We start from the raw sequence: 1,153,433 nt of genomic DNA, 5'->3' as shown, positions 1-1,153,433 counted from the left end.
TATACCTTAGAGAACTTGAAAACAAGATTGAAAACCTTTTTCTTACAGATAACCAATACCTCAATTTATTTCTTGCCGTTAGACCACAAACAGAACACTCAGAACAAACACGTACCTTGACCTGATGGTGTGTACAAACAATGTTGAAGGAGCATTCTAACATTACAAATACAAACATATATTTCTAAGATAATAGTATACTCATAGGTATTTAAATGTTCAGCCACCACCGTACAGAAAAAAGGTTTACCCTACCTTCTATATCATGGTGCGCCTGTCTCACCATGGCCACCACTCTGCCCCTGTTAGAGATCATCAGTGACAATGATGTCAGCCAATACAATGCTTTGGTTGGAAACTATGTATACATAGCAATCTTCTCACTGTAGCAATCAGCATATCCTTGAAGAGATGGATTAGCATCTTCATACATTGTGTAAACATGCCGAATCTTGGTCCTACATAGATTGCAGATATTTACCTTTTGTCTTCCCTCCACACATTATGCAAGATATTGCTGCATGGTCTGTCACTAGGAATCCAGGGCATGCAATAGCTCTATAGTCTCAATTCTAATACATGCACAACATCATTCTTCACTGCACAATTAGCCATTTGGAGAAGTGTTCCCAGACTTGGGATTTGGAGGTTACGCCAGAACATCAGGTCAGGTATGCAGAGAACACAAGCTTATGCATTTATTTATCTGATCCCTTCCAAGGTATGTGGTCGTTCATGACACTAAAACATTAATATTTTAGAAACATACACAAATTTTGAACCAATTATATGACACAGAAGGTAGTTCATGTGCATTGCAAACATGCTTAATAATGGCTGATGCTACCCACCTCTTAAATACGCTACAGTGCTTTCATGTGTTTTATAAAAGTACAGTGTGTTAAAAGTAAATCACAAGTCACAGAATGAGTTGGCTTACCAAAAATGTTGTTAAAGTATAAGTTTTTTTTCATAACATTATGTATATTAAAGCAGTGGACAGGATTTTCCATTTGCCAAGTTTTATGTGAATAACAATAAAATGCAGAACAAAAAATATGTTTTTGCAAAAAACAAAACAAAAAACAAACTGGCATTCAAGAATAAGTGCACATTCCATTATGAATTCCAGAGAAAGAAAGCAGGGTAGGGCTGTTGACATGTTGACATGCTATCCCTAGTTAATGCCATATCCTAAAAAGGCTTTCACCAACATGTGTTGAGTATATAACAAGTGGCAGGGTGTACAATGTTACTTTGGGGTTCTATTGCAACTAATTTCATTACTGTTAATTGTTAAAGTAGCTGAGTTGACAGAAATAATACTGTGAATGAAAAATATGTTTTGTTTATAACTGATAGTCAAAAGTCCGCACATGATTTTGAATGGTAAATGTTGAGATATGTTTTGTTCCGAACTGCAATTTGTTCGAATTTGGCTTGATTGGATAAGTTGATAAAGAGCAGAGTCACAAATGAAAGGAAACGTTCAGGGGTTGATCTTGTCAGAGGGTGATTCAGAATTTCCCTTGTGGCAACAAAAATTATGGGAAAAGTAACTACAGCTCATATTGGGGTTATAACATGGTCTGACCATGCCCCTATTACCATATCGATACGAGAAAAATTTTCCACTATGGGAAGGGGCACATGGCGTCTCAATGACACTTTATTAAAGGACCCTCTTATCATTGCCCAAGTTAAGGCAGATTTGGCTTCTTATTTTGAACTCAATACCATTCAAGACTCATCCATTGACACGATATGGCTGGCCCATAAAGCAGTGGTAAGGGGACTGTTCATTAAACATGCTAGCCGAGCCAAACGCATAAGAGAAGAAACGTATCGTAAACTCCTCGCAGACATAACGGCTCTTATGCACAACAATAAAAGGAGCCCAACACCAGCACAGTATAGTGAACTGAGGAAACTCCAAACTAAACTACAGGAAATTGAACTAGAGAAAACAAACTATATGTTACAAAGATGTAAATTTAAATTCTTTGCACATGGGAACAAATCGGGTTCAGTATTAGCGTCCAAACTGAAGGCACGAATGGCCAATTCACGGGTGGCTTGGCTCCTATCCTCTGACAATAGCAAAATCACAAACCCTCAGAAAATTGTAGATGAATTTGCGCAATATTATAAGAAACTGTATAACCTCCGAGAGGACACCAACACTCACACTCCATCGACAACCCAAATTCAGGAATTCTTAGATTCAGTTAACATTCCTACGCTACACCAATCAGAAATAGATCTCCTCACTTGTCCGATTACCGAATCAGAATTGTTACAGGTGATTAATGCCTTACCCGCACAAAAATCACCGGGACCGGATGGCCTCCCTAACATTTACTACCAGACGTTTTCTGGGTCACTCATTTCTCCTCTTACAATGCTCCTAAACCACTGCTTTCTCAACGGCACTATGCCGAAAGAGATGTTACAAGCCCACGTCTCCACTCTACCAAAACCTGGTAAATCAGCCACTCTGTGTCAAAATTTTAGGCCTATATCGTTGCTGAATTGTGATACAAAATTGTATGCTAAAGTTTTAGCTGAAAGAATGAAACACATAATGACACGGATAATTCACAATGACCAATCAGGCTTTGTTAAGCACAGGCAAGGTTCAGACAATACGAGAAAAATCTTGAATATACTATCCCATATGGAATCACGGAACATAGAAGGCCTTCTCTTAGCGCTGGACGCGGAGAAGGCCTTTGACAGGCTAAATTGGTGCTATATGGAGCAAGTCCTCAAAAAATTCGGGTTTCCTACAACATTTATTACAGCCGTCTTCACCTTATATTCCAATCCTACAGCTAAAGTTTCTAATGCTGGTTTTCTGTCGCAACCCTTCCCAATTACAAATGGCACCGGCCAAGGTTGCCCTTTATCTCCCTTATTGTTTGTGTTGTCCTTGGAGCCTTTAGCATATAAAATACGAGATTGTGAAGAAATTACAGGGATTCATGTATCTGCTAAAGAATATAAACTATCCATGTTTGCTGATGATGTTTTAATATCTCTGTCTACACCGACGCAAGCCTTACCCCACCTTATGCGAATTTTAGACGAATATAGCGCAATATCGTACTATAAGCTGAACAAGGCAAAAACTCAAGCCCTACCAGTAAGACTTCCATCTCCCGCAGTACAAACGCTGAAGAACACATTCTCTTTTGATTGGAGGCACACACATATTACCTATCTGGGTATTAAAATAACACCTACTCTTAGAGGCATCATCACACATAATTTGTCTCCCCTACCCTTAATGTGCACACGTCTACTTCATAAATGGAAAAATGTTAGGCTATCCTGGATGGGTAGGATCAACGCCATTAAAATGGTGATACTCCCGAAACTATTATATATCTTCCGAACGATAACAATTCCATTGTCACCCACGCTGAGCAAACATATACAACGCATAATTACTATGTACATATGGGAGAAGAAAAAAACAAGATTACCATTGTCCTTACTACAGTCCCCAACTAATAGGGGCGGACTTGGTGTCCCCAATATCTTAAATTATCAAAAGGCCGCTGTGTTGGAAACAGCAGTTAAGCTCCATGCCCCTAAAAATACAATACAGTGGGTGGACCTTGAAAATGAGTATGACCCGAGAGGTTCAATTCCAGAATATATGTGGACCCCCAAAAGTCTTAGGGACCCTGCCCACGCCTTACTACCTCTGTCGAGGTTCTCAATAAAAGTGTGGGATGGCATACACCGTAATCTCACTACTGATCATAGATTCTTGCCGTGGGCCCCACTAACTACTCTAAACACAATATCACCTTGGTTGTCTCTACATAAATGGAGAGATCTGGGAATCTCCCGCATTATTGATCTCTGCAGACATGGTGAAATCATACCATTTCCAGAATTGCAAATCACATATAACCTACCTCACTCATATATCTTCCCCTACTTACAGTTAAAGATTATAATGCGGAACAAAGTACTATCATCTATGGGAGAGATACAGGACAAGGTCAACGACCGAATCGCACTATATGACAGATGTCACAAAAATCCAATTAAAAACAAAACTTTATCTCTATGCTATTCAACATTACAAAACTTAATCCCTACCACAGATTTTAAGTTTAAAACCCAATGGGAAAGAGAGGCCCAATTGAATTTTACTAATGAGCAATGGCTCAACTCGATCCTAGCTTTGAAAGGGATGACTTCTTGCTACTCCCATATAGAGGCCCATAAGAAACTAATTTTCCGATGGTATCTAACACCCGACAGGCTGCATAAAATTTATCCGAGCTCTTCGGATAAATGTTGGAGATGTAATCGGGAGAAGGGAACCATGTCCCACATCTGGTGGGAATGTAACCTCATTGCCCCCCTATGGGAAGAAATTGCAAATTTATGGGCCAAGATTTATTCATGAACACTCAAACTAACACTATCAATAGGCATCTTTCTCAGGTTACCTGACGATTTATCTTTCCCTGACAAACAGCTGCTCACGATAATGATACTGGCGGTTCGCAATCTTATTACCACGCACTGGAAACAGACAGTCTGCCCACCTTTACCACTACTTTATCAAATAATACGAGCATATCTGAAATATGAGATGCTCTCTGCCCGTACTTCTAAACAACTAGTAACCTCACACTATAGCTGGAGACAATGGTCTACCTTAAACTTGGAGAACGTAGGGTGAAGTGGCGATTTTAGACATACGATGCAAAACTTCCCACAATACAAAAGCCCAACATCGTACACTAATGCACAATATGACTATATATGTCACATTTTCGCTCCTCCAAAGTGGTCTGGGTCTTATGAGAGTAATGAGGCACTGTATGTAAATGTAGGTTATGTTGCAAATTATGTACTTGGTTCGTATACGCAGTATGATGTGGAATTTGTCCTCTGTAATACTAACTTACCAATGTTGTATGGATTCGTGACCTTACCCCCTTCTGTGTGTTTTTTTTTTGTGTTGATAACTTAATTGTTGTCGTTACCCCTTTTTTTTTCTGTATCCCATACTTGTTGAAAACTCAATAAAAATGCAAATTTAAAAAAAAAAATTATGATTAATGCTAGGGACAACCATTAAATGTTTATTTTATTTACAGATCAAGTTACAAGTGACAATAAAGGGAAAAAATGGGAAGCAGTAAAAATTTTTTGATATATTATGTAATCAATAAATATATAAATATAGATTTTGACTCCTATTTTTACCTCTATTGGTTACATTTTCTAACTTGATCTGTGAAGCCAAGCGCCAGAAAATACTCCTATCAGTGTACAGTAAAATCTGTACGTAATATTTATATGTATATTTTTTACAGTACAATAAATTACCCATTTTTGATCTCTTTGGATTTGCCTGATATGTTTTCCAAATGATTTTTCATTAATTCAGATAAGCCGACACACCATATGGTCGAAATTCGGTCGTCCTGAAAATTATTGGACAAAATGATTGGCATAGATGACATATAGAAGACATAGTAAGTATAGCACCACATCTCTGTTGTTTCTCTATTTGTCTGTCTGTCAGTCAGTCTGTGTCTGCATGTCCTTTCTTACACCCAGTCTTATATAAATTGTTTGTCGATAAGTAGTTCTATCTAAGGAGCTACTCCAGGCTACTTTTAAACATTTTCTTATTTTGGGGGCTTCATTGCTTGAGACATCCATAAAGGTATATTTTTTAGAACAAACTTGCTCAATTCCTATTTCAAAGACATATGTTTTTAAATAGACTGTGCCAAAATGCATAAGGATTAAAGCCTTTTCCAGGATCAGAACACAGAAATAGTGCCAGTATACATAAAAGTAGATTATGAAGTCCATTAATTGCCCCCACTTTGCTTTGCATGGTGCAGCAGTGAGACACAAACATGTGTATAAAATGCCAGATTTCTTGAAAGCAGATGGTGTGGATATGTCTCAAGGAAAACGTAAAGACTGAATGAAATACCATATTGTGAGAAACTGAAAAATGTCTGTGTGGGAAAATTTTCAGGAAGGCTAGCATGTAGCCTCTGGCAGCGGTACATGCCAACAAAAAAATAAGAACCCAGGGTTCTACTATAAACTAGAGACTGAGTTATTTTAAAGGTTGCATAGGTGATAAGAGATGTCACGCTTTGAGTCCAAATAACAATTTGAGAAACTAGTGCTACGGGAATATTTGTTTATTGATAGAAAAAAGAAAATTAATTATATGAATTGTATTAAATGAGTTAATAATTTGTTAAAATGGGGTAAATATTTTTTATAATTTAAGTTAAAGATTATTAATCATAATATTCTATTTTGTAAAATATTTTCTTACTTGTTCAAACTTGAATGTGAGAATTTAAGTTTATTCTATATCCGTAGGCTATATTTCTATATTTTTTATTCACTAGTTGCCATAAAAACTATCATGGTGAGAAGATATGTGCACAGATTTCCATTTCATTTCGGTTCGCTCATTCATTTTCAGTTTTTGGTTCAACTGAAATTAGTTCAATCACTGATTTGGTTCAAACAGAAAATCTAATTTCTTTCTTTCATTTAACACATTTTTGTTAAAACTGTTAATCCCTATGTGGAATGTAACAACAATCCTCTGAAGATGGATATTTAAGTTGGAAAGTTAAAGGAACACTATAGCATTAGGAATACAAATGTGTATTTGTATCACTATAGTGTTTTAGCCACCGTTTAGGATTTAAAAGGTAGTTTCCATCCTTTTCTCCCATGTCACGCTGCTCTCTCTGCGACTGCACTGCAATTTTAAAAATAATCCTTTTAAAAGTTTATCTATTAATTGAGGCTGAAGTGTATATTTGAAATCGGAAACTGATTACTATATAATTACCCCATAATTAAAAAAAAAGAGATATACATACATATATATATATATATATATATATATATATATATATATACACACACATCTCATGTTGGACTTTAAATTGGTCCTTATTGGGCATAGAAACTTCAGAAACCATGTTTCCACAACTAAACTAGAGTGTCAAGGTTTATTGGATCTTACCTGGTTCCTCTGGCATCCTCCCAAATGCTGCATGCTCTCAAAGCTCTTGACGAAATTGCAGGACCAAATTGCCTGCTTGCTGATGACTTCATGCATCGTGCTGATACGATTTTGTACAACCCACGAGTCATCTGGAACTCTAATATGACGTTTCCCAACAGGAAACATGTACTACCTATTTGTAATCGCCTGTCCCACTCATTGTTGTCCGGTTGTGGTTCTAATTGGCCCAATAACACATTCTTGTATTATCAGCTTCTTTGGTATTTAAATCTTGGCTTGTTTATTGTTTATTCCAACCTCTGTCCTTGACTTGTGTCTGTTTATCCAGTTTTCTGTTAACCTTGATTTCAGCTAATACTCTGTTCTCCATTAACCTGGTCCTTCTAAGGATCAGTACATGGATAGTCTCTCCTTTGTTGTGTTCTGGGTCTATGTGACTTGGTTCCTATATCAATCTTAACAAAGAGTTCCAAGCTTAATATGCAAATAAGCACAGACAGGCATCATGTTTCAGACCCCATGCTGCTTTTCTGTAGATACCCATGGATCCTGTTCTTTAAAACCAAAACATGGGCTATGGTCCAAAAGATTAGAAACCACCCATGGACTGCTGTTTTTACCCAGAGGATCTCATCATCGTGGCACCAGTTCTGGTCTCCAAATAGAAGTCCTTCTGAGAGCTTATATCAAGGTACCAACGATATTGGGCGGGGAGGCATGGCTAGTGTATGGCTGCATTTTAGAGAAGCTCCTACACAAGGTAAGCTCTTGAACTTGAACTTGAAGTCTGCCCTCTCTTGCAAAATAGGCAAATAGAGAGACCTTGTGGTCTGTGGCACACCAAGGACCATGCTGGGACAGGAGAATTCTACACTAACTGAATATTTCCATGCCCAGAACTCGTGCAGTGATGCAGAACCCAACATGTCATCTGTGGCCTGCTGTAAGGCTATGTGCCCAATCTGTCCCATGTTCTCAGATTGCCAAACAATGAGGTCAGATGCAGATCTCAAGGATATCTTCAGACACCTACTGCCCAAGGATGATATGTCGACGATGCTGGACATGTTGGAAAGTTCTTTTCAGGCCAAGTTCTCCGAACTTGGTGCAGACCTCTGCCATCTTGTTTCCCAAGTGGAGGATTTGGAAGATGGCAAGGAGCCATCTCAACTATGCTCAACTAATAGCTCTCCAGCTGCAAGTAGAAAAACTAACTGATTAAGCACAAAAGCATCATTGCTACCTATATTATATTGATAATCTCAGCAGGCATAATAACCCGAGAATATGGGGGATCTCTGAAGTAGAATATCTCCCCTTTTTATATCCAACACCCTTCTTAAGAGACATCAAGACACCCTGACTTGCTTTGACAGAATACATAGAGCCCTCCGACCAAAAGGACCACCACAGGCACCCCCACACAACATCATCTGCTGTTTACACTATTATTATTATTATTATTATTATTGCCATTTATATAGTGCCAACAGATTCCGTAGCGCTTTACAATATTATGAGAGGGGGATTTAACTATATAACACTACTCCTCGAATAAGGAAGTTATTTTCCAGGCAGCCAGGTCAGCTGACATCCACAAGCTTACTAAAATTCAGGTTTACATTTATCAAGATCCCTCATGGCAAACTCTTCAAGCCACAAGAGCTCTTTAACTAATTACCAATGTTTTACGCTTTTGACATATCAGGTACCATTGGGGCCATCCATTCTCCTTGCCGGTCTCTCATGACTAATCGACTTATACCATCACCACTGATTCTGAAGTGTCAGCCTTCAACAACGACCTGAACTCACCTGAACATCCAGGACTGATATGATACTCCTTGTCTTTTAAACCACCACCACAACCTTGAAGAGTCAGATGGCAGTCAGCACCACAGTCAGCACAATCTCATACACAATCCACTCAGAGATCAATGCTGGGAAGCCCTTCAGGGACTTGCATATCATTATGCTCTCCCAGTATTATCTCTAATGCAAGAATTTACCAGCTGGTCGATTCAAAGAGGTTAGAAGCTGCAGAGAACAATATCCCTCAGAAATGCTCCCTAGCTAGATTTGATATTTATCCAGCAGACACACTTTATAGCGGGGAAGGCACAGACTCTCCAGAAATGGTACTTCCCAATGGAATATTTTAGTAATTACACCTAGAGCAAATCCTGAGGTGTGGTCATTTTGGTATCTGCCTCCCTACCTTTTACCTTTACCTTTTAAACTCATCCAATGCCATACTTTGAAATGCATATTGAAGGATTGGGAGGCCTTTGACGAGTAGGTGTTGGTGTTTAAAGGTTATTGTAACTTCTCTTATGACTCCCAGTTTAATTCACCCTTTCGCCCCCAGAGACAGGTAATATCAGTGCAAAGCAGAGCAAACAAACTGCACCATCAAGCACGGCTGGTTGACAGATGACAAATATTGCATTCAGAAGCCTAAGACTTCACCTTCTACTCTGTCCCTACTGGCACATATTCCAGAATTTTATATGCTATATCCCACTACTCCCTCACTTTTTTTTACAAAAGCAGATATACGGCCTAATTATTGGGTGGATCATGCCCCAATTAGCATATCCCTTGGGGTACCCTCTCTTTCTCCCCAGCTATGGCATTGGAAACAAAATAAATCCTTATTGCAAAAAGGGGATATTGTTACTTAGATACAGGAATACATTTCATCCTATTTTGACATTAATTCTACTACAGATGTCTCCTCATAACAAATTGGGAAGCACATTAAGCTGTTCTTAGAGGTCACCTTATTTAGATTGGGGCTTAGGTAAAAAGAACAACTGCAAAAGTGTATTGTCAGCCTCACTGACATAGAGCATACACATAAATGCTTGAACTTATTAGTTTGAAGCAGTGCTCAGAGCTAAGGGACTTGCTTACGGCTAAATCCAAAGTGGCAATTGAAAGAACATGCTATACTCATGGCAACAGAAGTGACATATTACTTTCCAATGTTCTTAAAGCAAGGTGCCAATCCACTTACACAGCAAGAAGCAAAGAAGAGGAGGGTACCACAAAACACCATAACACACAAGACACCAAATGTATATAATATTAGACCTCCCCTGGACACCAAAGAAGAGCCTAGCACATACTTAGATTGACATATGTATACTACTATTCCACTTAATGTATCATCCTCATTAGAGAACCCCATTACTTTAGCCGAATTTCAAGCTGCAGTGAAAGCTGCACCTGTAGTAAAAAACCCAGGACCTTCAGATACTACAAAGTGTTTGCCGAGGATTTGGCACCATATTTCTTACTTACTTTTAACTCTCTTATTGCAACGTCTAATATCTATTCCATCACTGTTCTATCTAAACCAGGAAAATACCCTATGTTATGTGGCAGCTTCCATTCTATTTCATTCATAAATGTTGATCTAAAAATATCTGCAAAGATCCTCTATGCTTGCAAAGCCTTCTATCAGGACTCGTCAACCCTGATGAATCAGGCTTTCTACCACAGAGAGAGGCAAAGGATAACACCTATAAAATAATGAATGTATTGTTTGCAGCTAAATCTTATACTGTAGCATATGTCTTCGTGGCAAAAAGAGCTTTTGACAGGGTGGACTGGTCCTTTCTTTTTGCTGTCTTTGAACTCTCCCAGCTTCTTTTTATTCTCATGATAGAGCCATTTCTTCAGGCGAAATACTTCACCCTCTGACCGATGGGATAGAGGTGCAGGGTTTGGAGAACAGAGTGTTTGTCTTTGCTGATGACCTGCTCTTCTCACTTCAAAAACGTTGATGCAGGAGTTGGAGTTGTTTATTTCCCTATGAGAATTTAAAGTGTACTATGAGAAGTGTTTGCTTTTTAATTTCACTGTCTCCTTTAGAATAAATTTCCACTCTTTTGGACATCAATTAAATACCTGGGGATTGTGGTGCCTTCTAATCTATCCCTCCTATACAAACTCAACTTCCTTCACTTCTTGCTGCACTGAATAAAGACTTAACAAAATTGCCACATTTGAATCTTTTGGGTAGGGTGCACATTCTTAAAATGAATGCCCTTCCAAGATTATTCTGCCTACTCGTATATAGATGTCATCTATTCAAGTTACACCTACCTACTTTGGCTTGGTGTGTGCTACATTTACAAAATTTATCTGGGCACATAAAAGGCTACGCATTAGGTACACAACCCTCAGTGGCTCAAGAACAAGAGGGAGTCTACCACTGATGTATACTACAATTATTTTGCAGTTATAACTTCACAAATCTATATGTGGACCATGTCAGACGTATCTAGAAAAGTTGATTGACCTTAAGCTTTTGTATCCTCTGGTATACCTACCGACAGTACCTTGGCAAACTGTACCCCTGGTGACTCTGTTTTCTGGTGCACCGATCCATTGCCCCAACTGTTACACACTATAAAAAAAATGGGTAGGGTCTGGTCTGCAGTTTCAACTTTGTGGGTCCATCAGTAATGGTTCTGTGTCTGGTCGGTCTCAGAGTCCAACTTGATAAATGCAGGTGGTGCATAAAAGTTGCTTTTTTTTGTATTTGCACTCTCTTCGATACCTTATATTAATTCTGGGCAAAAATAACATATGTCGGGAACATATGCTGGGAACTTTTATCTCCCCACCCTCCCTCACTCCTCATTGAAGCCCTCCACACATACTGATACCGTCTGTTATTTAAAAAAAAAAAAGTAAAACATTTTTTATTGTGAGTGTTAAATACAACACATATGTCAAGCATAGTCTCAGCTACAGGAAGTTTGTCATGGAAGAGATACAGAGTCAAGAGTAGTGATGTACCGAACGGTTCACTGGCAAATAGTTCCTGGCGAACATAGCGTGTTCACGTTCGCCACAGCAGGCGAACATATGCGAGGTTCGATCCACCCCCTATTCGTCATCATTGAGTAAACTTTGACCCTGTGCCTCACAGTCAGCAGACACATTCCAGCCAATCAGCAGCAGACCCTCCCTTCCAGACCCTCCCACCTCCTGTACAGCATCCATTTTAGATTCATTCTGAAGCTGCATTCTTAGTGAGAGGAGGGAAAGTGTAGCTGCTGCTGATTTGATAGGGAAATGGATAGCTAGGCTGGGGTATTCAGTGTCCACTACAGTCCTGAAGGACTCATCTGATCTCTGCTGTAAGGACAGCACCCCAAAAAGCCCTTTCTAGGGCTAGAACATCAGTCTGCTTTTTTTTCCTGTGTAAACTAATTGCAGTTGCCTGCCTGCCAGCTTCTGTGTCAGGCTCACAGTGGATACTGTGCCCACTTGCCCAGTGCCACCACTCATATCTGATAGCTTGCATTTAAAAACAAAAAAATGTTTTTCACTGTAATAGATTGAATAGCAGTTAGTTGTCTGCAAGCGTCTGTGTGTCAGGCCTACAGCGTGTACTCTGCCAACCTCTGCCAGTGCACAGTGCCACTCATATCTGGTGTCACAATAGCGTGCATTTAAAAACAAAAATTTTTTTTCACTGTTATAGATTTAATAGCAGTTAGTTGTCTTCAAGCGGGTGTGTCAGGCCTACAGCGTCTACTCTGCCAACCTCTGCCAGTGCACAGTGCCACTCATATCTGGTGTCACAATAGCGTGCATTTAAAAACAAAAACGTTTTTGACTGTAATCTAATCGCAGTCAGTGTACTTCAAGCGGGTGTCAGGCCTACAGCGTGTACTCTGCCAACCTCTACCAGTGCACAGTGCCACTCATATCTGGTGTCACAATAGCTTGCATTTAAAAACAAAAAAGGTTTTTGACTGTAATATAATAGCAGTCAGTGTCCTTCATAAGAGTGTGTCAGGCCTACAGCGTGTACTCTGCCAACCTCTGCCAGTGCACTGTGCCACTCATATCTGGTGTCACAATAGCGTGCATTTAAAAAAAAAACGTTTTGACTGTAATATAATAGCAGTCAGTGTCCTTCATAAGTGTGTGTCAGGCCTACAGCGTGTACTCTGCCAACCTCTGCCAGTGCACAGTGCCACTCATATCTAGTGTCACAATAGCTTGCATTTAAAAACAACAAATGTTTTTTCACTGTTATAGATTGAATAGCAGTTAGTTGTCTTCAAGCGTGTGTGTCAGGCCTACAGCGTCTACTCTGCCAACCTCTGCAAGTGCACAGTGCCACTCATATCTGGTGTCACAATAGTGTGCATTTAAAAACAATTTTTTTTTCACTGTAATAGATTGAATAGCAGTTAGTTGTCTGCAAGCGTCTGTGTGTCAGGCCAACAGCGTGTACTCTGCCAACCTCTGCCAGTGCACAGTGCCACTCATATCTGGTGTCACAATAGCGTGCATTTAAGAACAATTTTTTTCCCTGTTATAGATTGAATAGCAGTTAGTTGTCTTCAAGCGGGTGTGTCAGGCCTACAGCGTCTACTCTGCCAACCTCTGCCAGTGCACAGTGCCACTCATATCTGGTGTCACAATAGCGTGCATTTAAAAAAAAAAAGTTTTGACTGTAATCTAATAGCAGTCAGTGTCCTTCATAAGTGTGTGTCAGGCCTACAGCGTGTACTCTGCCGACCGTGGTCGTTTAAGGTGGAGTAAATGGTGGCCAGGGAAGAAAAAAAATAATAATAATAAGGAGAAGGATATTTCCATTGCTATTGAACAGTGAATTTAAAGTGCCAGACACTATGATTAGAAGGAGTACATTGGAAATATCATGACCAGGTATAGTGCCATCCAAAGGGTGAGTTACATTTCCTTGGGTTGGGAAATGGGTTGGGCATTTAGTATTGGGATGTGGTTCATAGACTTTGGACAGACCCAGCTTAGCTATATTACAAAATCAATGTAGGTTTAACCTGAAACTTTAAATAAAGCAAGAATTTTTATAACTTTATTTTCCAATTGATATTGGTGGTGGAGAGTCTAAAAAATATGATTTAAAAAAATAAAAGTTGGAGTAACCATTTAAGAGCGCTTATGTTGCACATGGTTAAAACAAGATGACATCAGCTGATCTATACTTTTTTTTTCTTTTATATCATTTCCAGTATACAATTCAAAGTAAAGCAAGCAGCGTGTTACAAAACAAATGTACAAAACTATTTTTGTTTTAGTTCAATTTCCTTTTAAATGCCCCAAACCAATATCATTGCAAAATATGCACATTAAATGAACACGCATTAGAGTACACCCGCAAGGCTATCGATGATTCTATCCAGACTTGTTTAACCAGACATTTTGGGGAAATGATTCATATAAGGCATTAAATAATAGAATTAAATATACTGGTGGCTATTTATAATGATCAAGGCTGGGTTTTCATGCACTCTGCCAAAACCCAATTTTTAAGATACTGACAAAAAACTAAGAATTATTTTGATCCTAATTTAAAAAACATTTTGTACTGAGCTGTGAAGATGGGTTACAACAATATTGTTCAATGATGAAGGCACAGTTATACATTCCTATGGTGAATTAGATGTCATTAAGTTAAAAGAAACAAAATGAAATAAGTCTTAAGGCTTAAATGGATGCTATTGTCATCAAAACAACTTTAGCTTAATGAAACAGTTTTGGTGTATAGATTATGCCCCTACTGTTCAATTCTCAGATATTTAGGAGTTAAATAATTTTGCTTATGCAACCCTCAATTTACAGAGCATGTTATAAAATCTTCTAAAGTAAGCTAACATCTGAATGAAAATAAAACCTTTTGTGTGTGAGTCACAGTCAGAGTCACAGCCAGGAGAGATGTGGCTTGGGCTGCATAAACAGAAACAAAAGTGATTTAAATCCTAAATGTCAGGGAATTGAGCCATGAGACTGCAGAGATATGTGAGAAGGAAAGGAACTGCTCATGATCCAAAGCATACCACCTCATCAGTGAAGCATGGTGGTGGTAGTGTCATGGCGTGGGCATGTATGGCTGCCAATGGAACTGGTTCTCTTGTATTTATTGATGATGTGACTGCTGACAAAAGCAGCAGGATGAATTCTGAAGTGTTTCGGGCAATATTATCAGCTCATATTCAGCCAAATGCTTCAGAACTCATTGGATGGCGCTTCACAGTGCAGATGGACAATGACCCGAAGCATACTGCAAAAGCAACCAAAGAGTTTTTTAAGGGAAAGAAGTGGAATGTTATGCAATGGCCAAGTCAATCACCTGACCTGAATCTGATTGAGCATGCATTTCACTTGATGAAGACAAAACTGAAGGGAAAATGCCTCAAGAACAAGCAGGAACTGAAGACAGTTGCTGTAGAGGCCTGGCAGAGCATCACCAGGGATGAAACCCAGCGTCTGGTGATGTCTATACCTTCCAGACTTCAGGCTGTAATTGAATACAAAGGATTTGAAACCATGTATTAAAAAGTGAAAGTTTGATTTATGACTGTTAATCTGTCCCATTACTTTTGGTCCCTTAAAAAGTGGGAGGCACATATACAAACTGTTGTAATTCCTACACCGTTCACCTGATTTGGATGTAAATACCCTCAAATTAAAGCAGTTAAAGCACATCTTGTTCATTTCATTTCAAATCCATTGTGGTGGCGTATAAAGCCAAAAGATTAGAATTGTGTTGATGTCCCAATATTTATGAACCTGACTGTAAATGTGAGGGGACTTTATTGTTATTTCCATTTCACTTCTCCTTTCTCTGCTTCCCTCCCCATCTTCTCTATCTCTCTCCCTATCTCCTCCTACTCATGAAAACCCTACCTTTAGCCACATTTTATTAAATTACTTTTAGGTACACAATACGTCTAGTTAATTGTCCTGCCTCTTACTCTCTGTAGTTTGCTGAAGTTAGAGTAATATTGGCTTTTAACTCTGCCTGGCATTGAACCTCCTCTGCATGACCAAGCTGCGGGGTGGTGGTAAGGATAAAATGCAGGAGGGGAAAAGGGATATGACTTGCGTCATCATCCCACCCCTCCACACAGTTGCTGCCATGCACAGCAGCAGAGGATTAAAACTGGGAGAGCATATTAATATCCATTAAAGCTCATAGTGTTCTTTTGGATTTTTAATTCATTGTATGCATTTTTAATTTGTGTACGTTTAGCATAAATATGTGTCAGCCTGGACTAGCATTCCTGTGCAAAACATTAAACGTACTGTTGAATTAATAACCAGATCCGACTGATGAACTAAAGGGAGTCAAATGACTACATGGAAGGCACTCCTATCCTTTTACACGTTCAGCTATCTTTCAGTCTGTCACAATTCATTTTGAAGCCTTCCTTTGCGTATCTCCGTACTGCTCATTGTGTTGCCGTACATCATTCTGGAGTTATGACAGACTTATGTTGCTCACCATAATGACAGAAGCCATGATGCATCATTACTACAACTATATATTTGTGCGTTCACAGGAATGGCATTTGCCAATCATAGGAATGGCATTGACCAATCACACATGGTTTATGCATTATTATATCTACTTTTCCATTTCCTCACTTTCTTGTTGAGGTTTCCGTTGTTATATCTGAGAGTACATACTTATTGTTTGACTTATTGGTATGTTGACCCTGCTTGTTCTTATTTTCACTGATTTCCATTCACCTTGACCATTGGCTAGTTTACCAGTTTTAAGTGCTTCTCTGTATCCCTGACTTTGACTTGCTTATGATTAAATTTTTCCTACTACTGGCCATTTGTACTCTTTGAAAAGCATTAAGAACCTTGATCATATTTTCCCAAACATCCATCTATCTGTCTGTCTGTCTGTCTGTCTGTCTGTCTGTCTGTCTGTCTGTCTGTCGGTCCGTCCGTCCGTCCGTCCGTCTGTCTGTCTGTCTATCTATCTATCTATCTATCTGTCTGTCTGTCTGTCTGTCTATCTATCTATCTATCCTTATCCTAACAATGATGTACACAATATTAAACAGTGGGAGTTGTTGGCTCACCAAGGTGGTTTGAAAATCTGTAGCTTATTTAAAAAGCCTCTGTCAGTGGTTCAATTTACTGCATAATTTATTCAATTTCTGTAGTATGAGCACTCTGTGTAAATCCACAAATTACAAATAGTTCTTTTGGAATGAATTAGTTCTACATTGGTTCCATTTTCATTTGTACAACTTTTCATTGGAAACAGAAGTGAATTTAGATTTCGCCCTAGGTGAAAAATAATTGGCAAATACATCGTGAGATTTCCTTTGAGAACAATAAGTGTTTACTCATAAAATACACGCATTATATGAACCTAAAATCTAAACAACAATACAAAAAAAAACTTCAAATAAGTGAGTTATTACTTCCCTAAAATCTTTTGGTTATTAGATACAGCCTTGTTTCTTGGAAAAAATACACTTTCTTGTAACAAATACATTTATCCAGTAAGTATATGTTGACATATTAGATACAATTCAGAGAAAATCCACATTAAAAAAGTACTGAGTAGTAAATATTAGTCTCAGAGACAGATCTACATACATTATATGTTCAAACGCTTGTGGACACCCTACTAATTATTGAGATCAGGTGTTTCAGCCTCACCCATTGCTAACAGGTGTATACAATCCAGCACATAGCAATTACATTTGTAAAGACACGAAGGCGGGGCCTGACCTTCATGGAGAGAAGTCGCATGTCGGCTGAGCTCCGAGCTGAAAGCGGCAATAACCTACCAAACATCTATAAAATAGACGGTGCATCGTCGAACACTAAGCATCCTCCTGCACAACACTATGGGGAAACAAACAAAAAAGCTGAAAGCCTCCTCGGATGACGGCACGCGTTGAATAGGAGACATATTCCTGGTGCGGCCTAAAACCAAAATGGTGGCAGCACCAGACTCCCCAGGACTATCCTCGGACGAAGACCCACTGGACTCCCCAGACACCATACCTGAGGCAGATGACCCTTTCTCCGCTGTGCAATTAGGGGACCTGGGGGCTCCCGCAACTAAGGGAGTCATCCTGGACCTTCTGAAACATCTGCGCACATGGTTCCGCACTGATATTGCGCTGCTCCGTGAGGAGGTAACAGCCGTGACGGAAAGGGTGAAGGCCACAGAGGAGGACATCACCTCCATGGCACAATGCCAGACAGACGCAACAGAGCGACTGCAACAACTCCAAGGCTCACACCAGGCCCTGCAGGCCAGAGTCGATGTGATGGAAGACTCCAGGAGACGAATCAACATAAAAGTAAGAGGCATCACGGAAACTGTCAACGACACGGAGCTACACCACTTTATTCGGCGCCTCCTGTCGGAGATCCTGCACCCCAAACAGGCAAAGAACCTGTAACTAGATGGAATACTCAGACTCCCCAAGTCACCAAGGGCTCCGGCGGACGCTCCCCGCGACGTCCTCCTGCGGTTCCAGTCCCTACACGACAAACAAGCAATGATGGATGCCATCAAAAACAAGAGCCCGCTCAAATTTGAGGGCTCCCAACTCACCTTTCTCCAGGATCTCTGCAGGACAACGTTGGAGTGGAGACGTTCTATCAGTCAGGTCACCAAGACCCTCCGAGAAGCAGGCGTCCAGTACAGATGGGGCCCTTCCCACACACTCGTGGCCACACAGGGCGAGACCACCCGCCGACTCACCTCAGCTGCCGACTCCGACCCATTCCTCCACAGCCTGGGGCTCAACCGGCACAAGCCTGACACCGCCAAACCTGGACATTCCTGGGACATATCCAATATAATCCCCTTTGTACCTCGCAACGAAGCCGACACAGGCTGAGAAGCCCCAAGTGGACTCGGGCCCAACAAACCCCTCAAGCAGAGGGACGTGGCGAAGGACTGGCAGGCGATCATAACTCTTAATGTTGGCATAGTCATAAAATTAAAATTTTATTTAGGCATGTTTAGCCAAAGCTATCCGGCCACCATAACTTACTGATGTCTCCACACCACTTCTTGCAAGACACACAACCCAACTACAACCTCCCTGCTACCCCCCTCCCACCAACTCAGGGGCCCTAGAGCACTTCCCTAGCTACTCTCCCCAAACGGGAACAATGAACCAGCCTCCAAATCCAAGCAGCACACCCCCCTCCACAGCGACACCGATAGTCACAGCATACGAACCAGCATGCAGCCTCACCACAGTATTCCCCCATATTCTCTGGCGCACCAGGCACCCAAGCACTCCAACAATTACCTCAATCTAGGCCCACCCCAGTATACAAAGGCTTTAGCCCATCACGACTGAGCCACAAAGTCAGATCGCCACTAAACCCAAACACCTATACCTATAACACAACGCTGCTATCACAGCACACAAAGAGGGCTACTCTCTAGGCGACACACCCAACTGCTGTGGCAACCTGCCGGCTGGAATACTGGCCCAGTAGAACCTAATGCCTGCAGTAGCCTGCACTCTGGGATAATTAACTGTCTAGCGAACCCCCTGCCCCCCGCCACACTAACCGGCCATATACTTATAAATTGTGCCTCAGTGGTATACCGAATCTGTATCCTTAACTCCACATGATAAGGCTAGGAACGCACTCCGAAACGCGCTGTGAACAAACCTAATCCAACCTATCTAAGAGACACGACTGTAGCCAGTTCACTTACACATTGGACCACCCACCTCAAAACCACGATACACTTATATTACAGTCAGTGTGGACTAACAACAGGGCATAGCTGAGCACCTTACAATTACACCACATATTCTAGCGACTGTAGGCCTAGACTGTTTTTTTCTTGTTCTGCAATGTAGTAATTTTAACAAAAATGTGCAGTAATGTCACTTGCCGTTCATCTGTATATTCATATCTTAAACTGTTTGCCCAAGCTGTTGTGGCACGGCGAGCCTGATTGTCATATTCATGCACAATTAAAATAAAGAATTTTAAAAAAATTAAAAAATTTGTAAAGACAAACATTGACAGTAAAATGGATCATATTGAAAAGCTTAGTGACTTTAACCGCTTCAGGATGAAGTCAATAGTACGCGTTCTGATCAAAACAAAATGTAAACAAAAACTGGAATTTGCGCTATAATGATATATAGCATAACATTATCACTAAGTTTCTCTTTTGTCCCCTTAAGTCTGATGTATATCGGCAGGGGACCTTGTTTACACTATCACCATGGTCACACGTATTCCTCACGCCAGGATGTACCGCTGCCGGCATGGTGGGCGGGGCACACAAGTGTGTGCGCACGCATACCCGGAAGCCACAATGGTCCCGATTGATGGCGGGTGAGAGACACCTGCGTGAGTTGTTTTACTAATTATATCACTATATAATGTTTGCCTGTATGCATAATGGATGTTGTCCTGTTATTTAAACCCTGAAGAAAGTCCCAAACTGGGTCTGAAACGTTGGTCGTTTTTTAACATTATTCAATAAAAATGTTTTTGTCTTTTAAGTCCGGTGAGCAGCCATTTCTTTCTGCTATTTGTGTCTACTGGAGCTCTGGCGTATGTACCCGGCATTGGAATCAAATAAGCGTGAGTGCAGGGGTTGTTTCATAAAATGTCATTCTAAGTGAATTTTGTTACCAATATATACTAATAACAAAATACAGTTAGAATGAAATTACATATGTATATATAATTAATTTACATTTTTTAAAAAAAAATATTGTATTTATTTTATTATTTTATTTATTTATTATTGTAATTTTACGTATATAAATATAAATATAAAATAAATATATATGCATTATATATATAATATATATCTTATATATATATATATATGTAACTTCATTCTAAGTGTATTTTAATATTAATATATGTCATTATATTAACATTAATATACACTACGTATGACGTTTTATATATATATATATATATATATATACACATTACATTTATTTTTAACATGTTTAATTTTTTTTTATATACTTCCCACCAGCAACGGGACTGTCTGACAGCCCAGACAGTCCTCCTGCAGGCAGATCCACAGCCAGCTATAGGGGGCCATGTGATCGCTCTTTGATTTTGTTGAAGGGGGTAGGGGTTTTGTGGAGGGGGCATGGGTTTTGCTGAAGGGTGAGCAGGGGGTTTGTATAAGGGGATCAGGGGTTTAGTATAAGGGGTGCAGGGGTTTTGTATAAGGGGGTCAGGGGTTTATGTAGAATGAGTGCAGGGCTTTTTTAAAGGCTGGCAATGGTTTTGGTGGAGGGGGAAGGTTTTTAATGTTTTTAGTGATTTTTAGCATGTGTTTTGTTAAAGGGGGAGAAGGAACTTTGTAGAAGGGGGCAGGGTTTTTGTTAAAGGGGGAGCAGGGGTTTTGTAGAAAGGGCAGTGGTTTTGTAAAAAGGGGGGCAGGGTTTTTGTAGAAAGGAGGGCAGGGATATTGTGGAAGGGTTTTGTAGTAGGCAGAACAGGGTTATTGTAGAAGGGGCAGGGGTTTTGCTGAAGGGGGGCGCCACGAGATGGGCTGGCACAGGGAGCCTGATCACCTAAGTCCGGCCCTGCTCCCCACTTTCCAATCTGGCTGTGGGTATCTATCTTAGAAGAGCATATCAGTCTAAAATCAGAAGGGTTATGTTATTTGTATTCCTACATTTATGTTAATCAACATAAACCTCTATTTCCTTAGCCACCGGTTAGGATTGATATAACACTCATATTACATTCAAATTCGAACACAAGGATTTTCATAGTTTAAAACAAAGCATGATATTTAATAACCCAATATTTATTGCCCTGTAACATTATTGCAAGTTTCTTCCTATTCTTTGATTAACCTCTTGATGAAGAATAACGGACCCGGTCCGTCATGCCGTAAAAGCACTTAATTAATTTGTGTGTGCATGTATGTCTGTTTGTGTGTATGTATGTGTATGTCTGTCTGTATGTCTGTCTGTATGTATGTGTGTGTATGTCTGTCTTTGTGTCTGTGTCTGTATGTATGTGTGTTTGTATGTTTGTCTGTGTGTATGTGTGTGTGTCTGTCCGTGTGTCTGTATGTATGTATGTGTGTGTGCGAATGTCTTTATGTACGTTTCTCTGTGTATGTATGTGTGTGTTTGTATGCATGTGTCTGTATGTATGTATATATGTGTCTGTATGTATGTAAGTGTGTCTGCGTGTGTCTATGTATATCTGTTTGCATGTGTGGGGGGAGGGGGGAACATATGGGAGGGGGACGGTAGATGTATGTGGGGAGGGTGGCAGGGGATAGACATACGGGAGGGGTGGCCTGGGCAATTTTTGCACCAGGGCCCAGTGGTTTCTAGTTACGCCTCTGTGTGTATGTATATATATATATATATATATATATATATATATATATATATATATACACTATATTTACACAAATATACTCAAATATATATATTTGCACACACACACACAGTGCATACACTACACACACTGCATTCACTACACATGCACTTACACACACCGTGTCAACTTTACACACACTGCAGCCAATACGCAAACACACACTGCATCCACAAACACACCTTGTATGCACTGTACAAACACTGCTTTCTTGTGGACAGAGTTGGAGGTGGGTCCTGTGGGTGGGATTTGGAGGCAGGCACTGAGGGTGGGCTTAGAGGAGAGCCCCTGGAGGGGGTCCAGACCTTGAGCTGTGTTAGGGGCCCCAGAATTTCTGATGGCAGCCCTGTTTGTTGTAGTTGTAGTTTATATTCCATTGTTTGCCCATTTTCTGAAACCATTCCCCCCTCTTCTTTTCTCTTCTCCCTTTTAACTCCCCATTTTATAGTGGGAGGTTGAAGTATGCACATAGTAAGAGAAAAAGAGAAGAAAAAAGAAAAAAAAAGTGAAAATTAGTGATGTAGCTTCTCGTCCTTTTATGTGATACTTGGAGAAACTTTTGGCTATATTGGTGTAACTTTAATTTAACGTTTCCATTTTCTTTATCCATGTATGCCAATCTTCTATCTGGGTGTACCGGTTACCTAAATTCACTAGAATACTGTAACGGAACGCCTGACACCACGACTGAGTACCTTCCGTTGACGGATGCTCCTAGTGCTTTCCGAGGGCTCCAAGCACTCCACTAGACACCATAACCACCGCAGACCCCACGAACCACCACAGTTTGGTTGGGGTCTCGCCGTCTACACCCACTCTGGACCCAATACCAGGGTCCAGCTTCCAGGAGGTCGACCTCTCTTAAACCCAGAGAGCAGGAACAGGAACAAGCAATAAGTGATTATACCCTGGGGAGTATAGTGATTATAGCAATCCCCAGAGTGTAGTTCTCCAATCCCCCATACATGAGCCAAAACTTCATGAAGGTACAAGATGATCTCTTTTATTGAGCACAAAGGCATTTCTTTTATACATATTTTCAGGCCAGAGGCACACCCCCTGGACCTGGGACAAAAGGGACACAAACCAATAGGAACAATAATTAGTGCAGCAACACTCACACATACAGTCAGCAATCCCTCCCCTCTGACTGTGATATAATTAAGCTAGCTAATGGAATAACCTAATTATGCACAGGCAGAAAATATCCACTCTTACCCAAAATACAGAAAACACCCCCAAAACACCACATATCCTACATCCCTGGATAGTAACAACATATCCAAAAATCAACCAGATCAGAGAGGGGGTTCAAAAGTTTTATGGAAGTCATTTGACTGACCGCAAGCATGGCTTTCATGTCCAAAATAGTTCCACAAATTTAGGCTTTGCGGCCTGTCTATCTTCTCCTCTATCCTGGAGATAATTGGCTTAAGTGACTGTGGTAACTTAATTATCTCCAGGTACAAGAAATATCTCTAAGTCAAAACTGTTACAAACACCACATAAAAATACATAACTCATATAATACAATGTTTAACCTATATGTCCAACATATCCCCAGATAGCTTGGTTCTGAGCGCTCAATATGTCCGAAAAGTGCTCAGATCTCACGAATACAGTTGGATTGCCATGGGGTTAAGCAATAGCAAGGGCTGATGGGAGATTGAGGAGGGACCAAGCTGCCAGTTTAAACTGGTCTGGCAGTGTCCCTGGGACAACGCCCTGCTGGAGAAACAATAGGACAGGAAAAATGGGGAGGGGAAGAGGCACATTTTTCCATGGAAGTCACTTTTTAGCCTGTCTTTTTGCAGGGCCCATAGTCGTGGGGTAGGAGGCTGGCAACCAAGCCCCTCCAAAAACTCGTGGCAAACTCACAGGAAAAGGGGAGTTTGTCACAAATACCCTTTTCTATATTTGCCAGCCATATTACTTGTAATATTACTTCTTGGCATCATGGAATGTCCAGTTTCGTTCTACAAGTAATTTAGCTGCTGTAAAAATATGTAGCGTTAACATTAATACTTTTTTTCTCATTTTTGGCCAATCCGTGTTTAGTAAAACCACTCCAGGCTCAAAATCTAATTTCATTTCCATTATTTGATATGTTAAATTAATTATATCTATCCAATATTTATTTATTTATAGGTACAAGCTGCCACCAAATGGGAATCAGACTGCCTCTGTTAACATTACATCTCAGCACCTATCTGATATCTCCGGGGATATTTTCTTTAGGCGTTTCAGTGTTAATACCCATCTATTTGAAAGTTTTAACTGAGTTTCTGTGAGGTTTATGCAATGTGTTTGCTTACCTAATTTGTTTAGAGAACTTATCAAATCCTCTTCTTCTATGTGTACTTGTAGCTCTTTTTCCTATGTATTAATAAATCCTGTAGTACATTTTGCCAACAAGTTTTTATAGTTTTTATAGTTCATTAATTTGAGGAGGTGAATAAGATTGCTTTTAAGAACTTATTTTGCCATAAATAACTAAACCTTTCTTTAGATGGAATAGTAAATTCCTCCATAATTTGTGCTTTACATTTACCTATCTCCCCGTTCTTCCAGGTATCTATCATTAGATTGTCTAACATATCTGAAATGGTAGAAAATGGAAGTACATTAATTATTCTATTTTTGTTGTAAATTTGTCCCACCAGCTCTTCTTTAAGTATATGTGATTTACCTCTTGCCTCTTTAATTATTTTTTTGTTCAGATCCAAGACCCAGAATAATTTCAGAATAAAGTTCCCTACCACAGTTTTATCTTTTTCCATTTTTAACCATTTTTTTGATTTATTACCTGGAGGTTGGGGTGAAAAAAAGGAGAGACGTTTTTCTGGTTTATTTTTGGACTTTTTTTCTTTTTTCAGATATTTGCCATTTTGAGTCTTAGTTCAATTAATCTCCTTTAAAAGGTTGTGGGTTTTTTTTGTTATGGTACCATCACAAGTGTTGTTCTTCTTCCTTCTCTTTGGGTTTTTCCTTTCTTTTCCTTCCCCCTTCCCTTTCCCTCTCCACTTTTAGTACACAAGTGTATTATGTCTCTCTCTTTTTTTTTTTTTTTGTTCTTCTCTACATCTGCTTATCCCAGAGTTAGTGGAGGAGTGAGAGAACAAATGAACAAAACAAAACACAGAAAACACTGACCCACCTCCCAGATCACTGGCAAGTATATCAAGCGACTGAACCACCCTTCAAAGTAGAGGAATTTTAGATCATATGTTGCTCAGTGCTCACCAATATTGTCTTATCTTTGCAGCCTTTCCTTTCTTTACAGTATACTGTGCACCTCTTGTTTATTTATTAAGGAGCCCTTTCTTGTTCAACCAGTTATATTATTTCTATTGCTAACTATACTTAGTAAATGCTTTATTATTTGGCACTTAGCTTATAGGGATATATGCTCCAGATATGCTCCACCTGCGTTGCTCTTCTGCAGTTTGCTGTATAAGTCTTCCTGGGGGTTCTCCCTCACTACCAGCTGGGGTGCTCTTTGCCTGCTCTCCCTCCACTGCTACTTGGATTCTGCTCCGCTGTGGTAAGTCTGACTGTGGGACATACTTTTGGCACATGATAGAGTGCTATGCTCTCCCTGCTTCTCGAACTGGCAGTGGTGTCTTCCATTTCCCCAACATCTGCAGAGCACACTTAAACTTAAGTGGCACTGATTCCTATAGTTACTCTACGCTGTGCCTACTGCTTTGTGAGTCTTTACAGTTTGATACCTAGTTACATATAGAATTTTGCATACTGCCATCATCCCTTTCCATGAGATACATGTTCTTTTTTGCCCTAGAATAGCATTAGTTGTACTTATAGTTACATTTTTAGCTTTTGGTTAATTTGTATATAACAACTTTAGTACCCCTTTGGTCCTCGGTAAGTTTCGTAGTTATGCCCCCCTTTTTCTTGCTTTTTTTTTTCTTTCATTTTTCCTGACTATATATTTGCCTTTTCTATGTACAGATTTCTATCCTTAGTGGGTCTCTAACCTATGATGGGACTTAACAATACTAATGGGTACATAATTTGTTTATTCATTTACATGTGTGTCTATATAATACGCAGTGCCCTAAGTTACATATTAATAATATGCTGTTATAGGATTGTCCCATATATCAATATGTTAACTACTTCTGTGCATATTTAGAATTGCACTTGTCCATTCAGCTTTAATTTGATGAAAATTTGGCTCCGTATTTTATTCTATTGATGTACATATTGTAAATTTGCCTTTTGAACAGTCGGTTAGAATTCCCTGAAATTTAGCATTTTATATTCGCTTTGCAGCAACCAAATGGCAAAGACGTCAGACACATCATATCATGTATCTCGTGACTGCATCGACCTTGTGGTGCACCTGGGAAATGGTGGTGGGGAACATTGATGTCGTCTGGCTACTTCTCTTCAATAGGGGTGGGCCTGGGTTGTTTTGTTGTGTTTCTGTATATGTATGTATACATATATATATATAAATATATATATATATATATATAAAGTATAGGTGAGATTTCTATGCATAAGGACATGTAGCACTCCCTGAGCAAATTTAGCATCTAGTTGCGCTCCATTGATTTCTTTACTTACATTTGACCCTGCTTTGAGCAACATTTTACAGGTTTAGCATCACAATAGTTTATTTAATTTACATTTTTGGGTACTGCAGTAACCCTTCCTCTGTCTCTATGTGGAAATGTTATGACATAAAAATTGCGGGAAAAAAACTGGTTAGAGTAAATACAAACTGTAACAAAACCCCTTCCCATTTGTTGTAAATCATTAAAAGATGAGGTAACCTTTCAGCCATCAACATATAATTCAAACTTTTGAAATTGAAACACATTTGAAACATACACTCAGTCTTTTTGCATGTGGTTCCAACCATCTGCGAGTGATTTAGATAAACAGATCGGAAATATTTTTACCCCCAAAAGTAAAACAATAAGAATTGCGTATGTTAGACCCCCTCAAATAATAGAAGTATAATATAAGTCCATCATGCAATATGCTTCGCCCAAGTCTGTTTTAATGTTACGCAGAAAACTTATGTTGTAATGGGGATATTCGACATAAAGGTTATCATGCAGATTTTAAAACCATACAAAGCCTACTTTTGTGAATTTATTGATAAAATTAACTTCAGTTATTAATTAGTTCCTCTTCAAATACTTTGTTAAACGGATATTAGGGTAAATATACTCTTTAATATAATATGATATAATTATATGATATAATGTAATTATATAATAATTAACTGGAGTAAACACAATGACTTTCACACTAGCAATATCTACTATTCCACAGATATCATCCATAGACATTTACAATGTATATTCTTTTGAACAGTGCACTAAAAAAGTAAGAACATTGTACAATTTACAAGTTCTGACAGTTTAGAATGCATTGTTTTAGCAATCACTGGAGAAAGAGAACTTGGATTTCTTGCTGACAATAGATATTTAAAATGTATTTCCTGTTGAGTGGGAATCTACAAAAGCAATACATCAGAAATACATCAGAAATTTGAATTTTGGTGGAATTTGTACTAGACAAAAAGTCAGTACTTATAAAGCATGAGTATTAGCATTACCTGTTTCCCAACCAAACCGGGTACACTTAAATGATGTCCATACATTTTCCATAAAACTCTAATTACATTGAGGAGAATGGACAATACTTTACTCAGTAGAGTCAATAGACCAATAATAATGTATACTGAAAATGTACTAAATTAATAATATATGCAAATAGAAACTACCGAAAATTTTCTGCCACTCAAAATAAGTATTTCTTAACAGTCTCCTGGATGCCTGTATCTAACAAGGTACAAAGTTATTTTCGATTTATTTTTTACATATGCAGATATGTTATTCATAAATATGTGGATACAGTGTGTTTTCCATGTGTATAAAGACTGGATCTATTTTTATGAGATAACATCTTACATCCAGCAAATCAAGAATTCTATGGAAACAACTGATAAGCTAAGATAAAAGCCAACTGATCAAAAGCTACTGAGTAATCGATTTAAAGTGAGGGTATGAATCATTCTGAAGTCAAGAAAAGCAGAAATGCTAACAAAAATCAGGTCAGGTAGAAATAGAAGTGCCGATGCTGCCAGTTTCTTTTGAGAATACTCAAGATCATCTCAACACGGGATAGGGATTCCAACGGATTTAAAGCTGCACTGTCATGCTGGATTTACCTGTCTCCTATTGTTTCCTTTTTCCTATTCTCTTCCTCTCTAAAATCATCTCTAAGTTCTTCTCTTCTTCATATATGATCTAGTTTTCTTTAAAACATAAGACAAAGTAGGCACTACTTTGTCTTATGCATTTTGCCTATGCTTGACTTTCTTTGACCAAAGGTGGAGCTTAAGTCATCTCCATTTCCGTGTCAAAGAAAGTTTTCCCACTATACTCACTTTTTCCCCCATGATCTCACCATGCTTCATTCGCTGTTCGAATATCCTTTCATATAGACTAGGGTGACAGCGATTGGACCGAATTTCATCCGAACCGAATGTGAAAAAGTTTGTTCATTTGTGTTCAGATGAAATTTGGTCATTATATTCAGTTCGGAAATTCATTAGCGGCAGGTAGGGGCCCTATTTGTGGCAGGTGGGAGCCCTAAGTGACAAAAGGTGGGGACCTATTGTCTCCCCTTCCCTTCTCCCTCCCATTTACAGCAGGTGGGGGCCACAAGTGACAAAATAAGGGGACCTATTGACCTATCCACCCCCGTGCCCGTGGACCGCACCCATTAGGTCTCCCACTTTTGTCACTTAGAACCTCCACCCGTCGCTAATGAGTGGGAACCAGAGGGGGACAATAGGTTCCCCCTATTGTCACTTAGTGCTTCCATTCGAGCTAATGAGTGGGGGCCATCACTAAGGGCCCCCACCCACCGCTAGTGAGTTGGAGATGGTGAGGGGCAATACATACCCCCCCCCCCCCTTTTGTCACTTAGGTCATTCACCCACTGCTCATGTGTGGAAGATAGGGGGGGGGGGGGATAGGGTAAGAATAAAATGTAGTGGAATCAGGAGGGGGTTAAAAAACAAACAAACAGATGCTGCCATGATAGTGCCACTTTAATATGCAAATACACGTGTTATAATGCATTGGAGTGTATTAATGCATTCCAAGGACCTATGCAATTGTCAAGTTCACATTTGCAACTACTGAAATATTCATTTAAGGTCAAGAGCCTCCAAAACTTTAACTTACAAAGAACAGAGCAGAAAACAACAAGGGGAAATATGGGATAGATACATAGTAAGGATCCTTAGAATGGTAAGGCTTAACATGAATACTCCATAGGAACAAAAAGCATAGAGCCAGATGCAATTGGAGCTATTCTAAGATATGTCAAAGTGAAGGAGTATAAAAATTATACAACTGGGTCAACTAAACCAAGTCTAATTAACTAGAGAACAGGAATCATGTAATAACTAGCCAAATCATAAATGGAGAATAAATCACATCACGGTATGCATTATCCGGCCAACAGAGACCACACCAGTACAATACTTAAATAGCATAGTCTAACAGTCTGACAGTAGAGAATAGTCTAGCGGTAGAGAATGAACAGCTACAGTTGATGACATCACTCAATCCCACCAATCACATCTCAGTTTAGGCTGCAAACACCCCAATATTCAATTCCTTTACTGCTCCCTCAAACAGATTATTGCTTTTACCAATTACATGAAAGTTTATTCTGTATTTCTATAATGTGAATATAATGTATGTGATTTAAGTATTATATATGTTAAACTGTTTTCTTCCAGTTATTTTTGTTTCTTCTTATGTTTTATACTAGTATTGCTTTTCACTTTTACCTCAGAGTTTGCTTCAGTATTTTTATGTTGCATATGTTTATGTTTTGACCATATTTAACTTTTTTGCTCTGGTTGTTTTGTGATTTCCTAGTCAAACAAATTAACAAATGTAGTTTATGAAAGAAAGCTTTGAATAAATAAAACCACTTGTCTCCAGTGTCCCCTGGACATTTACGATGGATAGTCTTGATCTTACCAGAGAGAAGAAAATCACATAAAAGAGCCCATCTCGTCAAACTGAACTGCAAGTAAGTGAAAAAGGGCAAAAGACCATTGTACAGAAAATTAAGGTCCCTACATTCTATAAAGATGAGGAAGAGGCAAAGACAGAATCTCATCATTATTCTTATATAGATTCTTATTATTCTGATAAGAATACAAAGGATGTTTTAGCAGGAAAACCTACCAATAAAACAGAAAAAAATTTATATTACTGACAATAAGGGAGAACCCCTGATTGATCTGCCACACACATGGTTGATGGAATTGTCTTCTCTGAATCATGTCTTAAAATACCTCAAGTGAGACAATCCTTAGATGAGGTAAACAGGAACAATATTTTTGGGTCAAATCTCCAAATCCATCAGTTCCTAATGAAGATTGTACAACACCCTAAGTGGATCTAAAAATATATTTCTTAACCGGTACAAACATGTCTGAAATGTTAATAACTGTTTAAAATGTGCCTTAACATAATCAGGACAAGATTTTAGACCTTATAGGTCCTCCAACAAAAAAATGCATGTATCAAGATAAGCCTGTAGATTACCCAGTTTCAGTGAGCTATTTGTATGCTTGCTTACTATAATATATCATTAGCAATTGAGTAACTCAAAGTCATATTGTTTAAAATTCAACTGAAGCTCATAACATGGCAATGAATGAACAAGGCAATGCAGTTAATGGTGTCTTATTCAGAGACAATTTCATCAAGTAGCTAAGCAAATTTGAGCCTTTTTATGCTCTTAGGTAAGGTTCAGTCATTGATGAAAAATATTCTCACTAAAATATTTATTTTGTTGCTTGCAAGAAGTAGAGGGAAGCATTGACCAGTTCATAGTTTTTCCAGAAAGAAGTGGGTGGCAGACTCATCCATTTTTCCCAGGTTTGGTAAAGATAAGTGCACATGCTTGGTACTCCAAACAATAAAAGGCTAACAAACAGAATTTGTTGAGTGTCAAATCCAAGGGAATTTTGCTTTGTCAAAATTTTCTTTTCTGAGCAGATGGGATTTTAATAAACCAAGAGATTGACGATTTGTAGAACAAACTGCAATAACATAAGTGCCTTGGAAAAATGTATGAGTTATTGGTTCCGAGTGGAAAAGAAAGGAGGGAGATGTGTCCAGATATTAATTTCAAAGAACTTAATTCTCATACTGTTTTTCAACATTTCAAGATGGAAGGCATTCATTGTCTGACCGATGATATTTTAAAATCTGCTTAGAATGCATAGATAGATCTTTGCAGATGCTTACCTGATTATTCTGATTGCAATTGAATTTCAACACCTTCTGCACTTAATTTGGAAAGAAACAAAATGGCAGTTCAGTTGCCTATGATTTCACCTTTCTTGGCTTAAATTTTGTGGCGTTTCACAAAATTGATTAAGTCAATGCTTTAATTTCCAGGAAGAAGGAGTACCCATATGTTTATCTTGACAATATTCATGTTATGTCACAGGAAGTTATGTCATTGATACAGCACACTTGTTTGACAGTCAATCTTTTAACAAACCTGTGATTCTTTATCAGTACCGTTGGAAGCTCACTGTTCAGATATTTCCACTAGCAGCAGATGGTCAGAGATGAAAAACAAATTGCATATCATTTGCCTGGGACACTTGGCAGGAACTTGGCACTCAAAAATGTTGTCAAAGACAAGACTGTTCATGACGTCAATAATTTATGAGGATCACATTTGAAGCCTTTATCAATTAAGCCAAGTGATATTGCCAGTTTTGTTTAGGATGTAATATATTTCATTTGGTAGGCTGGACATTTGCCAGGCTTCTCCATAACTATAGCAGATTTGACAGATCACAGGGACTGGCTAGATAGATATCTTTAATAAAAACCATGCATTTGTTGTATGTATTTCAATGGATCTATTTGCCATGGCGATTAATCCTTTCCAAAGATTACCAATAGCTTGACAAAGACAAAGGATGTTAGATTGCTGACACTTATTTATAGTCTCATAACATTAAAACCTCTGACAGGTGAATGTAATAACACTGAATATATAATAAGAATGGCACCTGTCAATGGGTGGGATAAATTGGGCAGCAAGTGAGCAGTCAGTTCTTGAATTTCTGGAAGCAGGAAAAATGGTTAAGCAAAAAGATCTGAATGACTTTGACAAGAGCCAAATAGTGATGGCTACACGACTGGGTCAGATCCAGTCTTGTAGGGGTGTTCCCAGTATGCAGTGGTTAGCGCCTACCAAAATTGGTGCAAGGAAGGACAACTGGTGAATTGGCTTAAGGGTCAAGGTGCCCATGGCTCATTGATGCATGTGGAGAATGAAGGCTAGCCTGTCTGGTCCGATCACACAGAAGGAATATGTTACAAGCCCCCAAACATTAATACTAATGGGAAAGAGTAAATGCTATCTCAAATTAATAATGCTGCACAACTGGGTAATTTGTTAATCGTGGGAGATTTTAAATATTCAGACATTGATTGAGCCAGAGGGACTAGTAGTACAGTTAAGGAAACTTGCTTTCGGACCTGATACATTGTAATTTCATGTCTCAAATAGTAAAAGCACCAACTATAATTAATGCTTGTCTGCATCTTGTCATAACTAATAATGTTGCCTTATATTCAAACATTGAGGCTAGGGAGCACTTGGGAAATAGTGACCATAATATTTTATAATTTGGAATTAGCTAAAAAAATAAAAAATATATGGGCTGTACAAAAACACTTAATTTTAAAAAGGCTTAAGGCGAGCTACAAAACTAGTAAGGGGGATGGAAAGCATTAGTTATGAGGAAAGGCTAGAAAAGTTGAATTTGTTTTCTTTAGAAAAAATGAACCTCAGAAGAGATATGATAGCACTATACAAATATAAACAGGGTCAATACAAACCGTTATGTGCTAACATGTTCATTAGCCCAGTGTTTCCCAACCCAGTCCTCAAGGCACACCTACCAGTCCATTTAAGGATTACCCAGTTTTGTCTAAGGTGTTTTTAGAAAAAAAAGAAAAAACACCTTAGACAAAACTGGGTAATCCTTAAATCCTGGACTGGTAGGTGTGTCTTGAGGACTGGGTTGGGAAACACTGCATTAGCCCACATATACAACAGACAAGGGTCTCCCATTGAGACGGCAAACAAGGCATTTTTGCTTACAGCAGAGGAAAGGGTTATTTACAGTAACAACAAGAAAATGTGGAATCCTCTGCCTAAAAAGGTTATCAGATTCTATAGATAATTTCAAAAAAGACTTGGATGCTATTTTGCATAAAAAAATATTCAAGGATATAATTGATATATATGCTAACCGTTTTTTGATCCAAGTATAAATCTTACTGCCTTTATGGAGTCGAGAATACTTTTTCCCCTTTTGTGGTATAACTGAAATGGCAACAATAGTTTTTTTTGCCTTCTTTTGGATAAAAAGCATAAAAGAATTGGCATCAGTGTTGAGAGTCTTTATTCAACCTGGACAACTATGCAACCAAATAAATCCTTAGGAATACAGGAACTAACCTTTTTTTTTATTTTAATGTGCTTAAGTTATAGTTAAATAACAGGAAAAAATATTGATGACAGTAGGTACACCTGGAGTCAACCTCTGTCACATCCTTTTGCCACCAGTCAGCACTAATAGAGCAATGCAGCCTACTGTAGTGTAAGTGACTACAGTATATGGTTGACTGGTTTCTGGTTGCTCAACCATCTGACTATTATGGACATCTTTGCAAGAGTTACAGAGGCTTTGCAAAGTGACAGTGACTGCAAGCAGCCACAATACTGCATTATTTAAGAAAATATATTGTTTGAGATCCTAGATTTTACTGCTAAACATCAGACTCCAAAGTCCCCTCTATCAGTGCCTCGAAAATAAACACAATTTGGTGATAACTTGCTTTGTTCTACTGGCAAAATTGGATGAAAAGTGCTCTTGACAGCATCCACAAAACTAATATTTGAACACTTTCTCTAATATATTACTAATTACCTACCTCTTATTTTAGAGTTGCTTAAAATAGTTTACAAATGCCCTTACAAAATATAAAAACACACTTCAACTGTCACTAAAAGCATTAACCATTAGTGAAGGATAAGTAACACAAGCACATATAAAAGCATGTTTTGGCCTTTTTATTCAACAGACAGGAAAAATGTTATCCTCGATCGTGATACTTCTTTAAGCTATCACTGACATATAATATGGTATCCAGAAGTAAGTAAATGGGGATCTTGTTAAATGAATTAATTTACCTGTCAGTTCCCTATTCTGTGAACACTGAAAATTGGCATTTTGCTTTTGTACCATCTATACTATAATTTCTATTTGTGCAGATGAACGAAAAATAATAACAGTGATTCTATGTGATGAAGGATACATATATATAGTATCCAATAGAGGAAGAAAAGGAGGAACAGTAAACAATTCTATATTTATATATAACATTACACATGGAGGGTCTTTTGTGGGATAAGACATACGGAGGGGCCGTGGGGTAATGAGGCACATGGAGGGGCTTGGGGGGAACAATGAGACATATGCAGGGGCTAGGGGGGAAATGAGACACATGGAGGGGTGGGGTGAGAGAGACACTTTGTGGCGCTGGGAGGGATTTAACACATGGAGCGTCTGGTGTGGTATAAGACACACGGAGGGGCTGTGGGAGGATGAGACACATGGAAGCTCTGGTGTGGGATGAGACACATGATGGGTTTGAGATAAGACATATGGAGGGGCTGAGGGATGAATGAGACACATGGTGGGACTGGGGGGATGAGACACATGGAGGAGCTGGTGAGGAAATTAGACATATAGAGAGGGTGGGGTGGGGTGGGGTGGGAGAGACACATGGAAGTACTGGGGGGAATGAGACACACGGAGGGGCTGGGGAGGAATGAGACACATGAAGGGACTGTGGGGGAATGACACATGCAAGGGCTTGGGGGGATTAGACACATAGAGGGGCTTGGGGGAATGAGACACATGGAGGGGCTAAGGGGGAAGAATGAGACATGTGGATGGGCTTCTTGGGGGACTGAGTCTAGTTACACCTCTGTACACATGTTCATGGTGAACATTTATTAATTTCATCATGTGGTTATCTTTGAATGCAAGATGTAAATATCTTTGTTTGACATTTTCACTAGGGATAAAAAAAGAATGTAATGTTATAATAGTGCCAGACAAATGCAGACATGTATGTAAAAGTCCGAGGGTGAATTCCACCTTTTATTGTCCAGTAGAAAACACATTACATTATAGTATTGCTTACTCTGTATGTGAAATATGTGTGGAATGTTTTCAAATGTTTATTTGTATCTTTGTATGTGTGTTTTCTATATCTCAATAAATAGAGGTTTGCAGATAATACAGCAAAAATACACAATCGTGCTATTACATAAAAAAAATGTGGTAATTTATTCCATATGGCTGATGTTTATGAGTAGATCTGAAACTCTTTTTTTTTTTAAATTATTAGTATATTACTATTGATATTCTATATCTTGCCAAGGGTTAATCAAACAATTGATCAAACAATTACTGCAATTAACAGGACACAACCATATGGTTAATATGAAAAATAAAAAGAGATTAAATGTTAGATGGATTAAAATCTGCTATTTGGTTTTTCTGCAATAAACTCCTACAGGAGGAAAAGAGTATTCTACTCCTGCCTATAGCCTAAACAACTATTAAATACAGCTAATATGACACCAAAATGAATCTACCTCAACTCAGTAATTATTATTATTATTTTATTTATATAGCGCCAGCAAATTCCATAGCGCTGTACAATGGGTGGACTAACAGACACGTAATTGTAACCAGACAAATGGACGCACAGGAACAGAGGGGTTGAGGGCCCTGCTCATTGAGCTTATATGCTAAAGGGAGTGGGGTATAGTGACACAAAAGGTATAGGTAGAGGTAATGAAATAGGTTGCTAGAAGAATATTCACTGAGAACTTATTTTTGACAGTTGCAGGAGAGGAGTCACAAGGATGGAATAAAAACAGGCTATCAATTTAAATTGAATCACGAAAAAATTGAATCACGAAATGTATCCCTACCCTTGTTGGTGGGTCCAACTAATGGAACTCCTCAACACTGGCAGAAATTCACCTAGATTGGACACTCCAGACGTGTCCTGGGGCTTAACCCCTAAATAGAAAATAGTGAAGGGATTTACTTAGACTATCTGGATACCAAGTCCAGAGGTCTATAGTAAGTGCTGGAGTAGGAAAGATGGGATTACCAAATTAATTAATGATATGAACGTAAAGAGTCACTTAGCAAATATAACAAAATAGGTGGTCAAATACCCGAATTGGGTAAAAAAATCTAGCCACAGTGGCTCACCTCAAAATATCTTTGTCAATGGGGTACTTTATAGATTAGTCTTAAGAAAGCTACAGATATTAGACTTTAATCATGGTAGGTCAATTCTGATAGCAACTTGGAGCTAAGCTTATCTACTGTCTGTAGCTAAGTAAAGTATTGACTAGAAACACTGGTCTATAAAGTGTATGTTCTTCATTTTTTTCATTATGTTTGTATTCTTTGCTGCTATTGGTGGACAGTAAAGAAAGGGTTATGCAATACTCGCCTCCGTGTCTTTAATAAAATCATGACTTTTCGTCATGTAATAGCAAAATCATGCATTTGTATCCTTGTAAAGAGTGTTTAATTTGTAGGAGGAGTAAGCAAGTGAATATACAGTAGTAAAATACGTGTGGTAGCCAAGAAATGGCTACAGACCACCAAGTGGGAACCCCTTATACCACTTATACAGAAAATATTAGAAATACATACAATTGGTGGAACACACGTCTGATGATTCTAGAAAATAAGACAGAATGGCATAGTATAATACTGTTTAGTATAGATATATATGGAAAAAATAAAGCAATATTACTCACAAGCCCAGAGCCAAATTAGCATATGGCTCTCATGGGAAGCGTGATGGGACCCTTAATAGGATGTCCCCATCCTTCTTCTTGTTGTTCCTTAAGTAGTAGTTGGTGAAGGATGCAATATTCAGATGTCTTTCAAATAGCAGATGTGTCTTTATTTGATGAATAAAAGTTGTACAAAGATAAAAGGTAAAAAAGTCCAATTGACAATTGAAAGGTGATATAAGTAAAAAGTCCTGTATATACAGTCTGATCCAATTCAATTTGGATCAGACTGTATATACAGGACTTTTTACTTATATCACCTTTCAATTGTCAATTGGACTTTTTTACCTTTTATCTTTGTACAACTTTTATTCATCAAATAAAGACACATCTGCTATTTGAAAGACATCTGAATATTGCATCCTTCACCAACTACTACTTAAGGAACAACAAGAAGAAGGATGGGGACATCCTATTAAGGGTCCCATCACGCTTCCCATGAGAGCCATATGCTAATTTGGCTCTGGGCTTGTGAGTAATATTGCTTTATTTTTTCCATATATATCTATACTAAACAGTATTATACTATGCCATTCTGTCTTATTTTCTAGAATCATCAGACGTGTGTTCCACCAATTGTATGTATTTCTAATAATTTGTAGGAGAGCTACTATTTTAGTAAAGTACCTCAAAGAGAATTTTAGCCTATTCTGCACAAAAACATACAAAATACAAAAAATGTTTACATGTCATTCTAAAAGTGTGATATATCTTCCCTGGTGTCCATGTGTTTTGCAAAATATTGTATTGAATACTGTTGGAAAAACTTTCCAAATTATTTATCTACAAACATTCCTATATAAGTTATTAGTAACTTCTGTAGATAAATCATTTGGAAAGCTTTCCTAACTGTAACTGAATCATTTGGAAACATATTAAATTGAGGTAAGTGTTTGTCTTTGAAGCATGAAGGGGATCCTTCTCATTTAGACTTGATGGCTACTTATAAAAAAGGGAAAACAATGGAGAGTGAATACCATTTTTTGTGAATTAAGTAAACTAGAAAACTAATGGATTTTTGAAATGGACACCTTGGTCCCCCTAAGGTTTAAATCTTGACAATAAAATAAATATATATACAGCGGTACCTCGGTTTATGAATTCAATGCATTTTCCAGGACGTTTCTTATTGCAAAAATTTGTAAACCAAAACGCGGTTTCCCATAGGAATGCTTCGAAAACCAATTAATCCATTCTGGAAGTCAGAAAAAAGTCAAAATGAGCTGGCATGGAAACCAACCCACAATGCAGAGCACACAGTAAAAGGCATGCAAACAACGAAGCTAAACTTTCCACCGCTTGAGAAATGCACCAAAAAAGTTCAAAAAAGTCCCCAAACCACTGCTAAAAATTTCCAGAATTGCTCCAAAACTCGATGCAAAAGCCGCTCCAACACCTCCACACTCGATGCCACATGCTACCCACAGACTCCAGCATGCACAGGGTCGGCGCTATAAACCTCCCAGGTGCAATGCATCCTGGGGAAACTTCCTTTGTATTGCAAAAAAAATTTGTAAACTGAGGTATTATTTTCAATGGATTTTCATTTGTAAACCGAAAATTATGTTAAGCAAGGCATTTGCAAACCGAGGTGCCACTGTAGATTTATGTTTACATTTTATTTTTTTTTAAAAACATTATGATATGCTGCACATCATATTTAAGTTAATATTCACATTTAAAGAGCCATGCCACTTATTATTTTATGATAATTTTTTTTTTTTTTTTACGTGGAGACTCATTGCATGTGCCTACCAAATTTTCAGGGCCCAACAGAGGTTGGTAAGTAGTTAACTGCTTTGTAGCGATGTTGTACTTGCATAATCAGAGTTTGTGTTCATTTACTCGTTTAATGGTTTGCAACTGCCTTTCTTTGATGTTGGGCTATCCAATCAGTTTTCATGTGGTAGTATTTACCATGCATTTGTGTACCAATAGGCTTTGGTATACTTCTTAAATTAAGAAGCTAAATTGCTCAGTAAAAGCAGAAAAATAATGACTAATAAGCCAGAAAAAACGCATCAGATTACCGTATATACTCGAGTATAAGCCGAGTTTTTTAGCACATTTTTTGTGCTAAAAAACCCCAACTCGGCTTATACTCGAGTCAATAGTCTGTATTATGGCAATTTGCATTGCCATAATACAGACTGGGGCTGTGGGGGCTGTAAGAGAGCTTACTTATCTCTCCTGCAGCTCCTGTCAGCTCTCTCCTCCTCCGCGCCGTCCGTTCAGCACCTCGGTCAGCTCCCAGTGTAAGTCTCGCGAGAGCCGCGGCTCTCGCGAGACTTACACTGGGAGCTGACAGAGGGAGCTGCACGGACGGCGCGGAGGAGGAGAGAGCTGACAGGCCCCACAGCCCCCCACTGAAGTAACTTCTGTAGATAAATCATTTGGAAAGCTTTCCTAACTGTAACTGAATCATTTGGAAACATATTAAATTGAGGCAAGTGTTTGTCTTTGAAGCATGAAGGGGATCCTTCTCATTTAGACTTGATGGCTACTTATAAAAAAGGGAAAACAATGGAGCGTGAATACTGAACTGCCAGTGCTGGACCACCAGGGAAGGAGAGCCCCCCTCCCTGCCATGTATCAAGCAGGGAGGGGGGACGAAAAAAAAATAATTAGTAGTAATAAAAAAAAGAAAAATTAAATAATAATACAAAAATAATAAAAAATTTAATTAAATAAATAAAAATAATAAATAATAATAAAAAAAATATTAAAATAATAATTTAAAAAAAAATTGCCCATCCCCCACCAAGGCTCTGCAACACACACTGCACTCATACACACACACTGCATTCATACACACACACTGCACTCATACGCTCACACACTGCATTCATACACTCACACTGCATTCATATACACACGCTGCACCCATACACACGCTGCACTCATACACACACGCTGCACTCATACACACACGCTGCACTCATACACACACGCTGCACTCATACACACACGCTGCACTCATACACTCACGCTGCATTCATACACACACGCTGCATTCATACACACACGCTGCACTCATACACACACGCTGCGCTTATACACACACGCTGCACTCATACACACACGCTGCACTCATACACTCACGCTGCATTCATACACACACGCTGCATTCATACACACACGCTGCACTCATACACACACGCTGCACTTATACACACACGCTGCACTCATACACACACGCTGCACTCATACACTCACGCTGCATTCATACACTCACACTGCATTCATACACACACACTGCATTCATTATACACACACTGTAAATAAATATTCAATTAAGATATTTTTTTTAGGATCTAATTTTATTTAGAAATTTACCAGTAGCTGCTGCATTTCTCACCCTAGTCTTATACTCGAGTCAATAAGTTTTCCCAGTTTTTTGGGGTAAAATTAGGGGCCTCGGCTTATATTCGGGTCGGCTTATACTCTAGTATATACGGTAAATGAAAAATAGTGAAATCCCCTGCTGATCCATATTCAATTACCTGTTTGTAGAATGTAAGATTTGTATCCACTATTTAGCAACTTTATCTAATAGTATATGTGACAGTAGTCACCAACACCTGGGGTTTCATATGGACATTTTATGTAGGACCCTGGACTGTTCCTATGTTTAAGTCACCCTGTGTCCATTGTGGGTGCAGGGTGTGTGTAATGTGTTTGTTTGGGGTTAATTGTTAGTGTGCTCTCCTCTCTTGTTAATGCTTGCAATTAACTAGGTCAGAGGTGGGCAATCTGCGGCCCTCCAGATGTTTAGGACTACATTTTCCTTGATGCTTGATGCCCACCCCTGAACTAGGTGGGTTTGGTTGTGGAGCGTGTACAGCGCCACCTGTTAGTTGCAAAGATCTAGCAACCGCTGTATGCACTACCTGAATAGCAAGGATTGCCAATTTGAATATTCAGGTAGATTTGCATATTGCTGTTTCTGCAGGCAGGAGAGATGTTTTGTGTTTAATATTGTTATCCTCATCCCTTTATAAATATGTTGTTTTGTTATTATAATTCCCTGTATGCTTTCTGACATGTTTTGGTTATTTGTATTTTATTAAGTGTGTCAAAGCAAGCTTAATGTAGCAAACGTATGGGCTAGTCCTAAGTAAAATAAAGTATTGGATGTTAGTTCCTTTTGGAACTTGTGTCCTGTGTGGAATTGTAGGGATCCCAGTGGCAGAGTCTTTGGACCTGTTTGCTGGCTGCAGGATCCCTTTTGCCCTGTGATAAATACAGAGAGGTAGGCATGAAAGCAGCAAGTGCCTTTGTAAAGGCAATATCAATCACTGGAAGGGAAGCTGCAGCGAAATAGACAGGGGGGATGATACCTGCCTGAAAGGAGAACGGCAGCTTGGTCAGGTGGAAGAGCTCCAGAAGGACCCCAATCAAGCTTCAGCGATTAAAGGCAGAAACGTTCCAGGGTCCCTGCAAGCGGCTAGGAAGCGGAATGGGCAGAGGCAAAATTAAATAGGAGATGGAACTAAAAGATACACTTATGTTTATATACGCTCCACCCTATTTTGTAGGTTTATTTGAGCTACAACTTTTTTGTGTTTTGTTGCATTGTGAGTTAAAGTAGATATGGTTGTTTAGAGCGTTTGCTTATTGCACTACACATACATACATACATACATACATACATATATATATATATATATATATATATATATATATATATATATATATATATATATATAAACACAGTGAGGGGGAAAAGTATTTGATCCCCTGCTGGTTTTGCACGTGTGTCCACTGACAAAGAAATGATCAGTCTATAATTTTAATGGTAGGTGTATTTTAACAGTGAGAGACAGAATAAAAAAAAATGTTTGATTTGCATGTCAATGAGTGAAATAAGTATTTGATCCACTGTCAGTCAGCAAGATTTCTGTCTCCCATGTGTCTTTTATACAGATAACAAGCTGAGATTAGGAGCATTCTCTTAAAGGGAAGAAACACAAAATAACTGTCAGTCTCCCTCAGTCGGGTGCTCCATGCAAAATCTCACTTTGTGGAGTTTCAATGATCATGAGAACGGTGAGGATCAGCCCAGAACTACATGGGAGGACCTTGTTAATGATCTCAAGGCAGCTGGGGCCATAGTCACTAAGAAAACAATTGGTAACACACTACGCTATGAAGGACTGAAATCCTGCAGCGCCCGTAAGGTCCCCCTGCTCAAGAAAGCATGTGTACAGGCCTGTCTGAAGTTTGCCAATGAACATCTGAATGATTCAGAAGAGAACTGGGTGAAAGTGTTGTGGTCAGATAAGACAAAATCAAGCTCTTTGGCCTCAAATCAACTCGCCGTGTTTGGAGGAGGAGGAATGCTGCCTATGGCCCCAAGAACACCATCCTCATTGGCAGACATGGAGGTGAAAACATTATGTTTTGGGGGTGTTTTTCTTCTAAGGGAACAGGACTACTGCACCGCATCAAAGGGACGATGGATGGAGCCATGTACAGTCAAATTTTGGGTGAGAACATCCTTCTCTCAGCCAGGGCATTGAAAATGGGTCATCGATGGGTATGCCAGCATGAAAATGACCCAAAACACACAGCCAAGGCAACAAAGGAGTGGCTCAAGAAAAAGCACATTAAGGTCCTGGGGTGGCCTAGCCAGTCTCCAGACCTTAATCCAATAGAAAATCTTGGGAGGGAGCTGACGGTTCAAGTTGCCAACCATTAACCTCGAACTCTTAATGACTTAATGAGGCTCTGCAAAGAAGAGTGGGACAAAATTCCTCCTGATCTCTGATTGCCAACAAGGGTTTTGCAAAAAGATACCTATTAATACCGCACGCAATAGCATATAATATGCATCAAAACAAATCAATATGTTGATATGCAAAAATTAATTTATTATACACTTAATGACACGAAATTGTAAAAAAGAAAAAAAGACCACTATTGCCAGATATACAGAATGATGAACACTCTGTTAATTCATCTACAATAGTTGTGACAAAATTCCATGATATATACATACAACGTATTTAAAAACTATACAGTCTGTGGATATTATATAGATAAAGCTGATAGTTCATATATAATGTGGTGGATCCACCACTAGTTATTGGTACTCTGATCAGACAGAAGGAAATACATGAAAAGAAGAAAAAAGGAAAAGAAAAAATGAAATAATGAAAAAAATGAAAAATAAATAAAAAAAAAAGTGAAAAATTTAAAAATACAAAAATAAACAGCTTATTGAAAAAAATTAGTTGGATCTCACCACAGATCTTTTGGAGCTGTAAATATGGGATGCAGAGTGAGGTCCAATCACTTGTGGATAGGTAACAATGGTTTTGACGGGGCGGAGCCTAGCTTCCAGGCTGAACAGACGTGCAGAAAACAAGCTCCTGACCAAAACTGCCATTTGGGCACAAAAAGAACCAAATCTCGAGCACGTCTTCGATCTGGAGGAAATCAAACATAGAGGGGACACCCGGGGGAACATTTTGAATCCCGAATCAAGTTTGTCACTAACCGGGAACCCTGAAATCCTGCCGAGGCCTACCTGGGACCGAAACGGGGAGAGGCGGCCGCTCTCCTCGCTAGAGAACAGGCCTACAAACTGCTCTCACCTCCCAACTCCTACCCCCCCCTGTGGACCGGTGGGGGTCATCCCGGTCCAAACAGGGCGACTGGACCACAAGCTACTAAACTAGAGCCAAGAGGCCAGACCGGGAAAACCTGGTGAGCCACGCGGCACCTCAAGATGGCCGCCGTGACACAATCCCAGTGCATCCCTGCAAGCCAGACAGACCAGAGCTGGAAGGAGGCCTTTGAGGCTCGCTTCAACGCTATTTGCCAAGCCTTCTGGGACCGCATTGCCCAGCATGAATCCCTGACTACACCGTCCGAGATGGAACCCACCTGCCAGGTAGCAGCGGACTCCTGTCCATTTTCTGGGCTGGGAGCCCAACTGGAGAAACCTTCAGGCCGCAGTCCAACCACCCGCAGGGCAGACCACGAGTCGGAAACCCCGGGGACCCACGATCCAACCTCACGTCGAAGGCGGATCCACGGACAGAGGGCGCTAGCTCCCATAACAGCCCATAGCCATAAGGACGGGGACCCGTTCCGCTACACACAGCATCTGTACTACGAGCAGGGCAACCCACACTCCCGCATACCGGAGAAAGGCATCGATATGGCCGACCGGGAACCAGATCCTCCACGGTGGCATGCACAGGGCATTGGCTGAGGACGGCTAATTATATACTTAATGGCCCATCTACTAAAGCCTAACACTGGTCTGGACTCTGACAAACCTAATGTGGACACTGTTAACCTATGTAAAGTATGGCTTACACACGCTCACCCACACCATAGGCGGCGACCTCCCACCATAGCTTTAGCTTTGTTATTATTACTGTTTAAGCTGACGCCCAAACCAGCTTGCTCTTAAAGCCTGAGAACACTACCTTACCTTACCTTACATGACACTAAGCTGCATACAACGTGAATAATCTTATACACATTTAAATGTAAAAATTCGTGCTAACCCCTCAAATGATGCAAAGTAATATCTTTTTTTTTTTTCAAATTTCACTACTACTCCACATGTATCATTAAATGTACTGCAACCCTCGCATTCGCTGTTGTGGCGATGCGAGATCCACTGTAACTTTATGCACGAGCAAAAATAAAGAATTAAAAAAAAATTAAAAAAATAATAATATATAAAAAAAAAAACAAACAATGGTTTTGCCACCAAATACTAAGTCAAAGGGGTCAAATACTTCTATCACTCATTGACATGCAAATCACTCACACACACACAGACACAAATATATGTACCTGCACACCTATACGTACATCCACACACAAGCACCAATACTTGTACCTACACCTGTATATCGGTCTATATATGTGTAGGCACATTTGTGCAGGTTGAAAAAAGGAGAGTAGGGTGTGAGTGCAACTAAATAAATAGAGGCAAAAAAATGAAAAAATTGGCAGCAATCGTCAGTAGGGGTACCTATAACCTACTAATAAAATTACCACTGATTTGTTTTATTCATTGAATACACAGTATTCATTTCAATAAATAGTTTATTTTAATGTTTAACTAGTCTGTTTATCCTGCATTATTTTTGCACTTTACCACTTCAGGGTTCCCCATCCTTACCCTTTATTTTCCTTTTTTTTTTGTCTGTGACTTCATACTCTGGCCTCATAATGTACTATTTAAAAAAAAATGATATTACATAGTGACAGCTATTGTTCTGTCAAATGGACACAACCTCAAAAAGTGGCTACTTATAAAAAAGAGTTAAATAACATCTGATATTTTTAGTCACTTTATTCTGGGCTGCCATTTACCATAATGCTTACCTCTGTTATCATACAAAAAGGTATAATAACAAAAATCCCACATGTCCCACATGCCCTAGGAATCTGATGTATGCACCCCAGACTTCTACGAATCTCTAGGTGGGATACGCATGATGAAAGGAGAAATTCAGTGTTGCCAACTGCTATCCCTGTCAATATTTCCCTAGGAACAGAATTGGCACTTGTGTAATCACACTTAACATCTGAGGAAAAAAAGAAAAATGAATACAACAGGGGAGGAAATTTACAAGTAGGACAAATGGCACATGTAGATGTTATATGATCTGTGAAGTATTAGATCAAGGCAGTGGGAACAAGAAAATAGTCATTAGTGCAGAGGTGTGAAAAGTCCATGTGTCTGGCAGTTGTAATTAAGTACAGTGTCACATACTTTATTGCCCTTTTTTTTTTTTTTGTAGAAACTTTGTTGCTGACCTTTCCATTTTACATGATCAATTTTAACACCTTAAGGATCTAGGGCTACGCAAATTCCTGTAATTGGTTATTAACAGATAAATATGTGCATTTTATAAAGTCTAAATTGTTTTTCCACTTATTGCCGTATAAAAGATGTGCATGTTCAGCTAAAAATAATCTATGAAATCTATTCTACAGATTGCAGACTTGCAGGCTACACTGTCTTCTACGAATGGATTACATTGGCTCAATCTGTCAAACAAAGTTCCTGATACCTTTAATGCAATGTATGGAACACTTTTTTGATCTACACTATCAGGGTGAGTAGTTTTATCTGTGAATTTATTTAAATTGTTGAGAATTTTAGACCAAAATAGCCAAAATAACAGAAACTTCGGTTTAAAAGTTGACATTCACTTTGAATTCCTGACAATTCACAGTTTAGTAAATAGCTCTGCATTTAAATACATGTTAAAGCAGTATTTACAATTAAGATTGACATTATAATAGCAGTAGCCTTGAAATAATTATAAATCAGAAAGCTACAAAAAGCAAATAACTGTTCTTTAAAAATAAATAAGACAAGAAATTAGTATTATTACTATAAAGAGCCAACATTTTTTTGAGTGCTGCACAATTTTAGGAGAAAATTAATGCACCCAAGAACTGAATATGATCAATTCAATTTCATAAACAAAAAAATTGGCTTTTAACAAAACAATACAATGTGTTATTGTGTCAATGGTAATATCAAAGATATTTTAATAAAGTTTGATTTGATACTATATTTTTTATTTTGTAATATATTACCTATGCATATGAATAATTACTAACATTTTACGACTAAAACCCCTTACTGAACACTTCAGTCAATGCTCAGAAGAATTAAATTCCCAACAAAGGGATAATTCTCTGAAATACATTTTCAAAAATGACAAAAGCTTCTCAAATCAGTTCTGCTTAATTCTATTATAAATGGGATTTCACAGAAGTCTGTTGACATTATTCATCAACTAACAGATGTTTTGGTTATGAGTACATATCCCAAAGGATACATTACTTATTGACATCTTTCAGTCAGGAGTCAGTAAGCTGTCATTCCCTTTCCTCTACACCAAGCAGGTGTCTGCTCCTTTATTTGACTATGAGTAAAACGTCCCTCGAGGGTTTACTCAGTGGCAGCCCCATGTTGCTACTTAGTGCTTCTGTTGACAGGTGTGTCAGCCATTTTACTCGACGACAGGTGTTTGTTTGTATGACATTACAAAGGGAGGAAAAATAAAAGGGAACTAAAAGGGAAATATAATTTCTAAGCATTATTATGTTTAAAGGGAACACTGCCAATAATAGATAAGCACATTTATAATCCTTCTTTGTATTCATAGTCTATTCTATTTGGGGAGAGACATAGACACCGATCTTACACGGGGCCAATCAGAGGTAAGAGAGCAAGATAAACAAAAAAGGACAGCTTGAGTATGGTCTTAAAGGTATACACGATTATGTAGAACAGGAGAGTGTAAAAGATAGATACCCAGATGTTTTAAAACTCCAACTCCCATAATTCATTGTCAGCCTTTAGAAGCTTGAAAACATTTTACCATCCCTGACACAGAATGTAAGGCCCTGGGGAGATAGCGCAGCTAAGCGGACAAGGGCACATGTAGGAGTGTGGGGATAGATGCATGGGAGGGTCTTTGGTAGTGGGTGTATGTGTGTGGGCGGGGTTTAGGGCTATGTGAGCTAGTAGGGGGGAGGTCTTACCTCAGTGCCACTTGGGATTCGGGCCAGTAAACAGCTTCCTGTCTCTTGCTCCTGTTTGCCTGGGCCTTTAGTCTCCACAGCTTAAAGGATGGATGTTGAGGCGATCCTGTTGTCCCTCAGGGCTGCTGCTGCGCTGGATGGTGGCCGGCAACTGAGGGAGCAATTTGCCAACATTACTGGAGGTATGGCTAGCGGTGTGGGCACCCCCCGTGGCCTACCCTCCCCTGGGGCACGCCCTGTGGTCTCCCCTGCTGCTCCTTCTGCGGTCCCTGCCCCTGGGGGCCGCACCAGCACTGGCAGGCGTTCCCGGCCGCCTGCCAGGCTCTCCCCTGATCCTACTCCTCGGGCCCGGTTGAGGACTGGGAGCCCGGGCCCGAGGCATCGCCGGAACCGCGTGTCTGGGGCTCCAGACACGCGGCCTACCGCAAGGAGGAGTGTTTTGCGGCCTTCTGCGGCCGCGCGCGTGGCACGGCCTTCGGACACTGGGCCTGCCACTGCCGCGCGGCCAGCTGCCTCCGCGGCCGCGCGGCCTACTACTACTAGGCCGGGGATGCGGCCTGCTTCCGCCGCGCGGCCGCCTGGTGCGGTTGCCGCGCGGCCTACGCGTGGATCCCCCTCTACACCGTCCGCCCCGGACGCCTGTGCTGGTTTGCGGTCCGGGGGCGGTGGGCGGCGGATTCTGCCATCTGGGCGGCAGGTGGCCGCCCGGCAACGGTCCAGGTCCCCCCGCGGCCGGCGGGGCGGTAGGGCGGTGAGTAGGCCCTCGCGGGCCGCGCGGGGTACCTCTGTACTGCCGTTGGGGGTCCGGGGGGTCTCCCTGCCCATCGGGAGCCTCCTCTGCCAGTGAGGAAGGCTCCCAGGGCGCTGTCTCCCCTCCTTCCCCTGCTCGTTCTGCTGTCTCTTCCAGGGGGCCCAGCTTACCCTTTCCTGGGCCCCCTGCTCCCCCTCCCTCCTGCCCGATTTCTGCCCCCCCTCTCTTCCTCTGGGGGGCCTCCTCCCCCTCTCCCTTCTTTTCTTACCCCTCCCCCCTCTTTTCTTACTCCTCCTGTCTTTTCTTCCCCTCCTTCTGGTCCCCACTCCTCCCTGTCTACCCCCCTTTCTTCTATCCTGCCTCCTCTTCCCTGCCTGGCCCCCCTTCCCCCCCTGCAAGTCACTTACCTCGGCCATCTCCGCTGGGGCATGGGCTCACGTCCTCTCTGCTGCTCTCTTCTCAGGATACTGCTGCACTTCATGGATCCGTCCAGCAGGTGGCGTCTGGATCCCAGCTGAAGTCTTCAGTGGATGCTGGAACTGCAGTTTCCTTGCCTCAGCCTTCTGTGAGCGCAGTGCTGGGCTTGGATCGCCAGTCTGCGACCGGTGAGTGCCTTATTCCTTCCGTTTCTGGCGCTGCGGGTCCCGGGTTGGGGGGGTTCCTCTTAGGTCTTAGTTTTTTTTTTTGATCAGTGGGAGAAGGGGGTGGCGGTTAGCGGTAATGCTATTGATGGTCACCTCTGGTCAGCGTGGTCCCCTGCCCTGCTCCTTCCTCAGGTTCAGTCTTCTCCTACTACTGGGTCCCTACTCGGGTCGGGTGGTGGTGCGGTGCCTCTGGGTTCCCCGGCGCCCACGGTGGCCAGTGTTGGTTCCGCCGCGGGCAATGCTTGTCTCGAGGTCGCGGATGTGGCGCGGGGTGCTGCTTACATGTGCTGGTCCGGCCCCTTGGGCTTGCACTTGAAGCAGGAGACTAAGGAAAAATTTTGGAAGGGGGAGTTTGTAGAAATATTTTCCCTTCTGCCACTGGAGGAGGCTCCTCCCGTGGCGGACAGGGACAGCAAGGAGTCGGAAAAGGATAGGGAGAAGTACCATTATCGCAAAATTCCCAAAAACTTTGGGAACTGGATTCGTGCTTTCTCTATTTTAGCCAGCGTGGTGGGAGAGAAGTCTCCCCAGAAGTGTCCCACTCTGTTCTGTTATCAGGACACGATTTGGAACGCTTGTCGCACCTATGGGGGACTAGGTTAGTGGAGGTACGACGAGCAGTTTCGACAGCGGCTGGCAGTGCGTCCCTCGCTGTCATGGGACCAGATGGATATCGGTCTATGACTTTCCATCATGACTCGTCCCACCCCTCAAGGGTGCGTTTTCATCTTTTTTCGGGGGGGCCGGTGGGGGCGCATCCTCCTCCTCATCGGACTCCAGTCCGAGGTCCGGCTGTTGTTGGAAATTTAACGACAGTCTCTGTAAGTGGGGGTCCTCGTGCCGGTTTAAGCACGAATGCTCCGGCTGTGGTGGGGTCCATCCTGCCTCCCGCTGTTTCAAGCGGGGCAAAACGGGGGAGAAAGAGGACATGGGGGCAAAGGGCAACGACATCGGTCCTCGTAAACGCGATGCGCCCGTGGCTCAACCTTTATGAGAATCGGGCTGCGGCGCGTATCCTAGTGGATGGGTTTGAGCAGGGGTTTTGGATCCTGCTCTCCGTCCGGAACCTCAAGTCCGTGCGGGCTTTTCCTCAGGTGGTGCGGGAAAAATTGGATAAAGAGGTCTCCTTGGGTCGGATGGCCGGCCCCTTCTCCACCCCGCCGATGGCGAATTTACGGGTTTTTCCCTTGGGTGTGGTGCCCAAGAAGGATCCCGGGAAATATCGTCTGATTCACCATTTGTCGTACCCTCGTGGTGGATCGGTGAATGATGACATTTCCACGGAACTTTGCAGGGTTTCCTACGCATCCTTTGATGCGGCGGTTCGCATGGTGAGAGCAGCGGGCCCGGGGGCGCTGCTGGCTAAGGCGGATGTGGAATCCGCTTTCCGGCTGCTCCCGGTGCATCCGGATTGCCATCATCTTTTGGGGTGTGCCTTTGAGGGCCAGTTTTTTGTGGACATGTGCCTCCCCATGGGTTGCTCGCTGTCCTGTTTTTATTTTGAGTGCTTTAGCACTTTTCTGGAATGGGTGGTGCGGAGGGAAGCGGGGGTCGCTTCCCTCCTGCACTACCTGGATGATTTCCTGTGTGTAGGCCCGGCGGAGTCGCACGTCTGTGCTCTCCTGCTGCGGGTTCTCGGGGAGGTGTTTCAGCGCTTCGGGGTCCCATGGCTCACGACAAGACGGTGGGTCCAGTCACGTGCTTGAGCTTTCTGGGCATCGAAATCGATTCGATGGCTGGGGAATGTCTGCTGCCGCGCGATAAGGTCTTGGACCTGCGCCTAGCGGTGTCCCGTGCCCTGGGGCGGCGTAAGATCCAGCTGCGCTGCCTGCAGTCTTTGCTGGGGAAGTTCAATTTTGCCTGTCGGATCTTGCCAATGGGGCGTATCTTAAATAGGCGCTTGGCGGCGGCGACGTCGGGGGTCGCTCATCCGCTACATTTTATCCGGCTTACCCGGCCCTTACGGGCCGATTTGGCTGCCTGGGACTCCTTTTTGGCCTCCTATAATGGCAGGTCTTACTGGCAGGCCCCGGAGGTCTCTAACGCAGACCTCCATTTGTTTACCGATGCGGCGGGTTCTGACGGCTTTGGAGCCATTCTAGGCGCCAAATGGTGTGCTGACTCGTGGCCGGAGACATGGTATGCGGCGGGGCTCACACGGAATCTGGCGTTTCTGGAGCTCTTCCCAATTTTGGTAGCATTGGAGGTATGGGGTACCCTGCTGGTGGATAGGCGGGTGGTCTTCCATTGTGACAACTTGGGTGTAGTCCAGGCTATTAACCAGCTGTCTGCATCTTCCCCCCCCGTGGTTTGCTTGCTCCGGCGCCTAGTGCTGCGCTGTCTGGAGCTGAATGTGTATTGTAGGGCTGTGCACATCCCGGGTGTGCGTAATGTGATGGCCGATGCTCTCTCTCGTTCACAGTGGGACGTTTTTCGGGCGGTGGCTCCACAGCCTGAACTGGAGGGTGTCCCGTGTCCGACAGAGATGTGGTCCTTGGGTCTGACAGACTGATGGAGTTGGTCCATGGGTCGGTCACTGCGGCCACATGGGACCGCTATAATAAGGTTTGGAGGGAATGGGAAGGGTGGGAGGGGGCCTGCGGGGGCTTCCGGGACTCATCCTCTCGTCTGCAGGGTTTGGTTCGGCTCTTAGGGGACTGGGAGGCCGCGGGATTGTCTCCCTCGGCCATTTCGGCACGCTTGTCAGGACTCAGCTTCCTGTTTAAGTTACGGGGTTGGGAGGACGCTACAAAGGCGTTCATTGTGCGTCAGGCACTGAAGGGCTTGAGGTGGGGGAGGGTGTCTGTGCCGGACTCAAGGCGTCCTGTCTCGGGCACGCTCCTAACTGCTTTGTGTGAGGCATTGCACGGGTTTGCCATTCGGATTTCGAGGTTCGGCTTTTTCGCCTTGCCTTTTCCCTGGCATTCTTCGGCGCCATGCGGATTGGGGAGCTAGTATGCCGGCGGCAGGTAGGGGGGGTGCTATTTGGTGACGTTTCGTGCGTCACTGATCAGATCTCGTTCCGGATTCGCCGCTCTAAAACGGATGTCTTGGGGAAGGGTAAGTGGGTCCGTTTGGGGGCTGTGCCGGGTTCCGGCATTTGTCCTGTGTGGTCCTTTGGGGAATATTGTGCTGTGTGCTCTTCTCCTGCGCTGCCTCTCCTGGTGCATGGGGATGGGAGTTTCCTTTCCCATTTCCAGTTTGTTAGAGTGTTTCGTTTGGGGCTGGAAGCAATGGGGTTGGATAGCAGGGAGTTCGGGGGCCATTCCTTCCGTATTGGGGCGGCGACCGAGGCCTCTCGGCTAGGCATGCCAGCGCAGGTGGTTCAGAGGATTGGTAGGTGGGACTCGAGGCGCTATGTTTCCTATGTTCGTCCGGCCGGTTTATTGACGTGATTTATTTCCACAGTTTCGGTTCCCCCCAGGATCTGGATCGTCGAACTCTCTTATGTTTACTGGGCTGGGCAGCGGGCGGCGGTTCGGCCTGGAGGTTCGAGGTTGGGTTTCACGCCTTCCGAAGCAGAAGTTCGATGGCTCGGGGCGTGGGGTATGAGGTGGTCACGGCTCCTCCCCGAGTTGGTGCGGCTGTCTATGCTCCTGGGTGCGCCGAGTGTCCTGGTGATCCACCTGGGGGGGAATGATCTGGGTTCGGTGCCCATCTGGGATTTGATCTCGGCAGTGAAGCGGGACTTGGCCCACATCTTGGTTTTGTTCCCGGGCGTGCGCTTAATCTGGTCTGAAGTTATTGCCCGCAACTATTGGCGTGGCGCCAGGAGTCAGAGTGCCATGGAGCGTTGAACAGGCGGGTTTCCCAGTTTGTTTTGGGGCTCAGGGACTCCCGGTCCGCCATAGGGGTTTTGAGCGGGAGGCGGCTCATTTTTTTTGTAGGGACGGTGTACATCTAACGGAGGTCGGGCTCAACCTTTTTAATCTCGCCCTGCAGGAGGCGGTGGAACAGGCCATGGGTGGTTTTGGTGGGGTTTCCCCGCTGATTTAGGGGTAAAACAGCGGGTCTGGTGGCGGGGGTGTGTCCTTGCCAATTAAGTTTGGTTATGTTAAGGATGGAATAAGTTCCTTATGTTTACAGGTCTCAGCCTCCCCTGCTTCAAAAGGTTTAACTTTAGGTTGCCTGAGGTCTCGTGCCCATCGAGCGTGGATAAGGTCGGCTGATGGCAAGCATTGGAATATGTTTTTTATGACGGGGGGGAGGTGAGAGGCAGTGGTGTTTAGGAGCCACTGTAGGTTTATTGGCAAGGATGGGGGGTTCTCTGTATAGCACTGTATGTTGAGTTGTATATGTATATATGTTATTTATGATTATTTGTTTCTAACAATTTCGTTACAGAAAGAAGAGTTTAATATATGGAGTTATGGGTGTGTTATACAGTAATTTATTTATGTTATAATAAATGCTGTGGCCTGTTCATCCATACCATGTTGTCTGTCGTTATTGGGGAGGTTGAATGGGGTTAGTTATGTTTATGCTTCATCGTAATTCCCCACTACGTACATACATGTAAAAAGGTAAACACAGTATTGAGGAATCATTAATGATACTTGATATGTTTAAAGCAAAGTCTAAAAATAATAATAAAAGAATAAGGAGTAGAAGCATATTATTAATATTAACATTGTTATTCATCTATGTTTGACAAAATCATACATTTATATAAAGAAGGTCAGACCACAAGGTCTGTGAGTCAGACATTTATTGACCATATACAGATCTTTTTTGTAAGCACCAGAAAGGGAATAGAAAACATTATGTATCATAAAATGAGGTTTTAAATTAAGGTGATCACTTGCACACAGTAGGCTTGAGGGAAGGAATTATATTAGAACAATAGACAAAAAGCAAAAACATTCATTGAAAAAATAAATCAGGCATTTTTGGGGTGAGAGGAACACCACAAGATTGGGGATTGTTACCTAGTTCTTGCTTGATATACAGAAAAGAAAATGCATCAGGTACAGTCCTATAGACTGTAAGCTCATTTGAGCAGGGTCCTCTTCAATCTATTGTTCCTGTAAGTTTTCTTGTAATTGTCCTATTTATAGTTAAATCCCCCCTCTTATAATATTGTAAAGTGCTACGGAATCTGTTGGCGCTATATAAACAACAATAATAATAATAATAATAATCTCCTATAGTCTGTAAGCTCGTTTGAGCAGGGTCCTCTTCAACCTATCGTTCCTGTAAGTTTTCTTTCAATTTTCCTATTTATACTTAAATCCCCCCTCTTATAATATTGTAAAGCGCTGCAGAATCTGTTGGCGCTATATAAATGGAAATAATAATAATCATAATAATCTATAATCTTTTTTGTATGAAAGGAACCAGTGTAATTTAAATACTTTGCCATTTATGTGGGCTCATTGTTGCACTGTCTGGTATGCAACTATCATCTCTGACATTGCTGCTAGTCTTATTACCACGTAGTTCAGTAAGCATGCACTGTTTTGCCATGTGACTCTATTACATGGTCAGACTTGTGACTTTAGAACATTCAGTTCAGTAACTGTCAGGGAAAATGGACATTACAAGGACCCAATCAAGAGTCTGTAGTAGAAACTCTGCCTCGACTGTTTTCTATTTAGGACAAGTACCATTCAAATTAATTTGCCTAGTTAGAGTTAGGTTTGGGAAAGTGTTAGAGGCTGTTTTGAGATAGGGCCTATTTAGAGGGAGTTACAGCTAATGGGGACTTCTATTTAGGAAGTACTTGCCTTTAAGTTACTGTAGACATTAAGCTCAAATAATTTAATTGAATCCACTGGTATAGATCTGTCTAAATGGCTTTGAAATATTCCTTTCCTGTGGCCAGCATGTTTAATTCATCTACAGGGTTTATTATAGATTGCTATGCTGCATCCTATATGGTATGTACACATCAACTAGCTAGTTCAAATCTAAGATAAAGACTTTAATTTTTATTTTTTTCTAATTGATCGCACTCATGCTCAACAATAAGATCTGCATTAGAGAAGCAAGTCTGTTCTCACTAATTCATTTCTAAAAGAGAATACATAGAAACATAGACACTGTCAGGCTTATCCTTACATACTTTTTAATAAGTCAGGCACAAGAAAAAAATTTTTGACTCCAAGAGTCCTGTCCTCATTCAATTGGAGGAGAACGTCTTGACATAATGCCACTGATCACAGTAGACATCAAAGAGCCAAATGGCAATAATTTTACACGTTTCATGAGTACAATTATGTGCAAGTTGTATTTTGTAAAGGGTTTCTATGAAAACAGTGTGCTTATGAATCATATGCATGTTTTGCATTTTTTGGGGGGTAGGAGGGGGATCTCAAACATTGCTAATTATGACGATTGATGGTTTTTATCCCATTAGCAAGAATGTATTTCTTCAGTTCTTCTATTTAAGTGAAGTTCACATGGTTTTAAAACATCTACATCATCATTTGTTTCCTTCTACTCTAGTGAAATGCCACCCAGAAATAACTTCTGATTCTTTCCAAAGCGATTTAATGAGTAAAGGAAGTTCATAAAGTGATTGTAAGTGCCTTTGTTTATACAGATACAGCCATGAGAACAGTGCCTCATAGTGATGATGTATTGTAGACATTAAGACAAATACAAAGAATACAGTCATGGGATCAAGGAATTGTGTTATAACACAGTATACAAAAAAAAGTACACCAGTCACGCAATGTATGGTAATTTTTTATGATTAAATCACATTATTATTTTATCATTTTTAACATGTACATACACTATATTTTGCCTATTGTACCAACTGGTCTTAGAAGCACCCTTGCATGCTTAGGTGGCTTCTTCTATTCAGTATACATCAATTATGTGTGTGTATATAGATATACGTATAATTCATAGGTTCTTGGACCTTGTAAGCAAAGAAGTCAAATGAAGGAATGGTCTGTTCTCAGTGGCACCGTATGGCCTATCAGGGTGTGGCGGAACCCACCCCGCCACTGGGCATTGGAGGGGCCTGGCTGCCTGCCTCTTACCTGCTGACTATGGCCCCTGGAAAACTGGTACATTAAAAGATTTATATTTGGGCTTGTTATACTGTATATTGCTGTTGCTGGCCCTTTTAAACTCATCTATGGACAGATTGGGACTTTTGGGACTACTGTCCCTTTAAGACTGTGAAGCATATTCAGTATATTGCCTTTCATATTATATATGTATTCATATATGTGTTAAGTTTAACCTGGGTGATTTGTATGCAGCATTCACCTGATTGTTCGGTAGAATCACTGCATTCAGTATATTGAGTGAAACTACTGAACAACCAGACCACCCAGGAATGAGTGTGCCTCCAATTACCGTTTGCAACAATGTTGCAAACGGGTAATTGGCAATCATGCAGTGTGGTCTGTGTCCTCTGGGTGGCCGCCATTCGGGAGCCAAACACGTGGCGGCGGCCATCTTAAACTACCGAACAGCAGTGTTTTGCGGTTGAGCGTCTGGAACTAAAATCGGACACTCGACTAGGCAAACACCGCTGAGACCTCCAGACTTCCAGGATTTCGTGGGGAAACTACCGAACGGCCCGCCGTTCGGTAGAAAGAAACTCACGAACTAGGGGATTCATGCGAATCCCCCTTAGTCTCTATAACACCAGTAATTCGTCTGTTTCATTCACTTGTTTGTGACCGACCGCAGGGCCAAAATGCATGGAACTGTTTTCGGATACTTTACCCATGCGGTCGGTCAAATCTTTGGAACCTCATATCTCCCGAACCATTCATCCGAATGACTTGAATTTTGGAAATGTTGTCCCCCTGAATAAGGGCTATTTAAAGGTGTACCCCCGGTTTTTGGGGTACATCCAGAACTTGGCTGGAAAAGTGTACCGGATAATTGGGTTTAATGTTATCTGAGGGGAGGGGATGTGTGGGCTGAACCATGTATGTGATTGGTTAATTTCATCCTCCCCCTGGGAGTGTCCTGTATGTATCTGTTTGTAATAAAAGCCAGGCTGGATGTGCCAGTCCAGAGTTCCTGTTTTACCCTCAAAGTGATGTGTCGTCTCATTATTGGGGGAAGGATTTATTGCATGCTGTTCCAGTTGACTGCTAGGAGTACAAGCCTATTCGTATGGTTCCTATTCAATGGTCTACAGCATTCATATGCTTGAGAAGGTTCATATGCTGCATCGGTTCGGTGATTGTGGTGTCTGCCAGAGTGCTTGGAGTCCTCAGGAAGCACTAGGAGCATCCATTAACGGAGGTACCAAGTCGGGGTGCCAGGTGATCCGTTACACAGGGTAAAACAGAAGAGAACTGATAATTTCAGGATCCTGGATGCTCTGAGCATCCTGAGTGTCATTGAGTACTTCCCTGCAGATACAACCCTGCCCTGATCAACAGTCTAGCTTAGGTAACACAACTTGCAAAGATGAAATACACCACAAGTTCAATATGAAGTTATTCTAGAAAGTTTTACAAAGTTAATTTGAAGTTGGTAATCGAATCCATATGCCAAATTAAGTTTCGTAAATAATAATTTATATATATATGTATATATATTTGTAGTCTGGGATAATAAGCCGAGTTATAGTAGTGGTATAAGTCGGTTGTGGTGTGCCGAAACCAACGTACGGGTAGGCCTGTAAAAGTGGGCCCACTAAGTAAATGCTTAATAAAGGGTGTGGTGGGTGGGCTGAATCAGGAAGTCTCAGCCCAGAAAAGGGAATGTCTGTGAATTTATAGAACTAATAAACCCCTCCCACAACTATAGGCTCCGCCTTTCCATTTATAGTCTGGGACAATAATCCGAGTTATAGTAGTGGTATAAGTCAGGTGTGGTGTGTCGAAACCGACGTTCGGGTAGGCCTGTAAAAGACGGCAAAAAGTTAACAGGTTAATCCTTAGTACGTGTTGACATTACATAACCAGTACTTTAAATGCCTGTCTCAGTTCCCTCTCCATTTGAGGGATATCTGGTGTATGCAGACGATTCCAATGTCCCAGCTTATGATGTTTACTAAAGGCTGCAGAAGCAGTGCTTATTGTAAAAGAATGACCTGAATATTCTTAAGGGTCGTATCAGAGCTTTATGAATTGTGTCCTGACGTACAGGATGAATATGTAGGGAGTGGTTACCGTGTAACCTTAAAAGAGAGTGTATGCCTGTATAGTCCTGTGAGTGTCAGACAATTGGTCTAGTATGTTGATCTGGCACCATTTATTGTTGGTAGTATGTAGGTATATGTCTGCAGGTGGGTATGAGATAAGTTTAAGTGTTTGTTAGCGAATTTAAGGTTGAGGTGGCAAAATTATGTGAATGTCACCATGGTATCGATGGAGTACAAATTGACGATTCACTATTCGGAAGTGAACTTTTTAAAATGGCCAGAGTTCTGGTATATAAGAGAGCCGCGTGTGCCAGCAATCTACCATGACCATGAGATGAGCTAGTCCAGAATGAGATCCTGGAATGTAGGAGTTTTAGCATGTGGTTAAGCAGCCATGGAATGTTTGGAGGAATACCTGAAATGGGATTGAGACAAGGCTTCAGCTGCTATGTTGTGGCAGGCTGGTATGTGTATGCAGACAAGGTAAAATTGCTGTGTTGCTGCCAGCCAAGTAACTTTACATACTGTTGTGTTTGAGTAGTAATTGACAGACTTCCTTCCCCACAGAGACCCCCAGGCTTGTGCAGTGACCACGATGGAGTATACTACAACAAGAGCTGAAACTTACTAAAAGAGTAGGCTTCATGTTTTCTGCAGGCCATGTGTCACAGTAGTCCTTGATAATGTCTGCAAACCCAGTATAAAATAACAGGGAAATCATTGGTCAGTGGGGGAATGAACCTTTGCCGATGAATGAGTCCGTCTTCCCTGATACGCTGGACACTGTCCGCGGGGGGCAGGGCTGTATTGACAATAAGTCAAGATGTATGCCTACTAATAATACAGATATAGGTCTATGGTATATCTTGGGTTAGCGGAATACCCAGGATGAAATGGGGCCATGGGCTTGTGAATGCTCTAGAGTATAGCAATAGATTCCTCAACAGTCAAAAATGTGTCATGATAATGTATCGTTGTATAGCAGTCACAGACAGTCAATAGGAGCCATGAGAGGGTTACCACAAATAGTTTAGGGCTGCTATAGATCCCAGATATGAGACGGGTGGAAAATAAAATGCCCCTACTATTTAATACCGTGCAAATGCCACAGAGACGTCCACTGTGGCATGTTGCAGGGAACTACTTTGGAATGAATTAGTAAAGTCAGGCAATCTACGAGGAGACCGAATTGATATGTTTGCCTACCAATATGTACTTCCTAATGACGGAAGAATTAAATGTTCCAGTGAAATAACGTGAGCAGAGGGAATGTGTGCTGGTCTGTAACTTGGGATGTTACCCATAGTGGATGAAAGTAAAGGGTACATAGTGGAGTACTCCGTGTGAGGGTTAGGAACTCCTGAGTTAGGAGACTCTAATTCTCCAGACTATCATATAACATAATTATGATGAAAGGATGGATGCCATCATAGCATGCATCGTTGCCATATTGTCTGTGATATTTGCAGGGGCCCAGATACCCAGCTGGGGAGCTCAGAGTTGACAATCATGAGTCTGTACAGCTGGGCTTCAGTACTGTTGCTGGGAACAGTAAGTCTTTATGCATGAGTTCAGCAGCAATTAGGAACTGTGTTAGTGGTATCCTGGTACTTGACCAGAGTACAATGGACAAGCTGGGGTGGAGGGTCTGGCGGGGTAGTTGGGAATGAAATAACCTCTTCTAGTTCCATGGTGAGATACATACTGTGATGAATAAACAATGAGTAAATGTAATGAGCATCTCGATGAAAGTGTAGCCCTGTATCAACTGGCAGTTAGCTAAGTGCCGGATGGCGAAGAAATTAGCTTTACAAGGGGAAATATCAAGTGGCTCAGAGAGGCTTTAGCTGTGATTTTGGCAGAGGGACTGAGGCAACCGAAAGAAGTGGTGCAAATGTTGGCCTCTCAGTGACAAGTAAGAGACTCAAGTGGCCGTGACAGGTGAGGTCCTATCAAATACCTGCAGAGGTTGGAGCGAGGCTCTAGCTATGAGTTGGGCCGATGGGTGAATACCTCCACATAAAGATGGGTGTTGGCCTCGTGGGCCTGAATTAGGAACATACTAGAAAATGGCTTGCACCAAACCCTTTGCAGCCATTTGATCTAGCCCTAAGGAATCTAGGGGGATAGAAATGTAATGGATTGTTAGAAAGTATGTTGGAACATATATACCTTGCCCAACTAGTAAGGTTGAGTTTAGGAAAGGAATATCATAGAAAGGAACCTAAAGACACAATGGGAATATGTCCAGGGTAATGCAAATTGAGATAACTTAACTGTGTTGTGGTTAATGATTAATACATCATCAACAGGTTGATAAGTAAGGATGATGGGAACCTAGAAAAATAAGGGAACTTATGTATAGGTACATACCTAGGCCAAACAAAATGAGTAAGGAAAAGAGATACCTGATTGAACTGAATCTAGTGAATTGAATATGAGTTCAGTGGGAATATGAGTTCCCACTGAACTTATATTCAGTTCCCACTGAACTCATATATGAGTTCCCACTGTGCGTCCTTCTACTAGAAGAACCTGAAGTATGTGTGAGAAGGAATAGCCTAAGTAATTAAACACCTAAACATCTCTAGCTTGCAATTGTGAAGCGAATTATGAGATCTAGTAAGCGCCTTAGTTGAAGGTGTGGGTTATACTAATTTAAGTAAAACAGACAGATCGAAGAGGTCTGAATACCTGTAATTGCATAATGAGGGGTTCTTGTGTGGGCCTAGCGAGGCAGTGTGGAATAGTAGAATGTGATATGAAAGGGTTGTAGTTTTCCCTCGTAAGCAGGAAAATGTTGTATGTAAATGCTCAAATGGGGGCAGAAATTGGATCGTACTTGTTTGCCCGAAGAGGGCCATATGTAACCGTATAGAGAGGTATTGTAGCAAAAGGCAGACAGTGCCCAATGTAAGTCCTGAGCTTCATGACGGAAAAACTAGGGCTGTATGAGGGGTACGGATGTATGGAACGAACAAATGTGGCATAAACAAATCAAGGTTTTAAGAGTTGTGTAGAAGCCAAGAATGATGCCTTTTTTATTTGAACCGGTCCATATGTAGTGGTAGGGAGAATTGTCATGAACACCAGGGTGGAAATGTTGTTCGTAATGGAGTGCCATCTGAGGCTGTGATCAAAGGATAATGATATAAATAACCAACATGATAGATTATTAAGTGTCTAGATGTAGGTGTCATATGTAACATTGTCAATACCGTGCTAGACCAAGGTGGCTTAATATGTGGAGTAAGGATAAAACGGATGAGGAGGGCCATATAGGTTGGGTTTGTGTCGGCCTAGCATATAATTGAACAAAGTAAGATAAGACATATATAACCCTTGTGAAGCAGGAAGGTATACTTATTTTAAGACCAAATTTGTATTGTATTGGGTTGCCCATAAAGGGCCTTGTGAAGCGAATTTAGTGAAGGTCAAGTAAGAACCGTGTTTAAAGGTATTCCATGAATCAAGACGACACTCAATCGTTTGCAACATGTAAGTATATTTAGGCTGTGTCCTATGTAGGTGATGATGATCCTGCCTAATAGATACTTCTGAACCAGAGTGTTTGACATGGGATAGGGACAATGTAGGTGATTAAGGATACAGTTTCCCCAGGAGGATGACCTAGTGAAAGGAATGATTCGTTTATTAATATTGTGTAGTGTGGTGGGGTAGTATGCAACCCCTGTAAGTGGATGTTATGCAAATGAAATCCCAATGAAGGGCTGAAATTGAAACATAGTGTGTTGCCCACTGAGGGTCACATGAAACGGACGTTGCAAAGTCCCATTGAGTCCCTTTTGCAAGGGCTATGTATATGAGGCCCAGACGGGGCCCAATGTAAGTCCTGAGGTGCAGGGTGGCTACGTGAGGCTGTGACAAAAGTAATGGGGGGGGGGGGGTCATTGGTATATCAGATATAGGTTGTAGAGAAAATACATGTTAAAAGTTATACAATACATACTTAACCGAATTTACAACAGGAATGAGGTGTAGACCACTAGAATGCAATAGTGCTGAATTGGTTTGAGGCTGTGATGGCCGTGTGCTAAACATAGGAGGAGACAGAATTTATACGACATACATTTATAAAATGTCTAGCTTGTGAAATGGCAAACAAAATATATTTTTTCTTTTTTTATTATTTTTTATATAGAATACATACGTTTATAAGACATACTTGTGGAATGCCTAGGAGAATGATTAAGACTTATGCATACATAATTGGTATGGAAGAATAGGGTTGAAAGCAACGACAAGGGCTAGAATAACCTAGAGTAACATGCATTAATGTGAGGCTAGAGATGGTCGAATCAAATGCCAGTACCATGTGTTGGAAGTTCTGTAGGGCTTGTTAAGACACACTTGTAAAAATAATCCCAAATTTTTTTATTTTTTTATTTGGGGTATATCTTCTAAGCAGTTGTGTTTTTAGGGGAAGTGGAGTGTCCCTCTAAGTATATTTTGACACCCAAGTGGCAGACCTGGTTCATGGCATATCTTGATTGAAGTGCAACTATAACATTTAGATGAGGGCCATGTATATGACCGTATAACCATAGAACAGACATAATTATGACCAACATAATTTTAAAGTACGATTAACTAAGTCTATGCTGCACCCAAAAAGGACTAAAACAATGTATTGACAGAAAGTAAAATAAGACAGATTATTAACAGGCTGTACCATAAATGCTGAACACATGTGTAAGTCCAAGTTTGGGCCTGACATACATTTAGACATCAACCTTGTAGTCTCTTTCTCATAATCCACAATATTCATTATGACTACCCCTCCCCCTTTGTCAGCAGATCTTATTATTATGTCAGGGTTATTCATAAGTACTTTTAAAACTTTTCTTTCTTTGATAGTTAAATTATCCTTATTCTTCCTTCCTTTATTCAGCGTTCTTAAATCTTTCTCAACTAGTCTTTCAAAGACTCTGATATTGTCACTTTTAACTTGTTTAGGATAAAAGATAGACTGTGGGTGAAGATCCGTATGTATGTATCCCTCCTCTTCGGTGTATTTAGTGAATTTATTTTCTAAAAAGTACTTTTTAACTGTAAGCTTCCTTATAAACTTGTGGAGATCACTGAAGGTGTTGAACTGTGAATTATTTTTATTTGGAGCAAATTTTAAGCCTTTTTTAAGTATGTTCATCTCGTCACTGTTCAAATTGTAACTTGATAGATTAAACACACTTTCTTTCTCATCCTTCTCTTCTAAGTTCACTATATCTAGTTTTGTTCTTCTCTGTATTCTTCTGTTCTTTGTCTTTTCCTTTGGATTGGGGATCGTGGTGGATCCCCCCTTTCTCTCCATGATTTATTTAGTGCCGTCCTTGTCTCTTCTCGCTTCTCTAAAAAATCCCCTAAAAAATCTCTCTTATAGGTTAGGATGGTTTGTGGTTCTATATGTTGTTTAATCCTGGGAGACTTAAATATATGTCTTTATATGACTTCTTCTCATTTAGTGGAGTTCTACTTCTCCGTCTTTCATTTCCTCTGTAGTTGGTCCCTAGGTATGTTCTAGATCTAATGTGAGATTGACAGTAGTTATGACTATGATTGTATCTCTCTAGTGTATATTTCGGAGATTTTGATCTCTTCCTCTCCATTATTCTCCCCTGATTTCTAGAATAATTTCTAGATCTGATGGTGGAATGATGGTGATAGTGGTTGTAATATGATCTTTCTGGTAAATTTCTTGGGGAGTTCAGTCTCTTTCTCTCCATCGTTCTCCCTTGGTCCCTCCATCTGTTTCTTGTCATGTTGGGGGTTCTAACATCTTCCTGTTGGTGATGTTCTGTCCATCCTGATTTTCTAATATTCTGTTTTCCCCAATTTCTCTGGATTCCTTTGTCATAATCTTCTTTGTCTCTAATGATTTTATTCCTTTTGCTTTCCCCTATTCTACTGTCAGAGTCTTTCACTTTTCTCTCTATCTTGTCAAGTAGCTCTGCATGCAATCCGTCCTGAGTTTCTGAAGATAATTCTGTTTTTAATTGTTGAATTTCAATTTCCAATTGCTCCAATTCCTTCTTTTTTCCCCAATTAGTAAAATGATTAAAAGTAGGGACCCCTTATCCAGTAGTTGGTCCCATTTTTTCCATTATATTCTCTTCCTTCTTTTTATAAGCTAGGGGTTTCTGTAGTCTTAACTCCCGAAGTACTATATTGTTGGAAACATGAAATTCAAAACTGGTAATATCCCACCAGATTTGAGTTTCTTTTTCCAATAAATCTCCCAATTTGTAGATTTTCAATTTAGTACAAGTTGGTTGGGGCGAGGGAGCATGATCTTTATCCCTCCTTGTCTCGTTTATTTCATTAGACATCATCTGATGGAATACATTTCTCCTGTTCTCCCTAATAAAATCTAAATTTCTATTTAAAGCCATCTCCTGTCTTGATAGGTGGTGAAGTAAATGGATATGTAACTATATGATGAATAGACTCCAAAAAGATGGTAGAATATCCTTCCAAAGTTAAATCTCGAGATAGGGTGTGACAACCATAACCACTGTATCACTAGTAAAGATAATAAACACCACCAAAGGTTAAAAATAGAAAACAAATGTAAGATGCTTATTGAAATAAAATAATAATGAATACAGGAAATGGAAAAGCAGATTGCAGATAAATAAATAAGAATATCCTTAGAATATCCAATAGAATATGTACTTAATTTGTTTTTAACAATCCAATATACTAGTTTTTAACGAAGTTATATTGGAATTGCCACTATGTTATGTTTCATTTTATTATAAGTATCTATTTCTATGTAACGTAGATGAACTCCAGTATGTCTACTTTGTTATGATTTTTAATTTGTATTCTCCGTCCTGAATAATCCACTGTTGCAAAGATTTTTATATTAACACTTGCAAAGAGGATGTTCAACAAGCAGTTTTATAGATAAAAAAAAATATTCTTGCTGTTTTTCTATTAGTATATATGTGGAAACCAAGTATGCTTATGAACTATGGATTCAATTTCATTTCATTTCATTTTATTTTTTTCATGTGATAAACAGTATATATTTTTTGCCCGTTGTGCTTGAGTAAAGTAAGGGTTAACTTGCAATTAACATGATTAGCCTAAGAGAGTATATAATAGACTGAAGATTTCTAGATGCCATCCTCTGATGATGATGAAGTGATCTGTGATCACGAAACACGTTAGGCGCCATCTTCACATCGGTACAGTTAGTTCCTGAGAGTGAGCGTTTGGAACGCATCCAGCAGCCGCAGTGTAACGCACGCGGCTAATACACAGTGTTATTCCAGCACGAGGAGATCCTCATTCACCACTGTCCGGCCGGCAAGAGAGTGTCACCAACATCTGTGGACTCCCAGTCTGCTTTACCTGGTATTGCCTCTCTCATTTGGGACTGTTTTTAATTATTAGTCTTTTATATTATTGTGTGTTTTGTAGACAGTTGATATGTACCAATACATTTTAACCAACAGTACTCTGTCCGCTGCACCATATATTAGAGTTATTTTTAATCCCTTGTGGGATTTATTTTCTTCTTCATTATATATCATTTTGCAGTATGGTGTATTTATTCTATAGATTATAGAATCTCTACTAGATTAACCCCTTAACAGCCAGTGGATTCCACCTACCTTATTCTATAGGAGGTTAATATCTGACTAGCTGACAAATTTAAAGAAAATTTAAGGATATTCTTATTTATTTATCTGCAATCTGGTTTTCCTTTTCCACTGAGTCATGTATTCATTATTGATTTATTTCAATAAGCATCTTACATTTGTAAATTTATAGGCCGGATAAACCCCTGCCACAACTACAGGCTCTGCCTTTCCATATATATATATATATATATATATATATATATATATATATATATACATATATATATATATATATATATATATATATATATATATATATATATACACATATTTCAGGATCAGTAGCCCATTAATGCAGAGAACAAGACAACAAGGACAGATCCTAAACAGAGGTGACCAAGCTTAATATAAAAACTGAATTGTAGCATGTAGTGCATAAATAGCGACAGGCTATGGTCAAGGAATACAAATAATGACAGAACGATAAAGTAAACCAAGGTCAAGGCATACAGAGAATCTGAGAATCATTTAAGTTTAATATAGTTCACAATTTTGTGAATATATCAAATGGTCTGTGAGGTATATTACATGCGTGCACTTCTATGGTATTCATTATTGGACTGACAGTTTAATTGGGGACTACATTCTATCTGCCAAAAAATACTCTTGGCAGAGTCCTCGTGACAAAAAGGCAGTTTATCTAACAGCTCAAATACAGCAGCTTTACCTAACTACAGACCCTGTGTCTACAGAGTTGAGCACACATAGAAAACAGCAGTGGCAGTATTTGAGTATTAATGAATGTACCAAATCTGACACACATAAATATAAAAATAACCTTTCATCATCAACAAGGAATGGGAAGCAACTCAGTATCTGCTAAAAGCAGTTGATGGTGCAGTTTGAGATGATGGGGGAGCTATATTTTACCCATGGGGTTCCATGGGGTTCAACTGTGCTCCTATCTCTAAAAAAAACATGAGGTCTCTGCCTCTTGTTTTGTTTGCTTAAAATGTATCCTCAAATGCCAGAGTGTCTACTAAAGATGCCTGCCTGATCTGGACATATTTAATCCAGGTCATCTGATCCTAGCAAGATCCTAACAAGCTCCTGAGGAAGTCGTTACCGACGAAACGCGTTGAGCACCGAGCACCTGCAAGAACCCCACTATTTTGGTATAGCAGTCTAGTTTTACATGCTTTTTTCTGTTAAAGTATTTGTGCATTCTTTTGCTTAAAGAAAATATCATTGACACTTTGTATGTCCTGCACTTTAGCATTTGGCACTTTACTCAAGCATTGTATAAGTATAGCTGCTACCTCTAGGGGCTCTTGATTCTTTTGTGCATGTTGCACTTTTAGATATTGTCCTAATAAATTGGATTTTACATTTTCACATATGGTATTTTTATGACATTATTCTGAATTATTCAGTATCATCTTTAATTAGATCACCACACATCTTAATGCTTGTGGCGCCCTGTAGTCTGTACTAGAGTCCAGACTTTGTGTTTATTTAGGCCTGTAGAAGATAGCAGCACCTTTTATATAGTATTATTGTATTACTGTATTTAAAAATTATAACATTCAGTGCTGTGTTTTTACTTTACGTCAGCAACTGTCTCCAAATATCACTGAGACTCTAAAAATGGAATTTAGTCAACCTTTTGTTTTGCCTCTTGCACATATCTGCATCACTAGCTAATCCTCAATAACTGTCCCACAGAGACCTACACATTCCAGGGGGCGTGTCCTGCTGTACTTAAAGATATCTCGACACCCCCCATTCCCCCAGAATAAATAAATAGAGTAGAATAACAACTATCAAAACTGTAGATAATAATTCAACATCCAACACAAATATACACAAAAAAACTGTAAACCATATACTTGAACTAGAACAGTGCATCTGCACAGGCAACGTTCACAAAACCTAGGGCACTGTTCATATTCAAATGGATATTTGTAGGGTGGACGTCAATGCCTAGATGCTTCTAGAGTAGTTAGTTGAGGAAAACTAGTCTCTAGAGCTCAACAGTGAAGTTATGTTGTTGAATGGGATCATTCCGAATTTTCTGCATCATCTTCTGAAACAGTATTTGCATCCTTATGACACTCAGGTAGACCATACCATATGTCAGATATACTCAGTTTCGGACCCTGAGAATGTATTTTAACTGGTGGAGATCTATGTCTCATCTGTTCTCCAAAATGACAAACTGTACCACCCACTTGTAGTTGCATTTTCAACATTCTCTTGCTAATATAAGAAAAAAAAATGGGGAAGGAACAGCGCTACAGTACTGATCACAAGGGGAGATAAAGCTGCACACCTGAAGAGAACCCTGAAGAGAACCCTTCAGACCTTTCAAAAAATGGAGAGAACAAAAGACAACAAATACAGGGTGCGCTAAGTGGAACAATGGGAGATAATCAAGATAGATAAAAAAAAAGTATCTTATAGATACAATGTAGACCTTGGGTGTATATTCTTTTGTTCTTGCTTTGAATTCTCAGTGGTCAAATATGAAATACAAAAGCAGAGAAGGGAGACCAATAGTGCAAAACCGTTATGAAGGATGGATCACGAACAACACAGAAGTGGAGAAGTGGCAACTTACAATATAAAGAGCTATGCACAATATATCCTATGTAGGACACCAAATTTATACATGTAATCTATGCTTTTTTTTTTACTACACTCTGAAGTGAACTGTGTAGTAATGTCACTGCTAATGTTTGCAACAAAGTAGGAAATATTTATTGTGAACAACAGAAAAGACAGCACAAGTCATGCACAGTTTTATTCCTTCTTGTAAAATATAGCTGATGGCCATGGCGAACTACTTTAGGACAGTCACATTGAACAAACAACTTAATCTCCTGTTACCTAGAATCAGAGAATGAATGAGTAGCAATTAGTTTGGAATTAAGATTCAATGGCTGAGGAGGAGTTTACATTATTTTAGAGTATGCTGCCATACGATATGTAACTTGCAATATTGAAAACATATCCTTATATACACTGCAGGCTGCCGACAGACGTAATGTGATTCTCCCTGCAGCCCTCCCACCTCCTTTTCCCCTCCATGTATTTGTTTTCTTATTCCCTCCCAACTCCCTCTTCCCTCCCTCTCTTCTCCGTGTTATGGAACAGAGCATGAGCATGTACTCTGAGTCGGCTAAATAGTCCAGTCAAATGTCTCTCTATGAGAAGCCTTTGATTGGACCACTCGTGGCTTCCAATGATGTCAGCTAAGAAATTTTATATAGGTATATAGGCAAGTTTCATAAAAAAAAAAAAAAAAACATTAACAGCGATAGGGATAGGGGCATCTATAAAATGCCCAAAACGGGATTATTCATTAATACAAAGAAAGGTGTAGCGCTACATACATATGCTAGGTTCTGCTGAGCCAGACCAGAGAATACTCGTCCCAATGACGATTTCAAAGTGAATATATTTTTTTCAGGAATACACCTATAAAATAAATTAAAACTTCCAATAGTGTGATACCGTATTATATTACATATTATTATATAAATATAAGACAATACACTCACATTCTCCTGAGCTTAACACCAAGCTCAGGGATAAGCGCTTGTAGGTCCGTAGAGGCGACCTTCCCCTTCTTCTGGTTGGGTGGTCTTGTACAGTATCCTCTAGGACTTAAATAAAACGAATATATGGTGCAGTATATTAGATCACCAATAATCCTATATAATCTAGTAAGCAATATACTCACAAGGATGGAGCCACTAATTTCGCCTCTGTCACAGCACGTTGTGTAGTAGAGGACTACACAGTAATGGTAATGAAAACTTTATTTTTCTTATAATTATAATGTTCAATTAGTTTAAAAACAATATCCCATATTGGGATGGTAATATCAATCAATAGAAATAAATATAGAATTTAAAATACTTAATAACATATATTGTGGGCATAAGGTTGTGACGAGGCCAATCTCGCCACTGAGCATTCGAGGAGCCTAGTTGCCTGCCTGCTGCCTTTTGACTATGGACCGGCATTTAAATACTTTATTTTCCTATGCAGAATGGTCTATTCATGTATTTCTGCTCTGGCGTTCGGTAGATTCTCGGATTTACTAAATGAACTCATTAAACCCAGATAGCTATGCCATGGAGCCTATTCGTGTAATAAGAGACTTTGGCTCCATGGCAATTGAACTGTATGTGTGTGGTCTGAGAGCCATTCAGTAATAATGTGCGCTCAGACCTAAGCTATCTGGGGATATGCTGCATGTCTGTATTTTATGTAATAAATGTAACCTTGTGTATTTTATTGTATTTTACTGTCTTTTTACTGCCATGTGCTTAATGGAGTTTTGCCCCTTACTTCCCAATTATCTCCAGGATAGAAGACTCTGTGGAACTGGTTTTGGGCAGAAAAGCCATGCTTCCTTTGGTCACTAAAGACTTCGATCTATATTTTGAACCAATGGACCAATGTGGATGATTTTGACATATGTTCGTATTTGGAGTATAATTCTGGAATGTAAGTTTTATGTGAATGTGATGCATACTTTTAAAGTTATGAATAATGTGGAAAAACTGTATTTCTCTGCCTGTTATAATTACATTACCCATTGTGTAAGGTAATTGTATTACAGGCAGAGGGGAGGATTTTGTGTGGGAGTGTCTGAGTGTATTGTACGTGTTTATTGGTTGTTTTCCAAAACCCTGTGGGTGGTACTAATGTGTATATAAGAACAATAAACCCACAGTTCTGTCTGTTCCTGCTTGACCCTCAAAATGGAGCCTTGTCTCGTTCTTTGGGGGGGATTTATTGTATGCTGTTCCAGTTTGACTGCTAGGAGTGTAAACCTATTCGTATGTTTTTTCCTATTCGGCTGTTTACAGCATTCATATGTTTGAGAGCATTCACATGCTTCTCCGGTTCGGTGGATTGATGTCTACAGTAGCTGTGCCTGTGTCTCTGAAAGGGGAAGATCTACTAAACGGCGGTTTAACCCTTTTATGCCTGGGGGTGCCGTTACAAAGGTAATCACTAAAAGGTTCCCAGAACGCGTTTCACCGTAATCCCGACGGCTTCCTCAGCTGGGTCCAATATGATCCTCCAACATCCTGGAGTCCTGCTTTTATATCCCTTCCTCGTGCTGTTTAATCAACTTGTTCTCGCGCCAATTCTCCGGTAATTTCAGCGGGACTCTAATTGTGTTCCAAGTATCTTTTTCATGCGCTTGTTACTTCCGCATGTGACGTCACTAAAGGGATTGTTCATTATTTTAAAAATATATTATTAAATAACTAATCCTATAAGGTCACGGTGGACAAGGAGCCCTGATCCCAAAATAAGTTGTTTGGGGTATTAAAATACCTTTGCACACAACTCAATCAAGGCCCACAGTTGTTTAATATTTAAAATATGGTATATTGGATATAATAGGTGAGCCAAATTCCATAAGAGGAATCTATGATAATAATGGAGCAAACCCAAATAAGAAAATAGATGATATACATTGGCAGGAGTGGTAGCATGAACTAGCGCTTTCACCTTTTCTTCAGTCATGCGGAGTCTTGTCCACTATATGCGCACAATACTCCAAACTTGGCACAATCTTGTCACTCACCCACCTCCTTTACAACGCTCAGCCCCTGTTTGTAATATAATATTAATGCACCATTCCCCTACCCCCCTCGGTTTCTGTGTGTCATAGCCTCAACCTACTGTTTGTAGATGTGGTTTGAGTTATCTGTGAATAAAATCAACATATAGTGACTATCATCAATCATCTTTATTTCCCATCAGTTATTCCTGTTTTTTGGTGCCATGAGCGAAATTCAAATTCACAAATCAAAACCTGCTTGGCCTTTGTGATCTTTAATGATTTTGCTACATTTAGGCTTTGAGTTCTGGGATAGTAACGATCAGCAGATTGACCCAAGTTCAGATGAATTGAAGTTCGGAACAAAACATATATCCAAGTCTAATTTCCTCTTCTGTGGGCAAAATCTCCTTCCTTCAAGTTTAAAAGGGTTACCTCTTGTCCTTTTGTATAATCCTATTTAGAATACATTGACAGACACAGCTGTTTGTACTGGCCATTTATATAATGTTATCATATAACTACTGGGCTGCCATAAACTTAAACAAGGTCAAGTTTTCTAGACTTTTTCAGCCTGTCTCTTCACTAGAGTTGTGCATTCAGGTTTCAAACAAATGGCAATTCTTATGAATTTTGCCCAATCAATGAATTCCGTAACTCTGAAGTGCCATACTGACCTATCATGAAAACACAACATAAATAATGGTCGAACAGGATAATTTGATTTGTGATTCAGTGTTACTTCCAAAGCGCAAAAAAAAAGAGAAGATTGATGGTTAGGGGACAACCTCTAAATCAAATAAAGAAATAAATGGAGCAAGAAACACATGAAAGAAAGAAAGAAAGAAAGGCCTGCCAGGGCACAGTGTCACACCAGTGCAACTCATATCTGGTGTAACAGTAGTGTACATTAAAACAAATATAGAAATTTGTCTGTGAAATAATGGCACTCAGTTTCCTTCACACATGTGCGTTTCAGGGCCTGCCAGGGCACAGTGTCACACCAGTGCAACTCATATCTGGTGTAACAGTAGTGTACATTTAAAAAAAAAAAAATAGAAATTTGACTGTGAAATAATAGCAGTCAGTTTCCTTTACACGTGTGCGTTTCAGGGCCTGCCAGGGCACAGTGTCACACCAGTGCAACTCATATCTGGTGTAACAGTAGTGTACATTAAACAAAAACTAGAAATTTGACTGTGAAATAATAGCAGTCAGTTTTCTTCACACGTGTGCGTTTCAGGGCCTACCAGGGCACAGTGTCACACCAGTGCAACTCATATCTTGTGTAACAGTAGTGTACATTTAAAAAATATATACAATTTTGACTGTAATAGATTGAATAGCAGTTGTCTGCAAGCGTGTGTGTCAGGCCTACTCTGCCAACTTCTGCCAGTGCACAGTGCCACTCATATCTGTTGTCACAGTAGCTTGCACGCATAGTACCACTAATCGAAAAAAAAATGACAGGCTGAGGCAGGCCACCCCGCAGGGCCCGTCGTGGTTGTGGTGCTGTGATTCCCTTTGGCCCTAGAATAATGCCCAGTGTTCAGAAGCCACGTACCCTGAACTTGAAAAGTTCTGAGGACATAGTTGACTGGCTAACATAGGACACCCAATCTTCTACAGCTTCCGCTCGGAACCTTGACGCACCATCATCCTCCAGCTTAGCTTCGGGCACCTCTCAAGTTACCATTCGCCCGACTGCCGCCACCACCAACACTAGCACCACAGCCGCTTCACTTGATCTGTCAGAGGAGTTATTTACACATAATTTGGAAGAAATGAGTGATGCGCAACCATTATTGCCAGAGGATGTAGATAACAGGGATATGTCTCAGTCAGGTAGCATTACACACATGGACATACGGTGTGATGATGATGATGTTGTACCCGCTGCTGCTTCCTTTGCTGAGTTGTCAGATACAAGTGAAGCGGTTGATGATGACGATGCGTCCGTGGATGTCACGTGGGTGCCCGCTAGAAGAGAAGAAGAACAGGGGGAAAGTTCAGATGGGGAGACAGAGAGGAGGAGGAGACAAGTTGGAAGCAGGGGGAGGTCGTCGCAAGGAGCTAGTGGCACAGTCAGACAGCATGCATCGGCACCCGGGGTCAGCCACACAGCACACCAATCAAAGCATGCTGTTGCCACCACCAGAATGCCGTCATTGCAGAGCTCAGCAGTGTGGCATTTGTATTGTGTGTCTGCCTCTGACAACAGCGATGCCATTTGCAACCTGTGCCAAAAGAAACTGAGTCGTGGGAAGTCCAACACCCACCTAGGTACAACTGCTTTGCGAAGGCACATGATCGCACATCACAAACGCCTATGGGATCAACACACGAGTACAAGCAGCACACAAACTCAAAGCCGCCATCCTTCTCCTGGTCAAGCATCTTCACCCACGTCAACCACTGCTGTCCTCCTTGCCCCATCTCAACCATCCGCCACTCCGTCTCTCGCCTTGAGCAGTTCCTGCTCATCTGCCCACAGTCAGGTGTCTGTCAAGGACATGTTTGAGCGTAAGAAGCCAATGTCACAAAGTCACCCCCTTGCCCGGCATCTGACAGCTGGCTTGTCTGAACTCTTAGCCCGCCAGCTTTTACCATACAAGCTGGTGGAATCTGAGGCTTTCCAAAAATTTGTAGGTATTGGGACACCGCAGTGGAAGGTACCCGGCCGAAATTTCTTTGCACAAAAGGCAATCCCCAACCTGTACTCAATTGTGCAAAAGGAAGTAATGGCATGTCTGGCACACAGTGTTGGGGCAAGGGTCCATCTGACCACTGATACCTGGTCTGCAAAGCATGGTCAGGGCAGGTATATCACCTACACTGCACATTGGGTAAACCTGCTGACGGCTGCCAAGCATGGAATGCGTGGCTCTGCAGAGGAGTTGGTGAAACCACCACGACTTGCAGGCAGGCCTGCTGCCACCTCCTCTACTCCTCCTACTCCATCCTCTTCCATAACCTGCTCGGCTGAGTCCTCTTCTGCTGCTGCGTCTTGCTCCACATCAACGGCACCCCCCCAGCTCCCCAGGTACTATTCCACATCCCGGATACGGCAGAACATGCTCGGAATCAAAAACGGGTACACACAATACTGAATGTTCTCTTGAAGTCTGAAAGAATCTTCACTTTAGCAGTCATAAAACAATATTAAGTATTAAGTATTAAGAAGTATAGTTTAGTAGAAACGCATATGGCACGCTGTCTTGGGGTTGACTTGCCTGAAAGCAGAGAGTCACACCGGACCAGCACTCCTGTCCGCCCTGAACGCACAGGTGGATCAGTGGCTGACTCCGCACCAACTGGAGATCGGCAAAGTGGTTTGTGACAACGGAAAAAATTTGTTGGCGGCATTGAATTTGAGCAAGTTGACACATGTGCCGTGCATGGCACATGTGTGTAATCTGATCGTACAACGCTTTGTGCATAAGTACCCAGGCTTACAGGACATCCTGAAGCAGGCCAGGAAGGTGTGTGGCCATGTCAGGCGTTCCTACACGGCCATGGCGCACTTTTCAGATATCCAGCGGCGAAACAACATGCCAGTGAGGCGCTTCATTTGCGACAGCCCGACACGTTGGAATTCAACACTCCTAATGTTCGACCGCCTGCTCCAACAAGAAAAAGCCGTTAACGACTATTTGTATGACCGGGGTGCTAGGACAGCCTCTGTGGATTTGGGAATTTTTTGGCCACGTTCATGGCTCATGCGCAATGCCTGTAGGCTCATGCGTCCTTTTGAGGAGGTGACAAACCTAGTCAGTCGCACCGAAGGCACCATCAGCGACATCATACCATTTGTTTTCTTCCTGGAGCGAGCCCTGCGAAGAGTGCTGGATCAGGCCGTAGATGAGCGTGAAGAGGAAGAGGAAGAGTTGTGGTCACCATCACCACCAGAAACAGCCTTATCAGCATTGCTTGCTGGTCCTGCGGCAACACAGGAAGAGGATTGTGAGGATGAGGAGTCAGAGGAGGAATGTGGCTTTGAGGAGGAGGAGGAAGACCAACCACAACAGGCATCCCAGGGTGCTTGTTGTCACCTATCTGGTACCCGTGGTGTTGTACGTGGCTGGGGGAAGAACATACCTTCAGTGAGATCACTGAGGACGAGGAACGGGACATGAGTAGCTAAAATCGATGCCATATACACGTCCCCTGATAGGGGACGTAACAGGGATTAAACTGATAAGAATAGTACTACACACCACTCCTATCTGGTGGCACATTAGATTACACGCGCAGTGCCCCAAATTTGAAGTAGGAGGACCGACCAAGCATCTTTTTCCATCTCCCGGTTCCTAAAATCGATGCCATATACACGTCCCCTGATAGGGGACGTAACAGGGATTAAACTGATAGGAATAGTTCTACTTAACACACCTTATAATAATGCAGAGAGAGGCAATGCAGAGAGAGGAGTCTGAAGAAAAGGAGTCAGAGGAGGAAGGTGGCTTTGAGGAGGTGGAAGACCAAACACAGCAGGCATCCCAGGGGGCTTGTTGTCACCTTTCGGGGACCCTTGGTGTTGTACGTGGCTGGGTGGAGGAAGAGACCTTCAATGACATCAGTGAGGACAAGGAACGGTACATGGCTAGCTTGGTATCCAACCTTGTGCAAATGGGGAGTTTGCGGTTGTGCAAATGGACTGTTTGCGGTTGTTTGCGGTGCGTTAAATGGGGAGTTTGGTCTGTCACTGTGAAGCGGGCGTAACCCTTACACTACCTGATCGATACAACATCATACCTGATGTTACCACGTTATTCCAAACAATTTAGGAATGTTCGGTGATTTATGCCCTTTATGGATTAAAACCAGACTCTGCATCAACTATGTAATTTTCCATGGGAGTTTTGCCATGGATCCCACTCCGGCATGCCACAGTCCAGGTGTTAGTCCCCTTGAAACAACTTTTCCATCTCTATTGTGGCCAGAAAGAGTCCCTGTGGGTTTTAAAATTAGTCTGCCTATTGAAGTCTATGGCGGTTCGCCCGGTTCGCCCATTCGCGAACATTTGCGGAAATTCGCGTTCGCCGTTCGCGAACGGAAAATTTTATGTTCGCGAAATCTCTACTTACTGGCATTAGCAACTGCTGCTAGACATTGCACATTGTTGATTAGTATATTGTTTATAACTATCATCAATCCTCAAACAAATGTTTTGTTTACCCTAAAACACTACCTGTATAGGCTACCTGTGCATTTTTCACTCCCAAATGTATAACTTAGCATTTATAAACATTAAATCCCACCTGCCTAGTTCCCTAATTTGTCCAAATACCTTTAGCAGTAGGGTGAATCTTGCTCCTACTGTATTGCAGTACCTAGTTTCACCTGAAAACACATGACTTTCAATCCCTGGTGCAAGATATTTAGTAAACAGGTTAAAAAGAAGTGGATCAGGAAGAGGACCTATTGTCCAACTTGACAATTTTCCATAAACAATTACTCTGCACTCTATCTTTAAGCCAATGTGCAATCAAAGAACAAGAATTGCAATTTAATCCGATTCCTTTATATTTTTACTGTAATATTTTGTGAGGCACCAGATCAAATGGGTGACCAAAATACAAATAGATCACATCTATTGTAACACTCTTCTACTGATTTCTTCATGCAATGCAATTTAGTTTGAAATGGTCTGTTTTTGTTTTGTTTAGTTGTTTTTTTGTTTGTTTTTCTTAAACTATGTTGATATCTACTAACAACATTGTTCATCCCTCAATAACAATTCAAATAATTTCATAATTTCGCTTAGAGCACAAGGTGTATAGAGATGTACTAAAAATAGAGATGGAGATAAAATCAAAATATAAAAGAAGAGGCTTTCTGAAACCGATTTCTGAAAATGTATATACTGGAATCTACACCAATAGTGCTACTTCTATGTTATCCTGCTGGTTCTTACTTGTACCTTTAAACTATGGAAAATGTGAAATACAGATTGTCAAAAAAGTATACTTTTTTGTTATTTTAGGATTATGTAAACTAGGCACAGTACAAAAGGTAAAGCTGTTAACAGGGGAGCTTCTTGTCAGCTAGATTTCAGATGGGAAGAACATAATGGAGATTAATCCATTGATGCTAGACATACATAACATAGGAAGTAAAGTTTTGCTATAGTGTAAGGTTTCCTTTCCGCTAGGTCCTTCTGTTTGCATCTTGACCAGTATGTTGCAGATGGTGTCTTATTCAGTTTTAGTTGACCTCAACAATTGGTTGGTGTCTTATTACATATGTATTTCCTGTTTTTTTGCACCTATTGATACTATCGCTGTGCCATAACAAAGCAAAGCTATATTCATCTCTATGCTTGGCTAAATAATAACAATATTGAGTCCTCTTGTGACACAAGGGAACTACCATATGGCAACACATATCTTATGTTTTTTCATGTATCCATTATGGCTGTGAGTGAAAACCCCCACTAGGCACATTAGAGGAATTGTCAATTAATTAAACGTGTGTATATTTAGATGACCTCTATGTAATTAAAAAAATTTATTAGCAGTGGCCTTAACAACATGTGATATTGCTTTTGCATCTCCAGTTTATTGCCAGAAATTGTCATAAACATCTAACTCAAATTTAAACAATTATGCATAATTCCATGTATTCGTGAAACTAGTCCTCAAAAATCAAACCTCTTATTGTAAGAAGGTTTGACAGATAATCTACTTTTCATGAGTCTTTCTACCATTGGGTGTGGAGACTGTAATGATGTGTTACAATTAGAGATGTCCCGAATAGTTCACTGGCGAATAGTTCCTGGCGAACATAGCTTGTTCGCGTTCGCCATGGCGGGCGAATATATGCAATGTTCGGTCCGCCCTCTATTCATCATCATTGAGTAAACTTTGACCCTGTACCTCACAGTCAGCAGACACATTCCAGCCAATCAGCAGCAGACCCTCCCTCCCAGACCCACCCACCTCCTGGACAGCATCCATTTTAGATTCATTCAGAAGCTGCATTCTTAGTGAGAGGAGGGACAGTGTGCTGCTGATGATTTAATAGGGAAATCGATAGCTAGGCTAGTGTATTCAGTGTCCACTACAGTCCTGAAGGACTCATCTGATCTCTGCTGTAAGGACAGCACCCCAAAAAGCCCTTTATAGGGCTAGAACATCAGTCTGCTTTTTTTTGTGTAATCTAATTGCAGTTGCCTCCCTGCCAGCGTGTGTGTCATGCTCACAGCGTATAATGTGCCCACTTGCCCAGTGCCACCACTCATATCTGGTGTCACAATAGCTTGCATTTAAAAAAATAAAAAAATGTTTTGACTGTAATATAATAGCAATCAGTTTCCTTCACACGTGTGCGTTTCAGGGCCTGCCAGGGCACAGTGTCACACCAGTGCAACTCATATCTGGTGTAACAGTAGTGTACATTTAAAAAAAACCTAGAAAATTGACTGTGAAATAATAGCAGTCAGTTTCCTTCACACGTGTGCATTTCAGGGCCTGCCAGGGCACAGTGTCACACCAGTTCAACTCATATTTGGTGTAACAGTAGTGTACATTTAAAAAAAAACAAAACACTTTTTTGACTGTGAAATAATAGCAGTCAGTTTCCTTCACACGTGTGCGTTTCAGGGCTTGCCAGGGCACAGTGTCACACCAGTGCAACTCATATCTGGTGTAACAGTAGTGTACATTTAAAATAAACAACACTTTTTTTTACTGTGAAATAATAGCAGTCAGTTTCCTTTACACGTGTGCGTTTCAGGGCCTGCCAGGGCACAGTGTCACACCAGTGCAAATCATATCTGGTGTAACAGTAGTGTACATTTAAAAAAAAACTAGAAATTTGACTGTGAAATCATAGCAGTCAGTTTCCTGCACACGTGTGCGTTTCAGGGCCTGCCAGGGCACAGTGTCACACCAGTGCAACTCATATCTGGTGTAACAGTAGTGTACATTAAAAAAAAACTAGAAATTAGACTTTGAAATAATAGCAGTCAGTTTCCTTCACGCGTGTGCGTTTCAGGGCCTGCCAGGCACAGTGTCACACCAGTGCAACTCATATCTGGTGTAACAGTAGTGTACATTTAAAAAAAAACTAGAAATTTGACTGTGAAATCATAGCAGTCAGTTTCCTGCACACGTGTGCGTTTCAGGGCCTGCCAGGGCACAGTGTCACACCAGTGCAACTCATATCTGGTGTAACAGTAGTGTGCATTAAAAAAAAAAACTAGAAATTTGACTGTGAAATAATAGCAGTCAGTTTCCTGCACACGTGTGCGTTTCAGGGCCTGCCAGGGCACAGTGTCACACCAGTGCAACTCATATCTTGTGTAACAGTAGTGTACATTAAAAAAAAAAAAACTAGAAATTTGACTGTGAAATAATAGCAGTCAGTTTCCTTCTCATGTGTGCGTTTCAGGGCCTGCCAGGGCACAGTGTCACACCAGTGCAACTCATATCTGGTGTAACAGTAGTGTACATTTAAAAAAAAAAACTAGAAAATTGACGGTGAAATAATAGCAGTCAGTTCCCTTCACACGTGTGCATTTCAGGGCCTGCCAGGGCCCAGTGTCACACCAGTTCAACTCATATTTGGTGTAACAGTAGTGTACATTAAAAAAAACAAAAACACTTTTTTGACTGTGAAATAATAGCAGTCAGTTTCCTTCACACGTGTGCATTTCAGGGCCTGCCAGGGCACAGTGTCACACCAGTGCAACTCCTATCTGGTGTAACAGTAGTGTACATTTAAAATAAACAACACTTTTTTTACTGTGAAATAATAGCAGTCAGTTTCCTTCACACGTGTGCGTTTCAGTGCCTGCCAGGGCACAGTGTCACACCAGTGCAACTCATATCTGGTGTAACAGTAGTGTACATTAAAAAAAAAAACTAGAAATTGGACTGTGAAATAATAGCAGTCAGTTTCCTTCACGCGTGTGCGTTTCAGGGCCTGCCAGGCACAGTGTCACACCAGTGCAACTCATATCTGGTGTAACAGTAGTGTACATTTAAAAAAAAACTAGAAATTTGACTGTGAAATAATAGCAGTCAGTTTCCTGCACATGTGTGCGTTTCAGTGCCTGCCAGGGCACAGTGTCACACCAGTGCAACTCATATCTGGTGTAACAGAAGTGTACATTTAAAAGAAACAACACTTTTTTGACTGTGAAATAATAGCAGTCAGTTTCCTTCACGCGTGTGGGTTTCAGGGCCTGCCAGGGCACAGTGTAACACCAGTGCAACTCATATCTGTTGTAACAGTAGTGTACATTTAAAAAAAAAAAACTAGAAATTTGACTGTGAAATAATAGCAGTCAGTTTCCTTCACGCGTGTGCGTTTCAGGGCCTGCTAGGGCACAGTGTCACACCAGTGCAACTCATATCTGGTGTAACAGTAGTGTACATTAAAAAAAAACTAGAAATTAGACTGTGAAATAATAGCAGCCAGTTTCCTTTACGCGTGTGCGTTTCAGGGCCTGCCAGGGCACAGTGTCACACCAGTGCAACTCATATCTGGTGTAACAGTAGTGTACATTTAAAAAAATTTTTTTGACTGTAATAGATTGAATAGCAGTTAGATGTCTGCAAGCGTGTGTGTCAGTCCTACAGCTTTTACTCTGCCAACTTCTGCCAGTGCACAGTGCCACTCATATCTGTTGTCACAGTAGCTTGCACGCATAGTACCACTAAAAAAAATGACAGGCAGAGGCAGGCCACCCCGCAGGGGCCATCGTGGTCGTGGTGCTGTGATTCCCTTTGGCCCTAGAATAATGCCCAGTGTTCAGAGGCCATGTACCCTGAACTCGAAAAGTTCTGAGGACATAGTTGACTGGCTAACACAGGACACCCAATCTTCTACAGCTTCCGCTCGGAACCTTGACGCACCATCCTCCTCCAGCTTAGCTTCGGGCACCTCTCAAGTTACCACTCACCCGCCTGCCGCCACCACCAACACTAGCACCACAGCCGCTTCACTTGATCTGTCAGAGGAGTTATTTACACATCATTTGGAAGAAATGAGTGATGCGCAACCATTATTGCCAGAGGATGTAGATAACAGGGATATGTCTCAGTCAGGCAGCATTACACACATGGACGTACGGTGTGATGATGATGATGTTGTACCCGCTGCTGCTTCCTTTGCTGAGTTGTCAGATACAAGTGAAGCGGTTGATGATGACGATGCGTCCGTGGATGTCACGTGGGTGCCCGCTAGAAGAGAAGAAGAACATGGGGAAAGTTCAGATGGGGAGACAGAGAGGAGGAGGAGACGAGTTGGAAGCAGGGGGAGGTCGTCGCAAGGAGCTAGTGGCACAGTCAGACAGCATGCATCGGCACCCGGGGTCAGCCAGATAGCACGCCATTTAACGCATGCTGTTGCCACCACCAGAATGCCGTCATTGCAGAGCTCAGCAGTGTGTCATTTTTTTTGTGTGTCTGCCTCTGACAACATCGATGCCATTTGCAACCTGTGTCAAAAGAAACTGAGTCGTGGGAAGTCCAACACCCAGCTAGGTACAACTGCTTTGCGAAGGCACATGATCGCACATCACAAACGCCTATGGGATCAACACATGAGTACAAGCAGCACACAAACTCAAAGCCGCCATCCTCCTCCTGGTCCAGCATCTTCAGCGACGTCAACCACTGCTGTCCTCCTTGCCTCCTCTCAACCATCCGCCACTCCGTCTCTCGTCTTGAGCAGTTCCTGCTCATCTGCCGACAGTCAGGTGTCTGTCAAGGACATGTTTGAGCGTAAGAAGCCAATGTCACAAAGTCACCCCCTTGCCCAGCATCTGACAGCTGGCTTGTCTGAACTCTTAGCCCACCAGCTTTTGTCTGAGTCTGAGGCGTTCTAAAAATGTGTAGCTATTGGGACACCGCAGTGTCTCTGCAGAGGAGTTGGTGACACTGCCACGACTTGCAGGCAGGCCTGCTGCCACCTCCTCTACTCCTCCAACTCCATGCTGGATCAGGCCGTAGATGAGCGTGAAGAGGAAGAGGAAGAGTTGTGGTCACCATCACCACCAGAAAGAGCCTTATCAGCATCGCTTGCTGGACCTGCGGCAACGCTGGAAGAGGATTGTTTGATTGATTGAGGTGTTGTACGTGGCTGGGGGGAAGAACATACCTTCAGGGAGATCACTGAGGACGAGGAACGGGACATGAGTAGCTCGGCATCCAACCTTGTGCAAATGGGGTCTTTCATGCTGTCGTGCCTGTTGAGGGACCCTTGTATAAAAAGGCTGAAGGAGAACGACCTGTACTGGGTGTCCACACTACTACTAGACCCCCGGTATAAGCAGAAAGTGCCTGAAATGTTACCGAATTACCGCAAGTCAGAAAGGATGCAGCAGTTCCAAAATAAATTGAAAAGTATGCTTTACACAGCGCATAAGGGTGATGTCACAGCACAACAGGAATCTAACAGGGGAAGAGGTGAAAGTAATCCTCCTCCTTCCACGACTACGCCAGCAAGGACAGGTCGCTTTACAGACTTGTTGTTGATGGAGGACATGCGGAGCTTTTTAAGTCCTACGCATCGCCACAGCCCTTCGGGGTCCACCCTCAGAGAACGACTCGACCGACAGGTAGCAAACTACCTCGCCTTAACTGCAGATATCGACACTCTGAGGAGCGATGAACCCTTTGACTACTGGGTGTGCAGGCTTGACCTGTGGCCTGTGCTATCCCAATTTGCAATAGAACTTCTGGCCTGCCCCGCTTCAAGTGTCCTGTCAGAAAGGACCTTCAGTGCAGCAGGAGGTATTGTCACTGAGAAGAGAAGCCGCCTAGGTCAAAAAAGTCTAGATTACCTCACCTTTATTAAGATGAATGAGGGATGGATCCCAAAGGGACTGACAGTAGGCGATACATTCGACTAAAAAAGGCCTGATGAGCGGGACTACTTAACACACCACTCCTATCTGGTGGCACATTAGATTGCACGTGCAGTGCCCCAAATTTGAAGTAGGAGGACCGACGAAGCATCTTTTTCCATCTCCCGGTTCCTAAAATCGATGCCATATACACGTCCCCTGATAGGGGACATAACAGGGATTAAATTGATAGGAATAGTACTACTTAACACACCTTATAATAACGCAGAGAGAGGCAACGCAGAGAGAGGAGTCTGAAGAAGAGGAGTCAGAGGAGGAAGGTGGCTTTGAGGAGGTGGAAGACCAAACACAGCAGGCGCCCCAGGGGGCTTGTTGTCACCTTTCGGGGACCCTTGGTGTTGTACGTGGCTGGGTGGAGGAAGAGACCTTCAATGACATCAGTGAGGACAAGGAACGGGACATGGCTACCATGGTATCCAACCTTGTGCAAATGGGGAGTTTGCGGTTGTGCAAATGGACTGTTTGTGGTTGTTTGCGGTGCGTTAAACGGGGAGTTTGGTCTGTCACTGTGAAGCGGGCGCAACCCTTACACTACCTGATCAATACAACATCATACCAGATGTTTTAAAGCACGTTATTCCAAACAATTTAGGAATGCTAGGTGATTTATGCCCTTTATGGATTAAAACCAGACTCTGCATCAACTATGTAATTTTCCATGGGAGTTTTGCCATGGATCCCCCTCCGTCATACCACAGTCCAGGTGTTAGTCCCCTTGAAACAACTTTTCCATCACTATTGTGGCCAGAAAGAGTCCCTGTGGGTTTTAAAATTCGCCTGCCTATTGAAGCCTATTGAAATTTGCAGAAATTTGCGTTCGCCGTTTGCGAACGGAAAATTTTATGTTCGCGACATCTCTAGTTACAATGTGTCACACCAACATATTTCCAAATGTATTTTTCTCAACAGTGAGGATTGCTTATCATTGTGTAGTGTAATATATGTTATCTATGCAAATGGACGTAATTTGGGAATATTTTTATTTGTATTCTGGTAGACTTTGAGGGATGTCCCTAGGTGAGAGTTACTCCCGTATCAAGTCTATGATGTAGTGAGGGTTTACATTGGATTTTGTATGAAATTATGTGTCAAGACTATCATTTTTTTTAATTTCCAATGAAAGATTCTTTCTAATCGTTACTGGCTGCATTAATGTCCAGTTGACAGTTGTTGACATAGTTAATAGCATTGTACTTTTCTTCAGTGTCTTCAATTTTTGCAATAACCACAAACTTTTTAAACAAAGTCAAAAGACGTTTTTAGGGCAAAACCATAAAAAACTCTGATCTTTTATCTGTACAGTGTAAATTTACTGTTGTAGTAGTGAAAAGCAAAGTTATGGTAGAAATGTGTAGGTAAAGAGATATTTTAAAGAGAAATTATACAGATTAGCTTATAGAGGTGGAAAATTGCAGTGGGTTTGGAGGAAGGTAGAGAGAGCAGATATCTGAAAATAGTATTTTGGGTAGTCTACGGAAAATTGAAAATAGAGAAGATGGAAAAGAAGTTCAGATGGAACAATGGTTAGTACTTGAAGCACTCTGAAGTACTCTGTCTTCGTCTCTTTCTCCACCTCTCACTAAAATTTTCAATCTCTCTCTCTCCTCTGGTATATTTCCATCGCCCTTCAAACATGCAACTGTAACCCCAATTCTAAAGAAGCCCAACCTTGACCCTGACTCCCCATGCAACTGCTTACTGCCTTTTGCATCCAAGATCCTTGAAAGAATTGTGTATGCAAGATTGACAGACTTCCTCGAGTTTAACTCTCTGCTAGACCCGCTTCAGTCTGGTTTCCGCCCTAAGCACTCTGTGGAAACGGTACTGACCAAAGTATCCAATGATCTACTCGCTGCAAAATCTTGTGGTCACTACTCTATCCTAATTCTCCTTGACCTGTCTGCGGCTTTTGACACTGTTGATCATCAACAGCTTCTTCTCATCCTTTGCAATATCGGTCTACAAGATATTGCTCTCTCCTGGTGCTCCTCCTACCTCTCCCAGTGCTCTTTTAGTGTTTCTTTCTCTGGCTCTGCTTCTTCTCCCCAACTCCTCTCTGTTGGTGTCCCCCAAGGTTCAGTCCTTGGTCCCCTACTATTCTCCATCTATACTGCCTCCTTTGGTAAACTCATTAGCTCCTTTGGCTTCCAATATCCTTTCTGTGCAGATGACACAAAAATCTACCTGTCCTCTTATGATCTCTCCCCGTCCCTCTTGACTAGTGTCTCTGATTGCCTCTCTGCTATTTCTAACTGAATGGCTGCCCACTTCCTTAAAGTAAACTTGATCAAAACTGAAATTCTGGTCTTTCCTACCTCAAATGTTGTTACTCCTGTTTCTGTCTGTCTTCAAGTCAACGATGCTACCATTAGCTCCACCACGCAGGCTCGCTGCCTAGGTGTTCTCTTTGACTCCGACCTCTCCTTAAAGCCTCATGTTCAGTCTATCGCCAAATCCTGTCGTTTCCATCTCAAAAACATTGCGCGCATCTGACCCTACTTAACGCCAGATGTGTCAGGATCGGGACAGGGATCCAACACGCAGAGTACAAAGAGTGGAAAGGTACGTATACCGGGCCTTAGAATGGCCGGACTAACGTACCGAGAGTAATAGAGAATAGTCAGAGACAAGCCGAGGTCGAGGGAACGGGAAGACAGATAAGCGAGAGACAAGCCGGGTCAAGGGAGAACAGAGAAGCAGGGAAGTACAACAAGCCGAGTCAAAACCAAATAGAGCAAACTAGAATACCAGAGCACTGAGTGACTAGACAAGCTAGAACCACGACAGGGCAATGAGCTGAAGAGAGAAGTAAGCTTAAATACCCTGGCTCCGGATGGTAAGCACGCCTCTGACAAGTGCCGATTGGATATCGGACACTTGAGTGACAGGTCGCTCGTGATAGCGTCATGACGTCACGTATTGAGCGTCCTGCTAGAAAAGGACGTGGATTCCTCGCGGCCGGTGTTTAAGTGGCTGGATGAACCGCGAGGAACGGAGGAAACAGCTCGCCTGGACGGATAAACCATCAAGTCTCTACCTCCCTTAGAGGTAGAGACCTCAGGTACCCTGACAGTACCCCCCCTCTCAGATACGCCCACCGGGCGGAAGGAACCGGGGCGAGATGGGAAGCGAAGGTGAAATGCTCTGCGAAGGCGAGAAGCATGAACGTCCTCCTGAGGTACCCAACTCCTCTCCTCAGGACCATATCCCCTCCAGTTGACCAGATATTGCAATTTTCCCCTTGAAATTCTGGAATCAACGATGGAGCTGACCTCGTACTCCTCCCGACCCTCCACCTGAACAGGACGAGGCGAGGAGACCTTAGAGGAGAATTTGTTGCAAATAAGAGGTTTCAACAAGGAGACATGAAAAGAGTTAGGAATGCGTAAGGCAGGTGGCAGGGCAAGGCGATACGCAACCGGATTGATACGAGCGAGAACCCTGTAAGGGCCTATGTAGCGAGGAGCAAATTTCATAGATGGAACTTTTAGTCGAATATTCTTAGTACTTAACCATACCCTATCCCCAGGAACAAAAACAGGAGCTGCTCTTCTATGCTTGTCAGCGTGTTTCTTGAACAACGAGGAACTATGTAACAGAATTTGCCGAGTCTGATCCCATAATTTCTTCAGGTTGGCGACATGATCATCAACCGACGGTATCCCCTGAGAAGAGGAAAACGAAGGAAAAATCGAAGGATGAAAGCCATAGTTCATGAAGAAAGGGCTAGAGCGAGTTGAATCGCAAACAAGGTTATTGTGTGCGAACTCCGCCCAAGGAATCAGACCGAACCAATCGTCCTGGTGTTCGGAAACAAAGCAACGCAGATACTGTTCGATCTTTTGATTGGTACGTTCAGCAGCTCCGTTAGACTGAGGGTGATAGGCCGAGGAGAAGTTCAATTTGATGCCCATTTGAGAACAAAAGGATCTCCAGAAACGTGAGACAAATTGAGAGCCTCTATCAGAAACAATCTCCGAAGGAATCCCATGTAGGCGAAAAACCTCTCTTGCAAAAATCTCCGCTAATTCAGGAGAAGTCGGAAGTTTAGGTAATGGCACGAAATGGGCCATCTTAGTAAATCTATCCACCACCGTGAGAATAACAGTCTGTCTCTTGGAAGCAGGCAAATCAACGATAAAGTCTATGGACAAACAGGACCAAGGTTTCTCAGGAATGTCCAAGGGGTGTAAGAGGCCACATGGAGATGCATGAGGTAGTTTAGTCTTGGCACAAGTTTCACAAGCTGCGACGAACTCCTCAATATCTTTTCGAAGTGAAGACCACCAGAAATCCTTGGATATCAAAGAGTATGTCTTGCGAATACCAGAATGACCAGCTATTTTACTTTCGTGAAAACATTGTAAGAGCTCTAGTTGAAGTTCAGGAGGAACAAAGTTTCTTCCCTCAGGAGTGTTTTCGGGAGCTAGATGTTGTGACTTCAAGATCTGGTCAAGTAGCGGAGAATGAATTTTGAGACTGGTATTAGCAATAATATTGCATTTGGGTACAATGGAGGATATAAGTGGTTCAACTGAAGCAGAGGGCTCATATTGGCGAGATAGCGCATCGGCTTTAGAATTCTTTGACCCAGGTCTGTAAGTCAGAACGTAATTGAAATGGGTAAGAAACAACGACCAACGAGCCTGCCTGGAGGACAACCGCTTAGCCTCTCCGATATAAGACAAATTTTTGTGGTCAGTTAGAATGGTAACAGGATGTAATGTACCTTCCAATAAATGTCTCCACTCTTTCAAAGCCTTGATAACCGCTAGTAATTCTCTGTCACCAATGTCATATCTGCTTTCAGTACCGGTCAATTTTTTAGAGAAAAATCCACATGGATGTAATGGTTTATCAACCCCCAACCTTTGAGATAGGACAGCACCTAAACCAGTCTCTGATGCGTCTACCTCAAGTAGAAAAGGCAGAGAAGTGTCGGGGTGAACTAAAATTGGAGCGGAAGCGAAAAGCTCCTTGAGAGTTTTGAACGCAAGGAGAGCTTCAGTAGTCCAATTCTTAGTATCAGCCCCCTGTCTGGTCATATTAGTGATAGGTGCGATAATGGAAGAATAGCCCTTGATAAAGCGCCTATAATAATTAGAAAAACCAATAAATCTCTGTACGGCTTTAAGACCTTTGGGTAAAGGCCACTCTAGAATGGAGTGGAGCTTATCCGGATCCATCTTAAATCCCTCCCCAGAGATCACATAGCCGAGAAAGGTTACCTGGGTTTGATCAAAGCTACATTTCTCCAACTTGCAGTACAAGCCATGCTGGAGAAGCTTGTGCAAAACCCTCCTGACTTGCTTGTGATGAGTCTCAATCTCACTAGAATGAATGAGTATATCATCTAGGTATACAATGACGCACTCTTGCTGAAATTCCCTAAGAACCTCATTTATCAGATCCTGGAATACAGCTGGCGCATTGCATAACCCAAAAGGCATAACAGTATATTCATAGTGACCATATCGAGTATTGAATGCCGTCATCCACTCATGTCCCTGCTGGATTCTCACCAAGTTATATGCCCCTCTGAGGTCTAACTTGGTGAAAATTGTAGAGCCCTTCAAACGATCGAAGAGTTCGGTGATCAAGGGAATCGGGTAGGCATTTTTAATGGTTATCTTATTCAAGCCTCGATAATCAATACAAGGTCTCAAAGAACCATCTTTCTTTTTAACAAAAAAAAATCCAGCCCCGGCAGGGGAGGAGGACCTCCTGATGAATCCCTTGTCTAAATTCTCGTGAATATACTCCTCTAGAACTGAGTTCTCTTTTGTAGATAATGGGTATACATGACCTCTGGGAGGCATGGTACCAGGGAGTAGGTTAATTTTGCAATCAAAGGACCTGTGAGGAGGTAAGGTATCGGCTTTCTTTTTGTCAAATACTGCCTTTAAATCTAGATACTGAGGCGGAATTTGTGTCTCTGTAGGATTGTCAGAGGTAGTCGATGTGTTAGTTAATCCGAGAGGTAAGACCTTCCGCAAGCATTTTTCTTGACAATTCTCTCCCCACGAAACTATCTCCCCTGACTCCCAATTAATAATAGGGTTGTGTCTCCTCAACCAGGAGTACCCCAGGACTATGGGAATAGACGGAGAAGAAATGAGCATTAAGGATATATCCTCTTTATGTAGGATGCCAACAGTTAAGTTAATCGGTATGGTCTCATGGAAAATAACAGGCTCAAGTAACGGTCTACCATCGATGGCCTCAACAGCCAGTGGTGTCTCTTTTAACTGGGATGGGATAGCATGCTTGGCAACAAAACCCTGATCTATAAAGCTCTCAGCAGCTCCAGAATCGATTAGTGCCATAGTCTTTACTACTCCCTTCTCCCACCTCAAAGAAACGGGTAACAGAAGCCTGAACTCTTTGTAGTTGTGAATAGAGGACAAAGTAGAAACACCCAAGGCCTGTCCTCTAGAGAAACTTAGGTGCGAGCGTTTCCCGAACGATTAGGACAATTTAGGCGTAAATGTCCTCTGACTCCACAATACATACATAAACCCTCCCTTCTTCTGTACTGTCTCTCTCTCTCTGTGAGATGAGTACTGCCTATCTGCATAGGTTCAGAAATACGTAAGTCCTCGAACTCAGAATTTTGAAAGGTAGGTGCTAGTTTAAAGGAGGGTCTGCGGGTCCTATCTCGAGTGTTCTGCCTCTCTCTTATGCGTTCATCAATACGAGATATAAAAGAAATTAAATCCTCCAAATTCTCAGGGAGTTCTCTAGTAGCGACCTCGTCAAGAATTACATCTGATAACCCATTCAGAAACACATCTATATAAGCCTGTTCGTTCCACTTAACTTCTGCCGCCAAGGACCTGAACTCTAGTGCATAGTCCACAAGTGTTCGATTGTCCTGTCTAAGGCGCAACAGTAATCTAGCTGCATTGACCTTTCTACCAGGAGGGTCAAAAGTTCTTCTAAACGCAGCTACAAAGGCATTATAATTATAGACTAGTGGATTATCATTCTCCCATAAAGGATTGGCCCATCTCAGAGCTTTCTCAATGAGTAAAGTAATAACAAATCCAACCTTCGCTCTATCTGTAGGATAAGATCGGGGTTGTAATTCGAAATGGATGCTAATCTGGTTCAGAAAACCACGGCACTTCTCCGGTGACCCGCCATAACGTACTGGTGGGGTAATACGGGAAGAAGCACCTACAGTGGCTACCTCTAGACCTGAGACTGCAGGAGAAATAGAAGGAGTACGTGTCTCCTCAGGTGGGTTACTAGCACGAGACAAAAGTGCCTGTAGTGCTAGAGCCATCTGATCCATCCTATGCTCCATGGCGTCAAACCTGGGATCAGAAGAACCAAGCTGACTGTTTGTACCTGCAGGATCCATTGGCCCTGTCGTAATGTCAGGATCGGGACAGGGATCCAACACGCAGAGTACAAAGAGTGGAAAGGTACGTATACCGGGCCTTAGAATGGCCGGACTAACGTACCGAGAGTAATAGAGAATAGTCCGAGACAAGCCGAGGTCGAGGGAACGGGAAGACAGATAAGCGAGAGACAAGCCGGGTCAAGGGAGAACAGAGAAGCAGGGAAGTACAACAAGCCGAGTCAAAACCAAATAGAGCAAACTAGAATACCAGAGCACTGAGTGACTAGACAAGCTAGAACCACGACAGGGCAATGAGCTGAAGAGAGAAGTAAGCTTAAATACCCTGGCTCCGGATGGTAAGCACGCCTCTGACAAGTGCCGATTGGATATCGGACACTTGAGTGACAGGTCGCTCGTGATAGCGTCATGACGTCACGTATTGAGCGTCCTGCTAGAAAAGGACGTGGATTCCTCGCGGCCGGTGTTTAAGTGGCTGGATGAACCGCGAGGAACGGAGGAAACAGCTCGCCTGGACGGATAAACCATCAAGTCTCTACCTCCCTTAGAGGTAGAGACCTCAGGTACCCTGACAAGATGCGACTAAGGTGCTGGTCTATTCCACTGTCCTTTCTCGCCTTGATTACTGTAATCCGCTTCTCAGTGGTCTTACGTGCTCCCAACTTGCGCCATTACAGTCCATAATGAATGCGGCGGCGAGGCTCATCTTCCTGTTCCCCTGCACCTCCCACGCCTCACCCTTCTGTCAGTCCTTACATTGGCTTCCTGTAAGATATAGGGCTCAATTTAAAATTCTGGTTCTTGCTTTCAAATCTCTACATAATGCTGCTCCCACCTATCTATCCTCCCTAATACACAAGTATGTCTCGTCTAGGCCCCTACGATCTGCTGAAGACTTACGTCTATCTTCTGTCCGTACTCCCACCTCTGATGCTCGCCTTCAAGACTTCTCGAGGGGTGCACCGTTCCTGTGTGAACTCGCTTGCCTCCTCCAGTAGATGCTCACCTAGTCGCCACTCCTTCAAAAAATCATTAAAAAAACAAAACACTTCTTCATAAAAACGTGTCAATTAAACTGTTAATAGCTCCCGACTGATTCCTCTTTCGCAACTGTCACTAGTCTAAAACTATACTTACCTTTTTGTGTCACTTTACCCCACTCCCTCGTGCATGTAAGCTCATTGAGCAGGGCCCTCAACCCCTCTGTTCCTGTGTGTCCAACTTGTCTGGTTACAACTACATGTCTGTTTGTTCACCCATTGTAAAGCACTGCGGAAGTTAATGGCACTATATAAATAATAACATAATAACATAATAATACAATTTAAATAATTTAACCCTCTAAGGACAAAGGCACATTTGAGATGCAACACGTTTGTGGACACATCTTTTTGGCACTTCTGGCATGCATTCCTTCTACCACAATTTCACCATTTCTGTTAAGGTGCACCGATACAAATTATATGTCATTTTTAAATGGAGAAATTGGCTTTGGTACCCTATATATAGAGATAACACAATATTAAATATGAATGAATAATATTTAAAAAATATATATTTTTATTTTATTTTACATTTCTACACAACAAATGCAACTAAAGAAAACTTGTTCAAAATCAGTTCTAATTGTTACAATTTCCAATATGTCTAAGATATAAATGAATGTTTAGAAGTTTTAAAGCATATATTGCAATTAGTGAATTATGAATATAAAGCTAAAACTTTGCAACATTTGGCATGCTTCATGGCACTTGGAATTGGATGGCATACAGACCTATGATATTTTAAGGTTTGGGCAGGGAGTCTTTCCTAGGTCCCCTCATATACCTTACCTTATCTTAGTTTCTTAAATGATGACCTACTATGTGATTTCATTACTGCTCCAGAGGTTATGTTCGACCCCTAGTCCATCCCCCAATTCAATCCTAATCCCAACCAATAACTCTAATCATAATCCAACCCATACCCCAATGTCTAATCCTACCAATAATCCTAGTTATATAATAAAACCAATAATCCTACCCCTAACCCCACTCATATTCTTACCAATAACCCAACTCCTTATTCCCTAATACAGCCCATAATCCCACCTAATCCCACCTCAGAAGGATTCCATCTGCTGACATGAGTACATTTTTCAAGACTGATTAAGAGCCTTCTGCACCCCAGGTGTTGTGAACTTCATCTCCCCTTAATGATTTGTCAGCATTAAGGCGAAAGAGAATTATGGGAGATGTAGTCCACAAAATCTGGAGTGCCACATGTTGCCTATTCCTGTGCTATAAAATGGTGGAACATCTGGAGTTCCAAAATCTAAATTCCATTGCTCTGTGAGAACCAATTTATACACTGGTGAATATAAACTAGTATTCACCGGAATGGCACATTATATGTCACTATATTTAATGTTGAAGAGATCTCAGTGGTATTAAAAGGCATTGTATAAGATACATGTATTGTATAAGATACCATCATGTTGCTTTAATAAGTAAGTAAATAAATATATATATTATATGTGTTTTGTTGCAAAATATACCAAATATAGTCTATGAAAGACTATTAATCTAGCTCAGAAATCTGAAAATATTACAATTACACAGACTGTATAACGTGATTTCAAAGGTCACTGTTTTGAATTTTAAAACAATACAACATTTACAGATGGTGGCAAGCACAAAATGTGAAAACAAAATTAACATGCAGAACAGATGGATATGCCGGAAGGGACATAAAATTTGCAGGATGTATACCCATTAAAATTCTGTGAAATATTTTATAAATAGTCGCGAATTCTTTGGACACCAAAAAACATACTTTGTTTGAGAATTTATATGTATCCACATAAGACGTGATTTGATGATGAGAGAAGTAAAATTAATATATAGATAAGTAAGTAAAGCCTTCCCTTTAACTCAAATGTAAGACTCTTCTTCAATCTATGACTTTTGAATATTACACTTTTACAAGTAAATGTAGTTCATCTACAAAGAGGATTTATATGTAACTTGTGCATTTGGTTTCAAACAAAGTGTGATTAGTCCAAATTTTGGCCAATCTGAATTTTGGTTGATAATTTTGATTTTATTCACAGATCAAGTGAGAAGTGACCAATAGAGGGGGGGGGGGGGGGGGAGGAACAAACAAACATATTTATATATTATATAATATTTGAATAATATTAACCACATAACGCCATTCCATGCCGTCCACATATTAATGGGCTTTAAAGTCGCTGCAGCGGCATGGAACAACGTAACTACTTTCAGCTCAGGCAGTCCGCTCCAGTAAATCGTGCCTCGTTGCAGGGGGACTGCCTGGGCTGTCAGGAAGCTATCCCGCTGCTGTAAAAAATAAATAAAAAAGCCACAACAAATATATATATATATCATTTTATACTAAACTTATTTTTATATTAATATGTATATATATATATATATATACATACATATATATAATACAAAAATAAACAAATAAATATAATAATAAAAAACAATTATATATATATATATAATTATATATATATATATATATATATATATGTGGTTTCATTCTACTTGTATCTTAATATTAATATATTTACACAAAAATTGCACTTTCATTGATTATATCATCGTCATGATATGTTTTAATATTTTAAAACACTCATACTTGTGTTCAGCGAAGCCTCTCAAGTTAAACAGTACCCTCAATGTACAGGTTTTATGATGTTTTAGAAAGTTACAGGGTTAAATATAGGACTTGCAAATAAACTGCTCTGGACGTTTTGCCTGGGTTGTCAGGCAGGTCCCTCAAATCGTAATTAATAACAATCACTTTTATTATGTCTAATAAGGGTGGGTACATACGAAAGAGGTACATTATGGTTGAAGAGACATATAGTGCAAATTCCAGGTTTTGTTTTGATTTTGTTGTCATCAAAACGTGTACAATTGGCTCCGTCCTTAAGGGGTTAATATTATTAAAAAGTTAATTGTGCAACCAGTTAACCAGCATACATACAAATAGTAACGTTTTGTAAATCGGCACAAGTGTTTATGATTATAACTTTCTTAATATATTAGTGTGCGCTGAATCTGAGAAAAGAAAGAAGTTTCATGAAAATATGATTATCATTTGCCTTACTTCAGAAGTTAATTAGTTTTTTACTCTACCATGATGACTATTAACGTCACTTGGCATATGAAATGGAGAGCAAGGCTAGAACTTAAGGTATGTCTTTATTACTATAAATTCTTATTTGAATACTACTTGATATATTTTGAAATTACATCTATATATTATATGCGCTTACCAGTGCCTATTCCTTTCAAATGTTTTTTTATTTTGAAAATTATTATGATAATTAATAAACGAAAATGGTAATGATCTACGTAAGATAATATAACAGGTAATGGTCACAATATACATAACTAGAATACAGTGGCTGAGATAATGAACTAGAAGTTAGTAGTGTTAAAAGTGTTAATGTCATAGTGACCAATAGAAAACTTAGAATACTGATAGAATAATAATAAACTCAGGGATAAAATATATTTTTTTTAAAGGGGGGGGGGGAGGGAGGAGAAAAAGGAGGGTAGAAGGGAACAATATTGCGTCCGCAATGCAACCATCAACAATAAAAAAGAAAACAAAAGGAAAAAAATAGATAAGTATAAACAAGAAAAAAAAAGGTTGTAATTTCTTCAATAATTCATACGAATAAAATTGAAATGAGAAAGAAATAAAAAGATAAAAGAAGGTGATAAATTTAAAAGATGAGATTCGACCAGATGGATAATCAAACCAATTTCAATTTTTCCTTTATTGCCTTTTCCCATTCAAACCAGTCGTGTCGTAAGAGGACACCACTGGCTGATGGTATGGGGAGAACAAGCGAGCATCTCTTACTTACAAATAGATGAATAAGAACATCGGTGATAGATGGAGTTGCAATCGTTTTCCAAAAGCTGCGAATCGCTGTGGTTGCTGAAATAAGGAGATGGTCCAGCATAACGCGTTTATGATATGCTAAATTATCTGGAAAACACTTAAGGAGACACAAACTAGGGGTCAAATCAATTGAGAATTCTGTAATGGAAATAATTAAATTTAATATGTCCTCCTTCTATCTTTACGAAGTCAAACTTAAATTTAATCCATCAATTGCTCTACAAAAATCAGCATTAAAAGGACATTCCACACACCTAACGCACTGACCTGTTACTTCCTGGTTGTTTAGCTGGGGTTTTTTTTACGAAATACGTAAGGAACGGAAGTCGAAAGTAAAGTATAATGGGTAAGAATAAGTCGAAAAGAGGCAGCCTTACAGTAGTCTTCAAGATGAGTGGTGAATACAACAAACGTACAAAGAACATTGCCAGAGTAGTAGTACCTTGATGAACTGTATTAATTGTATTAATAGGATTAAATGTAATAATAAATAAAATGTAATGATTAAAGCTTAGTACTGGGCTCACCAGCATCTAAAAGTGTATCTTCTCCTGCCTAGCATTAAATATATTATTTGATTTTTTTTTTTGATTTTTTTTTTTTTAAATATCCATTTAGATTTTATTACATGAGCAAAATGATTATGTACAATAGATTTGTCTTTATTGGTTAGCAATTTCAAGAATGCAAGTACATTTTCATTTACATGGCAGTTGTTGTTTTTTTTGGAAATAGGGGGAATTCTCAACTCTCAGGTTTCCTGATGTTAAATTCAGTGACATTTGCCATTAATCATTCATTGTGGTCCTTCACATGGCAAATCTGCACAGTTGAGGGGCTGCAGCTCATTCGTTCTGCACATTTAAACCTGAGATGAGCAGAGAGGAGACAAACCTCCATTGCTGTGTAAGGTTTCTGTGCTTATATAACATAACCTGCGGAAGAGAGGATATGAATGGAATGATTGATGACTTAGTTACAGCAAGTTGTAGACAGAGAGCCGTGAATCCATTTAAACAAATAGAAGAATAGAATTAGACTGGAATGGTTTTGGTGGGTTCAATTGTTCATTGTAAGAGCACTATTTTTCATCAGCAAGTTTAACATTTTTTTAAATCTTCTATGCAACTTAATAGTAAATCCTAACCCCTTCTCAACTCCTAACCTCTAACTATAGCAACTAACCTTGGACACATAACCATAACAATTAACCCTAAATCCTAACCCTTTATTGTATAACACCTCTTTACTGTACTTTATACCCCATACCCATAAGTCCTACCCTCTAAGTACTTCTTTATATTCACTGACCTTGACATCTAAATATTAATCCCTGACATTGTCTTTTAACCTCCAACTATTATCCCTTAAGTCTTAACCCTAAAAACTTAACCAATAACACCAAACCTAGTCCTCAATTTAATATTTTTGGCTAAGCGTTCCAAATGGTTTAATAATTTAGCATAAACCTTGTAATATTTTTTTCCAACATATTAAAATATCAAAACTATATAATATATAAACAAATGTAAAAAAAAAATAAAAAATATTAAAAATACCAAACTTATAATACTATTTATAATATTAAATCACTTTAAAAGTTTATCCAACAATGTTAAATCGAGAAAAAGTATCTAGATTCAAACTAACTTTAAAACTACCACCTAACTCTTAAAACTTCCAGCATCAATCTTGTCATCCCTACAATATAAGCAGCTCTGTTCAGATCATGGCTGATATATAATTAATATGTAATGAATGCTGTAATGCTGTAATGCAGCGTAGGCAACCTTCGGCACTCCAGATGTTGTGGACTACATCTCCCATAATGCTCTTACATTCATTATGCTGGCAAAGCATCAAGGGATATGTAGTCCACAACATATGGAGTTCCGAAGGTTGCCTACCCCTGCTGTAATGAAATGATGTAATGAAATAATGTCACACTGATGTAATGCATCTTTGTAAATTCACAATTTGCAATTTAGCCATTTTTATATGATTCCAGAAAGTACTCAGAATGAAAGTGCAGCCATTTCTGTAAAATGTGTGCTATTAGTAACTATCACTGCTCTTCACTTAAAATGGCTGCTCTTCTGTGGTTTTTTTATTTTATTTTAAACACAACATTTCCATGACTATCCTTTAAGACAACAATACGAGAATAATGTTCTCTATGGTATCCCAAACATGTAAATCATCTTCTCTTTACATCACTAAACAAGCAGAACTTTCAGTAAACAACAAAGTTAGTTGGTTAAATAATGTTTAATTATTCAATCAGCTTTGCGTCTTTCTCCTCAGCTGAAAACAAGTCTTGTCTCTTAACCTCAAATAAATGGATTTAGACGAAAGGAGACTCCAAAGAACATTCATCTTTTTAATCATTCTGCAGTGAACATCACTTTATGAAGCTTACAGTACTGTGAATTATCTTAAATATTTACTCAGTTAAGGTATTTGAAAAAAGACATAAGGTCAACTAGCTCACTATAGCTATATGTACACGTTTGTTTAATTTGGAAATAGGAAAATATGCTTCTTGATTGGAAGGCAAATACATCTGATGTAATTGCCACAATCTAGATGTGTCATTTTAGTCAAAATATATGTAATTAATTTCTATTACGTATTTATCTGCACTTTGTTTACTTCCGAATGAAACTCTGCTTTTTAACATATTCACATAAGCACAAAAAGAAAAAAGAGGATATTTGAAGGGTATGCCTGAATTGGATGCTATTGAATTTGTTTTTGTTTTTGAGGTAGTGTCAGCACATTGCAGTAAAAAAAAAATTCCAAATCATACTTATTACACTGTAAGTATCAGTTGGGTATCAACTAAAGTATATTGCATAATCTACTAGAAAAAATTCATAAGTCTTTAATTCACTTTGGCCTCAATTTAATATTGTTTCCAAGTGATTTAATAATTCTTGATACACTTTTAAAATGAGTTACTATTGTGAGAAATATTTTGTGATGACATTTTAATATGTTGAAAAATGATTTTAAAAGTTTATCCAAAAATCTTAAATCATCTGGAAAGTTTATCCAATAATATATATATGTTTTAAACCCAAACAATATGCGTATTTCAATTCTGGTACTTTATCCAACCCACACCTATTTTATTTCTTAGTCTGGTTTTCTCTGATGCTTTTAGACACTTGTTTTTCTCCATTTTGTGTACTTTGTGGTTGAGTTGCTTCTATATGCCATGGTTTTGATACTCAGTTGTTATATAAAATCAAATTTGATTGTTGCTACTATCTATTTGAACCATCAATAAAGAAACCCTAGCTTAAAAAAATAGATAAATATAGACATTATACAAAAAGATCAGTTTGTGCTTCAGATGCATATACTGTACTTTGTTGCAAATACCTTTGCTAAGTTATTGTAAGGATTTTAGAAACACAATTCTGAAATTTCAGAAACGCAGTTCAGAAATATCCTGCTGTGGAACATGCGCAATTCGTACAATGTTTATTTTCCTGATTATTTTCTGCAAGCCAATAGGTTGTTCTGTCTGCTGAATAAGAATGGAACCTGTATAGAGAATCTTCACTTTTGCCTGGGGATTTGTGTTTTGTTAAAATATAGTATGGTCAGTTGTATCAATGTTTAAGAAAATAGCTTGAGTATGCATAATGCGATGTGCTTGTCTGGACACCCTGCAGCTATTGCTTAAAGGACCACTATAGGCACCCAGACCACTTCAGCTCAATGAAGTGGTCTGGGTGCCAGGTCCATCTAAGGTTATCCCTGCCTGCTGTAAACATAGCAGTTCCAGAGAAACATTAGGGTTCATCCAGCCTCTAGTGGCTGTCTCATTGACAGGCACTTCCGCGCTTCCCACTGGGATTTTCACAGTGAGAAGATGCCAGCGTCTATAGGAAAGCATTGAGTAATGTTTTCCTATGGACTGACTGAATGCTCGCCCGGCTCTTGCCAAGCATGCGCATTCAGCATTCAGCAGATGACTTTGGAAGAGGGAGGAGAGTCCCCAGCACCGAGGGAGCCAGGCGCTGGAGAAAGGTAAGTGATTAACCCCTTCCTCCCCCTTCAGCCTGGCGGGAGGGGGAACCAGAGAATGGGGGGGGGGGGGGACCCAAAGACCCTATAGAGCTAGGAAAATTAGTTTGTTTTCATGGCACTATAGTGGTACTTTAATGCTCATTAGTCAAGTGGTCAGTTCACACTTTTAAAGATCAACTCTACTTCATGGCTTGGTACACTCTCCCTCCACACCCTCTACCCTCCCACCACCAAACAAAATGAAATAATTCTGCTTTATACATAGCTTTAATTAAAAGTTTTGGTGCCCCTTACAGGACCATTGCCCTGATACCCTAATAAGTCATTATCACCTTAAAAAAAAATAAAACAGGAAGGAAACATATATAGTGTAACTTTGTGGCATACAATATAATGTTGAAAACTCACAAGAGGAGAGCAATATAAATCTGCTCTAACTTTGATAGCTCAAGTCCTTAGGCAGCAACAAGGTGTGATTGGTCTAGGTGTGCCATATGTAATGATCCAAATTCAAAAGTAGGAATATTAAGATGATTTTTAAATTTCTGCCTTGATGCACATTAGATGCATAATTGTGTATATGTAAAACTGGGGTCTGTCCACTAAAGGAGAACAACATGAGTTGGCTCAGTGGAAATAGCTACATCAAAACAGCTATGCGCATAGAACTTGGTTTATCCTATTTATTTTTTTATCAAAGGGTTTCTCCAACCGTTTGCCACATTTATATTTTTTTAAGGTTAGGATGCCTTATTGGGCATTGTTAATAGGTCCACCACATTGCAAATAAAAAAACTAAAGTTAAAACTTATGTAATTCAGCTCTGTGCGAATCTCCTGGCATTGATCTCCCTCCTCTGTCTGATGTCAGCAGGGGGCCTCGAGCAGTTCAATCACAGGTTTCTCATAGAATTTACATTTTAAAAAAAGTTAAAATAGAAGCATTGATGTGAGGCAGGAAGGAGCACACAGTGAGAGGGAGAGGTAAGCAATCTTCCCCTTGCAGGCGCTCTGCCCTCTGCACACTGACGCAGACATAAATATGCATAGAATTGACATTAGGCAGCCTGGAACCCGGAGTTTTCTGTGCTTCCATACTCATGACAACTAACCCCAGGCACACATGTGCAAATATCACTGAATGTGCAGTCAGTGGTGTACCTACCATGGTCGCAGGGGTCGAAAGTTGCGACTGGGCCTGTCACTCCAGGGGGCCCAGCTGCAGCTGTGACCACTGCAACCGTGGGCCACCACAACTCAAAGCCGGCCTGGGCCCCACAGTCGCTGGGTGATTGGCAGCAGAGGAGCAATGTACTCTGATGCTCCCCTCCTGCAGGTCTCTCAGTGTGCAGCGTTGCCGAGCACTGCGGCCGATAGGAAGTGCTCACTAAGAGAGCACTTCCTGTCAGACTGGGTACCGCTCGACCACGCTTCCCAGTCATAAAGTACAAGAGAAGAGTAGGGAGAAAGAGAATGAGGGCTGGATGGGGGACCGAGAGAGGGATTGATGGCTGCATGGTGAGGGGGCTTAATGAGGACTGGATGGGGGGTTAATGAGGGCTGGATTGGTATGAGGGGGGGTTAATGAGGGATGGATGTAGGAAAAGGGGGTTAACAAAGGCTGGATGGGGGTGAGAAAAGGGAGTGAGGGCTAGATGGGGGTAAGGGGCTTAACGAGGGCTGGATGGGGTATGAAGGGGAGTTAATGAGGGCTCGATTGGGTGGTGATAGAGAGAGTGAGGGCAAGATGGTGGTGAGGAGAGATAATAGGGGTTGGATGGGGTTGAAGGAGGTTAAAGAGGGCTGCATGGGAGTAATGGGGTTTCATGATGGCTGGATGGGGGTTAGAGAGAGAGTGATGGCTGGGTGGAGGCTGGGGGGGTTAATGAGGGCTGGATGTGGGGTGAGAGGGAATGAAGCAAATGAGGGGGTGAATGAGGGGATGAGGCAATTGGAGGGGTGGGGGAATAAGACAAATGGAGGATGTGAGGGAGGAGTGGGGGAATGAGACACATGGGGAGAAATTGAGACTTGTGGAGGGGCTGGGCGGAGGGTGGGGGCACATGAAGGGGCTGAAGGGTAGTATGGAGACACCTGGGAGGGTGGGACACAGGAAAGGACTGGAGGGAAATGAGACACATGGAGGGGCTGGGGAGGGAAATGAGACACATGGAGAGGCTGGCGGGAAACACATGTGGGGGGCCCCGGGACAAATTTGCACCGGGGTCCGGTGGTTTCTAGCTATGCCTCTGTGTGCAGTGTTTCAAGCATAAGCACATATAGACTCCTACCATCATGACCACTTCAAATCACTGAAGTGGTCATGGTGGTTGGATTAACCCATTAAGTTTGCATTGGGACCTTAAGGTCAAAGGGACATTCCGGATCCTTAAAGTACTTTAGCATCTTATCTAGGATCTGCTGGCAGCTGCTCCTTGACTTATAGCTGCCCAATAGCTTCCCAGTCCTAATAAGGCCTCAAATTATTGAGGGTGGGGATTTGACACTGGTCCCCCTGTGCCCTCACATGTGTCCAGTGGATGGGGGCTATGAAGTAATAAATGGAGGTGGGGAGTAGGATGGGCTATTTATTAATCTGGGTGGGTGGGTGAATTCAATTATCCACCCCGACAAATGAGGGAGTTAGGCAATTATCGCAAAACTTGTCAGAGCAGGCTAATTGGTTGGAGTTTCAAGTTGGTAAGTCAATTGGACATTAAAAATCTGTGCCCCATTTTTAAGCATTTAGTTCTGCATTTAAGCCAACAAGCAGCTTTTGGTGTGGCTGAAATACAGGCAAAAGTATACCTCATACGGAGCCATAATTGTAAAATCCAGACAATTTCATCAGGGTTATTTACAGGTATTAGTTTTCTTGTCCCAGCCTTGCTATTATTATGGTTAGGCAGGGGTATTTATTTTTATTGGAGGGTAGCTGGTTGATTGGAGACCCCTAGCCACCCAGGGAAGAGGGGGTGAACAATCAACTATTTGGATGGGTGGACAATCACATGTCCACCCCACCATTACTTAATTAGTTAGCGCTTAAACCTGACACCCATGGGTGGAGGCTTGGAGAGGACACTAGATCCTCCCTCTGATAATGAGTGTAGTAGGACATTAGGTCCTGAGCTGATTATTATTATTAGGACCCTCACCTGCCACCAATACATTTTTTAATAGTTCCCATGAATGCATTCAGGGCAGGCATAAGGATTTCCCTACCTTTATTTTACAAAAAAAATTCCACTTTATGCCAATGTAAGACAGTAACCTCTCTCCCAATAACTAATTAAAAAGTCCCTTGCCCAATGCCTTTGGTTGGGATGGGACTTTTTCTAGAAACTGTTTTAGACAATTAGTAGACATGCTCCCACCTAGCACAGATGTTAAATTACCCTTTTTATTAATACAGTGGTCTTATTGGCATCCATAGGCTTTTTATTTATTTCGTTTCAGCATAGCTAATGCTGAGGGTTTTTAACTATTAGTCTGGTGGCTGCTAGCACATTTGCCGGAGTTTAATTGATTCAGTCCAGATTTCAGGCATCAGGCGGCGTAAATCTTATAAATAGTATCTGGATTATGCTGTCCAAATAGCGCCGTATTCAACCATTCGTCACAGAGCCATTCAGACATTAGTGTTAGCCAACATAGGTGTGCTATGGTGGAAGTGTATTTTATAGATTCTTAGATTTAAATTCACACATAGCCGATCCTGGGTGGGTACACGGTATGCACAGTGCCCAGGCGCTCTGTGAGTAGAGGTGCATTGCAGTGTTAGGCTCTGCCCCTCTCACAAAGCCACACCCTTTGTTTTAAGCCCCACCTCCTGTCTGAAGGCCCTCAGAGCTCCTGGAAGGCTGGCTGGGCTGGAAGGTGAACACACACAGAGGAGGGGAGGCTACATTAGGGCACACGAGGGGAAGGGGCTAAGAGGTCACAGGAAGGGGAGGGACTAAAAGAAGAGCACAGGAGGGTAGGTGGCTAAAGATGGCACAGAAGGGGAGAAAGGTTAAATAGGGCACCAGAGGAAAGCAGGACTACATAAGGGCACAGCAGGGGAGGTGGGCTAAAGAGTGCACAGAAGGAGAGATGGCTAAAGAGGGCACAGGATGGGAGAGAGGCTACAGATGGCACAGAAGGGGAGGGGACTAAAGGGGGCTACATAAGTGGACAGGAGTAGAGAGGGGCTAAAGAGGGCACACGAGGGGAGGGGGCTAAAGAGACACGCAGAGATGTTGGGGAGAAAGAAACACAAATGGGCTGAGATGGGACAAAGACACACAAAGAGGGCTGACGGGAGACATAGAGACACACAGAGAGGATGGGGGCACATGGACACACAGAACGGCTGGTGGAACAAAGAGGAACATAGAATCACTTGGGGGGCAAAGAGACACATAGGGGCTGGGGAAGGGAAAAAGAGACACACAAATAAGTTTGGGGTAAAACAAATGCGCAAATTGGAGAGAAAGAAACTCACAAAGGGGATGTGGGAGACAAAGAGGCACACAAAAGGGCTGTGGGGATGAACAGACACACTGAAGGGCTCAGGATAGAGACACACAAAAGGGAGTGGAAAAAAAGAGACACACAAAGGGGTTAGAAAAAGATGCCTGCTGGCAGAAGAAATAGGCCAGTCACAGTTGCCAGCGCCAGCCAGCCGGCTAGCCACAGCAGCCAGCCTGCATGCCAACCAGCCACAGCAGCCTGCCAGCCGGCCACAGCAGCCTGCCAGTCACAGCAGCCAGCCAGCAACAGTAATTAAGGTGAGAAGAGACGGCTTGAGCTGGGTATCACAGAGCTTTGTTATATCACTATATTGTGAATGGGGGCCAGCATTTTAGGGAAAACAATCTCCAGGCCCTTTAGACTCCATTGTAGTCTCCAATGGGGCCTTGAGGGGACTATTATTAACATACAGTTTACATATTTGTGGAATAAGAATTCTTGAAAACAGTATAAATAATGTAAAACACACTGCACCCTGTGCACACAGACACACCCTGCATTCACTGCACACACACAGAGACACACTGCATTCCCTGCACAAACTAGACACACACTGCATCCCCAGCACACTCTCAGACACACTATTCACTACACACACTGCATAGCATACTGGATGTGGTTGTGTTTTGGTGTGCATGCTTGTAGTGAGGAAGGGAGGGGGGGCATCATTTCATCATTTTTTTTTCATTTTTTTTTTTACGGTACAGCTGAGGTGGATTATTGGGCATGCTTAATGTCAACTATAGGAGGGGTTATCGGATGTATTTTTAGGATGAAGTCCCTAGTCCACATAGCAAGGCCCCTGGGGATAGGACACAGTGACATTTAGAAAAATAAACAAACATACTGCTGAAAACAACAATATACGCACACACTGTAACATCCAGTAAAGGATACTCATACATATAAACAAACACACACACACACACATACACAGGATCAGCCCTGGTTTCATATATCTAAGATTCTTTAACCCCTTAAGGACACGTGACATGTGTGACATGTCATGATTCCCTTTTATTCCAGAAGTATTGTCCTTAAGGGGTTAAGTGTGCAATTGACCCTTCCCTTCAGGTAATCAGAAAGTGGTAAATTTCCCTTATAATCAAGTGTTAAAATTGAAACTGTTAAAGACTCTATCTTGAACTAAAATGAATCACTTATTTTTTTATTTGGATAATTCAGACTTTAGTGGTATCATTTGCCTGTCATTTATTTGTATCACTCTACAATTATTTAAATCCCTGTCTGTTAAACCCACCACCTCTGTATTCTGTTCTACAGAACCACCCACCCTAGTGTTCAGAAAAGAATAGATTTATATGCATGTGAATAGTAAGGAGTTTAAAAATAAAATGGGAAAAAGAAAAACTAGTCAAAAATAGCTGAGATGGAAATATCCATCAATTCCAACATTTTTTCAATATTTTTTTCAAACTATCACAATTCACTAGTAAATAAACCCCTGAAAGACTATAATAAATTAATTTACATGTGGATTTGGAAAAACATAGTTATGCAATATTGTCTATCCAAATTTTGCTAGTTAATTTTCAAATTACAAAAATGCACTGCTTAGTAAATAAACCCCCTGTATAAATAATAAATGTACTTGGGTCTTGAATAAGAAACAGGGAAAGGGAGAGAGAGAGAGAGAGGGAGAGAGAGAGAGAGAGAGAGAGAGAGAGAGAGAGAGAGAGAGAGAGAGAGAGGGAGAGAGAGAGAGAGAGAGAGAGAGAGAGAGAGGGAGAGAGAGAGAGAGAGGGAGAGAGAGAGAGAGAGAGAGAGAGAGAGAGAGAGAGAGAGAGAGATCAGTGTCTTTAAGTCCATAAAGGCATGTCAGTTGTATATCTTCAGATTCTAAGTACTTTTTACATTGCATGTTTGTGTATACACTTGCTATGTATGTCGTGCACAGAGTGCTTTTAGCAGCAGTGAGCAGTCATGCCTCACAGTGCAACATGAATGACAAACACCTAATGAAGACAAGCAGCTCCTGGAGGTTAGTGATGATGGCAGCAGGGTAGAGCTGATTATAGAGCTGTATACCTATTCTTTGTTAGAGGATCTGATGGCAGCCAGGAGATACTGTGATTGGTCCTTTAGTGAATGCCCAGAAAACTCCTGTAACAGCTTGTCCCACTGATGGTTAGAGATAGATGACATAGCAATAGAGCTTAATGCACAGGCTCATACTGCTGTACTCTGCATGGACAGATCCATTACATCTGTGTCTGGCTGGGAACCCTCTCCATGGGATCTATGGAGTTTCCAAATCTGTCTCCCTTTATGTATGGCTGGATCTCCAAGGGGTGGCACTGTACCCATCACAGACCTCTCCATCCCTCCACTAAATAACCCAACTGGATTGAATCCTCCTCACTCCTGGGGAGATCTGCACCAGAGATCAGAGCAGCATCTTGGGAAGGAGGCTGACTGGGCAGGCTGCAGGCATCTGGCTGTGAGATCACAGGCGTTATAAATACATCAGGCAGTGCCAGGGCTCAGGTTGGGTCTATCTGTGCCTGGCAGCCACACACACACACACACATCTGACCAGAAGAAGCACATTACAACTAAGTCACTGACTGCTGCTGCTACAGCACGGGCTACCAGGGCAGCAAGATGCACTTGGGACATTGTGCATTGGAAGAATGAAATTGCATTTATTCTGTTTTTTCATACTTTACTTGGTCTCCACACTCAGCCTGATCACCACAGTGTCAGCAGCTAGCAAGGAAAAGAAAGCCAAAGGCAAGGGGGCAAAAGGAACCAGCAGCCTGAGTAAAAAGCACAGGGGCAAATCTTCAGCCTCAGTGTCTCCTTCCTCCCCTGGCACAGTTGGATCAGAGGGCATCAGTGGGTCTTTGTGGAGCACATCTGGCCGTAGGACTGGCAGCTTGTTCTGCAGGGTGGGCATTGGATTCCATCTCCAGATTCACCCGGATGGCAGAGTCAATGGATCTCATGAAGCCAATCATTTAAGTAAGTGAAAGGGCAAGGGATGGCAGTCCTGTACCCTGAGTCCCTGGCATGCATGTGTTAAACCATCTCAGGAAAGCAACATTGTATCATAAACACATAGGTAGAGAGGCACATCAATTCCCCCTGACTGCTGCAATTACTAGATCATCAATAATATATTATTGGCAAATATTAATGTCCACTAAATCATAATAAATACAACATAAAAAATATATAGTGAGTAACATGTATAGTCTCACTAACAGTTATCACATTCTTTCACTACTGAGTACTTTTATAGTATATATCTTAATAGTATATATCTTTATTTTTTTCATGTATATATATATATATATATATATATATATATATATATATATATAGATTTATTTTAAAAATACAATATATATATATATATATGTATGTATATATATATATTATATTATTATTATTATTATTATTATTATTAATATTATTTGTATTTACTAATTCTAAATATATGTTTGATAACACCACACCATCTATCTATGACATTACATTGTGATAGATCTACTAACATTATGTAACAGTAGAGAATAAGCACCAAAGATTTATTTATTGCTAAAAAAAAAAAGAAAAAAAAAAAGTTTTCTAAAGTTCTCTGGAGTACCTGTTAAATATTTAAATGCGGAAACCCGGATCCTTCCTATAGCAGTATGGATGGCGACTAGAATAATCAGAAATTCAATACATATATACAAAACCCAGCACGTCTGAGACACGGTGTAACATCCTCTACTTGGTGTGCGGTACGTTAGGCGTCACGTTTAAAAGCTTATTATGAATTATTAAAGCCAATTTCCTTAGCATTTTATCAAGCAGTGCAGACATTAAAGATTATATAGATGATTGCACATAGCTGCTCCACACCTTATTGTATTGAGCTAACAATACATAGGACAAAGTATGCTTCATTTATAGTCATCTGGGAGCAATAGGGTTTGGAATCGACTTTACAATTTAAAATAGATCTTTAGAATTATTGCTAATCTATAATATGTGTCACCTCAATTCTTCCACATACACATTCTGACTCTTATATCTGAATGATATACACAGGTTAAGGACTAAACTATGTATTTAGATCCAGTTTAAAAGACAATCTGTACCATGCTGTTTAATAAATGTGTTTCTGTGCTGGGGTTAAACTGTGAAATGTTGTGTTTTTTTAAAAAGATTAAATGCTTTTAAATCATATTTTTCACTCTTGAAAATAAATCACACCATAGTTTTTTTTGTACTTGTCTCAGCTGTGCAAATCTGAGCTACTTAACTCTGTATTGAGCTGTCTGTTTCTTACACAGGGTTTGAAGTATGTTAAAACTGATTAATTTTTTTAGAGCATTATTAAGAGCAGAAATGATCTTAAACTCAATACACTTTGTTTACTTTGATTCCTTACAATAAATAAGCATGTGTCCTACTAATCATGATTATTGGAAAAATATTGAGAATTTAAGATTTTGTTATACAATGTAAAAACAAAACAAAATTCTTAAATTCCATCCACTAGATTTTGTTACTCTGTCTATAACATTATACTACATTAAGAAAAACTTTCATTTAATTTTTTTTTTTTTTTTTTTAGTTTGTTAAATAAATGTAGCACTGTGTGATTGAGCTTGCTGTTAAAGTCATTCAGGTGTATTCTTTAGTAAGAATTGTCAGACATTCACAGTGTATTTCGATTTAAGACCAAAGTTGTCAAATCAGATGCATAGTTGACTTGAATGATTTTTCCAGCTCAGCTATTTTTGACTTAGATTAGATAGTCACTTTGAATTCACATTACATCTCCAACTTTTGTTTACTGTAGTGTGTAACCCTATATATATATATTTCATATTGAAATATTTTCTTTCAACTAGTTTGATACAATAATACCAAATAATACAAGTCCAAACACTGTTTATAACTTTGCATTTATTGTTAATATATTCACTAAAATGAGAATTCACAGGGATTTGCAAATGTAAGATAAAAATAGCCAAACTGGAAAAATTCTCTAAGTCAGCTGTGCTGTCAACGCAGCTACTCTAGCCTTAAATGTAGAATTCAGGTTGAATTCTTACTTAAGAAAAAAAAATAACCCAATAGAGTAGATTGAGAGAGATTAATATATTAACACAGGTTGAAACATTAAAGGGGAATGCCTCTCCCAAACCATGCCTTATTCAGCCTCTCTGTACAGACTCATTTAAAAATGGTTTCTTAGCATATACTTTAGATAATTCTGAGTATTACATATATACTTCATTAAAAAAAAAACTTGCCTATAAACATAAGACAATTACTTAATTCTGCATTGAACCCCTTTTATAATTTTCTTAGAAGTTAAAGAGAAGAAGTTAGGATAAATATGATTAAAACATGGTATTATGGGACAGCTGTTTGGAAAGATTAGTACGAGGACAAACTGGGTGAATAATAGCTATTATTATAGCTAATTGGTTGGGAATATTTTTATTCATATAGCTTAATTGAAAAATGCTAATAGCTACAATTGCATGGGGAATATTGAAAAATGCTGATTTAAAGGAAAATCTGGCTTTGATTACCCTTTAGTTACTGTAATTAATTATCTTGTAATTTTTACAACTTAAAATTTAAAAGGGGTTTGAATACATACTGTAATCAGTGGTTTCAGCTGATAGTAATATAATTAAACATGGATTGTGTACTAGGAGTAGTACAAGGTGAAATTATATCTCAGAATAAATATAAAATTATAATTGATCTTACTAGATGTTACTGCGGTGATAATGTTGTCATCACTAATTTGTGAACAGACAGAAATAAAAGTGAGAATTCTAAATAAATAAAACTAACTGCATATATAACTGAATTAACCATAATTCTGAGCTACACAATCAGCACTTTAGAGTATGAGATATTCACTAAACACCAAAGTTTGCAAATAAATCCAAATTACGTAATTGAGACTAAAATAGTTGATAGACAGCTTGCCTATTTTAGCTTCAGTTTAGCCATCTGGAATTAGTTTGCTAAAATTCAGTATTTAGCTAATAATCCTGGGTAGGTCAGAATCATTGGGAGGCAATAACCTTTATAGTTAATTTTGGGAGCTTATTCACTAAGCTGCGAATTATGCTGAATTAACTGTCATACGAAATGATGTCAAAACAGTTCGGTTAGGAACAAAGGCCTTGAGTTAATATTTTTGGATAAGCTTTTTACATTATTTGATATTTTTGTGTATTGTGTTTCACATTCACTGTATGCTATATTTTATTATTTTTGAAGTTATAAAATCCTCATAAAGTTAAAGTACAGGTTTGAGTATTATTATTCTTATTAGATGGTTTATTTGCATGTGTAAGTATTAATTTGTTAAAAAGTATAAATATGCCACTGCTCAATAACATGTGCAACATGTGCGGGCAATTTATATATATATATATATATAAAAAGGTAGAAATCAGGAGCACTCGCTTGGATTTTTCAAACGTGAATAAACTATTTAATCACAACTTCAACATCAACGTTTCGACCCTTCAGGGTCTTTATCAACATCTTGATAAAGACCCTGAAGGGTCGAAACGTTGATGTTGAAGTTGTGATTAAATAGTTTATTCACGTTTGAAAAATCCAAGCGAGTGCTCCTGATTTCTACCTTTTTATCTATTGGCCTGGAGGCACCCTGGTAATATACATTTGATATACTTTTTTTCGTTGAGGTTGAGTGCCAGAGTCTGGTCTGATATATATATATATATATATATATATACAAAATACCAAAGCCAGGCACTCCTCCGTGTTTGTAGTTTAGGTATTCTGAGCCTAGGTGCAATCCCGCGTAATATATATCCAAAAGTAGTAAAGGGAGCACACTAGGTCTTGAAAATTGTGCAAAAAAGTATTTATTGCATTCAAAAGGAATACAACGCTGTGGTACAGCAAATCAACGTTTCGACCCTGCTGGGTCTTTATCAAGATCACAGTGCAAAACATAAAATACTGACAATTTATACATAAACATATGTGGAGCTTACCAATTAGGATGATCGGACAGCCTGTAGACTGAAACCCGGAAGTGAGGAACCACCACGTGATAATGTGCGTCTGACGTGTTGCGTATTGCGTGAATAGCGTAGTTGCTAGGTACTTACGTCAAAAGAGTGAAAATTGTGTTACATGTTACGTAAATGGCGTGGTCACCGAGTAACTACGTCCAGAAGTTAAAAACAAATGCCTGAACAGGGCAAGTTGAAAATACAGAGGCTACATCAGCCTGCCAGCTTGTATACATAAAGCCCTTAAGCCCCTTTCATAAAAATCCCCTAATGTGCATCTATGTGTGTATTAAAGTAAAGTGCCGTGAATAAGTGAAGAAAATACATAGAAAAGCTTACAGTGCGTCAACCGTGTACATATACTCACACAAGAGGTTGGGAGCGGGGCTGGACCATATAACAAACAATACAGTAGAAGGTACTATTGTGTCATCTATCCCTATGAGGTATATGGGCTCTATACTAACTACCCCTGAGGGGGTATATGAATTAGTTTTAGTTGCTATACCAAACTGCAGGTACTGAGCTGGGGAAAAGATGGCTACCTAAATATTAGTCTTATCGTATGCATAAACGAATAAAGATATATCTACATAAAAAATTGATCAATAAAGAAATTGGTACATAAATTAATAAATTAATAAATCAATTTATATCTGATCCTCTCCCTAACTGTCTAAACTGGCCCTCTGCGTTAGGGGCTGTATTGCCAATATACATTAAACTCCATTTGTATATATATATAACTAATGAGAATCAAGTTCTACTAATTAAGGTGTTTATAGTAAGAAAAAAATTGGGTGGGATCTTTTCTTTGTAGACTAATAGGTAGTTCCATCCAATGGGGAGTGGGTAGTATCACCTGTTTATCAAGTGGGCACTGTACTATAAGGTTGCAGCGATAATTTTTGACGTGCTGAATATTGTAATGTGTAGACCTAATACAGATTATAGTAATAGAAGTTCTGTTTCAAAGAAACATGGACAATGCAAGGTGTTCATTCAATCCATTCGGAGTCACTGTGTTGAGATGATGAATCCAGTAGGCCTCGCGTTGTAGAAGTAGCTTGGATCTGTCACCTCCTCTCGGTTGTACCGGGACATGGTCAATGGCGATGAATCGTAGTAGGGGTAGATGATGGTTGTTAGCTAAGAAATGTTTTGCAACGGGTTTTTCGGTCCGTTTGTCTCTAAATGCCGTCATTATTCCTGACCGGTGTCCCCTGATCCGGTCCCTCAGAGTCATATCGGTTTTACCGACATACGAGAGTCCACAGGGGCATGTGATCATGTATATGACATGAGTGGTCATGCACGTGATGTAGTGTTTGATTGCCATTCTTTTGCCACTGTGGGGATGAGCGAATGTTGATCCCGTATACATATGGCTACAGGTAACACATCCGCTACATTTAAAGCAGCCTTTTTTGTGAATGAGAGGTGGTTTTGCATAGCAGTGCCGAGGGTCGTTTCGAACCAATAGGTCCCTTAGGTTTCGGCCCCGTCTGTAGCTGATCATAGGACTCTGTTTAAATTTTTTAGGAAGGTTTTGATCCGCGTGGAGTATGCTCCAGTTTTTAAATATAGATTTTTTAAGTGATGCAGTTGCGGTGTTGTAAGTTAGAGGAAGAAACAGTCTGTCCTTTGTGTTGGATTTAGTAGTTTTAACTTGTTTGGATTTGCTTCGAGCTTTCTCCAATGCAATATCCAATATCCTGGGATGGAATCCCCTTGCTAGGAAACGGTCACGGACTTCGTGCAATTGCTCTTCACATTTACTTAGGTCGCTATTAAATCGTAGCACTCTTAGAAACTGTGATATGGGTAAAGCGTCCTTGATGTGTTGAGGATGGAAACTGGTAGCCGACAGGAGAGTGTTACGGTCAGTCACCTTTCTGTATAGGGTGAACCCCAACTGACCCTTTTCCTTAAAGATCGAGACGTCTAAAAATTCAATATTGGTATTATGCCAACTAAGTGTCAGCGTTACTGGTATTGGTAGACTATTGATATTCTCTACCATTTCCTCAAGTGTAGTCGTAGTCCCTTTCCAGATCATGAAGATATCGTCAACATATCTTAGGTATTTAATTATCTGATGTTGGTATATAGGGAGGATGTATGTATTTTCAAACCAATACATGAATCCATTGGCGTATGCCGGTGCCATGGCCGCCCCCATGGCCGTACCGGAGGTCTGCAGATAGAAGTGCTCCTCGAATTTAAAGTAGTTGCAGGTAAGAGCAATATCGAGCCATTCCATTAAATATGGGATCGGAGGACCTTGGTATGCTTCATCTTGCTGTAAGATTTCATTGATGGCTTCCATACCTTCCTTCTTTGGTATTATCGTATAGAGGCTTTTAACGTCCATAGTGGCTAGAATGGTGTCTGTGTTGGTTAACTCTATGTTTTCTATCTGACTAATGAAATGCTGGGTGTCAAGTAAGCATGTCGGTAGCTTCCTTATGCTGCTGTTGATATGGAAGTCAATGAATTGAGCAATGGGCTCTATTAACCCTTCTTTTGCTGACACAATCGGTCTGCCCGGTGGACGATCAGCATCTTTGTGTATTTTTGGTAGGGTGTACATCACCGGATGTTTGGGATGTTTCACAAATAAAAATTCAGCAGTGCGTTCATCCAGGTAGCGGTGTGCCAATCCTTCCTCAATCACGGATGTGATCCTTTTCTGGAATTTTGAAACTGGATCAAACGTGAGTTTTAAATATGTTGATTCCTCCCGTAGTTGTTGTAAAATTTCGGTTCTATAATCATCATAGGCTTGGATTACCACAGCACAGTTGACGCACTGTAAGCTTTTCTATGTATTTTCTTCACTTATTCACGGCACTTTACTTTAATACACACATAGATGCACATTAGGGGATTTTTATGAAAGGGGCTTAAGGGCTTTATGTATACAAGCTGGCAGGCTGATGTAGCCTCTGTATTTTCAACTTGCCCTGTTCAGGCATTTGTTTTTAACTTCTGGACGTAGTTACTCGGTGACCACGCCATTTACGTAACATGTAACACAATTTTCACTCTTTTGACGTAAGTACCTAGCAACTACGCTATTCACGCAATACGCAACACGTCAGACGCACATTATCACGTGGTGGTTCCTCACTTCCGGGTTTCAGTCTACAGGCTGTCCGATCATCCTAATTGGTAAGCTCCACATATGTTTATGTATAAATTGTCAGTATTTTATGTTTTGCACTGTGATCTTGATAAAGACCCAGCAGGGTCGAAACGTTGATTTGCTGTACCACAGCGTTGTATTCCTTTTGAATGCAATAAATACTTTTTTGCACAATTTTCAAGACCTAGTGTGCTCCCTTTACTACTTTTGGATATATATATATATATATATATATATATATATATAAATTGGCCGCACATGTTATTGAGCAGTGGAGTGTTTTGTCAGAAAGGGAGTGGGAATAAAAGAAATGTCAACAAACTCCTACTCTCATTTACAAAATGTAATGTACAATGTGAGTCGGGCACTTTACTGTGAAACAGAAACTAAAATAAAATAAATCTTTGCCTGTGATGGGGTAATACAAGTGATGACAATACTATTAACGATATTGTGACAGTGTAACATAAAACTGAGTACTTTAAAATTCTGGTGTCTAAGCCATGGAAAGAAAGTTCAGAATCAAGGGTAGGTCATAAGCAGGAAAACATGTAAACACAAAATAAAGTGTATACATGAAAAGGAGAGATTATTTCGTTTTATTTTTCTAAGCATTCTTTTCTCTACTTCATGGCCTACATTGTTTCCCAGCCATTCTTTCAGTGGGTTTTAGTTTTGCAATGTTTTCTATGTATGGTCAGTGTTGTGGTGGTGTGCTGAAATGTAACATAACAGATAGATAGATAGATAGACAGACAGACAGACAGACAGACAGACAGATAGATAGATAGATAGATAGATAGATAGATAGATAGATAGATAGATAGATAGATAGATAGATGGATAGATATTTTTTCTTTAGAGTAAAACAAAAAAATATACTTGGTTCTTGTTTCATTACTAATTCTGTCCTATCGGTACAATGAGAATTTTGTGGGAAAAATTGAATATCAAACTTGTACAATATGAATAAATTTATCCTTCTAAACAGACAAACGTCTCCTTTAAAGGGCTGGGTGGTAAGTCTGGGCAGCAGAAAATGACTTACGTCCCGACAGCCGTCTGATAAACACAAGCTTATGCTAAAATTGAAAGAGAAATCCTGAGAATGTAAAATTTGTGTATAACAGGTGCATATGCACAACTTCTTTCAATGCTTGTATGTATGGCTGAGTATCGGGGTGAGAGACAGGTTCATTACAGGAATAGCTTCTGCAGCAAATTAGAACCAAGTGGGCAGTAACAACTAAACATTGCTCTATACCTAAAATCTCATACTTTCTATTTGTCTTTATATATATGTATATTCCACACCTTTTTGAACTCCATTGTTTCATTTCACGTTGCTGTTTTACTGAAACTTACTGTTTGGTTTATAATCACCTTTTTTACAGAATTGGACATTTTTCCATTTGCAAGTCCATTGTCAACTCACTGCAAATTGCTTTCTAGCAAATAAAACCCAAAGTCTTTTCTTCCTATGATTTGATACACATATCACAGATGGTGTCATTCTCTAAATTCCAACATGTAGCAAATCCAAATGACAAAACTCAGGATAGAATAGTCAAGCTGAGATTATAGCTGAGATAAAGAATTTTTCCAGATCGACTTTTTTTTGCCCTGATTTTGCCATTTGGATTTCAATTTCCTGGAATTTGGAGTTTAGTGAATAAGCCCCATGGTTTTGTAGTTTACTGCAGAATGTGAGTTAACACGCATAATTAACTTCAAGTTCGTATTTTTACCACGTGTGGATTCACTGTGTGTGGGATATTGTAGGACATTTGTGGACAGGTGGTTCTGCAGAATGTTTTTTATTGGTAATAACGGTGAGCTTTGCATTACATGCTACACAAATACCAACTTTCTTCTATGGTAGAAAATTGATGGGAGCGTGTGGTTATTAGAGAGAGAAAAAACTAGAATTAGATAAAAAAAATTAATTGTGTAAAGACAAAAGATGGGGAAACTATGTCAACTTGGCGCATGGATTCACTATATGGCCTCGATTTAATAAGTGCTTTGTAGATACAGCAATGCATTGCAGGGCCAAATACAGTTTTAGTGGCTGCCTTTCTGACAGAAACTGGAGGATACTTCCGCGACAACAACCAAGTTTAACTTTGTTATATGACATTCAACATCGACCATCATCAAATGCTGATATAAGGAAGCAGTGTATTGGACGAGAAGATAAAAATGAGACTGCCTCCAGAAAGATATCACCAGAGGTGGTAAGGGTAGCTGGATGGGTTTAGAAGGGCCCTCAATCGAAATTGAAAGTAGAGTAGAACACTAAAAAAACAATGGAACCAACATAACACTCCAGGGGTGTTTTAGGGCCCATCGCTAAGATAAACAAAAAATTGGAAAAAAGTCACTACCTCACCAAAAGTGAAGAAATGCCACCTGGATATAATAAATATCCTCTCTAAATCATACTGATTATAAATGTAAAACGCAAAGCTCCTAGCTGTGTAGGTGAAGAAAATAAGAAATCAAGAGTTGAAAAATTGGAAATCAAGCCCTGTTAGGTTAATTCCTATCCTCATTTCTCCGTCTCCAGGCTTCCCCAATCTCTGACCCTCCAAATGTTGTTGAACTACAACTCCCATGATTCTCAGAATATCTATTTCATTCATAGAATCATGGGAGTTGTTCAGCAACATCTGGAGGGCCCGAGTTTGGGGAAGCCTGGTCTAGACCATTAAAGGGACTAAAAGTAGAAGACTATACTGTTTGTATTTCTAATGCAGTAGGGATATGATTTTTTTCCTTTTAATAGAGCTACTAAATATATTTACAAATAATTTTCTATATATATATTTGTTCCAAACGATACTATTTTATATTTATTTATATATCATATTATATTATGCTTTGGTGTTTTGGTAGATTTTGGATAAAGTAACATTAAAATAGATGGAAACAAGCAAAGAAAATGTGATACCTATATTGGCTCACAAAGTAGATTAAGGGCTCTACTAGACATTTAACGGCCTATCTCTCTTACTTTAACTTTGCTTAGTTAGCCAATTAAGGCATCAGCTTTACACTAGTCGTCTATTCCTATTTCTATTGCTAAATACGTCATCCTTTTAGCCTTTTATTTGTACAAATAGTATGCCTGTTAACGTATCCTACAGCAGTACTTGGAGCAGTATAAAAGTATAGCTTGAAATGTATCCACACAGAGAGCGCTAGTTTGATCCACAGACATTTGACAGTTCTTCACTTTCAATTGGGAACTAATAAAAAGGTCAATGAAGTTACAGAGGTGTCTTGAAAGATAGATATCAACAGCCACTGTTATTCTTTTCCCTTCCTCTATATCCAGGCTCAGACATGTTGTTTTATTGTGAGATTTCTGTCATTCTAGGCATTTTGGAAATATTTGCTGTCTCTCAGGGGATTGTGGGAATAAGAGGAGTTTTCACCAACACATTTTTAGCCATGTCAAAAAAAGGAAAACTTCATGCAACTGTAAGTAATGTCTCTGTTTAATTACAACTTTCATTATGTTAAACGCTTGTCCTCTTAAATGTGTTTTAAATGCAATGTCTAAATGTTTAGAGCAGCTGTGGTCCTGCAAATGGCCAGGAAAGAAATTTAGCTATCAATATATACATGTGTTATACACATGGATAATTTTACGTATAGACAGGCAGACAGATAAACAAATATGAAGACAGATAAGCGGACAAGCAAACAAACATTTCACAGGTACGCTAAATAACTACATAAAAATTATTCAGTGCTAATTAATTTAAATAATCCATGATTGAAAAGTATAATGCAGGAGACTAAACAGTACATTGTATCAAACTTATGTCAGTCAAGCAATCTATTGGAAAACATAGCAAGCTCTTCCCATACATCACTTATTTGGTAATCACGATGAGGAGAACAGAACTGTGCCAAACACCACTAACTTATACCACTGTGTTCACGCATAATCTTTCTGACTAAAGTTTTGAGCTATGGGTCAATGAGGAAGAGCCGTATTATATGTATGAGTCCTCATATGTGTTCATGCTTCCTTGGTCACACCATGTGGTAGTGTTGATCTATCACTTCCTTTCCATTGCTGTGAACTAGGAAACACATGGACCATGCAAGTTAGCAGATCTATCCATCTGTGACTGTCGAAAATACACTTGTAAGGTGCTACCATTATCCTTAACTCCAAGGAATAACACCATCTTTGAGGCTATGCATAGAAGGTTGTAAATAAGTGGGGAGCCAGCTGAAAATATGAGGTTGTAGCTGTATTAATGATGAAAGGTTAGAAATATAAGGAGAAGTGATGAATTACATAGACAATCCTGAAGCCATGGGATAAGGAACTGGAAATATAGAAGACAAGGAAACCTGTAGGTGTCATTTTGTAATATTATAGTTGAAGAAATATTAGGTGGAGGCTATAAATATGCGCATAGAGAATAGAAACAAAGCAGACGAAAAAGACTGGAGCAATTGGGAAGGTGATGGAAATCTACTGCATAGATCTTTAATGATCTTCCACATTGCTATCATCTGTGGAAGCTGATTCAATTGGAGAACCATGGCAACACATTCTCCTTATGAAGATTGGCCATGGTTGGAAACAGATAAACAGCAAGAGAGTTGGTTAAATGGTGAAAATGCCATTTGGTTAAATAAGACATTTAGTTTTTTGGCAGATTAAGTAAATATATGACAGTTATAGTTCAGCATTGATAAATACAAGCATTTGCATTTGGGTATTTATAATATGCATGCTAATGATTTATAATATGCATGCATTTTTAATGATTGCCAAAGATTACGTAGCTTGGCGTGTAACTTCATTAGGAAACAATAGCAAAAAAATAACAAATCATGGAATTGCTTTGCCTGAAAAATTCCTTAAATTTGAACCAAGTTAGCAAGTGTCTCTCGGCTTGGCTCACTACCTGGCAAATGGGGTTTGTGAGTGACATTTGCAAAGTTTATACCTGCAAGATGTATTAATTAATGGAGCATTTAAAATTTATGTATGAATATTCTATTATATTTAAGAGAAAAATACTTAAGAAGTGAGCAGAGATTTCAAAAAGGGATGAGATATAAGTGCAACAGTCTGGAAGGATATGCAACTGACTGCTGGGTTCCACAAGCTCAGCAATCACATACTACAAACAACATTATCTTACTGACTTCTATGGACTCTTATTGGGCTGTTTTTTTATGTTTGACAACTGAAAAGTTGTTGAATTGTTCCAGTTATGCCTTAATACAATGGCGCAAATTTCTCATGAAGCCACTAAACTTCTAAACTTCGAAAATACCAGGCGGTGTGACCAGGTTAATTTATAAAAGTTCTATTTAATTCTGCACTTTTTGTAAAATGAAAAAAGAGGAAAAACCGTTAACACATAAAGCACGACTGCAAACAACAGTGGTTTAGGTATTTGGAGTATTCTTCTATATTTGTTTTTTTTTTAATGCATCCCTGAACATATAATATGATTTTTTTTGCTCAATTTTACCAGCCAGATTGTGAGCAGAACTATTAAAATGAGCGTAATTGCAGCTTTTTAATCAGTAAGTAATATCAGCTTGAGTATGTTTGAGTAAGCATGGGTAAAGTGATAGACATAGTCATGTTTACCATCCACCACTATGGGCATGCTGAAAACAAACTGAAAGAGAGCAGAGAGCATGCACCAAATAATAACTACACGCTTAGCCTGTGAACCAGACTGTGAGCCCCAATAAGTTCCCAGCTATGTTGAGTGACAATTCTGATTCTTACATGGCTTAGTTAGGCCAGTCCTGGTTCACCCACCTATATTATGAATTAATGTTTCTTATGAAATGCTTAAACTAAGAATGTAGATATATATATATATATATATATATATATATATATATATATATATATATATGTATATATATATATTACACATGTAAAAAAAATATCTTGAACAATTTGCATGTTTTTCTTTACCGGTACCAATTTTCCCTTGAAGTATATCATAATGACTGTCTGGAGTAGATGTTTAGCCTTGCAATTAAATCTGTTTTTCCCTTAATCATTACCCATCATAGTGACCCTTTGAGAGAAAAATATACTTTCTGGTTGTATAGTTAAAGTTAAATACTCTCATACATTGTCACTGTAATCAAAGAATAATTAGAGGCTCATATCACATATTTGGTTAAAGCATAAAACTGTTCTAATTTCGCATCCCAAGGAATCCCGTATTGCAGTTCTTCAGCGCAATGCTCTAATTGTATTACTCTCTGGGGTAGGATTAGTAGTGAACAGGTGGCAGCAAAATCCAAGAAAACTCGATGCATGACAGTTGCCTAAAACAACAAATATATGATTTATAATGATATGTAATGACATGGACCAGATTCACCAACAAATATAATATCGGAAAATACTTCAATGTTTATTCTAGGATTAAGTAGAAAACTGTGCAAATGCCTGTGGTCATGGTATAGATTCTTTTTGTATTATTGAATCTAATGTAATTCAATAACTAGCGATTTCCTGTAAAAAGATAAAATAAATAATGACTTGTTAAAAAAAAACAACACATTGTTATTTTTAATTTATTATTTTTACTGGTCCTTTTAGCAATTTACCATAAACAATTCAGATATTCAGACATGCTGGACTGCAAACACATAGGTAGAGACTTCTAGTAGAACTCTTTTGGAATCTCTTTTTTTTTTAATTTCTGCTTGTAAATACTTTGTTTACCTATAACAATACTCGTCGAGGATATGTTGGTGAATGAATAAGGGAAATATAAAATATTGCTAATAACATAAATACTAAATGATCGTTAGATTTACATCACGGCACACTCACAGCGATAGACAGATAAACAAAAAGGTACATATTGTGTTTACGTTACAATCATGCGTGGGTATAACTTGTATATTGCTTCGACATAACCTTCGGCACTCCAGTTGAGGACTACATCTCTCATAATGCTCTTTCAGCCAGAAAGCTGGCAAAGAATCAGGGGAGATGTAGTCCACAACATATGGAGTACCAAAATTTGTCTACCAGTGATATTAAATAAAACATGTAATTTTTATGTTTCCTACAGTGTCTTCATGTTATTCCCTAGTTTATTACCAAACAATTTAGGAATGATTGACAGGAACCTGGGCTCTTCCTTGTGCTTGGAGACTTTTTCCTGCTTAGTCACAGTGGTAATTCAGAATTAATTCTTGACATGAATCAATGCCAATATCATCCAACTTGTAAGGCAATGATTGGCCTAGAAGTTTTAGGCTAACTGAACCTCAGCAATTTCAGCCAATCAGTGTTATCCAGGTTGAATGAAATTTTCTTTGAAAATGAGGAAGTGTTAATCCTGCATTTGCAATGCAGCCGAGGAAAGATGGTGTGAGAAAACCAGCAGGGATTTCGAGGTTTTCAGTGGTCATTCGTCTATTCATCTATTTTAAGCCTTATTGGTTAGTTAGATTAAAACTACCGAACACCGACCACCCTCCTGGCTCATTAACTTCAAAAGGGAACCGTCAATTGAGCTCTCTCTCGTGGTGGCCGGCGTTCGTATATTCGAACACCACGCGGCCGAGAAAACGGCAGCAATATTGTTTGCACGAAAGGAGGCAGCGGACTTGGTCGTCGAGTGTCTGAAACTAAAATCGGACACTCGACTTCCCGAAAACCGCTGAAAGTATACGAACGCCTGCTTCCTTTTGTTGCCGAACAGCTAGGAGAGCGCCGTTCGGTAGTTCGGTTCCCACGAACCAGGGGAACAATCGCTCCTATGAGCCAGGAGGCTCAGTTCATGGATTATAGTTTTTATGCCATTTTTGAAATTGACCGACTGCACACACTGAATTCGTGTAACTATTTTGGGCAGGAGCCTTGTATGCGGTCGGTGAACTTCCACACTTTTTAAAAACCCTTGAACCGATCTGGGTGAAATTTGAATAGGTTGGTCTCCCAGATCGGGACTATCAGGGGATATGTCATTTTTGGGGATACCCCAGAGTTAAAGGGGTGTTCTGTGTTTTGGGAAAAATGTTTCCATTTGCCTGGAGATAATTGGGTTATCCCTTAGCTTACCTAATTATCTATTGTAAATGCACAATGTGATTGGTTATTATGTTTGTGTACTGTGGGAGCTCCTTTTGTAGGGGACCTCCATAAAAGCCAGTGTGGTCTCAATAAACACCATTCTTGTTACACCCTTCATCATGTTTTGGCTGGTGTTTGGGTACCTGATTGATACTTGGGAGAACTGCAACTAGAGGATTTCGTTTCTTTGGGATTTAACTGATGAATGAAGAATTAAACAGCTAGCTATAATCCCTCTGGCTCTCTGCCGTTCGGCTCAAACCATACGAACCACTAGCTACCACTCCAGGGTTCGTTACAGATGGTCTCTATGCTATTTTTCTACATGTTTTGGCATTAAACATAGGGATGGTGCCAGGGCACTCTAGGCAGCATAACCACAACGGCAAGCTGTAATGGTTATGTTGCTTAGTGTCCCTTTAACTACAGATCATTTACAATTTATAAAATAGACTATCCCACCAAAGAAACTTAAAACATTTGAGTGAGATCACGTATAAGAAATATAAACATACATTTATCATCAAAGTCTTTTTGTCAAGTTGTTGTAGATATCTCAAAGAGAAAAAAAAAAGAAAACAGTGAGAGTGCAATATGTTTATTTATTTGTTTAAATAACAATTTGTTGACAAAGGCACACACACTTTTAAGAGCTACTGAGAGCTTTGCTTTTATTAGCGTGGACAGTACAATCTCCGTCTCAGAATATATGTTCAACAGTGGTGATGGTACTTCTTCAATAAAATGCCATATGTGAAGACATAAATGGAAATATCTAATCATGTAGTATGTACAATAAAATTCAAAGTAAAATAAAGGTAGGTATTCTACTCACATGGAACAGAGCATGTACCTGCTCTAGTGTAGTGGAGCATTGGTGGTATAATCACCACCTGGGATATGTACAACCAAAGAGTTGAAGAAAACCAGGAAGCCAGAAGGTACAAAGTCAATTCCAAATAAATTCCAAATAAATTACGTTTACAAGGATAAACTTTATTACAATAACAAATTAGTAAACAAACAGAAAAAATAAAGTAGTATCTTAAAATCAAATAAAATTGGCTATAAAAACTGACTTTACGTGTTTCGCTGTGGGGTTTTGTCAGAAGTGTGATATCTATTTAAAAAGAGTCTGTTTATATAGGCGAAGTCTTTATGCACATAATGTTAAAGGGTGTTAAAAGAGGTTTCGCATTGGCTTCCTATGTTGTTTCCAGTTTTCGGACATAGACCGGAAGTAATATCATCATAATCAGAATCTGTGGTTGGTACATCTAGCAATCTTATGTAAATTTATTTTATTATATTTATATAATTAATATATTTCTTATTTGTGATCTCACTCAGAGGTTTTAAGTTTCTTAGGCGTGGATTATCTATTGTTTGTTTTATCTATCCTATGTTTTCACAAGGTTGGGGAATCCTTTTATGATAAACTGCAGCCTCTATTCTAGTGTATAGCGAGCACCTATATTCTCTATTTATTTATTTTTAATTTATTTACAATTTATGTAATAACAAGCTAAGTACTAAAAATGTATTATAATTCCGAATAACAAAACGGAGGCAAATATAAATGATCTATGACTAATTCTATCTTCTTTTTGTCATTCAGAATTAGTGAAAAACTAGTGAATAACTGTAAGATTTAACTCTCATAATCACCTTAGATAACTTACACGGAGCCAATGCAAGCATAAAAACTGCTATTTATATCAACTAAAACACACTAGTAAAAATGTGTGCCTTAGAACAGAAAAAAACGGTATAAACTGAATTTAGTCATTAAGTATTAAGAAATCATGCAGGAGGTTACATACTAGTTTCTGCTTCACGGAGCTTGCAATGTAACTCTTCAGACTAAGTTATGGCAAAATCATGGTGAAAAGACTTTTCAAAGCTCCTGTAGGTCTAGGCACAAACATCTGAATATGCAGGCTTCTAGAGAACATTGGAAAGGTCAATTGTTATACTGTACGATAATGCTTATATGTGTAGCTACCTGTTCTGCAAAATATGTCTTTATAGTGTGTATGTAGAAAAAAAAATACTAAAAATAAATAAATATTTGTACTGAGTACTGTATATCTATATGTATGATGCCTGTGTGTATATATATAACGCAGGCATCATACATTGGGAATTTAAAAAGTTCTGTGTACATCCTATATAATATCCAGTTCCCTGCCAAGCATGCCTATGTGTCAGTGAGGGTTCTGACTTAGAAACACTAATCCAGTGAGAGAATCAGATATGTGTAGTGAAGGACAAGATGTTTTACCAAGCATATATGGGTGTAAACTGTATACCCTATGCAGTATTAGATGCATGGATAGGAAGCGTCACTATAGGGCTTCGAGTACAGCAAACCATCAAAAACACATGTTGAGAGAAACAGCCAAAGAAATAACTCCACCAGTGAATATACCAGTAATTTATATTAACAGCACATATTATATGTTCAGGGAAGCATTTAAAAAAACTAATATAGAAGAATCCTCCAAATACCTAAACCACTTTTGTTTGCAGTCGTGCTTTATGTGTTAACAGTTTTTCCTCTTTTTTCATTTTACAAAAAGTGCAGATTTCAATAGAACGTTTAATGTGTGCCTATGATTGTGTGTAAGTGTGTCTGTGTATGCATGTTAGAGTTAAATTAAACTGGTCACACCCCCTGGGTTTAAAGCAGAGAGCGGTTCATGTTACTTACTGGTTTGGTTAGCTCAGTGGAGCTAAACTCAAGAGGCAGCAATTGCTCATAGCACCTGCCTTGCAGAGACTGCATTGGGAAATCTGTGATTGGACAGCCACAGAAAGTCTGGGCTGGGGAAAAGGGGAAGGCTGGCAAAGGCTGCAGACAGCAGATCTGCAGGAGTTTACAAATCACATGCATGTAGTTAACCACTCGCACATTGACACACTCTAACATGCATACACAGACACACACTTACACACAATCATAGGCACACATTAAAATGCAAACATACTAACATGTAAACACAGATACTAAAAATCAAACAGAAAGACACACTGACATTCATACGAACATGTAGACACAAACTAACTCCCATCCATAGACAGGTATTAACACAGATACACTTGCATTCATACTAATACACAATTCCATTGACATTTAAACACAAATATACTAATACTCTTGCAAACACATGTGAACTAAAACTCCTATTAACACACATGCACCAATACATGTACATTTTTAATATCCCTCTATCTTACTCTTGCCTGCTGCCTGAGGAGGCAAAGAAGAAGGAGAGAGTTCAGGAACTCAATCATGCCACCCTAGATGTTCAGTGTTGGGTTATCTTAAGAGATGTGCACTAACCAGCTCAGGTGGCAGGATAAGAGGTCAAATTCCAGCACCAGCTGCCACTGACATATCTGAGCTTTAAGGGCTACACCTGAGTGGCTCTCACACAGACATCCCAACATGTCTGTGTGAGAGCTAGATGATTGTACAACCACCCAAGGGACCACCCATAACACAAAGCCTCGGGCTGGATTCCTGCTCAGCCCAGCCAAATGGCAGCCTTGGGTGGATTCATATCCCATGATGCTCAGTCTTTAGTACTACACTTAGCCATCACCTACACTATTCATAATGGCGTAAGTAAATTAGCAATATAAAGTACATCCAACTAAAACTCTTTAACACAACAGTGCCTGTATTTTTTTCTTTTCAGCAATACAAGGAATCCATGTGCTATTTTACAAACGGATGCTTCCCTAGCTTGAGAATAACCTACAGCAAGTCCATTTTAAATCTTAATTATGCCTTTTGCAGAATGATTTATGTCAAGGGCACTAAGTGAAATTAGATTAAACCATCCACCTTCTGGTTAATTATGACGAGAAGCACAGCTCTGTAAGTGGATTCCAATTAGCCAGGTTACAATCCAAGGTTACAAAATGTGATTTCTCAGCTCAAAGGAAGCCACACAAATACATCTGTAAACTTGACCCAAATGTTTAATGATTGTTGGTCTAAACAAAAAGATAACGCTAAAATGACATCTGTTCTTTTTTTTTTTTTTTTGGTTTGGCAGCAAGTTATTTCATGGTCTAATTATTTCTAAACAGTGATTTTTTACAAAAGGGCTTTCAGAGCAGTGTTCGTGTTTGAACATTCGTAGCACTTACGATTTGGAGTCTAAGCACTGAACTGAGATCTGTGCAGAACTGAGAAGGTGAAATTAAATATCAAGATTGAAATAGAAAAAGTGGAAACATCCTGCAGAATTCATGATTTTATGAATGAAAATTCCTCTGAATGTAATTGAAAGAATTTTGTTAAACGCCACTATGCCGACATAGGGAAATGCACGTGTTATAGTGAAAACTAATTTATATACAGTTGAGCAGATGCCACAGAATAAAAGATATTTACTGCAGTTCTAATTTAACTTTTTATCAATTAATTATGATGCCATATCCTTAGCACTTACTGAATAATTTCTTCTAGTAGCAGTGATAGTAAATAACATCACAAACATGAAGAGTTTGTCTACTTTTTCATGTTCATTTAAATTTTCTGATTAGGGACATTTTTTATTTCCATTTGCCAAATGTTAGATTACTGAAATGTCAGACAGTTTATTCACTAAACTCCAATCAGCTTATGCTCTCAGACAATAAGCAATGCCTTGTCCTGCAGGACTTAACTTGGGAGAGCAAACGGAGGTTCCTGATTAGGAATTTCTAGCATCGCTCGGTGGTAGTGCTAATTTTGGCATCAAATTTCCATTTGCTTTTAGTCATAGTTTTTTGACTAAAAATCCATTTTAGTTTTAGTTGTAGTTTAGTCATCTGAATTGTTTTCATTTTTCGTGTAGTTTTAGTCAACTAAATCTAAAATATTTTTGTTGACTAAAATCTGATTAAAATTGTTAGTCGACAAAATGAACACTGTTTGGTGGTCCCTAGCAAAACTACTAGCAAAAGAGGAGATGGGCAGGGAATTCCTGGTACCATAACCACTAGAGCAAGCTGAGGTGGTTATGGGGCTTGTACTGTTTTTTTAAGGCAACTATTTCTACAATTCTCCAACTCATCAATAGTCACAGCATTTGGATTTTAATTAAGAGTTTAGTGAACAAACCCTTTGGTGTTACAAAAAAAGGGTAATTTGTTTCACAAATACCTAAAAAAGAAATAAGTAGAAGCCGCCGAGCTGGATGGCAGCGCAGAGACACAGCTCCTGCACACAAACTACGCTTAATGGGGTATATACCCTGCAAAAAGACCGGCATACCAGCAAGGCGGCAAGGGAGCAGACCGGGTTTCCAGGGGGCACAAGCAAATACCAGAATCAGGACGAACAATGCCCTGGAACCGGTGCGAACGGATGAGGCCTACCCACGGTTATTATTACTATTACTATTATTATTATTATTATTACTATGTAGAACTCGACTCACCACTTTCCACCTTTCTTCTTACCGGTGGCTGGAGATAAGTGCTACTACAGGATTTGTCACCTGTATATGTCACAAACTATAGCAGGGGTCAGCAACCTATGGCACGTGTGCCATGCACGGCACCTGAAATGCTTTTGCACAGCACTCAAGACTGCCAGAGCCGAACAGACATTGGCTTATTAATAGTCCCGGTACGATCTCTGGTATCTGTTGGTGCAAACCGAGCGTTGATCGCAGGTGGTGAGGGGCAATCTTCAATTTACGCATTGCAGCACTTAGAGGAGGTTATCTCAGAAAACTGTGGGAAACCACAGTGTAGTAGAGCAGCCCACAGCAGCTATCACATCGCCTGCCCAGTCCACACTGGACCCCAGAGAAGCAACCAACACTGAATAAGCCTTCCCCTCATACAAGTAATACAAACAGCCCACACAGGGTCCCCACAAGCACAAACATCACTGGCAATCCACACACATACACACAACCCCACAACCAGCCTCTCACTTGCAATAACACAAAAAGTCCCACACATACACATACCACCAAACACACAATGTGACATATGATCCATTCAATTCCGCAAGTAGCCCTTATACACAGCCCACATTCATAAGTATGATACACAATTCCACAAATTACTCATGATCCTATATAACATAACAGCCACATACACACAAATACAACGCTACAAAGCAACTGTAGCACCCATAAATAACACAATCAGTATGTGGCAACACACACCTCAATTTAAAAAAAATAAAAATAGACCGGAACGCCAAGGGACGTCAAGATCTTGTTTTGGCACAATATTAATGAAAGGTTGCCTACCCCTGAACTACAGAATTATCAAGAGGCACTTACTATCTGTTAATGCATTTGTATATTCTCATTAGTGAAGGGGTAGCAAATGTATAGATTGAGAGATCTAACACCCTTACATGCCTAACATGCCTGGGCACACCCTAATCCCGCGGCACGCCTATGTATATTGAGACCGGCAGGGGAGATCTCAGGATCCCCCCTGTCGGCTCATGCACAGCCGGCGCTATCCGAGCGCCGGCTCTGCTCTCAGCCTTCCTCCCCACTGACCCACATGCAGGGAGGGAGGCAGGAGAGGACCCGGCGGAGCTATTGCCGGCAGCTCCGCCGGGTTCCTCTCGCGAGATATGAGCGTTGCCGCGGCAACGCTCAAATCTCGCGAGAGTGAACTCTAGCCCCAGAGGGGCTAGAGTTCACTCTCCACTGGACCACCAGGGAAGGAATCAGCAGCAACAGGATCACCCCTCCCTACAAAAGGTAAGAAGGGAGGGGGGGATAGCAAGTAATGTACCCCCACCTTCACCCCCACAATCACCCACACACATACAGCACCCACACACATACAAGACCCACAGACATACACAGCACCCACACACATACAGCACCCACACACATACAGCACCCACACACATACAGCACCCACAGACATACACAGCACCCGCACACATACATCACCCACACACATACAGCACCCACAGACATACAGCACCCACACACATACAGCACCCACACACATACAGCACCCACACACATACACAGCACCTACACACATACAGCACCCACACACATACAGCACACACACACATACAGCACCCACACACATACAGCACCCACACACATACAGCACCCACAGACATACACAGCACCCACAGACATACAGCACACATACACATACAGCACCCACACACATACAGCACCCACAGACATACACAGCACCTACACACATACAGCACCCACACACATACAGCACCCACACATATACAGCACCCACACATACACAGCACCTACACACATACAGCACCCACACACATACAGCACACACACACATACAGCACCCACACACATACAGCACCCACACACATACAGCACCCACAGACATACAGCACCCACAGACATACAGCACACATACACATACAGCACCCACACACATACAGCACCCACAGACATACACAGCACCTACACACATACAGCACCCACACACATACAGCACCCACACATATACAGCACCCACACACATACAGCACCCACAGACATACACAGCACCCACAGACACACACAGCACTCACAGACACACACAGCACCCACAGACATACAGCACCCACACACATACACAGCACCCACACACATACACAGCACCCACAGATATACACAGCACCCACACACATACACAGCACCCACAGCACCCACACACATACAGCACCCACACACATACACAGAACCAACATACATACAGCACCCACAGACATACACAGCTGCAACACACATACAGCACCCTCACACACAGCACCCTCACACACAGCACACTAACAGCACCCTCACACACACACAGCACACTAACAGTACCCTCACAAACACAAACAGGACCCTAACAAACACACACACAGCACACTACCAGTACCCTCACACACAGTACATTAACAGCACCCTCACAAGCGCACACACACACACAAACAGCACCCTCACACACAGTACATTAACAGCACCCTCACAAGCGCGCACACACAAACACCCTCACCCACATAGCACACTACCAGCACGTCACACACACATCACACTAACAGCACCCTCACACAGCACACACACACAGCACAGCACAGTGTGTGTATCTGTGTGTGTGTATATATATACACATATACATACATATATATATATATATATGCAGCGTGTGCTTGTGCTTTAGGGTGCACACCCTAATGCAATAGGCTGCGCACGCCTATGATGCCTAACACCCTCAATAATATTATAACTAAGTTATAATGTCACTTGTTAAATAATAAAAATTGCAAAAAGACAGATAGGTCCTCAGTGAAGATGAGTTGGTGTCTGACCTTCTCCTGTGATCTCCTGTAATCCACAAGGTGGCACATCTAGTGCATTCTGTATCGGATTGTTTGTGTAGTGGCTCAGTAATGTCATTAATTCTGTTATTAAGCTAGTCACATTTTTCATTACGAATCTTTTTTTTTCTGGATAACTGTAATCCATGTATCCCATGTGGGAGAGAAACAGTTGGAACTGTCTTTCAGTCTGCCCTGTAGCAGCAAACTGACTAATTCATCTCAGCTTCTCACTATCCAAGTTCTGCACACATTCCTGAGTGATTATAACTGTTTTCTGTTTATGTGGACGTATTGAATCAAATGTATATATATATATATATATATATATATATATATATATATATATATATATATATATATATATTTTATGTGTATTCTTTTTCATGCTCTCTGTTTCAATATAATATTTAAAACTGTATTCCAAGACTGCAACATTTTTTTAAATCTATTATAATAAAAGCACTTTGACTGATATTGCATATGACATACAATTAAAAACAAAACTAACTCAAGTTATTCATTAAAGGATAGGTTCTTAGCTATTTCATCCAACTCTTACTGCCTAACTAGGATAGGCAGAGCTTCAAAGATCTAACATGCTATTTGACCTTGTCTTTTTGTATGTTACTGGTGGATATTTACTGGTATAGCACCAATACCATACATAAGAGTGACACTATACTCACCCAAACGACTACAGCTTATTGTATTTGTTCTGGTGAGTAGAATCATTCCCTATATGCTTTTTGTAGTAAACACTGTTTGTTAGAGAAAATGCAGTGTTTACATTACAGCCTAGGGATGCCTCTAGTGGCCACTCCTCAGAAGGGTACTAGAGGTGCTTCCTGTGGCAGTCAACTCTCATGCATTGATTTAATGCATCTCTGTGAGGAGATACAGATTGGCCAGGGCTGTGTTTGGCTTGCGCTGGCTCTGTCCATGATCTGCCTCCCTGACAAGCTCAGCCAATCCAACGTAAAAGCATTCTGATGATGCCAGCAGGCAGATCAGGGGCAGAGCCAACATCAGCAGACTGGAATCATTGTAACATTTTGTTATATTTAGTGGAGTAAGGGAGGGGGGGGGGGGGGGGCAGGGGAGCTAGATGGTGTTTTTAACACGATAGGGTCAGAAAGTACACGTTTGTGTTCCTGACCATAGAGTGTTCCTTTAAGAATAATATGTAAACTTAACAATTGGAAGAGCTGCAGTAACTGTATATATACAAAGAGTGAAGTATAGTTTTTTGTGTTTCCTATAATTCTACAACTGGCAGCTTCTCTTGCTCTTTTTAAACCAATACCTGCTGTAACCAATAACCTTCAGCAGCCTGAATTCATGTGAATCCTTTCAGCAAGTAAAATTAACATGAGATAGGCTATAAAAGCTGAAATATACATATACCCAAAACTAAAACTACACCGCACAAAATATATTATATAGATGTAAGCTACTTCAAACAGTTGGACACAAACAGTAGAAAAAGGGGAGCTGGTAAAATAAGACATTTGCTGTGTATTTGGTGAATATTGTAAATTATTGTCTGTAATTATTGTCTTAGTTCAAGGTAGCAAAACTTCTCTGGACTGTTAACTTGTAGTATGTACAATAAACAAAACGTACCTGATGATAACCTGGTAGAATGCAATACAAATCCAGAATATGAATGCAGAGGCGGCTCTCTAATTAGGCGGTTTAGGCGGCCGCCTAAGGCCTCGCGCTGGCTGGGGCCTCGCGGCCGCCTAAACCGCCTGTTGGCAGAGTGTGTCAGGTCCTCGGTCACTGACCGAGGACCTGACACCAGGAGGGGGCCCGGCGGCTTGCCCGGTATGCCGCCGGGTGCGAGGCCCCTCCTGGCTGCCAGGCCGGCCACCATCGCAGACACTGGTCTGCAGCTCCGCAGTGTGCAGAGCTGCAGACCATGTGACTCGCGAGATTTGGCCAATCAGAGCGTTGCCGCGGGTTACCACGGCAACGCTCTGAAATCTCGCGAGATTACATGGCCTGCAGCTATGCGGAGCTGCAGACCGGAAGCAGTGGCCACCGGACCACCAGGGAACCCACTGGACCACCAGGGAAAGGTAGGCTCTCCCTCCCCATCCCCACCACCCTCAGCCTCACCCCCACCACCCTCAGCCTCAACCCCCACCACCATCACCCCCCACTACCCTCAGCCTCACCCCCCACCACCATCACCCCTCCCCACCCTCACCATCACCCCCCACCACCATCACCACCCTCAGCCTCACCCCCACCACCCTCAGCCTCAACCCCCACCACCATCACCCCCCACCACCCTCAGCCTCACCCCCCACCCCTCCCCACCCTCACCATCACCCCCCACCACCCTCAGCCTCACCCCCCCACCATCACCCCTCCCCACCCTCACCATCACCCCCCACCACTCTCACCATCACCCCCCCACCACCCTCAGCCTCACCCCCACCACCATCACCCCTCCCCACCCTCACCATCACCCCCCACGACCCTCAGCCTCACCCCCCACCACCATCACCCCCCACCACCCTCAGCCTCACCCCCCCACCATCACCCCTCCCCACCCTCACCATCACCCCCACCACCATCACCCCCCACCACCCTCAGCTTCACCCCCCACCACCCTCAGCTTCACCCCCCACCACCCTCAGCCTCACCCCCACCACCCTCAGCTTCAGTTCCCACCACCCTCAGCTTCACCTCCCACCACCCTCAGACTCACCCCCACCACCATAACCCCCCACCACCCTCAGCCTCACCCCCTACCACCATCACCCCTCCCCAACCTCACCATCACCACCCCCACCATCACCCCCACCACCCTCAGCTTCACCCCCCACCACCCTCAGCTTCACCTCCCACCACCCTCAGCCTCACCCCCACCACCATAACCCCCCACCACCCTCAGCCTCACCCCCCCACCATCACCCCTCCCCACCCTCACCATCACCCCCACCACCCTCAGCCTCACCCCCCACCACCATCACCCCTCCCCACACTCACCATCACCCCCCACCACCCTCAGCCTCACCCCCACCACCATCACCCCTCCCCCTCCCCACCCTCACCATCACCCCCACCACCCTCACCCCCACCACCCTCAGCCTCACCGCCCACCACCCCTCCTCACCATCACCCCCCACCACTCTCACCATCACCCCCCACCACCCTCAGCCTCACCCCCCACCACCATCACCCCTCCCCACCCTCACCATCACCCCCACCACTCTCAGCCTCACCCCCCACCACCATCACCCCCCACCACCATCACCCCCCACCACCGTCAGCTTCACCCCCACCACCCTCAGCTTCACCCCCACCACCCTCAGCCTCACCCCCACCACCCTCAGCTTCACCCCCCACCACCCTCAGCCCCACCACCCTCATCATCACCACCACCCCCCACCACCCTCAGCATCACTACCACCCCCCACCACCCTCAGCATCACTCCCCCCCACCACCCTCACCATCACCCCCCGCTCCCTCTCACCTTCACCCCCCCCGCTCTCTCTCACCTTCACACCCCCCGCTCCCTCTCACCTTCACACCCCCCGCTCCCTCTCACCTTCACACCCCCCGCTCCCTCTCACCTTCACACCCCCCGCTCCCTCTCACCATCACCCCCCGCTCCCTGTCACCAGCACCCCCACTCCCTCTCACCATCACCCCCACACCATCACCCCCCTTTCACCATCACCCCCCTTTCACCATCACCCCCCTTTCACCATCACCCCCCTCTCACCATCACCCGCCTCTCACCATCACCCGCCTCTCACCATCACCCCCCCCATACACACAACACACTTCAAGCAGCTACCCCATACACATAGGGTCTCAGACAAAAACGCAAACATGCTCACAGAGACATACATTCGCACACACAAGGATACTCTCTGTCAGACACACTCTCAGGCACATACACAGGTAGACAGTGCATCAATGTGTATATGTGACACTTTTTTGTTAGTGGGGCCTCATGTTTGCATTTCGCCTAAGGCCTCATAAAGTCTAGAGCCGCCTCTGTATGAATGAACATGTAAAACTGTGGAAAAGCTATTGTGGAATATGTGAAGCACAATCAAATAGTATTATTGCAATACAGTTACCTGCATTCATATTGAACTATTGGAAATGTATAGAACCAACACCACAAAAGGGATAACAGAGAAAGCAACATTGATAGATTAGTTTCTAGGGCACGCAGGAAGTCTTTACATGGTTTACAAGGCTGCCTGCCTCAAATAGACCGGGGGAACTGAGCATCTCCCCCAGACCTGGCATGACACAGGTCTCAGTAGGTCTTCGTCAGATATCTGCTAGTGCCTGATTGCAACAGGCGGTGATGGTCAGCACTCAATTCCCATGTGACAGCACTGGAAGGAACTGACCTCAGAACACTGCAAAATAAGAGCAGCGCACCAAAGCACCTGCCATTTTCCTGTACCTGTACAGCCGCTCCCCACCGCTCCCCAGGGAAGCCACTATTGTGCTCCTAAATGGGAAAAAAATGAGGGTGGCTAAAAATAAACAAAAAAAGAATGATTGAGGGTTCACACAAGCAGACCCAAGATCATGGTATGGATATCTAAGTAAATGGTCTAAATAGAATAAAATAAAAGAACATACTTTATTAATTATAAATATACAAAATAAACAATAACTAATCACGCAAAAAAAAAAAAAAAATATATGTGAATCCTAGAGGGTAGCTATAGAAGCTCAAAAATTGTCAGAAAAGAATATGGAGCAGTCCAGCGTCAAAATACAAGAGGTAAAGTAAAAATAGTGCCGGTGGCTAATCCTATCTGAGGGATGGATACAATAACCACCTTAAAATAAGCAAATTCTATTATACCCCTACAAAATGTATCAAGCTGGCTGTGGCTACAGAGTAACTTCACAGTATCAAATAGTGGAGAGATGTCCCAATAGTAGAGCTTAAGTGTAATCCCGGCTAATATCCGACAGGGATAGCACTAGCATCAAATTTGCAAATAATTGAACGAGGGACACTAAAATGTGCACTTGACCAGGTGCTAGTCCACTTGAAGTGCAAGGCTACTCGAGGTATTGGCTTGTACTGAATAGAGTAAGGAGCACCTGAGGTAATCTTTCTCTCCATCATACAACAATGGTGAAAAAAACACACGCCGTCATTGAGTCGGACAATGTTGCAATATGACTTGAATTCTGATATAGCTACTTAGTCTAAAGACTCCCTCGTGGTAACAGTACAGGGCTACTCGAGGTATTGACTTGTACTGAATAGAGTGAGTAGCATCTGAGGTAATCTATCTCTCAATCATACAATCACTGTGAAAAAAACACACATGCCGTCATTGGGTCAGACACTGTTGCAATATAACTTAAATTCTGATACAACTATTTGGTCTAAATGCTCCCTAGTAGTTACATAGCTGCCAAAAACTCCTAATAAAGACTGACAAAAAAAAAACAAACAAAATAAATAAACTGTGCTAAACTAAACGTGCAGAGTAGTGATGTCCCGAACGGTTCGCTGGCGAATAGTTCCTGGCGAACATAGCATGTTCGCGTTCACCATGGATGGCGAACATATGCGATGTTCGGTCTGCCCCCTATTTGTCATCATTGTACCTCACAGTCAGCAGACACATTCCAGCCAATCAGCAGCAGACCCTCCCTCCCAGACCCTCCCACCTCCTAGACAGCATACAATTTAGATTAATTCTGAAGCTGCATTCATTTTTTTTTTTTTTTTTTTTTGGTGTTTATTATACATTATCCTCCATAGCCAGTAACCTGTGTTTATTATACATTATCCCCCATAGCCAGTAACCTGTGTTTATTATACATTATCCTCCCATAGCCAGTAACCTGTGTTTATTATACATTATCCCCCCGCATAGCCAGTAACCTAAAGATTGCTTAGTATTTGTAAATAATATGCCTCTACCCGCGAGTAGGGGCATGTCTAGTAAGCAGTGAGCAGCCTATTTTATTTTAAGATCGTCGGGTATGATGGCTTTTTATTTGGCCTTTTTTGGGGCTGAAAAATGAAGATTTTAGAAAAAAGAAGACGTCAAATGGTAAGTTTAATTTTTTTTTACAGGTTAGTTATTTTATTCCCCCCTCACTATTTTTAGGGTGAGGGGGGTAGGTAGTGGATAGTTTGATTTGGGTGGGGGGGTGACTAGGGGCTTGGGACCCCTAGTCACCTTGATTGGGGGGGATTTCAATTAGGGCCCCCACGCGCCGTACAGGGGTGGGGGCCGGGGGGGACAGTAGGTCCCCCTTATTGTTTTTTTAGGGCCCCCACCCACCGCTCAGGGGTGGGGGCCGGGGGGGAGGATGGTAGGTCCCCTCCCACCATTCTTATCTAGGGCCCCCACCCAATGCTCAGGGGATTATCTGAAAGTAGGTCCCCCCTCTCTTTATTTAGGGCTCCCACACACCGCTCAGGGGTGGGGGCCAGGGGGGAGGACAGTAGGTCCCCCCTTATTGTTTTTTAGGGCCCCCACCCACCGCTCAGGGGTGGGGGCCGGGGGGGAGGACGGTAGGTCCCCTCCCACCATTCTTATCTAGGGCCCCCACCCAATGCTCAGGGGAATATCTGACAGTAGGTCCCCCCCTCTCTTTATTTAGGGCCCCCACCCACCACTCAGGGGTGGGGGCCAGGGGGGGAGGACAGTAGGTCCCCCCCTCTTATTGTTTTTTTAGGGCCCCCACCCACCGCTCAGGGGTGGGGGCCAGGGGGGAGGATGGTAGGTCCCCCCCACCATTCTTATCTAGGGCCCCCACGCAATGCTCAGGGGTGGGGGCCGGGGGTAGGACAGTAGGTCCCCCCTCTCTTTATTTAGGGCCCCCACCCACCGCTCAGGGGTGGGGGCCAGGGGGAGGACAGTAGGTCCCACCCTTATTGTTTTTTTAGGGACCCCACCCCCCGCTCAGGGGTGGGGGCCGGGGGGGAGGACGGTAGGTCCCCCCACCATTCTTATCTAGGGCCCCCACCCACTGCTCAGGGGTGGGGGCCGGGGGGAGGATAGTAGGTCCCCCCCTCTCTTTATTTAGGGCCCCCACCCACCGCTCAGGGGTGGGGGTCAGGGGGGAGGACAGTAGGTCCCCCCCTCTTATTGTTTTTTTAGGGCCCCCACCCACCGCTCAGGGGTGGGGGACGGGGGGGAGAGTAGGTCCCCCCTTATAGTTTTTTTAGGGCCCCCACCCACTGCTCAGGGGTGGGGGCCGGGGGGAGGACAGTAGGTCCCCCCACTCTCTTTATTTAGGGCCCCCACCCACCGCTCAGGGGTGGTGGCCGGGGGGAGGACAGTAGGTCCCCCCCTTATTGGTTTTTTAGGGCCCCCACCCACCGCTCAGGGGTGGGGGCCGGGGGGGAGGACGGTAGGTCCCCCCCACCATTCTTATCTAGGGTCCCCACTCACTGCTCAGGGGTGGGGGCCAGAGGGGGAGGACAGTAGGTCCCCCCTTATTGTTTTTTTAGGCCCCCCACCCACCGCTCAGGGGTGGGGGCCGTGGTGGACAGTAGGTCCCCCCCTTATTGTTTTTTTAGGGCCCCCACCCACCACTAAGGGGTGGGGGCTGGGGGGGAGGACGGTAGGTCCCCCCCACCATTCTTATCTAGGGCCCCCACCCACTGCTCTGGGGTGGGGGCCGGGGGGAGGACAGTAGGTAAAGGTAAGTTCGGCATGATAGTGCTGCTTTAAAGCACATTATTCCAAACAATTTAGGAATGTTAGGTGATTTATGCCCTTTATGGATTAAAACCAGACTCTGCATCAACTATGTAATTTTCCATGGGAGTTTTGCCATGGATCCCCCTCCGGCATGCCACAGTCCAGGTGTTAATCCCCTTGAAACAACTTTTCCATCACTATTGTGGCCAGAAAGAGTCCCTGTGGGTTTTAAAATTCGCCTGCCTATTGAAGTCTATGGCGGTTCGCCCGGTTCGCTCGTTCGCGAACATTTGCGGGAGTTCGCGTTCGCCATTCGCGAACCGAAAATTTTATGTTCGCGACATCACTAGTGCAGAGTGAAAAAAATAATCTCGCCTAACGCGTTTCGGCGCTGCTAAAGCGCCTTTATCAAAGGCAAAGTGCTAATCTCTCCATCATACACCATTGTTGTATGATGGAGAGATAGATTACCTCAGGTGCTCCTCACTCTATTCAGTACAAGCCAATACCTCGAGTAGCCTTGCACTTCAAGTGGACTAGCACCTGGTCAAGTGCACATTTTAGCGTCCCTTGTTCAATTAGTTGGAAATTTGATGCTAGTGCTATCCATGTCAGATATTAGACGGGATTACACTTAAGCTCCACTATTGGGACATCTCCAGGGGCGGACTGACCGGTCGGGCACTTCGGACGTGGTCCGAGGGCCCGGCCGGGAGGGGGGCCCGCCGCAGCCGTGCACATAATGTGCACGGCTGCAAAGTTATTTCAGTGTGGAGATCGGGGAGATCGGGGCCCGGCGCTGTAATATCCACTTACTGCTGTATCAGGAGGAGGAGGAGGAGGAGGGGCCCGGTCCTGTGCGCGGAGGCGCGTCGACGTCACTACGTGACGCGATGACGTCGACGGGCGCCGCCTGCACGGGACCGGAATCCACATGGGTCGGCCATCTTCACATCCCAGGCCCAGCAACTAGCCAGGTAAGCCACAGACCCCCCGGCCAGCCACAGACCCCCCGGCCAGCCACAGACCCCCCGGCCAGCCACAGACCCACAGGGCCCCCGGCCAGCCACAGGGCCCCAGGGCCCCAGCCACAGGGCCCCAGGCCAGCCAGCCACAGGGCCCCAGCCACAGGCCCCAGGCCAGCCAGCAAGCCACAGGCCCCAGGCCAGCCAGCAAGCCACAGGCCCCAGCCAGCAAGCCCCAGGCCCCAGCCAGCAGACCCCAGGCCCCAGCCAGCAGGCCCCAGGCCCCAGCCAGCAGGCCCCAGCCAGCAGGCCCCAGGGCCCCAGGCCCCAGCCAGCAAGCCACAGGGCCCCAGGCCCCAGCCTGCAAGCCACAGGGCCCCAGCCAGCAAGCCCCAGGCCCCAGGCCCCAGCCAGCAAGCCCCAGGCCCCAGCCAGCAAGCCCCAGGCCCCAGCCAGCAAGCCACAGGCCCCAGGCCAGCCAGCAAGCCACAGGCCCCAGGCCAGCCAGCAGGCCCCAGGCCAGCCAGACGCCAGGCCAACTAGCCGGCCAGCCAGCCACAGGCCCCAGGCCAGCCAGCCACAGGCCCCAGGCCAACTAGCCAGCCAGCCACAGGCCCCAGGCCAACTACCCAGCCGCCGACAGGCCAGCAGCTGGCGACAGGTCGGCCACAGCAGCCAGCCACAACCCAGCAGCTGGCCATCACAGGCCACCAGCCGGCCACCACAGGCCACCAGCCGGCCACCACAAGCCAGCCGGCCACCACAAGCCAGCCGGCCCAAAGGCCAGCAGCCGGCCACAGGCCAGCAGCCGGCCACCACAGGCCAGCAGCCGGCCACCACAGGCCACCAGCCGGCCACCACAAGCCAGACGGCCACCACAAGCCAGCCGGCCACCACAGGCCAGCAGCCGGCCACTACAGGCTGCCAGCCAGCCTGCCTATAGCAAGCCCACAGCCTGCCAGCAAGCCACAGGCCTACAGCCAGCAACAACACAGCCTGCCAGCCAAAGCCAGTAGGCACACAGCCTGCCAGGTGCAGCCTGCCAGCCAGCAAGCCCACAGCCTGCCAGCCAGCAAGCCCACAGCCTGCCAGCCAGCAAGCCCACAGCCTGCCAGCCAGCAAGCCCACAGCCTGCCAGCCAGCAAGCCAACAGCCTGCCAGCCGCAGCCAGCAAGCCCTCAGCCTGCCGGCAGCAGCCAGGAAGCCCACAGCCTTCCAGCAAGCCCACAGACTGCCAGCCAGCAACAGTAATTAAGGTAAGAGGAGCCAACTTGGCCTAGGTATCAGCGAGCTATGTTGTGTTGCTATATTGTGAATAGGAACCAGAGTGTTGGAGAGACCCCCCTCCAGGCCCCATTGGACTCCATTGTAGTCTCTAATGGGACCTGGAGGAAATTCTTTCTAACACACTCTCTAAAGGACACTGAGATAGCCTCTGCTAGAAAGACCCCCTTCCAAGCCTATTAGACTCCATTGTAGTCTCTAATAGGGCCTGGAGGAGATTCTTTCTAACACACTCTCTAAAGGACACTGAGATAGCCTCTGCTAGAAAGACCCCCCTCCATGGCCCATTAGCCCTCAATTGTAGTCTCTACTGGGGCCTCGAAGGGATTATTGCACTTTTGTTCCTCGTGTCTAAAGATTGTGTAGGGTGTGGCTGGAGGCGGTGCATGGAGGCGGGACATGGGTGGCGCTTGCTGCGGAGTATGGGTGGGGCCTGTAAGGGGGCCCTTGATTTATTTTGCCCGGGGGCCCTGAGGGTTCTCAGTCCGCCCCTGGACATCTCTCCACTATTTGATACTGTGTAGTTACTCTGTAGCCACAGCCAGCTTGATACATTTTGTAGGGGTATAATAGAATGTGCTTATTTTAAGGTGGTTATTGTATCCATCCCTCAGATAGGATTAGCCACCGGCACTATTTTTACTTTACCTCTTGTATTTTGACGCTGGACTGCTCCATATGCTTTTCTGACAATTTTTGAGCTTCTATAGCTCCCCTCTAGGATTCACATATTTGTTTTTTTGAGTGATTAGTTATTTTTTATTTTGTATATTAATCATTAATAAAGTATGTTCTTTTATTTTATTCTATTTAGCCCATTTACTTAGATATCCATACCATGATCTTGGGTCTACTCAGGGCTGGTGCATGGATTTTTGGGTACATAGGCGAAGATGTATTTTTCCACCCCCTCCCCAAAATAACATCTTCACCTTTGTGCCTCTTAACCAGCCCCTCTCCCCATCCATTATTATCCCTTCTCTGTCCCTTAGTGTTCTTCTAACCGCTCCCCTCTTTTCCCTGTCCCTTGGTGTTTCTCTCCCCCTCCACTCCCTGTCCCTTGGTGCACCCCCCACCCCCTTGGCGGTCGCACTCCCCTTCCTGGTTTGCCTCCTACCTTTCTTGTAGCCTTGCCGAGTGGAGGATATCCCCTAAAGGAGCTTCAATTTTCTGTACCTGGCCGGACTGACAGGGAGTGCTCTCTCAGTGAGCACCTCTGGTCAGTCTGGCCGGGTACAGGAAACAGAAGCTCCTGTACTGCGCTCCGCCACGCTACACTCAGTGGTGTATACACACTGACAGTCACACACACACTCAATGACAAACACACAGTCTCACTGATCTGACACACACTCATTCATTGACACACACACACTGATTGACACTCATTGACAGACACACTGATAGTCACACACACAGAGTCAATGACAAAGATACTCTCACTGATTTGACAGACACTCACAAACACACGCTGACAGACACACACATACACTGACACACTCATACACTCACAGACACACACACACACTCATACAATCACTCACAGACACACACACTCACACACATACACTCACTCACACACACACTCACTCACGCACACACTCACAGACACACAGTCACTCACAGACACACATACAGTCACACACAGACACACATATTCTCTCTCTCTTTCCATATGTATTTTTCAATTAGGCTTCTAAAGGGAAATGAGTGTGGATACATTTGAATTTGTACATATATTTTGTGTTGTTGCAATGTATTAATGTTATCACTCAAACCTTGTATAGGCATATATATACCTGTTAATGACCATATACATATTGTTATTGCAAATGTGGGCTGCCCATTCCAAATGAAAGTAAAGCAAGCATTTTTTAGCTTGCCGGTCTGGAGGCTCTCTGGACGTCCCACATATGCAAATTGAGGAAGGTGGAACACACCAATGAGATGAAAGACTTTTCGCATAAAAACCCTGAGAGTGAGGAGGGACTTAGCAAATTACGTCCTGACGAAGCCGTCTGTGAACGGAGAAACGCGTAGACGAACACGGAAGTATTTTGAGAAGGGGCGGAGCCTATCAACTAACCGGGACTTTTGAAAGAAGCAGCAGCTGATCGCTCGCACATTACCCGGACCGCAGTGAAAGGAACTCCATTTATCCCCTAATCCAGGAGACATCTCCCAGTGCGGGAAAGCCTGTTTGTGAGTAACGGGAATATACATCGTTTTACTCACCACTTTATCTAGTAAGCAGCAAACCTGCCTTATGTCCTATTTGTCTAGCAGTAATCTGTTTTGTGCGTGTATAGAGCAACTACCTGCTTTAGGATTGTTAACTAAGCAGTGATATGCTATACACCTATGTTTTATATTTATTTTTAATTTTTGTATAATTGATACTGTTATATTGGTAATAAATCGTTTTACATATATCTAATTAAGCCACTATCTGTATTTTCAATATTACTTAAGAGGCTTCCAGTAAGCCATACAGATCTGTTCTATGATTTCTTTTGTTTTTTATATTTTTCTTACATGCCAAGCATGAACTGGAACACCATTCAGTGAATCATATAAGTACCTTTCTTTTCCTTTTGCAAACTTTGGTGCATGTGGGAGAAGGACCTATTGCAATCTTAAATCGCTCCACTTCTTAATATTTTATTTGTAATACAGACACACATACACTCACACACAGTCACTCACAGACACACAGTCACTCACAGACACACAGTCACTCACAGACACACAGACACACAGACACTCACACACAGACACACATACACACTCACTCACAGACACACATACACACTCACTCACAGACACACATACACACTCACTCAGACACACACTCACTCACTCAGACACACACTCACTCACTCAGACACACATACAGACACACAGACACTCACACACAGTCACTCACAGACACACAGTCACTCACAGACACACAGACACACAGACACTCACACACAGACACACATACACACTCACTCACAGACACACATACACACTCACTCACAGACACACATACACACTCACTCAGACACACACTCACTCACTCAGACACACATACAGACACACAGACACTCACACACATACTCACTCACTCACTCAGACACTCACTCACAGACACACATACACTCACTCACAGACACACATACACTCACTCACAGACACACATACAGTCACACACAGACACACATACAGACGCTCACACACAGACACTCACACACAGAAACACAGACACCCACACACAGACTCATCACATACACTCACTAATTATTTTAATAAATAAAAAATTTCCACCCAGCCTCCCTATCTGGAGAGCTGGTGTGGATGAGGACTTATTCCCTGGGGTCCAGTGGGGCTGCTGGGCGGCGTGTGGCAGTGCTGTGCTGTGATCAGACGCGGAGAGGGAGCTCTAATCTCACCGCTCTGCTCCCTCACGCGCTGTCTGCTGATACCGTGGGAGTCGGAATAAGACGTCATATTCTGACTCCCGCGGTATCAGCAGACAGCGCGCGAGTGCGCAGAGCGGTGAGATTAGAGCTCCCTCGCCGCGTCTGATCACAGCACAGCACTGCCGCGCCAGGGGTCGAGATGGTGGCCTGGCAGGAGGGAGAGCCCCCCTCCTGCCGGTCACTGAAATATTGCGCCCCCAGAGCCTGTGCACCCTAAGGCGGCCGCCTGTGCCGCCCTATGGACGCGCCGGCCCTGAGTCTACTTGTGTGAACCCTCGATCATTCTTTTTTTGTTTACTTACGTTCAACCAGGGTTATCCCCTACTTTGGATATCTGGTAGAAACAAACACATTCACCCAGATTGGGAGACTGTGTGCTTTTGATAGTTTTTCTGGCTAAAAATAACAACATTGTACGCAGGGCCGGATTAACATAGGGGCTGATGGAGCTGCAGCTCCAGGCCCAGGCCCAGGCCCATGGAATAGGCCCATTTAAAAAAATGAAAAAACAATTATAATTTTTTTTTTTTTACACACTACTCTTAGGTTTACCACCTGACTGGTATTTTACTGGCACAGCTGGTATTTGAGGCTGCCTGGCCGTGCCGGTATTGCAGTAATAAGTAATACCGGCAATACAAATGCAGGTATTTTTCTCAGAATAAATGACAAAATAAATAAATAGATTACGCTGCAATACCAGGGGGGGGATAGGAAGTTACAGCATAGCCCTGCCTCTCTCTACTACTCACTGATCCATGGGGGAGCAGCAACACAGCACAGTGTCCAGACAGCAGCTCTACAGCTCAAGTAAGTGAGGGATGGGGGGAAAGGCAGCAGGGACACTGAGACACTAGGGGACATATGGGGACACTGAGACACTAGGGGACACCGACACATGGGGACACATACACTGGGAGACCTGGGAACACTGAGACACTTGGGGACACTGGAAAACATGGGGACACTGAGACACTAGGGGACACAGACACTAGGGGACACATGGGGACACAGACACTGGGAGACCTGGGAACACTGAGACACTTGGGGACACTGAGACACTAAAGGACACTGAGACACTAGGGGACACTGAGACACTAAAGGACACAGACACTAGGGGACACTGAGACACTAGGGGACACAAACACTAGGGGACACATGGGGACACAGACACTAGGAGACCTGGGAACACTGAGACACTGGAAAACATGGGACACTGGAACACTAGGGGACACTGGGACACTAGGGGATGGTGGGACACAAGGGGATGCTGGGACACATGGGTATGCTGGGACACATGGGGATGCTGTGAGACATGGGGACATTGGGAGACACTGAGACATGACTGGGTCTCGTCATGTCTCCCAGAGTCCCCATGTCCCCCAGCCAGTGTCCCTAGTGTCTTTGTCCCCAAGTCTCCCAGTGTCTGTGTCCCATGTCTCTCAGTGTGCTTAGTGATCCCATGTGTCCCAGTGTCCCTATATGTCCCAGTGTCCACATGTCTATGTCCACAACTGTCCCCATGTCTCCCAGTGTCCCCAAGTGTCTGTCTCCCAGCCAGTGTCCCCTAGTCTCCCAGTGTTCCCATGTCTCTGTGTCCCTAGTGTCCCCAAATGTTTCAGTGTCCCCATGTCTCCCAGTGTCTGTGTCCCTAGTGTCTCAGTGTCCCCATTTCTCCCAGTTTCCCTAAATGTCCCAGTGTCCCCATGTCTCCAAGTGTCCCCGGGTCTCTCAGTGTCCCCAGTATCCTAGTGATGGGGACACACTGAGACATTGGGACACTGAGAGAAATGGGACACTGAGACACTGGGAGACTAGGAGACTGGGCGACATGGGGACACTGACACTGTGATACATAGGGACACTGAGACACTGGGTGACTTGTGAGACTGTGACACTGGGAGACAGGAAGACACAGGGAGCAATCCATCTATACAGCAGAATCAAACTGTGAGTAGTTTGTTGGTGATTTTACAGAATGTTCTCTGATGTCACTCCTTGTGATTTACATCATGTGATGTCATGCCTAACTAATTAATTATACAAATGATTAAGGCTGGTATTTTTTTTCCAAGAAAGGTGGCAACCTTAACTACTCTTCACATACTCTTGCTTAACGGAGCACTATAGGGTCAGGAAAACAATCATGTATTTCTGACCCTATTATGTTAAAACCACCACCCTGGCCCCTTCTTGCCTCCCTAAATATAGTAAAATATTACTTGTATTCAATTCTGCAGCTGCTGGCTCTGCCTCTCAACTGACTGTCTGCTGACCTCATCAGAAGTGGTGGTCTGAGCAAATTACAATACTTCCCCATAGGATTGGCTGAGACTGTCAACTAGGCAGATCAGGGGCAGAGCCAGCACAAGTCCAACATAGCCCTGGCCAATCAGCATCTCCTCATAAAGATAAATTGAATCAATGCATCTCTTTGAGGAAAGTTCAGTGTCTGCATCCAGAGGGTGGAGACACTGAATGGCAGTGCTGCACACTAGGCAGTACTGCCCCAGGAAGCACCTCTAGCAGCCATCTAAGGAGCGGTGAGTGGAGTTATTTTCTCTGAAAAGACAGTGTTTACTGCAAAAAGTCTGAATGGAATGATTTACCAGAACAAATACAATAAACTGTAGTTGTTCTGGTGACTATAGTGTCCCTTTAAGTTTGGAAGCTTAAGAGGGATGTATGGGAACAAAACTTGTGTGGATTGGCTGACAATAAAATTAGTTTAGGTAATGCAGACGTTGGTCTCTCTAACACTGTGGCATGTCCCCTTTCTTCTACACTCACTACATACACCTTTTCTCTATCTCAGACTATATACCAGGAACTTCTGCCTGCTAGTAAGAAGATAAGGAGACTAGTGGACCAGCGAGTGCTAGGGGACAGTCCTTAGAAAGCATGGTGTGAACGCATCATTAGACGCATTTATGTCAAGCTCAGGGTGCTGCCTACATAGGATGCCCTTAGTTGGACAGCCTGCAGGATTGGCAGGCAGCCTGACATGCATTCATGCCAGGCTGACCTTCCAATTCTTTGGACAAACATGCCCCCTTTTTGGGCATGTTCACCCCTTTTGGCAGGCCTGGTCACGTGATTCTCGCCCGTGGCACACCCTTTTACCGCGCCCATTGATTTCCTGCTTCACTGGACACTGCTGTTAGGGGTTATGGATTTACTTGAAAGATGAAAGCATAAATTAGAGAGAGATTAGCATAGAGTATGTGTTTTCTTATAGCTGCATCCTATGAGTTTCCTTCCAGCACCATCTCAATTGGATACATGATGCTTGGGGGGTCTGACTGTTTTCGTGTTTTTGGTCGATAAGATTCCGTAATTAGGCCCATCATAATTGTCAGCACCAGGCCCAGTGTGCTCTTAATCCGGCCCTGATTGTACGTGTATGAGTGCAGTAGTGTGTGTTACTATGTATGTGTGTGTCTTGCAGTTTGTTTGTGTCTAGCAGTGTGACTGTGTGTGTAGCATTGTGTGTGTTTAGCATTGTGTGTGAGACTGACAGTGAAACTGTGTCCCCAAGCAGTGTGTACTGGAGGTGTACCAGTAATACCACAACACTACAAACTGGTCACATACCTACACATTACAACAAAGCTCATATACACACAGATACAAACTTACAAAGCAGTTGCAGCACCCATACACAACACACACAATACAAATGTCATACAGCAACATGCACAAAAGTTCATTTAAAAAGAAAACTAGACTACAATGCCAAGGGAATTCAAAGTATTTTCTAGACACAGTGCTGCTAAAGTGATGCCTACCCTTGTACTAGAGGTTATGCATAGAAATTTGGACAAGATTATTATTATTTATAAAGAACCAACAAATTCCACAGTGCTGTACAATGGGAGGACTAGAAGACAGTATTTTTTAACAAAACAAGGTGGGTGCACAGGAATAGAGGGTGTAGAGGCCCTTGCTCAAATGAGCTTAAATTCTAGGAGACATGAGCTAAAGTGACACAAGAGGTAAGGATAGGATATATTTAATGTATGCAAAAAGTAGGTTTAGGTTGCTACAATGAAGTTTACAATGAAGGCTTAGTTTTTTAGATGACACAGTTGCAGGAAAGACGGTGGGTTTTAAAACATGCATTCCACTAGTAAAGTACACTTCTTTAATACCACTTCTTATTTTACTGATGCAGCAGGGAAATTGTAGCACTGTGCTAAAGTGACTGATATGCAACAGAATTGTTGATGCAGGACTTAAAAGGGACAATTCAAATTAAGTTACAAGTGCCATCATCCTTGAATTCAAAGTTAATTGGATATGTTTATGCTAACTGGTCTGGAGACACCACGGACCACAAGTCTACAAGTAGCTGTGTCTTTCAATAAAGAGAAGGGATCAGCAGATGGTCAAGTTAAAATCAAACAACTGTTGCACTTCCTTCATCTGAAACAGAGTACACAGCATCAACATGTCAGAAAGCAAATTGGATATGTCAGCTACGGGACATGGAACTGAACATGTTGAATCCCATTTTAATTCTTGTAGACAATCAAGGACATATAAGGTTTGCCCAGAAAAGGAGAAACAATCAAAGGACTTAACACATTCATCGCTAAAATTAGAAAATCTATAGCAGAGGAATTGTGATTTGGCCAAACTTGGGGCACTCGGCAATTCTGACAAAAAACTGAATTCCGAGTAGACACATGAGTTAATCCCAAAGCAACAAAAATACACAACGGCTGGTTGCTTTTGGATTAATGGCTAACTATTTGCCAACTGCAAAAAAACTGCTTGTGGAGTCACTATGATCTTTACATTAGTACAAGAGTGGTTTTATACCTCTCTCATGGCCCCACTCACCCCGCGATAAGTGAGTTCATAATCCTAAACTGCAAGCAGACAGTGTTGCTCTTTGTAGTACAAGACCAGTGACTGGGAAGCCATTGCTGCTCCGTTGCTAGTAGCATACTCTCCTGTGCCCCCAACCATGGACATCTGGGAGCAGCAATTTTAAAGAAAAGAGGTTTACCTCCTGTGCCCCCATAGTGGGATATCATTTATAAAATTAAAGTGGGGTGGGACCTCTATACCCTCACAATGGGGCACTAGTTAAATAATAATAATATGTAGAGAAATAGACCATGGGTAGTCAGTGATGGCTCTAATATTGATAAGGGGGGCCTAATGACTCCCCAGCCCCTATCAATGGATTATATTTTATGCGTCAGGATTTTATTTTGTATTACATATTTTTTTTTGTAAACTATTATATATTTTTTAATAGTCACCATGTATAATGGATTCTTATTTTTTTCCTTTTGTGTGGTTGAAAAAAGATTTAAAGAAACACTATAGGGGCAGGAAAACAAACATGTATTCCTGACCCTATAGTGTTAAAACCATCATAAAATCTTCTCGCAGTGATAAAACGTTTCTGATTGGGAAGACTGTGTACCCCCTGTCGCACTTATAGGTGGGGCTATAACTGAATGTACTAAAATATTTTGTTCTACACATGCTTATTCATTACCTACTCAGGCATCTGTGAGAGCTAGTGTTTCCAAAAAGACTTTCAGTTTTTATATTTTTAGTATTTTTCTTTCAGAGTTATAAAGAGAGACATTTGAAATTCACTTGACATTCCAAATAGTTAAGGCCAAAATAGTTCAATTGAGTAAAATTATGCAAGTCAGCTATATTTCAAGGTCAGCTTTTTTGGCCAATGTTTTTTTCCTAGCACTATAACCCCCTATAGGGTCCACTCCCTCACAACCACCCCCACAGCCCCCTCCCCCCGCCTTCCTTGGTGTTGAAGGTATTAAAAACTCCTTCATCACTTACCTGATTCCAGTACCGATAATCCTCTGTGGTTCAAGCTCCGCCTCCACTTCTACTCCACCTACGTCAGCAGCAAGTAGACCTAATGCACATGCGCGGCGAGTGCCACGCTTGCGTTAGGATTTCTCCCATTGGAACGCATTGTATAATGTATAACTACCAAGGGGAATGAAAAGCATTTCAACTGGTTGTTGATCCAAGGATAAATCGGATTATCATTATGAAGTTAAGAAAGATGTTCCTCCCTTTTTGTGGCATAATTGGAAATGGCTACAACTGGGGGGTGGAGGGGGGTGACTTATTTTGGATCGACAACATAAAAGAATGGGCTTCATGTTTGAACGTAATGGATTTAAGTCTTTTTCAACCAAGGCAACTATGTAACATTTTAATTTAGCAACATTTGCTTGCCAAATCACTTTTATCATGTTACATAATATATGTGCATTTTAATTGAGAACGTAGTGATTGCTATACCTTCAATTATAGAGTACGACAAGACAAAATATGTTTTGTCTTCATCATCATTTAGATGAGGTTGTTATGGTGCCTAGAGTTTAATCCCTGCTGTTGGTTTCCTTTTATCCCTGCTGCTAGTCTCATTTAATCCCTGCTGCTGGTTTCCCAATATACTAAAGACATAGAGGTAATTTTATAAATATAAAATAAAACAATTCTCAGCCCAGATGTTCCTTGTTACTACATCTGTAAATATACATTAGGGATTTGGATAAAATCTTTTCTCTGGGAAAAAAATAAAATAATAATTTTGGATAGTCTTTCATAGAAGGATAGGCTAAGTCATATATGGGATTCATTTAGCAATTTGTGTACTAAAACAAACTCTTAAAATATAAACCAGATATATCCTCCCATGGCTTCCAGGATGGCACTCTAATAAATAAAATAAAATGCACTATTAACCTATACCAATAGCAGTTATCCGAAAACACTAGAAATCAAAACACTTAAATGGGAAGGAGAAACCTCTCCAAGGAAAATCGACCCGATGTTTAAAGTTAGCACCAATGATGCATAAAATATTGTACAAATAACTTTAAATAACATTAATTCCCACATGCAGTTTGGTTAACAAGCTCCCTAAAGCTCTTGAAAACTAATGTTTGAAAACAAAAAAAAGTTATTCATTAAAGTGAGAATTTAAAGAGAATTTCAAATTTAAGGTCACAGTATGTCAGCATTACTGACTTGTAAAACATTTCCAAGTTTGCTACTTTGACTTAAAGCGGCACCGTCATGCCGAACTTACCTTTCCTCAATCTCTTCCTCTTCTCCCCCTCTCCCCTTCTCCCCCTCTCTTGGGATCTTCTTTTCTTCCTGTCTTCTTCAGTTTTCTTTAAAATCATAAGACAAAGTAGGGACTCTTTGCCTTATGGAGGTTTCCTCCGCTTGACCAGCAAAGTGTGCTTAATTTCCGCTGGTCAGACCAATTTTAACACAATTCTCACCTTTCCTCCCTGTTCCCACGATGCTTCCTGTCAGTATTGCCGAACGTCCTGTCACTTAGACAGAACGCCGGCATAACTGCCGAATTGCATCCTAACAGAATGAGAACAGTTTCTCCATTCGTGTTAGGATGCAATTCGGGACTTTGTTCGGATCACATTTTCTTTCGAATGAATGAAACTCCGATCCTATTCGTGCTGTGGCTGCATCTTGCAGCCGCTTAGTAGATAACCACTTAATTCCCACTGTATCAGGGAGTTATCTACTAAAAGGCTGAAAGACCTAAATTGGTCTTTCAGCCAACTTGACTAATACTAAGTAAAGATTACTTAGTATCAGTAAATTCAGCCCCTACTCACTATACCGCGAGTAGGGGCATGTCTATTAAACAGTGAGCAACCTACTAACCGCCCCCATCCATGGGCGACGGGTGGGGCCCTAAATGACAATGAGGGGGGCCTACTGTCCTCCCCTCCCCCGGCCCCCACCCCTGCGCCGTGGGTGGGGGCCATAAATCACAATGGGCGGGATGTAAGGTTCTTTGGAATTTTCACACGCTGTGTAAAATGACAAAGAGCACTCTGATTGGCTTAAACCAACCAATCAGAGTGTTCTTAGCCTAATTGCAGGGCGGGGCAAGGCTTTATAAGCCTTCCCCCGCCCTGCAGAGCTCAGTCTGCGCGGAGCCCTCCATGGGTTAAGATGGATTAATTTTTTTAGTGTCTGTTTTTTTTCTTTTTCGGCAGGATTTATTATTTGCCCTCGGGTTTTTTAATTTATTTTAAGTTCGACGGGTATGATGGCCTTTTATTTGGCCTTTTTGGGGGCTGAAAAATGAAGATTTTAGAAAAAAGAAGACGTCAAATGGTAAGTTTAATTTTTATTTACAGGTTAGTTATTTTATTCTCCCCTCACTTTTTTTAGGGTGATGGGGGTAGGTAGTGCTTAGTGTTTGATTGTTCGTCTGACATTTCTATTTATTCATTCGGCTTTCTGATGAATGAATAGATGACATTTCCATTTGCATGTGTTTCACAGGGCATGTGCGGGAATTACAGCGCTATCTAGTGTGGGCAGATGATGTGTCCCACAGGGACTTCATCTACCCACACACAGAAGGCGGCGCCCTGAATATAGATCGGGGCAGAAAATAAAGATTAAAAAATAGGTAATATGGGGGGCTTAGGGGCATTTGGGGGTTACTAAGGGGTCGGTTAGATGTAGTGGAGGCGGGAGGGGGGTTAAAAAAAAATGGGATTCGGCCATGACAGTGCCGCTTTAAAAGTTGAAATTCACCTTGAATTCTTACTTTATCGAATAACCTTGTATATGTTGCATTGTAAGCTCTGTGATAACACCTAAAGAGATGCTGGTAAATCTTTGAGAACAGTTTTTCCAAGCATATTTTGTCCATTGAATGCCATGTATCTTTTCATACAACATTTTTTTTACTTTAATTATTATTCACATAGCATCAGTACATTTTTAAGTTCTGTATCCCCCTGAATCTCTTGAGATGGTCTCCAAAGAATTGAGATGGTCTCCGAAGAATTTCTAGTGTCTTATGTCATTATGCTAATTAGCATCACTTGCATATGAAAAACGGACTCAAAAAATGTATTTTGATCCCTGTAACATAATTGTTTTCTTTTTAAAAGAACGTATCTTAAATGTGAAACAACTTTCCAAGTATTTATCCTATAGCTCCTTCTTTACATACATTAATAGATTCAAACAACAAACTCTGGAAACTTGAGATTCACTTGTAGAATTTAGGACAAAATACTTGAAAAAAAATATCAACCCATGAAGAATTTTTTTTTTTTTTTTTTTCCATCTCAGTTGATTTCGTTCAAGTCTCCGCAAGCTGCAAGCTGTAGCTAATAAACCCAATACTTTAATTTAATCAGTTGAATTTTTATTTATTTTTGTCAATAAGATTTGACTAGGTTTTGAAGTTTTAAACAAAGACACAAAAGACAGTGAGTTCATAAAAAGAATCAACATTGTACGATAAGTGTTCAGTGCACAAGTATGCAAGTAGCCAGGTTTTGCAGTTTTAAACAAAGATATTGATAAACCAGTAATATTAGCATACCAGTCATCATGGTCTTTGCAAAACCAACCCACATTTTTTTTTCACGTACAATAATTCTATAAAACAAAAAGTGTAGGTACACTGGAAACAGAGATGGGTCTGTTAGCTAATAAAGACCAGGAAAAGGTACACATTTTAAATAACAATTTTTCTTCAGTATATGTTAATGAGGATCCTATGACAAGAGATAAGCAAATGATTGCTGCAAAAACGTGCAGACAACTTGTGATTGGATGATTCGAGACAAGGTTATAGAAAATAATGTGAATAAAGCTCCGGGGCCTGACGGTATTCACCCACGAGTACTAAATGAGCGAAGTGTGAAATAAGTGAACCTCTTTATTTAATTTTTCAAGATTCTTTTGTTTCAGGTATTGTACCTGAGGATTGGAGGAAGGCAGATGTCGGTTCTATAATTAAAAATGGTTCAAAATCCTTTCCCGGAAATTATAGACATGTGAGCTTAACTTCTGTGACTGGGAAATATTTGAAGGGCTATTAAGGGATAATATTCAGGAATTCAAGGGGAAGAACTTTCTTAATAGCAATAATCATTATGGTTTTATGAAACATATGTCATGTCAAACTAACCGAATTGCATTCTACGAAGATGTAAGTAGAAGTATAGATCAGGGTATTGCAGAGGATGTGATCTACTTGGATTTTGCCAAGGCATTTGATATGGTTCCTCACAATAGGTTAGTCCTCAAACTAAAAGAAATTGGTCTAGATGAATATTCTTGTTTTTGGGTAGAACATTGGCTTATGGATAGAGTACAACGAGTTTTTGTGCTGGACAAAAGTGGTAAGTGGTGTCCCTCAGGGTTCTGTTTTCGGACCGCTTCTATTTAAAATATTTATAAATTATCTTGAAATAGGCATTGAAAGCCATGTTTCAGTGTTTGCAGATGACACAAAATTTGTAAAGTAATAAAATGTGAGCAGGATATTCCTTTGGATAGATTGGGGGACTGGGCACTAAAATGGCAGATTAACTTTAATGTAGAGAAATGCAAAGTTATGCACTTCGGGGTCAAGAATGCACAAGCAACTTAAACCCTAAATGGTAGTGAATTAGGGATAACCACAAATGAGAAGGATTTGGGAATTGTTATAGACAACAAATTAGGCAGCAATATGCAATGTCAATCTGCAGTTGCTAAGGCCAGTAAGGTTTTGTCATGTATAAATAGGGGCATAAATTCTCGGGATGAAACTATAATTTTGACTCTTTATAAATCACTGGTGAGACCACACCTTGAATATGCTGTGCAATTTTGGGCACCTGTTCTAAAGAAGGATATCAGAGACGAGCTACAAAATTGATAAAAGGAATATATATATATATATATATATATATATATATATATATATATATATATATATATATATATAAATGATTGGAAATGACCACACTCCAAGGACTTGATGATAGTAAAAATAAAATATATATAACTTTTATTCTATATCATTTAAAAATATTGATGTTTCAGCCCCAATACATGGGCTTTTATCAGGATGAAATATTGCCATCCTGATGAAAGCCCATGTATTGGGGCTGAAACGTCAATATTTTTAAATGATATAGAATAAAAGTTATATTTGTGCGGTCATTTCCAATCATTTTTTTTGAATCTTGTGCCTGACCAGCACCGGGCAATTACTCTCTAATCCAGCTAATAAACCCAATACTTTAATTTAATCAGTTGAATTTTTATTTATTTTTGTCAATAAGATTTGACTAGGTTTTGAAGTTTTAAACAAAGACACAAAAGACAGTGAGTTCATAAAAAGAATCAACATTGTACGATAAGTGTTCAGTGCACAAGTATGCAAGTAGCCAGGTTTTGCAGTTTTAAACAAAGATATTGATAAACCAGTAATATTAGCATACCAGTCATCATGGTCTTTGCAAAACCAACCCACATTTTTTTTTCACGTACAATAATTCTATAAAACAAAAAGTGTAGGTACACTGGAAACAGAGATGGGTCTGTTAGCTAATAAAGACCAGGAAAAGGTACACATTTTAAATAACAATTTTTCTTCAGTATATGTTAATGAGGATCCTATGACAAGAGATAAGCAAATGATTGCTGCAAAAACGTGCAGACAACTTGTGATTGGATGATTCGAGACAAGGTTATAGAAAATAATGTGAATAAAGCTCCGGGGCCTGACGGTATTCACCCACGAGTACTAAATGAGCGAAGTGTGAAATAAGTGAACCTCTTTATTTAATTTTTCAAGATTCTTTTGTTTCAGGTATTGTACCTGAGGATTGGAGGAAGGCAGATGTCGGTTCTATAATTAAAAATGGTTCAAAATCCTTTCCCGGAAATTATAGACATGTGAGCTTAACTTCTGTGACTGGGAAATATTTGAAGGGCTATTAAGGGATAATATTCAGGAATTCAAGGGGAAGAACTTTCTTAATAGCAATAATCATTATGGTTTTATGAAACATATGTCATGTCAAACTAACCGAATTGCATTCTACGAAGATGTAAGTAGAAGTATAGATCAGGGTATTGCAGAGGATGTGATCTACTTGGATTTTGCCAAGGCATTTGATATGGTTCCTCACAATAGGTTAGTCCTCAAACTAAAAGAAATTGGTCTAGATGAATATTCTTGTTTTTGGGTAGAACATTGGCTTATGGATAGAGTACAACGAGTTTTTGTGCTGGACAAAAGTGGTAAGTGGTGTCCCTCAGGGTTCTGTTTTCGGACCGCTTCTATTTAAAATATTTATAAATTATCTTGAAATAGGCATTGAAAGCCATGTTTCAGTGTTTGCAGATGACACAAAATTTGTAAAGTAATAAAATGTGAGCAGGATATTCCTTTGGATAGATTGGGGGACTGGGCACTAAAATGGCAGATTAACTTTAATGTAGAGAAATGCAAAGTTATGCACTTCGGGGTCAAGAATGCACAAGCAACTTAAACCCTAAATGGTAGTGAATTAGGGATAACCACAAATGAGAAGGATTTGGGAATTGTTATAGACAACAAATTAGGCAGCAATATGCAATGTCAATCTGCAGTTGCTAAGGCCAGTAAGGTTTTGTCATGTATAAATAGGGGCATAAATTCTCGGGATGAAACTATAATTTTGACTCTTTATAAATCACTGGTGAGACCACACCTTGAATATGCTGTGCAATTTTGGGCACCTGTTCTAAAGAAGGATATCAGAGACGAGCTACAAAATTGATAAAAGGAATATATATATATATATATATATATATATATATATATATATATATATATATATATATATATATATATAAATGATTGGAAATGACCACACTCCAAGGACTTGATGATAGTAAAAATAAAATATATATAACTTTTATTCTATATCATTTAAAAATATTGATGTTTCAGCCCCAATACATGGGCTTTTATCAGGATGAAATATTGCCATCCTGATGAAAGCCCATGTATTGGGGCTGAAACGTCAATATTTTTAAATGATATAGAATAAAAGTTATATTTGTGCGGTCATTTCCAATCATTTTTTTTGAATCTTGTGCCTGACCAGCACCGGGCAATTACTCTCTAATCCAGGAGAGCAAGCATCTTGGTTTTCTTATTTATATATATATATATATATATATATATATATATATATATAGTGGTGTTGTTTTTTTTTTAGCAACTCAGACCATATGAAAAATTGGCTAAATGTGTTTTAGACATCCATGCACTAGTCATGATAGTAAAAAAAAATAAAAATCAATATCATAAAAATATATATTTTTAGCTTTATAAAGCAGTTCATGTATGCAGTTATAATATTTTGAAAATATTAGGACTATTAAGCATATATAAGCACAGGGCCGGATTAAGAGCACAGTGGGCCTGGTGCTGACAATTATGATGGGCCTATTTACGGAATCTTACCGACCAAAAACACTAAAACAGTCATACCTCCCAAGCGTCATGTATCTGATGGAGATGGTGCTGGAGGGAAACTCATAGGATGCAGCTATAAGAAAAGACATACTCTATGCTAATCTCTCTCTAACGTATGCTTTCATCTTTCAAGTAAATCCATAACCCCTAACAGCAGTGTCCAGTGAAGCAGGAAGTCAATGGGTGGGGTAAAAGGGTGTGCCACTGGCGCGAATCACGTTACCAGACCCGCCAAAAGGGGGTGAACATGCCCAAAAAGGGGGCATGTTTGTCCAAAGAATTGGAAGGTCAGCCTGGCATGAATGCATGTCAGGCTGCCTGCAAATCCTGCAGGCTGTCCAAGTAAGGGCATACTATGCAGGCAGCACCCTGAGCTTGACATAAATGCGTCTAATGATGCACTCACTCCATGCTTTCTAAGGACTGTACCCTAGCACTTGCTGGTCCACTTGTCTCCTTACCTTCTTAATAGCAGGCAGACGTTCCTGGTATATTGTCTGAGACAGAGAAAAGGTGTATGTAGTGAGTATAGAAGAAAGGGGACATGCCACAGTGTTAGAGAGACCAACGTCTGCATTATCTAAACTAATTTTATTGTCAGCCAGTCCACACAAGTTTTGTTCCCATACATCCCTCTTAAGCTTCCAAACTTAAAGGGACACTATAGTCACCAGAACAACTACAGCTTATTGTATTTGTTCTGGTAAGTAGAATCATTCCATTCAGGCTTTTTGCAGTAAACACTGTCTCTTTTCAGAGAAAATAACTCCACTGGCCGCTCCTTAGATGGCTGCTAGAGGTGCTTCCTGGGGCAGTACTGCCTAGTGTGCAGCACTGCCATTCAGAGTCTCCACCCTCTGCATGCAGACACTGAACTTTCCTCATAGAGATGCATTGATTCAATGTATCTTTATGAGGAGATGTTGATTGGCCAGGGCTATGTTGGACTTGTGCTGGCTCTGCCCCTGATCTGCCTAGTTGACAGTCTCAGACAAACCTATGGGGAAGTATTGTAATTTGCTCAGACCACCACTTCTGATGATGTCAGCAGACAGTCAGTTCAGAGGCAGAGCCAGCAGCTGTAGACTTGAATACAAGTAATATTTTGCTATATTTAGGGAGGCAAGAAGGGGCCAGGGTGGCGGTTTTAACAAATTAGGGTCAGAAATACATGATTGTGTTCCTGACCCTATAGTGCTCCTTTAAGCAAGAGTATGTGAAGAGTAGTTAAGGTTGCCACCTTTCTTGGAAAAAAATACCAGCCTTAATCATTTGTATAATTAATTTGTATAATTAATTAGTTATGCGTGACATCACATGATGTAAATCACAAGGAGTGACATCAGAGAAAATTCTGTAAAATCACCAACAAACTACTCACAGTTTGATTCTGCTGTATAGATGGATTGCTCCCACTGTCTCCCTGTGTCTCAGTCTCGCAAGTCACCCAGTGTCTCAGTGTCCCTATGTATCACAGTGTAAGTGTCCCCATGTCGCCCAGTCCCCTAGTCTCCCAGTGTCTCAGTGTCCCCATTTCTCCCAGTGTCCTAATGTCTCAGTGTGCCCCCATGTCACTAGGATACTGGGAACACAGCGAGACATGGGGACACTGAGAAATTTAGGGAAACTGGGAGACATGGGGACACTGAAATATTTTAGGACACTAAGACACTAGGGACACAGAGACATGGGAACACAGACACTGGGAGACTAGGGGACACTGGGGACACTGGCTGGGAGACATACACTTGGGGACACTGGTAGACATGGGGACAGTTGTGGACATAGACATGGGGACACTGGGACATATAGGGACACTGGGAGACATGGGGACACTAGGCACACTGAGAGACATGCGACACAGGCACTGGGAGACTTGGGGACACTAGGGACACTGGCTGGGGGACATGGGGACACTGGGAGACATGAGGACATAGTGTCTCCGTGTCCCAATGTCTCAGTGTCTCCCAATGTCCCTATGTCTCACAGCATCCCCATGTGTCCCAGTGTCTCCATGTGTCTCAGTGTCCCCATGTTTTCCAGTGTCCCCAAGTGTCTCAGTGTTCCCAGGTCTCCCAGTGCCTGTGTCCCCATGTGTCCTAGTGTCTCAGTGTCCCCTAGTGTCTGTGTCCCCATGTGTCCTCTAGTGTCTCAGTGTCCCCATATGTCCCCTAGTGTCTCAGTGTCCCCTAGTGTCTCAGTGTCCCCATGTTTTCCAGTGTCCCCAAGTGTCTCAGCGTTCCCAGGTCTCCCAGTGTATGTGTCCCCATGTGTCCTAGTGTCTCAGTGTCCCCTAGTGTCTGTGTCCCCATGTGTCCCCTAGGGTCTGTGTCCCCTAGTGTCTCAGTGTCCCCATATGTCCGCTAGTGTCTCAATGTCCCCTAGTGTTTCAGTGTCCCCATGTGTCCCCTAGTGTCTCAGTGTCCCCATGTGTCCCTGCTGCCTTTCCCCCCTCTCTCACTTACCTGAGCTGTAGAGCTGCTGTCTGGACTCTGTGCTGTGTTGCCGCTCCCCCACGGATCAGTGAGTAGTAGAGAAAGGCAGGGATATGCTGTAACTTCCTATCCCTGCCTCTCTCCACACACAGTGACCCCTACTGGCTGGTGCTGGTATTGCAGAGTAATCTCCATTTATTCTGAGAAAAATACCTGCATTTGTATTGCCGTTATTACTGCAATACTGGCATGGCCAGGCAGCTTCAAATACCGGCTGTGCCAGTAAAATACTGGTCAGGTGGCAAACCTAAGAGTAGTGTGTAAAAAAAAAAAAAAAAAAAAATTTTTTTTTTTTTTTTAAATGGGCCTATTCCATGGGCCTGGGCCTGGAGCTGCAGCTCCATCAGCCCCTATGTTAATCCGGCCCTGTATAAGCATATTGAGAACATATAAGGGTAATTTACTAGAATTGTGTTAATGGGAATGAATATGTATGAGAATGAGAATGCTCTAATACTCTTTAATTAGTTACAGACATGACTATAGAGAATGTCTTGTTAATATTTTAGATAGTTCATTTTTTTATTTTACAAAATGTTGTTCCTTTTTTACATTCTCAATTAAGGTAATAAAATGCACACTTTTCGAGGTCTAAAAGCAATATATATATATAAATATATATATATATATATATATATATATTAGATTATTTCATTTATATATGTAGATTTTCAGGAAATATATATATATATATATATATATATATAGAGAGAGAGAGAGAGAGAGTGTGTTTCAGGAACTCTTTAATGATTACATTGTAAAGATAGCATATTACATTTATACCTCAAAAAGTGTGCATTTTACATATTCATTCCCTTTAACACAATCTTAGTAAATTATCCTCATACCTTCTCAAATATTTCTAACAACTGATTTGTGTTGACTCACTGGATGGGTGATTTGTCATGATAATCTGATGGTTTCACTAACATTATCAATGTTTGAAATTTGGAAGCCATTGTTTTTTTTGCCATGAGCCTCAGCATGTCCAGAGAGGAAATACGATATGGATTACACAGCAAGACATGTTTTATTTTCTTCTTTAATGATCTTAAATTAGTTAAAGTATCCTCTTACACTTCTTAGTACACATAATCCTCAGTATTCCCAATAAAAGCAGCTTAAACCCAGTGTGAAAGTCCTGGTAATTAGCACTGCTTAATCGCTGTTAGCAGAGCAAAAACGCCACATGCAACTTTGTTGCTGTTAGGTATAAAGAGTTATTATAGTCCTTTTTTGTGTTTCCACAAATGGCTTGTGTCATCAACTGCAATCACCATTCTGGCGCTATCACAGAAGGCCTATAGACTCTACTATTGAGAGACTGGGTGTTTTGTCTATTTATTTTCATGCCTACTTATTGTCTTACCAATAGACACACATAATGTTGTAAAACATATCACATAGTTTATGGGAAAGTTGCAGTCAAAGAACACTTAATAACATTGTCAACAGTTTTTACTTCTTCTAACGTCATTCCTAACACATGGTTAAGCTCCAACTTTTTAGGCAATGATAGGCTTTAATTTGTCCCTGAAGACATTTTAATTTGATGGACTCAACCTTAAAGAGAGAAAACGTCTTCAATCAACTAATGATCTATCAATCAGATATGAATTCTATCCCAGGCGTATTTATCTTTGTACTTCATTGTCTAGCCATAACTTAATTTATTAGTTTTTGTTTAGTCACAAAAGACTATTTCAGCTTACTCAAGTGTCAGGAGTGAGAAGCATGACTCATTCCATCTGCAGACACTCCTGGGTGCATAACACTATACTATAGATTCCATATGCTTACTCCACCTTCTCTTCCCATACTTCTCAAAACATCCCATGATGAATGGTCTGTTAACGCTTTTATAGTGAATGTCTAACTCAAGATGATATTAAATTTTTTTCAATGTAGTTTCAGGAACTCTTTAATTATTAAATTGTGAAGATAGGTAGATAGATAGAAATTCAGACAGAAAGATATGAGTTTTCAAAGGGATAATATAGTCACCCCAACCACTTCATCTCATTTTGAGAAACTGCAATACCTACATTGCAGGACTAAGACTGCCTCTAGTGTCTGTCAATCAATGCATGAGGACATCCAGATTCACTAATCCCATAGGAAAGCATTGAAGCAATGCTTTTCTATGGGGAGGGCCTAATGTGCTTGCAACACTCGCCGCTCATGCACATTACCAACCCCCGATGGAGGATGTCGGAAGAGGTGTACCTCCGACACAGCGACAAGAGACATTGGTGCTGGAATTAGGTAAGCGACTAAAATTTTTTTGTAACCCTTTAGCTGCCGGGGGGGGGAGGCACAAGGGAGTGTGGGAGCAGAGGGCTCCATAATGTTAGGAATACAGATTTATATTCCTAACACTATAGATTCCCTTAAGCATGCGTATGCACTAATATTACAACAATTTAGTGTTTATTTCAGGGGCTCAAATGTAATTTGACATACATACATTTTGAATACTTTCTTGAGAATCCTTTGCAGGCAATAACTGCTTGAAGTCTGGGACATATGGACATCACCAAACGCCGGGTTTCCTCCTTTGTGTTGCTTTGCAATGCCTTTACTGCAGCTGTCTTCAGGTGTTGTTTGTGGTTTCTGCTTTAAGTTTTGTCTTCACCAAGTAAAATGCATGTTTGCTCGGGTTGAGGTCAGATGATTGACTCAGACATGAAAGCAAAACCTCTGGGTTGTTTTCACAATATATTTTGGGTCATTGCCCGTCTGTAAAGTGAAGCGCCGTCCAATCAATCCTGAGCAGACAATATATTCTTATACACTTGAGAATTCATCTAGCTGTTTCTGTCTTCTGTCACATAATCAATAACCACTAGTGATCCAGTGCCAAAGAAGCCATACATGCCCATGCCATCATATTGTCTGCACTGTGTTTTACAGATGATGTGGTATGCTTTGGATCATGAGCCGTTCCAAGCCTCCTCCATACTTTTTTCTTCCCATCATTTGGTACAGATTGATCTTAACTTCATCTGTCCAAATGCTGTTCCAGAACTGGGCTGGCTTTTTCAGATGTTTTTGGCAAAGTCTAGAGGCTTATGAATAGTTTGCATATTCTGGGGAGCCCACTGTATTTCCTCTCATGAAGTCTTCTCGTTATGGTAGACTTGGATAATGATATGCCTATCTCGTATAGAGTGTTCTTCACTTGGCTGGATGTTGTGAAGGGCTTTTTCTTTACCATGGAAAGGATCATATGATCATCCACCACTATTATTTACGTGGATGTCTAGACCTTTTTTTGTTGCAGAGCTTACAAGTGCGTTTTTTCTCTCAAAATTTACCAAACTGTTGAGTGGGCCACTCGTAAAATTCCTGATTTCTCTCTGATTGGTTTTGTTTTTTGTTTCACTCCTTTGACTGCATATTGTTCACGGCAACAGCTTTCAAATGTGAATCAACTCCAGACCTCTTACCTGCTTAATTGATGAATAAATAATGAAGGAATAGCACACACCTGTCCTTGAAACAGCTTCTGAGTCAATAGTCGAATTACTTATGATCCCTTGGAAAAGAGGGAGCTACATATTAAAGAGCTGTAATTTATAAGCCCTTCCTCCAATTTGGATGTGAATACCCTCAAATTAAAGCCGAGAGACTGCACTTCAATCCCATTCATTATTTAACTGTAACTTGAATATTTTTGGAACTAACTGTATAAGACTTTAGACAGGTGAATCAATGCACCCATCGATGTATCAACAGAAGCCAACCCATGACAGGGGTCTTCACATTTTATTTTTTTATATTAGAAGGATTTTTAGATATTTGCTATATGGGGGACATGTTTTTTTTTTATGTGAGACTGACGATATTTGTGGATGCTACCTCTGCCATGTAAACATACCCCCTAGTGGTACTGCTACTGGATTCCCTATTAAGTAGAGCAGGTGCATTTCTGGCACTGCAGGTGCTTACTCAGCCCATTTAAATTACTAATAATAGAAAGTAGCATGAGCACTAAAAGGCAACTATATGTAGAATTGTAAGCAGGCAACAAACACTGGTAGTAAGGGATACCCTCAGCTCTTTAATGAATAATATAAAACAAGATAATACAAAATATATGTACAGGTTGCACCAAAATAAAATGTCCAACAGAATATAAGATGCTTGGAGTATTCTTTACTTGTAAACTGCCCAGACTTGTGATGGTGGCAGGTGTATGTAATAACACTTTATTACATATATCTGCCAAAATCAGTGCACATTGCGATCACAGCAGCTCACCACTGGCCACCGGGTGTGTGGATCTTCTCCAACTCTCCCAGGTAAAGGTAGGAAAAAGGAGGCTAAAAATAAAAAAAATCGTATCTGTTCATCTGTGTGAATGTGAAAGTGTGAGTACGTATGTATAAATGTGAGAAAATGTGTGTTTGTGTGTTTGTGTGTATGTGTGTATGTGTATATATATATATATATATATATATATATATGTATATACACACACAAATATATATATATATATATATATATATATACACTGAACAAAATTAAAAACACAACACTTTTGCTTTTGCACCCATTTTTCATGAGCTGAACTCTAAGACTTTTTCTATGTACGCAAAAGGCCTGTTTCTCACAAATATTGTTCACAAATCTGTCTTAATCTGGGTTAGTGAGCACTTCTCCTTTGCCGAGATAATCCATCCACCTCACAGGTGTGGTATATCAATATGCTGATTAGACAGCATGATTATTGCACAGGTGTGGCTTAGGCTGGCCACAATAAAAGGCCACTCTAAAATGTGCAGTTTTACTACATTGGGGGATTCTGGGGGGGGGTCCAAAAAACAGTCGGTATCTGGTGTGACCACCAGTTGCCTCACGCAGTGCAACACATCTCCTTCGCATAGAGTTGATCAGGTTGTTGATTGTGGCCTGTGGAATGTTGGTCAACTCCTCTTCAATGGCTGTGCGAAGTTGCTGGATATTGGCAGGACCTGGAACATGCTGTTGTGTACGCCGATCCAAAGCATCCCAAAAATGCTCAATGGGTGACATGTCCGGTGAGTATGCTGGCCATGCATGAAAAATTGGGGCAAAAACAAAAGTGTTGCGTTTATAATTTTGTTTACCACCACAATAACTTAAATGAGCTTACATTGCTATGGGCTGAGAGTGTTCTTTTAACCCCTTAACGACTTAACATGCTGAACCGTCACAACAGTATTATGTACTCACCCGATCACTGTCATTCACCCGGCGGCGATCAACGGTGCTCCCAGTGTGGGGAGATGGCCTGCAGCCCAAGCAGTCTCCCCATGGCGAATTAGGACCCCTGGGGCCATGTGATTGCTCAACAGAGCGGTCACATGGCCACAATAGGTGTCCTAGTGTCTGCCTGCAGGGGGACTGCCTGTGCTGACAGGCAGTCTCCCTGCAAGTGTAAAAAAAATAAAGGTTAATGTTAATAAAAAAAAGAATTATATATGTGTGTGTATATGTCTATATATCATATATATAATGTCATACTGAGTGTATTTTTATATTAATATATACATATATTAATATAAAAATGCACTTATAATTAAATTACACACATATATATATAATATATATATAATAACTATATATATTGTATATATATATTATTATCAAATACAAATAATAAGTAAATTAAATTAATTTTTTTTAAAATAATAATTAAAATGTTAAAAAAATTATATATCTATATGAAATTTTATTCTAACTGTATTTTGATATAAATATATATATATATATATATATATTTATATCAAAATACACTTAGAATAAAATTGTATATATATCTATATATAAATAAATACAAATAATACGAAATATACATGTCCATATACAAAATTACATAAATAATTATATAAATATACATGTAGACTTTAAATATATAAATATGCATATATATTTAAATTCTACGTGTGTATTTATGTAATATTTTTACATAATTAAGTAATTGTATTGATTGCAATTTGAGGGACTTGCCTTACAACCCAGGCAAAAAGTCCAGAGAATTTAATTTGCTAGCACTGTATTTTACCCTGTAACTTTCTATGACACCCTAAAACCTTTACATGGGGGGTACTGTTTTACTCGGGAGACTTCGCTGAACACAAATATTAGTGATTTAAAACAGTAAAACATATCACAGCAATGATATTGTCAGTGAAAGTGACTTTTTTTTTTGCATTTTTCACACACAAACAGCACTTTTATGATGATATAATTGTTGTGATATGTTTTACTGTTTTGAATCACTAATATTTGTGTTCAGCGTAGTCTCCCGAGCAAAACAGTACCCCCCATGTAAAGGTTTTAAGGTGTCATAGAAAGTTACAGGGTAAAATACAGTGATAATATTTGTGTTCAGCAAAGTCTCCCGACTATAACAGTACCCCCCATGTACAGGTTTTATAGCGTTTTTGAAAGTTACAGGGTCAAATATAACGGTCAAACATTTTTACATTGAAAATTGGCAGGTTGTTTACGTTGCATTTGAGAGCGAATGGTAGCCCAGGAATGAGAATTAACCCCATTATGGCATACCATTTGAAAAAGAAGACAACCCAAGGTATTGCAAATGGGGTATGTCCAGTCTTTTTTAGTAGCCACTTAGTCACAAACACTGGCCAAAATTTGCTTTCAATTTAGTTTTTTACTTTTTTCACACACAAACAAATATGAACGCTAACTTTGGCCAGTGTTTGTGACTAAGTGGCTACTAAAAAAGACTGAACATACCCCATATTGAATACCCTGGGTTGTCTACTTAAAAAAAAATATGTACATGTGCAGTGTGATTCAGAGATTTATGACAGATAATAGTGTTACAATGTCACTATTGATACATTTTAAAAAAAAATTTTGAAACATAATTTTTCTATTTGTACTTATAGCCCTATAGCTTACAAAAAAGAAGCAAAAAAGCATGTAAACACTGGGTGTTTTCAAACTCAGGACAAAATTTTGAATCTATTTAGCAGTTTTTTTCATTAGCTTTCGTAGGTAAGTAAAAGATTTTTCAAGCAAAAGTCAAAAAACAAGTTTTTTGTTTTCAATTTTTCACCATATTTTTTTTTTAAGTAAATTATATGACATGGCACAAATAATGGTATGTAAAGAAAGCCCTTTTTATATAATTTGTATGTGAACAGTACATGAGAGAGAGGAAAATTACAGCTAAACAAAAACACCACAAAAGTGTTAAAAGAGCCCTGGTCGTTAACGTACAGCATCACAAAAACAGGCCGGTCCTTAAAGGGTTAATGTGCAACCAATAAAAAATTAAACTAAATGCAGAATGAATATTATTGAGTTCAGAGTTTAAAAAAAAAAAACATATACCTATGCATTTTTATTTTCCTGGTAATATAATCTATTCCATTACAAATTATACCAACAATATGTCAAACAACTCAGATAATTAAAATAATTATATACCTGTCAACAGACATTCACTTTTTAGATATAAGCATGACTATATTGTTTTATGTTATCTTTTGCAGATAATTTTATCTTTTAAAAATAAATTTGACACTTTTCTTCTAATCAAAGTTTGTTTTAATAGGAATTGATTTACTTGTACTATAGAGGTAGTATAGAGGTCATCTTCGGCTAATCACTACATCTTCCAAGTGTTCTAGCTTTATCTACTGCATCTAAGGATATTTCTACACAGTCGTGAGGATATGTTTGACTTAGGCTTTATAGGATTAATTCTCTGTCTATCTCTAATCATTTTAGACAGTGTTGTCAAGCATACATTCACATTTGCTTTTTTGTGCTATTTCTAAAGTCGAAAAAGAGTGCATACTAAAATGACTTTTACCCAGTGCAGGTGCAGGTCTAAAAGGATATTGTGAACAAAGTTTTTGACACAGTGCATGTCAACGTTTATTACATGTTTGCAACTCTTCCGCACTTGCTTGAATCTAACGCACAATAGAACAACACAAAAGATGTAATTATGGAGAAATCATTATGATAAACCTATGTGATACAAAATATGTAGCAAACACTGCATTTAGAGATGTTCTAGAAAGTTTGTGAAGACATAGTAAACACCTAAGTTAATTCTTTATGTATCACACAGTAAAGCATTAGCACGGTTATTTGCTGGACTGTGCGGTTCGTAGTTCTCCACAATTCAAAATGTTATTAAGCTGCTGAGCAATCTGTTGTGGTGAGGTAAGCCACCAACAGTCATGAAAATGTCATGGATCTTCATTATAGTCTACTCAAGTGATACTATGTCAAAAATAAAAATATAATAAATTATTACCATGTTTAGTTTTGGAAATGTTTGTACATTTTTTTTCAATTTGCTGTGTCACATAAGAATGCCTTAATTAATTATTATTGTTTTGGTTTGGTATTTTTGTCTGTGTTACAGCCCAGATTTTCGGATGAGTGCAAATTCATGGAAAGGTATCAAGAAAACAGCTATAACACCTATGCTTCAGCTATTTACAGGACTGAAAAAACAGGACGGAGATGGTACGTGGCATTAAATAAGAGGGGAAAGGCAAAAAGAGGATGCAGTCCAAGGGTAAAGCCTCAACACATATCCACACACTTCCTTCCCAGGATAAAATACTCAGAGACTCCAGAAATCTCCTTCACTGTCAGATCTCCGGAAAAGAAGAAGGCAGCTTCACCCATTAATCCAAAGACTGTACCAAAGACTGTACCCACCCAATCGAAGAAAAACAGCAGTCCAGTTAGATACAGACTTAAGTTTCGCTTTGGATAAACTGGTGCTTTGCTCTTGATATCGGAGAATGGAGATATTTTGTTCTTGTGAGTAAGGAGGTTTAAAAGATCAATTTATATGAAAGCACTGATGGTATGTACGCAATTTCTTGTCACAAATAAGTCCAAACTCAGAAGCACACATACAGCATTTTTTTTACTTTAGGTTTCATTGTAATATGATTGCTAAAATACTTTATACACGACAAGGGCAATGTATTTGGGTTTAATAAGACTATTTTTCTAAGATACAAATTTATATTGTCGTTTCAGTAGAGATAAAAAAAAAAACCATGCATAATGCGTGTTGAAACTGCAGTAAAATGTTTGGCTCTAAGGCATACTATAACCTACCTAAACATTAAAATAAGCAGATGTGGCAATTACGTAGTTATTCAGTATTATGACTATCATTGCTTGGTAGACTTGTTTCATTCTGAGCTACTTACATTGTATATTTGAATATACTCAGCAAAAACACAGCATAACATATATTCATTAAACATTGTTACTTTTCGGCAGATACAAAAGGAAAGTTGCCAAGCATTGCAAGTATGCAATCAAGAATAGATGGTATGACCATGCATGACATTGGTCTCTATGCAAATGAGCACTTCTAAGCTCTTTATAACGTCCACTTAGTGTATATTGTAGGACTAATACATAGTGCTGCTGTAGATCATTTTTCACATTTATATATATCACATATACACTACATACGTGTGTGTCTATGAATATGCAGATTTCTGATACAAACAGATCATTAACTTGCCAATATGTAATATGATACTAAATCACAGCAATATATAGGCATCATCAAAGGGTTCCTCCAAGTATCGTAGGGGGCTGTAGAGGATATAGTGCAAGGAATACCATGGCTCCATTCCCTCCTAAGGAGGCAACATATTTACAACAGCTTATCTGGATATCGTCATGGGGACAAGCATCAACGAATGGCAGCTGAATGACATTGGGATTGTGCAGAGCTGTAAAAGCCTGATGCTGCTACTACCAGTCAATCATTGGCTGAGACCACCAGCTGTGGGCTCTTTGCCAGACGTGGAGTTACACCTCTAGCAACAGTATTAATATCTCTGTATGTGAAGCGTTTCTTACACCATGATCACTCCATATCAATGGACTGGTCACGGTACTAGTAATGCTTTAATGTTTACACGTGGCCTTTGTACATAATTGTTGCAAAATTGTTCATCTAACCTATTGTATCCTCCTTTGACCCAGCCCATTAACTTGTGCCCTCTCTACTGGTCATTTAGTTCACATGCATCTCCTTTTATTCTATTGAGCTACTCGATCAATCCTTAATGTATTGTAAAGAGGAAATCTTGTGCTTTCCAGTGACATGTCATGTGATAGGCTGCGATGCTGGGAACTTCCTTTTCATAAAAAATGGACGGCATATTGGAAGACAGTTTTTAACTTGGTTCCCAGGAGGTTATGGATTTGAATAGCTGGGCCTTAGTAGCCATCAATAATCCAAGTTTTCAGCCCCAAGTAATCATGAGTGTAGTTTTGAGAAGTAGAATGTTCAAGATTATATATTGGACATGTAAAACCCAAGTGTTCTACCATGAAGACTGCTTGTAAATGTTTTAAAATGTTACATTTAAAACCCATTGGAGGTATTGTATAAACCTGTAATCATAGGAAATTGATAAGGTTATTGCAATAACTAGAGTTAGAGAATTTACAAATTTTCCTTATCAATTGCCCACATTTCCCAACTTAGTCAATAAACCCACACACCGGTCACATTTTGCTGCCAAATTAGTTATTTTGTATACAAATAAATACTATGTTCTCTTGGGTGAGATATTGGTGCGGTGTAAGTGACAAGGACCTACACCTATAAGTGGAGCGCTCCACTTATAGGTGTAGGTCCTTGTCACTTACACCGCACCAATATCTACTAAATTTATTCAGTGGAATAGAGGATATTTCCACACCAGTGTATTGAGCTGCCTGTAAATCACTTTCTGACTTTTTTGAGCACTTTTGTTATACACACTCCTCTGTAAAAAAGAGGCAACCTTTGATTGGTATTCATAGGCTCTTGGGTGAGAGTCTATTAAACTGGGGTATGTGTATCTCAGTGAGATCAATCTGCGGTTTGGAAAGTTTTGTTCAGAAGTTTGTTCACTAAAATGTGAACTGCCAGAATTATTCGAAGAGAGGCCAAAAATTAGGCCAAAAATCCTTTTAAATTCACTTTGAATCCCTACACACAAAAATTTAATTAGAACTCCCACTACACTTAGGCGGCAGTATTCATCAGCTCAGATACATATAACAAAAAATAAAATAAAAACTGCTTCATTAAGCTAAAGTTGTTTTTGGTGACTATATTGTCCCTTTAAATGTCACAGGCACTCTGGAACTAGAATTATTAATTGAAGGGTTACTCCAGGCATCATAACCACCAAAGCCTGCTGTAGTGGCTATGATGCCCAAAGGAAACTCATGCTACTCCCTTGTTTGCAAAAGTTTGTCAAGTACCTGTGTTGTGCAGGTGGCAAAATTAACTATTGTGGTATTGCAGAATTCAGGGGCCTTGCACCATGACCACTTCAAAACACTGAAGTGGTAATGGAGCATAGAATAAGTCATTCATTAAATCGACAGATGATTTTTCACAGTTAATATTTTACATCACTTTTAGTTACTGTGATAAACACCGCACCTGGTACTAATTCTAAATATTCTCCATAATCCCCAGCAAAGATATAGAAATGGGAAAATGATTTGTCTTAAAGGCACATGTGCAAAAACTATGGCAAAATGAGAAATCATTATTTTAACCCCTTAAGGACCAAACTTTTGGAATAAAAGGGAATCATGACATGTCACACATGCCATGTGTCCTTAAGGGGTTAATGACCATTTCATGATCGGTATTGTATTTTGATTAGCAAGTATAACCACATCAACAAGCCTTAGTAAATGTCTTCAACATCAGGAGTGCCCAAAAGGTAGATCCTCCGATGTTTCATAACTACAGCTTGCATGATGTGTTGTCATACTGAAGGCATGCAAAGCATCATGGGAGTTGTAGTTCTAAACATCTGGGATTTACATTTTAGGCATACCTGCTCTACATGAACATTATTTGCTACTGGTATTGAAACACTGTTGTCTAACTTGCCAACCCAGATGTTTAAGAACTACAATTCCCATTGTGTTTCGGTGGCCAAATGGCTACCTGAGTTTCACAAGAAATGTAGTTTACAATAATTTAAAGTGCAAGTTTAACATTGCTACCATTGAAAATCTATTAGATCCTATCAATAAGTGCACTGCAAACCAATTCATCTTAAAGAAACTTAAAATGGTGTCACCTGATGTTCTAAAAATAGAAGTTGCTTTTATGTTCTCAATTAGTTTTTATTTAGTTTTGGTGTGAATATAAAATGTCTTAAGATTATACATTTTTATATTATTTTATAAATACCTAATTATTAAGCATATTTAACTGCTTTAAAATTTTAAACAGCTTTTAATGTTTGAACTTTTTATGATACAAATTGTAACAATTTTATTGCATTAAATAAAGTTTTTTTTTATCTTGCTTTTTGCTGGGAATGATTATTATTATTTCACAACAAGAAACAGTTTGTCCCTTAAACAGTGAATTGTGATCGTTTGGTAACTGGCCTTAATAGTATGTCAAGATATCTGAAAACATATTGGAATAAAAGTCAGATGTAGATAACCTAGATATAATATTTTTGAAACTCTGTTATGTTGGTATTACATGTACGGCTCATACACGTACCACTAAACACTGTTCAGAAAATAATCCCCTAATAATTGTAATGATTTCAAAGCAATTGTGGCACATCATAAGGCTTACCCAGAAAAAAGATTTAAGGCTTCCTTTTTCCCTATTGCGTTTATATAGAATTTGAATTATTAACCATACAAATTAGGAATTAAATTAAATGTGATTAGATTTTTTTTATAACAGCAGAGAGAGATACAGGATAGTAAAGAGATGCACAATGTGTGTAAGAAGGAATGCAAACTGTCTTGTAAATACAATATAGGGGCTCCAGGACTCCTAATAATTAGTAGTTAGTCTGACGAAGATCAAAGGATTTATCCCCCTCACCCAACAACCTCAGCCTAACCCCCCTCAGCTCAGGAGGAACCTTAACTCTATTGACCTCCAGCAGCTGTCGGCTGACATTGATTCACAACTGCTATCCATCCCTTCCCTCTCCTGTCCCTCACTGGCCATCTCCACATATAACACTACCCTCACATCTGCCTTGAACACTGCAGCCCCACTCCAAACATGCACCTCGAGGAGAACACGACCCCAACCTTGGCATAATAAATCAACACGCTATCTGCAGAGTTGCTCCCGCTGTGCTGAACGCTCCTGGAGGAAGTCCCACACCCAGGCAGACTATCTTCATTATAGATTCATGTTGCTTTCATACAGCGCAGCCCTTGCCCTCGCCAAACAGTCCTACTTTTCCTCTCTCATTAGTTCATGCTCCCGCAATCCCAGACGTCTCTTTGACACTTTTAATTCCCTTCTCCGCCCTGCTGTGGCCACCCCCAAAACTAACCTTACAGCTGATAGCTTTGCATATTACTTTACTGACAAGATTGAACAGCTAAGGAAACAATTCTCCCCTCCTTGCCGTTCTCTTTCTCAACCACACATAAATCATGCTTTCCCTACCCTTCAGACTTTCTCCCCAGCTACTGAACAAGAGGTGGCTGCACTTCTCCGTTCCTCTCGCCCCACCACTTGCCCACTTGATCCTGTCCCATCTCACCTTATCAGATCTCTCTCCCCTTGTCTTGTGCCTATCCTAACACACATCTTTAACTGCTCTCTCTCTTCTGGCACTGTTCCTGCTGACCTTAAACATGCCACTGTAATACCTATCCTGAAAAAAACATCTCTTGACCCGTCCTCCCCCTCTAACTATCGTCCCATATCCCTGCTCCCTTACTCATCAAAGCTTTTGGAAAGACTTGTCTTTACCCGTGTGTCTCACTTCCTTAATTCCAACTCTCTCCTTGACCCTCTTCAGTCTGGCTTCCGCCCTCTCCACTCTACTGAGACCGCTCTTATCAAAGTGACTAATGACCTAATCTCTGCTAAATCCAAAGGTCACTACTCCATATTAATTCTCCTTGACCTCTCTGCTGCCTTTGACACAGTTGATCATGCTCTCCTCCTTCAAACTCTTCAATCACTCGGTCTCTGTGACTCTGTCCTCTCTTGGTTTTCCTCCTATCTCTCCCAACGCTCATTTAGTGTCTCCTTTTCCAAGGAAACCTCCTCCCCTCGCCCTGTCTCGGTTGGAGTTCCCCAAGGCTCTGTCCTTGGTCCCCTTCTATTTTCTCTTTATACTGCCTCTCTTGGAAAACTTATTGCCTCTTTTGGATTCAACTACCACCTGTACGCTGATGACACTCAGATATACCTCTCCTCACCGGACCTCTCCCCGGCCGTCCTGCAACGTGTCACTGCTTGCCTCTCTTCCATCTCTGACTGGATGTCGTCACGCTTTCTCAAACTTAACCTCTCTAAAACTGAACTCCTTGTCTTTCCTCCTCCTAATACTGATCCTCCTCTCTCACTCTCCCTTCAAGTCAGTGATATCCACATAAGTCCATCCCTACAAGCGCGCTGTCTTGGCGTCATACTTGACTCTGGTCTCACCTTTGAGTCTCACATCCAGTTTGTTGCCAAGTCCTGTAGGTTCCAACTCAAAAACATAGCCCGCATCCGCCCCTTTCTTACGCAAGATGCTACCAAGGAGTTTGTCCATGCTCTAGTAATTTCCCGCATGGATTACTGTAACTCTCTCCTGATTGGTCTCCCCAAAAGCCGTACTGCCCCGCTACAGTCTGTAATGAATGCTGCAGCTAGACTGATTTTCCTATCCAGTCGGTCCTCTCACACCTCGCCCCTCTGCCAGTCCTTACATTGGCTCCCTGTATCCTATCGGAGTCAATTCAAAGTGCTAACCCATACATTTAAAGCACTGAACAATTCCAGCCCCTCTTATATCTCTTCACTGATCCAGAGGTATGCCCCTCCTCGTACCCTCCGCTCTGCCCGCGACCACCTCCTGACCGCTGCTCGCACCCGTACGGCCAACTCGCGCTTGCAGGACCTCTCACGGGCGGCTCCTCTCCTTTGGAATAACTTGCCTACTGCCATCAGACTCTCCCCTAGTCTTCAATCATTTAAGAAGGGCCTTAAAACCCATCTCTTCAGGAAAGCGTATGGCCTCCCAGAGTAATCTCTCCCTTACATACCTGTCTCTTGCTCTCTCCTATGGGATAGTGCTTTGCTCTCTTCTCCAGCTCTGCTTCACTCCTACCTGATATTTCCTATCCTAATGTTTCTAATACCCCACCTCCTATAGACTGTAAGCTCATTTGAGCAGGGTTCTCTTCAACCTATTGTTCCTGTAAGTTTTCTTGTAATTGTCTTATTTATTGTTACATCCCCCCTCTAAAAATATTGTAAAGCGCTACGGAATCTGTTGGCGCTATATAAATGGCAATAATAATAATAATAATAATAACCAATCAGTGATTCCAGCAAAATTCATCATTAAAGGGACACTGTAGGCATTGTAACTACTTGATCTCATTGAGGTGCTTATAGTGTCTGGAGTCCCCTGGCGCAGTCCTTCCATCTGTTTTTAACTATTTAATTTAAGAAAGGGTCCTCAGCAAATATAAATGCGATTAATTAATTTAGTGCCGCAGCGAGGAAGAAAGTGAGGATGCATTAGTCTGAGCAGCTAAGGTTGGCTGTGATTGGCTGAGAATGTCAGCTGACCTCTTTTAGCCTATGCTAGTGCTCATTGCTGGTATCAATTGGAATGTCTAGAAGAAGTGTGTAATCTCTGGCTTAGCCATAGCTTTTTTAGGGACCAAGCTGTTGGTGGCAATGGACCTTTATTTAGTGTTAAACTGCTTGCAAAGGTATTCCTAACGCTATTTTGTTCCTCTATCTATTGGTGGCCAAGCGCGCTGCTATGAGGATTTAAAAGGTACGTTTATTTACTTTACATCCTCTTGCATGCCAGTCTCTGTGCTGAAGCTTCGCCTCCTTGGCTGAGATCATCAGTCTTGATCATCTTAACCAATCCAATGCTTTCTGATTAATTGGTCTAGGTTCCTATGGTGTCCCTTTAATACTGAATGTAGGGATTGTTACCAGGGGAATCTAAGCACCATGACCATTTCCATTAGATTGTAATTTATTACATTTTATAGGAAAATTGTGACCAGACGAAATAGGTTTATCCACACTAATGCAGTTATCTTCAAAGAGAGTCCCAGTCGACTGTGGACTTCTTGAAACTGTACTTTGGGATGACATTTTGTACCAGTCTGACTGAGCATATACCTTGTATATAGTTATTTAAAGTGGGAAATATGGTCCTTCAGATGGTCAAATAAAGGGACAAAAGTGGACAAATCCCACAATTTGCACTTCCTACAATGGGAACACATGAGTCTTTCCAAACTTCACTAAACATCCTACCTTATCCCAAGTCCTACATCACGAAATATCCAACGTCACTCAACATCCTAATAATCTGCATTACTGAGAGACTGAATGCTCTGGAGGTCTCAACACTAAATTAGCAATAGTGTTAAGTTAAACAGGAACACTCTCATATGTCTGATTATTAGATTGAAAAGCATCATCTCAAATATTTCTAGCAAAGCATATGGCCATATTCTGTCAATTTTTATCCCATAGCCATCTGCAGGGTCTAGATAAACTAATTCAGAATTTACAGCATGCCTTTTTTTATATACAAAAACATATACACAGATTGACACACATACAGGTACAGACGCACAGATGCACAGACTGACACAGAAACACATATGTGACACACATACAGATATACAGACACACAGATACAAACACTGACACACATGCAGATACAGATACACACACTGACTACATACAGATACACATGTACACACACTGGCACACATGCAGATACAGGTACACACACTGACTACATACAGATACACACACTGACACAAACACACACAGATACACATACTGACAACATACAGACACACAGTTACACACTGACAATATGTAGATATACAGATACACACAATGACAACATTCAGATACACACACTAACACACATACATATACACAGACACATTTACTGACAGACATACTGACACACACAGACACACATAATGCACATAGACACACACACACTGACAGACATACTGACACACACAGACACACACACTGACAGACATACTGATACACTGACACACATACTAACAGATACACTGACACAAACACACATACTAACACACACAGCCACATACTGACGCACACACTGACACACAGATACACACTGAAAGACATACTGACACACAGACACACACATTGACACAGACACACAGACACACACATTGACACAGACACACAGACATACTTGCCCCCCCCCTCCCCCCCCCCCCCCCCCCCCTGTAGCTGGGCCCAGGGCAGCTGCCCCATTTATCCTGCGTTAAAGACAGCCCTACACCTATGATGTGATTCATATCACTGGTCCACCCCCTCTTACCCTGCCCACCTGCAAACCGCTTCATGGGATATTGAAGTTTCGGATTATGCTGTTGGAAATGTTTAACTCAGCAGTGTAAGCGTTAAATTAAAGATCGGACACTAGCTATTTAGCTCTTTGCAGAGATTAGAAATGTGACAGCTACTAGCCCACACACAGATAACTTGCACTTGTGTTTCACTCACTTATAAATCTATCAAGCTGTCAGACTGTCATCATTAAAGGGAGCGGCTGATTACCATATGTCAAAGCTTTTTTGTGCATAGTCTCAGTTCCACTCAGAGCAGGAGTTATTATCGGACTATATCATCAAACAATGTAGGTTAGGAGGGAAGAACTGAAAGCAGTGACATTTTATTTGTTTTGTAAAAACAGTACAAAATGTAATAGTTCTATTTTTAAAGGGTTCTAGGATCAGTTTTGAAATGTGAAAAAGAAAAATATGAATGTTCTAAGGGTGCTAATTAGAAAACCATTCTGTTAGGAATGTAGCTGATAGTTGAAGCAATACCTATGTTTTCTAATATTTTTTAACATCTCCAGATAATCTAAGCACTTACACAATGCAAAGAAAGTTACACCAGAGGAGATAAATTAAATGTTTTCAAATTTGTGAGATTACACAATCTAACTAATGGGGTGGTTTGTATATATTAAAAAAGATGTTCATATTTTATTTAAATGATTATCAAGTTTCATGTAAAGTTTGTAAGGTTTAGATAAAGTTCCTGGTGAACAAGGGAAATAGCCACTAAACAGTGAGATCTGAGTTGGTATACAATGTAAAAATCAAAGATAAAATGGCAACAACAGGGTTTAAGGTAGGTCAAAATAACTAAGTTGGGAAACAAAATCTCCTGTTCTGCTTAAAGGGACACTATAGTCACAAAAAACACTTTAGTTTAATGTTTACACTTCCTTTATTGCAAATTCCATTGAATTTAGAATTGCTTAAATCCTTCTCTGTTAATAGCTTGCTAGACCTTGTAGGAGTCTACTGTGTGTGATTAAAGGGCAATTTACAGAGCAGGAGATAAAAAAAAAAAACTTCTGAAGTTAGCCAACATCTGATTAACAGAGAAAGAAAGAGGGCGTATACCGTGCCTATTAGTTTATATATGCAAAAAATACATACATGTATCCTTGGATATTACAATTAATCATAACCTCAAAAAAAGAAATTAAGAAAAAAATAATAGTGCAATACAGTAAATTTTATCTTAAAAGTAGGTAGTTAATAACTATGTACAGTCCACTCACATGAAGATGAGCTATAACAGAGCTCTGCTGTGAAGCGCTTGGACGCTACAATCCCCGTCTTTGGATTTGCAGTAGTTGCCACAGATGTTCTCAGGGTGCAATGTGCGTAGTTGGTATAAAAGAAAGATAGCAGCAATATGGTGAAGTAAGTACCAATAATATCATAGATAATAAATAGTATTGTACTTACAATTTCCAGAGCATGTGACCTGCTCTAGTATAATCCCCACCAAGGATATATAGGATACCAGGAAATAAAAATAGTAGATATAAAAAGTAACTTTAAAAGTATACTTTAATATAAACAAACAAAATAATAGATGATAAAATATAAAATATAAAATATAGTCCCACTTAACGCGTTTCGCCTGATAGGCTTCTTCAGAAGTGTCACTCACAAGGTTGGGGAATCCTTGTTCTGTATACTGCTGCCTGATCACTATAGTGAGCGCCTATTAATTTTTCTCTTTCTAACATCTGATTAAAAATGAAATAATTGTTTAATGCCCGCTCTGTCAGTCACAGCCAGGGGAGGTGTGGCTAGGGCTGCATAAACAGAAACAAAAGCTATTTAATTCCTAAATGGCAAATAATTGAGCTGTGAGACTGCAGGGGCATGACCTACACACAAAGACTGCTTTATTATTATAATATCTATTATTAAACTAAAGTTGTTTTGGTGACTATGGTATCCCTTTAATTAATCTATTAATTTATTTATTTAGATATCTCGATTTATCTAGCTGATGTTTAGATCATATTTTTGTGAATAAGTTCCCTTATTTTTTATGCTTTGAGTAGGTTTTCATAGCTGCAGCTCTACATTAGTTTATTAAAATGAATTTAAAAAATATTTATTTTATATATATATATATATATATATATATATATATATCAAAATTCTTGCACTCATTATTTTTTTACATTTACAATATGTAGAAGTGTGTAAAACTGAATATAGTTTTACACAAAATAGTTAATGTTACTTTTTATCCAGAAATGTCTATGAGCTGTTATGAGCTATGTTTTCTGCTCTTGATGTTTAATCGTGATGAGTGGCAAAACCAATCAGCAAGCAAAGCTAGACTAACAATGTGATTCACTAAACTGCTAGGCGAGATAAGTGAGACTTGCCGGCCAGATAACTCTTTTCCCACATTGAAATCTCATTCTGCTGAGAACCCTTGAGGGACTAACCTGAATCTATTTTTGATGTGGAGGGTTTTTTTGTATGATTTTTTTTTTGAGAATCTGGTCTATTTTTATTTTAATAGTAACATCAGGATGTAATAGCTTTTTGGGGGGAGCTTTGAAGAAATTAAGACTTCAGAAGAAAGGAAAAATCTGATGGTAAGTAATTTTCTTTTTAGAGATAGGTAGGTTTCTAGTACTTGATATACAGTGTAGAAGGCAGCTTCAACAACCCAAACCAGAGTCTCTCTTATCTGGTCACAGATGTAAGGTATGGAAAACAGAAGGGAGCAGCTCCTTGGTGGGGTCCTCAAATCCAAGTTCATGTGCAACTAGAAAGAGATGACAACAGGGAAAGGAATATAGTGTAGTAGACTAATGATTTTGATGTGGGGAAAAAAAGAAAAATTGCACTTACAGTAAACTAGCTCCACAATCCCTGCCTAAGGATGTGGACTTGATGTCTTAATCCAAAAGGGTATAGTCCAGGTATATAGGGAAAGCAGAGCAATAACACTAATATCAGCATGTTTGTTGTCCAAAGTTGTAGATAAAAAGTATAAAAAGTGTGCACTCACATCTTATGGAACCTTCTGATAGCTCCTTATGTGGATCATTGAGTGGAATAATCCTGTAGCGGCACTTACCCTTTATAGGGGCCAGCCGGGGTCCTCTGTTTGAGCCGCGCGCGGTCCTGCTGCTGCACGAGCCGCGCGCGGCTCATCCGAAGGCAGGAACAGTAAGACGGACAGTGACCGCTAGAAGCAGTCACGTGTCCCGTCTGACTCTAAGAGCGCGCCGCGGGTCTCGAGTGTGCTCAAAAGGGACAGTGGGAGCCTAAATTGGAAAAGGCCTCCCATTGGTCCCTGTCATGCCACACTCCCCATACACTTACCTTTTGGGGGCGTGGAGATGACAGGGACCAATCAAAATACTTGTTTAGCTTTTTATACTCACCTTTTTCCCTTGGTTCCTTGCCCTATCGTGGTTTCTGTTTCAGTTCCCTTCGTACTTGACCGTGGCTTTGTTTTCTGACTACGTTATCTCTTTATCCTTATCTGTTCTGTTTGCCGGCTTGCTGTTTACTGTGTACCAGACCCCGGCTAGTCCTAGTTTACGCTGTCTCTTTGTGCCCTTGACCTCGGATCGCTCCTAACTCTGTACTTCTCCTATATACGTCGAGTCCGGCCACTCTAAGGTCCGGTAGACGTATCTCCCCTCTGTGTTGTCTTCTGTTTAGCTGAATCCTGCGTGTTGGGGTATATTTTCATTACATTACGATAGGGCCATGGACCCCGCAGATTTAGCTCAGCAGATGGCATCCCATGAGGCTAGATTTGTAGAGCAGGATCACCATATGGATCAGATAGCCCAGGCTCTCCAGACGCTCTTATCTAGAACTATTCCAGCAACCACACCTAACCCTACTACACCTCTTCTTCCTGAGGTATCTGCTTTGCCTAATACTTCGGCCCATTTAACAACTCCTCCAACTCCTCCTAGGTATGGAGGGGATTCTAAGACATGCAGAGGTTTCATTAATCAAATAGAATTCCACTTTGAGGTGTATCCACGTTCCTTTCCCACAGAAAGGTCTAAGGTGGGATTCCTTATGCACCAACTGACCGATAAAGCACTTGAGTGGGCAAATCCTATTTGGGAGGCTAATGGATCTATGGTGCATGATTTCAACAGTTTTCTTACAGCTTTTCGTAGAACTTTTGACACAACGAAAAGGTCAAAAAATGCCGCAAGAGCATTAATGAGAATTAAACAGGGTTCTAGGTCTGTGGCTGATTAGGCTATTCAGTTTCGTACCCTTGCTTCACAGGTAGATTGGACCAATAATGGGTTAACTACTGCGTTCATGGAATGTTTATCTGACACTATATTGGATGAGGTAGCAGCTGAGGAGCTTCCTATTGCATTAGAGGACCTTATTGACTACCTCATTGATATAGATAATAGGATTCGTGACAGGATCTATACTAAGAACAGGAATAGACGTTTTGTTACACCTATTAACCCCAGAGTTGATAAACCTGAGAGTGTTAAAGTATCTGAGGAGGAACCCTTGCAATTAGGGGTTGCCAAACTCTCTGATACTGAAAAGTTACATAGGAGAAGGGACGGACTCTGCCTATACTGTGGTAGGAGAGAACATATGGTAAAGGAGTGTCCTTTGCTTCAGGAAAACTCTCGCACCTAAGACCTTATAGGGGACTGGCCTTGGGTGTGATATCTAAGTCTCCTAAATTGCCTCCTCACCGTTTGCTTCTTCCTGTTTCTTTACATATGGGAGAGAGTTGTATAGCTGAGCACATATACGCTCTGGTTGACTCCGGGGCAGCTGAAAATTTCATAGACTCTGGTTTTGTTAAGAAAAACAACATTCCCATCAGAGAGAAGGAGATACCCTTGGCCGTTGAGGCCATACATGGTAGACCATTAAGTTCTCTAGTTGTTACTCATGAAACTGTACCGTTACACATGTATACAGGGGTTTTACACTTTGAAACCATTCGGTTCCAGGTCATCACCTCTCCTTCTTCACACCTAGTGTTAGGGTACCCATGGTTACGTGCTCACAATCCCATTTTCGACTGGGAGTCAGGGCAAATAAAATCACGGAGCGAAGCCTGCCATGAATCTTTTACTATTGAAGTAACCCCTTTGAACTCTATTAATGTTCCTACTACTCCTCCTTTGTCTATGGTTATACCCCCTCAGTACTTATTTCTCAAGACTGTCTTCGATAAAAGGGAGGCTGACAAATTACCGCCTCACAGACCCTACGATTGTGCTATCGATTTATTGCCTGGCACTCTACCTCCAAAGGGCAGGGTGTACCCTTCATCTGTTCAAGAAAACCGTGTCATGGAGGAGTATATTAAGGAATCACAAGAAAAAGGGTTTGTTAGGAGATCCTCTTCTCCGGCTGGAGCGGGGTTCTTTTTTGTATCAAAGAAAGAAGGTGATTTAAGACCGTGTATCGATTACAGAGGTCTAAATAAAATCACCACCAAAAATGCATACCCTATACCTTTAATCACGGAATTATTTGACAGGCTAAAACATGCTACTGTATTCACTAAATTGGATCTTAGAGGTGCATACAATTTAATACGTATTAAGAAAGACCACGAATGGAAGACGGCACTCAACCCTAGATCTGGCCATTATGAGTATACTGTTATGCCATTTGGTCTATGTAATGCTCCAGCAGTATTTCAAGAATTTATTAATGACGTCCTAAGAGACTTTATTCACACATTTGTAATTGTGTACTTGGACGACATATTAATATACTCTACAGATTTACACACTCATCACAGACATGTTACAACAGTTCTGAAGACCCTTCTTGCTAATGGTCTTTATTGTAAACTGGAAAAATGTCTATTCGACCAATCCGAAGTCCAGTTTTTGGGATATTTAATTTCCGCTAAAGGTTTTCGTATGGATCCCCAGAATCTTTCTGCTGTCATGGAATGGCCTCTACCACAAGGTTTGAAAGCCATTCAGAGTTTTCTTGGTTTCTCTAACTATTATAGACGCTTTATTAAAGGTTTTTCCTCTATTGTAGCGCCTATCACCCGTATGACAAAAAAGGATGGCAATACTTGTATCTGGTCTCCCGAGGCACTTCAGGCTTTTGAATTTCTTAAAACTACGTTCGCATCTGCACCTATTTTACAGCATCCTGTCCCCTCACTGAAGTGCCCCCTCTTGAAGTTGATGCTTCCGATATCGGGGTAGGTGCTGTCTTATCCCAAAGAGAGTCGCCTGAAAAACCATTAAATCCTTGTGACTTCTTTTCTAAATAAATGTCCAAAGCAGAAAAGAATTATGACTTGGGTAATCGCGAACTCCTTGCTATTAATTTAGCACTCAAAGAATGGAGACATTTGTTAGAAGGAACTAAGGATCCCATCCTTATATTTACGGATCACAAGAACTTATCCTACCTTAGTGAGGCTAAAAGATTGTCTTCTAGGCAGGCTAGGTGGTCACTGTTTTTGTCCCATTTCAATTATATTATCACCTATAGGCCAGGTGATCGCAACACTAAAGCAGACGCTCTGTCCAGACAGTTCGAAACTGCTGACAAAATGGAGATTGATGTTACTCCTGTCATTCCCCCAGACAGGATAATAGCTACTACTATTTTGTCCATTTCCTCGTCCCTCTTGCAGACCATACAAGCGAAACAAAGCATGGCACCTAGCGAGAGGCCTACAGATAAACTATGTGTTGATGTTCCCGAGAGACGGGATATTCTGTCGTTGTATCATGACACTAAGACTGCTGGACATCCTGGTATTTCCAAAACGGTGTCAGCTGTTTCTCGGTATTTTTGGTGGGATTCCTTGCGCAAGGATGTCACCGACTATATAGGTGCTTGTACTACTTGTGCCTGTATGAAATCTTCTCGTAGAGTTCCTTGTGGGCTGTTACATCCGTTACCCGTTCCCGAGAGACCTTGGTCTAACCTGTCCATGGATTTTATTGTTGAATTACCCCCTTCGAATGGTAACACTGTTATCCTAATGATAGTAGATCGGTTTTCCAAGATGGCCCATTTTGTGTCTCTTCGCAAGCTGCCCACGTCTAGGGAACTGGCACTTATATTTGCTAGAGAGGTGTTTAGGTTGCATGGCATTCCCGTATCTATTGTGTCCGATAGGGGTAGCCAATTTATTTCCAGGTTCTGGAAAGCCTTTTGTTCTGAAATGGGTATTACTCTCTCGTTTTCTTCCGCATACCACCCCCAGTCTAATGGAGCTGCTGAACGTGCCAATCAATCTCTGGAGCAGTACCTTCATTGTTTCGTATCCCACCATCAGAACAATTGGTCTGACCTTCTTCCTTGGGCTGAATTTGCTCAGAATAACGCTACTCATGATTCTTCCGGCAAAAGTCCTTTTTACGTTGTCTATGGCCAGCATCCCGTTGTTCTTCCGGCTGCTTTCTCCTCACAGGGCATGCCAGTTCTGGATGAACATTTGGCTGGTTTAAGTAATACTTGGGAGCAGGTTCAGCGTTCTTTGGTGGATTCCGCTGCTCGCCAGAAAGTGCAGGCTGACAAGCATCGCAGGGCGGCTCCTTCTTATGTCGTGGGGGACAGGGTTTTCCTTTCCACGCGGAATATTAGCCTCCGGGTGCCTTCTATGAAATTGGCTCCCCGCTTTATTGGTCCTTATCGTATTTTGCATAAGGTTAATCCTGTTTCGTATGCCTTAGGTCTTCCTAAGAATCTGCGCATTCCTAATGTCTTTCACACCTCGTTGTTGAAGCCTTACGTACGCAACCGCTATACCCGGCATACTCCTCCTCCCCCTCCTGTCTCTGTGGAGGGTCATGAGGAGTTTGAAGTTTCTGCTGTTCTTCGACCTCGTTTCCTTAGAGGTCGACTTCAGTACCTGGTGCATTGGAAGGGCTATGGGCCTGAGGAACACAGTTGGATTTCCGCTGATGCTGTTCACGCTCCTCGCCTTGTGCGTTCTTTCCATTCTCGTTTTCCTGCCAGGCCTGGCCCTCCCCGCTCAGAGGGCATGTCCTCAGGGGGGGTACTGTAGCGGCACTTACCCTTTCCAGGGGCCAGCCGGGGTCCTCTGTTCGAGCCACGCGGGGTCCTGCTGCTGCACGAGCCGCGCGCGGCTCATCCGAACGCAGGAACAGGAAGGCGGGCAGTGACCGCGAGAAGCGGTCACGTGTCCCGCCTGACTCTAAGAGCGCGCCGCGGGTCTCGGGCGCGTTCTTAAAGGGACAGTGGGAGCCTAAATTGGAAAAGACCTCCCATTGGTCCCTGTCATGCCACACTCCCCATACACTTACCTTTTGGGGGCGTGGAGATGACAGGGACCAATCAAAATAGTTGTTTAGCTATTTATACTCACCTTTTTCCCTTGGTTCCTTGCCCTATCGTGGTTTCTGTTTCAGTTCCCTTTAGCACTTGTTGTGTTCAGTTGTGTTCCTTCGTACTTGACCTTGGCTTTGTTTTCTGACTACGTTATCTCTTTATCCTTATCTGTTCTGTTTGCCGGCTTGCTGTTTACTGTGTACCAGACCCCGGCTAGTCCTAGTTTACGCTGTCTCTTTGTGCCCTTGACCGCGGATCGCTCCTAACTCTGTACTTCTCCTATATACGTCGAGTCCGGACACTCTAAGGTCCGGTAGACGTAGCTCCCCTCTGTGTTGTCTTCTGTTTAGCTGAATCCTGCGTGTTGGGGTATATTTTCGTTACAAATCCCCACTCTTGCATATATGTGCAATTCCCACTCTTGGATGTATTTAGATATAAATCATCAAAAATTAAAGATAATTAAAATTGAGGACTGTGGCACAATAAAAATATTGGGGATGCAAAGTAGAGGTGTACCAAAATGTCCGTGGCCAAACCAATCACGTGTTGAGGTTACTAAATCCCATATCATTGTTCTTTATTGTTAGTGGATTAACCCTACTTTCCGGTAATCCTAGGGAGGGGGGCTGCAAACTTGTTATTAATGAAGAATGCTATTATAGTCAATATTTATGCTGCTAAATGGATTTAATCATATAAATCTATAAAAAAAAAAAAAGAGGTAACTTTTTCCTTGCTTATCTTGCTGTTGCATAGGTCCATCAGCAAAAAAAAAAAAACATTTCAGGTTACAGCCCTTTATCAAGAGCATGTGTGCTCATTCACATGTGGACTCTAACACAATATTTGTATTATTTTTCAGCATTCAGCTCTGCAAACAGCAGTCTAGTTTAAGTAAATTTTACAGCCTACTGCCCTTCCATAGTGGAAATGAAATCTAGTAGTTATAGCAAATGTAGTTATCATGTATAAATCAACATGGAGCTTGGCACAATACAAACAGCAAATTAGATATTTTGACAGTCAATATCTGCCTCTAAATCTAGTTAATTTGGAATGGATCACATATAAATTGGGCAAAAAAAGTTTTTTTAAAAAATGCTTGTACAAAATGATTGTGAAACGATAATAAATCGTTTCTTATTTACTTTTATGTTTGACTTTTTAATATACAGACAATACAAAGGGAGCTTGCGTGTAAGACTAATATATGTTTGCATGTGTGTTTCTTGGTTTATGACTTAAGTTCTGCCACAAACATCTGGGATATATTTTTACCACACAGAAAGCATCCTTGACACATAAGAAAACGTATAATTTCAGTTCAGCGTGACAGGCCTAGAATATATGCATTCTTATAATCAGTTGTAAAAAAGTGTACATCTGGTCTGTTTTCCAATCACCATGAGCCTCTAAAAATTGAGAATTAATCCAAAAAAAGGTTTGTATTTGTTTAAAAAAAGAAGCATATTTTTCAGAAAACTGAAACATTATTTGATTATTTTTTTTTAATAAATAAACGAACCTTGTTTTTTTTGTTACAAGTCTATCAATATAAGAATTATATGTATAATGTATATAACAAACTACAGACTCGAGTGCGTCTGGAAAATGTTAACGTTTGATAGCCTTTTCAGAATTGCATTTCTCGAAGAAGAGATAAATCAGAGAAACACTCTCAGCCCTATAATCCCTCAATTGATTGACGTGGTTATGGTACCTTGAGCACTGCTAAATGGTTTACTCACTACTTAGCAGAGACTTGGTTCCCAGTAGAATACAGCCTGGCCTCCAAATGAGGATTTTGTGGAGGCAAAGTTATGTTTACGCCTCTCACCATAACAATATACACTATGGGGGCGTGGCCTGGACTCCAGCATGGATGGTCGCATGAACACCAAGCTCCATGTGTAACTGGATGTAAAAAGTGAAACCCGGCAACAAATAGAGACTATGGCATCTAAAAAACATTGCAAGGCAGCGAGGAACATCCCCGCAAACAATTCAGTGTCCTCCAAATCCTCCCTATGAAGGTTCTTCTCCAACCGCACAGAGCCAGAGCAGCACGTCAAAATGGCGCCTCACACGCAAACACGAGGCAGCCAACCAACAAGCCCTGTGTGCTCACAAGATGACACTGACATCATAGCCCAAATTACCCAGCTCCCGTCCAAAACGGACCTTGCAGATTTGTTCCAGAAGCTGGAGGAGAGCTTTGGCGAAAAGCTCAGTGCTGTCAGCTCCGAAGTACAGCACCTGAGAGATAGAGTACAGGCTCTGGAGGATGAGGGGGAGACCGCTGAGCAGCAATCATACACCTCCAAAGTTAGCTGAAGGACGTGGACAACAGGGGACGACGGAACAACTTGCGGTAGATGGGAGTACTGGAAAGCCCGGAAGGCATTTCATAAAGGTGCTGACCGGCGACCGCCCTCTTCAATCAAATTTTAACTCGACCTTTGGACACCGTAATCCAATTTGACAGGGCCCACAGAGCGGCACGGCCCAGGAACCTATCACAAGACAAGCAACACAACCGCATTTGCCGCATACACAACTTCCCACTGAAGGAAGAAATTCTCCGTAAAGCCCACCAAACCCGTGAGTTACAATTCGAGGGTCACCGAGTGGGCATTTACCAAGATCTGTCACCCACCACCTTGCTGACTAGGAGGGCGCTCCAGCCTATTACCCAGATCCTCCTGGACAAACCTTTGCACTTGTGGTGATGCATCAAGGCAAGAGTTACTCCATAAACACCCCAGCAGATGTCCCTGACTTTCTACAGGCCTTGGGCCTACCGCCCATAGAAGTTGAGGACTGGACTGGATTCTCCGGATACACTTTCAAGCAACCACCGCAGAGGCCCAGATAGCAGAGGACACCTAAGAAACGCAGGCAGCAGGTCCCTCCAGGAGCCGATAACCCCTCCATGCCTGGAAGCAAAGTCACCTGAGGACTCTCTAAAGGGTGAAACTCATATATCCTTTGTGCTAATAAGCCACACGACATCACACGTAAATGTGATCCTATAGTTAATTTCATGTTGCCATATGTTTCTTAATTAAGTTATGTTATATGTGTATGCCGGAATCTAGGGGCCCGAGACGAGGTTAGTGATAATATAGACTCCTGGATAATTAGGCCCACAGGGGACCAGCTCTGGGTAAAATCGAGGGGTACGTGCTGCGCACATGTCTTACATGTGCAAAGCTATCAGTGCCCTCTCAAATGTCTCTAACAACTTCATCCATTTCCCCCTACGGTACCTAGGCAACCTACCCCCCCGAGCGGTTCCCCAAGACCACCTGTGGACACGTAAACGTTTCCCACAGGGGTGACACCATTCTCATGGTTGGTCTGACTACCATCACTTATACATATGTATTTAGTTTGTGTTACCCCCCGTGCCTCCAATATTACCCCAAGTTATTTTATATCCACTATCTTCAATCACACTCAGCATGGTGCTCAGCATAGATCGCAAACTCAAAAGCTAAATATTTTTTGTCCCTTCTATGGCCCAGGTTAAACTTCTGTCCCTGAATGTAAAAGGGTCTCAATGCCCCAGAGAAGCACTGTATATTGGCACAGGAACTAGACAGGCAAAATGCAGACATAATGTTTATCCAAGAAACCCACTACAGGGGTGACTTCAAACCCAGACTCCGATCCCGATGTGTCCAACAGTCCTACTTTAGCAGTTATAGAAAAGGGAAGTCAAGGGGGGTGGCCATATTGCTGTCGTCCCAGATAACATTTGTGGAGACAGACAGGAAGACTGACCCAGGGGGAAGGTTCTTATTTATCGAAGGGAAATTGAACGGCCAGCTTATTACCTTAGCGAATGTGTATGCCTCGAACTTGGACCAGGTTTCTTTCATACACTCTTGTCTAAGGAAGTTGGAAAGCTTTGCAGAGGGGATGCTAGTGATGGGGAGAGACTGAGACATGGTCTTGGACCACGCCATAGACTTGATAAATTTGCATCCCTATCTAATTTTAAGATCAACACTGATAAGTGTAAAACATTAGGGTTATCAGTTCCTCCGAGATGGCAGACACACATACAAGACACACATAAATTCAATTGGAAGGCCACGGGCCTCACTAAGCTGGGGATCCGCTTGGGCACAAACCACACAGACTAATACGAACTGAATTACACCCCTCTCATAGAAGGCATGAAAAGGGACCTTAAAAATGTGACTTGCCCAATTTCTCGTTAATGGGACGGGTAATATACCAAAGGTGATGATCCTGCCCAGGTTGCTGAATTTGTTTCAGGCCCTCCCAATCCCTGTACCAGGATTATTCTTTCACACACCTTTCATGACCTTAATTTGGGAAAATAAGGTGCCACACCTAGCCTACGACACCCTGACTGCAACTATTAGTAAGGGGGGCCTACTGCATCATCAACTCTCCAACCTCACAGAAACCTCAACTCCCTCGATCTCCAGCACTTCTCCACCAAACTCCAAACACTCCTTTTACCCATCTCAAATCTCAACTGCCCTAACTCTGCAACCTCACTCTATAACTCCACTCTCTCCTCTCAACTTGACATCATGGCACCTCCTACAGTTAAACGCAGCAAGAGCCCCCAACTACAACCCTGGCACACCAAGCTGACCCGTTACCTCCAAAAATGTTCCAGAACTTCTGAACGCTGCTGGAGAAAGTCTCACTTTGCATCTGACTTTGTCCACTATAAATTTATGCTGCGCTCCTACAGCATGGCTCCTCTGCAAAAGTAAACTACTTCAACATCCTCATAAGCACACTGTCCCATCAACCCAAACACCTGTTTCACACTTTTGATGCTCTTCTTCGCCCTGTAAATCCCCCTCCTTCCACCACCTTGTCCGCCACAAACTTTGCATCTCATTTCACTGAGAAGATTTCTACAATCAGGAAAGAGATCTCTAATCTCTCTCCTACCCCTATAAATACATCACCCAACCCCACTCCCCCTGCCATCCTATGCTTATTTGCACCTGCTACAGCACAAGAGGTTTCTGCTCTGCTCCTGTCCTCCCGCCCCACCACCTGCTCCCTCGATCCTATTCCCTCGCATCTCATCCGCACTTTGTCTCCCTCTCTTGCTCTTCTTCTAGCTAACATTTTCAATCTCTCCCTTTCCTCTGGCACATTTCCCTCACCCTTCAAACATGCAACCGTAACCCCGATTCTGGAAAAGCCCAACCTTGATCCCAACTCCCCATCCAACTACCGCCCTATCTCGCTACTGCCATCTGCCTCCAAGATCCTCGAGAGAGTTGTGTACGCCAGATTGACGGACTTTCTCGAATCCACCTCTCTGCTTGACCCCCTTCAGTCTAGATTCCGCGCTGGTCACTCAGTCGAAACTGCTGTGACCAAAGTATCCAACAATTTAATTGCTGCTAAATCTCACGGCCAATACTCTATCCTAATCCTCCTTGATCTTTCTGCCACCTTTGACACTGTTGATCATCAACAGCTTCTTCACATTCTTCATAACTTTGGTCTACGGGATACTGCTCTCTCCTGGTGCTCCTCCTACCTCTCCCAGCGCTCTTTCAGTGTTTCTTTCTCTGGTTCTACCTCTTCTCCCCAACCCCTCTCTGTCGGCGTCCCCCAAGGCTCTGTCCTCAGCCCCCTACTGTTCTCTATCTATACTGCCTCGCTTGGTAAACTCATCAGCTCCTTTGGCTTCCAATATCATTTATATGCAGATGACACGCAAATCTACCTGTCCTCCCCATATCTCTCTCCGCCCACCTTGACTCGTGTTTCTGACTGCCTCTCTGCTATTTCCAACTGGATGGCTGCTCACTTCCTTAAACTCAACCTGTCCAAAACAGAACTTCTAGTTTTTCCTCCCTCAAGTGCTGCTACGCCTGTGTCTGTCTCCATCCAAGTCAACGGCGCTACTATCACCTCTACCTCGCAGGCTCGCTGCCCAGGGGTTCTTTTTGATTCTGACCTCTCTTTTACTCCCCATGTCCAATCGATAGTCAAATCCTGTTGCTTCCAACTCAAGAACATAGCGCGCATCCACCCATATCTAACGCCGGACGCGACTAAGATACTGGTTCATGCTGTTGTTCTCTCTCGCTTCGACTACTGCAATCCCCTTCTTACTGGTCTTATATGTTCCCAGCTTGCACTGCTGCAATCTATAATGAATGCGTCTGCGTGGCTTATTTTCCTGTCCGGTCGCACCTCCCACGCCTCCACGCTCTGTCAGTCCCTGCATTGGCTTCCAGTTAGATATAGGGCCCAATTCACAATTCTGGCGCTTGCTTACAAATCCCTACATAATGCTGCTCCAACATACCTATCCTCCCTCATACATAAGTATGTCCCATCGAGACCCCTGCGCTTAGCCCAAGACCTACGCCTATCCTCTGCCCGGATCCCCACCTCTGATGCTCGCCTTCAAGACTTCTCCAGGGCTGCACCTATTCTCTGGAACTCCCTTCCCTCCTCAATCAGACTTTCACTTCTTCATTAAAGCGTATCAATTAAACTGTCAGCAGGTTTCTCATCCCCCACCCCATGACTCCTTTCCTGCAACTGTCAAAAATGACCTACCAAGCACTCAATAAACCCTTCTCTAACAAACTATTTAATTCCCCTACTTTAACCCTTTGTGTCACTATACCCCACTCCCTCTAGCATGTAAGCTCATCGAGCAGGGCCCTCAACCCCCTCTGTTCCTGTACGTCCAGTGGTCTGATCTCAATTATGTGTCTGTTAGTCCACCCATTGTACTGCGCTACGGAATTTGTTGGTGCTATATAAATAATAAAAGAATAATAATAATAATAATACTGCACTTATATAGATACTATGTGGCAGTCTTGCTCACGAGAATAAAAGAATGGACAGCCATACACAAGAAAAAATCCTTGTACGGCTTATAACTGAATTACACCCCTCTCATAGAAGGCATGAAAAGGGACCTTAAAAATTTGACTTGGGGGGCGGAGCCGACCAGCAAACCAAGCAGACGTGCAGAGCTGAAGCTCCGTGCTACTAAGCCCAATAACCGCAGCGAACCGGGTGTTACACCACCGGTTTAACGACTATACACCCCCACAACACAATGGGGAAACGGGCCAAGAAGAACAAAACAGCCCTGGCTTCAGGTTCCCGTAATATCGGCGATTATCTGCAGGGAGGCCCCCAGTGCAAGGTGCCCAAGATGGCGGACCAGCAAACAGGGATCTTGTCGTCCGATGAGGAACCCTCTCTGGACACGCTAGATGAGATCACCCCAGCCGGGGGCCTACATAACGAATCCTCCGACGAGGAGAACAACATCCCAGCTATAACGGGTGACATAAAAACACTGCTCCGGGACATACGCAAAATATTCCAGGCAGATTTAGCGATCCTGCGAGAGGACATGCTCACGCTCACCGGGGGTATTAAAGCCACAGAGGAGACATCCACACACCTCCAGGCTGAGCAGGCCTCACTTACCGCAGAACAGAAAAAACAGACTCCCAGAAATAACATACAGAGCTATCTCTGTATGTTATGTTTACTTATTTACTGTATTTACCTTATTTACCTTACAACAAAAAGTGGACGGAATGTAAACTGTACCACGTACGCTATGAGCAAATCCACAAACAAAATAAAGAATATTAAAAAAAAAAATGTGACTTGCCCTATTTCTTGTTAATGGGACGGGTTAATATATCAAAGCTGATGATCCTGCCCAGATTGCTGTATTTGTTTCAGGCCCTCCCAATCCCTGTACCAGGATTATTCTTTCGCACACCTTTCATGACCTATATTTGGGAAAATAAGGTGCCACACCTAGCCTACGACACCCTGACTGCAACTATTAGTAAGGGGGGGCCTGCTGCACTTATATAGATACTATGTGGCAGTCTTGCTCACAAGAATAAAAGAATGGAGAGCCATAGACGCTCTGAAATACGCTCCAAATTTGGAGAAGACACAAAAACACATGGAAACTAGCCCCTGGGATATCTCTGTTCTTCCCTCTGGCAAGCAAACCTTACTTTCAGAATGGACAGGGCAGCACTATCCGGTCACGACTGACAGGGGACCCAGACCATAAAGTCATATACATAAAGTCTTGACAGGTAACGACCCCCCTAGAGTCAAGTAATTTCATAGACCAAACAGACGTATGACCTTACTAAACACTATGGGTATGGCACAATTAAGAAACTTCATACACGAATCGGTAATACCATTATGGCAACCTAGAGACAAAACTCCTTTTGAACTTCTATGTGGACCAGGGAGGGACCACAAACGCCCAATATCCAAAACATACTGAGTGCTTCAGGCTGGCTTAGACATACAGCATGAGGGTTAGGGGTAGGGTTAGGGTAGGATTAGGGTTTAGGGTTAGAGGTAAGATTAGGGGTTAGGGAATTGCCAAAGTCCCAAATTTTGGAAGTGCCGAACCTAAGTGCCGAATTGCCGAATAGCAGAAGCGCCAAATTTCAGAAGTGCCGAACCGAAGTGCCGAAGTCCCGAATTGCCGAAGTCCCAAATTTCGGAAGTGCCGAGCCAAAATTTTACCCATGCACATCCCTAAACATAACCAGCCTGCCTGTGTGTTTATAATGGTTTACACGATGGAGCTCCCACACCAGACCACCTGGGATCCAGATTATCCTCCACTGGACCAACAGGAAATATAAGTAGGAGAAGGGGCAAACATACACACAAAACAATTAGACTCCACTGCACACACACAATTCAGCCACCACACACAATAGTCAACCACACAGCTCTCACCTTCCTCCACACACACAATCGTCATCCACAAAACACACCAATGCACATTCTTACACACAACAATGTCAACACACATACCATTCACACTTCTGTTATGGTGCCCCAATTTGCCACCCTGCCTGTGGCTCTGGGCAACCTTAATCCGTCTTTGCAGGTCTCTCAACAGTTCTTATTTGGTTGGACAGTCCTGATTTGATGGTTCTATCCCTCTGTCTTGACACCAGGGAACTGAAAAAGTGTAATTAGAGGCGCTTGCTCTACACTCAGTGCAGAAGGACCTTGCATAGAGTTCAAAAAATGCATTGGTCCAGCTTACTGTTTCCTATTAGGAATCGTGGTTACAAAATTCTGCCGAGGCAAACCGACATATGGTCGATGTTCTATTTTCATAATTATTTATTATTTTTTTTGCCTGAGCCAAATTTTCGACACAAATCTAGTGTTTTTTCTAGTAGTGCTTGCAAACAAGGCAAGTATAATGAATCAAGAAGTTATCCTACTTAGATCTTTACAAAATGATGAGTATTAGGACTTACACCACTCCAGATTATGATTCATAGCACCTGGAGCTAATAGTATTGTGTGTGGCTGACCAGGCATTAAAAAAACAATTTTATGAAGATCTAACATATTGTATTGCTGATACTTAAACTGTGAGTTTGTGACTTTTCAGGGATTAATGAATTTGAGGTAGGCAATTTTTATATGATATGTATTACCTTCCTGTGCAGCATTCCATTTCATGACTAAAAGATTTCTACTTCGCAACAACATAATTTACTATTCACTGTGGCTTTTTAGGAGGACATACACTTGAAGAACTGAATTGTTCAAAAGGTTCTCCCTATGATGGTGCCACTTTGAAAGTATTGGAGTTAGGCCTAAAGGGGCCATTCTACTACGAGAGCTCGGCGTTAGTACCATTGGTATCATTGGCAAGTAATGGTTGCACAAGTAATAGCTGAACCCACCTATCAGAGATATGAAATATATGGCAACCATCCTCAAATCATTTTACTTACTCTAAAAAGAATGCAAATTGTTTTAAAATCCAATGACTGTATCCAACGTACAAAGTTTACTTTTATGTTATTTTTCCTTGGCGGGATTTACTAACAGTATGTTTTTATCATAAACTCGAAATTTGTTTTTTAAACACAACCAAAGGTACAATATTACAGAATCATTAGTACTAGCACATAGTAAGTAGCCGTCATATCCCCATACATATAAACAAAGGCTGTCTGCAACCTGCTTGTCAAATAAAAGGATTCATGTGGTAGCTGTTAATCACTGCAATGACAAGATGAGGTCAGTTCAAGCTGCTACTGATGGCGGATACAAGAAAAGCAACACAGTGGGAGGTCACCTTCCAACAACCTGAAATAACAGAGAGCAGAAGACATTATTTCCTTCCCGGGAAACAAATGATTTAAGACAGTAACAGATCCTAATGTATGCAAAGATTCTTTTTACATCACAGTTTAGTGTCCATGCCTCATACTTACATCACAACTAGATGTCTTCCATCAAGACACAGCACCCAGTTTTTGATCTCTGACCTAATATCCTCCTGGCGTACAATGATTTCTTCAAGTGCTAAAAGGCTAGGCTGCATCTCATACATCTACTCAATATTTCAAGGTGATAATGTTTATTTTGCTAAAGGAGATCATGTCAACTGTTCTGTGTATTATTCTCCAATTAATGTGTGGAGTACTCTACTACTGATTATTGTTAACCTATATATGGAATGTGATTACAAAGAAGAAAAATATGGCACCTCTTTTTTCATTTACCTTCCTAAATATGCTACAATATATAATTTGCTGCTCTAAATGTAGTTAAAATAAATTTGGTAATTCAGTTCCTTGAGTTCGCTATTAATTGTCATCAGCGTGTGAGGGCTGCAGCATTAGAAGGAGATCTCCCTCTCGTGTAGCAAACAATAAGCAGATGGTGCTCGCACAGACCATTCTCTACTGTTTTAGCTGAGAAATCCCTCTGCTGATGTAGCAGAGGAGCCCTTTGGTGGAGGGGTAGGGTTAGTATAGGGTTAGTGCTAGAGTTACATGAGGGCTAATGCTGGGTTACGGTTAATGCAGTTTTAAAGTTAGAGATGGAGTAGGATTAAGGTAAGGGTAAAAGTTCAGTTTGGTTACAGTAAGTGTAAGCATAGGGTTAGGGGTAGGGGGTGTACAGGATTAGCATTAACTACCAAAAATTGATGTAAGTCCTAGACATATGCAGCATTTAATAATCATGATTAATATGTGAATCTGTTTTGAATTATTTTTCTTTAGTTGTACTTGATGTATAAAAATGATTATAAGCAAAATTGTGAAAAATGGGGGGGGGGGGGGTTGTAACACATTTTTAACATTGTATTCATCTTTATAGGGACACAACACTACCCAAATACAAAAACATTAAAATCACTGTTTAGCACAGGGGTTCTAAACCCAGTTCTCAAGGACCCCTACCAGTCCAGGATTTAGGGATTACCTGGGTGTGTTTTTTCTTTTCAGAGTGTTTTTTTTTTCTTTTCTTTTTCTAAACAACTTAGACACACCCAGGTAATCCCTAAATCCTGGACTGGTAAGGGGTCCTTGAGAACTGGGTTGAGAACCCCTGTGCTAAACAGTGATTTAACTGGTTTAGCAGATATACCTCAAATAAAATTTTTGTTTTTCTAAAAATGGCTTGCAAAACCTGAGGGTCTCTTGCCTGCTGCTTTTGCAAGCCCTCTTACCCTCTTGCAAACCCAGTCCAGACTTTCTATAACATTCCAATGCAACCAAATTATTATTATTATTTATGAAGTGCCAACAAATTCTGCAGCGCCATACAATAGGTTTATGCACAAGACGAGTTGGACGATTTAGATTTACTTACCTGAACCTGTCCCTCGCAGACACCTCCATCTTCCCCGGTCTGCTTCTCTTCAGCTGCTGGAGCTTCAGAGCCGGCGTCACTGCTCTCATGTACAGCACTGAGGTTTATGGAGGATCCTGCGAGACCCTCCATAGAAAAAACCAATTCAATGCAGCTGTCACTGGTGAAAGTCAGGCGGAGGAAATTTATAGAGACAAAGTAGTCTCTTCTTTTTCTCTGTATATCTCTTGACTTGGTTGGAATTTCTTTGAAATGAGTCAAAATGTGATATCATATATTTTACAAAGATTCAATCTTTATTTATGAAATACTCTTTTAAGGTAGGGAGGTTGGTAGGGAGGGTGGAGGGGGTTACTCTCGCAATTTGTCTTATGTAAATACTGAGATCTTATGGACCCTAGATGTGTTTTCCACCCACCCCTCCCCCCTATATGCCTTTTGCTTAGTTACTCATGTTATAGACTCTGTTTGATCCATATTTTATTACCTTAACGGAAGCATAATTAAAGGAAATTAATAGAGCTGTACAAAATGTGTGCTCAACAATGTAAAGTTTTTACTTAAAACGTACATTTTTAAGTGGTTTGTATGTTCTGCGGTATATTGGTCTTTAGAATGTGTACTTGCTTGTTTTGTTCCTTTCTCTAATAAAATGTTATCTTCCTTCATCTGTAATATTCTTCCTAGAACACGAGAAGTTGAAAGAAAAAACAATTGACAGCACCGCTGAATAGATCGAAACATTCCAAACAAATAAAATCATTATTTTCATATAGAGACCTTATAAATGTATAAAACATTCCCTTTCATCCCATTATATTCAATATTTTCCAATCTTATCTTTGCTGTTTCTGCATTTTATTTATAATGTTTCCTGGTTAGTAAAACAGTGGTTTTAACAGACTGCTTGAGTTGTCATATGTTTGCAAAATGGCAATAAAGAATCTCACAGTTGGGTTGTCAGCAGATTGTTCACAGTTACGGTCACTAATGGGAGACCTAAGCTGGGAAGGTCAGAAGTGAAAGACTACAAATATTTCTGAGCAGGAACACACAGCAAGGCAGCAGACCTAGTGAGTTTGTTTTCAAATGAGATCATTTCAATGACAGGTGCTTTGGCTTGGAAAATAAATTAGTTCTTCCATACAGTATGCACATAATGGTTGTTTTATAAAAGATTGTTGTAGAATAGTGATAAGCTCTGACATAATGTTTTAGGGTTGTCAAAGACAGGGGTCTCTCTACTAAATTTTGAATTTCGAAACAATTTTGTTAACCCTTCTAAAGCTTAGTGGGTTACAGCCGAAAAAATAATAATAAATAAATAAGAATAAGGGTGCCAAAACTCCAAGGTTATCTAGAAAGCAGTTGCATGGCTCTTCAAAATCCATCAAATCATTAGGAAGCGCCTGGATTCTATGCTACTTATGATGGACCCCAAAAAGGTTCCCACTTTTTCAGAGCCTATGTAGATTTCTTAGTTCTCATAAGATTCTGTACAGATATTTATACAACATTCTGTACTAATTCTGGAAAAAAACATAACATTCAAGAATATACAATCTGTATTTTATAGTTAATATGTAGGCTAGAAGCTTGTTGATCCAAGGAGAAATTTGACTGCAGTGTTTGGCATAAAAAGTATATTTTCCAATTTTGTGTCAAAATTGGAAATTGCTTTAAAATATTTTTTTCACTTTTTTTTTGGTTAAACAGCAGACATCAGCAATATCTTTGTAAGGCTCAAAATTAAGTACATGAGTCTTTTTTTAATCTACATTAGTTTTCATGGACTCGTGGAATTTTTTGATTAATGGGACACTATAGTCATCAGAACAACTGCAGCTTATTGTTTTTGTTCTGGTGAGTAGAATCATTCCCTTCAGGCTTTTTGCAGTAAACACTGTCTCCACCCTCTGCATTAAGACACTGAACTTTCCTCTTAGAGATGCATGTAGCGGTTACCCCGTGTAGCAGAGGGGTTTCAACCGCTGGAGGGTGTCCTTTTCCCCGATCAGTGAGGAGGATTCTCAGCATCCAGTTGTGTTCCAAGTGAAGAAGCTCTTACAAGAGCTAGTGTGAATAGCTGTATAGCTTTAAATAATGTTGTGTTTTGATGGAAACACCTTATTGACAAACACATTGTTGTGCTTGGTTCCTTAACCCCTTAGTGACCAGAGCGTTTTTCAATTTTCTTACCGTAAAAGACCAAGGCTCTTTTTACATTTCTGCGATGTTTGTGTTTAGCTGTAATTTTCCTCTTACTCATGTACTGTACCCACACATATTATATACAGTTTTCCTGCCATTAAATGGTCTTTCTAAAGATACCATTATTTTCATCATATCATATAATTTACTACATCATTTTTTATAAAATGTGATGAATTTAAAAAAAACAAAACACTTTTTCTTACTTTGACCCCCAAAATATGTTACGCATCTACAACCGCCAAAAAACAGCTATGCTAAATAGATTCTAAATTTTGCCCTGAGTTTAGAAATGCCCAATGTTAACATGTTCTAAGCTCTTTTTGGAAAGTTATAGGGCTATAAGTACAAGTAGCACTTTGCTATTTCCAAACCATTTTTTATTTTCTGTCAGGAATCCCTGAATAACCCTTCCCATTTATATATTTTTTAAAGAAGACAACCTAAGGTATTAAACTTGGGGTATTTTGACTCTTTTCATGCAACCATTTACCACCAATCTATGCCAAATAAAAAAATAATATTAATTGGTGATTTTTTCGACACACATAGCAATTTAAGAATACATGTACGGAGAAAATTAAGGGTTACTGCCAAAGAACACCCCAATATGTGTTAAGAAACATCTCCTGAGTACAGTGATACCCCCATGTATAGGTGTATTGTGTTCTCTGAGGGCTAAAATACCTTATTTGGAGGGTGCGCATTCCAGTTTTCCAGCTTGGAGCTTTTTACAGCTGGTCATCCTGAACCTATTTGGGACATTTTTTAAGCCAGACATTGTAATTTACCCCCATTAAACCATATATTTTTGAAAAGTAGACACCCTAGGGTATTTCAAATGGTGGTATTTTAACACTTTTCATGAACTAATTCTACCACCAGTCTTTGTCAAACTTTTGGGTAGTCATTTCTTTGTGTTATTTTTCTCACAAAAACTGAACTTTTACTGGTGATTTCATCGTCGTGATAAGTTTTACTGTTTTAAACACTCATATTTGTGTTCAGTGAAGTCTCTCTCGATATAACAATACCCCCATCTACAGGTTTTATGATGTTTTGGAATGTTACAAGGTCAACATAGATGGGGATGAAAGGAGTAGCAGAAAAGGGAGAGAGCACAGTATAAATAAACAAAAGTATGCATACATACAAAATATGAGTAATATGAACATAATATAAGAAACATAATCGAAAACATCAAAGTGTAAATACAATTGCCATAGAGACATATCTAAAACACCAATTTGGATATAAAAATCATATAATTTGATAAACAATAGATATCAAAGTATTAGAGTAATATTTAAATATTTGAATATATACAATCCTAAATGATTATGGCAATAGTAGTAGTACCAACATAGGGACGACATAGCAGCAAATATACGATACAAATAAGTATAATATAGTAGGAGAGGGGGAGATATATTATACAAAGAGGGAAAGGCTTACCCATAAATATATATATAAAAATGCGGATGAGAAGATGGGTTAGGGCTAAAATAAAAAAGGGGGAATCTATGATACAAAATATATATAATAAAAAATTAATATGATAAAAAATTATTAAAAAGAAATTATAAAAAATTATTATATAAATCGAATTCAATATTTAGACCTTTGGGATGTAGGGTATCTAGGTAATATACCGATTTCATCTCAGTCTTTCCAATCTGTTTGATAATATCGCCACCTCTCCAGTGTTTATTAACAATTGCAATACCCGTGAACGTAAGTAATTTAGGATTATTCTCATGTGTGCAAAAGTGAGAAGAGACAGCGTGGTTGGCGAAGCCCTTTTCTATGTTTCTGCAATGCTCTGCTTTTCTAACTTTAAGAGGTCTAATAGTTCTGCCGATATATTATATCTAATAGGTAAATGACGTTTTTGTTGTTGCACGTAATAATATTTTTGATGTTACTTTGGGTGTTGGTTTAGTCTTCCTGCATGCTATACAGCAGTTGCATTTAAAGAAGCCTTTTTTTGTCGCCATGAAATTATCTGTTTTTTTTGTGTCAGTTTTTGTAAAATGTTTTGTAATATGCATCTTTAAATTGGGGGCACCTCTAAAGATTATCTTTGGTTTATCAGGTATAATCAGGTATAATTTTGCCTAATACCTCATCTTCTTTTAAAAGGTGCCAGTGCTTGTTTAAAATGTACCTGAGTTGTTTGTTTTTATCATTAAAATCCATTACAATAGGTAATATAAAATCTTGTTTTGCGTTTTTCTTCTTTTTATGCACCAATTCTTTCCTATTTAAAATTAAAGTCTCCTTAATCGTATCTTCTATTTTAATGTTGCTATACCCTTTTTGTATAAATCTTTTCTTTAGATCATATGCCTGTTTATTAAAAATTGTCTCAGCATTTGGCTGTCCAACCATACTTAATTATGGCAACTGTTGGTCTTTATATAATTATTGACATGTACATCTTTAAAGTGTGTCTTAGTGTGTATTTTGTTGTCTTTGATATATATGTCGAGATCAAGGTAGGTCACTGTTGTAGTACTAATGTTTGCTGTTAGAATGATGCCCTCATTATTGGTATTTAGGAAAGATATAAACTCCTGTGTGGAGGAGACAGGACCCCTCCATATAAAGAGGAGATCATCGATATATCTCACATAGGCTACCAGGCTGTCCACCCAGCTATGCCCACTCCAGACCATACGATTTTCCCAATCAATATAGAGGTTGGCAAAACTGGGTGCAAACTTGGTGCCCATGGCTGTACCAGTATTTTGTAGGTAAAACCTGTCCTTGAACCAAAAGAAATTGTTTTTCAAGATCAAGTCTATCCCTTCTATTACGAAATCTATCTGATCTTGGGGCATAGAATTATCCCTTTCCAATATTGTCCTCACTGCATTACATCCTTTGTCATGTTGAATGATGGTATATAGCGACTTGACGTCACAAGTCATTAGTGTAAAATCTTCTTGCCATGTTATCGCTTCTTAATTTTTTACGAAGGTCGATCGTGTCTTTCAAATAGGACTTGGTTTTGACAACATAAGGCTGTAGCATAATGTCAATATATTCAGACATATAATAATATTTAAATATTACTCTAATACTTTGATATCTATTGTTTATCAAATTATATGAGTTTTATATCCAAATTGGTGTTTTAGATATGTCTCTATGGCAATTGTATTTACACTTTGATGTTTTCGATTATGTTTCTTATATTATGTTCATATTACTCATATTTTGTATGTATGCATACTTTTGTTTATTTATACTGTGCTCTCTCCCTTTTCTGCTACTCCTTTCATCCCCATTTATGGTGTATATAGGTCATCTATGCTTGGAACGCAACGCACGCCATTTTTGATGATGCGTGCGTTCCAAGCAGAAGACACATGACCGCCGAGTTTCAGGCCGCGTCGCGTCACTTCCGGTTATGACGCGTGCGGTCCACGGTGGTACGCACATCGCGGCCGGAACTTGCCGACCGCCTCCCTTTTTGCCACATCACTTCCGGTATGCATTACGGAACCGGAAGAAGTATCCACCAGGTAGCGTTCTACAATCAACTCTCACATATTTATACAGGACATTGAGGAACCACCCCACACTTTTGATAAAGCCTCTGGAGAGGCGAAACGCGTTAAGTGGGACATTCTTTTTTGGACATTTGTACCTATACTTTTATATGCTATATTTATACAATAAATAGTCTATTTTATTCTACTTAGCCATTCTACTATTTTATTCTACTTAGCAGTACAAGGCTAAATAGGGCCCTGAGATGAGGCACCTGTGACAGGGAGGGGTGCAAAACCAAGGAGTTGGCTAGACTCCCAAATATATATATAGGATATATATATATAGGATACAGGATGGTAGAGATGGTATTGGTCCTCCAGATGCAAATGTAAATAAAAGAGAGAAGCACTCTGATAGTGTAGTAAGTACTATAAACCAGGGTAATAGAATAAAGTACTGTACTTACAATTTGTATATATATATATGCATTTTATGTCCTGTTGACTACCTGGTGCCACCATATCCTTAGGTGTGGATAGTACCACCCATGATGTGATTACTAGAGCAGGTCTTGCTCTACAAATTGTAAGTACAATACTTTATTCTATTACCCTGGTTTATAGTACTTACTACACTATCAGAGTGCTTCTCTCTTTTATTTACATTTGCATCTGGAGGACCAATACCATCTCTCTCTCTATATATATAACAAGGGGGTGTGGCTGCACTCACCTGAACCTTTATTATTTTACCTGCATTTTATGTCCTGTTGACTACCTGGTGCCACCATATCCTTAGGTGTGGATAGTACCACCCATGCTGTGATTACTAGAGCAGGTCTTGCTCTACAAATTGTAAGTACAATACTTTATTCTATTACCCTGGTTTATAGTACTTACTACACTATCAGAGTGCTTCTCTCTTTTATTTACATTTGCATCTGGAGGACCAATACCATCTCTACCATCCTGTATCCTTAGACGGGGATTATACCGTCCACGCTGAACAAAGCTACCCTATGTGAGTGGTTTTCCTACAGTTATCCAGCACAAATATTTGCACTTTAATATACTGTATTGCACTATTATTTTTTTCTCTGTTTTATTACTTCGAGGTACTTACCAACTCTCCCTCTCAGAGGTATGTACGTATTACCTTTGGGCGCAGTATACGCCATATTTTATATTCTCTGTTTCACTAACACACAAGGTTTGGGAATCCTTGTATTGTATACAGCAGCCCTCACTGATCTATCACGTTATAGCGAGCGCCTATATACCCTGTTTTTTCTTACACACACACATATATATATATATATATATATATATATATATATATATATATATATATATATATAAACAATCTTGGCTCCTGCACTCCAACCTTAAAACAATTAGAATACCCGGTGCTCTGGTGGCTGAGTAATATACAAGAAAAAAATACTGTCACTCCTGGGATTTTCAAATACAATCTTCTTTATTCAGAGAAACCACATCAACGTTTCAACGTTTCAGCTCCAGTTTCAGCTCCAGTCAGGAGCTTTCATCAGGAGTGTCCTGATGAAAGCTCCTGACTGGAGCTGAAACGTTGATGTGGTTTCTCTGAATAAAGAAGATTGTATTTGAAAATCCCAGGAGTGCCGGTATTTTTTTCTTGTGTATATATATATATATATATATATATATTACACAAGATCCAGCACACTCACCTATCCACTAAACAGCAACTTCAATGTTGAAAGATTTTTATTTTATTTATTTTTTTAAACACCCAATGTAGGCAAAAATAATGGGGGTTTAGTTACTTTATATGATCATACATTGCATAAGCCTGCCACAACGTCAATGTACCCCATCTTTGGCAGGTCCTACTCTAACAGCCTAATGTCTGCTCTTATGAGATTAACCCACTTACTTGGGGAAAATATTCCATCTGGGGCTCTCTGCAGTACAAGGCTAAATGGGGCCCTGGGATGAGGCACCTGTGACAGGGAGGGGTGCAAAACCAAGGAGTTGGCTAGACTCCCAAATATATATATATATATATATATATATATATAAAACAAGGGGTGTGGCTGCACTCACCTGAACATGCATAAATGGGGGTTCTGCTGGGGGCCAAATTATACAATACACAAGATCCAGCGCACTCACCTATCCACTAAACAGCAACTTCAATGTTGAAAGATTTTATTTGTTTTTGTTTTTTTTTAAAACACCTAATCTAGGCAAAAATAATGGGGGTTTAGTTACTTTATATGATCATACATTGCATAAGCCTGCCACAACGTCAATGTACCCCATCTTTGGCAGGTCCTACTCTAACAGCCTAATGTCTGCTCTTATGAGATTAACCCACTTACTTGGGGAAAGAATTCCATCTGGGGCTCTCTGCAGTACAAGGCTAAATAGGGCCCTCGCCATACACTGACCACCACATACCCTGACCACCACATACACTGCCTACCACACTAATGACCACTACAAACACTGCCCCCCCCACACTGATGACCCCCACATACACTGCCCCCCACACTGACCACCACACTGACAACCACATACCCTACACCCAACACTGACCACCGCATACACTGCCCCCACACTGACCACCACACTGACAACCACATACACTGCCCCCCACACTGACGACCACACTGACAACCACATACCCTGCCCCACACACTGTCAACCACATACACTGCCCCCACACTGACCACCACATACACTGCCCCCCACACTGACCACCACAGACACTGCCCCCCACACTGACCACCACAGAAACTCTCCCCCTCATTGACAACCATATTTAAAAAACAAGGTATTTAATTGTGTGGACACTGCGCTGTCCCCAACAATGCCTTCCCACCCCCACTGCCCCAACACTGCCCTCCCACCCCCCACTGCCCTGTCCCCAACACTGCCCTGTCCCCAACACTGCCCGGCCACCCACATACCCTGCCCCTACATACCCTACCACCAACACTGTCCTGCCCCCCACATACCCTGCATCCAACACTGCCCTGCCACCCACATACACTGCCATGCCAGTCATATACTCTGCCCCCCACACTGCCCTGCCCACCACATACACTGCACCCACATTGCCCTGCCACCCACATTGCCTGCCCCCACATACACTGCCCCCACACTGACCACCACATGCCCTGCCCCCCACATACACTGACCACCACATATGCTGACCACCACATACCCTGACCACCACATACCCTGACCACCACATACCCTGACCACCACATACACTGCCCCCCACACTAATAACCACTACATACACTGCCCCCACACTGATGACCCCCACATACACTGACCCCCACACTGACCACCACATACACTGCCCCCACACAGACCACCACACTGACAACCACATACCCTACACCCAACACTGACCACCGCATACACTGCCCCCACACTGACGACCACACTGACAACCACATACACTGCCCCCCACACTGACAACCACATACCCTGCCCCCACACTGACCACCACATACACTGCCCCCACACTGACCACCACATACACTGCCCCCCACACTGACCACCACAGAAACTGTCCCCCACATTGACCACCACATACCCTGACCCCCACAATGACCACCACATACCCAGACCCCCACACTGCACCCCACACATTCTGTCTCCTCCACTGACTCAATCACTCTCACACACACTGCCCCCACACTGACTCCCCCACACCCTGCACCCCACACTGTCATACACACTGCCTCCCATACACCCTGCCCCCCAATCTGACTCCCACACACTTTGTCCCAAACAATGCCCTCTACACTGTCTCTCACACACTCTGCCCCCACACAGTTTCTCACACAATATGCCCCCCACTGTCACACACACTGCCCCCTCCACTGTCACACACACTGCTCCCCACACTGTCACACACACTGCCCCCCCCCCACTGCCACACACCCTGCTCCCCCACACTGTCTTCCACACACTTTGCCACCCACACGGTCACACACCCTTCCACCCTACACTATCATACACACTGCCCACTCATGCTGTCGCACACCCTGCCCTCTCTACACTGTGTCCCACACACCTTGCCCTCCCACACTGTCACCATCCTCCACACTGCCACCCCACACTGTCATCTTCCTCCTCACTGTCACCCACTCACACCCTGCCCGTTAAACTGTCACATTCCTCCACACTGCTCCCTCAAAGCCCAAAGCTCGTCACTTTTTTGTTTTCACACTGTTTGCTCACTTAGGGACACTTTTTCACTATGGGTACTTAGACCCTTGTAGGTTCAATTTATTTATTTAATTTTTTCTCACTTTTACACAGTGCCGTTCTCATAGTTGATGTGATGGCACATTAGGCAGTTTATACTTTTTCCTTGTAGATGGAGTTATAGATTAGAACACCCTCGAAGGTGTTGGGAGATTAATAGGGACTAGCGCAGAGTTTTTTCCTCTTCTATATAGACATTAGAGGAGTTTCTTGCCAGCCCTCAAACGCATATCTCCCTTCTGTATATAACCCATACACAAGGGGCTACTTAAGGGGTACTTAAGGGGTTACTTGTATTTGCATTTTTACTGCAACTTTGTAGCTTTAACCCTCTCCCCCTATTTTATTCATACTGTCCTAATGTTTCTATGGGAATTTTTTCCGTTAACCCTTGATGGGTGACTTTTCAGTTGGTGATATCCTGCTAATTATAAAGGATCAAATAAAGACATTGTCAAGCGATCACTTTGCAGGAGCACCATCTAAGATATTAGGGAGTTGATTTCTCCCCCATACACTCCCATTAGATATACATCACGTCACTGTAGAGCTCTGCAGGTACAGACCTCCAAGTTGTCCGATATATATCCTTTTTTTGCCAGCAACAATTTTTTCTATTTACAATTGTTATATAAGGCTTGCGTTTCAGTTTTTCAGATTGAAATTCACCAGATTGGTTAAGTGGCCTTTGAGACCGTATGGTAGTCCAGGAATGAAAATTACCCCCATGATGGCATACCATTTGCAATAGTAGACAACCCAAGGTATTGCAAATGGGGTATGTCCAGTCTTTTTTAGTAGCCACTTGGTCACAAACGCAAACACTAACTATTAAAGGATTTTGCTCATAAGACCTGATGTCATTCCTGCAGAAATGCTTGCAGCCCCAAGATTGTTGCAGCAGGCCTCACAAGAGGATGGAAGCTTCAGTCGTCCTACATCGCCCGGTTCACTGTTCTTAAGGTTGCATGACCTGCTGTTCTCCATGGCAGTTCCTCCAATGACTTGGAGTAAAGAACCCGGAAAACTTTTTTGTTCCATAGTCTTGTATATAATGTATACTATTGTCTTGTATATTATGTTGTCCTAATCTCCCTAGAGCCTATACTTTTTACAACTGTTCATTCAACATATTGATGTCAGGGGCGTATTAGCCGCGAGGCAAACAAGGCATTTGCCTTGGGCGGCATTTTCCAGGGGGCGGCAAAAAAAGCCGCCCCCAAATGCCCAAGGCAAATGTCTTGTTAGCCTTGCGGCTAACAGACATGCCGGCGGGCTGCTGGGCGATCGGGCGGCACTGCCTGGCGGGCGGCCGGCTGGCCGGCGAGGGAGCACTTCCCCTGAGCTGTCTGCTCAGCTCCCTCGCCAGCCGCAGAGTGAGGCTGGGAGGCGGAGCCGGAATATGACGTCATATTCCGGCTCCCAGCCTCACTCTGAGGCTGGCGAGGAAGCTGAGCAGACAGCTCAGGGGAAGTGCTCCCTCGCCGGCCAGCCGGCCGCCCGCCAGGCAGTGCCGCCCGATCACCCAGCAGCCACTGGACCACCAGGGAGGAAGAGACACCCCCCCTCCCCAGCATTCCCAAAGGTAAGGAGGCTGGGGGGGGTGTTAAATTAAAAAAAAAATGTGTTAAAAATTAATTTTAAAAAAAAGTGTTAAAAATAAATGTAAAAAAAACGTGTTAAAAAAAAAATTGTTAAAAATAAATTAAAAAAAATGTGTTAAAAAAAATAGAAAATGTGTTAAAAAAAAGGGTTAATGTGGGTGGGTGAGTGTGTGTCTGTGTCTGTTAGTGTGTGTGTCTGTTAGTGTGTGTCTGTGTCTGTTAGTGTGTGTGTGTGTCAGTGTTTGTGTCTGTTAGTGTGTGTGTGTGTGTGTGTGTCTGTTAGTGTGTGTGTGTCAGTGTGTGTGTCTGTTAGTGTTTGTGTCTGTTAGTGTGTGTGTGTGTGTGTGTGTGTGTGTGTGTGTGTGTGTGTCTGTTAGTGTGTGTCTGTGTCTGTTAGTGTGTGTGTCTGTTAGTGTGTGTTTGCCTGTGAGTGTGTGTGTATGTTAGTTTGTGTCTGCTAGTGAGTGAGTGTGTTTGTCTGTTAGTGAGTGTGAGTGTGTCTGTTAGTGTGTGTGTGTTTCTGTTAGCGAGTGTGTGTGTGTGTGTGTATTTAGAATGCGGGGCGGGGGGAAAGGTTGGGTGGGGGTGGCGCGGGGGGAGGGGAGGCGCCTGAGTTTTGTCCTGCCTAGGGCAGCACAAAACCAGGATACACCACTGATTGATGTATATACCTCGTCTCCCCTACTGGTCAGGTGTATTGATTACAGCAGCACCCCCATCCGCCCTGCTAATAGCCAAGGCACACTCTAATGTGAGGTTATCTAATTCCCTATCTCATTGTTTCCCCTTTTACACTTTTGTGATATTGTTTTTCACACATAAAAAAAAGCAAGAAGGAAGAAGAAAAATAATAATAGGATCATACAATTACACTGATTAATATCTAGCATTTGATGAAGACAATGAAGGTATTTTACGTTGCCTTCATTCTCATTGATGTCTAAGATCTAAAGTTCAAAGACTATACTTGGTTTATGAAGCAGTATATAATTTATAGTGTAATGCTTTGATGTTTAAATCATATGCACTCATAAGATTTCTTGCTGGATTTTTCTGGATTAGAGGTATAATCTTTGGTGTAACATAGGGTTTATATACAAATTCCCTATCGTTAGGTTCACTTAGTATCATTTGTTTTAGCTGCAGGGGTGAAGGGAAGTCATTATAGTTTCTGATCAGATGGGAGTATAGACACATTGCACTTCAGTTTTATTATCTGCAGTCACGGTGTGGCTATATGTGGTGAAAGGGAAAGTTCCTTACATGTTAATGTTTGATTTCCTGGAATGGACAACAGGGCATTGTAGATCTAGTTGTCACAAGTTACAACATGGAATGTTTTTCTTTTATACTTTTATATGCTCTTAATGGGTAATATTATGTAACTATCTGATGGGCATTTTGTACTCAGGGTCTTCGGCGGGGCACTCAGCGGCTGGGTATCTTTCCTGCGAGAGGAAATTACTCTGTGAGGCGGTAGATCACCCCCGATCAATCTTGTATTGGATAAGACTGATCATTTTGTCTATTAATGTTTTTTGTTAGCAGTTTTGTGTCTTTCTTTTAATTTTTTTGTTTTCTCCTACCCCTATGTCACCTTTTCTTCTACCTCCTTCTCTCCTATATGGGTGTGAGTGATTTGGAGGCATATAGCAAAACATACCAGTGATAGAATAGATCATGGGCTTTGAATCTGAGCTTGTGAGATGCTAACTATAGTGCACATATACTTCAATAAATATTGCTACCAGTTCCACACCATGCTCCTAATCTAGCTAGTAAGATTATGACCTTAAAAATAACAGGTTGAGATAGTGTTACCTAAGAGACGAAGGGTAGATTATACATAGTACGATGTATCATCTGATTAACGTTTATGCCCCCAACACACCTGACAGAGTCTTCTGTTTTGCATTGGAGACCCTTGTCACTTCTGTACCCTGGGGAGTCATAGTTATTAGGGGGATTTTAACAAGGTGATGTGTCCAGCAGTCAATCATAGCAGTAGAAGGGGAGAACAATATAAGCTTTTTTATTATTATTATTCTTTTTTTTCACACATCAGGTATAGCAAATAAACAATAACATTTGGGCTTGTGCAAAAGTCAGCATGTACTTCACACTTGATAACAATATGCAATAGAAATCAAACTGTACAAGCCTATTCTTTGGCCCATTAAGACTTGCTACCCACCGAGGATTTTTATTTTTTGGATCAGGCGCTAAGCCGCACATGAAGCCCAAAATTCTCTTGAGACTGCCATTGCCCATGGGCTTCCATTTTCTCCATCAGCTTGATCATGCCTGATAATAGTTTGTCCCTTGAAGAGCAAGGGAAGGAAGAAAAAGACGAAAGGCAGAAAGATAGTGAAAGAGAAGAAGGGGTATAGAAGGAGAAAAAAGGTGAGAGGGGGGTAGGGAGCCCGGAACCAACTCCCCCTTCTCAAGCCACATCTGTATCCCGCGAGGGGCAAACATCCCTTAGCTGTCCACTCCCCTGTCAGGTCGCCCTCAGTCTCCTCCCAACCCCACTAAGCTATTGTCCCACGGTTCCCATAGTCTCTGGAATGCTGCCATCGTCCCCCTTACTATGGCTGTCAGGTCATCCATAAGTTTACTTTCTCTAATCCTAGATATCACCCCTGGGAACTCAAGTCCCTCCGGCGACAGCCACGCGGTTGCTATCGGTCTGTGTGCACTTAAAGTGATCTTATGTACTAGTTTCTGCTCCCTCCTAGTTCACCCATCCAGTGTTCTATTTAACAGATATACCCACGGGTCCCTATCCAAGGGACAATATAAGCTTTTACACAACTTCATACAAACTACAAGACTGTTAGAATCATGGAGGGCACAGCATCCAGGAGGTGTGTACTATACTTTTTATTTCGTCTCCCAATCATCCTACTCCCGAATCAACTTTTTTCTACCCAATCAACCTGGTATGCAGTGGATCATGACCACCAGGGTTAATGTGATCTCTTGGTTGGATCACACTGACATGGCTATTGCCTTGCTATTGCCAGGTCACCCCCTGTAGCTTTGGAGATCAACTGATAACTGAACAACACTGACAAGAAATACAAGACTACTTTCACACTAATTGAACACCTGACATATCACCAATTATAGCCTGGGCAGCACATACAATAGTTCTGAGCGGGGTTCTTATTAAAGTAGCACGTAAAGAAAAGTAAAGCTGCATGTCTATTTAACCTTCAAAAGTTCTCTGTAAAGTGGAGCAGAAATTAAATCCCACCTGTAACAGAACCTTACCTTTGCCTGGGAACATTTATTGCTAAACCGGCCCTTTAACCACTAACCAGGTACATGCACATTAACAGAGACTATAACCACAATGGAATGTGCTTACCTGGTTCATGTGGATTACTTTTAACACAGTTCGGGACATTTAATCACTTTCGTCTATTTTATGCAATCCGTACGGTAGGGATTCAGCATGTATAAGAATGAACACAAACTACCGAACACCGGACCACCCTGCTTTTTAATTATGTGGTATTTTACCTCCCAGGTCGGCTTTTACCATCCGTATGAAACGCACAAACTCTTTGTTCCAGTTACTAGGTGCCCGCCATTTCGGGACTTTTACACGTGTTTGTGGCCATCTTAGTTCACGAACAGCGGTGATTTGCCGTCGAGTGTCTGGAACCAAAATCAGACACTCGAGTAGGCGAACACCGCTGAGACCTCCAGAACACCGTAAATTCGTGCTGGAACTAGCGACCGTGCTGCCGTTCGGTAGAAAGACTATACCCCATACAGGTATTGTAGCGACCATCAGGAAACTCACAGATGGCAGGATTTTCATGCCTTTTCACTGCACGAATGAGGACCGACCGCAAGGCCAAAACTTATGGAACTATTTTCGGCTAGTGTGCCTGTGCCGTCGGTCAAAACCTTAAAGTCCCATAATTCCCGAACCCCTTAACCGAATGGGAGGATGTTTAAGTATGTTGTTCCCCCAGATTGGGGCTATCTGGGGATACTGGATTTATGAATGTACCCCAAGTATTTGGGGTACATCCAAAACTCGGGTAAAAATGTGTGTGTGATAATTATGTTAACTGTTTATCTGAGGGGAGGAAATGTGTGGGATGTAACATGTTTGTAATTGGTTACTGTCCTAATTATGTAGGTGTCTCCCTTTCATGGGCAGAATCGCATAAAAGGAGAATCCCTGTCATTAAAATGTAGTTCTTCTTGACCCTTCAAAACGTAGCCTCGTCTTGTTCTTGGAAGGGGATTTTTACTGCATTATTACTTTACTTTTTAACAGCTGAACCTGACTCTCCTCTTGGATCTTGTGGATGGGAATAACCAGCTTCATTACTATACAGCAACTTGCCGGGAAAAAGGACGTCTCCAACGGCTGATACCCTCTCACTACCTGGGTAGCCGTTACATTCCACCCTAGGGTAAATTGAAGGAATTTCAGGCATTAAGGCATTTAATAAGAGAAAATGCCCTAGATGAGGTAACCAGAGACAATATTAGATCCAAGAGATTTTTCTATTATACGTCCAATAAAGGCATCCAAAAGCATTTGGTCTACATGGGTTTGATGGGATTTATTATATGGTCTTCAGAGAGTAATTGCTTCCCCATCTAGAGACAGTATTTGCAGATTTTATGGAACGCAAAGAACATACAGTGGATATGCTTTTAGATAACATGGTCGTTATGCCAAAGATAGTATATAGATGCTAATTTTCTACCAATTTCTTTTATAAATTGATATGAAAACTTTCGGTAAGATACTTGCTACTAGGTTGACTCCACTTTTCACAGACTATCATACACCCTGATAAGGTGGTTTTTAGCTCCAATATGAGAACAGAAGAAGATGGTTGGACCTAATTTGGTGGTCGGTCTGATCGAGAACACCTTCTCTGGTTCTCTCTCTGAATGCAGCAGTACAGTAGCCCTTCTTGTTTCAATTATTGGAAGACATGATTTTCCTCTAGTTTTCTTAAGGCTGTAAGGGCCTTATAAACTGTGCCCAGAGCCTAAAATTTAGTTCCAGGTGCAAGACAGGAGCCACTTTAATTAAGAAACAGTTCTCTACACGGGTGCCCACTGCCACCTATTTTGTTCATCCTGGTCTTGGAGCCGATACTCCATTTGATTAGAAATAGCATGGATATACAGGGAATAGAGATAGCTAGTGAATACCGTATTTATCGGCGTATAACACGCACTTTTTCTCCCTGAAAATAGGGGGAAAATGATGGGTGCATGTTATACGCCGATATACCATATTTACTTACCTGTCTTGAAGCGTGGGCAGGTGTTCAGCGCGCACCGCGGTACTGGAACTTCAATTTCAGGTTCTGGTTTCCGGCGGGACTGAAAGTGTTCCTATGGAAAGGGGGGAACACTATGGGATGAGGGGGGGAACACTATGGGAGGGGGTGGAGAATACTATGGGGGGAGAATACTATGGAAAGGGGGGGGAACACTATGGGATGGGGGGGAACCCTATGGGAGGGGGTGGAGAATACTATGGGAGGGGGGGAGAATACTATGGAAAGGGGGGAACACTATGGGATGAGGGGGGGAATACTATGGGAGGGGGGGGAATTTCCTGGAATTTCCTTCTTAAAATGAGGTGCGTGTTATACGCCGGTGCATGTTATACGCCGATAAATACGGTAATTCAAAGTTTTTGCTTACGCAGACAGCATCCTACTCACTACTTACAAACCTTGTAGAATCAATTCACTGCTTATTGGAGATCCTCAACACTATAAGCTACATCTCTGGGTACAAGATCAGTTTAGATAAAGTGACAGCTATGCCCATTAATATGTCAACTGTGGACACTGCGCTTGTGGGTTCCACAGAGTTCTATAAACTATTTAGATATAATCCTGACAGCAGATCCTAAAGGACTAAACCAAGAAAATTACTCTCCCTTGATCAATACATTGATTAATGATTTGGATAAATGACTTGACAAGCTGATTATAATGGATAGGAAGGTTTCATGCTATAAAAATTAATGTTCTACCCAGAATTTGTTTTATTTTTCAAGCACTTCCTGTAATTGTGTTCAACTTTTCAGCCTTGCTATTCTAAATTCGAACAGATATGGGATTTAACAGCCACTAAGCACCCATTGATGACTGTTCCATGCCGGCTAACACCATACTTAAAGAACAAAGTGTAGCAGAATGGAGAACTCTAATATACTTTTATTCCCCTTTTTGTTCGGCTGTCCGTATGCCCCATTTGTTTAGCGAACCTCCTCGCTGTGTGGCCCCTTGTTTGCACCTTCATAATCACCGACCACCCCTGGCTGTTAACCACAAATTGGTTATTAGTTCAAGTGCTTTCTCTGTGTGGCAGCCATTCGTATAACCGAACACACGTGTTCAAACAATTAGAGGCCATTTTGTCTACCAAACGAGGGCAGTGGTACATGGTCATCGACGGCGTGGAACTCATTTCGGATATGCAACCCCACGAACGCCCGGGAAACTGGTACCGCTCCCCATGCAACTTCCCAAACAGTTAGGAGAACAGCGTTCGGAAGGCATAAGCTACCGAACAGGGGGAGCATTCGCATACTAACAGCCAGGGGATAAATTTATCGTGTGAAAACCCCCATGTCATTGCCTTGTTTTCTCTGGAATTGTTTTGGGGCATCAGCTCAAGGCTGACTGATCAAAACTTAATTCGAATTGCGTTCCTGAACCACCGAAGGGATCTGAGTGATACTTTGGGAAAGTGTGCGCTCAGATCCAAGCTATTCATTGATATTCGTGGGGTTCTGAAGTTATTAAAATGGATTTTTGGATGTTTTAAAATATTGTAGATTTTTCTGTACCTGAGAGATGATTGAGTTGTAGATTTTTCTCATGCAACTATATCTCAGGTACAGAGGATCTTGGGAAGAAAAGCCCTGTGAATGTGACTAAGAAACCCCATGCTAGGGGCAAAGTATAAAAGCCGTGTGTGGCAGGAATAAAACCAGTTGTACTCCCATAACTGTGTGTCGTCCAGTTGCTGAGGTGGAGGTGGAATATCTACTTGGTGTTTTCTTGTTCCTGATTTTACTCTTGGGTGATCCAGTGGAGAGAAAGTCCCTGCTAGGACTAGGGCTCCCATACACAAAGCCTTTGAACCAGGGACTTTCCAAGAATAGAAAACACGGGAATGCAAAAATACATGCATTTATATCAGGGCCAGATTAAGAGCCCAGTGGGCCTGGTGCTGACACTTATGATGGGGCCCAATTACAGAATCTTATCGACCAAAAACACTAAAACAATCATACCTCCCATGCATCATGTATTTGATAGAGATGGTGTTGGAGGGAAACTCAAAGGATGCAGCTATACGAAAACACATATTCTATGCTAATCTCTCTCTAATTTATGCTTTCATCTTTCAAGTAAATCCATATCCCCTAACAGCAGTGTCCAGTGAAGCAGGATGTCAATGTGTAGGGTAAAAGATTGTGCCACAGATTGTGCGCGAATCACGTGACCAGACCTGCCAAAAGGGGTGAACATGCTCAAAAAAGGGGCATGTCTGCAGTGGCGTCTCCAGGATTCAAACTTAGGGGGGGCACATAAGGGGCCAGGGACAAAGTAAGGGGGGCACATACATACACACACAGAGGGCTCGACAAATTCCAGTCGCCAGGTCACTATGACGACTAGACATTTCACCCTGGCACCTGGCATTTGTCAGCCCTTTGCTAAGCCGCGCAGGAAACATTAGAGCCGGCCGCCGCAGGGAGCATGGAGATGGTGCGTGAGGGAGCAGTAACCTTCCTGAAGTTCCTCTCTGCTCCCTTGTGCGCTGTTTAGTAACATGACGTCACTCCGTCCCCAGCATCACTTCAGAGAGCGCACAGAGGAGCAGAGAGAAACTGCAGGAAGACTGGGAGTAGACACACTGGATGCCAGGGAAAGATCCACTCAGCTCTCCCAAAGGCTGGGTGGATTTAAATTGAAACAAAAATATTAAATTGTGATTGTGTGAGAAAATGTGTGTGTGTGTGTGCTGGAAGGGCCTGTAAAGTGCATGTGCATTTAGGGGCTGCATTGTGAGTATATGTGTATTGGGGTTGCACTGTGTGCTTATTAAGGAGTTGTAGTTATATATATATATATATATATATATATATATATATATATATATATATATTTAAAGGACCACTATAGTGCCAGGAAAACAAACTTGTTTTCCTGGCACTATAGGGTCTTTAGGTCCCCCCCACCCTCAGGGCCCCACTCCCGTTGGGCTGAAGGGGTTAGAAACACTTACCTTTCTCCAGCGCCGGGCTCCCTCGGCGCTGGGAACTCTCCTCCTTCTGCCCATGTCAGCCTCAAATGCGCATGCGGGGCAAGGCCCGCGCGCACATTCAAACCACCCATAGGAAAGCATTTCTCACAGTGAGAAGCACGGAAGCGCCTCTAGCGACTGCCTGTAAGACAGCCACTAGAGGCTGGATTAACCCTAGTGTAAACATAGCAGTTTCTCTGAAACTGCTATGTTTACAGCTGCAGGGTTAACACTAGAGTGACCTGGCACCCAGACCACTTCATTGAGATATGGTGTGTAATGGGGTAAAGCATGTATGTATGTATGCATGTGTTTGTGGGGATAAAGGTATGTGGGTGAAGAGATGATGTGTGAGGTGTGCACTGTGTGTGTATGCAAAGGTGTACTCTGTGTTGGTGGGAGTGTACTGTATGTAGGGGGAGAGGGGGGATCACTGTCTGTGAGGGTGTACTGTGTTCAGGGGGTGTAGAGAGTGGGACAGTGAACAGCTTTACAATTTTTACTTTATTAATTGTTTACAAAAAAAAGAAGAAGAATACTGTATTCCCCTTTCCATCATCTTACCTTGCAGGGAGGGGGTGTCACAATTAGATCCATGGTGGTTGAGAAGGCTGCCTATCCATCAGGTACAGGGGGGGTCACGAGATGAGAGCTCTGTCTCTTGGAGCTCAAGCACTTACAGTGACTGACCCATACAAACCCACAGACTGACCCATACAAACCCACAGACTGACCCATACACATACACAGACGGCCCATACACAGACGGCCCATACACAGACGGCCCATAGACAGACGGCCCATAGACAGACGGCCCATACACAGACAGACCCATACACAGACAGACCCATACACAGACATACCCATACACAGATAGACCCATACACACACACTCTGCCCCCCACACACAGACTGCTCCCTTACACAGACTAACCCATACATACACAGACTGGCCCATACACAGACTAACCCATACATACACAGACTGGCCCATACACAGACTAACCCATACATACACAGACTGGCCCATACACAGACTAACCCATACATACACAGACTGGCCCATACACAGACTAACCCATACATACTCGACTGGCCCATACACAGACATACCCATACACAGATAGACCCATACACACACACTCTGCTCCCTTACACAGACTAACCCATACATACACAGACTGACGCCCCACACCCATACACAGACTGACCCATACACTCACAGACTGACCCATACATACACAGACTGACCCCCCCCCCCCCCCACACCCATACACTCACTGGCTGACCCATACACTCACTGGCTGACCCATACACTCACAGACTGCCCCCACACAGACTGACCCATACATACACAGACTGATCCATACATATACAGACTGCCCCCCTACACACAGACTGATCCATACACACACAGACTGATCCATACACACACAGACTGATCCATACACACACAGACTGATCCACAAACACACACACAGACTGATCCATACACACACAGACTGAGCCATACACACACACAGACTGATCCATACACACACACAGACTGATCCATACACACACACAGACTGATCCATACACACACACAGACTGATCCATACACACACACAGACTGACCCATATATACACAGACTGATCCATACACACACAGACTGATCCATACATATACAGACTGACCCCCCCCCCTACACACAGACTGATCCATACATACACAGACTGATCCATACACACACACAGACTGATCCATACACACACACAGACTGATCCATACACACACACAGACTGATCCATACATACACACAGACTGATCCACACATACACAGACTGATCCATACATATACAGACTGACCCCCCCCTCACACAGACTGATCCATACATACACAAACTGATCCATACACACACAGACTGATCCATACACACACACAGCCTGATCCATACATACACAGACTGATCCATACACACACACAGACTGATCCATACATACACAGACTGATCCATACATACACAGACTGAAACATACACACACAGACTGACCCATACATACAGACTGATCCATACATATACAGACTGCCCCCCCCCCCTCACACAGACGGATCCATACATACACAGACTGATCCATACACACAAAGACTGACCCATACATACAGACTGATCCATACACACTCACAGACTGACCCATACATACAGACTTATCCATACACACACACAGACTGATCCATACATACACAGACTGATCCATACACACACACAGACTGATCCATACATACACACAGACTGATCCATACACACACACAGACTGATCCATACACACACACAGACTGATCCATACATACACAGACTGATCCATACATACACAGACTGATCCATACACACACAGACTGACCCATACATACAGACTGATCCATACATATACAGACTGACCCCCCCACACACACACAGACGGATCCATACATACACAGACTGATCCATACACACACAGACTGACCCATACATACAGACTGATCCATACACACACACAGACTGACCCATACATACAGACTGATCCATACACACACACACAGACTGAGCCATACATACACAGACTGATCCATACACACACACAGACTGATCCATACACACACACAGACTGATCCATACACACACACAGACTGATCCATACACACACACACAGACTGATCCATACACAAACACAGACTGATCCATACATATACAGACTAAGCCCCCCTACACACAGACTGATCCATACATACACAGACTGATCCATACACACACAGACTGATCCATACACACACACAGACTGACCCATACATACAGACTGATCCATACACACACACAGACTGACCCATACATACACACAGACTGAGCCATACACACACACAGACTGATCCATACACACACACAGACTGATCCATACACACACACAGACTGATCCATACACACACACACAGACTGATCCATACACACACACACAGACTGATCCATACACACACAGACTGATCCATACACACAGACTGACCCATACATACAGACTGATCCATACACACACACAGACTGATCCATACACACACACAGACTGATCCATACACACACAGACTGATCCATACACACACAGACTGATCCATACACACACACAGACTGAGCCATACACACACACAGACTGAGCCATACACACACACAGACTGAGCCATACACACACACAGACTGAGCCATACACACACACAGACTGATCCATACACACACACAGACTGATCCATACATACACAGACTGACCCATATATACACAGACTGATCCATACGGACACACACAGACTGATCCATACATACACAGACTGATCCATACACACACACAGACTGATCCATACACACACACAGACTGATCCATACACACACACTGACCCATACATACAGACTGATCCATACATATACAGACTGACCCCCCCCCCCACACACACACAGACGGATCCATACATACACAGACTGATCCATACACACACAGACTGACCCATACATACAGACTGATCAATACACACACACAGACTGATCCATACATACACAGACTGATCCATACATACACAGACTGATCCATACATACACAGACTGATCCATACACACACACATACTGATCCATACACACACAGACTGATCCATACACACACAGACTGATCCATACATACACAGACTGATCCATACATACACAGACTGATCCATACATACACAGACTGATCCATACACACACACAGACTGATCCATACACACAGACTGACCCATACATACAGACTGATCCATACACACACACAGACTGATCCATACACACACACAGACTGATCCATACACACACAGACTGATCCATACACACACACAGACTGAGCCATACACACACACAGACTGAGCCATACACACACACAGACTGAGCCATACACACACACAGACTGAGCCATACACACACACAGACTGATCCATACACACACACAGACTGATCCATACATACACAGACTGACCCATATATACACAGACTGATCCATACACACACACACAGACTGATCCATACATACACAGACTGATCCATACACACACACAGACTGATCCATACACACACACAGACTGATCCATACACACACAGACTGACCCATACATACAGACTGATCCATACATATACAGACTGACCCCCCACACACACACACACAGACGGATCCATACATACACAGACTGATCCATACACACACAGACTGACCCATACATACAGACTGATCAATACACACACACAGACTGATCCATACATACACAGACTGATCCATACATACACAGACTGATCCATACACACACACATACTGATCCATACACACACACAGACTGATCCATACACACACAGACTGATCCATACATACACAGACTGATCCATACATACACAGACTGATCCATACATACACAGACTGATCCATACACACACACAGACTGATCCATACACACACACAGACTGATCCATACACACACACAGACTGATCCATACACACACAGACTGATCCATACACACACAGACTGATCCATACACACACAGACTGATCCATACACACACACAGACTGATCCATACACACACACAGACTGATCCATACACACACACAGACTGATCCATACACACACACAGACTGATCCATACACACACACAGACTGACCCCTCCCCCCCCCCCCCCCCTACACACAGACTGAATAACACTTACCAGCAGCTGTCTGGATGCCTCTGTGCAGAGCTGATCTTCCTCTCCCTGTCTCTCCCCTGCGCTGCTCTCTATGATCCTGGAGGAAGTCCTCCCAGCACACAGCGCCCTGGTTACTTCCTATCCCTGCCTGTCCCCACACACAGTGACCCCTACTGGCCGGTGCTGGTAATTTCCGTTTATACTGAGAAAAATACCTGCATTTGTATTGCCGGTATTACAGCAATACTGGCACTGGCCAGGAAGCCTCAAATACCAGCTGTGCCATTAAAATACCAGTTAAGTGGTATACTTAAGAGTAGTGTGTAAAAAAAAAAAAAAATATATATTATTTATTTTTTTTTTTTAAATGGGCCTATTCCATGGGCCTGGGCCTGGAGCTGCAGCTCCATCAGCCCCTATGTTAATCCGGCCCTGATTTATATGATGCCACTGTATTCAGATCATTTAATGATCTCAAACCCAATTAACCACTGGAGACTATTTTAAATGACTTTAACTTTTCCCAGAAGGATACTGTGCAACCGCCCCCCTTATCTTATTTGAAAATCTATGCGTAATCGAAACTCTACAAAGGGTTCTTATCACTATTATATTTGCCCCGGTATGTGTCTCTTGTGGAACAATGGGAGGCAGAAATGCAGCAGATAATGAAGGGTAGCAACCGGGGGTAATTTGAAGGTAGCTTTAAATTCCTCCATATGCGTGACTATCCAAGAGCACTCTTTTAAAACACTATTTAGGTAGTATACCACCCCTGTAAACTGTGTCACATGGGAAAGGACAAACTCAGAGCTCATGTTCATAACACAATGACAGTGTTTACCAAAGTGTGGCAACCTTGGGAGAAATTTGGGTGAAAAAATGATTGGGGTATGGTTGTAAGACTATTGAGGTTGCCAGTATTGTACCAACACCTATGGAGGGGAACTTACCCTACCCCTGTCCCTATACCCTTTCTTATTTTTACTTTTATTTTACCTTTATTTTTCCTTTATTATTGTTTTTTATCTGTGATAGGAATGGTTATGTTTACATTCAGAGGAAGTAAGATGAAGACACATTGAACATACACAGCAGATTTGTCGTTATTCTTAAGTCTTTTAATATATATTGTGCTGTTTTGCTTGAGACAATATGGAAACCTTGTCAGGATTAGATGCAAATGTTGGACATTCCGATTGCTGGCGTCCATGCTAGCGGAAATGTGGGAAGGAGTCTTTGGTGCTAAACTGAAGGGGTAGGAGAGTCCCCAGAAAGCCATGGACCCTGTCCGGGAGTGGCTGGTGAAGACTAGTGTGGGCCTATAGATAGGACAGTGGGTTAACAATATGACAGGGAAATAAAACAAAGTAGAACACAGGACCAGCCAATTAGCTGGTCCCAGTGATCACATAGAAATTAAAAAAATGGTAATAAGTGAAATATAGTATTACATGAATACAGTAGAATAAGTAGATACTATAATTACATATTTGGAATAAACTCACCTGGGAGGCTAGCACCAAGAAAAGAGAAGTTGGGATGAGTTTCACAGCATTAAAGCTAATCTGATGTGTATTTTGGAATTTTTGTATGTTTAACTATTTATTTGTCTTTTGTATGTTTAGCTCTTTATTTGCTGCTGGGAGGTTTCAGGAAATAAGGGTAAAGGAAATGTAAAGCATCCTGTCTTGCCATAAAATTCCTGGACAAATTTATAAAATTAAGCCACTAATACTGAAAAACAGAAATACTAATTCAATAGATAAGTATAGGTGGATGAACTCTGAGAATGCTCATTTTCTTCCAGTGGAAATTCTTTGAGAAAATGTACAAGGCTATTCACCAAAATACTAATGTCAGAAATGATCTGCACATTTAAAGTGGATTTCAAATTGTAGGCTAAATAACCAAATTGAAAAAAAAAAATGTTTTTAGCCTAAAATTTTAATTCAATTTTGAATTCCTGACAATTCAATCTTTAGTGCATAAAACTAAAAGAGATTGATCAGTCAAACTAAACAGCCAAACCAAATATGAACCTTCATGAATGGATCTCAAAATAATATTTTTATTGACGTCCAGTTTTCCAGTTTCATTTTGTTTTGTTTTCATTTTTTTATGATTTCTATGAAACTGAATGTTGTTTGGCTGCAGTTCTGCATTACCTATGAATGATGGTAAGCAGATGTACAGTATCATCTCCGAAAATACTCCCCCACTAAGGAACTCTTAATCCTGAAGAACTTTATTTAATACAACTGGGCAAACAACAAAACAATCAGATAATAAATACAGCTGGTATATACAGAGGAGTCTGATAGGGTTTGAATTTCATAAAAAGCAGTTAGTTCGCTGCTCGCATGATGCTTGACCTCAAAGATCAGGATGTGTATTCTCTGACTTATTCTTCTGTAGTAGAATGTTCTTAATTCCTACCTGCATAGAAATGTATTCCATCTGAAATTCTGTTGAAAGTTGGTAATAATAAACATATACTAAAATCTAAAACTATTTAAATAGTTTAACAACCATGAGTAACAATAATATACTGCTCCCTTGATAAAGGCGTACACGCCGAAACTTTGGGGGCTATTCTGTGACCTTTTCACCCTCCTCTCATTCATTCTGATAGGTTTAATTGTTTCTGGTATGTATTATTTGGTGGACATTTTTATACAGGTATCCATTCTCTTCTGTATCTGGATTGGTACTATTTAGTCTGCATATCCAGGATTGATTATGTTTATCTTCTGATTTGGATATAGTCCTCCTTTTGCTTGTATATGTATGGTCGTATCTATACTGAGATTTGCAGTTAGATATTTTGTGATACCTGTGATTTTTGTACCTGTATAATAAAGGGCATTTTATTTTAGTCGGTTGTGCTCCTCATTCATTATTATAGTATATTGTCTTATTAGCCTCTGGAAATAGGGCTTTAGAGTGAGCACCCATATTTTTGTATTCGTATTGACTGCATGAATTTATTGCCTATGGCTGGCAGTCGGGTGTGCCCACCATTTATTTGTTATAACAATATACTAATGCCTGTCTCATGTCATGACTGTCAAAGAGTTGTGGGAAAATGAACATTAAGGTCATATATGTCCCATTTTTCTAATGTCCTATATCTGTACACCAGAAAATATTATTGAAGTGATTTCAAGGAATACTCTAACCACCCAACCACTGCATCTCAAGACTCTGTTCCTGCAGGTTGACAAATGTAAACATAGCTGTTTGCGAATACCTATAGTGGCTGACAATCAGGCAATCAATCAGACAGCCACCATGCACTTCCTTGTGAAGACTTTCAATAATTGACATTTTTCATGTTCGGTGTGGCCAAAAACTGTGAATGCATTTAATTTAGTGCTTCTCTATGAAAAGCATCCTATTGGATGAGTGCATCCTTTGCCACTCTTGCCCACTTGGTCCCAAATGCTTCTCTATGAGATGCATTGGTATTGGCCCAAGATTGTCCATCAGGATGACCTGAGAAGAGGAGAAGCAGTTGCCTGAAGGAGACTGTCTGGCACTGGATAAAAAGGTGAGTAGAAACAACGTTTTTTTATTTGAAGGGGCAAACTCTAAGGTGAAGGAACACTCCAACGTTAATTTTTAAAAATGTATCTTAAATCCTAAAGTGTTCATAAAAAAACACTTGTTTTAAGTGTTCTATACCATACACAGGTAACACAGATAAAGCACTCATGCTTCAATGTCTGTGCATTACTGATTAAGGCCTTTATTTTATATTTTTGGATAAGCTTTTTAAATGATTTAATACTGTGTATAATAACAATATTGAAATAATTCGATTTTTTTATATACTAATTTTTTATATAATATGATATGTTTGATATTTTAATATTTTAAAAAAATAATAATAATCATCTGCCAAATACATATGTATATGTGCATGCAATTAACTTGTTTTTAACTCTAAAAATGTCATGTTGCCTTTAAAAAACACCCAATGTTGTGAGTTCCAGGATCCATGTGTGCATATATCTGGAAAGTTTTCTGTAGTGTGTTAACGGTTTGGCTTGGGAAAATGAAAGTCCTCTTGGGCTAGACTGTTTTTAGATTGAGTTACTTTTTACACAAAAGCACCAGCTTAACTGCTTGACATTGTCATCATTCGCAGAGACTCAGAGCCCCATTTTTCCGAGTGCTTTGAATACACAACAATCTTCACCTACAGCATTTCACTACATTACAATAATGTATCAGAGTATGCAATATAATATTAACATACCACTATCTAAAAGTACATTTTATGAAAAGAAAAAAACAAGATTTTTTTTCTGAAACAAGAGTTCACAAACTAGGGAGCAAAATGCCCAAGGATTTAGATTTGCAAAAAAGTCAAAACATATTATTAATTTCAGTGTAAACTATCCAGACACCTTGCCTGGTACATCCAGCTCATTTTACTTTCTCCAAGATCAGCTGCATTAACTACTGGAATAGAGTTATATTAATAGAAACCCTTACAATAAAAGCTAGAATTAGTGCTTAGATTTCAAAATGAACATTTTTTTTCTTTATGTTGTACATAGTGTAAAGCATGGCAAGCATATGGCTATCTTGCACAATAGTAACAACTTAATTAGCAAGAGCAAAGTTAAAAAGGATATCAACAAAAGGTATGTACGCCTGCCAAAGCTCATTAATTTTAGCTACATAAGCCAAAACTAAAATTTAGCAAAAATGTAAATCGCGCTTCTTATCTGGCATACCAGCCAGACACAATTATGATTAATTAATGTTCTCTGAAGCATAAGGTCACCTAACTAATTTAATAGAAAAATTCTAATAAAACTCAAGAAACAGAAATAAAAATCTGTATTGAAAACATCACAAAAGCAGTTTTTTAACATGATCTACCACCAGAGTCGGATTTACATCCCGAGACACAGAATTCTCAATAGCCCCCAAATCCTATTTTACCAAACAAATGAAAAAACACAAATGACCTTAAACTATGATGAAAGACAAAAACAGTGAGTATATGTATGTGTGTGTGTGTGTGTGTGGTGTGCGTATGTGTAGCAGTGTCTGTAAATATCTGAGTGCATTTACATGTGTATATGTATTTCTGTGTATGTATACCAGTGTGTGTTTGTGTAGAGTGTGTGTGCAGCAGTTTGTTTGTAACAGTGAGGGTAGTGGCAATATGTGTAGTAGTGTGTGTAGCGGTATGTGTGGGTATCAGTATGTGTTTAAATGAAGGATACAAATATGTCTCTGTGTGTTACTGTTGACCCAAAAAAAAACGTTATAATCATAGAATTATAGGAAATACACAGTTTATGATGGATGTAGCTAAGAATCTCAAATTGTCCAACAGAGATTTATTCCCTGTGTTTATTTTCTTTTCTTTTTTCTTTTTTTTAATGTTTCTTTTTTTTATGCCCCACTTGGGTCAATAATTATATTATTAATACTGTTTTAGGGTACTGGGATTTTTCACAATGCAATACTGTTTTTATATATGTATTTATGGGTGACGTAATCTTTTATTACCTTTTTAAAAATATTTGTATTGTTCTTTATGGGCATTAATATGCAATCTGATCCTTTCGTTGAATTTGATGAAATTGAAGTTTTCATCCTTTCGTATTCTCCTTTTCCCTTGTTATTTCCCTATAAAATATAAAACTGTTTGAAAATTATTGATGCATGCTTATGGGAGCATGTTGTGACTTGATGTGTGTGCAGTATTGTGTGTTTGTTACACTGAGGGTAGCAGCATATGTAGTAGTGTGTGTACAGTATTGTCAGGGCCGGCCTTAGGGGTGTGCGAGCTGTGCGGCCTCACAGGGCGCCATGGAGGGGGGCGCCATGGAGGGGGGGCGCCATGGAGTGGGGGCACCATGGAGGGGGGGCGCCCTGCGGCCGACACAGCTCACACATGGCCAGCCGGAATGTAAAAAAAAAATTGTGGCGGGGGCGGAGCTTAGCGTGCAGCGGGGGCGGAGCTTAACGTGATTTGGGGCGGGGCTTACCGTGCGGCAGGGGCGGAGCTACAAGCACCGGATAACTGCTGCAGAGGAAGCAGGAAGGAGTCCCTGCTTCCCCCAACAAACAGTCTCCAGGAGCTGCACTGCCTGTCTGCCTCCACAATGAACTCCACAGGTAACTGTGTGATTGTCAGTGTGAGTGTGACTGTGCCTGTGTATGTGTGTGTATGACTGCCTGTGTGTGTGTGTATGACTGCCTGTGTGTGTGTGACTGCCTGTGTGTGTATGACTGCCTGTGTGTGTGTGTGACTATGTGCGTGTGTGCGTGTGTATGACTGCCTGTGTGTGTGTGTGTGTGTGTGTGTGTGTGTGTGTGTGTGTGTGACTTCCTGTGTGTGTATGACTGCCTGTGTGTGTGTGTGTGACTGCCTGTGTGTGTGTGTGTGTGACTGCCTGTGTGTGTATGACTGCCTGTGTGTGTGTGACTATGTGCGTGCGTGTGTGTGTGTGTGTGTGTATGACTGCCTGTGTGTGTGTGTGTGTGACTGCCTGTGTGTGTGTGTGACTGCCTGTGTGTGTGTGTGTGACTGCCTGTGTGTGTATGACTGCCTGTGTGTGTGTGTGACTATGTGCGTGTGTGTGTGTGTGTATGACTGCCTGTGTGTGTGTGTGTGTGTGTGACTGCCTGTGTGTGTATGACTGCCTGTGTGTGTGTGTGACTGTGTGCATGTGTATGACTGCTTGTGTGTGTGTGTGTGACTGACTGCCTGTGTGTGTGTGTGTGTGACTGTCTGCCTGTGTGTGTGTGTGTGTGTGAGCCTGCCTGCCTCTGTGTGTGTGGATGTCTTCCTGTGTGTGTGTGTGTGTGTGTATCACATACAACCAATACACGCATATCACACACTGTTAATACACCCATTACAAATATCACACACAGCCAACACATAGCATACATATCACACACAGTCATCATACCTACTATCACATACACAGACAACACAAACATTACATCATACATGTATGATGGGGGGGTGGTGGGGGGCGCTGTGAAGATTTTTCGCACAGGGCGCCTAAAGGCCTAAGGCCGGCCCTGAGTGTTGTTATCAGTATATGTGTTTTGAAGCATAATACTGAGGCTTGTTGACTTTCACCACTCTTTAATGAACGCCTAGGAAAGTGACACTTTTTTTGGAAAGATAGACATTTCCTTCTTACCTTAGTTCTGATATAGCCCTGATATTGGGACTTGGACTTACCTACTTATTTGTGAACACACACTGATTGTCCTGACCTTTGGACCAGATTTAACCTCACTTTTCCTGACCCCTCTTCTACGGGCCCATGCGTATAACCTAGTTTATTTTATAAGTGGTGCAATTACAATGACATATATTTTTTAAATGTCATCAAACATTCAGAACCTCCTCAGATGTCAGTGTGCTGATCTCGGTGACTAGATTCTAGAACTTAATTGTGGGTCAAAAAATATTGTTCTGTCATTTGCAAAGTCCTTTATTTACATATTTTTATATATTTATTTCTATTTCTAGAAGAATTATTAATGTGTGTGACCTTTAAATGGCAAAATATGATGATAGCAATGGTATGACGTCTTCAGAATCCCTCTACACTATTATTTTGCCATAATACACAGTTCTACAAATTATCTACTATCTTTATTTCATTTAATCATTTTTTAATATGCATGTAAACATATTTATAGGTGAATTTCTACAGTGTTATATAATGCATGTCTTTAAGTGCTCTTAGAGTGCCACCTAGTGGTACAAATGTATAATACATTTCTTTAAATCATGTCTTTTTACAGATATATATTTAGCAATTCATAATATGCTACCATAAATATGCCTTTTCTATTTGACAATATGATATTGTCTGCTACATCCACAATAAAGTGTGTATTTCCCATAGGCTTTCAGCACCTAATTATGTGATTACGCCAAAACACAACACACAGGCACGTATTATTTGTGTTAAAAAAGGTGGACTGTTAAAATAAACTCTTATAGGATATTTTTTACTATATATTTTTTCCCCGTTATCATACGTCATAGTTTTTCCTAATGTTAAAAATAATAGATCTGTGATGACCTCACTCCTTTGATTAGATGCTCAGTGCACACATACACAACATTGTCAAACATATATTCATACAATTTGCAAAGCTATTTAAAGGGACACTATAGTCACCAGAACAACTACAGCTTATTGTATTTGTTCAAGTGAGTAGAATCATTCCCTTCAGAGAAAAGGCAGTTTTAAAATTACAGCCTAGGCATAACTCCACTGGCAACTCCTCTGATGGCTGCTAGATGTGCTTTCTGGGGCAGTGCTGCACAGTGTGCAGCAGTGCCATTCAGTGTCTCCTCCCTCTGCATGTAGATACTGAACTTTCCTCATAGAGATGCATTGATTCAATACATCTCTATGAGATAATGCTGATTGGCCAGGGCTGTTTTTGGCTTGTCCTTTAACATTCCCTGCCTCATGTTCAAACTGTATTGAGTTAGTCACGCCATATCACTACGTTGTGTTTAAGCCCACCGACATTTAAAAAGTTCCCCAATATTTGTGGTCCTAACCTACATTTGTATATTTTAACATGGGACAAATATCAACTACAAACTGATTGACTTACTTGCATTACTGGTTTCCTGTTCCGAGCACCTCACCTATAATTCAAGTACTTTTTAGAACACTTATTATGAAGCATGTGTGTGTGTGTGCAGGGTTGGAGAGCTTAACTAAAGCCTAGTCAGGGCTACTATATGAACAAGTACTACGAGGGATTTTAAATAACCTTTAAAGACTCTTTGAAAAATGGTTAAAAGTTACTTTCTCTGCTCTGAGCTATACTTTTATTGTAAATATAAACTTTTGTCATTCCAGGTTCCAGCACAATTACTATTAAAAAAAAATTCTAAGTGTGTCCCCAACCAGTGCCTTTTAATTTTAGTATAGTGGAGCAGGCATTTTTGGACCAATCATTGGAAAACTAGGAAATGTAAGATTTATATGTAAAATACAAAAAAAGTACATTTGTTTAGTTCTGTTGTAGCTGACAAACCTAATATATTCCTCACATCCCTGCCCCAGCCTACTTCCTACCCTCAAAACTTATACCAGCATTGTTTCTTCTCCCTAAATCAGATTAAATTCTCCTGAAAATCATACTCAAGCTCATCCCGTTAAACCCCTTATTCTCTCATCTACCTTACTTTTCCCCTACAGCCTCATTTTATCATATCTTCACCAACGTTCTCCAACTATCTTCATCTTCTCAGAACATCTGTATCCTCATTCCATCTCCCAACTCATGCTGTTTAGATATTCTCTCATCATGATATCTCCCCTCCCTTCCTTGTTACATCTGTCTGTCCTTCCTTATTCCATATGTCTTATCCAAATTCACCATATAGGCAGTGGCATTGGCTGTCTGTTGTATTTTATGGGGTTTATTCAGCCATCAAATAAGGTACGGGGAAAGTGTCAGCATGCAGGGTTATTCACTAAGTGAGAATTTCAATGTATTTCAAAGTGGATTTCAAATTCGAGGCCAAAGTAGCCAAACTGAAAGCATCTATGAAATTTTCCAGTTCAGTGATTTTGACACTAAAGCAACGTTTGCATAATGAAGTAGTTTTACTGTATAGATCATGCCCCTGCAGTCTTACTGCTCAATGCTCTGACATTTATTTGTTATATCACTTTGTTTATGCAGCCCTAGACATACCTCCCTGCATGTGACTTGCACTGCCTTTCTGAAAACTTCCTATAAAGAGAGATACACGGTTTGGACTTCCTTTATTGTGCAGAATGTTAGAACTTCTTATCTCCTGCTCTGTTAATAGCCTTCTAGCCCTATGCGGGAACCTCCTATGTGTGATTACATTTACAGAGAAGGAGATAGAAAACTTCTGAAACAAGTTAACATCTGGTTGAAAATTAACTATTGCAGACTGTGTGGGTCACATGCAGGGGAGGTGTGGCTAGGACTGCATGAACAGAAACAAAAGTGGCTAAACCACATTTAAATTGTACTGCTTTGTGCTGAGAATTACCATTTCTTGTGTAAGGTCTGACTTTTCTGGTAGGTCTGATCAGGTTAGATCAAAATATATATTTACACTAACTACGAACCACTCAGGACAGTTGTGGGGAATATATTTAACGAAGACATGCCAACATAGAAAATTCCATTGATGTTGACTAGTGTTGTCGCGAACCCGAAATTTTCGGTTTTTTGACCTTGGCGACTTCTCTTCTCAGTGACAATACCTCCTGCTGCACTGAAGGTCCTTTCTGACAGGACACTTGAAGCGGGGCAGGCCAGAAGTTCTATCGCAAATTGGGATAGCTCAGGCCACAGGTCAAGCCTGCACACCCAGTAGTCAAGGGGTTCATCGCTCCTCAGAGTGTCGATATCTGCAGTTAAGGCGAGGTAGTCTGCTACCTGTCGGTCGAGTCGCTCTCTGAGGGTGGATCCCGAAGGGCTGTGGCGATGCATAGGACTTAAAAAGGTCCGCATGTCCTCCATCAACAACACGTCTTTAAAGCGTCCTGTCCTTGCCGGCGTGGTCGTGGGAGGTCGTGGTCGTGACTTCCACCTCTCCCCCTGTTAGATTCCCGTTGTGCTGTGACATCACCCTTATACGCTGTGTAAAGCATACTTTTTAATTTATTTTGCAAATGCTGCATCCTTTCCGACTTGTTGTAATTGGGTAACATTTCCGCCACTTTCTGCTTATACCGGGGGTCTAGTAGCGTGGACACCCAGTACAGGTCGTTCTCCTTCAGCCTTTTTATACGAGGGTCCCTCAACAGGCAGTACAGCATGAAAGACCCCATTTGCACAAGGTTGGATGCCGAGCTACTCATTTCCCGTTCCTCCTCCTCACTGATGTCATTGAAGGTATGTTCTTCCCCCCAGCCACGTACAACACCACGGGTACCAGATAGGTGACAACGAGCACCCTGGGATGCCTGTTGTGTTTGGTCTTGCTCCTCCTCCTCAAAGCTACAATCCTCCTCTGACTCCTCTTCCTCACAATCCTCTTCCAGCGTTGCCGCAGGTCCAGCAAGCGATGCTGATAAGGCTGTTTCTGGTGGTGATGGTGACCACAACTCTTCCTCTTCCTCTTCACGCTCATCTACAGCCTGATCCAGCACTCTTCGCAGGGCACGCTCCATGAAGAAAACAAATGGTATGATGTCGCTGATGGTGCCTTCGGTGCAACTGACTAGGTTTGTCACCTCCTCAAAAGGACGCATGAGCCTACAGGCATTGCGCATGAGCGTCCAGTAACGTGGCAAAAAAATTCCCAGCTCCCCAGAGGCTGTCCTAGCACCCCGGTCATACAAATATTCATTAACAGCTTTTTCTTGTTGGAGCAGGCGGTCGAACATTAGGAGTGTTGAATTCAAACGTGTAGGGCTGTCGCAAATCAAGCGCCTCACTGGCATGTTGTTTCGCCGCTGGATATCGGCAAAGTGAGCCATGGCCGTGTAGGAACGCCTGAAATGGCCACACACCTTCCTGGCCTGCTTCAGGACGTCCTGTAAGCCTGTGTACTTATGCACAAAGCGTTGTACGATCAGATTACACACATGTGCCATGCACGGCACATGTGTCAACTTGCCCAACTTCAATGCCGCTATCAAATTTTTTCCGTTGTCACACACCACTTTGCCGATATCCAGTTGCTGCGGAGTCAGCCACTTTTCCACCTGTGCGTTCAGGGCGGACAGGAGTGCTTGTCCGGTGTGACTCTCTGCTTTCAAGCAAGTCAAACCCAAGACGGCGGGACACTGCCGTATCCGGGATGTGGAATAGTACCTGGGGAGCTGGGGGGGTGCCGTTGATGTGGAGCAAGAAGCAGCGGCACAAGAGGACTCAGCCGAGGAGGTTATGGAAGAGGATGGAGTAGGAGGAGTAGAGGAGGTGGCAGCAGGACTGCCTGCAATTCGTGGCGGTGTCACCAACTCCTCTGCAATGCCACGCATTCCTTGCTTGTCAGCCGTCAGCAGGTTTACCCAATGCGCAGTGTAGGTGATATACCTGCCCTGACCATGCTTTGCAGACCAGGTATCAGTGGTCAGATGGACCCTTGCCCCAACACTGTGTGCCAGACATGCCATGACTTCCTTTTGCACAATCGAGTACAAGTTGGGGATTGCCTTTTGTGAAAAGAAATTCCGGCCGGGTACCTTCCACTGCGGTGTCCCAATAGCTACAAATTTTTTGAACGCCTCAGACTCAACCAGATTGTATGGTAAAAGCTGGCGGGCTAATAGTTCGGACAAGCCAGCTGTCAGACGCTGGGCAAGGGGGTGACTTGGTGACATTGGCTTCTTACGCTCAAACATGTCCTTGACAGACACATGACTGTGGGCAGATGAGCGGGAACTGCTCAAGGCGGGAGACGGAGTGGCGGATGGTTGAGAGGGGGCAAGAAGGACAGCAGTGGTTGACGTGGCTGAAGATGCTGGACCAGGAGGAGGATGGCGGCTTAGAGTAGGCGTGCTGCTTGTACTCATGTGTTGATCCCATAGGCGTTTGTGATGTGAGATCATGTGCCTATGCAAAGCAGTTGTACCTAGGTGGGTGTTGGACCTCCCACGACTCAGTTTCCTTTGGCACAGGTTGCAAATGGCATCGCTGTTGTCAGAGGCAGACACACAAAAAAAATGCCACACTGCTGAGCTCTGCAATGACGGCATTCTGGTGGTGGACACAGCATGCGTTGATTGGCGTGCTGTCGGGCTGATGCATGCTGTCTGACTGTGCCACTAGCTCCTTGCGACGACCCCCCCCTGCTTCCAACTCGTCTCCTCCTCCTCCTCTCTGTCTCCCCATCTGAACTTTCGCCCTGTTCTTCTTCTCTTCTAGCGGGCACCCACGTGACATCCATGGACGCATCGTCATCATCAACCGCTTCGCTTGTATCTGACAACTCAGAAAAGGAAGCAGCAGCGGGTACAACATCATCATCATCACACCGTACCTCCATGTGTTTAATGCTGCCTGCCTGAGACATATCCCTGTTATCTACATCCTCTAGCAATAATGGTTGCGCATCACTCATTTCTTCAAACGGGTGTGTGAATAACTCCTCTGACATACCAAGTAAAGCGGCTGTGTTTTGGTGGTGGCGGCAGGCGGGTGAGTGCTATCTTGAGAGGTGCCTGAAGCTAAGCTGGAGGAGGATGGTGCGTCAAGGTTCCGAGCGGAGGCTGTACAAGATTGGGTGTCCTGTGTTAGCCAGTCAACTAAGTCCTCAGAACTTTTCAAGTTCAGGGTACGTGGCTTCTGAAAACTGGGCATTATTCTAGGGCAAAAGGGAATCACAGCACCACGACCACGACGGCCCCTGCGGGGTGGCCTGCCTCTGCCTGTCATTTTTTTGGGGATTAGTGGTACTATGCGTGCAAGCTACTGTGAGACCAGATATGATTGGCAATGTGCACTGGAACAGTTCTGCAGAGCACACACTGTAGGCCTGAGACACCCGCTTGAAGACAAGTAACTGCTATTCAATCTATAACAGTGAAAAACAAATTTTGATTTTAAAAGCACGCTATAGAGACACCAAATATGATTGGCAACTGTCAAAGCACGCTGGAACAGGTCTACAGAGCACACGCTGAAGTAGGCCTGACACCCAGACGCTTGCAGACAACTAACTGATCTTCTATTACAGTGAAAAAAAAATATTTATTTTAAATCTAAAGCTTAACCAATTGTTAAAACAGATATGAGTGGTGGCACTGGGCAAATAGGCACAGTATCCAATGTGAACCTCACACAGAAGCTGGCAGGCAGGCAACTGCTCTTCTATTACAGTGGAAACAAAATTTTGGTTGTAAAAGCACGCTATAGAGACACAAGATATGAGTGGCAACTGTCAAAGCACGCTGGCACAGGTCTGCAGAGCACACGCTGAAGTAGGCCTGAAACACAGACGCTTGCAGACAACTAACTGCTCTTCTATTACAGTGAAAAAAAAAAATATTTTAAATGTAAAGCTTAACCTATTGTTAAAACAGATATGAGTGGTGGCACTGGGCAAATAGGCACAGTATCCAATGTGAACCTCACACAGAAGCTGGCAGGCAGGCAACTGCTCTTCTATTACAGTGGAAACAAAATTTTGGTTGTAAAAGCACGCTATAGAGACACAAGATATGAGTGGCAACTGTCAAAGCACGCTGGCACAGGTCTGCAGAGCACACGCTGAAGTAGGCCTGAAACACAGACGCTTGCAGACAACTAACTGCTCTTCTATTACAGTGAAAAAAAAAATGATTTTAAATGTAAAGCTTAACCTATTGTTAAAACAGATATGAGTGGTGGCACTGGGCAAATAGGCACAGTATCCAATGTGAACCTCACACAGAAGCTGGCAGGCAGGCAGGCAACTGCTCTTCTATTACAGTGAAAAAAAATATTTATTTTAAATGTAAAGCTTAACCTATTGTTAAAACAGATATGAGTGGTGGCACTGGGCAAATAGGCACAGTATCCAATGTGAACCTCACACAGAAGCTGGCAGGCAGGCAACTGCTCTTCTATTACAGTGGAAACAAAATTTTGGTTGTAAAAGCACGCTATAGAGACACAAGATATGAGTGGCAACTGTCAAAGCACGCTGGCACAGGTCTGCAGAGCACACGCTGAAGTAGGCCTGAAACACAGACGCTTGCAGACAACTAACTGCTCTTCTATTACAGTGAAAAAAAAAATGATTTTAAATGTAAAGCTTAACCTATTGTTAAAACAGATATGAGTGGTGGCACTGGACAAATAGGCACAGTATCCAATGTGAACCTCACACAGAAGCTGGCAGGCAGGCAGGCAACTGCTCTTCTATTACAGTGAAAAAAAAATATTTATTTTAAATGTAAAGCTTAACCTATTGTTAAAACAGATATGAGTGGTGGCACTGGGCAAATAGGCACAGTATCCAATGTGAACCTCACACAGAAGCTGGCAGGCAGGCAACTGCTCTTCTATTACAGTGAAAAAAAAATATTTATTTTAAATGTAAAGCTTAACCTATTGTTAAAACAGATATGAGTGGTGGCACTGGGCAAATAGGCACAGTATCCAATGTGAACCTCACACAGAAGCTGGCAGGCAGGCAACTGCTCTTCTATTACAGTGAAAAAAAAATATTTATTTTAAATGTAAAGCTTAACCAATTGTTAAAACAGATATGAGTGGTGGCACTGGGCAAATAGGCACAGTATCCAATGTGAACCTCACACAGAAGCTGGCAGGCAGGCAACTGCTCTTCTATTACAGTGGAAACAAAATTTTGGTTGTAAAAGCACGCTATAGAGACACAAGATATGAGTGGCAACTGTCAAAGCACGCTGGCACAGGTCTGCAGAGCACACGCTGAAGTAGGCCTGAAACACAGACGCTTGCAGACAACTAACTGCTCTTCTATTACAGTGAAAAAAAAATTATTTTAAATGTAAAGCTTAACCTATTGTTAAAACAGATATGAGTGGTGGCACTGGGCAAATAGGCACAGTATCCAATGTGAACCTCACACAGAAGCTGGCAGGCAGGCAGGCAACTGCTCTTCTATTACAGTGAAAAAAAAATATTTATTTTAAATCTAAAGCTTAACCAATTGTTAAAACATATATGAGTGGTGGCACTGACTGTGCAAATGGGCAAGGCATCCAACCTCACACAGAAGCTGGCAGGCAGGCAACTGCTCTTCTATTACAGTGAAAAAAAAATATTTATTTTAAATGTAAAGCTTAACCAATTGTTAAAACAGATATGAGTGGTGGCACTGGGCAAATATGCACAGTATCCAATGTGAACCCCACACAGAAGCTGGCAGGCAGGCACCTGCAATTACATTACACAGGAAAAAAAAAAAAAAAGCAGCCTGATGTTATAGCCCTAAAAAGGGCTTTTTGGGGTGCTGTCCTTACAGCAGAGATCAGATGAGTCCTTCAGGATTGTAGTGGACACTGAATACCCTAGCCTAGCTATCAATTTCCCTATCTAATCAGCAGCAGCTAAACTTTCCCTCCTCTCACTAAGCATGCATCTTCCGAATGAATCGAAAATGGATGCTGGGAGGGAGGTTGGAGGGTGTGGAAGGGAGGGAGTGCTGCTGATTGGCTGGAATGTGTCTGCTGACCGAGAGGCACAGGGTCAAAGTTTGCCCAATGATGACGAATAGGGGGCGGATCGAACTGCGCATGTGTCCGCCCGCCGCGGCGAACGCGAACACGCTAATTTCGCCGGGAACTGTTCGCCGGCGGACAGTTTGGTACATCACTAATGTTGACTGTCCCTTGACAGCTTACTTGAAAAAGTATTACTTAATATCAGGGATTTCACTCTGTCAGCCTCACGTTAGCCAATTCAATTTAAGCTCTTAAAATAAATACTGTCATATTACCATTGATTGCTATCATTGACATCAACAGATATTCCAATCACCACAGCAAAAAAACTCACATTGATCAGTATATTATAGAGATCCACAGTTAAAATGGACTTCTAATGTTTAACTCGTTCCATTCCTTTCATTCTGGCCAACATATCAGTTTATATTTAAACTTTTATTACATTTATGCTTGAAAAGATATGCTCTCTAAAAATGTTGATGTCTTTCAAAACAGGTGTATTTATTTAAAGATTATGTAACACTGTAATTGCACTCAGGTAAACTGATTGTGTGATTTCTGAAAAACGTTGGTTGCGCCAGAGCTTATTTAGGGTTTTCATAGAAATGTCAACAAATATATTTTTTATTTTTATTTTTTACTAAATATTGCATTTCGATTTTTTTGTTATCAATCATATTTTTAATATGTAGATAGAGAGATTTGACGTACATAGGGGAGATCAAAGCATGCCAAAACTGCATTTTTTACATTATGCAACAAAACAGAAAAAAACTAAATTTTATTTCCACAGTGCTTGCTCTAGAATATTTTCTTATATAAATAATTATAGAAACACATTTTACACCTTTAATGTTTAAATTGAATGGGAATAATCCGAATAATATCCCATTGAAAACACTGTGATAATATGTAAATATCCAGATGGTGAAGACACTATATGTATACCATAATACAGTACAGAAAAAAACAGTTTTAACTTTTAACTAACTCACTAAATAAATGAAAATTGCAGTTATAAAGCCACATCACTTTAGTTTTAATTGCCAGTTAGCAGAAACATGTGAGTTTTCAAAGAAACATGAGGCAACTAGACTTGGAGACTTGTTTCAGTCCAAACTCCAATTTGTCTGTCCACATTTGGCCTGATCAGGTAAACATTTGAATTCCAGAGATGCGAGCTGAAATGCAACTGAACAAGCCACCTGAAACGAGCAATGGCAGGGTCATGTCCATTTCAGTTCATGATTCTGTGGAGATGTTCCGACCCAGTCGTCTAGCCATCACTATTTGGCCCTTGTGAAAGTCACTCATCTTTTTGCTTGCCCATTTTTCCTGCTTCCAACACATGAAATTCAAGTACCAGCTTTTAACTTGCTTCCTTGTATCTCCGAACCCCTAGACAGGTGACATTGTAGCGCTATAATCAATGTCATTCACTTCACCTGTCAGTGGTTTTAACGTTGGCTCTGGTCAGTGTATTACATTTACGATCGTAATTAGAGGGATTGATTACCACCTTAAATGCATGTTCAAGTTCATGGTCCTGCTTAAATAAGACTAACATATTCATTAGCATGATCAAAGGCTTGAACACGCTTTATTTCTTCAATAATAACTTTGTAGTGACAAATGTTACTGTGATAAAATGTCCAAGATTCTATGTTCTTTACTTAATATGCAATATAACAATGGGTTACTACAAATTATGACAATTTTTTTTTAATAATTTAGATTGTATGTGCTGTAAGTATGTTCTATTATGTCGTTGTTTACTAATTGCCTAAGGAACTGTGGTTGCATAAATTGTGCCTACATTTATTGTTCGATCTTTTCACACACAACAACAAAATAATGATTCCCAGCATGTTCAAAAACGTTATGTTTATTATAAACCATACAGTGACCAACAAACACGTGATATTTACAAAACAGTACAAAGGCCAGATGGATTGGCACCTTATGGGAAAATACTGGAGCATCACAATATCACCCAGAGGGTTAACTGCACCATGTAATCTTTTTCTTTAACATTGTATACTTAAATAATTCAAGATAACATCTGTTTACAAAAACAGGCTAATTAAAACGATGAAACATGTTCCCATAAAACAGTTTGAGAAACAGTTATGGCTGCTCATTTAGGGTTATTTTCAGCATCATTCTTCAGCCTTTTTAGGAAGTCCTGTTACACAAGTGCTAAATAACTAACAGACAAAACAGTTTTTGTTGTTGTTGTTGTTAAAGCATCATTCTACTAGATTTTATTATGGGAAAGGTTCATTTACAGCTCTACTTATCCTATCGAGGAGTTAAAGGATCACTATAGGGTCAGGAACATAAACATGTATTCCTGACCCTATAGTGCTAAACCCACCATTTAGGTGGATTTCCCCCTTTAGCCCCCCTATCAAAGTATAAAACTTATCTTATTTCCAGAGCCGCGCAGGTCCGCCGGCACTGGCTCTGCCCCCTTTGTGACATCATCAAAATGGCCGATTGTTTGCCAATCCAATACTTTCCCATAGGGAAAGCATTGGATTGGCTAAAATCGGCACGGGGCGGGGCCAAATGCCATCTTTGCCAATCAATACCAACTCATAGAGATGCTTTGGCCATCTGAGGAGTGGCCACTTGGAGGTGTCCCTAGGGGCAATGTAAACACTGCCTTTTCTCTGAAAAGTCAGTGATTACATGGAAATGCCTGAAGGGAGCTATTATACTCACCAGAACAACTACATTAAGCTGTAGTTGTTCTTGTGAGTATAGTGTCCCTTTAATCTACAGATTTTTAAACAGCCTGGCAGGAATAGTTTAAAAAATATAATTACTATTTCATAGTGAGTTATGTCCACTTAATTTTTAAGGGGCATAAAAGCAATTCAGCTAGTTATCTTCATCAACCTGGGATTTACCAGATATCCCAGCTAATCCTTGGTCTTATTTGGAAGATGGATTGTATATGATACAATGCTCCTTTAAATGGACAGTATAGTCACTAGAACAACTACAGCTTAATCTAGTTGTTCTGGTGTCTATAGTCAGTCCCTGAAGGCATTTTGCTGTAAACCCTAGGGACACCTCTAGTGTCCACTCCTCAGACGGCCACTAGAAGTGCTTCTTGGGGCAGTGCTGCATAGTGTGTTCAGAGACTGCACCCTCTGCATAGAGACGCTAAACTCTCCCCAAAGATATGCATTGATTCAATGCATTTCTACGAAGAGATGCTGATTGGCCAGACCAGCATTTTCCCCTCCCATCCTGCCTCCTTGACAATCTCAGACAATCCAATGCTTTTCCTACTGAAAAGCACTGGATTAGCTCAGGTCATGAATTCTGATGTCAGTCAGGGAGGCATATTGGGGTGGGGCCAGCGGATCCATCCGCCACTGGAAATAAGGTAAGTTTCGTTAACCTTTATAGGGGGGTAAGAGGAGGCAAGCAACCTAAATGGTGGTTTTAGCAATGTACACGTTTGTGTTCCTGACCTTATAGTGTTTCTTTAATTTTAATGAATGGGGACTGATTGATGCATGTAAAGTACAACACCCATTTTTTCTGTTTATTTGAATCACTTTCCTACCAACAACTTCTTTAATTGGACGTGGCTGCATTGCAATGCGAATTAAAGAGGATTTGTCACCTTCTGGTTGGTAAAAGTGCTATTTTCACTCACTCTAGTAAGTACTATTTATGAATTTAAAGGGACAAAGCGTGATCTTACTGCGGTATAATTTTTGGTTGATCTTTCCCTGGATGCAAGTATAAGTGTTTAAGCTTCTTCTTACCATAATGCATTCCGCACATGATGGTACACTGGGTATTTCACTCAATGTACCGTGCATGCAACACCTTGGTCCATATGGGATCATGAACAACCAGTGATTTGCATGTTATGCCTATAAGTGCTTCTATATCCTAGAATAGAAAAAAACGGATAATGGCTTACTTTGTGCAGAAATATTGCAGGTAATATGTAATTCTCCACTGAGGTTCTGATCAATCTTATGCCTAATTCAGAGGAACTTTAAGACAGAACTGTTGCTGTAAACTAAATGTGTGTTTTAGAGATGTCCCGAACAGTTCGCCGGGAACTGTTCGCCGGCGAACATAGCTTGTTCGCGGTCGCCGCAGCGGGCGAACATATGCGATGTTTGGTCCGCCCCCTATTCATCATGGAGGTGGGAGGGTCTGGGAGGGAGGGTCTGCTGCTGATTGGCTGTAATGTGTCTGCTGACTGTGAGGTACAGGGTCAAAGTTTACTCAATGATGACGAATAGGGGGCGGACCGAACATCGCATATGTTCGCCCACCGCGGCGACCGCGAACAAGCTATGTTCGCCAGCGAACAGTTCCCGGCGAACTGTTCGGGACATCTCTAGTGTGTTTTTTTGACAATCTTTATTTAAGCATGTTAACTAAAAGTTAACTCAGGATTGTATTATTAAAAAAAATATTAATAGTTTATTTAATTATTTTCCTTTATTTACAAGGCATGCCAGAAATTGAATGTAAACTACATTAAAGCCTGCAGTGTAACACAAGTGAGAGAAGTTGAATGGAGCACAGAAGTACTGCAAAGTTAAGTATGTATTGTACTTACCTCCGCAGCACTATTATCCCTGTTAAAAAACTTGAATCGAGAAGTGACAATTCTGCTTTAAATATTGGAGCCGTTGTAGCTCAATTAACAGTGAGCTACTTAAAAGGGACGAGTTAAAGGGTACTGAAGACACAGAAATGAGAATCAGGGGGCAAAGAAACCTAAGAAAAAGAAATAATACAGTCACAATATGGGATCTAATAGGTTTAAAAATGAAAATAAATAAATAAATACAACTTCCAAATTGCCAGTGGGATAGCTCAGGGGAGAAGTCTAAATATGTGGAATCGTAGGTTCTCAATCTTTCTCCTTTCTATGGTTAATAAAATGAGGGGGAAAAAACATACAACGGAGATTCACAGCAATGATACTGTGGGTCTTTCATCAGTGTAAAAAAAACCTTTCCTGGCTAATCTACGATAGGGTTAGCTCCGCCCACTTGGCTGTTTAGGACAGGAAATAAAAGGTATAAATACTCCTCCTACCAGACCGGATCTCCAGTCTTTTTTCCTGTCCTCTTGGCTGTGGACATGGTTTCAGGTAAGTTGCATTACCTTTTTTGGATTTGGATTTGGTTTTGGAACAAGCCAAGTATAAAGAGTATCCTGATATTTGCAATGCTTTGAACTTAGTGTCATAATAAGGTATGTCTCACGCAATTTCATTTAACTCAGTTCTTATTGAATTTTCTGTTCTCAGATGTCACTATATATAGTCTTCTACCTATTACGATACTACATTACTGAAATGTTCCTGTATTTCTGTTTTCCTATAGCATCCAGTCAGTGTCTCTCTCCTTGAGAGAATGTTCTATTTAATTTTTTTTAGGAGGTTGTTACAGTCTCTGATCTCTGAGAAACTGGAAGAATTAGCAGCTTCCTTGATGCTGTAGTTGTTCTCAGACTTGAAACTATTCCTGTTTAACCTTGCCTATTCCCTCACGCTTGGTTTCTGCCACAGTTCCTCTGCTATTTTATATCTAATACCTTTTCCTCCCATTTTGCAATTAACAGGATGCCAATGCTTGGTTGGGTTAGAGGTCTGATTCCCTGTTCCTCCTATCGAACACTAATTTGGGTACCTCTGCAGTTGTCTTTGACTGGGGGGAAGTGTGTTTTCTTACTGTACATGATAATCTAAGATTAATTCCGTAGCCTGGTTTATTTCTTCTGCTCATTTATTGGTATATCTTTCAGATCTTTATAATTTGATGCTGTTGTCCAGGAATGGACAGGTGTTAGATTCCTGGATATTGTAAGTTGCTGATTTCATTATGATTTGGCAATCTAGAAATGGGTGGTTATAGTCATGTGACATCTATGGTCACATGACTAGCCAGATGACTATAACAGTTTTTCTGTTCTCTATTCAGATTTCACAAATTGGATACTCCAAGAAAGTGGCCTTATTTGACATTTTGGGAAGTTTCCCAGAAACTCTGCAGTCCAGGGTTTGCTTGTTCTTAACTGATTTTACAAATATTGGTGGGTGCTTGTTTATTTCCCTCCCATCAGATGTTGAGCTTGGGTATTACCCTATCATAATGCTGCCATGGATTAGCCAGGAATAAAGAAAATGTCACCATACTTACCGTAATTTTCTTTTCCTGGATATATCCATGGCAGCATTGCATCCCTCCCTTCTGTATAAATTTCTTTTTTAGGAGCTTGCAACTAGACTGGAGATCTGGTCTGGTAGGAGGAGTATTTATACCTTTTATTTCCTGTCCTAAACAGCCAAGTGGGCGGAGCTAACCCTATCGTAATGCTGCCATGGATATATCCAGGAAAAGAAAATTACGGTAAGTATGGTGAAATTTTCTTTATTATTCTATAACCTGAGTGAAACCTTGGGGTTAATACCACTTTTCATGGTAGCACTTAGTAGGTAACTTAATCAGTACATATATTGGGTAATAAAAACATCTGCACCCCGAGGCATACTTGAAAACTAGCAAACATCTAAATGTACTTTTCCTGGTATTTAACCAGGTGACAGCTACAATTCCCAAGTGAAGCTCTGATCAATTCCTCTGCTACATTCCGAAAAACTTTAAATCAGAACCATCACTACTGAGATTTTTCCATAACTCAAGAGTTAACTAAAAGTTAGCTATGGGTTCATTTTTTATTTTACTAAAATTCCCAGTTGTTTTTTATTTGCATGCTACTATATACACACATCTTTTTCTGCTCGAGCATGTACTGCAGACGAGGTGTTATTTATCATATCATATTAACCTCTGTGGGAGACATTAAGTACAACAAGCACTGGCTAGTAGCTGTTAACTGTTGAATTTTGAAGCATGGAAACACCTACCTAACAATAGTTACATTCTTGCGACAACTTGCCACACAATGTTTGTGAAAAGCAAGGAAACATGTCCATTTACAATGTGTTGCATTTATAATACCATAAAGCTATTAGGTTACGAAGCCACATTACCCCTACATATCACATACCAGAAACCTGAAAACAAGTGTTCTTTGAAAAAAAAATATCTATATATATTTTATAATAAATAGTCATCAAAGTATGTTGAATCTTTCTTGAAACCTGCGTAATGGCGCATGTGAGTGCATTATAAAATAAGATTGATTATGGTGGTGCCAACACACAAAGAGGGGGCACCCGCAGCTCGAAGCAGACCTCTGAGATATAGATAAGCAGTTTTATATCACCATGAAATAGCCTCCATCTAAGACATAACCTCGAGGTCCAGACTGTAGGAGTCTGGATATTTTCTGGTAAAGTTTAAATCATAGATATTATTCGACATCGACAAGATATTCCAGATTACTCCTGTTGTCGCCTTGAGGTGATGGGTCCTAGACCCTATATTCTCCTGCTAAATCAACAAAAGCCAGAAGTATAGGTGTTCACCCAGAAATTGGATTCCCCATCTATAACTCAAGCCAAGAAGTATAATAGATGAGGTGGAGCTTGTTAGAAGCAAGACATTCCAATTACATAACTATAGTGCTTATTAAAGGGACACTGTACACTATGAACATTTCATCTCATTAAATTGGTTATATTGACTGGTATAAGGTAAGATACTACTAACTTTTTGTTAAATGAATGCTTTATTTTTACTATTAATTGTATCTTCCTTCTATTTATTTATGTCAGGAATGGAGAGTGAAAGTTATCTATCTCAGGAATGGAGAGTGGCAGTTATCTATCTCAGGAATGCAGAGTGGAAGTTATCTATCTCGGGAATGCAGAGTGGAAGTTATCTATCTCGGGAATGGAGAGTGGAAGTTATCTATCTCGGGAATGGAGAGTGGCAGTTATCTATCTCGGGAATGCAGAGTGGAAGTTATCTATCTCGGGAATGGAGAGTGGAAGTTATCTATCTCGGGAATGGAGAGTGGCAGTTATCTATCTCGGGAATGGAGAGTTGAAGTTAACTATCTCGGGAATGGAGAGTGGAAGTTATCTACAAGACTATTCAATGTCTGGATTTTATATAGCAGCAGTTGAATATTATGGACTTTCCACTGGATTTCAGCCTCTTTGGCAGTAGCAATCAGCTGAAATCTTTGGCTGAATGTGGAAAAAAAATCCACTAGTAGTGCTAGCAACCATTGAGCAAATAGTTAAGAAAAAACTCAGCATCACAAAAAGTGTGTGGCCATGTTCAGTTGCAATTTGGTGTCAATACGACCCCTGTTTAACTATTGGGTTGACTTATGGCCCTAACGGACATGTTTCAGATGGTGATATATCTATTAAATAGTGAGCAGCCACCAGCGTTGGGCAGTGGAATAGGGTATGAATATAGGGGGAACAAGATGGGACTCATCTCTGGCCTTCCTTATTATCCCCCATTGGCCAGCCATCTAATGTTTATAAGAACAACAACTGGGTAGCTGTGACTGCCTACTTGCTAAAAGTCCTATTAGTGGTGTGATTGGGCCTGTATACAACTTTTAGAGGAGAAGCCCTCCCCATACCCACCAGTGGCATCAAATGGATTCAAATAAAATAGTTCAAGTGGGACATGCCAGTTTTCCTACTCTTACTCTTACCCCCACCCATAGGCAGCAAGTGGGATCTAAATAGTTATATGGGGGTTAGACATACTATTATGCATTTACTGCCCCACCTATAAGAAGTGGATGGAGCTATTCCAATAATTCACAGATTTTACTATTACCATGACGTAAAGTCATGATTTTATTAATGACACAGAGGCGAGTATTATGCTGCACTCTTTCTTTATTTCCCTCAGCAGCAAATAAAACATTTGAAAACATAACCAGTACATAACATTAACAGTCTGAGAGCAGTGTCTCCTTAGCAATGGTAACAGCCAATCAGGTTCTTCTCTCCAGCATAATAGGTTCTGTCAACCAATCCTATTCCTCTTTCTTTGCTGCTCCCTCAGTTAAGTAACATCAGGTCCCCACGGTTCCTTAACTGTGGGGATCATATTTTGTATTATTATCAAATTTTGTATTATTATAATTCATTATTGTACCTTTAATACTTTACTGATTAATATTGTCTATGTACTAATGCCTGTGGGATTTATGTATCTCTTTAATTGATTTCCCTGTCATATACAGTTTTTCTCCTTATACTTTCATTTTTGTGTACATACTTGTTGTTACTTTCTAATACCCTCTCGATCCTAATTCCTACACTGCCAACCTGAGCCCAATCTTTATTGATCGGGCGCAGGGAAGTTGAGCGGAATTTTGGTGTCCTGTCAGCGTTTCTGCTCGCCATTCGTCCGTCATTCACTTTGTTTTAACCAAATAGCTTAGTATTATACAACGGCATTTGTGTATTTACTTACGCGTTTGGTAGTTTAACCGTTATATCTAGCTTCACCTTTCGCCTTTAGACATACTATTATGCATTTACTGCCCCACCTATAAGAAGTGGATGGAGCTATTCCAAAATCCATCCTCTTGTCTCCCAATAAATATTGCCTTTGGCATGGCTAAGAGTCCCAATCCCCTATCCACTATCCATAAATAGAGTTCAACCTACCTCCCCAACTAATAATAGTGAGAGGGGCCTTATACAACGAATTTAACATTGAATCAAAACAAACAATGTTAAAAAAGTCCATAATTAACCTCTGATGTCTTTTTTTTTCTTTGTTCTGTCTATGGCAGACTTTTTGGCAGCTCCATATGTCTGCCCTTATCACAACCATGAAACTTCACTACGGATACCCACCCTTTTACCTAATAATAATCAGTGCCAACATATTCTCCTGATACTAAGTACTTTAATTTTTTCTAACTTGCATATCTGATATGTTCACTAGACCAACAATGTACCTATATAATATATCTTTTTGCATCTAATTTACCTACACATGCAACACTTTTCCATCTCTGTCAATTAGAGACTTTATCTAATCTTTAAAATTACCTAATTATTTTTTAAAAAGAAGCTAAACCTTATCTTTGCTATATTTAATATTTAATTTACCTTTCTCTAAATAAAAGCATAACAAGATATCAACTCTAAAATGTAGCGCATTTCAACAGAAAAGTGTTACGGTACCTCCAGTAATAAATGCACAAACTGCCGTTTAGTGAATGCTCCCCGGTCGCAATAATGTGGTCTGGTAGCGTATACAGTATAACCATGCGAACCGCCAGCTAGGGAACACTCCAAACTCCCGAACGGTACCTGTACGGCTCTCTCCCTTCTTGAGCTCCAAACATACGAATCGCCACTTACAGCCGAACGGCAATAGGTTCCAAGCGGCACATACGGTAATCCCAATAAGCAGTCTCTAGTCGCCGGTAATAAAATCCCCCCAATAACGAGACCAAGCTCCGCTTTGAGGGTAAAACACGAACTGAGTTTACTGTGGGCTACCTGCCCGTATTTATGCAGGTCTCCCACTTGGTGGACACTTCCCTAGGGGACCAAATGGGAGACTGGAATAACAGAAGGACATGGGGAAATTTCAGGCTTACATCCCCACAATATTCCCTACATGCTTCACAGTTTCCTCCCCTCTGCTCGGGAGATAATTGGGAAGTAATTCAATTATCTCCCCGAGCAGAGGCACATCGCCATTTTAACTCAAAGTTATAAATCACATTAAAATCTATAACTTTATAACTGCCGAACATATTGCATTCGTATAACACATCCCCAGATAGCCTGGATCTGAGTGCATATTATTGGCGAATAGCGCTCAGATCCCATACGCATAGTTCAATCGCCATGGAGTCAAAGTCGGTTATAGCTCTTCGTTATGCGATCGACTCCATGGGACGGCTATCTGGGTTCAAGTCCATTCGTGCTGTTAAATCTCCCGAGCGGCCGGTATTCGTATACTTCTGTTGATTGAGAAGGGGAGGTCGATGGCTTCAGCGGTGTTCGGTTGAAAAAGGGTCCATTTTGAGTTCCATGAAATAATCCTCGAACACCGCTGGGCTTTCGCATAGTTAAAATGGCCGCCGCCTCGTGGTCGACATACGAACGACGACCACCCTGTCTTTGGTCTTAATTGAGAAGTGTCTGCGGTTAACCTCAACGTTCTAATTGGGATCAATAGGTTAACTAGCAGCACACTTCTCTCCTGGGTGGCCGTCCGTTCGGTAGTTCCGGTCGGCAAACAAATGCATTCCCTTAATCAAGGCATACGAATGGGGGAATTCATGCAAACGGCAAAACAGACTAACACAGTATTTTTAGTCCATACGGATAGGTCTGTCACAAAAAGATCTATTCAATATGAAAATGTACTGCAATGAATTGAAAATGACAAGTGTTACAAAGTGGTTACTGACACAGACTGTTACCAATATGATTACATCCCGTGCTATCATGTGAACAGTGTCGGAGACTGATTGCATAATACACTTATCTGCTTATTATACCTGCTTGATTTAGCCCTTTGAATCACTGCACTTGAATACTATACTGATAAAAAATTTACAAAGGTGTTACTTTCGGGTGGATTGGCTGTCTTTTTAGCAATGCCTATGAAAACAGATTAAAATGTAAATTACATTTGCGCAAGAGAGAAGTTCATCTTAGAGATTGAATTCATCTTTTAAAAATCCTTTATATTTTTTGCTTAGTTTTACTGTGCTGTAATAAATAATAACCAGCAAGCTGCTAACTATATTATTAGTAGTAGGAAGCCACTGTAAATGTTTTATGATCTGTGAATTATTTACATGGCATAGCTTTCACGGCGTAGACAGAGAGCTATTTATGGAAAGAAATTTAGCAGCAGACTGATGGCAGTACATGTAACAATATAATTACATTTAAATATCTTGCATGGATTTGTTTTTACCGTGATTGCCCTTATAGAGGCGTGGAAACATATGCTGTTTGGATACATTAGGTCTCCGCTGTTATATAAGTTCTGTTATACAATACCTATTTTTTTATTATTTTGGGTGGGAGGGAACTTATCAGAAGCAAAATCAGGAGAAGGTTTATGGAATATTCTAGAACATATTAAAACATGAATTAGCACTAGGGTTGTAAATTTTAATTATATTAGAGGAACACTCCAGGCACCATAGCAACTTCGGCTAAATTAAGTTGTTATGGTGCCAGGAGGTCTCTGGCGCTTCTCCCAGGTTCAACGTAATCTTTTTATATGCTCATCCAGGGCAGTAATTTCCCCTATTGGGAGCAAAGTTGAATGGAAACCATAGCTAATGTAAAAAAGAGCTGTGATCAATAGACTCATATATGAGTCCACTCATTGGAGCAAGCAAGTCCAGTTGTCTTGATGTTCAAACTGGAAACACCTGAAATATTGTTTTAGAACCTGATTAGTTCTCTCTGCTGATCCATTTGTCTGTGTATAACCATTTTATTACAGAATTATTTTCAAAATCGAGAAATGAATTGTGAGCCTCTGTCAAGGACTATTTTGTCAGGGATGCCATGAAGACAGAACACACATTTGGCAAATATGAACAAAAAAAGTGCTTCAGAATGTCTAGCTCTGATGCTCAAATGGGCTGGGTAGGTAATTAGGGCATAACCCAAACCAAATACGTCATGAAAACAAGTCAAGACAAACCCAAACTAGGGGGCCAGACTTCAAAAGATCACCACCAATATATTATCATTCTTGATGATAACAGATACAATTACTTAATTTGAGTCTTTATTAATGAATACAAAACACAAAAACAACATACAAATAAAGTAAATAAAAAAGTGATTACGTGTAATTAAAAATGGAAATCAATAGGCCAAGGGACAGGAGTATCGACATTAGTACTTATCTAAAGTGCAATGTTGAATAACTTTGTTGGTATAACAGCTAACAGTACTTCCTCCTTGTAATTATTCAACGATATAGTGCATATTTTGCTACAGTAGCTCAAAAAGGAGTTACATTCAATCTAAGTAATCCTTATTTAAATTGCTAGCAGGATCAGTGCTATAAGTACCAGACTAAAAAAGATCTAAATAGAAGTTGAACTTCTGTGTGCATAATCCTCTTGTGGGTAATGACCTCATCAGAGGTGTATTTCTAGTTATAGTATCAAATAATTGGATATTACTAGAGACCTTAGTTGGTCTCTTAAAAATGAAAAAAAAACTATATTTATTATATAGGCTTAAAAAGCTCAAGTACAATTAACAATTATATCTTCAAGGAACAGGAGCAGTCATTGTACTATAAATACCTTTAGAAGCAGGCTGTAGTGATTTCCATGTGAATGGGATCAGGGCCCACACATTGGGTCCTGTCAGTGGTGGAACTACCATTGGTGCAGCCAGGGCCGGCGCCACCTGTAAGGCGACCTAGGCAGCCGCCTAGGGCGCAACTTACTAGGGGGCGCCGGATCCCTGTCCCCGGTGCGCCTCCTCATGCTGCGCCGCCTGAGCGCTTTAGCAAGCCCCAGGCGGCGCAGCACTGCTGTGTGAGGGCGGCCGGGTTTGAGTGACCGGCAGGAGGGAAGCGCAGAGCGCTCCCTCCTGCCGTACTCCATGTAGCGTGGCCGGGCAGCGCGGAACGGGGACAGGAACCTTTGTTTCCTGTACCCGGCCGCCGGCGGAATGACAGGAAGTGCTCACTCAGTGAGCATTTCCTGTAATTCCGCCGGCGGCCGGGTACAGGAAACAATGGTTCCTGTCCCGCGTTCCGCGCTGCCCGGCCACGCTACATGGGCAGGAGGGGAGGGTAAGGACCACTAAGGGGGGGGGTTAAGGACTACTAAGGGGGGGGGGGGTGTTAAGGACCACTAAGGGAGGGGGGGGGAGGGTATAAGGACCACTAAGGGAGGGGGGAGGGTATAAGGAACACTAAGGGAGGGGAGGGGGTGTATAAGGACCACTAAGGGAGGGGGGGTATAAGGACCACTAAGGGAGGGGGGGGGTATAAGGACCACTAAGGGGGGGGGGAGGGTATAAGGACCACTAAGGGGGGGGGGTATAAGGACCACTAAGGGGGGGGGTATAAGGACCACTAAGGGAGGGGGGGTATAAGGACCACTAAGGGAGGGGGGGTATAAGGACCACTAAGGGAGGGGGGGTATAAGGACCACTAAGGGAGGGGGGGTATAAGGACCACTAAGGGAGGGGGGGGTATAAGGACCACTAAGGGAGGGGGGGTATAAGGACCACTAGGGGAGGGGGGTATAAGGACCACTAGGGGAGGGGGGTATAAGGACCACTGGGGGAGGGTATAAGGACCACTAAGGGAGGGAGGGGGTATAAGGACCACTAAGGGAGGGGGGGAGGGTATAAGGACCACTAGGGGGGGTATAAGGACCACTAGGGGAGGGATGGGGGGGTATAAGGACCACTAGGGGAGGGATGGTTGGGATAAGGACCACTATGGGAGGGGGGGGATAAGGAGCACTATGGGAGGAGGGGGATAAGGAGCACTATGGGAGGAGGGGGATAAGGAGCACTATGGGAGGAGGGGGATAAGGAGCACTATGGGAGGGGGGGGGATAAGGAGCACTATAGGAGGGAGGGTGGGATAAGGACCCTATCCTACCCCACAAACCCTCTCTTTTACACTACACACATACACAATGCATCCCCCCACACACACAGAAACAAACAATGCATTCCTACTCACACACAGACACACCCGAAACACACAATTCATCCCTTACGTTCTCTTACATAATTAATGCACCCCTTACAGACACACACTGCATTCAATTACATACACAGAAACAAACCTTGCACCCCTTACACACACACACACACACACACACACACACACACCCAGAAACATACAATGCATTCCTTACAAGCAAAAACACACTACATCCCCTATAAACACACTACATCCCTTACACAAATTGCACACATAAAACATCCCCAACTCACGGATGGGCCATGTAGGTGGATTTATGGGTGGGCATTGTAGGCGTATGCCCCCTGGGGGCCCAGACCTTGAGCTGTGTAAGGGGCCCTAAAAAATTGAGCTGCTTCCTGTTCGTTAATTGTTGTGAGCACTGTTAAAAACAGTCTCTAGAGAGCCTCTTCTACACCAGACCTGTGGAGCCAGACTGAGCCCATCATCAGCCTCTTGTCCTCATCTGGTGGTAAGTAGGCAATCCAATATATTATTAGTGGCACTAATCTCTAATTTACCTCACATTAAATGGATACTATAGTCACCAGAAGCACTACAGCATAATGTAGTGGTTCTGGTGTCTATAGCCTGTGCCTGTAGGCTTTCTAATGTAAACACACTGTCTTTTCAGATAAGACACTTTGTGAAGACTGGCGTTGGCCCATATGGCAGAGCATATGGGCGGGGCATTGTGATGTCACATGGTGGGCTGGACATATGGGGGGGCGGCAAATTTTTTTTGCCTAGGGCGGCAAAAATCCTTGCACCGGCCCTGGGTGCAGCTGCTTAAGGGGCCAAATGAGTGGCCCATGCACTTGGGGCCACCTGATGGGCATATGTCTTAAGGGGCCCCTGTCAGCGTTCTGGATTTCTAATAGTGTGACCGGGCCCCTTTAATGATCCTGGCAGTGCTGGGAGGAAGTGAGCTCCAGTCACTTCCTCCCAGCTTACACCCATGTGGGAAGGAGGAAGCACAGGGGAGAGGATGAGAGAGCCAGAACAACATAGAGCAGCCAGCAGAGTCCATTCTCCTGAAGCCAAAAGTTAACAGGAGGGTGGCAAAATTTAGTGTGTCAGTTTGTCTTTGTATGTATTTATATGTACCTGAGTGCATGTGCATCTGTGTGTGTGTCTGTATGTATCTGTGTGTCAGTGTGCAAGTGAGTGTATTTGTGGATTTGTCAGTGTGTGTTCTATCTGTATATGTGTATCAGTGTGCACCTGAGTGTATGTGTGTGTATATGTGTATGTGTTTGTGTATCTGTATGCATGTTTGTGTATCTGCGTATGTGTATCTTTCAGTGAATTCTCTTCAAAATGTGTGTGTAACTGTCAGTGTGTGTATCGTTGAGTGTAACTGTGTGTGTGTGTATCGGTGTGTCTGTATTTGCATGCATCGTAATGTAGCCTGCATATTACATCTCTGGGCACGTCAGCTGTGAAGTTTCTTGGCCTTAACGCTCTTTGTGCTCTTTCAAATATGATCGGTACTGTCGTGTCTCTTTGGAGTATGAGATTGAACATTTCTTGAAGAATGATTGCTAGGTCCTCTCCCTCCATTTCTGGGAGGCCCTTGATTCTCAGATTGTTTCTGCGCCCCCTATTATCTAAGTCATCTAGCGCGCTGTACATTGCCGCCATTTGTGAGTTATGGGCTGCTACTGTGCTTTGCAAATTTTGCAGCTGTGTGGCTGTGTAGTCTGATCATTTTCTAGGGAGTTAACCTGTTCACTGACCTGTTTGACTTCAGAGAAGATGTCATCCATTTTCTTTTGGAAGGTAGTGAGAGTAGATCCGCCTGGTCGTCCGGTGCCATATTGGGGCCTAGTGCTTCAGATTGTTGTTCGGCATGATCTTTAAAATACTTGGTTAAAACACCTGTTTTTTTCCTGGTTTGTTTGCTCGCTTGTTAGGAGGCATTAGAGGTTCATTTGGGGTGTCCCATGTTGCTTTAATTGCCTGATGGCAGTGGATTGCCCGTCTTCGCAATCGGAGCTCGCTAGCGTGCGTCCATTCGCGATCACGGCTAGCTCCGCCCCCAAGATCTCAATTTTTGTGCGCCGTCTTCTGGTTAAAGTATAGCTATCATTCTTCCTTCTTGGTTAACCAGCACTTTGGTAGGGAATCCCCAACGGTATCTCATGCCATTTGCTCGTAGGATCTCTACAATGGGTGCAAAATCTCTTCTTCTGCGGTGCGTCACTGCGGAGAGATCCGTGAAATTTTTAACAGTAGGATAGTCCTCTGGTGGTTTAGCTTTGTTCCTGCTGGATCTGAGGATATGTTCTTTAACATGATAATAATGTGCCCGGAGCAGTACATCTCTGGGTGTGGAGCCCGGTAGGTGTCTTGGGTGTGGGACTCGGTGCATGCCGTCCACAAGTAGCATGTCGGCGGGAATCTTTGGTGCGTAGGCGTGTCGAAGGCCTCTAACGTAGGCCTGTAACTCTGTCGGGGGAATAGTTTAAGGCACCCCTCTGAGGCGGAGGTTGTTGCGCCTCGCTCGGTCTTCCTGGTCTGCTAGTTTGGCTTCAGTGCGTTCCAGCTTGGCCTCTAATTCCTCCACATGGCTTGCCAAGACGTTGTGCGCTGAGGCAAATTCATCCATTTTGGATTTTGTGTGAGCAATGTGCCGGTTCAGTTCTTGCACATCCCTGTGCAGGGATTCCATTGAGGTCTGCCATGGGGAAATTAATTTGCGGGAGAGAGCATCTAGCGCCTTGGTAAGGCAACTGCTTCCCCGGTGGTTCAGATGTTTCCAGTTCGTGGTTTAGGGCATCTTTTTCCACTTTCCCGTCGCCATCTTTGTCTGAGGCCTACTGGCCGGTAGACTCTAGTTGCGGTTTGTGCACAAAAAAGTTTTGTTTTTCCGCCTTGGAGGCATTCTTTTTGCTCTTATGCATCTTGGCTGTGTTGCGGTTTTCAGATTTCTGTACACCGGGATGGTGATGGATTAAGAGCTCTGGTGCCGGAGCTGTGGATTATGCTTCCATCTTGCTCGGCAGCCAGCCATGCCTTCGTCCCACTACAATTTGATGAATATTTATTCTGATTTAAATAATTAAAAATGTAAAGGGATTGAAAAAAATATCCCTTATACAGAGGAATACAGTTCACCTTAGATAATGTTATCTGTTAGGCTCTAACTGTATTGTTCCAAAAGAAGAAGGAATTCGCACAAGTAATCCTACAAAACCAGACCTGAGTTTGGCAGCCCCCATATATAAGTAACAGTATGATCCAGGCACTCAAGGTACATACATAAAATAACACATTTATTGGAAAGTCAGAATATGAAAAGCTATGTTTCGACCTCAGTGAAGTCTTTACCACAGTGAATAAAATCCATATATAGAGGACACATAATTAACAATGATTGCAAGTGAAGTGACAATCATACACTTACTTCATTAACTGAAAAATATGCATCCAAATCTGATTGACAGCAAAAAAAATCAGAAAACAAAAAAAAAAATCAGTCACATTATGCGTCACCAGGAACCAAACATTAAATAATTAAAGGACCACTCTAGGCACCCAGACCACTTCAGCTTAATGAAGTGGTCTGGGTGCCAGGTCCTTCTAGGATTAACCCATTTTTTCATAAACATAGCAGTTTCAGAGAAACTGCTATGTTTGTGAATGGGTTAAGCCTTCCCCTATTTCCTTTAGTGGCTGTCTCATTGACAGCCGCTAGAGGCGCTTGCGTGATTCTCACTGTGATTTTCACAGTGAGAGCACGCAAGCGTCCATAGGAAAGCATTATGAATGCTTTCCTATGTGACCGGCTGACTGCGCGCGCAGCTCGTGCCGCGTGTGCGCATTCAGCCGACGGGGAGGAGAGGAGGAGGATCGGAGGAGAGCTCTCCGCTGGAAAAAGGTAAGTTTTAAACACTTTCCCCTTTCCAGAGCCCGGCGGGAGTGGGTCCCTGAGGGTGGGGGCACCCTCAGGGCACTCTAGTGCCAGGAAAACGAGTATGTTTTCCTGGCACTAGAGTGGTCCTTTAAAGGACCACTCTAGTGCCAGGAAAACAAACTCGTTTTACTGGCGCTTTATAGTCCTTAGGTCCCCCCGCCCTGAGGGCCCCCTTCAGCCACTTACCTTAATCCAGCGCTGCCTCCCTCGCGCTGGTGACCTCTCCTCCCCCTCCGACGTCAACTCCAGAGCCGGGCACGGATTCAAGCCGCTCATAGGACAGCATTACCCAATGCTTTCCTATGGACGTTCTGCGTGCTCAATGCAATTTTCGCATTGAGCGGTGCGGAAGCGCCTCTAGCGACTGTCAGAAGACAGCCACTAGAGGCTGGATTAACCTGCAATGTAAACATTGCAGTTTCTCTGAAACTGTTATGTTTACAGCTGCAGGTTAAAACCTGGGGGACCTGGCACCCAGACCACTTCAATGAGCTGAAGTGGTCTGGGTGACTATAGTGTCCCTTTAAATCAATAAAGGGAGTCCGAGGAAGCGACTGGAAACCTCCTTGAGCCATAAAAGGATTTATACATAAAAGCACCAAAGCTGCTGAGTAGCACAGACATGGTCAGAAGCCACCAGGAACCAAAATGAGCTAATACAACATTATTGCAGAAAGAAGCCTCCAGGGAATTAATACAAACTCAGTGCGTGGTTGGGGCGCGGTGTGTTGCATGAGTGTCATCATGTGAGTGCGTCAGGAAACCAAACTGACAAGAAATTTGTTGCCATTGAGATTGCTGTGGATCAGATGAAAAGCCGAAAGGCCCAAATATAAAATATACAAAGTGAAATGAATACACAATAAAAAGTGCAAGGATTAATTAATAAACTACACAATCATTTCTCTTTTATATCTCTAAATATGCAGATAGTTGGCATTTAATAGTATCAACTGTAACTGTGCATTTAATTGTATCAACTTCCAAGTTTCTCATGTATGCTACAGCCACTTGTACAAGAGTATAAACATGATAATCAAAATTATGCCCTGATAAAATTCCAAGAAATATCAGAGACATATCTGGATATATCACTTTGGCGTTAAATTTGACATCACTTTGAATTCTAAAAATCCTAATTTTTCGTAAAAACAATGCTGAGTTCTCGAAAGACTAGTGCATGTAATGTATTGCAGTTCATTGTCTTCTTGAGCCCTTCATGTCAGTCACACATTATACACACAAACAAATAGTTATTTTTTATTTCAATATTTTTTTATTTTCACAACGGTAATAACTAAATACCAAAAAATACCCAGGTAAAGGGGCACGAGCTCTATGTGTGACACACGCTCTCCACATCTGACAACCTCCCTTTCTGTCTCACCCTGACAGGGTCCCACACTACCCTCACAGCCTGTCATACACACACTGCGCTCACAGCCTGTCATACACACACTGCGCTCACTGCCTGTCATACATAGCATTCTGCGCTCACTCCTTGCGTCATACACAGACAGCGAGCAGGCGAGGTTCTCCCTCCAGTGGGAGGAGCTACCTGTAGCATACTTCCCATTGGCCGGTTGCGCACATTACACCGGGGATTGTTGTCGTTGGTTGGCCCCGCCCCGCCGTTGCTAGGGACGCGGAGGAAGTGAAGCTGAAGCTGAAGATGGAGGTAGACGAGAGCGGCGCCGGGATGGACGGAGCGGACACGGAGTATAATACATACGAAGACTTTTTGGACTCTCAGATCACCCCTCTCGACCTGTACTATCTGGAGGTAAACTGTAAGGATAGAGACAGTGTGTGTGACACTGACACGTATACAGTTATACTCCGACATTACAGTGCCATCACATTGACATCTATACCATCACTGTGCAATCACTGTGCCATGTGCAATCACTCACTGTGCCATGTGTAATCACTCACTGTGCCATGTGCAATCACTCACTGTGCCATGTGCAATCAATCACTGTGCCATGTGTAATCACTCACTGTGCCATGTGCAATCACTCACTGTGCCATGTGCAATCACTCACTGTGCCATGTGCAATCAATCACTGTGCCATGTGTAATCACTCACTGTGCCATGTGCAATCACTCACTGTGCCATGTGCAATCAATCACTGTGCCATGTGCAATCAATCACTGTGCCATGTGCAATCACTCACTGTGCCATGTGCAATCACTCACTGTGCCATGTGCAATCACTCACTGTGCCATGTGCAATCAATCACTGTGCCATGTGTAATCAATCACTGTGCCATGTGTAATCACTCACTGTGCCATGTGTAATCAATCACTGTGCCATGTGTAATCAATCACTGTGCCATGTGTAATCACTCACTGTGCCATGTGTAATCAATCACTGTGCCATGTGCAATCAATCACTGTGCCATGTGTAATCAATCACTGTGCCATGTGCAATCACTCACTGTGCCATGTTAATCACTCACTGTGCCATGTGCAATCACTCACTGTGCCATGTGCAATCACTCACTGTGCCATGTGCAATCACTCACTGTGCCATGTGCAATCACTCACTGTGCCATGTGCAATCACTCACTGTGTCATGTGCAATCACTCACTGTGCCATGTGTAATCAATCACTGTGCCATGTGTAATCAATCACTGTGCCATGTGCAATCAATCACTGTGCCATGTGTAATCAATCACTGTGCCATGTGCAATCACTCACTGTGCCATGTGCAATCACTCACTGTGCCATGTTAATCAATCACTGTGCCATGTGCAATCACTCACTGTGCCATGTGCAATCACTCACTGTGCCATGTGCAATCAATCACTGTGCCATGTGCAATCACTCACTGTGCCATGTGTAATCACTCACTGTGCCATGTGTAATCACTCACTGTGCCATGTGTAATCAATCACTGTGCCATGTGTAATCAATCACTGTGCCATGTGCAATCAATCACTGTGCCATGTGTAATCAATCACTGTGCCATGTGCAATCACTCACTGTGCCATGTTAATCAATCACTGTGCCATGTGCAATCACTCACTGTGCCATGTGTAATCACTCACTGTGCCATGTGTAATCAATCACTGTGCCATGTGTAATCAATCACTGTGCCATGTGCAATCAATCACTGTGCCATGTGTAATCAATCACTGTGCCATGTGCAATCACTCACTGTGCCATGTGTAATCAATCACTGTGCCATGTGCAATCACTCACTGTGCCATGTGTAATCAATCACTGTGCCATGTGTAATCACTCACTGTGCCATGTTAATCACTCACTGTGCCATGTGTAATCAATCACTGTGCCATGTGTAATCAATCACTGTGCCATGTGTAATCAATCACTGTGCCATGTGTAATCACTCACTGTGCCATGTTAATCACTCACTGTGCCATGTTAATCACTCACTGTGCCATGTTCATCAATCACTCACTGTGCCATGTGCAATCACTCACTGTGCCATGTGTAATCAATCACTGTGCCATGTGTAATCAATCACTGTGCCATGTGTAATCACTCACTGTGCCATGTGTAATCAATCACTGTGCCATGTGCAATCAATCACTGTGCCATGTGTAATCAATCACTGTGCCATGTGCAATCACTCACTGTGCCATGTGTAATCAATCACTGTGCCATGTGCAATCACTCACTGTGCCATGTGTAATCAATCACTGTGCCATGTGTAATCACTCACTGTGCCATGTTAATCACTCACTGTGCCATGTGTAATCAATCACTGTGCCATGTGTAATCAATCACTGTGCCATGTGTAATCACTCACTGTGCCATGTTCATCAATCACTCACTGTGCCATGTGCAATCACTCACTGTGCCATGTGTAATCAATCACTGTGCCATGTGCAATCACTCACTGTGCCATGTGTAATCAATCACTGTGCCATGTGTAATCAATCACTGTGCCATGTGTAATCACTCACTGTGCCATGTTAATCACTCACTGTGCCATGTTAATCAATCACTCACTGTGCCATGTGTAATCACTCACTGTGCCATGTGTAATCACTCACTGTGCCATGTGTAATCACTCACTGTGCCATGTGTAATCACTCACTGTGCCATGTGTAATCACTCACTGTGCCATGTGTAATCACTCACTGTGCCATGTGTAATCACTCACTGTGCCATGTAGCAATTGTGTTAAAAAATGATAAGCTTAGAGTCATGTCTACAAATGCTCGCAGTTTAGGGAATAAGATCCATGAACTTGTGGCAATAATGGCAACTGATAGTGTAGATTTAGTCGCTGTTACTGAGACATGGTATAATGAGAAACATGACTGGGACATAGCAATACCAAGGTACTCTTTATATAGAAAAGACAGGGAAGGCAAGAAAGGGGGAGGGGTGGCCCTGTATGTAAAGGATAGCATGAAATCTAGCCTAATAAAGGTTAGTGAGGCGAACATAGAGTCCGTTTGGGTTACGTTAGAATTTGGTAATCACACAGTAACTCGTGTAGGTGTGATTTATAGGCCCCCAGGACAAATTGAAGAGTTAGATAATCTACTAGTTGAAGAAATAGCTAAAATGACAATGAAGGGGGAAGTTATCATCATGTGTGACTTTAATCTTCCTGATGTGAATTGGAAAACAAAAATAGCTACTTGTGCCAGGAGCACACATATTCTAAACTCCCTACTGGGATTGTCTCTAAAACAAGTCGTTGAGGAGCCAACTCGTAAAGAGGCCATACTAGATTTAGTGTTAACAAATGGAGATTTGGTATCAGATATTACTGTAGGTGAAAGTTTAGGATCCAGTGATCATCAGTCAGTGTGGTTTAATATAAAAACAGTGACTGAGTCACACCACACAAAAACAAAAGTTTTAGACTTTAGAAAAACAGACTTTTCTAAAATTAGAATATGTGTAAAGGAGTCATTATCAGACTGGAGCAATTTAAATGGAGTCCAAAAGAAATGGGATTATTTAAAAGTTGCACTACTGAAGGCAACAGAAAATTGCATTAGGCTTGTCAGTAAAAGCAAAAAATTCAAGAAACCACTGTGGTACTCCGCAGATGTGGCCAAAATAGTAAAAAAACAAAAAGTTAGCATTTAGTAATTATAAAAAAAACCAGAGTGAGGAAGACAGAATGACCTATAAGATTAGGCAGAAAGAGGCTAAGCAAGTTATAAGAGCTTCCAAATCACACACAGAAGAGAAAACAGCACAGTCAGTAAAAAAGGAGACAAAACTTTTTTTAGATACATAAATGAGAAGGAAGGTATGTAGATGAGGATAAAGGTCTAGCTGACTGCCTCAATGAATATTTTTGTTCGGTATTTACAGATGAAAATGAAGGAAAGGGACCTCAGTTAAGAAAAAGGATAAATGAGTCATTTATTACACGTGAGTTTACAGAGGAAGAGGTTCTATTTCAACTGTCAAAAGTAAAGACAAATAAGTCAATGGGACCTGATGGAATACACCCAAAGCTATTAAAAGAGCTTAGTGGTGTACTAGCAAAGCCATTAACAGATTTATTTAACCAATCATTGATAACAGGAGTAGTCCCAGAAGATTGGAAGTTAGCGAATGTTGTGCCCATTCACAAGAAAGGTAATAGGGAGGAGTCGGGCAACTATAGGCCAGTAAGCCTTACTTCAGTAGTGGGGAAAGTGATGGAAACCATGTTAAAGGATAGGATTGTTGAACATCTAAAAACACATGGATTTCAAGATCAGAGACAACATGGGTTTACTTCAGGGAGATCATGCCAAACTAATCTTATTGATTTTTTTGATTGGGTAACTAAAATTATAGATCAGGGTGGTGCAGTAGACATTGCTTACCTAGATTTCAGTAAGGCTTTTGACACTGTTGCAAATAGAAGGCTTAGCAATAAACTACAATCTTTGAGTTTGGATTCCAATATTGTTGAATGGGTAAGGCAGTGGCTGAGTGACAGGCAACAGAGGGTTGTAGTCAATGGAGTATATTCGAAGCTTGGGCTTGTCACCAGTGGGGTACCTCAGGGATCTGTACTTGGACCCATTCTCTTTAATATTTTTATTAGTGATATTGCAGAAGGTCTTGATGGTAAGGTGTGTATTTTTGCGGATGATACTAAGATATGTAACAGGGTTGATGTTCCAGGAGGGATAAGCCAAATGGAAAATGATTTAGGTAAACTAGAAAAATGGTCAGAGTTGTGGCAACTGACATTTAATGTGGATAAGTGCAAGATAATGCATCTTGGACGTAAAAACCCAAGGGCAGAGTACAGAATATTTGATAGAGTCCTAACCTCAACATCTGAGGAAAGGGATTTAGGGGTGATTTATTTCTGATGACTTAAAGGTAGGCAGACAATGTAATAGAGCAGCAGGAAATGCTAGCAGAATGCTTGGTTGTATAGGGAGAGGTATTAGCAGTAGAAAGAGGGAAGTGCTCATGCCATTGTACAGAACACTGGTGAGACCTCACTTGGAGTACTGTACACAGTACTGGAGACCCTATCTTCAGAAGGATATTGATACCTTAGAGAAAGTTCAAAGAAGGGCTACTAAACTGGTTCATGGATTGCAGGATAAAACTTACCAGGAAAGGTTAAAGGATCTTAACATGTATAGCTTGGAGGAAAGACGAGACAGGGGGGATATGATAGAAACATTTAAATACATAAAGGGAATCAACACAGTAAAGGAGGAGACTATATTTAAACGAAGAAAAACTACCACAACAAGAGGACATAGTCTTAAATTAGAGGGACAAAGGTTTAAAAATAATATCAGGAAGTATTACTTTACTGAGAGGGTAGTGGATGCATGGAATAGCCTTCCAGCTGAAGTGGTAGAGGTTAACACAGTAAAGGAGTTTAAGCATGCGTGGGATAGGCATAAGGCTATCCTAACTATAAGATAATGCCAGGGACTAATGAAAGTATTTAGAAAACTGGGCAGACTAGATGGGTCGAATGGTTCTTATCTGCCGTCACATTCTATGTTTCTATGTTTCTATGTGTAATCACTCACTGTGCCATGTTAATCACTCACTGTGCCATGTGCAATCACTCACTGTGCCATGTGTAATCACTCACTGTGCCATGTGTAATCACTCACTGTGCCATGTGTAATCACTCACTGTGCCATGTGTAATCACTCACTGTGCCATGTGTAATCACTCACTGTGCCATGTGTAATCACTCACTGTGCCATGTGCAACCAATCACTTACTGTGTCATGTATAATCACTCACTGTGCCATGTTCATCAATCACTTACTGTGCCATGTGTAATCACTCACTGTGCCATGTTAATCACTCACTTTGCCATGTGTAATCACTCACTTTGCCATGTGTAATCAATCACTGTGCCATGTGTAATCAATCACTGTGCCATGTGTAATCAATCACTGTGCCATGTGTAATCACTCACTGTGCCATGTGCAATCACTCACTGTGCCATGTGTAATCACTCACTGTGCCATGTGCAATCACTGTGCCATGTTCAATCACTCACTGTGCCATGTTTAATCACTCACTGTGCCATGTTCAATCACTCACTGTGCCATGTGTAATCAATCACTGTGCCATGTGCAATCACTCACTGTGCCATGTGCAATCACTCACTGTGCCATGTGCAATCACTCACTGTGCCATGTTAATCACTCACTGTGCCATGTTAATCACTCACTGTGCCATGTGTAATCACTCACTGTGCCATGTGTAATCACTCACTGTGCCATGTTAATCACTCACTGTGCCATGTGTAATCACTCACTGTGCCATGTTACTCAATCACTGTGCCATGTTACTCAATCAATCACTGTGCCATGTGTAATCACTCACTGTGCCATGTGTAATCACTGTGCCATGTGTAATCACTCACTGTGCCATGTTACTCAATCACTGTGCCATGTTACTCAATCACTGTGCCAGGTGCAATCACTCACTGTGCCAGGTGCAATCACTCACTGTGCCATGTGTAATCAATCACTGTGCCATGTGTAATCAATCACTGTGCCATGTGTAATCAATCACTGTGCCATGTGCAATCACTCACTGTGCCATGTGCAATCACTCACTGTGCCATGTGCAATCACTCACTGTGCCATGTGTAATCACTGTGCCATGTGTAATCACTGTGCCATGTGTAATCACTGTGCCATGTGTAATCACTCACTGTGCCATGTGTAATCAATCACTGTGCCATGTGCAATCACTCACTGTGCCATGTTAATCACTCACTGTGCCATGTGCAATCACTCACTGTGCCATGTGCAATCACTCACTGTGCCATGTGTAATCATTCACTGTGCCATGTGCAATCACTCACTGTGCCATGTGCAATCACTCACTGTGCCATGTTACTCAATCACTGTGCCATGTTACTCAATCACTGTGCCATGTGTAATCAATCACTGTGCCATGTGTAATCACTCACTGTGCCATGTGTAATCACTGTGCCATGTGTAATCACTCACTGTGCCATGTTACTCAATCACTGTGCCATGTTACTCAATCACTGTGCCATGTGCAATCACTCACTGTGCCATGTTAATCACTCACTGTGCCATGTTAATCACTCACTGTGCCATGTGTAATCACTCACTGTGCCATGTGTAATCACTCACTGTGCCATGTGTAATCACTCACTGTGCCATGTTAATCACTCAGTGCCATGTGTAATCACTCACTGTGCCATGTGTAATCACTGTGCCATGTGCAATCACTCACTGTGCCATGTGCAATCACTCACTGTGCCATGTTACTCAATAACTGTGCCATGTTACTCAATAACTGTGCCATGTTACTTAATCACTGTGCCATGTGTAATCAATCACTGTGCCACGTTAATCACTCACTGTGCCATGTGTAATCACTGTGCCATGTGTAATCACTCACTGTGCCATGTGCAATCACTCACTGTGCCATGTGCAATCACTCACTGTGCCATGTGCAATCACTCACTGTGCCATGTGTAATCAATCACTGTGCCATGTGTAATCACTCACTGTGCCATGTGCAATCACTCACTGTGCCATGTTACTCAATCACTGTGCCATGTTACTCAATCACTGTGCCATGTTACTCAATCACTGTGCCATGTGTAATCAATCACTGTGCCATGTTAATCAATCACTGTGCCATGTTAATCAATCAGCCATGTGCAATCAATCACTGTGCCATGTGCAATCACTCACTGTGCCATGTGCAATCACTGTGCCATGTGTAATCACTGTGCCATGTGTAATCACTGTGCCATGTGTAATCAATCAGCCATGTGTAATCACTCACTGTGCCATGTGTAATCACTCACTGTGCCATGTGTAATCACTCACTGTGCCATGTGCAATCACTCACTGTGCCATGTTACTCAATAACTGTGACATGTTACTCAATAACTGTGACATGTTACTCAATAACTGTGACATGTTACTCAATCACTGTGCCATGTTAATCAATCACTGTGCCATGTTAATCAATCACTGTGCCATGTTAATCAGTCAGCCATGTGTAATCAATCACTGTGCCATGTGCAATCACTCACTGTGCCATGTGCAATCACTCACTGTGCCATGTTAGCCACTCACTGTGCCATGTGTAATCACTCACTGTGCCATGTTAATCAATCACTGTGCAGTGTGTAATCAATCACTGTGCCGTGTGTAATCAATCACTGTGCCATGTGTAATCAATCACTGTGCCATGTGTAATCAATCAGCCATGTGCAATCACTCACTGTGCCATGTTAATCACTGTGCCATGTGTAATCAATCAGCCATGTGTAATCAATCACTCACTGTGCCATGTGCAATCACTCACTGTGCCATGTTAATCACTCACTGTGCCATGTTATTCACTCACTGTGCCATGTGCAATCAATCACTGTGCCATGTGTAATCACTCACTGTGCCATGTGCAATCACTCACTGTGCCATGTGTAATCACTCAATGTGCCATGTGTAATCACTCAATGTGCCGTGTGTAATCACTCAATGTGCCGTGTGTAATCACTCACTGTGCCGTGTGTAATCACTCACTGTGCCGTGTGTAATCAATCACTGTGCCGTGTGTAATCAATCACTGTGCCATGTGTAATCAATCACTGTGCCATGTGTAATCAATCAGCCATGTGCAATCACTCACTGTGCCATGTTAATCACTGTGCCATGTGTAATCAATCAGCCATGTGTAATCAATCACTCACTGTGCCATGTGCAATCACTCACTGTGCCATGTTAATCACTCACTGTGCCATGTTAATCACTCACTGTGCCATGTTAATCACTCACTGTGCCATGTGCAATCAATCACTGTGCCATGTGTAATCACTCACTGTGCCATGTGTAATCACTCACTGTGCCATGTGTAATCACTCACTGTGCCATGTGCAATCAATCACTGTGCCATGTGTAATCACTCACTGTGCCATGTGCAATCACTCACTGTGCCATGTGTAATCACTCAATGTGCCATGTGTAATCACTCAATGTGCCATGTGTAATCACTCACTGTGCCGTGTGTAATCACTCACTGTGCCGTGTGTAATCAATCACTGTGCCATGTGTAATCAATCACTGTGCCATGTGTAATCAATCAGCCATGTGCAATCACTCACTGTGCCATGTTAATCACTGTGCCATGTGTAATCAATCAGCCATGTGTAATCAATCACTCACTGTGCCATGTTACTCAATAACTGTGACATGTTACTCAATAACTGTGACATGTTACTCAATCACTGTGCCATGTTAATCAATCACTGTGCCATGTTAATCAATCACTGTGCCATGTTAATCAGTCAGCCATGTGTAATCAATCACTGTGCCATGTGCAATCACTCACTGTGCCATGTTAGCCACTCACTGTGCCATGTGTAATCACTCACTGTGCCATGTTAATCAATCACTGTGCAGTGTGTAATCAATCACTGTGCCGTGTGTAATCAATCACTGTGCCATGTGTAATCAATCACTGTGCCATGTGTAATCAATCAGCCATGTGCAATCACTCACTGTGCCATGTTAATCACTGTGCCATGTGTAATCAATCAGCCATGTGTAATCAATCACTCACTGTGCCATGTGCAATCACTCACTGTGCCATGTTAATCACTCACTGTGCCATGTTATTCACTCACTGTGCCATGTGCAATCAATCACTGTGCCATGTGTAATCACTCACTGTGCCATGTGCAATCACTCACTGTGCCATGTGTAATCACTCAATGTGCCATGTGTAATCACTCAATGTGCCATGTGTAATCACTCACTGTGCCGTGTGTAATCACTCACTGTGCCGTGTGTAATCACTCACTGTGCCGTGTGTAATCAATCACTGTGCCATGTGTAATCAATCACTGTGCCATGTGTAATCAATCAGCCATGTGCAATCACTCACTGTGCCATGTTAATCACTGTGCCATGTGTAATCAATCAGCCATGTGTAATCAATCACTCACTGTGCCATGTGCAATCACTCACTGTGCCATGTTAATCACTCACTGTGCCATGTTAATCACTCACTGTGCCATGTTATTCACTCACTGTGCCATGTGCAATCAATCACTGTGCCATGTGTAATCACTCACTGTGCCATGTGCAATCACTCAATGTGCCATGTGTAATCACTCAATGTGCCATGTGTAATCACTCACTGTGCCATGTGCAATCACTCACTGTGCCATGTTAATCACTCACTGTGCCATGTTAATCACTCACTGTGCCATGTTAATCACTCACTGTGCCATGTGTAATCAATCACTGTGCCATGTGCAATCACTCACTGTGCCATGTGCAATCACTCACTGTGCCATGTGCAATCACTCACTGTGCCATGTTAATCAATCACTGTGCCATGTTAATCAATCACTGTGCCATGTTAATCAATCACTGTGCCATGTGTAATCACTCACTGTGCCATGTGTAATCAATCACTGTGCCATGTGCAATCACTCATTGTGCCATGTTAATCACTCACTGTGCCATGTGCAATCACTCACTGTGCCATGTTAATCACTCACTGTGCCATGTGTAATCACTCACTGTGCCATGTGTAATCACTCACTGTGCCATGTGCAATCACTCACTGTGCCATGTGCAATCACTCACTGTGCCATGTGCAATCACTCACTGTGCCATGTTACTCAATCACTGTGCCATGTTACTCAATCACTGTGCCATGTGTAATCACTGTGCCATGTGTAATCACTCACTGTGCCATGTTACTCAATCACTGTGCCATGTTACTCAATCACTGTGCCATGTGCAATCACTCACTGTGCCATGTGCAATCACTCACTGTGCCATGTTAATCACTCACTGTGCCATGTTAATCACTCACTGTGCCATGTTAATCACTCACTGTGCCATGTTCATCACTCACTGTGCCATGTGTAATCACTCACTGTGCCATGTGTAATCACTCACTGTGCCATGTGTAATCACTCACTGTGCCATGTTAATCACTCAGTGCCATGTGTAATCACTCACTGTGCCATGTGTAATCAATCACTGTGCCATGTGCAATCACTCACTGTGCCATGTTACTCAATAACTGTGCCATGTTACTCAATAACTGTGCCATGTTACTTAATCACTGTGCCATGTGTAATCAATCACTGTGCCACGTTAATCACTCACTGTGCCATGTGTAATCACTGTGCCATGTGTAATCACTCACTGTGCCATGTGCAATCAATCACTGTGCCATGTGCAATCACTCACTGTGCCATGTGCAATCACTCACTGTGCCATGTGTAATCAATCACTGTGCCATGTGTAATCAATCACTGTGCCATGTGCAATCACTCACTGTGCCATGTTACTCAATCACTGTGCCATGTTACTCAATCACTGTGCCATGTGTAATCAATCACTGTGCCATGTTAATCAATCACTGTGCCATGTTAATCAATCAGCCATGTGTAATCAATCACTGTGCCATGTGCAATCACTCACTGTGCCATGTGCAATCACTGTGCCATGTGCAATCACTGTGCCATGTGTAATCACTGTGCCATGTGTAATCAATCAGCCATGTGTAATCACTCACTGTGCCATGTGTAATCACTCACTGTGCCATGTGCAATCACTCACTGTGCCATGTTACTCAATAACTGTGACATGTTACTCAATCACTGTGCCATGTTAATCAATCACTGTGCCATGTTAATCAATCACTGTGCCATGTTAATCAATCAGCCATGTGTAATCAATCACTGTGCCATGTGCAATCACTCACTGTGCCATGTGCAATCACTCACTGTGCCATGTTAGCCACTCACTGTGCCATGTGTAATCACTCACTGTGCCATGTTAATCAATCACTGTGCAGTGTGTAATCACTCACTGTGCCGTGTGTAATCAATCACTGTGCCATGTGTAATCAATCACTGTGCCATGTGTAATCAATCAGCCATGTGCAATCACTCACTGTGCCATGTTAATCACTGTGCCATGTGTAATCAATCAGCCATGTGTAATCAATCACTCACTGTGCCATGTGCAATCACTCACTGTGCCATGTGCAATCACTCACTGTGCCATGTGCAATCACTCACTGTGCCATGTTAATCACTCACTGTGCCATGTTATTCACTCACTGTGCCATGTGCAATCAATCACTGTGCCATGTGTAATCACTCACTGTGCCATGTGTAATCACTCAATGTGCCATGTGTAATCACTCAATGTGCCATGTGTAATCACTCACTGTGCCATGTGCAATCACTCACTGTGCCATGTTAATCACTCACTGTGCCATGTTAATCACTCACTGTGCCATGTTAATCACTCACTGTGCCATGTGTAATCAATCACTGTGCCATGTGCAATCACTCACTGTGCCATGTGCAATCACTCACTGTGCCATGTGTAATCAATCACTGTGCCATGTTAATCAATCACTGTGCCATGTTAATCAATCACTGTGCCATGTGTAATCACTCACTGTGCCATGTTCATCAATCACTGTGCCATGTGTAATCAATCACTGTGCCATGTGCAATCACTCACTGTGCCATGTTCATCAATCACTGTGCCATGTGTAATCACTCACTGTGCCATGTGTAATCACTCACTGTGCCATGTGTAATCACTCGCTGTGCCATGTGTAATCACTCACTGTGCCATGTTACTCAATCACTGTGCCATGTGTAATCAATCACTGTGCCATGTGTAATCAATCACTGTGCCATGTGCAATCACTCACTGTGCCATGTGTAATCACTCACTGTGCCATGTGCAAACACTCACTGTGCCATGTGCAAACACTCACTGTGCCATGTGCAAACACTCACTGTGCCATGTGCAAACACTCACTGTGCCATGTGTAATCAATCACTGTGCCATGTGTAATCAATCACTGTGCCATGTTACTCAATCACTGTGCCATGTTACTCAATCACTGTGCCATGTTACTCAATCACTGTGCCATGTGTAATCACTCACTGTGCCATGTGTATTCACTCACTGTGCCATGTGTAATCAGCCATGTGTAATCAATCACTGTGCCATGTGCAAACACTCACTGTGCCATGTGTAATCACTCACTGTGCCATGTGTAATCAATCACTGTGCCATGTGTAATCAATCACTGTGCCATGTGTAATCACTCACTGTGCCATGTGTAATCAATCACTGTGCCATGTGTAATCACTCACTGTGCCATGTGTAATCAATCACTGTGCCATGTGTAATCAATCACTGTGCCATGTGCAATCACTCACTGTGCCATGTTATTCACTCACTGTGCCATGTTATTCACTCACGGTGCCATGTTATTTACTCACGGTGCCATGTTATTCACTCACGGTGCCATGTTATTCACTCACGGTGCCATGCGCAATCAATCACTGTGCCATGTGCAATCACTGTGCCATGCGCAATCACTGTGCCATGCGCAATCACTGTGCCATGCGCAATCACTGTGCCATGTGTAATCACTCACTGTGCCATGTGTAATCACTCACTGTGCCATGTGTAATCAGCCATGTGTAATCAATCACTGTGCCATGTGTAATCAATCACTGTGCCATGTGCAATCAATCACTGTGCCATGTGCAATCACTCACTGTGCCATGTGCAATCACTCACTGTGCCATGTTATTCACTCACTGTGCCATGCGCAATCAATCACGGTGCCATGCGCAATCAATCACTGTGCCATGCGCAATCACTGTGCCATGCGCAATCACTGTGCCATGCGCAATCACTGTGCCATGCGCAATCACTGTGCCATGCGCAATCACTGTGCCATGTGTAATCACTCACTGTGCCATGTGTAATCAGCCATGTGTAATCAATCACTGTGCCATGTGTAATCAATCACTGTGCATGTGCAATCACTCACTGTGCCATGTGTAATCACTCACTGTGCCATGTGTAATCACTCACTGTGCCATGTGTAATCAATCACTGTACCAGTGATTGATTACACATGGCACAGTGAGTGATTACACATGGCACAATGGCACATGGCACAATCACTGTGCCCCAGACGCGCGCACACAGCACCCCCAGACGCGCGCACACAGCACCCCCAGACGCGCGCACACAGCACCCCCAGACGCGCGCACACAGCACCCCCAGACGCGCGCACACAGCACCCCCAGACGCGCGCACACAGCACCCCCAGACGCGCGCACACAGCACCCCCAGACGCGCGCACTCAGCACCCCCAGACGCGCGCACTCAGCACCCCCAGACGCGCGCACTCAGCACCCTCAGACGCGCGCACTCAGCACCCTCAGACGCGCGCACTCAGCACCCTCAGACGCGCGCACTCAGCACCCTCAGACGCGCGCACTCAGCACCCTCAGACGCGCGCACTCAGCACCCTCAGACGCGCGCACTCAGCACCCTCAGACGCGCGCACTCAGCACCCTCAGACGCGCGCACTCAGCACCCTCAGACGCGCGCACTCAGCACCCTCAGACGCGCGCACTCAGCACCCTCAGACGCGCGCACTCAGCACCCTCAGACGCGCGCACTCAGCACCCTCAGACGCGCGCACTCAGCACCCTCAGACGCGCGCACAGAGCACCCTCAGACGAGCGCACTCAGCACCCTCAGACGAGCGCACTCAGCACCCTCAGACGCGCGCACTCAGCACCCTCAGACGCGCGCACTCAGCACCCTCAGACGCGCGCACTCAGCACCCTCAGACGCGCGCACTCAGACGCACTCAGACTCACTCAGCACCCTCAGACTCACTCAGCACCCTCAGACTCACTCAGCACCCTCAGACTCACTCAGCACCCTCAGACGCACTCAGCACCCTCAGACGCACTCAGCACCCTCAGACGCACTCAGCACCCTCAGACGCACTCAGCACCCTCAGACGCACTCAGCACCCTCAGACGCACTCAGCACCCTCAGACGCACTCAGCACCCTCAGACGCACTCAGCACCCTCAGACGCACTCAGCACCCTCAGACGCACTCAGCACCCTCAGACGCACTCAGCACCCTCAGACGCACTCAGCACCCTCAGACGCACTCAGCACCCTCAGACGCACTCAGCACCCTCAGACGCACTCAGCACCCTCAGACGCACTCAGCACCCTCAGACGCACTCAGCACCCTCAGACGCACTCAGCACCCTCAGACGCACTCAGCACCCTCAGACGCACTCAGCACCCTCAGACGCACTCAGCACCCTCAGACGCACTCAGCACCCTCAGACGCACTCAGCACCCTCAGACGCACTCAGCACCCTCAAACACAGCACCCTCAAACACAGCACCCTCAAACACAGCACCCTCAAACACAGCACCCTCAAACACAGCACCCTCAAACACAGCACCCTCAAACACAGCACCCTCAAACACAGCACCCTCAAACACAGCACCCTCAAACACAGCACCCTCACTCACACACACAGCACACTCCCACATATATATATATATATATATATATATATATATATATATATATATATATATATATATTAACCCTCAGTGAATTAAAGGGAAACTCCAGTGCCAGGAAAACAATCCGTTTTCCTGGCACTGGAGGGTCCCTCTCCCTCCCACCCACCAATCCCCGGTTACTGAAGGGGTGAAAACCCCTTCAGTCACTTACCTCAGGCAGCGACATGTCCCACGTCGCTGCCTGCTCCTCCCCCGCCGCTCCACCTTCTTCCTCCGTCGGCCGGTGGGCGAGACTGATCCCGCCCACCGGCCGAGGAGTCCCAATGCGCATGCGCGGCAATGCGCGAAAATGAATTTCAATGCTTCCCTATGGGGAATAGAGCGACTCTGGAGGTCCTCACACAGTGCTGTGCTATGATGCAGGCAGTGACCTCTAGTGGCTGTCTAGTAGACAGCCTCTAGGGGAGGACTTAACCCTGCAAGGTAATTATTGCAGTTTATAAAAAACTGCAATAATTACACTTGCAGGGTTAAGGGTAGTGGGAGTTGGCACCCAGACCACTCCAATGAGCAGAAGTGGTCTGGGTGCCTGGAGTGTCCCTTTAACAAAGAAAATTAGAAACCTAGAATGTGACGGCAGATAAAAACACCCTCACACACAGCACCCCTCTCACATACACACACACACTGCGCCCCTCACACATACAATACGTCCAAATATATATATATATATATATATATATATATATATATATATATACATACACACATACACTACAGCAACCCTCACACTGCACCACTACCCACATTACGCTCCAGATACACGCTAGATCCCTTACCCTATATGCACTCTTAATCCTCTATACACACACACACACAATCTCCTATACACACTCTGGGTCCTTTACACACTAGAACTCCTACACACACTGCATTACTTGTCAGCAAACACATACAACATTCTCTAAACACACCCTCTCTACAACCCCTACACACACTACGTCACCTATACACACACACACTACAGCCCGTAAACACACACTCGCTACATCACCTATAACACTATGCCCTCTATACACACACTCTCTACAGCCCCTAGCCACACATATTACACCACAAACATAAATTAAATTGACCTATTTACACAATACCACACTACACTGTACACACACGCAATCCCTCAAGCAGGCTCCAAACACATGCACCATACACTTTCCTGGCCCTTTTGTCCTCTGGTATCCCACTTGTGGAGACACCAGAGACAATTTAAAAGCAAACACAGCGCAAGCATGTTATTAAATTTGCTTGCGCTGCGCAGAACAAATTCAGGGCCTTTTTCTAATGCCAGAGCTCTTCAGCGCGGCTCTGCGCATTGAACCAACATGCTCACTTTGAGAGGGGGCGTGCTTGTAATTAGTGATGACAAAACACACCCTCTCTGGCCCCGCCCCCTTAGGGGGCTGTTCTGATTGAAAAATGACTGGGCCTAATTTTTTTCCCAGTCCGGCCCTGTCTGTATGCATGTACGTAACTGAATGTATGTATGTCTCTGTATGCATATATTTAATGCCTTTATGTCTCTGTATGTATGTTTCTGTGTGCCTGTATGACTGTATGTCTCTCTCTGTGTGCATGTCTCTGCCTGTAAATCTCTGTGTGACTGTCTGTATGTCTCTGCCTGTATGTTTCTGTGTCTGTGTGTCATTGTATGATTATGTCTCTGTTTGTATGACCGTGTACCTGTATGATTGTATATCTTCTATGACTGTGTGCCTAAAAATGATTCCTGTGTGCTTGTGGCTTGAAAGGAAAGACACACAAAGGGATCAGGAGGGGAGGGACACACAAAACGGACTGAGGTGAACAAGAGCCACACAGAGGGACTGTGGTGGAGAAGGGGCTGGGGTAAGAAGGAAACACAGAAAGGGGCTGGGGTAATAAAGAGACACATAAACGGGCTGGAGGGAAGAGGCACACTAAGGGGTTTGGAGGGGAAGTAAGATATTTACAAAGGGACTTGTAAGACAGACTAAAGGGGGAATAAAATATGCTAAATCACTTGGGTAAGAAATTCAAAGGGGGGGTTTACAACAAGACACACAGGTGAAGATGCATTTTTTTTCAAGGGGGGGTAGGGGGCGGCAAAATACATCTATGCTTGTGTAGCTAAAAATCCTTGCACTGGCTCTGTCAATGTGCCATGTCTAATCAATCAATGTGCCATGTCGAATCAGTGTGCCATGTCTAATCAATCAATGTGCCATATGTAATATTTGTGCCATGTTTAATCATTGTGCCTTGTCTAATCAATGTGCCATGTCTAATCAATCAATGTGCCAGTACTGTTCTCTGTATGGGTGGCAGTCAGTTGTTGCAGCGGTCATTGATCATTTAATGGGCACACTGGTAGCACACAGCTACTCATACCTGTGCAGCTGGTCAGCATACAAATTAATTAAACAGACTTCTTTTCAGACCGACAGCCAATAGCTTACCGATATTCTGTACATTTACCGTTTTGAAAAAAAGAATATTTCTATACAAATCTACTGTTAACTGAACATGATTATTTAATGTTTTTTATTGCAAATCTTTTTTTTATTAAGTGGTAAATGCACAAAATATACATGCCAGTCAGATTTGTTTTATGTTTTCAATAATTTTTTTGTGCTCCTCTGTGTGTAGTGGATGCAGTGAGTGTCACGGCAAGGGTACATAATTTATTAATGCACTATGGAATATGGCCATTTAATATAACTTGTGCAGTGCATCAATAATTGGACCCCTGGCTAGAGGACAAATGGCAGAGAGAAATTGCTCTTTTGATCAAAAGGGGCTTTTGGAAGGTATGAAACGGATTGCCCTTTTTAATCTATCAAAAGTCCTGCAAGGTGAGACATTTTACACTTAAGCCGCCTGTACAGTGGCGTACACACAACCCATGGGGCCCCGGTGCGAAAACTGATCCGGGGCCCCCCCCTCCCCCTGCGCAAGCGCTTACTCTGCGCAGGCTGGGGCCGCAACACATGGCGGCGGGCACCTGGTCGCAGGGCTGCGACCCGTGCGACCGCGGTATGTATGCCAGTGCATGCATAAACACATACACTTAAAGGACCACTACAGACACCCAGATCACATCAGCTCAATGAAGTGGTCTGGGTGCCAGGTCTCTCTAGTTTTAACCCTGCAGCTGAAAACATAGCAGCAAAACTGCTATGTTTCACTGAGGGTTAATCCAGCCTCTAGTGGCTGTCTCATTGACAGCCGCTAGAGGATTTTCTGCGATTCTCACTGTGAAAATCACAGTGAGAAGACGCTGAACGTCCATAGGAAAGCATTGAGTAATGCTTTCCTATGGGCGGTTTGAATGCGTGCGTGGCTCTTGCATTCGGTGAGCTGAGACTCACTAACACACACACTCACTAACACACACACTCACTAACACACACACTCACTAACACACACACTCACTAACACACACACTCACTAACACACACACTCACTAACACACACACTCACTAACACACACACTCACTAACACACACACTCACTAACACACACACTCACTAACACACACTCACTAACACACACTCACTAACACACACTCACTAACACTAACACACACTCACTAACACTAACACACACACTCACTAACACTAACACACACACTCACTAACACTAACACACACACTCACTAACACACTCACTAACACTAACACACTCACTAACACTAACACACTCAAACGTTTTTTGGTTTTTTTTTTTTTAATTTAATCCCCCCAGCCTCCTTACCTGTGGGAGAGCTGGGGGGATTCCCTGGGGTCCAGTGGTGTTGCTGGTCAGGCTGTCACCCGGCTGGCTGGCGGGCGCGCGAGGGAGCACTGTCCCCTGGGTGCTCCCTCTTCAGCTCCCTCGCGCGCCACGTACTGATGCCGGAGCCGGAAGATGACGTCATCTTCCGGCTCCGGTTTCAGTGCGGTGCGCGAGGGAGCTGAAGAGGGAGCACCCAGGGGACAGTGCTCCCTCGCGCGCCCGCCAGCCAGCCGGGTGACAGCAGGGCCAGCCTCGGGGGGGCCCGGAGGTGGCCGGCTCCTGGGCCCCCCAGCAGAAGAGGCTGGCCCTGTGGGTACATACCTGGGTCACAGGGCGGCCGTGCCCCCTGGTGGCCGGGCACGGTCGCAGCCGCGACCCCTGCGGCCCTGGTATGTACGCCACTGCGCCTGTATGTCTAGTTTCAATGTAAACTAACTGACTTTGACCATATGGCTGGAAACTATCAATAGATAGTTCAATCTTTTGATATGATAATGGTATTACTTTCATGAAGACCAGTATGTTTTAGTATCATATCCAAGAGAAACATTAATAATTACCCACAGATTAATAATTACGCCTCATTTTTATTATATTTAGAATGGGGCAAGCACAGCCTTTTAATCAAGTCTAAACACTTATACACCTTAAACCTGGTGGCAGGGGTTGTGAAGTCTTCTTTATTAGGGTGCATGTAAGTCATGTGATATACCCCTGAAATGGGAAAATGGTAACAAATTCATAGAGGCAATTATTATTTCTGTTGCAAGTACTGTAGAGGAGATAAAACCAAAAAGTTTATATTTGGCTTGTTGTTTTCTAGAATACAAGGAAGTGGCTACTTATTGTGTCTATAGGTACGCCTTATCTCCGCCTGTGGTAAGGCTTGGGACTTGAGAGGAATCTAAAGGGTATAAAACAAGTGATATTGAAAGGTCTTGGTGTACTTGCTTGGGGCCAAGAAGGGGCCATCTTGAGTGAGTCACCAGCATCCTTCCTTAGCAGAGACCCCCCTGGGCAGAAGTTGTAGGACTTCTGTATTTTATCCTTTTTGTTTTTATCTGTTGATGGTGTAAATAATTTGTTTATCATATATTTTTATATGCGCTGTGACTATTTTTGCTCATAATAAATACTCATTTAGTTCTGCCTTTTGTCTGGTTAAGAATCACATTACTTGAAGAGACTAACTAGTATTTTTGCAATTCCTTAAATATTGTGCTAAGTAATATTTGGTGGGTTTTATTATTGATTTACCTGGGGGACCAAGGCACCCCATTTATAAATTGTCTTGGTGGTAGCAGCGTTAAAATAGTAATTGTTGGGGCGGAGCCTGACCACTGAGCCATGCAGACGTGTCTGACATGAGCTCCCGCTGAGCGGGCATAAACAGCGGCAATATAGCACAAAGCCACTCGGGGGTGCGCCACCCACGCCGGGGGTGCCCTCCAGAACTCACCGATACTACCCCGGGGCCTGTCGAGGCCGGCAACTCAGAGATACAAATGCGGCCTACTGGGGCTGAAGCCGGGGAGAGGCGGCCGCTCTCCTCGGCGCGAGAGCCCTCAAGCGACTCAACTTCCCCCCTTTGGACCGGTGGGGGATATCCCGGTCCCCACTGGACACGACGACCAGGATTGCAAGCAGGCGATCCAGCCACAAGACACACTGGGGCTGCTGGCACACAGGGCATAACCGAGATGGCCGCTCAGCATAAACATAACAAGCACCCAAACCCAGCCACCCATGTTCCCCCTGGAGACATTTGATCGACTCTGCACAAGCCTTTTTCCTGGCACTGGAGGTACCCTCTCCCTCCCACCCCCCAATCCCCGGTTACTGAAGGGGTGAAAACCCCTTCAGTCATTTACCTGAGGCAGCGGCGATGTCTCTCGTCGCTGTCTCCTCCTCCGCGCCACTCCTCCTTCTGATTCCGTCGGGCGAGACTGATCCCGCCCATCGGCCGAGGAGACCTAATGCGCATGCGCTGCAATGCCGTGCATGCGCATTAGGTCTCCCCATAGGAAAGCATTTAAAACGAATTTCAATGCTTTCCTATGGGGAAATTAGCGACGCTGGAGGTCCTCACACAGCGTGAGGACGTCCAGCGACGCTCTAGCCAGGAAAATCCTTGCTAGAAATTAGGAAGTGACCTCTAGTGGCTGTCTAGCAGACAGCCACTAGAGGTGGAGTTAACCCAGCAATGTAATTATTGCAGTTTATAAAAAAACTGCAATAATTACAGTTGCAGGGTTAGGAGTAGTGGGAGTTGGCACCCAGACCACTCCAATGGGCAGAAGTGGTCTGGGTGCCTGGAGTGTCCCTTTAAAGACATTTTGCGTAGCAGAGGAGAAACCTATCGTCAAGCAGAGATAACGGTGATATCGTGGATACGGCCTGCTGCGCGACGCAGCTATTATAGGCAGATACCACGAACCTCCAAGATGGCAGTCCGGCAACACAGACATCTGCAGGCCCTAAGCAGAAAAACGGCGCCAAGTCTAACGGGCACATTCTCCTACCCGCAAAATAAAACACCTGGCAACACAAAACAACCGACGCAAGCAAGGAACTCACCCGATCAAAAGCTCGGCACCCAACGCAGCAGGTACAGACCTCACACGAAGAACGCTGCACCTCCAGCGACTGAGCAGCTGCTCGCGCTACAGAGCACCGCTGGAGCTGACCCACGAAGCAGAGAAAGAAAACCCAGAGTTAACGACGGAGAGATAAATAAGGAAAACACCCAGGGCTTACCAACGCTAGGCATCGACTGAAGCGACCGCTAGCTCGCCTTACACGAGCACTCTGAGCCTGGACTGTCCAGAATCCTCATAGCGGGCCACCCAGACACATATGCCTCATGCATATCCCACGCAGATTGTGCCCCATGCCAGCATTGCCCTGCGATGATAATGACATCTATGATGGAACTTGTTCCCAGTGGTATAATACCTAGCTATGATTTGCAGAACCATAAGTTCACTATGTTTAGAGAAAATAGCGATGTTACTTTACAATATAAACAGGTTTTAGCAATGTTATGCATTATAAAATGCCTCCTAGCCTACACACAGAGCATGATGCGTATATATACCATCTAGTACCCAGCTACTGCCACATTATGAAACGTGACATGTTATACTTACACTAGCACAACTTACCTAACAATGTTCAGCCTTTCTTATTCTTATTTTATTTCACTCAGTTTTAATCTGTTGAAACTACTGTATAGCTAAGCTTATAAAACATACAAAAATGGTGTGAATCTTTTTAGCAACGTAAGTCCATACTGTTTATAGCCCCCCCACAAAAAATGTGCTTGTTCTATCATGTACCTCTATGTTTAACTGTTTTAACGCGCTGGAGGATTGCCTTTGGGGTACCCCACATGCGTATGTTATAACCCTACTCACAACAAAAATAAAGAATAAAAAAAAATTGTAATTGTTATATTATTATGTTTAAGTGTGGGTGGTGTTAAAAGGGGTATTTTGTCATTATTTCCGGTCTTGTGCAGACAAATAGTGAACTTTAACCCTTTTACCACCACAACTACGTCATGCACACTCTTGGAGTACGGTGCATTCGTAACAGTGAGTATTTGATTAGTAAATGCAGTGTGTGTGTTTCTGTAGTGGCTGCAATGTGTGTGTGTTTCTGTAGTGGCTGCAATGTGCGTGTTTGTGTAGTGGATGCAATGTGGGTAGTGGATGCAGTGTGTGCGTGTTTGTGTGGTGGATGCAGTGTGTGTGTGTGGGTGTGTAAATATGTGCGGTAGGAACTCCCCCCCCCCCCCCCCCCCTTCACCTATATGTTCCTCTACCTTCTCTATTAGTGGTCCCCCATCTACCCCAGTGTTCCTTTTCCCTTCCCACCCCTGTACTTTAGTGCCCTCCCTTAATGTTCCTCTCTCTCCCTCATAGTGTTCTTCCGCCCATAGTTATTTCCTCCCCCCTCCAGTGTTCTTTCCTTCTCCCCCCTCCCATAGTGTTCTTTCCTTCATCCTCCCTCCCCAGTCCCATAGTGTCCCCCTCTTCCCTGTCCCATAGTGTTCTTTCCTTCTCCCCCCCCCTCTCCTGTCCCAAAGTGTTCCTCCCCCTGTCATGTCTCCCGCGGTACAGGAACTTATGTTGTACTTCCTTTCAGTCCGGCCAGGAAACATAATTTCCTGTACCGCGGTGCGCACTGCTCCGCTCGGCCATGCTACACAGAGTGCCTGGCAGGAGGAAGCGCTGTGCGCCCACCTCCTGCCAGTCACTCTAATCTAGTGCCTCCCAGGCCGGAGCACCTTAAGGCGGCCGCTTGTTTTTACATGAACAGGTACATTTTGAATAATGACAACATACATGTACTTGATCGGTATGGTTGTGGGTAGGAAAGATAGGTGTTATTAATTTGAAGGTGCCTTGGCCAATTAAGCATTTTTACAAGGTTGTTACAAGGTGTTGTATGATCCCGAAGATGACATAGTTCAGTGGTTACAAACTCAGCCTCCAACCCCCGATCTCCATGTGTCCCATGTCAACCAAGCATTCGATATTTAGTTTTGTGTGTGGGAAGAGATAGGGGAATTGACGCTCATATGAACCGTGTTTATCGAGTTCCTCGAAGTGGTTCTTAAGGGAGAGGGTTGTGTTGGACTTCCAGTCTCTGGCAGTGTTTTCTTGGGCTGTGAGTGTTATGTGCATAATTAGCTTGATTACGTGTTGTGGCAGGGAATGAGGTAACTCAAGGAGGAGATAGATCCTTGGTGAGAAGGTTATAGGGTGCTCTACATTTTTAGAGAGAAGGTGATCTCCTTCCAGAAGCTTGAGAGGCCAGTGCATGTCCACCAAATATGTAGATAGGAACCTTCTTCTACATTACAGCGTCAACAGATTCATCGCTAGAAGTGGCGTCTGCAGTGCTGATGGTGTCAGTTGGAGTGCTTGGAGTCTTCGGCAAGCACTAGGAGCATCGATTGGCGGAGGTACTCGGTCGAAGTGCCAGCGTTCCGTCACAGACGATATCGCATTCTCAATCAAAACCAGTGAAGCAATGGCACAAAGACCTACAACACCCACTTTCCCAGAAATAATGGGAACACGCTTTACATTAAACCACCAGCTGATAAAATCAGCTACCCTCAAAGAACAACATTATAAGACACTGTTCTGCTGGTATATGGTACCCAGTAGGCTACATAAGATGTTCCCCCAAACATTGTATCTTTGCGTCTGACACCAGGAGGTGAGTCTTGCAACCCTGTGTCACTGTTGGGGTACGTTTGGTTGTGCAGACAGGCAGCATAATTGGGCCATGATGTTTGCCTGCATTGTAGCCATGACTTGCCTGGATGCTTCGCATTTGGGATTCCGTCACAGGGCTGTCCTCTTGTGGTAGCTCAAGTGAGGCTGTCGGCAAAATGGAACCTTCCCACGAGCGGGTCAAGCCGCAATCTTGGATCACGCCTGGGCCTTCACGGCTTTTTGGTGTTGCGATTTTCGCCAAAAAGAAGGATGCTTTATCCGCTTTTGAGTGCTTTGTTTTTTGTTGCTAGGATATATCTGCACCTGGGGTTTAGGGTAGCGTTGTATATCTATTATTTTCGGCCCTTGCAGCCTGAACCTTGGGAGCTCTAAGGAGATGCATCCATGCGATTCAAGTGTCAGGCCACACCCCTTGCAGGGCTATTTTAAATGCTGCTCTAAACACCATGACCACTTAAGTGATTTAAGTCTTTATGTGCAGTGTTTCTAGATCTGAAAGAAGCGTTCCAGGCTACCTAATGGCAATTCTGTGCAACATTCATCGTACAGAATAACTTTCATTGGCTGAGAGCAGTCAGCTGATGCTCTCAACCAATTATTATTGAGCACCACAGCTTCTCGCTTCTTCACCTTTGCAGAAGCCAGAAGCGGATAACTGGTCTACTAGGATGCATTGAAGCCTGGAGCCAAGGTAAGGGGGCAGACCATAGGTAAATGGTTTGCCCCATTACAAGAGAACCAGGCCAGCGGGCTGTAGTGGTTATGATGCTTTGAGTAACCCTTTAACATAAGGACTACAGGAACAGCTGCTACAACCCCATACTGTTAAATAGGCCCAATCAACCAGGTGCTGCATATCACTAACCAACTCCGTCTCGGTTCACTGGAGCTACCCAATAGTCTACTCATTGCCCAAGTTGCTGACCTTATCAATGCAGTGGGTGGGGACATGACAGTGAGATGCTTGCAAGGTTCATTACCGACACCTGTGACCAGAAGTCAAGGGTTCAACCTCCGCCTCAAATGTGTTTGGCAGTTGTAGAGTTATTCCCCAGTTCCTGTGTATGCAGCAATTCCTGCCAGATATTTAGGTAGTTATTCTCCGGAATCCCTTGACTTGCTACCTTGGTTACTACTGGATGTTCCTCTTTCGCGTCTTTTATTGACGCATGGCTGGCATTTCTTTTGTTTATGTATCCTGATCTTGACCTGGCTTGGTCATTGACCTTCTGGTCTTATTTGCATGTGAAACAGGCAATTCTGGAATATTTTTGGAAACGTAATTTCTTAAATTTATGTGCCCGAGAAATCATGAGGTATGTAGGTGATGCGTAACAACAATTATTTTTCTGTTTGCACTTTTTTTCTGTTTTATCAGGTTTGGTCTCAGTACAGTTTTTATGTACCCAGCTATATGCCCTCAGAGAGACTTCATCTTCCAGAGAATAACTGGCACAATCAGGGGAGGCAGCCTTAGGCCTGGGGGGCAAAACCAGTCAAGTGGCCCATTGCAACACCAAATCAGTTCACCATCCTTGCCCATCTTTTCCTGGTTTTATAACGGATATTGATGTTATGCTAATACCCGCTCCTTCACGGCTCTGACTTTAAATGTTGTCAGAGCACAGGCTGAGAATCTCTGAGCCTGTGCTCTGACTCACTAACTGAGCGCTGGAACCACGAGGGAGAGGATATAATCTGACTGCACCTACTGCTGGTGCGCACCAGTGGACCACCAGCGAATCATTTAAAGTGAATATGCTGGTGTCCCCAACTTGTGAGCTGTGTTGGCCGCCTGGCGCCTCTGTTGTCATGGCACCCTGCGTGCCAGGTTCATATATGTGATGTGCAGTAGTAAGTAGCAAATACAAGGGAGAGAGTAAGAGGCTGGCAGCAATCAAGAATAATATACCAGAATAGGTAATGTGGCAACATCAAGATTCATTTATTAGGATCTTTAAAACTTTATATCTCAGTGGTATATGTCATATTTTAGCATGATTAGATTTTAATGGCAGAGAATTGAGCAGTAAGACTACAGGGGCATGATCTATCCACCAAAACAGCTTCTTAAGCTACAGTTGTTTTGGTGACTATAGTGTCCCTTTAAGATTGAAACATGTTGCAGTGCTACCTATTCTGCCATATTGATAAATTGGCTTTAGAGATAGCATAAAAAGCTTGGCAGAGTACCTGGTTTCAATAGGGTAGGTGACAAGGTCTCGACACTGATTAGATAACATAAATCCAACTAAAATATACACACATCTTACATCTCTACTAGCAAAATTCGATGACCTCTGTTACCTGAGGATGTGACTGATTCAATATTATATGCAAATATACCAATATATGCAAATATACAAATACAATATTACAATCACTTCCACTTCAATGTTTAGTTCATGCCATGTACCACATTTAAACATCCAGCTTCTATTTTCCAACTACCCTGACATCAAATGCTAACTGTTTAAATCTGCTTTTTCGACAAATATAATTTCCAATTTTTCTTCAATATGTAAGTAAAATATGACTAAATTACATTACTCCTTCGTATGATATTAATGCAATGTAGCATGTTATGTAGTTCTTTTGTCTAACACTAGATGTCAGGGCTTGTTCATTCTTTAATTGTGTGCTGGCTTCCTGAAGTAATTACAAATTATTTTATGCAGAGATGAAAAGCTATTCTTCATTTGTTAAAATATTTTTATTCAATCCATTGATTTACACCATGTGTATTAGAAACAGTGTTTACAGATGTTTTAAGGGACACTGCAGCAACCATAATCACGTAAACTCCTTGCATAGGTTAATATGGAAAGGAGCCTCTTGTCTCCAATTCCCTTCATGCTATCCTTTACAATTGCAGAAATAAGTAATAACTGCAGCAGCTATATACTTAACCCCATTGTGACATTAACGTTCTATGGTATGTCAACAACATACACGTTTTAAACAGGGCCATTGCTATGAGGGCCTGATCCAAACTTGAGTCCTGAGTTAATTCCTAAAAAAGCCCTAGTTCTGAATTTGGCATTCTATCATTGTTATCCATGGGTTTCCTGTATTGAGTGACAAAGGAGTGGAAATTTAAAACAAACAAAAAATATACTTGTCGAAAGGTCTAACTGGGTAGCACAATCTACTTGTCCAGACACAAAAAATAATTTCAGATTGGGGCCTAGAAACCTGGACCTTTAAAGGGTTGGGTCACTGAACTCTGAATTGTTGTGAGTGAAACCCGAATTGAAAAAGTAAGGCAAAAATTAGCTGATCTGGAAAAACTTTACAACTGTACTATAGTCACAACTTTTTCATTCTGTTATTTCAATTATATTAATTCAATTTCACATGTAATTAATATATTTTGAAATGTGTCTCATCCCTTGTGTGTGTGTGTTTGTAGTGGCTGTGTGTGCTGGCTCTGTGCAATATTTGTTGTATGTGGAGTGTAAAGGCTTTGTGGAATGCATGTGTGTGGATGTGGTGTATTCTGCACATGTGTAATGTGTATATTGTGTGTGGGTCTGCTGGCTGTCTGTAATGTGTGTGTTGGCTGTGTTTTTGATGTTGTGTGTGTGAATGTGTATATGTGCATTGTTTGGCCTGCTTAGCTTTTTGCAGGGAAGTGGGCTATAGTCACTGGTGGTCCATTGCGGGCTAAAGTCCCTGGTGGTCTAGTGTTGGATAATGTGGTCTGCCCCTCTGCCAGGTGCAGACCATAGGAATCAATCACTCTTCTCCTGACACTCAGTGAGTCAGAGCACAGCTGCCAAGATTTCCAAGCTGCCCTCTCACTCGTTGTTGAGTGCTGTACCATGAGGGAGTGATTACTATGGTCTGCACCTACCGGTAGCTGCAGACGCATGCTTCATAACCCTACCAAGTTCCCATGCATTGGCTAAGTTACTTGCCCATGGCAGGCTATTTGCCCCCCAAAAATCAGCCTGTCTGCCATCATGCACAGCATGATGATACCAAAAGGTACCCAGACCAGTACAGCTCATTGAACTGGTCTGAATGCAGCGTCTCCGGTTCCTTAACCCTGCAAAGGTAATTATTGCAGTTTTATTAAAAAAAATGTTTTTTGAAGGTTAACTCCACCTCTAGCGACTGTCTGCCAGAGAGCCATTAGAGGGTCTTCCAGACTGTTACCCGGTGTCACCCAAAACCCCATAGGAAAGTATTGTATAATACTTTCCTATGGTCAAATTGTAATGCCATCAGCGAGCTTGCACATTAGGCCTTCCCAGCCAGCTGACGTCAGCGTGGGAAGAGCGAAGGCAGAGCCAAGCCAGTGCCGAGGGACATTGTGGCTGGACCCAGGTAAGTGACACCATTGTGGGGGCTGCAAAGGAGGGGGAAGCTATAGTGCCAGGAAAACAAGCCACGTGGCTTGCTAGCCAGCTGCCTCATTACAAGGAAATATATACACACAAACACACACTCTGCCTGGCCAAAACAAAAGTCACCACCAAAAAGAAGTCACACACTCTATTTTGTTGCACCGCCTTTAGCTTTGATTACTGCACACGTTCACTGTGGCATTGTATCGATTGTTTCTGCAATGTTACAAGATTTATTTCCGTCCAGTGTTGCATTCATTTTTCACCAAGATCTTGTATTGATGATGGGAGAGTCGAACCTCTACGCAAAGCCTTCTCCAGCACATCCCAAGGATTTTCAATGGGACTAAGGTCTGGATTCTGTGGTGGCCAATCCATGTGTGAAAATAATGTCTCATGCTCCCTGAACCACTATTTCACAATTTGAGCCCGATGAATCCTGGCATTGTCATCTTGGAATATGCCCGTGCCATCAGGGAAGAAAAAAGCCATTGATGGAATAACCTGGTCATTCAGTATATTCAGGTAGTCAGCTGACCTCATTCTTTGGGCACATAATGTTGCTGAACCTAGACCTGACCAATTGCAGCAACCCCAGATCATAGCACTGCCCCCACAGGCGTGTACAGTAGGCACTAGGCATGATGGGTGCATCACTTCATCTGTCTCTCTTCTTACCCTGATGCTCCCATCACTCTGGAACAGGGTAAATCTGGACTCATGAGACCACATGACCTTCTTCCATTGCTCCAGAGTCCAATCGTTATGCTGCCTAGCAAATTGAAGCCCTTTTTTTCCCCCCAATTAGCATCACTGATTAGTGGTTTTCTTAAGGCTACACGGCTGTTCAGTCCCAATCTCTTGAGTTCCCTTCGCATTGTGCGTGTGGAAATGCGCTTACTTTTGCTATTAAACATAGCGCTGGGTTCTACTGTTGTTTTTCTATGATTTGATTTCACCAAACGTTTAGGTGATCACGATCAATCAGGATTTTTTTCCGACCACCTTTTTTCCTCGAAGACGATGGTTCCCGACTATCCTTCCAGTTTTTAATAATGCATTGGACAGTTCGTAACCCACTTCTAGTAGTTTCTGCAATATTCTTAGATATTTTCTCTGCTTGATGCATGCCAATGATTTGACCCTTCTCAAACAGACTAACATCTTTTCCACGACCACGGGATGTCTCTTTCAACATGGTTGTTTACTCATTGCATCAGTTGGGGTTAAATAACTTGTTGCCAACTGAAAGATAATTGCCCATGCAGTAACTATCCAATAGGAGGCTCCTACCTATTTGTTTAGTTAATTCCAGGTGGCAACTTTTTTTTTTTTTTTGGCTAGGCAGTGTGTGTGTGTAGAAAACCGCAACAACAACAATTCGGGATATGGCTGTATTAAACAAAACATAGTGTGATATTGTAAAAACATATCTATGCACAACAATATTTGCACTCACTAGATGTAGATAGATATAAGCACTCAATGGTGCCTCCCCCAATATAGTGGGGGGCTAACAGATCCTTCTGGTCCCCTCCGGGCCATTTTTCCACCAAAGGACTTTCACAGGTCAAGGTAAAAAATGTAGAAAATTTATTTTGATAAAAGAATAAGCAGTCACCAATCAGCATAGGATATGAGTAGCAAAACGGTAGTCCTACGCGTTTCGTTCAATATGAACTTCCTCAGGGACCGCAATAAAAACAATTACAATGTATCAATACATAATACAAAATGAACATATCCTAAAAAAAAACAACCTCCGTGTGTCCATAAATAGGGCTAATCCCTAATGTCCATTGGTGGATTCAGTGGGTGTGGATCCTCTTTTATTTTGATTGGAGGAAGAATCCTCCTTTCTCAGCTGTTTTTCATTTCCCCAATTAGTAGAAGTTGAAATTCGCGCCCTTATCGACAATCACCGGAAGTAGTCTTCATCGCCGGAACCGGAAGTAACGTCACGAGTACGTCCGCGTTCCAGTGGCCATATCTCCATAGCAACCGGATACAATCATCTTGGCTATAGTTCGTATGATTCAAAAGTGGATTGATGCAAACCACAAATTCTACTAGAGAAAAAAGTGTTAATCACATGTGATTTAGACACCCTCATTTGTTATATACATATACAGCTTTTGTAACTCATCGGATTATGAAATTTATATTAACTCTCAGTGAAAAACATCTAATTATATAACATTATTATTAATAAAAATAATTTTATGAAAGGGGCTACTATATAATAAGTGAATAAATGTGCAACATTTTGGAGTGAACAAGATTTTCTCTAAATATAACGACAGCTTCACCATTGAAAATAAACATACATGTTCATCCTTATTTAAAGGGATATATCATCCAAAATCCCAGATATGGGGTGTTCCCCAAATTAATAATTGGTCAATTAATTGTATTTCTCTAATCAGTGAATCTCCAGCGATCATTTAGTGCAATCTATATAAACCCTTAGAGCAACCTATAGTCAAAGTTGATCAATCATAAACAGTGAGAAATACAATAAAAATAACTACTTCTTTTGCAATATATATATTGAGAAAGACCCGAACGGGTCGAAACGTCGGCTATTTTTTAAATGCTATACCTATTGGAATAAACTACCCCTTTTTTCATTTACCAAGTCCTTGGAGTGCATCTCTTTATTTCTGTGTGTGTGTGTGTATATATATATATATATATATATATATATATATATATATATATATATATATATATATATATATATAGAAATCCCGTTTCTGAATGGGGATTAGATCCCAACTGTAGAGAAAAGCTCCACATTGGGAGTGAGCACACATACCTATACATTTTAAAGAAATATATATTAATTCTAGATCTTAATTGAAAAATGTTAATCCAAAAAACAAATTAAATCAATATCTATATTTAAACCCTTTGGCGTGAGGGTCTGGAGTCTGTGGATCCAGAAAGTTTCCCTCTGGGCTAATATCTGGACTCTATTGCCTCCACGCCAAAAAGAGGATACCTGTTCGATTCCCAGGCATCTAAAATCCCTAAATAAAAAAGAGGGATATGCTGTACAATGGGCAGAAACAGAGTGTGTCATTAATCTTTTTTTAATATTATTAAGATGTTCTAGTAGGCGTACCTTCAAATTTCTCTTGGTACGTCCCACATATTGCATGCCATACGGACATAGCAATAGATATACCACAAAGTCTGTGTGGCAATTGATGTCATCTTTCAGTTTAAAGGTTTCCCCCGTAACAAAACTAGAGAATGAGTGGGTCTTTTTAATGGACGCCGTTGCACAAGCTTTGCAAGAGCCACAGCCCCTAAAAGAGCCTGAACGAGTAGAGGTATGTAAAGATGGTTGTTTAATGGCACAACTAGGTGCCAACATATTTTTTAATTTTTTTTTTTTTTTTTTTTTTTTATAAATAACTGTAGGATTATCGGGTAAATGTACTCCTAAAATGGGATCTTGTAACAAACTTAGCCACGGACTTTGTAGACTTCTCTTAATCTTATTATGGTCAGTGTTAAAATGGGTAAAAAATGCTGATCGAAAACCATCCCTAGTATCTGGGGGACCTGATTTATTCTCCAAAAGTTTTCCTTTCTATTTCCCCAATTCTGCGGATCTCTCTCTCTAACATATTTTTATTATATCCTCTATCTATGAGTTTCTTTTTAACGTGTGATGATTGGGAATAAAAGTCCTGTGTATCTGAACAATTCCGTCTTAGACGGGTAAACTGGCTCCTGGCAATTCCCTTAAGCCAGGGCTGGTGGGGACCACTCTTACGATGAACAAACCCATTCCCATCCATGGGCTTAAAGAAACATTTACTTCTAACATGTCCCAAATCATGGGACAGAGTGAGATCAAGAAAATTAATCTCATCCCTGTTCCATATGGGAGTGAAAACTAAATGATACTCATTATTGTTCAACAAATTAACATAATCCTGAAACAAAACAGAAGACCCCTTCCAAATAATAACATCATCAATGTTACGTCGCCATAGGACCAAGTTCGTCCTCCAGTCATGCCCAGGCCACACAAATACCTCCTCCCATCTCCTCATGTAGATATTGGCATAACTGGGGGCAACTTGGTCCCTGTGATTTGTAAAAAGTAATTACCATTAAAGAAAAAAATAATTTAAAATAAATTGAACAGAAGAAAAAACAAAATATTTCATATCCGCTGATAATTCCAAATCTTGTTCTATAGTAATCGATCGCCTCCAGACCCAGTCTTTGGCTGATCACAGTGTACAGAGAGGTCACATCAAGTGTGGCCCAACTGTACTCCGGATTCCATTCAATGCTTTCCATTTCTTGGAGGAAAAAATTAGTGTCCTTCACGTATGATTGTGCCCCTTGGGCATATTTATGTAGTCGAGAATCTACATAAGATGACAGATTAGCGGTCAGAGAATTAATGCCGCTGATAATGGGTCGTCCAGGAGGGTTAGGAAGGCGTTTATGCGTCTTGGGGAGAAAATAGAATATTGAGATAATCAGATTTTTCTGAAACAAAAAAATCATAGTTTTTCTGTGAAATAGTGCCCTGCTCTTTGGCACCATCCAAAATAATTCGTTAATTCCATAAGTTCCATATTGAACTGACTAGTCGGATCATTTTGGAGTATCCTATATGTATCCCTATCTCCCAAAATATGGGATGCCTCTTGGAGATATGTAGTGGTCATTAGCACTATTCCTCCCCCTTTATCCGCCTCCCTAATTTTTTCAACCAAAAAGATGCATTAGTGGGCGGTAGTTAGAAAAAGGTTGACTACCACTGCTTTAGACTAAGGACAGCTCCTATTCCTAAAAGCCAGTTCTCTTACCCTAGCTGGGGCGTGAACATAAACGTACGTGCGTGAACAAACTGGATAGAAAAAGAGAGAGAAGGACTGTGAAAGGCACCTGATGAAACTGCAGATTGTGATGTGAACCATAAACTAGAAGGGAAATACAGTGACTAACAGAAGGGAAAAAATGTGCTCTTTATAAGTGGAACATGAATACATTTAAAGATATGTGTCGGTTTGATAAATACATTGTAATTGTTTACCTGATAGGCTTGGGATCGCAAATTGTCTGTATCCTAAGATACCGATAGATGTAAAAACTTCTAGACAGAAAAACAGATAGCATGACAGAAAGTCCATATCCCAATGGATATCTTGAAACGTAAAGTAGCATAGTAAAACGTATGTAATATTAATTTGAGTAACGTATGATTGAATGCCCATGGAGGACCTTGCGAGGGTCAGGCGTGCAGAGACAAGCCTCTAGTAAATGTTAAGGGTTTAAATTGTATTTGGTGGTCGTAATGAAGGCAGAGTGAGGCCTCGACATTTGATATGAAACAAGTGGGAAACTCTAGCTTACCATATATTTTAGTAGGCATGCTAACGGCTTTAAACCTGAATCACATTTGTATTGATTGACATGGATGTGTTTGATTGTTAGCCCATGTATTTGAAACGTACCTAATGTAAGTTTAACATCACATGACGTTTGAAACGTAGTATTACTGTAACAGGAGGATGAGCAGTACTGTAATCTGAATTGGTACTAAAATTAATGAAAGTGTACACATGGACGGATTATACCTGGAAGATACGATATTTAAGAGATGGTATTAAACACTGCATGGTATAATTAGAAACTGGGTGTACTATAATCCCACTAATGGGTTGCAAAGTAATGAATAGTAAACCCAATTAATAAAATACCAGTGGCCTAATGGAGTAATCGTAAAAGCTGGAAAGCAGTACTACAGAAGTCACTGTACAGTATGAATGTAAAGGTATTGAGGATCTAACGTTGGTCACATGCAATGCTTAAATAAGTACAACGTGTAAACGTAAAGGCAGAGTGAGGCCTTAATATACGTGTTTAACCAAAAATATAAACGTACGGAATAAAATACCTGAAACAAAATTGCTTAAGCAACAACACCGCTGTTCTTGGTTTCTGCAATAAGTTTGCTACTAAATTGATATGGGCACCTAGAGTACATGGTATAATGGGAGAACAAAGTGATGGGATGGGAAAATATCTATATATAGAAAAGACTTGTGCACTGAAGTAGTGTTTAACCTAGCGTTATTATAAACAGGCGTATGTGACCACCTAGTGCTATTAAATTGTGAACAGAAATCCCAGATGAACTGGACCACTTTTAGAATAGACAAATTATTAATATTATTATGATATTTATATAGCCTAGTGTGAATTTAAAATGTGCAGTATATTTAAGAACATTGGTAAAGTACTGAACTGTTAGCAACATTGAAACACACTGATGAAGGTAGTGAGCAAAAAAAAAAAAAAAAAGCTAAAAGCAAGTTTATTTAACCGAACCACATATTCATTAATAAGTGCAGGAAAAAATGAACAGAAAAGCCTGCACGAATGGAGTGAAATTCAGCTCCTGTTGAAACGAACAGTGAACCCTGTACCAAGCCTTATGGTTTACAAAGCTTAAGTGTCAGCATCTCTGTAGGTTGAGATTTAAACTAATGAACGCATGATTCAAACAATGTACGAATAGGACAAAGTAAACGAACGTACGGTTTGAACCAGACAAATGAATAGGATAAGTGAACGAACAGGCTGTATGAGAACAAGCGGAAACCCACGAACGTGAGTATTAAGCACAGGAATGTTTAAATGAAAGCAAATGAACCGTACACTTGTGTGCGAACGTAATAGGAGCCAATCCTTGCGTTTGGTAAGCCTGAACGTGGGAACACCGCGAACGGGTTCCTACGTGTACATACGTAAGCATGCTGGGTCTTGTGGCCGGAATCTGGCGTCTTGCAATACGGGAGCCGGGTCAGAGACACTGAAGGCTGCGTCCGTGGGCTGCTGGTCCGAGCAGTGAAAATTGGCGGGGAAGGACCGTAACGGAAGTGCTGGTTGTCGTGGCAACCTGGTCACTCGAACAGGAAATGGTATAGGTGGGGGGGGGGGATTGAGTTTATATATGGAAAACTCCTCCCACAAATATATTTTTTATATAATAAAGCCCTTTAGGGTTAAATATAACCCCATCAAACTAATAGGAGGTTTAATAGCTCCCTTAAGCCACCACCTGCCATGACATGGGTAGGGGTATATCTATTAAGCAGTGAGTAACCAGCATCTGCTCACTGTTATTAAAACTCGTGACTGGACAGCTATTGCGGCTGAATCGCTAACAAAGCTCAGTGCACTCGGTATGGGATCAGTACATTATCAGGGGGGGTGGACCTAAAGTGGAGGTTGAATCGTAATACTGGACGAAACACCCGGCAAGGTGTAACGAGTGAGCTTTATAAAAGTGATGATTTCTGTTGAAATAACACATTTTTATCAAATAAGCCTGCAGGTATAGGCATTATACCCTTAAAACCCCTTTCTGCATAGTTTATGACTTTTATCGATGTTGCAAGTTAGAACTCTACCAACATTCCATTTTGCAGTCTCTGGAGAAAGCAGTTTATTGAATATAAGAACATTAAATCAGTTTTCATAGTTCAAAATAACAATTTTGACTCCAACAAGACAACCATATTCCTTTTTATTAGTTTTTGAATTGTGTTTAATGCAATGTATGCCACCCAATGTGTCTTTTTCTAGAACAGCATCTAATACTGTTTGGACTTGCATTTAATTTGCTTTATCCATCTTGATAAGCTAGTCCTCAAAACTTTCTGCATTTTACAAATAAATTGGCCCAGAATTCTATCAATTTTCCAAGTCTTTCAATCCACTTTTGATTTGTTTTGCAGCTGTTAATTTATTTTTGGATAAAGCATCCACTACAATACATGCGGGTAACTCATGCATGAAATATTCAAAACAAATTCTCTTTGCCATGTTGAATTTATGAAAAATGCATAAAAGGAGAACTGGTAATAATAATAATATTGGTTCATATTTGGTCAAATTCATAAGTATGTGTCTTTGTGGAATATGCATGGATTGTAAAAGAGATTTATTGGAAAGAATGAAAGTTGCTGTGTGAAGAAGTGTTGATATATATTGGATATTATGAAGTCTGATTAATTCAGACCACCACTGTAGAAATATAGAAACATTATGTTAACGGCTGTCATACATGCAAAGGAACTGTTATTTTACATCTATTTATGCGTTATTTTGAAATTCCTCTACAATCGGTCACCTTCATGCTAGCAGCATATAATAAGAACCATATCAACATGAACCATTCATATTTGTGCCAAGAATGCCAAACTCAAAGTACCGGACGCAGTAATGTCCTTTCATTATGGCCTCCGTAGTAGAATTAAACTGTAGAACCTTTGTTGATAGAAATCCCTGAATCTTGATGGTTGGATGTATCAAATGCTGTTGAGTGATATTATAATATGATTATAGACAAGTTAACACAGTCCTAGCTGGGTCAGTATTATGCCAAATGTATCAGACATGCTAAATGAAAAGAAGGCCCTAACAACCTTAATTTCAGTAACAAAATTAATATGTGGTATAATGTATGCCCAGCTGTGTTTACAATAATGTTATCAAACAGAAACTGGGTTGCATAGCTAACATCCCTAAAATAAATATTACCTTTTTTTATTTTATTTATGTATTGTTGCTTGTTCAATAGTGTATGATATACATTTGTGGCACTACACAGAAGCTCTGTGATTACTTTTAACAGTCACTTAATACTAAATAAAGTGAGACTCCTAAACCTCGACTTAATATTGTTGGATAAACAGTTTAAATTATTTCAAATTAAGGATGAGGATATTTATATCGCCCAACACCTGGGACGTGGCTCTGGGGCGCCAGACAGGAAGTTTTATTATTATTTTAAAACAATATACAAATAATGGCATTCAGCTGATTCTAGGCGCTGGTATTGAGGTAATTATGAGCCAGGCTGTACCACATATTAGCCATTTTGAGCAGCTAGACTGGTACAAAAAATACTTCTAATCTTACTTTGATCTCCCTCCTCTGTCTGATGTCTGCAGGATGCCTGGCGCGATCCATTCACAGGCTTCTCATAGAGATTGGACCATTTCGTTGACTCAGAGTGCATGCATGCAATATGACCTGGCGAAGGGAGGGAGTAGAGGTGGACACGGAAGGGGGGGAAATGGCAAACTTAATGCATAGAGGCTGGAAGCGGGAAGGGTTAAATGCATTAAGAGAGGAAGGGTACATTTAGATCAAAGGTTCTTAGCATTGAGAATTAGTGACTCCAGGGCTTCTGAGAAAACCTTTCAATTATTAAAACATTTCATTAGGAAGAGGCTTTAGTGGCTGTTTAATTAGCATCCTTAGTGAAAAATGTTGTCAAGGTGTGGATTATGCAGAGATTTGTCATACATCAGTCTCAGCACCTTCGATGTTCCTGGTCCTGTGCTACTCTGATGTAAAGGGCCCTGTAGGTCAACGTCAGTTTATAATAAAAATTTTAAGGGTCATAACTGTGGGACACATCATCTACCCTTATCAAGTCACACCCCTTTATGTGAATTGATGCAGGATGATTATGTAATAGTATTGTGGTTGTCCCTATATATACTTCCCTCTTTCTTAGGATCATTGCCCTGTCCTGGTTTATTTTAGCCCAAGAGTACATACTGATTACTTGGTGTTTCTTGTTACTCACCAGGATTCGTATTGACCATTCTGTTATTCTGTGTCCTTGACCATGGGTTGTTTAATCTTGTTTTGTGCAACTTTGGAATCCTTGACTCTAGCTGATACTTGTATACAGACTTTGAATATTCGCCTATCTAGGGCACGTTAGGCCCGGCCACTCTAAGGCTAATGACATCCAGCTATCTCTCTCTTCCCCCGATCTCCTAGAACCCAAAACCCCTTGCCTATCTTCCATCTCTGATTGTATGTCCTCCCACTGTCTGAAAATCAATCTTTCTAAAACTGAGCTTTTTATTTGTTCTCCTCATAATACTAATCCTCCTCTTTCACTCTCCTTGCAAGTTGATGGTACCCACATCAGCCCATGCAAGCTTGCTGTCTTGGTGTTATCTTTGATTCTGGCACATTTTTACGCCTCGTGTCTATTTGTTTCCACATACTGCTGCTTCCACCTGCCGCTTCTGCCCCTTGCTTACGCAAGATGCTGCTAAGGTTATTCATGCTCTAGTAATTTCCTACATTGATTACTGTATTTCTCTCTTAATTGGTCTCCCAGAAACCGTGCTGCCTTGCTACAGTCTGTAATGAATGCCAGGCTTATTTTTCTCCTTTGTCGCTCCTCTCACGCCTCGCCCCTCTCAGTCCTTACATTGGCTTCCTGTACACTGTAGTAGTCAATTAAAAATACTAACCCTTGCCTATTAAGCTCTAATCAACTCCAGCGCCTGTTACATTTCTTCATTAATTCGTAGGTACGCCCTACTTGCTCTCTTTGAACTGCCAATGACCTTCTCCTGTCTGCTGCTCGCACCCATACTGCTAACTCTCGCTTGCAAGACTTTTTGCTGGCTGCTCCTTTCCTTTGGAACAGCCGGCCTCCCCTATCAAACTCCCCTCTAGTATTTAATAAATTAAAAAGTCCCTCAGATCCCATCTCTTCAGAAAAGCGTGTGGTTTTCTAGAATAACTTCTATTTCAATAACTTACCCAGTGGGGCCGTCACACGAACACCACCATGGCCTCCTCCAAAGCGTCTTGCAGCACTAGATTGAAAAGATCCAGCCCCACGTTCGTGAGGTGGACCCCATCACTGCAAAAATAGATGGCTACATTTTGTCCGAAAATATGGTGCCGAACCGTAAAACCCCCAATACCACGTACAAATTTGAAACCCTTTTATTGAGCTTTACACTATTGCACTCCATTGCTGGCCCCGCGCACACCTCCATTAGTTCCGTGAAACAACTTCCGACAATATCAGGCAGAGGTCTGGGAGAAAAATCATCAGTTGTGCCAAGTCCCTGCGCATCATAACCCCCAACCGGGACCGCTCCTGTCACGATTCGGGGAACCCAACACGCTAACACACACACACACACAGAAAATGTGCAATACCGGACCTTAAAGTGGCCGGGCTAAGCACACACAGAATAGTCAGGAGACAAGCCGAGTAAGGGGAACCAGAAGACAGAATAACGAGAAACAAGCCGAGGTCAAAGGGTAGGAGAAAGTCACAAAGTCAGTATAACAAGCCAGAGAGTACGTAACCAGAAACACAAGTTCAGAATCAATAGTAGTAAGCAAAGACCACAACAGGGCACTGAGAGACAGGAAAGGTAAGTATTTAAATCCTTGCCTTAATCCTGATTGGATAACTTCCAATCAGTATTAACAAACACACGTGGGGGATATCTATACCCCCCACTGTGATTGTTGCGCTGTAGCTTTAACGCCGGGTCACGTGAGTGACCCCGGCGTTCTGATATTAGTGCCGGCTCCCAGCGTGCAGCGTTAGACATGCTGCCGCTGGGAGGAGGACGCGAGCGGCGTGTCAAGGGGAGAGGACGCCGCTCGCTGACCGGTAAGGGGAGGGGGGACCGCGGGCGGCGACGGACCGAGGGTGAGTGCTGCGTCACGATGAACCAACAAGGGGCCTTCCGCAGGCGGACACTAGGTGCTGTACCGCAGGAAACAGGTCACCGGGCAAACCACCGAACCTGGTACCTCCTTCAGGGATACCCACACACCTCTTCCACCAGTGTCCGTCTTGGACCTTCGCAGCAGAAGTTGTATCACACCATTTTGGCACACGACGTCCCCCACGAGGATGCCCTTAAGGGATCCGTTTGCTGGGGCTGACCAGCTCCCCCTACCCTCAGTGCCTCAAAAAACGCAAATGCTAGTCTGACCTAGGCCGCCCCCTTAAATTCCGACGAAAACAATTGAGGTAAGACTTGAAAGATGCCCAAGAGACGGGCTTGCGAGAATCCGGGACCCTAAATAGACCCTAAATAGACATGCTGCCGCTGGGAGGAGGAGAGGAAGACGCGAGCGGCGTGTCAAGGGGAGAGGACGCTGCTCGCTGACCGGTAAGGGGAGAGGATTGCAGCCTCCCCTCACAGCCGCCCGCGGAGCCCTGACATAACACCCCCCTCGAGGACCGCCCGGAGGGCGGGAAGCCGAAGGCTTCAAAGGAAACCGCGCATGAAAGGTTCAAGTCAGAGACAGAAACCCACGACCGCTCCTCAGGGCCGTAACCCTTCCAATCAACTAGATACTGCAACCGACCTCGAGAGAAACGAGAATCAAGGAGAGCAGCCACCTCGTACAAGTCACTAGAGACCGCGCGGAGGGCATCGGAACGCCCGAGAGACCCAGAGAACAGATTACAGAGCAAGGGCTTCAAAAGGGAGGTGTGAAAGGTGTTAGGCATACGCATGGAAGGAGGCAAGGCCAGGGAGTAGGACACAGGATTCACCCGACGCAATACCTTATAGGGACCAAGGAACTTGGGCGCGAACTTCATCAAGGGAACCCTAAGGCGGAGGTTCCTAGAGGACAACCAAACCCTATCACCCAGAGCATAAGAAGGAGCCACACGCCTACGACGAAAAGCAAATCTCTTTTGAGCAGCAGCCGCACGACAAAGAGCAGCATGGACCCGACTCCACATCTTCCGTAAGGAGGCGAGGTGCTCGTCCACAGCAGGCATTCCCTTGTCGGAGAACACACCGGGAAGGACAGAGGGTTGGAACCCATAAGCCACCATAAAAGTACTTACGCCAGTAGAAGAATGAGACACAGTGTTCCTGGCAAATTCAGCCCAGGGAAGGAGATGGGACCAGTTGTCCTGGTGTGCATTCGTGAAACAGCGTAAATACAATTCCACAGACTGATTTGCCCATTCGGCAGCTCCATTAGATTGCGGATGATAGGAGGAAGTAAACGATAAGGAGACCCCCATCTCAGCACAAAAGCCCCTCCAAAACCGAGAGACAAACTGAGGGCCCTTGTCAGATACGATATCTTGTGGTATACCATGCAAGCGGAACACTTCTTTGGCAAACACCTGAGCCAACTGAACCGCAGAAGGCAGCTTCTTAAGCGGAATGAAGTGCGCCATTTTGGAGAACCTATCAGTTACAGTCAAAATTACTGTCTGTCCATCAGATGAAGGAAGATCCACAATAAAGTCCATGGATAAGTGTGTCCATGGTTTCTTGGGTACAGATAGGGGCATAAGGAGTCCCAGGGGTTTAACATTAGGGGACTTACACTGTGTGCAGACACGGCAAGCCTGCACACAATCTGCCACATCTTTTTTAAGTGAAGGCCATCAAAACTGTTGGAGGAGACCGTTGTAAGTCTTGGTAACCCCTGGATGACCAGCAGTCAAGAAAAATAGACAAAATAACCAAACGGGTAGTAGCTATTATATTAGTTGTAGGTACAATGGGCTCAGGAGTGGAGGCAATTGAATCTACAGGTTCGTACTGGCGGGAGATGGCTTTAGCCTTGACATTGCGATATCCAGGCCTGTATGTGATTATGTACTGAAAACGTGAGAGAAATAAAGACCATCTAGCTTGTCGAGAGGATAACCTTTTAGCGTCTGCGATATAGGATAGATTTTTATGATCGGTTATAACCAGAATTTTGTGTCTAGCTCCTTCTAACAAGTACCTCCATTCTTTAAAAGCCATCACTATAGCTAATAATTCCCTGTTCCCGATGTCGTAATTCTTTTCAGACTCAGACAAACGTTTAGAAAAGTAACCACAGGGAAGGAGGGGTTCGTCATACGATTGTCTTTGTGACAACACTGCTCCTATACCTGATTCAGAGGCGTCTACTTTCAGTACAAAGGGAGGGATCAGGATGGTGTAACACAGGGGCAGTGGCAAATGCCTTTTTAAGAGTCTCGAAGGCCACAATAGCTTTAGGAGTCCAAACCCTGGGGTGTAAACCTTTTTTAGTCAGTTTAGTGATAGGGGAAATGATGGATGAGAAATTTTTAACAAATTTCCTATAATAATTGGCAAACCCTATAAATCGCTGTATTGCCTTAAGTCCTTGGGGAAGGGGCCAGGACAGTATAGCTTCCAATTTTGAAGGATCCATGCTGAATCCTTGTTCAGAAATGACATACCCCAGGGACTGTACAGAAGTTTGGTCGAATAAGCATTTTTCTAATTTACAATAAAGACCGTTCTGCAACAACCTCTTAAGCACCATCCTAACATGAGTATGATGTGTCTTCAAATCCGGAGAATATACAAGTATGTCATCAAGGTAGACTACGGCACAGACATGCAGTAGATCTCTAAGGACATCGTTTATGAGATCCTGAAATACGGCAGGAGCATTACACAATCCAAAAGGCATGACTAGATACTCGTAATGCCCACTGCATGTATTGAACGCCGTTTTCCATTCATCGTTCTCTTTTATACGAACAAGGTTATAAGCCCCCCTGAGGTCTAATTTTGTAAAATATTTAGAACCTTTGACACGATCAAACAACTCGGTAATGAGAGGGATCGGATAGGCATTTTTAATCGTTATATTGTTTAGAGCCCTGTAGTCTATACACGGTCTCAAATCGCCCTCCTTTTTTGCCACAAAAAAGAAACCAGCACCAGCAAGAGAGGAGGACCTTCTAATAAAACCTTTACTTAAGGCTTCTCGTATGTACTCCTCCATGACCTGGTTTTAATTCTCAGAAAGAGGGTAGACCTTACCCCTAGGAGGCATAGTACCCGGTAATAGGTTTATGGCACAGTCATAGTCACGATGTGGAGGTAGCTTATCTGCCTCCCTTTTTTCGAAAACCAATGCAAGGTCTGCATACACAGAAGGGACAGAAACAGAAAGTGGTTTAGCCGTGGGCAAGTTGAGTGAACAAACAGGACGTACATGAGCCATACAGTCTCGTTGACAGGATTCCCCCCAGGAGAGTATATCTAAACAACCCCAATCAAGTACTGGGTTGTGTTTAACTAACCAGGGAAAACCCAGAACGATGGAAGCAGTAGGGGAGTCAATGATTTGGAAGGTTAACCTTTCCTTGTGTAAAGCACCCACGGACATAACTATTTCTTGGGTTTCATGGGTCACCAGAGGTTTCTCAAGTGGTCTACCATCTATGGCCTCAACGGCCTTTCGGATCAAAGTCAGGGCTGCGGTTTTGGCAAAGTTCTCATCCATAAGGTTGTCTGCCGCACCTGAATCGATCAAGGCTTTAGTTGTTATAGTGGTTGTGTTGACCAAAAGAGAAACCGTAATAAACGGTCTGGAGATGGACACATGAGGGGACAAAGTCATAACACCCGAGGCCGACCCCTCTCTAGGCCTTAGGTGCTGTAGTTTCCCTGTAATTTAGGGCAGGTATTACAGTGGTGCCCCCTCTTTCCACAATAAAGACATAACCCCTCCCTTCTACGATACGTTCTTTCAGCCTCAGTTAACCCCGTAGCACCCAATTGCATGGGTTCGGGGGATGGTTGCCTAGGAGCGGGTAATGCTAGTAATGCAGTACTGGGTAGAGCAGGTAACACCCGTGTATCCAGCCGTCTTTGACTACGCCTCTCTCTAATACGGTTAGCAATAAGGATTACATAGTCTATAACATCATCCAGAAGAACAGGCAGTTCCCTGGATGCTATTTCATCCAGTATGTAAGCGGCCAAACCCTCCTGAAAGGCTGTTACGAGGGCGTCGTTATTCCAAACCACTTCAGCTGCTAGAGTGCGGAATTCGATAGTATAATCCGCTACAGATCTGTTACCCTGTCGAACCCTAAGCAGAGCTTTGCCAGCAGAGGCAACCCTACCGGGTTGATCAAACGTGCGTTTGAATGCTGACAAAAAATCTGCAAACGACATAGGAGACATATTCTCCCACATGGGGTTTGCCCATGCTAAAGCTCTCCCGGACAGGTGGTTTATCAAAAAGGCAATTTTGGATCTGTCAGTGGGATAGGAACGTGGATTCATCACCAAATGGATGTCGATTTGGTTGAGGAAACCACGACACAATGCTGGGTCACCACTATAGCGCAGTGGCGGCGTCATATGAACTACATGAGCAGGAACGGATACTGGAGTGGGAATGGGTTCGGGCACAGCAGCAGCCGCCTCCTGAACGGCAGGCTGCAAGTGTGCAGTACGAGCCAGTATGGTTTGCAGAGCTTGAGCAAACTGATCCATACGGTGGTCCAAACCATCCATTCTAGCCTCCTGATTAACTAGGAGCTGAGGTATGTCAGCAGGTTCCATTATGGCACTGTTGTAATGTCACGATTCGGGAAACCCAACACGCTAACACACACACACACACACACAGAAAATGTGCAATACCGGTCCTTAGAGTGGCCGGGCTAAGCACACACAGAATAGTCAGGAGACAAGCCGAGTAAGGGGAACCAGAAGACAGAATAATGAGAAACAAGCCGAGGTCAAAGGGTAGGAGAAAGTCACAAAGTCAGATTAACAAGCCAAAGAGTACGTACGTAACCAGAAACACAAGTTCAGAATCAATAGTAGTAAGCAAAGACCACAACAGGGCACTGAGAGACAGGAAAGGTAAGTATTTAAATCCTTGCCTTAATCCTGATTGGATAACTTCCAATCAGTATTAACAAACACACGTGGGGGATATCTATACCCCCCCACTGTGATTGTTGCGCTGTAACTTTAACGCCGGGTCACGTGAGTGACCCCGGCGTTCTGATATTAGTGCCGGCTCCCAGCGTGCAGCGTTAGACATGCTGCCGCTGGGAGAAGGAGAGGAGGATGCGAGCGGCGTGTCAAGGGGAGAGGACGCCGCTCGCTGTCCGGTAAGGGGAGGGGGGACCGCGGGCGGCGATGGACCGAGGGTGAGTGCTGCGAGAGGATTGCAGCCTCCCCTCACAGCCGCCCGCGGAGCCCTGACAGCTCCCAAGTCATTGCCCCAGAGATGAATCACCAGGACACCCAGTAAACGGGCTAAACGAACCAGCTCTGGAAGCAGATGCACCCAGCGCATACCCCTGGACCCGAACCATCGAACATCTGCTACCATAGGAGAAGAAGCCCATGGGGATGAATACCGGCATGCTATCTGGCCCAGTACACATAAGAGTGCCCAATTAGCCCAACTGGACCAAAGGAGAAAACACAGCAGGGAAGAAAATCAGCCCCAAGGGGCGAATGTAGAACCAAAACCTCCCCGATTCCCACCTATCAATCCTCCAAATAGCCATTTCAGAGAATCCCAATTGGGGCGGCAACTGAGGGCTCCTAAATTCCCTGCTCGCAATGCCTAAAGCCCCCAGCGACTTGTGAAAGATCTGAATGAATTGAAAGTAGGACAGGCATCCCGCTGAACCAACAAGGGGCCTTCCGCAGGCGGACACTAGGTGCTGTACCGCAGGAAACAGGTCACCAGGCAAACCACCGAACCTGGTACCTCCTTCAGGGATACCCACACACCTCTTCCACCAGTGTCCCTCTTGGACCTTCGCAGCAGAAGTTGTATCACACCACTTTGGCACACGACGTCCCCCATGAGGATGCCCCTAAGGGATCCGTTTGCTGGGGCTGACCAGCTCCCCTACCCTCAGTGCCCCAAAAAATGCAAATGCTAGTCTGAACTAGGCCGCCCCCTTAAATTCCATCGAAAACACTTGAGGTAAGACTTGAAAGATGCCCAACAGCAAGGTCCCAGAGACTGGCTTGCGAGAATCCGGGACCCTAAATCCTTTGTAACGTCCGGGACCATAGCCAGCTTAAACCAGAAGTTAAGGCCCGAAAGCTTAGTTGAGACTGCCAAAATCAAGCCCCCCGACGCCTCCCAGAAGAGTAAGAACCACCGTGAACCTGTTCAAATGCCAACCATTCCTGCCATGCCTTGCCATACTGACCCCATGTGGCCTCCGACACCGACTCGCGGATCCACTCCATTACTCTGTCAGCCCAAGGGACCACAGCTCCACCGTGCCCTGGTGAGACGCCGGCCGGGTCATGATAGACAACCACAGCCCAATGTCCATCAAGTCCCAGCCTGTTGTCGGGCTTCCAGGCGCTGACAGAATTGCTCATCATAGCGCTAACAACTAAGACCCCCGTTCACGCATTCTATACTAAGTCCTGGTAACAGAAAAGGCCCGAACACTTCTCCGACACCTTTTCCCTGATCACGATAGTCAAGATATAGAAAGCCCGGATCCAATTCCCGAATGTTTTCGTGATTTTTGTGAAACGGAACTTCTCCCGGTCCTTTTCCGAGTCCTTACACTCTTTCTTGGGAAGAGTCAGATCTTCAAGCGGGAGCAGAGAGAAAATCTTCACAAACTCTCCTTTCCAGATTTTCTCATTAACTTCCTGTTTCAAATAAAGGCTCAACAGACATATAGGCTGCCCCATGAGCCGCCAGCATGACCCCCCTCCCCCCCGCATCAACTGCCGTAACCGCCGCTCCACCGTCCCCGAGACCGGGACGATTATCTCCCGGGGCCACCCCACCCAGGGCCCTCCATCCTCCCCTTGAACAGAACTCCCTAGGGGGAAGGGTCCTATCCGGCCCGCAACTGCGCATCAACAGATGTGGATTGCGCCAATAGTACCCCTGCGCTGCGCTCCCACTGCAACAAAAAACCCACACATGCCACTATCTAAACTATGCCACTCCCGCTGCCCGGCATAGCTACCGCCCCCCGACCCGGAAGAGTTGAGACACTCACTGGACGGCGCCTGCGCAGACTGGAGCAGCAGAGCCGAGCTGAGAGGAGCCCGCTGGACCGAAACTGCAGCATCCAGATTGCCGTTTCGAAGAGCAGGAGTTATGGACGCCTGGACTGAGGCCTGGTCCGGAGTGACCTGCAAATACTAGACCAAGTCCAGCATCCATAGGCCCACTCCAAAGGGGAAGAAGGGGGGGCGTGGCTTGACCGCCGAAAGTGATGGCCGCTTAGGCAGAGAGCTCTGCACCCCGACCGGTCCAAAAACCACGCCAGACGCGAAACACCCGCTCACCAACACCTGAAATTGACAGCAGAGCAACGAAGAAGGTTTAGGAGATGGCCCAATACAAAAAATCGGGAAACAAACGGAGAGACGGTACTCCATCTGTAGCCGACCTCCTCACAACGCCTAGGCCGCAAGCGCATAAAGATGGCGGCGGCCACGCGAGCGCGGACTCCCCAAGCTCACCGGGCACCAGGGACCTAAATGCCCCGACACAGCAGGCCACAATATCAGACATAATGCGGTCACTGGCAGAAGTGAAAAACTTTTTAGCCGGGGAGATTGAAAGATCGGCAAGAGAAGTAAAGGCCGAAATACAGACTGTAGGGCAACGTACTGAAGCCCTGGAATGGCGGATGGATCAGGTAATAACGGCCCATAACGAGACTACCACTACCACCAACGCCCTACTGTCCAGAGTAGCTGAATTGGAGGCAGAAGTTGAAGATGCTTCCAACAGATCGAGAAGGAACAACCTGAGGATAAAGGGCCTGTCTGAAAGTATTAAAGACACAGACATCCAGAAGGTACTCATCGACCTGTTTAAAACACAGCTGCCAGCTATCCCTGACCACATGTGGGTAATAGACAGGGCGCACCGGGCACTTAGGGCCAGAGGACCCCCCAATGGCCCACCCAGGGACGTGATTATGAGGTGGCACTTCTTTTCCACCAAAGAGGCCATCATCAAAAGCACCAGACGCCACACGTATACCCTAGACGGCACCACACTCCACTTATACCAAGATATAGCACCAGCAACGCTTGCCAGGCGCAGAGAGTGGAAACCTATAGCTGATCTAGTCAGAGCCAAGGGGCTGAATTTCGCCTGGGGACACCCCTTCAAAATGCTTGTGTTTAACGGGCCTCGCCCAACCGTGCTCCTGCCCTCGGCGGACCCCAGAGCCTTCCTGAGGGACCTAGGAATTGAGATCCCGGCAGACTTTCACCTCCCCCAGAGGGGTATCCAAGCGCTAGGACTGTTACCCAGGGAAGGGGAAGCACTAGACGGCATTGCACCTTAACGCATGCTAACGGACACTAACCGACCCCCTCCCACCACATCGCCTCCATTGTTTATTCAAACGACCGAAACCCCCCCATGTGGCTCCCCAATTCAGCATTACATACAAAGTTGTTTTATACGGGGTAAATAACCAGAGACTTCCTGAAGATCAACTGCTACCCAAGCTACCCCACCACGACCTACAAAGCAAATTTATCACACTGGCCGGAGCCGGATTTTAACATGCTCCACCATTGGGGTACGTATTGACTTTATTTATACAAGAATGGACATAAGAGCAGCAACAAAGATGCCCCCCACCGGTTTTTTTCTCCCTTCTTCTTATTTTTTGCTGTAAATATGTGTTTGGAAACCTTAAGAAACGACAACTCGGATGAAGAAAGTAGTGAGGGTACAAGGAAAGAAAAGGAAAGAGACAATTCCCTAAAAGCGCCTCTCCTCGGCACTCTCCGAACACCGCCCAAGAAAGAACCATCTAAGGACGAAGCTGACCGCCATGGGTCGATGACACAGGGCGCAAAGACTTTGCCTATGCCTACCACGAACTGAGGCGCTCAAAGGCGGTGTATTGAACGTAAAGAAACACGAGCCTATACCTGCAGTATCGACAGATGGACGGAGAGCACCACCTGACCATATACTCCCTGATGACTATGGCCCCTGCCGGAGTGTAATACGGACTATTATATCCACCTCACATCCAACTAGACACGCAAGTTTCATCCTGTGTTGTATATTTATGTGTATTTATGTCTACTTCCATATTAACGGGGGGAGAGGGAGCAGTTCAGGCGAGCGGTAGGGTCAGTGGGCCCAGGGAAAGGATCACCAGCCACACACCCCCTCACCCCCACCCCACCCACATCGGAAACAGTATACCATCAAGACCAAGTAGATAGGGCCACCCACCTTAAGGGGACATAAGAACCGGCAGTGCCGGATAGTAATCGACATAACACTGTGCGGAAGAATCATCCCCTCATTATTTCAGGTCACGCCAGTAAGCTTGGGTTGGAGGGTAGCTTGGGTAGTCACAAGCGGGAATCCCACATATATCATACCCCTATGTAAAACACTCAGTGGGGTCGAACAGGGACAGGAAGATTAGGCAGGCCAACAGGATGGGTAGGGGGCGGATGCACAAAATTTTGTATTTTTCTTATTTTTCTCACTCTCGTTCTAAGCCTGATTACGCCAAAACTTCTTGAGTTAATATTTGTTGCATATATTGTTGTTTATGCATGTTACACGTGACGGGACTCATAGACGAACTGACTTACGTACACAAGTATGACCAGGGAACGGGCGACGAATAACAGTACTACAAGGACCGACACCGGGGTGCTCGGCGATTGATTGCCCCCTCCGCGCTAACACTTGGTACCGCGGGGCGGGTAGTCACCCCCCGAAACACCCGGCACTAGTTGATAAGACCGGGGTTCTTTCCCGGACTTTTCTCCAACCCCCTCCCCCTCCCTCCTCAAGCTACCTTCCCCTACTCCCCCCCCCCCCCCCCCATCCTTCCACCTATCCACCCCCCATCCCTCCTTCCGGCCCGACCCCCGGGCTCGAGTCTGGTGGGCCCAACGGGTGATACCCGGGGAACAGCAGGGCTCGGGGGGGGGGCGCTCGGCGGCGGGGCATAGTCTTGCTGCACCAGCGACTCACGGTAACCTCAAAGGCTCCACAACATGACGACGCTAAAATTTACCTCCCTTAATGTAAACGGGTTAAACACACCGACCAAAAGACGCTTACTAATGAGGGAACTGAAACGACAAAAAACGGACATAGCTTTCGTGCAAGAATCCCACCTCCTGCGCTCAGCCCGGATCCAGTTGAAGGACCACATATACACTAGGGTGTATTCCTCTAGGGCCCTAGTAAAAAAGAATGGGGTAGAAATCCTCCTACACAAAAATTGCCCCTTTATAGTACAGTCGACAAAAGCGGACACGACGGGAAGATATATAATCGTCTCAGGGACGATCCATGCTACCACATACCACCTCATTAACATTTATGCACCCAATCAGCCGGACCCGGGTTTCTGGGACCAAATACAAGCTTTAATCCAGGCCCTGTCGCACGGCATCCTAATCCTGGGGGGCGACATGAACGCCACTCACTGCCCAACAGTGGACCGTAGCACCCCTACCGGGGGACAGAGGGCGCAAAGCACGAGGGGACAGGACAAACTCCTAACACAATTTATACAGCAGGCAACACTATTTGACCCCTGGAGGCTGCGGAACCCAGGAGTGAAAGATTACACGTTCTTCTCGGCCGCACACTCCACATACTCTCGCATTGACATGTTCCTGGTGAACCAAACCGGGATCCCGTGGGTGCAGACTACACATATTAACCTCATCACATGGTCGGATCATGCCGACATAGAACTCACCCTCAGGATCCCGGGACCTAAACCACCATGGAAATGGCGACTTAACAGCACACTCTTAAAAGACCCAGAGACAGAGACGCACCTTAGGGAGGAAATTTTGACATACTTTAGAGAGAACGACCACCCAGAGCTGACCCAATCCACGATATGGGCCGCACATAAGGCGGTACTGAGAGGTACCCTAATAAAAATAGCTACCCGCAGAAAGAAACAGAGAGCTGAAACCCTCTTCGGGCTCCAAAAGGCGCTGAGGGGGGCAGAGGCCAAACATAAACAAGACCCCACACCTCAGGGACTACACGACCTCAGGGAACTTCGACACAAAATCAGGTCAATAGCAGTAGAGGATCTGGGGAAAGACTTAGTTCGCAAAAAACGCTTCTACTACGAACGATCTAATAAGATGGACACCTTGCTAGCTAGGGCGCTGAACCCCAAGCCCACCTACCATACCATTTCGGCCATTAAAAATAAACAGGGTCAAATAACCCAACACCCAGCGGAGATTAATCAGATATTCACAGATTTCTTTGCAAACATTTACAACCATTCACCAACACTCAACAGCGACAACGCGGACCATATAAAAAAAGTAGCAGACTACGTAGCGAGGACTAACATGCCGAGACTGGCCCCGGAAGCTCTACACACCTTAGGGACCCCAATAGATGAGGAGGAAATCAGTAAGGCGATCACAGACCTTAAGGGCAACAAGGCCCCAGGACCAGACGGGTTTGACGGCGCATACTATAAGATCTTTAGGGACGCGTTGATGCCCAACCTAGTGAAAATGTACGCAGAATGGATGGAGGGTGGGTGCCCCAATACAGACATGCTCACGGCCGACATAGCGCTTATACCTAAACCAGGGAGAGACCCAACCGAACCCTCCAACTATAGGCCCATTTCCCTGATTAACTTTGACGTTAAGATCTTCGCGAAGATTTTGGCCACAAGACTTAACCAACTTCTGGGCATGCTAGTCCACCCGGACCAGGTCGGTTTTGTGCCAACAAGACAATTATATGAAAACACCAGGAGGGGGGCAGACATTATATGGTGGGCGGTGAGATCTCGAACGCCTTCTCTGATCCTTTCCCTGGACGCGGAGAAGGCGTTCGATAGAGTGCAATGGCACTACCTCTTTGCACTTCTCGAACAACTACGAATGCCAGAATCCTTCATAAAGGGCATTAAAGCCCTCTATGCCCAACCGAGGGCGCAAACCAAGGTGCCGGGAGCTACCCCGACCCCGTTCGCGACAACCAACGGCACGAGACAGGGCTGCCCCCTCTCCCCCCTACTCTTCGTCCTCTCGTTGGAGCCTCTCCTGCAGAGGATAAGAGAGGATGAGAACATCTCGGGTATACAGGTGGGAGGGGAGGAGTTCAAAGTCTCTGCATATGCGGACGACGTCCTGGTCACACTAACCAAACCTGCTCAATCCCTGCCTCGACTGGTGACAATACTGGAAGATTATGGAAGTGTCTCAGGCTACAAAATTAATCTAGATAAAACGGTAGCCATGCCTATAGAAATGGACAAGGCAGGGACGGACAACATAAAAAACACCTACCCCTTCAAACTCACACGATCAGACTTCAAATACCTTGGAGTAAAACTCACGGCAGACCCTGAGAAGCTGTACAGCGCCAATTACACGCCCACCATCCAGGCGCTCTGTAGGGACCTAGAAAAATGGCATGAGAGGCCCATATCGTGGATTGGTAGGATGCATGCAGTCAAAATGACGCTGCTCCCACGTATTTTGTTCCTATTTCAAGCCCTCCCAACTAAAGTCACCAAACAAAACCTACAAGTACTACAAACACACATAGACAACTTCATCTGGGCACAAAAAAGACACAGGATAGCTAGACAGACTCTATACCGACCTAAAGCGAGGGGTGGACTGGGACTCCCGAACCTCTATTATTACTACCTCGCAGCCCAACTGGCCCAGATAGTAGCATGGCATACACCAGAGGGCGCCCATAGATGGGTCGACCTCGAGACAAAACTAATGCACACTGACCTCCCTCAATTTTGGATATGGGTACCAAAACAGGACCGACCTTCACTGCAAACATCTTGTCCAGCGATCCTCAACTCCGTTAGGATCTGGGACTTAACAGCCACCAAATTCGCCCTGACACATACACCTTCACCGCTGACCCCGTACCTACGGAACAAAGCGTTTGGGCCCGGGCTGAGCGCACGAGACTTCAGGGGGCTGGAGAGCACAGGAATGCAAAGATATAAACATATGTACATAGGGGATTCCTTCAAATCCTTTGAAACCCTACAAACTACAGCACCCCTAACGACCAGGGACGTCTTCCGCCACATGCAGTTACGTGACTTTGCCAGACTCCCAAACATAAAGAAAGCAGCCCAGACCCCTATGACATTTTACGAACGACTATGCGATGCCGAAACAATCCAAAAAGGGATGATCACCACAATTTATGCTCAACTCAGTGCCCCAGACAGAGGAGCCGCAGACCCAAATTACATACACCAGTGGGAAACAGATTTAGGGGGAGCAATAGAAGGAGAGGACTGGGTTGACATATGGGAAGCAACAGCAAAGACGTCAATCTGTGTGTTACAGCAGGAGCAAGCATATAAGATGCTCATGAGGTGGTACACCACACCTGCTCAACTCTATAAAATGGGAAAAACAACGACAGACACATGTTGGAAGGGATGCGGTGGCAAAGGCACCTTTATCCACATGTGGTGGGAATGCCCAGAGGTGACTAAATTCTGGAAAAGTATCCAAACACTACTTCAAGAGGTCCTCGCACGACACATAGACCTAGATCCCTGGGCGATCCTACTATCCAGACCCTATGACTGCCTTTCTAAAAAAGAACAACAACTACTAAATAAACTTACGCTGGCGGCTAGAAGAGCACTGGCACAAAAATGGCTACAGCCCACGGTCCCCACTGACAACGACGTGATAGTCAAAATCAAAGACACTTATCTGATGGACAAACTGACTGCTCAGGTAAGACATACAGAAAAATCATTCCAAAAAATCTGGCAACCATGGGAGATTTATATCAATGAATAATCCCAAACTAACCGAGAGTCGCGGGCTGCGGCCCGGCGTGCTTCCGCCGGCCGGGCGCCCCAACAGGCACAATACCTCTACCTCCCACCACCTCCCCCCCCCCCCCCTCACCCGCAACTCCCAACCTACCCTATCCTACCCCCTTCCAGAACGACCGATCAGTACCTCAGAGGGCCTGACACACCAGACAAGTATGACTACCAAGACTGGGTAAAATAATGCACTAAGACGCAAAAGGCGAAAAGTAACTGTGTTAGTATACAGAGCACTACCTCGCAAACGCAGAAACTCCATGCCCACCAACAGATTGCCAGACCCAAATGAAGATAATTGGTAAACATGACATGAAATGTAGTACTGACCTTTAATAACCATGTTAATAGACACTTAGTTTTATTTTTTCTTTTATGGTATGTTTCATTTTTGATACTTGGGCTACCAACGCCCGGACTATAGAAAACCAGCGCCGAGCGGCATAACCCTTCATACTCATGTATAATGACACGATATACATCTTGCTAAACTACTGTATTACATGAACATGAAAGACCCCTGCGTGGGTCATCTACTGTATTTTTTTGATGCCGTTACGGATGCTGGAACAAAAATAAAGAATTTAAATAAAAAAACAAAGGGGAAGAAGGGGCCCACCATGAGGCCTGTGGCCTACTCACCATCCTAAAGGCCCAAACTACACTCCGTCCCCGTGACGAGCAGTACAAGGTGATGGACATCTGAGGGCGTGGCTCAAGCTCAAGCCGCGCGCATTCAGCCAGTTTTATAGGAAAGCATTCTCAATGCTTTCCTATGGAGGCTGGCATCTTCTCACTGTGAATATCACAGTGAGAAGTGCGGAAGCGCCTCTAGCGGCTGTCAATGAGACAGCCACTAGAGGCTGGATTAACCCACATGTAAACATAGCAGTTTCTCTGAAACTGCTATGTTTACAGCAGGCAGGGTTGATCCTAGATGGACCTGGCACCCAGGCCCCTTCATTGAGCTGAAGTGGTCTGGGTGCCTATAGTGGTCCTTTAACAACCGCTGACGTACCATGTACGTCCGCGGCCAATATGAGCGCTGGAAACAATCATGATCGCTTCCAGCTGCTCTAAGTGTACTGTAGCGATGCCTCAATGTCGAGGCATCTTGCAATACCTCACTGCCGGGCCACCCCAGAGCGATCACTTCCAGGTTGCCCCACGTCGTTCACGGCAGTGTAGTGCAGAGCATCAGAAGCCATCAGGCAGGCTTCCGATACTCTGCCTGTATACTGAGTGCCTTGAGGGCCCTCTCCTCAATATTAACCCCCTCCCATTCACTTACCCTATCGCCGCCGTTCCCCCACCGGCGATCGGTCTTCTCCATCTGAGGGGGACTGTCTGATAGACCAGACAGTCCCTCCTCTGCAAATTAGGGCTACTTGTACTTATAGCCCTATAACTTGCAAAAAAAAAATAAGACCATTTTACCATTGAGTATTTCTAAACTCACGACAAAATTTAGAAACTATTTAGCATGGGTGTTTTTTGGCGGTTGTAGATGGGTAACAGATTTTGGGGGTCAAAGTTCGTAAAAATGTGTTTTTTAAAAAATTTTCATCATATTTTATAATTTTTGTTATAGTAAATTATGTGATATGATGAAAAATTGGTATCTTTAGAAAGACCATTTAATGGCGAGAAAAATGGTATATAATATGTGTGGGTACAGTAAATGAGTAAGAGGAAAATTACAGCTAAACACAAACACCGCTGAAATGTAAAAACAGCCCTGGTCCCAAACTGTAAGAAAATTGAAAAGCGGTCTGGTCACTAAGGGGTTAATTAAGGCCATGCATCTAATTAATTTAGGAAATGTAAAAGTAAAACATTACAAGCAGAATAATAAAACGGGCACAAATAATTGACTCGTGTCACTCTGAATAATCATATATATCTCTCTTTATTTCTGGGTGTATCTCGAGCTGCAGTTTGATTGTGTGAGAAATGTGTGAACGGCCGGCCGTGATGTCAGACAGTGTGTTTTTATTGCGCTGTTATCCCCAGCAGGAGAGATTTGAAAGCATGACTAAATTTTTACTGCAGTATTCAAAGCCCTGTTTGAGAGCACCTGGTCATACAACCCAGCTGCTGTTTGTGACCTCTCTGGAAATTGACAATATGTGAGGTGACGTGAATCTACTGTAAATTATCTAATAGAATCTTAGTGTCTTAGTTGGAAAAAAACTGTTTCAATTTTATATGCATGGTAATTAGTGATGTCGCGAACATTAAATTTTCTGTTCGCGAACGGCGAACGCGAACTTCTGCAAATGTTCGCGAACGGGCGAACCTGGCGAACCGCCATAGACTTCAATAGGCAGGCGAATTTAAAAACCCAATAATTTATTGAACACAAATTACAAATTATACCTAAAACAGAAAAGTGGCGATATTTTGGTGGACTTTTTCTGTTTTAAGTATAATTTGTAATTTGTGTTCAATAAATTATATCCTTTATGTGATCCTGCATCCTGGGTCCTTTGGAGATATCACTTTTGACACAACAGGAAGTATCCTGGTTTCAGCAGATATCCACCATCACAGATGCTTTTCTCCGCTTTATAGTCTGTCAGCTTTTAAAGTGACTCAGCTACATGTGAGTTTGACCAATAATATGGTGTTTTAATATTAGTTTTTACTATATTATCCTATGGTCTTTTATCTAATTTTTTAGGAATATTTCCTATGAATTATTGGTAAATGTTATGATTATTGAGTGCTCTCATCATTTTATATATTTCACTTTTGTTTCACTTTTATGTGTGTTGAGTGGTGCACATAGTGAAAGTTTGGTGCTACTATCACCTATTTCCAACAATTGCTTATTTTATTTAACCATGTAACATAACTGACCATAATTTAGCCTACGTAGTGTACCAAGTGTTTGGATGACTGGAGTGCCCCTTTAAGAATATTTATAATTTCATTTATCTGACATATTTACTTTATAACGTTTTAAATGTGATACATATTTACAAATTCCTGCAATATTTTACATTTTTTGAGACATTCTTAAACTGCACTTTTAATTCAGGCCAATTTCTTATCATACAATTTTGGGTCTGTTTTATAGCAGTTTATACTTATGGGTTTCTAAAAATAGTATTTTGAAAATTCCAATCATTTTAAAACTCCTCTCAAAATGAATAAAATAAAATAATTTAAATGGAAAAGCCACTTTTCTGTTAATTACACTGACAAAATATATTTTTAAAAAAAAAAATTGAAATGTCCTATACCTTGTGAAATCTTTTTTACATTCCGTCTTTCTTTTAAATGTATGTTTAATAGTCAGGGCATACATTGCGTTGGAGGAAGAGAAGTGGTAGCGTTAATTCTGTGCAAAGTGCAGAGCATATAACAATGATTGACAGGCAATCAGAATGATGGCACTATGTTCCACACACAATGTTTATTTCCATACTTTTAATATTTTAAATATTCATTATTTTAATTTTCAGAACTAGCAAACACGTTTGTTAAATATGAGATAAATATACATCATATTAAAAGAACACTATAGGATCAGGAATACAAAATCATAAGAATTGATGATGCTAGAGACAGAGAATGGTCAAAGGGAAAGCCGAGGTCAAGGAAGCCAGAAAATACACAATACCGTTTACAAAAGCCAAGTCAGGGAAACCAGAATTCAGAATAACCAGGGAAAAGCCAAGATCAGGATACCAGGAAATCAGATTCACAATGATAAAGCATTCTCAGGAAACCAGGAACAGGACACCACGACAGGGCAAGGTACTGGGGTGAGCTAGGGATTTAAATATCACGCGGCGGGCCGGCAGCCGCGACACCCTGTTACGTCCCCCTCATCAGGCCTTTTTTAGTCGAATGTATCGCCCACTGTCAGTCCCTTCGGGATCCATCCCTAATTCATCTTAATAAAGGTGAGGTAATCTAGACTTTTTTGACCTAGGCGACTTCTCTTCTCAGTGACAATACCTCCTGCTGCACGGAAGGTCCTTTCTAACAGGACACTTGAAGCGGGGCAGGCCAGAAGTTCTATCGCAAATTGGGATAGCTCAGGCCACAGGTCAAGCCTGCACACCCAGTAGTCAAGGGGTTCATTGCTCCTCAGAGTGTCGATATCTGCAGTTAAGGCGAGGTAGTCTGCTACCTGTCGGTCGAGTCGTTCTCTGAGGGTGGACCCCGAAGGGCTGTGGCGATGGGTAGGACTTAAAAAGCTCCGCATGTCCTCCATCAACAACACGTCTGTAAAGCGTCCTGTCCTTGCCGGTGTGGTCGTGGGAGGAGGAGGATTACTTTCACCTCTTCCCCTGTTAGATTCCCGTTGTGCTGTGACATCACCCTTATACGCTGTGTAAAGCATACTTTTTAATTGATTTTGGAACTGCTGCATCCTTTCCGACTTGCCGTAATTCGGTAACATTTCAGGCACTTTCTGCTTATACCGGGGGTTTCCGTAGCGTGGACACACAGTACAGGTCGTTCTCCTTCAGCCTTTTTATACAAGGGTCCCTCAACAGGCACGACAGCATGAAAGACCCCATTTGCACAAGGTTGGATGCCGAGCTACTCATATCCTGTTCCTCTTCCTCAGTGATCTCTTTGAAGGTATGTTCTTCCCCCCAGCCACGTACAACACCACGGGTACCAGATAGGTGACAACGAGCACCCTGGGATGCCTGTTGTGGTTGGTCTTCCTCCTCCTCCTCAAAGCCACATTCCTCCTCTGACTCCTCTTCCTCACAATCCTCTTCCAGCGTTGCCGCAGGTCCAGCAAGCGATGCTGATAAGGCTGTTACTGGTGGTGATGGTGACCACAACTCTTCCTCTTCACGCTCATCTACGGCCTGATCCAGCACTCTTCGCAGGGCACGCTCCAGGAAGAAAACAAATGGTATGATGTCGCTGATGGTGCCTTCGGTGCGACTGACTAGGTTTGTCACCTCCTCAAAAGGACGCATGAGCCTACAGGCATTGCGCATGAGCGTCCAGTAACGTGGCAAAAAAATTCCCAGCTCCGCAGAAGCTGTCCTAGCACCCCAGTCATACAAATACTCGTTACGGGCTTTTTCTTGTTGGAGCAGGCAGTCGAACATTAGGAGTGTTGAATTCCAATGCGTCAGGCTGTCGCAAATCAAGCGCCTCGCTGGCATGTTGTTTCGCCGCTGGATATCGGAAAAGTGCGCCATGGCCATGTAGGAACGCCTGAAATGGCCACACACCTTCCTGGCCTGCTTAAGGACGTCCTGTAAGCCTGGGTACTTATGCACAAAGCGTTGTACGATCAGATTACACACATGTACCATGCACGGCACATGTGTCAATTTGCCCAAATGCAATGCCGCCAACAAATTTCTTCCGTTGTCACAAACCACTTTGCCGATCTCCAGTTGGTGCGGAGTCAGCCACTGATCCACCTGTGCGTTCAGGGCGGACAGGAGTGCTGGTCCGGTGTGACTCTCTGCTTTCAGGCAAGTCAACCCCAAGACGGCGTGACATTGCCGTATCCGGGATGTGGAACAGTACCTGGGAAGCTGGGGGGTGCCGTTGATGTGGAGCAAGACGCAGCAGCAGAAGAGCACTCAGCCGAGGAGGTTATGGAAGAGGATGGAGTAGGAGGAGTAGAGGAGGTGGCAGCAGGCCTGCCTGCAAGTCGTGGCGGTGTCACCAACTCCTCTGCAGAGCCATGCATTCCATGCTTGGCAGCCATCAGCAGGTTTACCCAATGCACAGTGTAGGTGATATACGTGCCCTGACCATGCTTTGCAGACCAGGTATCAGTGGTCAGATGGACCCTTGCCCCAACACTGTGTGCCAGACATGCCATTACTTCCTTTTGCACAATCGAGTACAGGTTGGGGATTGCCTTTTGTGCAAAGAAATTTCGGCCGGGTACCTTCCACTGCGGTGTCCCAATAGTTACAAATTTTTTGAACGCCTCAGACTCCACCAGCTTGTATGGTAAAAGCTGGCGGGCTAAGAGTTCAGTCAAGCCAGCTGTCAGACGCCGGGCAAGGGGGTGACTTTGTGACATTGGCTTCTTACGCTCAAACATGTCCTTGACAGACACCTGACTGTGGGCAGATGAGCAGGAACTGCTCAAGGCGAGAGACGGAGGATGGTTGAGAGGGGGCAAGGAGGACAGCAGTGGTTAACGTGGCTGAAGATGCTGGACCAGGAGGAGGATGGCGGCTTTGAGTTTGTGTGCTGCTTGTACTCATGTGTTGATCCCATAGGTGCTTGTGATGTGCGATCATGTGCCTTCGCAAAGCAGTTGTACCTAGGTGGGTGGTGGACTTCCCACGACTCAGTTTCTTTTGGCACAGGTTGCAAATTGCATCGCTGTTGTCAGAGTCAGACACACAAAAAAAATGCCACACTGCTGAGCTCTGCAATGACGGCATTCTGGTGGGCACAGTATACGCTGTGAGCCTGACACACACGCTGCCCGACAACTAACTGCTATTCAATCTATTACAGTCAAAATTGTATTTAAAAAAAAAAAAAAAAAAAAAAAAAATATACACTACTGTTACACCAGATGAGTTGCACTGGTGTGACACTGTGCCTTGGCAGGCCCTGAAACGCACACGCGTGAAGGAAACTGACTGCTATTATATTACAGTCAAAAAAGTTTTTGTTTTTTTTAAATGCAAGCTATTGGGACACCAGTGAGTGAGTGGTGGCACTGGGCAAGTGGGCACAGTATATGCTGTGAGCCTGACACACAGGCTGGCAGGCAGGCAACTGCAATTACATTACACAGAAAAAAAAAAACGCAGACTGATGTTCTAGCCCTAAAAAGGGCTTTTTGGGGTGCTGTCCTTACAGCAGAGATCAGATGAGTCCTTCAGGACTGTATTGGACACTGAATACACTAGCCTAGTTATCAATTTCCCTATCAAATCAGCAGCAGCTACACTGTCCCTCCTCTCACTAAGAATGCAGCTTCACAATGAATGTAAAATGGATGCTGTCCAGGAGGTGGGAGGGTCTGTGAGGCATGGTCTGCTGCTGATTGGCTGGAATGTGTCTGCTGACTGTGAGGTACAGGGTCAAAGTTTACTCAATTATGACGAATAGGGGGCGGACCGAAGAGCGCATGTGTTTGCCATCCGTGGCGAACGCGAACAAGCGATATTCGCCAGGAACTATTCGCCAGTGAACAGTTCGGGACATCACTACAAATATGTACATTATGAATATTGTGATTTTTAAAGGGTGCATAAGGATATTATGGTTACGAAGTGCTTTGAGTATTGGCAAATATCCATGTTTATGCAATATGTCAAATTAAATATTGCATTTTCACTACTTGATGCTAGATTATAATGGCTATCCCTACTACAATGATCATTTTTAGATTACAAATTCCTGCAAACTATATTGTTACCTATTTTAGGCACTTGTTAATACAATTTATGGCCAGTTAAAAAGTAAAGCATGTATTTCACGCTAATAAATGAGTTTAAGCATGAATTCGGCTAACTCATGCTAATCTTGGATAAACATATGCTCCACCTATGCTGTTACCTAACAATCTATTTACTTACTACAATTTTAAGGTCATGTAAAATATATAAAGGCAAACATGTCAGATCTACATGATAGTCTACTAAGAATTCAGAAAAAAAAAAGTCGATGACAAGTAAACTTGTTCTTGCTTCTCGGAAACGCTTTCTATTGTCTTTTTAAAAAGATATATTTGAGTTCACATTAAATATCCCAATTTTATCATCTATACAGTATTATGGGGAAATCATGAGCAAATATGGAATTATTTAAGTATTTGTTTTACAAAAGTGACTTGCTGTATGTATTATATTTCATGTCCTATTAACAAAACATTGCCCTAGAGCAGGCATAGGCAACCTTCGGCACTCCAGATGTTTTGGACTGCACCTCCCTTGATGCTTTGCCAGCATTATGGGGGGTGTAGTCCACAACATCTGGAGGGCCGAAGATTGCCTTTCCCTGCCCCAGAGGATTACCTAAAGCAGCCCCGGGGAAATAACTCTCTGTCTTTATATTTCCTGGTAAGACCCCCAATCTTAAATTAATCTCATTCTCAGTCCGTGGATGGCACCATAACATATATGTGTCCTCAACCCTAACATGGCATCTTAGAGGAACACTACTACAATACTGTATTTCTGACACTATATCGTCCCTCTACCCTAAAGTTATTTTCTTCCTTCCACTTTGTTGGAAGTGTTAAAAAAACCTTTAAACACCTATCTCTTTCTAGCGCTGAGGACCCTCGTTGCTGGTTCCGTCTCCGTGTTTATAATGTTGGCAATGAGGATAACCTAATGCACGTGCGTGGCAAGTGCACGAATATTAGGCCTTCCCCATAGGAAAGCACTGAATCCATGCTATCCATCCTATGGGGGATATGAAGACACTGGACATCCTCATGCAAAGCATGGGGTCATCCAGGGTAATTTCACAGAGTTAAACTCTGTAAAAGGGTTGGAAGCCTCTATTGGCATTATCTTTGGAGGGTCACATGGGGTAGCGGGATCCTCCATTGACCCCAGTGTTTTACTCTTGCGCATACAGATGAAGCGCAATGAGCAGAAGGGTACCAACCGGATGAAGATTGCAGTGACCACGAGAGACATGTTCAGGTAAGTAAAATTCACCTTCCCCAGTACTCTGCGACCAGAGTTTCCAATCGGGGTCTTTCCAAAGTATGTAAAGATCCCAGATAGAGACACTTTAAATGAGATGTAATTCATTCAATGCTACCTGATATCTGAAATAAAAGCAGACCAGAATTTATCTTTAAAACATAATAGATATGTTAAAAAAAAAATAAGCATTGCAGTGAATAACTATTTTAAAACTAGCATGTTTTGTAAGTGGAAGTTGTTATCCGTTGTGTTGATTAAAGTACAGGGAAGGGCTGGCAACATTTGGCCCAGGCCCGGACTAACCATAGGGCACACCGGGCAAATGCACGGTGGGCCGCGGCGGCCATGGGCCGAGGCCAACAGGAGAGATCACAGGATCACTATCCGAGCGCCGGCCCTGCTGCATTCCATGACGGGCCAGTGGGGAGATCATAGATGTAGTTTATTGTGGCCGCCGGCAGGGAGGGAGACAGGAGAGGAACCCGGAGGAGCTCTAACTTGCAGCTCCGCCGGGTTCCCCTCGCGACATTCGCTCCGGGTCTTGCGAGAGTGAACTCTAGCCCCACAGGATAGAGTTCACTCCACTAGCACCACCAGGGATGGTAGCAGCATGACCCCCCCCCCCTCCCAGGCTAAAGGTAATAAGGAAGGGGTGATATAATCACACACACACTGCACCCCTGACACTCACAGCACCCTCACTCAAACACACTGCACCCCTGACACTCACAGCACCCTCACTCACACACACACACACTGCAGCCCCGAGACTCACAGCACCCTCACTCACACACACACTGCACCCCTGATACTCACAGCACCCTCACACACACACTGCACCCCTGACACTCACAGCACCCTCACACACACACACACACACACTGCACCCTCACACGCACATAGCACCCTCACTCAAACACAGTAACCATCACTCAGACACAGCACACACACTACACTCCTAACACACACACACGCACATCACCCTAACACACAAACACTGCACCCCTGACACTCACAGCGCCCTCATACACACATACACACACACACACACACACACACACTGCACCCCTGACACTCACAGCATCCTCACTCACACACACTGCACTTTCACACACAGCTTCCTCACATGCACATAGCACCCTCATGCAAACACAGCACCTATCACTCACACACAGCACACATACACACTGCGCCTCTGACACTCACAACATCCTCAAACACACACACACACTGCACCCCTGACACTCACAGCACACACACACACACTGCACCCCTGACACTCACAGCATCCTCACTCACACACAAACACACTTCACCCCTGGCACTCACAGCACCCTCACTCGCACACACTGCACCCCTGACACTCACAGCATCCTCACACACACACTACACCCCTTACACACACTGCACCATACTCCTTCCTGGCATTTTTGTCTCCTGGTATCCCATCTATGGAGGCACCAGAGACAAATTTCAAGCAAACACAGTGCAAGTATGTTATTAAATTTGCTTCCGCTGTGCAAAACAAATACAGGGTCTTTTTCTCATGCTAGAGCTCTTCAGCAGAGCTCTGCGCTTGGTAGGCCCTGGAAGAGCATTGAACCAAAATTGGTGATGACAAAACACACCCTATCCGGCCCGCCACCTTTTTAGTGGGCCGCTGTAATTTAAAAATGCACGGGACGGCCCTGATTTGGTCTGAGGGGAAAGTAATAATGAATGGCCACATATCTTAATGTAAATAGTCCTACACATGTAGAACATGTAGGACTATGACTTGCACACTTGCGTAGTAAGAAGGAGCATTCACAGAAATGTGTTCATTTTCTACGAGACGCAGACTCATTGCTACAAATAACCACTGAAGTGTGTTATGTATGTCACGATTGCTGTGTATTCTTACCCTGCAGACACTGACAAGAACACCAGGGATATCATACTCATTGTAGTTTGGTAGACAGTCCTGGGTCAGTCCTGGCCTGGAGTGAATTTAGAGCACACAATGCTGGACGAACAAAGGACTTGCACAAATTCAGGCTTCTTGTCTACTCCTGCACAGCTCTGCAAACAGACATCCCAACACACGTCTCATTATTTTAATTTTCAGAAGTTTGGTTTGTGGCTGCAGCCCACAACTCGCCTAAAGTCCTCCCGTTGTTGTTTTTTTAATCCCTTTTTATTGAACAATTTTTAAAGCATTATAAAGGTAACTCATACAATAAAGTAAAGATGCAGTAAACATATACAGGGGTGTGCAATTCTTTTTTTTTATTTTTTATTTGTATTTTATTTTTTTAACCACTTGTCTAAAGGACTAAAATGGTAGCCCAATCTACTTGTCCATCAGGATAATCTAATTGTCTTGACACAAAATAATGTCACTAACAAAGTCTGGGAAGGCCATGCCTGGAGCTGTGGATATTGTATATCTGCTAAACTCTTTTTTTCACAAATTAAATTGGAGTGGAAAAATGAAAGCAAAAATAACTATTCTGGAAATATTCTCTAGCTTTGCTATAGTTAGAAAAAGGGTATATTGCTTCAGTTGCCATTTGTATTTATTTTGCAAAACTAAAGTGTAGTTTTTCCCTTTGTCATACTGTGTGTTAGCTGCATATAATCAGTTTGTGTGCTGGCCGTATGTAATTTGTAATGTGTGTTGTGTGCTGGCTGTATGTAGTGTGTGTGTGTGCGCATTCTCTGCCTATATGTAATGCAGTGGTGTATCCTGGTTTTGTGCAGGACAAAACTCAGGCGCCCGCGCCACCCCCACCCAACCCTTCCCCCGCCTTCTAAATACACACACATTCACTGACAGATACGCATACACTAACAGACACACACACACACACTAACAGACACACACACACTAACAGACATACACACACACACACTAACAGACATACACACGCATACTAACAGACATACACATACACACACGCACACTAACAGACATATACACACACTAACAGACACACACACACACACACTAACAGACATACATACACACTCACATATTTAACACATATTTGTTTTTTAAATGTAACCCCCCCAGCCTCCTTACCTTTGGAAATGCTGGGGGCGGGGTTCTCTTCCTCCCTGGGGGTCCAGTGGCTGCTGGGCTGGGCGGGCGGCATTGGCGGGCGGGCGGCTGGCGAGGGAGCACTTCCCCTGAGCTGTCTACTCAGCTCCCTCGCACGTCGCAGAGTGAGGCTGGGAGACGGAATATGACTCCCAGCCTCACTCTGCGGCGCGCGAATAAGCTGAGCAGACAGGTCAGAGGAAGTGCTCCCTCGCCAGCCACCCACCAGCGCCGCCCGCCCAGCCCAGCATGTCAGTTAGCCGCCCTGGGCATTTGGGGGCGGCTTTTTTTGCCGCCCCCTGGAAAATGCCGCCCAAGGCAGATGCCTTGTTTGCCTCGCGGCTAAAATGTCCCTGATATAATGTGTGCATGTTTGTGTGCTGCCTGTATGTACTGTGTGTGTTTGTGTGTGCTGCCTGTATGTACTGTGTGTGTGATGTGTGCTGGCTATATTTACCCTGCGTGTTGTCTGTATGCACTGTGTGTGGTGTGTTGGTTGTATTTTTAAAGTAATGTGATTCAGATTTTTATTCTTTAAATCCTTGTCCTCACTAACCTACATACACTTTCTATGACACACAATCACTGACCCATACACTGTCATTCTGACATACACACTATTTGACCCATACACACACTCCATACTCACACACAATCTGACACACACTGAGCCATTCAGTAAAACTACATCTGACCAACATACAATACAGCACCAGTACATCACATTACCAGCAGCCTTCATGGCCAGCAGTCAGTCTGCAGCTTTTCCCCTTCCCTTTATATGACATCATTCTGTATCCTGGCGGCCATAAACTCTGTGCGTTGCGAGGAATTGCTGCAGCTTCTCGCCCCTTCTCATGCCTGTAGGTGTACTCTGGCCCCAGCCAGGTCTTGTCCACGGCGGACAGTCTTTTTACCGCACCAAAGCCCTCCCCCAATTTGCCAGAACTGCATGTCTTGGGTGTCATGCGATATAAATTCCACATCCCTGCGTATAGCGTAAAATTACTGTTTACACATTGTGCAACATCAAAGTACTGGAAAGTCAAATCACATTGATGGGAGAGAGTTGTGTCGTAACCTGTGCTGAGCACGACATGTGTCGTAATGTGCTGTCAAACCTCTTAGAGCAACATATGTAATAGCATTTCTTGCACTGCATTGGTAGATGGAAAAGAAAAAAGAAATGAGAAAATAAGGTTTAGAATAAAGTGGAAAGAAAGGAGGTTGAAGTGGGAAGACAAAAAGGAAGGAAAGTAAGACAGCTAGATCTGGGGAACAGCCAACCTCATCTCTGTGTGATGTCTTCCATTGTTGCCATAACTTTTGAAATTTTGAAAGGGTATCTGCTGCATTGTGGGCCATTCTTTATATATTTGGGTTGTGTTGACGCAATTGTCTTTCATGTTTCGTTCAGGATGAAGTTCTGGCCCGCCAACTTGTGGAACTGGGCTACCGAGGAAGTGGAGAGGTGCTGAAAAGAGAAGAGTTTGAAGCAAGGAAGGCAGCCGCAGAAGCTTCTCGGCTCTCCCAACGAACTCAACAAAAGTAAGCTCCAGATGTGTTTAGTAACCAGAGAGGCACATTCTTTGCAACTCCGCTTTATGATTAGAAACAGTTTTATTGGCATGCTGTTCAAGCAAGGACACTAGTTACAGGTCTGACATTCTACCATGGGACACATGTTGTGCAGATCAATTAGGGTGAGGGAGCTGGAAGATATCCGCTATGCAACCACATTTGACTGGAAGCTACTAATTTATGAAATGAGTATAAACATACAAAATATGCACGAACAACCAGTAGAGTATAATGAAAGCAAACTGACGATATATATTTTCTTAAAATGTACTCTGAAGAAAGGCATGTCCTGAAACAGATCAGGAATAATCATTGCCCAGATTATCCCATGTGTTTTCTTTGTGACACTAAGATCAAACTTACTTAGTAGTTTCCCTCTTTATGTTTGATCACCGAAACAGTTTTGCACCAATCATAAAAGCAGTAACATATTCAGCAACATGCATAGTTCCTTTCCAGAAGGCTCATTAAATCTTAGTCAGTTACATGACCGTGCCTGATAAAGCTTCAGGAAACTAAATCATATAAATAAAAAAATGTGTTATTTACAGAACTTATTTACTAAGTAGGAAGGAGTTTATTTCATTTCACTTACATTTTAAATAGTGATGTATATTTAAAGGATCACTATCTAAATATGCATTTTCTGGCATATATAGTAAGGAATGGTTGAACGCTAATGTGTTAAAGCCTCTTAAAGGGACACTATAGTCACCAGAACAACTACAGCTTATTGTATTTTTTCTGGTGAGTATAGTCAGTCCCTTCAGGCTTTTTGCAGTGAACACTGTATTTTGAGAGAAATGCAGTGTTTACATTAAAGTCTAGGGATAACTCCACTGGCCACTCCTCTGATGGCTACCCTCTGCATGCAGACACTGGAATTTCCTCATAGAGAAGCATTGATTCAATTAATCTCTGTGAGGAGATGCTGATTGACCAGGGCTGTGTATGACTTGTGCTGGCTCTGCCCCTGATCTGCCTCCTTGACAGTCTCAGCCAATCCTATGGGGAAGCATTGTAAGTGGCTCAGACCACCACTTCTTATGATGTCAGCAGGCAGGATCTGGAGCAGACAAGGGAAGAGGCAGGAGTTGCAGACATACATATAAGTAAGATTTTACTATATTTAGGAAGGCAAAGGGGATCAGGGGGGCTAGTTGGTGGTTTTAACACTATAGGGTTAGGAATACATGGTTTGTGTTACTTACCATATAGTTTTCCTTTTACTGTTGCTACCTTCTAATTATTACAGTTTATATTCCTGACTCATTTGGAAAAAAAATAGAAAAAAGCAATAGTATAACATGTTTACAACAAACACTACATAGAGCAAAGTATTGGGATACCTGACCATTGCACCAATAGGGACTTTTATGCAGGGCTGGGGCTCCACCGATGTTGTGACATCACAATGCCCAACCCATATGATCCGCCCATGTCATGACATCACATAAAATTGTCAGAAATTCTAAATGAATTTCATATTTAAGTACAAATAGCCAAACTGCAAACATAGCTGAATTGGAGATTTTTTTCCCAATTTGGCTAATTTGGTCTAAATTAGAAATTCACTCAAAATCCATTTTGAACTCCCAGAATTTCTCACTTTTATGAATAACGCTGTTAAAGCATAGTTCAAATTGTATGTTTCCTTATAGGAACACTCCAAGCACCATAACAACAACAGTATGAAGAGAGTTTAGTCCGTGTCAGTGATAGTCTGTGATCATAATCTGACAATCTCAGCCGATCACTGGCCGCCAGTTGAGAGAAATAGTATGTTTTATCCTTGTATATTAATGCATGGGTGTTATGGTAATTATTGTGTAGAAATTATATTCTGTATGTGTGTATGTGTGTGTGTGTGTGTATATATATGTGTGTATATATATATATATATATATATATATATATATATATATATATATATATATATATATATATATATATATATAAATCATATGAAGATAGCACTCCAGGGACTTCAAAATAGTGTGAAAAAAACCTTATCTTTTTATTCAGGCTTCTGCCAAGGTGAATCAACGTTTCAGTTCTCTAATGGAACACATATATGTGTGTGTGTGTGTATGTATGTATGTATGTATGTGCGTATATATATATATATATATATATATATAAAAAAAAAAAATCTCTCTTTAAATCTCTAATTTTTTGCTGTTTGCGTTCAACTGCAATTTGCATTTTACTAATTTATTGCACTGACGCATATTATATACCGTTTTTTAAAGGACAGAAAGGGCTTTAATTTGATGTAACATATATCTACATAAATGCTTATTTATTATAAAAAATACAGAAATTTTTTTTACAGTTTTTTGCAATAATAATGTGTGCAAAACTAGTGCAGGTTAAGTAAAGTAATTAAAAATTCATTTAGTTGTTCTGAATTACAGAATAGATAATGTGTCTGGGATTTTATGTTTTTTTTTTTGGTAGTTACAGGTCACAAAGCACAAGGAGTAAAATAAACTTTTAATGTGGAGCGATTTTAGAATTTGGTATGTTTGTCTTGTAAGCTTATTAGCCATAAAAGAAAACAAAATTGCCCCCAAAAAGTATATATTTATATATAGTAGACACCACATGCTATTTACCTAAAGTTGTTTTGACACTTTCTACGTAGCCATTTCACCGCCAACCTCTGCTAAATATTGGAGTAAAATTTTGTTTTTTTGGGGGGTTTGGCACACAAACTTATAACAAAGAACTTCTGATGTGTATTTTGTAAAGTTGGTGTGTGCTATTCATGTACAAAGTTTTATTTTGTGTTCAGTTACATCTGCTGAGTAAACTGACACCCCCATTGTATGTCTTTGGCACTATTTTGTGAAGCTACAGTGCCATATAGGAGACCTGTCCTTTTCAGTATTCACAGTAGAATTTTGAGAGACGGATTTAATGTGCCTATGCTTCCATTTGGGGTATTATAGTAGTTTGACTGTTCAAAAAAAAAAAAAACACAATGGCCCACCATTTGTAAAAGTAGACACTCCAGGGTATCTCATAAGGTGCATATTGTGCGTTAGCATGCCCCCGTTTTTTCACCAATATATGCCAAAGTATGTGGTAAAAAATAATTTGGGGCATTTTTTTACATACGGATTGCATTTTTGCTGGGCATTTTGTATATTTCATATGTGCCACTAAGTTAAAAAAACCCAAATTATGCTCAGCTACGTCTTCTGAGTACAAAAATACCCCCGTATGTACCTTTGCCAGGTATATGTGGACATCGGAGGCAGGGCCGGTGCAAGGAATTTTGTCTACACAGGCGAAGGAGTATTTTGCCGCCCCCCCCCCCCCCCATAATTTTTTCTTGCAGTTTCTAAAATCTTTTAGAGGTGTGACAAAACAATAGATTGTAAAGATATTTAGATAGATAAACACATGCACACTTTTTTTAAGAGATAAAGCCATTTTACAGCCACTAGAGATGTCCTTAGAAGCAAATGTAAACTCTGCCTTTTCTTATGAAATGCAATATTTACATCTGTCAGACTGCAGGGACAAGCTCTTTTCACCAAAACCCCTCCATTACGTTATAGTTATTTTATATATGTAACATGTGTTTTTTTGTTTGTTTGTTTTTTTGAGAAAAATAAGAACAAATTTGTGGTTTTGTAAAGTATATTTTATTAACATTACCAGAGAGTTACCAGAGAGCATTATCACTGTGCTTTACCGTTAACACCACATGAGTTACCAGAGTGATATATTTTACTGTTTGTTCCCTACACCCGCATGGGCAACTAGCGAGCTATACTGTACTGTCTGTCTTATGCCCGTACGGGACACTAGCTGGTTAATCTTACGCCCTCATGGGCTGCTAGCATGCGGCACCAGATAACAAAGCAAATATAGATATAAATGCTGTGAAAGTACTCACTATACCATGTTATGTTTGTAATACCTGTCAAAGAAATGCTTGCAACAGCTGTTGGAGCTGTGCAAGCCCAATGTTATTTTATGCACAACCAAAATAAAAATAAAGAATTAAAAAAAAAAAATGTAAAAAAAACTTTAAAAAAAAATAAAATAATTAATTATAAAAACATTTCAAACTTACACCCTTCAAGTGCTGGCAGCCAATTCTAAAGTGATGGGGATCTGAGGAGACTGCAGGCACTCCAACACTATGGGGAGCAGTCTTGCAGAAGAGGCAGCTCTTCCAAAGTAAGTCTGCTGCTGCCTGCCTACAGGACTTGGACAATATGGAGTCAGGGGAAGGGGGAGGGGGCGGCGGCGGAAGTCAAGCCACCTACTCTGCTCACCATATTAAACTGAAGTCCGCCTGGGCCTATCTGCCACCCTCCCCTTCCCTTATCTTCCTGTTCCAGTTTTCTCCGGGCTGGCCTGGCTCCAAACGCGGGCAGGCTCCACTCTGTCATGGGGGCCGCCATATTGGAGCCAGCAGAGGGAGCCCGGCCCTGATGCATCCGACGGTGGACCGCAGGGGACTCTGGGGGAGGTGTAAGTCGCGCCCTCCTCCTGACATCATCAGGAGTGGGCGGCGCGGCAGAAACTTCACCTCCGGTCCGGACCGTCAGTAAGGGAAGCAGGCAGCCTCAGCAGGGCAAGGTAGGCTGCGGTATTATAAAAATCCGAATACCTAGCCGATGGCTGGGGATTCGGATTTTTGCGCCCCCCCCTACTCGGGCGCCCTAAGGCGGCCGCCTGGGCCGCCTTATAGACGCGCCGGCCCTGATCGGAGGGGCACATTTGGGACACAGCCATTCCATTTTTTTTCAAACTTTCAATTTTTACGCTGTGCCCATATCCCATTTTAGAGTATTTTACCAGGCTATATAATCCAAATACCCCATAAAGCCATACCATTTATTAAAGAAGACATGTCAGGGTATTTCAAAAGGCATATTTTGAACCTTAGCGTGGGATCATTTTTCCGCTGACTTGTACCAGGTGTAGTGGTAGTAAGCGTTTTTTCTGCCTTTTTGACACACAAAGTGAGTTTGCACAGTATATTTTGCAAACCTTATGTGTGCTACGACTGTAAAATACTTAGTATGTTGCTCAGCTATGCGGTCTGAGTACAGCAATACCCTCGTATGTACCTTTGCCAGGTATATGTGGATGTTGAAGGGGCACAATTGAGACGCAGCCATTCAGTTTTTTTCTAACTTTGAAGTTTTACGCTGTGCCCATGTTCCAATTTGGAGTAGTTTAGATTGTTGGTTATTGAAACTTCCCCACAAACACATACTATTTATTAAAGAATACACCCTGGGGTAATTCAAAAGGCATATTTTTAACCTAGGCGTGGGATAATTTTTTCTCTAGTTTGTTCCAGGTGTAGTGGTAATGAGCGTTTTTAAATGTATTTTTTTACTTTTTAAAACTATATTTTTTAAACTTTTGTTTTGCTTATTAATTTTTTTAAAGTTTCTTAAACTTTCTTAAAACTTCTTTTTACAGATTTAACATTTTTCTAAGCTTTTTTTTTTTACCGTTAACCCCTAACTAGCAGTAAGCAGCACTAACAGTAAATTCCCCATTTTCCCAAAACTCCCACCCACCCCAGCTAGCAAAATATTTAATTATTCAATATTTAAATTAGTTAATTAAATAAATTTAACCCCTGAGGGTTAAAAAATAAATAAAAGTTAATCGTCAGGGGTTAAAAAAATTAGATCACAGTATAATACTGTGATCTGTATTTTGATCACTGTAGGCAGTGATCGACTGGCAGGGAAGGGTTAATTTTTATTTGGTGTGGGTAAAGCTTTTTTTTTTTTTTTTTTATTCGTTACTTAAACATTATTAAAACTTTTTTTTTAACTTAATTTTTTAACTTTTTAAAGCTTATTTTAAAACTTTCTTTAACGTTAACCCCTAGTTAGCCTAACACTAAATCCCCCAGTTCCTCACTAACTTCCACCCTCCCCAGCTAGCTAAATTTATAATTTTAAAATATTTAAATTAATTAATAAAATAAATTTAACCCCTGAGGGTTAAAAAAAAAGAGAGAGAATTAACCCTCAGGGGTTAAAAAAAAAATCTGAAAAATGTAATCCCTGCCAATTGATCACTGTAGTCAGTGATCAATTGGCAGGGACGGGGTTAATTTTTTTATTAAACTGAGTAAAGGGGGGTGGGATTTTAATTTAGCTTTATTTATTTTTTTACAGGGGGCAGGATCAGTGAAGATCTGTCTCCCTGCACTTCACAGTGAACCCGGAAGTGCAGGGAGGCATAAGGTGAGTATACTGAGCACATGTGCCCGCTCTGACATGCTGTCAGAGCGGGCACATGTGCTGGGAGAGCACAAGTCGGTGCTCCCGGTCTGCCTCTAATACAGAGGCAGACCGGAGCACCATTAACCCCGTGATTGCGTCGATCTGGGGTTAATTTTAACGAGTGATGGATAAGGTCCATCACTCGTCGTTAAGGCAATCCCCTGAGTGACGGACCTTGTCTGTCACTCGTCGTTAAGGGGTTAATTGATCAGTTGTGGGGTCCCTGATGAACAGGGCCGGATTAACATAGGGGCTGATGGAGCTGCAGCTCCAGGCCCAGGCCCATGGAATAGGCCCATTGATTTAAAAAAAAAAAAAAAAAAAAATTTTTTTTTATACACACACTACTCTTAGTTGTTCACCTGGCCGGTATTTATTTATTTGAGGCTGCCTGGCCAGTACCGATATTGCAGTAATACCGGCAATACAAATGCCGGTATTTTTCTCAGTATAAACAGAGATTACTCTGCAATACCATTACCGGCCAGTAAGGGTCGCTGTGTGTGTGGAGAGAGGCAGGGATAGGAATTTACAGCATATACCTGCATTGCTCTACTCACTGATCTGCGGGGGAGCAGCTACACAGCACAAAGAGTCCAGACAGCATCTCCCAGCCTGCAGAGACAGCCTACAGCTCAGAGAAGTGAGGGATGGGGTAAAGGTTGCAGGGAGACATGGGAACACTAAGACACTAGGGGACACTATGAGACATGGGGACACATGGATACCTTTGGGGATGCTGAGACACTTGGAGACATGGGGACACAGATACACATGGGGACACTGAGACAAGGATACACAGCTCTTCACAATATACACATCCAAAGGAATGCCGTATTATGTGAGAGTTAAATTTAACATTTATTTAATGCACATATATTTGGCCTTCAAAGGGCCTGGGATCTAATTTTGCCCGGGGGCCCCAGAGGCTCTCAGTCTCAGTCAGAATCTGTTTACTAATAGAAACACTACAGTATTCGGAATACAGGTTTATATTCCTAACACTATTTAAAGTATTTGAAAGTATTGGTTTTTTTTTAAATTAAAACTGGCCTATGTGCACAAATGCAATTACTGACACATACACACACATTCACTCACATGTAATGGTCCACAAACTCAGTCAGCGACCCATGCACACACTTACCCAAGCAGACTGACTCACACACACTGAACCATGTAGAATGACACACACACACACACTGACTTATGCAAACGGACGTACACTGACCCATGTGTTCTGTCACCCACACTGGGTCATGCAGACTGACACTGGCGCACACACACGCAGAGACCCATGCAAACTGACACAGACACACACACACACAAACACACACACACACACACAAAAAGACCCATGCAGATTGACACACACAGACCCATGCAGACTGTCATACACACAGACCCATACAGACTGACACACAAACACACACACACACAGACCCATGCAGACTGACTGACACACACACACACACACTGACCTATGCAGACTGACACACACACATGCAGACAGACACAATCTCTCAAACACACACTTACCTTAATTTCATATATCAGTTTGCTGCCTGGCATCTTGTTACTCCTTGTATCAGCCCCACTTCCTGCTGTGTAAGTTATACGCGCACAGGGTGAAGGATCTCCTGGGACGGCCACTGGCGCTGCGTCCGCAAGTAATGGGATCAAGTACAGCCACCCAGTAGGTAGTGCAGCCAGGCGCCAGCCAGTAGGTAGTGCAGCATGGTGCCGGCCAGAAGGTAGTGCAGCGCTGTGTGAGTAATGGCAGCGCCGCTGGTGCCTGACTGCCATCCCAAATTTTTCCATATCTTACTGGATCTGTCTGGGTGGTCCAGTGGCCCGGACAGACCCAGACACAATTAGAGCTGCAGGTTTGCCAGAGGCTCCACCCAGTAAACTGGCAACCTAGGATGTGAAATCAGTGAGTGTGTCTGTTAGTGAGTGTGTGTCAAATAATTGTGTGTGTCTGTCAGTGACTGTGTCACTGTCCTATCAGTGTGTAAATGTGTGTGTGTGTGTGTGCCAGTGTCCTCTGACTAGAACCGCGTCTGACTAGAACCGCGTCAGATGACGCGGCTAGCAAGAGGAGGGACTGGAAATGAGTCAGACCAATTACTGCTGTGGGGAGGGACCAGCACCATGCACAGACCAATGAGTACCGAGGGAGTACGGCAGACCACGTGGTACACACAGCCGGCAACACTAACGGAACGATTACACTGAGAGGTATTTAAACCAGCATTGGGAATCTAAACAGTTCACTGCTCCTGACGACGGCGTGCTGACACGCCGAAACGCGCGTCGAGCTAGACTTAATTTTCTCTTTTTTTCACACTCTTGGTAGCACTAATGGATTTGATTTATTAACTTAATTTAATTTATTTTTACCTATCTGGACAGGCAGGGATTCTGGTTATAGTAGGCACTAGCTGCTCCTACATAGTGCCGAGGTATTTAGGGTCAGACCTCTTTTCTCAGCGTTCCTGCTTAGATTAATTTGGGATCTTGTGTGTCCCTTTTTAGGGGTCTCTCGCTGCTCTGCACTACAAGGGTCTTGTCTGGGGGAGCTATAGGGACTCTGGTCACAGTAGGCACTAGTGCTCCTCATATAGTGCCGAGGTATTTAGGGTCAGTCCTCTTCACCTACTAGTCCTGTTAAGGTTTACATTGGGACCTTGTGTGTGTCCCCTGATAGAGGATTTTCCCTTTACTGCTCCTCCGTTCGCAGCAAGTTTCACCTACCATCTTAGATCCCGTCACATGGGCTAAGGGGAAGCCTAGTAAGCTAAGGATATATATATATAGTTAGGCTACCTCCTTATTTCAAGGGGGACCTGTGATACTATTTTCTACCGGCATTACCCCTTACCCTTGTTTTACCTGTCCTATTCTTTCCCTATTGTTTGTTTTCTCCCATTAGGATTATTAAAGGTAGGGACTCCCCATTTTTTCATTATAACTCTCCACCTCAGGGACTCTCTCTGGTCCCTTCTTTTCTTTCTATTTACTTACAAATAAGGGTTATTCCCTTCTGGGAGAGTTATTACAGGGCATTGTGACACTGATCCACCGGTCTTTATCCTGACCTCTGCATAAGTGCCACCATCTATCTAGTTTGTACTTGGGAATTAGTTTTAGACCTGGAGCGGGACTTCTCCTTGCAAGGTTTAGAAACACTGATGTACACAACCATCACATATGATTGGGTTTGTGAGGCTACCTCATATCTCCTGAAAAAGGAATGCATTGGTTCTAGCTCTGTATTTAATAAAAGGTGTGTCCATTTTCATGTGGTAGCGAAACCTGTTGTGTTGCTGCTGCCAGTCTCTCAGCGGAGACTTTGAAATAGTATGCCATGGCTGCAGTTGAAATAGCCCTGTGGTCTGATGTTTGTATATTGAGGAGGGGCAAGAGAGGCAATAATTAGGACCTGAAATCTATACATTTTGCATTCTACCCTGATGTTTAGACTTATAGATGTAGATAAAGCAAGTTACTTTTACGGAAAAAAAACTAAAATATACATGCTTGTTTTCTTCCGAGAGAATTTGCAAAGTATTGATTTACAGTTAGACGTGGCCCCCTATACGCATTTAATATCATAGTTGCCATATTTTAAGTGCTAATTGCTAAGCTATTTCGTCCACCCATAGTAATAATCGATTTTTATAGAAAACCCTTTATCCCTACCCCCATTAAAATGTTACTTTTTAAACAAAATTGTATTTAGCTTAATTCCATTTGGGGAAGTATGGCTGAAAGAAGATACTTTTTACATTTGACATGGATGAGGTCAGATTTTTATTTGCATCTGGTTTTCCCCATATGTGTGTATTGCCAAATGTGAGCAAATTGTGTAATGGTTAGAGATGCTATTTCAACTGTATTCTCAGTCCAGAGAACCTTTGATGACATTAACTTTATACTAAGTACCGGAAATCATTATAAAATTATATTTTTGCATTTGTGAATCATAAATACTATGCCTTTTTATGATGGAAACTTCAGTAATATGGTACCAAAAGTTTGAAAAAAGTGATTTGGATTATGGAAGATTTCAGTGAGCGCTAATTGTTTTTTGGCATTTAGCAGTGATTGAGGGATTGAGATGCAGGAAATAGCTTTTTACATTATTGTTGGCAAACTGGACTACACCTGCTTTACTAATACCATTGCTGTAATTTGGTAAACACATGAGATGCCACTCACGGACCAGCCCTTGGCAGACGTCCAGATAATTATGTGGGCTTGCAAGGCCAATATTGATTTGGCATCAGTCATGGTTGAGAGTGAAGGTAAACATGAATTGGAGACAGTTCTTGAAATTTTCTACTTGGTTACAGTAGGTATTCGCCTGTGATATTCCGTTAGCTAAGTACCTCTTTGAACCTTAGAAACACAGGTTTCATCACCAGAAGGGCATGCTTGTCTTTTCAACTTTCTCAGATCAAAAAACAAGTACTCTTCAGTTGGTAACATTAAATTATGTATATCAGTTTTGAATCATTTAAAAGTACTTTGGGACTTACTAAGTGAAAAGTGCTATATATATATTGTTGTAGGTATTATTATTATATTATTATAGAAAACAGACTGGACAGCAATGTGCAATATTAGTCAGCATTTGTGGGCCCAGAACACAGGGCCGTCTTTAACGCGGGGCAAACTGGGCAGCTGCCCCATGCCCAGTTAGTCTTGGGGGGCCCAAAGCAGCTGCCTCGTGGGCCCTGCTGCCCTCTATATTTGTCCCCCATGGGGCCGTCGTCCCGAACATTAAGGAGGTGGGTATGGCCCCTTGCGTTTCGGCAGAGCTGGGAGGAAGTGACGCCTGCGAGTCACTTCCTCCCACTGTGACTAAGAAGAGGAGCCGTGCGGGATCCCCAAGCAAATGGTGCACAGGGTCCGGTCAATATTAAAGACGGCCCTGCCAGGACATAATTGAAAACGAGAGAAATCTCAATGTATTCTTTCCTGGTAAAATATTTTATAAATAAATCAATTTGCAAAGACAAGGTCTTGTCAAAAACATGGCATTTATTTGCACAATGAAAATGTAATTCTCATGTTTTCTAACTCTAAATCGCACACGTTCTCTCACACCCAACCTTGAATATTCAGGCACTCACTTCCTCCCAGCATTGCCTATGTGAAAAGGGCCCTGTTGCACTGTTAAAGGACTGGAGCAATACTAAAGGGCCTGATCAGCAAGCAGGCCCCAGTGCCCCTGAACCTGCGGTAGTTCCCCCGCTGGCGCTGGGTACACTAATCAAGGGTGAAGTTCTACTTGCCAGGATTACATTTTTCACTCAGCAATGGTTGTGAGTAGAAGTTTTAAACCTAGCTAACACTTTTCAATATATCAGTCTGTGAAACATCATATGTCTCTGCTAAGTTTGAAGTCTGGTGCATATCAAGTGCAAATAATGAATTTAAGATTTATATATTTTTTTATCTTATAATGGCCACTCCTCAAATGAGTAAAACAACAATTCTCATTTCTGGTTTAGGATATATATGCCAAGTCCATTCAGCATGGCCCAACAAAACACTTTGTAAATATGAAAGTGGCTTAAAATAGTTCTTTATCAGGTGACATGTTGGTATTGACAATAGAGGACAGAAAAATAAATATTGGAAAGTAAATGTTTATCGGTTTAGTGTGCTTATATCTTGTACATTCACTTTTTGATGCCTTCAACCTTTTCCTTATATCAAACCTGCTCCTTGAAGACATTTTTGATGATTCCAACTGTTCATTCTCTTGACGTGTTTACAGTGCTTTATCTCAGGTTTGACAGAGTGCAGGTGTGTTTGGGTAGCTTTTGACCAGCTCCATTTCTTACTACTAGGAACAATGTTTTTGCACCTGGAGTCCCTGCAGATAAACCCATATATTGAAAGAGCGGAGTTGCAAGTGTCATGTAGCTTATTAAAGGTATAAATCCATATATTACATAACAAATAACCACAATATATATTCCATGGAAAACTAAAATAGCCTGTGATTCACTATTGTAGCTCAATTTTATTTTTCTGGTACTCTGTGCAATTATATGTTCTGTTGTCTGGAAAAATAGCAAGTACGTCTATAAAAGTTTGCACTGAATGGCATCAGGGGACTAGGCCCATACACACAGCACTTCTGCAGTGCGCTGTGCATGGTCTGCCTTGAGTGGGGCTGGCCAGTCAGGCTGTCAGTCCGCTTGGCATGCAATTGCAACAGGCAGTCAAGCCCCATCTTAGGGTAGATATTCCCCGTCTCCTGGTGTGACTGTCCATTTTGTTAGTGATGCAAGCTGAAAATAAGAAAATAAAATAATTATACATAAAAGCAAGTGGCAAGGGGGAAGGTATATCATTAACAAGGGGGCATAAGTAAAGGAACATCAAAAGAAATAAAATGATGGGCCGCTTTAAGTACAGATGCCCCTAACCCTGTGTACTGTAACTCTAAGAGCCAGAGTGGCGAAACGTAAGTCAGGGGCTCTCACCTGGCGTTATCCAGCACACTGCATCATCAGTGTCACATTCTATCCCTGCCAAGATTTTCTAACAGGGTTAGACACACGGCAACACTGACTCATCTGCTCTATCTAGAAGCAAGTTCAGCTAAATTTCTCTCTAGCCTGTTTTGGCTTTCTGCTGGGAGGTTGGGACTTTATATCACTGCACTAGCGATCCGGAGAAATCAGGCTTTTTGCTAAGGGGTGCCCTCGAAGGCACGAGTTGCTAGGGTCACTAGTGACAGGCAGATAGTCTCCTTTACTATACACCATATTATCTGCAGTTTTCTCTCCCCCTCCCCTTTTGAGTATCAGTTTTGTATTTGAGCTTTTCAGGTGCTCAGTCATCCTTTCACGCTTTACCAGTATTAGCGATTTAAATACAGCAAATTTACCGGTCTCTCCCAGAACCTTGGTCTAGCAGTCTGAGAATCTGCCAAAAGTTGTTTGGTCAATTTGGCTAATATACCGACTCAGCTACTTACTACCTAAACGTCTGTATATATGTGCATTATAAACGGCAAGCTTATTTCATTACAGACCGCTTGCACCACGATCTACAAAATATCTGACATAAGTGTTTTGGTAAAACTGTCAATTATACCCATACAGCTACTTTACCGCTATAATGTCTCTAAATAGTGTTTTGAAAACGGCAAGCTCATCTATTTAATGATCATACCACTTGAACAGACGCTCTGCTATATATACTCAGTAGCAGGAATTTAGTTAGCAGCTTACACCGCTGTATACACTTTGGTGGCTTTGTATCATTAACAGTATAACCCCTTCGACTTTGCAAGTCACAGTGGCTCACTGTTTTGTTCCACTGTCTCCTGGTGTTGCCACATTTTTTATATATATATTTATATTTGTGTTTTGGTGGGTCACTATACCAACCGCTACTTTTATTTTTAGTTATAATTAAAAGCTAAGTTTTATTGTTGGGAATTAACTACCCACTTTTTCCCACTTTAGTTTCCCTCCAGATTGAGGGAAACCCACTCTATCAGGATTATTTCTACCTATTTTTCCTGTCCTTTCTCTCTACGTTCCTTCTATTATTCTGTAACTCTAAGAGTTCCCTAAACGTAAGCCAAGTGTACCGCTATTGGTAGTAGCTCAGTATTTTAAAAAATTGTGATACGTGGTGTCATAATGGCGCTGAGACTGAGCTGGTATTAACCAAGCACCATTAGAGTGTTGCTTAAATTATGTTCCAACTTTTTAAACATTTTGAATGTATAAACAGTGTTCATTTGTTATATTTTCAAACATGGATATTTTATGTTTTGTAATTTACAAGCTATTTGAAATATTCATTGTACGAAATAGACATATCAAACCATGATCAGTTTGCCAATTCGCACACAGCAATCCTGGAGTGGACATCTGAAAAAAAATAGATTTATTGATTTTGGCAGCATTTTGACCTGGAATGAGTTTCCATGTTGGTTGTAAATTCCTCCTCAGTGTGTTGGATTATTGACTAGGGATTAAGAGGAATTTAAGGTCCATGACCTGAGGCAGAAGTAACAGCTCCTCTGCAGAACAGACTATATCATGTCAACTCCCTACTTGAGGATTTCAGACAAACAGCAGGTGTGGAATGGGGTGTCTTATGCACTTGCTGGTCTGAATAATAGATGTAAAGCAATCCAAACATGAGATGATTTGTGCACTTTTCCCTATTATTAGTGCACACTGTGTAAAACTATATAACCAGTGGTGCAAATCAAAAACAATAGCTCAGATTCCACAGGTTGCTCAAGGTCACATGTACAATGCAATTGTAAAATAACAGCTCTTTTTGAAATATATAGCACAAATCAAGAAAATATTATATATAAATTGCAGCCTACAGATTCAAATAAATATGGCACTAGGGAACAGGTGTAGTTACCTTTGCTTGTTTTTGTTCAATGAATACCTTTTTGGAGGGGAAAGTAAATGGGCATCTAAACCCAGGGGCTCTTCCAGAACCTAATCTCAGGAGGGGCACTAGTCGATTATTTAAAGTCATACTCCAGCCACAATAATCACTACAGCCCTCTGCCGGGATAGGGGATGTGGGCAGTAGTGGGGAATAGGAGCTGTAGGTGGCTTTAGGGTCAGTAGTTGGGGGTTAGAGACTGTAATGGAGAGTTTGAAGCTATAGTTGAAGTATAGGGGCAGTAATAGGGACATAGGGATTTTAGTGGGTTGTAGTGTAGGCTTGGAAGCTGTAGTGTAGTTTAGTGGTTGTAATGGGGTAAATGAGTTGAAATTGGGGGTTAGGATGATAGTGTAGGGCTAAGGGTCTGTAATGTGGGTTAACAGCAGTAATGCGGGGCAAGGAGCTGTAGTGGGGTATAGGGATTGTAGTGGAGCTGAAGTGGGGGGGGTTAGGGAATGTAAAAGTGCTGTAGTGGGGGTTAATGAGCTGTAGTAGGGAATATGAGCTTTAGTTGGAAATATTGGGCTGTAGTGGGGTATAAGGGCAATAGTGAGAGGTTTTGGGGCTATGGACAGAAGTGGGAATAGAAGTAGACGTGCAGGTTATGAGCTGTAGTGGAGATTTAAAGGCTGTAATGGGGGGTTAGGAACTGTAGTGGTAGTTATGAGCTGTAGTGGGGGTAAGGAACAGTAGTAACGGGTTAAAGGTCGAAGTGGAAGTTAGGTGCAATATTGGGGTAAGGGGCTATAATGGGGGTTAGAGGCAGTAGTTGGGGATATGGGTAGTAGGGGGGTGAGAGCCAGTGGTGCCGGGCTGCGATAGTGGCAGTAGGAGAAGTATGGGAGGGTTAGGAGCAGTATTAGGTTGTAGTAGAGTAGATAAGTTTTATGGTTTTATCAGAGTCCATACAGATGTTCAAACAGCTACTAGATGCATACTTGCAAAGACAGAATATTCAAGGATATAATCTTTCAATGTAGGGTAATAACTGCTTGATTCAAGGATAAATCTGACTGCCATTCTGGGGTCAATAAGGAATTTTTTGTCCTAGCTTGTTGCAAAATTGTGCTTCAAACTGGGGTTTTTTTTTTTTTGTTTTTTTTGGTTTTTTTTCTCTTTTGGATCAACAGCAAAAAACAGGTGTGAGGAAGGCTGAACTTGATGGACGCAAGTCTCTTTTCAGCTATCTAACTATGTAACTATGTAATAAGAAGCTGAGAGACACACAATTACAATAAAAATCCCTGTTAACACTTTTTCCAAAATAAAAGTTGTCAACACCAGAACAGTTTAGAAATGGGGAGTCCTAAATGACTTGGTCGAATTAAATTTAAAAAAAAAACGCAACGCCTGATTTAGCAAACATTTATATGAAAACACAATACCATTACACAATACCATTATGTATTTGCTGTAACATGATTCTTGTATCAACGACAGAGTTCCATAAAGGAACATTTAATATAAACAAAATATTGTCAGAGTACATACATTTAAAATCCAGTAAATCAAAAACAAATGACACCAAACAGATTAACCCCTTCAGGACGGGTGACGGACGAGGTCCGTCATCCAGGGAATACCCTTAACGAAATTAACCCTTAACGGTAAAATTAACCCCAGATCGCCGCAATCGCGCCGATCGTGGGGTTAATGGTGCTCCTGGTCTGTATTAGAGGCAGACCGGGAGCACCGGATCGGGCTGCCCCAGCACATGTACCCGCTCTGACATACATGTGCTGTGTATACTTACCTTCCGCCTCCCTGCACTTCCGGGTTCACTGTGAAGTGGAGGGAGACGGATCAGTGCTGATCCTGCCCCCTATACCCATTTTAATAAAAAATTAACCCCTTCCCTGCCGATTGATTTTTTTTTAACCCCTGAGGGTTAATTCTTTTTTTTTTAACCCTCAGGGGTTAAATTTATTTTATTAATTAATTTAAATATTTTAAAATTATAAATTTAGCTAGCTGGGGAGGGTGGAAGTTAGTGGGGAATTGGGGGATTTAGTGTTAGGCTAACTAGGGGTTAACGTTAAAAAAAGTTTTAAAATAAGCTTTAAAAAGTTAAAAAATTAAGTTAAAAAAAGTTTTAATAACGTTTAAGTAAAAAATTAAAAAAAATAAACCCTTTACCCAGTCCAAATAAAAATTAACCCCTTCCCTGCCAGTCGATCACTGCCTACAGTGATCAAAATACAGATCACAGTATTATACTGTGATCTAATTTTTTTTAACCCCTGACGATTAACTTTTATTTATTTTTTAACCCTCAGGGGTTAAATTTATTTAATTAACTAATTTAAATATTGTATAATTAAATATTTTGCTAGCTGGGGTGGGTGGGAGTTATGGGAAAATAGGGAATTTACTGTTAGTGCTGCTTACTGCTAGTTAGGGGTTAACGGTAAAAAAAAAGCTTAGAAAAATGTTAAATCTGTAAAAAGAAGTTTTAAGAAAGTTTAAGAAACTTTAAAAAAATTAATAAGCATAACAAAAGTTTAAAAAATAGTTTTAAAAAGTAAAAAAGTTTTAAAAAGTTAAAAAAATACATTTAATAATGCTCATTACCACTACACCTGGTACAAGCTAGCGGAAAAATGATCCCACGCTAAGGTTCAAAATATGCCTTTTGAAATACCCTGGGATGTCTCCTTTAAGAAATGGTATGGCTTTATGGGGTATTTGGATTATATAGCCTGGTATAATACTCTAAAATGGGACATGGGCACAGCGTAAAAATGTAAAGTTTGAAAAAAATGGAATGGCTGTGTCCCAAATGTGCCCCTCCGATGCCCACATTTACCTGGCAAAGGTAAATACGGGGGTATTTTTGTACTCAGCCGACAAAGCTGAGCAACATATAAAGTATTATACAGTCGTAGTACACATAAGGTTTGCAAAATATACTGTGCAAACTCACTTTGTGTGTCAAAAAGGCAGAAAAAATGCTTATTACCAGTACACCTGGTACAAGCTAGCGGAAAAATTATCCCACGCTAAGGTTCAAAATATGCCTTTTGAAATACCCTGGGGTGTCTACTTTAAGAAATGGTAGGCCTTTGTGGGGTAGTTTGAATTTAAAACCTGCGAAGATGCTTGGAAATTGCACATAGGCCCAGCGTCAAAATCCAAAGTTCGGTAAAAACTGAAATGGCTTGGTCTCCAATATGGCACTGTAGCTTCACAAAATAGTGCCAAAGACATTCATTGGGGATGTCTTTTTACTCAGAAGACTTAGCTGCAGTGGCGTACTAAGGGGGGGGCGGGGGGGCGGGGGGGGGGCGGCCCGCCCCGGGTGCCACTGACTAGGGGGGGGGTGCCATGACTTCCAGTGTCATGTGTCACCCCCCATCATTACGCTGCGCACAGCCGCAGCACCTTTGCGGGCAAACACCGGCGGGACTTACTTCTTTACGAGGAGGAGGGGGAGGAGCGTTGCGGGCCGCGGCGTCGCGCAACGTGATGACGACGTGCGCAGCGCCGTCAGTCCACCTTCACGGATCTTCAGCGGAAGGATCCATTTCCGGGCGGTGAGGCACCCAGTGGTCGGACTCGGCGGGCAAGCAAGGCATCATCAAAATGTAAGTATAAAGTAGTTATTTTATGTCTGGGGCTGAATTAATTAAAGGGGGGGTGTATTGATTAGAGGGGGGGTGGATTCATTAAAGGGGGGTGGATTAATTAAAGGGGGGGTGTATTAATTAGAGGGGGTGTATTAATTAGAGGGGGGTGTATTAATTAGAGGGGGTGGATTAATTAGAGGGGGGGTGTATTAATTAGAGGGGGTGTATTAATTAGAGGGGGTGTATTAATTAGAGGGGGTGGATTAATTAGAGGGGGGTGGATTAATTAGAGGGGGTGTATTAATTAGAGGGGGGTGGATTAATTAGAGGGGGGTGGATTAATTAGAGGGGGTGGATTAATTAGAGGGGGTGTTTTAATTAGAGGGGGTGTATTAATTAGAGGGGGGTGTATTAATTAGAGGGGGTGTATTAATTAGAGGGGGGTGGATTATTTAGAGGGGGTGTATTAATTAGAGGGGGGTGTATTAATTAAATGGGGGTGTATTAATTAGAGGGGGTGTATTAATTAAAGGGGGTGTATTAATTAGAGGGGGTGTATTAATTAGAGGGGGTGGATTAATTAGAGGGGGTGTATTAATTAGAGGGGGGTGTATTAATTAAATGGGGGTGTATTAATTAGAGGGGGGTGTATTAATTAAAGGGGGTGTATTAATTAGAGGGGGTGTATTAATTAGAGGGGGTGGATTAATTAGAGGGGGGTGTATTAATTAGAGGGGGGTGGATTAATTAGAGGGGGTGGATTAATTAGAGGGGGTGGATTAATTAGAGGGGGGTGTATTAATTAGGGGGGTGTATTAATTAGAGGGGTGGATTAATTAGAGGGGGTGGATTAATTAGAGGGGGTGGATTAATTAGAGGGGGTGTATTAATTAGAGGGGGTGTATTAATGAGGGAGTGGATTAATTAGAGGGGGTGGATTAATTAGAGGGGGTGGATTAATTAGAGGGGCTGAAATAATTAGAGGGGGTGGATTAATTAGAGGGGGTGGATTAATTAGGGGGGGTGGATTAATTAGAGGGGGTGGATTAATTAGAGGGGTTGTGGATTAATTAGAGGGGGTGGATTAATTAAAGAGGGGTTGTGGATTAATTAAAGGGGATGTGGATTAATTAAAGGGGGTGCAGCACGGGGGAAGTTTATTTAGAGGGGGTATGTTTAATTAAAGGGGGGGTGCAGGTTGTTTTTTATTAAGGGGGTTGCAGTATTTTATTTATTAAGGGAGGATGTGCACTGCAGATTTTTGTTTTTTATTAAGGGGGTGTGCAGGGTTTTTTATTAAGGGGGGTGCATGTTTTTTGTTAGGGGGGTTGTGAAAGTTTTTGTTTTTTATTAAGGGGGTGTGCAGGGTTTTTATTAAGGGAGTGTGCATGTTTTTTTGTTAGGGGTGTTTGGATTAATTAGAGGGGGTGGCTTAATTAGATGGGGTGGATTAATTAAAGAGGGGTTGTGGATTAATTAAAGAGGGGTGGATTAATTAAAGGGGATGTGGATTAATTAAAGGGGGTGCAGCACGGGGGAAGTTTATTTAGAGGGGGTATGTTTAATTAAAGGGGGGTGCAGGTTGTTTTTTATTAAGGGGGTTGCAGTATTTTATTTATTAAGGGAGGATGTGCACTGCAGATTTTTGTTTTTTATTAAGGGGTGTGCAGGGTTTTTTATTAAGGGGGGGTGCATGTTTTTTGTTAGGGGGGTTGTGAAAGTTTTTGTTTTTTATTAAGGGGGTGTGCATGGTTTTTATTAAGGGTTTGCATGATTTTTTTAATTAAGGGAGGTTGTGCAGGTTTTTGTTTTTTTTAAGGGGGTGTGCAGCTTTTTTTTTAATTAAGGGGGATGTGCAGGGTTTTTTATGTGTAGGGAGTGTATGAAATTTATGTGATCGGGGTGCAGGGTTTTTATGTGTAGGGAGTGTATGAAATTTATGTGATCAGTGTGCAGGGTTTTTATATGAAGGGCGAAGGGCAGGGGTTTTCTAGAAGGGGCGAGACCAGGGGCTTTGTAGAAAGGGGCAGGGGAGGAGTTTTCTAGAAGTTTCTCACCAGCCCCTTTCTACAAAAGCACTGGTCTTCCCCCTTCTACAAAAATGGCGCATTTATACAAAACCCCTGCCCTGGCCCCCTTCTACAAAACCTCTGCCCTAGCCGCTACATCTTTTGAACTCAAATCCCTTTCCTATGCTATTTCTAAGGATCCGCTCAATAAAGTGGTATGGGTGCCAGGTCCCTCTAGTTTTAACCCTGCAGCTGAAAACATATGTTTCACTGAGGGTTAATCCCGCCTCTAGTGGCTGTCTCACTGACAGCCGCTAGAGGCGCTTCCGCAATTCTCACTGTAAAACTCACCGTGAGAAGACGCTGGACGTCCATAGGAAAGCATTGAGTAGTGCTTTCCTATGGGCAGTTTGAATGCACATGCGGCTCTTGCCGCGCATTCGGATCGAACGTCGGCAGGGGGAGGAGAGGTCACCAGCGCCGAGGGAGCCCGTTGGAGAAAGGTAAGTGGCTGAATGGGTTTTAAGGGGTGACCTCTTCTCCCCCGCCGACGTCAGCTCCCGAGTGGAGCCGAATGCACATTCAATCAGTCCATAGGAAAGCAAAAAAATGTGGGTGTTTTCTTAATTTTTTATTATGGGGGGGGGGAGGGGGGTGCCACACTCAGGGTCCGCCCCGGGTGCCAAATGCTCTAGGTACGCCCCTGCTTAGCTGAGCATAATTTGGAGGTTTTGAACTTAGTGGCACATATGAAATATACAAAATGCCCAGCAAAAATGCAATCCGTATGAAAAAAATGCACAAAATTATTTTTTACCACATACTTTGGCATGTAATGGTAAAAAAATGGGGGCATGTTAAGGCACAATATGCACCTTATGAGATACCCTGGAGTGTCTACTTTTACAAATGGTAGGCCTTTGTGGGTTTTTTTTGAACAGTCAAACTGTTATAATACCCCAAATGGAAGCATAGGCTCATTAACACCGTCTCTCAAAATTCTACTGTGAATACTGACAAGGACAGGTCTCCTATATGGCACTGTAGCTTCACAAAATAGTGCCAAAGACATACAATGGGGGTACCGTTGTACTCGGCAGAAGTAACTGAACACATAATAAAACTTTGTACAGGAATATCACACACCAACTTTACAAAATACACATGAGAAGTTCTTTGTTATAAGTTTGTGTGCGAAACAGAGGTTGGCCGTAAAATGGCTTAGTAGAAAGTGTCAAAACAACCTTAGGTAAATAGCCTGTGGTGTCTACTTTATATAAATATATACTTTTTTGGGGCAATTTTGTTTTCTTTTATGGCTATTAAGCTTACAAGACAAACATACCAAATTCTAAAATCGCTCCACATTAAAAGTTTATTTTACACCTTGTGCTTTGTGACCTGTAACTACCAAAAAAAACTGAAAATCCCAGACACATTATATATTCTGTAAATCAGAACAACTAAATGAATTTATTTTTAATTACTTTCCTTAACCTGCACTAATTGTGCACACATTATTATTGCAAAAACTGTTAAAAAAAAATCAAGATTTTTATATTTTTTTTGCATTTTTCTCTATTTTTTAATAATAAATAAGCATTTATGTAAATATATGTTACATCAAATTAAAGCCCTTTCTGTCCTTTAAAAAACGGTATATAATATGCGTCGGTGCAATAAATTCGTAAAATGCAAATTGCAGTTGAACGCAAACAGCAAAAAAATGCAAAAAATGCTTGTGTCATTAAGTGAAAGACAAGCTTCTGAAGCTCTGTCCTTAAGGGGTTAAAGGACCACTTCCGGCACCATAACAACGTAATCAGAATGATGCCTTATCATTCTGCCCCTACACTTCCCTTTAATTTTCGAGGCTGACGCTTCCTGATTGAAGCCTCACACACTGAGCGGAAGTTCGGAGCGACTTGAAGACCCTGCTGGTAAGCCAGTACCCAGGACCTCTTTGCAACATAACTTTGTTCTTAGTTGTTATGGTTCCCATAGTGTTTTTGAGAAAACAGAAAACCTCACTGGCCTAGAGAATTAACAATGTCTTCTCTTAGTGTTATTGTCTAAATTGCCACTCAAATTTGTGAGGGGCAATAAATGCATCTCCAAACATGGCTAAAAATATACAACACTTTATTTTTGTACATGCATTGTTGATCTCTGCTATGGGAAATTTGATACTAAACATGGTATATCTGTCATATACAATCGCTTCTGAAAATCACAGCTTTCTATCGGTGAACCTTCACTGAACTCAAACTGTACATTGGGATTGTGGAGTATGTCAATTTCTCTTTCACAGCTTTGATAGTTATAGTCATAATGGATATTGCACTGGTATTAAACAATACCCATGCATACTACCAGATCTCTGTGTAAATATGTTTAAATACCTAATAAAAACAAACCAGTATATTCACCCAGTGAAATAGGGTTTCAATTTCATATGAATTCCTAGATGTCACCTGCATGATGCATGACATCACAGATACGAAGGAAATGTGATGCCCACTACTCAACCAATATATACCGGTACCCATCCCATGTCCAATAAGCCTAAGCAATTCTGGTTTCAAATGAGTACTGCTATCTCCGGGTGATATATAACTTTATTATTTCCATCTGAGGCATGTGGCATTAAAATAACAAGCTTAAGGCAGTTGCCATGTTTACATGTCAGGCATATCTGGTAAATGCTGTATTCTCCCAGTCATCTGTGAAGCCTAGCTTTGTGGCATGTCAAGGTAATAGATGTTCCATGTTCTCCATCTCAATTGTGGATCTCCTAGGTTCTTTCAATGTTACTAAAACAGGCGTTTAGTGTTTTCATAAATGTCTGGTGCTCTGCCCACAATTTTATAGTTACTTCCATGTCCTAATTATGGATTTGATGTTAATACATTTGGCACTGGAACCCAGTCCAATCTTGTCTATCTCTGCAGGACTACATTCTTAAAGGGACACTATAGGCACCCAGACCATTTCAGCTCATTGAAATTGTCTGAGTGCAATGTCCCTGTCCCCTTAACTATGCAATTGTAATTAATGTTCAATGAATACCTTTTTGGAGGGGAAAGTGATTGTGCAGCTAAACCCAGGGGCGCATCCAGAACCTAATCTCAGGAGGGGCACTAGTCGATTATTTAAAGTCATACTCCAGCCACAATAATCACTACAGCCTTCTGCTGGGATAGGGGCTGTAGTAGGGGATGTGGGCAGTAGTGGGGGTTAGGAACTGTAGGTGGCTTTAGGGTCAGTAGTTGGGGGTTAGAGACTGTAATGGAGGGTTTGAAGCTGTTGTGGAGATATAGGGGCAGTTATGGGGACATAGGGATTTTAGTGGGCTGTAGTGTAGTTTAGGGGCTGTAATGGTGGTTAAGGAGCTGAAATTGGGGGTTAGGATGATAGTGTAGGTCTAAGGGTCTGTAATGTGGGTTAACGGCAGTAATGCGGGTCTGAGAAACTGCATTAATTACATTGCAGGGTTAAGATGGCCTCCAGTGGCTGTCAATCAGATAGGCACTTCCTGTTGGTTAGGCAACTTGTGGAAGGGACTAATGATCATGTGGTGCTCGCTGCGAATGCGAATTAGCGCCTTCCCTGTTCGGTTATGTTGGAGGAGCGCCATCACCAAGGCCAAGGGACATTGGCACTGGGGTTGGGTGAGTACAATAAGGGTATTTTAACCCTTACTATGAGGGGATGGGGGGGCTGAAGGAGGGGAGGGCATGAGAGAGCTCTAGTGCTAGGAATACATCTTTGTATTCCTGGCACTATAGTATCCCTTTAACTTAATCTGATAGATTCTTACATTTCACGCTGATGTTTGGTAAAATTGGCAAGATTACACAAACCTTTTTTTCAAGCATTTAAGCAACAATAGCATAGAAATGCACCTTAAAATAAAAGACATTTCATGTTGTAAGTAGGTTCCTAACCAGCCAGGTGTCAGACACAGATTATTAGTAATAGTTGTTGGTTCACCTGGTGTATTGGTCTTTTTATGATCACTAGGGGAGAAAACCGAATACTCTGAAGTGAAGCTTATTTACTCATTTTCCCTTCACCTTGTAAATACCCAACACTTATTTTTAAGCACCCAGTTAAGAAGAAAGCAGGAAAATCAAATGTTTTCCTCTTTTTATTTGTTTACAGTATTAGCTAGCCACCTTTACCTATGGTACGTACAACATAATCTCTACGGGCGACTAAATACATAACATGCTCTTAATATGATTTTGCTTTCTCTGTAAAACATACGATAGCAGGGCTACTCAACACCTGATCTAATAAAACACCAAAGGAAACTGGAGCATTCCTGATTGCAGTTTGCCTTGTTAATGTTATTTTAAAAGCATTTCTTTTATTGTTGTTTTTTTTACACAAGGGTGGTTACAATTCAATTTCTCAGAGTCCTGGGACCACATTAATAGTAATGTGGAAATATAAAACAGACTCCTTAAATTTAACTGACCAAGTTTTGTCATTCAATGAGTATTTAATGTTCCATTTTCCCCTGGGCATTGTGTTATATGGGGTTAGAAATGCTCTGCACAGTTAGTTGCAATCATAAACGTAAGTAAAATTTGAAAGGGAAAGTAACCAAAAATATTAGAAACAATAAGTAGCATTTTAGTTAATGTTTGAAAGTAACATAACTTAAAAGATATGATTCCCTATTTTGCAGTCTGGCATGACACTTTTTTTTTTTTTTTTTTTTTTTATATTGATGCTGCAAACAGCCATCATGCTTTAAGATGTCGTGACCTCTGAACAGCAGAGTTAACTAGAAAAGCTACAATTTCTGGGGAAATTGTGTGAAGTGTTCTTGCCTCCACCAGTAGTCTACAACTGGAGTGGGCGGAGTAACTGTTATCATTTATATAGCACATTTAATTGCAACGTTGTTGCCCAAAGTGCTTAACAGTTACATTAAAACATACAGTTATACAAACCATTAGCAGGTGCAAAAGGCCCTGTCTATGACATCAGTTGCTGCTGCAGCCTTGCACAGGTCAGAGTATTTTTGCGGTTGCCATCTTCAAACGGTCGTATTTTAAAAACTATAAATCCTACAGCGAAGAGCTTTATATTGTGAGAATCACAAGACCCAGACCTACATGTTGATGTATAGTATGTCTCTGAGATATTAACAATGAAGGCACAGTTGCAGTTTAGATATTGCCCTTCAAATTTGAGCTTTGCAGAGTGGAGTTTCAATGAATGTCAATGGACTGCGTGAGTTGCAAACAAATGGTCATATTGTGAAAACTATAAGGACTATGGCTTAGCTGTGGACATTTTTAGTGGCAGCAGGGATAGCTGAACGTTTTGATATAAGATTTGTGTAGGTGGGCCTGAAAATGAGGGAGTGGTGGCAGTTTAGAAATCATGTCCTGATTTTTCAGCTTTTGCCAGCTCCCACTCTAGGTTTGCCATTCCTTCCTATGGGACAAATTTCGCCACAAGAACGACGATATTCCGTGAACCATTCGACGAAACGTTCCACAAAGTAATAGCAATCCGATCGGGAACAATCTGCACGTTTTGATATATTTTTGTCTATGTAGTGTAAAAACTGTGGGAGGAGTTAGGGTGGCAAATTTGGCTATAATAAGAATAATAAGAATAATAATAATAATATATATGTGAGATAACATTAAGTGGTCTTGCTATGCAAGAACACTTAATAATATATATGTGAGATAACATTAAGTGGTCTTGCTATGCAAGAACACTTAAAAAGTTAAAATGAGAGGTACCTTGGCCTTATATTAAATGTATAAAGGCAATAATCACTGCATTATGAGCAGCCACAGACCACTATTCAAAAATGATCTGTTGTGTTCTCGAGCTTCAACTAACTTACCACCAGGAATAAGCAGGAGCTTTTAATGTTTCCCTGTGGAAATGTATTTTTTTTTTTGCCAAATCAATTTATTTTTCAGTTGAACCCTGCCACTCCCCCCCGCCCCCTCCCCCTTTACAAACACACACTTTTTTTTACCATTGTAAGTAGAATTAATAATCTGTTTATCTACCAGAACAACGCTACTGCTGCTCCATAAGACATAACATAAATGAGCTAGGTCGAGCCCCTTAGAGAGATGTACATATTCCTTAGGCTGAAATACATTTACTATGTCTTGCTATCCAAGACTGAACTCCTTGTTTTTCCTCCATCTAAATCTACTTATCTGCCTGTTTCTCTTTTGGTCAATGGAGCTATCGTGACCTCTACCCCGCAGGTGTGTTGCCTTGGTGTGCTCTTTGAGTCCGAGCCTTCCTGTACCACTTACATAAAATCTATCACCAAATCCTGTTAATTGCACCTTAAAAAGATCTCTCATATTTGTCCACTCAAGATGAAGCTAAAACCCTTGCCCATGCACTTGTTGTTTCCCGCCTTGATTAATTTAACCCCCTGCTTGTCCCAGTATGCCCTTCCACAGTCTGCAACAAACGTCTTTGCCAGATTCGCCTATTTTACGTCCAAATATCCTCACACCTTACCCCTCTGTAAGTCTCTACCCTGGCTTCCTGTTTTATTCAGGATTCAAATCAAAGTTCTGGTGCTTACTCACAAAGCTCTCCATAACCACACCCCTGCTTATATCTTCTCTCTCATTAGTAGTATGCTCCAGCTCTGCTTCTAGCTCAGCCGACGACCTGATACTGTCCCCTTTTTGCACCTGCTCTCAGTCTCTTGCCTGCAGGACTTTTCCATGTTTGCTCCGAACACCCCACCTATCCTCTGGTACATTCAAAGTGCTTGATTCCCTTACTTCCCTTTGTGTATTTGTCTCTTATCCCTCTGTATGTAAGCTCATTGGGGCAGGACACTCTTCGTCTACTGTTCCTGTGTGTCATATTTGTCTTGTTTCCTATTGTACAGAGCTGTGATATATGTTTGGGCTATATATGTAAAAATTTACTTTGTATCACACAGCCTGGTTACAATGCTGCTACCCATCCCATGTGTTCCCTATTAAGGGTTAATAAGTAAAGGGGTGTATATAAAAAATACCCCTTTCTGTCTCATTAGAGATATCTTTGCCAGAAGCTCAAGGAAGCAGGCTGAAGGGTCAGTGTTAGGACCCGCTTAGGGGGGTCTGCCTTGACGTTGGCAGGCGGGCATCCCTCCAATGGCCATTGGAGCAACTAAATGACCTCCATTTGTCTAAATATACATAGGGATTAAGGAGAAAGCGCAAGTAACATTTTCTTTTCTTTGGTTTTTACTATATATTGGGGCTGATGTGTGTTGTAGTCCTTGCTGCTTAAGCGCAGGACTTCTCTTTTTGTATTTCTATATATGTAATTACAAAAACAAAAAAAGAAGTCCTGCGCTTAAGCAGCAAGGACTACAACACACATCAGCCCCAATATATAGTAAAAACCAAAGAAAAGAAAAACGTTACCTGCGCTTTCTCCTTAATCCCTATGTATATTTAGACAAATGGAGGTCATTTAGTTGCTCCAATGGCCATTGGAGGGAATGCCCGCCTGCCAACGTCAAGGCAGACCCCCCCTAAGTGGGTCCTAACACTGACCCTTCAGCCTGCTTCCTTGAGCTTCTGGCAAAGATATATATGTAATTTATATATGTAATTGTGATTGTAAAACGTGTTCAGGTGATTAAAATGTAGTATTATCTGACATATTAGTTTAGAAGTAAATGGATTGCTAAGGTGATTACTAAAAAGGAGAGGGATGGATTTAATAAGTGTGTCTATATTATGGTTATTGTTACCCCTTAGCTTGGCATTCTATACATGGCTGCTTAATTACATTCATTCTATAGATCATGCACAGCTAAGTCAAATTTGACTTTACTTTTTAAATACTTTGATTTATTCTTGCCCCTGCTGCATGCATCAGCCCCTGGATTATCATTTGTTGTGCAGTCTTCTCAGCTATTTGACTTTGGCTATTGTACCACTATGCTAGGCCTTCCAACAATCGCAATTTCAGGGGAAAAGTCCAATTTTCAAGGCCTGTCCTGCCATCCCTTTTTACTTCCCTGGTGTTATGCTTTTGGGGACACAAGGAGAATGTCCCAAACAAGTATAGTATGAGCATATCATGAGATGCACTTGTATTAGGTTCAGGGCAATAGGACACTGCTGAGAGCCCTGAAACACTGCTCCCTGCAAGGTCTACCCTCAGTGGATTGGCCTGGATGATTAGCAGGCAGCTTGACATGTATTCATGCCAGGCTGAACTCTCAGTTCTATGGCTAGGCCCTCCCGCTTTCAGGGTAGGTCTGCTACCTATAAGCGGAGTCAGTGACGCAAATCGTGTCACTGGTCCACCCATTTTCACCCCTCTCACCAGCATCAGCATTCCGCTTCACAGGATGCCAGCAATGCCCCGGAGGCACGTGGTTCGATCTCTTCACATATTGCTTTCTATTACATTTCTGGTCTGCTCTCCCTCGTGTTAATTCACCTATGTTGCAACTTGTGTGGAAAAACAGTTTGTAGTGAGAAACTCTGATAGAATTTAATTGTATATTTTCTATCATCGCTTTTCTCTCATGTAAAAAAAGATAACGTTTACACACAAAATATTATACCAACTCTGAGATTATTATTATTATTATTATTATCATTTACATAGAGCCAACACATTCTGCAGTGCTTTACAATTTTGATATAGGTCTATAAGAGAAAACTGAAAGATAAACTATTACAGGTCTGTTCAATTTGTTTCTGAACACCTCTGTTTCTTTAAACAATTAAACAGTTTAGAAATGGGGACATTATTCTTGAAAATGTGTAAATGTAAAATATTCACAGCTGCAGAAATCGCACGTGAACTTACACTACCCCATCAAATTCTTTAACATTTACAAATTTTTGCAGAAGTGCATCTTGGGGACAACTGTATTGTCATTGCTGTCTCTAAGGATTGCTGAATACATGAACTATGAGAAAATGTATATTTTTTCTGTAGCTATTACAAAAGAAACCATGTAAACGGTTCAAAACAGAAACAAAGACAGATAAAGTAAAGGAGTTCATGTACTTGAAGCAAGTGTGCCACCTGCAGAAGTTGCAAGGTATGGTGCCAGGAGGTAATTAATCATATTCATAATACATGTCCTCCATGCTTTGTATTGGTTGCCTGTTAAATGGTGAATACACTACATAGTGGGCTGGCTAACTTTTAAAGCAGGGTTCAGCAATCTATTTCCCATGGGCCGCATCCAGCCGTCGGGCATGACACTGGCTGAGCAGCGATTTTCTGCAGATTATGGGATCTGATGTTATGTCAGACTCAGTGACCTGACTGCCCCCTCCATTTGCCCTGCTGCACTAGACAGCCAAGTTCTACACACTGCTCCCAGCAGCTCAAACTGTAGTAATGTGTGATGTAACTACAGAGTGGAATGTGAGGGAGCTGTGTGTAGAACGAAGAATGCCAGCTACTTCTCATGGCTCCTCCCTCAGGCCATCAGACACCATGGCTACCTTGCCCTTTCAGCAAGGTAGTTGTCGCTCCTATCTCATGGTGTTCACTGAAAGTTCCCTACTTAATGTTATTGTGTGTATATGTCTGTATGACTGTGCGTCAGTATGAGTGTATATATTATTATTATTGGCATTTATATGGCGCCAACTAATTCCGCAGCACTTTACAATATTATGAAAGGGGGGGGGGGTAATTAATAATATATAAGACAATTACACATGACAGGTGTATAGTCGCCATTTGGGCAGTCGGAATCCAGGACAAACCACCCCCATAACCTAACCCAATAACACACGGACACTAAGTATTATGGGGAAATTTGTCCACAGCTTTATTAACCAATAATTATAATAATAATAATAATAATAATAATAATAATAACAATAATAAATTAACATATTAAACATGGGTCATTGCCCCCCATACTCCGCCCCCTGGCATCCTGTTCCTTCGGCTACCATACAAAAGGCAATGACCCCCATATAATAACACCTATACATATTTATAACATATTTATAACATACACCAACATTCCAAAGTGCCAACCAACCATTAACCACGGCAGGGGTATACCCGGATACCCCTGCCCCACCAGGTTCTGAGTCACCTCCAGGACTCGAAACCTCTCAACCACCGATGACCACAATCTGTTATTCCACCTCACGTTCATCCAGGGGAGCCTATTTTCTCTCCTTCGGCTCCCCGTCCCGCCACAAGCTCAGACCTTGACCCCTTAAGCTGTCTGAGCTCCGCCACCCCGAAGAAACAGGGCCATCCGGATACCATCCTGCCAACCCAAGTTGAGCAGGTCCAAACCAACCTCCGAGAGGTGAACACCATCCGAGCGGTAGTATCCTGGCAACCCTTCCTCCAGCTCAAGGTGCCGTACTACCACACCCCCAACCTTCCGCACAAAGCTTGCCATCAAGCTATTCACCTTCTTCCTGCACCTATCCATAGCTAACGGATCCCGAGCGTGCCGCCACCGGCGCCTCGGGACAATCTCCGACCACACCAACATGACCCCCGGAAGCAGGCCCCTCAACTTATTAATGTCCTGCTTCATCCACTTCACCAGCCGTCGTTGCGGCGTAAGGCCCAGGTCATTACCCCCAATATGCAGGACCAGTAAGTCTGGCGCGTATCCCGCCGCCAGCATCCCAAACAGTTTACCACAAACATCCCCCCAGCAGAAACCCCGATACCCAAACCAGCGAACTGCCAACTGGCCCCTCGGAAAACCCAGCTGCTGGCCTTGCGCTCGAGCTGCGGCCCTCCTCTCGGCCCAGAAGACAAACGAATGGCCCACGATCCATGCCTCACGCCCTGGGGGGAAAAACAAATGATGAGGGAAGTCCGACAGAGACCCCCACCCCAGCCCAAATAACACAGAGAACCGTTACAGTACAGCCAGTTACAAGCCGCTCATCCCCAACTTATATACAGTTTTTTGTTTTTTTTTTGCATAAAACGGTCCCCAAACTCATTATTCCAACAGACCCAATCGGACATAGGAACGGAATCTTACTGATTCCCACCTCCCGATCCGTTTCACCACCTCGTCCCCCAATCCCAACCGAGCCGCCTCCGTGGCAGCCCCAATGCGGAACGAGTGCGTTCCAAATCGTTCAGCATGAAACCCTAACTTGCCCAAGCCCAACCGAAAAACTTTCGTGAACTGAAACCGAGAGAGGGAGGATCCGTCGGCATGCACCAACAAGGAACCCCCCATTACTGGCCTCCGTGCCAGGTATTCTGCCGTAGCAGCCAACGGGCACAAAGCCGAGCCCGGCAAGGCCCCCAGTGCCACGTCCCGGCCCATGCCGCGGACATCCGTTTTGGAGCTGCCAAGGTGCACCACCACCTTCCCATTCAAGACACGAACCCCCGAAAATTGCAAGCCCCCTTGCACCATCTTATTAGCGCTCACCAATTCCCCAATTCGGAATGCCCCAAAAACGCCAACATAAACGCCACCTTGAACAGAGAAGCCTCGAACCCATCGAAACAGATTTTGGGCAACAAACCCACCAAATCCCCCAGTAGTCGAACCGACACCGGGCGCCTGGTATCCGGCGACCTGCGTCCCTTGCGATAGCCCTTCAGGGCCTGCCTGATAATGAAGGTCTTAGTAAAGTCCTCCTTCCCATGCCATCTGAACCAAAACGCCATCGCCGCCATGGACCTGTCCACCACGGCAGGCGACGCCCTCTTTGCCAGCAACTGACAAGTGTACCACAGGAAAGCATCCCGCAGGGCCTCCCCGCTGTCCATGGCCAGCCCGTCCAGCGACCGCTCCCACAGGCCCCAAACCTTACTGTACGAGGCCCAAGTGGCCGGTGCCAGAGAAGCCTTCACAAGTCCTCCAAGCAGGATGTTCCCAGCTGCCAAATCTCGTCCGGGCAAGCCTGCCCGTCCTTCGAAGCCCCCGGCGCCACCAGCCAGAATCGGGACCACTGAAAACGAGACAGAGCGTCAGCCACCTCATTCAAGTAACCGGGAACATGCCGCGCGCGAAAAACAACATTCCGAGACATACACAGCAACACCAAGCGCCTAAGCAGCCTAACCACCGGCCTCGAGGCCGCAGACTGACGATTCACCGCGTGAACCACCGCCATGTTATCCGAGAAAAAGAACACTTTCCGATTACGCAGCCTGTCGCCCCATAGTGCCATCGCAACCACTAACGGGAATAACTCAAGGAAAGCCAAGTTGCGCATAAGAGGGCTCGAACCCCAAGAGTCCGGCCACCTCTCCGCACACCAACAGCCCCCAAAGTATGCCCCAAAACCCACACTGCCCGAAGCATCCGTGAAAAGCTCAAGCTCGGCCGATGACTGGCCCTCCTGCCTGAACAACACTGTCCCATTAAAATCCCGCAAGAAGGCATCCCAAATGCCCAAATCCTCCTTCATGGCCGCCGACACCCTGATGAAGTGGTGCGGAGACCGAACCCCCGCAGTAGCAGCCGACAGGCTGCGACTGAAAACCCGACCCATCGGGATTACCCGACACGCAAAATTGAGCAGCCCAATCAAAGACTGGAGCTGCCGCAGAGTAACCTTGCGCGCCCCCGCTACAGCGGCCACCGCCCCTCGAAGCCTGTCCAGCTTATCCCCAGGCAGCCTGCATTCACCCAACCCAGAGTCAATCTCCAGACCCAGGAAACTCAGACACGTGGTCGGGCCTTCAGTTTTATCCGCCGCCAGCGGAACCCCGAAGTGGCCCGCCACCCACTCAACCGTTCGCAGTAGGCGCAGGCATTCCAAGGAATCAGCCGGCCCCACGCACAGAAAATCATCTAAATAATGTACAATAAAACGATTCCCTGCTTCCACCCGTACCACCCATTCGAGAAAAGTGCTAAATTTCTCAAAATAGGAGCACGAGATGGAACAACCCATGGGCAGGCACAAGTCCACGAAGTAGTCCCCTTCGAAGAAACACCCCAGCAGGTGATGACAGTCCCGGTGGACCGGCAGCAGTCGAAAGGCGGCCTCAATATCCACCTTCGCCATCAGAGCCCCACGCCCGGCCCGCCGGACCAAATCGACCGCCCGGTCGAAAGACGCATAAGACACCGAGCACAAGTCCTTATGAATACCGTCATTCACCGACTCACCCTTCGGGTACGAGAGATGATGAATGAGCCTAAATTTACCCGGCTCCTTTTTGGGAACCACCCCGAGTGGGGAAATCCGCAGGCCTCCCAGTGGAGGCACTGTGAACGGGCCCGCCATGCGGCCGAGCCCGACTTCCTTGCCCAGCTTCTCCCTAACCACGTCCGGGAAGTCAGCCACAGACTTCAGGTTGCGCAGCCTTCCCGATCCCCCCTCCCGCTCCTGAAACGGAATGAAAAACCCCTTCTCAAAACCCGCCCGGAGAACAGCGGCATCCGCCCTGTTAACGTAGCGGCTTAGCCACGGCTCCATCGCGCTTAGCCTCACTGGGGTTAAGCCCAGGGGAAGCGGATGCTCCCCCTCCACCGGCCGCGGCCGCAGCACCGGCGCCACCGGACTTCCCTTTCTTGAAGCAGCGGTTGAGCCCATGAGCGCCTCCGCAGCCGGAGCACTCGTGCTTGAAGCGACAGGCGGTCCCCCATTTGCATTGGCCCTCATTATAGAGCCAACATAAGCCCTTTGGTAAGGCGGCCGACGAGGCGGACTGCCCCCTAGCGCCGGCCGAGCTCTGAAAGGGCTGCGCCTTTTGCGCCATCATTAACTTCATCCAGAGCGGCAGGTCCATTTGGTCCCACCGCATCCCCGGGTTAGCCGCCAGCCGCTGCCTAAACTGCTCATCGTACCGCCACCACGCCAACCCACCGTAAGTCCGATACGCTTCCCAAATGCCATCCAAATAACAAAACAGCGAGGAGCATAACCCCGGCGATTTCTCGCCGAGCACGCTAGCCAGCACGCAAAAGGCCCTCAGCCAATTCCCGAAGGATTTCGGAATCTTGCGATACCGCTTCCTTTTCTCCTCTTCCTCCTTCTTCTCGTCCTTCTTATCCTCCTCCTTGAGGTCTATAAAGTCCTCCAAGGGGAGGAGGGAGAAGATCTCACAAAACTCCCCCTTCCATATTTTATCCTTCACTTCCTGCTTCAAATGGACCCCCAACGGGCCCGCAAACGACACATACGCGTGCTGTCTAGCCGCGTCGGGAATGCCCCCTGACAACTCAGCCCTCTCGCTCCCAATCTCCCCTACCTCCTGCGGCAACACCATATCCCCGCCTGAACTAGGCCCTGTGGAGTTCCCAACCCGCGAGCCCGTAGCCCCAACGCCCGGGGCCCACACCTGACCAATGCCGCTAGTGTCACCCCCCGCCCCCAATGAGTGGAGTAGTGCCTGAAGTGTGGTAATTAATGCGTCAGAGTGTAATGACCCACTGGACTCACCGGCCAAGCCCCCCGAAACCGGGACGGCGGGGGCTGCAGTGCGGATCGCCCGACATCCAGGAAGAGGAACTTCCGCTGCTGTCACGCCGACCGGGGAGCCCACCCGGTGATCAGCCTGCGAGGAGGCGGAACGGCTCCGAGACCTAGGACAAGGAGAAGAAGTCCTGGGTAGGGTGTAACGGACATCAATACCCCTCCCTTCACGACCCCGGGAGCGCCTGCTCTGCACCGAAGCCTCCCGCTGACCTCTACCACCACGTGGCACCCTGGGACCCCTGGGGCTACGACTCCTCCCGTCTCTACTAGCCGGCCGCCCCTGCCGACCATACCTAGGGGCTGCCGCACATTCCCCTGCCGAGCTGTCCGAGGGGGAGCAGTGCCGACCCGACCTCCCCCGCGCCTCCCGGGACCCCTGCGACCTAACGGGTGATGGACTATCGCTACCACTCTCAGAATCCGGGCCCCCCCGCCGCCCGACCACTACCGAGGATCCCGATCCCCGACCTCCTGCATTCTTCCGACTGACCGCTTCCGTAACCCCTTTTCCTGCGCCTATCCCTACCGCCCCTTTACCCTTACCCCCCTTCTGACTAGACCCCGACAGCCCGGACCTACCCACCACCCCTACGGGGGACCCGCTTTCCGACCTGGCCACCTCTCGAGACCCCCCCCTGCCCCTGGAACTCACCCCTTTCGATCTACGCTTACGCTTAGGGGCCCCGGGACCCTCCCCCCTTAGGACTAAGGCCTGGGCACCCCCCACTGGCCTACTCCCGCCTCTCTCCGTGGCAGAGCTCCCCTTAACAACCTTCCCGCCAAGAGGGCCCCGGCCGGAGCCCCCTGCACTTGCCTGCTGCCTCCCAGGCCGGCCATGCGGTCTCCCGGATCTGGCCTCGTCATCCTCGGTACACTCCGATGGGGGGGAAGCCCGCCCCGACCTCCCCTCCGTGGATCTTGCAACGCCAGGGGGCCGCCCGGCCACGTCCGACCCGACAGCAGCAGCGCCCCCGTCCACGACATCCTTCTGCCTCCGAGTGCTCGACCGAGGCTCCGTCCGCACGCGGGGAGGCAAGGCCTCGACCACGCGGCTCCCGGGCCTGCTGCCGGACGCAACCGGAACCCCACTGCTACCGGGGACAACTTCACCGGGCCCCGTGCCCGGGCTCAGCCTCCTCGGGGGCCTCCGGGCCCTGACCGGTCTCCCGCCATCGCCGTCCCGATCCGCCGCTTCCGCCAGGGCAGGGCCGAGCTGTGCCCGTAGCCAGTCCACACCCTGATGCCGTGCTGCCGACCTGATCCCCTCCAGCAATCGCTCCACGTCGTCCATTGGTCCTGCAGAGGAGACAAAGAGAAATCCAACCGAGCAAAGTCCGCGCACACCGAGGTGAACACAAACTCAACCGGGTAGAAAGTTAGAATGACTCACCTAAGATGGCTGCTCATTTAAATAGCCCATCCTACTTACCCATAATCCAACCCTTGCTTACTTCCTCCTAAGCCCGCCTCCTAACCCCTGTCAAGGCCTTTTTCCGCTTAGCTGCGCTCTAGCTACATGGGGCTACAGGAACTATAGGTAGATGTGGATCCTGCTCAAACAAGCTTACAGTCTAGAAGTGGTGGGGTAAAAATACACATGAGTTTGTGTATATGTCTTTGTATAAGTGTGTACATATCTCTGTATGACTGTGTCTGTGTGTGTGTGTAGGTGTGTCTGTATGATTATATATGAGTTTGTGTATGTGTCTCTGTATGGCTGTGTGTGTGTGTGTGTGTATAACTGACTGTATGAGTGTGCATATGTGTCTGTATGATTGTGTCTTTGAGTTTGTATGTCTGTATGAGTGTGTCACTGTATTACTTTGTGTATGTGTGTCTGTATGAATAGGTGTCTGCATAAGTGTTTGTATGTCTATAAGACTGTTTCTGTGTGTCTCTGTATTAGTGTGTATACTGTCTGTATGAGTGTGTGTCTGTATGACTTTATGTCCATGTACGTGAAGGGTAATGAAAGTGGCAGTGAAAGGTGTTGCTGGGAGAGCTTGGAAATGCGGCTGAATATGAACAACACTTAAAGAAGGGAGCAATGAAACTCTACCAAGAAAAGAAGGGCAATGCTGCTATAGAAGGGAGAGACTGATAGTAAGACAAGGACATATGAATAGAGGTGATATGCATGAGGAAAGAAAAGGACATGGGTAAAGGCGTCATGGACGAGAAGAGGAAGGGGCAAGTGGAGAAGAGGTATGAAATAATTGAGAAAAGGAAGGAGCATAGGGAGAAGAAAATAGATTTTAATTTTAATGGTTTAGTAGAGAGCTCCCTAATTTGTTTTCTACTAAACTGCTGAAATATCAAAATTAAGAAACTGACTTCTTTCCTGCGTTTGTTATTAATCCCACTATTATCATTACTATATTATATTTTTAGCTATATAGACAAATGTGGCCCTCCATCCATACACAGACATGGCATTTGGTCCTCATGTGGTAAAAGGTTGCTGACCACTGTTTTAAAGTCTAAGATATAACATAACTGTAACCAGGTAATATTTAAAGGCTATTTTCATCACTTACATAATACCCTGGGTTATTAAAGGGAAATACCAATAGCATGTCCAAACACCTTGTGTTTAAAAAATAAATAAAAATAAAAATAAAAAGTTTAAAGGAATACTATAGGGTCAGGAACACAAACATGTATTCCCGACCTTATAGTGTTTAACTCACCATTTAGGTGGCTTGGTCCCCCTATAAAAGTTTAAAACTCCCCTTTTTTTCCCACAGGGAAAGCATTGAATTAGCTAAAATAGGCACGGGGGCGGGGCCAAATGCCGTTTTGGCCGATCGGGACCTTTTCAATGCATCTCTATGAGGAAAATTCAGCGTCTCCTTGCAGAGCGTGGGGACGCTGAGCATCAGGGCTGCTTTTTTCGGCAGCACTGACCCAGGAAGCACCTCCAGTGGCCATCTAAGGAGTGGCCACTTGGAGGTGTCCCTAGAGGCAATGTAAACACTGCTTTGTCTCTGAAAAGGCAGTATTTGCATGAAAAAAAGCCTGAAGGGAACTATTAAGCTGTAGTTGTTCTGGTGACTATAGTGTCCCTTTAAAAGAGAGTAATTATTTCCATTGCAAGGACTTCTCTGCTGCAGCCTGCTGACATCTTCGCAATCTCGTTCAATCCAATTTTTCTCAGAGAAGCATGTGGAGAAAACGCTCTCCTCCAATGACATACTGCGATCTGCATTTGATTCCAGGACTGAGTTTTACTCCAGTCTGGAGGAGGAATGTACAGTCCTTCTCTATGATATCTGCTGTGCCACCAGGGACCACGTTCTCCCTCATTTTGGAAACTACAGCAGTGGGGCTGTGATATGACAGTGGCGTGAGACTTTTTTGTGGGGACTGGCAAATATTTTGTAACGGACCGTTTTGCTCAAAAGGGGATAAAAATCGTTTAGGCGATAATCCCCTTTTTCCTAGACCAGCAGCTACTGCAAGCACCAATCTCCCGAACTGCAAACTGTACGAATTCTGGAAACTCCCGAACTGGAAACACACGAACCCTGGAATCAGCCGAACAGGAAAAGCATACAATCCGCTTACACTCCTGGCAGTCAGCATACAATCCAATTCCCCCAAAAACGAGACGACACATCGGTTTGAGGGTCAAGCAGAATCTGAGGTGCTGGCACACCCAGCCTGGTTTTTATTGCAGTTGTTACAAATACAGGTCCGCCCACAGGGAGGTATAAAACAACCACTCACACATCAGTTACATCCCACATATTCCCTCCCCTTATCCTGAGAGGAAACTCAATTATACATACAGTTAAAACATACTTTCTACCCAACTTTCATAACTCTAAAACCATACATCACATTCACATAAAAATACATATCCACAATCAATCTATTCAGGGGAACGACATATTAAAAAATGGCATGAATCAGACCAGGGGTTCAAAAGTTAGTAAAGTATCTTTTAAAACCCCTGCCAGATTGTTTTTCCGGCTCAGACCGGTTTTACGGAGCCCTCTCTCCTGGAGACAAGGTAGAAGTAATCTAATTACCTCCCAGGGCAGAGACAGACTCCATTGAGCACATGGGGACACAAAGACAGTAAAACACTTTAAAATACATAAAGTCACCTTTTACACATAACACACAGACATTTCACATATCCCCAGATAGCTGGGATCTGAGCGCACAAAACTACCGAATAGCGCACAGATCCTATTCACACAGTTCAATTGCCATGGAGCCGAAGTCTTTAACTACACGAATGGGCTTCATGGCATAGCTATCTGGGTTAACACATTCACATAAAGTCTGGTCCATAGTCCAAAGGCAAGAGGCGGGCAAGCAGCCCCCTCCAAGGACACGTGGCGAGGTCGGTTTCGCCACATATTTGTTGCCCAAAGCTGCACAATTACCAAACTTGCACTATACACTCCAACACTATCTACAGTTAATAAATTCACTATATTTAATATACCAGAGCCATCATCTGAATGCTCACTTACCGTATGTTTGATGTTAAATCTGCAAGTCATTTTAGATTTTAAAAAAGCATCCTTTACTTGCACATGATTTTCATCACTGTTCTCACTAACATGTCTTGTTACATGTGTATCATTTCTCTACCGTGTACTGAAATATTCCCATACAGTAAAATGTTGTGATTGAATGAGATATATATATATATATATATATATATATATATATATATATATATATATATAGACTTGACCAATAGGAGTCTCCTGCATACTATACAAGCACATTTGTCAAGACAAGAATAATTAATTAGTTCATTCTTCTGGATTTATGTACCTTTATTTTTCCATCTCCCACATAACAACATCCAAAATTTAGATTGTTCTGTTGAGTGGAATAGGAAATTGAATTGAATGAAGATTTGATGTTGACAGAGTTTTATCAGGCTTGCACACATTGATTTTAACTGGATTTTAAATGAATGTCTTCAAATGACAGACTATCATCTCCAGAGTGTATACAGTAATTTGTTGTCTGTTAGCTGGACCAAATTCTTTAGAAGGATAGTGAGTTTTATAACATGGAACACAGGTTGGCAACAGATCTGTACTAGAGCAGTTTTTCACAAGTTTTCAGTATGAGCTATTCATGCAGTTTCAAACTAAAAATAAATAAGTGGAAGGCATCTGTTGGTTTCCCAAATCATTTCCCATGATATTAGAATTGCATGACGCACAGCTTGAAATCTGTACGGATAGGTGTTATGTGAAAAATCTGTTTTTATTAAAATTTTACTATTTGGCCAGTGTAAGGTCCCGTTCATTTTTGTGGTATATTATTCTTAAGTCACTGTACTTTTATGGAGAAACAACATGAAATCACATGATAAGTTCTTAATGTATTATTTTTTATTTTTTTTTTGTAAATCTTTCTTTTATTAAGGCACATGTGTGGGATACAGAATAAAGAAGGGGAAATGCGAAGAGAACGTACAGCTTGGGGTTAAAACATTGTTAGTTACATTTCCAGGATAATAATGCCTTATTTTTATAATTTGTGTGTCGCTTAAAGGAGTCGAGTTTTAAACAGGCTAGATAGAGATGTCATACAACGAGTAAAAGCTTTCTGTCAGAAATTATTTTGTGTAGCAACCTCAGAGTGAGTAATATGATTCTATGGCTATTCTATGGAGGCCAAGAGAGGGGCGATTTAAATTGGCTCAGCGATATTAAGCCTCGTGTTCGCACTGGTTGTCAGGTATGCCAAGAGGGTGTACTTGGTGGTCTAACTGGGCTTAACAGGCTATATGGATACGTTGTTCAGTAGCGCGAACAGATAACAGGAACGTCTGTGCAGTATACAATACACGATTTAGTGCCTCATTTTGCTAAGTTTTGGTGTGTCAGTTAATGGTAGCATATGCAGCCGGACTGGGATTGATAGCGTAGATAGGCATCAGCTGCATATTAACAGGCAGGTAGCCCTCCCATATTTGTCTCTCACCGGTTGTGTAGCGTTAAGGTTGCAGCCCAATTAGCCTAGTATTATGGTAACTCATGGTGGTATTAAGCACTAGGAGGTATGTGGGTTGTGAGTTTACCTTATTAACACAAATACAGTTAGTCTAGTGACAGCAGTAAGCAGAATTCAAGATATCACTGTTTAGTACGGGCTAAGGGGTTTGCATGCATGACTGAACACAGTGAAAAGACATATGTTGGTTCGTTTAGGCAGAAAACACAGTATGCATGATAATTACATAGATGAGTTAAGTCCCGTCTGTTTCTGCCTGTTGCCCAGAGGAGAATGCCTGCTGTGCCCTATTGTGTACGGGCCCTGCCCGCTGAGCCCTGGATTGTGTGCAGCCAGGCAATCAGACAGTTCAAAGCAGTCCACAGGCTTTTACCTGTTGGCAGTGGCGAGGGTTTGTGGCCCAAAACCTGGGTAAGCGTTTCGTGGTTCCGGCTCTCGGGTTTAGGATTTCCCAATGTTGTGGTGGTACCGCTACCATGGGCTACCAGCCTTCAGCCTGAGGCCTTAACAGGCGCTCGTGCCCTTTCGCCATTGATCCCTTCAGCAGGATCGTGGGCCCTGGTTTCCGCCGGATCGCGGTCTTCTCCCAGGGAGTATGGCAGGCTGCAGAGGAGTTCCTCTAGGTGAGCACCCAGCCCAGAAGAAGGGCGATCGGTCCCATGGGTGGTTCCGTCCATATGGGTTGAGCGATGTGCCGGGTCTTGCTGCTGATGTGTCTCCGGGTTCGGGTGCTGCTGTACTGTGTGGGTCCCAACACGTTTGCAGTCAGTTCCCGTCCGCCATCTGCCTCAGGATCTGCAGATCGGTCCCCGCACACGTGGCCTCCGCCATCTTGGCTGTGGGTCTGGGGCCTGCATGATGGTCGAGTAGTGCCTCCGTGATCAAGTTTGGGGCATGGACCGGGATCACCCCCCCGGCCCGGTGGGGGGGGGGGGGGGAACAGGGCCGGGTCGTCCGATGCGCTATGTGCACGTCAGGCACCGTTGGGCAGGATAGCGAAGTGGCGGCCGTCCACTTCACTCACCGCCAGGTTCGGTCTCGCTTGGTGCTGCGGTGAACCCACCTCCGGGGGACTGGAACTCCAGGAGCAAGCCTCACCCCGGCTCCGGTAGCTTGCATACACTGCTGGTCGGGGTTGTTAGTCGCTGAATTCCGTGGAAATCCCGATTTTTAGTGTAGATGGAGCTTGTTATGCGGGAGCTGTTGTTCCCTGTGACCGCTCGGCTCGGCGGCCCGGCCCCGCCCCCCTTAATGTATTAATTAAGGTTACGTTTATTGTTACTAACTACAAACTACAGAAACAATGTTTTATACCTCTGGTTTCATATAGCTTTCTGGATCTTCCAACAAATTGAAGCTAATGTAGTCTTATTATTTGTAGTGTACAGTCTGCCTGTGATGCTAAGGGATGATGGATGTTGGCTGTGGTGTGGCATATCCAATAGGTATAACTCGTTCTTACATTGGACATCATTGGACGTCAGCCGGTGGGGGAGACCAAATTTGCATGCGTAGCGATGGCCACGTTCCCATTAGGACTTTCCCCATAGGAAATTATTATACAATGCTTTCCTATGGGGTTTCGGGTGACACTGGATGTCCTTAATGCATAGCATGAGGATGTCCAGCGTCTACTAGGCGACCAAATGTTGCCTAACGACCTGGTAGTCCTTCTAGTGGCTGGTAGACAGCCACTAGAGGTGGAATTAACCCTCAAAGGAAATTATTGCAGTTAATTAAAAACTGTAATAATTATCTTTGTAGGGTTAAAGGACCTGGGACACTGCATCAAGACCACTTCAATGAGCTGAAGTGGTCTGTGTGCCTATAATATCCCTTTAACATATTGCCACAGGGTGAAATATCAATAAAGTAAAATAGTCCCTACTTATACAAACAGTAACGTAAACACAGAATTTTATTGAACAGGGGAAAATTCAGCTATTTTCCACAAATTACAGTTTATTACTTTCAACCTGTACATTGTAAACATGATTATTGTGGATATCCATAAACTGAGAACCCAAAGTGTACTTGCTTATTAGCAAAGTAGGTTGAAGTGTGCAGGAACAGACAATCTGGTTAGTCCACTAAATAAAGAGGTCTATCAGGGATATAAAATAATAGAGTTTAAAGGGTGAGGAAGGTGGACTTTGTCCAGGACTCCCCCAGTACATTGTGCCAGGTCCCAGGAGTAAAACAACCCCTGATAACTGGCCATAGATTGCCTGGATAATAACGGTAGAGGCACCCTCATGCAATGAAAAAACATCGGGAGAAGGACTCGTAGTGGTTGAAAGAGAGAGAGAGAGAGAAGTTGCGTACATATGGATTGCAGTTTGTCTTGAATGTAATGAGATTTGACTTAGGTAGAAATAAACTCCAATACAGCCAAAATGCAGACACACTAAAATGCATTATATTTGTACCATATGTATCAGCAGGCTCCCAAGATGTGTGGCTTTATGATAGGCCATAAGAAAACCTTTGAAGATAGCCATCATCGTTTTAGATTTCATTGAGGTAACCACCAAGGCATGACTATAAATATTGTTTTGTGTAACCACACCAATGACTCTGTGGTAACCTTGGAAATCAAGCTTTTCATTTAGAGGGTAACAATTAGGGTGAAAAGAAAAGTACAAGGCAGTAAAACTTTTCAGAGACATAACATTGTATTTGATTTTGTTCTGAACTGAAAGTGGTTATCGTGGTGTCTTATTGTACAAAAAAAAAAGTCTACCTTCTTTATGAGAGGCCCGTGAGTCTGAGGGTTTTGCACAGTATCTTAACTGTTCCTACAACTTCTCTCTTCTGGACAGATACCTTGTGTGTGTTCCCTGAAATCTTCTAAAGCCAAGCTCCCAACTTGGAGGTCACAACCTTTAGTGCCCCTGTGACCACTGGTACTAATGCTGTCTTCACTTGCCCTTTCCAGCTCATCTTTCAGCATATGATCATACCATCCATGCAGTTATTTCTTGTAATGCACTGTTTGACAATGAATCAGACATATCAAAAGGGACCTAAAATAGGTCAATCAGTGTACTGCAAAATATAAATATTAGGTATATTTGACTGATATGAGCGTTTAACCACCATTTGGTTCAAATGTCAAGTGAGAAAAAGCAACCAGTACAGGGAAAAAGAGAAGCAGTAAAAAATGAATTAATTTATAAAAATAATATTAGTAAAAAATAAATTAAAAAAATGTATTTAATATATATATATATATATATATATATATATATATATATATATATATATATATATATATATATATATATTGTATATTTATTGCACATATAACATTCTTGCAAATAGCCATTTGCAACAAAATGAATATGCTGGTCATAAAAATCGTGTTAAGGCTAGAGTTAGATTTCATACTAGTGTTAGGCTTATATTTCAGATTGGGTTATCTTTTACATTTAGGGCAGGTGTCCATTCCATTGGCGTGCACCTCTATTGACCCTATGCTGTTCATGAAATGTTAACCTTTTCTGCTCTTGCTTTATGGGTGCTTTTTCCTTTGTTTTAAAAACTTATTTTCATATTTTAGAACTGTCCAGGCCATAGGGGAATATACCGTATATACTCGAGTATAAGCCGACCCGAATATAAGCCGAGGCCCCTAATTTTACCCCCCAAAAATGGGAAAACGTATTGACTCGAGTATAAGACTAGGTTGGGAAATGCAGCAGCTACTGGTAAATTTCTAAATAAAATTAGATCCTCAAAAAATTATATTAATTGAATATTTATTTACAGTGTGCGTATGAGTGCAGTGTGCGGATGAGTGCAGTGTGCGGATGAGTGCAGTGCGTGAGTGCAGTGTGTGTGTGTATGAGTGCAGTGTATGAGTGCAGTGTGTGAGTGCAGTGTGTGTGTGTATGAGTGCAGTGTGTGTGCGTATATATTAATTGAATATTTATTTTCAGTGTGTGTATATAATGAATGCAGTGTGTGTATGAGTGCAGTGTGTATGAGTGTAGTGCGTGTATGAGTGTAGTGCGTGTATGAGTGTAGTGCGTGTATGAGTGCAGTGCGCGTATGAGTGCAGTGCGCATATGAGTGCAGTGCGCGTATGAGTGCAGTGTGCGTGTATGAGTGCAGTGTGTGTGTGTGTATGAGTGCAGTGTGAGTGCAGTGTGTGTGCGTATATATTAATTGAATATTTATTTGCAGTGTGAGTGCAGTGTGTATGAGTGCAGTGTGTATGAGTGCAGTGTGTATGAGTGCAGTGTGTGTATGAGTGCAGTGTGTGTATGAGTGCAGTGTGAGTGTGTGATGCAGTGTGTGTTTGTGTATGTGTTGGTGGGGGTGGGGGTGGGCATTTGATATATTATTAATTATAATTTTTTTTTTTTTATTATATTATTATTTTTTTTATTATTATTATTTATTATTTAATTATTATTCTTTTTTTTTTTAATTATCTTTTTTTTTCGTCCCCCCTCCCTGCTTGCTAGCTGGCCAGGGAGGGGGGCTCCTTCCCTTGTGGTCCAGTGTCATTGGTAGTTCAGTGGGGGGGGAGAGGGGTGCTGGCAGAGCTGTACTTACCTTTCCTGCAGCTCCTGTCAGCTCTCTCCTCCTCCGCGCGGTCTGTGCAGCTCCCTCTGTCAGCTCCCAGTGTAAGTCTCGCGAGAGCCGCGGCTCTCGCGAGACTTACACTGGGAGCTGACCGAGGTGCTGAACGGACGGCGCGGAGGAGGAGAGAGCTGACAGGAGCTGCAGGAAAGGCAAGTACAGCTCTGCCAGCACCCCTCTCCCCCCAGTCTGTATTATGGCAATGCAAATTGCCATAATACAGACTCTGACTCGAGTATAAGCCGAGTTGGGGTTTTTCAGCACAAAAAATGTGCTGAAAAACTTGGCTTATACTCGAGTATATACGGTAGCTAAATTATATGTTGGTGATTACAGAACCACATGAGGAACCAAGTACTGGAATAATTTAGGAAAATCTTATTACAAAACATACATTTTGTCAACATGTCTTTGTCTTTCTTTTCCGTGCATCCCTTTTCAGATACTATTTATATAACCATTACTGCTTTAGAAACATTTTGATTTTTCATATTTGTTTTCTATGGTTATGATCCTTACGTGTGTGACATGTAAATTCTGCTCTGTGCCAGACTAGTTAATTAGCTGCACGTATTTTAAAACGTTGTTTCCATAGCAAGTCACAGAAGATTACTCACAGCTATATAAGCTGATACAGTGTGTTTTTCATGGCTGCTAGGGGCTTTATATTCCATGTGTGGCTGGCTTATTTCCCCATATGATGCATCAGGCAAAGAGTGGTGAACAGTTCAAGTTTCACACTTGGGACCCTTCCAAAAACACTATTTCCAGATGCGATATAGAAGCACATGGTCCTTGGTAATTAGGGAACAGGTACTCAAGACTATAATGTAGACAGAACCAGTTGTGTGTTCTGATGATCCTTAAATGCATTGCATTGTTGCATCCTCCAAAGACAGGAAAGGCTCAGTTGTTGTTTATGTTGCTAGGGTGTGAAGTTTATTAACCTAAGTCTGCCATTTGTTCATTCAGGTTTTAAGAGGCCAATTTAGCACTTTATAATATATATGACTCTGGGGTAAATAGATACTAAGAGGATTTTAAGAACATTTTGGGACATGGCTTAAACTGTTTTAAATTTCTGGCTGTTTTTAGTTGGAGATCTGAATCTCACCATAGCAAAGAGAGACACTTGGTTTTGACCTCTGTGCCGTATTTGAATCCTTAACTAGAGAAATCACATTACGCAAATTACATTTTCATAGTCGGCAAATTAAAATATTTTCAAGGATCATTCTTAGCCTTCCGACCTTAATGAATGATTTCATAGTTCTGCATGTTAGAGGCTTTATATAAAAGTAATTTAAACATAGATTCAAAGGGAAACTGCCCATTAAGAAAACTTAAGAGCAATTACCGACCCAAAATGTAAAGTTTCCGTCCAGTATCCTGTTTGATACATATGTTTACTTTGTTCTTGTATGAAATCAGAAGCAAACAGATACTATTCAAAAAGCCATTACTGACATCTTTAGTGCCTGTCACTTAGACAACAACTAGATGCACTTTCTGGCGCGGTTGCCCAAAGAAGGTGCTGATTGCGCCCTATAGTGATGCATTGACTCAATGCAAATTTATGAGCAGATGCTGATGCATGAGGATTGACGCACATGTGCACTAGCTCCCCCTCCTGTGCTTTCCAATCAAAATCATGTGTGTGACGGATTACCTGGCACCCCGACTGGGCACCTCCACCAACCGATGCTTCCTAGCCAACGCTAAGGACCATAAGCACCACAACGTACACCACCACCACCGCATACTCCACAACCGTCGTAGCTTAACTGGAATCTCGGCGTCTTCCTCCCACCCTGGACCAACCTCGGATATCCAGGACCGTGTGGGAAGAACCTCTCCTGCTCCAGAGAGCATAGCTGGAACAGCTCTTACAGGAGCTAGTAATGATATGGCAGTTCCTCATCCAATCACGAGGCAAGGCTACGTGTTGAGGGTAAAACAGGAACTCAGCTTTAATGGGGCACACTGGCCTTTTATGCAGGTTTTACAACAAAGGTGAGGCCCAGGTGGATCTTGTTGGGCACAGGGACACAAAGTGTACAAGCCAATAAAAACAATGTAACAATGAACGACACTCCCACATACAGTACACAATCCCTCCCCTCTGCCTGTGATACAATTAAGGTATATAATACATTAACTTAATTATCCCCAAACCGAAACCCCCCCACAAATTTTTATAAAGTCCAATACGTACCCCAAGATACAACATATCTCCTGATAGCCCTGATCTGGGTGAACAACATATCCAAAAATCACCCAGATCAGAGCAAAGGGTTCAGGAAATTCCTGGAAGTCTCTTTTGACCGACCGCACATATGGTTTCATGCCCAAAACAGTTCCAGAGAATTAGGCTGTGCGGCTGGTCTATTTTAAACAGTCAATGTGTGCCCTTTGTCCGTGGGCTTCAACTCACCGAACGCCGTTCGACTCCCGTTCGAATTGTCGAAGTTTCCTGGAAGGTAACTTTTACAGCGGAGTTCGTGCCGTCACGTGTCCGATTTGAGTTCCATGAACTTGACGACAAAACACAGCTGAACCCGCTCGACTAAATAAAATGGCCGCCGCCACGTGTTCGAATGTCTAATGGCGGCCACTTCGACTGTATCCGAAGTTCCAGTCCGACCACTTTGAAAGTTCGAAGAACATTGTGCTAAGTCCCAATTGGCACAAATAGTATCTGTAACCTCAATAAATTAAAGGGGCCATAGTCACAGGGTAAAAGGCTGGCAAGTAGTCCCCTCCAAACCCCAGTGGCAAAGTCTTTTTCGTCACAATTGGATTGGCTGAGATCATCCGTAATGAACTGGATGGGCGCAAGTTTTTTATTTTTAGCCCATGTAACTATGTAGCTTGAGGAGTGGTGCATGAAGTGAGGCAGGCACACACACACCGTGGGGTAATATCAATAATCTGTATAGCAAGTATAACACTCTAACAGTATGTATTTCTAACTTTAGAGTGTACATTACATAGTTGCAGTATAGAGACAGTGTTCTGTTGCTGTAGATATTTTAAGTACAAAGCCATAGTGTTATACCCAGAGCAGAGGTTCTCAATATTTTTGGACAAAACACACACTTTAGAGGAATATTTAAAAGGCACATCAACATTTTGTTTTCTTTATACCTTCATCTGCAACTTAGAAAAGTTGCATTTTTGAAGCTTTCATAGTGGGATATACATAGTTTTTATCCAAACAGACATATTAGATTTAATTTATAGTTGACACTTATTAATGACAACACCTATTAAAAACACATTCTAATGACTGCTTTCAGCCTATTAAAAGCCCTGAACTCAATGTGTTCACGGTACACGTTGTGGTGGCTTGAGGCACACCGGTATGCTACAACCAAAACCACTTGCCTGCAACTTGTAAAGGATTATACGTACAGTAAGTGTTAAAGGAAGCTGTCACTTCTGAGGATTTTTAAATTATGTTTGCTCGTCCTTCTACTTAACACTAATGTATTTGTGAGGTGTGAAAATTAAATTAATCTACATCACTTTATTCTGCAACTGGGAGCCGCCATCTTAGCTCCATGTCTTATTATATATGCTCCTTTGCACCTTGCAGTCAGCATAGTGAAATTGTGCCTCGTCGTAGTAGTAGTATAGTAATTTTTTGTCACATTTATTGTTCCCTTGTTTATAATATTTTTTTTGTAATTCTTTATTTTCTCGTGCAATTGGTTACAAACACGCCTGCAGTGCCACGATAGCAGCTGCTGGCAATTCCGGTTCAAACATTGACATAGTTAAACAGTTGCACATTTTATAATTATAAGGTATAACAGACTAACAGTAGTTAAATCAGCTATAAAAAAAAAGAAAAAAGAGGTACACATGTTGGAGCAGAGTATTGGTAATAGCAGTAGAGTGACTGGTGTGTGCTTATTTAGTGACATGTTATGTTTTACAGTAGTAACTAGTTAATATGTGAATGAATTGTGGTGTCACAAAGTTATGTCTGTATGATGTGAGTAGGGGGCAATAGGCGTAATGCCCATTATGTTGTTAGGCTAGCCCATGCTGGATAGGTTGCCCTGTTTTCAGGCAAAGGTGTTGTTCTCTGGTTAGCTTAGTTGGTCTGTCCCGATGGGACTGGAGGGTAGGGCTAGGAGGTGTTGGCCTGGCCCCTTTGTCACGTTGCTTCTGGGGTATTATGGGCTAATTGTTTGGCTCGCTCATGGGGTCTAGACCCCGGTGTCCATTATGTGTCTTAGTACCCCTGTTTCACAGGGTGAAATGGGGGGGGGGGAGGAGAGTAGGCGCGTATCAGTGTCAGATGGTCCCTTTGTGGTGATTGTGTGTAGTGGCTGAGCAGGTAGTGGGGCCTCCGACGTTGTTCGTACAGTAGCGTCAGGAGCATATGTATGGATCAGTGTGGAAGTCGTTTGTGTATGTAACAAGAAACCATTGAACATGATTAAACAAGAATGCCTATGGAGCTATTAACAGTGCATAGGTGCACGTATTGGCCTAAGGTACAATATTTGAACAGTTGTGTTAACGTTAATCAGAAAACATCATGCAGTCGCGGTCTTATTCATGTGACAGTGTCCTTGTCCCTTCCGGGGATAAAAGGGGGTATGTTGTCAACATCCCAGACTCTCTGGGGTAGTGTCGCTGGGTCTGGCGCTGGAAGGCCCAAGGCTTTGAAAAATTGAGGGCCCTCGGCGGGGTTGGTTGCTTTAAAGGATTTCCCTTCTTTGGTGCATAGCAGTGTCCTTGAGTTAGTCCATCTATAGGGAATACCAGCGGCTTGCAGAGGCTGCGTGATGGGGCGCATTGTCTTCCGCCACATGAGTGTGGCCTTACTTAGGTCCTGATAGAACGTGAGTGAGTGAGTCTCAAATTGGAATGGGGTTTTCCCCCGCAGTGCCTTCAGCAGTCGTTGTTTGTCTGCGATGGTTCGGCAGCAGAGTATGACATCCCTAGGCTGGGTATTTGGTGTTTGTGAGTATGTTGTGATGCGATATAGTCCATCATAGGCAAACTGCTTTGCATGCTTGGTTGGGATGATGGCCGCCGTTAGTCGCCTAATAAGATGGGGTAGTTCTTCTGCTGGCACGGTGTCCGCTATTCCTCTTATCTTGATGTTATTTTGTCTGCTTTTATCTTCCAGTGCATCCATTCTGGCTGCTATTTGTGAGTGGTGGGTTTGTAGCTGTTTTATGGTTTCCCCCTGGGTGTCCATGTGTAGCTTTGTTTCAGCAGAGTCCTCCTCAGTGACTCTAAGGCGTTCTGTGATGGCTTGCATTTCTGCTTTAACCAGATTAAGCTCTGCAAAGAACATGTCCTGGAAGTGTGCCAAGAGATCATGTATGTCCCGCTTTGTCGCAGGCGGTTCCGTGTCGGGTGTAGTTTGTGTTCCAGTCCCAGGTACCTTATCTCTCACCGGGTCAGTGGTAGACTCTTGCCGGGGGGATGCGGGCTCCCGCGTGCGGGGTGTCGCGGTCAGCATCTGGTCGATATCGTGAGTCGAGGTGGTTGCGGCCGGAGCCGGTTTTTGCGACTTGCGGCCCATCGAAGGTCCTGGTGTGTCCCAGGGTATGTAGGCTGTTTGTGGATCTGTGTCCCAGAAGTCTTCGTCCCAGGAGGTATTGTGCGGCCGCTGCGGGATTCCCGCCCTGTAGGCCCGAGGCACTTTGCGCCGGAGTTTCACGCCCGATGGGCATAAAAAAGGCATCCACCGGACCGGTTCGTGGACCCCAATGCAAGGGTCGCTATCGCAGCCCTGGATGTTTGGCTATACGGTAGTAGTAGTCGGTTTTTGGGGCTATGGCCGAGGAGCTGAGTGAAATGGCGTCTGCTCCTTAACGCCGTCGGCTCCGCCCCCCCTTGTTTATAATATTTTAAAGTACTACAGAACAAGTTGTCACTACATTAATGTTAAAAGAAAATTGGGCATCTCATGAAAGAGGTTAACAGAAGTTATAGGTGATTTCAATGTATTATTCAATAGTATAAATTCCAGAAAAGTGGCTGTTCCCCTTTAAAGATTTCTGTCCACTGTCATTTTTATTGTTAGGAAATAAATATGTAAGGGAAATAAAATTCAGAAAAATCGTGATTTGCATTAGACATGTGCATTTGTTGCATAATTCTTTAAACAAATTGATTTGTTTGGCAACGTGTTGATTTGTTTGAAACAAAACCCTTTCCACAAATCATGAAACAAATAAAACCATTTAATCTATTAAAAAATAATGGTAAGGGTTTGTTTCGAGCTATGGGTAATTTACAAAATAAAGTAAATGTTTTTAATAACTGGATCTTAAATAAAACAAACTCTAAATTTAACCTAAACCAAGGTGCACAAATTAAGCATAACTATCTAACCTAAACAGAGCTTTAATTGTCCCTGATTAGGTCCATGTTGTATAACTGTTTGAGTTAGCAGATTCACAGCTATGATTTATCTTTTATACAGATATGTCATATGGATTCCAGACCTACATTTATGCTTCACTTCCTAAACATCTGTGATCATATATAGAATTTCCCCCCCAAATCAATTTCTATTAAAAAAGCTAAATGTATAGCAAGGTTGACTTACTTTGTTACCGTCAGTGCTAACTGGTATAAGATTAACCATATGTGCTTATATACGGTTTGTTTTAGTGTTACTGTTAAGCAAGCTTTTTTAATTAAGTCCTAATATACATGTTTTGTATATGTTGCATAAATGTCCATGTGTGAGGTTTAGTTAAAAGAAAATTTGTGTTTGAAATTAAACAAATGCCTTTTAATCAGAGTTTCTTTGTAAACAATATGTGTTTGTGTTATAGAGTCAACACAGAGGCACAATTTGATTATTTTTATACATTTGTTATCCTAAATTGTAAACTCATTTGATCAGGCCTTCTGCACCTCTTGTGTCTGCCAACAATATTGTTGACTGTTACTTTCTTGTTTTTAAATAATCTCATTGTGTAATTGTCAAGTAACTGCTGGTGGTATGTAAATGCTAATGATGATAACTGTTGTATGAGTATTACACTGATCATCCGCAACATTTAAACCACCTGCCTAATATTGTGTTGGTCCCCATGTACTGCCAAAACAGCTTTGTTGCGTCGAGGTATGGACTCCACAAGACCTCTGAACGTGTCATGTGGTATCTGGCACAAAGACATTAGCAGCAGATCCTTTAAGTCCTGCATGGTGCGAGGTAGGGTCTCCATAGATCGGATTTATTTTTCCAGCACATCCTATTGATGCTCAATTGGATTTAAGATATGGGCAATTCAGAGGCCAAGGCAAACACTTGAACTCTTTGTAATTTTTCTCAAACCATTCCTTAACAATTTTTACACTGTGGCAGGGTGACTATTGCCATGAAGGGGTGTAGAATGTACTGCAACAATCTCTAGGTAGGTGGTACATGTCAAAGTAACATCCACAGGAATGTTAAGACCCAAGGTTTCCCATCAGAACATTGTTTCAGAGCATAACACTGCATCTGCTGGACTGTCTTCTTCCCATAGCATCCTGCTGTCATCTCTTCCCAAGGTGACCGATGCACACGCACACAGCTATCCACCTCTTCCAAAAGATTATGTGATTCATCAGACCAGGCAACCTTCTTCAATTGTTCCACAGTCCAGTTCTGAGGCTGATGACCACATCGAAGTTACTTTTGGAGGTGGACAGGTGTCAATACACCGTCCCATGCGCAGCAAATGCGATGCACGAAAACATTAATGCTAGCCTTTCTATCATGGCTAGCACTAATGTTTTCATCAATTTGAGCTAAGTAGCTGTTCTGTGAGATCTAACCAGATGGACAAGTCTTCATTCTGTATGTGCATCAATGAATCTTGGCGCCCATGACCATGATGCCGGTTCATTGGTTGTCCTTTCTTGCCCCACTTTTGGTAGGTACTAACCCCGTTTACCGGCAACACCCCACAATTCTTTATCCATCACTATTTGGCCCTTGTAAGAGTCACTTGGATCTATGGCTTGCCCATTTTTTCTGCTTCCAACAAATAAAATTCAAGAACTGACTTCACTTGCTGCCCAATATATCCCATCCCTTGACAGGCGCCATTGTAATAATATAATTAATATTATTCACTTACTTGTCAGTGGTTTTAATGTTGTGGCTGATCAGTGTACGGCATCTGACCCTCACTTACTATAGATTATCTTGTTGGTATGCATTTTTGGGCGAATTATAGATGCCATGACCGCCATATCATCATAAGCGCCTTCTTCACCTCTTGTCAGTTTTAATCTGTATATAAATTACTTGTCAAATATCCCCATTGTATAATTGTGAAGTGCTGCGGATAATGTTGGTGCTAACTAAATGCTGATTTTAATATTTGCAGAGAATGCCCTTGGGTATAGTAACCATGGGACATCTAGAGGTTATTTTCAGGGGTATTGCATCACTAATAAGAACGGCTAAATGAGAAAAAAAACTGACAAATACTGTCACTAGTATGAAAGTATGCCAGAAGCCTTTTTTTGCCCTGGTATAGTAGAGAACTACTTTAAAATGGTTTAACCACTGAACGGGGGACAGTGCCAGGGGACTCCAGTCCCTATAACCAATTCAATTAAATGAAATGTTTATGGCCTCTCTTTATTAGCAAAATGACACAGCACACCTGATAACATAAATGTACACATGTAGACTATACCCCAAATGTCCAATTTGAACACGCATAAAAAAAACATAAATATCAATGCCACACCAGGTTAATAATACACGTCACTTGTTATTATCACCACTATAAAAAGGTGACAGCCAGGCTGGTTTGATGTTGTCCACATGGATTAATTTTGTTTGTCCCCAGCCTCACAAACTCGACTGCACTGAATTTAAAGAGTTACTTCTCAGTGGTGCCTGGAGTGTGTACGTGCAGGGTTTTGTTATGAACTGCAGTTCTGAGTTGGCTAGTGTAAATTCTGTATATAATATTTCTGTACACAGCATGTCATTCACCGATACTGAACAATCAACTGACGCACTCGGTCAGTGAATGGCGATAAGTTGATAATGATTTGTATCTCTATTCCTTTTAATAGCTGAAAGTAGTGTGGTATTTTTTGGATTGGATTTCGTTGAAAACACTCTTGAGTTATCATTTGAAAGTCAGAAATGTATAATTCAGATACAGAATCTGGATTGTGATTTACCTCATGTTCCAAAGTGTTATGCAACATTGTACAATACAATTAGACAGTCGTGAAAATAAAGTAACACAGACGTTTTTCATGGACTCCAGTGCGTTAATCTGAGTATCAGACAGGTTGGGATGGTTTAATATTCTAAAAGCTGTTCAAATAGTACCAGATACATTTCAAATTGTATGCTATATTACTTAACTAAAGGCACTTTTTTTTTTATTGGGTGTCCATGTGATTATGCTTTTTACACACTGTAGCTGGATAGTAGGTTAACCTAATTATTTCACCAAGGGCAAATATGTGTATCCTAACATGTGGAATTATGAACTTACAGTTTATAAAATAAAAACAATCAAAATCTTCTATATCTAACTGCATATGAAAAAAAAATTCAAAGACCGTAGTAGCTCCAACCTTTACATCCACTTTTCACAATGAAGTATTTAAAAAGCAGTTTACCTGTTCGAGTAAATTGACATTGGAGATTGACAGGAACATTTTGTAAACTGTAGGATAATTCACACCAAAATATTTGCAGTAAATCATTCACATGCAGTTTTATTGTATGTTTTACTTTTGTTATGCCTTTATTATGTAATAGAAGAAAAGTAGATTTAAAAACTATCAATGTGGAACAAATGGATAATAATGTCTGGCATGTAAAAAAAAAAAAAAAATAATAAAACAAAATTAAGAAAGTAAAGTATACTTTAACTTACACCCGATAATCTTGTTTTAAACCTTTGACTAGGATTTGAGGGCAATGGCTCCTGCTGAGTTCTCTTGGTCAGTGTTGGATCTTGATTTATCTTCGAGCAAGAGCATAACATGAGAGTGGAAATATATACATGAATGAAAATATTTAGCTTCTCCTAACTTCAACCCTACTGCAATTTAGTTAATTGCACACACTGTTTATGTCCTACATAAATTGATACATGAATAAATAGATGGTTGCCTGGCGGGGAAAGTAGTAAGAAGAACCGGTCTAAGGGCTGCGTTATCTAATAACTATTGGAAAAAAAATAAAGACCTGCCTAGTGAACAAACCTCTTTACTTTTGGTGTTCTCCTCTTGAATCATTAGAAATCCTTAGAATATGACATCATACCTCTGTAGCACAACTTCTATCAATAGAGTGTAGGAAAAAGGTCTATGGTGCCATTAGACATAAGAGTTAGAAAGGTTAACAAGGTTGTAGGACTCCTGTAACCCCATGGAACAGCTACCTTCCCCCAACCTATAATTTTAAGTCAGTGCCTTATTGTATGCCAAGCCAAATAAGCCACTGCTAAATTGATTGCACGGCTTTTACAGGGGTCTCCATTTACAACATCTGTCAAGCATTCTTGTTATGTGGTGAAATAATAAATTGTTATGCGCGTGAAAACATTCCACAATGATGTGTGATCTTCTTGGTAAATATGTATCTAGGGGCCACACCACATCAATCACTTTGAGGATTATAAGTCTAAGGCAGATATGGCTCAGTGACTGAAATGGTGATCTACTTTACCCAGGGAGACTAAAAATAAACTACAAATTTGAAAATGCATTTCTATCTAATATTACTGGAAATGTTTACCACTAACAGCATTGGTAACTTTAAAAGAGGTCTGGAACACTTTACATAGAGGAAATCCAAAAATCGCTTCTGGGAGAATAGACACATCTGGATGCAGCTAATGGGCAATCTTCTGTCTTTTTTATTTCAATTGATCATCTGTGGCTTTTATAGTCTTACTCAAAGTTTTGTCTTCTCCTCAATATGTTTTAATGTTATTCCAAAGGAAAATAAAAAAATCTGTTCTCACAAAGTATCTTATCAACTTAGTAATGGTTTATTACCATATTGTGTTAAATAAACAGTGCAATGCCCCGATAAAAGGTCACCTTTATTTACTCAAAATTCTACTCTTTCAAGTTACCCTAATTCTATAGTTTTCTTCTTCAATTCCAGTTAATACCATGCTTTCCTTGTTTGTCTATGTCTTCCTTATTCCTATCAGATTATCTTCTTGCTGTCTATAATGTGTGAAGAAGGAACTGAAAAGAATTGGAATAATTGTGATAGACCATTTTATAGGGAAGGCAAGGCACAAAATGTCAACGGAACCCTGTTACCTGCCACATTGAATATCTCACCTAGCGTATTATGGTCCATAGTCAGGCATTACTTGAAGACAGATTGATGGGAGAGTGAAACATTACAGTCGAAATGAGAACTGAGAGAAGGGGTAACCGATATTAGGAAACAGATTAACGGGATACTCTAAGAACTGTCATAGCTCATTGTAGTTTTGAGTCTTAGGGTGCCAGCCCATCTGTTTTTTTTCTTAAACTTGAGTGCACAAAATAACATTGTCTCCTCGACACCTAAAGTTCACCTCCTTTACACAGATAGTGTATAAGATAATGATAAAGTACTTTCAAAATCTTAGATCCGGCATATACTGAATCCCCAGATCTTACCATCTCACTTCTAAGTTATGCAACAGAAGGTCAAGTAGAGCTCTTTGGTGCAACAATCTTCTTCCTTGGCCTTCTGTTCAGTTCCTGTGAGCTTATTCTGCCAGTAACTGTCTCAATGGATTCTCTCACATGCACGAGAGTACAAAAAACAAGTCTATGGAACATCCTGAGAGATTTGCAGTGTTTCGATATTGATCTCTCACATGTACAATTATATGCCATAGACCTCTGTTGCACATTAGGCACAAAGGTGCACTCGTTTCTATCAGCTATCATTCACAGCAACTAATGAAAATGGCAAGATGTAGAGGAATAAGCTGATTATAGCTCTGTCTTTTGCCACATTGCCAAAAATTGTCAGTTACGTAAAGGAGCACTGAAGGAGCATTGAACCAGTGAATCTCTATGAGAAAAGTTCAGTGTCTCTATGCAGAGGGTGGAGTCACTGAATGTCAGACACTGCCCCAGGGAGCACCTCTAGTAGCCATCTGAGGAGTGACCACTGGAGATATCCCTAGGCTGTAATGTAAACACTGCCTTTTCTCTGAAAGATGATGTTTACTGCAAAAACACTACAGGGACTAACTGTACAGAACAACTACATTATGCTATAGTTGTTCTGCTGACTCTAGTGTCCCTTCAAGACAAAGTGCCCTGTTCTTGTATATTTGGAATTGTTTTTTTTTCAATTAACCCCTTGCCTACCGATGACGGTTCAGGACTGTCATGTGTAACATACCGTTGAGGACCGGTGACGGTCCTGAACCGTCTTAACGGAAAACGGGCGGCAGGTGCAATCAGAGATTGCTTACGCCGAAATCCCGTTGTTACTATCTGCCCGGCATCCCAGGCAGATAATAACAGCCAATTGCGGCGTGTGAGCGATCCGCGATCGCTCACAATTGGCTGATGTCAAAGTGGGTGTTACAAACACTCACTTTGACACTGATCTCTGCCCCGCTCTCTGTAGCGTTTTGTGAGGCGAGAGAGACAGAGATCAGAGCGGATAGATTGTTACAGTGTTCAAAGTGTTGCTAGAAGTGTCAAAACCTGTAAAAAAGTAAAAAAAAAAAAATCAATTTTAACCCCTTTCCTGCCAAGTCCTGTTACAGCAGTGCATTAGTACAGTCTGTAATTATTATTTGTTTTGCCCTTAAGGGGTTTTTCTTTGTCAAAATGCTGCTTTAGGGTGTTTTATTGTGTTTTAGACTTTTTTTTTTATAAGCGTCAAACTTTAGTCAGTTTCCTTCCCCCAAATCTCCATTAGATTCTCTTTTCATGAGTTAGTTTAGGGATTGCCGCTAAAGTCTGTTTTAGTCTATTTAAAAAAAAAAAAAAAAAAGTTTTTTTTTTTTTTTTAGCAATTTGTTAGTTTTGTGTCAGTTAGTGTGTTGGTGAAACATGCAGCGCGTGTATAACTTGCAAGTGGCATATGCCTTCTTGGCGTCAGACTCTTACGCCACTTACACTGCATCCAATTTTGACCCAGGTCAGTTTAGTGACACGTCTAGTGACACGTCATCTGTCTGTGAGCTGGCTGCAAAAAGAAGCTGTGCTTCACCTGCTACGCCGAATGTGGAGGAGGACTGGGTACCTCCACAGTTAGTTGTGCCCAACATCCCCCCTTTTAGTGCCAATGCAGGCCTTAATGTCAATGTGCAGGACTTCTCCGCTATGCATTATATGGAGCTATTTTGGGGGGATAGCATCTGGGAGGAGATTGCTTCCCAGACTAATCTCTATGCTACCCAATTTTTTTATGCAAATCCAGGTAGCTATGTAGTCAGGGAGCATGCTTGGCATCCCACAAATGTCCCTGAACTCAAAAAATTCTGGGCTCTTATAATGCTCATGGGGATAATAAAGAAGCCCTTAATCCGCTCTAACTGGAGCACCAACCCAATCTGTTCTAGTCCCATATACTCCCAAACAATGTCTAGAGCAAGATATCAGTTGGTGCTGCGATACTTGCATTTCAATGACAATACCCTCTGTCACCCCAGAGATCACCTCCAATATGACAGGCTTCACAAAATACGCCCACTAATAGACCATCTGCAGCAAAGATTTTCTGACGTTTATACTCCCCAGCAAAATGTATCTGTTGATGAATCCCTTATGAAATATAAAGGGAAATTGGGGTTCAGACAGTACATTCCCTCAAAGCGCACTAGGTATGGCGTCAAGTTTTACAAATTGTGCGAGAACGAAAGTGGCTATACGTTTGCCTTTCGCGTATATGAGGGGAAAGATGGTCAACTGGACCCTCCTGGCTGTCCTGACTCTCTGGGAAAAGTGGGAAAATAGTTTGGGACCTTCTGATCCCCTTGTTTAATAAGGGTTACCACCTTTATGTGGACAATTGCTATAGTAGTGTTTGTTTGTTTAAATCGCTTTATAGTTTGCAGACACTGGCCTGCGGCACTGTTAGAAAAAAATCCAAAGATTTCCCCAGATCTCTCATAGAGGCCAAATTAGAAAAAGGTCAATGCAAAGCTCTACGAAAAAAGCTGAAGTGCTTGCAATTTAATTTAAGGACAGGAAGGATGTTAACATGCTAACCACCAGCCATGACGAAAGCATGTCAGGCGTCACTGTCCGAGGCAGAGTAAATTCCAAACCTGTTTGCGTCAGGGCTTATAACAGGCACATGGGGGGTTTAGATTTGGCTGATCAGCTCAGACAGCCAAATCTTATTTTAAGAAAAACTAAAGCCTGGTACAAAAAGGTGGCTATCTATCTGATGCAAGTAGCAACCTACAATTCGTTTATACTTTAAAAAAAAAACGTAATCCTGGAAGAACCACCTTTCTCCAATTTCAACTAAAAGTGATTTCAACAATCATTTATAGAGATGGTTCCGTTGAAGTTCCAACAACGGTGCCAGAGGAATCAAGAATTGGTGCTACGCGTAATATTTTTAAGATCCCCCCCCTCCCCCCCCCCACTGCAAATAAAACAAATCCCCAGAAACGTTGCCGGGTCTCTTACAAAGAAGGGAAAAGGACAGACACCCCCTGTCCCGATTGCCCTTCAAAACCTGGATTATGTATTGGAAAATGTTTTAAGCTCTACCATACCTTTTTGTAAGAATTGTTCCTGAATTCTTTTTTTGTTTCTTTTGAAAGCTGAACATTTTAGTTAGTTTCCTGAATTCAAAAATTATCACCACATACTTTCTCTGAATTTTTTGGGCAAAATGGTTGGGGAAAAGAAGTCAAAACCTTGGATGTGTACTTTATTCAAATATATACTTTCAAACCATAAATTCAACTTGGGGGATGGAAACCTGCACCACACTCAACATGTGCCTAGCAATGCAAGCAAACTATATTCAGCCAAAATGGGCAAGTCCAAAATGTGTTACTGTAAAATCGTGGCAAACCAATGCATGGGGGGCCATAGGTGTACTCAGTGGACTTTGCAGAAAAAAAAACTGGGGTGTTTTCTGGCTGTAACATATAACCTGCTGGCTCAAATCTAAAATCAGAATTCACAAATTATCACCATGCAGGTTCTCTGAAATTATTTTAGCACAATGGTTAGGGAAATGATGTTAAAACACCCCATATAAAGTACCCTGGAATGTCTACTTGATAAAAAATATATACTTGCATGATGGTAACACTAACTGGGGGATGCAAAAATATACCAAACTGAAGATAGGCCAAGCATACCTATATATCAAGTTGAAAAACTGACATGCACAAGACTCTATCGTGGCCTTTTAGCCCCCAAACATGGGTGGTATCACTGTACTCGGGAGATGTTGCTGAATACATATTGGGGTGTTGCTTGGCAGTGACACAACAGGATCTGTTAATTCATGCCTAAAGTACAAAGTGTGTTTTAAAAAACACACAATAAATTGCTACCCAAAAGTTTGACAAAGGCTGGTGGTAGAATTAGTGCATGGAAAGTGTTAAAATACCACCATTTGAAATACCCTAGGGTGTCTACTTTTCAAAAATATATGGTTTGATGGGGGTAAAATACATTGGCCGGCCTTACAAAGGTCCCAAATAGGACATGTGCACAGGTTGACTACATGTCAAAATTCCAAGTTGGAAAATGGATATGCGCACCTGCCAAATGTGGCCTTTTAGCGCCCTAACAACCTGACAAGCCTATGCATGGGTGGTATCACTGTACTCGGGAGATGTTGCTGAACACATATTAGTTTTTGGCAGCAACACATAACAGGGTCTGTGAATTTATACCTGAATTGCAATGTATGTGGAAAAAAAAAAAACGACCTATGTGAAGTTTGGCAAAGACTGGTGGTAAAATGGCTGCATAGAAAGTGTCAAAATATCCTTAGATGAATACCCTGGGTTGTCTACTTTAAAAAAAATATATACATGTGGGGTGTTTTCCAGAGATTTATGACAGATAATAGTGTTACAATGTCACTATTGATAAATTTTAAAAATGTATGTTTTGAAACCGCAATATCCTACTTGTACTAATAGCCCTATAACTTGCAAAAAAGCATGTAAACACTAGGTATTTTTAAACTCATGACAATTTTTTATTATCTATTTAGCAGTTTTTTTTCATTAGCTTTTGTAGGTGAGTAAAATATTTTTCAAGTAAAAGTAAATAAACATGTATTTTTGTTCAATTTTTCATCATTTAAAAAAAAATAATAATAATTAAATTACATGAGATTATATAAATAATGATATGTAAAGAAAGCCCCTTTTGTCCTGAAAAAAACAATATATAACTTGTATCGGAACAGTAAATGAGAGAGCAGAAAATTACAGGTAAACGCAAACACCACAAAAGTGTAAAAAGAGGCCTGGAACTTAACGTACAGCATCGCAAAAACAGGTCGGTCCTTAATGGGGTTAAGGTCACATCTTTGTGAAAAATATATGTGCAGCTTTAAGAATACTTAAATAGATCACCTATAGCCTTTGTTTCTGGGAAAACTCAAGGTTACTTGTAAACTATAAACAGGTGTTGGCCTCAAATGTACCATCCCAAATTATTTCATAGATTATTTCATATTTTAACATACTGTGATATTCTTTACTACTTTTGTGGTATACTACCCAATATTTTTGTTTTCTACCACATATACTTTTAAGTAGTTAATTATGCATACACAAGAAAAACATGGATAAACTATAAAGTGTAAGAGTTTTATTTAATTTCCATCAGGAGTAAGATCTTCAAATAATGTTATATGTTTTTACATCTAACACTCTTTTAAAGGAAATGAGGCATAATAACACACTTAATTTAGTTAATAATTGTTTTAAGGATAAATTGCTGTTATCCGGCCATGATTAAACCATTTGTAATACTTTATTTACATCCCACGTATTATTATTTTCATTTAAAGGAATTCAGGTTAATCCAACTCCTTTCATCAATTTACATACCAACGGATGTTTGCCTGTAGGTCTCTCATATGTGTCTTGCTTAAACCATAGAATGTTAAGGGTTAATTCTTCCATACACTTTTCCATGAGCAAAACAAAGAGAATAAATAGCTACTATTGCCTTGCGTGCATGTACAGGATATATGTCTTATTCTATGCACAAAATAATTCACGATAAGCAAGCTGGGGTTTTTTTTCTTCTACATCAGAAATTGGTATTTAATTTGTGCTTTCTTAACTTTTAAGAGCTGTGGCGAAACCAACCTCGCCACTGTGAACTGGAGAAGCCTGGTTGCCCGCCTGCTGCCTTTGGATTATGGACCGGCAGCTAGAGGGTTAATTTTACTGTGCAGAAGGATTTATTTCTCCCTTTCTGCACAGCCGTTCGGTAGATGCTATCTACCGATCAAACAGCTTCTTTGCAACCTCCCCAGAGCCGTGGGAAGCAGGCCGGCGCTGTTAATGGGCCACCCAGAAGCTGGAGTGCGCCCTCCATTTACCTCCCTGAAGCTGCGGTTAACCGCGGCTTAACAAGCATGTGCCGTCAATTGACCACCCAGTAGCTGCGGTTAACCGCAGCTTAATTGATTGTTACTGGGTGGTCGCGGTTACACGTAGCCACCACACGATGGCGGTGTTCTGGAGCTCCCCGGGCAGCCAGCGCTTTTCTGCCCGGCTTTCATGCACCAAACCCGGACACTTTTACGTGCAGACACCGCTGAATCTCCAGCCCCTGGTTCTAATTCGTACTGATTTAGCGAATACATGTAAAATCGGTATTTTATGTTGGAGGAATGTTTTAACCCAGATAGCCATGCCATGGAGCCTGTTCATGTAATCAAAGACTTTGGCTCCATGGCAATTAAACTGTATTCGTGTGGTCTGAGTGCCATTCACATAATAATGTGCACTCAGACCTGAGCTATCTGGGGATATGTTAAATGTGTATATTTACTGTACCATTTGTCCTATTGTATATTTTAAAGTGATATACTGTCTTTGTGTCACCACATGCATAATGGAGTCTTGCCTCTGTCCTGGGAGATCATTGAATTACTTCTCAATTGTCTCCAGGACAGAGGGGAGGAAGCCAGGATGCATTGTGGGAAAGTATTGTGGCTGTATGTACTAAAATGATACATGTCTGTCTGTGGTTTCAGTCTCCCATTTGGTCCCCTAGGGGAGTGTCCACCAGGTGGGAGACCTGCATAAATACCAGGCAGGTAGCCCTCAGTAAAACAGATTCTGCTTGACCCTCAAAACGAAGTGTCGTCTCGTTATTGGGGGAATTGGATTGTATGCTGACTGCCAGGAGTGTAAGCGGATTGTATGCTTTTCCTGTTCAGCTATTCCAGGGTTCGTGTGTTTCCAGTTCAGGAGTTGGAAGATTCGTACAGTTTAGAGTTCGGGAGATTGGTGATTGCAGTAGCTGTGCCTGTGTCTCAGAAAGGGGATTATCGCTTAAACGGTTTTTATCCTCTTGTGAGCGAAATGGTCCGTTACAATTGGTGGCAAGCGGCGGGATCATTTCCACAGCCCAGAAGGACAGCTACAGGGCAACACCATTCCGTGGATTACAAATTGAGGGCAACGCTAGTACCCTTACAGTGACCCTATCTACATAAGAACCAACTTCAGCAGAGCAAGCATGGCATATGACTACACTCAGGAGGAGTTTGACAGAGAGGTTAATGAGGTGCTGTCTGGCTATGGACCCAACCCCCCGGAGAGAGCCATGCAGCTCGCCAGGAAACTAGTAGGAGAGTACCTGCAATCCCTAGTAGATTTGGCCAAAAAGGAATCCCAGGGAGCTGAAGGTGTCGTCCTTCCTCCCCAGCGGCAGTGTGAGTCCCAGGGAGCTGAAGGTGTCGTCCTCCCCAGTGGCAGTGTGTATCCCAGGGAGCTGAAGGTGCCGTCCTTCCTCCCCAGCGGCAGCGTGAGTCCCAGGGAGCTGAAGGTGTCGTCCTTCCTCCCCAGCGGCAATGTGTAGCCCAGGGAGCTGAAGGTGTCGTCCTTCCTCCCCAGCGGCAGTGTGTGTCCCAGGGAGCAGAAGGTGCCGTCCTCCCCAGCGGCAGTGTGTACCCCAGGGAGCAGAAGGTGCCGTCCTTCCTCCCCAGCGGCAGAGTGTACCCCAGGGAGCAGAAGGTGCCGTCCTTCCTCCCCAGCGGCAGTGTGTCCCAGGGAGCAGAAGGTAGCGTCCTTCCTCCCCAGTGGCAGTGTGTATCCCAGGGAGCTGAAGGTGCCGTCCTTCCTCCCCAGTGGCAGTGTGTATCCCAGGGAGCTGAAGGTGCCGTCCTTCCTCCCCACTGGCAGCGTGAGTCCCAGGGAGCTGAAGGTGTTGTCCTTCCTCCCCAGCGGCAATGTGTAGCCCAGGGAGCAGAAGGTGCCGTCCTTCCTCCCCAGCGGCAGTGTGTACCCCAGGGAGCAGAAGGTGCCGTCCTTCCTCCCCAGCTGCAGTGTGTGCCCCAGGGAGCTGAAGGTGCTGTCCTTCCTCCCCAGCGGCAGTGCGTACCCCAGGGAGCTGAAGGTGCCGTCCTTCCTCCCCAGCGGCAGTGTGTACCCCAGGGAGCTGAAGGTGCCGTCCTTCCTCCCCAGCAGCAGAGTGTCCTAAAGAGAGCAGAGACCATCAGTCTCGCACCCCAGCAGCAGGACAAAATAATGAAAGGGGAGACAGCTGGTTCCCCTCTCCACCAGCAGACAAAGTGTCCGAGAGAAGAGCCTGCTACCCCCTCTCCCCAGCAGCAGTTGACAGTCCAGAGAGAGGAGCTTGTTACACCCTCTCTCCAGAGGCAGCCTAGCCCACAAGGGGTAAGGATGGTCGGTCCTGCCCCCCAGCCACAGAGCGATGTATCCAGAGGGGAGACAGTCGGTCTCCCCCTCCAGCGACCAGGCTCCAACCAAGCTACTTCCGCGGTAGTACTGGCACCAGGGCAGAGTGCCGCTGGTCTCTGCCCTTTCAGCAACCCGCCAAGGCAGCTTACCAGTCCTCCACACAGCCGGGGTGAGACACCTGGACATGGACAAAGTTCTCCTCTACTCAGGTGTAGTAACCATTTATTGTGGGTGGGCTGTACTGCTGTTTCTGTCTTGTGGGTGGGTTGCTGGACTAACCAGGGCACTGACCGGCAGGAGGTCAGGTACCCTGTTAGTCTAATTGGTAAAGGGGAGAAGTGTGGCGAAACCAACCTCGCCACTGTGAACTGGAGAAGCCTGGTTGCCCGCCTGCTGCCTTTGGATTATGGACCGGCAGCTAAAGGGTTAATTTTACTGTGCAGAAGGATTTATTTCTCCCTTTCTGAACAGCCGTTCGGTAGATTCTATCTACCGAACTAACAGCTTCTTTGCAACCTCCCCAGAGGTTGTCCTATTGTATATTTTAAAGTGATATACTGTCTTTGTGTCACCACGTGCATAATGGAGTCTTGCCTCTGTCCTGGGAGATAATTGAATTACTTCTCAATTATCTCCAGGACAGAGGGGAGAAAGCCAGGATGCATTGTGGGAAAGTATTGTGGCTGTATGTACTAAAATGATACATGTCTGTCTGTGGTCTCAGTCTCCCATTTGATCCCCTAGGGGAGTGTCCACCAGGTGGGAGACCTGCATAAATACCGGGCAGGTAGCCCTCAGTAAAACAGATTCTGCTTGACCCTCAAAACGAAGTGTCGTCTCGTTATTGGGGGAATTGGATTGTATGCTGACTGCCAGGAGTGTAAGCGGATTGTATGCTTTTCCTGTTCAGCTATTCCAGGGTTCGTGTGTTTCCAGTTCAGGAGTTGGAAGATTCGTACAGTTTAGAGTTCGGGAGATTGGTGATTGCAGTAGCTGTGCCTGTGTGTCAGAAAGGGGATTATCGCTTAAACGGTTTTTATCCTCTTGTGAGCGAAACGGTCCGTTACAAGAGCTTTAGTATCAAATACCAAATCATCATTCATTTTTGCTTATTCTAGTTCCATATTATCTTTAAATATTATGCATAACTCTATAGAATTATATACATACCATTCCTAGGGAATTTTATTTTAACTGAAATATCTTACTATCTTATTAGATTCCCCAACATTCATTCCATGTCCGTGTGCGTACGATTTTTAATTGCTATATTTAATTGCGCAAAAAAAGTAGGATCAGTCTCTCTCATTTATGCAACCATCCAAACAATCATCTTACACTCTAGGACACTGTCAGTGGGGATGCGGGAACACCTTCTAGGTCACCACTGTGAAATCGCTATTCACCCAGGGGTTCCATATTCCATGATACACCTCAAGGTTACCAAGATTAGTATAGACCGCTTTTATCATCAGACTTTGATAATTCAACTGAGTTTGGATCTCAGTCCATCAGGGGATTATAGATGTTTTCCAGCATCTAGCAATACATATCTTTACTACCATTAAAATCTGTATCGCATGCATATGTAAAAAATCATTATTGTTAGGTAGGTCTAGATAGAAAAGAAAGGTATGAGAGGTTATTCGGAAAGTAGAGTCCATAATTTTACCAATAACTCGTCCTAGTTTATTTTTTAATGGCAGGAGCTTCATACATTCCCACCATATGTATTTATGTGTATCGGGATTTAAATTACATCACCAACATATATTTTGAGTGTTCTTTTGAAATTTAAATACTTTAACAGGGACCATATAACATCGGTGTAGAATCTCAATATTATTTTCATAAATGATAATGTTATGTATTGTTTATTTGGTTAGCTTGAATGCTTTTGCCCATTCGTCATCTGAGAATTCTGTTTTAATTTCCTGTTCCCATTTCATGATACTATTTAGTTTCCTTTTAGGTTTATGTTCATATAATATCATATTTATTTTTGAGATTAAGTTGTTATTCCCCGCTATCGAGACTATTTTATCAAAAATGTCTATAGCTATTGATTTGTTTCTCAGGATGTTTTTTATTTTAAGGTAGGTTAACAAATCAGTTTTTAAAAGGGTATTCCCTTTCTGTATTTCTTGAAAGGATTTTAGATTGTCTAAAAAAAGATCTCCCAAAATTGTAAATCCTTCCTCTTTCCATTTGCTTAGATTTCTATCTGTAACATACACCTTCAGTACATCTATAGGTGCCGAGATTGAGATATTATTTTCGATTTTATACCGTGTTTTTAGATAATTCATACACCTAAATAAATCTATAAGAACAATAAGCAAGCTGTTCTGTAATCCAATGGGATATCTGATGCATGCTCCGCAGGTATCGTAAAGGCTGATTGAAAAATAGTATGATGGTAGACCTAAAATTAGTTATGTGAATAATTTAGAATTTTAGATTATTAAGGACACTAGATTTACTGTATAAAAAATATTGAATATAATCAAGGGTAATCTATATTAAACTCTGGAAGCAGATGGAACAATGGTTGAGTTGACCAAAATTGTATGTGCAATACTATTGTGAACATTTTTAAGTAACATTCCGCACACCATCACCACTTGAGCGAGCACACCAGAGAGCCAGAAGATCTGTTATCTTTCCTGTGTTAAAACTAGCTCATTTGCTGCTGTTATTAAATAATACCAATCTTTTATGCATTTGCTGTGATAATGTATGCATTACATAAGTATGGTATTATGAACAAACCGCTTTAAAAAAATGCAGTGCTTTTAAATTATATATATATATATATATATATATATATATATATATATATATATATATATATATAAATAGATTTTCTCACCCCTCCTGGGTGGTATGTTTATTCGTCATTCTCGAGTCCTATATCAGAGGCCTGGGAGTTTGAGGGTTTTGCGCAGTATCTTAGCTGTTCCTAGAATCGCACTCTTCTGGACAGCGATCTCAGCTGTCCCACCTGGAATCTGTTGAAGCCACTCCTCCAACTTTGGAGTCACAGCCCCGAATGCTCCTATCACAACTGGAACTACTATTGCCATCACTTTCCACATCCTTTCTAGTTCTTCTTTCAGTCCTTGGTATTTGTTCTCCTTCTCATGTTCCTTCTTCCTGATGTTATAGTCACTGGGTATTGCCACATCCTCCACGACTGCAGTTCTTTGTTCCTTGTCTACCACCACGATGTCTGGTTGGTTGGCCAGCACTTGCTTGTCTGTCTGGATCTTGAAGTCCCACAAGATCTTAGCCCTGTCATTCTCGACTACCCTTTGTGGTATCTCCCATCTGGATGTAGGCAGGTCCAATCCATATTCCGTGCAGATGTTTCGGTACACAATCCCAGCAATTTGGTTGTGTCTCTCCATGTATGCCGTTCCTGCTAACATCTTGCATCCAGGTACTAGATGCTGGCCTCTTTGCACAGTCTGCACCTTGGGACTTGCCTGGTGTGGCAAAAGCACTGCATTTTTTTTAATACTGTCTGGTATATATACATATGCAGAGGTCAGTCCAGAATGTATCCAGCCATGTTATATGAAAAATATAGACATTTATTGGAAAAGATTCAAGAAACATTGAATATAGGAGACTGACACATCAGTCCTCTTCAAAGTAGGCACATTGGGACCTCACACAGTTCTCCCAGCATCTCTTCTACTGTTCAAAACACTCTGCAAAATTCTTTGTTGGAATCGCCATCAGCTACCTCGTCATATTTACCTGAATCTCATCGACAGTCTGCAATCTCTTCCCTTTCAAAGGCAATTTTAGTTTTGCGAAAAGCCAGAAGTCACAGGGCTCCAAATCCAACAATCTTTGAATCGTTTGTGCTACATTTGTATTTGTGCTATACCCATTGCTTCGTCCCTGAAAGCCTTCTGAATTATCCGAATAGTTTCTGCAGAGAAATGTTCAAGTAAATTTTATTGCAGATTCATTGCTCTACTCGCTCAGTCATTTTGAATTCGATGGTCACACAGTACACATGCTCACTCAACGACATCTAGCGCCCCCACTGACTAATACAGTGAAGTCATCAATGTTCACACATGCGCATTCCAGTCCACTCTCCTTGGCTGCCAGGTTACATTGATGTCACGCAAACCGTTGTATTAACAATGGCTGAACTTTTACCGTACAGACAAGTTAGATTATTTGGGAAAAGGGATATATACCCTGGACTAGAAAAGTCAGAGCATGAGGTAGTTGTAATGATGTAGGCTTAAATAAGTTAAAACATTATTTGAGAGAAATCTTTAATATTGTTAGGTAATTATGTTTTCTTAGTCTCTTTCTCCCACCTTCTACGGTTAGTTTACTAAACAGTGAATTGCCAGGGGGGGTGGGGTGGGGGGGGGGGGGGTGGGGGTGAAGAGGGGTGGGAAGGGGTTGTAAAGAGAAAATTTCCTTTGTATATTAGATATTAGGTTTAAAAATGTATGTCATTTTGCAATGTGCAGGATGACAAAGCATTGTGTTTGACATTAAAGCTCCTCTGTTACCAAAACTAAACTTTATCTAATATGTTTCTATATACCTTCCTTTGTCTGAATCTCCTTTTTATTTATTTTTTTCCTGAGCATTCTAGTTTTCTTCAAATACATACAAAAGTAGGGACACCTTTTCCTCGTGTGTGACGGTCACACGTCTACCAACAATCACCGTGTAAGCAGGCCCTCCAACGGTTCCGATTTTGAGGTCCTACCTTTCCGTCTTGAAGTCTGCGGTTCAGACCAGGCCGTCAATCAGTGGACGTGCATGCCCCTTTTCCGGGTGAACCCGCCCATTATGGGCCCAACCTCAATCCCCAGTTCTGGTTGTTGGGAAGTATGCTGCTAGTGATGTGCTGCACATCCACTTAGAAAAGCAAGCAGTGCTTTTCTTACAGTATTTCAAAGCAAGGATACAAATCTTCTTCATAGAAGTTGCATCCTACATCAAAGCAAAAAGGAGCACAAAGAGTGGTAATGTTCAGTAATTGCAGTATATGATAAACTCTTGTTGCAGTATAGAATGTTAAGATTATTTGTATGATACCAGAATTTATGCCAATTTTAGTTCAAATCTAACAGAACAACTCGAATGTTGGTTTAAAAATAAAATTATGATTTATTGTCTGTAATGGAACACAACATTATAGTTATTTAGTATGTGGGTGAAACTAGCAGATTTTAGAATGCACGATATTGGAACATTTCGGCATCATAAATTATCACAAAATAAATACAGTGTTCCAGCATATTTTAGTAGGTGTGCTTTGTATGAGGAACATAGTTTTGACTTTTTTTTATTATCATTTTATTTATAACAAGCATTATTGATAAGCATTTTTAAATTCAGTAAAGTTGTGAACTTATTTTTACCTAAATATGTAGATTTGTTTTGGAAACTTTTTTATTTGTTGCAATTCTTTATTGTTTTGTATGGGATAGATGATATTTTTATGTATAAGTGCGTTATACTAAATCCATGTTTTTTTATTTGCATGTATAAAGCAGATATCGGTATAGCAGAATCCTTTATCTTTTTCCTAACTCTATACTTTATGTTTATAAGAACTCTTTGGGCAAGTGACCAGCTTTGTTCCAATTAAGGGAAATACTCCAAGCACCATAACCACTACAGCATGTCTCCCAGGGTAAAAGTCAAACCATTTGCAAAGAGTTTAGAAACTTCCTTGAGATCTTTCAATCGCTCTCACAGCCTCCAGGACAGCCAAAAGCTCCTCCTTCCTTTCAGGAGAGCTTCAGTTAGCTCCACTGAGCTAAGCCCTGCAGTGGAGAACCAGCTCATTGGCTCGCATCATGAGCTGAGTGCTCTTAGGCAGTTAGTTATGTTTGTCACTGCTGGGCTAGTGCATAACAGAGATTTTCGGTCTGTCCTAGAGGAGGTGATCAGCACTTGGCAGACCCCAGGTAGCTGTAAAACCATTTGGAAACAGTTTGACTACTTACCCACAGAGTGCACCAGTACCATAACCACTATATGTAAAATTGAATGTATGTGCAAGAGACCACCTTTTGCTTTGGGCATAGTGAGGCAGTTTACTTCCTTAATACCCAAGCAAGATATTTGTACAGCATAAGCACACATTGTATGAATGCTTACTTTATTTGGCGGTGAATACTAGATTACCAACTAAACTGGTTAGCTACACCATCAATATGAAATACCCACTATCACATTTTTGAAAATTTTTAACATCAATGAGGAGCCAGTGACCTGTTGCCTTATTCTGATTCACAGTTTTTCCACCCTGTACAGATATTTTATTTTCCCTTTGTGTATGCATATGGATACACTCCATCTTATAGCTTACATTTTGTATGTTTTAACAGGATTGACTTGGGGTAGTCCCATATACTTATATCCTTGACACCTGTGTTTACTTTTAAGGCCTTGGCTGTAGATGACCTTACAGCAATCGTTCACTTACAGCAGGGGTAGGCAACCTTCGGCTCTACAGATGTTTTGGACTACATCTCCCATAATGCTTTTACAGCCATATTGCTGGCAAAGCATCAAGGGAGATGTAGTCCACAACATCTGTAGAGCCGAAGGTTGCCTACCCCTGACTTACAGCTTCAATGTGTGTTCACTCTTAACAAGAAACACTGTCCCTTTCCTTTCACTAGCAAGGGCGAGGAGTGTTAATTTAAGAGCTTTTTTTATTCCAAATATCTGAAGAAATCAATTTGTTCCCTATTCAGAGTGTTACATGCTGTAAAATAATAATGTAAGTGTTACCTTACTTTAAGTATTATTATTGGTGGAAGAAAGTTTTATTGCTTGTTTTTTATAGTAATAATTTCTTTCTATCTGATTTTTTTTCAACAACTTAGATATGATATATTTATGAAGAGATACTTTGAGCTAAGATTCATTTACCCAGCAGTGAACACTAAAGGATCAAAAAGATAATATTTGCTTGAAGGTCCTTACTAGACATTAAAAACGATGTGTCTTAAACTGTCAGATTGGGGCCTGCACCTGTTTTTTGGGGGGTTTTTTTTCTCATCTTACTGGAAAGGACAAATTTCTTACAACTCAATTTTATTGAATTTGGACCCTAGAGATCATAAAACATACATGCAGGTAACGCAAACAGGATTTAAATTCACTTTTTTCTTTTAATCCATGAAAGGTACCAAGTGTATAAGACTGTTTGTTTTGAAATGTGTAGTCTGGTATGAATCAAAACTCCGCATATGACCTAATACGCACCAAAAACTCTTCTATATCCTTAAGTACAGTAAATATCACTTTCGGCTTCAAGAAATATTATAGCACATACAGTGCATAGTATAAAGAGCAAGTCTGTGTGGGTTTGCTAGTTTAGTGATACATTTGCTGCCAAAAGGTTGTTACAGCTGGAAAAATTAATTGCATAAAAGAGACCAAACTAGTGATAATTTGTTTAGAAAACAACTCATTCTTCTAGACGATGCAACAATACATTCTGGGGGTATTCACGAAATAGTGAATTGTATTGTACTGAAAAAAGAATTGCAAAATTTAGGGAAAGCATACGGATTTAGAAATTGTATATATAGTCACAGCTTTACTATTTTAACTGGTTTTCAGTTCACTATGATTCACTGTTTAGTGAATAAACCCCGGTGAGAAACATTCACAGAATCTGGACATGTTATTTTAAACAAATATGGCGAAAGCTAGTAACCTGTTAAAATGTTCACACAACATTTCAATGCAAATACATTTATTTTAGGTGGTCGTTCTAGCTTATGCAAGATTAAAATGAAATACAAACCACAATTCACTATTAAGGTGATATATGGCCATAATTTAAAGCAGGGGTGGGCAATCTGCGGCCCTCCAGATGTTTTGGATTACATCTCCCTTGATGCTTTGCTAGCATTATGGCCCTAAGAGCATTATGGGAGATGTAGTCCAAAACATCTGGAGGCCTGCAGATTGCCCACCCCTTACTTAAAGGATCACTGTAGGGTCAGGAACACAAACATGTATTCCTGACCCTATAGTGTTTAACCCACCATTTAGGTGGCTTTACCCCCCAGTACCCACTTAGCCCTCCTATAAAGTATAGAACTCACCTTATTCCCAGCGCCGCACGGGTTCACCAGCACTGGCTCCGCCCCCTTTGTGACATCATCGAAATGGCAGATTTTTAGCCAATCCAATGCTTTCCCATAGGGCGGGGCCAAATTACGTTTTGGCCAATCAGGAACTCCTCATAGAGATGCATTGAATCAATGCTCTGCATGGAGACGCTGAATGGCAGGTCTACTTACTGTGCCAGGAAACAACTCCAGTGGCCATCTGAGGAGTGGACACTTGGAGGTGTCCCTAGGGGCAATATAAACACTGCATTTTCACTGAAAAGGCTGTGTTTACATGAAAATGCCTGAAGGGAGCTATTATACTAACCAGAACAACTACATTAAGCTGTAGTTGTTCTGGGGACTATAGTGTCCTTTTAGGATATCTTCTTCAGTACCAGTAGAAAAAGTTCCAGTTCTAATTTAAAACAGTACACACTCCTATTACTGAAACTCACACAAATACACAAAGTATTTTTTTAAATCCAGTACTGGGTGACATCAATGTATGGGACACGTAAACTGACACTGACCTCAAACTTACCTTACTCCTATTGTTACCTTTTCTCTTCCTCTTTCATAATCAGTTCTAGTTTTCAACATTTCTGATCGCTCGCTCTTTAAAACATAAGACAATGTAGGGACTACTTTGCTTATGTAGCTCTCCTAATCCTGGCTACCTTCACAAAAGGTCTAGCTTAAAAGAACACTAGAGCGTTACTACTACAGTCTTGATGCCCATCCATGTGAAACAAAAAAAATAATAATAATCGAATAACTCACCTTTTTTCCACTGCTGAGTCTCCCTTGTGCTGCCGCAACCTTCTCCTAGTGTTACGCATCCTGTTTAATGGGCCAATCCAATGCTTCTCATAGAGGAGCATTGAGGAACTTGGGCGCATGCGCAGCGCTTGCCACTATGCGCCTGCAATTCTGCCATAGAGAATCATTGTTACACTTGGTAATTGTGACAATAGGTGTAACAACTCTTACTCTGTCAACCTAACAAAGTGACGCTTGCCTTAAACTTGTCAAGATTGCCAAGTGAGAAAAATACTTAAGACAAAGTAGTCCCTACTTTATGTTGTGTTTTATAGAGAAATAAACAAAAAATTAAGAAAAGATTGTAAGAGAGGAATACCATAGAAAAAAAAAATTGAGGTTAAATAGCCACTTTATTGTGTATACCTTGACAGGGATACATTTTTCTTTTAAAAATGCATGCATGAAATAGGAGCCAATACCTGGATGTGTAACTCCAAAAAAGATTACTTTTTGCATTACTTTCCTTTTATAACAGGTGCATAACACTTCTGAAAACATTCCCCAGTTAAATACCTCATTATTCCTTGCTAAGCACACACTAGCAGGTCCACCCCTAAAATAAACAACACAAGTTAATGAAAAAAACTGCACTCCCTATATATAAACAATTATATTGTGTAAAGATGCATTTCTGAATGCCAGCACTTGAGGGAGTATTAGTGCTTCGAGAGCATTTTGGTTTTGTTCTCTCTGGACAGAATCACCAACACAAATATAGTGTGCCTTCAATCAAACTTTGTGCTCCTGACAACATGTACATTGTAATTGGAAAAGCAGTTTCTCTTCTTCAAACCATCCTCTACTTAAAAGGATGACATGAGAAAGGCCTAATTGGCAGACATTAAAGGCTCTGTTTTATGTTTATTATAGCAAGAACACAGTGTTTGCAGATTACGTCACTAGATCCATAAATTAAATGAACTTGTCCTTTTAATGATATAAAAGCCTATGGACTTTTATTCATATTGGGGCTTATTCTTAATTGTCTATCAACCGTACATTTTGCTGTTAAAAAAAATTGTAATCTCTCAAGCCCCTTGTTGGTGCTGCAATCGTTTTTACCAGAACTGAACATAGAATACTGGAATTCACACTTCATCATGCACATTAATAATTAATTCCATAATCTATGACGCTGGAAATCAACTGTCCCTTCAGTTAGCGAGGTATTACAGCTCCTTTTTGAATACAAACTTTGTGAGCTAGCTACAAGATTGCCATTAGACGTGAATACCACCTTACAACTCGATTGGACGATTTGGGGAAAAAGATATTAGGCGTCAATCTCATATTTAGTTCTTTCCCCACAACCGGTCACCAAACATTGTTACATATTTTTATTGTTAATTCACTTTGCACTGCAATATGGTTGCTAAATAAGGCACTACCAATGGCACAGTAATACTTATTATGGTACAATTTTTTAAAATGATTTATAATTAATTATTTTTCATTTTTAAATAGTATTCGATTATTGTACTTGTTTATTTATCCCTTTTCCTTGTTTCATATTATCATTATTATTGTTATTATTATTGTTTGGTTTATTATTATATTTAAAACTTTGAATAAAAGATTTAAAAAAAATAATAGTAGTTTGAATTGTTTGCAATATGTTTCAGTCTACCTGCCATTTACATTTATTGTATTAATTAAAACAAAAAAAGACAAGAGAAGTTAGACTTGCCTATCAGAGCTCCTGATGAGAGAAGTGAGATCTGTCTGTATGAGCGCTCAGATTGTTTGATTTACAATCAAATCAATTAGAGTGTTCTGACTGAGATTGCATAGCATGGGAAAGCTCTTGTAAGGGCACAAGCTCAATCTGCACGGAGCCCCTATGGGCTCAAATGGTTATTTTTATTTTCACATTTCCCCTCAAAATGATTTTTTTTAAATTTTGTTTGCAAATCGTGACTTTATTATTTTTAATATTATGTTTAATAGTAGAAACGGAAATTAATGTGAAGGGGGGTGCTGAATAAAAGAAGATTTATGAAAAAATATATATCTAATTGTCAGGTATAAGACTTATTGGGCTCCATCACTATTATTAGGGTCATGTTGTAGGCATTATTTTTATTTGGAGGGCTCTAACCACCCAATTATTTAATTTGAATCCCCCACCCAATTCTTCTGATGCACGTTTATCGGTCTTTTTAGCTTAAAGGACAACTATAGGCACCCAGACCACTTCAGCTCAATGAAGTGGTATGGGTGCCAGGTACCCCTAGTTTTAACCCTGCAGCTGTAAACATAGCAGTTTCAGAGAAACTGTTATGTTTACATTGAGGGTTAATCCAGCCTCTAGTGGCTGTCTCCCTGACAGCCACTAGAGGCTGCTTCCGCGATCCTCAATGCAAAAATTGCATTGAGGCCGCACTGACGTCCATTGGAAAGCATTGAGTAATGCTTTCATATGGGTGGTTTGAATATGCGCCCGGCTCTGGCCGCGCATGTGCATTCGGAGCTGACGTCGGCATGGGGAGGAGAGGTCACCGATGCTGGATTAAGGTAAGTGACTGAAGGGGTTTTAACGCCTTCAGCCACCGGGAGCGGGGCTCCGAGGGAGGGTGGGACCTAATAACCCTATAGTGCCAGGAAAATGAGTTTGTTTTCCTTGCACTATAGAGCTCCTTTAAGCTGCCGACCCATTTATTGTGTTTGAGGGCAGGTGAAGATTTCTTTAAGTTTAAGTTTGTGTTATTGACAGTTTGCATGAGTGTTTTAGTGTTTCTAAGTTTCTGCAACTGCCCTCCATTGTCTGTTTTTCTATGTGTCTGTTTTAATATGTGTCTGGGAGCATTTGTACAAGTGTTTCATTGTGTCTCTATGTATTTGTATGTGTGTGTCTGGGAGTATTTGTACACATGTCTAAGTGTTTCTGCAGGGTCTTCACTCACTCATCTTTTCATGTTAAATGGGCAGCGCTTACAGATATACGTATTTACACAAAAAAAATCACTTATTACAAGCATTCACACTCATAGACATGAGTTAAGGAATTAAAAAAACAACAACTATTATTGCCCTTTAAAAATTTCATAATAATCAATAATGGGTATCATGCCTTTTTTAAAATGCATTATTTAAATTTTGCAAAGAATAAATCCAAAACAGCAATTAAGGCAGTGAAACAAGTAAAGGGGGATTGGATCACACAGAATTTCTTCACAATGGTACAATAACGTATATAAAAGACATTCAGTGACGCAGATTTGTCTCCCGAGCTGAGTACAGCAAGCATTCTCATTTAAATAAATTGAATCACGGACCATTCTACGCATGCTAAGCATGGGGTTAAATTGCATCTGTTTAGCTGCTGCTAAGTTTCTGTGTAAATCAGTTGTGATGAGAGGTAGATCAATTCAAAACGGGGGTATCATTCTTTATGAGGTCTATAAAGGGTGAAAATTAAATGAGTGTAGAACTGTTTTTTATTTTGAATTGTGATCAGTGAGAAAGCAATGGAGCAATGCATATGATAATAACTATAAAAGCCTGTAGTTCCTGTTAGGAATCCTACACAATCCTGGGTAACACAAAAAATGTGTACTCACGAGTAAGCAATTTACTTTTTGAATACATATGCAAATTCACGGGTGATAATGCGGAGCATATACAGTATGCTTACATATTGCACCGGTCCCTATACAATTGGGAATAATTTATACATCTTGCTGATACTTTATATGTTCTTTGGCCATAAAACTGCAAACTAGATTTAAAAAATCCCATAATATATTTTTCAGCAGACTCAAATTATTCCATTATTTTTGCATTTGATTCCATATTTTTTTATCCTCTACATCACCTCATCACATAGCTAATTTCATGGTCAAGTACTTTCGCTTGGAGGACCATTATATGTATTCCATTTTGTGACATAACTCAGTTTTACATTCAACACCCCTGAATTGAAGGTTCTTTGACTGAGCTCATGCTCATCCACATATGAACAGGTGGTAAATGATGTCCCAAAGCAGTGAGTGCTTTCGGCCTTGAGCAGTTTTTATTAATCTGCATAGAGCATGACGGATAGAGTGGATGGCTCTCTTGAGTCTCTGATGTCAGCGTTCAAGTATTGACTGTCAACACATTGCTCAGAAGACAAGTGGATGCTGTTGTGCAAAAGCTGGAGGATTGTCTAGAATTGACACATCAGACGTCAAGGTCAACACTACTGGAATTCATCCAGTCACTTAATAGTTTCTACAAAGAATGGTTGGGGGAGCATTAAGCTGTCCTGGTGTGAAAATATGTTCTGCACAGCATTCTAAATAATAGGCAATTTTAACTGTTGTCTTCATAGAGTAGTCGTTCGTAATTTTTTTTTCTGGCATGGACATAATTGATATATGTGACATTGGATGGCCAACCAATTCTTCAATATGTACATGCAATATATTAAGTAAGCTTAGCAAAATGCATTTATGAGTCGCACCACTGTGTCAAATAGTCTTAAATCCATCCGGGGAAGCTGTGCTGCTACTATAAACACTTTTAAAGTTATTCATTGAAATGTAAATTGTTAGGAATTCAAAGTGAATTTAAAATTATAGGCCAAAATAGCAAATTTTTAAAAATTCTCCCAATAGTGCATGCATTTTAATGGAAATGTGTAGCTACATTTTGCACCCCTCATCCTCCTTCAACCAGAAAAGGAAACTTCAACAATATTAACATTCACATATCCCCTGGGGGGAGTAAATCAATTATCTCGTATTTCTCTTATGCCTTATAGGATTATAATTAAAACATTAGCATCATACTGATTCATTTTTATTTTGGAAATATACGATTTAACTGTACTTCCTATCAGGGCTGCCAACAGAAATTTTGGTGCCTATTACACAGCTAAAGGTCAAAGATGCAGTGTGTGTAGAGTCAATGCAGAGTGTGTCTAGTAGATGCAAAGTGTTTATAGTGGATGTAGAGTGTATGTATGTAGTGCATGCAGAGTGTATGTGTAGTGGATGCAGATGCAGTCTGTGTGTGTATAGTGGATGCAGTGTGTGTGTGTGTGTGTCCAGTGGATTCATTGTGTGCATGTGTAGTGGATGCAGATGGTGTTTGTATAGTGGATGCAGTGTGTGTTTGTGTGTTTGGTGGATGCAGTGTGTGCGTGTAGACGATGGTGTGCTTCTAATGACTGCAGTATGTGTTTTTTTACCCTTTCCTGCCTTCTTTTACATGTGGCCAGGGAAGGTGGACATTATGGTTGGTCCAATGGCATAAGGCAGGCTGCCTGCTGTCTATATAGTGAAGAGGGGGCCCAGCACACGCCATCTCCTGTTTCCGTCTCCTCCTTTCTCGCTCTTTCTTGAGCTCGGCCTGCGTGCTGCCCTAACTTAGGAAGCCACATCGGCAAAACGCATATTGGCAGCCTGATACAAGTTGGACTTGTAGCTGTTTAGCTTATTGCTTATTTTTTGTTTTATTGTTATGTTTTGGTTATAATTAATCATTTTAAATATCAGAAGAAGTAATTGATCTCCAGTTTCCTGCCAGATGGTTGGGGAAGTGTCACCCAATAATATTGACACTAAGCTTTTGCACCTCAGAGCCTAGGAGTGTGGAAAGGCTCAGGCTAAGGTGAGCACTATCTATAATTTATACACACAAGGTTCTTCCACTATACCGCACTATCAATTCTCCATATTTTCTTCCTGAGGGAAAGTAAACCCTGCTTGAAGGAAGGTGGAATGCTACCTGAAAGGCACATCTGCTTATAAAGTGAGCCTTTATTTATGGGCTCCACTTCATGTGAGTGAACCTACTATTGCTTGCCTGTTGCTCCTTATAATTGTACAATCTGCACTAAATATAGTTTCTGTTCTCGTTTGTTTTACATATACTGTGAAACTTGTGTATAAGAGCTATCCCTCTAGTGAGTTATTTTAGTGCTCCACTTCTGTTTCATATCTGTTTTAACTTATAATGCAATTTTGTGAGTTTTTACACTTATACCGGTAATTTATATTTTCATGGTGTATATAATAGTGTTTATACACACACACAAATGGAAACCTAACTTGATAAAAAGATAAAACAAAACACATTTTTTGTATTTCTATTGTTTTCTTTCAACATATTGCCTATACCAACCCACCCCATCAATGTAACCAGACTTTTACATGAATATAGATTTGCTTTGCTTCCTGTTAAAACATAAATGTTATATCCCCCAAATGTATGGTTTTATTAATCATAGAAAATAGCAATACATTAATCTATGACAGAAATACCAAGCACACACTCCAACATGAAGGAAAGCCAGATGATTCTTTCCTTCACATCCACGGTAAAATAGATGAAAAGGATAAATTAAAAAATTAAATAATACAGCCACTTGAAAATGTATACACTGGGTTTACAAAACACAAGGAATGCCTTAGCGTGCATCTGTTATGTGTCTGGATCACCTTTTTGTTTAACGTATTTTATGTTTTGCACTATTTTCTTTTAAATTTATACAAACGTTTTTGCAAATTATTGTATAATACAGTTGTCGTGTCCATAAACAAATTGACTTCATGTGCATGTTTCCTCAAGCATTTGTTCTCTTCGATTACTTTTTTTTTCTAGGTTCCTAATTGTGTGCCATAAAAATATAACATGCAACACTGTACCACTACCAGCAGCCTGTTGTTGTTTTTTTTAATTCTCTAACCCATCAACCAGGCAGGTCCTTTTTTTATAAAAAACATACTCTGATTAAATTACCGTATTTATCGGCGTATAACACGCACCGGCGTATAACACGCACCTCATTTTCAGAAGGAAATTCCAGGAAATTTCCACCCCTCCCATAGTATTCCCCCCCCTCATCCCATAGTGCCCCCCCCCCCTTTCCATAGTATATTCCACCCCTTCCCATAGTATTCTCCCCCCCTCCCATAGTATTCTCCCCCCTCCCATAGTATTCTCCCCCCCTCCCATAGTATTCTCCCCCCCCCTCCCATAGTATTCTCCCCCCCTCCCATAGTATTCTCCCCCCCTCCCATAGTATTCTCCCCCCTCCCATAGTATTCTCCCCCCCTCCCATAGTATTCTCCCCCTTCCCATAGTATTCTCCCCCCTCCCATAGTATTCTCCCCCCTCATCCCATAGTGTCCCCCCCTCATCCCATAGTGTCCCCCCCTCATCCCATAGTGCCCCCCCTCATCCCATAGTGCCCCCCTCATCCCATAGTGTTCCCCCCCTTTCCATAGTATTCTCCCCCCCTCCCATAGTGACCCCCCCTTTCCATAGTATTCTTCCCCCTCCCATAGTATTCTCCCCCCCCCCATAGTGTTCCCCCCCCTTTCCATAGTATTCTTCCCCCCCTCCCATAGTGTCCCCCCCCCTCCCATAGTGTCCCCTAGTGCACTTTCCCTCTTGTCCCATAATTACTTACCTGTCTTGAAGCGTGGGCCGGCTTCACAGCGTGCACCGCGGTACTGGAACTTAAATTTCAGGTTCCGGTTTGCAGCGGGAATGAAAGGAAGTGTGCACACAATAGTGCACACTGAACACTGAATAGTGCACACTGAAAGGAAGTGAATAGTGTGCACACTTCCTTTCAGTCCCGCTGGAAACTGGAACCTGAAATTTAAGTTCCAGTACCGCGGTGCGCGCTGAACACCGGCCCACGCTTCAAGACAGGTAAGTAAATATGGGATATCGGCGTATAACACGCACCCATGATTTTCCCCCTATTTTCAGGGAGAAAAAGTGCGTGTTATACGCCGATAAATACGGTATGTTGCTCTTGAATATCTAGTTATGTGTGGTGAATGTACGTCTGAAAAAGACAATCACACCCCTTATGCAGATGCCCAAACCAAGCATATCTTCCAAAATTGCAGGTTTTTTTTATTGTTGGCATTTATACACTGTTCAGCCACAACATTAAAACCACCTGCCTAATAGCATGCTTCCAAAACAGCTCTGATGCATCAAGGCATGGACTCCACAAGACCTCTGAACATGTCCTGTGCTATCTGGTACCAGGACATTTATCCTTTAAGTCCTGCAAGTTGCAAGGTGGAGCTTCCACGGTTTGGATTTGTTGTTTAAGCATATCCGCCAGATGCTAAATTGGTTTGAGATCTGGTGAATTTAGAGGCCAAAGTCTTGTGTTTGTCATGTTCCTCAAACCCTTCCTGAACAATTGTTGCAGTGTGGTGCATTTTCCCGCTGAAAGAAGCCACTGCCATCAGGGAGCAGCACTGCCATAAAGGGGTGTACATAGTCTGCAACAATCTCTAGCTAGGTGGTACATGTCAAAGTAAATGCCACGTGATTGTCAGGACCCAAGATTCCTTAGCATTACACTACCTCAGCCAGCCTACCTTCTTCCCATAGTGCATCCTGCTGCAATCTCTTCCCCAGATAAACAATGCACACACACAGAGACATCCACCCGATCTAAAAGAAAATGTGATTCATCATACCAGCCAACCTTTTTCCATTGTTCCATTGTCCAGTTCTGATGCTCACCTCCCCAATGGAAATGCTTTTGGTGGTGGGCAGGGTGGTCAAAATGGGCCCTCTGATTGGTCTGCGACTACACAGCAGCAAACTGCGATGGACTGTGTATTTTAACACCCTTCTATAATGGACTGTGTGTTCTGACACCCTTCTATTATGTTTTTGGTAGATACTAACCATTGCATACTGAGAACTCTCCACAGGACTTGCCATTTTGGACTTGCCATAATACTGGCCATCACTGTGTGGCCCTTGACAAAGTCAGATCTTTTCACTTGCCCATTTTTCCTACTTTCAACAAATGAAATTCAAGAACTAAGTGTTCACTTGCTGCCTAATATATTCCACACCTTGGCAGGTACTATTGTAACAATATAATCAATGTTAGTAACGTAACCTGTGGTTTTAATGTGGCTGATCAGAATAGCACCCACATAATCCACAGCGCTTTACAATTATAGAGAGGGGATATTTAGAGATGGAGAATGCCCTGCTCAAATATTTGAGATAGGTGGATATATATAATTAGGTGTCTTGCTTGCTTAGGAACACTTACTGGTAAGGTAATCTGAGCAGGATTCAAAGCTAAGTTTCCTATCTCAAAGACAGTGATGTTACCACTGCTCTAGCCAGCCTGCTTGCTTTGGCATACACGTTTTTAAATGTCTACTGGGTTCTTCTGCATTGTATATATAATAATAAAAGAGACATTAATGTTTTATTGAAAAAAGGAGATAGGGTCGCACTCAATCACATCAATTTAAACACAGGGTGCTACTGGGCAAGGGTCAGCAAAAAAACCCCAAGAAATGTATGCATATAGAAAGAATCCCAGGCACTCACTGTGATTGTTCTTCAAGCAGGTTTATTGCAACGTTTCGACCTCAATGAGGTCTTTTTCAAGCTAACACCACTGTGACAAACTTGAGCTTATATACACACACAAATTAATGAACAGATAATCCATCAATTAGATGATCAATTACAAGATTTCATTAAACAAACATATGTTAAAAATAATTCAATTAATAGATCAATTTAATACATAAAAGTAAACAAAGACATGTTGTGGAATAAATAAATGCATGGCTGTAAACAAATAGCTGAAAGTAAAGAGAAAAAGCCCGGTTTTGGAGGTAACCATATACACATTAGTTCATGCACAGATCCTTCAAATCAAGCTTAATTATTAAACTTAAATTGTATGATTAATAATAGAGAGTTGTACCTGGGAGGCAATCAAACCTATCGCACAAACCGGAAGAGACCGGGACGCCTAACCCACGTGACTTGATGCAGCAGCGTCATCCGCTACGTTACAGAGTACGGTGGCCGCAGAGGGTATACAGCGTCTGGCACTCACGGCGCATGCGCGACAAGAAGCCCAATCGCGCATGTGCGGGAAAAGACTCAGTCACGCATGCGCGCGAGACACAGCATGTATAACCACGGCGGCAAACAGTACAATCTACACTCATATGTGAAACCTATAAGGATCCCTAGGTTAAACGAGCAGTTGAATATCATAAGTAATTGGCACCAGGAAAAAACAAAAGAAAAAAAGAGAAAATATACAGTAACACAATAAGAATAAAAGAAAAATTAGAATATAGAAGACAATACATAATATAAGACAGAAAAAAATAAAAAAATAAATAAATAAATAAATAAATAAAAATAAATGGAAAATAAAGTAAAATGAAAAAATAAATAAAATAAAAATCAAAAATAAATAATAAAAATAAAAATAAAAGTAAAAATAAAAAATAATAATAAATAATAAATAATAAATAATAAATAAAAAATAAATAATAAAATATGAAAAATAATAATAAATAATAAATAAATAAATAGAAAATTAAAAATAAAAAATTAAAAAATAAATAAAATATAAAAAATGAAAAATAAATAATAAATAATAAAAAAATAAAAATATAATTAATGTTTTATTGGACCTTTAGATATGTGCTGGAATAATTATCCAAATCATAAATTAATGACTATCTCAAAAGAGAAGAAAGGATGAACTGGCCATTTTGCGAAAAAAAAAAAAAAATGTTCAACAGGTAGTTAGGGGGATTAACCAAGTGACCTGCCACACTAGCTGGATGCAATTATCCAGTGGTTGTTAAACCCCACAAATAGTTTTCTGTCCTATTTCAGGAGTTCCCATATTTAAGATCAGCCACATTATGTTCATCAAGTCAGAAGAAACGTCTCATAATAATGGTTTACTGTAGAGACACCACAGTGAAATGGAAACCCTTCTGATAGAATACTAAAATTGAAGAACTGGTCACTGAGCTGCCTTTACGACTGCTAAATGGATCGCCATGCCAATGTAATGTAATTATTTGGTTCTCAGTCAAAAAAGCTAAGAACCACTGCAATAGACAGCTGTTAATATGTAATATATCCCGGCAAAGGTTATCTGACACATTCATTCTAGCCAAGTATATCGCATATTGATATTAAAATAGACCTTACATTCCACATATAAATATCTAAAATTTATGAGGAGACACGGATTTATATATAAAACTGATGCGCATAGCTTGAAATTTCCAACCAGATGTGTCAGGTTTTATTTCTCAAGGTGGCACAAATCCAGACAAAGGATACAAAATACGCACTTGGTCTTGCACATACTTCTAAATTCATAGATTTTCCATATCTAATATTTCCTTGCCTGTTTGTGCATATTTCATACTTCACCTCTTACCAGGTACAGAAAATACATATCTATCACTGGGAGCATCATAGTCATGCTGTATTTGCCAAAAGTATAACTTGGCACTTTGTGGTCCTGGGCTATGTGTCTAGTAAGATCTCTTGATCTCAGAGTGTGATCTCTGCTGGCATGGTTAATAGGCTACCCAAGCATGATTGATCATATTAGACCAACAGGGAAGGTATCATATGGACAGAAGTACCCTTTTGCCCTTGTGAAACCTGGCTTAAGTTCAGTTTGGCTACCCGTGTAGTAACATCTCTAAAGGATGATATGGAAAAGGCTTCACATTGGCAAAAGTACTTCTGTTCTCTTATGACACTTGACTCAATCTCGACTGAATATCCTTTGAGGGGTGCTCCCTTTAAGCACTTTCACAGGGCTGTCCAACACTGAAAATAGTATTTCAAAACTATGCCTCACTATTTGATTTGTATACATATCGATTTGATGGGTTTGCAAAGTGCTTACTGTTAAGACCTGCAGTGGTTATGGTACTGCAGTCTTCTATTCCTTTCCCAATAGCTGAGCATAAGTGATTATAACTGCCGTAGGATGTAGAGGAATAGTGTATATGAATACAGCTTCCAAGGCGATTCTCCCCAGCAAGTAGAATATCCCCCAAGTATGAGCCTAGACTTCATGAAGGGAGTAACAGGAATAACATGTATTGATGCCACACTGGCTTCTATGAGAATGCTTCTGCAAGAGGACCTCCCACAGTAAACAAAGACAATAACCAATCAGCATACAGATTTACAGTAACACCCTCTCTCTGCCTGGGAGATATTGAGATAAGTTAAGGAATAACCCAATTATCTCCAGGCAGAGGGCACACAATTTCCCCAAAAATTAGAATACCCATTTATACAACAGGTATCCCCACAAATATCCCCTGATAGCCCCGATCTGGGGGACCAACATATTCAAATTTCACCCAGATCGGTTCCGGGGGTCTCAAAAAGTATGGAAGTCATAAGTTACCAACCACACACTGGCTCCTGCCCAAAACAGTTCCACGAATTCAGCATGTGCGGTCGGTCAATTCAGTAAATAAAGTCCCGAATGGATCCTCCTGGCTCATAGGAGCGATTGCTCCCCTTGTTCGTATGAACCAAACTACCAAATGGCGCTCTCCTGGCTGTTCAGCAATGGTTCGGGAGGTCGAGTGTCCGATTTTAAACAAACAAGATGGCCGCCGTTTTCTGTTCCACGTGGCATTCAGCTATACGAACGGCGGCCGCCCAGAGAGCGCTTAACATACAGTTCTCTTTGAAGTTAATGAGCCAGGAGGGTGGTCGGTGTTCTGTAGTTTTAAACTGCCGAACCAATAAATCCAAAATTAATGAAATGTTGCAGAAAAGCACGAACACAGAAGAAAATGCTGAATCTCAGTCTATTTTCTTCGCACTTACATTTCATATTTATTTGTTTTATTTAACAATGAATTTTTAGAAAACTCTATGAAACCTCCTAGAGAATTTAGTGAAAAGAAAACAAAAAGTATCTTAAAAACTTTTTGTTTTTTAGCACTTTCCAAACAAAAAGAAAACTAGAAAATGGTGTTCAAGTGTTATGGTTAATAAATTACTCTATTTTAAAGGGACACTTAGACCCCTAAGAGTGTGACTTCTTTTTTTTCATTTTACAAAAGATTACAGATTTCAATGCATTTGAACAGACCTTTCAATGCATTTGAAGACCTGGGCACCCACAGAATGTTTGGTTGGGGTTAGATGGGGAAGGCTTGCAAAGGCTGCAGACAAGAAACCTGAAGCTTTTACAAGCTGTTTTTATATATATCCCCTATGTAAAAAATGCATAATTAAATATATCTTCCTGCAGCTCCTGTCAGCTCCCTTCTCTCTCCTCCGGTCCGGTCAGCAACCTTCTCCTCCACTGCAACTCTTGCGAGAGCCGTGGGGTCAGAGCGTTGCCACGGGTTACGATGTGGTGGGAGATACCACAAAGGGTAGTCAAGAATGACAGGGCTAAGATCCTGTGGGACTTCAAGATATATATATATATATATATATATATATATTCTCTATTACACAGAAGAAATAGTATTTGTCACCTTTATACCAACTGTTTGAATGTAAATACATTTTCTGAAAATGCCTTGCATCTGGAACCACCTATAATAGTTAAAAAAAAAAAAAAAAAAAAACTTTTCCATCTGCTTAACACATTCACACAGTGCAATGTGTAGATGTTGTTTATATGTAGTGCTTATAAACAAGAGATGAAGGGTTCATTGTGTTGGAACTGACAAATTTATTTTCAAATTTTCAAATACACAGTATCCAAAAGCGTAGCTCCATTGCGTCCGCAATGCAGAAATAGATGGAGACATTAAGTAGATATTGCACCGAGGAAAAATTCACAGTTCAAGGAACCGTAGAGCAGATGCATTTCTTACCTGGGGACTGGCAGGCATTGCTTCTCAACTTAAACTGCAGGGCTGTTCTAAAATGGTTTGACTACTTACAATGGGAGGGAGCCAGGGCACTCATGTCACAATAACCAGTACAGCAATCTGTGGTGGTTATGGTACTTGGAGTGTCCTTCAATAATGTTGGGTAACTAGCATTAAAACTTCCTTTTGTGTACAGATCTTGGTTCTCAGTAGATATTGGGAAATGAAAAGAAACAGAATGTGTCAGTTATTGTACTGTAGTGATTTCTCATATTTTTCTAATGTGCTTTTATATGAGACTTGGTTTTGACTGGGCTATACTGCATCCAAATGTGAAGATGCTATATAATTTTTTTTTTTTTAATTTAAGTTTTTGTTTTGTTTTTTGAATTGCTAAAGTGAATATTTGTTTGCAAGATTTGATTGTCTTGTTATTTCTTGCTTTTTGTCTTATGTTTAATTGTAGGTGTACCCAATGCAAGCCTTGCACTCTTGTAAATCCTGTACCAGCATTGTGCCTAGTGACATACAGTATATGTATCATATATAATATACGTAATGCCTTTTAGAGGCATTAGATTATCTATATTGATCTGATTGTACTCAGACACATAAAAATAATATCACATTATCACAAACTCTGACAAAATGGCAAAACTGTGTCTATAGCAGGCAGAATTGGATTACTTTTCAAGATCTGCTGTTTCTGCTTAAATTTGGCCATTTGGGTTTGAATTTGCTAGTGTTCAGAATTTAGTGAACATGTTATATACTCATTCTGTATTTGTTGCAGCCATTTAAAAAAAAATTAAAGAAGTGCAATGGTGTGTAGGTGCTACCAATTAAACAACAATAACACACTAGTATAGTATAAGTGTACCCCCCAACACTTAAGAAATAAATAGTATAAAAATAAAAATACTACACCAAATGCAGAATAAACGCAGAGCAATATAGGAATTCTATGCGGATCATTCTAAAAAACAAAAATATAATACATAGTGCAGACAGTATAGAAGGCTCCAGGGTGCCTATACAGGCTTAGATTATATCCTTGAAGGAGAGCAGCAAGAAACTTCAAGTAGAATATAAATGACATAAATTTTATTGAAGTACAAAATCAAATAAGATTTTTAAAAAAGGACAAATTAGCTGTGGTATATAAAAAGAGGCATATAGCCGAACAGCACCGCATAGCAAATGCACAAAAGTCCCAAAGGAAAACAGCAGAAGAATTTCAACTCCAGCTGGAGTCTTCCTCAGTGCTGTGGTGCTCTCTCCATCGTCCAAATAAATACTGTTTCAATCAAAGTTCAAATCAGTCTGGCTGTGTCACTTCCTATTTTTCGGCACGATGAGTATGCGTCATAATTTTGTGCATGTCATATGACACAGACACGATCGTAGCCGCATCATTTCCGAATTCTGTTCTAAACTGTAAGCTTATTTTAACAGAACCTCTGGTATCTGTCAATTACTGTAGAATTCTGTAGCACTGAAGAATAGGGCACTATATAATAATGTTATATATCAGAATCAGTATGTATGTGTGAAGTATTTTAAATATTATGCAGAAAGGTTCATTCAAGGGACATTCCACTGCCAAAATATACATCCATTGAAAGCATGTATGCATTTAGTAGTGCTTTTTATCATTGGGGGTATACACTGATCAGCCACAACATTAAAACCACTGACAGGTGAAGTGAATAGCTCATACACACAGCTATAGTGATGCTTTGCATTTAACATCCTGCAGAAACTCCCACAACTCCCAGGCCTCACCTCACAGTCATACGAACAGCTATAGTGATGCTCTGCATCTAACATCCTGCAGAAACTCCCACAACTACCAGGCCTCACACTCATATGAACAGCTATAGTGATGCTCTGCATTTAACATCCTGCAGAAACTCCCACAACTCCCAGGCCTCACCTCACAGTCATACGAACAGCTATAGTGATGCTCTGCATCTAACATCCTGCAGAAACTCCCACAACTACCAGGCCTCACACTCATATGAACAGCTATAGTGATGCTCTGCATTTAACATCCTGCAGAAACTCCCACAACTCCCAGGCCTCACCTCACACTCATACGAACAGCAATAGTGATGCTCTGCATCTAACATCCTGCAGAAACTCCCAGGCCTCACCTCACACAGTGGTGTTTCCTGATGGCAGCAGGATAATGCACCCTGCAACACTGCAAATGATGCTCAGTAATGATTTGAGGAACTTGACAAATAGTTCAAGTGTTGCTCCAAATTCTCCAGATCACAAGCTGATGGAGCATCTGTGGGATGTCCTTGAAAAGCAAATCTGATCTTTGGTGGTCCTACCTCCCAACTTGCAGGACTGAAACGATTTGATGTTAATGTCTTGGTGCCAGATAACATAGGTCACATTCAGAGGACTTGTTGAGTCCATGCCTTCATGCATCAGAGCTATTTTAGCAGCACAAGGGGGGCCTACATGATATATAAGGCAGGTTGTTTTAATGCTGTGACTAATAAAAAAAAAAATAACTTTAAAAGCTTCAGGTCTCTTGTCTGCTACCTTTGCAAGCATCCTCCTTTTTCCCAGGCAAGACTTTCTGTGGCTGTCTAATCACTGGCTTCCCAATGCAGTTGCTCTGGGCAATTGCCACTTGAAATTATCCCCACTAAGCTGTCTGAAAGCCAGATGGTTGTAACAAAGTTAATTTATATAAGTGCCAATTTCTATTGAAATCTGAACTTTTTGTAAGATTAAAACAAGAGGACACTCTTAACAGCATTTCAGCAAGCGTAAGTGCTTTAGGGGTCTGGAATGTCCCTTTCAACATTTTTGTTTTGTATATTTTCAGCTTTTTAAATATGACGAAGAAAGCTTTTTATTGGTTTTTATGTATGTAGTATGCACAGAACACAGTGTTTCTTTTTGAGGTTGATAACAATCTCCGCTGTAACTACTGGACCATATCTTTCAAAAGAAAAAAGAAAAAGTTAAGGAAGTTAATTCCACTTGTTTGATCCCCAATTTTAGAAAGAAAACTGTTCTATTGCTCTTTGCAAAACCTCTGAACAATCTGGTTCCAGTATTTTGAGATTTTGATTTTATGTTTACAGGTTACTTTAGGGATGTCTGCTCTGTTTTGCTATATGTAGTACGTAAGTGGTTTTTGTTTACTTATACTAAGCACAAATACATGTTTTGGAATACAGATTTGGTGTAGGCTATCAAACTATGTCACCCTTAATCTGTGTTTGTTAAAGAAAAAACAAATACAAAACATTAAATATCTCTTTTATTTCTGTAAAAAAAAACCACAAAAGTATATAACTGACATCTAACAAACATAGATAGGCAGGATTTATTTTCATCATACTGAGTGTCAATGGCATAATGCCTTTCAACTGACAGTCTACTTTTTGAAAAAAGTACTGGCAGTCAAACAGATATGCTTGCAAATCTACTAAGTGTCCTGAAGTTTGTAGGTACATATTGTGTTAGCATTTTAAAATAAAGGGTGGTTAATTAAAAGTAGGGCAAGCCTTATGCAATTGCATGATTTTGCTATTACATGACGAAAAGTCATGATTTTATTAAAGACACGGAGGCGAGTATTGCATAACCCTTTCTTTACTGTCCACCAATAGCAGCAAAGAATACAAATATATTGAAAAAATGAAGAACATACATTAACATAGGCCCCTCCCCGCTCAGGTCCCGGTATATTAGGCAGCACTTCCCTTCCATAACCCTCTTTCTGAAGATGCGACTAGTAACAATGTCCGAACAAGAACGAAAACATAGTCCAGTAGTCCAAATAAGAGATTCTCAGAACAGGGAAGCACGACCAGATGAGCAGCAGGACCAGAGATTTGCAGCGGGAGGAGTCCATTCAACTTGGAGAACAGCATGCCATCTTGTTGGATTAGGCTGTGAAAACATAAAGAGACAGGAGCCGAGAGGTTAAGATCGATAATTGTAACTATTGTCAGGTACCAACTGAGGAGAAAAATTCCAAATAAATACAAACCCACATCTTAGTGTGATTAGTAAGCCTATCAGAACATAAACTTATCCTTGAGACATGGCCCCACTTACCGTACCCAAATCTTCCATGTGACTCGTTGCAACCTACGAAATAAGGGGTGGGGAGACATGAATAATAAACGCGGGTGGGACAATACTCGCCTCCGTGTCTTTAATAAAATCATGACTTTTCGTCATGTAATAGCAAAATCATGCAATTTTATAACAAGACACGGAGGCTCCTATTGCAAGTTTAAAGCTGATTAACTACTGCCGTAAAAGAATGTGGGGCCGGGCGAAAGTAAAATTCACGGAAGGTAGATTCCCTAGACCAGTCGGCTGTCCTCATAATATCTTCCAGATGAGCCCCTGCAGTCATCATCGAGGATGCTGAGGCTCCCCGGACCGAATGGGCGCCGAAGATCGTGGTATCGATGCCTGCCTGATCCAATAACCATCGCACCCATCGTGACAGTGTGGTGCTAGAGACCGGACGGAAAGGTGGCCGAAAGGATAGGAACAGCTGTGGGGATACCTGTGAACGATGACATCTGGTACGATCTTCGTATTCGCGAAGGCAAGCCACTGGACATAACTCTGGAGAGGTAGGAAAAGCGGGGTAGGACACTGACTTGATAGAGGTTTTTGTCCGGCGACTAATGTTGAACGTGACCCCGTCCGGGGTATACGACTTGGCATCGAAGTCCAGGGCTCTAACGTCCGAAACTCTCTTGCAGGATACGAGACAGAGCAGGCCGACCAATTTGGCAGAAAGTTGCTTCAGGGAGAGCGCTGAGTTAGCGGGCCACGACGAGATAAAGGATAGGACAATGGACACATCCCATGACGTGGAGTAGCGAGGTCTGGGTGGTCTGGAGAAGCGTGAGCCCCGAAGGAGCCGGCACACCAAGTGATGTTGACCCGCCGGGCATCCATCGAAACCTTGATGAATTGCCGAGATGGCTGACCTGTAAAGGTTGATAGTCCTGTAAGCCTTCCCCGCCTCGAAGAGGGACGTCAAAAATTGCAGAACCATGGTTACAGGGGCCGAAACGGGATCCACGTCCCTAGCCATGCACCAGCCAGTCCAAGCTCGCCAAGCTGACCCATAGGCTCGTCTAGTTCCTGGGGCCCATGCTTCCGCCAACAGGCGTCTAGTTGTGTCCGAAACTCCTTGGATTTCCCAGGGTCCCCGGAGATCCGCCATGCCAGGAGTGGGAGGGAGCCGTCCAAGCGGAGCGGGTGACACCGTCCCGTCGGGTCTAGCAGCAGATTGTGGTGTGGCGGTAGCAACCGTGGGTAGTCCAACGTCATCTCGAGAATCTGGGGGAACCAAGATTGGGTGTCCCAGAATGGGGTTACCATGACTAGTTCTGCCCGGTGTCTGCGGGTCTGAAGGAGGGAGCGTGGAATCATGGAAAACGGTGGAAAGGCATATAGGAGGTCCCTGCTCCAGTCTTGCAGGAAGGCGTCTACTGCCTCCGCCATCGGGTCTGGCCTCCAGCTGAAGAATCGAGATAGCTGGGTGTTGAGTCGGGAAGCGAAGAGGTCGATAGAAAAGGGACCCCAGAGAGATGATAAACTGGAGAACACCTCCGTGTCCAACTTCCAGTCGCTGGAGTCTGAGAGATAACGTGACCCCCAGTCTGCTTGGACGTTGTGCAGACCAGGTAGATACTCCGCGTGAACCATCAGGTTCCGTTCCAGGCAGAATTCCCAAAAGTCCTTCGCCAGGGTGGCCAACACTGCTGATTGTGTACCCCCCAGATGGTTGACATATCTCACCGCCGAGACGTTGTCCATTCGTAGACGGATGCAGGTTAGGGCTCTGTCCCTCGCGAAGCTGCGGATGGCGAAGGAGCCTGCCAGAAGTTCCAGTGCGTTGATGTGTAGCCGTGACTCGGCTGCCGACCAACGACTCCCTGTAGATATCCCGTCGCAATGGGCCCCCCCATCCGTGGAGGCTTGCATCGGAATCGATTGTGAATTCCGGTTGCGGGCCGAAGATCGCCTTGCCGTTCCATGCAGAGAGGTTGAGAATCCACCAACGCAATTCGTCTTTCGTTTCGGTGTCCAGGTTCACTAGGTCTGCGTAAGACGCACCGGTTCTCAGATGTGCGATCTTCAGGCGCTGCAGTGCCCGGTAGTGGAGTGGGCCCGGGAACACTGCCTGTATAGATGAGGCCAGTAGGCCAATGAGCCGTGCCAGCTGTCGCAGGGTGAGTTGGGGCCGAACTAGAGCTCTGCGTAACTCCTTGCGTATGGTGAGAATCTTGGACCTTGGCAGGCTCAGAGTCGCCTCCTTTGAGTCCACGAGGAATCCTAGGAATTCCATTTGCGTGGCGGGGGTTAGGCATGACTTTTCCCAATTGATAACGAAGCCCAAGCGGGAGAGGAGGTCTATGGCCAGCCGTAGGTGGGCAAGGAGAGTGGAGCGATCTTGGGCCATAAGGAGTATGTCATCTAGGTATACGATTAGACGAACTCCCCGGCTGCGTAGCCATGCCATGACAGGACGTAGTAGCTTTGTGAAGCACCACGGTGCCGAGGAGAGGCCGAAGGGTAGGCATGTAAACCGCCAAGTCTCTCGTTGCCATTGGAAGCGTAGGAGGTCTCGGGAGTCCGGGGCAATAGGCACCGTCAAGTATGCATCCTTGAGGTCTAGTTTTGCTAGCCAGTCTCCTTGAAGGAGAAGGTCCCGTAATAGGTGAATACCTTCCATCTTGAAATGGCGGTATCGGACTATGGCATTGAGGGGGCGTAGATTTATGACAGGTCTCAATTGTCCGCCTTTCTTTTCCACAAGGAAAATATTGCTTATGACCCCTGTGGGTTCGGGAGGAGCTTTTTCTATAGCCCTTTTGGTAAGAAGGGTGGAAAGCTCCAAGTCGATCCGTCTGCGATCCTGGAGTGAAAAGCAGATCGGTCGAGGAGGGGGAATGTGTACGATGCTGTCTATCAGTTCTATGTGAAACCCTCGAATGGTAGTCAGTACCCAGGGGTCTGAGGTAATTTGTGACCAAGCTGGCAAAAAATGTCGGAGTCTGCCCCCTACACAAACATGAGAAAAAACATGAGGCTTGAGGTAACTCACCGTAGGGTCGTCTCGAACCAGGTTGTCCTCGGAAGCCTCTAGAGCGCCACGGACGTCCACGAGATGGGAAGAAGGAGGGGCGGGTGTTAGCCTCCTGGTAGTGGGAGCGTTGGTGAAAAGAGCCTCGTCCCGTGCCACGGGATTGGACATAGTTCCGGCCGGACAGACGGCTCCTGGATCTGCCGGCCCTGGTAGAGACCCGTCCCTGGAAAACTCGCCTCATAGAGGATTGAGCCTTATCCAGGGCAGTAAATGCCCCAACAAAACGCCCCAAGTCTTTTATAAAGGAATCGCCGAAGAGGAGGCCTTGGGCGTCCTTACCGGCTTCTGTTAGGGCGAGGTTCGCCAATTTGGGTTCTATCTTAAATAAGATAGCCTTACGTCTCTCAATAGATAAAGAGGTGTTAACATTCCCTGCAATACAGATTGCTCTCTGGACCCAACCACGTAGGTCTTCAGGGTCAACCATGCGGTTTTCCGCTCTGGCGTCTTCCGCCAAATCAAAAAGTTTAGCCAAAGGGCCAAATATGTCCAAGTGCTTATCCTGGCAGGATTTCAAGGCGGATTCCAGCCCTTTACGGGGGTTCCAGCCTAGCTTGGTAAGGAATTGGGTCATCTTGGGGTCTACCTCTGGAGTGTCGCAAACTTTGTTAGGCACAACAGGCCTTGGACACTCTGCCCTCATTTTGTTGCGTGCCGCTTTACTAAGTGGGTGTCGCACCCACTTCTCTAAATATGTGGCAATGTGGTCAGCCGGGAGCCACTCTGCCGATCTCGGATGGTGTAAATCATCCGGGTCGAAGAGTGGAACGCCCGACGGGTCCACAAGGGCGGACTCCACGGTCGCGGAGTGCCTAGTCCCTGGTTCGCCTCCGGACATCTCTGCCTGGGCAGAGGGAAGGAGGTCAAAACCTGAATGAGCGGTATCCGCTTCGGAGTCGCTATCAGACTCAATCTTAGCCTCCTCACTTGACCCGATTTCTGAGTCGGAGTCGCTCTCTACCTGTGCTCTGGCACATTTCCATAGCCGCGCCCGTTCTGCCTGGCGCGGAAAGGCTCTCTTGCGTGGTTGTGACACGCTTTCAGGGGCGACCGAAGGTACGCCAGTCATGGTGTTTCTGGAGGCAGAGGGACCTTTGGATTTGTGGGTAGCTTTCCTGGGTAAATCTCCCGGTGGGTCCACAGGAGGACGCGGTTGAGACGTCGTGGAGCCCGAGTAGCGCTCATCCAAAGGACGTGGCTGGAGGGCCTGGGAAATGGTGTGGGAGAGAGTAGAGGACATGGACCCCATGGCTGCCATAATGGCGTCTGTCACTGAGCGCTGTAGCGCTAAGAACTGAGTCCCATCTGAGTGGGTAGTTCTATCGGAGTGAGTAGGTGAATTACCTGAGGTGACAGGGCCTTCTTCCCTGTCGAGTGGAGTATCAGACTCCCCAGAGGGAGGTGAACCAGAGTTTAGTCTGGGTTTAGGCATTTTAAATAGAGTGAATCAATAAATCTAAAGAGAAAACTGACAAGGAACAGCTTGTTGGGTTAGTCACCCAAAGTACGAACGAGCAAACAAAAAAGCGATCTCACCAGGGCCCAGACCAGTGCACACTCTGACAGGGAGTAGGGAAGGAGACAGGAGGTTAGAAAATGGCCGCCGAGAATCTCGCGAGATTCGCGGTAAAAAGAAGTAAGGTGAATAAAAGAAAAAACCAAACATTCGGTAAAAGAGGTGAATAAGTGAATACAATGGAGAGTATAGGACAAAATGCAAAACTGCCGAATGGGCCGTTTGCAAGAAACAGGCGAACGCGGCAAAACAGTCGAATGGCCTAAACTGCCGAACGGTGATAGCGATGAGAGTGCACTATGAAAGACAGTGTAGAGAAAAATGTGCGCAAGATGGCGCCGATGCGGGAAAGCAATGAAGGAAGCGAAGAAACGGGGAGTAAGAGAAGACAGAGAGGTCTGGACCCTGGGTACAAAGCACAACTACCAAGTGTAGTAGAGGTGAAATACCATAAAAGTAAGAATCAATAAGGTAATCAGGATAGAACAATGATAATACAAAATATTAATAAAATATTAATAAAATATGTAAAATACCAATAAAATAATAATAACAATAATAACCATAACGATAGTTAACGGTTATAAAGAAAAAACAACTAATACTGATAATATAAATATATCAATAACTGTAAAATAGTATTGAAAGAAGTGACATGTACTTATCTTTGATCGGAGCAGCAAAGAAAGAGGGTTATGGAAGGGAAGTGCTGCCTAATATACCGGGACCTGAGCGGGGAGGGGCCTATGTTAATGTATGTTCTTCATTTTTTCAATATATTTGTATTCTTTGCTGCTATTGGTGGACAGTAAAGAAAGGGTTATGCAATAGGAGCCTCCGTGTCTTGTTATAAAATCATTGTCTCTGTGTAAAACCTAAAGTGTGATAGTGCCACACACCCCATCTTCATTACGTTTTATTTGTGATAATTTAAAGAGGAAGTGTGTAAATGCATGTTGTTTTTATGTATAGAACAATCCACACACAGAGTGGACAAGCTCATTTGGGCACGGCCTTCTTCACCTACTGGCAAGGTCCTTTTCACCCACTGTTCCCATACGTCGTACGTGTGTCAAGAAACCTGACACGCAAACCAAAGTGATCCAGGAAAGCACATACTGGTCTTTAGAGTGCCTGGGCTAATGCCTAAGAAACCGACTGTCTATAAGTAGACAAAGAGTAAACAAGAAACAGGCCGATGTCAAGGTTATCAGAGGTACACAGAAACAAGAAGAAGTCAAGGTCAGGATGATAGAGAGCAAGAATAGTCAGTGAAGTTAAGATCGGTAAACCGTAAATCACTAAAGAACATCACCTCTTGAGTATACAGAAACCATGACAGGGCAAGGAAACCATAACAACAAGGGCCGGACTGGGAAAAAATGCGCATTTTTTTTATCATAGCGACCCACTAAGAAGGGGACGAGGCAGTGAGGGTGTGTTTTGTCATCACCAATGACACAGAAAGTAAACATGTTGGTTCAATGCCCTTCCAGAACAGACCATGCACAGAGCTCTACTGAAGATCTCTAGCATGAGAAAAAGTGTGTACACATAATTAAAAAGCCTATATAGACTGACAATATAAAAGGAGACCAATGGAAGGATGACATGTCATAAATTATGTCAGAATGTGGCACTAGCTACGGACTTGTGTGCATTGAAATACTTTTGTGATCACACGGCACAGTTAGGGACAGATATCATGACTGCTGACCCATTACTCCTTTTTTCCCGTTGCCCTCCTAATAAGACACCAAACATTTTTTCTGTGGATAAGGGCAACGACCACAGCTTTATGAAATTAACTCAATTCAAATAACCAGAACCTGTCAGCTGTTGGGTGGTTAACACAACAGACAGTTATCCACCTCTTTTTCCCAAGAGCCTCAACAGCCGGCACTTGCCATCAGCCCTCCTGCGGTCTGTCGTCTCCCCAATTCAAATCCGTGTCTTCCTCCTTTATTCCCAGTTGTGCTGTCCAGGGATCCCGCCAAGCTGTGACAAAACAAGCAAGACACCAACACTTCCATAACCAGGGGGAGGGTGGGAAATTTAACCAGGTTCCTTCTAGTGTCTCTACTGACTGGTAAGTCTCCTCCCCACTTCTCTCCCCAAACCCCTTGCCTTTGCAACAAACTATCCATTTTAAGACCAGCCCACTATACATGGGCAGCAGTCATGCTCCCCCTTCCCAAGTTGTGCAGGGGAAAACTTGATGTGTTTTGCTAGAATTAAATGTTTGTCTTCTTTATCTATTGTATTGCACTGTGAAATATATTGGTGCTATATAAATAATTGTAATTGACCAAATAATGGATACATCAAGAACCTTGTCATGGTTTCTGTGTCTTATAAGAACATTTGTCATAGCTGGAATGCAGGCATGTGCGATACTGAGTACTTTGCAATGCGATATTGAAACATTGCCCAAGATAAAAAGCCTCCAACAGATGGAAGTGATAGAAATCTAGTTTGTACTCTGCACTACAGATCCTAAAAGGGTGAGAACTGGTGATTTGGGAGGCTATGGAAGGTATTTGACTGGTGTTACAGAAATACAGGAACATTGTTAACTAAAATTTCAGAGTAATCATTGCCAGAACTAGATGTCACATACCACTAACTGGTAATCAGTCTAGTGTGGATTTTCTTTGCAATTGTATTTGTAAAGATGATTTGTTTCTTTCCAAGTAAAACTTTTTTTTTCTCCATGTTTTAGTTAATTTGTCATTGTTTCTCCAATAAGAAATGAAATATGGGGCGATATATGGCAGTTGAGGGGTGTTGTTTTAAGTATGGTAAATTAGAAATTAGATTTGGCTTGTTGAAACAATATGATTAGGGATGTGCATGGGAAAAATATTCGGCATTCCGAAATTCGGGACTTCGGAACTTTGGGTAAGTGTAGGGTTAGTGGTAGAGATAGGAATAGGGTTAGGGTTACCCTAACCTAACCCTACCCCTATTCTAACCACTAACCCTTCGGCACTTTGGGTAAGGGTAGGGTAGGGTTAGGGTTAGGGTAGGAGGTAGGGTTAGGTTAGGGTTAGGAATAGGGTTACCCTAACCCTACCCCTATTCCAACCACTAACCTTACCCAACCACTAACCTTACCCCAACCCTTAACCCTACCCCTAAGCCTATCCCTAACTCTACCCCAACCACTAACCCTACCCCAACCCTTAACCCTAACCCTACTCCAAACACTAACACTACCCTTAACCATACCCCAACCCCTAACCCTCTCCTGTTTTGCCACTTTTCAGAAATCCGAAGCACTTTGGCACTTTCGAAATTCGCAACTTCCGAAATTCAGCAGTTCGGTTCGGCATTCCGAAATTCGGAACTTCGGCGGTTCGGTTCAGCATTCTGAAATTCGGCAATTCGGCACTTCGGACATTAGGAAGCGTCTGAATGTACGAATTTCCGAAATTCAGCCGAATTTACATTTGGAATGAAACGAATTGCACGTGTCTAAATATGATACAATCTAATAGAGATGGCACTGACCAAACAGGCAGATATAAGTTTCATGTGGTGCACAGGACCAGGAGGCAATATAGACCGTAGTAAACAAAAGTTTAAAACAAAAGTAAAAAGAAAAACACGACTAACCAAAATGGACATATTCGAACCCCTCCAGACAAATTTTGGGAACTTGTGTTTGCTGGATTTTCTTTTGCAACATTATGGTTCATGAGGTACACATTATGGCGTGTCCTCCATTTTGAATGATAATGGACAATGTATTGTCGAAAACCTCCAATAATTAAAATGTGCATAGGGATTTGGGATAGTGCACAAGTAAAAATGTTTGTTTGTTTCTAATGTGGCTAATGTGTACTATAGTCATTGCTGCCACCCAGGAGTAGTGAGAGTTTGAGCACAGGGCTTAATTTTGTAGGAATGTATTGTCGAAGTCATGTGTTTGACTCTAGAAAAAGTAAGCTTGAAAAATGTTGTGTTTTTAGGTGCCTAGCTGGGCAATGCATTAGTGGCTTTGTTCTTATATTACATGCTGAAAATTATGTAGAAACTGCTTATTAAACATACACTATTAAATTAGCTATCCCTCCGCCTTCACTTCTACAAAAAAAGATCAATAAGGTGTTGGACAATTGGTCCATTCGGCTACTAGTGCTTTAGTTATGTCAGGCACTGATATTTGGCCATTTGCTTTACTGATACAGGGCCGCAATCAGTGGGTTATAGCCGATACCACTATACAGGCCTGGCAGGTACAGGCCCTACACTCTCAATGTGTATGTATGTATATATGTATATATAAATAACTTCTCTTCATAAAGTGGTAAATATAATATTATACATTTTATTTGTGAATGTGAGATTTTTCTTTGAACCAAATATTGTTCTTAGCATGTAAAATGTTAAATTCAAGACAGTACAGTTAGGAAAAGACTGAACAAGTATGGTTAGTTTGGAAAGGTTGCCAGGAGTAAGCCTCTACTCTCTAAAAAGTACATGGAAGAACAGCTTACGTTTGTAAAGTTGCATCTGAACAAGCCACAAGGGTTCTGGAACAATGTGTTTTGGACATACGAAAGCAAAGTAGAAATCTTTGGTCATAATGCACGGCGCCACGTTTATCAAAAACCAAACACAGCAACTCACTTCACTTAATCCACTTCACACAAACACAATGCACCCCCTTTACACACATACTACATGCACTTTAAACACACTGCATCCACTACACAAACACACACACAGCACATACACACCCTGCATTCACTATAAACACATACACACTACATTCAATTTACACACACACTGCATCCACTATACACACACTGACTTCACTACACACACTGCATCCACTTTACACACACACACTGCATCTTGTCTACACAAACACACTGCATCTTTTACACAGACATACACTGCATCTTTTACACAAACATACACTGCATCTTTGTGGGCAGACGCATGGTGGGCTCTGTGGGCGGACTCGGGGGGGTACCTGAGACTAAGGTCCTTAGATGTGAAGATTTCTGATGGCAACCATGCACTGATATTGAGCCACATGCCGTAGTGAGGTCAGGCCCTGATATTGGGCATCATGCTTTAGTGATATCAGGCACTGCTATTGTGCAACATGCCTTAGTGAGATCATGCACCAAAATCTTGCCATGTGCCTTAATAAGGTCACACACTGATATTGAGCAACCTTCTTTAGTGAGGTCAGGCACTGATTTTGGGCAACATGCCTTAGTAAGATCATTTGCACTGAAATCTGGCCATGTGCCTTAGGGATGTTATACACTGATATTTGCCCACTTGCCTTAGTGAGGCCATGCATTGATATTGTTACTCTTACCTTAATGAGGTCAGCCACAGATATTGGGACACTAACCTTTGTGAGGTCAGGTCACTGATATCTGACCATGTGCCTTAGTGAGGTCAGGCAGTGATATTAGGCCTAACTCCATTTCATTTAAATGTTTCTAATAAATAACGCTAATTTCTACATAATGTTTTGTAAGACTCTTTTTGTGCACAAAGCTATTATGCTGAATAAGGAAACAGAGTATTATCCCTTTAATATCAAACTTCACAGTTGGCTAAATGCAGTCTGGCCATGTTTTCAAAGCATCATTCATGGCCGTCATTTGTTTTCCAGTTGTTTTTTTCCTCTACTAAGAACTCCTGTAGCTTAATGAATATGCTCCCTCCCTTGCCACTTGTGTTTACCGTATTTATTATCTTTTACTACTTGTTCTGGATCGCAATACCTGGGAGCAGAATTTATCATGGTAGTTGTAGTAACCTTTAAGTTTACTTTTTATGACATCCTATTTTATGGTATCCTAGGACAGTGCTACATTTAAAGTGGCTGATCCTTATACAAGTCATTCTGGATATTTCTCTATGGAGAAACACCGCTGTATGCTTGTCACCTGTCAGATATAGGCAGGGCCGGATTAAGAGCCCAGTGGGCCTGGTGCTGATAATTATGATGGGCCTAATTACAAAATCTTATTGACCAAAAACACTAAAACAGTCCTACCTCCTAAGCGTCATGTATCTGATGGAGATGATGCTGTAGGGAAACTCATAGGATGCAACTATGAGAAAACACATACCCTTTGCTAATCTCATGCTTTCATCTTTCAAGTAAACCCATACCCCCTAACAGCAGTGTCCAGTAAAGCAGGAAGTCTATGGATGCGGTAAAAGGGTGGGCTACTGACACAAATCACATAACCAGAACGTCCGAAAGGGCGAACATACACAAAAAGGGGGAATGTCTGTGTCCCTATGTCTCCCAGTCCCTTAGTGTTTGTGTCCTCATGTCTCCCAGTGTCCCCATGTCACTAGGGGACATTGAGAGACATTGGGACACTGGGAGACATGGGGACACAGATACTAGGGAACACTGGGAGACCTGGGAAATCTGAGACTCTTGGGGACACTGGGTGACAGACACGAGGGGACACAGGGAGACATGGGGCACTGAAATACTGTGATATATAGGGGACACTGGAGACTTGATAAAAACCTGGGTACAGGTCAAAATGTTGTGGTGTCCAATAAACCTGCTTAAAGCTATCACAGTGAGTGCCTGAGATTTTTTTCTTTTATACTAGGGGACACTGAGACACTACGGGCACAGAGACACTACGGGCACAGAGACACTACGGGCACAGAGACACTATGGGCACTGAGAGACATGGGGCACTGAGACACTGATACATAGGGGACACTGATACATAGGGGACATTGGAAACTTGATAAAGACCTGGGTACAGGTCGAAACGTTGCGGTGTCCAATAAACCTGCCTAAATCTATCACATTGAGTGCCTGAGATTTTTTCTTTTATACTAGGGGACACTGAGACACTAGGAGACATGGGGACACAGAGACATTGGGAGACTAGGGGACTTTGGGAGTCTAGGGAACACTGAGACACTAGGGACACTGGCACACTACAGACATTGAGAGACACCAGGGACACATGGCGATACTGAGATACTAGGGACACTGGCTGGGAGACATGGGAACACTGCCATGTCTCCTATGTCTCAGTCGCCCAGTGTCCCCATGTCTCCCTGTGTCTCCATGCCTCTCAGTGTCCCCATGTCGCCCAGTTTCCCCTAGTGTTTGTATCCCCATGTCTCCCAGTGTCCCTTAGAGTCTGTGTCCTCATGTCTCCATGTGTCCTGATGTTAGAGACATGGGGACACTGGGAGACATGGCGACACTGAGACACTAGGGACAGTGGCTGGGAGACATGGGGACACAGACTAGGGGCCACTGGGAGACATGGGGCCACTGTGTCCCTAGTGTCTCAGGGTCATGGGCGTCCGAATGGGGGGGTAAAGGGGGTACTTGGCCCCCCCCGGATTTTTCAGCTTGTGCAGCTATTTTTCGTTTTAGTGTGAGAATACAGTGCAATACCAGCGCTGGCCAGTAGGTGGCGCTGTGAATGGAGAAAGGCAGGAAGCTACAGCTTATCCCTGCCTCTCTCTCATGACTGAAACCGCAGGGGAGCAGCACAGAGGCAGCCTACAGAGCAGGTAAGTGAGGGATGGGGGGTGGGGGAGACCGCATAGAGGAAGGTAAAGTAGAAGGAGCAGAAAGGTTCTGCAAGGGGCAGGAGGGGCCAGCAAGGAATAGAAAGGGGCAGCAAGAAGCAGGAAGGGGTCGAAAGGTTTTCAAGGAACAGGAGGGTAAAGTAGAAGGAGCAGCAAGGAGCAGGAGGGGTCAGCAAGGAGCAGAAAGGGTCTGCAAGAGGCAGGAGGGGTCAGCAAGGAATAGGAAGGGGCAGCAGGAAGGGGTAGGGACGGTCTGCAAGGAGTAGGAAGGGTCTGCAAGGAGCAAGAGGGGTCAGCAAGGAGTAGGAAGAGGCAGCAAGGAGTAGGAAGAGGCAGCAAGGAGCAGGAAGGGGCAGCAAGGAGCAGGAAGGGGCAGCAAGGAGCAGGAAGGGACAGCAAGAAGCAGGAAGGGACAGCAAGGAGCAGGAAGGGGCAGCAAGGAGCAGGAAGGGGCAGCAAGGAGTAGGAAGAGGCAGCAAGGAGTAGGAAGAGGGAGCAGGGAGGGTCTGCAAGGAGCAGGAAGGGGCAGCAAGGAGCAGGAAGGGGCAGGAAGAATCAGAAGGAACAGAAAGGATCAGCAAGGGGCTGCAAGAAGCAGGAAGGGGCTGAAAGAAGCAGGAAGGGCAGTAAGAAGCAGGAAGGGTATGCAAGAAGCAGGAAGGGCCATCAAGAAGCAGGAAGGGCCATCAAGGAGCAGAAAGGGATCAGAAAGAGAGCAGAAGGGCGCAAAATAAGCAGAAAGTAGCAGAAAGGTAAAGGAGCAGAAGGAGCCTCAGAAGGCAAAGAAGACTGTGTCAAATGAAGGAGAAGAAAATGAGATTGGAGCACTTCATTCTGGACACCACATCATTAGGCGTTGGTACCTGGGCCTGGCAGGGAAACTTTGGACCTTCTCATCTCCCCAGGTAAAAACAAACAATATCAGTGTTAATGTGTTCACTTTTATTTACTGAGTGTCAGGAAACACAGAGGGCCGCTGGGTAGGGGTGCCGCTGATTGGCTAGATGGGTCAGCTAGCACTCTAAGCCAATCAGTAGCTCCCCATTCATAAAAACGTAAAACATTTTTATGAATCGGGAACTAGCGATTGGCTTAGAGGGTCAGCTGACCACTCTAGCCAATCTGCAGCACCCATGCCTGACGTCAATCTGCACTTCCTGACACTCTGTTTCAGAAGTTGAATACCACTGAGCGACCTGGAGATCTGGAGCTGAAGGAAGCCTTTGGGGGTAAACCATTTGAGAGCGGTTTAACCCCTTCAAAGAAAGAGCACCCAGGGGCCTCCTTGCATCACATCATTTTCATTTAGATAAAGTTGTTATGGTGACCAGAATGTTCCTGTAATTTGATGAAAGGAACACTATAGTGTAAGGAATACAAACATATATTCCTGACACCATAGTTGTGAAAACGCTATTCACCCTGGCTTTATGTGAAAATGACTATGCTCCTTCCCTTTCATGACACTGTCAAAAAGGGGCCAAGCATGGATGTCATTACAATTATGTCCCCCCCCCCCGGAAAAATTCCTGCGGACGTCCATGCTCAGGGTCCCCATGTTACCCAGTGTCCCAATGTCTCAGCGTCCCCATGTCTCGGAGCTGCTGTCTGGACTCTCTGTGCAGAACTGGTCCCCGCGGATCAGTGAGTAGAGAGATGCAGGGAGGGAGATGCCGTAACTTCTTATCACTGCCTCTCTCCACACAAACAGCGACCCCTACTGGCCGGCGCTGGTATTGCAGAATAAACTATGTTTATACTGAGACAGACATTTGTATTGCCGGTATTACTGCAATACCGTACCGGCACCGGCTAGGCAGCCTCAAATACCTGAGAAATACTTCTGAGAAATACCTGGCAACCCTAAGAAATACATGAGAAATACCTGGCAACCCTAAGAGTAGTGTGTAAAAAAAAAAAAAAAATGTAAAAAAAAAAATTTTTTTTTTTTTTTTTTTTTTTTTTTTAAAAACCAATGGGCCTATTCCATGGGCCTGGGCCTGGAGCTGCAGCTCCATCAGCCCCTATGTTAATCCGGCCCTGGATATAGGTGTGCTACAAAGAGCTGAATCATCCAATTAAATGTGCTGCCCTCCTTTTGACCATGCTGTGTGTAACATAAAAAAACAATATTGGGTTTTAGAATATTTATGAGTGCTAAAGAATTACTAGTAAAACCCAATGTAAACTATCTTAAACAATTTAAGTAACATTTTGTTTGACCATATTTACACTATTAAATGTATCCAAAGTAAAGTATGGGGAAGAGTCTGCAAAAAAAAAATGTTTTTATTATTACAGGAATTAGAATTAATTACAAAATAATGTACTACAACTCCATACCACTATTTTTTTTGGACATCTGTTGCTCCTTTTTGGCTTAACCTTTCCCACGTAGCTAAGTTTAGTTACTGGCGCAGTCGTCTTGGCCCCAATTTCATGTAATTTTCCATAGCTGTCTACTAGTTTACTTTCAATGTGATAGTGTTCTGTGGTTCCAAGTCTTTTGCAGTTGTTACATATAGTTTTGCATCATCATTTATGATCCAGCAGAGATGCAATTATCCAATAATCATTTCCACGACTCAAGTACTTTTCTGTTTATGTAGGGTACAAAAAAAACAAAACATTCTCATAACATTCTGTATCTAAAGGAAAATGAGCTCCACACCCTGATTGTTCAGGTGGACTAATACATCGAAATCAAGTTTTGCCCGTAGGTTGTACCAAATTACATTGAACAATTAAAGTGTAAATTGTATGCATAAGTAACGACCACTTGTATTTAAAGTATGTATTGTGGCATTTTACTAATTTCATTTCTGACCCCTTATGACGGACTGAGAAACTTACAGTGTAATCAACAGTAGGTAGTTGGAGTTAAATAACAATGTTGTGGGAGCTATGGATTTATAACCTCATGAATGGTGGTGGTGTAGTTATCATTATAACCAAGTTGTGGAATATAAGTCAGATATCTAATACAAAGCTTATCGGAAGAATAAAAAATCCAGCACATGAAAGCAGGTACTCCTGTTCAGGATAATGGAAAGTAATATATTCTAATGTAAATCCAAAGTTAGAAATTCTGTAAAACATCAATATTTAGAACTAGTTAAAGATAAAAAACAAAATAAAATAAAAAACATTAAATAAACAGTTTATTGGGCTAGTTAGAACCGTGACTTAGAACTGAAGCATTGACACTGGGTGGTGCATGGCATTAGATGGACACCAAACATAAACCTTAGGAAATGCAATTATGCAACTGATGGGAACACCCACAAAATGACTTTGGTAGCATGGTGCTTTGGAAATGTAGTGTGGGGAGATATAGATTTCACTGAGATGTTTCACAGTGAGACATTAACTTGACAGTCCTTCATCTGTTTCTACATGGACAGCTGATTTCATGTTTGCTTAGGTTACACCCATAGCTGGATATGGGACAAAGTCTAGTCTTAGGAAAATGACTCCCTACCATAAATTATCATAGAAATATACAATGTGACGGCAGATAAGAACCATTCGGCGAATCGAGTCTGCCAAATTTTTAAAATACTTTCATTAGTCCCTGGCCTTATCTTATAGTTAAGATAGCCTTATGCCTATCCCACGCTTGCTTAAACTCCTTTACTGTGTTAACCTCTACCACTTCAGCTGGAAGGCTATTCCATGCATCGACTACCCCCTTTTTACGTCCGTGGTGCATTATCTTGCACTTATCCATATTAAATGTCAGTTGCCACAACTAGTTTACCTAAATCATTTGCCATTTGGCTTATCCCTCCTGGAACATCAACCCTGTTACATATCTTAGTATCATCAGCAAAAAGACATACCTTACCATCAAGACATTCTGCAATATCACTAATAACAAATATTAAAGAGAATGGGTCCATGTACAGATCCCTGAGGTACCCCACTTGTGACAAGCCCAAGCTTCGAATATACTCCATTGACTACAACCCTCTGTTGCCTGTCACTCATCCACTGCCTTACCCATTCAACAATATTGGAATCCAAATTTAAAGATTGCAGTTTATTGATAGGCCTTCTATGTGCAACAGTGTCAAAAGCCTTACTGAAATCTAGGTAAGCAATGTCTACTGCACCACCCTGAGCTATTATTTTAGTTACCCAATAAAAAAAAATCAATAAGATTAGTTTGGCATGATCTCCCTGAAGTAAGCCAATGTTGTCTCTAATCTTACCTGCCATGTGATTTTAGATGATCAACAATCCTATCCTTTAACATGGTTTTCATTACTTTCCCCACTACTGAAGTAAGGCTTACTGGCCTATAGTTGCCTGACTTCTCCCTCCTACTAAAATCATCCACAGTCATATCTGCTCCCACTGCCAAAAACTCTTTCCAGACTATATTCTACCATAGTGCCATATTCCCACCACAGTCAAACAATTGTTAACCTCCTTCCTTACACTTCTGCTTCAAGTATACAAAGCAAAATCAAACATAAGTGGTTCTCCTGAAGGTTAACAGCTCAACTTCTTCCGCTGTACTGGCCTCAACTTAAACACCGTCAACTCCATGTCAACCTAATAGGTAAAGCACATTATATAGTGCAATAATGTTTATTATTAAATATTTTATAATTAAGTGTTCTTGCATAGCAAGACCACTTACTGTTATCTCACATATATATTATTCTTATTATTATAGCCAAATTTACCACCCTAACTCCTCCCACAGTTTTTACACTACATAGACAGTAATATACCGAAACGCGCGGATTGTTCCCGATTGGTGTGCTATTACTTTGTGGAACGTTTCGCCGAATGGTTCACGAAATATCGTCGTTTTTGTGGCGAAATTGGTCCCATAGGAATGAATGGTGAAATGTTCAAAACTAGAGGGGGAGCTGACAAAAGCTGAAAAATCAGGACATGATTTCTAAACTGCCACCACTCCCTCATTTTCAAGCCCACCTACACAAATGTTATATCAAAATATTCAGCTATCCCTGCTGCCACTAAACATGTCCATGGCTAAGCCATAGTCCTGATAGTTTTCACAATATGGCCATTTGTTTGCAACTCACGCCGTCCATTGACATTCATTGAAACTCCACTCTAGCCACCTCAAATTTGAAGGGCAATATCTAAACTGCAACTGTGCCTTCATTTTTAATATTTCAGAGACTTACTATGCATCAAAATGTAGGTCTGGGTCTTGTGATTATCACAATATAAAGCTCTTCGCTGTAGTTATTATATATTATATTTTTAAAATACGACCGTTTAAAGATGGCAACCGCCAGCGAAGTGAGCAATTTGGAGCAGTTTGTTTGTTTGTTTTTTTAAATTCTTTATTTTTGAATTTTGAATGATGTTCGTTTTTGGGGTGGGGGTACAGAAAGAAAGCAGGGAATTAGAGTTTGTGGTACAGGTTTGCATTACATTGAACTGTTTTTCATAGTATTCTAACTTTCCACGTGCAAGTGGAAGTTGTTCGTCAGTAGTTTCAGCATACATACATAGCAAGCATATATTTTCTACGCTCGTGTCAACATGCATTTTCCTTTCTTCTTGGGTTTGGGGTGGGGTACAGAAGTAAGAGGGGTGGGGTAGGGGTACCTTCTCTTTTGCGGTGTGTTACATACATTTTGAGGTGTCTTGTGTGTCTCGTTCCTGTCTCGCGTTCTATTTGCCGTGTATCTCTCGAATGTGGGCTTTGATAGTTGGGTTAATTGCGTTTTTGGTCGTGTCTTTTCTGTTTGAGGTAGTGGGGTAAATGGGAGTAAGGGGCGGGGGTCGGTGTGTGTCGTCTTAGGTTTTCTTCCTGACGGGTTTTTTCATGTAGTGTGCTTTTCTTGTTCTGAGTGTGTTTGTTGCTTATGTCGTGGTCCATGTGTGGGTGTGAGTGTTGTCTTAAGGTCGTTCCTTTGTTGGGTGGGTGTGTTGCTGATGATGGTGGGGTCTCGTGTTGTCTTTGGTCTTAGATGCTTACGTTTCTAGTAGTTTTTGCGTGGTGTTGATGTTGGAAAGCAGTGTGGGTCTGGGTGGGGGAAAAGAAAGAGACAAGAAAAAAAAAAGGGAAGAAGGGGGGGGGAGAGGGTGGCCATTTGGGTTGGTGGAGTGCCCTGTTGGGGGGGTTCGTGTGCCCCGGTTCGAAGTGTCTTGGGTGTGTGGCTTGCTCAGTGTGTGCTGGCGAGGGTCGGGAATTCGTAAAACCATGGGTCCCATATTTAATGGAAGTGTTTGGTGGTGTTGTGCACTATTGCGGACAATTCGTCCATTTTAATTGCGTCTGCTATTTTTCGTCTGATTGCCTCCATGGTCGGTGTTTCATTGCTGCCCCATTTTTCAGCTATTGCCCGTCTGGCTGCTAGTGCTATCTTTGCTGTCAGTTTGTTTTGTGCTCTGGGTATGTCTGCATGTGGTTTCGATAGCAGCCAGATCCAGGGATTTAGTGGGATGTCTGTGTGTAAGATTCTAGAGACCATGGTCGCTACTTGTTGCCAAAATTGTTTGATTGGGGGGCATTCCCACCATTGGTGGAGGTAGGTTCCCTTATGGCCGCATCCCTTCCAGCACAAATCTGTGTCTGACCTGCCCATCTGTTTAAGCTTTAGGGGGGTGATATACCATCTCATGAGTGTTTTGTAGGCCTGTTCCTTATGGTTTACGCAGATGGAGATTGTTGCTGTGGCCTCCCATATGTCTGCCCCGTCTGTTGGGTCCTCTGCTGGGCCCAGGTCCCTCTCCCAAGCTGACACGTATGTGAGAGCACCTTTTTTGATGTTTTGGATTATGTGGGAGTAAAGCGCTGAAATCTGGCCTTTCTGTATTGGTGCTTTCATGCATTGTTTCTCAAAGGTGGTAAGTGCCGTTGTGCCTGCTTTTGTTTTTTCTGGTGTTGCTAGGAAGCTTTTGATCTGTATATGCCTGAATAGGTCAAATGTTTGAAAAGGTGTCGTTTGCTGTAGTTCGGAGAATGGTGTGATTTGCTGGCCCTGGAAGAAGTGGTAAAGGCGCGTGAGGTTGTTATCTTCGTAACGCGTGAAGTCTTTGGGTGTCATGCCTGGGGGGAATTGTGTGTTGCGGAGTATCAGGGTGAGTGAGGACAGGGGTGCGGTGAGGCTGCTTTTATGTGCTACTTTGTCCCATATTTTGATTGTGTTGGTCAGCGCTGGGGTTGTCTGTGGTATAGGGGGTCTGGCTTGTTTTGGTAGCCAGATGTAGAGGGATGGGTGGTCTCTGCCAAATATGTCGTGCTCGAGGTCTACCCATCTTTTGACTCCGTATGGAGCATGCAGGTTTTGGGCTTGCGTTAGTTGCGCTGCCTGATAATAATGGGTGAGGTGTGGGAGGCCCAGGCCTCCTGCTCTGTTGGGTACATATAGGGTTTGCCTCTTTATTCGCGTGCGTCTGTTGGACCATATGAACTTGTCTATTTTTGTCTGTAGTCGTTTGAAGTCTGGGTCGGAGACTGAAATTGGGAGGGCTTGAAATAGGTATAGAAGTCTGGGTAGAAGGTTCATTTTGACCGAGGCTAGTCTGCCTAGCCAGGATATTGACATGTTCTGCCATGTGGTGATATCGTGTGTGATTTTCTGTATGATTGGGGTGTAGTTCATGGAGTAGCTTTGGGAGAGGTCTGTTGGTAGGGCGATGCCTAGGTATTGTATGTGGTTGGAGTTTAGCTTAAAAGTGTACGTCTTTTGTAGGTGCTCCAGTGTGGGGGGGTCTATGTGTATGGGTAGAGTTCCGTTTTGTCTATATTGAGTTTGTATCCGGAGATTTTGGCGTATTTCTCTTGGGCTTGAATAAGAGGTGGTAGGGAAGCTGTCGGGTCTGTGAGGGTGACAAGTAAGTCGTCCGCATAGGCTGCGGTTTTATACTCTTCTTCTCGGATTTTGAGGCCTTTTATGGCTGTATTTCGTCTGAGGTTCGGTAGGAGCGGTTCTAGAGATAGGGCGAACAAGATCGGTGATAGGGGGCACCCCTGTCGTGTTCCATTGTGTATGGTGAACATGGGTGGTTGTGTAAGGGGCAGTAGGAGGCTGGCCCGTGGTGAGGCGTATAATGTTTGTAGTGCTTCTAGGAAGCCCGTGGGGAATCCGAATTTTTGGAGAGTTGCGAAAAGGTATGGCCAGAGCAGCTTATCAAAGGCCTTTTCTGCGTCTAGTGATAGTAGTAGGGTTGGGATGGAGCAGTTTGTTTTTAACCGCTCTTCTCTGCCCTGTTTGAAATCTATTAGTTCCTGTTGGTGGAATGTTCGAGGGATTTGAAATGGCGCCTGCAGAAACCCTGTGTAACAAGGCTGCAATATGAAGATGCTGTTATATATGTATTAATAAAGTGAGTACTTCGTTATACAGGAATTATTGACTGATTTGTGCAAAACATCACAGTGGCAGCAGGAATAGCTGAACGTTTTGATATAAATTGGTACATTTATATCCCTACGTGGCAAAATGACTTTGGTAGCATGGTGCTTTGGAAATGTAGTGTGGGGAGATATAGATTTCGCTGAGATGTTTCACAGTGAGACATTAACTTGACAGTCCTTCATCTGTTTCTACATGGACAGCTGATTTCATGTTTGCTTAGGTTACACCCATAGCTGGATATGGGACAAAGTCTAGTCTTAGGAAAATGACTCCCTACCATAAATTATCATAGAAATATACAATGTGACGGCAGATAAGAACCATTCGGCGAATCGAGTCTGCCAAATTTTTAAAATACTTTCATTAGTCCCTGGCCTTATCTTATAGTTAAGATAGCCTTATGCCTATCCCACGCTTGCTTAAACTCCTTTACTGTGTTAACCTCTACCACTTCAGCTGGAAGGCTATTCCATGCATCGACTACCCCCTTTTTACGTCCGTGGTGCATTATCTTGCACTTATCCATATTAAATGTCAGTTGCCACAACTAGTTTACCTAAATCATTTGCCATTTGGCTTATCCCTCCTGGAACATCAACCCTGTTACATATCTTAGTATCATCAGCAAAAAGACATACCTTACCATCAAGACATTCTGCAATATCACTAATAACAAATATTAAAGAGAATGGGTCCATGTACAGATCCCTGAGGTACCCCACTTGTGACAAGCCCAAGCTTCGAATATACTCCATTGACTACAACCCTCTGTTGCCTGTCACTCATCCACTGCCTTACCCATTCAACAATATTGGAATCCAAATTTAAAGATTGCAGTTTATTGATAGGCCTTCTATGTGCAACAGTGTCAAAAGCCTTACTGAAATCTAGGTAAGCAATGTCTACTGCACCACCCTGAGCTATTATTTTAGTTACCCAATAAAAAAAAATCAATAAGATTAGTTTGGCATGATCTCCCTGAAGTAAGCCAATGTTGTCTCTAATCTTACCTGCCATGTGATTTTAGATGATCAACAATCCTATCCTTTAACATGGTTTTCATTACTTTCCCCACTACTGAAGTAAGGCTTACTGGCCTATAGTTGCCTGACTTCTCCCTCCTACTAAAATCATCCACAGTCATATCTGCTCCCACTGCCAAAAACTCTTTCCAGACTATATTCTACCATAGTGCCATATTCCCACCACAGTCAAACAATTGTTAACCTCCTTCCTTACACTTCTGCTTCAAGTATACAAAGCAAAATCAAACATAAGTGGTTCTCCTGAAGGTTAACAGCTCAACTTCTTCCGCTGTACTGGCCTCAACTTAAACACCGTCAACTCCATGTCAACCTAATAGGTAAAGCACATTATATAGTGCAATAATGTTTATTATTAAATATTTTATAATTAAGTGTTCTTGCATAGCAAGACCACTTACTGTTATCTCACATATATATTATTCTTATTATTATAGCCAAATTTACCACCCTAACTCCTCCCACAGTTTTTACACTACATAGACAGTAATATACCGAAACGCGCGGATTGTTCCCGATTGGTGTGCTATTACTTTGTGGAACGTTTCGCCGAATGGTTCACGAAATATCGTCGTTTTTGTGGCGAAATTGGTCCCATAGGAATGAATGGTGAAATGTTCAAAACTAGAGGGGGAGCTGACAAAAGCTGAAAAATCAGGACATGATTTCTAAACTGCCACCACTCCCTCATTTTCAAGCCCACCTACACAAATCTTATATCAAAATATTCAGCTATCCCTGCTGCCACTAAACATGTCCATGGCTAAGCCATAGTCCTGATAGTTTTCACAATATGGCCATTTGTTTGCAACTCACGCCGTCCATTGACATTCATTGAAACTCCACTCTAGCCACCTCAAATTTGAAGGGCAATATCTAAACTGCAACTGTGCCTTCATTTTTAATATTTCAGAGACTTACTATGCATCAAAATGTAGGTCTGGGTCTTGTGATTATCACAATATAAAGCTCTTCGCTGTAGTTATTATATATTATATTTTTAAAATACGACCGTTTAAAGATGGCAACCGCCAGCGAAGTGAGCAATTTGGAGCAGTTTGTTTGTTTGTTTTTTTAAATTCTTTATTTTTGAATTTTTAATGATGTTCGTTTTTGGGGTGGGGGTACAGAAAGAAAGCAGGGAATTAGAGTTTGTGGTACAGGTTTGCATTACATTGAACTGTTTTTCATAGTATTCTAACTTTCCACGTGCAAGTGGAAGTTGTTCGTCAGTAGTTTCAGCATACATACATAGCAAGCATATATTTTCTACGCTCGTGTCAACATGCATTTTCCTTTCTTCTTGGGTTTGGGGTGGGGTACAGAAGTAAGAGGGGTGGGGTAGGGGTACCTTCTCTTTTGCGGTGTGTTACATACATTTTGAGGTGTCTTGTGTGTCTCGTTCCTGTCTCGCGTTCTATTTGCCGTGTATCTCTCGAATGTGGGCTTTGATAGTTGGGTTAATTGCGTTTTTGGTCGTGTCTTTTCTGTTTGAGGTAGTGGGGTAAATGGGAGTAAGGGGCGGGGGTCGGTGTGTGTCGTCTTAGGTTTTCTTCCTGACGTGTTTTTTCATGTAGTGTGCTTTTCTTGTTCTGAGTGTGTTTGTTGCTTATGTCGTGGTCCATGTGTGGGTGTGAGTGTTGTCTTAAGGTCGTTCCTTTGTTGGGTGGGTGTGTTGCTGATGATGGTGGGGTCTCGTGTTGTCTTTGGTCTTAGATGCTTACGTTTCTAGTAGTTTTTGCGTGGTGTTGATGTTGGAAAGCAGTGTGGGTCTGGGTGGGGGAAAAGAAAGAGACAAGAAAAAAAAAAGGGAAGAGGGGGGGGGGAGAGGGTGGCCATTTGGGTTGGTGGAGTGCCCTGTTGGGGGGGTTCGTGTGCCCCGGTTCGAAGTGTCTTGGGTGTGTGGCTTGCTCAGTGTGTGCTGGCGAGGGTCGGGAATTCGTAAAACCATGGGTCCCATATTTAATGGAAGTGTTTGGTGGTGTTGTGCACTATTGCGGACAATTCGTCCATTTTAATTGCGTCTGCTATTTTTCGTCTGATTGCCTCCATGGTCGGTGTTTCATTGCTGCCCCATTTTTCAGCTATTGCCCGTCTGGCTGCTAGTGCTATCTTTGCTGTCAGTTTGTTTTGTGCTCTGGGTATGTCTGCATGTGGTTTCGATAGCAGCCAGATCCAGGGATTTAGTGGGATGTCTGTGTGTAAGATTCTAGAGACCATGGTCGCTACTTGTTGCCAAAATTGTTTGATTGGGGGGCATTCCCACCATTGGTGGAGGTAGGTTCCTTTATGGCCGCATCCCTTCCAGCACAAATCTGTGTCTGACCTGCCCATCTGTTTAAGCTTTAGGGGGGTGATATACCATCTCATGAGTGTTTTGTAGGCCTGTTCCTTATGGTTTACGCAGATGGAGATTGTTGCTGTGGCCTCCCATATGTCTGCCCCGTCTGTTGGGTCCTCTGCTGGGCCCAGGTCCCTCTCCCAAGCTGACACGTATGTGAGAGCACCTTTTTTGATGTTTTGGATTATGTGGGAGTAAAGCGCTGAAATCTGGCCTTTCTGTATTGGTGCTTTCATGCATTGTTTCTCAAAGGTGGTAAGTGCCGTTGTGCCTGCTTTTGTTTTTTCTGGTGTTGCTAGGAAGCTTTTGATCTGTATATGCCTGAATAGGTCAAATGTTTGAAAAGGTGTCGTTTGCTGTAGTTCGGAGAATGGTGTGATTTGCTGGCCCTGGAAGAAGTGGTAAAGGCGCGTGAGGTTGTTATCTTCGTAACGCGTGAAGTCTTTGGGTGTCATGCCTGGGGGGAATTGTGTGTTGCGGAGTATCAGGGTGAGTGAGGACAGGGGTGCGGTGAGGCTGCTTTTATGTGCTACTTTGTCCCATATTTTGATTGTGTTGGTCAGCGCTGGGGTTGTCTGTGGTATAGGGGGTCTGGCTTGTTTTGGTAGCCAGATGTAGAGGGATGGGTGGTCTCTGCCAAATATGTCGTGCTCGAGGTCTACCCATCTTTTGACTCCGTATGGAGCATGCAGGTTTTGGGCTTGCGTTAGTTGCGCTGCCTGATAATAATGGGTGAGGTGTGGGAGGCCCAGGCCTCCTGCTCTGTTGGGTACATATAGGGTTTGCCTCTTTATTCGCGTGCGTCTGTTGGACCATATGAACTTGTCTATTTTTGTCTGTAGTCGTTTGAAGTCTGGGTCGGAGACTGAAATTGGGAGGGCTTGAAATAGGTATAGAAGTCTGGGTAGAAGGTTCATTTTGACCGAGGCTAGTCTGCCTAGCCAGGATATTGACATGTTCTGCCATGTGGTGATATCGTGTGTGATTTTCTGTATGATTGGGGTGTAGTTCATGGAGTAGCTTTGGGAGAGGTCTGTTGGTAGGGCGATGCCTAGGTATTGTATGTGGTTGGAGTTTAGCTTAAAAGTGTACGTCTTTTGTAGGTGCTCCAGTGTGGGGGGGTCTATGTGTATGGGTAGAGTTCCGTTTTGTCTATATTGAGTTTGTATCCGGAGATTTTGGCGTATTTCTCTTGGGCTTGAATAAGAGGTGGTAGGGAAGCTGTCGGGTCTGTGAGGGTGACAAGTAAGTCGTCCGCATAGGCTGCGGTTTTATACTCTTCTTCTCGGATTTTGAGGCCTTTTATGGCTGTATTTCGTCTGAGGTTCGGTAGGAGCGGTTCTAGAGATAGGGCGAACAAGATCGGTGATAGGGGGCACCCCTGTCGTGTTCCATTGTGTATGGTGAACATGGGTGGTTGTGTAAGGGGCAGTAGGAGGCTGGCCCGTGGTGAGGCGTATAATGTTTGTAGTGCTTCTAGGAAGCCCGTGGGGAATCCGAATTTTTGGAGAGTTGCGAAAAGGTATGGCCAGAGCAGCTTATCAAAGGCCTTTTCTGCGTCTAGTGATAGTAGTAGGGTTGGGATGGAGCAGTTTGTTTTTAACCGCTCTTCTCTGCCCTGTTTGAAATCTATTAGTTCCTGTTGGTGGAATGTTCGAGGGATTTGAAATGGCGCCTGCAGAAACCCTGTGTAACAAGGCTGCAATATGAAGATGCTGTTATATATGTATTAATAAAGTGAGTACTTCGTTATACAGGAATTATTGACTGATTTGTGCAAAACATCACAGTGGCAGCAGGAATAGCTGAACGTTTTGATATAAATTGGTACATTTATATCCCTACGTGGCAAAATGACTTTGGTAGCATGGTGCTTTGGAAATGTAGTGTGGGGAGATATAGATTTCGCTGAGATGTTTCACAGTGAGACATTAACTTGACAGTCCTTCATCTGTTTCTACATGGACAGCTGATTTCATGTTTGCTTAGGTTACACCCATAGCTGGATATGGGACAAAGTCTAGTCTTAGGAAAATGACTCCCTACCATAAATTATCATAGAAATATACAATGTGACGGCAGATAAGAACCATTCGGCGAATCGAGTCTGCCAAATTTTTAAAATACTTTCATTAGTCCCTGGCCTTATCTTATAGTTAAGATAGCCTTATGCCTATCCCACGCTTGCTTAAACTCCTTTACTGTGTTAACCTCTACCACTTCAGCTGGAAGGCTATTCCATGCATCGACTACCCCCTTTTTACGTCCGTGGTGCATTATCTTGCACTTATCCATATTAAATGTCAGTTGCCACAACTAGTTTACCTAAATCATTTGCCATTTGGCTTATCCCTCCTGGAACATCAACCCTGTTACATATCTTAGTATCATCAGCAAAAAGACATACCTTACCATCAAGACATTCTGCAATATCACTAATAACAAATATTAAAGAGAATGGGTCCATGTACAGATCCCTGAGGTACCCCACTTGTGACAAGCCCAAGCTTCGAATATACTCCATTGACTACAACCCTCTGTTGCCTGTCACTCATCCACTGCCTTACCCATTCAACAATATTGGAATCCAAATTTAAAGATTGCAGTTTATTGATAGGCCTTCTATGTGCAACAGTGTCAAAAGCCTTACTGAAATCTAGGTAAGCAATGTCTACTGCACCACCCTGAGCTATTATTTTAGTTACCCAATAAAAAAAAATCAATAAGATTAGTTTGGCATGATCTCCCTGAAGTAAGCCAATGTTGTCTCTAATCTTACCTGCCATGTGATTTTAGATGATCAACAATCCTATCCTTTAACATGGTTTTCATTACTTTCCCCACTACTGAAGTAAGGCTTACTGGCCTATAGTTGCCTGACTTCTCCCTCCTACTAAAATCATCCACAGTCATATCTGCTCCCACTGCCAAAAACTCTTTCCAGACTATATTCTACCATAGTGCCATATTCCCACCACAGTCAAACAATTGTTAACCTCCTTCCTTACACTTCTGCTTCAAGTATACAAAGCAAAATCAAACATAAGTGGTTCTCCTGAAGGTTAACAGCTCAACTTCTTCCGCTGTACTGGCCTCAACTTAAACACCGTCAACTCCATGTCAACCTAATAGGTAAAGCACATTATATAGTGCAATAATGTTTATTATTAAATATTTTATAATTAAGTGTTCTTGCATAGCAAGACCACTTACTGTTATCTCACATATATATTATTCTTATTATTATAGCCAAATTTACCACCCTAACTCCTCCCACAGTTTTTACACTACATAGACAGTAATATACCGAAACGCGCGGATTGTTCCCGATTGGTGTGCTATTACTTTGTGGAACGTTTCGCCGAATGGTTCACGAAATATCGTCGTTTTTGTGGCGAAATTGGTCCCATAGGAATGAATGGTGAAATGTTCAAAACTAGAGGGGGAGCTGACAAAAGCTGAAAAATCAGGACATGATTTCTAAACTGCCACCACTCCCTCATTTTCAAGCCCACCTACACAAATCTTATATCAAAATATTCAGCTATCCCTGCTGCCACTAAACATGTCCATGGCTAAGCCATAGTCCTGATAGTTTTCACAATATGGCCATTTGTTTGCAACTCACGCCGTCCATTGACATTCATTGAAACTCCACTCTAGCCACCTCAAATTTGAAGGGCAATATCTAAACTGCAACTGTGCCATCATTTTTAATATTTCAGAGACTTACTATGCATCAAAATGTAGGTCTGGGTCTTGTGATTATCACAATATAAAGCTCTTCGCTGTAGTTATTATATATTATATTTTTAAAATACGACCGTTTAAAGATGGCAACCGCCAGCGAAGTGAGCAATTTGGAGCAGTTTGTTTGTTTGTTTTTTTAAATTCTTTATTTTTGAATTTTGAATGATGTTCGTTTTTGGGGTGGGGGTACAGAAAGAAAGCAGGGAATTAGAGTTTGTGGTACAGGTTTGCATTACATTGAACTGTTTTTCATAGTATTCTAACTTTCCACGTGCAAGTGGAAGTTGTTCGTCAGTAGTTTCAGCATACATACATAGCAAGCATATATTTTCTACGCTCGTGTCAACATGCATTTTCCTTTCTTCTTGGGTTTGGGGTGGGGTACAGAAGTAAGAGGGGTGGGGTAGGGGTACCTTCTCTTTTGCGGTGTGTTACATACATTTTGAGGTGTCTTGTGTGTCTCGTTCCTGTCTCGCGTTCTATTTGCCGTGTATCTCTCGAATGTGGGCTTTGATAGTTGGGTTAATTGCGTTTTTGGTCGTGTCTTTTCTGTTTGAGGTAGTGGGGTAAATGGGAGTAAGGGGCGGGGGTCGGTGTGTGTCGTCTTAGGTTTTCTTCCTGACGTGTTTTTTCATGTAGTGTGCTTTTCTTGCTCTGAGTGTGTTTGTTGCTTATGTCGTGGTCCATGTGTGGGTGTGAGTGTTTTCTTAAGGTCGTTCCTTTGTTGGGTGGGTGTGTTGCTGATGATGGTGGGGTCTTGTGTTGTCTTTGGTCTTAGATGCTTACGTTTCTAGTAGTTTTTGCGTGGTGTTGATGTTGGAAAGCAGTGTGGGTCTGGGTGGGGGAAAAGAAAGAGACAAGAAAAAAAAAAGGGAAGAAGGGGGGGGGGGAGAGGGTGGCCATTTGGGTTGGTGGAGTGCCCTGTTGGGGGGGTTCGTGTGCCCCGGTTCGAAGTGTCTTGGGTGTGTGGCTTGCTCAGTGTGTGCTGGCGAGGGTCGGGAATTCGTAAAACCATGGGTCCCATATTTAATGGAAGTGTTTGGTGGTGTTGTGCACTATTGCGGACAATTCGTCCATTTTAATTGCGTCTGCTATTTTTCGTCTGATTGCCTCCATGGTCGGTGTTTCATTGCTGCCCCATTTTTCAGCTATTGCCCGTCTGGCTGCTAGTGCTATCTTTGCTGTCAGTTTGTTTTGTGCTCTGGGTATGTCTGCATGTGGTTTCGATAGCAGCCAGATCCAGGGATTTAGTGGGATGTCTGTGTGTAAGATTCTAGAGACCATGGTCGCTACTTGTTGCCAAAATTTTTGATTGGGGGGCATTCCCACCATTGGTGGAGGTAGGTTCCCTTATGGCCGCATCCCTTCCAGCACAAATCTGTGTCTGACCTGCCCATCTGTTTAAGCTTTAGGGGGGTGATATACCATCTCATGAGTGTTTTGTAGGCCTGTTCCTTATGGTTTACGCAGATGGAGATTGTTGCTGTGGCCTCCCATATGTCTGCCCCGTCTGTTGGGTCCTCTGCTGGGCCCAGGTCCCTCTCCCAAGCTGACACGTATGTGAGAGCACCTTTTTTGATGTTTTGGATTATGTGGGAGTAAAGCGCTGAAATCTGGCCTTTCTGTATTGGTGCTTTCATGCATTGTTTCTCAAAGGTGGTAAGTGCCGTTGTGCCTGCTTTTGTTTTTTCTGGTGTTGCTAGGAAGCTTTTGATCTGTATATGCCTGAATAGGTCAAATGTTTGAAAAGGTGTCGTTTGCTGTAGTTCGGAGAATGGTGTGATTTGCTGGCCCTGGAAGAAGTGGTAAAGGCGCGTGAGGTTGTTATCTTCGTAACGCGTGAAGTCTTTGGGTGTCATGCCTGGGGGGAATTGTGTGTTGCGGAGTATCAGGGTGAGTGGGGACAGGGGTGCGGTGAGGCTGCTTTTATGTGCTACTTTGTCCCATATTTTGATTGTGTTGGTCAGCGCTGGGGTTGTCTGTGGTATAGGGGGTCTGGCTTGTTTTGGTAGCCAGATGTAGAGGGATGGGTGGTCTCTGCCAAATATGTCGTGCTCGAGGTCTACCCATCTTTTGACTCCGTATGGAGCATGCAGGTTTTGGGCTTGCGTTAGTTGCGCTGCCTGATAATAATGGGTGAGGTGTGGGAGGCCCAGGCCTCCTGCTCTGTTGGGTACATATAGGGTTTGCCTCTTTATTCGCGTGCGTCTGTTGGACCATATGAACTTGTCTATTTTTGTCTGTAGTCGTTTGAAGTCTGGGTCGGAGACTGAAATTGGGAGGGCTTGAAATAGGTATAGAAGTCTGGGTAGAAGGTTCATTTTGACCGAGGCTAGTCTGCCTAGCCAGGATATTGACATGTTCTGCCATGTGGTGATATCGTGTGTGATTTTCTGTATGATTGGGGTGTAGTTCATGGAGAGGTCTGTTGGTAGGGCGATGCCTAGGTATTGTATGTGGTTGGAGTTTAGCTTAAAAGTGTACGTCTTTTGTAGGTGCTCCAGTGTGGGGGGGTCTATGTGTATGGGTAGAGTTCCGTTTTGTCTATATTGAGTTTGTATCCGGAGATTTTGGCGTATTTCTCTTGGGCTTGAATAAGAGGTGGTAGGGAAGCTGTCGGGTCTGTGAGGGTGACAAGTAAGTCGTCCGCATAGGCTGCGGTTTTATACTCTTCTTCTCGGATTTTGAGGCCTTTTATGGCTGTATTTCGTCTGAGGTTCGGTAGGAGCGGTTCTAGAGATAGGGCGAACAAGATCGGTGATAGGGGGCACCCCTGTCGTGTTCCATTGTGTATGGTGAACATGGGTGGTTGTGTAAGGGGCAGTAGGAGGCTGGCCCGTGGTGAGGCGTATAATGTTTGTAGTGCTTCTAGGAAGCCCGTGGGGAATCCGAATTTTTGGAGAGTTGCGAAAAGGTATGGCCAGAGCAGCTTATCAAAGGCCTTTTCTGCGTCTAGTGATAGTAGTAGGGTTGGGATGGAGCAGTTTGTTTTTAACCGCTCTTCTCTGCCCTGTTTGAAATCTATTAGTTCCTGTTGGTGGAATGTTCGAGGGATTTGAAATGGCGCCTGCAGAAACCCTGTGTAACAAGGCTGCAATATGAAGATGCTGTTATATATGTATTAATAAAGTGAGTACTTCGTTATACAGGAATTATTGACTGATTTGTGCAAAACATCACAGTGGCAGCAGGAATAGCTGAACGTTTTGATATAAATTGGTACATTTATATCCCTACGTGGCAAAATGACTTTGGTAGCATGGTGCTTTGGAAATGTAGTGTGGGGAGATATAGATTTCGCTGAGATGTTTCACAGTGAGACATTAACTTGACAGTCCTTCATCTGTTTCTACATGGACAGCTGATTTCATGTTTGCTTAGGTTACACCCATAGCTGGATATGGGACAAAGTCTAGTCTTAGGAAAATGACTCCCTACCATAAATTATCATAAAAATATACAATGTGACGGCAGATAAGAACCATTCGGCGAATCGAGTCTGCCAAATTTTTAAAATACTTTCATTAGTCCCTGGCCTTATCTTATAGTTAAGATAGCCTTATGCCTATCCCACGCTTGCTTAAACTCCTTTACTGTGTTAACCTCTACCACTTCAGCTGGAAGGCTATTCCATGCATCGACTACCCCCTTTTTACGTCCGTGGTGCATTATCTTGCACTTATCCATATTAAATGTCAGTTGCCACAACTAGTTTACCTAAATCATTTGCCATTTGGCTTATCCCTCCTGGAACATCAACCCTGTTACATATCTTAGTATCATCAGCAAAAAGACATACCTTACCATCAAGACATTCTGCAATATCACTAATAACAAATATTAAAGAGAATGGGTCCATGTACAGATCCCTGAGGTACCCCACTTGTGACAAGCCCAAGCTTCGAATATACTCCATTGACTACAACCCTCTGTTGCCTGTCACTCATCCACTGCCTTACCCATTCAACAATATTGGAATCCAAATTTAAAGATTGCAGTTTATTGATAGGCCTTCTATGTGCAACAGTGTCAAAAGCCTTACTGAAATCTAGGTAAGCAATGTCTACTGCACCACCCTGAGCTATTATTTTAGTTACCCAATAAAAAAAAAATCAATAAGATTAGTTTGGCATGATCTCCCTGAAGTAAGCCAATGTTGTCTCTAATCTTACCTGCCATGTGATTTTAGATGATCAACAATCCTATCCTTTAACATGGTTTTCATTACTTTCCCCACTACTGAAGTAAGGCTTACTGGCCTATAGTTGCCTGACTTCTCCCTCCTACTAAAATCATCCACAGTCATATCTGCTCCCACTGCCAAAAACTCTTTCCAGACTATATTCTACCATAGTGCCATATTCCCACCACAGTCAAACAATTGTTAACCTCCTTCCTTACACTTCTGCTTCAAGTATACAAAGCAAAATCAAACATAAGTGGTTCTCCTGAAGGTTAACAGCTCAACTTCTTCCGCTGTACTGGCCTCAACTTAAACACCGTCAACTCCATGTCAACCTAATAGGTAAAGCACATTATATAGTGCAATAATGTTTATTATTAAATATTTTATAATTAAGTGTTCTTGCATAGCAAGACCACTTACTGTTATCTCACATATATATTATTCTTATTATTATAGCCAAATTTACCACCCAAACTCCTCCCACAGTTTTTACACTACATAGACAGTAATATACCGAAACGCGCGGATTGTTCCCGATTGGTGTGCTATTACTTTGTGGAACGTTTCGCCGAATGGTTCACGAAATATCGTCGTTTTTGTGGCGAAATTGGTCCCATAGGAATGAATGGTGAAATGTTCAAAACTAGAGGGGGAGCTGACAAAAGCTGAAAAATCAGGACATGATTTCTAAACTGCCACCACTCCCTCATTTTCAAGCCCACCTACACAAATCTTATATCAAAATATTCAGCTATCCCTGCTGCCACTAAACATGTCCATGGCTAAGCCATAGTCCTGATAGTTTTCACAATATGGCCATTTGTTTGCAACTCACGCCGTCCATTGACATTCATTGAAACTCCACTCTAGCCACCTCAAATTTGAAGGGCAATATCTAAACTGCAACTGTGCCTTCATTTTTAATATTTCAGAGACTTACTATGCATCAAAATGTAGGTCTGGGTCTTGTGATTATCACAATATAAAGCTCTTCGCTGTAGTTATTATATATTATATTTTTAAAATACGACCGTTTAAAGATGGCAACCGCCAGCGAAGTGAGCAATTTGGAGCAGTTTGTTTGTTTGTTTTTTTAAATTCTTTATTTTTGAATTTTGAATGATGTTCGTTTTTGGGGTGGGGGTACAGAAAGAAAGCAGGGAATTAGAGTTTGTGGTACAGGTTTGCATTACATTGAACTGTTTTTCATAGTATTCTAACTTTCCACGTGCAAGTGGAAGTTGTTCGTCAGTAGTTTCAGCATACATACATAGCAAGCATATATTTTCTACGCTCGTGTCAACATGCATTTTCCTTTCTTCTTGGGTTTGGGGTGGGGTACAGAAGTAAGAGGGGTGGGGTAGGGGTACCTTCTCTTTTGCGGTGTGTTACATACATTTTGAGGTGTCTTGTGTGTCTCGTTCCTGTCTCGCGTTCTATTTGCCGTGTATCTCTCGAATGTGGGCTTTGATAGTTGGGTTAATTGCGTTTTTGGTCGTGTCTTTTCTGTTTGAGGTAGTGGGGTAAATGGGAGTAAGGGGCGGGGGTCGGTGTGTGTCGTCTTAGGTTTTCTTCCTGACGTGTTTTTTCATGTAGTGTGCTTTTCTTGTTCTGAGTGTGTTTGTTGCTTATGTCGTGGTCCATGTGTGGGTGTGAGTGTTGTCTTAAGGTCGTTCCTTTGTTGGGTGGGTGTGTTGCTGATGATGGTGGGGTCTCGTGTTGTCTTTGGTCTTAGATGCTTACGTTTCTAGTAGTTTTTGCGTGGTGTTGATGTTGGAAAGCAGTGTGGGTCTGGGTGGGGGAAAAGAAAGAGACAAGAAAAAAAAAAGGGAAGAGGGGGGGGGGAGAGGGTGGCCATTTGGGTTGGTGGAGTGCCCTGTTGGGGGGGTTCGTGTGCCCCGGTTCGAAGTGTCTTGGGTGTGTGGCTTGCTCAGTGTGTGCTGGCGAGGGTCGGGAATTCGTAAAACCATGGGTCCCATATTTAATGGAAGTGTTTGGTGGTGTTGTGCACTATTGCGGACAATTCGTCCATTTTAATTGCGTCTGCTATTTTTCGTCTGATTGCCTCCATGGTCGGTGTTTCATTGCTGCCCCATTTTTCAGCTATTGCCCGTCTGGCTGCTAGTGCTATCTTTGCTGTCAGTTTGTTTTGTGCTCTGGGTATGTCTGCATGTGGTTTCGATAGCAGCCAGATCCAGGGATTTAGTGGGATGTCTGTGTGTAAGATTCTAGAGACCATGGTCGCTACTTGTTGCCAAAATTTTTGATTGGGGGGCATTCCCACCATTGGTGGAGGTAGGTTCCCTTATGGCCGCATCCCTTCCAGCACAAATCTGTGTCTGACCTGCCCATCTGTTTAAGCTTTAGGGGGGTGATATACCATCTCATGAGTGTTTTGTAGGCCTGTTCCTTATGGTTTACGCAGATGGAGATTGTTGCTGTGGCCTCCCATATGTCTGCCCCGTCTGTTGGGTCCTCTGCTGGGCCCAGGTCCCTCTCCCAAGCTGACACGTATGTGAGAGCACCTTTTTTGATGTTTTGGATTATGTGGGAGTAAAGCGCTGAAATCTGGCCTTTCTGTATTGGTGCTTTCATGCATTGTTTCTCAAAGGTGGTAAGTGCCGTTGTGCCTGCTTTTGTTTTTTCTGGTGTTGCTAGGAAGCTTTTGATCTGTATATGCCTGAATAGGTCAAATGTTTGAAAAGGTGTCGTTTGCTGTAGTTCGGAGAATGGTGTGATTTGCTGGCCCTGGAAGAAGTGGTAAAGGCGCGTGAGGTTGTTATCTTCGTAACGCGTGAAGTCTTTGGGTGTCATGCCTGGGGGGAATTGTGTGTTGCGGAGTATCAGGGTGAGTGGGGACAGGGGTGCGGTGAGGCTGCTTTTATGTGCTACTTTGTCCCATATTTTGATTGTGTTGGTCAGCGCTGGGGTTGTCTGTGGTATAGGGGGTCTGGCTTGTTTTGGTAGCCAGATGTAGAGGGATGGGTGGTCTCTGCCAAATATGTCGTGCTCGAGGTCTACCCATCTTTTGACTCCGTATGGAGCATGCAGGTTTTGGGCTTGCGTTAGTTGCGCTGCCTGATAATAATGGGTGAGGTGTGGGAGGCCCAGGCCTCCTGCTCTGTTGGGTACATATAGGGTTTGCCTCTTTATTCGCGTGCGTCTGTTGGACCATATGAACTTGTCTATTTTTGTCTGTAGTCGTTTGAAGTCTGGGTCGGAGACTGAAATTGGGAGGGCTTGAAATAGGTATAGAAGTCTGGGTAGAAGGTTCATTTTGACCGAGGCTAGTCTGCCTAGCCAGGATATTGACATGTTCTGCCATGTGGTGATATCGTGTGTGATTTTCTGTATGATTGGGGTGTAGTTCATGGAGTAGCTTTGGGAGAGGTCTGTTGGTAGGGCGATGCCTAGGTATTGTATGTGGTTGGAGTTTAGCTTAAAAGTGTACGTCTTTTGTAGGTGCTCCAGTGTGGGGGGGTCTATGTGTATGGGTAGAGTTCCGTTTTGTCTATATTGAGTTTGTATCCGGAGATTTTGGCGTATTTCTCTTGGGCTTGAATAAGAGGTGGTAGGGAAGCTGTCGGGTCTGTGAGGGTGACAAGTAAGTCGTCCGCATAGGCTGCGGTTTTATACTCTTCTTCTCGGATTTTGAGGCCTTTTATGGCTGTATTTCGTCTGAGGTTCGGTAGGAGCGGTTCTAGAGATAGGGCGAACAAGATCGGTGATAGGGGGCACCCCTGTCGTGTTCCATTGTGTATGGTGAACATGGGTGGTTGTGTAAGGGGCAGTAGGAGGCTGGCCCGTGGTGAGGCGTATAATGTTTGTAGTGCTTCTAGGAAGCCCGTGGGGAATCCGAATTTTTGGAGAGTTGCGAAAAGGTATGGCCAGAGCAGCTTATCAAAGGCCTTTTCTGCGTCTAGTGATAGTAGTAGGGTTGGGATGGAGCAGTTTGTTTTTAACCGCTCTTCTCTGCCCTGTTTGAAATCTATTAGTTCCTGTTGGTGGAATGTTCGAGGGATTTGAAATGGCGCCTGCAGAAACCCTGTGTAACAAGGCTGCAATATGAAGATGCTGTTATATATGTATTAATAAAGTGAGTACTTCGTTATACAGGAATTATTGACTGATTTGTGCAAAACATCACAGTGGCAGCAGGAATAGCTGAACGTTTTGATATAAATTGGTACATTTATATCCCTACGTGGCAAAACCACTTACTATTATTTCACATATATATTATTATTCTTATTGAGCAATTTGGAGCAGTTTGTTTTTAACCGCTCTTCTCTGCCCTATTTGGAATCTATTCGTTCCTGTTGGCAGTTGGTGGAATGTTCGAGGGATTTGAAAGATTTGAAAGCTCTTCTCTGCCCTTGCTGTAGAGTGAGTTAACCACACTCCAAACTTTCCACAGTTACTCCAGCCACTCCAATCACACAACAGTTACTCAAGCCACTCCACCCAGTTACTCCGCCCACTCCAGTTGTAGACTACTGGTGGAGGCAAGAACACTTCACACAATTTCCCCAGAAATTGTAGCTTTTCTAGTGTAAGAAGATATCCATAAAGGGTAGCTATAATCTCATATAAATGGCTTGTTTATGAAATGACAAACTAATACAAGTTCAAAGAGGTGTGTGTAAGTTGTGTAGTGTGCCGTTTATACATTTTATTGCTGCAAATGGCCCTGGATTTTAAAAAAATGGCATAAAAAATATGATTTTTTACTTTACTGACCCATTTGATTGACAACTCATATTATGATACGAGTAAATATACCCCACTCTGAGTCATATGTCAACTTTCTTAGTTTTGGTGGGTCTTAAAAGGGTACTCCAACTCTTTTTGACAGTTTAGTTTTTCGGTTTACAATGCCTTTTTGGGCTATGCTGATAGGTCTCCACACCCCATTAAAACATAAAAAAAAAAAAAAAGTTAAAACTTACCTGTAATCCAGCGGGAGAGGGGAATGAGCTTCCCCTTGCAGACGCACTGTCCGCAAGGGAGGAGATTGTTAAGTTTGTTGTCATGCAGCACACTGAAGACATAGGTAATATTAGCACATAATTGACATGGATTAAGGAGAGAGCGCAGGTAACTTTTTCTTTTCTTTGGTTTTTACTATATATTGGGGCTGATGTGTACTGTAGTCCTTGCTGCCGGCCCAGAAGTGATGGGAGTGAGCGCAGGACTTCTCTTTTTGTATTTGTATTTGTTAAGACACTCACAGCTCAAATAGATGAAACCGCCGTTTAGCCGATAATCCCCCTTTCCAGAGATACAGGCTCTGCATGGCCGACCGCCAAATTCCCGAACAGAGTGTAAGGGAATGAGGTAAATCCACGTCTTTCACGTGTTTAAAATGTCCGCCGCCTCGTGGTCGGCATACGAACGACGACCACCCTGCATACGGTTAGAATGGAGAGGTGTCTGCGGTTAACCACAACGTTCTAATTTGGGCCAAGAGGTTAACCAGCAGCACACTTCTTTCCTGGGTGGCCGTCCGTTCGGTAGTTTTAATCGGTATATTCTGAAACATAAGGACAGGCAATTACACGAAAAAGGGGAAAACAGACGAACCAGCAGTCTCAGATGATACAGATAGATCTGTCACAGTATTTACTTTGTATCACACAGCCTGGTTACAATGCTGCTGCCCATCCCGTGTGTTCCCTATTAAGGGTTAATAAGTATAGGGGTGTATATAAAAAATACCCCTTTCTGTCTCATTAGAGATATCTTTTCCAGAAGCTCAAGTAAGCAGGCTGAAGGGTCAGTGATAGGACCCGCTTAGGGGGGGTCTGCCTTGACGTTGGCAGGCGGGCATTCCCTCCAATGGCCATTGGAGCAACTAAATGACCTCCATTTGTCTAAATATACATAGGGATTAAGGAGAGAGCGCAGGACTTCTCTTTTTGTATTCATAATTGACATGTGGCAGCCCAGAACAGAGCTCTGGGATGCCAAAGTGATGTTTACGTCGGTGCAACTAGCCCCAATACGTGCTGCCTGGGTCCAAGGATGAAATGCTGCCACCCCTCACCAAAACAATGCCCACCAAAATACACCTAAATCCATTATATTATGTTGTGTGTGTAGTGAATACCATGTCTGTATTTGTTTAGGGCATGTAGTGTGTCTATGTGTGTTTGCTGTGGATGAAGTGGGTGTCTGTGTGTGTACTGTGCATGAAGTGTGTGACACTGCTGCGGATGCAGTGTGTGTCTGAGTGTGTGCTGGGGATGCACTGTATGTCTGTATGTGTGCTGGTGATGTAATGTGTGTCTGTCTATAAGTGTGCTGAGTATGCAGTGCTTGTGTGAATGCAGGGAATGCAGTGTGTCTGTGTGTGCTGGGGATGTAATGTTTGCCTGTGTGTGCTGGGGATATAGTGTGTATCTATACGTGTGCTGGGGATGCAGTGTGTGTCTGTGTGTATGCAGGGAATGCAATGTGTGTCTGTCTGTGCTGGGGATGCAATTTGTGACTGTGTTTGTGCAGGATATGCAGTGTGTGTCTGTATGTGTGCTGGGGATGACCCTGAGTGAATCCCAAGTTATTCTCCCCATTCTTACACCCTTGATTTTTTGAGTTTTGGTTAGTCTCACAACCCGCCTTGACAGAGGGTAAGACAAGGACTTTCCCCAAGGAGCGGCAAAAATGCCATCAGGACCTATGGACGGGCTGGCTCTAACTAGCCCCCAGCACAAACGTGTTGCTATCTCTCAATGTGTAGCATTTCAAGTAGAAATGCTACACATCCAGACTCCTACCACCATGACTATATGTAATCACTGAAGTAGTTGTGGTGGTTAGACTAACACTTTAACCCCTTAAGGACCAAACTTCTGTAATAAAAGGGAATTATGACATGTCACACATGTCATGTGTCCTTAAGGGGTTAAAGGGACACTATAGTCACCTGAACAACTTTAGCTTAATGAAGCAGTTTTGGTGTATAGAACATGCCCCTGCAGCCTCACTGCTCAATCCTCTGCCATTTAGGAGTTAAATCCCTTTGTTTATGAACCCTAGTCACGCCTCCCTGCATGTGACTTGCACAGCCTTCCATAAACACTTCCTGTAAAGAGAGCCCTATTTAGGCTTTCTTTATTGCAAGTTCTGTTTAAGTAAGATTGCCTTATTCCCTGCTATGTTAATAGCTTGCTAGACCCTGCAAGAGCCTCCTGTATGTGATTAAAGTTCAATTTAGAGATTGAGATACAATTATTTAAGGTGAATTACATAGCCAGGGGAGGTGTGGCTAGGGCTGCATAAACAGAAACAAAGTGATTTAACCCCTTCAGGACCGGACTGTTTTTGCGATGTTTGTACGTTAAGGACCAGAGCTATTTTAACACTTTTGTGGTGTTTGTGTTTAGCTGTAATTTTCCGCTCTCTCATTTACTGTTCCGATACAAATTATATATTGTTTTTTTCAGGACAAAAAGGGCATTCTTTACATACTATTATTTTTATCATGTCATATAATTTAATAAAAAAATAATAATAAAATATGGTGAAAAATTAAAAAACAATTTTTTTTGACTTTTACTTAAAAAATCTTTTACTGATGTACAAAATCGAATAAAACAAACTGCTAAATAGATTCAAAATGTTGTCCTGAGTTTAAAAACACCCGATGTTTATGTTTTTTCGCTTTTATTTTCAAGTTATAGGGCTATAAGTACAAGTAGGAAATTGCTGTTTCAAAATGTACATTTTTGAAATGTATCAATAGTGACATTGTAACACTGTTATGTCATAAATCTCCCCAAAACACCCCACAGGTATATATTTTTCTTAAACTATATAACCCAGGGTATTCATCTAAGAATATTTTGATACTTTCTATGCAGCCATTTTACCACAATCCTTTGCCAAACTTTGCATAGGTAGTTTATTTTTTTTCACATAAATTGCAATTCAGGTATAAATTCACAGATTCTGTTAGGTGTCACTACCAAACAACACCCCGATATGTGTTTAGCAACATCTCCAGAGTACAGGGATACCCCCCATGTATAGGTGTGTTGGGTTGTTTGGGGGCTAAAACACCACATTTTGCAGGTGCGCATATCCGTTTCCCAGCTTGAAATTTTGACATGTAGTCAACCTGCATGCATGTCCTATTTGGGACATTTTTGAAGCCGACCAATGTATTTTACCCCCCATAAAACCATATATTTTTGAAAAGTAGACACCCTAGGGTATTTCACATGGTGGTATTTTTACACTTTCTATGCACTGAATTCTACCACCAGCCTTTGTCAAACTTTTGGATAGTAATCTTTTTTTGTTTCTTTTTCACACACATTGTACTTTAGGCATGAATTAACAGATCCTGTTATGGGTCACTGCCAAACACTTCCCAATATGTTCAGCAACATCTCCCGAGTACAGTGATACCCCCCATGTATAGGGTTGCTGGGTTGTTTGGGGGCCAAAAGGCAAACTTGTACATGTCAGTTTTTCAACTTGATATATAGGTATGCTTGGTCTATCTTCAGTTTGACATATTTTTGCACCCCCCAGTTAATGTTACCATCATGACAGTATATATAGTATATATTTTTATAAAGTAGACATCAAAGGTTGTAGAGGATGGGGTGTTTTGACTTCTTTCCCCCAACCATTTTGCCCCCCAAGAAAGGTTAGTTGTAATTTTTTTATTCTGGTTTTTATGCACACGTCATCTGGTTTTGGCCAGCTGGTTATGTGTTACTGCCAGAAAACTTCTTAGGCCAAATGTGCAGGTAGCAAATGTACATTTAGCAGCAATCTTTAAACTGACTCCTGCAAATAGAATCATTTTTTTTTTCTGGCAGTGCCGCAGGCCAGTGTCTGTAAACCATAAAATGTTTTAAACAGACGGACACTACTATAAAAATTATCCCCATAAAGGTGGTAACCTTTATTAAACAAGGGGTTTAGTAGGTCCCATACAAGTTTCCCACTTGTCCCCAGGGAGTCGGGACAGCCAGGAGGGTCCAGTAGACCATCTTTCCCCTCATATACACGAAAGGCAAATGTGTATCCACTTTCGCTCTCGCACAGTTTGTACAGTTTTATGCCATACGTAGAGTTCTTTGAGGGGATGTATTGTCTGAACCCTAATCTCCCTTTGTATTTCATTAGAGATTCATCTATGGATACATTTTGTTTGGGGGTATAAACATCCGAAAATTTGTCCTGAAAATGGTCTAGCAGTGGGCGTATTTTACAAAGCCTATCGTATTGGGGGTGATCTCTAGTGTCACAGAGGGTATTGTCACTGAAATGTAAACATCTCAGCAGTAACTCGTATCTGGCTCTAGGCATGGTTTGGAAAAATACTGGACTAGACATTATTGGGTTGTCACTCCAGTTTGAGCGAATCGATGGCTTCTTTATAATCCCCATGAGCATTGTAAGAGCCCAGAATGTTTTAAGCTCTGGGACATCTGTGGGATGCCAGTCATGCTCCCTGACTGTATAGCTACCTGGATTGTTATCAATAAATTGGGTAGCATACAAGTTAGTCTGGGAAGCAATCTCCTCCCAGATGGTATCCCCTAAAAATAGTTCTACATACTGCATTGGGGAGAAGCCATCCACATTAACATTAATGCCTGCATTGGCACTAAAAGGGGGGGCTCGGCTAACTGTGGAGGTACCCAGTCCTCCTCCACATTCGGCGTAGCAGAGGAAGCACAGCTTCTTTCTTCAGCCGACTCACACGCAGATGACATGTCGTCTTGACTAGACGTGTCAGAAAACAGACCTGGGTCAAAATCTGACACCGTGTCAGTGGCGTCAGAGTCTGACGCCAAGAAGGCATATGCCTACTGCAAGTTATACATACGCTGCATGTTTTACACACGACTAAAACAAATTACAAACACACAAAAAAAAGTATACTTTTTTTTTTTTTTTTTTTTTTTTAACTAAAACAGACTAAACAGCAATCCCTAAACTAACTCCTGTCACAAAAATCTAATGGAGATTTGGGGGAAGGAAACTGACTGACCAAGACTGACCAAGACACAAATTTTTAAAACAAATTTAACCTTTTAAGGGCAAAAAAAAAAATACAGACAGTACAAATGCACTGCTGTAACAGATCTGGCAGGGAAGGGGTTAAAACAGATTTGCTGCAACAAACTATAACGATCTCTGTCTCACAAAACGCTACAGAGGAGAGAGGGGCAGAGATCACTGTCAAAGTGAGTGTTTGTAACACCCACTTTCACAGCAGCCAATTGTGAGCGTTCGCAGATCGCTCACACGACGCAATTGGCTGTTACTATCTGCCTGGGATGTCTGGCAGATAGTTACAGCGTTATACTGGCGGGAGCGATCTTTAATCGCTTCCCGCAGCCCGTTTTTCGCTATGACGGTCAACGCACGTTTTACCGCTGACGGTCCTGAATGGGGTTAACTCCTAAATGACAGTGAATTGAGCAGTGAAATTGCAGGGGAATGATTTATACACTAAAACTGCTTTATTTAGCTAAAGTAATTTAGGTGACTATAGTGTTCCTTTAAGCTAATTTTATACATGGGAAAAAATATTTTCTTTACAACATTTTTTATCACCACGGTCTTCATTTTTGTCAAAGGAATAAAAAAATATTTCTAATTAGGAATGCAACTTTTTTTTCTTAGTAATATTAATCCCATATCTTATTTGAGCATGTACTCAATAGTAAAATCATCAACAAAAAAGGAGCAAAACAAATAACAAAAAGCAAACAAAAAAAAGAATAGAACCAAAAAATGGTGGAAAGATGGATTAGTTTAGGTATTGTACAGAAAAGTGAGCAGTGTATAAAGGGTAAAGTAATCATTTTTTACAGAAGCAAAACGCACAAAACTGATGCAAACGTGAAAAAAGAAATGTTTTTATATATCACACCCAATGTCTCTTTAAGAACTGTGTGCTTGCTGTCTGTTTTATTATGTTTCTGTTGATATATTCCCCGTTTCTTAATGTTCTGGAACGTGAACATTTTAAAATTCAACTAAAGATTTTTTAAAACACTATGTTTAATCAAGCACTATAACGTATTTCCGATTTGCTGACCATGAACAGTCAGTAATTATTGCTTGCATTCCATTGTTTTATCCTAACCTATATTTTCCTTACCCTGTAACAGAGTAATATGATAAAATAGCCAGTTGCAGCTGATTAAATGATTAAACCTCCAGGCACACACAGGTGTATCATTTCTGGCACCACTTTCTATTTAGTTAACATGTGCCAGCTAATTGAAATGCTGAAATGGTCAGTAGCCCTAGCAAAGGAAAGCACAGTGTTCTTAGTTCAGAGCACTTCGATTTTTTTAGTGTTGTTTTAGTTGACAAGCTTTGTATTGTTAGAGTATCTAGTGCGATACAAATTATTCTTATTGCTCAAACTTGTGGTAGCATTTTTCCATACAGGTCCTTGAGTACGGAGTCATGCTGTTCCTTAAAAAAAAATCTTCAGCTACTGAAAGGCTACTTGTTTAAAATCACATAGGTACATCATGCTAGAAAATAGGATGTGTTAACATTTGGACCTCGAATATGTAAATTAGTCAATAATTGTGAAAGACAAAATATACAGTGACTGAGTCTGTGCGGTAGCAGGAGTAGCTACAATACCACTCAAAGAAATACTTTAAAATACAAACAATAGGTGGGACACACGTCTGATGATTCTATAAAGCAAAACAGAATGACATAGTACAGTATTGTCAAACTCAATAGCATGGAAGTATGGTGAATATGAAGTACTCACAAGCCTGGAGCCAAATTAACATATGGCTCTCATGGACAGCACAGATGGACTCTTAATAGGATGTCTCCATCCATCTTCCTGCTGGTCCTGTAGGTAACCTTAGCAGCCTCAGGATAAAGATGAGGTGTGAAAACTTTCTCCAAAAAAAGTTTATTGTAAGATGAACAAAGTGCACTGTGTGCTTAAAATTAAAATAATATAGTAAAAAAAAGTCCAAATATAACTTTACAGTCTTCTGAAGATACAGCCCAGTGGCTAGTTAATCCAAAATGCGTTTCACCCTATGGTGGGGGCTTCCTCAGTTGGCATATTCTGGGGGGCCTCCTCGACATCCTCTTCTGTGTACTTCCGGGTACGGCTGTTCGCATCTGAAACGCATAATGCATTACAGGCTGCATGCGTCCTACTTCCGGGTCGCGTATCGTGTGTCAACCAGACGTCCAAAGGGGTCACTGGAATGCATGCCTTGCCGTATATGCGTTCCACTTCGGGATTGTTGTCATTCATTTCGCGGAAATCGTGGTATCAATGCACATATCCATAGATTGTTATAGTTTAAAACATGGACCATCTTATTACAATATTATTTATACTCAAGACATATAGATATTTCAAAGTATACCATTAAAGCGTATTTATATTACTCAACCGTGCTATCTAGGCTCTAATAAAAAACATGTTAGAAGAATATAATTATAAAATGTAGAAAGGTTGTGGAGGATCCCACTTAATACCTTATCCAACAGGGCACAATATATATATAGAGAATGGTGATTAAACTAAAGTGCACCCACTAAAATATGTGTGATTGCACCCTAAAGTGGATAAAATCATATATATATATATATAAATATTGATAAAAACCCATACAAAACCTAATGGGTATGTAGTAGTAAAATAAGACATACAAGCTTCAATATGGAAGGGATGAATAAATCTAAAAAAAGGAGGAGTAATGAGCTATGATATATACCTCAACCTAGACTCTATATTGAATCAAACAAAGTGGCATATCTCAAAATCGGAGTTTAAACCATAAAGTATAAGAGTATTGAAGTTAGAAATAAATTTAATTTCTTCTGTTCCTATTTTCTTCATGTAATCACCCCCTCTCCAATCTTTTTTGACCGGCTTAAGGGTGCAGAAGAACAGGTTGTCTGGATTAAGGTTGTGGTGTATTCTAAAATGGTTGGAGACGCTGTGGGTCTCCAAACCTTTTTATTATATTTCTGATATTCGAGTGTAGAGACACCTGATAGTCCTGCCATTGTATAATAAATTGCAGGGGCATTTTAATACATAAATAACCCCCTCTGAGAAGCAAGTTAATTGATCTTTGATATTAAAATCAATATTTGTGTGCTCTTTACTATTTGTCACGTGTCTCTTTTTGTTTTGTGTTGCTCTACATGCTAAGCATGTCCCAATGTTTCATTTTTACTGATGGACCTTCACTACTATGAACTGTGGACCTCTCTAAAGGACCACTATAGTGCCAGGAAAACATACTTGTTTTCCTGGCACTATAGTGCCCTGAGGGTGCCCCCACCCTCAGGGACCCCCTCCCGTCGGGCTGAATGGAGAGGAAGGGGTTCAACTTACCTCTTTCTCCAGCACCGGGCGGGGAGCTCTCCTCCTCCTCTCCGCCTCCTCTCCTCCTCTTCGGCTGAATACGCATGCGCGGCAAGAGCCGCACGCGCATTCAGCCAGTCTCATAGGAAAGCATTTACAATGCTTTCCTATGGACGCTGGCGTCTTCTCACTGTGATTTTCTCAGTGAGAAGCACGCAAGCCCTCTAGCGGCTGTCAATGAGACAGCCACTAGAGGCTGGATTAACCCTTTTATAAACATTGCATGTTTCTCTGAAACTGCTATGTTTATAGAAAAAAGGGTTAACCCTAGCTGGAACAGGCACCCAGACCACTTCATTCTGAAGTGGTCTGGGTGCCTATAGTGGTCCTTTAAGTTGGCAGCACCTATTGTATGTATTTTATAGTCAATAACTGCAATTCAGCACCCAGGAATCAAAGGAAAATAAGATGTTAAAACAAAGATTTTACAACAGATGTAGAGTTATAATTATTTCTAGCAAATGCATAGCCTGAATATAAATATTAAAAAATGCCAATCCATTTTTTGCTTTCAGGGTTACTATGTAGTTGCTTTGATTATTCTTATAGCAACTAAATTTTGATATTTGATAGAGGAATATAATAAGTATGGAGGGACAGATTCACTGTAAACCTAAATAAAGCATTACAAAAAAGGCACGTTTTTAGATGCCTCAAACAATATGATTATTTGCTCAGATTTGTACCATGTACAATGTACCAAAGGGCAGTTATGTGGCACTATGCAGCATGAACTAAAGTGATACATTTGTTATTTGTAAGTGAAAGCACATAGTGGTATCTCCTAAGAGCAAATGACTTAGCTAACCCATTTGATAAAGCCCTAGTGGTGAAATGTGTTATAGTTATTTTGATTGTAGCTATCCCATTTGATAAAGCCCTAGTGGTGAACCGGGTTATGGTTATTTTGATTGTAGCTAACCCATTTGATAAAGCCCTAGTGGTGAAACGTGTTATGGTTATTTTGATTGTGTATTTTTTTTTAAATAAAAGTCTTTTTGGTTACAATTTTGTGCCAATCATCTTTTTAATACACTTTTTTATTTGGAATTTTTAACCTGGCTTCCTTTTATCTTCGTGTGACTCCAAGTATATCCGAGGTGGGGATCATACCACCAACTCTGACATCACAGTGCAGTTTGCCTGCACTTCACTTGTGAGTACAGTTTTATTTATGTTTACTGCATATTTTATTCTAATAGAGCACTATTGGCTGTCTTTTTTATTACCCTCTCCTGAGTGTTGGAGACACATATCAGTGAGACCAACTACGTTATATTGCCCTACCTATTCAGACGAACGATTGTACCTTTTAACTATTGGCGCAGCCCTTTTCCTGTATTTCTTTGTGTTACATGTTCTCTCCTCAGAGGGTTTGAGGGTTACCTTCTGTTGGGTCGCTGCCTACCTTACTTCAATTTTATTAGCGCTGATACTTTTCTTATTTTTCAATTGTAAACGTAGACCTGAAAGAAAAAGCCATTAGAGACCCTGCCTCCTTAAGGCCATGCAGTGTTTGCAGGACTGACATTGGATGTCCTCACACCCAGTATAAAGACGTTGAATCACAGTGTCTGAGAGATGCATTAGTACTGAGAAGCTTTGGATTGGCTGAAATCATCATTGCTGATAATCTCAGCAAAGGCGAGAGGCAGCCATGTGAGACCAGTGCAGTAGTGGCTAAAAGATGAGTATTTATTTTAACACAAACAGGAGGATCCCTATATCTAAATCTCCAGGAAGAAAGTATAACATTTGAAAGATGAGTATATTATTGTATGTCTAACATTAGAGTTTCACTTCAACCCTGTAATATGTTGTACAGAGATCACTGACAAATGTACCAATGCCTAGGAGCAGAACAGACAAAAGATTAAGAATGCAAACATTTTAGTACAGTGGCAAAATACCAGGAATGGCATAAACGTTTGAACTATTGTAACTCCTTATAAAGTGTTCAAATGGGACTATATGGAAGTCTTGTGGATGAACAAATCATTTCACTAGTGTATGCCTGTTATGGTTCACGTTACTTAATTGTAAATTAAAGAACATAACATGTCATGTATGCATTGTGCTACCAAAACTGCTAGCAGATGCATAGACTTTAAATGTAATTGTATTTAAAAATGTGTCCCCACTCCCCCACCTGTCAATAAAGCAACAGGTGTTTTGAATTCACCCTGATTTTATGATGTTTCCAATATGTTTATATGGTACATTACTTTCTTCTTTTACTTTACATTTTTTTTTTCTATAAAGACCATACGCTTGTATGGAAACATAAGTTCATCTGCATTGTAGTAAAGTTTCTATATCTCACTAGTTCATGTCTATGACAAAGAAATAGAATATATGAGTTAAATAAGGAATGTTGATTCTATACCTGAATGATGTAATAATAGCTTTTTTCGATTTGATTTGGTAAAATTCAATATCTTTCAAAGCCTTCATTTATGATCAAATGATGGAAATCTTGTTGACTTCACATTTTCATTTAAAATATTATAACTACTTGAAGGGCCTTGAATAAACCTCTAAGAACAGGTATAAGTCTGAAATGTTCTCATATTCTTAGTGATGAATGTATTGCATTCTAAATCTGATTTTAAATCGTGATACAGTAAGAAATATTACATCCAAGACTAACTACAAACCTGCTTTCGAATTCCTGTCTGCATTCCTAAAATGTAGATCACGCTGGATTAAAAATGTGAATTTCAGTTACCTTAGACACATACCCAAAACATGCTGTTTTCCATGTATTTTGAAAATCTAACTTTTTTCTAAATAACATTTTATTGTTTTTGGAAGAGCTACTAAGGGGCACATTTTTCTCAGGAGTTGTATCAGAATAAATGTAGGTTAAAGGATCACTACAGTGTCAGGAAAACAAAGCGGTTTTCCTGACACTATAGTGCCCTGAGGGTGCCCCGACCCTCAGGGTGCCCCGACCCTCAGGGTCCCCCTCCCGTTAAAATCCCTTCAGCAGCTTACCTTATTCCAGCGCCGGGCTCCCTCAGCACTGGTGACCTCTCCTCCCCTGCTGACGTCAGCTCCCCCGTCCGACGTCCGCAGAGCCGAATGCGCATGCGCGGCAAGTGCCGCACGCGCATTCAAAGTGTACATAGGAAAGCATTTCTCAATGCTTCTCAATGCTTTCCTATGGATGCTCTGCGCGATGGAGGCAAAATGTGCCTCCAGCGTCGCAGATGCGCCTCTAGTGGCTGTCCGGAAGATAGCCACTAGAGGCTGTATTAACCCCAAATGTAAACGTAGCAGTTTCTCTGAAACTGCTATGTTTGCATCTGAAGGGTTAAAACCTGAGGGACCTGGCACCCAGACCACTTCATTGAGCTGAAGTGGTCTGGGTGACTATAGTGTCCCTTTAAATCCTGATAATGTACTTTGAAGAAGCAGATGAATATCCTTTTTATAAAATAGTTTTGTAGTAGTTTCTGATTACAACAATATTCCATTATTGTGCCGTGCTAATAATGTAGATCAGTATGAAACTCACCTTTTACTACATGATAGAATGAGATTAGGAGTAGCCTGTAGGGGAAATACAGGATAATACGTGATATGTGACATGTAGTGACACACAGTGCAATTGCAGGGATATTGAATACTGTTCATCTCTAAGGAAATGCTGTATGTAAACTCCTTAATTACCATGTTATTCTGTGATCTAAGTATTTGCATTCATGTAGATAAACCAAGATTGATTGTTTAAAACTAACAGGAAATCAATACATTGATCCTGGTTTATCCTTGCACTCTGTTTTATTATTGATGTTGTGACAAACTCCCCTTTTCAAGCGAGTTTGCCATGAGTTCCTGGAGGAGCCTGCTTGCCTACAGACTATGGACCCTGTAAACTGTGATCTAAAGGTTTCTGTTTGTGTAATTAGACTATATGGTTCGGGAACCGAACAGCCGCACGAACCGGAGACCACCCCTGAACTTGTTAAGCCTAATTGTTACTTTGTAGCAATTTCCAACTCAGTGTTCTAAGTGTTTGTCTGGGTGGCCGCAATTCCAGCGTGTAGAACATCCATAGGAAAGCATTGAGAAATGCTTTCCTATGGACTGTTTGAATGCGCGCCCGGCTATTGCCGTGCATGCGCATTCCGCTCCACTCAGGAGCTGACGTCGGTGGGGGAGGAGAGGTCACCAGCGCTGGAATAAGGTATGCTTTTTTTTTTTATTGTGAAGCAAACAAAAAATAGGACAAAATAACAGAAAAAGTCAATGTGTTTCTATGTTTCTATGTTTTCTATGTTTCTATGCATAACTATTCAACCCCCCAAAGTCAATACTTTGTAGAGCCACCTTTTGCGGCAATCACAGCTTCAAGTCGCTTTGGATAAGTCTTTATGAGCTTGCCACATCTTACCACTGGGATTTTTGCCCATTCCTCCTTGCAAAACTGAAAAGGTTGTTTTATCAGAATTTGTACAGATTTTTAAACAGCAACTGGATAAATACTTGCAAAAACATAATATTCAGGGATATAAATTTCATTATGTGGGGTAACAGCTTCTTGATTCAAGGAGATATCTGACTGCATTTCTGGGGACAAGAAATAATGTTTTCCGAGTTCGCTGCAAGATTGGAAAGGGCTTCAAACTGGGCTTTTTGACGTCTTTTAGAATAGATAAACAGCAAAAACAGATGTGAAAAAGGCTGAATTTGATGGATACATGTCTCTTTATAGCCTATGTAACATTGGTCCACTACCTGCCTGAATTACGCGTTCATTGAATTTGTATTAAAGTCATCACATCTACGAGCTGGTTTAGGGATAGCTTCAAAATTCTGTGAATAATGAAAAGAGATGTATTTTTTGTTGTTAAACCCTACATAACATTTTTTTTTAGTTTAAATATTAGCATAGTATTTATTTTAGACATGGAATGTATACTTAGCACACAAACAAAGAACAGAAACCATAATTTTTATATATCAATTGTTGTTCATCGATACCTAAAGAAAAAAAAAATTTCAGATTATTATTATTTCTTGTATTTATTCACTCATTCTCTACAGAAATATTTTAGATTATCTACTGACTTTTTCACTGATACTACTATGGACTACCTAAGTTTGTAGCTGGGTAAATAGGCATACAGACAGGCAGTAAACCAGTTGGACAGATTAGGTTGCATAAAGCTATCACAGAGGCTACAATAAATGCATCCCATCCCATTTGATAAAAATGTAGTAAATCCCATTTATTTCACCACATTTCCTGAACAACAAAGTTGCTCAGCATACCATTGATTTATAAAGAGGCAAAATATATTTTCATCAAGATAATTTGTTTCTAAAGGATTACTGGTCAGTGCTGCAGAATTGAGGTTGAGGCACCCCCTTAAAGGAACACTATAGTCACCTAAATTACTTTAGCTAAATAAAGCAGCTTTAGTGTATAGATCATTCCCCTGCAATTTCACTGCCCAATTCACTGTCATTCAGGAGTTAAATCACTTTGTTTCTGTTTATGCAGCCCTAGCCACACCTCCCCTGGCTATGATTGACAGAGCCTGCATGAAAAAAAAAAACTGGTTTCACTTTCAAACAGATGTAATTTACCTTAAATAATTGTATCTCAATCTCTAAATTGAACTGTAATCACATACAGGAGGCTTTTGCAGGGTCTAGCAAGCAATTAACATAGCAGGGGATAAGAAAATCTTAATTAAACAGAACTTGCAATAAAGAAAGCCTAAATAGGGCTCTCTTTACAGGAAGTGTTTATGGAAGGCTGTGCAAGTCACATGCAGGGAGGTGTGACTAGGGTTCATAAACAAAGGGATTTAACTCCTAAATGGCAGAGGATTGAGCAGTGAGGCTGCAGGGGCATGTTCTATACACCAAAACTGCTTTATTAAGCTAAAGTTGTTCAGGTGACTATAGTGTCCCTTTAACCCCTTAAGGACACATGACATGTGTGACATGTCATGATTCCCTTTTATTCCAGAAGTTTGGTCCTTAACCCCTTAAGGACACATGACATGTGTGACACGTCATGATTCCCTTTTATTCCAGAAGTTTGGTCCTTAAGGGGTTAAAGGACCACTATAGGCACCCAGACCACTTCAGCTTAATGAAGTGGTCTGGGTGCCAGATCCAGCTAGGATTAATCCTTTCTTCTATAAACATAGCAGTTTCAGAGAAACTGCTATGTTTATAATAGGGTTAATCCAGCCTCTAGTGGCTGTCTCATTGACAGCCGCTAGAGGCGCTTCCGCGCTTCTCACAGTGATTTTCACAGTGAGAAGACGCCACCGTCCATAGGAAAGCATTGAGAATGCTTTCCTATGGACTGGCTGAATGCACGCGTGGCTCTTGTCGCGCATGCGCATTCAGCCGATGACGACGAGAAGGAGGAGGAGAGTCCCCTGCCCGGCGCTGGAAAAATAGGTACATTTAACCCCTTCCTTACCCTAGTGCCCGGCGGGAAGGGGGCCCCGAGGGTGGGGGACCTAGAGACCCTATAGAGCCAGGAAAACGAGTAAGTTGGTCTTGTGAGTACTGGTGTTTCAACTTATTCAGAAGTGATAGTCCCTCATGCCAGAACACTTAAAGAGCATAGCGGTTCTGAGTAAAATAACACTTATCACCAGTGCACTTTCAAGTTCAGGGTGATGCGGTTGGGTTTCTATTGAGAAATGCCATGCAAGTGCATATGTGTTTCAGCATTCCTCCATAGCACATACAGGGCTGCTGAGGTAAGGCTAGTTTGGATGGTATGCCCCGTTCTGCTTTGACAGACAAGCATCTAATATACGTTAAAAAATATAAACTGAAAAGAAAAAATAGCACAGTACGTAAGTAACTTTCAGTTAGCTACCGAGTTGCATATAAATCTCACCTGCAACAGGGCAGCCATAAGATTTTTAATTATTAGTTTTCTGTTCTGAACACTATTTCCTGTACTTAACCTAATGCACCATTCATGGCACGTCATCTGGAAATGACATCAAATGACATAAAATTCTTTGTTATACCTTTCTAGACTGGTTATCATTGTGCTTTTATGTGTAAGATAAAAATATTTGCACATGACACATGGTAAGCACTGATGAACCACAGTAAAACTCAATAAAAATGTCCTCAAAACAAATAGTAATGACTGATGGAGGAACCTTTTTTTAAGTACTGTGAATGTTGGCTTAGTGACAGAATCATGTAGCTGGTAGCTCCCTATTAACTAGTTTAAATATTAGTGCCAATGTTTTGTCAGGTGTGGGCTTTCCAGTGTAAGCCAGATTTGTAATAACCATGGCAACTGTTCAACTGTAGTGTTTTAGGTACCAGAAACTTGTAACTGAATTATTCAGTTTTTACAACTGCAAATGTTTTAGGTAAAACAGCTAATGTCGGCTTTTATTTTTAAGCAGTAAAATATAAGGATTATAGGGTAAAGTCGTGAATTTCCCATACGTTTTAAGAGCATGACTTATAAAATTGAGTTTGGAAGACGTTCTGTTAAGACTCACTGTAATTTCTAATAGCTTTTCTATAGCCAATGGGTATTATTTACTAAACTGGAAAATTGTGGAAAATTACCAACCAAATTGGATACCATTCTGCCACTCAGCAATTTTTAAATGCTGATATTTTGACCTAAAATAAGCAAATATCTTGTCTATTTTTTTTTTTCAATATATGTTTTATTGGGTTTTTGGTATTGAAGTACAGATACAGGTACAGGTACAGTTCAAAACAATATGCAGTTGAAAACATTGCGTCAACATGTTATTCAAGTGAAACATTAGGGTTAAAGTACGGGAGGGAGTTGGTGCAACAAGGTAATTTGAATCGATATGCATCATCATTAGTATGGTTATCGTTCATATAGCCATCATGACATTGGCCCTGTTCCTGTATGTTGGCGTGGAGGATCAGTTTATCGAGTAACAATCACGACTCTACCCAACTAGCTGCTGGTTGTATAATTCTACCCATGGTGACCATGTTGTGTTAAACACCTGTGCTGATTTGGCATTGGGTGTGGCCATTCTTTCATAAATGTAGAATTGTTGTATTTTGTCCCATAGCTGGGCTTTGTTAGGGCACGCTGTGGACTTCCAATGTAAAGCCAATAGGTTGCGAGCTGCTAGGATTGTGAGGGCACTTAGTTGGCTGTGAGAGTGTTTGTACGTTGGATGGAATCTCATAAGTAGGTATGTTTCAGGGGTGTTTTGTGCATCAGGGAGTTTAAGGGCGTGCAGCGTAATTTGCGCACTTCTATCCATAGAGGTTTGATTTTGGGGCATGTCCACCAGATATGCAGGAGTGTACCGTCTGCTGCAGAACATCTCCAACAGAGCGGGGGTGTGTTCGGGTAGATTTTGTGAAGTTTGTGGGGGGTTAAGTACCATCTGTATAGAAGTTTTTTATGTGCTTCTATGTGCGAGTAGCATTTTGTCCATTTAGATAAGTTATTTAGTATCTGTATCCATTCCTCATCTGTGAGTGTTATGGCACAGTCTGTTTCCCACAGTGTTTTGCAGTGTGGTGTTGTGTTCTCCCATGCTTTGTAGCACATGGAGATGGTTTTTGGTTTCGTGTGGTGCTTCATACATCGGTCTAGTATTGCCGTTGTTGGTGGCGACATTTTGTTAGGGTTTGCGTATCGGCTGTGTACATGCGTATATCTTGTCTAGTTTTTACAATTCTTCGTTAAATGAATAAACCCAAATGCTTCTAGTATTCTGAGCTAACACATTAGTCTTTAGAATGATGGCATCAGTTACAAAATACTGACTGTGTGACTCTTGTGAAGGTTTATCATAAAAGACATGTCACACACTCTATAATAAATTCTGCTATCAGGGACATTATGTCACAACCCTCTCTCCGGAGCCAAACAGATGCAGATGTACTTGGTTTTATGTGTGGGGCAGGCAATATCCTTTTTTGAAGCAGGTCAGTAGAAGGTCCCTTTTGTATGCCAGGTCTGATATCAGGAAAAGGCGGAGAAATAGAGGTTTGTACTCATGATAGGTGTGTCTGTAACCCAGTTTTGTTCAGCAGAAACTGTGTCAAGGATAACATGCTCTCCCGAAAAGAGGTGTGTCAGCTCAGCAAGTATGTACACACCAGGGTTGTTGGCTGCCCAATTCAGTAGCTAATAAGTACTGCCCGTACATTGAGCTCTGTTGTAGCTCCCGCATGTGGGTTTAAATCATGGGTCGTCAACCTGGTCCCTACCGCCCACTAGTGGGCGTTTCAGGATTCCAGGTGGGCGGTAGGGATTTCGGCGGCTAAATCCTCTGTTTGAGAGAGTGGGTGGCTGGGCTGGTGTGGCTGGGGCTGGGCTGACAGACCTAATCATTCTGATTAATCCTCCCCTCAGACTGTGCCAGCCTGTCAGTCCGAGGGGAGGAAGGAGGAAGGAGGGAGGAGCTGGGGGCTGGTGTGGCTGCCAGCAGCTGCAGGGAGACCTCTCAGTCTCCCTGCACACTCTAAAATCATTCCGGTCGCATGCCCCGCCCCCAAACAGAAGCTCTGCCTCCCGCCCACAAGCTCCACCCCCACACATGTTACTGGGAAGCTGCCCACCATACCAAGAGGACCCTGAAAGGTATTTACCTTTTTCAGCCCCCTACCCACCATTCAAATGCCCCCACCTCACAGACAGTCCCTCTACCCACCTCACAGCCCCCTACCCACTATACTGCCCCCCTACCCACCTCACAGCCCCCCTACCCACCTCACAGCCCCTACCCACTATACAGCCCCCCTACCCACTATACTGACCCCCTACTCACTATAATGCCCCCTACCCACTATAATGCCCCCTACCCACTATAATGCCCCCCTACCCACCGCACAGCCCCCTACCCACTATACTGCCCCCCTACCCACCTCACAGCCCCCCTACCCACCTCACTGCCCCTACCCATCTCACAGCCCCCTACCCACTATACTGCCCCCCTACCCACTATACTGCCCCCCTCCCCACATCACAGCCCCCCTACCCACCTCACAGCCCCCCTACCCACCTCACAGGCCCCCTACCCACCTCACAGGCCCCCTACCCACCTCACAGGCCCCCTACCCACCTCACAGGCCCCTACCCACTATAGAGCCTCCCTACCCCCCCCTTACAGCCCCTACCCACTATAGAGCCCCCCTAAACACCTCACAGCTCCCCTACCAACTATACTGCCCCCCTACTCACATCACAGCTCCCCTACCTACTATACTGCCACCTACCCACCTCACAGTCCCACTATACAGCCCCCCATTCACCTCACAGTCCCCCTACCCACTATACTGCCCCCCTACCCACTATAGAGCCCCCTACCCACTATAGAGCCCCCCTACCCACCTCACAGCTCCCCTACCCACTATACTGCCCTCCTACCCACCTCACAGCCCCCCTACCCACTATACAACCCCCCTACCCACTATAGAGCCCCCCTACCCACCTCACAGCTCCCCTACCCACTATACTGCCCCCCTATTCACCTCACAGTCCCCCATCCACCTCACAGTCCCCCTACCTACTATGCAGCCCCCTACCCACCTCACAGTCCCCCTACCCACCTCACAGTCCCCCTACCCACCTCACAGCCCCTCTACCCACCTTACAGCCCCTCTACCCACTATATGGCCCCCCTACCCACCTCACAGCCCCCATACCAACTCACAGTCCCCCTACCCACCATACATAACCCTTACCCACCATACAGAACCCTTACCCACCATACAGAACCCCTACCCAACTTACAGAACACCTACCCACCTTACAGCCCCCCCTATCCACCTTACGAAAATCGAACCAGATAATATTTAGTCTCGCAGCATCAACCTCAAGGACCTCATTAATCACTAGTAAAGGTAATTTCAATTTACTTTTTCTCATTAAACTTTATAAAGTTAAAAAACATTATAAACATGGATAAAGTAGAAATAAAAAGATAAATGTACGTACATTTATTTTATTTTTAAAAACACCCTCCTTTCTAAAAAATATTTTGCACTTGCGCGAAAACTGGTGGGCGGTAAGGAAATTTTTCCATCAAGAAAGATGCATTAGTGGGCGGTAGGTAGAAAAAGGTTGACTACCCCTGGTTTAAATGATCATAAATTAACTCCAAGTATGGATAAATGTGTACTTTCATGTGTTGAAAGCAGTTATCAGATGTAAAATGCTAAATTAACTATTTCCTTGCTTTGCTATGCACAGTATCTGAAGGAATCCATGGCTGAGGATGCCCATGCATGGGACTCTAGCCTCAAAATCTGCCCCTAGCAGTGCCCATGGATAGTAAAAACTATTTGAATGCATAGCACTTAGTTTTACACCCTTTATAGCTGTTTCTTCAGCTCTTCTATCAAGCACTGGAGGCTGAGTAGATTACACTGACCAAGGCTCCTGGTGTTTATCGTTCCCAACCAGAACACTTAAAGGGGCACTATAGCCACCCAGACCAGTTCATCTTATTGAAGTGGCCTGGGTGCAAGCTCCCTATCCCTTTAATTCTGCAATCTAAAACATTGTACTTTGAGAGAAACTGCAATGTTTACATTGCAGTGTTCAGACTGCCCCTATTGCCTGTCGTCCAGCAGTTTTATTGAGTTTAACAATGTGAAACAACACTGAGCATCCTCATGCTTTTTCCATTATCTTGAAAAAACTGGGGAAGGTCTATGGGGAAGGCATAATGCGTGCACTGCACTTGCCATGCATGTGCATGAGGTTTCTGGAATTACATGACATTAGAGGAGTAGGTGCCTGATCTTGCACCTAGGGGCATTGGCGATGGAATCAGGTAAGTTTAAAAATAAAAAGGTATTTCTAACACTATAGTGTTTCTTTAGGCTCCAAAAAAGGCACACTATAAGAACTGAAAAAAGGTGACCCCACTGCCGAGCAGGAAGTCCGGCCCTGACTTTTCTTCCATTTTAAAATGTTTAATGTAGTTAAATCAAGATTATTATTTTTTTATTTTTTTTTATATATTAAACAGTTTAGAGACAACACATTCTCTACAGCTCTTCCATGTACTCTTTGATTGTAATAACAGATGCATTTTCCTTAGTTTAATCACATTTTTGTGTATGTATGTTAAATATTGGCCGTGTATGATTCCTAAGATAATTTAAATCATGCTGCACTAATATAACTATTATGACTGTTAAGGGAAGAACTAAACCTACTGTCACAGCAAGTATTAAGCACACATCCAGCTTTTTCCTGTGAAACACATTGCTATTTTATATAGCTTCCTTCTAAACCTTGCATGGTTTATTTAACATTAAATCTCTGTTTAAAATGACATCTGCGCTTAATTTTCTGGGATTATCCCAATTTTTAGGGTATGTCCTAAAACAATAGATTCAAACCTTTTAGAGGAATGTGAAACATTTCACAAATGTGTTGTCATTTTCTAAAAGGACATTGCATTTAATATAGATTTTTCATACAAGGTCTACTTTACTACCTTAAGATACAGCTTCTCAAATTGTCGACATTAAAGTGACATCTAAATTGTAGATATGTTAGATTATGCAAAACATACTTAGCTACTTCACTGTTTACTAATGAACTGGAAGGAATTAAGTAGAATAGGTGGGGAACACAACCTATAATCTGGTCAGGACTCCAAAAGTACATAGAAAAATGAATTGGGGAGCACAACCATAACATATATATTCCTCATTTATAGTATCTCTGAGACTACCATTTGTGAAAGAAAACACATTAAAGGACACTAAGACACCTAGGAGAGGTTCCTGTCTCACACATTTTAAACTATAGTTCAAAGTAAAGGTTATTGTTTCTCTTAACCTCTTCACTACCATAATCAAGTATATATAATTTTTCAGTGTAGGGTAAATACTTCTTGATCCAAGGATTAATCCGACTGCCATTCTAGTGTCAAGAGGGAATTTTTGCTTCAAACTGCTTTTTTATTTTTTTATTTATTTTGGATCAACAGAAAAAAAACAAATGTGAGGAAGGCTGAACTTAATGGACACGTCTCTTTTCAGCTATGTAACTATATGTTTTTTATTTTCATGTGGTTTGCAATATAAAAACGTTGTCCAAAAAACCTTGCTCTAGGAATATACTCTAGGAATGGTTATCAGCCCGAAGAGGAAAGCATTGCTCTGCCAAAAGCCACTAGTCACCTATATAATACATTTTCTTTTCCAATGGAGAGAGTAACAAATCTTGGACTATTGCTGGGTCATAAGGACTAGTCTGGTCAACCACTGCTTTAAAGCAACACTACATTTGTATTGCTAACGGTGTAGTGCCCCATCCCTGGTAAGGAGGCAACATGGCTTTTTATATACTGTTTCCCATCTGCATTTGCTGGTCTCTGTGCTGCCTTTCTGCCTCCTTGGCTGAGATCATCAAGACTGATGATATCTGCCAATCCAATGCTTTGCCATAGAAAGTTTTACTCTGTTATTTCAATGGAAGCACCTCTAGTGGCTGTCAGAGTGAGAGCCACTAGTAGCATTGAGACTCTTCAGTGATTTACATTGCAAGGTTCAGTAGGCAGGGATATGGCACTCAATGAGATGAAATGGTCTTTAATGGAACGTTGCACACCCACAAATCTTAAATCTTACCTTGCACACCTGCAAATGTCAAATCTTACAATGTTACTTACAATCCCCTGCGGTAAGCAAATAAATATGCAAATTTAGTCTCAAATATGGCCATGCCTTGTTTAACCCCTTAAGGACCAAACTTCTGGAATAAAATGGAATCATGACGTGTCACACATGTCATGTGTCCTTAAGGGGTTAAGCTCAATATCAATGTGTCCTACACTAATCTTAATATGGGTGGCAAACATGCTGACTACAAAGCTTACAATTTAAACAGCTTTGAGAGGCTGTTATTCTGACAAATTATGATGTTTTCCTCTGCTCTCAGAAAGTTATTGCGCTCACTAATTTTGTTAATGAATTCAGCAGATGTAATATGTGAAACGTCTCAACAGAAATGCCGAGCATAACCAAAGTTACATCTGGGCTGGGAAATAATATTTGGGGGCTGCTGAGGAAGCAGTAGCTAACACAAAGGGTTTGCCGTCTGTAAACCTTATTTATCCTGGCCGTTAAATGTATAGGCACTGGAAGTCCCATTTCCCATGCTCTACCTGGAAAGTTAATGTATATTTTGCTCTTTGTTATACACATCAGCCCAATTAATCCACACATGTAAATAGGCAGGCTGAATACGTATGTTATATGTCACAGTATATGCCCCCACGTCTCTCACCGCTGCATGTAGATTACAAAGCAAGCATATCTTCATAGAGTCATCAATCAAATCACTTGAGCCTTATTGCTATGCAAGGCTTTAACCTAAATAAGGTTTTTGTAGCACTCGTAAAAAAAGTAAATAAAAACGATGTTGCCATTTGCAGTGACAGTGTTAAGTCTACAAAGTACCATTCAAAACGACGGTCTGACTATTATAATATTTACCATATCAACCACAAATGAAGGTCTTAAACTGAATGCTTTATGGGTATTATGACTCATAAATTATATCAGCAGGGAATCAGTATCAGTTCAAATGTTTCTGCATACTCCCAAAGACGCACATCTTCACAAAAGCCTCCCCTGACACTTAATAAGTCAATCCCCATACAACGCCTTCTCAGTTCCCCTCATCTGAACCTACTCCCTTCTCATTATGCTCAGCTCCCTGACTGTATTAAAATCATGACTATCTTTGTATACATCAGGGGTGCCCGCAAGGAAGATCCCCAGATGTATTAGAACTACAACCCCCATGATACTTTACATTCCTTTAGAATTCAATTAGAATGACAAAGCATCATGTAAGATATCGTTTTAAAACATCTGGGGATCTAATGTTTGGGCACCCCTGGTATACATCATCTTATCACTAGATTAAATCTGTATTTTACACATATTTGTTTATTTATAAATTGGTATTTTTAAGTATAGTTCAGTAATTTTCTATGGGTCCACACCCTAAAGTAGTGCGCTGCCCAGAGTTAGGGGTCCGATAGGTAACATTTTATGAAAGAGATAAAAAAATGTAGTGTTTTGGTTAATATATTTCATAACTACAGAAATGAAATGCTATTGTGAATGTATTCTCAGATCAGAATCCCATGCCCAGATGTAAAAATACAGACTTCTGGCTTTTTACTGTAAATTCAGTTATTGCTTAAACTGTACTTCTTTCCTGCACGTCATGAAAATTTAAAGTTAATGTCATCTGAAATATATATTTTAGGCTTAAAAATGAAGACTTGTTAATCATAATCAACTTCTTCTGCTTTTTTTTTTTCAGGATATTGTCAAGTGCAGGAAAAGACCTGAAAGATAATTTCCTGAAAGCATTAGCCTTGAGGGAAGAAGCAAATCGCAACGGGAAGATGACTGTGAGTACAAAGCAAAGGATGTAAAATAGCCCACTGTAAATCTGCATGCAGGGCTTCTGTCTGCACACTATGTAACCATTTGGTCTTCTACAATATTTACTGTACAATCATATTTCCTGTTTCCAGGAAATGTGTTTAAAGAAACACTGTGGTGTTAGGAATACTAACCTGTGTTCCTGGTGCTATAGTGCCATAATCCATAATTAGATTTAGGGCCTCCCATTTTTAAATAAAAAATAGTTTAAAAAAAAAAAAAAAGCTATATCGTTTACTTTTTTACAGCGCCGAGGCTCCTTCTGTGCTGCTGCCCGCTCCGTTGTAAGCATTGCAGTTTATACAAAACAGCAATATTTGCATTGTAGGGTTAAAGCGACAGGACCACTGCATCCACACCACGTCATTGAGATGAAGTGGTCTGGATGCCTTTTTAGTCTTCAAAGGCAAAGTAATCCATGCTGTGTTTTATGATATATTTTTGACTGCATTTACAATTATAGAATGGGGATATTTGTCAACAGGTACGTAGCTGACATACAGCATATTAACAAAAACAAGAGGTAAAGAAAGTTTTACTCAAATGAGCATACCGAATGAATTCCAGTGATTATTTCAATAATTTCAATTTCAATGCAGTCCTAACATTATTCAGTGATGGCGTTCTACTTAGTTTAATTAATATAAAAAGTATTTTTCAATGAAAGTTATAATGTATTGATTTAATATTTGTTTTTTAAAAAAAATGCTTTAAAATAGTGATGTTGCCACTTGAAGCATCATCATAGTAATCAGCGATAATACCCGTGGACATTTGAAAACAGAAAAAAAAACGTAATAGTATCTCACTATTAAGCAATTTGACTTAATAACCTGTAATTTCATCTTATGCTGACAATGATGTGATAAGGTTTTAAAGGAGTATTCATGCCCACTTAGGCCTCATAAAAATTATATCTCTATGCAGTTGTGGTTTAGAGCCCCAGGTGCTGCCTTACTTTTTAGTGTAATAACTTTTTTATTGGTTTAAAATCAAAGTTCTATCAGAGTTAAATCTCTCTTATTCTCTCCAATTCTTTAACTGAAATGAGAATACATTTAATATCAGAATAGTGCGTACATTGCTTAATAAAATTGATTCTGTTTATAAATAGAATATTCGTTTTCGGAACAAAAGTATGTGACATTTTAGGTTGGCTGTTGACGATTCATTGAGACACCAATTGCAGTTTTATTTGAGACATGAAACACACTGATCACTTTAGACAGCCAGCATGCACGCTGGAACTGTGAATCCATTCTCCTTTGATGTAAATCTGTGTGTATTGATTGTGACATTTCCAGCACTATTAAAGTCTGCAAGGGGAAATAGAAGGGTGATAGCATACTGTAACTGTGTTTAAACTTACAGATAGATGGAAATGGGCATATGTTATGAAAGGACATTCATGGTATGCTACCAAGCTAGAATGACATAATATTAACTTAAAGTGATAGGTAAGACCTATTGAGCCTTTCATCCACACTTTACAGAATGGTGCTAAACCAATATTTCAGGAAATAACACACATCCTGTATTTATTTATTTTTTTAAAAAGCTATACATATCAGATCTACTGCACAAGGTAATAATGTATAAAATGATTGCATAAAAATAAAGCACATAATTCTCATTTCTTGTAACACATATTTGAAAAGGTTACAGGTTTTATTTCTAAATAGTTTCTGTGGGCACAGTTTAAAGTAACTAATAGATATATAAGATATATAAGAATTTAGCACCTTTAGTCTCCTCTAAAGCAAAAGGACTTTTTTTTTTTATAATTGAAGTTTATTGTTTTATATTCAGTTTGTACATCTGCGATATTTCATTTGAACATTGCCACATTTTACAAAGTACAGGGTCAGACACAATTGATACACGAGGCAGGTCAATAACAAACAGTATAACACATCTAGTTTCAAGCATTGACCCTTATGTTGTTGTGTGCCATAACGACTGGTGGCTGTCTCGTCTATACCCCCCATTGCTGGAGTCCTGCTGTAAATGGTAGGAAGGGCGATGCCCCCTATTCTGTCTGCTTACTGTAGGTGCGAGGCCTATCTATGTTTTCCCTTGTAGGAGATACAGCATTAGAAGTGAAAATTAGAAAGCTCCACAGCTGGGGAGGCATGTGTGCAGGTGGGCGCAGATGATATCTGAGCATGCGTAAGTGTATTAAAATTAAAAACACAACCAAAAACTAACCCATAAACGTTAACCTCCTAAAATTTGAACAAGGGGATACCGGTATTGTCTTGTTCAAGATGTTGGTGGAGTGTGTTATAGTGTGGGCGTGGTCTCTAGTCCTATATGCGAGCATTAGCTCCCAGCTTGCTCAGGGTGCTAGAGTATTGCCTGTGACTCAAACCCTCTTGTGTTCTCCCCCCCCCTCTTTTTTTTTTTTTTTCCTCTTCTCCTCAGGCCCTCCTATCTCAGGGTAGGGGGCTGGAGGGGTATAAGGCCTCCCATGGCTCCCAGATTTGTCTAGTTTTAGAGTTAGCTCCCAGGGAGAGGACAGCCATACGTTCATATGCGTAGTTAAGTTTGATTCTGTCCACTAACATTGTTGCCGTAGGGCATAGGCCCGACTTCCACTTAAGAGCTATAAGTGCCCTGGCTGCCATGGCGATATGTGCCACCAGGGCCCTTTCATAAAAAGTTATTCCAGGTGGGAACTCCAGCCAGAGATACACCCCGCGGTCCCTTGGAACTCTAATGTGGAGTCCCTCCACTAGATTTGCTGCCGCGTCCCATAGGGGCCGAATCACCCCACAGTCCCACCACACATGTAACATGGTGCCCCTTTCTAGGCCACACCTCCAGCATGTTGCCGTTGTTGTTTTGTATATATGACTGAGCCTGTCTGGTGTAAGATGCCATCGGTAAAGGAGCTTTCGGTGCACATCTATGTGAGAGTAGGATCTAGTGATACCTCGTAGCGCGTTTAGCCCCTTAATCCATCTCTCCTGTGTGACTATCTCCCCCGTTTCTTTTTCCCACTGTAACACCATGGCCATGTTGGTCTGGGCCTTAGGGGCCGCAAGGGCTCCATAACAGCTAGATAGGAGTTTAGGTTTCAATGGAGTCGTCCAGCACAAGGCTAGTAAGGATTGTAGTTCTTTGTCTGCAGGGGTAGTGTCAAGCGTTGCGTAATTTGTATGTGATAGTAGTATACTTTTAATCTGAAGATACAGAAATGTAAATTTGGATGGCAAGTTGTATTTCTCCTGTAGTGTCGGGAACGGGATCAGTGTGCCCCCGGCAGTCAATAGGGATATTTTTGTTATACCTTGATTCACCCATAGTTTTATGGGGATCTCCGGGGAGACCGCCTTTAGTGCTGCTAATGGCGCTAATCTGTGGTATTTGTTGGGTGCGCTTCTCATGTTGTTGAGTGTGTCCCAAACGGCTAGAGATGCCGCTGTAGTAGGGGGGGAGGGGTTATTTCTCAGTAGTGGGGGGGTCCACATGTGTGCTGTCAATAAGTCCCCTGATAATTGCTGTCTCTCCATATCCACCCATCCTAGCAGGCCACATGGTGCATGGAGGTTAATGTCCTGGGCCAGAAGAGCAGCCCTGCTGTATGTCCACACCTGAGGGACGCCCATGCCACCCTCCACGTATGGTCTCTGTAATACCTCCTTCACTACTCTGGCTCTGCTTTTATGCCATATAAAATCCATGAAGAGCTTCTGCACTTTGTCACAGTAACTCTTAGGGGTTCGGATAGGTAGCATCCTAAATATATATATAGCAACTTGGGCAGGGAAATCATCTTGAGGGCATTTATACAACCGGACCAGGAGATTCTCACTTCCCTCCATTTGTCTAGTTCCTGTCTCATTGTTGTCAGCACATGGTAGTGATTGAATTTTAAAAGTGTTGCTATGGATTTAGTTATTCTCCCAGGTAGACTACGTAATCGTCTCTCCAGTCAAATTGAAAGTGACCCGACAAGGTCTCTTGCCTGTGATATGGTATGTTAATCGGGAGAGCTTGTGTTTTACCAGTGTTAAGTTTGTAATAGGAGATTGCTCTAAAAGCTGACAGCAGTTCCATCAGCCGGGGGAGGGACGTTTCAGGGCTGGATAATGTTAGAATGATATCGTCTGCGAATAGCGAGAGTTTGTGGGTCTGATCTCCTATTGATATGCCTTTTTATGTCTGGGGAGTCTCGAATACGTTGGGCCAGAGGTTCCATGCATAATATGAACAAGAGCAGGGACAGGGGGCATCCCTGCCTGGTACCATTTGTTATGTCAAATGGGGGGATATAAAACCTGCGTTGGAAACGCTAGCTGTCGGGTGGGAGTAGAGTGCCGTTATGGCGGTAGTGAATGCCGGGGGAATCCAAATTTCCTCATCACCTCCATCATGTATTGCCAATTTAATCTGTCAAAGGCCTTTTCCGCGTCCAGCGCTAAGAGAAGGCCTTCCCTTGACTGCACCTGTATGTGGTGGAGCACGTTTAGGAGGTGCCTCAAATTATTTGAGCCCTTTAATGAAGCCAGATCAGTTATAGTGAATGAGTTTTGGTAGAAGTGGGCTTAGTCTCTCTGCTATGATTTTGGCATAAATTTTTGTGTCTGTGTTTAACAGTGATATTGGTCTAAAATTTGCGCATACAGTTGTTTTTTTGCCTGGTTTGGGTAAGGTGACTATGTGGGCCAGGAGCATCTCCTTTGGGAGGGATCCTTTCCGGAAGCAGGTATTAAATACCTCTGTTAAGTGGGCGCTTAATTGTGTTTGGAAAGTTTTGTAATAGAGCGCTGGCAGGCCATCCAGCCCTGAGCTCTTGGCCGAAGGTAGGGCTGTTATATGTTTTTGTACTTCCTCCATTGTAATAGGTTTGGTAAGGTCCTGCATATCTTCTTCTTGGATCTTTGGTAGCTTTGTCATTTCTAGGAAGTCATTTATCTGTTGTAATGTTGGGACATTATTATTAGAGTCCTCTTTAAGGTTATATAGTGTACTGTAGTATTTAGCAAATTCTTGTACAATTTTGTCTGGATTAAGAATTTTGTCCCCATTTGTTGTGTGAAGGAATTCTATCCTCGTAGCCTGGGCCCTTTTTTTTAATTGGGAGGCTAAATGAGCTCCTGCCCTATTACCAAGTTCAAAGTGGCGCTGCTTAAATCTGCGGAGTAGAAAGTTGGTTTTGGCTAGTTCTAAATCCGACAACTGACGTTGTACATCTTTTAAGTCTAGTGCCTGTTGAGGTGAGGGGGCTGCCTTGTTAAGAGAGGAGATCTCTGTCAGCTTTTTAGTTAGATCTAGGTATTTGTTAAGTCTCTGGGCTTTCGCATAACTAGCGTGTTTTATCAGTACACCACGTATGTAGGCTTTGTGTGCTAACCAAAGCGAATCAGGCCTAGTGTCAGGTAGCTTATTAGTGTCAAAGTATAGGTTCAGTTCGTTACGAATATCTGTAATTGTGTTTGGGTTGGTGAGTAAGTGCTCGTTAATGCGCCAAGAGCCTCTGCCCCTAGTGGGGAATTGCTCTCCTAGCTGTAGCATTACTGGCGCGTGGTCCGACCATGTAATGAGTCCCACCTCGGTCGTCTGTACCTTTAGTATCTATCATTGAGCTGTGAATCAGGAATCTGTCTATTCGGGAATAGGAATTATAGACAGGGGAGTGGAACGTGTAGTCCCTCTCTCCAGGGTGCATTACCCTCCACGGATCCATATATCCCTGTGTCAGTAGGATTTGGTTCAGTTTGCGTGTTGCGGAGCGTCTGTGAAGCGTCATGTTATGTGTCACTTCTCTTGAGGACGTAACGTCCATCTGTTCGTCTAGGATAAAATTTGTGTCCCCTCCTTATCACCTCTCCTAGTCTCCACCTGTCTAACTTTTGATATATCCTCTCCAGAAAGGCTGGTTGGTCAGAGTGCGGGCCATAGATATTAACTAACGTGTATTGTGCATTATTGATCGTGCATTGCACCATCAGGTATCTCCCATGTGTATCCGCATGTTTTGCCACCAAGGTGAAAGCTATTTCTTTTCTAAGGAGGAGAGAGACACCTCTTTTCTTTGCTGCATAGCAAGCGTGGAAATCTATCTGGAACTGAGGGGAGTTGAACTTGGGGCGGTGTCCCCATTTGAAGTGGGTCTCTTGAAAGAACACTATGTGTGCCAGTGCCCTTTTTGCCTCTTGTAATGCTAGGCGTCTTTTGTGAGGGGAGTTAAGCCCTTTTGCGTTGAGCGAGAAAATGTTAAGCACCATTGTTGGGATTAAGTCTATTTTCTATGACCAGGGACCCTCGGTGACCCAGTGTGTTCACAGCAAGACATTTTAACCTTCCACACCTTTCATTATCTACATCAACCACTGTTGTATCCCCGCATTTAGAGGTCATGACAATAATAAAAAAAAAAATACATAAAACCAAACATGAACTATATACAAGTCTCCCCATACTCCAGACAACCTCCAGAGGGAGCTGCCTGAGTAAGAACCCGGGAGAAAAAAAGGGAAAGTTGCAGCGCGACAGGGTCGCCCTGCATTGGCCCATCGATGAGCCTGGTGGGAGCGTGAGCGGATCAAATTAAGAAAAATTACATTTTTTCACGGCCCCAGTCTCGGGCCCCCCCGACAACGGTCTTCATGGGGGTCAACGAGGACTTGTCGGTGTGAACATCAGTACCGATAAACAATCAAATTGTTCATCCACATTTCAACCCTTATTCCTAGGAAGGCATGTCTGGATGCTCAAGTCCGTGTTTTTTTTTGTTTTGTTTTTAAACTTAGCAAGAGTTTAGAATATGTAGAGATGGATAGGTATAGCGTGAATAAGAGAACAATAGGATTATTGCAATGTTTGTGGGGGGACAATACTGCACCCAGTCTGTAGTCAGCCTGTAGCTCCGCGGCGTGTGCTGAAATCGAGTCTCGGCGCCTTGGGCCCGTGGTTCACTTGGCTGTTGCAACTCTCTGCCAGTTCCCCGTGATGCGGTTCGTTGTTGGTTCCGAGCCTTTGGTGGGTGATGGTTCTTCCTGTACCTGTATGTTCCACTGTCCCAGCAGTTTACGTCCTTCCTCTGGTGTAGAGACTGCTCTGTCTGATCCATTTTTGTGGATAATAAGTCGAGTGGGAAAGCCCCACTTGTATGGAATTTGTGCTTCCCTTAGTGCCTTGGTTATGTTGCCTAAGTAGTAGGGGACAGATCAGCAAAAAACTGCAGGCCTGGGTACTTGCCCGCCAGTCTCGCCGTGTCCCTGTCAGCCTGCATCAGTCTGTCTTTGGTGGCATAGAAATGGACCCGGACAATGGCGTACTTGGTACTGTGGCAGGGATGTTCCTGGGTTTTTGTATTCTATGAGCCCTGTCAATCTCCAATACCTGGGCTGTGGCGCCTGGAAGCAGGGTTTGGAATAGCTGGTGTATATACGCCTTTAGTCTGGTGTTTTGACCTCCTCCGGTATGCCGCGCAGGCGGATGTTATTCCTGCGGGACCTGTCCTCCATATCTGTAAGCTTTGTTTGCATCACTTGTAATTGTGTGGAGAAATCGGTATAGGCATCAGCTAGTGTGTTATGTGCCTCTATTATCTCCTCTGTTTTATCCTCTAAGTGTGCTGTGCGTTCCCCTATAGCCTGCACTTCCCGCCTAATTTCCGCCGCCAATTTCTGGAAGTCTGACCTGATAGCGGATTGCCGTGGTTAGTGATATGGTGGTCAGATCACTTTGTTCTGACTCGCTGCGGTCTGATTCCGAGACCGGCGAGCGGGCTTCTCTGGCGCCATCTTGGGTGCGCTTGCTCGGCGAGGCCAGGGCTGATACCTGTAGTAATGGGGTCCTGGATTTCATTTTCCGTGCCGCCTTGCTTGCCATGACACAGGGGTACCTGTGCAGGGTATTGCGAAGCTTTGTCTCTCGTTAATTGGGTGGATTCACACTGTATTTGCCGTTTCTCGGCGGAGCTCTGGAGCCGTGCGACCGTCTACATGTGCGTCCTGGCCACGCCCTTCAGTAAAAGGACATTTTAAATACATTGTTTACTCATCTGTGGTGTAGAGCCAAAGTCCTTGGTTTCCCACTGGATTTGCTATAAGGAGTATAAGGGCCCCCATCAGAAATTTTGGGGCCCCTCACGGCCTGAGCCTCTGTGGCCCACCCTCAGTCTTCCCACAAGGCCTGCCACACAAGTCCGGCCACAGGGTCGGCTCCGAGTCCGCCTACAGGGATGCAGCGTATGTGTGTAAGGATGCAGTATATGTGTGTATGTATAGTGGATGTAGTGTGTGTATGTGGGTGCAGTGTGTGTATGGTGTATGCAGTGTATTTGTGTGTAAAGTATGCAGTGTATGTGTGTAAATAGTGTATGCAGTGTGTCTAATGGATGCAGTGTGTATGTGTGTGTATGGAGGGTTCAGTGTGTTTAAGAATGCAGTGTGTGTGAATTTGTGCTATAGGATAAGGGCTGTGCTTTCTGGTGGTGTGAGAAGGGAGAAGTTTCTTCATTTTTATTACTATTACTAAATATACTTAAAGGAGCACTATAGGGTCAGGAACACAAACATGTATTCCTGACCCTATAGTGTTAAAACCACCATCTAGCCCCCCTGGGCCTCTCATTCCTCCATAAATATAGCAAGATCTTACTGTATTCCAGCCTAAAGCTGTTTGTCTCAGAAAAAACACGCTGTCTGCTGACATCATCAGAAGTGGTAGCCTGATCTAATCACAATGCTTCCCCATAGGATTGGCTGAGACTGACAAGGAGGCAGATCAGGGGCAGAGCCAGCATGATTCAAACACAGCCCTGGCCCATCAGCATCTCCTCATAGAGATGAATTGAATCAATGAATCTCTATGAGGAAAGTTCAGTGTCTGCATGCAGAGGGAGAAGATGCATTTTAGGCAGCCATGACCCAGGAAGGATCTCTAACAGCCATCTGAGGAGTGGCCAGTGAAGTTATCACTAGGCTGTAATGTAAACACTGCATTTTCTCTGAAAATACATTGTTTACAGCTAAAAGCCTGAAGGTAATGATTCTACTCGCCAGAATAAATTCAATAAACTGTAGTTGTTCTGGTGACTATAGTGTCCCTTTAAGTGTAAACCTCATCATGTGCTGTAAAATACAAATTTTATCTACTTTGCCATTTGAATTACTTGACAAAATGATTTTGCTCTATGCTACTTATGTTACCCTTACTCCCTTGTGTTTCTAATAACTGATAATGATATTGTAAAAGGCAAGCTAAGGAGGGAAATGCGGAAAAATAGCGTGACCCAAGATTTATTGTATATAGTCTGGAAAACATCAGCAAATATTACTTCTTCAAAAGGCAAATAACAAGAGACAAATTGGAGAATATTTCCATGCCAGTTGGTTATAGAACTAACTGGCTCTAAGAACAAATAATATGAAAAAAAAACATTAATGACAAATTCAGAGAATTATAACATAATAAATATTTTCAGAATATTGTTAGTGCCTTATGAAGAATGGAATAAATTCAATCTATTTGTAAAACCACTATTCTTAGCTCATTGTCAAACACGCAAGAGCTAAACGCCATGAAGTATGTGTGTATATATATATATATATATATATTTGTTAATTGATGACATTAGTTCAATTCATAAAGAAAATATAATTTATCAAGAAAGTGAGCGAACAAACAGTAATGTGCCACTGGAATTGACAAAACAGCAGAAGCTCAAACGTCTTCCAAGTTTTGCCAACCTGGGACTTCACCTTAAAGGAACAGTGGGATACAAAACAGTATTCCTAATTTTATCCTTATATAACCTTTGCACTGTTCATATTTATGAACTCCATTACCTCGAATACTTTGCTAAGCTTTTCCGCCTCTGTTGTGTTATCTGTGCATTAAATCCTACTGCTTATTTTTGCTGCTTTAAACACACCTTTTGAGCAATTTAAAGAGTGGGAATGCAAGAATTACATAATTCCAAATGCACGCTAGTTATATGCCATAAAAATATTTAAAGGGACACTATAGTCACCTGATCAACTTTAGCTTAATGAAGCAGTTTTGGTGTGTAGAACATGCCCCTGCAGCCTCACTGCTCAATCCTCTGCCATTTAGGAGTTAAATCCCTTTGTTTATGAACCCTAGTCACACCTCCCTGCATGTGACTTGCACAGCCTTCCATAAACACTTCCTGTAAACAGAGCCCTATTTAGGCTTTCTTTATTGCAAGTTCTGTTTAATTAAGATTTTCTTATCCCCTGCTATGTTAATAGCTTGCTAGACCCTGCAAGAGCCTCCTGTATGTGATTAAAGTTCAATTTAGAGATTGAGATACAATTATTTAATGTAAATTACATCTGTTTGAAAGTGAAACCAGTTTTTTTTTCATGCAGGGTCTGTCAATCAGAGCCAGGGGAGATGTGGCTAGGGCTGCATAAACATAAACAAAGTGATTTAACTCCTAAATGACAGTGAATTGACCAGTGAAATTGCAGGGGAATGATCTATACACTAAAACTGCTTTATTTAGCTAAAGTCATTTAGGTGACTATAGTGTTCCTTTAAAAGAAAGCTTTCGGCTTACCTATTTCCTTCTTCTGCGCTGCTGATCTCTCCCCCTCCTGTGAAGCCATTGAGGAGGTTTTGCTTCCACCATCGCTGGTCCAATCCAATGCTCCTCATACAGTAGTACAGGGGACCTGATGCGCTAGTGGAATGTGGGCAACCAATGCTTCTCACAGGAAAGTATTGAATTTCATTCCTATGATCTGCAATGTCACTTGATCTAGTTTTATTTGGTCAATGCTGCCATTAGAGGTGTGTTTAATCCTGTTTACACACTTAGTGTGTTTTACATTGCAGGGTTAAAATAACAGGATCACTGCCTCCAGACCACTTCAGTGACATGCAGTGGTCTGAGTGACGTTAGTGGCCCTTTAAGCAAAGTAACCCATGCTTTGTTTTATGACCTCTTTTGAGTGTATTGTAAAGCAGTGAAATGCAATCATAGAATTGGGACATTTGACAAGTAATTGACAAACAAAATATTAATAGATACAAGACGTGAAGAGCTCTGCTCCAAGAGCATACAATCTATGAATTTCCATGATAATTTCAATTCCAATGCAGTCATCATGAGTATTTTGTACTCTAAAGTACTTTAGATTCTCTAAAGCATTGCAGGTAGGACTTGGCTCAGGAGAGCTATAGGAAACTCGTGCTTAGACCTCAAGTAAATAACCAAACAGTTCTAAAAAAATGTGTCTCCTTACAATGGATGTGGGGTGGACTGCGCCAGTAAACTCTTGGCACCATAACCACTACAGTGAGCTATGGCGCTTGGAGTGTTGCTTTAAAAGGAGATAGTGTGCACCATAAACACTTACGTACCTTAAATAGGTTATAGTGCAGTTAGTAACATGTCCCTGTCTCTCCACCCCCTGCCCACTGTAGCTGTTGAAATTTGCAAAAAAATTTGCAGCTATTCTTCCATAACCCTAGTTTTTGATATCTACTGCTGCATTTTAAATATCAATGGGAATATACTTTAAATACATTGTTTTATGTGAATTCATAGAAATGCCAATAATTGTGCCACAGATCTAGTTCACAAAGATTTTTTTTTTTATAAACCTGTGTTTGCAATTGTTTTGTGATGATGAGAGCAGAGCATTTCTGTGTATTTTTTTAAACAAAAGATTAAAAGGTTAAACAATAAAGACACATTTTCACATCCTTCTTTGCTCATATTTACCAAGGGTGCCAATATTAGTGGAGGGCACTGTATGTTACGCAAATAAGTCAATATGAACCCAGTCAAATGGATAGACCAAAAACTAAGCAGCTAATAGGTGAATTGTAAATGATACAAAAACACCTTTGGACAACTATGTTTTAATAATAAAGATTTGGGCACACACTTGTTTTTGTATAATGTATATTTATATGTTTTATCCTACTTTCGTCCACCCAGGATTGCAGCCTCTGTAAATTCACTGTGCTGTAAGGGGGAAATGGTTGCAAGATGTAGAGTTTTGTTTAACTTACAATCGACAAGAAATATGTGTTTAAAGCAGCAATTCATCACTTTTATTTATTTATTTGATTTTTATACCCGGAACTGGAAGGTGTTGCCAGTATATGTCATAACACTGGGGCCTCTGGGTAATGCTGGCATGCATATGTGTTCCACATATCAATGCAGTCCATTGACAACACATTGTATTGTTTATCCTGTGCATCCCAGTAACATAGGCTGGTCTGGGATGCTAGAGCATCTCGAATCATATTGGGGAATGATTATTTAATGGAAGCGAGCGGCTGACATAAGAGATGTTCTTCCTTTCTGAGAAATAAAGTGAGGTTCTAGAACAGGTTCTGCTCGAGTGTTTATCGTCTGTGATTTGACGGCTACGCATGTCAAGAGAAAATCTGGAGAAACAAAGCTTATCAAAGTGGAGGAGATGGCTGTAAATGTACCCCAGCTGTTGCCTTCTGTTTGTTTTTATGATATAAAAATGTTTGAAATATGGATTTCTGCATCTGGACCATACTTAGGAATCCATATGGTATTGAAAGTAAATTAAATCATGTGTTGACAGCCAAATATGTTTATTTCGCCAGTTTTCCATCATATCATTCTCCTATTAACCATTTTAGTTTACTCATTATCCAGTCACAATCCCTTTAAAAGTGATCATTCAACAAATGACCCAGGCCATACTTGAAAATGAGAGAAATCTCAATGTATCCTTCCTGGTAAAATATTGTATATATAAAATACAAGAAAAATGTCTGTTCCATTTTTTTGGGCTCAAAATGTCATGCTCATACATGAAGATATTTACCGCACGATTGCAGGCAATTTCTATGCACTACATTGCATATGCCCCTGGCACATGGCATGCTATTTGAGTACATACATATTATTTTCTCGTGCACTGTAAGGATTATATCATTTAATATTCTTCAGCTACTGTAATGAATCGTGAAATCTCACAGTGAAATTCTGACAGGCATAGCAGAAATTGGAGAATAAATCATTGTGTAATTGTGAAGCTTATGAGAGAGAGTGAGAGTGATCCAATCCATATATTATGAAAAAAAGGCTTTCATTTTCTGGAGACATAAGTCATGTGACTAAAAGTTGAAGTTAAAAAACAGAGAGCCATGTTGTGTACTTCTTTACAGGATTTGGAAGTTGGTTTAATAAAATAAATTGTAGATCTTAAAAGAAAAGTTAGAGGGGCTGTCACCAGGGTTTTTAATATTATGTTTACCTATCCCCTACATTTAACAAATATGTATTTCAGATGTGTGAAATCTAAAATAAAAGGTAGAAATCAACACTGTTTAATCCTGTAACTTGTTGCCTCCATCTTAGCTCTGGTTAATCATTGTTATAAAGCTCTGTTCTTTAATATAAAAGAGAAAGAAAGCAGAGTATCATAAAATCAGGCTAACACAAGTTATAGTTCGATTTAATTTTTACACTGAATGGTGTAATTACCAGAGAAGTGAAGATCTCCCTTTATAGGCGTGCCCTAGCGCCCCCTCCAAGTAAGTAGTCAAATTGCTTAAAGGACCACTATAGTGCCAGGAAAACAAACTTGTTTTCCTGGCACTATAGTGTTAATAGGTCCCCCCCCCATATTCATGGCCCCCCTCCCGCTGGGCTCTAGGGGGAGGAAGAGATTCAAATCTTACCTTTCTCCAGTGCCGGGCTCCCTTGGCGCTGGGGACTCTCCTCCTCCTTTGGACGTCATTGGCTGAACACTCATGCGCGGCAAGAGCTGCGCGCACATTCAGTCAGTCCATAGGAAAGCATTCTCAATGCTTTCCTATGGATGCTGGCGTCTTCTCACTGTGAAAATCACTGTGAGAAGCGCCTCTATTATTATTATTATTATTATTATTGCAATTTATATAGCGCCAACAGATTCCGTAGCGCTTTACAATATTATGAGAGGGGATTTAACTATAAATAGGACAATTACAAATAAACTTACAGGAACAATAGGTTGAAGAGGACCCTGCTCAATCGAGCTTACATTCTATAGGAGGTGGGGTGTAACACACATTAGGACAGGAATTTGCAATCAAATAAGGTGGACTGCCCTTTAGGAGAGGGCAAGAGACAGGTATGTGAGGTATTGGTTAGTCTTGGAGGCCATAAGCTTTCCTAAAGAGATGGGTTTTAAGGCACTTCTTAAAAGATGCAAGACTAGGGGAGAGTCTGATGGCGGTAGGCAGGCTATTCCATAGGAAGGGAGCCGCCCGTGAGAAGTCCTGCAAGCGCGAGTTGGCCGTACGAGTGCGGACAACGGACAGGAGGTGGTCACGGGCAGAGCGGAGAGACCGAGAAGGGACATACCTATGGATCTGTGAAGAGATATAAGAGGGGCTAGAGTTGTTCAGTGCTTTATAGGTGTGAGTTAGTACCTTGAATTGACTCCTATAGCATACAGGAAGCCAATGTAAGGACTGGCAGAGGGGTGAGGTGTGAGAGAAACGACTAGAGAGGAAAATCAGTCTAGCAGCAGCGTTTATTACGGACTGTAGGGGTGCAGTACGGCTTTTGGGAAGACCAATCAGGAGAGGGTTACAGTAATCCATGCGTGAAATTACTAGAGCATGGACAAGCTCCTTGGTAGTATCTGGTGCAAGAAAGGGGCGGATGCGGGCTATGTTTTTAAGATGGAATCTACAGGATTTGGCAACATGCTGGATGTGAGGCTCAAAGGTGAGACCAGAGTCAAGTATGACGCCAAGACAGCGCGCTTGCAAGGATGGACTGATGTTGGTACCACAAACTTGAAGGGAGAGCGAAAGAGGAGGATCAGTATTAGGAGGAGGAAAGACAAGGAGCTCAGTTTTTGAGAGATTGAGTTTCAGAAAGCGGGAGGACATCCAGTCAGAGATGGAAGAAAGGCAAGCAGTGACACGTTGCAGGACGGCAGGGGAGAGGTCCGGGGAGGAGAGATATAGCTGGGTGTCATCAGCGTACAGGTGGTAGTGGAATCCAAAAGAGGTAATAAGTTTGCCAAGAGAGGCAGTATAAAGAGAAAATAGAAGGGGACCAAGGACGGAGCCTTGGGGGACTCCAACCGAGACAGGGCGAGGGCAGGAGGTATCATTAGAAAAGGAGACACTGAATGAGCGTTGGGAGAGATAAGAGGAAAACCACGAGAGGACAGAGTCACAGTGAGACAGCCACTAGAGGCTGGATTAACCCTAAAGTAAACATAGCAGTTTCTCTGAAACTGCTATGTTTACAGCAGGCAGGGTTAACCCTAGATGGACCTGGCACCCAGAACACTTCATTAAGCTGAAGTGGTCTGGTTGCCTATAGTGGTCCTTTAATATAGGTTGCTTATATCATCTGGGTCACATTTAGTGTCTGTATACTGACTGATTAGATATGTGCAGATCTCAATGTTACACTATCACAAATAAAATAATAATGTGACAAGATTCAACAGCGCACAGCAAGATATGCTCTCTCATGATGCATCACACAGAGCCCAGCATTTGCAGAGTGCTATGTGCTTTGTCCAGTAGTGGAACTTCTGCGGTCGCAGGGCCCGGCTGCCCTGTCGACTCATGCACCTGGGGTGCGCGCCGGCATTGTGGTGCAGCCCTCGCCACTCGGAACAACCTCCAGGGCCGCATTTAGGGGGCGCATGCTCTTGGGGCCGCCACCCAATGGCAATCTATTTCCTGGGTGATGATGTCAGAGCTGGAAAGAAGCAGTCACTTCCTCCCAGCTTACACACGGGAGGAGACCGCCAGAGAGGAGAGGAGGGAGTCAAAGTAGGAGCTCTCTCTCCCATCAGCATGAGGTAACCACTGGACCCCAGGGAAGTCCCCCTCCTGCACCTAAAAGGTAGGAAACAGGAGGGTGACTACATTTTATAACAGTTTGCATCTGTGTGTGAGAATGTTTGTATCAATATATCTGTGTGTGTCTGTGTGTTTCTATGTGTGTCTGTGTGTCTGTGTGTCTCTATGTGTGTGTATGTCTGTGTGTGTGTGTCTGTATGTGTGTCTGCATGTGTGACTGTGTATCTCTTTGTCTGCATGTTGGTCTGTATGTGTATCTCTTTGTCTGCATGGGTATCTGTTTGTCTGCATGGGTATCTTTTTGCATTTATGTCAGTGTGTGCCTCTATGCATCATTATGTGTGTCACTGTTTATATCTGTATGCGTGTCATTCTGTGTATTTGAATGTTTGTCATTAAATGCATATGTGTCTATGTGTATCTGTATGTCTGCATATGTGTCTGTATGTGTATCTGTTTGTCTGTATGTGTCTGTACGTGTGTCTGTATGTGTATCTGTTTGTCTGTATGTGTCTGTACGTGTGTCTGTATGTGTATCTGTTTGTCTGCAGTGTGTGTCAGTGTGTGCCATGTATCTGTATGTGTGTCACTGTTTATATCTGTATGAGTGTCATTTTGTGTATGTGCCTCTGCATGTGTGTCTGTCTGTATGTATGTGTGTCTGTGTATCCGCATGTGTGTCAGTGTGTCTGTGTGTCTGTGTTTGTATCTGTAGCAGTGTCATTCTGTGTATCTGTATATTAGCATGTGTGTCCGTGTATGTATCTGTATATGTTATACAAATGGAGGGGCGGGGTAAGATGCATGGGGGGGCCAAGGGCACTTTTCGCACCGGGGCCCTGTGGATTCTAGTTACGCCTATGGCTTTGTCCATTGGAAAAATCCCTCTGCTGATAAGGGATATGAGTGGGTAATGGTTGGGGGACTGAAAGTGATTGTTTAGAATATGAAGACACTGAATTAGAGTTGGTTTAAAATTAGGGGGGGTTTAGGAATATCTTCTTTCAAGATTCTATTGACTGTAAATCACTAATGAGACAGAATAAAATTATGGTTGAAGAAATACAAAATGACATTAACGCCCTGGTTCTTAAGAGATTTACAGCATAACATAAAAACCTATAAATGTATAGTGCTACTCACACACTCAAGACTACCCTAGATAAGGCGATATCCCTTCTGTATCAACACATGCTAGTGGGACACCTCACCAACAACGACCAATTCCTCAGACGCTGGGAACGCATGCTGGACACATCATTCACCGCGGCCCAATGGGATAAGATCCTCATATTGCACCATAAATGCTCATCGAGTTCCCAATATCAAGAAACAAACTACAAACTTCTCTCATTCTGGTACAGAACACCTGATAGCCTACACTGGATCTTCCCGAATGTACCTGACACATGCTGGAGATGTGGGGATGAGCGAGGTACACCACTACACATATGGTGGGACTACCCAATCATTAAGCCATTCTGGGAAGAAGTACAACAGAAAACAGGGGAAATCTTAGGGACGGAAGGACATCTCAACGCAGAGGCGGTCCTCCTACACTCCACACCAGACACCATAGGGGCATATAGGAAAAACATTCGCAGACACCTGCTGAACGCAGCCAAAGCACTTATTCCACTATACTGGAAACAGACAACTATCCCAACAATAAGGCAATGGATGGAGCGTGTAGAAGAGATATATAGAGCGGAATCAATGCAGGCCACCCTTGTGGGTCTCGAGGACAAAAATGTGGAGAGGTGGCGCCCATGGCTACTTTACATAGCAGACCGTAGCACAGACAGGAACGACAGGTCTGCAACCCCGAGGAACCCCGCGCCCCCCCCCTGCATGGAGACTGAAATCTGATACGATACACACGATACCATAGGCACGGGCAATGGGACCCCCTACCACTCCACACCACCCTCCTGTCAGGATCGGGTCAGGGATCCAACACGCAGAGTACAAAGAGTAGCAGATACGTATACCGGTCCTTAGAATGGCCGGACTTAACGTATAACTACGATAGAATGGTCAGAGACAAGCCGAGGTCGAGGGAACGAGAAGACAGGTAAGCGAGAGACAAGCCGGGTCAAGGATAACAGAAAGACAGGAGAGTAAATAACAAAGCCGGGTCGGAACCAAAAGACAAGAGAATAACAAAGCACTGTGTGACTAGGCGGACTAGAACCACGACAGGGCAATGAGTGAATGAGAGAGCCACTGTTAAGTATCCTGGCTAGGGAGAGAAGGCACGCCTCCGGCGAGTCCTGATTCGTCTCCCGAGATTTGAGTGACAGGACGTTCCGGGTTGGCGTCATGACGTCGGCCTCTGAGCCTCCTGCTATAAAAGGAAGTGGCTCCCTCGCGGCCGGCGTTTGCAAGACCGGGAGAACCGCGAGGAACCGAGGAGACATGCCGTCCGGACGGATAAACTTCTAAGTCTCTACCTCTCTTAGAGGTAGAGGCCTCAGGTACCCTGACACCTCCCCACCCTTCCCCCAAACTGCTTTCTCTAACCCCTCCCCCCCCCATCTCCTTCTCTTATCTCTCACTCGTCTTTCATCTAAGTTCTCTGACAACGATTCATGAACTGACTGAATATCAGATGCAGCCCACCTCAACCCGAGATTGTCAACGGATGCATTACACACTCACACATCAGACTAGAGGCGAACACCTCTACCACGACATCACAAAATACAAACAAGAAACACTCATAAACCGCAAATGATCACTAAAGTCAGTCCAAGAGCCTTCACCATCTCATCAGGGATGAGGCCCAAAGGCGGCAAGGAAATGTTAAGAGTGACCAACAGGCTGACACAACATACAAACTATAAGTATACCTATCCTCAAGCTGCAACCCGGTCACCCATATGACTACTCTAACGTGTTAAACATAATTAAACTGAAATGGGGCGGAGCCTGACCACCGAGGCGAGCAGTCGCAAGGCCTAACAGCTCCGCGTGTAAAACGGGGAAAAACTGAGGAAAACCCAGGCTGGGTGCCCCCAAATCATCATAAAGACGTAATATACCCCCTATAAGCGACATGGGGCGAAAAAACAAGAAAATGCCGACCGAGAAACACTCCCCGAGACTCACGATTGGCGATATGTGGGGACAGGCCCGCGGGGCAAGCGGGACCGACATGGCGGCGCTTCATGGCGGATGCTCCGATTTTTCGGATGACCTCTCTGGAGAGGAGTATCTTCTGGCACCCAAGTCAGGGAGACCAACACAGCAGTCTACCCTGGACCCAGACACCGCTCCGGTGACAATAGCGGCCCTCACGCGGCTACTGGCGGACCACCACAAGGATCTGCACAACGACATCTCTGCATTGAGGGGAGACCTCAAGGGAATAACGACCCGCCTCAATACGCTGGAACATACAGCCCGAACCACTAACCAAGACATTGGGGAACTCAGACTAACTGTCCAAGACATCCAGCGACAACAGAGACTCCTCGAACACCGCATGGCGGAGCAGGAGGATGCTGGGCGGCGCGATAACATGAAGATAAGAGGGATCTCGGACGGGATCCCCGACGCAGACCTAGCCCAAGCTGTTGCACGCCTCCTGGCAAATATTTTACCGCCAGCGCGGGCCAGCAAGATTGCTCCTGCCAACGTATTCCGGATCCCCAAACCGCCAAGGGCGCCGACCGGGGCCACACGAGACGTCATACTTACCTTCCACACTCGACTAGACAAGACAACAGTCCAGAATGCCTTGAGGGGAAAGACACCGTTCCATTTCGAAGGGATGACTTTAACCTTCTTCCCCGATCTCTCAAGAGGCACCCTAGCCTGGAGACGTTCCCTCCAGCCGTTGACCACGCTACTCCAGCAGAGAGACCTCAAGTACCGATGGCAAATGACCCACATACTCACCGTACATCAGGGGACGGACACTCATCAGATCCGAGAGCTGAGCGACGCAACACCGCTTTTACAGGCACTGGGCCTACAACCTGACGCCCTCGCACAGACAGGACGAGGGAGTGACACGTCTCCTTCACACTCATTGGACCCGGCGAGATCCATCCCGTTTGTACCGACAGGCCACACACCCGAACCCTACGTGGCACTCACTACCTGAAAAGCACAAGGGACGGTAATGCGACGACCTCGGGGCTTGACGCAGGGTATTCCAGCATACAAATACTAACAAACAAATGGACGATGGACAAATATATTTAATTTAACAAGTACCACAATGTGACTACATGTACGTAGGAGATCTCTTAACCCCGATTGCTGGACATTTCTCCTGTCATACCGATCTAACGGAGGTAGCTCTTACTATTCACTGGCGCACATAATAGCACTAGTCCTCATTGACACCACAAGGTATACTGGAGGTTGATTATACACTGTTTTGACACAGCTGCACCCAGATAAAACCACCAGACGATGCATCACCCACCTGCAAAGTTTTGTTAATTAGCCTTTATTACAGACGAGGTTGTAACCAGCAGCCGGCAAACAACTAGTCACCACACTTACACTATCGAGAGGTACATACCCGTCTCACTCACTTCACCCCTATACAAGCAAACCTACGGGAACCACATAATCATTGTATAATGTATACTATTAAGCCTCTGATAACAAAGGGATAACTGATTAAGCCTGTTGCTTGACATTTCTCGTTCATGTCCTACTTAATTCCCCCCTTAAGGTTAAAACGCGGCAAACCCAACACGCTACGACACTGATTAGTTTGGACCCGCCGCTGCCTGTCATGTCATAGGTCATAGCCCATGTCTCCCTAAGCATCGTACCTTTATCGTGCTTACCACGCACCGTACGCGTTTGCATTACTTAAACCTGCTCTTTTACACACGTTACACTTAGAATTTACCTACAAATGCACAACCGGATTAACGCAACCACAACGTATCTTGCTTAGTAACATGTTATTATGCCTTTTGTCCTACCGCTTATAACCATTATAATGTATTTTAATCGTGTATTTACTAATGCTGATGCTCATATGCCGGATAACACTAGATAATCTAACTACGTTTACATAGGTTTAAAAAATGTTTAAAAATGTGCTTCCACCTCAATGCCACATACATCTGAACTTGTGATATTGCTGTGATTATGTCTGCTGTCGTGGCAGCGTATATCTCCTTGTTAAACCATGCACGTCAAAAATAAAGAATTAAAAAAAAAACATAATTAAACTAAATTTCTGTATAATAACGTACCATTGTTCAAATGTTGTCCATGCATTCTTCGCTGGGACCTGCGTGTCCGTTATAATATGTTTGATTGATACATCTTAAATGACATGCCACTGTACATCGATCAGGGCAAGCCCTGAAATGTTTCTGTATGAATAAAGTAATTTTGATGTATAGTGCTACTCACTATAAATACATGGGATCACTGTACATTAAGGATGGAGCATAACGCATAGCCATTTTCCCATGTATACACTATGTTGTGTTGAATAGATGGGACATGGAAAATATACCTTATCTTGCGTAACTGGTGACATCACTTAATTAACACAATTGTGTGGTAGCGACCATTTGGATTATTATTGTTAACAAACTGTTTCTGTTGGAATTCTCCCTATTGGTGGGTTTAACCTATATATTTAAGAGTAGCCACATTCTACTTCATCTCCCATAATGCTGTTACAGACCTAATGCATCATCAAACATCTTGAGTGCCTACACGTTGTCAGTACTCCCCAATACAGAATTTTGCATAATTAAAAAAATGGGTTCAAAACGGTGGTCGAAGCACTTTTCGCTTGTTAAACAATTTTATACAGAGTCCTTCTTCATTTCCCAATTCTATCATTTCATTGTGGTTCTTAATTGCTTCACACTGCTAGTCGTAATTCTAAATGCACAGAAATTATTTTGCAAAGTCAGCATGCATAAAAAGTGAGAACAGATGGCAGGAAATATATGAAAAAAAAATACAATTCCTGTGTTATTCTAAAAGGAAAAAATGGTAACTACACTGAACATGACTTACAATAATAACTGGAGACCTTTTACTGGCTAGAGTTCTCTGACCGCCTGATTCATATACGCTTGGATTGTCAATCATCATTCTAAATCCTAGGTATGTCAGTTTTGTTTAAATGTAATCAAATGGTTTATGACAGTGTTGGTGACCTGTGTGGCATTGTTGAAGGTTAATATATAACTATGGCAGAGAAAAGGGCAGGATATTTACTAAGGGGAGAAGCAATCCCTAGACATATTACTATAATATAGTAAACATTTATGCAACTATCCTGTGTAATACTAATTAGATACTTTATGACAGTGGTCAACAAAACAATATCACTACCTCTTGCCTTATATCATATACATATGTATATCGAAATATTGGATCATAGTAATTTGTTAAAACAAAATTATATATAATGCAAGATCTTACTTTTAGATATTGAAGATCAACTCCTGGTTAAATCTGCTACAGGTGCCCTTTGACATCAGCTGGCTGTCACATAGATAGCTCCATACCCCCATACCAACCCTCTTTTTGCATGCCCCTGTCAACAGCAGTCCACTTAAAATGTTTGTCTGTGTGTCCTTACTGTGATAACTGACTACCAAGCAAAACAACGGATTGGTGGGCTCTAATTGTGAATTCCTCTACTGGTTCTAATTTGCTCTTAACATGTTATTGGGTGGGATGGATACAATGCTTTCTCCCTCTGGTTTTAAATGGAGTCCAAGACTCCAAACACATTTGATTTTAACATTTATTTACTTGGGGTAAAGTTAGGCACTGACAGCACATGTCAAGTGAGATATTTTATTCCAAATTATTACTCTTGTTAAAGGGACACTATTGGCACCCAGCCAATTTAAAATGATGGTAGTGGTCTGGGTGCTGGAATATCCTTGTCCACGTATCCCTGCAATGTAAAACATTGTACTTTCAGAGACACTGCCTGTAGTGGTTCCTGTTCAATTGAGACATTTGTCATTAGTTTTCAAACAAATGTGATTTTGAATTCAAATTTGGCTTGTGGCATAGCTATCCTTATATTACTCACCACCTGCTTCATCAAGTAATGGCCATGTGTACCACTTTTGCAGGGGGTTTCTTAACTTCTATTTCCCTTCCATCTCTCGCCCACAGCTTGTCAGACTTCCCATTGTTAGGAAACCACGTATCTCTGGCTCCCTGACAATGGCACACTACCCCTATGATGTTATTGTTGGCTTCTCTGTCATTTTCTGTAGGAACACCTGAGCCTCACTATATTCACACGCTTTATGATCTTATTCTCAACCATGCACAGGTAAAACTGGAGCATATGCCTTATATCACTTTGCATAAAGTAATGGATGGGCATGAAAATGCATAGGCATTACCTTAAAGGCTAGGCAGGAGAACCTGAGTCTGCATAGTGCCTTTGTGTTTAGGAAGCACTAATAGTTTTCAAACTCAGCTCTTTCTGGTATGGCACTCGCATAGAATGAGTGGCAGTAATTGATTGCCAGCAGGAGGAGAAGGAGTCCTATTTTTACTTTCATTTCTTTCTCTTATAAATCTATACATTTACAATTTGGAATTTGGCTAGCATAATGTATTTCATTTGAAATAAAGTGGTTAGGGCTATGACAAGTACACTTTATCCGTAAGTGCTTCAATCTATCCTTATTGCAGTAATATGTGAGGTAACTTAATGCAAGTTATTTACATTATTTTTAAATTCAGGTGAATGTTTTCCTAGGAGTGCATAAGGTCATGATTTAATTATTCGAGTATGTCAGCATTTATTTGTATTTCACCTTTTCATGCTACCTTTGAAAAAGGGAGTATGATTGACTGCCTTGTAACACATTACTAGAAACAAGAAAAATGCTTGATATATTTGCAAAAGCCTTTCTTTAGAAGGGTACCAAAGACGTCATTAGGTTTCATATATCCACAGGAAATCTAAATGTTAAAATGCAGTAGTGGAAAGGAAGTAACGTTTGTGGTAAGGTAAATGTTTCCAGTCTATGCCGTTTTAAATGGATTTTCTTTGAAAGGATCATTTATGCACAAGTTTCTCACCTTTCACCTTTAAAACGTTCCCACTTCGTCTGTAAAAAAGGCCTTTTTGATGTGCTGCAAACCCATTCATCTACAATATCCATTTTTTGCCTGTGGGGATGGTTGTTCATAGAATTATGGCATTGTTTTAAAGAAACACTCTAGCTTTAAAATAAATATACTATTTTTACAGTTAGGTTCCTTTTAGATTTTATAATACAGCCTTTTCTTTGTTTAAAAAACCCCAAAACAAAAACCAAGGCATTAAATAAAGTAACTGAGCTCATCAGACATGTTTTTCTCTGTTCAATTGGATGCTTCTCATAGAGAAGCATTGAGGACACATTGCAGTTGCTGCAAGCAACCAATCCAATGCTTCTGTAAAAGAAGTGATGAGGCTGCTTGTAAAGTAATTGTAGGATTTTAAGATGGAAGCGACTCTAGTGTTTGTCTCATTGCCTCGTTTCGGCATAATGAAACAATTTCTGCTTCTCAGAAACAACATTCTTTTATACTGTTAGACAAACTGGGAAGCATCTATGCACAAGAACCACTATATTACTTTTTTTTGTAAATCTGTTTTTATTTGTTTTCAGCCCAGTGTACAAACATAAAATAAACAATGTTCCTGAGAACAGTAGATGAAACCTAGTTACAAATACATCAAAACACCTTGATTAAGGAAATTCTGCACAACAACAAAAGCAGAACAAGCTTAAAGGAACACTATAGTATTATACAAACCTGTATTCCTAACGCTATAGTGTACTTAACCCTAATTAGATTTAGCCTCCCCCATTGCTGTGTAAAAATCAGGATACCTCTCCGAACGAGCAGGAAACAGGCTGAAAGAGCTCCTTGCCTGATTTATCTATTAAACATATAAATTAAAGATTTCTTTTCAATTTCACAAATGTTGCCTACGTAATGAAAGGGAGATAACTCTGTTGCTAATTGACTACTTTTGGATGCCTAAGGTGATCTTAGATATTGGTCTAATCCACGGGTTGCTACATAACCTTAGGCAGGGGAAACGGACAATCAACGGATGATCCCCAGACGAGTGCTTGGTTCCACCCCCCTTTGGACCGACCGGTACGAGTTTCCCGGTCCCCACTGGACTGTACAAGCCTGCTCTACACTAAAAGACCGATGGCAAAACTCTGCTATGAGGTTTGACTACCCAAAATGGCAAGCATCATATCTAGAATCAGGAGCCATAAGGCCCTGACTCAGCAACCATAATTGCACAGATGGAGACTCGATCCAGTGCCACATGCCAGCAATTCTGGGCCAAACTAGATCATCGATCTGACTCTCCGCAACCAATCCCTGTATCCGAAGATGATCACCATCAGGATGGAGATTAGCGGCATGGGTGGTCTATACTGGGCATAACTGTCACTAAGTCTACCCTTCCCACTCTACTGTGCTCACAGGGCCGGAGAATGAATGAGGGTCGGAGTTCGCTACCATCACGACATCCTCACAGATGTAGTGCCTGCCTACGTAAGAGACTGTCAGGTTACCTTGTGTATCAGTCAAGGAAATATCTCAGGCTGGCGTCACATTGCAGGGTATTGGGGACACTTCTACTAACATTCAGCTTGTCCCTAGTGATTCTCACGCCAGCCGCGATAAACCCGCCCCCTTTTATGCCACTGCCCGCAAAGGTGTTCGAACGAGAACATTTTGGGGATGTGGTTACCTAGCTAAGTGAACACAGTATTTAAAGAGAAACCAGGGAGAGGCTCATTGCCCTGTTGTGGTTCTTGTTTGACCCAAAAGCGTGTATTCCGTATTGGTATTCTTGTATTCTGACTTTGGCTTTGTTTGACTATTCCTCCTTCTGTGTTCCTTTGACCTCGGCTATTGCATTATCGTTGATCCTGATTTCTGGTACCCCTGACCTCGACTCGCTATTTGACTATTTTTTGTGTGTGTAGTGTTACTCTGGCCATCCTAAGGTCCAGTATACATTACTAGTATTTGCATTCTGCGTATAGGATCCCTGAACGTTCCTGACAGAGATGGCATCCACCCAGGCAGACCTTACGATCCAAACATGAGTGCACTAACAGGCGGGTCTGTGGCACTGGCCTCAAGAAATTGCAATATCAGCTCCTACGCAAAAATGGGCCAAGAGGGGATTCCTGAAGGGGCAGCAATATGCGGTTACTGGAAACAGCAAGTTGTTGCCGATTTAAGCATAGGCTGACGGTCCCTCCTATACATATTCCATAGCCCCTCTTGTGCCCTGAGCTCAGGCTCATTTATTCACTATTTTAGTTGTCATATGCATTGTTTTTTTTGGTTTATGTACTTTAGTTTAATCTTGTCCCCATTAAACTATATAGCCTGTAGAAACTAAGATACCTGCCTTGTTATTTTACAACCCAGTGGCAATTTGTCTAATGTGTGTGTTTGTGTTTGAGTGTGCAGATATGTCCCTTGTCTGTTTTCTCTTCTTGTATCTGACATCTCCATACATCGTCTATTTTATTAATACAAAAAAAGTGTGCAATTTCTCTGAATGCCATGTTAATATTTCATACTGTCTGTTAAAACTATGCTTGTTACTGCTGTCGTGGCATCGCAAGCTTATTTGTTATCAGTTGCACAGTAAGAATAATAAAAAAAAATACTAAACTGGAGATAGTACCCTTCCATCATTATTTATATGCATTATTATCTATGTATTTAATCTGTTCTGATATAGTACGGAATATTGTAATTAGAGTGGTATAGTTTTTTTGGATCTGCGTTGAGTGTTGCGTCCAGGTATTTTAGAGATGTTTGTGTGACCTTCAATCCATGCCAACCACCCATCAGTGCTGCATGTGCAGCCGACACGTTTTACAGCATTGCCATTGATTTATCTAAGTTTATTGTGTAGCCTGATATGTGGCCAAATGCGTCCAGAACTCTGATCAGTTTAGCTAGAGATGCATCTGGATCCGTAAGGGTAAGTAGTATGTAGTTCGCATAGGCGCAGATATTTTGAATTCCTCATCCGCTCTTCTGATGCCCTTTATTTCTGGTGTGATTCCAGTCGTGTGCAACAGGGTCTCCAAAGCCAGAACAAGCAACGTGTGCCATTGCTCATGGTAAGTAATCTCAGTGAGGCCCTCAGGATAACTGTTTGGGCTCTAGGGTTAGTGTAAAGACCACAAACGGCTCTAATGAAAGGAATCGGAAACTCTAGGTGCTGCAGCATTTGGAACAGGTAAGACCATAGTATCTGATCGAATGCCTTCTCTGCGTCCAGCAATAGGTCCAGAGAAGGCGTTCCTTTTTTGGTTGGCCACCATATCAAGTCCATCCCCCTATGGGTGTTCTCATATAGTCGCCGATTAGGGATGAACCCCACCTGATCCAGGTGTGTCAGGGTTGGCAGTTTTTTGGCAGATTTTTTTTGCATATACTTTCATGTCAAAGTTGATTAAAGAGTTAGGCCTCTAATTGGAGGCTAACGTTTCATATTTGCCTGGTTTAGAAATGAGGATCACACTCGCCAGCTGCATGTCCACCCTCGGCTCGTTGCCACTCATGAGAATCTAGTTTTTTGGCAGATTTTTTTTGCGTATACTTTCATATCAAAGTTGATTAAAGAGTTAGGCCTATAATTGGAGGCTAACATTTCATATTTGCCTGGTTTAGAAATGAAGATCACGCTCGCCAGCTGCATGTCCACCCTCGGCTCGTTGCCACTCATGAGAATCCAGCTGGGGACAGATACTGAATCTACATTTCACCAGTACAACTGGAATATGGATTGGGATTTTGGAATATGCTTAGATCCATCTTGTACCCAGGACATCACATGGGATATATTTGGCATGGCTATTTTGTATTGATTCTTTTTAGTTTATTTGTGATTTATATACTATTGATATTAGCATCAGACTTAAGCCATTTTGGCACTCTATACACAGAATTTGGCTTTATGTTTCTGCATCATGGTGACCATAGACTTGATTTGCATGCTTGCATGATTTAGCAGAAACTTAATTACGACATGACATAGACGTTCTGTTCACTATAATTCTTTCCAACATTTAGTTTGGATACTAAATATAAGAAAATGTATTTGATATGAGTATTGACTTATTAAGCTTGCATTGTGCTCTTGATTATTTGTTTGTGTTAATTCTCTTTTGTGTTTCTTTATGTGGATATTTTGTTTCCTGACTATATTTATTACTTGCACATGTGCGATATGAGGGACGCTCGATTTTTGCTAGATCTAGGGCTGGAACATATCTTGCGTTCCACACACTGTCTGCACTCACATGAAATGTGATTGACATGTGTGCAGCTCGCCGCTTGTTTGGCATCATCATAGTTGCGGAAGTTGGGGATCATTGCTTTTTCACGGCAGGTTCCGGATATCGTTGGAATGCATATGCGTTCGACTTTATAAACGAGCAGTTGATGTCATTATTAACCATCTATAAGTAATCACTTTTTTATAGGGCTTTGGTTGTTTGTCTTTGTGGGGATATAAATACGTATGTTTTATTCTTTCCATCCATGTCATGCACACATATTTAGTACATATAGATATAATACACATACTTCCTGTTTATTGGTTTCCTTGGTGACCATAGCCATGTGATCATGGTCGGGAGGAACTCAATCATTGTGGGTGGCCACCCATTTAACACAGGTGTTTTTTATTGATATTTGGTTTACTTGTGGGTATATAAAGAGGTTCTTTCTCTCTTCACAGCATTCTCTCTTGATAAAGGCATTTCTGCCGAAACGTTGGGGGCTCTTTTGATTTTTCTCCCTCTTCTCACTATTCCAGGTGTTTGTCTTTTGATGGTATGTATTTTTTGTTGGGTAATTTCTTCTACGTATCCATATGATCCTGTATTAGGAATTACATTATTGGCTTGTTCAGCTGTGTTTCATGTGTATATATATATATATATATATATAACTATGGTCGATTTTGTATACTTTGTGTACTATTGTTTTGATTTTATTGCTGAGGTTTCTTTGCATGTATTTTGGGATACCTGTGATATTAAACCCAATTAATAAAACCATTCATTTACCTCTATGGTTGTGCTCCTCATTCTGTTTTATTAGTAGAGATCAGAAAACATAGTTTCCAGGTGGGGATTCAGTTCCTCTCTGAAATATCTTGTAATATAAGCCATCAAAGCCATCAAGGGCTGGTGTTTTGTTTGATAGACTGGATATGGCTATATTTATCTCCTTGTTGGTAATAGGGGATCCTAAGGTTTGGATCTGCTCATGGCTAGATCTGGGTAGATTTCAGTTATCCATGAAGTCTTGGATTGCCCTGTGGTAGACCTTGTTTTGTCATTTAATGGGGAGAATGATTATAGATACCAGTGAAGCATTCGTGGAATGATTTAATCGGGGGAGGTTGGGGGGGGGGTGGACCGTTTGGCCTGCTTGGGCTTTAATGGCTGTAATCAGTTTTATCTTCTGTTTAGCTCACAGACCTCTCGCTAGTAGGGTATCCATTTTGTTTGACTTTTCATAGAAAAGCCTTTTAGATTAAATGATATCTCTGCTAACCTCTCCCAACTAGAGGCATTTCTAACACTTAAACATTGCCATTTTTTCACTGCATCCAGACCACTCTGGGTGACTTTAGTGTTCATTTGTGGACTATGGTACAACAAAAGAATAACACAAACAAAAAACAAACAAAAGAATATTCAGGACAGTACACTAAATGAGGTCTTCACAACAGAATATACACCATAAATACACAATTAAATCAACACCACAAGTGTAATGGGCAGCCCTGTGGAGCTGAATATGAGTTCCTCCATACAGCAAATTTCCTTAATTTATTGAAACCATAAACTAAGAGGTGGAGAAGAAGTTTGTTTTCAGAAGGAGAGTATAAGCCCCCTAGCAACATTCAAATTGTGTTGGATGGAATTGAAATATGTCATGAGTTGTTTATGTCTAAATTTCACCATAAAAGAATGGTTGGGATGGCACAATAGTGCTGTTAATGGTTGGATTGTACTGTTTTCAAAGAGATGTCTAATTTGTGGAACGGGATGTTCCAAAAGAGCTATTTTGTAATCATGGCTTTTTACATTAAACAAGTGATACTTTAATGGTTATGAAAAGTCTGTGGTTACTGGTGGTCTTGCTGAGAGAATACAATATGTGTTGCTCCAGCGTTTAACCACCTCCTGTGTGTGCCAGATAAGATCCAAGGGAGCTTGTTCTCCTGCTATCCCCTAGCTAGACCATCCAGACCACATAGATTTATAATAGGAGCAGTGACCCCTGGCCTCCTTTATGGCACCTATTGATATTAGCGTCTTGTTAAAAGTACAAAAAAAAAAAAAAATGCAAACATGTCACTATAACACATATAAATCAAATTGTGTCATGTACAAATCTAACCTCTTCTCCCACCTCCAACTTTCATGACAGATTAGCTTCTAAAAAACATTTTATAATTTCTAGCTGTTTATTCTAATTTGCCTCCAGCTGCATAAAAAGTTAAAAAATGTTTGAAAACTACAAGATGATCTTTGTAAGCTCGGCAACCCATCTGCTACTAAAATCCACTTACTTCTAAGGCCATAGTACAATATTTAAGAAACCCTTGATTTGATTGAAATGTTTACTTTTTCAGTATCAAGATCAATCCAAGGACTAGCTCAGCTGTTAGCGTGATACTAACCTTTACAGATCAGAAGAATAACATTGTGGCAATTAAACTTTCTAGGAACAGGCGTGGGTCAGTTTCCATTTTTTTTTTTTTATATGCTGCATATATTTTTATAGAAATGGAGATACTTTCTTACCACATGTTTATGATGTATTACTGCTAACCCCCCACATGTAATGATAGTGTAATAAAAAAAATCACACTATAAAAAGCGTATTAAAAAATTGGAATGAAAGAAATAATTAAGTGGTTAAATAGAAATATGTTTTCATTTGTTATTGAATAAAAGAATAGGACATGTAAAAAGCTACTGCATTTTATTAGCCCAGGCATCTAAAACTCTGTCTCCCTCAGATGTTGTTGAACAAAACAAAAACCACTGTTGTTATTCTCTAAATATCTGAAGTAGGACCTTGGGAAAAGTCCACATGGAGGAGAGTAATTCAAAGACAGATTTCATCCTGCATTGCTTTTGTTACCATTAGCAATGGAGCTCTGTTTTAAACAAGGCTTTTTAAAGTGACACTATAGTCACCAGAACTATAGCTTAATGTAGTGGTTCTGGTGTCTATAGCACATCCCAGAATTCTTTTCAATGGAAACACTTTCTTTTCAGAGAAAAGGCAGGCTTTACATTGCGGCAGAGTAACACCTCTAGTGGCAGTCACTTAGACAGAGATGCTCTACATGGAGATGCTGAACTTGGTGGACACATGTCTCTTTTCAGCCTATGTAACTATGTATGTAAGATATTTATTTTTTTTTCCTATGGTAAGCATTGGATTTGCTGAAATCATTATGACTGATTATCTCAGCCATGGAGATGGGGCCAGCTATGGCAAGACCTGTGCGGCGATTGGGAAAAGGCAAGTAAAATACCCTTTAACTCTTCTCAGGGGGAAGTGGGGGGGGGGGGGGGGGCACTATTGTGTTAGGAATGCTTGTTTGTATTCCTAACACTACAGTGTTTAACCCCTTAAGGACCAAACATCTGGAATAAAAGGGAATCATGACATGTCACACATGTCATGTGTCCTTAAGGGGTTAAATAAAATCAATCGTTGTGATCTAAAAGGACCCATAATATCTTGATTTCTTGTGTATTGGCTGGCTTTTTTTTCTGTTATAGTTTATTAAGGACATTGTTTGAATCAAGGAAAACAAATGTGCCCAATGTGAGTTTAGAGATTAGATTTTTTTGTTTTTATTTATAACAATATGCATTCGGTACAGCATGTCAGCCTACACCTTTTATCAATGCAGTTTGTCACATATGCTGTATTAGCATTATTAGAGTGTTTAATGGTGATGTATACTGATGTTACATAGTTACATAGCTGAAAAGAGACTTGTGCCCATCAAGTTCAGCCTTCCTCACCTATGTTTTTGCTGTTGATCCAAAAGAAGGCAAAAAAAAACCCAGTCTGAAGCACTTCCAATTTTACAACAAACTAGGAAAAACATCCTTCTTGATCCCAAAATAGCAATCAGATATCTCCTTGGATTAAGCATCTATTAGAAATTATATCCCTGTATGTTATGTTTTTGGAAGTATTTATCCAATTGCAGTTTAAACATCTGTATGGACTCTGATAAAACCACCTCTCCAGGCAGAGATTTGTTAAGTAAACATCCTTTTTAGAGATACTGCCATACTGGTTGGTGGAATGTGCTGCCCTTTGGTTCCCGGAGGCTATAAAGTATCCAGGGTGAATCTAAAGACAGGAGGAAGACACTGAATGCATTCAATATGGTCGATTATTTAGGGTAAAATATGCCAAAAGTCTTCCCTTTTAGGGAGTATTAATAGTAATGCAAATTTAAGGCATATTGCTTTGGGTTCCTGACTTTTTATCCGACCTGTGTGTACACAAATAGGATGTTTTTTTTCTAAAAACAAAAAGCAAAAACGCGTTCAGTCAAAGGGAAAATGTTCGTGGAAGCACTACAATTAGAAATTAAAATATAAACACAATTATAAAAAGAATACATTCACAGTCATTACAATTAATATCTTGTTTTACTTCTTTTTTTTTTTTTTTTTGTTCGATATGAGCATGTAAGCTTTAATATGGGATTTCTGTGATCCAAAAAGGGAAAAAAGAAAAGAAAAGAGTAGACAGAAATCAGAGAAGTGTATATTTTCACTAAGACTTGTAAGTTTAGGGGGACTGTGAACCTACGGGTGCATTAGACATGAGTCAGTGCACACATTAAGACAGATTTGGATTCTGATATATGCTGCTTTCTCTTTTGCATTCTAGGGCAAGCCATTAGCTTAATGAAAGGGGTAGAAGGAATGTAAATAGGGTCCAAATCCCAAATGTAGACAACCAACATGATATGCATGCATTATTTCATTTAACATATTTCAGTCCTGTAACAGAGACTACTTTGTGGTAGCTGGGATTGACATGATGCACAATAAGCCCCTTCTGTACTTCTGTTTCTATCTCACTACGGTGCAGACAAAAAGCATTCCGAAATAGTCTAACATTCTGTTCTACTCCTGCACAGGTGACTTGTTTTGAACCGGACACAGAATCCTACAGCTACTGTAGAATTAAAGATCATTTTTCATGTGTAGATACAGTCAGATAACAGACCGGGTCTCCAATAGCTCGTACACAGTCTCATGCTCTACACTTTGCCATTGTTTTGCGGTATCAGATTATCTATAGAAGAGATAACCAACGTTATTAATGGCTATACAAAATATAGCATTCCTTTAATTAGCTTTGGCAGGATGTTTCAGCAAAAAATAATTCACTAATTCAGTAAGTATAGGGGAACAAATCTAAATTTATTAATATTTCATTATTCTCATGCTTGTGTAATCTATTACACTAGAAAATAATGGCTGTCAGGTCCCTCTATATTACCTTGACAGGAGGCACAGGCCTATACAATAGCAGGGTTTGTGTTTAGTCTGTGGACCTGGGACGTTCAGCATTGATAGAACCTTGTTCAGAACAGGTAATAAGCTGGTCAGTCATGCAGCCAAAAGATCAAGTTTAAAGTTAAAATTAAAGAAGAATTCCCAGCACTATTGCATTTCAGTTTATGTAAAGACATTAACTGTCCAGTGCTTTATCTTTGTTATTGGTACCTAAAAGGGAAGACAAGGTTGACTTATAGAAAATAATAAGGTGGACTCAAAGACAAAGAGAATGAAAACTAGAAGGAGATACTGTGAAGGTCACGGAGAAAAACTATGAATGTTAGACTCTGCTTAGAAGTTCAGCTTACTACACTATTGCATGTTCCCCGTTTTAGAAGACTTTTTTTTTCATTACATAATATATTTTATTTTTATCATTTCTGTACAATTTCTTTTTGTAATATACATATGTTTATTATATATTAAAAAAATTAAATAGTTGAATCAGTTTTACAGTAAGCAGTGGATCTTGAAGCATGAATTGTTAATATATTTAAGAGTTTAAAAATATTAGGTGATCTCTGGAAGAATTACAGTTTCCACATTAACAGTGTATGCAAAAATAGAACCAGAAAATTAAGAGCTAGATATTATTTGCTAGTATTAAAAATAGGAACAGAAAATCAAGAGCTAGATATTATTTGCTAGTATAAAAAAAATAGGAACAGAAAATCAAGAGCTTGATATTTGTTCATTGTTTGTGACTAGTGATGTCCCGAACAGTTCGCCGGCGAACATAGCGTGTTCGCGGTTGCGAACACGCGCGATGTTCGGTCCGCCCCCTATTCGTCATGGAGGTGGGAGGATCTGGGAAGGAGGGTCTGCTGCTGATTGGCTGGAATTGTCTGCTGACTGTGAGGTACAGGGTCAAAGTTTACTCAATGATGACGAATAGGGGGCAGACAGAACATCGCGCGTGTTCGCGACTGCGAACACGCTATGTTCGCCGGTGAACGGTTCCCGGCGAACTGTTCGGGACATCACTATTTGTGACAAGTGCTTTAGTGAATAAAAAAATATATTATAATGTGCCAAAATAATCAAATGTTCACTAAAATATCAACAACTTGCAAAGTCTTAAGCAAAATAACTGAAAAAGTTCCCTATTTTCTGAATTGGCAATGTATTATAGACTTACTATCCATAGAGCAATAATGACTAGAGCCTTCCCATCAGCAAGGGACAACTCAGCATTCCTGGCAAGTCGATCACATTGTTTGAAGTTGCGTCGGTGCGAGTGTACTCTGCATCTCCGAGCACTACAAAAATCCATGTTGTGTATGGAGGAAACTAAATTCAGCAAAGCATATATTGTGATCAATACATTTGATGGCTGTTTTACAAGCATAGTGTATAGATTGGATATATATTATAAGGCTGTTTAGAATGCTGTTGCCATGTTAGAATTGACAGCATACTAAAATGACCACCAATATTCAGCACAGGAAATGTAAGTTTAATATAACTGCTTACTAGTCAAAGGGGGAGATTCAACAGACCACTTTTTCTGTTCTAAAAAGTGGTCTAAGATACTAAAAGTGGGACAGTTACCATAGAACCCAATGGTACTAACAGGCACATTTTATTGATGACTCCTCCCTTTTTAACCACATTTTATACCAGAACACTTTGATAAATCTACCCCAGTATGTTACAGACAATAACACAAGTTGATCTTGGGATTGAGGAGTTGCAAAATCTTCTAAAAAAAGATTACATGTCTGCAAAAAAACAAACCAAATACATTTAAGGTAGATCACTTTTTGTACTTAAAGGGATACTAGAGGCATCAAAACAACTTTAGCTTGATGAAGCAGTTTCAGTGTATAGATCATGCCCCTGCAGTCTCACTGCTCAATTCTCTGCCATTTAGAAGTTAAATCACTTTTGTTTCTGCCACTGCAGCTCTAGGCACACCTACCCTGGCTGTGACTCAAACAACCTACATGAAAAAAAATAATAATTTTCATTCTGATGTTAATTTATTTTAGACGTTTTTATCTCCTGCTCTGTAAATCGACTTTTAATCAAACACAGGAAACCCTGCTGGGTCTAGAAAGCTATTAACAGAGCTGGAGATACTACATTCAAAATTATACAGAATGTGCAATAAAGGAAGGCTGCATAAACAAAGTGACTTAACTCCTAAATGGCAGATAATTGAACAGTGAGACTGCATTGGCATAATCTATACACCAAACCTGTTTAATGCAACTAAAATGATTTTTATGTTTATAGTGTCCATTTAATAAGATGTTATTGTCCTCAATAAGCATACAAGGCCTTGGTCGCATAAAATATTACAGTACAGGGGGGCGGGGCCTGACCTCGAAGCAGAGAGGATGCTAATCTCAGTAGCTCCTGCTGAATACAGCAATTTTAGCTAAATTTCAGGGCTTACCTGGCTGATAATCGGGACAAAAAGGCTACCCAAAGTGCAGGGACATCGGGGTGCACAAGTAGATACCTGACGATGGTGAGGCCTACGAGCATGGCGGGCGCGGGAGGGACAGCTGCTCTCCTGCTGCCACGGCCGGCCAAGATTCAAGCATTGGGCCCTCGATCCCCCCCTCTAGACCGGTGGGGGTTATCCCGATCTACCCCCACAAGATGCCTCTGCAAAGCGGTGGGAAAGCAACCACTATACAGAGACCCGAACCTACCGCCATAGAGGTCCCCAAAATGGCGGATAGCATCCATACAGCCTTTGCGCAAAATGTATGGCTGGAAACATAGCTCCGGCTAAACAACATCTTTACCTCCTTCTGGCAGCAGTTGGAATGCAGCCTCCGATACATAAGCCACTGACCGCAGACTGGCCACGCACTTCCCAACGAGGTGCCCAACGGAGGGAAACAGAAACTCCCCCTAATCCTGCCCCCGTGGAAGTCCAGCTCCAGCAAGGGGCCGTCTCGGTACCACACCTGAGCACCAGGGTGGGCGGCAGCAAACCGGGGCCTGGGGCCCTTGGGTTATCCAGGGGAAGACCCCCATGACACCCTCATTGATGACAAGCTCCGAGATTCAAGCATCAGAGGGGCAAGACCAGCCTGACAAGGCAAGTGAAGTAGAGGGGCGCGGGACTCAGAGAGGCGAAGCCAGCCCGGCGCACGGCTTGGAAGGCGCTACACCCACCATTCAAAGCACCTCTGCATGGCCCAGGGGCACTAAGCTTCCTCGCACTGGGGAGATCGTACCAGTGCACCGACGAATACAGGGGGCACACACTAAGCCCCAACTAGGCATCGTCTGACTCTATGGGGATTAGGACTTAATGTCAGGCATAGTGCTCACTGTCACTCAGTTTTTTATGCTCCAAACGAACTCCCACAAACGTCTGCTGGCATCGATATTATCTTTTCTGTTTTTTGGTCTGCTCGCACAGGGGATCACAGGGGGGGGGGGGGGGGGGGGGGGTATTACTAGTAGTTTATTAACTAAATGATAAGAGTACCCATGCTCAGACTGGCTCAGATTCAAGCAAGTATCATACTTATATCTTGTTTTGTTATGCGCAATCTATATTATAAAACGTGCACGTTTATCTTTATGTTATTGAAAGCACATGTACTTGGATTAGTATGCTATGCAGTACTATAAGCGAGTTGAACGTAACCTAACATGGCAGCATGTCCCTAACTTTTTCAGTATACTCACATCTCTGCTTAAGTTCACTCGCAGAATCAGTCTGAGCGACTTATTATGAAACGCTTATGATGCTGCAACACTGACATGCCTCTACTACTTGTTTTAACCCTTTACCATTAACCTAAATCTACTGTTCCATCGTATTAATCGATCTATAAAAACAAAAAAGGTGCTTTGTAATAGCTTTCTTATTGTACAATCTTGCAGCCAATGTCTGGCTAAACTGTAATGTGACACCATGACCTTGTCATGCACCACCAAAATAAAGAATAAAAACAATAATAAAAAAATTACAGTACAATGGATCATACACATTTAAGTATTTATTCTCTCAAACAACGTGGGAGAATCTTATTATCAGACAGGGCAGATGAATTGCCACTGTCAAAATATACCTGATGCTCAAGCCCAAAGCAAAACTTAATGACAATTGACAATTCTCCTCAAAACCACTACTTACAGAATCTACTGCTTGATCCCTTAATTGCCCCAGTGGGAACTTCAGCATGGAGGAATAATTCCTGCAGTATCACAGAAGTGAGCACTCACAAGAACTGCATTACCGAGGCTCAAGCAGGAAGAGGCACACACTTCTTTGCACAAAATAAGTCTTGGTGGCCAGCAAATAGGACCTGCTTAGATGACAGCTGGACCAGATTAACATAGGGATTTCTGGAGTGGATGTTCCAGTACCATGCCAGTGGACAAAGCCTCCACAATATAAATATTCAGGTTTTTATTTTCACATATTATGAAATAAGTTAATGCCGCTACAGTGGTGCTTATATAATGCTTATATAATGCTGTTATTTAACATTGGCTTCCCAGTACTCACGCTGAACTGTGCTCAAAGGCCGGGCTTTATGTTGTGTGTGCAGGCTCAAAACTAGATATTGTGACATTGCAATCAGACAGGAGGGAGAGTAAAACGATTGTATGGTCCAGCTCCAGTTCTTCCAAGCCTCAAATCCAGCACTGAATAGCAGCAGTGAAGGATGGAAACTGTGGCTGAATTAAAGGATCAGAAGCTAAATGCCCCTGATGGCAATGCCCATGAAATTAGTGCTATTTTATCTTTGCAGAATTCTGATTTAACCTGTTTACTTGCCTTAAGCTTCTTCCTCCTCTCAAAGCTTTTAACACAGTTGGGCTTCAATGAAAAGATGAGAATATACTAATATGGAGAAAAAAATATTGGAATAAGTAAAAAAAAAATACTTCTAGTTAAGGGAGCATTTAAATATGCTGTATTTTCTTCCCTTTGTTATTGTTTTTTCAATAATATTGCATATTTTAGGATCTCATGTTTAGATCATCACTAAATGACACATGTTTCATATTTGCTGTTTTCAAGGAGCCCTGAAGGTGGAGCTCTAAGCTTTCCGCGGTTAAGAAATGGATTCTGTCAAAAGATGTGAGAATAAATGTGATGGATTGTCATTGACTTTAAGTCTTTGATTTTACAGTGTGACAGTACTGTTGATGGATTGCGTAATGAACAGACATAGATGATGTCTAGACTAATTATCAAATAAAGTATGCTAGAGCTAGTAAACAATAAATCTGTCCCTAAAATAAATTTTCTTTCCCTATCACAAATGTCAAAAATAATGTGTATTATAGGTCTGAAGATACCCCGTCATTTGAAGAATTGCAAGCTATTTTTAAGTGTAGGAGAGGATTTGTTAAGCAATTTGTCAAGACTATCTCATAAACACTCCTTAAACATCCCTGGCATTTGTTATGTTTTAAAGAAAAACTGTCACATATGTGATATTTGAATAACTTGGAAAGCCAATAGCTAAGTAAAAACCTAACTATGGGTTGTGATTTTTTTATTCTGTAGTTTTTATATATTTTTTAAATTGTTTTTATATAGTATTCCTGGCTGTGTCATACCGTGTAAATTAAAGGGACACTATAGTAACCAGAAGAACAACTAATGCTTAATGTAGTTGTCCTATTGAGTATAATCATTCCCTGCAGACATTTTCATGTAAACACTGCCTTTTTAAAGAAAAGGCAGTGTTTACATTGCCCCCTAGGGACACCTCCAGTGGTCACTCCTCAGATGGCCACTGGAGGTGCACCCTCTAGATTTATGCTTCATGCTTCACCCTCTGCCATTCAGTGTCTCCACCCTCCCTATGGGAAAGCATTGGATTGGCTTAAAATGATAAATTCTGATTGTGGCAGATCGTAGACGGGGCTAGAGCCGGCAGACCCACACGGTGCTGGAAATAGGGTGGGTTTAATTACCTTTTAAGGGGGGCAAGCCACCTAAATTGTGGTTTTAACACTACTGGGTCAGGAATACATGTTTGCTTTCCTGACCCTATAGTGTTCCTTTAATTTAATCTAAGTTAACCCCTTAACGCCATTACGACGTTCTATGCCGTCGCGCTTTAAGTGGGCTTTAAAGCTGTTGCGACGGCATAGAACGCCGTAACGGCTTTGAGCCCTGGAGCGCCCGGTATACTTACCTTACCGGCGCTCCGCTTCGGGAGGACTGCCTCACAGCCCAGGCAGCCCCCCCACGGCAAATCAGGCCCCCGGGGGCCATGTGATCGCTCTCAAAGAGCGATCACATGGCCCCCTATAGCTGGCTGTGGATCTGCCAGCAGGGGGACTGTCTAAAATATCAGACAGTCCCCCTGCTGGTGGGATCTGTAAAAAAAAAAATATTAAACATGTTTAAAAATAAAATAAAATATTTATATATATATATAATATAATATATATAATATATATGTATATTATATATATTTAACGTCATACATAGTGTATTTTCATACTAATATAAGTACATATATTAGTATTAAAATACACTTAGAATGACGTTACATATATATAATAAATATATATTATATATATAATAGATATATACACATATATTATATATATAAATACGTATAATTACAATAATAAATAAAATAATAAAATTCATAAATAAAATATTGAAACAAAATTTAATATAAATTATATATACATATGTAATTTCATTCTAACTGTATTTTGTTATTAATATATATATATATTGGTAACAAAATACACTTAGAATGACATTCTATATATATCTATCTATATATAAAATGCAAATAACCGCAAATATATATATATATATATATATATATATATATATATATATATATATATATAGATAAATACACATAATTACATAAAAGATTACATTAGTATACACGTAGAATTTAAATACCTATAAATGCATATATATTAAAATTCTACGTGTATATTTAAGTAATCTTTTAACATAATTAGGTGATTTGATTAATTAAAATTTGATTGACATACCTGACAACACAGGGAGAAAGTGCAGAGAATTTAATTCGCAAGCACTATATTTGACCCTGTAACTCTCCAAGACAACATAAAACCTGTACATGGGGGGTACTGTTTTACTCGGGGGACTTCGCTGAACTCAAATATTAGTGTTTCAAATTGGTAAATTGTATTACAACGATGATATTTTAAGTAAAAGTGACGTTTTTTGCATTTTTTACAAACGAACGGCACTTTTATGGACTATATTATTGTTGTAATATGTTTTACTGTTTTAAAACACTAATATTTGTGTTTAGTGAAGTCTCCCGAGAGTAACAGTACCCCCCATGTACAGGTTTCATGGTGTTTTGGAAAGTTAGAGAGTCACATATAAGGCTTGCATTTCATTTTTTTGACATTGAAATTTGCCAGATTGGTTATGTTGCCTTTGAGAGCGTATGGTAGCCCAGAAATGAGAATTACCCCCATGATGGCATACCATTTGCAAAAGTAGACAACCCAAGGTATTGCAAGTGGGGTATGTCCAGTCTTTCTTAGTATCCACTTAGTCACAAACACTGGCCAAATATTCATTTTTTGCTTTTTTAACAAAAAAACAAATATGAACGCTAACTTTGGCCAGTGTTTGTGACTAAGTGGCTACTAAAAAAGACTAAACATACCCCACTTTCAATACCTTTGGTTGTCTACTTTTTCAAATGGTATGCCATTATGGGGGTAATTCTCATTGCTGGGCTACCACACCGTCTCAAAGGTAACATTACCAATCTGGCAAATTTCTATTTGAAAATGGAACGTTCTATATTTGACCCTGTAACTTTCCAAAACACCATAAAACCTGTTAATGGGGGATACTGTTGTACTCGTGAGACATCGCTGATTACAAATATGTGCATTTTTGTGCAGTAAAACCTAACAGTATTATGACATTCACAGCTAAAATGTCAGACGGAAATACAAATGTAAAAAAAAATCTTATTTTCTCACATTTTTTTTATTTTGTTCATAATGAATTATGTTCCATATATGAATAGTTAATGATAAATTAAAGCCCTGTTTCTCCTGAACAAAATGATATATAATAAGTGTGGGTGCATATAATATGAAAGAGGGGAACTACGGGTGAACAGACATATAGCGCAAATTCCAGTTTTTGTTTACGTTTTGTTTTGATCAGAACGTGCACTATTGACTCCTTCCTGAAGGGGTTAAAGTACTGAGGCATTGTTTTTCACGGACATGTGCTGCACTCCTCTCCCCAGGAGTTGTTTTAATAGCATTTACGGGGGTGAAGGAATGAAGAACATTTGCTTTCAGAGTGACAGTTCAACTCCAAAGGGAAGCCAGGATTTTTAAAATTTACCTTCTCTCTATGTTTAACAAATATATATTAGTGAGGTGTGAAAAATGAAATAAATGTAGAAATCCACACCTCGTTATACTTTGACTGTTCGATCTAATCTTACAGTTGTTCACTGTTATGCGCTCTGTCCTTTGCACATGACGGTCAGCATGAAGAAATCATCTGCAATCATCTGCAATGTGTGCCTGCACTGCATTGTGTTGCATTATATTTAATATATTGTACATTTAAAAGAAAGCAGACAACCACTTGCAAAAAGATTACCACAAGTTAGAGGTGATTTTCAATGATTTATTCAGTGGTGTAATTTTTCAACAAAAAGGATAGTTACCTTTTAAGTTTGAAACTATAATTGAGCAGTCTTTATTATTTTCACTACTATTCAGTTATATCGCTTTTTTTTAGATTGCCCCTCTATATGCTCTTTTCTCCCCTTCCCCAGCCCCTGTGTACATCTCTTCCACAATCCCTCTTTGTGTCTCTTTTTACCCTTCCCCTCTGTGTGTCTCCTTATCTCCTTCCCACCAAGCCCCTGTATGTGTCGCTTCCCCCAGCAACTCTGTGTGTCTCTTTCTGTCCTTCCCCAGCCCTTCTGTGTGTCTCTCCCCCCACAAAGCTCCTTGTGTATGTTTTTTCCTTTTTGTCAGTCTCTTTCTCCCCAAGCCCCTTTTGTGTGTCTTTTCCCCCAGCCCATTGCATGTGTCTCTACCCCATCGTCTTTGTGTGTCTCTTTCTTCCTCCACGGTCCCTTCAGTAGCAGCAACTATATATATATATATATACATGCATAAAACCGTACATATGTATATATATACTGTAAAAAGGAAAAAAAGGAAATGATGAAAAAATTAGGAAAATAAGGAAAATTACATTAAAGTCCATTTGCATCACTAAACTTTACATATATGTATGTACCGTAATTTATTACATTAAAAAGTGTAGTGATGCAAATGGACTTTAATGTCATTTTCCTTATTTTCCTAATTTTTTCATCATTTAATTTTTTTCCTTTTTACAGTATATATATATATATATATATATATATATATATACATATGTACTGTTTTATGCATGTATATATGTGTGTATATATATATATATATATATATATAGCGTTGCTGCTTTATATAAAATAAATTAAATTATCTCTTGGCCCTATTGGCCAATTCTATTTCTTCTGGTCTAATTTGCATTTTGATTGAGGATGCTGGATATGTATCACAATATAGACTGTATATTAGGTAGGTCTGTGAATACAGACCGCATTAATATCGAGCGCTCCCAGTGGGGTTTGCTCGCTATGCGGCTGCGTACATTATGCATAAAGTTTATTTGCGTTCCAGCTTGGTTGACGCATGCGCACATCGACCAGCCGCATGTCATTACGTATGACGGTGCGTACGGCACGATCTGTGCATGCGCGATCATTGAATGGCGGCCAGACCGGCAGATTTAAAAGAAGAAGAGGACCAGCAAGAATTCAGCAAGCTCCTGAGGAAGTCGATACCGACGAAACGCGTTGAGCATCTACAAGATCCCTGTACTTTCGGTATAGCAGTCTTTTTTCTGCATGCACTTTATTTTGTAGTATTGGTGTACCTAGTGCTGTTTTCAGCTCATGGAGCAGTATTACTAGTATTCTGCATCCCTGCACTTTAGCACTTGGCACCTTACTATAATTCAAGTTTTCTGTATGTTTATAGCTGCTATCCTTAGGGGTTCTTGGCCAATTTGGCTGTGTATTTACTTTTAACTATTTTATTATTCTGTATACATTGTGCATGTTGCATAGTTACATAGTTACATAGTTACATAGTTAGATAGCTGAAAAGAGACTTGCGTCCATCAAGTTCAGCCTTCCTCACACCTGTTTTTTGCTGTTGATCCAAAAGAGAAAAAAAACAAAAAAAAACCCCAGTTTGAAGCACAATTTTGCAACAAGCTAGGACAAAAAATTCCTTATTGACCCCAGAATGGCAGTCAAATTTATCCTTGAATCAAGCAGTTATTACCCTACATTGAAAGATTATATCCTTGAATATTCTGTCTTTGCAAGTATGCATCTAGTAGCTGTTTGAACATCTGTATGGACTCTGATAAAACCACTTCTTCAGGCAGAGAATTCCACATCCTGATTGTTCTTACAGTAAAAAAAACCTTTCCTTTGCCTTAGACGAAATCTTCTTTCTTCCAGTCTAAACGCATGGCCTCGTGTCCTATGTAAAGTCCGGTTTGTGAATAGATTTCCACACAATGGTTTGTATTGGCCCCGAATATATTTGTATAATGTTATCATATCCCCTCTCAGGCGACGTTTTTCTAAACTAAATAGGTTTAAATTTGTTAACCTTAACAAATTGTTGCACTATTGTGTACTATTGTTCTCAATAAAGTGGACTTTTGTATTTCCATCTACTGTCACTCATTCATGGGATTCTCCTGAATTATATTACTATATATCTTAGTGATTGTGGCGCCCTGTAGTCTGAAGTAGTGTTCAGACATTGTGCTTATTGGGGATACAGAAGATCCTCTGCCGTAGGCCGCTCGGCCATGCTACACGAAGTGACCAGCAAGAGGTCACTATGGTATACACTTTCCTCGCAGTCACCCCAAAAATTGCACCCCCCGTGGACCAATGGGTGCACCAGTCCTGGGTGTTGCTAGTGGGAGGCATTGGGGGCTGAAGCTCTTGATGTGGGCCTATTTAGCCCTGGATCTCTACAGATAGTGAAGAGAGCAGGAGGATATTAGTATTTTTTTGTTTTGTTTTTAGTTTTACATCAGAGAGCTGCTTTTCAGAGCAGTCACCTATTACAAAAGATCTGTATTATAGTGCACCATCAGAATACTTAGGGGGGAGGCGTCCCTAGATGACTATATGCGTTGGGTAGCTTGGTGGGTTTTTATTTAATACCCAACTGTGCAGAATGTGCTTGTTTCCAAGAATGTGCTTGCTTTCATTGAAATCCATGAGAGCATAAGCATTATGCTGTTCACACGTAGATAGGAATGGACACAACATAGAGAGGTGGGGATATGTCTTTTTAGTGTAGGGAACATTGAGCTTCCTTTGAGCTCAGGCCCAATGTATTTCTGGAACCTAGAACACTCCTGACTTACACCCAGCATGCACTGCATGGCTCCTGTTAATTGATGAGCATGATAGCATTAATTTACCAAAGAAAGTCAGCTAGGCGGGCCTGGGAGTCATTGCTACATGAGTACAGTTTTACCATTTAACAAGTAATGCTAGATGCCAAATAACATTGCTTGCAATGTACACCAAACTTCCACCTTAGCAGGTTTTTTTTATTTATTAAAACCTGGGGAAATTCAGTCCCCTCTGCACTCTGGATGTACAGTGCTTGAACTGACCTTGCCAATTCAACTCTACAGGGCTATTCTCTAAAATAAACTGTAACTATAGCCAAGTAAGTTCTAGAGAAGTTATTGTAACCTCTTTTTTCCATTCAGATTTAATTTGCTAAAACTGGTTTAATTTTATGAATTAGCATTGTTATGAATTCAAGTCGAATTTAAAAGCCAAAGTAGCAAAAATAGCAACCGCTTTGAAATTCACATTGAATGCAGGGTTATTTACTAAATTAGAATTCAAAGTTAATTTCGCATTTAAGGGGACACTACAGGTCTAGTTGGCGTGTCTCTGTCCCAAGCGTCTTAAAAATCCCCATAGGAAAGCATTGAATCAGTTTAAGGGATCCTATAGTGCCAGGAAAATAAACCTGTTTTCCTGGCACTATAGGCTCCTGGAGCACCCCCCTCCCGCAGGGCTGAAGTGGTTAAAACCCCTTCAACCAGTGGATGACCAACCCAACCACATAGGGACCCACGTAACCAGAGCATACACACTGCAACCCCAAATCACCTGGCGTCCGCCACACCACCACAACCCCCTGTCCGTCCGCCACCCCCTAGGTCAGGGGCACCCAAGCTTGATAACCACTCAAGACAACAAGCACCACTTCACTAAGGCATACAGGCACCCATACATAATTCAGCACATAGTGCTAGCCCACAGAGCTGGACTATAACACACCTGTTCCCTCACGAACAGCCCAACTCCTCTACAATCACCACCTAGCCTACTGAACATACATATCGTTAAAACAAGCCATGCCTTACCTGAAACCCAATGACACAAAACAGTCGAACATCTCTGCCTAGATCGCTAAAAATTGTTTGAAATGTTACTGTTGTATCTAACTGTTTAATGCTTGACCGAAAATAGTGCGAATACCACACGAAATTATCTCTAAACTTAATGCACAAATGTATAAAAATGTGATACCGATGCACCGAAATGAAAAATAAAGAATTCAAAAAAACCTTCAACTACTTACCTGAATCCAGCCCTGATATCCCTCAGCGCTGGGTCAGGCTCCACCCATGCACCTCCCCCGCCAATGGCCGAGTGCGCATTAGACCTGCCCATTTTTCAATGCTTTACTATGGGGAAAATCTGATGCTGGAGGTCCGTGAGGACGTCCAGCGTCAGATAACGGACCAAAAGTCCATTTGATTTCGGGAAGCCCTCTAATGGCTGTCTGTTAGACAGCCACAGAGTGCAGACTTAGAGCTGCAATGTAAACTTTGCAGTTCTCTGGAACTGCAATGTTTTGCATTGCAGCACTAAGTGCAAAAGGGACACAGCACCCAGACTACTTCAATGAGCTGAAGTGGTCTTGGTGCCTAAAGTGTCCCTTTAAGTGTTTAAAGGGTTTTGAACCCTGTTATTGAGGTGGGGGACGGGCGGTGGAAGAGGAATACTTTAGTTTTAGGAATACAACGTTGTGTTCCTAACACTAGAGTATTCCTTTAAGGCCAGAGTAGCTGAATGGAAAGCAAGAGAATGTTTCCGGTGTGGCTGTATCAATCTTAAATTTGAAATTAAGTTATATTCTCATTTTAGTGAATAACCTCATCTATGTTTTTATTATCCACTAAATGGCTACATTTACACTGAATTCAATGAGGATTACTATTTTAGAATAGTAGAAAGTATGTAGAAATCTTGGTACCTGCAAACTCTCAAACAGGGTTATATATTAAAGTGACAATTCAAAGTGATTTTCAAATTTAAGGTTAAACAGCTGAACTGGAAAAAAAACATTACTTATTCTGCTATGCTTTCATTTCACTACTATGACCCTAAATTTGAAATGTAATTTGAATTTACTTTGAATTCTTACTTTAGTGAGAACCTGGAATGTGTTAATTGGTAACTTTTGAGGGGCCTGAGAACTAGATAAAAATGAGCTATAGGCTGTGCTATTTATTTCTATGTAAAACATTTTATTGAAGATACTATTAAATAAACATGCAGTGTTGTCAGTTAAAGGACACCAGAGTGCTTGTGGATGTGTAAATCTTTATAGAAAGAAGATCCCTGAATGTGCTTGTGTACTTGGAGCTTTAATAACACAGAGTAAAAGTACAGAAGCAGAAAAGGGATCCAAGTTTACTACGTTAATTAACTGATTATTTCTATCTGATCAAAAGCGCCATTTTGGTTCTGTATGCGTTCCAAGCTGGAACGCATGTAATACAATACTGGGATAACGCCGCGTCACTTCCGGTATGGTGCGTGCATTCCAGAATGGTTACAATCAAGCACACCAGAAAGCCATTTTTATTCATAGACTGCCTATATAAACGAACGTTATGAGGACTTAACCACACTTCTGAAGAAGCCTTGGATAGGCGAAACGCATAAAGTGAGACTCTTTTAAAGGGACTCTCCAGGGAGGCAATTTTACTTACCTGGTTCCAGCGCCGGGAGCCTCGTGAAGCCGCGCCCCCTATTTCGTCAAAATGACGAAATAGGCGGGCGCGAGCAGGGAGCAATCAGACGCTTCCATTTGGAAGCGTCATTGCTCCCTTGTGCGCATGCGCGGCATCGCCGCACATGCGCACATACTTCAGAGGGCGGCATTCATGCCGCCCTCTGAAGTCCTGAGCGCACTACCGCGCATGCGCGTGGTGTGCGCGGCCGCGAGCTGAGCTGAGTGACAGCTCAGCTCGCGGTCTTTGCCCGCCCCCTCCTCCGCTGACAGGCTGGAGAGAGAAGGCGCGCACACAGTGCCTTCTCTCTCCTGAACACGTCAGACGTATTTTAATACGTCTGACGTGTCCAGGGCCTTTTTAGGGCCCTGCGTGATAGGAAGTCCTTCTAGTGGCCGTCTGAGTGACGGCCACTGGAGGTATTCCTATCAATCAATGTAAACACTGTATTTTCTCTGAAAATACAGTGTTTACATTAGATTGCCTGCAGGGAGCTATAGATAATACCTGAACAACTACATTAAGCTGTAGTTGTTCAGGTGACTATAGTGTCCCTTTAAGCTATGTTATATTGCTTTTATTGTTTTTTGTATGGTTAATAAATAGTATATGTTGTGTTTATATATATATATATATATATATATATATATATATATATATATATACACCTTTATCCATCCAATTTTTGCTTCCTGGTACCATCACATTCCTTGGTGGGGATTATAACATCCATGCTGTATATACTAGAGCAAGTTCTGCTCTGGTAAATGTAAGTACATTACTTTATTTTTTCATTTCACATTTATTAGTACTTATTTCACCATTGGAGTATTTTTTTCTTGTACTTATTCCTATACATGTCCTGCATACTGCACTTTATTTGAGACACCTTTTGGATTAGGTACTTCCTATTTCAGTCTTGCATTGTGTGCAGGACCTACGTTCAAAACCCCACGTTCTGCATTGAGATGCTGAATGCTCCCAATAGAGATGCATTGATTCAATTTTGCCGTGTATGCACAATAGTATCCTAATACTTTCCTGTGATAGAGCACTGGATTGGCTGAGATCATCAAGATTTATGATCTCAGCCATGGAGGTGGGGCCAGACATGGCAAGCCCATCGTAGCAATTGAGAAACGGTAAGCTAAATAACTTTTAGATTTATTTTGAGTTTAGGACTACCTTGAATGCAGTTCAGGACTACCTTGAACCCTATAATGAAAACAGAGCACTTCATTGAGATGAAGTGGTCTGGAGAGTTTTCTCTATAGTATTCCTTTAAAGGCACTACATCCCAAACCAAATAAAATGAAAGAATTGAAAAGGACAAGTCATTTTTGGTATATCTTGCTGCAAGTTATAATCTGCATCTTCCTATCGGTGTTGCGTAAATGCAAAACAAAATGTAACCAGCTTCCATCAACACATCGTGTTCAATTCTGAATCAGTAAACAGATGGCGGGATCCCATTTAGCAAGCAAAGCATTTAACGTATTCACATGTCTGCAGTCCTCAGAATTTTATAGAAACGTTCTAATAGCTTTCTGCTCTGTATGTTAATTGAAATGGAAGATTTTGATTGCCAAACCACCACAGTAGTTTCCAAGGCCAACAATATTGCCTCAAGCTAATGAAAATGCATATGTTGTACATCTGTACTGGCGAGTTTGTACTTAACATTCCTTCGTCTCATGCAATATTTGTCAAAAAGTACAAAAAAAAAATCATATATATATATATATATATATATATATATATATAATAGATTAAATTTGCATCGTGTAATACCTTTTTGATTAAACAAAGAGAATTATGGAATGACACGCTTTCGGGAGAACCACAAGAAACAAATGTCATCTGTTATTTTACATCTGCATCACTGAACTAATACGGCTACAATCGCTACCCTAACACTTCATATATAATTCTATATAAATATATATATATAGTATCTATACCCATTGTACAGCACTATGGAATCTGTTGGCGCTGCTTTATAAATATTAATAAGAATAATTTGAACAGATTCAAGGAGGCTTAGTACAGATTTTCTTTGTTGCTGTGACATTTTCACAGTGTTCTGTGGTCGGTTTTGCATATAGTTTCTACTGGTGAACAATTTACAACCTGTGCAAACTGGAGGCTTCTGGACTGCTTTTCCCATGATGCTTAGCCAGCTTTTGACATATTTGTAACTGATTTATACTAACTCAGTTCTAATCAGAGTTGACTAAACATAACTGAATGCCATCAAATAACTCTTTAATTATAATTCTACATAATGGAATAAAAGTCAACTGATTAGCTTTACCCTTTAGAGGGCAAGAGAGAAAAAAAATACATTATACAGCCCTCTGGCCCAAGAGTAAAAACTTGTACACAGCTCCCCCTCCTTTAATAACAAATTTTTTAAACTTTTCTTAAACTTGACAAGCTTCCCTATTAAACTTTTACAGGTTATGTGCTTGCTGTTTTATTAGCCCGGTCTGTAAAGTATGTGTGGAAAGACATTTAGAATATTAAGTCATTCGCTCCAATTTAATCGTATTTTACTTGTGTTATGTTGAAGAAGAATCTTGGCAGGTGATTTAACTGTGAGTGTGCCTGCGTACCTATTATGTTTTGCTATGGAACACTGGTCTTAGTGATGCGTTTTGTACTCATGCATTTTTAGATCCATTGCCAGAACTGCAAAACAACACACATTTCTTGTGTTAACCAATTATCGTTTCCTGAAATGTTAAATCAAATCCTGCTGGGCTCAGCTGAACGATCATCTCCTCTTATTTTCTGAATGCTGACATGTTTATGTGATAGTCATGCTGTGCAACAGACTCACAAACACACTGTCAGTGGCTCTGAAAGTGTAAGCGGATTGTGTAGAGGAAAACATTGGAAAAACATTGACCTTAACCAGACATGCTTTACATGGGGGGAGGGGTGCTTTTTGTTATGTGATCAGTGTAATTATTTTAGAGATATTTAGTTTAAGCTAAGCTTTAGAGTCAAACTTATTGCGGGAGAGCTGCGTTCAGCGGCATGTAAGGCAAATCCTGCATGTATAATGAATTCCCTCTGTACCCCTCATTCTGAAGTTGCCACGACCAATCAGCTACTGCAAAGGCAGAGCAACAGTTTATTTGGAGGATCATTCATGCAAACCCTGTAGCGGTTTAGTGAAGTTAGTTGTTGCTGCTGACAGACAAAGAAAGCTGCTTTCAAAGTATATACTTAATATTTTAATTTGTGAGCTTTCTCCTTAAACAGTGATTACAGGAGTATAGTTGGGAGGGTGAAGGGTATAGGAAGCCATTGGTTAGGCTTAATATAATTCCGACAAGTTGTGTTATCTAAAGCCTGGTTTCTCAAACTGTGGTAATCATACCCCAGAGTGGTTGCTCATCAATAAAAGGGGGTACGCCAAAACTTAGTCGTCTGGCCACCTTGGGCACCGCAGAAGGCAGCAGGCTGTGCGCTAAGGCAGAAAGGGCACCTGCTTACCCGTTCGGCAGGTGTCTACTCTGCCTAAATACAGTGCCTGGTGGGATGCTCTAGTTTGGTGTTGAGGGAGCTGTAATCTCTATGTTGTTAGAGCACTAATCCTTGCGTGCCCTGCAGTAATGCCGGGAGCTGGGTTAGGACATCACTCTGGTCAAAGTATCACTAAACAGCACACAAAGGTGCAGAGACAGAAGACCATGAAAATGACAGCAGCAACACTAGACCGCAAGAAAGGATTCCCACTGGACCCCAGGGAAAGAATCCACTCCAGCTCTCCCAAAGGTAGGGAGAGTTATTTACAAGTCACTAATTGTATTAAGGCTCTGCAAATTTTAGCTAATTAGACTCCTCCATTGATTACAAAGGAAAAAAAAAAGCTTTGCAGCCCATCTGACATGAAGTTTCCCTGTTATATATTCTAGTCAACTTGACTAGAACTTAAGTTTATGGTAGCTGTGCATGTGAAATCAACTGGATATGTATACATTTAAAGATTTCCTTGTGAAATGGCATGCTTTAAATGTTAGTGTTGCTGTAGCGGTGCAGTAATGCTACATTAAAGGATCACTATAGGGTTAGGAACTCAAACATGTATTTCTGACCCTATAGTGCTAAACCCCCCTTATAGGTGGCTTTCCCCCCCAAGCCCCCCAATAAAAATATAAAACTCACCTTATTTCCAGCGCTGTCTGCCGGTGCTGGCTCTGCCCCCTTTGTGACATCATCAACATGGCCGATTTTTAGCCAATCCAATGCTTTCTAAAGGGAAAGCATTGGATTTGCTAAAATCGGCACGGGGTGGGGTCAAATGCCATTTTGTACAATCAGGACCTCCTCATAGAGATGCATTGAATCAATGCATCTCTATGAGGAAAATTCAGCGTCTCCATGCAGAGCGTGGGGACGCTGAATGGCAATGCTGCCTACTGTGCAGCCCTGAGCCAGGAAACCCCGCCAGTGGCCATCTGAGGAGTGGCTACTTGGAGGTGTCCCTAGGGGCAATGCAATCACTGCCTTTTCTAAGCTGTAGTTGTTCTGGTGACTATAGTGTCCCTTTAATAATAGTTTTGAGAACATTGCAAAATGGAAAGGTTAGGGTTAAACAGGAGTTTATCCTGGATATTAGCATTAGGGGGTCTGTAGAATTAGAGTTAAGGGGCTTAGGATCAGGAAGTTATAGGATTGGGGCAGGGTTTAAAATGTTAACCCTACGCTACTAGTCAGGCCTTAAATCACGTCAGTAAACGTAAAAGATTTACTCGGACATTATTTTTGGACCTCTAGGAATTAACTTTTTTCCCAATACTGCTTTTCTGGACATTCTCTTTTCATGGAGTGTATATTTTATTATCTACCCTGTAGAGTCTTTCTTATTGTTGCAAAGATCCACTACCCTTCTCACCCCTATAACGTAATATAGATATCAAGGGAGGATAGAATAGGAAGGGTGGGACAGGGTTATTTACTAAATGTGAATTGTTGAGAATTCAAAGTGAATTTCAAATTTTACTCAAAAGGAACCAAATTGGAAACAAATCTCTAAGTCAACTATGTTTCCAGTTTGGTCTATAATTTGACATTTCTTTCAATTTACTTGAAATTCTTATCAATTCACACTTTAGTAAATTACCTGCTGGTCTTTGATCTATTGCATTATCTAATTTAATATATATATATACATACAAATGTTGGTTACCTATTAATTAAAGGACAGCTTCTCTGAAATGTATACCTGTACACCCCTGAAAAAAACATCGAAAGAAGTCACCTATAATTTGTGGTAACCTTTTTCATTAGATGCACTGTTTTTCTTTTAAATAATTTACCAAAATGACAAATTTTCTAACATAGAAAGACAGGGAGCTAAGATGGACCTCACCTCAAACCTAGATATGTGTTAACTACAAGGGCTAAGCAAAAATAATATTAAAAAAAAACCAAAAAAAAAACTAGTAAATGTCCGTTTCCTTAAATTTGAAATTTTGATTGTTTAATATTTTGCCTGTTGATGAGTGGTGGTCCAGGCAGTCCAAACAATGGTCTCCTAGTTTATGAAATGTAATAACTCTTTGATTTAGCTTTGAATTATTAATTTGATTCTCATTAAATGACCTGACTGTGACTGAACAATTGTGAAACCAAATATGATGGTGTAAATTGCATAAAGTAATTTTTCTAGTAAGACTGGTATAACTATGGATTGCATTTTATATTTCAGACTTTTTGAAAATAGATGCATCATAATACTAAAGCATTCATTGACTTAAATGGACCTCACAGCTGTCTTGGCTTTGCATGCGCAGTTTTTAAAATTTAAGCAGAAGTGAAAAACACTCTCTTCTTAGTTCAGAAACATGAGCATTGTTCCTTTTCCCCCCAGATAATAAGGATTTATCAAATATGTTTAACATATTTGCCTTACATGTTTAAAATAATTAGCAGAAAATGTAAGTCAAAGAAGCAGCTGTTTGTGGATGAAGGCATGAAAGGATTTCTACCATTTTCTTAAAAAAAAAAAAAAAAAAAAAAAAAGTGAAATTGCAATTATGTAAATTCCAGCTACTGGAATTGTAAACACGAGGACTCAGGAGAGAAGATCTGGAAAGCTGTCAACTGCGTCTCTACTAAATACTCGCTTCCATTACAAGAAAAGCTGCGTCTTGGCAGAATCGTTGCTGGCATTAAAACCGCCTCCGTGATCTGTACCACTTGTTGCTTTTATTTTGGTGTGGAAGTCAAGTGGCTGTGAGTTATTTTCTTTAATGATTTCCTTTTTTCCGTATCATAATGAACAGCTGTGGGCGCTTCTACAACATGATTTGGAGAACACATTGGCTGATGCTAAGACAAATAAAACTATTCTGTATTGGGAAGAACACCTGGCAGATTTCATGTTTTATTTAACACTGCAGCCAATAAGTGTGATTTGCTCTATCGACAAAACTGTCCATTGAGGGAAAAACCTGGACTTTACTGTACAGAAGTAAATTCCCAGGTATAATTTCTTCCACTGAAGGCAAACGTCTTCCTTTAGGTGTATTTATAGATCTTTTGATGGGTAGGGAGTCTATTGCTTTTACATCTGCACCCTGCATTACATCTTAGAAACGTTTATGGCACCAGAATTGGTAAGCAAGTTGAATGTGAGTATAAGAGAACCAAAGAATATCAAGTGAAGAAGTGAAGTGAAGAAGTGGGCTAGATTCTATCATACCTGTTGCCTTTGCCAGAATGTCGCCACCAGTATTCATCCGAGCGTCATAAACAACACAGTTTCCCATCTGGGCTTCTATCTGATTTTACTTAAAGTTTTACTGCAACCACCATGACTACCAAATCACCATCAGTGATTTGCAGTAGTCATGGTGATAGGAGTAAAGTGAAAAGTTCCAATTACAGGTTTCTCTGTGACGTCCGTAGGAAGCTCTGGGAACTTTGTGGCGCTGAGTTTTTGCATGTTTTACTACTAACTGAGAGGGGGGCCTTCCCCACTGTGCCCAATAAGGCAAATTACATCAGAAAGCCCCCTCCCTCTCAAAAGGGTTATAGTAACTCTTTAAGAGGGGAAATGGTTCTCTTTTTTAACTATTCATTGTAACTTCTATTTGTCATTTTTTTATTGGCCTGCATCAAATTTTCATCAGAATTGGCGTAAGAAATTCGGAGTCAGATTTGTAGTGTTCTGTGCTGCATCAATTCTTCTTAACGCAGTAGCATGTTCTGTGTTTTAGTGATTCATTTCCTGCAGTCAAATTCTTAGTTGTAATAATTGTTCAGTTTGACTATATCTAATATCCAGACTGCTGATGTTTTTGAAGGGTTTGTTTGCATTATTACAGGAATTCTTTATTTTCACTTCTGGAAGGTTATTCAATAGTATGACCATTCTAATGATGAGTATTACATACTACCTTTCATAGCCTTCCTTTTAGCTTGTGACATATGGTATGGTCTGCAATAACTTCCCGATAGTGGGGTATTGACAGTGACTTTCCAATGGGTTCAGATTACACATGAAGCACACATGGTACACTTTACTGTAAAGGCTGTTCTAGTTGTAATTATTTCTGTAACATCTCCTGTTAGCTTTCATTCTATGGAATGAACCTTAGTTACACCTTTCTTTAATTTGACGGAGTAAGGGTGCTGTGTTACCATTGTTTTTGCAGTTTCTACAGAAACTAGGTAGCTGGCACCATAGAAAGATTATGTAAGATTTTTCTTTGATACTCTCAGATACAGGTTAGGTGCACAAAATATTCCAAAAGTCAAGCACCTTTAGCACTACCCACATTAATTGTCTAATTACCCAAAATATATTGGGACTGTAGTAAAATATGTTGGTAGGAATATCAGCGCACCAGTGGAACAATATCTATACAGAATCCGGAACTTGGCTTTTCTAATAACATGCTACCCTACAGGTCTATTGTATGGAGTACACTATCGAAATATGACCTCCTTAATCATTCAGCCATAGCATAAATTGCAATGCACCTACTCTTTCTGGCCATCATTTTTAATTTCCCATGCAACATTGTATCTCAATCTGTTCCTCTATATTGTAATCTAATGAGCTGTCTTGCTAGCAACTTTGTATAAAAGTGCTGTTGTACATACTCTATCTATAACAACTTCATTGGAATTAAGTTTATATGGCACGAGGAGCTCCCATGCACCATTAGCAAATAGTTTAACCCCAAAATCATTAATATGGTGCCCAATCATGCTGCCCTTTCACTGTTCCAGTCAGAAGCTTCAATTAGGAACCCTGGGAATGGACACTGCTGATATGTTGAGTGTCAGTGTAGTGTTGGCATTTAAATGCTGAGATGTTTGCACATATGCACTGCCACACACACATAGTGACACATAGGTATACTTGTACATTATTAGAAGCACACAGACCCATACAGCAGTTATAAATCAAGTTATTTTTGTCACCCTCCTGACTACATACCTTTTGAGTGCAGGAGGGTAGCTTCCCTGAAATTTATTGGAGAGCTGGCTACAGCAGGTGTTGACTGAGGATGACCAGAGTTTCCTCCCCTCCTCCTCTGTCTCTCTGTGCAGCACTCCATAAGCTGGAAGGAAGTTACCTGTATTCACTTCCTCCAAGCTGTGCAGGCAAACTACAGCTCGAGCAGAGGCCCAGTCTAGCCAGTCTTAAGTGTGAGGGCGTCCCCAGCTGTTGGACCCCAGTCTGCAGCTGCTCTTTCCAACCTTTTCTTCTGGTGAGTGATTTCATCCCTGGTGGTTTAGTGGTGGAGTAGAGAGAACTTAAACATAGCCCACTCAGCTCAATCTAGCTCTGCTCGTGTATGTTGTAATTTGCAATATCCAAGACACACTGGGTTATAATAACCTCCTATCCAAGGCACCTCCAGTGCACACACTGTCAGAGAAAAAATACTGGCCACGTGAGAAATAATTCTCAGAAATGTTCAGTACTCTCAGTTGCTCATTAAGTAGCAAAGTGGTAGGGAACCGTTTAGATCCTGTAGACATTTCCACTTCAGTGTAGCTTCAAAGGCCAGACAATTGAACCGAGCTGGTAGTATCAAGCCCACAGGTAGTATGTTTGAAACCATTGCTCTGTCTGCTTCTTATGCAAAACATTTTCAAGGTTATTCACTAAAGTGAGAATTTTAAGTTAATTTAAAATGTAAAGCGGATCTGTCACTTCCCATTATTTTATAAACATATGAAATACTAATGCTGACCGAAATGAATTTAAAATCCAATGCAATCCAAAGGACTCCTTTGTCTTATGATAAAGCCTGAGGTTGACAAAAGGTGTAGCTCCACCGTCATCTCTTGTCCAGTCCCAGCAGTGACGGCTGTGGGATTGACGCATTGTCTCACTCGTTGCGAGATGTGATCTATGGAGCTTTCCAGTGTCTTCTTGCACAAAAAGTAAAGCACTGACACAGATCCTGGCAGATGAAGAACCTGGACCCGAAGAATGTCTACAGAAAGAAGATGGTGGCAGTTGCGAGGGACATAAACCCACCTTTCACTGCAGTCCATGGATACCGAACCCTAACCGGATATGTCACCTTTGGGATCTTTACAAAATATGCAAAGTGACTGATCCACTTTATGGTCAAAGTAGCTAAACTGGAAGCATAGCTGACTGATTTATTTTCCAGTTCAGGTTATTTGAACTTTACTTTTTACATTTACTTTGAATTCTCACTTTGGAGAATAACCCTGAAAATACAACATGCTTTTTGGGGGGTTTCCAGGTTACTGAGCAATTTAACTAAGATCTACTTCCAAGATGAAATGTTTGTTACCTAGCACCCTCTAACCCTTGATGAGGACTTAAAGATAGGCAGACAATGTAATCGAGCAGCAGGAAATGTTAGCAGAATGCTTGGTTGCATAGGGAGAGGTATAAGCAGTAGAAAGATGGAAGTGCTCATGCCATTGTACAGAACACTGGTGAGACCTCACTTGGAGTATTGTACACAGTACTGGAGACTGTATCTTCAGAAGGATATTGATACCTTAGAGAGAGTTCAGAGAAGGACTAATACACTGGTTCATGGATTGCATTAGCTATGGCATTAGCAGTAGAAAGAGGGAAGTGCTCATGCCATTGTACAGAACACTGGTGAGACCTCACTTGGAGTTTTGTACGCAGAAGGATATTCAGAAGGATATTGATACTTTAGAGAGAGTTCAGAGAAGGGCTACTAAACTGGTTCATGGATTGCAGGATAAAACGTACAAGGAAAGGTTAAATAAACTTATCATGTATAGCTTGGAGGAAAGACGAGACAGGGGGGATATGATAGAAACATTTATATACATAAAAGGAATCAACACCGTAAAGGAGGAGACTATATTTAAAAGAAGAAAAACTACCACAAGAAGAGGACATAGTCTTAAATTAGAGGGGCAAAGGTTTAAAAATAATATCAGGAAGTATTACTTTACTGAGAGGGTAGTGGATGCATGGAATAGCCTTCCAGCTGAAGTGGTAGAGGTTAACACAGTAAAGGAGTTTAAGCATGCGTGGGATAGGCATAAGGCTATCCTAACTATAAGATAAGACCAGGGACTAATAAAAGTTTTTAGAAAATTGGGCAGACCAAATGGGCCGAATGGTTTTAATCTGCCGTCACATTGTATGTGTCTATGAACAAGACTCACTATAAGCTTCAGCCAACCTTCAGAGGAACACTAAAAACACAAGTATACAGTTCAGCATCGATACCTTATTAGTTTCAATTTCACATCAGTAGTAGTAGTATAAGGTTTACATCATTTTCTTTTCACAGCCATGTTTAAACTTTCTTCTGCAATATAATATGAACATGCTGGCACCTCCAAGGAGAAATTTAAAGAAAACAAGCAGACTGATATAAAGCAGATATTTTCTTACTTATTTCAGTATTCTATACTTCATGTGGGATTCAAGTGAGAAACGAAAACGTTAGGGGCTGCAGCCAGAAAACTAAAAGTTGGTAATGATTTCGCATTACAACATAGTTTAATGCCCCAATTATCTCATCCATAATAATTGAATCTGAAAAATAAAACAATAGAATATCCATACACACCCACATTAAGAGCTCAAACAAGGTCTATAGTTCATTTATATCACTTTAACCTCTAAAATGCCCAAGATGTATGCTACAGAGTTGTTACAAAAATACTCCGTGCTTGCTGCTGCCATGAGGATTGTAAACAGAACATTTAATCAGCTGCATTAATGGTATAAAGATCACCTAAAATACTGAATAATGCTGCTACGTACAAAACATTTATACATGGCAACATTAAAATGCCAGGGTGAAAACTATAGAACAGACTGATGTTGTTTAATTGAAGCGAAAATTACACTTTGAATATGTTAACAGACAGAACAGGCCCTATAATTCACACTTATCAATACAGGTCTTCTAACTATCCTGATTGCAGCAGGACAATCCTGATTTTCAGCTCCTGTTCCACCATTCTGACTTAGTTCCCTGGTGTCACACTTTTGGCGACACCAAGGAACTGTCTACAACAAGCATAGCACGAGCGCGTTATTAGATGAGCTCATTATGTTCAGGGCACTAGGACTTCTCAGAGGGCACTGAACCAATGCTCCCTGCAGGGTCTACCCTCGGTGGGCCGTATTATGTTTCACGGGAAACTGAATTTGGCTAAGAGAGGTCTGAGTCTTCTTTAAGAGAATGTGACTCAACAAAACACCTAAACTCAACATATTATAACACTGTTAATTATTTATAGTTTTTAGGATGCCTTCAGTTGACTTTGAAGCCCATAATTGAGAAGGTTCATCTTCCCTATAGGTCAAGTCTCATATCTCTTGTTAACGTATATACGAATTTTGTTTACATTATTCTAACTTTTATGATACAGACCACACACATGATTTTAGTAGCACTTCTTTGCATAACATGAAATTATTTATGTTTTACTTGAGATGAAGATACACATTTAGTAAGTGTTGAAATACCAAAACACATGTTATCTATTTCCAAAGGCATGTTATGGTGTTATCTGCCTGAAAGCAAAAAGACTGATCTAGCCTTTAATCTATGTAGATAATAGTGAGAGGTTGTATCCAAATACAGCCATATGTTCAGAATAACACATAATTACATAGCATCCCCTTCCTGAACTGTATGGTGTATTTGTGTATCATCAGTGCTCCTACAGCCAGGGGTTACTAAGTGGGAAGAGCTTGAACATATGGAACAAAACTAGTGCAGTGTTTACCTTGATAGTGATATCCTTAGGATCCAAAATGTTCCTACAAATAACAAATAGTAGGTATGAATGAACATGTTTCTTGTTCAATAAAAGGTAAAACGTATGTGGGAAGAGTCACTAAATATAACATCAATCCTCATATTGGGAAAACTCAGTCCCATATATTATTATTATTATTATTATTATTATTAGTATTGCCATTTAAATAGCACCAACATATTCTGTAGCACTTTACAATATTATAAAGGGGGGGGGGGGGTTTAATTATAAATAGGACAATTACAAGCCTACAGGAACAATAGAAACCTACAGGAACAATAGGTGGAAGAGAACCCTGCTCAAACGAGCTTACGGTCTATAGTTACTATATATATATATTGCTTTGCATTAAATTCTTATCCTTGTTTTTATTTATACATTACAAATTCTGCATGATGGCCTATCTGTAATTATGTAAAATGCTGCTATTTTGTAATTGACATTGTTGTCAAGTATTAATTTAGAAATAATCTTAGAGGGTTACTCGAACCAAAGGCCAGTGTCATAACTCATTCTGAGGTGATCCCCTAAAACTCACCTTTGTTCCATTGCTGAGTCCAAGTTTTCCCGTCAGCCCAATTCTCCTTGGCTGACATCACTCCCTCTTGCTGGCGGGGGATGGAGGTCAGAGAGGACGGACTGAGTGGAGGACAGGGGCAGTTGAGCTGTGGATGCATCAGAAGCCAATTTTGAATAGAATTGTCATTAGCCTGTCTGTAGGAACTGCTCCGGCAGCTAAGTGGTAAATCTCTGTATGTGTAAAATTTCAAGGTAAAACGCTGCACATATAGACTCCAGCAACCATGACCACTTCAAATCAAACATCGTGGTTCTTGGAGTAACCATTTAATGGTGAATTGGCAATGATCACAAGGTGCCGTGTCTGGTAGTGTGCAAAAATAATTACGTTGTATAACTTTGCTTGAACTGCACAAAACGCCGATTTAACAATAAAATGTAAATATGTTATTTTTCACATATATGTAAGAATAATAAAGCAAAAATAGCACCTGATTAACTGAAAACGTAATGAGTGTCTGTAACATGTTGTTCTAAATCCCACACATTAAACTAACTATTAAAATGTATAGTATATTATTTTTGTTTATGATTTGGCATAAAACCAGTATATATTGCTCTGTCAACCGAGGACTGCATGAGATCATAGCAGCTTCGATTAGGCCTGAATAAGCTTTGTCTCTGAGGTGAAAACACGGGGCGTCTTCCATTTAATCACTAAACGTGCACGGTCTGCTTTGAGAAACAATATGATGAAGAATGTGACCCAACGCCTGGGAACTGAACTGTTTCCAGAGGAACTGTATTTTACATTTATTATCTCATACCACACACGCATCTGATAAGGGGAGTTAGAATCTTACTGAATACATTCTTGGTTGTATACCAGAACACTGTGCAACAGGTCAGAAAAGATCTGTTTTTTATTTAATAACTAAGGTATGCAGGTGCTAATGTGAGACACATGTTGTAAGGCCAAAACACTATCCCCTGTTAGAAGTGCATAGTTTCAGTAGGATAATTCAATAAATGTTAAAAACTATTATTTGACTATTATTTATTTTTTTATTTCAAGGACATGTTTCATTGAAGAATTTAAGCCATGGTACATAATCTATATATTACAAAACATTGTAGTTGTTATATTTACCATGGTGTCCTTTAATACTGTTGAGTTTAAAATGTTGCATAACTAAATAGTGTGTTCCAAATCCCAATAACATTTAAATACCTTATTCACTAGGTCACCAAATGTAATGCATCAACATATTATGCAGATATATGAATCTCTGGGGATTGAGTAATCCATTTGATTTTCTTTTGATTAGTTTTTTTGACAGCAGTCATCCTGTATTTGATTTGTTTAATGTGCATTAAAATAATTGTATTCAATATATTACATACATAATATTGTAGATATGATGCATGTGTGGCATATTCCATTTGAAAATGCATACAGTATGTTTTTGGATTGCAAAAGAGGAACATTATCCTACAATAAAGACCATTTCATTTTATTCACATTTTTTTTTTTTTTACAATCTGTGTTTTATTGTGGTAATAAGTTTGCCCAAGACAATAGCACAGTAGTGATAATAAACCACATTTTAAATTTAGTTATGTGACTTCCAGAAAATATTAACAGATAATACGCATACAACATTAAGCTATACTGAGCAGATAGCGAACAGCATAATCAACATTGAGAAATATGCTGATAAGAATAAGAATATTATGTTGAACTGAATGTTGAACAATTATATGGTGGCTATAAGAGTATAACACTGACTGGACAGCAAACAAGCTAGTAACCTAATGGGCTCATTAGTAAACTGGTTAAGATCAAAAAGATAAGAAACCGATAAAAAAGAAAGACCTCAACACCATCATAAGCTGTGGACAAAGAGATTCCCCAGAAAAACTATTCAACTCCCTGTTGAAAGGTAACTGGACACTAGGGAAGCATTTGTTTTCAAGTTCCTAGGGAAATTTTAGTTTAAAAATAAAAAATAAAAAAAGGAAAGCTCAAAATAAAAATTGTGTGTCAATGACCTACAGGTATGTAAAAATACATCATTTTATCTGATCTACACTGCCTACATCGATGCAGCGCATTTTGGACATCCCTTGTGTGGGCATATACATGAAGCAAATATGGCTATATGCCTCTGTTAAATACCATTACAATATATGACGTGTATATAAATATATATATATATATATATATATATGTATGTATGTATATATATATATATATATATATATATATATATATATATATATATATATATAGAACAATAGCACTTTAAAAGATGATTTCCTGAAATTAGATTGCTTATCCTAATCAAATGAAATTACCGAACGGCATCCGCTTTTATTGGAACTGTCACTTTGGAAGTATGGCATGGAAGAAATTCCTTAAAATGTTTTATGTATTATCACTGCTGAACAGCCCACAAAGAGTTGTGTTATTGCACCTGAACAAATAAAGTTTCGCCCACTGAGGTCATAATGTGTCCTGGAGGTTAAGGAAGTGTAAAGTAGACATTCCTCAGCATTTTCTGTTTCGTTTTACCGAACAACATAATTTTTTCGCCAGTGCCATCCAAACGGATGTCAGAGACTGCATGTTTTTGATTTTTTATTATTATATTGCAGCTGGTTCTCCACTTTGTTTCGTAAGCATCAATATTTTTGTTATAAACAGGAATCCAGGTCACAGTTACAGCTACCAGCATAGTTTAAAAAGGGTACACGTGCCAAATTCTTGAAATGTTTCTATTTCATTGTAATGCATAATAGCAGGTGTACATTGTGTTTGCCAGGTTTTTAAAGCTAAGCTTGAATTATTAACAAAAATTGAATACTTTAAGGTCGATAGCTTTTAAACAAAATTTATAAATTTTTTAAATAGGCTGTAGTTCTGGCTGTAGATATTAGGTTCCCTCTTACTATACGCAGGCTATAAAATGGTATAGACCACGTATTCAAAAAAATTCTGTAAATGTGAAATGTTCTATGGGTAATTCTATTAATAAAACTGCTCTGGCTTCCATAGTGTATACTCATCTGTAAGGTATTTAGTTAAAGGGACACTATAGGCACCATAAACCACTCTACCTAATTGAAGTTATAATGGTGCATGTAACACTGTTCAGTGTTGAACTATTTGTTTACAGTTTAATACAGAATGGTTCCACATTAGCCTGAACTGTGATGAGGAGCAGTGATTGGCTCATTTAATGTCAAACTGTTAAAAAACAAACAAAAAAAAAAAACAGTTTAAAACTTAGTGAGCTGGTTCCAGTGGACTACAAGAACCAGTTCTAAGAGATTAGGTAGTTATGATGTCAACAGGATCCATTAAAACTGTTTGTCTGGTGTAAAACAATGATTGTCCCGATAAAGTATAAGAGATGGTATAGTTCACGAAAGAGATCACATAGCAATACAGTCATTGGCAATGTCTACACCTGCTATTTAACTAAAATAGCTGAACAATTAAACATTTGGCTACTACATAAAATATTAAACATGCTGCTATTTTCACAAAATTAATTTGTTGTTTATTCAGACATTGGAATAAGGAAGACTGGTGGTCTTGAATGGTGATTTTGACCAGCTTATGTTTGCTGCTGCCAGATGTGTTGGTTCTGGCATTTTAAAAACAGCTGAGCACCCGGGCTTTTCACACACTGCAGTCTATAAGGTTTGTAGAGATAGGTGGATAAACAAGAACTATCCAGTGAGTTGTACTTCTTGTGTTAATGATCGAGGTCAAAAGAAAATGGAAATCTCTAAATGCATGTGAAAATGCTGGGTGGATGGGCTACAGCAGCAGATGACTACACTTGGTTATATGTCTGCCTGCTAAAAGGCTACAGTCTGCATGTGATCAGTGATACAGTTAGATGAAAAGAACACTTTTAGTACCAGTGCAGTGCAGTGAGTGTCTTAGTAGTCACGCTATTTTAGAACCTTTTGACTTCTTACATTGGGGCAGACGGGTGCCACTTCCTGCCTCCGCTACTTCCAACAGAGAGCCAGATGGTCCTGCTTAGGAGCTTCTGTTAGCTCTCCTGAGCTAAGCCCAGCAGGCATGGCTAACTCATTATCTGAGAGCGTCATCAAATGAGCTAAGCGCTACACTTCTGATTTGACTACTTAATGGTTTGACTACTTAAAATAGGTGAACGCCAGGGCCCTCCTGGCAACATAACCACTACAGTGTGCTGTAGAGGTTATGGTGCTTGGGGTGTACTCTTAAGGATTCAGACACTATCACGTGGCTTGAAGAACCATAATTCTTTCACAACACACTGATGGCATGGTCAGAAGTTGACATAAATAACTGAACCCATGTCCCCATCTTGCCAGTGGTGATTTATTGTGGCAAATATATTATTGGTTCACAGTAGGACATATTTATTATTTACATATAATATTTTTATTTTTGCATTGATATATATGGATTTATGGCTTTTTAGCTCCTATAGTACTTAGCCTGTCATACATTTTACATTAACATGTCAGTATATTATTCATATTATAGACTCTTTTTCTACTTGAATCTTTCCACTTTTTTACCATTGTGCCAATCACCCCTTCCTGCAGCTACCCTTTGTCAGGGAGTCCAAAAGGTAAATCCCCAGATGATGTAGCACTACAAACCCCATGATGCTCTGAATGCCTTTTGAATGCTCTAGAATGGCAAAGCATCATGGAACCTGTAGTTTCAAAACATCTGGGACCCTACCTTTTGGGCACCTCTGCTTTATGTGAACCACTCATGTTATTCCCAACTAATTATGCAGCCTTTAGTTTTTTTTTGCTTTTGCAGCATATGTCAGCACCACAACTCTGTTAATTGCCTTTTTTCTGCTCCTTCCTCTTAGGGTGTCCTACATCAAATGCTGTCTGGAGTATAGGAGTAGGGCAAAATAGAGACTTGTTCTACCCACCTAATAGTCCCAGCCTACCATCCCTCACTAAAAAACCCTCTGATGGCTGCCTGTTTTACCTAAATGGTTGGGCCAGACCTATGCTATTTAAAATTACTGAGCCATTGAAAGAGATGAATATGCTTTTTTAATACAGACATAAACCTGTGTTCACCTGTATAGCATTGCCTCCTTGTTTTTAATGTGCTGTCCTATTAAACCTTTTTAGTTTGATGTTTTATGAAAGAAAATTCATTTTTTTTCTCACTAGGGTTGAATCCAGATAGTGACTTTCATGATTGATATACCCACTAATGAGTACGATAATAACTTATTGCTGGTGTTGGCGGAACATCAGACATTCCTGAAATTGCTAAAGCAACATGCCTCTTCCCCAGCCTTTAATTATCAGAGAAAAAAGGTAATTGCTGGTTACCAAAACAAACTTATGCATTTACCATCTCATATTGTTGCTGCAATGACTACACACAAACTATATTTTTTTTAAAAGTGGCATTACATTTGATTTAATTACAATGTTATATGACTTTCTTTTCAACTGTAGATTTTCATGCTTTTTAACCATCGCTCTCATTTCATTCTTATCAGACAAAAATTACATAGCATTGATTTGTAACATGAAAATGCAGTGGTGCATTCATTGAGCAGCTTTCATCATACACGTAGGTCTGTTTAATGCATTGTTCAGGGAAACTTAATAAAATTGTTTGAAGTATTTATTTTTTTATTTTTATATTTTGTAGTGTTATAAATATGGAAGAATGTTATTCTCCAAAAGAAATTGTTAGCGTTGTGAATTTATTCTCTATAACAGAACACGTCATTTTGTAGGGTGAGATGCTACTATAAGCAAATACTTTTCGTAGCTGGTGGTGGATTTCAAATACACACACATGTATTCAAACGCATATCTAAATACGATTCTTGAGCTATGCTTATTGTAAATTAGAAGTTTCAGTATTCTATCATTCTAACGTGCAACATTCCTAAGGTCTCATATTATGGAATAAAGAATGTTAAAAGCCACACAAATAGATGGCACCTCATGCGCCAGTGAGTACTTTCTTTCAGTTTTTCAATACATAGTAAATGACAGTGTTATTTTAGATATTGGTTCTTATTAACCTTTGTTTATTTTGTTTGTATCAACATGTGTCAAGTTAGTGAGTGCTATCTTGCTTTCTCTTATTATGAATGTAGGAAGGTGATGGTAATTTTTTTTGCAATGATGAACTCCACCAGTACCGACTTGGTAAACAAGTACCTGCAATGTCTTTATGCCAAATTCGGAAAGTTGCCAGGTATGATAATAAGTAAGGAATGCTTGTGGTTTAAGCTGGATTCTCAAAGTGGAAATCCAAGCCAGTTTACTTGGTTTACCTTATGCATAAGTGTGTGAATGGTTTCTCCAGGAGGTATAATTAAAGGGTCAATCTAGGCTGTAGTTACCCATTTTATAATGTACTAAGGATATAATGCATTACAAAATTATATAACAATAATCTTCTCTGAATGTCCCTTGATGGATCTGTAGCTTCCCTAGTGAACAAAAAGTGACAATGAATTATAGTATTCTTTACATACCAGGCATTTCACTCCTTCCAAGCATACTCAGTTAGAAGGATTGAATCCAATTGAGAAAGCTTGGAAGGAGCAAAATGTGTCTCAAGGGACCACAACACAGACAGCAAGATATTTTAGCAGTAATTATGTCTGTTTGTTTTAAATCAGTTTTATGTAATAAATATACCTTTTATAAACTGATGTCTGGTTCTGTATGGCTATATTCATGTGGATTCATTCCTGAGGGGTGTTTTGGTGTTTGCCTTCTAGACCAAGACACCCAAGCTGTTACACTCCGAGCCAATTCACAGGCTCTACACCATGTGAATGTTATCACATTTTATTTGTTGTTTTTTGCTACTAGGGTACTTTATTTTGCTCTTCTTAATTATTTTTACATTTTATTTTAATTCTTTATTTTGAAATACCTACAATTCTTAAATTGAGTGTGCTACCCTGAATAAGCAACATACACACTATGTTAATCATTCGAGTAAACTGGACCATTGTTGTTTTATTGGTTTTTTTTTTTTTTGTGTGTGTTTCCTATCAATATAATTAATAGAAGTACCAACCTATGAATAAAAGTATATTGCCACTTTTAGAAGTTCCACAGCCATAACAAGTGCTTAGTTTCATAACGCTCCATCAAACGTGAGTGCATGCTAATAATAATATATTTCTCTACCTGACTGTAGTATGCTATATTTTGCTATATTTTATTTCCAAATTAATGCAATCAACGAGTAAACTTGAGGTTTATTTTAACGCTCATAAATAGTGTATTTTTTATTTATTAAAGTTTTGGATTCTGCGACTGCTATTAAAGTTCCCGTTCCAGTTGCATACTATATATTGCAGTTCCTGCATACTATATTTCGCAAAAGTTTATTTTTTAAAACCAGAATTCACCGCTTACAATATTCGTCCTGTATCTGCCAACAATTTTAGCTATATGAGGCATTTATTATTTATTTATAAAATATTTTATTTATTAAATATTTTACCAGGAAAGAAACACTGCTATTTCTCTCGTTTTCAAGTATGACTTTTCACTTTATATGAAGCACTTAACAATCAGGACTAACGCGTGAATTTATTTCATAGTATCTTTCTTTAGTTGCACTCGTTATGTAGAAATTATTATAAGCACAATTCCTAAATAATGCTTTGTTTTTGTTTTCTTTTTTATTTATTTTATTCATACTATATATATATATATATATATATATATATATATATATATATATATATATAAAGATATAAGACAAGTGTGTGCACTTAATGAGAAAATAAAACTTATTATTGAACAAAAACATAGCACACATACAAGTTTTTGTTTTGCTCTAAAATTGGACAATGTCCTACCTCAGGGGTTAATAAGCCTGGTGTGACATACAAGGAGAAACCTACAGGAGTGTTGTAACACCTTTTTTATACTATATTTTCACAATAAACTACTGTTGCACAAAGTTTGATTACTGCACTATACCATATTTTTTCCCCAAATGAATTGTCCCCATTAACATCTTAAAATAGTAAGATAATGTCTATTTCAGCTTTACAGATGAACCCCTATCGGTGGGAATTTGACTTTTTTTTTTTATAGGTCAGAGGGATAGGCAACCTTCAGCACTCTAAATGTTGTAGACTACATCTTCCACAATGCTCTTACAGCCATAATGCTGGCAAAGCATTATGGTAAGTGTTGTCCAAAACATCTGGAGTGCCGAAGATTGCCTATACTTGTCAAAAGACATTGAGAAAAATGGGTGTCTGGCAGGAGCTATACTCTATATGTACTTCTGCAATGGTCATGCTGATAAGGGTAACTTTGCCAGCTGGAAGAATTGCAGTTTTAACCATGAAGAATCAAGGTTAGTTAATTAACTTGTTATCATAACAATTGCAGCATGCTGACAATTTTGATGGGGTTAATAATGTATTTGAACGGCTTTAAATTGTGTGGTGAACTCACTGAACTTCCAGCCAGCCACATCAATTTTAATATATGTTCTGCTGCTGGCAAAAGGATCAAAGGTATATCTTTTTTTAAGGTATAAGAAATGAACTTGCTGGGTTGGGAAAAAATGTGATTAACCATATGTGCTCCTATCTTCCAAAAGAAAAATGCAAAAATAAATGTTAGAACAAAATGCTAGGCTCTCGAACAGTAATGTCAGTATTGAAATGCATGCAGTCACAGAATGTAATGGAAGGATTCCCTTTAAGTGTGATATGCGTTCTGTGCCCTGCGAATGGCTGGGTATTTTGGGTATCATTCTCCAGCTCTTGTAAACCACCTAAAGGTTCTCTGAATACTTTCATCGGGGTTTTATAATAATAACAGTGATACATAGAGAATGTAATAATGTCTGTTAGAACCATTGCTTATCAATTAAAGAGACAAAAGTTTAAGTTTTGTGTAAAGCCCAACGGTAAAATTGGTAAATAGATACGCATCTTTGAAGTAGTGTGCTGTATTATATAGAGCAGTTCCTTTTTTAAAATAATTATAATAATAACAAAAATGTAAAAAAAAATAGAAGCAATGTAAAAAACAAAACTCATCAGCATGATGTTGGTCACTGGCTTGCTATTGAGGTTTGGCGTCTCACACACACACACACACACACACACACACACACACACACACATTTGTGTAATGCCAAGCCTCAATAGCAAGCCAGTGACCAACGTCATGCTGATGAGTTGTATTAACATTGAAACAGATGACCATTAATGGTTCACTGGCTTTGCATCTCTTCCTGAGTTGTGTTTCAAAGCTGTTGTATACAGCAGACATAAACAAGATCCATGTTTAAAATGGAAGAAGAGGAATCCATGTTTAAAATGGAATAATGAGGCAACAAGGTGGTGGTTCTTTGTTGAACTCTTTTGTATATGCCCACCCACAATCTCTCAAAATGTGAGCTTTCTGTGAGTCTTTTTGACGTCTTTTTGACGATTTGACTGGTGTGTGTAGATCTGTGTTTAACATTATATTGACTATGCATATGAATATATATATATATATATATATATATATATAAAAATACCAGAATATTGCAGTATGCAATAATACCCTTTTTATTGGACTAACTGTGAAATATTATGTCCAATATTGTAGTTGGCCACCAGGTTTGCACACATCTCAGGAGGGATTTTGTCCCACTCCTCTTTGCAGATCCTCTCCAAGTCACTAGGGTTTCGAGGCTGATGTTTGGCAACTCGAACCTTCAGCTCCCTTCACAGATTTTCTATGGGATTAGGCTAGGTAGGCCACTCCAGGATGAAGACTAGGTAGGCCACTCCAGGACCTTAATGTGCTTCTTCTTGAGCCACTAGGAGGGAACTCCTTTGTTCCCTTGGCTGTCTGTTTTGGGTCATTGTCATGCTGGAATACCCATCCACGACCCATTTTCCATGCCCTGACCCAAGATTTGACTGTACATAGCCCCGTCCATCGTCCCTTTGATACAGTGCAGTTGTCCTGTCCACTTATCAGAAAAACACCCCCAATGCATAATATTCCCACCAGCATGTTTGACTGTGGGGATGGTTTTCTTGGGGTCATAGGCAGCATTCCTCCTCCTCCAAACATGGCGAGTTGAGTTGAGTTGATGCCAAAGAGCTTGATTTTGGTCTCATCTAACCACAACATTTTCACCCAATTCTCCTCTTAATCTTTCAGATGTTCATTGGCAAACTTCAGACGGGCCTGTACATGTGCTTTCTTGAGTAGGGGGACCTTGCGGGTGTAGCCGTATTTCAGTCCTTCACGACATAGTGTGTTACCAATTGTTTTCTTGGTGACTATGGTCCCAGCTGCCTTCAGATTATTAACAAGATCCTCCTGCATAGTTCTAGGCTGATTCCTCAGGGTTCTCATGATCATTGAAACTCCACAAGGTGAGATCTTGCATAGAGCACCAGACCGAGGGAGACTGCCAGTTATTTTGTGTTTCTTCCATTTGCGAATAGTCACACCAACTGTTGTCACCTTCTCACCAAGCTGCTTGGCGATGGTCTTGTAGACCATTCCAGCCTTGTGTAGGTCTACAATCTTGTCCCTGACATCCGTGGACAGCTCTTTGGTCTTGGCCATGGTGGACAGTTTGGAATCTGATTGATTGATTGCTTCTGTGGACTGGTGTCTTTTATACAAGTAACGAGCTGAGATTGGGAGCACTCCTTTTAAGTTAGTGCTCCTTATCTCAGCTCGTTACCTGTATAAAAGACACCTGGGAGCCAGAAATCTTGCTGATTGATAGGGGATCAAATACTTTATTTTTACTCTTTGACATGCAAATCAATTTATAACTTTTTTGACATGCGTTTTTCTGGATTTTTTTGTTTGTTTTGTTATTCTTTCTTTCACTGTTAAAATACACCTCCCATTAAAATTATAGACTGATCATTTCTTTGTCAGTGGACAAACATTCAAAATCAGCAGGGAATCAAATACTTTTTTTTTCCCCTCACTGTATTTATTATGTTTCAAGTTGGATCCCTACTTGCAAGACCTTGCAGAAAGACCTTACTAAAGCGCCATCTAAATGGTACTAGTCCCTGCTGCACAGTGCGGGCACGTCTGATAATGATGAATGGTCGAGCTTTTCTGCCTGAGGATGGTTCCCTGGTGTCCCTGGATGTGGGGCATCAGGAAACTAAATCGCGACGACTCCAAAATGTCCGATGAAAGTGGGACTGTTGGAAACCCTGTTGTGGCCATAGACTTGCAGCAACTGCAAAGCCACTGCACTGAGCTGTAGTTATATTGCTTGAAGTATCCCATTATGCCTGTCAGCCAATTCCTTGAAGTGATAGCAGAGTGTTGTATAGTTTAATTGAACATTAAAAAGTTGGATAATATCAAAATAAAATCTGTAATGCCCTACTATGCTGCCACAAAGGACACTTTTTATAATCCTCCGTACCCCTATTACATTGAGATGTAGATTAAAGATGTAGGTTTACCCATATAAAATACATCACTCTATATTAAAGCTATACAGTCACTTAAGACATTCGTTTATTAAAAATGTGAATTGTAATGAACTGAAAACTAAATTGCAAAACATGGGCTAAAATAGGCTTTTTTAAATTTAAATCAGCTGTTTTGCACAAATTGTATGTTTTTAATTCAGCTCTGTTCACCGTTTAGTGAATAAACTCTTATGTATTTTGATATTTTTCTGAGATCGGGCAAACCCTCTGGTATTCTGACAGTGTTATGTGATATAAATCTTGAGAGAATACTCTAAGTAGGTCTTGGTACATCTGATAACATTTCAGGTATAAACCTGGCTCACCATATTTATATCCACAAGCTGAATAAAAACTAATTATAATTCCTGGGCAGCTCACCAATTTGTGCAGATGTTTCGAAGATCGCCTGATCAAAATGCATTAAGAAATATGCATTTCAAATGTTGCTACAATAAAAAGAAATCCCCAGGACTTGGCTGGATATATTCGGAGGGAGGATAACCAGAAAACGCTTAGCTAGAAACATTTTGCTGCCATATGATAAGAAACTTTACTTTCAAATTAGGAAAATGAAAGCCCTCTTTTCAGTAGACAGTTGCAAACTCTATCCTTCTTCACATTTAGAATTGCAGACATAATACATAATGCATACATGATATATGGGGACAGTATTAACGGACTCACTCGCTTTGTGCCTCAATATGCTTTTGGGTTACAGAGATCCAAGAACAATAGACATATTCCAAAGACAGAACAAAGAGTGACTTTGCATACTGGAAGCATTAGTCTTTGGGAATAAAGACTCAGAAATATACTTATTGCGTAGAAAAAAAAGTCAGCTACCAAAGACATAAAAATGTCTCCTATGGTCTGGGTTGACTACCCCTTAAATTCACTAACTTCAGGTTTTTGTTTTTTTCTGTGTATAGTTTTTAGTCATTTATCTTGCATGGTGATGCAAAGAGCCTGGGTAAAATCTGACTCTCTCACAATTAGACTGCACCCAGTCGCTAAAACACAGTGCTAACATCAAATATGCCATATAGCTCAGTTTGCAATAAGGATCCTAGGCTTCAAGATTTGTTTTGTCCTGAACTGCAATCTGTCTGAATGTGGGCTGATTGGGTCCGAATTCCAGGCCGAAATGTAGATGAATCACAAATCACATGAAATGCACAATGGACAAGCATATTTGCTTTAATTTACGATCCTGAATTCTTGTGGCTACGGGAGCTCCCGAGGGTTGACTGGCAAAAGCACCAAACAACCTTGAACTATTTAGGGCATAGCACCATGGGTGTGGACGGTCAGAACTTTGACATGGTGGCGTTTCCCCTGCCCTGCATGGATCTGGGCACTGTTTGGGGAGCTTTGGCGCTCAGATTGGGGCTGTATGGGGATGTGTGTTATGTGGGGTTGCTGCGTATTTTTGTGATGTTTTGGGGTATTTTTATATTTTATGTTTTTGTGTTTGCTTCTCTGTTACTGGGAAATAATTAGCTTACCGGTCTTTAACTCAATTATCTCCCAGGCACAGAGATCTTTGGGAGGGGCTGAAGCACTCCTGTGTCCCAGAGGAGAGCTAGGAGGTGAGCTTGATAGAGGTACCCAGTCGGGGTGCCAGGCTGTCCTTCACACTGATCTTCCCATTAAAAGCCATGGACATTTTTCTGAATACATTATTTGAAATGTTTTCTTACAGATTGTGATCATTTGAAAAGATGATCTAAAAATATTTAGTTAAGACTCAAGTGTCCAATATATGAATACCAAAAGCTTATTTTCTCATTAATTGTACCCCGTAGTTCCACTGTTTACTTGGTCAGGAAAGTGACCAGTATCAACGAAGAAGAGAGATGGTAAAGAATATCCAAACTTGCCACTGTGGGCATGTATTGGGCAATAAGTATTGTTGGCTTTGAACCATAAATAGCTTTTTGTGCTGTAGCCAAAACGTTAAATTTTGGCTGCGTCAGAGAACCTTTCAAATGGAATTTGAAAGCAATGGCTTTCTTCTCACCATGCATTTATGAAGCCCAACTTTCTAGAGCAATGGTTCCCAACCTGTGGTACGCATATGCCCAGGGGTACAAACCAGTTCCCCAAGGGGTATGCATAAAATTAGCAGTAATGGCGGAACTACCGCCAGTGCGGCTGCACTGTAGTACACATGCTGAGGGCCAATGGGCCATCAGGGGCCAGGTTGTGCTCTGCGACACTTTACCAGGGCGACCAGCCACTGTAATATAACAGTGCTGGAAGGAAGTGAGAGCCTGTCACTTCCTCCCAGCTAACACTCACCAAGCAACGCGAGGCAGAGGGGGAGAGGGGGATCTGTATATGTGTCTTTTTGTGTCTGTATGTATGTCTTTGTCTGTATCTGAATGTATATATGTTTGTTTGTGTCAGTGTTTGTAGTTCTGTGTCTGTGCATCTACAAGTGTGTTTTTTTTGTATTTGTGTGTCTGTGCATCTGCATGTGTCTCAATGTTTGTATCTCTTTTTGTGGCTGACCAATCACAGCTTTCCCAGTGCAGCTCAATGAGAAGTTGCTCTGGGCAATTGCCTGACTCTTGCGTTTAGCTCAGGTTAGCAAACCAAACCAGGAAGTAACAGGACCTATTTGATTTACAGCCATTTGTATTGAAATCTGTTCTGATTGTAAAAGGAAACCCTCTTCACGCATGAATCCCTTCTGCTTTAGTTGTCTGGAGTATCTCTTTAAGATCAGTCTTGAAGGTTAATTGGGGCACTACCTATTACGACTTAAAGTGTAATAATCTTTGATAATGTAGACCTTAAATCTGAAAACAGAAGTTCTAAAACAAACTAAAAAGCATTCAGGCAGTTTTAACCATCCTGATATTATTTTGCTGTCTTCGATGAAGACACATTGACAAAGGGATTTCCAAAGTAGTTTTTTTTTTTTTTTAAATGCTTTATTTTTGCGTGCTGCAAACCCACAATAGGTTTACCATATGCATAATAGCAGGTATTAACAGATTTCAACAAAGAATATACAATGCATGTGTCAGAGCTTAGCACAATTTTTTCTTTTAGTTATAACAAGCAGATAATCCTAGGTGTTGAGTAAGGTTTAGAATATGTGTAGCTAACGTATGAGATTGTGGTTTTGTTACCTAGGTCATGGGTCGGTTGCGGAGGTCTGGCCCAGTGTGAGTGTTATCAGCGGGCTGGTCCTGGTTCTGGTTCCTTGCTTGGGTCAGTATGGGTTTGGTAGAGGTTTCAATGCTGGTTGTTAAGTCCTGTGAATAAGTCTTCAGTATGCTCTACCTCTCGGTAGAGGTGTAGTTGGCTTGAGCTCAATAGAGTATATATATGAATATTTCCGCGGTTGCTGGGTTCCAGGCTTGGGCGGTGTTTTGGTCGGGTTTGTTCGGGAGACCCAGCTTCGTTAGAAGTGCGGGTGCTTCAGTCCCCGAGGAGAGTTTGTGTGTGGTCCCTTTGTGGGTGACTAGTAATGAGCGTGGGTTACCCCAGTGGTATGGTATCCCCGCTGAACGCAGCTGACTGGTGAGTTCACTGAGTGATTTTCTCCATTGGAGAGTGGTTTTGGTTAAGTCCTGATAGAAGGTTAGTTGGTACTCTTCGAAATCCAGTGGAGTCTTGCCTTTGATTGCATTCATGATGTGCCCCTTGTCTTGGGGTAGGACACAGCGGATGATGACATCTCCAGCAAGCGTGGTGGCGGCTCTGGGAGGTGTTGGTAAGCGGTATATCCCCGCGAATGTGAGCTTCCTTGCCATTGCGGGTGGTAGTAGTGATTGCATGAATCTCCTAATATAGTGTGGTAGGTCCTCTTTGTTTACTGAGGCTGTTATGCCTCTGATTTTAATGTGATTGTGTCGGTTTTTATCCTCTTGTGCTGCCACTTGTACTGTCAGGAGTTGATGGCTGTGTTGCAACTGGAGGAATGACCCCTTTAGCGTGGAGATTTCTCCCTGGATCATTCTAACTTCACTCTCTGTATTGACAACTTTCTCTGTGATCTGTTGCATGCTCGTTTTGAGCGCAGGTGCTGGTCTGCTGCCAGCAAGCGTTGTATGTCCTGCAGCATGGTTTGCAGTTGCTGCAGGTCCTGCTTGGTAGCCAGATCTGTGGTTCCCTGCTGGGGTGTGGGTTTGGGCAGCGTGGTTTGTTTAGGTTGCATGGCCCCTTGTGTGACTCCCTGGGAGGTTTGATCTGTGGGGGTAGCCGTGTGTGGGAGGTCTGGGCCTTGTTCGGCCGCCATTTTGGCGGGTGCCTGTCGTTGGAATAAAGTGCCTATGTCAGGCTGTTCTGTGGCAGTACCTTGTTGGGATCTTTGTGATCTGCGTCCCATCTCCGTGCTTTCGTACTCTGAGTCCTGTTGCAGCTCTCCCCCGGCATTCCAGGCGTCCTCTCCACCCAGCAGGTACTCCAGGCCACGGCTGCTCGGTGTGTAGTAGGCCCGAACTTTGCTTTTCGGCTTGGCCTGCCTTGGGGTATACCGGAAGGGCATCGGGTGATGCGGGATGGTCTCCCCTGTTCAGTACTGTGGGTTTTGTGCCTGGATGGCATTTAGTTTTTGCGATATCGAGCGGATTGTGTTTGTATTTTCAGGAGCTGACAGATATGGCATCTGCTAGCCCCCCCCCCCCCCCCCCCCCCAAAGTACTTATTTTTGAGTTTAAAGTAAATCTGTGAAGGATCAATCAAATAGGTCACAAACTGAAAGTGCCTAGTATTTAACTGTTTGGCAACTGGTTAAAGCTATCACATGAAAAAAATGTTGTGACAATTTGCAGGTCAATCTATCACTGAGCAGGTTAAATAGTCTTAAATGGTAAATAACTGTCAGCATTCCATTAAAAGTCCTGCTTATTATATCTAACACCCCAAGGGATTACATATAGATACTTGCGGGATTTCTTTCTTTTTTATTATTTTTTTTAAACTGGGACTAAATTGTGCCTTTAATAAATCTAACTTTAGCTGTCAATTACATGTTTTTAATCTGCCAGTACTTTGCAGCTGGTGGAAAGTCAGTTTGGATTTACTAAAATCCCACCTTGTTCGAGCATGACTGTGATGTGATGTGAGCATTGCCAAGAACTGCATTATCCTGAAATCATGCCATGTTTGAATGCATGGTATGTAGTTTAATGTTAATCATAATCATCATATACACTTAAATAAAGCACATTTATTAACTATGAAAGTTTGTTATCTCTTGTATATTTTGTTGTACAGATTGTTGGACTCATTTGTAAGTAGTAACTCTCACACCATATTATATACTAATAGTTTGTAGTCTTTTTGATAGGGACACAAATTATGCATGTGGTATAAGCTTAGTGATCCAAGTGTTTTGTTATATATAACTAAATGATGTAGTGTAAATAAATTCAGGAAACCCTCTCCATTACTTTATACAAAACCACCTCATTCCTGACACCCATTCACATTTTGGAACATGGCTATCAAGGAAACGCCATAGGCCTATAAATACTTGAGCTTTACATCTGTTCATTGCCCTGTTACGGTTCTCTTGTGATCCCAAGTGCACGTTCTATATTCTGTGATATTGTGGTTTTCCAATTTGGCTTGCTCAACTACTCTGCAAGACGTACTTCTTGTACTTCTGGAATCCCTCACCTTGCTTTATTTCTTGGCTTTTTAAGTCCATCTACTATAGTTAGTCCGGCTACTCTAAGGTCCAGTATTATGCTGCTATCCTTTGTTCCTCTCATTGGATAGTATAGATTTAAGCACTACGTGTAGGGTTGTTATACTTACCTTGGCAAAATGTTTCATTTCTCCTCTTCTCTGTATGCTGGCTGCCAAGTATAAAGCACAGATCCTATAACAATGACTGACAGGCAACTAAGATGGAGGGAGACAGTAGCAGGATAAAGAGATGTGGATTCCTACATTAAATTAAATTTTTCACAACTCGCAAATGCATTTTTGCTAAATATAGGGATAAGTAACATATAATGGCTAAACTGGCTATCGCTGGAATCCTGACATACCCTTCATCTTTCCAGCCTTGTGCATAAGAGCATTTCTGGGAAGCCCCCATCCTACCGGAGTAGAATGCTCTCCCCTGCTGTTCCCACCTCCTATAATCTCCGATCCAGTACTAGCACGATATTTAGCATACCGCAATACAAAAATAAAGTGGCTCAATCCTCCTTTTCCTACAGAGCACTGCATTATGGAATAACCTCAGATACACAGTCAAATCTTCATTCAACCTAAAATCTTTTAAGAGATCTATGGCAATATACCTCAGCACAGAATGCACCTGTCATGGTTGAATATATTTATTACCTGTTATGTGTTAAATTTATATATATATATATATATATAATTTTTTTGTAATATTATATTGTACCCTATTGTACCGATGCAGTGTTTGTTGACCCAGGACATATTTGAAAATGAGAGACATCTCAATGTATCCTTCCTGGTAAAATATTTTGTAAATGAATAAATATTAGAAACCATAGGAAGTGACTGGTAACAGACTTTCTAAAATGACTGTTTTAATCATAGAAGCAATCCAAAAGCCCCATAGCTAGAAATAACCAGAGTTAGAAATGTGTAAAATATCGATATATCTCAAACATTTCAGTGACAGAAACAACAGGAGTTGAATGAACTTGGTGGGTATGGCAAATGTTGTCACAATGACATATTATCCTATGTTGACAGAGAGCAAGGAATGTAACTGAAAATGTAAAATAATGCTTAGTAAAATTACTTTTACATGAAAGCATGAAGATTTCAGCTTTATGTCAGGGTGCAATGGCCCTTGGAAACATTTAATGGGTCCATATACCAGATGTGTGCAGACCACTTTGTTTTTCTTATCCTTGTTATCATAGGCTGTCATTGATCCCTTTATGTACGCTTTACCCCTTGCTTCTATTAATTTATGGCCCTTCTGATAAGCTCAATTTGTCAGTTCAAACACAGACATCCATTGTAGTGATTAATGTGAGATCACAAGTTTCATTATATATGTAGATATATAAATATGCTTGCTAGTGTTAAAACCATGCAGTCATATATTGACCAATTTAAGGGAGGGTGTTTTAAATGTCTAAACACTTAAGGCCCTGGTAGGGACCTTGAGATTCCACATTATTCATTATCTGCAATCGTAAATGCTATTTGTCCTGTCATACTGGACATTTGTGTTTTCCTTTATTGTTCAAAGTTAATGGAGTTAGCAAAATTACTTTGGAAACAAAAGTAGCAGTGTTTAAGAAAATATATGAAATATGAACAATTGCAGATTATGGCCCTTTGGCCAGTGCCCTGACAGCGTTAATGTTAATTACATTCTTAAATAGCTTATCCTTTATAAAGATGCTATAATCTATAATTGATTGAATTATAAAGGATATTTAGTTTTACAAGCTCTGTTGGCATTCCCCAAGGTTCTGTCCTTGGTACCCTATTGCTCTCAGTCTACACTGCCTCCCTTGGTAAACTTCAGCTTCTTTGGCTTCCATTATCATTTATATGCAGATGACACACAAATCTATCGGTCCTCTCCTGATCTCTCTCCGCCCATTTTGACTCATGTCTATGACTGCCTTTCTGCGATTTCCAATTGGATGGCTGCCCACTTTCTTAAACTCAACCTGTCCAAAACAGTACTTCTGGTCTTTCCTTCCTCACGTGTTGCTACTCCCGTGTCTGTCTCCCTCTAAGACAGGGGTTCTCAACCTTGTCCTCAAGGACCCCCTACCAGTCCAGGGTTTAGGGATTACCTGGGTGTGTCTAAGGTGTTTAGAAAAAGAAAAAAAAAAACACCTTGGAGTGTAAGGTGTTTTTTTTCCCTTTTTCTAAACACCTTAGAGGGGGTCCTGAGGACTGGGTTGAGAACCCCTGCTCTAACCATCACCTCTACCTTGCAGGCTCGCTGCCTAGGTGTTCTCTTTGACTCTAACTTCTCCTTTACCCCTCATGTCAAGTCAATCGCCAAATCCTGCCGCTTCCAACTCAAAAACATAGCTCACATCCGCCCCTATTTAAAACCAGACGCGGCTAAGGTGCTGGTCCATGCCGTTGTTCTTTCTTGCCTTGACTATTGCAATCCCCTTCTCAGTGGTCCTACGTGTTCCCAGATTGCACCACTGCAATCTATAATAAATGTAGCTGCGAAGCTCATTTTCCTGTCTGCTCCCACCTCCCATGCCTCCCCCTCTGTCAGTCCCTACATTGACTTCCAGTTAGATATAGGGCTCGATTTAAGGGCTAGATTGCTTACAAGTCCCTACATAATGCTGCTCCAACCTACCTATCCTCCCTAATACACAATTATGTCCCATCGAGTCCCCTGCGCTCTGCCGAAGACCTACGTCTATCCTCTGTCTGTACTCCCACATCTGATGTTCGCCTCCAAAACTTCTCCAGAGCTGCACCTTTTCTGTGGAACTCCATTCCCTTCTCCTTTAGATTTTCACCCAGCCTCCACTCCTTCAAAACATCTCTGAAAACACACTTCTTCAGGAAAGCATATCTTTTAAACTGTTAGCGGGTTTTCATTCGCCTCCTTACACCCCCATGACTCCTCTACTGCAACTGTCAAAAATAACCTAAGTTCTCAGTTAATACTTTTCTAGCAACCTATGTCATTACCCCTACATATACCCTTTGCGTCACTATAGCCCACTCCCTCTAGCATGTAAGCTCATTGAGCAGAGCCCTCAATCCCACTGTTCCTGTGCGTCCATTTGTCTGGTTACAATTACGTGTCTGTTAGTCCACCCATTGTACAGTGCTATGGAATTTGCTGTGTCTTTATAAATAATACAATAATAATAATAATAATATAACAATCTAATTATATATGTATATTAGCAGAATGTTTCCTTAACACTGCTCCTGTAACCCTCTTTATCTCTACTTAATTACTCATTTTTTTTAAAGCACATTGGATTTCAAAGAAGAAATGTTAATTAAAATGCTATGTTATGATGTTTACAAAATAGTTTTTGTATGCATATGTACATATAAATAATACATGCACTTAAAATGTGCAGGTATATTATATATTGTTGTGCTCAAAAGTTTGCATACCCTGGCAGAACTTGTGAAATTTTGGCATTGATTTTGAAAATTTGACTGATCATGCAAAACAATTTCTTTTATTGAAGGCTAGTGATCATATGAAGCCATTTATTATCACACAGTTGTTTGGCTCCTTTTTAAATCATAATGATAACAGAAATCACCTAAAAGGCCCTGATCCAAAGTTTACTTCAATGTGTGGCCTTGTTACAGACACCCAAGGTGACACGCAGGTTCAAATGGCAATTAAAGATTAATTCCCCACATCTGTGGCTTTTTAAATTGCAATTAGTGTCTGTGTATGAATAGTCAAAGAGTTAGTTAGCTCTCACGTGGAGGTACTGAGCAGGCTAGATACTGAGCCATGGGGATCAGAAAAGAACTGTCAAAAGACCTGCATAACAAGGTAACGGAACTTTATAAAGATGGAAAAGGATATAAAATGTTAGTGAAAATTTTAGTCAGTACTGTTCAATCGCTTATTAAGAAGTGGAACATTTGGGGATCTTTTGATACCAAGCCAAGGTAAGGTAGACCAAGAAAGATTTCAGACGCAACTGCCAGAAGAATTGTTCGGGATAGAAGAAGAACCCACAGGTAATTTCAGGAGAAATACAGGCTGCTCTGGAAAAAGACGGTGTGGTTGTATCAAGGAGCACAATACAACGATACTTAAACAAAAATTAGCGGCATGGTTGAGTTGCCAGGAAGAAGCCTTTACTGCGCCAGTGCCAGTGTGATTCTAGTACACTGTAATTTGGAGTGACAAGACCAAAATAGAGCTTTATGGTCACAACCATAAGCACTAAGTTTGGAGATGGGTCAAGGCCTATAGTGAAAAGAATGCCATCCCTACTGTGAAGCATTATGTGGGCTTACTGATGTTTGGGAGGGGGGGGGGCACTAAAGAAGCAGGGAATCTTGTGAAAATTGATGGCAAGATAAATGCAGCACATTATCAGAAAATACTGGCAGACAATTTGCATTCTTGTGCACGAAGGCTGCACATGGGATGCTCTTGGACTTTCCAGCATGACAATGACCCTAAGCACATGGCCAAGTTGACCCTCCAAGTGGTTACAGCAGAATAACGTGAAGGTTCTGGAGTGGCCATCATACTCTCCTTACCTTAATATATCGAGCCAATCTGTGGTGATATCAGACGTGCGGTTCATTCAAGATGACCAAATACTTTGCATGACCTGGAGGCATTTTACCAAGACAAATCGGCTGGTATACCACCTGCACGAATTAGGGCCCTCATAGACAACTATTACAAAAGACTGCATGTTGTCATTGATGCTAAAGGGGGAAATACACAGTATTAAAAACTAAGGGTATTACAGACTTTTGCACAGGGGTCATTTTGTTTTTTTTCTTTGTTACAATGTTTTGTTTTATGATTGTGCAATTCTGTTATAACCTACAGTTGAATATGAATTCCAGAAGAAATAAAAGAAATGGGTTTTGCCTGCTCACTCATGTTTTCTTTAAAAATGGTACATATATTACCAATTCTCCAAGGGTAAGCAAACGTTTGAGCACAACTGTATGATACCTGACATTTTAGGTAAGCATAAGTTTTATTGCAGCAAGTATAATAAATGGTATAGGTAGGAGTAGACTGGGAGTAGTCGCAGGTCCCCATCGCTCCTGTGAATCATTACAGTTAGCAACATTGGAGAAAGAGTAGATACCTGACATTTTAACACACGTCAGTGTGTGTTGTTAGTTGGCAATGTCATTTAGTACTAATTTTGTATTTGTATGTTTGCTTATTGTCAACAATACAATCTACTGTTATGTATTACATTTATATATGTGTGTATGTATGTATGTATGTATATATATATATATATATATATATATATAATTTGTATATTGTATTTATGTAATATTATATATTTATTATATTTTGTAATATATTGTAACCATGCAATGTTTTATGGACAAAGACCCAGGACATACTTGAAAACGAGAGAAATCTCAGTGTATCCATCCTTTTTATAAATAAGTAAATACTACTCTCCGCGGGAAATACCTTAAATGGCAATAGAGTGCAGTAACATAGGTGTATATCTTCATAAATACATGGTGGTCAGGCTGGGGGTTATACGGTTAGTGCCATAAACAACCTGTATGATTGAGGCATGGAGATGACCTGCATAGGATAGAGTAACATATATCTCAAGATGTTCATGTAATTGTATCTTTATTCTCAAATGGTTTCTGCTTTCAGCAGGCTTACCTCCCTTTGTTACCAGCCTGTTGATTGCCTGGATGCCCCCAAACCAGCCTGATTACCTGTTAAACATACATCTATGAAGTCTATGTTAGTATTTGCTTTTGATTACTATTACTGTGATCAAATATACCACTTTGCGATATTAGAACTTCTCATTACGTCCTATATATTGGGCTATAATGCTGTTAGGACATATTGATAAGTCCTAACCTTATGGTTGGTGTGAGTAGGGTTAAATCCTGCCACATTTAGTGGCCCAGGCTGGCCGATGAGCTATATGCCCCTTAAATAAATTGAGCACACAGCAGCTGAGTGATCACACCCAGCTTTGGTGATTCTGACCTGGCAGGAGGTTAAGGACGGGTTTTCCCAGCATTGTGATCAGTGCTGGGTTTTACCAACTGCTACAGTTTTAACTAGGAAACAAATCTGCTGATATCAGCACTGATATTAGAAATAGGGTTAAGGTCAAGGGTCTGTCTATGGTAGGGTTAGTGTTAGGGTAGGGTTAGAACTTATGTATGGTTAGTATTAGGGTAAGGGTTAATGGTGGGTTAGAGATAGAGTAGGGTTAGGGTTAAAGTATGATCAGGTATACAGTTAGAATTTGTGTAAGCATAGTAGTGTTAGTATAGCATTGTGGGGGGCTGGTATAGTCTTAGCATAAACTTCCAAAAATGTGTTAAGATCCTAGAGGTACGAGGCATTGAACAATAAGGACTGATACTGATGTACCTATTTTGAGCTCTTTTTATTTAGTTGCGCTGGTTGTGTAATATTATTATAAGAAAACATTTGAAAACAGCACCTCCCCTCCCCCCCCCCCTATTTTTAACATTTTTTTCACACTTAATGTTGCGTTACTTGCACATATATGATATTAAAATAATATCCTTTAAAAAATCAGTATGTAATATGTATGGGAGCACTTAAAGATAAACTGTTACATTACAGTCAAACAAACACATATAGCTAGTTCTAGGTTTTGTTTTGGTTCAGAACTTGGACAATTGCCTCCATCCTTGAGAGATTAAGAAGCCCCATATCTTAAACAGCTGTAGCTTGAGACAGTAAAAAAAAAAAAAAAAAAAAACCTTAAATCCATATAGTTTGTCTGTTCACATCAACTACCATCTTGGATTCTCCTTTCTCCTTGTGTTTTCTTACGTGTAATTTTTATTGACAAACCAACCCCAGCCCTACCTTCGTGTTTCCCCATCATTCGCTCTATTTATATTCTATAAGCTTCTATTTACTCTATCATAACACATAACCCCTTCAGCGATCATGTTAAATATACTTACTGGTTTCGGTTTTGCTTTTTTATGCACATATTCAGACAGTGTAGATTAATTTAAAGTGCTAACATTTTAATGAGTCTTTTACTTGAAAAGCTGTCAAGTGCTTGGCAATCTCTAGACAGACAGAGATTTTTTTTTTTCCTGACAATTTACCCGGTAAGTTCATCAAAGAAAAAGATCAAGTTAGTCTGACAGGATCATGCAGTTGTAAAACCATGCTGTGTATAACAGAACATCTGGTTGCCCTCCAGGCATTTGGTGACAGTTGCCTGCATCTTGCACAACAGGGTCTCCTTTCAGTAGTGGTGAAATGTTATTTTAAACAAAAAAGATAATTTCACAAGGATACATTTTGTTTACAGTGACCACATTTTTAGAATCGAAATCTTAAATAGTAAAAATTTGAAAATTAGATCACTTAGAAAATAAATGAGGACGTATAGTTCTTGAATATAATCACAAATGCAAGTATAAATACAAAAACAAGTATTTACAAACATTAAACTTTGTCTCCCCACTGATATTTATATACCTCGGAATATTGGCGGGTCAATTCCCCAAATACTAGATTCTATTCAGATAATACATCATCAGTAGAAACTATTCAGCCCTTGGGTAGCAGGTTCAAATCTCCTTAGGGTTGACTCTGCCTTTTATCCTTCCGAGGTAGATAAAATGAGTACCGTTAAATTGGGTAATAGTAACAACCCCTGGATGTTGGGCTAAGGTATCATCCCCAGGACGTACTTGAACACCAGAGTACTCTGAATGTACGTACCTTACCTGGTTAAATACTTTGTTGTTATTATTATTATTATTCGGGAAATGTAGAGTAAAGAGTTTCAAAGTCAGCAGGGGAATGAGATGACCTTGGTTTAAAAGTAAGTAAAGCAAACCAAAAAGTAAGGCCAGCAAGTGTGTTGAGGTAAATAAAAAGCATTGCTATCTACAATCTGGCAAAGAGAGGTTAGCCCTGAAAATTCTGTATTTTGGCTCTATATTCATACCTATTAGATCAAATCTGGCAATTTCCAAGGTATGTACCAGGGTTAGGTAAGCATTGTTTTTGGTCCTGGCTTATCCTTATCTGAGTCCTACACGTTCAGATGAGGTTTGAAGACTAAGGACGTTACTAACCATGCCCTCCATTTAATGTTGTTGGATAAGCTTTTCAAATAATCTATTTAAAAATATATTTTCAAATTATTTATCTACAAAAGCTCCCGTAGACCTTAAAAGGGACATCTGTAGATAAATCATTTGAAAAGTATTTCTTGCATATTGTGATCATTTGAAAAATGTATCCAAAATAATTAAATTGAGGCCCATATTTTTTTATTTCAGTTGACCGCACGGCTCAGTTGGGGATTTTTCTAGCAATAGTAGGTACTAGCTGCATGGTTACAATTGTTTTATTTTAAATTCTTTTTTTATAGTTAAATGATTTACATATGTCATATGATTGAATCTATTTAGATCCAAATCCTGAAAGTCATAATTATTTTGTCAAAAGTTTTTCAGTTTTACTCCCTTCTGCATTTTTATACTTTGGTTAAATATTCAAGAACCTAAAAAAAATATTTCAAATAAACTCTGTTATATAACTGGAAAAAAAAAACATAATTTGTTCCTATATCAAGATGCTGCATCCACTACTTATTACTTACCACAAGAGATATTACACCAGAAATTGGCAGAAGACATTCTCAGAGGAAGGAGGGTGATTTATTTGCCTTTTGTGACCACCTCTACTAAAAGAATATGAGAGTAACAGACCAGCCACTGACTGGTAGTTCTTTGGTGTAAGGTAATTTGATTTGATGAGTGAGCTGAGTCAAATATTTATGTCTTAGTTGGGAAACCGAAATTGGCCGTGTACTGAATAAATTCCATTATTCACAAGAAAAAGCAAAATAGAATTGTCCTGGAAATGTAACAAGTCCTTAGCTTTTGTGTTACTGCCTATTTGAATTTGATACTGATTTTAAATAATTCAAAGTGAAATAACATAATTAACATTCACAGTTTCATCAGTTAAGATATGAACATATGCTTACTTACGTATCTTTTCCTTGCAGAGAAAATTTTTCACTTCATGCTTACGACTTTATTTTCCTAAATGACTGATGTTCACATGCATTTTTACATCTTTAACTTTCATGTAAATTTTGCAAAGGTCTCAGTTTAATATTTTTCTAATTATTTAATATTTTTAGCTAAACTTTTTCAATGATTTTTTTTCAAGATATAAAAAAATATGACCTATATAAATATATCAATATATTAACAAAAATGATCAGAATATAAAAATATTTTTTCTAAATATTAAATCATTTTTAAAGTTTATGTAAAAATATTGAAGTGTTTGAAAAGCTTGTTTTCCTCAGAATTCCCGTTTGAATTTGATTTACAAATAATTCTTACGCTTTATCCGTAGAACTAAAATATATGTAAGATTTTCTCTAGTTACCCCTCTCAATGCAATGTGCTGCAGATGCGTAATGCAATGGTTCTGCAATCCCTTTTTGAAGTTAATCTGGAATAATGCAGGCTACAGTTCTATAAATGTATCCTCCCAATGAATGCAGTTGTAGATGTTTTTCCAATAAAGGCACTTCATATCAATGTATATTTTTTTTTTCATACATTAAACTTTTAAGTCCTTCTCCAAATTCCATATGGGTGTGATTCATAAGCACTGTGCCAATACTATGGTAAAATATAGCCTTGATTTAATAAAACAACATCTATTAACCTGTTACAGGTGCTGCTGTCGGACCTTTGTTGATGATAAGGTTGTCAGTTTTAGAAAGGGCTGTGAAAAACCACAATTCCACTGACGTCAGGTTGCAGGCAAAAGACGGCTTTGGGAGAAGAGAAGGGATCAGCACCTTCCACTAACAAATTTAGTTTACATGTGGAAAAGAAAACAAAAAATGCTGGAAGCTATGAATAAGATCTTGTAATAGGAGACAGGAAGGAGTAAGGGAAGGGGCCCTGCAGGAGAAGATTAAATAAAGAGAAGAGAGGGGAACAACAAAATAGCTTTTCATTTAAAAGTTTTGCCTTCAATGCATTTTACTTAAGGCAATCACCATCACAAAATAATTACTGGCCTTGTCAATCTATTTCGATTATCTACACTTTGTGTCTTCGCTGAGGCCCATAAACCTTGGATTAATTAACTTCCACCTGTGGCCTTCGGAATGTATCGGCAGTGAAAGCGTTTCAGAAGCTGAGCACCTGCTAGGAGGTGCGTTCGAGCCCGTAAACATCAATTATGTGTCTTCTGTTTATCACTCAGTGGACATGAAACCAAGAACAGGATAGCGCAGCTGACTTTATTTGCATGGTCAGATTGAATAGCTAAGGTTAATACACAAGCGACAATAGCAAAAGCTTTGGTCTTAGCACTCTTGGAAGCCTTTATAAATAAGACATTTGTCTTATGACTGCTGTCTTGTATTTGTATTGCAATTCATAAAATAAATTTTTATCAGTTTGAGGGTATTCATCACTCTTAATAGCAGATACCATAAATGGAGAAAGCAGGAAAAAGAAAACAAGTAGGGGAACACCAGTAGGATATTTGCAGACAAAGTAAACGGATAAAAATGTTAAGGAAGTTGCATGTTTCAGCCATGTTATGTGATTTGGTACATGGGAGCATGTAGTAACTGCAGAGTGCTAATATACAACATAATCGCCACACAAAATATATAGAGAGACACATGATGAATAACAAAGAAGAGAAAAATATGAAGCCATCCAGGGAATAGGTGAATACAAGTTTCAGTATATTAGGCAAACCTCCCAATTCCGGCATTCTGAGAATCGGGATGTTGGTTGGAGGGGGTGAAAGGGGCCGGGCAAAAGTATTTCCAGGAATGAACGACCGGCTACCTGGCCATCATCCAGACCAGCCCACTGAGGGCAAACCCTGCTGGGAGTACGGTTTCATTGATCTCTGCTTTGTCCTATTGTCCTGAGAATAGTGTGAACACATCGAATGATGCACTCGTGCTATGCTTGTTGAGTACAAATGCAGGACATCAGGCAACCAAGTTGAAAATTGTGACTGTCTTACCAAAATCTGAACAGTTGTTAGGCCTTTATTAGGCCTTCAATTATGGCCACTTGAAAGTAGTAAAAACAAATTTATTAACAATCGAAATAGCATCAGATATCACTGATGCAAAATACATAAAATACTCGAAGATATTGAAAACATTTTTATTGTGCCTGGTTGACTCCTGCCTTCCACAATACCTCCAACGGTTGTATTGTTTGTTTGCAGTTAGTCTATACTTTGATTAGCATGCATCATCTCATGCCAGGTCAGTTGGATCTGGTCACTGTTGAAATCTGGTCACTGAGCAGATCACTGCCATAATCTATATTAACTGTTCTATTTCAGGAACCATTCCTTGACAATCCTTGCCTTGTGTCATTATACTGCTAAAAGTACTTGTAGGCTGATGTGTAAGTTGTCATAAAGTGATGTAACTGTTTGGAAATGATGTTTAGATATCATGTTTTCTGTTTTGTCAGAGGGGCAAAGTGTCATGAATACACCCTTCACACTGTCACACAAAATGTCTGGAATTCAGAAAAGGAGCATATGTTTTCCCCAATTCACTAGTTCTTCCACCAGTGTTATGCAGGAGTAATAGAAATCCACCAGACTAGACAATGTTTTTCCAAACCTGTAAATTCCAGTGTTTTGCTTTTTCATCTGGTCTTGATTTTTACGTGGTACACACAATCAATGGTCTGGGGGAGTCTAAAATAACAAGGTCCATTGACTTTTTTATTTTCAATGTACAATTGCATTTCATGAAAACTACATGCAATGATTGGTAAGTTATTTGGGAATTGTGTGTATATATATATATATATATATATATATATATATATATATATATATAATTTTCTGGGGCTTAGATAAGTAAACGTCAATATGCAGGTAAATTTGGTTATTCACTGAAATGTGATTTGTTGAAAATTTAAAGGACCACTATAGGCACCCAGACCACTTCAGCTCAATGAAGTAGTCTGGGTGCCAGGTTCCCTAGTTTTAACCCTGCAGCTGAAAACATAGCAGTTTCAAAAACTGCTGTGTTTACATTGAGGGTTAATCCAGCCTCTAGTGGCTATCTCCCTGACAGCCACTAGAGGCTGCTTCCGTGATTCTCAGTGAGTAAATCACACTGAAATGAGGCAGGACGTCCTCATGGAGTCCAGCGTCAAATAAGATCCCCATAGGAAAGAATTGAGTAATGCTTTCCTATGGGCGGGTTTGAATGCTTGCACGCCTCTGGCGCATGCGTATTCGGCTCCACTTGGGAGCTGATGTCGGCAGGGGAAGAGAGGTCACCAGTGCCGAGGGTGCATGGTGATGGATTAAGGTAAGTGGCTGAAGGTGGGGAGGGGCGAGGAACGGGGGGGACTTATTAACTCTATAGTTCCAGGAAAACGGGTTTGTCTTCCTGGCAGTATAGGATCTCTTTAAGGATAATTTCAAATTTTATGCTAAAATAGTTTAAATAAAAATGACTTGGAAATTGTCTCAACTATTTTGTTGTAAAATTTCAAGGAACACTAAGAAATGTGTATCCTTAACATTTTAGAGGTCTTGTTACTGGGTCTGGTTGTCACCCCCTGTTGTTGTGCATAAAAAGGTATGACAATTTTACTTACCTTTTTCCAGCGCCAAGGCTCTCTCGGCAGTGCTTACCTTTTCACCTCCCGCAAGTCAGGGAGGAGGCATGCTGTGCTCCGGAGTCAGTCCAATCCAATGCTACTCATACAGGAGCATTCGAGACCTGGTGCACATGCGGGGCATGTGTTGAGTGCTCATTCAATTTTCCCATAGAAAAGCATTGAAACAATGCTTTTCTATGGGGACTGAATTCACATGATCTCTTCATGCAGCAGGAAGTCCTGAGAGCCACAGGGGGTGTATTGAACCCTGCAATGTAAACATTGCAGTTTCTAAAAAAAACCTGCTATGTTTTACATTGCAGGGTTAAACCTACAGGATCACAGCACCCAAGTCACTTCATTGAGATGAAGTGCCCTGGATGCCTATAGGGTTTGTTTAAATAATATTTTAGTGAATAACCTTGATGATGATATATTTAGGTTTTACGTTGCTCCAGGTCATTCAAAGTTAATTTAAGCTTCTACCAATAATATACTTTAATAACTGTTACAGAGTTAATTATGTACAGTCTGAACCATATTCTACATACATATAGATCTTCATTAACACGCATACATATACCCTTGGCTGAATGTGTGTGTGTGTGTGTGTATATATATATATATATATATATATATATATATATATATATACAATGAACAGAAAGCCTTGCACTCCTACCAATAGAAAAATATGTTAAGACCCAGTGCTCGATTGCACTATAGATATACAGCAAAAATAATCAGCACTCCCAGGATTCATAAGTAAGAAAAAAATACTTTACTCCATAGGTCAACGTTTCAGCTCCTCTTGGGAACTTTCATCAGGACAGCATACAAAACATAAATGAAACTTACATAGCTTAAATAGGAACATCAATCAAATTAAGACTTACATTTCAGGTGTGTAAATGGCTGACCTCCCCTCCTCTCGAGCGTCTAATCAGGCATCACCGGAGATCGGCACCTTCCCACTTGCGCTAGCGTAAGCACGTGATGTAAGTGACATCATCACGTAATGTCGTTGCTACGGAGATTGAGACGCTATCTGCGTCTAACAATCCTCCTCTCGGGTGCTTCCTGAATGGCGGCGTTCCCAGTTGTCATGGGAACGCCGGCACATGCGCTACTGGCTTATTTCTCCTGATCTCCGAATCTGACCCACGCTCGGGGAGAGGATTTGTCAGCAGCCCTTACTTATATGAATATATATCATGGGATGAATAATAAATAGATATGGGCACATGTAACGGATCACCTGGCACCCCGACCGGGTACCTCCGTTAAAGGATGCTCCTAGTGCTTCCTGAGGACTCCAAGCACTCTGGCAGACACCACAATCACCGAATCCGAGAAACCTTTTAAATTCTCCCAAGCATATGAATGCTGTAGACCATTGAATAGGAACCATACGAATAGGCTTGTACTCCTAGCAGTCAACTGGAACAGCATGCAATAAATCCTTCCCCCCAATAATGAGACGACACATCACTTTGAGGGTAAAACAGGAACTCTGGACTGGCTCATCCAGCCTGGCTTTTATTTCCAACTCACACATACAGGCCACACCCAGGGGGAGGCATAAAAGAACCAATGACATAGATGTTACCTCCCACACATCCCCTCCCCTTAGTGTGACACATAATCCCATTATGCATACAGTGTAAAATATACTTTTACACAACTTTCATAACTTTAAAACCATACATCACATTCACATAAAAATACATATCCACAATCAATCCATTCAGGGGAACAACATATTAAAAAATGGCATGAATCAGACCAGGGGTTCAACAGTTAGTAAAACTATCTTTTATTCCCCCTGGCTCAAACAGTAAAAGTAAAACATCCCCACAATGCATCCTGGCTTCCTCCCTTCTGCCCTGGAGATAATTGGAGAAGAAATCTAATTATCCAGGACTAGAGGCAGACTCCATTAACCACATGGTTGCAAAACAACATAAAACTCTTTAAAATACATAAAGTCACATTTTATACATTAAACACAGACATTTAACATATCCCCAGATAGCTCAGGTCTGTGTGCACATTATTAGGTGAATGGCATGCAGACCACACAAATACAGTTTAATTGCCATGGAGCCAAAGTCTTTCCCATAGTCTTTCATTATATGAATAGGCTCCATGGCATAGCTATCTGGGGGGTATCACATTCCCATAAAGTCTGGTCCATAGTCCAAAGGCAAGAGGCGGGCAATCATCCCCCTCCAAGGACACGTGGCGAGGTCGGTTTCGCCACACTTCTCCCCTTTACCCCCCAGACTAACAGGGTACTTGACCTCCTGCCGGTCAGTGCCCTTGTTAGTCCAGCAGCCCACCCACAAGACAGAAACAGCAGAGCAGCCCACCCACAATAAACAGTTACTACACCTGGGTGAGGGAGAATCTTGTCCAGGTTCAGGTGCCTCACCACGGCTGTGTGGGGGACTGGTAGGCTGCCTTGGTAGGTTGCTGAGGGGGCAGAGACCAGCGGTACTCTGTCCTGTTGCCAGCACTACCACGGGAGTAGTCTGGTTGGAGCCTGGTTGCTGGAGACCGACTGTCTCCCCTTTAAATACACTGCTCTGCTGCTGGAGACCGACTGTCTCCCCTTGAGTTACACCGCTCTGCTGCTGTAGACCGACTGTCTCCCCTTGAGTCACACAGCTCTGCTGCTGGAGACCGACTGTCTCCCCTTTGGCTAAACAGCCCTGTTTTTGGGGGGCAGGACCGACCGTCCCTACCCCCTGTGCTGGAAGTGCAGAGACCACGGTCCCATCTGCACAGGTGTGGGGCTTACAGTCTCCCCCTGGTACATTAAGCTGCCGCTGGGGAGAGGTGGTAACCAGCTCCTCTCCCATTAGAACACTCTGCCGCTGGGGAATGGAGACTGGGCTCTCTATTCCCTGTACGTTAATGATCCGCCGCTGGGGAGAGGTGGTAACAATCTCCTCTCCCATGCATACTTCCCGTCTCTGCGGAGGGAGACCGACTGTCTCTCCTCCCAGCACAGAGTCCTGCTGTGGGGGAAAGGGGGCTGGGCTCTCTATTCCCTGCTGGATACTCTGCCGCTGGGGAATGGAGACCGGGCTCCCAATTCCCAACAAATCACACTGCCGCTGGGGAGGGAGGAAGGCTCCTTCAGCTCCCTGTAACTTGGGCGCAGAGACCACGGTCCCATCTGCGCTGGTGTGGGGCTTACTGTCTCCCCTTGGTGTGCTAAGCTGCCGCTGGGGAGAGGGAATAACAAACTCCTCTCCCTTACACACTTTCAGCCGCTGGGGAGCAGGGCTGACCCTCTGTACTCCCTGTAGGCAGGGCGCAGAGACCACGGTCCCATCTGCGCTGGTGAGGGGCTTACTGTCTCCCCTTGGTGAGCTGCGCTGCCGCTGGGGAGAGGGAATAACAAACTCCTCTCCCTTACACACCTTCAGCCGCTGGGGAGAGGGGATAACAGGCTCCTCTCCCTGCACCGTAGACTGCCGCTGGGGAGCAAGAACGGCACCTTCAGCTCCCTGTAATGCACACTGCCGCTGGGGATCTGGGCCGACTGCCCAGCATCCCTGTAGGGCCGGTAGAGAGACCGCAGTTCCATCTCCACCTGCCATCTGTGGGTCTTCCCAGGACCAATCCGTGAGGCCCCGCAACATTTGTGAGTAAGGGCCCGGTGGAGAGACCTTGGTCCCATCTCTACCTGCCTGTTGTGGTTCCTCACAGGACCAGTCTATGAGGACCCCCACTTCGGGTTCCTCCCGCCGCCTCAGGGAAAGACGGCTAACCTCCTCGGATGCAGCCTCTACTCGGCTGCTGTACCGCTCCTGCTGCTGAGCATACTTCCTCTCTTTTGCCAACCGGAATTCTCGGTCCAGCCTTGTGTTTCGCTCAGCCATGACCTGGTTCCAGATCACCCGGCGTGTCTCCATGGGTATATCATCCCCATACTCGGCCACTCGCTGCCTCACCTCGGCCAGCCAATCATCTCCAGAGCCAGAACCTTCCATACTTGTCTGCTCCCAGGGGCGCTGCACGACTGCTAGCGTTGCCCTCAATTTGTAAATCCAAACAGTGTCTCTGAGCTGCTTTACCTCACACTAGGACGCCATCCCACCGCTGCCACCAATGTAACGGATCACCTGGCACCCCGACCGGGTACCTCCGTTAAAGGATGCTCCTAGTGCTTCCTGAGGACTCCAAGCACTCTGGCAGACACCACAATCACCGAATCCGAGAAACCTTTTAAATTCTCCCAAGCATATGAATGCTGTAGACCATTGAATAGGAACCATACGAATAGGCTTGTACTCCTAGCAGTCAACTGGAACAGCATGCAATAAATCCTTCCCCCCAATAATGAGACGACACATCACTTTGAGGGTAAAACAGGAACTCTGGACTGGCTCATCCAGCCTGGCTTTTATTTCCAACTCACACATACAGGCCACACCCAGGGGGAGGCATAAAAGAACCAATGACATAGATGTTACCTCCCACACATCCCCTCCCCTTAGTGTGACACATAATCCCATTATGCATACAGTGTAAAATATACTTTTACACAACTTTCATAACTTTAAAACCATACATCACATTCACATAAAAATACATATCCACAATCAATCCATTCAGGGGAACAACATATTAAAAAATGGCATGAATCAGACCAGGGGTTCAACAGTTAGTAAAACTATCTTTTATTCCCCCTGGCTCAAACAGTAAAAGTAAAACATCCCCACAATGCATCCTGGCTTCCTCCCTTCTGCCCTGGAGATAATTGGAGAAGAAATCTAATTATCCAGGACTAGAGGCAGACTCCATTAACCACATGGTTGCAAAACAACATAAAACTCTTTAAAATACATAAAGTCACATTTTATACATTAAACACAGACATTTAACATATCCCCAGATAGCTCAGGTCTGTGTGCACATTATTAGGTGAATGGCATGCAGACCACACAAATACAGTTTAATTGCCATGGAGCCAAAGTCTTTCCCATAGTCTTTCATTATATGAATAGGCTCCATGGCATAGCTATCTGGGGGGTATCACATTCCCATAAAGTCTGGTCCATAGTCCAAAGGCAAGAGGCGGGCAATCATCCCCCTCCAAGGACACGTGGCGAGGTCGGTTTCGCCACAGCACATATATACATATCCTCCTCCTTTCCATATTAACTATATCACTATTACATGTACTGTCAATATTGAATAAAGTAATTCATCAAAGGGTTACTAACACAGAACAGACCAAAAAGACCTATTAGTGCAATATATATATATATATATATATATATATATATATATATATATATACATATGCATATAAATTCAGAAAGGGCATACAGAATGAAAACGTTTGTCATGGCACTTTCTCAACAGCCCTAAATATTAATTACAATTATACAATTTTAATGCCCCATACCTACTTCCACCATTAAAGGGTTGCAACAACCATTATCAGCACTTCTAGCCCATTTGTTATGATGGTAGGTGCACCCTAGTTCTGTTCCCCAGCAATGGGGCAAACTGGTCTACAATGGTTTGCCCTCATAGCTGGTCCTCCCAAGCTCTAAGGGTTAAATGATGGAACTTAAGCCACATGCCAATACTGCTTCTCATTCAGTGGCTTAGAGTGTCAGGTGATTGCTTTCAGCCAGTGAATGGCATGCAGTGTATAGAAACCTGCACAGAAGAATACTTGCTCTGAGTTGGCAAATAACACCCCAATGACGATGGGGTTACACCTCTGGCAGTAAAGTAGTTAAACGAAATGCTTAACATATAGACTTCAGGCACAATGATCACTTCAATTCACTAAAGTGGTCGTGGTACTTGGGAAATCCAGGTTCTTTTTATTGTGTACTTTTATATTTGGTTAAAACAATAAATTATTAACCAGATACCTCGATGTACATTGAATCTTTTCTCTGAAGGGCCGTGAGTGTGCACAGACTGATGAACCAAAGAAAACCTATGCCTTATGAGCCAGTTGTTGAGTACCGGGCCGTTATAATTTCTGTTAGTAAATGTATGTTCACTGGATGTCAAACTGTCTATAGTTTCATTATATAGTGCAATGCTAAAGAATGTGTTGGTGTTTATAATAATAGTGATAATATTTTATTTTGGAATCAAACATATGACTGATGTTGATGTGCTGCTTCAATTATTAGCTTCCAGATATTCAACTCTTTAACCTTCAGGGCGATAAGTGAATAACGAAGGTGCCAATTGATCTGGGTGGGAAGTGGAAAGCCAACATAATCCAATTAATCGCTGAATACTGGCTGCCTCTTTGTCACTGTTAAAGAAATTCAAATATTCACATGCTCAGCTGTTATTCTTTCACAACAAGCAGTACAGTTGCCATTAAAAAGCTCTTGCCAGCAAAAACATCCGCTAGGTTCATTTTACCACCAAATATTTTTACACTTCTGAACCAATAAATATAAACTACCCAGGCTGGAAGTGGCATATAAAATCCCTTCTGATCTTTACATTACAACTGTTTTAAAGTTAACTATAAATCTTCCGTTATGATTACATTGTGCAAGTGTGTTTATGTGATTCTGATTTGTAGAGTAACTCACGGTTCTGTAATAGGTGCCTCTGACTATATATTATACAGATTTAACAAACTATGAAAATGTGTTAAAACAATTGTTTATATAAATAGTGACTGTCAAGTGCTTGCTTAAATATTACTAAGTAGACTTGATTGAGCTGAAAAAAAAAACAGAACGGAATCTCAATCTCCTTCAAAGATGTTTGAATGTCATTTGTTCTCTCTAGCACATCATTAAATGCATGCAAGTTTACATGGGGCAAATTGAGACCTTGGGTCACACTCTGCAAATGTTCCGCTGCTGAACACTATAAAGATCTTTCCAGGGAGCATGATATATGAGAATTCTTCTTATTGCAATAGAAGAACACACCAGGCCGGGTGCACAACAATAACATAACCCCGTAAGTCACCTTGGTATTATTGAAACGCCTTGAATCTTGATTCAAGCCAGCAATTGCAGTGAAGGCCTACAGGGGGCAGAAAGAGGAAAAAAGATGGAAGGCTTGCACGTGTAAAGCAGATGTCCTTTCTTTTTGGTCCTGTAGCCATTTATATGTATTATACTTGCTGGGTTTTCAAGTTAACATGAAAACAAGAAACACAAACCCAAGTGTGCATCAAATTAAATCTAATTTAAAATATATGGTGCAGTGGGAATGTTTAGCTGATGATATTCTGAGCGCTTCTTCTGGCACTGGGATCAGTTGTGAACAAAAACATTTGTATGTTGCTCATTATTTTTATTATTGGTATTTATATAGCGCCAACTTATTCCACAGCGCTTTACCATATTATGAAAGAAGGGAAATCTGAGACATTTACAAAATGATACGGAAACAATAGGGAGATGAGGACCCTGCTCAAACGAGCTTATAGTCTAGAGGAGGTGGAGTATAGGGCAGCAACCAAACAAGGTGGAAAAGTAGCAGAACTGGAGATGAGAGTGAAGTGTGGCTCATTAGGAGAGCGCAAGAGATATGTGACATAGAAGTTACTCTTGGAAGCTATAAGCATTTCTGAACAGATGGGTATTGATGGACTTCTTAAATGATTGAAGACTAAGAGCGAGTGTGATTGGGGGTAGGCAGACTGTTCCAAAGGAAAGGCGCCGCGCCCTGATGCATTGCCGGCTTTATGGCTGAAAGAGCTTCATGGGAAACGTAGTCCACAACATCTGTCTATGTGCCGAAGGTTGCCTACCCCTGGAGCAGAATCACAAAGGGAGACTTTGATCTGGAACACAGATACATATATATATAATGGTAGGCGTATAGTGATGTTTTTTTTTTTTTAATGTTATTTTTCATTTAGAAAATGGATTAAAAAGTAGCATGATGACCCTTAAACATGCATTCACCAGCAATCCAGGCTAACTCCGAAATATAGATGAAACTAAAATATGTTGAAGGATGTCTGTAATAGAAGTTATTATAAGAATTATGAATTGGTGTAAAATAGTGTAATGAACCATGGTATTGCAGGGCTTATCTGAGGAGAGCTAATGGAAGTTCCTCCATAGGACTCTCCCACTCTCAAGCTTTAGTAGTGGAGCAACACCCACTGAACCCCAGATAACAAGTCAAACTGATCAAAAATTGTTTGATTCCTGACATTGTGGGGCATCCGAGCACTTCTGGCACCACAACCACTACAGCTCATTATGGTGGGTTTGGGGCAACGGTCTCTCCAGTTCTTGTCAAACTGTTTTAAGTGGTTTGACAGAAGCTTTGGACATCTCAATGCCAATAGCCTAGCTTCAAGCCTGACACTAAGCTAGTAGAAGAGTGAACTTCCTCGTTAGCTGTGGCTGTGCTGTATATACCAGGAGAACCACAGTTCTTACAAACCACTCCAAAACATTTTGACACAAACCAAAGGTTATGGTGCCCAAATACTATTTGTACCATGTCCACTACCCTGTGATTCAGTGACTATGGTGTTTAGAGTGCCCTGTTAAAATTTCTATAGTTTTTTATAATCAAATAATAGAATTCTATTACAATTTACTGATAATTGGCTCTACCCATTGTGGACATGTGCAGATCAGATATGTAGGAAAACAATATTTTTCTGAACTAATTTGTTGCTTTTTATAGTTGCATGGAATTTGCGGATTAATGTTCCAGGCTTTGCATCCATTGTAATCCAATTGGACAAAATTCGGTTAAAATGAACACATTTCGACCGCATTGGCAATTCTCATATTTACTAAAGCCAAATGCGGTCAGGAATTGGTCATTCCGAACGATCTTGTAATATTCGTTCGGATGAGTTTAGAAAATCAGTGATTTCTGCATCCGATCCAATTTACAGTACCAGAATCTGAGAATTATCAATGACCGTGTGGCGGCCAATGATAAACCTTAATGCATCCGTCAGAGTGCACATTTGCAAATTACAATTTACTTGCTTTTTGCCAGCACTAGCAATCAGCAGGCAAATAGTAAAACACCCTCAGCAGCCCGAGGGTTAATTATGTAGTGGCTGTCCAAGGTTTGCTAGCCAGCTGCTATGTAGAAATAGTTTGAAAAAATAATTATTCAGCTTTTTTTAAATCCGGGCTCATAGCTGAATTCTCTGAGCCTGGATTTGCCATCCGGCGGAGATCGGACCGGCTGATATCAGACTGGCTGAAACCTGGACGGCTGGACCAAATTCAGGCCCTTTGGGATATAACGGATTTGAACTTAACTGAATAACCCTGCCAGGTGTTAGTGTGAATATCATCACACTATTAAATCACCAATCATTCAAAAATATACACTGCTTGGCCAAAGACAAAATAAAATAAAATAGGTCAGCTACTCCAGTTCTATAAATTATGCTTAGTTGTTGTGTCTCCATATTGATTCACTTTCATATGATGTGAAGGTCTTCACTAGAGCAACTGCACAAACCTCCAAATGATCTGTAGATGTCTACATGTCACCTTTGGAAAATGTGATTAAACAATATTAGATAACATAAAGAAAAGAATAAAACATACATTGTAATGTCAACACATTAATCTGGTTTTAACAATATCTGAGTTTCATGAAAATACATTACTAAGTTCCGTTTTCTATTCAAATTGCCATCCATTTTCCTGCCCAGATGTTCTAGAAGGTTGATGGTGACACCAATAGCTATTTAAAAAAAAAAAAAAAAAAAAAAAGAATTATGCTTTTTTTTTTATCTTCTGGGGGAATAAACAAGAACATGTGTAAGACCTAACAATTACTCCCTTGCCAATTGTATTGTAGCCTCATTCTGCACATTTGCTCCCTGGGTGGTCAGCTCCAGCTTCTTTATTCTGTACGAAAGGGTAAACAAATTGCAGTTGCACTGCTTGTGTACAGTAAAGATTATTTAGTAATAAGACCGCAATTAATTATCACAAGGTAGTCTACAAAAAAGTGCCTTTAATCAGACTACTAAATACCAGGAACCTATCCATTAGAGAAAATGTGTGTGGGGTGATCTGTGAGCGATCATGTATTTCACATGTGAAACTGGAGTCCCTTTTAACAAATAATTGAGCTTGATGAATTGAAGTCTCAAAAGAAGGTAAAGGATTACTGCTTGATTTAATACAGTATTGGTATTTGAACAGATGTACTAACTACAACTATTTTTCAGGCATAAATTAATCCACATTACTAAATGCAGTAGAATGGGATTCTTGGAGTTATTTATTTAGGAAATGACTATCTGTTAAACAGCAGAAAACTGATCTCTTACTTATAATAATTTAAAGCCAATTAATTAATGCAGAAATACAATCGAATTTTTTATTTACGTTTTTTTCAATGATTATTCTATTTTTACTTATTATAGTACGAGGTCTGTCTGGTAAGTATCCAGCAATGTAATATGAAAAATAGAGACATTTATTGAAGAAGATATAAGATACAAGAAACATTATAGATGGAAAATGGCACTTTGCTCCCCTTCAAAATAGGCAACATGGGACCTCACACAGGTCTCCCAGTGTCTCTTCCACTGTTCAAAACACTCTGCAAAATCCTTTGTTGGAATTGCCATCAGTTACCTTGTCGTATTTACCTAAATTTCATTGATGGTCTGAAATCTCTTCCCTTTCAAAGGTGATTTCAGTTTATGGAAAAGACAGAAGTCGCAGGGCGCCAAATCTACTAGACAGCCACTAGAGGGAACTTCCTGATTTGTAGCAAAGATTTTCTTTGCTAGAGCGTCGCTGGACGTCCTCACGCTGTGTGAGGACCTCCAGCGTCGCTCATTTCCCCATAGGAAAGCATTGAAAATATTTTTCATTGCTCTCCTATGGGGAGCGCTAATGTGCATGCGTGGTATTGCCGCGCATGTGCATTAGGTCTCCTCGGCCGGTGGGCGGAATCAGTCTCGCCCACCGGCCGACGGAATCAGAAGGAGGAGCGGCGGGGAGGAGGAGACAGCGACAAGGGACATCGCCGCTGCCTCAGGTGAGTGACTGAAGGGGTTTTCCTGGCACTGGAGTTTACCTTTAAGGTGATTTGTTCTAAAATAGGAAATACACTTTGAATTCCAAACAGTTCACCCTTAAATATCCCTGTAGGTATTCTTTTGTAAATGTTGTGTTAATAAACAGGGTATAATATCTACAGATAAATGCTTATAGTTAACATTACATATGTGACTATAATAATTTTTTTATGTGCATAGCTAATCCCATTACATGCAAATGAGTGTTTGCAGTTTTCCATACTAAAACTAACAATGCTAAATCCATTACCAGTGGAAAGATGGCCAATTGGCCAGCATTGTCATAGCAATCACACCCATTTTCAACTTATTCTGATGTATGCAGCCATCTACATCCTTTCTCTGTAACATCTGAATAAAATCTTACTGTGTCATTATCCCTCATCCTTATTATTGATCGTATGACCTTGTGTGACACATCTACCTTACCTGTGTGACCTCTTGTGAACCAGTATCATCATTATTCACTAAAGAGTTGCAGTCCAAGGTGTATTCAATGAATATGCAAAATGTAGGCCAAAAAAGACAACAATTCTCAGCTATTGTTTTCAGTTTGACTATTATAGCCCAAAATGTAACAGAGTGAATTCAAGTGTTAGAGTACACTAATCCTTCTTCTACTGCATGGTACTGGATGGATCTTGTTACAAATCGCTATTTGTAACTGGCCCTTTAAATGGAAAATTGCCCTGCTTCCCTGGATTGTGGAGAAGCCTATTTGCCAGCCTCCTTCCTCATGACTATGGCCCCTGGAAGATTGTGCCCCTGAAAACTTATTAACTTTTATTGGGTGTGTATGGCCCTTTAAGAACCGTCTGGGGACATATTGTGACTTTGCTGAACAATACCCCTTTAAGACTATGTCCCCAGACCCGTGAAATAACTTGTCCCTGGCTTTCTCCCACTTGGTTCAGTAAATAGGGCTTACTGAACCAAGTACCACACAGGTGGACCACCCAGAAGTTAAAGTGTGCAGGCAATTTACCTCCCAGGCTGTGAGGTTACTGCAGGTTAATTGCACGTGTCGGCGGCCATCTTTGTTCATTCGAATGCGGTCAGCGGTGTATGCTAAAGATTCTGTGGAACTGAAATCGGCTACACATTTTGCCGAACACCGCTGACCCTTACCTTCTCCTACACTTCGTTTTTCAGCTCCAGAGACTAAGTCCCGTTCGAAATGGGACTTAGTCGTTTTTTCGCATGAAATTGACCGACCGCACAGCCCAAATCTATGGAACTGTTTTGGGCAGGAAATTGTGCTTGCGGTCGGTCATAAAGGGACCTCCAGCTAACTTTTGATCCACTGGGGGGATTTGGCTGATTTTTGGAAGTGTTTATGTTTGAAGTGTGCTGAGTTCAAATATGTAAGAGATTGAATGTATAGTTTTAAAGTTACAGTGTATGTGTGAAAACTGTATTTTTACTGTATGCTATAATTATGTTATATGTTTATCTGAGGGGAGGAGACGTGGGGGTGGTACCATGTATGTGATTGGTTAATTTCAACCTCCCCCTGGGAGTGTCCTGTGTGTACCTTTTTGTAATAAAAAGCAGGCTGGGTGTTCCAGTCCTCAGTTCTTCTTGACCCTTCAAAACGTAGCCTTGTCTCGTTATTGGAGGGAATTGCTGTATCACACTGGGGATTGCTATGCTCTGCATATTCCCCTGAGCTTAATCACTTAGCTCTTTTAAGAGCTTGTTCCGGATACGCTCTCCTGGAGGAGAGGTCTTCCCCACACGGTCCTGGAGGACAGAAGCCGATCCAGGGTGGAAGGAAGATGGCGCGGCTCCAGTTAAGCTACGGCGGTTGTGGAGTCTGCGGTGGTTGTGGTGTCATCTGCAGTGCTTGGAGTCCTCTGTAAGCGCTAGGAGCATCCATCAACGGAGGGTACTCGGTCGGAGTACACGGAGCTCCGTTACAGATCTAATCTAACAAACTTGCCCAATTTGCATATCTTTGTTCAAATATGCATGGGCTTTCTTGCTCAAAGGCCATCTTCCCATTTCATTGTAGAATAAACATTGGTTTGAACTTGAATTATCATGTTTAAGGTGATTTTATAATTATCATGTTTAAGGTGAAGTTCTTTGAAGTGGTTGCACCCACTTCAGTGTTGCCAAATTTCTACTCTTATCCTGCCACCTGCAAAAAACTAAATTTAGTACCATTGCCATCTGCACTTAAGGTAAATCCATGGCTTCCCCCAGCTTGTTCCTGTTAAATTTCTTAAATTGAGAAATAAAGGTAGTGTTTTTTGTTTTGTTTTTTATCATCATTTTTGTTATACTGATTATACTGAATACTTTTGTTATACTGATTGAGGTGCCTTCTTGGTGATACCTGGCGTTATGTTATTTGTCAGTTCAACAGCAGCCTTGATCAAGACTTTTTGGACTCTTTCACATGTATCTAATTAATGTGCAATATACTGCTACTGGCTGTCTGCCATTCTTTTCTAAAAAAAAAAAAAATAATCACATTCTCTCCATACTAGTTTATATAAGCCACCTTTGGTCTATACCCCTTTTACACTTCCCATCCATTATTTCCATTAAAACCCTTACAAAACCAACACATATTACCAGGCACACACAAATACACAGTGCCACACACATACTAACACAGATACACACTGCACACATCCTTCTCTGATGCTTTTTATTTTTCTTTATATGGATGGAGTATATTTAATTGGTGAGGTTGCCGAGCCCAGTTAATGGGTACTTGTGCTACATATGCTATAGTTTCATTAGTTACACAATTGTTATGGAGCTTCATACACATTTTCACTACAACAAAAACAGAGATACTCCGCTCAGGTCTCAAAATAGTTTTTGCTCACTTGTGCCATTACAGAGAGAACCTATTCCGAAGCAAATCAGACTGATCCCACCTATAAGGGCAGTCCAGAACCGAAATGCCTGCAACTTTTTTTTAACCTGAGCGGGAATTTACCGAAGGGCAAGCTATTGAGTTTCTCTAAGCGTTTGTCTCAGAGTTCTTATACTCTCTGTTTTTGTTGCAATGCATGAGATTGACTCTACAAAAGTTTAAAGAGTAATCCAGACGTGGACCCTGTGCTCACTGTGCCTAGAAGGGTATCCGTTACACCTTGCTGATGAGGCCCAAGGAAGGCTGGAACAATCGTCTGGGTTGCTGTATTTACCAGCATTTCGTCATCTTCAAGAGTAAGTTTATTGCTTACTTATTTTTGTCAATTTCTACAGTTACACGTCTTTCTGAGAAAAGAGACATGTTAGCTATTCTCTGATCGATAATCTTTAAGATGATGTTTTATTAAAGGTCATGACGATGTTAGGTGGGGCTATTGAAGCATTTATTGTAGTAAATTAAAGGAGCACTATAGTGCCAGGAAAACTCGTTTTCTTGGCACCATAGGGTCATTGGGTCACCCCCACCCTCAGGGCTCCCCTCCCGCTGGGCTGAAGGGGGTTAAAACCCCTTCAGCCACTTACCTTTCTCTAGCGCCGGGCTCCCTCTGTGCTGGGGATCTCTCCACCCCCTGCCGACGTCAGATCCGAATGTGCATGCGCAACAAGAGCCACGCACGCATTCAAACAGCCCACATGAAAGCATTACTCAATGCTTTCCTATGGACGTCCAGCGTCTTCTCACTGTGATTTTCACAGTGAGAATTGTGGATGCGCCTCTAGCGGCTGTCAGTGAGACAGCCACTAGAGGCTGGATTTACCCTAGTGTAAACATAGTAGTTTCTCTAAATTGCTATGTTTTCAGCTGCAGGGTTAAAACTAGAGGGACCTGGCACCCAGACCACTTCATTGAGCTGAAGTGGTCTGGGTACCTATAGTGGTCCTTTAAAGGGAAACTCCAGTGCCAGGAAAACAATCCATTTTCCTGGCACTGGAGGGTCCCTCTCCCACCCACCCCCCAATCCCCGGTTACTGAAGGGGTGAAAACCCCTTCAGTCACTTACCTCAGGCAGCGACATGTCCCACGTCGCTGCCTGCTCCTCCCCCGCCGCTCCACCTTCTTCCTCCGTCGGCCGGTGGGCGAGACTGATCCCGCCCACCGGCCGAGGAGTCCCAATGCGCATGCGCGGCAATGCCGCGCATGCGCATTGGCGCACCCCATAGGAAAGCATTGAAAATTAATTTCAATGCTTCCCTATGGGGAATAGAGCAACGCTGGAGGTCCTCACACAGCGTGAGGACATCCAGCGACGCTCTAGCACAGATAATCTGTGCTAGGGACCAGGAAGTTCCCTCTAGTTGCTGTATTGTAGACAGCCACTAGGGGAGGACTTAACCCTGCAAGGTAATTATTGCAGTTTATAAAAAACTGCAATAATTACACTTGCAGGGTTAAGGGTAGTGGGAACTGGCACCCAGACCACTCCAATGGGCAGAAGTGGTCTGGGTGCCTGGAGTGTCCCTTTAAGCATTCAAAACCATGTATGTGGCATTTCAAATATGCATTGGATTAAAATTGGTGCCAAAATATACTGCCACTTGATACAAATAAAAAAAATAAAAAAATGGATTTGTTGTATTTAAAAATTGGAGTTTACCTTTGAAATGAACATGCCTCTTTAAAAAAAAAAATACGGTAGGTTGGCAAGTACGTAGCACAATTGAAATATCTTAAATAAACTATTGATGAACTTTAAAAATATACTAGTGCTATTGAGTACAGAAAGTTATATTAACGTACAATTAAAAAAAATCTAATAAAAAAAAATTAAACCAGACAATAAATTAAAATCACATGTAATAAGATACTGCGTAGGACTTCCCTTGCAGGAATCCCAGACAAATTAACAGCGTCCTTGCTTGCAAAACGTAAAAGGCAACTTAAAAGGCAAGAAGGAAAAAAACAGGTGTTTTATTAATATTGCCAGGTTCCACACAAATCTTTTTTAAACACTGAGAGAGTCATAGCCGATTTCTGAAACTTCAACAGATAAATTTAACCCTGCTTAGTGGGCTATAGCAAATACCAAAACAGAGAAATTTGCTTGGTACAGGTTTAAAGATCAGGAAAGACAAGTCATAACTTGCCAACTCTTTAGCGGGAATGGAAACTAGGAATTTAAAGCTTTGCACAGCTGGTGAATGTTCTCTATCCAGTGATGGAATCCTGCCAACTAAGTAGAATCTGAACAGCAATGGTGATTCCACTGTGATTAATACAACCAGGAATCCCAGAATGTCTACTATGTATTAGATTGATTCTGTGTGTGTCTGTGCTGGTGTGCGTGTATGAAAAACACTGCTACAATGATCAAAACAGATAATGAAATGGCCACTTGAAAAGATTTAAAGGACCCCACAAAATGTGCTCTGTGCTCAGAAAATATGAATTAAGATTTTTTTCAGAAGTAGGATGCATCAAGTTTTAGAAAACAATATCACCACTTGGCATCTGTTTTTTTGACAAATCTTTCCAAATTCTTAGATAGTTCACTGAAGGGCATGGAGCTTGCTTGGTAGATGGTATAGTACAAGAGGGCAACTTGGCACAAATGGGGATCAGGGTGAAATAAAAGGCTGTGGATTCTTGTCAGGTTTTTCTCGACCATTTCTGTTACTCCATTGTTATTGCTACTGTTATTAATAGTTTGAAAATAATGTTCATGAATCTAATGTATCAGTGTCTCTTGCAGCCACAGTTTCCGTGCCATAGAAACATTAATTGTCATTGTTGGTTGCCTTTTCCCATAGAGGCTTCAATTACATTATCTCTCGCCTTGGCAACCTTCAGTCTCCATGTATTAATGTGCTTGCTGATAGATCTGCTACTTTAGCAGAAGCAGGGCTGGACTGGGAATGCAAAGCAGCCCTGGAAAAAAATGTATGCCGGCCCCACTGTAGTGTTTGTGTGTATTTGTATGCATATATATACACATACACATACACACACACACACTCAAACAAACACTACCGTGGCACAATGACTTATAGGGCTGGCATACATTTTTTTCCATGGATTATATATGATTATATATATATATATATATATATATATATATATATATGAATTAGCATTACTCAATCTGGGGGTAGCATGACGTAGCCATTTTTTAAATGTTATAAAGGGATATTTAACATTCTCACTAAAGGATATATAAATATATACTTTTATTATTGGCATGTTCCTTTTTTAATTATAAATATTAGTAAAAAGAAATAAGCATACTCACATGCAGGCACAGACAATCTCATTGACACAAGCACACACATTCACTGGTACACAGGCTCACAGACAGACAATCTCACTGACACACACAAGAACATTGACAAACACAGACAAGCTTACAGGTACACACAAACTTAGTACAGACAAACTCTCTGACACACACACACAAGCTTACTACAGACAAACTCACTGGTATACATAAAGATGCTTACTACAGACAAGCTCCCTGACGCACGCATGCTCACTACAGACAAGCTCACTGACACAAGCTCACTACAATACAAGCTCACTGACATAAACAGGCTTACTACAGACATACTCACTGACACACACATACATGCTTACTACAGGCATACTCACTGACACACACATACATGCTAACTACAGACTTGCTCAGTGACACACACATACATGCTTATTACAGACGTGCTCACTGACACACATACAAGCTCACTACAGGCATGCTCACTGACACACATACATGCTTACTACAAACATGCTCACTAACACACATACATGCTTACTACAGAGGTTCTCACTGACACACATATATGCTTACTACAGACATGCTCACTAAAACACACATGCTCACAACAGCAGGCATACACACACGCACACACAAAAGATCACTCTCGCTCACTAGCTGCAGTGTATTTGAAGCCTACCTGGCACTGCTGCTGTGGAAGCCCTGGGAGGTGAGGATTCCATTTCAGTTAGCATGTCTGTAATGAGCATGTATGTGTCAGTGAGCATGTCTGTAGTAAGCATGTATGTGTGTCAGTGAGCATGTCTTCCTGCCCTGAGGTCACCAGCTTGCAGCTGGGGCAGAGCTTGCAGCCAGGGGTGGAGCTTGTGGCCAGAGGCAGAGCTTAAGTGTCAGATCGCTCCCTCCCTGCAGTGCTCCCTCCGGCCGCCCCATCCTCAATGCGGCGACACCGGCACCAAGCTCCTCCCTCCATAAAAAATAAAAAATTGCCCAACGATATATATTACTAAAGGTATTAGGGCTTCTCTCTCTGGCCCCATGTACTGCGGCCCACTGGGAAATTTCCCGGTATCCCGGTGGGCCACTCCAGCCCTGAGCAGAAGACTACCTCCTGTAGCTTGTTCATAGTTTTCATAATTTTCATATTTCTTGAGTTCCCTTTGTATGATATAAATGACCACTTGAAGAAATATTATTGAAGCATGGCTGTGCTGGACTAAGGCAGATGGCAGAGGAGGATTAGTGTATTAAAACTAAGACTTGTATATAAAGTTTGATTTGAAAAATGTATCCTTCTCTCTTTCCAAATTTGAAGACTTTATGGTAAATCGTGCTCTTTCTTAGCAATGTGTTTCTTCTCTGGAGGTGAGGAGATCAATGACAGTTTAGCTTAATTCAAGCTGAGTATGAAATATTTCTTCTTAGAATTGACTTTTATTGTACTTGTGAGCACTTTCGGTTTCTCAGTTACTGAAATATTTTTGCACAGTTAATACGGGGTTCCTTCTGTTGAAGGTTGGACCCAAAATTTCCATTTTGGCAAAAAAATTGCAGTGTAGATCTTTAAGCTGGATAACACGTTTCCTCTCAGAATCGACTTGTTTGTTTGTGAGCACTTTCTAGCTCTTATTGACCAAAATATTTTTAAGTAGTTTATGCTTGGGTTCTTTGTTTTGGGTTAGGTTAATTTTTACATAAATGTTTGTTTTTCAGACTCTAGCTGCTCCCTGACACATATGTATATGTCGCAGAAAACATGGTGGATCTGGTCACCCTGCTTCTGTGCCTTTTTCATACTTAAGTCTTCTAAGTTCAATCACTGTGACAACACTAATAGCCTAGCCCTGGCCAGCTGTATGTTATAGAACATGTATGTCATAGAACAGTAACAGTTCACTGCTAATGAAGAGCTGCTTAAAGGATCACTACAACAAAGTGGTTTTCCTGACACTATAATGACCTGAGGGTGCCCCCACCCTCGGGGTCCCCCTCCCGTGGCGCTGAAGGGGTTAAAACACCTTCAGCAGCTTACCTTGTTCCAGCGCCAGGCTCCCTCGCCGCTGGTGACCTCTCCTCCCCCGCCAATGTCAGCTCCCGAGTGGAGCGGAATGCGCATGCGCGGCAATTGCCGCATGCGCGCATTCAAACAGTCCATAGGAAAGCATTATTCAATGCTTTCCTATGGACGCTCTGCGCGATGGATGCGAAATTCGCATCCAGCGTCGCAGATGTGCTTCCAGCGGCTGTCAGGAAGACAGCCACTAGAGGTTGGCTTAACCCCTAATGTAAACATAGCAGTTTCTCTGAAACTGCAATGTTTACATCTGAAGGGTTCAAACCTGAGGGACCTGGCACCCAGACCACTTCATTGAGCTGAAGTGGTCTGGGTGACTACAGTGTCCCTTTAATTTTACCCTTCATGTTCAAGTTCACTTTGTATTGGATATCCTAAATACAATTTTCTTACATTGCCTGTTTAAATGACTGTGCCCTTATCAGTTGTGACAGATCCCTCTGTCTTGGAACTATACTGCTATCCCGTTTGGTTTGTGTGTATTAGTGTTATTGCCTGCCCGTACTCCCCCGTTAGTTTATTTCCTAAACTACCGAATAAACTACCGAACGGCCGGCCGGCCACCTAGAAAAGAAGTGTGCTGCTGGTTAACCTCTTGGCCTCACTAGAACGTTGTGGTTAACCGCAGACACCTCTTAATTGACAACCGTATGCTGCGTGGTCGTCGTTCGTATGCCGACCATGAGTGGGCGGCCATCTTGGATGCATGATTGAACAGCGGTGTTCGTCAAGGATTTCCTGGAACCCAAAATGGACACTTTTTCTCCCGAACATCGCTGAAGCCGCCGACCTCCTTTCTTTGTCATCTAGCATACGAACGCCGGTCCTTTCGGGACTTTTATTACACGAATGGATTTAACCCAGACAGCCATCCCATGGAGTGTGAAAGACTTTGGCTCCTTGGCGATTGGACTGTGTGTATTGGATCTGAGCGCCATTCGGTAATAATGTGCGCTCAGATCTAGGCTGTCTGGGGATACGTTAAATGTATTGAATGCATTCGGTAGTTTCCCAGTTATTGATTTTTATGTATTCTTATTGTCCCATGTAAAATGGCGTTTTGCCTCTATCCATGGAGATAATTGGATTTCTTCCCAATTATCTCCAGGATAGAGAGGAGGGTTTTGCATATCCAAAGGGGAGTGTTCATGCCTGAGCCACTGTGATTGGCTAATGTACTATTCTTGTCCCAGTCTTCCATCTGGTCCCCTAGGGGAGTGTCCACCAGGTGGAAGACCTGCATAAATACCGGGCAAGTAGCCCTCAATAAATCAGAATCCTGTTTTACCCTCAATACGGAGCTTGGTCTCGTGATTGGGGGGATTGCTACTTTGGAGTATTACTTGTGCCTGTTCCAGGAAAGAAGGAGTTTGTATGTTTCCCATTCGGTGGGCTAGAGCGTTCGTGAGTTGCTGTTCCCTTGTAAAGGTGAATCCCCGAATCGGTATTAACCCTCACTATACCGAGTTATACCGTAACACAAGTTTACTGTTCTGCTCTGTACTGCACTGTTCCTTTACACATACGTTTAAAGGAACAGTACAGTGTTAGGAATGCAAATGTGTATTCCTAATACAATTGTGACTTGCTAGCCATTTAAGTTCCCGGCACCCACCTGTAGGGAGAAAAAAAGAAGGAATTTTACTAACTTTTTCTCCCTTTGCAGCACCTGTTTCTGCTCTGCCGTCCTGCCTCCTTGGCTGAGATCATCAAAATCCCATAGGAAAACATTGGGAGGCTTGTGCAGCACAAACCATGCTGTGCCAATCAAAAGGATTCTTAGACACCATCTGGTTTATATAGCAGAGGTTTGCTCTGCAATTTTGGAGGAGTTTTCTGAGTGTCACTCAGACAGTCATAGAGGCATTTAAACCCTGCAATGAATATATTGCCGTACTTCATTGAGATGAGTTGGTCTGGGTGCCCATAGTGTCCCTTTAAATAAAAAGGTGTGTTATGATGAATAGATTATTATGTTAAATGTGCAGAGTTTTGAAACCCAATTAATCGCTTTATTTTTGGTTCTGGAATGTGTTAAGATGAGGCCCATATAGGAGAGTAGACTGAATTTCCTCATTATTTGGAGGGAGTGCATTTGGATCTATCATAGGAGGTCCTTGTCCCTGTAGAGTTTATTCATAGGAGTGGTTATAATTCTTTTTTCTAAACTTGCAGTCTAATCGAATATGCATATTCTTCATTTGGTTTTGGCTTTACTGGAATGTAGCTATACTTACGGGTTAGATGTTAATGGTGACATGTGAGCAAATACTTCTAATGAAAATGATGGGGTGTGTTTAAACAGTCTATAAATTTTGCAAGTCTGTAAAAAATGTCTTATCGCTCCAAGTCTTGATAAAGCACAGCTGGGCACAGAATAGTTGTCAGCAAACAGAGCAATGAATTTAACATCTAAAGGCTTTAAAATGCTATATTTTGACATGTAGAGTTAATGATCGTATGCAGTCACCCATGCCCTAAGTAAGTATCAGTTTTATGTGGATGGCATATGACAGCAGATGGGAAATACCATTTTTATAGCATCGGTTGTTTTTTTTCTCTTTAATTTTAGTTGGAATTCATCCTTCATACATTATATCTGGAAATCTGCAGTTCATATGATCCCGACTATCATTATAATGTATTTTTTGTAATTAATTTTCAGATGGCCAGTAAATTTACAGCGTAGGACCAGCACCATTTTTACCTTATAATTAAACATCGAGACACATTCCTACACATTCACACTGACACATGTCCAATACTGCCACCTACCTACATACGGTATGCCAAGTACCTCTACACGCTCTGCCATCTACCCACATACAGAAACATTCATGCTGTCTTCTCTCTACACATACTATGACACATACTCACCTACACAAACTTACATTCTGACACCTACTTAGTCATAATGAAGCCACATATACTCTCCCCCCTATGATGCCTGATTATTTATTGAGTGGTTAGGTCCACCCTAGTGATGCTGGTGTTTAATAACCATCATCCTTTGCAAGCCAAATTCTGGTTGAGAATGTTTGGTTTTCTTCAACAGCAGCTGTTGGATATTAAAATTGCATGTTACATAAATTCTGGCTCCCATGTAAGTGTCCGACATTTGTTCTTTTAAACATGTGCAGTTTGAGGGACTTGTGGAAGAGGAGTATGATTTTATACCTTATGTGCCACACTAGGAGACCTTTCATGCAAAGAGTAACACTGCTCAAGTGACAACAGGCCTGAACCATAAATTGTATTATGGGAATATTCTCCTCTATTCTTTTCCATATTTAATTGAAAGCTGCTCTGTGTATCAATAAAATATAGGATGCAGGGTGCACTGTGCCTTTATTTCAAATAAAGGCCTTGTTGTTCATGATCTCCCGCGTGAATAATTAATATGCACCACCAGAAGAGAAAAAAAAATACAGTGTACAACTGTGCACCCCCATAGACACAGGTGCTTCAGGCAAATATCACTCTGTGAAAGACATGAGAAGGAAGTCAATCAATCCAAGATCGTTATTTCTCAATGGGAATATCCAGCTGGCTGAGAATGATAGGAGTTTTCAATTTCAAACGTGTCATAGAATCAATATCTATGCAGGCTTAAAATAAATAAATACATAAGTGTGTGTGTGTACATATTCATATATGTGATACATACATGTGACACAGATCAATACTGAATTAAAAATAGCCAACTATCTGACATTACATGAGGTATCCACTCCACGCAGAACACGATGCTCTTTCTGTGCCTGTTACTTTGTACTCAGCTATTCCAGTAAGTGATTTTAAACTGCAAGTGAGAAATCTACTGAGTCAACAAAATAAACTCAGCAATTTCTACCATTTGAAGGTGTTGGCATTCAATGAAAGAAAATGTGTGTCTTACAGAATAGATGACGGCTCTGGCTCATTTCGAATTTCTCTTGTCAAGAGCTAGCTGCACTGTTGCCAGATTGGCAGAGTAGGTATAAAGACACTGCAATAACTCTCATACTTAAGTCAACAAGAGATGTGATGGCATTTATTAGCGCTTTTAGATTTGTGGCCGGAGAGCTGAGTCTTATTAGTTTTACATTCATTCTTACAGAAGTTATGTAAAGGATTGGACTCACACATATAGGGAAAAGAGAAGGACTTTAATACTTTAGTCCAGTGTTATCCAACTTTGAAGTCAGGTGAATTATATGCTATTTAGACACATGGTTTTAGGTGCGAATTATGATAGAGGTGTGTAGAAGACTAATAACACAAGTGAAAAGACGAGAAACGTGTGGTTAGCTTGTAGATTTTTGGGAGACGTGGGTGTAAGGGTTTAGTGCAATGATTTTGAAGTCTCTTTAAGGACATGAACTATTGAGAAGTGTTTGAAGATGGTGAAGAAGAAAGTCATCAAATGGTAGTGGATCCCAGTGAGATTAGTCCATTTTAAAAATCTCAAAAAAATAAAATAAAAAAATGAGGCTTTCAAAAGAGAGCTACTGAATCTTCGGTTATACAAATGTCACAGCAAGCAAGGACCAAAACATGCAAGACCCATACCTCAGTACCAAAGCTATACAGCACAGGACAGCAGGCAATCTTCAGCACTGCAGATATGGTGGACTATACCCCCCTTGATGCTTTGCCAGCATAATGACCGTAAGAGCATTATGGGAGATGTAGGCCACAACATCTGAAGTACTGTAGGCTACCTACCCCTGGTATAGCAGGACAGTCAGTGTTACTGGTCCCTAGTGTGGGTGGGATTAGGGGAAACCTGTAGTAGGTGAAACTGAGAGAATGGTCAGGTACACAAGCCAAGGCCAAGCAGTGGAGAGAATCAGGTTAAATGAAATGGTCAAGGAATAGAGAAATCGGAGAAAGAATAAGCAAGCAAATCAGCACTAAATATCAAGAGAAACCATGGAACATGCTATTGAGTTAGGAAAAAGCACAACAAGGTGCAATGTTACTGGTGAGAAAGGTTAAATACTGTGTTATATATATGTTTCTATTGTTTTGTTTCATTCCTGTGTGTGCACAAGAGTAACGTTCTGGATGAATGCAATGTGCAGCCTCAAAAATAATGCCAGAATGACGTGCAGTGGGGTCCTATACAGAGATGACCCCTGTTTGCTTGACAGCAAATATGAAATGGGTCAAATCAGTAATAATTGTGTATACTGTTGACTCTTGTATACCCGTCTATCTCTGATATCTCTTTTCTTGAATTGTGTCACTAATTGCCTCACTTCTGTCTCTAAGTGGATGTCTAACTGGATGCCTGCTACTACATTCTCTAAGCAATAACCCTGCTTTTTCAGGTTTTTTTTTTCCCCTTCACTGATCAACCCTAAGCTCCATGCTTTAGTGCCATTTTTGACTCTTATACATCTTATTTGTAATCAACCTCCAAATACTACTTACTTTAACTTTAAAATGGTTTTCATACCAACAACTTGTATGGAAAGAATGCCAATTTATGATACTTGCAACAACTTGTGTCTCTAAAATTGTTTCAGTAGTAGTGGCACATGTATTTTTACATTTTAGTTGTGACATCCAAAAGTTTGACCGAGGCATTATGGCAGCTCGGCTGGAAAACGTTGATTCGCCATTCAGAAATGTCAAACTTCCCTGCAATGTAAATTGTGTCCACTTGTGGAAACAGCTGATCTAACTGCAAGTACATTCTAGCATCTCCCAACACATTGCTTTTGCTTATACAAAATATCATGCATAAAAAATTCTATCTATTCTAGACTACTAAGTAGCTAGAACTAATAGCTGTGCAAAGTTTAATATTAAAAAGTGGTAGACAATATGACAAATGAATAAATATTTTATTGGATATGCTGGAAATAAGGAGAAAGTGTTAAAACGCGTAGCATGTATGCAACAACAGCTGAAATTATTAGCAGACAATTTGGGGTTTATGTTCCAAGCTGCTGATATTCATTATTAACATCATATACCCAATTATCTGTGCAGCATCAGATGTAAAATGATTATTCTTTTGATTCTGTAAACTAGGGGCCCCGAACTTTTCTTCCGAAAAGAAGTTCGAAGGGGGAAAACCCAGTGGATGCCTGGGGCACCTCGCGGTAGGCAAACAGAAGGTGGGGAAGATACTTTTCCCAATTCCTGTGGGACTCTGTGAAGGTTTTGAGCATCTGCTTGAGCGTGCCATTGAAACGTTCACAGAGTCCGTTAGTCTGGGGATGATAGGGGGCGCTAAATAGGGGTTTCACTCTACAGCTCTGCCACAATTGCTGTGTCAGGATTGCCGTGAACTGAGTTCCCCGATCTGACAGGATCTCCTGGGGAAAACCTACGCAGGGAAATATTTTAACTAGGGCCTCTGCCACGGTCTCTGCCTCTAAGTTCTTGAGGGCGACCGCTTCTGGGTATCTAGTGGCGTAGTCCACTACAGTTAAAATGAACTTTTTGCCAGACTGGCTGGGTTGGCTGAGGGGTCCTATCAATACCCCGTTACTCGGTGAAATGACTCTTCTATAATGGGTAAAGGGTGGAGTTTGGCTTTCTGGTGGTCACCTCTTTTCCCTATCTTTTGACATATGTCACATGTCCTACAATAATATTTAAGGTCCTGTGTGACCCTAGGCCAGAAGAACGTTTGGGTTAACCGGTCCCTTGTCTTTTTAACCCCTAGATGGCCGGCTAGGGGAATGTCATGACTGAGTTTTAATAACTCAGCCCGAAACTTACGGGGTACAATTAGCTGTCTTTTGGTGACCTGAGTGGCCCCGTGTCCCACCCCCCCTGTCACTCGATACAGTAATCCCTTATACCACTCGAACCTTTCGTGCGAGTTGTCCCCTTGGGTAACGTCTACTGCCTTTCTATATCCTTCTAGTGTGGGGGTCTGTTCGCTGCTCCTGTTCAAAACCCTGGGGCGTATCCCAGAAAGGGGAAGGGGGATCGGGTAAAGGGGTTATGTCAACTCCTACCTGGTTTTCCTCAGAGTGCAGCGGTGCTTCCAGTCTGGCTTGAGCTCGGGTGGTAACCGTGTATGCTTCTGAAGGGGTGTCCCGTGCTAGTTGGGAGGTTAAGCATCCAACGTCATTCCCCAATAAGACCTCGGCTGGCAGTTCCTGCATAATGCCGACCTCCAACTGTTTGGACCCCGAACTCCAGTCGACAAGGACATTGGCGGTAGGTAGTTTGTGTATAGCCCCCCCAGCCACCCTTACAGCGACTGTGCATCCGGTGCGGGTCAGAGCCTTGACCGTGTGAGGTTGTACCACAGTTAAAGTAGCCCCAGAGTCTCTCAGCGCCCGGGCCCCCACGCCATCCACGGTAATCCATTGGCGGTGGTGGTCCCGGTTGTCACCCCCAGCTTGCACTAGGTTGACCTCGTGTAACACACTCCACTGTTCTTCCTGGTTAGGGACGTAGGTCGTGCTTTCTTGCTGCACACAATGAGCGGCTGCCCTGGATTGTTGTGGTGGTTGCCTTTCCCAGCTTCCCCGGTTCGAGCGCGGGCACTGGTTCTTATAATGTCCCGGTTGCTTGCAATAATGGCACACTGCAGGGGGTCGAGGTGTTATTGCTGAGCTTGGTGGTGGGTTGCTTATCGAGTTCTAGGAGGTGTAGGGGTTGCTGGAGCCGGGTAGTTAGGCTTAAAAGTTGGTCTACTCACCCCCTGTTCCCTCCTCCTGTTGTCCTGGTATTCATCCTCTAATCTGGCGGCTTCCTCCATAGTTTTAGGCTTTCTGTCTTTTACCCAATCTTTTATATCCTCTGCAGTATGATTAAAAAATTGCTCCAATAACATGAGCTGTAAGGCATTCTCCAGGGTAGTTGCTTGGCAGCCCTTCATCCAATTCCGGGCGGCCCTGTGTAGCTGAAAAGCTCATTCAGTATGGGAATCTCTCCCTGTCTTCCACAGTTTCCTAAACTTTTTCCGGTATGCCTCAGGGGTTACAGCATATCTGGCCAACAAAATGTATTTTATGTTTTTATAATTATGTATGTCCCCTCAGGTACTGCTCACAACTCCTCTGCTGCCCTTCCTGACAACTTGCTGCTAATTACTGCATCCCATTTTGTGGAGTCTAATCCCTCCAGTGCACATTGACGTTCAAAGTCTTGTAAATAACTGTCAATTTCATTGTCATTAAAAGATTTAAATGCTGCATAATTTACCTTCTTTGGTAGATCATTAGTACTTCCTGGGGAGTGCAGTAAATCCCCCTGTGGCAGTCTGTCTCGGTCCTCTCGCTCTTTCTGCGACTGTCTGGCTTGTGCCATGACCTGCAGAACCGCCTCTGTAGCTGGATTGGGTCCCAATAGACTGAGCATCCATCTGATATCTTTCTGCATCGCGGTCTCTTCCTCGTGCTCCATTTCTGTATTGCTGGTTCTGTCGCTCTGTATTAATTCTGCAATTAACGTGGCTTTTTTCTTGTTACTTGCCACTATGCCTCGAGCTTCTAGTAAATCCTTTAGCATGGTTCTCTTAAGTAGCTGGTACTGCTGAGCCATTCCTTCCCTTGCTTGGTTTGGAACGTCCATTCGGGATTCAAATCCCTCCACTTGCCACCAGTTGTAAGGAAACCAAGTATATTTAAACCTCCTTCGGTAGTTTCCTCCCGAACCGCCAGAGCCTAGTGTATATACTGTTCGGTAGTTGCAATAGACGAAATCCATACGAAATGCCAATAGCTTTACCAGATAAAGCATACAAATTCCAAATAACAGCCGAAGTCAGGAAGAACGGTACAAGATGAACTGGCTTTAATTAACACACACAGGCTTTTATGCAAGTCCCCATGCAAGGGGACATGCCACAGGGAGCGACAACATATAACCAATCCCGTACAGTAAAAACATAAAACACACCCAGCACAAACATTCAATTCCCTCCCCTAGTCCTGGAGATAATCAAGTCTGATAAAGTAATGACTTAATTATCTCCAGGCAGAAAAATCAATATTTTCCCCAATATCTGGAGCACCCCTTTATACATGGGGTATCCCCACAAATAATATGTCCCCTGATAGCCCCGATCTGGGTGACCAACATATTCAAATTTCACCCAGATCGGTTCAGGGGTTCTCAAAATTCATGGAAGTCCTTTGTGACCGGTTCACCGTGGGTGGGCTGCCCAAAATAGTTCCACAAGTTTGGGTGGCTTTGCCGGTCACTTTAGAAAAAGGAGAAAAACTAACAAAAGTACCGAATGGATTCCCCTGGCTCCTAGCAGCGATTGTTCCCCTCATTCGTATGCACAACCAGACCGAATAGCGCTCCTCTAGCTAATCGGTACATATAGATCCAGCGTTCGGGAAGTCGAGTGTCCGATTTTAGTTCCAGACACTCAACGACCAAGTCCCGCTTGTTCGTATGAAAAAAAGATGGCCGCGGTTTTCTCAGCCACATGGCGTTCGGCAGTACGAACGCTGGCCGCACACGTAGAGGGTTTAATTGACGCCGGCTTTGAAGTTAAATGAGCCAGGGGGTGGTCCTTGTTCGGTAGTTCCATCTACCGAAGCGAAAAACGAAGAAATACCGATTAAAAGGGTAATTTCTTCACAATGCCATTATGTTCAGCCATAATATAGCACATCCTCACTGGTGTGAAATCCATCAATCGATACCTGGGACTCTCTTCTATCAACTGAGGTTATACTTAGCGGCCCTAGTCTGATAAATAAACTGTATACAGCTCTCAAAGTATGTGCTGCATATAGCCCTTTAAATCCATTCAAATCCCCTCTTGGGTTGCATGCTGTCCTTATGAGACCAACAGAGTCTGAAAAGACTGACAGGGTCGCTTTGCATGCACCCGCTGATTGTAATCGTAGCTGGGACCTTAGTGTGATCAGCAGAGACAAAATCCATCTCATGCTGCAAACAGCCAACAGATGCTACAAGCTGTTTTAGCTGGGAAATCCCTCTGCTAATATCAGTACTGAATTTAGGAGAGGGAATCCCATTGGTAGGGCTACGTGTAGGATTAGCGCTAGGATAGGGTCAATGCTTGGTTAGAGTAATGCTGTTTTAAGAATAGGGATAGTGTAGGGTTAAGTTTAGGGGTAAGGTTACAGTAGGTATTCGGTTAAAGTTAGTGTAAGTATAAGGGCAGTATTGGTATAGGGTTATGGAAAGGGTTGAAATAGGGTTAGCATTAGCTACCAAAAATTAATGTAGATCCTTGACGTGTAAGGCATTTAATAATCAGGACTGAGCCATTGATATATTCTGAGTTATTTTTCTTTTGTTTCACTTGATGTGTAAAAATGATAAGCAAACAATGTTTTAAATCTTTAAAATATTTTTAAAATTGTATTCATACTTAATGTTGTGTTAGGTATACATCTAGCATATTAAAATAAAGTTGTTTAACCCTTAAGCTACAGTGGAACACATGGTGCAAATTCCAGGTTTTCATTTAGTTCTCAACATAGACAATTGTCTCCGTCCTTAAGGGGGTTAGGGGCAATTTCTGCAGTTAGAGTAACAACAATTACTTGTCACTGTTTTTTAGCAACCAGCTGATTCTTGTTACCACGTCTGTGACTACTTTTAGAGAACAGTGGCTGTTTACAACTGCAAAAAAAGTAGTGATCGGGAGATGCCAACTGCCACTAATGAAAGCCAGTCACAAAGTAGCAAATAATGGCTCTGAATCTTCTCTGTGGAGGCAACAACCCCCTACTTAGTGGTTGGTTTCTAACTCGGTTGCTACTACGGTTTCTAACTCGGTTACTCCTCCTTACCGGCTGCCTGCTTTGAATGCTATGTAATATAGATGAAAAGTAAACTCTGGCCCAGTGTCTATATAAGGTTTATTTCTCTTGAGTGTGTGCTTAATGAAATTAATAAACTGTAAAATGTATAACTGCCTAGTACAGATTAAGGTCACTAAGATTTTGAAAATTGTATAATATTTCGAAGACATCCCATACATAGTGATATAATAATAGTCAAACAGCAATCCCATACAAGCAGTAGAAGTACATATTTATCCATGATATTAATATACCCAAAATAAAATGGGCAGGAAAAGGGCATTCTTTCATTGACAATTTCCATACTTCCAGTCTGGTCTCATCAAATAGCAGCCTAGGCATCCTATTATATTTTTGGACATTGACTGTCGATGTAGGGTGTAGTCTGAGGAAGCACAGCTGTTTGAAAAGCATTGGGATGTGTCATCATGCTTAGATTAAGGGCAGGTTCCTTAAATGACTTAGTGTCCTAATATTGTAACCGATCTACAAAAAGGTCATAAAACATAGCACACATTTACAGCCAAAAATATAGTTTTATTTTTCCAATACATCTAATACACCCTTTAAATAAACCAGCATTGTATTAAAGAAACACTTCAGGCACCATAATCGTTACAACTCGCTGTAGTGGTTAAGGCACGGTCTGACTTCTTACCTAGGGTCCACTGGGTGCCGCTCCCTGTTTGTACAACTAAAGACTGAGATGCGGAACCTTCTAAGCAGTCAGCTGTTCTCTCTCATTTAATGAGAGGGCTTAGAGGAGACAGAGAACTTCTGTCTCTCTGTCCTAAGTAGGCAGGAAGCAGCAAGCAGTAGTGACTATACAAACAGTTATGAGAAAAGAAAATGCACCCTCTTTGAATTCTGTGGTTTTAAATATCACGACATATTAACAATATTCTGTTCCTTAGCAGTTCTTAAAATTAGGTATATACAACCTCAGATGAACAACACATGCCATGTACACTGTATCATGATTTATTTAAAGGGATCCAATAGTGCCAAACCCGTTTTCCTGGCACTATAGGGTTATAAGGTCCCCCCTCCCGCTGGGCAGAAGGGGATAAAAAAAACCTTTAGCCACTTACCTTAATCCAGCACCGAGTGACCTCTCCTTCCCCTGCCGACGTCAGCTCCCGAGTGGAGCCGAATGCGTATGTGCGGCCAGTGGCGCTACGCATTCAAAGTCGCCCATAGGAAAGCATTACTCAATGCTTTCCTATGGGGATCTGAAATGACGCTGGACTTAGTGAGGATGTCCAGCTTAATTTCAGTGCGATTTTCTCACTGAGAATCGCGGTAGCGGCCTCTAGTGGCTGTCAGTGAGACAGCCACTAGAGGCTGGATTAACTATCAATGTAAACATAGCAGTTTCTCTGAAACTGCCATTTTTTCAGCTGCAGGGTTAACACTAGGGGGATCTGGCACCCAGACCACTTCATTGAGATGAAGTGGTCTGGGTGCCTATAGTGGTCCTTTAACAAAAATAAAGCCAAAATGAAGTCATGTGTGAAAAACACCTTATGATTCAATAGATTGTAGAACCACCTTTAGCAGCATTAACTTGAAATAAAACCATAGAATTTAAAGAGGGTGTAGTTTATTTTCCCATGACTGTATATACATTTATATATTTATGTGTGTGTTTATATTATACAAATTATTGGCATTTATATAACACAATCATTTTACACAGCACTTTATAATTGTGATATATTTGGCAAATAATGCATGAGTAACAAGTTTTAACAGCAGTTAACTGTAGAAGAAATGAAAGAACAAAGTTTCTAAATGTGGAATGTGATCACCAGGTATAAAGCCTCTCTCTAGCTGAAATACAGAAAGAGGTGTGTAGAGAACTAGAGAGGAAATATAATGAGTTCTACAGTTGTTGAGAGCTTAGAATTAGGTTAGTTTTAATATTTTGAATCGGTGCCCAAAGGAAATGGGAAGTCACTATAGGACCAAAGGGGTAAGATGCGTAGGAGTAGCAGGTTAGGAAGATCAGCTTGATAGTGACATTCTTTATAGACTGATGGGAATATGACTTTGTAGAAAAAAATTAAAGCAACACACCAAACACCATAACCACTACAGCACATTATAGTAGTTATGGCACCAGGAGTTCTCTTGAGTCCTTTCCCATTGTAAGAAGTCAAACCATTGTTTTATGGTTTGACCTCTTACTTGGGGTGTGCTGCCATCACTCCTCACCTCTCTGCAACTTCCAGGAAAGCCAGAAGCTATCTATCTCATTGACTGCGAGCAGCAGCTGATTGATTTTATGCCTTCAGTTAATGAGCTAATTGCTGCAAGGTAAGACATAGAATTGGGAGTGGCATAACCACTATGTTGGTTACGGTGTTTGGAATGTTCCTTTAAGAGTCAGTTACAGTAGCTAAAATGGGAATTGATGAGAGTTTAGACAAGTGCTTTGGTTGTATTCTGTGTTAGAAAAGGACGAACGTTACGGGTGCCTCTTGGAGGCTTAGGTTAATTGTGTTATCTCCTATCCCAATGGCAGTAACTCTCTTTTTTCTTTTCCTTCTTATAATCTTGTATCTGTTATTTTTCACTTTAATTTGCCTCTTTTTCTTTTCTTTCCCCTTAAGGGTACTTTACCTTCATCTTTGAAAATTGTAAACATGGAATGTAGTAGTCCATATTACATTTATGCTTATACCTTATGATCCCTATACTGGTACTTGTACTTACGGGTAAGTAAAGAATTGAAAAAAAGATTAGGAAGAATATATTTCTGATATCCTTAGTCTTGTTATGTATTTTTATAGTTTTTAATTCCCCTTTCTTTTTACAGTGCAATTCAAGACACTGCAATTCAAAGACAGCTCAATTCCTATTTTTCTTCAGTTTACCAAGCTGAATTATTTGTTTTTATGGCCATGTGTTTTAATGGACACATATCTTTCAATTTGTGCTTTCACAACATTTTTTCAAAGAACCACATAGAAGAAGCCATAAGAGATTCATAAAAATGTCAACACTTTTCTGTTATGTAGCAACAATCACACTGGAGATTTTTTCAATTATTTTTTTTTTCAATAGAATTAGTCAATTTGAACTGAGTGGAATAGGCATGTTAACTCCACCACTTTGTCATAGCAAAATAACGTGTAATGTCCATTGATTTCAGTCCAGAAATAATATGTACATCTTACAGACAACTAGAACTCACCTTTTTAATATATAATTTCACATTTCAGAGACTTTCAATGTCCTGGAACTGTCAGAAATGACGGCCTCCAAACTACACATAAATCTGTGCACATTATGGGAAATAATTGCAATTAAAGTGTCACCATCCATGAATTATAATGCACAGATCCTAAATTTTAATTTTTTTAAAATTAGATTATATATAATATGTGTGTGTATAAATATAAAATAAAAAATAGATTTTCTCACCCCTCCTGGGTGGTATGTTTATTCCTCATTCTCGGGGCCTCTACCAGAGGCCTGGGAGTTTGAGGGTTCTGTGCAGTACTCTTCTGGGCAGCGATTTCAGATGTCCCACCTGGAATCTGTTGAAGCCACTCCGTCAACTTGGGAGTCACAGCCCCGAGTGCTCCTATCACAACTGGGACTACTACTGCCTTCGCTTTCCATATCCTTTCTAGTTCTTCTTTCAGCCCTTGGTATTTGTCCACCTTCTCATGTTCCTTCTTTCTGATGTTATAGTCACTGGGTATTGCTCACCACGACTGCAGTCGTTCTTTCCTTGTCTACCACCACAATGTCTGGTTGGTTGGCCAGCACTTGCTTGTCTGTCTGGATCTTGAAGTCCCACAGGATCTTAGCCCTGTCATTCTCAATTACCATGTGTGGTATCTCCCATCTGGACTTAGGCAGGTCCAATCCAGCTTCTGTGCAGATGTTTCGGTACACAATCCCAGCAACTTGGTTGTGTCTCTTCGTGTATGCTATTCCTGCTAACATCTTGCATCCGTCTACTAGGTGCTGCACTGTCTCAGAGGCCTCTTTGCACAGTCTGCACCTCAGGTCTTGCCTGGTGTGGTAGACTCCAGCTTCTATTATCTGGTGATGAGTGCCTGCTCCTGTGCTGCTAGGATTAGTGCCTCTGTGTTGTCTTTCAGTCCTGCCTTTTACAACCACTGGTAGGATTTTGTCATGTGAGCCACATCCACTATCTGCTGGTGGTACACCCCATGGAGAGGTTTGTCTTGCCAAGGAACCTCCACTTTTTCTGCATCCTTGATCTGTGGAAGTCTCAGGCATTCCCTTAGCAGTTCATCTTTGAGAGCCATCTTCGTGATGTACTTGTGGATGCTCTGGGTTTCATCCTTCCTTCCAGCAGGTGTACAGTCTCTGGGTGCTGGATTTCAGGTGGAATCCTCCATTCATAGTGAGTAGTTTCCTGGTCTTGACATCCATGGTGACCAGTTCTTCTCTTGGCCAGGTTAATATTCCAGCTGGGTACCTGATAATCTTGTTCTTGCCATTGAGCTGGGACTTCAGGACCTGTCTGACTCTTTGGAGGTATTTGAATGTTGCTATCATCCTTGCCTCTTCCTCATGGTTGCCATGCGTTTGTGGTACCCACAGGTACTTGTAGCTGTTCTCTACATCTTCTATTTGGCCTTCTGGAACTTCAACTCCTTCTGTCCTGATCATCTTCCCTCTTTTTGCTATCATCTGCCCGCACTTCTCTAGTCTGAACTACATTCCGATGTTCTTGCTGTATATCCTAGTTAGGTGGATCAGTGAGTCAATATCTCACTCATTCTTGGCATACAGCTTGATGCCGTCCATGTAGAGTAGGTGGCTGGTGGTACCTCAACTCTTGAACCTGTATCCGTATCCACTCTTCTTGATGATCTGACTAAGGGGGTTGAGGCCTATGCAGAACCGCATTGGATATAGTGCATCACCTTGGTATATGCCACATTAAATGTTCACTTGAGTTATTGTACTGGAATTGGCTTCTAGAGTTGTTTTCCACTTGCCCATCAAGTGTGTGTGTGTGTGTGTGTGTGTGTGTGTGTGTATATATATATATATGTATATATATATATATATATATATGTATATGTATGTATATACGATATATATATATATATATATATATATATATATATATTATTTTTTTTATTTTGAACGGAAACCTAAATATCACTTGTCTGTAGTTTTCTGTCTTACAAGTGTTAAAATGGGGTCTGTCTTATATCATACATGACAGAGAAATTACCACATTGTACATGATACTAGAACGTTGAGTATTTCCATGTTTTGAATTCATGAAGTGCAGTACCACCTGGTTCTGTTGGCTTCAGGCTTGAACAGGACTAATTGAGAACTCTAAAGGAAAACATGTCAAGTCTGAGTGTTTGTCCAGTGAAAAAGCAGCTAATTATAGTGGGAGTGTCAATTTCTAATGCAGTTTTGGCTGGTTTCTGATAGCCTGACTGTTTATCATATTTTTGTGCAACACATTAAGGGTGTACATCCAGTCTGATTATTGTTTGACACTTGCAGATATAGTAAGATGATGTTTAAGCAGTGTGAGGGTAGCCAATTTTTCTTTTTTTGTCTCTTTGCAATACTTTCTAGAAATGTATTAGTTTTTCATTTTTTGCTCACATACACTTAAAAATAAAATGTTTAGCAGGTTTCATATCATCTAACATAACGTTAAAAGATTATTGTATATTACCATGATTACCAATTCCTATAAGAAAATTAGCTTTCCACTACTAAGCTTTTTTTTTTTTTTTAATTATTATTATTTTAATAAATATGAAAATTGGAATAGCTGAAACCTTTTTTTTTTATTTTTTTTAAATGTTATTGTTTTACAGTTTTTCTTTAAAAAAACATCAGGAGGGTAAACAAGATCAGTATCAGTTGACTCTCAATAATTCTGACACATACAGAAACATATGGACATTGGGCAGTTAGAAATGTTATAATAAATTGTAGGTACAAAAATAAAATACAAATAACAATGGTCATATATACTGTTGAGGGCTACTTGTTAAGATGTCTATGGGGAAATCTCTATTCTTTAAAGGACCACTATAGTGCCAGGAAAACATACTCGTTTTCCTGGCACTATAGTGCCCTGAGGGTGCCCCCACCCTCAGGGTCCCCCTCCCGCCCGGCTCTGGAAAGGGGAAAAGGGGTAAAACTTACCTTTTTCCAGCGCTGGGCGCGCTTTCAGCCGGTCGCATAGGAAAGCATTATCAATTATTTCCTATGGACGCTTGCGTGCTCTCACTGTGATTTTCACAGTGAGAATCACGCAAGCGCCTCTAGCGGCTGTCAATGAGACAGCCACTAGAGGATTTGGGGGAAGGCTTAACCCATTTATAAACATAGCAGTTTCTCTGAAACTGCTATGTTTATAAAAAAAAAATGGGTTAACCCTAGCTGGACCTGGCACCCAGACCACTTCATTAAGCTGAAGTGGTCTGGGTGCCTAGAGTGGTCCTTTAAGCAGAGTAAACCCTTACTTTGCTAAGAGAATCCAGCTTTATGGTGGTATTTTGGGGAATGCAGATTCCAAATGGCATGAAAATCTAAACAATTTTCCTGTAGACTTCGATGGAGAAATTGGTACTCAGCAACCTTAAAAATGTCTGCATGTGTGCGTATTACTCACATACTCTAAATGCAGTTTTCTGGTTAAAACTAGGCATTAAGGATTGAGGATTACACCTATGGAAAATGGCTATAATCTAGTTTATTGTGTGTATAAGGTGATTTTTTTTTTTTAGTAATGCATTGCTTAATAGGAAATTTGCGTATGCATTTCACATAGAAGAAATGGATAGCGGAGTAACAAGTTTGAATACCTACAGGGATATTTACTGAAGTGAGAATTTCAAGTAATTTTTGAGTAGTCGAACCAAAAACATAGCTATTTTTAGCTTACATCTGAAAGTCACCTTGAATTCTCATTTTAATGGATAACCCTGATAATCCAATATGTGAACACTAAAATTAATTTACATATTACCAAATAAAAAAAACTGTTGTTTAAAAGTGGGTGATATACTTCATTTATATATAAATGTGTAAAGGACGTGGGTTCTGTACTCTATATATGTACTGAGATAAACTTGGACATGTCTTTCATTCCATATTGTCAAATCACTCCACCCATCAGGCATCGAGAGCCATCTGGCAAAAGACATGTTTACATTTTACAAACACCGTTAGTTATCATTGTTATATCATGACTCATCTTAATGTACTAATAACAATACATCACAACTTTTTTGTATTTAGAAATGTAATATGTAGCCTCTAAAATCATTTGTATGTCACTCACATAAATGTATTAAACTAAAAAAAGTAAAAATACATTCTCTTTTATACTATATGTTACCAATTTAACTTGCATGCTTCTTAAGTTTCTTAAAGTGACACTTTTATTAGAAATTTTCTTTCAGCGTTGTATAGAATAATTAGAAGTGCCTGTATTTTGTATTGATGTTTTTAACATCTGTTTAGCAGGTATTGTATTAATCATGAATAAAACATGTGTAGCTAACCTTAGATTTCCTGATAGTGTATCATCAGAAAGGTCAAATGCTCATTTCCTCTTGCATGCATTGTGAAATGCTGCGAGATAACTAACTTATCCCTTTAAATTTCCAGCTCTGATTGACTGGTAATATCACATGCTGTCATCAGGTATTCGTTTAATAAGTAGTAAGTCTTAAAGGGACACTATAGTAACCAAAACAACTTTAGCTTAACAAAAGCAGTTTTAGTTTATAGATCGTGCCTCTGAAATCTCACTGCTGTATTCACTGCCATTTAAGAGTTAAATCACTTTTGTTTCTGTCCATGCAGCCCTAGCCACACCTCCACTAGCTATGACTGACACAGCCAGCATGAAAACAAAATGGATTCATTTTCAGTCACATGTTAACTTTCAAAAATAGTTTTTTTCTCCTGCTGTGTAAATTTTATAGCATGACAGGAGGCTTCATATTTGCTTAAGTCTCTCTTTACTAGAACTCCACAGCAGCACATTAACATAGAGAGATAAACACCAAAGACAAAAACATAAGGCATCTATATAAGGCTCCTCCTAAGCCACCATCCCCTCTTTCTTTGCTGCTCCGCAGAACAGTACAGGTCAGAGTACCTCTGCCTCCTGGTTTTTCCTCGGTGGCTGTGTGTCTATTATGTGTATTTTGTGGTTTCATGCTCATGTTTTTGGGTATATAGTATTGCTGCCTTTTTTCTGTGGTGGTTCTGGGATTTGGGCATTGCTTTTCTATCTGTTATTTTTTGCCCTTTCTTCCCTTCCTTTTCATATGTTTCATTTTCTTTGTTTTTATTGTTTTATTGGTTTTTCTCCTTTATTGTGTTCCTGACTGGTTTACTTTTGCGGTCGCCGAGAAGCGGTCTTCCGACCGCTTCCCGTGCCGACCGTCGGGACCGCGGAGTAAGACTCCGGCGGTCCCACGTGTTCTCGTGCTGGTTCTCGCCCGCTGGCTTCGTCCGCCGAGCGGGAATCCTTTCTTTGACCTCCCTGCCCTACCCGCGTCCCCGCTCGCTTGTTACTGCTCCCCGAGCGGCGTGGGGACGGAGCAGGGTGTTGGTTTTCTACCGCGGGTTCCTCCGCTGCTGGACACCCTTCCCTCCCCGTGACCGCGTGGCCGGCCACGGGGGTGTGCAGCTTGCTGTTCAGTCTCTGCCGCACGTACTGTTTGTTCCTTAAGGGTGTAGTGCTCAATTCTTTTTTTCTTCCCTTATATTTGGATATAACTTTGTTTCTTTTGCTGTGGGGAATCTAACCTATTAATTAAGGGTACATGAATGTTGCATTAAATGTATTTATTTTTAATTTTTCATTTGTTTTAGGTTGGGCTTACTCTCAGCCCCCCCTCTCCCCACCCCCCCCCCCCCACCCCTGTTTGGGGTATTTTCTACTGGGTTTTTCCTCTGGTTTTCCTCTGAGCATGTTTAGGTGTCTCTACCTCTGCCTGCAGCTGGTTGCTTTAGTGCATGCTATTGTTTATTTGCATGTCTTTGCTGTGGTTGCCCTTGCTGCATGTCCCCAGGGATATAAGTGGCTCGAGTCGTTCCACTACACGCTTCCTGCATGGGATCCGCTTCGATCACTGTGCTGTTGTTGCACCCGGTTGCACCTCTGCCCTACACGCACTGCATGTCAAGATATACCTACACGGCTGCCACAGGGACCTACACTCCTGCTTCACATACCTCTGGGCCGGTGCTGCCCGTGACCATATATTGGCCTGCTTTGTCGGTGCCCTTATGATTGGCCTGCTTTGTCTGTGCCCCTTGATTGGCCTGTTTTGTCAGTGCCCCGTGATTGGCCTGCTTTGTCTGTGCCATATTACGCATGCTATTGATCTGATGGCTCCTTCCCCTGGAACAAGATTTGTTGAGCCTGCATGCGTTAATACTTGCCTCTGCCATACTAGGGGTGCTGCCCCTACTGCCTGCTACTGATACCTGTTCTCAGTCTCCTTAGGTATCACGTACCGTATCTCATACATCATGGAAGCTGCTGCGCAGGAGCAAAACTTGCAGGCATTGATTAATGCGGCTGTGGCCGCCTCTGTGGAGTAAGCCCTGGCGAGGGCTCTTCCTCAACCTCATACTGACGGGGGTGCGAGAGAATCCCCCCCCTTTTGGCAGACGACTCGGCTGAGTCAGACTCTCAGGAAAGAGAGCAGGCAAGTGCGCAAACGCGCTATTGGAAGGGTGAAGGCCCTGAACCACGCTCCCGGAAGGACAAGGCTCCGGCGAAGCGACATGGTTCGAGGTTATGAACCTCGCCGGCCAGGCGCCGTCGTATATCGGGCGCAGGGGAGGAGGCCTCCTTACCCCCCCTTTCTATGGCCGTGTTGGATGAGTGGCGGGCAGACCAGTCCCCTTTCTGTGGAGGATGGAGATTGGGACGAGGACCGTGGCGATGGCCCCAGTTGGCGCTGGGAGGACGAAGACGCGCCAAGGACAGAGGCCCCCTCAGCGGTGCCGGGAGACGACACCTTTCGGGATGCTATGGGAGAACCCCTGTTTGAACTATCTGACACCCCAGGTCCTCAGAATGGTCGTCGCCCGACCACTTGGCACAATTCGTGCGCTACTGGGTCCGTAGACCCCTGGAAAAGGAGGTCCGCAAGAAACTTCGGGCGTAATGCCCCTGGCCGTCCTGCCGGACAAGGTGGCGGGGGACCCAGATTTTGACCCCCTGGTGGCCTCGTACTTGAATCGTACGGGTCGGGACCCCACGAAAAGGGTCGAGCGTCGCCTCCGCTCGGCACAAGATGTACAGCTGGACAGGTTGGGCCCCTTGGTGCAGGATGTTGGCCCTGACGGACGTGGCCTACAAGGATGGGACGACCCTGGACCCGGCCGTCATGCAGGATTGGGCGCTACGCCCCATTTGCCTTCTAGGCACTGCTAATGTGGTTTCTGCACCGAACGTAGGTAACGGCTCTGTTCCGTATGGAGACCAAGCTATCGGAGCTAGGGTACAAAGAATTGGGCCCCCTGGCTATAAGACCTACTGTTCAGGGAACTTTTCACTAAGGAGCTACAGGAATGCATCAATTTATTTGTTTCCCTGGATAAAGCACAGCCCTCTATAAAGAGGGTGTTTCGCTCACTGTTATCCCGGCTGGTCTTCGGACCCCACAGATCTCGTGTCCCATCCTCTTTTCCACCATACCAGCCCAGACCTCCCTGCACCCGAAGGGCAGGTAGAGGTCGTGGAGCCAGGCCAAAGGACAAGCGAGACTACCTACGGGTGAGTACATCGCCTGCCACTTTCAATCCCCCTCTATTGCATACAGATAGATTGTTTCACTGCAGGGACAGGTAGCAGGAAGTGTCTTCAAATGCAGGGGTCCATCAGTCAGTACGAGGTTAGGTCATGGACTTTGCCTCCCCACCGACGCCGGTTGGACCTCCGAGTGTCTCCTTCACCGCGAGAGTTCAACGTTCCTTGATAGCTTCGGAGGTTCGGACTCTGCTCACCCTTGGCGCTACCCAGCGAGCCCGGATTTGGGGGTTTTTCCTCAGCTCGTTTTTTCTAGTGAAGATGGAGTCAGGGGAGCTCCGCCCGGTGGCCGATTTTCGGGAATTGAACACCTTCGTTGTCTGCTACCACTTCAAGTTGGAGGGCATTCATCTCCTCCGGGACCTCCCCCAGCCGGGGGACTTGTTCATGTGACTGGTCCTGAAGGATGCTTACCTCCCCGTCCTGGTGGACAAGCGTGGTCGCGGGTGGCTTCGCTTCACCTGGAATGGCACCCCTCGCCAATTCACCTGCTTCCCGTTCAGTCTCAGCTCGGCCCCTTGGTGTTTCACCGAGCTTCTGACGCGCGTGATCGCCCGATTCTGGTCGTAAGGCGTCCGTTTCCTGTTTCTGAATGATTTGCTGGTCATCTGCGAAGATCCCTCCAGGCTCAGAGGTCACACACGTTCGGCGATTTCCTTCTTGGAGCTCCTGGGATTCATAGTTCATCTGCAGAGGTCAACTTTGGAACCTTCCCAGATGGTGGAGTTCTTTGGTGTCGTGGTCAATGCGACGGCATGTGTTCTCTGTCTGCCTTTGGCACCGATGGCATCCGCCGAGGAGGTGATGAGAAGGATCTTGAGGCAAGTTCGGTTTCCCCTTCAAGTGTTTGCTCGCGTGGTGGGCCTCCTCTCAGCCTCGATACAGGCAATATACCCGGGCCCATTACATTACAGGGCCATGCAACGGCTGAAGACCCCTGTTCTACGCATGTGACCTTCCTCAGACCGGATGGTTTTCTCTGTTCCCGGACATGGGGGCCGGACTGCGCTGGTGGCTTCTGCGCATGGCCGCTTGGAACGGCAAGGCATTATTCGGACCAACCCCGGATTTCGTGCTGGAATCGACTGCAAGCCTTGGGGTTGGGGTGCCACGTGCACGATCGGGTCCACGGGCGGCCCGTGGTCGGACAAGGAATCGGAGTTCCACATCAATTGCCGGGATTGTTTGCGGGTTCGTTGGCAGTTCGGAGCCTGGCAAGTCACCTGTCGGACTGTTGCGTCCACCTTCGGAGGGACAAGGTCTCAGCGGTGCAATATTCAGACCGCTTGGGTGGCGCTCGGTCTCGCACACTGGAGGTGACGAAGGGGATCTCCAGCTTCTGCCCCCAGCGCAACATCGCATTACAGGCAGTGTATCTGCCGTGGGGGTGCAAACCTCACGACGGATTGGTTCTCCAGACATTGGAAGGATGCCAGCGACTGGGCGCTCTCTCGACCCATCTTCATCGTACTCGTACGTCGCTAGGGTTTGTTCATGGTGGGTCTATTCGCCTCCGGGACGACCATCGGATTCGGTCGTGCTTTGGTTGACTCTCGGATGCAGTGTGCGCGGTGATGGTCGCGCTCTGACAGGTGCGGCTGTTTTCTCAGGAAGCATAGGTGTTTCCTCCTTTCGCCTCTATTCCCCAGGTGTTACTTCTAGTTTGTGGTCGACGTGTGTCCTTAGTGTTGTTGACTTCGCTATGGCAAGATCGGTCGGGTTCACTGAGCTTCTGGATTTTTCCTGTCGGAATCCTCTTCTATTACCGTCCTCTAGAATACTCCTCTTGGACTCTTTCGGGAGTGCCTGTTATGTCGAGGCGTCGTCACTTTCGGCCAGGGACCTTCTCTGGGATCCCTGAGCTCCCGGGACGAGGAGTTGTTTCCTCTCAGCATGGATTTTTCATAGTGTCGTTGGTGCTTGGGACAGGATGCTGAACCCTTTTTCCGGCCCGTGACCAACTTAATGAGTGTCTTGTCCCTCCTCGATGTTTTGGGACGGTTGTGCCGTCTGGTTCTTGTGATTAGTCGTTTATTTAGGCGGTTGCGTTCCGTTTGGAGGTCTTTTTCCATCGGTCAGGACCCGCTGGTCTGCAGATTTCTTCGTGGGATGAGGCTGGCACGCCCTCCGACGCCTCAATACCCTTCCCTCTGGGAGGTAAGTATGGTTCTAGAGTTTTTCTTCGGGATTCGGCCGGAGTTCCTTGTTTTTTCCCTTCGCCAGCTTTCTACTGTGTCTGCCCTCTCTTTTGTGTCTGGTTTCGTTCAGACGTATTTCTGATGTCCGATCCTTCGCCCCTGTCCAATTTCGATGGACGAGATGGTTATTGACACTGGCAGGGGTGAATGTGACTCTTGGAGTGCATTCGGTTAGCGGCGCTACTGCTTCCGAGTTTTTCCTTGATGGGCGTTTTTCCTCGGGACGTTTTTTTGTATGTGGCGGTCCGGTCCCGTGAGGAGTTTTTGCGCCAGTTTATTTTGGACCGTCGGACTATGTTTCTTTTGCTTTGCTGTCGGAGCGTTAAAACAGCAAATATGAAGCCTCCTGTCATGCTATAAAATTGTAGATTATACTAGCTTTAGTGTAACTATAATCTTAATTTTATTAATGACAGGAGGCGAATATTTCCCACCCAGTTTGGTTTCTTCCCCCCCTTTTTTTGGATGGATTGCATTGATTGTATTGCTGTTGATTTGTCTGATTATCTGGGCTAGGTTTGGTAGTCTGGGGTGATGTTGTGGGAAGTGCATGTTATATTGTATTGACGGTCATTAGTGATGGATTTCATGTCTTTATTTTATCAGTACTGGATCGTGGGATTTATGTTTGATCAGTACATTTCGTTCACTAATCAGTGTTTTCGATTCTGTTTATTTCGTTTCAGTTTAATGGTTCGACTTCAGTTCATAGAATCGGCTGTTTGGCAGGATGAAGATCAAGTTCATCCATTATTCGAAGTTTTTCCAGATGGCATTCATTGCTATGTTGAAAATTTTTCTTTATCTTGTTATTGTTATTGTTGTGTACGTTACTATGTCGCAGCGTGAAAGAGGAAATGGTGGCTTAGGAGGAGCCTTATATAGATGCCTTATGTTTTTGTCTTTGGTGTTTATCTCTCTATGTTAATGTGCTGCTGTGGAGTTCTAGTAAAGAGAGACTTAAGCAAATATTCGCCTCCTGTCATTAATAAAATTAAGATTATAGTTACACTAAAGCTAGTATAATCTACAATTAAACTTTAATTACATACGGATGCTCCTGCAGGATTTAGCAGTGAGAAGGCAGGGGCATGATCTATACATCAAAACTGCTTTATTAAGCTATAGTGCCCTTTAAATAAACAAAACCAAAAAAAACTATGAGATCTTTATTAATTACTGATAAACCTACTGTCACAATGCTATAGTATTACTTAACAACTGAAGAAAAAAACCCCACTAATGAATATTAGGCAGAACACCATAAATCTTACAAACACACAAAATATATAGTTTCAATGTAAGAGTATTTGCACATATTAAAACAAAAGTGTGAGTTGAAAATGGGAGCATAATCCCTTTAACCTCCTAGTATAATTTACTATTTTGTATTTATTGTAGTCAGAAAGATATAAATGCAGGAATATCTTCCTTAGAGGTACTATCCCGCTTTAGAACGTGTAAACAATAATATGATCTTCTAGCCGAGCCATGCGGCTGCCAGATATCAACACGTTTTTTGGCAGAAACATGAAAGCCCTTTGCATGATACATAACATTCAGCAGCTAGTAAATTGATCATGAAAGTCCTGTTATAGATTATAATTAATAGGTTTCCAAAATGTACATAGTGTCTAATATCAAGTTAGTGTTAAGTTGTTCCCTGGAACGACAGAGGCATCCAAGGCAGTCCTCTAAGCAGATTCATTGAGTGAGTTGCACCTGAAAAAGCAGAAATGCAAACAGTGCCACTTTCAGTACTTATTGCTCTTACACGTCAAGCCATCTTCTATTTTTCCTGTGCGTCCAACTCGTCTTGTTACAAATACTTGTCTGTTAGTCCACCTATTGTACAGCGCTGCAGTATTTGCTAGCGCTTTATAAATAATTATAATTTCCCACCCAAATAAAACATTTTTAAGAGCTTTTGAAACTATTGCCATGGAATTCATCACAACCATGATGTTCTGTGTGACCTGTCTATTTGAGGGCTCCAATTTAACACTTTTAGTGCCAGCTGATGGTAATTTTCCATAGATTAATATTCTCTGTTATTTTTCTTTAGTAGATTTCAGATTTGCTTTGACGTGTTTCATGGTTTAGACTTAGTATTGCGTGACATGTCACACATATATGAAAAGGTTTATAGTATTATTTTTTTCAGGTTTACATATGCTTTTAGTGAAACACTCTAAGTACCATAACCACTACTGCACGCTCATGCTGTAGTAATTATAGTGCCAGGAATGCCGCACCTCTCCCCCCTCCCCCATATAAGTGGTTAACACAATTTACATGTTTGATGAGATAACTAGTATTATTTACCTAGTTGATTATCAAAATCCACAGTTTAGCAAAACCAGTCATTTACTAACCTAAAATTATGTTTGAAAAGCATCTTTTCAGAACAGATTGCGTGACACTGGCCTAAGTCTCTGTCGCATTCTGGGGTCTTTGCATATTTTCCAAAGACCTCAAAGACCCCAGATGGTGATTCTTACAGTGTCAAACATGGCAAATAGATAATCTGCACAATTTTATATTATTAGTAATCAGGCATTAATCTGACAAGGCAACAATAATAGATATAGCGACATTAACTGAAATAACATAAGAGTAGGTCTAGAGGTTAAAGCATTGGTTTTCAGGCTTAGAGTGCTAACATTGCTTGGGTGGGTAGTCATTATAGTATGGTATCACATTAGGTAGGCATTAAGGAATGTATAAGGTTATATGAATAGGATGCTTCACAACATGCTAGATATACAAGATCGAGCTAAGCCTACTACTGTGGCTGCCCTTAGGTGACAATGCTGCATAACAGGCAAGAGTTGCATGAGTTAAGGACAGAGGAAAGCACTGTATCCATATAACATAAACATGACAACATGGTGCTTATCTGAGCTGTTAAGGTACGATAGATGTAGCTTAGATCCATTATTATAGATCATTAGAGAGTCAGAGGTAATATAAGCTTTCGAACTGAGAAGCAGGTTAAGAAACCCCACTGGGTAGAAAATACAGGACATACAATAGATGTACTAGTAGATAATAAACAAGCTTGCTCAATTTGTGAAGACACTGACACAATGTCTAGGCACACACTTATACATTTCTAGTGCAGCTTGGGATGTTTTTCTAATCGAACAGGATGTAGACATGGAGTATGGTCTTATATAAGATAGATGTTTAGCCTCTATATGCTGTAAGCTGCACACCTTTATAATATACAGGCTATGTCAGTGTGCCTGAGTTGATGCCACTGGATGATGAGTATTAACAAAGGTAACAAAAATTAGAAAAAACGTGTAACTAAAAAGAGCAAAAATACATGAGGTATCATACAGTTCTGTTCACCCTATGCCTCGGTTGGGCCATGGCAGAAAGTTCTTCCCCATATCAGGATCAGCATCCCTTCCCTCTGGCTTGAGCCTTGGTAGGTGTAACTGGATACCACCCTGCCGGTTGCCTGTTGTGGGTCTATCCCTCGCTTGGTGCGGTTGTAATGACTCTGGTGCCGCTACTAGATGCGCTGCTCCAGCTCCCAGTCGCAGCATAGTGGCTAACTGGTCAGAGGTGCTGCATTTTGGCATGCTGCTGGGGCCTTGGGATTGTCCGGTTTGCTCGTCACCGCTTGTGTAGATGTGGGTGTATGTGCCCGGGATGGCGCGGTCTGCTTCCCGCCTGCGTGTTTGTCCGTGCTTGCTCCGGCGGACGCCCGCCTGAAATGTCTGCTGTGGGACACCGTAGTAGCGTCGGCGGGTCGCCGGGCGGATCCACAAGGCCACTGTCCGGGCCGCTTGATGGTAGGGCATGCCCCGGCCGCGCAGCATCTTGTAGAAGACTGAGCAGAGCTGGTCGAGGGCATCCTGGGAGTTAGGCTTCAGACCACTGCTCGTGGTCTCTCTCTTGGGCTTTTGACGGGAGGCCATCTTGGATGCGCTCCGACTGCCCCGTGCTTCTTCCGTGTATTTATTTCAGCTCGCTTGTTGTCTTCGTTAGTCCGCTTGTCTTGCGGGGACCGGGATGACCCCCACCGGTCCGGGGGGGGGGGTTAGGAGGTCAGCTGGGGTATCCGGCGTCGGAGAGAGCGGCCGCCTCTTCCCGGCTCTCGCTCCTACAGGCCTCAGATTGCTTGTCACTCAATATGCCCCGACAGGCTCCCAAAGGGTATCCCCTGAGACCTCAGTGCACCCCCAACGTGGGTAGCACACCTCGGGCTGTCGTTGGGCTGTATAGCCGCCGTTATTGCCTTCAGTTTCTCTCGCCCGCCAGGAGCTCTTACCCCGTGCGTCTGTTCGGCATGGCGGTTAGACTCCGCCCCCAGGTACAGTCGTTTTTACTTACCTAGAATCTGTCCTTTTGTGGCCACCACCATTTGTTTTTACCGTGAAGTCCTCTTCAGATCCTGGTTCTTTATCTGCACATGCACAAGAGTACAACACCGATGTCTATGGAGAATCCAGCGAGGAGCCTTTTTTTTCCCTCAGCCGTCACTAGTGATGGCTGAGGACTTGACAAAGCTTGGCAGCAGTAGCTCTGTCTGTTTGTCAAGATATGTCAAGTGTAGGAAAATGTCATAAGGCAAAGTAGTTCCTATTGGCATTTCAGTGACTTGCAACACACACAGACACACACACACGCTTTCAGATAATACCAGCAATCCAAGGATTTCCAAGAATTTTTAAGCTTTATTGCTCAGATTTCATAAAGGTCGGTCAACGTTTCAGTTACTGAGCACCAGCTACAATTTGTAGTGAAGTAGGAGTGCAAAAGCTTTAACTTACTACTATATATATATATAGTATTAAGTCAAAGCATTGGTTGACTCTCGGAATCAAAGTTATCAAATGATGCACTATTTTATACAAAATTGGCTAAGAAAGAACACATCTAAAAAGTCAATGCTAACTAGCCATGGTGATTAAGTACCCAATTTAAATATTTTTGCATAGACTTTTCAGGTAATTTATTATTTTTTTTAAAGCACTTTTTAAATATGAAACTATAATAAAATATGTATACAAAAATATATATATATATATAAAAAAATAGAACAGTAAGACATTTTTTTTAAATTCATAATCCATTCAAAATTGTATCCAAAAATAATAAACCGAGGCCCAAATCTGAAAAAGGGACATGTGCAAACACTGAAACAATGAGTATATGGAAGATGTTACACAGAGCGTGCTTCTCCAAAAATTGATTTGAAACTACCTTAAAATAGTGCTGTCTTTTTTTTTTTTTTTTAAATAATGTTGTGTTAGAGGTTTTTCTTTAAAACAATCATTACTTACAAAAATGTATGCTTAAGGTAAGGTAGGGACTACTTTTCCTTTTGTATAACATGCAGGTTGACAAGGGGTGGCACTTTAGACAAGCTCCACATCCTTTGTCAACTATGTCAGTGGGTAACTGCTCAGTATTTTCCCTCCTCCAGCGTCGCATCACATTTCACTGTGTTAACTCTTGTGAGGTCCCGAGAATCAACACAGTCCTGTAGACCTCCAAAGGTCTTCAGCAGGTGTGTGTGTTATTTGACATGCAGGCCTTAGAAAAGGCAGAGGAGGAAATTTAAGGTGGCAGCCATTTTCGAAATATTGATGGCAATACCAGGAATGAAGATCCTGTGGGGTTGGCATGTCATCAATAGAGATGTTTCACTGATCTTGGATGCGGACAGTCAAAATAATGGAAGAACCACTTTAAAGAGACACTATAATCAACAGAACAAATACAGCTTAATATAGTGGTTCTGGTTAGTATAGTCAGTCCATACAGACATTTTCATGTAAACAGTGCCTTTTTTATAGAAAAGCCTAGGGACACCTCTAGTGCCAGTTACTTAGACGGCTTCCTGGGTCAGTGCTGCACAACGTGCAGAATTTTCCTAATAGAGATGCATTGATTCAATGCATCTCTATAAGGAGATACAGATTGGCCAGGGTGGTGTTTGGCTCCGCCACCGCCCTTCCTCCTTGGCTGAGTTCATCACAATTGACGATCTTAGCCAATCTAATGCTTGGCTACGGGAAAGCACTGGATTGGCTGAGATTGTCAAATGTGATGTCAGCCAAAGAGGCGGATTAAGGGGCGAGGCCAGCGCCAGCGTACCCGCGCAGCATTGGAATAAAGGTGAGTAAACTTATCTTTTACATTAGTTACAGGGGGGCTGTGGGGCTTTATAGTTATATTACAGCTATGGTGACTGGAATTTGTTTGTAGCTCCTGTTGTTTGTAGTTATTGTTCCTTTAAATTATAAAACATACACTTGTTGCCATGATAAAATCATTTACCAAGAGTTACACAGATGCTGCCTTTAAAAATAAAATCCTCTCAAAATTTAAGTATAAGTATGAGATCCAAACCTTAACTAAATATGACATTCACATAATCTGTCATGAAATTCTCTAACCAAAATTAGAAAAGAATACAAAAATGTAATGATAGGGACAGTACTTCAGGAAGAAGCATATTTGTTTTATTATATATTTTGACAGATGTGTTTTTCCTGGAAGTCTATCACAAAAGTTTTTTGGAATGCTCAGTATACATGAATGAAGGCTCCATCTCTTTGTTGGAAAGTGCTGCGGAGTGCAACACTGCTAGTTCACAAATTCTTTAGATTGTAATGTGTGCCTATTCAAAGTTTTTATAATAAAAAGACAACTGTGCATGTTTGCTTGCTCATATCTGTTTTACTTCGGGTCATCCTGCAGCACTTGACTGACATTGTATGTGTTTTGTAACCCTACAACTTAATGGCAAAAATCGAAATCTCCACATTTGGAAGAATTGCTTTGTTTTTGTTAGTACAGTGAAGTCACAGTAAGTCGAGGGGGAAGTCCCCTGCCCTCTAAATAAGCAGACATTACCTACACATGTTAGGGAAATTAACGATATAATAAGTACCTATACACTGTAAGCTCGTTTGAGCAGGGCCCTCTTCAACCTATTGCTCCTGTAAGTTTTTGTAATTGTCTCATTTATTTTTAAATCTTCCCCTTTGATAATATTGTAAAGAGCTATGGAATATGCTGGCGCTATATAAATGTCATTAATAATATTAATAATACCTGAGTCACTGTTTTTTTCTGTTGATTTGTACATTGGACCAAATAACCTTTTTATACAATGCAGTGCAATAGTGTGTTTAATTAGCCATTTTTTTCTATTTATCTGTCGGTCTGTCTATTTATTTGCAATTTCATATAATTTAATCTATTTAATGTTTCTTTAGCTCTCTGTTTATCTGGCTACTTGTCTACCTGCAGGTCTGATGACCTGCTCATCTATCTAGCTCTCTATCTACCCCCTCTTGTGTGGACTACTTCCGTTACATCTACATGTGTATTATTTGTATTAGTTAAGGAAAGCAAATCCTAATTACATAATAAAATGCTATTTTTATTTTTGTATTTCTATGATCTTTTTTTTTTATTAGGAGAAAGAAGTAAACAAAGCATTATATTAAAAAAATCATATACTCAAATGTCACAATAAACACATGAAGACAAAAAGTCACTTGAATGCCCAAAACAAAACAAAATTTAGAGTAACATTTCTTATGTTTGATGAGAATTTACATATTTAACCCCTTCACGACGGGTGACGGACGAGGTCTGTCATCCAGGGGATACCCTTAACGACGGATGACGGACCTCGTCCGTCACGCGGTAAAATTAACCCCAGATCGCCGCAATCGCGGCGATCGTGGGGTTAATGGTGCTCCGGTCTGCCTCTGTATTAGAGGCAGACCGGGAGCACCGGATCGGGCTGTCCCAGTACATGTGCCCGCTCTGACAGCATGTCTGAGCGGGCACATGTGCTCTGCATACTCACCTCCGCCTCCCTGCACTTCCGGGTTCAGTGTGAAGTGCAGGGAGAAGGATCTTCAGTGATCCTGCCCCCTGGTGTGTAAAAAAAAAAAGTTAAATTAAAATCCCACCCCCCTTTACCCATATTAATAAAAAATTAACCCCTTCCCTGCCAATTGATCACTGACTACAGTGATCAATTGGCAGGGATTACATTTTAATATGATCTGATTTTTTTTTTAACCCCTGAGGGTTAATTCTTTTTTTTTTTTTTAACTCTCAGGGGTTAAATTTATTTTATTAATTAATTTAAATATTTTAAAATTATAAATTTAGCTAGCTGGGGAGGGTGGAAGTTAGTGGGGAATTGGGGGATTTAGTGTTAGGCTAACTAGGGGTTAACGTTAAAAAAGTTTTAAAATAAGCTTTAAAAAGTTAAAAAATTAAGTTAAAAAAAGTTTTAATAACGTTTAAGTAAAAAATAAAAAAAAATAAACCCTTTACCCAGTCCAAATAAAAATTAACCCCTTCCCTGCCAGTCTATCACTGCCTACAGTGATCAAAATACAGATCACAGTATTATACTGTGATCTAATTTTGTTTTTAACCCCTGACGATTAACTTTTATTTATTTTTTAACCCTCAGGGGTTAAATTAATTTAATTAACTAATTTAAATATTGTATAATTAAATATTTTGCTAGCTGGGGTGGGTGGGAGTTATGGGAAAATGGGGAATTTACTGTTAGTGCTGCTTACTGCTAGTTAGGGGTTAACGGTAAAAGAAAAAGCTTAGAAAAATGTTAAATCTGTAAAAAAAAGTTTTACGAAAGTTTAGGAAACTTTAAAAAAATGAATAAGCAAAACAAAAGTTTAAGAAATAGTTTTAAAAAGTAAAAAATAGTTTTAAAAAGTAAAAAAAGTTTTAAAAAGTAAAAAAAATAATTTAATAACGCTCATTACCACTACACCTGGTACAAGCTAGCGGAAAAATGATCCCACGCTAAGGTTCAAAATATGCCTTTTGAAATACCCTGGGATGTCTTCTTTAAGAAATGGTATGGCTTTATGGGGTATTTGGATTATATAGCCTGGTAAAATACTCTAAAATGGGACATGGGCACAGCGTAAAAATGTAAAGTTTGAAAAAAAATGGAATGGCTGTGTCCCAAATGTGCCCCTCCGATGTCCACATATACCTGGCAAAGGTACATACGGGGGTATTTTTGTACTCAGCCGACATAGCTGAGCAACATATAAAGTATTATAGAGTGGTGGTACACATAAGGTTTGCAAAATATACTGTGCAAACTCACTTTGTGTGTCAAAAAGGCAGAAAAAACGCTTATTACCACTACACCTGGTACAAGCTAGCGGAAAAATGATCCCACACTAAGGTTCAAAATATGCCTTTTGAAATATCCTGGGATGTCTTCTTTAAGAAATGGTATGCCTTTGTGGGGTAGTTTGAATTATATAGCCTGGTAAAATACTCTAAAATGGGACATGGGCACAGCGTAAAAATTTAAAGTTTGAAAAAAACTGGAATGACTATGTCCCAAATGTGCCCCTCTGATGTCCACATATACCTGGCAAAGGTACATACGGGGGTATTTTTGTACTCAGCTGACATAGCTGAGCAACATATGAAGTATTATACAGTCGTAGCACACATAAGGTTTGCAAAATATACTGTGCAAACTCACTTTGTGTGTCAAAAAGGCAGAAAAAACGCTTATTACCACTACACCTGGTACAAGCTAGCGGAAAAATTATCCCACGCTAAGGTTCAAAATATGCCTTTTGAAATACCCTGGGGTGTCTACTTTAGGAAATGGTAGGCCTTTGTGGGGTAGTTTGAATTTAAAACTTACGAAGATGCTTGGAAATTGCACATAGGCCCAGCGTCAAAATTCAAAGTTCTGTAAAAACTGATATGGCTTGGTCTCCAATATGCCACTGTAGCTTCACAAAATAGTGCCAAAGACATTCATTGGGGATGTCTTTTTACTCAGAAGACTTAGCTGAGCATAATTTGGAGGTTTTGAACTTAGTGGCACATATGAAATATACAAAATGCCCAGCAAAAATGCAATCCGTATGTCAAAAAATGCACAAAATTATTTTTTACCACATACTTTGGCATATATTGGTGAAAAAATGGGGGCATGCTAAGGCACAATATGCACCTTATGATATACCCTGGAGTGTCTACTTTTACAAATGGTAGGCCTTTGTGGTTTTTTTTGGAACAGTCAAACTGTTATAATACCCCAAATGGAAGCATAGGCTCATTAAATCCGTCTCTCAAAATTCTACTGTGAATACTGAAAAGGACAGGTCTCCTGTATGGCACTGTAGCTTCACAAAATAGTGCCATAGACATACAATGGGGGTGTCCTTTTACTCAGAAGACTTAGCTGAGCATAATTTGGGGGGTTTGAACTTAGTGGCACATATGAAATATACAAAATGCCCAGCAAAAATGCAATCCGTATGTAAAAAATACACAAAATTATTTTTTACCACATACTTTGGCATGTAATGGTAAAAAAATGGGGGCATGTTAAGGCACAATATGCACCTTATGAGATACCCTGGAGTGTCTACTTTTACAAATGGTAGGCCTTTGTGGGGGGTTTTGAACAGTCAAACTGTTATAATACCCCAAATGGAAGCATAGGCTCATTAAATCCGTCTCTCAAAATTCTACTGTGAATACTGAAAAGGACAGGTCTCCTATATGGCACTGTAGCTTCACGAAATAGTGCCAAAGACATACAATGGGGGTACCGTTGTACTCAGCAGAAGTAACTGAACACATAATAAAACTTTGTACAGGAATAGCACACACCAACTTTACAAAATACACATGAGAAGTTCTTTGTTATACGTTTGTGTGCGAAAACCCCAAAAAAACACAATTTTACTCCAATATTTAGCAGAGGTTGGCGGTAAAATGGCTACGTAGAAAGTGTCAAAACAACCTTAGGTAAATAGCCTGTGGTGTCTACTTTATATAAATATATACTTTTGTGTGGCAATTTTGTTTTATTGTATGGCTATTAGGCTTACAAGACAAACATACCAAATTCTAAAATCGCTCCACATTAAAATTTTATTTTACTCCTTGTGCTTTGTGACCTGTAACTACCAAAAAAAAACTTAAAATCCCAGACACATTATATATTCTGTAAATCAGAACAAATAAATGAATTTATTTTTAATTACTTTCCTTAACCTGCACTAATTATGCACTCATTATGATTGCAAAAACTGTAAAAAAAACAATATTTTTCATTTTTTTTGCATTTTTCTGTATTTTTTTATAATAAGTAAGCATTTATATATATATATATGTTATATCAAATTAAAGCCCTTTCTGTCCTTTAAAAAACAGTATATAATATGTGTCGGTGCAATAAATGAGAGAGATGCAAATTGCAGTTGAACGCAAACAGCAAGAAAATGCGAAAATTGCTTGTGTCATTAAGCGTAAGTCAAGCTTCTGAAGCTCTGTCCTTAAGGGGTTAAAGAAAATAGAAATATCACTTCATAGGTAATGCTAGGCAGTAAGTTCAAACTCTCTCCACGCTTTTTTTATTGTGTTTTTTTTTTTCCACCCATTTCCATAAACTCTGGCATGGCAAGAAATAATGTAAAGAATAATAAAAAGTAAACGGTTATAATTAGTAACAAATAATCAGTCTTTAGAGTAATGTAAAGATAAAAATTCAACAACACAGACATAAAGAGGGCTAAATTAGATCAAACAGAAAAGATATGAGGACACAATGACAACAGTACATAAGGAGAGAAAAAAATGGAATCGGGAAGGAGGGAAATGAGGATACATACATGTATATGAGTTTTTAGGTTTCAAAGTTTACTTAGATTCAATGGGAGAAAATAGGGCTAAGTAGGCACCAAATCTAATTATGGAGGTTGGCCAGGACATCAGCCAATAACTTCTTCATATTGTACACAAAACTGATTTTCCTCAGGAGCTTTCTCAAATCTGGGGACATCCTAGCTCCACTTACGTACAGTACAGAGCCTTGCAGCGGTACAAATTATATGGCATAGTTTCAGTGCCGCGGTTCTCTTTGTATTGTTAATAAGATAACATGCATTTTGCTTGAAGAACTATTTTCCAATTCAAATATCAGTCATGTGTATATTCCTGGCCAAGGACAGAGTACTGTAGTGTATCGTACATGAACAGGTGCAGACTGGTGTAAGTTTCACAGTCCTGCCCTCAGTAAAGCTGCCCCATTCTGTTTATCTTTCTTTCTAATTCTTAAGATCACTGTTTTTTATTTTTGCATGAGTAATGTGTTTTCCCAGTAGGGCATATTTTGGTAATTGTGTTAGCTGTACAGTAACCTCAATGAACTGAATAGCTTGCCAGATGCAATACAGCTGCCATTGTTTAGTATACCTCCCGTTGCCCAGAATGCAATAGTGTTATCTGATGTTAGGTTACATCCAACTGAGACTGTATAGCTTGCTTTAAAAGGAAAATGGCTCAAGTCCAGTTTTGTTAACTTGACATCGTTTCAGGCAGAACATATAGCAGATTTTTGTAAGCTGTGTGAAAATGAGAATATTGCAAAATAAAATATTTGGAGAATATATATTAATTTGGAAAATCAAAGTATTAGGTGTTGGACAAAGATAAGCACACATACATTAGTATATAAAATTACATTTTTTTATGGCAAATAAAAGAGAGATAAATAACACCATATTCTCTGCAGTTTAGGTTAGGGTGCTAGGAAACTGGGTGCAGCCCCTGTAATTTTTGTCATTTTGTTGAGTTTACCTAACCCTTGTTATGGGGACAGGAGTATTTTGTCTGCCATCTTAATTCATTGGTTAAACCATTTTGGTAATTTTCACAAATCCACTATCAGGCACAGAACTTAGTCAGATCTAACTAAAGTATATACAGAATAGGTAGAAGCATATTACTGGTCCTTAAGGTTGGCCAGGTATAATGCAGAAATAAATAAAGATAACAGTCTAAATAGCAAGCAAATCGCAGAGTAAGTATTAAGGCGAAGTCTATGAATACAGAAGGACACACAAACGGATAAACACGCCAAAGTCAAAGGACACTGAATTGGGAATGGTTAGGAACTAGCCTGAGCTGGTATACCAGAAATGAACTATTTTGCACTCTCTGATCACCACAAGGAAAACTATAACAGGGCAGAGAGGGTTTAAATAGCCCTAAAAAGCACAATATGCCATTATCATTTTTGCAACACCAAAAGTTATGAGGACGATGTTGCACAAACGATGGAGGTACCTGTTCATCAACCGTAAGGGAATCGATCACCATAAAATGATGCTGGCTCATACTGATCAGCTTCTAAAATGACATCAGAAAGATGTGTGTTGCTGGAATATGTGGCAAAATAATGCATGACAGTAATGTATTATACTTGAAGTTAGGGCTACAGTGCCCAACACCACTGCCCCATGGCTTACTTCCTGTCTGCCTCAGCAATATAATGCAGGTTTAGCAAGGTGATGTTTATTTTATGATACTGCTATTAACTCACTGTTTAAATAATAGTTAAACCTCTTTATAAATCTCTATATAAACTTGGTAACAAACACTTTTTTTGTATGCAGCATTTATACAAATAATACGATTGGTAACCTTATATGTATAGTCATTAAATGAAGCATGCATATGAACACATCAAACATAAAGCCAGGATAAGTAATTAACATAAGGACCCACATTTCAGTTTTTATGTAAATCACGACTTTCAGTTTTTATTCTAATATCTATAATAATAGTAATTATAACATCCTGTTTACCTTGATATGTAACTTTGATGGTAAAGAAAGGAGATGATATAGCTGGATCTCAAAGACAAAATGGATATACTGTTAGGAAACATAGCACATTCTATCTTTTGTTATATGATCTGTTTTCATACCTCATGTTATTTGGTGAATTATGCATTATCACCGAAGTGCACAGTTTGACTAATAACGGCCCATAATCTCACAGCAGTGTTAAGACATACATGTCCTGGTCTGCTCGGGATTAGCAGTGGCTACTACCTTTGACAGCAGTTGCTTTATGTAACTCCTGCCACATTAATTCATTTCCTGATTCGGTCTTCCAAACTACTCTCATTAGGCAGAGAGAACTGTATTAATGGCTAATTGCAGTGAACAAAATGATAAATGCAACACTTTTGTTTTTGCCCCCATTTTTCATAAGCTGAACTCAAAGATCTAAGACTTTTTCTATGTACACAAAAGGCCTATTTCTCTCAAATATTGTTCACAAATCTGTCTAAATTTGTGTTAGTGAGCACTTCTCATTTGCCGAGACAATCCATCCACCTCACAGGTGTGGCATATTAAGGTGCTGATTAGACAGCATGATTATTGCACAGGTGTGCCTTAGGCTGGCCACAATAAAAGGCTGCTCTAAAATGTGCAGTTTTATTGTATTGAGGAGCTCAGATGCAACACATCTCCTTCACATAGAGTTGTTCAGGTGGTTGATTGTGGCCTGTGGAATGTTGGTCCACTCCTCTTCAATGGCTGTGCAAAGTTGCTGGATATTGGCAGGACCTGAAACACGCTGTTGTATACGCCAATCCAGAGCATCCCAAACATGCTCAATGGGTGACATGTCCGGTGAGTATGCTGGCCATGCAAGAACTGGGATGTTTTCAGCTTCCAGGAATTGTGTACATATACTTGCAAAATGGGGTCGTGCATTATCATGCTGCAACATGAGGTGATGGTCATGGATGAATGGCACAACAATGGGCCTCAGGATCTCATCACGGTATCTCTGTGCATTCAAAATGCCATCAATAAAATGCACCTGAGTTCTTTATCCATAACATAAGCCTGCCCATATCATAACCGCACCGCCACAATGGGCCACTCGATCCACAACGTTGACATCAGCAAACTGCTCACCAGACGCCATTGAATGTGAGCATTTTCCCACTCAAGTCGGTTACGACAACGAACTGCAGTTAGGTCGAGACCCCGATGAAGACGACGAGCATGCAGATGAGCTTCCCTGAGATGGTTTCTGACAGTTTGTGCAGAAATTCTTTCGTTATGCAAACCGATTGTGAGTTTAGCCATCTTCTCCTGGCCGTTTTTTTTCTGCTCCTGCTTCTGCACTAGGAACCAATGTTACTGCTGTACTCTCACACAAACCTCTACAAGGAGAACCAAACATTCACACGTATACTTCTTGCACTTAAAATGGAGACATTTTCTTTATTGGTATCCAAAAATATAACAAAATAAAACTAAAATACAAAAAAAAGACAATCTATGGCAGGCAGTAAATATAAAGTAAAAAAACGTATACTGACCCGTGGAGAACATACAGGACAGACAGGACAGACACATGTCTATTAAATGTGATCGGCTTTGCATCTAAGATGTTGCTTTCTCAACTCACATACAAAAAGTATTCAGTTTACTGGGCCTTTGTTTATCCTGACTGTTTCCCCAAGGTCAATATACATTTTTCACTTTATTGTTCCTTCCTGCTGTATATTTTTAGATGTTTCTGCTATTATGTTCTATTGTATTTATTTTTTTTAAAAAACCAATAAAGAAGATGAAATGCTTTTAACCCACCTATTCCTTCACATCTCATCTGCACTATGTCTCCTTCTCTTGTTCTTCCCCTAAGATTTTCAATCTCTCCCTTTCCTCTGGCACATTTCCCTCACCCTTCAAACATGCAACTGTAACCCCAATTCTGAAAAAGCCCAGCATTGACCCTAACTCCCCATCCAACTACTGCCCTGTCTCGCTACTGCCATTTGCCTCCAAGGTCCTCGAGAGAGTTGTGTACACCAGACTGACAGACTGACTGACTGACTTTCTCGAAACCAACTCTCTGCTTGACCCCCTTCAGTCTGGATTCCGCGCTGGTCATTCTGTCGAAACGGTTGTGACCAAAGTATCCAACGATTTAATTGCTGCTAAATCTCGTGGCCATTACTCTATCCTAATTTTCCTTGATCTTTCTGCTGCCTTTGACACTGTTGATCATCAACATCTTCTTCGCATTCTCCATAATTTTGGTCTACGGGATACTGCTCTCTCCTGGTGCTCCTCCTACCTCTCCCAGTGCTCTTTCAGTGTTTCTTTCTCTGACTCTGCCTCTTCTCTCCAACCCCTCTCTGTCGGTGTCCCCCAAGGTTCTGTCCTTGGTCCCCTACTGTTCTCTATCTACACTGCCTCCCATGGTAAACTCATCAGCTCCTTTGGCTTCCATTATAATTTCTATGCAGACGACACGCAAATCTACCTGTCCTCTACTGATCTCTCTCCACCCATCTTGACTCGTGTCTCTGGCTGCCTCTCTTCGATTTCCAAATGGATGGCTGCTCACTTCCTTAAACTCAACCTGTCCAAAACAGAACTTCTGGTCTTTCCTCCCTCAAGTGTTAGTACTCCCGTGTCTGTCTCCCTCCAAGTCAACGGCGCTACCATCACCTCTACCTCGCAGGCTCGCTGCCCGGGTGTTCTTTTTGACTCCAACCTCTCCTGCACCCCTCATGTCCAATCAATCGTCAAATCCTGTCGCTTCCATCTCAAAAACATAGCGCACATCCGCCCCTATTTAACCCCGCATGCGGATAAGGTGCTGGTCCATGCTTTTGTTCTCTCTCACCTGCACTACTGCAATACTCTTCTCAGTGGTCTTATGTGTTCCCAGATTGCACTGCTGCAATCGATAAGGAATGCGACGGCGATGCTCGTTTTCCTGTCCGCCCGCACCTCTCACGCCTCCTCGCTCTGTCAGTCCCTGCATTGGCTTCCAGTTAGATATAGGGCTCAATTTTAAATTCTGGTGCTTGCTTACATGTCCCTATATAATGCTGCTCCAACCTACCTATCCTCCCTAATACACAAGTATGTCCCATCGAGGCCCCTATGCTCTGTCAATGACCTACGTATATCCTCTGTCCGTACTCCTACCTCTAACGCTCGCCTCCAAGAATTTTCCAGGGCTGCACCTCTTCTGTGGAACTCCCTTCCCTTCTCCATAAGAATTTCACCCAGTCTCCACTCATTCAAAAAATCATTGAAAACCCACTTCTTCAAGAAAGCATATCAATTAAACGATTAGCAGGTTTTCATCCCTCACCCTCCATGACTCCTCTCCTGCAACTGTCAAAAATTGCCCACTAAGCCCTCAATTAATACTTTTCAACAACCTACTTCGTACCCCTACTTTTACCCTTTGTGTCACTATACCCCACTCCCTCTAGAATGAAAGCTCATGGAGCAGGGCCCTCCACCCCTCTGTTCCTGTACATCCAGTTGTCTGGTTACAATTACATGTCTGTTAGTCCACCCATTGTACAGTGCTATGGAATCTGATGGCGCTATATACATAATAAAATAATAATAATAATAATATACTGTGTCCATTTTGAGTACTAAAAGTATACAGGTAAATGTTTGGTTCTGTCTGAGCTTATAACATTTTACAAGAAATCTGAATGTTTAGAAAAATGTTTTTAGATATACCGCCGATGAAAATACATGTTTGTATTTAAGTGGGGGTATATCTACTAAAGAGTGCTTTTTATTTATTTTATTTGGTCAGTGGCGCTTCCCTTTAAATCTCTACAATACCCTATCATACTTCCCCTAGCCCTTACATTTACCCAGACACCATCCCTAACTCCAAACCTCACCCACTAACCCTAGCCTAAACACATCATGTAATATCTAAATAGCACAACAGTGGAGCATGTACCGTAGACATAATAATGCAAACAAAAGACGAAAAATAGAACATTTTGTATACTTAATTTATCAGTTAGCCTACATTTAATTTTAAAAGCAGATGCAATGCACATTTTTGAGGTTTAAAAACATTACATACTATAAAAGTGTATTTTTGAAATGTTATTTATTACCCTGCCATAGTGAAATGGTTGCCTTTGTTCTCTACATTTGGCTCAAGTTATATAGCTGTCATACATTAAAACTAAAAGCATCATGATTGTTTATCTGAAGAAGAAACAAATTGCAACGCAAACTGTAGCAAGCTGGTTGAATACTGTATCATACTTGCCGTATATCGCTCCTGACAGTGGGCGAATGGAGAGATTCATATAACATGCCACAAGTATGCCAATCGTTTTAGGACAGATTTAAATGAAGTTTCTTTATCGTCCAAAAATACCTTTGCCTTTTCATAGACTATGTTAAAAACAACCTATATCTCAGGTCAGCAGAAGAAAATAATAATAAGAGAGTTATAGAGAAAAGACGGAGGTAGGAAGTAAAAGAAAAGATTAATGGAGGAGAGGTCCAGAATGTCTAGGTAGGGGGGTCAGCAGATGACGTCAAAAGTGCAGCATTTTTGTGAATGCATATTACACTGATCAGCCACAACATTAAACCACTGACGGATAAATTGAATAACATTGATTATATTGCTACACTTGCACCTATATACAGGGCCGGATTAAGAGCACACTGGGCCTGGTGCTGACAATTATGATGGGCCTAATTACGGAATCTTATCGACCAAAAACACTAAAACAGTCATACCTCCCAAGCGTCATGTATCTGATGGAGATGGTGCTGGAGGGAAACTCATAGGATGCAGCTATGAGAAAACACATACTCTATGCTAATCTCTCTCTAATTTTTGCTTTTATCTTTCAAGTAAATCCATACCCCCTAACAGCAGTGTCCAGTGAAGCAGGAAGTCAATGGGCGGGGTAAAAGGGTGGGCCACTGGTGCGACCAGGCCTGCCAAAAGGGGAGAACATGACCAGGCCTGCCAAAAGGGGAGAACACGTGACCAGACCTGCCAAAAGGGGAGAACATGCCCAAAAAGGGGGCATGTCTGTCCAAAGAATTGGAAGGCCAGCCTGGCATGAATGCATGTCAGGCTGCCCACCAATCCCGCAGGCTGTCCAACTAAGGGCATACTATGCAGGCAGCACCCTGAGCTTCACATAAATGCGTCTAATGATGTGCTCACTCCATGCTTTCTAATGACTGTCCCCTAGCACTTGCTGGTCCACTAGTCTCCTTACCTTCTTACTAGCAGGCAGAAGTTCCTGGTATATAGTCTGAGAAAGAGAAAAGGTGTATGTAGTAAGTGTAAAAGAAAGGGGTCATGCCACAGTGTTAGAGAGACCAACGTCTGCATTACCTAAACTAATTTTATTGTCAGCCAGTCCACACAAGTTTTGTTCCCATACATCCCTCTTAAGTTTCCAAACTTAAAGGGACACTATAGTCACCAGAACAACTACAGCTTATTGTATTTGTTCTGGTAAGTAGAATCATTCCATTCAGGCCTTTTGCAGTAAACACTGTCTTTTCAGAGAAAATAACTCCACTGGCCACTCCTTAAATGGCTGCTAGAGGTGCTTCCTGGGGCAGTACTGCCTAATGTGCAGCACTGCCATTCAGTGTCTCCTCCCTCTGCATGCAGACACTGAACTTTCCTCATAGAGATGCTGATTGATTCAATTTATCTTTATGAGGAGATGCTGATTGGCCAGGGCTATGTTGGACTTGTGCTGGCTCTGCCCCTGATCTGCCTAGTTGACAGTCTCAGCCAATCCTATGGGCAAGTATTGTAATTTGCTCAGACCACCACTTCTGATGATGTCAGCAGACAGTCAGTTCAGAGGCAGAGCCAACAGCTGCAGACTTGAATACAAGTTATATTTACTATACTTAGAGAGGCAAGAAGGGGCCAGGGTGGTGTTTTTAACATAATAGGGTCAGAAATACATGATTGTGTTCCTGGCCCTATAGTGCTCCTCTAAGCAAGAGTATGTGAAGAGTAGTTAGGGTTGCCACCTTTCTTGGAATAAAATACCAGCCTTAATCATTTGTATAATCACAAGGAGTGACATCAGAGAAAATTCTGTAAAATCACCAACAAACTACTCACAGTTTGATTCTGCTATAGATGGATTGCTCCCAGTGTCTCAGTCTCGCAAGTCACTCAGTGTCCATATGTATCACAGTGTCAGTGTCCCCTAGTCTCCTAGTGTCCCCATTTCTCCCAGTGTCCCAATGTCTGTGTGTCCCCATGTCACTAGGATACTAGGGACACAGTGAGACATGGGGACACTGAGAGACCCGGGGACACAGAGACATGAGGACACTGGGAGACATGGGGACACTGAGACACTAGGGACACAGACACTGGGAGACATGGGGACACTGAAACATTTGGGGACACTAAGACACTAGGGACACAGAGACATGGGAGACTAGGGGACACTGGGAGACTAGGGGACACTGGGAGACTAGGGGACACTGGGGATACTCGCTGGGATACAGACACTTGGGGACACTGGGAGACATGGGAACAGTTGTGGACATAGACATAGGGACACTGGGACATATAGGGACACATGGGGACACTATGCACACTGTGACACTAGGAACACAGACACTGGGAGACATGGGTGTAGCGGTTACCCCGTGTAACAGGGGTTTCCACCGCTGGAGGGTGTCCTTTTCCCGATCAGTGAGGAGGATTCTCAGCATCCATTCGTATTCTAAGTAAAGAAGCTCTTACAAGAGCTAGTGTGAATAGCTGTATAGCGGTTACCCCCAATAAGAGACAGGACTCTAGATTGAGGGTGAAGTAGAACTGATGTTTAATGGCAGGTACTCTGCTTTTATGCAGTGCTCCCCTACAAGGGAGACGCCCACAGGCAATTTGGCATTCACCAACCAGATAACGGTTACATCCCACATATTCCCTCCCCTCTGCTTGGGAGATAATTGAGTTTCTTACTGTATCTCCTAAATTATCTCCAAGCTAAAACTTTTTGATTTCACACATGAATAAAACTATATATTTTTATGAACCACACAACTTGGGGACAAACATATAAAAAATTCGTACAAATCGGTTCAGTGGTTCCAGAGATATTGAAAAAGTCTCTTTGGACCGACCGCACGCCTGTTTGCATGCCCAAAACAGTTCCACAGATTCAGGCTGTGTGGTCGGTCTATTTCTGCCTTGAAAATTGACAAAGTCCCATCCGAAGGCGGCGTTCGAACAGTCGAACGCACTTCGACTTCTGTCGAACTGTCGAAGTAGAACGGGGTTAAACTTCTGCGGTGGTCGTTAGTCGAGTGGCAGTCTATTTCCCATGAAAAGATGACAAAGTCCTATTCGAACGGGTGTTCGAATCTTCGAACGGGACTTAGTCTCCAGCCGCGGTGTCGAAGGGTAGAGGAAGGTACAGGTCAGCTGTGTTCGTTCAAATGTGTGGCCGATTTACGTTTCAGGGATTTGACGGCACACACCGCTGACCGCGTTCGACTGCATTAAAATGGCCGCCGCCACGTGTTCGATTGTCTAATGGCGGCCACTTCGACTACTTCGGCACTTCGGCTGTATCCGAAGTGCCATATCAAACGTACCCATTCTTTGCACAACACAATTAAAGGACCAGAAACTGTTTTTGTCTTTAAGTGCAAGGCAAGGTGGAGTAGGCAGGTCTCCCAGTGTCTGTGTCCCCAGGTCTCCCAGTGTCTGTGTCCCCATGTGTCCTAGTGTCTCAGTGTCCCCATGTGTCCCCTAGTTTCTGTGTCCCCTAGTGTCCCTATGTGTCCCTATGTGTCTCAGTGTCCCCTAGTGTCTGTGTCCACATGTGTCCCCTAGTGTCTCAGTGTCCCCATGTGTCCATGCTGCCTTTCCCCCCATCCCTCACTTACCTGAGCTGTATTCTGTCTCTGCAGGCTGGGTGCTTCTGTCTGGACTCTGTGCTGTGTAGCTGCTCCCCCGCGGATCAGTGAGTAGAGAGAGGCAGGGAGGGATATGCTGTAACTTCCTATCCCTGCCTCTCTACACACACAGTGACCCCTACTGGCCGGTGCTGGTATTGCAGAGTAATCTCCATTTATTCTGAGAAAAATACTTGCATTTGTATTGCCGGTATTACTGCAATACCGGCACGGCCAGGCAGACTCAAATACTGGCTGTGCCAGTAAAATACCAGTCAGGTGACAAACCTAAGAGTAGTGTGTAAAAAAAAAAAAAAATATATATATATATTTATTTTTTATTTTTTTTTTTTTTTTTAAATGGGCCTATTCCATGGGCCTAGGCCTGGAGCTGCAGCTCCATCAGCCCCTATGTTAATCCGGCCCTGCCTATATAGAATAGGTATAAGGTAGGTATATTAGGTAGCACAACAACAGTTGAGGCAGTTGAACAACGGTCTTGAAAAAGTCAGAGTAGGACCAGATGCATAGACGTTTGGAATTGGGGGCACACCCGAAACATGCATCTGGTTCTGAGAAGATTAAGCATGGACCTAGCATGAAATCTTATTTGGAAGGTTAATTGAGTTTAATTTGAATGTAATTTCCAGCTATGTTTTTTTCTTTAAAATAAATTATAATCCGTTTGTTATGGATTAGTACAGTGCCAGTTGACAGTTTGGTTACAAAATATAATTTTATTTCCATCTGTATTTTTAAATTATTATGAGCCCCCTCTCCACCACCATTAACCACATATATATATATATATATATATATATATACACAGTTGCAAGAAAAAGTATGTGAACCCTTTGGAATGATATGGATTTCTGCACAAATTGGTCATAAAATGTGATCTGATCATCATCTAAGTCACAATGCAAACAATAGACAATCACAGTCTGCTTAAACTAATAACACACAAAGAATGAAATGTTGCCATGTTTTTATTGAACACACCATGTAAACATTCACAGTGCAAGTTGAAAACTTATTTCTGTGAGCAATTTACCAAATATGTTTATATCTCTATTAAAATAGATGGTATTTAGATGGTATGATTGCATGTAGTGGTGGTGGCTGACTTTTTTAAAAATATTTTTTTCAGGCTTAGAATTGGTGTAGGTCATCGTAAGCCTTAAATAGGTTTAACGTATTCCTGGCTTTATGTAGTATTTATGTATCACTTTCACATGTGAATTTTTCCAATATTTTGGCACGTGTTTAATTGAACATTCCTACAGATTTTCTCTCTTGTTTTTTAATATCTGTCTTGTTTTATTAAAGAAAGAATGATGATGTTGCTCCAAATCCTCTCCATATGAAACAATCTAAAACTCTTCAATATGTTATTTTTTTTTTTTTTTTTTAAATTCTTTATTTTCATTGTGCAATGTTCAACAACGTTGCCTCCATAGCCCCAACGGCTCATGCAGGCGTAATTATAGCATTTCGTACAATTTTGTCTCGTTGGCGATGTTAGCATTAGTTTTACAATTCTTAATAAGCACAACATATAACATGTAACTTAATAAACATAAAGGTACGATCCGGACTCATGGAAACGTCTGCTACCGTAGTATATGCCTAAGCTATCTCCATATTATAGGCAACCTGAATGTCGGGCTGAAGCGTAATCTGCACTTTTTTTAGGGGGGGGATATACTGGGCTGTTCGGTCATATCGCATGTGTCGTCTGTGCCGCTAGTGACTTTGTTAGGTAGTAGTGTGGCCCTGGCATAGAGGGTTGGCTTATATGTTCCCAGCCTGTATCAGACTATTTGTTTTCTTAGGTTTGCCGTCTATGTATAGGCTGTGGGTCCTGGGTTTGTCGCTATGTGTTCGAGTCAGATAACGGAGTTCAGTCGACTATATGTCTCTTGGTCTGAGCTGAGCATGTCTGCTATTCTGGGTTATGGCTATGGTTTGTGAAGGAGGTAAGAGCTCCGGTAATTGCCATGCCCTCTAACCCCAGGGCATTGGGGGGGGGGGGGTGAAAGGTCGGTTCAGTGTGTTGGGCAGTCGCCTCATCTTTTCGGGGCGTGTTGGCCTAGGTCATCTGGTAAGGTAGTGTCTAGGCTATAAAACTTAGAATAAAATAAAACATAAAATATGATTTGCAAGTACAGTAACTGGTATCACAGTTTGTGAGCATTCTGGAACTGAGCTCTCAGTAGTTTAGATCTAGGATTATATACTCCAACAGTTTCATGGCACAGTCTCACGGTATTCGGCAGGAGTGTCCCCGGCGATGGCAGGTAGTCCCAGCGTGGCCATTAGGGCTGGAGCGTCCCCCAGGGAGGATATCTTATAATGGTTGTTGCCTTTGGTCACCCATAGTGTGCTGGGGGTCGCCCAGCGGTATGCTACACCTGCTGTCTGGAGGGCGGACGTGACAGGTTGTAGGCTCTTTCTCCATAGCAAGGTGTCCCTGCTTAAGTCCTGGAAAAAAGTAAGCCGGTGTGCCTCGAAGTCATACGGTGTTTTCCCTCTGACAGCTGTCATCAGAGCAATTTTGTCCGTGAGGGACTGGCATCTCAGGATGACATCTCGTGGGGCCGCTTGTGGTGCCAGTCGTGGTTTAGCGATGCGGTACACTCCGTCGAATGTGAAATGTTTGGTTTGTTTATTTGGTAGGAGGGAGGCCACTAAGCGCCTTATGTAGTGGGGCAGTTCGTCCAGCGGGACCTCTTCAGGCACTCCTCTTATTTTAATGTTTTTTCTTTTGCCTCTGTCCTCCATTACGTTCAGTTGTCTATTGACGGTGGTTTGTGTCTTTTGCAACTGGGCGACCGTATCTTTTAAGGATGTGAGGTCTTGGCGCAGTACTCGCACCTCCTGTTCTGTAGCGTGGGTGCGGGCTGTAACCGCTTGTACTTCGGAAGCTAGGCCTTTTAAATCCGCCTGCCACATGAGCTGGAGATTTCGTTGGAGGCCAGTCAGCATAGTCTGAATGTCCTGTTTTGTGGCCGGAGTCGCCTCTTCGGCGGGTGGCGTGGTCGCTGTGTCAGTGGCCACCTGTGCAGCGCCTTGTGTAGCATCTCCGTTCTCCGGCTGCTCGGGTGAGACTGCTGTGGCGATTCGAGGCCGTTGTGGTGTGGGAGTCTGCAGCATGCTGCTTATGTCCCTGTGCGGTAAGGGGTTGTTCAGGGCTAGTTTTTGGGACCTCCGTCCCATTTCTTCCTGGGAATAGAAGTCAGGGTCGTCTGAGTATAATCCCGCCCCGAGCCACGATGTTAGTTCCCTGTTAAGTCAGTCATTTGGATTATTTTCAAGACATTTAGGTTGGCATTTAAGAATTTAATTTAAAAATAACATTTTACTTAAAACTATGAGTGTACAATGCTGCTCATGTACCTAGTAAGTTTTAGCAGATTCCAATTTTTACTGAATTACTGGAAAATTTTAAATAATCTCACTGATGTCACAGGACAATGAGCAGAGTGTTAACCGTTTGCTATGTGGTACAGAGTTGTCCTGTGGGTAAAAAATAATGTACCAAATGTTATTTGTAGAGAGGTAGGAGCTGCACATTATTATAATTGTTAATGTCAACATATACACATTGTAGACTTTATTGTTTTGTAATAACAGTGTTACATTTCAAATAAAACCTAGACACATTGTCTGCACTGTAATTTAGCTTCTGTTTGTCTTCAAATATTTTTGTGTCTTCATTCATTAATTTAATAATGTCATACACTCTCCGAGCACCAGATTTAATTAACTTTTTGCAGTTTATCAAGTTATGCTTGCTTTTTAAATAACATATCCTGAACTAATTATAAAAAATACACAGGATTATCCACTTTACAGTAGTATCAAATCACATTGCTCTAAGTAGGTGATTGAAGATTAGGGTGAATTACAAAATGCTAATAAGTAATTATTTTAAATATAAATTCTTAATTATAGAAAGAGATCTGTTTTCTGTATTTATCTCCAGTTAACAGGAATTAGTGTTTGTTACAAAGAAAAACACGTTCTAAAAATGAGCAATATACTGGATTAGTTAGATTATACATCTGTACTGAAAATACAATAACAACGAAAAGAACAACAACATCTGTAATGTTGACAAAAAGCAAATACAAACAAAATATTCAAAAATAGTGTTGTTATCATGTAAATCATTTGATTGTCAACTTGCTTTGAGGTCTAGTTCTACTGATAAAACAAGCAAATATATATATATTTGCTTGTTTTATATATATATATAAACAGCAAATCAAGGTGGCCGAGCAAAATCACCCAGATAGAGCTAGATGCCAAATGTGCACAGATAGTGACAGGGTTAATTTCTTTTCGACTGAATCATAAGACAAATAGCCTTACGTTGCTAGAATGTCACATATGTAGTTTAGCACTTGACCATACCAGAATGTCACATAAGTAGTCTTGGCACATGACTATCTTTGTTCTTTCCTATTCTAACAAGACACTACCCCTACACCTGCTTATTCTAAGAAGTCTCCACCAAGTGTTGCTCCCTAGATAAGTTTTATATCAGTGACTGGCCATATGCTTTCACCAATGTTGTATGCATGAGCTGTCTATGACATTAGTTAATAGTTGTTAATATTTAATTGGTAATTAATGATACTCCCACTAGACTACCCTTAAAAACATGACACCTTCTTTACTTTGGCTCTGTTGTATGGTCTAATCATTGATTGTCCCATGAGTACTCATGGTGTGGCTTGGTCTGGATAGAACTATACTTTATAAGTCCATGGCAGAGGTCTGGTGATCACCTAGGAGTATGTTCCAACAATGCTACATGCAAATATGTATTTTTTCAAATTGGTCATATAAGCCAATATGGCCACCAGGTCAGAATATATTTGAGATTTGTATATAGTAGTTTCTTCATATAGCATACAGGAAGCCAATGTAAGGACTGGCAGAGGGGTGAGGTGTGAGAGAAACGACTAGAGAGGAAAATCAGTCTAGCAGCAGCGTTCATTACGGACTGTTAGGGGCGCAGTACGGCTTTTGGGAAGACCAATCAGGAGAGGGTTACAATAATCCATGCGGGAAATTACTTGAGCATGGACAAGCTCCTTGGTAGTATCTGGTGCAAGAAAGGGGCGGATGCGGGCTATGTTTTAAGATGGAATCTACAGGATTTGGCAACATGCTCAAAGGTGAGACCAGAGTCAAGTATGACACCAAGACAGCGTGCTTGCAAGGATGGACTGATGTTGGTACCACAAACTTGAAGGGAGAGCGAAAGAGGAGGATCAGTATTAGGAGGAGGAAAGACAAGGAGCTCAGTTTTTGAGAGATTGAGTTTCAGAAAGTGGGAGGACATCCAGTTAGAGATGGAAGAAAGGCAAGCAGTGACACGTTGCAGGACGGCAGGGGAGAGGTCCGGGGAGGAGAGATACAGCTGGGTGTCATCAGCGTAGAGGTGGTAGTGGAATCCAAAAGAGGTAGTAAGTTTGCCAAGAGAGGCAGTATAAAGAGAAAATAGAAGGGGACCAAGGACAGAGCCTTGGGGGACTCCAACCGAGACAGGACGAGGGGAGGGGGTATCATTAGAAAAAGAGACACTGAATGAGCGTTGGGAGAGATAAGAGGAAAACCACGAGAGGACAGAGTCAGAGACCAAGCGATTGAAGTGTTTGAAGAAGGAGAGCATGATCAACGGTGTCAAAGGCCGCTGAGAGGTCAAGAAGAATTAGTATGGAGTAGTGGCCTTTGGATTTAGCTGCGATTAGGTCGTTAGTAACTTTGATAAGGGCAGTCTCTGTAGAGTGGAGAGGGCAGAAGCCAGATTGAAGGGGGTCAAGGAGAGAGTTGGAATTGAGGAAATGAGACACACGGGTAAAGACAAGTCTTTCCAGAAGCTTTGAGGAAAAAGGGAGCAGGGATATGGGACGGTAGTTAGAGGGTGTGGACGGGTCGAGGGATGTTTTTTTTAGTATAGGTACTACAGTGGCATGTTTAAGGTCAGCAGGGACGATGCCAGAAGAGAGAGAGCAGTTGAAGATGTGTGTTAAAGAAGGCACAAGACAAGTGTAGAGAGATCTGATAAGGTGAGATGGGACAGGATCGAGCGGGCAAGTGGTGGGGCGAGAGGAGCAAAGAAGAGCAGCCACCTCTTGGTCAGTAGCTGGGGAGAATGTCTGAAGGGTAGGAAAGGCATGATCTATGTGTGGTTGAGAAACAGAAAGGCAAAGAGGGGGGAGAATTCTTTCCTTAGCTGTTCAATCTTGTCAGTGAAGTAACATGCAAAGTTATCAGCAGTAAGGTTAGTTTGGGGGGTGGCCACAGCAGGGTGAAGAAGAGAATTAAAGGTGTCAAAGAGACGCCTGGGGTTGCGGGAACATGAACTAATGAGAGAGGAAAAATAGGACTGTTTGGCAAGGGCAAAGGCTGCACTGTATGAACACAATATGAATCTATAATGGAGAAAGTCTGATTGGGTGCGAGACTTCCTCCAGGAGCGTTCAGCACAACAGGAGCATCTTTGCTGGTAGCGCGTTGATTTAGTATGCCATGGTTGGGGGCGGGTCCTCCTCAAGGGGCTTATTTGGAGTGGCACTGCAGCGTTCAAGGTAAATGTAAGAGTAGAGTTATGTGGAGATGGCCAGTGAAGGACAGGAGAGGGAAGGGATAGACAGCAGTCGTGAATCAATGTCAGCTGACAACTGTTGGAGATCAAGAGAATTAAGGTCCCTCCTGAGTTGAGGGGGGTTAGGCTGAGGTTGTTGGGTGAGGGGGTACGCGAGAGCAAATGATAAGAGGTGGTGATCAGAGAGTGGATATGGAGTGTTGCAGATATTAGATACTGTACATGCATAAGTGAAGATTAGGTCAAGGGTATTGCCAGCTACATGGGTGGGAGAATTTGCCCACTGCGATAGCCCGAGGGAGGAAGTAATTGAAAGTAGTTTAGTGGCTGCAGAGGTCAAAGGTGGGTTTATAGGAATATTGAAGTCCCCGAGAATTATGGATGGAATGTTAGAAGAGAGGAAATAGGGTAGCCAGGCAGCAAAGTGGTCAAGGAAGAGAAGAGGGGAACCAGGGGTACGGTAAATAACAGCAATGTTAGCAGAGAAGGGTTTGAAAAGGTGAATTGAATGTATTTCAAATGACGGGAAAGAGAGGGAAGGGGGGTAGGAAGAGGTTTAAAGGTGCAGTGATGGGAGAGGAGAAACCCAACACCACCACCTTTACATTCAGAGTTTCTTGGGTTGTGGGTAAGTTGGAGACCACCGAAGGACAAAGATGCAGGGGTGGCAGTGTCAGAGGGGGAGAGCCAGGTTTCTGTTAAGGCTAGTAAATCTATTGAACGAGAGATGAAGAAGTCATGGACAGCAGTGGATTTAGTTATACTGCAAACAGAGTGTGTGTTCCAGAGGGCAGTATTGAAGGAGGATTTAGAGGAACATGAGATGGATATGAGATTAGAGCAATCATCTAGCTTGCCAGGTTATAATTCTTTAAGTACGCTTGTACTCCCTGTTCATGATCATCTTATATAAAAGGACGATTTCAAATTAGCTGCATAGCAGAAATTATTATTATTTCAAACAAATGGAGTCAATATTGCTTCCAGAATAAGAGATTTTGACAGTGTAGGGTCTAGAGATATTCTTTGTCCAGCAAAGTTGTGTACTTACAAAAGTATGTTCGGTCCAGGGCCAGACTGGCCTACAGGGATACCGTGAGATTTCCTGGTAAGCCGCCTGCCCAGGGGGCCGCTGTGTGCTGCGATCAGCCTGCGCTCCCGCGGGCCGCGACCAATCGCGTGCTTTTGTGACCAGCCTTGGCCGCAAGAGCATAAAGTATTTGTACACGCCGGCCGCTGGATATGGACAGCATATGATGTCATACCCGGCATCTGCGCGGTGGCGGCGCTTTAGTGCGCAGAGTGGCTGGCTATCTGCAGACCTCTTGCTTGCAGTACCTGCTTGAGCAGAGAAGAGATTGTGCAGGCCGGGCTGTAACAGGTGGACAGCTAATCTTGAGGTAAGGGAAGATGAGCTGTAGTACAGTAAATTAAATTGTGGGGAAGGCAGTATTCAATAATTGGAAGGGGGCAGTATTAAATTGTGTGTAGGGGGCAGTACTACATTGTGTGGAGGGGCAGTACTAAATTGTGGGGAGGGGGGCAGTGTATTAAATTGTGGGGAGGTTGTGAGGAGGGGGGCAGTGTATTGAAAAGGGATGAAGGGGGCAGTGTCTTGAATTGGGGGAGGACAGTGTATTGAATTGGGAGAGGGCAGTGTATTAAATTGAGAGGAGGGGAACAGTTGAATTGGGGAGGGCAGTGTATTAAATTGGGAGGAGGGGGCAGTGTATTGAATTGGCAGATGGCAGTGTATTAAATTGGGAGGAGGGGAGCAGTGTATTGAATTGGGAGGAGGGGAGCAGTGTATTGAATTGGGAGGAGGGGAGCAGTGTATTAAATTGGGAGGAGGGGATCAGTGTATTAAATTGGGAGGAGGGGGCAGTGTATTGAATTGGCAGAGGGCAGTGTATTAAATTGGGAGGAGGGGAGCAGTGTATTGAATTGGGAGGAGGGGAGCAGTGTATTGAATTGGGGGAGGGCAGTGTATTAAATTGGGAGGAGGGGGCAGTGTATTAAATTGTGGGGAGGGAGGACAGTATGCAATTATTTCCAGGGCTGTTTTTTATTCCCAGTCCGGGCCTGGTTCGATCCCTATTCTGGCAGCAGGGTCTTTTCTCCTTTAAGGAATTATCTGATCGATATATCTGATCCAGATTTGAACCTGTAGCAATTTGATAATGACCTGACTATTGTACTTTCTATTTTGACTGACTCTGTCTGTTGTATTCTGGTATAACACCTCCTGTCTTTAATAATTAAATACTGGGAAAAAAAACATGTTCCGTAACAGAAAAATGACATCTACACACATTTATTATACAATTCTTTGAATACCACATCTCTTGTTATGATATCACACCCTGCATCTCACAAATGTATTTCTACCATGTCACGAAGATAATGTTCAGTGTTTGCCAGATTAGCTTAAAACATAGCCACGCATAACACAAATTACATTTAAATGCAGGAACGTACCGCAAGCATCCTAGTAACATGGTGATGGCTTTCGGTGTTTGCCCTTCACCTCTTTGATGTTCATAGAACCACAGGGGTGTTGTGCAAGTACTGAGTTTAAAGCTTAGATTTGGGAGCACTGTGTTCTGTTTGTAATTGTTTATAATTGTGTTCTGTTTGTAATTGCGTTTTCAAGAATAGCTCTTCACTTGACAGCTGAATAATAAGGCTTTTAACACAAAGCAAACTTCTCATAAGCATTGTAGCCACTTGTTGTATGGACTGCATTGTGATCTTAAAGAATGCAATTACAATACATGCTCTTAGCTGCACATGAGTACATATATATATTTTAAGTCGCACGTTTTCAAACATTCGTCACTTTTTTTTTCTGGTTTCCAATCACACCAAAACGTGTTTTGTCTAAACTAGTCCATGTTAGTAGAAGTCCAATGCTTTGTTTTATTCAGAAATACATATTAGGGGAAGGAGGTTTCATGTCATAAGTTGAATGGCATCCCAATCTTGTTCCTTAGTGTCTCAGTTTTGGGGATACCAGGGAACTGTCCCCAGTAAGTATAGTGCAAATGCACCCTTAAACATGTTTGTGCAATGCTCAGAGCGTTAGGATGCTGCAGAGAGCTCTGAAACAGTGCTCCCTGCATGGTCCAACCATGGAAGGCTGGCCTACATGATTTGCAGGCAACCTGGCGTGAAATCACCCGTTCTCATGTCAACTGCTTATTTGTCCTTTAATTGCTTTAAATAATCAATGCAGAATTAAGTATGATTTTGCTGGCATTGTTCAGGTGCAAACCCTCTGCTAAATTTAAGATATTTGTATTTGGGAAGTGCTGTCAGTGGTACTGCTGTTTATTTTGATACGTTTACAGTGGTTCTGTGCAGTCATTGCCTCGTGCAGTCTATTAGGCAGTGAAAAGCACGAAGAGCAAATTCTACTCATTATATCACCACGTATCTTTTTTTTTATTCTTTATTTATAAAGGTTTTTTTTTAATTTTGTATACAGACATATCACATTATTCAGGATAGTATACAATATACCATTAGTAAACCTAGTCTTGTTTTACTGATCTTTTTACTAACCACACTGAAGCTGATCGTTGTCAAACAGCAAAACTGATAATGTTGCTGCGCAGTGCATGGAGTGATGCAGGGAAGAGTATAGAGACTAACTGTGATTGACATACTGTCCAACCAAAGATGCATGTATATCACTGATGGATCCTGTTATATTTTAAAGGTAGGGATTCGTTTTTTCTATTTTTTTTTAGATAGTATTTTCCATGTATAAGAGTATTTTTTTTTTCCTAAATTTTGTTAGTCTAAAATTGGGGGTTGTCTTATTCACAGAATGTCACTGCAGGGGTTAAAAAAATACTTGTACGCTGGGCCTAAGTTAAAGGGACACTGTAGTCACCTGAACAACTTTAGCTTAATGAAGCAGTTTTGGTGTATAGAACATGCCCCTGCAGCCTCACTGCTCAATTCTCTGCCATTTAGGAGTTAAATCCCTTTGTTTATGAACCCTAGTCACACCTCCCTGCATGTGACTTGCACAGCCTTCCATAAACACTTCCTGTAAAGTGAGCCCTATTTAGGCTTTCTTTATTGCAAGTTCTGTTTAAGATTAATCTTATCCCCTGCTATGTTAATAGCTTGCTAGGCCCTGCAAGAGCCTCCTGTATGTGACTAAAGTTCAATTTAGAGATTGAGATACAATTATTTAAGGTAAATTACATCTGTTTGAAAGTGAAACCAGTTTTTTGTTTTTTTTCATGCAGGCTCTGTCAATCATAGCCAGGGGAGGTGTGGCTAGGGCTGCATAAACAGAAACAAAGTGATTTAACTCCTAAATGACAGTGAATTGAGCAGTGAAATTGAAGGGGAATGATCTATACACTAAAACTGCTTCATTTAGCTAAAGTCATTTAGGTGACTATAGTGTTCCTTTAAGATGGCGCCTGCCGTATTTCAGTGTGCCACGGCCCACACGCATACCTGGCCTCCCTTCTGCCGATCCACTTCTGAATGCTGTGGCAAAGAGGTAGAGGTCCCTATATGCATGGGAGCTGCGGCAGACATCAGCACTTACCATCAACAGAGCTCCAGAGACATGCCACGCCATAAAAGGAGCAGCCATATTAAGGTTTGTTCCACCTCATGTAGGTCTTGCTTCCTGATATATATTCATGATGGAGGAAATGGAGACCAGGGAGCAGAGGAAATACTACTGTGATGTCTCAGCATGCCCCCACACCACCTGCTGTATTGTGGGAGCTGTAGTCTCCCAGCATGCACTATAGAGCCATTAACTTCACAGAGTACCATAGCACAGGGGAGACATGAGAATCAGAAATGTGTTGTCCTCCTCAGAAGTCACCTCTAAAATATCAAAGTTGTTCTATTTGATGTTTAAAATATTGATTTCTTAATTTAGGGGTTGTCTTATACATGGGGGCGTCTTATACACAGAAAAATACGGTACTTATTTTAAAACAATCTATGTATTTAAAATACTTATGTAATAATAAATATATAAAAAATAGTTAAGAGGTTACCGTTGTCCTAGAGAATGTCACACAAACAAGTAAAAATGTATAATGTGGTGGCAATGCCAGTACTACAAATGGTCCTCTCTCTACACGAAACGCAATCAAAAAGTGTCATTGTGAGCAAGCTACTCAACCAAAGACCCCCTTTAATATAATAAACTTAGACTTTGGTGAGCCCATAATAAAATCAGTATAGCAAAGATCAAAGTGATGGAAATAAGAAAGCAAAGGGAAAAAATTTGTGTAATGATCAATGGCAAAAAACTCAAACAAATTAATTCAAGTATCTTGGAGCATGAGAGTGGATGGAAAGTTAAACAGGAAAATCAATATAAGATGTGCAAAACAAGCACAGATGTAAAAAAAATAATGAAGTTCTTAAAGTCAAAATACATTATTAAGGGAATCTAAATAGGAAATCTTTCATAGCTAAAGCATAACTCGGCAAATGTTTGCACTGACTTTGCAGTTGTGTTACAAATTATAACTATTAAATATGCAATCAATCAGGGGTGACTGAGTGGCAGGTTTCCAGCTGTTGTAGAACTGCATCTCTCATGATGCTTCACCAGCCTTAAAGGACCACTATAGTGCCAGGAAAACATACTCGTTTTCCTGGCACTATAGTGCCCTGAGGGTGCCCCCACCATCAGGGTCCCACTCCCGTGGCGCTGAAGGGGGAGGAAGGGGTTATACCAGCGGGAGCCCGGCGCTGGGAACTCTCTTCCCTCTTCTAACGTCCCTGGCTGAATGTGCATGCGCGGCATTCAGCCAGTCCATAGGAAAGCATTCTCAATGCTATGGACGGCAGCGTCTTCTCACAGTGAGAAGCGCGGAAGCGCTTCAAGCGGCTGTCAATGAGACAGCCACTAGAGGCTGGATTAACCCATATATAAACATAGCAGTTTCTCAGAAACTGCTATGTTTACAGCAAAAAGGGTTAAACCTAGCTGGACCTGGCACCCAGACCACTTCATTAAGCTGAAGTGGTCTGGGTGCCTATAGTGGTCCTTTAAGACTGGGCCTTTAGGCCACTCCTGATCTAAGCACACATATAGTCACCGTTTAATACAGAAGGGACGTATTAAGTAGTGCTTTCTCACAGAGACCTGATTTACCATTATTAGTGACTCGTCAATGTTTTTTCACTGATTAACAGAGCGATGTAGGAACATGGCACTTAGTTAAGTTATGATAGGAAAGAGTGATACACTCATTTCTAAACTAAATACACTGCAAGGACAAACAAACATAACCAGATGGACAGAGAGTTCAGAATTAGCTTTTTCTAAACGTGCTGCATTAAAAAATGAATAACATATTCCCTATGCTGTTAAAATGTATGTTTAAAGTAAGAAGCAGCTGCTTAAATAAATTGTTTACCGGCAATGCTGTTTTTCTTTTGGTGTCATCTTGGCATCAGTTACTTTTTTTTTTTAGTGAATTCACAAACTCCACAGTAGCTAAATATAAAAATAGAATCGAAAAAAGTTGAATACTTTGTCAAATAGTTCTTAAAGAGAAATTCTAGACACCATGACTACTACAGCCTATTCTAATAGCTCTGGCACAATCAGTGTTTAAATAAAGTTCCTCAAGTGTTTTCTTAAATTTAATTTAATTTTTTTACATTTTTAAAATATATTTTTTTTCAAGCAGGCAATGGTAGGCTGTGAATGCTAGTGGTCGAATAGTGAGTTAGCTAAACTTGAATATTCCCACGACAAGTTACTTTAGATATTAAAGGGACACTCTAGACTTTGTTAGTCTTTGTTATTTTCATTTTACAAAAACCCCAACGGCTTTCAATTAGGCAACATATCTACTCAATTTGTACTGTGTACTTAATTTGTATTTTTTTTTTTGTCCACTTTATTATTTTTCCCTCTCAGAAAAGAGGGCTGTTAAAAAATATGTGGTTGTGACAACTTCAGAATGCATACTAAGAACTTGTTCACAGAAATAGTTACCAGTAGCTCTCTTAGTTTCTATGAAATACTTCTCATAGAATTCTAGTTTAATGGGCCCTAGGTAGATGAATACACTAAAATATGTCAGTACTAATGGACCATCAAAAAAAACTGTCCTTGTTGTATAGAAAACCAGTACAACACTCACTATCAGATCCACTTGAACGTATCATGGTTTGGATGGACTATATACATAGCAAGAAAGGAGTAAATTAGATAAGGCATAGTGGGACAGAATGTATTTAAAAACGTATAACATTAAAAAAAATAATAATAATAATTGCAACTGAAATTAATTTTCTGCTACAAATATGCATTTTCTGCAGAAGTTTTGACGTGGTTGGGATGTCTTAGACAATGCTGGCATTCTTATTATTTTCAAGAAATTGGTTAAAGGGATATATTGTTAAACTGTTACATATACTTTTGTTGATGATAAAATAGATAAATGACTTCAGTCGTGTTTTTTTCATAAACGAAACTACTTTAAGCACCCCTGCATTAAGCTGATGCAAAGCTCACTGATCAAAATCTGTGCAAAGAACTTATGTGTTTCTTGCAAGGACAGGTGGAAGCCTGGTTTCCTCCTGTGACTATCAGAAATTAGAGTTGTGGAAATGTAGGTGCACTTATTTTTGTAAATCGCAGCAGGCAGGCACAGCAATCTTCTTATAATACAGGAGATATGGTTATAAAATATATTTTTTAAATTTGTTATAGTAGATATTTTCCATTTTAATGAAAGAATAAGTGCCATGTAAATCATGCTATAATGGGATTTGCCTAATCCCCGATGACAGATTTGAAATACTTAGTCAGCAGCACTGGTCTTTAATAGGACGTTCAGCCCAGGGTATAAAATTACCTAAAGGATTGTTAGAAAATGGAAAATACATGTTTTGTATACGTGTTGTTCAGTTTAGCCTTTCCATACGGTAAGTAATGTTTATTTTATTTGCAGGTTAAATGATGTTTTCCAGTTTAAGATGCTATCATAATGTTATCCTGAAGTTCTAGTCTGAAGAATGTGAAAATTAATATACAATTTAGACAGGTGCTTGCATATTTCCTTCATTTAATTAAAATAAGTGGTCTTTAAATAAAGTTCAAAATCATGCAAATGAAGCCTTGGCTATTTTTACAGTACTTTTTTCCCCTCAAAAAATAAAAAAAGCAAAATTATATAAACAGACTTCTGAAAAAGAGAAACCCCTTAGAAATGGGCAAAGGAAGTGTTCCTCCGGTAGAACTTAAAATATAAGAGCAGCACACCTGCACACATCTGGTTTCTTTGCTCCACATATCTCACATAGGTCTTGTTATGTGAAGTTTATTCCAAATTAAACAAGGAGCAACTTTTAAGTAGCACCTAAAGAGGAACTAAAGCAAGATTTGCCAGAAAAACCTCAGACCCTAAACTTACAGAAGCCCAGGATTTATTTTCATTTCTCTGACCCGTTTGCATAGAGTTGTTACTGATGGCCTGGCCAGCCTCCCTGTACACAGCGCACCGATGATAAACAGAGGCTAGCTGACACCCTTAGACACCTGCAGCAAAATTTACAAGTGCATGATTGTTCCTTTAAAGGAAGCAGCTGAGTTAAGACTAGATGGGGTAGCCTTCCATTGCCTTGGTACAAATACGTACACACACATGCACGTACATGGACATGCACGTGTGTACACACATGTACACACAATTTTTTTTTTCATATATTATGATGCAGCCAACCACACTGAATGTGTGTATTCAGTAAAGTGTTAATTACAGCATCTAGAAGAAATTAATCAAACTGAATACACAGATGAATTAGGGATTTTTAAAAAAAAAAAATTAATTAGGTAACCCGGGCTTACCTTTTTGGTCTGTTAATTGATAATTTACTACTAGTGGTCTGATCCAAAACTATAAACAATAAGTTGCATTTCTGCTTGTTAGACGTCTGATTTTTATCCATTTGTGGTATGTTGCATATTGTAAGTGTGTAGCTTTTTCCACAGCAGCTAGACGCATCCCACCCTCTTTCTACAATTGAATTTATCATTATACTATTTTTGTTATATCATATTTTTTAGGACATTATCAATGGTGATGTACATTGTAGTACATGAAGGTATATACTAGAAAATGTTTCTGTGAATTTTGTCTAAATGTCTTTTTTATGATTAAACATATTTAGTTATTTTATATAATTGTGAAACAATTGTGATACATCCAGAATAAAACAATAATGTGGATGCTAAGATCCTTACTCTTAAGCTCTTTCTGGTACGTATCTTTTAACCCCTTAAGACCGGAGGGCGTACTATTACGCCCTATTTTAAGAGGCTCTAAACGCTGCCAGGCGTAATAGTACGCCCTCCATTTTTTTTATTTACCAGGTCGCCAGGCGAACCCACGCCGGCGATCGCGGTTGGGGGGACTCCCAGGGAGCCCCCCGCGGCACGTCCGTCCTCTTGGAGCCCCCCCGGCTATGTGAGAGTGCGGTCCTTGCGAGGACCTCACAATCACATGGCCGGGATAGCTGGCTGAGGCATTTCCAGCAGGGGGATTAACTGTAATGACAGTTAGTCCCCCTGCTGGCTGAAATCAAATAAAATTAAAGTAAAATAAGTGTATATATGATCTAAGTATATATATACACATATATAGCTTTTAATAATACGGTTAAAAAAATGGTATGCTAGCTGTTGGTGTAAGAAAAGAAAGTAACAATAGTCACTAGAGTGACACTATATATAAAGAATAATAATAAAAGTACACAATCCAAAGGGAACACTACCTCACACTAGTATAGACTACAATCTAGGTCAAAATGAGGTCTAAATAAGGAGGTCTTGTTCAAAAGTTTTCAGGATCCTTCTCCTAGTTATATGCAAAAACCATAAGGTTTTTACAATAAAGTAGTTAGATGATAGAGCTGTACAAATATATAAGGTGAGTAGAGCCCCAAAGGAACAAAAGAGCTACATACAGTGATGATTAAATCAATAAGCCATGCTTAAATAACACAGAGATAGCTACATCTAATACATATGTTGCAGTAAAATGCCAAAAAGAAACATTTGGTTACACATGATAGTGTATAATATTCATTGTCCCTGTGTATATATATAAGCATGGAATAAGTATGTAGCAAGGACAGACACTAATATGGCTTCACAATCAAATGTCCACATTTACAGTGCTTTTTGGTCAAAAAGAAGCACTCACAGAGACGTATATACATATATACGTATACGTATATATCACTATATATATACCTATATATAAATAAAAATATTTTAAAAAAATTATATATATATATATATATATATATATATATACACACACATACGTATATATATACATATATTAATTCTACACACATATTTATGTAATATTTTTACATAATTAGGTATCTTAATTAATTACAATTCGCGGGACCTGCCTGACAACCCATGCCGAAAGTATAGGGAATTTAATTTGCTAGCACTATATTTAACCCTATAACTTTCCAAGACACCATAAAACCTGTACATGTGGGGTACTGTTCTACTCAGGAGACTTCACTGAACACAAATATTAGTGTTTTAAAACAGTAAAATGTATTACAATGATGATATCGCCAGTAAAAGTTACGTTTTTTGCATTTTTCATGCACAAACAGCACTTACACGGACGATATTGTTGTGATACGTTTTACTGTTTTGAAACACAAATATTTGTATTCAGCGAAGTCTCCCAAGTACAACAGTACCCCTCATGTACAGGTTTTATGGTGTTTTCAAAAGTTACAGCATCAAATATAAGGCTTGTGTTTCATTTTTTCACATTAAAATTCGCCAGATTGGTTACGTTGCCTTTGAGACCCTACGGTAGCCCAAGAATGAAAATTACCCCTATGATGGCATACCATTTGCAATAGTAGACAACCCAAGGTATTGCAAACAGGGTATGTCCAGTCTTTTTTTTGTAGCCACTTAGTCACAAACACTGGGCAAAATTGGCGTTTTTTGCATTTTTCACACACAAACAAATACTAACGCTAACTTTGGCCAGTGTTTGTGACCAAATGGCTACTAAAAAAAGACTGGACATACCCCATTTGCAATACCTTGGGTTGTCTACTATTGCAAATGGTATGCCATTATGGGTGTAAATTTTATTCCTGGGCTAATATACAGTCCCAAAGGCAACGTAACCAATCTGGCGAATTTCAATTTCAAATGTAACGTGCTATATTTGACCCTGTAACTTCCCAAAACACCATAAAACCTGTACATAGGAGGTACTGTTTTACACGTGAGACTTTGCTGAATACAAATATGTGTATTTTATTGCAGTAAAAGCAAACAGTATTATGACATTGACAGTTAAAATGTCATGTAGAACTAAAAAAATAACAACATTTCTTATTTTCTCCCATTTTTTTCATATTAAATTATGTTTCATAGCTAAATATTTGATATTAAATGAATGCCCTGTTTCCCCTGAATAAAATGATATATAATAAAGGGGGGTGCATTTAATATGAAAGAGGTGAATTACGGTTGGACAGACATGTAGCGCAAATGCCAGGTTTTGTTTACGTTTTGTTTTGTTCACAACGTGTACATTTGGCTCAGTCCTTAAGGGGGTTAATGAATGGAAAGCTGCTGATTGGCTTAGAGCAGTAGCTGAGCACTCAAGCCAATCAGCAGCTTCTCTGCCCAGCAGCATTCCGAGCTTCTTCAAACTGCGTTGGAGAAACTAGATACCAGTGAGGACAAGCAATCTAGAGCTGGAGAACAACCTTTGGGGTTAAACCGTTATTGAAGGGTTTAATTCATTTGGATATGAAGGCGCCAGGTACCTCCTGGCACTATAACAACTGCATTTCAATTAAGTTGTTATGGTTTCCAAGTGTTACTTTAAGGCAGGCTTTCCCAAACTCCGGCCCTCCAGATGTTGCTGAACTACAACTCTCATGATTCAATTAATGAAATGGATAGGCTGAGAATCATGGGAGTTGTAGTTCAGCAACATCTGGAGGGCTGGAGTTTGGGGAAGCCTGCTTTAAGGGTATGGCAAATCAGTACCTTCTTTAGGATTACAATATTGTCCTGTACTATGGTGAAAAAGGTTTTTTTTTCAGTTTTTTTGTTTAACCCCTTAAGGACCAAACTTCTGAAATAAAAGGGAATCATGACATGTCAGACACGTCATGTGTCCTTAAGGGGTTAAAGGAATATCAGTATCACCAGAAACAGAACAAAAGCAAAATATGTAATTTTTGCTTTGGTCAATAATATGTGTCATTATAATGGGAAGGGTCATATATTCTGTAGAAACCAGTCTCAACTCTATTAAATCCCACATGCAATGCAATATGACTTATTTTCAGATGGATGAGGGTCCTAACAATAATCCCACATTCACGCATCTGGCAACAGACCACCATTGGTCATTTGGTATTTCAGACACAGATATCAGTAGATGTAAACCTACAACTCATTAAGTTGGTTATTCTTCAATGGAGGTAGCAAGATTTTGTGGTTCCAAATTATGCAAACTATTTTCATAGTTATGTTATTTTCAAAGTGAAATAGCATAAAGAAATATTAGTACTGCTTTCAAAGTATCTTTGTCTTTGTTGAGTAAACATTTCTTGAATCCATTAACGATAATACATTGTACAATATTTATTTAAACAAGTGTGCACTTCATTTTTTTCGGTAGTTTTTCTGATGTAATCAATCTGAGATTAGATATGTGTAAAATTAACTGTTTATATTTAGATACTTTATCATTATTAAGATAATCCCATCAAGTATATTTCATGTTACCTGTAACCATCTGTCCCATCAGAAGTCATGCTTAAACCATTACAATCTCAGCAGCATTGCCAATACCAGACTCCTTCATTAAGGGTTACATTTACCTGTGTTGACCTCAGCTACTTTATCATTGCTATATGTTTTTGGTTTTCCTTGACCAATTGTGCTTTTCAAGTCTGAGCAGTTTTGGTATCCTGACCGCTATATTTGTGTACTGCAATAGTGTTTTACAATCACCATTTAAGTTTGCATCCTTTGAGGTTTTTTTTTATTTGAATGAATGGTTGGTGAGAACGATATATAGATAAACAGATACGCAGATATGAAGACAAATATGATTGGGCATATATGGCACCTGCTCTATTGAGAAAAATGTTGTTTACTATGGATATAACATATGAAAAACTTGATTGTGTAGATATAAGAGAAAAATGGAAAAATCAGTTTTGCAAAATCCTTAAAAACATGGCGGTAATACCTGATTTTCTTAAATATTACCAAGCAACGAATGCAGCAGCTGCACTTAAGTTTAATCTACAGCATGGTCCAAAATGGATTGAAAATGGAAAGAGATAAGATTGAATCATATTCAATTGGGGAAATGTTATGGCTTCTCGTGTCTGGGTTACCTAGATTGGCAAAAGATGTTCCCCACTAAGAAAATCACTATTAAAGCTTGGGACATGGGGTTCAAAGTTGTTGGCCCTTCCTCTGGGTGGTTGTGAGCAATGCTGCGGTCTATTTTAAAATTTGATTTTCCCAACTTAAATTTTGAACAATGGCACTCAAAATCAATCCAAAACATAGATGATGCTTTTTTGAACATTCTTTAATGTCCATGAAATATAATTCTAAATTTAGATCAAAATGATAGTGAAATTGAATGAACTGATTTGGAAAAAACACATTTTTACATAATCCCAATAGATGTATCACTATATCACAATGTTATTCCTACAAGATGTCTATACCTAAAGCTAAAGAGGACTCTATGCTTACCTGGGAAAACATATAGGTGATTGTTACGATCTGGAGGAATGGCTCAGATATGTACTTGTCCTAAAAGAGATAACACAGTGTTCCAACCATTTATATCTATATACACACAAACACATGCATGGGAAATATATTGCTAAGTTTGTGTTAAAAGCAGAATGTGTAAATTCTCCAGGAGATAAGGACTACTGGTAACAGTCAGCTCAAGGGAACATAGCAACCCATTCTTACTATTCTACAACTATCAACATGCAACATGTTTTATGGATAAAACTCAGGATAAATAAAACATGGTCATGCTGATAACAGTAGGAAAGATGATCTGAACAGTTATTACAGGTTTTCTAGGACTCTTTGGTGTTTCACTAAAATTGCATTTTGTAGAGTTAGACAATGGATTTGACTTGTCTCCTCGTGTGTATGAGAATTATTTTGTGATCCAAAGGTTGCAGAGTGTATCAATTGATAATCTTACTCTTAGCATTAATATATTGAATTGCATTTCCATTGTTTTTTATGATGTCTGTGCCTACGGACAATCGATTTATTCACCTTCTGTGTCAACCAGTTTTTGTCTAGATTATCAAGGTGTGAATCTTCAGCATCCATCTCTGATTCCATTGTATTTTGTAAATAAATGAAGAAGTGTGCAATTTGCTTGTGGATTAGAAATGTGTCACTGCTTCAAATTTAGCCCCTAGCCAGGGTGTATTGTACTAGAACCTACCGTAAGGTGACTCTTTGATGCACATTTGGAAAATCTATCAACATCTTGCTGATGTGTAATTCTTTCCATGTTGTTACTAAAGTGGAGGCAAGCTATCCAATCTGTGCCAATAGTTCTTGTGTTTTCTGCCTCTCAACCATTTCAAATATTTTAGCATAGCAAACTAAAGCCACTAAATGAGTGGCTATATATTTTTATACAATTACACGTAACTAGCAATTACCCTTAATAATCCCTTAATTAAGCTTTTTTTTTATTTACAATGTCATTACAGATGAGAGGTCCTAGGATCATAAGCTAACCTCACCAGTGATGGACATTCTCTGTAACTCGCCTAAAGATTAATACGTTTTGCAATTCGGTCTACTAGTCTACGTTAATACCCAATAACAAATCTAAAACATCTGAAATAGGACCATACACTTGTGTATTATGGTGCAAAAATGAACAGCAGTTAAACATTTATAACCTATCACTGCACATTGAAAATTACATTACAAATATGTGTGCATACTTTGTACTGATTTAATCTGAGAAGCAGTAGCGTACCAAGAGGGAGGCTTTTAACACAGTACACCCTGTGGATCACTCTTTGTAGTGTGGCCATGCGGTACCTAGGTAGAGGATTTCATTATCCTCTACCAGGGTCTAGAATGAATGGAGCTGAAACATTTATACAGGCAGTATGATCAGAGATATATGCTGTTGATACCTGATGCCTTTTAACACTGCCGCCTAGTAGCCATGCCAAGGGGGAAGCAGGTAGGTGTCCCTGATTTTCCACCACTATACATTAGAAACTTTAATTTAGGCCTCTGCTCCCAACTTCTTATCTGGGGACCTGCCTGTAATTGTCTGTGACTCTGTGTGTGTGTGTGTGTGTGTTTAAATGTGTGGCTGTGACTATGTGTTTTACTGTGTGCCTGTGTTTGGCAGTATGTTTTTCAGTGTGTGACTGGGTGCATTTAACTGTATGGGACATAAAGTATGTGTATGACTGTGTGTATCTGACTTTGTAACTGTGTATGTGACTGTGGATGTCTGATTATGTGACTCTGTGTCTATGTACATATGCATGTGTGTGAGACTGTATGTGACATAGTGTATGTGTGTTACTGTGGGATTCTTCGTGACTGTGTTTATGTAACTTTCTGCATCTGCGTAACTGTGTACATGTGCCACTGATTGTGTGTGACTTTACTTTGATTGTGTGACTGTGTGCATGTGACTCTTTCTGACAGTGTTTGTGTGTGACAGTATGCTTCTGTATGTATGTATTTAACTCTGCATCTAGGTATACGTGTGTGTATGTGAATATACATGTCTGTGTTTGTATATGAGTGGATGAAGAATTGCAGATTTATGCATGTATGCATGTCACTGTATATGTGTGTGAGATGTATTAGAAGTAATGTCAGTTAAGGAAAACTCAAGAGAGTGAAAGTGGTTAAGAAACACAGAAGGTTGAAAGGGGGGATTAGTTTCAAATGGGGGAGGGGGTGTCAAAATGCATATCAGCCCCTTGTTCCAAGTGATATAGGTACACCTCTGCTAAGTAGTCAGTAATTGACACTAATTGACTGGCTCGTTAAAAATACCATAGTTCTTGTACATTGATAAATCTAGGTAATTTCCATGAAATTGATCCCCTATTACTTGTTGCAAGACAGAACATTTAGCAGCTATGGCTACATGACTTTGAAAATCCCACACCACTACTAACAGATCTCATAATATCACATTTTGTTATTATGATTATTATTATGTTTTATTTGTTTTGATAGGATACATTCTCCTGAAATATTAACTTTTTTTTTTTTTGTTTTTTTTTTTAATCAAAGGTTCCAGAGGTTGATTAGATATTGACTAATAACAATGTGTGGGTGTGACATTTAAGACATACTAAACTGATACAATTGGTACAATCAAACATTTAGACTATGTTATAAATCGGCAGGACTACAACATGGACGATTTTTTTTCATAAGAATGTTTCTTTAGTTTGATGGAACAATATGTTGTAGGAGAATGTTACGGCATTCTGTATGAGTCTTTCTGGGATATAACAGTGTAAGTGTTAAGATGAGCTACTAACAGAGATTCATTCTAAACTGCACTTAAACCTTAAACACTGTGACACAGCTCAGAGAACTTGATTAATTCACTGTCTGAACAAATATTTGCAAGCACAAAGTCCTATTCAACAGAATGACTACCAGATATTTGCACACATTAACTCATGAAGTGCTGATATTGGGCATTAAACAATATTTGATAATATAGAAATATAATATTAGCTTCTTCTCTTTGTAACTTTATAGTTAACAATGTATTTTTGCTTTTAAAATATGCTAAGCAAAGAAAGAAAATCAAATTATTTGGTGAGATACATACTTATATGCATTCCTTTTTCAGGTAAGGTATGGGATAACAGAAATGACCATTTACATATTTATCACACAGTATGACATTTAGAGACTTATTTTCAAACCGTTAAAAACATTAAAGACTAGTTCCTCATTGTGTGTCTCCTGAGCCTCATGTGGCTTGTAGAATCTTCTCTGGTGTCTCTGAATCAGCTGCATTAGGCTAAAGAGGATGCATGCAGCATTGCAATCCCAGCTTTGCATTGTACCATATTGTACCATATTGTAGCTCAGCTGAGCAGCGCAAAGGCAGAAGGTATTCAGTCTCCTCTGCCTGGTTCATCATCTTCGAAGAGCGGAGGGACGGTGAGAACTGTGAGCGGATGGACAGAACTTAAAGTCACCAAAACAACTTAATTTTTGTGTATGGATCATTCCCCTAAAGTATCACTGTTTAATTCTCTGCCATTTAGGAGTTAAGTCACTTTTGTTTCGTCCATGCAGCTCCCATAATTCCACCATGCTGGAAAGATAAAATGTAATTGAACTCCCTAATGATGTCAGCATTATCATCATATAATCTTATTCAATTTTTTTTATTAAAAACAAACCGCTGCTGCTTGTCTTCTAACACCTAACAATGGCAACTGAGCCTGAGTCAGGGCCTCTCTGGTCACAAGTAGGGCTTATGTGAGTTTGCAGCTGTTTCCTGTACACCTTTGACCATCTCTGTTCCACATCCTGGCACAGGTTACACTGTGAACCCCTTCAGTCAGAACTTCTGGGGGGGGGGGGGGGGGGGGGGGTCAGGGCCTTTCTACTGTGCAGATGGCCTTTCTCAAATGCAAGAACTAGAGAAAACAGAGAGCTTGAATGGTCACTCACCTGATACAAAGCCACAGTCTTTGTTACTACCAGGCAACAAGCTGGTTGGGGCCATGCTCCCCTACTCCGCTGTCACTCGTGCAGTAACCATGGACAGTGCAGAAGCTACCAACATCTACAGGTGATTTATTGCTACTCTTTACCACAATTCCATTTTTACTCATATTTTGAAAAATACCTCATTGAGTGATTGGCATTGATTATCAGCTTTTGTGTATGTTTGGATGTTAGTTGATAAATGTCCCTACCTTTATAGCTGTGTCCATCTGCAGTTGATCCACCAAGCCGCTGTTGACCATTGTAGCCGCTGTTGGAGGCATTGGGAAGATGCTGTAGCGACCTTCGCAGCTCGGGCCTGCTCCCATGGAGGACTCTCCCAAACCTCCTGCACCTCCCTTAATTCTGATGCCAGAGTGGCAGTGACACACCACCACAGCCAAATACCTAGTAGATCAGCCCTTACCTCAAGAGTCTCCTGTTGACCCTACTTCCAAACGGGACCTCCAGGTACTACTGTCCGACATACAAAAATTGCTGACTGCAAATGTAAACCTCGTTAAGACAGATTTCCAAAATGTCACAGACCGAGTGAGAACCGCCAAGGAAGACATTATGGTACAATCCAACCTGTCAACCCTCATGTACTTGGTCCAACAGTTAAAAACTGAGCAAAGGAGTACTTTTTACACACATAATTGCTCAAAAAGGTCGGCAGCGGCACACTTACATAAAAATCAGAGGAATACCTGCTGCGAAGTGCCACATTATGTCTGACGTTTACTCTCTACAATACTTTCCAACACGGTCACTGAGAAAATTGCCGTAGTTGGGATTTACCGCATTACAGGGATGTGGTCCTGAGCTGTGTATCCAAAATCCAAATTAGGTTAGCCCTAAAGGGCAAAACACCCCTGGCCTTCAAAGGCTCACATCTTTCTTCTAGAACCTTACAAGAGCCACTCTGCTATGGAGAAGGTCATTTGGGTCCTGTCACAGCTCTGAAAGTGAACCACAATGGGACTATGCATGCTCTCACATCGCCAGACCTTCATGGAAACGCTGAGCCTGACCAACTTGTCTACTGCCCAGCTCTCAGGGACACCTAGGGGTATCTTGGACCTGGCTAACGTCACCTCCATTGTTCCAAGAGCAGGAACTTCCCAAGACCAAGCTACCTGACTCAAGATGGGGACTATGCTAACCCAACAGGCATACCAGCTTTCTGGCTGTACCAAAGGTGTTCTCATACATTTAAGTTCCACACACTTGTGTTTCACTTATAAGTTCTTGTATTTTTAGGTTCTTGCTTTTAGCATTACTTTTTTTTTTCTTAATCTATCATGTTCTAAACTATGGTAATGCAAGCTCTAAATACCATAAAAGATTTGGTGGGTTTGTACCAGATCAACATGTAGTACCCGCTAATCCCCATTCCAGCTCCAGATGATTGGCGTTGTTACTCCCTTATTATCTTTGTCGCCCAATGCATGACTACATGGATGGTTGACCCTGAATCTTTACAATGTTCTTACACAAAAAAAAACAGTGCAACACTTTTGTCACATCTGCAATTCCAGTTGCATCATGCTTTCAGTAACCTTGTCGGAATGACACTTTGCGCATGTATGCCTATTTCTGCACTGCAAAAATAAAGAATTAAAAAACAATATAAAAACCCTTGTTCTAGTTGTTTTTCATGTTACTGCATGTATTGTACGGTACTTGTTTTGACTTTTCACCATTAACGGTGTCTAGCATGATATACCTTGTACTGGAACAAGTCATAAATAGACATTAAAAACACAAACAGCTGAACAGATTTAAATATGGGAACAGATTTAAATATGATTTACACAGAGTGTATACATCTTTTTCTCCAAACCCACATGTTGTGTATCCTCATGCCCTCAAAACCCACTTCTGTGTCTCTCCTTGTTACTTCCTTGTACATCTCTGATGTCTCCCTCTTCCATACTATATTTAGTGTAGTCAATGTGTCATATGAAGTCTGACTGCTCTTTCCAGCCTATTCTCTTTAATACTTTTCCTTAGCTGTACTGTGTTAGTGCTTACAGAGGCACGGATACAAAGCCATATCCTCACTTTTACATCACTTATGTCATGTCTATGATACTTATGATATTTCACGCAGAAGATTGATACTAACTAACTCTGGTTTGATTTACCTTCACTATGTAATTCTATCAGATATGCCCATGCTTAGTACCGCTGAGTTCCTCTAGAAATAAAGCTTGGTATATATAAACTATTTTTTTTCCTTTCAGTTTCTAAATCGTTTGAATTGCTGATCTGGGAGAGCAAAACAAAAACAACTAGAAAAGCTACAATTTCTGGGGAAATTGTGTGAAGTGTTCTTGCCTCCACCAGTAGTCTACAACTGGAGTGGGCGGAGTAACTGGGTGGAGTGGCTTGAGTAACTGTTGTATGGTTGGACTGGGCAGAGTAACTTTATGGAGTGGGCAGAGTAACTGTGTGGAGTGTTTGGAGTGAGTAAAGATAGTAAAATTACACTAACCAATTGATTGATCAAATTTAAAAAGTGCACATGGCAAGCTTGATAGAGTGAGAAATGCATTTCAAATTTTATTTATTTATATAGCACATTTAATTGCAGCGTTGTTGCCAGTTACATTAAAACATACATTTATAAAAACATTAGCAGGTGTACAAAAGGCCCTGTCTATGACATCACTTGCTGCTCCAGCCTGGCACAGGTCAGAGTATTTTGGCGGTTGCCATCTTCAAACGGTCATATTTTAAAAACTATACATCCTACAGCGAAGAGCTTTATATTGTGAGAATCACAAGACCCAGACCTATATTTTGCATAGTATGTTTCTGAAGTATTACAAATGAAGGCACGGTCGCAGTTTAGAAATTGACTTTAAAGTTTGAGCTGGCTAGAGTGGAGTTTCAATGAATGTCAATGGACGGCGTGAGTTGCAAACAAATGGTCATATTGTGAAAACTATCAGAACTATGGCTTAGTCGTGGACATTTTATAGTGGCAGCAGGGATAGCTGAACGTTTTGATATAAGATTTGTGTAGGTGGGCTTGAAAATGAGGGCTTGGTGGCAGTTTAGAAATCATGTCCTGATTTTTCAGCTTTTGCCAGCTCCCACTCTAGTTTTGAACACTTTTGCCATTCATTCCTATGGGACCAATTTCGCCACAAGAACGACGATATTCCGTGAACCATTTGGCGAAACGTTCCACAAAGTAATAGCACACCAATCGGGAACAATCTGCACGTTTCGGTATATTACTGTCTATGTAGTGTAAAAACTGTGGGAGGAGTTAGGGTGGTTAATGTGGCTATAATAAGAATAATAATATATATGTGAGATAACATTAAGTGGTCTTGCTATGCAAGAACACTTAAATATTAAACAGGTGTCTGAATGCACTTTGCGATGATTGCATTATGAACGCACATGTCATCGAGTCCTAGCTATTGCCTTTTAATTTATTTCATCTGCTGGTATGGTGCACACCTGTAACTTGTTAGCAGTGCGTTACTCGCAGCCTGGGAGATCTTTTCTTCTTGCTATTGTCTACTTTTTTTTTTTTGGATCATCCAAAGTAAGTGAAGTTTCTCCATCTGGAACGATTCAGTTCCTTGCATGAATATCATATTTAAAAGGTTTACCAAAAAGAATTTGTTTGATTTTGTAGTTTGTTTTCTTGGACCTGTTTTATTGCTGAAACTTGTCAGCTGTGTTTTGACCTGCAGCATACGTTAGCTATAGAGACGTTCCCCTAAACCCCTCTCCAATTAGGCCCTGCTGTGGGTCACAGCCCAGCTGGAACGTGCAGGCACGACATGAAATACTTTTTAGCATGTGCTACAACTATTTTTAAGAACTTGTTCCGTCTGTTTAATATTGAGTTCTGTACAAGACCTGTAACACCATTTAATTGCCTATTAACTCACAGAGTTAGATCAAATTAAGTTGCATTACATTGCACTTTAATTAGCAGAATATTTTTTGTTCTTGTGTTTTAAATATATAGAGCTGGACTCAACTTTTCATTTATGTTCCCCTATGGACTGTAAAAATAGGCAAGGCTCAAAGAAATGAAACAGAGATAAATATTTCAGTGTTTATAAGGAAACTGTGTATAACATTGTCGTTATTATATAAGTTCCATTTTGTTTTAATATAGAAGTTCAATTGTAATGGAATGCTATATCTGGAGAGTAAACTTCCAATTTGGAATGTTGGTCTATCAGTTTGTAGAACATCCAGTTGATAAATATAGCAATAAGTTGACACATGTATGCATGGTATCTTTTTTGATACTGACCCTGTTATTTAAGTTACTCTGGGACAGCACATCTAAATATGCATATTGGACCAATTTTATTTTTTAGAAGCACACGGGTATTTTTTCCAGCCAAAGACCATTTTTTGTTTTGTTTTGTTCTTGTATGTATAAACCTTTCTGGCCCAAATCTTGATGAAAAGTCTTGTAGACTGTCACGTGGCGCAGAGGAAGCATGGGTAGGGTTGTCACTTGGCCGATATTTTACAGCTACAGGCGTAGTTTGAGGCTGTCTGGTCAATACTGAAAAAATACTGGCAATGCAATAGTTGATATTTTTCACTTACTAGATTCAGGGAGAATGGTGAGGGAATTTGAGCCAGATTATGCACCTCTAATATACATGGCTGGTACACACATTGCTAAATACACACACAATGACACCCTCCCCACTCAGACACAATATACACACAATGACACACACTCCACTATACACACACAAACATGGTATGCACACACTTACACAAAGTTTACACACAATGACACACTGCTATACACAAACACACTGAGACACAGTATACACATACTGCCACAAACACCAATATTCACAGTTGCACACATTGCTAGTTGCTACACACATCCATACAAAGAAACAGTATAGGTACACTACTACACAATGCTACACAGGCAGACATGGTACACACATTGCAAGTAGTTTTTTTTTTTTGCAATTTATTTCTCTATTGTCACTCCCTGTGATGTTATTTACCATCCGGTGTTGTTATGTCTTGTGATGTCATACAGATATAACTAATTATGCAGATTAGCATGGCGGTGGCATCTCTAAGCACATAGTCTTTCGTTGATAGAATTTATCATGTAGTTTATGATGAGTTTATGATGACAGATTGACAGTGTACCTTCACTCAGTTTTTTTCTAGTTCTAGGTTGACTGTGGAATATTGTCACAATGAGAAGTGCAGTTGTTGAGCATTTGGACTTTGACACTTATTTTGTTTTTTCGGCTAAGGTATTCACCGCATTTGACATGGAGCAATGTCTAAGAAGTGCAGACTGTGTGCTATATATATGTGGCAGTGACAGCTGCCCATCCTTTTCTTAACAGAACACCGCTCTCAGCTGACCATTATTCTAAGCGTACGTCTGAAAATAGACAGAACCTGTGCAGGGGACAAGACCTCTGAACGTGTCCTGTGATATCAAGAATTGATGGTGGGGCCTCCATGGACTGGATTTGCTATTCTAGCACATCCCACAGATGCTCAATCAGGTTTTAATTTGGGAAATTTGGAAATCTGAATCCTTGAATTCTTTGTCATGTTCCTCAAACCATTCCTGTACAATTTTGCAGTGTGGCAAGGTGCATTATCCTGCTGAAAGAGGCCACTGCCATCAGGGAAATACATTACCGTGAAGGGGTGTATTTGGTCTGCAATAATCTCTATCTATATGAAACATGTCAAAGTAACATCAACATGAATGCCAGGACCCTCAGGAGAACATTGTAGAGAGCATAACATTGCCTCTGCAAGGACATCCTGCTCTCTTCCCAAGGTAAACCTTGGGCACGCAACTGGCCATCCACCAGGTCAAAAAGAAAATGTGATTCATCAGACCAGGCAACCTTCTTCAATTGATCCATGGTCCAGTTCTGATGCTCACTTCTCCATTAAACGCACTTTCAGCGGTGGACAGGGGTTATCATGGGCACTCTGACTGGTCTGCTGCTATGCAGCAAACGGTGATGCACTGTGTGATCTGGCACCTTTCTATCTTGGCCAGCATTAAGTTTTTCATCAATGTGAGCTACATTAGCTCCTCTGTGTGAACGGATCAGAAGGGCTATCCTTCAGTCCCCATGATCATCAATGAGCCTTGGGTGTCTTCGAACCTGACACCAGTTCATTGGTTGTCCTACCTTGCATCACTTTTTATAGGTACTTAACACTGCAAAATGTGAACATCCCACAAGACTTGCGTTTTGGAGATGCTCTAACCCAGGTTTTGTACTTTTATTAGCACCTCCAGATTCTTGTTCTTCTTTTAAGCTGTGTCCAAAATGTTAAGAGTCCTAGGCTATAAGTATTCTGGGTTTTCAAGAATGACCAATTCCTGTGCTCCACCATCCCATTAAGCTTAGAGGGACAAGACACACAAGATCCTATCACTAGAGTAGTTTTGAAGGAAGATCACACTCTGGATGCAGGTCTTATAGATCCGTGCTTCTTGGGAGTACACTACATTTTTCAATTGGAACAGGCTTTTCCTGTTTGTTTGTTTTTTATTTATCTGACTGATACTTAGGTTTGCAGTTCATCCAAACTTATACATTCATGTGCATTTTAGTTAACGCACATAAAGCAAAAAAAAATTATTGTCCACTTGAAACTTACTGATCTACCTTTTTTTAATGAGTGACGTGATAGAGGAGTTGTGATCCTTACAACTTATCACTCTAAGAAAAATGTATGTAGAAGTATGAACACATGGATTCATTGGATTATATATACTCCTGCATAGCTCTTTTTTGTCTCTTCTCTTCTTACACTCTTACGTCTATACTTATATTTTTTTTATTTTCTTTATCCCCCTCCCTCACACTGTACACTTCGTGCACCCCTCCCATGTTCCCCCCTTTTATGTTTTGTTTTTTTTACATCTGGATGACGGGTAGACACACATTGTACTTACGCCTCAATGTAATGTTTTTGAATAAGCTTTTCAAATAATGTAAATTTTTTGGATACACTTTTAAAATGATTTAATGTCATAAAAAATATTTACATTTAATAATATGTGGCAATTTTATATATATATTAATATATGATATATGATTTTTGAATAAGTTGAAAAAAAATCATTTTAAATGGTTAGTCAAAAATATTAACGTTTTCCAACACTCTTAAATAGCGGATTTAGTACTCAGGGATTCCAATCCGTTTTTTTTTTTTTTTCAAAGATGAAAGGAAGCTATTCGCCTTTATTTTTTGTGTTGTACTTCCCCCCTTCTGCTGGACTCTTGTTCCCTATGTTTTGTTTGTCAACATTATTTGTATTTGTATTTTGCAGATTTTTCTGAAAACTCCATGTAATTTTTCGACACTTTGTTATATGTATAGCTTAAAAAACATATGGATTTCTTCATCGTTAGCTAGAAAATATGTTGAATCTATGAACCTGCACATCCATGGAAATAACTGTAATTTAGCAGTGTATGATTAATCAGTAGGCTGTCTGCCAAGAGGCATTACAATGAAAAAAAATGTGGGGTCTTTTTTTCTAATGCAGGTTACAGGTGTTTTTGATACCTGAGACATATGAGTAGCATGCAGTGGTCATGGTACTCACCTCTTCACCTGAGAGGTGTGATAGTGTTACCATAAAGGAATGCAATATGGAACATGAACTCTGCACATATATTGTCTCTAGAGTCACTAGAGGGTTGCTTGGCCTTGTGCATTGTGTATGTTTTAAGTCTTTTGCCAGAAAATCACAGGTGCACACCATATGAGCAGGTGAAGCCTTGGTCGTGAAAGGTGAGGCATGAGCTTTTTGTGCAGTGAAACATATGTGTCTTAACTCACAGTGGTGTTTGTAATAAAAACCTGTTATTTTTAAATAATACCTATCATTATATATATGTGTATTTGGCAAATTAACATCTACACCTCAGGATCAGAAGGTTATTCTGAGTGTGTAGTAAATCACAACAGGTTACAATTTCTAAAATAAACACATTACTGCAGTGATAATTGAGTTAAGGATTTAGTTACAGACACATTCACATGTGTATTTATATATATATATTTATATATATATATATATAGATATATATATATATATATATATATATATATATAGATAGATAGATAGATATCTATATATATATATATATATAGATATATCTCTCTCTCTCTCTCTCTCTCTCTCTCTCTCTCTCTATATATATATATATATATATATATATATATATAGATATATATATCTATGAATTTATTTATTTATAAAATATTTTACCAGGAAGGATACATTGAGATTTCTCTCACTTTCAGGTATGTCCTGGGCCCACAAAAAGGCAATAAGGTAAAATAATACAATATACAACATATATATATATATATATATATATATATCTATCTATATATATATATATCTATATATATATATATATATATATATATATATATATATATATATATATAGTTAATACAATGTTAAACAAAAACCTGCACACCAGTCAAGCCATAAGACTTGCTATTCCCATAGAAATGACAAGTTTGCAGTAATGTTACTACCGCAAAGGTATACATATATACAATTGCAACTAACAAAGCATATTTACATGTATTATTATCGAGAACAAGTTCCCCCATAATCTTTAATCATATATGTAAATGTACAAAAATCAAAATAATATAATAGGTGAAAACGTGCAAGCATAACCATATCGATAAGTGTCCAAGGTGTAACTATAGATGTTAACCCCCAGGGTGGCACCATAGAACACAGTACAGATCATCTATCATTACTCGGTCACCAACACCTGCTGAATGTACCTACTGGATACATAGTACCAAATAGGGTGGCTCAGGATATTGCTCAAGAGGGAAACCCATATGCCATGTGGAAATATAACGACCTCACTCCGAAGGATAGTCCAACATGCACCGGGCTAAGATGGATATACCCACAGAGCTTACAGGTAGAGAGATATTAGAGAAAAATAGGTAGCAAGAGAGGTGAGAACGGGCAACAGCTCAATTAGACTGCTCTTCGGTGGGTCCCCATTTAGATCTCAAGCTGATTTTAGCTCATCTTGTGCCATTACAGAGAGAACATCTCTGAAGCATATCAGACTGGTCCCACCCATACGGGCAGTCCAGATCCGAAATTCCAGCAAGCTCCCTCTGCACGAGAGATACGGCAACTCCAGACGATCGTTTCAACCTTGTAAACTGATTATACCATACAAGGTTGAAACGATCGCCAATCAATTTGAATTCCTGAGAATTCTCACTTTAGTAAAGAGCTCTGACTGTTGATGTTTTTTCCTTGAGTGTATGCTCTGTAAAGTTTGAAGTAAATGTAATGACATATTCAATTTTCTTGCTCATAGTAACCTAAATAAACACTCCACCCCCAAAACATCTTGATCTCAATTACATTGTTTTGATGGCTGGAGTACAATGGTGCCGTCTTACCATGAGATATGAAACCATTTTCGAATGGTTTAACACATAAATTGATTTGTACTATCATCTGCTTTATCTCTGCAGAAGAGCAGGAAGGGAGGCAGTAGGCACTTGCGATAGGCTGAGAGTGTCAGCTGACAGGCTGCATATTGCAATATAAAACTTAATTGAGACGAAGTTTGGAGTTGGAGTGTTTCTTTAAGCTATTAATAGTGCATCTGAAAGATACACTATACTTAATACTTCTGCGTCGTTGCCACGCATGCTGTGATGCCGGGTAACACCCTCCCGAGCCCCACAGCTGATAGGCATTGCATGCATAGCACATTATTGCTTCCTAAAGCAGTGTGATCTCCCTTTGAACTTACACCCTGCCTTCATGGCCAGCACATCGGTGTGTCAGTGTGTGGAGTGACCTTTCTCCATTCCTGTATTCTCTCTGGCAAAGAAATAATTACAAGGGTATAATCAAAACATCTACACTATAGTTGCTGTGACAGAGAGCAGGAGAACCATCCGATAGCACAGTGGTTCCCAAACCAGTCCTCAAGTACCCCCAGTCCAGGATTTAGGCATTACCCAATTGTGTCTAAGGTGTTTTACATTGAAAGCTAGGAACAGTCACTCAGAGTGAACCAGAGGGACTTCTGAGTTGATAAATGCATAATATGCCTCCATCCACTCAGATCTGCTGTGCACGAGCATCCTGTGATTCAGTTTCTCCTCCCACTGCATGCAGACACTGAACTTTCCTCATAGAGATTCATTGAGATGCTGATTGGCCAGGGCTGTGTTTGAATCATGCTGGCTCTGCCCCTGATCTGCCTCCTTGTCAGTCTCAGCCAATCCTATGGGGAAGCACTGTGATTGGATCAGGCTATCACATGTCAGCAGACTGGTTGTTTTTCCTGAGTCTTAACAGCATGCAGATTTACAGCTTCTGGCTTGAATACAGTAACATTTTTAATATATTTATGGAGGCATGAAGGACCCAGGGGGGCTAGATGGTCGTGTTAACACTATATGGTCAGGAATACATGTAGTTGCACTGGTGACTTTAGTGCCCCTTTAAGGCAACAGTGAGTTAATACAAGAAATGAAATTGTCAGATAAAGCCTATAAATATCTGCAAGAAAACAAACTGATTTATTTAAAGCAACAGTGAGCTTACACGAGAAATTAAATCATCAAATAAAGGATCTGTGGAGCTACATGAGCTCCTAAGCCAAGTTTAGTAAGTTTAATTCCTTGTAATTTGCTGATGAAGGACTGTCCTTGTTAAAAGCTGCAGATGTCTCTAAAGGGAGCACCTGTTATATTGTCAGCACATCTTCCTGTGGAGTGTCTTAATGAGTGAACTCCTCAGCTTTGTTTTCCTGAACTCCTCTTTTCTGTTGTGGCATTCTTTGGTTTAAATGAAGTAGTTGGATACCCAAAGACAGGGGAAACAACTAGGTGTGTGTCTGGGGGCGACCAGGACAGGGGGTAACCCTCACATACATGTGTTAGTTGAGAAGTAGACCTAAATAGGTCGAGCGAGATAGGGCGCCCCCTATTGCATAGCTATACATATGTACAGTGAATTCTAAAACGTAACCTTTATTGGTGACTGTTGAGTAAAAAAACCCTTTGTGGAGAGTTTTAAACAAAAGAAAATAATAATAAACTTAAAATAGGAGGATGAGTGTCTGAATAGGGGATAAATATCCAAGGGGTGTTGCCCACAGGATGTAGAGCTCAGTACAGCTATAGATCCCCCCAACCTGTATATTCTGTCTCACAGAGACAATCCTTCACGGGATTGTACAGTGTAGAAATCAAAGAGTTAAACCAATCCTGTAGTCACTATGTACAGTCCCAGTGCGGTGCTTGCTTACAACACCAAGTATATATACACATGGGAATACCTGTGACACAAAGTAGTGATAGAAGTGGTTTAATTAACAATGTACTCAATGGCTAGTCAGAGTTTGGCAGATCGATGGATACAATATGACAATCTGTATACTATCCGCTGCACTGCTGTTGCTGGACGGGAACAAACACTGGGAGGGGAAAACTTCAGATCTATAAGTCAGTTCTCCACAGGGCTGAACCAGCACGGAGAATGACAAGATCTGACGAAAAAAATATAAACCACAGAACCCCTTCACCCATGATTTCCCCGTCCCCTTATTCAAACGAAGACGAAGGCGCGTTCTGTAGCGCCGAAACACGTGTTAGGTAGCAGTAGGTAGGATAGTTTCAGTCTGGAAACCGACCTGTGTAGTTTCTTTGGAAGATTAGCTAGTCAGTTTTTCTGGGCTATGCACCTTTGAACAATTTGAATAAGGGGACGGGGAAATCATGGGTGAAGGGGTTCTGTGGTTTATATTTTTTTCGTCAGATCTTGTCATTCTCCGTGCTGGTTCAGCCCTGTGGAGAACTGACTTATAGATCTGAAGTTTTCCCCTCCCAGTGTTTGTTCCCGTCCAGCAACAGCAGTGCAGCGGATAGTATACAGATTGTCATATTGTATCCATCGATCTGCCAAACTCTGACTAGCCATTGAGTACATTGTTAATTAAACCACTTCTATCACTACTTTGTGTCACAGGTATTCCCATGTGTATATATACTTGGTGTTGTAAGCAAGCACCGCACTGGGACTGTACATAGTGACTACAGGATTGGTTTAACTCTTTGATTTCTACACTGTACAATCCCGTGAAGGATTGTCTCTGTGAGACAGAATATACAGGTTGGGGGGATCTATAGCTGTACTGAGCTCTACATCCTGTGGGCAACACCCCTTGGATATTTATCCCCTATTCAGACACTCATCCTCCTATTTTAAGTTTATTATTATTTTCTTTTGTTTAAAACTCTCCACAAAGGGTTTTTTTACTCAACAGTCACCAATAAAGGTTACGTTTTAGAATTCACTGTACATATGTATAGCTATGCAATAGGGGGCGCCCTATCTCGCTCGACCTATTTAGGTCTACTTCTCATTCTTTGGTTTAGCTGTTCATTGTTAGATATAACATGCCTTTACTCCTTGCTTCCTGGAACAGAAACACAGAATATTTACCCAAAGAAAAAAAAAATGGAAAACAAGCAACACATGTTGATTTGTGTAAGCATTTTATATCATTTAGTAAGAAAGTGTTGTGCGACAAAATTGAACAATAAAGCATTACAATTTGACAACAGAAAGCAGACAGACGGCGGTAAGGAACAGGGTGCTTCATTACTGCAACCTTCGGCACTCCAGATGTTTATGGGCTACATCTCCCACAGACACAATGCCGGCAAAGCATAGGGGAGATATAGCCCACAAGATCTGGTGTCCCATAGGTTTCCTTCACCTTGTATATATAAATAAATTGTGCATCCCAAGTCCTGGGGAGAAGATGGCATTTGAGCCAGCTGTCTTGTGAACCCTATGAATAATTGCTATATTGTTTTAAGGATTACTGGATAAATTGATTAGGAAATGTGATTTGTTTATCACCCATCAAACCTCTTCACACTAGTTGCAGGGGTAGGCAACCTTGTGGACATCAAGGGAGCTGTTTTTTTTTCTGGAGAGGCAACCAGACAACAACATTGCCTAATAAATAAAAAAAATTGTCTTTGCTTTTGTGAAATCAAAATGTAAAAAAAAACACACTGGTGGTTGTAATGCTACTGTATACTGAACTGTATACCATAATTCTTGTGAAATAAAATTGACCCAGAAAGAAAGGCAATTTTGGGAATGACTTCCAAGGAGTATGTTGGGATTAGTTTATGAGTAGAAAAATTAACCATAATTGAAAACTTTAACATAATTTTTAACTAAGCACACATTTGCACCAAATTGAAATCCAAATGGTAAAACTGAGGCAATTTCTTTTTTTTTTTTAAAGAAATAATTAATTAGCTCATCTATAGCATTGCTGCTATAGCCTTCGTTTTGCTATTCAGATTTTAATTCACTACAAATCAGAGTTAAGTAAATAACCTGTGTGTGTTCTGGAAAGTACAAAAGTGGACATAAATAAATCAAATAAGCGGAAATGACTCAAGAATTACATTAAGCTAGTATTTAAAAAAAATACAAAAAATAAAAAATCTTTTACCTCTTTGTAAATATCACAACGTGTTGGGTTGCAGCTGTTTTTGGGAATCTAAACAAGGATAAAAAATTATTATGTTAGTAACCAGCCATCTGTCTCTTTTCTTTACAATTTCAGCAAAATGAAAAACTAAATTTTAATTAGTGTGACAATCTAATTTATGTTATTATCAAATTATAGGTTCCAAAACTGTAAACATGGTGACAGTTTTCAATGGACATGCAATGAGACAGATACAAAAATATATAAAAATAAAAAGTGTTTTATATCTAAATCACTTAAATTATCATTAAATTTGTTTGAAACAATAGTTTTCTCAATTTAAAGATTATGATCCCTCATTTTTGGTATGTGGCATCTATGCTTTATGTGCTTTTAAGCATTCTCCTAACAACATATATTTGTCACTTTGGGCATTATGAAGAAAATTGTGACTCTTTCATTAAAATGGTTTCAATCCAAAGTCTTAAGTCTGGTACTAGTCAGCTCAGCCACCAGAACATCCTATGGAGTCCACTCAGTTTTATGAATAGGAAGCTACTGATAGGCTGAGAGCATCAACGGACATTCTCAGCCTATCAGCAGTGCCCCTATCTGAGGTTTCCTGATTGAAGCCTTGGACTACAGCAGAAGTTCGGGGGTAGAGCTAACCAGCACCCAACTGAAGACTTTGTGCTTAAACCATTTGTTAATGGTTTAACCCTTGAAGGTAAGCTGGTGTCAAGGCTTACAGGTACTATAACTGCTTCATTACAATTATGTTCTCACTTTAGTAAATAATCCTAACTGTGCATTGATTTGTGGTGACTACATCAGTTTAATATATATATATATATATATATATATATATATATATATATATATATATATATATAATATATATTTCACAAAGTATTTTCACTTTAGTGAAATTGAGTAATCAAAAAGAAATCAAGTCACTTAGAAATAGCCTCTCTTAAACTACACTGTGTACATAGGGCGTCCTGCTATATAGTATCCAATGTGTATACAAGGTTAGGTATGCTTAAATGGTCCCTTGTTAATTTAGCTAAATTAATTGGATGCTGTTATACTGGAACAATGCTGTTGGATGTATGTATGTAAATAAACTGTAACTTTAGGAATAGTGAATGATTGTTTGCAGTGTTTATTTATAAATATACATTATGAATTTATGGCACTTTGAACAGTTTAATGTAAGACATGAGTGAATTTTGAACTATAAAATAAGAATTTACTCTAGAATTCCCTAATTATAATTATTTTTATGTTCTCGGTTAAATGATAATAAGCAAAACGACAGACAATATGTACACTGTGTACACTTTGCACTTTTAAATAATAGTGGTTGTTGTTAGTAACACTGTAGAGCCATAAAGTCCAAGCTCATCTGCCACTTTTAAGATAAACCTATTAAATGGACACTCTAGGTACTTTAAACCAGTGGTGGATCTAATGTAGTGAGAGCCCTGGTACAATAATTTTTTGGGGGTCATTCTCTAGCGCAAGGGTGGCCAAATGGTAGGATCCCATTGTCATACAACTCCCACAATGCTTTTCCAGCTGGGGATCTACTATTTGCCCATCCTTGCAGGCATGTATGTATGTGTGTGTTTGAATGTAATCAAGTTTTTGGATGGAATATGTGTGTGTGTGTGTGTGTGTGCATGTAGGGGTGTATGTGTGTGTACTGTTGCTATTGGAATACAGTGATGCGGGTCTATGAAATATTTTTATTTAAATATAGGGGTGTGTTTGTAGTGTTAGCTTTTAAATGCATGTATACTTTTTTGTGTTGTGTTGGTGTTTAAAGAAAGGGGTGTTTGTATATAATTCTGGCATTTAAATATATATATATTTGTAATGTTTGTGTTTGATTGCAAGGGTGTGTTCACATGTAAGATTCACGTTTGCATGCTGGGATATATGCACATATACACATACACTGCCATATACTTACACATATATACATACACACAAATGCACACACTGACACATACACACTGACCCATCCCCACTAACACACAGACACATACACACACAGATGCACACACAGACATACACAGATACACATGTACACACTCACAGACACCCACACACTCACAGACACCCACACAGGCAAATACACATACTAATACATAGACACACACACAAATACATATACTCAGATAGACACACTGACACAGACTCCCCCTCAGAGAGTGTCAGTTAACTGACCACAGCCGATTATGCTAGTATGAATTGGTATGGGTAAGGGGGGATGTGATCACTGCTTTAAATATACCTCCAGTCTTTTTATATATATATATATATATATATATATATATATATATATATATATTATTATTTTTTTTTTTTTGTGTGTGTTTATGTGTGTGTCCATATTGCAAATATCTCTGAAATAGCAGAATAACAATGTTTTTGTTTAATGTTTTCTTAATGTATGTTTACAGTATTGTATCTTGGATGAAGGTTATTACAACTAACATTTAGCATGACTGATACTGGTTCATTTATCAAATGTATGAAGATAACACTGAGCCATAGCTTTGGAGAGACGCAGTCATTTTTGTTTTCAAAGTACTTTCTTTGCAAATGGGGAACAGATTTGGAAATTCCATATAAATCTTAAAAGTTGTAATTTTCCTGCCCAATGGAACCCCCACCAAGTGTCCCACCCAGCTTGAGAATTCACCATCTGCTCGCACTGCTTTACATCAATGTCATTTTAGGCTTCCTCTGAGCTACCATTACTGTTTCACTTTTCACCCGGTGGCTCTAATGTAGGGTATTATTTCTTAGTATAGTTATAGTTTGTACTGTCATACCAAATATATTTTCTGATTTTGTACCAGAGAGTGAGGAAGAGAGAGGATGGATAACAGTGATGCATGTATTATGGATCACCCCCCTGCATGTATTATGGGGAAATAATACCATTGAGGGTTCTCGATCTGGCATAATAAACCACAAGATTGAAGGTTGAGTGGTTTATGAATGTCTCCAGAATCCAAGATGACATTATTTTCCACTGATAAACACTTCATGTTTCTTGTATAGTGCATGAAAAAAATATTAAGACTCCCTAGGAGCATGGAATGTGTAGGATAAGAGAAAATCGTGCTCGAGTCCATATCTAGGGTAAGCTAAGGCTTCATCATATGCATGTTTTATGTTATATGTGAGAAATTCACCACACTTATGACCTCCGTTTAAATGTATTAGATGCATACAATGTTAAAGATAACTCAGCAGTGCTATACCAAAATTCTCTGCACCCGCCTCTGCCCATATCCTTATTTGTTTTCTGTCCCCTTTCCCTCCTCAACCTCCTTTAATCGTAGGTCGGCGGCATACATATTTCATTTTATCCAAGATTTTTGGGAGATAGGGAGTTACACTCCTTAGGGAAAGAATCTCACTGTCGTTTGCTCATATTTTCCTCTCCTGGCATATTAGTGATGGAAGAGAGAATGAATTAATGGTGGCAGCTGCAAAGAGCAGATGCTAATCAGGTGTGTAACGTCTATTAATCTAGGTGCGGTGCTGCACAGAGTCAGTGACAGCATGCATTACTTCAAACTAGTAAATTCTCCTAGGTGTAGTAGAGTATTTACCCCCATAATGCATGCTGTCCCAGCCAGTATTATAACTGGCTGATTGTCGTTGGGGTAGTATTCCTAAAACAGGTACAGGTATACCATATGGTTATCTCTGTCATAACCTAATGTAGTCCAGCAATTCCCTCATTATTCTCTCTTCTGGCCTTTGAAAAGGGCATCCATTTAAAAATTAAAAACCATGAAAAGCCACAGTACAATAAAACAAACAAACAAACAAACACAGGACTGCACAAAACAAAAGCATGGTATCTGCCTTAAAATGCAGTGTTAGCCTTTTATCATTCCATTTATAGGGCTTGCCTGGTGACTTGAAATGGGTACAGCCAGCAGTCTGTTAAAGGCCCGGCTGAACACTTGTAACACTCTAGTCTGGTTGGGGAGATTTTCCCTAATAAGATTACATAGTAGATCAGGAATGGAGTGATCCACTATGCTGTCTACCTTATTCTACTCCTGCACTTCATCTCACTTCCTCCCAACATGTGGAGGAAACACATGAGGAAATGCATCCCTCAATCTGTACGCAGCCTGGTTCAGACTAGACCCAAACCAAGACACAATCTTGCTCCAAAAAAGAAGCAGGAGAGGGTTTAAAAACAAAATGTATTGTATCAGTTTTTTTGTGAGTATGAATGTGTTACGTGGGCATTATGTGAGCGTGGCACTAAGTGTGTGTATGTGTTTGAATAAGTGTGTGTTTGGCTTCAACAAAGAGAAAATGGAGCTAAGAAAGAAAACATCCCCATTAACGAACTATAAACTAAAATGGTGTTTTCAACATATGGAGCTAGTAAGAAAAAACTGACTAGATGAACTATAATAAATCAAATAAATCTTTTTTAAAAACCTTTATTATATCAAGTAAAATTACAAAGACACAAATCCAAGAAAACAAAAAGAGGAACAACATACCGTGCACACCACCAGGCATATAGGCCACTTTAGACATAGGCCACATGTTTATAGTTAATGATGTTTCCCCCTCAACACTTTTTCACTACTGCTCGGTTAACCACTGGCAGTATAAATCTACTTGACTGGACCTAAACCATAGTACTCAGTTGTGGGCCAATGTTACCGCTCTATGCGACACACTAGGCAACTGCTTTAGGCCACTGGCTCATGCAAGCTTTCCATCTAATCGCTCTATATCACAGATATGTAAACGGAGCCAATGCAATTTTTCTTTTGGTTGTATTTTTATTATCTTCATTTTCTGCAACTTAATTGAGCAACAGCACTATGCAACTGACTATACAAATTCTTCGTGTTAATTCTCTACGCAATCGTTCAACACAACTCATAAGTGTAAAATATATGTCATCACGCTAATCTCTAAACAATGTCAAGCAATATCATCCCCAATGTTATGTAAAAATGTGCTTGACTCACCCTGTACCCCTATGTTCAGCGGTTTGTATTGGGCCTGAGGATTGCCTTTGGGGCACCTCGCAGGCGAATGTTAATATCTTACACACTGGGAGAGTGAGAACAGGAGCCTGGCACAGCAGATCCTCCCAAGCTGGTGCAGAAAAACGGCAATGGGGGGGGCGTGGTTTGGCCGCGACTGAAGATGGCCGCTTAGAGAAAGAGCTCCGACCCACGCAGCAGCTATAGCGGGCTTACACATCAGCACGGCACGGATATGGGGCGCACTAAACGCCCAGACGGCTCCCAAACCCCCAGGAACCCGGCGACTGCCGCACAAACGGGTCCCATGGACGGGTACCTGGCTCCGACGACAACCGAACACCACGTGGCCGCGGGCGCAAACATGGCCGACTCCCCGGCCCGCTCACCAACCTCAGAGCCGGCTGCACCCACGCTGGCAGAAATCAGTGCGGACATAAAAGCGATCAAAGCCCTAGCAGCAGCAATGGTCACCAAAACTGACATGCAGACCCTCTCTGACAACTTACACGCGGCGATCCGCATAGAGGTAAACTCCCTCAAGGCCGAAATTTCCACACAGGCCACCAGGATACAGGCAGCTGAAACCTCAGTACAGGCTATTGGGGAGAGAGTTGAGGCTTCAAATCTGGCCATACACAGGCAAGGCAATATCCTTTTACACCTAAGGCGCCAAACTGAAGATCTTGATAACAGGGGCCGCAGATCTAACATAAGGGTCCGCGGCATGCCAGAACCCGACGGGGCAGAGGTCGTAGAAGCTACATTGCAAACGCTGTTCCGCGACATACTGGGACCAGATGCACCAGACTCCATAACGTTTGACAGGGCGCACATATGTTGCCTGCACTCCTACAAACTGAAGGAGAAAATAATGAACAAGGCCCGCGCAAGACCCACCTGGCGATTCAATGGCGCAGAAGTAGCTCTATACCAAGACCTGTCTCCCCTTACGCTAGAGGCCCGCAGGGCCCTGAGACCCATCACTGCGCTACTCAGAGATAGAGGGATCCCGTACAAATGGGGTTTCCCCTTTATGCTTTTGGCCAGACATCACGACGACTGGTTCCCGCTACGTTGGCCAGAGGAGGTGCCCAGGTTCCTACAGCTCCTCAACCTTCCACCTACGGAGGTCACCGACTGGATACTGGGGCCAATGGACCAGAGGCAAGGAATCCACACCCCGAGCCAGCATCGCAGGAGGCGAGACATCACACCAAGGCGCCCACAGGCCCGCAGGCAACTGATACCCACAGACCCGGAGGAATAAGGTTGTGTCCCTCTCCTAATCTCACCAGGCAAGAAAGACCGACCACGACGAGCACAACATACCACGGCCTGCAGATGACCACTGAAGCCAACGCTATCCCGTGTACTGCAGAAGACAGATAAGTACTGTACGCACATACACACATTTGTGGGAACTTTTGCATGACCAAGTATCGCAACACATTCCTAGCATACCCCTGGGGACGGGAGGCTATCCCGAGTTGATTGGGGAGGGGGGCCTGATGGGGGTGGTACGCGACACTGGGCTTGCTCGTGGGTTGGGGCCCTTGCAAGGACTATCCCACGTGTGTACATAGAACACGAACTGTATCGCTATATAAGACTACTGGTTAATTAGGAGACTCTTGAACTCCTGAAATAATATGGTTCCACTGATGCTACAAATGCGATTTGGTCATGCCATAACATTAATTTAACCGCTACCTGCAGCTCTAATTGTGAGATGGATGGAGGGAGGTGGGAGGCGAATAAGGGGACACGTACCTATACATAGTTCTTGTTTTGTTGTTAATGTAATGCAGGGCTGTGGCGGGTGGGATGGCTCTAGAGGTGGGAGTTTGGCTGGGTTACTGTTGTGCTCTAGGGCTATGGAGGAGGTGAGAGGAAAGTAGGGAGTTACACTGGGACTAAAACTATGACTCTATCGGTAGCACATGGTCTCGGGGGTGGGGGGGATGCGGGTGGGTTTGGCGGGGCGGGGAGGTGGGGGGTCCATGGGAGGTACTGAGGAGTGACGTTATCTAGTGGCTATAACGCATTAGAGAGGGAAATGTGTATCCCTTGCACTGCACAATAAACGTAAATCGGGAAGTTTGCACACATGGCTGACAGACATGCACATACCCAGGGCGCCTTGTACTCCCCCCCCCCCCCCCCCGCAGACGGTTGGCCCCGCTCATGACTCTTGAACCAGGGGAACCGGGACGGGGACCGCTGTGGGAGACGGGAGAACCCGGGATGCACTCCCCATGTAGCTGACCCAGCCCGCTGAAACCCACGACCCGAGCTAACCTAAAACAGCAATGGGCTACTCAGGGAAGGACCAGCTGCCACTCGCACCGCACAAACCTCCTGAATGTTAACCCATACCCCCATAAGACGTGACCGTACAGATAGACATTCTCATTTTCATTGAACTAGCCATTGATTTAAAATTAGTAACAAGTGGGACACGGACATCCCTCTGAGAGATCCACACACTATTACACCACTAGACACTGAGACTCTGCTGCCTACCTGGCAGTGACACTGGGCTTCATCGGCCTCACCACCACCCCGACTCATACCTGTGTAGACCAAATTACTGGGGGACCCAACACCGCGGCTGCCCTAGCTTGCTAGGGGACGGTACGGTCTTGTTATCCACCCAGCTACACAGGACCCCCCCGTATTGTGGGGATAATTCTATTTCTTGTTGACGTCATACCATTGAGCACTCGCACCGGGGGCCTCCTGGGACGGACTGAATTGGGCATGGACCGAGCCGCCCCCATCTCGTGGGAATTTTAACTTACGAGGGCTATACCCTCCCTCTTCCTTAACTGTACTTGTATTCCTTCTCCCCCCCCCCCCCCTCTCCTACCGGCAGTTGAAGTGCGCACGGGCTACTGGACTTGGAACACCTAAAAGCGACCACAGAAGCACCAGCGACCTCGCCCACACTCGCCCCATGGCATACACAGCGGCACCTCTACATGTTCTGACGCAGAACTGCCGGGGCCTTAACACGCCTGAGAAGCGCACACACCTCCTAAGAGAACTTCACCGCAGACGGATCTCCGTGGCAATGCTACAAGAAACACACCTCAAATCTTCCAATACCCACAGACTGAAGGACAGAGATTACCCAGTCAATTACCATAGCACTCACCCTGAAGTTCGAAAAGTAGGAGTTGCGATACTGATGGCCGCGAATCTTACATTCACTCTGCTGGACCAAAAGGCAGACCCCAACGGTAGGTTCCTTTTTATCAAAGGCACGATTGCGGGAAGGAAATACACCTTCGCCTCTATCTATGCGCCAAACGCAAAACAGGCAATGTTCTTGTGCAAAACATTCCGCCAACTGGCAATATTTGCGGAAGGTTCGCTCATCATAGGGGGGGACTTCAACGCACCGCTTGACCCGTTGATGGATTCCTCGACTGGACACAGCAGCATACCACAAACCGCGATTAGGGCTATAAAGAAGACCATGCGAGACTTGAGATTAGTGGATGCGTGGCGGACCATACACCCGACAACCCGGGACTATACACACTACTCAGCCATACACAGGAGATACTCGCGCATTGACTATGTCCTTATACAACAGGAGGGCCTACAATACTTACAGTCAGCTACAATCACACCGACACCATGGTCAGACCACGGCGCAGTGTCCATGAAGTTGGACTCCCCGCTGTTCAGGCCCACTAAGACAACGTGGAGGCTAAATGAGTCGCTCCTGTCGGACCCGGAAGTGCAGGCACTCTTGACAGAACAGCTCACCAACTACTTCAGTGAAAACGACACGGAGGATGTATCGAAGGTGACGATATGGGAAGCACACAAGAGTGTACTTCGAGGCCATCTCATACGGATTGCTTCTCGTAAAAAGAGGGAATCGCAACAACATATGCTGGATCTCACCGACCGGATCTCCCGACTTGAAGCACAACACAAGCGATCACAACTAGAAGAGCATTATCGCTCACTCCTGGATGCTCGCAGACAATTGGCGGAACTGGTAGCTTGCAAACATCATAGGGCGACGCAACGATCCAAGGCCTTCTTCTACATCCATGCCAACAAAGGTGGGAGACTCCTAGCCCGCATGATCCGACCCCAACAAGCCAGGGCGCAAGTACACGAACTACGGAAGACTGACGGCACACTTACACAATACCCGGAGGCAATTGCCACTGAATTCTGTAAATATTACCAACAATTATATAACTCCACGCAGTCACCCCCAGATGCCCGCGGAGCAGCACTACAAGACGCGACAACGCGCTACTTACAAGGATTTCAACCTGATGCCTTAACATCAGAAGAAGCGGAACTACTAGAGGTCCCGATCACCACGGAAGAGGTTCAAGCGGCGATTAAGGCAGCGAAGAAAGGGAAGGCTCCGGGACCAGACGGGTTCTCGGCGGGATACTATAAGCTATTCAGAGATATTCTGACTCCACACCTAATGGCAGCCCTCAACCGACTCCAACAAGGGGATAAATTCCACCAGGAAACACTAGCAGCTACCATCACGGTGATCCCCAAACCCGGCAAAAACCCTGAAAACTGCGGTAGCTACCGACCGATCTCGCTTCTTAACGCGGATGTGAAGCTCTTCACCAAGATCCTTGCCACCAGACTACAACAGTATGTACCGCGCTTAATACATCCAGATCAAACTGGATTTGTACCGGGAAGGGAAGCCAGAGATTGCACACTCCGAGCATTTTCCATACAAGCACTAGCCCTTAGAGAGAAATCGGGCCTACTAATGCTCTCAACGGACGCCGAAAAGGCTTTTGATAGGGTGAATTGGGACTTCATGATGGCGACATTACGTAAAGTGGGACTAGGAAGTGGGATGGTGACTTGGATAGAGGCGCTTTATACAGACCCCAGCGCCCGAGTGAGGGTGAATGGCGCGCTTACGGACGCCTTCGCCATTCACAATGGCACTCGGCAGGGCTGCCCATTATCGCCACTCCTGTTTGCCATCACGCTGGAACCATTTTTGGATAGGGTGAGACATACGCCAGAGATCATAGGATTTAGGCATGGGAACCAGGAACATAAGGTAGCTGCATATGCAGACGACATGCTCTTCTTTGTGAACGACCCAGCTAAATCCTTGCCGGCCCTGATGCAAGAATTTGACGCATATGGCCAGTTGTCGGGGCTGAAGCTTAACTTAACTAAATGCGAATTATTAGATGTCTCGACTACGACGACTATAGGAGAGCAAATCAAACGCAAATATCCCTTCCATTGGTGCCAAGACCAGATGCGATACCTGGGAATCTGGATGCCCAGAAACCCGAAAGAACTGTATGCCAGGAACTACACCCCCCTTTTGCACACAATACTAAACGACCTTAAGAGTTGGAACTACGATCACATATCCTGGCAGGGACGTATATCGGTGATTAAGATGAACATTCTCCCACGGCTGCTCTACTACTTCCACACCATTCCCTGGCACGTTCCACCAGAATTTTTTACGTCTCTTAAGTCGGCGGTGATAAAATATGTCTGGAAGGGAGAAAGGGCACGGCTCAGTTTTGACAAGCTATGCCTACCTAAGAATTGGGGGGGCCTGGCCCTACCGGATATCCGCAAATACTTCCATGCCGCGGTACTGCAGCGGATCAGGGACTGGCATACAGCGTCTGATAACAAACTATGGGTGGCACTAGATAGAGAAGGCATGAACAAAGCCCTTTACAGGCTCACATGGCAAGGCTCGGCGGATGTAACATCGAAACTGGGCGCTGAATCACCCATCACACAAACGCTAAAGACGTGGTCTCTCATAAGACGAAACCTACGTATCTCCCCACAACCGAGCCCCCTGATACCGATAACTCATAACTCGGAGATAGGTGGAGGGCTGCACCGATCTTCCTGGCCAATAGAGGGAAACAACGATTATGTCCCGATATACGAGGTCCTAGGCAACTCTGGAATACGGAGCATTCGGGAATGGAGTGGAACACCGCATCCGACGCTAATGCACAGATTTCACTACGCTCAATTACGGCATTTTTATTATAACCTCCCCAACATGGTAGCATTACATAGAGAACAGACGTGGTTCGAACGCCTCTGCATGACCGGCTCCGACGCGGACGGCAGAGTCTCAGTCATCTACCAACAGCTTATAACAGGAGATCGCACACAAAACACGGCGTTCAAGAGAAGATGGGAAGAGTTGACGGATAGGACGTTCACTGAAGCACAGTGGGAACAGATACTAATATTACAACACAAAAGCTCCATAAGTACCAACTACCAGGAGGTCAACTTTAAGCTACTCTCCCACTGGTATAGGACTCCATCTCTACTACACAGGATATTCCCAGGTACTACGGACACCTGTTGGAGATGCGAAACCCACACGGGCACAATAAGACACATCTGGTGGGATTGCGCAAAGATTAAGCCATTTTGGGAAGATATACAAAGGGAAATGACAACCATCCTGGGAGACCTACCTGACTTCAACATAGAAATGGCCCTACTGCATCACACGGAAGGCTCAATAGCCCAATACAAGCGATCGATAATTCGACACCTACTGAATGCGGCAAAGGCATCCATACCTGCTAAATGGAAACAGACCCAACCACCGACTGTGACAGAATGGCTTCAGAGGGTAGAAGACATACACACGGCCGAGGCACGATACGCAGAACTGCTCGGACGGAGCACCAAACACGTCGCCACCTGGACCCCGTGGTATGTATACCTCTCTCGACCGGGAGCAGGAGGAACATAACGCACACCATTGTACACAGGGTCCAGGGATGCCCGGGCGCACGTCGACGCACGGTGCCACTTTTACACCCTACCCTCCTTCCCCCCCCCCCTCATCTGTCCCCCCCCTTCCCCTTTCTCTTTCTCTCACTATACAATGCTTCCACTCAAGCCCACGCGACCTACTTCTAGGACACCGTGGCGGCGGCTCAGGCTGGGCCCTAGGAGGTCGGGAACAGGGGTACCCGACTGCGAGGATGCACGAGTTATAGGTATGGAATGTAGTAGATTGCAGGGAGGCGAGCCAATGTCATCACTAAAGGCTAACTGAAGAAACAACTAGGGAACTGAACATACACAGCAATAACCCCAAAGTATGACACACTAGACTGACAGGGGGACGGGAATACAACATAAACCCTGCAATACTCCAAGGCACCGCATCAGGCTTCAGACTGTAGGACTACTACGATAGACGGACATACCCAAACCACTTCTGTTGCACAGGCGACTCCTGGAATTCTCTTCTTTAGGTGATCCCTGGTTAAGAATCGAATTAGAGGGGTGGCGTCTTTAACTGTGAAATGTATGTGCTTGGAACTGACAATCTTAATTGCACCACAACACACCTAGTTCAGCAAATACCTACATGTCTCCGACACTACGCCCAACTGGGGCCACGTAGGATCTTACAGCTCCATGTGCCCAATATAAACATGTTTGAGATTGAAGTTATTATCTAGTTTCTTAGCCATAAGGTCTATATGCCAGGCCCCTTAGTGGGACCAAGGAATGGGGCCCTGAGATATCCCCTTGTTTAAACTCGCTTGATCGATTACTGATGTTACTGAAACTGTTTTGGCTCGTGAAGATGCACCTACCTATAATTGTTTAAATTGTTTAATTTGCTTCAATTGCTTATAATTTACTGATTGATTAACAGCTGTATAATGCTTGCTGTATGTTAGATAATCAGAAGACAACAACGCTTACTTTCAGTGTTACTCTCCGAACTGACTATACGTATTTACACTGTTGTGGTGTAAGTATTTTTGTGATTCTGTACTCACCTGATTGTCCTAATAAAGAATTTACAAAAAAAAAAAAATATCTTACACACTACAAAAATAAAGAATTAAAAAAAAAAAAAAAAGACACAAATCCACATAAACCTAGACAAATCCTCATTAAAATCGTAGCTGGGAAAATCTCATATTAATAAAGAATATGTGTGCCAGAATTCTAACTTATAGGTGCAAAATTGCAATGCCTCATATTAGACACTAAAGTCGAAGCCGATTAGTTATAGAGTATGCAGGTTTTCACTCACTAAAAACATGGTTAGTTCTAGATCAACAAAGTGGTGTTTAGGTGACTTGCCTCTCACTTAAAACTTTTAAAGCGTAAAAATCTCAGACCTTAAAATTCCGTTAGAAAACCCCTCGAGTGAGCTAACCATATAGTTCATGGGTCGTCAACCTGGTCCCTACCGCCCACTAGTTGGCGTTTTAGGATTTCAGGTGGGTGGTAGGGATTTCCAGGTTTTGACGACCGGGCGGACGGGCGGGCGGGTGCGAGCCGGCGGTACCCCTGCGACTGGGTACCGCCGCGACAATTTGCGGCCCCGGCCCGCGCGTCCATCGGGAGGGGTCCATCGGGTGGCCCATGCTGTCAGGGCCACCCGATGGATGTGGATTGTGAGGGGGCCCGGTCAGCGCTGGGCGCGTTAACAGCGCGACCGGGCCCCCTGTGATGACATCCAAGAGCTGGGAGGAAGTGACTGCACGTCACTCCTCCCAGCTAACCCTGAGAGCCGCGCGGGAGGAAGACCAGGGAGTCAGAGTGGGAACTCTGACTCCCATCCACCTGAGCCACCACTGGACCCCAGGGAAAGTCACCCTCCTGAATCTAAAAGGTAGGAAACAGGAGGGTGACTTAAATATAATGTGTGTGTGTGTGTGTCTTTGTATGTATGTCTTGTGTGTATGTGTGTATGTATGTGTGACTGTCTGTTGGTGTGTGTGTCTGTATGTATGTGTCTTGTGTGTATGTGTGTCTGTCTGTGTTCCTGTATGTGTCGTGTGTGCCTTGTGTATGTGTGTGTGTGTGTGTGTGTGTGTGTATGTGTGTATGTATGTGTCGTGTGTGTGTATCTATGTGTCTGTATGTGTGTCGTGTGTGTGTGTATGTATGTGTTGTGTGTGTCTGTATGTGTCGTGTGTGTGTTTATGTATGTGTCGTGTGTGTGTGTCTGTATTTGTGTATGTGTGTCTGTATGTGTGTCTGTGTGTGTATGTATGTGTCGTGTGCATGTATGTGTATGTATGTGTCGTGTGCATGTATGTGTATGTATGTGTCGTGTGTGTGTGTGTGTGTGTGTATGTATGTGTATGTGTGTCTTGTACGTGTGTCTTGTACGTGTGTCTGTCTGTTATAGTGGACTATCTAGTAAGTGGGCTACCTAGCTCAGCCTTCCTACTGGGCATTGCTACAAGGAAGGTTAAAAAATAGAAAAAAGGGAAAAAAAAGTGGGGAGGGGAATTGAGGAGGGAGAGGAGATGAGCTGACGCACAAATGAGAAATTATATTATGCGCAAACAGAGAAGTCGTCTGAATATCACTGAAAGAGACCTTCGTTTGTTCCTTACGAAAATCGAACCAGACATCAAATATTTAGTCTCGCAGCATCAACCTCAAGGATCTCATTAATCACTAGTAAAGGTAATTTCAATTTACTTTATTGTTTTCTCATTAAACTTTATAAAGTTAAAAACCTTATAGGGGGGCGGGGCCGGACCGCCGGCGGGATCAGACGCGTCTGTCTGAGCTCCCGCTTTGGGGCCGTGAAAACGGCGCAAACTGGAAGCAAAATCCAGATCCGGAGGTACGAGGGGATACCCTTCAAGCTGCCTTCAGTAGCCCGACTAAGGCCCGAGGCGTGAGGAGCTTGAGCCGGGACGAGACGGCCGCTCTCCCGGGTCTCCGGCCGGGGTCCGGTGCCCCTCCCTCTGGACCGGGGGGGACATCCCGGTCTGCACACACACCCAGAGACTCATGCCAAATTACGAAAACTACTACCCTGCTACAGAAAACATCTCCGGCGGAATTCCCCAAAATGGCCGCCGCACGCCAGCCACATGTGCGCCCTACCGCAGGAGCAACTATCCAGCGCATCAAATACACTCATGTGGGCAACATCAAGCTCAACACCACGACTGACACCAACCCTCAGAGGCAGGATCGACACAACAGGAGCCCAGGAGAATCCAACGAGGAACCCACTGCCTGCTACGCCCGCTCTGCCGGTCACTCACTCCATACTGCACAAAAACAACGGGGCAAGATCCTCGTGGGGGGCGGCAAGCACACCATGCGAGCCAAAATGCATACCTGGGGCAGAGATCTTTAGCGATGCTCAGCGGCGTCTGGATGCTGCTTTTGCCCGATCCTGGCTCAGAGAAGCTGAGCCGAGCCCATGAGGAGCGGAGAAAGACGCCACCGCAAAGACAGACAGAACGCAAGACCGGAGCTGGTAAAGGGGGGGAAGAGGCGCTCTAATGCGGGCAATGCAACCACCCCTGAGCTAGCCACACCAGCACACAGCCCGCCCAGGCTAAGGGCTGCAAGGAAACTGCCCCTGCAGCATCGACCACCATGCAGGTCTGACGATGCCTCCCTCTGCATGGGCCTGGGGCTGGAGGGGGTCCTCGCAACTGCCGCTCCAACATCTTTTCCCTTCCCGACCCAGATGAAAATGTACCACGCACCGGCATGGGCTGATAGTGACTGAATGCGGACATGCTACACTCTTTAACTCTCTCCTCTCATTTTCTTTTATTCCTAAATGTTTAATAGATGCAACGCTAAGCTTCTAATTATTGTCTTTAACGCAGCCTATGTTAGCTAATATTGAAAATCTGAGCACTAGAGAGGGTGACGTAGAATGATAGACCGCACAAGCACTATGATTAGCAGGCACTGCAAAGCCTCATTCGAGCTTACTATTTAGGTCATAACCGTTAACCAACTCTCTGCCATACTTATTATATTGTTACATGGTTACAGAACCAGAGATTCCCAATGCCAGCAACTCAACTCATACCTAAATATAGCATGTTAATTGCCTCACTAACTGACGCATGGAGCTTATACCTGCACCCAATCTCAATATATGTTTGTCTCGCTCCATACCCGTAAACTTATCTATGCCCTACAATTACTACTAGTATTGTGCACTGCGCTGGTGGGCTTGTTTAATCTTCACCTTACTCTTGAATTTAGGTAGTATTCACATGCCAGTCTTAGCTTCCCTAATTCAGACTACATATTCCTCTATAATAACTGTTTTCACCTAGCTACTCTGATAAGGCGATTCTTTCCCCTACTGTCATTATTGTACTTGCCCATGCTGTCGTGAGCAAGCTCTTCTGTCATAACATGCACAACAAAAATAAAGAATTTAAAAAAAAAAAAAAAATTATAAACCTGCATTAAGTAGAAATAAAAAGATAAATGTACGTACATTTTTTTTTTAAAAACACCCTCCTTTCTAAAAAATATTCTGCATTTGCGCGAAAACTGGTGGGCGGTAAGGAAATTTTTTCAACCAAAAAGATGCATTAGTGGGCGGTAGGTAAAAAAAGGTTGACTACCACTGATATAGTTGCTTGAGATAGGTGAAATTGGCAAGGAGGTGGGATGAGGGGGCGGCCAAATGCCAGCTTGGCCAAACAGCACCTCCTCATAGATATACATTGAATTGATGCATCTTTATGAGGAAAATTCAACATCTCCATTCAGAGCATCTGAGAAGTGGCCACTGGATGTGTCCCTAGGGGGCAATGTAAACACTGACGTTTCTCTGGAAATGCAGTGTTTGCATGAAAATGCCTGCAGGGAATGATTATACTCACCAGAACAAATACAATAACAATAAGCTGTAGTTCTTCTGGTGACTATAGTGAATGTCCCTTTAAATCTCAGGATAGAGGACTGCCCTACTGGTACCTACCGTGCCTTAGAGGGCACCTATCTAAATAAATCATCCCCCTAGACAACAAAACCATTCTCGTTCTAAACACAAAGGACTATTAAAAAAGCTTTGCTGCAATAACTACAAGCAACACAGAAATTTAATAGTTTATTCCCAGTGATTCGATAACCAGCAATAATGTGGGTACAGAGTCCACAATGTCAAGTGCCTCACATCGATGTGAGCTAATGACACACGCGTTTCACCAGAGATGGTTTAGAGGGGAGAGGTCTGAAAACCTTCTATTTTTTAAAAAAAGTTTTAGGTGAGAGGCAAGTCACCTTTTTATTAATATGATATTTTCCCATCTAAGATTTTAACAAGGGTTCATTTTGGTTTATTTTGGTTTGTGTCTTTGTGATTTTACTTAATATAATAAAAGTTAAGTTTTATATAATCTATTGTAGTTTATCTGGTTCCTCCTTACTAGCTCCATATGTTGAAATCACCTTTTTAGTTTCTAGTTTGCAATGTGTTTAGCTGAATTTGTGTGTGGCTGTATGTATGGCAGTGTTATGTGTGTGTTTGTTTGGCAATGTTTATATAGCCGAGAGTTTGAGTCTGTCTGGCAGAGTTTATCTGACAATGTGTATAGGGAAATGTATATTTCTGTGAGTGTATGTAAGCATGGGTGTGTGCCGTGCAATGTGTGTTGGAGGGGCATTGCCAATGTGGTTTTGTAAGGGACCCAAAGAATTCTGATGAGAGTTCTGGCTATAATTGCCTGCAGCAGTGTAGGTACTTAAAGACTGTTTCTTTGAGATCTGAGTGGTCAACTTCACCCCCTTCTTTGGATTATTTTTTATTCTTAGAGAATAATACTGAGACATGTGGACTCAAATTATTTGGCCCAAGCAATATGTAAACTTTCTGTGTGAAACTATTTTTCGCATGGGAAATATTACCGCCAAACGATGCTTACTTTGTAGGTTATGAAATCTGCCTTTCAAGATTTAGGATTGTGGCATAATAAAGGGCAATTAAACTGTAAAGCAATAAAATCGGTTAACGCTGATTTACTACTTGTAATAGAATTTACACTTATTATAGGCAGTCCCCCCAGAACGGGAGCAACACCGATCGTTGGCAGGGCAACAGTGGTGATCGGGTAAGCACTAAGGAATACCGTGGATGTACTAGGTACATCCACGCTCCTTAAGGAAAGTTTTTGTCGGACGTACCTAGTATGTCCGTGGTCCTTAAGGAGTTAACAATTCCCTATATAGATTATCATGTACATGAGCACTGCTTGAAATGTATTCATGTTGTCTAATAATTATTGACTTTATTTTCTTATTTTCTTTTTTAGTCTATCATTTTTATACGAGATAAAAATGTACGTGGGCAGGAGTTGTCAGGATATATCGATTATTCTCACCGCCTAAAGACGGAGGATTTTGAAATCTACTTCAGTGGCAAAAAGAAACTTCTACCACGGCCTACAGATTTAAGGTTTTTATCTATGTTCATTTTGCTTACGTTCAAAAGCAAAAATTATGTTTATTTGGTTGGGTTGACTGGAATTTAATTGGATTTGATTTTAATAAATATGAGAATTGCAAATCTGGTAATTTTCACCAAAATGTGTCCACCCAGACAAAATTTGGTGTTTAGTGAATAACCATGTTTGTTATGGAGTGTTTTATAATGCAGTAGCAATGTGAGAACATTCTACACTGATCAACCACAACATTAAAATCACTTGCCTTATATTGTCCTACTTGTGCTGCCAAAACAGCTCTAATGCATTGACTCCACAAGACCTCTGAAAGTGTCCTGTGGTATTTGGCACCAAGACATTAGCAGCAGATTCTTTAAGTCCTGAAAGTTGAAAGATGGGACCTCCATAGATTAGATTTTACTGTTCCAGCTTACCCAGAGATGCTCAATTGGTTTAAGATCTAAGCGATTTGAAGGCCAAGGCAACAACGTGTACTCTCTATTCTGTGCGCTGAAAGAAGCTACTGCCATCAGGGAACACAATTGCCATGGTCTGCAGCAATCTCTAGGTAGGTGGTATTTGTCAAAGTAGCATCCACGTGAATGCCAGGACCCAAGGTTTCCCAGGAGAACATTGCCCAGAGCATAACATTGCCTTCTCCAGCCTGCCTTCTTTCCATAGTGCATCCTGCTGATATCTCTTTCCCAGCCATCCACCTGTCCTAAAAGAAATGCAATTCATAAGGCCAGGCTTCCCCATTAAAGGTGCTTTCGACGGTGGATGGTGTCACCATGGGCACTCTTACCAGTCTCCTGCTATTCAGCCCCATACGCAGCAAACTGTAATGCACTGTGTGTTATGACATGTTTCTATAATGGCCAGCATTAAGTTGTTTTAGGTTGCCAGCCATTTGAGCTACAGTAGCTCTTCTGTGTAATCGGATCAGATTGGCTAGCCTTCACTCCCCATGTGCAAGAATGAGCCTGACGCCTTTACACCGGTTGTCCTTTCTTTCACCAGAGTCAGCACAAGCCAAACACAGCCCTGGCCAATCAGCAACTCTTCATAGAGATACATTGAATCAATGCATCTATATGAGGAAAGTTCAGTGTCTGCATGCAGCACTGACCCAGGAAGCACCTCTAGTAGCCATCTGAGGATTGGTCACTGGAGGTAACCCCAGGCTGTAATTTAAACGCTGCCTTTTCTCTGAAAATACTTTGTTTACTGCAAAAAGCACACTAGAATAAATACATTAAGCTGTAGTTATTCTGGTGACTATAGTGTCCCTTTAAATCGCTTATCTGGAACAATTCAACAACTTGGCTATTTTTGCCTCTGTTTTTCCATGTAAGGTATTTTATTTTCTTCTGAACAGTGGGCAATCAGAAAATGTCACTTAATTTGTATCACCAGCTTGAAAATAGGATCTCACCAAAACTGAATAGTCAAGATAACAGAAAGATCTATCTGTTCTGTTCTTCCTGGTAAATCATTTTGTATAATTCTACATACAATTTTAATTAACATATGCAAACAGAGATTAACACTATATACAGTTACCATTTTTCGTTTAAAATTAAATTTTTGTACGTCAGATGTTCTTTAAACCTGCTAAAAAATCTACACATTTTCTTATATTGCGATAACATGTATATGTTTCTTTATAAAATGCTTTTTCATTTCAATATGATTCTTTCCTTTAAGGTTACAAACATATTGCTTTGAATAATTCTTTGAATGCTACATATTAAATCTTTGCTAAATTGACTTACTCAGCTGATTCTATATTACAGCACATGGAGTGCTTTGTCGTTACTCAGACCATTACTTATTTGCTTTGCCAAGATATGCAGTGACCAGAGGATTCAGCCAAACTTAAGGTGGTCTTTAATTGTGGTTGTGGTTTGAAAGGATTTAAATACAGTATTGGCTGGATTTGCAGAACCTCAGTTATGTAAGCCACAATATTTTCATCTATTTTGTACTCTTTTATAATGGACAAGAGATTTTAGCTAGATTTAGTCCATGTTCCATAAGTATTGTGTTTTTTTTAGACGAGTTACAAAATTGATAAAAGGAATGGAGCATTTATTTACGAAGAAAGGTTAACAAATTGAAAGGTTAACAAATTGAAATCTCTTTAGTTTGGAAAAACGGCGCCTCAGAGGGGATATGATAACATTATACAAATATATTCTGGGCCAGTACAAACCATTATCTGTAAATCTATTCATAAATAGGGCTATTCATAGGACACAAGGTCACGGTAAGAGCAATAAGGATATGGAATTATCTGCCTGAAGAGGTGGTTTTATCAGAGTCCGTACAGATGTTTAAGCTGCAATTGGATAAATACGTTTAAACGGCAATTGGATAAATACTTGCAAAAACATAACATACAGGGATATAATTTCTAATTAGTGGGGTAACAGCTGCTTGATCCAAGGAGACATCTGACTGCTATTTTGGGGTCAAGAAGGATTTGTTACTAGGTTGTTGCAAAATTGTAAGTGCTTCAGACTGGGTTTTTTTGCCTTCTTTTGGATCAACAGCAAAAGCATATGTGAGGAAGGCTGAACTTATTGACGCATGTCTCTTTTCAGCTATGTAACTATGTACATTTCACAATTTCTGCATTTGACTATACTGAAATAGAGCAGTATGTACAAAATATTGTGTAATAATGTTTACTTACAAATAGAGTATTTACTAGTATTTTATTAAATAGTATTAAAATATATTAATTTTTTGAAGGGTTGTAAAGGTATGTTGGGCTTCAAACCAAATTAATACTTGTCGAAACACTTACTTTGAAACTTGTAATAGACATACATACATTCAGACACATGCAGAGAATGTCATGCACTGACTCACGTACAGGCATACTATTTAACTGACTTGGAGAAGTAACTCATTACCTCCACTTCTGTAATCATGGTATCGGAGCTCCTTCTGTTCACACGCCAGTTACTGCTAGCAGAGCAAGCCAAAGCGATAAAGTCTTCTGCAGTCATGTGACTGTAGAATATGCACACAGTGAATGGACAGCTTTGCAAGACCAACAGAGACATTGCAAAGTGAAAGCAACCAAAAGCAAAAGCAATGCTTCCACAATCAATAAATAAACAATAAAATACCAGCACAATAGGTGTAAGGCTAATAAGTAGCACACATATATGGTCAGATCTGAGCAGACCACCTATCAATGTCTTTAAATGGGGTTCCGGGTAATGTTCACTAGCTGGCCTCCTCTAACTGATACAATTTCACAAGTTACTGCTTTTTAAGCCCCTCATTTTTCTTTATAGTCCACCTTTCTTCCGTTCCCCCGTCCTCACACATAGTACATATTACAGTTCACTATAATTCATTGTTTAGTTAATAAACTCTCTCTCTTTTCTTATATTATACTATATTTCCCACAGCATCTCTTGAAGCATAACATCTTTAGTTTTTTGCTGTTTTGTGAAAATAAAGGTGGCGGTGGTTTAAAATGCATGTTTTGCTATTGAATCATCAGTGTTTGTGAACAATTCGTAAAAACCAGTAGAAATTAGTGAAACGTTTTTATTCCTATTCAATGACATCCAGTAAGTTCTGAAACACATTAGTTGTCTACACATACCGGGAGCAATGGTTTGGCTGTCTAGAACACTTTTTGGCCAGGTCTATGCTGCTTCTGGCAGTTTAGCGGTATGTAATGGATGGAAGGATCCATAACTAAGGAAACACCACTGTTATTAACTAACAAACCCTCACTGTCAATGCTCAATCCTTTCTAAACACACTAGAGTGTCAATCCCCTAGCCCATGTGTAAAGCATTTGAGAGGCTATTAAGGGAATCCTTTGAGCACCATAACTTCATCTTAATAAGATTGTGTCTGTAGGCTCCCAATCTCGAACTGTGTCCCAAGATGCTGGTCTGCAGCTCTCCTCTTCTGCTCAGAGCTAATGCGTAGTTGAAATGGAGTTGTTTTGATACCAGGATTATACATTTAGCTTCCAGTGGGAATTCTCAGCCCTGAATCTTGAAAGGATGGGGTTAAGACTAGATGTGAAGGCCTTAGCAATACAAAGAATTACCATTAAAACTCATTGTCATTGTGGCCAAAGACAAAAGGGACCTGTGAAAGACTAGTGCTCTTAAACATCATCTAAATAAAAAGATGAATGGGGAAGGCTAATTTCACTTTCATTTTATGGGGTTGTGGAAATTCATAAATTAAAAAAACAAATGTAATTAGTTATAGCTGAATGTTTTGTTGTTTCTGTACTCAATATCCCTCTCCTTTCATTAGCTTTTAACTTCCTCATTCAGAGGTAATTATTCAAACAGAACCAAACAAATTCAAGTATTTGTTTCTCCAAGTTGTTTTCTGATTTTGAATCATCAGGAAACTAGCTGAGATGCCATGTTGCTTTTACACCTTTCTTAATGCTATTTCCAAAAGCATATCCCCCAACATTTCCAGAGAAATGGGTGGGCAAACGGGGTGGGCCATTGATGTGATTGTGTCACTGGCTCCACATTTCACAATTGGACCCACCTGAATTGAGGAGGGGTGCTGAATTACTGAAAGGTCAGCCCGGTTTGAATGCCGATCAAGCAGGCTAGCCTACTGAGGGTAAACCATGCATGGGGCACTGTTTCAGTGCTCTCTGCGGGTTTCTAGAGCCCACTGTGTATTGCAAGTGCATCTAATGAGGCGACTACACTTTTTGGGGACACCAGACAACAAAGTTTAGACGTGGGATTTAAAAATCTGGACTGTCCCACCAAAATCAGGACGTTGGGAGGCATGCAGTAGCTGATGCAGGTAGATTTGGCAACGAAGGTAGCTGCATGGCTATTATCCCCTATGACATTGACAATATTGGATTTAGAAGCATAGGCAGTTTGGTATTCACCAGTGATCCTTTTCACCTATTTATTAAAAATTTAGAAAATGGACCTCACAAAATCACGACAAGTGCACAATGAGCTGTTTTTAAAGTTCAGCTATTTATAACTGGCAGCACAGAATGATTCAACACGAACCTGTCAACAAGTGCAATGTCATTTTACCAATTGTATTCTATATCACAATATATTATCACCTAAAGATATATAGACTGTGCCAAAGAAGACTAAAGTCTCATTGTACCTGATCCTTAATTTATTTTGTTTTTGTTTTATTACAATCAATGTGCATTGCTTAAACAAGTATAAAACAATAAAATGTTTTGAATGCACTGTCACGAGGAAGCAATGTATTGTTATGAGGTGAACCAAAGCAGGGTACAAAGCCAAGCATGATTCAGTTGGAAATAAAGAATCTGATCATTAGAAAATTCTTGAAATCATTGAGTAGAACCAGCCAAAGAATCAAATCTAATAATTTATTCCACATGTGTGAACAGTGAAGATCTAAAAAAAAAAAAAAAAAAACACACAAAAAAGAAAAATAACACATTTACTACAGGGAGTAGCAATAATCAAACAAACAAGGCTTGACTTGAAACACACAAGACTGAAAAACATAGATCATTAAATCATGTTCAAGATAATATGCAGACTGCACATGTACACACTTTTATTGTATGATATGATCAACTGAAGTTCAAGGACTATCTGTGAAGAAAGTGGAATCAGACCTTGTTTTGTGAATAGATTGTGGCAGTTCTGAAATTCAGCTTGTACAAGCAATGAATCAATAGTTTCAGCCTTCAAGAAGAGCTGCAGAAATATGCTAGAGCTCCCTCAAAAATTGCATCAACTGTTAATGTTTCGAAAACTATGGAAATGAAAAAACTAAACGTGCTACTGTAAAGTTTAGAGAGTTGTAAGGATGCTGAACCTACCTTATATTTAATGCTATCCTCCTGGCCATTAAGAACAGGTCTACCATCCTTGCTCTTGTTAAAACACCTAAAAAAAAGTGCTACAAAAATCATGTGTACATTTATAATTTATTCATAATTCTGTAATTTAGAGTAGACATGTCATCCCTTTTTTTTTTTAGCACTATTCGGTAAAATACGCTTCGCGTGGTTTATACTGCACTGAAGTAGAAAGCTTTAGAAAACTCTTCTACAGTTCCTGACAGATGCACCCGCTAGTTCCACTGCTCACCATTTTGCTAATGTAAAAGGAGCTCTACATGATGCTTAGAGAAGACCACGTCTGGAGCAAAGGGAGCTTAGTTGGGTTTTTTCCATCGGCATTCATTGTGCTATTCTTGCAACGCAAAATAAAATATAAAGATGTTCAATACTTATCTTCGCTTGACTAAATATTTGAAGCTCATTTAAGCAGAGCTTACCCACTATGTTGCTCCTGTAAGTCAAACTTAGATTTAAATGTATTTACATGTCTTGCCTACCCATTGTACAGGGATGCAGGATATGCTGACACGTTAATAAGATTTTACTATTGGCTATCTGAATACAAATATAATTAAACATTTTATTTTTTTAAACACATCTTCAATTTCACAGCTGAGAAAAAAAATAATAAAAACAAGCAGATTTATAATACTATAAATCCAACCTTAGCAGAGATTACAGACATTTACATTAAATAAGAGTATTTTAGATTAGAATATATAATTTTGTTGTTAACCCAGCTGTGAAAGACCTCTTAGATAGAGAAATGCAAATTAACACAGGTTATCTTATACAGGTTTTCTATTTTGTCTAATGCAAATGACTTAACTGTAATTATATTTGAATTTGCATTAGGAGAAAAACTTGCTCAAAGATGTATTCCTAACACTAATGTACTCATCTGCCCCAGCAACCCCAGCAATGTAAAAGGGATAAATAACCCCTTAAGTCACTTACCCGATTCCAGCACCAATGTTGCTCGGAGCTGGATCATACTACGTCTCCTTCGACATCATGCGATTGGGAGACCTAATGCACAAGCGCTGCACGCACATTAGGCCTTCCCCATAGGCAAGGTGGTAGACAGCCACTAGAGGCAGTCTTAACACTGCAATGTAAACATGTTCATACATGTTCATACATTGCAGGACTAAGGGGGACAAGGGAATTTCACCCAGAACAATTCAATGATGATGATGAGTCTAATTCTATAAGGTCCCTGTAATATTCCTATTCCTGTACCAGTTTAATGAATGAAATTAAAATACAAATTTACAAAAAAATAAAAGTAATCTCTTTAAATAAAATACCACTGATTGAATTGAGAACCTAACGTAAACATTTGCATGTGAGTTTGTAATTAATAATAATAATAGTAATGATAAAATATTACTTATTTTCAATTTTAAGATAGTCTCAAAATGTAAATTTTGAAAACTAAATGGGAATAATTGTTCTGGCATATCTAAAACTGATATATTTTTCTACAAGTCATTATACCTTTCCAAATGTCCTGTCACCTGAAAATGAATTTCTGAAGTAGGAAATTGTATGAGTCACCAGGAAATACATTTCCATATTTTTGAAAAATCTTTTGACAGTATTTCTGTAGGTATTTGTTCTTACTTCAGCTCTAAAATCTATGAGTCACTTATTCAATAGACGAAGGACAAATATGAAAGGTGATAGGATATATTTTTGAAATCTTTTTTCACCCATCCAAGGACATTCTGCTCCCTAACTTTGGTGTTCCGATATTTACAATTTTACTATCTGTTAACGTCCTTTCCAGACCCACCAGTTGGGGAATAATGGTGTCCTATACATAGCAGATGAATACATTGCACTGTAATTACTATGTGAGTGTATTTTCTAAACAGACAGCTGTAAACAATTTGAACAAAATTTAGAGTATCCCGTGTTTACTGGAGTTTTAGTAAATTGGGATATTCCACTAATTCACCTCAACTGTAAATAGCTTCTTCAAAACTGATTCAAATAATATGTTTGTATTACCTTTTATGTATGTACATGCTTGCACCACATACAGCAAAAATAAAATAAATGGTTAATGTTGAGAAATGATGGTAAACCAATAGCACTGGCTAAAAGATAGAGTACAGAAAGTTGTTTACCATTAATGGTAAATTTTCAAGCTGGACAGAGGTGGTAAGTGGTGTCCCTCAGGGTTCTGTTGTGGGACCGCTTCTATGTAATATATTTATAAATGATCTTGAAAAAAGCATTGAAAGTCATGTTTCATTGTTTGTAGATGACACAAAACTCTGTAAAGTAATACAATGTGGGCAAGATATTATTTTGGTGCAGAGGAATTTAGATAGGGGAATGGGCACTCAAATAGCAGATTAAATTTAATGTAGAAAAATGCAGTTATGCACTTCAGGGTAAAGAATGCACAAGCAACTTCTACCCTAAATGGTAGTGAATTAGGGATAACAACACACGAGAATGATTTGGGAATAGTTATAGCCAACAAACTAGGCACGATGTACAATGTCAATCAGCAGTGGCTAAAGCCAGTAAGGTATTGTCATGCATAAAAAAGGGCATTAATTCTTGGGATTAGAATAGCATTTTGCCTCTTTTTATATCACTGGTAAGACCACATCTTGAATATGCTGTGCAATTTTGGACACCTGTTTTAAAGAAGGATATTATTGCACTAGAAAGAGTGCAGTACATTTTGGCTATCACCATTTATTGACACGAAGTGGAAGTTTGTCTGTTCTGTGGCCCCTCCGCTCCTGCCCCCCCCTCCACTCCCTTCCGGGGCACTTAAGTGCTGGGCCTGTGGGCCCGGGGTGGGGGGTGGAGGCGAGACGGTAGACTCTTATGAGTTCACGGGCAAAGCTCTTGCCGCACACTCTCTTTTGCCACGGAGCAGCTGCTGCCTGGGTGATACACATGTATATCGTGATACAATAAGACAGGTCAACACCCGGCGGAGGGGGGGGTAAATAAGATAAGGGAGCAAGAGTTACCACTCGAGATATGCATGTCGCCTACGTGCCCATCACAAGACATGTGCTACGTGAGCCACCTTGGCCAAACATGTATAGGGGAGACATCACATGCACACTGAAAGAACATATTCACACACCTTCTTTAGCAACCATAATACCAAAAAAAAAGGGCAGGTGTAGCCATTCTCATGGCTTCGAGATCGGATTTCAAAGAAACAGACAAGATAGTTGACTCGGGCAGACATATCTTCATAAAAGGCACCCTCTCTGACCGCACTTACACAATAGCATGCATATATGTCCCCAACTGGAATCAATCCCAATACATCCGATGGGTATTGACCACCCAATCTGAGTTTACGGAAGACACCCTTATTTTAGGAGGCGATTTTAATGTCCCACTGGATCCTAAAATGTTATCCTCCTCCAGTCATAGTAGTATCCCCCAAAGGGAAATCAGGGCTATACTGAAGGTTCTCTTGTGGATTGCTGGAGAACACTACACCCCACGGTAAAGGATTATACACATTACTTGGGAGGTACTCAAGGTTCGACTTTATATTCCTGCAACAAGAACAACTCACAAAGCTGCAGGGGGCAACAATTGAGTCTGACCACGGACCGGTACTGATGGAGAGACTCCCCACTCTCGCAACCTAAAACTATTTGCTTGAGACTAAACAAATCATTGCTTGTGGACATCGAGATCCAGGAATTGCTCGCACAAACACTGACGTCCTACTTCTCGGACAATGTACCAGGAGAGACCTCAGACACAACCATATAGGAAGCCCATAAAAGTGTACTGAGAGGCCTCATTATCCAGATCGCCACCAGAAAAAAAAAGAAGCACAACAGCAGGTGTCGGACCTGGTCACCAAAATTGGAAACCTTGGGACAAGACATAAAAGAACCCTACTAGAAGATGTTTTTTTTGAGCTAATGGAACTCAGGCGACAACTACAGGCTATGCTCATGAAGAAACATCACCGCAACATACAGAGATCCAAGGGCTTTCTCTACATACACACAAAAGAGGAGTCAAACTACTGGCACACATGCACAGGTACATAGGCTGAAACTGCCGGGGGCAAGACCACTCCGCACCCAAAACTTATAGCGGCAGAATTCCGAACATTTTACTTGAATCTATACAATCAGCGGCAACAGTCCACCGTAGATCCAACATTTAACAAAACAAAGGCAACCCGACAATACCTCTCACACTTCCTATCCACAATTGTGACCTCTGATGAAGCAGGCCTGATGGAAGCACCAATCTCAGAAGAGGAACTAAGGGCCGCGATTAAGACAGCAAAAACGTGATGGGTTCTCGTTGGACTACTACAAGAGGTTCAGAGACATACTCATCCCCAAACTGGCCAAAGCGTTGAACGCACTCACATCTGGGAGCTTATTCCACGACAAAACCCTTGCAGCGACAATTTCCATCCTACCCATGTCTGGCAAGGACCCAGAACACTGCGGCAGCTATAGGCCAATATCCCTTTAAATGTGGATAATAAACTATTCATCAAGGTTGGCAGGCCGACTGAACACAATGCTACCGAAGCTGGTCCACCCGGATCAAACAGGATTTGTTCCAGGAAGGAACATGATGCATTCCCAATCCGGAATGGGACATGAGAGGGATGCCCTCTGTCCCCGCTTCTATTTGCATCATTAGAATCCCTACTTGAAGCAATAAGAAACAACAAGGACATCAGGGGCTTTACCTCGAAAGGCACCACGCATAAGACAGCGGCATATGCGGATGACATGCTATTCTTCGTCACACAACCCAGAATTACAATTGGGAATGTACAAGACAAAGGGAACAGCGCTAAAATAAACCAATACTATAAATATTGAAAGTAGAAGGCAGCAAACCTTGGGATAGGACTCCCTCTAAGCCCTATAAACAAAGGTAATACACAAAACAAGACAAAAGAAGGTTGTGCCAAAGCTGGCTGTAGTCCAGCTAATATGAACAAAGTCCAAAGTAATATTCAAACCAAGTCCAAAGTAATAGAAAACAAACTCTTTAGTGAAACCTGATCGGGCATCAATAGCCTATGTAAAGGGATATTCTCTGTATGGATCAAATGGAGACCACTTTTCCAGGATCCGAATGTAAAGAATTACACTGCCTTGCCTAATGCATGAATTCAAGACATATGGACAACTCTCTGGCCTCAAACTAAACATGTCGGGGGCGGGGCCGGACCGCCAAGCTGGAAGGTTGCAAGCAAAAGCAGCTCCTGCAAACTAACATTTCTTAACCCTCCAAAACCATGTTTTTCCGTGAAAATACAGACCGACAGCATGGGTCTTCGGAGCAAAAGGGTCACTGGACCCAGGGAGAGGCTGGCTCCCCAAGCTACAGTCCCCTGGGGGAGAAGACTTCGTATCCCACGATGGGGCCTTCTCAGGCGGTGAGTGGAGCGGACGGCCGCCGCCCCGCTATCCTGCCCAGCAGCACCCGACCGGAGGCCCGGATCGGCGCTGACCTGGCCCCGTTCCCCCCCCTCTGGGCCGGCGGGGGTGATCCCGGTCCCGACCCAGTGGCCACGACAACAGGCCAACCAGGACCCGGCAGCTTCACCATCGCGAGCCGTGGACTAAATACCCCAACTAAGATGGCGGGCGCTAAGCGCGCCAAAAGCACAGAGAGGGCCTGCAAAAAAACGCTGCTCGTAACACTAAGCGCTCACAAGCCTGCCAGTTACCCACTGCACCCAGAGGCAGACCCACATGAAGGCAACACAACTAATACCTTCTGGGATGCCCCAGCTCCATGGCGGGCCCGAAACAAGCGGAAGATACGAGGGCACAGCACACTACTACCTGCACCGCACGGAACCACGCGGATGCACTTTGCACCACGACGGGAGACGTCGCAAAGCATACAGACTGCAGGGCAGCCGCCCCACTACACTGCCAACACCCCATCAGCGATCTACACAGACCTCAAGGTCTTCCCCTATCTCGGCAAAGTGTAGCATGGTGGGACAGAGAACTGGGCTCCAGGATGCTGGATGAACCGAGCTCCACGGGACAATACTACTCCCTTAACACGGCAACCGAAGCAACATGCAGGACTCAAAGCTAACGTAAACTAATTTAACACACTAAAGTAGCCTGACATATGAACGTATGTGAGCATAATATCATTGCCTAGTCCAGTTTACAGGGTTCCAAGCAGTGGGGGGGGGGGGGGGGGAGAGGGGGCTCTCTCTTACTGCCTACGTATATACTATATGTACTACTACCACCCCTAACTTGAGGTCTAACTCGCCATCGAGACACACGTCACCTAGTTAAACCTGTGCACTTAGATTCTGGGCTGGCTACCTTTATAAGGCGCAATACCAGCGTCCTGTAATCCACTGGGTATGTCTTAAGATACTAATCATCATCTTGAATTCATCAAAATTGTGATGTAATGCCAGAACACCATCGTTAATCTTCCCATTTAAACATGTGCACATAAACCCACTATACTTGATAACCTTTATGTCAATACACAGAAGTGCACACAGTCTATTGTTGAACCAAGCTTGTTATAAATATAAAAAATGTGCAAATTTCCATGCCACTACCTAACACTTGTGAACTTTGCGACACGCTGTTGTGGCGTCTGTGATAACATGTAACCACCTGCACAGTAAAAATAAAGAAATAAAAAAAAAAAAAAAAAAACCTAAACATGTCTAAATGCGAGGTCCTCAACCTCACGGTCCCGAGATTACAACTCCATATGCTCACAATTCCTGTTCCACTGGTGTGACCTTAAAATTAAGTACCTCAGAACCTGACTCATGACCGAGCCGCGGGACCTCTATCTAACTACATGTCGCTCCTCACTAAGATACTACAAGATCTCCGCAACAAGAACTACCAACATGTCTCGTGGTTGCGACGTATAGCTGTCATAATAATTAACATCTTTCAAATGCTGCCGATGTCCTTATCCACAGCATTCTTCTCCTCCTTGAGAACCGCCATAATAAAATACGTGTGGAACAGTGGAAGACCATGACTCAAACATGAGATCCTGTGCCTACCACGACACTAGGGGGGGCCTGGCGCTCCCAGACATTCGGAAATACCACCATGCAACCACATTACAACGCATCTTGGAATGGCACTCCCGACCACGCCACAAACAATGGATCGCACTGGAGGAAGCCACCCGCGGCACACATCTGCTCGCGGATGTGTGGTCGTTGCATGTAACCCAACTGGAAGGTGCGGACTGGTTATCCCCTGTGGCCAACACCTTAAAAAATTGGACCTCTATGCGTAGCGCCATGCACCTATCCCCGAACCCGAGCCCGATGATACCGCTAACCAACAATCGCTCACTAGGCGAAAGATTAACTTCTAAAGCCTGGGGCTTTATTCCTATACGTGAGGTCCTCGATGACCAGGGGCTGAAATCCTTACCAGACCTGACCAGCAACCAAGTTCCAATGCAACTACACTCTTTCCGTTACGCACAATTGCAGTATTTTTATAACTCGCTCAAGAACAAAGCATCCATTCACACAGACCTCACGCAATTCGAAACCTTATGCCTGAACAAAACCGATCTCAACAAGGCGATTTAATTCCTTTACCAGTATACTATTGTAGTGGGCATGCCCGAAAGACAAACCTACAAACGGCAGTGGGAACACATTACGGGAGTGGCGTTCACTCACACCCAATGGGAAAATAGACTCATTCTGCACCATAAATCATTATTAACCATGAAGTTAACTATAAACTTTTGTCACAATGGTATAAAACCCCAGCTCTTCTGCACAAGATCTTCCCTACCATTACGTCCACCTGTTGGAGATGCAACAGGGAAGAAGGGCCTACCACACACATATGGTGGGACTATCCAGGCATAACAGCATTCTGGGACTCCATCAAAGCCAAAATCGCAGAAAAATTACACCATACATCACCCTTGACTATGGAACAAATTTTACTGCACACCGATGCCCATCTCGACATACAAAAAATCCATCCTGAGACACATGATTGATGCGGCAAAGGCGCTGGTGCCCGCGTTCTGGAAACAACCCCAGATACAGACGCTTTAACACTGGTATGACCGGATAGAGGAGATTGATTCTGCTGAGGCCATCAGGGCATCGGTGATGGGACGGAGTGACAAACATGTGGAACTGTGGAGACCATGGATAGAATACATTGCTACACGAGGCATGAGACCTGGTGGGAATTGGGATGGCAGGATGGGGGGGAGGCGGGCCCTTGGCACAATGACAAGTTGCCTCGACCTTCCAGTTATGTTTTTCCTTAACACAATAGCTTTCACTCCCTCACATACTGACGAATCTGGGGAAATACCAAACCTCGAATGTATGGTATGGCTCGCTGCTTTAACACACTGAGACGAAGGGTACATAGGCTTCAACCATACAGGCACCCCACAACCTATGATTAATCACACACTCTCGGACTGACAGGTGACCTTGACAAAACAGGCACACACTCATGCCCTATATTGGGCAAGAGACAGCGGAGACGTAATCATGGGGCCCTCTTCCTCGAATTCTCCTCAAACTAAAATGACTATCATAGGAGATGTGGGAAGACTAATCCCAGGATGTGAGCAGATGGTTCCCTAACCTGCCCCGGGCTAGCGGATGTGGGGGGGGGGAGTGGTGGGGTGAGAAGGGTGGGGAGCCTATCACAAGAGATACCCAATTCAATGATAAAACAGTCTGAGAAACAGCCCAACGCATATAGGTACTGAGGTGTGGTGGGAATGCACCTGACACCCGACTCACCCTAGCTCTGCTCCTCTACTGTCAGTTGGGAAATGGAACAAACCAGACATATTGGTCAAGACTAGGACCCACACAACTAATTGACCTCTATTACGGCCTTAATAGATAATCACAGGATATTATAAGGAAACTTTTTCCTACATTCAATAAAGGGAACATACCACACCCTCAAGCCACACAATACAATCTATTAGAACTAATGAGCTGGAATTGGGTATTAAGGGGGGGGGAGGGGGGGCAAGAGGCAAACACTACAAACCTGTAGTGAGATATCTGGATCCCCTTACTTCAAAAATATCACTAATACAATCACCAGGAGGGGTAAGCCCCAACCATTCAATGATACCATTATATTATCTTAGCTTTCACAGTTCGGCCTGGGAATAAAACAAACAACAAAGATTGATAAACACAAGATATAATCAACACATCACAACAACAGCAGATCAGATGACTGTATTTAAAAACACTCACTTGTACAGGCAATATGTAGATCAAAGGGCTACTTGATAATCACTGTCATTATGCTTATCTACTGCACACTACGAGACCTGCGATTTTCCCCTTTTTCTAATACGTAATCAGACCTACGTTAATTCCTTCACATTTACCATTGGTACTTTACCGCTTGAATTATATGTGAGACCTGCTAGTCTTAATTTATTATGCTGAGACATGACTATCTGATAAAAGAAATCAATAAAAAACTATATTTACCAAAAAAAAAATACATACTTGCAAAAACATAACATTCCATGATATAATTTGTCAACTGTAGGGTGATAGCTTCTTGATCCAAGGTTAAACATTACTGCCAATCTAGGATCAAGAATTCATTTTTTTTTCCTAGTTTTTTTTTTTTTCTGCCTTTTGAATTAACAGCAAAAAAAACTGATGTGACGAAGGCTGAACTTGATGGACACATGCCTCTTTTCAACCTATGTAAGGGTGTCATTAGTAAAATTTAAAGGCATTTAATGGTACACTGAATCACTCAATGTCTCCTTAGGGGCCTTGAAAAAATGTTCACCTAACATTCATAGTGACAGCTAGGGGTTATTAAGTCGCATAGCCAAAATAGGAGATATATAATATATCTCCAATAGATGAATGTGGTGAAATAAAGTCCAAATTAGAGGATTTCTCCACACAATTAAAACAATCTTGCTTGCTGGAACTTGTCACATTAGTGATAGTTTATAAAAGTGCTGATTGCAATAGAAATCTGTACTTTTATATTTAGTGGCAGAAACACTTCCCTGGCTGTCACTCAGAAAGCCAGGCATGTTTCCTGTTGACCTAATGTATGTGGATAACGGATGTAGACTGTCTTTCCCCCTCTCAATGACCTGTATTAGAGCTCCGTAAACTAGATTGTAAAGCCTTGATCATGTTTGCATGTGCGCTCAGGACTCCAGCACAGAGGTTTCTCAATGAAAAGCCTCTGATTGGAGCATTCCCCAATATAAACTGACACCCCTGATTGGAGCATTACTGGGAAGGCTTGTAAATCCTACAGACAGCAGTTTTGCAGCTTTGTCAAGCCAAGTTTAGACATAACTCTAATGACAAAATACAGCAATAAATGCATGCATATTTTTTATGTGGGTATACATACTAAATAGTGGTTTCTAAAAAAAATCCAAAACAAAACATTTTTGGGGCAATGGAAAGAGTTATTTTGTTGATCAGGCATAGTCTAGTGAATTATGTTTTTTTATTTCCAATGTCTGAACTCCAGCTATAACAACGCAGATTAACCTCTGCAGTCATAGACTGGATCATAAATGATTATTCAATAATCAGCAGCTTGTAGTGAATTAAAATAAAAATTGTAAAATTTGCCTAAAAAAAACCATGCTCTGGCTAAAAATGATCTGCAGAATTTTTTTTTCAAATCTATTGTTTTAGCCTAAATTTTACAGTCTCAATGCATTACAATTTGGTGTTAAGTGAATAAAACCCCATTAGTAAGACTCACCGCACAGTAATTAGAGCTACATAAGACCACAGATGGTGAATGGAAGGTGGAGACCTTACTTTTACTCCAGGGAACGTCTTAAATAGAACACATTTCTACATAATGCCAGAACTGTACATAAAGCCACAAGTAGTTTTTCCTCCTGTTAGTAATTATTCAAATTCATTACTTTTAGGCTTGCCTGTATACAATGTAAGACCTGTGCACGTGAAACAATATTGCCTCAGGATGTGCAATTACATTATATGTAGACAGTTTCAATAAAGTTGAAGAGCATTGTATTCTATATTATACACAAAATTCAGCATGTTTTTGTGCTAAATAAAAATTAAATACCCCTAAATGCTTTTGGGGCAAAGTGTCCCCTTTTTCACACTTGATAAAAGTGCAGAGTTCAAGAGGACTTGGCATGATTATAAATTATTTAGGTTGCATCCTCCCAGCTGTCAGGCAATGGATGACAGAAATCAGAAGGCAAAGAAGCATTTCAGGCACAACGTGGCAATTGCTGCGCATGTCCAACCTGACATCACCCATATTGTTCCTGCTATCAACTTCCTGATTACTAGTTTTATGAATACTTTGAAGGAGCCTCTCAGGGGAGATGTGGACCTTTTTATTGTGGTTTTTTTTATGTATTTGGATGGGCAAGGAGGGATGCAGTAGCTTTGTTGCATACTTAAAGAGTTACTGTAAGCATCAACACCAGTACAGCCTTCTGTAAAGGTTATGATGCCAGAAGTAACCTCGCACTGCTTCCTGGCACAATAGTTTGCCCTATTACCCGTGTCCTCTCAAGCTCCTGGTCTGCTCTCCTGCTGGCTGTGACAACATCCAGCTTCTGAAGAGCTGCAGAAGCTGGATGCCAATCCCATTAGGCATTCAGAGCTTTAAAGAGCCTTTCCTTCCAGCACTACCTGACTAGTATTTAAAAAGAGAGAGGGAGAGCTCCCGCATAAGTTTCTCCAATTATTCCACAAATATCAACCAGACACTGGATGAAGTGGGGGCAGTACCTCTATATTGAGACTCCCACATAGTTTTTATACATCCCTTTGCTTCTACAATAATTACAAGTCAACCAATAACAATAAGTGGGATGGCAAACAATCACACTAACACGTTTAATTAAAGGGACACTATAGTCACCAAAACAAAGTTAGCTTATTGAAGCAGTTTTGGTGTATAAATCATTTCCCTGCAGTGCCACTGCTCAATTCTCTGCCATTTAGGAGTTAAATCACTTTGTTTATGCACCTTAGTCACACCTCTCTGCATGTGACTTGCACAGCCTTCCTAAACACTTCCTGTAAAGAGTCAGCTAATGTTTATACTTCCTTCTTTGCAAATTCTGTTTAATTTAAAATGTATTATTCCCTGCACTGGTGATAGCTTGCTAGACCCCACAGAAGCCTCCTGCGTATGATTAAAGTTCACTTTAGAAAGCAGGCATTAAGAACTTTTAAAGTAAGTTACATCTAATTGAAAGTGAAACCATTTTTTTTTCATGCATGGTGTGTGAGTCATAGCCAGGGGAGGTGTGGCTAGGGCGGCATGACCGAAACCAAAGGGATTTAACTTCTAAATTGCAGAGAATTGAGCAGTGAGACTGCAGGATCCGCATCTATACACTAAAACTGCTTAATTAAGCTAAAGTTGTTTTGGTGACTATAGTGTCCCTTTAAATTATGGCTAGTATGAATGGAGCAGCATGTTTATAAGGATGGCTGGGGAAAGACTGTGACAAGGACTGGTGGCCACATTTAACTTAAGTCTGGCCAGTTTCAGTAACAAGGGGATCCATGGTCTCAAGGAAGGAGGCTGGCTTCCAAGCTCCTTTACAAGCCATATATCCTCCTTTCTGTCAGCCCCAGAATACATGGAGCACAGTTCCATAGGGAACCATTCAAACATGGGGAAACTTTCATTAAAATTATAACTTATAAGGGCTTATAGTTGCAGTGAGTGTCCTTAATTGCTGCAGTTAAAGTAGGAAAATTAGGACAGGGTTAGCGTCTCTCAGCAGAAAGGATATTATGTTATGGTGCTTGGAGGGTCCCATAAAGAAGGTAATATGTCAAATTAATGTAAATTTAGTGCAAGCTAAATGTATTTTATCTGCTCTTGACCAGTGGGCCTGGCTCACATATGGAGTCCAGGCGCACCAGCCCGAGGCACGCAATGTCCAGGTGACCAGAAGGGGGGTGCGCACACAGGACTCTTTCTATCCAAATGTGAGTGACAAACTAAAAGTCCAAAGACTAGTGAACTGCCAGTGTTGTTGTCAGAAGCAACTAATTTCACAATTTATTACTCCTACAATTCACTAAGTACGTTCAGGGAACTCAAACTGTGTAGTGAGGGCATGCACATATGCATGTACGGACTTATCACCAGAGCTGAATAAAACTTCAAAGAAAATATTTTTTCTTATACCTATCAGGCGTTTTCACTTAAACAAAAGCATTTCCAAAAGCCAACTTTTTTTAGTCACAGTCATGCAATACAAGTTTTGGTGCTAATAGGTAGTGATTAAAGGACCACCAAAGTCACACAGACCACTTCATCTCAATGAAGTAGTCTGGGTGCATTGGTCCTGTATGTCTAACCCTTCAGGTAAAACATTGCCGTTTTGCAGTAAGGGCAATGGTTGCCTTGAAGAGCTAAGCACGCCTTTAGTAGCTGCCACGCTGACTGCTGCAATGACTGACTAAAACTCACTCCTATGAGAAGCTTTGGATGTGTGTGCAGCACTTGCTGCACATGCGCATAAGGAGGCATTTGAATGAACCAGTGACGGAGGAAGCGACACCTCCTTGATAATGTTGGAAGTGGCAAAGTACCCACTGGAAAAAAGGGTCAATAAAAACAGTTTTAAAACACTTTTACTGGCAAATGGAGTGTGCGTGCAGGGGGATTGTGTGTTTGTGAATATAACTAGATACAGGGGCACTGTAGGGTTAGGAGTAAAGGTTTGTATTCCTAATAATGTAGTGTAGAAGTCAATGTGTACATATGTTGGGCTTTTACCAAGATGTTAATAAAATGGATTTGTTTCCAGAAAGTCATTTAAAGGGAAATCTGACCAAGATGTGTAAGGCTATATTACTTGATACTGATCAGAATTTTTTTTTGAATTACCTGAATAAGGGTGTCTGTTGATTTTATTTAGTGCCCCTTAATGTTCAGCATGCAATAGCTGACCAGTAAACCCAATATCTGAGTGGAAATCTTGATCTGGCAGACAATACAATAGTGTACAGTGTCATTGGGGAGTGAGATCATAACATTCCATTCTGGTATTCTGATATCTTGGGAGCAGGTTGAAAGATATCTTATCAGGATTTTTGGTGGAAAGCAGAGAGGGTAAAGGGCACCATGAATCAAGTGCAGGTACAGCTCTACCAGATATGCTTCTCGGTGCTCTGGAAAGTGTGAAAATATTTATTACTCTGTTTTAATTTAACTACAAACCACTGCTACAGTTCAAACGACTTTGCTCTTTTTGATGTTGATTGTATGTTACATAGTTACATAGCTGAAAAGAGACTTGTGCCCATCAAGTTCAGCCTTCCTCACATATGTTTCTGCTGTTGATCTAAAAGAAGGCAAAAACCTAGTTTGAAGCACTTCCAATTTTGCAACAAACTAGGAAAAAATTCATTCTTGACCCCAGAATGGCAGTCAGATGTCTCCTTGGATCAAGTAGCTATTACCCAACTATTAGAAATTATATCCCTGTATGTTATGTTTTTGAAAGTATTTATCCAGTTGCAGGGATGATCCAGTGTGATCCATAATTTTTATTTTTAACTTTTCTTAAATGACTGCCTGAGAATACAATCGAAGGCGGCATAAGACTAACGGGGATATCCCAGGTGTACGCAAACTTTTTGGGCATCAAGGGACACCTTGTAGTGCGTTCATGGCTACTCATGGGTATAAGTGAGCTGGGCATTTGCCTAAGGCCCTGCACTTTCAGGAGATCTGTGTGTTTGGTTATATTCTTATATTTGAGTGGTACTAAAATGTCTCCGTCAGAAGATTTACATTACAAGTGCGGACACTGGAGAAAGCACTCACATTATATTGCAGTTCTGGACCACTAAGACCGGTTTCCCCATCCTCCCTAATTTGCAACATGTGCCCTTGCTGTGCCTGGATTGAACTGAATTATGATGTAATTTGCTAAATCTTTAATATAAATAGTTTTGTTTTTTTCATGTGAAAAAGAGTAACATACATTAGAAGTGTTTTTTGATGTTTTATTCAATAGTCTATCGGTGCAATTTGTATTGGTGAAGCTATAGGTTGAGAAATGTTAAAAAGTTCTCTTCAGTCCAATTTGTTCATCACTTTGCTACGTTTCCTTCAGCATGAAAGTTCAAAAATACTTCACTTACTAGTAAACAGTCTATTGCATAGTTTTTACAATAACAATCTAAACACTTGTGATAAAGCATCAAAAATGTGTTTGCAGGAAACTATTTTTTTTTTAGATAGGAAGTCTGGGTATTAGTAAAATAAATGGTATTGGTTCCAAAAAACACTTTTTTTTTTTTTTAATTCTTTATTTTGTCGTGCATAGGATAAACAGGGATCGGGGTATCTCACCAGGGTGCTCACAGTAGTTTGTGGGTGGAGGGATCGGCCGCTTCCCTCACTCCCGTGTCGCGTGGTAGGCCGCAACTAGGCCTCAAGTTTGCTCCCGTGAGATGCTGTCCCGTTGACGACGAGACAGCAGCCAAATTATTAGCCCTGGGGTTGTAGAGTGTCAGCTAAGTCTTCTGGTGTCAGTTTTACGTAACCAGAGTCAGCTTATGTGATTAAAATAGAAGATGTCTCCAGGAGTTTATGCTGCATGCGACTGCTCGCCATGCCAGTCAAGCCCTGCCCTCCCCACCCCCCCGTTCCAAAAAATATTTTAAAGCATGGTGGTGCCAAAATTAAAAGTTAATTACATTTTATATGCTTGACAAAGACCCTCGGTGGTGGTCAAAACGTTGCTTCATTTGCCTGTTATTCTAATAAAGCTGCTGCACAAGTGACTTTGAATGCCTGGATAATCCTGTTTTCTACTGTATGGATAGGGGTTAGACAGCCCCAGGTCTGTATGTTATAAGTGTGTGGATTCCTTCCTTCGTATAAATCAATTGATTACATTTTTTGTCATAGCAAATACATCAGAATTCTATATTTTGAAATTAGCTTCCAAAAATAATAATATATCCGTTCAGTTAAATAATCTTGACATTAGTAATGCACATTTTGGCTTGTGAAGGGCATGTAATGTTGCTGAATATAGTCATCAGACATACGCTCGCAATATACTAACAAAGATTAGCGCTGTTACTAAAGCATTGAACTTTAATAACTCGTATTATTATATAGTCACAGTTTGGCACTAGACAAATAGAATGGAATCACTTTGCTGAATTCAAACTGGGATAAAGGTCACAAAGGTCAGAAATTACTAAAATATTTAGTGTGTGAAATATGACATATTTAAATTAAAGGCACCCCACCCAGCACACAGTTGTTTCCTGATATAATTCCAAAAATCATTTAACTTACTTTAGGTCAGGGGAATTAAACTGCAGCCCCTAGATGTTGTTGAACTTTAAATCCCAGTATCTCTTGCCAGGCTATACCTATCAGAAAATGCCTTTATTTGCAGTATAAAAAGAGCTAAAGGGTTCTCATACCGGAACATTTTTACTTAAAGGAACACTGTAGGGTCAGGAACACAAACATGTATTTTTGACTCTATAATGTTAAAACTACTATCTAAAAACCCCCTCCTCATCCCACCCCCTTTGCCTCACCTTGCTTCCCTTTGCCTCACTAAATATAGTAAAATCTTACTTGTAATCAAGTCTGCAGCTGCTGCCTTTGCCCCTTAACTGCCTGCATGGCTGACATCATCAGAAGTGTTTGAGCCAATCACAATGCTTTCCCGTAGGATTGGCTGAGACTGTCAAGGAGGCAGATCAGGGGCAGAGTCAGCACAAGTCAAACACAGCCCAGACCAATCAGCATCTCCTCATTGAGATCCATTAAATCAATGTATCTCTATGAGGAAAGTTCAGTGTCTCCATGCAGTACTGCACACTGTGCAGCACTGCCCCAGGCAGCACCTCTAGTAGCCATCTGAGGAGTGGCCAGTGGAGTTATCACTAGATTCTACTCACCAGAAAAATAGAAAAAAGCTGTAGTTGTTCTGGTGACTTTAGTGTCCCTTTAACTATGCTCAAAGTGGTAATCCAAGCACCTACACACATAAGGTAAAGTAGTTATTTAGTCCAAATCTAGTTGTGCGTGCTATATTTTACAAAAATAATTACTTTTGTTCTATAAGCCCAAGCTTCTCCTCCAGTGTTTCATTTTTGCTTCGCTGTGCATGTTGTCACTCACCTAAACTGCAAACCCCAAAAAACTAGCTGTGCCTATAAAGCACTGCTCTTGCAATAAGCTTAGCAGCGCTACATAAAGTAAAGTGGCCAGTAGTGAATTTCCAGTTTGGTGAATGTTTATTCAGAAACATGGGAGTTTTCAACAGATTCAAAAACTTCAAATGTGAGTATCTTTTATATTATCTGCTCTATCTGCATAATACATTAGAAAAAAAAAACAATGTGCCCAATCCAATCTGGAGTGTCACTTTAAGAGAGTTGCTATTTTTTTTCTTATTTCATATTCTATTATATTTTGTGGCTGGGAACTACTACTGTGGTAAAGTTAACTGGATTCAAAGTTTTTATTTTTATACTATTTAAAAATGAATAATAGAGGAAAAAAATAATAATATGTTATATAAAATAATAGTAAATAATACGTGACTACAAAGCGCAATAGCGCAATGCCCTGCTGTCTGTAATAGCGTAAACATGTGGAGAGATCTGAGTAGCTTCTTCAAATGAATCGGCATCATTGCCAGTTAAAATGTCACATCAGTAGGCACAGAATGTCCATGATAGACATTTATCGTGGTGCATATGTATTTTCTTTACCTACGACAGAAGAAACTTAAATTTCTTAGGAAGGAAAAAAGGTACTTATGATTTTAATAAGACAAATTATTACAGAAAACAACCTGCGTAAAAGTTTGACAAATGCTGCTTGACACAATGATGACAATGATGACATTCTACAAATGTGTGCAGCTTAACAAAAAATATTGCTTTTAGCATCGAAATGAGTTGTTATGCAAAGCTGAACAGCAGCTGTTCTGGAGAAGGAGAGGCAACAGTCACTAAAAGCCACTACTCAGTAAACAAGGCAACAGAACTCTGCCAGGGAGGTTAAGGGAATAAGGAGAAATTACAGTCCATTTAAACTTAACATATTTAGATGGAATAGGAAAGACGTTTGCTCCTGCCAACTCAGTAAATGTTTAGCTTGGAAAACCTTACTTCCACATCTGGCTTGTATTAGATACTGTAAATATTACTTCTTTCGATTTTTTTATTTTTTTTCAATGCAAATTTTAGTGTTCAATATTAACAAAAATAAGATCCCCACAGTGGAACATTCTCAAACAAAGCAAACAGGTTGATCATACATTTCATGCCACCATAACATGATTTTGCTGTAGATGTGCAGGTTTGGTTAAGGCTCTCTGATAATAAGAACAGGAACTTTTCCGGTTTGAACTGTGCTAGTTACGGTTTGAATAGAGGTGCTCTCCACGCTACGGCAGTCTGTGACAATAAATCTGACAATGACAATAAATCTAAAGAAAATGAGAATAATGTTTGCAATTCACTCACTACACCTGTTCGTACAATAAATAATTTTTAAAAAAAAGATCAGATTTGTGCAGAGAGTGGTTAATCTAACTCGCTATTTATGGAATGTCTCGGACCTAGGCTATTGTACTTTATGGCAATTTCTCAAGAACCAATTAAATGTGTCTAAAAGTAACAAAGATAAGCATGTATATTGCAAGTAAAAGAAACACTCCAAGCAGTCAAGCAAAACATTGTTATGATGTCCCTTTAATATACTTTGTTGGCACTAAAAAAGATTAATAGAAATGCATTAAAGAATATTTGCTGTAATGCATTGCACACATCTTCAAAATTAAAAAATATAACAAATACATATAATTGTTGATAACATGCTATAAGTCATAAGTGAATAGAATAAACCTTAAAGCAATTTTAGCATTTACTCATTCACTACCAGTTCTTTTAGTTTAAAAAAAGTAGTGTGATGTTTATTTAAAATACGGGATGCATAGACAAAACATACATATAGGAGAAGTCAGCATTTTGATGTATAGATTTCTGTTCATGGATAGTAAGAAATGTATTACGGAATTATGTAAGTTTTTACCACTTTGTATAACTGCAAATTGAAAAAATAAATAAATAAAATAAAAAGGTTTTTACTTCTTTCATTTTTTTTATTCAATCTTTACAGAAGTGTAAGAATATATAGTATGTTTTCCATATAGACTCGGTGTGATACATAAAATGGTCAAGTAATCCACTTATTTGTATTTTTAAAGGTTTGATACAATTTTTACTCAAAATACTTTAAATTGACATTATGCAGATATTATTTGGTGTATTCAGGCAGCAAGTACAGTTACACCAGATATCTGTACGATACTGCTGCAGTGTGCAAATAATTCCTGCCATTTACTCAGTGTGCTTTGAGACTTCCCTATTCCCTGATTTCCAGAATATTTTTGTAGATTACTGGAGGGACAAAAGGGAGCCATAGTAAAAAAGATCAAGTAAGAAGAAGTAATCAAAAGAGGGGAAAACAAAAAAGGAGCACTAAAAACCCTAGTTAAAGGACCACTATAGTGCCAGGAAAACAAACTCGTTTTCCTGGCACTATAGGGTCTTTAGGTCCCCCCCCACCCTCAGGGTCCCCCTCCCACTGGGCTGAAGGGGTTAAAACCTTGGCGCTGGGGAACTCTATTCCCTCTGCCGACGTCAGCGCCGAATGCTTTCAAACAGTCCATAGGAAAGCATTTCTCAATGCTTTTCTCAATGCTTTTCTATGTGATTTTCACAGTGAGAAGCGCGGAAGCGCTTCTAGCGGCTGTCAGTGAGACAGCCACTAGAGGCTGGATTAACCCTAGTGTAATCATAGCAGTTAATCTGAAACTTCCATGTTTACAGCTGCAGGATTAACACTAGATGGACCTGGCACCCAGACCACTTCATTAAGCTGAAGTGGTGGTCTGACCTCCAAGAACTTTTATACATATATAAATATGTCCTGTCTGAGAACTACTAGTCCATAACGATTTACTGACGAAAGGGCGCGCAAAACTACATTTCCCATGCGCCCTTTCGCCGATCTGCCGATCACGTGACCCGCGTGCCATCCTCCTATTGGCCACGGGTCACGTGTTGTTTCACGATCCGCCCCTCAAGCAATGGACGCCGCCCACTTACTGGACGTCAGCATTGCCTACAAGACCTCCCTACTCTGCAGAGGCCGATCACGTGACCGGCGCACTACATTACCCATGGTGCTGTGCGGGTCACGTGACGTGCCATTTTGAAACTTTATTCTACTGAAGTTTTAAAACCTCGTTTTTAAGAAATAACGATCTGATATGATTAAAACAAACGTTTTATTAAAGATACACTCCTTTGGTTTGAATTTTAAACTCAATTTTAAATCCGTTTTTTAAATGTACAGTGTATGATTCTAATTGGCCACCAAACTATGATGTCATTTTGGTGCCATTTTTGAAAGTACTAGTGTACCTATATATACTATTCATGTGCCAGGATATATGTTATACCATTTTGATAAAGCCCCAGCGGTGAAACGCGTTATGGTTATTTTATATTGTGTTTTATAAGAATAAATGATTTTTTGGTTAGATATATGCACCATTATCATTTTTTACACACAACTATAATTTTTATCATTTCAACTATTTTTTCCTGGCATTTTTATACTATATATCCTGAAGTGGGGATTATACCACTAACGCTACCCTAAAAGTGCAGTGTGACCTGCACTTCCTTTGTGAGTATATTTTATCTTATTTTATTCATCACCTCAATAATACCATCAGAGAGCACTATCTGCTGTTTTTATCTTCTTCTTCTGAAAGTTGGACCAAACCCCTGGAGGACAAGCACCAACACATCCTGTAAGCGGGGATTATTCCGCTATATGCCTACAAACCCAGAGCTGGCTATAGCTCATCTAAATGTGAGTGAAATACATATGATTTAATACTACTACATTTACTGTAATACACTCCGCACGATTGGTCTTCTCTTCTTGTGTCTTCCATATCACGAGACGGTGTGAACCACTACAACAAGAGAAGTCACCCCCACAGCGGAATTATAGACTAAAACCATTTGACCTCCTGACACTCATTGGAACTTATCTACTATTATTATTATTTTTATCATTGTATATTTTTCACTGATTATTTTTTAACTTTGGCGCAACCTTTCTCTGTTTTTTACCTTGTATTCCTTATATAGCGGGGTTAGAGGGTTACCCTCTATAAGGTCGCTGCCTGTCCAATATATTATTAGCGCTAACCTACACCCCTTTTTCTTTGACCTCCAAGATCGTCTGAGACTAGCCACCCGGACAGCTGCTGCAACAATCGGTTTGCATAACCAAAGAATTTCTGCACAAACTGTTAGAAACCATCTCACGGAAGCTCATCTGCTTCCTCTTCTTCCTCATCAGGGTCATTGTAACCGACTTGAGTGGGCAAATGCTCACATTCGATGGCATCTGGCACTTTGGAGAGTGTTCTCTTCACGGATGAACCCCGGTTTTCATTGTACAGGGCAGATGGCAGACAGCGTGTATGGCATCGTGTGGATGAGCGGTTTGCTGATGTCAACGTTGTGGATCAGTGGCCCTTGGTGGTGGTGGGGTTATGGTATGTGCAGGCGTATGTTATGAACAACAAACACAGGTGCATTTTATTGATGGCATTTTGAATGCACAGAGATACCGTGACGAGATCCTGAGGCCCATTGTTGTGCCATTCATCCACGACCATCACCTCATGTTGCAGCATGATAATGCACAGCCCCATGTTGCAAGGATCTGTACACAATTCCGGGAAGATGAAAACATCCCAGTTCTAGCATACTCACGAGACATGTCACCCATTGAGCATGTTTGGGATGCTCTGGATCGGCGTATACGACAGCGTGTGCAAGGTCCTGTCAATATCTTTGCACAGCCATTGAAGAGGAGTGGACCAACATTCCACAGGCCACAATCAACAACCTGAACAACTCTATGCGAAGGAGATGTGTTGCACTGCGTGAGGCAAATGGTGGTCACACCAGATACTGATTGTTTTTTGGACCCCCCTGGACCTCCCCAATACAGTAAAACTGCACATTTTAAAGCGGCCTTTCATTGTGGCCAGCCTAAGGCACACCTGTGCAATAATCATTCTGTTTAATCAGCATTTTGATATGCCACACCTGTGAGGTGGATGGATTATCTCGGCAAAGGAGAAGTGAAGTGCTCACTAACACAGATTTAGACAGATTTGTGAACAATATGTGAGAGAAATAGGCCTTTTGTGTACATAGAAAAAGTCTTAGATATTTGAGTTCAGCTCATGAAAAATGGGGGTAAAAACAAGTGTTGCATTTACAATTTTTTTCAGTGTATTATAATTATATATTATTTTTTCATTGATTTACCCTTGACATTATTGACATTTTATTTTCACAGTGGGATGAAATTCAGTTCATTTGTGTACATACTGAATATAGACTCTGCTAAAGACTATTTTGATAGATATATATTCTGGCTGGATTAGGGTGGAAATGAACATGAGATAAGCTGTATACCAAGAACACTGTATAAATCATCGGCTTATCTTCACTCACCTGTGTTGAGTGTGTATTTGGACCAAAATTAAACAAAAGAGAAATGAATACTATGGAGTGATGTGATGGATGAGACAGAACTTTAAATGTCTTTTTAGGATAAACTTTTAACAATACTAAGTGGTTTTGACATGAGCATAAATAATGTGATTGTATTTCAGTGTTAACTATGGGTCATCTTGGTGTTTAATTTATTGATTTGATATGGATTTATAATAATATTTACATGTAAAGCTAAGATAATTGTGTTAACTCAACATGTCAATCATTATTGTCGAACTTATTTGCAGAAGAACTTGGTAAATCAGGACTGTCAAAATATACAAACCCCTGGGGAAGTTGGGTTATGTTCCCTAATGCAAAGAGAGTATAGTAATGGGATTATTCTTTGTCTGAATTTTCATGCAAAATGTTTTAACAGCCAACACAGTGTAATCTTTAGATATATCTATGATCTGTTATGGAGATCTGCAGTTAACAGTCAGAATACAACTAGGCTGGGACAATTGACTTAATTGTACCTGAGGACATCTCTTTCCTTACTCCAGTAAATGCTATGCTATCAAAGTGTTTACTGGGGTTCATAAATTAGCGAAGATAAGTAGAAAAAAAAATACTTACCTCCTCTGCAATTCCACATTCAGGTCAACTGATGCCCCAAGGTTGAACTTATGTACTTGGTCTCCTACCCAGAAATGCCATAAGAATGCATTTAGTATTCATGCACTCCTTCAAAGCTTCTCATAGTGCTATTTGCACGTATAGCATGGCTGCTGTTTATTTAATTTAAATGATATGTCCAGCTTAAGTGATATATCCAGAATACCGGCAGCCGGGCGTGTAAATAAAAAAAAAAAAAAAAAGGCAGAAATCATAGATAGCTATCTTTAAGTTATCTGTGTGGGATGTGCACAATTCTCACAAGTAACAGCTCCTATTTAAGAACAGACTGAGGGTGTAACATGGGAAGTGCAGACCGAGGGGTAGCTCACTTTGCATTAAAATACTGATGTATTTTTACACTATGGGATAATATGGGATCTGACTCAATATAAACCACATTTTCATTGGTCCCTAGCTAAACCTGTCTGGACCTGCCACTTCATTACACTACACAATAACAGCTGCCATCCTTCATATTTGCAGCACAAGCAAGCAGCTGTTATCACTGTTGGCCCTTTTAGTCAATGGTCATTCTGCGACTCAGAAGGTCTCTCCATGTGGCTGAATCCTTCAGAAGCACAAGACTATGATTTTGTTCTCATGTCATCTAAATATTTGGACAGATAATAAAGAAGTGAAATTCATCATTATTACTTTAGAGGGGAAGGGCTATGGCTCCAGAAGTCCCCTGTTTTTTTGTCAAACCACCGTTTTCTAATTCTAATACAAATTAGTATTACTATATCAATAGTATTAGTGTTGCACTCTGCAATATTGAATCAATGCTTCTCTATGGGGATTTCACTGACACATTTTCACGATGCACAGCGTGAGGGCATCCAGAGTCATTTAAGGGACCCAGAGTCAGGTAAATCTTGCTGATGTCTTATAGACAGTCCCTTAGTTTCTGAAAAACTTCAATGTTTTACATTGCAGGACTAAGGGGACAGGGACATTGCACCCAGACCACTTCAATTAGTTGAAGTGGTCTGGGTGCCTATAGTGTCCCTTTAAGCTAAATTTGTTTCGGTGTGTAGAGTGTCCCCTTAACCCCTTAAGGACACATGACATGTGTGACATGTCATGATTCCCTTTTATTCCAGAAGTTTGGTCCTTAAGGGGTTAAAGGACTACTAAATTCACCCTGGCCACTTCATCTCAATGAAGTGGCCTGGATACAGTGGTTCTGTCATTTTAACCGTTCAAGGTAAAACATTGCCTTAAAGGTTTAGAAACATCTCCGATGGATGTTACACTGACCGCCCCTGGAGGGGATTCCTCTGCAATGACCGAGTAAAACTAGATTGCAGAAAAACAAAAAATTGCATTGAAGCATTAGGAATACAGGTTTGTATGCCTAATGTTTTAGTGTTCCTTTAAGAATTTGCCTCATAAACTCTTAGCTTTCTTATATATTTACCAACTCCTGGAGACAAGGGCCAGGTGTAAGCCAAAAAAACCCATGCATATGACCACTTTAAGTATAAGCATATAGCCAAGGGAAATAACAATTCCAGTAGCCATTCGATTGAAACATTGCTTGGTTTTTCATCATAAATCTTACATTTACATATATCCCAACATTGGCGTCCTAGAAGCTGGACACTGACTCCACCCGAAAGGGAGGCAATTTTGCTGTAATTACTGGCAGGTCAGCCTGAGTGTAAAGTTGGGTTATGTTCCCTAATGCAAAAAGAGCATCTTACAATGCACTCGCACTACACTCTTTGGGGACAGTTCACTAGTGCTCCCAAAAGTGGGATACCAGGAACAAAGTTAGGACGACTGGTCACGACCCGTAAATCTGGACTTTTTTGCAAAATCAGGACTGTTGGGGGGATGCATTTATTAAAAGTAAATTTTACTTCCATCTTATCTGGTGTAGCTATTCATCCTACCACTATTACAGCAGAGGGCAGCACAGTGCACTGTAGCCACACTGATGGAACCCCTTCTAAACCATGTTGCACTGGGGTCAGTGGATCCAAGAAAGTTGCGTATAGTGACAGTTGCATATGAACATTTTCCCCACTACTGAGAGCACCACGAAATATAACATACGGCTAAATATAATTTCTCCTTTGAGAAATGAGGATAAGAGGGTTCTAGTTAGCATAGTTAGCCTGCGACAAGAGAGATAAGATGTATTATAATTGGCATAATTATGCACATGTACACTTTTTTGCCAAAAAAGCTGGCTGATGATATTTCTGAATTCTTTCCCACACAAATTAAATAATTAAGCACGTCCTCACATTACCTTAAAGAAGCTATACTGAAAATAATTGCAATCAGAGGTATTGAGGTTAAAAACGTAAGAAAATTATGTATATAATTTAAAACAAATGTCAGCTATCATGGTAAAATCTAATTGTAATCTGGGAAAAATAAATAGGTTTTTGGCACAAGTCACGTATTTGAAATAATACAGATGTGGCTATTAATTACCTCCAGAGAAACAAAGTCGTGGAGTATACAGCAAAATGTGAAACCCTATCTTCTAGTATTATGGTTACATAATAATGTAAACTTGTAGCTTTGATAACAAATATGCACTGTGAATTAGAGTGTGTGCGGTCTTAATTTAATATGTAAACTTTTTATTAATATTAGCAATTTCATTAAATCTCAAAATCGTGTAGAATGTAACCTTGAATTTCATTAGATCATACTATGTAAGTTTAGTTTTTGCATTCAGTTTTTTTGTTCTGTTTACTAGATTTAGTACATAGTACATAAGGCACACTTCAACAAGGCTGAGACCTTATAAAAATTAACATTTTACTCAGGGCCTTTCTAGAGTATGGCTTTAGGAACCACATCTCGTGGAACCATCACATTTCACGTAAAGAGTTCTGCAGAGATACTCAATTTGTTTGCAGATGAGACCTTGATTTAGGATTACGTTGGGAACTAGAAATGAATGGAGAAGGCTATATGAATACACCGTATAGATATATAGATATAGACATACATTTCTAGCTCGATTGGTCTGCACTCTTACACTGATCAGCCAAAACATTGAAACCATCTGTCTAATATCATGTAGGTGCAATGGACAGGGTCATCATGGGCACTCTAATCAATTTGCGGCTATGCGGCCCATATACCGCAAACTGTGATGCACTGTGTGTTCTGACATCTTTTTGTCATGACTATTACTACTGATTATGTTTTTCAGTACTTTGAACTACAGTAGCTCTTACTTTTGATCGGACCAAACAGGCTACCCTTTGCTCCCCATGTACCTCAGTGAGCCTTGGGCGCCCACAACCCTGACAACACTTCACCGGTTGTCCTTCCTTGCACCACTTTTGGCAGGTAATAACCACTGCATACTGGGAACACCCCACAAGACTTGCCGTTTTGGAGATGCTCTGCCCCAGTCATCTAGCCATCACTATTTGACACTTGTCAAAGTCAGTCAAATATTTTTGCTTGCCAATTTCTCCTGCTTCCAACAAATGAAGATCAAGAACTGACTGTTCACTTGCTGCCAAATTAATGCCACCCCTTGCCAGGTGTCATTGTAACACTATATTATCAATGTTATTCACTTCACCTGTCAGTGGTTTTAATGATCAGTGTATGTTAAACATTTGCAATGTGTGCCCTGGCTGTAAAACAACCTAAATGCATGTAGAATAAACAATACTATAATATGATTACACAATCAGGTGCAATCCTCATTAGGCACGCCCTTAAATGCCGCAAATAATCCTATAAATACAAAAAAATCTGAATGCACACTCTGACAGCTAGTATCAAGAATACCCTTGAGAAAAACAGGCAGGGAAGTGCCAAAACATTGGGGGGGTATTGGTTACTCGGCTCTGTCCTCTTAGGCTTGCAGTAATTGTTGTAATTACTTTTGTACAAAGTGGCTTGCCTTGTTTTGCTTTGTAGCTGATGGAGTGTATATTTTGTGTATATACTGGATGTTATGTAACAATTCCCACTTAAAAGCCAATGTTCATTGTTGTCTAATAAAGAGCACTACTGGCGAGCATGTTCAATTTCTCTCTGAGAATCTGGATTTGATTTTGATCTCTGTTTATCCCAGTGTGCATTGACGTTTGCTTTATAAATGGAGTAAACCCTAGTCCAACTGTGCTTTATGTTGTCATTTAAAATCAATCAATCCCTTCTGTTTGATGCTTCATACTAGTGGAGGTGCTGGAGGACTCCAGGGATTTTTTGGCAGGTGCAGACCAGGTGCATAACTCCCTCTAGTAGTTCAGAGTGTTCCAGAGAATTGCCATGGCGACACTCTGATTCATTATTATTATTTATTATTTTATTATTTATATAGAGCCATCAGATTCCGTAGCGCTGCACGGAGTCCCAGAGGGAGCCATGAACGTGACTTGCACCTCTTGGAGGTACAGACCAGGCACCCTGGACCACCAAATATCATCACAACTTTTAATAAGCTTCTATACCCTCCACTCTTCTGCCAGTGTTTCCCTGTCACACACATACTATAGCCCCTACACAATACGGCCCCTATTTCCTCACACACACTAGAGCACCTATGCACCTCACCATTCACACTACAGACGTTTTTGGCCCCTACACACAATACAACCTATTTGCTCCCATACGCACTACAGATTTCATTCCCCCCACACACACACTACATTATTACCCTACACAAATTACAACAAACACTTATTTCCCACCATACACGTTGTAGTCCCTATTCCTCCCACACTCTAAAACCCATATATATGCGCACACATTGCATCAAAAAACATCCATCTCCATATACCACACTGCATGCAGCTTTATCAAAATACAACGCCACAAGCAACAGACAATATGCATTGTCCCCACAGACATGCAACACCACAAGCAGCATCCCTAGAAACATTCAATACCACGAGCAATCTCAACACACATAACACTCGGGCAGCCTACCCCCCTACAAACACAACACCTCAAGAAGTTTCTCTCTAAACAGCCTTAAAACACACAACACTCAGACTCCACACACAACACCCTTTCTCAGCCATGTCTCTTGTTTGTCCTCTGGACGCTACCAGGGGCGTATTAGCCGCAAGGCAAACAAGGCATTTGCCTTGGGCAGCATTTTCCAGGGGGCGGCAAAAAACGCCGCCCCCAAATGCCTAAGGCAAATGTCTTGTTAGCCTCGCGGCTAATAGACATGCCGGTCAGGCGGGCGGCATTGGCGGGCGGCTGGCGAGGGAGCACTTCCTCTGAGCTGTTTGCTCAGCTCCCTCACGCGCCGCAGAGTGTGGCTGGGAACCGGAATATGACGTCATATTCCGGCTCCCAGCCTCACTCTGCAGCGCGCGAGGGAGCTGAGCAGACAGCTCAGGGGGAGCTCTATCTCGCCAGCCGCTTGCCAGCAATCAGCCCAGCAGCCAGTGCCGCCCGCCCAGCAGCCACTGGACCACCAGGGAGAAAGAGACCCCCCCCCCAGCATTCCCAAAGGTAAGGAGGCTGGGGGGAGGTTAAATTAAAAAAAAATGTGTCAGTGTGTGTGTGTGTGTCTGACTGTGTGTGTCTGACTGTGTGTGCCTCTGACTGTGTGTGTGTTTGCCTGTTAGTGTGAGTGTGTGTTTCTGTTAGTGACTGTGTGTGTGTCTCTGACTGTGTGAGTGTGTGTGTCAGTGACTGTGTGTCTCTGACTGTGTGAGTGTGTGTGTCTGTTAGTGAGTGTGTGTGTCTGACTGCGTGTGTCTCTGACTGCGTGTGTCTCTGACTGTGTGTGTGTGTCTGTTAGTGAGTGTGTGTGTGTCTGCTAGTGAGTGAGTGTGTCTGTTAGTGAGTGTGTCTCTGCTAGTGAGTGTGTCTGCCAGTGAGTGAGTGTGTCTGTTAGTGTGTGTGTGTCTGTTAGTGTGTGTCTCTGACTGTGTGTGTGTTTGCCTGTTAGTGTGAGTGTGTGTGTCTGTTAGTGAGTGTGTGTCTGCTAGTGAGTGAGTGTGTCTGTTAGTGTGTGTGTGTATCTGTAAGTGTGAGTGTGTTTGCCTGTGAGTGGGTTGTGTGTCTGTTAGTGTGAGTGTGTGTTTTTGTTAGCTAGTGTGTGTGTATTTAGGGGTGGGGGGAAGGGTTGGGTGAGGAGGGGGGGGGGGGGGGCGCCTGGGTTTTGTCCTGCCTAGGGCAGCACAAAACCAGGATACACCACTGGACGCTACACAGAAATACACTCCCACATCGGCACACTGACATTCCACTGAAATACACCTTTGCATTTGTACACTGACACTTCACAGAAATACATCTTCTCATTCTCACACTGATGCTTTGCAAAAAAAATACTAAATAATAAAACTCTGCAATCGCATAATAATGCTCCATATAAATACTCCATGAACATCATGCACAGCCAACACACACATCACCCATATCACGACACAAACTGTCTCCACTCACATCATTATAGTGCCTCTAATTGCAGCATTGTCTAAGACCTCAGAAAGTCTAGAGCTGCAGCTGGTGAGATATGCACATGACACCAAATGACTACTGCCACATATAAAAAAAAAAAGTTTCCAACCTTAACAAAAATATAAAGTATCCTTACCACAAAGCTAGTTTCTAGCTGTTTTTCATATAAAGGCATTAGCACATTTTCCCCTAAACGTTCTTGGTTCTGAAAGACTTTTATTCACATTCTAACTTTACACTCTTGTAAATAAAAATGAAAATGACTTTCCAGTCTGATCCAGTAACAAGGTTTGGATATTAAACAATATGGAGAATCCAAGCTGGAATTTCATCTGTGCCTGGAGTGTACCGTTTCATTGCTTTATCTTGGCAGTGCACCTGCATCCAGTAGATGATGATTTACAATGGCAAATGTGTTGTGTACAAAATGGCATTTCCTTGCATTCCGAGACGTGTTTCATGTATGTGCTTACAAGATAAGAATTGGTTCTCTCCATGCTGTGCGTGATAAGGGGATTGTATAAAGTAGTTCTTTCAAATATGATAAATAACCTTTGGTGCAGATGCGAACACATGTGGCAGACGTATTATATATATTTTTTTCCAGGATCAGGTAACTACAGATGTTTAAATGCAAAACAGAAAACAGGAAAAGGCCAATGGTGGAATACATCTAACTGTCTGGACTGGAATAGATGTAGAGAGACACTTACTTTTAACAGAGCTCCAAACCAACGTTAGGGTATTGCATATGGGCAGACCAATCCCCACTTAGGATATATAGGTGTATTCTAATAATCGGCATAAATCCTCAGCAAAACACATGTGCATTATATGTTATAGTATATCAAACACACTTGGATGATTTAGAATTGATATGTCATATGCTCACATGATTTAATGCTGAAGGTGGCTCCAACAAGATGGTGTGAAGTGGTACAATCCCCATTCAAGGATAACATGCAGCCAGGTGTAGTCAGCAGTATATGTGAAACAAAACACAAAATAAAGTGCTCTCTGTAGACAACAGCCGTGTAGTAAATAGAAGAATGCTACTTACATTTATCTGAGCAATTTGTTGCATTTCTCAGTCCGTAAGCTGCAGTGGATAGTATCCCCACCAAGGATATCATCAATGTAGAGTAGTTATAGATGAGAGGGCATCTAGGGCAGGATAAAAAAAAAATGCTTTATTATAAACTGATTTATAAAAACAATAAAATATATAATAAAAACACCAACGCATTTCACCTTCTTAAAAAGGCTCTTTCAAAGTATATACTGAGCTCCTGTAAGCTACCTTCCTTTATAGACATTTTTTAAATTCAAGTTGTTGCACATCAAAATTACTTCATTAGAGTTACTTTGGGGTTAACCGAAGACAAATCTTCTTCTCCCGCTGTTAGGTATAAACTCAGAATGCAGTACTTGTACTTGCAAAAAAATAAAGCAAATTCCGATGCAAAAAAAAACAATAGGGGCAAGGCAGAAACAAGGTCAGACAATCCAAAAGGTCAAAATCCAGGCAGCAGAGGTTCCATAACGAATAGACAGTGCAAGTTCAGGTAAAACAGGTATTCAGGAGATCAGGAACACAGGTAATATCAGAGACGTAGCACAGAACAACTGAGCAATGAAAGCTCCACTGTTCCAGGTTTAAATAGAGTGCCATACAAAAGGCACACCTACTTATCAAGCCTCCATTACACCCTATTGGTGAATGGGGCTGTCAATCTGCTGGGTTGTCATGGAGGTGAGTATTGCCTTAATTAGACAAAGCCGCTCTGTCTTGCGGTGTGGAATGATCGGGTAACGATCGTGCATGTCTCCCAGGCGTCTATAGTTACCTGGGAAACGTTACACGATCGGAGGGGGAGAGAGAGGTGGTCGAGAGGCGTCATTGTCACTGGTGGAATCAGTGGTGGTTGTGGATGATTACGTTGTTTGAGAGTGGTTTGTGCTTACCTTGGAAATGTGGTGTCTTCATCAAGCCAAGGTTCCCCAGTCTTATGGAAGTGAAAGAAGGTGTCCACTTTCCTCCACAACTTTGAGTATAGGTTGGTGGATATGCTTTTCATGGTGGCCATGCGTAGGGGTGTGAGATACCACTGAAACAGCATTTTGTAGGCTTGTTCTTGGTGGGTGATGCATATTGAGATTGATTTGGTGGCTGGCCAGATTTCTGACCAGTCTGTAGGGTCATCTGGAGGGCCTAGGTCACGTTCCCAAGACATGATGTAAGTTAGGTTCACCTGAGAGTGGTGTGTAGCCAGTGTTAGAGGTCGGATATCTGGCTTTGTGGGATGGGAACCATAGGCTTTCATGTTCGAAATCCATAAGGGTGGAGGTAGCTGCTAGTCAGATGGCTGGAGATGAGGCAAAGCTCCTAAATTGGATGTATTGAAAGTGATTGAAGGTTGTTAATATTGACAAATTGGGGATGTCTGCGTATTTGAACAATTTGCCATCTGCGTATAGATGGCCCAGTCTTGTAATGTCTCTATTTTCAAAATGTGCATAATGTTGTGGTGTTAGGCCCGGTGGGAACAGTCTATTGCACAGGATTGGGGTGTTGGGTGAAAGGAGTAGATAAGTCATATTTTTCCCTGAGGCGATCCCAGAGGTGAATGGAGGAGGAGATTGTGGGTGATGTTTGGAGGGGTGGTGGTCTGTGTTGCCTCGGTAGCCAAATATATAATGAGAAGTGATCATGGACAAAGATGAGGTGTTCAAGATCTATCCAGCTCTTTTGGTCTGGAGGGACGTGCCAGTGTTGGATTTGTGTCATCCATATAATATGCGCTCAGATCCAAGCTATCTGGGGGTGTGTGGAACATGGGGACTTCGTTCAGCGAAACATGAGTTATTGATTTTAATCAGTGGCGGATCCAGGGGGGGGGCAACGGGGCAATTGCCCCCCCCCCCCCGAGATTCTCCCCTGCCGGCTAATGCAGGGCTGACATTGCCCAAGTGCCAGCCCTGCATTGTGCCTGCAGACCGGGGAGGGAGATCAGTGATCAGTGATCTCCCTCCCCGGTCCGCAGGCACATTACTGACAGCCGACCGGCAGGGGAGGGAGAGAGGACCCGGGAGCTGTTACCAGCAGCTCCTCCGGGTCCTCCTCTCGCGAGATTTGGAGCATTGCCGCGGTTACCACGGCAACGCTCCAAATCTCGCGAGAGTGAACTCTAGCCCTGGAGCGCGGGCTAGAGTTCAGTTCTACCACTGGGACCACCAATGAACCCCACTGGGACCACCAATGAACCCCACTGGGACCACCAGGGAACGAAAGATGTGCCCCCTCCTCCCAGTAAAGGTAAGAAGGGAGGGGGGACATAACATTTATTGAATTAAATAAAAAAAAAAAACCACACACACATGAAAAAAAAAATCCTTCTTATCACACACACACACATTGCCCCTGCCCCCCATACACACACATTGCCCCCCATACACACACATTGCCCCTGCCCCCATACACACATACATTGCCCCTGCCCCCCATACACACACACATTGCCCCTACCCCCCATACACACACATTGCCCCTGCCCCCCATACACACACACACATTGCCCCTGCCCCCCATACACACATTGCCCCTGCCCCCCATACACACATTGCCCCTGCCCCCCATACACACATTGCCCCTGCCCCCCATACACACACACACTGCCCCTGCCCCCCATACGCACACACATTGCCCCTGCCCCCCATACGCACACACATTGCCCCTGCCCCCCATACGCACACACATTGCCCCTGCCCCCCATACGCACACACATTGCCCCTGCCCCCCATACGCACACACATTGCCCCTGCCCCCCATACGCACACACATTGCCCCTGCCCCCATACGCACACACATTGCCCCTGCCCCCATACGCACACACATTGCCCCTGCCCCCCATACGCACACACATTGCCCCTGCCCCCCATACGCACACACATTGCCCCTGCCCCCCATACGCACACACATTGCCCCTGCCCCCATACGCACACACATTGCCCCTGCCCCCCATACGCACACACATTGCCCCTGCCCCCCATACGCACACACATTGCCCCTGCCCCCATACGCACACACATTGCCCCTGCCCCCCATATGCACACACATTGTCCCTGCCCCCATACACACACACACATTGCCCCTGCCCCCCATACACACACACATTGCCCCTGCCCCCCATACACACACACACATTGCCCCTGCCCCCCATACACACACACACACACATTGCCCCTGCCCCCCATATACACACATTGCCCCTGCCCCCCATATACACACATTGCCCCTGCCCCCCATAAACACATTGCCCCCATATACACATACACTGCCCCCCATAAACACACATTGCCCCTACAAACACACACTGCCCCCATAAACACATTGCCCCCACACACATACATTGCCCCACAAATACACTGCAATACACACACACACACTGTAACTGTCACACACACATACTGATCCACACACACACTGCACCCCTGACATATACTGCCGCCCTCACATACACACTGCAACCTTCACACACACACTGCTAATACACTGTCCCCCTCACACACACACACACTGCACCCCTCACACATTGCACCACTCACACATACCACTGCTCCTCTGCCCTACAACAGCCCCATTTCCCAGAGGACCTCAGGTAAGTTGTCAAACAGTTCTTAAACAGTTTGACTACTTACTCTGGGAGGGGGTCTTGGCATTATTGGCACTATAACCACTACACTGAGCTGTAGTGGTTATTGTGTCTGGATTATTTATTTAAATAATCTACAAGTGCCCCTCCCGAGATCAGGCTCTGGATCCGCCACTGATTTTAATACAGTTTTGTTAAAAGGTAAAAAGCACATGTTTCTCTCTGCCCGGAGATAATTAGGTTCTCTGCAACCACTTAAGCTAATTATCTCCAGGATAGAGAGGAGGGGTAAGTTAATTATCTCCAGGATACAGAGGAGGGGTTACACTCTTCCTGTGGGTGTGTATAAGAATTGTACTGTATACTGATTGGTTCTGCATATTTTGTTACAGTCTTCCACAAGGTCCCATGTGGGAGTTCCCTTGCTGGGAGACCATCATAAAAGGGCTGATTTTGGCCATCAATAAACACATTCGTTTTACCCCTTCATGAAGTCTCGACTCATGTTTGGGGGATTGGGAGCTATAATCACTACTTCACTCTTTTCAGCTTGGATTTTGGGAGACGCTACAAGGATCAGAGCTGCACGGATAGCAGGATCCTTTACAACCGCCCCCCACTGTTTCGCCTTTAAATGCAAAAGCAGTAATATTTTTTCAGAATTTTGTTTTACATATGTTGTCATGTTGCTTAGATTATGGTGCAAAGCATTCTGGCAACTATTGATACATCACAAAATATATATAGCTACATTAGATATTATTTACTTATCTAGTAAATGGCAGTTATTAAACTTAAAATAATGTTTGTCGTTTTCGAAAGCAAAAGTTCCAGATTCCCCCTCTTCCCTCCATATTTAATTTGCTTGATGAAGCAGCACAATTTTTTCTTTTTACTTATTTATAAAGATGTGGGGCTGTTGTGTAAGAACAGAGTAGAAGAATAGCCAAGCATGGGAGAGGAGTAGCAAAACAGAGATAAATGGAAAATGGTTAGTTGAAAAAAATTACTGCAGAGTTCATGTTATTTCAATGTTGGGCAGCCCTAGTCACAGTTTTTTTTATTTATTTTTTACAGCACAGTGTGTTTACTTTATAAGTTCTTATCAACAGGCCTGTCAAAGACAAGAAATTCTACATTAAAAACACTGTATAATAAGAGAAGCTAAAAGGTTTCAACTTCTTTTACCACAAAGTGTGTAATGATGCTGTATGAGTCACACCCATGGGTGGTGTGGCTAGGGCTGCATAAACAAACAGGGTTCTTCACTAAACTAAAAATTGTCAGGAATTTAAAGTGGATTTAAAAAAATAGCTGAACTAGAAACATTTCTTCAAAGCAGCAACATATCAAGAAATGTTTCTAGTTCAGCTATTTTTACCTTGAATTTGAAAATTCACTTTAATTTCACCTTGAATTCTCACTTTAGTGAATAACCCTGAACATAACTAAACCGGAAGCTCAGCTGACTTGGAGAATGTTTTTTCGAGGCAGCTATTTTGGCCCTAAAATTGAAATTCACTTTGAATTCTCACTTTCATGAGTAACCCTGAAAGTGATCTAAATGGCAGAGAATTGAGCAGTGAGACTGTTTGAGGCATGGCATTTACCCCACTTTATTAACCCCTTAAGGACGGACGACGGTTCAGGACCGTCATCGGCATTTTTCCATTGCCGACCGACGACGGTCCTGAACCGTCCTAAATTTAAGATGTACTTACCTGATCGCCGTCATTCCCCCGGCGGCGATCGGCGGTGCTCCCGTTGTGGGGAGACTGCCTGCAGCTCAGCCAGTCTCCCCATGGCGAATTAGGACCCCTGTGGCCATGTGATCGCCCAACAGGGCGACCACATGGTCACAATAGGTGTCCATGTGTCTGCCTGCAGGGGGACTGTCTGTGCTGACAGGCAGTCTCCCTGCATGTGTAAAATCATAAAAAAAATTAAAGTTAAAGTTAATAAAAAAAAATTATTATTATATATGTGTATATATATATGATATATAGACATATATTATACCTATATAATATATGTCTATATATCATATATATAATGTCATGCTAAGTGTATTTTTATATTAATATGTACATATATTAATATAAAATAATTAAACTTACACTTATAATTAAATTACACACGTATATATATAATATATATAATAACTATATATATTGTATATATATATTATTATAAAATACAAATAATAAAAATAAGTAATTTAAATTAAATTAAACATGTAAAAATAATAATAAAAATGTAAAAAAAATTATATATCTATACGAAATTTTATTCTAACTGTATTTTGATATTAATATATATATATATTTATATCAAAATACACTTAGAATGAAATTGTATATATATCTATGTATATATAAATAAATAAAAAGAATACAAACTATTCATATGTCCATATACAAAATTACATAAATAATTATATAAATATACACGTAGACTTCAAATATATAAATATGCATATATATTTAAATTCTACGTGCGTATTTATGTAATATTTTTACATAATTAAGTTATTTTATTGATTGCAATTTAAGGGACCTGCCTGCCAACCCAGGCCCAAAGTCCAGAGAATTTAATTTGCTATCACTGTATTTTACCCTGTAACGTTCTACGACACCCTAAAACCTGTACATGGGGGGTACTGTTGTACTCGGGAGACTTCGCTGAACACAAATATTATGATTCAAAACAGTAAAACATATCACAGCGATGATATTGTCAGTGAAAGTGACTTTTTTTGCATTTTTCACACACAAACAGCACTTTTACTGATGATATAATTGTTGTGATACATTTTCCAGTTTTGAAACAATAATATTTGTGTTCAGCAAAGTCTCCTGAGTATAACAGTACCCCCCATGTACAGGTTTTATAGCGTTTTTGAAAGTTACAGGGTCAAATATATGGGTCAAATATTTTTACATTGAAAATGGCCAGGTTGGTTACGTTGCCTTTGAGAGCCTATGGTAGCCCAGGAATGAGAATTACCCCCATGATGGCATACCATGTTCTTTACTTTTTTCACACACAAACAAATATGAACGCTAACTTTGGCCATTTGGCAACATTTTGAATCTATTTAGCAGTTTTTTTTCATTCGCTTTTGTAGATGAGTAAAAGATTTTTCACATAAAAGTCAAAAAACATGTATTTTTTTCAATTTTTCATCATATTTTTTCATTTTTTAAAAATTAAATTACATGAGATTATATAAATAATGGTATGTAAAGAAAGCCCATTTTGTCCTGAAAAAAACAATATATAATTTGTATGGGAACAGTAAATGAGAGAGCGGAAAATTACAGCTAAACACAAACACCACAAAAGTGTAAAAAGATGCCTGGTCGCAAATGTACAACATCGCAAAAACAGTCCGGTCCTTAAGGGGTTAAGCTAAAGTTGTTTTGTTGCTTACAGTGTCCCATTAAACATACCATTTTGTGTTACTACTCAGGTCATGTTTGACTTTGCAAGTATGCTTTAGGGATGCAAATGTGTATCTATTGTGTAATATTCTATACCTGCACATATACAATTTATTGTGCTAGATTTCACACCACATTAGTGCAGATGAGACAGGCTTTATTCGATTCTAGAACCAATTTACTTCCACTCTGTGTCACTTATCAGATTATATAATTAACTCCTGGTGATGTTTAGTAATAATGTTTTATTTAATTTCCTGTGTGCCCAAATATGTAAAATATGAAAAAGTTGATTTTTCTTTCACAAATAAAGTTAAAAAAAAGAAATGCCATCACGTACATTTACACTGTCCTCTGACACAAATGATGAATTGAACACATCTGCGAAACATGCATTTGTATCATTATGTTGTCCTCTTTTAGTATCTCAACCAAGCTATTAACACAACCTCAAGTCTTCTTCAAGTTAGCCACTGTTCTATTGCAATATATAATTTTGCAAGCATTTCAGGCAAAGTAAGCTCCATTAAAAAATGGTGACTACCTATGGAATATCCTGCTAGTGACTGCTATGTTTTTTCCATGGTTGTGATGTTTATAGATAAACAAACAGATTTGTTTGGCTACTTACCTTATCTTATTGACCATGAAGCAGCAGTTGTCCTAGCATGTTCTTTTTTATAACCCGTCATTGTAACCCTGTTTATACCATGTTTACAAACATATGTTCCACTTTGCTAGTTTTACAATATATGCACTGTTAATGAACATAATGTAAAATGTCTCTCCAGGTATAATAACCACCCATGCTTCTTTCCTACATTATGATGGAAGTAGCATACCTCCCTTAAAATTACTAATTATAACTGTAATAGATGTTCTAGCCATATAACTGTATTCAGTTGGCACAGATCACTGCATCTCCACTCCCCACACACAGTATGTTTTTTCCCCTTGACAGGTACATAATTGTGCATGGTGTGTACAAGTAACATGCAAATGTTAAGTGAATAACAACGTTTGATGCATTTTCTTACACTTGGAAGTGTACTTGATCAATGAAACTAAACAGCTAGTTCTAGCTACTTTTTCAAAATCAAAATTTTTTGCTTAAATATTGTCACTGTAATTCAGAGTTAGTGAATACCCTCTAATGTCTGCCATTGTCTTTTGGATGGTTCTGTCTCTTTGGGCATCTTCTTTGAAGCAAGTTGTGTCCCTGGCATTCACCCTTTAGAGCTGCTCACCCTATCCAGACATCATTCCTTCCAATAATGGGGGTAAAGTTTAATAATTATTATTTTGTTATGAATCAATAACTGCTGAACTATAAAGTTCAATAGCTTCTGCGGTTTAGTGTCCCCATACTACCATTGAAAATAGTCAATGGTCAAATATTTACTGAGATATCTTTCAATTCCATGTGTGTGCAGAAACTCCAGATTTGCAAACAATTATGGAAAATTATTATAATTGTTTTTTCACCAGCTCATGTTCTCAATGTCAATAAGCTGGCCTAGCACTGCAGGTGTTCCTGCGAGGGGGAAAGACCATTAATGGACCCATAATGGACTGGTGGGGAGATCAAACAGCGGACTAACTAGTCCGGCACACTTTTATGTCAGGCAGTGGGTGTCTGCCCTGTACCCCTTGAGAGCTCCAGGACTTACTTAGTGTCTGAGCATTGCTATGGTAACATGCATTAATGCTCTGTCAGTAAGTAAGTGCTGGGGCTCCAAGGGAGGTGCAGGGCAGACTGTCAGGATTACTAATTGATCCAGCACGTAGAAATGTATCACACCTAGGACTAAAAGGTAACGTCTTACCGGGCATTAGAATGTCCGGACTTAACGTATCCAAGAATAGTCAGAATGCTTGCCCAGGTCAGGAACACAGAAGGAGACACAACGATGAGGGAAAGCCAAAAGTCAGGGATACCAGAATACAGGGATGTCAAAACAGAGCCAAAGTCAATAACCAGAAATAAAGGCTCGGGACCACACTCTCGGACAACCACTAAGGGAAACCACGACAGGGCAATGAGGAAAAGTAAAATTGTGTTTAAATAAGCCCTTTACAAATCTGATTGGGCAGAAATCAGCCTTTGACCCCAGAACATGCGCGCGCGTCTCCCGCGTGATGTCACATGCAGGCCGACATAGTCTTCAACATGGGTGGACGTGGGGCTATAATTTGGGGTTGGTCCGCAGCGGCCAGCGTCCACCAACATGTTGCAGGAGTCAGGTACAAAGACGCATGGCCGCTGAGCGCAGATACCGCAAGGTGATGAATATGTTACACAGACATAAACCCAGTCTCCCCTCCCATAGTGGATTGAAAGCCCACGGGACCACCAGGGATCTGAATGCATCACTTCCTGCAAGGTACGAACAGGGAGGAGGAAAATAATAAAATAAAAAAAATATTAAAATAAACTTTAAAGCTCCCACCACTACACAGTGCACCCCCTACACAGCACCTGACAACACACACACACAATCTCTAGCCCTATACATGCGCACATGCACACACACTATAGCACCTGTCTTAACCTAGCACAATACAGCATACTCCATATATACACACTACACCACAAAAAGCCCCTTCTACAAACACACCAGCCCAGTCACATTTTCTTCTATGGTGTCCCACTTATGGATACACAGAGACAAGACACCCAGCAAACATTAAATTCACTTGCGCTGCACAAGACAAAGACAAACATAGGGCATTTTTCCAGTCTGTGAGCACTTAAGCAGGGAGTTTCCACACTTTTTTTTTCCTCAGTACTTGACCCCTGTATAGAACTTTATTCTAGGCCAATAAAAACCATTTTTTGGAAATCTGTTTATAAAAAGGACTATGCATAGGATACAACAAGGTCACTGTCAGGATGTACTGAGACTCAACACACAGTACTTAAGTTAATAATTAAACTAATTGTTCTTATGGAACAACAGCAGAAACAGATATGAGAAAGGCTGAACTTGATGGGCTCAATACTTATTTTAGTCCATATAACTATGAAATACTATATAACTGCTCCTACAGCTTCATATAAATCAATAGAGAATGAGTACTTTGCAAATAACCCTCCAAACTCCACATGCCTGTACCCTTTTTTTTAATTTTTTTATTTTTTTTAAATCACACTTGTCCTTAGTCCTTTTTCAGTAAGTTTTTTTTGTTTTGTTTTTCCACGAGAAACTGGGCAGGTTGAGCTTCCTCTGTCTATATATCAGCGAAGGTTCCAAAGCCAAGCAGCAAGATGACTACTTTTAATGTACTCCAAGAAATTATTTGCAGTGATTGAGCAGGTTGTACAAATGCATGTTTTGTTCTCGGACACTTCACCACTATAGCCTAAAATGCTACATAATAAATTAATTCCGCAGCTTATCTGTAGCACCTACATCATTCTGACATCATAATCTCAAGAAATAACAAGCACCTGTCATGTGGTCTTCAATTTGTACAAAAATTCTATTTTCCATAGTAATTTTGATACCATCCTGCTCTGTCTTCCCTTCTTTGATGGAGTGTTTTCCAGAGAACTAAAGAAGTAAAAACAGACAAAATTATATATGCCACTTGCCAGGAGAATGATACATGGGTTAAAAAATAAATAAAAAAGAAACCACTTCATCTCTAACCTAAAATCAAAGTACTCAGAGGGAATGGCAAACATACTAAGGAGAGAGCTGTTTGAAGTTAATGTGTATGTATTTGTCAGTACAAAGCATACAGGATCTCACATGGACATACTCTAAAAAAATAAACTTTTTTTATGAGTCTGGATGGATATGCTATGTTGGCGTTAAATTAAATCATCAAATAAAAGATTGGTTTGGGATAAATCCTGTATATTTACCAAGTACCGTATATACTCGAGTATAAGCCGACCCGAATATAAGCCGAGGCCCCTAATTTTACCTAAAAAAACTGGGAAAACTTATTGACTCGAGTATAAGACTAGGGTGGGAAATGCAGCAGCTGCTGGTAAATTTCTAAATAAAATTAGATCCTTAAAAAATTATATTAATTGAATATTTATTTACAGTGTGTGTATATAATGAATGCAGTGTGTGTATGAGAATGCAGTGTGTGTGTATGAGTGCAGTGTGTATATGAGTGCAGTGTGTATATGAATGCAGTGTGTGTATATTAATGCAGTGTGTGTGTATGAGAATGCTGTGTGTATGAGTGCAGTGTGTGTGTATGAGAATGCTGTGTATGAGTGCAGTGTGTGTATGAGTGCAGTGTGTGTATGAGTGCAGTGTGTGTGTATGAGTGCAGTGTGTGTGTATGAGTGCAGTGTGTGTGTATGAGTGCAGTGTGTGTGTATGAGTGCAGTGTGTGTGTATGAATGCTGTGTGTATGAGTGCAGTGTGTGTGTGTATGAATGCAGTGTGTATGTATGAATGCAGTGTGTGTGTGTATGAGTGCAATGTGTGTGTATGAATGCTGTGTGTATGAGTGCAGTGTGTGTGTATGAATGCAGTGTGTGTGCATGAATGCAGTGTGTGTGTGTGTGTATGAATGCAGTGTGTGTGTGTGTATGTGTGTGTGTAATGCAGAGTGTGATGCAGAGCCTTGGTGGGGGGTGGGCATTTTTATTTTTTTATTATTATTTTAATATTTTTTTTGTTTCATTACATTTTTTTATTATTTTTATTTTATTATTATTTTTTATTTTATTATTATTTTTATTTTATTATTTTTATTTTTTATTATTATTATTAATATATATAATTTTTTTCGTCCCCCCTCCCTGCTTGCTAGCTGGCCAGGGAGGGGGGCTCTCCTTCCCTGGTGGTCCAGTGGATGGGCACTGTGTAGGAGGGGGCTGTGGGGGCTGCAGAGAGATGTTACTTACCTTTCCTGCAGCTCCTGTCAGCTCTCTCCTCCTTCGCCGGTCCGTTCAGCACCTCGGTCAGCTCCCAGTGTAAATCTCGCGAGAGCCGCGGCTCTCGCGAGATTTACACTGTGAGCTGACAGAAGAGCTGAACGGACCGGCGGAGGAGGAAAGAGCTGACAGGAGCTGCAGGAAAGGTAAGTAACATCTCTCTGCAGCCCCCACAGCCCCTGTCTGTATTATGGCAATGCAAATTGCCATAATACAGACAATTGACTCGAGTATAAGCCGAGTTGGGGTTTTTCAGCACAAAAAATGTGCTGAAAAACTCGGCTTATACTCGAGTATATACGGTATATTGAAACTTACAAAATTAGTACTATTGACTCAATTAAACTAAAGAAAGTTTAGCTTCCAGAAAACATTGTTTCCATAACTAAGCCAGCTGTGTTTTACATCTAGCTAAGTGTATTTAGTATATATAGTATTGTTAGTATTTAGTCAGACACTCACATTACTCTTTGCCATAATTTATATAATGCTATACAATTTAAAGATTCAAGTTACATCAAAATACAAGCTAAATACGTTATAATGATTCAGTGAAGCAAGTAGTCGTGTACCTGGTTCAATATTTGGAAGTTGATACAACTAGAAAGAATGGCATGAAGGGTGTTGGGCACAGCATTACCAAAACATAAAGGAAAGAAATAACATACAGTGCAATATATTCTTTGTGTACGATTCATACTCTCATTCTAAACGATATAAGCACCTTAACACCTTTATCTTAAAGCAGCACTGTCATGCCGAACCTTTCTTTAATCGATTCCTCTTCTCTCCCTCTCTCAGGAAGAGAAAAAAAAAAAACAGTATCCCCCCTCCTTAGGAAAGGCTTATAAAGCCTTCCCACACCCTGCAATAAGGCTCAAAGCGTTCTGGTTGGTTGGTTTAAGCAAACCAATCAGTGTGCTCTGACAGGTAAATGAACAGACTTACAGGTAAGTCTCTACATTTACCTGTCACAGCACGCTGATTGGTTTGCTTGAAATCCAACCAATAAAAATCCAAATAACTTTCCCACGCTGCGTAAAATGACACAGTGCACTCTGATTGGTTGGATTTCAAGCAAACCAATCAGAGTGTTATGAGTCATTTTAAACAGCGTGGTAAAATTCCAAAGAACTTTCCCACGCTGTGTAAAATGACTCAGAGCATGCTGATTGGTTGGATCAGTCTGCACTTTGCCCTCCGTGGGTGAAGATGGATTATTTTTTTAGTGCGTTTTTTTAAATTTTTCGACGGGTATTATGGATTTTTATTTTACCTATTTTGGGGCTGAAAAATGAAGATTAAAAAAAAAAAAAAAAAAAGAAGACCTCAAATGGTAAGCTTGATTTTTTTTTTTTTTTACAGGTACTTAGTTATTTTATTCCCCCCTTACTATTTCTAGGGTGAGGGGGGTAGGTAGGGGTTTATTATTTTTTGTTTCACTCAGGGGTGGGGCCGGGGGAGGACAATAGGTCCCCCCCTCATTCTCATTTAAGGCTGCCACCCACCGCTCAGGGGTGGGGGCCGAGTGGGGGGAGGACAATAGGTCCCCCCCTTATTCTCATTTAGGGCCCCCACCCGCCACTCTGGGGTGGGGGCTGGGGGGGAGAACACTGGTCAGAATTTAGGAGCAGCAACGTTTTGACCTGCTTTGACAAAGACCTCTTAGCAGGTATAAACGTTGCTGCTCCTTTTGTTCTATAAAACTGCCTGCAGCTTGAACACCTTGAGTGCATGGAGAATTTCTGGTGTTGCCTTATCGTTGTGGGATTGCTGGTCCTGCTCCAGAGCACCAGGTGGCTGCTGGGATTGAGCGCGGCTCCTATTATCACTTTTGCAAACTCGCTAGTTTGTGAAACCTCTAGAATGTAAGCTCATTGAGCAGGACCCTCCACCTCTCTGTTCCTGTACGTCCAGTTGTCTGGTTACAATTACATGTCTGCTAGTCCACCCATTGTACAGCGCTACGGAATCTGATGGCGCTATATAAATAATAAAATAATATATTAATAAATGTAATTCTCCAAGGGTTAGATTCTGAAACTGAAGCCATAGGGTGGTACCAGGAAATTAACTTTGGATGAAAGTCCAAGGCAGCATTTTAGCTGGTAATTTCATGTTAAAGCACTTAGTCTAGCAATTCTTTGGGCTTGGTTTGTGTGGCATGCTATCACATAAATATATGATGATATAAAGAGCCAACAGGTGTGTCATGCATAGAAACCACTGGAGTACTGTGAACATGCTTTCTTGTGTGTGTAATATGTGTATGCACAGCTGTGTATGAGTGTAGTGAATCACATTTTATTTACTAGCTGAACTACACACAGTGCTGCCCAGTAACTTTGAAGAGGCAATTTATATACAGACAATTCTCACACTTCTGTTGAACTAGGTTCCAGAAAAAGTGATGTCAGCTAAAGTGTTCTATGTAACGTATAAATAAATTATACGAATGGAGTTGAGTTCCTCACCCTCGTCTGATACAATCACAAATCCAGATGTTTTGACAGTATAATAGATATACAGTATACAGAAAACTGCAGTATAATTAACCCGCTCTCAAAAGCTGTATGTAATCTCTAACAAATGTGAAAAATGTCGGCGCAGGTTTTAACAGATGTATGTATTGTTTTAAAGGGACACTAGTGTTAGGAATATAAGCTTCCTAAACAATTGTAATTTTTCTCCTTCATCATCTCAAAACTACAATCAACATCACTTTGATAACTTCAACTAGCCCCTCTTATATCTCTTCAAAGATCCATAGGTATGCCCCTTCTCGGTCTCTCTGCTCTGCCCTGTCCGCTACTCACACCGTACGGCCAACTAACGCTTACAGGACTTCTCAAGGGTGGCTCCCTTGCTATGGAATAGCCTGCCTACCGCCATCAGACTCTCCCCTAGTCTTCAATCATTTAAAAAGTGCCTTAAAACCCAACCCTTTAGGAAAGCTTATGGCCTCCCAGAGTAACCTCTACCTCACATACCTGTCTCTTGCTCTCTCCTAAAGGGCAGCACATTCCTCTCCTCTCTCCTCCAGCTCTGCTTCACTCCCACCTTATTTGATTGCTATTTCCTGTCCTAATGTGTTTTATACCCAACTTTAGACTATATAGACTGTAAGCTCGTTTGAGCAGGGTGCTCTTCAACCTACCGTTCCTGTAAGTTTTCTTGTAATTGTCCTATTTATAGTTAAATCCCCCTCTCATAATATTCTAAAGCGCTACGGAATCTGTCGGCGCTATATAAATAGCAATATTAATAAAAACAATAACTATTTACTTCACCCTGTTGTAACCTCTCATTCTGCTAATATTACTGATAAAAAGTTTCCGTGTGATTTTACTGCCAAGATTGGTCAATTAAGGAAAGAAATTCCCCCTTCACTTCTCTCCGTTGGAATCTGATTTGTGATATGCTTCTCCTACCCTTAAAGCCTTTATCCACATTGCTGCAAATTTCCTCTCGCCCCACCACCTTCCATTTATCCCATTCCTTTTTATCTTATCCCCTTTCTATGTGCAATTCTTAAGAATCATCCCTACTTACCTTAAACAAGCTACAATCATGACTATCATAAAGCCATTGATTGACTCACCTACTCCATCTATCTTCTGTCACATATCTCTACCCCCTCTTTACTCCAAGCATTTAGAATAACTTGTCTGTACCTGTCCAACCCATTTCTTTAATTCAAACTCTCTCCTTTATTCTTCAATCTGGCATTTGCTCCCCATGTTCTACCAAAACTGCTCTAACTAAAGTATCTAATGATCTAATCACAGCTAAATTCAAGGCTATTGTGCCATATTAAGACTCCTGTACGTTTCTGCTTTGACACTGTTAACCACACTCTCATTATTTAAACTCCTCACACATTTGACCTTCATGCCACTGTCCTGGTTCTTGTCCTTTCTCTTCCAACATTCATTCCTTAATCATCTAATTTTTTGGCAACACTTCCTCTTCTTGACTTTTGTTATTTAGAATCACTCAAGGCTCTGTGCTTGGTCCCTTTCAGTTTTCCGTTTATACTGTCTTTCTTAGCAAACTCAGTTTCATTTAAGTTATTTTTTTATTCCAATACCACCTATATACTAATGGTACCCAGATATCCTTCTCTGATCCCTCTCCCACCCTTCTAGACAGCATCACCAGCTGCTTCTCTTTCATTCCCATCTGGATGTCTTCCCACTTTCTAAACCTGAACTTCTTCTCTTCCTTCCATATAGAATTAATCATCTGCTTTCACACTCCCTGTTGATTACACACTCATTTACTTATCATTGCAAGCTCACTGCCTTTGATTCTTCTCTCATCTTTACAAATCCAATCTGTCTCAAAATCCTGTAATTTCCATATTGAAAACACGACCCTGTCAGACCCTTTCTTATGCTGAATGCTACTTAAAGAGTTTTCTCATGCTCTTGTAATTGTCTTCATCCAAAACATAAACTCTCAAAAAAGTCTCTCCAGAAATTATACTGATTTTCTGCAGTCAATAATAAGTGTTACTTACCAGTGTTTTGGGTTTTTTCTCGTTGCTCTTATGGCACCTAACCCCTTTACCAAAATTTGCATTGGCTTGCTACACGCTCTAGGATTCAATTTAGGATATTCACTTAACAACTCTAGGTTCCTTTACAATTACTCATTAATTCTTAGGTATACCGTTTTTGGTCACTCTCTGTCAGTAACCTCCTTCTCGAGGGCAACTTGATGCCAATGGACCAGCCTGCCTCCCCCAATTAGACATTCCCCTAGTCTTCAGTCCTTTAAAAACCTCATTTAAAATGCAACTATTCAAGCTAGTCTAAGGTCTCCCTGTGTAAATGTATCTCTTTAAACCTGTCTCTTTCTCTCACACCCAACATTATTAGTGACTACACAGATCTTTTCACGCTCTCATCTTCCAGTTGTACTGTTTTCCACACTCACGTTTTTTTCTCCTCCCCAAAGTCGAAACTAAAACAAATACACATGACTCCAATTCATATTGCTGGTGTAAGTCAATAGTAATAAATTATCAAATGGTGTGCGTTCATTTAAATATAAGTTTGGCAAAAATTTCAATGCAATATATGTATAGACATAGAAACAGAATGTGACTGCAGATAAGAACCATTCGGCCCATCTAGTCCGCCCAATTTTCTAAATACTTTCATTAGTCCCTGGCCCCATCTTATAGCTAAGATAACCTTATGCCTATCCCACGCATGCTTAAACTCCTTAATCTCTACCACTTCAGCTGGAAGGCTATTCCATGCACCCACTACCCTCTCAGTAAAGTAATACTTCCTGATATTATTTTTAAACATTTGCCCTTCACGTTTAAGACTATGTCCTCTTGTTCTGGTAGTTTTTCTTCTTTTAAATATAGTCTTCTCCTTTACTGTGTTTATTCCCTTTATGTATTTGAATGTTTCTATCATATCCCCTCTGTCTCGTCTCGTCTTTCCTCCAAGCTATACATGTTAAGATCCTTTAACCTTTCCTTGTTTTATTCTGTAATCCATGAAACAGTGTAGTAGCCCTTCTCTGAGTGCTCTTCAAAATATCAATATCCTTCTGGATATACGGTCTCCAGTACTGCATACAATACTCCAAGTGAGGTCTCACCAGTGTTCTGTACAATGGCATGAGCACTTCCCTCTTTCTACTGCTAATACCTCTCCAGATACAACCAAGCATTCTGCTAGCATTTCCTGCTGCTCTATTACATTGTCTGCTACCTTTATGTTGTCTGAAATAATTAGCCCAAAATCCCTTTCCTCAGATGTTGAGGTTAGGACTCTATCAAATATTCTGTACTCGACCCATGGGTTTTTAAGTCCAAGATGCATTATCTTGCACTTATTCACATTAAATGTCAGCTGCCACAGCTCTGACTATTTTTCTAGTTTACCTAAATCATTTGCCGTTTGGCTTATCCCTCCTGGAACAGTAACCTTGTTACATATCTTAGCATCAGCAGCAAAAAGACATATCTTACCATCAAGACCTTCTGCAATATCACTAATACAAATATTAAAGAGAATGGGTCCAAGTACAGATCCCTTAGGTACCCCACTGGTAACAAGACCATGCTTTGAATATACTCCATTGACTACAACCCTCTATCGCCTGTCACTCAGCCACTGCCTTACCCATTCAACAATATTGGAATCCAAACTTAAAGATTGCAGTTTATTGATAAGCCTTCTATGTGCAACAGTGTCAAAAGCCTTACTGAAATCTAGGTACGCAATGTCTACTGCACCACCCTGATCTATTATTTTGTTACCCAATCAAAAAAATCAATATGATTAGTTTGGCATGATCTCTCTGAAGTAAACTCATGTTGTCTCTGGTCTTGATGTTCAACAATCCTATCCTTTATCATGGTTTTTATTACTTTCCCCACTACTGAAGTAAGGCTTACCGGTCTATAGTTGCCCTACTCCTCCCTACTACCTTTCTTGTGAATGGGTACAACATTTGCTAACTCCAATCTTCTGGGACTACTCCTGTTAACAATGATTGGTTAAATAAATCCATTAACGGTTTTGCTAGTATTGCCACTAAGATCTTTTAATAACTTTGGGTGTATTCCATCAGGCCCCATTGACTTATTTGCCTTTACTTTTGACAGTAAAGGCAAATAAGTCAATGGGGCCTGATATAGAACCTCTTTCTCTGTAAACTCACATGTAACAAATTACTGATTTGTCCTTTTTTTCCTATTTATTGAGGCAGTCAGCTAAACCGCTATCCTCTTCTACATACCTTCATTCTTTTGTTTTTAATCGAACTTGTTTTACTTTCTTCTTCTCATTTATGTATCTAAAATGTGTTTTTCCCCTTTTTTTGCTGACTGTGCTATTTTCTCTTTTGTGTGTGTAATTTGGAAGCTCTTATAACTTGCTTAGCCTCTTTCTGCCTAATCTTACAGATCTGTCTATCTTCCTCACTCTGTTTTGTTTTTTTTATTTTTATTACTAAATGCTAACTTTTTGCTTTTTACTATTTTGGCCACATCTGTGGAGTACCACAGTAGTTTCTTAAATTTTTTGCTTTTAGTGACAAGCCCAATGCAATTTTCTGTTGCCTTCAGCAGCTTTTTGCAACTTTTAAATAATCCCATTTCTCTTGGACTCCATTTAAACTTTACACATATTCTAATTTTAGAAAAGTCTGTTTTTCTAAAGTTTAAAACTTTTGTTTTTGTGTGGTGTGACTCGGTCACTGTTCTTATATTTAACCACACTGACTGATCACTGGAACCTAACCTTTTACCTACAATCTTAGACAGTTGAATCAGTAAAACTCTCCAGCATATCTTCAAGCACACACTTTGAAGCAGCATTTAGATGCAGCAACCAAGCTATATTAGCCAAGCTAATGACCACAATCCTTATATAACTCCTAAAAGCATCGCCCACTAGGAATGTTTAACACCTGGGTGGGCCAAAAATCAATAGCAAACACCTAGCTAATCAAATCAAATGTTTTACCGATTACCAACAGGAAATTAAACCTTGTACAATCAGTAACCTTTTCCTATAGATCAGGGGTGGGCAATCTTTGGCCCTCCAGATGTTATGGACTACATCTCCCTTGATGCTTTGCTAGCATTATGGGAGATGTAGTCCAAAACATCTGGAGGGCCGAAGAGTACCCACCCCTGCTATAGATGAATTTTACCTGTAACAGTAAAAAGAAAAATCTTAGACAGTTGAAGAATCAGTAAAACTCTCCAGAATATCTCCAATCACACACTTTGAAGCAGCACTTAAATACAACAACCAAGCTATATTAGCCAAGCTAATGTCCAAAACCCTTATATAACTCCTAAAAAGCACCACCCACTAGGAATGTTTAACACCTGGGTGGGCCTATGCTTATATCATGCATTTAAAAAATATATGGTCAAATTGTATCTAGAAAATATGAGAACACTAACAACAGGCAAAAATGAATTGTTTTACTGTGCACATACATCCCGACACTGAGAGGGATGGGAATGGGGCATGCCTGGGAAGGAGGGACACCACCCGTGATAGAATTTGCAGCACTGGTGATGCCCACAATAGGCAAGCCCGCCCAGAATGGGGCAGGCCTTCACTGACGGATGTCAACGCACAGACATCCTTCTGGCAAGACAATCACTCACAGAAGATCATGGAGAGAATGCTGCTGAAATGTTCTCTACCTGGTCCTAGTTCTCACAGCACTGTGTTCAATGGGGACAGTTCCTGCATCTGGAGCAAAAATGGAGCAGCAGGAGAGGACTGACTTGGGGAAAGTGGGACAGTTGGGAGGCCTAATTGTATCCTTTGTATACATACAGTTTGGAGAGAAATTGCTTTATATTAAAGTAGGTATCGACAATGCCACGTGATAGATACAAAACAGGTTTTCTTTTTCCAGCATCTTTAACCCACTTCTTTTTTATGCATAAATAAGTAATGCAATAAAAATGAGAAACTCCATTTATTTGCTTACCCTATAACTAAATTACTATACTTGCAGTGCTCTTTTACCTGTTTGGCAAGCATCAACAAGAGCAGTCTGCTAACGTTTTGGGACATCACTTTTACCATCTTGCTGTAATTATGTGCTACATAAATTAAAATACTAATACCGAAAAAACAACTAATGCCAAATAATTTCTATTAAATAATAACATGTGCCTCAATTCATTAATCCAGTACAGCTCTTGCATTAGCTATCTATAACTACATGTGATTTTACTAAAAGTCTGGAGAATGCATCTTTATACAATGTGTAATGTTAGCTTTAAAGGATAGAAGAGGGTAATTTTTCAACATAAATCCCTCTTTAATGAAACTAAATTGGAGTCCTTTGAAGTCAATGAAATTAATAACCTGTAACTCAGTAATTCTGAAGTACCCAGGCTAAAGCCCTCCTTAAGGAACATTACTATGATAGTTGTTATTATAAATTTGAAGTAGGACCTTACTTTAGTTGCAACAGAATATATTTTATCGTTCAATTAACTATATTTAGGGTGAATTGATATGTATTTTTTTTCCTAATGCATCACTGAAACTGTATGACCACAACATAAGCTGACATATATTTTGAAATGGCAAAAGACCACTTCAAGCAGTTCAGCTTTAAAAAAATATTTGTAGATCATTAACAATTATGCTCTAAACATGTGAGTTTTTTTTTTTAATAATTACATTAAACTAGACAAACTACTACAGGCCTCACAACTTTTACAATTCGACAGCACAGTCCTGATTTTCATCCCGACACCAGAGAACTGTCCCCAAAAAGCATAGCATCATTAGACACACGTTCATGACACTAGGATCTTTCAGGGAACATTGAAACGGTGTGCCCTGCAGGGTCATCCCTTAGTTACCTTGTCTTTAAAGGACCACTATAGGCACCCAGACCACTTCAGCTTAATGAAGTGGTCTGGGTGCCAGGTCCAGCTAGGATTAACCCTTTCTTTTATAAACATAGCAGTTTCAGAGAAACTGCTATGTTTATAATAGGGCTAATCCAGCCTCTAGTGGCTGTCTCATTGACAGCCGTTAGAGGCGCTTCCATGCTTCTCACTATGATTTTCACAGTGAGACGACGCCAGCGTTCATAGGAAAGCATTTAGAATGCTTTCCTATGGACTGGCTGAATGTGCGCGTGGCTTCTGACACGCATGTGCATTCAGCCGATGACGGCGATATGGAGGAGGAGAGGAGGAGGAGGAGAGTTCCCTGCCCGGCGCTGGAGAAAGAGGTAAATTTAACCCCTTCCACACCCTAGAGCACCCTCCTGGCACTATAGTGGTCCTTTAATGATCGGCAATCAGCCTGGTGTGCATTCACGCCAGGTTGACTTAATTGAAGGTCAGGCGGACCGGTCCCCTTTCTGGGCAGGCCAGCCCCATTGGACAGAGCCAGTGACACAATCACATCACTGTCCCTCCCCTTAACCCTCCTCCAACCTGCATCCCGATTTTCTGTATGCCGGATTTGGGATATTTGCTACTAATCAAATTTTACTTACTATTACATACCATTTTTACCTATAGCCATTTTATGTGCATTTCCCATAATGTCTCTTTGTGAGTTTCTGTTTATAGTGCTGAAGTTACAGCTGTAGTTCAAAAGGCACTAGCAGTGCATGACATAAATAAAAGCCACTGAAAGGTATTTTCTCCAAGTGATCCTGGGGAGTAGGTTAAGCCTAGTTACATACTGTTTAGCCCCTTCAGCGCTGATTCTCACTTGCTCATCCTGCCACTAGGCTGACGGTTATGTGTGCTCTAATCTAGATTAAGGATTCCCTACCTTATTTCGAACAAGAAATGCTTCACATTCATTTTCAAGGTACACCTACTTCATTTTATATTTTTACAAGCATCCGTTCATAAAAGTCACATTTACTTAAAGCCTTCTTAAAGAGACATGCATACTTCTGTCTCACGTGACTTGTTAATTTTAATAATTGTCAGATGGAAATAATAACTGTATTTATGAAATTTATGAAAAAACATCTGGGAGAAAGAAAATAAGGAACTGTGGGTCAAGGCAATAAGAGATAAACAAGTGCATGGAAAGTGGAAAACCGCATTTAGAAATACCCAATAGCAATTTAATAGACAGTTCTATTTATTGCTATGATTACATTAACATGTATCATCACATCCCTAAGAATAGCACATACCTTATTATTTCTCTCTGTATCCATATGGAGAAAGGGATTGCCTGTTATATTAGTTACTGCACTCCATACCTAGTGTCTGGTGCTTGACCCATAGTTCCCTTCTTTCTAATGATGAGAGGTCATATGAGATAATTCACACTGCATATAAATGTGAATCCAGACATGCCTCAACATTAGGGAATATCTAGTTACCTAGTTTATTTAGATCTTACACTGGAATGAGGCCAATTTGGCTGGAAACACAGAGGCTGCCCTTTTAAATGTTGCAGTTTTTTTCCAAGTTTCCTCATATTTTAAAAGAACAGTGAATTCAACACTTTATGATATAAGAGAGTTCACATAAATTATAATATGCCTTTTTAAAATCTCATTTTTCACAAACAATGTACTATTAAAACAATGTGACAAGGGAAGCTGCAGATTGTAAGCTTGTTTGAGCAGGGTCCCCAACCACCTATTGTTCCTGTTACATATTTTTATTGTCTCATTTGGCAAATTCCCCTTTTATTGTAAAGCGCTGTGGAATAAGCTGGTGCTATATAAATACCAATAATAATAATTATGATAATACACATTATTGTATCCCCCATTTGGTTGCCATTTTGAGTCTTGTAATAAATTCAAGGTAGAGAGAATGTTACAAATTCTAGCATGCAGTAGAGATATACTGAACAAAGAAAATTCTTGAATTTAAAGGGACACAATAGGTACCATAAGCAGGAAATAACTCTCAGTGGGTTATGAGAATCGTGTCTTCCAGGAACACTTTCATTCTTTAAATAAGATGAGTAGGATTGCTTGATAGCGGCCATGCTGCATAAACTAACTATTTAGGTCGCTGATCACATGGGAAAGGTGAATTACTCAATATAATAAAACTTGATTAACTCAGCCAAGCCAAAAACGCTGCGCTGGCCCAATCAGCATCTCTTCACAGAATCTACGCATCTTAATGGGGAACATTTAGCGCCTCCATGCAGAGCATGGAGATGCCGAAAGGCAGTGCTGCACACTGTCTCTAAAAAAGGCAGTGTTTACATTACAAGCCTGCAGAGACATGCTATAGACACCAAATCCACTACATTAAGTTGTAGTGGTTCTGGTTACTATATTGTCCCTTTAAGTATAAATTATGTGGGAGGTTTGTTGTATGTTATTTTTTAATCAGGGATTGATACTGAAATCCACATTTCCACATAGAAACATATTTTCTAAAGAATATATATTGATTTGTAACTATATAACACATGTATATTTGTATGTAGAGGATTTTTTCTTAATAGGTTACAAATTATACATTGTACTAAAAACTAATTTATTAGTAACGTTTTATCAGATGTTCTGTGGACATAACCTTGGAAGCAGTTTATTCAAACACAGTCATTTAAATTATCCATGTTTAAATTGGCTCGTTCTTTTTCCCAACCAGTTCATCGATCTTTAATCCAGAGGCATTTCCCATAACCTCTTGTTTCCTTTGTACTATTCCTCCCAGGCAGGTTTGAATCTATGATTTGTGCCTCCATATTTGATTAATTTATTATATTATATCAGACCACATCCTATGTTTTGTAAATCCAAAGCATGTTTCTTTAATTTCTATGCATTATATATATTTTTGTTGTTTTACTTGGCTTTAATGTTAGTTTAACTACGCAAATCATCTTTGTCTGAACCCAAAGTGACAATTGAAATAGTTTTGTTATATTATTCTTTATGTAATGTATACATTACAAAACCCAAGATAGCTCCCAGTGTGACAACTGTCAGATAAGAATCTCTCAATCATTAACTCATTAGTACTTGGTAATATTAACCCAAATATTTTTAGGTGGATGCATTTGCAGGTGTCACTGACAAAAAATACTGGTCAATTTATTTATTGCAGGAGAAAAAAAATCTGAATGAAATGAGTTGAGCTCAGAAGTCAGAAATAAAATCTGTAATATTTAATGTAATGGCTCTTGAGTTACTGTCCAAGCATAACTCATGACCGGCACCCCTGCTCTAGAACATATATATATATTCAGATTACACTGTTTTTCAAGTACGTCCTGGGGATGTTACCTGAGCCCAACATCCAGGAGTTGTTACTATTACCCAATTTAATGGTACTCATTTTATGTACCTCAGAAGGATGAAGAGGGCTGAGTCAAACCTGCCGGGATTTGAACCTGCGAGCAGATTCTACTGATGATGCATTAGCTCACTGTGCTATCTCACCAGCCTATATAATGCTGGCAAGGCATCAGGGGAGATGTAATCCACAACATCTGGAGTGCCGAAGTGCCGGGCAGCAAGTTTTTACAGGTCTGCTTTACTCACCAGCAGTCTTAATCTCAGCCAGGAAAACTCCCGTCCTTACAGATATTCAGTGCATAAATAAGCAATTATGGATACATATGTAATAATAAGCAATACATTGTAATTATAAAGTAAACTTCAATTGATAATTACAACATAAAAACATAGAAATATGTAGACGGCAGATAAGAACCATTCGGACCATCTTGTCTGCCCAATTTTCTAAATACTTTAATTATATCTTGGATAGTCTTATCCCTATCCCACTCCTTGTGCTATCCTCTACCACTTCAGCTGGAAGGCTATTTCATCTATCCACTACCCTCTCAGTAAAGTAATACTTCCTGATATTATTTTTAAACCTTTGCCCCTCTAATTTAAGTCTATGTCCTCTTGTTGTGGTAGTTTTTCTTCTTTAACCCCTTAAGACCGGAGGGCGTACAATTACACCCTATTTTAAGCGGCTCTAAACGCCGCCGTGCGTAATTGTATGCCTTCCGTTTTTTTCTTACTTACCCGGTCGCCGGCGATCCCACGCCGGCAATCGCGGTTGGGGGGACTCCCAGGGAGCCCCCCGCAGCACGTCCGCCCTCCAGCAGCACCCCCGGCCATGTGAGAGTGAGGTCCTTGCGAGGACCTCACAATCACATGGCCGGGTTAGCTGGCTCAGGCATTGCCAGCAGGGGGACTGCCTGTAATGAGTAGTCCCCCTGCTGGCTGGAAATAAAATAAAAAGAACTAAAATAAGTGTAAAAAAATAATAATAATATACTTAGATCATATATATATATATATGATCTAAGTATATATATACACATATACATACACACACATACACTGTCTAGGTGTATTTTACTATTAATATATATATATTATATATATATAAATATATATATATATATATATATATATATATATATTATCAAATTACACGTAGACTGATACTGATTAAATATATATATCATTATTGTTATATATATATATTTATATATAATATTAAAAGAAATGTACATACTTAAAAAAATAAATTAAAAAAATAAATTAAAAATAAATAATTAAAAAATATATAGATGTGTTATTTCGTTCTAACTGTATTGTGATATTAATATATATATATTTATATCAAAATACACGTAGAACAAAATAATATATATATATATCTATATATATATATACATAAATATATACGTATATATCGTTATATATATATATATATATATACCTATATATAAATAAAAATATTTTTAAAAAAGTGGATATATATATATACACATATGTATATATAAATATATATATATATATATATATATATATATATATACATATATTAATTCTACACATATATTTATGTAATATTTTTACATAATTAGGTATCCTAATTAATTATAATTAGCGGGACCTGCCTGACAACCCATGCCGAAAGTATAGGGAATTTAATTTGCTAGCACTATATTTAACCCTATAACTTTCCAAGACACCATAAAACCTGTACATGGGGGGTACTGTTTTACTCGGGAGACTTCGCTGAACACAAATATTAGTGTTTCAAAACAGTAAAATATATTACAACGATAATATCGCTAGTAAAAGTTGTTTTTTGAATTTTTCACGCACAAACAGCACTTACACGGACAATATTATTGCTGTGATACTTTTTGCTGTTTTGAAACACAAATATTTGTGTTCAGCGAAGTCTCCCGAGTACAACCTTTACCCCTCATGTACAGGTTTTATGGTGTTTTCAAAAGTTACAGCGTCAAATATAAGGCTTGTATTTCATTTTTTTCACATTAAAATTCGCCAGATTGCTTACGTTGCCTTTGTGACCCTATGGTAGCCCAAGAATGAAAATTACCCCTAAGATGGCACCCATTTGCAATAGTAGACAACCCAAGGTATTGCAAATGGGGTATGTCCAGTCTTTTTTAGTAGCCACTTAGTCACAAACACTGGCCAAAATTGGCGTTTTTTGCATTTTCCCACACAAACAAATACTAACGCTAACTTTGGCCAGTGTTTGTGACCAAATGGCTACTAAAAAAGACTGTACATACCCCATTTGCAATACCTTGGGTTGTCTACTATTGCAAATGGTATGCCATTATGGGTGTAAATTTATTTCCTGGGCTACTATACAGTCTCAAAGGCAACGTAACCAATCTAGCGAATTTCAATTTCAAATGTAACATGCTATATTTGACCCTGTAACTTCCCAAAACACCATAAAACCTGTACATAAGGGGTACTGTTTTACACGTGAGACTTTGCTGAATACAAATATGTGTATTTTATTGCAGTAACAGCAAACAGTATTATGACATTGACAGTTAAAATGTCATGTAGAACTAAAAAAAATAACAACATTTCTTATTTTCTCCCATTTTTTTCATATTAAATTATGTTTCATAGCTAAATATTTGATATTAAATGAAAGCCATGATTCCCCGGAATAAAAGGATATATAATAAGGGGTGGTGCATTTAATATGAAAGAGGTGAATTTCGGTTGGACAGACATATAGCGCAAATGCCAGGTTTTGTTTACGTTTTGTTCTGTTCACAACGTGTACATTTGGCTCAGTCCTTAAGGGGTTAAAATACACTTGCTTTATTTACTGTGTTGATTGCTTTTATGTATGGACAAAACAAGCAATAATAATTATTAATAGAGAGATACTATTTATATGCTAGAGAACGGCAAAGATGAAGAACCGATCTGTGATAGGTTAATGGTAGCAGCTTTACTTCCGTTTAACCCCTTAAGGACCAAACTTCTGGAATAAAAGGGAATCATGACATGTCACACATGTCATGTGTCCTTAAGGGGTTAAAGAAACAAACCATGTTGTGTTTTTTTTTTCTTTGAAGCTGGGTAACAGTAAATGGATTGTATGCATAATAGGAGCCTTTTTTGTCTTGATATATAATTACTGGTAATTGTAAATGTATGGGTTATTCATTAAACTCGGAATTGGGGTAGACTGACAAGATCATAAAAAAATTGGGTAAAAATATACATAGTGGAAAATAGTTCAATTGGGAATATTTCAAGCTTTAGCCTCAAATTTGCAATTCCATTTGAGATCCCACAACTCCATTTAGCGAATAAGACCTTTTACTTCAATACATCATACACTAGATTCTTAACAAAATCAAAAGGCAGTCTGCAAATGGAGCTTGCAGTTACCTTAATATTTGTTAACTAAAGTCCTTGAAATTGTAGCACAACTTGACAGTTGGCACACAGCACAGGCAAAACACGTGTGCCTCTCCACCCTGATACAGTGGAGCAAGCATGAACTTTTAGTCCATGAGTTGGCTCATTTGTTGTGGGCTGGGCTATAGTAACATGTTTTTCACAGTTAATTATTTTCCATTTACCATCTGTTTTGAGTAATGTTAACACAACCCGTAATTCACCTGTTGATCCTAGAATGGAGTCCCTTGTGATTTATTCTGACAGGTTTATTCTTTTTTTAAATGTATTGGTATGAAATCTCTGAAAGTAAGAACCTTTCTTGGCCCATTCCTCGTGATAGCTGAAAATAAATTTATTTTTGGTAGCTCACGCAAAATTTCTCTAAAATGAGTTCCTTATTGTATCACAGGTGGCGTTATATGATATTAAAGCGTCCTTTTGCCATAAATATGTGACTGGGTTGAATTAATAAATATAACTAGATAATAAAATTAATTACTAATCAACCCAATAAGTAAAGATTCAAAATCCAAACTTTAAAGTACGGGGTGGTTTCAGATGTTTGCTTTGCCAAGTATCAATGGAGTAGGGAGTTGTTATAATTCTAAAACGTAAACTGAAGCATCACAACTGTTACCATGGTGACCGATTATGGTGATATATGCTGTCTGTATTTATAATGTAGAATATAAATTCCAAAGTGATGGAGCACTGTGAAGTTAAAGTTTGCATTTTAAAACCAAAAGTGAGGCACTGGGTTGTGCCAAAAAAATCCACAGGCTGCCTCAAATATTTTCAGGGCAGAATCTCCTGTAGACACTACATGCTGTTGATGTGAAGGTGGTATGTAGGGTTTTAGTGACATTTCCTAATAAAAAGTTGAAGGTATGTAAAACATAGATTAAACAGTATTAATAATGACTTCATCCACAAGTAGGTCTTCATGTTCCACCTTCCCATATCCATTGGTAGGAGCATATGGAAATCAGGACAAGCCTGAAGAGAAGCCATGTAACTTGTAAATTTAATTAGAAAAGCCACTAGCCTTCCCGAAACTTGTAATATTGCACATAATCTATTACCATGTATGCATTGGATAAAAGACAATAAGATAATAGAGTAGGAGATTGTCCAGAAAAGTCATGACGTTCCTAGTAATTTACCCTGTGGTAATTTTAACTGCTATGAAATGAAGTTAAATACCTTGTCTTGGCCTTTTTAATACTAGCAAGGCATTTATTCTCATGCAGACATGTTTTCTGTGATGTTAATCACTGTTGGGTGTTCTGTGCATTGGTGGCCACACGCTAGATATATGCTGCAAAATTTTTTTTGCCTACTGCTTGATGATTTTTTTTGGGGGGGGAAATCCTTTCCTAGTCAGTTAGATTTTACAGAACATTTTAATTGTTTGAAGAAAAGCTTAATACAATCTATTATAGGAAGTCATATCAAGTAACCAATTCAGTTTTCCCCTGTTCTTCAGTCATCCTTTCTGTAGTGATAAAATATTCACAGACTATCCTGTCAATACACATGCACTCTATATTTATTTATAATTTAACGTACCTTAGCATTCCATTTTGTTTAATTATGCCTTATTTTCCTTTGCAATCTTGTCAGCAGGACCCACACTACATGTTCGGCTCCCCATAAGTCAAGCTTGTGAGATTAATTTATTGGCATGTCTCCTTTAAAAATATACGTCATAGAACATGATAAAAAAAAATACCCTAAAAAGTCTGGGGATCAATGTTTTTCTTGCCATATTGGATTTTTTTATTTATTTTTTTACATTTAGCTGTCATAAAATCCAAAGGTTTTTTATTTTTATTTTATTTTATATTTTAACAATTTTTTACTGCTGCATAATTATTTACATATGATACTAACTCAAATAACCATGAATCAAGCCCAGATATACATCCTCCGAGGAAAAAGCCTCTAGGCATTGCATAGATTTTCACAAATGACCCATGATACTCTATGATTTATCCATTAAATAGTACACTCTAACAAATTAATAACTGGCTTCCAAAATTTAGACTAAAATAACTGATTTCAGAAATAATCCTCAGCTTGGTAATTTGCAAGACACTTTGTAAATTTGATAATGTGCCCCAACTCATGTATTAGTTCTCAAGTTTGTTGATTTCGCCTAAGCTTTTGTAAGTTCCATAGAGTGTTCCACTTTGTAGCCTTCTTGTTATACTCTTATATTGAGCTATAGAGCCCTCTTAACTCAGTGTGTCCCCAACCCAGTCCTCATGGACCACCTACAGTCCAGGATTTATGTGTGTCCCTGTTTTATTCCAATGGAGATGCTGACAAAACCTGGACTGTTGGTGGTCCATGAGGACTGGGTTGGGGAACACTGCTCTAGATCAGTGACCGCTAACCTTTGCACCCATCACCATTTTGACAGTACTTAGTCATGCTTAGTCATTGACACAGGTTGACATTAACGGGATTCGTTAAATGGTCACTTTATTATGTTTTTCCCATCCTAAAAGCTGAGAGACATCTCTTATTTTCCAACTCTCCTCTCCTTTCTTCAGAGAACAGACTGCCATATTGTTTCACACAAATCAATGGCTGGCTGATAGGAATCTTTGAGACTCTACTATATATGTGCTACTGAGTATGTTGGGATCGGTTTCGAAAAATGGCCAGCCTGACTACAGACCATTACATATATCATATGTCACTAATTCATATATGCTTGGGATGTTGGAACTTGGAGACCAGAGTAAGGTACATCTCGTCTCCTCTTGTCAAGATCAGATGGACAGCATTGTATCCAAAGACTCACAGTAACCCTCTCCCTCCCTCCCTGGATGCACAGAAGAAAATCAGCACAGCCTCTTTTTCACTGACTAACAACTAAGAACAATGTATTATTTAAGAGCTGGAGTAAGTGGAAATTAGAGTTGAAAAAAGGTACTTTCATATGGACTACATGAGAGGATAAGCTAGTGAGAGTAGATGAGAGCTTCAGTGAATTATTGACTAACTTTGGCACTGTAATTGTACTACCTACTATAACATATGGATGCTTTTTTGGAAAAGGGCTAAATATAGGCAAATTGTGTGAAATATGCTATGACGTAAGTCTGATTGATATATCGTCTGTCTATTTTAGGGTCCCAGCTGCAACTGTGTTATAAGAATGTGATAGCGTAGCCATAACAACCATATTTTTGCGGATGCATAACACTTCTTCATGTACATAGGCAGCACATTGAAAGTGCTGCCCTGTTGTATGCAGAATGCATTGTCTATAGGATTCTACACACTGAGGTCTTCTGATTTTGGGGTCTCTGGGCAGGTGGGTATATGCTTAGAGTAAAGGGTAAGGGTGTTATATAGTGAAGATGTAGCCTATTTAGACAATTCTGGTAACATGCAGTTTGGTACTCCCAAGTGTCATTCAGTTCTGTGATGTAGATCATCACTTGAAAGAATCTTGACACCTTGGATGATACAAGTAGAAATCTCTGGTCTCGAATATACACATTTTCTCTTCCATCACATTATTCAGTTCCTGCTCACATCATTAACAGCTTGTTCACTACACACCTTTTGGCTTCAGTGTGGATCTCACAGGGGTGCAGTCATTATTGATAAATAGTCTTCAGCAGGCTAATGAGCAGAACCCCTTGCTTGACAAGACAAGTGGACATATTTGGCTAGCACGTAATGCTTGCAGCTTTTAAAATGAAAAGAAAAGGTCTATCGTGTTTCTGTTTAACATTATCAGAATGTCAAAAGCATTACCATTCTCGGAATATGTTTATTCAGCTTTATTTGAGCAATTGTGTATAAACTCCAGGGAAGAGTTGCATTTGTTTATTTCAGCTTTGATCTCCACTAATATAAAGTATATGAGAAGAGAACAATATTTCACCTTGTTATCTCTGATTTAAAAATAGGGTTCATATGTCGTATCAGCCACATTTTTACATATAACAGTCATCTGTCTAAACCATCAGATTCTCATATGTGTATAAGGCATATGGAACTGACATAATGGTTGCTAGATAGTGATTATGAATAAGTGACCTTGCAGCAAGTCAACTAGTGCATATTTTATGTTCAATGATTAATCATTTGCCAAAACACAAAGCCCATTATGACTCATTTAAGAACACCGCGTGAATAAAATCCTTAATTAATTAAGTACAATAAAGACCTTTTAAATAAGTCCTTTGAGATATGAATCTATATATTTAATCTCTAGTAGATTTTTCATTTGTTTCTTCATTGTTTCCTGAATGATTTGGGTTGTTTTTTATGAATCCTATTCAACGCACAATCCTGAGGTTCAGTTTGATGCAGCTTTAGTAAATACCACCTTCTTATTACCAATACCATACAACACAGTGCAATGGAGCATTGAAATATGCAGCTGTGTCAGCTAGTTGACATCTTAAAATATTGTGATGTTGATGGACTATATTTTATGTAGTACATTTAGTTAATATAATCTCTACACAACCTGTTCTCTCAGGCTACCCCTACTCTCTCACATTCTTCTGTACTTTACATAGTTCGCCTTACCCACCCCACCCCACCCCACCTCACCTAAAGTAGCCATCCTGTCCAACCCCAAGCAGGGACACCACTCACCAAAAACTCTCCCTCCAAACTCACCAGATAAACTTGAATAACCACATAAGCTAGGGAGAACCATGCTACCCACAGTCCGATGGGGCACCATGAACGCTACCCCAGTTATGCCCTCCCATGACAAGGCTGTCACTGTACAGTCAAATATTGTTATTAGCTCATTACAACCCCTTTTTTATCCCCCACCTTCCTTTAATAAACAACAAATCTGCACCACTAACTCCACCACACCTCACATGACCGTGGTACCACCACACAAGGCCAGATGACCACTCACTAACAGACACACATACTAACACACTCACTAACAGACACACACTAACACACTTACTAACAGACACAGACACACACTCACTAACAGACATACTTACACTCTCACTAACAGACACGCATACACACTCACTAACAGACACACATACTAACACACTCACTAACAGACAAACATACACTAAGAGACACACACATAGTACCACACTCACTAACAGACACACACACACTCACTAACAGACATGCATACACACTAACAGACACACACACACACACACACACACACACTGTCAGGAATAGCTGATGCCCAACACGCAGAACTTAAGTAAATATAAAAGAAAATCCCAAGACGTATTACCGGGCCTTAGAATGGCCGGAATTAACGTATGAAAGAAAAAACCACAAGACAGAATAAGGCCAAGAACTCAGAAATCACGCAAACAATGAACAAGCCAAGGGTCAAGCAATGTAGAATTCAGAATAGTCAGGAGCCCAGCCAAAGGTCAAGGAATACAGAGATCGGATAGTCAAAAGGAAGCCACGGTCAAATACACTAGAATCAATACCAGAAACGTGCTCTCGGATAACCACAATGGAAACCACGACAGGGCACAGAGAAATGAACAAAACAGGTTTATATAGCCTAAGGTGCTCCCTGATTGGCTGTAGGGAAGCATGTGATAGTGGGAGTGTGTGTGACACACCCACATGTTCAAAATGGAATTGCACTCCAAGGGTTAAATTGGACAGCATTCCTATTACCATGCGGGAATGCCGCCAGACCGAGATGTGCCTGCCGTGTCCCAGTCCTCTCCCAGGCATGAGTGGATCCGGCGGGTGCCTGTATGTCAGGTAAGAATCAGGCGCCATTCCCTTTGATGTGTGGGAATGCCGCTGCAACAATGTGCGTCCGCCGGGACCCATACCGCTCTCTGGCAGGAGCAGACCCAGCGGGCAACGACACACACACTAACACACTCACTCACACACACACTAACAGACATACACATAGTAACACACCCATTAACAAACACACACACTAACAGACACACATAGTAACACACACACTAACCGACACACACTCACTCACTAACACACACACAAACACACTCACATTTTTTAACCAAGCACCAAAAGGAAGGGCTATGCACCCACGTGTAGATCAAAGATCTGGGATACATGATAACGGTCTGTCGGATTAATTCTACATAATGCTAGTTAGCACCATTCTTATATCTCATTATAGCATGATGGTTACATGTTTTCTCTAGTGTAGTCCCCTATAGATTTGATCTAATATGATAGGTAGACAAACAGAAAAATAATAGCAAAGCATGCCATAGCGTCAGCATCCTATAAAGCTAAGATCGATATATGGTTGCCATAAACACTTTTCTTTAACAAGCGTACGAATATAGTCAGTTTTCTTTCTGTTTTTTTTTCTCCATGTGTTGTGAGGCAGTGCGGTGAAGAATTCTTGAACTGCTGCATTTGAAGTGTGTATGCCTCGTATATTGTATTGGTAACAAGGTGGTGATTTTCTTTGAATAAACCATTTAGTCAGACGCCATACGTATATCCCATTCAGCTTGCTGGGTAAAGTGAATTCCCACCTTAAAACAAAAGGGTCAGTCTTTGTAATTTTGGAACATACACATACAATAGTTAATCCAAATCCTACATATGTAAATAACTCCCTTGACATGTGCCACCATACTTATTAGATTTATTTCTTTACCTGCAGCTTTTACAACTGGGAGACCAATGTTTCAACTTCAAACGCAAGTCCAAATTACCAAGTGATTGCTGAAAATTCATCCGGATTACTGTTCAAAAATAAGAGGGACAGGAAAATACTAAACGTGGATCCTAAGGTAAATATTTTTCTCAGCGCAAAGCAGCAATTTTCACTTCTCTCACATTACCATATGTTTTAAGGATCCTGTACTGTTTTTACTGCCTGAATTTCATGGTTTTACAAGTGGTATCACTTAGCAACTCGAGGACTAATATTGTCACTCCTTTGTGTGTTTATATATTTAAGGATCTGTTTGAAATGAGGGATCTGTGTGGCCTATTAAAGCTCAGTGGTTCATTGTTCAGGGCTCAGTCAAACATACAAATATGTATTTCTGTTATTCTAAGCTGTGTTCTAGGGAATCAATCATGTTGTATTTTTTTTGTTATGTACTTAAAAAGGGGTATTCTATATGTAATGTGTAACACTAATGAAATAAATCAGGGAGAGCTATAAAAGTGGGCCAAAGTTTTAAAGTGAAGCAATCACCATGATTTGTTGATTTAAATAGCTTATGATCCACTTTTTGCCTTTTACAGCATATCGAAAAACGTCCTACTATGTCTATTTTTTGTTTATTGTTGCTTAGAAACATAGAATGTGACGGCAGATAAGAACCATTCGGCCAATCTAGTCTTCCAACATATTACTTATCTATTAGTTTGTCACTAAAAAAGAGAAAACTAAACTATGTTAGGCAAATTTTTCTACCTGTTTAGTTCATTTATCCTGAAGAATATAAAGCAATTTAGATGTTACAGCATAAATTGCTTCAAGACTTGTCACTACATTACATCAAATTGTGTGCTTTTCACCATGTAATAGATGCTTTTAGTCATAACATTTATGTTCCAACCTCCCAATAAAATAGGAAAATAAACACACCAGCACAGTATAGAATGGAGGTTTGACAAATTACCTGAAGCTACAAGAAATTACATAGGTTGACTTTATCTCACGTGGAAAGGGGTGACTACATACAAATACACTACTCCTTTTGTACATACTTGTAAAACTTGGTAGACTCTTGAACCATTAATATACACTGACACTACACACAGCCAACTGTATTCATATACCCTGACACTATACACAAGTAAAACCCTTCACACTCTTACTCTACATGCAACCATGAACCATGCATGCACACACTTGCAATACATTAAAATGCACATACTGACACTACACAAAAACATATGTGTATTTACACTGATTCTACACCCACTAAAATAGGAATGAGCATTTATACACATACCTTTTTTGTCTACATGTACAAATTGAGACATGAGGTTCATTCATTAAACTATGTGTAGGAGTAGCCTGGACAGCTAAGTGAATGGACATGTGAGCTCTGCTCTCCAATATTGGTTCAGCTTATAAAGCTTATCCTTGGTGGATTTACTGTTCATGGCAACAACAAAAAAGGCAAACTATATGCAGGGAGTACTCCTGCCACTGCTTCTGGTGCCCAAAAACCTCTGCTGCAGCGCGTCTTCCATAATTCCACGGGAGCCTGCGACCTGTTTAATATGGTGCGGTGCCGTCTGTGAGAGAGGAATTGATGGATGACCTGGATCTATGAGCAATACTGAGGCAGCTCTCCTCCAAGGGTGATATAGCAACTTAGGTAGGCTTGCGATAAGCTTTGGAAAAAAAAATTAGAGGCCATCTGCTCAATATACGTCATCTTGGTGACCAAGTGCAGGAATTGGAAGATGATAAGGAGGCTACCACAAGCCACCTGGCTTCTATAAGAGACCATATGGAGGAACATAATGCTTTATTTATGAAGCTACAATAAAGGTCTATGGAACAATTTATGAATCAGGGGAGTCTTAAGAATCAGGGGCTTACCTGATCCTATGAAAGGTATGGTGAAAGCACATGAGGTGCTTCAGTCACTGTTTAATGATCTTTTGGTTAGTCCTAAGGCCACTCTAAACAAAATTTGACAGAGCGCTTAGCTCTAGAGTCTTACAACCTGCGGTTACATGAGATGTGTCTGCAGACTGCACCACTTCCCCTTGAAAAGAGAAGTCTAAAATAGGAGACTCTCTACAATATAAAGGCAATACTATTACTGGTCTGCAATATCTATCCTCCTTCACACTTCAAGCACAAAGGGTGAAGTACTCTCAAGCAAGTTACTTAGGCCCTAAGGAATAAAGATATTTAATACCTATGGGGATTTCTGTTCACATTAATTGTCTCACATCAAGGGACTGTGTACAATATAACCTCTCCTGGTAAAGTGCTGGCTTACTAGAAGGCACTGAGCCTAGCTGAAAGAGCTGTAGCAGATTAGTCTGGTGCCATTAGAACCTTAGCCACAGCACACCCAATGGCAAAAGACACTGGGGAAGAAAAGAAAGCCATCCTTAATACCTCCAGACCAGATGATACTGCCTGTTGAAGCTAAGACCTGAGTTAACTTTTAGAGTGGTTTTGTATAATCTTATACTCATTCTCTGTCCTGTTTTCCTTCTATAGATTTTTGTTTTTATTTGACTAATCTAACCGGTGATCATTGCTCTAAATGCATTGAAGAATATACACACTACACAGTACTATTTTGTCCTTGAAAGCCATGAAAAATTTGCTTTATTCACTTTCTCTGGTTTACGAAAGTTTTTCCTGAGTTGTTTATTTTAAATAACCAGTTATTATTTACCACTAAGGGATATTCTTACTGTTACAAGAACAGCTAGTTATTAGCATTGCAGTGACCACTTTTGGATCAGATTAGCTTCCATCTTACTGCCCAAAGGGTTAATGTTGAGGCCCACATCACCATCATGCTTATAACCTTTGCTTATAGCAAAAAAAAAAAAAAAATGGCAAATTGTTGGCAAAAGCCTTGAAACAAATGCATCAACCTTACTTTATCCCAAAAATAATAGATCCAGATGGGACTACCAACGCTATTACAAAACAAATTTCTTTATAATTCTGGCAACCAGGAAAGGATCCTAACTCATGTGACAGCAATTTCACTTAATTTCAAATACGTATGTAACATTTTTTTGCCAAAATGCGCTTTTATCCACTTCTGCCTGGCTGGTCCATTCTGATAAGTCTGGGTTTGTTCTGGGGAGGGACAACACTACTAAAATTATAAACATTGTTCATGGAGTAACCAGTTTACGTACTGCCATCTTGCTATTATTAGTCAACACAGAAAAAGGTTTTTAACAGAATGGACTGGTCCTACCTCTGTAGTGTGTTAGAGGCATCAGGGTTTTGGGCGAAGCTCAAGGTCTGCATACAGGCTTTGTACACAGGGCCATCAGAACGCCTCTGAGTGACTGGTCAGTTCTCTCCCTCTTTTGGAATTAGTAATGGAACTAGGCAGGGTTGCCTTCTAGCAACGCTTCTCTTTGTCCTGGTCATGGAACCTTTTCTACAAGCTATGAAGAATAACCAGAATACCTCAGGCTATAAGTATGATGGAGGCAAGGTCTCAGCATTTGCTGATGATATGCTTTTTCCCTTTCGGATCCTGTTAGCTCTCTTATTAATGTTGTGCAAGAATAAAGAGAAAAGAAAACTATTGGGACTGGCTATACCTCGGTCTGTCTGATCGTCCATATCATACTCCTATAAGTTTCGGTGGTCAGACGCTGGAATTAAATATTTGGGGTACATTTAACACTCTTGATCTAAGACCTTTATGGGGCTCTCCACCTACTAATTTGTAGACTTGAAGCTTTGGAACTTACCACAGTTTTCTCTCTTCAACCGTGTTAACATATTAAAGACGATGATGGCTTTGCCAAGTCTTGTATACCTTATGCAGACCCTCCCTATTCAATTTCCAGCTTTCTTTTTTTACAAAATTGAAAAATGCCTTTGTATCCTTTCCATGGGAGGAGACACACCTGAGAGTAGCTTATCTAACCTTTACCAGGGCTAGAGATCTGGGACTTATGGATTTTGGGGTCATAGGGTCAAACTATGGCTATTTTGGCTCAATTTACAGATTATTTTATACAATCATATGGTATCTTGTAGTAGGCACCAGCTTTTCTCCACGGATTTCTTTACGTGTTCCTCCACCCATGTATGTGTGTTGCACTGGAGAGATGTTGGAATATACACAGAGAGAAATAACATTTCTACGAATAGGTGAGAAAGGATGGGTCGGGTGGCAAAATCAGGATGGAATGACAGATGGGGTAATGACGAAGGAGTAAAGAATCAATGAATAGGAGACATGGAGGGAAGTCAGAAAACATGCTGGTAGAAGAGATGCCAGCTAGGGTGACAAGCAGTTACCAGTACACTTTGTTGAGTTGGCATGCATGATGGGGCTTGGGGTTTGGCAGTCGGTTGATAAAGCAGCAGTGAAAAAGTTAATGGTAATGTAACATTTCATGAGTCCACTTAAAATTAGTTTGACAAATACTTGCAGTGACTATAACCATAATCACTGCAATCAGCTATAATGACTAAAGAGCTTAGTAACCACAAGTAACCTGAGGCAGACCCACAAGGCTCAAAAAATGGACTGTCATACAATTTCCTCTTGATTCTGCATATAATGGTAAAAATTCAGATTTTGAAACATCCCCTGGTTATTTGGTCTCACATTTAACATTAAAATTAGTTACTCTATGTATTATCATGAATCCACATTCCATTGGAAATGGACATTTTTTGTCAACGAACTTAACCTTTTTATCTATGACACCTATTTTACTTTCTAAAAGCAAATGCATTAGATTTGTTAAATGCACTTGTGATTTGGAATCACCATACATTAAAACATCATTTCATTCTAGTCTACTCATCTTTTCTGTCTGCAATCCCTGTAGGATCAATACAAGTTTCAGCTAGAAAATAAACTTTCTCCTACCTCCCTATAGTTATTGGCTTTCTTCAAGCAAGAACTTGAGGTCTATGTGAAATGCCATATGTAATTAATGTCCAAAGACTTAAAATGTTTTCACATATTAACTGTCAGATTACTTAACATTTGTTTACAGATTCTCGATAATCTTCTGGCTAGATAGAGGGGATAGTATTTTAATGATGGCAGGTTTTTAGGATATACAACGTAATTGTTCCAAGCAACCTTAATTGCTCCAAAAGTACTTAAATTTAAGCTTGTATAATGTGAGTGAAAATGTACATGGCAAGGCTCTTCGTTCACATTATTAAACACAGTATAAAACACAGTATACAACAATATACTGCATGGCACTGCGCACTGGCAACTTAATCTGCTGTATACAGAGAGGTCGAAAGGTTCTGCAGCTATGCAATTAATGTTAATTAACTTTATTTTTGTACTTTGGATTTGGATTTAGATTTTTGTAGGTCTGTGCAAACAATGCCTAAAAATGTTGCCAATAAACATGTAAAAATATTTTTAGACCACTTTTTATATACTATTATTATTATTACTAGTATTATCATTGTGTTTACCTTGTCATTATATAATGTCCACATTCATTATGAGATGTACTGTTTCTGCATGTTTATTGTCCTATATTATACCTTAAGTCCAAATCCTTTTGTCCCTGTTTTCTATCTTATTGTCCCTTATTGTCCCTTCTTTCTAGGACTTCATTATTCTTGATTTTTCTGAATTTATACCAGAGCTCCACAGAAATTTGGAAACAATAAATGTGTTTTGAAATCAATCTGTCGGGGGCGGGGACAGAACGCTGAGTTGATAAGATGCCATCTTCTACAGCTCTGGTCTTGAGCCTTACAATTTGGTTATTTGTTTACATATAGCCCTCTTGTCCGCTTACCATTTGGACATGAATGCTGGGCCGTCTTTCCGCATGGGCATCCTAACCAGTTGCCCGGGGGCCACATAAGCATAGGGGCCCACTGCGATGCCCATGAGGACAGGCCGACCCATGGAGAGCCGGCGCTGCTGTCTGCCTTTCTCTGGCCGGTGGGGAGATCATTTTGTTAGGGGAGAGGGAGGTAGGAATCAGGAGACTGCAGGAGAGGAGAACTCAGGAGGCTGTGTTACTTATGGGAAGAAAAGAGTGAATTCAATTGGACCACCAAGACTTGCAACATTATGTCTCCTCCTTGCAGGCCAGATATAAGAAGGGGGGCAGGGCAGCATAAAGCTTTATATTTTTAAGTAAAAAAATATACATTTTCTCTATGATCACCTCCACACACAAAATATAGACCCTACACACACTGCATCCCTCACAGACACTACACCCCCTCACACACTGGTTCCCCTTACACACACACACTGCACCCCCCACACACACACACCGCACCCTTCACACACATGATGCACCCTTCACACAGACACTATACCTGCTCACATACATACATACACACAACACCCTCTAACATACACACTACACCCACCCCTCGCACGCACTGCACCCCTCACACACATTGCACCCCCTCACACACTGCATCCCTCACACACACTGCACCACCTCACATACACTACACCCCCTCACATACACTACACCCCCTCACACACACACTGCACTCCTGACACACACCCAATCCCTCACACATTACACCCCTCACGCACTACACTCCACACATACACTGCACCCTTAACACACCCACTGCACCCCTCACTGCAGTCTGTATTCTGTGTGTGAATTCAGCAGTGCGTGTGTATTCAGCAGTCTGAGTGTATTCAGCAGTCTGTGTGTGTGTGTGTATTCGCCAGTCTGTGTATATAGCAGTGTGTGTATTCAGCAGTCTGTGTGTGTGTATTCAGCAGTGTGTATGTATTCAGCAGTCTGTATATGTATTCAGCAGTGTGTGTATTCAGCAGTCTACATATGTGTGTTCAGCAGTCTTTGTGCATGTATTCAGCAGTGTGTGTGTATTCAAAAGTGGGTGTGTATTCAGCAGTGTGTGTATTTAGCAGTGTTTGTGTGTGTATTCAGCAGTCTGTGTGTGAATGTATTCAACACTCTTTGTGTATGTATTTAGCAGTATGTGTGTGAATGTATTCAGTTGTTTGTGAATGTATTCAGCAGTCTGTCTGTGTGTATGTATTGTATTTGTTGGAGGTAGATACAGCGAGGGGGTTAGAGGTATCTACAGTATTTGATCCCCTACTGATTTTGAATGTTTGTCCACTGACAAAGAAATTATCAATCTATTATTTTAATGGCAGGTGTATTTTAACAGAATCTGAGAGACAGAATAACAAAACAAAAAAGAAAAAATCCGGAAAAACACATTTCAAAAAAGTTATAAATTGATTTGCATGTCAACGAGTGAAATAAGTATTTTATCACTTCGACTTAGTACTTGGTGGCAAAACCCTTGTTGACATCACAAAGGTCAGATGTTTCTTGTAGTTGGCCACCAGGTTTGCACACATCTTAGGAGGGATTTTGTCCCACTCCTCTTTGCAGATCCTCTCCAAGTCATTAAGGTTTCGATGCTGACGTTTGGCAACTCGAACCTTCAGCTCCCTCCACAAATTTTAAATGGGATTAAGGTCTGAAGGCTGACTAGGCTACTTCAGGACCTTAATGTGCTTCTTCTTGAGCCACTCCTTTGTTGCCTTGGCTGTGTGTTTTGGGGCATTGTCATGCTGGAATAACCATCCACAACCCATTTTCAATGCCCTGGCTGCGGGAAGGAGGTTTTCACCCTAGATTTGATGGTACATGGCCCCGTCCATCGTCCCTTTAAAGCAGTGCAGTTGTCCTGTCCCCTTAGCAAAAAAACACCCCCAAAGCATAATGTTTCCACCTCCATGTTTGACGGTGGTGTTCTTGGGGTCATAGGCAGCATTCCTCCTCCTCCAAATATGGCGAGTTGAGTTGATGCCAAATAGGTCGATTTTGGTCTCATCTGCCCCCAACACCTTTACCCAGTTCTCCTCTGAATCATTCAGATGTTCATTGGCAAACTTCAGACGGGCCTGTACATGGGCTTTCTTGAGCAGCGGGACCTTGCAGGCACTGCAGGATTTCAGTCCTTCACAGCATAGTGTGTTACCAATTGTTTTCTTGGTGACTATGGTCCGAGCTGCCTTGAGATCATTAACAAGATCCTCCCGTGTAGTTCTGGGCTGATTCCTCACCATTCTTATGATCACTGAAACTCCATGAGGTGAGATCTTGCATGGAGCACCAGACCGAGGGAGACTGACAGTTATTTTGTGTTTCTTTCATTTGTGAATAATCTCACCAACTGTTGTCACCTTCTCACCAAGCTGTTTGGTGATGTGTCTTGTCTCTGACATCCTTGGACAGCTCTTTGGTCTTGGCCATGGTGGAGAGTTTGGAATCTGATTTATTAATTGATTGCTTCTGTGGACAGGTGTCTTTTATAAAGGTTACAAGCTGAGATTATGAGCACTCCCTTTAATCCCAGCTCATTACCTGTATAAAAGACACCTGGAATCCAGATATCTTGCTGATTGATAGGGGATCAAATACTTATTTCACTCATTGACATGCAAATTAATTTATATTCTTGACATTCTTTCTTGACATGCGTTTTTCTGGATTTTTTTTTTTTTTATTCTGCCTCTCACTGTTAAAATACACCTACCATTAAAGTTATTGGCAGATCATTTCTTTGTCAGTGGAAAAACTTTCAAAATCAGGAGGGGATCAAATACTTTTTTTTTTCTTCACTGTGTAAATATAAGCTTATGTTTATCAATAGTGATGTACCGAACTGTCCGCCGGCGAACAGTTCCCGGCGAACTTAGCGTGTTCGCGTTCGCCGCCGCGGGCGAACACCTGGGGCGGTTTGATCCGCCCCCTATTCGTCATCATTGGGCAAACTTTGACCCTGTGCCTCTCAGTCAGCAGACACATTCCAGCCAATCAGCAGCACTCCCTCCCTTCCACACCCTCCAACCTCCCTCCCAGCATCCATTTTTGATTCATTCTGAAGCTGCATGCTTAGTGAGAGGAGGGAAAGTTTAGCTGCTGCTGATTAGATAGGGAAATTGATAGCTAGGCTAGGGTATTCAGTGTCCACTACAATCCTGAAGGACTCATCTGATCTCTGCTGTAAGGACAGCACCCCAAAAAGCCCTTTTTAGGGCTATAACATCAGGCTGCTTTTTTTTTTTTTTTCCTGTGTAATGTAATTGCAGGTGCCTGCCTGCCAGCTTCTGCGTGAGGTTCACATTGGATACTGTGCCTACTTGCCCAGTGCCACCACTCATATCTGTTTTAACAATTGGTTAAGCTTTAGATTTAAAATAAATAATTTGTTTTCAATGTAATAGAAGAGCAGTTGCCTGCCTGCCAGCTTCTGTGTCAGGTTGGATGCCTTGCCCATTTGCACAGTCAGTGCCACCACTCATATCTGTTTTAACAATTGGTTAAGCTTTAGATTTTAAATAAATAATTTGTTTTCACTGTAATGGAAGAGCAGTTGCCTGCCTGCCAGCTTTTGTGTCAGGTTGGATGCCTTGCCCATTTGCACAGTCAGTGCCACCACTCATATCTGTTTTAACAATAGCTTAAGCTTTAGATTTTAAAGAAATCATTTTTTTTCACTGTAATAGAAGATCAGTTAGTTGTCTGCAAGCGTCTGGGTGTCAGGCCTACTTCAGCGTGTGCTCTGCAGACCTGTGCCAGCGTGCTTTGACAGTTGCCAATCATATCTGGTGTCTCTTTAGCGTGCTTTTACAAAGAAAAAAGGTTTCCAGTGTAAGCTAATAGCAGCCAGTCAGTGTCCTTCAAGCGGCTCTGTCAGGCCTTCCTTCAGCGTGTGCCCTGCACAACCCTGCCAGCGTACTTTGACAATTGCCACTCATATCTGGTGTCTCTATAGCGTGCTTTTACAAAGAAAAAAGGTTTCCAGTGTAAGCTAATAGCAGCCAGTCAGTGTCCTTCAAGCGGCTCTGTCAGGCCTTCCTTCAGCGTGTGCCCTGCACAACCCTGCCAGCGTACTTTGGCAGTTGCCACTCATATCTGGTGTCTCTATAGCGTGCTTTTACAACCAAAATTTTGTTTCCACTGTAATAGAAGAGCAGTTGCCTGCCTGCCAGCTTCTGTGTGAGGTTCACAGTGGATACTGTGCCCTCTTGCCCAGTGCCACCACTCATATCTGTTTTTACAATAGCTTAAGCTTTAGATTTAAAAGAAATAATTTTTTTTCACTGTAATAGAAGAGCAGTTAGTTGTCTGCAAGCGTCTTGGTGTCAGGCCTACTTCAGCGTGTGCTCTGTAGACCTGTTCCAGCGTGCTTTGACAGTTGCCAATCATATTTGGTGTCTCTTTAGCGTGCTTTTACAAAGAAAAAAGGTTTCTAGTGTAAGCTAATAGCAGCCAGTCAGTGTCCTTCAAGCGGCTCTGTCAGTCCTTCCTTCAGCGTGTGCTCTCCAGAACTGTTCCAGTGCACATTGCCAATCATATCTGGTGTCTCTATAGCGTGCTTTTAAAACCAAAATTTTTTTTTCACTGTTATAGATTGAATAGCAGTTACTTGTCTTCAAGCGGGTGTGTCAGGCCTACAGTGTGTGCTCTGCAGAACTGTTCCAGTGCACATTGCCAATCATGTCTGGTGTCTCTATAGCGTGCTTTTAAAACCAAAATTTGTTTTTCACTGTTATAGATTGAATAGCAGTTACTTGTCTTCAAGCGGGTGTCTCAGGCCTACAGTGTGTGCTCTGCAGAACTGTTCCAGTGCACATTGCCAATCATATCTGGTGTCTCTATAGCGTGCTTTTAAAACCAAAATTTGTTTTTCACTGTTATAGATTGAATAGCAGTTAGTTGTCTTCAATCGGGTGTCTCAGGCCTACAGTGTGTGCTCTGCAGAACTGTTCCAGTGCACATTGCCAATCATATCTGGTGTCTCTATAGCGTGCTTTTAAAACCAAAATTTGTTTTTCACTGTTATAGATTGAATAGCAGTTACTTGTCTTCAAGCGGGTGTCTCAGGCCTACAGTGTGTGCTCTGCAGAACTCTTACAGTTCACATTGCCAATCATATGTGGTCTCACAGTAGCTTGCACTTATAGTACCACTAATCCCCCCAAAAATGACAGGCAGAGGCAGGCCACCCCGCAGGGGCCGTCGTGGTCGTGGTGCTGTGATTCCCTTTTGCCCTAGAATAATGCCCAGTTTTCAGAAGCCACGTACCCTGAACTTGAAAAGTTCTGAGGACATAGTTGACTGGCTAACACAGGACACCCAATCTTGTACAGCCTCCGCTCGGAACCTTGACGCACCATCCTCCTCCAGCTTAGCTTCAGGCACCTCTCAAGATACCACTCACCCGCCTGCCGCCACCACCAAAACTAGCACCACAGCCGCTTTACTTGGTATGTCAGAGGAGTTATTCACACACCCGTTTGAAGAAATGAGTGATGCGCAACCATTATTGCTAGAGGATGTAGATAACAGGGATATGTATCAGGCAGGCAGCATTAAACACATGGAGGTACGGTGTGATGATGATGATGTTGTACCCGCTGCTGCTTCCTTTTCTGAGTTGTCAGATACAAGCGAAGCGGTTGATGATAACGATGCGTCCATGGATGTCACGTGGGTGCCCGCTCGGCAAGAAGAAGAACAGGGCGAAAGTTCAGATGGGGAGACAGAGAGGAGGAGGAGACGAGTTGGAAGCAGGGGGGGGGTCGTCGCAAGGAGCTAGTGGCACAGTCAGACAGCATGCATTGGCACCCGGGGTCAGCCCGACAGCACGCCAATCAACGCATGCTGTGTCCACCACCAGAATGCTGTCATTGCAGAGCTCAGCAGTGTGGCATTTTTTTTGTGTGTCTGCCTCGGACAACAGCGATGCCATTTGCAACCTGTGCCAAAGGAAACTGAGTCGTGGGAGGTCCAACACCCACCTAGGTACAACTGCTTTGCGTAGGCACATGATCTCACATCACAAACGCCTATGGGATCAACACATGAGTACAAGCAGCACGCCTACTCTAAGCCGCCATCCTCCTCCTGGTCTAGCATCTTCAGCCACGTCAACCACTGCTGTCCTTCTTGCCCCCTCTCAACCATCCGCCACTCCGTCTCCCGCCTTGAGCAGTTCCCGCTCATCTGCCCACAGTCATGTGTCTGTCAAGGACATGTTTGAGCGTAAGAAGCCAATGTCACCAAGTCACCCCCTTGCCCAGCGTCTGACAGCTGGCTTGTCCGAACTATTAGCCCGCCAGCTTTTACCATACAATCTGGTTGAGTCTGAGGCGTTCAAAAAATTTGTAGCTATTGGGACACCGCAGTGGAAGGTACCCGGACGGAATTTTTTTTCACAAAAGGCAATCCCCAACTTGTACTCGATTGTGCAAAAGGAAGTCATGGCATGTCTGGCACACAGTGTTGGGGCAAGGGTCCATCTGACCACTGATACCTGGTCTGCAAAGCATGGTCAGGGCAGGTATATCACCTACACTGCGCATTGGGTAAACCTGCTGATGGCTGACAAGCAAGGAATGCGTGGCATTGCAGAGGAGTTGGTGACACCGCCACAAATTGCAGGCAGTCCTGCTGCCACCTCCTCTACTCCTCCTACTCCATCCTCTTCCAAAATCTCCTCGGCTGAGTCCTCTTGTGCTGCTGCGTCTTGCTCCACATCAACGGCACCCTCCCAGCTCCCCAGGTACTATTCCACATCCCGGATACGGCAGTGTCACGCCGTCTTGGGTTTGACTTGCTTGAAAGCAGAGAGTCACACCGGACAAGCACTCCTGTCCGCCCTGAACGCACAGGTGGAAAAGTGGCTGACTCCGCAGCAACTGGATATCGGCAAAGTGGTGTGTGACAACGGAAAGAATTTGATAGCGGCATTGAAGTTGGGCAAGTTGACACATGTGCCGTGCATGACACATGTGTGTAATCTGATCGTACAATGCTTTGTGCATAAGTACACAGGCTTACAGGACGTCCTGAAGCAGGCCAGGAAGGTGTGTGGCCATTTCAGGCGTTCCTACATGGCCATGGCTCACTTTGCCGTTATCCAGCGGCGAAACAATATGCCAGTGAGGCGCTTGATTTGCGACAGCCCTACACGTTGGAATTCCACACTCCTAATGTTCGACCGCCTGCTCCAACAAGAAAAAGCTGTTAATGAATATTTGTATGACCGGGGTGCTAGGACAGCCTCTGGGGAGCTGGGAATTTTTTTGCCACGTTACTGGACGCTCATGCGCAATGCCTGTAGGCTCATGCGTCCTTTTGAGGAGGTGACAAACCTAGTCAGTCGCAACAAAGGCACCATCAGCGACATCATACCATTTGTTTTCTTCCTGGAGCGTGCCCTGCGAAGAGTGCTGGATCAGGCTGTAGATGAGCGTGAAGAGGAAGAGGAAGAGGAAGAGTTGTGGTCACCATCACCACCAGAAACAGCCTTATCAGCATCGCTTGCTGGACCTGCGGCAACGCTGGAAGAGGATTGTGAGGAAGAGGAGTCAGAGGAGGAATGTAGCTTTGAGGAGGAGTGTCCTGTCAGAAAGGACCTTCAGTGCAGCAGGAGGTATTGTCACTGAGAAGAGAAGTCGCCTAGGTCAAAAAAGTCTAGATTACCTCACCTTTATTAAGATGAATGAGGGATGGATCCCGAAGGGACTGACACTGGGCGATACATTCGATTAAAACAGGCCTGATGAGATGAGCTGCCTTGGGCTAAAAATGGTCCACACACTGCTGTATTTTAGCTCTGAATGACATTTGACTTGCGTGACTTATCCGCCACCAACTAGGGTTCAAGCCGCCATGCTTTAGGGCACTTTCTGCCTGTGAAACAAACATCAATTTTTCTGGCCGCTGCTACAGCAGCGGCTGCAACAATACCAAATTTTTCAGGCATGTGTACATGCCTAATTTTTAGGCCCACTGGTGCAGCACTGTGGCTTCAAAAACCAAACCCCAAAAAAATCCTCCAAGATGGCACCAATATACCAGTGGTCTAAGCATCTTCCCACCTTGTCCTAAAAAGGGGAGGTGATTCAACAATTAAAAATCTCTGCCATTTACACGTCCACTGATAGGAGACGCGGAAGGTATTAAACTGATATGAACAATACTAAACTCACCACTCCTATCTGGTGGCACATTAGCTTGCCCGCGCAGTGCCACAAATTTCAAGTAAGAGGACCGACCAAGCATCTTCTTCCATCTCCCTGTTACATAAATCAATGCCATATCCATAGAAATTGTACATAATATCCAGGAGAGTTTTACAGGGCCATATCTTGTCGCCTGTTGAAAGAGGTGACCTTGCTCGGGTCCCAGGTGTGCGGTTCCTAAAATGGCTGCCATATACATGTCCTCTGATAGGAATGGCGGAAGGTATTAAACTGATATGAACAATACTAAACTCACCACTCCTATCTGGTGGCACATTAGCTTGCCCACGCAGTGCCACAAATTTCAAGTAAGAGGACCGACCAAGCATCTTCTTCCATCTCCCTGTTACATAAATCAATGCCATATCCATAGAAATTGTACATAATATCCAGGAGAGTTTTACAGGGCCATATCTTGTCGCCTGTTGAAAGAGGTGACCTTGCTCGGGTCCCAGGTGTGCGGTTCCTAAAATGGCTGCCATATACACGTCCACTGATAGGAGACGCGGAAGGTATTAAACTGATATGAACATTTACTAAACTCACCACTCCGAGTGCTGTTATTTATTTAATTTTTTTGTGGTGAGGCTTTACAGGACAGAGTGCTTCTCCACGGGACATGTTAACTCACGGGCAGCTGGCTCATCAAGGAACCAGAGCAGCTTGAACGAGGTGACCTTGCTCGGGGCCCAGGTGTGCGGTTCCTAAAATGGCTGCCATATACACGTCCACTGATAGGAGACGCGGAAGGTATTAAACTGATATGAACAATACTCCACTCCTATCTGTAGGTCCGTCCCATTGTGATTTATGCCCCCCACCCACCGCGCAGGGATGGGGGCCGGGGGGAGGAAAGTCGGCCCCCCATTGTGATTTATGGCCCCCACCCACCGCGCAGGGGTGGGGGCCGAGGGGGGGAGGACAGTAGGTCCCCCCATTGTGATTTATGGCCCCCACCCACCGCGCAGTGGTTGGGGAGGACAGTAGCTCCCCCCAGTGTGTATCATGGGCTTTGAGGACAGGTGTCAATCCATACCTGCCAAGTGACCCTATGTAGGGGGAACAGTCCCTATTCTGCTCTGTGTCAGTGTGTATCATGGTCTCTGTGGACGGGGAACAGTCTCTATTCTGCTCTGTGTCAGTGTGTATCATGGTCTCTGTGGACGGTGAACAGTCTCTATTCTGCTCTGTGTCAGTGTGTATCATGGTCTCTGTGGACAGGGAACAGTCTCTATTCTGCTCTGTGTCAGTGTGTATCAGGGGCTTTGAGGACAGGTGTCAATCCATACCTGCCAAGTGACCCTATGTAGGGAGAACAGTCCCTATTCTGCTCTGTGTCAGTGTGTATCATGGTCTCTGTGGACGGGGAACAGTCTCTATTCTGCTCTGTGTCAGTGTGTATCATGGTCTCTGTGGACGGTGAACAGTCTCTATTCTGCTCTGTGTCAGTGTGTATCATGGTCTCTGTGGACAGGGAACAGTCTCTATTCTGCTCTGTGTCAGTGTGTATCAGGGGCTTTGAGGACAGGTGTCAATCCATACCTGCCAAATGACCCTATGTAGGGAGAACAGTCCCTATTCTGCTCTGTGTCAGTGTGTATCATGGTCTCTGTGGACGGGGAACAGTCTCTATTCTGCTCTGTGTCAGTGTGTATCATGGTCTCTGTGGACGGTGAACAGTCTCTATTCTGCTCTGTGTCAGTGTGTATCATGGTCTCTGTGGACAGGGAACAGTCTCTATTCTGCTCTGTGTCAGTGTGTATCAGGGGCTTTGAGGACAGGTGTCAATCCATACCTGCCAAGTGACCCTATGTAGGGGGGACAGTCTCTATTCTGCTCTGTGTCAGTGTGTATCATTGTCTCTGTGGACGGGGAACAGTCTCTATTCTGCTCTGTGTCAGTGTGTATCATGGTCTCTGAGGACAGGTGTCAATCCATATCTGCCAAGTGACCCTATGTAGGGGGAACAGTCTCTATTCTGCTCTGTGTCAGTGTGTATCAGGGGTTTTGAGGACAGGTGTCAATCCATATCTGCCAAGTGACCCTATGTAGGGGGAACAGTCTCTATTCCGCTCTGTGTCAGTGTGTATCAGGGATTTGACTATCTTTATTCAGATTCAAAAATTACAATTCCAGGAAAAATTTAACAAACATTTACAAGAACATGTTATGCACATCATAGAAACAACGTGAACCTCTTTAAAGCCACAAACTTAAGACAAAAAGTATGTACACACAATGTGTAAGGGTTTGAAAGAATATTCTGAATCCTTACATGTTTACTTTATCGTTTGTTTGATTTTTGTGAACCATATATAAACTACAAGCAGCGTGAAAACTATAAAAACTCAAGTGGCCATGCTGATCAAATTAAATAGTATGCTTTACACAGCTTATAAGGGTGATGTCACAGCACAACGGGAATCTAACAGGGGAAGAGGTGAAAGTCATCCTCCCCCTCCCACGACCCCGCCATATCTGCCAAGTGACCCTATGTAGGGGTAACAGTCTCTATTCTGCTCTGTGTCAGTGTGTATCATGGTCTCTGAGGACGGGGAACAGTCTCTATTCTGCTCTGTGTCAGTGTGTATCAGGGGCTTTGAGGACAGGTGTCAATGTTAGGTGATTTCTGCCCTTTATGGATTAAAAGCAGACTCTGCATCAACTGTGTAATTTTCCATGGGAGTTTTGCCATGGATCCCCCTCCGGCATGCCACAGTCCAGGTGTTAGTCCCCTTGAAACAACTTTTCCATCACTTTTGTGGCCAGAAAGAGTCCCTGTTGGTTTTAAAATTCGCCTGCCCATTGAAGTCAATGGCGGTTCGCGCGGGTTCGCGAACATTTGAGGAAGTTCGCCGTTCGCGAACCGAAAATTTCGGGTTCGCGACAACACTATTTATCAATAATAAAAAATAAAAAAAAATCTGTGAGTGGTTGTGTAGAAAGGGCTTCGGTTAGCTGCTTTGCCCAGGGGGCATCTAATATTGTTAAGATAGCCCTGCATGGATGCAACCTCGACCATAACTCCCCATCCAACTACCACCCTATATTGCCCCTGCCGTTTGCCTCCAAGATCCTTGAGAGAGTTGTGTATGCGAGATTGATAGACTTCCCTGAATCCCTGATAATCAACAGCTTCATCTCATTCTCGGTCTACTAGATACTGCTCTCTCCTGGTGCTCCTCCTACCTCTCCCAGCGCTTTTTTAGTGTTTTCTTCTCTGGCTCTGCCTCTTCTCCCCAACCCCTCTCTGTTGGTGTCCCTGAATCCAACTCTCTGCTTGACCCACTTCAGTCTGGATTCCGCACTCGTCACTCTGTTGAAACAGATGTGACCAAAGTATCCAATGATGTAATCGCTGCTAAATCTCACGGCCATTACTCTATCCTAATTCTCCTTGATCTTTCTGCTGCCTTTAACACTGTTGATCATCAACAGCTTTATCTCATTCTCGGTCTACTAGACACTGCTCTCTCCTGGTGCTCCTCCTACCTTTCCCAACGCTTTTTCAGTGTTTTCTTCTCTGGCTCTGCCTCTTCTCCCCAACGCCTCTCTGTTGGTGTCCCCCAAGGATCAGTCGTTGGTCCTCTACTGTTCTCCATCTATACTGCCTCCCTTGGTAAATTTATCAGCTCCTTTGGCTTCCATTATCATTTATATGCAGATGACACGCAAATCTACTTGTCCTCTCCTGGTCTCTCTCTGCCCATCTTGACTCGTGTCTCTGACTGCCTCTCTGCGATTTCCAATTGGATGGCTGCTCACTTCCTTAAGCTTAACCTGTCCAAAACAGAACTTCTGGTCTTTCTTCCCTCAAGTGTTGCTACTCCCGTGTCTGTCTCGCTCCAAGTCAACGGCACCACCATCACCTCTACCTCACAGGCTCGCTGCCTAGGCATTCTCTTTGACTCCAACCTCTCCTTCACCCCTCATGTCCAGTCAATTGCCAAATCCTGCTGCTTCCATCTCAAAAACATAGCTCGGATCCTTCCCTATTTAACACCAGACGCGACTAAGGTGCTGGTCCATGCCGTTGTTCTTTCTTGTCTTGACTACTGCAATCCCCTTCTCAGTGGTCTTACGTGTTCCCAGATTGCACTGCTGCAATCTATTATGAACTCGGCAGCAAGGCTCACTTTCCTGTCCGCCCGCACCTCCCATGGCTCCCCCCCTCTGTCAGTCCCTACATTGGCTTCCAGTTAAATATAGGGCTCAATTTAAGATTCTGGTGCTTGCTTACAAGTCCCTACATAATGCTGCTCCAACCTACCTATCCTCCCTAATACACAAGTATGTCCCGTCAAGGACTCTGCGCTTTGCTGAAGACCTACGCCTATCCTCTGTCCGTACTCCCACATCTGATGCTCGCTTCCAAGACTTATCCAGGGCTGCACCTTCCCTTCTCTGTTAGACTTTCACCCAACTCCACTGCTTCAAAACAACTTTGAAAACACACTTCTTCAGGAAAGCATATCATTTAACCTGTTAGTGGTTTTTCATCCCCCCCCATGACTCCTCTCCTCCAACTGTCAAAAATAACAAACTAAGTTCCCAGTGAATACTTTTCTAGCAACCTATTTTATTACCCCTACTTATATCCTTTGTGTCACTATACCCCACTCCCTCTTGCATGTAAGCTCATTGAGCAGGGCCCTCAACCCCTCTGTTCCTGTGCGTCCATTAGTCTGGTTACAGTTACGTGTCTGTTAGTCCACATATTGTACAGCGCTACGGATTTTTTGCTGGCGCTATATAAATAATATAATAATAATCACGAGCTCCATTATGGTGTGATTTGTTTAATATTTGATGCCTGAAATTTCTTCAGTCTACCACCCTACATAAGACTTGTCCTGCTCGATAGATTGTATGGCTTCTTTATTGTAGATCCTATCTGCTGTCTTCTAATGCCAACCCCACTTTCCCTCTAGCTGGAGGGGATTATCCTGATAGTAAGTTTTATTAATTGTCTTCCTTATTTTTGTTTCTTCTTTGTTTTTTTATGCTATCCCCCACCTCCTTGTGTGGTAGACTTTGACAGTGCTGTGTTGCTGTTTTTTGCATCTATATTTGCCTTATGGCATGCCAGAATTGCCTTCTTGCAGTGCTTATTGATGTATAAAGATATTATGGAAGTGAGATTGAGAATTAGTACAATAGTCACCTTAGTGCCCTGTTGCCATGATCTCCAACTTCTTCTCTGGCATATTCTGAGCTCCTCTGTCTATGGCCTTTGGTGGGGGGGGGGGGGGGGGGGGCTGTAGAAAATGCCTTGTTTGCTATAAGCCCTACTGAGCAGGAGCGATGGGCCTATGGCAGACTGATACTTGTAAGGTCAGTGTTGCTTGGACCGGTTGTGTTGTTGGTGATGGGAGAGATGTTTGGATGCTCATAGGGTCTTTAGATGGGATTTTTGTTGTGCAGTGAAGATTTAGGAGAAGCTGCTCTATGGGTCTTTGGAGGGGGGGCAGCACAGTAGATTGGCTGGTGTTTTGGAATTCTCACTGCATCATTGGTCCCACTGCATTGGAGATTGACCAGCTTATACTTTTACAGTTTTTTAACAATGCAAAAGACCTGGCTTTTCAGAGACATGGAACGGAGGAAGTTGTGTCTCTGTAGTCTTGCCTGCTAGACTTTAGTATTCTAATGAACCATTAACTCAAAAAAACACCTATGACTTCAGGATTCCTATGTGATCCTTTTGATCTGTCCGTGAGAGGCAGTTGTTTTTTCTTTTCTTTTCCTTTATTGCATTATGTAGATTTCCAAGTAAAGTACAATACCACTTTGCTAACTGTGCATGCTTGTACCAGACTCTGCAGTGCTGCATGGTGCTTCTTTGCTGAGCTTCACCGTCTTTACATAGTCTCTTCCTGATTGTCTCATGCATGTTTACAACCTATTCTATGTTTTTTTCCTTATTTACTACACTCTCTTATTCCCTTCTTCTTATTTCTTATTTCTATTTATTGTGTCCCTTCTTTTACCTAACTCGAACGTTGTGACTAATTAATAGGACTGAAGATTTATTGGTATGATTTTCCTAGGACATTATTTTGTTACGGTTAGTTGTTTTTGTTCTCAGTTATGAATATTGAGCACTGTGATAGATCTTTTGCGTATAACAGGATAATAGTAATACTTGTCAGGACAGATGCCCTTAGTAGACAACACATGACAAGGTCACCATTAATATAATACAGGGGCTGTTTAGTCTTAAAGCCCCAAGATCTTTATTTCCAACATAGGTGTTGATTTAATATTTTTGGATAAGCTTTTCAAATGATATTATATATTTGGGTACATTTTTTAATATTTTAATATTTTAGTTTTTATCTAAATCTTAAAATATGAAACATTTGGGGGGGGGAAGGATCTGAGCTCCTGTGCCGTAGACTACTACAGCGACGTGAACTCAGCAAATCACACAATACATTTTGGTGTACGGCCATGTCACAATGGGGGGCACAGAAAGCCACAGACCAGGGAAACCACATGGCCCATATTGAGAGTAAAATGGCAGAATATACAGAAGCGCATAACAGCTATGCTGACACGGTGAAAGAATTGGAAGTCAAGCTGAACAGACAGGAATTTCAATTGATGGATCTAGAAGACAGGTCATGCCGCAAAAAGCTTAGGCATTTGGTGGATTCCAGAAGAGGTACTACTGGCAGACCTTATGGCATTCCTGGCTGGGATATTCCGGGCCCTTGCCCCAGACATACAACCGTCCATGCTTCTTATGGATAGAGCGCACAGGGTCGCCAGGCGGAAGCATCTACCCACTACCACCCTGAGATATGTGCTGGCCATAATGAACTACTTCCACGTGAAGGAAGCCATCCTAAGATCTAACAGGACACAGCAAGACTTACCAGAGCCATACAGATACAACCAGGTATATATAGATCTATCTGCAGAAACACTTAGTCAGTAACAAGCTTTCTGAAACATAACAAGAGAATTGAGGAACAGTAAGAGTTCCGTACGGCTGGAGATTCCCTGGAAAATGACTGATTACCAGGGTAGGCAAGATCCAAGCTGTCTCTGACATAGCAGAGGGCTCCTGGCTACTCCGACACTGGGGCTACCATACAACAGCTCCCGGAGACAGCCCAAAACCAAGTGCCGAGATCCCACAAGAAAGAATGTTAAACCATCCAAAAACGCCCAGGAAAACGGTGTAGTAGATCATGATAAGAGACACCCGTGCCAAGAAGAGCATCCATAATCACAGGACGAGGACTTACTTCATCAAAATTACACCAAAGTCATAAGCGCTTTAATGCCCCAGAACTGGTTTAAGAGGTCGGAACGGTATGTACAATGAAGTACTTGAGGTTGAGTTGAAACGTTCGAGAACACTACCTGTTCCATTATAACCCAAGTTGAACGCAACCTTTTAGTGGACTTCGACACCTCACTGGACATGCCCCACGGCCAGATAGGGGTAAAGTACGGTGAGTTACTTTTCAGATCTATAGATCTATCTACTGGCCTGACTTACAGCTCCAGATTGAACTGATTTCAATGTGAATGGGGTTATGCGGGTCAGGAAGGGGAATGAGAGGGTTACTTAGCTTGGACTTACATAGACTCAATGTTGTAGCACCTGATTTCACCACAGGACAACTTTCACCCATAACTCGTAAGGCCAGACAACTCGTAATACCAATATGACTGAATACTACTCAAGGTGACAGAACTTCGAGCCAAAGGCAGGGAAGCCACAGTTGGGCTCTGCAGCTGTGTCGTTCGACCTGACCCCTTTCACCCCTCCCCTCTGCCCCCTGCCCCCCCCCCCACCCCCCCAAAAAAAAAAGATCTAGCACTATTGCTAGTGGAAAAGAAAGATAGCAAGAATGCTAAGTTCGACCATTTTGGTCCTTTTGGTTTTATTATTTTCTGTTATGGTTGTTTTAATTGTTGTTGATTTCTGCATATACGATTATGTCTTACCACGATATTGCCTGTGAGAACTAACAAATCTGTGCAATCACCATGCAATTTATGTCCCCATCACATGGGCAAAAAAACGCTGCTAACTAGAGACTTGCAAATGTCACCAGAGTTATGCCCAGCCCCAACCCCTCACCCATGCAGGTTCACCCCCACAAACTATTAAAAGATCCCACACACAAGTCCCACCACTGCAAGGTGCTCACCATTCTAAAGCATCCACCTCATAACCCAGCATGAAAATATGTCCACATAATGTACAAGGATCGAGTATCCCATATAAAAGACATGTCCTACTCAAAGAACTGAAAAAAAAAAAACAAGCAGATATCATACGTTTCCAAGAGACGCACTTCCGCACTAACACTTACCCAAGGATGCATCTACAAAATTACCCTCACCAGTTATACTCCACAACTCCACATAAGTCCAGTGGGGTATCGATAGATCTCATAAGTAGTATCAAACAACCAAACAATAGACCCCAGGGGGAGATATGCAATTTGGCAATGCTCCATCAATGACCTAGACTACACTATTGTTAACGTGCATTCCCCTAATACCAATCAAAGGACCTTTTTACACAGTATCCGTTTTAAAAGTTTATCCAAAATTATTAATAATTTGAAAACCTTATACAAAAATATTAAATTAAAGTTTTATTCATATAATGCAGGATAGCCCCATTAGAAATCTACATCTACATATTATCAGAGATTCTAAAATTACAGACACTACCTCTAAGAACCAAATGTCTTGATTATCCTCCTCCTTCCCCTTTACCTTAACCGCATGCCTTATAAATTACATAATGATTATTATACATTGTGCGCATACTTGCTACCTCCTAAATATGTTTGAGAGGAGGAGATTGACTTGCCTAAACAAAACCTATATAATGACACATATATGCTCTTGCGAATTTATAAAATAGCCATTCTGGAGATTTTTTTTTCCCATACAACTATCTTATCTTTGCTTGTGTTTGTGCAAATGAGTTAAAAAGTCTCTGTTATAGAATTCTGGAAATTAATGATTTACATTATCTAATAAAAATTGATTTATATAAATAGCCAGTAACATTAAAACCATAAATTTCTTAGAACCCAAAGTGGCTTCTGCAATTTACGCCAAGCTCTTAAACTGAAATCAGTGTTCTTTGTAGTGAATGAACTTTTTATGTATCATAAAGAGAACTGGACATTCATGGACTCATGTCTTTGTTTTATCTTCACTAACTATGTAATTATGAGTCTATGTAATTATAAGATAGAAAAAATAACTATTATAAGGTAGAGAAAGTCTATTATTATTATTCATTTGAATTCCATAGGCTGCAAGTTTAAGGCACTATTGGTTTCTATGTCTATTTGTAAAGAGGACTTTTATGCTTAGCCATTTTATTTCTGGATGATAGCGTTTAGCTTTAACCTTGTAAATGTTAATTGGAATTTGTGCAAGCCTCTAGTAATGTGCTTAAATATACTTTAAAGGACACTCCAAGCACCCATACCACTTCTGGCCATTGGAGTGGTCTGGGTGCCAACTCCCACTACCCTTAACCCTGCAAGTGTAATTTTTGCAGTTTTCATAAACTGCAATATTTACCTTGCAGGGTTAGGTCCTCCTCTAGTGGCTGTCCACTAGAGGACACTTCCATGTTCATAGTACATGAAAAGTGTGTTATAACGACGCTGGATGTCCTCACGCTATGTGAGGACCTCCAGCGTTGCCGAAATCCCCATAGGAAAGCATTGAAAGCATTATTCAATGCTTTCCTATGGGGAGGTCTAGTGCACGTGCGCAGCATTGCCGGGCATGTGCATTAGGTCTCCCCTGCCGCCGGCCGCGCATGCGCGATAGGTCTCCTTCGCCGACGTCCGGAGCGTAGGCGGAGCCTGACCCAGTGCTGAGGGACATCGGCGCTGGATACAGGTAAGTCACTGAAGGGGTTTTAATCCCTTCAGCAACCTGGGATGGGGGGTGGGAGGGAGAGGGGACCTGCAGTGCCAGGAAAACGGTTTGTTTTCCTGGCACTGGAGAGTCCCTTTAAAGCATTCTCCCCGGAGTATCATATGATGCTGTTGATGCAAACCTCTTGCCAGGTCTTGTCTGGCCATAGAGGGGACAATTAGTAAGAGCTTCAAGTCCCCAAGCAGAGAGACTGCTGGATTAGACTCACCATAATGGGTAATATAGTACGAGTTTAGCACAGGAACCTAGCACATTTATTTTTTTATTTTTTTTTTATATTCAAGCACAAAGTCAGAGAAGGCATTACTCAAGCTTTAGTAAAATAATTACAAGAGACTTCTTCAGTGAATTGTAAAGGTCAAGAAAGCCTAAGCATTTGCTGCTTTTAGCTCTGCAAAAGCAAATAATCAGAATAAGATTTGTATGTTTTATTTACAGCTGTATGACTGCTTTATTTTGACAAATGTCTTCCTCATTATACCAGGATTCATCCGGTACTCATCCATCCATTGTGGCGGCACATGCGATTGATAAATATTCATTTAAAAATTCCATTCTATATTAAACTGTAGCAAGGTTCTTACAATAGTTTACTTATATTGCACTGAGTTGGCTACTTCAAAGACTGAGTAAATTACAATCAGACACTAAATAATCAAAGTCCTTTTCAATAACATGTGGTTTATACAAAGATGGCGTGTAGTATACAGTGTATTTTGATTTACCTATCCTCCCCTGTTCTCTTTCCTGCCTCTTGATTGCTTGTATCTCGAACTAGACCACTTTAAATTTTGTAAAACTCTGTTTTCAAAAATTCTATTCATTCCTACAAATACTTTGCCTCCACGGTTTATCTCCAGAAACACCCATTAATCCAACCCCACAAGCGCCCTTCCTTAGTGTTACATTTGATCCACCCTCACCTTTCTCTCCACATCTGTCTCCAAATCATGTAATGTCCACATTAAAAACATTGCTTGTATTTTCCCCTGTCTGAAGTGATTTAACTAAGGCAGTTTTTCACTTATAATTTCATACTTTTACTATTGCAACTCACTCCTCATTGGCATTGTAAATGCCCACTGCGATGAATGAATGCTGCCACCAGATTTATTTTATTCACCCAATGTTCCTTCTAAGCCTAACCTTTGCCAGGCTTAACATCGGCTTCCTGCACCTTTCAGGATCCGACTTCTGACACAAACATTTTAAAGCCATCAACATGTCTAGTACCCTGTCTTAGGTTTTCTCTTTAATTCATAAACACACCTCCTTATAAATTACTATGCTCAGCTAGTGACCTTCTCTTGGTCCTTGTTGATTCTAACATTGTTAATTCTTGCATAGGATTCCTCAAGGGCTGCACTATGCATTTGGAATGTCCTATCTCACCCCATCACACTTTCCTATAGCCTCCTTCTTTTAAGAAGTCCCTTAAACCCCAACTCACTAGGAAACCTTATAATTTCCCTTAGTAACTTCTCTTATTACAACAGTCCTCGGTCCTCAGGTCCCTTCACACACAACCAGTGCTCTCTTTCCTCTTTCCCGTTCTCCTCTTGTTCTTCCACACACTTTTTTTTCAATAGTTTAACTAGACACTGACATCATATATATTACATTCTCCTTCTATCTGACATGTAATGCTTCCTCTTGTCTTTGAACATGTTCACCTTTTTTGTATTATCAACATTTGCTTTGTCTTTTAAATTACTTGCTCTTATACATACACACTGTATAGTGGTAAAGTGCTGCAAAATATGTTGGTGCTAGATAACTGCTAATACTAAATATACTCAAATTGGCATTAAAAACATTAAGAATTTAAATATATATTGAAAAATGTACTCCGCCTTATAATGAAAATCATCATGTGCAATCCATTGTGGCGGTATTTAAGAATGATGAATTTTCATTTAAAATTTTAATATTTTATTAAACTGTATAGATTACACATATTGCACTGGGCTGGCTTTATCAAAGAATTATTAAATTACAATCAGACACTTATAGTAATAAATCCAATGTTGGGAGGAATGTAACACCCATGCATTCATTCTAAAACAGCTATTATTAGCTTGTATTTTAAGATACTCTAAATGTGAAATTTGGAAAATTATAAATAAAACACAACTAGTACAGGCATTTTAGTTGTACAGTACTGTAACGGATCGCCTGGCATGCTTGACAGATGCTCCTAGTGCTTCCCAAGTGCTCCAAGCACTCCACTAGACACCATACCCACCGCAGACCCCACAAACCACCTCAGCTTGGTTGGGGTCTCGCCATTGTCCACCCACTCTGGACCCAAGAGCAGGATCCAGCTTCCAGTCGGTAGACCTCTCTTGTAATACAGAGAGCAGGAACAGGAACTGCTCTTACAAGAGCTAGTGATTATACTCTGGGGAGTATACTGATTATAGCAATCCCCAGAGTGTAGTTCTCCAATCCCCCAAACATGAGCCAAGACTTCATGAAGGGTAGAACAAGTCTGAGGCTTTATTGGTACAGGTTTGCTTATATACAATTTCTCAGGCCAGAGGAACACGCCCTGGACCTGATGGAACACAGGCACTCAAAGGACACTAACCAATTAGAACAATACAACAATGTCTGACACTCCCACTTCCAGCCCACAATCCCTCCCCTCTGCCTGTGATACAATTAACAAAGGCAATGGGCTAACTCAATTAACTCTAAACAGAAAAAAACATACATTTTTACAAACCCCAAAAAGTACCCCAAAATACAACATATCCCCTGATAGCCCCGATCTGTGTGAACAACATATCCAAAAATCACCCAGGTCGGTTCAGGGGTTCAGGAATTTCCTGGAAGTCTTATTTTTGCCACACCGTGCACATGGTCCCATGCCCAAAACAGTTCCATACACTCGACGACAAAACACCACTGGACAATTAATCTGTTTCAGTTAAAAGTCCAAGGGGCAGAAACAGTACTTTTGAACATGGGTTATCACAAGGCCCATAGTCCCAGGGTAGGAGGATGGCAAACAGACCCCTCCAAAAACCAGTGGCGAAGTGGATTTCGTCACAAGTACCTTAAAAGTTAGTGTTATGCAGAAACAGAAAAAGTATAGTCATGATAGCCATTTGTAACAGAGATTTACCAAAGTAGGGAAAAAGTGTAGTAGATTTACACAATAAAAGACTCAGCAAACTAGGTTATATGGAAAAAAAATCTTATATACCATATAGAATGACAATGGAAGAGTCCATATGCCAACACGTAATTAAAAAAGAAAACATCATACCTCTTCAACTGGCACAAAATGGAAGAGAAGTACGTACCTGCCTAATTAAATCCAATACATCAATACATTTCTTTTAAAGTTGCTTAAATTCTTGTTTCTTGTTAAGACAAAAATGCAAATCTCCTTTAAAGGAGAACATAGAAATTTGCAACACAATATAAAACGATTCTTTAGTAAAGGAACTTTGCCTTATGTGTCTCTTATTGATGAGTTGTAGTGACGTTATTTATTATTTCTTGGCACTTTTTATTGCGGTTTTGAAATTTTACTGTTCAAAATCTCTAAATAAAACTTTCAATTATTATCTATTCTTCCCATGACACACAATACTGTCACAGAATATATATATCTATTGATGATATGCTTCATTTCATGTAAATCGTTTGTTGACAATAGTTATTTTGTACCATTAAGGTAAGCTGTTCTTAACATTAATAAACAATTTTGTCATGTTTACAAATCATGTATTCAACCAACATTTTCACCATTTTCATTCTGTGAAACCCCTTTGTGACAAGTTATTTTGTACTTTTAAGGAAAAATCACATTCCAGAATGTATTATATTATGTTTAATTATCCCCTATATTTAACGAAAATATATTTATGAGGTGTGGAAAATCAAATAAAATTCATAAATCAACACCTGAATGCCGCTATCTTAGCTCCCTGTCAATCATCGCTATAAGCTTTTTCCTTTGCACGTGGCAGCCAGCATATAAATAAAGAGAAAAAGAGAAATGAAATCATGATTTTCTTTCTCCCCTTCATTTGCAATTTTTGCCCTGGTTTTGACTTGTCTGAGCTGTAATTTTCTAAATATTTTATATAAATTGAAAATAAAAAAGTTATAGGTAATTTTTATTGTTTAGTTTAATTATGTTTTTTTTCCAGAGTAAATTTGCCATTTTTGCAATTCATGTGCCCAACAAAGTTTTCACCATTCTCATTCTGTGAAACCATGAATAATATATACTAATTTTTTTTAAAGGATACATATAGGCCAATTTCTGAAACATCTGTTCTATCAGGACTCATAGGCCGAGTGTGTACCAAACAGTGTACCAAACAGCTAGTTGCATACTATCTACTATTCAGATATATACAATGTATGGGACGGGGGCTGCCTTCTTAAATTGAAGACCCACACACACATTTATTTTGTATTTTGTTTCCCCTTAATCTCACAACATAAAATTTAGGGAGGAGTTAGATTGGAATATAAGCAATCTTGATTTATAATGCGTTCTAGCTACTTTTGTTCATTTATTAGCTGGGGTATTATTTATTTTATTTATTAGTAGGGGGCATTATTACACCAATATCCCTTGTCTACTTTTCCCCTGGGTGCCCTACAAATATTTTAACCAGTCACCTCCCACACTAGATATGAAAAAAGAGCAAGAGACTGAAGCTATTCTCTCCTGGTTATCAGTCATCCTGAATACCATTGGGATAGATTTTATTATTTGTTTATTTTTAATTTTACCCATTGACTACATTTGCAGCAGGCAGGTCAATATCTTAGGTTCCTTTTATTTTAATGTTACTACTGAAATACTTTGCACTTCAATCATTTACACCCTGCTTCCAGTGGATATACAGTTTCAAGAAAAAATATGTGAACCCTTTGGAATGATATGGATTTCTGCACAAATTGGTCATAAAATGTGATCTGATCATCATCTAAGTCACAACAATAGACAATCACAGTCTGCTTAAACTCATAACACACAACGAATGAAATGTTGCCATGTTTTTATTGAACACACCATGTAAACATTCACAGTGCAGGTGGAAAAAGTATGTGAACCCTTGGATTTAATAACTGGTTGAACCTCCTTTGGCAGCAATAACTTCAACCAAATGTTTCCTGTAGTTGCAGATCAGACGTGCACAACGGTCAGGAGTAATTCTTGACCATTCCTCTTAACATAACTGTTTCAGTTCAGCAATATTCTTGGGATGTCTGGTGTGAATCGCTTTCTTGAGGTCATGCCACAGCATCTCAATCGGGTTGAGGTCAGGACTCTTACTGGGCCACTTCAGAAGGCGTATTTTCTTCTGTTTAAGCCATTCTGTTGTTGATTTACTTCTATGCTTTGGGTCATTGTCCTGTTGCAACACCCATCTTCTGTTGAGCTTCAGCTGGTAGACAGATGGCCTTAAGTTCTCCTGCAAAATGTCTTGATAAACTTGGGAATTCATTTTCCCTTCGATGATAACAATCCGTCCAGGCCCTGACGCAGCAAAGCAGCCCCAAACCACACATAGTTAATGTGCAATTCTGCTTGATAAACATCCAAATTCCTTATGCTTGGTACAGAAGTCAGCCATTTTTCTAAGTCATATTTTAGCAAACACTAAGATACTCCATTGAAGTTTCCTTATTTAAAGCTAATCTTTGAATAAGTACAGAAGAATTGCAAATAAATGTCAAATTTGACTTTTTACAGAATTTTTCAATACAAAAAATTACATTTGTGTTTTGTTACCATTTTACCAATCACAGTATATTATCTACATCCTAGTGATCAATTTATAAACATCATTTTGTCCTTATTCAATTTACATATCTTACATTAAAATGTCCTTAAAAGAACACTATAGGGTCAGGAACACAAACATGTATTCCTGACCCTATAGCGTTAAAACCACCATCTAGCCCCGTGAACTTACCCCCTTGTCTCCCTGAATATAGTAAAAAATTACTTGTATTCAAGTCTGCAGCTGCTGCCTCTGCCCCTGATCTGCCTGCTTGGCTGAAATCATAATAAGTGGTGGTCTAAGCCGATGACAATGCTTCCCTATAGGATTGGCTGATACTGTTAAGGAGGCAGTGGAGCCAGCACAAGTCAAACACCGCCCTGGCTAATCAGCATTTCCTTATAGAGATACATTGAATCAGTGTATCTCTATGATGAAAACTTAGTGTCTCCATGCGGAGGTTGAAGACACTGAATGTCACTGCGCCAGGAAGCACCTCTAGTAGCCATTTGAGGAGTGGCCAGTGGAGTTATCACTAGGTTGTAATGTAAACACTGCATTTTCTCAGAAAAGGTAGTGTTTACTGCAAAAAAAAGTAAGTCTGAAGAGAATGATTCTACTCACCAGAACATATAAACAATAGTTGTAGTTGTTCTGGTGACTATAGTGTCATTTTAATACATTTTGTATTTTGATGTGTTTAGCATTAACATGCTTTTTGGTATTTAGAATTAGAATAGCCCAGCTTTTTTTTTTTTTTTTTATATATCAATGATTATGTTTATCTAACTGCAGCTGCTTCCTATGCAGAAATATATTTAATGTTTCTGCAAGATAAATTCAGAAGTCTTATTTACAAGCCTAATGTCAATATTACATCAATAAGCTTGGTAGTCATGCAAACATCATGTAGACTTCAGATGTCAACAGATTGTCCTTTGGGTCGTATCCATGTTAAGTTACAGAAAAAATACTCCATTATTTTGTCCCCATTTTGTTACATTGTTGCTGTTTTATAAAAGTATTATAACGTTTATAACATTCATTTTTGGTCAACAGAAGAAGGGTTGTACTGTTTATTTAGTGCCTCCAGCTGCACATCCAGCATAAAACTGAATAATTGCACCAGATTTTTCAAATACCACAATTAATGTTCATTTTTTTTGTAGTACATCTGGTGCTATGATTTGGTCCATATATCGCAAGGGGGGGTCTCCCCATTTCACTTAGCCCATTTAAATATTTACAAATGCACAATGTAATTATTTTTGAGACAAAATGCCTCTGCATTCTTTGTAGTTGTTTCTAAATCTTCTACAAAGAAGACAATGTTCGTGTTGTAATAAAAAGCATTAACATGTATTTATAGAATGCATTAGACAAGGACATCCATTAACAAGAACTTGAGATCATCAAAACAGCATCTTAGTAAATCAGACAAACATTGCTGCTTTGGAAAATCATAGTTTTTATACATTTTGAGATTTATTGAGTATTTCAAGCAACATTGAGTAATGTGCTGTCAGAAGCAATACAAATAGGTCAGATAGGTTAAATAAAAAGCAAACACAAATATACTTAAGTAACTTCCTGTACTACTTCCCCTTAATGTATCCCTTCCTTCCACTATTTTCCTATATAACTGTTTAGAAAAATAATTGACAGATCACCTCCTTTTGAGGATCTCTTTCTGCGGTTAGGTAAAAATTGGGAAACAGGACATGTTCTTTCTCTGACTATAATCCAGATGCCATTATTATTCCCTATCTTACCTGCCTCCACATTTTCATGCTGGTTCTTTGTGTAGATGTTCTCCTCTTTGTACCAACTCCCAACCTGTCTGCTATGCCAAATCACCATCTGTTTCCCTCACTCCCATCAGTCTTTCTTAACAGTCCCCAGCCATCTTACCTCCTTTTCATTCCAAGTGCCCATTTATAATCCCTTTCTCTTCATATAAGCTCCCCATCTTTTCCCCCATATGCATACCTGAATATTATCTTTCTTCTCTATCATATAAGATAAATATATTTCTTCATGCACGTAATGCCCAGTCCCTAATTTCTGCGTATACAGACAAGTATTGCCTAATTTTGTCTACAAATGAATACAAAAAAATGTAAAATAACTTTCTTATCCCCTGGTCTAAGAGTATCGATAAACCATTGAATGAAATTAAGTGGATCCCAGGTCACTGCAGTCCACTGCAGTCCACAGGGTCTCCTTTAATATATCAATAATATCAAAAGATATATTAACACAGTAAAACAGTAGGTTAGCAATGTTATATTTAATTATGTTTTGTCTTGGGGTTTTTATGTTGGGATTGTTTTTTTTTGTTTGTTTTTTTTTTTTGGTTGCTTGCCAGCACAGACTGTCAACTACCAATTTCCAGTTACCCTGGGCATGAGAGAGCCACCAAGGAATTTATTTACTGAACAGTTGACATGCACAGACAATAGAATTACAAAACATCCCCCAAAACAGGGGAGTTAGAGAATAGTATCTTGTTTGTCCCAATGCTTTCATCTCTGTTTATAGGCCAAACATGTTTGTGCTATCATTTTTTTCCACTCTTTTTGTTGTTAATCTGTGTTGTGATATTGAACTTACGGTAATTTACTTTACTGAAAAAAAAAAGTATGATTTGATAAGTAACTGTATTTTTATTTAATTTTAGGTCTCCCCTGGAGATAACTCAACAAGGACTCCTATCCAAACCGATCTTTACACACAAGTTGTCATCTATGATCATGTTACACGTCGTAAAACCTAAGTTTCAAACTGAACCAAGTGGACAACATTACTGTAATAAGTGAAATAAAGATCTTTCTTGTTCCAATGTCTCCGCCATTTATCATTTGTAGCTAACATATAAACATTTCTTTCCGTGAAGTTAGTTTAAAAGATAAAATAAAAAGATTATATTGCAATAGAAGGAATAGTAGGTATTGGTCACAAGATTTCTAATGGCTTCCATGGCTAGAGAACAAGTGTCAGTTGGTTGCACCAAATCGCCTTATCTCATTTTCTTATCCTAGGATCTGTCGTTTCTAGTAGTTCGAAGAACAGTCCAAACACCTTAAGCACTTTAGATTACTGAAGTGCATTATGTTTGAAGAGTGTCTTCTCCTTTTTTTTATTTTACAAAATAGTGCAGATGTCAATAGAAATAAATCAACTTTGTTACATCCCCTAGATAGATAAACTGAGTGATATACAAAAACCAATCCCAGTGTAAGGTGGAGCATTTGAATAATATATAACTTACCCCCCTTGGAACTCTCAGTAACCTAAGGGGGAATAGAAAACCAATAGTGTAGAATGTTATGTGAAGGATAGAGTTAAATGGCTTGATAAGGGTTCACTCACGTGGTTCTGAGCCTAAAAGGACAGGCTCAGATCACTCTGGTAGACGTGTATATAAGGAAACACGGATCCTTTAGATATGGATGACTTTGATTCACTTTCTAGAGAAATGACAAATGCCAGCTTCTAGTGCAGTAGTTTTAAGGTACCAATTTATATAGGTGAATAAATGGAACTGCTCACCTTTTCTAGAGCCTACAACTTGGCTCTAAGTTTACACAGCACTTGTGTCTTTAAGAGGACACATACCCTTCTTTAGATGTAGCAGGAACTTGGAATGTCGAATGCAGAATCCCACAGGTCAAATTGAAGTTAAAAAAAAAAAAAAAAGGATTTATTCAATATAAAATACACCATAAAAACAATAAATGGTAATAAATAATAAAAGTCAAATCCTGTGGCTGGTTCCGAATCGGATTATACTAAGCGCTCCACCTTACACTGGGATTGGTTTTTGTATATCACTCCGTTTATCTATCTAAACTTGCAAGTGCCGGGTTGTGAGAGGACGGCACAGTGGTGGTAGCAGCTCCACTGATTTGACTTTTTCTGTACTACTTTTATAAGCGCCACTATACACATACTCTACCATTCTATTTGTTACATCCCCTGGCTGTCAATCAGACTGGCCTGTTACTTGCTAATAATTTAACTCAGTGGACCTAAATTATATTGTTTAAAGCTCTTGCTATTTACATACAACTTATTGAGCTGCAATTGGGCAGCCACAGAAGGTCTGGTCTTGGGAAGAAGGGGAGGGCTTGCATGGCTGCCGACAAGAGATTTGCAGCTTTTGCAAGCTGATTTTAGATATACCTGTGAATGAAAAAAGGCATTATTAAATGCTTGCATGTTTTCATTGTTTGGGGCCATTAACAAGTAGGTTTATATAAAATGTAAACAGAATGTATAATTTGTAATGTAGGAGGCCTATTCACTAAACACTGATGGCTCATTTACAATCTTGTTGCTACATGTTACTAACCAGCCGCTGGCCACTAAAATGTTTGTCGCTGCTCTTAGCAAATAGTGACTGGCTACTGACTACATTATTTAATAGTAGCAACAGGGAGTTCCAGTTGCTACTGAAAGCCAGTCACTAACTAATGACTAACAACTCCCATAATATTCTGTGGGAACTGACAACTGCTACTACTGTATTTGTTTCCGACTAGTTCTCATTTCTGCCGCTATTCTTTACTACTGCTAACAATCCAAAGAAACTTAACAACTGCCACAGGCCTGGCACAAAGAGGTAAATCTTTATCCAGCCTTGCTACTCCAAATTGCCAAACAGCTGTTACTTAAGTGTCACTACTGGCTACAGGTAGAAGTGCACATAATCAGGTGTGTTACTACGCGTTATCAGCAAGTGGCTTATATGAAACATAGAATGTGACAGCAGATAACAAACATTGGGCCCATCTAGTCTGCCCAATTTTCTAAATACTTTCATTAGTTTCTGGCCGTATCTTAAGCCTTATGCCTATCCTACGCATGTTTAGACTTCCTCACTGGGTAACCTCTACCACTTCAGCTGTTGCAAATTTTTGTATTATCAGCAAAAATACATATCATACCATCAAGACCTTCTGAAATATCACTATAAATAAAAATATTAAAGAGAATATGTCCAAGTACAGATCCCTGAGGTACCCCACTGGTAACCAGACCTTGCCTCGAATATACTCCATTGACTACAACCCTCTGTTGCCTGTCACTCAGCCACAACAATATTGGAATCCAAACTTAAAGATTGCAATTTATTTACGAGCCTTCTATGTGGAACAGTGTCAAAAGCCTTACTGAAATCTAGGTAAATAATGTCTACTGTACCACCCTGATCTGTTATTTTAGTTACCCAATCAAAAAAAAAAATAAGATTAGTTTGGCATGATCTCCCTGAAGTAAACCTATGTTGTCTCTGATCTTGAAATCCATGTGATTTTAGATGTTCAACAATCCTATCCTTTGACATAGTTTCAATCACTTTCCCCACTACTGAAGTAAGGCTTACTGGTCTATAGGTGCCCGACTCTTCCCTATTACCGTTCTTGTGAATAGGCTCAACATTCGCTAATTTCCAATCTTCTGGGACTACTCCTATTAACAATGATTGGTTAAATAAATCCGTAAATGGATTTGCTAGTACACCACTGAGCTCTTTTAATAACTTTGGGTGTATTCTATCAGGCCCATTGACGTATTTGTCTCTGCATTTGACAGTTAAAATAGAGCATCTTCCTCTTTAAACTCACATGTAACAAATTACTTATTTGTCTTTTTCCCTAACTGAGGTCTCATTCCTTCATTTTCATCTGTAAATACTGAACACATTTTTTTATTGAAGCAGTCAGCTAGACCTTTATCCTCTTCTACATACCTTCCTTCTTTTCTTTTTAATCTAAGTAAAAAAAAGTTGTATCTCCCTGTTTTACTGACTGTCCTATTCTCTCTTCTGTGTGTGACTTGGAGGTTCTTATTACCTGCTTAGCCTCTTTCTGCCTAATCTTATAAATCTATCTATCTATCTCATTCTGTTTATTTTTTTATAATTACTAAATGCTAACTTTTTGTTTTTTAATATTTTGGCCACTTCTGTGGAGTACCACATTGGTTTCTTCATTTTTCTGCTCTTACTGACAAGCCTAATGGAATTTTCTGTTGCCTTCAGTAGTGCAACTTTTAAATAATCCTATTTCTCCTGGACTCCATTTAAACTGATAATGCCTCCTTTACACATATTCTAATTTTAGAAAAGTCTGTTTTTCTAAAATCTAAAACTTTTTATTGTGTGTGTGTGGTGTGACTCAGTCACTGTTCTTATATTAAACCACACTGACTGGTGATCCTCAAAAACTTGTTTTAGAGATAATTCCAGTATGGAGTTTAGAATATGTGTGCTTCTGGTACAAGCAGCTATTTTGGTTTTCCAGTTGACATCAGGAAGATTAAAGTCACCCATGATGATAACTTCCGCCTTTAATGTAATTTTAGCTATGTGAATGGCTGGTACCTGTTGCTGCAGCTGTCAATAGCGATAGCTTACGGGAATTTAGAAACAAGGCGTTTAACCTGGTGGTAATTTGTAGTCGCTATTGCTAATAGTGACAACTTACAGCAGTTATTTATCGACAAGTTGTAAATGAGCCTTGAGTTGGTTAAATTAAGTCCATCTAGGGGCAACCAGAAATATGCAGTTATTGGAGAGGGATTTGTGGGGGTGGCACTGAAAGATGGGGAAGTGAGGAGATTTGGGAGGTTAACTCCAAGTCCTCCATTTGTATTCGTTTGCAGGAGGAAGCAATAAACATACTCTTTCATTGGTAAACCACACCAATTAAATTGTTTTGCATGGGGAAAACTGATTCTGACATTTGTCTGACAATGTAGGGAACCCTATAAACATATGTGGTGGGCATGTCTGGGTGCGGTACCATATTGTGAGGAGGTCTGATATCTCTACACTCATGTTCTCCAGAGACCTATCCCCCTGATCCCGGGGTGTTCTTGCTTTTTAAACCTCTTGACAGGATTAGCTCTCACAAGTGTAAGCTCTTAAAGGACAACTTGCAGCATGTAATATGGCATTTTAAAAAGTGAAGTATATGTAAAAAATACCTGAAAATCTGTTGCATACATTCACAGAACACTAGATCCCTCTGTCATATTTATACACTTTCGGTCAGACTGAGGTACAATCTAACTATTAGGCTCTTGCTTCACTCCCGAAAAGAGTGGTGATGTCATCAGCCATCGCCCTGTGTGGTATGGCAGTTCCAAATTTCGACTGAATTTTGACTGCATTGGCAATTTTCATATTTACTACAGTCAAATGCAGTCAGAATTTGATCGATCCGACCTTGGTTCTGATGTTAAAATCACAAATTTTCTGATATCATCCAAACCAAACTACAGCTCGAGTATTGCAAATTATTATTCACTAATTCTCAAATTGCCCACTAACAGCGCTGGCAGCCAGCGGACAAATAGTTAAAATCCTTAGAAAGCGGAAGGGTTAATTATGTGGCGGCTGGCCAGCACTTGTTAGCCAGTCAGTACATAAGAAAATTAAAATAATAAATGAATAAAAATTTGTAAAATAAAAATTGTATATCCCCATATTGCTACAATGGAGGTATTTTATCTTGAAATTAGTGATAATGGACAAACTGACAGCACACGACAGCACATGTCTGCAATTCTCTTCCTGCAACATGGATGCTGTGGGAGGAATTTGAGGGTGAATGTTTTGTTGATTGCCTCCCTCCCTGACGGTAGTGACTCTTCTCCAGTCTTTCTTCCTGTTTCTATACTCTTTCTCCCTCCTTTATTACTTTCTATCCTACTTCTCATCATAATGGGTCACTTCAAATACATGGTAGTGGTTCATCCATCAATATTTATATTGATTTAAAGTCAAATATAATGAGTCAGAGCTATTCTGCTGTAGTTACAGTAATCATGACCCTTGGTAAATTATGCAAGTGGGCACCTTATTTCTATTGTGAGGGTCACCTTGTGGGTTTCCTTGAATGAGCTAAATTTTCTGCTCGGGGTTTTTGTTTGTATATATTGTAATTCAACTTTGTCTGGACTATTGGCCCTTGACTGTGACCACTGAAAAACTATGCTGCTCAATCATTTGCATAGTGTCTATGACTATGTATGTTATGTGCAGCTATAAATAATAAAAAAAAAAAAATCTTGGCTATTTTAATATAATTTTTTGAAGTTGGCTGTAAATTTCCCATGTTTTGATGTTTAGTGAATAGACCTCCTTTGCACTTTGCACTGAAAATGATTCAATGTTTAGAAATAATATCTTTTGGCCACTGTAAATGTAAAAATCCTATTTTTATCTAGCAAATTTTTCCATAAATTTTTGGTAAACAAGACACTTGAGAGGCAAAAAACATGACTTTGACAAACATTCATAAACCATGCACCAAGTGTTCTGCTGAATATGTTTGCACCTGAATATAGAGCAGACTTTATTATTGAAACCCAGGTGTATATTCAGGGCCGGTGCAAGGATTTTTGGGTACATAGGCGAAGATGTATTTTTCCACCCCCCCCCCCCCATTCAAAAATAACATCTTCACCTATGTGCCTCTTAACCAGCCCCTCTCCCCGTCCATTATTGGTCCCCTCCCTTCCCTGTCCCTTAGTGTTCTTCTGACAGTCACACACACTCAATGACAAACACAGAGACTCACTGATCTGACACACACACTGATTGACACTCATTGACAGACACACTGATAGTCACACACAGACTCAATGACAAAGATACTCTCAGTGATTTGACAGACACTCACAAACACACACTGACAGACACACACATACACTGACACACTCATACACTCACATGCAACACTCATACAATCACTCACAGACACTCATACACTCACATGCAACACTCATACAATCACTCACAGACACACATACACTCACTCACGCACACACATACAATCACTCACAGACACACATACACTCACTCACGCACACACATACAATCACTCACAGACACACATACACTCACTCATGCACACACTCACAGTCACACATACACTCACTCACGCACACACTCACACACAGTCACTCACAGACACACATACACTCACTCACGCACACACTCACAGTCACTCACAGACACACATACACTCACTCACACACAGTCACTCACAGACACACACTCACAGACACACTCACAGACACACTCACAGACACATACTCACAGACACTCTCACACACAGACAGACACTCTCACACACAGACAGACACTCTCACACACAGACACTCACACTCTCACACACAGACACTCACACTCTCACACACAGACACTCACACTCTCACACACAGACACTCACACTCTCACACACAGACACACACACTCTCACACACACACACAGACACTCACACACACACACAGACACTCACACTCTCACACACAGACACTCACACTCTCACACACAGACACTCACACACACACAGACAGATCACATACATTCACAAATTATTTTAATAAATAAATAATATCCACCCAGCCTCCCTACCTGGAGAGCTGGTGTGGATCATTCCCTGGGGTCCAGTGGGGCTGCTGGGCAGCGTGCGGCAGTGCTGCGATCAGGCGCGGCGAGGGAGCTCTAACCTCTCTGCTCTGCTCCCTCGCGCGCTGTCTCCTGATGCCGCGGGAGCCGGAATATGACGTCATATAGTGCACCCTGATATACAGCAACTGAACACTTTCTTTTTGTTACAAAATGCCTTTTGTAACTGTTTCTTTAAATTACAAATTGCCCTGCTTCCCTGGATTATGGAGGAGCCTATTTGCCAGCCTCCTTCCCCATGACTATGGACCTGAGGTGTATGGCCCTTTAAGAACAGTATTTGGGCATAATACGGCGATCACGGTGTGGGCACTCACCTGGCAGCCCAGGGAGTCCCCCTCCTTCTTTCCGGCCCCCCTGGGCCATGTAATCGCGAGGTCCTTGCGAGGCTATGCTGTCCATGTCAATGCCAGCAGGAAGAGTGCCAGTAATGACAGGTACTCCCCCTGCTGCATGGAAATAGTAAAATAAATGTTAAAGTGACAGTTTAAAATAAAATATATACTTAGATCATATATATATTTATTATATATATGATCTAAGTATATATATATATATATATATACACATACACATATACATACACTGTCTAAGTGTATTTTAATATTAATATATATAATTATATATATTAATATCAAAATACACTTAGAATGAAATTGATTACATTTATATATATATATATATATTTTTATAGATAATATAAAATAAATAATATGCAAATACGTTAAAAAAATAATAATAAAAAATATATGTGTAAATCCGTTCTAACTGTATTTTAAAATTTATATATATAGATATCAAAATACATGTAGAACGAAATAACATATATATCTATATACATAAGTATATACGTATATATATCTATATATAAATAAAAATAATTTTAAAAAATTATATACATGTATTAAGGCCGTTTGGCCTGTAATTGTGGGAGGGGCGTATGACACACCCCCTTCCCTACTTAAGGCTCCATACCGTTCGAGGTCCGCGCTGAATGAGGATCCACTTCCGGGTTCTCTCAGACGCCATCTTGGTTTTTCTTACCCACAAGTTTCTCAGTGGCAAGCTGTATCTAGGAATCCTGTTGCAGGCCTTTTCCGTCCGTCCAGCTTCTTACCCCGGTCTTCGTCGTAGATCCCAGGGACTCCTAAACCGTAAGTTAGACCTACCTGTCACGCCAGGATCGCTTCCCACGGCGCACGGTACAGCACGGGTCCTCGCTTTACGGTTTTCTCTGGTATGTCGCAATTACACAAGCCGTTTCGCAACTTAATTTTGGACGTTTTGTTCGGCTAAATCAGGCGTATTAAGTGAAGTAATCATTTCGCACAAACTGTTCCCTTGCTAACTGAACGATTATCATTTCGGTTGTGTTTTCCGTTCGGCACTTTATTCATGTTATGTTTAAGCACGCTTGCTGTTCGCATAAAATGCATACGTTTAAACTATTCGTCCTAGCTTCTGGTTCCCTTCATATTGGATTTGGTTATTCTGCTATATATTACGCATAGATCTGTTTCGTGAGTTACAGTTCATCATTTCATGTATATACATTCGGTTAAATAGTTGCTTGTTTTAATAGACAGACTATTGTCATTTCTATTTAAAGGTATCACTTATTCTATCAAGGTGCATGAAACCAGCTAACATTTCTGTATGGATCATTTGACTCCCACGCTTCCAGGAGTTTTTCCATAATTATCCATTTAATTCAAAATTGATTCAGCCTACGTTACAGTCCTCATTTCTTTGTTGTTAACTATGACACATACATAAGGTTATAGTTTCCTTTTCATGCATGCTCGGGTTGAATCACACGTTTCTGATCCAATCAATCATACATAGTTTTTACTGCACATTAATATGCATATATATATAACTTACATAATTTTATGTTTCCCTTACACACTGTTATTATATAACACACATGCTGTTTTATACATAGGCCACGGCCTCCCTCACCTTCCTCTTATAGATGTTTTATTAAAGCCACTGCATCACTTTTCCTGAGTAAACATTTATATTCCCATGGTATATCACAACATTTCATTTTACAAGCCATACGCCAGCAAGCCTTAAATAACGTCGCTGGCACAGGCTACAAGTCTGTTTCTTTCCAACAATCCACACTCTCTTTTACCCGTTTCAGGCTGTCAAGCTTATATATATATTTGCACCACACGTTTTTTCCTGTGAGATTTGTCATACTACCAGGTACGTACACCTGCTCATATGGTATTCTACCATACATTTCATTTCTTCCCCCTAGGTTAGAGTACTGGCAATAGGATCATAGGCTTCCAAATAGGTATTTACCCCTTCTTGGCAGTCGTCATCAGTTAGTGGTCCCGCAAGGCCAACACCCTGCCTCAATGTTTCGGAGGCAAACACCCATCGGGCCACATGTTAGCTAGCCGCCTCGCATGTTGCACAGAGAGGGCCTCACCTGTCACTCCCTTCCCCTGTTTTTCTGTCTTACGGTCACCGAGAGGCCTAAAACTTCTGCCACTACGACGAGTGGCCTCAAATCCCCTCGCGCCAACGCATAGAGCCTCTCAAGCCGCTTGGCAATTAGTAGGGCCTCACCTGTCACCAAACAAGTATAATGTTTCGCCATCCGGCTTAGCTAGCCTGCCAGTACAATTTGGTGGTTTTCATACACTAATTAATTGTTTTGTTTGTAGTATGTCTCAGGAAGGGTTAGAGGATTTCTCCCTACCGGGCACTCCGGCTAGAGCAAACACTCCATCACAGGGAGGAGAGGTGACTAGTCCGGCATCCTTCAGATCACGGTTCTCGCCGCGACATCCAGACTGCAAGACGAGGTCGCCCCAGAAGTGCCCAACAAGGGATTTGAACCTGGGTACTTTGCGGGAGAGGCAGTGTTATATACCTGGCTAACGGCCATCAGCTTCAGGTGCGAGAATATTGGAGCAGCCACAGATAACGGCCAGCCCCCAGTGCTGGATACAAGGCAAGATTGGACTATGGGCAATACTAGAACTGTAAGGTGGCTCTGAGGAGAAGCAACAGGCCCAGGACCGCAAAGTACCCAGGTTCAAATCCCTTGTTGGGCACTTCTGGGGCGACCTCGTCGTGCAGTCTGGATGTCGCGGCGAGAACCGTGACACTGCCTCTCCCAGAAGGCAGTGTCAGTTCATTGACTCTGGTTCCTGTTATTTCGTGTTCCTGTTGTCCTGTTAGTTTTCGGCTTCTGACCTTGGCTTTGTTCTTGTTGATCCTGTATTCTGGCATCCTCTGACCTCCGGCTTAGGCAAAGGGAACCTGTACCAATACCACAACCCCGTGTTGCCTCATTATGCTCCTGATCCTAGGAAGGCCCCAGAGCAATCCTACCTTCCTCTTGACTCAGATGAACCTATGGAAATAGGATTGGTCCAGCTCAAGGTGACTAGTGAAGAAAGAGACCGGCGGAGAAATCATGGCCTTTGTTTTTACTGTGGTGAAAGGGGGCACTTTATCTCACTCTGCCCAATTCGCCCACATCGGCCAGAAACCGTTCAAGTTGGGGTTATGCATACCCATCCGGTCAAGTCTGCACTTCTGCCTGAGAAACGCCAAAGTCGCTGTCAGTCTGGTCCACGCTCCGTGACACATAAGAGTACTCAGACCACGGTAGTTAATGCGATCTGTGTTTCTCTAGAATCCGCTAGCGGTACCCCTGAAGAATCTCTACCTCCTGCTCCAGAAACATCTGTACCTCTTCTTGTTGAAACTACTGTTCAAGCAAGCGCAAGCACCATCACCACTTCCTACCTGCCCATTGGAGAACCACCTAGCGATGCACCTAAGGAAAAAGGTACAGGGAGAATGACTCCTGGGATCAAGGTACTTACAGCTTGCTCCAAGTCTGGTACCATAAAATCCCAGGACGTAAAAGGACTCGGCTCTGGATACCTGAATTATAAAGACTACCTCAGTGATACTGAGACCGATGATGAGGAGTACGATTTTCAAGCAGAGCCTGTTCATGCCTGGAGGGCGTTCTTGACGGGAGGGTACTGTCACGGTTCTCGCCGCGACATCCAGACTGCAAGACGAGGTCGCCCCAGAAGTGCCCAACAAGGGATTTGAACCTGGGTACTTTGCGGTCCTGGGCCTGTTGTTTCTCCTCAGAGCCACCTTACAGTTCTAGTATTGCCCATAGTCCAATCTTGCCTTGTATCCAGCACTGGGGGCTGTCCGTTATCTGTGGCTGCTCTAATATTCTCGCACACCTGAAGCTGATGGCCGTTAGCCAGGTATATAACACTGCCTCTCCCAGAAGGCAGTGTCAGTTCATTGACTCTGGTTCCTGTTATTTCGTGTTCCTGTTGTCCTGTTAGTTTTCGGCTTCTGACCTTGGCTTTGTTCTTGTTGATCCTGTATTCTGGCATCCTCTGACCTCCGGCTTAGGCAAAGGGAACCTGTACCAATACCACAACCCCGTGTTGCCTCATTATGCTCCTGATCCTAGGAAGGCCCCAGAGCAATCCTACCTTCCTCTTGACTCAGATGAACCTATGGAAATAGGATTGGTCCAGCTCAAGGTGACTAGTGAAGAAAGAGACCGGCGGAGAAATCATGGCCTTTGTTTTTACTGTGGTGAAAGGGGGCACTTTATCTCACTCTGCCCAATTCGCCCACATCGGCCAGAAACCGTTCAAGTTGGGGTTATGCATACCCATCCGGTCAAGTCTGCACTTCTGCCTGAGAAACGCCAAAGTCGCTGTCAGTCTGGTCCACGCTCCGTGACACATAAGAGTACTCAGACCACGGTAGTTAATGCGATCTGTGTTTCTCTAGAATCCGCTAGCGGTACCCCTGAAGAATCTCTACCTCCTGCTCCAGAAACATCTGTACCTCTTCTTGTTGAAACTACTGTTCAAGCAAGCGCAAGCACCATCACCACTTCCTACCTGCCCATTGGAGAACCACCTAGCGATGCACCTAAGGAAAAAGGTACAGGGAGAATGACTCCTGGGATCAAGGTACTTACAGCTTGCTCCAAGTCTGGTACCATAAAATCCCAGGACGTAAAAGGACTCGGCTCTGGATACCTGAATTATAAAGACTACCTCAGTGATACTGAGACCGATGATGAGGAGTACGATTTTCAAGCAGAGCCTGTTCATGCCTGGAGGGCGTTCTTGACGGGAGGGTACTGTCACGGTTCTCGCCGCGACATCCAGACTGCAAGACGAGGTCGCCCCAGAAGTGCCCAACAAGGGATTTGAACCTGGGTACTTTGCGGTCCTGGGCCTGTTGTTTCTCCTCAGAGCCACCTTACAGTTCTAGTATTGCCCATAGTCCAATCTTGCCTTGTATCCAGCACTGGGGGCTGTCCGTTATCTGTGGCTGCTCTAATATTCTCGCACACCTGAAGCTGATGGCCGTTAGCCAGGTATATAACACTGCCTCTCCCAGAAGGCAGTGTCAGTTCATTGACTCTGGTTCCTGTTATTTCGTGTTCCTGTTGTCCTGTTAGTTTTCGGCTTCTGACCTTGGCTTTGTTCTTGTTGATCCTGTATTCTGGCATCCTCTGACCTCCGGCTTACCCACGATGATTCTCCTGCTCTTGTCCTTGTCTGTACTTCGACCTGGTTATCCTGAAACAGCCCCCGTGCACAGACTCACAGGCCAGGTGAGTTCTTCCCTGACCACCTTGGCCTGTGTTTAATTGCAAGGGTGAGCATATCTCTGCACACTGGACTCTCACCAAGGTAAGCCTTGACACATGGACTATCCCTTGCATAACCAGCGAACTCAGGAGACGACAAATCCCATTCCCCGCAACAGCAAGGAAAGCAGAACTCTACAAATTACTTCACACCTCAACCGATAACATGGATGCAGGGGAAGGGACTAGCCAGTCTAACCCGGGAGATATACATGGCATGCTTTCATCCCTCATGGCACCCATGAGCAGGGTCAACTCCAGGCTGGAGAAACTCGAATCGGTCACCTCAGCCCTTACCATGGCTGGGACGCCTGCTCAGGGCCGGCCTTATGCCTTTGTGCGCCCTGTGCGAAAAATCTTCACCGCGCCCCCCCTTCCCGCCCCCCCTTCTCCACTCCTTCCCACACACCCTGTCACACACACAGGCAGACAGCCATACACACACAAACACACACAGACAGTCGCACACAGACAGCCACACACAAACACACACACAGACTAAGAATGTGACGGCAGATAAGAACCATTCGGTCCATCTAGTCTGCCCAGACAGTCACACATAGGCAGTCACACACACACACACAGGCAGACAGTCACACACACATATGCAGACAGTCACATACAGGCAGACAGCCACACACAAAGAGAGTCAAACACACAGACAGTCAAATACACAGTCACACACACACACACACAGACAGACAGTCACACACACAAACAGTCAAATACACAGACAGTCACACACACACACACACACAGAGGCAGATAGACACACACACAGAGTCACACACACAGGCAGACAGCCACACACACACACACACACACACAGACAGACACAGACAGTCACACACAGGCAGACAGTCACACACAGACAGTCACACACACACACAGACAGTAACACACAGGCAGACATACACACACAGACAGTCAAATACACAGACAGTCACACACCTACACACACAGAGGCAGACAGTCACACACACAGAGTCACACACACAGGCAGACAGCCACACACACACACACAGACAGTCACACACACACAGACAGTCACACACAGGCAGACAGTCACACAGGCAGACAGTCACACAGGCAGACAGTCACACAGGCAGACAGTTACACACACACAGACAGTCACACACACACAGACAGTCACACACACGCAGACAGTCACACACACACACAGACAGTCACACACAAACAGACAGTCACACACAAACAGACAGTCACACACAGGCAGACAGTCACACACACACACACACAGAGAGTCAAACACACAGACATTCAAATACACAAGCAGACAATCACATAGTTACCTCTGTTCCTTGTGGAGGCAGACAGGCAGTGCAGCTCCGGGATTCTGGTTGTTGGGGGAAGCAGGGACTACTTCCTGCTTCCCCTGCAGCAGTTACACGGCACTTATAGCTCCGCCCCTGCCACACGGTAAGCCCTGCCCCGCTGCACAGTAGGCCCTGCCCCCGCCACAAATTATTATTATTATTTCTTTTTTATCCCGGTCAGCCATGTGTGAGCTGTGCGGCCACAGGGCGCCCCCTGCTCCATGGCGCCCTGTGCGGCCGCACAGCTCGCATACCCCTAAGGCCGGCCCTGCGCCCGCTGCAACCCCTCCAGCACCGGTCGAGTTGCAATTAGTTTCTCCAGCCACCACCTCTGATGATCAAGAGGTTAACCCTGCCCATATGATCCCTGAGCACCTCAAAAAAGACATCCTGGAAGGTAAAAGATATCAACTTGGCTTCACTGCTGATTGCCTCCCAGGATGTGGTGGAACATAAGACTTACGCTTATGACGATATTTCATCTAGGGATATTTCATCTAGGGATGCCCGCCTTAATAGGAAACTGACTATCCCTGAGTTTGTGTTGGCGTTTGGCATTTACCGTGATGTCATCTGTGCAGTATATCCCCACAGGCGTGAGGAGCTTGATCTGTATATGCACAAGCTGGTGGACCTGGGCAACAAATATGGTGGGTCAGCTTTCTACGATTACCATAGACCCTTTCCTGCTAAAGTGTCTGGCACTTTCTCCCAGTACGGGACAAGGTCCAACTGGAGCAAGATAGATACGGTCATTTTCTGCAGGTCTAAGAACGCTGGCTTGTGCATACTGCTCCTGTATGGCTCATACGGCTAATTTCTGTCCCACCACTGCAAACGAACGTACCCCCTTGCAGGGCACTAGTTCCACTGGTACTACAGAAAAAACGCACACAGACAAACTGGGACAGCCTATCAAGTTTCTGGGCAAGTCCAAGATATGTAACAACTTTAATGTCGGATCATGTAATTACAATGGATGTCGGTTATTGCATATATGTTTAAAATGTTTCAGGGCACATGCTAAAACCATGTGTCCTAATAAAATGTATCCTAAACAATACTTAACATCGATAAACATTTCTACACTTACGACATTACTGTTACATCACCCGTCTAGACATATGGTGGATTTCATTATCTCGGGGCTATCAGAAGGATTCCACACAGGTATCATACACATGCCTTCTGGAATCCTGGAATGTCCTAATTTACATTTCTTACAGCAAAACCCTACAGCTGTTGACACACTCATAGCCAAGGAAGTGGCAGAGGGCTTCCTATTGGGGCCTTTCCAGTCCCCTCCTTTCACCACATGCGGACAAACCCCATCGGTATTGTCATGGGGAAATCTTCCCATAAACAGAGACTTAGCATCGATCTATCGGCACCACACACCTCCGTCACTCCTAGTCTAAACTCCCTCACACCCTTTGAGGAATTTTCACTACAATATTCCACCATAGATCACACCATTACGGCTATCATACAGGCGGGGGTCGGAGCATGGCTCAGTAAGACCGATATCACAAATGCTTTCAAGTTACTGCCTATCCACCCTACACTGTGGCACCTACATGGCATCAAGTGGGCCAGGAACTACTACTTTTTCTCACGTCTAACGTTTGGTTCTAAAAGTAGTCCGGCCATCTTTGACATATTCACTGAAACCCTATGCTGGTTATTACTAAATATAGCCAGATGTTCTACAGTACTACATTATCTGGATGATTTTGAATATTTCCCCTCCCAGTAGCCTCAAGGAAACCATCAGCCTATTTGAACAGTTGGGTGTCCCAGCCTCCCCTACCAAGACCGAAGGGACAGATACCTTTATCACATTCCTGGGTATCATACTAGACTCAGCCACCATGCAAGCTAGCCTGCCACGCACTAAGGTAGAAAACATTCTCACCAACATCAATTTCTACATACAACTCGGTACTTGCAACCGCAAAGAACTACAGTCTCTGCTGGGGTCACTCAATTTTGCTATGCGCATCATACCTCAAGGCCGTGCCTTCATCTCACGACTCCTTTACATGTTCCCACTTTTTCTACATGATGCGCACAGGTTATCCCTAGATACCCAAGCCACGGCAGACCTACTCATGTGGAGAAAATGTTTAACCACCTGGAATGGTAAAAGTATATTCCTCCCTCAATTGTCTGACTCCTCACCTACCATTTGGTCAGACGCGGCGTCTACCACAGGTTTCGCAGCAATTTTTGGGAACGAATGGCTTTGGGGCAGCTGGCCTTCAGAGGTTCAGGACCTGGAGGGTTTTTCCACCACCTCAGCTCTGTTTGAGATCTATCCCATCGTGGCATGGGGGCATTTATGGGCAGGTTTATCAGTACGTTGTTACTCAGACAACCAAGCAACTTGTCACATTATTAACAAAGGCCGCTCCAAATCCCTGACTATTATGAGATTTCTGAGGAAACTCACTTGGTTGGCTGCATGTCATAATTTCTTCTTGTGTTGTGTTCATGTTCCAGGTGTATGTAACACGGCTGCTGACAATTTATCTTGTTTTAAATTCCAGGCTTTTCGTCAAATACTCCCGTCAGCCGCGCTCACAGCCACGACCACTCCACTATTTCACCATCTAGTAATGGACTAGACGCTATCATGCAACATAGCAGAACATTGTCCCAACTAGCACTGTCCACTAATATCAGGAAAACTTACGACAGAGCTTTCATTTTATTTAAAAGATTCCTTGTGGAACACAGCATCTTGCAACCTTTCATCATGACATCCTTGTTGGGGTTTGCTTCTTTCTGCCACCTCAAACTCAAACTATCATACAACACAATCAAACTATATCTGACAGGCATCCAACATCACATGCTAACTTTACAACCAAACAACTCGAGTTTCATGTCCTCTTACCAAGTGAAGAATATCCTTAGGGGTATCCAGAGATCCGAACCCCTGCATACGGCTCAGAGGCTACCTATAGATTTTCATATTTTTAAAGACTTATCCAACTTACTAGATTTAAAACCTTTTGACGACAGCACACATCTTGTCATTAAAACAGCAATATACGTAGCCTTTTATGGTTTCCTGAGACCAAGAGAATTCACCTCCATCAACATGACACAGTCTACTCACATCCTGCTTCATTCAAACGTAACGAAACACATGGACCATTATATCCTGACTCTGTCCCATTCCAAAACCAGTCAACATGCTCCTCCAGTAGAGGTTAAGTACTATCCTACTCACAACAGGTGGTGTCCCGTCAAGATACTGGACTCATATACCCAGCATAGCAACGCACCACCATCACAACCATTTTTCATGCTACAAGGTTCGGTACTCACTACTACCACCTTTATGACCCACGTCAGGTCTTTACTAACCCAGCTAGGCCTCAAATCAGCTAACTATTCAGGCCATTCCTTTCGCATAGGAGCGGCCTCCACAGCCTCCAGTGTAAACATTCTGGTTCATGTGATTAAGACACTGGGGCGTTGGAAATCCTCTGTTTACTCTCGATACATACCTAACCCTGTACAAGAATTAAGAAATGCATTTCAAGACATGTATGGTTAAGGTTTATGTATTGTTGGTATGTAATAAATGTGATATTCTATTTTTGCCCTCTTTATTTACAGGCTTACCTCATCGTAGGTTCCGGCACACCACAACTGACTTGCTCTTTTAATACCATCTTACACTCATCAGTGTATTTTCCTCTGTACTATCATGAGCCCCTAACACAAGTATTAAGGCCGTTTGGCCTGTAATTGTGGGAGGGGCGTATGACACACCCCCTTCCCTACTTAAGGGACACCCCTTACCTGGCTCCATACCGTTCGAGGTCAGCGCTGAATGACCCTCCCACCACTCCTCATTATTAACTTTCCTTTTTATTTACATTTCTTCTTGGTAGGCCCTCTTTATTTACAGGCCTACCTCATCGTCGGTTCCGGCACACCACAACCGACTTGCTCTTTTCATACAATCTTACACTCATCAGTGTATTTCCCTATGTACTATCATGAGCCCCTAACACAAATATATATATATATATATAAATATATATATATATATATATATATATATATATATACACACGTATATATATAATATTTCTACGTATATACTTATGTAATAATTTTACATAATTAGGTCATTTAATTAATTATAATTTGCCTGACAACCCAGACCAAAAGTCCAGGGAATTTAATTTACTAGCACTTAATTTATCCCTGTAACTTTCCAAGACACCATAAATCCTGTACATGGGACATACTTACCTTTAGCTAATACCTCCCTACTGAGGATTTATTCGATCTCTGTATACTGTGGGGGTTCCTTATGCTGTATAGGTTCTATGAGTGCCCTTTAATGTAGCCACTGCTTGGTGTGCAACTATTTAGGCAATATACATACCGTCAATTTAAGCCTTTCCCTTAGCTCCCTGAGCTACTTATTTATCCTCTCTCCCCCTGTTTTTGAGTGGGTTTATTATTTAATTTTTCTTATTACCTTTGTTCTTTCTATACTGTTCGTGATCTTGTATACCGATTAAATATTTTTTATTTTTTATTTTAAAGTGACAGACAATTCAGTTTCATATCTCACAAGTGTTCTCTAGACGTTCTGTCTTAGGTTTACACTTTCTTTCCTTCTTTGTTAAATAATACAAGGGTTATCCCCTCTCGAGATATGAACTGGACACACTGAATCTATCCCTGTCCTAGGGATTCTTTCTTTCTTCTTAGTGTTTCAACACAGACTGGTACCTGAACAGATGTTACAAAGACTGGATTTATATAACAATTACAGTAAACCTCTTGTGGCAATAATAAAAGGTAATAGAGAGCCCTATAAATTCACACCACTATTATGGGTAAACTGTATAAAATCAAATGTGTCCACCAACTGTTACCTGAAAAGATATTACAAAGATTGGGTTATGAATGGCATCCTGAAAGGCAGAAAGATATGAATTTGCAACAGCCTTCAATAAACTGGCTAAATTAAAAATCCGACTACAAGGTTGCTGACTGAAAAATTAGCAAAAGAGAAGACTTGATGCTACTGAACACCCAGACTTACTACAAGGTTCTCCCTGTAACTCCCCCAATCCAACAGCTGAATTCCCTCCAATTGCATCCACACAACTACTAGTCTAGAGTTCTTAATAGTCCCCTATAAAGACTTGCTAACTAAATCACAATAGTGCAAAAAAAAATGTGCTATGTGAGATTAAAAGAAAAGAAAATAACAGTAAGCCAACGCGCGTTTCAGCGCTACTAAAGCGCCTTTGTCTGGGGCATTCGAGTGGGCCGCTCACCAGGTCTCCTTATATCAGACTGAGATAGCTGGTCACATGATGGCTGCAACCAATCGTGGCTCTAGGGGGCGTGTATACGTGCGTGACATATCGGCATACTTACTACACGCCCCTGTAGACACCAGAACAACTTTCAGTTTGATTGTCTTTGTTCTGGTGAGTATAATCATTTTCTTCAGGCTTTTTGCTGTAAACCCTGTTTTTTCAGAGAAAAAGCAGTGTTGATATTACAGCCTAGGGATACCTCCACTGGCCACTCCTCATATGGCTGCTAGAGATGCTTTCTGGGGCAGTGCTGCACAGTGTGCAGAACTGACATTCCGTGTCTCCTCATAGAGATGCATTGATTCAGTGAATCTCTATGAGGAAATACTGACTGGCCAGAGCTGTGTTTGGCTTGTGCTGGCTCTGCCCCTAATCTGCTTCCTTGGCAAGCTCAGCCAATCCAATGCTTTCCTATGTGAAAGCATTGCGATTGGCTCAGAACACCACTTCTGATGATGTCAGCGTAGCAGGCAGATCAGGGGCAGAGCCAGCAGCAGCAGACTGGAATAAAGGTAAGATTTCCTATATGTAGGGGGGTGGGGGCAAGGTGGGCCCAGGGGGGCTAGATGGTGGTTTTAACAATATGGGGTCAGGAATACATGTTTGTGTTCCTGACCCTATAGTGTTCCTTTCACGATAACAAAGTGTATACAGAGGTTTTCTTTAAAAACAAAATAAGCACAAATGTTCCCACAGAGACCAAAACAAGGGACAGGGAGGACAAATTGGTCTTGCTTTAGTATGTGCCTAGGCACATGTGACACAACTCCTGTGCACAATTGTTCCCTCCAACATGGCTGATTATGTGAAATTACCTATGAAAGGATCAATCCTGAATCACTCTTTTGCAATATTTTGCTCTTCTCAAGCAGATTGTTTATTTGCTGGTTGGTGCGTATTAAGAGATTTATTATCTGAATATTTTCCTTCTCTTTCATACATTTTTTTTGTCTATCATTTTGTGTACTGCCAAAATTAATAGTAGTTGTCAGATTTACAGTAATTCTCAACCTTAACTCCTCTGCTATCAAATGCTATCCAAAATATCTGACCTCAATCTCTTAATATAAACCCTACAGCTGACCCCAAGCTGCTAACTAATATTGAGTTTACAGACTTTACAACTCCCATTAATTTTGGTTGTACCAAAATTGGGCTGAAAATGTCTATACGGACAATATCCTGTCTCACTGTATCAGTCTTTTACGGCCTTTGATGCTTTTTCCCTCATGTATTTTATTTAAATAGCAGTCTATGCATTTGGTATAGATTACCTCATTGTTTGGAACTAATTTGTTTGTTCCACTCCAGCTGATGCACACACGTCTGGCCTATTACATTGATAAAAGAAGCTTAAGTAGTTAGACATACGCTGTAAAATGACACAAAGAAAACAGACGCAGCCCTGGGAATTCATATGTCTTGTATTTTAACTGTAATTCTTTGGATATTTTTGTTGGATATGTGGTCTGCTTTGCAGCCATGTACTTATCTAAATGAATGGACTTTTCAAAGCCTGTTTTAAAGGAAAAAATATTTCCCTAATGACACTAAAGACCTGACTCGTTTACCCCTGCCTTTAAAAAAAACAAAAAAAAACATATTACTGCACTTCTCTGCTCAAATTCTCTGAGTGCAGTGCAGCACATAATTATGACTATTACTCTATTTAATTGATAAGGCACCAAAATATTCCACAGCTCAGTAAGAAAAGAAAGCAATACCAAACATATTTTGGTAAATGGCTACAAGAGTTTCTTTCATAAAAAATATAGAATTCTAAGTTGATCATGATGTTCTAGTTACACCGAATGACTTCTATCGAATACAGTATATTCACCAGCTACAGTTAAATAAGTTTGTATTCCTGAAATGGCAAAGGGTTGTGAGTGAGGAACTTTATTAATGACTCTTGAGTCTTTTGTTTTGTTTATTTTTCCCTTTTTCCTTGGTAAATGGTTAATCAACATCAATTCTTCAAAGAAAATTAAAGATGGATACCATATTTTCTTCATAAGTAAGGTGCTTAAACATTGATTTGGTAACCTCAGGAAACTTTATTCAATTAAAGTAAAAGGAATCATGGAGACCAGAAAATGTAAACATCATTTTAATCTCTAGATACTGGCTATGCGTGCTTTGGTGACAGCTAAAATCGGCATAGTTCATCAATGGAAGTCCCCTACTTCGCCTACAGTCTCTTGAGTCCACTACATTATCTGAGGCTACGAATAGTGGTCACAACTTAAAAGCATGAGAGGGTCTGGGAATTATGGGACCAGGCAAGGGTGACTTTTTCCTCTGAATGCTAGGAAACGAGGTGATGCTCTTACACACATATGTTTTTGGAACTATACAATGTGTCAACATCCAGCTGAAATCCGATGCACCTGTTGTTTGTCTTTATTTGAAAATTTCAATATAAATTAAAACATGAAAAAAAGTTACATTTACGTTTTATTGACAATAGTTTAGAATTTTTCAATATTAATAAATCTGCAAAGTGCAATCCTTAGATATAAAATATTTATAGGTTGAGATTACACCATATGACAAAAAGTCAATTGATGACACAGATAAAAGACTGAAGCTGACTTGCCTATAAATTGTAAGTATTTATTAATCCAAGCCTTTAATTAGCCATGTGGGCTAATAGCTATCGACAGGGCCGGATTAACATAGGGGGTGATGGAGCTGCAGCTCCAGGCCCAGGCCCAGGCCCATGGAAAAGGCCCATTAAAAAAATAATAATAATAATATTATTTTTTTTACACACATTACTCTTAGGTGTGCTACCTGTCTGATATTTTAAGGCACAGCTGATATTTGAGGCTGCCTGGCCATGACGGTATTGTAGTAATCCCACCAATACAAATGCAAATATTTTTCTCAGTATAAACTGAGATTACTCTGCAATACCAGCACCGTCCAGTAGGGGTCACTGTGTATGGAGAGAGGCAGGGATAGAAAGTTACAGCATCTCCCTGCCTCTCTACTCAATGATCCGCAGGGGAGCAGCTACACAGCAGAGAGTCCAAACAGCAGCTTCCAGCCTGCAGAGACAGCCTACAGCTCAGGTGGTGAATGATGGGGGGAAATGGAGACATGGGGACACTGAGACACTAGGGGTCACATGGGGACACTGGGAGACGTGGGGACATATGTCTATGTCCACAAGTGCCCCCAAGTGTCTGTGTCCCCATGCCTCCCAGCCAGTGTCCCTAGTGTCTCTGTCCCCATGCCTCCCAGCCAGTGTCCCTAGTGTCTGTGTCCCCATGTCTCCCAGTGTCCCCTAGTTTCCCAGTGTCTGTGTCCCCCAGTGTCTGTGTCCCCATGTCTCTGTGTCCCTAGTGTCTGTGTCCCCATGTCTCCCAGTGTCCCCTAGTTTCCCAGTGTCTGTGTCCCCCAGTGTCTGTGTCCCCCAGTGTCTGTTTCCCCATGTCTCTGTGTCCTAGTGTCTGTGACCCCATTTCTCTCAGTGTCCCCATGTCTCCCAGTGTCCTCATGTCTGTATCCACAAGAGCCCCCATGTCTCCTGGTGTCCCCAGGTGTCTCAGTGCCCCCATGTGTCTGTGTCCCCGGGTCTCACTGTGTCCCCATGTCTCTCAGTGCCCCCTAGTATCCTAGTGACACGGGACACACTGAGACATAGGGACACTGGGAGAAATAGGAACACAGACACTCGGAGACTAGGGGACAGGGCGACATGGGGGCACTGACACTGTGATACATAAAGCGAAAAAGCCAGTTGCCCGAGGCAACCAGCCTGTAAGTGTGTCCGGGGAATCCAAAAGGGGGTAACCCTTACATACGTTTAAAGAAAATAATATACAAAGGAGGACGATCTAGAGAGAGATAGGGAACACCTAAACTCAACCCCAGACTGCCCAAGGTAGGAAACCCCTTCCTAACTGTAATGCTAAAACTTAACCTTTAATTCGGATATAATAAAACAATGTGAATACCAGTAGAAAAAATAATAATAATAACGGTGAAAACAAAAAATAAAGAGTGGAGCCCTAATAAATGTGGTAATGGACAATTACAATGTTAGAAAAATCAAATGGTCGTCCTTAAAAAAACACCTATGAGGCGAGATCTAATGTCAGGACTAGTCACAGCTAAAGGAGGAAAAGGGGGGAACCAGAGTAATACTGAAAAAGCCTTCCAAAAGCTCCTATATGGGAAGGCTAGAAAATCTGGAAGAACTGGTGCTAACAAGCAACAAAGTTGCGTAAATATATAAAGTAGTACCAGTAGTATCAGTCCTGTAACAAAAAATCGTATGTCTATAGAGATTCCCATACAGGATAAATGCTGGAGACCACCCACATTCAGCAGAGTGAGTGTCTCTAAACTAGGCTAAAATAAAACGCCAAATAGTTCGACTACATACAGAATTCCCTCCTAGTACACGTCCAAAAACCCAGGATCTAAAGCTTGTAATCTAACCTGACTAAGATCTCAAAAGCTGTAACCACTCCAGACTAAACTACCTAGCGCGCGTTTCAGCGCTTCTAAATGCGCCTTCGTCAGAGGTAAAGCGTCGTATTGTCCCCCTGCCTGCTCTTTTATATGATCCGAACCGGCAACATGCAGAGGGAGTTGCGGACCCTTCGCGCCAAAAAACGGCGTTCAAGTCCGTACCGCCCTTCTGAATACGTCACTGGATGATTGACAGGGTATGCAGCAAGGTCAAGTAAATCTGGAACCATACTGATTTACTGATCAGTATGGTTCCAGATTTACTTGACCTTGCTGCTCTGTGTTAAGCATGTGCCATACTGTATTCATATGAGTAATTAGGATTTGTATATCCTTACTCTTTTATTATTATTTACTTTTTATCCGCAAGTATTAAGGGTTCTTAAATGTTATTTTCAATTGAGTGTTTAGGTGATGGGACTCCGGAGACACATTAGCATACCCTGTCAATCATCCAGTGACGTATTCAGAAGGGCGGTACGGACTTGAACGCCGTTTTTTGGCGCGAACGGGTCCGCAACTCCCTCTGCATGTTGCCGGCTCGGATCATATAAAAGAGCAGGCAGGGGGACAGTACGACGCTTTACCTCTGACGAAGGCGCATTTAGAAGCGCTGAAACGTGCGTTTAGTCTGGAGTGGTTACAGCTTTTGAGATCTTAGTCAGGTTAGATTACAAGCTTTAGATCCTGGGTTTTTGGAGGTGTACTAGGAGGGAATTCTGTATGTAGTCAAACTATTTGGCGTTTTATTTTAGCCTAGTTTAGAGACACTCACTCTGCTGAATGTGGGTGGTCTCCAGCATTTATCCTGTATGGGAATCTCTATAGACATACGATTTTTTGTTACAGGACTGATACTACTGGTACTACTTTATATATTTACGCAACTTTGTTGCTTGTTAGCACCAGTTCTTCCAGATTTTCTAGCCTTCCCATATAGGAGCTTTTGGAAGGCTTTTTCAGTATTACTCTGGTTCCCCCCTTTTCCTCCTTTAGCTGTGACTAGTCCTGACATTAGATCTCGCCTCATAGGTGGTTTTTTAAGGACGACCATTTGATTTTTCTAACATTGTTATTGTCCATTACCACATTTATTAGGGCTCCACTCCTTATTTTTTGTTTTCACCGTTATTATTATTATTTTTTCTACTAGTATTCACATTGTTTTATTATATCCGAATTAAAGGTTAAGTTTTAGCATTACAGTTAGGAAGGGGTTTCCTACCTTGGGCAGTCTGGGGTTGAGTTTAGGTGTTCCCTATCTCTCTCTAGATCGTCCTCCTTTGTATATTCTTCACTGTGATACATATGGACACTGATGCCAGGCTGGCCTTCCAATTCTTTGGACAGACATGCCCCCTTTTTGGGCATGTTTGCCCCTTTTGGCAGTATTTGTCACGTGATTCGCGTCAGTGGCCCACCCTTTTACCCCGCCCATTGGCTTCCTGCTTCACTGAGCACTGCTGTTAGGGGGTATTGATTTACTTGATGAAAGAATAAAGCTAGATAGAGATTAGCATAGAGTATGTGTTTTCTTATAGCTGCATCCTTTTAGTTTCCCTCCAACATCAACTCCATCAGATACATGACGCTTGAGAGGTATGACTGTTTTAGTGTTTTTGGTCTATAAATTCTGTAATTAGGCCCCTCATAATTGTCAGCACCAGGCCCACTGGGCTCTTAATCTGGCCCTGGCTATCGATACAACTGAAAAATATAGGAAAGACTAAATGACCAGTTCTATTTATCCTCAATAGGAATGAAGAATGCATTCGATCAATAATCAAGGAACACTTAAAATGAATAAAGCGCTTTAGAATGTTTTTTTAACCCAGAAACATACATTTCCCCCTAAATCTCCCAGTGCAACCATGTTGAATGTTTAAAAAAAAAATTAAAATAAAAGTTTATTGAAGATTTACAAAGAGTTTCAGAAAACAATACAAAATCACAGTCAAATAAACGTGTCACATAATCCACGGACCATTTTTAATGTTTCAGCAATGGCTAATAGCTGGTTAAAATGTAATTTGATATAAAGAGAACCATTGTATTTAAAGTAAAAATAAGCAAGGAAGCACAGTTTAAGTTAAACAATCTGAGTTTAAGTTCAGGGACAAATATTAGGGTTAGTGAAGAGTAGTGAACGGCGAACGCGAACTTCCGCGAACGGGCGAACTGGGCGAACCGCCATAGACTTCAATAGGCAGACGAATTTTAAAACCCACAGGGACTCTTTCTGGCCACAATAGTGATGGAAAAGTTGTTTCAAGGGGACTAACACCTGGACTGTGGCATGCCCGAGGGGGATCCATGGCAAAACTCCCATGGAAAATTACATAGTTGATGCAGAGTCTGGTTTTAATCCATAAAGGGCATAAATCACCTAACATTCCTAAATTGTTTGGAATAACGTGCTTTAAAACATCAGGTATGATGTTGTATCGATCAGGTAGTGTAAGGGTTACGCCCACTTCACAGTGACAGACCAAACTCCCCGTTTAACGCGCCGCAAACAACCGCAAACAGTCCATTTTCACAACCGCAAACTCCCCATTTGCACAAGGTTGGATACCAAGCTAGCCATGTCCCGTTCCTTGTCCTCACTGATGTCATTGAAGGTCTCTTCCTCCACCCAGCCACGTACAACACCAAGGGTCCCCGAAAGTGACAACAAGCCCCCTGTATTTTTTTTTTTAATGTACACTACTGTTACACCAGATATGAGTTGCACTGGTGTGACACTGTGCCCTGGCAGGCCCTGAAACGCACACGTGTGAAGGAAACTGACTGCTATTATTTCACAGTCAAATTTCTAGTTTTTTTTTTTAAATGTGCACTACTGTTACACCAGATATGAGTTGCACTGGTGTGACACTGTGCCCTGGCAGGCCATGAAACGCACACGTGTGAAGGAAATTGACTGCTATTATATTACAGTCAAAAAAGGTTTTTTTTTTTTTTAAATGCAAGCTATTGTGACATCAGATATGAGTGGTGGTACTGGGCAAGTGGGCACAGTATATGCTGTGAGCCTGACACACACGCTGGCAGGCAGGCAACTGCAATTAGATTACACAGGGAAAAAAAAGCAGACTGATGTTCTAGCCCTAAAAAGGGCTTTTTGGGGTGCTGTCCTTACAGCAGAGATCAGATGAGTCCTTCAGGACTGTAGTGGACACTGAATACACTAGCCTAGCTATCGATTTCCCTATTAAATCAGCAGCAGCTACACTGTCCCTCCTCTCACTAAGAATGCAGCTTCCGGGGGGCGGGGCCTAGCTGTCATGGAGGAAAGACGCACTTCGTGTGAGCTCACTCAATATCTCACTTTAAGCAGCTATCAACAAGCGAATTTCACCCCAGAAGGGGATGACCCAGCAATGTTGCTCCTACCTGACCGACCCGACATGCTTAATAGCGGTCAGCAACTCGACAGAGTCTTACTTACCTCCACGTAGCAAGTGTGGCCTGGTGCTCACCGGGCGGGAGAGGCGGCCGATCTCCCGATCCTGGGATGCCCAGGAGCAGCTACTTCCCGGCAGGAGCTCCGTTACCCCCCCCCTTGGACCGGTGGGGGTTATCCCGGTCCACCCCTGAGAGGCTGTCTGGAGCTAATGGACGCACAGAGCACAGTCGCCCAGGCTGACATACTCATCCGCGACTCTCCCAATATGGCGGCAGCCACGTGTCCTCTTGGTACCAGCAAATCATGGCAGGATATTAAGTCTAAGCTGGACAGACTCTTTAATCAATTTTGGAAGCAAATAACAAGCAGGAAGCCCCAACAAGCTCCACCACAGCCCCAACAAGCTCCACCACAGCTAAGCGAAGCAGTCCCCATTAAAATCCACCAACGCAAAAGGCGTTGAAGACGGGACTGGAGGCACAAACAGAAATGCAGAGCCTGCCCCACGTCAAGCACTCGCCTCCACCTTAAGCCACCACAATCCCGCACCGGACGTGAAGCACCACTGGGACAGATCTGACAAATCTAGCAAAACAAGCTTCCACCACCACAAGCCGCGAACCCGGCACTCATTCAGAGACTTGCCTTTGTTGTTCCAGGTATCAGGGACTCCCAGGGTCTGCACCTGGCGCCCAGAAGGGATCGGACAGCAGCCTGCCAAGCATGTCCCACTATAGCCGATCCTCCACACCATTTCCACATTATCTCATGGGAATTATTTTAAGGGTGTAATTCTATTTTCTCTGCTTATACTGCCTCCCATATCATTATATGTATTTGGTTGATGTTGTTATCCTACTGTTTTGGACATGGCCAGGGAATTAAATTCAACAATATATGGACTGGTTGACATGTCCCTGGTACGATCTGGAGTCTGAAATACCCAACCTACCTTTGTTGACTACTGGCACTATATTAAACTTTTCCCTGCTCTGCATAAGGGTGTTAGTACCGCTACTGGTAGGCTGTATAAAATTAGATACAGTACCTATAGACCTTTTGCATACCCTAATTCCTTCTTTGTCTGCTTCTATACTCAGTAATACAGACTTGTGGTGTATTTTCAGATGTATGTTTATACTGCTACTAATGAGATGAACCACCCCTCTCCCCCCCCCCCCCCCCTCCCCCGCTGAATTCACAACTTTGCAAATTGCCTTACTTAGAAGCACTCAAATTGATCCCAAACTTTGCCTAGGCAAAATACATTACCCCCAAACGTTTGGCTGCTGAATACAGTGATCAGGAGCAGAAGAGATCAATAGCCATGCTGCACTTGAGATGTGAGTGGATTAGCATCAGTGGCAGTAGTAACTGTCTCAACGCTAGCCTCTACACTTGCACTTGGTTGACTAAAGCTAATGTAAAGGATGGTGGCTATAATGACACTGAAGGAGATCATGTTATAACTGCATCCATTGGATGAGGGGATTCAGAAGCAGATAGAGATGGACTCAAAAAGGTGGAGAAGATGCAGGTGGAGAGTGCTCATTAGCTGGACAAAACGGTGAACTGCTACCTGTCCTCTCATGACTCTTCTTTTGTAATTCCTCTGGCTCTTTTTTGAGTTCAGCCTGGGCTAGTTTTAAACAAAGTATATCTGCAGCCTGAGAAAAATAAATTTTTCTCTGGGTTGCTGAATCAATCATAGCAGACATGCTAGTCCCACTATCCTGGGTCAGAACACTACTACTTGTAATGGTAGTATGTCTGGTGGTGTTGGCTGTGATGATGGTGGCAGCGGCGGATGTGTGAGCAGTAGGCATGTGCATGGGGAAAATTTTAAGTTCGGTTCGGCATTCCGAAATTCGGGACATTCGCAATTCGAGACTTCGGCACTTCAACACTTCGGCAACTTCGGCACCTCGACGCTTCGGAAATTCGGCACTTTGACACTTCGGAACTTTAGAATTTCGGAACTTCGGCATTTCGGAATTTCAGGACTTCGGCACTTCAGGACTTATAGAAACATAGAATGTGACGGCAGATAAGAACCATTCAGCCCATCTAGTCTGCCCAATTTTCTAAATACTTTCATTAGTCCCTGGCCTTATCTTATAGTTAAGATAGCCTTATGCCTAAACTCCTTTACTGTGTTAACCTCTACCACTTCAGCTGGAAGGCTATTCCATGCATCCACTACCCTCTCAGTAAAGTAATACTTCCTGATATTGTTTTTAAACCTTTGTCCCTCTAATTTAAGACTATGTCCTCTTGTTGTGGTAGTTTTTCTTCTTTTAAATATAGTCTCCTCCTTTACTGTGTTGATTCCCTTTATGTATTTAAATGTTTCTATCATATTCCCCTTGTCTCGTCTTTCCTCCAAGCTATACATGTTAAGATCCTTTAACCTTTCCTGGTAAGTTGTATCCTGCAATCCATGAACCAGTTTAGTAGCCCTTCTCTGAACTCTCTCTAAGGTATCAATATCCTTCTGAAGATACGGTCTCCAGTACTGTGTACAATACTCCATGTGAGGTCTCACCGGTGTTCTGTACACAATGGCATGAGCACTTCCCTCTTTCTACTGCTAATACCTCTCCCTATACAACCAAGCATTCTGCTAGAATTTCCTGCAGCCGCTTAGTGGCTGCTCACTGTTAAAAAAAATAAAAAATAAATAGGGTCCCCCTATTGCCCCCCCCCCGGCCACCACCCCTGAGCGGCGGGTGTGGGCCCTAAAGTAAAATGATTGGGGGGACCTAATGTCCTCCCCCCTTGCCCCCACCCCTGAGTGGTGGGTGGGGGCCCTAAATACTAAAAAGGGGGGGACCTAAGGTCCTCCCCCCTGACCTCCACCCCTGAGTGGTGGGTGGGGGCCCTAAATACTAATAAGGGGGGGACCTAATGTCCTCCCCCCTGGCCCCCACCCCTGAGCGGCGGGTGGGGGCCCTAAATTGGAATTAAGGGGGGGGGACCTAATGTTTAAAAGCCCCCACTCGCGCGTTGCGGGTGGGGGCTCGGGAGGGGGAACCTTTTTTTTTTTTTTAACAGTCAGCAACCACAGGCTTCTCACTGTTTAATAGACATGCCCCTACTCACGGTATAGCGAGTAGGGGCATAATTTACTAATACTAAGTAATCTTTACTTAGTATTAGTAAATTTGGCTGAAAGACCAATTTAGGTCTTTCAGCCTTTTAGTAGATAGCTCCCTGATACCATGGGAATTAGGGAGTTATCTACTTATTCATTCCTGTCATTACATTGACTGGCTAAGTAACTTACATTTTATATGAATGTATGTTACTTGATAAAAAGATTGTATACATTTTATATGTTACTTGATACAAAGTTTGTATACTTTTTATTTAAAATTGTATACAAAGTTTGTATACTTTTTATTTAAAATTGTATACAATGTAACATTCTTCTTCTTTCACTGGGTAAGTATAGTAGTACTTAGGCAATACTGTGCTTCGGAACTTCGGCACTTCGACACTTCGGAAGTTTGGTAATTTCGGAACTTCGGGACCTTGGCAATTTGGCACTTCAGCAATTCGGAAGTACCCGAATGTCCGAATTGCCCGAAATTCGTCTGAATTCATATTCGGACTGAAACGAATTGCACATGTCTAGTGAGCAGCACTCATAACCAAGGAAGAGATGTTAAGATGCTCAGAGGTAATGCACTACTGCTGATGGTGATTTCGAAGCACCAACTCTACTCTTCTTCAATTTAGTTTCAGATTAGGATATACAATTGATTATAAATGGGTTTGTTTTTATTATTACTATAAATGTGGATATAAATGTGTATTTTGTAAATGAACTCAACTTTATTAAGCCAAAATAGATGTTTTGAAAAATGTGTTGCTACTTTGTGGATTTTCTGCTGTGCTTTGTGGATTTAGTGCTGTAATGTTATTGTGTTTGACTTTAATAAAAACCATACCGCACACAGCACACTGTGAAGTGCACACACTGGACTGAACACAAATAGAATGAAAAGATTAGTTAGAAAAAAAAGTTGAAAAAAAAGCTCTGCCATTCTTACTTCTACCCTAAACTGCCACAAACTGTATTGCAATTTGCAAAAAGCACAATTAGAGGCACTAAAACTCACACAGAATCCCAGAAGGGGGAGACGTGAGACGAACACCTCACTCACCTAAAGGCACTACCTACGGATACCCATGTTATTAGTTCATACTGTTAGTGGTCCGCAAGACTGACTGTTGCCAAGACCCGCTGATTTTACACCCATACCCTTCCTAATGTTTAAACTGGCTCTGTAAGTTGCTGCACTAGCCCTGTGTTAAGTTATATCCACCCCCTATTTCATACATCTTGCAAAGGTCTGAAGTTCATTATCTTTTCATTAAGCACACTCATGCACGCACAGCCCACACCACGGGCCTTCCACTCAAGCAATAGCCTCTCAAGCGAAGTGTTACCACTTACGAAGGCTAGTAAGCTAACTACTTACCTCACTGAGTGCCTCAGAAAAGCAAATGGCTCACAGCATTAACATGACAAGAGCGAAGAGGCGCTACAAGACCTAAGGCCAGACCCCTCCATAGAAGTAGACAGCTATACCGCACACCACCCAAAAAATAGGGAATCCTAGTCACTATTAATTAAAAATGAGTGGAATAATGCAATAACACCTTGAGTAACTCGCTATTGTGCCATGCTTGTTTTTGTATGTTTCATGTGTCATGTTCTCTTTTAGCGATCACTCGCACAAATAAAGAATTAAAAAAAAAACACACAGAATAATATAAAATAATCTGTCTCTCACAAGAAATATTGTTGTGTTTTTTTTAGCCTTTTGGTAGATAACTCACTGATACCGTGGAAATTAGGGAGATATCTACCAAGCGGCTGCAAGAGAAGTCCCGAGGTGCCGAAGTCCCGAAATTCCGAAATGCCGAAGTTGCCGACTTTCCGAAGTGCCGAAGTGTCGAAGTTCTGAAGTGCCGAAGGTCCGAAGTTGCCGAAGTTCCGAATTCTTGAAGTGCAGAATCCCCGAAGTCCCGAATTGCGAAAATCCTGAATTTCGGAATGCCGAACCGAAATTTTTTCCCATGCACATGCCTATTGCAGTATGAAAAGGCTGAGTTGCCTACTGGGTTATGAATCACACGTAACAGGCATTCTGATAATCCCACTAGGGATTCCTGAGGCTGAACTAATAGTGATGCAGGCAGAGGTGGAGGATGTGTCAGCAGTCCACATGGCTGAGGAAGAGATGTTCAGACTCTTAGAGGCCATGGCACTACTGCTGTTAGTAACCCCCTTATCCTCACTTCTTCTTGGGATTAGGATGCAGCATAGATGATGGTGGGTTTGGTTTTTGTGTTGCCATAAATTTGGAATACAAAATGGTTGTGTATTGTGTAAATTAACATAATTTTACCTGACAAAAGCAGGTTGTTGTGTTGCAAAATGGAATGGTTACATGATTGTACTTGGATTTAAGAAACACTACAATGCACACAACACAGTCACTGCAGTGACTTACAAACTTACAAACTTGCACATCATACATCACTTAATACACTCAGAAAAAACAAGTATTTCTACAAACAAGTAACTTTTTTTTTAAATCAAACTGTAAATTGGTGATTCCAAGTTGGTGTTACGTAGCAGTGGCTAGCAGTAGGGCACTGCGCTAGCCATAACCACTAGTCTCACACTAGGAATAATGAAGCTTACTATGCAATCTACCCACACTTTTCAGAGAAACTCAGTAAAGGACTGCATTTAACATCCTGCAGAAAAACCTACAACTCTCAGGCCGCACTTCACACTCAAACTCAGTGAAGGACTGCACTAAACTTCCTGCAGAAACACCTACCACTCCCAGGCCTCACTTCACACTCAAACACAGTGAAGGACTGCATTTAACATCCTGCAGAAACACCTACCACTCTCAGGCCTCACTTCACACTCAAACACAGTGAAGGACTGCATTTAACATCCTGCAGAAACACCTACCACTCTCAGGCCTCACTTCACACTCAAACTCAGTGAAAGACTGCATTTAACATCCTGCAGAAACACCTACAACTCTCTGACTGAATCTTGGAAGATACGCCACCTCATTTATTCCTGGATTGCTACCATATTCTCATGTGTTACTATAGATTTGTTACCATTCATACCTGTAGTTTGCCACTGTAATTTCCTGTGCATGTATTTTGTATTATTGTCATTTAATGTTTCTGACCAATATTTCATGTAGACAGTTATTAATATTTTGGGTGATAGAATTTGGTTGCTAAACTTTTCAATAGTATATAACACATGGCTACTATACCCTCCTCCCCCTCTCTTTCCTATTCTCCTCCCAGCTGTAAATACCTTCATATAACTATTCAATCTCCTTTCTCTGTTCTTTAGGCCTCACTTCACACTCAAACTCAGTGAAGGATTGCATTTTTCTCCCCACTTCCCGCCCACCCAGGCTCCCCCTAAATATATAGCATGCTCCTCTACACTCGGGTGTGTCTAAGATGTTTAGAAAAAGAAAAAACACACCACAACTTGGTCCGGTGTCTTGACTGACTTTGCAACACGCCAGGAGAGCGCTTTTTGAAGGGAAGGTGCCTGAGACTAAGGGCCACAAATTCTACATAAGAGCCAGGCGGAGCACCCCATATTTCGGACGCAGGTGCTCCTGAAAGGTGATCGGTCAAAGCACCAAACGCCCTGGAACTATTTTGGGCATGGGACCATGTGTGCAGCTGGTCAGAACTTTAACTCGGTGGCGTTTCCTCTACACTGCATGGATCTGAGTGCTATTTGAAGAACATGGGCACTCAGATCACGGCTATTTGGTTATATATTATTTGTGGGTTTATTATATATTTTTAAGATGTTTTGGGGTATTTTTATGTTTTATATTTTTGTGTTTGCCTCTCTGTTCCTGGGAGATAATTAGCTTACCTGCATTTAACGCAATTGTCTCCCAGGGACAGAGATCTATGGGAAGGGCTTGTCTTGAGTGGAGTCACTCTGCTGGGGGTTGTGTACATAAGCAGGCAACTTGGCCATACTAAACCAGTTCATTTTCACCTTTCACTCAGTCTGCGCTAGTGTTTGATTGGATCAGCTAGCTATACTCTTTGCAGGAGAGCTTAATCACTTGAAGCTGCACCCAGGACCCTGGTCCAGGGCGGGAAGTGATGGAGAGACCTCTGCCAAGCTGCGGCGGCTAGGGGCTGAAGCACTACTGGTGTCCAGGTGATAGCTAGGAAGCGAGCTTGAGGGAGGTGCCCAGTCAGGGTGCCAGGCGGTCCGTCACAGTGCTTAACTAGCATTTCCTGGTCACACACCTCCTTTGTTTGATAATGAGGAGCTGCAACAATATGTAAGATTATTAAATCACAATAGAATCCCCCAAGAATTTACCTTTAGGTTTAGTCACTTTAATTTCTTACATTTGGTATTGTTGGCTAATATTGGCTATTGATAAGTAGAATGTAAGAATTTTATAAAACCAAAAGCATGATTATCCATTTATTAACCACCATAAATCACACATTTAAGGAAATTCCTATTGATTGGGTGAAATTGTTCATATCAAAAGATATTTATATAAGATGTAGTTAAATTAGATGTTGCAGGCTGTTGCAGATAGGCTATTCATCCACTTTTGTTTTCCAGCTCTCTTTAGTCTCTGCACAGATTTGATTCTGCAGACAACTGGTATTCTTTGGCTAATTAGCACCCTTTTAAGACCAGCCTTTATCATTCTGGTCTTTGTTTGGATGTTGTTTGTTCCTAGTCTCCTTTTGCTTTCAGACATCTGATCACCCACAAATCTTTCAGAGCCTATTCTATACACTCTGACCAAAAAAGGCATCACCCAAAGTCCCAACCTGCAGAGGAACTGGCTCTTAATACCAAGACCCACCAGATATGCAAATCTAACCCCTAGTGGTGTGAACGTGGAGCGCCCAAATGCGCTGTTGGGTCTCAGTTTTGGCAATTTTATGTGATATTTGGTTACCTCCAAGAGTGATTTGTATCATGTTCTATAGGCTGTGTAACCCCATGGTATCGTACCTTTACTGGGTGAATGCCTGGTGGTTCGTTGTATGCAAGTGGTGTTCTCCAAGTCCCATTAAGAACAGTAAGCGTAGAGGAGAGAGGTGTGCTAGTGACGGTGGAAGGATAAGAGGAGAGTAAGTGGGAGTGAGTGTGGAGTTCATCAGGAAGGCAAGAAGGATTTAAAGGAGTAGGAAGGGTAGTAAATCGAGTATTCTGGTCAGTACTGAGGTGATGCTCTGCCATACTGGTTGTAATTTGGGGCAAGTGGGAGTCCACTGCCAAGCGGGGTGTAAGGTACCATCTGAAAAACATTTTATATGCCTGTTTTTTGTGTGTCACACAAATGGATATGGAGGCCGTTGCTTTCCAAATGTCGGACCAGTCCGTTGGGTTGGTCAGTTGTCCCACGTCCGTCTCCCATGCCTGTATGTTCGGTAGTGAGATTTGGGTAGAGTGTGTTGCTGTATCGTTCACAACATCTCTCTAAACAAAGCACCAACAGTAGGGGGGAAAGAGGGCAGCCCTGCCTTGTTCCATTTATTATTTTAAATCTTGGTGGGGAGATGTTGGGCAAAAGGAGTGTTCCCTGTGAGAGTCAGGATAGGAATTCAGGTGGAAACCCAAAGTGAGTAAGGAATGGCCAGAGGAGGTGATCAAATGCCTTCTCTGTGTCGAGTGATATAACAGCTGTCAGTATATGTCTGTGTTTGTGTATACCATATGATGTCAATAGCCCTACATGTGTTATCTGATGCATGTCTATGGGGGAGGAATTCTACCTGGTCCGGGTGTATTAGTCTCTCCAATATTCAGTCTGTTGGATTCAGTCTGTTGGATAAAACTTTCGTCATCAGTTTGAGGTCTATGTTCAGAAGTGATACCGGCCAGAAATGGTTAGGTTTCATGTGTCTTATCTAGTTTAAAAAGGAGACAGATGTTTGCTGAAACCATTTCAGTGGGTAATGTGTCCCCCTTCAGAAGGGCATCGAACAATGCACTAAGATGCTTTAACAATGTGGGGCCAAATGTAGTATGATGCCAGGGCATTTGTTTGCTTTAAATGAGCCAAGTGCTATTTCCTTTTCCTCGACTGTGACTTCTGCTGCCAGTCGCGCTTTGACAGTCTGTGTCAGAATTGGGAGATTTAGGCTTTGTAGGAAGTCTTTGGTAGTTCCTTCTAGTTTAATCGATCTGAGCTTTGTGGGAGAGGAATGGTTATAGAGAGTTTTAAAATATTAAAATGTGCTCCCTGTGAATTCCGGGGAGTTGCTCATGTCACCGTCGGTGGTCATGAGTGCAGTGATCCTCTTGCTTTCGATGCGTTGCTTTAGACGTCTCACTAGCGTTGAATCTGCCTTATAGCTTTTTTCGTAATAGGATTGTTTAAGCCATATAAAGACCTTTGAAGTATCAGCAAAGTAAAACATTTTATGAGATCTCTGACAGTGGATAATTGAGTAAGTGTCGATGGTTGGGGGTTATGTTTGTGTAGATCCTCCAGTTTGTGTAGTTCCATTGCGTCTGTAAGTTGTTGGATCCTTTTCTTTTTCTAGGCTGAGGCTAGACTGATCAGCTTTTGACTGCCTTGTGTTTTTGGTGATTGTACTGATTGGGCATCCAATTCATAGTAGTCTTTGAGGTCTGTTGAGATAGTGTTAATAATCTGCTTGTTATGTACAAGTAGTGGGTTAAGTTTCCATGTCCATGGGCGTTTTAATGTATGAAAAGTGAGAGTGAGCGATATTTCGGCATGATCAGACCAAGATACTGTGCCAATCGAAGTATGGGAAGTTTGTGAAATCAAGCTCGGAGATATTAAAAAGTGATTAATGCGGGAGTAAGAATTGTGTGGGTGAGAAGGTGAAGTCCCTCGTTGACAGGTGTTATGCCCTCGAAATGTCTATGAGGTTTTGGGAAGATAGGAATTGGGCGAAGAGGGAGTAATTTATAGAGATTGTTGCGTGTCACCGGTTGTGTGTGCTACTATCAAGTGCAGAGGAATGTGTTGCATTACAATCACCGCCCACAATGATTTGTGCATCGGCTAAGGTCGCAAGGTGCATTCCATATTGCGACCTTAGAATGAAATGTGGAGTTTAGTAAGTAGAAAGAATTGCAAGAGAATTGAAAGCAAGAACATCTCTCAGAAATGTCCTTAAACAGAAAATCTCCCGTCAATAGATTAAATGTAAATAAAATTTTAAAATGTAATGAATTAAATTTAAGATATTCTTTCAAATTTATGGAATTGTGTAGAATGGAATTGGTGGAGATCCTTTAATCTTTTATGTTAGTAAACCAGGAAACCATATGCGTAAGATAAAGAGCAAGATGTTTCACATTATTATTTCTTAACAAAGTGAACTGTATATCAATATGTTCTTTATGAACTCAATGCCACATTTATAAAATGAAATTGGAATTATTCTCATATTTTTTCATATCACTTTTCTTTGATTGAAAGAAAATGTTTTTTATATAAATATATATTATTAATAGTGTAATCCTAGGTGTTCATTGAAAGAGGCGGCTCCATGTGTTTGGGGAAACAGCATTATTACACAGCAATATGGAGCTATTGAAGTTATAAAACAGTGTAATAAATCTCATGTTTATGTGGCTGTAAGGGCTTACTCCCTAGTAAAATACATAAAAGGGATTGGATTTTAGTTAACAAAAACCATATTGCAACTATGCATTATGGGACTGTTGGAGTTAATTCCAAAGTAAATGATGAATTGAATGGCTTCAGGTTATATCCTATTCATAATTTTATAGCAACTACATCTTTCTATGCCGTAAGTGTTAATTATCTATTAAAGTGAAAATGGGTTGCGAAGTAAATGAGAATAAAACAACACGTTTGGCACTTTCATCTTACTGCCTGGAGTACATGGTGTCCTCTGGAACCATCTCTACATAAAATTTTCAAATGGCTTAACACTGAATGAGGCTCCCTAGTCACCCACAGGCTGGCATACCCTTAGCCTTACATATTAATTCCAGGAATGGGTGGTTGTGATAGGTTGAAATCCTCTAGCTGACACTCTTAGCGAATCATAGCAAGTCAGTGCTTCTCGGTCTAATGTTTCCTCATTAGCTCGAGCAGCACAGAGGTGATGAGTTTCTGGAGAATTTAATTTGGCTTTAAACCATTCAAAAACACATTAACACTGAATGGAAAGAAGGTGCCAGGAGACTTCAGATACAATAACCACTTTATTGACATGAAGTACCTAATGTGTCCCTTTAAACCCTTAAGGACGGAGCTTCGGAAGCTTGTCTTTCACTTAATGACAACGGCATTTCTTGCAATTTTTGCTGTTTGCGTTCAACTGCAATCTGCATTTGACTAATTTATTGCACCGACGCATATTATATACCGTTTTTTTAAAGGACTGAAAGGGCTTTAATTTGATGTAACTTATATACATGCTTATTTATTATAAAAAAAATACAGAAAAAAAAATGAATAAAACATTTAGTTTTTTATACAGTTTTTGCAATAATAATGTGTGCACAATTAGTGCAGGTTAAGGAAAGTAATTAAAAATAAATTAATTTAGTTGTTCTGATTTACAGAATATATAATGTGTCTGGGATTTTAAGTTTTTTTTTGGTAGTTACAGGTCACAAAGCACAAGGAGTAAAATAAACTTTTAATGTGGAGCGATTTTAGAATTTGGTATGTTTGTCTTGTAAGCTTAACCCCTTAAGGACACATGACATGATTCCTTTTTATTCCAGAAGTTTGGTCCTTAAGGGGTTAATAGCCATAAAAGAAAACAAAATTGCCACACAAAAGTATATATTTATATAAAGTAGACACCACAGGCTATTTACCTAAGGTTGTTTTGACACTTTCTATGTAGCCATTTCACCGCCAATCTCTGCTAAATATTGGAGTAAAATTGTGTTTTTTGGGGGGTTTTGGCACACAAACTTATAACAAAGAACTTCTCATGTGTATTTTGTAAAGTTGGTGTGTGCTATTCCTGTACAAAGTTTTATTTTGTGTTCAGTTACATCTGCTGAGTAAAATGACACCCCCATTGCATGTCTTTGGCACTATTTTGTGAAGCTACAGTGCCATATAGGAGACCTGTCCTTTTCAGTATTCACAGTCGAATTTTGAGAAACGGATTTAATGAGCCTATGCTTCCATTTGGAGTATTATAGTAGTTTGACTGTTCAAAAAAAAAAAAACCACAAAGGCAAACCATTTGTAAAAGTAGACACTCCAGGGTATCTCATAAGGTGCATATTGTGCCTAAACATGCCCCCATTGTTTTACCAATATATGCCAAAGTATGTGGTAAAAAATAATTTTGTGCATTTTTTACATACGGATTGCATTTTTTCTGGACATTTTGTATATTTAATATGTGCCACTAAGTTCAAACCCCCCAAATTATGCTCAGCTAAGTCTTCTGAGTAAAAGGACATCCCCATTGTATGTCTTTGGCACTATTTCGTGAAGCTACAGTGCCATACAGGAGACCTGTCCTTTTCAGTAATCACAGTAGAATTTTGAGAGATGGATTTAATGAGCCTATGCTTCCATTTGGGGTATTATAACAGTTTGACTGTTCAAACAAAACCCACAAAGGCCTACCATTTGTAAACGTAGACACTCCAGGGTATATCATAAGGTGCATATTGTGCCTTAGCAAGCCCCCATTTTGTCACCAATATATGCCAAAGTATGTGGTAAAAAATAATTTTGGGCATTTTTTTACATACGGATTGCATTTTTGCTGGGCATTTTGTATATTTCATGTGTGCCACTAAGTTCAAAACCCCCAAATTATGCTCAGCTAAGTCTTCTGAGTAAAAAGACATCCCCAATGAATGTATTTGGCACTATTCTGTGAAGCTACAGTGCCATATAGGAGACCAAGCCATATCAGTTTTTACAGAACTTTGAATTTTGACGCTGGGCCTCTGTGCAATTTCCAAGCATCTTTGCAGGTATTAAATTCAAACTACCCCACAAAGGCCTACCATTTCCTAAAGTAGACACCCCAGGGTATTTCAAAAGGCATATTTTGAACCTTAGCGTGGGATAATTTTTCCGCTAGCTTGTACCAGGTGTAGTGGTAATAAGCATTTTTTCTGCCTTTTTGACACACAAAGTGAGTTTGCACAGTATATTTTGCAAACCTTTTGTGTACCACCACTCTATAATACTTCATATGTTGCTCAGCTATGTCAGCTGAGTACAAAAATATGTACCTTTGCCAGGTATATGTGGATATCGGAGGGGCACATTTGGGACATAGCCATTCCAGTTTTTTTCAAACTTTAAATTTTTACGCTGTGCCCATGTCCCATTTTAGAGTATTTTACCAGGCTATATAATTCAAACTACCCCACAAAGGCATACCATTTATTAAAGAAGACATGTCAGGGTATTTCAAAAGGCATATTTTGAACCTTAGCGTGGGATCATTTTTCCGCTAGCTTGTACCAGGTGTAGTGGTAGTAAGCGTTTTTTCTGCCTTTTTGACACACAAAGTGAGTTTGCACAGTATATTTTGCAAACCTTATGTGTGCTACCACTGTATAATACTTCATATGTTGCTCAGCTATGTGGTCTGAGTACAGAAATACCCATGTATGTACCTTTGCCAGGTATATGTGGATGTTGAAGGAGCACATTTGAGACGCAGCCATTCAGTTTTTTTCTAACTTTGAAGTTTTACGCTGTGTCCATGTTCCAATTTGGAGTAGTTTAGATGGTTGGTTATTGAAACTTCCCCACAAACACATACTATTTATTAAAGAATACACCCTGGGGTAATTCAAAAGGCATATTTTGAACCTTAGCGTGGGATCATTTTTTTCTCTAGTTTGTTCTAGGTGTAGAGGTAATGAGCATTTTTAAAATGTATTTTTTAACTTTTTTAAAAATTTTTTTACTTTTTACAACTATTTTTTAACCCCTTAAGGACGCAAGACGGTTCAGGACCGTCATCGGCATTTTTGCGTTGCTGACCGACGACGGTCCTGAACCGTCCTAAATTTAAAATGTACTTACCCGATCGCCGTCGTTCCCCCGGCGGCGATCGGCGTTGCTCCCGTTGTGGGGAGACTGCCTGCAGCCCAGACAGTCTCCCCATGGCGGATTAGGACCCCTGGGGCCATGTGATCGCCCAACAGGGCGACCACATGGTCACAATAGGTGTCCTAGTCTCTGCCTGCAGGGGGACTGTCTGTGCTGACAGGCAGTCTCCCTGCCAGTGTAAAATCATAAAAAAATTTAAAGTGAAAGGTAATAAAAAAAAATATTATTATATATGTGTATATATATATGATATATAGACATATATTATACCTATATAATATATGTCTATATATCATATATATAATGTCATGCTAAGTGTATTTTTATATTAATATGTACATATATTAATATAAAAATACACTTATAATTAATTTACACACGTATATATATAATATATATAATAACTATATATATATTGTATATATATATTATTATAAAATACGAATAATAAATAATTTAAATTAAATTAAAAAAATTAAAAATAATAATAAAAATTAAAAAAAAATTATATATCTATACGAAATGTTATTCTAACTGTATTTTGATATTAATATATATATATTTATATCAAAATACACTTAGAATGAAATTGTATATATATCTATGTATATATAAATAAATAAAAAGAATACGAACTATTCATATGTCCATATACAAAATGACATAAATAATTATATAAATATACACGTAGACTTCAAATATATAAATATGCATATATATTTAAATTCTACGTGCGTATTTATGTAATATTTTTACATAATTAAGTTATTTTATTGATTGCAATTTAAGGGACCTGCCTGCCAACCCAGGCCAAAAGTCTAGAGAATTTAATTTGCTAGCACTGTATTTTACCCTGTAACGTTCTACGACACCCTAAAACCTGTACATGGGGGGTACTGTTTTACTCGGGAGACTTTGCTGAACACAAATATTAGTGATTCAAAACAGTAAAACATATCACAGCGATGATATTGTCAGTGAAAGTGACTTTTTTTGCATTTTTCACACATAAACAGCACATTTACTGATGATATAATTGTTGTGATACATTTTCCAGTTTTGAAACACTAATATTTGTGTTCAGCAAAGTCTCCTGAGTATAACAGTACCCCCCATGTACAGGTTTTATAGCGTTTTTGAAAGTTACAGGGTCAAATATATGGGTCAAATATTTTTACATTGAAAATGACCAGGTTGGTTACGTTGCCTTTGAGAGCGTATGGTAGCCCAGGAATGAGAATTACCCCCATGATGGCATACCATTTGCGAAAGAAGACAACCCAAGGTATTGCAAATGGGGTATGACCAGTCTTTTTTAGTAACCACTTGGTCACAAACACTGGCCAAAATTGGCGTTCAATTTAGTTTTTTACTTTTTTCACACACAAACAAATATGAACGCTAACTTTGGCCAGTGTTTGCGACTAAGTGGCTACTAAAAAAGTCTGGACATACCCCATATTGAATACCCTGGGTTGTCTACTTTAAAAAAAATATGTACATGTGGGGTGTTATTCAGCGATTTATGACAGATAATAGTGTTACAATGTCACTATTGATACATTTTAAAAATATATGTTTTGAAACCGCAATATCCTACTTGTACTTATAGCCCTATAACATGCAAAAAAATAGCAAAAAGCATGTAAACACTGGGTATTTTTAAACTCAGGACAAAATTTTGAATCTATTTAGCAGTTTTTTTCATTCGCTTTTGTAGATGAATAAAAGATTTTTCACATAAAAGTCAAAAAACATGTATTTTTTTCAATTTTTCATCATATTTTTTCATTTTTAAAAAATTAAATTACATGAGATTATATAAATAATGGTATGTAAAGAAAGCCCCTTTTGTCCTGAAAAAAACAATATATAATTTGTATATGAACAGTAAATGAGAGAGAGGAAAATTACAGCTAAACACAAACACCACAAAAGTGTAAAAAGATGCCTGGTCGCAAATGTACAACATCGCAAAAAAAGTCCAGTCCTTAAGGGGTTAAACTTTTGTTTTGCTAATTAATTTTTTAAACTTTCTTAAAACTTTTTTTTTACAGATTTAACATTTTTCTAAGCTTTTTTTTTTTTACCGTTAACCCCTAACTAGCAGTAAGCCGCACTAACCGTAAATTACCCATTTCCCCATAACTCCCACCCACCCCAGCTAGAAAAAAATATTTAATTATACAATATTTAAATTAGTTAATTAAATAAATTGAACCCCTGAGGATTCAAAAATAAATAAAAGTTAATCGTCAGGGGTTAAAAAAAATTAGATCACAGTATAATACTGTGATCTGTGTTTTGATCACTGTAGGCAGTGATCGACTGGCAGGGAAGGGGTTAATTTTTTATTTGGACTGGGTAAAGGGGGGTGTTTTTTTATTTATTTTTTTACTTAAACATTATTAAAACTTTTTTAACTTAATTTTTAACTTTTTAAAGCTTATTTTAAAACTTTTTTTTAACGTTAACCCCTAGTTAGCCTAACACCAAATCCCCCACTATCTTCCACCCTCCCCAGCTAGCTAAATATATAATTTTAAAATACTTAAATTAATTAATAAAATAAATTTAACCCCTGAGGATTAAAAAAATAAATAAATAAATAATTAACCCTCAGGGGTTAAAAAAAAAAAAAAAAAAACAGATCATAGTAAAATTCAATCCCTGCCAATTGATCACTGTAGTCAGTGATCGGGTTATTTTTTTATTAAAATGGTAAAGGGGGTGGGATTTTAAATAAACTTTATTTATTTTTTTTACACAGGGGGCAGGATCAGCACTGAATCGTCTCCCTGTACTTCACAGTGAAACCGGAAGTGCAGGGAGGCGGAAGGTGAGTATACACAGCACATGTGCTCGCTCTGACATGCGGTCAGAGCGGGCACATGTGCTAGGACAGCCCGATCCGGTGCTCCCGGTCTGCCTCTAATACAGAGGCAGACCGGAGCACCATTAACCCCGCGATTGCGGCGATCTGGGGTTAATTTTACCGCGTGACGGACAAAGTCCGTCACTCGTCATTAAGAGGTTAATTGTATTTTTAGCATCATATGAATTGATTCTTGAAATTGTTAATTTTCCAAAGGAACACTTAGAACTGGTTAATTTCTCGATAAAGTTAAGTATTTTGTTTGTGGAGCACACTCCAATTTCTATCAGATATCAATATGTGTAGTATTTTGTTTCCATTATATATGGATCCAGCATTTTAAGTTTAAATGGTCTGTGACTAAAGACCTGGGAGCCTTAAATGCACAAGACGTGCAATATCTGGTAGTCCCCCAACTGTTAATCTTCAGCCTCTTGCTGTTCATTATATATCGATTATATCATAAAGGCATTAAATGTTATAGTTTAACTTCACTAAAAAGAGTGGTTATTGCTGTGAGTATAAATTTTGTTCTTGGGAGAGAAATTAACTATTTTTCACATTTTAGATTAAAGGGACATGCGTCACTTTGAGACAACTGTCTCCATCAAAAATGTTAGATTTTAAGGAGGCATTTGCCTAACCCTGCAAGCTGAATTTTTTTATTTTCATATTTACATTCAACCCACTCCAAGGAGGACACTGACCTAACCCTAAGAATGCTGGATATGTGCATTAGACATGCCTGACAGATTTACACATGTGCAGTTGGAAGATCTCTTCACCTTGCTAAATCCTGACAAGGGCGGAAAGAGATTGAGTCTGATCAGTGTGAGCAAGCAGAGTAGGCTCTTGTGTCTGGTTTCTCTCTCCTGCTGCTGCACAATGATGCCCTGTTTCTGGCATTGGACCGATCTGAAACTGATAAGTTGGTGAAGAGGTGGAGTGGTTCCTAAAGAAACGCCCCTAACTGAGAGGTGTGCACAACAAAGCATTCTTACCAATTTTATAGCAAGATTATAAATGTTTAATACATACTTTTCAAAGTTTATCTTGACTTATTTTGGTTTGTATATGTGTTTAAAGGTGTTTGCTAGCTGGCATATCAGAACATTTTTGAAAAACAGACATGATATGGGTGTCATAGAAAACTCATAAGGCAAAGTGTATCTATGAAGTGATGAGTTCAATCTTGTTGGTGAATTCTGGAAAATACCCCTTTAAATGGGCAACAACTAATGCATATTTATTTTGTTGTTTGTAAACCAAATGATTTGTAGGAATTTAAAACAGGCATTCTAGCTCTAAGGTTGGGTGCTTTATATTACTGGGGCATGAGACATTAAAGCAAAAAATAATGTTTCCTGCACACTATCCCAAATCCGTAGTACACTATAGTCACCAAAACAACTCTAGCTTAATGAAGCAGTTTTTGTGTATAGATCATGCCTCTGACGTTTCACTGCTCAATTCACTGCCAATTTGCAACATTTTGAAATCCTTTGTAACTTTTCAGAAATGTTATTTGTTTTTGGGGTGATGGAGATACCCATGGCCGCCATCACAGTGTAAGAACTTTGACGGGGAGCCCAGATGACTTGTGGAATCATAGTCTCCTCCTGATCTTGTAATCCACCGCCAAATATATATATATGGGCCCATGCAGACCACCGGCCTCTGTCTGCATGTATAGTGAAGAGTGGGCCCAGCACACACAATCTTCATATGGGATATACTCCATTCTGCAACGTTCGCAAGCTCGGCCTGTGTGCTTTGCGGAGCATTGCCATGGTAACCTGCGGCAACGCTCTTACGGCTCGGGTCTCATGAAAGTTGGAGAGAGGAGCTGCTAGAAGTGGAAGATTGCATTTTCTGGGCCCCATTTTCACTATACAGCAGCCTGGTAGCCTGCACAATGCCACTGGACAACCAGGAAGTGTAATATCCCCACTACTTGACAACAAGTAAGAAGCATGGAGGGGAGGATACCACTACTCAAACACACACTGCATCCACTACACCAGGGGTGCCCAAAAGGTAGATCCTCAGATGTTGTAGAACTACAACTCCCATGATGCTTTGCGTGCACTATAATGCACTGAATCCACTATACAAACATACACTCTGCATTCACTACACAGACACAAACACTACTATACACACTGCATCCACCACTACTACTTCACAATCAACTCAGTGAAGACTGCATTTACCATCCTGCAGAAACACCCATCACTCTCAGGCCTTACTTCACAATCAACTCAGTGAAGACTGCATTTACCATCCTGCAGAAACACCCATCACTCTCAGGCCTTACTTCACAATCAACTCAGTGAAGACTGCATTTACCATCCTGCAGAAACACCCATCACTCTCAGGCCTTACTTCACAATCAACTCAGTGAAGACTGCATTTACCATCCTGCAGAAACACCCATCACTCTCAGGCCTTACTTCACAATCAACTCAGTGAAGACTGCATTTACCATCCTGCAGAAACACCCATCACTCTCAGGCCTTACTTCACAATCAACTCAGTGAAGACTGCATTTACCATCCTGCAGAAACACCCATCACTCTCAGGCCTTACTTCACAATCAACTCAGTGAAGACTGCATTTACCATCCTGCAGAAACACCCATCACTCTCAGGCCTTACTTCACAATCAACTCAGTGAAGACTGCATTTACCATCCTGCAGAAACACCCATCACTCTCAGGCCTTACTTCACAATCAACTCAGTGAAGACTGCATTTACCATCCTGCAGAAACACCCATCACTCTCAGGCCTTAGTTCACAATCAACTCAGCGAAGACTGCATTTACCATCCTGCAGAAACACCCATCACTCTCAGGTACTGACTGAAGCTTGGAAGATACTCCACCCCCCCCGTATTACTAGATTGCTACAATATTCTCATATGTTACTATAGAGTTGTTACAATTTATACCTGTAGTTTGCCACTGTAATGTTATGTGCATGCAGTGTGTACCACTGTCATTTAATGATTCTGACCAATATTTCATGTAGACAGTTATTAATATTTTGGGTGATAGAATTTGGTTGCTAAACTTTTCAATAGTCTATAACACATGCCTACTCTGCCCCCTCCCCACCACACTCTCCTTTTCCCCTCCCCAGTCGTAAATACCTTCATATGACTGTTCCATCCCTATTCCTCAGGCCTTACTTCACAATCAACTCAGTGAAGACTGCATTTTTTTTCTCCCCACTTCCCACCCACCCAGGCTCCCCACTTCCCACCCACCCAGGCTCCCCTTAAAGATATAGCATGCTCCCCCAGCTGCTTGAGATTCTCACCCAATTACCTCTTCATTCCCCTAACATCTTACCAATAGCTTCTCTCTGTTAACTCTTTCAGCCATCACCTCCGAACTTCCCCTGCTACCTCTTGTCTCAAATCCCCATGGTTTCCTTTAGATTGTAAGCTCACGGGCCATCTAGCCAAGCACTTTGTATAAAAGAGCTCCAATGGCTAGATATCAGCTTACGGGCAGGGCTCTCTTACCCCTTGTATTTGTATGTGTATATTGTACGTTTCTCAACTAATTGTACAGCGCTGCGGAATCTGTGCGCGCTTTATAAATAGCAATAATAAATAAATACACACACATTGCATTCACTATACACACTGCATCCACTCCACACACTTATTCACTTCTGATGTCAACCTTGGCCATATCATATGTTAAAAAAAAAAAGAAAAAAGATTCAAACATGGTAAAATGAAACAAAATCACCCTAAAGAATCCTACTTAACACTAAAAATGTGCATAAAATGTAATAAATTTTTATAATCCTTTGAATTTCTTTTTGATTGTAAAGTGTACTTTCCAGCAATTTAAAAAACCTTGTTATGGTCTATGAAGGTTTAATCTGCAAATATAACCATGAAATACGCTTTAATCTGACAAGTGCATGTCTCTGTATGATTCATGTTCAGATTCAAAGCACACATTATTCAATTATACTGCTTGTTACTGCCCTGAAATTCATTTTAAGTGTCAATAATTCTATATTTAGGTCACAGAGGATTGATGATAACAAGGTAAGTGTCACAATGATGGTGTCAAAACGAAATCATGGAACTAAACACACCCCATCCAGCTAGGAAAATGAAAATAATAATTCAAAAATCAAAAGTTCAAACATGCCTTGGTAATTTTTCACTAAAACAAACTAAAACAAATTATCAAACAGTGAAAATCTTCAAGACAATCAAGGGAATGTTACATAGTTGCACAGGGCTCCCCAGCCCCCTCTCCCCCCACCAAAATATGCTTTTAGTTCTTCTCATTTAATCCCCAATGGCTTTAATACAGGAAGATGAAAGTAAAAAAAAAAGAGGTGTCAGTATTATATTAATCTATTTAAGTTCCATCAAGGAAGATATTTCAATCAACTGCAGTCTAAAGATGTATATATTTAAATTTAGTACTACTATGGGATGCAGGTAACGGCATGTATAAAGGGTGTGCCAGGTGTGTTCCGGCTAAACCTAGTGTAGAGCACAATTATCCATACTGCCCGCAGTTAGGTCCTTACCTGCATTTTTAAATTTAAAGTTTAAGTCAAATTTCAGAAAAACAATCTAAACTAAAAATGCAAATATAGGGAACAAAATTCCAAGGAAATTGGGGAAGGAAATACACAAAGGATAACAGTGAATATGGTTTGGAACCCCTTGCTATTTGTAAACCAGAGAAAATTTGTATTGAGGATCCATGAGTGGAACCACATGTCATCTAACAGTAGAGAAGAAGCAAGAAAAAGAAAGGGGTAAAAATATGGCAAGGGGCAAGAAGGGTAGATTGAGAGAGAGTAAGGGGAGTGGAGAAGAGAAAGAGAAACGAAAAATGGTAAGGTGGAAGAACATATAGAGTCCAAAGAGTCCATGTGTTTGTATTTCTAGACACGCTTTTCAGTGTGTAAACTCATGCAGTCATTGAGAGATTGCAATTTCTCTATATAGAAAACCTATCCCCCAACAGAATGTATAAGGAAGTAGAAAAAGATAAGGAAGTAGAAAAAGATGGTGCCACAGAGATAATATGTACAATGAAATATAAGCAAATAGTAATATAGAAATAAACAATGATATATAATACAGAGAGAGAGCAATAAAGAAATAATAGGTATATCTGTGGGATTGGGATGAGAGAACAATCACAGTTCTATCTGAGGTAGAGACGTCTATGTAGTAGTGGGATCAAGGGGTTCGTGGGATCCGTATGAAAGAGTAAAGAAAATCTAATGGTGCAATACTGTGACATTTGCAATTTACTGTGACCATTTATATTTATTTAAATTATTTTATATTTTTATATCTTATATTATCATGTTTTAAAATGTATGCTACAAAACCCTGGTATGAGTAACCATATTTGCTTTTTGTCACATATGTGTTTTATTCATTCATTTATATATATGTTTTGTGGTTTATTCCTTATGTACTTTATTGCTTTACCCAACTAGTTTACTAGTCCCTTTTGTTGTTTATTATTGTTATCAGCTGTTATTTATTATACTCTCTCCCTATCACTTACTCTTTTTCTATTAGATTTATCTAGTTTCCCCTTCTCCCTTTCCCCTCCCAATATGGCTGCTCCCCTCCTTCCACTCTTTTTTATATGCTATCCCTAATATGGCTTACACCAGTTTTATTGCTCTCCCTAACATGGCTGATACATGTTCTACAATAAAGTACTGACAAAAAAAAAAAAAAAAAAAAGAGGGGGGGGGGGGGGGGAGGAGTCATATGACCATGACATCATTTTGGCACCAAAATTAAGTAATTTGAGGCCTATATACAGCCAGTGTTGTCAGGTACATGCTTTTATCCACTTGAGAAAGCCATAAGGGGAGAAAAGCGTTGTGGAAATGTTAACTAACTGTGTTTTAATAAAGGTATTTTGGCCACTTTCTTTGTTGTAAGTTAGCCATTTTATCTTTCTTTTACCTTTTGACGAGATATCTACTTACAACACTCCCTCATGCATCCCATAAGTGGCGATTATACCTCTGTATGCTGTTTATACTAGAGCTAATTTTTAGCTTTCAAAAACGTGAGTAGGACCATATAGACCTTTTTTTTTGGCTGCTACCTATTTGGGTTTTATTGCACTATTAGATTTTCTTTTCTCTTTCATATGGATCCCACAAACCCCTTGATCCGACTACTCCATAGACATCTCTACCTCAGATAAAACTGTGATTGTTCTTTCACCCCAAGGTTTTACTGCACTCTTTTTGGACTGTTCTTTTTATATATATATATAACCCATATGTATAAAGAACAGTCCAAAAAGAGTCCAGTAAAACCTTGGGATGAGATAATATATACCTTTTATTGTTTTATTGTTCTCTCTCTGTATTATATATCATTGTTTATTTCTATATTACTACTTGCTTATATTTAATTGTACATATTATCTCTGTGGCGCCACCCTTTTCTACTTCCGTATACCTATATACCTATAGGGCTGTGAGGGAGCCCTATCCTCTAGGTGTGCTGCCTTTATTTACGTTTTTAAGCGCTGATCCTTCTGTACACTTTTCCCCAACAGAATCTATATATGTAGATTTCCAGTGTACTGGGATTAAAGAGAGTGCCATAATCAACATACAACAGGTGATAGATTTGTTTCTAGAGGAGCCAATCTAAAAGAGCAGATAGGTGCTAGGTCAAAAGTCCAAGTCATCTCCATTGACCTGACATATGGTGCTATGGATCATTTTCCAAAACCTGTGGCTTAAGGAATAATTCCACCAAAAATGGAGGTACATTCCCAGGACCTCCGAACACCTCCAGTATGTGGGATCAACCTTCAGATAACACTGTGCTACTCTCATTTGTACCTAGTAAGCCGCTAATACAGCAGTTCCTGATGTTTAAATGCTATAGAGCAATGATGTAACATAAAGAAAGTATTCTGTCACTCTAAATCAGGACATATCCTGTCCAGGGACATGTTCCATTTACCCATAAATGATGGGGCGTGATGTGCCACATTGGAAAAAACTGTATCTAGTTGTAGGTAAGAATTACCACTAGATGCAAAATATTTTGTTTCATTTTTGTGGTGTAAATTGTTGGTTAGTTTACATTGATTAGTTGGTAATTTAACAAAAATAGTTATGCTATGCTTATGTTTGTTAGATGAATAAAGATTACACTAATGATAGTTGAGTTTCCAATAAATATTCTTTTTTAAAATAAAAAACAAACCCTGCAATAATTACAGGGAAATGATGAACACCTTATGCCATTCTCATGTACCTCATGTTCTGTCCATGGAAATTGCCATCCTTTCAAATAAAAAACAACTCCCTATGCAGTGGTGTATCCTGGTTTTGTGCTTCCCTAGGCAGGACAAAACTCAGGCGCTCCCCTCCCCTGCGCTGCCCCCACCAAACCCTTCCCCCCGCCCCGCCTTCTAAATACACACACACACACACATTCACTGACAGATACGCATACACTAGCTAACAGAAACACACACTCGCTAACAGAAAAACACACACTCACTAACAGACACACACTAACAGACACACACTCACTAGCAGACACACACACACACACACTCACTGGCAAACACACTCACACTAACAGACACACACACAGTCAGACACACACACACTAACAGACACACACAGTCAGACACACACACACACACACACACTAACAGACACACACACACACACACACACACACACACTAACAGTCACACTTACTAACAGACACACACTCACTCACTAACAGACACACACTCACTAACAGACACACACACTAATAGACACACACTAACAGACACACACACTAACAGACACACACTAACAGACACACACACACACACACACACTAACAGGCAAACACACTAACAGACATACACACACACACTCACACTAACAGACACACATAAACACACTAACAGACACACACAGTCAGACAGACACACACACTAACACACACACACACACACACACACACTAACAGACACAAACACACACACTAACAGACTAACACACACACACTAACAGACACACACACACACACATTAACACACACACACATTAACACACACACACTAACAGACATACACACACACTCACTCACTCACATTAACACTTGTTTTTATTTAACCCCCCAGCCTCCTTACATTTGGGAATGCTGGGGGGGGTTCTTTTTCTCCCTGGGGGTCCAGTGGCTGCTGGGCGGGCGGCTGGCGAGGGAGCACTTCCTCTGAGCTTCCTGCTCAGCTCCCTCGCGCGCCACAGAGTGAGGCTGGGAGCCGGAATATGACTTCATGTGTTCGCCCGCCAGCGCCGCCCGCCCAGCAGCCCGCCAGCCCAGCATGTCAGTTAGCCACAAGGCTAACAAGACATTTGCCCTGGGCATTTGGGGGCGGCTTTTTTTGCCGCCCCCTGGAAAATCCCGCCCAAGGCAAATGCCCTGTTTGCCTCGCGGCTAAAACGCCCCTGCCCCTATAGAAAATTGATGTAAGGCTTGATTGATTCATGATTTTTTCTTTTTTTTTTGTGATTGACTGAAGTATATTAAATAATTATACATCATCTGGAAAATATTGCAAACATTTGCAGTTTTACCTACAAGAAACAGGCAGACAGAAAATGTTAAATGTGACTTAAAAATTACTATTTGGAGAACGGACACGTTTTCCCCAAGCTCTGAGCCTAGCTCGCTTAAACGCCTAATAATACCGTGAAAACTGACATTTCCGAACTCAATACCCTTCATCTGTGGCGGGGAAAGGAGAATGGGGCGCAAAAACAAAAAAAAACAAGAGCGATCGAACCCCGACAAGCCGTGATATCAGCGAACTCCTGTGGGGTGCCCAAAGAGCCGCATGGGACAAAATGGTGCTGGAGGGCGATGAATCCTCTTACTCCTCGGGAGATAACCCACTTGACATGGGAGAGGAGCTACCCCATGATGCATTCAAAGAACCCACAGCCAAACATCCTACCCCAGCCGAACCGGTAACAGCCGCCCAGCTAAAAGACATGCTTGCTGAACTCAGGGCGAATATAGCAACAGACATGGCCCACTTCAAAATGGCTGTCGAAAGTGCCACCTCACGGATCACGCTCCTAGAGGCCGCAATGAGTACCCAAGACTCTAGGCTAAACGTGGCGGAAAACCAAATTGCAGAAATTCAAAAGATGCAGTCAATTACCACCGACAGAGTGGATGCCATAGAGGACCAGAAAAGGCGCTACAACATTAAAATCCACGGAATCCCGGACTCGATCGATCTGACCGACTTACCTCACTATGTCCGCAGGTTGCTCAATACCTTGCCGCCACCCAAGCAGGCCAAACTAGATGGCCTATTCCGCCTGCCAAAGCCACCCACAGCACCGACAACAGCATCCGCCGACCTCATCATCCGATTTCAATCGATATCCGACAAGGCCCTTCTGCTCACGGCTACAAGGGGGAAGACCCCACTAAACTTTGAGGGCTCAACCCTGACGCTGTTCCCAGATCTCACCCGCAACACTATCGCATGGCGCAGGTCACTGAGACCGCTACTGCAGCTCCTTCAAGCAAAAGACATCTCTTACCGCTGGGGCATACCCAAGCAGCTTCTGTTTACCCACATGAACATCGCCTACAAGGCACGGAGCTACGCAGAACTGGAAGCCCACATGCGCAAGATAGGCATCATGGGACCGCAGAGAGTGACCGGCACAGGACTGACACACATAGACCCATCTGCCATTGAAGACTTCATCCCCCGCACGGCAAGGCACCCAGGACCACGAAGACTGACCTGAGAGCTCCACTCTGATAAAGCACTCTCATTTTTTCTATAACACCACCACCGGTAAACCCCCGGACTTATGACTTACGAGCCTGGTTTGAACTTTACCTCTGTTCCCAAGACGCTCACGTTTAAAATTTTGTTTTCTCTTCTTCTCCCAGTTAATCATTTTAATATTGTTTCCATGACATTTCACATACCCTGACTGATGGGGCCAACCTACACGAAAGGGCTAACCCCTCTGGTACACTCGACCTTAGAAACTCTAGACAGGGGCATAATGTGCACTAAGCGATTCTTCCCCCCCCCCCCCCTCCTTCTCTCGATAACTCAGAGTGGCACAGCTCGCGACTTACTGCCTGTATCAGGAGGGAGGTAACTCCCGACAGGGACATCCACGACACACTGAACTGACAACACATATGCACCCTGGGGATAACACTATTCGAACCCTATTCTTAACCTGTCCTCCCCTACTTAACTCATTTCCATCCAGCCTGCCTTAAACTCACTTGCCCAACGTGTACATTTTGGCATGCCTCAAAAACTCACAAGACATCTTTCTCACCAACCCTTATGACCAAACACCTACTAAATAAGACATGGGACATATTTGATTTGTTTGATTTGTTATATGTTTTCCTTGCCTTTCTTTATATGTTAACTAATTGTATATCACTGAACATATCTGTATATGCCACTACAATTCGTGTACTCCCTATTGCACTGTCAAAAAAAAAGAAAAAAAAAAAAAGAGAGTACTATTTGGTTAATATATTGTATTGGATAAATATCTGAATGCCCTGCTTTTTGTTGTATTTTTACCACTTTGCTGATAATGTTTTAGACACCAAATCAAATGAGTAAATTTAGCACGTTTTTGGAATTGTATTTTCGGGATTAATTCATACCATATTATGCAATTTGGACCAGTGTGGCGTTTAGTGAAATATCCAGTATTAAATATAAACACAGCACCTTAAATATGATTTTATCCTTAAATGCTGCAAGAGAATATGGGAAACTTCAGCAGGAGAAACCCCCCCTACTAAAACCAATCTCTGTCACTCCAATCAGCGTTGGTGTTGTGGTTATGGACTGTAAACTAACTGTAAACTAAATGTGAACTTCTCACTTTTCCTCTTCATAATTCTGATCCTTCTCTTTCGCTTTCCCTGCAAGTTGAGTGTACCTACATTAGTCCATCCGTGCAAGCCCGCTGTCTTGGTGTTATCTTTGATCATGGCCTCACCTTTATGCCTCATATCCAGTATGTAGCTAAAATATGTTGATTCCACCTTAAAAACGATGATCTCATCTGCCCCTTTTTTACGCAAAATGCTTCCAAGGAGCTTGTTCATGCTCTGGTAATTTATTGCATAGATTACTGTAATTCTCTCCTAACTGGTATTCCCAGAAGCCATACTGCCCCGCTACAATCTGTAATGAATGCTGCTGCCAAGCTGATCTTTCTCTCCTGTCGTTCCTCTCATACATTACACTGGCTGTAATGGCTTCCTGTGTCCTATAGGTGTCAATTCAAAATACTAACCCTTACTTTTAAAGTAACAATTCTAGCCCCTGTTACATTTCTTCACTGATTCGTAGGTATGCCCCTTCTCGGTCTCTCCGCTCTGCTGGTGACCGACTCCTCGCAACCTTACTGCTAACTCACGCTTGCAGGACCTCTCACGGGTGTTTTTTTCCTTTAGAACGGCCTACATATCTCCATCAGACTCTCCCTTAGTCTTCAATCATTTAAGAAATCACTCAAAACCCATCTGTTTAGAACTGCTTATGGCCTCCCAGAGTAACTTCAATGTCACAAATCTTCTCTGGCTCTATCCTAAAGGGTCACACTCCACTCTCACCTCCAGTTCTGTTTCTTTCCCACCTTGTTTGTTTATTGTCCGCCTTGTTGCCCTGCCTATTGTGTCCTTATACCCCACTCCACTAGATTGCAAGTTCATCTGAGCAGGGTCCTCATCAACCTATTGTTCCTGTATACTTTGCAATGAATAATTTATTGTTAAATGTCCCCCTTCCATAATATTGTAAAGCACCACGGAATATGTTAGTACTATATAAATACCAATACTAATAATAATGATTAATAGAAAACTAGCAAAACGCTACCCCCTATGAGTGCCCTAACTGTTCATTTAGTTCATGTTAAAGAACGCTGCAATATTTATGTCTTGTTCCTGTGTGCAATATCCACCTGGAAACACCATAGTAAATTCACTATATACATCTCCAGATTGCAAATTTCAGCTGGTGTTTTGCAAAGGGAGTATTGACATCCTCAATGTATATTATGAAAACATGTATAATTTTTGTGTTTAAGTAATATTTTCCTATTATGTTATAAAGCATGATGATCACTTTCCATATTCTTGTTTAGGTGACTATGAAATTGAACAGACTATACAAATTCCCGTGTTCAGATTTACAGTCTAGCTTTGGTTCAGCTCTTTAATAGCATAAACAGGGATTACTGATTTCTGCACCTTATTGCAATAAAACATGATCCAGCACATACAAACATCTTGCAATGCGTACGATAGTAGAAAGACATGGAGCTTGGAAAGAAGAAACTATTTGGTCATCCCTCTACTTTCTATTTTCCTCTACTCTAAATGTATTCATGGTCTAAACAGTTTATTTAAACAGGAAGCAAAAATTACATTTAATGTTCGGTTGTTCAGGGATATTTCCTTGTTACAGTAGTTAAAAATATAAAATGTTATAAGAAAGGTACTAAAAACCACAAAGTATTTTATGCTATGCTGCACTGTGTCACTAAACCATGAGAATCAAAATAAATGAAGGAACTCTAATACCAAAAAGGCCTGGTTTATTGGTTTATGTAATGCACCAGTCAAAATTAATTTTCAGTGGGGTTCTGGGGTTGAGGAGTTGTTAACTTGGTTGCAACAGCCATAATTTCTGGAGATGGAAAGTGTAGCCATTATCGAAAGGCACAGTTTGTTTTCTATGGTTTACCTTAATATTTATATACTTGTATGCAGTTTATACATTCATCATTATCCCACTTCTGCCACCATGTTGATGTTTCTCCTATTACATTGCACAATTTCAAGTTTAGATCCAAGCAATATTTGCTTATTATTTAAGATTACATGACATAAACGTTCCCTGAACAGAGGAAGCCTTAGCTATGACAACTTGTCTTTAACAGTTCTGCTTCCCTTGCAGGATGGTGTAGTAGTTTTTTGTTTTGTTTTGTTTTTTGTACAGGATGATTTTTGCCCTGGAAAAAAATGATTTACATGCTTACAAGTAAAATAATATTTCACTGGAGAACTGTTTGATTACATTAGATTTACTTTTTATCAAACAGTAAATACAGCTGCAGTAAACATTATGTATTCCATGGAAGAAAATAGCATTTTGGGCATGACCTTTTCCTACCTTTGGGCCAACTAGTTACAGAGTGGCAAATGAGTAATGCTTTTACTTGGAATTTTAGAAGACATTAAAGAATTCTAAAGGAAAATAAATATAAAAGTATTGTTAATGGAACTTATTATAATATCTATACATTTCTAAAGTTAATAAAATTATCCTTCTGCTATTTTTAAATGTATTCAAATTACAAAAACAATTTTCTAAACTAATTTGGTGCCTGGTTGCTACCACAAGTAGGTCCAAAACTTCATTGGGCCAAAGGGATATTTAAGTATTTTTGTGAAGTCTATTTTTTAATGTTGCCTTTTCATAACTCCATTTAGCTTGTATCCTCTCCGTAAGGCTATTAGAGCACGCTTTCACATAGAAACATGAATGTAAGATGTATGAAATACATGTCTTATATAGTTCTTATCATGATCATGTTGCAGAAGGAAGCATGTGGGCCTTAAAACCAATTCTACATTTGATCTTGTCACAGCATCTGTTAGATTGCTGCACCATTCTGGCATCAATTCTGATGTGGTTTTCAATTGGTATCCATGCTCGCGTCATAATAGCATTCAATAGTGGCTACTACAAAAGACTGGAAATACCCCATTTTGAATATCCTGGGTTGTCTACATTTGAAAATGGTATGCCATGATGAGGTTAATTCACATTCCTAGGCTACCATATGGTCTCAAAAGGCAACATAAACGCAACAAACCAATCTGGCAAACTGAATTGGGAAAGCCCTATATTATCCCTCTTACTTTCCAAAACACCATAAAATGAGGGGTATTTTTATAATCGGGAGTCTTCGCTGAACATAAATATGTGTGTTTAAAACAGTAAAATGTATCACGACGATGAAACCACCAGCAAAAGTGCAGTTGTTGCGTAAGAAAATGCAAAAAACAAATATGAACACTAACTTTGGCTATTGTTTGTGGCTAAGTGGCTACTACAAAAGACTGGACATACCCCATTTTGAATACCCTGGTTTGTCTACATTTTCATATGGTATGTCATGGTGGGATTAATTTTCATTTCTGGGCTGCCATACCGTCTCAAAGGCAACATAGCCAATCTGGCAAATCGCAATTTACCAAAACAGAAATTGGCAAATCTTATGTTTGACCCTAACTTTCCAAATCACCATAAAACCTGTACTTAAGTGGTACTGTTGTACTCTTGAGACATTACTCTACACAAATATGAGTGTTTTAGAGGAGTAAAATGTATTATACTGATAATATCGTTGTGTAATGGCAGTTTATGTTTGAAAAATGCAAAATAAAACTAATAACACAAATTTTGGCCAGGGTTTGTGACTAAGTGGCTACTAAAAAAAGACTGGACATACCCAATTTTGAATAACGTGGTTTGTCTACTTTTACGAATGGTCTTCCATGATAGGGTTAAGTTTTATTCCTCGGCTGCCATATGGTCTCAAAGGCAACATAGGCCCAGCAAACCAATCTGGCAAATTTCAATGTGCAAACATGGAAAAGAGGAAAGCCCTACATTTGACCCCTGTAAGTTTGCAAAAACCCATAAAACCTGTACATTGGGCACTGTTGTACTCAGGAGATGTTGCTGAACACATATTGGGCAGTTCTTTGTCAGTAACACATAACAGGAACTGAGAATCAATGCCTAAAGTACAATGTGAGAGAAAAATAACACAAAAAATGACTACCCAAATGTGTGACAAAGACTGGTGGTAGAATTAGTTCATAGAAAGTGTTAAAATAACACTAATTGAAATACCCTAGGTTGTCTACTTTTCAAAAATATGTAAAAAAAAATTCCAAGTTGGAAAACTGGAATGCACACCCTCCAAATAAGGTATTTTAGCCCCCAGAGAACCTGACACACCTATAAATGGGGGTATCACTGTACTCAGGAGATGTTACTGAACACATATTGGGGTGTTCCTTGGCAGTAACCCCTAAAGTTCTCCGCACATGTATTCTTAAATTGCTATGTGTGTCAAAAAAATCCCCAATTATTCTTTTTTTTTTAATTTGGCATAGATTGGTGGTAAAATGGTTGCATTAAAAGAGTCAAAATACCCCAAGTTTAATACCTTAGGTTGTCTTCTTTTAAAAAAAAATATGTGATGGGTTATTCAGGGATTCCTGATAGATATCATTGTTACATTGTAACTTTCTTTAATTAAAAAAAAATGGTTTGGAAATAGCAAAGTGCTACTTGTACTTAATACCATATAACTTGCAAAAAAGCTAAGAACATGTTAACATTGGGTATTTCTAAACGCAGGACAAAATTTAGAAACTATTTAGCACAGGTGTTTTTTGGCAGTTGTAGATGCGTAAGTCAAAGTTAGAAAATGTGTGTTTTTCATCATATTGTATAATTTTGTTTATAATAAATTATATGATATGATGAAAATAATGGTATCTTTAGAAATGGTGAGAGAAACGGTATATGAAATGTAACACGTAACTTCAACCCCACATTAACAACAGTAAATAGCAATTCAATCCATAAAACAAATTTAACTTTTTTTTTCAGCCAAAAGATAATATTGGTAGCTGGTGGACTATATTTGGTCAAGCATGCTAATTACCCAACTTGGAAAGAAACAATGAATGCAGTCCAATAAATGGTTATTTATACATATATGTACCATTTTTAAAGAAAACATTAGTGAGCAGGCAAAATACATTTATTTTATTTCTTATAGGATTTATATACAACTGTAGGTTATAACAAAATGGCATAATCATAAAACAAAACATACCAACAAAGAAATAAATTAAATGACCCCTGTTCAAAAGTCTGCATATCCTCAGTTCTTAACACTGTGTATTGCATCGTTTGGCATCAATTACAGTGTGCAGTATTTTGTAATAGTTGTCTATGAGGCCCCTAATTCTTGCAGGTGGTATACTGCTGCCCATTTGTCTTGGCATAATGCCTCCAGGTCAAATCTTTGGTTGTCTTGTATGAATCGCACATTTACGATATTCCCAGCATGGCTTGATGATATTAAGGTCAGGGGACTGTTATGGCTACTCAAGAACCTTCACCTTTTTCAGCTGTAACCACTGGAGGCTCAACTTGGCCTTGTGCTTAGGGTTGGAAAGTCCAAGAGCATCCCATGCGCAGCCTTCATGCAGAAGAATGCAAATTGTCTGCCAGTATTTTCTGCTAACATTCACCTTGTCATCAATTTCCACAAGATTCCCCATGGATTAAGAGCTTCTTCCCCTCCCCCCCCCCCCCCCCAAAAAAAAAACAACACATGATGTATGGTTGTGACCATAAAGCTCTATTTTGGTCTCATCACTCCAAATTACAGTGTGCCAGAAGCTGTGAGGTGTCAAAAGCTGTGAGGTGTCAAGGTATTTTCAGGAATACTGTAGCATGGCTTTTTTGTGGCATTGGCGCAGTAAAGGCTTCTTTCTGGCAACTCGACCATGCAGCTCAATTTTGTTCAAGTATCATCGTATTATGCTCCTTGCAACAACCACCATCTTTTCTCCAGAGCAGCCTGTATTTTTCATGAGGTGCAATAAAAATGAAAAACAAGTACCGTATTTATTTGAGTATATTAGTCACCTTTTGAGTCATTAAGGCATAAGGTTAAGCGGGATACAGAGTGGGGATAGGGAGGCAACAGAGTTCGACATGGGGGAGGTAAGATTCAATGAACCGTACGGTATCTCAGAGTGACTGCGAGCCTCGTAGTGTTCTTGAGATGTGTAGTGCTAGCGAGTATTTCACCCCCCCCCCGTGCTGTCTGGATGACATTCAGGGCGCGTATAGTGTTGTCCCTAGCTTCTCTCTTTGGGATGAATCTGACCTGATCTGGGTGGACCAGCTCTGGCAATATCTGGCTAATGCGCGTGGCTATGACTTTCGTAAAAAGCTTCAGGTCGGCGTTTAGGAGGGAAATCGGTCTATAGCTCGCACATGCGGACGGGTCCTTTCCTTCCTTAAGTATCACTGTGATAGTGGCCATTAGTATGTCCCTTGGGAGGTTCTCGCCCTCCGAGAGGGAGTTAAGGCTAGCGAGCAGTTTAGGGAGCAGGATATCACCGAATACCTTAAGATATCTCACCGGAAAACCGTCCGGGCCCGGGGCCTTGTTCATTTTGGCGCCCTTCAGCGCTGATTGGAGTTCTTCCAGTGTTATGGGGGTTTCCAGTTCCTCCGCCAGCTCGCGGCTTAACGTGCTCGTAACATGTTGTTGGAGATATGCCTCTATCCTATCGTCCCGGCGGCGCTCGGCGTCTGCGGAATGGTCCGTGGGAAGATTATAAAGCTCATCGTAGAATCCGCGGAATGAGTCGGTTATTTTATCCTGGAGTTGCGAGGTCGTTTGGTCTCTAGTCTTGATCTTTGTGATTTGGCACATTCGGCGCCTCTTTTGGAGTGTCCGGGCAAGGAGGCGGCCACAGTTGTTGGAGTACTCGTAAAAGAAGCGGTTGGATTTACGGATGGTGTACTGCAATTTCCTGTGCAGGATATCCCGTAAGGACTTTCTGGCTTCCAAGAGGGCTCTATAGTCATCATCCGCCTGGGTGGTCTTGTGTGCATTTTCCAGTTGTGTGATCCTCTCAGTCAGGTCCTTTATATGCTGTTTCTGTGTCCTGTTCCGGTGCGAGCATATTTTGATGAGCAGTCCCCGGAGAACGCATGTATGCGTTTCCCATATCGAGAGTGCCGGGACCTCTGGGGTTTCATTATCTTCGAAGAAGTTGGTGAGTGCCGTACGGATATCCGCCACAATAGGAGCGTCTGTAAGGATGGATTCATTCATGCGCCACTGGCGATCCGTCGGGCGGTAGAGGGGGGATCGAATTCGTACGGTCACGGGTGAATGGTCGGACCACCCCATGGGTAGTATGTCAGCCGAAAGGAGCAAGGGGAGGAGCTCACGGGCTAGGAACACATAATCCAGTCTGCTGTATCGTTTGTGGACCGTGGAGTAGTAGGTAAAATCCGTGTCACTTGGGTGAAGCGCCCTCCAGGCATCCACTAGGCCAGCATCCCGCAGCCCCTCTCTAATGGATCGTAGGCCATGTGGAGAGAACGAACTCGCTCCTCTGGAAGTGTCCGCCCCCGGTTCTAGGGCTACATTCAAGTCCCCGGCCAATATTAGAAAGCCCTCACGGAACTTCTCCAGCTTGGATAGTGTTCGTCTGAGGAATCTACATTGTTGTATATTCGGGGCATAAACACACGCGAGGGTGTAGGTACTGTCTGCTATAGTGCCTTTGATGAAGAGGAAGCGCATTGTCCCCGTGCAGAGGAACGGGACTGTGCGGACTAGCAAGATCGCCACTCCTGCCCTTTTCGACGTCGGATGATTTGCGAAGAAGCCCAGCGGGAATCGTGAATCGCGTAGCGATGGGCCATTGTCCCCCATGAAATGGGTCTCCTGAATGAATGCTATGGACGCCTTTTCGGCCCACAGGGAGCGCAAGAGATGCGATCTCCGCTCAGGTACATTGAGGCCCCTGGCATTATTCGACCAGATGTGGAGAGGCGCCGGAGTAAATCCCGTTCCCATTGTCCTGAGGGGGGGAGGGTAGGGATGGGGGGTATAGTGGCTTGAGTGAGTAGGAGAGAAGAGAAGAAAAGAGCCTAACTAGGACCCTTCCAGGGTCACAATGACTTGACACCGAAGGTGGATGAATCGTGCGGGCCACTCCTAAGGAGCGGACCGCCGTCTCCCCCCAATTTTAGGTGAGGTGTCTGTCAAGGGGCACCAGTCCGAACGAGCACCAGCGCTATACCTAGCCGTAGTGGCCAGAGCACAGTGTAACACGTGGGTCTAGGGTTGGGGAAAGTGAGTTGGACCCCCCACAGCAGTCAAAACCCTCCACTTGTGTTGGGTGTGTGTGTGTGGTTCAGAGTCCTCTGTCGTCCGCCCCCCTGGCCGAGGGCATACTGGAAGGTCGGTAGGCGTAGTGGTTGTCGAGCTTGGGCAGCCTTTTCGGGCGTCATATGCGGTCACTCATGTCCGGCTGGGCGGGGTAGTCTGCACCGTCACTGAGGGTCACTGATGTGTGAGGGGGCACGTCTGTCCGTCCGGGGTTAGGGCGTTATCATGGTTCCAGCTAAGGTTGGTCACCCTCAGCTGTCCGGTGTGGGGAGTGCTGGGAGCTGTTCGCGGTCGGGCCCAGTTAGCCTGCGGGCCCTACTCTGTGGGCCAGGCGTTACTCGACTCAGTGTGTGCAGGGTTGGGGAGTCGACTATGGGCGTGGGGCACGATTAGGGTGCTGAGCGTGATACCTTGTAGGGTAGTCTGATCATCCTACTGTCACGGCTTACCTTGGTGGGAGTCCAGTGTGCAGAGATATGCTCACCCTTGCAATTAAACACAGGCCAAGGTGGTCAGGGAAGAACTCACCTGGCCTGTGAGTCTGTGCACGGGGGCTGTTCAGGATAACCAGGTCGAAGTACAGACAAGGACTAGAGCAGGAGAATAGTCGTGGGTAAGCCAGTGGTCAGAGGATGCCAGAATTCAGGATAAACAAGAACAAAGCCCAGGTCAGAAGCCGAAAACTAACAGGACAACAGGAACTCGAAATAACAGGAACCAGAGTCAATGAACTGACACTGCCTTCTGGGAGAGGCAGTGTTATATACCTGGCTAACGGCCATCAGCTTCAGGTTTGCGAGAATATTGGAGCAGCCACAGATAACGGCCAGCCCCCAGTGCTGGATACAAGGCAAGATTGGACTATGGGCAATACTAGAACTGTAAGGTGGCTCTGAGGAGAAACAACAGGCCCAGGACCGCAAAGTCCCCAGGTTCAAATCCCTTGTTGGGCACTTCTGGGGCGACCTCGTTTTGCAGTCTGGATGTCGCGGCGAGAACCGTGACATCTACACAAAGTGTTGCCCCTGGTCTGGTCCGGGTCCTCTTGCCCCCAGGGTGCAGAAACGAGTGGCAGTCGGGCATAGCGTCACCTACAACGGGTGCAGTTGACGGGCATGTGCAGCCCAGGGGCCTCAGACCTTTGTGCCGAGCCCCCCTACAGTCACCACCTAGGGTCAGCCTCAATGGGCCACTATCAGGTCAGAACCTTGTTTCCGTAACAACATGCAAGCGAGCTGAAAGATAAAACGTCAGTGAAACTACCAAATGACAGCTTACAGTGCAAAACAGGTTTTAAGAACTGATGGCAAGTCCCGATACAAAATGTCTCCATATGGCTTCTATGGTAGGGAGACCCCAAAAACCCCCTAGCATGGACCCCTATTGTGAAGAGGCCCAGAGTGGGCCCAATCCGGTGTGGTGGTATCAGTCCTCACCCTTGTAGTGCTCCCTTGTAACGCTAAGTCACTTGGCGGCCATTATTATCGTACACATTGTGTATTGTCAGGGCTAGGCCATCCACTGTGCTGGAGCTAAGTAGAGTCCCAGAGTTAACTAAGCTAGGCGTCCCCCAGCCCCCAAACCCCCCTCTCCCCAAGCAGTCCAGGTGTGCCCCCCCATGATCCCATTTATCAGCCCCCCCATGATCCCATTTATCAGCTCAAAGATATGGGCCCCAGCATGGGCAGACAACTCACCAGTCCCAGCCGACCATAACTGCAGCGCCCTATTCTTCTGGGCCATCCGGCCCCCCTCTCCTGCGTGGAGCGGTTGGTCTACCTGAGTCCGCTTCAGTGTTCTGCTGCGGCAGCAGTGGGTCTCTGCGTGTGGCGACAGCTTCGTCCAGAATCCAATTGCGTATTCTCATTGGTGCCAGCCCCAGGGTCCTCTGGAACCTCGGGAGGCCTTCAGGCCAGCGGGCCGTGATCCAGGCATTCCTGTGTTTCGCCTGTAGGCTGAATGGGAAACCCCAACGATATGGGATCCCCTTGTCCCTCAGGGCACTGGTAACCGGTCTCAGGGCCCGCCTAGCATCCAGGGTCAGGCTGGACAGATCTTGGAAGAGTGATATTGCCGTTCCTCGGAACTGAATGGAGGGTATGTCCCGGGCCGCAGCCATAATTCTGTCTCTCAGACCCGGTGCCGTTATGCAGCAGATCACATCCCTGGGGTTACCATCCTGTCTCATCAGCCCCAGGGCCCTGTGAGCACGGTCTATGGTGAGCGTAGTGGGAGAGACAGCACCAAAAATCTGCGTGAACAGCGCTGACAGGGTGGTTGGGAGTGGCTCGTCTCCCTGTTCAGGCAGGCCGCGGACGCGGATATTATTGCGCCTGCTTCTGTTCTCCAAATCCTCCACTTGTCTCCGGATGGCGAGCAGCATATTTCCCTGCCTGGTAACAGCCACTTCTGTTGCTCTGTGCTGGTCGTCGCAGCCCCTCGCCACTGATTCAACTTCATCTACTCTCTGCTCTAGGGTGGATAGGTCTGCGCGTAGGCCTGCAAGCTCTTCCCTCACTGCAGCTCTGAGTTCCTGTATAATGGAGCCAGTGTCAGCCTTAGTGAGCATCCTCTTGGAGATCTGGGAGAGCTCCGCTCTGATTTGAGCCAGGTCACCGGTGTGGTTGGATTCCGGCGGGGAGTCCCCAGTTACCTCCGAGTCCGGGGATCCGGGCGCCATCTTGTCCACATGGCGGGTGCCGCGGAGGTCGGACGGAGTGGCGACAAAGTCGTCCATGGGACCGGTGTGTCGGTGCGGTGAACCCGCCGCTGCAGTCCCCGAGGTTAGGGGCTTCTTTGTACGCACCATTTCCTCTCGTTCCGGTGCTTTGATTGCTGTTTTTAACGGCCAGGGGTGCAGAGCTCTCGCACTAAGCGTCTTGCTCCATGCACGTCCAGGCCACGCCCCCCTTTGTACCGATTTTTAATCTAAAATTAGGGGTGCTCGTTATACTCGAATAAATATAAGCCGATAGCAGAAGAGGGAGGGAGTGCACCGATAATACCTCCCACGACCGCCGGGCAACAAGCGTCAGAGCTGGCCGCGGGTCTCGCGAGATTTACACTGGGGAGCTGGAGGAGCTGCAGGGAGGTGAGTAAACGCTTGCTGCCCGCCACCCCAGGACCGCCGGGCTTGTAATGAGCCCGGCGGTCCTGGGAGGTATTATCGGAGCACCCACTCCCTCCCTCTTCTGCTGGGCTAATATTTATTCGAGTATAACGCGCACCCCTAATTTTAGATTAAAAATCGGTACAAAATTTTGCGCGTTATACTCGAATAAATACGGTAATGATCACTAAAAATTCAAAAAATAAATCCCAAAGCAGCTATGCACATAAAGAAACTCCTCTCTATTTCCACGTGTAAAATCAGTGAAAATACCAAATGTAAGCACTTAGTAGACTAACCCTATTCCACAATAGAAACATAGAAACATAGAAACATAGAATGTGACGGCAGATAAGAACCATTCGGCCCATCTAGTCTGCCCAGTTTTCTAAATACTTTCATTAGTCCCTGGCCTTATCTTATAGTTAGGATAGCCTTATGCCTATCCCACGCATGCTTAAACTCCTTTACTGTGTTAACCTCTACCACTTCAGCTGGAAGGCTATTCCATGCATCCACTACCCTCTCAGTAAAGTAATACTTCCTGATATTATTTTTAAACCTTTGTCCCTCTAATTTAAGACTATGTCCTCTTGTTGTGGTAGTTTTTCTTCTTTTAAATATAGTCTCCTCCTTTACTGTGTTGATTCCCTTTATGTATTTAAATGTTTCTATCATATCCCCCCTGTCTCGTCTTTCCTCCAAGCTATACATGTTAAGATCCTTTAACCTTTCCTGGTAAGTTGTATCCTGCAATCCATGAACCAGTTTAGTAGCCCTTCTTTGAACTCTCTCTAAGGTATCAATATCCTTCTGAAGATAGGGTCTCCAGTACTGTGTACAGTACTCCAAGTGAGGTCTCACCAGTGTTCTGTACAATGGCATGAGCACTTCCCTCTTTCTACTGCTAATACCTCTCCCTATACAACCAAGCATTCTGCTAGCATTTCCTGCTGCTCTATTACATTGTCTGCCTACCTTTAAGTCATCAGAAATAATCACCCCTAAATCCCTTTCCTCAGATGTTGAGGTTAGGACTCTATCAAATATTTTGTACTCTACCCTTGGGTTTTTACGTCCAAGATGCATTATCTTGCACTTATCCACATTAAATGTCAGTTGCCACAACTCTGACCATTTTTCTAGTTTACCTAAATCATTTTCCATTTGGCTTATCCCTCCTGGAACATCAACCCTGTTACATATCTTAGTATCATCCGCAAAAAGACACACCTTACCATCAAGACCTTCTGCAATATCACTAATAAAAATATTAAAGAGAATGGGTCCAAGTACAGATCCCTGAGGTACCCCACTGGTGACAAGCCCAAGCTTCGAATATACTCCATTGACTACAACCCTCTGTTGCCTGTCACTCAGCCACTGCCTTACCCATTCAACAATATTGGAATCCAAACTCAAAGATTGTAGTTTATTGATAAGCCTTCTATGTGCAACAGTGTCAAAAGCCTTACTGAAATCTAGGTAAGCAATGTCTACTGCACCACCCTGATCTATAATTTTAGTTACCCAATCAAAAAAATCAATAAGATTAGTTTGGCATGATCTCCCTGGAGTAAACCCATGTTGTCTCTGGTCTTGAAATCCATGTGTTTTTAGATGTTCAACAATCCTATCCTTTAACATGGTTTCCATCACTTTCCCCACTACTGAAGTAAGGCTTACTGGCCTATAGTTGCCCGACTCCTCCCTATTACCTTTCTTGTGAATGGGCACAACATTCGCTAACTTCCAATCTTCTGGGACTACTCCTGTTATCAATGATTGGTTAAATAAATCTGTTAATGGTTTTGCTAGTACACCACTAAGCTCTTTTAATAGCTTTGGGTGTATTCCATCAGGTCCCATTGACTTATTTGTCTTTACTTTTGACAGTTGAAATAGAACCTCTTCCTCTGTAAACTCACGTGTAATAAATGACTCATTTATCCTTTTTCTTAACTGAGGTCCCTTTCCTTCATTTTCATCTGTAAATACCGAACAAAAATATTCATTGAGGCAGTCAGCTAGACCTTTATCCTCATCTACATACCTTCCTTCTTTTGTTTTTAATCTAACTAATCCTTGTTTTACTTTTCTTTTCTCATTTATGTATCTAAAAAAAGTTTTGACCCCCTTTTTTACTGACTGTGCTATTTTCTCTTCTGTGTGGGATTTGGAAGCTCTTATAACTTGCTTAGCCTCTTTCTGCCTAATCTTATAGGTCATTCTGTCTTCCTCACTCTGGGTTTTTTTATAATTACTAAATGCTAACTTTTTGTTTTTTACTATTTGGCCACATCTGCGGAGTACCACAGTGGTTTCTTGAATTTTTTGCTTTTACTGACAAGCCTAATGCAATTTTCTGTTGCCTTCAGTAGTGCAACTTTTAAATAATCCCATTTCTTTTGGACTCCATATAAATTGCTCCAGTCTGATAATGACTCCTTTACACATATTCTAATTTTAGAAAAGTCTGTTTTTCTAAAGTCTAAAACTTTTGTTTTTGTGTGGTGTGACTCAGTCACTGTTCTTATATTAAACCACACTGACTGATGATCACTGGATCCTAAACTTTCACCTACAGTAATATCTGATACCAAATCTCCATTTGTTAACACTAAATCTAGTATGGCCTCTTTACGAGTTGGCTCCTCAACGACTTGTTTTAGAGACAATCCCAGTAGGGAGTTTAGAATATGTGTGCTCCTGGCACAAGTAGCTATTTTTGTTTTCCAATTCACATCAGGAAGATTAAAGTCACCCATGATGATAACTTCCCCCTTCATTGTCATTTTAGCTATTTCTTCAACTAGTAGATTATCTAACTCTTCAATTTGTCCTGGGGGCCTATAAATCACACCTACACGAGTTACTGTGTGATTACCAAATTCTAACGTAACCCAAACGGACTCTATGTTCGCCTCACTAACCTTTATTAGGCTAGATTTTATGCTATCCTTTACATACAGGGCCACCCCTCCCCCTTTCTTGCCTTCCCTGTCTTTTCTATATAAAGAGTACCCTGGTATTGCTATGTCCCAGTCATTTTTCTCATTATACCATGTCTCAGTAACAGCGACTAAATCTACACTATCAGTTGCCATTATTGCCACAAGTTCATGGATCTTATTCCCTAAACTGCGAGCATTTGTAGACATGACTCTAAGCTTATCATTTTTTAACACACTTGCTACAGGCACCTTCTGTCCTTGTTTTGGGGGACAATTGGATTGATGTTTTATCACCCTTTTGCCCCCCCCCCTCCTAGTTTAAAAACATCCTAGCAAAACCTCTGAACTGCTCACTGAGAACATTTGTTCCCTTTTGAGAAAGATGCAAACCATCTTTTTTGTACAGTTTATTTCCATTCCAAACAGAGCTACCATGAGCAATAAAGCCAAATCCTTGCTCCCGACACCATTCACCAAGCCACAAGTTAAAGTCCCTAATATGCATCCGCCTGTCATTCTGAGTGTTATGCACAGGCAGAACTTCAGAGAATGACAGTGTGGAAGCAACCTGCCGTATATCATTGGTAAAAACACTAAAAACTTCCTTAACCTCTGAAACCTCATTGCAAGCCAAGTCATTTGTCCCTAAATGGACAAGTACATCCAATTCCCCTTCCTGCTTTGCTTGCTTAACAATATTACAGATACGTCTCCTGTCTCTGTGAGCAGTAGCTCCGGGAAGACACCTCACAAGACCACCATTGTCCATCTCCACACCTCTTATGATGGAATCCCCCAACAACAACTGCTTTCTATTAGGCCTCACCATAGTCTTCAAGCCTCTCTGCACAACACCACTAGCCTCAGTGCCTCTCTGCACAACACCACTAGCCTCAGTGCCTCTCTGCACAACACCACTAGCCTCAGTGCCTCTCTGCACAACACCACTAGCCTCAGTGCCTCTCTGCACAACACCACTAGCCTCAGTGCCTCTCTGCACAACACCACTAGCCTCAGTGCCTCTCTGCACAACACCACTAGCCTCAGTGCCTCTCTGCACAACACCACTAGCCTCAGTGCCTCTCTGCACAACACCACTAGCCTCAGTGCCTCTCTGCACAACACCACTAGCCTCAGTGCCTCTCTGCACAACACCACTAGCCTCAGTGCCTCTCTGCACAACACCACTAGCCTCAGTGCCTCTCTGCACAACACCACTAGCCTCAGTGCCTCTCTGCACAACACCACTAGCCTCAGTGCCTCTCTGCACAACACCACTAGCCTCAGTGCCTCTCTGCACAACACCACTAGCCTCAGTGCCTCTCTGCACAACACCACTAGCCTCAGTGCCTCTCTGCACAACACCACTAGCCTCAGTGCCTCTCTGCACAACACCACTAGCCTCAGTGCCTCTCTGCACAACACCACTAGCCTCAGTGCCTCTCTGCACAACACCACTAGCCTCAGTGCCTCTCTGCACAACACCACTAGCCTCAGTGCCTCTCTGCACAACACCACTAGCCTCAGTGCCTCTCTGCACAACACCACTAGCCTCAGTGCCTATCTCCAGGACACCACTACACTCTGAAAGTGCAGAAAATGAATTATGTAGAACAACAGACTGTGCAATATGCCTTTTATCCACAACTCCAAGTCTACCAGATCCTACAGTAATCCATCTGCCATTCTTAGTATGTCTCTGCGGCAATGGCTTTGCAGCAGTTCCAGCCTGAATTTGTTTACCAGATAATTTACAAATCTCAGACTTCAAAAATACAATCTCCTGCCGCAAGATAGAGAACTGTCTACAGATTAGACAACAACCAAACCTCCAAAAAGTGGAACGTGAAACAAATGCATAGCAACTATTACATTGAACTAAGTCTGCCATTCCAATGAGGCGAATAATTTAAATCAAACAAATTTTACCTTTTTTTTTTATTTATCCTCCTGAATACCTCAGATTACCTCCAGGTTATCTCCAGAATATCTCCAACCACACACACACTTAGAAGCAACACTTAGATGAAGCAACCAAGCTCTATTAGCCAGGGCATCAATAGAGTTATTGATGTATTAAATGCAAAATAAGTACTTGTTAAACAAATAAAAATTTATTAAAAAATCTTAAAAGTCTGATATATGAAGTAGGGCAGGATAAATCCAAAAGTCTGTGTTGCAAAATCTCTAACTTTAACCTATCTTTAATTGCCATTTTAACCCGTGTGTCACCTTGTGTGTCTGTAACAAGGCCAAACATTCAAGGGTATGTAAACTTTTGATCAGGGCCATTTGGGTGATTTCTCTTAACATTATCATTTAAAAAGGAGCAAAACAACCATGTGATAATAAATGGCTTCATATGATCACTATCCTTCAATTAAATACCTTTTATTGCATGATCAGTCATGTTTTCAAAATCAATAAAAAAAAATGTTGCTTTTTCTGCCAGGGTGTGCAAACTTATGAGCACAACTGTAAATCACATTTAGCTGACACAATTATATGGAGAGGAGGAGAGATGTCATGTCACCCATAGAATTTGCAAGAGGAGCTCTTTACCCAATAAATGGCAAGATATACATGAATGATTCTTAAAAACAAAAAATGAACCTTGATATGATGGGATTGTCCAAAAAACACAGGAGTAGCAAACAACCCAACTCAGCAGATACCAATAGCAAACATTGTATGGAGAAATGTCACTTATAGTTTATTCAAAAGGGATTCTTCGCCCAATAAATGGTGATATATACATTAATACTTCTTAAACACACAATTGCACACTCTCAATGACAGTCACACAGTCTCACTGATTTGAAACATCATACTGACAAACACACACTGACAAACACTCACAGACAGACATCCTGTTTCACACTCTCAATGACAGACACACAATCTCACTGATTTGAAACACTCTCTGACACACTCACTGACAGACACACATACACACTGACAGACACACTTACTGACAGACACACTCACTGACAGGCACACAAACACATACAGACACACTTACTGACAGATAGAACTTGAAACACATCATCATAGCTCCACCAACGCTTGCCTTCTCCCTCCCCCTGGTGACTTTCAATAGGAACCTGCCATTTCAAACCCCATTTGGGGTAAGCAGGTGCCTAGTCTGCATTACTAAATAAGTACTTCAGGGGTGGCCACTTCGGACTATATATGCGCTCCCTCAAAAAGGTGTCCAAGCACACACACTCTAGTGGAAACAGTGAGTGCTTCCCTCTACAGGTCACTGAGGGTAGTATTTAGTAAACAGGGAATAGCGAACAATTCAAACTGTAGCAAAATAGTTGTATCAGACAAATAATAATAAGTTACTATTTTTCAACTCTGCTACTTTGGTCAGAAATTTGCAGGTCAACTGTCAATTGTCCATAATTCCTAGCTTAAATACATAATGCCGTAATTGACCATTAGGGGGAAGCACTTAGCTAAACAAGTAAACGCAATGAGACTCCAGTTACTAATATACTAAATAATTTTTAGCATCAAAATACCTGTTTTTGTATGTATTTATTATTTTTTGTTTGTGTTAGCTCATTATCTGGATGAGATTGTGAATGTTGACCATATCCTTAAATACATGATTATAACTAGAGCAAACATTAGGTATTTTGTGCTTGATTTTTTTATTTTTTTTTTTATGTTGATTTGTTGATTTATGTGATTTTAAGAGAAATTGCCATTTTTATAAAGTTTCTTGGCTAGCAGTCAGACAGCCTGGAGAGTGATCTTCTTCACAAGCTTTCAGCGCTCGCACACAACAAATCTGAAGCTTTGCATAGAGAAGTTTTGGTTTTAAATGCTTTCCTATAAGAAGCATTTGATTGGTTGACAATTCAAGTAATGATCTCCAAGAGGCGTAGCAGAGCTGTGGCGAGAAAACGATCTGGCGGCTGGATTAGAAATAATTAACAACTTATTTTTTTTTGTTTTTTTTTTACAGGAAGACACTCCAGCCTCATAAATAAATGTTTTTACTAAATGTTAATAATAATAATGCACGTTAAATCACAGCATTTTTTACATCTGTATCAGTTTTTAGGGCGAAATAAGACTATATAGAAGGTTAAATCATTTGTATTTTTAATTTCCAGCTAACACAACAAGAATGTAATAACAGTCACTTTCATGACGTGTCTACATCCCTTTGGCCTCAATAAAACAGGTTAAGGATTGTGTCAATACCACATCAATGATAATGAATTAAGTGTTGAGTTACTTCAAGATCATCTTTCCTAGTAATATATCTCTCCATGCCATTGTCTAAGTGCTAGGTCAAGTGGTTAAAGTCTTCATGCTTGTAACCTGTGCATTGCTGTAGGTTAGAAAGCGCCATGCCAATTAAGTTGTTTTAACATTAAATAGCTTAAATATTATTTCTAAATATTTCATTAAGTAAAAATCTTTCTGAAATACTCATATCTCATTGAAATTCCAGTACAACAAAAAATATATCAACTGATTAGTTAGCGCTGAGCGTTATCTGTTTGCACATTGTGTGTGAGATGGATGTGCTTGCACACTGCGTGTATGTGATCTTTTAGCACATTGTGCGTCAGAGTGAGCTACTAGCATTGTGCGTGTCTGTGATCTGTGCAGTTTCTTAAAGTTGTTTGTTCCCTAAGCTTAATTGTGCATGCTTTTTTCTGCAAGCCCTTGTGTGTGTATGCTTGTGATCCTCCATGTTTACAAGTATTTGCTATCATACTTCTTTATTTTTCTTGTGTTATCCCTTAATCCTGTGTAAGTGATTAGATTTATCCATATTTATTTGTGATTCCTAAAATGTTTGTGTGTGATGTTTGTGAGATCTCTTAACACTGTGTGTGTGTGCATAGAGTTCAAAAGGAGTTGTTAAACTTGGGATCCCTTAAGCATGTGCAGGTGATTTATTTATTTCTATTTTATTGATGACTTTTCATCAGTGGGTGTTTACGTTCTATGCAGAAGCCCAACACAGGTGACGGATGCACTGAATCCATAAACCTATGAGATAAAAAGTAGAGAGATAGCTGACAGTAAAAGAGGGCCCTATTTTGATACTCGAAATAGAACCATATGGCGCCTTAGTTCAACTCTTCCTTAGACCTTGTACACAACTGACTTCATAAAAGGGCATATTTAGTGAGTTATGCTTACACCTGCCCACATGACCACATATGTGATTATAATTCTGTATAGGATTTCAGGGAACAGCTTATTCTCTTATGTGAAGTTCATGTGTTTATATTAATTAGCAATAGGAGTATGCATGTGATTAACATGTTGTTAGCTATTGTGGCAAGGAATAAAATGCTCCATCTGTTTAAAGCAGCGTTTCACCCCCTGTCTGCTATTGCAGTGCATATGTTGTGCAATTTTTAGTACGATAATAAATGTTTAGGCTAGAAGTAGAACTTACTGAATTAAAAGTTGCATTCATTATAGTGGTACTAACATTTCCCTATGTATCCAGTTCCGTAATGATGTTGTTTACCTCACTTTACTACGTAGGTTTAGGGTAGTTAGCCTTTGAACAATGTGGTGTTTATGGATACTGTGGGTTTAGTCATTATATCATGATCTAGCTGTGAACTAGGGGAGATACATCATGCAGCATCTTAAATGTTCACAAACCCTAATATATCCTACCTAAACTTAAGTATTACCTATTACTAACATCCATTAAACCCCAAATTCTACTTACTCCAAACACTAGACCATCTACAGACCTACAGCAAACCAAATGTTACGCAAACATACCCTCTATGGGATCAATATAATAGGACGATTGTGGCCATCACAACATATTTTGTCCCTTGCAAGGGTTTTGCGTTCAGTAAATGAATCAGTTTGTGGTCTCTCCCATACTCTTTTAGTGTAATGAATAAAGTATCCAGATATTATGTCATATCATTTGTCTTAATTCCTTTTTTTTTTTACTGTGAAACCTGTAAGGAGTGGTGCAGTGGGTTAAGGCTCTCAACCCCTTAATCAATACAATTGCTTTGGTTTATGATAACTATCCTTTTCAAAAAGTAGGTCATGTTTCCTGGCCTTAGCTCCACGGTTGACTGAAGTTGAAGCAAAATCACTTAATCCAGTGCTCAATGAGACACAACTTTCTAAAAACACCTTTGGATTCAATAAAGTATTCTAATCTGGTCATACATCTTCAAGTATGATAAGCAGGAGAAAGTAGGTACATCTAGTAGTTGCAACTGAAACAAATTATTTTGATACATTCCTATAATTTTACGGATTTTAATGTTTGAGGCATCTGTTTAGACCTGCAATTTTATGGCAAGACAGGAGGCTTCATATTTGCTTATCTTTCTTTACTGAAACTCCCAGCAGCAAAGAAACAGTTAACAGCAGTGTGAAAAAAGTTTAACCAATCAGAGTGCATCACAGCAATATAAACTGTCATCAGGCTCCTCCCAATTCCTCTTTCTTTGCTGCTTAGCCTCCCAGGTGAGTCTATTCTAATTATACTCCTATTTATGCTCAATTTTTATATATATTTATATGAGTATATTGCTTTAATATTATATATATTTATTCATTTACCTATTCTAGTATTTTCTCAGCCTTTCTGTGCTTTTACACACTGCTTAGGTGACATGGGCTGACTCCCCAGTCAACCTATAAACACTATTGCCTCTCTTATTTTTTTCTACCATACTTGTATTCTTATACCGTCTGTTTTACTGACACACTTTCCCCGCAGCGCCTGGCATTTTGCCGGTCCGCTCCGCTCAGTTTTTTCCCTCACACACTTCGTGTGTTACCTTGCGTCTCCATAGAGACGTTTCCCGCCCTTTTCCTTCCGCGGCCATTTCTAGTTACCTTTTCCTGGGCTTCCTCTCAGCGCCATCTTGCGGAAATTTTATGCGCGGCGGTTCACTCGCATTTCAGCTCCCACTGCAGAACACGACCCAGCTGTTCGGTAAGTACTTTTTATCCCTTAAAGACCTTTTTATTTTAAATCATTAAGGATACATACTCAAAATTTCCCTTTTTCTTGACAGGTTTTTTGTCAACTTAAAAAAATCCTTGCTTGATACTGAGGGTGACCCCCTCAAGCCTTTATTCAGAGGGTGACCCCCTCTAGCCTTCCTTCAAGGGTGACCCCCTTTTTTCTGCCTCTATACAGGGTAATCCCTATTTGATGACACAGGCACATACCTGTTATTTGATTTGGACATTTCATTGTCCTTCCTCTCTGGGTGAACCCCATTGATGTATTGTGGATGAACCCCACTGTTACAAAAAATTACTTTTCTGTATAAGTCCACCGCCTCATTGTATTAGTTTGTCTGCATACCAATATTAAAAATAATTAAAATAATAAAAATTAAAAAAAAAAAAAAAAAAAAAAAATTTAAACTAATATATATATATATTGTATATTATATTATTCTCTTTGTGGTGACCCCACTGTTATTGACATTATGTCTGATGTACCAGAACCAGCAGTTTCTGCCGAACTTAAGGCTTGGCTATTCAATGCCATCACTGAATCCATTCCTAAAGCTTTAGCGGCTTTCAGCGAGCAGACAATACCAGCCCCTACGGCGGCCATTACCCTACTCTCAGATTCCGAAGATTCTCACACTTCGGAACATGAAGGAGCCCCTCGCAAACGCCCTTGGAAGGGCGATAGCGCCACCGCCGGTAAAGGCAAAGCGCCCGCTAAACACCCTAAAGTGCCCTATTCAAAACCCAAACATGATAAATTTGACGCATTTGAGGGTTCTACCTCTGATTTTAACCTCCAAGTATTAGACGAATACTATGCAGAACACTCTGATACTGAGGCTCCGCCTCATAAGACATTCCGAGACCTTTATCCATCCGATTCTGCAACTAATGAACCCCTCATACCTCTAGAGGAACTCCAATCGGAGTCTGACCCCATAGATACCTTATTTGACACCTCTGGACGCCCTCTATTTGACCCCAGGTGCATTAAGCACCCTAGATCGGCCGAATGGACACCCCCAGACCACATTGCCAAATACTGTAGAATGTGGCTCCGTCGGCCTTTAGAAAAAGAGGTGAGAGCCAAATTAAGGGCTGAATGCCCACGCCCCACCATCCCAGACAAGGTGGCCAATACACCAGAATTCGACCCCTTCCTTGTGACCTTTCTAACCAAGTCAGGGAAAGACCCCCGTAAAGGTCTAGAACAGGGTCTTAAAACTGCTCAAGACAAGTTGATGGATGTGGCGGGCCCGCTCACACAAATTTTCATTATTGCAGACGAGGCTTTATCAGGTGGCACATTTGACGCACATATGGTGCGAGAGTGGGCACAAAGGGCCTTATGCCTTTTAGGCAATGCCAATGTGGCAATATCAACAGAGCGGCGGAAAGCCGTCCTTTATAAAATTGATGCTAAACTTGCCTAACTAGGCACCAAAGAACTTGGCCCAGAAGCTCAAGGCATGTTATTTGGAGACAAGTTCATAAAAGAACTAAGTAAACACGTCTCTGTTTTTACAACACTGACAAAGGCACAATCCTCTATTCGCAAGGTATTTCGCTCTCAGCGTTTTTCTGGAAGAGCTGGTCGCTATAGAGGCCGAGCGACTGGCAGAGCCGCCTTCACAGGCTACAGGCCTCGACCTTCAGACACCTGGAATTCGGGCAATACCCGATTCCAACACAGACAATTTTTTCCCTCTCGCGGAGCAATCCGAGGACGTGGATCCGCTTCCCTACGCGGTCGCTCTGCTACAGGTAATGGACCTTCCTTATTCTATTATTCCTATTGCAGGCCGGTTAACCCTTTTTTCCCAACAGTGGTCTCAACTAACTCAGGATCCTTGGATCCTTCAAACGGTGTCCGGGTTCCACCTGGATTTTTCAGTCGAACCAATTCAAAATTCCCTTCCTACCCCAATAAAAATGTCTTTGCTAGACGAGTCGACTCTACGGAGCGAACTCAACGATCTATGCACCAAAGGTGCGATCGAACGAGTTGTGGGCCCACAGGTCTTCGTAAGCAACATGTTTCTGGTAAAGAAAAAATCAGGGGGTCTACGACCAGTAATCAACCTGAAAGATCTGAACAATTTCATCGTATACCGTCACTTCAAAATGGAAGGGATCCATTTATTGAGAGACCTACTCTCCGAGGGAGATTGGTTCTCTCGCTTCGACCTAAAGGATGCATACCTCACGGTGCCGGTAACACCAGCACACCGCTGCCTCCTTCAGTTTCGTTGGGAACAGACACTATGGCAGTTCACCTGCCTACCCTTCGGCCTATCTTCCGCACCCTGGTGCTTTACCAAGCTAATGAAACCAGTGATGGCCTTACTGCGGTCCCAAGGAATCCGCTCCATAATCTATCTGGACGATATCCTTCTCATGGCACAGGACCAGGAAACCCTCCTCCATCATACAAACATGACCTCCGCCCTATTGCAGAATCTTGGCTTCGTGATCAATCACCAGAAATCATCTCTAACACCGTCCCAGACGATACAATTCCTGGGATTCCAGATAGACTCCGTTCAAGCAGTCCTTCAACTTCCGGCACCCAGAATAAAATCCATAAAAAGAGACATTCGGAAGTTACTGATATCACCACACCTTCGCCTACGGGATCTAGCCCGCACCATCGGCTTGCTCTCCGCCTCAATACAGGCTATATTCCCTGCCCCACTGCATTACCGGGCACTGCAACGATTAAAGACCCAATACCTACACCAGTCGACATCTTACGACCAACAGATCACACTCACGGACGAGGCCCGGCTCGAGCTCCATTGGTGGCTACAACATATGGATGCCTGGAATGGAAGAGCCATTTTCGGATCCCAACCAGACTTCATCCTGGAATCAGATGCAAGTTTGCTCGGATGGGGCGCAACCTGCTCGGAAACCTCTACAGGAGGACTCTGGTCCCACTCAGAACGCGCACTTCACATCAACTGCCTCGAACTGATTGCAGGCTCATTTGCAATCCGCAGCTTCGCCAAAGATGCCTACAACTGTTCAGTTGTGCTGAAAATGGACAACGTGTCCGCAGTCCGCTACGTGAATCATCTAGGAGGTTCCAAATCAAAGATGCTCTCAGACCTGACCAATTAATTATATCAGTTCTGCCTAGACAGGAATATCTCCCTGCGAGCGGAATATCTGCCGGGAACAGACAACCTCGTCGCAGACTGGTTCTCCCGCCACTGGAGGGACTCCAGCGATTGGCAACTGAATCCACAAATATTTCATCATCTCCAGATTTGCCGGGGACCATTCAACCTGGACCTCTTTGCATCTCGCCTCAACAGGCAGACGGACGCTTTTTACAGCTGGTTACCGGACCCAGCGTGCCTTGCAGTCGATGCCTTCCTACAGAAGTGGCCGATGTCAGGGGCATATGCGTTCCCTCCATTCTCCATGATTCCACGCACGCTACAACTTCTCAGAACTCAAGGTGTCAAGATAACTCTAGTGACCCCGCTATGGCGGGCCCAACCATGGTACCCTTACCTACTGGAAATGTCAGTGGAATTTCCCCTGCTACTACCCTGCACCCACGACCTCCTCAGAGACTCGATAGGCAACTTTCACCCATTGGCGATCCAGGACCATCTCCAACTAGTAGCTTGGACCATTTCAGGGGATCGTGGAATGTCTCAGGCCTTTCGACAACTGCTCAGGGACTCCTTTGGGACTCATGGGCCCCAGGAACCAGACGCTCTTACATCTCTGCATGGCGCCTATGGAGTTGCTGGTGCTTGGAAAGGAACCTTGATCCCTTTTCAACACCTATAATTAATATTATTAACTTCCTGTCTTCTTTATTCGACCAGGGTAAATCCTACCGGACCATTAACGTGTTTCGGTCTGCTATTTCTGCAGCGCACGTTCCTATAGAAGGCTCTTCGGTGGGCAAACACCCGTCTGTCTGCAGACTTTTGCGGGGCATCCGCATCGCTAGACCCCCGAATCCCAAATATAATCAATTCTGGGACGTTGCCGTCATGCTCACGTTCCTGGAAGCTTGGCCGGACAACGAAGCGCTTTCCCTACGCCAATTATCAGCCAAATTAGCCCTCCTCCTCTGCTTGGTCTCCTTCCGAAGAGTTTCCGACATCAGGGCTTTCGACTTTCACGCCCTCGATTTCACACCAGAGGGGGTACACTTTCACATCACTAGACGCACTAAGACCAACTCATCTACCGTGAGCTACCCTTACTTCTCGGAGAGACCACTCCTATGCGTAGCCCGGTGCATAAGACACTATATCGCTCGCACTACCCTTCTCAGAGCACCTACCGGGCCCCTCCTGGTATCCTATGTACGGCCTCACAAACCAGTTTCGTGCCCTACCATTGCACGCTGGATTAAATGGCTCCTAGCCCTGGCTGGCATTGATGCATCTTTCGGGGCTCACTCGGTTAGAGGCGCAGCCGCCTCTTCAGCACTCTTAGCTGGAGGTTCCTTAGCGGAAATTCTATCCTCCGCTGATTGGTCTAGAGAATCCACCTTCCGTACCTTTTATTTTAGACACTCTCCTCACGTTTCTCTGTCCTTGCTATCTGTGCGTTAAAATAGCAAATATGAAGCCTCCTGTCTTGCCATAAAATTCGGGATTATTCTAGCTCCTAGTGACCGAATAATCTAAATTTTATTAAAGACAGGAGGCGAATATTTTCCCACCCTAGTTTTCTCTTCCCACCCTTCTAGGTAAGTATCCTGTACTACCTCCAATTTCTAACTATGACTTACATCCTCTCTTTCGCTAACCTAGACTCATTAGGTCGTTATTATTATAACCCGTTCTTTATATTATATCTAGTTCATTAAATTCTAGATGGTCATTTACTGTTATACCACTCTGTTATTACCATAGTTAGAGCTTGCACTAAATTGGAAGTCAGTTCACTGCATTTATTTGTTTTTTCTTTTGCCAAAGAGACCATACTTTCACGATATTTCTCCTTCCTCCTAGTGTGAAGATCGCTTGCCTTCTGCCTTGACTCTACCTGCGGGTTGATCACTACCTTCATCCTTAAAGATACCTTCACCGTTACCTGTTCATCGTTTTAATGACTACTTTTACATGGTTGACTCTACAGCTGATCGGCTACATCAAGAAAGAGGAATTGGGAGGAGCCTGATGACAGTTTATATTGCTGTGATGCACTCTGATTGGTTAAACTTTTTTCACACTGCTGTTAACTGTTTCTTTGCTGCTGGGAGTTTCAGTAAAGAAAGATAAGCAAATATTCGCCTCCTGTCTTTAATAAAATTTAGATTATTCGGTCACTAGGAGCTAGAATAATCCCGAATTATTTTGTTCTTAAAACTCCATTACTAACGTGGAATCATGGTTGTGCAGAAACCATATGAAGATCCTAACATTAGCCAGGCACTTGACTCGGTATACTGAAACTCTTAAATACATGTTTGTAAAAGGTATGTCCCCAACAATATTTAAATCTCCACTACTTATTTTCATAATTCATATTCTTGCACGCATTAAATATTTTGTGAAAATTTTAAATTTACATATTTGATAATCTGATTACAAGAGATATGTTGGCAACCTTAATCCATGTGTGACCGTTTTGAGTTACGTGTGTATATATGTAGGATTTTCTTTTCAGCTTTAGTTTATATTACTTAATTTTTTCTGTCCCCTCTAGTTTATATGATTTGTGGGTGGATAGCTTGACATGGAAAAGAATAAAAGAAAAGTGTAACGGACAACATGTTAAGATTCGTCTTTGTTTTGTAATAGGATCTGAACGTTCGGTCCAAGAAAGTATTCCATGTATGTTATCAATATTTCACTCCAAATCTGACAAATACCCTATGTACATTATATGGGTTCAGTGGAGACCCTGTTTTTATTGTACAAAGCAAACATTGTATTATCCTCTAGGAATAGTTACCCAGATGCATATATTTTAAAGAGGAAAAAAGGAAATGTCCACAAATATTAACATATGAACACGTTTATTATGAAGAAAAAATTTACTAAGTATAATAACAATTGTTTCCAAATGATTATTTTCTTGTGCAGCCATCCCATTTTTTCTTACTGTTGAAGAATAATTCATTTGACAGTATTGTCTACACATTTCAGAATATTTTCCACATTGAACTAGAGGGTTGTGATTCGGCATTACACACAGCATGCAAATTTAATCAGCTGGTTATTTGAAAATCGAATGTGTAATTGGTGCCATAACACTGTCAGGGTTATTTAGCAAAGTATGTCAAGAATTTAAAGTGAATTTATTAGGTTAGGTCAAAATAACTAAAGTGGGAAAAAAGCTGTATTTTCATTTGTTTTGGCCTAAAACGTGAAATTCATCTTGAATTCACTTTGAAAATCCAACAGTTCACACTGTTGGACCTGATAAATAAAGATATGTCAATTTACCACTATTAATTACTTACAGAGTAAAACCTTTTTTTATACATTGATTATTGATCGATTTCAGTGAGGTGTACCAACCATCCATAACTGGGAAAAAAATGAAAAGCATGAAAAAAAAAATGAACTAATGAGCGTTCCATCTAAATTTTGAATTTATTTTTTTAAATTTGCACTTTAAATGTGCAAATATAGAGTAAGAGGCACCTTACAAGCCTTCCAGAAGATATGGGAACCGTGGGAAAACTCCAACCTGGCCAACCTCACATAACACACCTCAACATTGCCAACAAAAGATAGGTCTCCTCCCCCATACCCCCCCCCCCCTTCTCCCACCCCCTCCTATCTTTCTGCTTATTACTATTTCCGTGGAACCTACTCTATACGTTCGACGGGAACCAAAACCTCGACCCATACAAGTAGTGTTATAGGACGATCTTCCAGGGTTAACAAGACACTCACCACACGAAACCACTAAGAAACAACACCCGCACAGCCACCACAGAGGGAGCGAATCACTGGGAACAGCATACAAGGCAAACAAACGAACAGGGGAACCACCGATAGTAAGAACTGTTCGCTCAGCTGACTTTACAGGCACGGGCGACCAATAGCACCATGGTGTTTGTTACCAAAACAGTACTTCTTTGCATATGTATACAATCTGTGATTTGTAACATACCAGGTTTGTAACCTTGGATGACCGTATATTCAGCACCCATGTCGTATACAAATAAAGAATTAAAAAAAAAAAAAATGTGCAAATAAAGTATCAATGTTTGAAAATAATGTTAAATAAAGATGTGCACAGAAAATGTTACTTGCAAGAAATAGCATGTTAAAAAAAATAATAAGTTTCATGTATTTTTTTTTTTTAATTCTTTATTTTTGTTGTGTATGAATAAGAATAACAAGCGCTTGTCTGCAATGCCACAACAGCATTCTCCAACATTTTGAACATACAGATTTGTTAGCTGTTATAAAGCATTTAGATGGAACGTACACATTTTTTATATTAGTAAGGCAGGCTAGGTACACGTAGGTAATTCGCATTAGTCATAATGAGTTACATCTTCGTTTAGTAACAGTAGTTTAGGGTTAACGTTTCTATTGCATGTCATCGCTCATAAGTAGTTTGTATGTTAAACTATGCTTTACTAAGCTTTAGTCTGATGTGTCAGGGAAGATTACAAATGCAGGTCTATATACAGATTAACTTACTGACATATGATAGAATAGTAAGGTAACAAGCCTAACTGAATCAGGTGTTTAAGGTAATATGATTCTAAATGTGATTTCACATATAAGCAACCAGTGCACAATTTAGCTTATAACAATAAAAGGAAAAGATAGTGAGTAGATAAGACACATTAATAAAGACATTGTCAGACATATTCAGCTTACGGACTAAGATGTCAATATACATCCATGCACGCTGTTAAAATAAATGCCTAACTGAGAGAAACAAAAACATAAACTTAGCATATAGGGCGAATAGGGCATATAAGCCATTAGGTTTCCGCTGGTCCACATAACTATAATAATGAAATTGAATGCAATCAACGCATCACGCTGGCAAAATACATAAGTGAGTACAGTGTGCTAATTAATTAAGCAGGCTAATGCTGGTAAATTAAGTAAGCTATACAGATAACATCGCTGTGCTATCTGGACGTAGAGTAACCTCGCTATGTATCTTAAACACAAAATTAGGTTTACTGTTAATTAAACCACTGGGAACAAGTTTCATGTATTTTAACTTGGGATCTAGAAATGTGTATGCTTCCTATAGATTCTATTTTATTGCTCTATTGATTGTAGTTATTTTTTTTTTTTTGAGTGACATATCCAAACATCACAAAGGAAATGTGCCTGTGGCTTTACACTCTATATAGCAGGTTTTGTCATGTCATTAATGGCTTTTTAAGTTTTGCACAATACCACCCAATTGGTTGGAAACGAGGCACTTGAGAAAGTTGATGGACTGAGGAATGGGGCAAAGTTTGGTCAGTAAAGTGACTGTGTGAAATGTGAGATAGACAGGGTCAAGAGGGATAAGAAAGGAAAACAGGGAAAGATAATTACATTGACAAACTGAAAGGAATCAGTGGTAGGTGTGAAACCAAATGCAAATAAGATTGACATATTTACTGAAGGGCAAATCAGCCCATAGGCATGACATAATAAGATCATGGCCAATAATTACTAAACAGGCAATTTAAATTGTATAGTTATTAACGTGAACCAGTAAAGGTGTCACTTGTTTAATCACATTGACTTAGTCAATCACGAGGATTTATGTGATAATATTTTATATAATTGGTGCAGGAAGAACTTTTTGCAAGTTTAAATAAAGAATCGCAATCTTTAAAAATGAGAGAGCATGGGTAAGTAGGTGAGTAAACACAACAGACTCACTATAACAGTTCTCAATAACTCCTTATGTATATAGGTTCAAATGCAGGCCATAACCACGTACTGCTAATGAGAATTCAGCACTACATGATGTTGATTTTATTTTGTGTCATCATGATTGCTTCTAGTATGGATGGTAAGCTTTTTATATTCAAGACATTTTTCACATTGAAAAATGTGTGTAAGTGAATCTTTGTAAGTGTCATGCCTGACAGTGTGTTTAGCAATGTAAATGCATACAGGTGTATCTAGGTGTTGCAGTGTGTCTGTGGGTGGCGTTTATAGATTTCAATTTAATATTTTTGGATCAGCTTTTCAAGTGATTGAATAATTTTGATGTCACATCAAAAATATTCAATCATTTGAAAAGCCGATCCGAAAATATACATATACATAGATAAAGTATCGAAGAAAAAAAAAAGAAAAAACCCCACGCATGATTTAGACAGTTTTGGCAATAACATTGTGTGCATAATTTCTGCAGCTTACGAAAAAGCAGTTCAAAATAAATTCATTTATTTGTCGTGATTTACAGAGTACATGATATGTCTAGGATTTCAGTTTATTTTTGGTAGTTACAGGTGAGAAAATAAAAAGAGTAAAATACTATTTCAATCTGTAACGATTATAGAATTAGGTATGCTGGTGTCCTAAGTTTATTAGCAATCACTAAAAACAAAATTGCCACACAAAAGTATATATCTGTATATAGAAGACATCTCAAATTATTTACCTAAGGGTATTTGGCACTTTTTACATTTAACTGCCAGTTTCTGCTAAACATTGTAGCACAGTTCTGTTTTTTTAACATACATACATATCACAAGATTTTTTTAAATTTGTATTTTCTAAACCTGATGTGTGCTACTCCTGTACAAAACCCAATATTGTGTTCGGATACATCTTCTGAGAACAGTGATACCTCTATTATATGTCATAGACACTATCCTGTAAAGCAAGAGTGTCATATTAGAGATATAACCAGTCAGCTATTACAGTTAGAATTTTGATTAATGGATTTGATGGGCCCATGTCTCATTTTGGGGAAGTATAGTGGTTTGATTATTAAAATCACCCCATGATGGCCTACCATTTGTGAAAGTAGGCACTTTTTACATGCACATTGAATTTTTTCTTGATTTTTTGTAAATCGGTTGTGCACCACTGTAATAAAACCCCAAATTTAAGCTCAGATACATCTGAGTACAACAATACTCTCAATAGTTGCCAGAGGCACAGTCTTATGTAGTTACAGTGCCATTTAAGAGACTACACAGTTTCTGTTTTTTTAGGTGTGCATTTTCATAGATGGATTTGATGAATCTATGTTTCATTTTGGGGCATTGTAGTAATTTGACTGTTCAAATTACCCAATGAAAGCCTACCATGTGTAAAAGTACACACTCCAGGGAATCTCATATGGGGTATATTGTACCTTAACATAGCATCATTTTCTCACCAATTTATGTAAATTTTTTAGAAAAATGCATTTTTTGCATTTTTACGTGCACATTGCATTTTTTACTGGGTATTTTGTAAATCAAAATTATGCTCAGCTATATCTTCTGAATACAATAATACCCCCAATGTATGAATTTTCTGGTTGGTGAGATTGCAGTGCCATATAAAATACATGGTAATTTCATCTTATTAAGAGGGTATTTTCATTGATGGATTTATTGGAGCTATGCCTCATTTTAGAGTATTCTAGTTTTTGTTAGTTCAAACTACTTAACAAAGGCCCACCATTTCTAAAAGGAGACACCTACGGGCATCTCAAATGGCATAATTTCATCCTTATCGTGTGGTCATTTTTTTTTTGTGCTAGTTTGTAGTTGGAATAAGCATTTTTATCGGACTTTTTAACACACATTGAGATTTTGTTGAATATTTTGTAATCCTAATGTGTGCCAGGCAGTGCAGCACATAATATGTCTCTCAGCTATGTCATCTGACTACAGCAATACATCCATGTGTACCTTTGCAAGGCATATGTTGTGGATGTTTAAAGCGCAAATATGAGACACAGCCATTTCAGGGTTTTTTCAAACTTAGAATTTTGATGTTAGGTCCATGTCTTATTATGGCACGTTCTTGCAGGGACGTTCTTGTATCTTACCTACATTTGCTTCTATTTTACCTAAGCTATGTCTCTCGAAACAAAAATGTCAGAATATGTAACATGTATTCACTGACATACCCTGCAGAAGCATGTTTTATTAATTTAAAAATAGTGCAGTTCCATCTCTAGACATGATCCCATCTGCGTTAAACTACCGCTACACGTCTAAGCTTGTTCATATAAATCTTTTTTTAAAAAGTGCAATTACTCATGCCACTGTCTAGCCTGACTATACCAATGTACGGTGTTGTGGCGTTTGATGATGATTTGTAACTACATGCACAACAAAAAAATATATATTTTTTTGTTAATAGAAAAATATAAGCATCTCATTAATTAAAATTATGAAGGGCATACTATTTGCTGTGAAAAGGGGAATATGTGAGTACAAACACCACTGCGGTGATCTGACGTTAATTCTAGCACATGATGGAATTATTCCGTCATCTTGGCACAGACTGCGTTGATGGAATAATACAGTCAGTGGTCCTTATGGGGTGAATAGTGTCCTTGTGTGTCTATTAGTGTCTGCAATTGTGTCTGTCTGCTTTTATGAGTGGTCACTGTAATTTCGTTATCATTTAATTTTAAAAATGTATAAATATTAGTTTGTTTATTGAAAAAGGCACTTGTAATATAAGCAATCCATAAGAGTAACTGCGTACATCTGTAAGAGTGTAACATGAATATCATTGTGTGTTTTTCCTTTAAACAAAAACATCAACACATTCCCCTTTTAATATTAAACAATAGTAAAAAATAATAACAATGGTGATTTGTAGTTTGGTTTGAACGTGCACAAATATTAATAAAACCATATCTTTTGCATGTGTTTGTGGATGGGGATGCTATTCACATATGTATATCTGTTTGTGGGGGAGAAAGACTAATACTACCACACCCTAGTTGCACCCTTTCCGACAATCATGGATCGTTTTTAAGTACCTTTGATGTCATAACTGACAGTCCTGGATGGCTCTGCAGTTGAAAGTGTTCAGAATTGATCATTTGTTTATTACGGTACAATAGTAGGTGTACCTTGGAATGTTTTTGAGGCAAAGTAGCGTGCCTCAATCCAGAAAAGGTTGTGAATCACTGAAATACACATAACATGTGTAGACGTGGATGATAAATCAACATGCCATCCTCACGATAATCTGTATGTCGTCAGGAAATGGATGATGTATTGCCACATCCAGTAGAAGATGAAAACACAGAAATGTATAACTTCTTATGAAAATTGCATCAATAAACTCAGGGATGATCTACCAGTTATAATAAATGTATGTTATCCACAAAGGCAGATTTTGAAATGATGACTGAATTTGAAATATAAAATACAATAAACAAATTAATTACACATAAAATTAAAATTTGAAAGGTGACAAATACATATGGAAATGTACAAATTCCCAAAATACCTTTATTTATGTATTTTTCTAGAAAAAAAAACAGTGGTAAATGTGGACATATATTATTTATTCATTTATTTATAAAATATTTTACCAGGAAAGATACATTGAGATTTCTCTCGTTTTCAAGTATGTCCTGGGTCCACAAAAGGCTGAAGGCTAAATGTAAAAAAAAAAATAATAAAGAAAAGTCCTGAATATGTCTCAAATATTCAATTCTTGTTCTTTAGCTTATAAATTGTTCCCAGATCATTTTGGCTTTAATCTCTGAATTTCTGATTTAGTAAACGGAATTTCTCAAGTTGTGATCCTGTGATATCTATTTTTAATCTACATTATGTTATGTGCCAAAACTACCAAATGTGTCCTAACTTGCATAGCCTTGTGGTAAAATATTATAACATCAGAATGTCCTTAGTAAAGATTGCATCATGAAAACATCTTAAAAATGAAAAAAAAAATTACCAAAAAATGAATGTGTTGATCTTTCCTGTCCATTCATTGCTTTATGATGTGTCCTCTTCTTCTTGACAGTATGAACAAACATGGTATCAAAGTTGTGCCCAAATTTGCCCATTGATGGCAATTTACAATATGGTATGCACCATATTTTTTTGCAGCAGTGTAGAAAGAAACTCGGGTTGCAGAATATCAAGGCAAAAATTTAGGCAATATGGCTATAGTAATTAGCTAAAATATTAGGGGCACCTTCCTCCTAAATCATACACAAAACAGAAGAACATTGACACTACAGTTTCCTCTGCCTCCCCCTCCCTTGTGCCTGATTCCAGTGCCAATGTTTTACAATGTCACCCAACGGGGGACTAATGCGCATGCAAGGCGAGCGCCATGAGTGCATTATGCCCTCCCCATAGGAAAGCATTGCTTCAATGTCCCTTTAATCTGTTTTGGAAAGTATGAGGTTAGTTTGGTACATTGTTGAGTGAACTAAAAACAGAGACCGTCATCAGCATCAAATCCACATGCATGCAGGAGCCTGTCCCGTAAGGGGCTCCTACTTATAGCATTTATGATGTGCCTTTTTTTACAGAGCTGTCCCAACTCCTCTAGGGTCTGCGTATGATGCTGGACAGGTAGTGGTAGGGGTCATTTCCTATCTGCCCACTAATGGCGTTTCACATCAAATGCTTTGCAGGAGGAGCATGGGGACAGCATTTATAGATATATCATATATAGCAGCTCCTGCAGTTCTACTAATACTCATGGGGGTGTGAGTACCTTGCAAATCACCCTTCAAACTCCAACCATGTTCTCTAAACATCCTTTCTTTCATGGAGGGGCAGTGGAGGGGGGAGAGCATCATGGAGGGGCAGTGAAGGGGGAGAGCATCATGGAGGGGCTGGGGAGGGGGAGAGCATAATGGAGGGGAGATCATTTTGGAGGGGCTGGGGAGGGGGGAGAGCATGGTGGAGGGGCTAGGGAGGGAGGAGAGCATGATGGGAAGCTGGGGAAAGGGTGAGCATCATGCAGGGGCTGGGGAGGGAAGAGCACGATGGAGGGACTGGGAAGGGGGGAGAGCATCATGAAGGGGGCATCATGGAGGGGCAGTGGAGGGGGAGACTATCATGGAGGGACAGGGGAGGGGGGAGAGCATCATGGAGGGGCAGTGAAGGGGGAGAGCATCATGGAGGGGCTGGGGAGGGGGAGAGCATAATGGAGGGGAGATCATTTTGGAGGGGCTGGGGAGGGGGGAGAGCATGGTGGAGGGGCTAGGGAGGGAGGAGAGCATGATGGGAAGCTGGGGAAAGGGTGAGCATCATGCAGGGGCTGGGGAGGGAAGAGCACGATGGAGGGACTGGGAAGGGGGGAGAGCATCATGAAGGGGGCATCATGGAGGGGCAGTGGAGGGGGGAGAGTATCATGGAGGGGCAGGGGAGGTGGGAGAGCATCATGGAGGGGCTTGGAAGGGTAAAGAGAATGATGGAGGGGGGCATCATGGAGGGGCAGTGGGGGGGGAGAGCATCATGGAGGGGGAGGGGAAGAGCATCATGGAGGGGCTGGGGAGGGGGAGAACATCATGGAGGGGAGAGCATTATGGAGGGGCTAGGGATGGGGAGAGCATGATTGGAGGCTGGGGAAAGGGTGAGCATCATGCTGGGGAGGGAAGAGCATGATGGAGGGACTGGGGGGGAGAGCATGGTGGAGGGGAGACATCATGGAGGGGTTGGGGGAGCATGATGGAGGGGCTGGGGAGGGGAGAGCATGATCAAGGGGCTGGGGAGGGAGGTTGAGCATGATCAAGGGGCTGAAGGGGGTTGAGCATCATGGAGGGGTAAGGGAGGAGGGAGAGCATAATGGAGGGGCTGGGGAGGGGGAGAGTCTGATGGAGGGTGGCATCATGAAGGGGCAGTGGAGGGAGGTAGAGCATCATGGAGGGGCAGGGGAGGGGGGGCATCATGGAGGAGCTGGGAAGGGGGGAGAGCATGATGGAGGGGGGCATCATGGAGGAGCAGGAGAGGGGGAGAGCATCATGGAGGGTCTGGGGAAGGGGAGCATGATGGAGGGGCTGGGAAGGGGGGAGCATGATGGAGGGACTGGGGAGGGGGAAAAACATGATGGAGGGGCTGGGGAGAGAATCATGGAGGGGCTGAGGAGGGGGGAGAGAATCATTGAAGGGAGGGATGGAGAGAAAACCAAGGAGGGGCTGGGGTGTTGGAGAGATTCATAGAGGGGATACGGGGGAAAGAATGAGACAGATGGAGGGGGATAAGACATGTGAAGGGTCTGGTGTGAGGTGAGACACGTGGAGATACTGGGTGGGAGAATGAAACATGTGTAGGGACTCAGGGGGAGAATGAGACACTTGGAGAAGCTGGGGAGGAATGAGACATGTGGAGGGGCAAGAGGGAGGGATGAAACACATGGAGAGGCTAAGGAGGAAGAAAGAGACACGTGAAGACCGGGGAGGAAGAATGAGACACATGGGGGTCAAGGGCAATTTTTGCACTGGGCCCAGTAGTTTCTAGTTACGCCTCTGGAGCAGGGGGCTCTTTAGAATATGAACATCCGGCCCTAATTGAATCAAGAATTATAAAACTGTTCACTGCAATACTACAATTTTCTTTTCAGTACTTTTTGGTTTTGGTTTCGTTTTCGTAATATTGTTGATAAGAATTGCAGAAAGTTACTTCAGATACCATGACTATGTCAGTGAATTGAAGTGGTGCACTAGGAAGCAGCTGCAGTCTCGTGAAGGTTTGTCCATAGGGGTAATTGGGGCAGCGTCTAACCAGTTTTTATATGGGAAAAAATATTTTCAATAGTTTAGAAACACAAAGACTCTTTCTGAGCGTGGAGGGTGGTAAGCTAATAAAAATGCAAAGAAAGTGCATTTATCTTCTCCAGCCATGTGTGTCAAAATAAAAATAAAACTGAAAAACAAATCTGTAACTCTCTAATCCCTAAAGGACTGAGCCAGTTGTAAAAGTTGTGATCAAAACAAAATGTATACAAAAAATTGAATTTGCGCTATATGTCTCTTCAACCGTAATTCACCTTTTTCATATTAAGTGCACACTTATTATATATCATTTTGAAACAGGGCTTTCATTTCACATTAAATATTCATATATGGAACATAATTCATTATGAATAAAAATGTTAAAAAAGTGTGAGAAATTAAGATTTTTTTTAATTTGTTTCGTTTTGCGTGGCATTTTAACTGTAAATGTCATAATACTGTTAGCTTTTACTGCAATAAAATGCACGTTCGTATTCAGCAAAGTCTCAATAGTATAACGGTACCCCCCATGTACAGGGGGGTGTTTTGGAAAGTTACATGGTCAAATATATGTTTCATTTTTCAGTTTATACACATTAAAATCTGACAGGCTGGTTATGTTTCATGTGAGACTGTATCATAGCCCAGGAATGATAATTACCTCCTTGATGGCATACTATTTGCAAATGTAGACAACCCAGGGTATTCAATATAGGTTATGTCCAGTATTTTTTTAGTAGACACTTAGTCACAAACACTGGCCAAATTAACGTTTATATTTGTGTGTAAAAAACAAACAAACAAAAAAAACCATAAACGCTAACTTTGGCTAGTGTTTGTGACTAAGTGGCTACTAAAAAAGACTGAACAGCCTTATATTTCACCATGTAACTTTCAAAAACACTATGAAACCTGTACATGGAGGGTACTGTTATACTCAGGAGACTTCGCTGAACACAAATATTAGTGTTTCATAACAATGAAATCTTCCGTGAACGTGCTGTTTGTGTGTGAAAAATGCAAACAACTTCACTTTCACTGACAATATCATCGCTGTGATAAGTTTTACTGTTTTGAAACACTAATATTTATATCAGTAAAGCAGTAGTAAAACAGTACCCTCCATGTACAGGTTTTAGGGTGTCTTGGAAAGTTACAGGGTTAAATACAGTGCTAGCAAATTAAATTCTCTGGACTTTTGACATGATCAGGCAGGTCTCACAAATTTGAATTAATAAAATTACTTAGTTATGTAAAAATATTACATAAATATGCACGTAGAATTTTAATATATATACATATTTATATATTTGAAGACTACGTGTATATTTATGAAGTTATTTATGTAATTATGTATATTGAAATATTTACATTTTTTATTATTTTTATTTATTTATATATACATATATATATATTTATTTATTTATTTCATTCTAAGTGTATTTTTATACACTGTATTTCATATCAAAATACAGTAAGAATGAAATCACACACATATATATATATATATATATATATATTGTGATCCTTGTCTGTAGATAGCACGGTCCTCTAGGGCAAAAACATGCACAGTCCTTTGGCTTTTATATAATCCAGGCAACTTTATTGTAAATCCACACAGGAGACAGCAGTAAATGAAAATATAAATCCCTATAACAAAAAGCCTAGCTCGTCTGAGCACTAACTAATATCAGGTTCCCTATCTCTCAGGGGTTAAACTAAACAAAACAATATTGGTTTCACCAACCTAGAGTCTTTGTCTGCTCTCAGCACTCCAGTGCTCTAAGCCAGCCTTGACTGCTTCTTCTCAGCACTCCTAGTGCTCCAAGCCAGCACTCCCAGTGCCTCAAGCCAGCACTCCCAGTGCCTAGTCTCCTTGATTCTCTTACTGGAGAGAACACCCTCTCTCCTACCTGCTTCCTGAGAGGAAGCCAGCAATTCCCCTCTACCTGCCTAGCAGGGAGTGGTTTATTCCCACTGCTACAGCTGATCATCTCCAGCTGAGCAGTGGGCTGGAGACAGTCCAAAAACCCTGGCCTGGATCTATGTCTCCCATGAAAACCACTAAACTGTGGAGTGGAGCATTGGCCCTCCCTTCTCTCCAAATACTCCACCCCAGGGGCCCATAACTAAACAACGCTTTGTGTTGTACAAAACACAAACTACATATACTCCCCCTGGGGTTAAATGGCTTCTCTGCCTTCACTTTATCACATATCCTCCCCCCCAGCTCAGACCCATCGGGTCGAGCGGCCTTAAAACACAAACCGTGAACATTCACGTCACCTAGGGCTGTACCAGCCCTGACTTGCTCCTCAGTTACAGGAAGTGGCCTATTGTAGATGGCTGCTACCTTGCCCCCTTGTAGTTTAAGGAACCTCCACCCAAGTGGATAACCAAAATAGTTAGCTACCTCAAATCCCAGATAACGCTTAGCAGTGTTAGCGGTCAAACCGTCAGCCCTTACATTACTCACAACTAACTGGACCTTCATCAGGTGTGCTACCCAGTCCACCAGGTGAATCACCACATCACCAAGGTGGGCAGCTGCATACTCTCTGTGGTGCCAAAGTATCCTTTTCACCATATGCAAAAATAGGGCCGGTGCACCACGCAACCTGAATGGCCATACTTTATGTTGTAATAATCCCTCGGTAGTAGAAAGCGCTGTCCTTACCTTTGCTTTCTCTGTCAGGGGAACCTGCCAATACCTTATGACCAGGTCCAAGGTACTCAGATACCTGGCCTTACTTATACGCTCTTGCGTTTGAGCTGAATGTACTACAGGGCATTTAACATTTACAACCTCAGTGACAAACTCTACCTCTGCCTTGGGGTATGTGCGGGTGTCACCATGTGTACATACAATATTAAACATTTGTCTTATATCACATTTCTCTGGCTGAAGCAGAACACTTTTCAAAGTAGCCTCGCTCCCTGAATCAATTAGTGCTTGTGCACAATTCCCTTCCACCATCACCACTTTTAACTGTGCTGTAACATCACCACCAGTCGCCATACACATCTTTAAGCAGGTCAATACAATCCTATGCAGATCCCTTAATACTATGTCACATTGTATTGTCTCTTCACTCTCAGGACTGTTATATGTAATATGTCCTTGCAGGTGGCAGTTGAAGCATCTGAGCTTTTTCTCAGTCTGGTCTCGTAGCCATAATGGGACTTTTGGGTACACTCTACCATCATATTTATATTGTCCCAGGCTCAGTATCAGGTTTTCTCCTTTCTTTCCAGTTTCCCCGCTAATATGGTTGTTAGCGGATCTAGGCTGAAGTTCAATACGGTGTGGCTCCTTAGCAGCCAAGTTCCGCTCAATCATCATCATCATCTGCTTCCACATCCGCAGCTTCTGATTTGATAATCTCTCAACGTCGGAGTAACTTTCAAGCGCAAACTTTACAAAGGCTTGGTGTGTAATTAGCCTCTTTCTATCAGCTAAAGGCTTGTCAGGGTCTGCAGATATTTGGTCATATTGGTAAGCCTGCATCTTCTGGAAATGGCGGATAAGACTCTGCTTTCGAATCTTCAGCTGGGTCCACTTTTCATCCCACTGCCACACAAGCCACAAGTCATTAATGTTAAGTTCTGGTTCCACATATTCTTTTCTGTAGAATGCAATAAAGGGGACCCCAAAATGCTGATTCCTCATGAAATTTAGGGCCTCTCTGATCTTCTGTATAGTGCTTGGACCCTTCCTGCTGAAGGTGGCTCCAACTTGTCCACGTTCCAGGTAGTCCGTGCTTTTCTGTTGAGATATTGTTGGTGTTGCAAAAGTATTTCTATATATCCAGTCAGCTTCTTCTTCAAGCTCATCATCTTCATCGCCTGCCTCATCAGGTGATTGTTGGAAAGAGACTTCTACATCGTATGGATTTTCCAACATTCTCAATACCCGCTGTACCTCGCTGAAATCTCCCTTCTCAGCTGCATCAATTGCGTTTTGAGCAATATAATTTCTGAGCACAAATGCCGGATTGTTAGAGTCCATTATTTTCACACGTTCAGCCACAAATGTATCATTATCCCCAGTAGTTGCTTGGTCTTTTGACAACCGAGTGCTGTACTTGTGAAGCTATTCTTCCCAGAGTGCACGGTTATTACTCAGTAGCTGGTCTTCACTGGACTCTTGCAGTTTATTGTAGCGTTCGATACGATTAAGCTCCTTATATATGTTGGCTTTTGTTCCATTCAAAGCAAATAACTGAGGGTTACTCTGCGCTAACATCAGCATCACCGACAGTTGTCTTGGATCCATTTTGGGTTTGAACACCACCTTTAACTCGTCCAAGTTACTTTCAAAAGCTGAATTTTCCAGGTGCTCAACCTCTTCTGTCACCAGCTCATCCTTCACTGGAACAAGTCCCTCCATGAAGGGCTCCACAATACCCTCCATCAGTTCTGCTTGCTCGGCCTTGAGTGGCCACCTCCCAATGTCAGCAATGCTGTCTTCTGGGCTGTCTGGCGGTCTCCCTGCTCCCTCGGGGGTGTCCAGGGACGCAGTCATGGCCCCTCGTTGGGTCATGACAGCCCCGGTATCAAACAGCCGGTCAGGCAGTCCAAGCCCCGCCTTTAATTCCATTATGGTTTTTCCAGAATCTGGCAGCTGTTCCAGGTATTCAGTGCGCCCAGGCATTGTAGATGTAGTCTTTGCCAGTAGATCCAGTTCTACGGCTCCCAGACAATCATTCAAAGGCTTTGTAGCAATACCAGGTGTCTCTGAAATATTTAATTCTGTTACGCCAATGTCACCTACTTTGTCTCTTTCGACTTGGTTGGGCTTAGGTGCGGACGTGCCAATCTTATTCCCACAGTTTGGTTCTATAACTGTCGCTCTCTCTTGGCTTAGATCAGAGGCGGCTACTTTGCCTTTCCTTTTCTGACTTTGTTTTGCCACTACTTCTCTGCCTTGCTTTTGGCTGCCAAACTGTCCAACAGCTGGTCGACATTCTTGGGTAGCCTCGGCTACTAAACAGTGCACCGCATTGTTATACTCAACTGGGGTGCCTTGCTTCTCTCTATTAAGCTCAGCTCCTTCGCTGCTGTCTTCTCTGACTCCCCAAGTCAGTCTGCTTTTCATGGCTTTAACTTGTTCACTTGGGTGTACATCAGCGGCTTCTGCTTCAGTTTTTATTACACAAACCGGCTTGACACTGCTGGCCTCAGTCACAGTCTTTCTTTCTCCTTTTGTTGCCTTGGGAAGATTTCTCAGTACCTTTCTGTTTCCAAATGCCTTTCCAGCTTTCTCTTGAAACATGCAAGATTCAGTGTCTGAGCTTGAAAATGTTTTAGTTTCCAACTCTTTTTCTAAGACTTCATCTGTTGTGATGTCACTCAGAGCAAGTTTGAGGCTTTCACGTGAAGCTGCAATGTTTTGATTTTCATATAAACACTTGTCAACTTCAGTAATCAGTTTGTCTTGTTCTCCCTTCGGAGTCCTCTGACCTTTCCTACTTTGGCGCATGTCATCAGTGTCACCATCACTGCCTCTTGACAATTCCGCTTTGTCCTTTAGTTTTGCTGGTCTCATTACTACCTTTTTTTCTTTTGCTTTTTGTTCCTTGGAGGATCCAGCTGCCTTTTCACCCTCTTCCACATTATCACTACTTTCAGGCTCAATTATATCCTTCTTGCCTTCTGACTCTTCTGCGTGTTTCTCAACATAACGCTTTGCTTCCTCCATGCTTTTCAGCTTGCTAAAGACTTCTTCTACTGCCTCTGTTATCTTATGCAGGATGTCAGTAGCCTGGTTACGGGGTCCCTTGTCCCCATGCTCCCTGCAGGGGGCAATCTGCAAATCCTCAGTAAGGGCAGCTCTATGCTCCTGCTGAGCCTCCCTCAGGTTCTTAACCTGTGCAGCCAGGAAACTGTTTGTGCCTTGTTGTTTAGCGGTTGCCTCTTGTTGTACAGCAGTTGTCTGTACCAGAGCCTTCAGCAGGTCCTCCATTATAGCACCACACAGGTAACAGTCTTAAAGGTACAGTGTTTTTTTTTTTTTTTTTTTTTTCGATTAGCAGGTCTGACAAAATAAAAGTCCTCAATAAGCAGACCAACGGATGACTGGCACACCCACAGACCCTCAATGTGCTACTGTGCCCGCATTCTCCACCATATTGTGATCCTTGTCTGTAGATAGCACGGTCCTCTAGGGCAAAAACATGCACAGTCCTTTGGCTTTTATATAATCCAGGCAACTTTATTGTAAATCCACACAGGAGACAGCAGTAAATGAAAATATAAATCCCTATAACAAAAAGCCTAGCTCGTCTGAGCACTAACTAATATCAGGTTCCCTATCTCTCAGGGGTTAAACTAAACAAAACAATATTGGTTTCACCAACCTAGAGTCTTTGTCTGCTCTCAGCACTCCAGTGCTCTAAGCCAGCCTTGACTGCTTCTTCTCAGCACTCCTAGTGCTCCAAGCCAGCACTCCCAGTGCCTCAAGCCAGCACTCCCAGTGCCTAGTCTCCTTGATTCTCTTACTGGAGAGAACACCCTCTCTCCTACCTGCTTCCTGAGAGGAAGCCAGCAATTCCCCTCTACCTGCCTAGCAGGGAGTGGTTTATTCCCACTGCTACAGCTGATCATCTCCAGCTGAGCAGTGGGCTGGAGACAGTCCAAAAACCCTGGCCTGGATCTATGTCTCCCATGAAAACCACTAAACTGTGGAGTGGAGCATTGGCCCTCCCTTCTCTCCAAATACTCCACCCCAGGGGCCCATAACTAAACAACGCTTTGTGTTGTACAAAACACAAACTACATATACTCCCCCTGGGGTTAAATGGCTTCTCTGCCTTCACTTTATCACAATATATATATATATATATATATATATATATAAAATGATTTATTTTTATTTACTTTATTATTTATATTTTATAATAATTATATATAGACAATATATATAGTTATTATATATATGTGTGTAATTTAATTCTACATGCATTTTTATAATAATATATATATATGTATAAAAATGTTATTTACTAATATTTGTTTTCTATTTTTCAGCAGCAGGGAGACTGCCTGTCAGTTTAGGCAGTCCCCCTGCAGGCAGCACTATGGACGCTCTTTCAGAGCGATCACATGGCCCGCAGGGGCCTAATTTGCTGAGGGGAGACTGACTGGGCTGTCAGACAGCCCCCTCAGAACTTGAGGAACGTTGATCGCCGGGTGGACGCCGTCATTAAGGGGTTAATTAAGTAATAGGTTCCAATTCTGCAGGACTCCTCCCACCATATTGGTGGCTGCCTGGAGAAGCTTCCTGAGAGCAACAAGGCGTGTCAAAAATGGAACAAGTGTGAACTCTGTCCTGTTTAAGGACATGCTGTTTAAGCACATGCTTAGTCTCCTTTAAAAATTAATTTCAGTGGACTTCCATTGAGTTCCCATTCTGGCAGCAAAGCCAGCAATCCCTGAGGGGAGGCATGTTATTGGCCTATCATTGGGTTTTAGCAACATGGGGTGGGGTTATCCTGCCCACAGAAGAGAGAAGCTAGAAGCCATCTTGAAGTACAGTAAAGCACAGCAGCAGTTCCTGGTCCCTGCTAAATGTAAGTGTATAATATTTTTCTCTCCTCCAATGGCAACAGTTAGTACCTGAGGTCTGATTAAGCTAGCTCTGAGTGATGTATGGGTAATTAAAGGAACACTATAGTCACCTAAATTACTTTAGCTAAATAAAGCAGTTTTAGTGTATAGATCATTCCCCTGCAATTTCACTGCTCAATTCACTGTCATTTAGGAGTTAAATCACTTTGTTTCTGTTTATGCAGCCCTAGCCACACCTCCCCTGGCTATGATTGACAGAGCCTGCATGAAAAGAAAACAGATGTGATTTACCTTAACCCCTTAAGGACCGAGGACGGTTCAGGACTGTCATCGGCATTTTTGCATTGCCGACCGCTGACGGTCCTGAACCGTCCTAACGGTCTTAGTTACTTACCCGATCGCCGTCGTTCCCCCGGCGGCGATCGGCGTTGGTCCCGGTGTGGGGAGACTGTCTGCAGCCCAGACAGTCTCCCCATGGCGAATTAGGACCCCTGTGGCCAACAGGGCGACCACATGGTCACAATAGGGGTCTATGTGTCTGCCTGCATGGGGGACTGTCTGTGCTGACAGGCAGTCTCCCTGCTAGTGTAAAATCCCCCAAAAAATAAAGGTTAAAGTTAATACGTCTATATATCATATATATATATAATGTCATACTAAGTGTATTTTTATATTAATATGTACATATATTAAAGAGTTGTCATTAATGGTAAATTTTCAAGCTGGACAGAGGTGGCAAGTGGTGTCCCTCAGGGTTCTGTTCTGGGACCCCTTCTATTTAACATGTTTATAAATGATCTTGAAAAAAGCATTGAAAGTCATGTTTCGGTGTTTGCAGATGACACAAAACTCTGTAAAATAATACAATGTGAGCAAAATATTACTTTGCTGCAGAGGGATTTAGATAGACTGGAGGACTTGGCACTCAAATGGCAGATGAAATTTAATGTTGAAAAATGCAAAGTTTTGGCGTAAAGAACACACAAGCGACATATAACCTTAATGGAAGCGAATTAGGGATAACCACACACGAAAAGGACTTAGGATCCAAGGATAAATCTGACTGCCATTCTGGGGTCAAGAAGGATTTTTTTTCCTAGCTTGTTGCAAAACTGGAAGTGCTTCAAAACGTTTTTTTTTTTTTGCCTTCTTTTGGATCAACAGCAAAAAACAAATGTGAGGAAGGCTGAACTTGATGTACGCAAGTCTCTTTTCAGCTATGTAACTATGTAACTATATATGTAACTATGAATGGGGACTACCATTAGTGATTGAGTACATAAGGTTAAACAGGCAGATACCACAGGACTGAAGATGGTGACTAAAGAGTTAAAGAGCGGATTCAAATTCTGGTGGAGGAATCTGGTGCTCCACCATCTTAAAACGTCACCAGCTACCACTGAATTCAGGTATTTGTATTGTAGGCTGCTGTTGTAATTTGCATGCTTATACGTACATCCTGCTTTTGACCAAACCCCAGAGCCTTCCATATACCCAACCATATTGTGTTGCTCCTCCATAAGAGTGAGCCTTGCAGTCTCCTTTTCAGTACTCTCAGGCTCCTTGGGAGGGTTGATGTTATGCTCAGTCTTTCTGCTCAATTAAAATACTACTGGGGGCTGGATTAACATAGGGGCTGATGGAACTGCAGCTCCAGGCCCATGCCTATGGAATAGGCCCGCTGATTTAAAAAAAAGAAAAAACATTATTTTTTTAATTTTATTTTTTTACTACTCTTCACATGCTCTTGCTTAAATATGGAAACTTAAGAGGTATGTAAGGGAGCAAACCTGGTGTGGACTGACTGACAATGAAATTAGTTAAGGGAAAGTTGACTTTGCGCACTATCCAAATGCTCTTGCTGCTTCAGTCTCTTTAACACTGTGGTATGTTTCCTGTCTTCTACACTCACTACATACCATTTTTCTCTGTACCAGATTGTATAACAGGAGCTTCTGCCTGCTAGTAAAAAGGTTAGGAGAGGAGTAGACCAGGGAGTGCTGGGTGACAGAAAGAGTAGAGCTAGCCCATCATTAGACGCATTTATGTCAAGCTCAGGGTGCTGTCGGCACAGTATGCCCTTGTTTGAATCGTGCATGATTGGCAGGCAGCCTGACGTGCATTCACGCCAGGCTGAACATCTAGTACTCCGTGCAGATATGTCCCCTTTTTGGGCATGTTGGTCCCTTTGGGCGGTTCAGGTTACGTGATTCACATCAGTGGGCCACTCTTTTACCCGCCCACAAAAATCCTAATTCACTGGACACTGCTGTTAGGGGGTAATGGATTTACATGAAAGATGAAAGTGAGAGATTAGCATAGGGTATGGGTTTTCTGATATCTATATCCTGTGAGATTCCCTCCAACACCACCTCCGCCTCCACCAGATACATGACTATTGGGATATGTTTCTGTGTTTTCTGTCGATAAGATTCTGTAATAAGGCCCATCATAATAATTGTCAGCACCAGGCCCAATGGACTCTTAATCCAGCCCTATGTAGCATATGATCATTTGGCAGCAGATCCAGAATAGGGTCAGAAGGAAAGTATTTGTTTTCTTTTCCAACTCAGTTTGATTTGCAAAATTAACTTAGCCCTGTGTATAAAGAAGAATGCATAGTGGGAAAGGCTGTTGGCCATATTTTCACAGGGGGTTGAAGGAATAAGTGAAAAATAATAGAGTTACGGTATGTGCCAGAATAGATATCAATTTGTAATTTGAAAAAAATAAACACCTATGAAAACTTTGCATCCTTAACGTGCATGATGGAGGATAGTTTTCTGAGTTAATTTGCTTAAAGTATACTTTAAAACGTGAACTTAGCACGTTATCCTTAATGATTACACTGGGGACAAAAGTTTATAGGAAAAGAAAGCCACACCAGACATTAGGAGATAGATACATTGGATGATGACGGGCACTGAATCAATGCCAGGGCAGAATGCAAGTAGGGAATTAGACTCTCACTATTTATTTATAAACATAAGTCACTTTGAGAAGCTGCAGACAAGTATTTCTTTTTTGATTTTTCCCTCGCTAGCCATTTCACAAGTGTCTAGGAGGCTTTTTGGACCTGATTCTGTAAACCTAACAAGTAGAGATAAAGGTTTACTGCTATCAGGGCTTACTGTTCAACACTTTCTAATATTAGAAATATGGAAATAAGTACTCACACTGAGTCACAATGATATAGTAATATTTGGGATATTACTACACTGCGGCAATTTTTTTTAAAAAAAATAACCCTAAAACCGTATGTGTGTAAAAAACTTGTATTAAATAATTAAAATAAACATTAAGTCTACTTTTCTTTATTTGTGCCTTAATTTTCCAACACCAAGATAGCAAAATTAATTATGCTACTGCAATTAATAGTTAATAAAATAAGCACAATTAATGTCGCTTCGCACAGAATAGTATGTATGAAGCATATGTTACTGTGTTTTGGTAATGACACTCAATGTACCAAGGTAGTTCTAATCTGTGAAAATACTTGCGCAGGTATGAAATTTACGAAGAACTGCTCATGCTAAAAAAGAAAAAAAGTTGTAATTAAATGTTGAAGGAACAATGTAGGCATGTAAGTACTTATTTATATATATATATATATATATATAGAGAGAGAGAGAGAGAGAGAGAGAGAGAGAGAGAGAGCAAAAAACAGGTCGCAAGTATTCTGAGAACGGACAGCAACTAAAATAGCCTGCCCTTCGGTGGGTCCCCGCTCAGAACTCAAGCTGGTTTTAGCCCATCTTGTGCCATTACAGAGAGAACATATCTGAAGCATATCAGACTGGTACCACCCATACGGGCAGTCCAGATCCAAAATGCCAGCAAGTTCTCTCTGCACGAGAGACACAGCAACCCCAGACGATCGTTTCAGCCTTGTTAGGCATCATCAGTGAGGCATAGCTGGTATCTCTCTAGGCACCGTGAGTAAGCGGTCCACGTCTGCATTACCCTTTAAACTTATGGAGAGCAAAAAACAGGTCACAAGAGTATTCTGAGAATGGACAGCAACTAAAATAGCCTGCCCTTCGGTGGGTCCCCGCTCAGTTCCCAAGCAGTTCTACCTTTCTTCAAATCTATGTTGGGAGTGCCATTCTGATCCTAGTGCACTGTGTTTTGTGCCTCTCTATTAATTTGGTGAGTGCCATCTCCATTGTTCTTTACAACACACATATACAATGTCACATATAGTCACTAGCACACAGTCACACTATCAAAGTCACAGGCACACAGTCATATTGACACAGTTACAAGCACATGGTAACATACATTCACAAGCACAAAGAAACACACATAGTCCCACAGTCAAAGATATGCAGTCACACACTGTTTCAGGCACACATACACAGTTATACGCACAGTCACAGGAACACATTACATATACTGTCACAGTCACACAGTCACAGGCCCTGTATGTGTCTCATTCCGCCCAAGCCCTTTCATGTGTCTCATTTACCCCCCAGCCCTTCATGTGTCTCATCCCCCAGCCCCTTTATGTGTCATATTCTCCCTCCAGCCCCTGCATGTGTCTTATTCCACCCATATTTTTACCCAGCTAATCTGGTAACACCATTGATATTTGTCAGTGTTTAGTTGAGCAGGATCTAGTAGCTCTCAATGAGAAAGTGTATAAAAATAAGCTATGAAATACTTTAACAAGTCATGAAAACCAGGTATTAAATGCCAATTGGGCCTGGTGCTGACAATTATGATGTGACCAATTACAGAATCTTATCGACAGAAAACACTAAACCAGTCATAACTCCCAAGCATCATGTATCTGGTGGTGGTGGTGCTGGACAAGTGTGTCAATATTAAACTGTGGAAATACAGAGACACAACAGGTATTCAGGTGCACAAACATCAATTTGTATTGACTTTAACATCTACTGGCAAGGACAGTTGTCTTAATCTAATTTAAGTGGTCTGAGTGCAGTGCCCTTGTCCCTTTAACCCTGCAATGGTAATTATTGCATTTATTGAGAAACTCCACCTCTAGTGACTATCTACCAGACAGACATGAGAGGCACTTCCAGGTCCTTTCAGGACTTTTGGTCTGCTAACTGACGCTGGACGTCCTCACGTTTTGCATGAGGATATCCAGCGTCATCTAAAATCCCATAGGAAAGCATTGATTCAATGCTTTCCTGTGTGGAAGTGTTAATACAGCTTTGTATTCCAAGCAATATAGTTTCCCTTTAACAAACACTTCTATGTACTTTTATGTGTGTGTTTTTGGATGGGAAAAGGCTTATGAATGTACATGAGGATGGGGAGGGGTGGGGGGGGGATATACAGGAGGAGGAAGATTGCTGTCAACCTATCATTGTATCATAATAAACATGGAGAAGTTCAACCCTATATTAACCTGTATAGGAAAAAATGTCTCGACCTTGGCCAATTATTTAATCTTTGCAAGTGAACCAGAGCAGCATTAAGCATAAAGCCGAGCTTAGTTCGGAAGTGCCGAACCGAACTGAAGTGCCAATTGCCGAAGTGCCGAATTGCCGAAGTCCCGAATTTCGGAAGTGCCCTACCGAAACGAAGTGCCAATGTGCCGAAGTGCCAAATAGCCAAAGTCCCGAATTGCCAAAGTCCAGAATTTCGAAAGTGCCGAACCAAAATTTTTGCCTATGCACATCCCTAGCAAACATTGCAATTATCAATGTTCAAGTAGTATAAGTGTTTATATAGCATAAAAACTAAGTGGTGTGAATACATCATTGTTACAACACAGGTGTTTAAAGTCATCAATATAAGTGATATATCTTATAACTGGATTATATGTCTATTCCTGACTGTCGTGGCCACCACCACATGTACAACTGTGACTGGTTCCCGTCACATAAAAAAAAGAAAAATAAAGCAGATGAAATTACAGAAAGGAAAAGAGGAGCCACTACCAGGGTGAAAATGCACCAGCCCCATATATTCCATTATCCAATATGCCTGAATAATATAGTAGAGGGAATACAGTCTCCATAAGTAAATATTTTAATAGTGCTAAAAATAAGAAATGTTATCTTAATTAAAGCATATACAAGTGCTATCACACCAACTAGTGGACAAACATATGAAGTTCTAAGCAGGTTCTATGACACTATTTTATGCTATTTAACCACTGATGATTGCAATATTTGGTATGGCATGATAAAAGTCACAGATAGTGACCGATATGTTGCCCGGTATATTATAAAGCTTTTAAACTCACTTTGCTGAGTGCCCGGACCGTCCTTGATTTGCTGAAACAAATTATGTCTACAGCTAACAGAGGCCACCCACAGGTATCAAAAGCTACCTGGGCTCCTTTTTATAAGCTATGGCAAGCTCGGGGATGTCAAAATTATTGCAGCTGAGCATGATTGCTAGGCTGGCTTATTTAATTGGATTTGAAGGGATATTTGACTTTTAGTGATGCAGGTAGCTCATCCGTCAATCTTGGGCCACTAATTGTAGCCCCAGCTGACAGGGTGGACCTACAGGTACCCAATAATACCTGGGACTCTATTGTTCCAGCAGGGATTAAACCCTTCTAGTACTTTTAATGCAGTTTTTTCTATGCTGTCAACAAGTTCAAAAACCCTGCACTGCATGAAGGCATAGACAATCACGTGCTCGCAAATAGGTTAACAGAGACAATGGTTGAAGAAAGGCATGATTATTATTATTTTTGGTATTTCTATAGCGACAACTAATTCCACAGCGCTTTACAATATTATGAAAGGAGCAAATTTACAATAAATGAGACAATTGCACAATAACACAGGAACAATAGGCAGATGAGGGCCCTGTTCAAATGAGCTTACAGGCTATAAAACAAGTTTATAATTTATTTGGTCTATAGGTCAGCTATTTGACTATTTTCATTTTTTTTTTGTCACACCTACTGTATGTGAGAAAAAAAATCTTTTTGCTTTCAAACTACGATTTCATACCCTGTGTGAAATATTGTAAAATAAAGGACGCTGTATACTATCCAGAGCTTCCCCAAACATCACTAAAAAGTATGAACAAATAAATGAAAAATAAAAACTGCATAAATTAAAATACGTTTAATTTTAACATTTGTCTGACCAGCAATCAATACATAAAAGTGCCGGTTTACTATATGTTTAGAGGTTAGCAATGTATCCCTTGTTTAAAATAAATGTTATACAAATGTAACCATTGAGCATAAAAATTCCATCCTAACAAACCATGCCTTAAATATCACACATCAAAATGCAATGTTCTTGTGACGAGACCAATCTCGCCACATTGCATTGGAGGAGCCTGGTTGCCCGCCTGTTGCCTCTGGACTATGGCCCCATGGTAAAACATGTATTTTCTCCTGCAGAAAGGCTTGTTCGTGCCTTTTTGCCAGGGTGTTCGGTAAATTCTATGTACCGAACAAACGCACGAATGACTGGACCACCTGGGAGCTGGAGTGTGCCATCAATTGACCTCCCAGAAGCTGCGGTTAACCGCAGCTTAATTGACGAATACTGGGTGGCCTTTGTTCGTTTGCCGAACACGTGGCGGCGGCCATTTTAAAGTCCCAAACGGCCAGCGGTGTTCAGCGTCCAAAGTATGGAGCTGGAAACGGACACTTATTTGCGCGAACACCGCTGAGCCGTCAGTCTCCTTGCTTCTGCATTCGGTTATTTAACCGGATGCCTGTTCATTCGGTAGTTTAAACCGTATGAATAGCATTACCCCAGATAGCCATGCCATGGAGCCTATTCGTGTAACAAAGGACTATAGGAAAGACTTTGGTGATAATGTGCGCTCAGATCTAAGCTATCTGGGGATAGGTAGAATGTATATGTTTTATGCAAACAGTTGTAACTTTATACATTTTTATGTCTTTTACTGTTTTTTTTTTTTACTGCCATGTGGTTAATGGAGTTTTGCCTCTGTCCTGGGAGATAATTGGATTACTTCCCAATTATCTCCAGGACAGAGGGAGGGACAGTAGGATGCATTGTGGGGATGTTTTACCTCTGTGTGTCTGTCATTGGTTCATGTCTGTCCTTTGTCACAGTCTCCCATTTGGTCCCCTAGGGGAGTGTCCACCAGCTGGGAGACGTGCATAAATACTGGTCAGGTAGCCCTCAATAAACCAGACCACTGCTTAAACCCTCAACACGGAGCTCTGTCTTGTCCTTGGGGGGATTTACTGTATGCTGTTAGAGACTGACTGCTAGAAGTGTAAGCCGCTTGGGTGCGTTTCCTATTCGTCTGCTAGCAGCTATTCATGAGGTTCCAGTTCGGGAGTTTGGAGTGCTATTTTGTTTGCAGTTCGGGAGTTTGGAGCATTCCCTTGTATTCAGTTCGGGAGTTTGGTGTTCTGCAGTAGTTGTGCCTGTATCTCTGCAAGGGGAAGATCGACTAAACGGTGGTTTAACCCTTTTATGCCTGGGGGTGCCGTTACAGTCCTGTTCATTAAGCAGTATAATTATCAATTCGTTTTTCACAAATTGAATTAAAAAAAATACCTTTGGTTTCTTACTTCAAACTAAACTTTTATCCACACATTTTGTTCATTGTAGTCAGGGCACTGTGACAAAGGCAGCATTTTGCCGCGCTTGTACCTTTAAGAAATCTGGAGGAGGGCCTGGGGAGCCTAACTGCACATAAATATAGTGAATACCGCTATACACATGCGCTGTTCTGGGTCCTGCTGGTGTTTACAGTGAAGCGGGAGCCCTGAGAGTGATCTTACATCCCCAGCAGCTGCAGGTACTCTTTGCTCTCTAGCCTCGAGAACGTTACCACGGGTTGCCATGGCAACGCTCCAGCATGCATTGTGCGTCGTGCGGAGAGTTGTCATAGCAACGCGTGGTAACGTTCTCGTGGTTCGCGAGAGAAGAGTACCTGCTGCTGCTGCTGAGGATGTAAGATCACTCTCAGGGCTCCCTCTTCCCTGTACTCTAGCTCCAATGGACCACCATGGAATCATGTGTCCCACCTCCCTGCCCACAGGTAAGAGGCAGGAAGCGAGGGAATAAGTTAAAATTTAAAAAAAGAAAACTGCTCACCCCCCACAAATTTACTTATCACCACAAACACACGACAACACCACAAACATACACTACAAGCATTTCATTAACACAGTCACTGCATACACTGCATTCACTATTCACACACACACTGCATCCACTATACACACACACACACACTATCCACTATACACACATACATCCACTATATACACTCACACTGCATCCACTATATACACACACACTGCATCCACTATACACAAAAGCACTGTGCATCCATTATACACACACACGCAATGCAATACACACACTACATCCACTATATACACACACATTGCTTCCACTATACACACACACACACAATACATCCACTATGCACACAAACATTCCATCCACTATACACAGACACTGCATCCACTATACACACACTGCATTTACTATACACACACGCTGCACCCATTTCCCTACACACACTCTGCATCCACTATACACAAAAACACTGTACATCCATTTTGCACACACACGCAATGCAATACACACACTGCATGCACTACACACAGTGCATAACATAATGGACGTGGGCGTGTGTTGTTTGGTGTGGTTTTGTTGGAGGGGGCAGCATTTCATCCTTTGACCCAGGCAGCACAATGCCTTGGGCGGGCCCTGATTTTATGGATGGTCAGTGCCTTGTTAGTTGGGTGTACCACTATACCTTGTCCTAGAAAAATAGTTTTGTTTCATAGAGATATATTTTTTTTATGAACTCACATACATTTTACTAAAAGAGACATGTAAGACAAAGTAGGGACTATTTTGTCTTATATGTGCAAACAAGGCAAAAGACAATTTTCCATTAGTTATTTCTGGCATCGTCTTACTCAAGTCACAATAATTGCCTACAAAGGTTCTCACAGTCCTGCAGTATAACGTATAGATTTGTTTATACCATGTATTAACGTTAGCCTGATTTAGAGAGATAGCAGACATAGTTTAAGATTGGTCCATGTGTTAAGATTATTATATTATGAAGAACATATTGTGGCACTTTATGCTTTAATTGCTGGAGTAGATATATCAGCATATAAAACTTTGTTAGACACCCTTATGTTTCCTTGTTTGTTTGTGAATATATTGGATAAAGAACAGAAAAACATATATTTTAATCAAATCACAATTTGTTTTTTATCTTTCCATTTGGAGATGCCTACTTTCGCAAATCTCTTTAGAAGAGTACATAGATGACACAGCTCCAGATACTGCAACAAATATACAAATACCCCGCAAGAGAATTTGTAAGGATTGAGAAACAAACAAACAAACAAAATATATATATATACATATTTTATAATAATGTATTCTTCTCCAATATTTCTGTAATGGATTACCAGACATATGTAAAAATATTTTTTATTTTTTTGTATAGATAATTTAGTTTTTTTCCCCAGTTGTACCAGGACATCAATTTATGCCCACATAATTGTTGTTTTGTCTTGAGTTCAACCCATGCCCTCCGTGCATTGAGTTACACATAGCTTTTCAGGGAAAAGTATTATGTTAGATAGCAGCAGTAGATTTTCAAACAATGATCGATAAGTCACTTCCGTTTAAAGAAATCACTTTGAGACATCTGTAAATGCTTCTTAAATATAAACATAGGTATTTTTTTCTTTTTTTTTTGTTTAATTATCTGGCCTGTAACTTTATTCTCTTTAAGTGTGAATACTCTTTCTTAAAACACTTTTTTTTTCCAGTGTGTGTATTTGCCCCCAAGTACTACTGATGTTCCTTTGTTTGACAGTTTTATAGTGAGACAAAGTGCATCAGGAAGAAAATCTTTTGCCATCCCTAACCTTAGGAATACAGAGAAGCAGCTAAGATGAATGAGGTTCATTGTTGTATCTGTCTACAGGGTGTCTGGGTGAGGGAGGTGGGGAGAAATGATGCAGACCAGGGATCTATTCTCACTAAAATAAAAACAAAAGCACAGGTGCAGAATTTATTGAACTGGCGCAGGTGCAGGCCTTTATACCATATACAGTATTTACAAAAAGAAAAAAAAACACATCTTCAGGCTCTGTTTTCCACTACCCTTTAAAGTCAGATAGATGAATAACTTCACTTTGCGAAAGCCATGGCTTGACTCGTTGATCTCTGTTATGCTCTGAGAGCTTTTGTCCAGTTCAACTCGCGGTGGTCTCTTTTTTTTTTTTTAGTTTTCACAGAAAGGGTGTTTTCTGCGAGCAAATGGAATTAGTGTTAAACCAATTCCAGGGTCTGTTATTCTGATACATTTACATTCTGCTGTGTGAGTGTTTTTAAGGGAAACCTAATGCTCAGCTATATATTTCTAGGATCTGAATGAGCGTATTGTGACTTTAATTAGAACACATGTTCACATGTCTATACCTTAATAAAATGTATCATATTTAAAACTGCATTTTAATCATTGTAATTTAGAGGAAACTATTTTGTTCCAATATCTTTTTATTAAGGAGATTGCATTATCATAATAAGATTAAAAAAAACGAATTCCCAGTCTTGCCAGTAAATAGTATTCCCATTAATATTGCTAGTAACAACAGCTACAAATTGCTAGATTTGCGTATGTTGAACAATTACCGTTCTCCTGAATTGATTGTAAAAAATATATAGTTTTGGTCTATTCAGGATTCTTCCTTGCAATCATTTTGGGGTAAAAACCCAAAAGAGCACGATAATGGGTCAACTAGTGTGGTGCAAAATATAAATTTCATGTATATATTTTCCAGAACACTAATATGCACATTTTAACTTCATTTCATTTACAGATCATGATAAGAAGTAAGCAATAGATGGAAAAAGAGGAGGAAATGTAAAATAAATCTATATTTTCAATCTGCAGCCACATACTTTGTATATTACTGAGAGAAGAAGCTGGCGATTTACAAAGCACAAGCAATGGTACAGAAGCACATTACAAATTAAATGATCCATATCTAGAAAACAAAAATCAATAATCTGGAAAACATTTCTAAATTAGTGAATAGTATGTACACGTGGCACTGATTGTAGCAGCTAGGCAAGAGGAACTTATAAATGTTTTTCTGTTTTCTAACCAAGTCTAAAATGAAAAACAATGACAAAATGGCATGACATATGCATAGTCGCCTTTCCGGCATATGCGTGATAAACCCAAATACCCCACAAATACTTGGACACCTTTATTTGGGAAAATTATCACAGCTTTATTAATAAATAAAGTTTAAATATTTTAGGGTCATCGTCACATAATTAACATAACATATCCCCCCAACTCCTTTAACAATACTACGCCAGACAATGACCCACAACACAATAAGTAAAATCACATTATAACATATAATTAACATATAACATAACCATTGCCACCGAGGGCATGACATTAGCAATGCCACCTCAGGCATGACATAACCATTGCCATCTCAGGCATGGTTTCCTGCTTTCTTCCATGTAAGGGCATACAGAGATACACCCTACATGCCAGGTTCGGAGCTATCGACAAGCTCAAACCTACCAATATTCTTCCAAACCAAACTGTGAGAATAGGCTGCATTAATTCCCCCTCGGCATGAAACAAAACAATGTTAGGTACTTTACCCACTCTAAGCCTTTGGAATAGCTTTAAGCATACACTGTGCCAACTGCAACCTCTAAAACCAAATTACTCCATCGAGCGTGGGAAGCCCAGCTGTATGCCTTTACAATGAACTGCAGCTCTCCTTTGTGCCCAGCACACATATGAGTGTCCCATCACCCATGCAATGCAACCTGCGGAAGAAAAACACGTTATCCACACAGAACATGATCCCCATTTCAACCAGTCTTAAACTGATTGGTTGGGCCTCACCTATGAACCGAATCTCACCGATTCCCACCTCCTGATCTTCTTGACCGGTTCACCCCCCAACCAAACCGAGCTGCCTCTGTTGCAGCCCCAATCCTGAAAAAGTGCGTGCAGAATTTTTGGAGTGGTTTTTGAGATTTTCACCAAATTCCATCTTTTACACTTGCATTCTATTCCTTGCGGCTCGACAGGTCAATGGATGTAGAGGTAACACACATTCAAGTGTATGCACTTACCAATTAATAAATGCAAATTACATGCAGTTCTTGTTACTGATTCATTTTGTAAGTGACTTGCCTACATTAATGTGTTTTATTTCTATGGAAACACAACAGCCAATTTCCAAGAGACATTTGTTTAATTAAGTTCTGGAAAGAAGACATGCTGTTTCTTCTTCCAAATTCAATTTCCACAGAACACAAGAGGTGTGTGACGAAGGTGTGGATATTATTCCTTAGCCCATAAACATCAATGCTAAATGGACTACATCAAGGGATTCCTGTCTGCGCTTGTTTATATTCGCACAATTACACTTTAAAGTACTGTAACAATACAAATCCCTTTTGCACTCTGCCAGTCTGGTACATCCTCTCCACAGTGTCTTTATTATGACTATAGAGGTAGGCCTAGACATATTATGGTTCGGTAGAGCATTCATTGTTACAATCTTTTTCAGTTTTGCTCTTAATTACGCAAATTAGTGTCTTAGATGTGCTACACATAAAATAACTCCTTTATCAACCTGTGGAAATATGAAAGAGAACCGACTTTGAATGTACAACATTTTCAGAGGGTTTTAAAGGGGCACCATACCTACTACAGCTCTATTTAGTTGTTATAGTACAAAAAGTCTCTAAATGCCATCTTCAATTTTTTTTGTCAAACTGTTTGGGAGCGTTTGAAAAAAATAGGACTCTTAGTAAGGCTTTGAAAGAGATTAATGTATAAAGTATTACACACTCTGTATATTTATTGTTTGGCATAATATGTTAAAGGGGCACTGTCATGCCGAACTTACCTTTCCCTAATAGCTTCCTCTTCTCTTCCTCTCTCAGGATCTGTTCTTCATTTCTTCCTGTCTGCTCTAGTTTTCTTTAAAACATAAGATAAAGTAGGGACTATTTGTCTTATGTAGGTTTCCTACGCCTGACCATCTATGACCAGCGGAGGAGCAAAGTGTGCTCCATTTCCTGTGGTCAGAGAAATTTTCCCACAATTCTCACCTTTCCTCCGTGTTCTCGCATTGCCTCCTTTCCGTATTCTCGAACGTCGGCAAAACTACTGAATTTCGCCCTAACAGAATGAGAGCAGTTCGTCCATTCGAGTTAGGAAGAAATTCGGGACTTTTGTTTGGATCGGAATTTAATTTGAATGAATGAAATTCGGATCCGTGCTGCGGCTGCCGCTTAGTAGATGGCTCCCTAATTCCCACGGTATCTATCATGATTGGTCTTTCAGTCAACTTTACTAATACTAAGTAAGGGAGGACATGGGGGGCTTAGGAAATGGCAGGGAGCACTGCTCCCTGCTGCTTTTATTTTTACATTTTACAAGGAGGGAACTGGGCGCCGGTAGCTCCCTTCTTGTAATAAACTGAATGAACGAACAAACGAACACCGATATTCAGCGTTTGTTTGTTCATCTGAAATTTCTATTCATGCATTTGTCTTTCTGACGAATGAATAGATGAAAGTGTTTAACTGGGCATGTATGGGAATTTCATTGCTATCTAGTGTGGGCAGATGACATGTCCCACTTCATCTACTCACACAAAGATTAAAATATAGGTAATCTGGGGGGCTCACTGCCATTTGGGGGTCATTAGCAGGACAATTAGATGTAGTGGAATCGGGAGGGGGTTTAAAAAAAAACTGGATTCGGCCATGACAGTGCCGCTTTAATAAGTTGCATCTTATTAAATTGTCAATTTAAATACACATTTACACAAATTTAAAAAGGATTTTCAAGCAATATATTCTATTACTTAGCGCTCCACCATATACTTCACAAACAATAAAGGATATTTGTGACAGATCGCCTGGCACCCCGACCAGGTACCTCTGTCAATAGCTGCTTCCTAGTGCCTTAAGCACCGCACTGGAACACCATAACCACTGTAAACCCAACAAACCACCGCAGCTTGGTTGGGGTCTCGCCGTCCTCCACCCACCCTGGACCCAAGACCAGGATCCAGTCTCCTAGTCCAGAGAGTGTAGCAGAAACAGCTCTTAGAAGAGCTACTGATTATACTCAGGGGAGTACTGTGATATAGCAATCCCCAGAGTGTATGTAGTTCTCCAATCCCCCAAACATGAGCCAAGACTTAAAGAAGGGGTAAAGCATTCTCGTTTTAATGGGAGCCAGATTTGGCCTTTTATAACAATCCCCATGCAAGGGGTACGCCCACTTGGGCCTTGTTGCCTTGTTGGGGACTCCAACACAAAGACACAGACCAATAAGAGCAGTGATTAAATGTATTAAACAAAGATACGCGATACCACTGATGGACGGGTTTGGCAGGACAAACACCGTTAGTACTGTATGAGGCACAATGTTTAACCGCAAGATGCCATAGACCTGCAACCTACTTGTGATACCAACTATGCATTATCATGAGATGTATGGCTTTTCCTTTCTGTAAACCTTTAACCCCTTAAGGACCAAACTTCTGGAATAAAAGGCAATCATGACATGTCACACACGTCGTGTCCTTAAGGGGTTAAATAAAGACTTTATAAAAATAAAAATAAAAATTGGTGGATTATTGATGCAGGTGCAACATCACATATGTGCAAAGATTCAAATTTCTTCAAAAAAGTAATAATTTTACAGAAATGGTGAACATTGCTAATGGCAACAAACTGTCTAGTAACCCCTTAGTGACCAGACCGTTTTAACATTTTATTACCGTTTGGGACCAGGGCTGTTTTTACATTTCTGCGGGATTTGTGTTTAGCTGTAATTTTCCTCTTACTCATTTACTGTACCCACACATATCAAATACAGTTTTTCTCGCCATTAAATCCTCTTTCTAAAGATACCATTATTGTCATCATAACATATAATTTATTATAACCAAATTATAAAATATAATTAATTTTGTTGTTTTTTTAAACACACTTTTTCTAACTTTGACCCCAAAATCTGTTACGCATCTGCAACTGCCAAAAAACACCCATGCTAAATAGTTTCTAAATTTTGTCCTGAGTTTAGAAATACCCAAATGTTTACCAGTTCTTAGCTTTTTTTTTACAAGTAGGAGGACATTGCTGTTTCAAAATATATATATTTAAAATGTATCAATAGTGACATTGTAACACTGTTATCTGTCATAAATCGCTGAATCACACTTCACATGTACATATTTGGGTAGAAAACCCAGGGTATTCAATATGGGGTATGTCCAGTATTTTTTACTGGCCACTTAGTCACAAACACCGGCCAAAGTTAGCATTTATATTTGTTTGTGTGTTAAAAATGCAAAAAACTATTATGAACACTAATTTTGGCCAGTGTTTGTTATTAAAGGGCTACTAAAAATGACTGAACGTACCCCATTTGCAATACCTTGGGTTGCCTTCTTTTGCAGATGGTATGCCATAATGGGGGTAATGCTCATTCCTGGGCTACCATACGCTTTCAAAGGCAACATAACCAATCTGGCAAATTTCAATGTGAAAAAAACTGAAAATCCAACCTTATTTTTGACCCTGTAACTTTCCAAAACACTATACAACCTGTACATGGGGGGTACTGTTATACTCGGGAGACTTTGCTGAACACAAATATTAGTGTTCCAAAACAGTAAAATGTATCACAACAATGATATCATCAGTGAAATTGCCGTTTGTGTGTGAAAAATGCATACAACATCACTTTCCCTGATAATATCATCGCTGTGAAATGTTTTACTGTTTTGAAACACTAATATATGTGTTCAGCGAAGTCTCCCGAGTAAAATCATATACAGGTTTTAGGGTGTCTTGGAAAGTTACAGGATTAAATATAGTGCTAGCAAATTCAATTCTCTGGACTTTCGGCCTGGGTTGTCAGGCAGGTCCTCCAAATTGCAAACAATAAAATTACATAATTATGTAAAAATATTACATAAATATGCACATAGAATTTAAATATATATACATATTTATATATTTGAAGTCTACGTGTATATTTTTGAAATTATTTATGTAATTACATATATGGACATATATCTGTAATTACGTATATGGACAATTATTTTTATTTATTTACATATACATATATATATATATAATTTCATTCTAAGTGTATTTTGATATTAATAATATATATATTAATATCAAAATACAGTTACAATAAAATTAGCACTATGAAGCGATCACATGGCCTGCGGAGTCCTAATTTTCAGAGGGGGGTCTGTCTGGGCTGTCAGAGGAACGCCTCTCGCTGGCGGGGGAACGGCGGCGATTGGGCAAGTGAATAGGAATACCATGGACATACTAGGTATGTCTGGGCGGGGGTAGGGGGGTTTCATACTTAAATTTTACTTTAAAAAAAAATTTAATTAAAAAAAAAATTATTTTATCTTCACTGAGTGCCTCAACCCCTCGAGGCACTCAGCACACAGGCAGAGTATTGGAAGCCTGCCCGGTGGCTTCCGATGCTCTGCTACACTGCTGGGCGCCACGTGCAGCAACCCGGAAGTGATCGCTCCTGGGGGGCAATCCACCAGGTGTCCCGGCAGTCAGGAAAGGGATTGCAGGATGCCTCAACATAGAGGCATCGCTGCAATACCGTTGGAGCGGATGGAATCGCTTCCAGCACTCTAATTTGTCGCGGACGTATCAGGTACGTCCAAGGTCGCTTACAACCGTTTTTTGTCAGACGTACCTGATACTTCCACAGTCACTAAGGGTTTAAAGGATACCTCAAGGTTTCATTTTCTTCAAATGTGTTGCATAAGCAGAGACAATCAACAAAGTTCAAAATGTTATTTACTTCCACAAAGTTAAATATAATTTGCTCTGTGTTTCAGAACTAACCAAGCATGTATTTAATGTGAACTTAAATTGTGATAAATGTAAATACCAAAAAAAGGTCATTTGTATGCACACAATTTTGAAAGTGGTGGAGTATTCATATTAAATATGCAAGAATAGTAAGCCAAAATAGCCAAGAATTGCTCAAGCTGTATCTGTCTGGGCATAAAATACTTGGACACAGAGACTTTAAGGCAATTTCTGATCCAGAGGCGGCTCTAGACTTTATGAGGCCTTAGGCGAAACGCAAACATGAGGCCCCACTAACAAAAAAGTGTCACATATATACATTGACGCACTGTCTACCTGTGTATGTGCCTGAGAGTGTGTCTGACAGAGAGTATCCTTGTGTGTGTGAATGTATGTCTCTGTGAGCATGTTTGTGTTTTTGTCTGAGACCCTATGTGTATGGGGTAGCTGATGGTGAGAGGGAGCGGGGGGTGTGATGGTGAGAGGGAGTGGACGGTGATGGTGAAAGGGAGCGGGGGGTTGATGTGAGAGGGAGCAGGGGGTGATAGTAATGTGAGAGTGAGAGGGGGTAATGTGAGAGTGAGGGGGTTAATGTGAGAGTGAGGGGGTTAATGTGAGAGTGAGGGGGTTAATGTGAGAGTGAGGGGGTTAATGTGAGAGTGAGGGGGGTAATGTGAGAGTGAGGGGGGTAATGTGGGAGTGAGGGGGGTTAATGTGAGAGTGAGAGGGGGTAATGTGAGAGTGAGAGGGGGGTAATGTAAGAGTGAGGGGGGTTAATGTGAGAGTGAGAGGGGGTAATGTGAGAGTGAGAGGGGGTAATGTGAGAGTGAGAGGGGGTAATGTGAGAGTGAGAGGGGGTAATGTGAGAGTGAGAGGGGGGTAATGTGAGAGTGAGAGGGGGGTAATGTGAGAGTGAGAGGGGTAATGTGAGAGTGAGAGGGGGTAATGTGAGAGTGAGAGGGGGGTAATGTGAGAGTGAGAGGGGGGTAATGTGAGAGTGAGAGGGGGGTAATGTGAGAGTGAGAGGGGGGTAATGTGAGAGGGAGTGGGGGGTAATGTGAGAGTGGGGGGGGTAATGTGAGAGTGAGAGGGGGTAATGTGAGAGTGAGAGGGGGTAATGTGAGAGTGAGAAGGGGGTAATGTGAGAGTGAGAAGGGGGTGATGTGAGAGTGAGAAGGGGTGATGTGAGAGTGAGAAGCGGGTGATGTGAGAAGGGGGTGATGTGAGAGTGAGAAGGGGGTGATGGTGAGTGGGGGAAGCTGAGGGTGGTGACGGAGGGTTATGCTGAGGGTGGTGATGCTGAGGGTGGTGGGGGGTAATGCTGAGGGTGGTGAGGGGTGATGCTGAGGGTGGTGATGCTGAGGGTGGTGGGGGGTGATGCTGAGGGGGATGAGGGGGGTGATGCTGAAGGTGGTGGGGGGAGTGATGCTGAGGGGTGGTGAAGCTCAGGGTGGGGTGAGGCTGAGGGTGGTGGGGGGTTATGGGGGATGGTGAGGCTGAAGGGGTAATGGTGAGGGTGGTGGGGGTGAGGCTGAGGGTGGGCAGGGGTGAAGCTGAGGGTGGGCAGAGGTGAAGCTGAGGGTGGTGGGGGGTGAAGCTGAGGGTGGTGGGGGGTGATGGTGGTGGGGGGTGATGGTGATGGTGGTGGTGGGTGTAGCTGAGGGTGGTGGGGGTGAGGCTGAGGGTGGTGGGGGTGATGGTGGGGAGGGGTGATGGTGAGGGGGGTGAGGGGTTGATGGTGGTGGGGGGTGATGGTGGTGGGGGTTAAGCTGAGGGTGGTGGGGGGTGAGGCTGAGGGTGGTGATGGTGGGTGATGGTGGTGGGGAATGAGGCTGAGGTTGGTGGGGGGTGATGGTGACGGTGGTGGGGGGGTGAAGCTGATGGTGGTGGTGGGTGTAGCTGAGGGTGGTGGGGTTGATGGTGGGGAGGGGTGATGGTGAGGGTGGTGGGGGTGATGGTGGTGGGTGGTGAGGCTGAGGGTGGTGGGGGTGAGGCTGAGGGTGGGGAGATGGTGGTGGGGGTGAGGCTGAGGGTGGGGTGAGGCTGAGGGTGGTGGGGGTGATGGTGGTGGGGGTTAAGCTGAGGGTGGTGGGGGGTGAGGCTGAGGGTGGTGATGGTGGGTGATGGTGGTGGGGAATGAGGCTGAGGTTGGTGGGGGGTGATGGTGACGGTGGTGGGGGGTGAAGCTGATGGTGGTGGTGGGTGTAGCTGAGGGTGGTGGGGGTGAGGCTGAGGGTGGTGGGGGTGATGGTGGGGAGGGGTGATGGTGAGGGTGGTGGGGGTGATGGTGGTGAGGGTGGTGGGGGTGATGGTGGTGGGTGGTGAGGCTGAGGGTGGTGGGGGGTGAGGCTGAGGAGATGGTGGTGGGGGTGAGGCTGAGGGTGGGGTGATGGTGGTGGGGTGAGGCTGAGGGTGGTGGGGGTGATGGTGGTGGGGGGTAAAGCGGAGTGTGGTGCGGGGTGATGGTGGTGGTGGGGGGTGAGGCTGAGGGTGGTGGGGGGTGATGGTGAGGGTGGGGGTGGGGGGTGAGGCTGAGGGTGTTGGGGTTGATGGTGGTGGGGGGTGAAGCTGAGGGTGGTGGGGGTGATGGTGGTGGGGGTGAGGCTGAGGGTGGTGGGGGTGATGGTGGTGATGAGGCTGAGGGTGGGGTGGTGGGGGTGAGGTTGAGGGTGGTGGGGGTGATGGTGGTGGGGGTTGAAGCTGAGGGTGTTGGGGGTTGATGGTGGTGGTGGTGGTGGGGGGTGAAGCTGAGGGTGGTGGGGGGTGATGGTGGTGGTGGGGGGTGAAGCTGAGGGTGGTGGGGGTGGTGGGGGTGATGGTGGTGGGGGTGAGGCTGAGGGTGTTGGGGGTGATGGTGGTGGGGGGTGAAGCTAAGGGTGGTGGGGGTGATGGTGGGGGGTGAGGCAAAGGGTGGTGGGGGGGTGATGGTGGTCGGGGGTGAGCCTGAGTGTGGTGGGGGGTGATAGGGAGGGAGAGCCTACCTTTCCCTGGTGGTCCAGTGGGCTCCCTGGTGGTCCGGTGGCCCCTGCTCCCGGTCTGCAGCTCCACAGAGCTGCAGACCGTGTAATCTCGCGAGATTCAGAGCGTTGCCGTGGTAACCCGCGGCAACGCTCTGATTGGCCAATTCTCGCGAGTCACATGGTCTGCAGCTCTGCACACTGCGGAGCTGCAGACCAGTGTCTGCGGTGGCCGGCCTGGCAGCAAGGAGGGGCCTCGCACCCGGCGGCATACCGGGCGAGCCGACGGGCCCCCTCCTGGTGTCAGGTCCTCGGTCAGTGACCGAGGACCTGACACACTCTGCCAACAGGCGGTTTAGGCGGCCGCGAGGCCCCAGCCAGCGCGAGGCCTTAGGCGGCCGCCTAAACCGCCTAATTAGAGAGCCGCCTCTGTTCTGGTCTACTGAGCAAAGGTTTGGCAAGAGGAATAGACATAAAACAACTGAGAAGAATGTGACAGATACAAGGCCTCCTAGAACCAAACAGACACAATGGAACAAAGTAAGGCCTCTGCAACTCATTATCTCAGATATATGTGGTCCGATACATCAAATGTCTTGTGGGCATAATAAGTATATACTAATATTTATTGATGATTATTACAGGTATGGTATCTCATAAAAAACTAAGCAGAAACTGCAGAGAAGTTGAAGATCCACAATACAAGAATTTATAGTTTCGGAAAAAGCCTCAAGCTCTTCTAACAGACAGTGGTGGTACATGTTACACCATATTACTATATATTTAGGAGAGAAAGGAACAGAACACTTGCATACAGTACCATACTGTCCACAACAGCATGTTGTACCCAATATAAAGAATCGTTCTTTAATGGAGATGGTCAGGTGCGTGCTGATAGATTCCCAGTTGCCACATAATTACTGGACTAATGCAGTTATGACTGCTACATAACTACAAAACCTACAAATAAAACCTAATTTGAACTTTGACTTAGCAGAACCCCAGTACCTTAAACACATCAGGGCATTTGGATCCAAAGGTTGTTCATTTGTTCCAACTCATAAAAGGTCCAAACTTGACAGCAGAACTGAGAAATACATCAGGTTTGGATACAACAGAAGATGTAAAGGCTACAGAATTCTGAATCCAGAGATAGGGGAAATACAAGTGAGAAGTGTTCTTTATTTTAAAGAAGGGAAACGACAAATGATATTGATCAAAAACAAAACGGAGAAGGACAAACTAATTTAAAGGAGCTACTTGTGCAATGGCCAGACCAGAAAATATCTAGTCTGCATACTGGGTCCACATGCTGAGGCCGTAGCAACAAATATCTTCTTCACTCAAGAGACTACACAAGCAGAAGGGGTAACAGAGCAAGTTAATGCTTTTGCTAAGCGAGATACTGCTAATCAAGCTGATACAATTTTAGAACCAACTCCTAGACACTCATTCATAAAGAATAAAGGAACTCCAGCTACTTGCCTGTCCTACCTTGCAAACCCGTGTTCCTAATGCTATCGTGTGCCTTGTCCCTAGCTTATCCTGCACCCCCACCCCTGCTATTGAAAGGATTAAAAAACGTTTTTTTGCACTTTTCTCTTTCCTAGTTTTCCTCGTCCTGCGACATCACGGCGATGGCGGACCTAATGAGCATGCACGGCAAGCACCACACGTGCATTAGAGATCCCTATAGAAAAGCATTGAAACAATGTTTTCCTATGGGGAATTGGAAGATGTTAGATGTACTCATGCAAAGCGTGAGGATTTCCAATGTCATTTCATGGAGTAAAATTTTGTTAGAGACCAGGAAGTAGCTATACTGGCTGTATGAAAGACAGCTACCAGTGGTTGTCTTTACCCTGCAATATAAACATTGCAGTTCCCCAGGGGCAAATTAATACTACTCATTTTATGTTTTTTGCTAATGTATCACAGACTTTGCAAGCTAGGTCAAGCTAGTAATAAAGTTCTCACACACTCTACATATGATTTAGGGTTTATTTTCTTAAATAGCACAGTTTTATTAGTATTGTTTATTGTATATAATAGGGCTGGTGTATAAGAGTTTGTGCTTCTGTTTTCTTATACGTTAAACACATTTTATGTGCAAAGTCCTTGACTTTATCAGCAGAAATTATCTGACAGGTTTGTCCTTAACATTTGCTAAAAAAAAAAAACATGAATATTGCCCAACATATCCGTATAGTATTGTTGCTATATATTGTGTGACTCTAGTGCTATATGTAATGTCAGATAGTACACTGAGTAGTAAACCATGGATCGTTTGCTGGGAACGCTGGTATAAGAAATGGGTTCAACAGCACATAATTTTCAACTTTCCTTTTTATCTCTGACCTCTTTTTTTAATTATTCACTTTAGTTTTGCATATTTTTGCTACTCGGAAGAGTCTATGGGGCATCCATGCTTTTGGTCAATCTTTTTCATTGGGTGGAAAATTACAGACTATGTTTAAAAGCATGAAAAAAAAACACAGAAAACAGTGCAGTCAAAAATACAACTTGTTTTACTAACAAAGATAAGAACGGTAAATGAATAGAGGAAACATTAAGCGAGTATCAAACAGTTAAACGCTTATGAATGCTTAAGATACAGTAGCGTAAATGCTCCTCAATGATAGCTAAGCCACTTTAGTGAAAAAGTTTGGTATTAAATTAATTGTTCCTTAAAACCTATAGGAAAATATACAAAATGTACAATTTTTATATATTTTGTAGTGATTAAGTTAGAGAGCTCAGTAACTACTGAGTGGGGTGGGGGGTTTGAGTGGATAATAAACATTACTGTGTAAGGTGGGACAGTTATTGCATTGGGACATACAGCCTCCTTGGTACCACAGTCCAGCCTACTGCAATATAAAATCTGATACAATGGAAGGGAAAACAAAGCATCAGGCAAATGTGTGATTCCAGATTCAGCACTGTCAGACAGCCTTGAGACAAATGGTGTAATGCAAATCATTTCCCAGAAGTGGGATGCAGAAGGTCCAGATACCAATCCCAGAGGTTGCAGATTTAAGCCCAAGGCCTGTAACTGACTCCGCAGCTAATGTGAGCTCTGACAGGAGAGTTCTATTAGGACCCCATAAGTCATTCATGCCTGAGTCCCTCAGTTGTTTGGTGGATACGGATAAGGACTTTCTCCAGATTGGGTAGATCTGCATAAATACTGTAAATACTGTACTAAGATGACCCAAACTCATTAAGAGCCTTGTACATCACTGCTGATGCAAAAGTAATTTTATTCCAACAGCTTGAAATCTGACCAGGATGTCACAAGGTGAAGCAACAAGGGTCATACGTGCTTTTGGGTGCCAGGTAAAGTTATCAAGATGTAGGCTCTTTGCCTGTTCTGCTGGAAGACAGACAAAAACAGCTGTCAGATGAAGTGGGAAAGTTTCCCATGTCCTTTATCTTCTTTATCTGGGTTGGAGAGGTCCTCAGGTGAGACACTAGAGGATATCCTTCCTAAAGTTGGTATACTATCCAGAATATCAGGATATTCCACCTCTGAGAATGAGATAGGCTTCCTGCTAGGTCGCCATCCTAGACCTTAGCGGTACAGTAGCATAATTCTGATGTCTCAGGAACTGCTGCCTGGCAGAGCTTTTAATGAATTATCCTAGCCATGGCAATCAGCAGCAGATCAGGCTTTACAGCAAGTAATTTTAGCAAGAAGTGCCTTAAAGAGGTAATAATAGGGCATATGTTGTAAAACCCAAACTGCATGAACCTCTCTCATTTTCCAGGTGCACCACCTACCATACATGCTTTCTGCAAGCAGTGCAGAAGAAAATGTGCTTACACTTTTGATAGATATTTTGTCACATGGAAAAATTTACTCTAATTCCATTTTAGCTCCAGATTTGTATACTCTTTTGCCCACTCGGTGAGTGATCTGTGAGTTTTGTTAAAAACTTTAATTAGACTGTTTTTTTCTGGACTGAACATCTCTTACATGTATTTTCCAGTTAAAGGAGAACTGTCACTTTTCTGAAATTTCTACCGTTGAATAAAAAATCAAAAACTACCTATGATGTGTGCGACTTACTTGATTCTCTTAAATAAATATTAAAGATTGATCAATTCCATCATTTAAAAAACGGCAAGGTCATGGTTCCCATTAAAGATGAGGAGATGAAACTGAAACATTACTTCATTTCTCCCATTCTCTGTATGCTTTGTTTATTTTGACAGCCAGGTTGCAGGACAGAGCCTATAACAATGATTGACAGGGAGCTAAGATGGAGGTGCCCACTTGCAGGATAAAAATGTGATGCTTTGTAATTCAATTTAATTTAATTTAGATGGAATGCATAATTGCTAAATATAGAGGACAAGTAAACACAATATTACAAATCCTGGGAAATAAAAGTTTCCCTTTAAATTCTGTTTAAAGGTCCTATACAGTTTGAATATGCTATGACGTATACTAGTATTTATGATTTTTACTTAATTATGTTTATGGGATTAAAATCTTCAAAATCTGTAAGGATTTCACTGAACACTCGAAGTTATTTATGTTAGAGCTCTTCATGGGTGTTGTGTCTGTCTGTAATAATGCTGTTGAAAAAAAATGCTTACAGATAGTCTTGCCAGAAGCTATGCAGCTGCCCTCTGATCACTCTGGATGCCAACAGTGGGTGATCTTTGGATCATATAACTTCCCTGTGTAACACAGCTTGACTGCTTTTAAGTAATGGGTTTGACTGTCAGTAATTACAGACACTTTGATTCTCACCTTCTTTGTCTTTCCAGGTGCAGGAGTTAGGCCTCCTACTAAGAAACCAATGTATTTAGCAATAATCAGCAGTGATGGCCATTCATTAAATCTCTATATCGAGGAATGCCTCAGTTGAGATACTATCCTCAGGGCTCGTGACATTTTCAGATTGGTATTTAAGTAATATAATGTAGCTGCAGTACAAAAATCTTGTCACTGGTTAACTGTGAGAACGGTGTGATTACTTTGAAAATAATCAAAGCTTTCTTAATTTTTTTTTTGTATTTTATTGTATATATTTTGTTTCTCAGAAGAGTTTACCATGGTGAACAGTGTTTGGAAATTTTAAATTTAAATATGATTTGCATGCATTCTCCACTCCTCTTATATGACATGATAGTGAACGTTTCTGGGATCTGCAACCACTGTAACGTACATAGGTAAATAAACATGCCTAACATCATGTCCTCAAACCCTCTACCTCTCTGTTATAACTGTAACTCCTATTTTGTTCAACTATTCTTAGTGGTGTGAAAATCCTGGAAGCAGCAGGATTTATGTTTGTAAACATAAAGTTTTTTTTTTGTTTGTTTTTTTAGTTTTCATACATTTAGGGTTATACTTCCACGTTGCTATTTTATTTTATTAATATTTATCTTTTCTTCCGTGTGCTAGAACTCATTACCTCGGTGCCTCCATTTTATTTTCCTCTGTCCATGATGATTGTAGTTTGTGCTTCAATGGGATTCTTTTGCATAGCTCCCAATTGCCTGTATTTCTATTGGGGGCCCTGTCCCTCTTTTCTATCCTAATGCTGCTCTTTTATATAATTTTGTCCCTCTTTTCTAGAAGTTCCATATTGTTGTTGTGTCTGAGTGTATAACAGAGCTCGACAGCAATAATTCTCATAATAATGAGAAAACTATAACAAATGTCTGCGTAAACAAGTCACATTGTGTTTAGAAATCAGTCTGTGTAAATAAGACACATTGCACTAAATTGCATTTTAGTTGCATACATTATTAGTAAGCTGCCTAAAACCTCTCAGAACAGCCCAGCCCCTTTCCCCACTCACACCCCTAAAGTGTCCCTCTGTCTCCATTTAAAATGTTGGGAGGTATGTTTTTGACTGATGGATTATGGGTAAATTAGATTAGTAAATGGAATGGAACATTGCCAAAGATCACACTCCCCATAAGAAAAAATAATCCCTATTTTTTTTTTAAGTATAGCTAAAAAAAACTAGGGTGAATTGTAAGAAAGAAAGAAAAAAGAGAAATAGTGAAAAACAAACATTGAAAGACAAAACCTGCAATGTGACAGACCTGCTTTAAAAAAAAGTTCTGATCTTCTGCACGTGTGAGATTACTTGGCAAGCTAGAGTTACATTTTTTTACCAGCATGCTGTGCATAGTTCTAAGTGCATTACACTGATGCTGAAATGAATGTCTTAGTGATTTTTTTAAATGTCAGGAAGAGATGTCCGCTTTACCTGATCCTTGGGAAAAACAGCTAGAGAGTTAAAGTCTAATTGGAGCATTAAACCCACTTATATCAACAGTGGTTAAACACTTTTTCTTAGTCTCACTTGACAATAGTTAAAGAACTACGCTGAGTACGTTACCTGTTCCTACATATGTTACTATCCCTAAACAAATAAGCCTAGAATTCCAACCAATTCTTCATCAGGAAATATACACAAGTATATCCCAACAACTGGCCCTTCTTCTGAGAATTTACCTGAAGATGACCCGTGGACACCATTGTCAACCCATCTAGATACCATCACCAGATTGTTTCAGCTTCGTCCATTGAAAAAGCTGACGAAAGTGAAGTGGTTTACTTATTGCTACAGCTGCCTCTGTTGTCGCCTCAGGATAACACAGATGTGGCGGAAGATGTTTTGAAGCTCTGGGAATTATTGTTTAGTCTGTTGAAATCAGCACTATGACCACATATATTTACCACTGTGCAGAAGATCAGTGGCTTCAAGAAAAAATTGCACCTGCACCTGATGCACATCCCAAATGTTTGGGAATGTTGTATTCTGGAACATTTTATATGGAACACAGGATTTTCTGTAAATTACCAAACTGTTGTGAAGAGCACAGTACACATCGTAAACCAAGTTTATGGCAAGGGAAGTGATATATGCGGGCAGTATACAAGTTTAAGTCAACCACTCTACAGTCAGTTCATTATGCCTATGAATACATTTCCTAAAACTAGTTATAATGCTGAAATACCCCATCACTGCATAATGTTTAAAAAAAAATGTAGTGCTAACCTGCTTTGCATATTCAGTTGTTCCCAGGTTACTTAAAACATTTTTATTTTATTTTTCACAATTATTGAGTGTTGCTATTAAATTGAAAAGTGTGGTGTGTGTGTTTTTTTCCGATAATTCCATAGTTTAAACAGTTTCCATGATTCCTAAATTATCATTCTGCAAAATGTACAAACATATAAATATATATTACATTCAAGTCTTATGTGTGGGATTTCTTTTTTAATTTGCGATTGTATTAGGTTTTACAACATAAAGAAAAGCTAAGTAGTATAAGAACTAAGTAGTATAAAAATGGATAAATACATACATGATTAGTAACAAGAAAAAGAGGAAACAGTGAATTTGTTTAAAACTTCCTGCCTATGTGTCCATCAATGTTTCTATTGGTAAATCCTTTATATCTTAGGCCCGCATGGAGGCCTCGCCTCCCTCGGACTGCCCATCGATTAATAGTTCATATGGACCATTAACCCCTTCCCAATGTTAAGGAATGCTATACCGTCCTACAAAAGGAGGGCTTTAATGCTGTTAGGACGGCATAGAACATCCTAATGATTGGGTCTTCTCTGCAGGCCAAATATTCACCCTCCTCGCCAAATCCAATTAAGGGGACTGAAAACCTAGGCAGTCCCCCTGAAGCCAATCCTGCGAAGTGTCATCACGATCACATGACTCAGATGAGAGTGATTGATAGATTGCCTGCAAGGGGACTGCCTGGTTGTCCCCTTGCATGTTTTCAGGCACATCACCCAATATCTAAATATTAAAATCACCTAATTTTGTTAAAAAATACATAAATAAATTTATAATTAATATATAAATAATTTTATTCTAAGTATATTTTGATATTTATATATATTAAGTATTTATAAAATTACATACAATTAATGCTTAACCCCTTAAGGACCATACTTCTGGAATAAAAGGGAATCATGACATGTCACACATGTCAGGAACACTCTAGGCACCCAGACCACTTCAGCTTAATGAAGTGGTCTGGGTGCCAGGTCCAGCTAGGGTTAACCCAATTTTTTATAAACATAGCAGTTTCAGAGAAACTGGTATGTTTATAAATTGGTTAAGCCTTCCCCCTAATCCTCTAGTGGCTGTCTCATTGACAGCCGCTAGAGGCGCTTGCGTGATTCTCACTGTGAAAATCACAGTGAGAGCACGCAAGCGTCCATAGGAAAGCATTGTAAATGCTTTCCTATGCGACCGGCTGAATGCGCGCGCAGCTCTTGCCGCGCGTGCGCATTCAGCCGACGTGGCAGAGAGGAGGCGGAGAGGAGGAGGAGAGCTCCCCGCCCAGCGCTGGAAAAAGGTAAGTTTTACCCCTTTTCCCCTTTCCAGAGCCGGGCGGGAGGGGGTCCCTGAGGGTGGGGGCACCCTCAGGGCACTTTAGTGCCAGGAAAACGAGTATGTTTTCCTGGCACTAGAGTGGTCCTTTAACGTATGGAGTTTTGTTTCACTAGGTATGGTAGATGGCATCTTGTAAATGAGATCCATTTGCAGCTTCGCAAATTTGTTTTGCTTTGTTTATGTGCTTGGCCATTCTCCTTTAGCTGCACAAAAATCCGTGGTTTTCGGTTTTACACCCGCTTCTTCAGATATCCCCAAAGGAAGTAATCATGAGCTCACAGGTCAGGCAAAAATGGTGACCAGTTAATCTGTACATTTCTTAAAATGATATGTTCTCTGAACAGTTGTCTCAAGAGGTCAATTGTGGCCCTGTCTGTATGGGCAGTAACTCCAACCTGTTGAAACCACATTTCAAGACAATTTTCCTCTTTGTGTCAAAATAATGGACCTGCTATTTTGAAAATAAAATCCCACTATTTTTACTTGTTATTTCTTCATGACATTACCCATGATGAATCTCACAAGACTCAGTTTTAATATGTTTATGCAACAAAAAAATTAACTACTAGTAAATGCAAATACGTTTTTCATACTCTGAATTTTGGATTTTAATACACACACACACACATATATATACATGAGAGATATCGCTGAACACAAATATGAGTGTTTTAGAGAAGTAACACATATAGTGATGATATAATCAGGGTAAGTGGTGCAGTTTTTGTGTGAAAAATGCCACCAACTATGGCCCCTGGTGTGTATTGCCTTTTAAAAACACTATTTGTGCATATTGGGACTTTTAACTGGAACAGATTCAAACATGTGGCGGCGGCCATCTTAAATTGTCCAGCAGTGTTTTGTCGTTGAGTGTATGGAACTGTTTTGGGCATGGGACCATGTGCATGGTGAGCAAAAATAAGACTTCCAGAAAATTCCTGAACCCCTTAAACGATCTGGGTGATTTTTGGATATGTTGTTCACCCAGATCGGGGCTATCAGGGGATGTGTGGGGATATGTTGTATTTTGGGGTACTTTTGGGGTTTGTAAAAATGTATATTTTTTCTGCTTAGAGTTAATTGAGCTAGTCCATTGTCTTTGTTAATTTTATTACAGGCAGAGGGGAGGGTTTGTGAACATTATCTGGGAGTGTCTAACTGTACAATACTGTTCTGATTGGCTTTGTGACTTTGTGTCCTATGCGCCACAAGGTCCACCTGGGTGGTAACCTTGTGGGGAAAACTGTATAAAAGACAATAAACCCTCAGATCTGCTGAGTTCCTGTTTTACCCTTAACATAGAGCCTCGTCTCATGTGTGGGGGAAAAGGCTGCATCTACACTGGGGATTGCTATATGCTGTATACTCCCTTGACTATAATCACTTAGCTCTTTTAAGAGCTATTCCTGCTTAACTGTCTGAAAGGAAGGGAGGGTCACCCACTGGAACCTGGAGCCTTGTCGTAGGAGACGGCGCGATCCCAACCAAGCTGCGGTGGTTCGTGGGATCTGCAGTGCTTATGGTGTCTGTAGCGGTGCTGATGGTCCTTGGTAAGCACTAGGAGCCTCGATTGACGGAGGGTCCGTCACACCTGCATTGACCACTTTTGCAAATGGCATGCCATGATGAGGGTCATTTTCATTCCTGGGCTGTCGTATGGTCTCATAGGCAACATAGGCCCAGCAAACCAATCTGGCAAATTCCAATGTGTAAAAGCTATTTTAGCAAGCCCTATATTTGACCCTGTAACTTTCCAAAACACCATAAAACCTGTAAATAGGAGGCCTTGTTGTACTTGTGGGACATCACAGCATACAAATATGTGTTTTATTGCAGTAAAAGCTAACATTATTATGGCATTCACAGTTAAAATGACATGCAGAACTTGGAAAATAACAAAATGTTTTAATTTCTCACTTTTTTTTATAGTTATTCATATTAAATTGTATTCCATATAAAAATATTTGTTGTAAAATGAAATCCCTGTTTCTCCTGAATAAAATGATAAATAATAAGTGTGGGTGCAATTAATATGAAAGAGGTAAATTATGGTTGAACAGACATATCTCACATTCTAGGTTTTGTTTTGGTCTGTAAATTGTAAAATTACAACATTGAAAAAGTCCATCAATTGTTTTGACAACTGGGAAATATAACAAAATTTGATGCATTTACTTTGAAAAATAAATAAAATGTATGTAAAATAAATATATGTGCAATAAAAATGATTAATTATCTTTGGATTATAGCCAAAACATTATGGTGTGTTATACTTAGCAAATTGTTCTGTAGAGGACAGTTCATGCAAGCCCAATTTTGACAGGACAATTCTAATTAAGGGATCCTGCCCCGCTGTCACAATTTTGTTTGCTAGTGTACCACAACCAAGACAACAGAGAACTGTCATCAGTCAGCCCAGCACAAGTGCACTATGAGATGTGCTTGTGCTGTGAAGGGCACTGTGATCATGCAGAGAGCACTTTACATCATGTGTGTTGGTGGCCAGTCAGCCTGGTGTGCTTGCTGCAAGGCTGACATTCCCCTTCAATGGGCAGACCTGCCCCTTTTCCAATGTGTTTGTTTATTATGGGCATTACCAGCTGTGCTAGTTGCAGCACTGTCGATGCCACCTCAAGACCTACCCACCTGTTACAATTGGGAGGTATGGATCATGTGACTATAAAAAGCTTCCAAATAGAATACCACAGAGAGAAACTCCAGGTACATATGTTTTGACAGCAGGGCCGGCCTTAGGCATTTAGACGCCCTGTGCGAAAAATCTTCACAGCGCCCCCCCCGTCATCCATGTATGCTGTAATGTTTGTGTTGTCTGTGTATGTGATAGTAGGTGTGATGATGGTGTGTGATATGTATGCTATGTGTGATATTTGTAATGGGTGTATTAACAGTGTGTGATATGTATGTATTGGTTGTATGTGACACACACACACACACACAGAGTCAGACGGCCATACACACACACAGGAAGACAGTCATACACACACACACAGACATACAAAGGCAGACAGTCTCACACACACAGGCAGACAGTCAGTCATACACACAGACACAGACAGTAATACACACACACAGAGGCAGACAGTCATACACACACACACACATGCAGACAGTCATACACACAGACAAACACGCAGACAGTCATACACACAGAGGCAGACAGTAATACACACAGACACACACACAGAGGCAGACAATAATACACACAGACACACAGTGGCAGTCATACACACACAGACACACACAGGCAGACAGTCAGTCATACACACAGACACAGACAGTAATACACACAGACACACACAGAGGCAGACAGTAATACACACAGACACACACAGTAATACACACAGACACACACAGAGGCAGACAGTAATACACACAGACACACACAGTCATACACACAGACACACACAGAGGCAGACAGTCATACACACACACACAGACACACACAGGCAGACAGTCATACACACACACACAGACACACACAGGCAGACAGTCATACACACAGACACACAGACACACACAGGCAGACAGTCATACACACACACACACAGGCAGACAGTCATACACACAGACACACAGAGGCAGACAGTCATACACACACAGACAGTAATACACACAGGCAGAGAGTTACACTCACCTGACAATACCACAGTTACCTGTGGAGTTCATTGTGGAGGCAGTGCAGCTCCTGGTGACTGTTTGGTGGGGAAGCAGGGACTCCTTCCTGCTTCCCCTGCAGCAGTTTTCCGGCGCTTTTAGCTCCGCCCCCGCCGCACGGTAAACTCCGCCCCCGCTGCAAATTAAAAAATAAATAAATAAATAAATAATTTATTTTATTTTTTTTTTAAATCCCGGCCGGCTGTGCGGCCGCACGGCGCCCCCTGCTACATGGCGCCCTGTGCGGCTGCACAGCTCGCACACCCCTAAGGCCGGCCCTGTTTGACAGTGCCACTTGAATCTACCATATCTGGAGTTAATTATACAGCACAGTGTGATTCATAGAATGCTTTTGGGCTGGACATAGAACCTTGTATAGGAAAGGGTTGGGGGAGGAAAGTAAGTCAATATATGTGAGAGTGGCCATAAATTATACCCTTGGACTGAAACACCGGTTTCTTTTGCCACCTAGCATCCAACATCCCCGTGCTCAATCTCCTGGATTCCTCTTTTCTGTCCTCATGTCTCTTATGTTCAGTTCACTTCCCTCCTGCACTCAGTTTATCAGTATCTTAGAAAAGAAAATGTTACCTGCGCTTTTTCCTTAATCCCTATGTATATTTAGACAAATGGAGGTCATTTAGTTGCTCCAATGGCCATTGGAGGGATGCCCGCCTGCCAACGTCAAGGCAGACCCCCCCTAAGCGGGTCCTAACACTGACCCTTCAGCCTGCTTCCTTGAGCTTCTGGCAAAGATATCTCTAATGAGACAGAAAGGGGTATTTTTTATATACACCCCTTTACTTATTAACCCTTAATAGGGAACACATGGGATGGGTAGCAGCATTGTAACCAGGCTGTGTGATACAAAGTAAATACAAATACAAAAAGAGAAGTCCTGCGCTAAAGCAGCATGGACTACAACACACATCAGCCCCAATATGTAGTAAAAACCAAAGAAAAGAAAATGTTACCTGCGCTTTTTCCTTAATCCCTATGTATATTTAGACAAATGGAGGTCATTTAGTTGCTCCAATGGCCATTGGAGGGATGCCCGCCTGCCAACGTCAAGGCAGACCCCCCCTAAGCGGGTCCTAACACTGACCCTTCAGCCTGCTTCCTTGAGCTTCTGGCAAAGATATCTCTAATGAGACAGAAAGGGGTATTTTTTATATACACCCCTTTACTTATTAACCCTTAATAGGGAACACATGGGATGGGTAGCAGCATTGTAACCAGGCTGTGTGATACAAAGTAAATACAAATACAAAAAGAGAAGTCCTGCGCTAAAGCAGCATGGACTACAACACACATCAGCCCCAATATGTAGTAAAAACCAAAGAAAAGAAAATGTTACCTGCGCTTTTTCCTTAATCCCTATGTATATTTAGACAAATGGAGGTCATTTAGTTGCTCCAATGGCCATTGGAGGGATGCCCGCCTGCCAACGTCAAGGCAGACCCCCCCTAAGCGGGTCCTAACACTGACCCTTCAGCCTGCTTCCTTGAGCTTCTGGCAAAGATATCTCTAATGAGACAGAAAGGGGTATTTTTTATATACACCCCTTTACTTATTAACCCTTAATAGGGAACACATGGGATGGGTAGCAGCATTGTAACCAGGCTGTGTGATACAAAGTAAATACAAATACAAAAAGAGAAGTCCTGCGCTAAAGCAGCATGGACTACAACACACATCAGCCCCAATATGTAGTAAAAACCAAAGAAAAGAAAATGTTACCTGCGCTTTTTCCTTAATCCCTATGTATATTTAGACAAATGGAGGTCATTTAGTTGCTCCAATGGCCATTGGAGGGATGCCCGCCTGCCAACGTCAAGGCAGACCCCCCCTAAGCGGGTCCTAACACTGACCCTTCAGCCTGCTTCCTTGAGCTTCTGGCAAAGATATCTCTAATGAGACAGAAAGGGGTATTTTTTATATACACCCCTTTACTTATTAACCCTTAATAGGGAACACATGGGATGGGTAGCAGCATTGTAACCAGGCTGTGTGATACAAAGTAAATACAAATACAAAAAGAGAAGTCCTGCGCTAAAGCAGCATGGACTACAACACACATCAGCCCCAATATGTAGTAAAAACCAAAGAAAAGAAAATGTTACCTGCGCTTTTTCCTTAATCCCTATGTATATTTAGACAAATGGAGGTCATTTAGTTGCTCCAATGGCCATTGGAGGGATGCCCGCCTGCCAACGTCAAGGCAGACCCCCCCTAAGCGGGTCCTAACACTGACCCTTCAGCCTGCTTCCTTGAGCTTCTGGCAAAGATATCTCTAATGAGACAGAAAGGGGTATTTTTTATATACACCCCTTTACTTATTAACCCTTAATAGGGAACACATGGGATGGGTAGCAGCATTGTAACCAGGCTGTGTGATACAAAGTAAATACAAATACAAAAAGAGAAGTCCTGCGCTAAAGCAGCATGGACTACAACACACATCAGCCCCAATATGTAGTAAAAACCAAAGAAAAGAAAATGTTACCTGCGCTTTTTCCTTAATCCCTATGTATATTTAGACAAATGGAGGTCATTTAGTTGCTCCAATGGCCATTGGAGGGATGCCCGCCTGCCAACGTCAAGGCAGACCCCCCCTAAGCGGGTCCTAACACTGACCCTTCAGCCTGCTTCCTTGAGCTTCTGGCAAAGATATCTCTAATGAGACAGAAAGGGGTATTTTTTATATACACCCCTTTACTTATTAACCCTTAATAGGGAACACATGGGATGGGTAGCAGCATTGTAACCAGGCTGTGTGATACAAAGTAAATACAAATACAAAAAGAGAAGTCCTGCGCTAAAGCAGCATGGACTACAACACACATCAGCCCCAATATGTAGTAAAAACCAAAGAAAAGAAAATGTTACCTGCGCTTTTTCCTTAATCCCTATGTATATTTAGACAAATGGAGGTCATTTAGTTGCTCCAATGGCCATTGGAGGGATGCCCGCCTGCCAACGTCAAGGCAGACCCCCCCTAAGCGGGTCCTAACACTGACCCTTCAGCCTGCTTCCTTGAGCTTCTGGCAAAGATATCTCTAATGAGACAGAAAGGGGTATTTTTTATATACACCCCTTTACTTATTAACCCTTAATAGGGAACACATGGGATGGGTAGCAGCATTGTAACCAGGCTGTGTGATACAAAGTAAATACAAATACAAAAAGAGAAGTCCTGCGCTAAAGCAGCATGGACTACAACACACATCAGCCCCAATATGTAGTAAAAACCAAAGAAAAGAAAATGTTACCTGCGCTTTTTCCTTAATCCCTATGTATATTTAGACAAATGGAGGTCATTTAGTTGCTCCAATGGCCATTGGAGGGATGCCCGCCTGCCAACGTCAAGGCAGACCCCCCCTAAGCGGGTCCTAACACTGACCCTTCAGCCTGCTTCCTTGAGCTTCTGGCAAAGATATCTCTAATGAGACAGAAAGGGGTATTTTTTATATACACCCCTTTACTTATTAACCCTTAATAGGGAACACATGGGATGGGTAGCAGCATTGTAACCAGGCTGTGTGATACAAAGTAAATACAAATACAAAAAGAGAAGTCCTGCGCTAAAGCAGCATGGACTACAACACACATCAGCCCCAATATGTAGTAAAAACCAAAGAAAAGAAAATGTTACCTGCGCTTTTTCCTTAATCCCTATGTATATTTAGACAAATGGAGGTCATTTAGTTGCTCCAATGGCCATTGGAGGGATGCCCGCCTGCCAACGTCAAGGCAGACCCCCCCTAAGCGGGTCCTAACACTGACCCTTCAGCCTGCTTCCTTGAGCTTCTGGCAAAGATATGAGAGATATGAGAGATGAGACAGAAAGGGGTATTTTTTATATACACCCCTTTACTTATTAACCCTTAATAGGGAACATGTGTGTTGTAGTCCATGCTGCTTTAGCGCAGGACTTCTCTTTTTGTATTTGTATTTACTTTGTATCACACAGCCTGGTTACAATGCTGCTACCCATCCCATGTGTTCCCTATTAAGGGTTAATAAGTAAAGGGGTGTATATAAAAAATACCCCTTTCTGTCTCATTAGAGATATCTTTGCCAGAAGCTCAAGGAAGCAGGCTGAAGGGTCAGTGTTAGGACCCGCTTAGGGGGGGTCTGCCTTGACGTTGGCAGGCGGGCATCCCTCCAATGGCCATTGGAGCAACTAAATGACCTCCATTTGTCTAAATATACATAGGGATTAAGGAAAAAGCGCAGGTAACATTTTCTTTTCTTTGGTTTTTACTACATATTGGGGCTGATGTGTGTTGTAGTCCATGCTGCTTTAGCGCAGGACTTCTCTTTTTGTATTTGTATTTACTTTGTATCACACAGCCTGGTTACAATGCTGCTACCCATCCCATGTGTTCCCTATTAAGGGTTAATAAGTAAAGGGGTGTATATAAAAAATACCCCTTTCTGTCTCATTAGAGATATCTTTGCCAGAAGCTCAAGGAAGCAGGCTGAAGGGTCAGTGTTAGGACCCGCTTAGGGGGGGTCTGCCTTGACGTTGGCAGGCGGGCATCCCTCCAATGGCCATTGGAGCAACTAAATGACCTCCATTTGTCTAAATATACATAGGGATTAAGGAAAAAGCGCAGGTAACATTTTCTTTTCTTTGGTTTTTACTACATATTGGGGCTGATGTGTGTTGTAGTCCATGCTGCTTTAGCGCAGGACTTCTCTTTTTGTATTTGTATTTACTTTGTATCACACAGCCTGGTTACAATGCTGCTACCCATCCCATGTGTTCCCTATTAAGGGTTAATAAGTAAAGGGGTGTATATAAAAAATACCCCTTTCTGTCTCATTAGAGATATCTTTGCCAGAAGCTCAAGGAAGCAGGCTGAAGGGTCAGTGTTAGGACCCGCTTAGGGGGGGTCTGCCTTGACGTTGGCAGGCGGGCATCCCTCCAATGGCCATTGGAGCAACTAAATGACCTCCATTTGTCTAAATATACATAGGGATTAAGGAAAAAGCGCAGGTAACATTTTCTTTTCTTTGGTTTTTACTACATATTGGGGCTGATGTGTGTTGTAGTCCATGCTGCTTTAGCGCAGGACTTCTCTTTTTGTATTTGTATTTACTTTGTATCACACAGCCTGGTTACAATGCTGCTACCCATCCCATGTGTTCCCTATTAAGGGTTAATAAGTAAAGGGGTGTATATAAAAAATACCCCTTTCTGTCTCATTAGAGATATCTTTGCCAGAAGCTCAAGGAAGCAGGCTGAAGGGTCAGTGTTAGGACCCGCTTAGGGGGGGTCTGCCTTGACGTTGGCAGGCGGGCATCCCTCCAATGGCCATTGGAGCAACTAAATGACCTCCATTTGTCTAAATATACATAGGGATTAAGGAAAAAGCGCAGGTAACATTTTCTTTTCTTTGGTTTTTACTACATATTGGGGCTGATGTGTGTTGTAGTCCATGCTGCTTTAGCGCAGGACTTCTCTTTTTGTATTTGTATTTACTTTGTATCACACAGCCTGGTTACAATGCTGCTACCCATCCCATGTGTTCCCTATTAAGGGTTAATAAGTAAAGGGGTGTATATAAAAAATACCCCTTTCTGTCTCATTAGAGATATCTTTGCCAGAAGCTCAAGGAAGCAGGCTGAAGGGTCAGTGTTAGGACCCGCTTAGGGGGGGTCTGCCTTGACGTTGGCAGGCGGGCATCCCTCCAATGGCCATTGGAGCAACTAAATGACCTCCATTTGTCTAAATATACATAGGGATTAAGGAAAAAGCGCAGGTAACATTTTCTTTTCTTTGGTTTTTACTACATATTGGGGCTGATGTGTGTTGTAGTCCATGCTGCTTTAGCGCAGGACTTCTCTTTTTGTATTTGTATTTACTTTGTATCACACAGCCTGGTTACAATGCTGCTACCCATCCCATGTGTTCCCTATTAAGGGTTAATAAGTAAAGGGGTGTATATAAAAAATACCCCTTTCTGTCTCATTAGAGATATCTTTGCCAGAAGCTCAAGGAAGCAGGCTGAAGGGTCAGTGTTAGGACCCGCTTAGGGGGGGTCTGCCTTGACGTTGGCAGGCGGGCATCCCTCCAATGGCCATTGGAGCAACTAAATGACCTCCATTTGTCTAAATATACATAGGGATTAAGGAAAAAGCGCAGGTAACATTTTCTTTTCTTTGGTTTTTACTACATATTGGGGCTGATGTGTGTTGTAGTCCATGCTGCTTTAGCGCAGGACTTCTCTTTTTGTATTTGTATTTACTTTGTATCACACAGCCTGGTTACAATGCTGCTACCCATCCCATGTGTTCCCTATTAAGGGTTAATAAGTAAAGGGGTGTATATAAAAAATACCCCTTTCTGTCTCATTAGAGATATCTTTGCCAGAAGCTCAAGGAAGCAGGCTGAAGGGTCAGTGTTAGGACCCGCTTAGGGGGGGTCTGCCTTGACGTTGGCAGGCGGGCATCCCTCCAATGGCCATTGGAGCAACTAAATGACCTCCATTTGTCTAAATATACATAGGGATTAAGGAAAAAGCGCAGGTAACATTTTCTTTTCTTTGGTTTTTACTACATATTGGGGCTGATGTGTGTTGTAGTCCATGCTGCTTTAGCGCAGGACTTCTCTTTTTGTATTTGTATTTACTTTGTATCACACAGCCTGGTTACAATGCTGCTACCCATCCCATGTGTTCCCTATTAAGGGTTAATAAGTAAAGGGGTGTATATAAAAAATACCCCTTTCTGTCTCATTAGAGATATCTTTGCCAGAAGCTCAAGGAAGCAGGCTGAAGGGTCAGTGTTAGGACCCGCTTAGGGGGGGTCTGCCTTGACGTTGGCAGGCGGGCATCCCTCCAATGGCCATTGGAGCAACTAAATGACCTCCATTTGTCTAAATATACATAGGGATTAAGGAAAAAGCGCAGGTAACATTTTCTTTTCTTTGGTTTTTACTACATATTGGGGCTGATGTGTGTTGTAGTCCATGCTGCTTTAGCGCAGGACTTCTCTTTTTGTATTTGTATTTACTTTGTATCACACAGCCTGGTTACAATGCTGCTACCCATCCCATGTGTTCCCTATTAAGGGTTAATAAGTAAAGGGGTGTATATAAAAAATACCCCTTTCTGTCTCATTAGAGATATCTTTGCCAGAAGCTCAAGGAAGCAGGCTGAAGGGTCAGTGTTAGGACCCGCTTAGGGGGGGTCTGCCTTGACGTTGGCAGGCGGGCATCCCTCCAATGGCCATTGGAGCAACTAAATGACCTCCATTTGTCTAAATATACATAGGGATTAAGGAAAAAGCGCAGGTAACATTTTCTTTTCTTTGGTTTTTACTACATATTGGGGCTGATGTGTGTTGTAGTCCATGCTGCTTTAGCGCAGGACTTCTCTTTTTGTATTTGTATTTACTTTGTATCACACAGCCTGGTTACAATGCTGCTACCCATCCCATGTGTTCCCTATTAAGGGTTAATAAGTAAAGGGGTGTATATAAAAAATACCCCTTTCTGTCTCATTAGAGATATCTTTGCCAGAAGCTCAAGGAAGCAGGCTGAAGGGTCAGTGTTAGGACCCGCTTAGGGGGGGTCTGCCTTGACGTTGGCAGGCGGGCATCCCTCCAATGGCCATTGGAGCAACTAAATGACCTCCATTTGTCTAAATATACATAGGGATTAAGGAAAAAGCGCAGGTAACATTTTCTTTTCTTTGGTTTTTACTACATATTGGGGCTGATGTGTGTTGTAGTCCATGCTGCTTTAGCGCAGGACTTCTCTTTTTGTATTTGTATTATCAGTATCTTAGCCTTACATGGTCATCCACTGAAGTGAGAGTTCAGAATTAATTCAAAGTGAATATTAAATTATATACCATAAGTCTCTTACCCATAATGCCAAGAATAACAATGGTTACTTACTCTTGTTCACCAGATTTCATATCATTCTTCCACTAAGTCTGCAGATGTCTTACTCTTAATCCCTTGCTTTCTTTTCCCTTACTCTGCTGGTCACTTAACCCCACTGCACTCAGTGTAAGGTCTCAACCTTTGTACATTGCACATATATCTCTTAGTGCCATGGAAAAGGATTCAATACTAACATAGCTAGGTCTCTTAACCTCAGTCTACTTGACTATTCCTCTTTTACCCTTATTTTTTTCATAGTTTTACCCTTAGTGTCGGTAGCACGATGATCTATTGACATAAATCCATTTGTGTTTTAATGTCAGTTCTCAAGGTCATAATGTATAGGGTTCCCAAGACCAACCAGCTTCACACAAGTCTAGAGTCATGCAGAATGCCAAGTAGAATCCCAATATTAGTTAATTCTGGTACAGTGGTAGCAAATTCTGCAAAGTCTTCTCTACCTGGCAGCTCAGTGGGCAACTTTGGGTTTTGTAAATTGTACAATGATTTAGGCTATCCCCCTTTCTTCTAGAGTAAATATATCTTAATGCTACAACACATAATATTTTACTGTATTTCACAAACAACATCATCACACCAAACAATACTCATTGCAATGACCCATCATGGTTCAGACTCTTACCCCTCTCATAACCACATACAATAAAAACTCTGAGGAGACTCTTCCCACTCTCATAACCACATACGATAAAAAATCAACCCCCATTCCCCCACCTGGTTCCTAAGCCCACAGCTGAATTGTTCATTTAAAGGACAAATGCACTTTGATTATTATTATTATTTACAGAGCACAAACAAATTCTGCAGCGCTGTACAATGGGTGGACTAACAGACACGTATTTATAACCAGACAAGTTGGACACACATTAACAGAGGGATTGAGCTTACATGCTAGAGGGAGTGTAGTATAGTGACACAAAAAGTAAGGGTAGGGTAGAAAAGTAGGTTTCTAGAATAGTATTCACCTTAGTGTTTTGTTTTGATGACAGTTTCAGGAGAGGAACCAGGGTACTGGAAGGAAAAGCTGTTGACAGTTCATTGATTTGCTTTCCTGTAGAAGTAAGTTTTCAAAGATTTTTTGAAGGTGTGGAGACTGGGTGAAAGTCTAACAGAGAGGGGTAGGGTGTTCCATGGGAATGGTGCAGCCCTAGAGAAGTCTTTAAGGTGAGCACCAGAGGTAGGAGTATAAACAGAGGATAGACGTAGGTCTTCGGCAGAGCGTAGGTGCCTAGACGGAACATGTTTCTGTATTAGTGAGGATAGGTAGGTCAGAGCAGCATTGAGTAGAGATTTGTAAGCAGGTACCAGAATCTTAAATTGAGTCCTATATCTAACAGGAAGCCAATGTAGGGACTGACAGACTGTGGAGGCGTGGGAGGTGCAGGCTGACAGGAAGATGAGCCTCGCCGCCGCATTCATTATAGACTGTAACAGGGAGAGTTGGGAACATGCAAGACCACTGATAAGCGGATTACAGTAGTCAAGGTGAGAGAGGACAAGTATGGACAAGCACCTTAGCCATAGCAGGCATTAAATAGATACAAAAAATAGGGGGAAGGGCTGCGCCACAAAACGTCAGTTTATAAAATAGTCCAAATAAAAAAAGAGAAAGAAAGTCTTATCTGGAACAAGTCCAATAGGGGATGTAGGATCTATGGATGTTGGTCCGGAGCGGATATCCTCTTTCTCCTCTTTCTCCTCCTTCTTAGGGATTCACTCAGATATAGGGAAAAATAAAGAGAAAAAATAGTGCAATACGTCTGATAAAAAGATACAACAGTCTAAAAGCTGGTATAAAACTCACATGTGGAGGAGCTATAACTTGCTCTAGTATGAAAGGCGTGCAGCGGTATAATCCCCGCTTATGGGATATATGGAAGGTTCCTCCGTCAGTGGTCAAATATATAGAAAATAAAGGAGACAACAAATAGTGCTCACTGGGTAAAATCCACGGTTAAAAGGGAAATAAAAATAATACTCACAAGGATGGAGCAGACCAACTGCTCCTTGATGATAGCGTTGGTGGTATTATCCCCACCTAGGGATTGCTTGTGGTCCAAAATGATGCCAGGTAGTAAACAGGTATAAAAACAGTGCTCAGTGTATTAAATAGATAGATGGTACTAGTAAAAAAAGTGACCAAATAATCTTTAATATAATAAAATACACAGTAAAAGTCCACATACGCGTTTCGCCAATACGGCTTTATCAATATGGAAAAAGAACCTGGTACCTGGCAAGGTAAAGTTTAAATAGCAATACAGATAATTAAAATTGGCGCCAAAAATTAGGAATAGCCAATCAAAATTAAAATAATGAGCAATGATAATATAACATATTAAAATAGACCATTTGTATGCAGTATACATTACAATAGGCTCTATGAGCCTTATAAAATATCAATATTAAAAAAACGAAGGTTAAATAGGATAAGAATGCATTTGTTAATACGGTCATGTGACCGGCAAGTGGCCGCAAGGGATTCTGGGGCTTGGAGTTTATGGACGTCGGCAAGCACTGCGCAGCTGCCGGCGTCCTTATGGGGAAGTAGGAATTGGACGTTGGCTCGCATGTGATTGCGGCCGGCGTCTGACGAATCAGTTCACACTGTGATGTGACGACGGCTCGCGTGTAGCTGCGGCCGTCGTCATGGAGACCCAAGACACATAATAAAACCGGCGGCTGGCACAAGGCTGCAGCCGTCGTATAGTTAACCAGCTAAACTACACGATCATAGGGGAATGTGATCGGTGAAACGGGGAGAAGGCTAGGTGTCTGATATACTGAAGAGTATCATCAGACATTAGCCTAACATAATAAGACAATAAAATGGGTGTAAAAATGACCACATAACGAATTATGATGGATAGATGCACCACAGAAATAACCAATTAAATATACAGTATAAAATATTATTACAATATGGTAAAACCTGCAAAGCTTTATAAGCAGAAATAATAAAAGGCTGAATAAAAGGCATAAGATTACAGGAAATTATATAAATCGAAATCAACATTTAAACCATGAGGTGTGAGAGTTTGGAGTGTGTACACCCACTCCATTTCGGTTTTTCCTAGAATGTTTTTAATATTCCCCCTCTCCATGGAATAACACATTTTTTTATTCCAATACACTTTAATAATCTAGGGTCTCTATTATGTTTAATGAAGTGTTTGGATACTGAATGATTTAAGTATCCATTTTTAATGTTTCTGCAATGTTCGCTTAATCGCGTTTTCAGGCACCTTGTGGTCATTCCAACATATTGGAGGCCACAAGGGCACTCAAGCAGATAGATAACATTTTTAGTTGCACAATTGATAAAATCATTAATTTTGTAAACATGATTTGTCATTTTGGAAGTGAATTGAGTGACTTTATTAGGAACTGTGGGGTCCGTGCTTCTACACACTATACACATTTTGCATTTGCAAAAACCCTTGATCTGTGGAAAAAAAGAAGGTGCATGTGATGCTTCTCTGGTAAAATTCTTAGTTAGTATTGATTTAAAATTTGGAGCTCCCCTAAAAACTATATTCGGACGTTCTGGTAAAATCTTTTGAAGAATTTCATCCTGTTTTAAAATATGCCAGTGTTTCTTAATGATTTTTTTTATATTATTACTTTTATTATTATAATTAAAAATGATGGGCAGGGGCATAGGATTATCTGTATTTTTTAACTTATATTGTAAAAGTTCATTTCTATCTTTATTCTGGATATTTTCAATGGTATCCATAAGCTCTGTTTTAGAATAATTTTTCTCGATGAATTTGTCTTTTAGAAGATTTGCTTGTATATTAAAATCACTTATTTCAGAGCAGTTCCTTCGGAGTCTTAATATTTGGCTCTTGGGGGCGCTATCGAGCCAGGGTTGGTAATGGCAACTTGTTTTGTCTATGGCAGTGTTGACACAGACTTTTTTAAAAAATGTTTTCGTATTTATTTTATCATTTTTTATAAAAATATTCAGATCTAAAAAATTAATATGTTCCCTACTATACTCATAGGTTAAAATAATACCTCTGTTATTAATGTTAAGATTGTCCATAAAAGAGTTAAGATCATCCTCAGAGCCATCCCAAATAAAAAAAAGGTCATCAATATATCTAAAAAATGAGACCAGGTTCGCTCTCCAGGCATGATCACTAAAAATAGCTTCAGACTCCCAGTTGGCCATAAATAAGTTGGCATAGCTGGGAGCGAACCTAGTACCCATTGCAGTCCCTCTTTTTTGTAAATAAAAGGAGTTTAAAAAACAGAAATAATTATTTTTTAAAATGATGTTAATACCTTCTAATATAAAATCGATTTGTGTACCGGCAATTTTACCTTCTTTTGTTAATATGTCTTTGATAGCTTCACAACCTATCTCATGAGGTATAATAGTATACAATGACTGCACATCACAAGTAACTAGTATAAAACTGGGTTTCCATATAAAATTATTTAAGAACTTTAAAAGAGCCATAGAGTCTTGAAGATAAGATCTCATAAGTTTAACGGATGGTTGTAAAAGGGTGTCTATATATTGTGACAGATTGCATAAGAGGGAGCCTATGCCCGACACAATGGGTCTCACCGGGGGTTAGGTTTCGTTTTTGTGAATTTTGGGGAGAAAGTATATAACAGGTATTACCGGGAATTTTTTGTTTAAAAAATTAAATTCATGTTTATTTAAAATCCCTAAATTTAAGCCTTTGTTTAAAAATTGAGTTAAAATGATTTGTGTTTGAGCAGTTGGGTCTGACAAAAGTTTTTCGTACACATTAGTATCATTCAATTGTCTGTGTGCCTCTTCAATATACATTTGACTGGATGATATGACAATCCCACCTCCTTTGTCAGCTGGCTTGATCACGATATCTTTATCTTCCTGAAGTTTCCTTATTGCCAGTTTTTCAGAATGAGTGAGATTTTGGGGATCATATTTATTGTTCTTATTTTTTTCTAAGTCCTTTACCACTAATTTCTCAAACATGGTGAGGGGAGCAGATTTGAAATGGGCAGGATAAAAGGTGGATTTTTCTCTAAGTTGTGTATTGATTATTGAATTGGGCTGTGGTGGTGTGGAGGGGGATGGGGTCGGGTTTAAAATGGAATTCTCTTCATTTTTTTCTATGAAAAATCTTTTAAGAGTCGCTTTCCGGACAAATTTGTTAACGTCAAGAAAGGCTTCAAAAGGTTTAAAAGAATTGGTTGGGGCAAATTTAAAACCTTTAGTTAAAACTGATATCTGTGCACTAGTTAAAAATTTTTGTGAGAGGTTAAAAATGCCAGTATTCGTATTTGTGTTGTCATGGGTGGTTATGGTCTTTCTAGTCTTTCTTTTTTGTTCGCGCCTACCTCTTCTTCTTCCTCTAAATTTAAGGTCCGTTTTTGTGACCGTAAGGGGTATGGTGTCTGGGTTAGTGAGGTGGGGTGGGTTCTGATTTCTAAAAAATGATCTTCATTTTCAAATTCTGAATCCAATGATAGTAATTGGTATCTGTTTTGGTGACTGGGGATCGTGGGTGATTTGTAGTAGTTTGAGTACTCTTTGTGATCATTGATATATCTGGATCTCTGTGGTTTTGGAGACAGATATTTGTGTGAGGGTCCTGGTGAATTGTGATATGTAGGGGATGGTGGGATTTTGTGGTGGGTCCGATAAGAATTATTTCGATTTCTTTGAATGAATGGACGATATTGGTTGGTGTTGGAGTGATGGGATCTTTGTGGGGGACCACGGTAGTGGTTACTGGGTGCCTTGTGTGTGCGAATATTTTGTGGTGAATGTGTAAAAGGATTTTTTTTTTTTTTAATAATAGGATTCCGGCGTTGATAAGATTGGTGTACTGAATGGTGTGCCTCAGAATTTTCGTAATTTCTAGATTCACGAAAAGTGTTATTTCTTACAAAGTTGTGTCTCTGGTTTGGGTTTTGTGAGGTATATTTTTTGTTTAAATGGTAAGTTCTGACTTGTTTGTTTGAGTAGTCTGTCTTGTCTCTAATATATTTTTTGATTTTTATGTGTTTTGTTTCAATTTCTACTTTTTCGATTTTGCTTTGAATTAATACTGAATTTTGTTTATAGGCTTTTGTCTCGGTGAAGGGTAAAAGTCTGTCTCTTAGGCCGTTAATTTCTATATCTAAAGTAGATAGTTTTTTACTTTTTTTTATTATTAGAGTCTCCATAAGCCCCAGGGTGCACAGCTCAAGTTTGTTATTCCACTCTTCCATAAATTCTAAATCGTCCTGATCGGAGGTGGGCAATTTGAGTAATCTGAGGCCACGAGGAGTGATCTGTTCATCAATATATTTCTTTAGAGTGGCTATCTCCCATTTTAGCTTAATTTCAGTGCTAAGTGCTTTTTCTAATTTAATAAATAGTTCTTCTTGGCTAGTACTGGGGTAACTTATTTGAATGGGACTAATAACTTCTGTATCGAAAACATTTTCTACATCAATGATATAATTGTTTCTAAACTCGAAAATAGACATATTGTAGGGTAAAAAGCAGCTGACTCAAGAGAGAATTAAAACAGAGTAAAAAACAGAAAATAAGAGTAAGCGCTAAATACCCAAAAGGCAGCAACCCTATAAGGGGATCTCTCAAAAAACCCTTAAACAAATGACAGATACAAAAAATAGGGGGAAGGGCTGCGCCACAAAACGTCAGTTTATAAAATAGTCCAAATAAAAAAAGAGAAAGAAAGTCTTATCTGGAACAAGTCCAATAGGGGATGTAGGATCTATGGATGTTGGTCCGGAGCAGATATCCTCTTTCTCCTCTTTCTCCTCCTTCTTAGGGATTCACTCAGATATAGGGAAAAATAAAGAGAAAAAATAGTGCAATACGTCTGATAAAAAGATACAACAGTCTAAAAGCTGGTATAAAACTCACATGTGGAGGAGCTATAACTTGCTCTAGTATGAAAGGCGTGCAGCGGTATAATCCCCGCTTATGGGATATATGGAAGGTTCCTCCGTCAGTGGTCAAATATATAGAAAATAAAGGAGACAACAAATAGTGCTCACTGGGTAAAATCCACGGTTAAAAGGGAAATAAAAATAATACTCACAAGGATGGAGCAGACCAACTGCTCCTTGATGATAGCGTTGGTGGTATTATCCCCACCTAGGGATTGCTTGTGGTCCAAAATGATGCCAGGTAGTAAACAGGTATAAAAACAGTGCTCAGTGTATTAAATAGATAGATGGTACTAGTAAAAAAAGTGACCAAATAATCTTTAATATAATAAAATACACAGTAAAAGTCCACATACGCGTTTCGCCAATACGGCTTTATCAATATGGAAAAAGAACCTGGTACCTGGCAAGGTAAAGTTTAAATAGCAATACAGATAATTAAAATTGGCGTGAATTGGCAAAAATTAGGAATAGCCAATCAAAATTAAAATAATGAGCAATGATAATATAACATATTAAAATAGACCATTTGTATGCAGTATACATTACAATAGGCTCTATGAGCCTTATAAAATATCAATATTAAAAAAACGAAGGTTAAATAGGATAAGAATGCATTTGTTAATACGGTCATGTGACCGGCAAGCGGCCGCAAGGGATTCTGGGGCTTGGAGTTTATGGACGTCGGCAAGCACTGCGCAGCTGCCGGCGTCCTTATGGGGAAGTAGGAATTGGACGTCGGCTCGCATGTGATTGCGGCCGGCGTCTGACGAATCAGTTCACACTGTGATGTGACGACGGCTCGCGTGTAGCTGCGGCCGTCGTCATGGAGACCCAAGACACATAATAAAACCGGCAGCTGGCACAAGGCTGCAGCCGTCGTATAGTTAACCAGCTAAACTACACGATCATAGGGGAATGTGATCGGTGAAACGGGGAGAAGGCTAGGTGTCTGATATACTGAAGAGTATCATCAGACATTAGCCTAACATAATAAGACAATAAAATGGGTGTAAAAATGACCACATAACGAATTATGATGGATAGATGCACCACAGAAATAACCAATTAAATATACAGTATAAAATATTATTACAATATGGTAAAACCTGCAAAGCTTTATAAGCAGAAATAATAAAAGGCTGAATAAAAGGCATAAGATTACAGGAAATTATATAAATCGAAATCAACATTTAAACCATGAGGTGTGAGAGTTTGGAGTGTGTACACCCACTCCATTTCGGTTTTTCCTAGAATGTTTTTAATATTCCCCCTCTCCATGGAATAACACATTTTTTTATTCCAATACACTTTAATAATCTAGGGTCTCTATTATGTTTAATGAAGTGTTTGGATACTGAATGATTTAAGTATCCATTTTTAATGTTTCTGCAATGTTCGCTTAATCGCGTTTTCAGGCACCTTGTGGTCATTCCAACATATTGGAGGCCACAAGGGCACTCAAGCAGATAGATAACATTTTTAGTTGCACAATTGATAAAATCATTAATTTTGTAAACATGATTTGTCATTTTGGAAGTGAATTGAGTGACTTTATTAGGAACTGTGGGGTCCGTGCTTCTACACACTATACACATTTTGCATTTGCAAAAACCCTTGATCTGTGGAAAAAAAGAAGGTGCATGTGATGCTTCTCTGGTAAAATTCTTAGTTAGTATTGATTTAAAATTTGGAGCTCCCCTAAAAACTATATTCGGACGTTCTGGTAAAATCTTTTGAAGAATTTCATCCTGTTTTAAAATATGCCAGTGTTTCTTAATGATTTTTTTTATATTATTACTTTTATTATTATAATTAAAAATGATGGGCAGGGGCATAGGATTATCTGTATTTTTTAACTTATATTGTAAAAGTTCATTTCTATCTTTATTCTGGATATTTTCAATGGTATCCATAAGCTCTGTTTTAGAATAATTTTTCTCGATGAATTTGTCTTTTAGAAGATTTGCTTGTATATTAAAATCACTTATTTCAGAGCAGTTCCTTCGGAGTCTTAATATTTGGCTCTTGGGGGCGCTATCGAGCCAGGGTTGGTAATGGCAACTTGTTTTGTCTATGGCAGTGTTGACACAGACTTTTTTAAAAAATGTTTTCGTATTTATTTTACCATTTTTTATAAAAATATTCAGATCTAAAAAATTAATATGTTCCCTACTATACTCATAGGTTAAAATAATACCTCTGTTATTAATGTTAAGATTGTCCATAAAAGAGTTAAGATCATCCTCAGAGCCATCCCAAATAAAAAAAAGGTCATCAATATATCTAAAAAATGAGACCAGGTTCGCTCTCCAGGCATGATCACTAAAAATAGCTTCAGACTCCCAGTTGGCCATAAATAAGTTGGCATAGCTGGGAGCGAACCTAGTACCCATTGCAGTCCCTCTTTTTTGTAAATAAAAGGAGTTTAAAAACCAGAAATAATTATTTTTTAAAATGATGTTAATACCTTCTAATATAAAATCGATTTGTGTACCGGCAATTTTACCTTCTTTTGTTAATATGTCTTTGATAGCTTCACAACCTATCTCATGAGGTATAATAGTATACAATGACTGCACATCACAAGTAACTAGTATAAAACTAGGAACTTTTTAAAAAAATGTTTTTGTATTTATTTTACCATTTTTTATAAAAATATTCAGATCTAAAAAAAATTCTATTAAATAGAGGCAGATGCGTGCTATGCTTTTGAGATGGAAGCGGCATGATTTGGCAATTGATTGGACATGAGTGTTGAAGAAGAGGTCAGAGTCAAAGAGAACAACTAGACAGCAAGCCTGCAAGGTTGAGCTGATGGTAACGCCTTTGACATGGAGAGTAGCAATATTTGAGGGAGGGAAGACCAGAAGTTCTGTTTTGGACAGGTTAAGTTTAAGGAAATGAGCAGCCATCCAGTTGCAAATAGCAGAGAAGCAGTCAGAGACATAAGTCTAGAGGGGTGATGAGATATCAGGGAAGGACAGGTAAATTTGCATGTCATCTGCATATAAATGATACTAGAAGACGAAGTAGCTGATGAGTTTACCAATGGAGGCAATATAGATTGAGAACAATAGGGGACCAAGGACAGACCTTGAAGAACACCAACATAGAGGGATTGGAGAGAAGAGGCAGAGACAGAAACACTGAAAGAGCGCTGGGAGAGGTAGGAAAAGCACCAGAAGACAACGGTATCTTGTAGACCAAGATTACGGAGGATGAGAAGAAGCTGTTGATGATCAACAGTGACAAAAGCAGCAGAAAGGTCAAGGAGCATTATGATAGAGTAGTGGTCACAGGATTTTCCAGTGATTGGTCACAGCTGTTTCAACAGAGTGACGAGCTTGTAATCCAGATTGAAGCGGGTCAAGCAGAGAGTTGGATTCAAAGAAGTCTGTCAATCTTGCATACACAACTCTCTCAAGGGTCTTGGAGGCAAACAGCAGTAGCGAGATAGAGTGGTAGTTGGACGGGGAATTAGGGTCAAGGTTGAGGGTTTTCAGAATTGGGGTTACGGTTGCATGTTTGAATAACATAATGTTTTAATAACATGATGAATAATTGTATGTGTTATATCATGTGCCTGACCTTTAATTTTATTACAGTTTTATATGGTTGTATCTTCTTTAAAATGTGCTTTAATGTTTCAGTGTAATTCTATATATCTATCATGTCTTTTTCCTAGTGGATGTATAAAGAGTTAGGTGTTGCTAACTTGTTCACAACAGGCAAGGTGCTAGTGTTATGGGTAATATCAGCAGGTAATGAGTAGCGACAGGACTGGAAAGCATTTGCAAACCAGTCGCTAAACAGGAGACAGCAGCTCCTATAGCAAATATTTAATGAGTGGCTTTAAAGCGGTTCTGTCACCCCCACATATCAAAAATGAGCATTTCATAAAGATCGAAATACTCAGACTAACTGTGTTGGGATTTCACTGAAATTCGAACCCAGTCAAAAGATATTCTGAGACAAAGAAGAGACTACTTTGTCTCAGTATTTTTCTTACTCTTGACAAAAAGGCAGAGCTAGTGCTTTCAAGCTTGGGAAATTAATCTCCATAGACCTCAATGCTGTAATCTCACACGTGCGCATGATACATCGATGTGTCATCTCCTGGCAGCTGAAGCTTCTAGGAGTTGAAGAGGAGTGGACACAAGAGGATGACAACATACTTGAGGGACAGGTTCAGATAATGAAACTTTACCTTTCCCTCACCTGGCCCCCATGGTCACAGGACCACCAGTGACAATGTCAACATTTGGAATTTTGCAAATTATGCAACGACCTCAGACAGTGACAGAGCCTCTTTAAGTAGTGTCAGCCAGTAACTCTCTGTTGCTCCAGGTGAATTGTTGCATTTGGTAAAAAGTATGCTACTTCCTAACAGTACATACAGACATTTTAACAAGTAGTGACTGCCTGACTTCACCAAGGAAGCAAAAAAGAATTTCTACAATTGCAGAAAGTTTGAAGGAAATAATTATTTTTCCTTGAGTTTGGTGGGGTGGGGATGGGAGGGGGGGGGGGACACTCTGTTAGAAATAAATTGTACTAAAAAATGTCCTAACACACAAAGGAAAGAAGCACAGGTGTTAAGATATAGACGGGTGTATACAATATGAATTAAAAATTAAAAAGAAAGAACAGAGAAGATGTTTGATAACATATATAAACAAAGGTATCCAGGAAATATATGAATGAGAGTAAGAGAGGATTATAGGTTGAATTGAGCAGACACAGGGTAGCATAAATTCCACATGTGTTTTGATGACAGTTCTGTTTGGCTATTGATATTTGTGTATAAGAGGAGGCTTAAAGCACAGATTTGGACAGGAAACACTATGAAAAGCAAATGTAGACTTAAGCTGCTATTTAAATGCCCTTACTAACTGTTGTGTTCACTGACTAATCCAGTACTGTCCAACTTTTGCATTCGCTGGGGCGTAAATCTGACTAATTTGGTGCAACATCTATTATCAAAACAATGATGTAATATAATATCTATAGAAACCGAGAGCCGTTCCAAAATTTAGTTATAAGCTCTAGTTCATTTTCAGGCATCGATTTCTTGCTGAACATTTTATACTTTGAAACCAAATAGTTACATTCCCTATCTTGCTTTCTAATTTACATTTGCTGACGTTGTTTAACACGCGGAGGGATCTATATTCTTTGCATTGTTTTATTCACTTTATATTACTCGTCTTTGAGTGTGACTACCATGTGTTGTGTTCACCACTTTTTCTCACTTTGTTTTTTTCTGACTCCCACGGTGCTGATCAGCTTATCTACGTTTAATATCTGGCAGATCTTCCCTATGGTTGACATAAAATGTACACACAGAGTTATTTACGAAAGTGAGAATTCAAAGTTGACTCAAAAGCACAGCGGACTTAGAGAGTTATCTTTAGTTTGGCTTTTTTGACCTTACATTTTAAATTCACTGTGAATTTACTGCAACCCTGTTGGTACGTCACATAACCAGAATTTTGCATCAAAAATCGTTGCTGACCTAAAACTCATATGACAATCAATCAGGGTTTGAAATTGGAGATCAGCTTCTGTCAAGATGAGCGTTAAGCAATTGTATTCTTGTAAACAGAAATAGCACCTGCAATAAATGTTTAAAATAGGAGTATTTCTCAGTGATAGTGACAGTTGCTGTAAGTTTGTATTACTCAAATATATAATAATATAATATTGTTTCCTTGAACTAAAAAGTATAAATAGGCAACTGTTTATTTTTAGAAAACTGTTGAAATGAAAGGACAAGGTTCCCATGTTAACACACACACAAAGATTTATGACTCCAATAAATGCTACATGATATGACATTGTGATAGCCACAGGTAAAATCAGCAAAGGTCAACAGGACATCAAAATGGTGGAAATTTCCAGCAACGCAGTTAAGGCAGTTAATAATTACTGTAACTGCCTAGAGAGGCTGAGAACGCTTCACATGGAATTTATGTACTAAACTATGAGTTCTAGTGAATATGCATAGCATCATTTAGGCAACATTAGCTGCTGTGGAAAAATTCTCAAAAATGGGTAAATAACTTGACTGTTTTAGCCCACATTTTGGTTTTAGGATTTTAATTTGCTATGATCCAGTGTTTAGAGAATAAACCCCACAGCACTAACAAGAGAAAGCTGTAAATATATTTCTGTGCAGCATGCACGCTGACCAGACAACATTAAAACCACTGACAAGTGAAGTGAAAAACATTGATTATATCATTACTATGACACCTGTCAAGGGGTGGGATATGTTTGGCAGCAAGTGAACAGTCAGTTCTTGAATTTCCTGTGTTGGAAACAGAAAATATGGGCAAGTAAAAAGATCTCAGTGACTTTGACAAGGGCAACATAGTGATGACAACGGGGGCAGAGAATCAAAAAAATGGCAAGTCTTTGGGGTTTTTCCCAATATCCATTGGTTAGTACATACCAAGTACATACCAAGTGGTGCAAGGAAGGCCAACCGGGGAACCAGTGTAAGGATCATATCCATCAAAGGCTCATTGTGTAACGAAAATATACCTCAACACGCAGGATTCAACTAAACAGAAGACAACACAGAGGGGAGATACGTCTACCGGACCTTAGAGTGGCCGGACTCGACGTATATAGGAGAAGTACAGAGTCAGGAGCGATCCGAGGCAAGGGCACAAAGAGACAGCGTAAACTAGGACTAGCCGGGGTCTGGTACACAGTAAACAGCAAGCCGGCAAACAGAACAGATAAGGTTAAAGAGATAACGTAGTCAGAAAACAAAGCCAAGTTCAAGTACGAAGGAACACAACTGAATACAACAAGCGCTAAAGGGAACTGAAACAGAAACCACGATAGGGCAAGGAACTAAGGGAAAAAGGTGAGTATATATATCTTAACATCTATTTTGATTGGTCCCTGTCACATCCACGTCCCCAAAAGGTAAGTGTATGGGGAGTGTGGGGAGACCAATGGGAGGTCTTTACCAATTTAGGCACCCACTGTCTCTTTAAGAGCGCGCCCGAGACCCGCGGCGCGCTCTTAGAGTCAGGCGGGACACGTGGCCGCTTCTTGCGGTCATTGCCCACCTTCCTGTTGCAGCCGGCGGATGAGCCGCAGGGCCGCGCGCGGCTTGAACAGAGGACCCCGGCCGGCCCCTGGAAAGGGTAAGTACCGCTACACATTGATGCTCGTGGGAAGGAAAATCAATTCTCCAGGCACTCAAGGTGTTCAAGCCGAAGGCAGTTTTAATAGAACAAAAAAAGGAGCAGCGACGTTTCGACCTGCTAAGAGGTCTTTGTCAAGCGAACACCACATAACCAAAAAAGGTGTTTATATATCAAACAGTGCAAACTGATTAACCAATAATTAACTTACACATATCTCATTTACATTAGTAATTGACACAAATCATGCAAATAACAAAAAATCCATTAATCCATTAACCCGTTAACGCCGTTAACGCCGTTACGGCGTTCTATGCCGTCCCGCATTTAGTGGGCTTTAAAGCTATTGCGGCGATATAGAACGCCGTAACGGCTTTGAGCCCTGGAGCGCCAGGTATACTTACCTTACCGGCGCTCCGCTTCGGGAGAACTGCCTCACAGCCCAGGCAGCCCCCCCATGGCAAATCAGGCCCCGGGGGCCTTGTGATCGCTCTCAAAGAGCGATCACATGGCCCCCTATAGCTGGATGTGGATCTGCCAGCAGGGGGACTGTCTAAAATATCAGACAGTCCCCCTGCTGGTGGGATCTGTAAAAAAAAATATTAGACGTGTAAAATTAAAATAAATATATTTATATATATATATATAATATATGTATATATATATTATATATAATATATATACATATTATATATATTTAACGTCATACAAAGTGTATTTTAATACTAATATAAGTACATATATTAGTATTAAAATACACTTAGAATGACGTTACATATATATATATAATATGTATATATTATATATATAATAGATATATACACATGTATTATATATATATACGTACAATTACAATAATAAATAAATAAAATAATAAAATTAATAAATAAAATATTAAAACGAAATTTTATATAAATTATATATTCATATGTAATTTCATTCTAACTGTATTTTGTTATTAATATATATACCGTATATACTCGAGTATAAGCCGAGTTTTTCAGCCCATTTTTTGGGCTGAAAAACCCCAACTCGGCTTATACTCGAGTCAGAGTCTGTATTATGGCAATTTGCATTGCCATAATACAGACTGGGGGGAGAGGGGGGCTGGCAGAGCTGTACTTACCTTTCCTGCAGCTCCTGTCAGCTCTCTCCTCCTCCGCGCCGTCCGTTCAGCACCTCGGTCAGCTCCCAGTGTACACTGTGAGCTGACAGAAGAGCAGAACGGACGGCGCAGAGGAGGAGAGAGCTGACAGGAGCTGCAGGAAAGGTAAGTACAGCTCTGCCAGCCCCCCTCTCCCCCCCACTGAACTGCCACTGGACCACCAGGGAAGGAGAGCCCCCCTCCCTGCCATATATCAAGCACGAAAAAAAAATATATAAATAAAATAAGAAATAAAATAATAAAAAAAAAAATAATAATAAAAAAAAAGGGGTATAAGGACCACTATGGGAGGGGGGGGTATAAGGACCACTATGGGAGGGAGGGGGTGGGTTAAGGACCACTATGGGAGGGAGGGGGGTATAAGGACCGCTATGGGAGGGAGGGGGGGTATAAGGACCGCTATGGGAGGGAGGGGGGGTATAAGGACCACTATGGGAGGGAGGGGGGGGGGGTAAGGACCACTATGGGAGGGAGGGGGGGATAAGGACCACTATGGGAGGGAGGGGGGTATAAGGACCACTATGGGACGGAGGGGGGTATAAGGACCACTATGGGAGGGAGGGGGGGTATAAGGACCACTATGGGAGGGGGTGGGATAAGGACCACTATGGGAGGGAGGGGGGTATAAGGACCACTATGGGAGGGAGGGGGGGGATAAGGACCACTATGGGAGGGAGGGGGGGTATAAGGACCACTATGGGAGGGAGGGGGGTATAAGGACCACTATGGGAGGGAGGGGGGGTATAAGGACCACTATGGGAGGGGGTGGGATAAGGACCACTATGGGAGGGAGGGGGGTATAAGGACCACTATGGGAGGGAGGGGGGGCATAAGGACCACTATGGGAGGGGGTGGGATAAGGACCACTATGGGAGGGAGGGGGGGTATAAGGACCATTATGGGAGGGAGGGGGGGGTATATGGACCACTATGGGAGGGATGGGGGGATAAGGAACACTATGGGAGGGAGAAGGGGGATAAGGACCACTATGAGAGGGAGGGGGTGGGATAAGGACCACTATGGGAGGGGAGGGGGAAGTAAGGACCACTAGGGGAGGGGAGGGTAAGGACCACTAGGGGAGGGGTGAGTCAGGACCACTGGGGGGGGGGGGAGTGAAGGAACACGGGGGTGGGGAGGTAAGGACCACTGAGGGAGGAGGAGGGGAAGTCAGGACATATGGGGGGGGAGGGGGCGGCAAAATTTTTTTTGCCTACGGCGGCAAATATCCTTGCACCGGCCCTGCACACACTGCATTCATGCACACGCACACTGCATTCATGCACACACACACTGCACTCATACACACACTGCACTCATACACACACTGCACTCATACACACACTGCACTCATACACACACGCTGCACTCATACACACACACATACGCACACACTGCATTCATTATACACACACTGTAAATAAATATTCAATTAATATAATTTTTTTTAGGATCTAATTTTATTTAGAAATTTACCAGTAGCTGCTGCATTTCCCACCCTAGTCTTATACTCGAGTCAATAAGTTTTCCCAGTTTTTTGGGATAAAATTAGGGGCCTCGGCTTATATTCGGGTCGGCTTATACTCGAGTATATACGGTACTTAGAATGACATTCTATATGTATATATCTATATATAAAATACAAATAACCGCAAATATATATATATATATATATATATATATATATAAATACATATAATTACATAAAATATTACATTAGTATACATGTAGAATTTAGATATCTATAAATGCATATATATTAAAATTCTACGTGTATATTTAAGTAATCTTTTAACATAATTATGTGATTTGATTAATTAAAATTTGATTGACATGCATGACAACACAGGGAGAAAGTGCAGAGAATTTAATTCACTATATTTGACCCTGTAACTCTCCAAGACACCATAAAACCTGTACATAGGGGGTACTGTTTTACTCGGGAGACTTCGCTGAACTCAAATATTAGTGTTTCAAACTAGTAAATTGTATTACAACGATGATATTTTAAGTAAAAGTGATGTTTTTTGCATTTTTTACAAACGAACTGCACTTTTATGGACTATATTATTGTTGTAATATGTTTTACTGTTTTAAAACACTAATATTTGTGTTTAGTGAAGTCTCCCGAGAATAACAGTACCCCCCATGTACAGGTTTTATGGTGTTTTGGAAAGTTAGAGAGTCACATATAAGGCTTGCATTTAAATTTTTTTACATTGAAATTTGCCAGATTTGTTATGTTGCCTTTGAGAGCATATGGTAGCCCAGGAATGAGAATTACCCCCATGATGGCATACCATTTGCAAAAGTAGACAACCCAAGGTATTGCAAGTGGGGTCCAGTCTTTCTTAGTAGCCACTTGGTCACAAACACTGGCCAGATATTAGTTTTTTGCTTTTTTCACACAAAAACAAATATGAACGCTAACTTTGGCCAGTGTTTGTGACTAAGTGGCTACTAAAAAAGACTAAACATACCCCACTTTCAATACCTTGGGTTGTCTACTTTTTCAAATGGTATGCCGTTATGGGGGTAATTCTCATTCCTGGGCTACCACACCGTCTCAAAGGTAACATTACTAATCTGGCAAATTTCAATTTGAAAATGGAACGTTCTATATTTGACCCTGTAACTTTCCAAAGCACCATAAAACCTGTTAATGGGGGGTACTGTTGTACTCGTGAGACATTGCTGATTACAAATATGTGCATTTCTGTGCAGTAAAACCTAACAGTATTATGACATTTACAGCTAAAATGTCAGACGGAAATACAAATTAAAAAAAAAATCTTATTTTCTCACATTTTTTAAAATTTTATTCATAATAAATTATGTTCCATATATGAATAGTTAATGATAAATTAAAGCTCTGTTTCTCCTGAACAAAATGACATATAAGAGGTGTAGGTGCACTTAATGTGACAGCAGTGAATTACGGTTGAACAGACATATAGCGCAAATTCCAGTTTTTGTTTACGTTTTGTTTTGATCAGAACATGCACTATTGACTCCGTCCTGAAGGGGTTAAAAGCTTACCTATATGTGTCCAAGGAAGGAGAGACAGGAGAAAATAATAATAAAGTATAAACTAAAAACGCTAATCAGAGCACCAAGGAACAGCTTCCGGTCAGGTGGAACGCAAAACGGTGTTTCCTGTTTCGTGGAACGCAAGAGGAAGTATACTGGATCAGCCCCTATTACTGCTGATCCACTCGAGCATGTACAGTCCCAAGAAAGAGGAGTAATTCAGAAAGGACTAATGCAAAGAGATGAGTAATCAGTCGGGACGTGGAGCAAGGGAAGATGATTGCCTGGTCTGATGAATCACGTTTATTTTTCGATCAGGTAGATAGCATTCTGTCATTGATATTCCCAATTCGTAAGCCAAGAAAGGTCAGGAATCCAGGTAAGATAAAAAGTTTTTGTTTATTATACCAAATAGAACATAATTAATTATCAATAATAGGAGTTAAAAATTTTTATCATAGAGCCCAGGTCCTTTTATCTTACTTGAATTCCTGACCTTTCTCAGCACCTGAATTGGGAACATCATTGACAGTGAGGAGGTCGACTTTGCCCACCATCACTCGGGGGAGGCACCCTTAAGGCGATTTGAAAGTTTCCATCTTGTGAGTGCGATCTATAACAAGCATGTCAATTGACTTTGTATTGCACACGATCTTTCTATTGATATATTATTTTTAGATATTCAGGAAGAACTTGGCCTCCACAAGGGAATATAGGTAAGTTTAAAGATACAATCTGGCGTTGGAGAGTGGGGGCAGCACAGAAGTAGTTACTACAACAAAAAGAGTGCTTTATTAAAACACAGTTTTTTGCTTGGAGCTACCATTAAAAACCTACACTCGATACGTAATCATACAACTGCAGAACAGGACTCTTTCTGGTTTATTGGGTTATATTATTGTATTCTGGCCACAAGTACACGTACAATAAGCTGTTGATGATATCAGTGCACGAAAAGGGAAAACGATTGGCAGCTATTGAAATGTATGTATCAGATTAGTGGCTCCAACTAGCCATTCACCTAGCAATTCGTTCATTCATGCATACATAGATGCACAGGCGCATACACACACAGTCACGTACACACAGACACACTTACATACACACAGCAAATGACATAAGTAAGTCAGATACTCACACAATAACCAAAGCTCTGGCTACTCTCTTGCAGCTTAGATCTGTAGGCAGACTGGGCACTGGGGGTGAGGAGAGGAGATGCCCCAATATCTAGCAGTGGGGAATCAGGAGAGCTATCAGCTTGCACAGACCATTTCCTGCTCCACTTTTAAGAGCTGCATGTTAACAGACATATTACTTTTCATCCCAGCACTCACTGCCTGTGTCAGTCAGGGGTGGTGCAATTTAGTAGATAGCAGCTCTAAGACACAGTCATCTGCTGCAAAAAATAAAGTTTTGCCATCTCTTCCATTATACCACCCTTAGCTCAAGCTTACATCAGCCTAGTCCAAAATACGTTGTTTAAAGAAACCTTGTCACTCTAGAATTCTTCTCTAAAATCGATAAAGCAGATAAATATAAATATACTTTTCATCTAATCAAGATACGAACAGGTTTCAGCTGGATGGTGAAAATGTTGGAATTTTATTAAAACTTTAAAACATTCTTCATACTGTAGTTTCCTGAAATGAAATCATCAAGGAGAGCGAATGATAAAAAAAAATAAAGAACTAGTGGAGCCACTAGCCAATCAGAACATGTGATAGGTTGAGCTGAGCTGTCCCAGAATTTCTTTGGAGAGAAAGCATTGCTCTATCTGTTTGATGCAGTAATAAACCTTCTATTTTTTAAGTATGAATGACAGGATATTCAGAGTAACAAGCAATATCTTACTAGGTTTTCCTTTTATAAGCAGCAGATGTCTACCCCTTGCCATTTAATGCCTTGTAAAATACAGGAATAATTGCATTTGTATTTTTTTCCAGTGGGATATTTTGATGTAGGCATAGGCGTGCGCATGGGGTGTGCCGGGTGTGCCTGGGCACACCCTAATCCCCGTGGCACGCCTATGTATTGAGACCAGAAGGGGAGATCTCAGGATCTCCCCTGCCGGCTCATGCAGAGCCGGCGCTATCCGAGCGCCGGCTCTGCTCTCAGCCTCCCCTCACCGGCTCACAGGCAGTGAGGGAGGCAGGAGAGGACCGGCGGAGCTCTTGCCAGCAGCTCCGCCGGCTTCCTCTCGCGAGATCTGAGCGTTGCTGCGGCAACGCTCAGATCTCGCGTGAGTGAACTCTAGCCCTGCGGGGCTAGAGTTCACTCTCCACTGGACCACCAGGGATGGATGGCAGCCGCAGGATCCCCCCTCCCAGGCATAAGGTAAGAAGGGAGGGGGGATAACTGATCTGCCCCCACCTCCACTGGACCACCAGGGAAAGCAGCAAGGAAAGATCCCCCCTCCCTACATAAAGTAAGAAGGGAGGGGGGATATTAAGTAATGTACCGGCACCTCCACCCCCCACAATCACAGACACACACACACATACACAGCACCAACACACATACAGCACCCACACACACATACAGCACCCACAGACATACACAGCACCCACAGACATACACAGCACCCACAGACATACAGCACCCACACACATACACAGCACCTATACACATACACAGCACCTATACATACACAGCACCTACACACATACAGCACCTACACACATACAGCACCTACACACATACAGCACCCACACACATACAGCACCCACAGACATACACATCACCCACACACATACACAGCACCAACACACATACACAGCACCAACACACAGAGCACCCTCACAAACACACAGCACTCTCACACTCATTACACAAACAGCACCCTCACAAACACAAACAGGACCCTAACAAACACACACACAGCACACTACCAGTACCCTCACACACAAACAGCACCCTCACACACAGTACATTTACAGCACCCTCACAAGTGCAAACACACACAAACAGCACCCTGACACACAGTACATTCACAGCACCCTCACAAGCATGCACACACAAACACCCTCACCCACATAGTACACTACCAGCACCCTCCCACACACATCACACTAACAGCACCCTCACGCAGCACACACACATCTTTGTGTGTGTGTGTGTATATATATCTATATATATATATACATATATATATATATATATATATATATATATATATATACGCCGCGTGTGCTTGTGCTTTAGGGTGCACACCCTAATGCAATGGGCTGCGCACGCCTATGGATGTAGGTAGCCTGTGGACTCCTAGGAGAGTAGCAAAATTTGATGTCATCATCGCGATGGGTATGAAACTAACTTTTCCTCGTAACCTTGGGGCTTCCCACGTACATCAATTTTATTTCAGTGGAATCATTTATATAGTTGTATCGTCCTTTTAACGTTCGGAACCTTTTAGTAAACCTATCTACATCACAAATTCAACAGTGATCCTGAAGCTTCCCCAAACTAAATCTTCTATCTGGTTCATGATCTATCTCTGCAGCACTCGGAAAGCTGATATAAAAGCTTTAGGCTTACTGCACTGTTTAAAAGAAAGCAGAGATAAAAGCTGTTGGCTTACTCTACTGTTTGAAAGTAATGGGGGCCAATGAATGACTATGTCAAAGGCAAAAGAGTCTTTCTACTGAGACATCAGCTTGTACTTGAACTGTATATTCAAATGCCTTTAGTTTTACACAGGCACTATGACATTCTAGGCTCACATAAACCTAAACATTGTGTGATCATTTTTGGAATGTGTATTCCCAACTATATCTGCAGAATCCTTAATAATAACAAGTGATCTTTGTATTTTATAATTTCATTGATATTATGCTCTCATGTCAATTATAAATGATCTGTCTCATTCTAAATACATTGGTACACTACGTACCTACCATATATTTTTTCAGTGAAAGTCAGAAAAGGGTAATAGAAATTGTCGATTATTATTTCAATAAGGACCTTCTGTGTGCCATTTACCTGAAAACACACCTGGGCTGGAGCTTTGTATTGAGTCCTGAATGCATTTGGGCACATTTTAGCATCCTTTCATTGTTAGTCCCACTCCCAAGTGCCCTGTAATAGTAAGAGCAAAATAGCACCTCCAATGACATCATTTGTGACAGTACTAATTTAACACACCCTATTTGGAGTTAATTATAAAGAGGGTTACAACAAAGATATAGGTGAGCAAAGCTTAATGAAGAAAAAACATCAACAGGGTTATTCACTAAACACTGGATTTTGCCTGAACGGGAAAAATTTAGTGAAAGTGACCACACTTTGATTGCATTGGTAATTTACTAAATTTACTAAAACTAAATGCGGTCAGCATTCGGTCAGTCCTATTCACTTAGATGATTTCTGAAAATCTGTGATTTTCACATACATGTCAATTTACAGCACCGGAATCAGACATTTATCAATGGCCGCATGGCAGCTGATAAAATGAATGAATCTGGTCGGATGCACGTTCACAAATTATCATTCACTTGCTTTTTGCAAGGGAATTGATCATTCTAAGACCTTTTTGCCAACTGGCAACACTAGAGACCAGCAGACAAATAGTTAAAAAGCCCTCAGTTGAATGAGGGTTAATCATGTGGCAGCTGGCCAGAGACAGAAAGAAAGATCCTTTGGGTGTCTATAACACCCCCAATATTGCTATAATGATGGTAATGTACCTCCATATGGCCATATATTTCTCTTGAGACTTGGCTGTCACAGTGCGATGATTGATTGGGTTACTAACCAACCAATCAGAGAGCTCTTTATTATATTGCAAAGTGTGGGAAATTTTCCAGTGCTATGCGATAGCTGTCATATAGTGGGAAATGGCTTTCCCCACTATGAGCGCTATTTCTGCAGCGACCCCTTCATGGTTGAAGATCGGTTCTTTTTCTTTGTTGCAGTGTAGTTTTATTTCTTCAGGTGTTTTATTTTGCCCTTTTCGGTTTTGATTAGTGGCATTAGTGATTATGGATATTTATTTGGCCTTTTTTGGGCTAAAAGAACAGAAAAATAAGAAAAAAGGATTCTGATGATAAGTTTACATTTTTTTTATCAGGTTTTAGATTTTTAGGGTGAGATTTTCACTCTTTTTTAGGGTGAGTTGGGGGTAGATTAGGAGTAGATTGGGACTTTATTTGAGATTGGTGACTAAGGGATTTCAGAGGGGTGGGCAATGGCATGTTCTGGCTATTTACTCCTTGATTTGCATTTCAAATTGCATCTCTCTTCATTCAGTGTTTATTAAAGAAACACTCAATTGAAAATGTATTGTTTTAACAATTTAGTAGATATACCACCAATGAATGCATGCATGCATTTTTCGCTGCATGTTTTCTTTTGAGATTTTTGCAAATAACAGCTTGCAAAGGCGTATGACCTGATCTCTGCAGCATTTGCAAGCCCTCCCATCTTTTCCAGACCCCGACTTTCAGACATGACCGGGGTATGTCCCAATCAGAGGCTTCTAATTAAGAAGCCTCAGCCTTGGAGCCGCGGCAGCGCAAGCACGTGATCACTTCTTTGCTATGCTTCTCAATCAGCTGGGGAGGCAGGCACACACTAGCTCAGTGAAGCTAACAGAAACAGAAGAAACCCTGTCACTCAAAAAGCCAGGAAGGTGTTTATATTACTGTTGTAATCAGCAGGTTTATAAACTGTCAAAAATATGACAGAGTCCAGAAACATAAATCTGCTGTGAGTTCCAGTAAATAATACCCTTAGAGGCATATTAGCTAAATAGATAGTTCAGTGGTGGCTGGTGTAGTTAAAGATGGTGGGGTACATGTTTTTTCCAACACACGTATCAGTTGTTCTTACAGTGCCAAAAGATTAGATCTTTTTTGAAACAAAAATGGGAGGGTTTAGGGGGAGGGGGAAAGTTCCTCTGTGGACCCGCTGCCACATAGATACATAGTTACAGTAAAATTGTAACTAGCTTGAAAAGTGTAGGACAAAATCCGCTATATTGGCCTAAATTTTGAAAATTGATTCTCAACTTGCAATATCTCACAGTTTAGTGAATAAACTCTAAAGATTTGTTTTACAATTATATTAATTCATTAAAAAACAATTGGTAGGTACAGCTAGGTGACTCTTTTTTTTATTTATGTGCTAATCTATACTTTGGTGCTTCTTTTCTTTTGTGCCTTTTATAATAAACCCACAGTTTGAGTGGCCTGGCTATCAGAAAGACAATATAATTATGCACAATTATGTGCAACAAAAGTTAAAATCTTCAATGGCAGCATAGAACGTGGATTGTCATTAAAGCATTCAGTCTATTGTATAACATCTGAATACCAGGATCAAAAATCCCCAGCATCACGCCCTTTTTAAGATATGGACCTTTGTTTAGGAAACAGTGACACAGTTATTTATTAAAGTGAGAATTGTTGGAAATTAAAAGTGATTTCAAACTAACGCCTTGATTTAATATTGTTGGATAAGCATTACAAATTATTTAATTTTTTTTATACACTTTTAAAATGATTTATTATTACTTAAAACCTTTGTAATATTTTGATATATATATATTTTTTAATTCTTTATTTATTCCAAGGCAGTACATTACATTGAAAACATAATGCATCATAACATTGCAATATTATGTTACATTGTGCATGACAGTATTCTATCATATTTTCAATTACAGTAGGCCAACACTCCTTTCAAACCGTTACTTAACCATTGTAACATGGAGTGCGTCTATCATACAGTACGTCGCTGTTTCCCTGTCAGCCCCGGTAGATTTTTAATTTATAAGGAAAAGTATAATAAACATAAAGAGGCTGAAGTTACCATACAAACATTTCTTTTATCGATAGGACATGCCCTATCCATTCCTATGCGGTCATGTACGGATTGTGAGCTCATTCGATTTTCTATCCGTTTGCTCCTGTTATCACATGTCCACATCCTTTAGCGATGCAAATTATTTACATATTGCATGGAAATGTTAGATCATATAGGAAGTGGGAGTATGGGGAGGGGGAATGGGAGGGGAGCGCAGGGGAATCCAGGCCAACCTACATCTATCTGATCCAAGCCCGTCCAAGAGAGTCTCTCATGTGTGTCCATCAAGCACTTGCTGCGCTGGCTACCCAAGGGCCCCAAATTTTTTCAAACTTTTTCGTTGTACCCCTAACCCGGGCTGTTAGGTAATTATCTTTAATTTTCCGAATCACCGCAGTGATTTCTGGGGCCTCTCTTTGCAGCCATACCTGTGCCAAAGCTCTCCTAGCGGCTAAGTTCACCTTATGTAATAAGGTCAGTTCTGTTTTTGTCCAGTTTTCTATAGATCTGGCTAGTAAGAATACCCATGGGTCTAGCTTAACCTCCCTCTCAAATATTTCTCGCAACAACTGTGCAATTTGTTGCCAATAAACTTGTGTAATTGGGCATTCCCACCACATGTGAATATCTGTGCCCTTGAGGCCACACCCCCACCAGCATAGGTCTGTAGTAATTTGGTTCATACGGCTCAACTTTACCGGTGTAGCATACCATCGAAATAGCGTCTTATATGACTGTTCCTGCAGCGAGACACAGATAGAGGACTGCGCGGCTGCCTCCCATATTTCAATATTTTTATCTTTTTTATATACAGGTGATACTCGAAAAATTAGAATATCGTGCAAAAGTTCCTTTATTTCAGTAATGCAACGTAAAAGGGGAAACTAATATATGAGATAGACGCATTACATGCAAAGCAAGATAGTTCAAGCCGTGATTCATAAGCGCGATGATTATGGCTTACAGCTCATGAAAACCCCATATCCAGGGGCGGACTGACCGGTCGGGCACTTCGGACATGGTCCGAGGGCCCGGCCGGGAGGGGGGCCCGCCATCAGGGGGCCCGGCCGCCCCTTTAAATGCTGCAGCCGCCTGAGCGCTCTCTTAAGAGCCTCAGGCGGCTGCAGCTTCTCACCTCCCCTCCTCTGTAGCTGTGCGGTCCGCGGTGCCCGGCCGGAGTGATAGGAAGGTGCTCAGTGTGCACCTTCCTGTCAGTCCGGCCGGGTACAGGAAACAGAAACTTCTGTTCCGCGCGGAACAGGAGTTTCTGTTTCCTGTACCCGGCCGGACTGACAGGAAGGTGCACACTCAGTGTGCACCTTCCTATCACTCCGGCCGGGCACCGCTGACCGCACAGCAGCTCGGCCACGCTACAGGGGAGGGGGTAAAAAGAGAGTGGGAGGGGGGGGAGCGTGTTAAAAAGAGAGTGGGAGGGGGGGTTTAAAAAGAGAGTGGGAGGGTTAAAAAGAGTGGGGGGGGTTAAAAAGAGAGTGGGGTGGGGGTTAAAAAGAGAGTGGGAGGGGGGTTAAAAAGAGAGTGGGAGGGGGGGTTAAAAGAGAGTGGGAGGGGGGGGTTAAAAAGAGAGTGGGGGGGTTAAAAAGAGAGTGAGAGGGAGGGTTAAAAAGAGAGTGGGAGGGGGGGTTAAAAAGAGAGTGGGAGGGGGGGGTAAAAAGAGAGAGGGGGTAAAAAGAGAGTGGGAGGGGGTAAAAAGAGAGAGGGAAGGGGGTAAAGAGGGAAGGGGGTAAAGAGGGAGGGGGGTAAAAAGAGAGAGGGGAGGGGGTAAAGAGGGAGGGGGGGTAAAAAGAGAGAGGGAGGGGGTAAAAAGAGAGAGGAAGGGGGGGAGAGAGGGAGGGGGGTAAAAAGAGAGGGAGGGGGGTAAAAAGAGAGAGGGAGGGGGGTAAAAAGAGAGAGGGAGGGGGGTAAAAAGAGAGAGAGGGGGTAAGAAGAGAGAGGGAGGGGTAAGAAGAGAGGGAGGGGGGTAAGAAGAGAGGGGGAGGGTAAGAAGAGAGAGGGAGGGGGTAAGAAGAGAGAGGGAGGGGTAAGAAGAGAGGGAGGGGGGTAAGAAGAGAGGGGGAGGGTAAGAAGAGAGAGGGAGGGGGGTAAAAAGAGAGGGAGGGGGAGTAAGAAGGGAGGGGGAGTAAGAAGGGGGTAAGAAGAGGGTGGGAGTAAGAAGGGGGGTAAGAAGAGGGGAGGGGGGTAAGAAGAAGGGGAGGGGGGAGTAAGAGGAGGGCAATTGCCCCCTCCCCTGTCCGCAGGCACCGTGCGGGCAGCCGGCAGGGGAGGGAGGAAGAGAGGACCCGGGAGCTCAGCCTGCAGCTCCTCTGGGTCCTTCTTGCGCGAGCACAGATCGTATCCGCGGTTACCACGGCAACGTTACGGCTCTTGCGAGAGTAAACTCTAGCCCTGGAGCTACGGGCTAGAGTTCACTCTCAACACTGTGACCACCAGGGATTCCTGGTGGTCGCAGTGGTGAGAGTGAACTCTAGCCCCATAAACACACTGCCCCCACACACCATACACATTCACACACTGCCCCCCATACACACACACACTGCCCCCACACACCCCATACACATTTACACACATTGCCTCACACACACATACACTGCCCACCCATACACACACAGCCCCCCATACTAACATTGCCACACACATACACAGCCCCCTCATACACACATTGCCCCACACACCCTACACATTCACACACACTCACACACACTGAACCTTTCACACACACTGCCCCCCTTACACATTGCACCACTGCTCCTATACCCTACTACAGCCTCATATCCCAGCAGACCACAGGTAAGTTGTCAAACTGTTCTTAAACGGTTTGACTACTTACTCTGGGAGGGGGGCCCGGCCCTCCTGGCACCATAACGACTACACAGAGCAGTAGTGGTTATTGTGCATGGATTATTTCTTTAAATAATCTACAAGTGTCCCAGAAGCCAGCCAGCCCACAGGCCGGCCAGCCAGCCAGCCAGCCCACAGGCTGGCCAGTATCCAGCCAGCCAGCCCACAGGCCACCAGTTAGGCTTACAGCCAGCAAGCCCACAGCCTGCCAACCGCAGCCAGCAAGCCACAGCCTGCCAGCCAGCAAGCCACGGCCAGCAAGCCACAGCCTGCCAGCCGCAGCCAGCAAGCCCACAGCCTGCCAGTCGCAGCCAGCAAGCCCACAGCCTGCCGGCAGTAGCCAGCAAGCCCACAGCCTGCCAGCCGCAGCCAGTAAGCCCACAGCCTTCCAGCAAGCCCACAGACTGCCAGCCAGCAACAGTAATTAAGGTAAGAGGAGCCAACTTGGCCTAGGTATCAGCGAGCTATGTTGTGTTGCTATATTGTGAATAGGAACCAGAGTGTTGGAGACCCCCCTCCAGGCCCCATTAGACTCCATTGTAGTCTCTAATGGGACCTGGAGGAAATTCTTTCTAACACACTCTCTAAAGGACACTGAGATAGCCTCTGCTAGAATGCTCCCCCCCTCCATGGCCCATTAGCCCTCAATTGTAGTCTCTACTGGGGCCTGGAGGCAACTGATTCCAGCAGGGACACTGAGATGGCCTCTGTTAGAAAGACCCCCTTTCCAAGCCTATTAGACTCCATTGTAGTCTCTAATAGGGCCTGGAGGGGATTCTTTCTAACACACTCTCTAAAGGACACTGAGATAGCCTTTGCTAGAAAGACCCCCCTCCATGGCCCATTAGCCCTCAATTGTAGTCTCTACTGGGGCCTTGAAGGGATTATTGCACTTTTGTTCCTTGTGTCTAAAGATTGTGTAGGGTGTGGCTGGAGGCGGTGCATGGAGGCGGGACATGGGTGGCGCTTGCTGCGGAGTATAGGTGGGGCCTGTAAGGGGGCCCTTGATTTATTTTGCCCGGGGGCCCTGAGGGTTCTCAGTCCGCCCCTGCCCATATCCACAATCTCGGTAAATTAGAATATTGTGAAAAGGTGCAATATTCTAGGCTCACAGTGTCCCACTCTAATCAGCTAAGTACGCCATAACACCTGCAAAGGGTTTCTGAGCCTTTAAATGGTCTCTCAGTCTGGTTCAGTAGGAATCACAATCATGGGGAAGACTGGTGACCTGACAGTTGTGCAGAAAACCATCATTGACACCCTCCATAAGGAGGAAAAGCCTTGAAAGGTAATAGAGAAGGAAGTTGGATGTTCCCAAAGTGCTGTATCAAAGCACATTAATAGAAAGTTATATGGAAGGGAAAAGTGTGGAAGAAAAAGGTGCACAAGCAGCAGGGATGACCGCAGCCTGGAGAGGATTGTCAGGAAAAGGCCTTTCAAAAGTGTTGGGGACTTTCACAAGGAGTGAACTGAGGCTGGAGTCAGTGCATTAAGAGCCACCACACACAGACGGATCCTGGACATGGGCTTCGGATGTCGTATTCCTCTTGTCAAGCCACTCCTGAACAAAAACAACGTCAGAAGCATCTTACCTGAGCTAAAGAAAAACAGACCTGGTCTGTTGCTCAGTGGTCCAAAGTCTTCTTTTCTGATGAGAGCAACTTTTGCATCTCATTTGGAAACCAAGGACCCAGAGTCTGGAGGGAGAATGGAGAGGCATACACTGCAAGATGCTTGAAGTCCAGTGTGAAGTTTCCACAGTCTGTGTTGATTTGGGGAGCCTTGTCATCTGCTGGTGTTGGTCCACTGTGCTTCATTAAGTCCAGGGTCAACACAGCCATCTACCAGGAGATTTTGGAGCACTTCATGCTTCCTTCCGCAGACGAGCTTTATGGGGATGCTGACTTCATTTTCCAGCAGGACTTGGCACCTGCCCACACTGCCAAAAGCACCAAAGCCTGGTTCAATGACCGTGGGATCACTGTGCTTGATTGGCCAGCAAACTCGCCTGACCTGAACCCCATAGAGAATCTATGGGATATTGCCAAGAGAAAGATGAGAGACATGAGACCGAACAATGCAGAAGAGCTGAATGCTGCTATTGAAGCATCCTGGTCTCCCATAACACCTCAACAGTGCCACAGGCTGATAGCTTCCATGCCACGCCGCATTGAGGCAGTAATTGCTGCAAAAGGGGCCCAAACCAAGTACTGAGTCCATATGCATGCTTATACTTTTCAGAGGTCCGATATTGTTCTATGTACACTCCTTGTTTTATTGATTGCATGTTATATTCGAATTCACTGAGATTGTGGATTTGGGGTTTTCATGAGCTGTAAGCATAATCATCGCACAAAACTGACAAATCACGGCTTGAACTATCTTGCTTTGTATGTAATGCGTCTATCTCATATATTAGTTTCCCCTTTAACGTTGCATTACTGAAATAAAGGAACTTTTGCACGATATTCTAATTTTTCTAGTATCACCTTCATGTTATTAGATTTTATTTTATAGATGTTTTTGGTATTTTTATATATTTTATTAGATGTTATTTTATAGATTATTATTTTTTGGTATTTAAATATGTTCAAAATATAATTGTAAAAGTGTATTTAAAAATATTAAATCATTTGGGAAGCTTAGCTGACAATATTACATTGAATGTAAAATCTAATATGAAAGTAGCTGAAATTCACTTTAAATTCCAAGCAATTCTCCCTTTAGTAAACAACCCGAATATCTTGTGACAACACCGGATAGACAAAATCTGGTGAAAATGGCCAAAATGGCAAATTTCATATTTATGAAAGCTAAAAATCTCATTTTTACTAAAGCCAAAAATGGTCAAAATTTGGTCACCTGAGCAAATCTGCAGCAATCGCCCGGATGCATCCATATTAATATTTGTGCATTTGCATCTGAATCCTATACAAAGTATAATTTAAACTGAATTGCTTGCATGCAAGTGAGTTATAATTTTAAGTGCTCTTTGTCCTCTAGTAGCAAGCAGGCAAATAGTTGAATAAGACCTCCACATTACTATATGTGAGGTTTAGCATGAGGCAGGTGGGGGCATGTCTAATACAATTTTAAAACTAGTGACTGGGCAGCCTTTGCTGCCCTGTTGCTATAAAGGCCTTATTCCATAGGTAAGGGGTCATGGTCCTGTGGTGCCCCAACCCATGGGTATTGGGTGGGAACTTTTTAATAGGTAATGTGAGAATTAGGATTTGGCTGTCAGAATTCTCTGATTGGTTGTCTTACTAGTCAACCAATCAGAGCACTCTTAATATTACATAACATGAAAAATTTGACCACGTGAAGTAAAAGCTGACATAGTGTGGGAAAGGCTTTATAATGGCTTTCCCCACTATGAGATGAGTAAGCATGATTTAAAAATTAACAGGTATTACTAGATTTATTGGATTTTTGCCCCCACCCACTATTATTAGGGTAAGGGAGGTAGGTCGGGTCCTTTATTTTTTATGGGTGTTGGGCATAGCTAAGGATTTGTAGGTACCTCGCCACCCGTGGGGAGGGGGATGGACTTGCCACTATTTGGGGGGGTAAACAATAGCATATACACCCATTATTTTTAATTAATTAGTGCTCCCGTCCACTGCCAATGGGTGAGGAATGGGGAGGACAATATGTCCCTACCCTCTAATTATTATAAGTAGGGTACCCACTTGCTGTCAATGGGTGGGGGAAAATGGAATTCTCCCATCTGATTTTTAAGATTAGGGCCCATGGGCGGGTGCTGCAGAAAGGCTACAAGGTCCTACCCTGGATACAAAAATAGCTCCCATCACTGGTTGGGGGAACATAAGGATACCCCCCATTTATATTATCAAATAGCCTGCACTCACTGGCTATGGGTGGGGCAGTAAGGTGGACTGTGATTTTTAAAGATTTTTTATTTCAAGGGTTCTGGGTGCACTGTCCCTGTCTCCTTAACCCTGCAGCTGAAAAAATGCAGTTTTAGAGAAACTACAATGTTTCCATTGCAGAGTAAAGACGGCCTCTAATGGCTCTTCCTGCTGTTTCACAGACAACGCTGGACGTCCTCACGCTTTACAAGAGGACGTCCAGCGTCTTCTAAATCCCCATAGGAAAGCAATGATTTGGTGCTTTCCTATGGGAAAATGCTAATGTGCGTGGCACTTGCATGTGCATTAGGTTATCCCTTGCGATGACGGAGGAGCTGGTGGAGACGGACCCAGCGCCGAGGTCTGGGGTTCAAGTTTTTTTTAACCCTTTGAAAGCTGCGGGTGAGGGGTGCTGGGAAGGTGGACACTATAGTGTTAGGAATACAGCTTTCTATTCCTAACACTATAGTGTTCCCTTAAGACAGCTTTGCTTTGTGAATGCGTAGTGGGGTTTACATAGTTAAAAAAGAAAGCGAGTAGTTAATGGGTACTTAAGAGCATTAGCACACCTTTGTTGGCTTTAGATCTGTCCAGAGCACCTGTGAGGTTTTCAGGTAAGTGTGTACAGTGTTTAGTAGTTTGTGAATGTCAAGAAAGATAGACTTGCAAAGAAAATGTATTGATTATTTCAATGTTTGCATTTTATTTATTTGTTACTAGTCCAGGCAGTTACTTTTTCTGTTTCTTTCTTTTCACAGAACTTTTGGGGTATTGTATAAATACAGAATGCATATTTGAGAAACGTGAATGAATAGCTGGAAACTATAGTACTTATCTAAGATACTATAATAATGCTTCTGGCAGCGTTAGTTTAAAGGGTTAATCTAAGCAATATGGTCACTTCAGTCAGTATGCGCAGCATTTCAAAAAGTGGCACAAACAGAGTTTAACAACCTTTCCTAGCAGAGGCATAACTCCACCTCTGCCAGCCTGGAGCAAGATTTGGGGTGACCAGGATAGGAAGGGTTACTCTATGCAAAAAGTGTATTTTATTAAAACATTGTTTATTGGTTGGAGTAACTCTTTGGAGAGAATGCACAACAAAACTTTCATTTTAAATAAAAATCAGAATGCAGAAAGGGCTTTGAGTGTCTGCTAAAAGGCATTTTTAGTGCAGAAGCATTATAGACAATCCCTTTGGCAACTGGTATAAATATTCATTTGTATCTCGATCTCTGACTCTTCCACACCTCATCCAACTGGTATGCAATCCAGATAACTCACACGATACCATCAATCCGAGACTTAAAATCCAGACTGGATAAAGCAGAACAAGTAAACTCACTCAGCTTATGCCTCCCTTAGAGGGTGTCCTCTCACATACAAAGAGCGTCTGTGTCTTCTAGATCTGGACACAAGGATAAGATTCAGACAAATGCTACAGGTGCAGCTCATCCTTAAACAATCTCCATGGTAGTAACACGATTGTATAGAACATTTCAAAACACTGCGCAGTGCAGAATAGCTTTACTATATAACACAATACAGGCCACTGGAAGCAAATGGATCTAAAAGGGAAATGTTTTCATTCATTAGTTACTTGGCCTACTTGTTTAACCCATAAAGGACCACATTGATAATCTTTTCAGTTCGTAATTTAGCCCCTAAAGATCCTATGCCAATATGGTAGGTCCAGCATATTTTATTCTTGTGCATTCAACTCGTCTTGTTGCAAATACGTCTTAGTCCTCCTATTGTACAGCACTACAGAATTTTTTGGCGCTTTATAAATAATAATAATATACAGCCTTGCATTCGTCAAATGAGTAGAACATTCAGTTTTGAAATGTGATCTTTAAACTCTGCTTTGTTATGACGTATTAAAATATTCTGGCACCGAAGTGACTATTTCTCAATAGGATTTCTGGACTAATGCACAAGACAAAATTAAGTTCTGAATGTAGAAATAACTTAAGCCGTTCCCCATACAGACAAACTGTCAATCTAACAGCTAACATACAGCTATGGCTAATTCTATTTTTAATTACAATTTTTACTTTGCAGTTTACATTGAATGCCTGGCTATTCTAACTCTCATGAAGCAGGGTAAGCTGCCATAGGGTGCATGTATGTATTAAACTTTGGCAAAAATTCCCTAGAAAACATATGCATGCACCTCATTTCTTTGTAGATTACCATGCGGTACACTAAAGTGCTGTGGAGGTAAGTGTTTAAGTGTGTTTTATACTTATCTCTGCTGCTAATTATCCCAGTAACTTCATTAGTGTTTTTGAGGTGAGTGAATAAAATGTCAGTCATGATAGTTCCAAGGCAAGGACTGATGACATTTCATGCCTTAATGACAATCTAATCCATGCAAACCTTAAACCAAGATGAAGCACTCTTTATAAATTATCGGCAGTTTTAAAGAGTTTTGCTGTCACTAATTACAAAAGTACAATACTTCATGTCAGCACGAGGGCTTTAAAGGGATACAGCGTGCTTAGTTTATATCCAACCATTCTTAAAGTGTTATTATAACTCTTTTGAGAGGGGGGACCTTTTTGGTCCAATCTGCCGTATTGAACACTGTGGAGAATGACCCCTCTCTCAATTTTCTGTATAACCTTAAAAAAAAAAAAACGTTTTACTTACCTTGAATCCAGCAACTAAAGAAGCTCTCGGCGCTGCTTTTCGGCGCCTCTCCCACTGGGGCAACTCACTCTACAATCACAGTCTTCTCATAGAGTAGCATGTGATTAGACCATTTCGCTGTCTCAGAGTGCATATGCGTGGCTCCTGGCTGGCGAGGGGATGGAGATGGAGGGACGGAGAGGGGAAAAGGCAAGGAGAGATTTTTATATTTAAAAAAAAAAAACAATGTTTAACGGAGGAAGGGAGAAGGGATCGCCTGCAGGGAAGGAGGGTGAGAGGGGAGAGCTAGTTTCAAATCACAAAAGAGATAATTGTAGTTGGAGTAACCCTTTAAACTGTTTGATATTAGGCCAAAGAAAGGTGCCAAGAGACCTTACCCTTGGCACCTTTCCTTGGCCTAATAAAGGCATAGGCAACCTTCGGCACTGCAGATGTTTTGGACTACACCTCCCATGATGCTTTGCCAGCATTATGGATGTAAGAGAATTATGGGGGATGTAGTCCACAACATCTGGAGTGGTGAAGGTTGCCTACCCCTGCCCTAATACATCAAGTGCAAAATCTCATCTGCCCATTTCTTTTTTCATTAGAGAGTTTATACAGAACTGATTTCATTATAAACAAAGTGTTTCATAGTGTTTTATAGGTATACAGTGCATGAGAATTTAGACCATTCAATTACATTTATACAATTATCACAATGTGCGTGAATAATGTAGACATGGCTTATATAATTGATCATTTATATACTCTTATAGAGTTATTCACTAAAATCCAAATCGCACTGTACCAAACCTACAAAATCCAGACATTGTTTACACTATTTAACAATGTCTGCATTTTAGGGTGCATGCTCCAAACAAGCATGAATTTGATGCACAATTTAGCTGGACCGAAACTGCAGCATGACTGAATTCCGGACCCTGATTGTTAAAATCCAGTCCCAGATGATTAAAATCAGATTTTACAAATCGGAACCATTTGCCGACTGGGAGCAGTAGCAGCCATTGGTCAATTAGCTAAGCAAAAACCTCAGCTGTGCAAATGTTAAGTGCTGTAGTGGCTGGTCAGCACTAACTAGTCAATCCCCACATTAAAAAGTAATTAAAGGTCTTAAACCCCCTAATATTGGGACCATATTGACCCTATAGTATTGTATCTTATGTTTAGGGTTTGGATGCAAAAATCACTTATTTTAAATCAGAAACCAAATCCATGCAGCTGATTGGTGTCAATTTGGTTGTGTTGGCCAAATTCCAACCGGAATTAGCTTTAGTAAATATGAGAATTGCCATTCCAGGCAGAATTCGGTCATTTTCACCAAATTTTGTCCATTCAGACAAAATTCAGTGTTCAGTGAATAACCTAATTGCAGACTTTTTTGTAAATCTGTCTGTAAAGTAGGCTGCAGTGGTTATGGTGCTCGGAGTGTTCTTTTAACACAGATTTTCCTACAGGATGTTTAAGGACTTTTCTGTTGTTAATATCGTTCCACCAGGCCAGAGGTTTGTGTCAAGAATTTTGGCTAGTAGCAATCGGCATTGAGAGCCACAGAGTTGGAAGCCAGTTTCTAACTAAGCTTAGTGGCTCACATTGAGAATAGCAGGAGCCTACTTAGGGCCAGTCCTTCAATAGTGCAGCAAGTGATTTCCTGTCGCTACTTGTGAAATGATGCAGTCACTAAACAACTGCTACTTGAGAACCGTAAGAAAAAGACTCTTGAGTAGCAGCTGGTAAAACGTAGAGACAACATTGGAAACAAATCCTTAGAAGGCTTACTCCCAGCACTAAAACCAATACCATTTAAAAGGGTTGCAAACAACCCAAGGCTACCCCCTTAATATCTCACTTCATCATGATCTGTCTGGGGACTTGTATGACATTCCAAATCTCTTTCAAGCCCTTTCTGGTCTGCCCAATCAGCATAAGGGATTTACTTGGTATGCATTTTTGCTTTTGGATTCTGTAAATTCTCCAGTTTTAGTCAAGCTTCTCGAAAACAGTTTAAAGCAGGGGTAGGCAACCTTTTAGCAGCACTGTGCCGCTAAATATAGGATTGTGATGTCCCATGGCGTGCCGGTCCTATTTTTTTAAATTGAGGTGTGTATGTTGCCGTATTCTGCTTGTGTTATTTATACTGTAAATGCTTTGTATCGTTGTATTTGTGCGTATATGAGCTATTATATTGTATATGTTCAGGAGTAGTTTGTGGTATCGTGTAAGATACATATGAATGTGGGCTGTGTATGGGGGCTGCTTGTGGAATTGTGTGTGTGGATGGAAATGCCACATTGTGTGTTTGGTAGTATGTGTATGTGTTGGGGCTGTTTGGGGTTGCATGTGGGGTTGTGTGCATGTATGTGGATTGTTAGCGGGTTACGTTTGTGCGGATTGTATGTATGTTTGTTTGTGGGCTGTTCGTATTATTTGTATGAGTAAATCTAGCAGTGTGGGTGGCTTCCCTAGGTTCCAGTGGGAACCAGGCTGGCCAGGTACAGGTCAAGGACAGCAGCTGCAGGTTGCTCTACTACAGTGTGGATTCCCATTCACTTCCTCTATGTGCTGCAATGCATAACTTGAGGATTGTCCTTCACCACCTTTTCGTATTAGCAGATATCTGCAGTTTCACTGGGACTCCTGATAGGCCAGAGCCTGTTTGGCTGTAGCAGCCTTGAGTGCCGTGTAAAGACACCTCGAGTGCCGTGCATGGCACTAGTGCCGTAGGTTGCCTACCCCTGGTTTAAAGGGACACTATAGTCACCAAAACAACTTTAGTTTAATGAATAAGTTTTGGTGTATAGATTGTGCCCCTGTAGTTTCATTGTTCAAGTCTCTGCCATTTTGGAGTTAAATTAATGTGTTTATGCAGATCTAGTCACACTTCTTTGCATTATCACCTTTTTTTTTTTTATATATAAATAAAGTACCTTACAAGAAATCAATTCAATTTACCTGTGATCTAAATAACACACTTTCTGGACTCATATCTGGTGAATGCTAAATCAAGTTCGGTGGGTACACCGTTATCTCAGTTTGAAAGGATGTCTGGCTATTGCCCCTGTTTGAAGGCAACTGTCAGTGTGCTACCAAGCACTAAATAAACAGGAGTCCTTCACACGGAGCTAATACGCAACTGAGTGGTCTCAGGACTGTGGGAAATATATACCTGATTCTCAATGGGTAAACATACTAAGTGCATTGAAAGGGGTTATGCATTGTGCCTCACATCTAGAGTTACATAGAAAACTAGTACTAAGATGGTACGTGGTCCCAGCCCGCTTGGCACACATCTACTCCGACTGTTCTCCTATGTGTTTGAGATGCGGTAAAAACAGGGGCACGATGCTCCACATGGTGGACATATTCGCACCTATACAATGCTCAACTCCATTTCTTTTGGTCATTGCAGAATAGGGGCCAGATCAGGTGCTGAGGCCCTTTAACAGCAAGATTGGACCACTGTAATCTCGGCAGGTCACTTTCTCCTACATTCAGAGGTAGCCACGCTGGAAAGAGGAGGAGGATGAGGAACTACTATCTGTTTAGTAGATATTTCCAAAATGAAAACATGTTTGCAAAGCTTGCAAAAGTTGCAAATATTGTTCTGCAGCCTTTGCAAGCCCTTCACTTCTAAACCCACCAAGACTTTCTGTGGCAGTCCAATCACAGACTTCTCAATGCAGCTCAATGAGAAATCTTTGCAAGGCATGTGCTCTGAACAATTGCCTGCTTCTTGAGTTTAGCTCCACTGAGCAAAACAACCAGGAAGTAACCTTACGTGTTGTCTGATTGACAGCCAGGGAGTGTATCAAAGTTGTGCTTTAAGACTCTATAATGTCTCTTCAGGTAAAAGCACTAAAACATATGCATTTTGCACAGGGGCGGACTGACAGCTCACAAGGCCTTCAGGCAGTGCGGGATCAAGGGCCCCACTCATGGTGCAGGGATTTTGACTACTACTACTAAACTTCTTTGTGCGGCTGTCACAACAGAAATTATGTGCATGCTGCCCAGCATCCACAATTTCTGTGTGAGAGCCATAAAGTCATGACTCCCACACACCCAGGGCTCCCAAACAGGGTTCCGTTTACTTTTAAGAGATTAATCCAACCAAAAACAGTGTTTTAATAAAACACTGTTCTTGAATGGAGCAAATCTTGCTGGCATTCCTTCCCCTCATTAAAATAAAGAAATAAAGCAAATTTAACATGCTTCTACTGTGTTTGCTGGTGACATCACAAGCAGTGTTTCCTACATGTGTTGGAGACAACTTGTGGGGTGGTCTGTGTGAAATGCTCTAGTAGGTGTATGGGACATAGGGGCTCTAGTGGGTGCAAAAATGAAAAGTGCTGTAGTGGTAGCAGGGGGCATAGGGGTTGTAGTGGGTGCAGTAAGGGGTATGGGCTGTAGTGAGTGCAAGGAGGGATAGGGGCTGAGGTGAGTGCATAAAGACATAGGGGCTGTGGTAGGTGCACGGAGGGACTTTGGTGGGTGCATACCAGCTGAGGTGGTTAGAAAGAGGAAGAAAGGATGGGATGGGTGTAGGGAACGATGGGGGCTGTAATGGGTGCAGGAAGGCATAGGGGATGTGGTGGGTGCAGGGGGAAGAATAGGGGCTGTGGTGGGTGAAGGGGTTCATAGTAGCTGAGATGAGTGCAGAGAAGGCTGTGGTGGGTGTAATGGAGCATAGATACTCTAGTAGGTGGGGCTGTTACAGAGGATGATAGTGGATGAGGTGGGTGTAGGAAGTCATAGGGGTTGGGATGGGCACAGGGGGCATAGGGACTGTCATGGGAACATAGGCACTGAGGTGGGTATAGGGAGGGATGGAGACTGAAGTGTGTATGGAGGGATGGGGCTGTAGTGGGTGCAGAGGTGATAGGGGCTGTAGTGGGAGCAGGGGGCATAGGGGCTGTAAAAGGTGCAGGCGGGAATAGGGGCTGAGGTGGGTGCAGGGAGGGACGGGGAGTGTGGTTGGTGCAGAGGAGTATAGGCTACTAATGCCACAAATTTTATTGCATCTTTTGTATCATTTCCTTTTCATTTGGAGTGTGTTTCCACTAATGATAATTGTTATGAATATACCTCTAATTTTTAGTTATGCGCGGAATATGAGCTTTGATATAGGTCTGTGAGAATGAGCATTTTGACCCTTAATGACAGGAGTATTTCTGTGTACAGACAGGGCTGGCTGAATATACACAAACGCATTTCAATGTTTTCTTTACCCTAATTGTTTCTTGCACAATAATGTATGTGCAGGCACTATGTGATCTCTGCTGTGTATCCGAAATAATGAATATCTTTTGGTCCTTGGAGGCATTAGTAGCCGTATTATGAAAAGGGGAAGGGTCCATTACATTTTAGCGTTTTTAAGCACAGGCATTTGTAGTTACTGCCGAACGACATGGATGCACAGTGATGTCACACATGGGGACTACAGTGGGTGATAGAATGCCACACATCGAAATAGAATGTTCTCACCTGTGATGACAAGTGCTCTGAGTTAACAGGCCCAAATAGGAAGGGTTATTGATTTTAAGTGGGCGGACACTTACATTTTATTCAGGTGCACTTATACTATCTGCTGTACTTTAAGATACCCTGGAAGTGTTTTTGTCTCCAGCCGTAGGTTAGTGTATTTAATAAAACACTTTTTGGGATTGGTGTTTGCACTTTATGTATACTTTACTTTGGTGATTGTACTTAGGATGTTATGCACTTCTTATATTATGTATTTACTACTTGTGTATTCTTCATATTTAATAAAGTATATTTTTGGCAGTAATTGGTGTGCTCTTGGTTCCTCATATTGCCCATTTCTTTAATCATGATTTTTATTTAGGCTATGTTACACATCATTCTTGTACAATTATAACTTTTCATTTTTTGTGATGATTACAGTTTTACAAGCTTTAGAAAGCTTATAAAGTGAACATGTTTTCTTACAGTCATATCTTATCTTGCAGTTTCCTTTCCTCACAAACTTTTCCATTTTAAACAAGAACAATCGCAGTTGAGCAGTAGGAATTCTTCCAGATAAAATTGTGGTGACCACACTATGTTCCTCAACAATTTAGTAGTCATTACCATAGATTAAAAAAACATTAATGAAAACACTGGAGAATAAATGTGTTGTCTTTTTGTATTTTTCTTCTTTTTTTAAACAAATGATTATGGAAATAATTAATCAGATTTATTATGCAGTGAATTTAAAATAGACGTATAGATTGCCTATTCAATAAGGTATGACTGTTCATCTGACTTTTAAATAAAGAGCAATAGAAGAAGAAAATAAAGTCTTCTCAACATTGTTCTTGTTATAAATTACATGTTGATTGTATACATTGTTGTTAGTAAGTCACCAAAGATTTCTCAAGACATCTCCATCTCCACTCACACTCGGAGGTATAGTACTGAAGAGGTGTTTTAATTTGGTAGTAAGAAATGCCATCTCTGCTCCCAATCACTCTGGTACTCAGTATATATTTAATTACATGAGTTTAAAACAATACACCTTTTTATGTGTTTTCAAAAATAACTCTAACCCCTGCAGAACAAGAGTTTAGAAAAACTATGAAAAATAATGGGCATAGTACATCAACTCTTGGAAATGCATTGTAGTGCTGGTCTCACCGTGGTTGCTGCAACTCCCATGGCTGAGATAATCATTAGTGGTTATCTCAGCCAATCCAGTGTTTCTCCACAGAATAGTATAGTGGAATGTGTGGGAATTGCAACTGTGCCATTAAGCACCTCCTCATACAGATCCAATATTAATTACATTAATGCATCTCTATGGAGAATGTGCAAAGTCTTCCTGCAGAGTGTGATGACACTTAAAAAAATCGATAGTTGTAATAGGAAGCATCTCTGTCACTGTCTGAGTGACAGCCACTAGAGGTGTTCTTAAGGACAAAAGTAAACAGAAAAAAATACCGTTTCCAATTGTCAGACTGCAGGGAGAAAAACACTAAGCTGAAGAGGTTCTGGTGCTTAGAGTGTCTCTTAAAGAGTTGGGGCCTTGTAATTAGCTTTTTTACAGCAGTAGTGGGCACTAGCAGAGGCCAACATACAAAATGTTTTTTTAGGAATATTCTTTATGTATTGGCTGGTCTTAGAAGCATGTAGACATTGAAATATATTAAATCATGGTCTAAGAATGCCCATACCATAAGTATATTAAGTTAGAGGTAATTTGTTACTTCCCAGGATTTTTTTTTTATATTAAAGGAACACTATAGTCACCTAAATTACTTTAGCTAAATAAAGCAGTTTTAGCGTATAGATCATTCCCCTGCAATTTCACTGCTCAATTCACTGTCATTTAGGAGTTAAATCACTTTGTTTCTGTTTATGCAGCCCTAGCCACACCTCCCCTGGCTATGATTGACAGAGCTTGCATGAAAAAAGAACTGATTTCACTTTCAAACAGATGTAATTTACCTTAAATAATTGTATCTCAATCTCTAAATTGAACTTTAATCACATACAGGAGGCTCTTGCAGGGTCTAGCAAGCTATTAACATAGCAGGGGATAAGAAAATATTAATTAAACAGAACTTGCAATAAGGAAAGCCTAAATAGGGCTCTCTTTACATGAAGTGTTTATGGAAGGCTGTGCAAGTCACATGCAGGGAGGTGTGACTAGGGTTCATAAACAAAGGGATTTAACTCCTAAATGGCAGAGGATTGAGCAGTGAGGCTGCAGGGGCATGTTCTATACACCAAAACTGCTTCATTAAACTAAAGTTGTTCAGGTGACTATAGTGTCCCTTTAATTTTACTTATCACTATATGTAACAAATATGTCTTTGTAAGAAGTAAAAAAAAATGGAATTGTATAACTGAACAATAACCCAATGTGAAAGTCTTAATTATCTTTTTTTTTAAAAAACGGAACGTCTAATGAAAAAAAGGTGATTTTCAATGTTTTATTCAATTGTGTAGTTTCCATACTAGTGACAGTTCCACTTTAATACAGCCTCAGAAAAGTAAGGGATAAAGGAAGAAAGTGTACAGTGTTACACTGGGAAGGTCTGCTTAACACAAACATGATTGTGGTAACACCACTGGCAGCTTCAACCCTGTAAGTATGTACAGTATAGTACACGTTATAATTACATAAATGCATGCTATTATCTTTTTCATAACTATTCCTTTATAGCATCTTAGATACTGTAACACTGTAGCATGACTTTTCCATGGATCAACGTATCAAAATCAAAGTTCACGTTCATCATTTCATCTATAAATTACATCCATTCATTCGATAATTCATTCTATTTATGGCCACTTACTTACTTGCGTGCACCTACATCTAAATTTAAAGTTTCTTAATAACCAAACACAGCGGGAGCCCAGCTATCTGCACATTTTTTTCTCAAGTCAATTTAGGATGATAGGTTTATTTTGTCCAATTAAATATTGTAACACTCTTCCTGATATTCCCTTTGATCCAAAAAGCTTGGTTAGCAGATTCAGCAATAAGAGATTTAATTTGTTATAAAACCGCTTCCCTGGAGAAACAGTGGAAGTGTGACCTGCTGAATGAGCCAGACCTTGGGGTCACCATTGATTAACACAGACAGATATCTGTCTTTGAAGACCTTTGAAGACTCTTTGAAGCCTATCACCCAGTTTACAGCCCAATCCAAATGTTATGCCCAGAATTGAAGATATGGACGTTTTCTTATGCCCAAGCCATCTTCAACTCAGACCCAGCTCCCAAAGATACTCAGACATCTGTTGCATTGGATATAATTTTCCAGGTGATAATTACAGAAATTAGGTAAACCAGTTTGTAGAACATTTGCTACCTGAAAAAGAGACCACAACAAAAGAGTAACCAAATTTCAATTCATTGCAACTAAGCTGCCGGTGCAAGCAACAGGATACTTGCACTGTGTCACAATACTAATTTCTGTTAAATAAAGTTTATAATTGTTTTCCTTAAAATGCATATTCATTTGATCGCCAGTGGAAGTGATTGCGTTATGCAACACAAGGTAAAACTAACTTGATGAAATATCACAGTTTTCACTGAATTCACCCATTTAATAATTATACATGATTAAATTAACACTGTACAGGACTGTCTTGTAGGAAGGGGCGGGTGCGTCCTCAGCACCAGCTACGAGACAATGGGAGGGGAGGATAAGCTTTTAAGTTGGCTTTATTAGTTTATTATCAGATCACCATTTTAAGAAAAAATAGGCCACAATATCCAAATTAGAAAGAATCTCCAAGTGAATGTTTGTCTGTTTTGGACTAACGTTTAAAATTCAACTTAAATTCCTTAGTGAACAACCCGGGCTGTCGTCATACAACAAAATGGTAGTTCCTGTTGCCAAAGAGATGGCAGAGTTTCCAAAATATGAAAGAATTTATTTACTGAGTGATGAGAACGTATGATTCGCTTTATACCTTATGTTAAAGGGACACTATAGTCACCAGTGCAACTACGTGTATTCCTGACCCTAAAGTGTTAACACGACCATCTAGCCCCCCTGGGCCCCTCTTGCCTCCATAAATATACTAAAAATCTTACTGTATTCAAGCCAGAAGCTATAACTCTGCATGCTGTTTGCCTAAAAAAAAAAAAACAGTCTGCTGACATCATCAGAAGTTGTAGCCTGATCCAATCACAATACTTCCCCATAGGATTGGCTGAGACTGACAAAGAGGCAGATCAGGGGCAGAGCCAGCATGATTCGAACACAGCCCTGGCCAATCAGCATCTCCTGATAGAGATGAATTGAATCAATGAATCTCTATGAGGAAAGTTCAGTGTCTGCATGCAGAGGGAGGAGATACTGGATCACAGGATGCTCGTGCACAGCAGATCTGAGTGGATTGAGGAGTTTTATCCCTCAATCAACTCTGAAGTCCCTCTGGTTCACTTTGAGTGACTGCAACTGGAGGTGTTCCTAGCTTTCAATGTAATCACTGCATTTTCTCAGAAAATACAGTGTTTACATGAGAAAGGCTGCAGGGAGCTTTAGTTCTCACCTGAACAACCTCATTAAGCTGAAGTTGTTCAGGTGACTATAGTGTCCCTTTAAAAAAACACAAACAATAAAAAAAAAAAGAATTATTTCATTTGTAAGTATAATGGGTTTTGAAAACAACCAAGGATCTTCAGTGTGAAGCGTCAGGCATTCAATACGAAGTTCAAATCTTACACCAATACAGATCAATTTGAAACACAGCTGACTTAGAGAATGTATCCAGTTTGGCTATTTTGGTTCAAAGTTTGAAATTTACTCTAAACTCAATTTGAATTCCTGACTATTCACACTTCAGTGAAAAACACTGCATTGTTTAATTTGTAGTCTAGACTGTTCTACCTCTTATCTCTCAAAAAACACAGTAAGCTTATTGAAAAGGCGATAAAGAGCTCAACTGTCCACCACCATTTCAGTGATTTAGCTTGGTATTTAAGCTGTGATAACCTATGGTGGCTGACTGAGTACACTGCTCAAGGTTTCTAATAACTAGGTATAGGCAAATGTCATCCTCCTGGGAACTCCTGAACATTTTTTGAGCAATGGTCTGCAGAATAACTGGAACATTTAAGCATTAGGAGGTAGCAGAGTCTGAGACAATTTTTAAGACCACCCTCGTCCACACCAAGATACTCATTATTAGTGATCCATACATAGGAAGCCACTTATTAATCATTTATCACTCATATATGCATTAAAGACTATCCATGCCTAACTTATCACACACTCTAACGTATCTATGCCTAACTTGTCACACACTCTACCTAACTAGCAATACACTCACACACAAGAACATATACACAGACATACCCAGCACACAGTTGCACACACAGACACATAGATATATGCAGGCAAGCACGTACATATCACTAATACTCACTAATACACTTGACTAAAGCAGAAACGAATACGCAGTAATCATACGCATTAAACATATTTAACATATTCATGCTGGGCTTGATGATGATGAATCTAAAGGCCTTCAGTCTGACCACCACTGGCTAATGTAAACATGGTGTTTCAGAGAAACTGTATAATTTTACATTATCAGAGAGAACAGGGTCTATTCGGCAAAAACACTTCATTAAGATAAAGTGGTTTAGGTGCTAATTGGATCTTGTTAAACATTTAAATTATTTAATGACTTTTCTTCACAGACTTACATTTAATATTCAAAATTCAGTTCACAGATAAATATTACTGAGAGAAAAAGATTTCATGTTAATATATTTTTAGTGGATAAGTTGTATATGACAAACTCCAGAAGAGAATATTTACCCACAGAAGTGCTATGATTTATCAACAAACCTTCAATCGTTGCATATTTCATGTTCACATTTGTACATTCCAAAATTTTTATGCCATTATTTTTTATTTTTTTTACAAGACACGTTAAGTATTATTGATTGTACTGTTTACCAATGGATTAATAAATACACCTTACATTTTCAGAGTGGTACCCTTAATCTATTAATGTGATTGCCGGGGCTGAGAGATCCCCGAATGAGGAATTAATGCTGTATACAGCCTGATATTGGTACATCCAGATATTATATTGTGCGTTCATTTGTTTAATAGATTAATGGAGGACTAGAACAAGGGTAGGCAACTCCAGATGTTCTGGACTACATCTCCCCTAATGCTTTGCCAGCATTATGGGCGCAAAAAGCATTATGGGAAACGTAGTCCAGAACATCTGGAGTGCCAAAGGTTGCCGATCCCTGGCTCAGAGAACCTTGTAAATTGGCATAAAACGTGACAAATCAGAAGCAAGTATTCAAAACTATTGTGGGGGGATTATGAAAGTATCTGTCAAAGACCTTTTTTTTTCTCAGCTGTAGATACCTTGGAAAATGACGGTTGATATTAGTATGTTGTAATAAATGTAATAATGTAATTTAGTAATACAGGTTGCGTGTTTATATACATATTTACTAATTTCCTACTGACATCTATTTTATTAATCATACTATTCACCATCTTGCTGTGATTGCTCCTCCATACACATCTGCAGGATATGACAGATTTGAGTGTTTAGTAAATGTAAATATTTTTTTTTATATATATAAAGCATACAGTGTTCATGGCTATTTGAACAAGGCACAAGTTTGTGAACTATCTCTCCCAGTACTCTCAGCCAGACATCAGGGTTGTTTTTGGAAGGCAAGTACCTTTAAATATTGTTTCACCAAAGAGGTGTTGAGAAGGAGTATAAGTGTATAATAATAGCAGGAATTGGGAGGTACCCTCTGTATAAAGGGTGGAGTGGAGAGGTGTGGTTGCAGAGTGAATGCAGCCAGGGGGGACCAGCAGTGGGAGCAAGGCAGTAGACAGGGACAGACTGAATGACACGCAGCTATGGCTTGTACAGGCTGTGGGCTTTGCAGGTTGGTCAGAGCAGAGCCCTGGGATTGGCTGCCTGCGCAACAGGATCAGCCCTGAGCTCACACACAAAACCACAGCCAGGCTGCGCCTCTCACAGCACTCCAAGTCCTGGCAAGGCACACAGCAGCAGGCTGAGCACAGACTGCACACATATCCAGAGAGGCTGGGGGACACCCTGACTCCCAAACTGCAAAGAAACATACAGCCTGCCCTGGGACTTAATAAAGGGGAATTATACACTCATTCATTGCTAGACAATTCTGACTTTTTCCAATCATCAAAATAACACACTTACTTTATATAGTCTTCCCTTCCAAAGCAAAACTAGGAGTATATTTTTTTCAATTGTATTTTTATTTCTGGATTTTTTTTCTATTTGCCTATACATAACATTTAAAAGTAATACAAATCTATATTTTTATTGAAATTTTTTTTATTTGCTTTTTGAAAACTACATGGTTGTGAATACCTGTGCTTGCAGAAGAATTGACACTATATTGAATCTGAGTGGCTTGTAAAAATTCTGCGTTTGCTTCCACCTGGTGGTGTTGCTGGTACCTTGGCCTGAAGGATGGCTCCTTGTCGTACTGCGCTCCTGCTGTGGGTGTGCTATAACTGCAGCCTGTGTTTGGGGTTTGGGGACCTTTTGGAAGATGGCATGGAAGGAGTGAGAAGCCTATCCAGTTCTGGGTTACTGTATGGAGCAGGTGATCCAGCCAAGCAAGAAGATGCAGTGCTGCCCCTTGGGGACACAGTGTCAGAGCATATGCTGAGGCTCTATGACAAATACAGTGGTGGTGGTGGTGGCGGAAGAGGGAGAGAGGCTTCTGCAAAGCACCAATTGCCACTCCAGGATGGAAACACTGTCAGGAGCTTCAAGTCACTGTACGGTGAGTGGGAGCTCACAATGTCATTATATATGTAGCGCAAACAGATTCTGCAGCGTTGTATACTGAGCAATAGTGCTCTCAAGCAGAGAACAGAGAATGGAATTGTTAATCATTTAAATGATATTCACACCTGCTGAACTCCTGATTAAATCTGCATTTCTTTAAATGTTTGATTTATTATTTACATTTTTTTTCCCCAGTAATTATCCTAGTGGTAGCCAGTTTGTAAGGATGGTGGATTCTGAACAGCCATTTAATATGTGGACAATGTAGAATAAACTTAATATTTTTCTAGGTATTAAGACATGACTAGGCACAGTCAAGGTATCCCAGACGAAACCCACCTCCTATAAACTATGTATCTGTATGGTTACCTTGATCATTCCAGTAGCCTAAATCTACTTTCAAACTCCATCCTTTGATCTGATTAAATACCAAACCTAACAATCTTAAAGTAGCTTTTCGCTTAAATAAAATAAAATATAGCTGATGCAGTGTACCAGCAATTATATTTTTGATGCTTTACCTGTTGGTATTTTCAATAAGAATTGTAGCTTACATTATATACCTTAATATACTTTTGCAGTCTGTAGTAATATTTATTTTATAGCTACTGTAAGACTGTTTAATATATTCTCTAATTTCAAGTGAATGGCTGCACTTGTTAAAAAGTGCTTTGATTAGCACTGGCATGGGAAGTGTTAATGGCACTGAGACAGGTGCTTAGCTTGGATTAAATGTCCACTAAGGTACATTATATTGAATTGCTGATGCTCACTGGAACTCTATTATTTTTGGTTATCAGTTTCCTTGATGTGACTTCTTGCACACCTGTGGCATGTAGGGGATTCTTTATATCTGCAGAGAATCTACAGCAATATATGTGCTTTGTCTTGACCTGATTATTGCATAATTGCACATTATAAGCAGGGAAATATTATTTTAGGTATTTTTTTTAAGTTGAGGATGATAGGATTTGTGATGAGAAGGGATATAGCAGCAGCTGTTGTGTTGTAACATCCATCACTAGCTGCTACCTAGCATACTATAATATAAATCTACAGCCTTCAGAAAGCTCTAGCCGGGGGGTTCCAAAATAGTAGATCCCCAGATGTTGTAAAACTACAGCTCCCTTGATGCTTTGCATGCCTTTAGAGTACATGTAGAATGACAGAGCATCATGGAAGTTGTAGTTTTAAACATCTGGGGATCTACCTTTTGAGCACACCTGCTCTAGCTAATCCCTAGCACGTAAGCTCCCCTCATTCTTGGGCTCAGGTATGCCATAAATCCAAAATACCCAAATAATAATTTTCATCAACTATATAATAAATAGGTAAATACATTGTTGCTGATGGTGTGTCAATCCCTCTTGATATTGCAAGGGTTAATCCATTGTGTAGTAAATTATTTCCCCCCGTCTGTTATACATTAAAGAGTTAATTTGTCTCTGGAGCTATGCAGAGCTTCCAGATGTGAAGAGCTGTGTGTGAGTGAGTATACCTGCATTGCACATCTAGCCTGTCAAATCAATGTATCCTGCTAGACTGTCACAAAGCCTGTATATTTCCTTTACTACACTCACATTCACAGAATTATTGAAATGCCTGTCAGCATGTGTTTCTTATGATAACACAGCTACATTACATATTGGCAGCATATTTAAGGAAATGTTGTTAATTGATTTCCAGCCTTAATTGGGGATGAGTCATCTCCCCTTTTTCTTTCTTCTCTGTCCTATGTTTGGTCCTTAAACCTGGATATCGCTCCATTTTTTGGGCCTTATATCTATATTTACTCTGGAGAGAGCATTTGCAGTTAAGAAGATAAATAGTGCAACTTATTAGTGTGTCCAAACACATACAACTGTTTTTTTATATTGGCCTCCAGAAATTTACTTTACTTTACACATTTGTTTTTCAATTGCTGTTGTTTAATTTTTCACTTTAATATTGTGTAAGTCCATTTCTTTGTTTATTGGGACTGTAGTTTGTCTTATTTTGTATTCAAATTTTTAGAAAAAATGTAAATGTGCAAACATTAAATATTAAAAAAAACAAAAAAAAAAAACAACGTAAGGAATGAATAATGCATTTGATAAAGGGCAGAGCTTGATGGAAAATCATTGTGGCTCAGTATGTCTCTTTAAGTCATCTTGAATTCATACTCTTGTTTGTTAAGTGCCAGGAATTCACTTTCAGCAGGTGCCTTGCCCCAGGGATTTAACTATCTGTTTTATAAACGAAATGCTTAATATGGTATGATTGTCTTCCAAATGCATCTCAAGCTTTAGGTCTTCCACTCTGCACGCTAGTGATCCAGCAGTGGAACAGTTAAAATATGACTTTGCAAAAGTAAAAAAAAAAACATTGCTTAGTACCTATTTCATAAACTTTAAAATCAACTGTTTCATTGCAAGGCTGCACATTTATAGGACGATTTGACCTGTGTTTACATTTTCAATGAAATATACTGTACAGTAATAGGACAGTTCAGTTTATCTCTGCTGTTATATAACAATATGCTCAGTGATACTCATAGAATTCCCGATTATAAGGATAAATAAACATAGGAACTCAATATGCTCTGTAGGGTGCACAGTTGAATTGCCTACGTTGAATGTGGTCTACATACTTAATAGAAGGCTGCCATAAGTGGATAATTTATTGGCAAATATAGACCAGCAGGGTTTTTCAATAAAGTGAGAATTGTCGGTAATTCATACAGGGTTAATTACTAAAGTGAGAATTCAAAGTGTATTCAAAATAAGTTTAAATGTAAGGTAAAAATAGCTGAACTGGAAATCATTTCTCAGTCAGCTATGCTTTAATTTAGGCTATTCTGGCCTTAAATTTAGTAAATAGCCCTCTTTTTGGTCAAAATAGATTAGCTAGAAGGTTGTTTGACCTGGCAAATTTTCTAATTCAGCTATTTTGGCCTTAAATTTGAAATTTACATTAGTAAATAAATGCTTTTAGATAGCAAAATTATGAAAACAATCTCAGACTTAAGTACATTTGAGATTTTATTCCACTTGACTATTTTTAATTGATATTTTAAGTTTTGCAAGTTATTTCCCCCAAATGTTTCTGGTTTAGTGAATAGACCCCAATGTGACTGGGTACCTTCCAACCTTGAACCTTGACAAAAATGCAATGCAGCAACAATATTGCACTGTCCCAGGGTTACCAAATAGCTGTCATGAAAGTATTGCGAATATTGTAACCAGTACATTTTATTTTCCAGTTAAATTTTTCAAGAATATGAAAGAAATTATGCATTATAAAACTACTTACAAACCATGGTATCATGAATAAGTAGATATTTGATGACATGTCTGTATGCTTTAATTTTTATGGAATAATCCCATGTCATCCCAAACAAATTGGGATTCATAGTCAATGTGTGTATTAATTCCTTAAAGGGTTTTTCCAAACCCTTTTTTAGAAATGTGAAAAATGGACTATATGCATTATTCATCAGGGTCAACCCCGTCCGACCACTGGAAAAGTGTTCTAAATTAAGGTTTTACCTACTTTCATCCAGTGCCGGGCAAAGCTCTTAGGGAACCCCGTCTGCGCAGGTGTGTGGTCTGAGCCAGTAGGCGTAGGAGGAGAGGGGGATAAAGAGGTGGATGGCAGGAGAATCATAAAATATTGAATGGGATAGGAAGGTTGGAGGACTACAATGATGTAGTGAATTAACAATATCTCTGTATGTGCAGTGTTGCAAATGCTCCTACGACTATGACCACTTCAAATCACTGAAGTGGTCATGGTGGTTGGAATAACTCTTTAAACCTAAAACTGTGGACAATTGAAGAAGGTATTTGTTGATCCCCTTAATAGCCGTACTGGGAAAACTCTCAAATTTAGATATTTGTTCATTTGTTAGGGGTTAAAATGAGTATTCTTCATCCCATCAGTCCTACAGTATATACGGTTTAATCACTAATGTGAGAATGTCTAGGAAACCAAAGTGAATTTTAACTGTAAGGCCAAAAAAAGACCACTGAGCACGTATTTGACATGAAGTATTTTTTGGCCTAAAATTTTAATTTTTCTTAGAATTTCTGACAATTCTCACATTAGTAAAGATGTCTGTCAGTGTGAGGTTCAGGAAAGTTCACAGCTGATCAGTGAACCGTGAATGTTTGAAGGTTTGAAGATGAAGATGTCTAATTCACACAAAAGTGGCCTCCACTCATCATCTTAAAAATAAGGTATGGTCTAATATAATGTATTTTTATTGAAATATAAAACCAAGGAACAATATAGTAATACAATTTTCACCACTTTTTAGCACATACTGAATTCTATGCTCTTCTGAAAAGCAGTTTTCTGAAAAATTATGCTTAATTCTATTTCATCCTTTAGGCCAACAGAGCAACATGTAACATAAGATTCTATAACAACCAGTAGTGTCCTTATCCAGTGTAGATTTTTCGTCCCTATAGTCCTTATCCAAACTATGCCTTCTGTGGTCCAGACACCTGTGCTAACACAGGGATTAAAATGAGGATTTGCATTAATTCCTCTACCAAACAAGGCAGAAATAGCGGAACATGCATAAATAGACAACTCTTCGGGTTAATCTTATTTGTCTGTCATTCTGTGTCACTAAGGAACAGACTTCAGCTAGTTCTGTTGCTTATGTTCCTATCACCACATCTCTAACAGCTGATCGTTCATTAACCATAAAGGAATCTTTAATTGAGTTCCACAGAGTTTATATGGAAGAGAATTCTTGGAAATTGTCTTTTTATGACTTATAATTTTAAGATGCTGGTCTTCATTAGAAACCAGACATCTGTGAAGTGCTCATTCTCCATCAGATGTTTTGGCAGTAACTTAAGTGTTACACCAGACAAAATATTCAGTAATAGATTTCTGGGAAAAAACACATATTTTTCTGATATGAGTTATTTAGACATCCAGATCCCTTCCTTGATGGATAGATGATTAACCTGTATTTTGGCACTGTAAGCCATAGTTTAATCAGTGATTGTGAAGACAAATTAGAATTTCCACCACTTTCTGACTGTTTATTTTGTTTTCGATGTTGATGTCGTTTGGACTTTGATCACAAGTGTACCTAAAGCATTTTGTATCTCCGAAAAAAACAACTTCCACCACATAAACTGATTTGCTGCCATGGCAGCTCTTGTATGTCAAATATGGTACAAAGAGCATTTGTGGTCACAATGATTTTGGCTGCTAAGTATAAAAAAACAGAACAAATGTTAACATGTTTAAATATACATGGAAGGGTTGTTGTGTTTGTGTGTTTTATTTTAACTTTTCCCCTGGCTGTTTCTTTGTGGATTTTTGATTTAATGACTATGATTCATATGTGTGGATTCTAAATAGGTGAGAGCATAAACCCGCCAATTGGAAACAAACTTCATTAAGATAGCAAAGTAGGTTAGTCTACCAACCTCAGAGAACCTGTTGAGATCGCAACAACTAAGGCAACTATGCCTTCGATCTTTCATAAAATGACTTCTGCAATAATACCATTTATTTCTGTATTATAACAGAAAAGGCAAGGTATACATCGATGTGTATTATTTGAACATTATTAGAAACATGTTAGTTTTATAACCATTATGTCTCTCTTGCTTTTATTACTTGTTTTCATGTAAACTTCAGGGCATCTTTCAGCTATAAAAAGCAACGCTATAACTTTGACATAAATAATTAAATTTTTCTCACTGTGCTGTTCTTTTTTTTATATTATTTTTTAAAAGCAATTAAATCATGGCATTACTAAGCTCGGCAGCTCCATAGGAGTCCATCCATTACAATGTATTAAGCAGATCAGGTGTTATGTGGTGTGAGTGTACTTCATGCAGAGCGACTGCACTTGCACGCACTGGAACAAAACATTCTGAAACCCTGTTATTTAAATGTCTAAATACACATAATTATTTCAATAATTTGCAGGGCCCACTGCCCCATGTTGCTATGTCGCCCCAGGGTCCCCACCTGTTCTTAATCCATAGTGATCTCCACAACATGTTGAGTTAAATGCGTTGAACTTCCATTCCTCTAAGGTTACATGCACACCAGGTTTGCGGATAATCCTTACTGTACTGCTTTGTGATCCACAAGGTAAATAGTTTAGTTGAATATCTATTAGAGAAATCCAGGCACTGTGGCCTTATGACTTTGAAGGAAGTCCAACACTCCTAAGGTGTGCTGTTTAGTACACATCATTGGGAAGGGGGGAAAGCAGGCACACACTAGCACAGCGCACCTACCAATTCCATTAGCTTTTTTTTTTGAGCTAGTGGAAACATAAGAAAACCTGTCCCCAGTTATTAAAGTGATGTTGTTTGATTGGAATCTACACTTTTATAAACTGTTGAATAAAATTGACAGACTGACGTGAAGAACTTCAGCAACATTAAATGCTTAATGTGTCTAGTGTGTTCAGACACGGAGATTTGAATAGCTAGTAGTCTTGTTAGTTAGTAGCTGGTAGACTACTTGATTCTTCTAAGGGGTTGGTAATGTTTTAATGTATGCCCAAAAAGGATAAAGGAGAGTGTCCCGTAATTTATTATTTAGATAATTTTTTAATGGAACGCTCCAAATAACTACTACACTTCGCTGTAGTGCTTATGGTGCCAACACCAACCCAACATAGTTTGTTAGACCATTTTATTATACATTAACATGCCCACCCTGCTTCTGGTGTTCTCGAGCAGGAGTAGCCAGATACAGGTGTAGGCGTTAAATCATTGGCTCAACAAAAAAAGAAACATTGCAGGTACCTAGCAAGGTAAGTGTCAAACCATGCTAAAACAGTTTGACATATTATACTGTGATGGTGCAAGGACAGTTGTGGCACCATAAGCACTACAGAAGGAATGTTACTGTATTTTTTTTTAATAGAAGACACACCAGTATGCAATAATTTATCTAGAATATTAGAAGGAAAAAAAAACACCATTACAGTAATTTTAGTATGCTTTAGCATATGGGCATAGAGGATGTAGCACAGAGACGCCATTAGGAATGACAACCATGGCCATGGGGAGCCCAAACTGCACAGGGAATCCCGGGCCCTACATTCTCTTTGTGCACATATGTATATAGCGATTTTCGATATATATATATATATGTGTGCACCTGCGGGCCCCTGGCTACCTGTACACCGCAGAGGGTGTCCTGCACACTCCGTCTCCACTTCCCAGCTGCTCTTCTCTCTCCAAGACTCGCAAGCTGCGCGGCTGTCAGAGTGTTTCCACGTGTTACCATGGCAACATTCGCACAGCTCGAGAGACTTGGAGAGAGAAGAGCAGCTGGGAAGTGGAGACGGAGTGTGCAGGGCCCCCTCTGCGGTGTACAGGTAGCCGGAGGCCCGCACCATGCCACCGGACCACCATGGAACGTGATCTCTCCCCTCCCTGCGTCTTACCTGTGGCCAGGGGAGATCTCGTTAGATGGTGGAACGGTGGCATGGAATAAAATTTAAATAAAATAAATATGCTCTTTCCCTGCCCCCTACAGTATGCAGCCCCACAACAACATTTACATTTACACACACTATACACTAATCGTTACACACACTACATCCTTACACAAACACATACACTACAGCCTTACGCAAACACACACTCTACAGTCACTATACACACACTACATCCACTACACAAACACACACTCTGCATTCACTATACACACTATTTAGTCACTATACACACTGCATGTGCAAGTAAATAGATTGGGTTCTGTGCTTTAATGTACTTGAGTAAGCAGCATGCGTTAATACTTTTTCCAACCAGTGAAATACCAGCCTTGTCAGAATTTATCACAAATCAGGGAGAGTGATAATGGACAGCAATATGCTTATAATGTGTCACTCTCTCAAGGTGTGGAGACAGGACACACCATGCTTCTGCAATCATGGAAAAATTCTGGATTCTTTTTTTACAATGTATTCTTGCACCCTTGTGTTTTGGAGTGTCATTATTAAATAAATATCTGTGCAATTTTAAGTGATGTTACTATTTCTGATAGATCTTGTACTTTCGTTTACAATTGTGGAATCATAGTACAGTGGAACCTCGGAACTCGAACTAAATGAATTCCCGAAAGCTGTTCGAGTCCTGAAGTGTTTGAGAACTGAATTAACATTTACATAAGAATTAATGTAAAATTGATTAATCCGTTCCAGACCCCCAAAATTACAGCATTTTACAAAGATCACTCTAATCACTCTAGAGATCACTCTAATAATAAGCACCTTACATGTATTTGAGTGGTTCCTGCCTTTCAACTTGCTAAAAATTTACTGTTGGCCATTATTACAATTATTTATAATAATTGTCTAACTTGAAAATGAGACATGGCTCTTTGTTGTATGTTCGGGTACCGAAGATCGTTTGTGTACCGAGCCATTTTTTACTCATGGCTCTTTGTTGTATGTTCGGGTACCGAAGATCATTCGCGTACCGAGAAATGTTTTACTCTAAAAAATGTTTTGACTTCCAAATTGTTAGAGAACGGGACCGTTCGAGTTCCGAGGTTTCACTGTAGATGTATTTTTAATCTGCTAAATCATAGAGAAAGCATAGTGTGGGAACAATGTAACCAAAACATCACACAGTTCTTTGATTCCCCTGGCCCTTCAGCAAAGATCCTGATTTGTGTGATACAAGAAATACTGACATAAAGCATGTTTTATTTGCTTAACTATAGCAGCTAAATTCAGAAGCAAAGAATATTACAAAAGGTAAGTGCAAATTAAGTTACAATTATAATTAAAGGAACATCCCTCTGCTCAAATAAGAAACACTGTTTAGTATATATACCTTATGAAACAGGTATGTATTTAATTGTGCATTTTTTTTTAATTGAGGGTATATCTAAAAACAGCTTGCGAAATCTGTAGATCTCATGTCTGAAGTCTTTACAAGCCCTCCCATTCTAACCCAGCTCAGACTTTCTGTGGCTGTCCAATCACAGACTCTCCAATGCAGCTCAATGAGAAGTCTTTGCAAGGCAGATGTTCTGAGCAATTGCTGCCTCTTGAGTTTAGCTCCACTGAGCTAACCAAACCAGAAAGTGACAGGACCAATTGTCTGGTTGACAACCAGGTGTAATATAAAAGTTTTCATTTTTTTTTTTAAATCTACACTTTTTGTAAAATTAAAAAAGAGAGCACACTATTCACAAACAAACAATTTCATCAAGCTGAGGTGCTTTAGGGTTGTAAAGTGTCACTTTAGGACAATAAAAAATAGATATGTAATGCTTTCTAAATTCAGGTATGTCACCACCTGTGTTTGATGTATGATTCACACTATCTTTAGTTAACAAGTGGAACACATAAGAACTTGGCTAAGTCTGTCCCACAGAGATGGCCCAATAAAGGGGCACTCCGTAACTACGTTTGAAGAGGTGAGAATGTTTAAATGCCACTTCTCCCTTTCTGGAGAAAAGCAGTTTTGCTATTTGCTATTAGTGAGTACCAGTAAATGTCATTTGGCAGGCCATTGCCAGCAGAAAGATCCAGCTGATTGAAGTTAAGAAGAAGCTCAAGAGCTCCCCCTGCCACAGAAATGTAGTATTTTTTTTAGCCTACACCTATGAAGCTAAAATAGCCAAATTGTGGAGACTTTTTCCAAGTCAGCATTTTTGCCTACATTTGCAGTTTTGTTTTTTTCTTTACTTAAATGTGAATAAAGGCTTTCTGTGATCATGTGAAAATTATGCATTTCTCCACAGTCTTCTCTGCTGCGGGTCAGTAACTGAATAACTTGACAAAACTAATGTATTATATCAACTGTTAGCTTGCCTTTATATTATAGTCTTCATTGTTGGTTGCCTTTACCTAACACATCTGCTATATTGAATGAGTAAAACAGGTAGTCTGAATGTGAAACAGGTGTATTGCATAGTAAACACCTATTTTCAGATAAGTAAACAGGGCGATGTCCACATAGGAATTCCTGCAGGCACATACTTTTTCTTTATTGCAATTTATTTATGCAGAATATAATTTCATAGATAAAATTTCACCTAGAATAAGCAGGTATTATAGATCCCATAGTTACCTTACAAAAAAATTAATATTTGTGTGAAATACTGATTTATTCACTAAAATCTTACATTGAACTGGCATTTAAAGGAAACTCTGTTGAAAATTTGATGTTGGTTGATGTGTTTATATATATATATATATACATATATATATATATATATAAATGTGTGTGTGTGTGTGTTTTATGTGTTTTGTGTGTGGTGTGTAAATATACAAATCGTTCTCTAATTGACAAGTATAGTGAAAAAAATACACTACATTTGTTTTTGTTTTTCTTATCTTTTCTTGTGTGATAGAAACAACTTCAGTATGTACACAACCTAATTGTTAAAATATTTATTTTACGGGAAGCTTAACATTTTTTTTTTTTTTTTAGAATAAAGTTTATTAGTGAGCACTCGTGTATGTGTATGACTGGCCAAAATGATTCACAGAAAGATGTTTGTAATTTTAATACTATATGTACTTTTTACATTTATTTATTAATGCTTTTCTTAGCTAAGACAAAAATAGGACAAGTGGGCATTGATGTATGTAATCGTTTGCTGTGATGGTGTTAATGTATCTACACATGCCAATTGTCATGGTCAAGGCAGTCCATTAGAAAGCTTGATGGTCCCCCAATGCATTTGAGGTGGTGTGCATGCCTTGTCTCCTGGCAGATACAATGTGCAAGGAGCTTTTTGTACTCTACAGAAGCCTTTGTTATAGTGTGGTGAGAGGTACCCATAAAATGTCCAACTTTCATCATCTCAGATCTATGCTCAGTTCAATTTGAAATATTTATTTAAGTAAGTCAGAAAGGAGGGAGCAAGTGGGGAAAAAATGTCCCTTTTAAATGCATATGTTTTTGATTTTGTTGTTTAAAGACACATTATCTCTTTACATTTTCTGAATGTCTTTCCATAAGAACATAAAACTTCAGACTTTGAACACCTGCTTTGAATCTCAACTCCCTTATAATCGTGATACAGAATACATGTTCCAGATCTCTCCCTCTCCGTACATGTTAGTGTGATGGGTGGGAGTTCAAATTTAGCTTCTTCTCCAATAACCTCATTCATAGGGAATAGTTATTCACCCTGGTGACCTTTAAAAAAAAAAAAAAACAACCTGAATTTCCACCAAATCAGTGTGTCTTGCATCAAGAGTAATGTATAATATTGTCACACACAACTGTGCATTCACTGAAAAATTGCAGTTTATTCCAGGATGTATTTATTAAACAAAGAATCGGAAACCAAATATACAACATTTAGGCTAGAATGTCTCAATGCAACTCTATTTTTGTAAACTTTTGGAAAAATGTATATATGTTTATTCACAATATAGTAAATAAAACTAATTCAGAACATGACAAAAAAAGATTGAAGCACAAAAACCATTACATCTAAGAGACGCATTGGTTTGTACCTGAGATCACCATAATTATTGATCACATGGAGGATAAGTGGCTTGCTGTAGAGGTTATGGTTCGATAAGCAGAAGACACCAGTGCCCAGTGGACCCTAGTGGCGGATCCAGGGGGGCAAGTGGGCAATTGCCCCTCCCCCCGAGAAACTAGTACAGAGCTCCCTCTCCTTTGCCTCGCCTCCGGCTCTCCCCTGCAGGGCCAGCGCTATCCAAGCGCCAGCCCTGCTATGTGTCTTCACGGACTGGAAGGCAAATCGGAGATCTTCCCTCCGGTCCACAGGCACATTGCTGGCAGCTGGCAGGGGAGGGAGAAATGACCTGGGGGAGCTCAGCTTGTAGCTCCGCCGGGTCTCCTCTCGCGAGGTCGGAGCTTTTCACTTCCGCGAGAGTGAATTTTAGCCACAGGAACTGCAGGCTAGCGTTCACTCCCACCTGACCACCAAGGATTCTCCACTGGACCACCAAGGATTGACAAATGTTCCCCCCTCCCTGAACAAAGGTAAGAAGGGAGGAGTGATATAAAATGTAATCATTTTTAAATTAAAAAAATATATATATATACATTTTATTTTCTCCTACCTGCTACCCAAAACACAATACCCACTCACAGACAGCACTCCTCACACACATATACTCACTGCACCCCCCACACACTGCCCTCCCATACTCACTGCACCCCTCACACACACACACTGCATCCCCACACTGCACCCCTCACTCACACACTGCCCTCCCATACACTCACTGCACCCCTCACACACATACACACACACTGCACCCCTCACTCACTCACACACACACACTGCCCTCCCATACATTCACTGCACCCATCACTCACATACATTGCCCTCCCATACACTCACTGCACCCCTCACACACACTGCACCCCCCACACACTGTATCCCTCACTCACACACTGCCCTCCCATACTTACTGCACCACTCGCACACACACACTGCACCCTATCACTCACACACACTGCCCCCATTCACTCAGTGCACCCCTCACACACACACTGCACCCCTCACACACACACACACACACACACACACACTGCCCCAAACATACACATACTGCACCTCACACACTACACCACTGATAGACACAAACAAACTGTATCCCTCACACACAATACACCCCTCATACACACACACTGTATCCCTCTCACATACTACACCCCTCATACACACAGACACACACTGTACCTCTCACACACACTGTACCCTTCACACACACACACTACTGCCCCTGTCCTCTACTACAGTTCCTAACCCCTACCCCGACAAACCCCAGATAAGTTGTCAAACTGTTCTTAAACGGTTTGACTACTTACTCTGGGAGGGTGCCACAACACTCCTGGCACCATAACCACCACAGTGGTCATTGAGCCTGGATTGTTTCTAAAAATAACCATGTGCCCCTCCCGAGGATTTGGTTCTGGATCCGCCCCTGGTGGACCCAGGATAAAGAGTCAAACTATTAGCAAATTATTTGATTCCTTATATTGGGAAGGGTGCCAAGGTACTGGAGTGATCCAGGGAACATATGGTATACATTGCAAACTTTGTACCACTTTAGCTATTTAACCACCCTATAACTCCATATCATGGGGGCGTCATTAGCCATCATAGGATGAGTTCCTGTCAGGAAAATGTCAATTTAGTGTGCATTCGGCACCAGGCAGCCAGTGGTGACATGCCCCTTCACCCACTGTTCAGCCCCTGTGTCCCTCAGCTTGAAGGGGAGCGCTGTCAATACAGGATGATCAGGCTGCAGGGAGAACTTGGCCTCAGTGCAGGAACAGAGATATATTTTAGCTATATTATTTTCATTTTTTTTACTTGGGTGGGGTAATTTCCAATATTGGAAAGGTAACTCCAATCAAAACTTGGGTTTTGGTAAAAAAAAAAAAAATAATTGTTTGGAGTGACCCTTTCATTTTAATGCTATTACTGGCAAATTATTAATCATAGTTTAAACACAACTTTTGTAGTTCCCAAGTTTGCCATATATAGGAGGTCATCCCTGTATTAATTTTTATTACTAGTACTTGGCAGTGGGTGGCAACAGGTGTTCAGTTTTTTTTCCCCTCGCACACAGCTTTATTGGAAGCCAAATCACAACGGGTAGAGGTACCACAGAGGCTCCTAAAGCTTAATGATATCAGTCAGCTCAAGTGATGATGAGGTGTAGTTAATGTTTAAGTAACAGATTTTTTTTGTGTAGTTTATCCTGCCTTAGCTGCTGGAACTGAATCCTTTGCCAAATAGTTCTATTTCCCTGGACCTGCATATAATAAAACAAATGTTCTTCTCTTTTTAAACTAATCGTCTGGATTGACAGAAAGTGACAGAATTATCCCACCCTACAAGTGGCTGCGTGGATGTTCAAGCATCATAACTAAAATGAGTTATTTTTGGCACATTAGAATTTAACTATAAATGACTTTCTCCATATTTCATGAATCTGTGCTGCTTGGTGTATTATAGAGAGGGACTAAAGTCCTTTAAGATTCATAAAATTGTAGGCAGACAATATATATATATATACTTATCCTCCATGTGATCAGTAATTATGGTGATCTCAGGTCCAAGCCAATGCGTCTCATACATGTAATGTTTTTTGTGCTTCAATCTTTTTTTGTCATTTTCTGAATTAGTTGTATTCACTATATTGTGAATTGTGCTCAAACGTGTATATATATATTGTTTTTTTTTTACATACATACATATATGGATATGGATAAATAGCTCAATATTGTAAGCAAGATAATCAATGTTCTGTTATTCATTCTTTATTAGTTCACTGTTTATTAAATAAAATTTGGTGTTCTCTTATTCCCTTTACTTAATTTATCCAACACTTGGGATATGGTGAGCAGTATATGAATTTATATTAACTAATTATAATATAGTTGATGCATTAAGGTGAACCTTATATTGTGGAGTTCTGGAATTATCATAATAAACCACAGGCAGATAGCAGCTGCAACCCTTAACCCCCTCACTACCAAAATTGAGCATACAGATTTTTATTTGCCTCTATTTTGCAGTATGGAAGTTAGTCAGTAAAACCTCATTCATCCTCATTTATACTCATTTATACTCTAGTAATGATTACCAACCTATAGAGGAACACATTCCTCTTCCTGAAGCCACTAATAACTGATATATAACGCCAGCAAATTAGCTGAAAATGTAAGCTCTTCTCCTGCTTTTTAAAAAGGTAGGAAGTTTCAATAGTTCATAAAATTCCTACAGACAGGTATTTGCGGTCCATAGAGTGATAAAGATTGCCATTGTAAAGAATTGCGAATGTGCATAAAAGCGCAGCACCAATCTGTATCTCCTCATAGAGATGCTTTGAATCAATGCAAATCAATGCTTTTACCACCTCCGTGCAGAGAGTGGAGAAACGGAATGCCAGTGCAGCTGACTATGCAGGAGTGACACAGGAAGACCTCTAGTGGCCCTCTTTTTACTAGGCACCAATGTAAACAATGCCTTTTCTCTAAAAAGGCAGCATTTACATTGAAAAGACTGCAGGGACAATATGTATTTGTTCTTTTGACTATAGTATCCCTTTAAGTGTAACTTTAATATCAGGCAATTTAGGACGCATATGTCCAAGCAATGCCCAGAGATTAGGGGCCATGCATTATATAGTGGTAGTCAACCTGTGCATTACAGGCAATAATACATTGATACATCTAGTTCTATAATGTTACCGTGTAAGACATATGTTCATCGGTTAAAAACATCAGCAGGGTTATTCAAAATAAGAATGCCCCCAAAGCGGATTACCAGAAATTATCCATTGCCTTCATGGAGCTCCTCAACTGCAAAATCCTTCAAAAATGTGTATTCCTGTGTTCCCATTATTAAGGGGAGGGTGCTTATCAAATTATGGAATTGCATTGCTTATTTTTTGCAATGTGGACACTTTTGTCAGTGGGCCTGGGAATCTATTAACACGTTTACTGCAAACTGGCAAGGTACTGGTTTGCCGCATGGAACACAATAATGTATCCTGAGCTTCCTAAATTTGATATGACCATGTGTGACTGAATGAACCTACACCAGACAATGAAAAAACGTTTTCATTTTAAATTTGCAATTGCCTCTTACCATCCCTCATGCAAACCTGCAAATCTTTAAAGACGTATCCTTGGCCAGAAATGCTCAAGATATATTTCCATGTTTCCTGAACACATTTCCTTTAAAGATAAATGCCTTTAACTGTTTGTGAACTTTTGTCACTGAACATTAGTGTTGAGTGTAAGAATATTGTGGATTAGCAATGGAGTCTCACTTTACTTCAGTGCATTATGTGGTTATCATATGTACATGTTTTCTATAATGATTGTGTGGCTGAGGAAAATATAAGAAAATATAACATTGTCAGAATACAGGCCTGCATCAAATTAGCAAAAGAAAAATGTCTCCACTGAGGAAAACAATGGGAGATAATGTATAAAATGTTTAGCATCCTGAAAACTGGTCTCAAGTACTTAATGTGAGGCAGTCACCATGGAGACCAGTGGAACCGGCAGGCATATTGTATAGCTGATTCTACCCCTTTTCCATGTTTGCATCATCATTCAGAACGACACTTTTTTTTTTTTTTTTTTATAAATAAACCCTAATATCTCCTGCCCTTACTATTACCACCGTGTTTGTTTCTTGTATTTTTCTTTTTTTTCCTGTGCATTTTGATAAAGGAATGTCTTTTCTGGTCATCCCATAATTAATAAACATATTTAGTATAAATATTATTTTCATCTAACCACAAAAGATAGTAATGTCAGCTGTTCTTATTTCATAGTGGAGGCGGCCATTTTTTATTTGCGCCGCAATTTTCAGTCCTTTAGTGACAGATACTGGTATATAACAGCAAGACAGATACAGGAAGACAGGAAAAGTCAAGCAGTGACCCTCATACTTTCAAATCAACAAAGGGCTTGTGGAATTGTGGTGTTTTCTTCTTCTTTTTCTTATCCTCCCCTTCCTCCCAGTGGTAGAGTTAATATTAATAATTCTGAATAGGCAGTGTGTTCCCAAATTCACTATTTTGAAATACACATGTTTTACTCCAAATGTCTTACTCGTCAGTAGGTATAAGGCAAAAGTGTCCTTTGGCTCCAGTCATGCCCAAAATAACAAAAGTCTGTCATTTGGAATGGTAGGAATTACATACGGAATACATATTTCTTGTTTATAAATTATATCTTAATTAATTTTCTTTTAAAGGCTGCCAGTAGGCATACAATAGTCATTTCCATTCTAATTTGAATCAGCATTGTGAAGCTGTGGGAAATGACTCTATTAAAAAATAAAAATGGTTTATGATGTTTTCAGTTTCATAAGAAAAAACATCAAATTGATGTAATAATCTAATTTGCCTTGCCTTTTTGGGTTACGGATAGAAAGTTAAAAGAGGTCACTGCTGGGACGTAGAATTTATAAAATCCATTATAAAAACACAGTTTGTGGCTTGTAGTTGTTGGGGGGGGGGGGGGGAGCGAGGAGGGGGGGGGGGGGGGGAGGATAACCACAACTACAAAGTAGCTGAATGAGATCAATGTTAAACGCGTATCATTTTTGTACACCAATTGCTGTTGAGTTGTAAATGTGCCACAAATCGCTGTTTAGTGAATACACTTCTTATTGTATGTGAATATCACCATTAAATAAATACTTTAGTGTTCGGAATACAAATATATATACCCAACACTATAATGTCCCTTCTGCCCCATGATCCCTTTCTTTCACCTACATGAATACAGCATTTATGTCCCTCATCAGCTGATGGGGGAAGCTTAACATAATGCTTTCGTATGGCGTTTTGCGTGACGCTGGATGTCCTCATGCACAGCGTGAGGTCATCCAGCATCGTTTCATGGAGTCAAACTCCATGAAACTGCAGTGATTGTATGGTAAACAGTCACTAGAGGCAGTCTTAACACTGCAATGTAAACATTGCAGTTTCTTTAAAACACTGCACCTCTTCAATGAGAGGAAGTGGCCTGGGTGCCTAGAGTGTGCGTTTAAAATTGTATCATGCATGGAATATAAAGCCTAAATACAATAAAGGACAACAGTTATGATTGAGTTAAAAATTGGATGTGGACTTCCGTTTGTGAAGATAACTTTTGATTTTAAAGGGACAATGTAGGCACCCAGACCACTTCAGCCCATTTAAGTGACCTGGGTGCCAACTCCCTTCACCCTTAACCCTGCAAGTGTAATTATTGCAGTTTTTATAAACTGCAATATTTACATTGCAGGATTAAGTCCTCCTCTGGTGGCTGTCTACCAGACAACCACTAGAGGGACTTCTGGCTTCTTAGATGACTTTTTGTCGTCTAAACAACCCTGGATGTCCCCACGCTATGCATGAGGACCTCCAGGGTCGCCGGAATCCCCATAGAAAAGCATTGAATGCTTTCCTTTGGGAAGGTCTAATGCGCGCGGAGTGGGAGGAGCGTGGATTCAGGTAAGTTTCTGAAGGGGTTTAACCCCTTCAGCGATGTGGGATGGGGGGCACTCCAAGATTCTACAGTGCCAGGAACACAGGTTTGTTTTCCTGGCACTAGAGAATCCCTTTAACAATTTGTTGTGAAATCGTAGCATACAAATAATAAAAAAAAAAAAATCTTTACAAATATTTGCATGCTTTTTCATAGCAAATTGTTATATCTCGGTTCTTCTGTTCCTAGGTATGGGCAGAGTATCAGTGCCTTATTATTATGAATAGAGCACCATCTACTGGTTCCTATTTTCTTTAAGCTTTTGAAAATGCTGAAGACATTATAAAAAGGATTACGTTTGGTAAACTTTTAAAAGAGAATCGATACAGTTTTGAACAGGAGGAAAATTGTTTAACACAGCCCTAACGTTTAAGGAATTGAAGGCACCTGTAAGGCTGTGTATAGGCTGACAGATAAGTCAGTTGGTTAATACACCATCTGTAGAACCTGTTCGTAAAATAGAGTTGCAGGTCCTATTTCTGACTGCATCCACCTCCAAAGGTCAATAGAATTAGTGGCATTAAATTGGATAGCAGTAACATTCTTTCCCTAATGTTTGACTTATAATCACTGACTGTCCCGGGGTCCTCTAGTTTGGAATAGTTGCGTCTCTAAAAGATGAGTTATAAGCTGCAGAGACTACCTCTGTAACATGGTTAAACAAGAGAGACCCATGAAATAAGAGAGGGTATGATTCTCAAAGCAATATGTGGGTGAGTCCCAAACAGTAGAAACCACAAAATCCTTTTTTTTTTTTTTTTTTTAAAGCAAAGCTAAAGTTCTCTTTGCAGAAGCATTAAGCAATTTAGCAGCAATAAAATGTAATTAATAACCAGGACTTTAGCTTTAGAAGGGGACATCACCTAATAGTCTGGCATGACTTAGTGTTCCAGGCCCTGGGGAGATAGCGCAGCTAAGCGGACAAGGGCACGTGTAGGAGTGTGGGGATAGATGCATGGGATTGGTTGGGAAAGAGTCTGTGGGTGGGATTATGTTCTGTGTAAGTTAGTGTGGGGGAGGTCTTACCTCAGTGCCACTTGGGATTCGGGCCAGCAGACAGCTTCCCTCCCGCCCGCCCTATTAGTATATTTAGTCACAGATAGCCGGGGGTATGTCCTTGCCAATTGAGTTTGAGGTTACATTTAAGTATATGGAATGAGATGAACAAGTCTTTTAAGGTCTCAAACCTCCCCTGCTCCAAAGGTTAAACTTTAGGTTGCCTGAGGTCTCGTGCCCATCGAGCGTGGATAAGGTCGGCTGATGGCAGGCATTGGAAATATATGATTTTTATGACGAGGGGGGAGGTGAGAGGGAGTGGTGATTAGGAACCACTCTATGTTTATTGGCAAGGACGGTTGGGTCACTGTATAACACTATGTTTGGAGTTATATATGTATATATGTTAATTTATGCTTATTTATGTCTAACGTTTTGGTTACAGAAAAGAAGAGATTTAATAAAGTTATGGATGTGTTATGCAGTAATTTAGTTTGTGATAATAAATGCTGTGGCCTGTTTCATCCATACTAAGTGGTCTGTCGTTACTGGGGGTTGAATGGGGTTAGATTTTGTTCTAGGCTGCATTGCGATTCCCCACTACGTACATACATGCTCTAGGCTCTCCACTTCCTCTATCAGATAATGGTGTCTGCGCTAAAAACATTTTTTTTTGTATTCTGGAAAGTAATGGATGAATTTAGATTTTTTATTTTTTTTGCCTGATTCTGTATGATTAGCAAATTACTTAATGGAAACAAAACACAATTTTTGTTGGGCAAGAATAGTTTTAAAAATTACTGAATAATTAGTTCTATTTAAGAAAACCGTTTTGTAAATAAATAACCATAAGTAACTGGAATTACTCCTTGCAAATGCTGTAAACTGTTTACATTGTCACTATGTGCTAGCCATCTATTCATTATCCCTAATGTACTCGTACCATCTATATATACCCAAACACACAGAAATGCATATGCACACACTGACAGACACACAGTCACACATTGATACATGCACACACAGACCCATTTTTACCCTTTACCCTATGTGTCTAGCGGTGTGTATAGTTTCCTGAACTCTAAATCGAGTACTGGCAGCCCCAATTTCACTCCTTCAGAAAACTTACTCCGAGTGCTCTAATAAAGTCACATGGGAGTGAAGGGACACCACGGCTGAGCACTTTTCCACTGAGCATAGCAGCGTTCGTACTCTAATTAAACTCTGCGTATGTGTCAGGGAATGAATGTGCGTGCATGTGTGGATTTGTCGGAGTGTTTGTCGGAGCTTAACACTGTGTGTGGAGGTGACTGTATGTGGGGGGGGGAGGGGGCAGTGGTCAAACTACCATGGTCGCAGGGGTCACAACCACCCTGCTGGCCCCTGCAACAGTATGCCGCCGGAAGGTGGGGTTGCTGAGAGTCTCCTATCACAGATGACCCACCTTAGGGCACCTGTAAATTGTCGCTTATCCAGTGAGGCAGAGTAGGCACCTGATTACCTGGATGGCAGGTGCCTACTCTGCCGATATATACCGGAGGGCAGGAGGCAGGTGTAACACTGATCTAGCGAGGGAGCACTGATCCCTCTGTGATGCCGAGAGCCAGAATATGATGTAATTCTGGCCCCGGCATACTAAACAGTGTGTGGGAAGAGAGAGGAACTGCCAGATTACAGCACAGACCCACACTGGAGCCCAGGGAGAGAACCCAGACCAGCTCTCCGAAAGTTAGGGAGACTGAATGGGTAAAACTTTTTTGTGAGAGTGTGCAATAACGTGTGAGTGTGTGTGTATGTGTCAGTTTGTGTGACTGTCTGTGCGTATGTGTGTCAGTAAGTATGTGTCTGTGTGTGTGTGTGTGTTTGTGTCTGTCAGTGTGTGTGTCTGTCACACACGTGGGTGGGAGAGACACATGGAGGGGCTGGGGGGATGGGAGAGACACAGGGTGGCGGAAGAGACAAATGGAGGCGTTGATGGTTGGGAGAGAAGACATGGGGGGTTGGAGAGACACATGGAAGGGCTTGGGGGGTGAATGAGACAAGTGGAGGGGATTGACTAATGAGACACGTTGAGAGACTGGCGGGGAGGGCTTTGTCAAAATAATTTATGCATAATTCTGGTGTATGGAATGGAACATGTTTTGAAAATTGCGTATTCATGATCTTGGTAGTGAATGGGTTATTGTCATGTATTGTGGTAAAGTGATAAACACATCCATCAGACAATTTAAAAAAAAAAAACATTTATTTTTCATGTTATTAGCTGAAAATGAAAACACATGTATATGTTTGGAAACTGCAAAGAATTTAAAATATATTATTATACACAATGATAATATTAATCTAACATCATATTAAATGCAATGTAGTCTCCTTATGTACCTTTATACCTCTGTTTAATATATCCCCTAGCTTACCTTTGCATATTTGATTACAAACTAGGAATTTTTACAAACTACGACTGCCAAGACATCTTTTCTTAGATTGTTGCAAAATGCTTCAAACTGTTATTTATTTATTTATTTTTGCCTTCTTTTGAATCAACAGAAGAAACAGATGTGAGAAATGCTGAACTTGATGGACACAAGGCTTTTTTTCAGCCTGTGGTGCTATGTTTGCACTGTGGAGATGGCCATCGTTAAAGGGCACTTTAGTCATCAGAACAACTACAGCTTAATGTAATTTTTCTTGTGTCTATAGCCTGTCCCTGCTGTCATTTTAATGTAAACACTGACTTTTTCAGAGTAAAGGCATTGTTTACATTATTGCCTAGGGGCAACTCCCATTACAGTCACTCAGACAGCCACTAGAAGTGTTTCCTGGGTCAGTGCTGCACAATGTGCAGTACTGACGTTCAGTATCTCCACTACCTGCATGGAGGCGCTGAACATTCCTCATAGAGATGTACTGATTCAATAGAGGCTACGATTTTGTATTTTACGTAATAAAAAACAACAGTGTTTTGTTTTCTAAAGCGTACTTTAATAAGTTGCCCTGCACTTAGTTCTGAAAGGAATCTTTATGATAACCTTCCCCTGCAATTTGCAATAGAATTAAAAGGTCATTTTAAAAAAATGCTACCATGTGATTGTTTTAAAATAAGCCTTTCTTAACTTTTTCAGAGCGGAATTACAAAAATTGCTTAAAGCAGCATCTCAAATTCTGCCCCCATGCCACCAACACAAACAGACACATGTTGCTGAATTACAACTCCTGTGATTCCATGGCCATCTAACACTTTTAAGGGATTATGAGAGGTGTAGGCCATCAACATCTGTTTGCCAGAATTTGAGATCCCCGGCTTAGAGGGAACATTTAAAGTACTGAATTGTAACAGTGCTGATAATTGCATCAATGAAGATAAAGCACTATAATTTACAAATTATTAGAGGATTATAGATTTATGATCATTTCTCTAAAAAAAAGACAGTGATGCCTCTTTAAATTGCCAATTATGGGAGTCCCATGTTAAATCACAAAAAATTGGATACATGGTGGCTATGAATGAAATAGAGAAATTTGCTGCTTGTGTTCTTTGGTATCTTTCCAGTCCCTTTGAACATGCTCAATATATACACATGCTGCACTTATATTTTCCATACAGTTCAACTTTACAGCTCTCTTGTGTTTCCTAACATTTGAGTCCGTGTTACTGCCAGGTTTGGAGTGTGGGCACAATCACAGCCCATGAATGCAACTTAGCAAGGTTGTTTTAAATAAAAAAAAATATTGTTTTATTTCTGTATTGGATTTGTGTCCATGGACATTTATAACCAAAAATTGTTTTTATTTCTTTAAAATTGTTATTATTATAGCTATTTATATAGCACCAACAGATTCCACAGCGCTTTACAATATTATGGGAGAGGGGGGGGAAGAGTTTAACTATAAATAGGACAATTACAAGAGAACTTACAGGAACGATAGGTTGAAGAGGGTCCTGCTCAAACGGGCTTGCAGTCCAAAGGAGGTGTGGAATAAAACACATTAGGACAGGAAATAGCAATCAAATTAGGTGGGAGTGAAGCAGAGCTTGAGGAGAGAGTGCTGCCCTTTAGGAGAGAGCAAGAGACAGGTATGCGAGGTAGAGGTTAGTCTTGCAGGCCATCGGCTTTCATAAAGAAATGGGTTTTAAGGCACTTCTTAAACGATTGAAGACTAGGGGAGTAGGCAGGCTATTCCATAGGAAGGGAGTCGCCCGCGAGACGTCCTGCAAGCGTGAGTTGGCCGTACGGGTGCAAGCAGCGGACAGAAGAAAGTCACGGGCAGAGCGGAGAGAACGAGAAGGGGCATACCTATAGATCTGTGAGGAGATATAAGAGGGGCTAAAATTGTTTAGTGCTTTATAGGTATGATTTAGCACGTTGAATGGACTCCTATAGGATACAGGAAGCCAATGTAAGGACTGACAGAGTGGTGAGGTGTGAGAGGACTGACTAGAGAGGAAAATCAGTCTAGTGGCAGCCTTCATTACAGACTGTAGCGGGGCAATAAGACTATTAGGAAGACCAATTAGGAGAGAGTTACAATAGTCCATGCGAGTCCATGTGAGAGATTACTACAGCATGGACAAGCTCTTAAGTAGCATCTTGTGTAAGAAAGAGGCAGATGCGGGCAATGTTTTTAAGGTGGAATTGGCATGATTTGACAACAGACCGGATGTGAGGCTCAAAGGTGACGCCAGAATCAAAAGTAACACTAAGACAATGTGCTTGTAAGGTTGGGCTGATATGGGTACCACCAATCTGAAGGGAGAACGAGAGTGGAGGATTAATACCAGGAGGAGGAAAGACACGAAGTTCTGTTTTGGAAAGATTCAGTTTCAGAAAGCAGGAGGACATCCAATCATAGATAGAAGAAAGGCAAAAGGTGACACGTTGCAGGACATCAGGGGAGAGGTCCAGGGAGGAGAGATATATTTGGGTGTCTCACTCTATTTATTTATGCCTCCCTGTCTCTTTATAGATACCTAAGCATGCTTATAGAAGCATTTATAATAGGATAGAGAACCTCCAACAGACATTAATCATGGTCACCTATTACTGGGACTGAAGGATAATGAGAGAACATATAATGGAAATGGGACCCACCTTGATGAAAAAAAGTTCCAGTCTCTATTATAACTACAATTGGCGCAACTATTATTATTACAATTAATACTATGTTTGAGTTTAATTGTTATTTTTAGTAGAAAGTAAAATGCTAAATGTTTTTGTCCCCAGCAATATTGAAACATAATCATAATAATTTTTCTTCTTGTACAATGAACGTACAGGCTTCATGCTACAGATACAGTCTCTCTCTGTTTCACATTGTTTCAAATGGTTTAACAGAAAATGGAGGCTAGATATAGGGAAATTTGTCTCTCCGTACAGCAAATAATATGCCACAAATTCATACTATATATTATCAAAAATGATACAAACCCAAAAGCGTCCTTAGTAACCATCACGTGTCTCTGAATAGTGTAATGTTCCAAAGTTAGTCTATACAGACTCAGTGCTAACAACCTTTAAAGAATAAAAATGACAGATTACAATATCATCGTTATTTACTAAGTTTCGATTGGCCCTCTATGGTAAGGGGCAAAACCATTTGGCTGCATACGGAACTATTTGGACTTCAAAATCTGGACATTATTGATGTTATTCAACAATGTCCAGATCTTGCAATTCAGTCCCTGAACAGGCTTGAATTTGTTTTAGGTTTCAGTCAAACCGATTGCCACTGTACAGACAAAATGTAAACTGAATGCTTCAAATTCAGGCCCAGATGCCCAGGCCAGGATTTTAAAAATTCTGAACTAGTTTAAAACTAGCAACTGGGCCATTGCTGCCCAGCCACTAAAAAGGCCACATCGCATGGAGATTGGGCCTGTGAAATACCTCGGGGGACATTGGCCACCGCCCCATTAAAATTAAAAGTCCTGCCTTCACACCCTTACCCTACTACAATGCAACTAATAGTAAAATAAAAACATTTGCCATCTTCTATATTCTAATCTTTTTTTCAGCTCCCCAAGGACAAATTAAAATACATAATGCCCTATACAAATAATGAAAATAAACCAAAATGCGATTCAGATAGTGAATAACCCTGTATTTAACTCCAGCATTCAATTCAAATTTCAATCATGCACTTATTATACATTATACCCAGGGCTGCCATAAGAAATTGTGTTGCCCCTGACACAGCTCAAGGTCGGGGCCCCCTTCCCCTGGGGTCCTGCCCTCAAGTCCACCCACAGACCCGCATCCAAGTCCCCCCACATGCCTGCACCCAAGTCCCCCTACAGGATTGTACTGATTGTGGTAGTTTTGTATGTCGTGATTTTTGTTGTATGATCCTAGTGTGAATTATTTTAGTAGGCTTTTTTTGTATTGAATTGTAGCACTTTCACGATGTGTATATTTAATAATAAACCTTTTTTGAAATACATACATTTTAACAATTACAGTGATGTGGAAAAGTGTATGTAACTTTCTTTTTACTTTCAATAATTAATCTTGTTTAGGGGTCGAGAAGGAATCTCTTCGTAGTTTTTGAGTAATTGTAAAGCGCTTTAAATTGGATTTTTGCCTTCTTTAGGATCATTTGCCGAAACAGATGTGAGAAATGCTGTAACAAATAGTAGCTTGCATGTTGTTGGGAAAACTCGTACTATATATTATGAGGGTAAAGTTTTAACAATGGACATAAAAAAATATATTGAAAAAAGAATTATTGAAGTCTCTGGCCAAACAAATAAGCCATTACACTAATGTATCTCGGACACCTGCTTTTTTCTTTTATAATCATACAGTTTTTAATTCTAACCTATGGCCCTTAAAATGGGTACATTGTAAAACAGCTTATTCATCTCACCAAAAGTATTTTGTAAAGATACATTTTTTATAAAGTATTCACATTGACAGTATCAAATATATGATGAAACAAAATAGGAATTACTTTGTCTCCTGTTATGTGTAAACTAGAAGTTGACAAAACTTGGCAAAAGGTGGCACTACCACGGTCAACTTTTGCCAGTTCCTACAGATGTTTGAAATGACTGTGGGATACAGATCACAAGACTTATTCTACGGAGGTTCCTGTGATCTTGCAGGATCCTCTATAAACATCAATGTTTTACTCTTATGCAAGAGTATAGCACTGACCAGGCTCCTAGGGGATGAATCTCCAAGAGTTGAAAACAGAAGTTGTGGGAGAGAAGGTAAATATATCTACCCTTCCCTGTACCCCAAAGGATGTCACCTAAGCGGGGTTTTGCTAAATATGCAAAGAGTGCTGAAGGTGACAAAGTTGCTTTAAAAATAATTCTACATAGTCCTATTTCACATCACTTGTATTCTATCGCATCTGGGTTTAGCTGGTCATGGGGAAACAGGAATTGTATTCTACCTGGGATGGCCTTGTTTGAAAATGTTTGTATCAAAAAATATTTTCACCTGTTACTGATCAAAAGGCTTTGACCTCCAAACAATGGCTACATTTTGCCAGTGTGCCTCTACACAGATATCATGGCCATGTAGTGAAAATCACAATGGTTTTATCTGAAGAAAGTCAAGAGGACATGCACTGAGGATGACATAATGCTTGACGCCCAAAGTGTTAGTTATTGAAAAAAACTTTGAGACAGGTTTTAAAAGCCTCGGATATTGCACGTTTTGAAAAAGGCAGGAGATTCTAAAAAAAGTGACCTTGTTTCTCATTGCAGCCATAAGAGAGTACTTGTGGTTGCAATGTAACACGAAAGACGTTGTGTTTAAGCCATATTATTTAGTCTTCAACAGTTATTATTAGTTTTCAGGAGGTCATCCAGATAGTCCAGATGGATGTCACAATGGCTGCATTGTAGAGTTCCAAGAGGCTGATTTTCCTGATGCATATAAATGTAATAAGCTGATCGTTTCAGGACATTTTGCTCTCAAATTGAGTTCAGTAATAAAATGGTTCACGTTTTTCAGGGTTGGAACCATAACTGTGTACTTTGTGCTGAAAGTGCCTTAGAGACATGTGTTCCTTTTCCAGGGATCACAGCACTGGTTTGTATGTCTCCATATTAATACTGAGAATGTTCTCATGTGAGCATATAATGCTGGATTACTATTCTCTAACGTCATAAAGTTGCCTTACAGTAACTGGTACAGAAGGTTGCAGTTATCAAACATAAAGCAAGCCTCTAATGGGTCTAGAGTGTGAGTAAAGCAAGGACAGGAAGAGAAGAAAATAGTAGGGGAATGTGGAAAACAAGAAAAAGGTTACGAAAGACAGTGGGATTGTGGTGGGCGAGAAAGGTGTAAAGTAATCCAGGGGTTTCAGATTTTCTGAATGTTTATTATGGTGTTATGTATACGTGCAACAAAGTTCCTCTAGTTTAATGTCTACATGGGCCATATTTTATTTCAGGCTTAAAGGGACACTCTACTGCCCAAATAAAAATCTAATTATGCATTTTTTCACTTGGGTTATATCTAAAAACAGCTTGCAAAAGCTACAGCTATCTTGTCTGCAGCCTTTGCAAACCCTCCCATTTTAACACCACCCCGTTTTTCTGCAACAGTCCAATCACATACTTCCCAATGCAGCTCAATGAGAAGTCTTTGTATGGCAGATGCTCTGGGCTATTGCTGCCTCTTGACTTTAGCTCCACTGAGCTAACCAAACCAGAAAGTAACTGGACCTGTTGTAACCAGGTTCATTTATAAAAGTTGAATAAAAAAATAAGACACTTTTCACTCACAAAGCACTTCGGCAAACTAAATGTTTCACCCGACACTGCTTCCAATTTGTTAGTCAAGAGGTCATGAAAACCAAATGCTCACCCCACTTTGTGTTTTTATATTATTTCTGCCTTTTGCCAAATTCCCATTTAGTATATTTATTTCTTTTATTTTCTAAAGCTTTTATTTTATTTGTTTTTTACAGGGGAAACAAAGAATGCAAGTAGACACATTTTCAATTTGACCTCATTGACAACATCAGAAAACATTCTTTCTGCTACACTGCATTATTATCTCGGAGACTTATTTAACACTAGCCATCGATGCCCTCATTCTCTATTCTGCCCTCGCCATGGACACAGGAAACATGAAATCTCTATAGATCTAGCTGTTTGGAGTTTAACATCTCTAGAAAAACAAATTCGTCCTTTGGGTAATTTTCTCATCAATATTTCCACGTCATACCGGGACTTTCCTTCTTGGCAATGGAAGGACATCACTCAGGTTCTACGCAATGCTAAGCAACATGGCGAGACTCTCATTGGCATCAACATGACAGTAGATATGCCAAATCAAAGACAGAGACATATCTCAGGTCTCAAACCATACATATTGGTTTACGCTAATGACTCTGCCATTTCAGAGCCAGATAGTGTTGTTTCAAATTTACAAGGAAATCGCAATCCTCTAGCCCACAAGCCGTATCGGAAAGCAGGACCAGTTGAGCACCGGAGAAGACGATCCACTGACATACTTTTACCCTTACAAAACAATGAGCTCCCAGGTGCTGAATACCAATACAATGAGGATGAAGAGGTGTGGGAAGAAAAGAAACCGTACAAAAATCTTCAAGTTAGGCCGGCTGACAAAGGCAAAAATAAGAAGAAGCTGAGGAAAGGTGGGCGGCAGAAAACCCAAACTCTGCAATTTGACGAACAAACACTGAAGAAGGCAAGGAAAAAGCAATGGAACGAACCTAGAAACTGTGCAAGACGCTATCTGAAAGTAGATTTTGCAGACATCGGCTGGAGTGAATGGATTATTTCCCCCAAATCCTTTGATGCCTATTACTGCTCAGGTGCCTGCCAGTTCCCAATGCCAAAGGTACTGTAAATATTTTAATAGTATTTTTTACGCTGACTTTTATATCTATATATATTTACATGTAGTGTTGGGCAAGAAACTGTATCTCCTTTTTATGAACTGTATGTTTTTTTTCTAATCAATAAAATATTCCAGCTGTTTTATTAGGAAGTCCTCTGAAGCCATAAATAAGTAATATTTTATGTCTGTTCTATAAGTGTAGTTGTTAAAATAGTGAGATTTAAAAAAAAAAAACTGAAGTTTATATGAAGGAATTTCTTGTACACTATCCAAACATTAATGCTTTTCTAGCTAGTAAAGTATGACCTTTTGTCCGTTTATTGAAGTTCACATTCTACAACTTTCTGTGTCCAGTATTTCACACTTTAACTTTTTTTTTTTTTTTTTTAGTTCTTGTGCTCCAAGTATTTGGTCATCGCTAGACTTGATCATATTTTTTTGCTTTCAACTTGTGAGGTTTTGATGCAATATGCTGTGCGTCTTGCTGGTCTTGAACAAACTTTTTCCAATGTGCTCATAAAGTCAGAGTAGAATGGGAATGCTTTTGAATAGAAGCACAGAATGAATTTATAAATGACACAGACTGTTGTAATCTGTGTATATACTCTTATAAATGTGTGCTTGTTGAGACATTGTCCTCTTTCTATCTCCACAGAAGGAATATCAACAGCAAAGATAAAAAGAAATCCATAGACATATTACTATTAAAACAGGACACATTTACAAAACAAAAAATATATATATTCTTATTAATTAATTCATATAGTGGTGTCTAACATTATTATATTTTTATTAATGTAATTACATGATGTACATGTGTATAAAAAAAATAAATGTAATTACCATGCCACAGGCAGCAAATCATATACATGCAATTTTAGTAAAACATCTGTCTTTTGGCAACTACTTAATATGTATGTTAAAGGCACCAAAATAATTTTAGTTTAATAAAGAGGTTTTGGTTTATAGATAAAGCCCCTTCTCAATTATCAGCCATTTAGCTGTTAAATTACATTGTTTATGCAGCCTTGCCACACTTCCCCTGACTGAGACTCACTCAGTCTCCGTACACACATTTTGAAAAGTCTATTTTTTACCCTCCATTATTGCACAGTGTGTTTAATTTAGATTGTTTTAACTCTGTCACTGTTACCTGCTATCTACAGTTTACATGAACCTCATGTGTGTGATTCAAGTTCTATTAACAGATCGGGGGGTGATAACTTCTAAAGTAAACACAATATGCTATAAGATTTGATTTAAAATAAAAACATTTTTGTCATGGAGGAGGTGAGGATAGACCATCATAAACGGAAATAAAATTACTCTTAAATGGCAGATAATTAAGCAGTGAGACTTCAGGGACTTTGATTTACGCACTAAAACTACTGCATTACGCTAAAGTTGTTTTGGTGCTTTTCTATATCTCTTTAAAGAAAACAAAATGCTTGATGGCCAGCTCAGTTCACGAAGTGATAACCCAGATCCTAATCTGCCCATAATTCCAATCTTAATCAACAACAGATATAGCGATAAAGGTTTTCTGCCACATTTATTTACCAAAATTACACTTGATGTCCTCCAAGTCCTTTGAAACCGACTCAATAAAAAAAACTATCTGTTGCCAAGGAAATCAGCTATGTTTTCAAGAAAACAAATATAAATGAGAAATACGATTATTTACAGAAACTTTTTTTTCTGAGGTGCATGCCTTTCAATCTTTTAGATGTTACTTTTTTTTTTGTATTAGTAGAATTATTCCTGTAGAATGAAATTATGAATTGACTTCAATTCTCATTTGTGACATGGGGTTGGGTGTACTTGGATATTACATATGTTTTCAAAAAGTAATATCAAAGTAATAAAGTTTACAAGCGAAGAAATTCTGGATGTAATTTTTCCATTAGCTCAGCTAAGTGTCCACCTAGTGCAGGGATAGGCAACCTTCGGCTCTCCAGATGTTGTGGACTACATCCCCCATAATGCTCTTACACACATAATGCTGGCAAAGTATCATGGGAGGTGTAGTCCAAAACATCTGGAGAGCTGAAGGTTCCCCACCCCTGACCTAGTGGAATGGTGGCTACTGGTTAACTACAGGTTAACTAAGATCATTTGACATCGATAATGAACACAAACCTTCCTCTGGGTTAATATCGTTTCTTAACATTGCATGTAGAAACACTACACTTGATAGACTTATTTTTCTGTACTGTACATAGAACGTGTACATTTATAAAGAAAGCAATCTGATTTACATCTCAATATTGGTCAAAGTCCATTGAAAAATGCTGCAATACTATGACACTGGATGATAACAAGTCTTACATTTAGTTACTTCCTGAAATTTTAAACCAGTTAGACCAGGTTAATTACTATGAACACAGCTGGAACAGTTCTTTGCTATTTTGTCTTGAATGTCTCAATCTTTACAGCTACTTACATTTTTGTGCTCTTCAAACATGATTCTTTAAATTGTTGAACTGTATTCTTTATGTTGACTACCTTCAGAGGCTCAGCAGTCTCAATGATGTATAGCTTTTCGGGACAATCTATCTATCTATGTGTATTAGATGGGTGTCATATCTAATTTGTTATAATGAAGCTAAAACGAAAGTTTTTTTTTTGCAAAAATATGAAAATTGTAAAATTGTTATGGACTATATTACATTCCACTGTAAAATATTGGTGCCAGGGGAAATTTTGTCTCAGCCATTTCACCCTTCTAGGTCCCTAAACTGTATTTGACTTTTGTCTCTCCTAAATATAATCAAGAATGCAAATTACATAATGACTTGCTAGCACACATTCAAAAGCTGAGATGTAAAAATAGACGGGGTCATATTTCATCATTCATCATCTCATATGAAATAAGGAACGATGTGCAGAGTCAAGGAACGCTTCATCTGTTACCTCCTCCTTGACAGATGATGTTCCATGACATTTATGATATAATTTGCCATACCCCTTTTCAGGAAAGGATTAATCTCGATATAGTAACCTTTTTATATAGATAGATGGAGAGATAGATAGATAGATAGCCTGATGATAAATTAATAAATAGATGGATATATACATCGATCCATGGATATGCCTAATGTATATTTTCCTGATAGCTTTGGACTTTTTTTTAATGTGCTGTGTGATTTTTATATTTTTACAGTCTTTAAAACCATCTAACCATGCAACTATCCAGAGTATTGTGCGCGCTGTGGGTGTGGTACCCGGGATTCCTGAGCCATGCTGTGTTCCAGAAAAGATGTCTTCCCTCAGCATCCTCTTCTTTGACGAAAACAAGAATGTTGTTCTCAAAGTATATCCCAACATGACAGTGGAGTCTTGTGCCTGCAGATAACATTGCACACATCTCGGAAAAAGTGAAGTGATCATCATATTTGCACTTTCAACGTATTGTATTCTAAATACTTTCCAAGCAAAAACAGAAAAGTAAAGCGATATATACATATATATATAACATTCATGAATGCTGGTTATGAACCTCCACTAATTACCAGCTATAAACAATTGTGGAACAGTTATTATTAAAGCTGGTATAAACAGCACATGCAAAATATTACTTCTCAAAAACATAAAAAAAGATTTTTCAGTGCCATAGAGGATTTTTTTTTTTCCATGTAGGTAACGTCCAAAGACACATCTATTTTTGTACCGGAGAAAAATAAAAACAGCTGTAGCTGTTCTTTTGTGCCTTTTGAATTTCATCTTTGATTATCCTATGAATCTTATTTCAAATAAATCCAATAAGTGGTAAGCCCTTTTCCTTCATGAGCTTGCTATCTCACCTTACACCTGTCTTAAACATCTGTTACCAAATAGTGAATAGAAATGATGTGTGCTACTTTAAATTGTTGACAGAGTTTTGTGGGTCTTTGCAATTTCTTCTGAATCAATAGAAACTAAAAGGGACAAATCACTTTCAGTCCTGTGTTTCTGTGGAAAGCAGAATCATAACATTTGTGTTGTAAGTTTTGTGCCATGTGAGTAAGTCAGTACAGAAATGTTGTAATAATTTCAACATTCATATTTTAGTCATTGTGTCCTGACCTCAAGCGGTCATTTTTTTTTAGGGACCTTGGCCATTATACATCAGAGTCTTGTATGAAATTTGATCCTGCAGGGCAAAATGCTTAATTATAAGTAATATTTCTTAAAAGGAATATGACATATAGGATTAATTTGCTGTAAAAAACAAACAAACAAAAAAAACACCTCACAGAAAACAAAAATATAGTGAAGATAATAGATTAAATAGTTTTTAAATAAGTATAAATAAACGTTCATGAATTTAACTATAAAATATTGTTTTTGTAGTTCATGTTTATAAAAAAAAAAAAAATTCCTGTCAGTTACATTATATGCTTACATTGAAATAACTGTTTCTTCAGTCGAAACTCCCCTTTTACTTTCTGCTTTTCTTGCAGCAGAATGTCTGGAGAAACATAAGTACGTTTCTCAAGCTAGTTTTTATGAATGGTGAGCCACTGATTGTCTTAGAGCCTTAGCTGAATGCTCTAAGTCAGGGGTGGGGAACCTTCGGCTCTCCAGATGTTTTGGACTACACCTCTCATGATGCTTTGCCAGCATTATGTGTGTAAGAGCATTATGGGGGATGTAGTTCACAACATCTGGAGAGCCGAAGGTTGCCTATCCCTGCTCTAAGTCAATCAGTGGCGCCCCTTGCCTGTAGTAGGCTAGGGCTTCTGTTTTCACAAAATGGATGTTGAGGGGGCAGAGCGAAACAGCACTGGAGAGTAGACTTTGGGGTTAAACTGGTTGTGGCACTTAAAGCCTACCTCCTCAGATGAGGAGGTTACATCTTCCTTATTATGTGTGCAAAATAGTTTATGGGTTAGCAAGTTGGGCTAACTATTTTGGCACAACAAAATTGATACAGGTACCTTTGCACCATAGCCACTGCTACAGTGCTTGTAGAGATATTTAAATTAGAGAATATCTTTAAAAAATACCTGAAATGTAATGCATGAAAAAAGTAAAATACTTTGCAATATTAAAGAGACACTGTAGGCATTCTGCACCATAACCACTTATGGTTATGGTGCCTGGAGTCCGTGCTTAGGCTTGAGACACCATAATCATTTCAATATTTCTGAGTGGTTATGGTGCCTACAGTGATCCTTTTAGGATGAAGCTGTTTGTGATTAGTGATTGCTGCCTCTAAGAAATGAATATTATAATAATTATTTTTGCTATTATTTTTACTGCTGCTGCGTGAAAAAATCCATCATACTAAGAATATGTTACTTATGCACCAATACAAGATTCTTATAAAATGATGCAACTATGTTTATTCTCACGTATGTACTTTATTAACAATTTCATAATATTAAAAAAGAGTGTAGCAAAAGTTGCTTATCTCAGAATTATGTAAAGTGAATATATACATTTTGTGCAAAAGGGGTAGTTTTTAGTAAAATATATATATATATATACTACTTTATCCCTTTGGAATCCAAGTGATTAAATAGTTGAATGATAATGTTTGCAATAATTATTTTTGTCCATTACGTTGCCTTTTCATAGTGATGTATTGGAACTGAATTGTACAGTCAGTGTACATTGTAAAGTGAAGATCTGGATTGAATTAGACAGTGTTATTAAAACCACTTGTAAATTGTATACCCAGCCCAAGATTCCCCATAAGCTATTTGGGTATACCATGTTAATCCATAAGCTCTGCCATTTACGTACATAGCAATACATAACATGGCTCCCTAAATAGGTGGATGCAGTCAGAAGATAAGCCACACACATCCCAGAGGCAAAAGGGGAACATATAGGAAAAAAAAGTGAACGAAAAAGTGTAATTTACACTGTGTTATTACAATTCAGGGTTATTCAACGAGAATGGTTATGAATTCAAAGTGAATTTAACCACTTAAGGACCAAACTTCTGGAATAAAAGGGAATCATGACATGTCACACATGTCATGTGTCCTTAAGGGGTTAAAGGTTTCAGTTTTGTTTCCATTTTGGCTAATTTAGCATAATGTTTAAAGGGACACTATAGTCACCAGAACAACTACAGTTTATTGAATTTGTTTTGGTGAGTAGAATCATTACCTTTTTTTTTTCAGAGAAAATGCAGTATTTACATTACAGCCTAGTGATAACTTCACTGGCCACTCCTCAGATAGCTGTTAGAGATCCTGGGTCATGGCTGCCTAAAATGCATCCAAGCATTCAGTATCTCCTCCCTCTGTATGCAGACACTGAACTTTCCTCATAAAGATTAATTGATTCAATTCATCTCTATGAGGAGATGCTGATTGGCCAGGGCTGTGTTTGAATTGTGCTGGCTCTGCCCCTGATCTGCCTCTTTGTCAGTCTCAGCCAATCCTATGGGGAAGCACTGTGATTGCATCAGACTACCACATGTCAGCAGACTGCTTGTTTTTCTGAGTCTAACAGCATGCAGAGTTACAGCTTCAGGCTTGAATACAGTAAGATTTTTACTATATTTATGGAGGCATGAGGGGCCCAGGGGGGCTAGATGGTGGTTTTAGCACTATAGGGTCAGGAATACATGTTTGTGTTCCTGACCCTATAGTGATCCTTTAAATTTACTTTGCATTCCCAACAATTCCCACTTTATTGGATAACCCTGTTTTTGTTTAGTAATTCTACTCTCTCAGTACAGGTATTTAGTCTGTGAGACAGTGAACATTTGTTATTTTAAAGTGCTCTATAAACAAATACTATTAGTTGTGTTGACAGTTTGCAATATGAGTTCCTTAAAAAATAAATTAACGTTATATGTTCCCTAGCTAATTAATTCAAAAGGCATGGTATATTCATACCTTTTTGATCTCCTAAAATATTTTTTATTATATTCACCATGTCCTAAAATGTTGTAGTGATAAGACTATTGACCTTGTACGTAATACAAATCTATCATGTTATTATTATAGCAAAATAAAAATGATTTACCAAAATCTGGCTAGATATTGTTTTATTTTTTTAATTTATTTTTTTATTGTGTCCTCTTTTGAAGTAATTGCTATACAAATTCTACAACTACTGATTGGCTTGATTAGGAATCTGAACACGACAATTGAGGTAACAATAACTGATTTGGAGAAGTTTCTCAGCTTAGCTATAATCAAAACTTGTCTGTTATTGTCTAAATGTTGTCTTTCAGGTTTCATTCTTCTACAAGTAAGAGTGTATAGCAATAACTTTAAAGCAGGACACGTTTTGGGGAGAAAACTAATAAAACAGCAGCCAGACTACTTAATTTCTTTCCATTTTCTGTTTTTAGTATGTTATGGAAAGTTATGATAGAGATGAAACATTAAATGAACATTCCAAGCACCATAACAACTACAACATGCTGAAGTGGTTTTGGTGCCAGGAATGCCCTGGTGTTCCCCCATTGTAAGTAGTCAAAATTATTTTAGAATGGTTTGACTTCTTAGATAGAAGCCTCCACTACACCTGCAGGAGAGCTTCAGAACGTCAATTAGCTCACCTCAGCTAATCCCTGCATCTCATTGGCTGAGAGCATCAGAGAGCTTCCAGTTAAAGAGAAAGAAACAGTGGAGGCGGGGAACGGCACCTGGTAGACTCCAGGTAAGATGTAAACAAGTCACACTGTTCTAAAATGGTTTGGTTACCCAAAGTGAGGGTGGGGCCGAAGTAATGTCTATCGTTAGGACATTGGTTTGTTATATATTTTTTTTTTTGTGGTTTTGAAGAGGAAGAACTTTGTTTATTGTTGTATAGAATGGCTAGATAATTTCTTATAGATAGGCCAAAACCAGAAACATACTTTAACTCTGACTTTTTTTCGAACCTCCGATTTTATATATTTATTTTTTGTCCAAAAATTTGTCATACCTTTGTCAGTTCTCCAGCGGTTCTGATTTAGTGAGTAAACCCCAGACTTTCTTTTTTGGACATTTTGGAGTTGCAAATAGGGAAAAAAAATTGTATGATAATATGAACAAGAGTTACAATAGAACTTTAACTATGTACATGTATTACGTATAAAAAAAAAGTAATTATTTATATGAAATATTCATTTGTAATAACATTTAAAGCTAAGAAGGTTCCATAATTCTGAAGTTAATTTGAAATATATGCCAAGTGCAGAATTAATACATAATACAGGGAAAATAATTCATATAAGGAAAATAGATGTTTAGTTGTGTTCAAGTTATTAGTGAGCATTAGTTCAATTCAGCTATGTTTAAATTTAAAATAATATTTTGGCATACAGGGTTTTCATTAGAAGCCTGCCCTTGTATTCCTATATAAGAGAAAAAAATATGCAAATGAAAGGAAAAGTATATAACCAAGGAAAAATATATAACAATAATAGCATAATAGATAAGACATGATGCACTTTTGTCTCTCTCATGTGGAATAAACATTTGTAGAATACTTTTTATTTGTTTAACTTTTTTTTTTTAAAATAGTACATAAAGCTGCTGACATAAATCTGCCATATCAGGACCCTTTTCGTAATAAAATAACCTTTTTAATAGTAACATTAACATATTCAGATTGTACCTACATATATGGTGACTGGTTAGAAGCAATAAAAATAATAAAAGAAAAAGATATGAGATAACGAATAGTAATTTTTTTAAATACGTTCAGAGCAATAGAAATAGAAAAAAAGGAAATGGTGGTTGGAAAGCTATAATGATATGCGGGAATAGTATGGTAAACCCTTAGATAAAAGGAAAAAAGTAGAGTGAAAATTGTTAGAACGTTAAGATACGGGTGAGTTGAAGTGACCAAAAAATGTAAGGCCAGTGGAACGAACAGGAAAGCTACATAGGTCACACATGTTCCTATCAATATGTGACAGCAAAATACAATTTGTGGTGAAGGAGCAAAGCATTCTGGATGATGTAATGGGATTTGTTTTTGTTATAGACTAGGTATTTGAGGGCAATTGGGACAAGTACCATGTAAAATGTGATTACCTAGCTTTACCGCCAGTGCATTAATTAGGCTTGGAGGGAGGCTAGAATGAATAATCTAGCAAAGGGAAAGCGTAGTGAGCTAGTAAGAAAATTAGAAAAGTAGACGTTTCCTTCTATGGAAGCGTAACTTAGTGGCTGCAACATGGCCTAATTTGTGTGGAGCTCGTGAGTAATGAAATATCCGCTCTGCTTGACCTTGTCTCCTCTTTTAAGTTGGCATGAAAATAATGGCATATAGGTAATATATTAGTGTATTAGCATGTATATTATTTGTGTTATTACTTGAAAGGTGCATGAGTCCATCATAGCCAAAAGCAAGTTACACAACTAAGAATTATAGAATTAGTATTTGTTATATAAACATTAAGCTAAAATAGCTTGTGCTGTCTTCATTAATGACGTTTTACCAGTCGTTTTGTTTCCAAATGCCACTAACATGATCAATGTCCTCCTTTCAAATGTTTAAAATAATTTTGTCCAAGCCGACCTGGTAAATTATATTAGTATAAACATTATGAGTTTGCTACTGCAAGAATGTTTAAGTGTTGACGTATAGATGCGATATGTAGATGACATTATTAGTTTTTTTTTCTCCCTGTTATTATAGTCACTATTAATCAGTGTCCTGTGGTTATGTAACAAACTAATTTTATATTTTTCAACCATCTCCAGCAAAGGTGGGATTTCAAGAATTATTTTTAAAAATTACATATGGGTGCGTAGAATAAGATAATACCAGAAAAATGCCTTGGTCTCGATAGTATTGATGACCTGTACAAAATGTAGTTCACGTGTAGTATTAAATATTAAAGGAAACTAGAAGCGCCATAAAAACCAAATCTTTTTGTAGCTGTTACGGTTCAAGGAGAGTAAACAGGATACCAAAGACTAGTGTATGTCCGAATCCTGCTAAATTCACACAAATAATAGAGACAAATAATGTAATAATGTAAAGTGGAACATTATCATTTTCATATCTCAAGCAGAGGTCTTGGCCATTTTATGTTAAGCCGCTTGAAACCTGATTGACAAAGACCGAAATAAATGCACCCATAATCTTTTATTTAACATAGCCACTACAATGAGCTGTAGTGGTTATGGTGCTAGAAGATCCATTTATTGTAACTTTTGTTGCCAAATAAGTCATTTAGACATGTAGCATTTTTTGCAATACTGCTTTAAACAAAATCATCAGTGAATTTTGGCAAATAAACAAATATAATTTTTTGTTTTTTTTTAAATAGCATGACTCAGACTACATTTCAGCTAGATAATTATAAAAACTTAAAGAGAAACAAGCAAGCAAACTGGAATTATGTTAACATGGCATTTTTCTATTTGGGACAGAAATAAATAAGCTATTATTACATGTTAATAAAGCATGTGCCTTGTTAAAAACAATAACAATAATAGATTTTTAAAAAGTTGTGTGTAATTGGCTTGTGTTTGCAAAAGAACATATCTTAAACTATTCAAATTCGCCAGAGATGTAATATTAATGAAAATGCGGACTTCCTCACAGTGAGGGTGAGCGTTCATGTAAATAAATGATTTAAATGTTGTCATGTAATCTTTAATTATTTTAGCTATGTAATATGTGTATATAGTATTTACTCTTATACTACATGTTCAATTTAGTTGTAACTTTTATTTTATTTAATATGTAAATTTACATAACTGTTTTTTTGTAATGTTTTCACTAATGACAGTTTTCCACATATTAAAAAACAAACAAAAAAAACCTACATGTTGCAATTGATTGTCTCGCTCACAAAGCAAACACTAAGAATAATTTTAAGAAATCTTTTTCTTTTTTGAATAAAATTTTTCCATTGTGTTTGTTTTTTTTTGTTTTGTTAGTTTTCCATTCTTTGTAAAAATGTATGTTGTAAATGTTATAGCTGAAATGATTTTCTGTGTACAGTAAAGTTCAGAAAAAATATATATGGAAAAAGTGTAAATGCCTTTTCTTTATTGGCTTAATACTTTTGATCAAAAATGCTGATATTTTAAAGGATATTTATAGACATGTAGAATTACTTTTGCTATACTGCTTACAAACTTACTTTAATTCATTACATTTTCAATTTTTAATTTTTAAATGTGGAAGGTATTTTAATAAAAATTTTAATTGCACACAAAATAGCACAAATATATTCCAAAGAACTGTACAAAAAAAGATAATAGATAAATTAAGACAACTAATTAATTGTAACAAAACATGTTTGACATATGACAGGGGTGTCCAAACTTTTTTCAAAGAGGGTCAGAGAACATGCGTGAGGGCCAACCATTTTGCCTGACATTCTTTGAACCATTAAAATGTAATGCAAATGAACTATTTTCTGCAATGTTTATTGCAAACGGCATACTTTTCATTTCATCCCTTTATTCTGTGTGAGATCTCTTTATTTTGTCTCTTTACTCTGTCCCTTCTCTCTTTATTCTGTCCCTTCTCTCTTTATTCTGTCCCTTCTATCTTTATTCTGTCTCTTCTCACTTTATTCTGTCCTTTCACTCTTTATTCTGTCTCTTCTCTCTTTATTCTGTCCCTTCTCTCTTTATTCTCTCTTCTCTTTGTTCTGTCCCTTCTCTCTTTGTTCTGTCTCTTCTCTCTTTGTTTTGTCTCTTCTCTCTTTATTCTGTCTCTTCTCTCTTTATTCTGTCCCTTCTCTCTTTATTCTGTCCTCCTGTCCCTCTTTATTCTGTCCTTCTCTCTTTATTCTGTCCTTCTCTCTTTATTCTGTCTCTTCTCTATTTATTCAGTCCCTCTTTATTCTACCCCTTCTCTCTTTATTCTGCCCCTGTTTATTCTGTCGATTCTCTGTTTTCCTGTCCCAGCAGGGAGAAGGAACCAAATCCCGCGAATCCTATGATGTCCACAAGATCCCACGACGTCCAAGAGATTGCGAGAACGCAGACTGAGGTCACTGCACGTCCGTCTGTTCTCGTGTTATCTTGGCCCCCCAGTGAATCCCCGAGCGCAGCTCAGGACCACGGCGTTTAAAGATCCAGAGATCCCAGGGGTCCTGAGCAGCGCTCAGGGATTCACTGGGGGCCACAACAGGTAGATTAGCCAAAAGATTAGCCAAAAGATTAGCCAAAGTCCGTGGGCCGGACTTTGGGCATGACTGACATATGAGAATAGTAGGTCAAGAGTGTCCTGCCCAAACAAGCTTATCAAATATTATTTAATTTTTTTAAAGGACCACTATAGTGCCAGGAAAACATACTCGTTTTCCTGGCACTATAGTGCCCTGAGGGTGCCCCCACCCCCAGGGACCCCCTCCCGTCGGGCTCTGGAGAGAGGAAAGAGGTTAAAACTTACCTTTCTCCAGCGCTGGGCGGGGAGCTCTTCTTCTCCGATCCTCCTCCTCTCCTCCCATTCGGCTGAATGCGCACGCGCGGCAAGAGCTGCGCGCGCAAATTCATCCGGTCTCATAGGAAAGCATTATCAATGCTTTCCTATGGACGCTTGCGTGCTCTCACTGTGATTTTCACAGTGAGAATCACGCAAGCGCCTCTAGCGGCTGTCAGTGAGACAGCCACTAGAGGATTTGAGGGCTTGATTAACCTATTTATAAACATAGCAGTTTCTCTGAAACTGCTATGTTTATAAAAAAAATGGGTTAACCCTAGCTGGACCTGGCACCCAGACCACTTCATTAAGCTGAAGTGGTCTGGGTGCCTTGAGTGCTCCTTATATATTAGAATTTTATTGATTTTTTTTTTTATTAAAAAGTGACATCACAATAATAAGTATTTTCAACTGCTCAAATAAAAAAAAGTCTTGAAAAAAAAAATGGGCAAACCCCCACAAATTAGCAGTGTATGTATGCCATTTCTCCTTAGTATGAAACACATAATGTAAATTAATGTACTATTAAATTAGTTGACTTTTCAATATCACTACACTTTTTGGGACAGTATTATAACAGAATCTGCCTTTTTTTCACATGGCTTTAGCCATGTACAGGATATTGTTGTTGGCCACCGAGTTCTTTTGATAGTCAGTTTGGCCATGAAGAAAAATAAAATTGTTCATCGAAGTTAAAGAGACTAAGCTACATCAGTTAACATTAGTAGGTTGAGATACATACGGTCATCAGTAATTTGAAGAACATCCATGTGCTGTAATGCAGGGCATTGGCATCATAAGTAGAGTGATGACACGTCCTGCATACCCACGTATAATTTATATTTAAATGAGAGATGTGACTTGGTTTTAACTTACCATTTAAACCTTATCTCCTGAATAATTTCACATTGATTTGTGAAGTGTTTAAAACCTGAGAAGTTCCAAATGTGCATTTCTAAAGACATTTTTTTTTTTACTTAACTTGTGTTCTCATCTTGCCATGTAGGAAATTCAATGTGGCCTTTGAAGATAATAATTATTATTAGTGTTCTTTAAAATAAAAAAATAAAAATTATTAATGTAATTTTGGTAGAAACATTTAACAATACAAAAAAATACAGACTGTAAATACAGCGTTTCTCAAGTTTTTTGATTAATAATAATAATATGAAGAACAAAGTAAACAGGAATAGAATTAAAACCAGGAAAGGTAAGGCAGATCAAAGTGTATAGTAATTTTGACTGCTGCTGAGATAACAATAGTTGATATGCGGGTGATATGCAGGTACTGATGCCGGCATAACTCATGGATAGCTAATAGGTTGTGAAAGCTACGTAACAATGGGTCCTGAAACCCAGGGATTTGCACAAAGATTCGACCAATTGAGTTATTATATCAGATAGAACCTAGTTATGTAAAAACCAAAGAAAAGAAAAAGTTACCTGCGCTCTCTCCTTAATCCCTATGTATATTTAGACAAATGGAGGTCATTTAGTTGCTCCAATGGCCATTGGAGGGAATGCCAACGTCAAGGCAGACCCCCCTAAGCGGGTCCTAACACTGACCTTTCAGCCTGTGTACTGTGTACTGTAGTCATTGCTGCCGGCCCAGAAGTGATGGGAGTGAGCGCAGGACTTCTCTTTTTGTATTTGTATTTACTTTGTATCAGACAGCCTTGTTACAATGCTGCCGCCCATCCCATGTGTTCCCTATTAAGGGTTAATAAGTATATAGGGGTGTATATAAAAAATACCCCTCTCTGTCTCATTAGATATATCTTTGCCAGAAGCTCAAGGAAGCAGGCTGAAGGGTCAGTGTTAGGACCCGCTTAGGGGGGTCTGCCTTGACGTTGGCAGGCGGGCATTCCCTCCAATGGCCATTGGAGCAACTAAATGACCTCCATTTGTCTAAATATACATAGGGATTAAGGAGAGAGCGCAGGTAACTTTTTCTTCTCTTTAGTTTTTACTATATATTGGGGCTGATGTGTATTGTAGTCATTGCTGCCGGCCCAGAAGTGATGGGAGTGAGCGCAGGACTTCTCTTTTTGTATTTGTATAACCTAGTTATGTGTTGGAAATCTTGTTGTCTAACACTCCTTACAGAATTAGAGCTGATCTACATTGCACAAACTGTACATTCCAAGACCAGGTCAAGTTAGCTTTAAAAAAGTCTGTTCACGATGGAGGAAACAAGAGCCATAATGCCAATAGGAATAAAAGGAAGATAATTATTATTTGGTAACATTATAGTCTAAACTGCACTCAACAGGCATAGATGTTTCATTAAATACTCTGGTTTGAAGGTGTCAAATCTATTAAGGGTATCAGTGGGAAAACTTTATGTTGCTTCAAGGATTGGAAATATGACAATGTTCAACTATTACATAGGCCTCTCATCTTCTTAGTCTCTTTGGTTTGATTTGGTTGTCCAGGAAACAATCACAGAATAGACTATACCTATAGTCAGCACCGGAATTGGTGAAAACGTCCATATACATTGTGTTGTATGATATTATTTACAACCTCCAAATTCTTTGAAACGTCAAAGAACCATCCAAAGTGAAATATAGAGCTGTGAGGATTATCAGGATTTGATTTTAGACCACATGTAGTACCACAATTTACTCAGTATCACCATCTTGCTTAATTAAAAGCTTATTGAAGCAATAGCAGTGGAGGTGGGTATCCGGTAGGACCCAGGTAAATTGTCAAACCTTTGAATGAGAGGGAAACAGGGCACTTCTGATACCATAATCACTATAGTGGGCTGGAGTGCTTGGAGTGTTCCTTTAACTGGAATAATTATAAAAGTAGTATACAGCTCAAATAAATATATAAATGTATTGTAATCTGTGCTAAAATGTGGCTTTTACAATGAATGAATTACTATATTTTACTCATGAAATTAATAAAAGTTTATTTTTGCATGGAAGGTACATCATATTCAGAATTCAAATACAGTAATAGAAATACTGATACAGCCAACAAAGCTATAATAATATACTTACAGTAAAATCTAGGTATTAATTGTATGTTCTAGTAAAAAAAAAAAGTCTACCATTGAAATTGGCGGCACTATATTATTTAAATATAAAGGAACTTCACAACTATATACATAAACAGTATAACAATCAGAGCATTGGTGGGTCCATCTTCACTTGAATACATGATTGAATACACACGACAGTAAATTATTCAGTAATTTCACAACACTATACACTTCTTTTTGAAGATGCATTTGTTTTTTATTGGTATAATTATGTAATTCAGTGATTTCCACCTTAATTCACAATGCACACTAAGTACAATATGAAGAAGGTAAAGAGCACAAGAGCACAGGTGTTGGTTGTGAGTGTCCGAGTGTGTGAATATTTGTCATGGGGTAAACGTAAGAACCTAAACCTAACAGTTAAATATAAGGTCATTTCAGCACTCATTTATAAGCCAATGTTGACTTATCACTAAATAAAATAATGACTATGTACAAACAGCAAACTTGCTCTGACTGAGGCCCGAATTCAATTCACTCCAGATACACTCTTCGAGCTTGAGTTCCATAAGCCTAAACAACTCGTTTTCGGAATAAATTGCACAACGCTGTGCCACCTGAATCACATCAGTCACTCCGAATTTGTATAATAAGGACAGCGGATCATTTTCCAAGAGCCCCCTCTCACATTTACTAGGGCACATACACAGAGGTATTTTAAGTAAGAATTGCATAATTCAAAGGAGAAAAAAGGTTAAGGAAGGTTAAATCCTTGTTTTCAACAGATTTACATATTACAAAAAAAATCCAGTATGAAACTATAGTTGGTTTTCTATTCATTTTCATTTAAGTTGTCCTTCATAGAAAAAAATGTGTGATATAAAAAGGAATAAAAATAGAGGAAGAGTCTTTTAGAAATCTTGATCCCACCCGGAAATCTCATCTGGAGGTATATCGTTATCTGGTGGATAGTTGTCAAAATGGCTGTGGTCTGTAGGTCCTTCAAGCTGCAACCCAAAAAATATTTATTTTTGAATAAACACATATTTATGAAAATTACCAAATGGGATACTCATTAGAGGCCTAATGTACTTATAATATAAAATTGATAATTAACAAGCTTGAACAAAATAATTTAGATTTCTGAAAGATTGCTTTCTATCATCAATTAATACATACAATAAATTTTTTTTTTTTTAAAAAGTGTGCATGAATGAATCTTAGGCCAGTGGTAGTGGTACCTAACATTCCTTTGCACCAACAACAACATTGAAAGGGTTATTTACTAAAGTGAGAATTCAAAGTGAATTTTAAGCCAAAGTATCCAAACTGGAATCATAGCTAACTAAAATAATTTGTCCAGCTTGGCTATTTTGACCTTAAAGGAACACTATAGGGTCAGGAACACAAACATGTATTCCTGACTCTATAGGGTTAAAACCACCATCTAGCCCCCTCTGGCCCTGCCTTGCCTCCATAAATATAGTAAAATTTTACTTGTATTCAAGTCTGCAGCTGCTAGCTCTGCCCATGATCTGCCTGCTTACAGCTGACATCATCAGTAGTGATTCTGTGAGGCAATCACACTGCTTTCCTACGGGATTGGCTGAGACTATCAATGAGGCAGATCAGGGGCAGAGCCATCACAAGACAAACACAACCATGGCTGATCAGCATCTCCTCATAGAGATGCATTGAATCAATGCATCTCTATGAGGAAAGTTCAGCGTCTCCATACAGAGGGTGGAAACACTGAATGTCAGTGCTGTTCACTGAGCAGCGCTGCCCCAGGAAGTACCTCTAGTAGCCATATGAGCAGTGGCCAGTGGAGTTATCACTAGGTTGTAATGTAAAAACTATTTATTTTCTGAAAAGACAGTGTTTACTGCAAAAAGCCTGAAGGGAATGATTCTACTCACCAGAAGAAATACAATAAGTTGTAGTTGTTCTAGTGACTAGACAGAGAAGGAGCATACCTATAGATCTGTAAAGAGATATAAGAGGGGCTAGTATTGTTCAGTGCTTTATAGGTATGGGTTAGCACTTTGAATTGACTCCTAAAGGAAACAGAAAGCCAATGTAAGTAATGACAGAGGGGTGAGGTGTGAGAGGACCGACTAGGGAGGAAAATCAGTCTGGCGGCAGCATTCATTACAGACTGTAGCGGGGCAATACGGCTTTTGGGAAGACCAATTAGGAGAGGGTTACAATAATCCATGCAGGAAATTACTAGAGCATGGACAAGCTCCTTGGCAACATCTTGCGTAAGAAAGGGGCGGATGCAGGCTATGTTTTTAAGATGGAATCTACAGGATTTGCCAAAATACTGCATGTGAGGCTCAAAGGTGAGGCCAGAATCAAGTATGACGAAAAGACAGCGCGCTTGCAAGGATAAACTTATGTGAATGCCACTAACTTGAAGGCAGAGCGAAAGAGGAGGATCAGTATTAGGAGGAGGAAAGACAAGGAGCTCAGTTTTAGAGAGATTGAGTTTCAGAAAGCAGGAGGACATCCAGTCAGAGATGAAAGAAAGGCAAGCAGTGACACATTGCAGATCAGCATGGGAGAGGGCTGGGGAGGAGAGATATATCTGGGTGTCATCAGCGTACAGGTGGTAGTGGAATCCAAATGAGGTAATACGTTTGCCAAGAGAGGCAGTATAAAGAGAAAATAGAAGCGGACCAAGGACAGAGCCTTTGAGAACTCCAATCGAGACAGGACGAGGGGAGGAGGTATCATTAGAAAAGGAGACACTGAATAAGCGTTAAGAGGAAAACCACGAGAGGACAGAGTCACAGAGATCGAGTGATTAAAGAGTTTGAAGAAGGAGAGCATGATCAACGGTGTCAAAGGTAGCAGAGAGGTCAAGAAGAATTAGTATGGAGTAGTGGCCTTTGGATTTAGCTGCAACTAGGTATTTAGTAACTTTGATAAGAGCAGTCTCAGTAGAGTGGAGAGGGCGGAAGCCAGATTGAAGGGGGTCAAGGAGAGAGTTGGAATTGAGGAAGTGAGACATATGGGTAAAGACAAGTCTTTCCAGAAGCTTTGAGGAAAAAGGGAGCAGAGATGTGGGATGATAGTTAGAGGGGAGAGGACGAGCAAGATATGTTTTTTTCAGGTACTACAGTGGCATGTTTAAGGTCAGCAGGGACAATGCCAGAACAGAGAGAGCAGTTGAAGATGTGTGTTAAGGAAGGCACAAGTCAGGGGGAGCAGCTTTGGGATACCAATCGATTAGACTAGACTTGTTATCAAAATATTACATTCATTGATACAAAGATTAAATACTTAAAGAATTTTATATAAATAAATAATTACCTCAGGCTTTAAAGGTGAGGGGAGACTTCTAGAACCTAGTCCTTCCCAGTCAAATCCATTAAACCACCTTAAAAAAGATGCAGAAAACAAAATAGCTTAGAATATATATAAAATAAAGCAGTATCTGTCAGTGAGTGTCTGTATGTGTGTGTCTGTAAGTGAGTGGGTGAGTGTATGTATATCAGTGAGTGTGTGTGTCTGTCAGTGAGTGAGTGTATGTCTGTCAATGAGTGTGTGTGTGTTTGTGTGTCTGTCAGTGAGTGAGTGTAAGTCTGTCAGTGAGTGAGTGTAAGTCTGTCAGTGAGTGAGTGTATGTCTGTCAGTAAGTGTCTGTGTGTGTGTCTGTCAGTGAGTGAGTGTATGTCTGTCAGTGAGTGTGTGTGTGTTTGTGTGTCTGTCAGTGAGTGTGCGTAAGTCTGTCAGTGAGTGAGCGAGTGTATGTCTGTCAGTAAGTGTCTGTCAATGAGTGTGTGTGTCTGTGTGTCTGTCAGTGAGTGTGTGTGTCTGCCAGTGTGTCTGTCAGTGAGTGAGTGCAATGAGGGGGCGGCAAAATGTATCTTTGCCTAGGGCGGAAGAAATCCTTGCACCGGCCCTGCGCATGGTAGTATGTGCATGTGGCTATATTTGACAGTATAACTGTGTGCATCTGACTGTCTGACTGTGGGACTGTGTGCATCTGTCACTGCAACAATACACACTAGTATTCACACATGGGCCTACATGCATTGTTTAAAATCGGAATTAAATAGCCCTATACAAACACTACATCCTTATACATACACAATACATGGATGAGCGGGTGTGACCAAGGAGGGGCGCTGAGAAAATATTTCGCACAGGGCGCGTAAAGGCTTAAGACCGGCCCTGCTAGGGCTGCATAAACAGTAACAAAAGTGATATAAATCCTAAATGGCAAAACAGTGAGACTTCAGAGGCATGCTATTTACACTAAAACTGATTCATTAAGCTAAAGTTGTTTTGGTGACTATAGTATTAATTTAAAGGGATACTATAGTGATAGGAATACATGTTAGAAATCTTGTAGGAGTTCCCACTTTTTTTCCTTTGGATTTGATTGCTGATGCAGAACACAGTTAAAATTTTGTTAGCATTAATTTGCTATAATATTATATAGATAGCGGTAATCAAGGAATAAAAACACAGAATAGATGATTATGGCACGCTAATAAGTAATATTTGAGAATGCTTTTAAATAATGTATTTCTAGCTATACCTATGTTTTTTAATGTCAGCTATTCCATTCTTCAAGTTTCCAAGACGTTCTGCTGGATTTTGTCTGCGAAGGATTAAATAAAATATATTAAAACACTTTTAAACAAACAATCCATTGAAACAAAACAATACAATTTAGTAAATACACCCCCACAAAATATGCATATACTATATTTTTTCTGAATATAGGACACAGTTTATTACCAGAAAATTACAACTGTGTATTGTGACCTTGTGGATTGCTTATGAGGATATTCTTCATCCTCTACCCGGTCTGACAGGAAGCTGGAAGCAGTGAGCAACTTCCTGTCAGACCAAAAAAAAAAAAAACACAAGAGTAACCGGGTCAGGGATATCAGAGGACAAGAACAGGTCAATCCAAAATTTGTAACACAAGCACCTATTTTTGCCGAATAAAGTTTTGTTATACACAGTAAAACATGTATTAGGGTGAATAATGTCACCTCGGGGTTCTGAAGACATCAGTTAACCTTCAGTTCCATGTGTATTATGACATTGTAGGGCTCAGCAGTAGTATTTTTACATAAAGTCAAAATTCTCAGGGTTATTTACGAATGTGAGGATTTTAGGGAAGTCCTACTGAATTTGAATATGAAGGCCATAGTTGCTGAACAGGAAGCATAGTTGAATTGGGGAATTATCCCAGTGTGTCTACTCTAGCCTTCTAGTTAAAATTCACTTTAAATTCAATTTGAATTCTCAATATTTCCCACTTCAGTAAAGATCGTTGTACGTATCACCAAGACAAATATTTAAGATGCTATTTGTGCCATCTAAAAATCTAAAAAAGAGAAATTGGGAATAATAATGATAACAATAATTATATATATATATATATATATATATGCATTCCTGTATTAGGAAAATGTAGGTATCGTAACTAGAAACGTATGTATGGTAATCTACATAAGTGAAGCATTAACAACCTATAACAACCTATAGCTTGTAAGTAAAATCATTAAGCATACTTTGGAAATGTGAGGGATAAACAATGATTCTGGTTCTTTATATTAATCCCAAGGACATGCGGTTACACAATTTGTCAACTTCATATCGAGCACTGATTCGTAGATATGGGAACCTCCATATATGTTCTTTTCGTACTTGTAATTCACAGCTGAAATATCTTAATAAAGGCCTCACTCAACTCAGTGAAAGACTGCATTTTCCATCCTGCAGTGAAACACCTACCACTCTCAGGCCTCACTCAACTCAGTGAAAGACTGCATTTTTTTCTCCCCACCCAGGCTCCCCCTAAATACATAGCATGCTTCTCCAGCTGTTTGAGATTCTCACCCAATTAGCTCTTCATTCCCCTAACATCTTACCAATAGCTGCTTCTCTGTTAACTCGTTCATCACCTCCAAACTTACCCTGCTACCTCTTGTCTCAAATCCCCATGGTATCCTTTAGATTGTAAGCTCACGGGCCAACTAGCCAAGCACTTTGTATAAAAGAGCTCCAATGGCTAGATATCAGCTTACAGGCAGGGCTCTCTTACCTCCTGCATTTGTCTGTGTATATTGTACGTTTCTTCACTAATTGTACAGCGCTGCGGAATCTGTTGGCGCTTTTTAAATCGCAATAATAAATAATAATAATAAATAAATGACAAGTTACAGTTTTTTTTAATGAGGACCGATGTCATAACTGCTCGGTTACCACGGTAATTGGTATCTACATAAAAATTAATTGGGGGGCAATTTAAAAGTTATTATTTTAGAGTCTCTATGTTACCTCATTCACAGTTACACGCTTCAAAGTGGAAAATGGTATGCTTCAGTGTCCTCATTTGAAGGCTTCTACATGTTAGGAAGCTTTGTACATTAAATATATAACAAAAATTAACATGAGGGATTGTTTTAACCTGCACAGTCGACGAATCAGTTCCTCAGAACGTCTTGATATTCTTTTATGAAACTCCATTTTCTCAATGCCTTGGAGAATTAAATTGTAGATCATCATCTGGTCTGGCCCAGTGAATGGAGGACTGGCAGGAAAAATGTCAGAAATTAAACACGTTAGCAAGCACCTTTAAACATAGATGTAAATATAATGCATATATCACAAAAAAATGAAAAATGTGTTATACTAAACTTGTAGTTTAATTTTTGTTTTCTTTGAAGCAGAACTGTCTCTTCTCTGGAAGTTCCTTAAATCTTCATCCCAGTCAATGTTGCAGCATTTACTGGGGTAAGTAGCAGATTGGAGGGAAGTATAAAACATACTTGCCTACACACATTATTTCCCGCCGAGACACCAATGCGCTTGAGGATTTGCTTAGAAATGCTATAAAAGTTAATGCATGATTTTTGGGTGTTTCTTAGAAATGCCCTCATGGCGCCTGTGTGCACAGCACTATTAGGGTTAAATTAATTTACACTGAATGCTGTTTTTTTTTTTTACCAGAACAGGAAGGCAAACAATGTTAATTTAAAAACAAATCACACTTTCCTCCACTCCTTTCAGAAATGAAAATAAATATATTGCATAGCTAAATACAACGCTTGACTAAGGAACAAAGTAAACAATGTCCTTGTTGATTTGGGCATGGTGACACTTGCAGGGTTATCCATTAACTCCTTAAATATGGCTTAAGCTCCCATGCACTAGAATTATGTACACAATTTGTAATATTGCAAATTAAATCGTTTTTTTTTTGCAAACAAGTTAGCTTGCACTACGTGCCCATTAGAGCACTGGCTCTGCAGGGTTCCTCTGCAACAGCAAAGGCGTGGGGAGATTAAAATATCTTCCTGACCAGCTCTGGAAGATGCATGTTTTTACCTTCAGTGAGTGCAGATCACTGGCGATGCTCCCGATGCTGGAAGGGAGAACAGTCAATGGTATGCACACACAAAAGGTGCACACCAGTGGCTTAACCCACTAGACCACCAGGATGTCCCACTGGACCACTAGGTAATGAGATTAGACACACAGTCACCTCCCATACTCACGACATAACCTCACCTATGCACAATGCACAAATCAAGACCATAAGTAGGCCTCCATACACACAACACAGAACAAAGTGAATTTAAATTGAATTTCAAATTTAAGGTCAAAGATGCATAACTGACAGAAAATGTTTCCACTTAAAATTTTTGTCTTTACATTTTTAATTCACTTAGAATTTTCACTTCGGTGAATGACCCTATAATAATGTTTAATACACAGAACGCCATTAACTAACTAGCGTTACTTAGCTTAACTATAAAAACTGTCATATCTAAAAAAAAATTATTGCACTCAGAAGTCAGAAAAATATCCAAATATGGTTATTGGTTGAAATTTTAAATTTTCACTTTAAAGATAAATAAACCATTGACTGAGAACATGGTTTAAGTGGCACTCTAGAGCTGGAATCAGTGAGAACCAGTAATGGAAGAGAGAGATGATAAACTCACACACTCCCAGAGTTCAGTGAACACCAGATAACAAAAATGGGACAATGCTACACATGGACACAAGTTTATCATTCAGTATCCAGCACTGTTGGTAGGTGTTGTATATACTTGAGTAGCATTGGAATACAGTTGTCCATTATAATGTGTATTTTCACATGCTATAAAATAATTTTTTTAACTTGGGACTTGTCAACAAGACAGTAAGCTCTAAAATGGCTGCCTGAAGTGTTAGGGACTCCTGGCTGTTTCCACTTCGCAAATTTTCACTGTTTGTGACTGGTAATTAGTGGCAACTATTAAAGCGATTCTGTCTTTTGTTTCCAGTTTTTTTTTCCTTGTGTCCCTTGTATCTTATTAATTATAATTTTCAATTGCCGTTATTTGTATTTATTATTTTTTCTTTCTGTCATCTTATTGAAGTTATTATAATCTCTAGAGTCTCCTGGCTCTGTCTTTCCATTCAGCATTAAACCACTTCAAATTTCCAGCAGCCCATCCCCTATGTGCTGCTTGGGCTAAAGTGAACTTAAAATCCAATTGCAAACTTTAAGTTAAAAGACCACAACAGCGAACTGAATAAAAAGTGTGTAAGCGGAGCTCTGACATGGGCCAGCGACTTACCTGAAATTGCTGTGAATAGAGACTCACTACCATGTATCCTGCTAAAGCACCCCTAAGTTGACAGTATGGGGCGTGGAAACAAAAAGTCCAGACGCCTAGAGTGATACAGCATGCCAGACATCAGGCTTTCATTTGAGAGACCTGCAGAGCACATACCAGCCAAGATGACGCACGAGGCGCAAATCGAGGCAGAGCTCTCAGAAGACTCCCACGAAGACGTGGCATCTATTACCTCAGATAAATCCAAGGGCACCTACCAGGAATCTGAATCGGAGGACTCTGAATCGGAGACTCTCCCCATTCTGCAAAAGGGGACATTAAAAGGCTGCTGCTGGATATGAGAAAATCTGGAAAGCAGACCTCCAGGAAGCCCAGGCTAACATGGGAGCCCTACATAAGAGACTTGATGAAGCTGAGAAGAGAGAAACATCAAGAGACAGACAGATTCAAGAGACAAAAAGCCAGGTGGAAAATCTCACTAGCCAACTTCAAAAGCTGACCAATACAGTTATAGCGCTGGAATCCAGGCACCGAACACGAAACATAAGCCTGAGAGGTGTCCCGGAGACTGTCGGAGGGGAGCAACAGCTGCCTTTTACGCAGAGGCTGGTGGCCTCCTTGGACCTTTTGCTGGTGTTATTGGCGTTCAGACTACACAAAGCAGCTGCTGCACCAGATGGTGCCCTCAGAGACACTATTATAGTAACTAAGGATGTTAATGCAAGAACCGCTATTATGGCCCGCTATAGAGCCCTGGGGACCGTACAATTTAAAGGATGCTCGGTGGCTTTGTATGGTTCTCCCTTTTGCAGTTTTGGTGGAAAAAAGACAGCAGGCTCCAGTTACAAAACACCAGGTACCGCTGGGGAATGGAGGGCTCCCTTGTAGTGAGGAAAATAGAGAAACTACTCAAGTTAACCTCTGCTGACAACCCAGAGTCATTCCTCCAAAAGCTCGACCAGGGAGCAGGGCCACACTCAAAACCTAAGATGAGATCAGAAGAGACGCGGTCTCATGATGACCATGAAGTGGGAACTTCGCGACTCTGGACCATACAAACAGGTACTAATGTCCACTGGTTACAGTGTAAATGAAACCTTAAAGCCTTACAATGCCCACACCTATTCCACTGTCGCCACGGTTCCAGAGGTGATGCTGGAACCTGGCATAATTGTTTAGGATGACTGCAGGTTTAACCTGTCACACAACCCAAAGCACTTACTTACATGTTATTTCAATCTTTTGCGTTTTTGTAGTGTTCATACAAATTCCACCTGGTTTTAGATCCTCACTGTAGCAGCGATCTATATGTGTAAGTCACCCCAGACAAAGCGCAGATTCCTAAAATTTCCTTTACCCTACAAATAGTCGAGCAGTGAGTTGTCGTCTCCTATGTGATCAGGGCCGGATTAAGAGCACAGTGGGCCTGGTGCTGACAATTATGATGGGCCTAATTACGGAATCTTATCGACCAAAAACACTAAAACAGTCATACCTCCCAAGCGTCATGCATCTGATGGAGATGGTGCTGGAGGGAAACTCATAGAATGCAGCTATAAGAAAACACATACTCTATGCTAATCTCTCTCTAATTCATGCTTTCATCTTTCAAGTAAATCCATAACCCCTAACAGCAGTGTCCAGTGAAGCAGGAAGTCAATGGGCATGGTAAAAGGGTGGGACACTGGTGCGAATCACGTGACCAGACCTGCCAAAAGGGGTGAAAATGCCCAAAAAGGGGGCATGTCTATCCAAAGAATTTGAAGGACAGCCTGGCATGAATACATGTCAGGCTGCCCGCCAATCCTGCAGGCTGTCCAACTAAGGGCATACTATGCAGGCAGCACCCTGAGCTTGACATAAATGCGTCTAAAGATGCGCTCACTCCATGCTTTCTAAGGACTGTCCCCTAGCACTCGCTGGTCCACTTGTCTCCTTACTTTCTTACTAGCAGGCAGAAATTCCTGGTATATAGTCTGAGACAGAGAAAAGGTGTATGAAGTGAGTTTAGAAGAAAGGGGACATGCCACAGTGTTAGAGAGACCAATGTCTGGATTACCTAAACTAATTTTATTGTCAGCCAGTCCACACAAGTTTTGTTCCCATACATCTCTCTTAAGCTTCCAAACTTAAAGGGACACTATAGTCACCAGAACATCTACAGCTTATTGTATTTGTTCTGGTAAGTAGAATCATTCCATTCAGACCTTTTGCAGTAAACACTGTCTTTTCAGAGAAAATAACTCCACTGGCCGCTCCTTAGATGGCTGCTAGAGGTGCTTCCTGGGGCAGTACTGCCTATTGTGCTGCACTGCCATGCAGTGTCTCCACCCTCTGCATGCAGACACTGAACTTTCCTCATAGAGATGCATTGATTCAATTTATCTTTATGAGGAGATGCTGATTGGCCAGGGCTATGTTGGACTTGTGATGGTTCTGCCCCTGATCTGCCTAGTTGACAGTCTCAGCCAATCCTATGGGCAAGTATTGTAATTTGCTCAGACCACCACTTCTGATGATGTCAGCAGACAGTCAGTTCAGAGGCAGAGCCAGCAGCTGCAGACTTGAATACAAGTTATATTTTACTATACTTAGGGAGGCAAGAAGGGGCCAGGGTGGTGGTTTAAACATAATAGGGTCAGAAATACATGATTGTGTTCCTGACCCTATAGTGCTTCTTTAAGCAAGAGTATGTGAAGAGTAGTTAGGGTTGCCACCTTTCTTGGGAAAAAATACCAGCCTTAATCATTTGTATAATCACAAGGAGTGACATCAGAGAAAATTATGTAAAATCACCAACAAACTACTCACAGTTTGATTCTGCTGTGTAGATGGATTGCTCCCAATGTCTCCCAGTGTCTCAGTCTAGAAAGTCACCCAGTGTCTCAGTGTCCCTATGTATCACAGTGTCAGTGTCCCCATGTCGCCCAGTCCCCTAGTCTCCCAGTGTTTCAGTGTCCCCATGTCGCCCAGTGTCCCAATGTCTCAGTGTGTCCCCATGTCACTAGGATACTGGGGACACAGTGAGACCTGGGGACACTGAGAGACATGGGGACACTGAGAGACCCGGGAACACACAGACATGGGGACACTGGGAGACATGGGAACACTGAGACATTTAGGGAAACTGGGAGAAATGGGGACACTGGGACACTAGGGACACAGACACTGAGAGACATGGGGACACTGAAACATTTGGGGACACTAAGACACTAGGGACACAGAGACATGGGAACACATACACTGGGAGACTAGGGGACACTGGGAGACTAGGGGACACTGGCTGGGAGACAGACACTTGGGGACACTGGAAGACATGGGGACAGTTGTGGACATAGACATGGGGACACTGGGACATATAGGGACACTGGGAGACATGGGGACACAGACACTGGGAGACTTGGGGACACAGAGACACTAGGGACACTGGCTGCGGGACATGGGAACACTGGGAGAAATGGGGACATAGTGTCTCCGTGTCCCAATGTCTCAGTGTCTCCCAATGTCCCTATGTCTCACAGCGTCCCCATGTGTCTCAGCGTCCCCATGTGTCTCAGCTTCCCCATGTTTTCCAGTGTCCCCAAGTGTCTCAGTGTTCCCAGGTCACCCAGTTTCTGTGTCCCAATGTGTCCTAGTGTCTCTGTGTCCCCTAGTGTCTCAGTGTCCCCATATGTCCCTTAGTGTCCCCTAGTGTCTCAGTGTCCCCACGTGTCCCCATGTGTCCCTGCTGCCTTCCCCCCATCCCTCACTTACTGTAGAGCTGCTGTCTGGACTCTGTGCCATGTTGCTGCTCCCCCATGGATCAGTGAGTAGTAGAGAGAGGCAGGGATATGCTGTAACTTCCTATCCCTGCCTCTCTCCACACACAGTGACCCCTACTGGCCTGTGCTGGTATTGCAGAGTAATCTCCATTTATTCTGAGAAAAATACCTGCATTTGTATTGATGGTATTACTGCAATACCGGCACGGCCAGGCACACTCAAATACCGGCTGTGCCAGTAAAATACCAGTCAGGTGGCAAACCTAAGAGTAGTGTGTAAAAAAAAAAAAAATTTTTTTTTTTTAAATGGGCCTATTCCATGGGCCTGGGCCTGGAGCTGCAGCTCCATCAGCCCCTATGTTAATCCGGCCCTGTATGTGATTATATTGTTCCTATACTGTTTCTTATATAATGATTTGGATGTATGCTCTGTATACAAAATCCTAATAAATTATAAATTGAAAAAGTGAAAAAAAAGACCACGACAGGACTCATAACACCTTTATCTCAACACCTTTATCTTTTGCTATGGGGTCTGGAGGTCCTGAATAATGCCTTACTAAATGGGGTTGAACCATTTTCAAATTGTTTAACTCCAATGTTCTCCTGGCGGCGCCTGTCCACTTCTTTGCTCTGTTTCGTCCTTCAGCCCTAGCTACAATGTGAAACATTTACCCGTTCTCAACTTATCACAGGCTGTTCACTGATAAAAACACTTTCAAAAGGTCTGTAACAGCATCCAAGGGTGCATCTTCCACATTAAAGCCAGGGTCTGACAAGGAGGAGGCAGAGTTGTTGAGAACACAGGCACAATCAAGAGAACTTTGTGCCAAAACCATTCAAAAACAATTTAGCCCAATAAGGTAAGACGGCACCAAAGACCTCCAGACCCCATAACAACATCATTGAGATGAAGTCATTATGGGGCTATAATTAGTGTTTTAATTGATTTATAGAAGCAGAGTTATGGATAACTGCTCATTGAATTGTTATAGACAACAAACTAGGCAACAATGTGCAATGTCAATCAGCAGTGGCTAAGGCCAGTAAGGTATTGCCATACATGAAAAAGGGCATTAATTATTGGGATAAGAATATCATTTTGCCTCTTTATAAATCACTGGTAATACCACACCTTGGATATGCTGTGCAATTTTGGGCACCTGTTCTAAAGAAGGATTTTATGGCACTACAAAGAGTACAAAAATGACTAAAAGGAATGGAACATTTTAGCTATGAGATAAGGTGCAGATTCAGGTCTTCATATACTACAGCACAGATGTGTGCATAGATATCTGCAGATCTTTTTTATTTCCTTGGAGTCTTTCTACACTTTAGTCCCTACTCAGGTAGTTTAGCTTGTTATGACGAATATAGCTACACATTGTATTACCATACGCTTTGGTAAACATTAGACTAAACAAACCACCTGCTTATTTATTTTCCATATATTTTTTTTCATATTTCTTCATTTGTACCTTCTAGTCTGGCAGTTAGCTGGCACCCTTCTGTGTTCAGACTATATCCTATTCCCCCATGGTACACCATTCCCTTTTTCACTTATATAGTTTCCTTTTGGGGTTATCCCCCGTTATTGGTGTACCAATTTGGTCATGTGGCTCGATTTTATTTCGTTTTCTAGTTCTCTAGATAATCCAGCTCAAAGTATCCAAGTTTTTTTCTCAGCTATTTTTCCTAAATTTGCAATATGGCTTTTAATCCACTAAAATTTGCTGCTTAACGAATAAACCCTTGAGGTTAACTTGCCCCTGTAATTCCATGTACATGTACTGAGTGAAGCTTTTACAGTGTCCTGGTGTAGCTGGTATTACAATTGCTTTGAGAAACAGGACCTTTTGCCCAGTGTGCTGACAGGTAAATGCTAACTGCTGGTCGGTATCAGTGGAAACAGCTGTTACAGACATGGTGGACAACAAAAAACGCTTGATATTTTTTAGTTGCAATAATCTAATGGTTGTTGATATTAACAACGCTTAATGGCTGATTTTTTACCAACAAGCATGGTAATAATCCATTGGTCAATAATAATATACAGTGCCACACTTAATAAATAAAAACAAAACATTCAGAAAAATGTTTTCCTGACATTTTCTCTAACGCAATCTAGAGTTGCCATTACTATAAATCAAACATAAATTTTGACATAGAATTGCTTTCTATATATAATTTTTAGTTTTCTGAAAAACTTACCTTCCCGTAAGAAGTTCATAAAGTAATATTCCAAGTGACCAGAAATCCACACTAAAGCTGTGGCCTTTGTTCAAAATAACTTCCGGAGCAACATACTCTGGTGTTCCACAAAACGTCCATGTTTTTTGCCCAGGAAATATTTTCTTCGCAAAACCAAAATCAACCTGTCACATAAAATGATTCCAGTTACATTAAAAAGCATTTCATATCTGATTAATTCTATGCACTGTATGCCCTGATGAGTTCTGTAAACTTAGGTGGGCAGTGTTACTTAAATTTAGTAAACAGGAAGGCACAATTTACTGACTAAAAGAAGAAAGCATGAACTAACAACGTTGAGTGGTATTTTGAAAAACAGTAAAATATACCTGCTGTTTGCTCAACGTTTTTAGAACATTGGTCAAGAACGTCTCTTTTAGTCCTCAACGGTTAGAAAAATATAGTGGTGGGAGCAATATGGTTTATCCAGAAAAGAGTTTCATTTTAAGTTGGGAGATGTGCAAGGGAAATATTCATGGAAATAAATAAATAATCATAAAAAGAGCCCTGACACAAGATCTCAATGTATTTTGCATGTTGTTTAACAATATTTGGTTAAAAAATAGCCAAATTCAAAATTAATTTGCACTTTTTATATGTACAAAAACTAATCCATTTGAATTTTGGTTATTCCACGCAAAGGATCACATTTCATGGTGCCATCTGGTGTCTGCTTTAAAATCAGTAATTCTCACATGCACATCCTAAAATATAGGAATCACATTTTTTTTTTCATATTTGAAGTTTATTGATTCCAATAAAATACATACATCCACAATATGTCATATCATAAACATTTGCGTATTTGATACATAACCATTCTATTGTTTAGTTGAACATTCAAGGTACAAAAGTTTTCATATCATAAACATTTGTCATATGTGATACATAACCATTCTATTATTTATTTTAACGTTCAAGATACAAAAGTTTTCAGTTTTCCTACTCCCCTCTTTCTTTCATCCCTAGCACTCGGGTTCAGGTTCTGTTACCTGCGTCTACAAATATGTTTTGGTGCGAGGTACCCCTAAAGAGGTTATTATACAACTCAGTCTAACTCATATGCGTTAGCCGCCTACTTCAAACTGGAGTTGGCTCTAGGGAGAGTCGGAAGTGTTGCATTCGACATAAGTAGTGGTTACCCTAGCGGTAACAGTATTCCCTTGGTAAGCTAGTGTTGTAGTATTTCAGTTACCTTGTGGAAGTTAATCAACTTAAACAGAGAAAACAAAAGGAGAAAAAAAAAAAAAAAAAAAAGATAAAAAGAAAACAAAAGAATATACAATAAAGTAGCAAGCAATCAGTGAGTAGTAGGTTATTTTGTACTTGGCCGGCAAGGACATGTCATGATAGGGGAATTCCCTTAGTTGCTCTTGTTGTTAGGGTCGCTGCCCCCTATATTTGAGGGGAAGACAGTTTCCCATGGATCCCATATCTTGGAAGTGGTACGATTAGCACTCTCAGAGAGGATCGCCATGCGTTCATATGCATAGTGGAGATTTATCCTGTCTATTAGTGCCTGTTTTGTCGGGCAGATGCTGGATTTCCAGTTAAGCGCTATCAGTGCCCTGGCTGCAAGAGCTATATGTGACACCAAGGCTCTCTGATGAAAAGTCACCCAAGGAGGGAACTCCAGCCATAGATATATTTCTGGTTCTGTAGGCAACTCAAACAGCAGTGTCTCCACCATCTCCGCTACCACTTTCCAAAACAACTGAACTGCTCGGCAGGTCCACCATATATGGGTCATGGTGCCCCTCTCTAGGCCGCATCGCCAGCATATCGCCGACGCTCCTTCATACATCCGGCTCAGTCTATCAGGGGTGAGGTACCAGCGATAAATAAGTTTCCTATGAGCCTCTATTAGTGAGTAGCACCTGGTGACCCCCCTCAGTGCATTTAGCCGTTTTATCCAGCGTTCCTGGGAAACAATTTTACCAGATTCTTTCTCCCATTGCGACTCTAGTGACATGGGATTTCTGGAGCCTGGGGTGGCAAGGGTTCTATAGCAGCAAGATATGAGTTTGGGCTTCAGTGGTGCTGCCCAGCATGAAGCGAGCAATAGCCGTGCATCACTGTCAATGGGGTTGGTATATTTTCTCCCATAATCAACATGTTCTAGTATTACCCCTTTAAGTTGCAAGTATGCGAATGTAAATTTTGTTGGTAGTTGATATGTTTCCTGTAAGGTTACGAATGAGAGCAGCTCCCCCCCTAGAAGTAGTTGTGATAGTTTTGTGATCCCGTTAATTTCCCACTTTCTAATTGAAAGCCATGGAGATATGGCCTTTAGGGCAGTTAAAGGCGCCAATTTGTGAAACTTAGAATGTGATTGTTTTTTGTAGAAGGTGGACCACACATCTAACGATGCTCTTGTAGTCGGATATAAGTGAGGGTGTGAGGGTCTCAGGTTGGAGGGTGTCCACATATGTGCTAACAATGCGTCTGCTACCATTTGTTTTCGTTCCATGTCTACCCAGCTTAGCAGGCCATTTGGTGCGTGGAGATTGATTGCCTGGGCCAATAAAGCCGCTCTGCTATACTCCCATATCTGAGGCACCCCCATTCCCCCCTCCCGGAATGATCTCTGCAACACCTCCTTTGCTACTCGTGCTCTGCCTCTGGACCAGATAAAATCCATAAAAAAATTTTGGGCCTTTGCACAATAGCTTTTCGGGATCTTTATGGGAAGCATGTTAAAAATATACAGCAACTTAGGCAGCGCCATCATTTTAAGTGCATTTATGCGGCCCAGCCATGAGACTCGGACGTCTCTCCACCCCCCTAACTCCTGTCGTAGAGCTGCCAACATTGGAATATGGTTGTACTGCATCAATGTTTTGATGGACTTGGTTATTTTCACCCCTAGATAGGTTACATAGTCATCTCTCCAATCAAATTTGAAGAGTTTGGCCAGGGTCTCCTGTTTGCCTTTGGGTATATTAATGGGCAGCGCCTGTGTTTTGCCCGCATTGAGCTTATAATAGGACACTTGTCCAAATGCTTTTAATAGGTCTATTAGTTTGGGGAGGGATGTCTCTGGACATGAAAGTGTAAGTATGATGTCATCCGCAAAGAGCGAAAGTTTATGTGTTTGATCCCCAATCGAGATGCCTGTAATATTTTGTGAGTCCCTAATGATTTGGGCTAGTGGCTCTAGACATAAAATAAACAAAAGGGGGGACAGGGGGCATCCCTGCCTAGTCCCATTGGTAATGGCAAAGGGGGAGGAGATGAAGCCCGCATTGGAGACGCTCGCTGTAGGGTTTGTATATAGTGCCATTATGGCAGTGATAAGCGGAGGGGGGAGTCCAAATCGTCTCATCACCTCCTTCATGTATAGCCAGTTTAGCCTGTCGAAGGCCTTCTCCGCATCCAGCGCTAAGAGAAGGCCCTCACTAGACGTCTCTCCAATGTGGTGTATCACATTCAGTATATGTCTAGAGTTGTCTGAACCCTGTCTCCCTTTGGTGAAGCCCGATTGATTGTAATGTATGAGTTTGGGTAGAATTAAACCAAGTCTACTTGCTATAATTTTAGCATATAATTTAGTATCTATGTTAAGGAGTGATATTGGCCTGAAATTCGGGCATGCAGTCGGTTTTTTACCCGGCTTTGGCAGCGTAGCTATGTGGGCCAGGAGCATTTATTTAGGAAGGGTGCCTTTTTGGAAGCTATTATTCAGTAGGGCCAATAGGGAAGGACTTAGTTGGTCAAGGAATGTCTTATAATATATGGCCGGGAGGTCATCTGGGCCAGGGCTTTTCGCTGCAGGTAGGGCTCTTATATGGGTTTGTAGTTCCTCTAGCGTGATAGGCATTATAAGAGTCTGTGTGTCTTCTTCCTGTAATCTGGGCAGGCGAGCCTTATCTAGGAACATATTGACCTCATCTAGGGTAGGGACATGGGTCGAGGGGTCCTCTTTGAGATTGTACAGTGAACTGTAATACTTGGCAAATTCCTGTACTATTGTATCTGGATTTAACAATTTGTCTCCCTGCGCTGTATGTATATATGCAATCTTAGTGGTTAATGCTTGTTTTTTCAATTGTGAGGCTAAGAGGGCTCCCGCTCTGTTCCCCTGCTCAAAGAAACGCTGTTTAAACCTGCGAAGTATGAAGTTGGTTTTAGCCAGTTCTAATTCTTCTAGTTGGCGCTGTATTTGTTTAAGATCCTTCGCATGTTTGGGGGATGGGTCTGCCTTGTTTAGTGTGGACAATTCCGTCAATTGTTTAGTGAGTGACAAGTATGTTTGCAGTCTTTTGGCTTTGGCATAGCTAGCGTGTTTAATTAAAACCCCTCTGATATAGGCTTTGTGGGCCAGCCAGAGCAGATCTGGTTCCGTGCCCGGCATTTGGTTCGTATGGAAGTACAGATTCAACTCCTCTCGGATATCTGCAAGTGTATTTGGATTGGTAAGTAGGTGTTCATTCATGCGCCAGGAACCCCTACCTCTGTTGGGAAACTGTCCTCCCAATGTGAGCGTTACCGGCGCATGATCAGACCAAGAAATCAAACCCACCCCTGTCTCCTGAACTCGTAATATCATCGAGTTGTGGAGTAAAAATCGGTCGATCCTTGAGTAGGAATTATGTGCAAGCGAGTGAAACGAGTAATCCCGTTCCAACGGATGCGTCACTCTCCACGGGTCAATATATCCATGAGTTAAGAGGATTTTATTCAGCTTCCTCGTTGTGGGGGCTCTATGTGTCGTGTTGGGTTGAACTGCAGTCCCTGAGGGTCTAGCGTCTAAGTGGTCATCCAAAATAAAATTTGTGTCCCCACCCATGATCACCTCCCCTAGCTTTTTTCCCTCTATTTTTTGGAAAAGCATGTCTAAGAAAGCCGGTTGACCACTGTGTGGACCATAAATGTTCACTAGTGTGAAATGTGCGTTGTTAATTGTGCATTGAATTATCAGATATCTGCCATGCTTGTCCGTATGTTTTGCCACCAATGTGAAAGCAACATCCTTGCTAATAAGGATGGAGACTCCCCTTTTCTTTTTAGCATTACAGGAGTGGAAGTTAATCGGGAATTGTGGGGAACTGAATTGAGGTCTGTGACCCCATTTGAAATGCGTTTCCTGATAAAAAGCTATATGGGCTCGTGCCTTTTTCGCTTCCTGAAGTGCCAGGCGCCTCTTGTGTGGGGAGTTTAGCCCCTTCGTGTTAAGTGACAAAATAGTAAGCACCATCGTGGTGAAAGGTTTTAACAGCTAACATTAGGGCCCTAGGCTCCCTTACAGGATAGATCAGCATCCTTTTCCCACATTGCCATAACCGTCTAACCCTCTCATAAGACATATAAGCATACAAGTCATACCAGCCATCAATATACATTGTTCTCACTGAAAGGCAGATTAGTAATAGATGTAAACAAAAATAAAAAACAGTAAACCAAAAATTAACTATATACAGGTGTCCCCCAACTTTAGATAACCTCATCCGAGGCATCTGAGTGCCGATCAGGGACAAAACATATTGACAGTGTGGTTGCACCACACCGCATCGGCTCTCTAACGAGCCTGGTGGGGACGTGGGTAGGAGAATAACAAAGGTGTGCGTGCCAAAGCCTCGCACAAAGTTCCGCTCAGCCCGGCCTGCTAAAGAGTAGCAACAGCCTCGCGGTTATAAGGGCACTACTGCGTTTTCTCTTTTCCTCCTTTTCTCTTTTTTTCTTTTTTTTTTGTTTTTTTTGTTTTTTTTTGTTTTGGTTTTGTGATTTCCTTTTTTTTTTTTTAATTTATATTCTTTTTTTTATTTTTTTTAATGCAGCGAAAATGAGAAAAAAAAAAGAAGACAAGAGTATCAGTTTGTCAGTATGTAATACTACACCCTTTCCGTGGATCTCGGCATAGCTTGGAATCGTCACTTGACAGCTCCAAAGTGATGGTTCACTTAGCGGGTGCCACCTTCTGCCAGTCCCCTGTGATTCTGGTAGTCGCCGGCCCCGGATCCTTGGCCGCTGGTACCTCTGCTTGAAGAGGAATATTCCACTGAGAGAGTAGTTTTCTTCCTTCTTCTGGCGATGTAACAATCTTGTCTGAGCCGTTCTTGTGAATGATGAGACGAGTTGGGAAACCCCATTTATAAGGGACCTGCGCTTCTCTTAGTGCTTTAGTGATGGTGCCAAAGGATCTCCTTTTCGCGAGCGTAGCTGGCGATAGGTCTGCGAAGAGTTGAAGGCCTGCATATTTCCCTGTCAGGCGCGCTGGATCTCTGGCCATTTGCATCAGCCTCTCCTTAGTAGCGAAGAAGTGGACTCGGACTATAGCGTCCCTGGGTACCGCCGCAGGTATATTTCGTGGCTTCATGAGCCTATGAGCTCTGTCTAGCTCCAATTCTTGATGGGAAGCCTCTGGCAGCAGGGTTTGAAATAGCTGTATCAAATATGGCTTTAAATCCTGGGCCCTGACCTCCTCTGGGATACCGCGCAGGCGGATGTTATTCCTGCGGGCTCTGTCTTCCATGTAATTTTGTAGAGAAGTTATCATAGGCATCAGCCAGATTATTGTGAGCCTCTATAATCTCCTCTGTCTTATCTTCTTTCCCCAATAGCTTGGACATCTTTCCTTATGTCTGCAGCTAATTTCTGAAAATCTGACCTGATGGTGGTTTTTAGGTCTTCCAGCAGCTTAGGGATATTTGTTTCTTCAGCTTGCAGTGCCGTGGTCCTCGATATGGAGGTGATATCACTCCGGCCAGACTCACTGCGTTCCGATTCAGAGTGTGGGGAGCGCTCTCCTCCAGCGCCATATTGGAAGCGCTTGTTTGGCGGGGAGAAGGCCGCGATCTGCAGAGAGGGCGTTTTGCCCTTAGATTTGCGAGCGTTTTTGCTCGCCATGTGGGCTCGAGGGTGCAGGCAGTCGGTAAGTACTTTTTGGTGTTTGTAGCCATTGCTACCTATTTGGAATCAGGCTGAGTTGCCGTTTGGCTAGCGGAGCTCTGCACTTATGCGTCCGTTTTCATCCCGGTCGTGGCCACCAGGAATCACATTTTTATTAAACACTACATTACAACATGATTTACAATGAAGTCTGGGGGACCATTTTAAAGAAGTGTTTGAGCAAAGAAAAATTATGTTAGAAAGCATGGTAGAAAATATGTACAGAATAACTGAGAGGATGAGTAAAATGCAGAATAATGCGTTTTTTTATCATTCCCTGCTCTCTTAATTGAACTTTCACCACTTGATGATTCTCATGCAATGCAGGGATTTAACAATGTCATAGACCATCATGCATTTAAGGTATCTGCAGGGCTAGATCCCAGCTGGTACTAGGGAGATCCAGGTATCATTACCAGAATTAGTGGATAAGTGCAGCATGAAGGCATTTCATTCTGTTTAAATCAACATGGCTTTAGTGATGATATCTTGGAATCCTGCCCCATACAGTGAGAGACCCATATGGTCCAAAAATACTCCAGTTAGGTCTCCCTGCATGCCCCCTTGTTTAGTGTTAGCAGTAAGGTCATCTTGGAGGTTAGGGTTAAGGCTAGTGTAAGGAATAAAGGTAGGGATAAGGGTAGGGTAAGATTTAAAAATAGCGCTAATGTTTGACACTGTTCATTATGGTTCCACTACCCCTTAATGAGTGAGGCTATTGTCCACATTCTGAACCAAAAGAAAACCTTCAATTTGATCTAAAGGTTTGTTATATTGCAAATTAAGGGTTTCTTTTCAAGTGCTCCATACATACCATGTATTGCTTTTTTAAAGGACAGAAAGGGCTTTAATGTAATATTCTATATGTATACCTAACTAACATTACGTTTGAATAAAATGTTTAAAATGAGAAAAAATGGAAAAAAATATTTTTTTTACATTTTTGCTTATAATAATTTTTAAGCATCCAGTGCAATTAATTATAAAAACTCAAAATAGATTCCTTTATCAGTCCTGATTGTTAAATGCCCAATATGTTTAGGAAATAAATTAATGTTGATAGTTAACGCTAACCCTATACCAACCCCCACACTAATGCTATACTAACCATACCCCTTACCCAATGCTTACACTAACTCTAACTGTATGCTTACCCTAATCTTACCCTTAACCTCAATCCTACACTATATTTAACTCAAAAACGTATCTTGCTCTAACCCTACACCAACCCTGACCCTACAGCTAACCCTACCTTTACTCCACCACTAACCCCAACCCAACTCTAACCCTTAGGTAATCTACTGCTTTTATCACACCACAGTAGATGGTGGTATGTTGTCCGTTTTTCAGAATTATACTCAGTGCCCTGGTTTACAGACGATTATGCAGAGATGGTGTTGGGAAGCTGGCCAAGCCCAGCACCAGTCCCAATTGACTAAGAACAGGCAGGGTGGACCCTGGCAGGATCTATTCAGACCCAAAACTGCCTGCAGCCCAGAAACAAACGTGACTGAGTGATTGTGGTTGTATCAATGTGTTTAAAAGGCTATGTGCAGCAATGACTTCCAGCATTGCACAGAGCTCATCAGCCACTAATACTAAAAAAGGTCCCAGCTGACTAACAGGAGCCCAAGGTATCCATTGATACGTGGAGTTTGTGATCTGAGCAGGGATTTCACCGCAATCTCTCAGAAGACATTTAAATGCCTTTTTGAAGAGCCATTTGCAGCGCTGGCTTCCATTGATGAGAACAGTTCATGAGCAAGTCTGGGGCCACAAAAATGGCCTCAGTAAACTCAGAGGAGCCCCAGGTATCCTTTGAGGTTAGTGGTGTGAGCATGGATTTAACTCTGCTCACACCATGATCTTTTCATAGGCATTTAAATACCTATTAAACAAGCTCTTTGCAACTCTGGCTTCCAGCACTGCAAACAGCTCATCTAAAATCTGGGGCAACTAAAAAGAGAGACAGAGAGGAGACAGAGGGGATCCCCAGGTATTCATTTATATCTGAGGCTCCCTGGTGTAAGCCGGGATTTAACTCTGCTCACACCAAATATGCAGGATGTTCTTTGCCGCCCTACAGGCTTCCAAGCCCACAGCAAAAAAAAATGCCCAAAAACGTTAAAGGCACTAAAAATAAAAAGGTGAAGCAATGGGAGACTGGAAAGATCGCAGTAAAGAGAGTTGACCTATTGATGAGCTGGTGGGTAATGGAATACTGAAGGGTAAGAGACCTGCTAGCTGGAGGGCCTGCTGGTATGAAATAAGGGATAAGAGACTTTGGAACTGAGGGTACAAGACAAGGGATGAGTGTAAAAAACATGGGTCGGAGCATACTGAGGTAGGACACCTTTAAAATTAGTGTGTGAGACAAGGAGCATAAAACTGCAACTGCTAATATTTGGAGATGACTAGATATTTTGAGATTAAAGAATGGATTTCGTGTTCAAACAAAGTTGTTCATTTTCCAACACCAGAAACACACACAGATATGGACAAATCCACCAATCAAGATCAGTTTGGCAGTATGTATTATCACTAGGTATGTATCATAATTTTCAATGGGTATCCATAATATCCATAAACACCAAAGGCTTTTTGCTATTGATTTAGTAAAAGTATGTATAGCTACCAGTTTCACATAGCCTTCTGAATCCAGCAGTAAGTTCTCTGGCTTTAAATCCCGATACATTACACCAATACTATGCAAATATTCAAATGCCTCAGTCACACATCCAATGCAGAATTTGGCAGAGGTCTCGTCAAAACTACCACTGGAAATAAAAGAAGAAAAAAAAGTAATTTAAACACCACTTAAATACTATGCTGGAAATGTAAATTTAATTAGCCTACCGAATTATTACATAAATTTAAACATAAAAAGATTGACACACTAAATTACTTTTCAAATGATATTTGAAAGAAAAATGACTACCAAAAAATAGCCAACACATATTCACAAACAGCCACAAAGGAGAAAATATGATTGACCTAAATAATTCAGAGCTGTTCGAAAACAACATATAAACTAAACTCTCTGTCACTGTTAATATACTAAAAGGGAACAATTAAAAAGTGAAACGAACAGATAATTATGATAACATAAAATAGTAGAGGTCCAAATGTCCACTATTTAAATATGTGTGCCAACATATAAATATATGTGTGCCACGCCACATCATCTTAAACAAGCAAAGTAGTTATCCAGGGACATCAACATGAATGTCCTGTTGTATAACTAATTTCTATGTAATTAGGTGTGCAAAATGGTCACCTGTATTCGCACAGTTCATTGCAGCAAAGTCTGGGCTTAATATTGAGTGGTTGAGCACAGTAGATGCTGCTACCAAATAGGCAATAGTTACGCAATCATTATAAATAACTTAATTCTGTTTTTAGGAACCTCTTATACCTTCCTAAAAATGACACCACAGTGATAAAATAATGTATGTATGTGTAAAAATACAGTAAGTACAGTTACACCAGGCCTCTGTATTGTAAAGGATATTGCAGGTTCTAATTGTGGCTAAAAACTCCCTGTAGTGTACAGAGCCTAACTGCAAAAATACTGTTTGGTTGCATATACCCATTATTGAGAGGTGAGGGGTTAAATAAATAGAATATATTTATAGCACAGAATAAGTATACTTAAAAAGTATACTTAAAATGTGTGCCCTCAGTGTGCTAAACATATGAAAATGCAACAAATTGATTACAAAAGTGAATCTGGAACACCACAATAATTTTTTAGTTTATCTGCACAAACAGTAAAGCTCTTTTTTAAAGGTATTTACATCCATACAAATGCATATAAGAAATATATAACATTAATTTAAAACATTACCGATCTCTTAGAAGGCTCCACAATTCACCACCAAGGCATGCTTCCAGCAACATATACACATACTTGTTATCCTTGAAGGTCCGATATAATCTGTAAATGCACATAATTCTTAACATATGAAAACTAAAACTACAAATATTTTCACAAAACCATAACATAAACATAAAATTAAAAAAAAAATATGTTAAGGAGCTCCAAAGCAAGTGTATAACAACAACTAATATTATGAACGATTCATTGTTACATAGGCTGAAAAGAGACATGTGTCAATCAAGTACATGCTTTCTCACTGTTTTTGCGGTTAACCCAAAAGAAGGCTAAAAAAGACGCAATGGTACAAACTGAACCCAGTTTGAAATGCTTTCTGATTTTGCAACAAACTAGGAAAAATTTCTTCTTGACCCAAAATAACAGTTACCGGTATATCTCTCCTTGAATCAAGAAGCCTTCCTTGAAACTAGCAAAGGCAAACATGCTAAAAAAAAAACATGATAATATTGTATTTATTATCATTTACTACTGCATAACTGCTCTTCTATGACTCAATTCTGACTCAAAAACAATAAAATCAGAGAAAAAACAATTTTATCACTACATGTGCTATTTCCCTATTCCAAATATCCTGACCTATGACATGAGATGCAAAATTCATAAATTATGAAATTTGCTTTTGCAAAATGAAGGACCCAGTAACTCTCATATGTATTCAACAATTAATTTGAGGCTTCAAATAAAAAAAACTGGTGGGACATTAATAGCACTCAGACTGTTAGCAATGGAATGGGGTTTAGAAAATGGAAAAGGAGGGTAAATACAGTTATCTGGCTAAACAAGGTATTGCCATAGGGCGTTAAGACAGTAATTGCAACTTGTACTTATGCTCTACCATGTACCCACAGTACAGGAGGTATGCAAATTAATGCATTGTTGACCTATTTAAACATCCACTTCATTAACCAAAAACATTCTTTTCTAGATGTATTACACTGTGCAGATATATAATATGTATCTTACTTCACTATAAAAGGTGAGCTGGCTTCTTCTAAAATGTTCTTCTCAGAATGTATATGTTCTTGTTGTCTATTCTCCACAATGTGTTTCTTCTTAATACACTTCAGAGCAAAAGCTAGGTTGTCATTTCTCATTTTCACCTGAAATGGAAGAGATTGTTTATGATCAAGAAATCATGCATAAAAGCACATCATTGCTTGAAAATGATTTTACCAATGAAACTATGGCACTTTAATTAGAAAAGCCATAGTATTTATCAGCCATAACATGAAAACCACCAGCCTTATATTGTTTAGGTCCTCCTCGTGCTGCCAAAACAGCTCTGTGTCGAGACATGGAATCCGCAAGACACCTTGAAACTGTCCTGTGGTATCTGGCATTAGCATTGCAAGTTGCGAGGTTGGGCTTCCACTGATCAGGTTTATTGCTCCAGCACATCCCTCAGAGACTTGATTGAGATCTGGATAAAAGGAAGGCTGCTGCAACACCTTAAACTTTTGGCCATGTTCCTTAAATCATTTCTGACAAATGTTTCCATTGTGGCAGGATGCATTATCTTGCTATCACGGAACACCAATGCCATGAAAGGGTGTACATGGTCTGCAACATGTACAGCCTTTCATAGGTGGGCAGTATGTGTCAAAGTAAAATCCACATGAATGCCAAAATGAAGTTTTCCCAGCATAAAAATTGCCCAGATCATAACACTGCCTCCGCCGACCTGCTTTATTCCCATAGTCCATCCTGCTGCTATCTGTTCCCCAGGTAAATGACACACATGTACATGGCCATCCATCTGATTTAAGAAAAAACATTATCCATCAGGCAATCTTCTTCAGTTACTCCATGGTACAGTTCTGACACTCACATCCCTATTGAAAACGTTTTCAGAAGGGAACAAGGGCATCACGGGGACTCTGACCAGTCTGTGGCTACACAATTCCATATGCAGCAAACTGTGATGCACTGTATGGCATAACCACGGATTGTTCGGGTGCTTTTCACTTGTACTGTGTATTTTTCCCTGCCTTTCATATAGTGTACCCTGCTACCCGTTCGGGAGTGCTCCCACGAAAATAACTCGTCTTCCGAACGGGGACCACCCTGATGTCCCATTTGTAACGCTATTTTGAACGTTCAAGTAGAACGTTCACACTTGCAACATAGGTGTGAAACTGTAAGAGAAGCAATTAATGAGTGCTTCCCTTGGTGGCTGCAATTTCGTATAGACGGATGCCAGCCAGGGGGAGCGTTCGTGGATTGCTTCCCGACTCATTCATCTCCCGAATGAAGACCTTCTCGGTGGGCTATTGGAACGTTCCCATCAATTAATCAGAACGTTCGCACTTGCAACATAAGTGTGAAACCGCAAAGTTCGCACTGGCAACATAAGTGTGAAACCGCAAGGGAAGTAACTAATGAGTGCTCCCCTGGGTGGCCGCCATTTTGTATAGATGAACACCAACAAGTGGAAGCATTCGTACCCCGAAAGGAGACACTTCCCTTGCAGGTTTCAGCACAGGAGCCTCACGGATGGAGATGGGTCAGGAAATGTGCCACTGTGAGGTCACCTGTGCTTGGTGGGGACACTTTTGGGGCACTGACTAGTTTGGCGGGCTTTTCTATGCCTGGGAAACAAAGGGAAGGCCTATTTTCACAGGCCTTGGCTCCCAGGCACAGAGGCTCCTGGGATGAAGGCCCCCTGCCTGTTGGGGAGGGAGACCCTTTGTATGTGTGGCGGGCTTTCTGTACCTGGGAGACAAAGGGACAACAACCCCCTTTCCCGCGCTTTGGCTTCCAGGTACAGAGGCTCCTGGGATATGACCCCTGTTGGTTTGGGATGAAGACCCCTTGCATGGGGATATGCATAAAAGCCAAGTGTGGCTCAATATAATTGTGTTGTACCTCCAGGACTGTGTGTCGTCCAGTTATTGGGGGAATGGCTGTCTGTCTGCCTGTCCTAAGGGTTCTGGAGTGGCTGAAGGAAGGAAATAGCGGAGGTAGCCATTCGGGTTACCCGTGGTCCGTTACAACTGGTGGCAAGCGGCAGGATCATACTTCCCAGATGAATTCAACCAGCATTCGTAAGACGAATTAACCCGTGGACTACACGGCACTAAAGAGGCAAACCCTACAAGAATTACTGGAGGTCAGCTCTAAGGACCTGAGGCAGTATTGCCAGTCTTGTGATGTCTGCCAGAGAGTGGGGAAGAGGGGTGACCAGCACAAGGTCCAGCCCCAACCCATCATTGCAGACCCCTTCGGCAGAGTAGCTCTCAACATCATAAGACCCTGGCTAAGCCTAGCCCGTCTGGGAAGAAATATATTCTGACCATTGTGGACTACGCGACTCAATACCTTGAGACAGTCGCCCTGAGCAACATTCAGACAGAGACTGTAGTCAAAGCCCTCATGTGAGTGTTCTCCCAGATGGGTTTTCTCCTGGGGATATTATCTCGGATCAGGGCACCCAGTTTACTGCCGAGATGACTGACCAGCTGTGGAGGTTATGCGGCATTAAAACGATCCTGAGCTCCCCTTACCATACCCAGACTAATGGCCTGTGCGAATGCTCCAATGGCACGTTGAAGAAGATGCTCTGTACCTTTGCAGTGACCCACAAGAATTGGGAAATATTCCTGCAGCATCTCCTGTTTGCATATTGGGAGCAGGGCCGAACTGGTCCACCGGGATACCAGGAAATTTCCCGGTGGGCCGCGGAACCTGGGGGCTGCGCTGAGCATGTATGTGCCACACTCAGAGGGGGACGGCCGGCGGCTGCATTCCACGCTGGAGCCGCCGGACCGGGTGGCAGCCTCACCGGTCCGGCAGCACTCCTGTCACTAATGCGGAGGGCTGAAGGAGGAGGGAGGAGCATGTCTCTCTACCATACTCCCTCGCGGTTCCTATGCTAAGAATTGTGGGAACCGCGAGGGAGCATGGTACAGAGACATGCTCCTCCCTCCTCCTTCAGCCCCCAGCATTAGTGACAGGAGTGCCACCGGACCGGTGAGGCTGAAACCCGGTCTGGCGGCTCCAGCGTAGAATGCGGCCGGCCACACTCACTCCTCTCAGGTAAATGGGAGGGGAAGACGGGGAATAAAGAGACACAAGGGGACGGGGAAAATAAAACAGAGGGGGAATAGGCACAGGGAAAAGAGGGGGAAAGAGACAGAGGGGGAAGAGTGAGACACAGAGGGAGAAAAAGGAGGAATAGAGAGATGGTGGAGGGAGGAAAAAGAGACAGAGGGGGAGAGAGAGAGGAAGGGGGCAGAGAGATGTGGGGGAGAGAGAGAGAGACACAGGGAAAGGGGGGAGAAAGAGACAGAGGGGAAGAGAGAGACAGAGGGAGAAAGGAGAGGGACACACAAGGGGAGGGGGAGAAAGAGGCAGAGGGGGGAAGGAGAGAGACTGGGAAGGAGAGGGGAGACATGGACACAGAGGAGCAGTGAAGGGGAGAAAGAAACATACAGAGTGACTGGGGGGAGACAAAAAGGCACACAGAGGGGCCGGAGATAAAGAGACACACATAGGGCTGTATATATCACTGGTGGATCCCGTGGGGGTAGAGGCAACAGGGCAATTCCCCCCCCACCCCCACGAGGCTCTCCCTTGCCAGCCGATCTCCCTCCCCGTTCCACAGGCACCGTGCGGGCAGCCGGCAGGGGAGAGAGGAAGAGAGGACCCGGGAGCTCAGCCTGCAGCTCCTCTGCGTCCTTCTCGCACAAGCACAGAGCGTTGCCGCGGTTACCATGGCAACGCTCCAGCTCTCACGAGAGTGAACTCTAGCCCTGGCGCTATGGGCTAGAGTTCACTCTCACCACTGCGACCACCATGAATTCCTGGTGGTCGCAGTGTTGAGAGTGAACTCTAGCCCCATACACACACTGCCCCCACACATTATGCCTATTATATTTACACATATATTAATGTACATTTATATATGCATAAAACACAGAGAAATTTCATTAATATGTACTATATGTAATGAGCAGATATTGGCCGAGTCTTGGTGCTAGGTACATACTCCAGCACAATAACATATTTAAAGTGAAGAGTGCACCCACAGGACTTCAAAATAAACAAGATAACGTCAATTTTCTACAGTTGTGCCCTACATACATTCACCATTTCAGTCCCATTACCAAGCTTTCCTTAATATGTCAAGGTAGTTGGACTGAAACATTGATTACATGCAAAGGCACGTCTGCTTAAAATAAATCAGCACTTTTGTTTATTTTGAAGCCTATGAGTGCGCTTTTTACGTTGGAGTAATAATTTTTAATTTTAGGTTCTCTTTTCTAACTCTGTATCTGCACACTATGCTGGCGCGACGCATTATGGGGCTGGTAAATAATTTGTTTCCAGGGCTGCTTTTAATTCCCAGTCCGGCCCTGATTGGGAGGTGCCCCAGGAATCCACAGGATTCTCTCTGTTTGAATTATTATTCGAGCGGAGAGTTAGAGGGCCCCTAGACCTGGTACGAGAGCACTGGGAGGGAAATGGGGATCAGGAAGGGATGTCCATTGTCCCCTATGTCCTGGAGTTTAGGGACCGACTAGAGGAACTCACTCACCTGGTTTTCGGGAACATCCAGGTGGCTCAGAGGCGCCTGCACACATGGTATGATCATGGAGCCAGGAGCTGTAGCTTTCAAGTTGGTCAGAAGTTTCTGGTTTTGAAGCCTGTCCGGCATGGCAGGCTGCCTGGCAGGGCCCATACCGGGTGGTGGAACAGAAATGTGACATGCTGAAGCCCTACCACAAGCGGACAGGGGATGTAGCCACTATATGTACTCCAGCCTCTGAAGATTTTGATAATCATCCCCTGCCTGATCTCCTAGAGGATGGAGTTCAGGCAGGGACCATAGATGAGTTCCACTGGGGGGACCAACTGACTGAGAGGTTCTCCAATCTGCCAGGATTTACCCCACTAGCCACCCACAGGGTAGAGATCCCTGACCAACATCCTCTGCAGCAAACCCCATACCCCGTTCGGGAGAGTATGTGGCAGAAGATCCAGGAGATGCTCCAATTAGGGGTAATCGTACCATCCAAGGGTTCTTGGGCCTCCCCAGTAGTGCTGGTCCCGAAATGTGATGGAGCTATCCAGTTCTGTGTAGACTACAGGAGGCTCAATGACAAGATGGTCTCGGATGCATGCCCTGTATAGACAAGCTATTAAACAGGATGGTTTGTGGCCAGAACCTCACCATGATAGATTTGTGTAAGGGGTACTGGCAGATTCCCCTAGCGGCAGATGCTGTTCCCAAGTTGGCATTTGTCACCCCATTTGACTTGTACCAATTTATGGTGATGCCATTTGGGATGAAGAATGCCCCAGCCACTTTCCAAAGGATGGTGGACCAGCTGTTGGAGGGCCTTCAGGATTATGCATGTGCACACCTGGACGACATAGCCATATACAGTGACACTTGGGAGGAGCATCTGGTACATGTAGGAGCTGTCCTAGACCAGATTAGGGAGGCAGGATTAACCTTAAAGCCCAGTAAATGCCACATAGGGATGGCAGAAGTGCAGTACCTGGGACACCAAGTAGGGTGTGGGAAACAGAAACACGAGCCAGCCAAGGTTGAAGCAGTAGCTAACTGGCCCCTTCCCAGCACAAAGACCCAGGTGATGTCCTTCCTGGGGACTGCTGGCTATTATAGGAAATTTGTCCTCTCACCGACTTGACCCTAAGGACCTCGCCCAGACAGATAACTGAACCCCAGAGTGTGAGAGGGTGTTCCAAGCCCTTCAGAACTCCCTGATAAATGCCCCTGTCCTGGCTGCTTTTAATCCAAATAAACACTTTCTTGTCCACACAGATGCTTCTATGTTTGGCTTAGGAGTTTTGCTGAGCCAGGTCAGGGATGATGGCGGAGAACATCCAGTAGCTTACCTCAGAAAACTACTACCCAGGAAGGTGAGCTACGTCGCCATCGAAAAGGAATGTCTGGCGGTGGTGTGGGCACTCAAAAAGCTGCAGCCTTATCTCTATGGACAGCAGTTCACCTTATTAATGGATTACAACCCACTGGTGTGGCTCGCTGGAGACAATGCCCGACTGTTACGGTGGAGCCTGGCACTACAGCCATACGACTTTACCATTCATTACAGACCCGGGAAGCAAAACGGGAATGCTGACAGGTTGTAAAGACAGAGGGAACTGGAGAAGTGATCTGTGAGTACTCCCCCGAACATCCCTGATCAGACTGTGTATGCCAGCTTGTGGTTAAGGGGGAGCTGTGTGGCAGAACCACTGCTTGTTCTGGTGCTTTTCACTTGCATTGTGTATTTTTCCCTGGCTTTTGTCACGATTCCGGGAACCCAACACGCTAACAGACACACACACACAGAAAAGGTGCCGTACCGGACCTTAGAGTGGCCGGGCTAAGCACACACAGAATAGTCAGGAGACAAGCCGAGCCAGGGGAACCAGAAAACAGGATAACGATAAACAAGCCAAGGTCAAAGGGTAGGAGAAAGTCACAAAGTCAGATTAACAAGCCAGAGAGTACGTAACCAGAAATCACAAGTTCAGAATCAATACTATACAGCAAAGACCACAACAGGGCAGGGAGGAACAGGAAAGGTGAGTATAAATACCCTAGGTTAAATTCTGATTGGATAACTTCCAATCAGAATTAACAATCACACGTGGGAGATATCTAAGCCTCCCACTGTGATTGTGGTACTGTTGCTTTAACGCCGGGTCACTCACGTGACCCCGGCGTTTGCATAAATCAACGACCTTCCAGCGTGCAGCGTTATACATGCTGCCGCTGGGAGGCGCGACGGATGCGAGCAGCGAGCGGCGGAGAGGAGACGCCGCTCGCCGACAGGTAGGAGGAGGGGAGACCGCGGGCGGCGATGGACTGAGGGTGAGTGCTGCGAGCTGCGAGCAGCCTCCCCTACTAGCCGCCCGCGGACCCCTGACAGCTTTCATATATTGTACTCCGCTACCGGTTTGGGAGCGCTCCCACAAAAGGAACTCCTTTGTCTCCCAAGTGGGGACCACCCCAATATCCCATTTAGAATGCTAGTTTGAACGTTCAAGTAGAACATTCACATTTGATGTGAAACCACAAGGGAAGCAATTAATGAGTGCTCCCCTGGGTGGCTACCATTTCGTATAGACGAACGTCAGCCAGGTGGAGGGTTTGTGGATTGCTTCCCGACTCGTTTGTTTCCTGAACGAGGACCTCCCCGGTGTCCCATTGGAACGTTCCCACCAATTAATCAGAATGTTCGCACTTGCAACATAAGTGTGAAACTGCAATGTTCGCACTGGCAACAGAAGTTTAAACCACAAGGAAATTAATTAATGAGTGCTCCCCTGGGTGGCCACAATTTTGTATAGACAAGCGCCAAACAGGGGGAGCATTTGTACCCCGAAAGGAGACACTTCCCTTGCAGGTTTCAGCACAGTAGCCTCGCAAACAGAGATGGGCCAAGGAATGTGCCACTGTGAGGTTGCCTGAGGTTGGTGGGGACACTTTTGGGGCACTGGCAAGTTTAGCGGGCTTTTTTGGCACCCGGGACACAAAGGGATGGCCTCTTTTCTGGCGCTTTGGCTCCCAGGCACAGAGGCTCCTGGGATGAAGACCCCCTGCCTGTTGGGGTGGGAAAGCCTTTGTATGTGTGGTGGGCTTTCTGTACCTGGGACAACGACCCCCTTTCCCGCGCTTTAGCTCCCAGGTACAGAGGCTCCTGGGATATGACCCCTGTTGGTTTGGGATGAAGACCCCCTGCATGGGGACATGCATAAAAGCCGAGTGTGGCTCAATAAAATTGTGTTTTACCTCCAGAACTGTGTGTCGTCCAGTTACTGGGGGAATGGCTATCTGTTTTAAAGGTTCTGCTACACACTGTGTGTTTTGACACCTTTCTATCATGGCAGCATTAAATTTTTCAGCAATTTACCCTACAATAGCTCTTCTGTGTGACAGATGGGTTAGCCTGAACCCCCATGTGCATAAATAAGCCTTGAGTGCCCATGATCCTGATGCCAGTGCACCTTTGGTAGGTACTTACTGTTGTGGAGATGCTCTGACCCACTCATCTAGCCATCACTATTTGGCCCTTGTCAAAGTCACTCAGATCTTTTTACTTGTCCATTTTTCCTGCTTCCAAAACATCAAATAAAAAAAAAAAAAACAGACTTGCTCCCTAATCTATTCCACTCCTTGACAGGTGCCATTGTAACAATATAATCAATGTTATTCACAATACCTATCAGTTATTTTAATGTTGTGGCTGATCAGTGTATGTACACATAAAGTAGCTTCAATATTTTTAAAATGGAGGGCAGAGGCACGGCAGTCCCTGTTAGTCTAGTGGTTGGGGAAACAGAGATTCCTTATGGCTTCTCTGTATGCAGCAGGTGCTAGTGCCATGTTCTTTGCTCCTGCTGCCTGTATTATTAAGGCAGGTTTCTTCCTGCTAGACCAGACTATAGGATTATGACGTTTTCTACCGAGACCCGCTCAGCCATGCTATGCTGTGTGCACCACCCTCCTGCCTGTCACCAGCGTAGAACAGCTCCATCCCTATATTACGTTGCTGCATACCTCCACTCACAATCCTAACATTAAAGTGTTTGTCCATTTGAAATGTTGGAAGGTATGAGTTAGACTCTCAATGCATTAAGGTACCTATTACATTAACATAAGAACATGTGAATCTGTGACTGAGTACATGGAAAAATAAATATATATATATATATATATATATATATATATATATATATATATATATATATACACATTTGATAGTTTTTATATACTTTTGATGTTATTTTTATATTTTTTATAAATTTATGGTGCTCTTAAAAATACAACCCTTACAAGTTCAACTCTCCCGAACCCACCAACACCCAGTGTGGTAATAATCTCTAAATTCTCAAAAGGCGATGAAGATGCGAGTCGGGCAACTGTTTCTTTGATCTGGATCATTTCCAAAGAAATGGCTTTCACATGCTGTCCACCTCTCGTTCTTCTTTCAGAGAGTAAAAAAAAAAAAAGGAGAAAAAAAAAAGAAAAACAATTACAAGAAACATAGAGACTGTATACAATATTCCCACAAATACTTATCATCAGTGCTGTAGGATTATGTGAATCTATTTTGATTGACATAGGAGCTCATGGTATGACATCCTGAATCTGTTTGTTGTCTATCAAATGCATAAGCGAGAGAAACCTACAGAACCCTAACCTAACCCTATCACTTAGTCTCCTTAAACCTAATACTCACCAAAATGAACAATACATCTCCACAATCCTATGTCTCCTAATCATAACCCTGCCTAATCTTGAAGTCTCGCTAGGTGTTTTTCTAGGTCTCTTAGACACTTTTTACCCTTTGAATGTAAAGGTAAAGTTTTAAAACTGTATATATACATGTTCAACGCACAGCTCTACATCACTAAATGCTTGTGTTGTGTGCCTTTGTGTAATTGAGAGAATATTGTCTAAATATTATTACTACAACCTTTGGTATAAATTGATGTAAAATGGTAACATGTATGAGACAAAATACTCATAGAAAATAATTTAGGCTATCTTCTTTCGAAAACTGTATATATTTGGTGGGCTGCTAATCTGTTTCTAATTAAATGTACACCAGAAAAAACAATTGTCACATTTTTAAAGTTGAAAAAATAAAAGAGCTCTTTTCAAGTCTAGCATGGTAAGTTCACAAATGTAAGGCAGATGCATGTTTTAAGCAGAATTGCTTGTTTCAGTTTATGTAAACGAATTATTCACATTTCTTTTAGTAGGTTACATCAGACAAAAGTTATAATATCTGTACAGTGTGTGAGAGAGAGAGAGAGATGCCGAAATACCAAAAACGTTAGAAGAGATTGGTGATTAAATGGCTGTATGAAAAGTATCAAATCCACTTAAGTAAAAACTTTTGGGTATGTACATTTCACACATATATATTCTTCTGGGCTTCATGATAGCATAAACCTAAAAGGTAATGCACTCCTTGTTCTACATGACCTATTGCTATAAAACTAGAAACAAGTGAAATAGTAAATATGCCATATTCCTCAAATAATTGTCTTAAGTGTACATGCAGTGTCAGTATAGCTTACTTGGCAATTCTTCTTTCATCGTCAAGATTCAGAGTTGCCACATAACCTTCAAGATATTCTTGAAGCTCTTCGTAGGTTCCAACAGTCTGATTAAATTTCCTAACATGACACAAAGTAAAATATGGAGATTCACTCCTATACATGCAATAATTATTTCACTAAACATAGAAGATATTTAAAAGGACACTGCATGTACAATAACCACTTCAACTGATTGAAGTGATTATAATGCCTGTACTCTGTAGGGAGTCCCAAATCACTGCTAAATGATTTACTCACTGTGAAGAAGAGATGCTCAATCCCTGGCACCCAGAAACCATGTGGAGTTAAGCCATATCAGGGGGAGTGGGCTGTGATAGGCTGACAGCGTAAGCTTCGTGCTCTCAGCCAATCACTACCATAATCCCTTGTAAGAATTGTAATGGTGTAAGGAGGAAGCATAGCTGGCCTCCTGTGACAAAGTTTGCCGAACATCTCTGCTAAATGCTGAGTAAACTGTTTAGCAGTGATGCAAGAGGGATCACATGGAATCAAGGGACCATAACCACTTAGTAACATGGTAAACTGATTTGAAAAACACTAAAGTCCATCAAGTTCAACTGCCCACACGTCGTTTCTGTGGTTTTGTTGCCTACAGTGTTCCTTTAAACATAAAAGCAGTAGAAAAGGGTCAGCGCTGATAGAACACACTGGGAAAAGTGAAATTAAGGCTGCTTTCATCCAAAATGAAGGGGTTCCCTCTATCCCATGTGTGTACACTTGAAGAAACACCTTGTGGCGAAACGCGTTGTGGACTTTTTATTTTGTTTCGCCACAAGGGGCTTTGTCAAGTGTACATCCTATGTATGTACAGTTGAAGAAGCCCCTTGTGGCAAAACGCATTGTGGACTTTTTATTTTGTTTTACTACTGTGTTAATAAAGGTATTTTGGCTACTTTTACATTGAGTGTGCCATTTTACTCTTTTTACTCCGTTGTTATTCTTTTATTATTTTACTACCTGGTATCCTAATTTTACTCCCAACAAGAACTACTCAAGAAATCCTTAGGTGGGGATTATTCCACCCGCACCCTATCCATAGAGCAGTTTCTCTGCTCTGGCAAACGTGAGTAATATTCTCTTATTTATTCTTCTGGTTGATTTTATACAGTGAGCACTATTGTTGTTTCTTTTTATTTTTTGGATTACACATCAGTGAAACCATTCTTCATGTATTCTATAAGTGGGGATTGTACCACTGTACGCCTTTCATACTAGAGCTGGTTTAAAGCTCTAAAACACGTGAGTACGACCATATATACTTTTATTCTTATTTTTATATTTTCTGGACATACTGAACCATTATCCTCTCCTTCTTTCCACATACAGACTGTATCTGATATCCCAACAAGAAAATTTTCCTTGAACAAGTTTGGGATCGCTCTTCCGGAAAGTATATACCATCATCTTTTATTGGACTCTCTATCTTGGACATATATTCAAAAATGTATATTTTATTTTTTATTATTCTATTTATCTTATTTTATATCTTTATATCTAGATATCTTTTATATCTTATTTTATATTTATTTGTATCTTAGGTCTCTTATTCTATCACATTTTTTAAGTGTTTCTATCTATTATAAACCTATTTAGGATAATGTTGGTTATAATATTCTCACCAGTGTATTTTTAGAGTGGTGCTAATCCTCTACACTTTTTTATATATTGTACTTTTCTTTAAACACACTGAAACAGTGATAAGATTTTTTTGTTTTTTAAATCACACATTTAAGTAAAGACAAAGGTTAACATTGCGTAGAACTCCCTTAAACTCATACATTTACATGAAGAACTTCACTTAAATGATTTTACTCACTCTCGGTCCATGGCTAGACACTCCACATTATCATCGGCAATTATATTAGCTGATCTGACATCATCACTGCATACAAGAACAATACAGAGATATTAACGGGAAAGATCGGGGAACATGTTTATAATTCGTATCATCATATAACATTTAAATAATGTCATTTTCAAAGCTGAAGCAGGTGGATCATGGCTTTTCAGTTCTGCAATATAACTTTCTGTCAGAATAGAACCTTACAAATTCCACCAAGCTGATGGACGTATTTTAGACTAATCATAATATCTTAAAACAATAATGTGCTGTATCACAGAATTATCTGAGGCAATGCAAAGACAGAACGTTTAAATGTCTGGCTATCATTTTAACAGGCAGAACTGTGATTTCATATAATATTTTTGTATATATTCCATTCCACTTTGGATTTAATGTTTGGGAATAAAAATATCATTATAATGCTTTTTTTTCAAAACTGTACTGACCTGGAATATATGCTAATATTAACAGATTGTAATATATAAATGGCTGTCAAAAAATAATATTTGGTTAACATTTCCTAATTTAATTCTAATTGATAAGCTCACTAAAAAGCTACTATTATTTAAATTAAGGAACATTAAAAAAACAATGGATTTTTTATTTTCATTACCGTAAAACACTGCGCCAATCATATGGTCTATTTGATTAAAATTAGCAGAGTTAATCTGCAGAACGCAATGTTTTCGGCTGCAGGTTTGAAACGAGAGGGGAACATGGAACCAGACAACTTCTTTGAGAAAAAACACAATCTTTACAGAATTCACTACAGAGTCTTCCAAACAACTGAACAAGTAAGATAAATGTCATTGTACAGTGCACAAACCTGATTAGGGACTTTTCTCCAAAATAATCCCCCTTTTCCAGCATTTTAATTAACTGGGCCTCCTGGTTGCATTCAGTACTCTGAGTGACTTTTACCTGTAGATAGAAATATTAGTTATGTGCATTAACATATTACAATTTTTAAAAAGGAATATTCAAATACAACAAAAAATAAAGTTATTGGGAATTACCACAAAGTCATAATGCTGCATAACTAACAATAACTAATACAATCTGTCCCAGAGACCCTGATGGATATTCAAAGTGTTTTAATGCCATCATTGATATTTATGATCATATTTATGGAAGTAATCTAAAAAGTGAAAATTTATTTCATAATTTATAACATTTTTCTGTCAGAAAAAAAGTGGCAGAAATATTTATATATAAGTAATGTCTGCAAAAAAGAATAATATATTATAATATTCAAAAATGACTGTCAATACACCAAAACAATGTGACATATAACAAAGGCTGACAGATTTAATCAATTATACCAAAAATTCATTGAATCTTAGACAGAAAAACTCTGACACTTTGCTGATTGTCTGGGGCAGTATATTAATTTTTTGTTCTGCACACAAATAGTCTAGTTTAACATGCTCCCTCCTGACTGCACCTTAAAACGCTCCTTTCCCAGGGGTGTCGCTTTCTATCCCTTTTGGAGAATGGAGACAGGTCTATAGGTCACTGTGCAACTATCAATGTATCTAGGTATGCAAATTTACTTTATAGACAATTCCTTTCGTGGAAAATATATCCCCTAAGTAAAACATCTTGGTTCTGTACTTGTAACCTAATAAAGACAAATGACACCCTACATCCTTAGTATTAATAGCTATATGTAGCCTTACTGTTACTAAATGAGTGGAACATTTCACATCAAAGTAGGACTAATAGTTATGTAGAGCAAAATTCATCCTTGAATGATTTAATGTCATCTGTAATAAAACACCTTTTACATTTCTTCACAGAGCATTTTTGCTGCAATGTTGGAGTCACAAATCAGTGTGAAAACATGTTCAGTCCAAAATATCTTCTTGCACGCGTTTTCGAAAGAAGTGACACACAAGGGTTTATTCACAAAGCTCGGAATTGTGGAGAATTTAAATCCAAATGGCAACATTTAAGCAAAAATAACTACCCCGAAAAATTCTACAATACAACTGTATTCTCAGCTTGGCTATTTTAGCCTCAGTTTTGCAATTCAGCCTTTAATTTGCTAGGTATTGGAGTTTTTGGAGTTGGAGAAACTTTTACATTCATTTCGTTCAAATGTAAATTGCTAAATTTTAAATAGAATCTGAAAACTCCACTAAGAGGCCTCCGGAATATACCAAGATGCTTCTCAAACAGTGCTGAGAGTATGTTTCCCTTGCACTGCCACCCACCAGCTCTCAACATATTATATTGTATATTGGATTAATTTTTTGTTCTGTTTTTTAATTCAAAATATTAACATATCAAAAAATAGAAATATATATATAAAAAAATCTAAATATTAAAATATGATTAAAAAAAAAAAAGTTAATAATTGTAAATCTGTATACAAAAATATGAATTGATTTGAAAAGCTTAGCTTATACAACAATATTAAATCGAGACCTAAGCTAGTCATTTATTTTATATTCTACTCTACTTTCTGAGCATTAAATATGTATCCATAGTCTTTCCAGAATTTCCAGAATTATTTAGGAAAATTACACCTCATCCTTTTTTTCACAATGACTTGTAGTGTAGTGTAAAATATTTGCATCTTTGATCTTATTTCCTGACCAAAACTACTTGAGCTGATGTCAAGCCTGAATACATTGTAGTTCTTTCATTTATTAGGAATTCCATTAAACGATTTAAATAGTTCAGTATCTTCATCTCAGACTTCCTAAAATGCTTCCCCCTCTCTGTTTGTAGGTAGGCAGCCTTCAGCACTCCAGATGTTGTGGACTACACCTCCAATGATGCTTTGCCAGCATTATGGCTGTCAGAGCATTGTGGGAGAACAACATCTGGAGTGCCAATGGTTACCTACCCCTGGTCTATATTGTAAATATAAATGCATGCCACTTATTTTTGTTAAAACATTCATGGTTTTGTTTGTTTTTTTATTTATTTTTTAAATGAAGTGGCAACCATTTTGTGTAAGCTATTTGCGTGTTATTTCAAACATCTTACATAAGTTATTTAAAGTGTTTCAAATTGTTTCTAGTGATCGTTGACATATCAGTTATTTCCATCCATTTGGAGTGCTCATCAATTACTAAAAGTAATTCTCTCCAGACTCTGGCCTGCAAAATCCAGATGAACTTTGTGTCAGGGGGCTAATGGTCCTTCTAAAATATGTCCTTGTGTATGCTGCTTCATTTATTCTGTTCCCAGGTGCTCCTTATGTAACAATTCCAACATTTACAATGTATGACTCTGTCTCTACAAAACTGATACAACGATCAATTCATTCGTCCCGTTCCACATGGTTTCAATACTTCTGTACTTCATTCTCTCCTTATTTCACACTGATTTATTAATTCCAGAGTTTAATCTTCATGTAGCTCTGATGCAAGTCTTTCAGAAGTGATACATTTGTGGTCTATATTATTACAGCAGTTATAATAAATTGCATTATATTGTGTCTCACTGTACTACAATCTTCAGAGTATTGTTAGAGTTGCATAAACATTACAGAGTGAAGCAGTGATTATGGTGCCAGTATCTGCGTGCTGTCCCAAATGAAGTACTACTTTCAGTGGACACTTACCTAGGTTCCCTGCACGCCCTAGGAAATACATCTTCAGATATAGCTAGATGTATAATATATTCTTCTGATAGAGCTAGATTATCAATTTCCTCCCTTCCCTATCTGGTCAAAATTAATTAGCCGGGGGAATAAGTAACACTCTCAGTCAATGAATTTGTCAAAAGGTAAGCAGAATTGACTAATGATGAAGTATGGACTTTAAGGTTATTCATAAAAAGGAATTCTATAACAAAATTGTCATGATTTTTTGAATAAAGTGTAAACTATTTTCTGTAAGCTATTTGTGTGTAATGTCAAATGTTTCCTATAAGCTATTCCCAGCTGATGATAACCTCTTTAATGATGATCTATATCAGGGGTGGGCAATCTTCGGCCCTCCAGATGTTATGGACTACATCTCCCTTGATGCTTTGCTAGCATTATGGCCCAAATAGCATTATGGGAGATGTAGTCCAAAACATCTGGAGCTTTGAAGATTGCCCACCCCTGATCTATGACATATTAGTTACTAAAATCAGCTCCATCTAAACCCAGCTCTGCCTCTTTTTACATAACAGCATTGTAGGGAGAGGGTGTGAAGGACAGTACCCATATGTAAACAATAAAAAGAAAGATATTGGACCAACCAAGAGCTTCTCGAAAGAACCTTTAGAATTTGAAACTATACAGACTTCAACTGTTCAAGCAAACCTTATATAAAGCTTTAATTGAGTATTAGTTAAGTCTTGTATTTTGTTAAAACAATTTCCACATAAAATAACCAATATTTTATTTTATGAATTTGCACTGTAAATGGAGTAGAAGAACTAATATCATTAAAATATATATTTACCTCATCCAATTCCACAGCATTATTACACATTTAATTAATAGCGACATCTGCCATGTTTTCTTTCCTTACAGTCAATTTCTATTAGAATTTCAGTAGTTATTAAAAAAAGATCAACACAAACGTTTCTTTTTTTACATGGTCCACTTTTGCCAAATACACGTCAACATTTCATAAATAGGAATTAAGGACTTATTACATTCAATTGTTGAATTGACTATGATCAAGTAAAATAAAAAATAGTTAGTGTTGAATTTCTCCCAAAGTAAATCACTTTATAAAACATAATATTATTGTGCCTGGGTACTTGCATTAAATCGAAATCTCATAATAAAACCTAATTCTCACATATGTTTTGGGCAATTTTGGTACAATCAGCTATTGCTGTGTTCTGCCAAAGAATATAAAATTGGGGAAGTTCAATAAAAAAAAGTAGTTTAAATCAACAGTGTGAATGGCCCTCAAATTGAGCAACTTTGGGTGGCTTTGTTTTTATACCGAATCTCACACTATAAATGCTCACATTTCCCTTAAGTTAAATTTATATGAAATGTATATAATTTCCCTTTAAAATATAATGTTATTTTAATGATTTAATTGATTTGTAATGTTCATGCTGAACGTATTTGCTGAGAAGTAATAGTAGTTACAACAAATCGAGAGACACTTAAATGAAAACACTTTTCTATTAGTAACAGTAATCAAAAGAACTCCATGCTCTGCTCTGCAATCCCTCTCGATCCCAGCACTCTGAGTTACTAACTAAACGTGGGACCACGAGGGAGCTGTTAAAGTGATCTTCACCCAAAAAGGGTGCTTACCAAAAGGTTCTCCCAGCGGACCACCAGTAATCCACCTCCCCAAAGTGTCTCCCACTGGACCACCAGTGACAACACGCAAATGCCTCGGGTCCTGGGCAACCTTAATCTGGCTCTGTATACCATATCCTAAATATAACAGCTTATACAGTGATTTTCTTTTCTGTCTTACCTTGCCCTTAGCAATGATAAAAAATGTGCTCCCTTCCTCTCCTTGGCGGATGATATAATCTCCCTTTTCATAATATTCCTGCAAAAATAAAAGACAATATTTCTTAGAATCAGAAATCAGTCTGACACGTATTGGCATTTGTTCTGGACATTGAAAATACTGGAGAGCATGTGGCAAGATGTCTTTGATCTGCCATCAGTATTTATTTCAGGGATTAAATTTAAATCAGATAAGGATGGGAATTTATTTCAACTTGGTACACTTTAGATATTTCTAGGCAACAGATATTTTCCATTTCCGACTCCTAATAGGGCCACAATGTGAACTAAATGAGGTAGCGTTTTAAAGGGTTACTCTAACCAAAGAACAGTGTTTGATTAAGATATTGTTTTTTTTCCCCGATTAATCCATACTATTCTGTGATAGCCTCCTCCTTGCTAAAGAGTGAGAGATTTCCAAAATACACAAAACTGACATTTGCCAGCATGGAACTATTGTTCTCATCTGACCAATGGTACCTTAACGACATGTCGGTGGTGGAGTTACACCTCTGACAGCAATGATATATATCTCTGGCGTTTCATAGTTAAAGGGACACTATCAATGGGAATTTCCTAGACCACCATTAAAGTTATGTTGTTTGCCAATCACCTAGGTCTAAGTCCAATACTAAAATAATATGATTAATGGAACCGAACTCACATGATCCAAACTCCATCCAATGAGTAAACTGGCCATGGTTAGGTCACTAATCTAATCACAAAGTGCTCCAGTGATAGGGGAAAAAAAACAACATAAAAAACAGAAAAAAAATAAAATGAAAATAAAAATGCTCATAAATCCTCCTTTATTCCTTAAAAATTCAAAAGAGATTTAAATAAAATTAATATCGTTGTTCGTTGTCTCTTATAAGTAGATATCATTAGAAAAGGAGCAAATCCTAACTTCCATGAGATTAACAATGCTTTTATTATGTCCAGCTGCATTACTCAATAAATACATACAGAAATAAAATAATTGAATAAGGTAATAGATAATTTAGTTAAATAGCATTATAACATTTGACTGAATGAATAAAGTTTGCGAATCTTCAGTAATCAGTACAAATAAACAAATGGAATTACACAAATGTATTTATACTGTTTTGTGATAATATGTTGAAGACAAAAAGTGGGGTCACAAGAGGACCATTTTAAAGGTCTATACCAAAGGACATACTTATTACAAAAAGTAAACATATAGACATTTGGTCTATACCAAAGGACACTTCACGTGACCTTTGACCCACAAACATTTTTTACCGTTGATTGCCTTTAACACTTTGTCGAGTACATCCATTTGGTTTGTAGTTTTAGAATACAGTGAAGTCTCAAAGTATTAGTATTTATTCAATGCCCTTGTTCCACAGTAAACTGCTACAGATGTTACACTAAACCTCCTCTAATAGATTATTTTTAACCTAGATGTAAACAAGGTTGGGTACAGCTAAGCTACAAGTGGTACACCACAAGCAAATGGAGATTAACCTGCTGTAAGTGACTAATATTTGTGTTTACACACGAAAACACATATACATATTTATATCTGGATTATTTTAGTTAAATGAAGGATCTATAAACACAGCTGTTTTATGCTATTACTTAAAATGGAACTATCGCCAGCAGAAAGGGTTACGGGGGTGAATTACACAGGTGAAATACGTACACAACACTTTCCACGATGCTATGTAGCATTCTTATGGCGCCTTGTGACCTCATTAATTTACATAGCATGCCTATCTACTTTATAACATCACTGCATTTCAAATAAATACAAATAAAACAAAAATATGTTTTTTATATTCTTAAAAAGCACAATTAATAGATAACTCTTCCTTAGCAATTTAGCAAGTTCCATAATCTCCAAAGTGACAGTTTATCATTAAAGGGACACTATAGGCACCCAGACCACTTCATCTAATTGAAGTGGTCTGGGTAAAGTGTCCCTATTGCACTTAGTGCTGTTCCAGAGAACTGCAATGTTTACATTGCAGCACTAAGTCTGCCTTCAGTGGCTGTCTACCAGACAGTCACTGGAGACGCTTCCTGGAGGCGCTTCCATGGATGTTAACAGACTTTTGGTCCGCTAACTGATGCTGGACATCCTCACGCTCTGCATGAGGACATCCAGTGTCAGCTATTTCACCAGCTTTGTGATCCAATGCTTTCCTATGGGGAGGCCTAATACGCACACGGCACTTGCCGCACATGCTCATTAACCACTGCTGGTCGAAACCGCGCCTCAGTCAACGGTTTAGACATTAATAGCTGTGTTTTGAGTTATTTTGAGAGGGCAGCAAATTCACATAGTTATACTGGTTGTACACTTACTACTTTACATTGTAGCATAGTGTCATTTCTTCAGTTTTGTCACATAAAAATATATAATAAAATATTTACAAACATGTGAGGGGTGTTTGTGAGATACTGTATTGCCAGTTGTTAGTTTTGAAGGAAAAAATAAGCAAGTATTTCTTTTATTTATCCATCTTCCATTGTGTTTTATGCAAGTATTACAGGAAAAAAATAAATATATAAATCTTTGTTCCTTGATCCAAACAAGAATGGGATTCACTGATCTAGAAAGTCCAGTTTAGCCTTCAGTAAACTAGATTTAACATCAGGGACCAGAATGGAATTCTCCTTAAGGTTGGCTGACAGTGATGTCGCGAACATAAAATTTTCGGTTCGCGAACGGCGAACGCGAACTTCCGCAAATGTTTACGAACGGGTGAACCGCCATAGACTTCAATAGGCAGGCAAATTTTAAAACCCACAGGGACTCTTTCTGGCCACGTAAAGCACGTAAAATAAGGGGGGGGGACCTACTAAATAACAATAAGGGGGGGACCTACTGTCCTCCCCCCCGGCCCCCACCCCTGAGCGGTGGGTGGGGGCCCTAGATAAGAATGGTGGGGGGGGCTACCGTCCTCCCCCCCGGCCCCCACCCCTGAACGGTGGGTGGGGGCCCTAAATAAAGAGAGGGGGGGACCTACTGTCCTCCCCCTGGCCCCAACCCCTGAGCAGTGGGTGGGGGCCCTATCCAATTCCAAAGAACTTTCCCACCCTGTGTAAAATGACACAGAGCACTGTGATTGCATGGTTTTCAAGCCATCCAATCATAGTGCTCCGTGTCATTTTACACAGCGTGGGAAAATTCCAAAGAACTTTCCCATGCTGTGTAAAATGACAAATAGCACTCTGATTGGCTTAAACCCACCAACCCACCAAGTGTTCTTAGCCTAATTGCAGGGCGGGGCAAGGCTTTATAAGCCTTCCCCCGCCCTGCGTAGCTCAGTCTGCGCGGAGCCCTCCCTGGGTGAAGATGGATTATTTTTTTGCGCTCAGGTTTTTTCTTTTTCGTCTAGTTTTTTTTTTTGCGCTCAAGTTTTTTATTTTATTTTAAGTTCGTCGGGTATGATGGCTTTTTATTTGACCTTTTATGGGGCTGAAAAATGATTTTAGAAAAAAGAAGACGTCAAATGGTAAGTTTAATTTTATTTTACAGGTTAGCTATTTTATTCCCCCCTCACTATTGTTAGGGGGTAGGTAGGGGATAACTTGATTTGGGTGGGGGGGGGGGGGTGACTAGGGGCTTGGGACCCCTAGCACCTTGATTGGGGGGGGAATTTTCATTTAGGGCCCCCACCCCTGAGCGGTGGGTGGGGGCCCTAAATAAAGAGAGGGGGGGACCTACTGTCCTCCCCCTGGGACCTACCATCCTCCCCCCGGCCCCCACCCCTGAGCGGTGGGTGGGGGCCCTAAAAAAACAATAAAAAAAACCATCCTCCCCCCGGCCCCCACCCGCTCAGGGGTGGGGGCCGGGGGGGCAGTAGGTCCCCCCTCCTCTCTTTATTTAGGGCCCCCACCCACCGCTCAGGGGTGGGGGCCGGGGGGGACAGTAGGTAACTTCTAATCAGTAACTTGATTTGGGTGGGGGGGGGGGGTGACTAGGGGCTTGGGACCCCTAGCACCTTGATTGGGGGGGGAATTTTCATTTAGGGCCCCCACCCGCCGCTCAGGGGTGGGGGCCGGGGGGGGACAGTAGGTCCCCCCTTATTGTTTTTTTAGGGCCCCCAGCCACCGCTCAGGGGTGGGGGCTGGGGGGAGGATGGTAGGTCCCCCCCACCATTATTATCTAGGGCCCCCACCCACTGCTCAGGGGTGGGGGCCGGGGGGAAGACAGTAGGTCCCCTCTCCTCTCTTTATTTAGGGCCCCCACCCACCGCTCAGGGGTGGGGGCTGGGGGGGACAGTAGGTCCCCGCCTTATTGTTTTTTTAGGGCCCCCAGCCACCGCTCAGGGGTGGGGGCCGGGAGGGAGGACGGTAGGTCCCACCCACCATTATTATCTAGGGCCCCCACCCACTGCTCAGGGGTGGTGGCCGGGGGGAGGACAGTAGGTCCCCCCCTCTCTTTATTTAAGGCCCCCACCCACCGCTCAGGGGTGGGGGCCGGGAGGGGGGACGGTAGGTCCCCCCCACCATTATTATCTAGGGCCCCCACCCACTGCTCAGGGGTGGGGGCCGGGGGGGAGGACAATAGGTCCCCCCCTCTCTTTATTTAGGGCCCCCACCCACCGCTCAGGGTTAGGGGCCAAGGGGGACAGTAGGTCCCCCCCTTATTATTTTTTTAGGGCCCCCACCCACCGCTCAGGGGTGGGGGCCAGGGGGGAGGACATTAGCCCCCCCCCCCCAAACACAGGTTACTGGCTATGGGGGGATAATGTATAATAAACACAGGTTACTGGCTATGGGGGGATAATGTATAATAAACACAGGTTACTGGCTATGGGGGATAATGTATAATAAACACAGGTTACTGGCAATGGAGGATAATGTATAATAAACACAAAAAAATATAAAAATAATACAAAAAAAAATGAATGCAGCTTCAGAATTAATCTAAATTGTATGCTGTCTAGGAGGTGGGAGGGTCTGCTGCTGATTGGCTGGAATGTGTCTGCTGACTGTGAAGTACAGGGTCAAAGTTTACTCAATGATGACGAATAGGGGGCGGACCGAACATCGCATATGTTCGCCATCCGTGGCGAACGCGAACATGCTATGTTCGCCACGAACTATTCGCCAGCGAACCGTTTGGGACATCACTACTGGCTGAGGATCATGAGCTGCACAGTTCTTAACCATGACTGATCTAGATTTAATATATGGGACCAGATTTAAACTCTCCTGTTTTCATTACATCTGCTCTGCAAAAACTCTATTAGAAACACATTTTCTACTTTTAAAGAAAAATGATTGTGCTCTTCAGTGAAATTGCGCTGAATTATTAATTCGTAACATCTGTGTCAGTATTACGTTACGTGGTCATCCCTCTTGAGGGATCAGATCCAAGAAGACCTGTTCAGAATGATTTCATCATCAAAACCCTGGGAAATGGGAGAGCAAACACTGTATCTTCATGGTATGGAATTAATAACCGTCACTGGGGAATTCGCATGAAATACTCATTGATACATCGCTGGTGTAATTTACACATAAGTGCAAAGTGGTCTTTGACTACTTGTCAGTGGAAGGTAGCTTTTCTTTTTAAATTACATAAGGAACACAGGACTGACATAAAGTCAACACCTTGAAAATTGTTTCTTTCTGTTAAATCTTTCAGAAAGAAAATGTGCAACTTCACCGCATGTATTTGAAGTGTTTAACTTCTATATGGTATTCCTGCCCCCAAAAAACAATCTAACTGGTCCCTCTTTTTTTTACACTTTGTTTAAGGTATACACAGAAAGCCCTGTTTCATGAGCTATATTGTACTTTGATAAAATTGGACATTTTTCACCTTCTTTATAGAAGGAAAGACACAGCACATTACCATAGCATGCTTTGGATTATTCTTAATTATTCTTGCAAAATGTGCAAATATGAGCTGGCTATAAATATATATTTTTATTGCCATTAATTTAGGATAGATAGGGATACGCAAAAATATAGATATAGAACCATATATAGATATATAAAAAAAATATATAGATATATAGAACCTTATATAGATATATAGAAAAATATATTTATATAGTTTGGAAAAGGATTAGAGTTTTAACCCCTTCAGCACCACGGGAGGGGGACCCTGATGGTGGGGGCACCCTCAGGGCACTATAGTGTCAGGAAAACCGCTTTGTTTTCCTGACACTATAGTGATCCTTTAAAGGGACACTATAGTCACCAAAACAACTTTAGCTTATTAAAGTAGTTTGGGTGTATAGTTCATTTCCCTGCAGTGTCACTGCTCAATTCTCTGACATTTAGGAGTTAAATCCCTTTATTGCACCCTAGTCACACCTCCCTGCATGTAAATTGTACAGCCTTCCTAAACACTTCCTGTAAAGAGTAAGCTAATGTTTACACTTCCTTCATTGCAACTTCTATTTAATTTAAAATGTATTATCCCCTGCACTGTTGCTAGCTAGCTAGACCCCACAGAAGCATTCTGTGCATGATTAAAGTTCACTTTAGAGAGCAGACAATGTCGCCTGAGAGGGGATATGATAACATTATACAAATATATTTGGGGCCAATACAAACCATTGTGTGGAAATCTATTCACAAACCGGACTTTACATAGGACACGAGGCCATGCGTTTAGATTGGAAGAAAGAAGATTTCGTCTAAGGCAAAGGAAAGGTTTTTTTACTGTAAGAACAATCCGGATGTGGAATTCTCTGCCTGAAGAAGTGGTTTTATCAGAGTCCATACAGATGTTCAAACAGCTACTAGATGCATACTTGCAAAAACAGAATATTCAAGGATATAATATTTCAATGTAGGGTAATAACTGCTTGATCCAATGATAAATCTGATTGCCATTCTGGGGTCAAGAAGGATTTTTTTTCCTAGCTTGTTGCAAAATTGTGCTTCAAACTGTTTTTTTTTTTACCTTCTTTTGGATCAACAGCAAAAAAATAAATGTGAGGAAGGCTGAACTTGATGGACGCAAGTCTCTTTTCAGCTATGTAACTATGTAACTATGTAACAATAAGAACCTTTAAAGTAAGTTACAGCTAATTGAAAGTGAAACCATTTTTTTTTCATGCGTGGTGTGTGAGTCAAAGCCAGGGGAGGTGTGACTAGGGCCGCATGACAGAAACAAAAGGGATTTTACTTCTAAATTGCAGAGATTTGAGCGGTCAGACTGCAGGATCATGATCTATACACTAGAACTGCTTCCATAAGCTAAAGTTGTTTTGGTGACTACAGTGTCCCTTTAAGATAGAGCACAGAGTCACAACAACTAATTGATCAAATTAATAATAATCCATAATGAAAATAGTCAACAATTCCTTTGATTGATTAGTTGGTCTAACACACAATCCCAGATCTCAGCACTTTGCCTCAATACGACACTTTCAGGAGATAACAAACCTTACTTTAACGCAGGGGTTCTCAACCCAGTCCTCAGGACCCCCTACCAGTCCAGGATTTGGGGATTACCTGGGTGTGTCTAAGGTGTTTAGAAAAAGGGAAAAAAAACACCCCAGACTCTAAGGTGTTTTTTTTTTCCTTTTCTAAACACCTTAGACACACCCAGGTAATCTCTAAACCCTGGACTGGTAGCGGGTCCTTGAGGACAAGGTTGAGAACCCCTGCTTTAACGTAACAAAAACAGTGTTACAAAACATTAATCAATGGTTTGATCCCCAACGGTTCTTTTTGAAGATCTCAAACTATATACCGTATTCATTGCTCATATCAGTTCAAACCCAACCAAATAGAATACAGAGAGCAGACAAACCCTTTGGTTTTATTCACTAAAATGGGAACAGTTGGGATTTAATAAGGAAAACTCATAATTGTAACCTGAAAATTTGATTCGAGATAATTCTCAGGTTCATGAATATAATAATAAAATGTATGCATGTTCACTACCAGATCTGAAAGGTACACAATTTCACAATGTGTGGTGTTTATATGCAGAAGCTGGCTCTCCTACTGAGATTTATCTAGCAGGCACAACAGAGCCTGGGCAGAATAAAGGGGAAGATTCATTTTAGAGGAGAGGAAAATGCTATTGTTTTGCCATTTATTAGTCCTATTGGGAAAAAAACAACAATTGCTAAGAATACCCAAAATACCCATAGATAGTGTTGGCATAGAAATTTGTGCCATAGATGAGTCAAACATGAGCAAAGCAAAAACAGCCAGTGGCTACACCGATCAGAGTTATTTACTAAACTAAAGTGAGATCTCAAAGTGAATTAAAAATAAAATTCAAATTTGAAGCCAAATTAGCCAAGCTAAAGCATATCTGACTTAAATAATTTTTCTAGTTCAGCTATTCTGAACTAAAATTTGAAATGTACTTTAAATATATATACCATATTGTGGTCTTAAAAAGTTTGGATGAATTTGACCTCTCTAAAGCCCTCATGTTTAAAATTATTTGGAAATATATACAGCAAATATGATAATCTACATAAAAAGATCACCTTTTTACAACCTTTTATAGAAACGTATTTAATATCTTACCACTTCCAGGCAGTCAGCTATTTTCATCAATTTATCTTCTGGGAGCCTTTTCAATAAGGACACACTTTTGAAATACAAGAAAGAAAGATCAGTTTAATTTACTCATGACATACCGATGGGGGGGAGCAGAAGAAATGTATTGTATCAAATATAATTTGAAACAAAGTGTATATGCATATTGTGTTCCTCATAAATAAGCCAGTAAGACCTCTGGAAATAATGAAAAAATATTTGATAACTATACTGTATATTTTCATAAAATTAAAATTGTGTTTGCTTCCATTTTTTTCCCCCTATTCGTATTTTATTGAAAGAGTTTTCATGAAATATAGGGTACAGAAAGGAGAAAGGGAAGACGGGGGAACATATACAGATCAAGCATTTCAGTATACAGTCGCATAGGTTACATGGTATTTCATACAATATAGTTTGTGGTGGTTGGCAATGTAGACCTGATCATCTCATTCTCGAAGCTCTATCTCATACACATGGGTGGTATATTTCAAAACCTTACACCAAGCCTATTCACTCGGATCTGGGGGGAGTTGAGTCACTGTGCATCCTGCTATATCCCCAATATCTATGATGATTGAGAGAGGGTAACTATGGAGGGGGGTTCCCTTTATTTGGTGCGTGGCTGGGCCATTGTTGCCAGCTATGGCGAGAAATAGTTATTTGTTTGGATGTATTCGCAGTCAGCATCTCATACCTAAGGTATAGCCATATTTTATGACTCAATAGTATTGGGGATGGGCACACCGTCTGTTTCCAATGGCTAGCAATGAGGTTACGTGCGAACAAGATCATTATCACTAACAGATGCCTACCTGGGAGAGGGATATGGCTAGGTATTAACAGAAAGAGACCCGTCTTGGGTGTGAGCCTCAGTTGTTGGGTGTTTGCCTCCATTGTAAATGTTTTACAGACAGAAAAAAATAGTTAACAACAACACACAAAGATGCTGTCTAACCATGCTTACCTTCTCAGGAAATTTCTGTGTTCTTCATGTCTCGTTTGTGCAGTCTTTCTCATAATATTCTGGAAAACCTCTCTGTCCAGAGCCCATGTCCTTACGTTGCTGATTGCTTATGGAACATATGATAAATGAGAATATGAGTAAATAAATATAGGGGACATTTTGTATTAATAAAGAAATAAAAAGTTGATTAAGTTATAATGATTTAAGTGTTGTTTTTAAATGTTTTAAAGGTGCAAAACTCACATTTTACTAGCATTACTTATCCCCTTCCTTTCTGTCATGTGTATGTATAAGTTTTGTACTGCATTCTAAGACCATGCAAAACAAAATTTAGCCCATAATGCCATAATTTCATATCATCTGTTGCTTGTGTTCTGACTGTTGATGGACACCGTCCCTATATGGCCTTCAATAGGTCACCTGGCAGGAGTTATTTACAAGCACACATCTAGATGCTTTATTCAAGTGACAATAAACATTTTTTTGTTTTTTGGTTTTGATGCGCAGAAATGGTGCAGGTCAGTTAGTACTTATTTAGATCAGGTACACTTCCTTGGCACTGTTGAGGTTTATCTTATAAACCAGAAGTGTATAACTGTATTTTCCTATTTCTAGAGTTACCTTGGTATACTTACCTAGCTTTTCTATTTTATTATGTTATCTAGTACCCTTGTCTTTGTGTGTTCTCTTGCTTTCCCAATCTCTGCATTCCTTCCACCTCAGCTTGATACTGCACTATGTAAGTTCACTTTTTAACCTGACTAAATGAAACAAACTAAGCCCAAACATTTATGGGTTCAGTGATATATTAAGGCCCTGCTTTTCTTATGGAGGTAGATCAAGGGCTTTATCTTTAAATGTACTCCCCCCCTAGGAGCCTCTTAATATTTCCATGTTCAATTCACTATTGATATGGCAACAGTTTTATATCACCATTCTGTTTAAAGCTATCAAACCATACACTCGAAAATGCCAATACAATCCATACCCCAAATGACTTAAAACAACAAAATTACACTGAAATCCAAGTACAAGGTGAGATTCAATACCATAAGTGGGAAATATCATGTTTTATCATATAATGTTTAGTCCATTATATTTGCTTCTGCATTTATTATGAAATACTTACAAAAATAAATGTCACATTATGCAAAGTGTGTCCTTATCAATGAAAAACTATTCAATGACAGCAAGTTATTTGATAAGGGAGTCAGAAGGAAGGAGATAAAGATTAATTTTATGGGAGGTGGAGAACAATTCTCTATATTGCAACACAAAACAGCAATACCATGAATGCAATATTACAGGAAGCTGAAAGTTTTACACAAGTGTTGATTAACTCTCTCCTTGTTGGTGGGACTTTCCATCGTTTTGCCAAACCAGCGTCTATTTGATTCCTAAAGGATTCTGTAAACAGCTACTAAATGAACTAGAATAATTACTTTTTGATCTGTACAGATTAACTGACAAATACCAGATGTAATAAAAAAGTGAAGAATCATAATGATGTAAATTAACCTTCACTCAGGATAATTCACAGCATTATAAATTATACTTTGAACACAATTTTACAATTTTAAGTCATATACCTATGAAAGGATGACTCTGGGAGGTGCAAAATTAGGAGTTTTTTTTATCATATAATATTTTTGTAAATTATATACTTAGCTGTTGTTATTTCATCATAAGCCTTATAACAAATAGTACAAGTATAAATTCACCTTTACCTTACGATTAAAGGCCTATTTACTAAAGTGAGACTTAAAAGTGAATTCACAGAAAATGTCGCATTTAAGGCCAAAGTAGATGAAACGAAAGCATAGCTGACATAGAGAAATTTTCCAGTTCAGCTATTTTGACATTAAATTTGAAATTGACTTTGAATTCTAACTTTAGTGAATAACCTGAGAGTCAAAAATGTGAGTTTTTGTAGGAACATAATCAGCAGTCCAGAAGTAAGCCTTACCTTTTACTGAGGCTGTTCTTGTACAGTTATACAATATTGCAAGTTCCCCAAACGTTGTCCAGACAGGAATGGAAGTCAAAAGTGTGTTTTGCTGGAAAACCTCTGTTTTGCCCTCTGTTAATGTCAATAAATATGTATGTGAGAAGATTGTGTCAATTAATTCAACACTTCTGAAGAATTGCTACATAACAATTGGTATCAGAATGAGAAAGGAAACAAATGACATTTATATATTTCCATTTAAAAATACATTTAAAGTGTCCTTCTAATGAGGGAACCATTTCCAAAAACACAAAATGGTAGACATGAGTAAATATCATATAGGCAATCCACAGCAATAAAACTCACATTACTATGTAATATACTAAACTAAACAATCTAAACACACTGTAGCATATATAAAATATTGTGTTTTAATGATATATATATATATATATATATATATAAAACTATTGTACTTTGCACTAAGGCTTCAACGTTGTATGACCGGGTGCATCACCAGGGCTCCAGTATCCAAATAATAGTAATGGTTGGCTGCACTCACAGATATTCTAAAATGTAACTTTTATTGGAATAGATAAGAGCAGATCAACGTTTCAGTCCCCCTTGTGGACTTTCATCATTATCATCATGATCCTGATTCACATTCAGTGAGCAGAAGGTCCATAGGAAAGCATTGAGAAATGCTTTCCTATGGACTGTTAGAAGGCGCGCGCATTCCGCTCCACTCGTGAGCTGACATCGGTGTGGGACCCTGAGGGTGAGGGTCCCCCAAGGATGACATAGTGTCAGGAAAACAGGTTTGTTTTCCTGACACTATAGTGATCCTTTAACACAAGCAGAACTGTAATTAATAGACATGTCCCTGCTACATAAAGTTAAATGTACTACTCTTATATTTGTACTTGTAAATCTAAGCGGGATACATTAAAAACAAACATGTGGGCATGTTACCAAACCAAGTTCACGGAGTTAAAAAAAAAAAAAAGCCATGACCCCATATGTTGGACTTTATTCCAAGTATTTAACCAACATTAAATGTATTCAAACTGGCACCGATATGAAATCTAATGCTACACTAAGTTGTGCATTAAAATAAATTGAGTAATAATAATATTTTGCTGATAGATTCCTATTAAATGTGCTGCAATTTGTTAGCAAAATGCATTTTTACACAAGACATGCAATGATACTTTAACATTGCTATATATTATTGTACCTGACAAGTATACTGTAATTTTTTTTCCAAAGCCTAAAAAAAAAGTACAAGGTGCATGTTTGAAATGGCCCACTAACGTCAGAGCCACAAAATGTTTGCTGAGGTTAGGCTTTGCATATCTAATGCAGGTAACCTATTGAAATACTAGCTCCTAAATGTATTGGAATACCAAGTGTGGTCTCCTTGGGGTCCAGGAATAACTTTGGCCTTACTGCTTGGTTTGTATAGAGACAGAGCTTTATTTGTGTGGACCTGGTCCCGGCTTCCTTTTTAGCAGTGGTATTTTTTATTTTTTTAAGTATACTTTGAGAAGAGTTAGAACGTCTTACTGCATCATCCGCTCTATTTATCTCCTTGACTGGTTTCAGTCAGTGCTAAACATTTCCTACTCTATAAGCATTTTCAAGGACAAATTCTGTCCAGGTTAAGTACAGGGGACACAGGAAAATCAAAATACATACCAGCTAATACGAAAATACGACTCCCTGGTTCTCCTTGCTTGATAATATAGTCTCCTTGCGAATACGTTCTTTCATACATGCATTCCACCATATCCCGAATTTGATGAGGGTCAAGTCTCTTTAAAAATTGGTTCTTGTTTAAGGCATTTGTTATTAACTTTTTCTCACTTGCAATAAAAAAAACAAAAAAACATTTTTAATGAGGATTTTGATTGTAAGGTAATGTCATATAACATACTTATGACAGGGTATACGTAAATAAAACAAATGAAGGTGAAACATTAACAAATCAACCACAGGTCAGGGCATCACAAATCTCTCGGCAATACAACAGTTACAAACAGTAACAGGCAATAGAATACACTAAGCAATATGACACAATAGGCATAACGAAAACATGGTGGGATGAGACACATGACATGGGCAGTTAACTTAAATGGTTACACACTATTTACGAAGGATAGAAAAAAATAGAAAAAGTGGAGGGGTATGTCAGTCATAAGTTAGAGCCAAATATTAAGCAAGTAGAATGTGACAAGGAAAATGTGCAATCTTTATGGGTAGAAATTTGCCAGTTATTGGTTGTGGTATGTTATAAAGCTCCTATAGTTAATATTGATGAGGAAGAACAGCTGTTCCAGCAAATTGTGAAAGCTACACATATGGGTAACAATGTAGTTTTTTTGAGATTTTAAATACCCAGACATAAATTTGGATAGAGGAACTAGAAGTTAATCTAGGACAGGGGTTCCTAACTTTTCTAGTCTCACGCTTCCCCTGACAATTAACTTAAAATTAACAACTCCCCTCCTTTCTAAAAGCAATTCATAATGGATAAATTACATAATTGATATGGACATTTTTGTTCCTATAATATATCATAGATTTTTGCGCATATAAGTTTTTATTCTCTTAATATATTATTAAATATTGTACATAAAAAACATTGTCGTTTTTTCAATTCCATCATGACCAAGGTAGCATTCAAACCCATATTTAACATTATCGTTACCGTACTTCCTTTTTTTTTTGTTGTTGACATTTTCTCTAAAACGCTCTTGGAAAAATCCATTGTTGCAGTCATTCAGACTGTGCATTGCATTCTAACAATAACGGTCGCCGTGTGCGGAGTTATTGTGTTATTGCTTTTCTACTGTCCTTGCGGTTGTTGTAAACAAGTGTTGTGTGAGTCATTTCCAGCCCGGGGGTTTGGTACAAGATTAAACTAAACGAACAGTTAGTCTTCATTTTATCAAACACGTTAACAGCAGTCTTCGTTTTACCTTTCGATAGTATGATTTTTCATTATCTGAATGCCTCTGACTTTTTTTTTTAATCCAGAGATGGCAAATCAAATATTTCTAAACTAAAAAAAAAGCAATTATAAAAATGCTGATGAGGAATGTCACACCTTCCCTCTAACACCTTTGCACCTCACAGGTTAAAAGCCCCTGAACTAGGGGAATCAGAATTGTTGACCTGTTAAATAACACATTTTAAATCGCAATTGGTAAAAGCACCAACTAGAAAGGATGCTTGTCTGGTTCTAGTTATAACAAACAATGTTGACCTTTTGATTTGGCTTGAAAAGTATTTGATGGGTTACTAAGTGATAATATTTAGGAATTCATTGGGAAGAACAATGTAATTTGCAAAAAAAAAGCATAATTTTATGAAACATAGATCATGCCAACTAACTTAAATACATTAGAAGTAAGTAGAAGTATAGATCAGTAGAGATGTCGCGAACATAAAATTTTCCGTTCGCGAATGGCGAACGCGAATTTCCGCAAATGTTCGCAAACGGGTGAACCGGGCGAACCGCCATAGACTTCAATAGGCTGTCGAATTTTAAAACCCACAGGGACTCTTTCTGGCCACAATAGTGATGGAAAAGTTATTTCAAGGGGACTAGCACCTGGACTGTGGCATGCCGGAGGGGGATCCATGTCAAAACTCCCATGGAAAATTACATAATCGATGCAGAGTCTGGTTTTAATCCATAAAGGGCATAAATCACCTAACATTCCTAAATTGTTTGGAATAACATGCTTTAAAACATCAGGTATGATGTTGTATCGATCAGGTAGTGTAAGGGTTACGCCCGCTTCACAGTGACAGACCAAACTCCCCGTTTAACGCACCGCAAACAACTGCAAACAGTCCATTTGCACAACCGCAAACTCCCCATTTGCACAAGGTTGGATACCAAGCTAGCCATGTCCCGTTCCGTGTCCTCACTGATGTCATTGAAGGTCTCTTCCTCCACCCAGCCACGTACAACACTAAGGGTCCCCGAAAGGTGACAACAAGCCCCCTGGGACGCCTGCTGTGTTTGGTCTTCCACCTCCTCAAAGCCACCTTCCTCCTCTGACTCCTCTTCTTCAGACTCCTCTCTCTGCGTTGCCTCTCTCTGCGTTATTATCAGGTGTGTTAAGTAGTACTATTCCTATCAGTTTAATCCCTGTTACATCCCCTATCAGGGGATGTGTATATGGCATAGATTTTAGGAACCGGGAGATGGAAAAAGATGCTTGGTCGGTCCTCCTACTTCAAATTTGGGGCACTGCGCATGTAATCTAGTGTGCCACCAGATAGGAGTGGTGTGTTAAGTAGTACTATTCTTATCAGTTTAATCCCTGTTACGTCCCCCTCATCAGGCCTTTTTTAGTCGAATGTATCGCCCACTGTCAGTCCCTTCAGGATCCATCCCTCATTCATCTTAATAAAGGTGAGGTAATCTAGACTTTTTTGACCTACGAGACTTCTCTTCTCAGTGACAATACCTCCTGCTGCACTGAAGGTCCTTTCTGACAGGACACTTGAAGCGGGGCAGGCCAGAAGTTCTATCGCAAATTGGGATAGCTCAGGCCACAGGTCAAGCCTGCACACCCAGTAGTCAAGGGGTTCATCGCTCCTACCTGTCGGTCGAGTCGTTCTCTGAGGGTGGACCCCGAAGGGCTGTGGCAATGCGTAGGACTTAAAAAGCTCTGCATGTCCTCCATCAACAACACGTCTCTAAAGCGTCCTGTCCTTGCCGGCGTGGTCGTGGGAAGAGGAGGAGGATTACTTTCACCTCTTCCCCTGTTAGATTCCATTGTGCTGTGACATCACCTTTATACGCTGTGTAAAGCATACTTTTTAATTTATTTTGGAACTGCTGCATCCTTTCCGACTTGCGGTAATTCGGTAACATTTCAGGCACTTTCTGCTTATACCGGGTCTAGTAGCGTGGACACCCAGAACAGGTCGTTCTCCTTCAGCCTTTTTATACGAGGGTCCCTCAACAGGCACGACAGCATGAAAGACCCCATTTGCACAAGGTTGGATGCCGAGCTACTCATGTCCCGTTCCTCGTCCTCAGTGATCTCACTGAAGGTATGTTCTTCCCCCCAGCCATGTATAACACCACGGGTACCAGATAGGTGACAACGAGCACCCTGGGATGCCTGTTTTGGTTGGTCTTCCTCCTCCTCCTCCTCAAAGCCACATTCCTCCTCTGACTCCTCTTCCTCACAATCCTCTTCCAGCGTTGCCGCAGGTCCAGCAAGCGATGCTGATAAGGCTGTTTCTGGTGGTGATGGTGACCACAACTCTTCCTCTTCACGCTCATCTACGGCCTGATCCAGCACTCTTCGCAGGGCACACTCCAGGAAGAAAACAAATGGTATGATGTCGCTGATGGTGCCTTCGGTGCGACTGACTAGGTTTGTCACCTCCTCAAAAGGACGCATGAGCCTACAGACATTGCGCATGAGCGTCCAGTAACGTTTTTCATGTTGGAGCAGGCGGTCGAACATTAGGAGTGTTGAATTCCAACAAGTCGGGCTGTCGCAAATCAAGCGCCTCACTGGCATGTTGTCTCTCCGCTGGATATCGGAAAAGTGCGCCATGGCCATGTAGGAACGCCTGAAATGGCCACACAGCTTCCTGGCCTGCTTCAGGACATCCTGTAAGCCTGGGTACTTATGCACAAAGCATTGTACGATCAGATTACACACATGTGCCATGCACGGAACGTGTCAACTTGCCCAAATTCAATGCCGCCAACAAATTTCTTCCGTTGTCACAGACCACTTTGCCGATCTCCAGTTGGTGCGGAGTCAGCCACTGATCCACCTGTGCGTTCAGGGTGGACAGGAGTGCTGGTCCGGTGTGACTCTCTGCTCTCAGGCAAGTCAACCCCAAGACGGCATGACACTGCCATATCCGGGATGTGGAATAGTACCTGGGGAGCTGGTGGGGTGCCGTTGATGTGGAGCAAGATGCAGCAGCAGAAGAGGACTCAGCCGAGGAGGTTATGGAAGAGGATGGAGTAGGTGGAGTAGACGAGGTGGCAGAAGGCCTGCCTGCAAGTCGTGGCGGTGTCACCAACTCCTCTGCAGAGCCACGCATTCCATGCTTGGCAGCCGTCAGCAGGTTTACCCAATGCGCAGTGTATGTGATATACCTGCGATGACCATGCTTTGCAGACCAGGTATCATTGGTCAGATGGACCCTTGCCCCAACACTGTGTGCCAGACATGCCATTACTTCCTTTTGCACAATCGAGTACAGGTTGGGGATTGCCTTTTGTGCAAAGAAATTTCGTCCGGGTACCTTCCACTTTAGCTTCCAATAGCTACAAATTTTTGGAACGCCTCAGACTCCACCAGCTTGTATGGTAAAAGCTGGCGGGCTAAGAGTTCAGACAAGCCAGCTGTCAGATGCCGGGAGAGGGGGTGACTTTGTGACATTGGCTTCTTGCGCTCAAACATGTCCTTTACCGACACCTGACTGTGGGCAGATGAGCAGGAACTGCAGCGGGTACAACATCATCATCACACCGTACGTCCATGTGTGTAATGCTGCCTGACTGAGACATATCCCTGTTATCTACATCCTCTGGCATTAATGGCTGCGCATCACTCATTACTTCCAACTGATGTGTAAATAACTCCTCTGACAGATCAAGTGAAGCGGCTGTGGTGCTAGTGTTGGTGGTGGCGGCAGGCGGGCGAGTGGTAACTTGAGAGGTGCCCGAAGCTAAGCTGGAGGAGGATGGTGCATCAAGGTTCCGAGCGGAAGCTGTAGAAGATTGGGTGTCCTGTGTTAGCCGGTCAACTATGTCCTCAGAACTTTTCGCGTTCAGGGTAAACACTGAACACTGGGCATTATTCTAGGGCCAAAGGGAATCACAGCACCACGACCACGACGGCCCCTACGGGGTGGCCTGCCTCTTCCTGTCATTTTTTTTTCGATTAGTGGTACTATGCGTGCAAGCTACTGTGACAACAGATATGAGTGGCACTGTGCACTGGCAGAAGTTGGCAGAGTAAACGCTGTAGGCCTGACACACACGCTTGCAGACAACTAACTGCTATTCAATCTATTACAGTCAAAACATTTTTTTTAAAATGTACACTACTGTTACACCAGATATGAGTTGCACTGGTGTGACACTGTGCCCTGGCAGGTCCGGAAACACACACGTGTGAAGGAAACTGACTGCTATTATTTCACAGACAAATTTCTAGTTGTTTTTTTTTTTAATGTACACTACTATTACACCAGATATGAGTTGCACTGGTGTGACACTGTGCCCTGGCAGGCCCTGAAATGCACACGTGTGAAGGAAACTGACTGCTATTAATTCACAGTCAAATTTCATTTTTTTTTTTTTTTAATGTACACTACTGTTACACCAGATATGAGTTGCACTGGTGTGACACTGTGCCCTGGCAGGCCCGGAAACGCACACGTGTGAAGGAAACTGACTGCTATTGTATTACAGTCTAAAAAGTTTTTTTTAAATGCAAGCTATTGTGACACCAGATATGAGTGGTGGCACTGGGCAAGTGGGCACAGTATACGCTGTGAGCCTGACACACACGCTGGCAGGCAGGCAACTGCAATTAGATTACACAGGGAAAAAAAAAGCAGACTGATGTTCTAGCCCTAAAAAGGGCTTTTTGGGGTGCTGTCCTTACAGCAGAGATCAGATGAGTCCTTCAGGACTGTAGTGGACACTGAATACACTAGCCTAGCTATCGATTTCCCTATTAAATCAGCAGCAGCTACACTGTCCCTCCTCTCACTAAGAATGCAGCTTCCGGATGAATCTAAAATGGATGCTGTCCAGGAGGTGGGAGGGTCTGGGAGGGAGGGTCTGCTGCTTATTGGCTGGAATGTGTCTGCCGACTGTGAGGTACAGGGTCAAAGTTTACTCAATGATGATGAATAGGGGGCGGACCGAACATCGCATATGTTCGCCCGCCGTGGCGAACTATTTGGAACATCTCTATAGATCAGTGTATTGCATTTGAGTTTGCCATTGTGTTCAATACACTTCCACATAAAAGGTCAGTTTTAAAACTAAAAGAAATTGGTCTAGATTAAAATTAGGTAAAGTAATACAATGTGATATTACTTTGCTGCAGAGGGATTTAAATAGATTGGGGACTGGGCACTAAAATGACTGATGGAATTTAGAAATGTAGATAAATGCTAAAAGTTATTCATTTTGGGGTAAAGAATGCATAAGCAATTGGTAGTGAATTAGGGATAACAACATATGAGAAGAATTTTGGAATTGTTATAGACAACAAACTATGCAACAATGTACAATGTCAATCAGCAGTTGCTAATGCCAGTAAGGCATTGTTATGCATGAAAAGGGACATTAATTATTGGGATAAAAATAGAATCCCCCTCTTTATAAATCAATAGTAAGACCACACCTTGAATATTTTGTACAAATTTGGGCACCTGTTCTAAAGAATTATATTATGGCACTAGAAAAGTACAGAGATAGGCTACAATATTAAAAAGATGTATGGAAGATTTTTGTTTTGAAGAAAATCTAAGAAATTCAAATCTGTTTACCGTATATACTCGAGTATAAGCCGACCCGAATATAAGCCGAGGCCCCTAATTTTACCCCAAAAAACTGGGAAAACTTATTGACTCGAGTATAAGACTAGGGTGGGAAATGCAGCAGCTACTGGTAAATTTCTAAATAAAATTAGATCCTAAAAAAATTATATTAATTGAATATTTATTTACAGTGTGTGTATATAATGAATGCAGTGTGCGCGTATGAATGCAGTGTGCGGATGAGTGAAGTGTGCGGATGAGTGCAGTGCGCGGATGAGTGCAGTGTGTGTGTATGAGTGCAGTGTGTGTATGAGTGCAGTGTGTGTGTGAGTGCAGTGTGTGTGTGTGTGTGTGTGTGCAGTGTGTGTGTGAGTGCAGTGTGTATGAGTGCAGTGTGTGTGTGTATGAGTGCAGTGTGTGTGTATGAGTGCAGTGTGTGTGTATGAGTGCAGTGTGAGTGCAGTGTGTGTGTGTGAGTGCAGTGTGTGTGTGTGAGTGCAGTGTGTGTGTGAGTGCAGTGTGTGTGTGTGAGTGCAGTGTGTGTGTGTGAGTGCAGTGTGTGTGTGAGTGCAGTGTGTGTGTGAGTGCAGTGTGTGTATATGAATGAAGTGTGAGTGTGTGATGCAGTGTGTGATGCAGTGTGTGTTTGTGTATGTGTTGGTGGGGGTGGGCATTTGATATATTAATTATTATTTTTTTTTTATTTTTTTTATATTATTATTTTTTTATTATTATTATTTATTTAATTATTATTATTATTTTTTTTTATTATCTTTTTTTTTTTTCGTCCCCCCTCCCTGCTTGCTAGCTGGCCAGGGAGGGGGGCTCCTTCCCTGGTGGTCCAGTGGCATTGGTAGTTCAGTGGGGGGGGAGAGGGGTGCTGGCAGAGCTGTACTTACCTTTCCTGCAGCTCCTGTCAGCTCCCTCCTCCTCCGCGCGGTCTGTGCAGCTCCCTCTGTCAGCTCCCAGTGTAAGTCTCGCGAGAGCCGCGGCTCTCGCGAGACTTACACTGGGAGCTGACCGAGGTGCTGAATGGACGGCGCGGAGGAGGAGAGAGCTGACAGGAGCTGCAGGAAAGGTAAGTACAGCTCTGTACAGCTCTGCCAGCATGGTCATCATGCTGGGGATCTCCCTATCTGTGTGGTCCCCTTGTTCCACACATCATGTTTAGGCTTGATTAGAACATTGTGCTTGTCCCATTCTAAATATGATACAAATGAGGCTTGAGTATTAATCTGTGGGTAGGTATTAATGTCTCTTTGGGTATGATATTGGAACACAAGGCTGGTTCAAAGGACTCCTTATCTAAGATGTAATCAATAAATATGGTAAATGAGAGGGTTAGTTTATACTGAAGCCAGACTTTCAGGCCACTTATGTGTGACTTCTCACGCCATACAGAATAGCTCTGTTGGGATCCCAACTTCAAATAGGAATTTAGATTGTAAACCTTTTGCCCTCCCATACAATCTAATTAACCTCTTTTGAAATTGACAATATCACCTCTACCAAGCAGCCAGTACACAAATGACATTAAATGGCAATATTCTATAGTGCAACAATTAATTATGTACCCTTGCCGTGACACCTCCCCCAGATCCCAGCTTTTCGGTGATGTTACTGTCGTGGGGTTCTAAAATATTAAAATGTGTTTGTGGGGTGTTTTAAAATTGTATGTTTTTTTTTTTTTTACCTGGGAGATAGTTGAGTTTGTACAGTTCCTGACTCAATTATCTCCCAGGCACAGGGGAGGAGTTTGTGTGTAATTGTATGGAGACCCCCCGCTGGGGATCTGTGTATGACTTGGCTGTACCATGTCGCATTAAAGTCAATTTGAGTTGTACTCCCAGAGCTGTGTGTTGTTCGGTTACCGGGGAAAAATTAATGTCTGCTTATTTTAATGGTTTCAGAGTAGCTGAGGGAAGGAATTAGCTGAGGTAACCGTGTGGGTGACCCATGGTCCATTACATAGACCCGGTCTTATTTTTGGGGAAAGACGCTATAGGACACGCATTCACTTATTTAAACTGGAAGAAAGGACATTGAGTCTGAGGCAAAGAAAAGGGTTCTTTACAGTCAGGACTACAAGGATGTTGAATTCTCAGCTTGGAGGGATTGTCAGAGTCTGTAAAGATGTTTAACCCCTTAAGGACCAAACTTCTGAAATAAAAGGGAATCATGACATGTCACACATGTCATGTGTCCTTAAGGGGTTAAACAACAACTGGATGAGTTATTGCAAAAACATAATATTCAGGAAAGTAATTTTTAATAAGTGGGGTAACAGTTTCTTGATCCAAGGAAATATCCGACTGCCATTCTGGGGTCAAAAAGGAACCTTTTCCTAGTTTACTGTATGATTGGAAGTGCTTCAAACTGGGCGTTTTGTCATCTTTGGATCAATAGCAAAAACAGACCTGAGAAAGGCTGTACTTGGTGGATGCAAGTCTTTGTTCAGCCTATATAACTATTTAACTATGTAATTTGTCACAATAAGTGTAACTATATTAATTTATTTTTAGTGTTACCAATCATATTTAATGCTGAAAGAGTTTGAAAACAGTAACATTTTAAGAGTTTTAACACTAAAAATTGCCAGAACATGACTAACAATTTTATTCAAGTTTTTCAATGAAGAGCATAAGGGTGATTTATAACAATCATCATGCACAGCCCCATCAGGTTATGAACATCAATAATGTTTTTGAGAGCTGAATCGGGATTTTTAATTTAAATCAAACTCATGTCATTTCTCTACCATTCCACCTTAAGAAAAGATATTGCCTTGTTGAGTGCACAAGTTAATGAGTCTATTAATGTTTTTAGTAGAATCATTACATTTTTCTTGTTGCCTTACCTTCCAGAGAACATTCTTCTTCTACTTTTTTACACATATATAGGATAAAGCCAAATGTTCAAAGATGATACTTCCCTTAGTATATTTAAGTATACTATCACGTTGGATGTTGTGTTCTAAAATTCTAAAATCAAATGGAAGAAGTGTATATTTCCTTAGGTAATCCATGTTGACTGTCCTTCAGATAGCAATCAGACAGTAAATTGCTTAAAAATATATATCCTCTTACTAAGACACCAGAGAGTTACTGTTGATGACCACTGTAGCCCAGTAATTTAAATGTTTAGCAGCTCCTTTAAGGGTACTTTGTGGATACAAAATGCTTATAATTTACCAAAACAGCTCTTTTAAAAGAAAATCTTGCCAATACTCTTATATTTTTCTATTCTTTAGTTGGAGACCCTAGCTTGCAACTTCCAGGACTTAAATGTCCTGGTGCCAGATACCACAAGACATGTTCAGAGGTCTTATGGAGTCCATGTCTTGATGCATCAGAGCAGTTTTGGCAGCACGAGGGAGACCTACACAATATTAGCAAGATAGTTTGAATACTGTGGCTGATCTTGTAAGCAAATTCTAAATGTGAAGCTAAGGAAGCAAACATGTTAAGTGGACAAATACACTTATGGCGGTATACCCATGAGTAGCTCGGTTGTCACCATCTAGGTCTCCCTTTCCCTTCTGTTCATAGCCCCAGAATGATTAAAGCTCCTTGTCACTGTGTTATAGCTGTCTCACCCAAACACTAGTCAACACTTAGTGAAGCGTGCAGAAGAACTGCTTTTATTGTCACACAGTTACACATTTTTACCTAAGGGTCTCAACAGGAGATACCCTGGGAGAACAATAGATTGGAGACATACCAGCACCTTGGGGCCTGTTCCTGAACTGATAATTTAATTAGCGGCTGGATACCTAGGACCAGGTTAATAAAAACAGTTAAAACATATGGTTCCCATGCCCACATCCCCACATCAGTGCCATCCCAGAGAATATTTCTTCTGAACGCCCATTTTGTCCAATAAGTGCTCGTATCAGAGGTGCCTAGACCAAACTGTATGGAAGGTAAAGTTTTCAGCGAGCCGCGACCATCCTCCGATCTGACCCTGAGATCCAGAGTGCTAGGTAGAGTTACCCAGTCACCTTAAATGATGGTGCTTTCGGTCAGTACATGTAGCTCCCTCAAGTCATTGGTATCAATAGATGCCTTACCACCTTCTCTGTCACCCCTCCAAAAAGAGCCCTGATTGATGGTTCTTGGACCGAGAGCGCCCTCATCAAAGTTTCACCGGAACACGGCAGCTCCGGATCAGGTGCATCATGCCTTAGTTGCTCTCTGAAGGGGTGCTGGGAGGCATGGGCTGGAGGTTGAACATTTTAGTGATATTGTTCTTTTTAGAGGAAGGTCACGTTTGTGAGACATGTACCAATCCTACAGTCAAGACGGTCTGTTACAACACTTTTTTGAGATTTCTTTTATCTGTGATTCCTTTATCTTAACTCTCAGATAACCATAACGAATTGAAGGAAAAGTTTTACACAAAGCCCTTCATCTGTGCCTTCAATATTTATTCATTTTTCCCCACCTCAAAAGGACTTAAGTTTCCTGAATTAAGATCCCAAAAATTTTACCACATAACGTTTAGCACTTACTTGGTAAATAGGCAATTGTGGGGAATTAGTTGGCGCTGAAACCACAATCATTATTCATAGGTATATGTGTAGGTGTTGAAATCTAGCACAGGGCTAATAATTCCTGTACGCTAGCTAGTCTGTTTACTGTACAGCTGTTGTTTAGATCTGACCTTTTACATATAAACATTGCCCTCAAAAAATATATTTAGATTTAACTTGCAATCTTTTCCTCTCCTGCAGCTGCAATCTTTTCCTCTCCTGCAGCTGTGCAGTAAGTACAATATGCACTTTAATAAAATATATATATATATATTGAATAAAACAATAATAGATGTGGTCAGCATATCTCCTGGCATCTTCTGATATAAATACAGAATAGAGGTAGAGGGATGTTATTCTTTTGTAAATATAGTAATGACTTCTGCAGACATTTTGTTTTGAAGCAGGCAAATAGGTGATATTTCTAAAAGCAATAATGGAAGAAGATTCACTAAAGCCCTAACCTGATGGAGATTGACAGCAAATGTTGATGTTTACTCAAGTATCGATAAGGAACAAAGATAAATAATTTTCCTCTTTCTCGGACTGTTAGGTTCTGTCACCTCCTGGTTACATTACGTCTCCATGGCCTATTGCACATAGGCTTACCCAGCTTCACTCCTTAGCTCTGATTAACCTCCTTGTTATATGTGTTATGTATCTGTGTTGCAGTTTGTGTATCCGTCTGTGTATATGTGTATCGGTGTCAGTATGTCTGTGTATGTCAGTGTGTATGTGTGTCAGTATGTCTGTATTTCTGTGTGTGTCAGTGTGTATTTGTATCTATGGCAGTATATGTGTGTATGTGTGTGGCAGCTAATATGTATCTATATCAGTGTGTGTGTACTTGTGTTTATGAGTGTGTACGTGTATATGTGTCAGTATGTTTGTGTATGTATATTGATGTGTATGTGAATCAATGTCAGTGTGTGTGTGTGTGTGTGTGTGTGACTGTGTATTTGTATATGTCCATATATCCAAGCATTCAAACACTAAAAACGACACACAAATGCACACCAAAATTCGAATTCCAGCACTACTTACAAACACACCACCACATTCGAATGGAAACAGTCATTCAAATACACTCCTGCATTCACAGACACATACTCCATATAAAAACATACTTACATTCAAACGCACAAACACTGCTCGCAAATACAAGTCTGTAAGGATGGGCAATGGTAAATCCCCAGCCAACACAGCACAACAGATGAGGATCTGCTTTTTGGATCACCTAGAGGAAGGGGAAAATCATTTTTGCACCAGGGACCACTTTACCAGAGATGATACTGGGTGGGTACACAGGGTGTATAGTGCCTAGGCGCTCTGTAGAAAGAGGCACATCGGCATGAAGTGCTTCACTAGACCTGCCCCTTATGTTAGGCTCCTCCTCCGCCCACTGTGTTAGGGCCCGCCTATTGAATTTGGCATCTGGGATCACCAGGGATCAGGATTACATCTTCCCTGGCCCAAGATAAGACGCCCCAATTCCTCCCAATTTCAACTATTGTACCCCACTACAGCCCTTAACCCCCACTACAGACCCTTACTCCCTACTACAGTCCAACGGCAGCCCTTATAATCAAACAGCAACCCATCATTTGCAGCCCTTATCACCTACTACAACTCCTAACTCCCCATTTACACCCCACACCCCCACTACAGCCCACACACTCCCTATCTCCTCCCTACTACAGCCCCTTCCCCCAATTGTACTAATCCCTCCACTTCAGCCTCTAGCTCCCTAATATAGCCTCTAACCACACAATTGCAGCCCCTATGCCCTACTACAGCCCCTAACTCTATACCACCTACTACAGCCCTCTTAGCCAAACAGCAACCTATATTTGGCCACTGCAGCTTCTATCCATGTTTTAATTGCAGCGTTAAATACACTTCTACTGGCTCTCTTCTGACAGGCACTATTGGAACTTCTCCCTCAGTGATCATGTTTGATTTGGTGATGTGATGTGCGATATCCATGTTGAATGTCATCAAATGCTGCACATAAGAAAATTTGATGTTTCCCTATGAGAAGCAATTGGACAGGTGCCATGCACACACAGCTCGTCCACAATGTTTGTCTTCGAGAGGCATTCGATTGGACGAGAAGGCAATGAAGTGAAGCCTACTGGATGACATCAAGAAAGGAGCGGGTGGCAACAGAAGACAACTCTGGAAAAAAGCTAAGTAAAAAAAAAAATTTAACACTTTTTTTATTGCCGTTGGGGCGGGGACTAGAACACTGTATCGTTAGGAATACATGTTTTCATTCCTAACATTCCTAATTTTTTAAAGAATAAAGAGAATACTCGACTGCTGCTGCAGTCCATAAAGCCATTCCACACTTGGAGCCTAGAACAGAGCTTGACAAGCTATATTTTCAGCAACAAAAATACATTATTAAATGGACACTATAATCACAAGACCCACTACAGCTTAAAGTAGTGGTTCTAATGTTTATATTCTGTCCCTGTGGGTTTTTCAATGTAAACACTGCCTTTTCAGAGAAAATACAATGTTTACATTGATGCCTAGTAACACATCTAGTAACAGTCACTCAGATGGCCAATAGTGCAGTGCTGCACAGTGTCTCCAAGCCCTGCATGGAGGCACTGAACGATTCCAATAGAGATGCATTAATTCAATGCATCTCTAGGAGGAGATGCTAATTGGTGCAGCCCTGCCTTTTGCTGTGCGTTTGCAGTAGCTTACCAAAGATTTCTTATATAGAAGCATTGGCTTGGCTGAGAACATCAAGATCTCATGGTGTGGGAAAAAATGTGAGTAAAAACACCTTTCCTATGCAATTGGAGGTTACCTATACATATACACTCACTGACCGGCAGAAACACAGAGACCGACACACAGACAGACACACCCACACAGAGACAGGCACAGACACAGAAACAGGTACACACTCTTACAGTCACACACACACATACTCACTGACAGACACACACTCACTGACAGACACACACTGACAGATACACACACACTCACTGACAGACACACATAAACTCAGACAGACACACACAATCACTGACAGATAGACACACTTTGATACTGACAGACATTCACACACATTCTTTCACACTCTCACAAATTATTATTATTTGTTATTAATTTAAATCCACCAGCCTCCCTACTTTTGGGAGAGTTGGAGCGGATCCTAACTCTGGATCTTCTTGCTCTGCTCCCTCACACGCTGTTTAGTGATGCCAGGGCTAGAGTGATGTCAAATTCCTTGTATCACTGCAGGGCGCACAATGCAAGGAGCAGTGCTAGAAGAGCACAGCTCCCTTGCCGCCCTCCTGCATTCTCCCGATGCCGGATGCCGAATGATTCTGCATCCGCTGAATGGACTTGCAAACACCCAGGCACCAGGGCAAAATTCCTAGTTACCATTTGGGTGGCAGTAATTGGTTGAGAGTGTCAGCACACCGCTTTTAGTGCCCATTGCTGGTATAAATTAGTATTGATGGAAAAGTGTAATCCATAGCCATTCCTCCAGTAGGAGCTGGGCTGTGAGTGGCCAAGGTCCCTCGTTCATGTTAAACTGTCCAAAAATGGAGGGCAGCGTCAGGGGACTCCAGGCACTAAAGCCAAATCAGTGAAATGATGGTTCTAGTGCTGAGAGTGTTCTGTTTAGAATTATTGTAGCTGTGTACCGTTACCTAGCTACTAACATCATATTAGTCGTATATATATATTGAGTATCTCTTGACCATATTGACACAGCTTGATTTGCTGCAATTGGGCCATTTAAGATACCATCGTATAATTCCATTGTGCAACTTAACTATTATCACAGTACAGCGATTAGTTGTTGGGGATTTATTTATTTCTTCCCCCCCCCCCCTCCTTTTGTGGGGTTCTTTGCCCCTTACGATTTAGGTCGTCTTTTGTTATTGCCCTCTTCACTCCCCTCCCGTCTGTATGTACTCCTCACTTTGGAGTTGTTGTAAGTCACGATTTGTGCCCCAGTTATTTTTCTACTGGGACTTCTAAGTGACCAAGTGTCTTTTTCTGTGTGATTTATTTAGTAAATTAATAAAGTATATCACTGATCCCTTTGAGTATTATATAGGGACAGATCATTCTTTCCTTTGTTTTCTTGTTCCTTTAATACTAAGCTTGATGAGTGACTCTGCTCTATGCAGGGGATCCAGTAGATATTGTAGTTTTTCCTTTTAAATTGGACATGTAGAAATTATTATAGGCTACACTGTAGCAAAATGTATATCTTTATCCTTTTTAAGTACGTTTATATCTTTTTGCCTAAAATAAAAATGTAAATAAAAAATATAATTCTAAGTTAAGATCATTTGTTAAAATTAAGTATAATTTGTTTAAAAATATTTTTTTAAGTGACAGTTTTGAAATATTGTGGGCATGCATAAATCATAGTATATCAGACAATGTTTGTGACACCTCAGGGATCAATGACAAAGTGCAATAGTGCACAAATCTCTAAGCAACTCCTACTGTGGAATAACAGAATCTCTTACTCATTTGGACTTGTTTTGTGGCCTAGATATTTTACATACTATAAGCCGTGGCATAAGTCATACTGCTTGCCAATTAAATCTACAAGCCTGGAAGCAGAAAAATCAATTAAAACATTATTATTAATCCTTTTAACCCATCCAGCAAAAGGTAGTGCAGTACTAATTGCTTTGTGATTTGTGCAGACTGCTAGAAAATCCCCAGTTGAATAACCGCAGTGACTAATTGGAATATAAGTCATTCAACATTCCATCTGGAGATCACCAAAAGGCAGAGTTTATTTTTATATAAGCAAAAACCTTTTTAACACATTTAAACCTAGCAAGATTTAATCTGACTAAATAAAACCATTTAACAATACAGGCTTTTGGTTTCAATATTTATGGTGAATTATGTATTGTCTTTTGTTAATTTGAAGAAAAGAGACGCAAAAAAAACAATAGAAAACTGATCTTATAAATAGGTAAGACTGTACAGATAAACCCCAGATGGATCAATTAGTTCCGGTGAGGATTAAAAGGAATTTAATTCAGGTGAACCTGATGGAAACCAATTTTTGCACAAGCCTAGTCCATAGCAAAACAGATATATATAGATATATAGACTATAGTGTTAGGATAACACTTATCTTAACACTTATCTGATTCAAGCGCCGAGGTCTCTTGGCGCTGGCTACGTCTCCACCTCCTTTGACATCAGAGCGAGGGTGAATTTAATGTGCGTGCGCGGTGAGTGCGGCACACATTAGGCATTCTTCATAGGAAAGCACCGAAGCAATGCTTTACTATTGGGATTTGCAAGATGCAGGAAGTCCTCATGCAAAGAAAATTTCTCAGAGAATTGCCCCTGGCCCAATGGCATACAGACTAGGTATGCTGAATGTTCTTCAGGCCCAAACTGAGTTATTACCCATGAGACTGCATTATCAAAGCTTAGCCTGGCTATCAGACTATACAGTATATGATGTCTCCGGAGGTGTTTGCAAATGACTGTAGGGTGAGATTAGAGTTTAAAATCACCACACAAACTGGTCATCACTGGTGAAAATCACAATGTATGAATTAAACTGTAGTCATATAGTAAAGTATTGAAATTAGTACATTATTAACCCATGATTAATACTTATATTTTTAAGTATCCCTGCACATTAACATATATGAGATAGAGAAAAGAGGAACTTACTGATAATCTCTCTCCTCTATATATCTGTCAGTCTACCTGGGAGCAATGCACGTAGCCAGAGGGTGGACCTTAACGTTCTAAGCCTCACTATTCTGTAAGCATTCAGCAGACCAATCCCTTTAGTTTATCCTTCTCCTGAAAGCGGTAGAAATAATCTATGTAGTCACTCTTACACTATTCTGCTGCTTTAAAAGAGCACAGGGGATCCTTAAATGCATTGAGAAACATAGAAACATAGAAACATAGAAACATAGAATGTGACGGCAGATAAGAACCATTCGCCCCATCTAGTCTGCCCAGTTTTCTAAATACTTTCATTAGTCCCTGGCATTATCTTATAGTTAGGATAGCCTTATGCCTATCCCACGCATGCTTAAACTCCTTTACTGTGTTAACCTCTACCACTTCAGCTGGAAGGCTATTCCATGCATCCACTACCCTCTCAGTAAAGTAATACTTCCTGATATTATTTTTAAACCTTTGTCCTTCTAATTTTAGACTATGTCCTCTGGTTGTGGTAGTTTTTCTTCTTTTAAATATAGTCTCCTCTTTTACTGTGTTGATTCCCTTTATGTATTTAAATGTTTCTATCATATCCCCCCTGTCTCGTCTTTCCACCAAGCTATACATGTTAAGATCCTTTAACCTTTCCTGGTAAGTTTTATCCTGCAATCCATGAACCAGTTTAGTAGCCCTTCTTTGAACTCTCTCTAAGGTATCAATATCCTTCTGAAGATATGGTCTCCAGTACTGTGTACAGTACTCCAAGTGAGGTCTCACCAGTGTTCTGTACAATGGCATGAGCACTTCCCTCTTTCTACTGCTAATACCTCTCCCTATACAACCAAGCATTCTGCTAGCATTTCCTGCTGCTCTATTACATTGTCTGCCTACCTTTAAGTCCTCAGAAATAATCACCCCTAAATCCCTTTCCTCAGATGTTGAGGTTAGGACTCTATCAAATATTCTGTACTCTGCCCTTGGGTTTTTACATCCAAGATGCATTATCTTGCACTTATCCACATTAAATGTCAGTTGCCACAACTCTGACCATTTTTCTAGTTTACCTAAATCATTTGCCATTTGGCTTATCCCTCCTGGAACATCAACCCTGTTACATATCTTAGTATCATCCGCAATTCTGCAATTCTGCAATATCACTAATAAAAATATTAAAGAGAATGGGTCCAAGTACAGATCCCTGAGGTACCCCACTGGTGACAAGCCCAAGCTTCGAATATACTCCATTGACTACAACCCTCTGTTGCCTGTCACTCAGCCACTGCCTTACCCATTCAACAATATTGGAATCCAAACGCAAAGATTGCAGTTTATTGATAAGCCTTCTATGTGCAACAGTGTCAAAAGCCTTACTGAAATCTAGGTAAGCAATGTCTACTGCACCACCCTGATCTATAATTTTAGTTACCCAATCAAAAAAATCAATAAGATTAGTTTGGCATGATCTCCCTGAAGTAAACCCATGTTGTCTCTGATCTTGAAATCCATGTGTTTTTAGATGTTCAACAATCCTATCCTTTAACATGGTTTCCATCACTTTCCCCACTACTGAAGTAAGGCTTACTGGCCTATAGTTGCCCGACTCCTCCCTATTACCTTTCTTGTGAATGGGCACAACATTCGCTAACTTCCAATCTTCTGGGACTACTCCTGTTAACAATGATTGGTTAAATAAATCTGTTAATGGTTTTGCTAGTACACCACTAAGCTCTTTTAATAGCTTTGGGTGTATTCCATTAGGTCCCATTGACTTATTTGTCTTTACTTTTGACAGTTGAAATAGAACCTCTTCCTCTGTAAACTCACGTGTAATAAATGACTCATTTATCCTTTTTTTTTAACAGAGGTCCCTTTCCTTCATTTTCAGCTGTAAATGCCGAACAAAAATATTAATTGAGGCAGTCAGCTAGACCTTTATCCTCATCTACATACCTTCCTTCTTTTGTTTTTAATCTAACTAATCCTCTCATTTATGTATCTAAAAAAAGTTTTGTCCCCCTTTTTTACTGACTGTGCTATTTTCTCTTCTGTGTGTGATTTGGAAGCTCTTATAACTTGCTTAGCCTCTTTCTGCCTAATCTTATAGGTCATTCTGTCTTCCTCACTCTGGGTTTTTTTATAATTACTAAATGCTAACTTTTTGTTTTTTACTATTTTGGCCACATCTGCGGAGTACCACAGTGGTTTCTTGAATTTTTTGCTTTTACTGACAAGCCTAATGCAATTTTCTGTTGCCTTCAGTAGTGCAGCTTTTAAATAATCCCATTTATTTTGGACTCCATTTAAGTTGCTCCAGTCTGATAATGACTCCTTTACACATATTCTAATTTTAGAAAAGTCTGTTTTTCTAAAGTCTAAAACTTTTGTTCTTGTGTGGTGTGACTCAGTCACTGTTCTTATATTAAACCACACTGACTGATGATCACTGGATCCTAAACTTTCACCTACAGTAATATCTGATACCAAATCTCCATTTGTTAACACTAAATCTAGTATGGCCTCTTTACGAGTTGGCTCCTCAACGACTTGTTTTAGAGACAATCCCAGTAGGGAGTTTAGAATTTGTGTGCTTCTGGCACAAGTAGCTATTTTTGTTTTCCAATTCACATCAGGAAGATTAAAGTCACCCATGGTGATAACTTCCCCCTTCATTGTCATTTTAGCTATTTCTTCAACTAGTAGATTATCTAACTCTTCAATTTGTCCTGGGGGCCTATAAATCACACCTACACGAACTACTGTGTGATTACCAAATTCTAACATAACCCAAATGGACTCTATGTTCGTCTCACTAACCTTTATTAGGCTAGATTTTATGCTATCCTTCACATACAGGGCCACCCCTCCCCCTTTCTTGCCTTCCCTGTCTTTTCTATATAAAGAGTACCCTGGTATTGCTATGTCCCAGTCATTTTTTTCATACCATGTCTCAGTAACAGCGACTAAATCTACACTATCAGTTGCCATTATTGCCACAAGTTCATGGATCTTATTCCCTAAACTGCGAGCATTTGTAGACATGACTCTAAGCTTATCATTTTTTAACACACTTGCTACAGGCACCTTCTGTCCTTGTTTTGGGGGACAATTGGATTGATGTTTTATCACCCTTTTGCCCCCCCCCCCCTCCTAGTTTAAATACATCTTAGCAAAACCTCTGAACTGCTCACTGAGAACATTTGTTTCCTTCTGAGAAAGATGCAAACCATCTTTTTTGTACAGTTTATTTCTGTTCCAAACAGAGCTACCATGAGCAATAAAGCCAAATCCTTGCTCCCGACACCATTCACCAAGCCACAAGTTAAAGTCCCTAATACACATCCGCCTGTCATTCTGAGTGTTATGCACAGGCAGAACTTCAGAGAATGACAGTGTGGAAGCAACCTGCCGTATATCATTGGCAAAAACACTAAAAACTTCCTTAACCCCTGAAACCTCATTGCAAGCCAAGTCATTTGTCTATGAATTTCAACTCACAAGGTCGAAACTCTCCGCACTCATGGCTAGTGGACTAGCTATTTTTGAGTCCTGTAATATAACAAATTAAAGAGCATAGATAGTACTTTATAAAACTATGTGAATAGTTGGAAAATATAATTAATGTTTTTATGAATCCAAAGCTGTAAATCTGACCTTCTGCATGAAAACACAAACAAGGAGTGCTGGTTTAGGCCAGTTATCACTCACTAGATATTTTTTATGATATCCTTTCATGTGAATCCATCAAGTCTTTCTGTTCCCTTTCTCCTATCATCGTAATATTCCTTGATCTAATTAGGCATATTACAGTTCATCCAAGAGAGCAATTACAGGCAAACTGTTCAGCAAGCAAGTGATGCAACTATGAAATTATTTCAAATCAGTAGTTTCTGCATTGGTTCCACAAGCCTACCTTTTCAAGATTCTAACACTTTTGCACGATAAGAGTAGATAGAATCTCCATCTTCTATGGGTGCAAAATAAAAGCGTGAAATAATTAGAATGCTTTGAGTGTGCACACCCTTAGGTATACAAAATACAAATTTTTGAAGAACAGATCATATCAAACTAACCAGATTTTCTCTATCACTAAATAAATATTTATAAACATTTCATTTTTAGGAACTATCCACCTTCCCAGAGGAACTTACTACCACCCACCAGCCCCCAAAAGAGGGAGATACTGCCCCCTCGACTAAAGCAGACATCAAAGCCCTTTTGCATGAGATAAGGGCCATGTTCCAAGCAGATGTGGCTGGGGTGAGGGAAGAAGTGGCCACCCTCACTGACAGGATTATCAGATTGGAGGATGACATGGACACGACAAAAGTGACCCAAACAGCCACAGATAGTGCTCAACCGCTTGGCTAATATGGAGGACAGGATGATCGAGAAAATCTGGTTAGTAATTGTTATGGACCACTGCTTCCGACTACCTAAGGCCCTCAGAGCCCCTCAGAGTCATCACGAGACATTCTTGTAAAGCTTATCCGGGACTCAGACAGAGGCGCTATTCTGACAGCAACTAAAGATACCCCCAGCACTACCTTTGAGGGGCACCAACTGACATTTTATAGGGACATATCCCGCCATACCATCACCTGGCGACGGTCACTACGCCAACTCACTCAGCACCTCCAGGAAAGCAAAGTACCATATAAATGGGGCATACACAAGCTGACGGTAGAAAGAAGGGGCAAGACACACTCACTCACTCACCTATCGGAATCACACCGTTTCCACGGGACCTGGGACTGCCCGTGAGCACCTTTCCCTTGCCGCAACAACCCTCCTCGTCAGTAGACCACATTACTCCGTTTGTCCCAAGAGGGGATCCCACGACCCACCACCATGAAGAGGACTAACGCATCAGCTTGTCCATCTCACCACACAAGCTCCATGCGAGCTCATTTTCTCTCTAGGTGTTAGCATGGACACTAAATATTGTTTGGTGGCTTTATGGTTTTTACATTTTTTTTTATTTTTTATCTATACTTTTAAGATCTTAATCTAAATTGGCTCCGTTAGTAGTAGCTACACTAGTTCTGCAGAGTTGTATACCCCCCCACCCCATTAACCTACCCACCATGCCTAATACGACCAGCAGCTCCCACCAACAGGCAGACGCTGCGTGACACAGGCCGACAGCAACCACTTCTCATATTAGTTCTGATTTGATTTTACAACTAGTACAATTCGCTACCAATGACGGCAGACTGAGGACGAGAAAACAGTTATGACCACGGCAGTATGTCATAGGTACCTCAAGCAGTCCCCCTCCCCCCCTCCCCTATTAACCCAGAGGACTGTAGGTTTTAACACCCTTGGAATACGGCTGACTATCCTTTCTGTACTGTACAAGTCAGATTATCATTTATATTATAAAACGTGCTGTATAACTAATATGTTCTGTTACAATGTAATGACTAATATTACACTGTTGATGACATGTCTTATGGCAAGTGCACCTTACAAAGCACAACAAAAATAAAGAATTCACACAAAAAAAAGTATGCACAGGGATTGATGTGATGTTTTGCAAATTAGTTCAACATAGCTTGTCCTGTAAGGATGTAAAAAAAAATCTGACAATGTACAATGTACAGTGTACAATAACAGTTAACTATGGACATACAGTGTAAGGAATCATGCATAACATGGCTACTACTTTTTTTACATGTACTGTTGATAGTCAGACACATATAAGGTTAGACCAACTAGTGTTTATACCATCACAGTAGGCCAAGACCGGATTAATAGCCCATTGGCCCAGTGCTGACAATTATGATGGACCTAATTACAGAATCTTATTAACAGAAAACACTAAAATAGCCATACCTCCCAAGAGTCATGTATCTAGTGGAGGTGGTGCCAGAGGAAAACTCTCAGAATGCATTTATAAGAATACTCATATCCTATGCTAATCTCTTGCTTTCATCTCTTAAACAAATCCATAAACCCCAACATTGGCATTCTGTGAGGTGGGATGTCAGTGGGTGAGGTAAAAGGAGATGGGTCATGATGTAGATCACGTCACCGGCACTGCCTAATGGGCAAGACCTGCCTGGATAGGGATCAGGTCTGCCTGAAGAACTGGAAGGTCAGCCTGACTTGAATGCATGCATGCCTGGCTGACTGCCACTTGTAAGAGGGGGAATAAGGATGGAGATGTAGATGGGCCAGAAAATGGTCTATTTTTCAAAGGTTTTAGGATTTTATATTTGCATAACTGATTTGGACTATCAATTGTCATATCATTTTGCACACTGTGATCTTGTTTGATTCATATTTACACATTGCACAAAATGCTATCAATGTATGCTATCACTGTATGTAATAATATCTGAATTTCCTAATGCAAATTTTTTTTTTAAAACACAAAAACCAAAACACAAAAAGCCTTACATACCCAGAGTCTTTTTGAACGCGTGCCTTCTCAAATGAGAACCTTGACTGGCCAATATGGTCATATGTCCTAGAAGTTGGCTCAGCAGAAATACCTTCCTTTGCCCCCTTCCTTTTACTGTTGTTGAAAAGGCCAGACAATGTCTTAAATGGTGATGTCTGCATGATTTTGGATGGTGACACTTGGACTGAATTTGTAGGTGATCCTTGCAACAATCGAAATGTGGGCAAATGTAAAGAGTTTCCACCTTGAGAACCTATAACATCTTGCAGTTTGCTAAGTTGGACACATTTAGTTTGAAGCTCCTCGCTGATATCTGCAATCACTTGGGTCTGATTGTTGATTTGCTCCTGTAGTTCTTGGAATACTAGTTCTTTATTTTTCAATTCTTCATTCTTTTTTTTCAACTCTTTTTCAAGTTCCCATACTTTGCCTTTCACAGAATCAACATTGTTAATCTTGTTGCAGGAACCGAAAGAGTAGTTCACCAGCTGCCCATCTGTCTCTCTTGATGGTTTAGGTTTCATGGAACCATTTCCCATTTCTCCAGAAGGCCTGCAAAAAAACACAAATGTGTCTTAATTAGTTTTCCCGAGTGAATGGTTTGACAACAGACTGCTCTTGGATCATTTATCTTTCTGTTATAATTGAGTGATATTGATTTGTCTAATTTTTTATAAGTCAAGCAGGACACTTGAAACCTTTTATCATTTTATCACTTTTAAAAACATTACAGCCTGCCACATCTTGGTTTTCTAGCAGGTTAAACATTTTTTCAATATATATGCAACACTTCTATATAGAATGACCTGATTGAATAGAGGTATTTATTTATAACCATGTATTTTTATATATATATTGTTTTATGAAGTATACAATAGTATTAGTCAATCATGTAAGTAAATATATAGTAACTGATTAATGATCATTGTAATTCATAATTAATCTGTGAAACAGTATAAACGACAATTTATAAACGACAGTATTGTGTCTAGGGTGCTAGCAGTTGAGTCAAATAAATCACTTGATTCTAACAGGTTATAAAGAAATAAAAAATATTAATCGAAAAGGCTGTCAAGCATGAATTTGACACTCCTTTTAATGGACAATAAAGCTAATTAAAACCATTCTATTATTTTTCTTCTAAAAAGACATTTGAATTCACTCTTATTTTGAGGCAAAAAACCAGGCTTAGATACAGAGACACATTTTCAATGCAGAAAATATTGAACTTTCCATTGGCTTTGAGTGGGAGAATAATTGAACACATGTGTATGTATGACACACACATGTGCTTAGTAACCTTTCAGTCAGTCATTGAGAAAATTACTGTACCTACTGCTGGTGACTTGTAGTCAACTGTGAAATAATTTTTGTAGTGTTTACCTCTATATTGGAACTGTTAATCTACATCTTGGCTCACTGTTGATTATTGCCATGCCTCCCAACATACCAGATTTTGGTGGGACAGTCCCAATTTCTGAGCCCTGTCCCACTACCCTGTCTATGTTCCCTGATGTTTCTCTTTTGGGGACACAAGGGAACTGTCCCCAAAAAGTGTAGTGCGAGTGCATGAATATGCGAGCATGGAGCACTAAATCAGTGCACACCTGCATGGTTCTTCCACAGTGTGCTGGCCTGAATGATTAATAGGCAACCTGGCATACATTCATGCCAGACCTGCCAATCCTTCAGGTAGACATGTTCCCTTTCTGTATATGGGTGATAGTAACCACACGCTATGTGTTGTTTCTGTACATAGTTTTTGGTTTGTTTTATTTCTTTTTTGCCAAACAGAAGAAACTAGAGACCCAGGAAGTCCAAATCCTCTTAAGAGATAGATAAGATCTAGAGGAGAGACATAACGCTGATCATTCTCTCCAGGTATATACCACCTTAACTAAGAGAACTGAATTAAAATACTTATTTCCAGACAAAGCATACACCTTTAATAACCAAGAGTATATATTATGCTAAAGAAGGCAAATATGGGAGGTTGTTGGCCCAAGATTTGCAATAAAGGACGCAGACCACCTTGATACCAAGAATAAAAACACCACACAGGACTGTCTCTCATATCATGTCAGATGCTTTTTCCAGAATATTACCACAAAATTAGAAGACTCGCTACCCACACCCTCTGAAATACAAACTATACATTATTGTCTATATTTTAAACTACCATTCCTGCCGGCATTACGTAACTACATGAACGCCAGGAGGTGGAGCCAGCAGACCCATGCAGAGGAAGACACTTAGGTGAGGAGAGAGTGATGGAGTGTGGGTTTCCATTTGAAAAGACAAGACGAGTGAACCAACGAAAATACGTTTATTTTAATTCCCCTTTCCCTTCACAATCCCCTTCCTTGACGGGTATGTTGTTTACCCGTATCTGCCTTAAACTGAGAGCTGGGAGAGAGGACTGGGAGAAGGAACTGGGAGAACGCAAGGAGCGGAAGGTTCTCCTTAGCCCCTATTCAGGTACCGCTGCCGTATTATAATCTTATGGCAGCAAAAGTGAATACCTTTCTAATCTTTCATATATATGTGTTATAAGGTGGTTCTTAAAACAACAAATACTATACAGGAAAACAAATATTAAAGAAAAAGAAAAGAAAAGAGAAAAGAAAAAATATAAAGAAGAGAAACAAAGAAAATATAATAAAGTAAGAAACCCTGTAAACATAAGAAAGGCAGGGAGGAGGGTAAAAATATAGAAACAAAGCAAAGGTTAACTCTAAAGACTAAGAAAAGGAGAGAAGGAGGAAAAAGATAATGGAAAAGAAATTCTGTTTTTTTTTTTGTTTTTTTTGTATTTGAGTTGACAGATATTACTTGTCCATATAAATAAAATGGCAACAAAAAAGGGAATTACAAGGAAGGAAAGGGAAAGAGAAAAAATAGAAACCATCTAAAAAAAAAGATAATCTGGATTCTTCTCACCAATATCTTCCCAGGAACAAAATTTTGTTTTTCTAAATTCCACACAAAACCCTTCAAATAGGAGCAACAAGTAAACAAACCAAATTTGCCTATGGTGATGTCTATGGAGGAAGAAGATGCACCCATCACACAAACATTTTAACAAGAATGTCTCAATAGCCAGCTATTACAAATAAAATTAGAAATTTCAAAAAATTTAGAAAAACTATAAATAGCTTTTAAAGCAATTAAAGAAAAAGTCAATGTAATAGAATTAAACATGGAAGTCATTCAGAAGGAGCAACAATCAACAAAAGAAACAACAACTAACCTAACCGATAAAATAGAAAAATTGGAAGCAAAAATCAACGATATGAAAGTTCAATCCAGAAGGTCAAATATAAGGATAAGAAACATCCCTGAAACCATAACACAAGAAATTTTAAATACATTTCTGATAGATATGTTTAAGTCTCTAGGAACTCCAGCGGATGAACAACATATTCTAATGGAAAGATACCGTCGTATAAATAAACAATTTATATTTTGTTTTATCACCAAATATACCAAGATATGTTATAGTTCAGTTTCACTCCTATGCTTTCAAAGAAAAAATTCTAAAACTTTGCAGGACCAATAAAATAACAGATGAAAAATTCAAGGATATCCAAATCTTTCAAGACCTCTTAATAAACACAAGACTCCAGAGAAAATAATTTAGTTCATATTAAATTATCCTAAGAAAACACAATGTAAAATATAATTGGGGTTACCCAAATAAACTGAAGGTCACTTGGAGAGACAGGGACTTTCCATTTTTTTATATTTTTATTTTATTTCACCGCTCTCTCTTTCTATTATAGAAAGAACGAAGTATACTACATTCAAAATAAGGGGAGAATAAAGGAATTCACATAAGTTAGTCAATTTTATAAAATGAAGACAAGTAGAAATCATGTCCATAAGAGTAAACTTTTTGTCACTATTACTACTGAAGCACGACATAAAGGTTATGAAAGGGAAATGGAGGAGATGGGGAAAAAGGAATTATAGGGGGATTTATCTGATGTTTTGCTTTCATATAAAAAATTAACACATATTGGGAATATCACATGTAAGGTAATATGAAATGAGAATTAAGATTAAATAATATATAAATTAGAGAATAAATCATAAAATAAATATCAATACAGTAGAACACATGGTATTTCATAAATAATGAATAATATTGAAATTAACACATAGTAATTTGAGCACTATTTTCATGAAATGGGTCAATATGATGAATAAAAGTGAGAGAGGAGAAGTAAAAGGAAAATGGGAAAATTAAATAGTTTTTTTTCTTCCCTCTGAATTAATAATCTGCATGGGTCCAATTTGTCTCTACCATACGTCGTATGTTAATGGCGGAGGTTTTAACCAAGAGTAAACACATTTCGGTTTTCTCTATGGTTAACTGTACATATTTTCCTTCTTATTTTAGAAGAAATTGTTTTATTTTTCTGTGTTGATGGTCAATATTTGTGGTAAATGTAGTAAAATGTATGTTTTTAAATGTGGTTTTTATGGAAAATATTATTCATTTGGTGAAGAGCTGTTGAGGAGAGATGAGATTATACACAGGTTGAAATATGGATAAAATATTATCAGTTAATGCCCAGGGTATTAATTCCCCATATTAGAGATTGACTATTTACAATTACTTAAAAAAAATATAGGGTTGATGTGACATTTTTACAGGAGACACGCTGGAAACTAGGAGATAAAAAAAAAGGTTTGCAGGGAAAGATTTCACATTACTATTTGAGGCTCCAAGCAATGACAAAAAACAGAGAGGAGTAGCCATAGTGATCGCTACATTTTGAATTAATATGCCAGATACTAGATCCACAAGGGCGATACATGATACTAGCATGTAAAATGAATGAGGAGATCTATACAATAATTAATGTGTATCTACCCAATATTTCCCCAGTGTGTGACCTCAAACAAAATATTGTCTGTTGCCAAAAACAAGAAAAAAAGGAATGGTAATTATAGCATGGGACTTTAATTGCGTTTCTGATGTGGATATGGATAAAAAAATATTTAAAAGGTATAAACACTAACAAAAACAAATAAAGAAACAAGCAAATATGCTTACAAATACTTTAAATAACTTTTATCCATGATACACGGAGAGTTTATCATCCAAGAGAGAAGGATTTACCCATTTATCTAGTGTACATCTTTCATATTCCCGCATTTATTTAATATGCAGTAATCAAATGCTGTTAAAAAGAATAAATAAAGTTAATATAATTAAAAATACCTGGTCAGATCATAATATTCTTATGCTGGAAATTAAAGATAGATTAAAATTTAATAGTAGACCACCATGGAGACTTAACAAATTCGTATTAAATTCAAAAAACAATAGAAACTATATATCAAATTTAATATCCTTATACTTCAAAGAAAATAACCTAGAAGATACATCACCAGCAAATAATTGGTGCGCCTTTAAAGCAGTTATTAGAGGACATCTAATTAAATTAAATCACAAATTAAAATTGAACCAGGGAAAAAACTTGCTGATCTGATCTGTATATAAAAGCTGATCTGTATATTCTTTTCTCTGATTTGTCAAATAAAAAGAAACAATATCCATCAAATGATACATATTTAGACATTTTAAAAATTCAAGCAGAAATGTATTCTAAATTAAGACAAAATTCAATTAAAGCAATGAAAAAAATTAAAACAAAATTATATGCCAAAGGCAATAGAGCCGATAAATTATTATCCAATAAACATAACAAAAAATGAACACAAAAAATAAGATAACAAAACTTTAATGTCTCCAGCATTGATTGGTACGGCGTTTAATAATTACTACAAATCCGTATATAATATAGAAAATCCATCACAAGATTCAAATTTAGAAAAAATATTTCCAAATTTTAAAATTACCTATAATTGACAGATCTTCAAAAAGCAAACTTAAATCAACCTATAATGATAAATGAAGTCGAACAAGCCATGGCTAAATTAAAGCTTAAAAAAACACCAGGACCCGATGGTCTTAGTAACATCTTTTACAAAACATTTAAATCAAATTTAATAGACCAGTTAACATCTACATTTAATGCTAATGTACACCAAGGTTATTTTCCGATAGAATTAACAAGAACAAATATAATTCCAATTCTCAAACCCAATAAAAATCCAGCATATCTAGAAAATTCTAGACCAATATCTCTCTTAAATACAGATATTAAATTATTTGCCTCAATTTTAGCAGAAAGGTTAAAATTAACTTTAAATAATTTGATTCATTCATACCAAATAGGTTTTATACCAAACAGATTTTCAGGATCAAATATAAGGAGACTTTTGGATATAATGGATTCGGTAGAAAGAACAGGTGATCCCCTACTGACTCTGTCGATTGATGCTGAAAAAGCGTTTGACAGAGTCAGCTGGAAATTTATGAGTAAATCATTAAAAGAATTTGGCATCAAGGGTTGGATATATGAAGCAATTATGTCTATGTACTATTCCCCATCAGCAAGAACAGTTGGGCACAGTATTTTATCAGATTGGTTCACTTTGAACAACGGACCTAGACAGGGATGCCCACTTTCTCCAATCCTCTATGTCTTATCTATTGAACTGTTAGCAATGAAAATCAGAGAAAATCAATAAATTAAATTTCAATAAATCACAAACAATATAAAATAAATCTATATGCAGATGATGTCCTTTTTACACTAACAAACCCAAAGCAATCTCTAATAAACCTCATGGAGGAGATCTCCACTTTCAGTAAAGTATCAAATTATAAAATTAATATACAAAAATCAACAATTCTATCTAAAATTATAGACCCAGATATGAAAAATCAAATAAAAACTCAATATAATTTTATATGGATAAAATATAGTTTTCAATATCTGGGTATTAAAATTACAAAAAATGTAAAAATCTGATGGAATTAAATTTCATAGAGCTATTGAAATCCACAAACCATTTATTAAAATGATGGAGGTAAGTGGATCTCTCCTGGTGGGGGCGAATAAATTTAGTAAATTCATATATTCTTCCGAGATGATCATATTTATTCCAAGTGATCCCTTTAACAATTCCTAAAATGTGGTTAATAATAATACAATCAAGTTTTGCAGATTTCGTATGGAAAGCAAAGACACCAAGAATAAACCAGAAAGTGTAATCCTTAAAAAACAAAAAACAAAGGAGGTCTTGGTTTCCCAGACATAAGAAAATTGTATTAAGCTAGCATGTTAACTCATATTTACAGAATGCAAATTTGTTCTCCAGAATTAGATGGATGGCAAGAATTAGAGAGAAATGCTATAGGAGGTATAGATATATATGTAATTACATGGAATATAAAAAAAAAACCAGTTAATATTAACAACATTTTAAGTCAAACAATCCAAGCATGGATTAAAATAAAAAAATAAAAGAAATTAAAATTACCTAAAATTTTTTTACAAAACTGAACATTTTCGTTGCCAACCCTAGAAGCCCACATTACCCTGCTCCCAAAAGCGGTGAAAGACTTTACTGACTGTGGTACTTATCATCCAATCTCATTGATAAATGTGAATATGAAGCTTTTCACAAAAAGTTTAGCCAACAGGCTTCGACCTCTTCTATCTGGACTAGTTCACACTGATCAGGTTGGCTTTATACTTGGTAGGAAAGCCAAATCAAACACCACTAAAATAATCAATCTCATATATTTAACCAAACTATTGGGTACCAGTCGATGCAGAAAAAGCCATAGACGGGATGGGCGGGTCCCTTTTAATCCATACTCTATAATTCATGGGCTTTGGACATAAATAACTGAATTTTATAACAGCTATTATTTCAACTCCTTATGCTAGGATACAAATTAACGACAAGCTGTCTTCCCAGGTCCACATTAAGAATAGCACCAGATAGGGGTGTCCCCTCTTTCTACTACTCTTTACACTCTCCATGGAGCCTTTTCTCCAAGTTATTAGGGGCAAACCTAACATCAAATGTCTACTAATCATTGGTCAGGATTATAAATATCAGTATTTGCTGATGATTGTTCTCCTCACAGTCACAGAGCCTGAGTCCTCTCTACCCCTCCCATACCCATCATGAGATCTCATTTTATGGCAAAGTGTCCAACTTTTTTAAATAATCATTAGTACGATCAAAATCCTCAACATAAAAATTACAGTGTCACATAAGACTCAAACAGGCCTTCACATCTCATGGGCAAATAGCTCTATACAATATCTGGGTGTATTTCTCCTAACAGACCATCATGCAGCTTTTAAATTTTCCCTATTAAAACACCCTTTGACTGCAGCAAATCAATTAATCCCATTTTATTGGATGAAACCTAGGGCTCCATCTGTTAGAGACTGGGTACAAAGAGTGGAATACATTCAAATCATGAAAGAAATGCATTTTTCTTTATCTCACAAGTACCAACTATACTTAAAACATGGTTTATGGGGAAAGCTTTCCTACAGTATAAAGAGAGTGGATGCTAGAGTGAACTAACTATTCTGAAATTGACATAGATAATGTGGCCAACCCACCACCATACTACAAACCCTATTGGCGCTTTAAAGCCCATTTCACACATTAAGATGTATTATCAGCATACCTTTAGTTACTCTATACTGGCAATAGAGTTGACCCCATTCAGTTTCATATGTTATTTATATTTTGTTATGCCTTTGTTTTACTTTGTTATAATTCTTCTCCCACAACCTCACGACTCATGACAGTATCTGAAAACCTACGTTATCTGCATTTAATAGATCAAAACAGCCCCGGGTGACGTCACTTAAGAACAATCACCATATGTCTGTTCTAGTATTCATTACATTCACAGATTTGTACTCAATATGTGATTTATAACCTGTATCTCCATTGCATGTTTATATGGTATTTCACTGTGTATGTAACAACACCTAACTTACCCAATATATAAACTGGAGCAGATTGTAGAATACAGATTGTGCCATTAAACTTGCTAAGACTAGGTAATTAAACCTATTGTTTGAAAATTAAGCCTATTGTGTGAAAATTAAAAGAATCTTGCCAATAAAAAAATACTTTGCTTTGATAGATATCAAAAATTGCAAACACAGGTTTATAAAAAAATTTTTTTTTTTGTAAAATGCATGTGTGGCACAATTATTGGCACCCCTATGAATTCTTATCATAAAAATATATTGGAAATGTAATTTTTTTTAGTACTCCTCGGTGATTAGGGACAGAAAATTGTATAGAATGAATAGAATGACATACGTCTCAAAATATGTCCATTTGGAATAGGAACTTTTGTTTGTTATACTTGAAAACTGAAATGTTGTTACAGCCACAAAGCCACAGCACACAGTGTATTGGAGGAGAAGAAACAAAATATTGTTTATATCTCAGGTAAGAACTGACACTCAGTTCCAGGGCAGATCTACAGGGAGGGAAAAAAAGTATTTGATCCCCTTCTGAATTTTAGCGTTTGCCCACTGACAAAGAAATGATCAGTCTATAATTTCAATGTGTATTTTAACCCCTTAAGGACGCATTTTCCGTCATGCTTGTCCTTCACTTAAAGACGCACAATGGAAAATTGCCGTCATGCACTAGTTTTTCAACAGAGACTTTTTTTTACTGTTGGTAACTGGAAACCCTAGGTATCCTTTTATTCCTGGGGCCAGAATTAGAGGCGTAACTAGAAAGCACAGGGCCCCAGTGTAAAAAGTCCCCCCCCATACGTTTACCTTCTCCCTCCCATACGTTCCTCCCCACACATGCAGACAAACAGATACACATGCAGACACATACATATACAGAGACACAGGCATACAGACGCACACATACAGGCACAGATACGTATAGACACACACATACATACAGACACACACAAACATACAAATACACACACACACATACATACACATACACACACAAAGACAGACTTAACGGAATCCCCCCGTACTCTGACTGAGTACCCTCCGTTGATGGACGCTTCCTAGCTTGTGCCAAGGACCACAAGCACCGCACCGGACACCACAACCACCGCAGACTCCACAACCGCCGTAGCTTAACTGGAGTCTTGCCGTCTTCCTTCCACCCTGAATCAGGCTCTGTCCTCCAGGACCGTGTGGGAAAGACCTCTCCTCCAGGAGAGCATAACAGGAACAGCTTTTACAAGAGCTAAGTGATTAAAGCTCAGGGGAGTATACAAGTATAGCAATCCTCAGTGTGAGTATAGCTGTCCCCTCCAATCACGAGACAAGACTACGTGTTGAGGGTCATAAGGTCTGTTTCATCAGCACCAAATGACTTTCTTTTATGCAAGTTTTTACACAAAGTTACCACCCACATGGTCTTGTGGAACAGCCAATCAACAACGTACAATACAGTTAAACACTCCCATTCATTCCAGCAAAATCCGCCCTTGCCTGTGATAGAATTACTGTACACAATCGGCTAATGTAATTATCGCAGGCAGGAAAATACAGTTTTTATACAATTCTTATAACTTTAAAAGTATACTTGCAATATTAATAAAAGTTACATATTCTAAATCAGAATACTCCAAATACAAACATATCCAAAAATCATACAATTCCCTTCAGTGGTTTAAAAGTTAAGTCCTATTTGACCGACCGCAAGCATAGCTTTCCTGCCCAAAAGAGTTCCATAGATTTGGGCTGTGCAGTCGGTCTATTTTACACAAAAAAAACAACGACAAAGTCCCATTCGAATGCACGGACGGGGCGCTGTTCGTGCAAATAGCCCAGTATTAACTGTGCCAAAGCGTCGAAGTTTCAGAGAAGGTAAGGGTCAGCAGTGTTCGTGCTGTTTTGTAGCCGATTTCAGTTCCATGAATTTGACGGCACACACCGCAGACCACGTTTGTCTAAATAAAAATGGGCGCTGCCACGTGTTCGACTGTACGAACGGTGGCCACCCAGCGGTCAGCAATTAACTTGCGGTTAACACCAGCCTGGGAGGTAAATTGCCTGCACACTCCCACTTGTGTGTGGTCCGCCTGTTCGGTAATTGGTTCGGTGAGCTCCATTTACCGAACCATATGGGAAAAAAAGGCATGTACAAGTTATTTTCACAGTCTGGGGACTATGGTGACACAGTTTTGAAGGGGCATTGTTCCAATGCTCACTCCCAATAATGTGCTTAAAGGGCCAGCACCAGTCCCATAAAAGTCCATAGGCCCAAATAATAGTTTTAAAGGGCTATACACCCCAGGGCCATAGTCACAGGGCAAGAGGATGGCAAGCAGGCCTCTCCAGGACCAAGTGGCGAAGGGCACTTCGTCACACAGACATACACACAAATACATACAAACACACACACACAGACACATACATACAGACACACAGACAGACATACACACATAAATACAGACACATACATACAAACACACACACTCACACACAGACACATACATGCAGACACACACAGACACACATAGACAGAGAAATATTTATTTAGACACACATATAGACACACATACACAAACACACACACATACATACAAACACACACACACATTTACAGATACATATAAACACACACACACACACACACATTTTTCAGAGATTGGCTATTAAATTACTACATAAAAAGTGCCATAATACCCGTAGGTAAATAACCTGTGATGTCTGCGTTATAAAAAATAAATACTTTTGTGTGGCAATTTTGTTTTCTAAAATTCCATATTAAAATGTTATTTTACTACTTGTATTTTGTGACCAGTAACCGAAAATAAACTGAAATCCTAGACTTTTTTATATATATATTATAAATCAGAACAACTAAATGAATTTATTTTGAATTACTTTTGTTAAGCTGTACTATTTATGCACATGCTATTATTGTCAAAACTGTGAGAAAAAACTTTTTTCCCTTTTTTTTATTTTTTTGTATATATTTATAATAGATGAGAATTTATATATGTATATGTCACATCAAATTAAAGCCCTTTTTGTCCTTTTAAAAAAATAAAAATAATATATATATATATATATATATATATATATATATATATAAAATATGTATTGGTGCAATAAATGAGAAAGATGCAAATTGTGGTTGAACACAAACATCATAAAATGCAATAGTTGCTTGTGTCCTTAAGGGTAAGACAAGCTTCTGAAGCTGTGTCCTTACATGGTTAACAGTGAGAGCCGGAATAAAAAAAATAAAAAAATAAATAAACAGAAACAGAAAAACGCATGTCAAAAAAGTTATAAATTGATTTGCATGCCAATGAGTGAAATAAGTATTTGATCCCCTATCAATCAGCAAGATTTCTGGCTCCCAGGTGTCTTTTATACCAGTAACAAGCTGGGATTAGGAGCACTCTCTTAAAGAGAGTCCGCCTGCTCAAGAAAGCACATGTACAGGCCCGTCTGAAGTTTGCCAATGAACATCTGAATGATTCATAGGAGAACTAGGTGAAAGTGTTGTGGTTAAATGAGACCAAACTCAAGCTCTTTTGTATCAACTCAACTCGCAACGTTTGGAGGAGGAGGACTGCTGCCTATGACCCGAAGAACACCACCCCCACTGTCAAACATGGAGGTGGAAACATTATGCTTTGGGGGTGTTTTGGTGCTAAGGGGACAGGACAACTGAACTGCATCAAAGGGACAATTGACAAGGCCATTCTTGGGTGAGAACCTCCTTCCGTGGATGGGTATTCCAGCATGAGAATCACCCAAAACACACAGCCAAGGCAACAAAAGAGTGGCTCAAGAAGAAGCAAATTAAGGTCCTGGAGTGCCCTAGCCAGTCTCCAAATCTGTGGAGGGTGCTGAAGGTTGGAGAGGATCTGGAAAGAGGAGTGGGACAAAATCCCTCCTGAGATGTGTGCTACAAGAAACGTCTGACCTCTGTGATTGCCAACAAGGATTTTGACACCAAGTACTAAGTCGAAGGGGTCAAATACTTATTTTACTTATTGACATGCAAATCAATTTATAACTTTTTTGACATGCATTTTTCTGGATTTTGTTGTTGTTATTCTGTCTCTCACTGTTGAAATACACCTACCATTAAAATTATAGACTGATCATTTCTTTGTCAGTGGGCAAACGTTCAAAATCAGCAGGGGATCAAATACATTTTCCCCTCACTGTACATACAACACTGTGGAGGACTACATTTACTTTTATTTTTCAGACCTACATACATATTTTTTAAATATGCAATATGCAATGCCCCTTTATCTCCTGTGCAAAATATATACTAATAACACACACAGCAACATACTAGGCTTTTCTAGAAGACTATTCCAATAATTCACTTTGTAAACTAGTTTTCCATCAAATCCATAGTAATTTAGCATTTGTTAGACATACCCATGCTTGAGCAGAATCTATACCATACTGTTTGCATCTAAAAAAAAAAAAAAAAGTTATATTCTCTATAAAGACTACAGGGGGAAACATTTGATACAAATGACCATGTGGTGATGTAACATTAAAACCTCTTCATGAGTAGTAATGACTTCTAATATTCCTTAGGGCAGTCGTGGGATTCAGGGATCCAGTTGGCTGCACACCGAGCTCAGCTGCAGGTGGATGTGCTGCACCAAGGTCCTCCACCAAGTACAGGCCTGTCCAGCTGCTCTGCACTTTGCTCTCCTCCCGCTGCCTCTGACGCTGTACAGTCAAGTTGTTACAGGTCACAGCGAACTTGCCGCAATAAACACACCAGCTTGTACTTTTCAGCCTCCTCTAAGGCATTGAGACTCACGGCCACCCAGCTCGCCAGGTTGTCTATCCGCTCGCACTCCATGGGCAAAGCCTGAGCTTGGGGCCCGTGGATCTCACAGGCAGTGTCTCTGTGTGTGTGTGTCAGTTTCTGTATCTGCATGTGTCAGTTTTTGTGTGTGTCAGTGTATGTATCTGCATGTGTCAGTGTATGTATCTGCCTGTGTGTCAGTATGTGTGCCTGTGTGTCAGTGTGTGTGTCAGTGTGTATGTATCTGCCTGTGTGTCAGTGTGTGTGTGTATCAGTTTATGTATCTGCATATGTCAGTGTGTGTGTGTGTCAGTTTATGTATCTGCATGTGTGTCAGTGTGTGTGTCGTTTTATGTATCTGCATGTGTATCATTTTGTGTGTGTGTCAGTTTATGTATCTGCATATGTCAGTGTGTGTGTCAGTTTATGTATCTGCATATGTCAGTGTGTGTGTGTCAGTTTATGTATCTGCATGTGTGTCAGTGTGTGTGTCGTTTTATGTGTCTGCATGTGTGTCCATGTGTGTATATTTTAGTGTATGTATGTGTGTATGTGTGTTAGTGTTTGTTTGTGTCAATTTATGTACGGATACATGTGGAACTGTGTATGTTACTCTTACATGTATGTCAGTATGTGTCAGTGTTACAGTTTATGTATGTCAAATTGTGTGCATATATCCCTAGTAGAATATCAGTGTGTATATATGTTTGTGGGACGCTGTGTGCCAATGTATGTGTGTTTCTGTGTATGGCAATGGGTCCCTGTATGTGGCGCCATGCATATATATTTGTGACATTTGTATGCAATCACTAACACTACACACAAACACACCCCTGCATTCACATGACGACATTATATACAAGCACACCACTGCAATCACACTAACACTACATAAAAAAAACTTGCATTCAAACACCAACACTACACACACCCCTGATTTAAATACCAACACTACACATACTACACACAAACATATTGCCTGATTTAAAATATCAGCATTATATACAAATAACAAACATTCACACAAATATACCCCATACCCATGGGGAGGGGGTTGGGGAATTAACAGATTCTTGCACCAGGGCTCTGAGGTTTCTAGTTATGGATACCAAATTAGGAAGCTATCTACTAAACTAGTTTTTTAATGCACACACGCGCACACACACACGGAATCACAGACAATAAAGACACACACACACAATCACAGACCTAAACACATAATCTCAGACATACACACAATCACACACACACACAATCACAGACATGCACATATTAATAGACACACACGCACAGATCTACACATACATAACAACAGACATACATACATAATTTTCTGTTGGAAAGTGTTCTTTGCAAAGTTCTACCACAATGCACCGAAACTCACGCATGCATAACTTCCATGCTCACTAAAACAATATTTTTCAATTTAAGCACAATAATGTAATTAAAATTGATTTACCTTGTTATGTTTACCTTTACATTGTTATGTTAATTGCTCTTTCAGTATTGTAATAAACTGCACTTCCTCTTTCTCTTAGTTGTGCCTTTGTGACTCCAATTGCCAGACTGTATGTTTTAAAGGTCATGATCATTGTATCTTAAGTTTTCGCTTTGTATTGTGACTTCCATTTCAAAGTATATAGAAATAACATACTTATAGTGTCTACTAAATGTTGCTAATTTATTTGCTAAGTTCACAATTTAGTGTCATTTAGCATCTAGAATTGCTTCCAAATTGAATGCCTATGAGAAGATATTAAAGGAACATTATAGTCACCAGAACAACTATAGCTTAATGCCAAGGGGGCTAGGTAGTGTTTTTAATATATGTGTTTATTAGCACTAAAAATAAAACGTCAAGCTCAGCAAGTTTGGATATTTGACCTCACTCTGAATTGCTACCTGACCTGTGGGCTCTCCAACTGTTATTCAGTAAACAATATGTTAGGTGCTACAGTTTCCCAGAGGAAGATGAGTTAGATCAAGCATGTCAAACTCAAAGTCTTGCACGGGCCAAATAAACATGGTTTAAGTTTATGTGGGCCGCAAAAAAAACAAACAAACAAAAAACTAAAATTTTCATAGTATTATTTTGAAACGTACAGTATATAAAACAAAAACAAAAAACGGCATGCCCCTGTACTAAATCCCAGTCCTCCACTCTATTAAATTCCAGTCTCCCCCCATTTACCAAATCCCAGTCTCCCCCATATACCAAATCCCAGTCCCCTCCCCCATATACCAAATCCCAGTCCCCCCCCCCTATACCAAATCCCAGTCCCCCCTCTACTAAATCCCAGCACCCCCCTCTAGCCAACAAGCAAACTCCACTCACATTGCCGCTGCCAGGAGAAAGCAGGTGCATACTCTACTAAGCATGTACTCGAGTACTCAGTCCATTGCTTGAAATGCTTGAGTTACATGGTCTGATTGTTTTGCATTGTGTGAGATATTTTCTAAACGCCACACTGTTGTGAATTCTGTAGACTTTATTCTGTTTTACTACTCTTTTAGTGGGATCCAATTAATCAGTATATACAATATGTTATATGAAATAAGAAATGCTTAATATAGTGTCATTTGATCACATCTGTACATTTTAATTCTACTTAAAGGACCACTCTAGGCACCCAGACGACTTCAGCTTAATGAAGTGGTCTGGGTGCCAGGTACCTCTAGGATTAACCCTTTTTTTTATAAACATAGCAGTTTCAGAGAAACTGCTATGTTTATAATGAGGGTTAATCCAGCCTCTAAATCCTCTAGTGGCGCTTGCGTGATTCTCACTGTGAAAATCACAGTGAGAGCACGCAAGCGTCCATAGGAAAGCATTGTAAATGCTTTCCTATGCGACCGGCTGAATGCGAGCGCGGCTCCTGCCGCGCATGCGCATTCAGCCGATGACGTCGCGATCAAGATGGAGAGGAGGAGGAAAGCTCCCCGCCCGGCGCTGGAAAAAGAGGTAAGTTTAACCCCTTCCTCTCTCCAGAGCCCGGCGGGAGGGGGTCCCTGAGGGTGGGGGCACCCTCAGGGTACTCTAGTGCCAGGAAAACGAGTATGTTTTCCTGGCACTAGAGTGGTCCTTTAAGCTAGATCACAAATTCTCAAATGCAAGACCATCTTTGTAGTTGTCATTTATATCAATCATCTTATTGCATTTAACACTTATTGTCAGTTATATGTATATGTATCAAAGGGAGCACCCGGGTGAATCAGATTCAAGACAGTTCATTTGTATGCATATCTGTGTAGAATGGTTTTGCGTAATATGCATGTATTTACCCCATAACATTGAAATAAAAGAAATACGTCCAATTATATAATTTGTGACAATAACAAATGTCATTTAATTCACCATGTTTGGAGTTAAAGGTAGACTCCAGGCACCAAAACAACTTCATCTAAATTAAGTTGTGATAATGCCAGGAAGCTCCCTGGGGCACTGTCACCTCAAGGGGTTAAACCATTCGGCACATGTCTCAGCATTCCTCCCCCCTGGTGGCAACTGGCTTCTGAAATTCCACTTTCAGGATGCACGAAGTGCCGCTGTACAGGGGCACTGCTGATTGGCTGAGAGCGGCCATCTGTACCTTTTCCAAGCCAGTTTTGTAGGGAGTCACTGATTGTCTGAGAGTGTCAGCTAACACTCTCAGACAATCAACCTCAATCCACAAACCCAGAAACATGCAATTCTGACTCTCTTCAATTTTATCTCCCTGCAACTTTCAGGTATTGACTGGAGCTTAGAAGATGCATCTCACCTATTTTGCCTTTGTCACTGTATTATTTTTACTATAACAATGTCACCATTTTACCTGTAGTTTGCCACTGTAACTTTCTGTGCATGCAGTTGTCCATTGTTATTTTCATTGAATGGATTCCATCAATATTTCATGTACACATAGTTATTGATATTTTGGGTGATAGAATTTGGTTGGTAAACTTTTCGGTTGAATACAACATTTGTCTGCCCTACCCACCCTCTGCCTCCTTTCTTTGCCCCTCCTAGCTGTAAATACCTTCATAAAGCTGTGTCTAGAACTGTATCTCATCTCCATCTCTGATCCTTACGCATCAATCCACAAACCCAGAAACATGCAATTCTGATTCTCTTCATTTGCTCTATTATTATTCATCTAGGCATTTAAATAGTGCCAACAGATTCCGTAGCGCTTTACAATATTATAAGAGGGGGGGATTTAAATATAAATAGGACAATTACAAAAAACTTACAGGAACGTTAGGTTGAAGAGGACCCTGCTCAAAAGAGCTTACAATCTATAGTCCATATAGTCCAATCTTCCTGAAAGTAAAATTTCAGAAGCCGGATGACACCAGGGGGAGCTAAGATCAGAGACATACATGTACAATCTGTTACTAGTAGCATTGGTTAGAAAAATGTTGTGAAACAATATAATAAAGTACAGAACCCACTGGCAGTTAAAAGGTTCATTCAATATTAATTTATGTGTTATGGATATGTGTTTCTCTTAATAGATGAATTGCAAAGCCTCTCTGGTGAACAGAGTATGAGCTCCACCCCCCCCCCCCCCTGCCAATCTTACCCCTTTAAGTTTTTTCCCAGTGCAGAGAGACAATCCTTGCAACTACTGGATCCGCCCCCTGTGATGTCACGCCGACTCTTATTCTCAACGAATCCAATTATACTCAAAGAGGAGCAATAGGGTCAAAAAATGTATACATAGACAGTGCCATGCTCTTTCAACCAAATGGTGGTTATGATGTAGAATTATTAAAAATCTTTATTGAACCTGTATTGAATTATTGTACTAACTCCATTTTAACCTCACACTGTGACAGACCCTCCACTTTAAACTACATTACATGACAGAATTTCCCAGCAACATTTAGTACAATGAACAGAGACTGTATTTTCTATAAAGACATGACTAACACAGGAATTGCTGAATCTCCTGTAATTTGCAACATAGTATAATCTGAAGGCCATGAGAGCACTGTACTAATGAAATGTTCTATTCATAAGAGAACCTTGCACCTGATCACAAGACTGACATCACTAACTACGTAAAATGACGCCCAAGCCCCCCTTTCCACCGAGTAAACCTCATGCTGGGAAAGATGGCGCTTGAGCCATCCGTCCACACCCGTGTCCAGAACAACACCACCTCTCGGTGGGAGGACACCTAGCTAACCACTTAGTTTTTGAACCAATTAATCATATTGATGGGTGGACACTAACACAGACACTTAACAATTAATCCAATTAATGATGTTTATTTACTGATATCTCGATAATCAATGATGATGCAAAATTCCCCTTAAAAGGGCCTGCGAGCCCGCTCTTGCTTCACTTGCCAATAAATTTCCTCGAAGTTATTTTAACCTGAACTCCGTGTGTCAGTCTGAATTACTTCTGCGTATACGCAATTTAATTTTCTCTAATTTGGACAGGAACAGATAGACATTTAAACATCTTTGTTTATTTCTAAATTACACTATAACAATTTGGCGCCCAACGTGGGGCATCGGGCTATGGCCTCTGGCCGGTAAGCCGTCCTAAGGAAGACGCTGTTGGATGGAGGAATCCGGGGGGAAGGAAAGGGAGATTGATCACCTCCGATTACACGGTAGAGACTTCTGCAGAGCCACCGGTATGTTCCGGCCCCTTTGATTGACCCGTCCACGTGTCTGTGACTGCTTCCCGGGAGGACATCAAAGACAGGTAATATCTTGCCCGGTGTCTTGTTACTCACTTGTTTACCTGCATTTAGTCTATCTGTTGCCTGGGTGTGTTTGTATTGGCCTGTTTTAGTTTAAGTGCCCGGGTTGAGTGTTTATTTGTTTCCCCTTTTTGGGATAAAAGGGGGGTGGACCTGTGGTAGGTTGCCTGGGGGGTCCTGTGTTTGTCTGTTTACCCCTTTTTGGGATAAAGGGGGGTGGACCCGGGGGTGTTTGCCTGGGATCCTCTGTTGCCTGTTTACTCCTTTTAGGAGCCACGTGGCTGTGGCTGTAAGGAAAAAGGGGGGTGGACCTGTGGAAGTTTTCCTGGGGGTCTTCTTTGCCTGTTTACCTCTTTTAGGAGCCTCGTGGCTGTGGCTGTAAGGAAAAAGAGGAGGGGGGAATCTGTGGAGGGGTGTAGACTCATTGCTTCCTGGGGATTCCCCATGGTGTCACTTTGATAGCCTAGCTAGCCTCATTGTGCACATAACTCTGCTTGCAGAGAGGTGGTAACCTCCAGCTTCGAGTGCTGAGGCTGGTGGAATTCCAATTTTTTTATTTGTGGCGGGCGGATTCAAGCAGGCATTGCTTGTCTCCAGCACCACGTGGTAGTGAGACTTACGGGTGGGTCCGTAGGGGCGCTACGGGAGTGAGGATAGAGGTGGCCACACTTAGTGGACTGCTGTAACGAGGGAGGCTATACAGGATTCGGGTCGGAGAGGATTGCTGTTTCCTGTGGCCGCTGGTAGTGAGACTTACGAAAGTCGTTCTCCGAGCGGGGACACTACGAGGTTGAGGGAGGTGACTTTGGTCACACGAGTAAAGGAAAGGGATACTGTTGATTTTATTTGAACTGTGATGCATGCACTGTATTTCAATTGAATTTTTTTTTTTGTTTGTTTAATTAGGAGTCATTCAAACTCCTGTGTCTGTCTCTAAAATTTCACCTCACTTTGTACTTTTCCTATACTTCCTGTATTATTACTCTATCCACTCCTATTTCTCTTGATAGAGAAGTGATTGGTCACACACTTCTCACCCCGCTCCAATCCGTGACTACCACCTCGGGTAGGCGGATTTAGTGACTGGTCTACGTTTTGGGAAGACGCACTTGAGTGGCAGTCGAGCATTGTAGACGTTCTGTTTCATTTTTCTTTCCCTATATCTGGGACGCCTGTATAGGGGGGATATGGGACAGGAATTGAGTAAGCCCGGGAGGGGCTGGCTCGCATGTGATTTAGTTGAAGATAGAGAGGGAGAAGAAATGGTTAAAGGTGTTGAAAAGATTGCTAAAGTGTGTAAAATTGCTGTGCCTTCATGTGGTAGATTGCAGCCAGAAAGCTGGCGTAGATTACTGACAGAGAAGAAGGGCAAGCTTACAGATAATGATTTATTGCGGACTGCTGAAGCGTGGTACAGAGTAGCGAAGGCTATTCAGCAGGAAGGTTGGGTTGAGGAAGAAATAAATCACAAAGGTGTGAAATTGTTTGTGTATCATAATAATTGTGTTGCTGGGGCATTCCCTCAGCCAGCGCCCCAAAATGGCGCCCAGGGGATGTCTATCCCCAAGGTTCAGTCAGCAATAGGTGATAGCCAGCTGACTATGTTCCCCACTCCCAATCCTCCCAACACCCATCCCGTCACCTCCCCTGTTTTCCCGGTCCTGAATTCTGATGGATCTTTCTTTTCCCCTTCACCATCCCTAACATTCCCATCATCCTCATCCATCCCTACGCTACCTTCTGTGTCTAATCCAAACATTTCATCTGCCATTCCTTTCCTACACTCTCTCTCCGTTGATAATCCTACCCTCCCATCTGCATCCGCCCAGCTAACTAACCCCTCCTCCCTTGCTACTGCCAATCCTACTGCACCCGTTCCGGCTCCTCCTTCTACACCCACCTCTACTAATCCCTCTCCGTCCTCTCCCTTACTCACTCCTCCCACGGCCCAGGTTCCCACCTCCTTCCCTAATCCTTACCTTACTGTCCTGCCCTCCCCAGGTTCCGCCCCAACTCCCACCCAGATGGCTTGGCCTTACCCCTTCCCATACCCCATGTCCCTGCCCTATCCAAATTATCCATACCCCCTTCCCCAAGCCACTCCCCAGATCCCGGTCATGCCCAGTCCGGCACAGTCTGCCCCGGATGTGCCCACATCCAACATGGCCGCCACTTCTTCCCTTAACCCTAACGCAGCTTCCTTTCACGCCTCCAATATGGCGGCCCCCAGTCCTCCGGCGCCCCTGATGCCGGTACTTCCCGATGATTATTCACCCCAAGCTCACGACTCATTAGCCACCCAAGCATCTGGGAATCCCTCATTTCCCCCGGTTCTGACACCTCAGGTGGTCCCCTTACGTAGAAGGGCCCAGACCACAGATGAGGATGAGGATGACGAGGTATCCCAGGACTCATTGGAGGCTGCGGGGCCCTCAGCCCGCCGTTCCATCGATGATCCTTTTGGACATAAAGGTCGGGGAGAACGGGCCCCTCCTAAATATGTTGCTTTTAATCCTACTCAAGCTAGTGCTTTAATGAAATCACTCCCTGACCCAGAAAAGCAGCCTATGCCTTTTTACCGAGGGATAGTTCAGATTCAAAAGACTTATTCTGCAGCATGGCGTGATTTACTAAGCATTTGTGCTATTAAAGCCGGGGATGCATATTGGCCCAGCATGGCCCGCCACCTCAGTACAGATCTGCTTGTAAGTGATATTGATTACCCCTCCGGAGTAACTTTTTGCAACCAACTGAAAGAATGGGCTAAGGACAAACTTGCAGATCAGGCTGCTGGCCTTACTGATATTATACAGGACAAAGGAGAATCAGTGGAAAAGTTTCATGCAAGACTGTTTCAAATGTTTACAGATTTGGGTTTTGATCTTACTGACAAGATTCATTCACAAATGCTGTCCGGTGCATTTGTCCAAGGTGTTAAGGACTCCATACGCAAGGGAATCATTGCTGCACGCCCTGAATATAAGGTTGTCCCTTTGGATACCTTACTCTTGGTTGCTAGAGGTCTGGAATCTGCCCAGACCCCCAGGAGGTCCACCTCAGCTCCTCTCATGGTGTCCCGCTCCACTCCTGTCCCAAAAGGCACCAAACCTGAGGATGGACATTGCTTTAATTGTGGGGCTAAGGGACATTTCAGGAGTGACTGCCCTGAACCCAAGAAAGAACCCAAGAGGCTGCCCAAGCCTGCCCCTGCCCCCAAGGCCTCAAAAACAGTTCCAATTGTTGAGGAACCAGATGATTAGGAAGTTGGCAAGCCTGTGTCATTAACCCCTGTTATGGCAGTGTCTTCAGGGGACAAGGGGGGGCCACTAGCAACTGTGACCCTACCCATTGAAGGACAACCTACCACATTTCTTGTTGACACAGGTGCAGCCCGAAGTGTTCTACGAGAACAAGACCTGCCAGACCCATCTTTTCTGTCAAATATTGATGTCTCTTGTGTTGGAGTGGATGGCCAACCAAGACACAGTCCTTTAACAACTCCATTACGAGTTGGCAACTATCCTAGCCTGCTCGTTTTGTGGTATCCTCCACATGCCCAATTAACCTGTTAGGCGCAGATGTCCTCTCACGCCTGCAGGCATCTATCACCTTCACTCCAGATGGACAGGTAGAAATGTCTACACCTCTATCTGAATCAGACACCTCAGCCTTGTGCTCCCTGCCTCTGATGCTGCATTTAGAAGAACCCCGTGGGGAAGCAGCGGAACAGAGGTCCAACTTTCCAGATGTGTTAAAGACAAAGGTGCCTGCTAAATTATGGTCCTCAGGCCCAGAGGACATAGGTCACCTAAAAGTTCCACCTGTGGTGGTGAAGCTCATTCCAGGAGCAAAGTTACCAAGAAAACCACAATATCCTTTAAAACCAGCTCAAGCTGCAGCTATTTCAATTCAAATCAAAGCACTCTTGGAGAAGGGTGCTCTTGTGAAATGTAAATCAGAATGTAACACTCCATTATTTCCTGTGAAGAAGGAAACTCCAAAAGGTGAGCCAGAGAAGTACAGAATGGTTCAGGATCTCCGTGCTGTCAATGAAGCAACTGTCCTGGACACCCCTCTTGTACCAAACCCTCACACTCTGCTCTCTGGAGTCCCACCATCTGCTAAATACTTCACAGTCATTGATCTGGCTAATGCCTTCTTCAGTGTTCCACTGGATCCAACCTGTCAATACCTGTTTGCTTTCACCCATGAGATGCAACAGTATACCTGGACTGTCATGCCCCAAGGGGCACAAAACTCTCCAAGTCAATTTGCAAGAGCCATGTGCTCCATCCTTGACCCATGGCAAGCAGACCACCCAGAAGTTGTCTTGCTCCAGTATGTGGATGATTTACTGCTCTGTGGAGATGATATACCCACAACTGAAGACTGCTCAATTAGTCTCCTTTGCTATCTGGCAGAACAAGGATGCAAAGCTTCACTTCTCAAGCTGCAATTCTGTCAACCTTCAGTAATTTTCCTTGGTCATTGCCTATCTCAAGGTACCAGACATCTCACTCGGGACCGAGTCAGAGCAGTACTGGATATTCCACCTCCAAGGACTTCAAAATCTCTTCATGCCTTCTTAGGCCTAATTTCCTACTGCAGAGCATGGATCCCTGAAGCCTCTCTGCTTATGCAACCTCTCTATGATGCACTCAAGTCAGACCCATTCTGCCTGACCAATGAAGCTCTGGACAATTTCCGCACTCTAAAACGCGCCATTGCATCTGCTCCTGCTTTAGGCCTACCAGACTATACCAAACCCTTCAAATTATTTGTCTCTGAAAGACAAGGCCATGCTACAGGAGTCCTTACCCAAACAAATGACTTAAGAGGCCGCCAGAGGCCTATTGGATATTTCTCCTGCCAGCTGGATATTGTGGCCAGAGGGACCCCTTCCTGCCTTAGGGCTGTTTTTGCTGCAAGAGAACTTATTGAAAGAACTGCAGACCTGGTCCTCGGCCACCCTCTGGTTGTCTTGGCCCCTCATGACATTTCTGCCATTATCAACCAAGTCCAGCTCAAGCATGTGTCTCCTGCCAGACACCTGCGTCTACAGTGTCACCTTCTACTACCTGACAACATTACCATACAGAGATGTCAAGTTCTTAATCCATCCACTCTTCTTCCACTCCCTGAGGGGGGTATCTACTATGGGTTTATCATGGATGAAACCTACATCTACCTTCTCGCCGGATGCATCAAGAGAATGCATCCAAATTTAACATTCTATAAAGAACAAACACCTCTCTGTGAAGGCCCTGATTATGCCTTCTGTACCACGTGGTACAAGCCAAACATCACTCCTGAACCTTGCTATGAAGATGAGCTTTATCACTGGATGGGGGTGAAGCTCACTGCTCAAGATTTCTACTGTGACTCTGAAGGCAATAGCATGGTCCTGATCCAACTACCCCCAGAACTCAATTACCTGTACCGTCATTGGGATACTGCTATTCCACAAGTCCCTGTTACCAAGTTAAAAACAAAATCATGGAATGATCTTGGGCCCATGGCAAAATTATGGGCCACCATGGATGAATCACAGCTACAGGAAAATGGCATTGCCAAGTACCCAACAACTGATCTTCTTGAAGCATGGCCACGCCATTTCCTGGAAAAATAATTTCAAGATCTGGTCATAGTGAATGATTATGACCCAGAAACACCTCATGACTGTTTTGAACAGATGAAAATGGAGACAATACACTTACCAACTGTGCATGAGAATCCATTACCAAATCCAGATTTCACCCTGTTTGTGGACGGTTCAAGGTATGCTGATGAAGAAGGAAAATACCACACAGGATATGCCGTAACCACAACAGATGAGGTTATCAAGTCATCATCTTTACCACCAGCAATGTCTGCACAAGAAGCTGAATTGCAAGCCCTGACCTCAGCATGCAAAATCTCCGAAGGAAAACGTGCCAACATCTACACAGATTCAAGATATGCTCTGGGTGTGGCACATGACTTCGGCCTCATTTGGAAGACAAGAGGATTTCTTACCACTGCCGGTACACCAGTCAAACACAGCTCTGCAATCAAGGAACTAATGGATGCCCTCCTACTTCCTGAAGAAGTGGCCGTCTTGAAAGTCAAGGCACATGGGAAGTTGGATACAGATGAAGCAAAAGGCAACCATTTGGCTGATCAGGCTGCTAAGCAAGCAGCAAGAAGTTTGCAGGAAGTGGATGAAGAAGTGTCCAGAGAAGAAGAAGAAGTTCCTGTTTTTACCTTACAAACCCTTCCCACTGACCTAAGAATTTTGCGGGAACAGCAAGCTGCAATTACCCCCGAAGAAATCCAGAAATGGAAGAAGAAAGGAGCTATCCTAAAGGACGGAATATACTACAACAACTTTAAATTCTGCCTTCCTAAAAATTTATATCCAGCAGTTGTCCAATGGGCACATGGACCTGCACATCTGTCAAAAGACCTAATGGCCGCCTTCATACAAAAGTATTATGAAGCACCTGGAATCACAACATTGATCAACAGCTTCTGTAGGGCCTGTGTCATTTGTGCAAAGTGCAATCCAGGAAAGCCAATCAAGGTGCCCTCGAAACACCTGGCTACCATGTAAACACCATGTACCCATTCCAGAGAATTCAAATTGACCACATACAAATGCCCAAGAGTGGGCCTCATGAATATGCACTAGTAATAGTGGACATGTTCTCAGGCTGGCCAGAAGCCTACCCAGTGGCCAATATCACTGCCAAGACAACAGCAAAACGTCTACTTGCAGATATTGTATGTAGATTTGGACTTCCAGAAGTCATTGAAAGTGATCAGGGCCCAGCTTTTACAGCAACAGTGACTAAAGAAATTTGGACTGCTCTGGGGGTGACCCTAGCCTTTCACACCCCTTACCACCCACAAAGTAGTGGTAAAGTGGAACGCATGAACGGCACTTTAAAAGCCAGAATGTTAAAAATGTCACAAGAAACAAAGATGCCCTGGCCAGAAAGCCTGTCAATAGCTTTATTCAGCGTTAGGCACACACCTAGAGGGAAGCATTCACTATCCCCATATGAGATTCTATTTGGGACAGCACCCAGACAAGGTTGTTATTATCCGCAACAGTTGGAGCTTCAATCTGATGTTTTAGTAGACTATGTAACTGAACTTGCAAGTGCCTTAAACAAAATACATGCCCAAGTTTTCTCTTCAATTCCAGATCCCGATTTGGATACAGGTACCCACAACCTGCTTCCCGGAGATTGGGTTCTGGTCAAGAAATTTGTGCGGAAAAATACCCTGGAACCAAGATTTGACGGACCATTCCAAGTTCTCCTGATCACCGCAACCTCCGTCAAATTGGCCGGCAGGCCACACTGGATCCACGCTTCCCACTGCAAGAAGACTCCTGCACCAGAGGAAGCAGATACCGCACAACCATGTACCTCTGGTACATTATCTCCCTAATTAGCCTAATTAAGGCTCAGCAAGTAGCCATCACCAAAGATATTAGTGGGTACACCTTCTGGTACAATTCATCATGTACCCGTGTGGCTACTTATACTTTTGATTACTGTGATATCGTAGAATGCCCATTTCCCACATCACAGATTCAGAATATCTATAGAGATATCCCTCATGCAAAGGACCCCTATGTTTGTGTAGTTGACAAACAATGGGGGCACAATTGTGACCATTGGGGGGCGGCGGGATGGAATGCCGGGCCTGCCTGGGGTTACAAACCAAAAAGTGCCTTATCTAAAGTAGATGATCATGGTAGATCCCTTCTCCAAAGAATGACTCTGAGAAAGCCTGGAGGAGGTACACCAATGAAATTAATTCTAAATATTGAGCATCCAAGTCCAACAGATGCGGACCAGTATGTAATGGGAATGTATTGGAAAAAAGGTTCCTATAACAAGTTAGGGCATTTCTACCTTAAAGATATGTGTAACTCTTCCGAGTGGCAAGGGGCCACCCATATGGTCTCAAATCCATTAAAACCACACATCCAGTCCTTTAAGGACATGATGGCCATCGCTAACCCCACCTTTGAAGATACCATGGCCGCTGAAACAGGTTTTAATGATGTTAATCTATGGTTAGAATGGATGAAATATAATGCCAACAAGCATAACAAAACCGCATGCTATGTGTGTGGCGGTGCCCGGCCTCACCTGGGCACCGTGCCTTTAACCCTGCCAGTAGATATAGAAGAATGTGTTTTGAGTCTTTTTGCCTATCACTACGATTTCAACAGGTCCATATGTAAAGCATGGACAGTAGAGTATCCTCTTCTAGCCAGGGATGTCAAACCCCCAGATGGTATTACAGTATATAAAGGTAATTACACTTGTTATGCTAATTATGATGGAATTGGTAAATTCTTGGGTAACTTCTCTAAGGGGTATTGTGCTACCTACAGAAATGTCTCCATGAACTTGTTGCAGTTCCATACTAGGTCATTAGGGGATATTTACTGGTTGTGTGGGGATTTACAGCTAAGATCCAGAATGGACAAGGAATGGTGGGGGGAGTGAACTTTGGCTAAAGCTATCATGCCTATACATATTGTCTCTGACACACACCCTGACATACATGAGTCCAAACACACACCAGCCAAGGTTAAGCGCGAAGCCCCAGTAAAAGGAAGTTTTGACCTTCACATTTATATTGATGCCATTGGGGTACCTAGGGGGGTGCCCACCGAGTTTAAAGCAAGAGATGAAGTTGCTGCAGGATTTGAATCACTCTTCACCATAGTTACCGCAAACAAGAATTTAAATTGGATAAATTACATTTATTACAACCAACAGCGCTTTGTTAATTACACCAGGGATGCCCTCCAAGGATTAGCCGAACAGTTGCAGGCAACATCCCAAATGGCCTTCCAGAATAGAATGGCCTTAGATATGATTCTAGCCGAAAAAGGAGGGGTATGTACAATTTTGCCCGACACCATGACATGTTGTACTTACATCCCAGAAAACACAGGCCCTAATGGTAAAGTTACCTTAGCCATAGAGAAATTGAATGAACTCTCTGAAGAGTTAAAAAGGAATTCTGGGATAAAAGACCCCTGGGACAGATGGTTTGGTTGGATGACAGGATGGCAGAAAGCTTTAATGCATATTGGTATAGCAATACTAATTTTTCTTTTTATCTTTGCTCTTCTCGTTTGTTGTGTCCTCCCTTGTCTGAGAAAATCCCTCATGAAGACTGTAGACCAAGCGGCACCCACTTTCACACATCTCGAAGTTGATGACCAAGATTTCCAAGATCTCAACTCACCCTGTATACCGCTGCAAACTATCCCTTTTATTGATAAAGTGCGAGAGTTCTAGGAAGGGACCAGCTTAGGGACAGCATCTGTCAGTGAATGGTAAAGACCCCGTGTGGAGAAGTGGTGGACAAGCCACCAGGGGCCACCCATGGGAGTGAAGTGTTCGAGAGCCATGCTGACGATGAGTTAGCCTATTAGGGTCAGGGTAAGGGACAGAGTTGCACTTTGTATTAACACCTAGCTAGCGGCCACGGGGTTTCTGTGCCTTTGGGCTAGCACGTCTTCTGGTATTAACAAATAAAGTTTATCTCTTAGAATCTAACATTTCATAGGGGGGACTGATGTAGAATTATTAAAAATCTTTATTGAACCTATATTGAATTATTGTACTAACTCCATTTTAACCTCACACTGTGACAGACCCTCCATTTTAAACTACATTACATGACAGAATTTCCCAGCAACATTTAGTACAATGAACAGAGACTGTATTTTCTATAAAGACATGACTAACCCAGGAATTGCTGAATCTCCTGTAATTTGCAACATAGTATAATCTGAAGGCCATGAGAGCACTGTACTAATGAAATGTTCTATTCATAAGAGAACCTTGCACCTGATCACAAGACTGACATCACTAACTACGTAAAATGACGCCCAAGCCCCCCTTTCCACCGAGTAAACCTCATGCTGGGAAAGATGGCGCTTGAGCCATCCGTCCACACCCGTGTCCAGAACAACACCACCTCTCGGTGGGAGGACACCTAGCTAACCACTTAGTTTTTGAACCAATTAATCATATTGATGGGTGGACACTAACACAGACACTTAACAATTAATCCAATTAATGATGTTTATTTACTGATATCTCGATAATCAATGATGATGCAAAATTCCCCTTAAAGGGGCCTGCGAGCCCGCTCTTGCTTCACTTGCCAATAAATTTCCTCGAAGTTATTTTAACCTGAACTCCGTGTGTCAGTCTGAATTACTTCTGCGTATACGCAATTTAATTTTCTCTAATTTGGACAGGAACAGATAGACATTTAAACATCTTTGTTTATTTCTAAATTACACTATAACAGTTAGCTATAAGAATCAAGTTTGACACGGTTCTCACAGCAGAAGCATAAAGAGAGCCACTAGAGGCACTGAATTTAACCATTCAGTGTACGCATTGCTGTATCTACAAAAGTAAAATATTTCACATTGCAGGGTTAATACTAAATTACCACTGCACCCAGGCCCCTTCATTGAGATGAAGTGATCTGGATGCCTTTTAGTGGTCCTTTAAGTCTCAGATTTTTTGCTAGGCGTTTGTCTTGTGTTAAGGGGTCATGGGAGCCTTGCATATTTTTGGGGGAATACCCATTGTAACAATTTGATGGAACTGAAGAACCTGAGTTTACAGGAACCTAGGAAGTAGTACATACAAATGACTCTGCACCATATTCACTATAATACGTAGTAGCTATGGTGCTTAGATTATCCCATTAGGTATACTTTTTTTTTTTATTTGAGAAAGAGAATATAAAGCTATCAGCAGTCACACAGTATAATATGAAATGAACAAGAATATGTGAATATGGCGACTATATTTACAATGTTTATAAAAGTGTATTAAAAAAATGAAATAAAAATAAAAATTGCTTTACCACTCATGTGTAATGCCCTTTTCTGTACCAAACCAAATTCAGCTATACAATAGAAACGTAAAACATGACAACAAAGTCCCCCAAAAAAGTGGGAGTGGCGCACTATAAAATAATACACAACTGACCACTATGTTTATAGTTTATACAACTCCATATGGAACATAAAAAATGCAATAAAACATAGAATGTGACGGCAGATAAGAACCATTCGGCCAATCTAGTCTGCCAATTTTTTTAATACTTTCACTAGTCACTGGCATTATTTTACATCTTGGATAGCCTTATGCCTATCCCACGCATGCTTCAATTCCCTCTCTGTGTTAACCTCTGCCACTTCAGCTGGAAGGCTATTCCATGCAACTACTATGCTCTCAGTAAAGTAATACTTCCTGATATTATTTTTAAACCTTTGCCTCTTTAATTTAAGACTATGTCCTCTTGTTGTGGTATTTCTCCTTCTTTTAAATATAGTCTCCTCCTTTACTGTGTTGATTCCCTTTATGTATTTAAATTATAGAAATACTGTATTAAATATAAACACCACAGTGTCAACACGTGGGTAAAACAACTCACAATTGATGGAGCTTTTTATGATGAATCTAATCTTAAAGGTACACTCCAGACCCCTAAAGCACTTTAAATTGCTGAAAAGCCTTATACATGAAGAATGTATTATATTTCTTTTCATTTTGCAAAAAGTGCAGATTTCAATAAGCATTTACACTTTTATAAACTAGCCTGGTTACACACCTCGGCTTTCAATCAGGCAAATTAGTTCTGTTAATTCCTGGTTTGGTTTGCTCAGCGGAGCTAAACTCAGGAGGCAGCAATTGCCCAGAGCACCTGCCTTGCAAAGACTTCTCATTGAGTTGTATTGGGAAGTCACAGAACGTCTGGACTAGGTTAGATGGGGAGGACTTTCAAAGGCAGCAAACTGTTTTTAGGTGAACCCTTAATAAAAATAAAAAATAAAAACGCATGATTAATTGCATGAATATTTTCATTTGGGTTATATCTACTAAAGAGTGATTTTTATTTATTTTTTATTTGGACGGTGGAGTGTCTCTTTAAGCCTTCTGTGCCTTTATCTCAGAATATATTGCATATTTTCGCTGTGCAGTGTTGAGGGAATAGAGACAAATCCAAATCCAAACTGATGTAGTATACTCAAAATAAAGGTAGAGAATAAATATAGAGAACTTGACTAGGAGTCTCAGAATCCTGGCCCCAGGGAATTACAGACGGGATTACCTTAGCACAGTATCGTTGGCTCAGGATGAGGATGGAAATATTTTTTTTTCGATTCTTTAATACTTTATTAATATTGTGGAAATAAACCTGTGGAACAATTAATTAGAAGTGTGGATATTTCCACCTTGGTCCTGAGCCAGCGATACAGTATTAAAGGGACACTCCAGGCACCCAGACCACTTCTGCCCATTGGAGTGTTCAGGGTGCAAACTCCCACTACCATTAACCCTGCAACTTTTTATAAACTGCAATAATTACCTTGGAGGGCAGACAGCCACTAGAGGGCACTTCCTGGTTTTCTGTGCCATAGCGTCGCTGGACGTCCTCATGCTGTGTGAGGACCTCCAGCATCGCTAAAATTCCCATAGGAAAGCATTGAAAGCATTTTCAATGCTTTCCTATGGAGAGGTCTAATGCGCGTGTGCGGCATTGCCGCGCATGCGCATTAGGTCTCCCCCTGCGGGCGGGCGGGATCTGTCTCCCCCGCCAGATGATGTGGGGACGGGGAGGAGCGTGGGCGGACCGAGAAGCAGCGGCGAGGGACATCGTCGCTGCCTCTGGTAAGCCACTGAAGAGGTTTTGACCCCTTCAGCAACCGGGGATGGGAAGTGGGTGGGAGAGGGGACCTGCAGTGTCAGGAAAACGGATTGTTTTCCTGTCACTTGAGTGTCCCTTTAAGAGAGTGTCACCCTATCTATTGGCACAGTGCTGTAATCATGGTGCAAGAGATGTGTGTAGCGGAATCCGGGTAACCAGACCGGTTACCTCCACTATTGCCTTCCTTCTGCCCCTCTGGAACCACTTACAATGTAAAGACACCCATTTCCCCCCAGTAACTGGACAAGACCTAGTTCTGGAGGTACAACACAATTTTATTATGCCACACTCTGCTTTTATGCATAGCCCCATGCAAGGGGTTTCCGGCACACACATACAGTGTCACCTCCCAGGCTCCTCCCCCTCCCAGGGGTCCCAGCGTGGGAAAGGGACTTCGTTCTCTTTGTCCTCAAAGCCGACACCAAAACACAGGGTTTCCCAGACCAGACGACAGGGGGTCTTCTTCCCAGGAGCCTCTGTGCCTGGGAGCCAAATCGCGGGAAAAGGGATCATTCCGTTGTCTCCCAGGCACAGAAATACCCTCCAAAAGGGCTAGTGCCCCTCACAGCGGTCCCTGTCACAAACCGTCTCCGTGTGGAAACCAGGCAAGGGAAGCGTCTCCTTTCGGGATACGAAGGCTCATCCTGGGTGCCGTTCGTCTACACGAAAGAACGGCCACCCAGGGCAGCACTCATTAATTACTTCCCTTGTGGTTTCACACTTATGTTGCGAGTGCAAACGTTCTAGTTGATTGGTGTAAACATTCTAATGGGGCACCGGGGAGGTCCTCGTTTGGGAAACGAACGGGTCGGAAAGCGTACCATGAAGGCTCCCCCTGGATGGCGTTCGTCTATACGAACGCGCTGATGGCTTCCCTGGCGGTTTTGGCACTAGGTACTAGGTACTAGGCATTCTAATTAACGCTCTAACTAGGGTTCTAAATGGGCTATTAGGGTGGCCCCGTACGGGAGTCAGATGAGCTCCTTTTGCATGAACGCTACCTAACAGGGAGCAGGGCACAATAGGCAAAATACAGGGAGGACATACATATTACAAGCAGGGAATACACGAACAGACCGTGGGTCGGCCACAGTGTATATTCCATAGAGGTTAGTACACCTAATGCTACAGTGTCCCTTTAAATAAGTGATATGTAAGCATGGTGTATCTGGCAATTCTCACCCTACACAGTTTTTCTGATGATATCAAGGGGTACTTGGGTACCAGTTTAATTTTAAAAGTTAGCTGTATTTGATGGGACATATTTATAGAGATAATTCTAGTACAAAAAAAAACAATCGGATGGTGTTTGGGTGGAAAGATCTGTCATTACTAGTTGTGTTTAGAAAATGATAAACATTGTGTTATGATATAAAACCCTCTGGCAGTGAAAATGTTGCTAGAATGTTGTATCCCTGTTAATTACTGCTAGATCTGTCATTTAATCTCACAACAGGTGGACAAAGTAAGCAAAGATTTAATGTGAAAGTGCAACTGTCAATAAACCTGATGCAATATCCCACAGCTAATATGCACAGTTAACTACGATAAAAGGAAGTTACCCAAGAAAACCACAAATCATATCATTATATCATTAAATCATATCAGTGTATCATTAAAAAGCAACTATAAACACTTACAGGGTTATTTACAAAAGTGAGAATTCAAAGTGGATTCTGAGAGATTACCAAGTTTAAGATTTGAGAAACTGCACTTAAAGGACCACTCTAGTGCCAGGAAAACATACTCGTTTTCCTGGCACTAGAGTACCCTGAGGGTGCCCCCACCCTCAGGGACCCCCTCCCGCTGGGCTCTGGAGAGAGGAAGGGGTTAAACTTACCTCTTTTTCCAGCGCCGGGCGGGGAGCTTTCCTCCTCCTCTCCATCTTGATCGCGACGTCATCGGCTGAATGCGCATGCGCGGCAGGAGCCGCGCTCGCATTCAGCCGGTCGCATAGGAAAGCATTTACAATGCTTTCCTATGGACGCTTGCGTTCTCTCACTGTGATTTTCACAGTGAGAAGCACGCAAGCGCCTCTAGCGGCTGTCAATGAGACAGCCACTAGAGGATTTGGAGGCTGGATTAACCCTCATTATAAACATAGCAGTTTCTCTGAAACTGCTATGTTTATAAAAAAAAGGGTTAATCCTAGAGGTACCTGGCACCCAGACCACTTCATTAAGCTGAAGTCGTCTGGGTGCCTAGAGTGGTCCTTTAAAGCATAGCTGACTTTATAAATGTTTCACTGCAGCTTAACTTTGAAATTCACTTTGAATACTCACTTAAGTGAATAACCGTGTACATAAATTCTAAAACCCATGTTTGGACATGCTTTGGTTTTATTAGACAGCTTAACCTTATATTCTTTTGCACAAAGAATTCCTGTTATCAATTAAAATTGGTAGTTATTGTTATAAAATATATAAATAACAGAAGAAAACTGGTATATAAACCACTGATTTCGTTTTAACTACACAGATATTGATTGCATAATAAATTCAGATCATTTATAATTATTCCAAAAAATAATAAAAAAATATTAAGAGTGCTAGCATAGTTTTTAACTTCTCTGCATTAAGGCAAGTTGACCCATTAAAAAAATGGTGGAATGTAAATTAAATAAACATTACTGCGATGAAGAAAGCTGTAGGGTTTTAATGATATGATTCTGTCATCTAAATGATTCTATAATAACAAAAACACGTGTTAACCATTCACGTGCCAAACCACTCTAAAGCCCTACATGCTACACTTTGCCCTCTTCAACTCAGATGACCTCAGCATTAGCTTGATCTGTGACAATTCTCTTAGTTACACGGGGTACACACAGTTAACCATTCCAATACCACTTTGAAGTCAAAGTTTCACAAGCACATGGCTGAGCTTTGAATGTGACAGACAGCTGCTGCAACTGTAACAAGGCATCTACTTCCCACACATTCTATTTTAGTTATTATTATAATCCACCTGCCCTAGAATAAAGTTTGATGATTAGTGATGGCAAGCTGACCGGGCTGCAACCACTTACCTCTGTCTGAAGCACAGGTTAGCCCTTCCAAAGCCTCTGGACAGGAATCAGAGAAGAAATATCCTTCTCATCACTCTTTCCCCTCAGGGCACACGTCTGACAGAAAGGAGCAGTGATTCTACGTTCAATAACAGTACAGTGTAAGTGATTGGGATCCCTGGCTACTGTGACATCTCTCTCCCTTCCTCTCAAGCCTTGCCTGGGTGGTGGGAGGTAACAGCCCTGGGCGCGGCAGCCGGCAGGACACTATTGTCACCCATGGGAGTAACGTGAAGAAGTGGAATGATAGGACTGAGAGTGTAGCAGAGGTATAATTCCCCTGCTTCTATCATCTTACACACACACAGACACACACACACCACACACAGCTAACATCACACACAGAACAAAAAGGGCATTTCATAGCCCTGAGCAGATCTCTAAAGGCCCTGCTTTGTAAGAAAGATTATTATGGTTATTGTGGCATTTGGTTCCTAAGTAGCATACATGCTGCTGTTTATTTAATGGACTATATTTGTTACATAATGCCATTAGAAGAAGTTACAATAATGAGCTATGTGTCAGGCTGAAGTGAATACATATTTATGGGGATGTAAAACCATATAATTTTCTGTTCTTCACATTTAGATGATTATAATTATGTAAAAAATAAACACATGGAATAACACTGAAAATTATGTTTTATAAAATATGAAAATCCTTCTGGAAAAAAAGGTTGTACAGTTCAGTCTAATAATATAATAGACAAAAACCGATGACAAATGTGCTGTTATTTCTATATTTTTGTTCAATTTGATATGTTGATTCTGTATCCACACACTTTTTTTATTGCAGGTTTAAAGGTTGTAAAAATGTGTCCCATTTCCTCTATCTATATGTTTATGTTGGTAAACAGGGTATAATGTCTTATTTGGTCAGGGGTTTAGTACATTGAGTTACATCAGTAGAACTCAACAATTCGAGGGCAAAGTCTAGCACCCCACTATCTTTAAAAGAACACTCCAAACACATAATGTATTCTAGCTTGCTAAAGTGTTTTATGTGTGAAGAGTGTGTTCTCTATTTTCATGTTGTAAAAGTGCTGATTTCAATAGAAATCAGTACTTTTATAAATTAACCCTGAAACAACTCCATGACTGTCAATCATACAACAGTCATGTTACTTCCTGGTAGTTTAGCTTAGTGTAGCTAAACTTAAAGGGACACTATAGTCACCAAAACAACTTAGCTTAATGAAGCAGTTTTGGTGTGGAGATCATGCTGCTGCATTATCACTGCTCAAATCTCTGCTATTTGGGATTTAAATCACTTTGTTTATTCAGCCCTAGTCACACCTTCCTGCATATTACTTGTATGTAATTAGAGTTCAATTTACAGAGCAGGAAATAAAAACTTTTAAAGTAAGTTACATCTGATTGACAGTGAAACCATTTTTTTTCATGCAGGCTATGTGAGTCACAGTCAGTGGAGGTGTGGCTACGCCTGCAGAAATATAAACAAACGTGATTTAACTCCTAACTGGTGGAGAAATGAGCAGTGAGACGTCAGGGGCCTGGTCTATACACCAAACCTGCTTCATTAAGCTTAAGTTGTTTTGATGACTAGAGTGTCCCTTTAAGACATAGGCAGGCAATTGCAAAAACATTACTTTTGCTGAACTTGTAAAACAAAGATAGGATTACAGCCTCAAACCAGGTCAACCCAGCCCAATAATTTTCTCATTGCCATTCAGTTTGGATAGAATTGATAGTGGTAATGTGGAAGTCTATTTCCTTTAAATTGTCAACAGTCTTTGCCTTAAAGGAACACTATAGGCACCCACACCAGTTCAGCTCTTCAAAGTGGTCTGGGTGCTGTCCCAGGTCCCTTAACGCTGCAAAGGTAATTATTGCAGTTTTTAATAAACTGCAATAATTACCTTTGAGGGTTAACTCCACCTCTAGTGGCTGTCTACAATACAGCCATTGGAGAGACTTCTGGGTTATTAGGTGACTTTTGGTCGCCTAACTGACCTTGGACGTCCTCACGCATGTATTGCAGATCTTTTAGTAACACCTTTCTAGAAAAGAGAAAAAAAATGCATATTGTGTAGTATAGTAATGTTATTGTTAATACCCACCCGCCACCCCTCAAAATGCCCCCACACATAAATCAGCATAAAATAAAAAAAAAAAAAAATATTTATCCTGTCCTTTTTTCTCAATGGAAATCCGTTGTTTATCTTGGATCTAGTTGATGTTGTCACAGGTAGCCTTTTTGTTCCAAATGAGTTACTTCATATAAACATTACTTTATTAGGATATACTGTGTTATCAAAAGGGAGGAACCACACTGAATTCCAGTCGACACAAGGTGCACTGAATCAGGACAAGCAAATCCCACAATGATAAGGCAAACAAGAAAAAGTCACAAGGCACTCAAGTTGTTCAAACCATAGGCAGGTTTATTGAGTCAAAAAAATGAAAGAACAGCAATGTTTTGACCTACTACGAGATTTTTATCAAGTTCACCAGTTGTCCCTCCTTTTACCACTTTTGGTAGGTACTAATCACTTAAACCAAAAATAAAGTCCGCTGTGCCTTTAAGAATATAATCAATTAAATATCTTCAGATTAATACCATATAAAAGTGTAAATAGTTTAAAAATCTTAGTGCAAAGTAGTGATGTACCGAACTGTTTGCTGGCGAATAGTTCCTGGCGAACATAGCGTGTTCGCGTTCGCCACGGCGGGCGGACACATGCGCGGTTCGATCCACCCCCTATTCGTCATCATTGAGCAAACTTTGACCCTGTGCCTCACGGTCAGCAGACACATTCCAGCAAATCAGCAGCAGACCCTCCCTTCCACACCCTCCCGCCTCCCTCCCAGCATCCATTTTCGATTCATTCTGAAGCTGCATGCTTAGTGAGAGGAGGGAAAGGGTAGCTGCTGCTGATTAGATAGGGAAATTGATAGCTAGGCTAGGGTATTCAGTGTCCACTACAATCCTGAAGGACTCAGCTGATCTCTGCTGTAAGAACAGCACCCCAAAAAGCCCTTTTTAGGGCTAGAACATCAGTCTGCTTTTTTTTTTATTCTGTGTAATGTAATTGCAGTTGCCTGCCTGCCAGCTTCTGTGTCAGGCTCAGTAGATGCTGTGGCCATTTGCCCAGTCAGTGCCACCACTCATATCTGTTGTCACAATAGCTTAAGCTTTACATTTAAACAATTTTTTTTTTCACTGTAATAGATTGAAGAGCAGTTAGTTGTCTGCCAGCTTCTGTGTCAGGCTCAGTGGATGCTGTGCCCATTTGCGCAGTCAGTGCCACCACTCATATCTGTTGTCACAATAGCTTAAGCTTTACATTTAAAAAAAATATATTTTTTCACTGTAATAGATTGAAGAGCAGTTAGTTGTCTGCAAGCGTCTGGGTGTCAGGCCTCCTTCAGCGTGTGCTCTGCAGACCCCTGCCTGTGTACTTTGACAGTTGCCAACCATATCTGGTGTCTCTATAGCGTGCTTTTACAAAGAAAAAAAGGTTTCCAGTGTAAGCTAATAGCAGTCAGTGTCCTTAAAGCGTGTGTCAGGCCTTCAGCGTGTGCTCTGCCAACCTCAGCAAGTGCAATTTGCCACTCATATCTGGTGTCTCTATAGCGTGCTTTTACAAAGAAAAAAAGGTTTCCAGTGTAAGCTAATAGCAGTCAGTGTCCTAAAGCGTGTGTGTCAGGCCTACAGCGTGTGCTCTGCATAACTGTGCCAGTGCACATTGCCACTCATATCTGGTGTCTCTATAGCGTGCTTTTACAAAGGAATAAAGGTTTCCAGTGTAAGCTAATAGCAGTCAGTGTCCTTAAAGAGGGTGTGTCAGGCCTACAGCGTGTGCTCTGCAGACCTGTGCCAGTGCACATTGCCACTCATATCTGGTGTCTCTATAGCATGCTTTTACAAAGAAAAAAAGGTTTCCAGTGTAAGCTAATAGCAGTCAGTGTCCTTAAAGCGTGTGTCAGGCCTTCAACGTGCGCTCTGCCAACCTCAGCAAGTGTAATTTGCCACTCATATCTGGTGTCTCTATAGCCTGCATTTAAAACCAAAACACTTTCTTCACTGTTATAGATTGAATAGCAGTTACTTGTCTTCAAGCGGGTGTGTCAGGCCTACAGCCTGTGCTCTGCAGACCTGTGCCAGTGCACATTGCCACTCATATCTGGTGTCTCTATAGCGTGCTTTTACAAAGGAATAAAGGTTTCCAGTGTAAGCTAATAGCAGTCAGTGTCCTTAAAGAGGGTGTGTCAGGCCTACAGCGTGTGCTCTGCAGACCTGTGCCAGTGCACATTGCCACTCATATCTGGTGTCTCTATAGCATGCTTTTACAAAGAAAAAAAGGTTTCCAGTGTAAGCTAATAGCAGTCAGTGTCCTTAAAGCGTGTGTCAGGCCTTCAACGTGCGCTCTGCCAACCTCAGCAAGTGTAATTTGCCACTCATATCTGGTGTCTCTATAGCCTGCATTTAAAACCAAAAAACTTTCTTCACTGTTATAGATTGAATAGCAGTTACTTGTCTTCAAGCGGGTGTGTCAGGCCTACAGCCTGTGCTCTGCAGACCTGTGCCAGTGCACATTGCCACTCATATCTGGTGTCTGTATAGCGTGCTTTTACAAAGAAAAAAAGGTTTCCAGTGTAAGCTAATAGCAGTCAGTGTCTTTAAAGCAGGTTTTTATTAGGCCTACAGCGTGTGCTCTGCAGAACCGTGCCAGTGCACATTGCCACTCATATCTGGTGTCACAATAGCGTGCATTTAAAACCAAAAAACTTTTTTCACTGTTATAGATTGAATAGCAGTTACTTGTCTTCAAGCGGGTGTGTCAGGCCTACAGCCTGTGCTCTGCAGACCTGTGCCAGTGCACATTGCCACTCATATCTGGTGTCTCTATAGCGTTCATTTAAAACCAAAAAACTTTTTTCACTGTTATAGATTGAATAGCAGTTACTTGTCTTCAAGCGGGTGTGTCAGGCCTACAGCCTGTGCTCTGCAGACCTGTGCCAGTGCACATTGCCACTCATATCTGGTGTCTCTATAGCGTGCTTTTACAAAGAAAAAAAGGTTTCCAGTGTAAGCTAATAGCAGTCAGTGTCCTTAAAGCGTGTGTGTCAGGCCTACAGCGTGTGCTCTGCAGAACTGTGCCAGTGCACATTGCCACTCATATCTGGTCTCACAGTAGCTTGCACGCATAGTACCACTAATACCCCAAAAAATGACAGGCAGAGCCAGGCCACCCCGCAGGGGCCATCGTGGTCGTGGTGCTGTGATTCCCTTTGGCCCTAGAATAATGCCCAGTTTTCAGAGGCCACGTACCCTGAACTTGAAAAGTTCTGAGGACATAGTTGACTGGCTAACACAGGACACCCAATCTTCTACAGCCTCCGCTCGGAACCTTGACGCACCATCCTCCTCCAGCTTAGCTTCAGGCACCTCTCAAGATACCACTCACCCGCCTGCCGCCACCACCAAAACTAGCATCACAGCCGCTTTACTTGGTATGTCAGAGGAGTTATTCACACATCCGTTTGAAGAAATGAGTGATGCGCAACCATTATTGCCAGAGGATGTAGATAACAGGGATATGTCTCAGGCAGGCAGCATTACACACATGGACGTACGGTGTGATGATGATGATGTTGTACCTGCTGCTGCTTCCTTTGCTGAGTTGTCAGATACAAGTGAAGCGGTTGATGATGACGATGCGTCCATGGATGTCACGTGGGTGCCCGCTCGGCAAGAAGAAGAACAGGGCGAAAGTTCAGATGGGGAGACAGAGAGGAGGAGGAGGAGACGAGTTGGAAGCAGGGGGAGGTCGTCGCAAGAAGCTAGTGGCACAGTCAGACAGCATGCATCGGCACCCGGGGTCAGCCCGACAGCACGCCAATCAACGCATGCTGTGTCCACTACTAGAATGCCGTCATTGCAGAGCTCAGCAGTGTGGAATTTTTTGTGTGTGTCTGCCTCTGACAACAGCGATGCCATTTGCAACCTGTGCCAAAAGAAACTGAGTCGTGGGAAGTCCAACACCCACCTAGGTACAACTGCTTTGCGTAGGCACATGATCTCACATCACAAACGCCTATGGGATCAACACATGAGTACAAGCAGCACGCCTACTCTAAGCCGCCATCCTCCTCCTGGTCCAGCATCTTCAGCCACGTCAACCACTGCTGTCCTCCTTGCCCCCTCTCAACCATCCGCCACTCCGTCTCCCACCTTGAGCAGTTCCCGCTCATCTGCCCACAGTCATGTGTCTGTCAAGGACATGTTTGAGCGTAAGAAGCCAATGTCACAAAGTCACCCCCTTGCCCAGCATTTGACAGCTGGCTTGTCCGAACTATTAGCCCACCAGCTTTTACCATACAAGCTGGTGGAGTCTGAGGCGTTCAAAAAATTTGTAGCTATTGGGATACCGCAGTGGAAGGTACCCGGCCGAAATTTCTTTTCACAAAAGGCAATCCCCAACCTGTACTCGATTGTGCAAAAGGAAGTAATGGCATGTCTGGCACACAGTGTTGGGGCAAGGGTCCATCTGACCACTGATACCTGGTCTGCAAAGCATGGTCAGGGCAGGTATATCACCTACACTGCGCATTGGGTAAACCTGCTAACGGCTGGCAAGCAAGGAATGCGTGGCTCTGCAGAGGAGTTGGTGACACCGCCACGACTTGCAGGCAGGCCTGCTGCCACCTCCTCTACTCCTCCTACATAACCTCCTCGGCTGAGTCCTCTTCTGCTGCTGCGTCTTGCTCCACATCAACGGCACCCCCCCAGCTCCCCAGGTACTATTCCACATCCTGGATACGGCAGTGTCACGCCGTCTTGGGTTTGACTTGTTTGAAAGCAGAGAGTCACACCGGACAAGCACTCCTGTCCGCCCTGAACGCACAGGTGGAAAAGTGGCTGACTCCGCAGCAACTGGATATCGGCAAAGTGGTTTGTGACAACGGAACAAATTTGTTAGCGGCATTGAAGTTGGGCAAGTTGACACATGTGCCGTGCATGGCACATGTGTGTAATCTGATCGTACAACGCTTTGTGCATAAGTACACAGGCTTACAGGACGTCCTGAAGTAGGCCAGGAAGGTGTGTGGCCATTTCAGGCGTTCCTACACGGCCATGGCTCACTTTGCCGATATCCAGCGGCAAAACAACATGCCAGTGAGGCGCTTGATTTGCGACAGCCCGACACATTGGAATTCAACACTCCTAATGTTCGACCGCCTGCTCCAACAAGAAAAAGCCGTTAATGAATATTTGTATGACTGAGGTGCTAGGACAGCCTCTGGGGAGCTGGGAATTTTTTTGCCACGTTACTGGACGCTCATGCGCAATGCCTGTAGGCTCATGCGTCCTTTTGAGGAAGTGACAAACCTAGTCAGTCGCACCGAAGGCACCATCAGCGACATCATACCATTTGTTTTCTTCCTGAAGCGTGCCCTGCGAAGAGTGCTGGATCAGGCCATAGATGAGCGTGAAGAGGAAGAGGAAGAGTTGTGGTCACCATCACCACCAGAAACAGCCTTATCAGCATCGCTTGCTGGACCTGCGGCAACACTGGAAGAGGATTGTGAGGAAGAGGAGTCATAGGAGGAATGTGGCTTTGAGGAGGAGGAGGAAGACCAACCACAACAGGCATCCCAGGGTGCTCGTTGTCACCTATCTGGTACCCATGGTGTTGTACGTGGCTGGGGGGAAGAACATACCTTCATTTACATCAGTGAGGAGGAGGAACGGGAAATGAGTAGCTCGGCATCCAACCTTGTGCAAATGGGGTCTTTCATGCTGTCGTGCCTGTTGAGGGACCCTCGTATAAAAAGGCTGAAGGAGAACGACCTGTGCTGGGTGTCCACGCTACTAGACCCCCGGTCTCTATTCTGCTCTGTGTCAGTGTGTATCATGGTCTCTGAGGACGGGGAACAGTCTCTATTCTGCTTTGTGTCAGTGTGTTTCAGGGATCCTTAGGATAGGTGTCAATCCATATCTGCCAACTGACCCTATGTAGGGGGAACAGTCTCTATTCTGCTCTGTGTCAGTGTGTATCAGGGGCTTTGAGGACAGGTGTCAATCCATACCTGCCAAGTGACCCTATGTAAGGGGAACAGTCCCTATTCTGCTCTGTGTCCATGTGCATCAGGGGCTCTGAGGACAGGTGTCAATCCATATGTCAAGGTGTCAATATGTCATATGTCAGGTGTCAATCCATATTCATTGCGATTTAGGAATGTTAGGTGATTTCTGCCCTTTATGGATTAAAACCAGACTGCATCAACTGTGTAATTTTCCATGGGAGTTTTGCCATGGATCCCCCTCCGGCATGCCACAGTCAAGGTGTTAGTCCCCTTGAAACAACTTTTCCATCACTTTTGTGGCCAGAAAGAGTCCCTGTGGGTTTTAAAATTCGCCTGCCCATTGAAGTCTATGGCGGTTCGCCCAGTTCGCCGGTTCGCGAACGTTTGCGGAAGTTCCCGTTCGCGAACTGAAAATTTCGGGTTCGCGACATCACTAGTGCAAAGATATATATCCAAAGTGACACTGTGCACTTGTGAAAAACACACTTCTTGTGTAATGTGCAAATATTGACAAAAATACTTTCTCACTCACTTGCTTGTGTCAACGTTCCATTTTGAATCTCAAAAAGAAAAAGGAAAGAACAAACACATAGGGCAATATGTATAGAAACACTTTATGAAACACTTTATGAACATATATATATATATATATATATATATATATATATATATATAAATAAAATAATAGCAAAATAGTCTGCTCTAAACTGTGATGGCATCTTTTGCCACATATGCACACTTGAAGCTCTGGTGAAGATAGACAGTCCTTTATGAACAATCTGGATAAAAACAGCTACAAGGCAGGTAAGTCCCCTTCATATGTCTTCTCCTCTCCAATATACAGTGTGTAGACCAGTCCCAGGGTGCCGGCTTCACAGGGCTCAGAGAGCTGAAATCACGTATCACTTCTTCCCAGAGACGGGGCTCTTTTATTATGTAAAATCACTTCAATTGTGACCTAGCACTTTTACCAACATTATATATATATAATTTATTAAAATTTACGCTTTATATAGGTTACTCGTGGCACAGAGGGGATCAAATTCTATGTTGAGACCATGTGGTTCTAGGGTTTTTAATTTGTGGACCCACTTAATTTCTTCTCTTCCTATTTTTAAAAGATGGTCTCCTCCTCTATATGGTTTATTAACTATTTGGATTCCTAAGAAAATTAAACCACTGGGGTCCATATTGTGTTTTGCTTTAAAATGAGCAGAGACACTATGTTGAGTAACACCCCTTAAAATATTATTCACATGTTCTCCTAGTTTCTTGTGTAGTGGGCGTATTGTACGGCCCACATATTATTGTCCACATGGGCAAATTAAGAGATAAATCAAATTTCTAGTAAAACAAGTAATAAAATCGTTAATATCAAACTCATTGCCATTTTGTTTACTCTTGAATTTATTAATACCCTTTAAGGTCTTATTCTGTGCTATATTTACAGCCTGTACATTTGCCACATGAATAAAAACCATTACTATCGTTCATAAAGTGTTTCTGTGCAATTTTTTCCAGTTGTTTTTGAGTTAGAATAAGATTAAAATAGGGGGCACCCTTAAACGTTATAAAAGGTTTATGTGGTATGATTTTAACCAACTCTGTATCTTCTTTTAATAGGTGCCAATGCAGATTAATTTAATATGTGCAATATTAAAATCAAGTACTGAGGGTACATTATCATGGTTTTTACTTTCGACACTATGATCCTCTTTCCTTTTAATAAGATCATCTTGATTTCAATTACTTGTTTCCTGGTATGCATCAATAACTAAACCTTCAGGATATTTTTTCTCTAAAAAACGCCACTTTAAAAGTTATGCCTGTTCTTTAAAAATGTCTGTGTTAGTGCAATTCCTCCTTATCCGTCTTAATTGGCCTTTAGGGATACTATTTAACCATGGAGTATAGTGTCCACTGTTATATAACACATACTTATTTGCATCAACTTTTAAAAAAAGTTTTTGTTTTAATCTCCATGTCCTCAATGTATATTTCTAAATCTAAAAACTCAATCCTAGTTGTACTATATGTGCTAGTTAGTTTGATGCCCCAATTATTTTGATTAAGATTTTTTAAAAACTTGTCTAAATCCGTATTACCTTTCCATATAAAAATCAGATAATCTATATACCTACGGTATAGGGCCAAGTTTGCCCCCCATTCGGCACTCCCATATATAAATTTATTTTCCCATCCTGCCATATACAGGTTAGCGAAACTAGGGGCAAACTTGGCAAGATTTTTATCAAGTTCACCAGTTGTTCCTCCTTTCACCACTATTGGTAGGTGCTAACCACTGCATAACAAGAGCACCCCACAAGATTTTCTGTTTTGGAGATGCTCTAACCCAGTCGTCTTACCATCCCTATATGGCCCTTGTCAAAGTCACTCAGATATTTTTGCTTGTCCATATTTCATGCTTCCAGTGCATGAAATTCAAGAACTGACTGTTCACTTACCGCTTAATATATCCCACAAAAAAAATAACTTTTTTTTATACAAATACAGGTAGTCCTCATTTAATGACGTACCTGTTTTACGACGGCTGGAGTGCGAGCCGTCGTGGGGATTCTCTGCTCTGGTGCACATGTCTATGTTCGGGGAAATTTCACAGACAACACAGACCGAGCAAACCAATCTGCCAAACTGAATTGGGCAAGTTGTATATTGACCCTGTAACTTTCCAAAACACCATAAAGCCTTTACATGTGGGGTAGTCTTATACTTGGAAAACTTCGCTGAACACAAATATGAGTGTTTAGAACAGTAAAACGTATCATGATGATTAAATCACCAGTAAAAGTGCAGTTTTTGTGTAAAAAATGCAAAAAAAAAATATGAACACTAACTTTTACAAATGGTATGCCATGATGGGGTTAATTTTCATTCCTGGGCTGCTATACGGTCTCAAAAGCAACATAGACTCAGCAAACAAATCTGGCAAATCTCAATGTGCAAACATTGAAAAGGGGAAAGCCCTATAATTGACCCCTGTAAGTTTGCAAAAACCCATAAAACCTGTACATTGGGGGCACTGTTGTACTTGGGAGATGTTGCTGAACACATATTGGGGTGTTCTTTGTCAGTAACACATAACAGGAACTGAGAATCCATGCCTAAAGTACAATGGGAGAGAAAAATAACATCACAAAATGACTACCCAAAAGTATCAATGTACTCAGGAGATGTTGCTTAACACATATTGGGGGTGTTCTTTGGCAGTAACCCTTAAAGTTCTCCGCACATGTATTCTTAAATTGCTATGCGTGTCAAAAAAAATAACCAATTATAATTTTTGTAAAATTTGGCATAGATTGGTGGTAAAATGGTTGCATGAAAAGAGTCGAAATACCCCAAGTTTAATACCTTAGGTTGTCTTCTTTTGAAAAATATATACATGTGAAGGGTTATTCATGGATTCCTGACAGATATCAGTGTTACAATGTAACTTGCGTTAATTTTGAAATAAAAAATGGTTAGGAAATAGCAAAGTGCTACTTGTACTTACTGGCCTACAACTTTCCAAAAAAGCTAAGAACATGTTAACATTGGATATTTCTAAACTCAGGACAAAATTAAGAAACTATTTAGCACAGGTGTGTTTTGGCGGTTGTAGATGCAAAACAGATTTTGGGGGTCAAAGTTAGAAAAAGTTTTTTTTTTGTTTTTTTTCTTCATATTTTATCATTCATTTTTTTAGTAAATTATATGATATGATGACAATAGTGGTATCTTTAGAAAGACCATTTATTGGCGAGTAGTAAAAACGGTATATAATATGTATGGGTACAGTAAATGAGTAAGAGGAAAATTACAACTAAACTCAAACACCGCAGAAATGTAAAAAGAGCCCTGGTCCTTAATGGTAAGAAAATTAAAAAATGGTCTGGTCGCTAAGGAGATAAACAGCAATTGGATAAATACTTGCATAAACATAGTATACAGGGATATAATTTCTAATTAGTGGGTTGATAGCTTCTTGATCCAAGGAGATATATGACTGCCATTTTGAGGTCAAGAAGGAATTTTGTCCTAGTTTGTTGCAAAATTGGGAGCGCTTCAGACTGTTTTTCTTTTTACTTCTTGTAGATCAACAGCAAAAACATATGTGAAAAAGGCTGAACTTGATGGGCGCAAGTCTCTTTTCAGCTATGTAATAATGTAAGATGTTACATAAATAACCAAGCATTGCTTAAATGAGCTAGAGAGTGCAACTGCTGTCACCAAGACCAGCAAACCATTTGATGAAACGGGAACTCACAAGGATCATAACATATTGAACAGGGCAACGATACCATAGCTTGCTAGAAAAGGTGTATTAGACTCACAAGTGAACTAATAATAACCCATTAATTCAAGCTAGTAAACTCTACTATAAGAATTGCTGATTTAACTTCAGTTGTTCCATGGAGATTGTTTGAGGCCTTCATAATTACTATAAAAACAATTGTTGAACATATTGAGGAGGTAAAGAACATGGTCTTGTAGAAGGATAGATTGGGCACCAGACTGTTGGTTTTTAATTGCAGTGTTTTTAGGTGGTATTAAGGCTTTTTATATGGTTGGTGTTTACATAACATTAAACATGTGTAGCTA

The 1,153,433-nt window shown here is 41.3% G+C and overlaps 4 protein-coding genes across 4 annotated transcripts; 3 read left to right on the top strand and 1 right to left on the bottom strand.

Moving 5' to 3' along the window:
- Positions 1 to 106,717: 106,717 nt before the first annotated feature.
- Positions 106,718 to 169,053, top strand: FGF5 (fibroblast growth factor 5). Its single transcript, XM_063425362.1, has 3 exons — positions 106,718 to 107,163; positions 117,746 to 117,849; positions 168,371 to 169,053. Exons 1-3 carry the CDS (start codon positions 106,833 to 106,835, stop codon positions 168,728 to 168,730), a joined length of 795 nt encoding a protein of 264 aa, XP_063281432.1. The 5' UTR covers positions 106,718 to 106,832; the 3' UTR covers positions 168,731 to 169,053.
- Positions 169,054 to 258,294: 89,241 nt separating this feature from the next.
- On the top strand, positions 258,295 to 793,278 carry CFAP299 (cilia and flagella associated protein 299). Its single transcript, XM_063425365.1, has 6 exons — positions 258,295 to 258,439; positions 325,505 to 325,635; positions 478,048 to 478,138; positions 689,127 to 689,269; positions 760,664 to 760,793; positions 793,113 to 793,278. Exons 1-6 carry the CDS (start codon positions 258,329 to 258,331, stop codon positions 793,206 to 793,208), a joined length of 702 nt encoding a protein of 233 aa, XP_063281435.1. The 5' UTR covers positions 258,295 to 258,328; the 3' UTR covers positions 793,209 to 793,278.
- A 187,263-nt stretch (positions 793,279 to 980,541) lies between these two features.
- BMP3 (bone morphogenetic protein 3) lies at positions 980,542 to 1,013,469 on the top strand. The gene is made up of 3 exons (XM_063425361.1): positions 980,542 to 981,039; positions 1,008,956 to 1,009,854; positions 1,013,018 to 1,013,469. Exons 1-3 carry the CDS (start codon positions 980,721 to 980,723, stop codon positions 1,013,207 to 1,013,209), a joined length of 1,410 nt encoding a protein of 469 aa, XP_063281431.1. The 5' UTR covers positions 980,542 to 980,720; the 3' UTR covers positions 1,013,210 to 1,013,469.
- An 11,684-nt stretch (positions 1,013,470 to 1,025,153) lies between these two features.
- On the bottom strand, positions 1,025,154 to 1,140,881 carry PRKG2 (protein kinase cGMP-dependent 2). The gene is made up of 19 exons (XM_063458804.1): positions 1,140,739 to 1,140,881; positions 1,105,561 to 1,106,112; positions 1,082,072 to 1,082,238; positions 1,080,392 to 1,080,505; positions 1,078,426 to 1,078,531; positions 1,077,447 to 1,077,510; positions 1,068,922 to 1,068,999; positions 1,064,352 to 1,064,446; positions 1,063,499 to 1,063,564; positions 1,061,641 to 1,061,739; positions 1,060,388 to 1,060,538; positions 1,051,540 to 1,051,676; positions 1,050,526 to 1,050,615; positions 1,049,314 to 1,049,455; positions 1,039,752 to 1,039,915; positions 1,031,619 to 1,031,741; positions 1,029,732 to 1,029,794; positions 1,028,498 to 1,028,564; positions 1,025,154 to 1,026,186 (listed from the first exon to the last, which is right to left on the bottom strand). The coding sequence occupies exons 2-19, from the start codon at positions 1,106,097 to 1,106,099 to the stop codon at positions 1,026,091 to 1,026,093; spliced, it is 2,361 nt and encodes a 786-aa protein (XP_063314874.1). The 5' UTR covers positions 1,106,100 to 1,106,112; positions 1,140,739 to 1,140,881; the 3' UTR covers positions 1,025,154 to 1,026,090.
- Positions 1,140,882 to 1,153,433: the final 12,552 nt, after the last annotated feature.

The sequence above is a fragment of the Pelobates fuscus genome, chromosome 6 (genome assembly GCF_036172605.1).
Source record: "Pelobates fuscus isolate aPelFus1 chromosome 6, aPelFus1.pri, whole genome shotgun sequence".
Classification (NCBI taxonomy): domain Eukaryota; kingdom Metazoa; phylum Chordata; class Amphibia; order Anura; family Pelobatidae; genus Pelobates; species Pelobates fuscus.
This window is presented reverse-complemented; position numbering and strand designations above follow the sequence as displayed.

Excerpts from the sequence above, each read along its gene's own strand:
- FGF5 (XM_063425362.1), top strand. The coding sequence starts at position 106,833 with ATGAAATTGCATTTATTCTGTTTTTTCATACTTTACTTGGTCTCCACA. Across the intron at positions 107,164-117,745 it reads TCATGAAGCCAATCATTTAA|GCATTTTGGAAATATTTGCT; the intron begins GTAAGTGAAAGG and ends CTGTCATTCTAG. Across the intron at positions 117,850-168,370 it reads AAGGAAAACTTCATGCAACT|CCCAGATTTTCGGATGAGTG; the intron begins GTAAGTAATGTC and ends TCTGTGTTACAG.
- CFAP299 (XM_063425365.1), top strand. The coding sequence starts at position 258,329 with ATGGAGGTAGACGAGAGCGGCGCCGGGATGGACGGAGCGGACACGGAG. Across the intron at positions 325,636-478,047 it reads TCCCAACGAACTCAACAAAA|GATATTGTCAAGTGCAGGAA; the intron begins GTAAGCTCCAGA and ends TTTTTTTTTCAG. Across the intron at positions 689,270-760,663 it reads CCACGGCCTACAGATTTAAG|CTTTTACAACTGGGAGACCA; the intron begins GTTTTTATCTAT and ends CTTTACCTGCAG.
- BMP3 (XM_063425361.1), top strand. The coding sequence starts at position 980,721 with ATGGCTCCTTGTCGTACTGCGCTCCTGCTGTGGGTGTGCTATAACTGC. Across the intron at positions 981,040-1,008,955 it reads GAGCTTCAAGTCACTGTACG|GGGAAACAAAGAATGCAAGT; the intron begins GTGAGTGGGAGC and ends TGTTTTTTACAG. Across the intron at positions 1,009,855-1,013,017 it reads GCCAGTTCCCAATGCCAAAG|TCTTTAAAACCATCTAACCA; the intron begins GTACTGTAAATA and ends ATATTTTTACAG.
- PRKG2 (XM_063458804.1), bottom strand. The coding sequence starts at position 1,106,099 with ATGGGAAATGGTTCCATGAAACCTAAACCATCAAGAGAGACAGATGGG. Across the intron at positions 1,063,565-1,064,351 it reads GGAGAAAAGTCCCTAATCAG|TGATGATGTCAGATCAGCTA; the intron begins GTTTGTGCACTG and ends TCTTGTATGCAG. Across the intron at positions 1,051,677-1,060,387 it reads GGTTCGGGAGAGTTGAACTT|GTGAAAATGAGAAATGACAA; the intron begins GTAAGGGTTGTA and ends CTTCCATTTCAG.